Below are 1,153,433 nucleotides of genomic sequence, written 5' to 3' on the forward strand. Positions count from 1 at the left end.
ATGTCCCAAAAACACAGTTCTGGTAAACATGATTGAAATAGTAACCATTTTCACATGTCTTGTGTGTTTGCTGTAGATCTTCAGAGCATTCATAGTACGAGGTACAGTCGTTGGGATCTTCTATGTCACCTGCAGCAGAGCATGTTGGTACAGATTGTGATGGTTTTGTTGTTTGAATGGGAGTTCCTGAAGTTGTGGTTGTGACACCGGGTGCTGGTGTTTGGTTAGACGTGGATAATGTAGGTTGGTTTGTTGGTGATTGGTTATTTCCATTTCCATTAGAACATGTCCCAAATACACAGTTCTGGTAAACATGATTGAAATAGTAACCATTTTCACATGTCTTGTGTGTTTGCTGTAGATCTTCAGAGCATTCATAGTACGAGGTACAGTCGTTGGGATCTTCTATGTCACCTGCAGCTGAGCATGTTGGTACAGATTGTGATGGTTTTGTTGTTTGAATGGGAGTTCCTGAAGTTGTGGTTGTGACACCAGGTACTGGTGTTTGGTTAGACGTGGATAATGTAGGTTGGTTTGTTGGTGATTGGTTATTTCCATTTCCATTAGAACATGTCCCAAATACACAGTTCTGGTAAACATGATTGAAATAGTAACCATTTTCACATGTCTTGTGTGTTTGCTGTAGATCTTCAGAGCATTCATAGTACGAGGTACAGTCATTGTGATCTTCTATGTCACCTGCAGCTGAGCATGTTGGTACAGATTGTGATGGTTTTGTTGTTTGAATTGGAGTTCCTGAAGTTGTGGTTGTGACACCAGGTACTGGTGTTTGGTTAGACGTGGATAATGTAGGTTGGTTTGTTGGTGATTGGTTATTTCCATTTCCATTAGAACATGTCCCAAATACACAGTTCTGGTAAACATGATTGAAATAGTAACCATTTTCACATGTTTTGTGTGTTTGCTGTAGATCTTCAGAGCATTCATAGTACGAGGTACAGTCATTGGGATCTTCTATGTCACCTGCAGCTGAGCATGTTGGTACAGATTGTGATGATTTTGTTGTTTGAATGGGATTTCCTGAAAATGTGGTTGTGACACCAGGTGCTGGTGTTTGGTTAGACGTGGATATTGTAGGTTGGTTTGTTGGTGATTGGTTATTTCCATTTCCATTAGAACATGTCCCAAATACACAGTTCTGGTAAACATGATTGAAATAGTAACCATTTTCACATGTCTTGTGTGTTTGCTGTAGATCTTCAGAGCATTCATAGTACGAGGTACAGTCGTTGGGATCTTCTATGTCACCTGCAGCTGAGCATGTTGGTACAGATTGTGATGGTTTTGTTGTTTGAATGGGAGTTCCTGAAGTTGTGGTTGTGACACCAGGTACTGGTATTTGGTTAGACGTGGATAATGTAGGTTGGTATGTTGGTGATTGGTTATTTCCATTTCCATTAGAACATGTCCCAAATACACAGTTCTGGTAAACATGATTGAAATAGTAACCGTTTTCACATGTTTTGTGTGTTTGCTGTAGATCTTCAGAGCATTCATAGTACGAGGTACAGTCATTGGGATCTTCTATGTCACCTGCAGCTGAGCATGTTGGTACAGATTGTGATGGTTTTGTTGTTTGAATGGGAGTTCCTGAAGTTGTGGTTGTGATACCAGGTGCTGGTGTTTGGTTAGACGTGGATATTGTAGGTTGGTTTGTTGGTGATTGGTTATTTCCATTTCCATTAGAACATGTCCCAAATACACAGTTCTGGTAAACATGATTGAAATAGTACCCATTTTCACATGTCTTGTGTGTTTGCTGTAGATCTTCAGAGCATTCATAGTACGAGGTACAGTCGTTGGGATCTTCTATGTCACCTGCAGCTGAGCATGTTGGTACAGATTGTGATGGTTTCGTTGTTTGAATTGGAGGTCCTGAAGTTGTGGTTGTGACACCAGGTGCTGGTGTTTGGTTAGACGTGGATATTGTAGGTTGGTTTGTTGGTGATTGGTTATTTCCATTTCCATTAGAACATGTCCCAAATACACAGTTCTGGTAAACATGGTTGAAATAGTAACCATTTTCACATGTCTTGTGTGTTTGTTGGAGATTATCAGAACATTCATAATACGAGTAACAATTATTTGGATCTTCGGTTTTTCCTTTTGTTTTACAAGTAGGGTTAGAACTTTCTGCTGTTAACGTTTGGGATTCTGTTGTACCCAATATATTCTGTGTAAATGTTGTGTGTATTGTGGTGTTAATTTTACTCTCACATGAAGCTGTGACAGAGTTGAATATTCCACCATGTGGACATAAGTAGAGAACTGGATACAGGTATGACCCATCTTTGTTTGTGTTATTTCTGCAAATGTAATATATGTTTGGATTTTCAGTAACTGCTCCTACTTGCCAAGTGTATTTACATGTTGGCACTGGATCCTCTGAGCATATTTTTGACTCTTTTGAGCACGAGAATTTTGATGATTCATACAGCCATCCACTGTCGCATAGCTGGAAACTGTGTTGCAAGTTGTTCAATGTCCCATAACAAATGTAGTAACCGGCGCAGTCGTAAGGATCGGGAAATGTTCCAACTTCAGTGCACTCAAATTCATATCCTTGTGGAGTACATGTGCTAGTGAATGTCTTGGAACACACGCCCAGTGTAGCGCTGCACTGATACCCTTGCCCAGTATCACACACCTCCGTGAGCACTTCTTCGTAGTCCGGTTCGGATCCAATGCAGTTGTACACGGCCTTGCAGTCTGCACTGCAGTAGTATCCTTTGTTCGTGCAAGTTCTTCCTGTCCAACTTCTTTCAGAAGGCGTTCTCTTGGTATTGGTTAGTGATGCGTATGCCACTGACGAAGTTTCGATGAGAGCCACAAACTGAAAACATCAAGAAAATTAACTCACATTCTATAACATATTTTCAATTTTCAGTATTAACCTAATATATTTTGATTGTAATGTTTTTAAATTTATACCATATAACATAACGTAGGCATGTCTAAAATTATTTGTGTTATATTTTTGTTTGGTTAAAATTTATGCATGGTTTTAAATATCGATAAACTATAACAATTTTGTCAGAGTATATATAAACATATTCATATGCTCGTATGGTATAATTGCTTCTTTTTGCATCATGTTTTAGACCTATATGGAGCATGGAGTCTATTAAAATTAAAGTAAGGCAAGTGTACAAATTTTTTGAGTTAGAGAGTTACGATAATGTGCTTTTTCATATTATTTTGTATATTATTTGGTTTTAATGCAGTTACCGATACATCCGATCTTCATACGATTAGTGGCCATTACACAAGCCAGAAATAAAGAGTTAAGGAATTAATTAATATATGCCATTGTCGTCGTCCATGGATCGCATTATGGTTTACTTGATGATATGCAAATTTTAACTCTATGAGTTTGGACTGCTCTGCTTATTGAATGTTCTTATTTCAATTTAAAAAAAGCCTTGTTTTGAACTGATTACGATTTACAAAGACTCATTATAAGTAGATTAAACTTTTAAAAAATCGAAACCATCCCTTCCGTGAATTATACAAAATGTACTCGGTGACAGACTTGGTACACAGTTGGTTTCTCTCAATTTATGTTAGTTTCTCGTCAGTTTCCGATGCGAGGATTTCAGGGTTACAACCCCCCAGTAAGTCATATATGTAAACTAGTATTGTTTGGAATCGACACACATAAAAACTACAAAAAAAAAAGACCAAACATTAAATTTAAGGTGGCAATTATCTACCTCATAAAGTTGATGTTGTGAGGGGAGCGTGCTCGATTCTTATTCCTCGACACAACTGTTATTTATGAGCAATGAGTCATTACTCAATGGTATTGAGCCCATTGTTATCTTGGAGTATGAATATGGCTATAGAATTAATTGAGAGCAAATAATCGAAACGACGCAAATCTTTACAAAAACTTTTTATGCTATTTTTTGTCACCCAGTTTAACACATAAACTTAGCAGCGAAACACGTCTTAATCATTTTGATCTTAAAAGCAGCAAGGCTTTCTTCGGAGCTCAAGAAGCTTTAAACTTTTCTCGGAGATTGCAATTTAAGCCTTGGGTTTCACACGCCATGTCCGTTATAAATTTTTCTTGCCATTTTTATCATTTGCATTTTACAATTCGTCAAAAAAAATCTTTCTTTCGCCAGATATTTACTGGAAGTTATCTATGTTGTGGGGTGTACAACCGAAACAGTCCTAAGCCCGGTCCCTGTAGTTCAATCGTTCAGCTGTGCACACAGTGGAGTGGGGTGCTCGTGACATCACGTGACAGCGTATATTAACCCAGCCGCCGCACCCTTCCAAACAGACTGCAAGGCAGCGAGAGACACGTACACCAGTTGCCCACGAACTCGAATTAGTAACCGTAATGCAGTGCTGCTTAAGGATATTAAGCGGTCACTTCCAGAAATGGGGAGTGCAACATAAAACCGCTAAAACTCTAAACTCCTTTTTATCCCACGAGACGCCATTCCCAACCACCAGCCTCCCTGTTTATCTTTGGACATACAATCCCTTGGTAGTCTACTATCAAGTGCCTTAGAATTTAACTATATTAATCACTGACATGGCACTGCCATGTCGAACACTTCACCGGAAAAGCACAAACAGCATTTGGGTAGATCCATTAGGTCCTAACACTGGCATGCCCGCTGCCCCAAAGCATATCGCATCCAACTATGGCAAATATGTGTCTTCCAAATTCATTTTCAAGGAACAACTGTCTGGGCCAAACCCAACATGTTTTAATTTTGCCACTTTCTACTACCACCTTGATTCCACTCATCGTCCCTTTATGTCCATCGCGAAAGAACTCTGAGTTGTAGCGTGTTGAGTTATCATTTAGGGCCCTTGTACACGGGCCACTTTGTCACGCGACTGCGTGGCACGACAAAGTGGCGAGATGGGAGATAGCCACAAGCTGCCATTGTCTACGCGGAGAGCTGTCCACATGGGCCACTTCCAGCCGCACGTCCTTTCAATAGCCGCTCGCTCAGACGCTCTGATACTTGACACGCGCCGATTGTTTTACAGCAGCTTCTTTGGTTCACGCCGAGTTATCATTGAAACAGAATCGAAACCAAAAATTGGGATTCAAGATATGATGCCTACATCAATAATATTTTACGATGAGTGGTTTGGGATGGAAGGTGTGAGCAATGTTCGTCCCAGGATTTGTTGTGGCTACTGCAAGTAAGAACGATGCAAGTACTTATATGTAAATTTCTGTGTGGGTATTAAAAAGTAAAATGTATAAAATTCATTAAAGCAAGTTAAAATTTTTGAAAGAATAGAAGTTGATGTTAAAAAACATGGGTGAATGTACTTACGTAGGCGCGTTAGAATATATACTTAACATGGTGTAGTAAAAAAATTACTTTATTCTTGCATTAAATATTAATATAAATAATATAGTATAAGGGCTAGAGTGATATTATAATGTATACACTTAATCAATAAAAAAATTAAATAAATACTTAGTGTTCAATATTAATATAAACATTTGTATAAATTAATTAGATAATTGAGTCAAATAATCGAGTTAAATTTTAATTAGTAATGAAATAAAATAAAAATTGTGCTGAATGTTTATTTTATTCTAATTATTATATAAATAATTTCATTTAATAATAACTGGGTAATTTATAATGTAAATAAATTATATAATGGGAATATAACTTCTTTTATATAAAAATGCTTAAAAAACTTAGAAAGTTTTTCAACACAGTTATATCCCTAATATTTACACAAATTAAATGTTAATTATGTGGACCATTATTTCATATCAATCACTAAAGTATATGGTTTAAAAGCACATACATCATTTTTATTTGTATATAGCCTTTTTTCATCCTATGATCATATCGTTGCAAAGGAAAAGTATTTCCTCGTCGGAGCCTATGACCCAATTCAGGGGGCCGCAACTGAACATGCAGAATATGCACACTGAATACGATGTGCGGTTGAAAATTGCAAACACCAAAAATTATGATTTATACATAAAGAAAACTTAGAAATTTTTTTAAATGGTATAGATGAAATAAAAAAGTAATTTTACAAACAACCTTAGTTAAGAATTTATGGAATGATGTATTGACAGAGTGGCGTACTGAGTAAATTTTTTGACAAATTCGAATTATTTTTTCAGCAATCAAATAAGCAAGGACTCTTTGTGCACATGTGCAGACGTGTGGACGTGAGAATTTTTTTTATATTGAAGCTGAGGTCATGATTTTCAGCACTTATACTTTGTGCCTATGTAATTTTTAATTTTCGAAAAAAAAGCATATTTACATAGTGTTTTTGTTGTTCAGTATTAAGTACTAGATAATCTCATATATAATATATATATATTATATATACATAGTGAATATTTCCAGCATGACCACAAAAATTAAATCAAGGTTGCAATACTATACTTTAGAAAATTTAATACTTTTAGTCTGAAGGTTGCTTTAAATAATGCAATGTTCCCTGATTTCAAAAGAATTGAGTTGCGGTACTCATCTTCCTTGCTTTGTGACCAAACTACTTTCCACTGTGGCGCTTCTCTGCAACGTAATTATTAACACTGCTGCTGGTCGACGAGCGAGCTAGGGAAGGCACGATACCAGCACCAGATGTGTTGGTGGGGACGAAGGCCTTTGCCTGCAATCCTGAGCAAGTTGGGAAGGCACAAATCTAGTACCATACATGTTGGTGGGGCCGAAGGCCTTTGCCTGCCATCCTGAGCAAGTTGGGAAAGGCACAAATCTAGTACCAGACATGTTGGTGGGGCCGAAGGCCTTTGCCTGCCATACTGAGCAAGTTGGGGAAGGCACAAATCTAGTACCAGACATGTTGGTGGGGCCGAAGGCCTTTGCCTGCCATCCTGAGCAAGTTGGGGAAGGCACAAATCTAGTACCAGACATGTTGGTGGGGACGAAGGCCTTTTCCTGCCATACTGAGCAAGTTGGAAAAGGCACAAATCTAGTACCAGACATGTTGGTGGGGCCGAAGGCCTTTGCCTGCCATACTGAGCAAGTTGGGGAAGGCACAAATCTAGTACCAGACATGTTGGTGGGGCCGAAGGCCTTTGCCTGCCATCCTGAGCAAGTTGGGGAAGGCACAAATCTAGTACCAGACATGTTGGTGGGGACGAAGGCCTTTGCCTGCCATACTGAGCAAGTTGGGGAAGGCACAAATCTAGTACCAGACATGTTGGTGGGGACGAAGGCCTTTGCCTGCCATCCTGAGCAAGTTGGGAAAGGCACAAATCTAGTACCAGACATGTTGGTGGGGCCGAAGGCCTTTGCCTGCCATCCTGAGCAAGTTGGAGAAGGCACAAATCTAGTACCAGACATGTTGGTGGGGCCGAAGGCCTTTGCCTGCAATCCTAAGCAAGTTGGGAAGGCACAAATCTAGTACCATACATGTTGGTGGGGCCGAAGGCCTTTGCCTGCCATCCTGAGCAAGTTGGGAAAGGCACAAATCTAGTACCATACATGTTGGTGGGGACGAAGGCACTTGCCTGCCATACTGAGCAAGTTGGGGAAGGCACAAATCTAGTACCAGACATGTTGGTGGGGCCGAAGCCCTTTGCCTGCCATACTGAGCAAGTTGGGGAAGGCACAAATCTAGTACCAGACATGTTGGTGGGGCCGAAGGCCTTTGCCTGCCATCCTGAGCAAGTTGGGGAAGGCACAAATCTAGTACCAGACATGTTGGTGGGGCCGAAGGCCTTTGCCTGCCATCCTGAGCAAGTTGGGGAAGGCACAAATCTAGTACCAGACATGTTGGTGGGGACGAAGGCACTTGCCTGCCATCCTGAGCAAGTTGGGGAAGGCACGACGACTCCAGCACCAGACACGGAAAGTGTCGTTTTCGTCGACATCCCTTCTTTGGTTTCTGACCGAATAGGTTTACTCTGTTCGCAGGAGTTGGATCGGCATCGTCCCAGGTGTTTCACTTGTGCCCTTGGACTCCATGATCATCAGGCATCAAAGAACAAGGTGAGTAAAGTCTATTTCACACAGAATAATCGTAATTGAACTAAAATCTGGCTCGCCCATCTGCCGTTTATATGTAGTTTGCCGAGATTGTGTGCACCGTGTTTAATTATAATAGTCTAGTGTGAGTTGTGTTAGTAGCCGTTAGGAATAAAGTTGTGTCTTCTCGAGTATTTTAGTTTAATTGGATAAGAGGCATTAAGACGTACGTTGACTTTTGTTAATAAGTACAGACAATTAAGGCTACACATAAAAACTGTTCATGACTACGAGTTTGGGTTAGTGTAATGGCCTAATAGATGACGGTACGGAATATCATGAGTTGTCATCAGTTGTCGGTCAGAGTATGCTGATTCAGCTGTATTAATCTGCGTACTAATAAGTGAAGTTTGTGCCTGCACCTGCTATGCTACACGGAGTGAAATACATGGGTACCTTATGCAGCCGCTCATTCATGTTGTAGATTCCCTGTTCTACTTTAATTTATTGTTTGATTGAATGTTTTATACTGCTCATTCACGTTGTTGTAGATTACCTATTCTGATGTCTAATTTATTGTTTGAATAATTGCTTGATCATTTAAGTCTCATTTTTGCTTAACCACTCTGTCATCATTTAAATTAATGTTATGGGTTAGCCATTGACCAATGATCATGAATAACATACCATAACATCTAAAAGCTGTGAATACTATATACAATAACATTTAAAAGCGGTAATTGTTAAAATTTTCGTGACATTTCATAGCTCGCAAATAATGTTTAGTAAATATAGCTGGTGAGAAAATTTGTGGTCGAACATAATTTTTTTTTGTCGTTTCTTTCGTTTAGGGATAATTTCCACAATGTTTCACTAAATAAGCTTAGTGTTAGGATACGATGCAAATTTTGTCATCATGTGCATGGTACACTACTTTTTCCATACTTAAAAATAGCACGTGCATTACATTTATTTTTGTAAATTAGTATTTAATATAGATGTAAAAATTTTATACACGACAAAAATAATTTTGTTTTTCAAACTGCCAAATTTTTTGCAAAATAATTTTGTAATTTTACAATCTAAATTAGGATAAACGTTAATAAAAAGTATTTTCTCTTTGTTTCAATCTGATAGGTGGGTTACTCACTACACCAATAGCTACTGCATTCATTTAGATTAAAATTACTTAATACATTACTAGCGAAGCATCCCTGATTCACACGGAGACGATCTATTTATGTGGAGTCATTTAAATCTAATCATTATAAGTTCTTATATAAATGAAGTTCTCGTAAGTGTACAGTATTTTTAAAAATATATACTGCCCATAACTAAGGAATTTTTTCTAAACACTGTTATAGCTGTCTTCTCATGAGACAACATAAATATTTTGTTTAGAAGTCGATCAAAATAGCTTCGAAAAAAAAAAACTTCTTATTTTGAACCATATGTGACATTCTGTAAGCATTTTTAAGACCTACTTTTTATATTACATTAGTTTGATTTATCAGTTATGTATAAGTCTGCGAAGGCTATGTAAGCGTCCTAAAAGCGTTTTTTCTGACTTGAATACAAAATATAGAGATTTATTTACTATTTTAAAATTTAATATGAACGTATTGTCTACATAAACCATCCGAAAGAAGGTGAAAACCGCAACAAATCCATTGTGTAGTTTAGGAGAAGTAAGTGAACAGACAGACGCGGATAGCAACTTTGTTTAATATTTATGCTCTTTAGAGATCTCATAGCCTATCGATATATTTAATTTGTCGCATTCGACACTCAAATGAACATTGAAATGTAATTAGTATTTTACTACTGTTATTAAAAATAAACTCTTTCTTTCCTTTGGATAACATTATTTTCAAACGTAAAATTGTCAGGTACTATTATGTTCAATAAGTTAATATTTAATGTAAAAGAGCAATCAACATCAGTTGTAAGCTTTAAATTAATAAAAATATAGTAATTATATATAAAAAAGATGCGTAGAATAATTTTTAAGAATTAAAAAGTTTTTAATTTTCAAGATCAAAACTGTATTATTTTTATTTGTTTTAGTTTTTCATGGTGGTGAAAAAAAATTCTTTAATTTATTCATGAACAATACGTGAGAGTTACTGTTGATAAAACAAATTACTGGGATAAATTATTTTCATAGTGATGGAGATACTGAAAAATTATCAAAATACATGGCTGAGCACACGAGAAAATTTTTTTTTCTTGTATGGCACTGGATTATAAAGTTCACACAACGAAAATAACAAACCATAAATATGTGATATGAAAATATATGTCATAAATATATTTTAACTATTTTTTTACGTACTTGATAACATTGAATCTTTTGGTAGCAAATTATATTAGTCAATATCAAAATATATATATATTGTAACGTTTTAGATTTTTTGTAATCAAAACAGATTGACTATATAGGTTTATGCTATTATTCAAAACAATGTGCATAGGCATTTATCGAACATAAAGGTATAACAACTTTAAAATTATGGCAAATTATAGTATTTTTATTTATCCTGCAACGCATGAACTGTAACAAATTTAATTCTCTTGAGTCTTCTGAATTTTTAAATAAAAGTTATTAATCATGAAGTCTGGTTTATTTAAATTGGCCTCTCAATTATTTCAATAATTCTGCTACAGATATATACGTTTAACATAGGAAAATTACAAGTAACACTTGTATAGATAATTGATCACTTGATGTACTTACCAATAAAAGTATTCCTCCATAAAACATATATTGCTTCATAGTAAAAACTCTATGGCCTTGTGAATATACAAAACTCTAATGACGAGCACCTGATAGTTGCACTTTGACAAACATCAACTTCGTATCTGCCAGTAATCAGACAGTTCAAGTCAATCACGAAAACACTTACCTGGTGAAGGTTACCATGTCACCAACATAACGATAAACAGGTGTTCTTAAATTATTACTGGTTGAAAAAAAATTGATGTACACCTAAATGTCTAGGACGTAGTCTAATCCTACGCGACTAAATATTTATTAAATTGGTAAATAAATCTCTCCAAAAAAAATGTGAACTTGTCTTTAGGTAGGTACCTACTTGCCAGAGATGTGTAACATTTAACATTGATAACGAGCAAATTTCAAATAATGCCGATCGTGATAAATAGTTGCAAATTGTGTTTTCAACTAAATTTCTGGACGCGAATCACACGTGTTTCCGCATCCGCCGCAAGAATTCACTGCCGAAGCAGCTACGTGGACTATCGAATCATTTGATTAGCAGACCGAAATTTTAACTTATATAATGTAACGGTTCCGATGAAAAGCGAAAAAGACAAAAAAAAAATTACTAATCTCCGGCTTTAGACCTGATTATCAACAAGGATTTTTTTTTAATACAGCCCATCCAGTTAAAATTCATTAAACAGTTAATACTATAAAGTTTCCCTGTGGCTTTGTAATTTTAGACTCACGCCATCCCCCACAGATGACAGCACCGTGATTACACATTTCCGTTTCATGTGACTTCCGTAGCATTCACTAAATTACTTCTAGTGAATTACGTATAGCGAAAGCTAAGATATTAAAATATCAAAAAAATAGTTTCAAGCTATGTGTGTGCGTTGATGTTTGGGGTAGCAGCCAGTAGAACGAAGGTCATTTCACCGAAATGTCGGTCTGGTGCTTGTCGGAAAGATGGCTTTTTTGTAGTGCTTGTCGGTAAGCTGCCGCTGTCAGGGCGTATGTGCGTATGTGCGTATGTGCGTATGTGCGTATGTGCTAATGCAAGTGTGAATGTGTGCACGTGGAAGAAAGTACGAAGAGTAAGTATTAAAAAAAAACTTATAAGCATGCATTGCCTGCAGCGACGCTTTTATTTTGTCGAGATAAAAAGTGTGTTATCTTGAAGTTTACATTTTTACCTATATATTTTCTCCAGAATTACCCAGATTATTTTTACGACAGAACCTACATAACGATTCCGAAACGTATAATATTGTTGACGATAAATAAATAAATAAATAAATAAATATATATATATAAATATATTTATATTTAAATACGCTATGGCGTATGGCTTACGTGGTAATGCCCCGCAAAACCTGCCTGGTAACAACTTAACACTTAAGTGTGTGCCATTTTTCAATTGAAAATAAAAGCTGATAAGATAATCATACCCGTTTGTACTAATTGAAGCTCACCGCCTGAAGAGTGAATAAGCGACAGGCTTCGTATTTGTACTGATTTGATTCCCATGAAAATGTCATCACAACACACCGCACACCACACACGCACACACCGCACACCACACACGCACACACCGCACACCACACACGCACTCACCGCACACCACACACGCACACACCGCACACCACACACCACACACGCACACACCACTCTCACCACTTACCTAATGGCTACCAGAACGCTCCTCTAGGTGATACAATGTCACTGTGGCAGCCGTAGTAACAACTTAGCATTTGATGAGTTTTTTTTTCTTTCGAAAATGCTATCGCGTAAAGTTTGACAAATATGCCGCGATGTTTCATGATCTAATTTTTGGCTAATTCGTGACATGTGTGTTGTTTTTGGTGTAGGCCTGTGTTAGGGTAAGTTGACCACGTAAGCCACCTACTATTTGTTCAACTAGTGGTTATAAGAATGAACACTTAAAAATGAAATGAAAGATAATAGGCCTAACTCCACAATATCATATGCATGAGTATATAAAGTAAAACAAGGCTTCGTTAAAGTAGATCGCAGGATTTTTCAACCGTTAATTGATAAGCCAACTTAACATTTTCAGAGTTGAATACGCGTCACAGTAGTTGTGTGTACTGACGTTTCGCTCTGCATTGCAGCAGTCATCTTCAAATCAACATGAGAGTTGAAAAATAGTATAAATATATGTATATAATATGTATACACACACACATACATACAGGATGAGATTGAATCGATTGTCTTCCGCTGCTTGTTCCTGTCTACAAAATAAGTTGAAAATCTCTGTACGACTTATGATATAAAGTGCTACCTAAGGCTAGTAGGCCTATACGTCCTTGACGTTGCCACCGAACTAAAATTTTACTGTAAATAATAAAGAAATTATTTAAGATAGTACACTAAGCATCTGTACTTTTGTTAAATGTAATGAAATTCGACAACCACCACGTATTTTATTTTGTTGATGAAACTTAATTAGTTCATTGATATAATTAGGAGAATTAGCTCACCACAAAAAATACGTGGAAAATAAAGGTGTTAGTTAACCTAATTTTTTGAAATGCAATAATTTTGTTACATCGACAAAATTCGCGGCGGTTGTAGAAGTTCGTACAATCAAACATGGTACAGACGATCAGCGTTCTATCTTAAGGGGCCCGCCTCGTCAGGGGTGAATGTGTGTTAGTGAGGCGGGATGATAAGCGCAACGCTCGCTGGTGCTTCCAGTGCGGTATAGCCTCTAAGCGCAAGTCTCTGAACTGGCGCGCATTCGTCTCGTCGTCACAGGATAACTGTGAAATTTGAGCGGTGACCGTAACATTATATGGCGGAGAAATGAAGATAAAGGTGTTATGCAAGCCCCTTAAGTGCTTTCAAGAATCTGTGCTGATTGTTTTATGCCTAAAAATTACTCTGAAAACACGCGTTTTAGGCATTTTAACGCTTCTAAAAATACAGTTAAAAAACTTAATCCGAAATTAAAAGTACTTTTCGGTCCTCAGCGAACTCTTAAATGCTATTTGTAAATAGGCCCCACTCGGATATCTTGAGTAGTTTTGAAATCGCGTTGTTTTTCCTGAAGCTCTGCACACCGTCTGTGTGACCAGGTAGGCGGGCCCCTTAAGCACTTTGATATTTAAAATAAAATTGTTTTTCAGCTCGAACTTTTAAAGATTCATACCAACTTTGGGAAGTGCTTTAGACCATACGTCGTGTGTATTCTTTCAACTTATTCTGTCGTGATCAACCAGCAGCCAAAGTTTGTCTGTTGAATTCAGACTCAGTCTGTATGCATTTTCCAGGTGTCTTGTGCTGCAATGCAGAGCGAGACATCGGTGAATACTACAACTGCGAAGCCAAGATAGTCCCAGCCTTTGCTGTTAAGCAGCTTATAAGACACAAGAACATGTACTTATCTAGTATTTTACTCTCCTATTATTCGTTTATTTACATTTAATTACAGTATTCATTAAATCGACATCTAAAATATATTTCTGAGATACGTCTGGGTTAGAAAAAAATTTAAAGCTGAAATAAATTTTTTGTGCAGAAAACACTTAATTGATGAAACGATTTTTGGTTTCAAGCTGGCAGAAATTCATGCATTTTTATTTGTCTAAGATAAAAAAAGGAATAAATTGGTGTTTGTTAAATTCAACTCCTTCAGGCCTAAATAACTAGTGATTTTTGGAGAAGAGATTTGTCCCTGCTCTGTGCTCATTTCGTGTTGAAACACTAAAAATATTGTCACTCAAAATCCTTAAGACTCGAGATTGGAAAATCATAATTTCATTGAACTAAAAGGAAACGTCAGATAAGAGACTTTTTTTTTCGAGAAGCCATAGATAAACGTTTGCACGTTGCTTCGAAACTTTCCATTCAGAACAAGCTGTTAGAGGAGATTTACATTAAGATAAATTGTAGGTACAAGTCATTTCCGCTTCACACAACAGTGCACTCTCAAGAAATCACGTGTTATTATTATCAATACATAAAATATAGGTGTAATGTTTATTTTTCGGTATAATGAAATAAATTTAGTATGTTTTTATCGTATACTTCATCATTAAATAAACATCAATAAAAACAATTAATTTAACGTGTTTTAAATTTTATCACATAACGTGGTTTCCTGAACATTTCACGTACTGCAGTGATTGCAGATAAAATATTTATTAAGAAAAAGCAATTTCGTATAGAATGCGAGAAATAAAGTGCTTTTGTAAACCTAGGGTGTAAAGCTAAGATGAAAGTCGTGGAGATGTAGATTCAAAAGAAATTGATTTTGTTTCTTAGAAAAACAATTTCTTGTGTGTTTTAACATTCATTACTGCCGCTGAAAAAAAGTAGATATGTTCTAGGAGCAGTTATTAGATTAAAGGTGGGAATTTTTTAATGGTATATACAGGTATGAGTGTGAAACTCTCTCATTTGCTCTCTATCGAGAGTTGTTGGGAAGTAATTACTGACTAATGAAACTAAGTAATTTTCTGCGTTAATTTTATTCTTTAATAGTTTACTTCAATTATACTTTCATTAAATACTCCCCGTAGTCATACTTCATCTTCTTATGTTTCAAAAAAGTGCATAAATATCGTTTAAAAAAATGGTGAGTAATATGGTAATTTTTTTTTTCACACTGACAAAACGTTTCACCTTAAACTTATGAAGTTCGTTAGGATCTTCGGAAACTTAAGTTATGTTTTTAAATTTACTAATATTTATGTAACTTAATTTGAACATGTATTATAATAATCATATTGTAGTAGGTACTCGTACTAACAAAAAAATCTTAAGTTTGATACTTTCACATAGAACATTCATCTTGGAATTCGGAATATGGTGTAGTTTATAAAGATATAGTTATCACAATATATATTCATTTGAGGTGTATTCTTCGTTCAAAAAGTAGTAAATTTACTGTTATTTCTAACAATGTATCCCCATATATTCTAAAAATAATGAACTCATAAAAATGAAACAAGGTTTCGAATATAACAATAAAACGGTAGGTCTAATAGTGTGGAACCGTATCAGCTGTTAGATTGTATAACAGAGATCCATAAAAATGTGTTGTAATTATATCACACATTTTGTTTACGTAAAATTAAAAAAATGTTATGAAATTATTTTTTTCCGTATTAAGCAGTATCATTTTCGGCATCAAACACAGAAAATTATCGTATAAAAAGTATAAATTAGTAAAATTTCAATATATGGTAAGACTTTGATTAGGTTTGAAATTCTTGGGGAAATAAAATGGTTATTGACTTACACTTACAGTTGCCAACATTTATTTAAAACAATTTTACACTAAAATAATAACCTTAAGAGGCCACTCCAGTGTTTCAGGGGCACTACGCAACCCGCGTTAACCTCATAAGATTCAATGCTATTTTAATTTTGCTTATAACTAATTAACTAATATAGATTTCGAAATGATGCTTGCTTGATATCTAAGACAACGATGCTCTTATCAAAGCCCCTTTCTTAAAAAAAGGTGCATAAATTATGGTTTTACACTAATCTTTACTAATATGCAAAAGTGTATTGTCTAGGTTTGAACCATAATTTATGCACGTTTTTGAAGAAAGGGGCTTTGATAAGAGCATCGTTGTCTTACATATCAAGCAAGCATCATTTCGAAATCTATATTAGTTAATTAGTTATAAGCAAAATGAAAATAGCATTGGATCTTATGAGGTTAACGCGTGTTGCGTAGTGCCCCTGAAACACTGGAGTGGCCTCGTAAGTTTCCTTTCCACCTACCTGCCTCAGAAAATTTTACCTCCTCAGATGCCAACACAGTAAAACACGAATAAAAATTAAGTCTTCAGTGCCTAATATAAAACAAAATTGATATTTATTAACATCCACATGTTTGATTGAATATATTTTCAAACTTTTTGTAAGGTTTAGTAAAATGTGTATGATATTAAATAAACAATAATTATTGTTTAAACTGGTGCAGTTAAATGCACTTCATTTTATAAAAAAAAATTTGCGTTTAATACAAATGTAAATAGATCTATAGTGATATAGCAAATGGTACTATTTCAACCACGGAGTTAGAAATTTTCAGGTGACGGCATCACTGACTCATTGACTCTGTAACTCCAAAGATATGTGTACACCTTGAAGAAAAGCGCACCATGAAGAACAAATATTAGTCTACTCCATATAGATGTGTATAAAAAATGGAAGTGTAACAATAGAGTAACATTTGAAATACAGCTACTTAAGTGGAACACGCCTTGATTATTAAATCAAAGTGTTTGTTATATCCATCATTTTTTAATGGGCACATTAGGAGCCTTACGAATATTTTTTCTTATAATTACTAAAATGGCTCACATCTCAAAGTTTAGCTCTACACGATAAAGGTGATATATATTTTTTTTTGGAAATGTAAGGTTATGTCACTGGGAATCTTTTAATGATATTTTGAATTTTTTACATATGCGCTTTCGCAAATTTTTTTTTCAAATATGCCTACATATTTGAAGCTTATAATTTTATTTTAAAAAGTTGGTTTTTGTCTTTCATGTAGATATGTTTGCATTCCCGAAAGTTTTTTTGACAGATTTACCTTTTTATATTTACGCCGTTTAGAATTTTTTAAATTAGATTATTCTTTTGTAATAATATCTTGCTGCTAAAACTATCAGTAAATAGTACAGATGCACTTAATACAATTTTTAAATATAACATTTGTCAAATATTTTTAACATATATATCAGAAATAATTTTCATTGGCTCAACATTAAAATAAATTGAATTTTAATATACGTTTCCTATATATAAAATTTATTTGTTATATTAATAATTTTTCAACGGGTGCCTTATGCGCCTTACAATCTCCTAGTGAGTTAGAATCTCCGTGTTAAAAACAGTCACTTCATAAAGAAAAAAAATATTTAAAAAGGTTTTTTTACAATGCAAAAATTATACTTCGACCAATGCTTTGGGCATCTAACGAATATCGCGCAACAAAAAATGGCTTCATACCACGTAGCACAAACCCCTCCTCCCTTGTTTGCAACTATGCATGAAAACAAAACAAATATACGTACTGGTTTTGTCAGTGTAGCTAATTATTGTTTCAAACCAAATAATTTTTTGGATCCTATATGATTAGAAAAGAAACGTAATGGAATTAGTGATAGTAATATTCTAAACATAGAAACATACATACAAACATAACATTTTAAATTACTACTTACCTGTATGTTTAACTAAACACTAACATATACATTTTGCGTAGGATTTCTTCACTTAAGGTTTAAGGTTTCGATTATCTAAAATTCGTAACTTTGACTTATTTTTTCTTTTAAAAAAAAGGCAAGTATAATTCTTCTACGCAAAAGAAAACTTATTAAAATTTATATGAAAAGTTGTTAAAAATTATTGACAGCCCTGCTATGTTGTGTGGAACGTAAAGCATTAATAACTTATGCGAATAAATGGTTAAATCAACCTTTTCAAAGTTATCAAGGCAGGGGCTTCCCCCACTTTTAAATGTTATTATATCTTCACGTCATTATTATCGTTTTATTACTTTTTTTTTGGATGTTCACTAAAAAGCATTGAACTAATTTTTTTGTTGTGAATTTTTGTAGCGCGTCATGTGGCGTTTGTAAAAAGTAAACATCCGTGCAGTATTTGCGTCCATGGTCAATGACCGTAAGTTAAAGTAGTATGTTCTAGCGGCTGCGTAATGCCTATAATGTAACTTATATTGTCTCGTTTTCAGGTTATCTATTCGTCAAGATCTGTAATTAGCAAGGAAATGACTCCATTGTGGTGTGTGAATCTAACTCTTTAACTTTCACGTTAGGTGACGTGCGTAGAAAATGTAGCGCTGCTTGAAACTTCCTTGGGAGTGACATCTAGCTTCGTTGCGTTTGGCCAAAAGCAAGGGCTTCAGTAAAATTGGGTCAGTAATATCACATTATCCCTAATAATCTGCTGCAAGGTTCAAGTTCTCATGACGTACACAGTCCTCAGCAGTGTTTCAAGACTTAAGGATCCAATTGTTTTGTAAACGACAGCAGTTATTAGTAAAATATTTATACCTATGCATAATGTAGAATAAGTTTGGAGCATATATTAATGTTAAAAAAAATTGAAAAGAAAAATGTGTCTGTTGTTTTTATTTTAGTTGATTCCCTAATGATAAACTCTCACCGCCCCTATTTTATGCGGGAGAATTGGTTTATAGACTTTTCAAACCATAATAATTTGAATCTTGTTATAATGAAAATTTACTTTCTTTGAAGCAGAGATAATATACAGATATTTCCCAGACCTAAACGCAGTTTTTATCGGCAGTATTGATACAACTGTAGTCATTCTCAAAAACAAATAATTTGAGTACTAAATGACAATTATTTCGCGGGAGAAATCATTTGTATCAGCTATTCACTATTAACGTAAGATATTCCATTTCCGTGATGTATAAATTCGCTAAGACTCGGTATTCAACACCATTTTGATTTTTTAACGTTTCTTATGTCATTACATTTATTTGAAAGCTGTTTATAAAAATGTAACTCTGCATCTTACATTTATTGTACTGCCACAAACATTTTCGACAGATACTCGATGTGAGGTGTAAAATGTCTTCGTAATTATCATCACTTGTGCGTCTTTATACAGCCATGATTATCATACTTAGTGAATATTTGATAGGATAATTTGTGTCAGAACAAAAAATGCAAGGCATCATTGAAAAAAAAAATTAAATCCACAAATAATGAACATCACATCTCATAAATAAATAACCTAACATTTGAAAAAATTCACTACGTTAATAAACAAAAGTAAAAACATAACTACCTACTAAAAAATAAGCAATAGTCGCAATATGTACCACACAATAACGTTAAAATTTCCTTGAAAAAAAACAGAAAAAACTCATAACTTTAAAATTGGAATAAATGAAGTTTTATCCTTGAAAAATAATAAAAAAAACTATGAACTTAAATCCACAAATAATCAACATTCACTTCGTAAATAAATAAACAAAAGAAAATCGCTGAACGCGGTCAGTTTAACTTCACTTACTGCTACTACAGCATGTCGATGACGCGAACTCACAAGATTTTACGCATGTACACAGGCTGCTGCGGGTCGCCAGTCTGGCGCAACACTTCCCTAGCTGTCGGTGACGCGAACCCATGAGTTTTGCCCCTACCAAAAAAAAAAAAAAAAAAAAAACGCTCAACGCGGTTAACGAAATTTTCACTTCAAAAACTCAAGTGGCGTGTGAGACCTAGCCTTAAAGAAACCAAATTTGGGAAACTAAACACAGGAGAATGATCACGGCCTTAAAACTGGTGAAAACATGATGGGGTCTTCAGTTTTCAATCGTAAACGAGGACGTATCTCACGAAATAATGTACCATAGCACGCAGACGGAGACGGAGCCGTACGGATCAGCTCGGCAATGCTGGGTTCTTCCGTTTACGTTTCTCCGTGCGACCAATAGAAGCTGAGCACTTGTCTGCGGTGGTAGCCATATTTGTGTATGTTCTAAATACGTTTAAAAAATGTTTCAAGTACAAGAATGTCTTGTGAGCTATTATTGATTTGTGACTTATTGTTATTACGTAATCGAAATAATTTTTCGCAACCTTGAAACGCCATCTCATTGGTTGACTTTTCGTTGCCGTTTCCGTGAATTGTGGAAGCAGAAGACGCGACGGTGAAATCTCCGGGAGATCCCGTCTCGTGCCGTTGCAGACTGTTTTCCGACTCAAGGCCGGCTCCTCCGCCACTCCTCCCAAATATGCGCCCTTAAGGGTAGATTGGGAGTTGGCTTACAGAACCGTTTGAAAACTTCCCGAGCAAGTAAAATTGAGACCAAACTGTCATGGGATTATGTACTTCCCCCCTCTGAGCGGGAAGATGCTTAGAGCCTTAGCCCCTGCCTGCTAACCAGGCAGTTGACTGTGCCCTCAGCCCTTAGACCTTTATCAGCACTGCTGGCGCCTACCCGCATCTACCACATCACGCTGGGACCCCTCAATCACCCCGTGAACCCGTGGTCCGGTGGAGGCCCTATCCAAACCTCTGCTAGCTGTCCAGGCTAGTACCGGAGCTGTGTCGTCGCTCACCACGTCGACTCCGCATCGGGCTAGGGAACCCTTGGAGTCTGCTCCAAGCGATCGGAGCACCACTACCAAAGTTGCTGACCCGGGGTTGGGGGGAAGGGGACTTTAAGGCGATGGCTTGTGCGACGTTACGTGCAGCAAGCGGTGAATCTCGCGTGCATCTGAGCGGGAACAAGCCGCTTGAGGCGGACTTGATCCTGATTTACGGGAGCGCAAACTAGCGCTCGCGTCCGACGATAACGTCGGGACGTTTCGGGACGTTAAAGCAAACACGCCTGTGAAAACCTGGCGTTGTGGTTACGTCAGTCCGGTGGAATGCAGCCGGTATGCCCAGAATTAACCACGTATATGTTTAATACATACATAGGAAAACATTTTCTGTATTTAAAAAAATAAAGTATACTTTGAAAATCTGTTGCCAAGAAAGATATGTTACTTTGTATAACACATTGCTATCGCTATTTTTGCATATATGAAAAACTTTTTTCAAGAAATAACTGACGTTACGAAAATTGGCTCATTTTTTAAATATATATTTTCGATGTTTCATCGAAACATAATTTTTTCAAACGATGGAAAAATAATCGAATATTCAATAAATTTACTTTATTTATTTAATAATGGAAAGCTTTTTAGGGAACAGTTTTCAAATTACTTAAACTATTGGCGGTACTTGGACAAAACGAAGAATAAATGACCCTGTAAGCACCAGAAGCCAGTATTACTGATAACACTTTTATTTGTAGTGATACGGTTGTTGTCGTGTAAATGCTCAAATATTTGTAATTTTACAAGTTCGGTTTACAAAAAAAAGTGTACTGTACTTAGATTATCAGAACGAAAATAACTTTCTTTTCTCTAAAATTATTTAAAATTCATTTCACAGATTAGGAAAACTGAACAACCAGTGCTTCACATATCATACAAATTATTTCATTATGTTTTACACCAGATAATATAATATTTTATTTAACAATTTACCTTAAATATATATTTTTCAGTCACACATCTTACCGCTAGGTTATTTTTCACACACTCACCTGTGTTGCTAGTGTAGAGCTGTCTGGTATTACTTTTGTGTACTTGGTTAAAGGCCTCGTTCTGATCCGCCTGAAGTACATACTCATACGTACTTGTCCGCGGAAGTGTCGTCGCAAGGTTTGTCTGAACTGAAGTGAAGTATGCAGGTACGCATGTGAACGAAACCTGTACTTCTTATTCTTACGCGCTTCCCGCTAAACAAACTTTCTGTAGCTTATGTTTGATTGAACATTATAATGCAGTTAAAATTCACTCTATATTTTACCAGACGAGCCATTACACAGTAAATAAAATTATTTCAGATGTTTCTTTTTTAAAGTTTAATCTTACGTAGCAAAGATAAAAACTAGTGATGGGTTCCGAAAAATTCAATTTTCTCTCGAATCCGAATCCCAAATTTTAATCCCAAAGGGTACTATGAATGTACCCGTTGAATTCGTATCTAGTTGTCGAGGGTAAAAAAAAAAAAGAGAGAGAAAATTAACTATTGGGGTGAAACATTGTGCCCAAAATAAGTTTCCAGGATAATTTTATTTTGTAATTTCATTAATATTACATTTAAAAAATACGATATCTTGGGGAATGGTAACAGAATAGTTACGAAGAAAAAAGTTGACCTAGTAAACTTCAGAGATTATCACTGTTGAATGTTTTAATTTACTATATGTAATGTTTTTCTTAGAATATTTTTATTCGAATATAAAATCCTTTTAATACTTGGGATTATAAGGATTTGTTTGGCCCATCCCTGGTAAAAAATTAATTAGTTCGCCATAAATTTCCCTGTTCGTAACTAAGTGTTATTATGTATGATAATCGGATAAGAAATTATTGCTGTGATTATATCACTTTATTGAAATAAAATGATTAGATATAAACAACCTGTTTAGCTTGCTGATACAATGTGCTCATGCAAGAAAGTTTAACTGTTGGAATTGCTATAGTACACCACATGCACTATTGAGGCGTGTGGGATCGGAAGTGCATAACTGTGTGTACTGGAAGATCGCAGGCTTTCACGGCCATTGTCTGCATTTTCTTGGCTTCTGGGTGTAGGCCGTGTCAGGTAATGGTCTTGCGGCGTTTCGGCAGTCATTGCAGCTGCCATCATCAGGTAGACTAAGTCTGACTGAGCTGCTACAGTGCAAGCAGTCACAGTCACAGCACAAACAACTGAGGTACATAAGAATAAGTTCCACAACATCCATAGAGAGACTTCTCGGCCCATCCTAGGCAGCAACAGAGTGGTCATTAACTTCTCAAACCAACAACATGATGCTGCCAGTACAACTGGTCTTGCCAAAGGAATGAAATTCGACGTCTCACCAGCCACTATCCGAAACGAGGATTTTGTTTGCGGCATCGAATCAGCTGTCCTCCACCTACCTGTGATTGCAGCTGATGAGATTCGGGTTTATACGTCCAGAATTCTACGCAAGGCCAAAACACCATCTCCTTTTTTTTTTCTTTGCATTTTCTTGGCTTCTGGGTATATGCCGTGTCAAGTAATTGTCTGTAACAGTCAGTCAGACTTAGTCTATCTGATGATGGCAGCTGCAATGACTGCCGAAACGTCGCAAGACAATTACCTGACACGGCCTGCACCCAGAAGTCAAGAAAATTTGTATACTGGAATATGTACACGTCCTTTAATCGTATCCGGGTAAACGAGGTTTTTCGACCAGCGTAACTGAATCATCTGTCTCTCAATAATGCGACGAGAGGTTGCCACTGCCTTTCTTTCGCCCAAGGGTAAAATCCACGATTAAACCATCTTTGACTGGAGTAAAAAGTTTACATCGAAATATTGTAAAATACTCGCGTTTGTAAAAAAAAAAAGTAATGGGAAAGAAATGAGTTAACAGTACAGGGTTATGACTTTTAAAATAATTTAGTAATTAAAATAGTAAAATAAAAAGATTTTAAATAAGCAAAAATAAAAACTGTTTTTGCCAATATATTTTATGTAGTTATTAGTTTTGTACCTCGCAGTTCAGTTACAAAAATTCCTGTGTGTTAGTATTTAAATGAAGATATATAATAATTCATTTACTTAAAGTTTGTTATAAAATGTGTGTTTTCCATGTAGAAAAAATATTTTTCTGGCTTTTTAATGTTTTTTATATGTAGGTCATACATACTATGGTAGTGTCTACTGTCATTACAATTAATTATATTTAATACGTTGAATTTCTCTAACAATCATCTAAGTACACAAAAAATTAAAATATATTAAAAAACAAAGAGTTATTAGTTATAGTCGTTTTAAGTTAGTGTATGCATACAGTTCAATTCATAATCGATTTTTATCTTGTAAGTAACGTGCAGCTGGTGAATTTTGTGCCACATGTCTATGATCAACTCGTGTTAACAAAATTAGAGCAGAATGCGTTATTATGGGTGAAAATAAATCAACAGGATCTGCCTTCCAATTCAGACAGAAATGTAGTTCATGAAACATACGTTCAAAAATATTTTATTACTCAATTAAAAGAAAAAAAAGAGACTAAAATAACTGGGTCGCAAGTTTTAGTTTAAAACATACAGCCTACATGTTATGAACTCGAGTAAAAAAAAATTGCTGTTTCCAAACACCTCATTAAAGGACCCTTTAGCCAAGGATTCTCGTAAAGTGTATACTAAAGGATGTCAGCCATTTCTGATGCAAGGATTTTTACAAAATCGCCGGTGCACCATTACGTGAAAGTATTTGTTGCTCACTTCCTTTATTGTATTCTTGTAGGAATTTGGGTGCTATCTTTTAGCGAAACTGTAAAGATAGCGTTATTTTGCTGTTAATATATTATTTTGTATATTATTGTTAAATTATAAATTTTAACTAAAAAAAAAAAATAAAAATTTCCTAAAACTCATTGATGAGAAATTTGAAAAAGGAAAAAAAAAAAAAGACTGCCGACCAGGTTGCGTTGCCGTAAAACATATTCTGATATAATTCAGCCTTGAAATATATGCATCCTTTGTTTTTAGGTTGCATCGATGTATGGTGTACCTACTATTACTATTCGTAAATAGCATTTCATCATTGTAGATAATATTAAACGGGAACATTTTTGGTTAACTTGTTCCTATAAGACAGAACATTTGAATTTTTTGGGCAATGCCATTAAATGCTGTAGTATATTTCAAAGTGTTCTTCAAACAATTTTAAACAAAAACATACACTTTTTTACGTTATAGAGTTCTTATCCGATTTAAATAAACCATTTTTTAATAGGATTTTGTTACATACACCTCCAGTAGAACTAATTGTTACCATGTTTACTTTTTAAAACCTTGCTGAATTTTATTTAAAATAAATTGAAGCAGAACCAAAAAGAAAAAAATATATATATAAGTAGGTTATATTTCAGAACAGTACTGAGAAGACTACTTCGGGTGGATACAATTTCGCGTTTTTTTTTACTATGTTTGAAAACATTTCACATTACATTAGTTATGCATAGCTTGCTTATCCAAACAGTTATTTATAAAGTACCAAGAAATACTTTGGAACAATAACGTCATTGTGGTGACATAGTGACACTAGAAACTGATGTTCTGTAAGCTAACCAGTAAGGAGCACTTTTCCGCACGATCCACTGCGATTGGCGAAGCAAGAAGCTTTCACCATTCGTGCGCCATGAGGTACATTCACACATTTCCCTCAGGTTTCGTGATACCCATAAACACTACTGGGTTACCATTAGGAACATTTTGCTTTAAACATGTATGTATGGCGATGTGTAAGTTCTGTGTGTTTGTAACAGCTAAGGTTACTTAAGCGTTGGTCACACACAACATATTAATTTCTTTTAATTTTTTTCCCTTCAAACCTATTATTTAAGGGCTCTTTCTGAAACTCTTTAACGTAATACCTCCCTTGCTTTGTCTGTCCTGTCTCTATTATATCTTCAACGGAGGTTACAGTCAGTAAATATCTGTTTAAAAAAAATTGGCGACTGAACAACAAATGCACTGGAGGTATCGTGTTAGATAACATAGAGTCCTTTAATAACAAATATTATTGAAGAAATTAAAAAAAAAAAAAAAACATGGAGTGAGAGACCGAGTCTAAAAGGTAGACCTACTAGCTCTATTTTAAGCACATCTTCGCTTTCGTTACTGGCGAACACCGAGATTTCGCAGTTACGTAATGACTCTTAAAAAAACTATGACAAGTTTTAAAATTAATACCCCAACAGAGCACAGAGATCGTAACGAGTATAGTCTAAGATGTTTTGAATATATTGCAAACGTTTAAATTGCGGGATGGTTTAAAAACATTTAAAATCGTATCACAGAGGAAAAAAAATATTCTGTACTTTTACAAAACATTCCTTCGGAAACCATTTGCCAAGAAATAGATTGTAATGCTACAACACATGTCTATAATGTTTTTTCGCATATATGAAATACGGTTTTAAGCTCATACTGAGCATTTATTTTGAAAATCGGAGTATACATTTTATAATCAATATTCAATAATAGGACTTAATTTTGTTTAATACTGGAAAGCTAAACAGGTAACGGTTTGATAACAACAAAGCACAAATTCTCGGGTAAGACTCTGAGACTAGTATTATTGTGAACACGTTAACAAAAAAAACTACAGTGTTGCGTTTGATTGTTTGGTTGAAAATGCCGTGGAGGAATCAGAAGGCGGTCAGCGTGGAGTTGCTAACGCAGCTCTTGGCCGAGCCGCTGTAGACGCCTCCGTGCGGGCACTCGTAGACGACCGGGTAGAAGTAGAGGCCGTCGGCGCTGGCCTCGCACTCGTAGTAGTAGGAGGGGTTCTTAGCGATCGCGCCGGTCTGCCTGGCGGCGGCGCACCGCGGCACGGGGTCCTCCAGGCAGGTGTTTGCCTCGATGCGGCAGGAGTGGTGCTCAACGCTGTAGAGCCACCCGCTCTCGCAGCGCTCCTCGCTGTCGGTCACTGAGCTGGCAACGACCCCCGAGTGGCACATGTGGAACACGGCGCAGTCGTACGGGTCGGGGAAGATGCCCACCGAGGTGCAGCGGAACTGGTAGCCGGGCGGAGGGCAGGTGGAGGCGAAGGTGCTGGAGCACTTGCCCAGGCTGGCGCTGCAGTAGTAGTGCTTGGTCTGGTCGCATTTCTCCAGGGTCACCAGGTTGTAGTTGGGCGGCGCGCCCAGGCACTGGTACACCATCTTGCAGTCGGAGCCGCACAGGTAGCCGCTGGTCTTGCAGGTGACGGTCTCCGCCCGTGAGATCTGGACGCCGCCGCCGAACGCGCACTGCAACACACACACACACACACCGATCCTTACACGTGTTGCTGTGTTTTTTTTACTCTACAGCATGTTTTAGACAAGCGCATGCGCGAGCACCGATTTGTTGTTTTCTCGCTTGCAGGATAACCTGCCGTTTACCGTCTTCTTGGAATTTAAGTGGACATTCACGGCGATCCTCAGGAACTGCTTTGCAACAATGATTCATGGTTGCTTGACCACTTCTTAACTCAAACCCACCAAGTTTAAGAAGCTCAACCCAATTGCGTTGCAATTCAAGTGGAGTCGATACTGTTGAAGCACCGGTCAACATTTCGTCCACAAAAAATATCTTCCGTTAATGCCTGTGATTTCTTTCGGGTATTTACCTTTCTCTTCAAATGAAAGCTGTTAAAAAAAACATCATGGCCAGGAATGGTGCAGCAGACACAACAAAAGTGTCAGCATCCAGCTAAAATTCTTGAAGTGGGTCTGAGTTTCCTCACCTGATACGGCTTATCTTCTGTATGCAGGTGAATTTGCCATTACATTTTACAATATGATGAAGATGGAATTTGGTTATGATATCCGCGACATTTTTTGTAGCCTAGGTCTTTTTCTCAGTGTGCCAGTTAAGAATTACATGACGAATTTGCATATGAAGCATCTAAGACAGTTTATAGTTTTGTAGTAGAGCTGGTTTCCTTCAATTTTGTGATGAGGGATATTATGCTTGGTATCCTGCATATTTTCGTTGCTCAAGGGATGCCTGTGACCATGTTTTTGATATTATTGGAGGAACTTGCAGTACTCAGACTTCAGTCCTGGAATGTGTGCCAAGAGATGTTCTAGTTGGTACAATCGGTTTAGAGTTTGGGGGGCGAGAAACATCAAGTCCTGGAGGAAAATGCTTGAATGGTAGGCGTACTGTGAACCATCCATCAGACTCATGTGAATATGTTTTCAAAAAATGCTCTTCACACTCGAGGTGATCTGGATTACAGTGCTTCACTTGTGGCAGTTCTTCACTATCCCAGAATTGGCGAATAACATTTGAGAGGCTGTGAGTTGGCAGAACGGGTGTAAATAGTGAAACAACCTGCTTAGCTGAATCATAGGAAATACACATGATGTCCTCTGGCTTGAGAGGGTTAGTTGTGATCTTTCCCATATACACCCACCCAAAAATGGTATGAAATGCTGAACAGTAGCCAGAAGGGACTGGATAAACGTCTATCCCTAAAATTAAGTCCACTGGCCCAGGAGTATGAAATTCTGGGTTAGACAAATGCAAATCAGTATATTGTTGACACATCTGCTGAGATAGCTGAGCACATAGAATATCAGATGTCAGATACTTTAGAATAAGTGCATCAGTTACCAGCTGCGGTCCTTTCTGCTGACATGGAACGAGGGTACAGGTCACAATTCCCTTGTTGGCTTCAACAACCGACTGCCCCAACATCAGCACTGAAATATGAGCCCTTCTCTATTGTTAACCTAACCGCCTTACACAATTCTCATATATGAATGATTACTGGGAACCAGAGTCAAGCAATACACACACTTGTTGGCTGTTCTTCCAAGCATCCTGAACATGCACTAGCGGAGTACCAAGAATTACAGTGGGTGTTAACATCCCTGAACTTGTCAGCGATGCCACACGAGAGGCATTTTATGGAGCCAAGACACGCACAGTTTCATTAGCCATGAATGTGTTATCATTTATCTGACAGTTTTCTCTCTCGAATACACTACCTTCAGTGTCAGGATGTTATTGCAACACACCTGACCCTCTATCACTCGAGTGAAGCAATGAGTGATGACGTCTATCACAATGAACAAACTTAAAAGTTGATGTACATTCGCGGGTATAATGAGTATTCAAACAATAGAAGCAGAGGTTATGCACTCGCACCTTTTCACGTTTATCTAAGTTAGCTAGCAAACACAGGGCATCTGTAAATTTTATGAGTATTGTAATAAACTACACAGTCTTGCTCAGGAAAATGTATAAAGAATGTTCTATGCATAGCTGAATGCATCTGCTTCCTACCGTTATGTCAAGTTATAGAGCCAGTTGCTAACTCAGAGAGGTCAGCTGCTACCAACGTCTTACAGCAACTGATCAAAACTCGGTATTTTTCACATTTTATGCTAACCAAAACTGGCAACGAGTGTCTGAATCCAGCTTTAGCAACACAGTAATTAAAAGCACAAAAATCCACTCACCTTCCGGGAATTTCAACACCTAAGCACGAAGTTTTTCCCTTAACACATCCACTAGTAGTTTCCCCAAAGCCAATAGATTATCAGTTAGTGCTGGAAACCTTGATATATTTTCCCAGAGAACTTATTGCCATTTTTAGCACATTTTGGTACCTATGTGTTAAGGTATTCCAAGCCAGCATGTAATTTTCTGTTGAAAGTGGCAAGTTCTTAATGAGTTGAAATGGGTCTCTTGATAATGGAGTGAGTAATTACTGGTGTTTTTCTACAGCTAACAATGATTTATTTTCATGTACCAACGCATTAAATAAATAAAAGAAACTAGTTCACTGACTAGTTTCACCCGAAAACCTTGGTGACTGCAACTTTGGAAGATTCACACTGCTAGAAACCAGGTTTTATTCTGTTTGAAAAATCTGGAGAAGACAGAAGAGGTGTTACAAACCTTGCATAAACCTCTTGAATTCGGTAATATGCGATGTCAAATTCTTCTATTTCTACATCATAACTGTTGGCTGAATCGTCACTAATCGCGCTTCATTCGGAAGCAAGCTGTATCTGTTCGTCTTCGAATTTGGCTCGAAGCTTAACTTATATCTTGAATTATATTAAACTTAAGCTTACTTATCTACAACCTTTATCTTTTTCCACCTCATTAGCCAATGTCACCGAACAGTCAATTCGTCTATTGCTTTCGAGACAACTTGACTCAGGTAACTATGTTCACGATCGTTAAACGTGAAAAAAAATATCATCAACAAACCATGAGCCTCGATTAGCGCAAGATATGATCGATTTTCGATTAATAGATTATGTACTGATTTAAGAATATATACGTCCCCAGTGTCAAAGTATACGATTAACCTCAAAACGATCGAACACGAGTATTAACGATGAACCGAACCAACTTCACGATTATATTCAAAACTCAAGACTGTATTTCACTGCTGATTCAGTCATAGATCCGGTCCGGAAGACCATGTTTGCCATCGCGCGACACAGTTCCTTTGTTCACACATCTATGAACCATTTTTCCAACGGAGAACCACGCAATCAACTGGTTTGAATCCAAGGGATTGTCCACAAACCGTCACCACACTGGTTCTTCATCCACCACCAGAATTGTGCGCATGTCACACCCATTGTTCTTCTTTCATAAGTTTCAACTCACTACCGAACCTACCAACACCATCTTCCATGGGTGACTAATTCTTAAAACAAAAACAAAAATCAGTAGTAAAAATGGATCCCGGTAACGGTATCCTTGTATGTTCAGTGTCACCAACAACTCAAAAGTTTTAGCCAATTCCTACACACCCTTTTAAACCTAGTTCATACAAAACTGTAGGAAATTGTTTCTTTAATTTTTATTTTTATTTAACCGATTAGTATATTGACTATTATTTGAAGTAGTATTTTCCTTTGTATGCATACAAATTAGTGCTGCCCTAATTTAAATGTATAGTGATATATAATTTTAAAACTTTAAAAAGTACCCTAGATGCATATGCATTCTTTAGTACTTCACGGGCAATACAATTTTTATTGCAATAAAGATTTCTGTCAATGTTATACTAATTATTTCACATACAAAAAATGTTATTTCAGAAAGTTTTTTTAAACCGACCTCAGCTAAACAAATGTAAAGACGATAAATATATAGACATGCGGATTTGCTCGGTTTTTTTATTATTATTTCAGGGAGCAACTTTCACAAATACTCCAAACTTTTCCCGGGATTACACACCAAAGGTGTCACCTAAACACTATGCAAAACATCTATGAATCTATAATATCCAAAAGGTTTTTTGGAATGCATTCATAAACACACAGGGTTTTAAAACTTACTAAACCTCACATTTTGGATAATTGTGGATGTTCAGTCGAAATTTTAAGATTTAAAGAAGACAAGCTGAGCTACCCTGAAAGGTGAATATAACACCATGACTGAAAAGAGGTCAAAAGAACAGTAAAGGTATTTGGAGGTAGTTTTGAAGGTTAAAAGGGTTTAATATGTCTATTAATGTTTTCAACAGTCATGGTTTCAACCCGGTCGCAAATATAAGTTTTGACATTCAACTACGATGTCTCGTATTGATTTTGGTAGAGTAATATACTTGTTAAGATTCCAGTATCAATGGACCACTTTTTAAATCACAGCTCTGTGATACATGTACGACCGTGGAAGAATGCATTTTTACTCTTGGATTAGCTTTTTTAGTTACGGGCCAAACAATTTTTATTTTATTTTATTTTATTTCCAGCGCAGCTTCAGGAAAAGCTCTCGTGATCGCGTGACAGCGCTTGCTGCCATTACAGTAACCACCCTCGGCGCGGTGGGAGGAGGTGGGGAAAGGGAAGAACATGCTGTTAAAACTGGGCGGGGTTCCCAACCAGTGGGCGGGGCCTGCATTTGTCGTTGCGCCAGCCTGCAGCAAAGCCATCGTCAGGAAGGAAGCAAAAAAATAAAATTGCATCCGTTAAACTATCCGGGAAGAGAGGTAAAATTAAATAAAAAGCTTTGGCGATTGTCGTTGACGTGGCCGTGTCACGTGGCAGTTGGCTATAGGTGATAAAAGTAGTCTCTGGAGTTAAGGCCCCTGCCTACCCGGGCACACACGTGGTGCGCAGAGCCTCAGAAAAAACCACGCGATTTGAAAACTGCTCAAGATACCAGAATGGTGTCTGTCTACGAAAAAAAAAAAAAAAAAATTAAGAATGCGCTAGTACGGCTGGGTATTTCCGTTTCCATTTTTTTTTTTACAAAATATTTGAACTTTTATTTTAGTAGCGTGAAAAAAACCAATACACGTGTTTACAGAATAATTTTTAGACGTGAAACGCCAGGTAATTATTATCTGAAAGCACCCATTGGCCGTGCATTACACTTTCATCTTCATTTCTCCGCCATGGAATGTCATTGTTGCCGCTTAAAATGTCACGACGAGAAGACTGCGCGCCATTTGGGAGGCTACACTTCGCTAGAAGCACCAGCAAGAGTTGTCTCACTAACACGCATATGTACACCCCTGACTAGATGGATCCCTTAGAGGCAATAATGTCCAGGCTATATTTTACGTAAATACGTTCAGGGATGGAAATTGAAAGATGCTTGAAATATGCCATAATGATTCAACAGTTTTCATCCCATTGAAATTATTTTTAAAGTTTTATTTTTGAAAAATTGGTTTCATTATGGCCGAGATCACACATTAAAAAGTATTTGAAGTATTATAAAAATGTAACTATACAATTTCCCCCTAAAGGAAACGTGTCAATGACTTCACAAGGGAAACTATTAGTACCAGCCACGCACTGGTAACTACATGAATCTAATTAAATAATAAAATATGCTTCAATGAGACAGAATTCTTAAAATTAAAGTATGTAAACAAGATGCTATATTTCGCTTTTAATACGGTAGGAATTGTTTTTCAAGTAATCTATACATATTTAATGGCAGTATATACACTTGTTCATCTAAGCACGTATTTCAAACAAACTGGACATGCGTGTTTCATATAGCATATTTAATAACATTTTTTAACTATATCACATTTAATTTAAGAAAAAATTAAAAAAAAAATAAAAATCAACATTTAAAATTTTTGGTATGGGATATTCCTTGCATTCTTGAGCTTCTAAAGGCATAGACAACATCGGAAAAATGGTAAAAAAAAAAAAAAAAAATACATCGAATAGCAGGTTTAATTTTTTGCTCTTTGTTATTTAAATGCACGCAAATAACTTTCGAATGATCGTTTTTTTATTTTTTACCTTTAACCTGATCGGCATTAATACAGACAGATTGTATCTAAATTTCGATAACGCACGTTGAGGAATTGTAGCAGGAACCGGTTAGAGAATATATGGGATTGAAAACCACGTTCGCAAACGAACCATTTCCCCGCTACTAGCAAAAAAAAAAAAAAAAAAAAAAAACTACCACGCGTGGACATGACGCATGTGTACCGCGTCGACGGCTTATTTCGGCGATAATCATCTGATGTGAAGCGTCTGCAGCCATGATGGCAGAGGTTCTGAATTCTGTCGTGCCGGTGTTGGTCTAACACGGCTTTATGAAATCACTCCTACGTAAAATTCTTGGATGGTTTCCCTTGTCACAGGCCATCGTCGATTTATTCCCTCGAACTGTGTCGTTGAGTGTGAGCGTCTGCTACAACCTCGTCGTTGGCAGGGCCGGTGCAAGGTAAATTGGCGCCCTAGGCGAAAAACCTTATGCCACCCCCCCCCCCCCCATCCCGGCTGGACACTCCAAAAAAATTTTCCATTCCTCAAAATACATCACGTAAGCCTAAGATTTTGTCAACAATCAAATGTAAGCAGACTTGTGTTTTTTTTTTTTTTACTTTTTACTTATTACAAATCATAAACAGGTCACCCTGGACTCTAAATAATTACTAATATCAATATAAACATTCCAAACTGTTCCAAAAATCCATTTTCATCTAGTTTCAATAATCGTTAAACATATTATATAAGCTGTTATGTGTCGTGCTGCGCCGCCCCCAGCTACTTGGCGCCCTGGGCGGTTGCCTAGTTCGCCTGTATGGACGCGCCGGCCCTGGTTGTTGGAACAGACGTAAAGCCTAACCGACGAAAGGTCTGCAACCCATCTGGCGTCGATCTGTAGAGTCGTGGCACTGCCTAAGACCAGGCGCATGTTGGCACGCAGAGTGAAGCAGGGTGACACAGGTTTAACGCAGGGAGCTCGAAAAAATTGAGACGTCAGTTCTGTGACCGCTGTGAGTCTATGATAATCCTTAAGGACGAATTTTCTAATGAAAAATATAAGAACTATTGTCGTAGCCTGTGGAAAGTTTTCTGAATTGGCATGGATACATTGAGAAGTAAACAATAGATGCTCTAGATTGCATTGCGTCAAGGCCTATTTTAACTGAAGGTAAAACTAGCTGTATTGTTAAGGAGCTGCTATGACCAGTTTCAAGGCCATGCTTTGATTTTGATGTTTTACATAGACGTTTTAAGTGGCCAAATTTCAACGAAATGAAATTATTTATGTATATCTACGTAGTCCATACCTTTATAATAATTAGCTGACGAAGTTGAATTTTTAAAATTTTTGTGCATTATGGTTAAGGATAACCAAATGGAATAAAAAACTGATTTTTTTGGGGGGGGGGGGGGGGGGGGTAGAGACAATGCTGGTGGATACTGCGTGGTGTGTTTCAAATTTATTTCAGAAAAAAATAATTGTATTTAACCTTTTGAAATCATAACAAAAAAAACTCCTGGATAGTAGCCAGTAAACCTGACTTTAAACCTAAAAAAATAATCAAGTTTTATATTACTTTTCATTCGCCTTATCTATACTGCACAAACACATCAAAAATGCAGCTTTTGCCAGCTAATTATCCAAAAAGTATATTTTTTGAAAGTTAAGCCACTCATAAAATTGACAAGTTTAACCGTGTGGGACGTAAATTTAAAAAAAGTAATCAATTGGAACAGGATATATGTATTAAGTTACTACAAATCAACAATATCAACTGGAAAATACATAAATATAAAATTAAATTAATTTACAATAAATATGCAAATCCCAGATATTTAATATCAATTTGATTTTCATGTTATAAATACATTTTTTTCCCTCGGAACTGCCTCGATAAGTTTCTCCTCCATCGTTAACTTCACATCTGGAAGAAAGGAAACTTCTCACTGAACTGCGAGCAGGTCGTAGTGACGAGTGGAAACTGCGGCACGAGCCACGGACGTTCGCAGATCTCGCGTCCATTTCTGTGTCCCACAGAAACTCACGGTGCGTCTCCTCAACTGAACTGCGTCTCAATTCACTCACCGCCTTGCCGTTTTGGGCGTGGCCAACTTGATGTTGAGCGAGAGTTGGTTGATGGGAACTTATTGCACGGGAAAGTTGCGTGTCAGATTGCTCCAGGAACGACTTCCACGCCGCGTGTATTCACCCACCATGTTTGCCACAGTTGATCGGTTGGCTCCGGGAAGGGGGGAAAATGAGTGTACGTTAAATTATTGAAATAATAAATCAAAAACGTGTTTACGATATTTTTGGAAAGTAAATACTGAGGAAGATACCGTCGCAAAAATATCAAGTTAAAAGTAGATTTTTTTAAAAATATTAATTATTTTAAATAACTTAGATTTATTGGCCAATTGCTATATAAGATTTTAAAGCAAAGTTTATTAATAATTTTGATTGCATGGATTGGGGGGTAGTGGTAGATAACAAGGAGGATGTGAGCGATACATTTATAAACAAAGTAATAAAAATATTGTTTGTTCATAGTTTAATTGTTAAAAAATGCGATTCGAAAAATTTTTCATGTGTAAACCACATTTAAAACTCACTTTTGTATTAGGAACAATCTCAAAAATTTAACATTCTTCATCTTGACCCAAATAAACCACCTTGACAAAAATATATCGAATGTACTTACCCAAAAAAGCAACACAGTTGCTGCGAGCATATTGTAAGAGCACATTTCTCGTATGAAATGGCAATAAATTGCTTCTAGAAAATGTAGCACTGTCTTGGGAGTGAACAACTGTGGTTCACCTTCAGTTGTTCTTATCTGTTTTTATCGATTTGTTCTGAAAACATTGCCGAGGCTTCTGAATTGTTATCGTACAGATTAAAATATTTTTGTTATAATGGTGTGGGACATACTTGAAAATAAGATAAAGGTGCATGCTTTTCAGTGAAACGAAAAATATATCGAAGAAAAATTGTTATCTTTGGGAGAGGGGTAGGGGGTAGACAATCATGTAATCTGCCACTACAGGTTCTGTCACAATCGGTTTTTTTTTTTTTTTAAGCAGTCGGCAGTACCGTGACGGGAGTTTGAAGTTAATGAAACTATTTGAATATTGCCGTGCACAATGGAATTCATAGAACCTATAGAAATAAACTAAAATGAAAATATTCAATATTGTTCGACAGAAATTAACTTTTATCATATTTCTGATAGACAAATAGAAATGTTCACACAAGGACACCAACTGGCGTACTCAAGGAACGAACATCAGAAACAAAGATAGTGAAATTCAGCGGATGAAAATAAGATGGTGGCTTAGCATACGAAAACAAGACTGCGTAATGTATATGATCTAATATGGCTGCCAAGGTCAAGGTCATCCAAGATGGCGGCCGTGATGTCACAATCTGAGATAACGTACCCCAATTTTCAATACACACCCATTAGCCTTTATGTATACTACTCAACACGTCCTCAAATTCTATCCCTTGGGGGGGAAAGCAGGGCAGTTTTGGTTTAATAAAAATCACATCACCAAATGTAATGAAGGGTGAAGTAAAAAACTGAGCGTAAATTACACGAATTAAGAGTAACATCACGTGTATTTTCCATTTTTCGGAATTCGAAAGCTCAACGTGTAAAAGATGGGGGGTAGGTTTAGTTTTGGCTCTCATTAAAATATATATATATCAATATAGATCAATATATATGATCAATATATATATCTATAGTATATATAAATATATATATATGAATATATATATATCAATATATAGTATCAATATATATATCAATATATATATCAATATATATATCAATATATTATCAATATATATTCAATATATATCAATATATATAGTCAATATATATATCAATATATATATCAATATATATATCAATATATATATCAATATATATATCAATATATATATCAATATATATATAGAATATAGTCTATATATCAATATATATATATATATCAATATATATATCAATATATATATATATATATCAATATATATATCAATATATATATATATATCAATATATATATCAATATATATATATATCAATATATATATCAATATATATATATATCAATATATATATATATCAATATATATATCAATATATATATCAATATATATATATCAATATATATATATCAATATATATATATATATCAATATATATATATCAATATATATATATCAATATATATATATATCAATATATATATATCAATATATATATATCAATATATATATATATCAATATGTATATATATATCAATATATATATATATCAATATATATATATATCAATATATATATATCAATATGTATATATATATCTATATATATATATATATATATCTATATATATATATGTATATATATATCTATATATATATATGTATATATATATCTATATATATATGTATATATATATCAATATGTATATATATATATCTATATATATATGTATATATATATCAATATATATATATATCAATATATATATATCAATATATATATATCAATATATATATCAATATATATATCAATATATATATATCAATATATATATATCAATATATATATATCAATATATATATATCAATATATATATATCAATATATATATATATCAATATATATATATCAATATATATATATCAATATATATATCAATATATATATATATCAATATATATATATATATATATATCAATATATATATATATCAATATATATATATATCAATATATATATATCAATATATATATATATCAATATATATATATATCAATATATATATATCAATATATATATATATCAATATATATATATCAATATATATATCAATATATATATATATATCAATATATATATATATCAATATATATATATATCAATATATATATATATCAATATATATATATATATCAATATATATATATATCAATATATATATATATAAATATATATTATATCAATATATATATATATATATATATATCAATATATATATATATCTATATATATATATCTATATATATATATCTATATATATATATCTATATATATATATATCAATATATATATATATCAATATATATATATCAATATATATATATCAATATATATATATATATCAATATATATAAATATATATATATATATATATATCAATATATATATCAATATATATAAACCTCCCAAGATAATCAATTTGGTGGTAATATGATATCTATAAGATTAACTATATATGTATACACACAACTAACAACCCAATTTCACCAATTCGTTTAGTTCCACATCAAAAGGTGTAAAAAGGAGAGAGTGTTGTTTTATTATAAAAAATGATTTTCCGAATATAATCAAGCTGAAGTTAAGATTTCTGTTATGAATAATTAACAAGTTATATTCGCAAACTTCTGTTGTGGTAAAAATTGGATATGGTTAAGAGTAGTATATGAATGGGACTCCGGCGGCTAATTCTGGTTTGAGGTGGAGGTGGCGACTTTCGCTGCCTTGGAACCTACATCTCCGATGACGTCACGGCGGCCATCTTGGACGATGACGTCATCGTTGCACTTTTCGTTGCAGTAGCCATCTTGGATTGTGACATCACGGCGTCCATCTAGGATGGCCTAGGCCTTAACCTTTAACCTTGACCTTCGACCTCAGTAGCCATCTTGAAATCCTCAATCTTGTCATCGAGCGCCCCAATCCTCTTATGTTGCACTTTTCATCATGGTCGCCATATTGAATACACATAACATGTCCGGCATCTTAGATCTAATGTCTTAGCCAATTTTTTAGATTCTGATGAAACAGCCCCAAACTTGTCTGCTGGAGGCCACCATCTTGGTTTTTTCTGTTCCACTGCGGGCTGCCATCTTGGATAGCGATATATTTGTTTCTGCTGTTCTTTCCTAAAGAGTGCCAGCATCACTCTGTCTCATGCACATAAGGTCGATGTTCAGTTACCTGCTAAAAGTTGTGGTTTTTATAGACACAATAAATGTTACATTTTTTTTTACAATCTACATTGGAAGTGCTCTGATTCGAACAATGACAGCTTAGAGCTCTTGGGCGGGAAAACATACGCCTTTGACCGAAAGGCAATTGAGACATTTACCAGACCGAGAAGTAATTAAGGTATATAAAAAACACACATTCGGACATGTATTTTTTTTTTAATTTGAAGGAGTAATAGCATTACCTGCTAAGGGAATTTTGACGCGACCTTTATTTTCAGTACTTACATAAGCTTAGTTAACACACATTGCCTACTAGTGGTCGTCTCCATCATCTTGTTTTCAGTAATCTATACCAGGAACGCTGGCGTACACAACATGTGCCAGAGTGCGTTGACACTATATTAGTTTAATTTTTACGTGCTAGAGTACAGAAATAATTTATTACTGTGGCGTCCGCCATTTTGTCAGTCATATTAGCCACCACCTTGAAAATCTCTTACTAAGCTAAAATTCGGAAATAAGTTACAAAATTCATAAAACAATTCTTTAATTTACTAAATGATACGTTCGATATCCGTCCTTGGTTCGATCATTATTTGATGCAGAAACAAATAATTTAATTAAAATTACCTCAAATGAACAGGTTCAAGAAAAAAACATAATTACAAATAAAACAATTATTACATAATTTCTACAAGAACAAGAAAAAACAAACTTATAACAATCTCGATTTATACAGTCTTCTTAGAGTATGAAGCAAGTCATTCGCATACCTTGGAATGTAATTTCAGGACATCTCCACATGACAGTTGATCACCGCATACAGCAAACAATACAGAGTTCTCAATTTACTTAAAAGGACAGTGATATATTTTATGATGCCTAGCACTAAACATGTGGAGAAAAAAAAATTGGTTGTCTGTAAAGTCGGTTTACGGACGATAGTTTAACGTGACAACGTCATAACAAAACATTGATGAAATGATTGCATACTTTTATGAATAAAATTGAATCATTTTTATTGAATTATCACTATTTTGTATGGATACAAAGAATGAGTGATATGATTAAATTTAATTGATAAATTTACTTTTATTGCACTCATTAATTCAAATATGTTTATTACTTTAACGAACAGATTATTTTAACTATAACTTTTATACATGTTTGCTATTTAACTTCTTCCAATCTGTGTTATTCTGTTAAGGATAAGACGATGATAGGAAAAGTAGGAAACGAATGGGAGTGTTTAAAGTTTAATGTGCTTCGAAAAAGTCAAATCGACGGTTGTTCCAATCGAGTGGAAGAGAGATAGATGCAGCGCAAGCGTACAATGAGCGTAACGGGACAAAACGTAACGGGAAAATCTGCGTAATGGGACAATGAGTCATCCTTTTTCTTGCGTGCAGCCGGCGTTCATCGATTTATTAGACGTTGTCACGTCAAAAGTCTTGACACAGAAAATACATTTTGATCCCGATAATTGCGCAACAAGTCCATCAGAATTCCTGTAAAAATTAAACTGGCCAATGTTTTTGACTCGCGTCTCATGCCAGTCGCTGCGAGTATATAAGTGTGAACTGGACGATGGGACTCTCAGTACGCCTCTGGCTCTCGTGCAGAGAGGATCGTCTCGTTTGACTGGTCCGGTGCATGTGTCTCGTAATCGTCTATCCTTGAGAACTCGATGACGTCTTTATCATCTTTGACGACAACCTCGATGGAAGGCCTACCATCAACAGTGCAGACCTCGATGGGAACGTTGCTGACACCTCCAGGGATTCCGATGGCGACGGCGTCAACAGTTTTACCTACTGCTTTATCGAAGCAGGAGATTTCAATTCCTACAGTGTCATCAGCAAGACAATGGCCGTCAGTGGATGATTGTATATTGTCGTGTATTTGTGTTTTCTATAAATATTTTTAAGATAATCTTCTTCTTTAATGTCTTCAATATTAAACTCGACGTAATTTTAATTTAATTATTTTGGTATCGATTAAGAATTGAACCAAGGAAGTATATCGATCAAATCACTCAGTTAACTAACAAGTAATTTATTTTAATGAATTTTTGGAATATATATATTTTTTCCGAATTTCTAGCTTAATACTTAAAGAAACCCAAGATGGCGGCTAAGATGACCAACAAAATGGCGGACACCATAGTTATATATGATTCCTGTACTATAGCGGCTAAAAATTAAACTAATATGGCAGCAATGCACTCTGGCATTCGTTGTGTACGCTGGGCGTTCCTGGTATAGATTACTGAAAACAAGAGGTGGCGACGCCCTCTAGCAGGCGATGTGTATTAACTAGCGCTCCTGGTAGCAAGTACTTGAAGTAAAGACGGCGTCTACATCCCTTAGCAGGTGATGCTATTATTCCTTCAAATTAAAAAAAAAAAATACATGTCCGAATGTGTGTTTTTTATATATCTTAATTACTTCTCGGTCTGGTAAATATCTCAATGGCCGTACGGTCAAAGGTATATGTTTTCTAACCTAGAGGTCCGAGCTGTCATTGTTCGAATCACAGCGCTTCCAATGCATTTTGTAAAAAAAATTTAAATTTATTATCTCGATAGAAACCACAAATTTAGCAGGTAATTGAACATCGACCTTATGTGCATGAGACAGAGCGGTGCTTGCACTCTTTAGTAAAGAACAGCAGAAACAAATATGTCGCTATCCACAATTACGGCCTCCAGCGGAACAGATAAAACCAAGATGGTGGCCTCCAGCAGACGACAAGATTGTGTCTGTTTCGTTAGAATCTAAAAAAAAAAAAAAAAAAAAGTGGTTGAGACATCAGATCCAAGATGGCGTACATGTTATTAGAATTCAAGATGGCAACGATAATGAAAAATTGGAACATAAAGGGTATTTGGGCGTTCGATGAAAAGGTTGTGGAATTTAAGATGGCGACTGAAGTCGAAGGGTAAGATCAATTATCAAGGTTATCCAAGATGGCCACCGCAACGTCACCATACAAGATTGCGTCTGTAACTAAAAGTGCAACGGTGACGTCATCGTCCAAGATGGCCGCCGTGACGTCATCGGAGATGTAGGTTCCAAGGCAGCGGAAGCCGCCACCTCCACCTCAAACCGGAACCAGCCGCCGGAGATCCTCTGATAAGTGTTGTCAATAAAGATCCATATCACCAAATATACTAAGGAGAATTTTATAAGAAACTTAGCATGAAAAACAAACAAAAAGATTTGCTTCGTGTATATGTTTAATTTTTTTTTTTAGATTTACATTGCTAATGATAAGAAAGTAGAGGAAGTTTTATTTATAAATTAATTTTATATGAGTCTAAACAAATAGTAAAGAAAAGCATATAATGCACGTGATTAAAAAAGCCTTTTTTTCTGTGAAAATACGGATTTTTGTAAAATTGTTACTTAATCCCGCCTTATTAGTAACCCGATTTAGATAAAAATTGGAGAAAGTGCAGCTCACATATTGAATTAAAATATATGGTGATTTTCATTTCTTTTACTTTACAGGATGTTCATTAAAAATTATTTACTAAAATAACGATACTCGACAATAGTTATATAGTGTTAGCTTGTGGTGTGCAAGTATTTATTATATGTAAATTATGTTTAGTAAATATTTTTTTACATATTTTAATTTAAATTAATCTAAACTATTTCATTAGTGGCGACCATTACAAAGTGATTATATTGTGATACTGTTGATATATATATATATATATATATATATATATATATATAATAGCAGAACGCTACGACATGAGCTGGCAATTTAACCACTCAAAAATGGCTACTACAGCTTGTTCATGATAATTTGGTGGTGAGTAATAATAACTCCCACCAGTCTTTCCTTCATTCAGAACACACGGGATGCAGTTTGTTTTAACAATGTACTCTTTATTGAAACATTCTGACCATAAAATGTATTAAATTAGATTTTATTACTAAGTTTTCGTGTAACTAAAGTAATATTAATAACCGTGTTTTATTTATGAAACGACAAAAAGTTGAATAGTTATCTGTGTGTTAACAATACAGATTTCATTAAATGCTTATGACACGAGTAGAATAATTTGGCCGGTACTGACACAGGTGTATAGTCTGGAATACGTCACGGTTGCGGTTGCCATCTTGACGACATTGGGCTGGATTTTTTTTTTTTACTTCAACATAAATAAAATTTCCACAAAATAACCCGAAATTTAAGTTTTCTTTTCCCTCCAAAGTAAATTTTTTGAGGTAAGTTTATTTAAAAAATCCAGAAATGCCAAAATCCTTATACAGTTTTTTTTATATATTGGAAAATTTCTTTAAAGAGGGTCCATTTATTATAAAGGATTATGTGAGTTCATGAAATTGACATTTGACCTTTACTTTCACAGCTATAAAGGATCTATCTTTGATTATATAGCAATTTCTCTCCGCCACCATCATGGATGTCATGTGTGATTTAAAAATAAATTAAAAATACAACAAAACTTAAGAACAACTTTATCATAAAAATATTTAAATACAATGTAATTCCATAGTTTATTTTTGATTACTTGGTTCGAATCTAATAAATGTAAACGCTACTTAAATATTACTTAATAATAAAAATACTTACGTCATGAACTTGGGAGGTTCCGAGTTCATTTTCCAATGCATGAATAAAAAAAAGACTTAAATATCCTTTTTGCACAGTCTCCGCAAGGAAAACCTCGCGCCAACAATATCAAGGCATATAATAATGACCCTGCCATTGCAATGTCACGGAAGTCATATTGGATTCTGTTTTTATATGCTTAAGTGTGCTAGTGTCATTCACCATATTGCTTCATTTGTTATCCGCTAGAGAGCGCTAGTTTCAATTCCAGATCGTCAGATACCCAATCGGCCGTTATATTGTTCCCTATCTTGGCCACTATATTGAAAATTTTGAAAAATCAATTTAAAACTAAGACGAAAATTCTCAAAATTATTTAAAACAAAATCTGTAAAAAAATTTCCCACGCTATTAAATCTACTCTTCCATTCCATACCATACCAGCAAACGCCATCTTGGAGATCTGTTAATTTCAGGCACAAAGTCCTAAAATATTACAAAATTTAAATAAATAAATTGAAAATAGGATTTTTAAAAAGTTACCTCTTTATTCTCTAAATTTTTTAAAATCCAGTTATTGTTTTATTTATTATAAGTGATAGATGAGCTTTTATCCCTACTTATAGGTATATATAATATTATAAATGTGAATGTAAGTTTTTTGTTACGCTTTCACGCGAAAACTACTTAACTGATCATCATGAAACTTTGTACACATTTTCTTGGAGGTATAAGAAGTAACAAGGGATACTTTTTATTGAAAAAAAAAGTTTTTTTTTCCGAAGGGCAAAAAATTGATATTTTTATTTATGATCGTCTGACTGCGAGTTTGAGTAATTTGAACGACATTTAACACCATCTGGTGTTTAAATAAGTAAAGTAAATAATTCGCTAATTTAATAATATAATACCGGCGGTCAATTTACTAATCAATTTTATTTTTCTGTCACCGCCAAGCAATACTTAAACTTTTTAAATTTTTGAGGTTAGGTGTCTATTTTCTTCGGTGATTGTTGTTTGGACATTTATGCTGAATGTTATTTATTACTTTAAAGAGAATTTCGTAATTTAGTGAAAATGATGTGGATCTAATTACTCAAGTTTTCCCGGACTTGCAGCAAAATTTGAATAGTGATCGGTGGTTGTACGCAAGAGCCATATTGGTGCCAAAAAATTTATATCGTTAATAAAATCTACAGTTATATTTTAAAAGAGGTGCAAGGGGAAATTGAGTATTTGTCAATAGGTACAATCATGGATACAGAACAAAGCACTTCATATCCTTCGGAGTTTTTAAATTCACTTGAACTTTCGGGTGTACCCTCACATAAACTTCAAACGAAACTAATTGTAGGCCTACAAGTTACGCTTATACGAAATCTAGATGCTCCTCGACTATGTAATGGAACGAGGCTTCGGATCACACAATTGGGGCAGAATATTAATTAATCTATTTTTTTATTCTACGTTAATACTTTGAACTTTTTAAAATGTTAGGATTAAATTTTTTTTGTAATAGTGAAACATATTTCAATAAAGCATGTTTTCAGTTTTTTAAATACTGATGATTCCAGTGATTCCATGATATCTTTGCAATGATCTTTGATACTTAAGGACATAACGCGAGCGAAGCCGCGGTTAAAAGCTAGTATCTTAATATTATAAATGCGAAAGTTTTTATGTATGTATGTTTGTTACTCAATCACTCAAAAATGGCGTAACGGGTTTGAATTAAATTTGGCACACAGATGGTTTATAACATGGATTAACACACAGGCTACATATTAATGTGAAATTCTTTCCATATTGGATTGAAAAAATGATAAATTCACTTTCATGACAGAAAAAATCATAGGTCATAACCATACAAATAGTGAGTGAGTGTGGGTCATTTCTCTATATCCGCCACATGGTCGCACACATAGTAAGGTCTAGCAACTACCTATCCTTCTCTTTGGCGAGATCCGTCCGCTTAGTGGAGCTCGCGGCGGCTAGCAAACTAACGGCGCTAATATCAGTTTAGTTTTGAACTTCGTAAATAGATAGCGTTGCCTTGAATTTTAAACACGCTATCGTTTGGAGCGTCCCTTACGTTTGGGATTTTCGTTCGTTTGTTCCGTATGCGTACCTATACCATTAATCTGATTGCGATGAAATTTTGGTGATTTGTTAAGCGCATGCCCACAAAGGTTTCTGAGTTATTACAACTATTTTACAATATGTGGCGCACGAATTGTTTCAACAAATTTGTGTATTTCATATAGTTCAGCGGCAGTTCGTGTGTTTTCGTTGTATGAGTGCATACACATTACAGAATTTAAATGAATGAAATATAAAAGAGATACAGAGAGATAGGGAGAGGTATATAGAATGAATTAGAGTTAGATAAAGTGCAATTTAGAGCTATATTGAAGAATATATAGAGAGGTATAGAGATTGGTATATAGAGGAGGGAGATAGTGTGAGATATGTGTGTATTTATATATAGAGTTAAAACAAAGATAGAGATGTATATTTATTTAGAAAGATGGATAGATGCTTTGTATATGTGTACCTACTTCAAACAAATTACAGAACAAAATTAAATGAGACATTGTAACGCATTATCTAGATAATGAAATCTTTTCAATATCAGTGATCTTTCATTTTTACACATTTTCTATAGTGATTTATAGAGTCTATATTACATGAAGACCATCTATATTTAGATATATAGATGTAAATAACAACGTCTTCCGGGTTCTGCCAGTGATAGAAATTATTTTGCACACTTGACATTCAAATTAAGAAGACAATTACTGTCTACATCTGATTTCGAGAAAAGTTCCCTTCACCCTGTGTTCAGCCTGGGCAACGCCGGGTACTGCAGCTAGTAGTTAATAAAAGGGTTTACATAAATCACTAAAAATCGGTGAAAGTAAAAGAAAGACAAGAAAAAATTTTGATGGAAAGAGTATAAATTGTTTAACATAAAAAAAAACGTTTAAGGCATCAATTTCCTTTGAGGTTTATTTCATTTTAAAATTCGCTTTTGTTAGAAGAAAATGCTCATTAAAATTTTTATATATGTATATACTTCTTTTACAAATTTGAGTGTACCTGTAAGTACATAATGTTAATGTACATAGAACCCAATTTAATTTTATTCTTTTGAGCAAAGCCAGGTTTTCTAAATATATTAACTGCAATGTTTAACTTAATTAAATAAATACTGACACATTTGTTTTTCATTTTAGTATTTTTATCATATTTTCCATACACAGTACATAATTTGCCATTCACAAGAATACATCACAAATGGATTACTGAAATATTAAGAAATTTGTCGTAATTAGACACCATGAAATATTCAATTAAAAGTTTACAAAATATATTTAACGGTTACAAGTATTTACACTTTATTTTTTGTCTTTGCCATGAAAATTAAAAAGAGAAATCCGTGACAACGTATAAACAATAGTGGTAACAACAAGCAAATGTAAAACTACTGCCACTGTGTACTTACGTGATGCTGCTTTTTATTATTTTTTTTAAACCAGATTCGAAACAAACGACCGACAGTTTCAGGATCCGTACAAATGAAAATCACACCGCTAGTGCAACTACTGTGCGAGACGACAGGAACTGGTGATAAGTCTTCTACGTCACGGAGTCAGGGAGTGAAAACACACTGGGGCACAACTGAAAAATTTTTTAAAGGTGGAAAACATCCAGAGGCTAGGGCATTACACGACACAATGGAGCGCGCTAATTCAACACCAAAAAATGGCAGTCTGTACAACGGAGTTCGTTCCGAAATTACCAACTTATTTCAACGGTACTGTTCAGCTCTCCACTCAACTTTTTCTTCTTCTTCGTATACTGCCAATGTAGTTGGTTAGCTGCTCGTTTAGCATTTGGAAACATTTGGTTTAGTAATTTTCATTCTGTTACAAAAAAGATAATGAATATGTTTTTTTAGACAGAACCCTCCGAAAAATAAAATACAGTATAAATTTTAATTCGGCACTATGGCGCTTCACAAATAATTTAACTTATTAAAAAAAATAGGAAATTTTACTAGCAAATGCACGGCCATAAAACATTAGAAAAGTTAAAATCCAGTAACATTATTATTTAGCTGACCTTTTCTTTAATAACGGCAATGTCTGCAAGAATAAAAACTGTGTTAGCAAAAGTGTTACTGGTTACTGGAAATAATTATGTTACTTGCCTACAGAACTTGGTTCTACATATATCTTAAAAAATTGCAAACTCGTGTGATATGTATAGGGAAATGTTAGTATGGATGGAAGAGAACACAAAAAAGCAATACTTAAAACAAAACAAAAAAAGACATACCAATAACGACAGTAAAAACTTAACTATCTTTATAACATTGGTCACTGGATCACAAGCACACGAAGCAAGTCTCAAATATTAACAATAAAATATTTTTTTTTTACGTGTCATTTGTCCCCCCCAAAAAAAATTACAACACGACTATGTACAGATTCTCGACCCACTGATTGTTTAGAACTGCAGGCTTCGCAGTCACTCTTGCGTGCTTATGTCGCCGTTCGTGATCGACACCTTCATGGGAGACTTCTCGGCCGCTGAACTCTTCTTGTTCACGGTCGTCTGTTCCTGGAACACAAGTCACAAGTTTATAGTGTCCAGATGATGATTGTTGATGGATGATTGATGATGAGCGAATAGCTCGTAAGGCTGGGTTTAAAAACCACGCAAGAAATCATATTTTATTCAATACCAGTTTATAATCTATGCAAGAATGCGAGAAACTCAAGGCCGCTCAGCGACGGGCGACGGGCGACGGGCGACGTGTTTGGAGCGGAGGGTGGGACGGGGGGTAGCGACGACCCTTGTAATCGGGCCAGGTGCGCGTGGCACGCCTTACGTCAGCGGACCGCACGTGACACGGCGAGTGACCGCCAGCCAGCTCCGAACCTGGCATCGCGGTATGGTCTCTCGCGCTCGTAGCAATATGTTCTACCGCCGGAATTGGACCGCAGGATTGGACATGGCAGATTTTATTTATCACGCAAAATGCAGTTTGGTAGTAAAAAAAGTTATAATCTAGGAAGAGATAAAAAAAGAACTTTGTGTAGCAGATTGATAAACGAACTTTAGTTCAATGCTAATAACATATATGTTTTTTTTTCTCCCTGATATTTGATTTTAAGTAATCCATTTTAAGTTATGAGTGTTAGATGAACAAGAAATAATGTATTTCCAAAACGTTTTAAGTTTGTTAAAATAAGATTGTAATAAAAACGTCATATATTGCAAATTTATACGCATTTTAACTATTAAAAAATATTTTTATTCGTCGTTTACCAAGCGGAACACATTCAGACTGTCTCAATTCAGAGTGCAGGCTTGCCTTAACTTGCTATATCATTTTTTTGAGAGAGTAAACCGTCTGAAATAAACATTAAGTATGTATTTAGTACCTCAAACACAGTATGTCCGGCATTGACGGATACTAAGTAGATTTTTTTATTTTGATGTAAGTGCGAGTAGTTTGTTAAGGGCTTCCATATTTATAAAATAATCTACACATACAAAGTCCTATACTTTGTGAACTGTGGTACCTATTAAAAGTATGTTGGCCGGTCCGGCGCCTCAGTTCTGGGTGTGGAGTCGAAGTTCACAATCTTGGATGGTTACGTCACGGCGGCCATATTGATGACCTTGTCCCTTGACATCGACCTTCAGAATTTTACAGTTTTGCGAAAATTCCTCAATTTGCCCAAAATCTGCCAAAAGTCCTGTTTTTAGAGAAGGTGGGGGGGGGGAGGGGGAAACACCAAAATACCTGAAGAAAAAAAAATTCCCTATTTTGAAGGAAAAATTCCCACTTTGAAGGAAAATTTCCCGTTTTAGTCCTCAAAAATGGTGACAGCTTGAAAATTCCTCAAAGCGGCTTAAATGTCTCTTATTCAAGCAGTTTTTAAGCCGCCGAGGTCAGGACATCGACCATTAGGATGTCATGGCCGCCATTTTGAATTTCACCATTGCACGTTTCGTTATGGTCACCGTCATGACAAACAGTATTTTTTTTACCTAAAAATTAGGGATTTTTTAAAATTAATTTAAAAAATCTATTTAATCAAATTAAATCTAAAGAATTACCGCCATTTTAATACATTTTCGCAATTTTTAAAATCCGTAATTTTGATCCAAAAATCAGAAAAAAATTAATACAATTTTAATTGAAAACACAACTCTTACATAATGGAGTATTAGGTTCGAAACCAGTGAGGGCAAAAATAAAAATGGTGACGGATCCTTCCTCCACGGAAACCACCGGGAGATTGACCTCTCATTTTATTCCTCAAAACTTTTAAATATTCGGAATTCGAAAACTTTTTGTCTTAGAACCAAAATTCGACAATGAGGTTTAAAGTCCGCATCTAGAAGCCTCCAATAAGACACTTGTAGGTAGCTTTAACCTTGACCTTGTCCATATACTTGAAATTATTTAATTTTTGATAACTAAATTTCCGAAGAAAAAAATATCTAAAAAAATTTAAAAACTTCAAACTTTTTTGTTATTTAATATATTTTGTTCCTCGGTTCGATTCCTGGCGAGAGTAAACATGTAATTTATTAAGAAAATATTTAAAAAATCATACAATTAATTTATAATTTAAAAAAAAACATTCTTGCTGACATTATAAACGCCATTTTTAATTGTTATATAACCGTTGAAATTTTTGCTATGGCTACCTTCTTGAAAATCTGTATTTTTAATCTAGAAAATTGGGGGAAAAAAATTAAATTTATTAATAAACCTTGTATAAAAACATTGCGCCATATTGCATTATAACATCATGGCAGCAATTGTTTAGTTAAAAATTAAAGAATTGTAAGTCTATGAAAAAGATCAAGATCAATGAAAAAGCTACCTATTAGAGGCTTATTGAGGCTTGTAGATGCGGACTTTAAGCTTCTTTGCGGAATTTTGGTTCTTTCTAAGGCAAAAGTCTTTTGATGCTTTTCTTAATCAGAATTTTTTAATTTTTGCAAAATAAAGAAATAAAACGGGAATTTTTCTCTCAAAATAAGGATATATTTATTTTTTCGAAATATTTTGATTTTTTTTGTCAGAATTGGTTCCCAAAAAATGGTACATTTTTGCGGATTTGGCGAATTTTGGGCTAATTTTCGCAACTTTTGATTATTTTTTGGAAAATTTTTAAGGTCAATGTCAAGGTCATCTAGTATGGCTGTAGTTACGTCAGGGCGGTCGGTCATTGACCCCATACTCAATCCTCATTCCGACTCCAGCGCTCGGAAATACATTTATATACTACTAAGAATGTAATTATTTTTATTAATAGTTACTCTTTTACAGTTTTAGAAAATCTATTAATAATATATCTTTGCCATGACGAATACGAAAAATCAATAATAACAAACAATCAGTTTTTATCACGTGGGAAGCAAAGAGCAGCAGTATTATTGTCTAGGGATAAGGTAGGAAGCCACATAAAGTAAATTAGTGTGTTTTATGACCGTCATATTGGAAAGAGAAAAGGTTTGGTCGTTGTACTGGCAAAATTGAAGCCAAATGAAATTGAAAAGTGGTCAGACATGTTCTGTCTGGACTTTTTTTATTACCAATATCTTTAGTTGTTATGCACAGAATACATAGAGTTAGGAAATGTCAGCCGATGACATGCCTTGACGTAGTTGAATTCACTCTCTAACTCACCATCTCCTTATTGAAACACTCAACACACAGCGGAAATTGATGCTTGACCACGCCTCATGATGGTTTATAGGCATGAATGACAATTATCCGCTGTTAAACAGCCACTTACATAAAATACAGTTCTTTAAAATTGTTTACACAATGCAAACTATACACTCCGCACAATGTTCTGGCGCAGACCATGATTTAAACAAAAAGCTGCCTCACGCAATAATTGTGTACATAGTACTCAATTCATGCATGGACACCCCCTTGCCAGAAAACGTCTGAAACCATAATTACATGTTTTGGATTAAGACATCTGAAACAAAGGTGGAGTATTTTTGATGAATATGTCTTAAAACAAGATGGCGTTTTTTTGGTTAAAGACGTCTGAAACCAAGTTGGCGTATTTTGGATGATAACATCTGAAACCACGTTGACGTATTTTGGATGATATCTGAAACCAAGTTGGCGTATTTTGGATGATAACATCTGACACCAAGTTGGCGTATTTTAGATGATAACATCTGACACCAAGTTGGCATATTTTGGATGATAACATATGAAACCAAGTTGGCGTATTTTGGATGATAACATCTGAAACCAAGTTGGCGTTTTTTTTGGATGATAACATCTGAAACCAAGTTGGCGTATTTTGGATGATAACATCTGAAACCAAGTTGGCGTTTTTTTTTTGGTTAAAGACGTCTGAAACCAAGTTGGCGTTTTTTTTTGTTAAAGACGTCTGAAACCAAGATGGCGTATATGTATTGTATGGATACATCTGAAACCAACATGGCGTCAATTTTGGTCGGCCGACCCGCCGCCCGGAGGCCGGGCGACACTCACAATGGCCAGCGTGTGCACGATGCAGGCCCGGCCGGCGGGGGCGTCGGCGTCGTCGTCCTTGTCGGCGTCCGGGGACGCCATGTTGTTGTAGTGGGCCGCCAGGTCCGCGGCGTCGTCCTCGTCGTCCAAGCTGGGCGTGCACTCGCGCTCTCCGCCGTCCTCCTTCTGCGAACACGAGGCAGGGTCGGTGCCGCGACGTAACAACGTGCCGAGAAGTCGCGAGAACGTAGAATATTGTCTAAGAATTTTAACATCGCCTTCGTTTTGCTGATTCCACGCCCCCTTTCGCCGGCGTCTGGGGCGGAGATTAAAAAGTAATTTGATCCGAAAGCGTTATGATTCTCATTGTTGTAGCTGCCAAGGCGCTGTTGTGAATTCCTACGATCTATTTAGTGACTTTGACACAACTCCCGACGAGTTTTCAATGCATATTTGCGTAAATACAAAATGTCGTGTCGTACAAACCATCATATACAGCTTTCCATCGCGACAGCACGACAACATTAGCCACGATTTCCGATATTGCCGTCGGAATTTTTTTTTTCCGTAAGCCAAATACTTCCTTAATATGCAGTTTAGAATGCGTAAAAAAAAAAAAAACAGTAAAGAAGAGAAGGAACATGCTTGTAGTTTTATTGCCTGATTTCTATAGTCATTCAACGCTTTAACTTTACTAATTTAAATCCAGCCCTGAACTCGCTTGTATACAGTAACAAATATGACCATAAACACGATGACATCCGTTCGTACGAACAAATGAAGGAACGCTACAAAAATTAAAGTGTTCCCAAACGTAAAACGAAATTTCCATTTTTCCCCAAGTAGGTAAAAATATTTGAAGTTTTAGTTCTGTAAGGTTGCCTTTTCCGTTTTTTTCTTTCCATCGTGCAACACGACATGACAAAATTAGAAATAAAATCAATTCCCTGCGGGTCGTCGGGGCGCGTATTTTGTCGCGGTGACGTCACGGTGAGCTTGTCTTTCATTGGCTGTTGAGGTTGTCGGACCCGTCGTGGCCTTGTGACTCCAGCTTTACGTCGCCAAATATTTGTTTCCGACTGTATTTAACAATAGAGTTGGAAGGGCAATTTTGGTCAGAGAACCTCAGATATGTTTGAAATATTGTCACACTATCAACATTTTTGGCGTGAGCTATCTCAAACATTGAAGTTTTAATATCATTTTGAAATTAAATAACGCATCACAACGATGGATTGAATTTTTGAACTTGTCATGCTATTAGTGTATTTTTAATTTCATTTAACACTTATAAATTTCACTCTTAACAATATTCGTTACATAATTAAAAAATATTTTTTAAAAGCTATGGAAAAATAATTTCCTTTCTACACATAAAATTATTTCGCATGTGACATTCATATTATCATTATTTTAGTAATTACACTTTAACTAAACCTACACTTTAACTATAACCTGTTTAATCGCCTATGTCTAAATACATTTTGACGTGACAACGTCTAATAAATCGATGAACGCCGGCTGCACGCACGAAAAAGTGTCCCGTAACGCACATTGTCCCACTACGGATGTGTCCTGTTATGCTCATTGTACGCATGCGTGGAATCTCTCTTCCACTCGATTGGAACAACCATCGATTTGACTTTTCAATAATATTTTCGTCCTTTGAATAATTAATATTATGTAATTTAACGATCGTCCACCAATTTTCAGCACAATCTGTATGGTTATTTAAAAGTAAAGTTGAATATTCAAATATACGAGTCGGTAACCAATCAGCAGATGTGATTTGCACCAGTGCATAGAGGATCATGGAGTCTATCCTTTAGGGATTTGAAATCGCCAATTTTACAGGTCTCTACATCGCTCATTAGACTACAATAAGGTATGCCCGTGCTAGCGATTGTTCCCTTGTGAATGGCGGTCGTCTGCAGGAGAAGCCATTGTCCTGTCTGACCGGGCCATTCAGGACGCGTGGGTGGCTGTGATTGGTGCGCTGACAGGTACACATGTACTTGAAATAAACCCAGCCAACCACGGAACACAGACAATGATAAAAGTTATGTCACACAGTTGGTCCGGAAATCTTCATGAAAAATACATGACCTAATCATATATATATATACATATTTTAATATTACCACTAAAAAAATGGAAAGAATTTGAAAGCGAACAGCGGGCAAAGTGGTTATGTTCCCCTCTACCCCCAGAAGTGAAATTCTGCGTACGCTCCTGTGACTTGCTGCTGGGATTAGTTGCTTACCTTGACAAGTAATCTTTTACTGTAGAAATAATTTTTTTTGGATATACTTTTCAGTAATAATATTTTCGATGTGCACAATTTCGTCATCTTTGGTAAATCTATTGATTTTGAGATATATGGTTTCAATGTTAAGGGGCCCGCCTCGTCAAGGGTGTGTGTGTTAGTGAGGCGGCATAATAAGCGCGACGCTCGTTGGTGCTTTTAGCGCGGTATAGCCTCTAAGCGCAAGGCTCTGAACTGACGCGCCAGTCTTCTCGTCGTCACGGGATAACTGTGAAATTTGAGCGGTGACCGTAACATTATATTGCGGAGAAATTAAGATAAAGGTGTAATGCAGGTCCCTTAAGTGCTTTGAAGAATCTGTACTGGTTGTTTTACGCCTAAAAACTACTCTGAAAACATGCGTTTTGGCCATTTTAACTCTTCTAAAACTGCAGTTTAAAAACTTAGTTTGAAATCAAAAGTACTTTTCGGCCCTCAGCGAACTATTAAATGCTTTTCGTAAGCACATCCCACTCGGATATATTGAGTAGTTTTGAAATCGCGTTGTTTTTCCTGAAGCTCCGCGCACAGTGTGTGTGCCCAGGTAGGCGGAGTCCTTAAATGTTTGAATAAAAATTGCCTATGGCATGAAAACTGTTGAAATCAATATGGAGTTTTTATTTTTAATTTTTCATCCCCCTTCTCGACTGTTGCCTAACAGCAAGACGGTTACAAGTGCGGACTCAGGCTATGCCCGACGCTCATTAGAACGTCGGACCGGAGTGGAATACCGGATGCCGGTTTTCCCACCGCCACTCACATTCTCATTACGCTTGAGCGATGGCTTTCTTTTTATCTAATTCAGTTCCAGTAAAACACACTCCCCCCCCGCGCCCATGTTTACGACCCACAGCGAGTCGCCGCGTGACCTAGCCGCAGGCAATAATGGCAGTAAACGTTACCATCACTCACCCCCCTCCCCATCCCCTTTAAATGCCTGGTTATTACACCGCGCGCCGGGCTTGTGTTCTGACGTCATCAGGCGTAGTAGGCGCATCCGATGAACGCAAAAGCTCTGGCCTTCGAGGGTTCAGGGCCTGTGTTCGTGGGGTAGGATGTAGCATGGCTGGTTTTTTCTTCGAGAACTAGTTCTTGAATTTGTGATTATTTACTGAATGCGAGACTCCTAATTTTTGGGACTCAAAACAATGTGAAATTAGGTTGTTAATTTAACTAAGCGGCTAGCATTTTAAATTAATTTAAATTAAATATTTAGTTCCGATACAGTAATTTTTGGAATGATTGGTATGGATGAAATCTTAAATAAGCCGCGAAAATATATATCTTTTAAAATAATCTAACTTAGTCTTGAATTTATAAAGTTTAAAAATTAAGTTAAAAATATTTGTATTTTTTTTTCCTATTTAGGCAGGCTTGAGCAACAATAAACCTAAAACTATTTGATAAAAAGAACATAACGAATTCTCCAAAACGTTTTTGAGAAGATTCTTGATCAGACTTGTAATTGACAAAAATATAGTTCCAAACCATTGAAATTAATACTTTATTTCACCAATTGCGTGATATATGTGCGCTTATAAAGAGCCAAATATTTTATCGCTGTACAGTAATACCTATTTGGTTACAAATATGTGTTATTATTACAACAAAATGTTTAAGGGAATTGGATTTATATTAATGGAATTTTGTTCAAGTAATTTTGAAGATTAAGTGTTTCTAATATGTGCTAAGCAGAAATCTGTGTTTCCGGCTACTTAATTAAATATTATTTAATTCATTCCAGATTATTATATTCATTTTTAGTTAGCTATAATAATATTGCATCATTTTGAAAATTTTGACACAAAGAAATTACATAAATTCATCATAAATATATTATAGTTACGTCGTTAAATTGCCGATTGTAACTTGCGACGTTTTAATACAGTAAAGTTTAACCCATTCTGTTATGCTTACTTATAGACAGTTATTCGAAATGTTAAAAATGGGACTGTGACAATTAATAACGCAAAAGAATCATAAAACATATAGATATTCGTCTAAAAATACTTTTAATTAATGAAAATAACTTCACTTAGCATACCTACATTTAAAGCATTTACCACAAGTTAGCAGTTCGTGTGCTAACCTCCTCATCTCCGACTTTTTTTTTAGGCACCTACTAAACGAAATAGTTCACGGGATCAATCATGCTTCGTTGAAAAACTTTATTTCACTCGGAAAGTAATGATAACGAAATAAAAATAATATCTTTGTGTGAGCATTAAACGATAAACGACCATTTGAAAAATTCATGTTTTATATGTAAAATAATTTCGGTGCGAGGAAAAAAAATAGTTTATACTTAAATATGTGTTAAATGATACAAAATTTGATGAACACATATAGTTTAGTGTGTACGTCTGATAGTAATGATAATAATATATAAAGAGACACAAAGTTGTTGAACATGTATTTTCGTGGTATGTATTTGGAACTGAAATCATTTGTTCGAACCATTGATACTGATGATTCATAAAGAATGAATAAACGAACCCCCATGATGAAACAGAAAAATGTGAATTATATTAAAAAGGTAAATGGTTATTTTAACATATAAAGTGGAAAAAGTGTGCGTGAGTGGCTGCTAACCTATGAAATTTAACCAACTATGCAAGAGTGCCAGTAGTTTTCACGAGCAAAATATAAAATAAATAACTTTTTAGAATTTATTGTGAAAATTCAAGTATAAAATTATTTTTAAAAATGTAGTAAAGTCCGGATTAACATAATTTTCATCCAATAAACCGATCGGGTCGGCACAGGTTTATAATTTCACAGTAAAAGCAATTAGAGACTGATTACTGGGTGAAGGCTCAGATACTAACTAACACAAGCGAGATTCACAAGACAGAATACACGCAGCATTAACTGCTCGACTTTACAAACGTGTATTTCCTAATTAAACTATCAGGAATAAAAACATCCCTCTGTGTTTTATTTTGAACGTTCAGCAAAAATCGCCTGTTGCAGTGGAATGCTAGAAACAAAGCTTTAATTAGAAAAGAGGGGGATGATTCAATTAACAATAAATCCTTTATTTCATTATTTTGTAATTGCTTTTGCATGCACGATAATTTAGAAGATTAAAATAAAATATAATTTCCTTCACTATTATTCTATTAGTGTCGTTGAACAGTACTGATCGGCAAGTGTTTATATGTTATTCTTTTCTTTTAGTGAAAATGACGTGTTTCCAATTAATCATATTATTTATTAGAAAATAAAACATGACGATATTTAATTTTATGGCTTTCAGTTGTCAACGTACCTACACATTATATTACTTATACATAATATTACACATTTTTTTTTGCATTTAAACCACACTGGGACTAAATGAGCGATTCTTCGATGACTCATTCGAGCCTAGCCCTGGGTGAATGTGTCAAAGGCTCGGGGTCAGAACAGCATTCTCAAACACTCGACCACATATGGAACCGTCCGCATTCCGAGGTGTGACATATCAGGGAAGAGTTGATGACAAACTTAATGCGGGCCGAAAAGCCCAAGTTCCCACCTCTGCAAGACAGCGTTTTTCTGCCAAACCACAACTCATCTCACCTGAACCTTACCTCCTTTATTCAATAGCGGCCTTGCTTGCTTCAATGCTGGTTGATTTATCCCCGCGTGACCCGACCCAGGGTTTTCCCTGTGTCTATGCAGGTTGGACACTTTTTACTCGAAATAGGGAAACGTTTAGTGATACTGAGTATTTTTGAGTCGTTTTAGAGGAATTTTGTGGACATTCTGAAACCAAGATATCCCCGTGACGTCAGAATCCAAGAAAGCGGACGTCATTAGCACATCAACTATGAAACAGCCGCAGAAGCTCCCAATACATACTACACATACTACTACATATACTCGAGTGTCTACGTCTGACAATAATAATGTACACATAGCCAACAGTTGTTGAACATGCTGTTGACTTTTACATAATGTACAAATACATTTATAGTGGCAACTAAAAACTAACCAATTATGAAAAAGAATAAATGTCAAATGTCAGCTTTTATACGACAGCTATTCGTAAAGTAAGCTCTGTTTGTTCATTAAAAAAATAATAATAAACTCGCGAAAAAGGCTTTTATGGACAGTTTACGTTCACTACAATCCTACTTTACATTTTCACATATTCACCATTCAGTTACACGCAATTTTCGCAATGCTGCACCAGTTTCTTTAACCCCTTTGCTTAGAGATTCGCCGCCTAAAAATTAAAACAGCTGAAAATCGTAATTTTGTAATTCTTGCTGTTATTGTTGAATTAGGTTTCATAAAAAAAACCAAAATGACCCACTTTTCGTCAAAAAAAATGTATAAATCATTTTTCGACTCTAGTGCGGAGATTGCTCGAAAATTATCCTGAGATGTTTACCAAGAACTTGTACTTAGGCTACACGCATTGCGGATTCGAAGTGCATGATGCCTATGGTCAAGGCGTCTGTTCCATTCCCAGGCGGAGAACTTCTGTGCAGAGGGGGTTAAAAAAAAACTGGTGCAGTGTTGCGAAAGGTGTTTGTAACTAAATGGCAATTATGTGAAAATTGGAAGTAAATGTGTAGTAAACTAAAAAAAAAAAAAAAAAACTGTCAGTGAAAAAAAATTGTTTTTTTTTTGTAAATTCGGTTTACGGACGATAGTTTAACGTGACGTCATAACAAAACATTGATGAAATGATTGCATACTTTCATGAATAAAATTGAATAATTTTTATTGAATTATCACTATTTTGTATGGATACAAAAAAGGAGTGAAATGAAATCTACAATTTAATTGATAAATTTACTTTTATTTGTACTCATTAATTCAAATATGTTTATTACTTTAACGAAGATATTATTTTAACTATAACTTTTATACATGTTTGCTGTTATTCTGTTAAGGATAGGACGATGATAGGAAAAGAAGGAAACGAATGGGAGTGTTTCAAGTTTAACGTACCTCGAAAAAGTCAAATCGATGGTTGTTCCAATCGAGTGGAAGAGAGATAGATGCGGCTCAAGCGTACAATGAGGGTAACGGGATAATGAGCGTAACGGGACAACGAGTCGTCCTTTTTCGTGCGTGCAGCCGGCGTTCATCGATTTATTAGACGTTGTCACGTCAAAAAAAAAAAAAAAAAAAAACATTTTCTCAGGAGTTTCTTTGTTGATGTCCGAACGGAGCATACTTCACGAACAGCCCTCGTGCGTGAAACATGCACGCATGTGTTAATGCATCGCTCAGTGTTGCTGGACGTCGGTCGCTGCAGCGGCTGGTGGGGGTACCGCATCAGGGTACCGACGGGGGGGGGGGGGGGGGGGGGGACGCAAGGAAAACGAGACACCCGCGCGGTCGGTCGAAAACGAGGGAGCCGGAACTCGGGCCGTGTTTGCCCGCTCGATGTTGATTCGGGAGGCGAGAGTCAATCCCGAAGCTGTGATTGTTTTACGAACAACAAACAAGACCCGGCGTCTAACTTTTCCCAGTTAGAGAGAGAGAGCTCTCAGACGTCCTAAGGTTTCCCTCCCCCCTCCCCCCCCCCCCTCATCCCTCAAACTTGCCCAGTCAACCCACCCTTTGTTTCGCAACCTCTGCCACCGTTTCTTGTGGCGAATGTGTTCAAGTCCCTGGGACACCGTCGAATTCTACTCTCCAACTGAATATGAACGAAAATGATTTTTGATGTGTAACATCTTAGCCCTTGGTAAACGGAATTTGGCAAGAGAAATTTCGTGAATGGAACGGAAGTAGCACGGAACGGAAAATTTGTAACCACGGTGCTGCGACCTGCGGTTGATGACGCGAACCAAAGTTCACAGAGCCAAAAGGGAAACCATCATAGTATTGAAACTAACGGTATAATGAATTTTAACAAGATGGACAGTGTTTTAACAATAAAATTCCTTGTTGAAAATCAGGTCCAAAGCCGGGGTTTAGAATTGGTTTTTTTTTCGTTTCCATCGGAGCCGTTTCATTATATTTTACAAATTTTGGTCTACTAATAAAATTATAATATAGTCAACGTAGCTGCTCCGGCAGTGAATTCTAGCGGCGGATGCAGAAACTACGAGTAATCGCGTCGAAAAATGTAGTTGAAACACAATTTTCGTACATATTTATCACGCTCGGCATTATTTTAAAGAATTATATGTTAAATTGTGTGTCCAATTTTCGTATTTTAAGTGTTTTTGAAAAATTAAAACACATTAATTTGTTCGTTACCTAGGATAGATATTACACATTTCTGGTGAATACTGAAAGACTGGCTCATCCTTCTTTTATAGCTGATACTTGCAATGGTGAAGATCGGCCTGAATTTTTTTTGGACAAACATCATTGTTGGTTTACACTGTATGTCAAAGAGAAACCTCAAGAACATACAAAACATTTGGGTGAGGCTGTGCCATTGGTTTAACGTCTTGGGAAGCCCTTTAAGACCACGTGTTTTATTATGTTTTCAACTTATTTTTACGTGATAAAACTGCAGCAGATTTTTTTTGTCGAATTTACCCTTACGTTATAAGTATAATATAATGTTAACATCGCAAGTGGACATTCCAAACCATCTGTAATTATATTTGTCATGATAAATGCATAGTGTTTGTAAAATAAATTATATAATTTAAAGGCGAGATAAAATAAATTAATTTTTAACTTTTCAGTAACTTAGATATCTGTTATTTTATCGTGATTCCTAAATGAAAACTGGCCATGTGAAGATATTTACTGACTCATGCGAAGCCAAGTCATTAGTAAAGACTAGCTGCAGTACCCGGCGTTGCCCGGGCTGAACACAGGGTGAAGGGGACCTTTTTCGAAATCAGATGTAGTTAGTAATTGTCTTCTTAATTTGAATGTCAAGTGTGCAAAATAATTTATATCACTTTCAGATCCCGACAGACGTTGTTCTGCCAGTGTATAATTATTTACCTATATATATATATATATATATATGTATGTATATAAATTGGTGGTTTGTAATTAATCTAGACTCTCTAAAGCACTATAGAAAAAAGCTGAAAAATAAGAGATTACTAATATTGAAAAGATTCTATTATCTAGCTAATGCTCGGCATGCATTGCAATGCCTCAATCAGTTTTGTTTTGTAATATGTTTGAAGAGTTACACATATACAAATCATTTATCCATCTTTCTAAACATATATTTATCTCTATCTACATCTTTATATATCTATGTATCTCTCTATCGCTATTTATCTCTTTATATCTACATATATACATATATACCTCACACTATCTCTATCTCTTCTATATATAAATCTCTATATAGCTCTATACATCTATAGGTATATCTCTTTATCTAACCCATTTCATACTCTATACCTCGCTCTATCTCAACTTATACAACAAAACAGACGAAGTGTTCAACAGGAATTAGCCTGTATATGCCGACCGCACGAGTGAGCCGCGCGGCACTTTATTACATGCTTTATATTAGCTTCACCTGTATGTTTGTCTGTCCGTCTGTAACTCTTTCGATTAAGAGTGATGGGTCATCACTGTAAAATGTCCCACCAATATCATTACGTTCATTAGCCGAGCGGTCTAAGGCGCGCGACTTCTGTGACGTCAGCTTTCGGATTCAGCGATCATGGGTTCTACTCCCGGCCACGCCAAAAAGAAATGTTTTTTTCCCGGTAAATTCTAAGATTATATCCATACATCTAACTGTAAATGATTCGGAGAGACTTTACCATTTCTTTGTGACGTTTCAACTCAAAAAAGTTATCTGAGATGGTAATAGGTAGTGTCGGTAACTCATTTCCCTATGATAATTATACATAAATATAGTTTAAAAAACTAAAAAAACATGCTTTTAAAGAATATCAAACTAAATAGTTAAAAATAAATATAGTTTAAAAAACAAAAAAAAACATGCTTTTAAAGAATATCAAACTAAAAAGTTAAAAATAAATGTAGTTTAAAAAACTAAAGAAACATGCTTTTAAAGATTATCAAACTAAAAAGTAAAAAAAATTTTAAAATTTAATTTATGACAATAGTATATAAGCAATACTAGTATAAATGAGAAAAAAAGCATGGGGCGCTAAATATACAAAACATATGGCACAAAGCGCCTCAAGCTTTTTTCTCATTTATACTAGTATTGCTTATATACTATTGTCATAAATATACAAAACATATGGCACAAAGCGCCTCAAGCTTTTTTCTCATTTATACTAGTATTGCTTATATACTATTGTCATAAATTAAATTTTGAAATTATTTTTTACTTTTTAGTTTGATAATCTTTAAAAGCATGTTTCTTTAGTTTTTTAAACTACATTTATTTAGTGACATAGACTCCCCTCCCGCACCGCAGTGACGCCTAGCTAGCCGAGCGGGGTGTGGGCGGGGCGCGGGAGCAGAGGCAGGCGGTGGTGGGAACGCGAGCGTCAAGAGAGACACGACGACGACGGACAGTTGCTAGTTATCGAATTACAAAGATAGAAAAATTAAAATATTTTGCTTAAATAATGTTGTTAATAAATAACGCGGTAAAAAGTAGCCTATGATCATCAGGGATAATGTCGGCTTCTAATGGAAAAATAATTTTTTCAAATCGGTCCAGTAGTTTCGGAGCCTATTCAATACAAACAAACAAATCTTTTCTCTTTATAATATTACTATAGATAAAAGAATATTTTTTGGCAATTTGTATATTTTATAACACAAGTAAGTTCTAATTAACCTCGCTATAGTACTAAACGTAAAATATTAAAATTTATTGCATCCAAGTATAAAATTAAATGTTTTTTCCAAAGATTTCAATAAATTCACAACAGTAAATTTACCGATTAAAATTGTACAACAGTTTCTGCGATGGATTACAATTTATAATACACTGTCAATTTTTGGGATAAAATCATTCAAGTAGTCTCCAGTTTTATTGACATCAAAATTTTTTAGTTGAAGAGTGTTACTTCTAGTTGTATTGTGTGTCATTTAAGCCTATCCATGGTATATCGCCTGAATATTTTTATCGTGTATATTCGTTAAATATTTGAACAAAACTTAATGTGAATGCAGGTATTCCACGTACAATTGGTATACGTATTATGTTAAGGAAGTATGTTCAATTTTCGGCCATTATTTTACTAACGTTAAACACTGTTAATCTTTGATTGGTTTTATTGGATTTACTGTAATGAAAATAAAAGTTAATCTCGCTTCCCACAGGCTTTACGGTCCCTAAATAACCCGAAGACATCTATACACGAGGAGTTATTACCACTCACTAGGCTTATTCCTTACATTATTTTGAAAAATAAAATGTATCATATAAACGAGGGTCCTGTTCCCAAAATTAACAGAATAATTCGAAACATCAGATTAAACAATTAATTCAGTAATGACCCAGGAGTAAATGCAGTGCCGTATTATCACACTCTATTTTATACAGTTGAACATCACAGATAAGATGCTAGAACATTTTTGAGTTGCCAAAATAAATATTTTATTTTTTACTAGCTATATAACCCAGCTTTAACGGATCCAAGATTTCGTTTAGGAATCGAAATAAAATAACTGATATAACTTATTGACAAGATAATTGTTTTTAAATATCTGGCCATCGGATTGAAATTACAACCATACTTGTCGCTCCACGTGGCTGATTGCTTAAGCGACATTAGATTTATGTGATCGTACAGTCCGTTGGTCAACAACGTCATTCATACATCCCCGTCGCAAAAAAAAAAAAAAAGAAGTTCATTGTGACACTTTTACGATATGTCGAACCTCTGCGTCAATTTTGGTGGGAACGAGTCCCTCACTAACTCGACGTCTTTAGCGCCAAATGATGAAAAGAATAATCGCTCGTGGATCACCCTGTATCAGCCCGGGAGCTGTCGGAGCGAGCTTCCCCGGGCAGCCTGTAGTTGCGTGGGAGCCGGCCAGGATGGCAGCGTGACTTCACCAGCTTACGTCGTTATCTGGTCACGTGAACGACTTTTATTTTTCAGTCCTCGGGAGAGAAGCCATTCTTTTAAAAACCGTACACGTGGGGTTTCGGGAAAAGGGAGGGAGGGGGGTGAAGGGCTACTACGTTCGCAGAAACTAATCACAGGAATGGACGACATAAACACGTGATTTATACGCGGAGGAAGTTGAGTATCTTCCCGTTCTTCCGATCCTTGTCCCGTCGTCACGCGATGCGGTTGTGAGCTGAACGGTAGACCAGGACCTCTGAAGCCGCGGGTCCTTTTCTTTTAAGCGTGGGAACGACAGGCCAGTGGTTCCTCCTGTGTTGGATTTATTCACTGACAGGGTTTACCGCGCGCTCGTCCGTCATCACTGCCTGGGATGATGACCAGGGGGAAGGGGGCAGTGGCGGTTCTAGGATTTTGGTTTGGGAGGGGCTTGACCCAGCTGAGGCTAGGCTTTATCAAGGCAAACAATAAAACAATAGTGGACCCAGATGCTTTTGGAGGGTGCTTGAGCACCTTATCCCCCCCCCCTCCCCCCTCAGGATCCGCTACTGGAAGGGGGGTGTTTGACTAGCGATGCTGCAGGCTGTTTCTCTGGCTCGGTCCTAACACGCAGTGCTGGTTGTTTATGCGTACACATCTCACCTCTCGGTATACGGCATCTGGTGGGAGTGATTTCGTGTGAATGGAACGGAATGCGCTCGGAACGGAATAGTGTAACAGACGGTGCTGCCATCAGCGCCACAAATCACAAATCCAAATGGAAACTTTATAATGTTTACTGTACAATGAATTCTAACAATATGGGCAGTATTTTAACCAAATTTCCTGTCGAAAATTTTTTAGTCCAAATCCGGGGTTTAGTTTCCCACTCCCCCCAATAGTCTTAGCTTTAATCGTCTATAGTTAAAGCTTTCGACGTAAACTGCTACGGCAACGAATTATAGCGGCGGGTGCGGAAACTACGTGTGATTCACATTTAGCCTAAAAGGATTCTTGGAAAAGTACATTTTAAAAGATGTCAGCCATTTTTTGTTGACATACCTAATTAGTTTAAGGAGCCTTACAAAAATCGCCAATGCAGCGTTTCGTGAAAGGATGAATGTTTTTCTAACGACACCTACATGTAAAGACAGTAACACAACACCGGTCAGGTTGGACGTGTTTTAAGCAGAGCGTGGCCGTGTATGCATGATGAAATATTAACCGGGTAAAGACATTTCTTTCCCCGATATTGGTCTGCGCCTTTTCGGTTAGATGCCCTAAACATTGTGTTTAAAAGGACTGTATTTTATTGAAGTGATTGTGTTTACTAGGAGATTGTAATTCATAATTACTAACCATCATTAGACGTGGTAAAACACAATTTCCGCAGTGGTTTGGGCGGAACATTATGGCGATGACGACGTAAAGTTATGGCTTCAACTAAGTCACGGCATACCGTATCTTGACAATTCCTAACTCTATGGTTATAATCATAAGGGGTTCGCCATTTCAGATTGATATTGCTTGCTATTTCTATTTTGAAACGTTTGTCCTGACTTTATACAATCATAATAGTCAGACATTAATTAACAGGCTACAGCACGTTACTACCAAAAGGCAATAAATAATTCATTATTTCACGTAAGCGACTGTATTTGACGAGGGACACGCATTTCCACTTAAACGACAGTGTTCAAAGCTATTTTGTTGTGCTTTTTCCGGGTAATAAATATTAAAAAAATCATTCTTTGAACTAATTTAGCAACTGTGTGTAGCCTTTCAACTCTGACGTAACTTTGAAACGCCTTGCATATAGGAAGACTGTTCGTCTGTTTGGTGATCTGTAAATCTAAACTTCCCGAGCTACTAACAACGGTAGTGCCACTTGCATTTAGCGGTAGTGCCAGCAACCAACATTGTCACCGCGCATTCGTGGAAAGTCGTTCTCTCGTGGATATGGTCTGGACACCTTCACAGTAGAAACATGTATATCTACTGCGAGGCGTGCCTTATTTTTCAGAAGGCCAACATTGGGGAAATTAATATCTACACGTTATAAGTGGATGAAAAAATTTACTTAGAAGTAGTCATTGATAATGCATGGAACCATGTTACCTACAAGGAATGTGAAAGGTCCCAATAGGGTTTTTAACAGTAAAAACTTTGGCATTGTAGAAAATCAACAATTTGTAAAGTAGGTAATTAAAATAAGATTTTAAAACCACGAGTTAATCATCGCGGGATCAAAGAAAATAGAGAAATTTGAATGATATGACGATACTATATTTGTCAAAAAATAAATAACTTTGTTCCCATTTACCAAATCATTGACTGCGTCATAAAGATCAAATTTCCTTTCACCAGTAATCAGTTCCTTCACAAGCGTTGATCTCGAAAATTATTCAACGCGCGATCTCCCGACTCGCAGCGCGAAATCCACCGGTCACGTGATGCGCGCAAAAAAAAAAAAAAAAAAAAAAAAAAAAATTAAATGAAAAGAACAGTTAACGGTTTTTATCGGGGAACGTTTCCTCACTTTTATTTTCGTCCTCGTCCTCCTCCTCCCCTTCATCCTTCTCTTTCCCCATCCCCTTCATCGCCAACACTCCCCTTTTTCGCCGCTGGGTCGTCGGAAGTCGGTAATGAATCATTCTGATGCGACTGTTCCTCTCCGTCCGGTCTCCTGCAACCCCTTACCCTCCCAAACCCCTCGTGCAACGAGCCGTGGGGCCACGCCCTTGGCGCGCGGGTAGGTTGTAAGGGGGGAAGGGGCCCACCCTTCATTTACATCGCCCCGGTCCGATCCAATCGCCCCGAGGGCTGAGGGACGGGGCGTCGATAACCCCCACCTCCGCCCTGACGGTCCGCTGATGGACGAGGACTTTCCTCGGGGGGGGGGGGGGGCTTGCAGGGTGTGGTTTCTCTGGGAGCCCATATCGTCCCAGGCCGCCCATCACCGCCCTTCAACCTTCTGGACGTCTAACCCCCCCTTACCCCTTACCACTTACCTCCTCCACGGTGGGCCTACAGCGACACCCTCGCGGAAGAATTGCAGACATCCCCTCCCCCCCCCCCCCCCCCCGCCTGGCGAATCTGCTGCGAGAGCCTCGACCAGCGACCAAGAGGAATTGGTCAGGGTCTTCCGAGCCCCTGGTTGGACAGAGATGAGGGTTCCTGTCGCGATAACGCGTCTGCCACCAGAGTGACCGATGTCACCACAGGGGGTCGACCCCAGGTACATATATTTCCATCGCATCCGGGTAAATGCTGCTTCTTCGGGCCGTTTTTTCTTTTGCCACTTGGCGGACTTGCCAAGATCCGAGCTGGATGAAACTTACCTGCCCCGACCGACCATCTTTTTTGTGTTGCCTTGCAATTATCTAACCGCACATGACTTAAGCCCAGGGTTCTTCCCCCCGTGTCTACGCCTGCCGTGACCGGCCAATCCCGCAACAAAGCACATGGTGCGTGCTTTCCTTTCTGCATGGTTGAAACCCAGCATGATCAGGCGTATAGGCTTCGGTCTGAGACGCACTTTGTCTTTTCTAACCCAGACCCCTCCCAACCAGTTTTAGTTACGTAAGGAAAAAATAATAATATTTTGCGAATGAAGTATAGCTGGGCAGTAGAAATCCATTTGGAGACGGCATTGAAACCATTTATTCAAAACGATAGGAAGTGGATAAATCCAATGTTGTGCCAATGTTTATAATTGAAGCACTAGATGATATCTTCGTCTAACTATGCCTACTTCATCATATCATTAAGATTCTTCCTAGCGAGTTCTACATTTACAGTCTGTTTTGCTGACCAAAGTGACTTCAACATCAAAACATACACAAACTCCATACCTACATGGTTGAAATAGTCAGCGATCTGGGTTTTGAAACGCTCGTCAGACTGTGTGGGAGTTAGAATGATAACGTATCTGTTCTGGCTACTGAAGCAAATTGTTTACGTGATTTCTCTGTGTTCAATTTGTTTCACAAGTTAAGAGAAAAAAAAATAATTTGAATACATTCCTTCAATAGACTGCATAATTTTCCGCCTGAGGGCAATTAGAATGCTATTACATTTTTTTTTTCGTTGAGACGTACAGTGCGTTATGAAAACGAAAAGGACGTAGGTTTTCACGAACATTCAACTCGGTAGGATGCAATCGCCAATTTACGATATGATATAACGCCTCTAACAGTCAATGGCTCCAAAAAGTCTATTGCTACAAAAGGTCTTGGGCCCCATCAGTCTTTCGCTCCGAAAGTCAATGTCTCCAAAAGTATTTGGCTCCTGCCATCTTTGGCTACAGCTGTCTTAGGCTTAGCTGCTGTTTGGCTACTAGACTAGGAGGCTACGAAGCTACGAGACTACATGACCGATATTATGGAAAAACAAGCGTTAGTTTTCTCCGTGTGCTCCTGATAATTTCTGCCAAAATTTTGATGGTATTCTTCGTGTGCTCATTAATCCTGTCGAGACTTCTACTGATGTTCACCGAGTGTTTATGGTTATTTATGAGGAATCAATCTCTGCATAAAGTATTTTTTTTTTAATTATTTGAGTCACGCAATTTTATTCAGAGTTACATTTAATTTGTGCATTTATGCTACGAAATTATCACTAAAAATATTTTTATCAAGTGTAATCTAAACAAAAAATATCCATTCCTCAGTCAAATAACATGCCTTGTGACAGCTGAGAAGCACTATCATTCAAAATGAACTTCCTTTTCCTTGATGTCTAGCGTAGCCTTCCTTCTCTTGCGACCATTAGTGAGCATCCCGCATCCCACACAAAACAAATAAATAAATTATACCTCAACACAACAAGAGTCGACAAGAATCGGCAAGAATCGGGCCTACATGCAACAAGTTCTTTTGCATGAGTTAAAATTATCCCTTGCAGCTGAATGGAGTCAAAAACAGTTAGTCATGTAGTCTCGTAGACATGTAGCCATCAGTCTCGTAGACTTATACAAAATAGTCTCTTAGCCTCGTAAACTTGTAGCCTCGTAAACTTGTAGTATCGTAGACTTGTAGACTCGTAGCCTAGTAGCCTCTTAGCCAGTTGAAGCCTTGTAGTCCTGGAGTACTGTAGCTTCGTAGGCACAAAGCCTCGTTGACTTATAGCCTCGTAGCCAGTTGAAACCTTGTAGTCTTGTCGTCTCGTAGCCAGTTAAAGCCTTGTAGTCCTATAATCTCGTAACTTCATACCCTCCTAATCTCGTAGCCAGTTAGCAGATAGGCCTAAGACAGCTGGAGCCAATGAAAGCTGGACTCAAAGACTGTTGGAGCCGAATAATTTTGGACCAAAATACGTTTTTCGGAGCCAAATACTTTTGGAGGCATTGACGTAGGGAGCGAAAGACTTTTGTTGCCATAGACTGCTGGAAGTATTATATCCTATCGTAAATTGGCTATTGCATCCCACTGAATAGAATGTTCGTGAAATGTACGTCTGCTTCGTTAAATATACATAGTCAAGACTGTATTATCGTATCCTACTGATGAGATAGTATCACACCAAGTTTCGAATTTTCGTCCAAATGTGCGTCCTTTTAGTCAAATGCGTATACTGTGTGTATGTGTGTGTGTGTGCATCCCACATAAAATAAATAATACTTACCACAGCACACCACGTGGCGACAACTGCAGTGAACTTAAAACAAATTTATATAGTTATTTTCTACGTACAGTAAAACCTTGTTTTTACGGCCCTCGTTTTTCCGTATTTCCGGATAATCTGGATCAGATTTGTATACGTTTTATTTAATGTTCACAAAAAAAAAAGACCATTGCATTCTAAATCCATGCAAACAAAAAATACAGCACCCGATAATGTGCCTTAACATGCTTCATTCAAACGCCTTACATGTTTGAAACAGAAAAAAAGTTGACAATTTCTTTGTTAATAAATGACGTGAAAAATTATTTCTTTAAAATATATTTTATGACCTGCAAACAATTTTTGGGTGCATACAATGCCACTTTGTTAAAAAAAAAAAAAAAAAAAAAACATTGTTCTTTATCGAAATAAACGTCAGGTCTGCTTATTTAAGGATTTTGTTTTGGCTTGTTTCCAATATTACTTGGATTATCCGGATTTCCTTTGGTCCCAGCTTGTCCGGGTGAACGAGGTTTAACTGTACTTTATTACTAGGGGCAGGCATTTTTCGCGACAAAATCTGAACGCTTATTTCACTGCATCATGGTGTATCCGCATCAGCTGTTTCTTCCTTGTGACTGGCGGCCGTCTGCCAGAGAAGTCGTTGCTTCATTTTACCGAGTCACTCAAAGCGAAATTACTTCCGCACTGAATTACTGTGATTGGTTTTACTGACAGCAGACATTTAGGTACCTGAAAGAAACTTACCCAATCCCGAAACAGAGACAATGCTATAGTGTTTTAAACTTTCAGCTAGACTCGGAATATTTTCGCGAAAAGTGCATGTCCCCTATTTATTACGTTTTTGATAGTAAATTACTGTTGATTTTTGTACATCGATAGTAAAGTACTGTTGATTTTTGTACATTGATAGAAAAGTACTGTTGATTTTTGTACATCAATAGTAAAGTACTGTTGATTTTTGTACACCGTTAGTAAAGTACTGTTGATTTTTGTACACCGTTAGTAAAGTACTGTTGATTTTTGCACATCGATAGTAAAGTACTATTGATTTTTGCACATCGATAGTAAATTACTGTTGATTATTGCACATCGATAGTAAAGTACTGTCGATTTTTGCACATCGATAGTAAAGTACTGTCGATTTTTGCACATCGATAGTAAATTACTGTTGATTTTTGCACATGGATAGTCTCGCAAGGCGAACACCGTGTGCGTGCGGAGACTGACTGATGTGTTGGGGATGGGGGTGGTCAGGGTAGGGCACCCACCTCCTTGCCGTCGGAGGACCGCGGACTGGGCGACGCGGCGGGCGAGCAGCCCCTGCCCCTCTTGGCGAGGTCGTCGTCGCCCTCCGCCGCCGCCGCCGCCGCCGCCGCCGCCGCCTTGGGCACGCCCAGCTCGTAGATGTTCATCATGTGCGCCGCCTGCACGTGCACCATCAGGTCCCAGGGGCTGCGGAAGCAGTCCTTGCACGCCACGCACAGCAGCATCGCCGAGGTGAGGTCGTCGCCGGCCGACTCTGCGGGAGGCACACGAGCGCGCTGTCTGTTTGTATACAACGACAACAACAACAAAGACAACAACAAAGACAACAACAAAGACAACAACAACGAAGACAACAGCAAAGACATCAACAACAAAGACAGAGAACAACAGCAAAGACAACGACAACAAATACAACAAAGACAACAACAAAGACAACAACAAACAACAAAGACAACAACAACAAAGACAACAACAACAACAAAGACAACAACAACAACAACAAAGACAACAACAACAACAAAGACAACAACAACAACAACAAAGACAACAACAACAACAACAAAGACAACAACAACAACAAAGACAACAACAACAACAAAGACAACAACAACAACAAAGACAACAACAACAAAGACAACAACAACAAAGACAACAACAACAACAAAGACAACAACAACAACAAAGACAACAACAACAACAAAGACAACAACAACAAAGACAACAACAACAAAGACAACAACAACAAAGACAACAACAACAACAAAGACAACAACAACAAAGACAACAAAGACAACAACAACAACAAAGACAACAAAGACAACAACAACAACAAAGACAACAAAGACAACAACAACAACAAAGACAACAACAACAACAACAACAAAGACAACAACAACAACAAAGACAACAACAACAACAACAACAACAAAGACAACAACAACAACAACAAAGACAACAACAACAACAACAAAGACAACAACAACAACAACAACAAAGACAACAACAACAACAACAAAGACAACAACAACAACAACAACAACAAAGACAACAACAACAACAACAGCAACAAAGACAACAACAACAACAGCAACAAAGACAACAACAACAACAGCAACAAAGACAACAACAACAACAGCAACAAAGACAACAACAACAAAGACAACAACAACAAACAAAAACAAATATACAGTGTTCGCAGGAACCCTGGTTTCCGATTCTAAACCCGGGCATCTACACTTCGTGTTTCCCCAATACATCCAGTAATTAATGTTTGTAAAACCGTTCCCTGATTAGCTCTCCAGTATTAACACGCGCACATCAATAAACATAATAAAACAAAAAAATATTAGATTATGTTTTGTACGATTTAAAATATCTGTGCCTATTTTCGTAAGAATTTTCCTTCAGAATGCAATGTTAAGTGGAGTATGCGGTTGAAGAAATGGTAAAAAAAAAAAAGCAATAAAAAAATAAATTGCTCTTTTTTTTTGGCCAGGCCATCCAGAAAGCTTAATGCTTCCGCACAAAATTACAGAATTTGGTGTGCCGACAATAGGCATGTACCTGAAACTATTTTTGAAATCTACAATTAACACTGGATTATTTTCCCACGAAAAGTTCTGATATAACATTTATCTGTAAGTGAATTTGTTTCCGCGGAATAGTTAATGCTATTTGCACCAGTTCTGTCATATTGCTTTCTTTCCACTGCTGTACTTTTCATTTCAACGTGCACCTTTTCTGGATGTTGTACAACACTTAAGTAGAGGAACTTCGGGTATTATGGAATACCACTTTGTTTTCCAAATGTAAAAAGTACAATATTTAAGTTATGGTTACCGGGATTGTGCTAGTATGATAGCAATACTTTTATACATAAGTCCAGTAATTAGAAGTACTTAAGCATAAATAACGTCTTTACAATTTAAATTTTTCCAAAATAACATAATTTCGGGGCAATGTGGAATAGTATGGGTAATATGGAATACTACGAATTTTCAATTGTCTCACTTATTTACTGATAAATATATCTTCAAAGACGCTATACAAAGTAATAAATTTGTAATTTTCAAAAAAAGGCAATAGTAAAATGTCGAGAGGTTTTTAAAAAATACCATAAAATACTAAACACTAACATTAAATAGGGTTTCAAAGAAACACCTGCTTGCAGAATTCGTAGACGCAATGAATTCTCAGATAAGGAATCATTAATTACTAATACTGGTTATACAGAAACTATTTCAATTAGTAAATCACAAAAAGAAAGTCAAACCTAACAAAACCAAGTTTTCAAAAAAACAACAATAACATTTATAAAAGTAGCTATTTGCAGAAGTCACAGACATAGACAAGTGTTTCTGCTCCAGAGCAGTCATTGTGTGCCCACAATTCACACATTGTGCACTGAATCCACTCGTCCCCATGTGTATCCTGTGAGAACTTACCCTGGCAAAAGAGGCACTCTGCATCGTCACTACTTGGTTTGTCTTTGTGAACAGTCAAACTAAGATCAGAAGATTGATCTGAAATGTATTCGTGAGATTCATTGCTACTGAAACTATCTTCTTCAATAAAAAGTTTTTTTGGTTTAGGCTTTCTTCGAACAGTTGAAGGTCCAGCTTGAGAAGAAGATTCAGTAGTAGTAGATTGTGTGATGTCTGGGTCATTTGTTGTATTCATGTTCATATGAATGTTGCTATTCTTTCGGCCACATTTTATCTCTCTTTGTGCTCTTCTTCTCACTCTCTCTTTTACACTTCTTGTCGTTTCGGTTACGCTTTGCAAGTGCTTCTTCAAGTTTGGTTTTGTATGGTGAATCAGTGATTACTTCAGCAAGAGTTCTTTTTACGCCGATGTTGGAAGATGTAGATTTTCTTACAGGAACAGGAGAAATATCCTTGGGCAGAACAATGGTTTTGAGCCTTGAAGATGAGTGAGCAGGGCATTGATCCATTGAAGGGGAATCTCTTGAATGTTCACATAACTGAGTCTTACAATGTGATTCAGTCATTGGTATAGATCTACCATCACATTCTAAGTCGTTGACTTCACTCACCACACGCACTTCTATTTCGGTTTCTTCGTTGTCAGCTGTGTCAAGTGGTACTCTATAATTAGGGTTAGGACTAGGTCTAGTAATAGTAACGTCATTCCCTGTAGCAATGAAGTCGACATCACTGAAAACATGTCTGTTTATGGGATATATCGTTGTTGCTTTAAATCCACTGACAGCGATCTCTCCAGTTTGGACTTTAAGGCATGCCCTCCCAAAGAGTTCTGCAATGTCATAAGACTTCATGGGACCTGAACTATGCCTGATGAATTGCCGAACCTCTTCACTATAGTACACTTTAAGGGGCCCCATGAATGTTTTGTCTAATGGCTGTAACTTGTGAGTACAGTGTGGGAGCAAACTCACAATGCGTATGTGGTTTTCCCGTGCCAATCTGATGAATTCTAGATTCTTTGTGTGACTGTAGTGTCCATCGAGGATCAACAGGGTGGGTGATTCTTTGGTTGGATTCGTATGTGATATGAAATGTTCAAACCATTGGCCAAAAATGTTTATCTAAACCCACCCTGATGGGTGGCAAACCCCAACAGAGCCTGGAGGGGCCCCTTTGAGTTCTTGCACAAATGTTGTATTTACATATATTTCTTAAAATAACTTTCATAAACATATCACGAACAACACAATAGTTTACTGCGTATTTTGAATAATAATAATTGTCCAGTTAAGAAACAAAATGTGCGGGTATTATGGAATACTTTGCAAAATGGAGGGTAATTTGGAATACCAGATATTCCATATTAACCGCACTAGCCATTTTGAAACTAACGTGGTGGCAACTACAGAAAAAAAGCCGTAATACGCTTGAGAAATATATAAACAAACACTTCAATACTTCTACTTTACATATATTATAACAGTGGTAATATTTACAATTGTTAAATAGTTATTGTTCTTACAGATAAGCTCACCTGCACAATATTCGTGATTTGTAGAAATACAAAACGCACGATGTACGGTGTAACAAACTCCAAACAATATGGCGTCTGGGCAGTTGAAAAGGTGTACAAAGGAGCAGAAGTTCCACTTGTGTCCGCATGGTTGCGACTCTTGTCAGCCGAGAAACTGCGCTATTCCATATTAACCGACTATTCCATAATACCCGAAGTTCCTCTATTTTTTTCGTGCTTTTTTTTCCATTAACCCTTACTTGGACGCTATTCTTCAGTAATCACTGCATTATAAAATCAATGTCAATTCAGTTCATTCATTTTAATTTTAATTTTAAACCTTATTGCAGTCCCATGAACGTTAGGATTTATTTTTAGCAAACAAAAAAAAAACCTGCCTCTAAGGATGTAGGAAATAATATTTCTTAGGTGACTTTTATCTTCTTTTCAAAAAAAACTATACTTTTAACATAATCGTCTTTATATTTGTATTGTATCAATATTAATAAAACAAATACTTTTCACTAAGCAAACAAGTTATATGGTAGCTTCTGAAAAGTGCTTGTCTAGTAAAGAATATTCTTAGTTTACGAACAGCTGGTTGACGTGAACACTTGATTTATTTTGTTAATTTTTCCCCCCATGAATAAAATTAACAAGAAGCACCAAAGCAAATTATGGACACGAAAAAGCTATATACGCTACACAAAAATATAAGTTCCCTGTATTTAACTGCGTGAGTTAGATGTTCCTAATATGGCCTACCTAAGATTAATTTAACTCGGGCGATTAACACAACTATGGATGAATTAAGTAGACACCTAAGAATGGTCTGTTTAAGTATCAAGTGAATGCGAATATATCTAACAAGATGGTGGCTTTTAAGACACATGCACATATATAAATATGCCATATTAGTAGACAGGAAAGTTTTGTGGAATATTTTTCGAAATAGGCTATAATTGGAATAGTTATATCGCAGTGCTCGCCGCTGGTGTGGAAAATTCTGGCCCAATGACGTGTCGAATCACAGCCACCCGATGGAGACGCATCACAAGTCAGTAGCCAATGAGCAGGCGACATTACCCCGAGTACGTGCATGACTGTGGAGTCTAGCCTAGAGGTCATTGAAAGCGCGAGTTTTTCCAGCCCCTACATATTAGTAACAGTTTGCCTAATTATTCAAAAATATAACTTTTACACAATCCTTATTTTAATCATTTGTATACCAACTAGCATATAAGTAATATTTATTCTTCATAATTTATATATATATATATTATCTGAACACTATTTATATAATGTAAATTAGACATAATTTCAAAAGTAAGTAACTACGTAGGAAATAAATCAGATGCTAATGATATTTTATTTTAAAGAAAAAGATATGAAATAACTAAGATAATTTTTTATTGTATCATGTCGAAAAAAAAAAAGATCAGCAAGCCAGAGATGTGTAACGACTTACCTTGTAAATAAGCAAATTCATGTTCTCATGTTGCAAATACACTTATAATATTAAAATTTCGGACACGAATTTTAATGTAAACATTCTTTGAAATAATGGCGAGCGTGATAAATATACGCAAATGGTGTTTTCAGCTACATTTCTGGACGCCAATCACACGTTATTTCCCCACCCGCCTCTATAATTATTTTGCCGGAGGAGCTACGTGTACTATCGAATCATTCATTCCATTTGCAGAGCGAAATTTTAAACTATGTAATAAAATGGCTGCGATAAAAGCGAAAAAAATGGATTGGGGACCTGATTTTCAACATGGAATTTAATTAAAACACTGCCAATATTATTTAGAGTTCGTTAGAGAGTTAATGCTGTAAGTTTCCCTTTGGCTTTGCGAACTTTGTATCGCGCCGTCCGCTACAGTTGGAAGCACCGTGGTTAAACATTTCCGTTGCATTTGACTTCCGGTTACATTCGCGAAATTGGACAACTCCCAACCAGACGACGCGTACCAAGAGCTTAAGATGTTAAGACATTAAAAAAATTTACTGAGTAGGTACCCAGTGCGTGACCTTGCACAGTGGTACTCACTTGTCTTGACGCCGTTCAAGGTGTGGCACTTGCAAGCGAAACGCAGCTTGCAGTACGTCTTTTTGTGGTCCAGAAGTTCCTGTAGCTCCGTGAACATCTCCCGACAGTTCCCGCAGATGAGTATGTCGGGATTACCTGGATACAGGGGGCAAAAAAAAAAAAACACACGTCAGTTACGTTTTTAATAACTTTTGAGAGATTCCTCTCAGAAACAACAAGACGAGAATGGGGAAAAATAGGGTGGGGGGAGGGGGAGGGGAAACAAACAACAAGGCCCGAGGAATCATCATGCGCTTGGGAAACATTTTGCTAACTTTAATTAAAAGTACTGTTTTAATTATATGACGCTTCTTTTTCGTTGCGGACGTCTTTAAACCCTCGAGGAAAAAGTTTTTTTTCCGAGTCGGGAAAATTAGCGAACTCTGCGAGCCAGGAAGCAATTTCAGTTTCTTGGCATCTCCGATGTCTCGCTGAAAAGAACACCCCATAAATGTGATTTAGAACTCGCGTTACCTTAAACTTTATTTATTTACTTCTCTACATCTTCGTCACGATGGAGCAGAATGCAGCTAACAACCAATAAAGTAATGTTGCTTACAGAAAAAAAAAATTCTGTACTTTTACAAAAGATTTCCTTTAGAAACCTTTTGCCAAGAGATATATTTTAATACTACAAGAAAGATATTGTAACTTTGTACAACACATGGCTATGGTTATTTTGCATATACTAAATACTTTTATCGAGATAATACTGAGTATTTCCTACGAAAACTGATTATTTGAATTGATGTTTTTATTCAAGCATATTTTTGTAAACCACGAAAAATATAATCGAATATTAATGAATTGGCCTTTATTTTGTTTTATTGTGCATGTTAATGAGCGCAGTATATACTGGAAAGTTAGTCAGGGAACAGATTACAAATAAATTTAACTATTGGAGGTACTGGAACAATTCAAAGCATAAATGCCTGAGTAAGAATCCAAACCCAGTCGTAATGCGAACACTATTTGTAGTGATGGAGTTGTTTTCTTATAAAATCACCTTTTTAAATATATATATAGCCTACATGAATATTTCTGTTAAATTAACAAAAACAAAATTACTGTGTAGCAAAATATAATGCATGCCTACACTCTTTGAAATTTATATTTTTTTTACGGTTTTACATATTTTTATTTCATAATAAATTAATTTTAGTTTGTGCATCACTGTACATTTGGCAAGAAAATAAACAGAATTTGCAATATAAAATATTTTAAGATCGCACATTACAAATTAGGGCTATGCATTAAACTTTATATTGTGAATGAGATTCCATAGTTATTAATGTACACTTAAAAATTATGTATTTATATATTGACATACGGCAATGATGGTTAGTTTGAAAAATAGATCTACTTTATAATACACTACTAACTAGTCATACTTAAATAACTAGAGGATTAAGTACTTGTGAAGCTGAACGAAGTTCTTTTGGTTAATAATATTAATACTAATGTATTTTCAAAACAACAAACTCGTAAGTTTTAGTATTAAATGAAATCCAAATACTGAGGAACCAATAAATCATGAGGAATGTTTTTTTTTTTTAAGTTTTTGGTTAGCCTTAAATTTACTATTTGTCATGATTTAATACTATGCTCTTTTTATAAACTAAAAAAAAATTTTTAGTGCCTGAAAAATTGGGATATAATGTTTTAAGAAAATAGCAAGGGCATTTGTCACTAGCAAGCCAATGAAATATAGAATCATTTTAAGTTGAACAGTTTTTATACTTTCAAAGTCCAATCTTACTAGCTTGTTCCGAATTACGTTACCCATTTTACAGTGTTCGTTTGTATCTTGTTTGATTGATACGACGCGGAAAAGCCGGAAGTAGAAGTACTTTAGGTAAGTTGGGAGGCCTGCGACCGAAGGACGTGTTCCAAGTTTGATTGGAAATTGCAACTTCGCTGAAAAGTTTCCTAGAAGGAGATGTACGCACTTTTAAGTCATTCTCGTTCCATCGCACGCGCGCGCATACACACCAACACACACACACCAACACACACACACCAACACACACACACACCAACACACACACACCAACACACACACACACCAACACACACACACACCAACACACACACACCAACACACACACACACCAACACACACACACACCAACACACACACACACCAACACACACACACACCAACACACACACACCAACACACACACACCAACACACACACACCAACACACACACACCAACACACACACACCAACACACACACACACCAACACACACACACACCAACACACACACACACCAACACACACACACCTACACACACACACCTACACACACATACCTACACACACATACCTACACACACATACCACACATACCACACATACCAACACACACACACCTACACACACACACCTACACACACCTACACACATACACACCTACACACACACACCTACACACACCTACACACATACACACCTACACACACACACCTACACACACACCTACACACACCTACATACACACCTACACACATACCAACACACACATACCAACACACACACACAACCCCCCAACACACACGCGTAACCACCTCAAATACGCTGGTCATTGAAAGATAGGGATATTAAAATTTAAACAGATTGACGATATGTAACCAGATTCAAAATCTTATAGAATTTGAACTTCCATGCACAGGCTTTACTGGTATAAATTATACCGTATAATGTTAAGTAAAAATAACCATACGTGTTCTGTAGATAACATTTACAAAGAGGGAGATAACAATAAAAAATAAACTTCTTTTTTTCAATAATTTTTATACTGTAACAATTTTATGTGTCTATTTATTTAAATTTTACCTTTGTTAAGATATAGATCACGCATTAAAAGCTTTACAATGACTTTACACTGTATAATGACTGGGTCATATTTCGTCATTCCCAAACATGAATTTATTACTGAACGTTAATGACTTCACAGTGGAAAGTATTTCTCAGCTTTGCACTATTTTCTTTAGGCATATCAATAAGTTGTATACTAGGCTTTAAGGATGCCAGTTTTTTTTTTAATCCATCGATAGAACATAGTCCTAAAATCATGCACAACTTCTATGGTGAAATATGTGTTCGTAAGAGTGAATTTAATATTAGGTTATAAGTCCAAGTCCAGCTCACGATTAGGTAACGGTCATTGACCCAAACATACACCAGGATCAGGCTCCAGATGTCAATGTTACTTTTAAATACAATTTTAATTAATGTATATATATTTTTATACAGTTTAAATGTATTATAAACTATTTTACATTATATATTATATTTACTTCAGCACTACCAAAAGATAACGCTTGTCTTCTGATCGCATCAATAACACATACATCAAGATTTAGTCAATTTGAATGTGATACTTTCTAAAAACGTATGCCAGTGCCTTCCAAACATGGAGTTAGGAGTGGTCAGGGGATGACATCACCATAAAACTTTGCGTCAATGGTGCTTGACCTGATGATGGTTATTAGGAATGAATTTTAATTTCTCATGATAATCATAATTGTTAAAGGCAGTCACTTCCTTTAAATAAACTTTTCCACAACGCAAATGGCTAGTGTTTATGACCTAGACACTCAGCTGGACATAAAGTGAATTCTCGCAGTATCCGTGTGTTAATGCAGGTATGTTCATCCTCTGGCCTGCCAGTAATGTATAGGCAACCTTAAGCCTAACCATTTACAGGGGGCTGCGGTCGACTAGATGTTAAACCAATCACGTAGTTCATTCATTCACTTATTCTGATCAGTTCACTCTAGTGCGTTCTGTATTGCGCAGTTGTAAACTCTTAACTCGTATTTCTAGAACATTGTTGCCTTCGAGTTTGACGAGCCGTGCAGAAAGTTTCGAGTATATTTTTAAGGCGCGGTATCACCGATTTTGTGTTTTTAATACCTCACGCCACTTTCTAGTGTTCTGTTTCAATTCCTACCGATGTTTCACTATATTAGCATTCATTACAAGTTACTTTTCGCTGCCTTTTTTTTTTTTTTTACGTGTTATTGCTATTTATATAAAGGAAGTCAAATAAAGATCTATAACTATGTTCATAATATATAAATTCATGGCTTCTCACTAAGAAGTTCGTTCTCTTTGTTTTACCACAAGCGCAAAATACATACATTATATCCATACTTCTTCTTTTAAAAATATTTTCTCTTTTGTTGCAAAATCAAAATAGTTGGTGAAGTCGGAAGTACCAAGCAAATGAAAATTATATCTTAGTTACTATTTTTTGAATACGTTTTTTGTAAGAAGTAAAAACTTAATAACTAAATTTAATTCTGCTTTTTAGAATAATTTAAACATGACGTACATATTTTATTTCAAGATGTGATTCAGTACATTACTCTTGCTCAAAGCAACAGTTTACCTAGGAATTAGTCAATAATTCCATATAAATTCAACGTAATATTTGTAGTGAAAAATGAAGATCGACACGTAGTTTTCCGTCTAGAGGCAAGGTTGGAATGGGGCTAACACTCACAGGATCCGGCTGCCCTACCCGAGGGACAGACCTGTCGTCAGGGTGGGGGGGGGGGGGAGGAGGGAGCACCCCGAGAAAACCCACATGCCATGCCAACGTCCGCCACGTTTCCAACTCGCCCTGGTGGTAGGCGAGTGTTGTAACCTCTCAACCACTGCGCCTCATATTTTATTTTAATACAGAGTCTCAAAAAGGTTTTCTAACAGCAGAATAATGTGATCACTCCAGAGGTGCTGGTGCCAAAGAGTCTGCAAAATTAAATGACGTCACGAAAAAAAAAACACATTTGACCTGCTATATTAAATTTAATTTAAATAAATTTAATTTAAATAAATTTAATTTAATGAGATAATACGTTTTTTTTTTTTAAATTTAAAAAGCACTTACATGACGAACTTAAAAAGTTTCCGGTTCGACTTCCTATCAGTCAAACACGTGTACAGAACACAGTAGTTAAAAACATAATCTTACACATTTCTGTATTTTCAGTCGCTCTTTCGCTAAATTATTTTTCACTCTTTGCCATAAGTATATATTTAATTTTAATATTACTGTATCAACCAAAACTTAAAGTTAAGCAAACATGATTTTTTTTGCGGCCAATTTTTTTCCAGGCAATTATTTTCCACCAGTTTCATGAAAACATCCGCTTACAGTATTAAAAGTACTAACCGTTTACAGCCTGGAATTGCTGGCACTTGTAAATAAAGTATAATTGGTGAGTATCCTCTAGCATTTACCACGAGAAGCAAGATTATACCTGACAGAAAGAGGATACAATATGGCGTAAATATGGCCGCTGTAGCCTAAAGTTAAAATAGCTGTGCATATGTATTTATGTGGTGAAAGTGGCAGGGGCCCCGTCTGTTGGTGAACAATGTGTGGCGAAAGTTTTTTCCTGTGAGATCATCGATACGTTTATCCACCGGAAATAAAACCAGGAACTTTATAAGCCGGTGACGTAAGACACTGTTCAATTATCTTACTTTATTTAAATTACTATTACTTTTTTGGATATTTACAATTAAAAAAAATGGATTCTAATAAGTTCCAATATGGCGGTCGTGACGTCGGTTGAGGTCATGGGGCCACGAACATAAAAAAAAATTAAAATATCATCAGTAGTATACGAATGTATGTTCTGGAACACGGCTTCTGGCTGTGGAGCGTGTGGGCACGTCCGCCATCTTGGATTGTGACGTCACGGCGGCCATCTTGTATGACCTTGACCTTGACCTTTGACCTTGACCTTGAATTTGATCCTCAAAAATCGCCAAAATTTGCCAAAATTGGGCAAAAATTGTCCAAAATTCCTCAAAATTCGCCAAAATTTCCATTTCTGTGGAACAAAATTCCGCCAAAAAATCTCAAAAAATTCCACAATTCAAAAATCAGGATTTCGAAAATCCTCAAAAGTCGTTTTACCCTAGAAAGAACCCAAATTCCTAAAAGCGGCTTAAAACTCCTAAGAGCTAGCCGCTCTAAGCCGTCGAGGTCATGTCCTTGAAAATTAGGATGCCATGGCAGCCATATTGGATGATGACGTCACCGTTGCAATTTTCGTTACGGCCGCCATCTTTAACTTTTTTATTTATTATCCGATTTTAATGAAAAAAATTTAAAAAATTATAAAAAAAAATTAAATAATAAAACTTTAATAAAATATTTAAAAAAAAACATACATTTACGACACGGAGTTCGGAGTCCTCGGTTCGAACCCGACGAGCGCAAAAAAAAAATAAAAATGGTGACCGATCCTTCCCCCCGTGGTGACTTTTGGCAGACTGACTCCCACCACTTTTCTTAAAGCATATATATCGTCTCCCAGTATGACGTCATGTCCGACATCTTGTCTTCGTTGCTGGAGACCACCATCTTGTATTCGTCGGCGAGAGTGCGCTGATAACATGTTAGTTTAGTTCTTATCCGCTAGAGTGCAGTAATCATTTATTACTGTGACACCTGCCATCTTGAAATTCGGCCGCCATCTTGGAAATCCGTAATTATTTAGCTAGGAATTCGGGAAAAGTTCCAAAACTCATTAAATAAATAGCTCATTAATTTACATATTGATTCGATCCGCTCCTGTCCTTGGTTCGATACCCGATTGATGCAATAATGTTTAATTTTATGTAAAAAATAATAATTGCAATAAACCATGTTCATCATATATTTAAAGAACCTCTAAATCCTCTACGACCACCATCCTATCAGACATCAAGACCACCATATTGGAAATTCGTAATTTTAATGCTAGAGATTCGGGAAAAAATTCAAAATTCATTTAATAAATTTGTAATCTATATACTGATTGATTAAATCGACTAAGGTCCTTGGTTCGATCCCTGGCCGATACAAATCAACTTTAATTTTAAAAAAGTACCAGAAAAGTGTAAGGTTCGAGAAATAAAACACCTCAAAGTCTTTTACAAACATAATATTTATTACACAATTTCTATCCTACTACAGTATCACTTGCGAAAGCTAGCAATCTTATAAACATTTAGCCCTGCATAGACGTGCATCGACTACTTCTTAGCTCCAAATGGCTACAAATGCTTAAAAAGGCTCCAAATGCTCCAACAGCTCCAAAAAAAGGCTCCAAATGCTCCAATAACCACCAAATGCTTAACACAGCTCCAAATGGCTCCAAATGCTCGAAACGGCCTCCAAATGCTTGACAACCTCCAAATGCTTGACTGCTCCAAACGGCTCCAAATGCTCCAAATGTCTCCAAATTGCTTCAAATGCTCCAAACGGCTCCAAATGCTCCAAATTGCTCCAAATGTTCCAAACGGCTCCAAATGCTCCAAATGCTCCAAATGCTCCAAACAGCTCCAAATGCTCCAAACGGCTCCAAAAGCTCCAAATGTCTCCAAATGCTCCAAATTGCTCCAAATGCTCCAAACGGCTCCAAATGCTCCAAACGGCTCCAAATGTCTCCAAAAGGCTCCAAATGCTCCAAACGGCTCCAAATGCTCCAAATGTCTCCAAAAGGCTCCAAATGCTTCAAAAGGCTCCAATTGCTCCAAACGGCCTTCAAATGCTCCAAATGGCTCCAAATGCTCCAAATGGCTCCAAATGCTCCAAATGGCTCCAAATGCTCCAAATGGCTCCAACAGCTCCAAAAGGCTCCAAATGCTTCAAAAGGCTCCAATTGTTCCAAGAGCTCCATCTTCAATTGATTCCAACTGATTCCAATTACTTTTCTTATCGAAGTTGGCATGGTTACTAACATGTCTTTATTAGTATACATTTTGACTGGCAGTGGTAACGTATTTTGCACCTTTAAGTTATAAGTTTTATTTAGAAATCAGATTTCGATAAATGGTAGATACCATTTGGAAAGAAAATATATTAATTTATCTTCAAGTTTATACACATTTAATTTAAGCCATTATTGTATGTAGCCAGCTTCCCTCAGTTCTTTGAGTATGAAGGATATTTCTTTAATGTTCGAATAGTTTCCTGCACAAAGCGATCCATGTAGTAGTCGTAGCCTGTCAACCAATATGTTAGGATCTTCCCATGAGGTATAATCAAACTCTTCTGCTGCGTTCATCATCCTTGCATGTTTATAATAAATATTATTATCTCTGGTGTCTATCGTTTTAACACCAACCTCAAGGTCACTTTCGTCATCGTGACAGTGATTATCACAAGCTTGATCAGGATAATTTATTTTATTACGACGTTTCCATCGTTTTGGTCTCAAACCACCATCACAGTCTTCGCTCTTACATGCTTTTGGTGCTTCAGCACAGTACTCAATCATGTCAGCCTTAGATGTGTCAGCACAGTCTTCGTTCACGACAGCTTCTGATGTGTCACCACAGTTTTCAATCATGTCAGCACCACAAACTTGATCAGGATAATTTATTTTATTACGTCGTTTCCATCGTTTTGGTCTCAGACCGCCATCACAGTCTTCGATCTTGCCTGCTTTAGGTGCTTCAGTACAGTACTCAATCATGTCAGCCTTAGATGTGTCAGCACAGTCTTCGTTCACGCCAGCTTCTGATGTGTCACCACAGTCTTCAATCATGTCAGCACCACAAACTTGATCAGGATAATTTATTTTATTACGTCGTTTCCGTCGTTTTGGTCTCAGACCGCCATCACAGTCTTCGATCTTACCTGCTTTAGGTGCTTCAGTACAGTACTCAATCATGTCAGCCTCAGATGTGTCACCACAATCTTCAATCATGCACGCTTCAGATGATTCATCATAGTCTTCGACCTTGTAAGCTTCAGATGGTTCTCCATCTTTCTCATTTTCATGGAGACGACTAGATATTGGAGTAAATATATTTTCATTTCTAATGTGGTTACAACTTCCTTCGTTTGTTTTAGATTTTAAATTATTATCTCGATCTAGATCAGTAATTTTAGCATTAGCTTTTTCGCCTTCGTTCCTCTTCCGCGATGTTGTAGCCCAGTCTTCGTTATCTTTATTCATCTTAATTGTACAGGTCTTGTAATGTCTATCCAAGTAATATCTTCTACCAAAGATTTCTGACACTGACTGCAATGAAATGGTTTTTGACAAGGACCCAAATTACACTCGCTTCTCTCATGTCGTTTAGCATTCTTTCTCAAGGTAAACACCTTGCTACAGTATCTACAGTGATGACGTTTCGATACAGCGTCAGATCCTAAATCGGAATTCATATTAGTTACCGAGACTAATGCCAGATGCAAACTAAGAGTTTTAAATTAGATATATTACTTAAATAGAATTTTTTAATTATTTCATCAGCGAGAATTAATTTATCTCATTCAAAGGTACTTTTTGCAAGTAGTTCTGCTTTTCAACAACAGATGTCGCCACATGTTACTTGCAGGTAAATAATATTTAGTTCTTTTATGCGGGATGCGGGATGCTCACTAACGATCGAAATAGAACGATGGCTTCGCTAGACTCCAAGGAGAAGGAAGTTCGTCCATCCTGTTAGTGCTTCTTAGATTTCTCAGAAATTATTTGACTGAGTAATGATAATTTTTTTTTTTTAATTTCCGCCTGATAAAAATATTACAAGTAATGATTGAGTAGCAGAAGTTCACTAATTATATGCAACCTTGAATAAAAAATGACATGCTTCATTAAGTAAAAAAATCCTTCATGCAGAGATATATTCCTCATCAGTAACCAGAAGCACTCGGAGAAAACCATCAGATGTATAGTCAGGAATAATCAGAAGCACCCAGTGAAAACCATCAAAATATTGTCAAGAATAATCAGGAGCACACGGAGAAATCCATCTAAATATTGTCAAGAATAATCAGGAGCACACGGAGAAATCCACCATAATACTGTCAAGAATAAACGGGAGCACACGGAGAAAACCGCCATAATATTGACAAGAATAATCGGAAGCACACGGAGAAAACCGCCACAAGTTTTCTTTGATATCATAAAATTTCAGGAAAAAATAATAAAAAATAAAAATAAATTAATAAAAAATTTAAAAAAATAAAATAAAAAATACATAAACAGATTCTGCTAGCTTGTGAACTTCTCATTGTTGAGCAAAGATATAGTTCTAGTACAAGCCAGAATTTTATGTATTTTTTATTTTATTTTTTTAAATTTTTTATTAATTTATTTTTATTTTTTATTATTTTTTCCTGAAATTTTATGATATCAAAGAAAACTTGTGGCGGTTTTCTCCGTGTGCTTCCGATTATTCTTGTCAATATTATGGCGGTTTTCTCCGTGTGCTCCCGTTTATTCTTGACAGTATTATGGTGGATTTCTCCGTGTGCTCCTGATTATTCTTGACAATATTTAGATGGATTTCTCCGTGTGCTCCTGATTATTCTTGACAATATTTTGATGGTTTTCACTGGGTGCTTCTGATTATTCCTGACTATACATCTGATGGTTTTCTCCGAGTGCTTCTGGTTACTGATGAGGAATATATCTCTGCATGAAGGATTTTTTTACTTAATGAAGCATGTCATTTTTTATTCAAGGTTGCATATAATTAGTGAACTTCTGCTACTCAATCATTACTTGTAATATTTTTATCAGGCGGAAATTAAAAAAAAAAATTATCATTACTCAGTCAAATAATTTCTGAGAAATCTAAGAAGCACTAACAGGATGGACGAACTTCCTTCTCCTTGGAGTCTAGCGAAGCCATCGTTCTATTTCGATCGTTAGTGAGCATCCCGCATCCCGCATAAAAGAACTAAATATTATTTACCTGCAAGTAACATGTGGCGACATCTGTTGTTGAAAAGCAGAACTACTTGCAAAAAGTACCTTTGAATGAGATAAATTAATTCTCGCTGATGAAATAATTAAAAAATTCTATTTAAGTAATATATCTAATTTAAAACTCTTAGTTTGCATCTGGCATTAGTCTCGGTAACTAATATGATTTCCGATTTAGGATCTGACGCTGTATCGAAACGTCATCACTGTAGATACTGTAGCAAGGTGTTTACCTTGAGAAAGAATGCTAAACGACATGAGAGAAGCGAGTGTAATTTGGGTCCTTGTCAAAAACCATTTCATTGCAGTCAGTGTCAGAAATCTTTGGTAGAAGATATTACTTGGATAGACATTACAAGACCTGTACAATTAAGATGAATAAAGATAACGAAGACTGGGCTACAACATCGCGGAAGAGGAACGAAGGCGAAAAAGCTAATGCTAAAATTACTGATCTAGATCGAGATAATAATTTAAAATCTAAAACAAACGAAGGAAGTTGTAACCACATTAGAAATGAAAATATATTTACTCCAATATCTAGTCGTCTCCATGAAAATGAGAAAGATGGAGAACCATCTGAAGCTTACAAGGTCGAAGACTATGATGAATCATCTGAAGCGTGCATGATTGAAGATTGTGGTGACACATCTGAGGCTGACATGATTGAGTACTGTACTGAAGCACCTAAAGCAGGTAAGATCGAAGACTGTGATGGCGGTCTGAGACCAAAACGACGGAAACGACGTAATAAAATAAATTATCCTGATCAAGTTTGTGGTGCTGACATGATTGAAGACTGTGGTGACACATCAGAAGCTGGCGTGAACGAAGACTGTGCTGACACATCTAAGGCTGACATGATTGAGTACTGTACTGAAGCACCTAAAGCAGGCAAGATCGAAGACTGTGATGGCGGTCTGAGACCAAAACGATGGAAACGACGTAATAAAATAAATTATCCTGATCAAGTTTGTGGTGCTGACATGATTGAAGACTGTGGTGACACATCAGAAGCTGTCGTGAACGAAGACTGTGCTGACACATCTAAGGCTGACATGATTGAGTACTGTGCTGAAGCACCAAAAGCATGTAAGAGCGAAGACTGTGATGGTGGTTTGAGACCAAAACGATGGAAACGTCGTAATAAAATAAATTATCCTGATCAAACTTGTGATAATCACTGTCACGATGACGAAAGTGACCTTGAGGTTGGTGTTAAAACGATAGACACCAGAGATAATAATATTTATTATAAACATGCAAGGATGATGAACGCAGCAGAAGAGTTTGATTATACCTCATGGGAAGATCCTAACATATTGGTTGACAGGCTACGACTACTACATGGATCGCTTTGTGCAGGAAACTATTCGAACATTAAAGAAATATCCTTCATACTCAAAGAACTGAGGGAAGCTGGCTACATACAATAATGGCTTAAATTAAATGTGTATAAACTTGAAGATAAATTAATATATTTTCTTTCCAAATGGTATCTACCATTTATCGAAATCTGATTTCTAAATAAAACTTATAACTTAAAGGTGCAAAATACGTTACCACTGCCAGTCAAAATGTATACTAATAAAGACATGTTAGTAACCATGCCAACTTCGATAAGAAAAGTAATTGGAATCAGTTGGAATCAATTGAAGATGGAGCTCTTGGAACAATTGGAGCCTTTTGAAGCATTTGGAGCCTTTTGGAGCTGTTGGAGCCATTTGGAGCATTTGGAGCCATTTGGAGCATTTGGAGCCATTTGGAGCATTTGGAGCCATTTGGAGCATTTGAAGGCCGTTTGGAGCAATTGGAGCCTTTTGAAGCATTTGGAGCCTTTTGGAGACATTTGGAGCATTTGGAGCATTTGGAGCCGTTTGGAGCATTTGGAGCCTTTTGGAGACATTTGGAGCCGTTTGGAGCATTTGGAGCCATTTGGAGCATTTGGAGCAATTTGGAGCATTTGGAGCCGTTTGGAGCATTTGGAGCCTTTTGGAGACATTTGGAGCATTTGGAGCCGTTTGGAGCATTTGGAGACATTTGGAGCTTTTGGAGCCGTTTGGAGCATTTGGAGCTGTTTGGAGCATTTGGAGCATTTGGAGCATTTGGAGCCGTTTGGAACATTTGGAGCAATTTGGAGCATTTGGAGCCGTTTGGAGCATTTGAAGCAATTTGGAGACATTTGGAGCATTTGGAGCCGTTTGGAGCAGTCAAGCATTTGGAGGTTGTCAAGCATTTGGAGGCCGTTTCGAGCATTTGGAGCCATTTGGAGCTGTGTTAAGCATTTGGTGGTTATTGGAGCATTTGGAGCCTTTTTTTGGAGCTGTTGGAGCATTTGGAGCCTTTTTAAGCATTTGTAGCCATTTGGAGCTAAGAAGTAGTCGATGCACGTCTATGCAGGGCTAAATGTTTATAAGATTGCTAGCTTTCGCAAGTGATACTGTAGTAGGATAGAAATTGTGTAATAAATATTATGTTTGTAAAAGACTTTGAGGTGTTTTATTTCTCGAACCTTACACTTTTCTGGTACTTTTTTAAAATTAAAGTTGATTTGTATCGGCCAGGGATCGAACCAAGGACCTTAGTCGATTTAATCAATCAGTATATAGATTACAAATTTATTAAATGAATTTTGAATTTTTTCCCGAATCTCTAGCATTAAAATTACGAATTTCCAATATGGTGGTCTTGATGTCTGATAGGATGGTGGTCGTAGAGGATTTAGAGGTTCTTTAAATATATGATGAACATGGTTTATTGCAATTATTATTTTTTACATAAAATTAAACATTATTGCATCGATCGGGTATCGAACCAAGGACAGGAGCGGATCGAATCAATATGTAAATTAATGAGCTATTTATTTAATGAGTTTTGGAACTTTTCCCGAATTCCTAGCTAAATAATTACGGATTTCCAAGATGGCGGCCGAATTTCAAGATGGCAGGTGTCACAGTAATAAATGATTACTGCACTCTAGCGGATAAGAACTAAACTAACATGTTATCAGCGCACTCTCGCCGACGAATACAAGATGGTGGTCTCCAGCAACGAAGACAAGATGTCGGACATGACGTCATACTGGGAGACGATATATATGCTTTAAGAAAAGTGGTGGGAGTCAGTCTGCCAAAAGTCACCACGGGGGGAAGGATCGGTCACCATTTTTATTTTTTTTTTGCGCTCGTCGGGTTCGAACCGAGGACTCCGAACTCCGTGTCGTAAATGTATGTTTTTTTTTAAATATTTTATTAAAGTTTTATTATTTAATTTTTTTTTATAATTTTTTAAATTTTTTTCATTAAAATCGGATAATAAATAAAAAAGTTAAAGATGGCGGCCGTAACGAAAATTGCAACGGTGACGTCATCATCCAATATGGCTGCCATGGCATCCTAATTTTCAAGGACATGACCTCGACGGCTTAGAGCGGCTAGCTCTTAGGAGTTTTAAGCCGCTTTTAGGAATTTGGGTTCTTTCTAGGGTAAAACGACTTTTGAGGATTTTCGAAATCCTGATTTTTGAATTGTGGAATTTTTTGAGATTTTTTGGCGGAATTTTTTCCACAGAAATGGAAATTTTGGCGAATTTTGAGGAATTTTGGACAATTTTTGCCCAATTTTGGCAAATTTTGGCGATTTTTGAGGATCAAATTCAAGGTCAAGGTCAAAGGTCAAGGTCATACAAGATGGCCGCCGTGACGTCACAATCAAAGATGGCGGACGTGCCCACACGCTCCACAGCCAGAAGCCGTGTTCCAGAACATACATTCGTATACTACTATCATCATAATTTTTACATCATAAATAAAATATGTCAAACCACTATTTTTTTTTTTTTTTAGCTTTGTGTGCTTTCGTACTACCTTGACAACTAGGCCAAAATATTCAGAATAGCTATTTTGTAAACCTGAAAGTACCGTCATGGTTTATCACCCAAGTCTCAAAGCTTTCATTATAAAGTTACTTCTATTCAAATAAATAAACATCGATGAACAGGTTTTAAAATGAGAAACAGATTGCAACATAAACCTTGCTGAATGAATGAAATTCTTTCTTTAGACGTTGGAGGGAAAAGGAAAAAGGTGGTGAAGGGGGGGGGGGGGGGTGGAAGAAAATTAATGTTGACTAATGTTTCCTCTTCCTGATCTCGCAATAAAGTGCCACGCAGGTTGATTGCCGATTTATCAGAGCGAAGATACATTGGCAGGATAGCCTGCCGTCAGATAACTCAATAACATAGAGTTAGAGTGTTTGAGGGCAAACGTATTGAGCTGTCATAAACGCAATACGTGAAATATCGAGAACGACTTCAGTTCGTGTTTTATACTTTGTTAAAGAATTGCTTGTTTTCAATTTATATATTTTCTTACGTTACTCTCATTTATATAAATCTAATATATCTTCACTTCTCATCTTATTTTTGATTAAACAAATTAGACTTATTCGTCGTACTACTTGCGTCATTATAACTAAATAGTATTTTCTCTATCGCTACTCCTTACTAGGGGCAGGCATTTTTCGCGGAAAAAAAAGTCTGAACGTCTATTAGACTGCAACAGGGTATATACCCGCACCAGCGGGTTATCCTTTGTGATTGGCGGCTGTCTATATTGTACCGACGTACTCAGGACGCGTTTGCTGCCGCACTGAATCACTGTGATTGATAGAGATGCGGAAATTTCGCGCGTTCATTTAGTCACAAGTTAGAATGCAAAACTTAACACTCTCGCAATGTGTTCATGATCGGACCGCAGTTATTTGGACACTGCGACAGTGAACAAACCATGTCCAGCTAGGAGAGAAGTAAGCTAATCAGATAGTGCCAATTAAGAAGGATAAAAAGGTTAGAGCCAAGAAACCAACCAATGGGCAAGCAAACATGGGTTGAGCAAATCTATGACTTTGAATTTTACCCTGAGGTCAGACGAATCCGCGAAATTTCCGGGCATTTAGTGACTGGTGTTGCAACAATTGACATCTGCCTGAGAGAAACTCAGACGATGTTACGGTGTTTAAACTTCCCGTATTTCTCGGAACATTTTCGCGAAATATGCATGCCCTTACTCCTTTATATACATTTTACTATTTGATTATTTAAAGTTGATAAATGCTTTTTTATTTATTTGAAATCATTAAAATTTTATATTTGTTAAAATTTTATTTCTTTTTGATAATAGGTTAATTATTTTAACGAAATTTTCAGTTGCCTGTTATTGAAGTGAAATTTATTTGAGCATAATTAAAACGTTTCTAATGCGAACAAGTTAGAGAATAGGTGGTCAATGATATATAAAGAGAGAACTATGCTATATACGACGCTAGGCTCGTTTCCGTTCTTTTTGTGCAATGATTTAACCCCCACGCAAAAAAAAAAAAAAATAGAACCCAGATAGACAGATGAACGAAAGAATAAGACAGTGTGTGTGCACATGGGATTGTTTCAGAAAATACATATAGATATCCTATACAGTGAGCTGTGAATGCCTTGAATTTTATATTTGTTACTAGCGCTCTCGCATTCCTCCTTGTTCAACCAGCAGCGCAGAGAGCGCTGTTGAGACAGACCGTGTATTTCCCGCATAGATAGAGCTACATGTTAGTAATTTAATATTTCGTTCAGAGATTTGGCGTGCTACAAAATGGCAGAATCGTTTGAAGAAATAGTAATACGCACAGTTCTTCTTTATGGTGATCAGTAATTGTTGATATCCTGAGAAGTTATTTTGAAATGGGTCATAATTTTGTTAATTCATGTTTATTTAGAAAATTGTCTTCTCTCTGTCTCTCTCTGTCTCTCTGTCTCTGTGTCTCTCTGTCTCTCTGTCTCTCTCTCTGTCTAACTCTCTGTCTCTCTCTCTGTCTCTCTCTGTCTCTCTCTCTCTGTCTCTCTCTCTTTCTCTCTCTCTGTCTCTCTCTCTGTCTCTCTCTCTGTCTCTCTCTCTGTCTCTCTCTCTGTCTCTCTCTCTGTCTCTCTCTCTGTCTCTCTCTCTGTCTCTCTCTCTGTCTCTCTCTCTGTCTCTCTCTGTCTCTGTCTCTCTCTCTGTCTCTCTCTCTGTCTCTCTCTCTGTCTCTCTCTCTGTCTCTCTCTCTGTCTCTCTCTGTCTCTCTCTCTCTGTCTCTCTCTCTCTGTCTCACTCTCTCTCTGTCTCACTCTCTCTCTGTCTCACTCTCTCTCTGTCTCTCTCTCTCTCTGTCTCTCTCTCTCTCTGTCTCTCTCTGTCTCTCTCTGTCTCTGTCTCTCTCTGTCTCTCTCTGTCTCTCTCTCTGTCTCTCTCTCTGTCTCTCTCTCTGTCTCTCTCTCTGTCTCTCTCTCTTTGTCTCTGTCTGTCTCTCTCTCTTTGTCTCTGTCTCTGTCTCTGTGTCTCTCTCTGTCTCTGTCTGTCTCTCTCTCTCGTCTTACGATATACTTACGATTAGAGGTTTGAATTGCCAAAGCAGTTTCACTTCTATCACGTGTACTTAGTTACGGGCGCTCTTTTTTTTTTAAAGTGCTTCTGGTATTAGTTTGCTCAATATTTAGTTTATGTTTGTTAAACGTGGTTGCATGGCGCGACCGCAGTGACGTCACGCGAAGGCAGCGCCAGTGGCGTGCGTGCGTGCGTGCGTGCGTGCGTGCGTGCGGCCCGGGGAGTCGAAACCCGAGCAGCTAACGGAATCTCGGGCAGCTCCGCGTACAGCACGAAGCCTTGTAACGAACTCCGGCACGCTTGGCACGGCTGATATAACATCTTGGGTGAGTACACATTCCGTCGTCATATCTTCGGTCAAGGTAATGCGACGGCCTTTATTCAGAAATTAAGGGTTATTTGCAAATTGGCTATTAAAAATGTCTAAAACTTAAAAAAAATATATAAATTAGAACAATAACTTAACAGTTAGCTAACAAAATGATAATTTTTTTGGTTTGCTACATGTCGACACCATATTCGATTGTGACGTATGGCGGCTTTCGTAGATGACCTTGATTTTCAAAATTGGCCATAATTTGCCAAAAATAACCAAACATTTGCCAAAATTAGTCCCAATTTATAAAAATAGTCTTATAACCGCCAAAAAAAGTTCGTTTAAAAAAATTTCACCAAAATATCTCAAAAATTTTGAAAAATAAAAAGTTCCTATTTCATGAGAAACATTACCGATTTCATAAGAAAATTTCCCGTTCTTAGTCCTCAAAAATGCAAGTGTCTTAAAAGTTCCGTAAAGCGGCTTTTATTCCCCCTGCAAAAAGCCTCTCTCAAGCCACCGATTTTTTGCACTTACAATTAGGATGCCACGGCAACCACCATGAACTATGACGTAAATGTTGCATTTGATTTATTGCCAAATATTTGAAAATTTGTATTTTTATGCTATAAATTCGGGGAAATTTTTAAATTGATAAAAAGTAGTTAATAAAACATTAATAAAAATGTTACGCAAACTTGGGTTTTGGCGCCAGGAAATACATATTGAAAATACATAATTATTATAAAAAAAGAACAAATCTTATATACAAAGCTATAATCACATTTTAATAATATATATTTAAAAAAAAGCACTTGTATCATGGTGTCCGCGTTTCGATTCTGGTGAGGGCAAAAAAAAAAAACGAACAATCCTTCCTCCACGGAAAATAAAGGGAGACTAAAAACTACCAATAATGCCAAGGTATATTTATATCGCCAGATAATATGAAGCCATCTTGTTTTGGTCTGCAGGAGGACTGCCCCCCGCCAGGGAGCGGTCAGCCCGCCAGGGAGCGGTCAGCCCGCCAGGGAGCGGGATGCCCGCCAGGGAGCGGGATGCCCGCCAGGGAGCGGGATGCCCGCCAGGGAGCGGGTTGCCGGCCAGGGAGCGGGCTGCCCGCCAGGAAGCGGGATGCCCGCCAGGGAGCGGTCAGCCCGCCAGGGAGCGGGATGCCCGAGAGGGAGCGGGATGCCCGCCAGGGAGCGGGTTAACCGCCAGGGAGCGGGATGCCCGCCAGGGAGCGGTCAGCCCGCCAGGGAGCGGGATGCCCGAGAGGGAGCGGGATGCCCGCCAGGGAGCGGGTTAACCGCCAGGGAGCGGGATGCCCGCCAGGGAGCGGGATGCCCGCCAGGGAGCGGGATGCCCGCCAGGGAGCGGGTTGCCCGCCAGGGAGCGGGTTGCCCGCCAGGGAGCGGGTTGCCCGCCAGGGAGCGGGATGCCCGCCAGGGAGCGGGATGCCCGCCAGGGAGCGGGCTGCCCGCCAGGGAGCGGACTGCCCTCCAAGGAGGGGACTGCCCTCTAGAGAGCGGACTGCCCTCCAGGGAGCGGACTGCCCTCCAGGGAGCGGACTGCCCGCCAGCCAGCGGACTGCCCGCCAGGGAGGGGACTGCCCTCCAGGGAGCGGACCGCCCTCCAGGGAGCGGACTGCCCGCCAGAGAGCGGACTGCCCGCCAGAGAGCGGACTGCCCTCCAGGGAGCGGACTGCCCTCCAGAGAGCGGACTGCCCGCCAGCCAGCGGACTGCCCGCCAGGGAGGGGACTGCCCTCCAGGGAGCGGACCGCCCTCCAGGGAGCGGACTGCCCGCCAGAGAGCGGACTGCCCGCCAGGGAGCGGACTGCCCGCCAGAGAGCGGACTGCCCTCCAGGGAGCGGACTGCCCTCCAGGGAGCGGACTGCCCGCCAGCCAGCGGACTGCCCGCCAGCCAGCGGACTGCCCGCCAGCGAGCGGACTGCCCGCCAGGGAGGGGACTGCCCGCCAGGGAGGGGACTGCCCGCCAGGAAGCGGACTGTCCGCCGGGGAGCGGAATGCCCGCCAGGGAGCGGACTGCCCGCCAGGGAGCGGACTGCCCGCCAGGGAGCGGACTGCCCGCCAGGGAGTGGACTGCCCGCCAGGGAGCGGACTGCCCGCCAGGGAGCGGAATGCCCGCCAGCGAGCGGACTGCCCGCCAGGGAGCGGACTGACCTCCAGTGAGCGGACTGCCCGCCAGGGAGAGCGGACTTTCTGCCAGGGAGCGGACTGCCCGCCATGGAGCGGACTCCCCTTCAGGAAGCGGTCTGCCCGCCAGGAAGCGGACTGAACTCCAGTGAGCGGACTGCCCTCCAGGGAGCGGACTGCCCTCCAGCGAGCGGACTGCCCTCCAGGGAACGGACTGCCCGCCAGCCAGCGAACTGCCCGCCAGCCAGCAGACTGCCCGCCAGGCAGCGGACTGCCCGCCAGGGAATGGACTGACCTCCAGTGAGCGGACTGCCCGCCAGGGAGCGGTCTGCCCGCCAGGGAGCGGACTGACCTCCAGTGAGCAGACTGCCCGACATGGAGCGGACTGCCCCCCAGCGAGCGGACTGCCCGCCAGCCAGCGGACTGCCCGCCAGCCAGCGGACTGCCCGCCAATCAGCGTACTGCCCGTCAGGGAGCGGACTGCCCCCCAGCGAGCGGACTGCCCGCCAGCCAGCGGACTGCCCGCCAGCCAGCGTACTGCCCGTCAGGGAGCGGACTGCCCGCCAGGGAGCGGACTGCCCGCCAGGGAGCGGACTGCCCGCCAGGGAGCGGACTGCCCGCCAGGGAGCGGACTGCCCGCCAGCGAGCGGACTGCCCGCCAGGGAGCGGACTGCCCGCCAGCGAGCGGACTGCCCGCCAGGGAGCGGACTGCCCGCCAGGGAGCGGACTGCCCGCCAGGGAGCGGACTGCTCTCCAGGGAGCGGACTGCCCGCCAGAGGGCGGACTGCCCGGCAGAAAGCTGACTGCCCACCAGGAAGCTGACTGCCTCGCCAGCTAGAGGACAGGCCCGCCAGCGAGCGGACAGGCCCGCCAGCGAGCGGACAGGCCCGCCAGCGAGCGGACAGGCCCGCCAGCGAGCGGACAGTCCCGCCAGGGAGCGGACTGCCCCGCCAGGGAGCGGACTGCCCCGCCAGGGAGCGGACTGCCCCGCCAGGGAGCGGACTGCCCCGCCAGGGAGCGGACTGCCCCGCCAGGGAGCGGACTGCCCCGCCAGGGAGCGGACTGCCCCGCCGGCCAGCGGACTGCCCGCCGGCCAGCGGACTTCCCGCCGGCCAGCGGACTGCCCGCCGGCCAGCGGACTGCCCGCCGGCCAGCGGACTGACCGCCGGCCAGCGGACTGCCCGCCAGGGAAAGGACTGCCCTCCAGGGAGCGGACTGCCCTCCAGGAAGCGGACTGCCCTTCAGGGAGCGGACTGCCCTTCAGGAGCGGACTGCCCTTCAGGAGCGGACTGCCCGCCAGGGAGCGGACTGCCCGCCAGGAAGCGGACTGCCCGCCGGCCAGCGGACTGCCCGCCGGCCAGCGGATTGCCCGCCGGCCAGCGGACTGCCCGCCAGGGAGCGGACCGCCCTCCAGCGAGTGGACCGCCCTCCAGGGAGCGGATTGCCCTCCAGGGAGCGGACCGCCCTCCAGGGAGCGGACCGCCCTCCAGGGAGCGGACTTTCTGCCAGGGAGCGGACTCCCCTTCAGGAAGCGGTCTGCCCGCCAGGAAGCGGACTGAACTCCAGTGAGCGGACTGCCCTCCAGGGAGCGGACTGCCCTCCAGCGAGCGGACTGCCCTCCAGGGAACGGACTGCCCGCCAGCCAGCGAACTGCCCGCCAGCCAGCAGACTGCCCGCCAGGCAGCGGACTGCCCGCCAGGGAATGGACTGACCTCCGGTGAGTGGACTGCCCGCCAGGGAGCGGTCTGCCCGCCAGGGAGCGGACTGACCTCCAGTGAGCAGACTGCCCGACATGGAGCGGACTGCCCCCCAGCGAGCGGACTGCCCGCCAGCCAGCGGACTGCCCGCCAGCCAGCGGACTACCCGCCAATCAGCGTACTGCCCGTCAGGGAGCGGACTGCCCCCCAGCGAGCGGACTGCCCGCCAGCCAGCGGACTGCCCGCCAGCCAGCGTACTGCCCGTCAGGGAGCGGACTGCCCGCCAGGGAGCGGACTGCCCGCCAGGGAGCGGACTGCCCGCCAGGGAGCGGACTGCCCGCCAGGGAGCGGACTGCCCGCCAGGGAGCGGACTGCCCGCCAGGGAGCGGACTGCCCGCCAGGGAGCGGACTGCTCGCCAGGGAACGGACTGACCGCCAGCCAAAGACTGACCGCCAGCCCGCCAGGGAGAAAACTGACCTCCAGGGAAAAAACTGACCTCCAGGGAGCGTTTTGCCCGCCAGGGAGCGGACTGCCCGCCAGGGAGCGGACTGACCTACAGTGAGCGGACTACCCGCCAGGGAGCGGACTTCTTGCCAGGGAGCGGACTGCCTGCCAGGGAGCGTACTGCCTGCCAGGGAGCGGACTGCCCTCCGGGGAGCGGACTGCCCGCCAGGGAGCGGACTGCCCGCCAGGGAGCGGACTGCCCGCCAGGGAGCGGACTGCCCGCCAGGGAGCGGATAGACCTCCAGTGAGCGGACTGCCCGCCAGGGAGAGCGGACTTTCTGCCACGGAGTGGACTGCCCGCCATGGAGCGGACTGCTCTCCAGGGAGCGGACTGCCCTCCAGGGAGCGGACTGCCCTCCAGCGAGCGGACTGCCCTCCAGGGAGCGGACTGCCCGCCAATCAGCGTACTGCCCGCCAGGGAGTGGACTGCCCCCCAGGGAGCGGACTGCCCGCCAGCGAGCGGACTGCCCGCCAGCGAGCGGACTGCCCGCCAGGGTGAGTACTGCCCGCCAGGGAGGGGACTGCCCGCCAGGGAGGGGACTGCCGGCCAGCGGACTGCCCGCCGTCCAGCGGATTGCCCGCCGTCCAGCGGATTGCCCGCCGGCCCCGGACTGCCCGCCGGCAAGCGGACTGCCCGCCAGGGAGCGGACTGCCCGCCAGGGAGCGGACTGCCCGCCAGGGAGCGGACTGCCCGCCAGGGAGGGGACTGCCCGCCAGGGAGGGGACTGCCCGCCAGGGAGGGGACTGCCCGCCGGCCAGCGGACTGCCCGCCGTCCAGCGGATTGCCCGCCGGCCCCGGACTGCCCGCCGGCCAGCGGACTGCCCGCCAGGGAGCGGACTGCCCGCCAGGGAGCGGACTGCCCTCCAGGGAGCAGACTGCCCTCCAGGGAGCGGACTGCTTGCCAGGGAGCGGACTGCACTCCAGGGAGCGGACTGCCCTCCAGGGAGCGGACTGCCCTCCAGCGAGCGGACTGCCCTCCAGGGAGCGGACCTCCCGCCAATCAGCGTACAGCCCGTCAGGGAGCGGACTGCCCGCCAGGGAGCGGACTGCCCGCCAGGGAGCGGACTGCCCCCCAGCGAGCCGACTGCCCGCCAGCCAGCGGACTGCCCGCCAGCCAGCGTACTGCCCGTCAGGGAGCGGACTGCCCGCCAGGGAGCGGACTGCCCGCCAGGGAGCGGACTGCCCCCCAGCGAGCCGACTGCCCGCCAGCCAGCGGACTGCCCGCCAGCCAGCGTACTGCCCGCCAGGGAGCGGACTGCCCGCCAGGGAGCGGACTGCCCGCCAGGGAGCGGACTGCCCGCCAGGGAGCGGACTGCCCGCCAGGGAGCGGACTGCCCGCCAGGGAGCGGACTGCCCGCCTGGGAGCGGACTGCCCGCCAGGGAGCGGACTGCCCGCCAGGGAGCAGACTGCCCGCCAGGGAGCGGACCGCCCTCCAGGGAGCGGACCGCCCTCCAGGGAGCGGACCGCTCGCCAGGGATCGGACCCCCCGCCAGGGAGCGGACCGCCCACCAGCCAGCGGACTGCCCGCCAGGGAGAGGACTGACATCCAGGGAGCGGAATGCCCGCCAGCGGGCGGACTGCCCGCCAGGGAGCGGACTGCCCGCCAGGGAGCGGACTGCCCGCCAGGGAGCGGACTGCCCGCCAGGGAGCGGACTGCCCGCCAATCAGCGTACAGCCCGTCAGGGAGCGGACTGCCCGCCAGGGAGCGGACTGCCCGCCAGGGAGCAGACTGCCCCCCAGCGAGCCGACTGCCCGCCAGCCAGCGGACTGCCCGCCAGCCAGCGTACTGCCCGTCAGGGAGCGGACTGCCCGCCAGGGAGCGGACTGCCCGCCAGGGAGCGGACTGCCCGCCAGGGAGCGGACTGCCCGCCAGGGAGCGGACTGCCCGCCAGGGAGCGGACTGCCCGCCTGGGAGCGGCCTGCCCGCCAGGGAGCGGACTGCCCGCCAGGGAGCGGACTGCCCGCCAGGGAGCGGACCGCCCTCCAGGGAGCGGACTGCCCTCCAGGGAGCGGACCGCCCGCCAGGGATCGGACCGCCCGCCAGGGAGCGGACCGCCCACCAGCCAGCGGACTGCCCGCCAGGGAGAGGACTGACATCCAGGGAGCGGAATGCCCGCCAGCGGGCGGACTGCCCGCCAGGGAGCGGACTGCCCGCCAGGGAGCGGACTGCACGCCAGGGAGCGGAATGCCCGCCAGCGAGCGGACTGCCCGCCAGCCAGCATACTGCCCGTCAGGGAGCGGACCGCCCTCCAGCGAGCGGACTGCCCGCCAGGGAGAGGACTGACCTCCAGGGAGCGGACTGCACGCCAGGGAGCGGACTGCCCGCCAGGGAGCGGAATGCCCGCCAGCGAGCGGACTGCCCGCAAGGGAGCGGACTGTCCGCCAGGGAGCGGACTGCCCGCCAATCAGCGTACAGCCCGTCAGGTAGCGGACTGCCCGCCAGGGAGCGGACTGCCCGCCAGGGAGCGGACTGCCCCCCAGCGAGCCGACTGCCCGCCAGCCAGCGGACTGCCCGCCAGCCAGCGTACTGCCCGTCAGGGAGCGGACTGCCCGCCAGGGAAGGGACTGCCCGCCAGGGAGCGGACTGCCCGCCAGGGAGCGGACTGCCCGCCAGGGAGCGGACTGCCCGCCTGGGAGCGGACTGCCCGCCAGGGAGCGGACTGCCCGCCAGGGAGCAGACTGCCCGCCAGGGAGCAGACTGCCCGCCAGGGAGCGGACTGCCCGCCAGGGAGCGGACTGCCCTCCAGGGAGCGGACCGCCCGCCAGGGATCGGACCGCCCGCCAGGGAGCGGACCGCCCACCAGCCAGCGGACTGCCCGCCAGGGAGAGGACTGACATCCAGGGAGCGGAATGCCCGCCAGCGGGCGGACTGCCCGCCAGGGAGCGGACTGCCCGCCAGGGAGCGGACTGCACGCCAGGGAGCGGAATGCCCTACAGCGAGCGGACTGCCCGCCAGCTAGCGTACTGCCCGTCAGGGAGCGGACCGCCCTCCAGCGAGCGGACTGCCCGCCAGGAGAGGACTGATCTCCAGGGAGCGGACTGCCCGCCAGAGAGCGGACTGCCCTCCAGGGAGCGGACTGCCCTCCAGGGAGCGGACTGCCCGCCAGCCAGCGGACTGCCCGCCACTCAGCAGACTGCCCGCCAGCCAGCGGACTGCCAGCCAGGGAGCGGACTGCCCGCCAGAGAGCGGACTGCCCGCCAGCCAGCAGACTGCCCGCCAGCCAGCGGACTGCCAGCCAGGGAGCGGACTGCCCTCCAGGGAGCGGACTGCCCTCCAGGGAGCGGACTGCCCGCCAGCCAGCAGACTGCCCGCCAGCCAGCAGACTGCCCGCCAGCCAGCGGACTGCCAGCCAGGGAGCGGACTGCCCGCCAGGAAAAGGACTGCCCGCCAGCGAGCGGACTGCCTTCCAGGGAGTGCACCGCCCTCCAGGGAGGGGTCCGCCCTCCAGGGAAAGGACTGCCCTCCAGGGAAAGGACTGCCCGCCAGCGAGCGGACTGCCCTCCAGGGAGTGGACCGCCCTCCAGCGAGCGGACCGCCCTCCAGGGAGCGGACTGCCCTCCAGGGAGCGGACTCCCCGCCAGCCTGCGGACTGCCCGCCAGCCAGCAGACTGCCCGCCAGCCAGCGGACTTCCAGCCAGGGAGCGGACTGCCCGCCAGAGAGCGGACTGCCCGCCAGCCAGCAGACTGCCCGCCAGCCAGCGGACTGCCAGCCAGGGAGCGGACTGCCCTCCAGGGAGCGGACTGCCCTCCAGGGAGCGGACTGCCCGCCAGCCAGCAGACTGCCCGCCAGCCAGCGGACTGCCAGCCAGCGGACTGCCAGCCAGGGAGCGGACTGCCCGCCAGGGAAAGGACTGCCCGCCAGCGAGCGGACTGCCTTCCAGGGAGTGCACCGCCCTCCAGGGAGGGGACCGCCCTCCAGGGAAAGGACTGCCCTCCAGGGAAAGGACTGCTTGCCAGCGAGCGGACTGCCCTCCAGGGAGTGGACCGCCCTCCAGGGAGGGGACCGCCCTCCAGCGAGCGGACCGCCCTCCAGGGAGCGGACTGCCCTCCAGCCAGCGGACTGCCCGCCGGCCAGCGGACTGCCCGCCAGGGAGCGGACTGCCCTCCAGGGAGCGGACTGCCCGCCAGGGAGCGGACTGCCCGCCAGGGAGCGGACCGCCCTCCAGCGAGTGGACCGCCCTCCAGGGAGCGGATTGCCCTCCAGGGAGCGGACTGCCCTCCAGGGAGCGGACCGCCCTCCAGGGAGCGGACTGCCCTCCAGGAAGGGGACTGCCCTCCAGCGAGCGGACCGCCCTCCAGGGAGGGGACTGCCCTCCAGGGAGCGGACTGCCCGCCAGCGAGCGGACTGCCCGCCAGGGAGGGGACTGCCCGCCAGAGAGCGGACCGCCCTCCAGGGAGCGGACTGCCCTCCAGGGAGCGGACTGCCCGCCAGCGAGCGGACTGTATAGGGAGGGGACTGCCCGCCAGGGAGCGGACTGCCCGCCAGCGAGCGGACCGCCCTCCAGGGAGGGGACTGCCCTCCAGGGAGCGGACTGCCCGCCAGCGAGCGGACCGCCCTCCAGGGAGGGGACCGCCCTCCAGGGAGCGGACTGCCCTCCAGGGAGCGGACTGCCCGCCAGCGAGCGGACTGCCCTCCAGGGAGGGGACTGCCCGCCAGGGAGCGGACTGCCCTCCAGGGAGCGGACTGCCCGCCAGCGAGCGGACCGCCCGCCAGGAAGCGGACTGCCCGCCAGGCAGCGGACTGCCCGCCAGCAAGCGAACTTCCCGCCAGCCAGCGGACTGCCCGCCAGCGAGCGAAATTCCCGCCAGCGAGCGAACTTCCCGCCAGGGAGCGGACTGCCCTCCAGGGAGCGGACTGCCCGCCAGGGAACGGACAACCCGCCAGCGAGCGGACTGCCCTCCAGGGAGTGGACTGCCCGCCAGGGAGCGGACTGCCCTCCAGGGAGCGGACTGCCCGCCAGGGAGCGGACTGCCCGCCAGGGAGCGGACTGCCCGCCAGGGAGCGGACTGCCCGCCAGGGAGCGGACTGCCCTCCAGGGAGCGGACTGCCCTCCAGGGAGCGGACCGCCCTCCAGGGAGCGGACCGCCCGCCAGGGAGCGGACTGCCCTCCAGGGAGCGGACTGCCCGCCAGGAAGCGTACTGCCCTCCAGGGAGCGGACGGCCCTCCAGGGAGCGGACTGCCCGCCAGGGAGCGGACTGACCTCTAGCGAGCGGACTGCCCGCCAGGGAGCGGACTGCACTCCATTGAGCGGACTGCCCACCAGGGAGCGGACTGCCCGCCAGGGAGCGGACTGTTCTCCAGGGAGCGGACTGCCCTCTAGGGAGTGGACTGCCCGTCAGGGAGGGGACTGCCCGCCAGGGAGGGGACTGCCCGCCAGGGAGGGGATTGCCCGCCAGGGAGTGGACTGCCCGCCAGCCAGCAGACTGCCCGCCAGCGAGGGGACTGCCCGCCAGCGTGCGGACTGCCCGCCATCGAGTGGACTGCCCGCCAGGGTGAGTACTGCCCTCCAGGGAGGGGAATGCCCGCCAACGAGGGGAATGCCCGCCAGCGAGCGGACTGCCCGCCAGGGTGAGTACTGCCCTCCAGGGAGGGGACTGCCCGCCAGGGAGGGGATTGCCCGCCAGCGTGCGGACTGCCCTCCAGGGAGCGGAGTGCCCGCCAGGGAGCGGACTGCCCGCCAGGGAGCGGACTGACCTCCAGCGAGCGGACTGCCCGCCAGTGAGCGGACTGCACTCCATTGAGCGGACTGCCCGCCAGCGAGCGGACTGCCCGCCAGCGAGCGGACTGCCCGCCAGCGCGCGGACTGCCCTCCAGGGAGCGGACTGCCCTCCAGGGAGCGGACTGCCCGCGAGCCAGCAAACTGCTCGCCAGCCAGCGGACTGCCCACCAGGGAGCGGACTGCCCTCCAGGGAGTGGACTGCCCGCCAGGGAGGGGACTGCCTGCCAGGGAGGGGACTGCCCGCCAGGGAGGGGACTGCCCGCCAGGGAGTGGACTGCCCGCCAGCCAGCGGACTGCCCGCCAGCGAGGGGACTGCCCGCCAGCGTGCGGACTACCCGCCATCGAGTGGACAGCCCGCCAGGGTGAGTACTGCCCTCCAGGGAGGGGAATGCCCGCCAACGAGGGGAATACCCGCCAGCGAGCGGACTGCCCGCCAGTGTGAATACTAACCTCCAGGGAGGGGACTGCCCGCCAGGGAGGGGATTGCCCGCCAGCGAGCGGACTGCCCTCCAGGGAGCGGAGTGCCCGCCAGGGAGCGGACTGCCCGCCAGGGAGCGGACTGCACGCCAGCGAGCGGACTGCCCTCCAGGGAGTGGAGTGCCCGCCAGGGAGGGGACTGCCCTCCAGGGAGCAGACTGCCCGCCAGGGAGCGGCCTGCCCGCCAGGCAGCGGACTGCCCGCCAGCGAGCGGACTGCCCTCCAGGGAGCGGAGTGCCCGCCGGGGAGCGGACTGCCCTCCAGGGATCGGACTGCCCGCCAGGGAGGGGACTGCCCGCCAGGGAGGGGACTGCCCGCCAGGGAAAGGGCCTGCCTTCCAGGGAGGGGACTGCCCGCCAGGGAAAGGGCCTGCCCGCCAGGGAGCGGACTGCCCGCCAGGGAGCGGACTGCCCGCCAGGGAGTGGACTGCCCTCCAGGGAGCGGACTGCCTGCCAGCGAGCGGACTGCCCGCCAGCGAGCGGACTGCCCGCCAGGGTGAGTACTGCCCGCCAGGGAGGGGACTGCCCGCCAGGGAGGGGACTGCCCGCCGGCCAGCGGACTGCCCGCCGTCCAGCGGATTGCCCGCCGGCCCCGGACTGCCCGCCGGCCAGCGGACTGCCCGCCAGGGAGCGGACTGCCCGCCAGGGAGCGGACTGCCCGCCAGGGAGCGGACTGCCCGCCAGGGAGGGGACTGCCCGCCAGGGAGGGGACTGCCCGCCGGCCAGCGGACTGCCCGCCGTCCAGCGGATTGCCCGCCGGCCCCGGACTGCCCGCCGGCCAGCGGACTGCCCGCCAGGGAGCGGACTGCCCTCCAGGGAGCAGACTGCCCTCCAGGGAGCGGACTGCCCGCCAGGGAGCGGACTTCCCGCAGGGAGCGGACTGCCCGCCAGGGAGCGGACTGCCCGCCAGGGAGCGGATTGACCTCCGGCCAGCGGAATGACCTCCGGCCAGCGGACTGACCTCCGGCCAGCGGACTGACCTCCGGCCAGCGGGCTGACCTCCGGCCAGCGGGGTGCCCGCCAGCCAGCGGACTGCCCGCCAGGGAGCGGGCTGCCCGCCAGAGAGAAAACTGACCTCCAGGGAGCGGGATGCCCTCCAGCCAGCGGGGTGCCCGCCAGCCAGCGGACTGCCCGCCAGGGAGCGGGCTGCCCGCCAGAGAGAAAACTGACCTCCAGCGAGCGGTTTGCCCGCCAGGGAGCGGACTGCTTGCCAGGGAGCGGACTGCACTCCAGGGAGCGGACTGCCCGCCAGGGAGCGGACTGCCCGCCAGGGAGCGGACTGCCCGCCAGGGAGCGGACTGCTCTCCAGGGAGCGGACTGCCCGCCAGGGAGCGGACTGCCCGCCAGGGAAGGGACTGACCTCCAGTGAGCGGACTTCCCGCCAGGAAGTGGACTTTCCGCCAGGGAGAGGACTTCCCGCCAGGGAGCGGACTTCCCGCCAGGGAGCGGACTTCCCGCCAGGGAGCGGACTGCCCGCCAGGGAGCGGACTGCACGCCAGGGAGCGGACTGCCCGCCAGGCAGCGGACTGCCCGCCAGCGAGCGAACTTCCCGCCAGGGAGCGGAATGCCCGCCAGCGAGCGGACTGCCCGCCAAGGTGAGTACTGCCCTCCAGGGAGCGGACTGCCCGCCAGCCAGCAGACTGCCCGCCAGGGAGCGGATAGACCTCCAGTGAGCGGACTGCCCGCCAGGGAGAGCGGACTTTCTGCCACGGAGTGGACTGCCCGCCATGGAGCGGACTGCTCTCCAGGGAGCGGACTGCCCTCCAGGGAGCGGACTGCCCTTCAGCGAGCGGACTGCCCTCCAGGGAGCGGACTGCCCGCCAATCAGCGTACAGCCCGTCAAGGAGCGGACTGCCCGCCAGGGAGCGGACTGCCCGCCAGGGAGCGGACTGCCCCCCAGCGAGCCGACTGCCCGCCAGCCAGCGTACTGCCCGTCAGGGAGCGGACTGCCCGCCAGGGAGCGGACTGCCCGCCAGGGAGCGGACTGCCCGCCAGGGAGCGGACTGCCCGCCAGGGAGCGGACTGCCCGCCCGGGAGCGGACTGCCCGCCAGGGAGCGGACTGCCCGCCAGGGAGCGGACTGCCCGCCATGGAGCGGACTGCCCGCCAGGGAGCGGACTGCCCGCCAGGGAGCGGACTGCCCGCCATGGAGCGGACTGCCCGCCAGGGAGCGGACTGCCCGCCAGGGAGCGGACTGCCCTCCAGGGAGCGGACCGCCCGCCAGGGATCGGACCGCCCGCCAGGGAGCGGACCGCCCGCCAGCCAGCGGACTGCCCGCCAGGGAGAGGACTGACATCCAGGGAGCGGAATGCCCCCCAGCGGGCGGACTGCCCGCCAGGGAGCGGACTGCCCGCCAGGGAGCGGACTGCACGCCATGGAGCGGAATGCCCGCCAGCGAGCGGAATGCCCGCCAGCGAGCGGACTGCCCGTCAGCCAGCGTACTGCCCGTCAGGGAGCGGACCGCCCTCCAGCGAGCGGACTGCCCGCCAGGGAGAGGACTGACCTCCAGCGAGCGGAATGCCCGCCAGCGAGCGGACTGCCCGCCAAGGTGAGTACTGCCCTCCAGGGAGCGGACTGCCCGCCAGCCAGCAGACTGCCCGCCAGCCAGCGGACTGACCGCCAGCCAGCGGACTGACCTCCAGCCAGCGGACTGCCCGCCAGGGAGTGGATTGCCCTCCAGGGAGCGGACTGCCCTCTGGGGAGCGGGCTGCCCGCCAGGGAGAAAACTGACCTCCAGTGAGCGGACTGCCCGCCAGGGAGAGCGGACTTTCTGCCACGGAGCGGACTGCCCGCCATGGAGCGGACTGCCCTCCAGGGAGCGGATTGCCCTCCAGGGAGCGGACTGCCCTCCAGGGAGCGGACTGCCCTCCAGGAAGCGGACTGCCCGCCAGGGAGCGGACTGCCCGCCAGGGAGCGGACTGCCCGCCAGGGAGCGGACTGCCCGCCAGGGAGCGGACTGCCCGCCAGGGAGCGGACTGCCCGCCAGGGAGCGGACTGCCCGCCAGGGAGCGGACTGCCCGCCAGGGAGCGGACTGCCCGCCAGGGAGCGGACTGCCCGCCAGGGAGCGGACTGCCCGCCAGGGAGCGGACTGCTCGCCAGGGAACGGACTGACCGCCAGCCAAAGACTGACCGCCAGCCCGCCAGGGAGAAAACTGACCTCCAGGGAAAAAACTGACCTCCAGGGAGCGTTTTGCCCGCCAGGGAGCGGACTGCCCGCCAGGGAGCGGACTGACCTACAGTGAGCGGACTACCCGCCAGGGAGCGGACTTCTTGCCAGGGAGCGGACTGCCTGCCAGGGAGCGTACTGCCCGCCAGGCAGCGGACTGCCCGCCAGCGAGCGAACTTCCCGCCAGGGAGCGGACTGCCCTCCAGGGAGCGGACTGCCCGCCAGGGAGCGGACTGCCCGCCAGCGAGCGAACTTCCCGCCAGCCAGCGGACTGCCCGCCAGGGAGCGGACTGCCCGCCAGGGAGCGGACTGCCCGCCAGGCAGCGGACTGCCCGCCAGCGAGCGAACTTCCCGCCAGCCAGCGGACTGCCCGCCAGCGAGCGAACTTCCCGCCAGCGAGCGATCTTCCCGCCAGGGAGCGGACTGCCTTCCAGGAAGCGGACTGCCCGCCAGGGAGCGGACTGCCCTCCAGGGAGCGGACTGCCCGCCAGGGAGCGGACTGCCCTCCAGGGAGCGGACTGCCCTCCAGGGAGCGGACTGCCCTCCAGGGAGCGGACTGCCCGCCAGGGAGCGGACATCCCGCCAGCGAGCGGACTGCCCTCCAGGGAGCGGACTGTCCGCCAGGGAGCGGACTGCCCTCCAGGGAGCGGACTGCCCGCCAGGGAGCGGACTGCCCGCCAGGGAGCGGACTGCCCGCCAGGGAGCGGACTGCCCGCCAGGGAGCGGACTGCCCGCCAGGGAGCGGACTGCCCTCCAGGGAGCGGACTGCCCTCCAGGGAGCGGACTGCCCGCCAGAGAGCGGACTGCCCGCCAGGGAGCGGACTGCCCGCCAGGGAGCGGACCGCCCGCCAGGGAGCGGACCGCCCGCCAGGGAGCGGACCGCCCGCCAGGGAGCGGACCGCCCGCCAGGGAGCGGACCGCCCGCCAGGGAGCGGACCGCCCGCCAGGGAGCGGACCGCCCGCCAGCCAGCGGACCGCCCTCCAGGGAGCGGACCGCCCTCCAGGGAGCGGACCGCCCTCCAGGGAGCGGACCGCCCGCCAGGGAGCGGACCGCCCTCCAGGGAGCGGACCGCCCGCCAGGGAGCGGACCGCCCTCCAGGGAGCGGACCGCCCGCCAGGGAGCGGACGTCCCGCCAGGGAGCGGACTTCCCGCCAGGGAGCGGACTTCCCGCCAGGGAGCGGACTTCCCGCCAGGGAGCGGACTGCCCGGCAGGGAGCGGACTTCCCGCCAGGGAGCGGACTTCCCGCAAGGGAGCGGACTTCCCGCAAGGGAGCGGACTGCCCGCCAGGTAGCGGACTGCCCTCCAGGGAGCGGACTGCCCGCCGGCCGGCGGACTGCCCGCCGGCCGGCGGACTGCCCGCCGGCCGGCAGGCCTGCCCGCCAGGGAAAGGAATGCCCGCCAGGGAGGGGACTGCCCGCCAGGGAGGGGATTGCCCGCCAGGGAGGGGACTGCCCGCCAGGGAGGGCACTGCCCGCCAGGGAGCGGACTGCCCGCCAGCAAGGGGACTGCCCGCCAGCGAGGGGACTGCCCGCCAGCGAGCGGAATGCCCGCCAGCGAGCGGACTGCCCGCCAAGGTGAGTACTGCCCTCCAGGGAGCGGACTGCCCGCCAGCCAGCAGACTGCCCGCCAGCCAGCGGACTGACCGCCAGCCAGCGGACTGACCTCCAGCCAGCGGACTGCCCGCCAGGGAGCGGATTGCCCTCCAGGGAGCGGACTGCCCTCTGGGGAGCGGGCTGCCCGCCAGGGAGAAAACTGACCTCCAGTGAGCGGACTGCCCGCCAGGGAGAGCGGACTTTCTGCCACGGAGCGGACTGCCCGCCATGGAGCGGACTGCCCTCCAGGGAGCGGATTGCCCTCCAGGGAGCGGACTGCCCTCCAGGGAGCGGACTGCCCTCCAGGAAGCGGACTGCCCTTCAGGGAGCGGACTGCCCGCCAGGGAGCGGACTGCCCGCCAGGGAGCGGACTGCCCGCCAGGGAGCGGACTGCCCGCCAGGGAGCGGACTGCCCGCCAGGGAGCGGACTGCCCGCCAGGGAGCGGACTGCCCGCCAGGGAGCGGACTGCCCGCCAGGGAGCGGACTGCCCGCCAGGGAGCGGACTGCCCGCCAGGGAGCGGACTGCCCGCCAGGGAGCGGACTGCTCGCCAGGGAACGGACTGACCGCCAGCCAAAGACTGACCGCCAGCCCGCCAGGGAGAAAACTGACCTCCAGGGAAAAAACTGACCTCCAGGGAGCGTTTTGCCCGCCAGGGAGCGGACTGCCCGCCAGGGAGCGGACTGACCTACAGTGAGCGGACTACCCGCCAGGGAGCGGACTTCTTGCCAGGGAGCGGACTGCCTGCCAGGGAGCGTACTGCCTGCCAGGGAGCGGACTGCCCTCCGGGGAGCGGACTGCCCGCCAGGGAGCGGACTGCCCGCCAGGGAGCGGACTGCCCGCCAGGGAGCGGACTGCCCGCCAGGGAGCGGACTGCCCGCCAGGGAGCGGATAGACCTCCAGTGAGCGGACTGCCCGCCAGGGAGAGCGGACTTTCTGCCACGGAGTGGACTGCCCGCCATGGAGCGGACTGCTCTCCAGGGAGCGGACTGCCCTCCAGGGAGCGGACTGCCCTTCAGCGAGCGGACTGCCCTCCAGGGAGCGGACTGCCCGCCAATCAGCGTACAGCCCGTCAAGGAGCGGACTGCCCGCCAGGGAGCGGACTGCCCGCCAGGGAGCGGACTGCCCCCCAGCGAGCCGACTGCCCGCCAGCCAGCGTACTGCCCGTCAGGGAGCGGACTGCCCGCCAGGGAGCGGACTGCCCGCCAGGGAGCGGACTGCCCGCCAGGGAGCGGACTGCCCGCCAGGGAGCGGACTGCCCGCCCGGGAGCGGACTGCCCGCCAGGGAGCGGACTGCCCGCCAGGGAGCGGACTGCCCGCCATGGAGCGGACTGCCCGCCAGGGAGCGGACTGCCCGCCAGGGAGCGGACTGCCCGCCATGGAGCGGACTGCCCGCCAGGGAGCGGACTGCCCGCCAGGGAGCGGACTGCCCTCCAGGGAGCGGACCGCCCGCCAGGGATCGGACCGCCCGCCAGGGAGCGGACCGCCCGCCAGCCAGCGGACTGCCCGCCAGGGAGAGGACTGACATCCAGGGAGCGGAATGCCCCCCAGCGGGCGGACTGCCCGCCAGGGAGCGGACTGCCCGCCAGGGAGCGGACTGCACGCCATGGAGCGGAATGCCCGCCAGCGAGCGGAATGCCCGCCAGCGAGCGGACTGCCCGTCAGCCAGCGTACTGCCCGTCAGGGAGCGGACCGCCCTCCAGCGAGCGGACTGCCCGCCAGGGAGAGGACTGACCTCCAGCGAGCGGAATGCCCGCCAGCGAGCGGACTGCCCGCCAAGGTGAGTACTGCCCTCCAGGGAGCGGACTGCCCGCCAGCCAGCAGACTGCCCGCCAGCCAGCGGACTGACCGCCAGCCAGCGGACTGACCTCCAGCCAGCGGACTGCCCGCCAGGGAGTGGATTGCCCTCCAGGGAGCGGACTGCCCTCTGGGGAGCGGGCTGCCCGCCAGGGAGAAAACTGACCTCCAGTGAGCGGACTGCCCGCCAGGGAGAGCGGACTTTCTGCCACGGAGCGGACTGCCCGCCATGGAGCGGACTGCCCTCCAGGGAGCGGATTGCCCTCCAGGGAGCGGACTGCCCTCCAGGGAGCGGACTGCCCTCCAGGAAGCGGACTGCCCGCCAGGGAGCGGACTGCCCGCCAGGGAGCGGACTGCCCGCCAGGGAGCGGACTGCCCGCCAGGGAGCGGACTGCCCGCCAGGGAGCGGACTGCCCGCCAGGGAGCGGACTGCCCGCCAGGGAGCGGACTGCCCGCCAGGGAGCGGACTGCCCGCCAGGGAGCGGACTGCCCGCCAGGGAGCGGACTGCCCGCCAGGGAGCGGACTGCTCGCCAGGGAACGGACTGACCGCCAGCCAAAGACTGACCGCCAGCCCGCCAGGGAGAAAACTGACCTCCAGGGAAAAAACTGACCTCCAGGGAGCGTTTTGCCCGCCAGGGAGCGGACTGCCCGCCAGGGAGCGGACTGACCTACAGTGAGCGGACTACCCGCCAGGGAGCGGACTTCTTGCCAGGGAGCGGACTGCCTGCCAGGGAGCGTACTGCCTGCCAGGGAGCGGACTGCCCTCCGGGGAGCGGACTGCCCGCCAGGGAGCGGACTGCCCGCCAGGGAGCGGACTGCCCGCCAGGGAGCGGACTGCCCGCCAGGGAGCGGATAGACCTCCAGTGAGCGGACTGCCCGCCAGGGAGAGCGGACTTTCTGCCACGGAGTGGACTGCCCGCCATGGAGCGGACTGCTCTCCAGGGAGCGGACTGCCCTCCAGGGAGCGGACTGCCCTCCAGCGAGCGGACTGCCCTCCAGGGAGCGGACTGCCCGCCAATCAGCGTACTGCCCGCCAGGGAGTGGACTGCCCCCCAGGGAGCGGACTGCCCGCCAGCGAGCGGACTGCCCGCCAGCGAGCGGACTGCCCGCCAGGGTGAGTACTGCCCGCCAGGGAGGGGACTGCCCGCCAGGGAGGGGACTGCCCGCCGGCCAGCGGACTGCCCGCCGTCCAGCGGATTGCCCGCCGGCCCCGGACTGCCCGCCGGCCAGCGGACTGCCCGCCAGGGAGCGGACTGCCCGCCAGGGAGCGGACTGCCCGCCAGGGAGCGGACTGCCCGCCAGGGAGGGGACTGCCCGCCAGGGAGGGGACTGCCCGCCAGGGAGGGGACTGCCCGCCGGCCAGCGGACTGCCCGCCGTCCAGCGGATTGCCCGCCGGCCCCGGACTGCCCGCCGGCCAGCGGACTGCCCGCCAGGGAGCGGACTGCCCGCCAGGGAGCGGACTGCCCTCCAGGGAGCAGACTGCCCTCCAGGGAGCGGACTGCCCGCCAGGGAGCGGACTTCCCGCAGGGAGCGGACTGCCCGCCAGGGAGCGGACTGACCTCCGGCCAGCGGACTGACCTCCGGCCAGCGGACTGACCTCCGGCCAGCGGACTGACCTCCGGCCAGCGGACTGACCTCCGGCCAGCGGGCTGACCTCCGGCCAGCGGGCTGACCTCCGGCCAGCGGGGTGCCCGCCAGCCAGCGGACTAACCGCCAGGGAGCGGGCTGCCCGCCAGAGAGAAAACTGACCTCCAGGGAGCGGGATGCCCTCCAGCCAGCGGGGTGCCCGCCAGCCAGCGGACTGCCCGCCAGGGAGCGGGCTGCCCGCCAGAGAGAAAACTGACCTCCAGGGAGCGGTTTGCCCGCCAGGGAGCGGACTGCTTGCCAGGGAGCGGACTGCACTCCAGGGAGCGGACTGCCCGCCAGGGAGCGGACTGCCCGCCAGGGAGCGGACTGCCCGCCAGGGAGCGGACTGCTCTCCAGGGAGCGGACTGCCCGCCAGGGAGCGGACTGCCCGCCAGCGAGCGAACTTCCCGCCAGCCAGCGGACTGCCCGCCAGGGAGCGGACTGCCCGCCAGGGAGCGGACTGCCCGCCAGGCAGCGGACTGCCCGCCAGCGAGCGAACTTCCCGCCAGCCAGCGGACTGCCCGCCAGCGAGCGAACTTCCCGCCAGCGAGCGATCTTCCCGCCAGGGAGCGGACTGCCTTCCAGGAAGCGGACTGCCCGCCAGGGAGCGGACTGCCCTCCAGGGAGCGGACTGCCCGCCAGGGAGCGGACTGCCCTCCAGGGAGCGGACTGCCCTCCAGGGAGCGGACTGCCCGCCAGGGAGCGGACATCCCGCCAGCGAGCGGACTGCCCTCCAGGGAGCGGACTGCCCGCCAGGAAGCGGACTGCCCTCCAGGGAGCGGACTGCCCGCCAGGGAGCGGACTGCCCGCCAGGGAGCGGACTGCCCGCCAGGGAGCGGACTGCCCGCCAGGGAGCGGACTGCCCTCCAGGGAGCGGACTGCCCGCCAGGGAGCGGACTGCCCGCCAGGGAGCGGACTGCCCGCCAGGGAGCGGACTGCCCGCCAGGGAGCGGACTGCCCGCCAGGGAGCGGACTGCCCGCCAGCCAGCGGACTGCCCTCCAGGGAGTGGACCGCCCTCCAGGGAGCGGACCGCCCTCCAGGGAGCGGACCGCCCGCCAGGGAGCGGACGGCCCTCCAGGGAGCGGACTGCCCGCCAGGGAGCGGACTGCCCTCCAGGGTGAGGACTGCCCGCCAGGGAGCGTACTTCCCGCCAGGGAGCGGACTTCCCGCCAGGGAGCGGACTTCCCGCCAGGGAGCGGACTTCCCGCCAGGGAGCGGACTTCCCGCCAGGGAGCGGACTGCCCGGCAGGGAGCGGACTTCCCGCCAGGGAGCGGACTTCCCGCCAGGGAGCGGACTTCCCGCAAGGGAGCGGACTTCCCGCAAGGGAGCGGACTGCCCTCCAGGGAGCGGACTGTCTGCCAGCCAGCGCAATGCCCGGCAACCAGCTCACTGCCCATCAGCCAGAATACTGCACGTTATTTAGCGCATTGTCTGGCAGCCAGCGCATTAACCATGCGGTTCGTCCGAGGACTCCGAGCTCGATAATGTAAGTGTTTTTAAATAATATTTTTTTAAATAATTAATTAATTAATTTGATAACTTTTATAAAATTTTTGAATTTCTAGCATAAAAATTATGGATTGTCATGATAGCTTCCGTAACGTATGATATACTGTTGTATGTCTAATATTGCGACTGTAACGAAAAGTGCATAGATTTTGTCATACACATATAAGTTGGCAGGCGTAATGAAATGTGTAACATTTCTAGAATCCAAAAGGTTGACCTTACGAAACATGCATCTATGTGTTTTAAATAATTTATTACTAAAATTGTATTACTTAATTTTTATATAAATTTAAACAATTTTCCCGATTTTCTAGCTTAAAAGGTATGGATTTTAGAGATGGCGGGCGTTACGATAATTGAAACAGTTACGTCATTATTCAAAATTGCTTCCATGTCAAGGTCATGACCTCGGAGGGTTATGGAGGCTGTAGATATGGATTCTTAAGCCTCATTACGGACCTTTCAAGCCTTAGCATTTTTTAAGACTAAAACGGGACATTTTTCCCACAATACGGGATTTTTTTTTTCTCTAAATAGGGAAATTTCTACGAATTTTGAGTCATTTTTGAAGAATTCTGACACCAAAAATGGACGCGGTAACGACAGATAGGTCTTTAGCTCCATAGCCTCAAGCCTTGGCCCGGAGCCCACAAATCATACTACTCACAATAAAATGTTTTTTCAAAATTTTTCATTCCAATTTTTTCTCTTGAAAATATACTTGTCGTACATTTATAAAGTTATTCTTACATTAAAATTGTGTGTCTAAAACTCTTGTTTTTCTATGGGTCTCACACTATATTCTATATATTTTATTTGTTGTTTTTTTTACTAATATCTTCAAGATATATTGACTATAAGTATGATACAATTCCTGTAAGAAAAGTCGTGCCAGTGATAACAACTGCAAACACTTGCGAGACTTATCACACCAATTATTCAAAGAGACAACAGAGAGACTGGAACCTGGTTTCAGCAGGATGGTGCGACAACGTACACTGCAAGGCAATAAATTGCAGCCGTGCGAGGACTGTTTGGTAATCTTGTCATCTCAAGATTCTGCGACATTCCTTGGCCCCCAAGATCACCGAATTTATCGGTTTGTGATTTTTTTTTTTTTTGTAGAGTATTCCTCAAGAGTCGGGTCCACACAACTACAATGACACTTGAGTGAATTGAAACAAAGAACTGAAGACGAAATCTTTGGCTTTCCAGCCGAGATGTTGCAGCGATCAATGTGGTACCTGAACAACAGATTAGAAGAATGTATAAGTAGTAGACAAGGACGCCATCTGCGTGACGTAATTTATCAGAAATCGATAATTTGGATTGTTGTTCCTTAATAGGCAAGATTCAATTACTTTCAATAAAATTTTGTGTTGTTGCATGTATTCTAGTTTTATTTGTTTGCCAAATGTACCAGTTTTTATCTGTGTCACCTTATATATATCACTTAGTGAGGAGGCGTGGGGGTTGGCAAAATCTCACCTCACTTCACGCATTTTGCAAGCTGGCCGTAACGACAGGTCTGTTTCTCGAGTCCTGTGAGTGTCAGCCTCATTTCATCCGTAAATATATAGCATTTACTATAGCTTAAGTAGAAGAAGCCCTAAATGTTTTGTTAAAAACGAATTTTGACGTGACGTCTAATAAATCGATGAACGCCGGCTGCACGCACGAAAAAGTGTCCCGTTACGCACATTGTCCCGTTATGCTCACTGTACCGTTATGCTCACTGTCCCGTTACGCTCATTGTACGCTTGCGCCGCATCTATCTCTCTTCCACTCGATTGGAACAACCATTGATTTGAACTTTTTCGAGGCACATTAAACTTGAAACACTCCCATTCGTTTCCTACTTTTCCTATCATCGTCCTATCCTTAACAGAATAACACAGATTGGAAGTTAAATAGCAAACATGTATAAAAGTTATAGTTAAATAATTTCTTCGTTAAAGTAATTAACATATTTGAATTAATGAGTGAAAATAAAAGTAAATTTATCAATTAAATTGTAGATTTCATTTCACTCCTCCTTTGTATTCATACAAAATAGTGATAATTCAATAAAAATGATTCAATTTTATTCATAAAAGTATGCAAGCATTTCATTAAGTTTTGTTATGACTTTGTCACGTTAAACTATCGTCCGTAAACCGACTTTACAGACAACCAATTTTTAAGAAATTATTTTTACAATTATTTAATAAGCCTAGTATAGAGTAGAGTTATCCTTATAGAGCTATAACTAACTGAAAACCTTTATTACTTATATATTAAACAAAAAATTAATGATTATACCGCACCACGAAATTATTACTATAAAGTTTATATTTATTTATTTACCACTATGCCTATGTCTACCACTATTTAAACTTTGGATTAGCAAAGATATTTATTGCCCGTTAGTAAAATGCAGACTTAACAAACAAACGCATTATTGTAGTTAATACTACTTAGTTGTAATGTAGCAGTAATGTAGGCTTAGTAAACTTAGTAGACTTGTTAAAATTCAATGGATGTAAAGTTTTGAGAGGCCTTTGCGAAGCTTCGATTAAGCGAATCGATCGTAGCACGTTTTAATATTCTATTCGACTTCACCAGGAAATTTGTTATTCGTTTTATATGAAGCTTCGGTTGTGATGCAAAACTTCGCGTCTGATGTGAAGATAGGCTTTTTTTTGCAAAGCTTTTAAAATATTGAAGCCTAATATTCACTCATAAAAATATTTTTTTTTGTGTTGCATATTTTTTGCACGAATAAATTTAGTAACTTGTAAAAATCAAATAGGACACAAGGTTTACTTTTAAGATTGCTCAATATTAATTTTTTGCTTAGTTTATAATTTTTATTGAACGGTGTTAAGTCATAAACCAATTGGGCCCTATATGTGAATTCAAATATTATAAACGTTAAAACATAATTTTTTTTACGTCAATCCAGTATTTTCTAACATAAGTGTAATACAGCCTTGCTAAGAATTCGCAATTCGATTTGACTTAGCAAATAATTTGAACATTCGATTTTATATTCGCTTCGCATCAAAAAAACTAGTAATCGCACAGGTCTACGGGTGTTACCTTAGGTGTAATACACTGAGCGTTGTAACGCGCGTTAGAGAGTGCGTTGAAGGCGCACACATTTCGAGCGTCGAAGCATCAGGTCTAGCTTTCCCCCACATCAGTTTCAGGATGAAAGCCGAAGAGGTCACATGTCTTTGGCATCTATATCATTGCAATAAATCAATAAATTAAAAATATGGAAGACAAAGACAACACTGGGTCCATCATGTTCTAAGAGAGAGACTAACATACGGTACGATTGGGGGACGGGTATTATTATGAATGCATACTGTAATATAAAACACCATTGAGAAGCATTAAAAATAGACTTGCACTTCGGAGCCAATATTTACAGAAGCGCGCGTCCTATCGGACACTAGGTACCAAGACACGTAAAAGGAAGGGGGGGTTGGGGGGGGGGGGGGAAATCTCGGTACGCGGTTCGGAACCAGGGCATTAGCGCGTTAGCGCGTTAGCACGTGAAAAGCTTTCATCCACACCTAGGTATTCCAATAACGCGCGTTATAAAGCTCCATGTGTACTAGGCCATAAAGAGGATGACAAGAATAAAACCAACGTTAAGTCTAGCTGAATCAAGCTCAGCGAATCACAAAATATTATAAAAAAAAAATCCTGAGAGGCACAGCTTACAGGCATACGTAGATTTCGAAGACCATATTTTTCTTCCAGAAATTTTTTGTAAATTTCCATAAACTTCTGGAACATTTTAAGAACTTAATGTACATAACAACCTGTATGTTCGCCAATATTAAAAAAAAAAGTTCGATTAAACCTTTTCTTATTCCATTAAGCGAAAATATTTTGAATGTTTTTAACTTAATGCATCCATCCTTGAATGTCTTAACGAATTTCATATTATGCCTACCAGGGTAGTTATGCAATTATATTTGTCATAAAAACACTATTTTTCATCATCAATGTACCTAATATTACGATAGTTACTAATAAATTCTGACGAATTTGATTCGAAGGAAATTATATATATAGGCTATATATATTTTTTTAATTCAACGCCGGTTTTTTACGGTAATAGTTCTTTTCATCACAAATTGATTAACCCGAAAGATTCAGATAAAGATTAGAAGTTTTAAACTAAGTTTTGATAGTATATCTAATTTAAAAGTAATGTGTTTTTTTTTTTTACTTTCTACCCTTGTTATTTTCACCCCTTGCAGTAATGATTTGTTACATAAAATATACTTCAGTTAAAGTTTTCAACAATTTTTAAAAAGCTAAACAAAAACAAACATTAATTCCATAAAGTCCATGGTAGATAAGTTTTATTTATTTTCTTATTTCAAACCCAGGTTTTTACAACTATTTGCAGTAATGGTTTGTATTATCACAAAATTGTTTCAGACAAAAGATTTCGTTAAAAATTATAAGATTTACGAACAAAATGAACTGTTGTAGTGTACCTATTAAGGGAGTTATGGATTTTTTTTTTTTAAATTCTAACCCTTAATTTTTAAACCCCTTGCAGCAATGGTTCGTCTAATCAAAAATTGTTTCAGACAAAAGTTTTAGATAAAAATTATGACTAATACATCATTTGTACGAATTCGATGTTGGGCTTAAGAAGGAAATTATTATTAGTTTGTCCTTTCATCCCATGTTTATTCTACTCCTTGCAAGTAATGGTTGGTAGTATAAATATTTTTTAAACTAAAGTTGTAGATAATAATTTAAGGTTTAACAGTCAACCATAACGGATTTAACAGTATACGTGGTACGTAAATTATGATTTTTTTTAAATTCTATCCCTTATTTTTTCAATCACCTACAACAATGGTTCGGCTTATTAAAAGTTTTTTTTTGTATTTTTTATTTTGTGATATAATTTTTCGTGATTCACCTATCTTGATTTACCCAGACGTACGTTGGGATTCTCCTGATAATTCCTGTCAATAATTTGTTGGTGTTATTCCAAGTGCTTCTTGTCATTTGTGGCTAGACTTCTGATGGTATTCTCTTTGTGTCTCAGGTTAATCCTGACGAGACTTCTGCTGTCCTAAGAAAAAAAAAATTCCCTGCATGTATTTGAGGTATATTTCAAAGAATACTGCATATTGTTGCCGTTACCATGGTAGACTTCCGGAAATTTTTTATACAGATTTTCTTTTCATTGTTCTTTGACACGATAATCATCAACAACTCAAAAGTTTGTTGCGGTAGCTAGTCGCTGCACACAAATTGCTTTTTTTTTTTTTTTTTTTTTTACTGGTTTGGACTTTATAATTTATAACCCTGAATGGTTCTTCTGTCGAACACCCGTGTGTTGCGGGTGGCCAATCCTCCAGGCAAGTTATCGTCATTGTTTCGCGCGCCTCGTCTGAAGTAGGTGAGGGGAAGGGGGGAGGGGGGTGACCACGTGACCGCTCACGCGACTGCCAACCCTCCTTTCGTCTCTACCAAAGTAGGGGTAACTCGGACCTTCTGGGCGATTCTAGGAAGAAGGGGAAACGCGCCCGAGTATTATATATACCCCCGATCTGAGCATAGAGCAATGAAGGACTGTATAATTTCTCTCTAACAGACTTCGGTCAACCTGAAGCTCTATCCACTCCTGAGTGTAGGCCCGATACACCAGCTCGCGACAAAAGTACTAAACTAATAAAAGTTACCAAATACAAACATGTTTATTTGAATGTTTATTTATATACTTAAATTTACAGGCGTAAAACTAACTTTCCCTTTCTTAACTTAGTTTAGGCTGGCTGGCAGCCTGGCGGGAAACGACGAAAGTCGCCCCCAAAACAACCAGTGCCAACCAAACCAATGCGGACAGCAATGTCCAAGTGCCCATCCCCCACATGGTAGACTTTTTCGGATCTGTCCAAGTCTTCTTCCTGAACCAATCCCTCTGTTTCCCGTAACCATCCTGTTTGTAATCAATGCATGAATTTTTGCATCTTGCATGTAAGTGCCCAGGGTTTTCCCTGTCTCTATGTTGGTTTTACCTGGGCCCAATTGATCTAGTTTTTGGTTTCGAATTAAGAAGCGAGGAAAGTTAGTCATGGCGCCAAAACCCAGCCATGGATGGCCAATCCCCTCCTAGCACATGATGCATGCGACCCCTCCTGCAGGTGTAAAGCGTGTAGGTTTCAGCCTGAGACGCACCCAGTCTCCTCCCTAACCCGGACCCTTTCCAAATACACTTAGTTTTTGGTTAGGTTAGGTTAGGTTAGAAAAATTTAAAAAAATAAATAAATCACCGAGTGTGGGAGGAAGGATCACGAAGCACACATACACGATCGTCGTCCAGCCGCCGACCAGCCAGACCGAGCACGCATCGAACATAGAAAGTGGACCTAGTCTCTGGGACTGGTAAGATCATCTTACATGTTAAGGGGCCCGCCTCGTCAGGGGTGTATGTGTGTTAGTGAGGCGGGATGATAAGCGCGACGCTCGCTGGTGCTTCCAGCGCGGTATAGCCTCTAAGCGCAAGTCTCTGAACTGGCACGCATTCGTCTCGTCGTCACAGGATAACTGTGAAATTTGAGCGGTGACCGTAACATTATATGGCGGAGAAATGAAGATAAAGGTGTTATGCAAGCCCCTTAAGTGCTTTCAAGAATCTGTACTGATTGTTTTATGCTTAAAAATTACTCTGAAAACACGCGTTTTAGGCATTTTAACGCTTCTAAAAATACAGTTTAAAAACTGAATCCGAAATTAAAAGTACTTTTCGGCCCTCAGCGATCTCTTAAATGATATTCTTAAATAGGCCCCACTCGGATATCTTGAGTGGTTTTGAAATCGCGTTGTTTTTCCTGAAGCTCTGCACACCGTATGTGTTCCCAGGTAGGCGGGCCCCTTAAGCACTTTGTAAATCGGACTTAGCCCACTCGTCAAGGAGGGACCCGGGGTGCAGTGCTGCGGAGAGCGACTCAGCGAAAGAAGGTAATCGTCGTCGGCGACATGACGCGTAAACTCGTGGACCGAGTGTTGGGGGAACTCGACGGGCGAGTTTTATGTGAAAAGTCGCTCTACTGTTTTGGGGCACCTGTGGATGGTCCGAGGTCTGTGAATGCTCGCCGTTTTTCTCGCCGAGCGAGTACGAGATGGAGAGCAGAAACTCTGAAGGAGATACTCTCTCGTGGCTGTGTGTGTGTGTAACTGCGGGGGTTGGTTTGTTGGCTGGCATGTCATGGGCAGGATAATGATGTACCCGACTTCGGACTTTCTTCCCGACAAGTGACTTATAAACCACGAGGCAACTATTATTGACTTTGTGTATACGAGTGTTGAGGGTGTTCAAAGAAACCGTTTTTTTCAAGCACCCTGGTTTGGTTTGTGACAGGGGCGGGCATGCTGGCTGTGGCCTGTTCTTCGCGCCGCTGTGTCGCAGTCGTCGGGGCAACTCGTTGTCCGTGTTTGGGAGCGCGCCACAGAGTCCGGCTCGCGTGCTGTTGGGGCAGGAGAGCGCCCGCTAGTCGGCGGGCGAGCTGGTGGAAGAGACGACTCGTCGAGCGAGCCCGGGACAGGACGCCCCACCAACTCTTAAGGAGAGTGTCCGGCCAGTTTGCACCCCCAGTCTCGAAGGTTTTCATTTAAAGTTGGTAGATGTCAAGCAGATAAAATATCGAAGTCTGAGGCGTTGTACACGCAGTATAAATGTTTGAGGACATTTATAATGTTTGCAAATAGTTTGTTTCAGTTATAATGTCATTTTTGTCCTCAAGTCATTCTCACATATGCTTACCTCAGATATTTTATTCCTAAAATTTTACTCGTTTGAATTAGTCTTCTTTTAATGTATGCGAGTTTTCCCATTCATTACAGTTTTGCTATTGTAAATACGGAGGTTAATAAATATTTTAAACATAATATTATTCACTTTGTTAATTTTTCAGAATAATAACATTTCACTATATGTTAGAAGTTGATGTATGACTTGTTGGTAATAAACAAAATGTTTGTGTTGATAGGCACAGACTGTGCGCATCCTCGAGCAAGTCAAGAAACGAAGGGCATGCGCACAAGACCAATTGACTGCTCGGTATTTTTTATTTTGTCTTTGTTAACCATGTATGCGCTATTAATAAAATGTGCGACTTTCACAATCCATTTATTTGGTTTCGCTGAAACACGACTCTTTTATGTTTCCCCTCCGTGGGGGGGGGGGGGGGCAACAAGTTTATATACATAATCACAATAGGTATTCTGGAAACTATAACTGTCGCAATTTTTCTCAAATAAACTTCCAAACTTATACATAGCATCCAGTAGTGAAAAATCTCGGCCAAGTTCGTTAATGGGCAATATCCGACCAAATAAGTATAAATGGGGGATGTTTAAAAAAATAAAAAATAAAAATCGTTCTAACTACGTAATATGAAAAAAAAATTATCACATCCGTTTGGACGTTTCATAACTAGTAAGGGTAATGCAAAAATCTTTTGACTAAATAAGTATTTATACGACCAACCATAAATGCAAGGGGTTGAAAAAACAAGGATTGGAGGACAAAAAAAAATAACTCTTCGAAGGCACAACATCGAATTCGTACCAATTGTTTATTAATATTAATACTTTTATCTAAAATATTTGTCTGCAACAACTTTTGATAAGACGAACTATTGCTGCAAGGTGTTGAAAAAATGAGGGGTATACTTTTCATAAAATTCAATACTCTCAAACTATCAAATCCGTCAGATTTTACGTAAATTTTATAGTTTTTACCTAAAACTTTGGTTTGAAACCATTTTTGATAATACGTATCATTACTCAAGGGGTGGAAATAACAAGTGTAGAATATCAAAATGACATTACTTTTTAATACATTTACTTTTATTTCCATTATAATTTATTGTAAAACGCCTAAGCTTTATCTAAAACCTTTGGCTGGAACAATTTTTGTTGAAACGAACTATCACCGTAATAACAGGGGTTCAAGTTAAAAATAAATAAACTTTTGTAGTATAAAATTCGTCGGAATGTTTTAAAATTATCTTAATATTACCTTAAAATTAAAAAAACAAATATTCGGCCACGTATTAGTGCAAGGGATGAAAAATTGTGTTTGAAGATCAAAAATAATTGTTTGACTACCTTATTAGGCATATTATGAAATTCATTAAGTCATTCAATGCTGTTGCATAAATAAACAAAAAACATTCAAAATATTTTAGCTGCATGGAATATGAGAAAATGTTAAATCGATATTTTTTGAATATTGTAGAACATATCAGATGTAGATCAGCTACATTAAATCCTTAAAAAGTTCCAGGAGTTTATAGAACTTTCCAAAATATTTCCAAATAAATATGTACTTAGAAATCTACCTACGCCTGTGGGCTGTGCCGGAAGGATTTTGTTTTTAATGAGACAAGCAATTTTATTCCTAGTTTCGTTTGATTACTGAATTTATGTTACCAAATCAGCACTTAACAATATATTCTTATCAGTTGTAATTCAGACAAAAATTATTCACTACTCGGACGATATCTATACTAATTAAAGCTGCGAAACACCGCCATACAAAATGATTTCCCTTCCCCTCAAGGTTTAGCGAGGCCCTCATTTTCTTGCGATATTGAGTGAGCATCCAGCATCCTACATAAAATCGGTACTACTTCTAACAAAGTTTCTTGCATGAGATAAATTAACTCTCTTTGACGAAATATTTAAATGCATACATAGAAGAGCGATAATATAAGCGAAAATTTCTGGAAAAATAGAGTGTTCTACTTGGTTGGATCATTTTCTGTTTGAATTATGGAAGACGATTTCGATGACATATCAAGAACAGTCAAGTGTGGTACCAAAAGCAGTAGTGTCATCGTCAGCATATGTGTCAATACTGTGGCACAATACGCATGAGAAATGCAAGTGTAAAAAGGTCCTTTGTAAAAAAAATGCTACGTTGCGACAATTGCGGCTTTTAGTTTGGACGAAATAATAAATTTAAAAAAAAATTGTTTGCGTTGAGTCTAATCTAGACAGAAGTGAAACGTCTTGTTTTTTAGGTATACATTATTATTTTCATTTTCGATCAAACTATCCACTTAAAAATGAACAGTAATTCTAACTCAATTGCACAAATCAATAATTATTTTCCACACGAATAAATCAATCGCAGATTCTTTGAATACAATAAAAGAAATACGGCAGCGTCAACCGTTAGCCGTCACGGAAACTGAGGAGTAGACAAAACACAAGCACCGTTACGAGAATTCCGTAGTATAACTGCTCAGTCATTTCTACCTCTCCCCTGCCGTCTCTCCTTTCCGACTGTTACAACTAGCATACAACATGCTTAAGCTGTGTACCTCTTGCCCCCCTTATTTCCCCATCTTTCCATTCGACCGCTGACGCATGCGTTGAGAGTGGCGTCGCCGCTGACGCACTCTCCTCCTTTACAAGGTTCCCCCACCACATGCGATCGGAAATTTCGTAAAGCTTAAAACATTTTTGTTCCCTCAGCAAATAAATTTCACTTTAAAAAAATTGGTTGTCTGTAAAGTCGGTTTACTAACGATAGTTTAACGTGACAACGTCATAACAAAACATTGGTGAAATTATTGAATACTTTTATGAATAAAATTGAATCATTTTTATTGAATTATCACTATTTTGTATGGATACTAATAAGGAGTGAAATGAAATCTACAATTTAATTGATAAATTTACTTTTATTTGCACTCATTAATTCAAATATGTTTATTACTTTAACGGAGGGATTATTTTAACTATAACTTTCATACATGTTTGCTATTTAACTTCTTCTAATCTGTGTTATTCTGTTAAGGATAGGACGATGATAGGAAAAGTAGGAAACGAATGGGAGTGTTACAAGTTTAATGTGCCTCGAAAAAGTCAAATCGATGGTTGTTCCAATCGAGTGGAAGAGAGCTAGATGCGGCGCAAGCGTACAATGAGCGTAACGGGACACTGTGCGTAACGGGACACTGTGCGTGACTGGACACTTTTTCGTGCGTGCAGTCGGCGTTTAACGATTTATTAGATGTTGTCACGTCAAAAAAATCGTTCTAACTCTGTAATATGAACAAAAAAATCACATCCGTTTAGACGTTTCATAACTAGTTAGGGTAATGCCAAAATCTTTTGACTAAATAAGTTTTTGATACGACCAACCATAAATACAAGGGGTTGAAAAAACAAGGATTGGAGGACAAAAAAATATAACTCTCTTCGAAGGCACAACATCGAATTCGTACCAATTGTTTATTAATATTATTACTTTTATCTAAAATATTTGTCTGCAACAACTTTTGATAAGACGAACTATTGCTGCAAGGTGTTTAAAAAATGAGGGGTATACTTTTCAAAAAATTATAACTCCCTTTGTAAGTAAACCATCAAATCCGTCAGATTGTACGTACATTTTATAGTTTTTAACTAAAACTTTGGTTTGAAATTTTTTTTGATAATACGTACCATTACTCAAGGGGTGGAAATAACAAGTGTAGAATATCAAAATGACATTACTTTTTAATACATTTACTTTTATTTCCATTATAATTTATTGTAAAACGCCCAAGCTTTATCTAAAACCTTTGGCTGGAACAATTTTTGATGAAACGAACTATTACCGTAATAACAGGGGTTGAATTTAAAAAGAATTAACTTTTGTAGTATCAAATTCGTCGGAATGTTTTAATAATTATCTTAATATTACTTTAAAATTGAAAAAAAATATTCGGCCACGGATTAGTGCAAGTGATGACAAATTGTGTTTGAAGATCAAAAATAATTGTATGACTACTTTATTAGGCATATTATGAAATTCATTAAGTCATTCAATGCTGTTGCATAAATAAACAAAAAACATTCAAAATATTTTAGCTGCATGGAATATGAGAAAATGTTAAATCGATTTTTTTTCAAATATTGACGAACATATCAGATGTAGATCACCTACATTAAATCCTTAAAAAGTTTCAGGAGTTTATAGAACGTTCCAAAATATTTCCAAAGAAATATGTTCTTTCCATTCGACCGCTAGCGCATGCGTTGGGAGTTGGCGTCCCAGAATACGCACTCTCCTCCTCTGCAAGGTTCCGCCACCACATGCGATCGGAAATTTCGTAACGCACAAAAAAAATTTTTTTTTTCCCTCAGCAAATGAAGTTCACTTAAAAAAAAACACACACACACGCGCACATGTATATAAACCTGCGAAGGTGCACAGAGAGGGTGTAAGAGGGTCGCACTCACTGTAGGTCTTGAGCTGGCTGATGGGCTGCTGCTGCTGCTTGGGCGCCGGCGACTGCTTGACCACGGGGCGGGCGGGCGGCACCATGAGGCGAGGTCTCTTGAGCGGCGGCACCAGCCTCGGCGGACCCGGCGGGAAGGACGCCGAGGCGTAGTAGCTGCGGGCAAGCCAGCACTACAGTTCCTTCCTCGACAAATGGTTTTTTTCCCTAACCTAACTAAAAACTAAGTGTGTTTGGGAGGGGTCCGGGTTAGGGAGGGACCTAGGTGCGTCTCAGGCCGAAGCCTATACGCCTAGTCATGCTGGGATTAGCCATGCAAGGAGAGGGTCGCATGCATCGTGTGCTAGGAGGGGGATTGGCCAGCCATTGCAGCGATTGTTGCCATGACTAACTCCCCTCACTCTTATCTCTAGTCTAAACTACTAGTTAAGTTGGGCCCAGGTAAAAACCTGCATAGACACAGGGAAAACCCTGGTCACTTTCATGCGGGATGCAAGTTTGCATGCATTGAGTGTAGGAAAGTACAGGAGACAGAGGATGGTCTGGATGAAGAGTTGGCCAGAGTAGAAAGAGTCTACCATGCGGGGGTTGGGCACTTGGACTCGAGGTCCGCCTTGATTTTTGATTTTGTCCAGGACTGGAATTCTCTGCCCAGGGACGGAGACAATACCTCTCGCGTAATAACTAGGGACCCGGAAAAATTCGCGGATTGAATGACCTGTAGGATGAACTCCATAGTTCTACGTACACTCGGTCAAATGCCACCCACTCATTGGCTGCTGTCTTGTGAGACGTTCCAGCGTAGCAGCGGCCTGCGATTCGATAAAGATTTGGTCGGGTGTTTCTCATTGGCCCAGAGTCATCCAGGTCAGTTGTGAACCAATAGCAGAGGGCAGCACTGAGGTATAACTAGAGACATGCAAAATTCGCGGATTCATTTCACGATAGGCTAGCATCAAAACAACTATACCTTCGTACCGCTTTTGCGATTGGCCCACATTTTATCCGGGGAACTGTGAGCCAATGGGAAACACTAAACCAAGAAAGTGCCCAATTACGGACAGCCTAGTTGAGACGTCTCACGCATCAGTAGCCAATGAACAGGTGTCATTTCCGCGAGTATTAAAAGGACTGTGGAGTCTATCCTAGAGGTCAATGAATCCGCGAATTGTGCAGGTCTCTAGGTATAACGAATTGCATTTTTAGCCAATCGCGAAATGAATTCGCGATTTTTTCCGGGTCTCTAGTAATAACTAGAGGCAGGCATTTTTCGCGAATAAATCTGAACGCCTATTAAGACTGCAATATTGTATACCCGCACCGGCGGTTTCTCCCTTGTGATTGGCGGGCCGTCTGCGAGAGCAAGTCGATGCCTTATTCGACCGGGCCACTCAGGACGCGTTTGCTTCCCCACTGACTTACTGTGATTGGTGTTGTAACAATCGACATGCGCCTGGAAGAAACTACTCACCCAATCACTAAAAACAGACGATGCTGCAGGATTTTAACTTTCAGCTAGTCTCGGAATCTTTTCGCGAAATATGCATGCCCCTAGTAATAACAAACCACTTTAAAACCTTACACACGTATTTATTTCGTTGTTTAATAAGTTTCTAGATTTAGTTACGTTCTTTGGATAACATTTTACGGGAATACAATGTTTGAAATAAATCTTACCCATTGGAAGAATTATCCAAAGAACACAGAGAACCTAGATATAACGATCCGAAAGGACAAGTATTGAGGACCAACGAAAAATTATTATACATCAAAATTAATTTACGTAAAATATTTAAGTTGATTCAGAAGTGGAATATGTCAAGAAAACAACAAGAAAACATGATTTCTAAAAAAAAATATGAAATTACTGCAAATAAACATACAAAAGAGAACAAACAAATAGGACAGTATAGAAAGTCATATTCGGCTCGTTTAAAAAACAAACCGACAAATAAAATACAAATGCAATTAAAGATCATGGACGGTACCACACAAGCAACACAAACAGGCACAGATGACTTCACTTTGGGCATAAGGTCTCTTATCGTCAACGAGGTTGTTACATATAAAAAGTTGCGTTTCGATGTTTTTCTTAAAATTAATTAAAATAGTTTCTAACATTAATAATTAACTATAAATGAATTACATAAATTAAAATAAATGTGTGCGTGAAGTCCACGCGTGACAAATGTGAAACTCATTGCTTATCAGATATAGCTAGAGATACATTATTAATTTTTTTTATTGAACAAGGATGCGGGTAAGATCTCAAATAAAAAAAAGCCCTTTTTGCAGCCTGTACTCTCGCATTTGTTCACTAACTCTTTTAGGCGCCTCCTTTTAGCGATTTATTCCCATGTTGACTTTATAATACCTCTAAAAATACTTCCATGTTATTATTTTTAGGCATGATGTTAAATCGCGATCTCCCGCTGAATAAAATGAAAGAATAAAACAAACTCCAATCGAATGTAATTACAACGTCTATCTCACAATTCTAAAAGTCCTTTTGAAATTTCAAATACGCGAATAAACAAATTATAGATACTTCAAAATAAAATAAATATGGTAGCATCGTACTTTAGCCAATACGAAAACTGAGGAGTAGACAAGACATAAGCAGCGTTACGAGAATTCCGTACCATCACTGCTGCATCATTTCCATCTCTCCCCTGCTGCCTCCCTTTCCGGCAATTACAACTAGCACATAGCTTGCTACGCTACGTACCTATCCTTCCCTCCTCCTTCTTCCCGTATTCCCATTCGACCGCTAGTGAAAGCGTTGGAGTAGCGTCGCCGCTGACGCACTCTCCTCCTCTACTTGTTCCCCCACCACATATAACTGTTCCCCTCATGCGATCAAAATTTTCGTAACGCTCGAAAATTGTAGCTCCCCTCAGCAAAGAAGTTTCACACAAAATTATTTAACATATTTGTAGTGTTTCTTTCCATCTTTTCCAATGGAAAGAAAACGCATGGTTGCGGGTGTTCGGTGACTTGAAATGTTAAGACTACGTTTACATTTTCGGCGCATCGGTGTCCCCCTTTGAATTTTCCCTCTCTCACCTCCATCCGCCTCTCTATCGCTACTTCCCCTCTCTGTAGCAGTGATAGGTAGAGACCTGCAAATTTCGCGGATTATTTCGGTGATCGGCTAGAATTCAAACACATATACCTCTTAGATAATTTTGATATTGGCTTACTGTTCATCTGGACGAATCTCAACCTATTTTAAACCCTCAACCAAAGAAGGATCGAATCACAGACAAACCAGCTGAGACGACTTACAAGTCAGCAGCCAATGAACTTGCGTTATTTTCCCGAGTGTACAGGGGTATGTGCAGTCTATCCTGAAGGCTATCTAAACCGCGAATTTTGCAGGTCTCTAGTGATAGGGCGTGCACATAAGCGACGACAGCACTTAGCTCGCACAAGTAGGGCTAGACTCCCTAGTCTCCTAATTTAATGTTGAACGGACACTGTAGCGGTAATTAGATCAGCTTAGACTAAATAATTTTATAAATAGACGCAAAATACTCTTCCCTTCTAAGTTTATAAATTTAGGCTGGTTGGTGTAAAACGAGGAACGTCGCCATCGAAAAAACCAGCTCTGCCCAAAACCCTTTGCTTAGTGGTATCTTTGTACCCCAACCAACTAATCTTCGTGGACCATCCTTCATTCTCCTGTAACCAATCTGTCTGCTTAATGCATGAATGCATGATTTTCGCACCCCGCAAGAAAAAAGCCCATTGTTTTCCTTGTGTCTATGCAGGTTTTACCTGAGCCAAACTTAAATAGTTACAGTCTAGAATTAATAGCGTATTGGAGTTAGTCAGGGCATCAATCGCTGCCATGGCTGGCCAATCCCCTACTAGCATGTAATGCATGCTACCTCTCCTGCATAGCTAAAATCCCTGCATGTTAAGGCGTATAGGCTTTGGCCTGAGATGCACTTAGACTGGTATTCCAAGACGTGCGGGAAAGGTAGCGAATAAGCACTGCCTTGTTAAAATACGACAGTAACCTAACTCTCGGGCCGTATTCCTGAAAGTGTCCCAACTGAATCCCAGTAAGGAAACGGATCGGCAAACCATTTTAATAAACTGTGCCCTGCGCGAGGCTAGAAACTGGTTCCAACGCATTCTAGTGGACGTTCGGCAACCATATACGCAATTGTTACGGTAATCATACCAGAGATAGCAGCACCATAGCACAGCAATTTAAACCACCTTTCTATCCTGTTCAGCGTAATTTTGTAATTTATGAGATTATCAAAAGAAAATAATGAAAATCATAATTAACAATAAAAAGAGCACGTTTTACGCATACTTCTTTTTTTATTTATTACTTCAAATACGATCCATTTTATACTTCCTATTGTGTGACGTCTTTTTTTTTTATGTTTCTCCCTTGTGTACCTCTGAGTACACTGTTGTGTCTTGCACCTACTTAAAGTAGCTTCCAGGGTTTTTATAAGAAAATTAATATAAAGTTCTCTTTAACCACTCAAGGGCAGTACCACCCTAGTGATTGTTCCCTTGCGATTGGCGGCCGTCTTCAAGAGAAGCTACTGTCCTGTTCGGCCGGGCCATTCAGGACGCGTTTACTTCCGCACGGGATAGCTGCGATTCGTATGTCGACAGTAAGCATGCACTGAAAGGAACTTTACCAATTACAGAAACGCAGATGATGATACATTGTATTACCACGTAGATAGATACCAGAAAAGAAAAATTCGCGGATTATTTCCGCAATAGCCTAGAATTGAAATACTTATAACGGCAGTACTCCATCTTATATTAGTTTGCCACCGATGTGAAGAACACTCGACCAATGAACCGTCGAAGCTCAGACCACCCGGTGTGGGAAAATATGCGTCACAAGTCAGTGGCCAATGAACAGGCGGCAGTTCCCCTTGCATGCGCATGACTGCGTGGTCTATCCCAGTGGTCATTGAAAGTGCGATTCTTTTATTTTGATACTGTACACGTTGTAGGTCTCGAGATAATTTCGCGATAAATACGTGGCCTCTCATATTAAGGCAGGGGTGAATTTCGAAACACCCCGTATGTGTGCCACGCCGGCTACAACCATCCCGGCCCGCGAGTTGGCGCAGGTAAACGGTCCGGTCCGCAAGAGGCGCCGCTGCCAAAATCAACAATGTGCTCCCCTCGATGTCTTGGCCCGTCAGATGGGGCGCGCAGTGTTTCTCCTGGCACCTGCCGGCCCCATTCGACCCAAGGCTGCTATCACGCTGTCCCTCCCTCTGCGCGGCGCCGGGACGCGAAGACGCTCCCTCGCTCGACTGACGCCCTGCATGTTAGCTGCGCCGAAATACCATAACGCCGAATGTCAAAATTGACCACAACGCCGACAGCTAGAAAAATGCTGTGTACCACAACGCCGAAATAACAACTGAATGAATTTGTGTGTGTTTCATAAACGTACCTTAACGCCGGAATACCACAATCAAACCTAACCTTACTTAACCTAACTTAATCTAGCGTAATATAACCTAACCTAACTTAACCTAGCCTATCCTAACCTAGCCTAACCTAACCTAGTCTAACCTAACCTAGTCTAACCTAACCTAGTCTAACCTAACCTAGTCCAACCTAACCTAGTCCAACCTAACCTAGTCTAACCTAACCTAGTCTAACCTAACCTAGTCTAACCTAACCTAGTCTAACCTAACCTAGTCTAACCTAACCTAGTCTAACCTAACCTAGTCTAACCTAACCTAGTCTAACCTAACCTAGTCCAACCTAACCTAGTCCAACCTAACCTAGTCTAACCTAACCTAGTCTAACCTAACCTAGTCTAACCTAACCTAGTCTAACCTAACCTAGTCTAACCTAACCTAGTTTAACCTAACCTAGTTTAACCTAACCTAGTCTAACCAAACCTAGTCTAACCTAGTCTAACCTAGTCTAACCTAACCTAACCTAACCTAACCTTTGTGGCAGTCCTGCAATGACATTTTTCGGCTTTGATATATGTCGGCGTTGTGGTACTTCGGCGTTGTGGTGCGTCCCCCTCCGGGATGGGGCAGGTGCCGCCGTTAGGCCCGCTCTACGACGGCACGCAGACGGAGATGGAGACGGTCCCCCAAGGATCAGCCCGTGGATGCTGGGCTCTTACGTTCCGCTTGCGTTGCCCCTTGCGACCAACAGAAGCCGAAGAGTCGGCTGCGGTGTCAGGCATGATCGTTTCTGTCCCAAACACGTTAAAAAAAAATATAATTTTCAATCACGAGAACATCTGGTGTTATATTGTAACTTCCGTCGTGAATTACTGCGTATTAATATTTTGGTAACATTCAGATGCAATCTCGTTGGTTTGCCACTGTTACTTCTTCCGTGTACCGTCAAAGCAGCAGACGCGATTGTAAAAATCATCCGGGGAGATCCGTCTCCGTTTCCGTACCATTTTAGAACGGGTTTTTTGAGCCACGTTATTTTCGCGGATTCATTTCGATCCAGGCAAGACTCAATTAGCCTGTTGTAGAGAATAAGTCTGAATTCAACCGACCAACTTCGACTGCAGGTCCATCACGACGAAATAAGTTGAAACAATATAATACGACTTATGGTCTAAAGTGCTTCCCAAAGGCTGGTGTACTTCTTTGAAGTTGGGGATGAACAAAAATGTTATTGTAAATAATAGGTAATATTTAAGATATAACACTGACAGTCTGTCTGACAGTCAGAACAGCCAAACGAAAACATTTGTACGGTCTCTACGAGTTTCGTTCTGAGCCTAAGAAATTGTGGGCTAGTCTTAGAACAGCGGGTATTAACTCATCACAGAAAGATTCTGATCTTAAAAGTCATAATTTAACAGCAAATCAGTTAAATTCATTTTCCGTTAGCCAGCATACAGATACGTCAATCCCGTATACAACCAAATCGTCTGACACATTCGTACCTAACAACTCTGAGTATTCTGAAGATAAGTTTTTCTTCTCTCCTGTGTCATGTCTAGATGTCGCGAGAGCCTTGCGTCGCAACAAAAGTAATGCAAATGGCAACTACCAAATATCAATCAAATGCTGGAAATTATTTTACCATTTATAGTCCATGCATTAGAATGGAAGTATTCACACATAAAGCCCATACCAAAAATTAAGTATCCTGAGACAGCTAAAGATTTTCGCCCTATAAGCATCCTACCAACTGTCTCCAAAACCTTTGAACACCTGGCGCACAAGCAAACCTATGCTTACCTTTTACAGAGAATTTTTTTTGATACCTTCCCATCAGGATTTAGACCCGGCCACAGTACCACTACTGCCCTCATTAATGTTACTGATAGCATACGTCATGCAATTGATAGGCGTGAAATAACGATCCTAACGTTGCTTGACTTCAGTAAAGCATTTTATTCAATAGATCACAATATTATTGTACGAAAAATGTCAATTCAATACAATTTTTCTCATAGTGTTTGTACATGGTTCAATTCCTACCTAGGTGGTCGTTATCAACGTGTCGTTCTCAATACCGAAGTATCCACGTGGCTCCCGATAGTAGCAGGTGTTCCTCAGGGTTCAATTATTGGGCCACTTTTATTTACTATATTCATACATGATTTACCTAAATGCCTAAAACATTGCCAATACCACATGTATGCCGATGGTGTGCAAATAGATATTCACGCAAAAGCAGCCGATATCAATCAGTCAATTTGTTCTGTCAATGATGATCTCGATTCTGTCTCTAAGTGGGCAAAAGTTAATAAACTCAGGCTGAATGCAAATAAAACCCGAGCAATATTATTTGGTTGTACTCATAAGGTCTCTGAATTAATTCGTAACAAAAACTGTAACTTATCGCTTCAAGGAGTTGATATTCAGTTCTCTAACGTCGTAAGAAATCTGGGAGTCCTGATAAACACAACCTTAACCTGAAGGGAGCATATAATGCATGTAAGAAGGTACATTTTTCCCTTCACTGCTTACGACGGTTAAAAAATTTGCTTCCACTTAGTATTAAAACCATGCTTGTTCAAACACTAATTATGCCTTACTTTGATTACTGCGATGTCCTCTTTCCTGATCTAACTGATAAACTAGCTAAGCGACTACAGAAGCTCCAAAAATGCTGCGTAAGATACATTTTTAACCTTTAATTACGAGATCATCTAACCCAACACTATCAGCAGCTAAAATGGCTCACTCTCACACAAAGACGCAAAATGCACATATTTATCCATGCTTATAAGGTGCTGCAGCACATATCACCTCATTATATGTCAGCCAGTATTAATTACCTACATAGTTAACATAGCCATGATACGCGATCCACACGCAACCCAATGCTATCTATCCCAGTGCACTCATCCAAATGTCTGTCGGGATCTTTTGCAACCGTGAGTAGCAGGCTGTGGAATAAATTAGACCAAGCGACAAGGCAAACAAAAATTCTAGCTTCCTTTAAGTACAGGCTAAAAATACATTTTTGTAACAACTGCTTACCATGACCACTTCGACGCTACCCTACTGCTTGAATCTGTGTGTGAATGTGCGAGTAACTGGTTTTAATGTAGTAGCACCTATTTTTTTTTCCGGTTTTGATACTATTTGCTGTATGTTTAATTACTTTCCTTTTTATGTATGTCTATGCTTAATTTTTAATTACTTTAAATTAGTTATGGTTAAATCTTTTGTAATAGTTAATATTTTAACATTAAATTAAAATTTTAATTTGTTCTCTTAATATTTAGTCAACATCTGCTTATATCATACTTAATTTTTAATATTTAACTCTTTGATGTAATTGCATAAAACTTCGCCACCAATATACACGATAAATAAATAAATAATAAAATGTTATGTTTAATTGAACTAAGTTCTACAACAACCGTGAATTTTGTCGCTGTAACAAAATTATTTCATTGAAGTAATTAGAGGCGGGGGGAACTTTCTTTTTCACGTATTTTTGTGGCGCATTACAATCCCCAATTATTCAAATTAAATAATTTGGTTATAGCGACCAAACTCGTAGTAATTGTAGAACATCGTTCGAAGTATGCGAGTGTGCCGTAAAGAAAACATGGTTTCTATTTCCACGATTTTGAGGCATCGAGCATCCCACTCATAGTCGTTGCACTTTTCTTTGCTCTTAAAGAATTAGATTTTCGTTACGCTCTGATGAGTTATCGCCTACACTTACCCAACTGGCTGAAAAGAAGTTTTACTTACAAAAATAAAAAAGTTAAACGCAAGCTTTTGCAAGTCAACGTCTGACAGAAAGTCAGGCGGAGCTACAAACGTAACGGCGCGCTACACAATTGCATTGTTCCCCGAACCTGGACTGTGTGTTTGCCTTCCTTCCGAGCCTCAAACAAAACGCACTTGTGCGGACGGGAGTTATCCTCGCTCCAGGGCCCCCCCTTCTGCCTGCCTTGTCAAGACCTCGGCTACGGCGCCTAGCCAACACTTCGCTCTCTCTTCTCGGGGAAACAACGGTGTTTCTTCTAGCTGGCATGCCCCTTCCTTCGCCCCTCCCGCAAAAACAACCTTCAACCCCCCCTTTTTTTTTGTTTCCCGGGAATCGTCACAAAAGCTAGAGTTTTAACCCCTTTCGTGCCTCCTTCACCCCTCCCCGCTTCTTCTCAACACACTGGCCGCAATTCTTTGCAAACAATATGTTTCAGCTATTTAGAGGCTGTAAAGTAAAAGCATATACGACCACCGCCTCGTTCCGTCCTTCCTTTCGGCCTGGCGTTTACCCTTTTTAAACCACGCAACTACATTTCGCAATACGTTAAAATTGATTTTACTTACACCGTGGAGCTCCACATTATATTGGCTCACCACTGATGTGGAGGACTCTAGCCCAGTGAGAAACTATCGTCCAAGGAAGTGTCGAATCACAGACCGTCCGGTGGATATGTGACACAAGTCAGTAGCCAATGAACAGGTAGCATTTCTCCGAGTATGTACACGACTGTAGTGTCTGTCCTAGAGGTCACTAAAACCGCGAAATTTTCCTGTCGTAAATATATAATCAGACCTACTAGCGGCAATTGTTCCGTATCATAGAGACCTGCAAAATTCGCGGATTCATTCGGTGATAGACTAGAATTCAAACACATATACCTCTTAGATAATTTTGCTATTGGCTTACTGTTCATCTGGACGAATCTCAACCAGTTATAAACCCTCAACCAAAGAAGGATCGAATCACAGACAAACCAGCTGAGACAACTTACAAGTCGGCAGCCAATGAACTTGCGTTATTTGCCCGAGTGTACAGGGGTATGTGCAGTCTATCCTGAAGGCCATCGAAACTGCGAATTTTGCAGGTCTCTACGTATCACATATCCGAGTTTATCCCTTTGTGCCTGATTGAATGATCCAGTATACTTGCTCATGTGAAACACGTTAGTTTGTTGTTTAATTTTAGGACGTCAAATTATCCTGGCCAAACAAATACAACTAACACAAAGTATATCAGTTCTTGTGAAAATTATTACCATCATAATTCATTGTTACATTACAAATTTTTCTTATGTAAAGTAATTTACTAAGTACTGTAGAAGCTTGATTAACCAGTGGAATTGGGAGGGGGGATGTTCAGCATGGATAGTCGAATTCAAATGTATTTAGGTTATACAATACCGCAAAATTTCATTAGTAATTTATACAAAACAAATGCAAAAATATTACTGACACTAATTAATTTTTAAAAAAAATATGTACGAATGAAATTATTTGTAATGACCTATAAAACGTGGTTTCAATCAAAAATATGAATTATATTTTTTACAATTTGATATGCATAGGTACGTGCAATTTAACTTTTTACACTTCGTGGGCTTGGTTCCCCCCCCCCCCCAAAAAAAATTGTTTAATTTTTAATTGAGAACCCGTGTAACCGAATGCCCGGTTAATCGTGTCGTGGATAATAGAGGTTCTACTGTACAGGTACAATTATTATACAGTAACTGAGTATAATATTTTCGCGTATAGTTTAAGCCAGCTTATTTAAATTTGATATAACACACATCATTAGAGAAATTTAAAAATGTGCCCAGATATAGGAAGTAAAAAAAAAGTATGCTGTGGTGACCGGTTTTAAATATATTCACAACGCAAATCCAGTTCATTATCAAACGTGAAAAGGAACGAAAATAATTGTGCTTTGCTTGTGTTATCATTATAAATTCCAGTTTTTTGACGGGACATCAGGAACAGTAGCTACAGGGGCTTTTAATCTAGATCTGCATAACTAGTTTTTTTAAACTGTTGCGATGCAAAAACTCACTGTCAGTAAACTTTATACTTAAAATTAGAGAAGATTTAGTAATTGTTTATAAACTACAGCCAGTAGCCGGCTTCATATAGGTTGACAGATTAACATGTATATTTCACCATAGGGTAGTTTTTATTCGTTACATAAACACAGTTACATAGAGTGTGACATTAAAATTAAATTTTTTAAGATAACACACATTAACACGTGCCACAAAAGCAATATAAAAAGGAAAAAGCCTACCGCCTGTGTTTAAAATTCCATAAATATACTGTTTGCATTAAAGTTTAGTTTATTTGTATGACCACGTTATATCTGTAACATAAGCGAAGCTTGCAAAAAGCAGTAAGTGGGTCCGTTTTACTCTGATTTTAGTCACAAAAATAAAAATATTTACTACAAAATAAAAACATAAAATAAAAAACAGTCTATATCCATCTGGAATAATGTAGCTTAATGGCAGCGTAATAAATTTTTTAATTGATCTGTTAGTTTTCGAGTCTTCTTCTTACAAACTATAAACAAAAAATAAATACATACACGCGCTTAGTTACATAAATAAAAGAATCTTTATAGCATAATAGGGTAATTATAACGCATCTGCGAGTTTTTTTTACATGTAAAGAATGTCCAGAACATAACGTCAAGTCAATCGAGTTACTTTGAATATTCATACTGAAAAAAAAAATACTCTGCTAACCTAACAAGTTATTTTCTTGATTGCTGATTGGGCTACATTTTAGAATAATTTTTTAAGTTAAGTTTTTTTTTTTCACCGTAAAAATAGCCAAAGGTACTCGATTAAGAATTTTTACCGCATAAGTCGTTCAAAAAATTTTCCTCTAAAACTATAGTACTTTTTATTTTATATTGGATATTTTGTCAGTTGTAAGGTTATAACTTATTGCGTAACAAAAATTTGTAGCCACAGTATCTGATAATGTTGGTGCAAGGTGAGAATTCCATAATTTTAAAATTTTAAATATGAGAATTTTCTGTACACGCCAGAGATATGTAAAATCTAACTCCGGTAAAGAGTAAATTCATGTGTTCTCATGTTGTAAATATACTTATACGAAAATCGGGCACTAAATTTAACGTATAATTCTTTAAAGTAATGCCGAACGTGATAAAAATAAATGGACTAATTGTGTTTTCAACTAAATTTCTTGACGCGATCACTAGTAGTTTTTACAACCGCCATTAGAATTCGCATGCCAGAGCAGATACAACGACTACCAAATCATTCCAATTGCAGAGAAAAATTAGAGATAAATACATGAAACTGTTCCAATAAGAGCGAAGAGAGCGCGAAATTTAACGTAAAATTCTTAAAAATAAAATATTAACCTTAAAAATTTATAACACACATTAAAACAATAAGCACATGTTGTTTTCATGTTTTTTTTCTTGAACAACTGAAATCAGTCTGTAAATACTTCATACAAAGTATTTACGGAATCGTACCCTTATTGAGCTGATTAAACATTTAAGATCAAACAGTGGAAATGTAATCATGTAATTATTTTTATTTTTATGCCATCAAATATATGTAGGCTAACAATTTATGTCTCAAAAGTATGATGAACGCTGCGCTGTCTCTACTTTTCATTGTTAACTGAGATGAAACGCGATGATTTTAAGCTCTCATTATTTATATTTATATTAACTATTATAAATTTATGCACTATATACAATTTTTTTTATTTCAGTGCCGCAATTAATTGGTCTTTCAGCTTCTAGACTTGACGTTTAATTGCGGGACATAAGTACTGTAGATTTATCGAAACGCTGCATATTTTTGAAGTAAAACTTGTTTGTGTGCGTTGAGAGTAAAATTTAATGGCCGAATTTTAATGCAACGTTTTCGTGAGGCATTGTGTACATTTCTGACGCGAAAAGGAGAGAGAGAGAGAGAGAGAGAGAGAGAGAGAGAGAGAGAGAGAGAGAGCTCTATGCTATATACATTGCTTCGGCTCGTTTTCGGTATCCTCTTTGTGCGCTGAATCGTCCCCCGCCAAAAATAAAAATAGAACCTAGAGACAGAGATGAACGAAAGAAAAAGAGTGTGAGCATGCGCATGTTTCAGAAAATAGATATAGGTATCCTATAATCAGTTGTGAATGAATTAAATTTTATATTCATTGCCAGCGCGCTCGCTTTACCTCCATGTTCAACCTGGATTCATCAAATAGAATTTAATATTTCGTTCAGAGATTTGTCATGTTCCAAATGGGAAAAAAAATTGTTTGAAGAAACAGTAACATGCACAGATTTGAATTGCCAAAGAATTTTTCACTTTTATCATGTGTACTGTTACACGCGGTCTTTTTTATTTTGTTTTTACTCTTTTCCTGGTACGGCTAACGGGATGGCGTCTTGTTGTCGGACTGGTTAAGGGTCGCTTCATGGTTGGTCGCGAAGGTCGACATTCGCGCGCCGAAGAGGCGCGAGTCCCCGCAAACACGTCCCGCACTGTGTCAGCCGCGGCGGGAGCTCACAGCAGAAGAGTTTTTTTTATGCAAATACGCGAAACAATGTCTCGATGGGAATAATTAAATGAATTATGCATGCCGAGGCCACCTCATTTTAAATTTAGCGCTGAGGGGGACATGCTGCACATTTTAATTAGTATGTCTGTTTGAAACTAAAAGTTCCGAAAAAAAAAAAACTGTTAACACACGCAGGACGCACCAGGAGACAATTGAAAATTTATGAGCGTAAATTATTCCTGGTTCAATCAGGTTTTTAGTTCATGAATCATACTCTTGAGTTTTTAAAATAAATCGGGTAGGTAATACAAATAAAAGTATGTTTCGGAAAGTCAAAGTACATTTTTTTGTATTTGTTTTGACCAAACTAACTTTAATATTTTTCACATCTTTTTAAATAACAAATACTTTTACAAATAATATACACATTTAATGTGAAAAACGTTAAAACTAATAATAGCATACATGTGAATAAATAAAGTAATACGTTTAAAAATTGTTTAAAGGGAAAATAACGTTTGAAAAAATTAGACTTTATTTGTATACTACATATAACATGAAATAAAAGTAGGATTTTGGTAATAAGAATTATCTACTTTTCGCAGTGGTAGAAATTCAGAAAATAAACACTCCGCGTAGCAAAGAACAAGAAAATGATTGGAAATAGAATTTAAGTTTCAACCTATCTCAGTACTGTTGCGTGTATTGATACAAATAGAATGAATATACTATATTCGTACATAAACACGCTTAAACATGAGTTTAAAATGTAAACATTCTTTGCCACTTAGGTAGCAATAAATTTAACCTTGAGGAAAATGAAAAGATTTTACCCGGATAAATTTTATTTCAGCCCAGCTTATGTCACTACATTATTTTTAAGTGTCATCTTATAGCAGTAAACAAATCTGGAAAATTTTAATATTTATGAGAAATTTCGTGATATTTCACTGCTTAAAAATCAAGTTGAGTAAACATCTATGACAAAATTTGCAAGACAAATGTAGGATATCTGTACTTTTACAAAAGATTCCTTTGGAAAACAGTTGCCAAAAAATAATTTTAAAGCAACAAGAAATATACTGTAACTTTGTACAACACATTACTATGGTTATTTTTGTATAGGGCTACATGAAATACGTTTTTTTTAGATAACACTGAATATTTCTTACAAAAATTGGCACATTTAAAAAATATATATAATTTAAGTTTCATTCAAGCTTTTTTTTTTGAACAATGGAAACGATAATCGAATATACAATAATTGGATTTTATTTTGCTTTATTATGCTTATTAATGTGCGCAGTTAACACTGGATAGCAATTCAGGGAAAGATTTACAACTAACTGTAACTATTGGAAGTACTGCCACAACACAAAGCATAAACGCCCGGGTAACAAAATCTTAACCCAGTATAACTGCAAACACTAGTGTTTGTAGTGATACAGTTGTTTTTTATTTAAAATGCAGGGCCAAAACGCGTGCCAGGTACCTGAGCGGGCCTTACAGCAGTAGTCTGGCCTGCCACCCCCCCCCCCTCCTTTTTCCCGCGCGGCACCACTGACGTCATGCACACATACCGTCAAGGGATTATAGCAGTCCGGCCTCGCCACTCCACCTGCCCCCCCGCTCTCAAACCTTCCTCGGCGCTGTCATCTATCCCTTAATGGCCTGAGAATTCTGCGGGGCCGCCGAATGACTTAAGACACGTTTCCAGATGCTTCGAGAGTCGGGTCGGCCCGGGATGACGCGACGCGTCACAACGCCTCCGGTCCGTTCCAGAAAGACGGCCAGCGGGTATAAAAGCATCGATGCCGGCCTCCGCGGCGGAGTTCCCAACCGGCGAGATGAGTGAAGTGCGAGTTCAGCGAGGAGGATGAGAGCCCCCTCCCCCTCCCCTTTGCGAGCGGCGCACGTGCGGAGCGACGGGACCTTGCGTGTGCGACCGAGTGACGCGAGACTGTGAAGACAAGTGCGAGGTTAGGGGCGAACCACTATTGAGCCTAGCTCCAGTGAGGAGTGTGAACTGTGGAACATGACAGGTAGTTACTTAGTGATTTGTGCACAGACATTTTTAAGTACGAGTGATTTGTAGAGACCTGTAAAACTCGCGGATTCATTTCGCGATATGATAGAGTACAAATGCTTTTTTTGACATTATTTTGCTTCAGTGATTGGGCCACAGTTTATCTGAAGGACTCTGGGCCATTGAAAAATCTTTAACAGAAGAATTAGCGAATCACGATCATTCTAGTCAACAGGTGTTACGAGTCGGTAACCAATCAGCAGATGTAATTTGCACGAGTGCATAGAGGATCATGGAGTCTATCCTTTAGAGATTTGAAATCGGGAATTTTACAGGTCTCTAGTGATTTGTGAACAGACATTAAGTGATGTGATTTAATTAGTGATGTAAACGTTAGTAGTAAATAAAACTGTATAAAAATAAGTGGGCTATCTTCACGAACCTTCCCCCCCCCCCCACTCTTAAGAAATACAAATTTACAATTAGCTGTAATTTTACAAGAATATTTATGTTCCATTTACAAAATAATATACACTGTATGCTTTCGAAATTATCAACACCGCGAGTGAAACAAGGCGTAAGCCTTGGCGAATATCCGCGTGACGTAAAACATCACATTTACGTTTCAGCCGTTGGTGAGATCCTGGCCTCTTCACGCGGACTTGCTAGTTTAGTTTGTGGTTTTGCTCGCAAGAAATGTCGTGACGCGAGTGACGAAGAGAGACGCTGGCAAGTTTGGGGTTGTAATCCCCAGCGGTTGTTGAAGTTTCGCACGAAGGGAAAACAAGACAAACTTTCGAAGCTACATGCAAACATGCATCGTGACGTACTCCGCGTGTGTTTTGTGTGCGTGTTTCTTACACGTTCATATCTCAAGGGCTTATCCAAAGATGAGAGACAAGGGAGCAGCGCCACCACTCCCCCCCCCCCCCAAACACGATTTGAAAATAAAATAAAAAATTGAGAAAAGATTTAATATCCATACAAAATATTGCTTAAATTTTTCAAGTGAAAACTCCTTTAGTCACGTTGAGCGATTTTTGGTACGGGCAAAACTTATGGGTTCGCGTCACCGACATACTAGTGACGTGTTGCGCCAGACTGGCGACGCGCAGCGGCCTGTGTAGGCCTACATGTACCTACACGCGTAAAATCTTGTGAGTTCGCGTCACCGACATGTTAAAGTAGCAGTAAGTGAAGTTAAATTGACCACGTGAAAAGTTTAATTAGTGTATACTGTGCATTTCCCAGTGAACACATGACGTAGATCTGACATCACTGGTAAGTCATAGCTAGATAAAGAATTTTTACGAAATTCATAAATACCACTGGCATCTGTTGTGACTAAAAAATGATGTAAGGATAAATTACATCATGCTGACATAATACTGTTATAATACCGAAATTATTTTCTTACGTACATTTGACGTAGAAATGTAATATTACACATTTAAACACAAAGTTTTAAGTTTACACTTCTGTCGACCGTCCCCCTGGCTGCCTTTTTTTTTTTTTTTTTTACGTAAAAACACCTTATCTCTGAGTATACTGCATTTGTTAGTGAATAAAATGAAAGTCGATATGTGAAAACACGGCCTGCCATCTATGAAAAACTCAGGAATCTCAAAAAAAAAAAAAAAAAAAACAACGGATCGGGTTTGATACCAGCTAGGACCTATTTTTTTTTCTTCACATTTTCATTATAATATTTCTAGCAAAAATAAATTAATTACAGAAATTAACTATGTTTATACAGTTGAATTACATAATCAGGCGAGATATTAAATAAAATAAATATCTACGAAAATTCTAGTAAGAAATTATCTACTCAACGTTTTATTTGTTATCAGAAGAAACAATACATTTTGCCATTTTTCAATAAAATAATACGTTTTTAACAGAAATTAAATATATTCTGAATCTGGCCTGATTATCAAATATGTTTAAACAGTTAAATTATATAATCATTAGTTTAATTTTGCAAGAAATATTAATATGAAATGGTGAAAAAAAAAGTCCTAACGGGTATCGAACCCAAGCCCGCACATTATCATTTAAGCCCATGCATTTTACCACTACATCACGCCGGTCACCTAACAATTGAAGAAAAAATGTTGAAAAATTATTTTTTTTAGATAAAAACTTTAACTGACAAAGTTAAGTACCAGTTATTGCTACGTATTCAAACCCTACAAAGTTTCCAAATAAATTAAAAATCCCTAAACTTTAAGAAGTAAAGTAAAAAATATATAGGCCTACCTACTTTTATATGAAACTCTCATTCAAACCAATGTTAATGAAGGGGTAACTACTACTAGCGCTGCTAGTTAGCAGGTTGCCGCGAGCTTCACTTTGCTGACGAAGAATGAAGATAAGTGGCCAGATCTGTCCATCTGACCGTGTACTGGACAACACAAAGCATAAATGCTCGGGTAAAATTCCGAACCCAGTATTGTAGTGATAGTAATTTTCATGTAAATGTACAAATTATCAAAAATATTAAATTTTACATGAATATTTATGTTCCAGTTACAAACATATAATTTTTCAATGCGGGTGGATCCCTGCTGTTGAACTCGGCAGCCAGTTCGCATTACTGCGCTGTTGAACTAGGCAAACAGTTTGCGTTACTGCGCTGCCACCGTTCATTCAGTTAGCTCGAGATTATTTTATCGTCTGTGTCAGTTTTCATTTCAGTACAATGTTTCCCCTTTTATACATGGGGTTACATTTTACAATTTCAAACTTGGTATTACTCTTAAAACTAAATTACAATGTTCTTTATTGTGTATCCAGTTTATATCAAAGTTTTATAATGCAAACATTCAAAAGTCAAATTTATTTTGGTTATAGTACAATTTCGCAGTACAAACACATTCAACTGCTCACTTTATTTTATTTTTTTACTTTAAAATACAATTTGATACGTTGCACAGAACAACTGCTCCTAGGAAAAATAACGATAATTTTTTTTTGTTATTATACAGCTTTTCATCACAATCACAACCCAGACCTGCCAACTCTCACGATTTTGGTGTGAGGCTCACGATTTTAAGGTCCATCTCACGCCCTCACGCCAAAATAGTGTTTCCTCACGATTTTTCGGGGCCCCAAGATTTTGTTTGTAAAAGTTACAAAACAAATTTTACGAAAGCTTACAGTAACGAGTTTCCATCAATACTAGAGTCACGTAAAGGAAGCAATTTTTCGTTTTGTAGCGAGTGCCGTGCTGATTTTTCTATCTCGCATAGTGGAAGAGTATACATTGTGAAACATGTCTCTACAAAAAAACACAACTAACATGTGAAATGTATTGCTTCCAATAAAAAAATTAATTTTGATGTGAACAGTGATAATATTGTTACACGAGCAGAATGTTATTTTACATCTTTTTTAGTTGCGGCCCTGCATGATCACTACACGACAGCGCTAAATTATGTTCAACTAAATTAAATCTGTAACCTATAATTTGTTGAAATACATTTTGAAGCAGAGACCATGTAACATATGTACAGGTATGTTACTTAAATTTAAAGATCCTCATTTGTTGTTTTTTATATCTAACCTGTATTTATGGGCCTGAAAATTTTTATCGAGGACCTCATGATTTTTTAAGTTTGAATGTTGGCAGGTCTGACAACCAATTTCTCATTTTATTCTAATATTTTATCTTAAATTACAACTGGATACGCTATAAGGAAAAATTACCTGTGTCAAATTAAGGTAGCCGATTTTGGCGCTAAGAGCGAAATTGGTTCACGCATCACATGCCTCTTCGCCTCTAAGCGCCAGGCACCGAACCGGCGCGCAGTCATCTATTCGGTAACGAGCCTCTGTGGAACTTTAAGAGGCGACGCTATAATTTTATGCTCGAATATCTAAGGAAAAGTCTCCCTGTAATTCCATACACCAATAACAATACTACTCCAAAAATATTTCACATCCGTTTTAGCTCTTTTCACTGTCAAAAAAAAAGATAAACAAGTTAATGACTAAACAATGAAACAAAACTTGGATAGACAAGTGCGATAAATCTTGAATGCTATTCGTGATCGGACATTTGCAATAAAACGTGTTTTTGCTCATTATTTTAAATATTTTCATGATATAACTCTTGTTAACTGTTCATGGAATGTTTTAGAAACAATAAGAATTTATTTAATAGTTTTTATAAATCAAATGTCAATTTGTACGTCAGCCCTAGCATGAACTAGGACCATGCGATAGTATTTTATACAGTTTAAAATCAGTCGTTTGTTTGTAGCATTTGTTGCGTATTACTTGAATTTTTTTTTGTGTATCATTCTTTAATCCATATATTTTTTTTCCCCCAGTAATCCTGCAAACCTGAGTTTGTCAGAGTTTTAGGAAATTACATGCTCTTAGTTCATGCTAGGGTTGACGTAAAAAAATGTTTTTTTTTTTTTTTTAAGTTTATAAAAAATATTAAATAATAATGTAAGAAATAAAAAATAAAAACACTTTACAACAGTTAATTATAGATAGTTATGTAAGGAATTTGCTTAAAATAATAAGAAAAGAAAACAGAAATACCTGGCTTGTGACGTGTACAGTACACGCACGAACCAATGATTTATTGTACTCGGTAACGACCCATCGACTTGCCTAACATGTCTACCAGCTCTTTGAGCGCGGCGAACTATTCCTTAAGACGGCTGGAGGCTCTGAGGGAGGACTGGGGGAGGGGTGAGGGAGTCGAACAGAGGCGCGACGAGATGCATACTCTACCCCTTACAAGGGGCGTTGACGGAGAGCTCAGAGACAACGACCCAGCTCGCTTCACGAGCGAAGGGAAGTGAAGGTTTCAACAGCGTCGTTAAGACTGGTTGTAGGTTGGCGGAGGGGGGGCAGAACGCCCGCGGGGGTTAAGGGCGGATACTTGCTTCAAGAGAACACTACCCCTCCCTCATCCTAGTTGTGCTACTCCGGGGTCCCAACCCGGCCACTCAGTCACGCCCGCGTCTTGCGGTGACGTCGGCGTCAACGAACTCTCCGAGCAGCAAGCGGACAAGTCCAGCGCCGGTAAACACACGTTCAGAAACTACAATAAAGTGGTGGACTTCCCAACGAAGAATCCAACACAAACGAACGAAGAGTTAATCATAATTTCAAAAAACTAAAATATTCGCAGAAACTACGCCGTTTTATTACTTTCCCTTTGTGTACTTCGCTCTTAACACACGGCGACTAAAGAAGAGTGTTCTTGCTGTAGACTTATGGTTTTTGAATTCTTTTTTTTTTAATATGCCCGGGAATATTTTTCATGAATTATGTTAAAAGTGAACTCAGTGTCCGTAAATCTACGAAGTCAGCTGCAGATTTACGAACATCTCTGGACAATGTGTAACAAGCGGTCTTCGTAAATTGAAGGTGAACATTTTTTTAACAGTGTACACGTTTTCACCCGATCCACAGTCATGTATTTGCGGAAACACACGGGGTGTGCTCAAGCTCCAGATGCTGCCTCGATAAAATAAAAATAAAAGGCTCGTGTGTGCACTTTTAGAAACTACGGTTAATTTACGAACTTTTCGACGAAGAATTCTCTTTAAATAAACAAAGAGTTCTTCGTAATTTCAGATAACTGGATCTTTGTAAAAACTACGCCGTATACGAGTTCTGATTATGAGGTAAGTACACACGTAGAAGAAATAATTTTTTTTTGGTAGGAGTCTTAACAAGTTTTTGAATTTTTTGCTGTTATACCAAAATTATTCTTGTGGTTTCACGTTCAAAGTACGTAAACATAGCATCCGTAATTTAACGAAGATACCCGCACACTAACAGAGATCCCGGGATAATTAGTAACCAGAGTTCTCCGTAAATGTGAGTAGAAAATTTTTAACAGTGTGGAAACCACCCACGTTAAAAGTGAAACTTCGAAGTTAAAATATCCGCTTGACAGATAAAATGAAATATTAAATCATTTTCTGGCGTGATAGAAATTGAAAGTGAAAGTGAAAACAACGTAGTTACAGTAGAGTCTTGATTTTCCGAGTTAATGTGGACCGCGGCACACACGGATAGGCCAAATCTCGGATAACACAGATAAAATAAGAAAACCGTCAGGAAAGCCGGTAGTATCATCACGTCAATACTTCTTGAACTAACCAGTAAATGTGGTCTTTGAGGTTCGACAACAGGTACATCATTCTCTAGGTCCTCAAAAAAAATTTTCAACAGTATTTGCTGGTAATGGCGCTTAAGGTCGGCTTCGGGTAATACGGAACCTCGGTTAATCGAGACACTAATAAAAAAATAATCTATAAAAATGTTCATATTTCTATGACGATAAATGTAGTACCCGCTAGTGAGGAGTGGGGCGCTCCTTATCTCCCAATATCCTCTTCGCCATTGAGCGCCCCATTCCGGAGCTTTACACTTTTCGTTACGTTGGGACAACACATTGCGTTGACATAGTCTACCGGCCGTAAATACGTTTCACTTCTTCAATAATATATCATAAACGCCGAGTTTGCTTCGCCTCAGTTCTAATCCAAAACACATACATACATTGCGTCGCCTGTGACACCTCTCTGGCCTGCGGTTCGATTCCCGGATCTGAAAGTCTAACAACGAGGCTACGACGAAACATGCCGATTTTTCACTATAAAAACTTCGCATACAACGTTTTTATGAAAATATATTCACCACACATGCGCCACGTGTTTTTTTTTCAGGTTTGTCAAAGGTCAGGCAGGTGTCAATTTTTTTTTGTAAATGAAACAGAAATATTCATGTAATAATTACAGATATTTAAATTTGTACATTTGCATGAAAACAATTGTATCACTTGAAAGTCGTGTTTGCATTAATCCAATCCAAGGGGCAACAATTCAGACAACCTTTCAAAAACACCACCGTCAGAAAAATCCTGATGGGCTGCCCATCCAATGGGCAACAATTCAGACAAACTTTCAAAAACACTACTGTCAGAAAAATCCTGATGGGCTGCCCTTCCAAGGGGCAACAATTCAGACAATCTTTCAAAATCACTACTGTTAGAAAAATCCTGATGGGCTGCCCATCCAAGGGGCAAGTTTTCAGGATTGTTTAAACTCTTAAAGGAGCGTGTTTTCAGAAATTGGATGGGCTGCCTTTCCAGTCTCTGTACAAATAAACCACTGTCAGAAAAATCCTGAAGGGCTGCCCTTCCAATGGGCAACAATTCAGTCGCCCCCAAAAATAACCATAGCCAAGTATTGCACAAAGTCACAATATCTTTCATATAGTGTTACAAACTATTTCTTGTAAGTTGTTTCCAAATGAAACCCTTTTAAATTATATAAATTTTTGAAGTGAAACTTTTTTGCTAAGGGGGCAATAATTTTCGAGCGTTACGGATATTCCGATCGCATGAGGGGAATAGTTAGGAAAGTGGTGGGGGAACCGGTAGAACAGGAGAGTGCGTCAGCGGCGACGCCACTCCAACGTATGCGCTAGCGGTCCAATGGGAAGACGACAAAAAAGGAGGGGGGGATAGGTACGTAGCGGAGCATGCTATATGCTAGTTGTAACGGCCGGATGGGGAGACGGCAGGGGAGAGGTAGAAATGACGCAGCAGTGATGCTACGGAATTTTCAGTTTTCATAACGATTGACGATTAACGCTGCATACTTCTTTTATTTTATTTAAAGAACCTACAGTTTATTTATTCGTGTGGATAAGTGTTATTGATTTGTGCAATTGAGTTTATAATTATATTCACTTTTAAGTAGATAGTTTGATCGCAAATAAAAATAATTTTCTCTAGTTATACTTAAAAGGTAAAAAGTCGTGCGTGGACTACAAGTGCACTATTTTTTTTCTCAGGTGTCCATAAAAATTTTTGATTACGTGTGTTCATTCCTCAAAAGTCTCGTTTTCTATGTTTTCAATTCTGGTGGTGTCATTTCCAAAATACTTCAATAGAAAAATATGGCATTGGTTAAGAAAAATGAGCCTTATGTTATGGTCTCGCACGCCAAGTATAAATATTTATTTATTTTTAAATTTTGACTCTATAACTCCCTTGCATTTGTTATTCTGACATAAATATTTTCAACAGATATTCACTAGGTGTAATATAACGGCTATAAAAATTCGTGCAATTGATGATAATTACAAATAAATGAACGCCTTTTCACACCAATGGTATTTGGTAGAATAACAAATGCAAGAAATAGTGTTTGAATAAAAGTAGTAATAACAAAATAGAAAAAAATAAACATAGCGGATGAGTCCGAGCATTAAATTGACACTAATAAACCCCCATTAAAATATTGTTCTTCTTGGAGACATTTTAAGAAACGCTTTCAGAAAAAATAAAATTTGTACCCCTTAAACATTTTTTTTTTTAAGTTAGCAGTTCGAGTTTCATTTATTTAATTACATAACTGTTATCAGTAAATTTCAAAACTTGAGTAGCTAGCATCAATTTTAAAATTGGCATTCAGACTTATAATCACAAAAAAAAATATTTATATATATTACAATTTGTTTTTAATCTAAGTTTTCATTACTTGTAAAATTTACGTATGAACTACGTGAGTATTAAACGAACTGATGGTGCAGAGCGTTCACAGGAGGATAGGATAATATTTTCATAAAGTGTTTTAGTTTTTTTTTTTCTTCGGACGGGTGAATCTTTTCCTGAAGGATCGGAAATATGGAGGAGAGAGGCTGCACTTGTCCCACTCTTGCCCTGCCACGCTCGCCCACCGTGCAGTAACAGGTTGTCGCGTCACACGGCGGGTAACAGGGCGAGTTCTCGCAAACAGCCAGCCGCAGCTGACGAGCCGCGAGACGACAGCAGCGCCCGCGGGCTTGAGACGAACTAACAGCAACCTGTTAACCTGTTACATTCCAACGTGCACGTGAAGGCGGCGAGATGGAGGGACTAAAGTCTTCATCAGGGTTTCAACAGTTTTTAACTTTGACCCGTTACAGTTTTCTGTCGTTTCGGTTTCTTTTAAAAGCAATTCAACTAACAGCAATTAATGAAGTTAATATTGACTAGCTGATAAAAATAATTTATCCCTTCCATACAGTAAAAACACACTATGTCTGCCTTAACGAAAGGAATCTCTTTATACTTAAAACAAAACAAATTTCGTCTGGCGTGAAAACAATTGGGAAAAAAATACAGCCTGTTTTGGGTCCTATCTTTCTCCCTTACATCGACAGTAAAAGTTGTTTGCAACTCAGCAATATCTCACGTTCCTACTTTTCCCAAACAGCTACTGGTTATTCGTGAAATATCAAGTAATGTTTTGTTATTAAAGTGAAAGTATTACCGATTTTCATCCGCATTGAGTGATTGAACAAAATTATTTATCACGTAGTAATTAACGCATGTATTGTACCTAATAACCTGTCAGTTTTATAAACTATGATTTTTTTATTTCTATGTTTGGCAAGCAAAGTGTGTCAAGACCGGGTTAATATTTATAATATGAGCAAATCCTGTGCTGTAAATATATTTTCAAAAACGACACAAACGATTTTGATGATAACTTGAGAATTTAAAATTTAAAGCTCTATGCACCTAGTCGCTAAAAACAAATTTAAAAATTACATTATTCTCCTTTTTTATTGAAGAATATACAGTTTTATAATAATCAATCGAATAAAGTTTTTAAGTAAGACACTACCAACAAATATACTTTATCATAAACGTTATTGTTAGATCTACTACTTCGAAAGACAATAAGGTTTACTAGACGATGGCCGTGAAACCCTGCAAATCTACTTTATTCTGTGTCATTTCCAACCAGAACCTGTAATATATATATATATATATATAATCACAGGAAGGAATAATTAGCAGAAACAATACCAGGTCGGTACTTGTTAAAATTTCGATAAATCTCTCCCTAGAACACAAACTATTTTTATTCTCATAATATTAACTCATTACTTTTAAAATATCATCATCACTGAGAATTAATCTATGAAACGAATACGAACTCAAGTCGGGAACTAACCCACAAACCTGGCATAAACAGCGTCGGACAGACAACTCAGCAGTAACGACTTCGGGATTCAAACCCATATTCCCAAATCCCGTTAATTTATTTCCTCTTAAATTTTTGATGTGAAACTTCTTTGGATACGATGAGATAAAAATTTTAAGGCCGAATATTAATACAAAGTTTTCGTGAAAACATGCTGTGAAACGTTTCTGACGCGAAAAGGACAAAGAGATAGCAAAAGAGCACTATGCTATTTACACTTCTCGTCGTGCATAGGACAAATATAAGACTTGAGCGGTAACCATAATATATGTACTATGGCGGAGAACTGAAGATATATGTAAATGTGAAATGAAAGTCCCTAGAGTGCTTTCATGAAACTGTACCGTAAGTTTCATGACTATAATTTAGCCTCCAAAAAAAAAAAGTTTTTTTGCCATCTTCACTTTCCTAAAAAAAAAAAAAACTGTTTAAAAACTAAATACGGAAAGAGAACTACACAATGCCCTCAGCGTATTTTTACATGCTTTATATTAGCTTCACCTGTATGTTTGTCTGTCCGTCTGTAACTCTTTCGACTAAGAGTGAGTGACTCATCACTGTAAAATGTCCCACACATTTCATTACGATCGTTAGCCGAGCGGTCAAGGCGCGCGACTTCTGTGACGTCAGCATTCGGATTCAGCGATCGTGGGTTCTACTCCCGGCCACGCCGAAAAAAAATTTTTTTTTTCCACGGTAAATTCTAATATTATATCCATACATCTAACTGCAAATGATTCGTAGAGACTTTACCATTTCTTTGTGACGTTGCAACTCCAAATAGTTATCTCAGATGGTAATAGGTAGTGTCGGTCACTCATTTCCCTATGATAATTATACATAAATATAGTTTATAAAACTAAAAAAACTTGCTTTTAAAGAATATCAAACTAAAAAGTTAAAAGTAAATATAGTTTAAAAAACTAAAAAACATGCTTTTAAAGAATATCAAACTAAAAAGTTAAAAATAAATATAGTTTAAAAAACTAAAGAAACATGCTTTTAAAGATTATCAAACTAAAAAGTAAAAAATAATTTTAAAATTAAATTTATGACAATAGTATATAAGCAATACTAGTATAAATGAGAAAAAAGCATGGGGCGCTTAATATTCAAAAAATATGGCACAAGACATGAAAAGTTGATGAAATCTCTCTTTTTTTTTCCGTATGTGTGCCCAGGTAGGCTGGACCTTTCAAGCTTGTTCTCACACGAAATGTTGATATTTGTTTTTAATTATTTGTCATTACTTTTATTTTAAGTGTTTTTTTTTAATTTTAACTCCTTTTCTTATCTCATATTTGCTATGTTTACAAATATTTTCGTCATATATTTACCAAGTGTGGCGAGTGTAAAGGTTTGGTAAAACGTCGTAATTATTGTCATTTGCACGACTTTTTAAACCCATTATATTACACTACGTAAATATCTGTACAAAGTATTTTTGATAGAATAACAAATGAAAGGGAGTTATCTTGTAAAAATTTAATAAATAGCTGTTAAATAAAACTTATGACAAAGAAATAAAAAAAATCATGAAGGCGAGTGGAATCGTGCCTTAAGCAACAAGTCTGAGCGATCCTAACTGCCCGTGAGACCGTGAACTGGCACCCGAGAAGGTGACTTCAAAGACGAACGACCACATATAGTTTTTTTTTTTTTTTGGACGTTACAATTTTCTGCCTGTACGTGACGGTTCCGAGTGGGTTGCTTGCGATTCGGAACTCAATCAGTAGCAAGTTTGTTTCCCGATCGGAGGTCTCCCGTTGGACTGTAGGACAGTGAAAGATTCGGTTCAACTGTCTTAACTGCCACGAAACGAAAACGCAAAATATTTCCGGGCTTCGGTAATGTTTCATTTTGATGTCCGTACCATGTGACTTGTTTCTAATTGTACAGTTCTTAGTGGTAGTGCCAGTGATACCACTTTCCGATCTGTCACTTGCAAAGCAGTGCGAACACTGACAACCTCATGAAGTTGTTCACAAACATTGTTAACGGAAACAAAATTTCAAAAGGATAAGTATACTTTTTGAGAAACGTCAAAAATGAGACAAGTTACATGATACATAGACTATAAGTGGATATTCAGTGACAGCAAATACGTTTTTTATGATGCCCCTTTTACTGCTGTCGTGTCATCGTAAAAGGCAGCCGTTGGGAAATAGCAAACCTGTAAGTTAAGACGATACAAGACGAGGCAGTGAAGCAGTTGAAAATAATTATCATCATTGGTGAATGTTAAACTTGCCAGGGTTACTTCATTTCGTTCTGTTTAATTTCATGACAGGCCCTGAAACATGAGCTAGTTACCCATGATGTAGTTTTACTGTCGGAAAACTGGCCGAGCTACAGATTAAGTGGATCGGTGCCAAAAAAAAAAAAGACTTTCTAACTAACACGAATTTCTAAAAATACTCGTGAGGAGTTTAACTTCACTGATGACTGTGCGCGTGGTTGATAGACTTTCACGGTATCGTTTAATGTTAACTATTTATTCAATAACATTGTATGAATAGTACTTCTTAAATTGAAAAATTTATTATTTTAAAATAAAATTTAATATAGACTTTGATACAAAATAAAATATTTTTTGACGTTAATTATAGCCCAGGTATTTTTTTTTTTTTAGGGTTCATCTTGAAGAACCGAGCACACAGAGCGAAGGCAGCAAATTAAGTGTTAACATACTGCTTCTCATTAACATTTCTTCGCAAGGAAACAGGTGAAAGAAAAAAAGACTGCTCCTGCCTTAAGCAACCGCCCACGGCTGCAGTATAACGTTGATTTACGAGAACAGCGCCAGTAAGAATCTCACAAGAAGCAATTTTGATTTTTATATCCTTTGAAACGAGTCCAGCTTGAGATTTACAGCCCTAGGGCGGGAAGAATTCTTCCCTTTTTTAAAATTAGAAGAGCGGTGGTTAAATTAAGATGAATTGAAACCCGTGTTACCTATCTGCATAATTAATGGTCATAACGCAGCTTGGGTGCCAGAAACACAACTTTCGAACTTCGGAAAAAAAGAGCAAGTTTTTCAGTCACAAAGTAAAAAAAAAAATCTATTATTTCAATTCTCATCTCGAAACATTTCATTTTGAAAGGTAAATGTGTTCACAACTAAGTAATCAACACTTTTAATTATAATTCAGCACTTACTTTAAAAACTAAATAATTGTGTAAGGGTAAGTTAATAAGAGTAAAGCGTAAGATTAATACAGAAAATGTTGTAGACTAAAACAGTGTTTCAAATTAAGTAAAAATTTTTGTTTGGATTTTTTTATTGCAGGCGCAGATTGCAGAAGAAGAAAAAAAATCTGCTGCCTCCATCTCGAAATACGAAAGGTATTTTCGCTCATTAAAAACAAACACCCAGAAATGCCTACAAACAAAGGTTTGGTGAAACATGTAACTATCTTTCACGGAAATAAGAACGGTAACATGAACCGAAAGTATGGCAGCTACACTGTGAGGTGTCTCTCTTGTTGTTAAGTACTTAACTAGTGCCTGGACAAAATATTTTGGGCATTCATGAGCGTGCGCATAATTTAATTTCGGGGTAGTGTGAAGGGATAGAAGCAATTTTCCCACTGTTTCTTTCTGAATTATTTCCATTTGTTGGTGGGAATGTTAGTTTTTTTAGGATTTAGTGCGGGTTGGGAGGATTAATTCCACCATTAGTTCCCCCCCCCCCCCAACTTATTCCCTTTCTGGCTACGTACGCCTCTGATGGCATTCGTGAAGGTCCTTCCACGGTCAAACATTCAGTTCAAAAAACACCGTCAAATAAAGTTCGTCCAACAATATCTGAGTGTTATGAGGAACACAGAAAACGTTAAAATATCATCATAATTCAAACGTTTGCAAGAGATAAATTCAATTTTTTAACTTTAATAGGTAGTAAGGATTTAAAACGTATCCGAGGTTATCAGTCGTACTTTTCAATTAGATAAATCGAAAGCCACATTTCAAACAATAAAACCCTTCAATTTTTGTTCTGAAATTGAATTGAAGACAATTATATGCCGGGGCCTTAAGATACAGGTTTGTGACTGGGAACAAATCGCACTTCCACACGATTGTGACTTGGTTCAGCTAGAAGCCGTTTGAGCGCGGCTGCGGAAGTAAACCTGAAATGGTTTGATCGACATGCAGTACGAGAGTCGTCGTACCGAAAGTTATTTGTCCGACAATAATTCTGCTGACAGTATTGCCCCAGCCGCGGGTCATTGCCAAAGCCCTAATACCCTCCCGATCAAACAACAGGGAGCGATCCCTAACAGTTATGTTTTAAATAAGCTCTGGAATGTATATAAAATGAACTGGAATGCTACTCCCACCCTACCCTATTAGGGCGCATATGTGGGAGGGGAATGTGAAAATGCCGGCCGTAAGGTCGGAATAATCTGCCGACATTAGTTTAAACGACAGTAGTTATGTCCACAGTTTTTTTGCGAACACTCGTTTTACAAACAGTTGTTTTGCAAACAGTAGATTTACCGACAGTCTTTTTGCCGAAAGTAGATTTTACCGTTAGTCGTTTTACTGACAGTCGTTTTACCGTTAGTCGTTTTACTGACAGTCGTTTTACTGAAAGTCGATTTACTGAAAGTCGATTTACCGACAGTCGTTTTACTGAAAGTCTATTTACCGACAGTCTTTTGTCGACAGTCGTTTGACAAATAGTCTGCCAACCGAAAAGTAGTTTGATCGATAGGCTGTAGATAGACAGCCATTTGGCCAAAAATTCATTTGCCCGAAAATAGTTTGAACCACAGTCGTTTGATCAACAGTCGTTTGACTGACAGTCGTTTGACCCACAGTCATTCGACCGAACACCCGAACACCCCATATACATTTGTTGAAACTATTTAATGCAAAGTCGTAGTTTTATAAGTTACATATTTATTGTACTTGGACCGAAAATAAAGGTTTATTAAAAAAATTGGTTGTCTGTAAAGTCGGTTTACGGACGATATTTTAACGTGACAACGTAATGACAAAACATTGATTAAATGCTTGCATACTTTTATGAATTATATTGAATCATTTTTATTTTAATAATAAAAGAATAAATACTTGAAATTATACTAGTAATCAGATTTTTAAAATGCAATAATAATTAACATGTATTGCCGAATTTGTTTTTGTAACAAGCAATGAAAACCACATTAACTTTTCACTTCACTTTATAAACAGTCGACGAAACAGTTCACGTGTAGATATTTTTTCAAATAATATATTTTCAATGTTAGCAATTAAAACTTTAGTCAATGTTTAGAAATGAAATAGGACGCATAGGCCAATCGAGTGGAAGAGAGATCCAGCGCAAGCGTACAATGAGCGTAACGGGACAGCGTAACGGGACACTTTTTCGTCCGTGCAGCCGGCGTTCATCGATTTATTAGACGTTGTCACGTCATAAATTCCCATGTATACAGCTAGATAACAAGAATTTCAAATATCCGAGCAGGACAGATTGTATTGGTTATCATTCTTGAGCCGCTCACATTAACTAGATACCAAAACGATGGTTACCTAAAACATAAGATTACTTTTTTTTTTAAAATGGGGGACCCCCCCAGGGGGTCCACCCCACCAAAAAATGACTCAACTTTATTTGAGTTTGCAAAGGTACATAAAAGGAAACACTTGATGAGTAAATTGGTTAAATATAAAATTACAATACAATATAATATACACTGGGTGAGGCCCCTCCCGACGACAAAGGACCTAGGGGGCCGATGATCCATGTGGTGTGCTGGTGATGTGTGGATGATGATGTCTCGTTTTCTCTAGTGGGTGAGAGCATGCCCGTTTGGCTCGGGCTTGCCCTGTCCGGACGGCGCTGGTCTCATGGGTTCGGTGGGGTGGTCAGGTGGAGTTGCCGTGGTACCGTGGCATGGTTAGTTCCGCAGTGCTATCTCGTGGAATTGCTGGTCTCCGTGGTTAGCCGCCGGCCCCTCCGGCTGGATAGGCGTCTTCGTCTGCAGCGTCTTCCTCGAGGAGGTGGTCCGTGGTGAAGAGAGGTCGTCGAGGGTGTGGGGATTCTGGTGGGGGAGCAGCAATGAGTCGAATGAGGGGATTTAGACTGGTGGAGCACTTTTTAAGGAATTTTGTGGTTGTTTTTCGGATGGTTTCTTGGATGTGAGGGAGCTGGGTTTGTTGTAGGAGTTCCTGTCTGGGTGTGGCACGAGGGAGGCCGAGGAATAGTCTGGTTCCAAGGAAGTACGAACGGGTGATGGGTCGGAGGTTGAAGAGGGAAGGAGTGGGCCCAAGTAGGGCAGGCGTATGTGAGATGGGGAATGACGTGGGTGCGGCATACTGTGACCCGGTTGTGGAGGGTGGTGCCGGAGGTGGGTCGAAGTACTGGGGCAATTTGTCCCATGACAGCCCTGGTCTTGGTTCGGATGTTGTTGAGGTGGGGGAGGAAGGTGAAGGCGGCGTCCAATGTGACCCCCAGGTAGCGGATAGTGGGTGACCATGGGATGGCGTGTTGTTGGATTCGTGGAGGGTGGTCGTGGCGTGGGTGGTATCGTGAGAAGAGGATGGAATCGGTATTGGTGTGGTTGAATTTGATGCCGTGTGCATGGAACTGGGTGTTGAGGGAGGTGAGTCCTCGACTGAGGCGGTCCCCGAGCATCTGCCCAGAGACAGAGGAGGCGAGGAGACAGGTGTCATCTGCGTACTGGACCAGGTAGGTGCCGGGGGGAGGGGTTAGGTCGGCTATGTGGAGAGTGAAGAGGATGGGGCTCAGGATGGCACCCTGGGGGACGCCGGCCCGTATGGGTCGGGGGTCTGAGAGGACGTTCTCTACTCGTACCTGGAAGGAGCAGAGAAGGCGAGTCAGGTGGATGGGGGATCGCAGTGACAGAGAGGCGAAACCAATATAATTTTAATGTCCAATTGCATGGCAAACGGACTTACAAAATTATTAGATAAAGCTAATCGACTATGATAAACGTTTATATCGATGGGCAAATATTTATACACTGTGTTGTACATCATATTTGCAGTTAGAGATGCAAAACTTTACTACTTTAATTTCATTCATTTACTGTTTACAATATATGGTTCATAACTATACTAATTATGATAAAATAATGCACAATATATTATTTTAATGTTTATATCTATGTCTATTATTCGATACATAAAAATATATGCAACATTGTGACGTTATAGCAGTAGCTGCTACCTATCGGCAGGCGAGGAATCAGGAATGTATATAAAACAATGCTTCCATAGAGATACATGTATGTAAGTAATTATGAAATGATAATCTTCCGCCATGTTGGATTCAGAAAGAAGCTTTGAGTTTGAATATGTAAAGTTGTTGTAGGTTGTTACTAACGAGTATGTCTTAACCATTGCACAATACATTATTATAATTGTACATACAAATGGTTGAAACTGTTTATCTTTAAAAAAAATTAGTTGTTTGTAATTCCGGTTTACCGACGATAGTTTAACGTGAAAACATTGAAGAAATGATTGCATAATTTTATGAATAAAATTGAATATTTTTTATTGAATTATTACTATTTTGTATGGATACAAAGAAGGAGTGAAATTAAATCTACAATTTAATTGATAAATTTACTTTTATTTGCACTCATTAAATCAAATATGTTTATTACTTTAACGAGAAAATTATTTTAATTACCTATAACGTTTTGAATGAAAGTGATTGTTTAATTCGAATGTTCAATTGGCTCCATAAAATAGTATATTCCCTTGCACGTCGGTTAGGCGATTCAACTTGATATTAAAATTTCTAAATATTATTTAAATATTCTTTTATGTTTCTTTTTGTTTATTGCTCTTTATTTTGGGAAAAATGGAAAAATTGAAAAATAACCAAAAAAATTGGTTGTCTGTAAATTCGGTTTACGGACGATAGTTTAACGTGACAAAGTCATAACAAAACATTGATGAAATGATTGATCCAGAAGAAAAGGAAATATCATATTCGGCCTGAGACTGAGCCGTAATAGGCTTTTGCAACCAAACCATTTAGGCATTAAAAATATTATATTCTTTGAGGAAGAAATTTTTTTTAATATGAATCATTTTTATTTAATTATCACTATATTGTATGGATACAAAGGAGTGAAATGAAATTTACAATTTAATTAATAAATTTACTTTTATTTGCATTCATTAATTCAAATATATTTATTACTATTGAAATGTTGCGTTCACCGTATTTATTTTTACAAGTACAAAAAAAATTTTTGCACCTGCCAGGATTCGAACCAACTTCCCCATGCCACGAGGCCATACATAAAATTAGTAGTTTGAAATTATATATACATATTTATAAACTTTTTTTCAGGGTAGGGGAATAATATTATTTCGTTTTTATAACATGATTTGATATCAAATACGCGTCCCAAATACACCATACTTATTTATAATGTGTTACAATATTTTTTTTAAAACATCGTGCAGAAGTTCCCGGGTGTAATTTTAATTATTATGTGTAACTGTAAAACACCATTGTTGGTTCAAAACGTAATTGAATATTCAACATTACTTTTAAATAATATACCGATTGTGCTGAAAATCGGTGGACGAACAGGACACATCCATAGTGGGACATCCGTAGTGGGACACTTTTTCGTGCGTGCAGCCGGCGTTCATCGATTTATTAGACGTTACACGTCAAAAAAGTTAAGATAGATCCTTAACATCATAATATAAATTTATAAGAAGACAAATAACAATCTAACAAACAGTGATAGTAGTATAGGAAAGTATGTCCGGAAACATGGCGCTGGCGCGTGGTGTGTGGCCGGTGGTGTTTTCCGCCATCTTGGATTGTGATGTCACGGCGGCCATCTTGGATGGTTGTGACCTTGACATTTGACCTTCAAAATGTGTCAAAATCCGCCAAAATTGGGCAAAATTTGCCCAAAATTCCTCAAAATTCGCCAAAATTTCCATTTCTGTGAAAAAAAATTCCGCCAAAAATTCGCAAAAAATTCCTCAATTCGAAAATCAGGATTTCGAAAATCCTCAAAAGTCGTTTTGCCCTAGAAAGAACCCTAATTCCTAAAACTGGCTTAAAACTCCTAAGAGATAGCCGCTTATAAGCCATTTCTAGGAATAAGGATACCATGACCGCCATCTTGGATTATGTCGTCACCGATGCATTTTTCGTTACGGCCGCCATCTTTAACTTTTTTATTTATTATCCGATTTTAATAAAATATTTTTTAAAAATTATAAAAAAATTAAATAATAAAATTTTAATAAAACATTTATAAAAAACAAACATTAACGACACGGAGTTCGGAGTCCTCGGTTCGAACCCGGTGAGGGCAAAAAAAAAAATAAAAAATGGCGACAGGCTCCTTCCTTAATGGTGGCTGCAGGCAGACTGACTCCCACCACTTTACTTAAAGCAGATATATCGTCACCTAGTATGACGTCATGTCCGCCATCTTGTCTTCGTTGCTGGAGACCACCATCTTGTTTTCGTCGGCGAGAGTGCGCTGACGCCATGTTAGTTTAGTTCTTATCCGCTAGAGTGCAGTAATCATTTATTACTAAGGTGCCCGCCATCTTGAAATTTGGATGCCATATTGAAAATCCGTAATTATTTAGCTAGAAATTCGGGAAAAATTTCTAAATTCGTTAAATAAATCACTCATTAATTTACATATTGATTCGATCCGCTCCTGTCCTTGGTTCGATACTTGATCGATGCAATAATGTTTAATTTTATGTAAAAAATAATAATTTCAATAAACCATGTTCAACATTCGTAAAGAGACTCTAAATCCTCTACGACCACCATCCTATCAGACATCAAGATCACCATATTGGAAATACGTAATTTTAATGCTAGAGATCCGGTAAAAAGTTCAGAAACCATTAAATAAATTTCCGATCAATAAACTGATTAATTAGATCGACTAAGGTCCTTGGTACGATCCCAGGCCGATACAAAACAACTTTAATATTTTAAAAAAGCACCACTAAATTGTAAGGTTCGAGGAATTAAACACCGCAAGTTCTTTTACAAACATAATATTTAACATAATTTCTATTCTACTACAGGATCACTTACGAAAGCCAGCAATCTTATAATCATTTAGTTCCGCAGCGGTGTGAAATGACTAATTCTTAGCTCCAATCGGTTTATACTAGACAGAGTCCAGCCAGAACCTTTACAGACATAGTCCACCTCTTCTTGACAGAGTTTCTGGATACCGTTTTTAACAGTTTGCTTCACATCGTTAGAACTGTAAATTACTGCAGCCGATGTCTTGAATGCACACTTCTTCACTTTGTCATCGAACGGATATGGGTTTCCATATATACAGTCCAACCACAAGTTATATTTCAAAGGTCCGTTTGTTGCTACATCATCAGTAAGCTGATTGATTATCTTCTGTCTGATATCGTCAAGAAAATTACAAATGTCCTTCGACTCACCGAACGTATTTAGATAATAGTAGTCTTTCAAAGTTCCACGAAATGCAGACTGCGCCAAGTAGAAGCCATTATCGTTCACTTGTAATGCTCCGAACACAGTCTTAGGTTTAGTTCCATGTTCAGACGTCATAACAATCGGTTGCTGGGCATCTGTTTTTTTGGTTGTACGCTTTCGTGTCTCCAATCTAAAGCGAGGAGTCGAAATGTCGGCAGGTAGTTCAGCAGTAGGAGCACAGACTCCACCTTTACATTTTTTCGCATGATGTCGCAAACTGTCAATTCGAGTAAACCATTTAAGGCACTCATCACATCGAAACTTCATGCGAGAAGGATTCTTCGTGCATTTGCTCCGCTCATGTCTTCGTGCATCATGGGAAAATGCGAACGACGTATCACAGTAGCTGCAAGGATACCGTGGTGATGAAGACGATCCTTTCAGACCCGATCCAGATACAGACGTTGCAACAGTAGTACCATTTCCAGGCATTCTCTTATGCACATCGATGCATCGTTGTTGCGCCGAAACCTTTACTTTCTGCCGCACAGCAGGACCTTTGCATACCTTCATGTGCGTTTTCATATTATCTTTTCTGGCAAACTGCTTATGACATTTCTCACAAACAAACATTTTACGATATAGGTTCTTGGCACATTCGCTCCTCTCGTGTCGCCGGGCATTGCTGTTGTTTGAGAAAATCTTGTCGCAGTAACAGCACCGATGTTCGCTAGTTGTCAAATCAGCATCCATTGAAGTCTCCATCGAGGTCGTATCGTCGATCGTCGTGGTTTCCTGCACATCCAGCTCAGTAGTCATTAAGCTATCTTCTGCTGGTGGTATCACATCTGTTGAAATCTCCTCCAATGTCGACGTCGTCGTCGTTGCCAACGGGATCTGCTCCACCATTGTCGTCGCTGACGTCAAGGTTCCCGTAGACGATGGTACAACGTCCATCGAGTTCGGCGTTAAAGTCGGTAAAGATGCCATCGAGTTCTCAAGAACAGGTAATTACACGACTTATGCACCAGATGAAATAATCTAGGTGATCCTTACACCGTCGACGACAGTAACAAACTGAGCGACCTGCTGTCTAGGACTCGCTTATATACATGCACCGGATGGAATAATACGCAAGTCAAATCAAGAACCATTTACTATAATACTAGAGTCAAAACAACATTAAAAATAGAAGGACCATCAACGAAAAGGCAGCACATTTGGAAGCACCGACTACGAAAAGGCAGCACATTTGGAAGCACCGACTACGAAAAGGCAGCACATTTGGAAGCACCGACAACGAAAAGGCAGCACATTTGGAAGCACCGACTACGAAAAGGCAGCACATTTGGAAGCACCGACTACGAAAAGGCAGCACATTTGGAAGCACCGACTACGAAAAGGCAGCACATTTGGAAGCACCGACAACGAAAAGGCAGCACATTTGGAAGCACCGACAACGTAAAGGCAGCACATTTGGAAGCACCGACAACGAAAAGGCAGCACATTTGGAAGCACCGACTACGAAAAGGCAGCACATTTGGAAGCACCGACAACGAAAAGGCAGCACATTTGGAAGCACCGACAACGAAAAGGCAGCACATTTGGAAGCACCGACAACGAAAAGGCAGCACATTTGGAAGCACCGACAACGAAAAGGCAGCACCGACAACGAAAAGGCAGCACATTTGGAAGCTCCATCAACAAAAAAAAAAGGCAAAAAGGAAGCACAAGTTACGAGATCTATGTCTTAGTTAGAAATCAGAATACAAGAAATAAAAACATTAAATTCTTATAATTTAAATTATTTATTTTATTGCTTTACACTATACAAATGCAAGTAAAACAAGCCATTATTGTATGTAGCCAGCATTCCTCAGTTCCTTGAGTATGAAGGATATTTCTTTGATGCACGAATAGTTTCCTGCACAAAGCGAACCATGTAGAAGTCTTAGCCGGTCAACCAATATGTTTGGATCTTTCCATGATGTGTAATCATTCTCTTCTACCACCATCTTCCTTGCACCTTTATAATTATTATGATCTCTGGTGTCTTCCGTTTTACCACCAACCGCAGGGTAACTTTCATGTTTGAGACGGTGATCATCACAAGCTTGATCAGATTTATTTAATATATCACGTCGTTTCCATCGTTTCGGTCTCAGGACACCGCCACATTCTTCAATCTTGGCAGCTTTAGGTGCTTCATCATAGTCTATGTCTTTGTAAACAGCCTCAGAGTCACTGTAACAATCACCGTAGAAGGAATCGTCTTCACCCAATTTACCGTAATAATTCGATGTTGATGATGTTGAAGTGTCTTCATCGTCTTCATGCTTCCTTTTTAGGAGTCCATCATTTTTACAAAGTAGGAAAGATCTACTTGAATTCGGCTGGAATATATTCTCATTTTTCACGTTAAGGATTCTTCCATTGTCTTCATTCTTCCGTAAATCATCAACCTCCTTCAATTTAAGTTCGTTGTCGAGATCGGAAGAGCCAAGAAAATTATTGGCGTAATGCAGATCACTCTTCCTTAGGCTAGTAGATTCATCGTTGTCCTCTAGCCTGTACGCAGGCTTGGCGCTACAAGTTCTGCCATGTCTTTTTAGGCTCTCTCTCCGCGTAAACGACTTGCTACATCTAACACAACTTATCATATTGCGCAGTGGATTTTTAACACAGTCATTCTTCTCGTGTTGTCTTTTATTCTTTCTCAAGATAAACTCTTTACTGCAAAACTTACACCTAAACTTGTAAACTTATCATTGTTGAGAAAAGATAGAGTTGTTGTACAAGCCAGCAGAAACTGTTTATGCATTTTTTTAATTAATTTATTTTTAAATATTTTTTCCTGTAATTTTATGATATCAAAGAAAACATGTGGTGGTTTTCTCCGAGTACTTCTGATTAATCTGGTCAATATTATGATGGTTTTCTCCGTGTGCTTCTGATTATTCTTGTCAGTATTTTGATGGTTTTTCCCGTGTGCTCCTGATTATTCTTGTCAGTATTTTTATGGTTTTTCCCGTGTTCTTGCAATCATTCCTGTGGTTTCTTCAAGTGTTTCTGACTATTCTGAGAAACCGCTGTCTGCATGGATTTTTTTTTGACTAATGAGACATGTCATTTTATTTGGAGTTACATTTAATTCGATAATTTCTGCTACTAAATCAAAACTTGCAATATTTTTATCAGGTGGAATTAAAAAATATCATTACTCAGTCAAATTAATATTACGCCATGAGACATCTGTGGAGCACCAACATGCAAGACGAACTTCCTTTTCCTTGGAGTCTAGCGAAGCCATCCTTCTTTTGCGATCGTTAGTGAGCATCCCGCATCCCGCATAAAAGAACTAAATATTATTTACCTGCAAGCAACATGTGGCGACATCTGTTGTTGAAAAGCAGAACTACACGCATAAAGTACTTTTGCATGAGATATATTAATTCTCGCTGATGAAATATGAAAATATTTCTATTTAAGTATTGGATCTAATTTAAAACACTCAATTGGTATCTGACGTTAGTCTCAGTAACTAATATGAATTCCGATTTGGGATCTGACGCTGTATCGAAAGAACATAGGTGTAAGTTTTGCAGTAAAGAGTTTATCTTGAGAAAGAATAAAAGACAACACGAGAAGAATGACTGTGTTAAAAATCCACTGCGCAATATGATAAGTTGTGTTAGATGTAGCAAGTCGTTTACGCGGAGAGAGAGCCTAAAAAGACATGGCAGAACTTGTAGCGCCAAGCCTGCGTACAGGCTAGAGGACAACGATGAATCTACTAGCCTAAGGAAGAGTGATCTGCATTACGCCAATAATTTTCTTGGCTCTTCCGATCTCGACAACGAACTTAAATTGAAGGAGGTTGATGATTTACGGAAGAATGAAGACAATGGAAGAATCCTTAACGTGAAAAATGAGAATATATTCCAGCCGAATTCAAGTAGATCTTTCCTACTTTGTAAAAATGATGGACTCCTAAAAAGGAAGCATGAAGACGATGAAGACACTTCAACATCATCAACATCGAATTATTACGGTAAATTGGGTGAAGACGATTCCTTCTACGGTGATTGTTACAGTGACTCTGAGGCTGTTTACAAAGACATAGACTATGATGAAGCACCTAAAGCTGCCAAGATTGAAGAATGTGGCGGTGTCCTGAGACCGAAACGATGGAAACGACGTGATATATTAAATAAATCTGATCAAGCTTGTGATGATCACCGTCTCAAACATGAAAGTTACCCTGCGGTTGGTGGTAAAACGGAAGACACCAGAGATCATAATAATTATAAAGGTGCAAGGAAGATGGTGGTAGAAGAGAATGATTACACATCATGGAAAGATCCAAACATATTGGTTGACCGGCTAAGACTTCTACATGGTTCGCTTTGTGCAGGAAACTATTCGTGCATCAAAGAAATATCCTTCATACTCAAGGAACTGAGGAATGCTGGCTACATACAATAATGGCTTGTTTTACTTGCATTTGTATAGTGTAAAGCAATAAAATAAATAATTTAAATTATAAGAATTTAATGTTTTTATTTCTTGTATTCTGATTTCTAACTAAGACATAGATCTCGTAACTTGTGCTTCCTTTTTGCCTTTTTTTTTTGTTGATGGAGCTTCCAAATGTGCTGCCTTTTCGTTGTCGGTGCTGCCTTTTCGTTGTCGGTGCTTCCAAATGTGCTGCCTTTTCGTTGTCGGTGCTTCCAAATGTGCTGCCTTTTCGTAGTCGGTGCTTCCAAATGTGCTGCCTTTTCGTTGTCGGTGCTTCCAAATGTGCTGCCTTTACGTTGTCGGTGCTTCCAAATGTGCTGCCTTTTCGTTGTCGGTGCTTCCAAATGTGCTGCCTTTTCGTAGTCGGTGCTTCCAAATGTGCTGCCTTTTCGTAGTCGGTGCTTCCAAATGTGCTGCCTTTTCGTAGTCGGTGCTTCCAAATGTGCTGCCTTTTCGTTGTCGGTGCTTCCAAATGTGCTGCCTTTTCGTAGTCGGTGCTTCCAAATGTGCTGCCTTTTCGTAGTCGGTGCTTCCAAATGTGCTGCCTTTTCGTTGATGGTCCTTCTATTTTTAATGTTGTTTTGACTCTAGTATTATAGTAAATGGTTCTTGATTTGACTTGCGTATTATTCCATCCGGTGCATGTATATAAGCGAGTCCTAGACAGCAGGTCGCTCAGTTTGTTACTGTCGTCGACGGTGTAAGGATCACCTAGATTATTTCATCTGGTGCATAAGTCGTGTAATTACCTGTTCTTGAGAACTCGATGGCATCTTTACCGACTTTAACGCCGAACTCGATGGACGTTGTACCATCGTCTACGGGAACCTTGACGTCAGCGACGACAATGGTGGAGCAGATCCCGTTGGCAACGACGACGACGTCGACATTGGAGGAGATTTCAACAGATGTGATACCACCAGCAGAAGATAGCTTAATGACTACTGAGCTGGATGTGCAGGAAACCACGACGATCGACGATACGACCTCGATGGAGACTTCAATGGATGCTGATTTGACAACTAGCGAACATCGGTGCTGTTACTGCGACAAGATTTTCTCAAACAACAGCAATGCCCGGCGACACGAGAGGAGCGAATGTGCCAAGAACCTATATCGTAAAATGTTTGTTTGTGAGAAATGTCATAAGCAGTTTGCCAGAAAAGATAATATGAAAACGCACATGAAGGTATGCAAAGGTCCTGCTGTGCGGCAGAAAGTAAAGGTTTCGGCGCAACAACGATGCATCGATGTGCATAAGAGAATGCCTGGAAATGGTACTACTGTTGCAACGTCTGTATCTGGATCGGGTCTGAAAGGATCGTCTTCATCACCACGGTATCCTTGCAGCTACTGTGATACGTCGTTCGCATTTTCCCATGATGCACGAAGACATGAGCGGAGCAAATGCACGAAGAATCCTTCTCGCATGAAGTTTCGATGTGATGAGTGCCTTAAATGGTTTACTCGAATTGACAGTTTGCGACATCATGCGAAAAAATGTAAAGGTGGAGTCTGTGCTCCTACTGCTGAACTACCTGCCGACATTTCGACTCCTCGCTTTAGATTGGAGACACGAAAGCGTACAACCAAAAAAACAGATGCCCAGCAACCGATTGTTATGACGTCTGAACATGGAACTAAACCTAAGACTGTGTTCGGAGCATTACAAGTGAACGATAATGGCTTCTACTTGGCGCAGTCTGCATTTCGTGGAACTTTGAAAGACTACTATTATCTAAATACGTTCGGTGAGTCGAAGGACATTTGTAATTTTCTTGACGATATCAGACAGAAGATAATCAATCAGCTTACTGATGATGTAGCAACAAACGGACCTTTGAAATATAACTTGTGGTTGGACTGTATATATGGAAACCCATATCCGTTCGATGACAAAGTGAAGAAGTGTGCATTCAAGACATCGGCTGCAGTAATTTACAGTTCTAACGATGTGAAGCAAACTGTTAAAAACGGTATCCAGAAACTCTGTCAAGAAGAGGTGGACTATGTCTGTAAAGGTTCTGGCTGGACTCTGTCTAGTATAAACCGATTGGAGCTAAGAATTAGTCATTTCACACCGCTGCGGAACTAAATGATTATAAGATTGCTGGCTTTCGTAAGTGATCCTGTAGTAGAATAGAAATTATGTAATAAATATTATGTTTGTAAAAGAACTTGCGGTGTTTAATTCCTCGAACCTTACACTTTAGTGGTGCTTTTTTAAAATATTAAAGTTGTTTTGTATCGGCCTGGGATCGTACCAAGGACCTTAGTCGATCTAATTAATCAGTTTATTGATCGGAAATTTATTTAATGGTTTCTGAACCTTTTACCGGATCTCTAGCATTAAAATTACGTATTTCCAATATGGTGATCTTGATGTCTGATAGGATGGTGGTCGTAGAGGATTTAGAGTCTCTTTACGAATGTTGAACATGGTTTATTGAAATTATTATTTTTTACATAAAATTAAACATTATTGCATCGATCAAGTATCGAACCAAGGACAGGAGCGGATCGAATCAACATGTAAATTAATGAGTGATTTATTTAACGAATTTAGAAATTTTTCCCGAATTTCTAGCTAAATAATTACGGATTTTCAATATGGCATCCAAATTTCAAGATGGCGGGCACCTTAGTAATAAATGATTACTGCACTCTAGCGGATAAGAACTAAACTAACATGGCGTCAGCGCACTCTCGCCGACGAAAACAAGATGGTGGTCTCCAGCAACGAAGACAAGATGGCGGACATGACGTCATACTAGGTGACGATATATCTGCTTTAAGAAAAGTGGTGGGAGTCAGTCTGCCTGCAGCCACCATTAAGGAAGGAGCCTGTCGCCATTTTTAATTTTTTTTTTTTTGCCCTCACCGGGTTCGAACCGAGGACTCCGAACTCCGTGTCGTTAATGTTTGTTTTTTATAAATGTTTTATTAAAATTTTATTATTTAATTTTTTTATAATTTTTAAAAAATATTTTATTAAAATCGGATAATAAATAAAAAAGTTAAAGATGGCGGCCGTAACGAAAAATGCATCGGTGACGACATAATCCAAGATGGCGGTCATGGTATCCTTATTCCTAGAAATGGCTTATAAGCGGCTATCTCTTAGGAGTTTTAAGCCAGTTTTAGGAATTAGGGTTCTTTCTAGGGCAAAACGACTTTTGAGGATTTTCGAAATCCTGATTTTCGAATTGAGGAATTTTTTGCGAATTTTTGGCGGAATTTTTTTTCACAGAAATGGAAATTTTGGCGAATTTTGAGGAATTTTGGGCAAATTTTGCCCAATTTTGGCGGATTTTGACACATTTTGAAGGTCAAATGTCAAGGTCAAAGGTCAAGGTCACAACCATCCAAGATGGCCGCCGTGACATCACAATCCAAGATGGCGGAAAACACCACCGGCCACACACCACGCGCCAGCGCCATGTTTGCGGACATACTTTCCTATACTACTAGTGATCAGTTCTTCGTTGGACTTGATCGCTAAAAGTGATTGCACGGTCTCCTTGTATTCGCTCTGGACAAGCAAATTAAGGCTCGGTTATTTAAAATACCTGTAATTACGAATAATTAAGGACTTTTCCTGTAATTTAACATTCTTACGTTTTATGATTTATATCGAAATTCGCAATATATATTTACTAAATATAATTGAAGCAGTAAAAATTCACGGATGTGTGGATAATTATGATCTCTTTCGTGACCTTTAACGGCTCGAAAATAAAGTATGGTGGATATTTTGTGATCCAACGACAAAATGAAAGAGAAAAAATTTACAACAAAATATCTTAGTCAATAGTAACGACCGGAAAATGAAATCAATTGGCGTGTGAAGATGAGCCTTAATTTACCTGCCAAAGCGAATAAAAGCAGTAGTGTGTAAACTACCCGTAATGAGTTGCACTCATTGCTAGAATTGTGAGTTATTTTTCATCACCCCGGCATGTAAATGTACAAATATAGAAATAATATGCCAATTTTACATGAATATTTCTGCTCCATTTACAAAAAAAAATGTAGTGTGGAAATTTTCCTTGCAATAGGGTGAATTCAACGGGCCTATTAAAATGTGAACGCACTGTACTTTCGGCAAGATTATTTCTATTGAGTCGGCTAAGCCCTCTGTGGGCGAGTTAACGTAATAAAGTTGGTAAAGACTACGTCATTCTCCGTTAAGGTAAACATTTTAAGTTTCTTTAAAATGCTAGCATAAGAACGAGAATGTCAATTTGCTGAGGTACTGTTACGATAATGTTGTTACGTTGTTTGGATTTACAATTACGCGCACCAAATACTGAATCATCAGAATTTGGGTTAACTATAAGGACATAGTGCCAAATTATACTACGCGTGGCTGAAACGCCAGAAAAAAATTGTTTAGTGTATGTGTGTTAGGAGTTTGGCGTTTTTCTGGAAATTTATGACCACACAAATTACTACTATTATGTATTTTATTTAAAGAGAGCTGCAAAACAACTTTTTTTGAACCACTAAATTTTGGTACTTTTTGGAACTTTCCCACTTAAAAGAGTTAGGGTTGTATAGGAATCCATATAAGAAAGTCAGTTATTGAACTACTTTCGGGAAACTTAGCTTTGTTGTATTTATGACCTTTTGTATTATATATATATATATATATATATATAATGGTTCGTTGTAACAAACTATTGAAAGGTTTGACGGCACTTGTACTCAAAAGTATAGTTGTGTTTATTTAAGTGAATTTGTTTCATGTGTTTATTGATTTACTTATAAAAGATTTATATTTTACTACACATTTAACGAGTTGGTCGTACTTTTTTTTTGTAGTTTTCTCTTGTACATAGTCACAATTGAGCAATACCGAATAGAATGGTTTGCAGGAGAAAAGTAAATTTTTAATAATTTTGAGAGTTTGTAATTTACGGAAAGTTATCATTTCTAGAATGTGTAATAGCTGCATAATCTTTCCAAAGTGGAGAAGGAACGCAGATGGTAGACCGTTTTATTTTGTAGAATTAAATCACCATTGACATGAAAATTGAATTCGAAGCTAAGCGATCACTATCCTGTTCACCTGTTAAACGCTCACTTTCTAACTGAACAAAAATACCCGCGAGTACCGGGGCTTGGACGCATGAGTTACACCACCGGTCAGCGGTACACTAATAACTCAGTTGGCGAAGCGTCGCCTTCGACCGTTAGGCGAAGGCAGAGAGACGTAATGACCCGTCGGGGTGACGGGGCTCCGTTCTGCCTTGACGCATCGCGTCCGAATATAGCTTAGCGTATGTCATTCCGACCCCTCTCCCCTCCCCTACTTCCACCCTCTCAGGAATCCTATGCCCCGTCTGCCCGACCCAAACGGCCGGCGCCTCGCATTCGCCACCAAGAAGGCAGTCCGTGGTTTGGTTTTTTGGTTTTATAATTATTTTTCTTCTTCCAGTAAAGGGGCCCTCAGGCCGGGTTTATAGAAAACGCAATAACGCAGAAACGCAAGAACGCAGGACGCGAAAACCGCAAGAAATTCACAGTCGTTTATAAAAAAAAACGCAAGGACGCCGGCCATCGCCAAGGTCAAAAAATAAAATTTCAGGAATAAGTCATGATTATTTTTAAAATCTTTGTTGTACTTATCGTACAGGCAGGGAAAATTTTGGATAAGCTGATCAAGAAATTCATCAGCTTCCTCCATTGCGCTGTATTCACTAGAAGAATGCCAGCCCAAAACATAAATAAAGAAACACAAGCGTAACGATTAATTACAATCGCAGAGCCTTCTATACCTATGCATTACATGACAGTTTCAGTTTCCACATACTAAAGCAACCAGTATAGAAGGCCGAAACGCAAGGAGAAAACGCAAGAAGTAGAAAGTTGAACAACTTCTGCGTTGCGTTCTTGCGTTTTTTGCGTGTCTTGCGTTTTTTATAAACGTGCTGGTAGAAGAGTTAAGGTTGGACTTTTACCGTAGTTGCGTTTCGTGCGTTTCTGCGTTCTGGCGTTTTCTATAAACCCGGCCTCACACTGGCAAAAATTTCGTTCAATATTTTGCGCAAAATTATTGAGCTCATTTTTGTACAACAATATTGAATGGTCTGGACCCCTCACACTACGCAAAAATATTGCGCAATATTTTGTCAGCCCCCTCACACGGCATTCTCGTGCTACAAAATATTGACGGGTCCGCAAAACTTTTCTAAACTTTCAGAAAACTTTTGAAAACTCCACAAAATATTGAACACCCCTTTTTTTTTGCGCAATATATTTCCTCACACTCTCAATATTTTTGTACAAACACGACACCTTCAAAATATTGAGAAAAATTTTTGCCAGTGTGAGGTACCCTTAACGTACAGAATTGTTACCTCATGGTAACTACAAGATGCAAGATACATACACTAGACAGAGTACCAAACCTGTTATTGCATATCATTAGGGGCATGCATATTTCGCGAAAACATTCCGAGACCAGCTGAAAGTTAAGACACTGTAACATCGTCTGTGTTTCGTGAATGGGTGAGTTTCTTTCAGTTGCATGAATATTGCCAAAACACCAATCACAGTAAATCGTTGCAGAAGCAAACGCGTCCTGAGTGGCTCCGTCAAACAAGGCAACGACTTCTCTCGCAGACGGCCCGCCAATCACAAGGAAGAAACCGCTGGTGTGGGTATACCTTGTTGCAGTCTAATAGACGTTCAGTTTTATTCGCGAAAAATGCCTGCCCCTACATATCATGTATTTTAGTACCAAATTGTGACCACACCTTATGTTCGGAAACGACAATAACCCTGGGAAAGTTAATCTAAAATAACCCTGCAAGTGACATGAAAATTATACAGTTTGATAAAAAAAAACAAGCTGATAATAAAAAAAAACAAGATAGTGATTTTAAAAACATGACAGATATAAACATTGAGTCTGATACAGTAGTACACAAGAATTAAAAAGAAAAGATTCAAAAATAACATAGCACTAATTCGGATAGTTAGTTGACCCCACGAAGGCCAACTTCTTGAACTTCTTGAAACTAGATCATCGTAGCACTTCCACTGAATCTTGCTATGGGAAAAAGAGAGGCAGCTCGATATTCCACGTATTTGGTTTTCATTTCATTAATTCTACCTGCATGCTAAAGCCGGAATTACAACAGTCCGTGTTCCCCGTCTGCCTACCACGTGAACTGCAGGCGACCAGTTGGCCCGAAAAAATTCCACCCGCCCGACCGTATAAAGCTTGGTAACTTCATTCTTTTGACGGGCGCGTGGATGAAATTATAACCTCCGAATATTTGCAAGTGTTGCGTAACGATGTTTTTTTTTTCATACCTACTAAATAGAAGGTTTTGGAGTCAGTGCAATTGTTTAGCTGCTTACGTGATTATTATTTTAACATAATTTAAAATACATTTGAAAGTATTTTTTATTTTTAAACAAAAATCATCTGAGTCTTATAAGTGTAGTTAATTGCACATTTAAGAATAATAATTACCACAATGGGGGGGAAATTGAGTTTAATGGGTTATAAGTGCGTAGTTTACATGATTGTAAAACTAATCAAATTGCGCGAAATGAAATTGTCTCCAGAATTTAAATATTCTCTACGGTTGGCAGCATTTATATATATTTGGCCTGTGCTCAGCTTCGACTAAGCGAATCTATCGAAGCTCTTTTTAACTATCGATTTGACTTAGCCAGGAAATTTGCTATTCGTTTTATTTGAAGCTTAATTTGTGATGCAAAGCTTCGCATTTGTTGCAAAGCTTTATAACATTGGAAGCCTAAGATTTGTTCATGAAAATATTTAGTTTCTTTTTCTTTTTGCATATGTTTTGCTTGTATAAAGTTGGTTACTTAAAAAAATAAAAAGTTGGCTCTCCGGTTGCTTTAAGAGTAATCATATAATGCATGGTTATTTGATCATCATAATTGAATGATGTTATACACAGGAATTTTTTGGTTGATCACTTGAATCAGCTCAAACATTACAAAAAAAATGTGTGCGTGGAGTCAACGCGCGACACAAGTTCAAATTTTTGCTTATCAGAAATATATAAATTATTAGTATTTATATTGAACAAAAGATAATAATTGAGAATAGAAAGGATGCGGGTATGATCTCAATATAAAAAAAAGCGTTATTCCGCGCTTTTTACTATCGTATCTATTCACTGGCACTTTATGGCACCCGTTTTGGCGGTTGATTCCCAGGTGGTCTTTGATAATACCTCATATATTTTTCTGTCATTTTATTATTTATTATTATTACACTTATAAAGTATATCACACAAGTCTTCAATTTTTTTTTTGAAATTTCAAACCACAGTGTTCATATACAAAAATATCACACCCACACAACCTCTTAAAACTTTACGTATTATTTTAACAATTAAAAAAAAACACACTATTTACATGAAAATGAATGATAATTATAAACTCAATTGCACAAATCTATAACTCTTTCCCACGAAAATAAAGAAATTGTAGATTTCTTTAAATAAAAATAAATAACTAATGGCAGCTTCATTCGTCAGCCGTCACGAAAACTGGGGAGTAAACGATCACAAGCAGTGCTACGAGAATTCCGTAGCATCACTGCTGCGTCACTTCTACCTCTCCCTTGTCGTCTTCCCGTCCGGCCGTTACAACTAGCATACAGCATGCTACGCTACGTACCTATCCCCCCCTCCTTTTTTGCCGTCTTCCCATCCGACCGCTAGATCATGTGTTTGAGTGGCGTCGCCGCTGACGCACTCTCCTCCTCTTACCGGTTCCCCCACCACGTACCTGACTATTCCCCTCATGCGATCGGAATATCCGTAACGCTCGAAAGATGTAGCCTCCTCCGCGCAAAGAAGTTTCACTTCAACGATTATTGTTATTACTTCATACCGGTATTTTATATAAAAAAAAGGTAAGTGTAATACAGATTCCCTGAGAACAATATTCGCAATTCGATTCGACTTCGCGAGTATTGAAAACATTCGATTCGATATTAGTTTCGTATCAAAAACTAGTGTTCGAACAGGTCTATTATCGGTGCTGTATACTCACAGGTGTGACGAACTGGCGCCACTGTTCTAAGCCTCGTAAAGGAGTGGGATTGGACCGGGAGAAGGGCCGACTGCGATAAACCACCCACAGGGTTACCTGGCCCCCGATATGTCCCCCTGAGAATATTTATAGTTCGCTACTCGCTCGTGCTATGTGGCTGTTGGAATAGAAAAATAAAAAGTTTTTATATGTTTTCTTGATCTTAGAGCATTACACGTATCGTTCATCAAAACTAGCTAACAATACATTTGATTTGAGTTATGAATACCTAAACATGAAAAAAAACCTAATATACACGAAAAATTATACAATGAATGTTTGCGAGAATTTAATAACGTCCAATTTAATCTTAAGTTTTAATTTTAAAAGAGCAAGGTCACCACGCGCGTTAAAAGTGAAACTTCACTAGAGGGATATGAAATGTGTAAGATAAGACATATATTTGAAACAAGCGTACAAGCGAGTGTACACGAACGTGTGCAGGTTTTCATGCGCGGAAGTAATATAGTGCGGCAGTGAACGAGTGCGCAAGAATCAAGTGTGTGATTTAAAAAAAAAAAAATTGCCATCTAGCACCTGCTGCTGCAATTTGTGTTTATTGGCTAGTAATGTGATAGCAAAAAAAAATGATGCGTAAATACGCATTGCAATTTTCTTTAACCTCCTGGCGTTACACTTTTCGTCACGCTCTGATGACGTCATTGCCTCGATTTACCCTACAGGCTGAAAAGAAAATGTGAACGAGTCTTTCAGTACTCGCCAGAGATGTGTAGCATCTAACTTCGGTAACGAGCCAACTCATGTGTTCTCAATATTGCAAATACGCTTTTAATACGAAATTTGGACACGAAATTTAACATAGAATTCTCTAAAATAATGCCAGGCGGGATTAATATGAAAGAAAATTGTGTTTTCAACTACATTTCTTGATGCGAAATCAAATGTGGTTTCCGCACCTACGTCAACTATTATTGAATCATTCGATTTCAGAGCGATAGGTTAAACTATATAACGAAACGGCTCCTATAAGTGCGAAAAAGACTTGAAATAAATACTGAATCCCGACTTGGGAACCTGATTTTCAATAAGGAATTTTATTAGAATATTTCTCATCTTTTTAAAAATTCTTTTAATAGTAAATAATATGAAGTTTTCATTCGGTTTTGTGATTTATAGTTAGCACCGTCCGCTACAGATGGCAGCATCATTGTTACACATTTCCGTCCCATTCACGAAATTACTCCCACCAAATGCTGCATACCGAGATCTAAGATGTTTGCAAGCCAAAAAAAAAAAAAAAAAATGAAATCACTGAAAAGGGTGTGAGCGTGGATTATTTGGGCACCTGACTCTGGATCAGTTAGTAGTAGTAGGCTACATGCGTCCCACACGGCTGTGGGTGCGAGCATTAGTATTCCAGGCCAGGTGCGATAATGCGGGCATACTGGCGAGAGCGCACGCAGATAAACGCCTCCCACCCCCCTTCACTATCTCTCTCTAACGCGTGCCCTGCCATAGAGAGAGAGAGAGAGAGAGAGAGAGAGAGAGAGAGAGAGAGAGAGAGCGAGCACGTATACTCCCCCACACCCGCACGTTAACGCGCCGGGGACGACAGGGTGAATATTCGCGCCGTTTAATTACCTGGACGATGTTGGCGACAAAACCTCTCTCCCCCCCCCCCCCCTTTTTTTTCTTCCAAAAACCACCTGCACGACCGGACGAATTCGGTGTCTCCCACCTCTCTCACACACACAATACCTTGTCAACTAAACCCTCAATTACTTTGGACGAAAAAAAAAACATGTACACATATATATTTATTTAGAATATATAATAATTCCACCCCTCGCGAAACTAACTCGCTCGGAGCCTCCCGAATTGTTTAAACTCGCCTTGCTCGCTCTAGCGAGTACTGTTCAAGTCCGTGTTACGGACCTGTGCAAAGTTGGTATTATAGGTTTTCATAAACTAAATAATATTAAAATATATATTTTTAAATTTAATTTAAAACTAGGATTTTAAAAAAAAAAACTAGAAAAAAATGTGCACAGAGAACAGTAGGCTTATACTACAATATGTTACGTCCCATTAAACTACTCGCTTAGCAAAAGTAAGAAACATGCTCTAACGCGCAAGCTATAGCCGAAGAGGGCTTGTAAACTTGCCTAATTTAACTGAGGCTTAACAAGCTACATATTTATTTCTTTAGAGAGGGGAAATTTACACTTATTCAAAACACAAATTCGCATTTGGTAGTGCTTCTTAACCTGCGTAGTTTTAGTTTTATAATTAATTTTAGTTCTTTCTGCGGACATGATTTCAAAATGTAAAAACGAAAGTGATTTAAAATGCAAACAATGCGAGTTAAAATGCAAAGTTGTTGTTTGTCAATTAATGACACGTACGCCACTTCGAAGACTTAAAAGCTGAACAGCGTTTCAAGCAAAAATTAAACGAGACAGGCATATGGCTCCATTTCTCATGTCGTGGTGGTTGTATTATTTTATTGTCACTAATTGATTTAACACGATAGTTCTCTTACTATTTATATATCTTTTTAAATTTTCTTAACACACAATATTAATTTAGTGCAGGGGAAAAAATTACACAAGTGCTTAAAATAACAATCACTACCATAACATTTTCACAGCTCGAAACTTAAGTTTAACAAACATGTGCTGAATTCATTTGTGACCCAGTAAAAATGCATCACAGATATCTGAAGGGCCAATCAAAGAAAATTTAATTAAATTACGATTAAATGAAATAACCTACTCGCCTGTAAGACCGAAACGTAACTTAACGGGCTTCCCAAGGTTATAGGCCACATCGTTAAATGTCTATATTCACCTTAAATTCATGAAGTATAATGTTTAGAAGTTATTCGTGGATTTTTCTTAAATTTACGGATATATTCTCAAATTTATGCACACATAGTTTCATCAATGTCTACAATAATTTTACAAGAATAATCTTGGGTATAAACGTAATATTAAAAACTCTTGTCAATGCTCCATCTCACCCGCTATGTTGTATTTGTTGTTCTGATAAAAATATTTTCAACATATATTCTCCAAGTGGTATTTAATCGGTGTAAAAAAGCGCCAAAGCGATGATAATTACGAATATTTTACAAACACTCACACACTATATATATATATATATATATATATATATATATATATAACTGACGTTTGAAATTTGAGTGAGAATGTTTTTTTTTGTTCACTGATAGATAGAGACCGGAAAAATTCGCGAATTCATTTCGCGATAGGCTAAAATACAAATCGTTATACCTCAGTGCTGCCTCTGCTATTGGTTCACAACTCACCTGGATGACTCTGGGCCAATGAGAAACACCCAAACAAAGCTTTATCGAATCACAGGCTGCTACGCTAGAACGTCTCACAAGACAGCAGCCAATGAGTGGGTGGCATTTGACCGAGTGTACGTAGAACTATGGAGTTCATCCTACAGGTCATTGAACCCGCGAATTTTTCCGTTCCCTACTGATAGAGTGTAAGTTAAAACTGCATAATTAAAAAAAAAAAACTTTTTAAACTTGTTGTTACAAACCCTATTAGCGATTCTTACCTACCCCGAACAGTCAATGGAAATTGAGTTCGAGGTCGGGCCTCGCAGCTGAACTTCACTCGTAGGCATCAGCAGGCGCAGCTATTGGAAAACAATTTTTTTTCCCCTTGTGCCGTAGAAATGTTACGCCAGGCGGAGGGATTCGGCGGGAACCCATTCTTCGCCTCCGCTAACCTAACAGTAATATTTTTTATTTATTTATTTATTTTTTGTTGTAAAATACACGCTTGACACGTGAGATATTCCGTGGGAGTTTGGTAGGAAGCAAGCAAGGACACTTGTGGGCAATGACATCGTTTGTATTGTTCACCTGCCAATCTTCTTCGGCCGTCTAGAAATCCAGTGTTAGCAATGTCCGTTATTTTAGCGACTTTGTTTACCAACGGGAACCAATTTAGTTGTTTTGAATCAAAGAATGTAGAAATCAAGAATTTTTGAAGTTTATTCTTTGTTTAAAGTTCCGTATATTTCCTGCTATTTCATTTGTTAACATCGCGAACTCATTTGATGCTATTCTGGAATTTTTTTAAAATGTGCAAATGGAGGGTAATTGGGGGAAGAGGGTACTATAGAGCCAAACAAAGCACAGGTCAAATATTCGAGGCGCTGACAGTACTTTATATTAATGATAATTTTTTTGTATCGATACTTTTACCCTTATAACGTAAGTGTTTTTGGTAAGGCTTTTTTTTTTTTTTTTTTTACATTTTACGTAAAACGAGTAGACGTATGGGTAAGTTTCTCACTATAATCCAAGAAGGTTATCATGAAACAATTAGATGAAACATTTTATTTCTAGTGACTGTATATATTAAGAGTGGAAAGTTTAAAAGCAAATAAATAAATAAAATTGTTTAGGTTAAGTACTTTCCAATCATTTCGTCAAATTAATGTTTCATAATTTCTGGTGGTCAGTTTTTTTTTATGATTTGGTAACTGCAATTTGAAACACATTATTTTATTTATTTCGCTCGTTTTGTTATTTACTATTTAATGTGAAAAAATAAATAAGTAGGTATGTATGACAGGAAAGTATCGATAGTTTTGTGAGCACGATGTGCAATCGAGTGTACACGGTATCGATACTTACTATCAGTCGACACACACAGTCCCTGGTTCCAGCGGGCTGAACAGTCGAAGAGAGCTGGGGGGGGGGGGGGGTTGGTTTCCCCTGCGATTGGTCAGCTTTCGGCGGGATCACCGAGTGCGGGGTCACGTGGGCGTTTGAGCGGGAAGGAACGGCTGTGAATAGCGGTGGAGGGGGGGAAGGCCGGCTCGCGGCATCAATATTCAATGACCGCGCGCTGATCCCGCTCATGCATGCAGGTTCACACGAGCGACCAGTCACAGGGCGCCGCCACGAAGGACAACACGTGGGTCTCTGATTCCCGACGAATTAACAGATTGCACCGTGGGGGATGATGAAAACAAAAAAAAAAAAAAACTAGTACAGACAGATTAAGGGCCCACGACTACACGAATTCACATACGGTGGGCAGAGCAACAAAAAAAAAAAAAAGAGCGCGTGTATCTCGGTACACATGATAGTAGTGAAACTTCGTTGGCAATTCAAACCTCAACTCATAAGAATATCCAAAAGGTTTAAACGGCAGAGAGAGAAAGAAGGCAATTTTCTAAGCAAACATTAGGTAATTAACAAAATTATTTACTCACTTCAAAATAACTGCTCAGGATATCAATAATGATTAATTAACAATAAATCTTACTCACTGTTGAAATAATCACACCATGAAAAGTTATATTAAGATTTTCAGGACCCCAAAAGCATGAAAACTATTCGAATTATCCATCTATACACGATTTTAAAAAAGTAAATCAACCCCGATAAATTTTATCTTCAACCAAATTTACAATTTTACTTAGCATTACGCAGCATAACCATTCCTACAATTTAATAACAGTATCACACAGCGCGGGGTTTATTGGCTTTAATTTATTTTTCAAGCATTTATTAAAAAGTTTCATTCCAATACAAATAAATAAATATACGTGAATTAACTAAATCATTATTCACTTCAAAATAAAAGCTCAGGATAGCAATAACTACTGATCAATCAAAATTAATTAATTAACAATAAATATTACTGTTGAAATACATCATCAAGAAAATATGTTTAGTAAAATTCAAAGCTAAGATTGATTATAGTAAAAAAGTTATAAATATATTATATTAGGTATAGGTTAGATTTGATCGAACATTCTTCTATATGATTTTGTAGTTCTGCAAATATCACCTTATCAATGAGACATAGACCCATATGGAGGGACCGAAAAAATTCACGGGTTCAATGACCTCTGCATGAACTCCATAGTTCTACGTACACTCGGTAAAATGCCACCCACTCATTGACTGCTGTCTTGTGAGACGTTCCAGCGTAGCAGCCTGTGATTCGATAAAGCTTTGGTTGGGTGTTTCTCATTGGCCCAGAGTCATCCAGGTGAGTTGTGAACCAATAGCAGAGGCCGCACTGAGGTATAACAATTTGTATTTTAGCCTATCGCGAAATGAATTTGCGAATTTTTCCGGTCTCTAGCCATATGTTTTAACAAATTAAACAATATATTTCGTGTAGTTTTACAAACTATTTCTTGGCAACTGGTTTCTAGAGGAATCTTTTTTTCAAAGTACATAATATTTTTTTTCTTCTGTGTAGTGAATGGAAAAGAGCGCAATTTTTGCACGTCTCTATTTAAACGATTTGCTATGGAGGGGTTTCAAATTAGTTTCGACAGGTGTTCGGGGAGAGAGAGAGGGAGGGAGGGAGGGTGGGAGGGAGAGAGAGGGAGGGAGGGAGAGAGAGAGGGAGAGAGAGAGAGAGACTAGCAAAGCAAACAGAGCTATAAACAAAGCTGTTCGGAGGCACGACAGGGAATCGACTCGGCTGACTGATGGCCACGCTCGGTGATGCAGCAATACCGAAGCGATGAGCTTTCCGCTTATCTGGACCGCGCAGCGCGCATGGAAATAACTATATTCATATATTTATTTATTTACTTATTTATTATCGTCTGTAATGGTGGCGAAGTTAGGGCGATACGTCTTTTCTTACACTAAACCACTATTTTCTGACATCACAAAATACTTCGAAATTTTTTAAAAAAAAAATTTGGTGCGTCTATGCACGCGCGTTATAAGTCATACTTACTCGGCGCAGTAAAAAAAATAAATTTAATTTTCCAAGCAAATAATAAATATAAAATAAAAAGGGACTCTTGTGATATAAATAAGATTGGTAAAGTATAAAATCAATCAAATTAAAAATTAATACTCAGTATTAAATATTATTATAAACAAGTATAAAATTAATTATTTAATTTAATAAAATAATTAAGATACATTTTAATTAAAAATAAAAATCAATACAATATTTTTGCTTATTCTAACATATAAATCTTAATTATTTATTAAATAATAAATTATAATTTATAATGAATATACATTACACATATGGGATCATAACCTCTCTTATATATGCACTTGAAGATACACTTGAAACAGTTTATTAAAACAATTTATATTACTAATATTTACAATAAACAATGTTTTCAATGATATGAACCAGAGTAGTATATGTATATTGTTAAGTCTGGAAACAGGGTTCAGGGTGTGGAGAAGGAGCCGATGCCTACCATATTGAATTGTATCGTCACGGCGGCCATCTTGGATGTACTTGACCTTAACCTTTGACCTTGACCTTAACCACGGCCGCCATCTTAAGATTCCGCAATTTTGAATTATGACATCACATCCACCTTTTTAATTTTTATCCATTTTGTTTTCTAGAACATTCTGCCATTTTGAATTATGATGGCTATGTTTCAATTTTCGTTACATGATGGTACAGATGATGTTGGGATGTTCACGACTACCGGCGATGCTGTCATCAGGGTCTGCTCCGTAGATGGTAGACCGTCCATCAAAGAGGACATTGGAACAGCAATTAAATCTTGCGAAACGTACTGAAGATAGCCGATCTGAACTGCGGCGTGGGCAGAGGAGGACTGAGGGTCCTGTCGTCTGGAACTTACTTATATACACATGGTTGATGGTATACTACACGAGTAGAGACCGGACAAATTCGCTAATTCATTTCGCGATAGGCTAAAATACAAATAGTTATACCTCAATGCAGCCTCTGTTATTGGCTCACAACTCACCTAGATGACTCTGGGCCAATGAGAAACACCCAACCAAAGCTGTATCGAATCTCATGCTGCTACGTTGGGACGTCTCACAAGACAGCAGCCAATGAGTGGGTGGCATTTGACCGAGTGTAAGTAGAACGATGGAGTTAATCCTACAGATCATTGAACCCGCGAATTTTTCCGGTCCCTAAACATGAGTCAAAACTATGGCTTTATGTGATTACTATTTATTAGTTTAAAATGTAGATACCGTAAAACTCTTGAAATAAAAACACACAAAGTTCAAGTTTTACAAATTTATTAAAAAAAATATACAATAACACATTTTAGCTTAAGGCATTAAACATTTTCGTAAACCAAGTCTTCAAAGTTTTAACACTATACGGACTGCCTCGTCGACTCTGGGTACTGTCTCATTTATCCCGGGTCCAACTGGTTCGCTGGTCTCGGGGCACATGACAACAGGTATCCGACTGGACATCTTCTCCGACAATACTTTTGGTGACGACTGCTTCGGTGAGACATGGACGACGACGTCTGCGATCACGGTTTGCGACTTGGCTTTGACTCAGAGCTTGTTGGGACAGGATGACTGACTGAACTACGAGACCCACGTCGTTTGGGCGCATGCGTAGATGCACTGCAGGCCGCAACAGGTTGCAACACGTCCCAGTTTGGTGTTGCACGTGCAGACGAGGCGTTTACCTCTTCGATGCTGGCTAGAAGGATCGCGTGTGGTTGCATGTGATAGATGTCACAGTTTCCAGGTTCGCAGCAATCTAGCAGCTGCTAAGTCGGTTGGCAAAAAACTTGAAAGGGCGAAAACCGCCAGTGCTGAGCGCCTCCAGCAAAGGTTTTCATATATGTGCGCAGAAATCTGGCATTCCAGTATAACTGTACTCGACACTGCTGAAGCTAGGGCTTACACTCACGTACACGTTGGAAGGATGAAACGAAAACATATTCTTGCAGTTCGGAGGACAACTGAAGGCACGGAATTTGCACGCCTTTTTATGTGTGCAGGCACAGACAAGTCTACTCGCATCCAGAGAACCATCTTTGTACAGGCACATACTCTTCCAAACTGGTCGTGTGGCTGTCTGCCATACATTGTACTAAGCTTGCACAGGGAAGTACAGCTGTAGTCGGCCTGCAAGTCTACAATTTCAACTGGTGCTTCATACAAATTGCTCAGCCATTTTTTTTCCATTCAGGTCCGAAGACATAAATGAAGCCATGCGGATTATGCAGTAGCAAAATCATCTAGAGTGTTTCTGACTTGATGGTACGGAGTTTCACCCTCACCCCATCCCTTGTTTATTCTACCCCTTGTAGTACCTAATAGTTGTCGTATAAAAATATTTGGACGAAAATTTTAGATAATAATTTAATGTTTTACATTAAAACAGAATGGATTATACATTTGTCATGGTACAAAATTATAATTTTTTAAAAAATTCTACTCTTTATTTTTTTCAACTCTTTGAAAGAATGGTTTATCTTATCAAAAATTGTTTCAGAGGAAATGTTTCGATAAAAATTATAAGATTCATAACTAAACTTGTGTAAATTCGATATCATGCCTACGAACAAAGTTATGTTTTTTTTGTCCGCCATCCCTTGTTTTTTCAATACCTTGCAGTTATGGTTGGGCGTATCAAAAACTTATTCATATGGCATTACTCCTACGATGTTATGAAACGTTCAAACGGATGTGATATTTTCTATATTATGGAAGATAGAACGATTAGTTGTTTTTTTAATTCTTATTTCTACCAACTTTGAAGGATATTGCCATTAACGAACTTGGCTGAGATATTCCACTACTAGTTTATTTGTATCGGTTTCGAAGTGATTTGAGAAAAATTGCGACAGTTATGGTGCACACAATACTGTCACATAACTATATATATATATATATATATATATATATATATATATATATATATATATGAGTTGAAGTTGGTTCGGGGTCTATGGACTATGAAAAGGAAAACTATAAAAAAAATTCCGGAAGTCGTACCATGGGAACAGCTACAATAGGTAACTTTTCTTTTAAATCTACATAAAAACATTACTAATCTCCAAGAACTTCACGGAAGACTAATTGCAACAACCATTCATTATTAACTTCAGGCATTCCACTTAAATATGTACCATGGCTTAACTAATCCTGTTAAAAAAATTAAATGATATAAAATAATTACGGCATTAAATGTGTTAAAACCAAAGTGCCTTATTTCTGTTACTGGTTTAATTAAAAATAACGTAGTCAGTGCAATTGTTTCTGGGTTGGGAAGTGTAATGAAGCTTTGTGACAATTTATAAAACCAATGCTCGACATAAATTAATAATCAATTATTGTTTGGACGATAACACTTTGCTGGTATTTGAGCAGAATTTTTTATTACATTTAAAATAAATATATTGAACCCGCAATAATGTCATAACCTACTTAATAATTTAACTAAAAGGAAAGATTTCCATACAGAATTGATCATTTAAGTAAAAGAAAATAGTAATGTACATTAAATTAATATACATATTTTTGGTGGGAAAATAGTTTACCTGCAATTAAAAACACTGAACTTTTTTCACACTATTATGTTTACTCATTTTTATGAATGATCAGATGAACCACTTTGTCGCGGATATTATTTTTAATCTGCTTGTTGAAAATACTTTGAAATTAATTTAGGGGAAATCGGTGTGTGTTACAAAACCCACAGAAAAAAAAATCAAACAAACGCAAGGTCGACCAAATTAATTTTATGAAATCAATACCGCACACGCGGCAGGGGTAGCTATCACGAAATTTAATTATACACCCGCTTGCATTCGATTTCCGATCACCACGGTGAGTGCTATTGTTGGCTTGATTGCAAGCACTATACTCCACGTGGCGCAGTATGTTAGTTATACATAGGGACCGAAAAAATTCGCGGGTTCAATGACCTGTAGGATGAACTCCATAGTTCTACATACACTCGGTCAAATGTGATCCACTCATTGGCTGCTGTCTTGTGAGACGTCCCAACGTAGCAGCATGAGATTCGATACAGCTTTGGTTGGGTGTTTCTCATTGGCCCAGAGTCATCCAGGTGAGTTGTGAGCCAATAACAGATGCTGCGTTGAGGTATACCTACGTATTTGTATTTTAGCCTATCGCGAAATGAACTCGCGAATTTTTCCGGTCTCTAGTTATACGGCTCATCACTCGTCTGTGTCTTACTCTGCAGCATGCGACTAGTTCTGTAGTGATCCAGCTTGAAATATAAGTGGGTTAATATTTTTATATAATACTTACTGTCACAAACTATAGCCTTTGACTGGTGAGAAAATTAAACACCAAAGATATTTTAAAACTATTGTAGTGTAAATTTTTAATTAATTTTTGTCATTAATTTAAAAATTATATTATTATTCTTGTCATAATTGTGTATACCGTTAAAATTCAAACATAAAGAATGGTTCAAAAACTAATATAACAAAATTTTTTTCTTGGTTTAAAAATTAAATAATATTTATTTTGAACGTTATCACATTTATGCGTTTGTACGTGTGTCACATGTTCTGTAACTGCATGTATGTTTTTTTTTTAATTGTATGTATGTTTTAACAGTGTTTTTTTATGTAATTGTGTGTTTTGTATTTTTGATTTTTGTGTCATTTTCTTAATGGCTTTCAGCTGTTGTATGACACATAAAACCAAACCAAATAAATTAATAGACACTATTCAGATCCTTTATGTTCCGTCTGGAAAAAAACATCAATTCTTACGTTAATGAAACAAGTACGTAGACAATTAGGTAATTACACCCTAAAACTGTAATATTGTTCAATTTAGTAAAATAGAGTAGTTATTTATTATGATACCATAGCAAGTCATTTGCTTAAATAAACCTTTTTTCTTTCTTTCAAATAACAAGCTATGTTATTGTAGTAATTGTTTTACAGAATTATTAGTCAAAGTTACTCCATCAAATTTTTTTTTTTTTGTTGTATAGGTGACACAAAGAACTGTTGTCCCCTAAATTATAGTATTGTAGTATTGTTACATGCGTACCAGGGGACAAATGCAGTAACGCGCACCAGGTACCTGTTCAGCCTGGAGGCCCCGCACGGCCACTGACGTCACGTGCGCATACCTTCGGGGATTAGGGCGGCCCGGCCTTGCCACTTCCCTGCCCCCGAGCCATCCTTCCTCGGCGCTGTCGTCCATCGCTTAGCGGCCTGGGAATCCCGCAGGCTTACAGAGGCCGCCGCACGGAGCGACGTGAATAAGCGCCGATGTTCTGGACGCTTCGAGCATCGGGTCGGCCCGGGATGACGCAAGTCACAACCACTCCAGTTGGTTCCAGAAAGACGGCCAATAGTTATAAAAGCGGCGACGACGACGGCCTCAGCGGGAGTTCCAGAAGGCGAGTGGAGTGAAGTGTAAGTACGGTGAGCGGCGCAAGTTTACTTTCCTAAGGAATGAATCCGCGAGATGGCAGTGGCTGTACTTATGAACTGTAGGCACCGAAATGTGCTCCGTACACACAGGGCCGGCGCAACCAGGTCTGCCACTCTAGCAAAAAGTAGTCACATTTTCCACACCTCCAATAACCAAGGTGAGCATCTATGCGAATTCTAAATTACCGAACACTGTAGATAACTGAATAAAATTGCACTATCTCATACAAATTCATACCCCCACTTAAGATTAAAAAAATGCTATCACAAGCATCAATTAAAAAAAACGTATAAATATAATATATTGTTTATCCAAAGAATATTAAAATATGACATTCAAAAGCCATCAATTAAAAAAATTAAATTCAACATAAAAATAAAGGTTATAATATAGTGTTATCTTCTATCTAACCATTACTTATAATTAAAGCACTGGTAATGCAATTTATCAATGCAGGCTAAATAATAATTTATTTTGATACCACGCCACTTTGAAGACAATCACAATAGATATGAGAAGGTACCAAATAAAAAAAAAATTGTATTTACTGGTTTAACTTTAACGTAAGACTTTTCTTTGACTAAGTTAGGTTAAGTGTTATAATTAGTTAATAACAAATATAAACCAATGAATTTAATAAAATGGTTACAGAAAACAATGTTGAAGATACGTATATTGCATTTGTTTTTTTACTTAAATTTGGATTTCCCCCCCCCCCCCTTTTTATTTACGCCTGGCTAGCCTAATAGATTCGCCAGCCCTGACTATACAGAAAAAAATCTTCTATATTTTGACGAAAGACAACATATATTTTGGAAATCAGTCGCCAAGAAATAGTTCGTAATACCACAAGAAGGATATTGTAACATTGTTCAACACATGGCTACGGTTTATGTTGCATATATGAAATACGTTTTTTTGATACATTTACGTAAATTGGCGCATAATTTCATATTTTAACTGAAGTTTCGTTCGAGCATAACTTTATCTAACCATGGGTAATATATATATATATATATATATATATATATATATATATATATTAAAATATGCTTAACTATGTGTGCAGTTAATACTGGAAAGCTATTCAGGGAAAGGATTAAAAATAACTTTTCAACTACCTATCGGAGGTACACAAACAAAAAAGCTTGAATTCCCGGGTAGGAATCCGAACCCAGTATTGCTGCAAACGTTAATTTGTAGTGATTATAGTTGTTTTCATGTAAGTAAACATAAATATTTCTGTTGAATTTACAAAAAAAAATGGCGTGTGTTCGGGAAACCTGCAACATTCCTCGCACGCTCTCTCCTTGAGCGCTGCGGTCTATAAAAAGGCGCCACCCGGCATGCCGAGGAGGTATTTATACCGGTAACGATGCATCACGCAGAGAGGTGCTTAACTGCTTAGCGCGAGTTGACAACATCTCACGCGGCACTGCACAGTCTTGTGTAGGGGGGGGGGGGGATGTTGGCCCGGGCGGATAGTATTTCGATAGTGTTGTGTGCGAGCGTAGCCAACATCAAGTCGAGAGTGTGTACGTTGGGGGGGGGGGGGGGGGGGGGGGGGGTTGTCAGTGTTGGGTAGGGCGTTGACTGAGTAGCGGTAGCTTGGCTGTTCAGAGGGGAGGTTGCGGTGTGTGAGTGTGTGAATCAAAGGAAGGGGAGAGGTCTAAGATCACGAGACTGTTTTAACCATTGACGTAAGCAAGGCTACTGACGCTCCTCCCCGAACATTTTATTTCCATTCGTTGGCAAATATTCTCACCTGCCTTCAGGGCCAACTCTCAGATATATATATATATATATATATTTTAATTCTAACTACACATGAAAGAAACAATGACAAAACCTTATATTTATACCAGATATCTTGGATTTATTTTTTTACATTAATTCATATATTATATATATTTTTTCATATGTTAGACTTTACGTTGCTAAGAGTATGTCGCAATTAATTCAACATCATATTAGTTTAACTCCCCCACCCCCAAAAACAATTCTGCAAGAAATTCGATATGCTCCAACTAATGGTAATTGTGTTTCCACATTTGGCGACGTTAGTTTTTAAAGAAATAAAAAAAGACAGTGAAAAGTGAAATCGTTTAGGGAATTATAGTCCGGAAATACAACACTTTTTAAGGCAGAGTTTGTTCAATAGTGTAAGAATTTATTTTTGAAATTTTTACTTGTGTTTTCTTGGCCACTTCAAATCTGGTGAGAATTATAAACACGGATTTATGCGCAAATGACTTATGCACTAGTCAGTCCCTCTAGTCAAAGTAGGATTTTATTAAGGATTTTCATATGAATTGCATAGTTTCAGATTTTGAATAGTTTGCATAGTTAATAATTCTTCATAATTTGTTTTGTTAATATCCTGAACGAACATAATTCTCCTGTTGCATTATTTATAACTTAGCGTCGTGATGATGAGATCTCAAACTGTGAAAAGACAGAAAAAAAAACATGGAAATAAATTGCGTGTAATCGAGACGTGAGACTTTCTTTTTGTCCATTTCTGGGTAGGGTGTTCAGTCCAACTCCGTCTGGTACATACACCATTCAGTTGATTTCACTTTAAAACTTAGTTAAGTTATTGAAATCGGTAAAATATATTGCACTAAAATTTAAGGTATGAAAGTTCTGCTGACTGGAAAAAAAAACACTGTGTCACTGATAAATCACCAAATGGGTATTTCGAATTCACTGGCAAATTAGTAAAATCCACCATTAAAATCAGAGAAAGTCACTATTTATCAGTTAATTTATGTAACATAAATAGCTGTTAGGATATCGTCCAATGCATTGGAGCAGTGGAAAGTAATTTTTAGTCATATTCGTTTCATCTAAAGTATGTAGCGAGTATTACTTCAAACTAAAAGTTTGGGAAGACAAATAACGACTTCAAAAGAATGGCAATCCAAACTATCGTTCTGAGTTAGACATAAATTATTTATGAAATTCATCTGGGAAGAACTTATAAAACTATAAGTTAAGAGATTTTAAAAACATCTCTTCAAAGACTGCACTTCGCTGCCTAAGACCTTGCAGGCCGGCGTATACTCCCCATGTAGAGTCCGACGGGAAATGTCGTGGCCCCTAGTTGACAAGGGGAACGGATAAGTCGTTTCACCGCAGGGCGGAGGCGTCGGTGAAAAGCTGTGTTGAGAGGCTGAGGGCTCCGGTCCCAACACCTAGCGCGTCCAGCAACCAGTGGCTTCCCTGCCGGCCGAGACACATCCGGCAGGCAGCAGACCTCTCACACATCTCCGGGACTCCTCAGAGCCCGTGGTCCAGCCTCATCCAGCTGCACAGGCCAGTCCCGTCTCGGAGTGGGCACTCCTGGGGCATACTCGTGGCTCCGAGCTGACAAGACACCACACGGCCTGGGCCCACACCAAGTGCGAGACAGACACCACACGGCCTGGGCTCTTGGAGGGAACCAGGGAGAATATCCCAGCCAAAGACTGGCTTTACCGCACTACCGCCTGGATTCCTCACGGCACTAGGCACCAGGCACTTCTCCTGCCTGTCAGCCCGTAAGCTTAGCGGCGTAACTGCCCCGTTCCCGTCTGCGAGGTCACCCTGTGACCTGGAGACCCGCAAGGCCGACTCCTCAGATATCCCATCCTCTCCGGCTCCCTGGAGCTCACAGCTTACAAGGCCCGGTAGCTTTCCGCTCCAGGTCAGAATCCCCGCTCAGACCGACCTTAGCCATTACGCCGAGCTTTTAAAACCCTTTTTAAAAAAACAGCTAGGTTTAAATGCTGCCTTAAAGTGGCCATCTAGTCAGGGATGTGTGTCCGTATCAGTGAGGCGGGATGGTTAAGTGCGGTGCTCGCTGGTGCTTCTAGCGCGGTATCGCCTCTAAGCGCTGTCTTCTCGCCGTGCACGGGGCAGCTACGAGATGTGAGCTGTTAACGTAACATTATATTGTGTAGACATAAATATAAAGGTGTAGTGCAATTCTGTTTAGAGTTTTTTCAATCATCTGTGCTAGAGTTTTCGTGCCTATAAACTATTCTGAAAACATGTGTTTTGTCCATTTTCACTCTTCTATAAATACAATTTTGAAAACTAAATACGGAAACAGAATTACTCATCCGATCTCAGCGTATTTTTTTAATGCTGCTCATAAATAACCTTCCCCCCCCCCCCCCCCAAAAAAAAAAAGATAGCTTGAGCAGTTTTGAAATCACGGGGGTTTTTCCTACATACCGTATGTGCGCCTGGGTAGGGTAGGGTAGGTCCTTAAACCAGTTTTACCAGGTTGACAAGGGTTAGGATTAAAAAAAAATGCATATTTTCATTTTCAAACTTATTTGGACGAAAGACAGTTTACACCCACTGGCGAGTTCAGAGGTAAAGTAGGCGTAAGGAGGACAGCTGTGTGATGCATGCTGTGTGTTCCGTGGCCAGAAAGGCTGCTCGAAGGCGAGGTAGAAGAATAAGACACCACTCACTCACTCACTCACTCACTCACTCACTAATGCACTCACTCGCTCGCTCTGCCAAGTGGATGGACCAATTCGGCCCGGATAAATTGCTTCCCATTCGGGCCACTCAATTCTCGCAAATGGAATCAGACCTTTTTGAGGGAAACACCCCTACGCTTTGTGTGAATATTCAGTGGAATGGTGCGACGTGAATTTCCCCATGAAAGGAACACCAAAGAGAGACACGTGCATTTTCTTGTTCCAGAAGTACAGGGTTAAATGCAACATACGTACATTACTTTCAACAGCCTCCTTGATTAAAATTGTTACTACAAATGACTATCGTTTTCTACTGTCTTTGTAATGCTTGTTTCATTCATGCTTAATAGATTATGTTTGTTTAATAGAATATTTATTTTGTGGTGATTATATTTGAAAACTTGTTTTCTTTTTAAAATCATGTTTGATATTTAATAATGCAGTGGCAAATTAGTACCTCTTTATTGTACTTACAAATACTAAATTTATATTCATATTTCATGCTGTGATACTAAATTGGTAAATAATTAATAATTTTTTTTATTAAAATAAAATTATTGAACCAACACGAGAAACCTTACAATATTTTGTTGTGGTTCTGTGCCCCTTAAAGGGGTTCTGGCTATGTTTATGCATCCGCTGACATATACGTATTAAAATCAATCGATGAAATAACAGACAAGGTTAGTTAATACCTTTATAGTCCAAAACTTAAGGGTTCGAAATGCGTAACTTTATCAAAACTTACAATATGATTCCCGAATTTTTTTTTATTATTAGGTATGTAGTAACATTTTCAATCCATATATTAAATGAATAGAAACATTCGTTTAGTGTGCAAACCTTAGCGTCTATGGCAAAATATATTTTTTTTTAAAATCTTTATACCTTGCGGTTGTGTGTGGTTTTAGAATCTGCGTTCTTAAACAGAAAGGATTAAGTCGTTTTGTGATCTTTAACTTCTTATCTACAGATATGTGGGATAATTTTATTCGCAGTATAAATATTTATTATATGTAAGGGGTTGAAAAAATTCCCAAACAAACTTGTTAACGTGTATCGTCGATTATTATTTGATATCCATTGCAAAACGTTTCCTAATCATTCATTGAAAAGTTAATATTTAGCCCTTATAAGGCAATTTTTAAGCATTTCTGAACTTTTGAAAAGTAATATTCAAAACTACGAATATTATGTAATTTTTCATAGTTATAAAGTTTTCAAAATACATTACACAAAGTACAGAAGGAATAAGAATGTAAAATATTTTATTTTAACAAAATAATTCTAACAGATTTTAAAAGTCAGGTACAGCCTGGAGTAAATTATTTTTTTATATGTTTCCTTTTTTATTTTTAGAAGTAGGGGGTTATCATATTGTCGCGGTCTGGAAATTTAATTACTTTTTTTTTCTTAAATTTTATTTTACTTTTGTTTCTCGTCAGGTTTACGTGTTGGTGTACGTGCACGTTTCCAGGCTCGGCCGGTTGATTTCGACACGCGGGTATTGGAATATAGGTTGCTGCGACATTAGTTTACAGGCACCGCGGGCTTTTGCGAGGCTGCGTGGTTAGCTAATTCTCGTGGGTCGCTGGCCAGGGCCCGCTGAGAGGTTGCAACACGCCGTTCCAGAAAAACCCGCTGTGTAACGTCGATTTTGTTTGTTCTGCCACGCGAGGCTTTTGTGTACTCGTTTCGAGGACTCTGTCCTGATTAGTGTTGCCATCTGGCGTCCGACTTTGGAAACGTAGACTGAAAAAACAATCGAGCAGCGCAAGAGGGAGAGGGGGAAACTCGCTCGCGCCTGCGCAGAAGGAACGGCTGACTTCACTTGTTTTTCATTTTTCCTTGTGGGAGAGGGGGGACAGCCAGTTCCTCCTGGCTAAGTTTTCCCGGTGTTCGTGTTTTTTTTTCCCGGCATGGCCTAATTTTGTAGTTAAAACCTCCTTCCAGGGAGGGGCCGAGGCTTTTTTTTTGCCTGGGGACCTCTCTGGAAGCCGGGTCCACGTCGGTTTGAAACAACTTTTCTCCGTCTCCAGTCAGAGGGTAAGTGATTGGCAGTAATGGATAGGGTGACTAAGCTTCGGGCTGGACGATCTTCGTCCTGTACTTAATCTTTTAAGAAATAATGTATTATTCCATCCCTATTATTTATTATTATTTGTTTTTGGAAAAATCGACGTCTGGTTATAAGCATGTATGTAGTGGTAACTGGGAAGTATACTGTTCCTCATACTGTTCCTCAGCGGAGCTGCGACGACGAGAGAACGGCCATGTTGCTGTAGCGATAATTGTTTGCCGGCTGACTTCACTTTAATGTGTATTTAATGTATTTATTTATTCGTGAATCTATTTGTCAACTTATTTGTTATTAATTCATGTGTTAAACTTTTTTTTTCAGAGTTTGTTTATTGTGTTTCTATTATTTATCCTAATAAATAAAATCTGTGCTTGAATGAACTAATCATGTTTCTTTTCAGTACATGAATTATACCCTACACTTCCTGTATAGGGAGAAGACTTGGTCTTGAGTACCATGCCTACCAACGAGCTACAGTACCACCCCCCAATGTTATAGGTTATTTATTGCTATGTGTATAGGTGTACGCGGGACGTCTGACGGAGTCACGTCACAATATATATGCTTCCAAATGTTCCCGGGCTCATGAGTGGACGTTTATGATGAAAAACGTGGAGCGCGAACCTTCCGGTGAACTATCAAATGATTGGTCAGTTTGCAGATGCGAATACAGTCAACGGAAGAACGGATAGCGCGTCCTCAGCCGAGGAACGCACTTCTAACACGTGACTGTGCTTCTCTTCAGCAGCGGAGGGACATGCTACGTCGCCACGCAATCAGCGACGGGCGTAAGTCGCCACGTCGGCGACGGACGGCAAGGTCTTTTTTTGACGTTACAACGTCTAATAAATCGATGAACGCTGGCTGCACGCACGAAAAAGGGTCCCGTTACGCACATTGTTCCGTTACGCTGTGTCCCATTACGCTCATTGTACGCTTGAGCCGCATTTATCTCTCTTCCACTCGATTGGCCTATGCATCCGAGGAGAAGAAAGACAGCGGCAGCACACAACTTACATCTACACGTGAACTGTTTCGTCGACTGGTTATAAAATGAAGTGAAAAGTTAATGTGGTTATCATTGCTTATTACAACAACAATTTCGGCAATAAAGGTTAATTATTCTTGCATTTTTAAAATCTTATTACTAGTATAATTTAAAGTATTTATTCTTTTATTATTAAAATAAAGATGATTCAAATTATTCATAAAAAGTATGCAATCATTTCATCAATGTTTTGTTATGACGTTGTCACGTTAAACTATTGTCCGTAAATCGACTTTACATACAACCAATTTTTTTTTTTTAAGTGCAACGTCTTGGCTCTCGGTGTACGGCATTTGGTGGGAGTAACTTCGCGAATGAAACGGAAGTCACATGGAACAGAAATGTGTGACCACTGTGCTTCCTTCTGTGGCGGATGGCGCGAACTAAGGTTTACAAAGCCAAAGGGAAACTCTATAGTACTAACTGTTTAGTGAATTTTAACAAGATGGGCATAATTTTAATAAAAAAAAAATCCTCATCGAAAATCATGTCCAAAACCGGGGTTAATTTTTTTTCAAGTCTTTTTTTACGGTCACCGTTTCATTATGTAGTTTCAAATTTCGGTCTGATAATCAAGAGTCGATAGTCGACGTAGCTGATCCGGCAGCGAATTCTAGCGGTGGTAGCGGAAACTACGTATGATTCACGCCAAGACATTTAGTTGAACCACAATTTACGTATATTTACCACGCTCGGCATTATTTTAAAAAATAATTCGACGTGTTCAATTTCTTGTCAAAGTTTCGTTATTTCAAAAGTTTATTTGCAACATGAGAAAAAAACATGAATTTTCTCGTTGCGTAGGTTAGATGCTACACGTCTCTTGCGAGTCAATGAAAGACTCGCTCAAAAATTTTTTTTTTCCCGCCTCGTGGGTTAATCTTCCAGAGTGCGTTGTTGCCGCGTGGACCAGGGAAGGGACACCCCGATTGGTCCACCACTCATTAGGTCCGCGCGTCAACTCGAAAGAAGGCCGAGTACACGTGTTCCCTTGTATCGCTGCTTCTCCCATTCCTTTATCCCTCCTCTTCATCTCTCTCTCTGTTCCGGCGCACAGCGCTTTCTTTGTTTCTCTCCCCCACTCCCGCACCCCTTTCGAAAGGGAACGCCGGGAGATTTACTTCGCGCCGGAAATAAATCACACTGACCCGGGGCGCAAAAAAAAAAAAAAATCAAACCGTCTCTTTCGCGGGACTACTACTGCATGGCTTCCGGCAGTAACTTTAATCCGAGCCGGTGAACTGGCCGTGGCCGTATATACACTTTTATGATTGCTCGGAATTGGTTTTCTTCATTTTTTAAAATTTTTTTTTTAAATTTAGGTTCTCGGTTCGTAAAGATGTTATATCACCGTCGAAAATTCTGGAAAAAAAATAATGAAATGAAACGAAGGCCTCCGTGAACTCCGTTTGAAGTATAAAACACACGTGTCACGATCGTTTGCGTCAAAACTTTTGAAAATCCTGAACCGTAAACTTTCTGCAGGTAACTAACTAGTCATTAATAATTTTACAATATGATGAATGGTCATCTTTGGTCCTTGTTAATCGATTAGAAATATAGAAAAAAAAATGTGAGTTACAGTTATTATTAAAAACCTTTAGAATTTCTTGATTGCGAACTTGCTTACTTTGTCTCCAATTGGAAAGTTTTAAAAAATTATTACCAGTGGTTACCATTTTCCAAATGGTCGCTCTTGTTAAACATCGCGTGATGTTTGTTTACGAAAACTGACAAACACGTGGATTTGTTAAGAGCCACACCTACCCAGGCAGATATAGTTGTGCAGAGCTTTAATATATATATATATATATATATATATATATATATATATACATATACACATATACACACACGCGACTTGAAAACTGCTTAAGACATCCGAGAAGTGTCTATTTACGAAAAGCAAATCAACAATACTCCTAGATGTGGATGAGTAGCTCTGTTTTCGTATTTGGTTTGTTAACTGTAGTTTCAGAAGTCTAAAAATGGGTAAAACTCGTGTTTTCCGAATAATTATTTGCCATGAAACACCAGGTACAGAGTCTTGAAAGCAATCGGGACTTGCATTACACCTTTACCTTATTTTCTCCGCCGTATAATGTCATGGCAGTCGCTCAGCTATCATAGTTGCCATATGCACGACAAGAAGACTGTGCGCTAGTCCACAACCTTGCGCTTAGAGGCGATGCCGCGCTAGAAGCACCAGAGAACGTCGCACTTAAAATCCATAGCACAAATACACGCTTGACAAGGCGGAGACCTTAAGAATCCTTTTTCCATAGAACAACAGTTATCAACAGTATTTCGAGGGCTGTCAAAATTTAATACACAACTACACGACACAAGACTACACTGTTAGAAATCACAGTAGGTATGTTTACGGAATTCCCTACAAACAATTCAATTCAAATAAAGGGAGAGTTTTTAGTAGTTTCAAATAACTGAATCTTTGTTAGAAACTACGCCGCTTTCTCGACTTCCGAGTTGACGTTTCGTTCTAAACAAAAGTGGAGAAAAGAAGAGTGTTACTACTGTAGACATAAACAGTTTTTGAAAAATTTCATAAAATACCAATAATGTTAGTAGCTTGGCTTCTGGGTTGTAGCCGCATCCTTGGCAAATAATTCACAGACGTTTCAGTCGACATTGCAGTCGCCATCATCAGGGAGCAGCTCCTGAGGTACAATTTTCTTTTTTTTTTCCTAACCTAAATTAATTACTAAGTATGTTTTGGAGGGGTCTGGGTTAGGGAGAGACTCTAAGTGCGTCTCAGGCCAAAGCCTATACGCTCTACACATGCAGGGAGTACCATGCGGAAAGGGGAACATGCATATGTGCTAAGGAGGGGGATTGGCCAGCCATGGCAGCAATTGGCGCCTACTTACAAGTTATCCTGCCTTTATATACTCTCGCCTGAGGGGAAGGTGCTTCCTGATTGGCTACAGCCGTGGGCCAATCAGAGTCTTCCCTTCTTCTGGTTGGCTGGGCTGTTTTGCCAACCAGGGGCGATCTGTCTGATGTTGGATGTAGAGCTATGTTTTGAGGATTTCTAAAGAGCGGGTTCCATATTTTGTAACCATATTCTCTATAAATGTTTGCTGGGTGTTTTAAAACTGATTCTCGAATGTATCTTTTCTTGTGTGGTCGGATTTTGGATATGGTGTGGAATTGGTCGAAACATTACCAATAATGTTCTTTAGTATATATATTATATATATATTCAAAGTAAGTTAATTTAGTTTCTGTAAATTTACAAAGAGCCCTGGAAAATTTGCAACTTGCATTCTGCGTAACTTGAAGATGAACATTTTTAAGAGTGTATAATCCTTATCGCGGAAATCAGGTTGATCGAGGTCATGACAAAATGCGATACCACGCGCAGCTTCGAATGTGTGCAAACTTCCCCCGTCACTCAAAATGTCTAGATCACGGCCCGCACGTGGGCCAAGGCAGTTTTTTTTAAAGCATTTCCCGCACCGGAATCGACAAAAGTCAGAAGGTCGAGAATGGTAGCAGAAAGGGAGAGAAGTGAAGGGGAAAAAACTAATTTCCGCCTCTCCGCGGAAAGGGGAAAAATGCGCGCAACCATTTAATGCGAAACCAGGTGTTGCGGGCCGGCTGCGGGGTTTGGGTCCTCACCCCTACACCCGCATCGTTTTTTGAAACCACTTCCCCCTAAACAGTTAACCTCTACTGCCAGCTGCAGGGACCCGCTTGCGCAAGGCTTGGCGGTTGACAAGCACACATTGTGCTCGCTGTCGCCTTATTTCGTTCCCAGATGAAAATACACATTGGAATATCCCGTATGCATATTCCCGTTTCCTCAACTTGCTTGCTTGCTTGCTTGCTTGCTTGCTTGCTTGCTTTGAGGCGCTGGATCCAATGTATCTGTAAACAAGAAAACTAACCTCGCCAAAGAAACGCGCGTCGAAACAAAAGCCATATTTGATTTTTAAAACAAATCTCCAGGCACAATAAAACTACGTGACTGACCGAAGCACTAATATATATATATATATATATATATATATATATATATAAACAGGGTTTCTAGCTGAGAAACTAATTTCAGAAATTTTTTGAAGCTCTCTTAGTAATATTTCCATACACATCACAGGATGATTATGTATTAGCAAAACTAAACACGAGAAAATGTTGTACGGAATAAACCTATACTTATTGTAGTATATGCTAATGTTAACGTAATTTAGCTAAAACCTTTCAATAATAATAATTTCATGATTTAAATGGACAATCTTCAACTACTAACTTATCTTTAATGCGTAACTATAAACAGAAGTTAAAAGTAAAAAACTAAAACAAAAGGAGAGTTTTCAAAAAAAAAAACTGTAAATTAAAATTTTGAGACTTACAACAAAATTACTTTTTATTTTGCAACTTTTTCGTAACTTATGACCAGCTCTCTAGTTTTCTTCCTTTTTGTTATTTCTATGTTCAGTAGACACACTGAATTAATTCAATCAAAACCTCAAAAATTGTTTATTAATACCCTCTAATTTTCTTTTCTGTAAAAATGACATGGAATTGTTTTTACTTTCACTAGTTCTTGTAAAAGTTCAACAGTGTGTCTTGTAATATAATTTTCTTGTAAAATTACAAGAGCAACGTTTGTAACGAAACAGATCGCATCTCGTGCTAAAGAACATACGTGATAAACACGATTTTTCACGAAACTAGTACCTACTATAGTTTCGTAGAGGCTTATAGCATGGTTAGAGACCCGGAAATTTCGCGGATTCATTTAGTCGCAAGCTAGAATGCAAACCTTCACACTCTCGCACTGTGTTCATGATTGGCACGCAGTTGTTTGGACACGCCCCTCTACGACCGTGAGCCAATGATGCCCAGCTAGGAGAGAAGTAAGCGAATCAGTTAGTGCCAATTAAAAAGGATAAAAATGTTTTTTGACACTAAGAACTCAACCGATGGGAAAACAAACATGGGTCGAGCACACCTATAACTTTGAATTCTATCCTGAGGCCAGATGAAACCGCGAAATTTCCGGGTCTCTAAGCATGGTTCTAAAACTATATATTTCTTATAATTGAACAAAAAATCATGAATATATCTACAACTGAATGATGGCCGACAGCAGACGACGCAAATCCAAGATAAGCCCCTGACACTCGCCAATAACAACGTCAAAATACGAGAGAATCACTTGTACAAAGCTCTGTCTTGCAGATTTACAAGAGATATCGTTGGCAACAGAGTTTCCAAGAATTTTCCTTGTTATAGTACAAACATTTTTTTTTCCGTGTAGGGTGGCTCAACCCACGTTATTTTTACGTGCAAGGTGGTGTTTATTTTTTTGTATTAACTGTTATTGTTGCAATTGCCTCGTCGTTGTCAGTCCACTCTGTTAGGGCAATTGATCCAAATTTATCGTGGTGATGAAACATTACTAAACGGTTCACCCCAACCCCCTTAAAATTTAGTTATTCCACGATGAACATAGCACATTAACAACGCCTATACTGTTACAAATTATTTCATTCAATTTACGAAAAAAATTATCCATAGATCTTCGTAAACCTACGGACAATATTTTCACTTACTTTAAACGTGAATCCAAAAGAATATCGTAGGTATATCAACAAACATTCAGAAACCGGTTAAGTCTACATTAAAACACACTTATTTTGTTCACGTGTGTATTTATTTACCTTTATTGACGTACAACTCGGAAGTCGAAATACGGAGTAGTTTCTAAGATGATTCCATTATTTGAAATTACGAACTGTTCGTTTGAATTTTAACTTCGTTGAAAAGTCCGAAAATTTACTGTAATTTATAACATTTTAGTTGTTCATGTCGATTCATCGCACACATTTTTTGAAGTGATAACGTCTTATAAACCGATGAACGCCGGCTGCACGCACAAAAAAGCATGACTCATTGTCACGTTCCGCTTGAGCCGAGCGTGCAAGCGAGAGCGCGGAACAAGTGATAGAGAGGCACGATCGGCCTAAACGTTCGGCTTGTGACGCATCTATCTCTCTTCCACTCCATCGGCCGATGCGTCCGAGTAGAAGAGAGAGAGCGGCAGCACACAACCTACACGTGAACTGTTTTGTCAACTGTTTATAAAGTGAAGTGAAAAATTAATGTGGTTTCCATTGTTTATTACAACAACAATTGCTGCAAAAAAGGTAATTAATTCTTGCAGTACTTTTTCATCAATGTTTTCTTATGACGTTATCACGTAAAATTATCGTCGGTAAACGACTTTACAGACAACCCCCCCCCCCCTATTTTTTTTACAAAGAAACTCCACGTAAAACTTAAGACTTTAGTATAAAAATTTGATTTTTAACGTGCTTTTTATTTGGCTGACAAGTATAGGTACCACGGATTTTTTTTTCCTTCTTCTTGAAATTCTGTGCATAATTTGTAAGCCAAAAATAGAGGTACGGAAATTTCGCGGACGCAAGAAAGAATGCAAAAATTCATACTCTCGCACTGTGTTGATAATTTGATGATTTCGCCCCTCTACAACCTTGAGCCCAGCTAGGAGAGAAGTAAACCAATAAGGTAGTGAAGATTAAAAAAAAAAAGTTCTCGCTAAGAAATTCACCAATGGATAAGCAAACGTTGGTAAAGCAAACACCAGGCTTTGGATATTATCCTAAGGGGGATTAGGCCTTGCCATCTTACATTTTCAAATATTCTGGTTCTGCTCGCAATAAAGCTTCCGTGCTTTTTTTTTGTTTTTGTTTGAAATGGCATAGGACTTACCTCTGCCTGCTTGTTGAAGTCAACACTTGTGAGCTGGTGCAGCCATCATGATAGTTGTAGTCGCTCCGCGTGAAATAATAAGTTATTTCCTCGCGGCACTTACAGACTTGAGCCTGTTATTAAATATTAGTTTGCATCACGGTAGAGAATATCTGGGAGAAATGATTTATTCCTTGACGTGCAAAAATATGGGGGAAAAAAATGAAAGATGGTGAGGGGCTGATGCCCCTTGAACTGAACTAACCGCTAAGTAACATGCTTGACTTCCTAGGGGGTGGAAAAAGGGGGGTGAGTCGAAAATATGCGTGTGCTCGCGCCGCTCATTTGTTTAAGGAAGGGAGGGTGGGGGAGGTTAAGGGGTAAGACTCGCTCTCGGCGCAGTTAGCCGTCGACACAGTCAGTGTTGTTTAAGGCGCGCTTCCTGAAAGCCTGGCGCCTCAACCCCCTTCCCCTTTACCATCCCCCTCCACCCGAAACAACAACACAACCTTCTCCAGGCGCCTCTTTTCAACAAAACCCGCCCCCATTCAGGACCGCGACGGAGGGTTGAAGGGGGTGTACAGGGCTGCTATCACTCACCCTTCTTTTGTTTCCCCCTTGCGCGCGGGCTCACGACACAACAGCAGCTAATTAAGTGACGTCACTCGCAGCTGTTGCTCCAAAAATATCAGCGGGAGGGTGAGAGGAAAAAGGGAGGGGGGGGGAGAATATAATTTTTTTTATTTTATTTCGGGAGACCGTGCGGGCGCCCCTGTCTTGCACCAGCCGTGCTCTCGAAGAGGATTGGGCGAAAAGTGTGCCCCCCCCCCCCCCCCAACCCGGCAACAAGGCTGGTGTTGAAGGGGGGGGGGGGAGCGATGTGTAAACGATGGCGGAAACTTCTCTCCCGCCGTTGTAGTCGAGTTGGCGCGCTTAATTAGGCGTTGCCGCGATTGGAGCACCACTCGAGCGAGGAGTTGGGCTCGAGGCAGAAGAGAAAGGGGAGCAAAAAAAAAAAAAAGACCGGCCGTTGGAACAGCAACGCGAGTGTGAAGTCTTGCGGTCGGAGAGAGAGAGAGAGAAAAAAAAATATCAAACCGAGTTGAAATATTTTTTTTTTAATGTGACTGACACCTGGAACTCGCTGGATATAGTTTCCAAGGCCAGGGTAGAGCTTACGTTTTTTTTTTATCCAAAACTCGAAATAATCAATAATTCGACCATGGAATTATCACATTTAGACCTATTTGGAAGGTGTGGATGAAATAAAATAAATTCACAAAATAGCGCTAAATTTTAGGCCTAATATTTACGCTAGTCAATTTTTAACTAAAGAATAAGAAATACTAAAATAACTACTACAAATATGCAACCTTTTAAATAGTTAGTTAACTTTTGATATTTTGTTCTTGCATGTATTCTCTTTATGGGAGTTTAGTTTTACATGAAATGATTACATACATTTGTTTTTCTATTTTTTAACTAACGGGATTTTTCAATTTATTATATTTATTTATTTTATGGTAGTTAAAGTTACTTGTAATCTAATTTAGGTTAACACCATCATCTTTATTTAACTTATTACTATCATGTTTGTTGGTTTACTTAAGGATCATTCGTATATCTTTCATCTGGTTCGACTTGGCCCAATTAATAATCGCCTGAAACTTTCCTTATGAATACTTATCCATAGCTACTTGAATTCAGTATACATTCTTAATCAAAGCTGCATCAAATGTTTACGCGATTCTAAAGTACAGAACTGAAATCAGAAAGAGAGATAAAAAAAAAAAGAAATATTCTGACGTTTGGCTCGCAACAAAGCCTTTTTTTAAAAAAAAAAAAATATAAAATCCAAGTTTCTTCGTAATGTGATATGTGTGAAACTTTTACTGTATGTATTGAGTTATGTGTTTTAATTTTAGTTAATGTATTAGTTACTTGGGCTGTCAGGCAAGCGAAGCCAGGGTGGATGTTGTCGAGATAACTGAGTGTGTACAGAGTCAATAGTTGTAACGGTACTTGGGTAAATAACACACAGCCTCTTGGCCGGGAAGTACGAACATGTTTACAGAACGAGGGCAGCAACTGACCTCTCAATCATGAGGTTGAGTGACCTCCCGGTCACGAGGTTGTTACAGAGTGACCCCCCGGTCACAGGGTGGAGACAGAGTAGGAATAAAGGCAGATGAAGCTATCGGGGTCGAGAGAGTCGTTCGTAGAAGCTGGAGAACAGTCGCAAAGTAGGGGCCAAGCAGGGTCCGAGCGCTTGGCAGGAAGCGCGATTATTTGTTAAAGTCTTCAGAACACTGGAAGCAGTTAAGGTAGATACTTCACAACCGCCATGGCTTGGCTGCCATTAGTAATCTTAATAATGAATTAATAAGTTTATGATTATTGTAAGGTAACACCGATGCAAAGTATAATAAAAGAGAACGTAGTATTACAGGAGTAAAGTTATTGCTTGAAACTTCACTCGCTTACCCGCAACATCGCTGCATAATAGAAATCCTCGCCGCTCGGATACAACAGTAAGTTTCACTTCGAGGATAAACATCATTTAATGTTCCGATATTTTATAGTTTATGCTTTTTATTGAAACTAGGCTAGGGTGTTTTCTAAAGAAAAAAATTAAAAAACCATTCTGTGTTTTTTAAGTATTTGAAATTTATAATGTCTAAAATAGCCTCCATTAATACGGATGAAAACAATCAACCATTTTAAATATTAAATCATGTTATGAGTGAGCTCAGCACAACCAGACAGCGTTCATTGAAGAACTGGGGTATATCTGAAAAAAAAAAAAAGTATATTTTTACCACCACATTGCATGCAGTGAAAAAAAATGTCGATAATCATTACGGAGTGTTTATTGTTTATAGCATCTTCGCCAGTGATCTTTCGTCGGGTCTTGAAAGTTGCCTGCTTGTTTTTAATCCAAGCTCTTGCCTGCCTGCGTGGGGAAAAAAAAAATATACACACATATACGTTTGATGATGTAGTCGGACTAATCAAGCCAACTACATTATCGTCGAGTATATGAGATTGACGAAGAGCTTAGACACAGTTTGGTAGAAAATCGAATAAGAATGTCTCAAGCGCGATCCATGATGACTCCTGAACAACGGATACAGTCGAGTTGGACTCTCTCAGTTGGAGCCTACACACAAAATAATTTCTAACAGTGCCTAAACAAACTGCCAGGCGTTATATTACGACATAAACGTTTGGTGTTCAGATGTGATCCAACAGTCAATTACGCCGCGGATTGTATGTGTGTATGACGTTGATAAACTTCGACACCGTTTGACCGATCACCATAAAAGTTGGCACCTCTGTTTTTTTTTGTTTTTATGATATACATTTTGCTATAACTCGCCCCTAGATGGCGCTGAGACGCATTCACTTATTTATTGTTCAACCGATCGCTATGAAAATTGGTATATTGTTATTTTTTACTTTACTTGGCGAGTGAGTTTAAAATTGAATACAATTAATACGTTTTATACATTCCATATTACATAGAAAACAGTCATTTTAGATACATAGAGATGAATAAATAGCCTAAACACTGGCCGGACAATGTCTGTCGGGTTCTGCTAGTATACACACACAGATAAATAAATAAATAAATAAATAAATATATTTATAAATAACCTTCATTAATCATTGCAAACATTGCAGTAATTTTCATCTGTCAAACTTGTCAAAAAACAGTTTGAGGTAACGTTGCCAGAGGTGACATTAGGATAGTTGATAGAACGAACCATATTAGGGAGTCTTGTGTTTAACAACGTTATTTTCGTGAGAGCGGAGAGGGAAAAAAAGAAGATCTGTGAAAAGTTTACGGTGTTAAAAATCGATAAAGGCTGAAGTTTGCCTGTTCGCTGAGTTAAACTTTTACAGCATAACTTCGAGAAGGGTTGGACTGAAGAGATGAATTTTTTTAAGAGAGAGAACAAGTTTCCCTTTGACTTGTGTCAGCTGCAAGTTTTTCTAAATACCTGCAAACGGTTTTTAAATTCGACAAAAGAGGATAAATAAGCTGTAATGAAAAACAATTAAAAAATTACTCACGTACAAATTTTACGCGTTATTTATAAATTTATTTAAAAGGCTTTTATAATTTACTGTAATACCAAACTCGAACTAAATACTTTTTAAGTTACTATTTAGGACATACTATATTGCTAGTTTGCATTGTGTGTCAGAGAGAAAACCTGAATAATGGACATATAAAGTTGAATTCGGGTTTTCTTCTTGTCATACAGTACAAACTAGCAACGGCGTAAGTCAAAAAGGATTTATTTCAGCATCATCCATTGCAAATATCTGTCAAAGAAGGTAAATTCTTTACCTATTGTGATTCTACACTGCTATCATCATAAGATATTGAATGATTTTAATTTGTTTTCGGGACAGCGGGGATTTATACATCTCTTTCAAATGAATAAGTAAAAATAGTTGAAACAAAGTTCACCGTTATTAATTTTCATTGCGAAATAGTTAAAAAATAATAATTTGGAAGATAAAACTGTATATTTACAACTAGTTTAAAAATTATGCTCTACAGATAATAAATAAAGAAAACCTACAGCAAGTTTGTTTATATATATATTTTTTATACTGATAATATCAGGAAATCGTGTGCAGTTCATAAGAAGCAAAAATTTCCAGAAAACCTTTACTGAAATGCGAACGTCAAGAAAATAAGATGAATAAGAAAAATAGTTAGAAATTTTAAATAGGATGAAATCATACCAAAGGTAGATCCGTAGTTGTCCACTTATATTACAAAACATAATAAAACGAATATGCAGCATATGCACATGAAGATGTACTCAAATAAAATCGAAAAACTTACAGTTTACTGACAGTTTTCTAAGCGAGTTATTTTAAAATCGCAATACGAAAATGTTACAAACTGTAAAGTCTATCTAAACATGCGTAATAATAATTTAAAATTGAATACAGAACTCAAGAAATATAAATTGATGCAAATGATTTCTTAAATGGAATCATTAGAGCGATAAAATAAAACATTGGTATCGCTTCACGGACGGTGCGTTGCGAAGACGCCTGGTCGCTTGCCACCCGGTTAGCTGTATTGCTCGGCGGGGTTGCCTACCCCGCAGGCGCCACATGACTTTGAAATTGTATTCATTTCCAACACATAACAATAAACATACATCCCACTAGAGGTGGGCTATGGTGACATTCTTGCGGGGTTGAATATTGAATATCCGAAACTGCTCACGAGTTTTCCCCAATAATCGTGTCTATCTAACAAAACGGTAAGCAACTAGCTAGCAACTCCGTCCAACATGGCCCGTCTATTATGTAGGATAAGTTGTCAGCAGACACTTCTGTGAAGCCATGGTATCCCCACAAAAAAAAAGCGAAAAAAATTTTACATCTTTCTAAATATGAAATAAGGTTTTCCTTTGTTACTTTACATAATCAAAATATTTATTTCTTTTTTTTTGTTTCTTCGTGGCATAGCACGTGTTCCATTCATTCGTTACTATACGTAATAGTTAGACGTTAGAAATATATTTTTTGTAATTGTAAGGTTTATTTTTTTCATGCGAGTCTTTAAACAATAAAATAAAAATCTAGCCTTCGAAAAGAGTGAAGTAGGCCGTCACACCGATGTATCTGATGTATCTGATGTATCGTGTACGAAACTTAAGGGGCCTCCCTAGTAAAAATGTTTAGCGCGGTGGGCCACTGGCCACGTGCTACTGCCAGTGGTTGGGCGTGGCGATATACCTGAGCCTGTCGCCTGCGCCGCGGTGGAGGGGGGAGAGGGCGTTTCAGCGAGGGGGGCGGAATAATGGGAGGGTTGTCATTGTGTGGACTTATACCTGCGTTATCTGCGAACAAGATCGTGGCAAGAAAGGTGACTGTTTTTCCCTTTCGCTACATTCAACCAAAAGATAATGTTCTCATATTGCCTTGCTTGCTTCCTGACAGTGTTTATTAACTTGAAACATTAAATTAGTGTTGCGATCCAGTCCATATCCATTAAATGCAAACAATCGTCAATTCTGTTTAAAACATTTATTTTTATTTTTTAATTATGTTCTACATAATTAATAGATTTACATACATTACAAAAAATTGTCACCAAAAATTGATGCGTTAGCTTGTGTTTTCAGAAAAAAAATTGTAAAAATTGTTATAATTAAAAAAAAATTTACAACATTATACTTTAGAACTGACATTTGTGTGATGAATGGTTTTGCACGAACATTATGCTTTCATTCATAAAAGTCTTCCGCACCGCGACGAGAAATCACGTCCTACTAATAGATTGAGTAATAAAACTGGGAATAAAATGATGAAAATAATATTAAATATTTTTACTCTTAGACACAAATCAACTTTTGAAATCGCAATAACGACAAACAAATTTTTAACTTACTTCCTGAAGAAAAAGTGCATGTCAAACTCACTTTAAAATTCTGTAGAGAAAAAAATGTCAGGAACAAACAAGTGATCCCACCAACGACACATCGTCAACTTTGTATTCTAGGGTTCACGTCGTATTTAGTTACACTAAATATTACAGCATATTATTATTTTCTGGCACTTATTACATGTTTAGCATTTTATTTTTTAAATATTTTTTAATGACTTTAACGTTGCATAATATGATGAATAAATATACACGAATGAACTGGAATCCCGTTCCGAGTTACATACAGACTGTTTACGAGCAGTGTAAATTTCTTAGCTGTTGCAACAGCGGCCTACAGGTGGATTCAGACTGCAGGCTTAGTCAGTCATGCTGAATCCACCTGAGTTCAGATTTTATCGAAGACAAGTGCGGGTGGTATGTAAGAACTCAGTGTGCACTGACTGTTGTGCTCAAGGTGTCAGTGAAATGTATAGCTGGAATCACGGGCGAAAATCTGTAGGATTCCCTTGAGGCCCGCGCGATAACGTGAAGATTTTGCAAATCCAAGCGGGCCCCCTCCGATGGGCTTTTTTTTTATTTCAGGGAGGTTCGGGCCACCCTGAGATTCTCCCCTCCTCTCGGAATGTACACATGCAGCTGGAATTAATTTTTAGCCAAGTACGTCATTTGGTGCTGTATTTAGGCTGTCAAAGAAGATACGAAACATGGCTGCTTTGATAATTGACGATAACTCCTTTTTATTGTGAAATAGTACCCATCTACAACGAAATCCCTACATATGCCACCACTACTGTTGGGGATTTTCTATACAAACTATCAAAATAATTTTGGTTTCGTCACTGTCACTAGCTGTTATTGTATCATACGAAAACATGTTTGTTTTGTGTATTAATTTACGGTATTCATCTCTGTCAAAAAAAATCCTTTTCGATAATAAAGTGTAAGCAAGGTAGAATATAAGGCTAATTTTAAAATAAAAATTGAATAAAGTATTTTTTGCTTGCAGTAGTTCAAAATTTTGAATTAATTTTGTTGTTTGTTAAAAAAACCCTTCTAAAATCAAAGAAACTACCTACTTCCTAAATAGATAAATAGCGCTTTAAGAGTTCACACGCTTTTATAAATATTTAAACGCCAACATTTCAAATGTAGGTTTCACATAATGATAAAATCTTATCTATTTTCATGGTTACGCCTAATGGAAATAATACACAACAATTCGTCATAAATGTTTTTTATGCTTTTAATAACTACTCTACACATGAGCAAATTTCGATATACATAAAACTAAGGAACTCTGCATTACATTTTAAATCTGTGTACGACACTAACAGAAATTGAAGCATAAAATAACATTTTTATTTTTTAATTAATAAGTATTTCATCAACGTGAGCTATGCTTTCATCTCAATGAAGCCACGCTACATAGAGGAAGTGCACATGTATTCAGTCATAACAACAGACCCTGCGGATCACCGAGTAAACTAATGAATAGAATTCATAGCATTACCAGGGTTTTAAGACATATTTTCGCTTCTACTCAATCGCAACATCTCACTTAGCATGTATAATGATATTGTTTCAGTAAACATAAGACATATTCGCCCCATGTACAGTAGAGGAAACTAAAATGTTTGGAACACTGTAAACTAATTGTATTGTCATTTCTGTAGTCGCTCGAAGCGGCAAACTATGTATTATTGTTCAATAAAACGAAATATTGAAACAAACAAACAATAACATTACGTTCAGACAATTCGTTTCGTGAAGTGAATGTAATAAAATACACAAGACAGTTTCTTATAAATACACACACCATTACCAAAACACAATCCCATAAAAATCATATAATATTCCATGTCGACTTAAAATTATTATCTATTATTCACCATGATAATTTCTTGCGGGTAGCCAGCAGCAAAGGGACACAATTTTTATTCATTTAATTAACTTTGACCAATCTTGTAAAACCTGGCATGAGCAAAGTAAGCTAATTCACAATTTTATTTTGCGTCACAATATTAAACATCAACTAGTAATGAATTAAGAGTTTGCTTCGCTTGGTAGAACATCGAATATAGTCATCTCCAGGTATTAAACTGAATTTTGAAAGAGGGACTCAAGTTTCTGAACAAGTTGTTGACTTTCCTGATGATCCATCGACAGTTCGTAAACGGTCTCATCGTCGGGATGTCGATCTTGGGACCTTTTTCCTCACCATAGTCCCGTGGTCTGTTCTACCATTCGCACAGCTATCCCAACCTATACAAATAGCCGAGTGCTACTACTCCCGTTGCTTCTATCATGGAGCTCGCCCGCAGTCGTACTTCCCTATCCAGCCTGCGTAATACACGCGTCCTATCTGCTAGCCGCCAAGAACGCGTCCATTTGTGAAAAAGCCTCACCCGCTAACAAATACTAACTCATTAATTATAATATGCAAAACATAAAAACATTACATATGCGATAAAACAAAATTTGCTGCTGTCATAAGCCGAAGAAAAAGAATCAAGTTGAAATACCTATAACATAGACAGATAAATCTAAAATAGAGTTATCGATAGTAATGTATGTCATATTACACTAAATACGTGTTCTTACTTACAACCGAATTTAAAAATAATATAAATTACTTTTTTTTCTTTTTCAACCATAACCGCATAGACGAAACAATAATTTTGATAAAACATTTTGTATAACTATACGACAGGACTAAAAGTACATTGTACGTAATAAGTATTTGCTTATAGGAATTAATGCTGCAGAATATACTAATAGATTCAAATGCATAGAATTTAATATATTTTGGAATTTATTTGGCAATATGCATGTACAAAAGATTGAATTTGAAATGAATTATCTGTTTTTAACTACAAATATAATTTTATCATTTCTCACTTTCATTCAAACTTCAGAGTGTCATTTTCAACAACAAAATAGCCACAACTTCACTTAAAAATATTTTAACTTGATACTTATATTGTATAACTTTTGATGAAATTAAATGTTAAGAGTTTCATTTAAGTTCGAAAGGAAACATAAATATTACGTTCAAAATAAATAACAAACGTTTTGTCTAGTTAGGAGTTCCGCGTCATGCAAATAAAGGAAAGTTAAACTTTTCAGTATACGGCTGCAATAATTATAGAGGAAAATGCTATTTATTCATTACATTTAATTCCCGTTTGAAGAAGAATAAATCGAAAAGTGCTATACCGAAAGTATAAAGTTGAAGTTCAATATTGCTTGTCAAGTAAGTTCAAGATCAAAATAAAAAAGAAGAAAATTTGTTTTCTTGAATATATTTTTTTCAGAAAAGTATACATACATACAATATTTTTTAAAACTAAAATAAACGTTTTTAGTCCTTGAGTATAAATTTACTGAAATATTTTTTTAGTTAATTAATTTTTTCATGCGAAGAAATATTTAATTGTTAAAATCACGAGAACATAATTTATTACGTTTATGTATTCTAAAGCTTATGTTAAAGATCGACTATATGCTATTCAATTTGCCCAAGAATTTTACTGCAATAGGAGAGCATTACAAAAACACAATTTAACTAATAGGTAGGCCTATTATCACAATAAGTTATGTTCATAAACTATATTAAAGGGAAACAAATATTTATCATTTAATGATATGCAACTTTTTCCTTTGAGGTAAAAATTGAGGTATATTTAATGTAATAAGTAAATCCTCTCATAAAATTTACTGAAACTAATATTCTTCATTGTCCGTCATATTATGATTCCAAACAGTTCAAATCAACTGAAACATGAAATAAAATAGTAAGGTTAACCATGAGGTGTGGAAGAAATTAGAGAGTGCTTTGTAAAAAGTGTTAAAAATTTCTTATGAAATATTGTAATTATTATGTTCGTACATAATGTAATAAAAAATTCAATACATGAAATTCAACACATGGGTACTTTGTATTGCAAGTTATAAAACATACCTATATTTTAAAAACACATGTGCGTATCTAAGTCGAATTGTTATGTAATACATGATGAACAATAACATTACCAACACAACTTCCCTTCCAAATAACTTTCACCCAAAGATAAGGCCGCGGACAAATTATACACACTGGTCGCACGAGGAGATGAAATAAGTCTTATAAGAAAGCCGGCCGGAGTAATTATTTTCAAGCCAAAGCTGAAAGTAATGGATGTTGTTTGTCTAAAGCAGGCAGTGAAATTACATACAAGTTTACAGAATAGCCATATAAGATCTTTGACGCTTCTTATCCCGTCAGTGGACTGTACGCGAAGAACCAACTGCATCATGGCCCGCCGCCAGTTATATACTTACGTATGAATACACTTGTAAACGATGGTTTGTATACTTATGTAGGTTGCCGACATCGATAGGTATTCTTTGGCAGCTCGATGTGGATTCATTCGAACACGTTTGCGCTAAACACGACATATTTTTACATAAGAGTGACATCGCGCACTGAAAAAAGTTGCAGGTCTGTAACGCAACAGTGATGCAAATATTACATAGTTCGAACATTTTCTGGAGCACGACATTCACTTTGGGTAATGCTAAGCTACTTGATAGGTACACTTTACCCGCTTTAAAAGTGATAGCTTAAAAAAAAGTGTACATGGAAGCAGACTCAGCCATATGTTTATTGCTGTTGTGTTTGTCATAAACCTAATAAGTTCAATACGGCCTGTAAGTAGAACCCATGTTTTTTTACGACTTGTGTACAAGCTGTGGTTGTAAAGCGAATTTATATTCTTAGTTAACAAACGTCTATCATAACAAATTTGGAATAAGGCTACCTTAATTTTTTTTCTAGAACGAAAATATCTGGAAATAAAAATCAAGGAAAAAAGCATGAAAGATTACGGATTTTTTTTCCAACAACAAATAATTTATGGTTTAACTGCTTTGTGTACTATATAAAAACATAACAAGATTTCAAAATTTTACATTTTTTTTTACTATCCGTTATAGTTATGTTTTGTTTTAACTCATAAATATTTAAGTTGATTGCCAACGTCACGAGTGTACAATAATTTATGTCACACTGCTCCGGGTTGCAGGTAAAGTAACAGGCGTGAAATTTGATTAGAAACGCGTTCTATTAATTCAGGCCCTTTAATTGGGCGTGACGGACCATGTGCCAAATATGTAACAATTATAAGTAGGTGAAGTATTAAACAAAAAGAACTTGAATGCAAAATAATGCATCTAAAAAAAATAATTTGCAAGGTTCTTTCATGGATGTTGTAATGTATGGGCAATATTTACTTAATTTTTGTTTTTGGATAAATTAATTGTGGTTTGTAAAATTTTAATAATTTTGTATAATTGCTGTAAAAAATTTATTTCCTGTCCTTATTAATTAATCGAGCTGTAGAAATAAGTTTATCTGAAAATTTACGTCATCTTCATTAAACATTGCCACTATTTATACTTTTTAACTTCCAAATGGTTTTTGAATTTTGTAATTAATAACGTACCATCCATAATTACATATGTGAGCGATCGGTCACTGACCTCATCTTCAATACTCCTCGTGACTCCTGCGCCAGGAGGAACATATATATACTCCTGACTAGCTTATTTAATATAGATCTTCCCTTGTTTTTATTTTTTATTTATCATTCCATGAACATTTTTAAAACAGAGAAGACCATCAGATATCTATCTAACCAAAAAGCATAGAAAAATAACATTTAGTTTTCAAAATATGATTTTTCTTTTAGTTTAAGATACATTTTATATAAACCTACATTTTTAAGTATGAAAACTTTTGTAAATAGTTAACCATTTGGTTAATACCAGTATAAATTTTTCTTCAGCGTTGTAAGATGTGTAAGATCATTTTGGAAAACTAAAATAATTAAAAAAATATTGGGTAGTATAATAATTGTTTTTTGAATATTTATTAAAAATAGAAGGAAAACACTGAGTATATGTTCATGTTAAAAGTTAAATAAAATTTTTGTCGAATTAGCTAGCGAGACTGTAAAGCCACCAATAAATAGTTTGTAGGACAACTTTCAATGTGTTGATTGATTAGTTTCAATACTTTATTTCGTAATACATGATCTAGTATGGTAAGCTTTAGGATATTTGTAGTTTAAACAAAAGCAATGTTTTAGAGATACACGAATATAGTCACAGAGTAAGTCGAGCACATGGTACTGTGGCGAGGCACACTAAAAGCAATTCTGAGAATTTCTTTCGGTCATGGGATTATCTTTTACCGGTGCCGGTTGTGGGTTGTCTCCCTCTCACGCACGCACGCACACACAGGTAGCCTGCCTCCCCTCCGGGAACGGGTTCCTCCACCACGCTACCTGAGATGTGGCCTGCGAGCTGGCTTCGCCGAGCGGCAGCACGAGACGGTGGAAAACTTTCAAGATTTGCAGAAATTGCGGAAAAGATATCTCGGAATTCAAAGCGATGACTATATGTTTTAAACACATGAATTTCTTCAGAAAAAAATTACATTTTTTTCTAGACTTGTACTTTTTTTCTGTCATTCTCCTAAGCAGTATAAAATGGCCCCAAAGTTGGACAAGTTGGTGATTTTTTATTTCATATTTTGATAGAAAAAAACATAAATGTAAAAGTATACAGACAGTTCGTGTAGTATCTTCTCGTGGGTGAAAAATTTTCAGATTCGTAGTGTCGATCAATAAAGTCCCATCATTATTTAAAAAACATAGTGTTCCGCTAACTTCTGAAGCTACTAGGGAGGCCCCTTAACAAGTGTCCGTCAGTGTAATCATTGTCGAACAGGTCGTTAGTCACGCTCGTTAGCGAACAGTGGATCTGACAAGCTCCCGGGCGCGGGAAGTCGAGGAGTCGAGGAGTCGAGGAGTCGAGGAGTCGAGGAGTCGGCCGGCCCGCCCGCCTGCCAGGCCGCGGGAGTGCGGCTGACTGGGCGGTTCTGGCTGTTGCGGGCCCGCAGAGGCCAAGTTTCCAACCCCCCCTCTCCCCCTCTACACTCCTCCACACCGGGCCCTGACGTGCGCGCGTGTGTGTGGGTGGGCGCCTCGACCTGCCACTGGCGCGCTGTGAAATGTTGCACGTTCGAGACCAGCTGACGGGAAATGAAGTGGTAAAGTGGGGGGAGGAAAAAAAAAAGAAAGCAGAACGCTGATAATAGGTTCCCCCTTCGAACGGAGTTGTTCGTCCAGGAGAAAAAAAAACCGTCGGCGGTCTGATGGTTCAGCCAGCTATACAGTGCATTCGAGATAATCTGAGTACTTAAAAAAAATAACTTATACGTGCGTGGCCGCTACATGCGTTAGAAGTGGAAACTTCACTTCACAAAATAAGGAGGTGTGTACATTGATGATGTAGGCAATAATATGAGTGAGCAAGTATGCAAGTGAGCAAGTATGCGAGTGAGCAAGTATGCGAGTGAGAAAGTATGCGAGTGAGAAAGTATGCGAGTGATCAAGTATGCAAGTGAGCATGTATGCGAGTGAGCAAGTATGCGAGTGAGCAAGTATGCGAGTGAGCAAGTATGCGAGTGAGCAAGTATGCGAGTGAGCAAGTATGCGAGTGAGCGTATATGCGAGTGAGCAAGTATGCGAGTGAGCGTATATGCGAGTGAGCAAGTATGCGAGTGAGTAAGTATGCGAGTGATCAAGTATTCGAGTGATCAAGTATGTGAGTGATCAAGTATGCTAGAGCGAAGGTAGGTGAGAACGTACAGTGCAAACACGTCTTCGATCTCCCAACTCCTGAGCCTTTTTAACCCATCTCCATCATCAATTACCCCACTCGTGATTGTTCTCACTTTACGTTGCCCTCTTGTTACATTCTTTACCTCGTTGCCTCGAACTACCCTATTAGCTGTAAATAAGTTTCACATCAATATCGAATCTTAATGATACTCTAGGTTCTTAACTAAGCGTTGTTAATCTCAAGCTTAGAGTTTTGTATAAAAAATGTTAACAAGGAAATAAAAAAAAATTATTATTCATTATGTAACTAAAAATAGAGTGTTTTAAATAGATAGTTGAGATATATTTACCTTTTAAATTGTGTCCCAATATTGTTCCTAGATATTCCGTAACCTCAATGGCTCATGAAAATGTTAATTTTTCACGTGTAAGGTTACCGAATTTTGTGTTTTGAAACTGGAACTTTTTTTTGTTTATCATGTAGGGAACTGAAATATATTGTTTCTGCATAACAAGTACATTCAACTTTGCATTTAAGGTTAAAAAAACTAATGTTAATATTTTAAGCGAAGATTTCATGCACCTACATGAAATTAAATAATATATATTTAATGCGCATCGGTAAAATATATTTTACCCTCAAATGTAATCTAATTAAATTTTCAAAACATACCTGTAGTGTTAAGTGGTTATTTGCTTGCAGAAGATATAAGGGTGTTGAAAGTTATATAGTTATTTATTTGTTTACATGATAATGAACTTTGTGTGTGATTTCTCTCTCGTGACCATTTTAGAAATGTGACACACCACTTAAATAAACTACGGAGATTATGAAAGAAGCGAAAATGTTTTTACTTTCGGGTTTAAGTTTTTCTTGAAAACCTTAAAATCGATCAATCTTTTTTAGAATTTTAGAAACGTAAGATTATGAGTATACAATCATGTTTTAAGGGAAGTCGTAACATATTAAGTCAGCTGAAAATGGTAAAATACTAAATAGTACATAACAAACTTTACAATTTTTTAACAGAATTCTATAACATAAGTTAATTTTTTTAAATAACCCCCGTCATAAACTTCTCGGCTTCTGCTAAGCTACCACAATTCAATTGTATAAAACGTGGTGACATACTTGACATGTTTAGTTAAAATTAAAAAAGAGGCATTGCCTACGTTTTAATTACACAAAGAGTTTTTCTTTCGTATGTGGTGTCTTAGGCTTGTGAATTGGAACTCCTGTTATTAGGAGTACTTTGCGATACAATGCTGGAGTGAGCATGCATACAGAGAACTTAAGACTCTATTCTAAAATTAATTTAATTAATTTTGTTTCTAGGAGCTGAAAGCTTCTATACAGAAACTGTACAACTGTTAATTCTTTGACAGAAGGGATGCGAAATGAAGTTAGGTGGAAAGTTAATTACAGTACCTATTACTACTGTTTAAATATGCGATTATTTTCAGTACCTACAAATATCTAGTATGATTTAGTTTCTGCATAAACTCAGATCCCAGTTTTTGACAGCAGAAATTCACTTTTTGTACCATTTTCGATTTATAATAACTCTCAAGATGCAGAAAAGAATGCATCTGAAGAGGAAAGAAACAGAGAAGATAAGAAAATAAAATCATTTGCTAATAGGGAGATGAGAATACAAGAAGACATGAAATAGGAGTCAACATATGAGAAACACAGCTAAATGAACTTCAAGAAGATAATATCAGAAGAACAAAGGATAATTGTCAATGGTGAGCTAAGAAGTTCCTGAGTGAAATCTGTGAAGAACTTCAGGAAAAGATGCTGAATAAATAAGACAATGATTATAGTGTATCTAAACTCTAAACTTGAAAAAGAAAAGATATCAGCTGAAGAGGATTAAAGAAATTAAAAACTTTACGAACAAAAAAAAAAGCTGTTTGGATGACATCAGTCAAATGAAGACCGCTAAAGGAAGACATCAAATACTAAATATACGAAGGAATAAAACAAGAAAAAACAAAAGAAAATGTCGATCGGTATGACTTAAATATAAAATAGGTGAAATAGTTGGTAGCTAGAGACGCTAAGAGGATATATTTCCCAATATCAATATTACAGTCACAAGAATTGGACATAATGATGATCTAACGAAGACGAGAACTACTATGACACTAAGTGCTGGAATGAATGAAGCTATAAATGACAGCCCAATGAATATCAGTTCCAGTTTTTTTTGTAACGCTTCAACAATGTACTATGCCGCTCAATATAGAAGTAGCGGTATGTTGTAGCATTAAGTTTAGTTTGAATTGTATACATCCATTATAATATTTGTATATAATATATGCATATATACAAATGAATATATGAACATAGGTGTAAAAAATGAAAAATAATATAGTATTAATGTAAATGAGGATGCAACCGCAATATAAGAAAAACAGGGCACCTGAGAACTCAAGTTAAGTAAAGAAAATGAAATAGGGAAGGGAAATTAAGATCAAGAAGAATAGTCAAAGCATAACCTTATGAGATAATATCTAGAAATTCAAGAGGTAATTCAACCGATAACTTGGAATAATCTGTGAATTCTGGAGACGTATTTGTAGGCTCAAATAAAGAAAACTATGAAATTTTGTAACGTTGCCCTACATACCAGTTGATTTATTGAATTTACTAAAATATAATCGGTATTTAATTAAAAATATATATGATCGGTAACATTCCGTCGTTTACACAGATTTTAATGATTGGTTATTTTTATATTTGTTTTTATTGGTAGCAAAAATATTCAAATTATGCTAATGCAATTGCGGCCTACGTACGACAGAAATTGCAGAGTCGATTTCATTGTGTTGGAAAAATAACAGTTCATTATAGCTTTAAATAATACGTGTTTCCGAACTCTGAACATCAGAATTGTATATGAGATGTATTATGAACCTTTACGGCTGAAAAAATCTTCTGCAAAAAATTGTATACTTTGTACGTACCCCAGTAACGAGTGTCATGAACATAAATCATAAGTAACCATTATAAGCCAATTGATTCTCTAAACTTATAACTTATTAGTTACTTGTGAATCGAGTGAAATAAGAAATAATCGTATTAGTTTATACAATGTCAAGTTCCTACAGTATTTAAATATGTTTAGTGCAAACGTTAACGTACTTTCATTAACTAATAAGACGAATCTTGAGTCTTTAAACGTGGCAAGAAATGTGGGAGGTACAGACCCTGAGAAAAAGTAGACAAAAAAATGCAACAGAACAGTTATATAACAGGTTTTTATAGCATTACTAGCCACTTCAGTACCAGCAACAGAATGATACGTGTACAGTCCAACTAAAGTTGTAGAAATAGTTATATGGCGCCTGTTTTCCCCACAATAGTAATCTGGTTTCATTAAAAGTATGTTCTTCCCAGTGTAGTACTACGAGACATCAGTCCAGTAACAAACACCGTAGTTATAAAAATAATGCGAGTTGATCTTCTTTGTTTACGTAGCTCTGTCATTAAACTATAACTAGCCATAGTTTTCATTTTCGTACGGGTAGATAAATATTTTTTGACACAGCAAGTTTTCCTTTCTGACTAACTTTTTTTCTTCTCGTATCTGCCATTCAAATACATATTTATTTAAAAAACACTGTGTTTATATGATGACAAGAATACAGTTACAGAGAGACTTAATTAAGATCAGAACATTAGGTTCACTGCAGAATTCCAGTACTTATGTAACAAAAATTTTTAATAGGGTAAATTTAACCAATCTTACTGTAATAAAGTACTACTTTGCTAAATTAGCGAGTTATTTGAAATATGGCTTATAAAAGCATATAACTTACTAAATTAGCAATGTATTTTTTTACTGATAAATAGTCGAAGTTACCCGATTAAAAATTGTTGTCTCATATGTCGTGCAACGAATTTTTTTCCCCCGCAACGTATAGCATGTTTGATTTCATTTTGAATTGTTATAAACAGAAGGTTATTTATGATTGGGTAGAAAATTTTTTTAGTCACATTATATAATAATTTGGTGCATGGTGGGAGTTTAAATACGTTTGATAACATGCCTGTAACTCGATAAATACTAATTTTTTTACATTTTTATTTTATTATTCAGAACTATAATTAATTAGCCTTTGAACTGTTCTTTGAAGTTGACGTTAAGTCATGGGAAAATCTGTGCGTATGTGTGTAGGTGGGTGTTTGTGTGTGTGTGTGTGTGTAGTATAAGGTTCATAAGATAGCATATTACTAACGCAAGTGTGCACCATTTGCAGGCGCGACTTGTTACCTTTTTATAAATATGTAACGGTTTAATTGGCTAAAGCAAATAATGCAATTTAGCCATATTTTAGGCTTTAGTTAAATACACTTATTGCTTTATAATATTTAATTAAAAATAAAATATAGCATTTATACATATGGCATAATGTAGCTTAATGAAAGTAGATGACATTTTGAAATCGGTCCAGTACCTTTTGAGTATGCTTCGAACGAACATGCAAAAAAACCTCAGACACTATTTTGACATAAATTGCCGACAGGGATATGGATGTCTTTAATCTCGGACTGTCACTTCAGCTGAAGACTGGACTCCGAATTAAAAATTGTAAACTATGAAAGCTACAGAGTCGATGAAAAAAATCTTAGTGTGGCACACTTTGTTCGTGGTCGTTACGTTTGACTTATCCGGTTAACATTTGCAGTGACGACGTAATGAGCATTTGGTGGGGAGCGTCTAATCGAAGTCAGTGTGAGCCTGACTCCGAAATAACAGACCGATTTGCGTGTTTTAAACTTAAAGTTATTCGTGAGCGAGCACTGAGTGGCGCTAGTGGAATAACTAGAAAGTTAGCAACTTTGGTTTTGGAGCCGTTAATCGCTAAATTCCTACGCGAAAACAGGTTATTTTGGAGAAAAGAAAGGGGAAAAAAAGAGAAGTATTCCAAGCATAAGCAATTAAAGATGCAGAGAAGTGTTTGTAGGTATCGAATGAGAAATAGTAGCCGAGAGAAATGAGCCAGTGGGGCAAAACGAGTCACCTAACGAGGAACGAAATTCGCGCTCGAGCGAGCCTCAGCCGTCTGCCTCGCGAGAAGCGACGGGGAATGCAAAAATTGTTTGTTAATGGATTTGGATATGCTCTCTGATGATTCTCATGTTGATATGGGGTCAGTTGAGCCAGCGGTTGTGAACAATGGTGCGAGTTTGTCGCGGTTTGGTGTCACCATTTTGTTTGGAATCACAGTTTTGTTTCTGGTGTGGCCGCCGGACCGTCAAGTAAGACATTCATCAAATTCACGTCCACAACAAAAAAAACATCAATTTTTAAAAAAAATATTTAGTTTATTTAATACACAATACTCAGCGCGATGTAAATTCATGAAACAAACCCCTGGTGGATGTAGCCCAAAATACAGTCTACCAGATTTTTTTTCTCAATATTTTTTAGTATAGATGGTGTGATTTTACTAAGATCGCAAGAGTTCCTAGCTCATTCGTTAATAGTTACATTTTCCACGTAATTGAATTCGAAGCGTGGACATTAGGTACAGATGTTTTCAAGGCTGCTCCAAGCAGCACTAATGATTCTATAAGCGCCGGACAGCTGGACGTGATCCAACCAGTTTTAACTGTCCCCCCCCCCCTCCACACCAGACGTGGTCATTAACTGAGAGCTTAGGGGAAACTGTTTATGGCGCAAGTTCCCAGAAGCGTTTAGCAAACTGTTTTTTTTCTTCCCTGTAGCAGTAGTGAAATGGGCCCGTAAAAACTACTCGCGAGTCACGATAGTTTTATTACTCCCCGGTTTGATTTACGCTTTCTTTGACATTTATCGACTTCACGTCCTATAGGGTGGTCCTCCGGGTCAGAACAGACACCCGAAAGTTAGCTGCTTTGTGATCTCGAACATCTGCGAACTAGTCGATATCAGCAAATACACTACAGACTAATACCAAACAGCTCTATATCAATTTATAAAGAACATGTTTTTTTTATTACAAAAGAACACTAAGTGTTTCTCGTCACAGTTTAAATCTCGGTTAAAAATCAATTATTTGTCAAGTAGTTAAATTAACATAATAAAACCTAACGGGTTTTAACCTCCCATCCAAGAGTTTATTTTGCTAGTAGTTATGGGCCCACCCCAACAGATAGCGTCGTATGTCGCGCCAAACGTGGTTTCAGTTTCCACTGTTAAGTGTCTCACTTCTATATCTCCGTCGTTGTTCTACGACTGAGATCCTGGGGCTCTGGTCGTATACCGGAGGATTATCCGGACGGAACAGCGCAATTTTACACAGTAAATTTGTCTGGTATTTTAGCCACATAAAAGTTTGATTTTTTTGTATTACTTTTACGTTTAAAAACGAAGGACGCAAGCAGAACCACCCTTTTGCCCTCGACGTATTTGTTCTCTTAGTGCTATGCATCACACGACCACGTCAGATAGAAGCTAAGATCTGATCATCACCTCTAACAATGGTGAAGAAGTACCTATGTCATGTCCAACTTCCGGCTCCTGGACTATTTGTCGGGACCTAATTTACTTGACATTTTCAATTCGTTTTCATAAGTTTACAGCCCAAATAAGCACATCTAGAGACTTGAATACCGATAAAGCTACAATAAATGTATTACTTTCATGTGGTTATAACCCGAGAAAAACATACTACTGAAAAGTCGTAAATCTTTCCGATCAACACACAGTCGGAAAAAAATAGCATAAAAAAAGAAATGAAGTAGGATGAAAAGTACCTCCGTGTCACATAGAACTGACATGCTCTTCCATATCGTAACGAGATCCTCAACTGTCTGAGAACTAGAGGTGTACCACCATCAGAATACAGTTTACTGGATGCATTTATCGATGGTCCCACTTTAGCGAATACCATACATCATTCATATTGACCACCAAACAGTAAGTTAAAAAAAAAAATTATAACCTGTAACCAAAGTACCAGGAAATTAATAATTCATTTAATAATTTTAATTGACCATTCAGACGTGACGTCACACATGAGGAACCGTGTACGGATGTCACTTGCAGCTGTGACGAATCCTAGAGCGAATATTTAAACCACTAGGTATATTCGACCCGATTCACTTTGTGAATTTTGGTTGTCGAGGCATTGCATTAACAACTCTGAGTGTCTTACATCTATGATTGCTTTGAAAATAGGGTGAACAAAAAAGTAACAACAACAAAAAAAAATAACAAATTACAGTTGGTATGACTAAAAAAAAAATATTTTTCATACCGAATGCCCCACAACTCAATATCAAGCCGAGAATTGTTGATAGGCTAATAAAGATTTTTCTTATTTAAAAATAGTAGTATTCGAGTTGAAATAATTTTCTTTTAAAATGTAAAATCCCGAACAAGATACTGATAGGTACTGTGGCTACTAATTACCACATAAAATTTTTCAAATTTATATCCCACTACATTTAAAGTTTGGGCGTTATAGTCTGTTTGTCGTCATTGTGTTGTCCATAATACCTTTTCAGTGTCATCGCTGGGTCTATGTGTTCAACATCAGCTGATTTAGGCTTGTTATTTGTGAGTTCAAGCTATCATTTTTATCTCTTATTATGCATTATTGAAGTTTTTCCATGAAAGACAGTGAAAAAAATGCGATGGCGTAATTAAATCAAGAGGAGAAATGTTCTACTGTGCAATTTTTAATTTTTAATTTTTTTACTTCTTGGTGTGTTTTTTCAGCAACCGAACGCTAAGATACGCATGTGCTACATGATTGTTTAGGGTTTATTAAATTTGCAGATGTATGTGCCTTGACAGAATCGAATCATGAAAAAACTACGCCTACATTAAAGCGAATGTAAGACTGCAGATTCACTACGAGTAGAATGCTATTTAGAAAGGCAATGTTGGAAAGACCTCGTGCGTCTCCAACTTAAAAGACGCTAGCGACAGCGAACAATGGACGTACTCTAACTACAGTCTCTCCTCGGGATGAGAGCAATCTGTTAAGTCTTGAGACATAAAACGGAATGTGGAAACCGGGTTGGGAAAAGAGGTTTGTGGAGGGTAGGGGGGGGGAGGGGCGGGGAATGTTTTCAATTTAAACCTACCAGAGTAAATTGTCCATGCTATTGTCTAGCATTCCCGTTTTTACGTAGCTGTAAAACTAGAATGCAAATTGCTGATTAGTGTAATTTCTCGGACGCAGAAAATAAAATTAAGTGTAAGCCATTCGAATCCTCTCTTTGAAAAAAAAAATTCTCAAGCCTAAGCTTATGCTTTTCAAATAAATGAATTTTCGAAAGAAACCAAACGAATTACAAATACGAAAATGATAAATTTGGGGCAAACTAATATTTTAGTTTTGTTTTAGCAGAAAAGTAACCAATATTCATTACATCGTTGAATTCCTTTTTTTTTATTTAGACCATTATACCTTGTAATAGTATCCATACTTGGTTAAAATGACAGGCAAGGTTAAAATTCATACTATTTATTTAATAGCAAAGTATGTGAAATTCAGTTTTTTTTAAAAAAAGTGCAGGCCGGTACAGGAGAATCGAGTCGAATACCTGGCGTGGGTCCAATCTTTACTTAAGTTTTGTTTTGTAACATATTAAACGTATAAGAATGACATACAAGAACTGAAATTTAATAATTTCGGATTTAGAGGCACGTAATAGTAATTTAAACTTTGTATACAATCTTAGATTTCAAGCATTTATTGAATTTCTCTAACAGATTTTTATTATAATATTGAAACTGTCTATTATAAATTATTAATTCATATATATAAATACTTAAAGAATATTTACCATATAGAGACATATATCATAAATAAACTAAAAAGCCTTAAAATTTTACGATATCATCATTTATCTAACTTTAATATTTAATACTTTTACAAATCCAACATACTTTTATGGCAGATAAATGTATGTAACAATAAATCTTAAAAATAATTTACAAACAAGCTTTTATTTTAAGTTATTTTAGTAGATTGGAATTGACACCCACTCTTTTGAATTTATGAATGTATTTTAATGATGTATATTTTAAATTGTTCATAACTTAAAACAAACATATTTCTAAATATTTATTTACCTGTTTACATTGTGGTATTAACGAACAATTTTCCGCATTTAACCCCAGATTGGAAATATATCATTATTTACTGACTTCACTTGCAGATGAGCTAATTAATGTTTAAACTGTTCACTAATGTTCCCTCCAACAAGTGATTTAAACTAGGTCCTGTGGTTTTTTTTAGCCATAAAATCTATAAAAATAAATAATTATGATGTGAACAACGCAACAGCATTCTCAGAGAAATCTAAATTATATTTTAGTTTGGCGCAGAGGATATCGTGATAAACACTGTCAAAAGATTTTTAAAAGTATAATCAAGAAAGCAGTATAACGTGTTTGCTTTCAATTTCACGTGGAATATCATCCATTATATTTACAAGTGCAGTATTTGTACTATGAAAATTTCTAAACCCGGACTGGCATTCGTCCAGAAGTTGATATTCAGTTAGGTAAGCTCTCATTTGACTAGATACAATGTACTCCAGCAGCTTGGACAGAACTGGAAAAATAGATATCGAACGATATCTGAGACCAATGACGGTAATTGGGTTTAACATAAGCTATTTCCAAAAAGAGGGTAACTGTGAATTTGCTAAAGATAAATTGAACATATTACGGAGAGGAATGCGTTGAAAAATAACTAATATATAATTAACAATAACTGTAACTGTGTTATAAAATAACTGTCACCAAATGTGTAATAATATTTGTTTGAATTGTATTACTTGGAACCAAAAATTTTAAGTGTTATTTCTTCGGATCTTACAACAAAAATTCGTGTACTTTAATACTTGTGAGTAGACGACAAAGCATATATGAAAACATATATTATTAAATTAACATAAGTCAGCATCAAAATTAACAGCTGTGTGACACAAATAATTAATAACTGCAGAATAAATAACAACAGTAATTTAAAGAAGTAGGTATCTACCTTTATATTTTAATCAGAAAAGCAAGGAGAAGTTATTTATTTTTTACAAATTATCTCAAGTGTGAAAAGATACACGATATTATGGTTCATTAACTTGCAAATATCAAATATAACCAATCCAGACTGAACCAAACGTAGTCTGGATAAATCAATGGAGTTAGGGAGGACACAACTTATAAACAATAGTCTTAACAATCCGCTTCCAATTACTAATTATGGTTTCAATCATTATGAAATACTTACTGGTTTTGCGTGACGCACAGATAATTAACACACAAATATTTTTACGTTCGGGTTCGTTATGTCCGGCTAGATATTTCATTCGATATACATTAGGACCTCTGAGATCTCGAGTGAAATGATTTGTTAAGCATTCGGTTGGTCTTAAGTCAGTTCATTATGCAAGTAGTCGATTAAAGCATGAGAAACGTAACAATTTGACGTACTGTGACTATTCAAGACAACATGTACGTTTCAATACATAGTTAGTTACGCCCATGGCGTTTCTTGAACATAAACAATAGGACGTTAAAGATTCGAGCTTTCCAAGACTTACTGCGTACGTTACTCTCTTACGTAACAACCCTATTTGCACTTCAGTTAGGAATTGCCCTATTTATATTGATTAAACATACTTTTTTAGAGTCTTTAATCATCATTTGGGCGACGAAATCTAAAGTAAATTAGAAAACAAAACCACTAATTATGCTACAGACGAATTTTCACCGCGCTATGGTGTCTAATCACAGAATCTTCTACGTTTGAGAAGGTTCAAATTTATTATATACCAAAATGTCTTATGTCATGAGACTTTTGGTCTTATGTCGTATCAACCTAAAACACTTAGCAAAGAAGCTTAATTGCAAGCGGTATTAAATTATTTGAAATTGTAAGATGGCGAGGCCTAATCTGCCTTTAGGAAATCGTCTAAGGTACTGCAGAAAAACTGGACTTCGTCATCAATATAATTGAGTGTACTAAAATCTTCCTAGGGAATATCATGCCCAGGAGCAACTAATGCAGCTTCATCGGTATTATTCAAGTCTCTATATGTGATAATTTTGGCTGTAAACGTAAGAAAACGAATTGAAAATGCCAAGTAAATTAAGTCCCAACAAATAGTCCAGGAGCCGAAAGTTGGACATGACATAGATACTTCTTCACCATAGTTAGAGGTGATGATTAGATCTTAGCTTCTATCTGACGTGGCCGTGTGATGCGTAGGAGAGCGAAAATGACTGAAACGCGTTGTTTTCAGAATAATAGCTGGACATAAAATTTGTAGACATGTGAGCCGACATTGGGTATGTACCTGGAATAGATCGAGCCGATCACCAAACATAGACAACGCTACAAAGTTATATATCACACCGGTCTATAAATCTTTTCACCAAACGTTTACGTGGCTATAGATTTAGGAAGCGACCATGAATTTTCGCAGGATAGTTATGAAGCTTCTGTGATTTCTCACAACCTAATCCAATGCAATAATTAAAAAAAAAAAACATATGTGTAGGATTGATTTGTAAGTTTGATAAAAAAAAAGTACGACTCTCTTAATTGCACGTATTAAAGTATCTATTTTAATGAGTTCAGTGTCGTGGTCAACTTACGGGTACACAGATGAATGATCAGGTAAAAGGTTACGTAAGCATGTTTTGGATGTAGTGATTCCACTAAATGGTTTGCGCTTGCTTCTGAACTCACACACGCACACAATAAGAAATAGGTTACAGGTAAAAGGTTCTTGAATGAAACCAAGGGGACCTTGCACTCGGGCTCAGATCAGTTGCTTGATGAAGCACCCCCCAGCAGACTCTCGTCTGACTGACAAGGGGATTTCATCATCGCCAGTGCGGGCCTAGGGGCCCGAACGCCTTGACTTGGCATCGAACCCCGATGCCCTTTCGGAGTACCAACCAGGTGGCGTTCTGCCACCCATAACCTCCAGTTTATAACCTATAAAAAAAATTTGTTTTGGCTTTTTTTTCTAAAAATTGTTTGCTAAAAAAAAAAATGCTGCGAAGCTGTGTTTGAATGCTGGGGACCTTCTTGCACCGACACGTTCATCTTGGGTTCCCCCCGCGCCGGCCATGCTACGCCGCGGTCGCCGAGGCCGCAGGCGCCAGCACACGAGGCACACACAGCCCCTGCCTGGGGTGCTGTCATAACTTAGAAACACACAGCTTAGAAACACATAACTTAGAATTTTCTAAGTTATGACAGTTCTAAGTTATGATTTTCTACGTTACGACGTTTCTAAGTTGTGCGGTTCTGCGTTGCGTGTTTCTAAGTTACGTGTTTCTAAGTTATGACAGTTCTAAGTTGTGTGTTTCTAAGTTGTGATAGTTCTAAGTTGTGACTTTCTACGTTATGACGTTTCTAAGTTGCGTGGTTCTGCGTCGTGTGTTTCTAAGTTATGATCTTTCTAAGTTGTGTGTTTCTAAGTTACGTGGATTTTTTGAAGTTTTCTAAGTTATGACAGTTCTAAGTTGTGACTTTCTAAGTTATGTGTGGTTCCCCGCCTGCCCGACCCCGCGGCGGGTCCCTCGACGCACGTGGCGCCGAGGTCAGCTCCCTCGGAGAGCGACCCCCGCCGGGAGGGAGCCGCGGCGAGGGACGGGGGAACACGTCGACGGCAGCCGACAGCGGCTGTCTCTCGAGGACCGGCAGCCCACGGGACGTGACGCAAGAGCCGTCGGTCGTGACCCCGACAAGTGTTCCTGCCGCCGCACATAGGGGTATTTCTTACATTTAGCTGGCCAAAAGTCCAATTCTCGGAATTGCACTCAGGTTAAAAAAAACCGGTTCCTAGAAAAGCCAGATAGTTGTGCGACCTAACCACATTGTTTTCATTTCACCCACCCCATTTAACAGATGGTAGTGTCAGTCGGAACTCAGGCATTTCTCGCAGTGGTTGTGTATACTCGATGTTCGTGCTTTAAAACTCAATATTTAAGTGTTTATTATTTTATGTTCTATTGTGAAAAGATAAATTCTGGTCATGGATTCTGAAACTCCTAGTAAGTAACTTTGTTTTTTTAGTCTAAATATTATAATTTTACAAACCACGTTTTTTCTTTTTCACTTTTAAAAAAGGCTTTTAAATTCAGTTATATTTATCAAAAATAGTAGTTTTGGGAGCCTTTTTGTTTAAGTGACCGGCATTTCCCGGTTATGATGCTTATATATTCTTAAAATATAGTTATTATACTTTTGAAAAATGTATATATTGGTTCCAACTAATTCCTACTCCTCCATGTAGAGTGATTTCAAATTTATAATATGAAAATGTGAAAAAATAATGCTTCCGATAAATTTTATTTCTATTATTTCAGGACCTTCTGGAAATAGTTTGATGACTCGTAAGGAAATATTTGACCTGATGATATCACAAAATCATCTAGATTTTAATGGTCAATTAGAATACATCGAAGATTATTTGGTTACACATAAACAAACCTTATACTGAAGAACAAGTTATGGAAATGAAGCGTAATTTATCAAGATTGAGATCAGAAATGAAAAATCGCTGGGTAACAGCAAAATACAGAAGTGATTTATTTGTGAAAAATAATGAAAAATGGTTGAGTGGAGTGTTTAAATTACCTGTATTAGTGACAAGAAGAAGACCGGGTAGACCAACAAAATCCTTTCAAGACATTAGTAAGCGAAGCAAAAGACGCAAGACTGAGGGTATACGTTTGTCTGATAGCCCTGAGAAAATTATCTATGCAACTGAAATGGAATTGAGAGCCCAAGGAAATAGATGTGCGTCAAATATACTGAGAGATTTTAGAAAGTAAGGATCGTGCTAAGGCGTACAGGAATTCAATCGAGTGTGACAAGGCACATGCCAAGCAAGTTTGTCCGGAGGAAGCACTAGCGATGTTTGTAGATGCTGATTTGTCAAGGACGCAATAAGACAGAATCAGACAAACAACAGGAAATCTTCCCTGCTACTCAGTTTTGCAGAAATATAAAAAAAACATTGTTATCCTTCCGATGAATCTTTCAACATAACTAAAACCTGTGCCGAAGTGAATTTACAAGGTGTCGTGAACCACACAGCCGAAAGATTACTTTTACATTTAGAAGAAGTTTTGAAAACCCTTGACGATAACGAAAATACTTTCCGAATAATTTGTAAATGGGGATGTGATGGCTCACAACAGGCTCAGTTCAAACAAAAGTTTGAAAATGATAGCGGATGCGACGCACACATTTTTCAAAGTTCTTTTGTGCCTCTGCGTATAGTATATGGAACGGAAAATAAAATATTGTGGCAGAACCCAACTCCATCGTCAACCCGCTACTGTAGACCTATCCGTATACGCTTTGTAAAGGAGACAGTTGACATAACGAAGAAAGAAATCAGTTACGTGGAAAGTGCGGCAAATAAATTGGAACCAACAACAGTAACAGTAACAATTCGTGGAAGACCATACATTGTAAAAAAACAAGATGATGCTAACAATGATAGACGCAAAAGTGTGCAATGCGGCAACAGGCACAAAATCTACAATGAGATGTTATATATGTGGAGCTACATCTAAAGATTTCAACGATTTGAATAAAACAAGTGAGATTAATGTAGATTCCTTAAAATTCGGTTTGTCTATTTTAACACGCCAGGATTCGGCTATTTGAAAGCTTACTGCATATTTCTTACAAACTTGGCGTGCAATATTTACCGGCTAAATCTGAAGCAGACAAACTTTTTATACAAAAGAACAAAGAAAGAATTCAAGACGAATTTAAAAGCAAGCTAGGTCTCCGCGTAGATTTTCCCAAAGCTGAATTCGGAAACACTAATGACGGAAATACAAGTCAACGATTTTTTGAAGATCCTGAGTTGGCAGCTGAAATAACAGGCCTGGATGTTACTTTCATTCAAAGAATAAAAGTGATTCTTGAATGCATTTCAAGCGGGTACATAATAGATGTGAAAAAATTTCAGAAATTTACTAGAGAGACTGCAGAACTTTATGTTGAATTGTATTGTAGGCATAACATGACGCCTACCATGCATAAACTATTGATACATGGTTCTATAATAATAGAGAATGCCCTTTTGCCTATAGGACAATTGTCTGAAGAGGCAGCAGAAGCCAGAAATAAGCATTTCTGTTCATACAGGTAAAATTTCGCATGGAAATTTAATAGAGTAGACAGTAATACAGCTAAATAGGCTGTTATTAACATCTGATCCCCTGCTTGCATCAAGGCGAACAATGATCAAGAAAAAACGAAATTCTTTTATGAAGGAAACATTGGAAATCTTGATATGTGAAGAAAGTTAAGGCTTTTTTCCATTTAATATTTATGTTTTCAGTTTTAAAATATAATAATAATTTTTTATTTTAATTTTGTTAGTAGATACGTATATAGTTGTCCACTTTAATTATTAACCAATATAAATTTTACTTACAAGAACTTTCATTTTCTTTCGCTATTTGTTTTCGTTTTTGCTCTTTGCTACATTGCATTGCTGGAAATTAGAAGTGAAGATACTTTTGCAGACAAGTTTTTATAAATTACAGATTATTTTCCAAACGTTTAAGAGCGATAAATAATTTTGTCCCGCTAGATTAGTCCAATACCCCTATGTGCGCCGCCGCCGCCGCCGTTTCTTCATATGCTCGGCCGGGAGAGTGTGACAGCGATACGAGGAACTAATATGTTCCCATAACTCGACTATGTGGGAAGTCAATACAAGATAGCGACCGCGCGGGACGCGACAATATATATATATATATATATATATATATATATATATATATATATATATATATATGCAGAAAGAGCGGGGGCACTCGCAAGACAGTCGTCGCGTTCATGTCTGTGCCGCTACATGCCCTGAATCACAATAGCGCTTCGGAGCGATGCGAATATGGCAATGGATGCAACAGCAAAATATCTAGCGATTGTGAACGCAAAGTTGTTTCACCCACGCGATAATATATATATATATATATGTGTGAAATTTGTATTGCTGTTACACACGTACCAAACATATGACAGTCATCAGTGATTCCTAGTTTTTTTTTTTAATTTTATTAATTGACATCTTTGAGAGCGAATTGTTTAATTCAAATTCAACATTCAATTGTAAATATCAATGTAAGTAAACATATTTCAAATATCTCACAAACAAATTTATATCGTTTTATTAGTTATAAAAACCTTTCAAGTTTTTTTTTGCGTTCGCGTAAACTGGGAGCTTGTATTTACTTAGTGCATTTATTTTTAATTAGGCCTATCCGTTTGTACATGGTCATAGTCGATTATTTCTTGATTTCATTCATAAATCTTAAAAAATCTGTTTCTTACAAAATTAAAAAAGTTTAAATGATTTTGAAAAAAAGAAAAGCATATAGTTTTTTCTTTATCAATGGGATTCCAAATGTAAAATTTTTGTGACAAGGGTACGTTACATAACGTAGGCCTATACTATATATCGCATTATTACATGCCCTCACTTCATTCTTGTATTTGCAATAGAAACTGATTTTTATAGTTTTTTTAGAAATATTATGTAAAAAGTTATATTGATATTAAAAATCGTAGAAAAATCATGAAAACACACAAGACAAATAATTTAGAAAACTACTACTAAACATTTCAAGGAAGATTGGCCATGAAATTATCCAGGGATCTTCAAAAATATACATATTGATAACCTTTTTATATTTACTGGTATCAAGTTCACTTAATTACTTTGAAAATGTATTCACAAGAATATTCTTGGTACACAAGAAAAACATTCAGAAACTGATTAAGACTACGTGTGGGTTTGCCCTGTTTATATATGACAACAGAACTCGGAAGTGTAAATACGGCGCTGCGTCTACGAAGACCGAGTTATCTAAAATTATTGAAGTTATACTTCTAATGCGACTTCCAACAAGGTTGCGTTAAACGTTTAACGCTCCCATGGAGAATAACGCTACCATGGAGAATTATTTGCATGCAAATAAAAACTATTTTTTAATGATGCCAAAGAAGTATAACCTCTCACGCGCGTACCTAAGTACACGCACCCATTTTTTTTCACGCGAATTCTTCGTTGAAAAAAAAGAAGTTAAAATTACTGTTATTTCCGACAGTGTAAACGACTCGTAATATCGGTCCTAAGTACGAAATGAACTGCCCCTGGTCAGTTTATTATTATTATTATTTTTTATGTATTTTGTCCATACGGCCGCTGGTGCTGCGCCGCCACAGACTAGCATCTGTTATTTTCCACGTCGCTCTTCGCTCCCCGCGCGGCGGCACTAAAATCCCAGCGGCCGTCATAAAGCCGAGGCCTCCAGCAAGGGGGAGGGCAGTCATCGTAAACCTCGGTGCCCGCTGCTACAAAGGGATATGGCATCGTATGCGGGGGTCGATGGGTGAGATGCATGGTGCTGAAATAGGGAGGGAGTGTTATGGCAGGGAGAAAAAAAAAAAGAGTGAATTGATGCATGGGGAAGGGTACCAGAGCACACACACACACACACACACTATTTTTTTTTTTTTTTCGGAAAATCATACGCGCCGTTTCATCGGTCTGGCGGCGCGCCCGCTGATCCGTATCTCCCGTTGGCTGTCCGGCCTGGCAGGCTCGCCAACGCGACGAATAATACACTTCTCTCCGACAGCCTGTACGACGCGCGAAGCAACAAATACACTTCTCTCCGACACCCTGTACGACGCGAAGCAACAAATACACTTCTCTCCGAAGTCCTGTACGACGCGAAGAAAAAAATACACTTCTCTCCGACACCCTGTACGGCGCGAAGCAACAAATACACTTCTCTCCGAAACCCTGTACAACTCGAAGCAACAAATACACTTCTCTCCCGACACCTTGTACGACATGATGAAAAAAATACACTTCTCTCCGACACCCTGTCCGACGTGAAGCAACAAATACACTTCTCTCCGAAACCCTGTCCGACGCGAAGCAATAAATACACTTCTCTCCGACACCCTGTACGACGCGCGAAGCAACAAATACACTTCTCTCCGAAACCATGTACGACGCGAAGCAACAAATACACTTCTCTCCGAAACCATGTACGACGCGAAGAAAAAAATACAGTTCTCTCTGACACCCTGTACGACGCGAAGCAACAAATACACTTCTCTCCGACACCCTGTACGGCGCGAAGCAACAAATACACTTCTCTCCGAAACCCTGTACGACGCGAAGCAACAAATACACTTCTCTCCGAAGTCCTGTACGACGCGTAAAAAAAAAAAGAGGGATGTTGTTAAAAGAAAAAAGAAAGGAAAAAATATATTTTTTAAATTCTGCCGCTGCAGCGCTGCGCTCGCAATGTGTACCCATGTAGGTTGGCGAGCCACAGACGTCATTGCGGAAACATTCGACCTTGTTTTCGTTTTTTTGTGAGTATTTAAAATATTCCTTCGCCATTTGAGAATTCGAAGGAGTGGTGCGGAAATGGGAAAGAGCTTTTATACACGGACGCACGAATGTTCTTGATGTGGAACGTAGTATGTGATCTTCTGTAATTACTATAGACCGGAAAAACTCGTGAATTCATTTCGCGATAGGCTAAAATACAAATAGTTATACCTCAGTGCCGCCTCTGATATTGGCTCACAACTCACCTGGATGACTCTGAGCCAATGAGAAACACGTGACCAAAGCTCTATCGAATTACAGGCTGCTATGAGGGGACGTCTCACAAGACAGCAGCCAATGAGTGGGTGACATTTGACCGAGTGTACGTATAACTATGGAGTTCATCCTAGAGGTCATTGAACCCGCGAATTTTTCCGGTCCCTAGTAATTACTGAAGCTTAGGTGCAGAAAGTTGACTACCACGAGAAAGAGAACAGACGTTCTATGATTTCGTCGTTATCCAAGTGTTGCATGGTTGTTAAATCAGACGGCAGACTTGTATGAGGATGTGATTCTAAACCTGGTTGTACGACACGACAGGTGTCTTAATATTGGGGGAAATTATGTAGAAAAAGTACAGGCTCTTATGTTAAGTTCAATTGCTAAGAAAAGTATTCTCGTTTCTTATTTATTTAAAAACGGAACATACTTTAAAAAATCATGCGTCGTATTTGCGTATTTCGACAGCACGGTAAATAATTTGGGTTTTGGTTTTTGGCCCGCCCAAGTGAAGCGTTACAGAATGCCGTAAAAAAACATTATCTTTATAATTAGAGAGTACCTAGTACATTAACGTAGAAAAAAGACAACGAATGAAAGAGAATGAATGTTAGTTAAAAGATATATTTAGGTAGATATATCCCAGCCCAACAAACAAAATTTGGAACCTCAATATAATTCATAAGATGGATCTGAGAGCGTTATGTGATATATTTAGAATTAGAGCGACAATTATTTCTTGTTTTCATTCAGTAGCAAAGTAGACTTGAAGCTCATGTAGCCCACATATGGTTCACGTTGATGGTTGTACCACAGTGCTCTCAACTTGTCCTTGATACCACTGAGCCAGTTATAAACAAGCAGAAGAGGTTGTTATTCAGTAACGTAAAACCTGCCAAAGGATGTGACCTCTTTATTGACCAATGAGCAGACTAGAAAGACTTGATTTATGTATGCGCAAGTTGAGCCTAGCATGTAGTGAAATGAATCAACGAAATAATCGTAGATTATTACTGTGACATTCTTATTGCTGGGTAGAATCTCAATTATTAATTACCTTGGTCACGCGTGTAGCTACGCCAATTGCTTATTTTACCTCAGGACATTGAAGAAACATCTGCAGACGTACGCAGTTGGTGCAGTAATGAGGTTATAAAAAAATCGCAGACTTTTCTATTCCCGAAGTTTAAAAGACAAATACAGTTTAAAAGATAAATACGGAAACTGAACTACTTACTCATCTTCCCTCAACATATTCTTGAATGCTTTCCGTAAACAGGCCCCACTATAATTTTTTCTTTTAAGATCACATTTTATTTTTGAAGCTTTGTCATCGTATTTGTGCTCAGGTAGAAGTGAATCATAGAGAGGTGGGTTTGGGGGGGGGGGGGGTTATGCTTTCAGTTTCAGGTCAAGTATACGTTAAAAACTGTTAAATTGCAGACCTTTGGAGTGTATTAACTTAAATAGAAGAAAACAATAAGAACATTACGTACGTTTAGTAAAATAGCTTATAAAGTTTTAAATTTGGGTGAAACTTTTTAAAGTTATAGACAGTGCTACGATGCTTCATGATTTGGTTTGAATTTCTTTCAGAAAAAAGTTATTTTAATTTTTCTAGGCAAATTTACTTATTAATTAATCTCTTTGAAAGAACTCGTGTAACTTTATCTGAGTCAGTGGAATCTAATGCCTATTATGAGATCCACCGCGATGGTATAAATCAAGTGAAAATTTCAAGAAACGTTCAGACAAGTCAATTCCTTAGAAAATATTCGTACCCGAAACCAGTAAATTTGAATGTTTTCAAAGATGTCACGCCGTGTAGGATTGTTTCCATTTGAAATGTTTTTTGAATGTCAGAATTTTTAATTTCTCTAACATAACAAAATTGCCGAATATGTCTCGAAAACTTGCGTTGTGTTGAAGAAAATAATTTATTACGATTTTTAAGCAACTAAATAATTGCATAGATAGCACACTGACACTTATTCGTACTATAACATTACTTCGATTTGAGTATAAAAGCTATAACTAATAAATTTTAGGAACGATTTCTAATCTAACATAATTTAGCTTCCGTATTCAAGTTTTTTCCGTATTTCTCTGTTAGATAAACTATTTTCAGCTTTCTTCATCGTGGTAGTTTGTTCCAACGTTTCACCCAGCATTGCAGTAGGCAACTTCATGGTTGAAAAATCAACTGAGAAGCTAGAGACTGCAGGATTTATATATATAAAAACACACTGGCCAGGGGTCATTCTTCAGACAGCCAACCAAGAAGAGGCCTCCTCTTAGAGGGAGAGAATATTCTCGTTGCTGAACCGCTGGTTCTCTTCTTGGGTTTGAATCCATTAGTCGGAGGTTAGCGCGAATTCAGCGCGGAATCTTCGGTTAAACTCCGGCGGCGTGTTAGAATGGATCAAGGGAGGACCAGAAGGGTAGGTACTAGGTCTCGTCACCACCCCGTCGGCGATGAATTCCAGCGATTTTTTTTTATTCATTCCCAACCCCCAACTCGTCACCAAACTTAGTCGACAGCTCGACCAGGGGCAGTGTTCGGCCATCTCTGTCACAATTAGTCTCCACCACCCCCCTTCCCTTTGCGGCCTTCAGTGAGCCGCCGAGAGCTTTTCGGTGGCCCCCCCCCCCCAATCACTCACCGCGTGACCGGCCGCCATTGCTGTCAATCCAGCACTGAGGGGGCATGGTGTCCCCCCTTTCCCCAGAGCATGGCCGTCACATGGACCACAGTCGCCGAGGAGGGGGGGGGGGGGTTTATCACCGTGCATGTTTCACAGAGTGATGCCTGCGTGCATTAGAGGGGGGGGGGGGGAGAGAGAGAGAGAGAGAGAGAGAGAACTGGCGCGCAGCTCGCAGATAGGTCACACCTCCGCCGGACAGTCACTGCCGTCCGCGACTTTTAAGGCCCGTGTCCACCCTCCAACGCTGCGATGTCACATTTTTTCCCACCGCGATTGGGTTTTGTATCTCCGCTGTTCCCAACGGATGCATAGGCGTTACGAATTGTTTTTTTTTTTTTTTTTTAACGTTAGTTTATGCGCCAGGTAAGTTTTTTGTTTTTTTTTTATGGAACGTACATCTCATGGAACGTAACTTCGTAACCACGGTGCTGCCATCTGTGGCGGATGGCGCGAACCAAAGTTCGCAAAGCCAAAGGGAAAACTTTATATGAATGTAAACAATATTTTAAAAGTAATTTTAAAATTCCTTGTTGAAAATCATGTCAAAAGCCGGGGGTTTTGGCATTTTTACAAGTAATTTTCGATTTTGTCGGAGATGTTTCATTAATTATTTTACAATTTCGCTCTACAAACGGAATGATTCGATAGTCGATGTAGCTGCTCCGGCATAAAAATTCTAGCGCGGGTGCAGTCGTGCGACAGTTGTGGGGCGATGGACGCGACGCGAAAAAAGAAAAAAAATATCCTAGCTTGCCACGTTCGACGCATCTGTGACGTCACGTAGCAACAAACATTTGTTGAGGCAACATACAGATTAGATAGATTTTCTACTTTACATCGTGTCGTAGACGCCACTTTACTCGCCAGAATGTTATTTGCGTATGGTAGGTGATCTGGTTGCGTTATAACTTTTTTTTTAACATAAAATTTTAAATGTTCTGTTTACTTAATTAATTTGTGTAATCTGTGAAATGAGTTCACGCACAAGGATTTTTTTTCCATTAATGTAAAGTTCGGAGTTAACCCATTTATACATATATAAAGTCTATTAAAATAACATGAAAACATTTATGGCTGTCATTATGTTTGGTGCGCATGCAATGACCAGATACATTTTACGTAGTATCTTGAGCAGAGCTACGGAAAACGTTCGTTCGAACGTGAACCATTTACAGTTACGTAACGCGAGAAGGAAATGGCTGGTGCACTGTTAAAACTCGTCTGCTTCTTCAATGAGAGGGTACGCAGATGTCGCAAGTGTTTTCGTTTGGCTTTTTTTTTATTACCACGATAACATTTTCCATGCAGCTGATAAGGTGAATTTCGAAAAAAAAAAAAAATAAATAAATAAATCCCATTGCAGTTGTTTCCATGGCACGACTTCCGGAAAATGTCTACCGAGTTTTTCCATTCATGATGGTATCTGGACCCCAAACTCATTTTTAACTTGAAAGTTTGTGGACATATTTATAATTTATATAGATATGTGTATTTAAGGCAACTGTATGTAACTGCCTAAATTTTCATACATTATTTCCAGACGTATATAAACGAAATAGGTGGATAGTCTCGGTCAAGTTCGGTAGTAGTCGAAACCGGGCTAAATTAAGTTTAAAAAAACTGTAAAATAACTTTAACTCTCTTGTATGAAGATATTGCATCCGTTAAAAGTGGTTCCAGATATGCCTGTGTCAAGAATACATTCTAATCCAATTCAACAAACGTTTTACAAACTTATCAATTTTGTACGTAAATATAAACTTGGTTTTATCCACGTTTATTCAGATTTTTCAAATGAACTTATTAGCCACAATAAAAAAAATGAATATTGGTTTGCATCTGAGCAGCATCATTAACATTTACGCCAAAAGAAAAATTCGTAATTTTTTTATTACTTACTGATTTAAAAATGAAAAGGAAAGAGATATAATTAGATAGAAGCCATCCTGTATTCAACAGTGTCCCTAATAATTTTCAAGGTATTAATTAGTGTTGAAGCATAGTATGTACATATTTGTAATGGCTTTGTTGATAGCAACTGGCCATGAAAAATAATTTCACTTAAGAAGTAATTCACTATATTTTATTGGTTTTTGTAAATGTACCAAAAATATTCATATAAAATTACAGATATTTATAACTTTTGTACGTTTACATGAAAACCACTAAATACTTTTTAAAATAGTGTTCGCCGTAAAACTGAGTTAGGGTTCTTACCCGGGCATTTATGCTCTGTGTAGTCCCAGTACTTTAAATAGTTAAAAGTTTTTTTTTGTAAACCGTACTTTGAATAGCTTTCAAGTATTAACTGCGCACATAACAAGTATGATACAGCAAAATAGTCAAAATGCTGAAAATTCGATTATCTTTTCCATGGCTAAAAAAAATTCTTAAATGGAACATCAATTAAAAGTTAAAATAACACGCCAATTTTCGTAATTAATACTTAATACTATCTCGAAAAACGTGTTTCACATATTAAAAATAACCATAGCCATTTTTACAAATTGCCGTTATTTGCTGGCAAATAGTTTCCAAAGGAATCTTTTTTAAAAGAATAGAAATATTTTCTATGGATATCATTATCTTTTAAAATCCATTTCTAAACAAAAGTAAACTTTCAATATCAAAAATTAAAAAAAATTGTATAGAATAAAATCTGTTTTAAATAACCATGGCGTATTTAATATTCCTCTCTCTCACTCTCACTCTCTCTCTCTCTCTCTCTCTCGACCTTGACACAAGTTAAAAAGATTGCTCAGTTCAAATACAAAAAATTCCCGGAGAGAAAAAAATAAGCTGCAGTAGGTAATTTGCGCACGGGGTGGGTTTTGCGCGGAGTTTATTAATCCAGTTATTAGCTCGTCGAGTGTTGTGTTACAGAAATAATGCAGTGGGATCGCTGTTTCTGACGCCGGGACTCGTCCAATCTGCGCGGGCGGGCCTTTTCCGTTACGTGTCCGAGACAGTGATTAATGTTGTTCGCGGCGCGCCGTTCCCGCCTGGCGAGAAGCGAAGCCCTCCAAGTGCGGCAGGGCTATAAAACAAACGTTAATTAAAAGTTGGACCTTATATTTTTTTTGTTGTTGTTTTTCCCCCCGTCGAAACTGGTAAATTTAATAACTCGAATGTAGTAGCATGCACGTAACAAATACAGTTTCAAAAACAGCTAGAGAACCTGACGCTACCGCCAAATCTCTCTTTCCTTAACACAACCTGAGTGATGTAAAAATATATATATTTTTTTATATTCTCACGGTTTTGATAATTTATTATCGTAACGGTTGGCCAAAAACACTCGCGCATATTTGAACGCAAATTATGAACGCTAAACTATGACCGACCAACCTGTACCTCCAGTGGTCATGAGGAAGAGATGATTGTATTTATGCTTTGTGATCTAAGAGACATAATTTTTTATATTCTCACGGTTTTGAAAAATTAATATCTTATCGGGTGACCAAAACACTCGTGCATATTTGAATGAAAATTATGAACGGTGAAATATCACCAACCTGTACCTCCAGTGGTCATGAGAAAAATATGATTCTATTTAAGGGGATGGTTGCATTCTAAAATTACGTAACAAATACTAGTCATTGTACGTTACAAAAGAAACCCGCAATTGTTGAGTAGTGATAATATATATCGTAGGCTTTTGTCGCTAGTCACTTATATATTCTTGGTTTTATGGGTTGACGTCGTGTCAGCTGGAAATGATAGTGTGCTTGACGTTTCAGCATGACTTGTTGCAGACATCTTCAGAGACGATAAACAATCATCCTTGAATATGACTGCAATAATGGCATGCCAAAACGACCGCGTGCATAATTATTTATATGGACATGGCCCAACATAGAAACCTAGTATTATTAGCCTTTTTAAGAATCATATACTGCAAATGTAACACAAATTTTTATGTACGACAACAGACGTATGTAAATTTGTACATTTACATGAAACCGACTGTATTACTACAAAATAGTGTTCATATTAACACTGGAATCGGATTCTTAGCCGGGTATCTACGTTTTGTGTTATCCCAGTACTTCCAATAGTTAAAGTTATTTGTAAACTGTTCCCTGAATTTCTTTCCAGGGTCAACTGCGCACATTAAAAAGCATAATAAAACAAAATTAAGTCAACTTTCTAGAATATTTTATTATCTTTTAGGTGGTTTAAAAAATTACTGTTGTTTTAAAACATCAATCAAAATTAAATAACCATAGCGGTGTGTTGTAAAAATTGACATTTTCCTTATAATATTAAGAACAATTTCTCGGCAACTGGTTTTCATCCGGTTTTTTTTTAGGAGTGCGAAAAATAAATTCTGTGGACGTTGATCATAATATCCACGGAGTAATTATAGACTAAAATATAATAACAGTTTTTTTTAATATGGCGCATTCAGCTGTGTCATTTCCCCCTGTTTTCCTGAACCACCCCCCTCCCCCGCCAACAATCGTAGTTTAAAATAAGATTAATTTATTCTTCCCTATGCCTAATGAAAATAAGAAGATTATAATTTCTTAATATATCCAGTGACATGCACGTCTCAAAATCGATGCCTGTAAAGCTGGACTCTCAATAATCCGTTTCATCTGTCCATCAGCCTTCCGCTCGTCAATCACGTGACGTGCAGTTAATCAGATGCCAAGAAAAATTCCATCCTTCAAAACTTTGCCAAGCTTTGACTTTCTACGGACGGATGAAAGTATAACCTCAAAATTTCTGAAAGGCGATGTCTTTATTTTAAAAGTTTATTTTTTTTAAGTTGGTCTGTTTGTTTAGCTGCTTCCGTATAATATTTGTTAACGTGTCTGTGAACACTTTTTAAGCTTAAGGGGCCCGCCTACCTGGTTACACAGACGGTGCGCAGAGCTTCAGGAAAAACAACGCGATTTCTAAACTACTCAAGATATCCTAGTGGGGTATGTTTACGAAAAGCATTTAAGAGTTCTCTGAGGCCCGAAAAGTACTTGTAATTTTGGATCATGTTTTTAAACTTTATTTATAGAAGAGTTAAAATGGCTAAAACGCGTGTTTTCATAGTAATTTTTAGGCGTAAAACAACCAGTACAGATTATTAAAAGCACTTAAGGGACTTGCATTACACCTTTATCTTCATTTCTCGGCCATATAATGTTACGGTCATCGCTCAAATTTCACAGTTATCCTGTGACGACGAGAAGACTGCGCGCCAATTCAGAGACTTGCGCGTAGAGGCGATACCGCGCTAGAAATACCATCGAGCGTCGCGCTTATCATCCCGCCTCACTAACACACATACACCCCTGACGAGGCGGGCCCCTTAATATTCAAAACAAAAGTTGTCAGAGACAAAAGTTATTAATAATGGCCCCTACTCTAAATTATACGAAAATAAATATTTTAAAGAGTTTGTTCAAACATTTATATGTTCTTAGCATTCATGATCGTCCCAACTGGTAAACTATAAAATATAAATTTTCTCAAAAATTTAAGCATTAATAAGTTGTTTGCAGCAGCCAATTAGAAAAAATATTATGACGGACGTGTGGATTGTGAATCCTCGACTTATTGACGGACAGACGAACGGACGCGACGGGTAATTGTGAGTCCAGCTAAGAAAATTTCCCAACTGTCACTTGCAAAGCAAATCATGATGTCCGTTAACGGACCGTGACAACCACATGAAACACCGCTGACGGGGGAAAAAAAAACAGTAGCAGCATGATACATAAACCATTGGTACTAATCTCGAGAACTGTCTAATTTGATTGGAGTTAATTAATACGGGCTATAGAGTGTTTGGTCATGCGACTCTCAGTTGTGTCTGTGTGTCCGTTGAACACTTTTTCAATTACAAGGGTTTGAAAATTCTGTTACTCGCGGTGGTGACATTCTTCAAAATAATTCTGAACGCTGTATCATCCAGGATTCTCTTGGATGGGTTTTTATTTACGCGCACAAAAATAAATTAGATTCGCATTAATTTTGTAACTTGTTTGAAAAAAAAATGTAAAAATGTGACTCCGCCTCACCAGTATTGTTGGATTATCTTTTCTCCTTTTTCTGGATCTTGAGGTGGACATATTTAAAAAACGGCAATGTAGAAGAAAAGTTGTGTGCAACACCGTATTATGGAAAAAACAGTGAATTAACTTGTAGAGAGAATAAAACGATATCAGTCAGGCAAAAATAATATTTAAAAAAAATTATAGTACTTTTTACAGAAAGCTAAATCACGCAAATCAATACTTATCTACGTACCTAAACATAAATAATGATTTGAAAACATGCATGGCGCATGACGCCGAAATCAAGATAAAACGTAAGTAAAAAATTTCCTCTCACTGCATTCTCCGCGTTTCATTTATTCCTGCTTGATTTTTGTTTCAAATTTATGTAACTGAAAATGGCATTTAAAAAACGCTTTCTTTAGTCATGGTGATCTCTGAGACATCGCTTTCACGTCTGTATTTTCACTTAAGCGATCCGAATATCGGAGATCCTAACACAAATAATTGAAAACTGACGAAAGTCAAGAGTCATAGTACTTCATTAATACTGCTTCGTTGATGGGGCAGCTTACAATGTATACATTTTAAAACCGAGATTTAAATATTAATATTTACAGTATTTTTTCCCTTAATATTCCAGAGTGCTGCGTGCGAGTCAGCTTTAAGGCCTGCAGTCGGTAGTTAAGTAGGAGTACTCTATTACCTTGGGGGGGTCCAGTCATCTTCGGCCTCTGTAAATAACCACATTATCTTCGATATCATCATTTTTTCTCCTTATCAAGTAAACTTTCCAGCAATTATTTACGGATGTTCTACTACGAAGGAATTACAAGTTATTTTTTTTTTGCAAAATTGTTTTTAAATATATTCATACGGCACGGTTTTTATGTTAATTTAAAGTACAGGCAAGCACCCCTACTCAATTTTTTATAATCGTTGTGTCGAGGTCAATTATGCATACGTAAGTATATTTGATTGTTTCCTTACCCATTTTCAGCAATATTCTCTCGTATTTTAATTAACATAAAATATATAGGTATATAATAAAGAGGTTTGTGAGGCCGATTCTGAACAGTAATTTGAGGGGTGGGGCGGCCCATGAGGGTAATAGAAACTGTTAGCACACACCTCAGATGGAGAAGAGGGAAAAAAATATACATCGGTAGTTTTATATAATGTTTTTTTTTTCCCCGTTCACAGAGTGCGAAGGTTCCGGGGGTTGAGAAACACTGTTGTTGGATCGGGAGGGTAGGAGATGTAGGGGGAGGGGAGAGCTTGGTAGGAACAACTCGGTCCCGCTGCAAGAGGAGGCCACGACTCCGGTCTATTATCGGCCATTATCGCGCCATTATCTGCTGGCGACCCCATCCGCCCGGACAATGGATAGAGAGAGAGACAGAGTGTGTGAAAAGAGAGGGGGGGGGGGGAAGCAGCGCGCCATTTAAAATTCATGATCGTCTGGACCCCTGGAGCTGGATACCGCACAAAGGGAGGGTAGGAATGTGTGTGGGTGTGTGTGTGTGGACGCGAGAAGGTCGGCCTTAAAACCCGCGTTTACAGCCGAAGCACGCATTCTCTCGGTGTTCGCACCGCGATTTTAATAACAACCGTTCCCCTCGATGGCAAAAAAAAAAAAACTTTACGGCGTGGCACCCGTTTCATTGCATACGATATCCGGGTCTTCCACTGTCGCGGATGTTCGGTGCTGCTTCATCGAGATGTATGACACGGCAAACTAAAAAAATAAAGTGATTTAGTAGTGAAACTTCCCACTTGAACGATGAAATCCAAATATTCAATAATTCGTTTATACGATAAAAAAAATAAACAACATATTACACAATAACACATGCAGGTACTAAATACCAGCATATCTTCGAAATGTACAATTTGGATACCGCTTGATTTTGTTTCAAATTCATGTAACTGAAAATGGCTTGGTTATATAAAAATAAAGCTTTCCTCAGTCGTGGTGCAAAATTATGTTTTACAATCTTCACTTTATGATGGCACTAACGATTATTCCTAGCGAGTACCTTCAAAGCTATTGTAAAATCTTTCAGGATTTGTTCTTATGCAACTTCGGTTGGTTTTAGTACACATTTACAACAGACACACACACTAATAGATTAATTATTCCGTGACTTTTTTCCGATGTTAGTTAAAGTTACCACACAATTGTTTCCGTATGACTTAGAACAATAAAAAAAATTGTTAAGAATGTTCTGTTTACATATAATTTTGATTCTGATGATTCTCTCTAGGTATAATATATTTTTATAAATAAGTTAGATGTTGATGAAAAACTGTTAAACAACTGCTCCATTATGAATCAGTTTGGAGCAGTTTGAACATTTTTATGGTAAAAATCCATTGATTTTTCGTATTTAAAGTCTTGTACACCTAAACTGTAACATCTTTATATCTAACAAAGAGAGAAATACCCAGATAAATTAATGGTTACAATAATGTGGCTTTGAGCACCTACCTTTCTTTGAAGCGATACTCACTAAATTCGCCTTCAAATAGATTGTTGCAATATTGCAATATTTTAATTAGAACGCCTTGCTTTTTATTTAAATGTGGATGTCCATCAAAACTTTTGTTGCAGTGCCACAAGTCTTAGCGAAGGCTCATTCATATAAGTAGCCTGGTTACAAACACTGCCAACTCCAAAATTTTGAAATAGAGTCTAGATAGGTTTCTTAAAGCATTTTTCTGATAAATTCGAATATAGACTCAGTTTGTTACAAAACGGCTACAGTTGTACTAAAAATGGATTTAAAACTAGGAATACACTTACAAAGACGGCCAGTGCTGCCTTACAAACATGGCAACTCCGTACGAACCAATCAGCTTGCAGCAACCAATAACATGACCAGCAAACAGTTGGAAGACACTGTTTTTGCACTGTTTTTGTTTTTCTCCTAATGTGTTGGAGTATTCTAAATGCTGTCTTGCTGTAAAGTTATTTTAGAACTGTCTATGGCATTTAAGAAAGTAATATGGATGTAAGGCGTAAATGTTCATGAAACTCCAGCAGAGAAATAAAGGAAGCGATATGCAAATCCAGAACAACTGAAAGTCAACACTCAAAACAATTAAGATTAGTAGTTTCTGTTTTCAAAGGAAAGCCAGAACAAAAGTTATTATATTTAATGGTTTCCATTTTCTGTGAAATAAATTTTAGTATCGATTTTATACTGTCGTAAAAATAACACACATATCATTATCAAAACATGGAACAGCTAGGTTTAGGCAAATACAACCAACATACGTATAGATCTATGTCTAGGTTGTTGCCACATGCGTTTGAAATTCATATTATTAGGGTTGGTTTAATTTTTTTTTAGATACAGTCATGAAGGCATGCCTATATATCGTATCTATCTACTTGTGGGCGTGGTGGATCAAAAAAGAACTTCACATTTATCACTATGATGGACATAAGGAATTTCCATTCTTCGTTTTATGGTATACAAACGAAGACGAGCCAAGATGCTTTTATTTTGAAGTACTGATCTACCTCTTTGAAGGGCAGAAATTTTGATCGAAAAAATACCTGTGAAGGGCGGAAATGGCGAGCAAAAAAATACCTGACAGGGGCAGAGAAAAAAAAATTCACGAATTAATTTCAACTGACTTATATTTAAATATTTATTACTTTTTATGTATACTACTGTGAAACATTCTTAAAATAACTTGTAAACAATCATAATCTATGATCATGAAAAGTGGTTAGACAACTAACCACAGCCCCACTAGGCAATCAAATGTAACAAACAGTACAGTAATGTTTTGTTTATAACCAACACTTTTCCAAGTAACTTTATCCTTCCATAACAGTTAAGCTATTTACTGTGATAACTTCTAAAACATTCCTTTCCTGCTCTAAGGCATAGGGGCACTTTACATACAGTGCACATCCACACAGTACGAACTGGTTTCTTCCTAGAACTGCAGACTGCACATCTCCTTGATGTTGAATGAACCGGTTGGTGCCCGCTGCTTTCATGGCGAATACTCTTGTCTACAAATGGTTTATGTGTCTTGATTGCGACTGGAGACATTCCTTTGCTTCCAGATGGAGTGGATGCTATCACAGCAACTATTCTTGGAGCTAGCAACCCTTTGTAAACCTCCCGACGAAAATCTTTGTTTGTAAATTGTTCTACAGGAAGTTCCTTGTGCATTATAAATGCGTTCGTAACACAACAGTCGATGAAATGAAAAAACAACCTCATCCACCACTTCTTACTTTTCCTGTTGATCGCATAATCTGATTTGAGTCTATCAAAGTTATCGACAAAATTCATGTGTGAGTTGTAGTCTTTCAAAACCTGAGGGCACTTGATGGTTGTTACAGTTCCATCTTTCATTTTGCGGTTGACAGAAGAAACATCCAGTGGATCATGGCATGTTGAAATCAAGTTCACTGCCTTGTTGTCCTTCCATCTGTACACAGCCACTCCATCTTCACTAACACGACAATCAAATTCACCCCTTTCAAGTTGTTTCTCATCCTTCAGTGCAGGTAGGTGTTTTCTTCTAGGGTTTATTGTTCCACACGCATATATTTCACTTTTTGACTTCAGGTTGCTGAACAGATCATAAGAAGAAAAATAATTGTCCATGAAAACAATGTGATGACAACCTTCGAGACCACTTAACAAATTTTGAACAACTTTTGCACCTAACCCTACTTCTGTTGCCCCTAATGTCTTTCCTGTGTAAATGTCAAACTTCAAATTGTAGGATGACTCATCGCACAACATCCATGACTTATAGCCCCGTTTTATAGGCTTATCTCGCATATACTGCTTGAGGGACGACCGCCCCTTGAACTTTACCATCGACTCATCAACTGCCAGTTTCTGGTGAGGTTGGTAACATTCAAAAAATTTTTTCGAAAGATGATCCAACAAAGGCCGAAGCTTGTATAATTTGTCATAGCTTACACTATTTCTGTCTGGAGCTACGGTGTTGTCATTTAGATGCAGATGGCTCAAAAGGAAGCTAAATCTTTTCACAGTCATTAGTTTAGAAATGTAATTCTCACCGAGGTCAGGTTCAGAACTCCAATAGTCTCTATAGCTTGGTTTTTTGGTTATGCCCATGTATAAATTTATCCCAATAAATGTCCTGATTTCACATGCATCAGTAGGGACAAATTGTTTTCCTGTTTGGGTAGCATAAAGGTTTGTCTGAAATACAATATGGTTGATAAGCGTTTCATCAAAATACTCACAAAAGAGGTCCAATGGCTTGATATTTGCTTTGTTCTTTATTCTTGCTGCTACACCACTTTCTTTTGTGAAGGGAGGCACTGGAAGAACACGAGTATCTTGGGTCCATGTAACTGCGAAGCTGGATGAAGCTGTACGAGAGAGTACTTTAGAAACATTTGGCACATCACTGTCACTTTGTTCAGATTCACTGCTGCTTGACACTGTGTTGAAAACTTTTTCTTTGTTCAAATTCTTATTTATGTAAGTAGGATCAGATGAACTGTCATCGGAGTCTATGACACTATCTTCTTCTGAAGGTATTTCTTCAAACAGTAAACGGTAAATTTCATCCTCCGATAAACCTTTTTGCCGAGGCATATTAGATCTGTTATTTATGCTGAAGTTCTGGGAGGGCAGTGGTTAGCAGCACTAACCACATGCAAATACGCTGTCTGGAATAGAAACGAACATTTGTAAGTGCCCAAATACTATTAAAACATTTATATAAACACATTAAATATAAAAGCAAACACTTACCACACATATAATAGTAAAATTCCTAGTAAAAAGCACTATAATACGTAGCAACGCAAGAAACAATGGCGAGTCTGAGTAAAGTGGTGGCTCGAGTAATAAACAGGACATATAAATGTGGCGCGGTACTGTTCCTGCCATCTGTTGGGTCGCAGGACAACTACAACGTGTGGTTAGAGAGAATCGCCGCGACCCGTAAAAGGGAGCACACGAAAATAATGTGGTTAGAGGAAGTAACCACCGCCCACATAACGACTTTATTTTTGTGGTTAGCTACAGTAACCACCACCCATAAAACAGTATCATATTGGTGGTTAGTTGAGGTGACCCGCACCCTTCAAAGAGCTACCACACATTTCAAAAGATATCAACCCAAAACCGGAGAACGGGGTAAGAAAAAAATTATTTATAAATATTTTAGGAAGAACCAATTTGGCAACCGCATCGAAGTGTGTAGAAGTTATTTTCTACAAATTTTAGCAATTACAAAGCACCGAGTTAAAAAGGTGTGTTTACAAGGTTTAGTAAAGGTGATGCCGATGGGCCTGTCGAGACTAGAGGTGGTTATAAGAAAGAATAAAGTACCAACAGAAAATTGATTCGGTGGTTGATTTTATAAAGCAATTTCAGGGAGTAGAATCGCATTATTCGAGAAAAAATAGTCGTAAAATCGATTTGGATTCTAACATTAACACTGCTAAAATGTGGTGCACGTATGGTAAATCAGTTCAAACTGTAAAGCTCAAAGTTAACCACGGTCTTTTTAAAAAAAATATTTGTATCAAAGTTTAATTTGAGTTCTAAAACGCCCACAACCGATTATGCTCAACATGCTTGGAGAATATACTGAAGCCCTGGATCATGAGAGAGATTAGGAGAGAGTAAAATTAAATCCTTTACAAATTAATCTGACATTATACAGAACAGCCTTTCCTTTTACCCTTCGGAAAGAGAGAAAAAAGGCGGTTTATTTACATTATCCTTTGACATGCAAAAAAAAACTCCCTCTTCCAAAGTTGCAATTTTACTTTTAAAACCTTGCTATAGAGTCTGGCATTTTGACTGGCGAAGCGACTTTGGCTAAGGACAACGATTCTGTTTACAAATGGTGTGAGCATGAAATGAAAAAAAAATTGTCTAACAAGATAGCATCAGCAGTATACAATGAGTTACAAAGCTTCATGCAGGTAACTTAATGATATTGATGACCAATCGGGTTTGTCGCAGATGGTTGCTCGGGGAAAAATAAAAATAAAAATTATGCTGATTACAATATGTCTAATACGGTTATATCGTATCTCACAACAAATAAAGCAAATAGAAATAGTGTACCCTGTAACTGGCCACTCATTTATGTCGAGCAGTTGTCGGCTTGATACAAAAATGAATTATCAGAAATATATTATTGTGGATATAAAATACTATTATGACGTTTTTAAATCTCAAGGAACTTTAAAACAGCTTGATAAGGGTTGGCAATACTATGGCTGGAAGACAAACACAAAACAGTGTATCAAAGACACTAAAGACCTTCACTTCAAGATTTTTTGTGTCAGAAGGTTACTTTTAACATAAGTAGAAGGAAAAAACCAAGCCTTTACAGTTAAGGGCGATTATCAATATCCAACGAATATTGCACGATCTCTAAGAAAAAATTCTTTGATTAATTCTGATGTGCTGAACGTTAGTGTTAAAGTAAAACAGACAAAATTGCAGATGTTAAAAAACTGTTGAAAACACATTATGTAAATAAATGGAATCAAATTGAAGAACTACATTGGTACAGGAAAAATATATATGAAAACAATTTGCTGCCTCTTCAAACTGGTGTAGGCCTATATTATGCCGATGATGAGTCTGACAGTGAATTTATGACTGAAGAAAATGTTGAATACATTAATATTTTGGAAAACGTTTTGTCTTAAAATCACAAAAAAAAATAACGTTTCTGGTTTTACATTGTGTTAGCCTACAGTTTTTATTACTTTTGTACACTATATAAATATTTAATACAACTAAAAATATTGCGTTGCGGTAATGCTTGTTGTTTTATATCTTCCAACAAAACCTATAGGCTAATTAAAAAAGGTGTAACTTAAGATAAGATCACAGTCTTAAATGCTCAAAATGTGTTGCAATGACGGCCAAATCCAACAAAGTTTTTTTTACAAAGATAACCAACGCCTAACCTTAGTTACAAACCTGGTCAAGTCCATATTTCAGTCTGAAATAGCTAAAATCCCAATAAAAATTTAGGTAAAATTCAACTTGAATTAGTTATACATATAATATTGAACTAAAAATAAACACAAATTTCTACAGGGTTTCCTTAAAGGGTGAAACAGTTCTTCGATTTTGCTTAAAAAATTTGACAAAATGGACTTTTGACATGTATTCATGTAAATATTTTTTTCGTTTGCGCCAAAGAAAAAAGTGGTTAAATGGCGAAGGATCCAGATCTTGGGTAATTCAGAACTGTTTAATAGTTAAAAAAAAAAAAAAAATGGTTGTCTGTAAAGTCGGTTTACGGACGATAGTTTAACGTGACAACGTCATAACAAAACATTGATGAAATGATAGTTAAAGTTAAAGTACTAAATTTTAAAATGTACTTTTGAAAAGCCCGCCTTAACCTACTTAATATAATAGTAGATTCATAGGCCAATCGAGTGGAAGAGAGATAGATGCGGCGCAAGCGTACAATGAGTGTAACGGGACACAGCGTAACGGGACACAGCGTAACGGGACACAGCGTAACGGGACACAGCGTAACGGGACACTTTTTCGTGCGTGCAGCAGGCGTTCATCGATTTATTAGACGTTGTCACGTCAAAAAAATATATAAAAAGTTTGTGTTAGAAGTAACATTATTGCTACAAAATTACCCCTCTATATTTCAAAAGAAAATTTTTTACCGGCATATGATTCTTCAGCACCGTCGTGGATATTCATCCGGGAATTTGCGTCTCGGCAGGCGCCCGACGCAAGCGCGGCTCGTATTGGCTGAGGAACGGGGCGACTGGGAAAGGAATGGAAATTAAAAACGGGTCGCGACGCAAGGCCAGCCACTTGGCACCCTCATCTCGCGCCTCACAGCAAGACTTGTCGGCGGCAAAACTGCAGCTCGTGGTATTCCGCCGAATGCCTGGCCCCTCTATTTCCCCTCCTCAACCCTCAAACCGCGCTCCCTGGCCAAACGCAGTCAATTTGAGGTTAAGAGCGGGAGCAAGTTGCGCGGGAAAATTCAATTAACTTTAATGGCGGGATCAGCCATTCGCGGGCCGGAAAGAAGTATTGGTGCCCCCCAAAGGTGCAGTATAAAAGGGCAAAGTAATGGAGCCGCGTATTTTGAATAATGGAATGAGTTGCTGTATTGTCTTCCCGGGCCATGCATTCTTCGGGAGCACTTTTTTTTTTCCTTCTTCACCGCAGGACTAAAGCAGAAAATGTCTGGTATAAACCTGCTCCTTGCAGTATGTGCAATGAATGCAATGATATGCAAATAAGTTAATACAGTTGTTTTATAGAGGACTTAAAAATTTTGACGTCCGAACTCAGGGAATAAATTTCACTTCTTATAAGCATTAAAAAAAATTAATTTTGTAAAACTTTTTCGAAAAATCCTTCGTTCAGTAGAGGTATTACAATTGTTGTTTTTCCAACTTTTCACTGCCTTGTATAGAAACGGCAATAATCAAAGACATATTGTAGCTACAATAAATTATGATGCACCATTCAAAAGAGCATCATATTACGAATAGAAAAATATGGCTTTTTTTTAAAACAACTATTACCAATATCACTTAAAAACATTTGAAATGTGAATGCTATTTATATGTGTACTAAATATAACTTCTATAATTAAAGACTAGTAATTTTTTATTATTAATGAAAGTTTCTCAAGATTATTTTGCTGATAGATCTGACTTCGTATTTGTTTTAATGCCTTTCAGATATTTAGTTACAAACACAATGCACAATAGCTATTCAAAATACGGTAAATGTCAACGACTATCTTTGAAAACAGTCACTTCCTCCATTTAAGGCAGTATATTATAATAAATCTCCCCTTTTTTTTTATCATTTCCATACCTCCGAACGTTTAGTTCAAGAACAGCGGTAGAAATTCTACTTAAAAAAAATCTCACACAATATTCAACAATAAAAAATAAATCTTTACGCAATTAAAATACACACAGGTTCAACCAAGGAAAAATAAACTTGCAGGTTCAAACACTTAAGAAGCTAATTTTTAAAATTATAATTCACTACTCCTATTTACTACTATTTACTGTTCTTAAGTATAATTGTCTTTAAGTTAAAGAAAAACACCAGTTTTATAAAAAAAAAAATAACTACGAGACAAATCTAAACTTAAAAGTTTTAACTTGATTTTGTCATTTTGATGAAATCTTATATGATATCTACCACATTAATTATAAACAGTATTAATCACTCACCTGTCGTAGTAATAATCCCTGAAATAAAAAAGAAAATGAGTCGATTAGTATGCATTGCAAAACTTTGAATAACATTACATCTACGAACTACGTAGTTACTTCTACAGTAAGCATACATAATCTTTAAATCCGATTTATTACTAAACTTCATAATTAAAAGCAACCAATATAATAAACGTACAGGTAGATAAGAATAACAGTAAGTTTTTTTTTATCACATTACGCTTTATTCAGACTAATAAGTAAGACGAAGGTGTGAAAGAAATGGGCAAAATATCGATGTTAGTAACTGAATATTGTTTCTCTGTCATTTTCCAGGCAAAGTGAAACAGGGTGTGAGATAAATTTGTATAATATAACATATATCAAATATTATGTTTTTTGCAAGTAGTGCTTGGTGGTTTACCAACTGTCACAAAGCAGCACAGGATGTTTGTTTACGAACACTGTAAACCACGTGAAGTTGTTTACACAACAACAGTAGCAGAAGACCACTGATAGTTTGCAATGTATCTCATAAATAATACACGAATAACAGACAAAGAAAACTAAATACACAAAAGCACATAAAACAAGCTAAAAATCAGTCAATGTCACAGGTTAAATGTAAATACACCAGAGAATTCCGTGGTAGAAATTAGAACAAAATATTTTTGAGAAATTTTAAATTTGAGACAAGTTGCATGACACAAGACCATATTTCACGGCGAAAATAAAAAAAAAACTGCGAGTAAAGGCGACAGCAAAAGGCAAATGACTTGGCGTTATTTTTTTCACCAAGATGCGTCTATCTTGAGAAGCGCGTGATGAGTGGTACGTAGGGACCATCAACATTGTAGTATAGTGCCGGCCGAACGTCTTACGAGCTGGATTCCGTAGTTTTGGATGGAAACTCGTTGCTCGGCACGGACCGGCAGAGCCAGATAGTGGGTGGAGCTCTAAGGAACAAAATAGTGCCTACTCGGCACGGCCCGGTCACACATCAACTGTTCTAAAAACATCAGTCATCTTAACGATGACTGTATGTTGGCGAGTGCATCTACATACGTAGTCTTATTCAAGCTTATATGGCAGAAAATGGCGAACACTGTTGCGAGATTGATCCTACCCGTTTTTTTTAAATTTATGTCTTATTTAGTATACAATCGTTAATGATAAGTTTTAATATAAATTTTAACTATACTTTTTCTTGATTTTTTCTGAGACCATAACATAGTGTCTCTTGCCAGTCTTATTAAAGTTGCAGTCATCCTGAGAGTTAAACAATCAAATGCCAAACACCAACCATTATTTTTTAAAGGAGAAACTATTTGTAACGATCAGTCACTTTTAATAAAAAGGCATTCCATGAAAGTATGTGCAATGCTGAAAAAGAGCCCAACTACTTAAAATCAAAGGGTTTAAACAAAATGTTAACAAACGGTTGAAACCAAGATGAGGTCTTTAAATTGGATCTCCTTAGAAATAAAAAAAGAAAGAAATTCGTGTTAAAATACAGAAGGAAAATGTACTTTTACAATTCTCATTCCAAATTTTACCTTATCAATACCATTTTTCCGATCCATTAAACACATTTTCATTACATTACAAAGTTGCTTCTGAATATTTCCTGCTCTATGGCTTGCATCTGCCAACATAGCACACCGAAACAAGGACAGTGCCAAAAGCAGAAATCGTGCACTGGAAAGAGAGAGTAATTGCCCATTTAAATGCACACTGCAATCTAAGGATAAGCTACACTGTAGTTCGCTTAGCACTACATGATCAACATATTTTAAACGGGTATAGCACTGGAAAATCCAATGTGATTTCGAACCTCCTTGGCCGCAAGATGATACATACTCCCCCTTCTTCCCAGAGATTAGGAAAATAAACAGATGGAGCATAAGGTACGATTCTTGACGAGGAAGGAAAAAGGAGGGGGGGGGGAAGGCGAAACCAAAAGGGGAGTGGGATTTCAGTGTACTACACATACCAATATGGCGGCCGTTTGTTTACAAATGTATCAGCTGTGCCTGTATTGGAGGTTAAATTGGAAATACATGTCCATTAATATAATTAAATTTGTATTATGAAGATTCGTTTTGAACTTTTAGCACATATAAACGTATTAACCAATATTTTTTTTATCTAATTTTCTTCCGAACAGCTTAACTACAGTCGTTAATAAAAGCAGGTGAGAACAGATTATACAAATATAAACCGCCATACTGGTATGTGGAAATCATAAAAAAAGAATGAGGGAGGGTAAAAACGGTTTCACTTCTGACTACAAATACTCTAACTGTATTCTTTCCTAATCTCTGCTTCTTCCACTTCTTTCTTCCCACTTACTCCTCACTCCAAGCCAACAGCTCGCAAGACTTCTGGCTCGCACTGTACAAGACTCAATGACTGCAGCAGAAAAATGAGAGGGAAGGAATGAGTGACAGGCAAGTTGGAGTAAATAAACTGATAAGGGCGTTCACGTCAAACGTTACTGAACAGAAATTCTCCAAGTGAGGGTAAATCCGAATTTTATTTGGCTCCAAATCATTCAGCGAAAAATGTCGAACCTCTATAAAAGTTTGGCAACGCTCAAAAAATGAAACTTAAAACGTTTGATGGACTATTGATTATAACTTAAAACACTGCACCATTGCGATTATTTTTTTTAACAGCTATGCCAATTTTTAGCAGGCTTCTTCTTAATATGCTTTAGAATTTTTTAGAAAAAAAATATTTAATTTTTCCTAGCCTATCACGATTGTCAAATTGAAGAATATTTACAGATTAAACATAAAATAAATATTTTCTGAAAGAAATTTTAACTATATAACTAAGAAGCAAATATCAGATTTATTAGATCATCCTTACTAGTACGTCCCAAATACGTTGAAAATGTAACTTTTAGCTAAAAATGCAAATTTGTGCAATCTATATTTTCGTCATCTTGTTAAAGCTAAAATATTCTAAACTTTGCCAATGTTAACAGTATGAAATGTAAATATAAAATTATTGCCTGAAACGATAATCGCGTCCTTATAAGTAGGTACTAGATAAGAGCGAATTTAGGAAGACTAATTTTTGCAGTCACCATGTTGAAAGTTTGTCGTAATTTTTCTACCTAGTGTTCCTTTTCGTGGTCCCTTGACCCCAAAATAATCGTTAATACAAATGTATATATGCTATGTTTACATAAATAACTATGTTTGTATATAACTTTTTATGGACACGAGAAGTGCTGCAATTTTACGTAGGCCTATATTACTTATAGACTGATATGTAATTTCGCCAATGAGATAAGTATTCATCTGACGACTTAAAAATTAAAATCATTTTTACCTAACTAACTACCTTAATATGAAAAGTATTCCATTAATTTGAAATTATTATACTTAATATGAATTGTACCAGAAACTTTTGTTCGAAAGTGTTTTCGATTACACTACTGGATGCATTAAACAGAAAACAGTCGAAACCTTTTTGCTGCATGGAATATGCCAAAAACGTTTTATCGATCATTTTGAAATGTTTCAAGAACACAATGGGTGATTATTTTTTCCTACAGCCCCAATAATGTTCCAGAATTTTCTAGTGTGTTCCAGAAGTTTCATAATGTTCCGAAATAAATATGAACTTGGAAATTACGTGCGCCTGTAGGACTTGCCGAAAGGATTTTTTTGTGCTATTTTAAATTATTAATTCGTGAACAGATGACCAGCCATACAACAGTAATTCATATCTGTGACACACCCATTTTATAGTCGTTTATGTAACGTTTCCGACTCTTTTGTACCCCGGCCATCATTGGCCTTGTTCGCGAATAACCACGGAAACACGTGTTCGTTCCAATTACGCACTCTCTCTCTCTTGCTCTCACTCCCCCACCCCTTCCCTTTTGTTTTACTGCCCGAGCTGTTTGGAAGCGTGCCCGAACCTTGTTCCTTCGCTTCCGATTACTTCCGGTCAATGATGCGTGAAGTGAGGGTCGAATTGGCCATCTGTGCTCACTTTGCCCCAGCCGATAATAAAATTCTGCACCGTTTCATTCGCGGCGGATCAGGTTCCAGGGTTAGCGAACAGCTCCACGAACATGTTTCGCTACGTCGCAATAAAACTGGTTCTAATTGCGGGAAACGACTAAATGAACCTATTATTAACCATAGTTAGAGACCGGAAAAATTCGCGAATTCATTTCGCGATAGGCTCAAATACAAATTGTTTTACCTCTGCTATTGGATCACAACTCACCTGGGTGACTCTGGGCCAATGAGAAACGCCCGACCAAAGCTTTATCGAATCACAGGCTGCTACGTTGGGACGTCTCACAAGAGACCAGCCAATGAGTGGGTGGCATTTGACCGAGTGTAGGTAGAACTATGGAGTTCATCCTGCAGGTCATTGAACCCACTAATTTATCCGGTCCCTAACCATAGTGTGTGTTAGCCGCTACAGTTAACTGATTTATTAAAAGCTTAAGCACCCGGTGTTGCCCGGGCTAAACACAGAATAATATCAGGAAATTCACTACCGAGTTTCAAGTTATTTTAAAGTCCCAGTGATTGTAAAACCGAGACGCCAATCTTTACCTTCATTTCGTGGGAAGGCAGGTAACGCCTAGGCAAGACGTGACGGACGCAACAAACGATAGCGCGTTACAAATTCAAGGCAACGCCATCTATTGACGGAGTTCTAAACTAAAATGTTATTAGCACCTTTAGTTCTCTAGCAGCTGCAAGCTTCACTAAGCGGATGGGTTTCGCCAAGGAGAAGAATAGGAATTTACCAGGCCTTACTATATGACCGTGTGGTGGACACAGATAAACTACACAAACTTACGGTATTGTGTGTCTATGACATGCCTCCTATGATTTTCTATTATAAAACTAAACACACTCCATTTTCACTCCCATAGTGATGGACTTTCGTAATTATATGTAGTGTATGTCACTCTGTGGTCCATTAACTATCTATATGCAAAAAATTATGTCGATCCATTGCTCCGATGACTACCATATTGATGCTACACATAATTAACACACGATTTGTTTTAATAAAATTATTTCAGTTTAAAACGAATAATTGTTTTTTGCAAAAAAAAAAATAATAATTCTTGTTAGACATCGAAACACTATGTTCATATTTGCCACATTAATTTCTTCACTAGCTGTTACTGGTAGAGAAAGCACACCACAATAGAAAGAGGTGGAAAGAACGCTGTTTTGAATAATATTAAAAGTTAGTGACTACAGTTTTAAAAATGAATCTACCGTCTGAGAACGAGCTAGGGTGCTTTGAGCCTTAACTCAACTCGAAACTTTGCGAAACACATGGGCCTTGTTATTGTTTCAATGGAGTGGCTTCGACGACCCAGTTACCTAGAAGTAGTTGGGACTTCAGCTACGGAAGCCTTCACTCAATAATTAAGACTCTGTACAGGGAGTAGATAGCTACCGAGATCAGACAACTTAATGAACTGAGCAATTGCGGAGCAGACATTCTATTGGCCAGTACTTCCTGCAATCACGACCAGGGACGGTGTAAATAATGTCCGTACGTAATTAGGCCACTCTGGCTCAACACCAGGGCTTAAATGGTTTATGGCCCTTGAAGATGGCTGCAACGAGACAAACCGAAACGTCGAGCACGTGATCGTTTCAACGGGCGTTGCATCAGCCAAAAACTACAAAATAGTATAAGAACAACGGTGTCTAGTAAGAAAGGAAATAGTAAAATAATATAATTCCACCAAGTCCTGACTGGGGACACAGCTATGCACCGGGATTGAGTTTTACGTGTTTAACATTATAAGTCACAATGCAATTCATGTTCATATTTTACTTTCAAACAATAAAATACACCAAGAATTGCAAAGATAAGAACGTTTCTATAAGATAAAAAGTACCAACAATTTAGTGTAGGTATTTTTTTCTAAGTGTATTTACAAAGTGAAAATGTAAAAAGGAAAAAAAAAAAAAACAGAAAAACAAATGTACAGAAACTATTTACATACGTTTTCTCTTATATATATTTTATTTTATTGCAATGCGCAGTGTGGGATTTGTTTGTAAACAGTTTTGTAAAAAAAATGTCTGCATGATGCATGATGACGGCAGCTAATTACAAAAAAAAACAGTTGCTAGAGCAGGCATACCTTATTTCAGTTTAATGAGCGATTATTTTTCGCGAAAACGTCAATCCCTTAACAATAAAGCATTTAACATGTTAAACCCTATCCCAGCGCACGAAAATAACTTTACAGCCTTGGAAGTATTACTGCTATTCATGAATTCATTGAAATATATTTATCTTATCCTTTTATAAAAAAATCGAAAATGTAATATGCAAAAATTAATTTTTCGTCCGAGTTTCAGTATGACGAAAATAATTCATCTTGTGACACCAATACAAAGAAGCTATCATCTGTGTGATTCAGGTGTAGTTTGCTAAATGTCCCCGGACTGTGCAGAAGATGTGCAATTGTTTTCAGACTACCAAAATATTACTGAGATGGCATATTTGTGCAAGCCCAAACACGCTAAAACAAACCTTGAAAACCAATTGGTCTTCCTCAATACTTTAAAATTAAGACCGTTTTTAATTATTTACATCCAGATAAATAAACAATTTCCCTGAATCGAAATCGTGTTAAATCTTGTTTGATTCAATAGTTTCTGAGAAAAAAAGGAGGGCGGGGGGACCTATGGAGGTATAAATCTAAATAGATAAAATTTATACACAATTGAGTTCATGAACAAAATTATATTTTTTGCGTATTCGGCAAGTAAAAAAAAAACAATTTAATGCCTATATCAATCCTAATTTTAGAATGCGTTTAAAACCTATACAAAATGAATTTAGAACAAGTTGGAGAATTATCTTATGGCATTGTAATTGCCACTAATAGATAAAAAGTTACTGTAGTAATATTGGTGCATAAATACGTTTAAAACAAATATTTGGTTCAAAAAATTATTTCAGATTCGATGGAAAATCTCTATGGAAAAACAGAAAGTTGATTACATTTATTGAGACACATGTATACATGAACATATCTTAAAATGTGTCCAAGTTCAAGCCTGTAGACATGTGGTCAGAATGGATTGAAAAGAATTTCTGGCGAAAATCGAGTTTGGTAGCTATATACCAAAAGTCACTTACGCAAGCGTGAAAAATGATTCAACAGGTAAACCGAGTTTAAGACTCTCAGAGGATTTGCCATAAGTAAATGTTCTCTGGAGAGCCCTTCAACAGATTGAATTTCTGCAATATTTTGCTTTCTGTAGCACTCCCTAGAGCATGAAATTTTTATCTGGAGCTAGATTTTGGGTAGTACGTAGATTTATTCCCGAAAGTATTCTTCCAAGTATTTACTATACATATATTTTTTTCCGGTTATAGATTTTCTTTCTTTTAAAGATTGGTTTATGCGATCATACAGCTGTTATATATAGTTTTTTTAATTTGTTTTCAGAATATTTGGCAAAATGTATGAAAATGAGCCAGCAGCCTTTGTGTTTTGACACAATTTACAACATTTACAGTGCATGCCACACCCATGAATGCATCGATATTATGCTGTCACGCCAAAAGTTCTTGTTTTATTTCACTAATATAATAGTTAAAATTCGTTGTGCAATATGTTATTAGTATAATATCAAATGATGCGTGCTTTCTCGATCACAAGTATTTGAAAGATAATTAATGTTATGATTGTGCCCGTCATTAGTCAGCTAATAATATATTTTTTTTATGTGCAAACATCGCAGCTCTTGGTACATGGAATTTGGTAGGAGTAACTTCGCGAATGAAACGTCAAGATGGCGGGCCCAAGTGTAGCAACAAAAACTCGTAGTTACTTCCGTAAACATTAGGGGACATATGAAACGTATTGGTGTGCCAAATGAAACATTAAGCAGAAAGTATGTGCGCTCATTCGCATCCAGAAATTTTGGTGTTTGAAAAAATTAATATGTTATTTATCTATATATTTATCACGCTCGGCAATATTTTAAAGAACATTACTTTAAGTTTTGTGTCCGAGTTTCATATTATAAGTGTATTTGCAACGTGAGAACACATGAGTATGATCGTTACAGAGGTTAGAGGATACAATCACTGGCGAGTACCGAAAGACTGACTAACAATTTTTTTTATTTCAGAAAACCTAAATTTATATTCGTAAAGCATGTAACGGGGTCTGTTTCATGCCAACATAAATATCAGCAATTCATGACCAATTCATTATGTGATCCAAAACACAAATGTGAAAAAAACGTCAAATTAACTTTCATGATTGTTTTAAAGTCGCTAGGGGACAAGAGAAAGGCGATGTTTCTTGCAACATACAATGATAAACATAATTAGGTTGATACTCGCCTAATGACTGTGTCGAATAGTCATTAGCAGATGAAAGTTAAAATATTTTTTTCACACTTAATACATATTTGGTTGTATTAAAAATATGGACGACTTATAATACAGGCATATACAGAACGATAAATGAATAGACTGTCGACGAGCAGAATAATTTCAACGTGTTATCAGGCTTACAAAGAACTTACTGAACCTTCGGATTAAGTTTAAATATTTTTAATTATCAATAAAACGTTCGCATATGGTGGTCGTGATCTTAAGTAGCCTATTTCATGTTTTTCAGAAATTTTTGTAATACATTTGAAATATCGATCTTATTCTTTGAAACACTAACAATATACCCGTGAGGAGTAAATATAATTTAAACTAACGGAAAAATATTTCTTAAACTAATTTAATACTGAAAAATAATATTTTATTGACGAGTTTAAAATACAAAAAAATACCTTGATACGATTTTAAATAGTTTCTATATAGAAATATTTTTTTTAGCTATGAATTATTGTGTTTCATTGCTAGACTAAAATATTTGTTAGTACGCAGCGAAAAATTTTTTTTTAGCTGCAACAATTTTTTTTGACCTAAACAAATAACATATATAATAAAATTTATGTTGTCAAATAACAGAATATACGTTTTTATCAAAAAATATACATATTTTGTTGCGGCATATATAAAACTTCAGAAACCACCAATTACAAGCCCCATCGAATATGTGAACATCACGTCACGTTCAGTCATTAAAGACCAACAAATTTAGTGACTTTATTTGGCGACATGCTGGTTAGAAAATCTTCTGTTTCTTTGACTTACCGCTTTTCATTTGATCGTATGTCACTGAACAGTAAAAATCAACTAAAGATACACGGGACCAAATCATGGCCAACAAGGACAACAGATAAATTGTGGAAACAGCCGAAGATCGAACGACTCTTAATTATAACGGAAAGTTTTGTGGAGTCATGCGAGTTTTGTAAGCAACCGTCTTGACAGGGATTTTTTTTTCCTCTAACACTTTTGTAAATACGACGAAGTACAGTTTTCGAACGAGTAAAACCACTATATTTTTAACCATTGAATATACATATATATTAGTATATAAAAACATTAAAAAAATATACTTTTTATAGAAAATAACCCCCATTTTTGCTCAATATTATTTGTTAACTGAAAAAAAAACTGTTTTTTAAAAATAAAACATCAGCAGAGTGTGCCATAGTTTTTAAATAAAAAAAACTACGTTATAAACGGTGTATGGCCAGAGGATTTTCATTTGGTTCAGTTTGTAACAAAAAAAAAAAAACCATGAGCGAAAAATAGTTAAGATTCCCGGGGTATGGGGGATAGAGTTTAGTTTTTCCCAATTCACAGTTACGATTTTGCAAGCAAAAAGCGGGCCCCAGCATAGAGGGACCTTTTGATTACAGGGAGGACCAGGTACCCTCTGGTCCCGCTGGGATACGAGCCCATGCAGTGAAAGTACTGGTGAATATCGCGCGTGGCTTCGCCTAGCCGAGGTTTTCATCAACTTAGAACGACACAGTTAATAAATAAACAATGAAGACGACCAAGTTTCATCCGCGAAAAAAATATCTCCAGACCAGCCGCGTGTTAGAACATTGTAGCTTCATTGCCTGTGTGTGTCGCAATCGGTCAAGTTTCTTTCAGTTTGCACTTCTCTTGTCGGCACACGAATCCCAGCCATCCAGTGTAGGAAGCAAACGCGTCCTGAATGGCCCAGCCAAACAGGACAGTGGCTTCTCTTGCAGACGGCCGCCAATTGTAAGGTAGCAATCACTAGCGCGGGCACGCCTCATTGCAGTCTAATGAACTTTCAGACTTTTCCCCGCAAAAAAAAAAAAAAAAAAGTCACCCGTCCCTAGCGTAGCGAGACACAGCTGATCATCAGAGACCGGAAAAATTCGCGAATTCATTTCGCGATAGGCTGAAATACAAATAGTTATACCACAGTGCTGCCTCTGTTATTGGCTCACAACTCACCTGGGTGACTCTGGGCCAATGAGAAACAACCAACCAAAGCTTCATCGAATCACAGGCTGGTACGTTGGGACGTCTCACAAGACAGCAGCCAATGAGTGAGTGGAATTTGACCGAGTGTACGTAGAACTATGGAGTTCATTCTGGAGGTCATTGAACCCGCGAATTTTTTCCGTCCCTACGTGATCATTAGAGACCTGCAAAATTCGCGGATTCATTTCGTGATATGCTACAATTCTAATAATTATAACTTTTCGCTGCTTCTGCAATTGGTTCACTGTTAATCTGGAGTAATGAAGGCCAATTAGAGACACTCGCTCAAAGAAGTGTCGAATAACAGACACTCGGTCGAGACGACTCACAAGTGAATGAACAGCCAATGAACAGGTGGCATTTGCCCGAGTGTGTAGAGTGTAGTAGAGTCTATCCTGGAGGTCATTGAATCCGCGAATTTTGCAGGTCTCTAGTGATCATGTTTCACATTCACAGTCCTTTCACCCTCGAGATATCCACAGCAGCGGCAGTAATCACCTTGTTTGTTTGTATGTTTCAGGAGCTGATCGGCAGCAAAAATAATAATAATAATAAAACTTTAAGGCCATCCAATACAGTGTTCGGAGGAGTGGAGCGTTCGTTGGTGATGTGCAACGTTCAGGAGTGATTGAATGTGTTGACAGAGAGAGGTCAAGGTCAAGAAGGCGACCTCGAATCCCTGAATCCTGAGGCAGCAGCCAGTGTCTTCAATATGGGCTTTAAACACCTAGTGTTTTTTTTTAATTTTTTTTTTAAATTGAAGATTCATTACATCATTCCGAAAATTTCAGTTTTTACCGGAAAACGCAGTTAGAGTCTTCAATAACCCAGCACCCCCGTAAAACTAAAAAGGAGGTTAGGGAAATATATCGTGATAGTGTTTATAAAAAAAAGGGGAGGGGGAGGAGAGATGTGTAGTGAGTGATATGAGTAGAGACCGGAAAAATTCGCTGATTCATTTCACGATATGCTAGAATCCAAACAACTGTACATTTATATTGCTTCTGTGATTGGATTACAGTTTATCTGAAGGACTTTAGCCAATGGGAAACCTTCAACCAAAAAAGTATCGAATCGCAAGCGTCCCAGTTGCAAGTGTCACGAGTCAATAGCCAATGAGCAAGTGGCATTTGCCTGAGTATGCAGATGGTTGTGGAGTCTATCCTAGAGGTCATCGAAAGCGCGATTTTTTCTAGTCTCTAGATATGAGCGAGGAGGAGAGGGGGGAATGTTGGGGAGAGAGGAGTGGGGGTGGAAGTCTTTCAGGAGCTCCAATGGACACGTACGCAAGCGGTATGCTCCCAAACATGGAATCGAATGGGGGACTTTGTTCCGTTTGTTCGCACGTCGTCGACTCGCCGCTCTGACTGACGTTATCTCCGTCACATGTTCTCCGTTCCCCTTCTCCCCCCTGATATCACACCACCCCCAACCCCTCCTCCTTTCAACACGCGAACATTTTATTTCGCTCCCATATTCATTGTTTTATCGGCGGGATCGGCTTATTAAATCAATTGAGCGCGAAATCAAATTCCGGCTGAGCGGGCGTTTTGGGGGGAGCGCGGATTACAACGCTCCTGGTGGCGTCCGGGGGGTTGGGGGGGACAACCGAGCTAATGGCGCGCGCAGTTTTCGCGACATGCCTGCCAACATTCCGAAACCTCCTCCCCTTTCCAACCTCACCCACACGCCCTCTCCATTGCTCGTCCGCAAACGTTTAGTTCATTTTTTTTTATTTTCTTTCGAAAACAGCGACCGTGAATGGAAAACGGTCTTAACAGAAAAAAAAAATCGGTGACGAGTGTGGAATGTTTTGACGCATATCCGTGTAGTTAACGGAATTGTGATTTCTGATGTTCCTCGATTTTTTTTTTTAACTCTCTTTAAAATCTGGGAGAGCAAACTTTTGTGACAGCAATCAGATTCTGATGGTTTTAAAAGTAACCATATCTAACACTGAAAAAAACCTTTAGTGCCATTCGCTTTAATTTCCTTCTTTTGAAGTCTTTTTCAGTCTACCAAATAATTTATTACATTCAAACAATCGAATTTCGGGAACAACTGATTAAAAAAAACATTTCATTCAACTATAATTAAATGTCTATTTAACAAATTACAGAAATACTTAAATTATATTAGCTCAAATATCACACTAAATGGAACAAATGTTTTTAAGTGCTACTATATTTTGGTTTAGTTTGCGTTTTTCATCAATAAATTAAATGTAACATAAATTTTTTGTCCATTAATATTAATTCAATTTTTGTTTCAAATTTTTAATTGTAATTTCCTTTTTCTGACACCAAATGTACCATACAAGTATTTGTAAAATTAATGTATTCGTTTCCGGATTAAATTTTTTTCTGCCACTAAAGCATTAGAACCCTTATAGATGATAGATAAATTGTGCATGTTTCTTTGAGTTAAGTATTTTACCATTACTTGCCATTGAATATCATTTAATGAAGATACACGAAAATAACAATGCGTGTTATTACTTAATATTTTTCGTTCATTCTGCCAAAAATGCTTTAGATGTTCTGTCTGAATGGTAATTTTCTAAGTAAATTTTCTGATATCTTTAAAAGGAACTACGAAAATCATTGTCAGTCATTCGATCAAAGTAAATACAATGATTAATTCTTTATATATAGTTATATATGTATATATAAGACAAACGTGACGTCAGGACATAACGGAATTTGTACGAAAAAAAGAAATTCATAAAGATACGTGTTTAGTCCTGATAAATACCGATTTTTTTTTTCCGTCTAAACTGTACTAATTATTTTTCTGTACATGATAGAAAACGGCTCTCCAACCTAATGCAGAAAGATCCAAAGTGTTAGCCTGTGAATTATGGTGATAGATAAGCTTTATATCACAATGTTGACTAGTTAATGGGTTGCGTCCCGTTTTAGGTCATTGTTTACATTTACGTTAAACACCCTTAGTAGTATAGGAAAGTATTTCCGGGGACACGGAATTTGAAGGAAATGCTATTGGCTACTTTATGATTAGTTTTGGTTTTGTTTGGATGTAGTTAGTTATTTTACGTAGAATTAAAACCGTCAAAATTTTGAAAATATATAAAAAAAATTAATGAAACAGCAAGTAGCTGTAGTTTGGCTTCAACTTTTTTCAGTTCTGTAATTCTCTCAATTCTCCGTATTTAAACATCCTAAAAGCCTTAAAAATGTACATTTTCTTAAATGCCATTTAAATTTATACTCAAATATTTTTTTTTAATATGAAGCCTCTCTTAAAGTTCTATAAGTTTAACTGTGATTAATGAAAATATACAAAAAAAAACTGAAACGGAACTCTCACACTTTTGCAACACACTTTTAAATGAAGAAACGGAACTATAGTGTTAAATGAGAGTTTAAAATAAAATATGATATTAGTCCTAATTTCGTCTCAGCTTTTTTTTAAATATTTTCCCAGACTGCTATTTTTTAATTCGTTTGGGTGCTTTGTAAATGTCTAATCTGTACAAATGCCTTCATTTTTTTCTAATTTGTTAGTTAAGTTGAAGTGATGTTTCAGGAATATGTTTTAAAGTTTAGTCAAGTCAGTGGCGTGGCGCAGTGGTCAATCGCTTAACCTGGCTATCTGCCAGCTCGGGTTCGATACCCACTGGTGCTGTTTTTTTTTGACATTTACATTCTTATTATCTCTCACAATAATAAACTATTGATTACAGAATTTAAATATGTTTAAACAGTTAAATTACATAATTGAGTGAGGTTTTAATAAAAAAAAATCACAAACCACGCTTTACAGTAAATACCTACTGTTAAAACTGTTATCATTAAAAATAGTTCCTGCTTAAGTATATTAATGAACTAATTTAAAGTAAATTCTGTTATATTGACTATATGAATTTTAAATCTATAAAATTTCACTGTTTGGATGTATTTAAGTTATGTAATCAATAGTTTAATATTGTGAGGAATAAAAAAAAATTTTAAAACAAACAGTACCAGAGGGTATCGAACCCCAGCAGATTGTCAGGCCAAGCACTTGACCATCGCACCACGTCCCTGATTTGAAATTACTTTAAAACATATCCCTGAAACATCACTTCAACTTAACCAACAAATTTAGAAAAAAATTATTAAGGCAATGGTAAAGATTAGGCATTTAAAAAGCACCCAAACGAATTTTAAAAAACATAGTAGCCTGGGGAAAAAATTTCAAAATTATTGAGACGGAATTAGGACTAATGTCATAATTTTATTTGAAACTCTCATTTAACACCATGTTAATGATGGGTTCAACTGCCACTAGCGCCGTTAGTTCGCAGGCTGCCGTGAGCTTCACTAAGGCGACGAGACACTCCAAGGCAAAGGATAGGAAGTTGCCAGACCTGTCGATATGACCGTGACCTCGAACTGTACACGGTAAGAAGGCTTTGTATGTTTCACAAATAATTTTTTTTTACCATTGTAACATTAGAAACACTCTGCCAAAACAATTTTTACAATGAAGATATAGGTAGCATAGACTAAGAAATTTATAGTTTATCTGCATGTAAAATGTGTAATTTAAAATAAAATATGACATGAGAGAAATTAATTAATTTATCATAAAAACTACTACTTCTTATCACCGTTTAATAGTGACTTAAAAGATTTAATGCATTTTATGTTACTTACTGAAAATATTTTATTTTTGCCTTTAAACAAAAAAAAATCTGGGCAGAGGGTTATTTTTATAAACGAGCCATATTTGCACAGGTACCAAAAAAATATTTCTCTGAGAAAAAAAAAGCTTCTTATTAAAAAAAAGTAACATATTTGTAGCTGTGATATTTTTTTCCTTGGCCTCCAGGAAGGAGATTTAACTTTTCGGTCGTAAAGGCAATCATGTCTTCGTGAGAAAATGTTCTCGAAAATGCTGCTCTGCACATGCCGACGGTCGAAGAAGAGAAAATTTTTTTCAAAAATATAAAACACATATTGTCGTCACATCCCAAGTTCGCTTCACGCTAGAAAGAAAGCTTCAGAAAATCTTCACAAGATTGTCACCGGGGGGTGGGGCTTCCCTCTCCGCATCTTTTTTTTTTTTGACCCCTGTTGGTTTCTTCAGCCATATCCTGCTATATCTCCGCCCGAGCTGAAAGATAAATATTGGGGGAGAGAGATTTCCCCTGGTGGCTTGGTTGGAGCGGAGTGGGGGAAATCTCCTCATCCGGCCAAGGAACGGAGGGCGGGAAAAAAAACACACACACGCGCTCAAGCTATCCTGTTCTCAGACCACCCAACTTACCCTAGAAGCAACACGGCGACCCCGCGCGGCGCCTAGTTTAAACAAGCCCCGCAGCGTGGTGTATTTTATATTCCGCCAAGATAGCGCCTCTGTTTGCCGAGGCCACTCCGTGGCATACGTAAAATAAAAAAATAAAAAAGCACGTGTCCCGAAAATTGCCTTGGATGAAATTTTTTTTTTTTTTAATTTCTTCCTGCTTATTTAAGTCTGGGTGTGTCGCGAAACGGCGCTCAGAGCTGTATTCGTAAAAACGGAATTTAAATAACCGCTCGAGATTTATTGAAATTGTCTGATTACGAACAGTATTCACCAGCCAGTACCTTGTCTATACTAGTTCCGTTCCATGGTTTCGTCTACAACGTGTTTTGTCGGACAGTAATAAAGGTTTAAAAAAATGGGTGTTTTCAAGAAAATTTGTAGGTATGGAAAAGCCAGCACACACAAGTGTTGCAAGTGGTATAGATAGGGATGTGTCGAGAGCCTTTATCTTTAATACTCCGTCATTGAATGATAGGATCACCGCTACAAATCTCATATAGGGGCGTTACCGACGAGAAGACTGCACGCCAGTTCCATGCCAAGGTGCGTAGAGGCGAAGAGGTGTGACATGCGAGAGTCAGCGTCGCCCTTAAGTGCTCGTGCGGTTGATCAGGCGGCCACCTCAAGGCTCGGTCTCACATGCCATGCACATTTTTACCCTCATTTTCTCGTCATTATTTTTATTTAAAAGATTTTTTTTATCCTAACACGATTACCTCCCTTACATTTGATATTCTACGTATCACAAATTATTTCAACATATGTACACTAAATGTAATACGGTACGTCCATACAAGAATGTCCTAGTAATGAAATTTAATTGTATCAACTGTAAGCGTTCTAGAGTGTTGGTTCAGAGTCACAATTAAAGAGTAACGCTTAACAGTTTTAGATACGCGCATGCACGAGTACCTACTGCTTTGTCGTTTTCTCGCTTGCTGCGCGAAATAATTGCTCTTTCCCAAATTAGTACAGGGCGAACCTGTAAACTTTATGTGGCAACAGGATGGAGCCCCTCCATATTGGAATATCTCTGTAAGAGAGAGTGTTTGACAGTCGAAGTCCCTGACCATTGAATTGGTCGTAATGGTTGAGATGACAGAGCTCTTTATCTCTGGCCTCCACGTTCACCTGACATAACGCCATGTGATTGTCCTTCCTTTGGGGCTTTATAAAAGATCGTTTGTACGTTTCACCGCTACCTAATGATTTGCCAGAGTTGAGACACAGGATTGAAGAAGCTATTGCTTCTTTTTCTCCGGACATGTTAACCAATATGTGAGAATAATTTGACTTTAGGTCGGATGTGTGCCGCATAAATAAAGGTGCACATATTCAACATTTCTAAAAAAAAGAGTTAAGTTTTCCTTAAATTCGATGTATGATTTGTTGTAAATAGTCTAAATTAAACTTATGTAATGTACCATTGAAACTGTATCTAGGATAGATGGACGTATAACAGAGAGCAGTTCGAGTCGGCAGAAGAGACAGCTTTTTGCAGGAATGGTTCCTCTTGAAGGGAGACGGTCTAATGGGCCCCGTCACGGCTAATGCGAAGCGTTTAGGTTGAGGAAAGCGAGAGGGAAATAGAGAGAGAGAGAGAGAGAGAGAGAATAGCTATTCAACCACGTCTCGAGGGGAAGAAAGAAAGAAAGAAAGAAAGAAAGGTAATCGTCACTGGCCTGATCCACGGGAGTAGTTGTAATCTACAGAGCACTCTCGTTCAGTGCGACTGCGACATTCGTTGTGTGTTCGCAGAGATGCACTATTTCTACTTCAGTAAAAAGCTCGAAAGGACTATAACAACAACACACGCTTTTCACTTGCATATTTGGTAAGTAGACTGTTTTCAAATAGTTTTATTACATAACTACAGAAATATTTAAAAGTATGTAGTTCTAATAGCGCTGAAAATTCAAACTTCTTTTGTGTTATTTCCACATAAAAATATTACATAATGTGGATATAGATGAAAATGTTTTTTTTTTTATTGTTAGTTAGATTAAGTATTTCCGTTTATATTAGACCAAATGCGTGAATGTTAAGTTTTATCGAGATAAATATGAAAATTTTCCGTTACAACTGTGCCAACATGTCATTACTATTAAAACTCAACACATTTTGTTTGAAAAAAAAAAAAACACTGTGTCCGCAAAATGGCTTTTTTTTTGTGTACAGCAACATTTTGTGGACACAAATTAATAGATCAGTTGAGAATTAAAAATTATTTGGCTATGCCCACAACATTTGTGGAAAGTTGTGTTTTGAAGAAAAAAAAATGTTGTGTGTTGTGTTATTTCATTACAGTGTCATTTTTATTTTATTTTATAGGAAAACATACAAATGTTTTGATAGGCACTAATTAAAAAAATAATTTTTGATGTTCAGTTATATGCATGGCAAATATTCACGATAAAAATTTCTGTTTGATCACATAAGGGTTCATTTATTGTTTTTTTTAAGCCAATGCACTAATTACATTAAAAAATTCTATAAAAATATAAATTTCATACATATTTAAAATACGCAAAAAAAAAACAGTGACAGGCGAAACCAAGCCTTAACCACGCTGACTAAACATTGTCCACGTATTCTTAATTTTATTTATGTTTTTAAATACTCATGTATAAACATCTTAGCTCTCGATATACATAATTTGGTGGGGGTAATTTCCCGATTGGAACGGAAGAAACATTGAACGGAAATGCGCAACCAAGGTGTTGATATCTGTGGTGGATGGCGCTAACAAAAGTTCACAGAGACAAAGGGAATCGTTATAATATTAACTGTCTAGTTAATTTTAACAAGATGGGCAGTATTTTAATGAAATTCCTCATTGAAAATCAGGTCCAAATCCGGGGTTTAATATTTCTTCACGACTTTTTCGCTCTCATCGGAGCCGTTTCAGTTTATTGTTTAAAATTTCGGCCTGCTAATAAAATTATTCAATCATCGACGTAGCTGCTCCGGCAGGGAATTCTGGTGGCGGGTGAGGAAACTACGTGTGATTCGTGTCAACAAATGTAGTTGAAAACACAATTTTTAGTATATTTATCACGCTTGGCATTATTTCAAAGAATTCTACATCAAATTTCGTGTCCGAGTTTCGTATTATAGGTGTATTTGCTACATTAGAACACATGAGCTTGATCGTTAACAAGGTAAGATGTTTACACATCACAAACGAGTACTCAAATTAAAGTTTCTTTTTTTAAACATTTAGTTCTTATAATTGTTTAAAATGTAATCTTAATAATGTTATCCATCTTGGTTGCAAGTATCCTCACTGAATCGCTCAAAATATGTCTAATCAAAACAAATAACTTTTTAAATTAGCAAAGTAATTATTTATAGCGTGAATAGTCAAAGTCATCCAATTAAAAATATATTTGCAGCATAAGTCGTTAAAAAATTTTTTCCCCCCATAAGCATAGCATTAATTTATTTTTTTCTTTTTATCAACAGTAGGTATTTATGAACGCATACCAATACCTTTTAGTAACAGTATCTAATAATTTGTTGTAGGGTGAGAAATAAAAATTTTTTGAAAAAAATTAATTTAACTCAAAAATTACGACAATTTATTAATTTATTTTTAATTCAGAACCATAATTTACTGGCTTATCAACTGTTCTTGGCTTGACGTTGAGTTATGAGACATGTAACTTGCAAAATATATATTGTATAATGGCAATCTGTTTTACAACGACGTAACAATAATGAATCTTACACATAATATAAAATAACCTTAAATCTCTATGTCTTGCTCCAATCAACCTCTTGTGAACAAATATTTATAAAAAAACAAATAGGCTGCATTGATAAAGACACGGTACTAAGTATTAGGGGATAGCATGCATCTGGCTATGTGATTCGACAGGTTGCGAGACGATACCAGCGCAAAGCACTCCCAGCCTTGCTGTCTTGAAAAACCGGCCTCGCTTTTAAGTCAGAATTACAATTGTCCATCGCCAGGGCCATGCATATTTCGCGAAAAGATTCCGAGACGAGCTGAAAGTTAACACACTGTAACATCGTCAGTGTATCATGTTTGGGTGAGGTTATTTTAGGTACAATGACGATAACTCCAATCACAGTGATCCAGTGCGGAAGCAAACGCTTCCTGAGTGGCTCGGTCAAATAAGGCAACGACTTCTCTCGCCAGACGGCCGCCAATCGCAAGGAAGAAACCGCTGGCGCGAGTAGGCTATACCTTGTTGCAGTCTAGTAGGCGGTCAGATCTTTTCGCGAAAAATGCCTGCCCCTATCCATCGCCTCCGTCCGTCCGTCCGTCGATCACGTGACCTGCAGCCAATCATACAGCTCGTCCGTCCGTCAAAATTCTTGGCAACTTTATACTTTTGTCCGTCAGTCATAAGTATAAAGTTAACAAGATTTTGACGGCCGGGAGGTTGAAATTATAACCTCCAAATTGTTGCAAGGGTTTTGCGTGTCAATTTTGATTATATTATAAGTTTCTGAAGTTTCTTTGATGCCTTCGATGCTTACATAATAATTTGTTGAAGTTTTATTTCTTTAGGCGCATTATGAAAAAAAAATAGTGAATTTCTACGATGCACGCGCACCATTCAACTAAATGTTCACAGGATAAAAAAAGGCTACATACAAATAAAAATTATACATATATGTGCTTTCAAAAATTATAATGTAGTGATTGATACTGAATACTGGTCCATATCATTAAAAAATATTTATTATTAACATTAGTGGGAGAAATTGTGCTTATAAACTTTTTCAATTGTATTTATATAAATGAGGTTATGTTCCAGTATGTATAATTTATTTCCTATATAAACAGTAAATTATTTCATCATAATTTAATAAATAATTAAAATGTATAAATTAGAATTAACATTTAGCAAACTCAATGATTTTAGTTACTAATAACAACTTATCTAGATAATTTTACTATATTAAATATTTAATATTTTACACGTGTTTTTATTAACATTGAATACCGAGAAGTTAATTGATTTTTTTTTAATTTGTTGAATATATGCTTAACCAACTGTAATGTGTAATATCACTGCAATCCTTTTATTATATTATTTCTATTAATTTTGCATGAAAAACTAAAGTTAGTTTTTTTATTACGCCAAGTAAGTGTAACTTTAAAAGCGTGTACGTAGTAAGTACAGGAATCTTTTTATTAATTATTTTTGAACACATTTTTGAAACAAAGATCATATGATTCACCGAAGTGCAATAAATTACTAATGGTAACACTGAAAATGTTGAAAAAAAAAAATTACCAGAGGGAAGAAATATTTATTTTAATAAGTTGTAACTAAAGTACATAGCTTACATGACAGCCAACCAGAAGATAAATTTTCTCAAAACTGTTAAATTTTATAAACAGTTGGCAACATGTACAAGGGGAAAATATCATGACGGAAGAACAGAGTGTTGTGAATATTTCGGCGGCTGACGGACGGACAACGGATGGACGCGACGGGCTATTGTAATTCCAGCTTTTACACTCTCACTCGGCGCGCATTTCCCGCTGCGCTTTTGTTCTCTGGCGGGAAACAACCTCGGGGCCCGGGCACGTAAATTTTAAAAAACCGTACAGTTACTGATTTTTTTTTTTTTTTTTTTTTGCTAGCCCTCCCCCACCTTTCGTCCCGTTGCGGGACACGCTAACCCCTTCGCTATCCCGCAGGGATTTTTATCCCCTTCTCTCGGACCCCATGTCCCACGTGGTGCCCGGAACCTTTAAACCGCCCTTCGCGACCATACCTCGACCCTCCCTTGACCCTCCGACACGCCGACCAACACACGCATCGTCCCTTCCGACCGAAAACCTGAGGATTTTCGAGTGGACCCCGCTCCTTTTTTCGAGCGAGACACGCCTTTGAAATTACGGCCGCTTTATTTCTCGCACGTGTGTACACCGAAACTTGAATTCTTTTAATTCGCAAAGGTAGGGTTTTAACACCGCTATTTAAAATAAAAAAAAGAAATAAATATCTGCGAGTCTTACTATGCGATGGCTATCTGTAGCATGAAATTTTTTTTTTTTTTCATAAATCCTAGCAGCTTTATGAAATATTTGAAAAAGAGAAAGAAAAAAAGTAAGGAACACATCTACCTGGGTCTTACACATGAAACTACAAAAAAATAAAAAAATTGAAAGCTTTAAAGTAGCTAAAACGTGAGAGGGATAGAGAAATTAACATTCATGAGTGCTTTTTTTTTTAAAGTATCTTGATGTTCCTCTAGAGAATTTAATATATATATATATATATATATATATATATATATATATATGTGTGTGTGTGTTTTTTTTTTGAAAACAAATTAACACGGTAGAATAATAAATGACCAACTTGGTTTATATGGATCACACACTCTCACACAAATGTTTGATATGGTAAACTTTGGCACTTTTTTTTTTTTTTAGTAACAATGTATTGATGGTCTGTTCCTCAGCCAGCCAATTTTGTCTGGACCTACATCATTTAACGTTGTATAACTGTCAAATTAACTTAAAAAAAATATAGAGTTTAAAACAGTCAAAATAAGAGAGTGAAAAATTTGTAAACGAAGACTAGTAACAGTAGAAAAAAACATTTTTTTTTGTTAATATACGAGGTGGTGTTCGTGTAGAAATAATTCAGATAACCCTTGAAGGCTAATTCCTCACTGCAATGATAATTTTCTCTCACATTTATATAAGTATTACAAATATGTACGATAAAAATTTATTTAAATCATAATTTGAGAGACTACAAAAATTACTTATTCAGTTTTAGGGGAAGATGTAGGAACCAAAATACACTTTCTTGTTTCCAACGGTGTACAGGCCGCAATGATTTTATTTATTTTAAAGTTATGTGTAATTATTTCCATGAATAGCTGTCACACATTAATATGCATAATAAAAAATAAAGTGCAATTAATGAATATAAGATTGTCTTATCCGCAATTAAAAAAATTGCTTAAATGTAACATCAATAAAAAGAAAAATTATGTGTCAATTTGCATTAGAAGTACTCAATATTATCTAGAAAAACGTATGATATATGTGCAAAAATAACCATAGCCATGTGTTGTGCCAAATTACAATATCTTTCTTGTAGTTTTACAAACTATTTTTTGGTAACTAGTTTCCGAAGGAATTTTTTGTAAAGGTATATAATTTTTTTCTTCTGTGTAATAATACTGGTAGAAAACACGTTACTGTATTTGAATTTTTTTAATGTGCCTTGTCTGCCATAACGAAGAAATATTTTTAGTATCTTAAGTTAAAAAGATGTTCTGGCCTAAAATATTTAGTAATCCCTCTACTTTAAACATCAGTTTCAAATATTTCACAGGAATGTATTTGTAGACTAAAAAATATATATTGAATAGTTTAGAGTTTTTTTTTTACAGTGTACGATCTGACCCTTCTCACGACTTCTCAGCCCCTATACAGAGGGAAATGGAAGAACACAGCAATCCACAGCGCGCGGCCAAAACGGAACAAGAGGAAAATGGAGTCCATCGCAGAGGCAGAAATTGAGTTGTGTGGGAATCGATGAAACGCTTAATTTTCTGGTTCCCTCCACCCCTCCCTTCCAAACCCTTCCCTTCTTACACTTTCTTTTCCGAACTGTGGTGAACTAACTACATATTCTGTTTCGGCCGAGAGAATTATATATGAGCGAGTCTTACAGTGTAAACACATAACGAGCAAATTCATATGTTCTCATATTGTTCATTTTGCAAATAAGCTCATAATATGAAACTCCGACAAGAGATTAACATAAAATTTCTTTGAAATAATGCCGAGCGCGATAAATAAAATGATGAATGACATATTAGGTTTTATAAAACCAAATTTTCTGGAAGCGAATCACGCAAATACTTTCCGCGCCCGACGCTAGAATTCGCTGCCTGAACCGTAAATGTTGCTTGCTACCATTAAAAGCAGAGCGAAATGATTGTTTTTTCCAATACTAGTTATGGCAGTTATGGTTCCGATTTAATAACGGGTTATTTTGATGATTAATGTCATCGGTTATAAGATATGAAGGTCTCTTTCCAATGATCGACTATTACAATTGTAAATAGTTACAAAACAACATTGTTGCTATCAAAATTATGGCGTAATATTAACACTGGCATTTTAATTAATTTTAATTTTTCATTTAAAAGAAAATAATATTTTTTCGCGTTTGCAGTATTAGTTTTATATTTCTTGATCCAAGCATCTTATTTATTTGCATAACTACAAATGAATTTCTAATGGCTGAATAAGTGACACATTTTATATTATTTAGCTAATATTACGTTTAGTCTTCATGTGCGGACGCTATAGCCCACTGACGCACACATGAAACAACCTTAATCTGTAAACCTGTTAAAACCAAAAAATGACGAAATATTGAATAACTACCACTTCATTATGGTTGTCAAATAACTGAGATTTGGTTTAAATGTTGATCGCGAGCAGAGAACTGTTTCTGTCGATCGAGAGCACAGAACTGCTGAAATCGGTCTATAAATACGTCCTACAAATAAAACGTAACCGTATTGAGCTTATTAAACATTATACAATATAATTATATTGTTACGATTTATTCAAATGAAAATAATAAATCGTCGTTGGAAAACTACCGGGTTCGTAGATGGATAGCCCAATTAATGATTTTATTACTCAGTTTTTTTATTGCCAATATTTACGTCACTAACTAATAATCTTCTAAAAATGCCTAATAATTAATTACACTTAGAGAAATGTTGCTTCCCCAGTCACTCAGTTTTTACACACCACACACCTCGCTGGGCCGCACCTCTGGCGCAACTCTCACCGCAGCACCCCTCGTGGACCTCCGTCGCCGCACTCCGCAGCCGCCGTCGCAATTCCCTTCACCAAAGATCCGCTCGACGCCTCGCTCGGAACTTCGCTGCACTCACGGCACTCTCGCGCAGACTCTCTCGCCCCGGAACTCCGCCGCACCCGCAACACTATCGCCCGGAAACTCCGCCGCGGGAAAACTCCCGACTCCTCACTGACTGACTCAGAGGCCGGCGTCCTGGACTTATATAGGCCCAGGCGCCCTTCTAGAATTCACGAGCGCGGCTGGGGCCAGTCGCGTCATTCCGCACCGACCGGATGGCAGAAATCTCTAGACTAGCGTCGGCAGCTGTCAGGTGTCAGTTACGTCACTGATATAAAGCTTCGCGCGGGGAGTGGAGGGCTGGAGGGAGGGGAAGCGGCGGCCCTTGTAATCTACCAGACGCGCGTAGCACGTCTCACGTTGCGGCGGCCACGTGATGGCATCAGCTCTGCATCTGCGCGCTGCAGCCCTGCTTACGTTCATAACAATATAATAATGTTATTAAAAAATTTTAAAAAAATGTTTTACCAGTGACGTCCCTTGAGGTTAACAAGTGTGCTGTACTGCTGTATCACTTAGACATTTGAGAATTTAGAAAGAGATTATCTAATGTTATAATTGTATTGGTAGTATTCTTAGGTATTATAAAACTTGAGCTTAGTTTTTACAATAACTATTTTTGTATACTATATAATATATAGAATATACAGACCAGGTTTGATTCACTATAATAAAGTTTCATTTGACACATTAATGCGTTTGATATGTACTCTATTTACGAAAGTGACTATATACGGAATTATTTTGCTACACGTGGGTCCGCCATATTTGCGTCATACTGCCTTTCATCGACTTCCTTTACATTTTTACGAAATTATTCCTACAAATGCCGTATACTGAGAGCTAAGATGTTTGTACATCAAAAGGGAGTTGAAAAGAAAACGTCAAGTATTAAAAAATTGCATACGAGACTTTTATTCCCTCTTACCTATGTGGTAAGATAATAACCATCACGCAGATAGCTGTATAAGCTGGTGCTCACTTGCCAGAGAAATTAACTTTATTTAAATATTTGGCTTACAACAGTGCATTTTTATTCGAAAAAAAATTAAATTCATAAAAGTGATAGTGTAATGATTAACAATAAAATTTGTTCTGCTCTCGTTTGGGAGTTGATTATTTAAAATGTTTTGTGATATGTTGAATCGTTTAAAACTTCACAATTAAATTTGAAAAAAATATTTTATAATTAAATGTACTAAGTTTTCCTTTCAAAATCGTTGTTTTTTGTGCTTATTTATAGTTACTATATTCTTAAATTATGATTGTGACTTGTGTTTCCAAGTGAGAATTTACACCACCATTGATTTTCTCTTAATTAGTAATGCATTATCAGTTTTGTAAATTTATGCGAGATATTCTCTTTGTTTAGTATTTTTCAAACTATTCATTACTTTTTTTACGGTAAGTATTCTTTTATCAGTCGAAGTATTAATTGAATCAATTATTTGAGAAACCCCATAAGTCACAAAAAATGTGAAAATGAGTTATCCATGGATTATGATACTACATAGTTAGTTCTACATACTAGCGAGACACCCCACATGTCCTCCAAATGGTAAGCATGATATACATCAGAGGCGATCACACAAGAGAAAGAGAAACCCCATAAGTCATGGACTTATGGGTTTTCATATCCGAATAGAATTAAAGGATTTATTTACCAACAATATCTCTGGCTGCTTATTATTCTACTGAAGGCCATGACTTGATTGTATTTTGTTTCTCTATTGTCAATGGTTTTTTCGTATTTGTTTACAACTTAATGATGGATTCAAGTGAAGATGACGTTGCTCAACAATATAAATGCAAAAGAGGGCATACAAACGTACAGAAATACAAGAATGCAGTTATAAAGAAAGCAAGACTGACAGGTGAAGCATATATTAACTGTTCTGGAAAATGTATTGCTGCCAAGACTCCAGGTGAAGACTGCAAGTATATTAACCTCTCTCACGATATGTCTTTCTTGTAGTAGTTAAGCCAACACACTATCATTAAACAAAAATGAATATGTTTATTTATTTTAGACGCAGGCGAAAATGCTACACTGTGATATCAAAGCAGGAACAAGTGATAATGTCTAAATTTCACAGTTTCGAGACAAAGAACGAGCAAGATAGCTATTTACAGAGTTTGATATCTACTACCAAAGTGCATCGGCGCAGACGACGCAAGAGAGCAGAAGAATCATCAAACCTTCACGAGGTTGTACTTTTGTTTATGAAATCTCAACATCTTCAGGCAAGTACCGAGTGTACAAAAAAGCTTTTGTAAATATGCATGGAATAACATGATAGAGTGCGTAGACTGTCGTCATTACTTTGTGAAGGCAAATCGTCACAAGACAAACGTGGGCTTAATGTTCCTGGGAATGCAAAATCAGGCACTGTTATTGATGCTGTTAAATTACATATTGCCTCCGTTCCTGTTAAGACATATCATTACAGTGCCCGGGAATATAATTATTTGGATGCGAAACTTAATGTTAAGATCATGCACTCTTTGTACAGACGTGACTGTCCTGGTCAAACAGTAAGTTATGATTACTACTTGAAAATTTTCAAAGAAAATTTCTCCTTGTCTTTTGGCCATCCGCAAGTTGATAAATGCTGTAGTGTGTTTTTTATCCATAGTCTAAAAGATGGGAGTGCTTTTTTTTTGTTTACCATGAAGGAGTGGCAGGAAAAGGGCCTAATGAGGTCTGCACATTCTTAATGAGATGCATTGAATCAGCTGTAAGAAAAAGTGTGAAGCATTTTCACATTTTTTCAGATGGTTGGGGAGCACAGAATGGAAATCACACTATACCTAATCAGACTCTTTTCAACATTGACTACCACAGGCAGATTCGAAACAGTAGATCAATATTACCCAATGAGGGGTCACAGTTTTTTGCCGTGTGATCGGGATTTTGCCATACTGAAAAGAAAAATCTAACGAAGAGATCGGGTGTATATGGTTAAGGAATACATGGAAATCATGCTCAACTCTTCCAATAAACAGGCATTCCTGGCATTATTGATTGAAGATTCAACTGAAATCATTGACTTCAAAAGTTGGTGGCCATTCTACTTTAAGAAATCAATGTTGTCTGCAGAATCTGCAGAAAGAAGCATACCTAAGGATCGAAAAATAACTTTGCAGCCATCAAAGTTCATGCACTTCTCACACACAAGTACTACACCCGGTGTAGTATTGGCTAGGGACTATATTAATGGACTGTTGACAAGTACATTCCACATTCGCAACACAAGGAAGGGAATGATTGCCCTCCCGACAACTACTGCCTATCCTGCTGGGAAACGTCCTATTCAGAGGAAAATATGGAGGATCTGCAGAAATTGAGTATGTACCTACCTCATGATGTGAATGTACAGCAGTACTATCAACATCTTTTCGACTGGCCTACATGCGATAAGGATGTCTCTGATGTTGCATGAAACATTATAATGTAGCCAACAGTGAAGAAATTTTTTGAACATGTTATGATGGGTTTTGAGGGTTTCCTGTAAGAGTAATGTTATATTCAAAACAATGTCATTTGGATAAAGTTTTTGTATGCATGTATTTTGTCTTATACATTTTGTTTGTACATTAGTAACTCAAACTAACAAGTTATATAATAAACACTGCCATCTCTTACTTCGTAAAACCCCAAAATTGTACCCAATATCCTATAAGATTGAGTAAACCCATAAGTCCATGACTTTTAATAATTTTTATTTAAAAATCCATTACATTTATGCAAAATTATTTTATTGTATAGGTTGGGTAACAATACTAAATTAATTATCACTTTCATAAAATACTCATTTTTACCTTCTTGTTTCATGTGAGCAGTTTTATTTTGTTTTCCTAAAGTTTGCTCTGATGGACTAATGGGATTTCTCAAATAGTTGATTCAATTTGTACTTTACAGTGGTTAAGTGTAAAATAAGGCTATCAGCGCCTTAAATTCACCACATTTAAAAATAAGACGAGTAAATAAATAAATGAAATATAATGCGAGTTAAAGTAAAAATGTTTTTAAGTTTATATTGTTAATTACTGCGAAGAGCGGAAATATGGTAGTTGAAACTACAACTATTTTCGAACATGAGATATTTAGAAATGAAAAGGTAAGTTTTTTAATCTGCCAAATCCAATGTTTAATACTTTAGTAAAGCAATGATTAACATTGTATTACACTTATTTTTTTAAATTCATTGCTTACGTAAAAACAGAAGTTTGTCTACGTTTTACTGGTTGGAAAAGAACCTTCTTGCTACATTATGTAACCAGTCAAATAAAAAAATATATATGTGACTACAAAAATGATATTTTTTTCAAACAGATTTGCTTTTAGTTAATTAATTTTTGTTCAGGCATAGAAAAAATATACATATTTTTTCAATTTTTAAATTAAAATATATATATATCGTAACAAGAACTAGAGATGTTTATTCGATAGGAGAATTTTTACCTGCCTGAGTGTTGTGTTGGATATTATAGTGCTGACAAAATAAATATTACAGCTTTCTTCTTGTTTTATAGTCGAATTCGTCAAATTGGTTATCTATTTTTTAAGATAATATGTCAACTCTTGAAAAATTTATATTCTATTTTATAATCCACATAAATGTAACGTCAGACTATAAATGTAAATAACATTTTTATTGTCACATAAATCTTCCAACTGCTCCCACTATGCTGGCAATATACTACAAAAACTTGAATAACCTTCCTCAGACAGATACACTACATATATGTGTGTGCTCTCAAAGCTTCGAGGTAAAACTGCCTTCTGACGGATATTCTCGTACGAAGAATTGGTTATTTCAATTTCTTGTCATTACTATAAGTTATAGGATTATACTGCAATTTATTTTCGAAAGCTCTTTTGCATTTTTGTTCGGTCGCAAAGTTTCTCACCAGAAATTAACCAAACAGAATTTGGAGCTATAAAATGTCACGTAAGTAATCATAATAATGAACAGTTGCGTGAATTGTTACAGTTATTAGATATTCTTTGGTCATTACGTATTGAGAAATGTTTTGACGAAATTTAATAACCAAAATCTCTATCTGGATAAAAATCAGAGGAAACCCCTTAAATAAAAGTCTTGACAGAAAATAAATTCAGAAGTAAATTTTTCCTCTCAATTCTCTAACATATTTCAGTTTCCTAAATGCTTTAAAATTGTAATATTATAACTAACAAGAAGAATATTACTTTGTTTAACACAGTGGCTGCGGAAGAAAAGGCGGTATAAACATGTTTGTTAAGTTTTTAAGAATATACCTATGATAACTCGTCCAATACCATAGCATCAAGCCACTTCTATGGTCTAGAGGCGAAAGTAAAAAAAAATTAAGTAATTAATAGAGAGTTACACTACTTGCTCAAAAAAATGGGTGCGTGCCCACCACGAAAGTTCGAAGCGAAACTTCAATTTTCAACTTGAAGGATAAAACTTAACAATAAAGTATAAGATGGCGGTTTAAACATGGCAACGCAAAAAAAAAAATTCATTGCAAAGAGTCTTGAAGTTGTCTTTACTCTCTACTGTTTTAACGTTATTTACCCTAACCTTCTCCACCATCGAGTGCCCCACTCCTGAGAGTTGCATTTTACGTTACGTCCTGACGAATAATTCATTTACCTTCCGACTTTAAAATAAGTATTTTTTTTATAAAAAAAAATATTTGAATGTATTTCAAGTGTAAGAGAACTCGTGAGGTGTCTTTTAATCTTACGAAAAATATAAATGTAGACGTTCAGATAGTTTACCACGCGGTGTGATACAAACGTTAAAAGGGAATTCGTGATGCTAGCTGTGGGGTTTCGGAGAAGGAGAGAGAGATTCGGACCCGCGAGAGGGAAAATCAGGCCCGCGGGGTTGGCACACCTGTTCCGCGAGGCGGCGGTAACTCGGCACAGTTGAGGCAGCGGTGATGTGATTTAGCGCGTCGCGCGCAAGCCAGGTGAGAGTGTAGGAGTGAAGTGGTGAGGGGGATGGGGGGAAAGGGAGGAAGGTGTGGTAATTAGGCGGGAGAAATGGTGACGCCTCCCACACACCCTCCTCCACCCGTCTTCATCCCTCCTTGGTGAATACCTGGGGCCGCGGGGCCTCCTCCACAGCTAATTGGTTCACGGGTCATAAGTCTGCAGGTGAAAGCCCCCCCCCCCCTTCCCACTACCCCCCTTCACCCTCCACCAAAACTCTTCCCCATGACAAACCCTTTCCAGCCTTGTATAACGCGTACTTCGTCTCGGCTGTCAAATTAGCGGGCCGTTTCTTGACTAATTGATAACCCCCTCTTCCATTTTCCCCGAGAAACTTTCCTCGGTATTTAAAACCCAAAAGATTTTTTTTTTATTCTCCCCGCCCTTTGCCGTTTTAAATATTCGATATTTCCATGCGCTGAAACTCAGTGCCGACTGCAGAACCGTTAAAAAAAAGGGAAGAAAATTTAAATTATATTGCTTTTCTCTTGAGAAGGGAAATATTAAATGTAGGTATGCCACTTTTCCGAAACCCTGGACATGATATCTTTGTTTTACGCTGTCGCGAATTCTGTGCCTTTCGGCAAGCAGTCAAGATTAAGGGGATTTTGAAAATCTTTAGCCAAATATTTGCTAATTTTTTTGTAGCGCAGTAAATTCAACTTAATATTTGTGTTAGTTTTCAAATAAAATTTTCAATAAAACGCAGGTATTTTGTACACTCAAATGTATGTTTGAAATAGAATTATGTTAAATTTGATAAAACATTTGATGGTTTACTCATCCAGTTAAATATATTATACACTCTTGAAGATACATAAGAATTACTTGGTTATTAATTAAAAACAAAAAAGATTTTGCTAAAGCTAGTGATACACTATGCGTTTATAACCGCAGCGGCTAAATCTTCTGCAGCTTTTTTATTGGTTGGATATTCTTTCAGTCGCTTTTCTCAGAGAACACAAAGCACGACTCTCAAAAATGAATTAAGTAAATGTAACAAAACTGAACATGTAATCAACTGTTCTAGAAGAAATCACCGAACATAAATTGGTAACCACTTCTGTCAAACCGCACAGACTGACAACGGGCTGAATGAAATTTTTCTCTCTCTCATACTGTGTCGTGGCATCAGGTCTTTATGAGGGTAATGTGACATTTACCCCTGCACCAAATACAAAAATTAAAAAAAATACAAAATAAAAAGGCTCTTGCAGTGAATGTTATGTGAAATATGAAGTTGTAAGGTAATATCAGATTAAAGTAAAGAGATCCCTAGTATGCTATGACAAAAATGCGTGTCATATCGTCGCTGCTTTGAAAATTTGTGCACGGAGTTGGGTTAGTCAGGTTGATGATGCGCAGAGACTTTAAAAATTTGCGTTACAATTTGTAGAGAAAATTGAATGAATACAATTATTCACTTTAACTGAGTGTGCATTGAAACATGGGTAGTTTTAACACGCCTCCTTAGAACAATAAACCAATACCAACATTACCAAATTCAAATGCATGGAATCCGGCCGGAAGTTTAAATTGTACACACCAACATTTTTTTATGTAAACGCGTATGCATTTTATATCTGCACCTAAAAAAAATGCGAATTTTTTTCAGGCCTCTGAAATCTAATGCGTTAAAGCTCATACAACCACGTTTCTGACCAGGTATGAGCTAAAAAAAAAAAAAAAAAAAAAAAAAAAAAAAAAAAAAAAAAAAAAAAATCACAAAGGAAGGCAGCAAAACATTAATGAGATTTTGGATTATATTTGCGTTGAGAAACCAAGGCCCTTATATTTTTTTCCCTGGATAACTGAAATGCAAGTTCACTCATAAGTAAAGAATCAGAAATTTCGTGGATTCGTCTGGCCTCAGGGTATAATTCAAAGTCATACGTGTGCTCAACCCAAGTTTTCTTTCCCATTAGTTTATTTCTTCGCGAGAACATTTTTTATCTCTCTTAATTGGTACTACCTGATTCGCCTCACTTCTCTCCTGGCTGGGTGTCGTTGGCTCTCGGTCGTAGAGGGGCGTGTCCAAATAACTGTGGTCCAATCATGAACACAGTGCGAGAATGTGGTTTGCATTCTAACTGGCGACGCATACAAAACCCATTGCTACAGGTGTTGGCGCATTCAATCGGTAGCGAAGTAGACTTGAAACACATATGTATCTGCTTTTCTTTGATTTTTGGCCCGCAGTTTTCTAGATACGGCCTTGATGACTCTAAGCCAATGAAGGATGTATGATAAATGGATTAAGGAGGTGGAGGGGGGGTATCCCTGGCCTTTTTATTCTAGTAGGAGAGAACGTACAAGTGGTTGTTATTATAATTCTTAGGAAACCTTACATTTTATGAGATACGCGCATACACATCAAGTTTACAGTCGTGGTCACGGTAAAGCTTATAGAGCGGGGTTTGAAACGTTTTACGTTAAATAATTGGGTGGGAGGGGGGGGGGGGCGAAAAAAAATTATTTGCCCTTCAGCCTTGGGTTTCTCTCGATGGCCTTAACCAGTTATAAACACGGAGAATCTGTGTGGCTGAATCACACTGTTAAATATTACAGTAAATTCCCGGAATTTTTAACGACGAACTAACCTCAAATAAACGAAGAGTTTTTCGTAATCTCCGATGACTACATCTTCCTAGAATATACGTCAAAATACGACTTCCAAGGTGTATGTTTCATTGTTAACACGGTAAACACACGTGCGGAAGAACATCGAAAGTTTCTGCTGAAGACTGAAAAAGTTTTCGAATGTTTGGTTAGAATCATAAGATTATTATTGTTGAAGTTACGTTAAATGTAAGTAAATTCAAGGACCGTAAATGTACGAAGAAATCCGTAAAATTTACGAACATCACGGAATAATTTTGTAACCACCGTTCTTCGTAAATTGCATGTGCAGCCAAGTTCAAAGTATGGGAAATCTATGGACGTGAGCTCGGCCGCTATACGAACTTTAGCGCCTCGAGTATGCATGGAACAGGTAGGGCCGAGTCCGAATTTTAACTGAAGTATATACTTTTGTGTACATGAACCCGGAAGTGACGTCATAAAGGCTGGCCGAACTGCGAGTGAAGTGTGCAGGTACGCAAGTAAACGTATCTGTAGACGTCTTGCGTACTTCCAGGGGAAAAAAAAAATTACTGATTCAAATGGCGGTTTTGAAGGTTTTATTTTGATTGATAAGACTTGTAAAATAATTTGATCTTTAAATTTTTACCAGGATTAACAAATAAATTGAAAAAAAAATAACAGGACATTAAAAAAAGGTTTTAAAAATAAATGCACACTAAACGAGCGTATCTTAAAAAAAGTTAAAACCTTTAGTATATCATCATAAATTTCTGTGTTTATACTCGAGTGCAGAATTTTACTATTTTTCTGGGATGACATCAATTCTTGCAAAATTAATGTTAAGAACCTGTTTAGCTGGTACACAACAGAAGAAAGCGAAGCCCATTGCTGTAACCATATTATGTGAAAATTAATAAGTCTCTAAAAATAATTTCGTAGTTGTTAGCAGTATGAACTGAGATAAAGAAATTTTACCTAAAAAAAACTGTAGGCATTAAAACAACTTATCCAATGTCCGGTCTAGTGAACATCGTGTAAGAAATGTATTTAACACATTAACCTCCCCGCCATTGCGTTTACATAGTCGCAAACACTGAAGTCAGATGTGTGTACGCGACAAGACATAGTTTTTACGAATTTCCGAGTAGTGTAAAAGTCAGTTTTACTAGAAGCGATTAATAAATAAGTCAATATAATTTTGTCTAAATTAAATTTTTTAAAATTTTATTTATTATTTAGATAAAATTTGCGGAATCATTTTTCGATAAGCTTTAATCAAAACACGTTTACTTTAACGCTGTTTCAGAAATTGGATCACAGATATCTGAATTATTCTGGGCCATGGGCGTAAAAGGAAAGGTAAAAGGGGGCGGGGGATGTTACCCCTCCTCCCGTTTTTCCGAAGTTAAGGAAAAAAATAAAACAAGGAGAAAAGAGGTGTAGTTTGAGAAATTTTGTAACTAATTCTCACAAACTATTGTAAATTTTCTTTTAAATAAATTATGTTACTCTTTTGGTTATTGCCTGGCACCAATAAAAAGGTACTGAGGTAAGAAGTACTGGGGCAACACAAAGCATAAATAACCGGGTAAGAATCTGAACTCTGTATTAATGCAAACACTATTATGTAGAGATACAGTTGTGTTCATGTAAATGTATTAATTTACAAATTATTTCGATTTTACGCGAATATTTTTGTTACATTTACAAAAACAATTACATTTTACTCCGGAAGGAATGGGTAAACCACAGCAGAATAATCTCACCTAATCCGCATCATCATCAACATCAACATCATCATCATCATCATCATCATCATCATCATCATCATCATCATAATCATCATCATCATCATCATCATCATCATCATACATGGAGCGAGGTGGCGCCATTGGACGCACTCCGACTTTCGATGAGAGGAGTTCTGGATTCAAGTCCTGGGTGTATATTTATAGGTTTCAAAATTTGGTCACAAAAAAAGTCAAAGTCAATGAAAATGTCAAAATGTCAACAATACAGTTAAAATGTCAGTAATTCATAAAGGGAGGAATGGTTGGCGCGTTGTCGATCAAAAATTCACAAATTAAACCAAAAAAAAATAAATTTAAAAAAATGTGTTTGAAATACTGCTCTCTCAGTCCGGACGACCCGGATTTGAATTGCGGTCAAGTATCCTGATGACGGTTTCACACTGGTTTACCGAAATCAATCTAGGTAAATAATGGGATGTTCCATCAAAATATGCGTTGTATTTAGGTTTCTCTAAACATCGCTCTCGAGAAGACGCAAGATCCAAAAAAATGGGTGCGTGTACTTAGGTACGCGCGTGATAAGTTATACTTCTTTGGCATCATTGAAAAAAGTAGTTTTTAATTGCATGCAAATAATTCTCCATGGTAGCTTTAAACGTTTAACGCAACCTTGTTGGAAGTCGCATTAGAAGTATAACTTCAATAAAATAAAATAAAAATATCATAAATATAACAATTATGAAAAGTGAAGAACTTCGTTTTGGTTTCGCCTGGACTTAGTTCGCTAGACCAGAATAAATTTAATATTAAGTAAATCATCGTTTTATTTTTAGTTTTACATACAAATTTTTTTTCCCCATAAAAATGAAATTATATCTGCTATTGAATTTTGCTTAAAATATCGCAATAAAATAACGACGAAATTAATTCTGGAACTACTATATAAAATTTGTTTGAATTGCAAGTCAAAAGCATCAGCAATTTTTGAGTAAAGTCGTTTTGCGCAGGAAGAAATTTTTTTTTTTTAAATTTCAATTTAGTTTAATGTATCTTATTATCTAACAGGAAAAAACAACAGTAATATGTTATAAATCTAAAATAACCGACACTGTGAGTTAATTTATTTGTAGGGACCGGAAAAATTCGCGGGTTCAATGCCCTGTAGGATGAACTCGATAGTTATACGTACACTCGGTCAAATGTTACCCACTCATTGGCTGCTGTCTTGTGAGACGTCCCAACGTAGCAGCCTGTGATTCGATAAAGCTTTGGTTGGGTGTTTCTCATTGACCCAGCGTCATCCAGGTGAGTTGTGAGCCAATAGCAGAGACAGCACTGAGGTATAACTATTTGTATTTTAGCCTATCGCGAAATGAATTCGCGAAATTTTCCGGTCTCTATTTATAACGGCCTGCAGCGAATGTATTGGGTAAGCTGAAACCTTACACTAGCCGATACAGAGGCTTGCTCTCGGGGTTGGCGGCAGGGAACAACCATCCCTGTCAGCGAGGGTTTCTCTCGCTTCGCTACGGGAGAGTTCACTGCAAGCAAGGCCGCGCCCCATCTTGTCGCAACACACGACGAGAGGGAGGAAAAAAAAAAACTCCCAGAATTTTTTTTTTGTCCCGTGTTTCCACTGGATCGGTCTGTTGCGCAAATGTTGGAACAAATCCTCCGATTTACTCTGTCTCAAGTAAAACTGAAAACACACTTTTTACTCAAGCAATTATTTTTCTATTAATAGTAACACAAAAGTTTTATTTCACATGTCTTATATCAGATCAAAAAACCAACTACACTTTAAGTACATGTTACCTTTAAAAGATTTGTGCAATGGGAGTGCATGACTTGATGTAAGTTTTTGGACATACGCCATTGCTAATAGCTTTTTCTGTTGAATAAAAACTAATAAATAAAATAAAAAAATAAAAAACCCAAAAAAGACAAAACACACAAAATTAAGCAAACAATTGCTGTTGTCAACAAGGATATGAACACCGCAAAATATTCCGAAACAGGAATATGGTCAACAACCAAAGAAAAATGTACTAAGAGAATGAAAAAAAAAAAAAAAAAAACCACAAATGATGACAACACAAAAATATTGAACCCAAAATAATTCAGCACAACAGTTGAAACGAGACAAAAAAACACGACAAAACGAAAATACGAACAAATACAATAGTTTTACCAAAACAGAAAAAAGCGACGTTTCGGGAACTGCTATCTGCTCCCGTCCTCAGGCAGAGACGCACATGGTACGGAAACACACGTACAATAAAAAAAAAAGCTTAATTTTTGTCACACGAATATAATTTCTTCGATGAGGATTTTTAAATGTCGTCTTAAGAAAATACAAATACTTACTATGTTTAATAAGCCTTAACTGCACTCATGCATGTGTTTGTTATTTATTGCTTTCAAACTTTTGATACGCACATACACCTTGAATGGAATAAACAATTTTCTAATTCGCAAAAATAAAAGGTAATTTTTTTAAACTAAGAACCGTTTAAATTTAAAACAATAAGTTTATTATATGTGTTCGACATGAATGTAAGCAATAAATATCTGTCCTAATACCAATTTTTTTTTTCAAATGAATAGCAACGTTTCGTAAATTCACTTCTTGTTTAAATTTGAACAGTCAATATGAATCACATTAATGAAAATCACGTAGTGAGGTAGTCTGGTCTTCCACTCTACTCGATGGACCAAAGCAAGCGCTGGTTTAGCGAGTTGGTGTTAATACAACGAGAGAATTAGTTTACAACTAGCCATACTTGTAGCGTAAATTGAAGTTGTAAATACTGGTTATTTATTTATGGTTATTTATGGTTATTTATTTGCTAAAATAATAGTTCTTAATACGAAGATTTTATTCGGGAATGTCAAGAATGTTTGGAAAAATAAGTTTAATTGTCAAAGATAATTAATTTTTAGTCAATGCATACTGGAATATTTAGAGCGAAGAATTATTTTTGTTATTTAACTTATATTTTGGGAAATGGGTTTTTCGAAATAATAAAATTGTTATGTTTCTCTGTGATGGGAAATATAATATAAAAACAAACATAAAATATGTTCAAAGCTTGTTTGAGAAAAAAAACTCCATTAAAATGCAGAGATTTCTTCCCCCATTTACAGACTTTTGGTCATTTATTTAAGATCACTTGTTGAACACCATTTTGTTAAAATATATTTAAGTATATTTAACTTGAATCATTCTGGCACATTAACAGTGGCCTATTATCAGTTCAAATGTTTCTTTTGTAAACTAAAGGGTACAAACTGTATTTTCATTAAATTATATTTTTTATAACTGAAGATGATTTTTTTATGTATAATATGTAGACTGAAAAAAAATCTTTAGGATGGACTCCACAATCCTCTACATTCTTGGATAAATGCCACCTGCTCACTGGCTACTGACTCGTGATATCTGTTATTTGATTTGCTTGTGAGTCGATACTTCTTTTGCTGAAGTTATTCCATTACCTCAGTGTCCTTGAGAATATCTAAGATACAATCACAAAGCTAGAAAAAAAAGGGTGAAAGAGTCTGGATTCTAAACTATCACGAAATATACCCGCGAATTTTCCGGTCTCCATCTATATGAATAAAAATATAAATGTTCTTTCGTTCAAACTCTTAAATCTACGAAGGTACTTCACAGATTGTTTTGACATTTAGAAACAACGTTTCACTCGAATACGCGCGTGTTTTTATATACTCATGTCACTCCTGTGACAGGTATAACAATATAGATATGTAAAAACATTGATTTTTTAATATTTTCATTACTATATATAGAGAGATATAGATGTACGGGAAGGAGATATGGATACAGATAGAGGTAACAGAAGAGTTAGATGTAAAGAGAATATAGAGATATAAATAGAAAGATAGAGGAATATCTGTAAATAGAGAGAGATATGCTTTATATGCAGATACCGGAAAAATTCGCGGATTCATTTCGTGATAGGCTGAAATTCAAACATGTGTATAATTCTGCTGATGGTTCTGCTATTGGCTCGCGGTTTACCTGGGGCTCTCTGGGCCAATGAGAGACTATCGACCAAAGAAACGTCGAATCACAAGCTACCCACAGTGGAGACGACTCACAATTTAGTAACCAATGAACACGCGTGTTTACTTGAGAAGTGCAGAGGATAATGGAGGCTATCCTAGAGGTCATTGAATCCGCGAAATTTTCCGGTCCCTATTTACATGTGTGTACCTACTTCAAATTGATTGAGGCATTGCAACGCATGCAGGACATCAGCTAGTTATACATGTAATGAACAGAGACCGGAAAAATTCGCGGATTCATTTCACGATATGATAGAATCCAAACAACTGTACCTTTATATTGCTTTTGTGACTGGCTTACAGTTTATCTGAATGACTTTGAGCCAATGGAAAACCTTCAACCAAAAAAGGATCGAATCGCAAGTGTCCCAGTTGACAGGTGTCACGAGTCAGTAGCCTATGAGCATATGGCATTTGCCTGAGTATGTAGGGGGTTGTGGAGTCTATCCTAGAGGTCATCGAAAGCGTGAATTTTTCCGGTCTCTAGTAATTAGAGTCCCGGAAATTTCGCGGATTCCTCTGGCCTCAGGATAGAATTCAAAGTTATAGGTGTGCTCGAACCATGTTTACTTTCCCATTGGTTGATTTCTTAGAAAGAAATTTTTATCCTTGTTATTTGGCACTACCTGATTCGCTTACTTCTCTCCTAGCTGGACATCGTTGGCTCACGGTCGTAGAGGGGCGTGTCCAGATAACTGCGGTCCAATCATGAACACAGTGCGACAGTGTGGAGGTTTGCATTCTAGCTTGCGACTAAATGAATGCGCGAAAATTCCGTGGCTCTACTAGTAATGAATATTTTGTTTTATGGGCCATGCAAGCATCACACGAGGGAATCACGAGAAAGGAAAAGGGTTTCACGGTGGTTGTTCATTCTTCGCTCCAGCTGGGAGCATGTTGAACACCCCTAACGAAGCTACCGTCGTGTCCCCGAGCAGGAGGTTGTGGGGGGGGGGGGGCGGGAGAGAGAGAGAGAGAGAGAGAGAGAGAGAGAGACTCAGCACGCCAGCCTCTTCGAGATCGTGAAGGACCAGGAACCCGTCGTCGATCGGCCGACGGTCGTCCAATTCCGCGGAGTGGAGAGCAGAGAGGAGACCCCCAGGTCCGTCCGACACGCCAATAGAACCCATCCATCGACTCTTCGCGATATTGCGAGACGCCGCACGCACACACGTACACGTACACACACACACACACACACATACACGTACACCGAGTAATTAAATTACCAGCGGCGCATAGTTGGAACCTCTTGTGATCAGACCCGCTTGGGCGTCATGCCATGTCCTCCCGAACAGCTTTATTATGTCCCGCTGCTGTAAGGGGCCTTTCCAGAGTCCATTACGTCATTGGGGTCGGCGATAACGAACCTCGAAGCTGGACGAGTCGCTCACAAGTAATGCCGAGTCGTCGGTGCAACAACCGTTGTGCAGCATGTTTCGACATTCGTGCCGAACTGTAATTTTTTTTTTTTCGAATGGAATAAAAATATTCATGTGAAATTATAGACATTTGTGAATTGGTAAAATTACATTGGAAAACCAGTATCACTACAAAAAAAAGTGTTTGCAGTAATACTGAAGTTGGGATTCTTGCCCAGGAATTTATGTCTCTTTGTTGTCCCAGTACCTCTACCTCCAATAATTTAAGTTATTCGTAAATCGTTCTCCGAAGAGCTATCCAATTTGAACTGCACATGGAATAAGCATTATAAAACAAAATAAAGTCAAATTGTTCAAAATTAGATAATAATTTCCATGGTACGAGAAAATTACGCTTGAATGAAACATTAAATTTTTTTTTAATAATAATGCACCAATTTACGTAAGAAATACTCAGTATTATCATGAAAAACGTTATTTCATATATGCAGAAATAACCATAGACATGTGTTGTAAAACTTTACATTAGTTTTATTGTAGTATATAACAGATTATTTCTCGACAAGTTGTTTCCTACGGAATCTTTTAAAATAAAATTAACATTATGTTATTTAGCTGAAAATTCACGCGCTTCATTCGTTGTATTTTATTCAAAAAATACTTTATGTAAAAGAATCCAAAACATTAGTGACTTACAGATTATTTATAGCTATATGAAAAGGAATCCGGCAAGCTTAATTGTAGTACACTGTTTCTGTAAAACGCGAAGAAGAAGAAGAAAATTCTCGGGATGTATTTAACAAAAAAAAAAAATGTTAGTACGTTAAAGCTGAAGCTCTTCTGAACATTAAAAAAAGAAATTTCAAGTTCTTGCAAGAAAAGTCTAATGAAAATCTGTTACAACTCTCGACATGCCGCGAGCCAGTTGTAAAATAATACGATGGTCGAGGGGGGGGGGGGGGGGGAAAGGGAAAGAAAGGATTTCGTTATAGAGTTCCCTCAAATTGCTTACTAGAAAGCAGTTTGTGCGGGATCAAAAGTCTCTGCGTTCATTAGCCTTATGCAGGCGCAATTTTCTGAACCCACGGGAAAATAATCATGGAAATTTAATATAACTTTGCTGTCCCGTCTGATTGCCGCGCGGCAGAGCAGTCCGCGGGCGAAGCAAACGGCTAGATTGGGGGGGGGGGGGGGCTCAACCCGGGGCGACATGCCGGTAGAGGGGGGTAGTGGGGGAGGGGGGTTCCACCTGCCGCGGCGCTCCGGGGGAACGGAATGGAAGTCTTACCGTAATTGAATATTCTTATCTCCACTTACTTTCGCCGCAGTTCCCCCTTTGAAGCATCCTCAAGACTACTTTAAAATAGGACGTATAATTTAAACAGTTACATTTTCATTCTGATTCAGCCGGGCAAAGACCGCCCGAAAGCAGGGGGGGCTGAATTTCCGTGCAATAACCATCTAACAGCAAGTTTTTTTGTCTTCGTGCATACATCTCGCATCCTTTAAAATTAAAAAAAAATATATATATATGCAGATTTTATTGAAAATTGATTTAAGAGTAGACTAAAAGTTAACTACGTGGACTTTATCAGACGCGAGATTCTGGCAAAGGTATCCTTCAAGTCACTCAGCAGTTTGAAATCACAATTTGATGAACTAACATGTAAGGGCTTCACATAGGTGAAACTGAAAAAACAATTACTATAGACCTGAAAAATTCTCACAATTTTGTAGCAATAGGATAGAATCCACATTCGTTTCATTCGAATCCATGTTCGTAAGAAATACTCCTTTTTAGCTAATCTCAAAAAACGTATTTCATGTATGCAAAAATAACCGTATTATAACATTATCATTCTTGTAAAATGGTTCACAAAGATATAATTTGCAAAAGTACAAATTTTTTTTTTTTTTTTCATGCGTACCGTTCTTCCAAGCGTAGACCTACGCCATCCCTCTACTATTACTCCTACGCTAACTGCTCGCCGTATAAGCATATAAGCGCCCCGTTGTCACCTCCACGTAAGTGCCACATAAACCCCCCTCCCCCCCCAAGGCCATGTCAAGCTCCAAGAGCCCGCTTCACCAAATCCCTCCCCCCTTTCCAACCCCTTACAACCTCTTGGGGGTGGGTGGGGGGGTTTGGTGGGGCTTCGCAATCAGATTACAAGGGCGGGATCCCCAAGTGCGAATGTTGCCGCCCGCCTCCTAGCAAAGCCCCTTGCAACCCGCTCTGCAGATGTCAAACCCCCCCCCCTCCCCCCAACGAACACCCCTTCTCTAACGTCTTCGGGAGGAGGATTGCCTCGTCAGTGACGTCACCGCATGCTGCCGCGAAGCCGACAAGCGCATTGCGGAAATCTGTCGAAACCAGTGAAAATTTTTGAATTGCAAATCGGTTTGCACTAAAAACTGACACTTCATTAGTAGGGGCATGCATATTTCGCGAAAATATTCCGAGACTAGCTAAAAGTTAAAAACCCTGTAGCATCGTTTGTGTTCAGTGATTGGGTGAGTTTCTTCCAGGCGCATGTCGATTGTTACAACACCAATCACAGTAAGTCAGCGGGGAAGCAAATAACGCGTCCTGAGTGGCTCGGTCAAATAAGGCATCGACTTCTCTCGCAGACGGCCGGCCAATCACAAAGGAGAAACCGCTGGTGCGGGTATACCTTGTTGCAGTCTAATAGGCGTTCAGATTTATTCGCGAAAAATGCATGCCTCTAGGCCTATTCATTAGTAAAGATAAAATAATTTTAGTGGATTCAATTAAATGACTAATCAGTAGGGACTGGAAAAAAAATTCGTGGTTTCACTTACATCTAGGATGGACTCCACGATCCTCTATGTACTCGGGAAAAATCACGTCTGCTCATTGGCTACTGACGGGTGAGAACTGTCAACTGGGAGGCTTATGATTCGGTACTACTTCCGTTGGCTCAGAGTCCTTAAGGGTTAATTGTGGACCAATAATGAATGAGCAAAGAGTTTACAGCATTTGGATTCTAGACTATGGCCAAATGAAACCTCAAATTTTTCCGGTCTCTACTAAGTAGTAACAAACCTTGGAATAAAGTTAAGCCTTATCTCGAAATGGAACCACCTAATTGGAACTTTCACTTATCTTTTTGTATATTCCTTTTAACGAGAGACTCTAAAAAAACAATTGAACACCTGGATGTTAAATTTTAAGCCTCGTTTACTGCGCAAACTAAAATATTCTTGATCAAAAGATACTCGTCGATAGATGAATATAGTACAGTTAAAATGAATTCGTTTGCCGTGATAACTTGTAACCCTTTTAATGACTATATTTTCTCATGGTGTAATCATAAGAAGGGGAAAGTATTTATCGTGAAAAATTATGACCACTCGTTAGGGACCGGAAAAATTCGCGGGTTCAATGACCTGTAGGATGAACTCCATAGTTCTACGTACACTCGGTCAAATGCCACCCACTCATTGGCTGCTGTCTTGTGAGACGTTTCAGTGAAGCAGCCTGTGTTTCAATAAAGCTTTGGTTGGGTGTTTCTCATTGATCCAGGGTCATCCAGGTGAGTTGTGAGCCAATAGCAGAGGCAGCACTAAGGTATAACGATTTGTATTTTAGCCTATCGCGAAATGAACTCACGAATTTTTCCGGTCTCTACCACTCGTTTGGACTGCAAAAGGTTTTTTCCCCGCACCAGTTGTTTCTCACTTACGATTGGCGGCGGTGATTGATGTGTCAACAGTAACCATGTACATAGAAGAAACTCAAGTAATAACAAAACACAATGTTTCGGTGTCTTGGCACACAACTATTCTGGAAATGTTTTCGTAAGAAGAAAAAAAATGCCGTTCGTTTTAAAGCTTGCGTCTAAAAAAAATTGCTGTTTCATTTATCTATAAGATAGACTATTCAATCCTCCAATGTACTCGGTCAAACGCCACCTGCTCATTGGCTAATGGCCCGTGAGAATATTTACTGGGGTGCTCGAGTAGTGTTGGGGGGCTCCGGCGCTTCATGCCGATCCGAAGATTGAAGTTTGGGTTCCGCCATCTTGGATTGTGATATCACGGATACCTCAACACCGTCCGCCATCTTGGATTCCGCCAATTTGGATTGTGATGTCACCAGGAGCGTAGCCAGGGGGGGGGGGGGTTAGGGGTTCACACCCCCCTCCCCTTAGCACCAAATCTTTAATTAATTTCTTATTCATCACTCAAACAAATTTCATATTAAAATTTAAAAAAAATTTACCATTACAACATTTAAATTGAAGTACCGAAAACTGCTTAAAATAGCACTATTTTACACCTTAAAATCCAAATTTTCCCGGGGGAGGACCCCCGGACCCCCCGCTTTAATACAGGGGGGGGGGGGGGCCATGCTTCTTAACACGCCCCATACACAAATCCTGGCTACGCCACTGGATGTCACGTCCACCACTTGGATTCCAGAACTTTCCGCTATTTCGTATGATAACATCATGCCCGCCATACTGAAAATCAGCAAATTAATATATAAAAATAATAATAATTTAAAAATTATACAAATTATTTAATACAATATTAATAAAAATTTAATAAAAAAACGCACATCCGCAGTTCGAAACCGGCGAAGGGAAAATATGGCGACGGGTCTAACTCCACGGAGACTACTAGCAGAATAACCCCACACCAATAATATCCCGGAATATATACCATGTCAACCAGTATGATATCATGTCAACCAGTATGATATCATGGCGGCCATCATGGATCCACAATCTTCTTTTTGTCTGTTAGTGTGTGCTACCTCCACATTTGTGTATTTTTACCCTCTATAGTCCAGTAGTGTCAATCACCAGATCGTCAGCTATTAGCATCCGCCATCTTGTTGGCAATTTTTGGGAAAGAGTCCAACAAGGTGAAATATTTTACTTGATCTCACACCATTGCATAAAAGCCAATCTCAGACATTAGATAATTACACATTCGTTTATTAGCCAGGCTAATTCATATCCAAAGAATGAGTGCACGTATATAGCCGGTTATTTTATTACCTTTTTTTAGTTTGAAACATGAATATTTATTTTTACTTATTTTATGTTGTGAATTAGGTACAATAAAATGTGATTAAATAATCCAATCACTAGCCAGTATACGTAAAATAATAAAATTTACAACAAAATACTAAACATAATTAAACGTATACCTAAGTTTTTTTAAAATGGATATAAAATAATTTTTTTTTAAATGTACCTGATGCTACAATTTTTTCGTTAGTGAAAATATTTGGTGACAGAAAATTTTATAAAAACTAAACGAGACATAAAAATATCCTAAAAATAAAGATATAGTTTCAAATAATTGTTCATCAACATTCACAATTTTCAACGCATAGACAGTCACATATTACCGATACAACAGATAAAGCTGAGCACGGTAGTTTAGTAAGAGCCTGAATATTTTTTTTTTTTAATCTAGAGAGTTTTGAAATCTGATAGACTCGGGTAAATGTTTAAGCACAAACAGACAAAAACAGATTTTTAGTACGCAGTAATTTCTGACGAATATGATACCAAGTGTTATCTCAAACTAGTTCTATGTAAAACAAAGTTAATACTATATTTCTTATGAAATAATTTGTGTGTAAATACATGAATTAGTAAAAAAAAAAAAAGCCCTCGTTCATGTGATAGTCTGTACGGCCCATTTCTAACACTGTTTGTGCTGCGTTTTATCAAAATGCGATGCAAATAAAGACAGTTGATTGACGTTAAACTAATAATACTCTCCGAAGAGGTCATCGAAGTCTATGATTTCTCGACAGCAGTGTTCTGTAACTGTCCATCGGTATATTCGAGGTCTGCCTCCTAGTCCTCACGGATAACAAATAGCATTTACATAAGGCGCGCTAACATTTACTCTTTCCTCCACCCTGACATGTTGGGGAGAATTGGACAAGACTGGACAAACGACTTGCACACAAAAAAAAAAAAATATGTGGGAAAAATAACCACAAGATTGCGAAAGAACCACATAGTTATTGGAAAATATAAGTCATTCAAATATTGAAAACGAATTTGAGAAATGTACCATACGACAATACTATTAAACATTATAATTCAGAACAGACAACAAATGTACAGGTATTCAATGTAATAAAAAAGGAAAATTATTTATATATATATTTATACTAAAAGGAATAATACTTAACTGAGAGTGACATTTCCTTCTTCTCAATGACAATGTATATATTTATATTGTAGATAATTTATTTATAATTATTATAATTTATTTACTAAGTTTTTTTGTCAATTATGTTAAAACATTTATACAAAAATTTCCTAAACCAACGTTTATAGAATTATGTTTGATTGTTTATGTTGAAATGGTATCACTCTGGTCAATTTCATTCCAATTTAAAAGATTTTTATTCAAATAAAATAATGTTTTCATCTGAGGAACGTTATAAATTTCTCAAAACTCGTCTGAAGAGCATGTTGAATTATTTATTAAAACTGCATAATTTATTTAGATTACATTTACGGGGCGGAAAATACGTTCAATAAATCATATGCCACTGTTTAGAATTATTTTACATTGCTTGATGAGTCTAATAACTCATATTTAGCCGTACTTTAATTGGCTTAAAAAAATTTCAATTTATGATTTGAATAAGTGAAAGGAAAGTACATATATCTATGCTGGTATTAACATTCTGATTAGGTGTACTTTAAATCAATAGTAGCTTTTTAAGTGACAGACATTCTAAATACTACTAATTGATTTTGATACGTGAGCTAAAGTGTGCGTTATATCAGTAAAGATATGTATGAATATAAAGAATCAAATTTAGCATTAAATATTATTTGTTTGATTACTTGGTATGAAATGTTGACAACTGAGTGAGTAAAATAATTGGTCCTCTTGAAATTTTCTTTTTTAGAAACCATATTTTTTTTCTACTAAGATAGTTTCACTGACTTTGAGAAGCTTATATTTTTAGGTTACATTTTGTTAAGACCAAAATATATTTATTTTTAGCAGAATTCGAACAAATTTAATGTACGTTCAAACAAACTTTTTACTCAGTTTAAATATATTTTAAAAATTTTAGAGGCATATATTTGCTATAAATTCTTTCAATTGTTAATTATCTAGTTTGGAAATTGCTGATGCATTCATTCTACAATACTGTTATTGAATAAGAAGGTGAAAATCGTAAGAAAACTTCAGATATTAGATACACAATCTTTGAGCTTCTAAAATTTTAATTGCAGATAATGCCTTATATAGGCTGAAGTAATAAGAATGATTGAAATATATGTTTTTGAGTAGTTTATTTAAATTTTGTTTCAACTATTTTTAATACTTGAAATACATTTAATAACTTACTTCATAAAACAAAATTGTAAACACAGTTTATTTAAAATTAAGTTAAGAGTGATATTCTAATAGCATATACTTGTAAACACAATATAAAATTTCACGTAAAAAATGTGGTAGCATCATTTTCGGAAATATAAAGTAGCATACAAAAAACAAAAACAAAAATTGATTAAAATAACTGTATATGCATAAAAACAAACAAAAATACGAGCACAGAAAGTTAATGACGTAACAATTTCCCATTACAAAAAAAAACATATGGGAAGTAAAAACTCACCAGTCATTCCCGGTTTTCGCAACATTTTGCCTTTTCCTACCAGTCTGGTGTGGTTTTGGCTCAGCTACCATGTTTACATCTGAAAAACATATCTCGAGTTAGTGTAAATAAAAAAAATTAAAATACATCAAAAATTACACTTTGTTTGTTGACAAAAATATTACCTAAACGTAAAAGTATATAACAAACCGAAGGACTTACTTAAAAAAAAAAACACACACACACAAAGCGATGTCTGTTGTCATCACTGGCAAGTCAAGTTAATGATTCACATAAAGACAAATTACCATTTTTTAAAATTCGATTATAAAGAACCAAACACGTAAATAATATTACATAAATACTTATTTTTTTTATCAAAAAATACAGTTTAAAATCCATATAATTACTCCCATGTTTAATAAGTATATATGCATATACATTTAAAGGTCAAAAATTTAAAATCGTGGGAAATAAAACGGGCATGCATTTTATTTAATTAAGATATATCAGATCAATTTATGGACATGAAATAATGTTTAGCATTGTTCAAATGTAACTACTACAAATAATAATATATGTATTTTGCTCTGTAATAGAACTATGTATTACATGAATTTTTTTTCTAAATTAAAAAATGCTAAAGTACTAATTATAAATAATCACACGTATGTTGGAATCAAACAGCAAAGCCGTCAAAATATTTCCATTAGAGGTTTTCAAGCCTTTTTGAAACATTTATACTTTTTTCTGACTTAGACTAAGATGAATGAAATATTATAAATATTAATTTAGTTTTATGATTGTAATTGTATGCGTCTCTGTTAAGGTACTTAAAAAAGTATAGGTACTTCATATTCATTGAATTATCAGTATCACGTCAAATAGACACAAAAACATTATAAAATACAGACTAACGACTTACTTGATTGACGCGGGCAACATCTATGTCCAATTATATAGTTGTTGACATGATGACAACCCACCAATTACAGGTATAAGAATTGTTTTTGACATTTTGGCCTTACAGAGTTGTTTTACAAGCCTAACATTAAAGTAGCACATTTAATATTCATTAAAATTTATACGTATTTCACAAAAAAGTAAAAAATAAAATTGTGTAGATACGTCTAGGTATCTTAAAATATTATTATTAATTACTTTAAATTAACTGTAGTAAAATTTATTTAAAAAGTTTGTTTCTTAATTTTTTGTAAAAAGTTATTTCACGCAAACATTTTACTTATCACTTAAGAGACTGGCCAAGTTGGGTGCTTTAAAACCTTTATTTGTATCACTCTATAAAACCAATCGTGAGCTTACAAATAAAATGTTTACAAATTATATATTTTTATAGTATTTATTTTCAGAAAAAAAATATTTATGGTAAATTTACAAAAATGGTTCCTGAAAACAGAATTGCATTTATTACACAGTCCTCGCTTAAATTGACAAATACTGCGTTTACAAACTTTTTTTTTTCAAGTGTTATTGTGTTCACACATACAGAAGTAGCGAAAGATTCTTAACCGTTGTATAAATTTTTACATAACAACTTAAAATATTTTTAAGCAGAAACGAATAGCAAATTTTTATACAAAAACTGTCCCCTAAACATCACAGGAGATCACTATTTAATAATTATTGAAGGCATATGCATTTTTTTTCTTCACATTTATAAAATTGCTCATGCGTGCTGTGGTTAAAAAAAATTAATTTAATAGCGGGAAAAAATACCAAATGTTTGATACAATATGAAATATTTGAACAGCATAGGACATGAGCAAGAAGAACATTTTGTGCTTTCAATACTCACCAGTGATGTGTGAACATCTAACCTCGGTAACAAGCAAATTTCATGTGTTCTCATATTGTTCACGTTGCATATAAGCTTATTATACAAAACTCCTGCTCGTTATTTAACATAAAATTCTTTCAAATATGCTGAGCATGAAAATTAAACCGATAAATAATATATTAGTTTTTTAAACAACATAATTTCTGGATGCGAATCACACACGTACTTTCTACTCCCGCCGCTAGAATTCGCTGCCCGAGTCGGTAAAAGTTTGCCACCATTAAACGCAGATAGCAACTACGGATAAGCGAAATTGTTATTTTCCAATACCAGTTCTTTTTTTTTCTTTCAAAAGAAAGTAATATTTTGTCGTAGTGCAGATGTATCTTTATATATATTTTTCTTGTGTGCGTGTGTATGTCACTGAACTCCTCCTAGACGGCTGGACCGATTTTGATGAAATTTTTTGTGAGTTCACGGGGATTTGAGGATGGTTTAGATTCACAATTTGGTCCACTGGAAAATGTTTATTTAATTAATTTTTTATTTATAAATTGTTGTTGATCTTTGAATGGTTTAGGTTTACAGTGTATATATATGTGTGTGTTGTGTATTTATTTATGTGTTGTTGTTAATCTTTGGATGGATTTTATGAATTGTTGTTATTACATTAAAATTAAAATAGAATTGGTTATTGAGATTATTATATTATTATTTATTGAAATAACATTTTAAAGTGTAATTAAAAATATAGGTGCAAATTTGTGAGGTGCAGTATTGAAGTGAGTATTTTACATGATTTTTCGTGATTTTAATTATGTAAGTATACACGTGAATTCAATACCAATCAACTTAACCTCCAAATTTAAATTGTCAGTTCTCATTTTATTCTACATATTAAAATGTAATAAAAAAATATACTTTGTGCAAAATATGTAAGGTGCAGTATCAAAGTGAGTATTTAACACGATTTTTCATTACTTTTAATTATGCATAGACGTGCATTAAATAACAATCAACTTAACCTACAATTTTAAATTGTTAGTTCTCATTTTATTCTATGCAACTTATGACGTATTGATGTCTCTTTGAAAATAAAAATATAAGTTTGTAAAATAAATTATAACATTATAACATTTATAGTATCTTATAGTAATTATAGTAATTTCAGTTCGACCCGGCAGATGACGCTGCGATTAGATTCAGGGAAATTTCCTGTAAATTTTCGAATTTAAAACGTTTGAACAGAACATGGCAACGGGCATCGCTTTGATTTCTTTTTCCATTCGAGGCGCTGCAGTGGTGTACCCGCAAGTAGGGGCATATAAAATGAGCGGCGCAAGAGTGTACTGCCTGCAGACTGCCGAAGAGAAGTACGGGTACACCAGTTGTACGTTGCGTGCTCTAGAGTCGGGAAACCATAGTTGCTATTCGTTTTCTCTCCGATACATTAAAAAAACATTGTAATAAATTAATTGCCATGGTATTTAATTTATTATTACTGTAAATGTGATATTTGGTCTTCTTTTCCCTGTAGTATAGCCGTGCGAAGCCGGGTCGGGCAGCTAGTGTATATATAATTTTATACAAGCACCTAATCTGTTTTCTTAATTATGAAGAAAGTTTACTAACTGAATGAGTGACACATCTTTTTCTCAATATGTATAAATCCAGTGTCCTGATGTTTGTTTCCAGTGAACTCTTCACCATGTCAACCGATTTCGATGAAAATTGGCATTTATGTGTAATTTTTTCCAACTTGAGAGATAGGATAGTTTTAATTTCGATTAATGGTCTTAATAATTTATAATTAATAATAAACTGATTATCAATGTTGATTGGTGTATTTAATCGTAAGTTTCATAAGTCTCAAACAGATGGCGCCTTAAAATAGTTATTTACAGACAACTGTTGTACTGTCTGACATAAATATCTCATAGATGGCGCTACGTTTCAATTCAAATTTTATTTTTCTTCATGTTGTGCACATTTTCGTTGATCAATGTACTACGTAACCTCGCTTTTTTTATTATTTTTGATTTTATTCTCACGTGTTTACAATTATTGATATCTATCTTCAGCTGTAAATCTATAGATATAATAATAAAAGAAATAATATTAGCTAGAGAATCAGAGTTCGTTAAATTTTATTTCAGGTTAAAAAATTTGTAAGTATTAATTAATTCTACCTTTCCTGCAAATTTTATAATCTAAGTTTATAAAAATTACAAAATTATCATTTTCAGTCAAATGGCACCAAAAAAATCGAATCTCAACAATACCCGGAGCAAAATGGCTCCACTTCAACGTATTAGAAGAGCTCAAGAATCCGATGACCAAAGTTCGCAACACAGCAACGCGTGGCCGGGTCTGCTAGTTCGATATAATTTAGCTCATATTTCGCTTAACTTTGACGTGCAGACGCTACAGCCTATTTTTTAAATACCGCATATATAGTTAAATCCAAATAAACAGTTAATACTATAAAGTTATGCACACATTAGATGTTATACTTCTATTGCATTGCTAAAATATTGATCTTAAATATTTTAAAACACGTATTATAGAACTAAGTATATGTTTGTTCAATTGTTTTTGCTTAAACGACTGAAATCAGTATGAAAATAAATACTTTCTACAAACAAACTTTAACCTTATTGAGCTGATTCAACATTATTAAATTATATAATTATATTATGTTTATAATTAAATTTAAAAAGGAAACAGTTCTAGTGACGAGATACGAACCACGTCCATTGAGGTTAAGAAGCGCGGGCTCTACCGCTGTGCTATCAAATCAATTTTGAAGGAGAGTGTGAATCATAATAATTGTAATACCAGTTTTTTATAGATATTTCAAAACTTGAGATTACTTTTTACTATGACTATTTTAGTCCACCAAATATATTACAGGGTAGTTTCGCCATCATACAGTTTTATTTGGCACATTTTGTATGTGCCCTAATTATTACGAAAGTGACTATATACGGGTTTATGTTGCTACATGTGGATCCACCATCTTTGTGTCACATTTCCCTTCATCGACTTGCATTCCATTTTCACTAAATTACCTCTACCAAATGCTGTATACTGAGAGCTAAGATTTTTACACATCAAAAACGGTTGACATTTAAAGGATCATTCAACAATCATTCTAGTTTCTAGAATTTTTTTTTTAATTTGAACAATCGGTTATTTAATTAATTCACCGGAGAGAAATATTATACTTTTACAACACGTGTTTATACAAGGATTTTTTTTTTTTTGATTTGGTTATTTCGAGAAGTCGTTAACCAATCACATTTGAAGAGTAATACGATTAATATGATTCTAAGGATTGGTATTATAAAGAAAGAAAAAGAAGTTGAACTAAAAAATTAATGGTTTTAAATTTCAGTACTTCTTTAAGTGGAATTACATTGTTTTAACATGATATCCCTTGCGGCACTTTCGTGTTATCTGATAAAAAAAAAGATAGCCTTTAAAAGTGTCTATATAAGCTATTCTTACCTTCAGTGACTAAAACAATGACCGCTCGAGAAGTATATGTGCTTGGGTGTGGCAGAAGTGTAGAAGGAAAAAGAAATAATAATAATAATAATAATAGAAATTTTCCTTTCAAGAATCGATGTATCGATTACAGAGCAAAAAAAAAAAGCGATACATATATTGTTCCCTTCATCGATTCCGATAGCTTGCGCCAAGGAAGACTCTGAAGAGGTTTCGGCAACAGGCTGTCGGCTTCCGTTGAAGTCTGGCATTCCAGACGTTTCAGCCGTTTCAGCGCTTGTAAGGAATTTGCGGCGAAAGGGGCGAGGGGAGTAGTCCTTTTCATCGCCAACGGCCGCCAAATTCCAAGCCCATTTCTCAAAACGAGAAGAAACCACCTTCACGTATAAAGACCAGCTAATGAGTACTTGTTTAGCAAGTCAAGGGGTCGCGGCGCCATTGTGGTGTTGTGCGAGGAGTGAACAAGGCCGTTTCTGGCTGGGCGGACGAGCTCCTTAAAGCCCTGGGGCGCTAAGGGCGAACTCTGGCCCGCGCATCACTCGTCTCTTCGCCTCCAAGCACCAGGAAATGATCGGGCGTGCAGGCTGCTCGTTGGTAACTGGTACAGGTAAAATAGTATCAAAAAACCTACTGGAAAAAAAGAAAATTGGTCCGTGGATGAAACTTTGCAAAAAAAAAATGTTTAATTTGTTAAGAGGATAAATAATTAAAAATTAATTGGGTGGTAGGGTGTTTATTTCGGGGGAAAGAGGGGGGTGGAATGTGCATTTTTGAAACCTAAAAATTAATTTTTGTGTAATCTAGGCATTAATTTTTTTTTTGAGAAATTTTAAAGACGAAAATAACAACGCCTTTTATTGAAAAGAGCCAGAAATGAGTGAACAACTGTACTTTTAGTATCAAGTAGTTTTCTTTCGTATCCGATACATTTTTATACCGGTACTTTTTAATCAATACTTTTAGCATGTGAGTTATTTTTTCAAGCAAAATAAGTTCAAACATTTACCTTTGAAGGTAGGCAGTAAATTTTTTAAGACACAAAACAGCTCATTAGAAAAAAAAATATTACATAAACTATTGTTTTTAAGTGATTGTAGATATAAAAACTTTAAGTTGGGATTTAACATTTTGGTTTAGCTGCTGTTTGATCGTTTCGCTGATAATCTGTCTTATAATTCAGTCTTTTTTAATGTTTTTTTAAGTTAGGTTGTAATTGAAAATTGTTTTAAAAAACATTGATTGGTTTATCACTGGATTTCTTTTTTGATTTGGAAAAATCAACGCTATGTTTTTAAGAAAAGGAATCCGTAGTCTATCACAGGGAATCTATATTTGTTATTCGATGGGTCTATGAGTGCGATACTTTTCTTTCGGAACAACCCTCGAGTACAGTATCAATATTTCTCATTAGTAGAGACATGCAAAATTCGCGGATTCATTTCGCGATATGCTACAATCAAAACAACTATACCTTCGTACCGCTTCTGCGATTGGCCCACATTTTATCCGGGGAACTGTGAACCAATGGGAAACACTAAACCAAGAAAGTGCCGAATTACGGACAGCCTAGTTGAGACGTCTCACGCGTCAGTAGCCAATGAACAGGTGTCATTTCCGCGAGTATTTAAAGGACTGTGGAGTCTATCCTAGAGGTCAATGAATCCGCGATGTTGCAGGTTTCTACTTATTAGTAGGGACCGGAAAAATTCGCGGGTTCAATGACCTCCAGGATGAAGTCCATAGTTCTACGTACACTCGGTCAAATGCCACCCACTCATTGGCTGCTGTCTTGTGAGACGTTCCAGCGTAGCAGCCTGTGATTCGATACAGCTTTGGTTGGGTGTTTCTCATTGGCCCATAGTCATCCAGGTGAATTGTGAACCAATAGCAGAGGCAGCACTGAGGTATAACGATTTGTATTTTAGCCTATCGCGAAATGAATTCGCGAATTTTTCCGGTCTCTAGTTATTAGATACCGTGTCCCTCGTGGCGCGACACCAGACTGGTTCTCGGGCAAACAGCGCAGCTATCTTTTGTTTCCACACCCGGCAGGCCTGTCGCGAGGGAAGCCTGCGTCGGGTCGCACCCTTGCAGGTGCAGCTGTTTGCAGTTGGCGTTCGTATCTGCGCCGGGGTGTGCTATCTCCGCGCAGTTCACGTGCGAAACACAAACACAAACACATGAGTGCTGTGGTAATGAGTCATTGCGGTTCACCGCATCTGACCTCCGAACCCAGAAGGGCCGGGGGGGGGGGGGGAGGAACGTAGATACATAAAACTTCCGCTACCATGCTGCGCGCTACCGCGCTGCAACCGATAAGCTAGCACTGGCGAAATTCGCGCATTTCACGGGGATTTTTAAACCACCAGGCTGTAATTTTTTTCTTTTCTTTTATATGTAAAAGATATATTCATGTAAACTTAAAGCTATTTGTAAATTTGTATCGCTACAAAATAGTGTTAGCAGTAATACTGGGTTCGGATTCTTACCCGGAAATTTATGCTTTGTGTTGTCTCAGTACCTCTAATAGTTAAAACTTATTTGTAAACCGTTCCTTGAATAGCCTTCTAGTATTGCGCATATGAATAAGCACAATAAAAAAAATGGATTTTTTTCCGAATATTCGATTATCTTTTTCATGGTTTAAAAAAAATATGCTTGAATAAAAAAATAAATTAAAGTGTAAAACTATGCGTGAATTTTCGTAAGATATACTCAGTATTATCTCGAAAAACATATTTTTTATCTTCAAATATAACCATAGTCATGTTTTGAACAAAGTTACAATATATTTCTTGTACTATTACAGACAATTCTTGCCAAATGGTCTTTCCCTGCTCTGCGGGGAAGTCGCACGACAGATTTCTAACAGGTTGCCGTCGGCTCGCAGTCTTCAAGGACGTGACAAATTAACTACGGTCCAATCGCCACCGGGAAGAAACGCAATTCTGTTTTAATGGGAGTTTGTTAGTTAAATATACCAAGCAATTGTTGCATCTTCTATTAAACTTCGGGAAAAAACTGACATCGCCAATATTTTTTTAATCCATTGTATTTCATGCAGACTTAGTTAAATACATAATATTTTTTCTGCAATTTTCCATGAAATTATAATTAATACATTTCCTATATTTTACTACAATTTTGGTCGCATACCAATTCCCTAGTAATCTCCGCTTAATTAAAGTTTTAATTAAAAAAGTATGTGTCACACAACAATTTTCATCAGTATTAAATATAAAATTAATAAAGTTAAACAGAAAAAGCGCATGAAATAACAAACTTTGTAAAACAGTGGAAAAAAATTAAATTAAAATATAAATTAAACATGTGTCAAAATATGTTTCACTGATTATAAATTCGTATTTTAGTTGTTAATTAAGTTTTATTTTGAAGCTGAAAATGTTATAAACATGAAAACCCCGCTGACATAACAATTTGTGAAACCGCGCATACACTATGGGCACATGTCAGTGGGTCTTTCTTGGTTACTTGTAAAGTGCTCACTGTAAAAAAATGTCTGAACTTTTTACAAGGAAATTTCTTGGAAACCCCATTTTCCAACGATATCACTTGTAAAACTGCAAGCCACAGCTTTGTAAAATTTGCTAATTTTATAAAACGACAGCAACTGAGAAACAATATATTTTTATATATTTTTTATTTTGTTCAGTCTAGCCGGCTTATTGTATATTTTATTTAACTGAAGAATTTTTCAGAGTTAACAGCTAATATTGTGCCGGTTTTATAATAGTATTTACTTAAATTCTGTCAACCTATTTTGATCGAAAATCTTAACTCTTACCCGACCCACATAAAACACTACCTAAATAAAATGTATTTATATTTTTAACAGATTAAATAAAAACAATTTTGGTAAAAAAGGAGGCCCGTGAAACTTGCACAGATACAAAATACACAAACACAGAAAATGGTTTTATGAACGTAAAAATATTCTGTCAAAATGTTATCTTAAATCATATATTAAGGGTCGTGTATTCTATTCTAAATTAACGAGCACCAAAGCGGTAACAAAGTGCTTTAGAATCCCTATAGTTTTAGAGCGCTGGTCCATTTAGCAGAGTTCAACGAAGGAATTTCTGAGATTTATTTCTTTATAAATTGGTTATTTTTCGCGAGACTGCCTTAATTTGTAGGTACCGTTTCTGGATGTTTTAAAATACTTCACTTCAACTTCAAAATTTTGATTTCTCTTACATGATTACGGTATATAAGTATACATTTTTATTTACTTTGCTGTGTGGTTGAAATTAAATCGTACAATATGCTGGACAGGTAGGTTTATATGTTCTCTCGCTTACAGGCCAGTGGTCGTATTCGATGTACGCCACTTAAACAATAAACAAATTAGACATGATTTTATCTTATATGTTATTCAGGCCACAAAAAAATAATATGATATTTAAAACACTTAAGGCAACAATTTGTAATAATTACGTTTTTTTTCAAAATGATTCATGGAATGAGTAATTTTGATTCAATACAATTTCTTGGACATAATCAATTGTACTGTTTGTCATGAGAAAAGTTCATAATTGCAAATCATGACTAAATTACTCTCACGGAATTTTTGTGCTGTCTGATGTTTAAATTTGAATTTGTTCCGTCTTTTCTGGCGTCGTGTCGTCCACAGTACCCGTTAGGTTCATTGATGCGTTTATCTGTTTGACGTCAGCTGATTTAGGCTTTATCATTTTTATTCCTTAGTTTGCATTTATAAATTTCGCCCTTGACAAACAGTGCACAATTGCAATGGCGTATGTCAAAGAAATTGATTTACACCAATTTGAAATAATGTTCCTAATCGTATAATTATGGGAGATTTTAAAAAAAATTTCGTGGTAAATACGTTAAAAGGTGAGAGAACGCAATTGGACAAGCGCAAGTACCCTACAATGTACGGATGCTTGGAACTAGACCGGGTCGTAACCACAACGCCGAAATACCACAACGCCGAACGTACAATAACGCCGAATACCATAACGCCGAATGCCAAATTGACCGCAACGTCGACAGCTAGAAAACTGCTGTGTACCACATCGCCGAAATACAGTAACGCCGAAAAATGTTGCTGCGAGGAGGGGGGGGGGGGGCACATGAGCAAAATGAAAAACAACTGAATGAATTTGTGTGCTAACCTTACCTAACCTAACCTTTGTGGCAGTCCTGCAATGACATTTATCGGGGTTAATGTATTTCGGCGTTGTGGTAAATCGGCGTTGTGGTACACAGCAGTTTTATAGCTGTCGGCTTTGTGGTCAATTTGGCATTTCGGCGTTATGGTTTTCGGCGTTATTGTACGTTCGGCGTTGTGGTATTTCGGCGTTGTGGTGCGTCGCCAACTAGACCGATGAAGCGCTGGAGGGAGCTTCACAGCGAACAATATAAACGAGCGGCTCACAGAAAACTGTCGTCAACTATGCCGTGGTTGTCGGACGAGCTAAATGCATGCGAGTCAGGAGAAGGCCGACATGCGTCACACGCGCTGACTAGCGGACGGCAATGCGAGGGAAACACTGATGTTGCACCGAGAGCGTTTTACAACCAGACGCGTGCCTGATGCATGGAGACCGGAAAAATTCGCGAATTCATTTCGCGATAGGCTAAAATACAAATAGTTTTACCTCAGTGCTGCCTCTGCTATTGGTTCACAACTCACCTGGATGACTCTGGACCAGTAAGAAACACCCAACCAAAGCTTTATCGAATCACAAGCTGCTACGTTGGGACGTCTCAAAACACAGCAGCCAATAAGTGGGTGGCATTTTACCGAGTGTACGTCGAACTATGGAGTTCATCCTGCAGGTCATTCAACCCGCGAATTTTTCCGGTCCCTACGTGATGCAAGAAACCTTTCAGCTACAACACTAACATACCTGTCAAAAAGGGAGGGGGGAGTCATTTTCTAACAGAAGGCCGATTGCCAGGTGAGCAACGAGCTTCATGTAATTTCTTCTTCTACTCTTCATTTCATTGTAAGATTTTTTTTTTCAATGAAACAGAAATATTCACGTAAAATTACATATATTCGCAAATTTTTACAACTACATGGAAACAACTGTACACCCCCAACAAAGTGTTCGCAGTGATACTGGATTTGGGATTCCCACCCGGACATTTATGCTTTGTGTTGTCCCAGTACCGCCAACAGTTAAAAGTTAAGTGAAAACCATTCCCCGAATAGCTTTCATTTATCAACTGCACACATAATAAAACAAAATAAAGTCAAATGATTTAATATTCGGTAATATTGTCCATGGTTTAATATATAGCCTATATGCTTGACAGAAACATCAATTAACATTTTAAATCATGCGCCAATTTTCGAAACAAATACTCAGTATTATCTCGAAGAACGAATTAAATATATATGTAATAAAACCATATCCATGTGTTGTACAAAGATACCATGTATATCTTGTAACATTATAAAAATTATTTATTGGCAAATTTCCTTGGAATTTTTTTTTCTCTTGTTCACAACACATAGGACGTACTTCAATCTAGCGCTTCACGGGTTGATATCCAAGCATAAATTGTATTGCAACTTGTTCTTGTCTAGTTACGTTGTGTCACCCCATAACGTATATACCACGAATTTTAAAACATTCCGAATGTTAAAAAACATACTCTCTCACATCCCCCCTACCCAATTTTCAGGGATACATCGAACTGCAACAACCACTCACGGAGTAAATTTCACATTGAGTTGTTTATGTATGTATAGGTATATATATGTATATTATGTATATATATATGCTTCAAGTGTGAGAGTTAATTTGTGGCAATGATAATAACAAAGTCTTAAAAATTATATTAACCCCCCCCCCCCCCCCCATCGCAGACTCCAAAATTATGGGTACGAAATTCCTCTCGAATGCAGATGCGGAAACGGGACGCTTCTGAGTAACAGAATAAAATGTAGCCATCGGTATTTTAAATGAACCACAAAAAAAATTTGTTCATCCCTTTCATTGAAAATAATGGCCTCAGAGGGGGAAAACAAACGCGTTTGTGTGTGATAGGCTCGCCCGTGACGCATGAGCAGGAGGGGGGTGGGGGAGGGGGAGACGGAATGGCATAAACAAGTTCATATTAGATTTCCGCGGGAAAAAGTCACGACCAGACGCTGCTCTGGGTGTTGTTCAGCGAGCTAAATCTGGAAGCGGCCGAGGTACGGGAAAGGGGGGGGTGGGGAGGGGGGGGGGGGTGGTTGTTTGTGGGGGGGGGGGGGGGAGAAATTAGTTTTGTTACTGCAGGTTTTGTTGAAATGTGATGCTCGTTATCAGGCGACCGAGTTTATTCCGCGGGAAGAAGCGTCGGCAAAGGAAAAAAAAAACCGTTGCGCGTGTGTTGGCAGTCCTGTAAACCGGGACGGATGATGGCTTTAAGCCCCCGTCACACGATCAAATTTTTCGTTTTCAAAAACCTTCCCCCCGCCCCCCCCCCCCCCCCCCTGCGGCTGGTCAAATAAAATTATGACGTTATGACGGCACCGAAAAATGTTTAACAATTGGGATGGTTTGGACTTCCATCAAATATTGCATACGCAGGACTTGTTCTAAAACATGCTGGATGTTTGACGGAATCAACCAACTAGAATATTGTGCCCAGAGAAAACTGAAATTACCCGTGTTTTGGTCTAAAAAAAATTAAAATAAAAAAATTAAAAAATTAAATGACGCATACATAACATTTAATTTACCGAGCAACGGGTATGAAAATAATTTAAATTTAAAAAGTTCAGTATGCAAAATGCATAACAAATTTCAATTTTTCATCCGGAACTGTAAGGAATTAATAAAACTTGTGTTAGCAGCTCAGTCCAATTATAAGCTTTGACAGAGTGAAAAGTATTTAGCAATTTTTGAGATTTCGTGATTCAAAATACTTGATTGATAAATAAAAAACCATGTTTTTATACGTTATTGTCAGATGCAGTTTGAGACGAACATTTCAAATTATTAATAAATTAATTATAATATATATTTTTTGAAAATGTAACAAAGATTTTCATTTTAAATTAAAGATATTTGTTAAGTTGTACATTTACATGAAAACAACTGTATCACTACAAAATAACGTTCGCAGTAATACTGCTTTCGAGTTCTTACCCGGTCACTTAGGCTGTGTGTTGTCCCAGTATCTACAATTATTTAAAGTTATTTGTAAACCGTTTATTGAATAGCTTTTCAGTATTATCTGCGCACATTATTAAGCATAATACAACCAACTAAAGTTCAATCATTTAATATTCGATTATTTCTTGCATGGTTTGAAAAAAATTATGTTCTAGTCAAACATCAATTAAAATATAAAATATGCGCTAATTATCCTTAGAAATACTCGTTAGGGAGAGCCAGGCAAAGTGGCCACAGGGGCTGGGGTCGCGAGGTGCTGCCATCGCACGGGAAACGCCCGAACTTGTTCAACTCAATGCTATCAAGTCACTTCGACAAGGCATGTGCAGTTAGTTAGCGTGTCGTTTCTCAAATATGTTATAATTTTTGTGGTTTTCAATTATCCCTGATGCAAGGTTTAGTGCTCAGTTTGTGTATTTCTTACTATGAAACCAAGTCACTAACCGTTTCGCATAGAAATTGTTGTGAAAGTAGTATATCTTGACTACAAAATCACTCATTGGCGATCGGATGGATCCGACGTGTTGTTAAGTAAGAACAATCGTCCACCCGGGCAAAGTGGCCAGGATTTTGGTGGCTGTTGGCCACTTTTCCCACCGAACATCACTCCCGATTTAAAAAACATCAACTTTGAATATATGTTTTATTATCATTTGACGATTAAGTGATAATATATGTTATAATAACGATTCATAATCAATTAAAGTACTATTCATATTGCAAAATGCATTGCGCCACTTGGCACAAACATATTCAAAGAAGAAGATTATATTGCTGCTTAGGTGACATACTTTCCTCTTCCTCTATATTTTGCACTATCATCAGCTATACCTGTTTAGCAAGATCATCCAGTGCAAGGAATTAACCCTCCCCTCCCCCCCAAAAAAAAACCAAGACAGGGAACTTCTTTTTAAGTGAACCATAAGGAGAGTTTTACTGTGTTTCGTGTAGGATTAGCAGCAGCAAAAGAACCAAACAGCAGTGGCCGAGAGAAAGACTCCACGGAGATAGGTATTGTAGATATTGACACCAAGTCCATATGAAAATATAATTGAAGTTGCAAAAGATGAAAGAAAAGCAAAAAAAAAAAAAGGCTGAAAAAGTAACTAAAGTGGCCGATGAGGAGGAGAAAAAGGGAAACAAAGATAGAAAGAAAATCACTAAGTGCAGGACTAACCAAAGAATAGTGTCACTTGAAGATGATGATGATGATGATCAAAAATGTGTAGAGTGCCTCTAATGAAACGAAAGATTTTCAGTTTAAAGATCACAAGAACGATGTATCAAGTTTAAAATGTGTTTATTTTGGGTCTACGAGCTCTGTGCTGGAATTGAAGAAAATAACTTTTTTTTTAATTGCAAAAATTACAAGTAGGCTAATTTTTATTTGAAGGATATACCTATCTTTATAGTTTTATAACTTTATTGACTTGTTTGTAATTTATTATTTTTTATTTATGTTGCTTTAGATATATTTTTTCACGTTCCAGCATATTCCATAGCGTCTTAGAAAGAGTTCATTATTTTTCCAAGTTATAACTACAAGGTTTGTAAATTTACGTAAATTTTCTTTAAATAAAATACTTTATTTTCTAAGTTTAACCGTTCCTATCACTATTTTTTGATTTGGGCGATTTTTGTAAACTTATTTTTTCGGGTAGTTAACTTATTACAAGGGTTACTGAAACATTATATTTTGTACTATAATATTTGAAGTATAGTTATCACTAATCTTGATGACTTTACGTCGGTTGCAAGTCAGTTTAAAAATGAGTGAACCTTAGCTTGGCCACTTTGCCCATCTCTCCGTGTTATCTCACAACACGTTTTTCGTATATGCAAAAAAAAAAACACAGTCATGTGTTGTACAGAATTACAATATGTTTCTTGTGGCGTTACAAATATTTCTTGGCAACTGTTTCCCAAAGATATCGTATGTAAAAATAAAGTATTTTTGTTCTGCGTTTTGTCTCACAAGCACCGAGCCTTCCAAGAGATGTTCTACGCTATTCCTCACGAAGTTATAACGGCGAGTTACTTTTAATGATATGACATGAAACTTTTCCACTTTTCCCCACAGAAGAAAAGCCACCTCATATCCCGCGATTCCCTGCAAACCACAAGATATGAACACGTTTTCCTTCTGTGGTCTCATTTTTTTTTTTTACCCAGAAACCGGGTTCATAAACCACGTGGGAAACGCGAGAACGCAAGAAACGCAAGACGCAAAAAAAAAAACAGTTTACAAATACCTACATGTTTATAAAGTACGCAAGATGTAAAGACGCAACGCAAACATTGGCAGTCTTTAAACTTCATACGTTTCAGCTTGCGTTTCCGCCTTCAATATTTGTAGTGGAGTGTTCCGAAAACTTTGAAACATGAAGACGTAATGTGCATAGATGGCCACGATTTTATTTGTATAATACGCATACGTTTTCACTTGTATATATATATTCAAACTATTAAGAATTTTATAAGTATTCGTAAAAGTAATACTATTTGTAAAATTAAGCCCAACGAAGAAAATGGTTGTCTACATTTTGATGGTTTAAAGTTGTAGGAATGGTTATGTCCTGCAAATTGCGTGTTCTATAAACTACAAATTGTTTGTTGCGTGTTATGTCTTTGAGCTCCCGTGTTTCTTGTTCATTTTATAAACTCGGCCTATAAGAGCCCATACACTTTGGAAGTATAGTTAGGAGGACGTATGTGTGTGTGTTTTTTTGGGAGGGCGAGGGGCTTGTTTCTCCACCACAAATCTTTCCGCAATCTGCCTTCACTCACATTTAACTGTAAAAAATTAAAAAAAAAACACGAATTAATGGCGTGACAGTCTGTTCTTCGAACGATTAGACATGAACAATCTGACATTAATGCACACCTAATCAGAATTAAAACTTTATTTTCCATTTTGACTTGCTAGCCAAGACAACTTTATTTTTATTTATGGCATTTTAGAGTCAAAATTGTTAAAATTAAAGTAATCACGAAGGTTACGAAATTTCAATTCTTATAATTTTTAACGAATTTTACTGCGTTATACCGTATATAGACAATTTTTACCTGTCATGCACACAGTCAAATACTGTACAATAAGCTTAAACAAAACTTGAAATTTCTTTGGCATAATATTTGTAAATAAAATATTTTTAATGAAGGAACACGATATGACAAAATACGTTTTCTCAAAATTTACCTAAGTTTAAGAAAATAGGACCTCTGACTGTCCTTTATCTTTGTACTGTGTGGCACGATATACATTTTTGCACCAACATGCACGCACGAAAATTTTTCAAAGATAAACTAGAATAACCGCTGAAATAAATTTTAAATCAATACTTTCTTAAAATAAAATAAAAAATTTTTTAATACTATGGGATCCATTTTTACATACTTTCCATTATATCTGGATTCAAACGTTTTTGTTACGGAGATGAAGTCACTCCAAAAGAGTTTGGATATTTCTCAATAAGTGTTAACTATGTTTCCCTATATATAAGTTCATAAATTAAGACCTTATTTAATTTCGACCATTACTGTTTAGTTTCATGTTCTGAATTCATAAACAGTAACTAATTTTCATAATATTATGATTCACACAAGCTAGGATAAAAAAAATATCTGTGCAGTCCTTGTAGTTTTTAAATTTGCAAGGAAAATTTACACTGAAACGTCTCTGCTGAAATAAAATAAAATACCAGGTACAACCCACAGTAAAAAAAATAAGTACCTGATAATTGTAGCGATAATGGCCAACGAAGATACTTAACATTAAATCATACTCTTAGCCACTTGACTTTACTATGTAGATGATTATTGCCAGCTAAATGTTTGCGTCTAGTAGAATATTATTTTTAAGTAAAAGTTATTTACTCGGAAGAACTTATAAATTACATTTTCAGACGCTTTTTGACTTTGTTGGGGACGAGAATTAAACAAATTTTCTTCTACTTTTCCATAAAGGCACTGAAAACCGAAAATTTAAAAATTAAATCAGTTTTAGTGTTAGACATTTTGTTACATAACAATGCTTTCCACCTTTTTTGTTTCTAAAAACCACGGCTTGTGAGAATAAACAAAAAAAAAAAAAAAGCAAAGGAAGAGAGAAATGCGAAACAAGGAAAAGTCCCACAAAACTCTAAATACGGCAAAGTGAAAGTTAAATTGAATATCGATGTCAAATTATTATTCTCTTCCTTTCTTAAAGAAATAATCCGCATTCCCTTTTCCGCAGCAATCTATTTCGCACAGCTCATAAAATTAATAAAGAAATAACGGGATCCAAGCGAAAATAATTTAATTATGAAGTTTAATTGAAATATATTGCTAACGTGAAATTATTCTTCGCATGGAAGTGAAAATTATAGCAAATAATAATTTTTTCCGTAGTTTTGCTAGCAACACAGGTAATTTATTGAAAATATTTTGCCAGCGTTTTTAAAAGACAATATTTTTTTTTAAATTTTCCTCCTGCAATACTTAACGCTTTGGTTAAATTAGTAATCAAACTTAAATTTAAAATATTTCCCGACTTGCAATGTACATTTAGTAAAGAAACTATCTACATAATAATTAAATTTCATGACAGCCTTAGTATCTCACAATACGTCACAGAGTTTTCCAGACAGTGTTTTAAATACCTAAATAATTATATTTTGAAGCAATGGTAATATACATTTTTATTACAACAATTACACCCACCTTTAACTAAGTTATGTTAGTTGCAGTTTTTGCTGCTAGATTTGGCTTTAGTTATTAAAAAAAAAAAATTTTAATTATATGGTATGGTTAAAATACGCCAATTAAAAGTAAATATTAAATACATTATATATATATATATATATATATATATATATAATTTATCAAGAAAGTAAACAAATACAAAATTGAAACCAAGGGTATAAATAGTCTTTTAAAATACGTCTCCAAGTGTTCACTGAGCTGTTGTTTCGAAGTGGGACTAATAATGTTTTGATCTAATTGTGGTTAAAAATATTGTTAACAAATAACTGAATTTAATTAAAACAATATACTGTTTAATCTAATGTATTACTCACAGAAAACTTTGTGAAACAAAATCAATAAATTATAATATCATATAACGTTTTTACAATAGTTCAATATTATGTTGTCTAGTAAAATAAAGTGAAAATGAAAAATAAAACTATGTTGAGATTATTTTACAATACGTTGTTTTTTAATTATGTCAACCTAAATGCGCAACAAATGTTAAGATTTCAAGCCTACACAAGTAAGTTTCATGATAGACGCCTATTCAGTTTGACTTGGCACTTTGTAAGAAAGGTGTTGGCATTGTATTGGATAAATATAAAAAAAAAATCTTTTTCTTCAAACTATGAGTAGTATTTCCAATATTTTATAATATAATTTTTAACTAAAAAGGCTGATTTTACTGCATTTTGCGTTCGCCCAGTGAATGACATATGAATGCATGTTTAATGGTACTGAATACACAAAACATTAAATAAAAATCGTTTATCTTCCTGACAAATCACAAGGTTAATTAAAGTAATATTTTAAAACTGCTTAGAATTTTTTTTATTATTTTGCCTGGTTTCCGTCTGATTTAATATTTTCTGTAAATAAAAAGAAAAAATACATTAACGCACTTATAAGGTTCATCGAGAATATCATGCTTGGAGAGGATGTGAGAGACTTATAAGCTTTTCTTATGAAGTACCTAGACATCGTGCAATAACTTAACATTTCAGAAATCACCATTTATGCAAGTTTTAATTACTCGTTAGGGAGATTAAAAAAAAAGTGTATTCATTAGACGAGACGATTCAGAAACCACGAAGTATATTTATTTCATAAAATATTGTATTCGTTTTAATTTCAACCCAGAAAACCTAAAAGCATTGTCATATTTAGTTCACTTTCTTTGTTGACGAGTGGTATGCCCATTTCCGTAATTAAGACTTCGTGAAAACCTCAAAACACGATTATTTTTAAAATTTGAAAGAAAAAGTGATTTATTACATTTCATCTGATTTCGTTCCTTGTTAAGACAGGTTAGTTTAGAATTAAGTATGTGCATCCCATCGTTGACGGAACACAAAGATAATTAAATGTTACGAATATTAAACTGAAAAGGAAACTACATAAAAGAAAAAAAATATTGCAGCAAAGAAAATATACATTTTAAAATATTTTTTTTTAGATTGATTATAGCAAACATAAAACCAGCGTTAACATTAGAGAAAAATATGATAATTTAAAAGAACCTATTTTCTTTTAATTTTTTTATTAATTTTTACATTGAACTAAAATTTATTTGAAGTTACATTACTAAATCTTGTTAAATCAAGCTTAACCAAATGACAGTACATAACTTACTTCACTATTAAGAAAGTTTTGACTGTGGAATAAAATTTCAAGTTTTCTTTAAGGCAGATTTCGAAAAAAATACTACATATTAAAGTCGTTCCCATGGTGTTCCATGTGAGTTCCGGAAAATTATTGCATAATTATTTGTTATGTGGTCCATAGACCCCGAAACCATCGTGAAATCAAAAGTTTATATATATATATATATATATATATACATATATATAGTATATATATCATTTTTGTGAACACGATAACTGCAGTAATATTTCACAAATAACTTACAAATTGATAGGTAAAATATATAAATACTGAAAAGTTCGGTCAAGTTCGTTAATGGGCAATATCCGACCAAAGGGATAGAAATAGGGAAGGTTTTATAAAAACAGACAAATCTCTATAACTCCCATAGTATGATGAATATCACATCCGTTTGAACTATTATATCTCGTTGGAGTAATAACAAAAACTTTGGTCTAAAAACATTTTTATACGACCAACAATAACTGCAAGGGGAGTAAATATCAAAAATTGGAAGACCAGAAAAAATTATTAAATCCTTTATACAGGACACAATAAAATCCGTTCAAATTGTTTGCAAAAGTTATAATTTTTAACCTAACACATTTGTCTGAAATAATTTTTGATATGAGCCATCGTTGCAGAAGGTTGAATAAAAAAGGGTAGAATTAAAAAATATATATTTTATGTACAATGTACACTATCAAATTCGTTTGGATTTATTGTAAAACCTTGAACTATTATCTATAACTTTTGTCTGAAATAATATTTATACGACCTACCATGACTGCAAGGGGTGGAATAAACAGGGGTTGAATGACAAAAAATTCATAACTCCCTTAGTAGCACTATATTAAATCCCTTAAATTTTTTTTGTCAATGATATAATTTTTATCTTAAACTTTTTCTGAAACAATTTTTGATAATACAAACCATTATAACAAGGGGTTGAAAAAAAACCAGGTGTTGGAATAAATAAATAAATAAATGAAAATTCTCTACCATGTCCAAAATCAAATCAATTTTTATTGTTGCTTAATTTAAAAAAAATATTGTCTGAAATTTTTGTTAAAATAACTTTTTATGTAACCAACCATTATTGCAAGAGATGTAAATAACAGGGTTTGTTATTTAAAAAAGTCATAAATTGAATAAAAGATAATCTATTAAATCCGGTATAATTTATTGTATAAATGTCAAAATTCATTTTAACTTTAACTGAAACAATTTTTGATAAAACAAATTATTGCCTTGAAAATTAAAAAATAATCAAAACTTTCTTAGTATAAAATTCGTTATAATTTATTTTGAACCATTTTAATATTATCTTAAACCTTGGTGCAAAGAAAAATTTTATACGACCACGTTATTAGTGCAAAGGATGAAAAATAATGTTTAAAGGTATAAAAATTAAATAATTATCATAATTGGAATATAATATAAATTTCTTTCTTAGCTATTCAATGCTGAATACATTGAGTTAAAAATATTCGTAATATTTGTGCTGCATGGAAAATGAGCGAATATTTAATTGATTACTTTGTAATATTGGCAAACATAAATATGTTATGCACATGAAGCTCTTTAAATGTTAGAGATGTTTATAGATGTTTCCAAACTATTTCCAGAATAAATAGTTTCTTACTTCGAAATCTACCTACGCTTTTAAGCTGTGCCGAAAGGGACTTTTTTTTTTTAACTGTTAGGCAGCCCACATTTCACACAACGCGTTAGTTGACAGCGATACAACCTTACATAGGCTCATTGCTTAAATTTTACGGAGTGGAATGTGTGAAATATTTGCAATGTTGATAATATATGACCAAATCAGATAAACAACTCATAAAAATCTTGGTAGCAAAACCTTTATTGGGTTCAACTAAGTCGGTTAACGATGATAACTGTTACGATTCTTCCTATAGAGTTCATTTATAGCATAGTAAATTATAAATTCAAGATTTTTTTTGCTAAAAAATTGCTAACGAGAATTCAAACTTCAGAACAGACATCCACTCCCGTAGGGTTAATACCTACATGATGTCAAGAATGCGTTTTTAGTGCGAATGATGTTGGGGCAATTGTACTTCTCTTTATAACATTGTTCTCAAACAAACCTCTCTCTTTCCCTATCGCACCTGGACAATTACAAATAATTGTTTTATTTAACTTTAGCATAAGCCCGGATGGGGAAATGTCGGTACCTACGGGTGGCATGCAATGGACGGGTTCAGCTCGATATGTATCCTAACAGTCGCCCGCGGCCTGTCCCGCGAGATATTTTGAACACAATTACGCTTTCACTCTCTGTTATTCCGGATAAAACATTGTCCAGGCCGCTTCGCGAAACAATACCTCCAGCAGTATCTGTAATTGGAAAATAAAATTGCGAACCGAGTGTTTCAGTACTCTTCCGTGACGTGTTTACATCTAACCTGGGTAACATGTGTTCTCATGTGTTGCAATAAACTTATCATACGATACTCTCACGTGAAATTTAACGCAGAGTTATTTAGTTTAATGCCGAGCGTGATAAATTAACGGAAATAGTGTTTTCAACTATATTTCTAGAAGTGAATCACACTTAGTTTCCGCATCCGCCGCTAGAATTTGATTCCGAAACAGCCACAGCGACTATCATATCATTCGATTTGCAGAATTAAATTTCAGATTCTACAATGAAACGGCTCCGGTAAAAGCGACAAAGACTCGTATAATTACTAATTTAATGTAATGCAATAATTACTAATGCAAATTGAATGTAATGTAATAATAATTACTGGCTTTTGGATCTGATTTTCGACGGTTAGTTTATATTAGTATAATATTTTACTAGAAGATTTATTTCATTTTGGCTTTCGCGCCATCCGCCACAGATGGCAGCACCGTGGTTCTTACACATTTCCGTTCCTTCACTTCCGTCGCATCCACAGAACTAGTAATAGCTAGGGACCGGGAAAATTCGCGAATTCATTTCGCGATAGGCTAAAATACAAATAGTTATACCTCAGTGCTGCCTCTGTTATTGGCTCACAACTCACCTGGATGTCTCTGAGCCAATGAGGAACACCCAACCAAAGCTTTATACGAATCACAGGCTGCAACGTTGGGACGTCTCTCAAGACAGCAGCCAATGAGTGGGTGACATTTGACTGAGTGTACGTAGAACTATGGAGTTCATCCTACAGGTCATTGAACCCGCAAATTTTTTCCGGTCCCTAGTAATAGCAAATCCCGTGCGCTGAGAGCTGGGATGTTTGGCATCAAAAAATTTTTCCGCGGGGATTGGCTCGGCGCAGTTCCCTACAGGACAGTCTACCTTTGGCCTGTCACGAGCCCGCTGCGAGCGGTCGAGTTGACCTGTGAAACTTGAAATAAATACCTCAGGCTTCAATAATAATTACATTATGTCCATAAAAGAACGTCCCAGTTATAAAATGTAATGACATCAACTGTGAGCGTATGGAGTGTTGGTTCACGGTCACAATTAAAGAGTTACTCAGTTTTAGATAAGCGCATGCGCGAGTACTGCTTTGTTGTTTCCTCGCGACCTGTAAACTTTGTTTGGCAACAGGATAGAGCTCCTCCCCATTGGAATTTCTTTGTACGAGAGTGGTTGAACGTCGAAGTCCTTGATCGTTTGATTTTTCGTAATGGTAGAGACGACAGAGCTCTGTTTCGCTGGCCTCCACGTTCACCTGACATAACGCCACGAGATTTTTTTTCCTTTGTGGCTTTATAAAAGATTGTGTCTACGTTCCGCCGGTACCTAATGATTTTCTTGTGTTGAGACATAGAAATGAAGAGGCTATTGCTTCCATTATCCCGGACGTGTTAGCCAAAATTAGGGAAGAATTGGACTTCAGGTTGGATGTGTGCCGTATAACTAATGGTGCACATATTGAACATTTGCAAGAAGACCTAGGTTTGTTTACCGACAATTTGATGTATGATTTGATTTAAATAGTCACAATAAAACTGTTATAATATATCATCGAAACTGTGACATTATTTTATGGACATTATGTATCTTGTTTTCATAATCCATGATTAAAGCTGTAAATATAACCAATTTTTAAACAGAACGGGAGACACTATTTGTATTTTTAAAATGTTTTTTTGTGCTTTTGGTGTGAAAATCTTAGCACTCGGTATACGGTATTTAAAAGTAGTAATTACGTGATAATGGAATGGATGTAGATGAACGGAAACGTGACTCAAAGTTGGCGGACTCGCGTGTAGCAACATAAACATTCGGGTACGTATCAAACGTATTGGTGTGCCAAATAAATCTTTATGATAGTAAAAATACCCTAAAATATATTTGATGAACTAAAATACTCACAGTAAAAAGTAATCCTAAGTTTAAAAAAAGTAAGAAAACTGACATTACAATGTAATAATACATATTCTCCTTCTAATTTCCCAATATGCTTAGTAATCTGGTGAATTTTAATACTTATGAATTATAATATCCGTCTTTAAACATAGTCACATAGATAAAAAAAGTCATTTAAAACATTACAATTTAGCCAATGTTTTGGGCTTCTAACCAACATGACACAGATCGTTATCTGGAGGGAAAAAAAATAGAGAAATGCGCATTTCGGGTCAGCACTGTAGATTTTTCGTTAAAACGTCGGAACAAAATCATAACAAGTATTTCATACTAACATGTAATTTAATTTATTTATCAATCTCTTTAATACCGAGTAGTATAACGGTTATAGAATATAAAATACTGCGTGGCAAACACATACTGACTTGATTTATCCGTGCGGGCTCAACCATTGTTCACGCATTGATAGTCTCGTAGTTGACGGTATTTTGTCACACAAGAAAGTTCGACAGACTATCACTGTAACAGAAGTTGCTTTCACGTAAAAAATGGTTTCTGTAACAGAAGTTGCTTTCACATTAAAAAAAAAAAAAGGTTTTACCCGGTTACCATGTAATCATGCTGACGTGGCCACCAACTTCTTGAAGTCTCACTTCCATAGGAAAATAAAGCCGTTAGATTTTACACACGGGAAAGTCGAACTGCGCAGCTCATGCGCGCAGCCATGGCAGTAACCAGCTCGCCGGGAAAACACTGTTTCCTACTCCGACCGCCAGGAGCGCCCGCGGCGCAGTTGGCGCGGCGACATGATTGGTTGTCGCACCGCGTGCGGCGTCGGCCCGTTCGGGTTTCGATTCGGCCTCCAAGTACCCCCTTCCCCCTCTTCCATTTTTCTCTCTCTTCCCCCCTTCCCCGTACTTCACCACGACAGGGACGACCCAAAGGCGATTTTCCCTTGGCCCCCGACACGAGTCTTGCATTAGCCGAGAAGAAGGGAAAGGACCGAGTTTTTGCCCGCGAGTGAAGAGAGAGTCTCGTGGAAGAAGGGGTGGCGCCCCTGGCGGCAAAAAAACGAGAAACCGGCGCGCGACACAGCTTCCTTGCGTTAAAAAAGAGGTCCTTCCTGCTCCTTTTAAAAAAAGTGGAATGTCGGAGCTTCGGTGGACCCGGGGGAAGAAAAAAAAAAAGGAGCTCTTCTTTTATCGGGCCGCAGGTTTTTCCCTAGCCAAGTCAGCATGGGCTTATATCTCCGGCATAAGATAGTTGTAGCTGTTATTTAACTCCATGGCTAGAAGTGTTTAGATTTCTGTATCTCGGAGGAATAAGACACTATGTCCATTTTTTGGGGGCAAAATGCACTTTCAACCATAAACTTTACCACTATTTGACGTTATTTCCAGTGGCAAACAACACTAAGATCTACGAAATGACGAAATATTTTTTTTTATATTTTGGTAATAAAATAGTTAAGTAAATAAGTAAGCACTATTTAAAAGTCTTTAAACTAATCTCATGGAAAAATGCTGCTTTTTGTGACTTAGCTCTTATGCCTTCGAGGTACAGATTTATTTCTCATCACGAACCGAGTTGACGAGTTTTCAGATCACGTGCCTCTCTCCAAGGACCCCCGTGAATTTTTCGCTTGGTGATTGTTCTTCAGGTGTTCCTTTTCCCCTGCATGTCCATCATGGCTCCATTAGGAGGGACAATATTATGTGCTGATTTGCGATTAAACCGAAATAACATCAAAAAGCACATCAATACACCTCACTGTTAAAAATTTTCATCTTAAAGTTACGAATAACACTGGTTACAGATTATCCAGGGATCTTCGTAAATATACTTCTAAAATAATATACTTGGTATACTGTAAAAAAGAAACTCATTCAAAAACTGGTTAAGTGTACAAAAAGAACACTCTTCTTTTTTCCACCTTTGTTTAGAACGAAACATGCGACTCGGGAATTGAAACACGGCGTAGTTTCTATGAAGATTCAGTAATTTGAAATGTCGAAGAACTCTTCGCTTATTTGAGTTAAGTACTTCGTTAAATATCCCGTCAATTAACTGTAATTTATAAAGTGAATATTACATCAAAATTTATGTTAATACACCATAAAGCACGGAAACGCAATTAAAATCATGAAATTAATAAGTATTTTCAATCAAACCTTTTCTCTTATGAAAAATACGTAATATTTTTAATATAAAATCCAATGAAAGTAGTTTATTTAGCATTATGTTTGTACCACATTGTAGTGGCCTATACAAAAAATTGGGAAAAGTTTACTTCGTTTTAATCTTACAACGGTTATTAATCACTCATTTTTATATTTCTACGTTAGTACCAACATTTTTAAAACACAAAACAACTTAACAGATCTATTTTGTACATTCCAAATAGTTAGACATGCTTATTACAACTCTTTACCTTATAAAACCTCATCATGTTTCAGTCAAAATGACACTGTTTTGAAAAAATTGGTATCATGGGTCATTAACGTGTCATGCTATCTTTTTTACTTTTTTACTATCTTTTTTAATTAACCGTTTTCATAAAACATTAAACCAATAACACCGAAATCTCCTGTTTAAAAAAAAAATTGGTCTGAAAATCCATCCATAAAATCTGTCAAATCATTAGCATCAAGATACCTTTCTGATGGTCTCTTTGTCGATGAGTCTTCACGTCACTGTTTTTGATTTAGCACCACCAACAAAATTAACACAGCAATCTAAGAACCTCACTGTCGAAAATGGTATCTTTTAAAATAAACTTTAACAGAATTTCCCAAAATAAATCATGCTAAATTGCTAACAGAAAATCAAGAAACCGTAAAGAATAGCAGTAATTTTAATAATAAAAGCTTTTTAACCCCAAAAAACGGCAGTATTCGGTTGTTCTTATAAAAGATTTCGCAGCTCCATTTATGTTTGTAAATTAAAAATACAGTGACTAAACATTATGGATGTTGCTACTTTGTAATTTATCTACTGCAAAAATATAGATGGCATTAATTGTTATTATTTTTGTTTGATTAATTATATTTGATAGTTATAGATTTCTTTCGTTGAAAAACAAAAGGAGAAATTACTGTGTATCAATGTAATTTATCCTTATAAAAATATCATATATAGTAAACCGACCATATACTATGATATACCTTATATCGTGACAAACAAAGTTGCGGGCATCACATAGTTGGGTAGGCTTCGTACACTGAGTTCACTAAGTTACCAACAGCGAGCAGGCATGTCTAGTTTCGGCGCATGGCTTGGCGCGTCCTTTGTGTTTACCAGCACACTTTTCCTGCTAGTGATCTTCAATACACGTATCATCTCACTCAAGTTGTGCAGCACGCGCTACAAAAAGTAGTACTTTCTTACTAATATCACATGTTTTATAGTTTCAACGTAAAGCGAGAGCATTAATCTGTTAATTTATGGTATTAGAAAATATTCTATACTCTTATTTACTTCGTAATAAGCTTACAAAAATGAACTAATTCCTTAAAATTTTCCTTCTGTTTCAGTTACAATGATAAAATTCGACATCACGTTTGTAGGATAATTTGGGCCTGATTATTTTCAAAGGGGTCTAGGTGACAGATGGACTGAAGGGAGGTGCCCTTCCTAAATTCTGTGTAGGGTTGTCTCCAAGTGGTTGGATCAATTCCGAGTTGTTTCTGCGGTGGTTCAAAATGTTCACTGAAGGATGCACATCAGACAAACGAGTGATTTTAATAATGGACTCACATTCAAGCCCCTTCACGCCCAATGTTATGGAAATAGCATCACAAAATGAAATTATTATTGTAGCTCCCCCATCCCACACCAGTCATATCCTCCAGCCCCTTGACATTTATGTTTATCAACCTCTGAAAGTTGCTTGGAATGCAGCTCTCAAGTAGTTTCAAGAAGGAAATCCATTTCGCAGACCAGGACGTTTTGACTTCCATGCTTTGTTCAGTCCCGCATTCTTGAAAGCCTTTTTTTTTGGGACAACATAATTTCTGGATTTACTAAGTCTGGCATCTTCCCTTTAAATCTACAAGCAGTAGTGAAAAAAGCACCCACAGGGCTCGACGAATCTCAAGGAAGCACATTATCAAATGCCAGTGGACCTAGGTCTAATGAAGAGGATAGGCTTAGTCCAAAATCATCAGACAGTAAACTTGCACAAAAGTCACTTGACGATCTTTTAAGACTGCCAGATTTACGCCTTACGTCACCACAAAGTAAAAAAGCCTGAACAAAAAAAGAAAAAGGACCAACGTGCCAAAGTTTACTTCAACCCTACACTTGAACGTCAGGAAGACGAAACTTCCGCCACCATGTGTAGCATTCAGCCTGCACCTGAGCCAAGTGGGAGCCAGATATGGAAGAAAGTGACAAAGAAACAGCCGAAGGAGCTTAAGAGTAAGCCTAAGCTAGCAAAAAAGAGTCAAGACGTATGTGCGACGTGTAACGAGGACTATGCGCTTGGCAAGAATAAAAGTCCTTGGATTCAGTGCTGTTTCTGCTTGAAATGGTTCCACGAAAACTGCCAATCCATTGATTCAGCAACGCCACCAACAGTTTTAATGTGTAATCTGTGTGCGGGAAGTGATTAGGCAGACAACAACAGTGACTTAAGTCGTGGAAATGTTTTAAAAATGAACATAATACGTGTGTCACAAAATAAAGTATATATTGTCACGGAATTAAGTAGGGTATCACGAAATTAGGTATGTGTGTATTCCATTTGTTTATTTCATAACAGTTTTTATTTACTTAAGATATATTATTCTTTCATGTAGAAAATAAAAGGCAATAAGTATCACATATAATAGAAGAATTACTATGTTTAACATGTTGCTAACATTGAAGTTCGATACGTTAGTATCATGAAGTTGGGTAGGTTTACCCTAAATTTCTTTACGAGAATTATGTTTTTTTCCCCTTAAATGTCATTAAAAATATTTTGAATGTTTTTTTGCGTCATGCGCGAAAAAATATAATGCAGAATAAAATTATATTAAAGAACAGTTATTAGCTGTAGGCCTATAGCTAAATAAATTGAATAAACTAAATGATTTGAAAATATATTTCATTTACAATTTAAACTTGCGTCTGGTCACAGTTGCAAATATATTCCTTGTAAAGACACTTAAAAATCTTAAAATCCATTATGTTTTATTTTGTAGCAAATACTAAATTATTCTTAAAAATGCAAAAATAAATAAATAAAAATTTAACTATTTTATTTGCTAAGCCTCAACCATCCTTTTTTAACTAACAATAAATAAAAAAAAATATTTCTTTTCTTTAATTTATTGGCTATAATTAAGGGAAAGTTGAGAGTAAGTCTAGGGTTTGATAACAATACGGGAAGACAATTGTTTGTTATTGTAGTGATCATATCAGAAATACTTGCGTGTATTCTTGATTCAAATGTGTTTTGTATCATGTCGTCAATTATATTTCCTTTTATAAAACAAGCTTATATAAAAAATGAAACTAATTTCATCAAAATGAAAAAAAAAATTCTCTTTACAATACTTCCGGTGTTGGTTGTCAGTATACCACTTAATTTCCATTAAACCCCTTAATAATAATCTTCTTATTTTGAAATGAGAAATTCTGCCAAATTGGTAGGCTTTAAAAGTAAATTATAAAACTTCCTTTTGTGTGGTAATAAAGCCTCAAAAATTACAAAGAGAGCAGTCTATAATTAGCTGCGACCATTAAGCCGTAGATAAAAGAGCTTGCCTTTCAGAAACAGGAGAAAATGCTAAATAATGAAGTACCGCCAAAGGAACGTTAATTTGAAGTATTTTTAATTGAATACAGATGTTTCGAAACACTCATATTTCTACCAATTTTTAAAATTAAATTTACCTTTAAATTATAATATTAAGAAAACAAATTGTTCAAATGAGCCTTCTCTAACTGTTCAAGTAGTAAGATATCTTGAAATAAAGGACAAGGTTTACAATATTTTTATACAACAAAAAATATAAATATTTATACCTACACATGATAAGAATACAAACATACAAAAAAGCATACGAAAATTCTGTAGGCATGGTTACAGCCTAGTATTGACATTAGAAATAAACGTGACTAAAAAACAGGAATAATTGAAGTTTAGACTGATTTTGGTTTTCTTAATTACGTATCAATAAAATTAATTATATTTTTGAGTTTTATATACATAGCATAGTTGGAAAACTACTATGTTTGCAATAGAAAACATAAAAAAAGAATCCCTTAAAAATTCAACATTATAATGACAACGAACACTCGAATCGAAAAGCAGATTTAATAAACAAAATTGCAATCTAAAGTCATTATTAGAAACCCAAAATAAAATTTAGATGAATTAGACTACACACATAGCAACAGCCTGACAGACCTAATTGAAAACAGTCGTTCACTTTTTTCACATTAAAATCTTTATGTTTGATGAAAATAGCACAGTTAATTTTGATCAAGAACTAAGTCATTTCGGCTAAAATAGACACTCACATCCAGGATGTTTTTACATAAGTTTAAAAAGTATTGTTACCACGGGTTATTGGATATAATTTTTTTTGATGATATACGTTTAGGTTTTATGACGTGAATAACTTATTTACGAGCTATTTTCCCAAAGTTTATTTGACTCACGTATCAAACTCCCTGAATAAATTAATATTACCTTTAAAATTTAATGTGATTGTTTATGAAAGCTGTATCACTTTAATATTTTTTTATATCTTTTAAGAAGTGCATTTGAATTTTTTACCAAAAGATGGGGCTAGAAGTTAAAGTTTATTTTTATTTGTGAATTTTTAATCATTATTTTACTTTTAGAATTTTGTTAAATAACACCGCAAAGTATGTAAATTTCAATTTATTACTGAATATTTTTTTCATTTCATGGATATGTCGTTATAATTCATTAAAGATTACTGAATAAAACAATTCACATGCAATGCAGTTTTCAAGAGGTTCTTCATTTAAAACAATTTTTTTTGGAAAACCTTTATTTATCATTTAATGTACATAAATGAGAAAGTATTTTCATTTGCACAGTGTTTAAATAAATTTAATTTTTACTAAATATTCCATGCATATTAAATTGAAGTAATTGTTATATTAATATTTTTTCAACGGGAACCTTAGGCTCCTTACAACCAACAAGTCATTCATGTGCTAGGTCATTCGTGGCGAAGTGAAAATAAATGAAAGCGCTGATGAATGACGTTATTTGGAGTACCATAATGCTATACTAACACTGTGTGCTATCACACTAGGTATGGAATAATAACGATGACACGCAAAATATCGCTAATATGAAGAGCACCCGTTTGCAGCATTAACCAGTAGAGACGGGAAACATTTGAAAATTCAAAAGGTGATACGCTATAATTCAAATAACAATATTATTTCTAATACTTCTGCCATTTGTTCACTGCTAATCTGGAGGACTCTGGACCCAATACGAGATCCTAAATCGAACAAGTATCGAACCACAAGTCATCCAGGTGAGAGTCCGCACAAGTTGGCAGCTAACGAACAGGCGACGTTCGCCCAAGTATGCAGAGGATTGTGAAGTCTATCCTGAAGATGACTATTCCAGTCCTTGTTGACCGGTGGTAGCCGCTGCGGTGTGAACAACGAGACGGGCGCGGTTCACATGGCATCGGCGCCAGAACATGCGGTGTTTGAACATCTACCACAAAAAGCTGGTTGGTAACCATGAAACCTGCGTCAGCAATCAGCTCCTTCATTTACTTTATTCCGTCATGAATCACCGTGTTTACTGATCGCTACTTCAGACACATTTTATCGTTGGAAAGAGTTAGTCAAGATGCACATTATAATGGTGTGCATTCCTCCTCTCGGAATCCGGTCCGTAACAAAATAACAGTTTCCTATTTTTAGCGAGGAGAAAATAATCGTTTTTTTCTTAAAGAAGATAGGAACGTGCAATGTTAAAAGACTTGGCGCATCGCCGACATTTATGAAATTTACGGCCGTCCATGTCTCCCTAACTTCCCGAAGCGCGCCCGAAAATACTGTCCACGCTTCTACGACCATAAAACTGAATTTGAAATTCCTTGTAGTAGCATGTAATAAAGCCAATACCTACTCGTAGAAATTTACGAACATAGTGCATTTCAACATTTTACATCTAAAAAACAAAATCATGAGGAAAACTAAAGGCCTGTTTCTTGAACAGATATAGCCTGTGTGATGTAAATAATCCAGAATTGTACTGTTATCAAAAGTAGCACTAGGGGTACCCATATCCCAACTGTCACCTACAAAGCATTTATCACGATGTTGGTTTACGATCATAAAGTTGTTGAGGAACACTGTAGACAGAGCAACACTGTTGACAGAACAGCAGTGACCGAAGAATATGTGGACCTTCGGTACTACCTTTGAAAACTGACAAATAAGAAACAAGTTACATGACACACATATAATTTGCATTTATGTTTCACTCAAACTTACCCAGTTTCTGAGCTTATCGAATTGAAACACTCAAAACACACATGATTTTTCTTCGGATGTACTATTTTTACCAGGATTTATGATGTTAGAAATACACAAAAAATTATCAAAATATGTACAATTTGGGTTTGGATATAGGCAGGTTATATTGAGGAACTTATTGTCCATTTTCAACTACAGTTCATATATAAAGATGACTCATTTTGAAATCTGTAATGACTGCATTTTTAAAATCACCTGTAAAGTATGAGTCATTGTGCTCTACGCACACTATACAAAATATTACATTTAGAGTTTTAGCCCCTATAAATATTTAATTTATTTTTCAATTTTATATCAATTGGTTTTAAAACTTAGCAAAGAAAAATAACTTTTTTTATGTAAATTTTACTTTGAATTAGAAATAGCTTCTTAACACACAATTTCTTTCTTTAATCGATTGGTTCTTCACAATCATAGTAAAAAAAATTGTGAACAGATTTTTATTTAATATTTGTTGGGTTTTGAATATTCTTTGTGTCTACAAAATTTACCCCCGTATTGCCTCGCCCGGACAGAGCAGCCAGTATGAGCCAATGAGAATACATTTGCATTACAGAACGCCTGTGATTTACCTGAAAACTACACTTTGTTCACAAAAATGTTTCAGTAAATATAGTACAAAGATGTTATAGACTTTCGTAGACTATCTTGACCAAAAACATTTTCGCGATATATCACAACCTCTAATATAAGATACTTAAGTGGAAGGTAATTGGTGTAATGATTTTTTTTTTCAATTCAACCCTACAGGCTAAAATATTCTTAAAAAATTGAAATTTTTGCATACGCGTAATTTCATACTTTAATTTGCTTTTTAGCTATGATGTGTCAAATTTGTGCAGTAGCTTTGAATAATAATAATAAAACCATTTACGTCTCAAGTCCTCATTTAGAAAAAAAATAACATAAAATAAGTGAGCAAATGTTTGTTCAAAAATCATAAAATGCATTTTTGTACATTGGTATTTATTTGACAGAATTTTATTATACATAAAAAAACTACACGTTAGGCTATTTTTATAAAATAAGTGCTCTATTTTTGAACCGCACATATACGTATGCCTTTGTTTCACCTCTAAAGTCATATCTAGCAAATGCACAAATTAAAAAAAAAATGGGTGCGTGTACTTATGTACTCGCATTAGAAGCTATACTTACCTGGCGTAGTAAAATACTAACTTTAATTTAAAAAAAAAAATAGAAATAAAATAATGGTAGGACGGGAGTGATATTAAATACGATTGGTAAAGTGTAAATTCTATAAAATTAGAAAATTTAAATAAATACTCAGCATTCAATGTTAATTTAAACATGTGTATAAACTTAATGATTTTATTCAGCAAAATATACGAGATAAAATGTAATAATGAAAATCAATGAATATGCCGAACCTTCCACTTGAAACTCCCAGCCAGAAAGAATGGAAGCTTACAAGCAACCTAACATCTTTTTTTTCATACGGGAACATGGGCTCATTTATACAAATACACTCGAAAGAGTTTATAAACACATTTTCTGTAACTAATATTCAAAACAATATATATATTTTCGATATGGACCAGTAATCAATATAAATCACTAAAGTATACGATTTAAAACCACAATTATTTTTTTTATTTGTATAGAGCCTTTTTTTTATCACGTGAAAATTTTTTTCTTAACGTGCTTAAAGAAATATAACTTCAAATAGCGAAATAAAATTGGTTTTGCTGGTGAGATGTAGGATCGTGGCAGCGTAAATGAATCATGAATGAGTACAGTGTTTGAGGCACGGAATAAGGAAATCTGGCGAATCAAGGCATGAGAAGAAGTAGGGGGAGGAGGGGGGGTGGTTAGTTCATCGTGCGGCGAAGACCCGTGACGGATGGCGGTCTAGCGCGAGCCACCGCCGGCCACAGGCGTAACTCATACCCTTCCTTCTCCCCCTCCACCTGTTCCCCCCGGAGCTTCAGCCAGCTGGCCCGGATCCAAGAAAAAGGTGGAAGGGGGGGGGAGGAGGGACAGCTGTCCCGCTACGTCCCCCCTACCCCCTTTTTCACAGAAGCGCTAGCCAAACCATCTCTCCGCAGCTTCCCGGAGGAATGAGTCACACAGGTGCAAGCTCTCTTCTCTAGAGCGAGAGAGAGAGAGAGAGAGAGAGAGAGAGAAGACACGGCAAGGAGAAGAGACGAATAATGGTGATCTCTTCCGTCACACCGTCATTCCACGCTCGCCAGTCATCCGCGAGGGGGGGATGAGATGGTGGAGGAGGGGGGGGGGAGGGTTAAGCTATTTTCGCGACACACTCCGGCGGGATGACAGGGTGGACCAAAAAAAAAAAAGCAGGTCTAAAGGGGAGCGGCGGGGCGCACCTCGGGTAAGCTGGCGGAAGAGAGGCGCGTGCGCGCATAGCTCGGGGAGAGAATAGCAGTGTGTATTTTCGGAAGCGCCGAGCCGCCGCGACATGGCGGACCGCGTGCCCGTGAGTCCCCCCCCCCCCCTCCTGCTAGCCGCCTCCCCCCCACCACGGGTCCCCGTCGAGCCCAGAGCCTCGGCGCCCGTCACACCCTACACCCCAGCAGCTCTTCCCGCTATTACTGTGACGAGTCGCAAAATACAGGTTCGAAAAGAATTACTCCAATTCATCAATCAACTACAATAATTTTGATTTGCTGACAACCGGTTACATTTTTTTTTAAATTAATTAAATTACAACTTTAAATTACAATTTTTTTTATCGTTTAGTCCAGAGTTAAAATCTCCCCACAGCTCGACGGAGGCTTGTCGTCTCCTACCCCGCATTTCTCGCTCGTCCGTCGCGCACCACTCTGTCCCGGTGCAGGGCTGCCCTTCCAAGGGGCAACAATTCAGAAAACCTTTCAAAAACACCACTGTTAAAGATATCCTGATGGGCTGCCCTTCCAAGAGGCAACAATTCAGGATTAAAAAATTACGAAAATAGACACATTTTAAGATACTGGAAGGGCTGCCCTTCCAGTCGCTTCAGGGTCAATCCATATGAAGTGGTCCAAAAAAAAATTTATTGGAAGCTTCATCAATTTTAAAAAAATTGATATTTTGAGCCTTGTTAACATTATGTATTGACAATTTAAAACTGACACAGTTAATTTTTTATTCTCATTAGTTTGATTATGGCAGCCATTTTTTTGTCATGGTGCGCGACAATTTTTACATTTACAAGGGTTCAGCTACATTGCTATATCTTGGCTCTGGTAGGCCATATCACGATGAAACAAAATCTGAGGGGTTAAGCACATTTTAAGCTACAATTCTGATGACAAACCATTTTTTTAAAATCAATCAATCTTGCCAACTTTAAAGGTTGAACTTGTGCCTTAGAATTGCAAAAATTTGCATTTTCATAAATTTTTTTAAGAGTGAAGGCAGTATCTGTTGGGCTTCAAAATATTTATGGATGTGCTTATGTAATAGTAGAATAAATACAAATTATTTGGAGTGTGAGACTTCAATACTTTTTTTTTTTACAATTTTGTAAAAACCAGTTTTTTCAGATTTTTGCTTACTTTACGGCTTAATATCTCTGGTGGGCAGTTATCTAAAAATCTTAAATTTACACACAATTAAGTACTCCATGGTACATAACTCCTGCAAAAATTTAGACTTTGAGATTCAACTGGTTCGGAAGTTACAGCCTTGCCAAACTCGTAATTTGTTTTATTTATTTGCATAAATAAAAGCAACCCTAGTAATTTTATATCCGTTCTTAATTATTTTATATATATGCTGTAAGTGCTGTACTAAGTCATTAAAAGTATTACACTAAAGTTTGTTGCCAAAACACATGTATACTATGCACAAAAATATTAATTATAACAGTCATTCTATATCACATTTTTAAACAGACAAATGATTTACGATTTTAATTTGTACCTTATTATCTTATGTTTGTTAAACAGCATTGAAATTTCTTCAGATAATGATGCTGAAATGTTGTGTGAACGTCCAGTTGCTGTGGATAGCTCTGATGGACTGAGCTTCCTCAACACATTCTTAAGCGGCACCCACACTCTGTCTGCACATGACATCTTAAATGATGTTCTAGGTCCAGCTGGGTTGTAAAATTTTACGTAAATATCATTGTTCACAAAATTAACTTCTTCAATGACTCCTAGCCACCACTGTTCGTCATACACACAGGCGATAATGTCATTGTTCCGAAGATTCATGGGGATGGACTTGGTTGAAACTGGAAGATCCTCATACTCTTCTGATTTGGACGTTGCATAGCATCTCATTATAATCTCGGTTAGAGGAAGGTGAAATTTTCGTGTTCCAGGGAGCCGTTGGCAGTTGTCGAACCTAGGTTTCAACTCTTCTTGTCGAGCGGTAATTTCCTCTTCTTTAACATATATATATTTGATACCTTTAATAGTCTGTGTACAGTACATATACATATCTTCAGGGGAAAGAATGTAATCCTTGACTGTTCTTTGAAGACTTGCCTTTGTTACTTCCCTTTTTGTTGTTCCTCCAACACCATCACATGCATTTTTTCCATGTGATGTTGCGAAGAAATTCCACTCAGCACTAAGACCGAAATCATTCTTGTGGTGACAGACATTAATTAAATTTTTCTTATTTTTGTACTGACTTGATGATCCATCTGAGAAGTAAATTATATGTTGAACCGAAGGAACAGTGTCTTTAAAGTGTTTCATAAGATGAGATTGAAATGTATGCACTGTTGTTGTGTTATGGTCCAAATGATCACTGATTACACAAACACATTGGGTTAGAAGTTTATCGTTTTCTTTGTAATAATACACAAAAGGATGAACAGTTGCTTGGCGATTTACCCAGTGGTAGCTCTGAATCTCGTCTTGGATAATAAAATGTAAAGTTTTCTGCGAAGTCTGCAAGAACAATGCACTCTGTTTCGTTAAGTTTCTCCTTCTTCTCTCTCAAATGCTGACTTTGAATCTTTGATATAAAATGATGAGTTTTAAGTGAATCAAGTTTTTCAATAAGGGACAGAAAGAATTCTTCTTTTGGCTGAATAACAGTTATCATTTCAGCTCTATCTGTTGTGGTCCATTGTTGAAAAATTATGTTGTCTGGGATGGCATCACTTTCTTCAAATTCATCAAACAGAGATACTAGGGCTTCACTTCCTGGACATTTAACACATTTGCCCATCATACACTCGTAACTACTCATATCACAAACGAGTATAGCAAGTAGGTCTTTGTAATCTTTCATAAGCTTTGCACCGTCAACCATTAGCTTAACATTCTGATGATAAGTACAAACACAAACATTGTGTGTTCCCGATGATCCGGCTGTGACACACCACTTAGGTCTGAGTTCAATGAATTTTGATCTTCCAATTCTACAGTCTGGATGTTTAGATTTAAATTCCACAAACAATTCATTCAAATTGCAAAGCACCAGCCTCTTCTGCTTTTGACATTTCATGTTATTTATTTTTACAGATAAACAGTCTTTTTTTCCGGGACAAAGACGACTGTATTCATCACTTTCATAGAATTCACGGACTGTAGTAACCACCTCTGATTGAATGCCAAAACCCTTTTTCTTTCCCAACTCTGGTAGAATGCCCTGATCTTTCACTAGGTCTCTTGTCAGTTTTACCAAACGATCAGATACATTGAACTCTTGAGCTATTCTTAGTCGACTCCATGAATTTGGAAGTAAACTTATTATTTTCACTTTCATTTCTTTTCCTGCAACAGCACATTTATCCTTCAGTTTCTTGATTAATTCGTCAAACTCTTCTACAGACTCTTCACTTGCTTCTCTGTTTTCCATCACTTCATCAAAAGATTCCTCAAGATTTCTTTTCAAAACATTTGAAACTTTACTGATCTTGTCAGCTATTGCTTGTGGTCTTTTATCTAAACCCAATTTCCTTATTTTAGATGTTGGCGAAACCCCTAATTGAGTACATACATTGTCTACTTTTCCCAACTTTTCAATCTCTGTAATAAAGTCTGAATTACATGTGTCCCCTGTTCCATCATTTGCTGTCACAAATATTTTTTTGTAGCATGTAGGACACAAGGACTTACCAGGGACAAGCAGTAAATTGTAGTTTGTTTTTTTATACATGTGTTCAGGAAGTATTTCCCTAAGTCCTTTTGTGATTGCCTTTTTATGTATTTGTAAAGGATCACTGCAATACCGGCCAAATATATGGTGATATTTAATAAGATACTTAATCTCATGGTACTTACATACAGACTTAACATCACTAGAAACTCTGATAAATATTAGCTGTTGCTGTTCTAAACTAAACACACAGATTTTCTTCAATTCCTGTTGCACTGAACCATAAACACATTTGTGGCATTGTTCATTTGTTAAATGTCCTATTGAACACTCTTTCTCCATACCGAAAAACAAAAAACCTTCATGGAAACACAAACCACCTTTCCTATACCAGAGCTGCTGGCAGACTAACAGGATGGAACAAATACCAGACCATACTAGAGCAAGTCCGTGCCTGTTAAGACCTGCACACTCCAAACAGTGGTAAACATCTCAGGCATATTTTTTTAATGTTCTTAGTCGGAGAACTCTTTTCAATTGCATAGTAAATGCCAATTTTAGGGTATTAAGATTTTTAAAAATATAATTAGAATTTATTATAGTTTCATTGTTGCAAAAAAAATGCAATTTTACACAAGTTTGGCAAGGCTGTAACTACCGAACCAGTTGAATCTCAAAGTCTAAATTTTTACAGGAGTTATGTACCATGGAGTACTTAATTGTGTGTAAATTTAAGATTTTTAGATAACTGCCCACCAGAGATATTAAGCCGTAAATTAAGCAAAAATCTGAAAAAACTGGTTTTTACAAAATTGTAAAAAAAAAAAGTATTGAAGTCTCACACTCCAAATAATTTGTATTTACTCTACTATTACATAAGCACATCCATAAATATTTTGAAGCCCAACATATACTGACTTCACTCTTAAAAAAATTTATGAAAATGCAAATTTTTGCAATTCTAAGGCACAAGTTCAACCTTAAAAGTTGGCAAGATTGAGTGATGTTAAAAAAATGGTTTGTCATCAGAATTGTAGCTTAAAATGTGCTTAACCCCTCAGATTTTGTTTCATCATGATATGGCCTACCAGAGCCAAGATATAGCAATGTAGCTGAACCCTTGTAAATGTAAAAATTGTCGCGCCCCATGACAAAAAAATGGCTGCCATAATCAAACTAGTGAGAATAAAAATTTAACTGTGTCAGTTTTAAACTGTCAATACATAATGTTAACAAGGCTCAAATTATGAATTTTTTTAAAAATAGTCGAGCAACCAGAGCTGGACCACTTGATATGGACTGACCCTTCACAAAGTAACAACTGTCAGAAAAATCCTGAAGCGCTGCCCATCCAAGGGGCAACAATTCAGACAACCTTTCAAAAACACAACTGTCAGAAAAATCCTGATGGGCTGCCCTTCCAAAGGGCAAGTTTTCAGGATTATTTAAACACTTAAAGAAACATGTTTTTAGAAAATGGATGGGCTGCCCTTCCAGTCGCTGTACAAACAAACCGTTGCCAGAAAAAGGCTGCCCTTTCAAGGGGCAACAATTCAGCTCCCTCCCTCCCCCCCCCCCGGTGCAACGGTCACCGAACAGGAAGCCCACCACTCTTCGTCCGCTGACTGCTTCACCACCCCTCGGAGGCCACGTCACCATTTTTGTACCCCATCAGCTCTCCACTTACTTCTTTCTGGAATGTTCTCGTGTCCCATGGTCAGGGTCGGCTTGACACTCGAAGATTCCAGAACGGTTGGCGTACTAGTTACGCCACTTCACGCAGGTGGGGTCTCTGGGGAACGTGCCGAAACCTCCTGTGAGGCGGTGAGGAATTTGGGAAGCGTGGGAAGAGGGGGGGGGGGAGATTGGAATAGCGAGGAGTCGTTGCTAATACGGTTAAGCGTGTAGTGGTAATGTACCGCAACCCCTACCAGCAGGTGAGCGAGGTGGCCCATCATGCCACCCCGCTACCGCCACCACCTGGCAACATCGTCTATGTGGAAAATTTCTGCACTTATAAAACATTTTTAATAATATGATTTTATTGAAAGAAAACGTATATTAAGTGCATCCAGCGCATATATATTTTTTGCTTGAATGGCTGCCAAAGACCCATTCATTAACATGCTGGCTTCCCACCTAAAGGCAGACGTAAACGGATTACAGGATTGAAAAATTCTAATTGAAAATTAAGTTTTGTGCTGGCTTTTTCTTGACATAATTATAACATACGTAAAACAAAATTCTACAGCTATAATTGGAAAAAAGTACTTGTTAAACTATCATATTTCTTTGATGAGTTGGAAATATAAATATTTCAAAGAAATCTTTCTCTGACATATTCACAACAACGAAATAACTCGTAATATTGCACAAACCTTATTTTCAAACGAAAAACTCAAGTTTTGATATCTATATCTTAAAACTTATTATTAAATTTTAATTTCAGCAAAGTCATTTCCTTAAAAAATAATTCCTTGAAATATTTAAAGTCAAGAAAATTTAAACCATATAAATCACATCTTATAAAAATAGTAAGACGGAAGTTGCATTTAAGTAAGTTTTGTAACTAAACGAAAAAAATAAATATAACTATGTTTTGGGATCAATATTTTCTTGAAACCTATATTTTTGTAAGCGTTCATTACGTTAAAAATTGTATTTTTACGCTAGTTGTACTGGAAGTAATTCCATGACTTCTTATCTGATTTAATAACAAAATTGTTACAAAAATTAGAAAAGTTAAGAAAAATTACACGTTCATATTAAATATAAAGATCTGATTGCTACCAATCAATCTGCCTCACGTGTTACTATTCCGTCTCTAATGACTTCATTTTCAATATGTAAAATACTTATTTATAAAAATAACACACGTCCATATTTTGTGAAGTATACCAATGTATCCTTAGCACCATACTTAAAACGGAAGAGATAACATAAATAGGCCATCTGGGTTTTAATTCAGCCATCGCCGATTTTTATCATTTAAGTTTCAAAATTTAACTTCATAGTAAATAATTAAATGTAATTATTGAAATTAAAATTCACAAATCAAGTTTCGTTTATGAGTCATTCGTGTTAAGTATTGATATTCTTTTATTGCGATTGCCTTGTACTGTAATAATGTCAATAAGCGCTAAATTAAAATATTCAATGTACGATATATTTCTAAAAGTAGACAAAAATTTAATATTAAAAGTTTTAAAAAGTTATAGACTAGTAATAATCGAAAATAATGTAGCATATTTAGGTTCCTACATTTGTCTTCCCCTTAAAAATTTGCTCTAGGGAGGTCCACTAGGCCCGTAATAGGTGACATTGTGAGATGAAGCGGTGAGAGAACGCAATTGGTGGAGGGTATTGGGAGTCTTCCGAGTAAACCTCGTCATCTTGAGGTAACGTCCATCACATTTCCCACGTGTGCAATAAAAAATTCCCGGTATCGAGCGTCAATGTGATGCAACGTGTTGCATGTTCGCAGGTGTTGCACATTGGACACGCGAAAAAAAAAAATTGTGTAAGAGAATTTTATTGATCGGGAGTGGTGTGTAACATTCAACCTCGGGAACGAGCAAATTCACGTGTTCTCGTTTTGCAAAACACAGACAGGAAAATTAACGCAGAATACTTTGAAATAATTCCGAGCGTGAAAAAGACATGCAAAATTGTGTTTTAAACTACATTTCTGGACGTGAATCGCACGTAGTTTCCGCATCCGCCGCTAGTATTCGCTGCCGGAGCAGCTACGTCGAATTTTTAACCGTTTGATTAGCAGACCGAAATTTTAAACTATAATTAAACAGGTCTGATAAAAACGGAAAAGATTTGCAGACATACAAAACCACGCCTGTGGACCTGATTTTAGAAAATAGAAGTTTATTAAAATACTGCCCACCATGTTAAAGTTCATTGAACAATTAATGCGAAAACTTTTCCATTTGTCTTCGTGAATTAACGAAATTACTTCTACAAATGCCGTATACCGAGAGCTAAGATGTTACACACCAAAAAAAAAAAATTCTGAGTACAGTCGACGGGAACAGCCCCTGCGAAGACGCAACCCGCCACCCGCCTGTGATATTTTCACACAGGATAGTCTAACTACAGGTGCTTCGTGGGCGTACTTTGAAAGGCTACGGCTGAACTGTTAAAGACTCTTCCACATTACTTAATTCACATATGATGTCAATCGCTTGGCCGCACTTTAGTGAAAATACTTTACACAATTTCATCCTAGAAAGATGGTGCAGCAGTTAAACCATTACGATTATGTTTTCAAAATACTCTGATTCCTTACAAAAGGCCATTGACAAATTCCTGCAAAGCTCTCTTGTTTGTGCTGTAGTGTGTTTTAGTCTATATTTACCTGGCTTTCAATGGTAGATAAGATATAAGAATATAAGAATATATATAAATATACTTCCTCCCAAAAAAAAAAGACCATACAGGAGAGGATGTTTTTAGTGTGATTTTGTTTTGTCTTACCATTGCCTAAGTAAACAACAGTGCCTGTTCAATATACATTCACAAAATTATATATTTTTTTCCACGAGATGGTTCGCTATTCATTCTGCACTTAAACCGGTCATAAATTTTAAAATACAATATCAGAAATTTGACGTATAAATGTTGACTACTTTACGTACAGACATAACAAAATAACATCGCCGCTCAAACAATATTCAATAAAGTAAGCTCCGTTTTGGTCACTAAAAAAATAAAACTGGTGAGAAAAAGTTTTTATTGACAGTTTTAGATTACCACATTATCTACTTCAAATTTTCACATATCCGCCATTCAGCTCCGAGCAATTTTCGTAACGTTGCCCCAGTTTCTTTAACCCCTCTACACAGAAGTTCGTCGCCTGGGAATGGAACTAACGCCTCGGCCATAGGCGTCATGAATTTCGAAAACGCAGCCTACTTACAGACGCTTAGTACACATCCCCGGAAAATGTTTAAGCAATATCCTTACTCGAGTCGAAAAATGATGACTACCGTTTTTTTTAAATAAGGCGTCATATTGGTTTATTTAATAAAACTTGGGTCAACAATTACTAAAAAAAATTCTGATTGCCACCTGGAAGGGTTAAAGAAACTGTCTCAGCGTAGCGAAAAGTACCTGGAACAGAATGGCGATCGTGTGGAAACGTAAAGTAAACTTATAGTAAACTAAAACTGTCAAAAATAAAAACTTTTTCTTAAGAGTTAATTTCTTTAGTGTCCAAATAGAATTTACTTTGCGAATAGCCCTCGTATATTATATTTATATTTTAGAAAGAAACAATTTTAATCCAGTCGTTTTTTCTGTAATAATATTTAAAAACATATGAACACAGTATTTAAATAAAATTAAATATTGAATTTGAAGGCCATATACGAAAAAATTGATTCAAACTTGACCTTAGTTAAGATATCAGATTTGACTACGTTCTTTGAAAGAAAAAAAACTTGCTCTGCTAAAAATTTTCAACAACCCATTCAAAACCGAGGAACCACAGTTAGTTTATTTTAGTTGGTTACAAATAAATACAGGACTAATTAACGGTATACAATGAAAATCGGGAAGTTGGACCAGTTTACGATATTAAAGTTTTTTTCTAAAGAATTGTAAATAAATATAATTTTTAAACAACTATAGAGGTACTTTAGAAAGCACCCATAGAAGTATAATATTGGTTTCACATGTTTTATTTTCACTCTCTATGTTAGATGGCTTTGCTTTATTATGAAAGTTAATTGCAACCTTTTTCTCTATGAGTATTTAAATTTGTCTTATACTTTTATTGTATTACTTTCTCGTAGCAAAATTTTATTAAGGCCTTGATTGGTAATGACCAATACAAATTACGTTACTACAATTCTGTATTGTCTCTACGATATAACACTTAATAGATCGCAATTCATTGGCAGCTAGATGTGGAATAAATTTTCCTTTTTACATTTTTTTTACGATTTAGAGCGATATATCGCCGAGCAAGGACACACAATATTGAACTGTTTTAAATTTGGAAAGTCAGTTTTTGTTCGACTTTCGTCCGAGCTAGACTCATTATAGGTAAGCTCCAGAAGATCGAGAAAGCTAAATGAAAAGATCGTCGTAAAACTTCAAGATTAAGGTAAAGGAGTTTCAAAAGAGATTTAATATATTTATATGATTTAATTTTTGTCGGCACTACGATTTTTGAGAAGAGGTAGTGACCGCCCTTGACTTGCCCACGACGCGGAAGGAAGGATGCCCGCTACTTAAGGAGACATTGCGGATTAGGAGACCCGAGTTCAGCGCCCACATCACCACAATGCTGAAGGAAGGATGCCGATTTTCTAGAGGAGACACACGAACCCCGGACCCTGGAGTGCAGCATCCACCACGACGACGTGGGTCGATCAACGTCTGTTACGAAAAGGAGGGAACCAGAGCCGTGACTAGGGAAAGACTGCGGTGATTGCCGTACCAGTAAGACAGAAGGAGACCACCGATAAGTAATGTATTCTCGATCAGTTCCAAATCGAGACATGGATCACTGAGGTTTGTCTTCCAACCTCAAATTACTCGAAGTTGCCCAACAAGGAGTCTGTTTTAATAATTGTGTAAAAATTACAGCACTAAGTACCTTATTTCACTAACAAGTTAATCAAAAGTAAATTTAGCATAAGTAAATGATGATGTCTTAAGTGTTATATCTTAGAACGTCAACACTATTTGTTTCTTTGAGATATTTTCTTATTTAACTGATATTCAGTAAAATACAATGTTAATAAGCCAATCGAGTCATGACAATAGTAATTAGTTCCAAGACCAGAAGATCCCTTTTGCACTAAAGTAAAGACTGAGGCACTAGTTGGCATAAATATATTTAAAAAAAAGTGATATTTGAATAGCAAGTTGTAATTTATCGTCAAATTTGTTAATAGAACCAAAAAAAGTATTTACTTTATTGATGTTGAATTAACTTGAATTAAACTAAGACTCAAATACTAGAGATATAATTTTATAAATAAAAACCAATGATATCATTAACGTATGATATATTGTAATACGTGTAATGTGTGGATAGTTGTCTTCTGCAGTGTAAGTTTGTATGTTCATGTAAATTAGTAAATTGTCACCATTGAAACACACGTTCAGATACAAGTAAAATAATTTTAAACAGTTTTTCTTTAATTTCAAGTAACTGTCGCTGCAACACTGGTTAAACACTATTACACTTAAATTCTATTCATTCATTTATATTTAAATCACTAGTAGAGTTTTGTAAGAAAGCCGAATTCCATATCAGAAACACCACTTTTATTATTTTTAATATTTATATTATTACTTAAATAAACGGATTGCTCATCTTAGAGGCTTAATATGATATATTTAATATCATTATTTCTATGAATATAAACTATACCTAGTTAATAATTTCATACAACAGAGAGACAAAATCTGTAATACTTAATTTTCCATACAATTTATTTCATAAGCTAAATTAATTACTTCGTAATAACCTAACAAAATATCTTATGCAGTAATTAAGCAATTCCGTATCTAAATCAAAGCAGCAATGGAATGTTGGGCATTAGTTTAATTTAACGAACCGTTTAAGTAAATAAGATAATAATGGAATGGGCATCTTTATTTAAGTTCTTATAATATTTAGATCTACATGGTTGTAAAAAAAATTATATTTTTAATGATTATATTTTATAAACCAATTTAAAGACTATGGAAAGCAATTAATCAAGTTGAAATTTTTTTTCTTAGAGATATATTTTTTTCAACGTGTTTACTGATGCAAATTCCACCATAATAAAAAAATAATATATACTTATAGATGAAGCCAACAATTGCTAAGGCGTGATAAAAAAACGTTTATACAAGAAAATAGCCGATTTGATTGTTTTTCTCCGATGAAATTAAGAAATATTGTATTAACTTACGGAGAGTAAAATAAAAAAAAGGAATTTTTTGAAATCGGCCCAGTAGTTTTCGAATTTGCCTCTTAAAAATATCTCAGAATCTTTACCTTTATAATATCATTACATACTAAACGAATACCAATTTCGATATTGTTGGTAGTATTAGTAGTAGCAGTAGAATGCCTTTGTTTTCTCACAGATTAGATGCATTAAATTTTTTGCCAGAAACTCTGTTCAGAGCAGATACAAAATAAAATAATTTTTACTATTGCATTTTCGTTCTGCTGCAAAAGGAATTATCGACGAAAGTAGATCTTTTTTTCGCTTCAGCTGCTGTAATGTCCTCGGAACAGCATGACGTATGTGTTTGTGTGTACATATATACGTATACATATATATATCGTGTCTCGGGAAAAGGAGAAACAATTTCCCGGTGTCAGTATTTGTGGTTCGGCCGTCCCTAAAAATTGCTTTCATTTTAACAGGTTGATCGGATTGGAGTCTCCGCCTCCAAGCTCCTTTTCGCGTAATTTCCCCTGTGGTAGTTTTAGTGAACTGGGGAGCGAGATCCCAAAGAAAGACGAAGGGGGAGGGGGACAGTGTACAGGGAAAGGCGCGGGATTCCAGGAGAAGCTAAAGCTGTGGAACGAAGGAAGGACCGCGGAGCACAGGAAACAGCAACTGGTGTAACAACCAGCTTGAGAATAGGGACACAAAAGAGGGATGATAAAAAAAAAGAACAAGAGTGCAAAAAAAATGATGTCGTAAAAGGAGGGACTGCGTCCGTGTAACCGAAACAAAACAACAACAACAACAAAAAAAAACTTTTCTCCTAGGTCACAAAACCAAACCATGTTTACTTCTTGCAAAGGAACATTTTCAGCTATTTCTTTTTTACTTCCATTGTTTCGAAATACGATCGAAGACCTCTGCAGCAGAAACAAAAATTTAACAACAATGCTAAGACTAAGGAATTGATTACGCACCCCTTAGAAACAACACTGTTAAACTAAATATTTAAAAATTAAATTTACGAATAATTCCAGTTAAAAATTATCCAGTTATTTTCGTTAATTTACTGTTATTTTTGCCATATTGTTAGTTTTCAGCTCAATAACTTTGAACTTGATCGAACTAGAAATATCTTGGTTTGATCACACTATATTCAAAAGCTGACTAACAAGGGGAGGTCGGTTACATGTCATTAATGAGTAAAGAATAAAATTTTATGTAAATTGCTGTTATTTACAGGTCATTACTGTAAACGTATCATGATAGCTCTCTAGAAATTGTTGATTATTTCCAAATTTTGTAACCACCTTTTTACTAAACGTTATTTTTGAGCTCTAAAATTTCGGGCGAGTGTTCGCAATTTTTGGCGGTACTTCTGAAAACGAGTGAATGTTTGTGGGCGTAGTTTTTAAGTGAAGGACAAGGCGTGTGTCTATATTATGTGCGTATTATCATAAATTAAAGTAAATTTATTAGTTTTACTATTTGTTTATTTCTCTAAGATCTTAAATCAGTATCTATTTACAGTATTATAACAGGAAAACGTATTTACAAAATTTAACATTCCAAATTTTACTTAAAAATTGGTTGTCTGTAAAGTCGGTTTACGGACGATAGTTTAACGTGACAACGGCATAACAAAACATTGATGAAATGATTCAATTTTATTCATAAAAGTATGCAATCATTTTTATTAAATTATCTCTATTTTGTATGGATACAAAGAAGGAGTGAAATGAAATCTACAATTTTATAGATAAATTTACTTTTATTTGCACTCATTAATTCAAATATGTTTATTACTTTTAACGAAGAGATTATTTCAACTGTAACTTTTATACATGTTTGCTATTCAACTTCTTCTAATCTGTGTTATTCTGTTAAGGATAGGACGATGATAGGAAAGGTAGGAAACGAATGGGAGTGTTTCAAGTTTAATGTGCCTCGAAAAAGTCAAATCGATTGTTGTTCGAATCGAGTGGAAGAGAGATAGATGCGGAGCAAGCGTACAATAAGCGTAACGGGACACAGCATAACGGGACCATGTGCGTAACGGGACACTTTTTCGTGCGTGCAGCCGGCGTTCATCAATTTATTAGACGTTGTCACGTCAAAAAAAAAAAACAATGTTTTAGATAGCTGCATATCAAAAATTCCACATAACGTTACAAAGTTGTGTTTAAATCAATTTTCAGCACACATGAACAAGGACGGCGCTAATGGCAGTTATCGGAAAGAGAGTGAGAGAGTCAATGCCGATTGAAATGCGCGCTGCGATCCAAGGATGTGGACTCGCTGCAGAGCTGGGCTCCGAGGCCAAGTTGAGAGGGAGGGTTGGGGTGGTGGTAGAGGGGGGTAGAGGAGGGGGGGGGAGGCGCAGGATCACACGTGCTCGAGGCTGAAAGCGGTTCGGGACGCAGAAACCTCCCCGGTCGCCGGCGGAGACAATGGACGGCGGCGCAAAGTTGCAGGGGTCGCCGTCGTCACCCTCTGGCGACTCACAACGGGCGCCGCCTGGCGCCGCCGAGTTCTGCAAACCCTCCCCCCCCCCCCCTCCTGTGGCTGGCAGTCACCGGTAGGCCATTCCCGTCGGCGCCTACCCGCGCCAGACAACGCGAGGAGACACGGCTCTGCCCCAGGAAGGGCACACACCAAAACGGTTTTTGACGTGACAACGTCTAATAAATTGATGAACGCCGGCTGCACGCACGAAAAAGTGTCCCGTTACGCTCATTGTACGCTTGCGCCACATATATCTCTCTTCCAATCGATTGGAACAACCATCGATTTGACTTTTTCGAGCCACATTAAACTTGAAACACTCCGATTCGTTTCCTACTTTTCCTTTCATCATCGTCCTATCCTTTACAGAATAACACAGATTGGAAGAAGTTAAATAGCAAACATGTATAAAAGTTATAGTTAAAATATTCTCTTCGTTAAAGTAATAAACATATTTGAATTAATGAGTGCAAATAAAAGTAAATTTATCAATTAAATTGTAGATTTCATTTCACTCCTTAGTATCCATACAAATTGTGATAATTCAATAAAAATTATTCAATTTTATTCATAAATGTATGCAATCATTTCATCAATGTTTTGTTATGACGTCACGTTAAACTATCGTCCGTTAACCGACTATACAGACAATCATATTTTTTTTTTACTTTAAACGTATTTCAGGAGCGTATGAGGGTGAAGATCCTTAATATGCAACGAAATTCGCGCGCACCATTTTTTTACCCATAGACAGCTTGAATTCCAATGCGCTGTTCCAACCAATTTTTTTTCAAACGCAAGGTGCACACCTTAGCATGAGATTTATTTTCACACGAATGATAAATCGTTTATATAACAAAAAAAATTTAAAACAAATTATGCACATATACATTATTGATATTTACTTATAGCTACAACCAGTTACAAGTAAATATTTAATTGACGTGACAACGTCTAATAAATCGATGAACGCCGGCTGCACTCACGAAAAAGTGTCCCGTAACGCACATGTCCCACTACGATGTGTCCCGTTCACGCTTGCGCCGCATCTTTCTTCCTCTCGATTGGAACAACCATCGTTTTGACTTTTCAATCATGTTTTAATCGTTTGAATTATTAATATTATGTAATTTAAAGATCGTCCACCGATTTTCAGCACAATCGGTACGGTTATTTAAAAGTAATGTTGAATTTTCAAATACATTTTTGTACGAACAATGGTGTTTTACAGTTACACATTATTCAAATTACACCCGGGATATTTTGCACAATGTTTTAAAAATATTGTAACACATTATAAATAAGTTTGGTGTATTTGGGATGCGTATTTGTTATAAAATCATATTATAAAAACGAAATAATATTATTCCCCTACGGTGCTGCCATCTACGGTGACGGAGCGAACCGAACAAATCGCGCTATCTATCCGCTGTTTATAAAGTGAAGTGAAACGTTAATGTGGTTTTCATTGCTCATTACAACAACAATTTCGGCAATAAAGGTTAATTATTCTTGCATTTAAAAATCTGATTACTAGTATAATTTCAAGTATTAATTCTTTTATTATTAAAAAAAGTAGTATCTATCGGCGAATGCAGTAATAATAGGTTATGTTACAATTGACTAAAAAATTATGGTGATTTATATAATTGATGATAGATATTTGATTGCTATTTATTTATATGAAAACTTGTTCATAATTATATTTAAACTTTATAGCTTAACGCCAGTTTTTTAAATTAATTACAAGTCATCTACACGTGAACTGTTTCGTCGACTGTTTATAAAGTGAAGTGAAAATTTAATGTGGTTTTCATTGCTTATTACAACAACAATTTCGGCAATAAAGGTTAATTATTCTCGTATTTTAAAAATCTGATTACTAGTATAATTTCAAGTATTTATTCTTTTATTATTAAAATAAAAATGATTCAATTTTATTCATAAAAGTATGCAATTATTTCATCAATGTTTTGTTATGATGTTGTCACGTTAAACTATCGTCCGTAAACCGACTTTACAGACAACCAATTTTTTTTAAAGCTAAAACCAGCAAACACAGTTTCAGCCATTTGTTTTTTATTTTTATGTTTACATATAATTTTTTTTAGACGAGAAAAATTTCTAAAACATACTCCAACTCGGAGTCAGTTTTTTTTGCTTTGTTGGCTGTCTTTATAATTAAGAATGCGGCGCTGTGTCAATTGTACGCATTATTTATTATGACAAATAAGTATAATTTCCAAACGCACCTTTTTTGTTGAACACACTTAAAGAAACAGTTTAAAATTTAAAAAAAATATTTGGGACTTTAATATGTCCTTCAATGTCTCTCAAATAAAAAAATTATCTTTATAATTCTACTAGAATAAATATTGTAATAAATATATTCTAGATTCCGACTTCTCATTTCTGAGTTCCATTGTAAATACGGGGGAATATAAAAAATAACAGAAATCGTAATGTAGCGAAAAACCAAATTGCTAATTATCACAAATAACGTGTGGCTGTGAATTTTCCGCTGCGTTCTCACCGAGGGGAAAAAAAAAGAGCCATGTTTATTGTGTTACGAGTGCACCAAAGAAACACACCCATAACCGCCAGAGGAGAGGTCCCACAACAGCGGAAACTGCTGCTCAAAGTAAATGATGCGCAGAAATTAATATTCCTGTCATGTCTGGGTGGTACTCTCTCATATAGAGTGAACATGTACGTGTAATAATATATTTTGGCGTGTAAACATCTTTGCTCTCGGTATACAGTATTTGGGTGGAGTAATTTCGTGACTGCAAAGGAAATGCGCAAGAACGGTACGCCTACGCAGAAGTCTCAGAAACCTCTAAAAGATGGCGGGACCGCGTAATTTTTTTCGTATATGTATTGAAGGAATGGGATCCCGAAAATCTGGATAAGAGTCGGGAAAGAGACTTTTCCAGAACTTTGGAAAAATAATTTTTCTCCTGGGAATAATACCTCGGGGAAAAATTTTCTTATATTAAAAATCGCTGGCAAAATAATTTTTATATTATAAAAAATTATATACCGTCACCATCTACGTAACGTAACAACCACAACTTTGCACATGTATTGTTACGACAAAGCATAATGATATAAAAAAAAACACAAAGACTTATCTGTAAAGGTTCCTAAACTGTGTTAAAAATAAAACTCAAATTAGTATTCAATGTGATCAGACATAAATTTTAAATTAATTTATTTTTTGTGCTGCCGAACATAAACATCTTTACCGTAGTATTAGGTTATGTTTGACAATGAAGTTCACTAGAGAAGCAATAATCGAAGTTGCCAAACGCGTGATATTCAAATCGATACAAACACCGATTTTAAGAAAGGAATCGAAAGACGCCAACCTGATTTCAGATATTTTATGTTCAATTTTTAAGATTCTGCAGTTTGTCATCAAGTATGCTAAAAAGTAAATTACGGAAAATGAACGTGTGATTCAAAAGGGTTGATGATAATCGTTTAAGGTAAATATTATGAAATAAAATCACCATAACTGCATCATTACTGTTCTTAAACTACTCGGAGTGCATAAAATGCCCGACTGTGGGAAAATTTGTAAGAAATAGATAAAAATTACCCTAACCTAACGTGGCTTGGGTTGGGTTCGGTTAGGTTCATATTGTCGCGGGTTGAAATTTTGCAGGGTTGTTGAAATCAAATTTAGGGACTTTACTGACGGGACTCTGGGCTGGCTGCTCTGTTCACTCGTCAGCGCAAGTGGCGTGACCATGTAATTGGGGCACGGGGCCGGCGCGGCGCGCTGCGGGCTTGCAGAATTTTGTTTGTTTGTTTGGCCGCACGCTGGCGCAGCCACGGGCCGCAGTTACTGGGGCGCGCTGTCGTAACAAGCCGCGCGGTGTGGCCTGCACATTGGGGTAGAGGGGGGGTAGTCTTCCCGGATGTTCTAGTTAGTTGTTTAGTAAATTTGACTTCAATAACGAGCTTTTGTTATGGTAGGCGCGGCAGGGCGCGCGAATTTAAGCGCAAGTGAGTGGTGACTCGGGGCTCACTCAGGCGGAGGCTATGCGTCTCACCTGTGGTCACGAGTTGTTAGTTCGTTCGTGATGTAGGAATTCAGGCTCACTCAGGCGGAGGCTATGCGTCTCACCTGTGGTCACGAGTTGTTAGTTCGTTCGTGATGTAGGAATTCAGGCTTTCGGGCGGAAGCTATGGTCGACGCCAGAGGCCACGAGTCGTTTAATTTAAGTTAGGTCATAATGTAGTCGTCAAGCTTTCGGGCGGAGGCTATGGCCCTCGTCAGGGGTCACGCGTCATAGTTTTTAAAATGTAATGTTCGTTCGGGATTTCAAGGGCAGGAGAGGCCCCTACGTTATTTTTTTAAAGTAATCGATCAAGAAAGGCTTTTCGGAAAATGTGAGTATGGACTTATCTTTGTTTTAATTTTAAGTATTAATTATGATTTGAGGTATTCGGAAGGACTAGGGAAGTGTTTAGTGAAGTTCTCTCATTCTCTCTCTTGTAAGGTCGTTCAATCGTTAAGGAAGTAAAGAGATTATTGTTTTAAATTGTAATCCCGCTATTTAAATGTTCTTTAAAATGATGTTGAGTATTTGACTTTAAGAATAAAATAATTTTAATTAAGTATTATGTTATTTTGCAAAATCTCCTTAGTTCAGCTCTCACCAGACATCCTGTACGGGATGACGAACCTATGATCCTAGGTACAGTAAAGTATTTTATGAAGTTAAGACTAGTTGATGCCAAGCGAGTTGTTTCTATGTAAAGAGCTACGATTCTCGCCCCCCCCCTCTGAAGGTGGATCGTGACAGAAATGGCGGTGGCACCGGCTAGGTGCACGTGACAGAAATGGTAGAGTTCGCCGGATAGGTTCTATTTCTGGAGAGAGAGAGAGGTAGATTTTTATGTTTATTATTAAGTTAGTTTCAGCTTCTGATAGCAGGTTATTAAGAGTTTACTTGAGGAGAGGATTACGGAATTTTAGTCTATAGTGGAGGAAGTCTTTGAGATTTTTTTTTGACGTAACAGATGATTATTTGAGTATACTTGTAAGGATAAAGTTTATAGTGATAAGTTGTTTTAAGTCGTTGAGTTTATCGGGGATTTTTACGTGAGGAGAATACGTTATAATTTAAATACTTAATAAAGATAATGCAAGTGGTTTAGTTTTATTAAAGTTAATTTAAGATTGTAGGTTAAGAGAATTATAATTTAAAATAAAAATTTTTTGTCGTAAATAGGAATTATTTTCAAGTGAAGTTTGTTTTGTTGTCGTGCGCGTAGGAGACGAGACGTACGAATTAAATCAGTCGAGGGAAGGATAAACGTTAGAAAGGAATTAAAGAGAAAACGAGAGTTTATGTAAAAGAGAGTTATAGAATTTATAGTGATGTTTTGTTTTAATTAGAAAAATGTTGAGAGTTGTTTCAGAACGACACGTCAGTGGACGTGGCAGAGTGAACACGTGACGGGGAGGTGCTGAGACCTAGCGGAGAACGGAGGAACCGCAAGCGAGGGTTGGCGCACCTGATGGAATTCGGTGACGTCACGGGCTCGTACAGAGACGTGGACGGCCGTGACCTTGTTTTGATCAGCTGTACGGTAACTTAGCGATAAGAAAATAGACTATTGGTTAAATAAATTTAAATTTAAGTGTGTTTTAGGAGAAGAGGAACTTTCAGTATGTAAGTAATTTAATTTAAGAAGTGTATGATGTATAGGCTAGAAGTGTTTCGTTGTAAGTTGTTTATGTTTTTGTTAGTTAAATTCTACCTCGGTTTTAAAAATATTTTTTTGGGATTTGTAAACATTATTAAGGAGGTACACTATAAAATCGATAAGCATTAAGAAAACTGGGAAGGCTAGATTTTGTGTGTAGAGGGAATTTACTCCAAAAGAACAGAGAGACAAAATTAATGTTTTCATTAGGGCGAGGGACCCTAAGGTGAGGCGTTGTGTCCCTGGGAAGAAAGGGAATTGTAGCGCAGACCATAGGAGATGGGCTGACTACGGAATTAAGGGTCAGGAGAATCCTGAGAGTTGTGAGTAGTTTGGGGCAGGAGTTCCCCATGGTAGTACCGAAGTGGCTATCCTGTATGGGATAGGGTACCATTTCAATGAAGTTTGTTGGTGGGGTTAGAGCCCCCTGTGTAGTGGGCCTATAGCAGATAGGCACTACAGTGAAATTTTTGGTTATTTTGTGAGGTAAATTCCCTGGAGGTTAAGTAAGATTGGATTCAGTTAGGAAGGAGGGAAATGAGAAACATTGCTGTAGAGAGTTAGTGTACTTGCCTAATGTGAAATTGAATTTTACTAAATTAATTTAGGAGAAAGTTTTGTTCGGTAAATAAATAATAATGGAAGATAGCTAGATAATTAATTAATTTTTTTTGAGTAAGGTGTTTTAAGTAATGAAATAAAATAAGGTGAAGTAATTTGTATAATTGGGGAGGAGTTTCTTTAAGAGTTTAGATAATTGTTTTTGAATTTATTGAGATATTCAGCCAGTGAAGTTTGAGTGTGAGAGATACAGTGAGATTTTAAGGAAATCGGTTGTTTATTAATTAGGACAAATGAGATTTTTTGATTAAGAGTCAGTAAGCATAGTTAAAATTTACGACATGATATTTGTTGACAGTTTACAGTTATTAAGGAGAAAACAGAGTAATCTATTTATTTTTATTTTAATGGTTTGAAGATAAGATTATGAATTTTTTTTGGAAGTTTCTTTGGCATGTTGGAATAATTTTTTTTTGATTTTTAGAATTTACAGAGAAAATTTAATTGATTTACATTAGTTTGGAAGTATGGAGGTTTAATGTTCGATTAGCCCTAACTTGATGGTCGGATCCCAAAAGAATGCCGTAAAACCGATAGCCAATTGAGAGGAATGCGGTAGGCGCTTGTGTAGAGAGGGGTTGTGGGAAAACTCCTTGGGACTGATGGCAGATCAGGGGCCCTAAATAGTGTGTGATGCTGTAAAACCAGTGCAGAGAAAGCCTGGTATGCTTAAATTTTTGGGCACAGGTTATGTAAACCTGGGGTTCCATGGGATTTAGTCATGTTAGCTGCTGTGAGACATTAAGATTTCCAGGCTCCATAGTAAATTCAATGTAAATTTTTGTTTTCTTAAAATAATAAATTTGTTTTCAATTTATTTGAGATATTTGATTTGGAACAGTGAATACAGACCCCGAGGAATAAGAGTTGTCATGCTGTGAGAGGAGAAGGTGGTAGGCCTAAAAGGGTACAGGCACCACAGAGGTTATGTGCATTGCATAATTTAAATATAAGGAAACTTGAGAATTTGAAATTTTGTTGTTGGGTTGTACACCCATAAGAAGAGTATAGGCAGAATTTTTATTGTTATGAGATGTCTAATTTAATTGAAAAGAAGAAAGTTTAAAGATGCAAGGTAACATTATTATTGTAATAATTGAAAGAGATTAAGAGGTAGAGAGAAATAGGCAGTTTTTGTTTGTAAGTACTAAAGTTTACAAATAGAAATTTAGTAACTAAGAATGAATAATAAGTTAAGTCTAGTGTAAAAGTTTTTTTTAAGTTTGTTAAGTTAAGAGTCACAAGTAAATTTTTTTTTAGAGAGAATGTCTTTGATAGGAAGTATTAGAAACTTATGGGAATTTTAGGGTAACATAAATAATGTAGGTAATGAATAATAAATAGATGGTAGGTCTTAAGTTAGGATTAACATTTGAAGCAGAATTTAATTAAGAAGAAGGAAAATAAATAGGCCTAATGAAAAGAACAAAAAAGGATTTTATGGTAAAGCATTTTTTTTAAGTAATAAACAATGAATAATAATGTTGTTTCAGGGTAATGTGTACTAATAATACAATTTTTTTTTTAGGACCAAAGAACAGGAATTATGTAATTTAAATTAACATGTATTTTTGAAACTGTTACAGATTCCTTAAGATGAGCTGAGCAGCAGTCCAGTTTACAAGATGACAAGAGTTCGAGAGACAAGATACAAGATCACTGAAACAAGAGCCAAGACTGAAGATTCAAGAGAAGAGAAAGCTGGCAGCCATGGACTTACAAGTGGAGATTAATAAGGTCATGTAAAGTTTTATTTTTTTTTATGGAAGACAGTAACTGGAGTTTTTTTTTTGTTATAAACATTATTTACAGAACTTTTTAGGTTATAGTAATGTAATGGAACTAGTGAGTTGTGGTAGCTGTCAAAAAGAACTAATACCTTAAGTTTAATTTTTAAAGTTAATTTTCTTAATTTACAGAGGGATTAGTAGTTTTTTTTTAAACCTTATTTAGGTTGGAATTTAAATACAATAGCTTATTATAAATGTGTACGAACAGTTCAAGTTCACAGTACTGATAGGTAGGTCAGATGATCTTATTGATTTTGATGATTTGTTGTTTTGAGTTGATTTTTAAGTGTTGTGAATTAGACAATGAAATAGTTCTGAAAACTTAAATTATTTCAAGCTAAGAAATAGTAAAGTTAATGGTAACTCAAAGGACACCAGAATTTAATTTTTTTTTTAATTAGTAATGTTTGAAAATTTTATACTTTACAAGAAAGGTTATAAACAAACAGATCGGATGGAACAAGGATGCAGTAAATCACAATTTCATTTAGAATTATTGATTAGCTTTTGAGGTTATGAAGTAAAAGTAATTATAATTTAAAAGTTTGAATAAAAAAATGTTTTTTTTATTTGTTTGAAATAGAAAATTTAAAAGTTAATTAGTCATGATCTAGGTGGGTGATGGGGTGGGAATTGGCCACTCTTTTTCCCTATAACCTCCCTAACATGGCCTTCTATTACAACTAACAGAAATAAAGAAGAAGAAAAATGAAGAATTATTAGTTAGAATGTTTCTTTCATGAAGATACCTGATGAACTTTTACTGTTTGGAAGAATAGAAGCAAGGTTAGTCAGATATTTTTACTCAGAAGAAGAAGAAGATAAAGCAGTTTTATGACTCGACAAGCCAGAGATTGGTGTTTCCCCTCTGCGCTTCTATTGACTACGTTGTTTACTCTCATGGGATAGCTGGTTCGGCACCATGGAGAGAGATTGGTGGGCATTGTGGTTGCCCCCAGAAGAAAAGAAGAGTAGAAGAGGTTATGGGTGGGTCATGTGAACTGACCTTCAACCCAGTTACTTCGTGGGGACTATTTGCTGTATAGAGAAGATCAAGACTCAAGAGTTAGGGAAAATCATTGGAGGTCATGTTTCCCTTCCTTAAGTTTTTCCTATCAAATTATTTGCCTGATTAGATTATGCTAAGGGTGGGATACTTTATGTTAGCAGTTGAATTAATTAATTTTATTTTTTTGTGTGTTTGCATCCTTGCCCATCGATTGCAGTTTAGTAGTTAGTTTTGTATTTGTCAGGCGTGATGGTAATGCCTGTTGATGATGTTTCAGAATTGTAATCTGTTCGTGATGAGGATGGCACAACTCCGAAGCAGATGTGGGGAGAAGTTGTGAGCTGCCCTGGAAGCCAGTCCAGTAGCTGTTGGAGTTGAGTGGTGTTTGCTGATGGCCAGCCCAGGGAGCTACTCTTCTCGACAACACTGACTTCGAGGAGTTGCACCAACCTTCACGAGATAAGAGTTTAATTAATTGAAACACTGTAAGGACACTTAATTTTTTTTGAAGAACGAAAGAAGTATGGTAATAAACGGAAACCGAAAAAAAAAAATAATAATAATTATCAAGAATTTGCACATTGTTTAACGAATACTGAGAAACTAAGAACAGTAATTTAATTTGTAAAGAGAGCTTCACTAACAGAACAATTTTTTTTAGAATTGAGAACTCGAGCCTCTGAAGGTTCCTGTGAGAACAAACCAGATAAAAGTTTTACATTTAATTTTATGAATACTTGTTGTTTTAAAATAAATCTTATGCAGAATCTAGATGTATGTTCAGACAGCAAGGAACTAAGAAAATTATTATTTTTGTGAAATGAGGAATTTATAGTTATGGTTTAATGGAAAAAGACAATTTGTAATTTTGAGGTAGCTCGATGGGGCTCGAGCTCTGTGAGGGGAGGGTTATGTCGCGGGTTGAAATTTTGCAGGGTTGTTGAAATCAAATTTAGGGACTTTACTGACGGGACTCTGGGCTGGCTGCTCTGTTCACTCGTCAGCGCAAGTGGCGTGACCATGTAATTGGGGCACGGGGCCGGCGCGGCGCGCTGCGGGCTTGCAGAATTTTGTTTGTTTGTTTGGCCGCGCGCTGGCGCAGCCACGGGCCGCAGTTACTGGGGCGCGCTGTCGTAACAAGCCGCGCGGTGTGGCCTGCACATCGGGGTAGAGGGGGGGTAGTCTTCCCAGATGTTCTAGTTAGTTGTTTAGTAAATTTGACTTCAATAACGAGCTTTTGTTATGCTAGGCGCGGCAGGGCGCGCGAATTTAAGCGCAAGTGAGTGGTGACTCGGGGCTCACTCAGGCGGAGGCTATGCGTCTCACCTGTGGTCACGAGTTGTTAGTTCGTTCGTGATGTAGGAATTCAGGCTCACTCAGGCGGAGGCTATGCGTCTCACCTGTGGTCACGAGTTGTTAGTTCGTTCGTGATGTAGGAATTCAGGCTCACTCAGGCGGAGGCTATGCGTCTCACCTGTGGTCACGAGTTGTTAGTTCGTTCGTGATGTAGGAATTCAGGCTCACTCAGGCGGAGGCTATGCGTCTCACCTGTGGTCACGAGTTGTTAGTTCGTTCGTGATGTAGGAATTCAGGCTCACTCAGGCGGAGGCTATGCGTCTCACCTGTGGTCACGAGTTGTTAGTTCGTTCGTGATGTAGGAATTCAGGCTCACTCAGGCGGAGGCTATGCGTCTCACCTGTGGTCACGAGTTGTTAGTTCGTTCGTGATGTAGGAATTCAAGCTTTCGGGCGGAAGCTATGGTCGACGCCAGAGGCCACGAGTCGTTTAATTTAAGTTAGGTCATAATGTAGTCGTCAAGCTTTCGGGCGGAGGCTATGGCCCTCGTCAGGGGTCACGCGTCATAGTTTTTAAAATGTAATGTTCGTTCGGGATTTCAAGGGCAGGAGAGGCCCCTACGTTATTTTTTTAAAGTAATCGATCAAGAAAGGCTTTTCGGAAAATGTGAGTATGGACTTATCTTTGTTTTAATTTTAAGTATTAATTATGATTTGAGGTATTCGGAAGGACTAGGGAAGTGTTTAGTGAAGTTCTCTCATTCTCTCTCTTGTAAGGTCGTTCAATCGTTAAGGAAGTAAAGAGATTATTGTTTTAAATTGTAATCCCGCTATTTAAATGTTCTTTAAAATGATGTTGAGTATTTGACTTTAAGAATAAAATAATTTTAATTAAGTATTATGTTATTTTGCAAAATCTCCTTAGTTCAGCTCTCACCAGACATCCTGTACGGGATGACGAACCTATGATCCTAGGTACAGTAAAGTATTTTATGAAGTTAAGACTAGTTGATGCCAAGCGAGTTGTTTCTATGTAAAGAGCTACGATTCTCGCCCCCCCCCTCTGAAGGTGGATCGTGACAGAAATGGCGGTGGCACCGGCTAGGTGCACGTGACAATATAATATCCTATTAGCTGTTCGGAAACTACACGTAGCATATTTTTTAAGCCATCCTTCCTACACGAGCTCACAAACTGCATCATAACTGTTCCAAACATATCCGAAGCGCATAAAATGCACAGACTTTTTGAACAAATGTAAGAAATAATTAAAAATTAGCCCAACCTAACTTGACTTGGGTTGGGTTCGTTTGCGTTAGCTTCAGTTCAGTTCAGTTATTACCAATTATAGCTAGGTTTTAAAAAGGGGAAAAATATAATTATAGCTCGGTTTTAAAAAGGGGAATATTTTTTATCATTTTTTCCCTAAAATGAATACTTTTTGTTTATTTATCACGCACGGCATTATTTAAAAGAATTTTACTTTAAAATATGTATCAGTGTTTCGTCTCATAAGTTTATTTGCAACATGAACATGAAAACACATGAATTTTCTCGTTACCGAGGCTACATGTTTACATATTTTTGGCAAGTACCGTAAGACTCGCTGAAATTTTTTTTAATGTGTAGTCAACAATATTTTTAATGTTTTGCACTGCTCCAATATAACATTTTTAAGTTTTTTCTAAATATAGTAAAAATAGAACCTATCATTTTACGAAGATATCCGTGGATTTACAAAGTTCCCTGGATACTGTGCAATCAAGAGTTTCTTCGTGATCATAAAGTGAAAATTTTTAACAGTTAATGCGTGCAAGTAGATGTTTGGTAGTTCATAAAACGTGCAAATACAACGTGATTCTGAATTCGGTTGAAACATTTAAGCTGCGGGTTCATTACTCACAATTAGTTTGAATATATTTCTACGACTGTCGGTCTTCAATTCTTCCCAGAGGTAGTTAAAAATATTTTAAGTTAGAGCTGAAGAATTGGTTTATTGTAATAGCGTATGTTTGTAGTTTATTTGAATAAAGTCGTACAATCATCGCAAAATCAATCGCTATATTGAAATGATTTATTTTAGAAAATAGGGGGCAAAAACAGGTCAAAAAAGTATGGTAAATAAAGGTACACAACAAAATATTTCCATGAAATCGTTTTCGGACAGCGAAAGGTTTGGTTTGGGGTGGTGGTGGTGTTGGTGGTGGTGGCGGCGGGAATTTGTTCAATTAAATACATCAGAATCATTCATGTAAAATTACAGATATTTGTATAACTGTACATTTACACGAAAACAACTGTATCACTACCAAATAATGTTCGCAGTAATACCGGGTTCGGATTCTTACCCGGCAATTAATGCTTTGTGTTGTCTCAGTACCTCCAACAGTTGAAGTTATTTGTAAACCGTTCCCTGAATGGCTTTCCAGTGACTTGATGATGCTTTCCAGTATTAACTGCGCACATTAATAAGCATAATTAGAACGAAATTAAGTATAGTTTTTGAATATTCGATTATAATTCCATGGTTTAAAAAATTATGTTTGACTGAAACATCAGTTAAAATATAAAATTATTCACCAATTTTAGTAATGAATACGCAGTATTATCTCGAAAAACGTATTTAATATATGCAAAAATAACCATAGCTATGTGTTTTACAAAATAACAATATCTTTATTGTAGTACCTATTACCAACTATTTTTTTGTCAACTGGTTTCCAGAGGAATCTTTTGTAAACGTACAGAACGTTTTTTTTTTTTCCTGTGTAGAAGCTTAGTTTTTCATCTGATACATTTTATCTCTATTATTTGCAGTACACAACACATTTTGTTCAGTTACAACTACATATAGACGTAGGGCCTATACCAGTTTTGGGAAGCACAAGTTGCTTTAAAGGTTTTCAACGTTTTTTTTTTATGACAACCGTTAAGCCGAAGTTTCTTGGTAAAATTCAGAATCGTACGATATCAAGTCACTCTTATTAACTCACAATGCATATTCACTAAGGTCTAATAGTTTAATGAGATCACTTATTTTTTGCGTTAGACGTAATAATTTATATGTTTAGGATTTCTCTCAACCCACTTAAAATTGTATTCTTTTGCTTCAAATATTCCGTGATCTATTATATCAAGCTTTCGTAGTATATCTAAAATAATTTTAAATATAAGTTTTTTGTATTAAATGGAAAAAAAAATATGGACCGGACTAAGATTCTACAGATAAGATTTAAGATAGTAACTGTAGGACTTGTTCCCTCAAAAACGATCTTAAACCTCGAGAGAAAGCATAATACGAAATAAAAATCAGACAATGGGGCGAGTGTTGTTGACTGGTGATAGAACGATCCGGAATAAAAAAGAAAAGAAATAAATGAAATCCGAGATTGTTTTCTTATCTCGTACGTGACATTTCGGTATTACGTGACACACGGCACACTCGCAGAATTTGGGATTGGATTGGAGACGGTGGATCTCAATACCACTGTTTCCTTAACTAGGGATTCAGAAAAAAAATTATTATATATAAAAATTAAAAAATAAGGTATTAATTAAAAATTAGATGAAATTACACGGGAGCCGAATAAATATTACGGTTAAAATACTCAAAATGATAAAATTTTTCGAACGGTGTTTAAATTGATTACCTTTTTTTTTCAGAAGGAAATTCAAACCATACCATGATGTAGCATTGAATTAAAAACTTGAGATCTCGAGTTCTGTTCAATTAATTACACTTACCTATTAGTACCGCAGAAATACTTCGACGTTAGCATATATTTACATCTACGATGTTCGTTAAGCAAAAAATATTTTCATTGCATATTATGTTTTTATTTTGCCATAGTTACGTCAATCAACACGTTTACATGTCAAGCAGTGTTTAACGTAAATTTTAAAATAATTACCTGAAACAGAACACACACCCTAAATAAATGAATCACTGAATTTGGCATTGAAACGTTAAAAAAAACGCCTTTTTTTTCGCTAATATATAGGTACTAATAATAAAACTGTTCGAGGCAAAAAGTCTGTACATTGGATGAAATTATGAAAAAAAAAAACTATTGCAAATGGCTGTTTTAATTATTGATAACACAAAAAAAAACAACATTTTTTTTAAATTTTTGTTTGTTTGTCTGTTTGTACGAGCATCAATCGAAAACTAATGGACGGACTTAGATGAACTTTTTTTTTAAAATGGTTACCTTAAAAACTAGGCTATATCTAATTAAACAATTTCACATTTAAAGAGGTGAATAAGAGGTAAATATGGTGTAGGTATAATCAATTATACCTCTGAAACTGATTATACCAAAGAAAATATATTCGGTACCAATAATTAACATACGAAAAACTCCATTAGAAAATTTTTAATTTTCAGAAAAACCACCCCTATGTGGTGAAAAAGGGGTTAAAATTCCAACCCTAAGGTTAAAAAAGGGACGAATATGGTTTTAAGATATATTATTTTTACTTTGAATTAAATCAAGCAATATAAAATAAATTGGGTTCCAATAACTTACCAACACTACCAACCAAAATTTTAACAGTTTGCAAAATTCAAACCCTTAGGTTGGTAAAAGTGGTATGTGTGTATTTGAAACTAAAACTAGCACTTCCAATTCTGTTAAAACTAGAAGTAAGAAACTAAATAAAATATTAGCATTTAGAGTTGCGTATTGCCAACTTTTTGCTTTAATTAAAATTCGTTTTTGATGGGGGGTGAAAACGGGGTGAGTTTTAATTTATTTAAAAAAATCGTATTTCTGAAACTTATGAAGTAAGACGTAATTCAGTAGGATGGTAAAAAAAATATTTTTATTTTACTTAGTTGCACTATTCCGCTCCTGATGGGTTTAAAGAGCTTAAGTGTGGTTAAAAAAATGCATTTTTCCTAAATTAATAGATATCTTCTTAATATATATAAATCTCGTGTCACAATGTTTGTCCTCAATGGACTCCTAAACCACTTAACCGATTTCGATGAAAATTGGCATTTATGTGTAATTTTTTCCAACTTGAGAGATAGGATAGTTTTTATTTCGATTAATGGTCTTAATCTGATAATTTTACAGTTTTATAATGTGATGTATGTATGAGTTGGCAGAAAATCACCACGGCAACGGCTGTAGCATTGTTGATGCTTCATTCGTCTCCATGGCAACGACTATTTCATTGTTAGTGTAGTCCTCATCACTCATTAAATACAGACCACCAATTTTTAGATATATACAGGTAAATAACTATACACTGGTAGAACAAAGTCGGTCGGGATTTGAAAGTGATATAAATTATTCAAATTAAGAAGACAATTATTACTAACTACATCTGATTTCTAAAAAGGTCCAGTGATCTCTTTACCAAGTCAACGATTTCGATTAATGGTCTTAATCTGATAATTTTAGAGTTTTCTAATGTGATGTATGTATGAGTTGGCAGAAAATCACCACGGCAACGGCTGTAGCATTGTTGATGCTTCATTCGTCTCCATGGCAACGACTATTTCATTGTTAGTGTAGTCCTCATCACTCATTAAATACAGACCCCAATTTTTAGATATATACAGGTAAATAACTATACACTGGTAGAACAAAGTCGGTCGGGATTTGAAAGTGATATAAATTATTCAAATTAAGAAGACAATTACTAACTACATCTGATTTCTAAAAAGGTCCAGTGAACTCTTTACCAAGTCAACCGATTTCGATGAAAATTGGCATTTATGTGTAATTGTTTCCAACTTGAGAGATAGGGTGGTTTTTATTTCGATTAATAGTCTTAATAATTTATAATTAATAATAAACTGATTATCGATGTTGATTGGTGTTTAAGCCCGGGAAACAGTGGGTACTTCGTCTCCATGACAACGTTGCGTGCTCGAGAGTCGGGAAACCATCGGTGCTATTCGTTTTTTCTTCGGTACATTACAAAGCATTGTATTAAGTTTTTGTCAAAATTAATTAATTTTCATTTTATTTCATTTATTATAACTGTAAATAGGAGATTTGGTCTCATTTCCCCCCCCCCCATAAATACAACCGTGCGAAGCCGGGTCGGGCAGCTAGTAAGGTTTATAAAAAAATGAACAACAACCATAAAGAGTTAAGCAATTTTTTCATTATTATGGATTTATCTTTTAAAGGTGTGAAAAGGGTATACATTTTGTTTTATCATGAAAAATTCATATCTACATACCAATTAAAGCTGGTTGTACAAAACTTAGCATAAATAAGAATTTTTTTTGATATTCTACTCCAAATGCAGTGAAACTTGGGGCACGTTAGTTTTTATAGTAATAAATCATATGTCCATGCATATTGATATAGAGGTAAGAAACTGAGAAAAATAATGTACCAAATTATGATTTAATAGCATAACTTTAGCATTGTTCTATATTCGACCACAAAAGGGATGAAAAGGCAATCAAGTTCTTATTATTTATAAAAGTATTATTTCTGAAGTAAATAAAGTGGAATGTAAGTTATATGGTATGATTTATAAAATGCAAATCTACCATGTTACTTACAACTTGCAGAAGTTATAATTTAAAAAAATGAAATATAAATATGGTTTTAACATAAAAAAATTATAATTTCTGATCAAATTCAAATTAATTTAAGATATTGTAAATGATAAATAAACATAATTATGTTACCTTCTCTTATTTAGTTTTCTCCAAAATATCACGTCTAGAGTTATAACCAGGGGTTACTATTATTTAAAAAATAAAAAAAAATTATGGAATACATTAAATCAGTATTGGTAAGATTAATTTATACAAATGTAAATATATATTATTTATATTTATTTTGAAGTTCACATCTGTGGTAAAAAGAAAAAAATTGTATGTTTGAGGTTTTATTTGGTTAACGGATTTTGCCACATTTCTTAGTTCAGAATTATTCGTCTACATTGACAGTCGTGTGCTAAAAGAGAAGAGGGGTAAAAGTATGGGGAATATGTTGAATACTAAGCAAACTTAGAATCAACTAATACGTTGGATAAGAAATTTGATATTTGTACTCTACATTTCCAATAAATATGAGTTTTTATCAAATATTCTTAAATAATGAAAGGTATCTTTAACAAGTTAATTTATTTAACCTAAGTTAATGAAAGTGTTAGTGTAAACTATAGCATAAACTTAGTTGAAATTAAATATGTGCGTGTTTAACGTTTTTTTTTTAAATTTTCTACCTCATAAAATTAAAATGTGAAATATATCCTAGAACACTCTTAAAACAAAAATTTTAAAATCAGATATTATTATATATTTGAAATTGAAACAGGATTTGCATAAACACTTAAAAAATATAATTTCTAGACTGTTTAGTTACTAAATAAATCATTTATGCACTTGACAATTTATTGTGTCTATTTATTAAGTAAAAATGTTCGAAATTAATCACATACTTTTCATTAAATGGTAATAATTATTTTAGCAATATTTTGAAAAAAAGCTAGCAAAGCCGCAGTTTATTAGCTAGTTAATTAATATATATAATTATCTGATCACTCCAAATTGTTAAAACATGACAAATGTTAATATGGTACTTAATAGTTTTTGTTTTATTTTCGGGGAGTTATTTTACTTTTCGGAATGAAACGCATTTTTAAATGCTATTTCGAGTCCTAATTAAACACACAGTTTCATTCATAACCTTTGAGTAATTTATGAGTGGTTGAGTATAAAACGGAGAGTGATGTTATGTGGCAGTAATAAATTATTAAGTAATTTTATTTAAACTATTTTATTATTATTTATTCGCGCACATTATTAAATGGAATATTAATTTTTACATAACCACGGTGAAGCCTCGTGCAGATATTATGTATTTTAAAATGCCATGGATGCACTTAACAATAAGATTTACAAGTAAAAAAATTGTTGTACTGGATTTATGGATTCAGTTACTTTCTGGGCTCTGGTAGTTCTTAGGAAATCACGCCGGATAAATGTCACGTAATTTTTTTTTTTCCCCCACCCGGCTGGATGTACAAACATGCTGCGCGCAAGATGAAATTCATTACGTATTCTGTTTTCAGGTTGGCGAATCTGGGACAAAGCTTCACGTGAACCGTCGCACGAACCCGTCATTTTCGCCGACATTGCTACAAACGTGTAGAGGAGTGGAGAGGGGGAGAAAAAAATTGCCTCTCGGCACGCCCAGCCTCATACATAACTGAAAAAAAGTAATTATATTCTCTTTTACGAAGCAGCGCACCATGGAAGGCTTTTAATCTCGACATGTCATATGGACGGGACTACCTTTGTTAGCGGCCATCTGTCAGGGCAGAGTCGAGTCGAAAGCGTCAACCATTGCTCTGAAGCTCTAAGGCCGAGAACTGTTAAGACGTGACGTCATCTTGTTCCTCGCCGCGGCGAATTCTAAAAGGACGACAGAATTGTATCCCCTTGGAAAGGGTACCTTTCAGACTTGTGGTGGTGATAGTGTACCTGGGTAGAAACTGGAAAGGTACCCTTTCCGACTTCTTAAAATGTTTCGGTTTTAATGCAAATACGCACTGGAAAGGTATCCCCTCGGAAAGGGTACCTTTCAGGATTTTCTGTACAGTGACACAGCAGAAGATAAACTGGAAATGTACCCTTTCCGATTTCTTAAAATGCATATTATTTTCTGCTTTAAAATCGTGAAAGTTATCCCCTCTAACCTAATCTAACCTAACCTAACCCTTCCGAGCGGATACCTTTCCAATCAATATTTGCATTAATACTATAACATTTTAAGAAATCGGAAAGGGTACCTTTCCAGTTTATTTTCTACTGTGTCATTGTACAGAAAATCCTGAAAGGTACCCTTTCCGAGGGGACACAATTCAGCCCTACCATTCTAACGAGCCCCGCCTACCCGGACACACACATACACTGCAAAAATCCTTTATTGTACTTTTTACAAGGATAGTACACATGGAACCTCAGTTGCCAGCGACGGCACTTGTGAAATTGCAAAGTAGAGCATTGTATACCGTTGGCAGTTTTACAAAGCTCTGCATTGCAGTTTTACAAGTTCTGTCGTGGGAAACTGGGTTTCCAAGGATTTTCCTTGTAAAAAGGACAAAATATTTTTTTTTACAGTGTTCAAAGCTTCATAAGAAACCCCTCACGATTTAAAACTGCTCAAAATATCTGAGTGGTATCTATTTGGAAAACTTTCAATAACATTCTGAGGGTGGATGAGTAATTCTGTTTCCGTGTTTTGTTTTTAAACTGAATATTTTTACAGGAACAAAATGTATGAAACAATTTTTTCTTTTCCAAACGGTTTTTTTAGGCATGAGACGTCCGGTAAAGATTCTTGAAAGTACCCAAAATACTTGCATTACACCTCTGTCTTCATTTCTCCACCTTTTAAGATTATGGTTAACGCTGAAATCTCATAGGAGCACTATGCACGACGAGAAGTCCGCTCACCAGTCCAGAGCCTTGCGCTTATAGGCGACACCGTAACAGAAGAACCAGCGAGCGTTTAACTTATCATCTCGCATCACTGTAACACTAAATACACCCCCTGACTAGGCGAGCCCCTTAAACAAAGATGAATCCGCTTAAATTTGAACTCAAAATCAAATCAATTGCTTCCAGTTAAGTGGATAATTACGACGAATAATTTCGATCTTACTCTCAATTTCTACAAAAAAAAACTGCTGCTAACATTTCTTTAGTTCAAAAAACAACAACCTTCACTAGCTGTGGCTTTATTTGAAAAGTAGACGCGGTCATGATCAACGCACTTCACACATGGTTGAGGTTATAAAATCTCATACCACTTTGTTGTATCCATGTTCCAGTTCAGTTGTGTTTTCTGTACTTTACTACACAGAAAAAATTATATTTGTACTTTTTAAAAAAATATTTTTGGAAACCATTTTTTTAAGAAATGGTTTTTAATAATCTAAAAATGATATTGTGATTTGAAACAACTCATTACTAATGTTATTTTATAAATAATATGAAATACGTTCATTTAGATGATACTAAATATTTTTCACGAAAATTGACGCATAATTTCATATTTTAATTGATGTTTCATTCAAGCATTATTTAAGCCAAGGAAAATATAATCGAATATTCAATAATTATAATTTATTATGTTTTATTGTGTTTAATAATATGCGTATTTAACACTGGAAAGTAATATTTAAGGGAATGATTTGAAAATAACTATTGGAGCTACTGGGAAAACATAAAACGTAAATGCCCGGGCAAGAATCCGAACCCCGTATTACTCCGATTTTTTTTTGTAGAGATATATATATACGATTTCATGTAAATGTTCAAATTTTTTCAGTGTGGCGCATTAAAATACAAATACAATAATAAAACTCAACATTGAATAATTTCCGCAAAAAGAACTGGATCTCTGCTGACTGTTGTTCTGGAAAAATCGTTAGGCCAATGATGGCACCTCCAGCAAAAGAAAATGATCGTTCTACATCGTTTGTTACTCAGAGGGATTTTGCTTCCTCTGTGCCTCAGCTTAAGCGTTTGCGTGCGGACCACGAACGTCGCTGTTTCCGCCAGATTTTTTTTTTTGTTTTCCTTCCCTACACACACACACACACATACACACACACACACACATTCGTGCCCTGGTCTACGTTATTCATGCCTCCACTTCGCGTCAAGGACAACAAACTAATTTAAGTTTCGGAATTTTTTTTTATTTATCTTTTTTTTTTTAACTCTGCGGGATTCATTTATTCTTATTTCGCGGGCACCCTGTGGGCACGGAATTTCCCCCGGGTGTCTGAGGGAGTGGAGAGGGGGGGGGGGTTGCTGCGGCGGTGGAAGGATTTGGAGAAAGGGGTGGTAGGGGGGAAGATTGCTTGATTTGCCTCGCCTTGTAGCGCCGCGAAAGCCGTCAGCTCGCACGGGGGAGGTTTTTGCGCTGCGAATTACCTGGCGTTATTCCTAACCCCCCCGCTACCTAAAACACTCCCAGAAAGTTTCGACCCTACACGGTAGAGTCGACCCAACAAACACATGACCCAACCTCGCGACAGGACCACTTCGCTCGACACAAGCGACTGAAAAGGGCACCACACGAATACACCAGATGGTTTTTTTTAATATAATTTATTCACGTAAAAATAAAGATATTCGTGAATATGTAACTCCAAAAGTTAAACTAATTTGTAAACCATTCATTCCCTGAATAGCTTTCCAGTATCAACTGCACACATTAGTAGGGACCGGAAAAATTCGCGGGTTCAATGACCTCCACGATGAACTCCATAGTTCTGCGTGCACTCGGTCAAATGTCACCCACTCATTGGCTGCTGTCTTGTGAGACGTCCCAACGTAGCAGCCTGTGATTCGATAAAGCTTTGGTTGGGTGTTTCTCATTGACCCAGAGTCATCCAGGTGAGTTGTGAGCCAATAGCAGAGACAGCACTGAGGTATAACTATTTGTATTTTAGCCTATCGCGAAATGAATTCGCGAAATTTTCCGGTCTCTACACATTAGTAATTTAAAAAAAAAGCAGTAATCGAGACTGTCGACAGAAGTGAAAACTTAAAACTTTTTTTTTACATGTGTAATTTGACATCATTTCTACGTCAAATGTAGTAAGAAAATGATTTTGGTATTATATCAGTATGATGTCAGCATGATATCATTCATCCTTACATCATTTTTTCAGTCACAACAGATGTCAGTGGTATGTCAAAATTACGTAAAAATTTATTACCTAGCTATGACTTACCAGTGATGTTAGACCTAGATCATGTGTTCACTGGGAAGTGAACAGTATACACAAATTAAACTTTTCACGTGGTCAATTTAACTTCACTTACTGCTATTACAACATGTCGGTGACGCGAACGCACAATATTTCACCCATTCAAAAAGAGCCCAACACGCACATGAAACAGTCGAGTATAAACAGTGTATTAGTGTATATATGCGTATATTTTTACACAGGCCGCTGCGCATCGCCAGTCTGGCGCAACACGTCACTAGTATGTCGGTGACGCGAACCCATAAGTTTTTTCCCTACCAAAAAACGCTGATCGCGACTAAAAAAGTTTTTACTTCAAAAAAATAAAGCCCAATTATTTAATTTTCGATTTTATTTTATATAGTTGAAAAACGATTGCTTGAATAAAAAATGAATTTAAATATAATATTATGAGCCAATTTTCGTAAGAATATTCAGTATTACCTCAAAAAAATATAATTTTGCGTTTCACCAACAGATGCCACCACATGTGTTGAGGTAAATAGTGTCACGAACGCCGGAGGTAAGGCCGCGACTCGCACCAGGTACCCGGGCGCTGGCGGCTCCGCACGGCCGCTTACGTCACGCGCGCATTGCCTTGGGGGATTAGAGCTGCCCGGCCTCACTACCCCCTGCCCCGCGCGCCATCCTTCCTTGGCGCTGTCATATTATCCCTTAGCGGCCCGGGAATTCTGCGGGCTATAGAAGCCGCTGCGTGGAATGGCGTGAATAAGCGCCGGTGTTCTGGACGCTTCGAGCATCGGGTCGGCCCGGGATGACGCGACACGTAACAATCACTCCAGTCAGTTCCAGAAAGACGGCCAATGGGAATAAAAGTGGTGACGCCAGTCCCCTTTCCCCCGGGCGAGTTGAAAGAAGTGCGAGTTCAACGAGCGGCGCTGAGCGACGGGACCGCACGTGTGTGACCGAGTGGCGCGAGACTGTGTGTGTGTGGACAGGCGCGAGGTTAAGTGGCGATTACTGTTGAGCCTAGCTCCAGCGAGGAGTGTTAGCTGTGGACTTGAAAGATAATTAGTGATTTGTGAACAGATGTGGTCACTTAATTAGTAATGTAAATATTAGTAGCAAATCCCTACTAATATTATAAATGTGGATGTAAGTTTGTTTGTTACGCGTTCACGCGAAAACTACTTAACCGATCATCATGAAACTTTGTACACATTTTCTTGGAGGTATTAGAAGTAACATAGGATACTTTTTATTGAAAAAAAAAACATTATTTTTTTCCGAAGGGCAAAAAAATGGTATTTGTATGTATGATCGTCTGACTGCGAGTTTGAGTAATTTGAATGACAATTAACGCCATCTGGTGTTTCAATAATTAAAGTAACTAATTCGCTAATTTCATAACATAATACCGGCGGTCAATTTACTATTCAATTTTATTTTTCTGTCACCGCCAAGCAATACTCAAACGTTTTTAATTTTTGAGGGTAGGTGTCTATTTTCTTCGGTGATTGTTGTTTGGACATTGATGCTGAAGGTTATATTTTACTTTCAAGAGAATTTTTTAATTTAGTGAAAATGATGTGGATCTAATTACTCAAGTTTTCCCGGACTTGCAGCAAAATTTGAATAGTGATCGGTGTTCGTACCCAAGAAAAAATTAATATCGTTAATAAAATCTACACTTATATTTTAAAAGAGGTGCAAGAGGAAATTGAGTATTTGTCAATAGATACAATCATGGATACAGAACAAAGCACTTCATATCCTTCGGAGTTTTTAAATGCACTTGAACTTTCTGGTGTACGTTCACATAAATTTCAAATGAAACTAAATGTAGGTCTACAAGTTAGGCTTATACGAAATTTAGATGCTCCTCGACTATTTAATGTAACGAGGCTTCAGATCACACAATTGGGGCAGAATATTAATTAATTTTTTCTACGTTAAGACTTTGAACTTTTTAAAATGTTAGGATTAATTTTTTTTTGTAATAGTGAAACATATTTCAATAAAGCATGTTTTCAGTTTTTTAAGCTAAATTGGATGTTAGAATTATTAAATAGTGATGATTCCAGTCACGTAATAAAAAAACATTACCATATTATTTTATTTTATTTGCAATGATCTTTGATACTTAAGTACATGACGCGAGCGAAGCCGCGGTTGAAAGCTAGTACTGTATAAAATTAATTGGGCTATCCTGATTACGAACCCGTTTTCCCAACTCGTAACAATATCATTTATGTTCTGTGTGGGATGCGGGATGCTCTCTCACGATCGCAAGAGAAGGAAGACCTCGCTCGACCTGAAGGGAAAGATGAATCGTCTTGCATGGTAGTGTTTTTCAGATGCTCCAAGACATAGTAATCAATGAGTATTGAATATTTTTGTTTGAACTAAACCTGCTTGAATTATTATTAGTTTAAATGCAGTAGCAGAAATTCATCAATCAAACAAAACCCTTCATACAACGGCGTAAAACATAAGGGAAAGCAATTAATGCAGCTATTGTTTTCTCAGGAATAATCATGAGCATGCGGAGAACACAAATATAAGTCTTGACAGGAATATACAGGAGCACACGGGGAAAACTAATGGAAGCGTTGCAAAATCCAGTTTTGTGGATGTCATTTAAGTGTATGCTTACATATTTAATGTAATATTTTTAGCATATTTATACACATTTTATGCATATCGATAATTTTTACCAAATAAATATGCTAAGCATATTATGTATTTTGAAAATATCCATACTATATTTATGACTTCAAAAATAATTGTTCATAACAGTTTCCAATAGATTAATAAGTCAAACAACATAGTAATAAGTTATAATTAAATTTACCTAATTAAAATGTATGAATTGTTGGCAATTTTAACTGTTAAGCTGAACAAATTTATTACTGTGAACGTGGACTATCTTAATGATGCATGTTATTTTACGAATAAGTGTATATCACAAATATCCTACGAATCAAACGAAAATTCCCATGTAGGGCTATACGTCTTAAAATAATATTATTCAGCTATATTTATAATTTATTCCAGGAAGGAAAGCTTTATCTCATTTAGTTTAGAGTTGAACAAAATTTGTTTTAATCTACAAAACTTAATTAGCATTATTTATTGGAAAGTGAAAAGCTGAAAAAATATTTATAAAATAAAATCCACCGCTAATATTATTTTAGAAACAATGAGTAGTATATAAATATATGTCCCAGCCAGGATGCAGGACGAGGATTGGCTTCATATACTACTTATTTATTCTCAATGAATGTTAACCGCGGGCTTCATTTTTTCTATTTTTACCACGCTTTTATTAGCTTCACTTGTATGTATGTAGGGGAAGGTAGCCTATATTGGACCGTTTTGACTATTTGTCTCTGTAATTCAGTTACCTGAATCGCAAAAAAAAAAAAATTAACAAACCAACATCTTTTACAATTAATGGACTTACTCCTGATATACAAAACATGCATAATAAACAAGCAATAAACAAAAATATAAAGGTTATTCTGCACTGTTGCAAATGGTCCAAATTAGTAAATCGGTTTCTTAAATTGGACTTTAGGTTTCATTAATTGGACCAGGTGTTCTAAAATGGACCTATTGTTTAACATCTTCAGTAAACATATGAATTACAATTTGGTTTCGCCTTTCATGATAATATTATATATAAGCAACTAAAGAACATCTACCTTTAACTTGAAATTATTAATGTTATTTGTGTAAAATATTAAAATTAATAAGTAAAAAATATTTCTAATACTTGAACACTTGTCGCAGTTAAAGATACTACTGATCCTTTATAGAAAACTTACTAACAAAAATGTCTATACACATATTACACAGAAAAATTTCTTAACGTGGTGTTTGACATTGGCACATTTTGAATGTACCAACGTACGGCAGCCTAAACACTGGATCATGTCCTCCTGAACAGCCACGTCACACATGATGCAATACCAGTCACTATCATTTTCTTTCTTGCTAGGTGTAGACTGTACTTGCTTAGATTTCTTCCCGAATAAAAGTCGTTTCTTCCTTCCAGATTAAGATAATTCAAGTCTTCTTTTATAGGGGCTGCTGGTTAGAAGTTCTGCTTTTTGAGCTTGTCGACTAGGCCGGAATTTCAATGTAGAGCATTCATTCATTTTCGGGAGAGGAGACACTTCCTTCAGATGGTGGCGGAATGTACGGCGACTGTTTAAATAATTATGATTGCTAGGATCAACATTTTCTTTGTTGAAACCTCTTGCTCTGGCCATGGAGGTAGCCTCCGGTTGACGTAAGGGCAAATGGGGATTACGACGCATGAAAGCATAAAACCATTTCTTTCTGCCATTTGTGTTTTTGAATTGAAAGAGTGTGGAACAGGGTGCCTCTCTGCTATGTCGAAAGCTAATCGCCTGATATCTTTTATGGTTAACCCGAACAACATCTCTTCAAATTTGAGAATGTACGAGGCAGTTCATCCTCCATATTTTTTGAGAATGTTGCTCGCCTCCCAAACGACTTCACCTCATTTGCGTTGACATTTTAACTGTCAGCATGACGCTTCATTGTCGCCTTTGGTACTCCATACACACGAGAACATTCATTCAGTCCATAGTCTCCATTCTTGTAAGCTGCAATAGCTAACTGCAATTCTACTTCTGTCCAATCGCCGTATCTCCCTCGCTTAGCCATAAAAACTCCCTGCAAGCAAAGGAATCACAAAATGTAGGCTAGCTTGAGTGCAAGAACAGCAGACCTGTAGCCAAAGGGGTATTTTGGGCGTCCAACAGCTCCCCCCTTAAAATATTTTATGAAACATAAGTTTAAGTAAACTATCAAAAATCGTTCTTAAAAATATTACAATTTTTACAACTGTATATTAAATATTTGACTCAAAAATCGCTTAAATTTCCCAAATTTAATGCTTGAACCCAAAATTCCCCAGGGGAATGGACCCCCCCCCCCCTTTTTTTTTTCAAACAAAATCCTGGTTGCGGCCCGGAGAACAGACTGCAGTTATTGGCAAAACCATTTTTATCATACATTTCCTAAGTTGGACCAGTCCAATTTCGGAAACCTCAAATGGTCCAACATCGGCAACATCACACATTTTGTTTTTTTTATAAACGTGACATAAATGAGTAAAAATTATTATTATTAACCATCCTGCTGAATGTGTAGCCTACATAATGTAGTTTTCAATAACATTATGTTTAATTTGTTTGCTTACCAAGTAAGTGGTTTCGTAAATCACTATGAACTGTCGCACAACATTTACACCAGCTTCAACGAGAACACGTGAAACCACACTGCGCGCGGACCAGTGGCGCCAGACACTCGACCTTCGGCACGGTCACTCGTGGAGGGGGTAGCTACACTGCGCACTGGCCACACAGACATTTGTGTTACCAGTGGAGCGGAAAATTCCATGGTCCAACTTAGACGGCGGTCCAAATTCGGCTACGTTCCCCTATGTATGTATGCATGTATGTATGTATGGACTACGTAATAAAATTTTTCCATTCAAATTTTACCCACTTCTCGACGTCCGATTGTGTTGAAATTTTGCATACTTACATATGAAAAACCTCTGATAATACAATATTTTCATAACTTAAGGCCTTAGTGTTAAAGGGGAGTTTGGGGGGGATCAGAGGGTAAGAAAACCACTAATTTCGAGCTATGGGTAATAACCAGGCTTTTTGTGTATCCATGGGGTCGAGGCATGGTGGGAATTTCCAATTTGGAGTGTTTCCGATCTAAAACGTCGGGTTATGGTGGAAAATGTTATCAGGTTTGCAATTCATATCGATTGTTCCTTTGAAAATCAATAATATATGTCAATTCACTTCGTTGTAAATGCATTTCAGTTACAAAGATGATACACTTTAATATGCGAGATCACTGAGACTTTATCCTCACAAATGTAGGTAATAAAGTTATTTTAACCACAAATTCAGAAAAGTTGTAATATTTCATATTAAGTTAATTTAGGTTTATAAAGTACATTCCAGGGTAGTCTAGCCGTGACAACGTTTCATTTGACACTACAAACGCGAATATATACGGCTGCATGCTGTGACACGTGCGAGTCCGCCATCTTGACAGCTTCTGCTCGAGGGTATAGCAGGAAATAAAAAAAAAACGCTATTTTCCATTACTCAACCGTTTTCGTACCGCCTAAGTCGGCAGCACCCGGAGGCTACTACTACAAGTCGGAGGGAGTCTTAAGTGACGCCTACCCGTGAGAATACCGATACTGGCTTAAGGCGGGTAGTCACAAGGCGAGGCTAGTGCATCTGTGGCAACGGCTGTTGCCTTGTTGACGCCTCGTCCGTCTCCATGGCAACGGCTACTGCGTTGTTGATAACATTCACTTTCACGCAATCTTTCCGTAACCATCTTTGCCATAATACTGTTGTTGGTTAAAATAAATACAATTATTAACGGCTTTTATAAGCTACTGAATCCAAAAAGGGGTCTTTGGTTCATATTTACTCAATATTATCTAAGTTGTAATATTTTTTCATAAACTTATTCTATAAATTAGAGTAAGAGTTTTTTTCCTCTCTATTTCGAAGCGCGCCAGTGGCGTACCCACGAGGAGGGGCGGTTATAATGAGCAGTGTATGTGTGTTATGCCTGTAGAATGCCTTAGCGAAGCGCGGGTGCATCAGCTTGTGTGTGTGTGTAAGTATGAGGCATTTAGTATCAAAACCAATTCATTCATGTTTCGAGAATTGTTTTAAAAAAATGTTTAAGACCAAAAACATGCCAAGCAAATGTGTTACGCATTACAGAAACCAATTCAAATTTTACACAAAACAACTTTGATCCAATAATAATAAAACTTTTGAGTGTTATAAAAGCTGAACATACACCACAATAATATTTGACCAAAGGTCTTTCAAAAAAAAATATGCCTAACAATGACATTTATTCGCGTTTCCTGATAAGTCATTGATCTGGTTTTGATATTAAACGCCTCATGACAATTCATCTAAACAATAAGACTACAAGTTAAACACTTTTCCACGCACATATAAAAAGAAACGTGACCTGAAACAGGACGCAACCCTTAAACCATGCGACGCTGCACTCTCATTACCTCTGTGCTCTTGGTCGATGGGAAACCTACTATTCACACACCCCGAGTTAGACTCTTGAAAACTCCACGTTCATGCATATTCGTATTTTTTTTATTATTATTAGCTAATGTGAAAAGTTAAAAACGGGTTGGTTTGGGTAAATTAATCAAAAAATTCCAAATAACTGTTAATATTTCCTTGAGGTTGAGTTTTTCGTCAAGTTAATCGCAACCGAAATAAAAAGCTGTAGTTCATGTGAAAGTTAAACGCACGTTAAGTAAGGCTTGCTAAAAAAATATTTTTGTTAAAAGTTCTATTTTTTCCACAAAAAGGTAGAATCTCGCTCGTCTATGTAATTGTAACCAAAATAAAAGGTTTGTTAGGTAAGGTTAACGCCTTTATAAATATTTTAAAAATCATGAAAATAGATCAAAACTCGCGATGTTTTTTTTTTTTTTTTCTCTTATTCCGACCGCGAAGTTGTACGAGCGAGCGGATTACGTTCGGTGATTGACTGGGAGTCAATGAAACAGTTGTGCTTCCTTCCCTTTGGTCAGAGAGCAGTGACAACCTACGAACGTACGAGGGGTTTGTGAGAAGGGGGTGTTAAGGGGGGGGGGGGGGGGGGAGAAAGGGCAAGGCAAAAACTCGGTACCATCAGACTCGAAGCTCATTTACAAGGGCAATGCCTGACGGGCAGTGACGTCACCGCAAGAAGCGAGGAACACGACCCACGAGGTGGGAAAGGGGTTGGACGGGGGTTGGGAAAGGGAGCGGGTTTTGGGAATTATGGCTTGTCGGGACGGAAATGATCGGTTGGGTAGCGCACAAGAAACTGCAAGAGCCGTCCGTGGAGCCAACTCAGCTACTCACTGCTGTAGGGGGAGGAAAAAAAAATTACGTTAAACTAACCAATAGTACCGGAAAAAAAACCTAAAATGTGAACGAGTCTTTCAGTATACTCGCCAGTGATGTGTAACATCCAAACCTCGGTAACGAGCAAATTCATGAGTTCTCATTTTTCAAATTGTTATCGAACAGTAAGAATTTTATAAAACGACTTTATTTTTATAGAAAAGTTGAGTTTAGCTTGAAGTGAAATGAATTTTCAAAATAATCGTGAATGTTATAATTTTAACTTTTTTAGAAATAGTATTGTGAGAAAAAATATTATATTTTCGCGATAATGCGTAGTCTAAATACATAGTTTAAATAATTGTATTTTTTCAAACAAAAATACAAATATTATACGAGACTAGCACGATTTAATAAAATTATTTGGATACACGTTTTTGCAGCTAAGCGCTGTTTGTCATGGGAAAAATTCAAGAATTTTAAGGAATAAAAAAGAAAACAGAAATCCACAGAGAACCAGCCCAAATCAGCTGATGTCCAAAAGATGGACCCAACGATGAAACTGGAACAGGTATTATGGACAACAACCAACGACAGCACAGACGAACACATTCAAACTATAAATATCAGACAGCACGAGACTTCCGTGGAATAATTTAGTCTCATGAAAAAAAATTTACAGCACAAAATAACACAGTGGGCTGACAACGACGATACAGTTTTAACAAGAACAGTAAATGCAGACGGACAACAAACGTGGACAACGCAGCAAACATACGAACATAAAGATGAAAATCAACAGGTGTTATGAGTAGTATAGTTTGGTTCCTTCTGGGACAAGGTTCAGGGTGTGGTGCCGGTGCCGTGGAGCCGGAAGATTGCGCTGACGTCACGGCGGCCATCTTGGACTCAAAAATTCCTCAAAATTCCTCAAAAATGACTCAAAATGACTCCAAAATTCCCGTTTCGAGGGAAAATTTCTCGTTTTCTTCCTCAAAAATTCAAAAATTAGGATTTCGAAAAACCTCAAAAGCCATTTTGCCTTAGAAAGAACACCTTGTCCATATAGATGCTTAAACATCCATGTCTACAGCCTTCAATAAGACTCTGATGTCATCATGGATTATGTCATCATGGCATATGACGTCACCGTAGCAATTTCCATTACGGCCGCCATCTTGAAAATCTTTATTTATTATCCGATTTTAATAAAAAATTGAAAATTTATAAAAAAATTAAATTAACAAAATTTTAATAAAAATATTTTAAAAACATACATTTACGACATGGAGCTCAGAGTTCTCGGTTCGAACCTGGTGAGGGCAAATAAAAATAAAAATGGCGACCGAACCTTCCTCCAAGGAAGCCGCTGGCAGACTCACTCCCCCCACTACTTATATCAAAGTATATATATCGCCACCTAGTATGACATCATGTCCGCCATCTTGAAAATCCGTAATTTTTATGTTAGAAAATCGGGATGATTGCTAAAAATCATTTAAAAAAATTAATAATCGAATTGAATAATAAAAAATTAATATAATATTACTTAAAAACCACTGTTGCACTTATCGTTATGGTCGCCATCTTGGATTATATAATTTTGTTGCGTGTTTCGTTACGCCCGCTATCTTGGTTAATAAAAAATGTAATAAAATAAGTTATAGGTTATATTTAATACTGTAGAAAAAAAGAGAAACCGATTGCTAATCCAAAACAAAAGTGGTGGTGTATAATGACGTTTCGCTCTGCATTGCTGCTCACAGAAAAAAAAAAATTCTGTACTTTTACAGAAGATTCTTCTGGAAACTATTTAGCAAGAAATAGTTTGTAATACTACAGGAAATATATTGTAACTTTGTACAACATATTGCTATCGTTATTTTTGCACATATGAGATACGTTTCTCTAGATAACAAAGAGCATTTTTTACGAAGGTTTGTGCATGATTGAATATTTATTTCATGTTTCATCCGATCATATTTTTTACACTTCAGAAAATATAATTCAATGCTCAGTAATTGGATTTTATTTTGTTTGATTATGCTTACTTATTTGCGCAGTTAATACTGGAAAGCTATTTAGCGAACGGTTTTCAAACAACTTTAACTATTGGAGGTACTGGGATGATACTAAGCATATATATCCGAGTAAGAGTCCGAACCCAGTTTTACTGCTATCACTATTTTGTGGTGATAGTTTCTTTCGTGTGAATGTACGAATTTACAAATATTCGTAATTTTATATGAATATTTCTGTTGCATTCTAAAAAAAAAAAACCAGTGCAGGCATCTTCAAGGTTAAAGATCATCAACTGGGTGATGGCAGACCTACATTTTTATATGCCATAGGTTTTCCTCGGGTAAACAATCATGATAGGCTGAAGATGCCTGCGTTCGTATATGCTACCACATCGATGCGTTTTATTTTTCGATAGCCAACATTGCTTATTAGAAAATGGATGCAAAAGCCTGAAATCTAAATTTATAATTAACTATGTAATTATGATACTAAAATCGAAATTGGAAAGGCGATTGTAAATTATTGACTTTAAAAAGTTAAAAATGTTAATACCTGGTTATTTTAAACTAAGTCGTGGCTGTTGGTTCACGCGTATTCAAATGAATACGCACGCGAGATTCGTATTGCATCCTCACGACTACATCCACGAACACTCTTCCCTGTGATTTGTGAAGCGCGTGATATTTGTGGTTCACTTCGTTACTCCGTGAGCTGGTTTGTAGAAGGATGGGGGGTGTTGAGAAGGGGAGGTAAAATGAAAACATCTGGCTCGGGAAGAGAGATAACTCGACGCGATAACGACGGCGAGGCATCCCGTTTTGCAAAGAGCCTTCATCTCTGTGATCTCGTCCACCGAGCTAACACTTCATCCGAGGGTGGAGATGAGCGAGGGGGTGGGGGGATGTTTAATGCGCGCGAATGTTGCACGGTTCTAATTAGTCGCGCTTAAATGTTATTAATTACTCACCGAAAGGAACGCATTAATTACGCCGCGCGGAGAAAGCTAGCAGGCATGAGTTGCGACGAGTAAAAAATATTTTCAAACTCGCATGACGGTGTCTGGAAACGTGACGTCATCAAAAGGCGCGTATGAAAAGGTGGCGGTACATGTGCGCATCGTGAGCTTGCGAGTTTTATCGAACTCCCTATAAACTCAAGTTAAGTCCTTGCCAATTAAAAAAAAAAAAACAGCGCGTGCATGGCAACCATGCGCGTTAGAAGTGATACTTCACAGACTGCTTTCAGGACTACAATTCTACGTCAGATCACTAAAGTCTCTGCAGCCAGCGCTGCTGCTGCCATCTGGGCCCATGCCAAGTAATTTGACAGATAAAATATGATACATATAAGATTCCAATTTTATTGCCAACACAGAACAATCACAACTTACATGTACGTTATGTATTGTCAGATTTATAAAAAAGTTAATTTTTAAGTTTCTAGTAGTGATAAGAGATGTTGTAAATGGGATTTACACTGGAACTTTCAAGCGAGAAGTGTATAAAAATGAAGGTGGATACTGCAAGTTAACCTGGCTACTGATGGCTACTCATGGCTACTGATGAACAGCCCTTCTGATGCATCTACGGGACGTAAAATTTGTCTTTGATACGAATACGCTGTAACGGAAGAACGACACGATGGGAATTCCAACATCCTTGCAACGAGTCGTGTGACAGGCTTATACTTATCCATGCCACGCAACGGATTAACATGCAACATATGGATACCCCACCTTAAGATGTGAAGACAACGATACTTGTGGTAATAAAACAGCTCTCTACCGATACCCGGAGTTCTTTCTTGAGGCAAGGTCCTCTTAATTTAACCCCCTACTCGGTTTACCATTGAGCATCATCTAGGCTGAGGAAAAACCAATAGTCTTGACGCATAAGCCTGAAAATTCATGTTTGCAATGCGCAATTGGATGCGAAAACATTTTTCTGTAATTTAAGAAAAGATTCCTTTGGAAACCAGCTGCCAATAAATATTTATGAAATACTACAATACATATAATGTAACTTTGTACAACACATGGCTTCAGTTATTTTTGCACACATGAAATAAATTTTTCGAGATAATACGCAGCAATCCTTACGAAAATTGTCGTATAATTGATTTTTCATTCAAGCATTTTTTTTTTCAAATCATGGAGAAGTTAATCAAATATGTATTAATTAGACTTTATTTTATTTTATTAATGTGAGCAATTAATACTGGAAACTATTCAGGTAAAGGTTTACAAATAACTTTAACTATTGTAGGTACTGGGACAAACACAAATCATAAAAACCCGTGTAAGAATCCGGACTGCCAACACTATTATGTAATGTTACAGTTGTTTTCAGGTTAATGTAAAAAATTCCGAAAACATATATAATTTAACATTGAATATATCTGTTATTTTACCAAAAAAAAAAAAAAAACAGTGTATTAGCTGCCACAAAACCTCGTATCAACCAAGTTCCCGGTGTCGCCGTATATGTGCACGTGGGACACACATGGCGCCGAATAGCAGCGCAGTTACATCACACTCTTCCTGATCGTGCTCATTCCATAATACTCCGATGACGTCATCGCCTCAATCGCCACTACCGACAGTTGAAGTTTCACTTAAAAAAAATTAAAGTGATCAAAAAAAGCGCAGCGGAAGAAAACTGAAAGTTTGTCTTAAATTTAAATTAATACCATGTTAACAATTATTTATTACTAAGAACGTACGCAAAATTTCATTCTGTTGGTTTAAAGAATTTGGTGAGGGGGAGGGGGGGGGGGCTTGTAGGCTTATTAAACCACTTTTCCCCTGACGTTTGCTTTCAAATTCTTTACTTTCGTTGGTGGGAACGATAGATTTTTTAGAATTTCGGTTGGGGGAAGGAGGGTCAATGTCCCATATCTTCTCATTTTCTCACCTGTGTACACCCTTGCTTCTCACGGCTTAATAGGTAACATTATCTGGTAAGCACCACTGGGGGCTGGATACTGATACCACCAGAGTCCAACGCAGATCAAGATTCAAGTAATGTTATGCAAAGATCCCTTATTTGGTATACATGTTTTGATGCTAAGCATATTTTTAGATTTTAACGAAAAAATGTTATATAGAACCGAAGTAGGGTGCTAGCGATTTTTAGTCAATATTCACTTTATATGGAGAAATTTAGAAAAAAAAACCTCACTTCTAAAGTATGCTCAATTTCGTTAAGAATTTTGTTTGGAAAACATTATCAGAAAATAAAATCTACGTTTTAGATCATAGTTAAATAAATAACGTTAAAAACAATGTACCATAATTTAACACAACTTTGATAGGCTTTCTGTTCAAAACGGAATTAATCTTATTTTAAAATGGATGATAAAAATGTAAAAAAAAAAACTTAAAAAATATTTACTATATTTTCCGTTTACTAGCATCTTTATTGTGTAGTATTGCAGTAGCTTTCACGATATTGCTCTAAATTAGATAAGGCAATATTCAAATACAGGCTAAGATGAGCTAAATCAAACATCGGATTAATACGAGGATACAATTCTAAAAATTTTAATGCTTTTTTTATTACTTAGATTATTTAAGTTATGGAGAAATTTCGTCTGAACATTTTTATATAATTAAATATTCTCTTTTTAAACAAAAACTACAAATTAAACAAAATTAATTACTTTTAATTTTTTATAGTTCAGAGTATTATTTTTTACATAACACATTTTGCCTTTGATTTATTCTGTAAAAGAGTATTTTAAATAAGATTTTGTTACTATTTGAGAACCCATTTACTCCAGAGTTTTAAATTGAAAAACAAAATATGGATTGGATTCATATCTAACTACGGTGAAAACATCATTTAAAATATTTCTGGGTCAAACAATTTAGAAACCATGTTAGATGGATAAAATACATGACATTCCTACAATAAAACATTTTGTATTAGAAATATTTCGACTATACCGACATTGTTAAAAAAAATTCTAAGTCACCTAAGGATTTATTCCATTTTAACCTATTAGCAGTTCCATATACATACTTTTTTACTTTCAGCACGTTTAATTCTTTATGTTAAACATTAATAATTGTACCTTTACACTTCTGTAAGAATTAAATTAAAATAAAAATAGATATTTTATAATTTTTATCTAGTTATCGTGAATTTCATGATTGGTCTTCTTTTCTCAAAAACGTGTATATACTGTGTAGAAATTCACAAGTGCGTATGTTTATACTTGTGCGTATCTTCTAAAAACCCTCCCATGAAAAACTTTCAAATTTTTAGGTTAGAGGGGGCAATGAAGTTCAGTAACAGCAAACAAACATGGTAAATACTTGTAAAAATGATTTTTTTGTTTTTAACATTTGCTCATTTTTTTACAAATAATGTCAGTCTGATGGTTGGTAGGGATTATATGTTATATTATTGCAATATCAGTTTACGGTGTTAGTTATATAATAAAAACCTTTTTTATTTAAAAATTTGAGCTACAACGTTTGGATCGGGTGATGAATTTGATCCTTTCATGAAAAGAAGAACATTTTCAAAAGTATAGTTTTAAAATGATAGTTACTTACACATAATAGTTTTTGTCTCCTAAATTTATGTGCTATTTCCTTTGTGAAATTTATAACTGCTTGTAATGCTACAAAAACGAACCCAATCTTTGTTTTTCTCTTTCTCACCAAAATATGAATAATCAGTGGGCGAATGTAAAAAAAAAGTATAAGGCGGAAGAATTTTCAATTTAAAAATGTGCCGTGTTTGCTATAGCTATGAAAGGCCAGCGTTTTGCAACCAAAAAAAAAACTTAAACTTCGTTGGAATTACTAACCGCTTGGCAGCACGTTTCAAATAACAATTTTATGTATCGTAAACACCGTTTACCTTTTAAACCTTTTGACTTTCTTAATAATAACTAAATTAAAATAATATACAATTCATAATTTTCGCTAAATGAAATTTTTAAGTTTTTTAGAGTAAACAAATAATGAGATTTAAGTGGATAACCAAACTGGCTCTTTTTATTATATGGTTTGGATTTTCTCTTTACTCAGATATCCTAAATTCTTAAATTCGTTAGGAATTTAGCAGCGTAGCAAAAAATAAATCGTTTTTGAAAGAAATTATATTAATGTTATGAATGAAAAAATATTATATCTTTTGAATATGAAAAGTTTCAGTTCTGTAATACATTTAATTCCTAATTGTACACCCCTGAAACGGTTAAAATGTAATTTTGGGCTGATAAACATTCAAAACATTTGGAATTAATATAGGTATATGTAAAAATTTGTTACATTTATGCTATTTCAAATTTTTTTTATCAGTTTGGTGGTGTTTAAAAATAAATACTAAATTAGGTATCACCTGAAAAGGTGACGTATCCCTTTAACCCACATTTTGCTGTCTTTTGTTAGTGCGACTGGGTTTTAAATTTCTCCTTCGCTTTGACACAGTTTTCTTCTCGTCTCTCTTTCAGGGCAAGTAGGGTGCAGAAGGAAAGCGATAGAAAAAAAAATTCGCCTTTAAAACGGCGGCGCCTGGAACAATGACCGTGAAAAAGGGGCGGCCGTAGGGTCTGGTGTGGTGCTATGGCCCGAACATGGGAGGATAGAGAGAGAGAGAGAGATAGAGAAAGGAGGGCAGTAATGTGTGGTTATATTCATGAGGGCGGGTGTAAGTCAGGAAGAATGGGCGCGAGTGGTTCTCCCTCACGACGAAAAGGGCCTTGAATTTTAATGCCCTGGGGGTCATTTGGCAGACGTAACGATTCCACTGTGAGAAGAGAGAGAGAGAGAGAGAGAGAGAAAAGTTTAACAGCACTTAGAAGGCCTGTTTAGCATACGCTTTAATGTTTTAAGCGTAATTTGTAATGGTTTCAAATAATCATGATCTACGTGAAAAGGGTTGCGTACGTAATACACGCGTAGTTTCGGCATAACTCTTATCTCTGTCATAACAGCCCGTATGTGTAATTACTCGTCTTGCACTTTTATTTAAATTAGTGATAATACTCTATCGATTTTAAATAGCTTTAGTAAGTCTAAATGTAGTTGAATTAATGACTTTTTACCTTAATCCTGTTTTTTTATATAGGCCCAGCCTCAAAAATTAAATTTTATAGAATACTTATTATTACAGCCACATAATATTAAGTGATAGTCTCAAACAACCCACGTATTATTATACTCCTTAGGCTACTAACAGTAATATCTTTTAAATTGTTTGCGGATACAGATTTGAGTTAACCTATGCAATTGTTTAAGTATTAAAATAATTCCAATCGCAAAAATTCTTTCCTTCATAGTTTCTAGTTTAATTTTTTTTTAATGTACTCAAGTTTAACAAACTTTTACAAAGACGAAAAAGGGCACATAACATATATAATTTAATGCCGTCTTTCTTGAGTCGAAACCTTTTTTCGAGAAGTAGCGAGATTCGAGACACAAGCAAAACGATACTTGGATCTGGTTACACGGCATTTACTACCTAATGCCTAGAGACCTGCAAAATTCGCGGATTCATTCGGTGATAGGCAAGAATTCAAACACATATACCTCTTAGATAATTTTGCTATTGGCTTACTGTTCATCTGAACGAATCTCAACCAGTTATAAACCCTCAACCAAAGAAGGATAGAATCACAGACAAACCAGCTGAGACGACTTACAAGTCGGCAGCCAATGAACTTGCGTTATTTGCCCCAGTGTACAGGGGTATGTGCAGTCTATCCCGAAGGCCATCGAAACCGCGAATTTTGCAGGTCTCTACGTAATGCCTAATGTTTACGTACGGTAGGGAGTCGTCGGTGAGCGAGTTCGACTGTGAGCTTGTCCGGCTTCATCATCGCTATCAGAGACCTTCCCGACGTCTCAGAAGGGTTGGGAGGGGGGTTGTTTACCTCCCCCAACCACCCCCTCCCCGGAGTCAGCGAGGCCACGCCGATGGGCTCGTGCAAATGTTTGACGGAGATAGCGTAAGGGCGGGGCGCGCCCTGCGGGAGATACGACACGGATGCGCATCACACGACGCTAGCGTCACCGCGGGTAACGTATCGCGTCAACACGCCGGTAACGCATTGCCTCGTTGCCCCCGATAGGAGGCCGCGAGGGGGTGTGGAAACTGCACCGTTACTCAGGCTGGATTTAAGGGTGTTGTTCACTTGCACCTGTAGGACATAAAAAAAAAATTAACTGCAATATATATCCCCCCCCCCCCCACCACAATGTACACCCTAACATAGAGTTTGCGCAGAACTAAAAATAATTTTTGGCTATCTCCGCGATGTGGCTTATAATAGTGCATTTCATCTTTAGTTTATTATGGTGTAACGGACATATTCACTCTCTCTCTCTCTCTTTCCAATACACGATTTCTACCACTAGCGCTATGATGTTTCGGTGTACACTTGTAGCCAGATCTAGGCCACAGAGCACAAGTGTGCAGATACAAATTTTCTTATGTTTCATAAAAATTAAGTTTTTTTGTAAGTTTATGAAATGTTTTTAAATAGTGTATGCTGTGATGGGAAATTTAAAATACGTATTTGGAAAATAATGCATCTTCGTGTTGTAGTTCATTGGAATTATTTTATGTTTTCTTACTTCTAAGGAGACAGAACCGAAAGTTACCATCTTGGTTTCAAATGGCTTTTTCAAACACCTTTTTATTTAACATTTAATATTAAAATTTTGGCACTGTTCGAGCAAAGCACTTACTGAAATTTTTTACCAGGGCTCCAACAAGAAGTTTCTCGTTAGAAATAATTAGCATGAGTACCGAATTAGTGTTTTTTTATGACTACAACTGTAATTACTTTTCCATAGACAATATTATATTAGTCTTTAAAACATATAAAAATATTAAATTAAAAATAATTGAAAACTTTATATCATTTTAATCACCTTAAAAATAAAATTTTTAGATAAAAAAACGTAAGATTAATTAGTGGAATGAAAATAATCCTAGTTGACGAATAGTATAAATTTGGCAACAGTGTGCTATTACTATGTACTGCGAAACCAAGAGTGAGATGTCCTACGGTGGGGCTAAGATAATTTCGCATGATCCTAACTGAGTAAAGTAGACTTGAAGCACACACGTCTACGTTAGCTTTTGATGACCCTGAACCAGTTATAAACAAGATGAGTGGTTATCCAATCGCGTGTAATGTTACCAACGGGCAGAAAAAATAAAAACCTGTTTTTAAATATCGAATGTGAGTCCAGCATGAAGTGAAGTGAATCCTGGGAAAATAGGCCCTTCGTCTTATTAGTTTAAAAAAATATTTTCCTTTTCACTGGTAAAAAGGTTTTGTTTGAGCCTTTTAATTTATCTGTAGCTCGGAGTTGAGCACCATGTCCATTTTTTATAGACTATAGTTGGCACCATGATATAAATTTTCGCTCTATGTATTGATAAAGAGCACTCTTACCATTATGTCCCAAGCGCATATTTTATCTTCAAAGGCCTTGAACACTATTACCCAATTTTCTTTTTTCAAAATTAAAATATTATTTTATGACTCGTACAGAAGTTTAATAATAAAGCGCTAGAGTTTCATAAAGTAGCGAAGAAACCTGATAGTACATAAAATGTAAACAAACCGAATACTTTCTCTAATATAAAAGTGAGAATAATTTTGTGACATTGTGAATTACACCTTCAGGCCACACACATATTTTCCACCAAAAAGTACGAGGGTCATTCAAATATAAATCTGAATGTTTTTATATAGATTAATTGGGGATAAAATATATATAAACTAAATGCCTTACTTTTCTATATATTTTCTCTTAAACAAAAATTCATAATTTCCATCGGAAACGAAGCTTTTTGATCCCTGTCTGTTTACGGACGATAATTTTACGTGATTACGTCATAAGAAAACATTGATGAAAAATTCCATACTTTTTAATTTTCAAATATTATTTACAGTTTTTGCAAATTTAATTTAAATAATTTGTTTAAATATAATCACGAACAATTAGTTAAAAAGCCCGCCTTAACGTGTTTGATATTATAGAAGATTTTCTCGCACGGTGGTTGGCCGGTTCTTTCACGCTCGGCTCAGGCGGAACGTGACAATTTTTCGTGCGTGCAGTCGTCGTTCATCGATTTATAAAACGTTATCACGTCAGAAAGATTGTTGCCCCGGTAGCCAATTGCGCACGCACTGTTCGACCGCCGGATCGTCTTCAAATCTTTCCCCTCCTGACGCCTCCTTCAGCGGACCAAACTTACGGTGGTCGCACGGTCTGAATATTGTCTTCACTGACCCCGATCGCCAGACGCCGGTTTGATGGCTATGATGTTCCACTTCATCACGATCATTTCGAAACCTCTGCGTGCAATCGAATCCTTGTGTTTTGCTCAGAGTAGCATCGAGTGCTTGCAGTCTCTTCACAATTTCGACACGATCTCACACATTCGTCATCGAGGAAACGAATAATAAACACGTCGCGCAACTGACATAACGGACGTGAGTGTGAGGGCAGTGTGTGTGCGGTTTATATTCGAATGACCCTCGTATTTAGTGGGAAACTAAATTAAAAATATATATTTCGTGGCGGACACAAAAAACATTCCTCCCTTTAAGGGGCCCGCCTCGTCATGGTTGTATGTGTGTTAGTGAGTCGGGATAATAAGCGCGACGCTCGCTGGTGCTTCTAGCGCGATTTAGCCTCTTAGGGCAATGCTCTGAACTGACGCGCAGACTTCTCGTCGTCACAGGATAACTGTGAAATTTGAGCTGTTGCCGTAGCATTATATGGCCGAGAAATGAAGATAAAGGTATAATGCAAGCCCCATAAGTGCGTTCAAGAATCTGTACTGGTTGATTTATGACAAAAACATTACTCAGAAAACATGCGTTTTAGCAATATTAACTCTTCTAAAAATTCAGTTACAAAAATTAATCCGAAATAAAAAGTACTTTTCGACCGTCAGCGAACTCTAAAATGCTTTTCGTAAGCAGACTCCACTCGGATATCTTGAGTAGTTTTCAAATCGCGTTGTTTTATCTGAAGCTCTGCACAACGTATGTGTGCCCGGGTAGCCAGGGAGTTTAACCGTTCTTCAGCCCACTCACTGTGACGACGAGCGCGCGCAATTTCTTCTTCCGGTGACACGCGACGGCCAAACTTGGCTCCGTGTATACAGCGTGTTCCAGACTGCAGCAGACCTCCCTCTTCTCCCATTCAGCTTCGCTCCGTGTATACAGCGTGTTCCAGACTGCAGCAGACCACCCCCTTCTCACCTTCAGCTTCGCTCCGTGTATACAGCGTATTCCAGACTGCAGCAGATTTCACCCTTCCTCCCCATCAACTTCGCTCCATGTATACATCGTGTTCCAGACTGCAGCAGACCTCCCCCTTCTACCCTTCAGCTTCCCTCCGTGTATACAGCGTGTTCCAGACTGCAGCAGACCTCCCCCTTCTCCCCTTCAGCTCCACTCCGTGTATACAGCGTGTTCCAGACTGCAGCAGACCTCCCTCTTCTCCCATTCAGCTTCGCTCCGTGTATACAGCGTGTTCCAGACTGCAGCAGACCACCCCCTTCTCACATTCAGCTTCGCTCCGTGTATACAGCGTGTTCCAGAGTGCAGCAGACCTCCCCCTTCTCACCTTCAGCTTCGCTCCGTGTATACAGCGTGTTCCAGACTGCAGCAGACCTCCCTCTTCTCCCATTCAGCTTCGCTCCATGTATACAGCGTGTTCCAGACTGCAGCAGACCTCCCTCTTCTCCCATTCCGCTTCGCTCCGTGTATACAGCGTGTTCCAGACTGCAGCAGACCTCCCTCTTCTCCCATTCAGCTTCGCTCCGTGTATACAGCGTGTTCCAGACTGCAGCAGACCACCCCCTTCTCACCTTCAGCTTCGCTCCGTGTATACAGCGTGTTCCAGACTGCAGCAGACCTCCCTCTTCTCCCATTCCGCTTCGCTCCGTGTATACATCGTGTTCCAGACTGCAGCAGACCTCCCTCTTCTCCCATTCAGCTTCGCTCCGTGTATACAGCGTGTTCCAGACTGCAGCAGACCTCCCTCTTCTCCCATTCCGCTTCGCTCCGTGTATACAGCGTGTTCCAGACTGCAGCAGACCAACCCCTTCTCACCTTCAGCTTCGCTCCGTGTATACAGCGTGTTCCAGACTGCAGCAGACCTCCCTCTTCTCCCATTCAGCTTCGCTCCGTGTATACAGCGTGTTCCAGACTGCAGCAGACTACCCCCTTCTCACCTTCAGCTTCGCTCCGTGTATACAGCGTGTTCCAGAGTGCAGCAGACCTCCCCCTTCTCACCGTCAGCTTCGCTCCGTGTATACAGCGTGTTCCAGACTGCAGCAGACCTCCCTCTTCTCCCATTCAGCTACGCTCCGTGTATACAGCGTGTTCCAGACTGCAGCAGACCACCCCCTTCTCACCTTCAGCTTCGCTCCGTGTATACAGCGTGTTCCAGACTGCAGCAGACCTCCCTCTTCTCCCATTCAGCTTCGCTCCGTGAATACAGCGTATTCCAGACTGCAGCAGATTTCACCCTTCCTCCCCATCAACTTCGCTCCATGTATACATCGTGTTCCAGACTGCAGCAGACCTCCCCCTTCTCCCCTTCAGCTTCCTCCGTGTATACAGCGTGTTCCAGACTGCAGCAGACCTCCCCCTTCTCCCGTTCAGCTTCACTCCGTGTATACAGCGTGTTCCAGACTGCAGCAGACCTCCCTCTTCTCCCATTCAGCTTCACTCCGTGTATACAGCTTGTTCCAGACTGCAGCAGACCTCCCTCTTCTCCCATTCAGCTTCGCTCCGTGTATACAGCGTATTCCAGACTGCAGCAGACCACCCCCTTCTCACCTTCAGCTTCGCTCCGTGTATACAGCGTGTTCCCGACTGCAGCAGACCTCCCTCTTCTCCCATTCAGCTTCGCTCCGTGTATACAGCGTGTTCCAGACTGCAGCAGACCACCCCCTTCTCACTTTCAGCTTCACTCCGTGTATACAGTATGTTCCAGACTGCAGCAGACCTCCCTCTTCTCCCATTCAGCTTCGCTCCGTGTATACAGCGTGTTCCAGACTGCAGCAGACCACCCCCTTCTCACCTTCAGCTTCGCTCCGTGTATACAGCGTATTCCAGACTGCAGCAGATTTCACCCTTCCTCCCCATCAACTTCGCTTCATGTATACATCGTGTTCCAGACTGCAGCAGACCTCCCCCTTCACCCCTTCAGCTTCGCTCCGTGTATACAGCGTGTTCCAGACTGCAGCAGACCACCCCCTTCTCACCTTCAGCTTCGCTCCGTGTATACAGCGTATTCCAGACTGCAGCAGATTTCACCCTTCCTCCCCATCAACTTCGCTCCATGTATACATCGTGTTCCAGACTGCAGCAGACCACCCCCTTCTCACCTTCAGCTTCGCTCCGTGTATACAGCATGTTCCAGACTGCAGCAGACCTCCCTCTTCTCCCATTCAGCTTCGCTCCGTGTATACAGCGTGTTCCAGACTGCAGCAGACCACCCCCTTCTCACCTTCAGCTTCGCTCCGTGTATACAGCGTATTCCAGACTGCAGCAGATTTCACCCTTCCTCCCCATCAACTTCGCTCCATGTATACATCGTGTTCCAGACTGCAGCAGACCTCCCCCTTCACCCCTTCAGCTTCGCTCCATGTATACAGCGTGTTCCAGACTGCAGCAGATTTCACCCTTCCTCCCCATGAGCTTCGCTCCATGTATACAGCGTGTTCCAGACTGCAGCAGACCTCCCCCTTCTCACCTTCAGCTTCGCTCCGTGTATACAGCGTGTTCCAGACTGCAGCAGACCTCCCTCTTCTCCCATTCAGCTTCGCTCCGTGTATACAGCGTGTTCCAGACTGCAGCAGACCTCCCTCTTCTCCCATTCAGCTTCGCTCCGTGTATACAGCGTGTTCCAGACTGCAGCAGACCACCCCTTTCTCACCTTCAGCTTCGCTCCGTGTATACAGCATGTTCCAGACTACAGCAGACCTCACACCTTCTAACCTTCAGCTTCGCACCGTGTGTACAGCGTGTTCCAGACTGCAACAGACCTCCCCCTTCTCCCCTTCAGCTTGGCTCCGTGTATACAGCGTGTTCCAGACTGCAGCAGATTCCACCCTTCTCCCCTTCTCGGCGTAGCTGGGTGGGATGGGTGGGTTGGGGGGTCGCGCGAGAGCCGCTGCGAGCCAATTAATAAACGATACGCGCGGGGGGGTTGGACAGTAAAGGGGTGGCGGAGCTAGAGGGGTGTAATGCACGGGCGGCAATCACGCCGCCCGCTAACAGGGTGGACCCCTAGCGCCGCAGCTGCGACCCTCGGAGCCTGGGAGCCCGCCCCTGAATACTGCATGCGGACGACCCGTCCATAGCCCCTGCGCGTTGGATGTATGTAGGCCTGCACTCGCTCAACTCGGCGATACTTGCCCGGCACGCGTTACTCCCGCGCTCGGCTCATTCAACACGTGGACACGCGCGCATTTACATGTTATATAGCCGGTGCACCAGGGCTTCGTTACTGTCGCACTATGTAGTCATTGCACACGCCCCTATTATCGGGTACGCCACTGCCACACACAAAAAAAAATATTAGCATCCACAGCAACGCGCTAATTTTTCCGGCCCCTAGCAATAGCGCAAAGAAATTATTTTATTATTCATCTTACATTTTTCTTGCGCTTTGGCGAATTTTAAAAGAAGTGTTGCAAAAACATTTTACAGGTGCAAACGTTATGTGCATAGAAGACCATTTTTTTTTTCTGTTGTTGTACACATCATGGTTACACTTGTTAAAACTTTCACACAATGGCAAAAAATTAACTTTTTAAAATCAAAATTTGAACAATTTCAATTGTTTTCGAGATAAATATTAATCATCGAAAGAAGCCGGGGTAAAAATATGTTTTCTGCTGTTAAATATTTTTAAGTTATGTGTTTGGTGACGTCTTGCGACTTGCATGCTTTATAAAAAGCGACCGTGACTTTCTTGCGTTGGTTGCTGTTTGCGCTGTTGCGTCGTTGCGTTCCTTGCGTAGTTCGTAAACGCAGTCTTAAGCTAGCTGAGAACAAAATCAACTGCAAACAAGCTTCAATTGCATCCCCAATCACTTCGCCATGAGCTCAGCAGATGTCTTCGCGAGAGAGAGTGTGTGTGAGAGTGAGAGAGTACAAGAGAGAGAGACAGAGAGAGAGAGAATGTAGGTGTGTTCGCTGCCGAGAACAACAGTGCAGCTTCCGACACTGGCTTTTCGCGTTATTGAATGATCACTTCTGGGGGGCCTATTGATTGATGAATGTGCAAATCCCTTCGCGCCCTCTGTCTCTGTCTCCGTCTCTTTCTCTCTCTCTGTCTGTCTCTCTTCGGCTTAAACCATTTCACTCGCTACCGGCTGTTTCGTCTCTGGGGACGCCCTGCGGATTGGATTGAAAATCGCACTCCCCCATGGAGACATGAGGACGGAACACGTGACTGCGTGTGCTGGGTTGTAAAGGGGGGGGGGAGGATGGAGATGGATTTATACATCTTCACTCTCAAAAGTACAAAAAAAATAGTGCGTGGAGTCCCTCCGCGCGGAAGAAGTGAAACTTCGTAATGTGGAAATGAAAATAGGAAGGGGTAGAAATTGATTTTTACTGAAATCATATTGTATCAAATCAAACTAAAATAAATAATGAAATCATTCAACGATAAAACCTGTTTATTTAATTAAGCGGACGGGTTCGCCCCAAGGAGAAAATTGACGCGGCGAGACCTTGTGGACATAGAGAAAGACACACACTCACTATTTATGTGGCTATGAATACGCATTTACTCTCGCTCTGTCTCTTTCTATTCCCCCTCCCCAGGAGCGTTAAACGTTTAACGCTACCTTGTTGGAAGTCGCATTAGAAGTTTCACTTCAAAAATAATCTTTGTAACAAGCGTAAAGGATTTGGTACTCGGGATGTAAGGTAATTTAATTTTAAAGAACTAAAATGTTTTCATAATAAAGTACAGGGCCATACAGAACTTAACAGATGAACTTTGGCTGCAGGTTGATCATGGGGAAAAAAAATAAGTTAAAAATATTTACTACTCACAGTCTACGGGTCCGTTTCACACACCATAGTTTTTCTATCACAACTTTTATTTACCGGCTTTTTCTAAAAATTTTAGCTCCTTGCACTAAGTGAATGCCAGTTGAAAATGTCTGTGGCAGGACAACAATTGCTATAGAGCTTAATAGTTAGAAATAGTCCTTTAATTAAATTATTGTTGTAGGAAACGAAAGGAAAAATCTACATGGCGAGTGAGTATTTCCCATTGCTGGCACAAGTCTTTTAATTTAGAGTCTAACAACATACATTAGAAAACATGTAACACAAGAGTGTCTGGATGAAGTTTCACTGAAAAAAATTTCTTCTATCATCTCAAAACTTGTTGCTGTCGTAAAATTTCTTCTTCGAAACATTTAGATTTAAAAAAAAAAGCCAAAAAAATTTATGGAAAATAACATCCAATAATTTCAAATAAGTTATTTTATGACAGCGAAATGTTGCATCTGAAATACTGTCTGTATTATTTTCAATAAGAAAGTTGTTAAATTTAAAATTTTCAAGGCGTGTACCAGCCTTGGGAAAAACTTTAGACCACAATTTGTGTTTTACGTTTTCAACATTTTTCTTTAACGATGAACCAACAGCAGAATACTGTTGATCGACTTCTGATTCAACCTGAGTAAGCGAGCAAACATTTACTTATTTACTTTAATTATTAACGTGTGGTATGCTTTTAAATATGATTTATTTTTCAATTAAAATTCTTTTAATTATTTGCTATGTTTGTTATAATTCATTAAACCATTTCACAGTTAATTATTCATTATTACAAAATGCAAAATGAGTTTTTTTGCAACTAATAACAGTGATTGTTTCAATACCTAGACTTTTAAAAAAATTGATTACGGTAATAATTATAAATACTCCCACCGCTTCATTTATATATAGGCTACATTAAAAAAATACGTAAAAAACACGAATTACGTAAACATTCGTTGGAATTATAACATGGCGCACTTAGTGCAATTAAATGGACTGAAATTTGATTTTAACTCTTGTTACCGAAATAGCATTGTTAATTTAACTTTTTAAGACTTATTTAGTATTAAAATTGTTCATAAAATGCTGACCATTTCTAATAATCAACACGTATTTAAGCCTCAACTTTAGCTTGGGCTAACAAAACAATTATTTCAATAAAAATAAAATAGTATTCCCTATACCACGTTTTTAACTATCTATTGCATGCGCTTTACGCTTTCGCTCTTTACGCTTTCACACTTTACGTTTTAAATCTTACAAGTATTTTCACAGGTATGAAAAATTCACAATCACAAATTTTCAGGAAAATCTGTATGCGGTTAGGAATCTGCATGGGATTGAATTTTAATGAATTGTAATGAATCGTGTTGAATTGTGATGAATTGTGTGTTGAATTAAGATGAATTGGGATAAAATAAATCTGTGTAAGACTAGGAGAAATTGTTTTCTAATTTTTGGACCATTTTAAAACGTGGTATATAAATTTTTATGTAAATTGTTATTTTTAGATTTTAGTCTTGTGTGTGCATTGTCATCCAGTTCTGAGTTATGTTTAAAGTTTGAAGCATCTAGCTCGCCGGGAAGTTAATTTCATATCGATTGCAACATTTTAACCGAACACACAAACAAACAGACAGACAGGAAAATGAGTTAATACAATCGTGGTAAAAAATTTATATTTGTGAGAATTGTCAGCGCCACAAGAAAACTCTGACTGACGTATGCCACAATAGTTAAAGTCAATTCGGGGACGGAATTGTCTATGGCGCGTGTTCAGGATCCATTCGAGTATTTGCTTCAAAACCGTGACCATTTTTTTATTAAGTAGAGGGTCCAGTATATCCATTATAAAAATTTTTATTAGTAAGCTTTCTTTTTTGTTTAATTTCAAAAGAAAATCGTTCGTCATGCTAAAACCTCAGGGAGTAGTTTAATTTATAACTCCACAGGTTTACACATAGAAATTTAAGTAATGAGTTTTTTTTGAGAAAAAAATAATTATTCAATTCTTTGGTTTTTCATACTTTGGTATTAAGTCAGTTGTTTGATTTCGTTAGAACAAACCATACATACATAATTTTTTAACTGCATTAGATACATGAAACACACATGTCAAGTTTGTACGGAAGATACGTGTGCAAAAAAAGCATTAAACATAGACTACTTTGTAAACACAATTCCTGTCGCTACAGCGTATGAAGCTTGTCGGGTAATAATGCGAGGGTAATACATTATTTTAGCCCAGTAAGGACTCGAATAATCCTTCAAATATGATATATCTGTAACATTATGTACGCAGCTAAGTAACTGCAATTATATTATTATTTCTTCGCTTGTTTTTTTTTTCTCTTTTAAATCCTGAAAAAAGGTAGGGGTGCTGACTCACTGACGCACCCCCCCCCCCCTACCCCCGGGAAACGTCACTGCCTCGTTTTGATTTCGGAAAATTGCGGGAAACCGAAATACAGGCATGGACGGAGAAGGTATTCAAACCCGTGTCCAGCCAGAATGTGAGCTCAATGTTTGTCTCTGGTTTCATCCAGCCAGGTCTCGTCGTTTGTCTTTACTCACAGGAGACACGTGATTATTTCGAGCAACGCTCAATTGAGCCCTTTTTTTTGTGTGTAACATCTCAGCTCTCTGCATACCCCACTTGGTAGGAGTAATTAAGTGAATGGGGCGGAAGTCGCGTGGAACGGAAATGTGTAACCACGGTTAACTTCTCCTGCATAAAGTTTTCTTAAAACAGCAAATACATAACCTCGAACAACAGCTACGCCATCTGTGGTGGATGGCGCGAACCAAAGTTCACAAAGCCAAAGGGAAACGTCATACTATTAACTGTTTAATGATTTTCAACAAGCTGGGCATTATTTTAATTAAATTCCTTGACGAAAATTAAGTCCAAAAAAACGGGTTTGAAATTTTCAAGTATTTTTTAAGCTTTTATTGGAGCCGTTTCATTATATAGTAGTATAGAAATTCGGTAGTACAAATGGAATAATTCGATAGTCAACGTAGCTGCTCCGGCAGCGAATTTAGTGCGGAAACTACGGGTAACTCGCGTCAAGAAATATAGTTGAAAACGAAATTTGCGCATATTTATCCCGCTCGGCATTATTTTAAAGAATTATACGTTCAATTTCGTGACAAATTTCTTATTATAAGTGTATTTGCAACTAGATAACACACGAATTTGATCGTTACAGAGATTAGACGTTAACACATCTCTGTCGAGTACTGAAAGAATCGCTCACGATTTTTTTTGTGTGGGTTGTTTCCTGTGCATTCGCGGGTCGGGGGGGGGGGGGGGGGGGGGTTGAAAAGGAGAGACGAAGAAGCTGATTGCCGCAGTTTAAACGTTGACGTATCTCCGAGATATCTGGCCCCCCTCCCCTCCCCCGCTAAGACTGTGCGGATAACGGTGACTGATTGCGTGGAGAGCGGACGATTTTTACCCCGAGTACCCTGAGAATTCATTGAACCCCGGTCAGTTCCCTAACGCATCCCTGCCACAAACCAATGTGGACCGCAATGTCCAAGTTCCCACCTTTTCTTAGTACTAGTATCTTTACACCCCGAAGTTATCTTCTTTCTGGACCATAATTCTTTATATCCAACCTGCTTTGCTTAGTGCAAGATTCTTGCATCCCGCATGAAAGAGCCCATGGGTTTTCTTGTGTCTATGCAGGTGTTACCTGTGCCCAATTTATCTAGTTAAAGTTTAGAGTTAAATGCGTTGCATAGTTAGTCATGACTCAATCGCTGCTATGGCTGGCTTTTAGCCTCCCAGCAATGTTGCATGACTTAAATCCTGCATGATTAAGGCGTATAGGCTTCGGCCTGCTTGATGTAATTTGGGCTCTTGTCCAAAATTTGGATAGATATTGTTGAATTGACAGCAGCAACCAAATCTACTATTTATCCGCTTGCCTACATAGTTTAAATTAATCCAGTCAAAATTAATCTCTCTTCAGTGTGTGTAAGCAGGATTGATACAAGTGTCAGCGAGCCAGATATACCTACAGTATCTCCTAGTAGTTGCATTGCTTTTTGGTTCTAGCCACGTCGAAGGCAAATATTTTACCAACGTTTCGGCCTGAGACGCACTTATTCCATACTCTAGACCCCTCCCACATGCACTTAGTTTTTACTAATGTTAGGGGAAAAAAATTCAACTAAGTTCTCGCTTGTCCGTGAACTTCGCTGTCGGAAGACTATAAAGAACGCATGACCACCACACATTTTTGAAGTGAAACTTCGTTGATAGAGGGACAAAAGATTTGTAGGTTAGCCTACACAAATATTTGAAACACGTGTGCAAATGTGCAAGAATTCAAGCTCACAGGTGAGTTCCTATGAATGCGAGCGAGTATTCATTATGCAAGTGCGCAAATACTAAACTGCGCAAGTATACTAGGGTAACATGTTTGAAAGAGCATGCCATTGCAGCGCGGTTACTGCTAGCTATATTTTTGGCAAGCAAATTTGATAGCTAATAAAGTTACCTTCACAAAGATGGTTCATTCTGGAGGTTCACAATTTGTAGCCAGTGTGGCGAAGAAAAACTGCTTGCGTATAACTTTCTACAACATTTGCTTTGAGCGTTCGTTACCTTTTATTTTTGAAGTGAAACTTCTTTGCTGCAATTTTCGTGGGTTATGAAAATTCCGATCGCATGAGGGGAATAGTTACGTACGGGGCGGGGGAACCAAAAGAGGAGGAGACGACAAACGGGAGGTAGAAATGAAGCAGCATACTTGCATACTTGAACACTTACTTGCACATTTGCATGCTTGCACACTTGCACTCTAGTACACTTGATTGCTTGCATATTTGCATACTTTGACACTTGCATACTTTCACACTCGCATACTTTCACATTTGCATACTTTCACATTTGTATACTTTCACATTTGCATACTTTCACATTTGCATACTTTCACACTTGCATACTTTCACACTTCCATACTTTCACACTTGTAATTTTATGTATTCGCATACTTTCACTTTAGCATACTTGCACAACAGCATAATTTATCGCTCGTATACTTGCATATATTTGTTTATATGCGACTTCAGCCAAAGAGAATATTGTTTCCTATATACAATAAAACTTATATTAAGCTAGAAGTTTCACTTCTGTCTTGCGTGGACTCCACGCACACATGTTTTTGTTACGCTTTATCGTTGCGTTCTAATAACGACATTGCTTCAACTCACTCTACCGGCTTTTAAGAAGTTTCCTAATAAAATAATTCATTTCAGCTCAGACTACAGGCGTAGGTAGATTTTGAAGTATTTATTTCTTCCTGCAATGTTCTGGAAACTTCTATAACTCTCTAGAATATTTTAAGAACTTAATGTACATGGCATACAATATGCTCTACAACACTCCAAAATGATCGATGGAACATTTAATAATATGCCTGCTAAGTTACTATTTTTTTTTTTTTTTTTTTTAGTTTCAAACACTATTTTCATCTTCTGCACTAATACAAAGTGTTATAAAAATTTGCTTTGGACCAAGGTTTATGAAAATATTAACATGGCTTAAAATAAATTCAAAAGAATTTTATAGTAAATAAGTTTTTAGTTTTTATTATTTTACACCGTGTTATTAAAAAATCAGAAACTATTCAGCCAAAAGTTTAAGATATTGTTTAAAATGTTGACAAAAATTATAACGGATTTTATATATTCCTAAAAAACACAACATTTGAAAGATTTCGTAGGTTTTAAATGTACCTGTCCTAACAAAATCCACTTGATATTTTAATTATGATAACAACTTGTGAAAACCTACCTTCCCAGAACAAAAAATATTAAAAAATAATATTTGCAAGAACTTTATTTATGTGACAGACATAAAGTAACCTATGTAAGTTTTACTTTTTCAACAGAAAAAAATAATATCCGAACATAGAAGAACGGGGTTAATTCGGGCGTCTGACTCGGGTTAAATGAATTGTAAGGTTCCCTATTTTACCCGGCAACGCAAAAGACGCCGGGAGGGAGAATAGCGAGAGAGTGCCCGCGCTCAAGAAAGAATGGGCGGAGATTTCCGACCTCTCTGGACATGGAGGTTTTCGCTTTCTCCTTGGCCTCCTTTCTCCTTGTGGTATCTCATATCTTGTGTGATGTCCGCCCGTATATCACGAGCGCCAGCGTGGATAGCGCCCTAAGCTCTTAACAAAGCTCGATCATCAAAAATAAAAAAAAGGGCCTGCTGGTATAGTGCCCCTTTCTCCCCGCCCCCCCCCCAAAAAAAAATTCTCGTTGTTGCCTGCAATGGAAAAAAATATCCTGAAAATATGTTTTGTGATATTTATTTTTTCTCTTGGCTGTCATGAGTTCTGACGTTTTCGCTGTCATAAATTAAAAATAGCCAACTGTTGTTGAAAACGCATAATTTGTGTAATAGAATAAAGAAATGGTGTGACCAGAAGGGTGAAAATCGCAGATACAATATAAAACACTGAACATACAATATTTAGCCAAACAAGCAAAAAAAAAAAAAACTTCAACATTATATATTTGTTGAAAGCTCATATAATTTCTAACATAGTCAACAAGACCTAGTATAGCAATTTCTCCCTTAAACCAATAATTATGGTGCTGACTACAAGAAAATTTATACATTATAAACATATTTGTATCGCTTTCCGTTGATTTATGGTCGCCCGACTTGAAGATAAATTTCCAGCGTTAGAATATTCCTCTTTGATTCTGATTATAGTGACAATATTACTTCCCCCCCCCCCCCCATTTTCCTATTATACACCTTAAAACAAATTTACACGCACACACACAATGAGAAGGATCAAAACTATCTCACATGGAATATTTCTTTGGCACGCGTCACTGTTTTTATTTTTATTTTATCAGGAGATCATACAGTTTGTCTACAAATATCTAGTGAACCAATTTAAAGACTTTATCAGAAAATTTTAACAAAATTTCCCTACAAGTTTTTTTTATCAAATGGTTATTTTTAAATATACATATTAAACTTAAATAAAATAAAAGCAAATACATCAAATTTTCTACATTTTGCGGGAACGTACAGACTTTTAAGTTAGAGCGCTAAATATTTGTAGAGATAATATCCACACCTGGCTATAAACTTAAGTGCGATGGCAAGAAACAAAATGAAAGTTAGCAAATCTGCATGAAATTATAGTTTCTTGACTTCCAGCAAAATTACTGCTTATTTAGGGATTTTTCGTGAATTCCGAGACTAGTCCTTCAGTTTCATTTCATTTTCGTGACTTTCGTAATCTGTATACATTCTGTCATAGCTACATTCAAGCTGAAGAACTTCAAATCATTACGATAAATTCTTAAGAATAATATCATACAAATCGTTACAACCTTCACACTTTTACACCAACATGTTATGAATGACTGTCGATTATAAGTGTGTGTGTGTGTATCTCTCTTCCTTTCTCTCTGCCCCTCTATTTCTCTTCTTCTATATCCCTCTTTCTTTCTCTTTCTCTCTTTCTCTGTCTCTATTTTTAATTCTATCTCTATCTCGCTCTCTTCCCTTCTCTTCCTCTCGCTTCCTCTATCTCTCTCTTTATCTTCATTTATATCTTTCCCTCTATCTCTCTTTCTCTCTCTGTCTCTCTCAGCATTTCAGGTTCTAATTAAGATTCAGAATGTCTAAAAAATTTCATTTAATGTAGCCATGCGTGTGTGTGTGCGTTATTTACTCTACCAAACACATACGTTTAAGGAGTTAGTATCTTAAGTTATTTTTCATTTATAATTTCGTGCTTTTGCTCATGATATTTAATTAATTCATATACCCTAACATTAAAATCGTTATATGTTTGTAAAAGTTATCTTTTTAAGAATATTTGATTTAATGACCTTCTAAAACATAGAGAATAATTTATATTTTTGTCCTAACTTTAACAAAAAAAAAATTGTGACTGTAGAGTATGAGGTTTTGGACTATATCTTCGTATGTAGTCTTGGTTGCAAGACTTATGATTTGAAAATGATATTTATAAAAAAAAAAAAATTAGTTTCCTTAAAAAACAAAAAAAAATTGTAGGAACTCAATTTTCATTATAACTGATATACTAAAAATAATAAAGAAAAGAAAATAAGCCGAAAACGAACACACAATCAGTAAATAGAAATTTGCATACAACACTATTTTATGCAAACAATTCTTGGATTGAAACTTAAATTGGACTTATGACTCTCAAAACATAAATAAAAATTAGTAATGTGATATTAACTTATACCAAAGTTTATATAATAATTTTTATAATCATGAATCATTTAATTGAATCGTTGAAACAATACAATGAAAGGACACCACACCTGAAAATAAAATTTATCATTTATAAGAATACAACCTTTAGGTCATACGTAGAAACAATCATTCTGTGCCACATTTGGTTTATGTACAAAAACAAGATGAGTTTGGACTTATACCTGATCCTGCAGCACACGAAAGTGTAGTTAGATGTTTTTTGGGGATAAGAAACTTCTATTAATGCTCAGATTTTGAGTTATTGCATTTTCGCACCATTATTTGTCATTCAGGAAGCTTTATTTGCAATAATTGCATTTTGTGTCCTGTAGCAATTTTTTTTTCTCCACACTCTATTGATATCTTTTAAAATAAAATCTGTGAAATTATTTTTTTTCTTAAAATTCTTGGCTGACCAATCGCGTTACGGTAACTCACTTGAACTTATCTTTCTGGCTTTCTACGGCTGGGTACACACATAATTATTTTTTAATTACTTTCGAAACATTTCTTCATGAAAACCTGCAGTTAAAATATATATCTTCCAATTAAACATTGTGCGTGAGGTAGAACAGAAAGAAAAAATTTTCTTATTTTGCATAATGAGCAATGAAATACCGGACGCTCATTAATATTTGATTAGCTGCGACTCTTAGCGATCCAGGCTCGTCCAATTCATTCCGATGCCAAGAAGTGTATTCTTGAAGTTGCCCTCCGTGGCATAGCCGTGTTGAAAGAAAGAAACAATGTTCATGTCTTGGATACAGGATGTCCACAAGTAGCATACAAGTTACGAAAAAACAACGAAACTGAAGTGCTGGTCGCAAAAGTCACAGAACTGAAAGGCTGGTCGCGAAAGTCACGAAACTAAAGGACTGGTCGCGAAACTGAGTGGAATGGTCAAAAGTCACAAAACTGAAAGGCAGGTTGCGAAAGTCATGAAACTGAAGGAATGATCACGAGTGTAACGAAACTGAAGGAATAATCACTAAAGTCACGAAACTGAAGGACTGGTCGCGAAACTGAGTGGAATGGTCAAAAGTCACAGAACTGAAAGGCTGGTCGCGAAAGTCATGAAACTGAAGGAATGATCACGAGTGTAACGAAACTGAAGGAATGATCACTAAAGTCACGAAACTGAAGGACTGGTCGCGAAACTGAGTGGAATGGTCAAAAGTCACAAAACTGAAAGAATTGTTATAAAGTCACTAAACTGAAGAGATGGTCATGAATGTCACCAAACTAAAGGCCTGGTCAAATAATTCTCAAAAAATACTAAACAGATAAGCATCAACAGAGCTGGAAATCGCGAAAATTTAATTTCCAGCGATCTTTTGCTATGTTGTGATTTTTTATACTTCTCTTCAGTTTATAGTTGCGCATTAAACATAATTAGTGGAAGATATTCCACTTAAATTATGTGTAAATTATCTTTGAAACCTTTTTTAGCTTCTCAATGTAAAAATTGGCACATTCCTACAAATGGTTGAATTACTATGTATTATTTTCAATTTTTCTTACTATACTTTAAGACCATCAGTAGACATAATATAATTATTTTTTGGTTAAGAGCTTTGGTAAAAAACTGCAATTTTTTTAAATCTTAAAATTCTCTCAATCAAAAAATAAAATTTACAATTTCTAGAGCATTATCACTAATGTAGAAATTATTTTTTTAATATTTTGGAATAATGGAGATCCTATGGATTTTTTTTTGTATATTCAGACAAAAAATCATATAGAAAAAGTCAATGATTTGTTTTAAAAGTCGTAATTTATAAAGAATTTAATGTAAACAAATAGCAATTCAGAGAAAATTTAAAAATCTTTTTTAAATATAAAATTAAGTTACTAGATGTCAAAATCCAGTAGATGGTACGTTTTAAATGATTTATTTCTGTTAAGAAGCAATCTATACCAAATATTTGACATCAAATATTATTATAAATTTTAGAATGGTCTTATAATTATTTTGTAGTGGTATGTAAAAAAAAGTAGTATAATTTTACTTATAGGTCTTAAAAAGTCCTGATATAGGTTAGAAAGATATTTGTAGTCACCCTGTAGTAAAAGGGAAAGGGGTGGGAGGAAAGGGTGTCAGGTGGTGAATGGTGGAAAGCTTCGCCATGGGTATGGTGGGGGAGGGGGGGTGGGTAAAGTTTATTGCCAGACTCGAGAATGAGACTCATAATAGCAGTAAAACATAAAACTGTCCGTGGGGGCTGGGAGAAATGGTTGATGTCCGATGTTGGAGTTTGGTGGTGGTGATGATGAGGGGGGGGGGGGAGGGGGAGTAAGTGGGAGGGAAGGTGTGAGTTACTAACAGAGCATACCATAATGTATCTCTAGTACACAAACTGCGTACTATAGTTACTCCTGCTTCACAAATGCACACGACAATGTCGTAGACTTGTGTACCATAATTTATATCCGGCGTGCCATAATTATCGTGCGCACAATATAAACGAGTCCGGAATGGCTACTCTCCCCCTTCTGGGTCTGAATTGGGATAGGGAAGGGGGGGGGGGTAAAAAGGGGTTGTTGCGTGCTAAGCGGGCTGCAAAGCGCCAGGGGCGGCATGGTACGGAGCTCGAGTCCGTGGGAAATGGGTGGCGTGGCGACTTCGTGCTGCGGGCTGCATACCCCCGCGCTGCCGTAGGAGGAGTAGATTACACAGTTCGCAATCGCTCGCTCTTTCTACACATTGTCCGCGGCTGGAAGGCCGTCAGAAAAAATTGCGCGAAGGTTGCGTTCGTGAACAAACAATAAAATTCGTCAACTATCGAAACAACATTTTTATTTTGATATATCTTTTCGAGTGCTTTCATTGGAAAAAAAAATAACACGCTTATTTTCCCTCGAAATCCAGCAATGTTTTCTAAATGTCTTTGTTTATATTTTGTTTGGTTTCAATATTTAAATAAGTGAAAAAAATTAAATAACAAAACATTAACATCTTAATGTTAATGTTTCAATATTTTCTTACAAGATCCAAAATTTAAAATACCATTGGCGATAGAAACAGTCCTCTAATGGATGCAAATCTAAATATTTAAAAAAATAATAATGTTGAGAATTATTTTGGTTTGCTACGTAATTTTACTAAATCATGCCCCTTACACACTAGTTATATTTGGCTGCAAATACGTAAATAGAGAAAGACTTTTTTTGGTAAAATTTCATTTTTTTAAGTGTGTTCATTTATTAAATTTTAAAATGTATATTACTTCTTCATGTGACAGACACTAAAAGTCCAAATTTAGTAACCAACTGTTAAATAGTTTCTAGTGAAAAAAATTTTCCGCGTTGTAAAAATATCTTAAAGTTATTTGCAAAAATTTGCTTTTATATTCTCTTGTTAATCTAAAACATAGTAACGTGAGCTGTAGATAAATTATTCTAAAATTCAAAAAAAAAACTATTATTGTACTGAATGAAATAAATATTATAGTCCTCCAAATAACAAAAAACTTAGAAATCTTGGAATTTTAAAAAATAAAATAAAGAATTCTTTCAAAACTCTGCATACGTAGGGGCGTTTATGTTACCTATTATTCTTTTTAATTACTATAGTTTAAACGAAATATTCTCCTCTACAAAACATAGCTTAAGAATAAGGCATATTTTACTATTTTACTAAATATTAAACTTAAATTAAAAGAAAGTGAATGTGACTACAGATTTACTACGGAGAATATAAAAAAATATTACAATGAATTATGGAGAGGAAAATACATATTTCGTAACAATTAAGAATTTTCCAAGTCCATACAGACATTCTTACAAAAATTATTAGTTCGTTACAATAAAACATGTTCCGTTATATTATTTTATCAACTATGTTCTATTTCCAATCTAAATGTTTGAGGTGTACTTCATTATGAATAATTTACGAGTGTCATACAAAATTACAATCGGTTTGCGGTCGGAATACGTTTGTTTTTCCAATGTTTGAGTGAAAGAAAATAAAAACTAGTTTGTAACATAAAACTGGAAATTTGTATTGCGCCTGAAATATTATATATTATCAACTCTCATCTTCCATTCATCAGACGTCCTTTTGCAAAGCCTTACTTAATAACTGTATATTAAAAGAGAGCGCGAAAATTATTCTCGAATCAATATTAAAAGGTGTTTTCCATTATTTTTCATAGAAACGCTGTAAAAACGTTTGCACTTTTACAAGGAAAAACCTCGGAAACTCAGTTACCAACGATATCACTTGTTAAACTGCAAGGCAGAGCTTTGAACCTTTTGTAATTTTACAAAAGTTTGCACTGTAGTTTTACAAGCGATATCGTTGGCAACTGAGTTTCCAAGAATTTTCCTTATTAAGATACAAAAAAAAAATTGACAGTATATTTTCTTCAATTTTTGATGTAACCATACAGTTCGTAGGCATTATTTAATTACTAGTTAGTTGTAAGGCCCCTAAGGCACCCATTGAAAACTGATAAATATAACCAACAACTTAATATACACGAAATATGTATTAAAATTTCCAATTAATTTTAATATTTTGAAGAATGGACAGATGCTTCCAGTCCATCTTGCCTCTCCTCCCTACCTTCCCCTCCCTTCCTTGCCTCGTCCCCCCTTTTTTTTCTTCCTTTCCCCTTCCCTTCCCTCCTTCCTCCTCCTCCTCCTTCGACCTTCCAGATTGTTCCGGCCTTCTAAACCTTCCTTACCACCCCTCGTCCACCCAACAGGTTACTAGTAAGTCAGCAGGCCGCTCCACTGCTCTGTCGACTTGCAGCTGTCTTGGTTCCCGTCGCGGTCGCCCATGTCTCTGGTAAGGCGTATTTGCAGGCGTGCTCGGCCATGTCCATTTCTAATTCAACTATATATTTCTTCCACTCCAGGCGGTGGCGCCTGCTGTTGGGCATTGTTGCTGTTCTTGGACTTAATGTTCGCGTTTGCTGGTCATGCCCACTTTTTTTTTGCGCTGTTCGCCTTGCCCGTCGAGCCCGTTTTAATTAATTTGTGATGCTTTTGAACTTAACTTTACTCAAGCCACTCTTTGGCTGCGTGATTCAGGCCTTCTGCCCCTTTTGTTTGCCATCTCGTTTTTTTTATCCTGGATTGTTACCACGTCTTACCAGATCCCCAGGGGCAACTCATAATTATCACTTTTAAAATGATTTCGTCGTCTTTTTGCTTTTATTCTTAGATGTTAAATTTTTAAGATTGAGAATCGAATATCCATCGGTTGATATTTAGGTTACGAGCTGTGTAATACCTGTCTTGTATAAATTAATGCGAGGTATTATGTATATCAATATTACTTTCTTATAGGTTAACAGGTTTTTGTTCGAAATCAATTTTGGGTTTTCCAAAATTCACTGAACGGAATTGTGGATTGTTTACTGTTTTGATTGGCATTTTCGGAAATAATGCTCTCATGAGCTGTCTTACGGCCATTCTGTATGATGAGTGTGCCATTTCAGTATTAATTATTTTAACGTACCCACAGTATTTACATACTCACATTATATAGCGATTCGTTGCAATGTTTTTGAATCAGGCCTTGTGCCTGCCATGTAATTACCATTGTCAAAGTGTGATGTTCCTTACTGTTCATGAAATAAAAGACATGTTGTTTGCATCATACAAATGGATTTCTGCACTATTTAATAACGTGTTTTCTTTTTTATAATTGTGTCTTGTGACGCTTGAGGCAGTCAGGTGGGTAACTCGTGCCCCACCTGGTTCAGTATTTTGCAGATTAAATTATTTATGATATATATAATGATCAAAAAAATAGTTTTTAATGAAGAACTTCTTGAAAAACTACATTGTGAGTGAATCGCCCAATTCAATAATCTGTATTGACTTATAACGCCATATTCACGTATTCAAATTAGAAGAGTAAAGGAACTATTAAAATCTCACAAATTAAATAAAAATAAAAGCTCCTCTTTATAAATTTTAACGTCATCTTTTGGTGAAAAATTCAAATGCACTTCTTAAAAGATATAAAAATTATGAAAGTGTTGCAGAGTGACAGGCCTCTGACTCTTGGTGGATGACTTCCCGTCGCACGCTGGCGTTCTGCGGGTAGGCGCTCTTACACAGCCTTACGCGCTCATTCAGTCAATGATGAGCGTAGCTATATATAAGACTAGGAGGTTGTCAGGTGCCTAATGCACCCGTCGAAAAAGTATGTATTTAAAAAAAACCACTTCAATTTAATACATCCGTAATTTTCATTTAAAGTTCAATTTGTTTTAATATTGTGCAAATGAAAATAATTTCTGGATATATATACATGAAATGATAAAAAAATTTGAAAAAATATATACATAATGCGCATCTGTACTATCTACATATAATTTTAGCAGAAATAAATTAAGTAACCACAATATAAGAACATAATATAAAAATTCAAAAAGACGTAACTACAAAAAATCAAATATGCAAAAAAATTAGAGCATACAAACGTATATTATACACATTAAAACAAAAATACAAACATTTTTTTATAAAATTATAAACTTTCAAGATATAAGCATATTAAAAAATCAATTTTTTTTGGAAAGGGCATAGGTACACAATTCGAAATATCAAAACATTCCCTGTGACGCATACTTATATTTCCAAAAAGGAGAAAAAAATATTCACCGGTCTTGAAAAATGATACATATAACTAATGTTTTAATCGAATAACTAAAAACATGTTCCACTTATGTACCTATAGTATTACGAATGTTCCTCAACTGTTATACTTCCATTTTCTTTTTTTATACACGTATCATGGAGTGGGCTAATACTTGTGCTTCCATGATACGCTTGTCTCCAAGGTATACATACATCTTTGGCGTTACGCAATCATTAAGTCGGGAAAGCCTACAACTCACGTAGTTTCGGTTCCCTGCAAGAATTTCCGAAGATTTACGAAGTTTTGCGTTTTGGTACTAACGCCACTTCAGCCGCTAAATCAGAAGTTTCCAATGAAAACAAGCATGTTGTGACTGAACTGACCTGACCTGACCTAACCTAACCCTTCGATTTTTTTAAATTTCAATTTTTGAGAGAAATCCGAAGTTGCACGAACGTGGTAGGGAACCGAAACTACGTGAGTTGTAGGCTTCCCCGTTAAGTCAGTCGTTAGCGGAACTGTACATATATAGGATTACCGACACTAAGCGCTTACTGTAAGAAGGCAGTGATCGACGCATTGACGTCCACTCACCTAGCGTCTGTCCGAGCACTGTCCTTCCGTCCTCCCCAAGACAGGCGCCTCGGGCGTCGAACGGGTTCGTGAACTGCACGAAGGCGTATCCTTTGTGCATCGAGATGCCTGCAGAAAACAAAAACAAAAAAAAACACGTCAACACTGGATCAACTGAGAACCAGACGGAGCATTAAGTAGCTTGGCTTCCGGGTTGTAGCCGCGTCCCAAAAGTCGGAATATGTCACCCGACGTTTTGGTCTCGGTCGACGTTGCAGTCGCCATCATCAGGGTAGAGTTACTTACAGAGGTAGATACCTACCGAGGTAGATACCTACCGAGGTAGATACCTACCGAGGTAGATACCTAACGAGGTAGATACCTAACGAGGTAGATACCTACCGAGGTAGGTAACTCTACCCTGATGATGGCGACTGGGACGTCGGCCAAAACTTCGGTGATATATTCGCCTTGTACGAGTTACCTACCGAGGTAGGTAACTCTACCCTGATGATGGTGACTGCGACGTTGACCGAATCGTCGGGTGATGATATACGCCTTGGACTTGGCTACAACCCAGAAGCCAAGCAACTTCAGACAATGGCCGCGAATAGTCTGCGAACTTTACCAGAAAAGTATTAATTTTGACGAGTTATCAAAAAATAAAGAGCAAAAAAAAAATAATGTCTGCCAGGCTTCCAGCACTACTACCCCCCTAGTGATGTGTTACATCCAACCTCTGTAACGAGCAAATTCATGCGTTCTCATGTGGCGAATACACTTACAATACGAAACTCGGATACCAAATTTAACGTAAAGTAAAATTCTTGCAAATAATGCCGATGTGTTTTCAATTACATTTCTGGACGCGAATCACCCGCCGCTAGAATTCGCTGTCGGGGCAGCTACGTCGACTATCGAATAATTCAAATTGTAGACATAAATTTAAAACTATACTAGCTGCCCGACCCGACTTCGCACGGTTGTATTAATTGGGGGGGGGGGGGATGAGACCAAATCTCTTATTTACAGTTATATAAAATGAAATAAAAAGAAAATTAATTATTTTGACAAAAACTTAATACAATGCTTTGTAATGTACCGAAGAAAACACGAATAGCACCGATGGTTTCCCGACTCTCGAGCACGCAACGATGTCATGGAGACGAAGTACCCACTGTTTCCCGCGCTTAAACACCAATCAACATTTATAATCAGTTTATTATTAATTAAAAATTATTAAGACCATTATCGAAATAAAAACTATCCTATCTCTCAAGCTGGAAAAAACTACACATAAATGCACATTTTCATCGAAATCGGTTGACTTGGTGAAGAGTTCACTGGAAACAAACATCAGGACACTGGATTTATATATATTAAGATAATGAAACGGCTCCGATAACTGAGAAACATACTTGAATAAATACGAAATCCCGGCTATGGACCTTATTTTCGACCAGAGATTTTATTAAAATAACTGCCCATCTTGTTGAAATTCATTAAACCTTTAATACTAAAAATTTTCCTATTGGCTTAGTGAACTTTGGTTCGCGCCATCCGCCACAGATAGCAGCACGGTGGTTACACATTTCCGTTCCTTGACTTCCGTCGCATTCACACAATTACTCCCACCAAATGCCGTATACCGAGACGTAAGATTTTACACGTCAAATATTTGATAACAAAATGAGTTTCGAATTACTTTAAAGCGTACATAAGCTGAAAGTTCTTTAGAAGTGTTATTTTTAACGTTTTATGTACCAATAAATTAATAGTACGGCCGTGTATTTCTCGTGAAATGATATTCACACTAGCTGTGCGTTAAAACACTATAGCATTGTGTGTGTTTTGCAGTTGGCTGGGTTTATTTCAGCTGCGTGTCTGCAGTCAGCACACCAACAATGGCCATCCAGTGCGGTATAAAACGCGTTGTCCTGAATGGTCCGGCCAAATAAGGCAATGTCATTTCTTGCAGATGGGTGCCAATTAAAAAGGGACCAATTGGTAGCGCATGCAAACCTTTTTGCAGTCTAATGAGGGTCAGTTTTTTTCCCGGGAAAAATACACGCCCTTAAATATTAGAAAACTAGCTCATGTACCCGTGTTTCGCTGGGGAAGTCAACAGACAGAACACTATCGCGCTGCCCATTACACGTGCCCTCCTTGTACATACGTCACTGCGCCTCAGACAAAAAATAATTGAATATTGAAAATCTACTTATGAAATATATATAACGTAATATTTAAGATAACCGGGAGAAATATAAAACAAAGACGCCAGCTTGGATTCGTCACTCTTCAAAGGCCTCAAAATTCACATTTTAAAAACTAATAATGAGCCAATATGGTGGCAAAGATAATTACAGATAATAATAGATTAAGATCCGAAAGTAAATAAAGTATCACTTTAATAAATAGCCTTTGCAGGAGACGAAGACAGCATCCACAGTGCAATAGCCGTTGCCAGAAAATTATCGGAAAATAAAAGTCGAACATCGCTATAAAAAAAACCGAATCACATTTTTAAAAATCACTTAGAGGTACAAAATGATCCACCTTGAAAAATCAAAGTTTTATTTTTTCAGTCTCTAGGCTTTTTCATGTCCGCGATTTGCGAACTATAGACAGATAGAAAGACCAATTTGCTCTATTTTATTATTACAGATTTGTACACAATATTAATAAAGACATTATAAAGGCCTCTAATAATTATTTTGGTATGTATAAAGTATCCTAAAAAAATTAATAACACCTGAAAAAAGTTGAAACTAGTTCTTCTGTGTACGCTAGAAGCCTAGTATCAAAGTACATTAAACAAAATTTATTTTTGCTTATCGACTCATGACCTCAGATATTGTTTTCTATTTGCAAATGCTTGGTAAACCTGCCCGGGTTATCACCTAACATGAATTAAATCTTAGGGCACTGCTATGTTATTGTATGTCATTATGAACAGTTGACAATCCATTTTTCTCAATGCATACAGAATAAATTATACATCACGCTTAGTTACTATAAACATTAAAAAAAAAAGTGTTAACCTCTACGATTTGAAATTCATTCGATTTAAATTAATTATTTTATTATGGCTAATGTCTTATTCAAATCGGGGTCATGTGACAAGAGGAGGGATGAAGAGTTGGGAATCGAGCGTAAACGAGACAAATATGTGGTTGAAACGAGAGTAAACCGAGAAAAGAATCATCTCCATGGTAACGTCCACCACGTTTTTCAATTGCAAAATATCTAGGTTCGACCTATCTGGAAGGTGAGTGGTTTTGTCAACTCGAAATTGTGATACCTACAGCGTATTAAAGTTTCACCATGCAAATAAACTTCATAATTTATGAAATCTTGTAAACTTTTAATACAATTCTCTTTGGATTGCATTAACAATTCATTTCCATAGAAAGACTTTAAAATCCAGTAAATTAACACCAAAATATTCACTTATACATATTTCAAAAAATGAGTTTAATAATTTTGGATTTTGTACTACTTTACCCAAGATTTTACCAGAAATTTTCTGTAATTTAATTAAACTCTTACGTTTTAAGTTATCATGTTACAAAAAATAATTATTACAAAACAAATAATTATATTAAAGACACAAAATAGATGACAGGAGTTTCTGCCTACTCTTGTGAAAATTTCGGAATGGAGTTCTAGTTTTTTTTAACCATTTTTAATATATTTTCTCATTTATTACTTAAATTAAGTAAATTATAAGGAAAAGTTTCCATATAATAATTACTGAAAGTCATTAAAATCACACTCAACAAAAATAATTTTAATAGTGTTGGTTGTTCTAAGTTTCTTTGTATAGGTAATCTCAAAAAAAATATTTCATTGATAAACATACATATATTTTTAATGTGAAATTTAAATAATTATATTTATATTAAAAAAGGTTTGAATTAGCTTAAGTTAATGAGGCTAATTTTTTTATTGGTCCATAATTCAAACACGGATAAATATTAATATGTATTCATTATTATATTATTTTTCTTTTGCGTACTGTGGGAATTCCTCGTAGCTAAACTAACAGAGTAATTTTAGACCTGACATAACTGCAAAGAATTCTTGGAAATGTTGAAAATGATTCACGAATATTAAACAGTTAGTTCTTGGAATTTAATAAATGCAATTGGAATATTTTATATATAACTTTAGAAAATTACAAGAAGTCCGTAAATATACAGCCATATAAATTCTTAGTAAAGAAATGTTGCTAAAATATTACAAATTCAGTTTTATATTTAATTTGGATGTTTGTGTGTACAATGTTAGAGAATGTATTGTTTGAAATTTTTTGTAATAAACTTCCTGTGTAGGAAAAATTGTAATATTATTATAAAGAACTTGTAGGGTATTTTCGGTGTCATAAAAAGAAAAAAAAACATCAAAGATAAGTTACACATTATTGTTAATTGCGATAGAAGAAAATCATGTACTATAAATTAATTAATGCATTTAATGTAAAAAAGTTTAAAATAAATTCGTTACATATCATTTGTTAAAAATGTTGATAAGTTTAAATATCTTAGTTCTTAATATAATTAAGTATTGAAACATTTAATTGGATTTATTTACTTAACATATTTTGTTTTTAAAGGCAAAATTACCAAGTAAAGTAACTTATTTAAAATAAAAAAAATATGGAACTAAATGCATTAAAAGTCTTCGTAATCGTGATTCATAGAAAAAATGTAGCAAAAAAAAAACAGAACTTATAAACAAATTTAGGCACTATACACAATAAGAATCATTTAGCCAATAGGCAGATATAAGATAACGAATAATTGGATTTATGAAGGAAAAATGACTTCGAAGAGATAATTATTTTTAATTATTTGCTGACAACTGATGAGTTAACTCCTCACGGTCAAGAAATAACTTATTTTATTTTCAGTGGAAATAAGAAACTTCAGAATGAGGTCAGCTAAACTTAAATATATCTCACCTGGCGGCACATTCCAATGCAACCTGCTGTTATTCTCGACGTCTGGCAAGCAAGAAGAAGCTCTATTAATAGAAACAATTTTTCTTCTTCATTCTGACAGTGTAAACATTGCCTGACCGTGACAAATCGTTTTCGTCGTGAGAAATGAAACAACAGTTCGTCTCAAAATAGAACACAATCCGTGATACTTTTTGCAGGTCAAGAGTTTGATTACAATCAGCAAACTCATCCAGTATGTTAATGTGTGAGTTTCCTGAAATTAAATTATATAATATATTTCATAAAATATAAAAGATGGGAAAAATAATTTAAAAACATTACAATTACAAAATAAATTAAAACTAAAAATGCCCGATAATTATTTGAAAATTCAGCAAATAAACTTGAAGGAGGAAAAAATAACAACAGTAACGATTGTTCAGGAGCAAATATCACTAATATGAACTTTGTAAAGGCTAAATAGGCTAAAATCAAAAAAAAAAAATGGGGCAAAATATTATTTTAACTTACAAGTTAAAAGTCAAATACCAATTTTCTTCCTTAAAAATGTAATTAATTGTTTAAGGATATCCGTGGACTCGAATACTCACATGTCTTTATTAAATTTTAAAGCACACAATTTTTAACACGTAATATCACTTTCTTGCTGCATAAAATATTTACTTACGAAAATTTAAATATTTTTAACATCGGACGTTTCAACGACATAAATATTAAAAAATAATAATACAAACTACGTAATAAATTATTAATTTAATGGAAGACCCGTTTTTCCCCCCATAAACCACTTTAATATTAATGTAAATGTGTGAAAGTAGAGAAGAACGTTCAAGATACGATATTCGTCAAATATCTCTGTCTATAATTTTCGGTGTTTGTGCTAAATACTGCTGTGTGTTGTGTACAAACAACCACCAATCTGCACGCTTATAACAGGAGGAACAGGTGGTGATTATTACAAGCTTCAGAAATAAGTGTAGGTGTGCAATTATATTCGTGTTCTACACCGCCCCTGAAACAATTGTGACGAGCGAAAATGTTACCGCCGTGTTACCAGGAGATAAAGTTCGCAAGCATACGCGGCCATTTTATGGGTTGCAGCCGCGTCCTAGGCAAAGATTTTTCCAACGTTTAGGTCGACTTCGCAGTCTCCATATTCAAGGTAGACGCGCCTAGAATGGTAGGTAACTTCTACCCTGAATATGGCAACTTTAAGGCTGGACGAATCGTTGGTGAAATCTTCGCCTTCGACATGGCTAGAACCAAAAAAAGCAATGCAACTACTAGGAGATAGATCTGGCTCGCCGACACAAATATCACTCCTGCTTACACACACTGAAGAGAGAATAATTTTGACTGGATTAATTTAAACTACTGTATGTAGGCAAGCAGCTAAATAGTAGATTTGGTTGCTGCTGTCAATTCAACAATATCTATACAAATTTTGGACAGGAGTGCAAAATACATCAAGCAGGCTTTCGGGGCTAAGAAAACGCAGCACTGTCCACCATATTGCTGATCGATAAGTAAAGACCAGAAAAAATTGTATTTTCATTTCACAACAAGCTGCTTCCGAGATATTTTTGTAGAAATTACATGTTGAGGACTCTCGGCTAATGAGAAATCCTCAGCACAAGTATTATCCAATCGTGAACATTATCGTTCACATATTTTTAAGTAAGTACAGCTAATCGTCAGTGAACATTTGCTCAAGTAAGTTGAGGTCTGTGGAGTTTACCGTAGAGATGAATGCACAAGCGAAATATTTCCAGTCCCAACCAGAAGGCAAGCTTGCCCCGGAAAGCTATCCTCAAGTTCCAAAGATACTCCCACAGTATCCTGACAACTTTTGCATCTATCAAGCCTTAAACCATTGCTTCGCCTTTTACATATATACCGACTTATACCGATGGATATTTTCTGATCAAAGCACTAAGAATTGTTATTTTAATTGGATATTAAAGCAGACAACAGAAACTAGAGGGAAGATGAGGAAGCCCAATTCTATTAGAAGCTGCTGGTATCATTTCAGGAGCACTTGGATGGCTGTGTACTGTACTAAAAACGTTAACCTTAGTGGAATAAGGGGAAAAGTGCCATCAAATGTTACAACTACTTGATGTTACAATTTTTTGTTCTGTATTTTCAATAAACTAGAAAGCGTCACCATCATTTAAATCATCGCCTTCAAGTGGAAGGACAAGTTTCTGTGGCAAATTCTGGCTTATGCCCAAGTGGTTCGGAACCAGAAATAGCATCCTAGGACACACCTAAATATTTTCTTTGCGAAAATGTGACATAAATTTATAAGTTTATGTTTTCCAGAAATTCGCTTGCATTATCCGTCACCACATACCTTGGCTGACTACTTACCTGATAAGTGTTTTCAGACAACTATAAGAGCCTCAAAAATTACAAAACCTTTAAAATCGGTTTTCAGACAGCCGCTGTATTCATCAATTTATATTCAGCTGATTATTCTTGATGAATTATCTAGGCTGCCACTGCGACTATCAACGTATCCAACACTGCATTAAATTAGAAAAGTTATTCATACAACTTCTTCTAACACTGCAGGTAATTTTAGTTGCCTTTCCATGAATACTATAGCCTACCTCTTTAATATAAATGTTATAATTTTACAAAGGAAATTTTTGTAAAGTAGTTGCCAAAATATAGTTTCCATGTTCTACTAATGACAAAATTGTTAAAATTTCAATTTATATTGTGAGATTTACTAAACACAATTAAATCTTTAGAAGCATATACTGATTTCTCTTAATAACAATAATGCCACAGCAAACATTTCGTAGTTCCTACAGAAATGTGAAAGAAAATTATGCAAAATATAAATTTTTCTTGGTAAAGGTACAAAAAATGTGTCCACATTCTCCCTAATACCCTTCCCCCCCCCCCCCCCCCAGTACAGCCAATCAGTCAGCACACCACCAACCACTACTTGCTCGAGTATTCATTGCCCGTGTTCAAGAATTCAGACCGCCGCTGCCACACAGTGTCCGTCACTGCTACCGCAGTCGCTACGCCATGACTTCACTTATTCAGACCAACCAACGCGCTGCAACCACCACCACGTTAGCTTGGCCACATCGCTAACGTCATATGCTTACACATACGGTAGAGGACCCAAAAAAATGACCACAATCAGGTGCTTGTAGCAGTAGTTTGCGCCCGGGAGAGCTGCGAGGGAACTCTTCTTGAGCTAGTCTGCTTCACCCGAAAACGACGAGTGTGGTTTATCTGTGGCAATTCTGTATGTGTCTTTAGTGCGCTCATGACACGAGAAAGCGGCTATCTTTCACGTGCAACATCTTAGCTCCTCGCCACACGACATTTGGCAGGAGTAAATTTCGTGAATGCAACGGAAGCCGAACGGAACGGAAATGCGCTACCGCGGTCCTGCCATCTGTGGGCGGATGGCGCGAACCGAAGTTCACAAAGCCAAAGGGAAACTTGATATTACAAGATGGTCAGTAGGCCTATTTTTATAAAATTTCTTTTCGAAAATCAAGTCCAAAGCCGGAGTTTAGTAATTTTTTTCCCTCAATATTTTTACGCTTTTATCGGAACAGTTTCAGTGCACAAATTAAAACTTCTTTTTGCAAATCACATAATTATATTGTTAACGTAGCTGCACCAGCAACGAATTCTGGTGGCGGGTGCGGAAACTACGTGGATTCGCGTCAAAAAATGTAGTTTTAAACAAAATTTGCATATATTTATCACGCTCAACATTATTAATATATATATAAGTTGAATTTAATGTCAGAATTTTGCTTTATAAGGGTATTTTCAGCATGAGGACACTTAAATTTGCTCTTGGGATTTTACATATCCGTGGCGAGTACTAAAAGAATCGCTCACAATTTTTTTTTTTTTGCTTTTCACTTAATAAGAACGCAACGGAAAGTTTACAGACGCACGTTGTGGACACACACAGCTGCCAGAGAAACCACATTAGTCGTTTACAAGTGACGTCACTTGGAAGACTGTATCACGAGAGGTTCCACAAACAGCTCCCTGTAGCCAAAAACGGCTGATACAAGCACATGATGAGCAACATCACGAGACCGGTAATTTTTGGGTCCCTCCTCGTAGTACCTACTTTTATTTTATATCGCCATCGATTAATTCTTATTTGTAGCTTGAAAATACTTAGGCGACGAATCAAACGGACAAATGAGCCACACGACATTTGGGACTGAAATGATAGCTAAGATGGAAAGGTAGAAACCTAAAAACTCAATCTTGGTTTCGACAGTTATTAGAACATAACAAATTTATCGGGTTTCATTTATAAAAAATTGTGTTCTTTAAAGCATAGTAAATAAATTAATGGAATACCTGAATAAATAATGAGCGGCTACTACGATTTTTTTCTCCTGTAATGCCAATGGTGGTTAAGTATGTAATTAATTTTTGCGAAAGACTAAAACTGTCATAATAATGACAATGGACACAGTTTTTTAATCTTTAAAAAACATTTTTGTGTGTTATATTTGTCGTTTATGAAGTATTTCTGTTCCCCATTCCTCCACCTTTAATATACGAAACTTTCCACGTGATGCTAGAAATATTGATTTATTTGAATTTACACATGTGAATGTTTATTTAGTATCAGTTAATCTTGGATCATATATAAGTGAATAATCAGACTTTGCACGTATTATAGGACAATTAAGACGTTAGGATAGTAGAGGGGTTGTACAGCATTTAAATAAAGTGTATTTAAAAAGTGCTATTGATCTGGCTTTGTTTAAAATGTTGGAAGACCTGTTTTGTAGGAACATTTATCACGTACCTGATTATATTACAGATTACACCATGATATATAGTGTCAGTGCCAAGGCTTTGTATGTGTACCTGTTCGCATATTCTGCATGGTTAACCCATGTGGCTCGGGCATACCAACATTACGACGCTAAACAAAAAAATAATTTTCTCTTAGGCTTAAGGCGGTGGCACGCCCAGTATTATAAACAGTTCTAACAACTTAATATTTCAAACCAGTGATCTAAAATTTTAATTATATCGGGAAAAAAACAACACAACAGTAACAACTAAATTGCAACCGGGTTACATCCATATTCAAAGATAAATGTTTTAATTCCTGTGAACGTAAGTAAAAAGTTCACATCATTTTTAGTAATTAAGAGTGATGCAAAAGCAAGAAGAGTCATGGTTTCACAGTAAGTTTTAAATGGTTTATCTGCAGTTTTTATGTGCTCGTATGATAATCTTTTTTGAAGTAACTTATTATTGGCTTCTGAGTGGGAGCAGCGTCCGTGAAAAATGATGGTCTGCCCAACGTTTCGGCATGCATTGCAATAGCCATCTTCAAGGACATAACTAAAGGTATGGGTTTTCTGGCTCACTATTTATAATATAAAACAATGTAAACACTTTACCAGAGCACCCAGGATTTCAGGTGTTACAAAGGAAAAAAAAAATATTTTCTGGACTTTAAGAAAAGATTCCTTTGAACACCCGTTGCCAAGAAATAGTTTTTAGTAGTAAATAAAAGATTTCATAAATATGTAAAACACATAACTATGGTAGTAGTTGGAAATAGGGGGTTCAAGGCCAGGCGGAGGATCGAGGATCCGGCGGCCATCTTGGATGACGTCATCTAATCCGTATGCTAATCCGTATGCTAATCCATGCTAATCTATGCTAATCCATGCCAATCCATGCCAATCTATGCTAATCCATGCTAATCCATGCCAATCCGTATGCCAATCTATGCTAATCCGTATGCCAATCTATGCCAATTCGTATGCCAATCTATGCCAATTCGTATGCCAATCTATGCTAATCCATATGTTAATCCATGCTAATCCATGCTAATCCATCCGCAATTTAGTAATTCTAGAAATTTCCACCAACTTCGAATCGTGACGTCACCGTTGCACTTTTTGTCACGGACGCCATCTTGGATTCGAATTTTTTTTTCGAACTTTGAAATTCAATGTAATCATCAGCCGCCATCTTGTTTCGTCTGCTGGTGGCCGCCATCTTGTTTCGTCTGCTGGTGGCCGCCATCTTGTTTTCGTCTGCTGGTGGCAGCCATCTTGTGACGTCATATAGTTCTGTTGGTCGCCACCAGATAGCAGAAGGGATTATTTTATTTTAACTAAAATATTTTCAGTGCCGAGGCTGGGATTCGATCCATGGGACGTGAAAACGTCCAGGATGTCGTGGTTACGAGGCGGACGCCTTGACCACTAGACCACCAGACCAATTGGAATATGGTGGAATAAATAATCTATATATGCTACGTACTGACGGCAAGTTTATGATAAATGGGGGAGGGTGTTTTTGCCTTCCTTAATGCATACCTAAGGCGCCACATTTGAAATTAAAATTATTATACAGCCGCCATCTTTAATTCCAGCACAGACTACCAGATGGCGCTAAATTCAAAAAATTAGTTGCCAGAGGCGCCGCCATCTTGGTTCTCAAGTTTGCTGGTAGATGTCGCTAGTATCGCGCGCCAAATTCAAAATTAGTTGCCAGAGGCGCCGCCATCTTGGTTCTCAAGTTGGTTGGTAGATGGCGCCACCGTCGTCATATATTAGTTAATATAATCGATACCAGATGACGCCACCGTCGCCATCTTTAGTTCCTAGTGTTGCTACCAGAGTGTGCCACCGTCGCCATCTTTAATTCTTAAAGTTACCGCTGGAGCGCGCCACCGTCGCCATCTTTAATTCTTAAAGTTACTGCCGGATGGCGCCAAGTGTTATGTAGTCAGTCTAAACAAGTCGGGATAAGTTTGGAACCTGTAGCCATATTATTATTAATTAATAATGTATGTTTATTAAATATGATAGAGTATTTATAAAATATTGGTGTTGTGTAGAGTCTCTCTCTTCTTCTCGTAGTGGCGGAAGACATCTTGAAGGTAGTGTTAGAATTTATGTATTAAAGCAATCACTCTAGCTGAGGAGGTTAATAACTTATAGTTACAATTTTTAAAAAATACTCTGAATTTAAAACTTTTTTTTTAATAAGAGGGACCATTAAATGGTTTTTTGAAATTAAAGCAAACAACGTAAATGTTAAACACATATTTATTTAAATCTTATTACAAACAACAAGGGATAAGAAAAATGACTGATTTAAAAGAATTAAATAATGAGTAATAAAAGAACATAATATTCACACACTGCACATCATAGTGAAAAAGTCAACATAACCTATTTACATAAACCAGAGACTTAATACCTACATATTAAGCATAACTACAAGTTACATAGAGTATAATATACTCTGAAATACATAATGAAGACAAAATTGATATAAATAACATTATACCTTGCTTAATAGTTCCAGAAGTAATGAACGTACAGCTACACGAGCAATCTCAACAGTTCTTTCATCACTAGTGGTTTCTGTGGAACATACTTGAGTGGTGTCTTCACTGATCGGACCTAGATGACTGAGATCTCGGGTTCGACTCTTGCGAGATGTAGGAAGGCGAAGCTGACGCCGGCGTTTAGGCTGGACTGCTAATGATGTGGTAGGTGCTGGCGATGTGGGACTCATCTGGGTACAGCTAGATGATGTCTGGACTGAAGAAGTCTGACCACATGCAGATGCTGGCGGTGACTGAATAGTTGGTAGGTTGAATGCATGTGCGAAAACCTCTTCAGACGTTGCAGGGAGAACTGTATCGTCTCTCATCATATTCACACTACAATGTCCATAGCCCAGACATTTGATAACTTCTAGAGGCGTATCTTGAGGTCTGGGTTTAAAACCTGTTTCACGTGAAACACAGCGTCACAACTCTCCGAAAAATGTTTTAAAACACCGTCGATCCACTCACTATAATCAACAGTGCCTAGCCCAGGTGTTACACTGGAGTATATACTGTTCGGTTGAAAGTTAGGCATCTTGGTTAACTACTTCTGCTGTAGGTCCTTACACCACCACAGTTTCAGCTCGACTGCCATCGCACGAGTCGAGGGTCGTATCACTTGGATACAACATTCCAACACGGTGATCAACCATCCATGCCCTAAGCATGCTCGCATTGTGTCTTGAGATCGAACCTGGACATGTATTATTGCACGTGTACAATTTATTTAATTCTTTCAATGATGGACACTCATATTCTGAATGTACATCTAATATTAGCGCATGTTGCTTACAATAGTTAGTTAGCCACCGTTTCTGCTCTATTCCTACAACCAATACAGGTCCGCTCAGATGACTTGCCAATATGTTGGGTATTGAAGCATAAGGAAAGAGTCCGTGTTCCCACTGTAAACCATGAAAATTTCTAGTGAGCCAGACATTTGTTTTTTGATGCTTCCTGGTGAGATATCGCCATTCAAATGGAGGTTGAAAGTTACATGTTATTACATTTCCTTCTTCATCTGCAATGCTAAGTTACTTGATAATAAATCCATACTGACTAGAGAAGCCTTGGAGGTTTACACATTTCGTCATGGAGGTCGAGACGAGACTAAGCCGGTAATGTACTGCCAGGTCTTAGATAATGGACGACACAATCTACCTTGTTGCAGGATGTCTCGATTATGTCCGGAGCCTCCTCGTCACAATCACTGGTCCAGTGATGACCGAATTTGCAGACCTCTAGTTGAAGTAACCATCCTCGGTGACGTAGTGCACACGGCGGAATCCTGGCGTTACTTCCGCGTACTTTGCAGTTGGATCGAACAGAATTTGCTTGAATTTGTAGCAGCAGCTCTATACCCACACGACTATGTGTTGACTGCTGTGTCTAGGGTGTTGACCTCAATTTATACCGCTAGGACCCCCCTCCAGTCCAGTCACATGTACCGTTGCTTCCGTTGTTGTCCCCCCGCCTTGCTGGCGGCCTCCAACATTCGAACGAGGTGATAAACCATCCAAGCCCTAAGCATGCTCGCATTGTGTCTTGAGATCGGACCTGGACATCCAAGTTACATAGAGTATAATATACTCTGAAATACATAATAACGAGAAAATTGATATAAATAACATTATACTTTGCTTAATAGTTCCAGAAGTAATGAACGCACTGCTTGACCAGTGACAGGTGTAACTAAATATTAAATATATTTTATATTTAATTTTCCATTACCTTTCATGGAATTTATTAATCATTCACTCTACGAAAAACAACTCAAGACAATATACCTGACCATCGAATTAAATACAGTACCGCTATGCCTTACATGAAAGTCTAATTATTCTATATACTGAATAACCTATAAATCGTTCATGTACAAAGCCACACATACAGGCCAATTGTCTATGGACCATGAGACCGAGTCATGACAATATCAGACGTATAGGCTAGAAATTTCAGAACCGCAGGACCTTCTTCGTCTTTAGATAATTACAGTCATTTAGACCATCATGAAATATACTAAAGGACCAAGCGACCTTGAAAAATATTTTTAGTAACACCAAGAGGTTTTGAACTAGTAAATATTCAGTCACTACATATTTTACTATGCGCAATCAACAAAAAGGAAGCACCATCAACGAAAAGGCAGCACAATAAAAAAAAAGGCAGCATATTTGTAAACACCATCAACAAATAGGAAGCACATTTTGGAAGCACCATCAACGTAAAGGCAGCACATTTTGGAAGCACAATCAATAAAGAGAGCAGATTTGGAAGCACAATCAATAAAAAGGAAGCACTTTTGGAAACACCATCAACATAAAGGAAGCACATTTTGGAAGCACCATCAAAAAGGCAGCACATTTTGGAAGCACAATCAAAAAAGGCAGCACATTTTGGAAGCACAATCATAAAAGGCAGCACATTTGGAAGCACCATCAACAAAAGAAGGAAGCACATTTTGGAAGCACCATCAAAAAAGCAGCACATTTTGGAAGCACAATCAAAAAAGGAAGCACATTTGGAAGCACCATCAACAAAAGAAGGAAGCACATTTTGGAAGCACCATCAAAAAGGCAGCACATTTTGGAAGCACAATCAAAAAAGGAAGCACATTTGGAAGCACCATCAACAAAAGAAGGAAGCACATTTTGGAAGCACCATCAAAAAGGCAGCACATTTTGGAAGCACCATCAAAAAGGCAGCACATTTTGGAAGCACAATCAAAAAAGGCAGCACATTTTGGAAGCACCATCAAAAAGGCAGCACATTTGGTAACACAAGTTACGAGAACTAAGTCTTAGTTAGAAATCAGAATGCAAGAAATAAAAACATTAAATTTTTACTTTTAATATTTAATTTATTTCTTAAGATTATACAAATAGAAGTAATATAAGCCATTATTGTATGTAGCCAGCTTTCCTCAGTTCTTCGAGTATGAAGGATATTTCTTTTATGCACGAATAGTTTTCTGCACAAAGCGAGCCATGTAGAAGTCTTAGCCGGTCAACCAATAAGTTTGGATCTTTCCACGATGTGTAATCAATCTCTTCTACCACCATCTCACTTGCTTGTTTATTATAAATACTTTTAATATCACAATCGTCCCAGTGATCATAATAAGCGTTATCAGATTTATTTATTATAACATGTCGTTTCCATCGTTTCGGTCTCAGGACACCGTTACATTCTTCGATCTTGTCAGCTTTAGGTGCTTCATCACAGTCTATGCTTTTGTCCACAGCCTCAGAGTCACTGTTACAATCACTGTAGAAGACATCCTCTTCACCCAGATTACCATATGAATTTGATATCGATGATGTCGAAGTGCCATTATCGTCTTCATGCTTCCTTTTTAGGAGTACATCATTTTTACGAAGTAAGAAAGATCTACTTGAATTCGGCTGGAATGTATTCTCACTTTTCACGTTAAGGATTCTTCCATTGTCTTCATTCTTCCATAAATCATCATCATCCTTCAATTTAAGTTCTTCGTCGAGATCGGAAGAGCCACGAACATAATCTCTCTCAAGACAAGTAAAATTATTGTCGTAATGCAGATCACTATTCCTTAGTCTAGTAGATCCATCGTTGTACTCTGGCTTGTACGCAGGCTTATCGTTACAAGTTCTGTCATGTCTTTTTAAGCTCTCTCTCCGCGTAAACGAAATGTTACATCGAACGCAACTTATCATATTGCGTAGTGGATTTTTAACACAGTCATTCTTCTGGTGTTGTCTTCCATTCTTTCTCAAGATAAATTATTTGCTGCAAAACTTACACCTGTGTCCTTTCGATACAGCGACAGACACCGAATCAGGATTCATATTAGTTACTGTGACTAATGTTAGATACAAACAGACAGTTTTCCAATTGGAACCATTACTTAAATATAATTTTTTAAATATTTCTTAAGCGAGAGTTAAGTTATCTCATGCAAAGGTACTTGTTGTAAGTAGTTCTGCTTTTCAACAACAGATGACACCACGTATTGCTTGCAGGTAAATATTATTTCTTTCATGCGGGATGCAGGATTCTCACTAACGATCGCAATAGAGGGATGGCATCGCTAGACTCCAAGGAGAAGGTAGTTTGTTCTTCCAGTTAGTGTTTCTCAGATTTCTCAGGGTATATTATTATTTGACTGAATAATGATTTTTTTAAATTCCACCTAATAAAAATAAAATAGAAGCACTCAGAGAAAACCATCAGGGAGAATGTCGTTTATAAACATCATAATTTACCAATTTTTTTTAAAAAGTCCAAATTTAATCCTGCTTAAGCAAAGAGTTCACAAGCCCACTTGTGAACTCTTTGCTTAAGCAACATGAGAGTTCTAGCACAAGCCCGCTTGTGAACTCTTTGCTTAAGCAACATGAGAGTTCTAGCACAAGCCCGCTTGTGAACTCTTTGCTTAAGCAACATGAGAGTTCTAGCACAAGCCCGCTTGTGAACTCTTTGCTTAAGCAACATGAGAGTTCTAGCACAAGCCCGCTTGTGAACTCTTTGCTTAAGCAACATGAGAGTTCTAGCAAAAGCCCGCTTGTGAACTCTTTGCTTAAGCAACATGAGAGCTCTAGCACAAGCCCGCTTGTGAACTCTTTGCTTAAGCAACATGAGAGTTCTAGCACAAGCCCGCTTGTGAACTCTTTGCTTAAGCAACATGAGAGTTCTAGCACAAGCGGGCTTGTGAACTCTTTGCTTAAGCAGGATTAAATTTGGACTTTTTAAAAAAAAAATTGGTAAATTATGATGTTTATAAACGACATTCTCCCTGATGGTTTTCTCTGAGTACTTCTATTTTATTTTTATTAGGTGGAATTTAAAAAAATCATTATTCAGTCAAATAATAATATACCCTGAGAAATCTGAGAAACACTAACTGGAAGAACAAACTACCTTCTCCTTGGAATCTAGCGATGCCATCCCTCTATTGCGATCGTTAGTGAGAATCCTGCATCCCGCATGAAAGAAATAATATTTACCTGCAAGCAATACGTGGTGTCATCTGTTGTTGAAAAGCAGAACTACTTACAACAAGTACCTTTGCATGAGATAACTTAACTCTCGCTTAAGAAATATTTAAAAAATTATATTTAAGTAATGGTTCCAATTGGAAAACTGTCTGTTTGTATCTAACATTAGTCACAGTAACTAATATGAATCCTGATTCGGTGTCTGTCGCTGTATCGAAAGGACACAGGTGTAAGTTTTGCAGCAAAGAATTTATCTTGAGAAAGAATGGAAGACAACACCAGAAGAATGACTGTGTTAAAAATCCACTACGCAATATGATAAGTTGCGTTCGATGTAACAAGTCGTTTACGCGGAGAGAGAGCTTAAAAAGACATGACAGAACTTGTAACGATAAGCCTGCGTACAAGCCAGAGTACAACGATGGATCTACTAGACTAAGGAATAGTGATCTGCATTACGACAATAATTTTACTTGTCTTGAGAGAGATTATGTTCGTGGCTCTTCCTATCTCGACGAAGAACTTAAATTGAATGACGATGATGATTTATGGAAGAATGAAGACAATGGAAGAATCATTAACGTGAAAAGTGAGAATACATTCCAGCCGAATTCAAGCAGATTTTTCTTACTTCGTAAAAATGATGTACTCCTAAAAAGGAAGCATGAAGACGATAATGGCACTTCGACATCATCGATATCGAATTCATATGGTAATCTGGGTGAAGAGGATGTCTCGTACAGTGATTGTAACAGTGACTCTGAGGCTGTTGACAAAAGCATAGACTGTGATGAAGCACCTAAAGCTGACAAGATCGAAGAATGTAACGGTGTCCTGAGACCGAAACGATGGAAACGACGTGTTATAATAAATAAATCTGATAACGCTTATTATGATCACTGGGACGATTGTGATATTAAAAGTATTTATAATAAACAAGCAAGTGAGATGGTGGTAGAAGAGATTGATTACACATCGTGGAAAGATCCAAACTTATTGGTTGACCGGCTAAGACTTCTACATGGCTCGCTTTGTGCAGAAAACTATTCGTGCATTAAAGAAATATCCTTCATACTCGAAGAACTGAGGAAAGCTGGCTACATACAATAATGGCTTATATTACTTCTATTTGTATAATCTTAAGAAATAAATTAAATATTAAAAGTAAAAATTTAATGTTTTTATTTCTTGCATTCTGATTTCTAACTAAGACTTAGTTCTCGTAACTTGTGTTACCAAATGTGCTGCCTTTTTGATGGTGCTTCCAAAATGTGCTGCCTTTTTTGATTGTGCTTCCAAAATGTGCTGCCTTTTTGATGGTGCTTCCAAAATGTGCTGCCTTTTTGATGGTGCTTCCAAAATGTGCTTCCTTCTTTTGTTGATGGTGCTTCCAAATGTGCTTCCTTTTTTGATTGTGCTTCCAAAATGTGCTGCCTTTTTGATGGTGCTTCCAAAATGTGCTTCCTTCTTTTGTTGATGGTGCTTCCAAATGTGCTTCCTTTTTTGATTGTGCTTCCAAAATGTGCTGCCTTTTTGATGGTGCTTTCAAAATGTGCTTCCTTCTTTTGTTGATGGTGCTTCCAAATGTGCTTCCTTTTTTGATTGTGCTTCCATAATGTGCTGCCTTTTTGATGGTGCTTCCAAAATGTGCTTCTTTCTTTTGTTGATGGTGCTTCCAAATGTGCTGCCTTTTATGATTGTGCTTCCAAAATGTGCTGCCTTTTTTGATTGTGCTTCCAAAATGTGCTGCCTTTTTGATGGTGCTTCCAAAATGTGCTTCCTTTTTGTTGATGGTGCTTCCAAATGTGTTGCCTTTATTGATTGTGCTTCCAAAATGAGCTGCCTTTATGTTGATGGTGTTTCCAAAAGTGCTTCCTTTTTATTGATTGTGCTTCCAAATCTGCTCTCTTTATTGATTGTGCTTCCAAAATGTGCTGCCTTTACGTTGATGGTGCTTTCAAAATGTGCTTCCTATTTGTTGATGGTGTTTACAAATGTGCTGCCTTTTTTTTATTGTGCTGCCTTTTCGTTGATGGTGCTTCCTTTTTGTTGATTGCGCATAGTAAAATATGTAGTGACTGAATATTTACTAGTTCAAAACCTCTTGGTGTTACTAAAAATATTTTTCAAGGTCGCTTGGTCCTTTAGTATATTTCATGATGGTCTAAATGACTGTAATTATCTAAAGACGAAGAAGGTCCTGCGGTTCTGAAATTTATAGCCTATACGTCTGATATTGTCATGACTCGGTCTCATGGTCCATAGACAATTGGCCTGTATGTGTGGCTTTGTACATGAACGATTTATAGGTTATTCAGTATATCGAATAATTAGACTTTCATGTAAGGCATAGCGGTACTGTATTTAATTCGATGGTCAGGTATATTGTCTTGAGTTGTTTTTCGTAGAGTGAATGATTAATAAATTCCATGAAAGGTAATGGAAAATTAAATATAAAATATATTTAATATTTAGTTACACCTGTCACTGGTCAAGCAGTGCGTTCATTACTTCTGGAACTATTAAGCAAAGTATAATGTTATTTATATCAATTTTCTCGTTATTATGTATTTCAGAGTATATTATACTCTATGTAACTTGGATGTCCAGGTCCGATCTCAAGACACAATGCGAGCATGCTTAGGGCTTGGATGGTTTATCACCTCGTTCGAATGTTGGAGGCCACCAGCAAGGCGGGGGGACAACAACGGAAGCAACGGTACATGTGACTGGACTGGAGGGGGGTCCTAGCGGTATAAATTGAGGTCAACACCCTAGACACAGCAGTCAACACATAGTCGTGTGGGTATAGAGCTGCTGCTACAAATTCAAGCAAATTCTGTTTGATCCAACTGCAAAGTACGCGGAAGTAACGCCAGGATTCCGCCGTGTGCACTACGTCACCGAGGATGGTTACTTCAACTAGAGGTCTGCAAATTCGGTCATCACTGGACCAGTGATTGTGACGAGGAGGCTCCGGACATAATCGAGACATCCTGCAACAAGGTAGATTGTGTCGTCCATTATCTAAGACCTGGCAGTACATTACCGGCTTAGTCTCGTCTCGACCTCCATGACGAAATGTGTAAACCTCCAAGGCTTCTCTAGTCAGTATGGATTTATTATCAAGGAACTTAGCATTGCAGATGAAGAAGGAAATGTAATAACATGTAACTTTCAACCTCCATTTGAATGGCGATATCTCACCAGGAAGCATCAAAAAACAAATGTCTGGCTCACTAGAAATTTTCATGGTTTACAGTGGGAACACGGACTCTTTCCTTATGCTTCAATACCCAACATATTGGCAAGTCATCTGAGCGGACCTGTATTGGTTGTAGGAATAGAGCAGAAACGGTGGCTATCTAACTATTGTAAGCAACATGCGCTAATATTAGATGTACAAGCAGAACATGAGTGTCCATCATTGAAAGAATTAAATAAATTGTACACGTACAATAATACATGTCCAGGTTCGATCTCAAGACACAATGCGAGCATGCTTAGGGCATGGATGGTTGATCACCGTGTTGGAATGTTGTATCCAAGTGATACGACCCTCGACTCGTGCGATGGCAGTCGAGCTGAAACTGTGGTGGTGTAAGGACCTACAGCAGAAGTAGTTAACCAAGATGTCTAACTTTCAACCGAACAGGATATACTCCAGTGTAACACCTGGGCTAGGCACTGTTGATTATAGTGAGTGGATCGACGGTGTTTTAAAACATTTTTCGGAGAGTTGTGACGCTGTGTTTCACGTGAAACAGGTTTTAAACCCAGGACCTCAAGATACGCCTCTAGAAGTTATCAAATGTCTGGGCTATGGACATTGTAGTGTGAATATGATGAGAGACGATACAGTTCTCCCTGCAACGTCTGAAGTGGTTTTCGCACATGCATTCAACCTACCAACTATTCAGTCACCGCCAGCATCTGCATGTGGTCAGATTTCTTCAGTCCAGACATCATCTAGCTGTACCCAGATGAGTCCCACATCGCCAGCACCTACCACATCATTAGCAGTCCAGCCTAAACGCCGGCGTCAGCTTCGACTTCCTACATCTCGCAAGAGTCGAACCCGAGATCTCAGTCATCTAGGTCCAATCAGTGAAGACACCACTCAAGTATGTTCCACAGAAACCACTAGTGATGAAAGAACTGTTGAGATTGCTCGTGTAGCTGTACGTTCATTACTTCTGGAACTATTAAGCAAGGTATAATGTTATTTATATCAATTTTGTCTTCATTATGTATTTCAGAGTATATTATACTCTATGTAACTTGTAGTTATGCTTAATATGTAGGTATTAAGTCTCTGGTTTATGTAAATAGGTTATGTTGACTTTTTCACTATGATGTGCAGTGTGTGAATATTATGTTCTTTTATTACTCATTATTTAATTCTTTTAAATCAGTGATTATTCTTATCCCTTGTTGTTTGTAATAAGATTTAAATAAATATGTGTTTAATATTTACGTTGTTTGCTTTAATTTCAAAAAACCATTTAATGGTCCCTCTTATTAAAAAAAAAGTTTTAAATTCAGAGTATTTTTTAAAAATTGTAACTATAAGTTATTAACCTCCTCAGCTAGAGTGATTGCTTTAATACATAAATTCTAACACTACCTTCGAGATGTCTTCCGCCACTACGAGAAGAAGAGAGAGACGCTACACAACACCAATATTTTATAAATACTCTATCATATTTAATAAACATACATTATTAATTAATAATAATATGGCTACAGGTTCCAAACTTATCCCGACTTGTCTAGACTGACTACATAACACTTGGCGCCATCCGGCAGTAACTTTAAGAATTAAAGATGGCGACGGTGGCGCGCTCCAGCGGTAACTTTAAGGATTAAAGATGGCGACGGTGGCACACTCTGGTAGCAACACTAGGAACTAAAGATGGCGATGGTGGCGTCATCTGGTATCGATTATATTAACTAATATATGACGACGGTGGCGCCATCTACCAACCAACTTGAGAACCAAGATGGCGGCGCCTCTGGCAACTAATTTTGAATTTGGCGCGCGATACGAGCGACATCTACCAGCCAACTTGAGAACCAAGATGGCGGCGCCTCTGGCAACTAATTTTGAATTTGGCGCGCGATACTAGCGACATCTACCAGCCAACTTGAGAACCAAGATGGCGGCGCCTCTCGCAACTAATTTTGAATTTGGCGCGCGATACTAGCGACATCTACCAGCAATCTTGAGAACCAAGATGGCGGCGCCTCAGGCAACTAATTTTTTGAATTTAGCGCCATCTGGTAGTCTGTGCTGGAATTAAAGATGGCGGCTGTATAATAATTTTAATTTCAAATTTGGCGCCTTAGGTATGCATTAAGGAAGGCAAAAACACCCTCCCCCATTTATCATAAACTTGCCGTCAGTACGTAGCATATATAGATTATTTATTCCACCATATTCCAATTGGTCTGGTGGTCTAGTGGTCAAGGCGTCCGCCTCGTAACCACGACATCCTGGACGTATTCACGTCCCATGGATCGAATCCCAGCCTCGGCACTGAAAATATTTTAGTTAAAATAAAATAATCCCTTCTGCTATCTGGTGGCGACCAACAGTACTATATGACGTCATAAGATGGCCGTTACCAGCAGACGAAAACAAGATGGCGGCCACCAGCAGACGAAACAAGATGGCGGCTGATGATTACATTGAATTTCAAAGTTCGAAAAAAAAATTCGAATCCAAGATGGCGTCCGTGACAAAAAGTGCAACGGTGACGTCACGATTCGAAGTTGGTGGAAATTTCTAGAATTACTAAATTGCGGATGGATTAGCATGGATTAGCATGGATTAACATATGGATTAGCATAGATTGGCATACGAATTAACATAGATTGGCATACGAATTGGCATAGATTGGCATACGAATTGGCATAGATTGGCATACGAATTGGCATAGATTGGCATACGGATTAGCATAGATTGGCATGGATTAGCATAGATTGGCATGGATTAGCATATATTGGCATGGATTAGCATAGATTGGCATGGATTAGCATAGATTGGCATGGATTAGCATACGGATTAGCATACGGATTAGATGACGTCATCCAAGATGGCCGCCGGATCCTCGATCCTCCGCCTGGCCTTGAACCCCCTATTTCCAACTACTTATGGTTATTTTTATTACATAAATGAAAACTTTTTACGAAATAATACTGAATATGTATTACGAAAATTGACGCACTATTTTATATTAATTAATGTTTTATTCAGGCGTATTTTTAAAACCATATTCGATAAATAAATTGATATTTTTGCCTCTTAATGTGCACAGTTAACACTGGATAGCAATCCAGGGAAATGTTTAGAAATAACTAACTATTAGAGGTACTGGGACAACACAAATCATACATGCCCGGTTAAAAATCCAAACCCAGTATGTACAAAAATAAAGTCCGTGTAAGTGACCTTTTGAAGATAGCCGTAACAAAGCCCGCTGAAAGGTCGGAGACACACAATTATTTATACGGAGATGGCCTTAACCACGAACCTAAGTTCTAGTTAGTGACTCTGGCTACGAATGACTACGATTTAAATTTTTTTTAGCTAAGGTGATGTCTTGACTTATTTGAGGGGGGGGGGGGGGGGGGGCGGATAGCGTTGAAAGCGTTAGGCGTCACTGTTAGTTTAACCAGATGAAGACTTCGTTGACAGGCGTCAGTCAGGCTGATGTGTAGCTTAACAATATTCTCTGTGTAGACAGGAATAATATTTGGCTCGTAGCTGCAGGTATAAAATCCCCTTTCCCCGCTCGCTATCGAAGCCTGGGTTTCGCGAAGCACGTCATTCGATTTGTTGCTTCATGTTCAGTCGGGTTCTTCATCCTCGACGATAACTGATCCTTCCTCTCCCATCCCTCAGTCGGTTCTTCCACTTTTCATCTTTGTTTCGTCTTTACAAGATTTCCAGCCCCCCCCCCCCCCCTCTCTTCACCCTCAAGTCACCATTACTAGCATCCTCTCTGCCAGATATATTGTTTCTCAGAAGTGGTTTGTTATTGAGACCAGGCGCGCGCGCACAAACACCCACACACGCGCGCACACACACACACCCTCCGTGCTGGAAATAATTATAGGACAGCTTATAAAAAAAATACTAACTCCACGCACAAAACCCATTATTCCTGCTTAAGGGGCCGACCTAGCTAGGAGCTTTGAATATATATACTGTATAGAAGTCGCGAGTGGATAGGATTTACTCTACGTTTTTCAGAATCGTATGATGAGCAGCTTGGGAACTTCACCGCTGCAGTGCGCTGTCGTAACGCCCTGAATCGTCTTAGTTGTTATTTACACGTTAGAGCGCAGCGCTGTCGCCTGCTGTCATACCCCGCACCCCTCATCCATCATTCACTGCAGCTCAACGTCGTTCAACAGGAGGGGGAAGGGGTGTTTGAAGAGTTCGACACTTGTCCGCTAGGGACCACCACAAGTCGATGCCCTAGAGATGATGGCGATTGCGGCGGTGAATTAACCAACTACCTCAAAACCGTATTAGAAATTTTAACCTGGGCTGGCGACTTCTATACAGTATATATATTCAAAGCTAGGAGTGTGTTTATGTTGGCGAGGCGGGATGATAAGTGCGATGCTCTCTGGTTCTTCTAGCACGCTATCGCCTCTGAGCTGGCTCGCAGTCTTCTCGTCGTGCACATGATAACTGTGAAATTATAAGCGGAGAAATGAAGTCCCCTTGAATGCTTTCAAAAATCTGTACCGGATATTTCAAGCAAAAAAAAAAAATGTTCTGAGGAATAGTTTTTTCAGCCATTTTAACTCTTCCGAAAACAAGGTTTAATAACGAAACACGGAAACAGAACTACTCAACAGCGCTCAGCGTATTCTTAAATGCTTTTTGTAAACCAACACAACTATGATATTTCAAGCACTTTATAATTCGTGTGGGTTATGCTGAAGCCAATGATGAGTGGAAGTAATTGAACGGGTTGAATAAGAAATAAATTTCATTCGATTGAGATTTTTTAAGCATATGCTAGAAGCCTTAAAGCAGAAATCTCGTGATTGGCATTTGAATATCTACACCACTTAAAAAAAAAATTCTTCCAGCCATGATTTCCAGAAGTAGCTACAATTGATTGAAGACGACCTTGTAGCGAAATATTTGTTGCGATGAATGATCATCTCTAAGTATTGTAAGTAGGATTAGTTCCGTGCAGGCAGCCTTTGTCTTTAATATTCCACTTTAAAACTAAGGGTCAGTTCCTCTTAAAGTCTAATAGAGGCGCGTTACCAACGATAAGTGAGCACGCCAGGTCATTAACAACACGTAAAGGCGAAGAGACATGTGATGCACGAAACAGCGTCACCCTTAGCGCCTTTGTTGCGTTAAGAGCTCGTGCATCCAGCCATAAAACCGCGGCGAGCAGACATTTTTGCAGCTCACTGCGGACTTAAATGAGGAAATTTTTATTAAAAAAGTGACTTTATAAGTTAAACTGCTTGCGTTAAACCAACTGTGGAACTACATAAAAGGAATGCATATTTTTTGGGCCAACACCATTGCAGTTTTTCACTGTTTATCATGGAAAAATTACGATAATTCAAAGGGGAAAAAAAGAAAAAAATATTCACAGAAAACAAGACTGAATCAGCAGATGTCAGACAAACGGAACCAACGATGAAGCTAAACATATATAATGTACAACAAAACGACGATAGCAATGAAAAACAAAGAAGGTTTTCAATGAGAACAGTTCATTTATGTGAATTTTTTATCTTCGTATTTTTTTTTTTTTTTTTCGGAATTTTTCCTTGACAAACAGTGCAAAAATGCAATGGCGTTTGTTCAAAAAAATGCATTAAATCCAAATTCCCCATGTATCATTTAAAGAATGCACATAAAATGAAATTGGAATACGTGACTTTTACACAATTAGTCGAGAAAAAGTGATATTTATGAATACTGTCTCAACGCCTTACAAATAGTAAACTGCGAACTGCCTACCCCTAGCGACAAGATGTGCATCAGAACATTACGTGCATTGCATGTATGGTGACGGTACGAAATGCTTGAAAAAGCCTGAAGATGCTAAATTGTAAAACCCACAATCGTTAGTGATGTTAAACATGAACCGAACGACCAGATGGCCATTTTTGGTGAACCATAAATGCCCATAAGTTAATGAAACTAATTAACAGTTTTGTGGCCAAAACAAAACTAATGTACTATCACTGATAATTTGGCAGGGTAAAAACGTACCAAGTATAATTTTTGCTACCGAAAATTATGTTTTCAGGCTGTGTTTACTGTATAGCCTATTCATTTATATGTATTGTAAAGGTTTTGTTTTATTTCAGATTAATGAAAGTTTACAATTTTAAAAATTATATATCGTTTATTATAACACGGTTTACAAATTCGGATAAAACTGAACAATACATGTTTGTGATTTTTTTCTCGTACAGGCTGCATATTTTTCACAAAATTCTACCGGAATTTTTTTTCCAAAACTAATTTAACCAATTATTGAGGTATAAGAGAGTTTACTGGATTAATGAATGTTCCAGAAAATAATATTCGTTTAAAGTATGGACGCAAAAATATTATAAAGGGGTATAGTGTTTATTATAACTAACTCAAATTTGAATATTTATACATATAGATGTATGAAATAATTATTTTAACCTAAAAAAAATAATCTTTTTTCAAAATTTATACTTAATATATAGTAACATAATATAATAAGATAAAAAAAATATAAAACGAGTTGTTTATACAGCCTGCTGTTACCACTCGACAGCGTGGAAATGTGATAAAAACGGAGGTGTTTCTTCTGCCGTAAAACTTGGTTCGCCTCGCGAGGCTCGTAAAGTAACCTTCGACGAACCTTGTTCACGGGCTCCGTCTGGTTGACGTCACGCGGTGGAACAAGGGGGGCCTCACACGCGCCCGTCGCGGTGCGACAGGGGCATTCCCTCGAGCGGGGAGCGGAAGTCGTCCATCGTCGGCGGAGGGCGCGCGGTGCTGCAGGGGTCTGGCGAGCGAGCAGTGGGGAGTCTGCTTCCCGCGGCGACAACAGGGACTGTTCCCTCACCCTCTTCTGCTCTCCTCTTCTACCCAGGAGCTTCTCTTCAACATCTCCTCTCCTCGGGAGCTTCTCTTTCCTTCTCCTCTCCTCCGGATCTTCTCTTCAACTCATATTCTCCTCTCCTCAATGTCTTCTCTTTTATTCTCTTCTCCTCGGGAGCTTCTCTTCAACATCTCCTCTCCTCGGGAGCTTCTCTTTCCTTCTCCTCTCCTCCGGATATTCTCTTCAACTCCTCCTCTCCTCAGGAGCTTCTCTTTCCTTCTCTTCTCCACAATATCATCTCTTTTATTCTCTTCTCCTCAGGAGCTTCTCTTCAATATCTCCTCTCCTTGGGATATTCTCTTCAACTTCTCCTCTCCTCAGGAGCATCTCTTTCCTTCTCCTCTCCTCAATATCTTCTCTTTTATTTTCTTCTCCTCGGAAGATTCTCTTTAATATCTCCTCTCCTCGGGATCTTCTCTTCAACTCATCCTCTCCTCAGGAGCTTCTATTTCCTTCTCCTCCCCTCAATATCTTCTCTTTTATTCTCTTCTCCTTGGGAGCTTCTCTTCAACATCTTCTCTCCTCGGGAACTTATCTTCAACCCCTCCTCTCCTCAGAAGTTTCTCTTCATCTTCTCTTCTCCTCGCGAGCTTCTTTTCCCCCCACCACTCTTCTTTCCTCTCTTCAGGACCTTCTCGTCTCTATTTAGAAGTGTATATTCTCGTGTACTCCTTTTTCTTTCAGGAGGTTATCTTGTCTTCTGCTACTTCTCCCGAGGATTTTCTCCTCTCCTCATCATATTATCTTATCCTCTCCTCTCCTTTTGAGTTTCTCTTCTACGCTACTCTCCCCAGGACTGTCTCCTCTCCTCGGGAGCACATATTCTCTTCTTTTCTTCTTTCCATAACCTCGCAGTTCGCCGCCGATGGTCGCAGTTAATATTTCAGCCCGAACGGACACATCAGAACCCCTCTCGCACACCGCGCTGGTCCCCTTTTCCAACCCCCCCCCCCCGGGGTTACCCTCACCCCCCCTGTTCTACCCCACCCCAACCCCCTGACGTGCTCGACGTCGAAGGAAGATCGGGGCGACATCTGTGACATATTTCATCACTAACTGGATCAAGCCCTCTCTCTCTCTCTCTCTCTCTCTCTCTCCGCTGACAATGCATAGGAGAGCAGAGCAGAGCGCACCTACCGTCCGCGGAGTCGGTCGCACGTGGGAAGATCTCTCAGGCACGATCCCTTATCCTCTAGATGATATCCGGACATGGGGAACACCTGCTCTCCGGACAAGGTCTGAGGAGGGGAAAAAAAAAACTACTACGAGAAGGAAAAGATGGGATTGAACTTCCAAGAACTAAGCTGTTACATGTTACAAGTTACGTCTTCCTTACTTTTATGCTGGACTCGGCAACAGTGCGAAGGACGCGATGCAATAAAAAAAAACAAATACCGTGTTGTGAGGAACACGTGGCTTTCATTCAACCAAGTGAACACACCATAAAAATAACGATCATAATTAATTGTTTCTACCAAAGTTTACAGATTTATTTTTAATTCGACATGCTTGGGAGAAAATAAAAAGTTAAATTCCAATTTAACGTTAAATTAAAAAAAAACACTGCACGTTAACACATTTTAAATATCTCACAAAAGTTTTGATCAAAGAAAACCTTTAAAAAAATACGATAATAATAAATATATTTACTAATTCAAAAGTCCCAACACTTTTTTTGAAAAACAATTATTCTGACCGCAAAAAGTAATTGCGCTTATTTCTGCATCATGGCGTCCATGCCGAAATAGAAAGAATTTTAGCTTCAAAAACGTTTTATCTCCTATGTGTCTTTCGTCATTTCACTTGTTTCTGGGCACAATTCTGATTGACTAATTTCATCACACATCCAACATATTACTTAAGGAGCAGTCATATTTATATATAATCCCTTTTGGCACAGCCTACAGGCGTAGGTATATTTTGAAGTACCTATTTCTTCTGGAAACTTTCTGGAAATTTATATAAACTTCTGGAACAATTATAGCACTTATAGTACAATAAATCCCATATTCCATGCAGCAAAAATGTTTCGAGTGTTTTTAACTCAATGAATAGCTTAGAAGGAATTTTATATGATGCCTACTAAGGCAGTTATGAATTTTTTGACCTTCAAACACTATTTTTCATTGATTGAACTAAAAATGTTATAAAAAAATTTGCTTCGGACCAAGGTTTAAATCTGATTAAGACAGTTGAAAATATATTCGAAAGAATTTTATAATAATGATTTATTTTATTTATTGCAACCCCTGTTTTAAGGTAATATTTCTTTAAAAAAATTGTTTCAGCCAAAGGTATTAGAAAAAAGGATTTTTACAATAAATTATACCTGTTAAAAAGTTATGATTTTTTCCTTGTCTTTCTACCCTTATTTCCATCGCTTGCAGTAATGTTTGGTTACATAAAAATTTACTTAAATAAATAAGAACCGATAAGATAGTGTATATGGTATGGAAGTTTTTTTTCAACTCCTTGCAGTAATGGTTTTTCTCATCAAAAATTGTTACACACGACATAATTAATTATTATAGATTTTACAAGTTACCTAATAAGGCAGTTAGGAATTTTGTTGTCCTTTACCCCTGTTTATGTTACCCTTAGCAGCAATGGTTGGTCGTATCAAAAATTGTTTCAAACAAAAGTCTTAAATAATATTTATACGGTTTACAGTTCGAACGGATTTAATAGAATTCTTAATAAGGAAATTATTATTTTTTGGTCTTTCAAACACTATTATTTTTCCACCCTTTGCAGTAATGGTTAGTCGTTTAAAAATTACTTCAGACGATAGTTGTAAAACATATTGTAAGATTTCACAATAAATAAGATTGGATTTAAAAGCGTTCATGGTACGGAAATGATTGATTTTATTTCTAACCCTGTTATTTTTATATTCTTGCATTGATGGTTTGTATTATCAAAAAAGTTTTAGATGCAAGTTATAAGATTTACAAACAATCTGAACGTATTCGATTGTGTGTCTATTACGAGAGTTATGAATTTTTTTGACCTCCAGGCCTAGTTTTTTTTCACTCCTTGTAGTGATGGTTGGTCGTATCCAATATTGTTTCAGAAAAAAATATAATTTAATCGGTTTACAAACAGTATGAACAGATTTAATAGTATGCATGTTAAGGAAGTTAAGATTTTTTTTGGTTCTTCATACCTTGATTTATTCAAACCCTTGCAGAACTGGTTCGTCTTATCAAAAATTCTTTCAAACATAAGTTTTAGATAAAAACTAAATAAGTTACAAGCAGTTCGAAAGGATTCGACTGTGTACCTATTAAGGAAGTTATGAATTTTTTTGTCCTGCAAACCTTGTTTTTTTCCAAACCCTTGCAGTTATGGTCGGTCATATCAAATATATATTTAGACAAAAGTTTTTGGTATTACTCCGACGAGTTAAAATAAGTTGAAACAGAAGCGATATCGTTCATATAAAGATTTATCTGTTTTTTTCAAATAACATTTCTACCCCTCCGGTCAAATTTGGCCCATTAATGAACTCGACCGAGATTTTCCATTTATATATTTTATATTATGTTGATCAGTTTGGAAGTAATTTGATCAAAATACGCCAGTTATAGTGCCCATAAAAATTGATTATATATATATAATAAACGTTGGAGTTGACGATTGTTTTTGGGTCTATGGACCATGAAACGAAGAACGTTCTATTTTTTTTTCGGAAATCCCACGATAGTAACGGCTACAATACGAGTACGTAGTCTTTATCCAGAATATACTTTAAATGATTTATTGTACTGAAGTCATCCAACTTTTCAAACTACCTTGGCTGCGTTAGTGACGTTTACGGTGTCGCAAGAACTCTACAGCATCATTTTACAAACTTTATTGTAAGAGGTCGGAAGCGAAAGCCTCACCATTCGTTGAATTGAAATCCACAAAGACGACACAGTCGGTAATCGCTAAGCTCGGAGTGAATGAAATCGGATCGAAGGAAAGGAAACGCAACCACTTTGCAAGCTAAGACGACCTCCATTAATCAAGACCTGCTAGAACCGAGCTTAATATGGCTCGTTTATCTGCGATCTTTTCCTACCAGGTTTTACAAATTGAAAAACTTCTGACGCTGAACGGCATTACATATCATTCATGCTTTAACTTTCACGGTGGCGATGGTGTGTGGATAAACCTACTAAAGCATTAGACTATAAAGCTGCACTCAAAATCATCCGTCTCATCTGACAGTCACCCGTATTTTCGTCAATAATCACGTGACATACGCAAAGCCAACCAGATGCCCCGAAAAATTCCATTCTTACGTCCGTCCAAACCTTGCCAAACTTTAACTTTCGACGGATGGACGGATGAAATTGTAACCTCAAAAATGTAAAAAAAGCATCAATTATTTTAAAAGTTTTTTTTAGTTTGTTTATTTGTTAAGCTGCTTCCATATTATGTTTTAACTTGCCTATGAGCACGTTTTGAGTTTGATATTTGAAACAAAAAATTATATAAGACCACAAATTAATTAACAAGACACAGTAACTCCAAAAAAAAATATTTAAATTTTTTAGAGCATGTTTCATCATTTATAAGTCCTTAGCGTACATGATCGTCAAACTGGTCAACCCTTTACATGATAAATGTCTTCAAAATTGTAAGTTTTAATAGTTATTGGCAGAATCAAAATGGGGAAAGTATTTGACGGACTTTCGGATAATTGTGAATAGCTTTGCTTGTCGACGGACGATCGGATGGTGGACGGACGGGTGACGGAATGATGGATTCGATGGTTCATTGTGAGTTGAACTTAAAATTTTAGCTGGATTATTGTCCATTCTGTAGGTGAAGCGGCAAAAGTGTGTAGGCGAACGAATATCTGCTTACTGGTTCATGCGTTGCCCGGAAAGTGACAATTTGGAATTGAGTACCACTTGTATTTGTTTTAAAAACTTTACAATGTGACATAAGTTATACTAAAAAAATAGAATAAATGAATTATTTATTGCCACTGAAGTCTGGCAGCCTTCACGTCATTCAGCGAAACTAATTTGTATTTCAGTTACATTTACAAACAATAGTGCGAAGCATCAGATATCAAAATTTGTCTGTTTTTGATAGATGCATAATGTTTTTTTTTATTTATAACAAACATTCTTCGTTCGCGTGATTTGATCACGTATTGATTGCTTCAATAAAATTGATCCCTACAATAACTTGGTAATTTATGGTATGAACTACTGGTATGCTATGTGTGTGACTAATGTCGTTGAATAATTTTTGGGATATACATACAGAATAAAAGCTTTTATTACAGCGTAAAAAATGTAAGTCATCATGACAAAGGATGCATCATACTATTCGATTTATTCATTTTTTAAGTTTATGATAGCTAATACAAATTTTTTTGATCAAAAAAACTTTAATTACTTATTGCGTGCTTCGATAAATTTTATTAATTTATCAGGGTACAATTTATTTTATGGTTGGAATAACTGTGTTTGACCAATAACGTTCAATAATTTTTGGTTGGTTGATGCCTGCAAAATCAAAAGTATGCTTACAGTGGGAAATATGTTAGTTAAATAATGATAAATAATGCCGTAAAGGTTTATCAACGACATATACGACTACCGTTCTAAATTTCAGAAAAATACTTTGGCTAATTTTTGCGTGATATTTTGACAACCTAACACACACACAGTCAGATAAGAAGTTGGCTTACAAACTTAACTAGTTATAATCTTATATGTATACGCAGTTCACATTCCTGTTTATTATCCTGTATTCGAACTAAAGCCCATACTTCCCCCTCACTGACGTTGGCGCTTCGACCAACTACGATTTGCTGATCCACCTTTATGAAACTAAAATTAGAAGAGTTTGAGCTTGCACTGGGGAACAAAGAAGATGCATAAAAAACAAACAGCGAAAGTAAAACGGTAGTCATATAAAAACGAACACAATTTAAATCAAAACCAGTTTTCGTGTGTTTCAACCCTGAACAGTAAAATACTATAGAGAGGCTTATTTCGTGGTGCTCATAAATATTTTTGTAATTAAGCACTTTACACGTGCGCTTCCTTTTTTTTAAAACATTCTATGAGATACCAGTTTTTTTTTCTGTGTAGTCGACAAAGGTCATCAGAGACGTTAAGAAAATTCGTGCAATACGTAAAATCCCAGCGATTCCGGAAAACAATAAAAACCCGAATCACGACGGACGAACCAGTGTTGGAAACTCTCTCGGTGGAAGGACTATTGTGACCATCATAAAAAAATCCACGCCAGTTTATTTGCCATGGGTGTCTACGTTCTTGAAACCAAGTTACAATTCACTCAGGTCCTTCAACAATGTAAAACATTCGCTTCCAACTAATTTCGAAAACAAAGTTTTTTCTGTATTAGTGGGCGAAATAGGGCTTCCAAATTTCTCCGTCGAATAAAGTTGGACAAATATCGTCTTTTTTTTTTAACCCTGGTAGAGTGGAACTTTTATTACTAGACTAGGCTAGTTCAGAATCTTAAAAATATTTTTTTTTTTAGTAATGTATCGCAGTGCTAGATGTCAAGTTGGAACATTTTACTTTTTTGCTTTTGCACTTCCTAGCTTTAAAAACAATGGGAAATTAAAAAAACCTAATAACACTCATTGCATAGCTAAATGAATGTTCAGAATTCTTAAATTGATATAGAGGCGTCATTAACTTTTTAAAAATAGATTAAGTTACTAACGACAATCATAATAACATTATATTACCTTCGTACCTTTTATCTCTCACATATTTAAGATTTTTCACGACTCTGATTGGCTGACTCAGTCAAACATCCGACGTAATTTAGAACTTTTCATGTAAAGGAAATAACTGATGCACTGAAAATATTTTTAATGCAACATAATTATTTATGTTAAATTACAGATATTTCTACATTTGTACATTTACATGAAAACAAATGTTAACATTACAAAACCGTGTTCGCAGTAATATTGGGTTCGGATTCCTACACGCTCATTTGTGCTTTATGTTATTCCAGTACCTCCAATGGTTAAAAGTTATTTGTAAACAGTTCTCTGAGTAGCTTTCCAGTATTAACATGTGCACATAACAACATAAAGTTAAATAAAGGTAATACTCAGTTATATTTTCCATAGTTTAAAAATTGTGCTCGAAAGCCACATAAATTAAAATATAAAATAAAGCTCCAATTTTCGTAAGAAACACTACTATTATCTCGAAAAAACTTATTTTACATGTGCAAAAATAACTATAGCCATATATTTTACAAAGTTACATCTTTCTTGTAGTGTTACAAATTATTTCCAGGCCATTGGTTTTGTAAAAGTAGAGAAGTATTTTTTTGACGTGATTACGTCTTATAAATCGATGAACGCCGGCTGCACGCACGAAAAAGCATGACTTATTGTCACGTTCCGCCTGAGCCGAGCGTGCAAGAACCGGCCAACCACCGTGCGAGAAAATCTTCTATAATATCTTACAGGTTAAGGCGGGCTTTTTAACTAATTGTTCGTGATTATTTTTCAACAAATTATTGAACTTATATTTGCAAAAACTGTAAATAATATTTGAAAAAATAAAAAACTATGCAATTTTTCATCAATGTTTTCTTATGACGTTATCACGTAAAATTATCATCCGTAAACCGACTTTACAGACAACCCCCCTTTTTTTTTTTATTTGTGGACACTCAAGTCGTCCTTCATTTGAAGGTGTTGTATAGAGTAAAGCTTGACAGAGTGCATTTAGCAGGGAATGGATTACCCCCCCCCCCCCCCCCTAATTGTTTAGATTCTCAGTGTTCGCTGCTCCGGATTCAGACCTCGCTGCGAGGCACGAGTGAGCGATGCCTGTCAGTTGTTTCAGTCTCGTGCGAGCCTCCGACACGTACACGCCCACGCACTTAGGCCCACGTGTCGCGGGCACGCGCGCAAGTGCGCACACGTGTCACGTGTCATCGCCGGAATGCGAAACGAGGATGTTCCTCCCCTGGCGGGACACCGCGACGAGCTGCACTTCGAAGCCCGCCTCCGTCGATCAACTCGAAAATGTGTGTCAAGGTCGAGTGAAAATTAGGTTCCGTGTGAATAATTTATTTATATATTAAGTTATCTACTATCTGAGTGCCTGCCAATACTCATAGCCTTTTAAAAGGCAGGCGCTCAACAAAAAGTACACACACAATCACAGTAATGAACGTAGGCCACATAAACACAAATTATGGTTAGGCCAAACACATCACAAAGACAATAAATTAACAAAAACAAAGGCAACAAAAAATTACCATCAACATTTTAAAATTAATATTACTAATGAAATAAAAATAATAAAATATATACATAAAATAATCAACTAACGGAACTAAAATTAAGAATTCAAAAGTATTTCATTTAAATTTTTTGATTTTAAAATCGAGTTCTGATGTTTTAAGCAATCATTATAGAGTTATTAGTGCAACGTTTGAACAATTAAATGTAATAATAATAATAATATTGGTGGGTTTCCATCAAACACGTTACAAGTAAAACATAGATCAAGGAATGGGAAATGAGTAGGGTACACAAATATATTTGAAACACGTGTACAAGTTTGCAACTACAGCTTAACAAGCGTACAGGCGAGTGTTTGAGTTATGCGAGTATCCGAGAGAGCAAGTATGCAAGTACAGAAGTGTGCTACAATGCAAACATGCTTATTGAGGGCTTCTGCTGCAATCTGTGTTTCAGGAAAGTAATTTGATAGCTCAAATATGATACGTTTATTTGCGTGGCATTTTTCGTTACCCTATGTGCGTTGCACTTATCGTTAAATTCTGTTGACGTTATCGCCTTGACCTATCCTACAGGTTGTAAGAAAGTTTCAATCCACCAAAGAGATCTGTATAAATTGGAGACAGGCGTATCATGAAGCACGAATATTAGCCCACATAAAATAGAAAATAGGAGCGTAACAATAGAGTAACATTTTTAATACAGCTACGTAAATAGAACACGCCTTAGTATTAAATTTAAGTGTTTTATTATATTAATAACATTTCAATTGGTGCCTAAGGAGACTTACGAATAACCATGGTTATAATCACTAAAAAGGTTTACATCTCAGAATGTTTAAATGTACACAAAAGCGGTGAAATTTTTTTCCCTTTTTGGAAATACAAGTTTGTGTCACTGGGAATCTTTTGGTGATATTTTGAATTTTGTTCTTATATCCTTTCAAAAATATTTGTTTTTATTTCTTAAATATACTTATATCTTTGAAGTGTATAATTTTATTAAAAAAACCTTTGCATTTTTGTTTTTATGTATATAATAAATATTTAATGCCCGAATTATTTTTTTTACTTTTTGTAGTTATTACCTTTTGATTTTTTATATAATATATTTATGTTGAGGTTACTTTATTTTCTTGCTGCTAATAACGAAGAGACAGTTTCAACCAGAACAGTAAGTGCAGGCAGACAACAAACCTGGACAACATACGAACACAACGATGAAAATAACTAGGTATTTAAAAAAACTCAACGACGACAGCGCGACGAACTGTTTTGTCATAGGAATAAATAAATATGTTGATCTTAACCCACTTTGTTCGTCTGTACTGTTAATTTTTCCATGGCCAAATTCCTTCCACCGAATCCTTGTGCTGTTTCATATTTAAAGTTTGACTGTGTTAGTTTGTGCTGTCGTCTTTGTGTTGTCCATAATACCTGCTTAGTTTCATCGTTGGGTCCATGTTCTCTGTGTCGTCCAGGGTTTCTTGTTTTGCATTCTTAAATTTTTTCTATGCCGAACAGTGCAAAACTGCAATGTTGGATGTCCATAAAATTGTATTAAATAAAAATTCCCCATTGCATGAATCGTTTAAAGAACGCTTCATGTCACTGGCCATTTGCTTTGATCTGATGCAGAAGAACATCAGCATTGACACATAAGACGGATAGTACACACGGATGGTCAAGTGGAACACATTAAGCCGGAATAAGTTCTTTATAAGGAAAGGAAACAAGAAAAAGAGTTTTTTTTTTTAAATATTAAAACAGTACGTTAGCAACCCAACCGGGATTTTGGGGGCGGGTGTTCTTTACCGATGACTGCAAATTCTGTTTATTTGATTCGTCAGAAAAATTATAGAAACACGAAGATCTTCAGTGTAAGAACCTGCAACCTACAGTTAAGTATGGTGGCGGAAGCATAACGGTATATGAATGAATGTCGGCCGCTGGGACAGGTAATTATCACGCAATATCTGAAACCATGAATAAGATGGCTTTTTTAAAATAAATAAAAGAAGAACCATAGGCTTAGCGTACAGAAGTTGGGCATTGTTAGTGTCTATTACTTTAAAGAAAAACGTAAAACGCTGCGGTCGTCCAGGACAATACACCTCACATCCTTCAAACACCACTCTAGCCACCAAACTTAAACCCCATTCAGAACTTTTGAGCTTAAATAAAAAATCTACTGAGATAGTGTGGATTACAAGTACAAATAATCTTAAAGAGTGGTTCGCTAAAGAATTGAGAAAAATAGACCCAAAAATTGCAGAATCAATTTTTAAAACAGCAGGAATCACCTAAAAAGGAAATGTACCCAAGTGGGGAATTGCTGTGTGTAACCGTGAAATGTTTTTGTATTTGTACTAAGGGCATTTTTTAGCATAGTCAATTTCTGAAAGTATTTGTGTATTTCTTGATTATTCTCAAAGCTATGTAACATAGATAGTTTCATTTGATAGTAAAATAATCTACAAAGTAAACTCAATAAAAGAAGTAAATCAAAATGTACTACCTCGTAAATTTCAGGTTAATTATTGTTTTTTTTTTTTTTCATTGTCCATGATCAGTGACCCAATACTTTTGCGAATATCTGTACGTTTTTACTCAACGAAAAAAAAACGAGAATTCCATGTTTATATTTTTAGATCTAGGGGGTTTGGTTTTATCTTTCCCAGTTGCTTTTTTCGACCGGGCAGACACGTTCTGGCTGATAGGAAAGAGAGGTGGGGAGTACTGAAAGGCTAGATCTGGTTTTAGAACACTTAACGAACGTCAGGCGATGACAGAACCACTCAACCTCCTGTCAAAATGGAGCTTCGGGGATTCTTCTATGGGAAAAAAAGCTTCGCAGACTCATGGTGCATATATTAGGAAACAGTATGTAGAGCTCCAACTGCGTCACGAAGCATCTGAAGGTGTGCCGCAAGATTTTGGCTTATTAATATATACAAGCTGTCAGAATTCGATCACAGGTACATCTCGAACAAAATAATTTGCGAACACGACACGACTTAGGGACTAAAGTGCTTCAATAAGGCAAGCATGCGTCTTTAAAACAGAAACTGAACAAATTGTTTATTTAAACAACAGGAGTGATATTTTATATGTAGCACTAAGGGTCTTCATAATTTTGCACACCCACAAAAAAAATTCGGTGCTGCTGTAAAAATTACATTTCACTGCAATATTTAGGACAAGCAAAAATGTCACAAATATGTATTGGGAAGTAGGGTAGTTGCTCAACTATTATTTCAATCGAAAAATTCTATGGCGGCGACTGTAGAACTTACTATCCAAATGAATAAGGATCAATCTCACATCCTTTTACTCTATTATTTGCAAATCACACACACATATATAGTAATAATTTATTTAATATTTATATAATATTATAAAAATATAATAGATTAATAGTGTGGTATAAATCTTCACACACTGGAATATGCTAGATGAATAAAGATCTGCGTTCAGTTTTATGGGTTTTATTTCGTTGGCTTTGAGGTGTTAAAGCTATGGTCGTCTTGGGAGGCTGGCTGGCCTGAGAATGCAGAAGTGAAAGAGCCATTATTTCTTTGCTAATGGTCAAGCCCTGGGGCCCACTACATCTTCCGCGAATGAGCTCAAAATCTTTCCCAGAGAAGAGTGTTATTTTCAGAACTGTCATAAAAATAAATGATCCCTATGTTATATCTAGGAAATGTTTGTTATAAGAAGATGAATTCATTCGGGTGCATTAGGTGTTTTCTATTTCTAAAACCTACCTCACAACAAATAATACACAATAAGCTATACGTACTTACAGGAGTATTTTCATGGCCAGGGACAGTAAGAAACTATCGCTTTGGTTTTAGTTAAGCAATTAAAGTAAACAAAATGTTTCATCAGGCAGCTCAATAAGGTCTACGATAAACTGTATGGCACCTAAATTGCCATGGAGATAGTCTTTCGTCAGACATAATTTTGTGAGGACAATTTGTAACCCATACTATAAAAACTATTGCCTTAATTTGACAAAAAAAACAAACAAAGTTTCCAAAAGGGATCTTCAAAAATTTACGGATCTCTCGTAAATATATGTGTTAAAATGTAACATAATTTGAAAACGAAGCTTCAATAATTTTAATTAAAGTTATAACAAAACCTTTAACACTGTTTTAAGTATTCAGAAAAAGCCCTTTTAAGGGGCCCATCAAGTCTGGGTGTATGTGTGTTGGTGAGGCGGGATGATAAGCACAGCGCTCGCTGGTGCTTCTAGCGCGGTGTTGCCTCTAAGCGCGACTGTGAACTGGCGCACAGTCTTCTCGTCATCCATACAACTGGGAAATTTGAGCGGTGACAGTAACATTATATGGCATAGAAATGAAGGTAAAGGTGTAATGCAAGTCCCTTGAGTGCTTTCAAGAATCTGTACCGGTTTTTTTATGCCTAAAAATTACTCTGAAAACACGCCTCTTAGCCATTAAAACTCTTCTAAACTACAGTTTATAAACTTAATCTGAAATCAAAAGTACTTTTCGGCCCTCTGCGAACTGTTCTTAAGTTCTTTTCATAAACATACCTCATTCCTAAAGCTCTGCACACCGTATGTGCGCCTGGGCAGACGGCACTCCCAATCCTTCAGTGAGCCTTTTTAACTTGTTGAAAACGGAACACACATAACCTAAAAGTTTAAAACTAATGTATTTTGTACGAAGGCCAAGTTGCACTTCAACTAAATGTACTTGTGATTTCTAAAAGCGCACCGGCTCTGTCAAAATGGAATGGTTGTTAAGACAACTTCATAACTATACAATGATCTCACCCATAGGTCTTCAAAACGTTTGCGCTCATGCGTAACGTAACATTTCTGCACATGAGACTCAAGGGGGAGGAAAAAAAAATATATAATTCTGGAACATCCGCTTAGAGTCGTTCTCGTCAACTGGACTTGAGGGTTGCTTATGTGCGGCTCGTAAGCCACCCACCGCCTTTAATAGTCTTTGCGGAAGGACGATAACAGCGGAAGGGAGGTACTCAAGAGCCAGGGAGAGGAGCGGGAAGGAGCTGAGGGGTGGCTGAGGGGAAGCTGACATGTCAGCGTCTACGTTACCTCGGGCCGGGAACACTCCGCCATCAAATCAGTCGCAAGCGGGCCGTCGTTTGGCGGGGGTATTACGGCGGGGTCTTAATTGGAGTTGTCCCTTCCTCGGGGGGAGAGGCTCTCTTCTCGAGGCGAGTGGCTCTTGGCAACAGAGCCCGAGTGGGGCCACAACGGCAACAGCGCCCGTCGTCGGCCGTCGAAGGGCCCCCGGGCAGGCAACGGCGAAAAGGTCTTGCACAGGGGCTCAACAACTAAATTTCCAAAAGGGGGGGGGGGGGGCAATATATCTTTTCATAAAGAATCATCGATCCCCCCCTATTGAAGCGGGGTGTCCGGGGGTTTTCCCCCGCGAAAATTTGTATTTCAAGGTGGTAAATGGTGCTATTTAAGCAGTTTTATCATCTGAAAATTGATTACACAGCACTTTCTTTGCCCCCGTTTGCTACCACTTCAAGGTTTCGGAGGGGGGGGAAATACCCTTGCCCCCCTGTTGTTGCGCCCCTGGTCTTGCATCTCAACTCTAACAGCATCCTCGCTTCTCCCTCTGGTCCCCAACATCAGCTGCAGCGGGCTCGCCGTCACAGAAATACAGAGTGTCCATGAAAGAATGTCCCAGTTTCATAAGTCTCCTTTGGACTATTTAAAAAATAATCATACATCAAATTAAAAGACAAACTAACCTGGCTTTTCCTTACAAATGTTCAATACGCGCACCTTCAGTTATACGGCTCACATCCACCGTAAAGGTCAAATTTTTCATCACACTTTGCCCAAACACGTCCGGATTGATGGAAGCGATGGCCTCTTCAGTTCTGTGTCTCAACTCTGGCAAAGCGTCATGTAGCGGCGAGACGTAGACACGATCTTTTATAAAGCCCCAGAGGAAAAAAATAAAAAATCTCGCATGGCGTTGTCAGGTGAACGTGGAGGCCAGCGAAAAAAAAAAAAAAAAATCGTCTCGACCGTTACGACCAATCCTTCTGTCAGGGACTTCGACGTTCGAACGACTCTCGTACGAAAAGATTACAATAGTGAGGGGGGGGGGTCCATACTGTTGCCAAATGAAGTTTACAGATTCACCTTCTACTGATTGGAGAAAGAGTCATTCTTTCGCGTTGCAAGTGAGAAAACAACAAAGCAGTATTCGCGCATGCGCTTATCTAAAACTGTTTTGAGTTGCTCTTTAATTGTGACCTTGAAGCAACACTCTAAAACACTTACAGTTTATACTATAAACATTTATAACCGAGACATTTTTATGTGCATTATATATGTAGTAGGTATTCACACACAATTTTCGAGCGTTACGAAAATTACGATCGCTTGAGGGGAGCAGCTAAGTACGTGGTAGGGGAACCGGTAGAGGAGAGTGCGTCAGCGGCGATGCCACTCGAACCCATGCGCTAGCGGTCGAATGGAAATACGGCAAAAGGGGGGTGGGGATTATAGGTACGTAGCATAGCATGCTATATGCTAGCTGTAACGGACGGTTGGGAGACGGCAGGGGAGAGGTAGAATTGACGCAGCAGCGACGCTACGGAATTCTCGTAGTAACGCTGCTTGTGTTTGTCAACTCCTCAGTTTCCGTAACAGCTAACGACTGACGCTACCATATTTTCTTTTATTGACGTGAAACGTCTTTCATGCAAACGAAAAGTGTCGCCTTGGTGATGACTGTAGCTCTGTGACTACGTGCCGAGCGCTATTCATTTATATATCGTTGAGTAGAGCGAAGTAGCCACCACTCACGGCCTGCGACTCACGCAGATAGAGATGGCGCCAGTGCCGCGTGGCACACGTCGCAGTTTGGGCTGAAAATTGACGCCTGCAAGGCATTTGTTTGCTTGTAACTCGATCAGTACGTATACAGATTAAGACGAAGGTGGTCAGGTTAGTTTGAATTTGTGGCCCTCTGAGCACGTAAAATATAAATATAATTAACAATAGGTGCCCGTCAATAGCGATAGTGGATTTAAGTAGATTAATTCAGCTATGGCGCCTCTTAGACGTACCAATGCGCGGCAGAAACAGCGGGAAGCGGCTGAAAATAGAAGAGAGGAGGCCAGCAGCGTAGCAAGCGGGTGACAGGGATGGCCCCTGCCAGGGGTGCTGGAGCAGGGGGGGGGGGACACTGCTGCTACGGTTTCGCGGTTACTGAACCCTCCCCCCTTCTCTTTTAATCCAAGAGGGGGTGCCATTTTCAAATTCGGCCAGGGGCATCAGTCACCTTAGCTACGCCACTGGAGGAGACCGAGGGTACCTCGACTGAGCGGTCCCGAAGACGAAGGGAGCTGCTCGTCAGACTGAGGCAAGCGCAGGAGCAACGCCCGGGCCTCGATGCTGCTGGACCGACCAGAACTGAGCCGGTCGGGTCGCCTGCAGCCCCAACCTTTGAATATATATATACTGTATAGAAGTCGCCAGCCCAGGTTAAAATTTCTAATACGGTTTTGAGTTAGTTGGTTAATTCACCGCCGCAACCGCCACCATCTCTAGGGCATCGACTTGTGGTGGTCCCTAGCGGACAAGTGTCGAACTCTTCAAACACCCCTTCCCCCTCCTGTTGAACCACCTTGAGCTGCAGTGAATGATAGGTGGGGGGGGGGGGGGTGTGCGGGGAATGACAGCGGGCGACAGTGCTGCGCTCTAACGTGTAAATAACAACTAAGACGATACAGCGGTGAAGTTCCCAAGCTGCTCATCATACGCTTCTGAAAAAAAACGTAGAGTAAATCCTATCCACTCGCGACTTCTATACAGTATATATATTCAAAGCCCCAACAGAGGTAGAAGATACCTCCAGCCCGTCAGTGGCCACCCTGGGTGGCCATGTTGGGGCCCAGCTGTCACCGTGCGCATTCACCACAACCGGAGCGATTCGGACGTGCGCCGGCGTTGGGAGTTAGCCACATAACGCTTCAGCAATTTCGTTCATGAACAATATTGAGGTTCGGCCAACCAAGTGACGTTCGCCCGTGGCACGGACACCGTGTGCACGACTTGCGTGTCCTATGCTTCTCACACCACTACCCGGTCTTCAATCTGCTGAGCGAGCGAGACGCTGCCGACGTAGACACTACCTGCCGCTACCCGAACAAACACGCGCTCATAGCCACTCGAGTCACTGCAGTGCCTCCCCGACAGAACCACTGTTCTGACTTTACATTGTGCATTGTTAACCTATAGTCGTGCAATATTTCTACAATTAAATGCACTTAAATACGTGCATATGTCATTTGGTTTCATTTATTTCACTACTCACCTCTACGCCCCCAACTACAATGCATATCGCTGAGACGCCATTTTGAGATGTTTCACGGAAATTACTGCGGTGGCGTATCTGATACCACCTACCCTAAGTTTTAAGTAATTGTCAAAGTAATACTACCTATAGTAGTCGTTACCATGGTGCTAATTTCGGAAATTTTTTATATAGTTTTTCGTTTCATGGTCCATTGACCCCAAAAACATCGTTACTCATAAATAAATAAATAAATAAATAAATATATATATATATATATATAAATTTTGTGGACAATAAAACTGTCGCAATTTTTCTCAAATAACTTACAAACTGATACATAAAATCTAGTAGCGCAAAATCTCGGTATTTTTGTAAATAAATTTACTTTAATTTCCATTATAATTTATTGTACGACACTTAAACTTTATCTAAAAGTTTGGCTGGAACAATTTTTGATGAAACTTAACTATTATCGTAAAAATAGGGTTTGAAATTAAAGAAAATTAGTAACAAATTCGACGGAATTTATTAATAACTATCCTAATATTACCATAAACCATGGTCCAAAATAAATTTATACGACCACGTATTAGTGCAAGGGATGACAAATAGTGTTTGAAGATCAAAAATAATTGCATGACTACCTTACTAGACATATTATGAAGTTCGTGCAGACATTCAATGCTACGAATAATTAAAAAAAAACATTCAAAATATTTTCGCTGCGTGGAATATGAGAAATGGTTGAATCGATCGTTTTTGATTACTAAACGAAAATATAGGATGTTATGTTGGTCACATTTAGTTCTTAAAATGTTCCAGGAGTTTATGGAAGTTTACAAAATATTTCCAAAGAAATAGGTACGTCTAAATATATATACGCCTGTAGGCTGTGCTGAAAGGGTTTGATTTATTTAAAGTATCTACAATTTATTTATTTGTGTGGAAATAATTATTGATTTGTGCAATTAATTGTATGTGTATCATTCATATTTAGGTAAATAGTGTGTTTGAAAAGTGTAAATAAGTAAATTAAGTTTCACTCCTGTCACACGTGCACTCCACGCAAACACACACTTATTTTTTGTATTAAAAATATTTATATCTCCCAAAACCCTGAAAAAACTCAGGTTTATATGATTGTGTAAAAAAAGAGATAATTTTTGTTGATTTATTAATGTCTATACAAAAAACGTTTGCTATACACGATAACAACCAAACACAAACGATCAATTTGAAACTATGAAAAAATTAAATACATGCTCATAAGTTCATGCTATTTAGTGTTGACATAAATTGGTCTGTTTTTTTTAACACCATTATATAAAAAAGTTGTTAAATTTTTTAAACATTTCTTAAACAATTGACGATTGTTATATTATGAATATATTTAAAATAAATTGAGCGAAAACACGTTAATTTTTTGAGGAAAAATAATTCAGGGCACTACCCCCTTTAAGGGAAGGAAGGATTCAGTTTTAAAGCAGAGTGGGTGTCTTCAACAAGACGGCGCCCACGGCTCGGAGAGAACGCTGTTTGCTCTCCCGATCTTCTTTCTCCCGCCGGGAGAGTCCTTCCCCCCTCCCCCCCTACTCAGGCTACGCTCAACACCGTCAGGCATCGATAGGGATTGTTCTTTTGACCGAAACTAAAGCTCTTTATCAACGGTGCGCAGGCGGAGAGGCGGGCGACCGGCGCTAATCTCCTTGCAGTCTTTTCCCCACGCGCGGAACAATGTGACTAGCTCGCTCTGCCTTGGGACCAAGCACCAGCCGTTCAGCTTGAGACCGTCTCGAAGATAGGGTGTTAGGGCGCGTACATGATTAAGGGGTGTGCCTCCCATTTCAGGTCAAGATTTTATACGTACAGTAATTACAGATAATTATCGGTATATAAATTAAAAAAAAGTTTGGCATGCATGTTAACATTGTTTTTTAATCACGCCGAGAAGGATATCTTGAGCAGTTTTCTAATAGCGTGGTTTCTTCTGAAGCTCTGTACAATGTATCTATGTGTGCCCCGGTAGGCGGGGTCGTATGTACGCAAGTTAGAAGTGTTCCACCGCCAAAATACACTTTTTACTGTAAGCCCATAAACATAACAAGTAATCAGAAATTGTAACGCAACTACAAACTTCTGTTAAAAAGCAGTATTTCCTCGTGTTCGTGGCCATAAATATACATTTTTTTTTCAGTATTTTAATTAATTTGTGTCTACGATTGTCACAATCATTGTTGACTCCCGGTAATTTTATTCTGGATCATGTTTTGAGAATAGTCTAAATGAGCTTAATGAATCTCAAAATTATACTTTAAACATCTAAAAATACGCACATTGAATGGAAACTAGTCAAAAAAATTTCATTTATAAAATAAAATAAAAAACAAAACTTTAACCGACTAATACCAAGTTTTGATTTCATTTATTATAATAGTTACTCGTTTTTTTATTTGGATCTAGTTTATTTTGCTAAGCGATTGTTGATGACAATTTTTTTTGTATTGGTTATTTACAAAAAAATTATTTATAATTTAACCAAGCCTTTTATTTTAATGGTTTATAAATTATTAGTATAATAAAACACATATTCTTTCCTTAAATTTCATAGATGTTGGTGCATTTATTTAGTGATTTTAATTATTTTTTTTTAAATTTATTTTATTGCAGTTTAAGTTTTTTGTAGTATTGATGTTGTATAAAGAAAAAAATAACTATGAATTTTATTGTCAGTTTTATGCACTTTCCAGTGGAATATACGTAATATACGCTTCTATGTAGCCAGTGGCTCTGAAAATGTAGCCAAGCAATGGCGTCACTTTTTTTAAAAATATAAATTTCAACCTGCTCGGACGCGCGCGTGGTAAACGAAAGCTAAAAGGTTCGGAGGAGCGGAAACTACTTGAGCCGTGTTTTAAATAGTTCCCCCGTGCCAAGCTCTGGTTGGCCCCCGGCGGGCGTGTGTATTCGCGAGGTGCGTGCAGTCTATATTCGCGAACCCCACCTTGCAGCTGGTGCCTTGCCATCGGCGTGAGAGCATTATTAGCCCGCGGGGCCCCCGACCTACCGCAATCCCGGCCAGCGCAGGGGCCAAACACGCCTACCCTCCCCCCCCCCCCCCCCCCCACCACATATACTACCTTAGAGTTCCAGCCCAAGGCTGGCTTCACGATTTATGAAAAAAAATTGGTTGTCTGCAAAGTCGATTTACGGACGATAGTTTAACGTCACAACGTCGTAACAAAACATTGATGAAATTATTGCATACTTTAATGAATAAAATTGAATCATTTTTATTGAATTATCACTATTTTGTATGGATACAAAGAAGGAGTGAAATGAAATGTACAATTAAATTGATAAATTTACTTTTATTTGCACTCATTAATTAAAATATGTATATTACTTTAATGAAGAGATTATTTTAACTATAGCTTTTATACATGTTCGCTATTTAACTTCAAGATCGTCGAGAATATTTTACGCCTTTTCACAACTACACATTTAACGACGATGTTTGTTCGTTGTAAAATTAAACGTAGAATTTTATAAAAATGCCCTTGCAGTTAATAAAATAAGTATTAGTAAGTTTAAGAAAGAATTTCGGCTTTAATCTCCAACCCAGACGCTCGTGGTGCGCTGGGGCCGAGATTAAAAATCGTCGAGAATATTTTACGTTTTTATGTCTTTCTGTGCTCAAAATGATATGCAATTGTGGCCCCGGGCACGAAATTTTATTTATAATTCATTAATAATAACGCCCCTTGCGATAAACAAAGGAAAATATGTATTAAAGAGTGCCTGGTTGTCGCGGAAGCGGATAGATTTCGCGATTCGTTCGGTTCGCGTTCGTCACCGTAGATGGCAGCACCATGGGGGAATAATATTATTTCGTTTTTATAATAAGATTTTATAACAAATACGCATCCCAAATACATCAAACTTATTTATAATGTGTTAATATTTTTTAAAACATTCTGCAAAAGATCCCGGATGTAATTTGAATTATTATGTGTAACTGTAAAACACCATTGTTCGTACAAAAACGTATTTGAAAATTCAACATTACTTTTAAATAACCGTACCGATTGTGCTGAAAATTGGTGGACGATCATTAAATTATATAATATTAATAATTCAAACGACGAAAACATGATTGAAAAGTCAAATCGATGGTTATTCCAATCGAGTGGAAGATAGATAGATGCGGTGCAAGCGTACAATGAGCGTAACCGGACACATTGTTGTGGGACAATGTGCGTTACGGGACACTTTTTCGTGCGTGTAGCCGGCGTTCATCGATTTATTAGACGTTGTCACGTCAAAAATTGGTTCGCAGATACAACATAAAAATGTACAGTGTTCATATTCAATACAGTTCATAAAAACGGTATCATGTCGTTCAGTAAAAGTGTTATTAATTACTGTTTTTTTATAAATTTGTCGGAATTGTTTTTTTATTTCTAAAAGTATTTAACATTGGTCAAAAATTGTGAACTCATCTTTAAACGAATGTCGTGTTTTAATTTAATAAACATTTTTGGACATACGCTTTTCCAGTTGTTCACTGTTTTTCAATGAAAAAAATTAAAGCATTGAAAATAAGAAATTAAAATTAAAATGTAAACCCACAAACAACAAGCCTAAATCAGCTGTTGTGTTCGTTCGTTTTCTGCGTTGTCCAGGTTTGTAGTCAGTCTGCATTTACTGTCCTTGTTGAACCCATGTCGTGGTTAGCCCACTGTGTACACCTGTGCTGTTATTTTTCATGACTAAATAATGTTGTCCATAATAACTGTTTAGCTTCATAGTTGGGTCCAACTGTTCGACATCAGCTGATTTAGACTTATTCTTTGTGAGTATATGTTTTCCTTTTTTTCCTTTCTTTTTTTTTCCTAACCTAACTAAAACTAAGTGTGCTTGGGAGGGTTGCGTGTTATAGAGGGAGACTAAGTGCATCTCAGGCCGAAGCCTATATGCTCTAAGCATGCTGGGTGTTAACCATGCAGGAGGGGTAGCATGCATCATGTGCTAGGAGGGGGATTGGCCAACCATGGCTGCGATTGGTGCCATGACTAACTCCCCTCACTTCTTAACTCTAGACTACAAACTAGATAAGTTGAGCCCAGGTAAAACCTGCATAGACACAGGTAAAACCCTGGGCTCTGACATGCGGGATGCAAAAATTTCATGCATTAATATCAGGCAGGATTCATACGGGAAACAGAGAAGGATGGTTCTGGAAGAAGAGTTGGACAGAGTAGATAAGAGTCTACCATGCGAGGGGTTGGGGGCTTGGACATTGCTGTCCGCATTTGGTTTGGGTGGTACTGGTTGTTTCGGGGGCGAATTTTGTCGTTTGCCGCCGGGCTGCCATCCAGCCCAACTTTTCCTTTACAAACAGTGCATAACTGCAATGGCGTATGTGAAAATAATTATATTACATCAAAATTCCTCATCGCAAGGATTATTTAAAGAACATGTAGTGAGTTGAATATTGGCTATGTGAGCCATAATTATGTTCCCTTATGCCTCTTTTTTACAAGTAGCTTGCCGTGTTAGGATAAGTGAGGGTGCCTGAAAAACGACGATAAGCCGGCAGCTGGCTTCCTTCTAACACACGTCCGCGGATAACGAGCTCTTCAACCTCGCTTCTTTGAAGCCCTTTCGGCCAGTGAGCTGCGTCTCATGTATTCTCGCTCTCTTTCTTTCTCTCTCTCTCTCTCTCTCTCTCCCTCTCTTCCTCCTTTCCCGTCTTCTTTGACCGGCGTCTTGATGATGATCCGTTGCGTGAATTCCCACGTTACACTGTAAAAATTCTTTTGTACTTTTAACAAGAAAAATTCTTTGAAAACCCAGTTGCCAACGACATCACTTGTAAAACTTCAATGCGGAGGTTTTTTTAATTGCAAATGCTACAAAGCTCTGCCTTGAAGTTTTACAAGTGATATCTTTGGAAACTTTAATTTACAAAGACATTCATAGAAAATGAACAAAAAATATTTTACATATTACTGGTTGCAATATGGCCAGTTATAAATTTTTCACTCATCCAGATTTTATGGTGGTTTGGATAAATTAAAGTAACCTGGTTTACAAAGAGACGGGAGAAAAAAAATACCAGAGTGCAGTTGTGGGTTAAAATAAAATTTGGAAAGAAAAAATACTTTTTATCAAATAAAAATTTATCTCTCAATTCATAGTTATAACATTTTTTTTTCTTTTAAAAGTGCTCTTTTTTTTCAGTTTTCCATATTCTGACTGGAATACTACTTATAACATGTTCTAAACTGCTGGATACTTACCAGCTTTTTTTTATTGGTCATAACTTATTTTTTATATAAAATATTAATAATTTAATAATATGTTCGTCAATGTTCAGAATAGACTACAATAGATTGCCACAAAATCACTACAGCTGTTTGAATTGGTGGTTGGGAAGACAATTAAGTTCAGGAAGATCGTACAGATTTCGAAATCAAAATTTTCTTGAATCAATTGTTAAAGAAGTTCACGGTAATGTTATGAGGGTAGCGGTATCAATCACACTCATGGCGTGACTCTTAATTATGAGCCAAAAAAGTGCTCTACTAAGTGGTTGGATGACCAATCTAAGCTTAGAAGTTATATTACTTCCAGTGTGTTTGGCACCTATAATCTTTATTATTTTATACTTGAAGCATTGCTCTTCTGTAGACATTTACACTGGCATAGTTTACGTTTAATAAAATCATATGCGAAGTTTACGTCACAGATTTTAAAGTTTGAGGACCTGCTCATAAGCGTAACTATAATAATGATGGAATTGAAAGAAGTTCAATAAAAAAAATCAGTGGTTTCTCTTGCAAACGGCCGTTAATTTTAAGAAATAAATCGCTGGTATATACATTTGATATTTCAGTAAATTAGGCGCTCAATTTTGTAGCAAAAAAAACCGGCCTCTAGGCGTTGTTATTTAAGTGTGAATTACGGACCTTCTGTATTGCAGTTGTGTTTTCTCATTGGCTGAGTCGACCACAATTATTATTAAATAATTTTAGCAAATTTAAAAGTAAAATTTTCGCTCGGTGAATGTCGGAGGACAATTAAGAGTATTTGTAATAATTCGTCACAGAGAGTCAAAGTTTTGTAAGATTTATATATATTATATATTATAAATATTGGTTTGTGTTATGGTTGAGAAATACTCTTATGCCACTTTAGTGAGCCAATCAGAGGTGAATTACTGTATCGCTGAACGTCCATGATTCAACTGGAAATAAACCACACCATCTCCAGGCCATTCAGTATGGATATTGGTGTGAATTAATAATAATTTTTTACAAACATGTAGATAAAAAAAGCAATTAATTATACAACACACATTGTAATGTACAATTGTATTTTTTGTTTTTGCAACTTGTAAATTGAAGATTTGTAATTTTTTTTTTTAAACTGTGCAACACAACTCTGCAAGTTACAAGTACCGTTGTAAATAATTCTGCAACAGGTCCCTCGTTACACATTTCTGTTCCGTGCGATTTCCTTTCCATTCGCGAAACTACTCCTATCATCGAATGACCTGGTACCGACCGAGAGCTAAGATGTCACACATGGAAAGAAAAAAAATATCGATTGATCGCGATCGACGTGGGACTATCCGCGGAGGTCGTAGATCGAGTTGTTGAATCAGAGTGGAAAGGGGAGAGGGGGAGGGGGAGAGGGGGTGATAGGGGGAGGGGAAGAGGGGGAGAGGGGGAGTGGGGAGAGGGTTGTGGCTAGAGTGAAGAAGGGGGAGGGGGGAGGGTACTGGCGAGGGGGAAGAGTAGGGTGTGGGGAGGGGAGAGGGTAGATTGGAGTGTTGGATTATAGTTGGGGGAGAGGGGAGAGGGGAGAGGGGATAGGGGAGAGGGGATAGGGGAGGGGGGATAGGGGAGAGTGGAGTGGGGGGAGGAGAGTGGTGGAGGGGGAGGGGGGAGGGGTTGGGGGGAGTGGGAGGGGGAGGGGTGGGAGGGGTGAGGGGGAAAGGGGGAGAGGGAAGCGAAGCACTCACCGGCGATGCGGCCGTAGCGCTGGAACATGCGCTCCACGTCCGTCTTGCTGCACTGGAAGGTGTTGAGGTTGCCGACGAAGACGCGCGAGTTGACCGCCTGCGGGTCCTGGGAGTTGGTCTGGTTGCCCACCTTGCTGAGCTTCATGGCGCGCTCTGCCGCCGCGATCTTCGCCACCTGCGACAAGGAGGACTCGGCGTGAGCACACGGGGGTCGCGACTCTGCACACCGCAGAGCTCTTATCGCTTGGAGCAGGCTCCAAGGGTTCTCAAGCCCAATGCGGAGTCAACGTTGTGAGCGACGACACAGCTCCGGTTACCAGCCCGGACAGCTGGCAGAGGTTGGATAGGACCTCCACCGGACCACGGGTTCACTGGGTGATTGAGGGGTCCCAGCGTGATGTGGGAGAGCTGGGTAGGCGCCAGAAATGCTGCGTTTTTTAACTCAGGGATGCAGCCACTTGTCTGGTCAGCTGAGTGAGGCAGGGGGGCTGCGATGGTGTCTATGCTGGGATGGGTAGCCTCAGCCTCTTGACATAGCTGCACCTCTAACACCATTCCGGCTTGCGTGTACGGCGTGATCCGCATCCACGCCCGTGGGGGCCCCAGGCCGGCAGGGCCACTAGGCTAAGAGCGCCGGGTAACAAAAGAAAAGGGGGGGGGGAAACCCCTTTATCATGAAATCAAATCATGTACACCGCACATCTATCTTTATTTTACTGTTGCATATTTGAAATACGTTTTTCGACATAAACCTTGAGTATTTCCTTCGAAAATTGGTTCATAATTTTATATTTTAAATTGACGTTTCCTTCAACCAAAAAGTTTTTTCAAACCATGAAACGGTAAAGTTGAATATTCAAAGAAAGGTATCGTAAATTTGTACACCACATGTATCTTCATTAATTGCATATATTAAATAATTTACTCAAGATATCTCCGGAGTATTTGTTACGAAAATTGGTGCATAATTTTATATTTTAACTGATGTTTACTTCAGCCATAATTTATTTTCAGACCACGAAAAAGAAATGAAGTCGAATATTAAACAATTTGACTATATTTTGTGTTATTATGGATATCAATGTGCGCAGTTAAAGCCATTCTGGGAAAGGTTTATAAATGACTTCAACTACTGGAGGTAGGCCTACTGAGACAACACAAAAGCATAAATGCCCGGGCAAGAATCTGAAACCCAGTATTATTTTAAACACTATTTTTTAGAGGTACATGTGTTTTCATGTAAATGTACAAATTTGTAAATATCCGTTTACAAAAAAAAAGTGCAGTGTGAACCGCAAAGCCCAAGTGTCCAAACCCCTTCATGGAAGATTTTTCTGCCCTGCCCAACTCGTCTGCCTGGACCTGTCCCCCTCATCCAGTAGCGGCATTTCTTGCTTAACGCATGTTAACTGTTCCAAAATATTTTTAAAACAACACCACCATTGGGCAGCCATTAATTTGAATAATGTTTCTAGTATGATGGCTTTAACTGTTGCCCCATTTATTTTTTAAGTGACATTTGTAACAGTAAACTAGGAATCAATCGACTTTATGTTTTTTTGGGGGGAGGAAGTATGAACCTCAAACCAACCCCCCTCGCCCTTCTTGGGTACCCCCATGCCAGGGGCGCAACAACTAAATTTCCAAAGGGAGAGCAATATACCTTTTTATAAACAATCATCGATCCCCCCCTATTGAAGCGGGGGGCCCGGGGGTCCTCCCCCGGGAAAATTTGTATTTCAAGGTGAAAATGGTGCTATTTAAGCAGTTTTATTATCTAAAAATTGATTACACAGAACTTTCTTTGCCCCTGTTTGCCCCCACTTCAAGGTTTCAGAGGGGAGGGGGGCAAAATACCCTTCCCCCCCTGTTGTTGCGCCCCTGCCCCATGCCACTTACTTATTCGCAAACAAGGGAGATTTAATATGTTAACTGGCTGCTGCCATGATTGGGTAACACTTTTTTTTCTCTCTTTGTTTTTGACTTATAATACTTGAGGGGACATCAGATAACCCGCGAACAAATGACAAGTGGTCATTAAAATGTATAGGCTAACTGGTAATAGTCTAGTCTGTTTCCTAAAATAAAATGAGAATTTTGCATATTCTTAGTCAAGAATAAAGATATTCCAGCCCATCTTCCCCAGGACTTCTGAAGACAAATATGCATGTAATCTTGCTGCTGGTCCTACAAGCCTTTTTTTTCTAAATAATGAAAAACACAATTGCAAAAGTTGACATCGTAATGCAAAACTAAATGTCCTCTGTCGTGTTGAAATATCGGAATAATTTTGGGTGGACAAAAAGAAAATTCCTTGACGTTTCATTTAAAGCAATCTTGAGGAATTCATGTGTTAAAATAAATACATGTTTTTGTTTATTGCAAAAAGATTTTTTTATCAGCGTCAATTGAGATATGGGGGAGGGGGGGGGGGGTGGGAAAGTCTGAGCGGTAATTTATTAAAACTTATTACAATTATTAAAAGGTAAAATGATAAGCGACACATTAGGGTATAATGGACTAAATTTATTCTGCTAAGTTTCACATTGGAAGTAAAGACGGCATAATGGTTTCAACAGTTTGTATGAACATTTTATTTTTATCTTTTGAATTTGAAAATGTACTTGTAATATGAAAATTAGATTATAGCAACCAGTCACCTTTAACTTTCCGCATTTAACTATGCTTTGGAAAAGCCATGTTAAGAAAGAATAACAGAAAAAACTGGGTTAAAGCTGTTGAAACCAAGATGACGAGGTTAATGATTTGGTTATGGCGCATATGCCTTAGTTCATTACTCTGTACGTCATAAGAAACCTAAGTAACCACGAAAAGTGCATCTCAAACCAACGAAGACATTTTATAGTTAAAGATAACTGGATGTTTAATGAACACCATATTAAGACTTAATTCTTCTGAGTTATGTGTGCTGATGCAAACAGGAGGTGAAAGAAAGTATACTTTCTTTAGTTGGGAATGTTTCGGAAGTTTTTTTTTTCGTTAATACTCCAAGTAGATACTTTTAAAATCATGTACAAAATAATTATCTGTAAAATTACGAATATATTAATAATATCTAAAAATCATACTTCTTAATTCAAACGTGAGAATTTTAGCGGTGTTGAAAATGTATGACAAAGACTTTTTAAAGCATCTCACACAAATGACTCCAGCACTAGTATAGAAAGTTTTTAGTTAAAAAATAACTAAATAATTTCTATTTATATTTTGCCTAATACGTTTTTTCTCCTGCAATAACAATTTTTAGTATTATATTTACTAACTTAGCGCTATATGTTTAATAAATAGTACGTAGTTAATGTTAGTAAAAATAGTTCATTGTGTGACGTATTTTTTTGGAGAACAAATTAAACAGATCTTAGAAATAAATGTCAATTAAGTGCCCGTTTTTGATGTGTAACATCTTAGTTCTCGGTGTACCACATTTGGTGGGAATAATTTATGAATGGAACGGAAATGTGTAATCACAGTGCTGCCATCAGTGGCGGATGGAGCGAACTAAAGTTCACAAAGCCAAAGAAAAACTTTATAGGATTTGCTGTTTAATGAATTTTAAAAATATGGGCTGTATTTTAATAAAATTCATTGTTGAAAATCAGTTCCACGACCGGGGTTAAGTATTTTTTTTATGTCTGTTTCACTTTTATTATAAATTTTAATGTTTTGGTCTGCTAATAATTTTTTTTCAAAAGTTGACATATTTGCTCCGGCAACGGTGGGCGCGGAAACTTGAAATTCGCGTTCAGAAATAAAGTAGAAGACACAATTTGCGTATACATTTATCACGCTCGGGATTTTTTTTAAAGAATTCTGAGTTAAATTTCGTGTCAGAGTTTCACATTATAAGTGTATTTTCAACATGATGACACATGAATTAGCTTGTTACCAAGGTTAGATGTCAAACATCATAGGCAAGTATTGAAGACTTGCTCACATGTTTTATTTTAAATATTTTCTTTAATCCAATAAAAAATATATATATATAATGGAGCTACGAAGCCGTCATTATATATATGGACTCCACCACACACGAGGCTGTTATACTTCATATTCTCGCTACTCGTTTCAACATCGAGTTGATATGCAGTATCGAGTAGGGCACGTTTCATCTCTGCCCTGGTTATTTTTCTTTTCTGATGGTGAATTGATGGGTGATGGTAGAGGGGTAGGTCGCCGTACCGCGAAGCCAAACATCGAACGTTAATCGATAGTCGTCACCGCAGCAGTCGACGGCGCGTCTGTTATCGGTCTGTCGACTGCAAAAACTCTCGGAAGCGCCCAGCTTTCGCGCTCCGACGGACGTGCTGAATCGACGCTCGAGGATATGACGCGCGTCGGTCAGAGGCCCCGGAACAATGTTGCCAGATGAGCAACTCGCTGCACTCACTGCATTTCCAGCGCAAGTCTTTAATGCGATAACACATTCGTTAGATCAAGACACGCTTTGTTTAAATGTCTCCACCTTTAATTCCGAAAGATATCTGCTCACGAAACTTCCCACGGATAGGGACAAAGATTTTGGGCATACGCCATTGCAGATTTGTGATTATTACGAAAAAAAAAAAACATCTAGAATGCAAAATAAGAAATGAAAAAATGAAAACATATACAAATAGATAGAAACCTGAAAAATTCGCTGATTCATTCGGTGATAGGCTAGAATTCAAACACATATACCTCTTAGATGATTTGGCTATTGGCTTACTGTTCATCTGGACGAATCTCAACCAGTTATAAACCCCTCAACCAAAGAAAGATCGAATCAGAGACAAACCAGCTGAGACGACTTACAAGTCGGCAGCCAATGAACTTGCGTTACTTGCCCGAGTGTACAGGGGTATTGTGCAGTCTATCCTGAAGGCCATCGAAACCGCGAATTTTGCAGGTCCCTACCCATGGGGAACAAGCCTAAATCAGCTGATGTCAAACAGATGGAGTCTACAATGAACCTGAACGAACATTATGGACAACACAACTACGGCAGCACATATGAACACATTCGAACTTAAAATATTAGTCAGTACAAGAATTTCGTGTAAATAATTTAGTCACGAAAAACTAACAGCACTGACGAACACAGTGGGATAAGAACGAGACAGTTTCAACAGAAATTTGCAATGCCTCTTTCATTCTATATATTCAGGCAGTTCGTCGAGAAGGGATAGAACTAAACTAATTTTTTTCTTAAATTGTTTTGAAATAAAAAAACAAAATTTTTAGAAAAATTATTAATTTAATGAAATGATAAAATCAATACATCTGCGGCGTGATTGACTGTCGGATCACATCTGAACACCAAACGTTTATGTCGTAATATCTCGCTTGGCAAGTCTGTTTTGTCACCGTTCCAAATTATTTTGTGTGTAGGCTCCAACTGAGAGAGTCCAACTCGACTGTGTCCGTTGTTCAGGAGTCATAATGGATCGCGCTTGAGACATTCTTATTCGATTTTCTTCCCAAACGGTGTCTACGCTCTTCGTCAGTCTCATGTACTCGACGATAATGTAGTTGGTTTGCGTTGCGCGTACGCCGACCGATATTTCGATGCTTCACTGGTGGTATTTATGTCAATTTAACTACGAACTGAAACAAATTGAATTTTCCAATTTTATAATTTTAACAGTTGTTATTATTACGCTATGAAAGTATGTTACGGTTTTGAATCCACCAAAAATATGATAAACACTGATTAAACACTGAAATATTTAATGCGGAATTTTTAGTTATGAAAACTGGGAATGAAATATTGGTGCAACGGGCATATACCGCGAGACAGTTATACCAATCATTAAATTCCTGTTACTCACTGATAAACCTGCATAATTTTAAAAGTCTTCTTTTATTAAAACATAACTGTCTTGACATCCGCCTTCCCAGCAAGTGACAGTACTAAACAAAAGAGTCTAAACTACGTGGTTTCACGGGAAACTTGTGAATGTACTTGCAATATTCTTCCCCAACTCCCCGAGAAGGGAGGATAGAAAACAGGTGTCAAACTTTCAAAGTATGTTGGATGTGATCTTTCAAGACATTTCGCGTCTGGCTACCATTTATTTGAAACTCTTCAAAACACAGCCAAAATAAGCGTTTTCACACAGCTACACTCATCTTTAAACCCTCCAAATTAATATATCTACGAAACTCTTAAAAGACACATTAATTTAAAATGGCATACCAACATATCATTCCAAGCTTTCTTAAAACTTCAACAGTGCCTGGAGTCTCCCAGAATAATGTTTTTCGACTAGCGTAGTAATCAGTTGCGTTAATCTGATTTATAAACTTTTTTTATTAACTGTTCTATCGATTAACGTAACTATTTAAATTCGTAAATGCTTTGCATTAGTTTTATATAATGTTTATGTTATGCTGATAGAAAAATTCACTTTGCTCTTGAAGTCCACCACCAACCTATGGAAAAAAGATTAAAACAAATAAAAATGCAAAATTGTAAAATTATTTATTTTATTACATTTAAACTCTTGGTATACGGCATATGTGGGAGTAACTCTGTTAGTGCAACGGAAGTCAAGGGACGGAAATGTGTAACAACCACGGTGCTGCCATATGTGGCGGATGGCATGAACCAAAGTTCACAAAGACAAAGAGAAACTTTAGAGTTTTAACTCTCTAATGAATTATTTTTATATTAAGAATGTTTTAATAAAATTTCTTGTTGAAAATTTGGTTTAGTATTATTTCAAGTTTTTTTTTTTTTGCTCTTTATCGGAGCATTTTCATTATATATATATATTTTTTAAATTTCTGTCTGCAAATCGAATGATTCGGTGGTCGACGTAGCTGCTCCTGCAGCGAATTCTAGCGGCGAATGAGCAAACTACGTGTGATTCGGGTCCAGAAATGTAGTAGAAAAAAACAATTTTCGTATAATTATCACACTTGGCATTATTTATAAAAATTCTATGTTATATTTCGCGTCCGAGTTTATTATAAGTGTATTTGCAAGATGAGAACAGATAAATTTCCTCGTTGCCGAGGTAAGATGTTATCACTGGCGAGTACTGAAAAACTCACACATTATATACTAGCTGCCCGACCCGGCTTCGCACGGCTATACTAATGGAAAAAAATTAAGCCACATCACCCATTTACAGTAATGGTAAATAATAAAAAAATCAGTGAAAATTTATTACAATGCTGTATAATGTACCGGAGAGAAAATGAATAGCACCGATGGTTTCCCGACTCGTGCACGCAACGTACAACTGATGTACCCGTCCTTCGCTACGGCAGTCTACAGGCAGATCACTCTTGCGCCGCTCATTATACATGCCCCTCTTTGTGGGTACGCCACTGCCGCGTGATGCCCGTTGCCATGGAGACGCAGAAGGCATGAACAATGCAAAATCCTGTTGCCTTGTTTTAACCACCCATGGGATCTAATTTTCGGAAAATGTCATCCTGCGTAACATAAGGAACATTACTGTGAATTTTCAAGTCTGTAAAATATAAATACTTGAAAAAAAAGGGTAATTTTTGATATTTAGATACCAGCTAAATTTCAACGGTGATGAGGACTGCACTAACAATGAAATAGTCGTTGTCATAGAGACGAATGAAGCATCAACAAAGCAACAGCCGTTGCCATGGTGATTTCCTACCAAAAAATGGAAATTTTGATATATTACCCCACCCCCCCCTCCCCCCTCCAAAACTCCCCTTGGGATCGGATTTCCGCAGAATCCGTTCTTAGTGAGCGTCTACATCACAAAATGAATAATTATGCTAAATTTCAAGTCAATTGGGTTTATAGTTTTAGAGATCTCGTGATGAGTGAGTCAGTGAGTGGTATTTAGCTTTTATAAATCGCAATAAATTAAAATTGCGACTATAATTTGAGATTTAAACTATCCTATCTCTCAAGTTGGATCGAACTGCACATGGTGTGCGAATTTTATTATAATCGGTTAAGTGGTTTAGGAGTCCATTGAGGACAAACATTGTGACACGAGATTTATATATATTAAGATATATATATATATATATATATATATATATATATAATATGGCCAGGCATAGTTAAACAGTTTAATACACAACCGAGGTAATAAAACTTAAACTTTTTTACAGAAATTCGAACGTAGGTTCTATCTTTTGTGTTCGGTCACAGAAAAGCTGATGGCTTATTCACGGGCGACTGCATTTTCGCATTCACACGCGCACGGGTCGTCCATAGCAGCATACTGGACTACACAACAAAAACAACAAAAATAAATAAATATTAGAATTGAAATGTGAAGGCCCTTTCGGAATACATCAAAAAGTTCAAACAAAAGCTTTTCATTTGCATTTGATGTTGCGCCAGTAGAAAATATTGGAAACAAAACAAAAAAACAAAAAAGCAAGCGCATTTACTGAATAGCATATTTAGAAAACAATTTCTTCCCCCACTCTCCGAACCCACTTCCACGCGATGAATTATTTATCTGCGCCGGCGCGCGCGTCCGAGCTCTTGTTTCTGAGCGGGAATAGCCCGTGGGAATGCTGCTGTAGCCCCCGTAGGGACGTGGACGTTGGCTTCCATTGTTGCCAAGTGAGCGGGGGTCGTGGGCCCCAAAAATGAGGCTGCCGGACACTCGACAATATTTCTGCCGTCCGTCGCTCTAATTTCAATTCCGACTCTCTGTATCCATCTATCTCTGCCCCCCTCCCCCCTTCTGCATACACCTGTTTTGTCCTCCCGAAGCTCTGACTAACCCCCAGAGGGAGGAAAGGTCACGTGATTGCGCTTTTCACAGCGGGCCGCGCGTTGAAGCACGCACAAAACTGCAGCCAGCGTTGCCAGATGGACCATTGAAAATTTACCTCTGAATGCCATATCTCCTCCCCACACAAAAGAGAGGAAAATACCCTGAAACATTTTGAAATACAATTATCAGCATACGTTTGAACACTATTTTAACATTTCTGACACCTCCATGAGTATTTAAATTTATTTATGGCATTAAATATAAAAGTTATAAATGGCAAAACCTTTTTTTTTAAATAAATCGTTAATAATCAGGCACTTAACAAATATAATATAAAATAATGCCTACATAATACACACACAAAAATACAGAGACAGTATAAAAAGACAAAAAAATATGATAAAACAAACACATTATAAAGAAATAATGCCCTAAACTAAGTAAACAAATATTAAAATAATTTTAACAAATAAAATAAAATAATATTTACATTAAATAGTTGTATAACTGCATAAAAATGAGGAGCTCAAATGTTGTCCATTTCGATTATATGGAAAACGTTAGCATTAACATTATAAATTTTAAATTAATTCTAGGTCAAAAAGTAATAAAAATGAAATATTTACATAAACTTGTTACTTAACTGCATAAAAATTAGAGCTCAAAAAGCCTCATTCATATTTTATAATGTAGTAACAGTTCGATATATTTTTGACAAACATTGCAATTATCTGTGAAAATTTGGACAGTTCATTTTTTATGTGATATGTTCGAAAAAAATTGTGATGTTCTATATTTGAAAGTAGGAACTCTAAATCAAAATTTTTTTTTAAGTATTTCATTGCTGTGATATATATTTTGAAACAATGTATTACAAAAAAAAATATTTCGGCATGGCCTAAAGGTGTAGGTAGATATCAAAGTACCTACTTCTGGAAATATTTTGGAAACTTCTATAAAATTTTGGAACTGTTTAGGAACTTAATGTACATAAATTTATTTTCTCCAGTATTACAAAATGATCGATTAAATATTTGCCTATTTTCCATGCAGTGCAAATATTATGAATGTTTTTAACTCAATGTAACAAGCATTTAGAAGCTTAGAACGAATTGCATAGTATAACTCAAGTAGTTATTTAACTTTTTGACCTTCAAACAAAATATTTCATATCTCTAATGCACTAATAACGTGGTCCTATAACAAATTTGCTTTGAAACAAGGTTTAAAATAAATTCTAAACAATTTGATATAAAGAAAGTTATGATTTTTTTTTTCAATTTCGCCTTACCTACGGATAATTAACAAATACATACGAATAAGTTTGTAATAGTGGTTTTACAGGACACAAAACCATGTTGACAGTCCTATTTTAAATTGGATGTATGAAAATAAATATATATATTTAAATGATTTTTTCCAAAAATTTAGAAAAACAGCATAAATAGAAATTGGTCTATCGACTTTTTTAAATATTGGTACCACAATAGCTTGTTACCATAAATTTTTTATACATTTCAGAAGACTGATTTTATTCAAAATTTAATTTAAAACAGGTGCTAAAATCTCATTGCAACACTTCATTATAAAGTTGGAAATAGTAGGTAACTACTCCCTGATGATTTAGACTACAACGTCGACCTAGACGTCAGTGATATTTTAATCTTCAACGTGGCTACACCCAGAAGCCAAGCAACTCCACACAATGGCCGTGAAAGCCTGCGATCTTTAATACCATCTACTCCTGTTGATTTAGTTGGCTTAAGACATTTAACTGCCCAAATATTGTGGCTGATGGTAATGATAGGTGGCATTAAGTTAGTTTCATATTTATGCATTTGTGGTTGGTTGCAGGTGCATATTATGTAGCTGATGATAAACTTCAGAAAAGTGTTTACCGAAGGAATTGGCTACAGAAGCTGGATCGCTTAAGATTAAGCTTTCTTCATAATTTTAACTTAGTTCCAAAATTTAGATGGGGAGTATTTTATCTTGTCTTATATATATATATATATATATATATATATATATATATTCAATCCATTGGTTTTTATCTTACATAAAAGTTTTACTATTCGCCGAAAGTATTGAAACCTCTCGTAATGATATTCATTTTTTTACTGCCTAAAGATGTGTTCTTTGCGTTTCAAAAGATATATAAGCTGCTTTGAAAACCAATGTGGGTATTTAGATTTTGTTGAGTGAGGAATGTATTATTCCACTACCTTTAACATATAATTTGTCAAAAATTCTACCATTTCATTTACATCGTCCTTATGGTAAATATTAACTCAATTAAGTTGTAATAAATCCTGGTAGGTTAAAAGATAATCACCTTTACTATAGTTCCTGAAGCTTAATTAATAATTACGGTTAATGCGTAAACTTTGTTAGAATAAGTTTTAATGACAATGTCAAGAGCAGGGTGGGAGATGTCTTCCTTAACAAAAAGATCGGTATTTTTTTTTCAATACTTACAACATTCATGTTAGAAAATACTATATATAGCATACCATTAATTTTAAAAGTATTATTAGTTGTTCTAACAAAAGCCAAACGTGTTGATTATTTCCAAATAATGGTAATATTTTACCATTAATGTCAGCTCCAAATTGTAAATACGTATTTTGAAGCAGAATGAAACTATAAGTGTAATTATTATGCCATTATAATGTTGAATATTTAGAAGATGAAGATTGCGAAATATTAAATACAGAAATTTAAATGCCTCTTCTCCCCAATAGAAGTAATCTCAAAACATCACGCACTACCTTATTACACAATAGTTCTTTCAACATATTCCCCCCCCCCCCCCCCAAATAGACTACCCTTACCAGTTTACAACTCTCAAATGTGGGTAAGTGTGTGTGTAAGTGTGTGTAAAGTGTGTGTATGTGTATGTGTGTGTGTATGTGTGTGTATGTTAGGAGAGAGAGATAGGACTAAATTCCAGTCCAACACTGCCTACAGTTGTGGGGCTGGTTGTCGGGAGAGAACCTCGCAAACACCCTTCCGCCCTTTTAGCACCCTCCTCCTCCTCCTCCGCTTCCATTCCGTGACGACTCTCTTCCGTCCCACACTCCTCCCCCTCCCCCTCCCCTTTCTCACCCATCCCAGGGGCACAAGAGGGAAAGTGTTATTTCCCTACAGCTTTGCGTGATTCACACCTCCTTGCATCCCACATCGCAAGGCGCCACCTCGAGGGAAGGGGGAGGGGGGATATTTATGAACTGTTTCTAGCTTTACTACTTCTACTACCATCACAACTTCAATACCGAACCAGTGAAAACAAATATTTGTACATATATATATTTTTTTAAAGAACACGGTGGTTATCTTTCCAAGCAAAAACAACAAAATCAATTCCTCGACTAAAGTTTTAACATTAACTGGCCAAAGCAACGTTTTAGACCTCGTTCCTCAGTTTTGTAGACACTAAAAAAAAACTGATTCAATACATTACTTAGCAAAGAATAACGTATAGTTTACATTGTGTAAGTACATGTCATTATTTTCATAAACGCGATTTGTTATAAACGCTCTGACAGAAATAATGTTTAAAAAAATATTTAAATGTATGAAATATTTAATTAAATTATCTTTATCACTGCATACTTTATTAACTAAAGGTGCTGAACAAAACTTACAAATTTTACATCAAAACATTTTAATAAAAGGTATAATACTCAACGTATGAAAATAACATCATATGTGCGAATTCAGCTTTTGAGCTGTATGTCAAACATGAATATCGACAAGAAGCTTTGTAAATAAAATATATGTAATAATAATACTGTCAAAGTTAAAATTTTAAGCTCTTCATGACTTATAGGACCTATTAAATTATTACTACAGGTAATCTATATCAATTAATCCATGAAAATATGAAAAAAAACAACGTTTACATAGGAAAGAAATTATGTTTTTTTTTAATTTGCATACAAGAATTCAATTGTGCCTTAACATCTATTTGCGACTAATTTAATCCTATTATTATCGCTGGAAAATTGTCACAACAGTGGTTGATAGATTCATCTTTGCAAGTGGAGGCCAACAAACTTGAATTAAATTAAACTTATATACGCGGCCAAAACGTGGAAAACTTCATCACTGAAAAATGCTAAAACTGTGCCCCCACGCAGATAATCTTTACACCACGGACTCGGCAGCAATGATAGGAGGAAAAGGTTAGCAAAGAGCAATAAAATTTTTATACCGTAATAGCATAAAAAAAAACAGAATTCATACGGCGTTACAGAGTCAGTCAGTGAATCAGTCAGTGAGTCAGTAATGAGCGTATTCATATTTTAGATGCTTTGTATGTATATGCTAGTGTTTTGCTGCAGTTTGATTCAGCATATATCGTTCATATTGTGTGCGTAGGTAGGCTTAATTAAATGAAAGTAATTTAATTTAAAACATAAAATTTAATTTTTGGAATTAGAATCTTTTAAGCAAATAATTGTTAAATAATTTTTAGACACTATAAATCTTCCCTGATAGTTAATTTACGGCGATAACAGTTGCAATTAGATAATTTTTTTGGGGGGTGGGGGGGGGGCAGGAAAGTAGGGAGACTAGAAAATAAAAATAATATTTAAACACGTGTATTCAAAAAACGTACACTACTAATCACTCTTGACATATGAGCCTACAGCGGTGGCCTTAGGGAATGCTAGTTCTCACACTGTTGAAATTGCAAGTGTCGTAACAGCTCAGCTTGCATCATCTAAAATAACATAACATTATCAATGATATTTTGCATATTTTTGTTTGGAAAGGAGGAAAAGAGAATATACCCCCTATCTCCCCTTGCATTAGCCACTGGGTGATAAAATTGTTCCCAATTATCTCCAGAACTACAGAACGAGGTCACGACAAAAACCAACAATGCCAGAACTTACAATAAAATTACGAACTTTTCAAAGGAGAAGGCACTTAAAAATGCACGAATTATTCTACGTTATTCTATAAAACTGTGGAAACTAAGCCAGATGACGTCTTAGTTTTGTGTTCTATTGTGAAGAGCGTAAACAGGTACGGGGAAGAAATATGAGTGGTTTTCTAGACTTTAAAAGTTCACTATGGTGTGTTAGTATTTGAAAATAATTACACAGAGAAAAAAATTCATTTGATGTAAACAACCATTTGTTTGTGCATGGCATAACCAGTATTTGGTTGGACATGCCAAATTTTATGTTAAGCAAAATTGATTTTATACATCCAACAAAACATATAGTTGAGTTTACAACACCATTCTGTTAGGTAAAGGAAATCTTTCCTACGACAAAATGTTTATTAGAATCATCCGTATATATTCATTTGGCCATATACAAACCAATATTCTGTTGAGCCAAACAAACCTTTTGAATGAGTGTATAATGAAAGTATCTTCAAAGCAAAATTCAGTTTCTGTAAAATTCCGGTCATTACTGGATACATTTTAATCTGTGTTTTTCGCTCACATTCTTCTACTCTTGCATTATATATTAAAATGAACAGAAATATTCATTTAAAATTACAAATATTTGTAAAATTGTTACATTTACATGAAAACAACTGTATCACTACAAATTAGTGTTGGTAGTTAGTATTTGTGTTGTCCCAGTACCTCCAATACTTCATGTTATATAGCTTTCCAGTATTAACTGCGCACATAAAAAACATTATACAATAAAATAAAGTCAAATTGTTTAATATATTACTATCCTTATCATGGTTTTTTAAAAAAAAATTTGCTTTAATGAAACATCAATAAATATAAAATTATGCGCAAATTTTTGTAAGAAATATTCAGTGTTGTCACGTGAAACGTATTTCATGTATGCCAACATAACTATAGCCATGTGTTGTACCGAGTTACAATATCTTTATTGCTGTGTTACAAACTTTTTCTTGGCGACTGGCTTTTCAAAGGAATCTTTTGTAAAAAGTAAGAGAGAAATTTTATCGGCGTGTTCCATTCAGGGATTGAGTCGGTGGTGCGGGGAAGGGAAGCGATGAGCTTCAGACGACACGACGGTGCAAACACACCTGGAGGAGGAGTCGCAGCCTCCAGATAAGCGGATGTGTGCACGCGTCTCTTCGGCTTTAAGCGGAGTTGACGGGCGGACCTTCTGCGCTCTCCCTTGCCTCAACCCCCGGCAGTTCTCGTGCCGGTGCATTCAACGGGACTCCCAGCCGACGTGGCCTCGGGAGACCTAACATGCACATAAAGTTTGGACCCCTGCCCGAACTTAACCCGAACAATTCACCTTCGGCCAACCTCGGGGTTATCTTTATTTTTAATGTAGCTATACTAACCTAACTAACCGTCCATAGTGTTTTAAAGTGTTTTTAATCTAGCTGACCTAACCGACCACTCTTTTAATATTTGAATTCATTTTTTCCCCCTACAAAAATAAAACAAATCGCGAAGTTGGCCGAAGGTGAATTATTCGGGCGTGTTCGGGCAGGGTCCAAAATTTATGTGCATCTTGGGTCTCCCACGTGCCTCGGCACACTTGAGACACGTGACGTCAAGATGGCGACCCCCGAACCACGTGCAGCGACACCGACTGGCATTCCTTACTTCGGGTCGTTTTTGATTCGTTACTGTTCACTATTTACTTGCTGTGCTCGGGTTTTTTTTTTTAATACTTTTTCCCTGGAATTTGCAATGATGATATTTCTCGTACTTTTGTGTTGTTTCTATTGTATCGTGTATTTATTTTTGAGCACGAAAGAGCTGAGTCAGCTGGGGCGTGCTATTTTCTTGGCTGTTGTGTTCTTTTGTAACGATGTGTTTTACTGCTGAAATAAATTAATTTAAAACTAAAAACTAACTGGCATAGCTGTACGCGCGCGCGCCCCAAACCCACAAACGGGAGGACAGATGAGCGGACCAACGTCCGACCGGACAGACGGCCCCGTCTGAAAACTGCTCCGCGCAGGGTTTCTAACCAACGATCCCGCAACAAAACGCATTTAATTTCCGCCCCCGTTCACGTCACTTCGCAGAAAAAAAAAAGCTGAACTCACCGTCCGTCAACGAAGCCGAGCGGTTCACGTATTTTTTTTCTACTTGGATGCTGCCGTCAATTACCAAGATTGATATTTTTTTGAGGAGATTTCTCCTGTAAAGTTTTACCAGTTTGACGATCATGTACGCTTAAGCTCTTATAAAATGATGAAACAATATCTGAAATATTTATCTACATATGTTTTCAAGTTACCGTGCATTATTAATTACTTTTGGGTCACAAGAAAATAATTTTTTTCTTCAAATGTCAAACTTAAAAAGTGATCATAGGCAAGTTAAAAACAAAATAAGGTAGCAGCTTAACAAATTAACAAAGTGCAAAACCTTTTAAGATAAATTGAATTCCTCTCAGACATTTTTGGAAGTTATGATTTGATTCGTCTGTCCATCGAAAGTTAAAAGCTTGGCAGGATTTTAACGGAGTGAGTCAGCTTTTAGACTTTTCAGAAACCCACATAATGCAATTTCAATGCCTGAAAGCTACTTCTCTAATTTAAGCTGGAATCAGTAATGACTAGAGACCGGAAAAATTCGCGGAATCATTTCACGATATGATAGAATCCAAACGATTGTACCTTTATATTGCTTCTCTGATTGGCTCACAGTTAATCTGAAGGTCTCGAGCCAATGAAAAACGTTCCACCAAAAAAGTATCGAATCGAAAGCGTCCCAGTTGACAGATGTCACGACTTAGTAGCCAATGAGCAGGTGGAATTTGCCCGAGTGTGTAGAGGATTGTGCAGTCTATCCTAGAGGTCATCAAAAGCGCGAATTTTTCCAGTCTCTAGTAATGACATCTCAAAAAAATTTCCTTACGTATCGCTGTAATTGTAACCTGAATTCTGTTCGTCGTCAGCTGGGGCTTTCGGTGGGCCCGCTCAACACTGTTGGAAAACAGCAGTGAATTTACAAGCCGTCTCTTGACTATCGAGTCCGTAGTTGTGTACTTGCGAAGTTCCCAACGCTTCCCTCTGACCCTCCTTCGCTTTCCAGCCTCACGTGTGTGGACCGTGTGACGTCACTCGGTGCCTGTAGTCGAGTGGCGTCCTTCTGTGCCACGTGTCACTGCCGTGTGCGACCTCCTTACGTGGTCGCGGTGGGGGGTTTGTCCCGAGACCCCAAGCGCTTCGTCGACGTCATTTGTGTCACTACGTGCTCATCGGACTCTGCTACTGCCTTTACGAAGCGTATTTCCAATTTGCTGTCCGTATAAATTTTATACTTGGTGTGTGTGTGTGTGTGTGCATGTGTGTAGGTGAGTGTGTGTATGTATATTTCTTATCCTCGCCGCCATCTGTATTAAATCTTCCTTAGTAAAAGCACTTATGAAGCCGAAACTTGCGAACTTGCATACTTAAGTTGCGTAGGCCCTAATTGATTATCGAGACAGGTTTAGTGTTTGGCCTCTTCTAACGATATTAGCCAGCCGAACGGAATGTTTTACAATTTTTTTTAATAAATACATTTCATTGGGAAAAATATTCAACTGAAATGAATAATGTTTTAGCATTTCAATAGTGCCACACGGATTCGCGGCAGTATAAATTGTGGTTCTACCCTTGTATCGAGTTACAGTCGATATGACGGTGTACGATATGTATTAGTTGAAACTTCCATACATTCATAATTGAATATCTCATTTTTTTTAAATGTTTTAATACGTGTAGAATATGGAAGAAAAATGATTTGACAAGTCTTTCAACTACTCAAACGTTATAGCAATAGACCCAAAAACAATTTTTTCTTAAAAATTATAGTTATTTTTAATTCAAAGTATGTGAGAAGTTAACAAATTCGTTTACTTGCATACTGTGTACTTCGCTTTCAAATCGGGCAGCACTTGTGATGTCACTTCCGGGCCCAAGAGCGTATAATTGTGTACTTCAGGCGAATTCAGACACAGCCTTACAAACCATTTAACGTTTAACTGCATATGTACTGTTACGGATCATTATTTAATATTTACTTTTCACACAGTTACACTAGTCGACTATTTGAGTGGCCAAACTTTCACAAACTGAAATATTAATGCATACGTTTCGAGTGTTCATTTCGGTAAGTTTGAAAGCGGACCTTTTTGACGGTGTACTCGGATTGTTCGCCTTGGCTGCCAGCTACACACCACTGTGCTTCCAACCACCGTTGAAAAACCTCCTCGCCGACATAAAGCCGATTATCGCATCCCTAGTCCCTGCGCTCCGCTCAGATACAATATCAATACACGAAACAACTGTTTCTCTCTGGAGGGGGGCAAAAAAAAAAAGTAGAGAGGGAGTTAATTTTCCGCTCGTGTTAACGGCCGAAAAGCTCCAAAGCATTTTCAGAAATTCTAGCCGGGATTCCGCATGAGCATGTCGAATATTTGCATAGGTAATGGGGAACTTTGTACATCGATTTTCGATCCGTCTGGCTATTAGGGCGAAAAGAGGTTGGTGAGCGGTGGGGATGAGGGGGGGAGAGGGAGGTTTGTTGTAAATATTCTTTGAGCGCGCGTGGTTGGCTGTGGAATCCGAGCTCTGTGGATCCCCCGAGGGGGGGGGGGGGGGGTGAAATTCTCGGCGCCATCGCTCTGGTTTTAATAACACGTTCACCCGCGCGAAGGGCTTCAAGCTTTGGCTCAAGTATTAAACGGTACCAGCGCAAAAGTCACTAAAAATCTCCAGCTTGTTTTTTCTTTGTCTATGTCGGATTTAAAACAGGAGTACACTTAGTTCTGTGCAGTCTGATTTCAACGAAAAGTGCGTTTTGGGGGCGGTTGCGTTTCGTACTTTTCGTGCCACGATAGTTATCAAAAAACAATGCAGCTGCCCTTTTCTACTTAACAAAACAGATTCATGACCGCCACAAAATATTTTTTCGAACTACACCCTATCAAATATTTTTCTGATACAATCCCTACCAAATATTTGGTCAATAACGCCCTGCCAAATATTTTGTCCATATAAACCCTGCTCAATATTTTGTATATATACAGTAAAAACAACTCCCTATTATCCGCGGTGTGGATTATCCGCGCATGCTACGAAAAAAAAAACACATATGTAAATCTGTATTTTATTACAAGTGAGCAAATTTGAACTCTACTGACGAGTGTATTGTGTGCAGTATACAGTAAAACGCCACAGGCCTTCTCGGAACTCACGCAGTAGGCTGGCATGCGTTGCTTGTTTTGTCTCTGTCGCACTTTTTATTTCTAGTCTTATGGTTGAGCACTTTTATGTTACATTACTGAAATCTATTGTATGTTAAATATTCAGTAAAATACTAAAATTTAAGCATCATTTAAATTTTTTTGCTGTTAATTGTAACTTTACTGTACATAAAGGTCTATATTTTTAAGTTGAAATTAATGTTTCCTTTTTTTTGTTTCACATTTTCGGCTCTTTTGCGGACTATCCGCGATTTTCACTATCCGCGGTGGCCCTGCCACTTGATTTCGCGGATAATCGGGAGTGTGCTGTAGTTCCTGCTAAACATACCGATACTGGCGGGAGAAAAGTTGTAGTGAACGGGAGTCACGAGGAGACGAGGCTAGTGCACTTCAGAATCATCGAGCCCCAGAACGCAGGGACACCACTTCCGCACGCTTGTAGCGGAAGTTACGTCACAAGCAATGCTGCGGAATGCTACGAACAGGGCTGGGGCCCGGGCTTTCATCAAGGGCAATGAGGTACGACATCAATTAACTATAATTATTCTTAAAAAAAGTTAAAAAAAAACATTATGTAATTGTAATTTGCACTATTGAACGCACAAAGTTGCTGGCTCTAAAAAAAAAAACACCAAAAATTCACGTCTATTGTCTTGTAATTATGATTTTACTTTTCATTATGGACCCGAAACATGCCTTTTTTCTATTTTGAATGGGTTCATTTGTTTGCTACAACATAGATTTTATTCCCGGCTGGGTCGAATCAAGAATTTTTTCGCAAATGGAAAATGGGGTGGAACATGCCGTGAGCCGATGGGTTTTCTAGAGGTACTCCTGTTTCCTCTACCCATTAGTTCCACTTCATTCTCATCTCATCGGCCTTTATCATATCTAATGTTCGTGATGTCAACGAGTCATTAGGTCAAAATTCATTCACTTACGTTCGTTTCTTTCAGATTTGAATCTAAAATAAGTTTGTTGTAAAATAATCGTTAATATTTAACTTTGAATAGGACTTCCACTTTTTTTTAATAATCTACAAAGTCAATAGTTTCATAGTTTAAATACTTTGGTATTAAAATCATATCATACACATGAACAGGCTTGTACGATACCCCTGGGTGTCCCAAAAATGAAATTTAGACTTGGCAAAGCCATTTTCGTTCGATTGAAAGGGAGGGGGGTGTATTTTAGTAAGCGAATAACGCTTCGGGAGTTTCTCAGGTGCCTAATGGCTATCTCCATTTCCTATCGGTAATTGGCAGCGGCGGTCGCAAGAGGTTTGCCGGAAATTTCGGGACGCGGGCTCCCCTAATTGAATCGTTCCGTTCAACCATGGTGTATCCCCGTGGGAGATCGAGAGATGCTCCATTCGACTCCTGGTTAATTTCAACGAGTTATGGAACTTTGCAATTTATTAGGGACTTATCCCCCCCCCCCTTTTCTCTCTCAGTCTCTTCCTCTATCTTTCCTCTTTGCAAAGCATAACTTGCCCTGTTACCAAGACGACTTTCTGTCAAAACCACGGGTTGAAATGTTTGCATACACCCACTTTCTCCATGAGATGATAAAATTTGCTAAATGTTTTGATTCCTAGGTTGCTATGATTTATTATCCAATCTAGCTGTTACTTAAAAACTTATAATTATCTTAAAACAAAAATAAATAAATTTCCTGGTATATCGTATATGCCTGGTCTGTCGATCCAATGCTACTGCATCAAAACACAAACAGGCGGTAGATGAGGTAACATAAAATTAAGCTGACACTTATGAAGTATTTAAAGGGTTACTGAATAGATGCAAATTTTTTTAACATGCTAAATTTAACTCGTAAAAGCCCAATACATTATTTCATTGAATTTCTGAGCTGACAATGACTGGCCTTACAAAATAATTTATTTAGTAAAATAATTTGGGTAGAAAAAGAGAGTATTCAAAACTTATAAATTGCAAAAAAATAACTCCATATTTAAATTTAAAAGGAATGCATGGATACACACCATACTTAGTTTATACTGTATGTCAAAGAAAATCTCATACGAAGAGATTAAATTTTTAAACTGTTATTGATAGCCACTTTTAACATACCGTAATCAGTAAATATATTTAATGTGTATTCTAGACCTCAACATAAGTCAATCTTCAATACTGAATGGAAAAAATAAATTGTTAGAATCTAAAAACAATCACATTCAAAATGGCCCCTTTTCGCTTCAATTTCCCACTCTCAATCGTATTCTCTTCAAAATGGCAGTTAAGAAAAACTGGTTGAAATTAATGTACTGAAGCACCTCTTGTTATAATTTGTCTCATGAACAAGTATTTTTTTTTTTTTTAATCTTGTGAGGAGTTAAGTTGTTATCCTATAAAAATTATATGTACCATTAAATAAATTAGTATTCCAAATAACTAGGCTAGTCAACCATTTACAAATTCTTCTTATGTGAACACGTTTCTATGGGCGGTATTCCAAGACGTTCGGGTAAGGTAACGAATAAACACTGCCTTTTTGAGATAAACCATAAACCTGACTCGCGGGGCGTAATCCAGAATCCAGATATACATTTACAAAATCCGTCTCCGTTTACATGATAAGTCTAAGGTCTCAGTTTATGTGTCATTGTATAACGGGCCTTATAGAGCGGGTGTCATTGTACTTGCGGAGATTTCGGATATATAAATGACTGGTTTGTATTTTGTAGAGTACTGTGGAAATTGTGCAGCTATTTGTGGCCAATTTCTTTCAAAATTGTGATATAATAATGACTTTAGCAGGGCCCAATGTTGTAAAATATTTGGGGGGAGGGGCAGTGAGCAGTTAATTAAGGTATACAAGATAAACCCATAAATTGGCATAAATAAAAACAATACTTTTTGGTTTCTTTGTTCTATGAGAGACGTTTTTACAAACACCTCACGTTAGTAAGCTTGACCACTGTTTCTTAGACATTATTAAAGAATTTTCAGTATTCAAACTCAAAACATTGAAATCATCAATATTCGGTATTGCAATTCTAAATAGTACTTAGGCCGTTTACTTATTTCGTGGTATGAGTTTGACCTTGGGTGGCAAAGATTTACACAATAAGAGCAAATTAAAAGATTTTCAACAGTTATAATGTCCTATCTGCTTTTTGCGTGGTCTTTAAGATTCTAAATCACACCACCACTGCACTATTCCCAGATTTCATGCCATTTTTATCTGTGACCTAGCCTAAATAGAAACAGCTGACCAGTATATATTAGTAAAATAACAGCTCTCGTATATGGTAACTGAAAAGTAATGTTACAAATTGCAATGTTTCAACAATTGGTCATATTATTCGAGTTATAACTTATTTATCAATCGAGCACTTACTTACCGCAAGTATAACGGATAAATTGGCAAATAATTAGCGGGGAAAAATTAGCCCACAGACCATGTCTAAATAGTAAACGATTTACAGGAAATATTATTTTCGAACATTATTTTGGGAATGGTTAGAATCTGTACCACGAGAGTATTTATTATGATAATCGTGTCATTGATAACTTTTATTAATTTTACTATGAAGTAACATGTTTTATTAAAGTTAATATAATAGTTCAAATAAGTTTTTAATTTTTTTCCTATATTTATTTAGTACAATTTTTTAATAACTGTTTTATCAAGTTTTTGATTTGTAGCTTATGTTATCTGTCACAACTATGTTCTTTTTTCTTTGCTGGTAATTTTATTGATTAGTTTCTATCGTACCGAAGTATTTGGATTTTTTGCTTGGTACTGGAATTTTTTTATTTAGGTTAGAATAGTTGTAAACCCTTTTATGCTTTGTTAGGTACATATTCGACGACTCGGAAGTCGCAGAGACGACCTCCTAGTTGTCCCTTCTTCTCTCCTCGTGACACCGGAGGGAAAGTTGCGTGCCGCATCTGTGGTCTACATTTCTGCTCACCTTCCACGCCCTTCACCACCCTTACAACCCTTCAAAGACTACTTCACCCCCCCCCCCCCCCCCCCCCGCGTGGTGATACTTCCGTAACGAGGTTTGCAGCCACGACGTTGTCACCCATCTCTTATTGATTCCCTTCTGCCTCCTTCTTCCTTCCTCCCTCCTCCCCCCCCCCCCCTCACAAACTATTGATATCCTCACCCCATTCAAACCCAGCTTCGCAATCACTGAAAGAAACAGCCACGGAAACAGTAAAAAAAAAAAAAAAAAAAAAAAAAAAAAGGACCCGAAAGACCTCCTTCAAAGCTTCAAAACAACGTCGGGAAAAGAAAGAAAAGAAAAAAGTCCGTCATTATGTGGTCGACCGGGTTCATATCCGAGAAACCCGTAAATCCGAGATACACTAAATCTTTCCCCTCCCCCCCTTTTTTCTTCTTTTTTCTATATTTTGCTTTTTGACGTCGTCGTGAAATTCGTAGATGCCGGTTGCCTTGTGAATTTTCAACTTGTATTGAGGTTCGAACATGTCCTGTTCTTCCGCGGAATGAAACATATTGCTACGTTTTTAGTGCACGGTAAACACCGCAACCATAAAGGCAACAGAGAAAGGCAACACTATTATTACACGGATTCATTTCCCTGCTTGCTAGACTACTCGCCTATTATGTTTCCCGGCCTTTTATAGGATGCTCATTGGTCGATAGCAAGGTCTCGTCCTTGGCGGGTACTACGTAATTCTCCTTGCTTAAAACTGATTCAGGGTCGTCAAAGGTGTGCCAAGAACAGTGTAGTCAAACCATCAACGCGAAGCAGTAGTAGATATGCGTCAAGTCTAATTTGCTATTAAATAAATGCGTGAAATGATTCAGATTCATAGTAATAAGCTTATTGCGTAATAGTAACAATTTAGATTGACTTTTGAATCCAGAATCGTTTGAAAATAGTTTTATCGATATTAATAAAAAAATATTTCCTAGCATTTGAAATAAATCTTAATCAATCAAACAAAATTTTTTAATCCTTTTTAAAATTTAATTGTAAAATTTTGTGACCACGCGACCTATCAATGTGAATGGAAGATACCGAGGAATATGAATTTGTTTTGCTAATTGTGATGACTTTTATTTAAATGTTGCTTTACGTGAGTGGACCAACCAGGAAAAGGTTTAATATATGAAAATAATTATTAGACTTTCGTGTTGCAATTTATAGAGGGTTTCAAACCGTGATCTGTTGTCCTAACCAACTAACGTAAATTATTTCTTTAAACTCAGAACCAAACCAATCCAAGTCTCAACTGGGAAACTTTGTGTGCTGTGAAAAAAAAAACTGCTCTTTAACAAGACTTTTTTTTGTCTACCTCCATATGCGCGTGGACGTCTAAAAGGAACTTAACTTAATTTCATATAAATGCCACAGATAAATAACATTTTTACTAGACTATCGTTTTTCTACCGACTCAACTAAAGCTTTGAACCTAGGTCCTTATAAATGCTTTCGAAAAATTTGAGTAAATAACTATATTACGGTTGGATAGAAAACAAACTTCTATGTCACAATCTTCAATAAACTAAAATCTATAAATTTGGACTTAGGCTCAATTGACTCTGAAGTACAGATTTAAGCCTGTGGCTTTCTGAATTTTTGAGGTTTATTGCATAAGCCTTACCAGTACAAGCATACAGCTTTGAAAAATATACCATCATTAGCTCGCGCACAATAGATGGGGATGCGAAACGAACAAATTTTTTCCCCTTCAGTTTGTTTATTGTTGTTATTGAGTTGTGCCATTTGGAAAAAAAATCTATCGCTTCATATTTGCTTGTCGTCACCATAGCGTGAAATTCCACAAATATTTGTAGTCCATAAAATGATTTTTGTTTGCAAGCAGCGCTTTGCAAACAGTTGACGTTGATTTTACCATGTTTGCTTTTCACACCAAGCAGTAGGCCCTATTTGTTTTGGAGTATTGCCGAAAAAATACAATATTTTATGCACATTGGTAGAGACCGGAAAAATTCGCGGATTCATTAGGCAATATGCTAGAATTCAAATACACATACCTCTTAGATGATTTTTCTATTGGCTTACTGTTCATCTGGACGCATCTCAACCAATTATAAACCCTCAACCAAAGAAGGAACCAATCACAGACAAACCAACTGAGACGAATTACAAGTCAGCAGCCAATGAACTTGCGTTATTTGCCCGAGTGTACAGGGGAATGTGCATTCTATCCTGAAGGCCATCGAAACCGCGAATTTTTCCGGTCTCTACACATTGGTAACATACGGGTTGTTTCAGAGATAATTTCCTACCGTATTAGACAGATTTAAATTTTTAAAACTAGTTTATTAAAAAAAATTTCGTATAGTGATTTTCATGATCTTATTCGTACACTATTTATAAGAAAATATATTTGATAAAGTATTATTTTCATTTACAATCTTTAAATTATAATAACAATTGTAATTAAGTTGCGATATAGAATAACCCAAATAAGTCGCGCATACAGGAAATAAGGGGTATTATGTAAAGGAAATTTAAAATTTAAAATACAGCGCTACATGCCATAACATATCGGAAATTATTATTGATAAAAAATATGATAGTCTATTGCGCAGCGGGATAAAACGTTTTGCACATTACTGAGCGCAGTGTATTCAAAAGTTATCAATATGACAGTGGTTTTCCTTTCCGTTATACTGGACAAATATAAATCAACACCACACAATAGTGAACCATGGGTAGCTATTTATCAATTGTGTAGAATCCTTAACCTGTCAGTCAACGTTGTACGGTCAAGTCGTTTGCCTGAACCACTGGAACAAATTTAGGACGATCACTGGTGAAGGGAGAACAAAATAATTAAAATTTAATGAGACCTCGTGGGATTATTCTTACAAATTTTTTACTAATTACGAGAAATATCTAGCAGGATTACTGCATCCAAATTGGCACCAAGGGGGGCTATCGTACTGTCACGCGGTAAAATTTTACGTGTAGGGTTTTTTGAACTTGGCTTTGCGCATGTAGTGCTTTGTGAGCCCGCGTGAGTTCCTGACACTTGTTTGCGACACTCGGGCATTGACTTTTGTTTTCCTGGCGCGGTAGATTGCTAGCACTCTCTGTTTTTCTGGGACGGTGGCGCGATTCGCCGCCCGAGGGCCTGGCCAGCTGCGCGGGCGGTTGCGTCATCCTGTCCTGGAATCTCCGGGAGTGTTGGCCGCCCTGGTTGGTTTCGCTGCGTTGTCGTTCTCGCGCAGGCGCGCGCCTGACGCGCTGGTGTTTGTGTCGCCACCAGGTGGCAGAAGTGCGAGTCTGGCATGACCGGTGTAGGGGGGGGATAGCGTCGGTTGGCGGAATGGTGGTTGTGTTGTGAAATCGCGGCCGGGATTTTTGTTTTCGCGTGGAGTGTTCTCGACGTGATGACGATGTGAAGTGAATTTAATAAAGGGGACCACCCTGGGTGCGCCCGGGGTGGTTCTTCTCGGAGAGGTGTTGGAGGTCTGTCGGAGCCCCGGCCTGGCGGGTAGCTGCGTGCTGCCGTTCGACGGTGTTGTAAGTAATGGCGAACTCGTAATTTTCCTTCACCTCTTGTAACATCTGTGGGCGAATTTTAAAATTGTGTTAGAATGACTTACCGTTTTGATAATTTCCAGGATTGCAGGCAGTTTGTGGTATCCAGTAATGTAAAATTTCTTTCGTTAATTTTAGCTTAAGGATGGGTCGAGGTGTGCGTTAAGAATAATCATGTTATTTTAAAAAAGTAATACTCGTTCTAAGATGAGGATAAAATTATTGTTTATTTATTTCACACGAGTATTTAATGTTTTTTGTTTGTTACCAGAGTATTTTGACATTATTGACTTTATTTATTTATTTAATTAGTTAATTATTTACTTTTGTGTTGGTCATCGTTAGTAGTATATAATAGTATTTCCTAGATCAGGCCTCAGGCGGTGGAGCCGAGAGCCGGCTCCGCCATATTGGATTGTGACGTCACGGCGGCCATCTTGGATGGTTGTGACCTTGACCTTTGACCTTGACCTTGAATTTGATCCTCAAAATCCGCCAAAATTGGGCAAAATTTGCCCAAAATTCCTCAAAAATCGCCAAAATTTCCATTTCTGTGGAAAAAAGTTCCGTCAAAAAATTTCAAAAAATTCCACAAATTAAAAATTTCTCTTTTCGAGGGAAAAATTTCCCGTTTCGAGGGAAAAATTCCCGTTTTTAGTCCTTAAAAATCCCAGCGGCTGAAAATTCCTAAAACTGGCTTAAGCATCCTTAACTCAAGCCTCAGTTAAGCCATTTCTAGGAATAAGGATACCATGACCGCCATATTGGATTATGTCGCCACCGTTGCAATTTTAGTTACGGTCGCCATCTTTAAAATCTTCATTTACTATCCGATTTTAATGATTTTTTTTTAAAAATTATAAAAAAATTCAAATAATAAAATTTTAATAAAAAATATTTAAAAAGCATACATTAACGACACGGAGCTCGGAGTCCGCGGTTCGAACCCGGTGGGTGCAAAAAAAATTAAAAATGACGACAGATCCTTCCCCCTAGGTGGCTGCTGGCAGACTGACCCCCACCACTTTTACCAATGCACATATACCATCAGGTAGTATGACGTCATGTCCGCCATCTTGTCTTCGATGCTGGAAGCCAACATCATTGTATCGTCGGCTAGAGTGCGCTGACACCATGCTAGTTTAATTCTTACCCACTAGAGTGCAGTAATCATTTATTACTGTGACACCCGCCATCTTGTCATTTGGCCGCCATCTTGAAAATCCGTAATTATTTAGCTACAAATTCGGGAAAAGTTCCAAAATTCATTAAATAAATCACTTATTAATTTACATATTGATTCGATCGATTCCCGTCCTCGGTTCGATACCCGATCGTTGCAATAATGTTTAATCTTATGTAAAAAAATAATTTAAATAAACCATGTTCAACATTCGTAAAGAGACTCTAAATCCTCTACGACCACCATCCTATCAGACATCAAGACCACCATATTGGAAATGTGTAATTTTAATGCTAGAGATCCGGGAAAAAGTTCAGAAATCATTAAATAAATTTCCGATCAATATACTGATTAATTAGATCGACTAAGGTCCTTGGTACGATCTAGGATGATGCAAAAAAAATTAAATATAACATCAATTTAACATAAAAGTAACAGGTTCGAGGAATTAAACACCGCAAGTTCTTTTACAAACATAATATTTATTACATAATTTCTATTCTACTACAGGATCACTTACGAAAGCCAGCAATCTTATAATCATTTAGTTCCGCAGCGGTGTGAAATGACTAATTCTTAGCTCCAATCGGTTTATACTAGACAGAGTCCAGCCAGAACCTTTACAGACATAGTCCACCTCTTCTTGACAGAGTTTCTGGATACCGTTTTTAACAGTTTGCTTCACATCGTTAGAACTGTAAATTACTGCAGCAGATGTCTTGAATGCACACTTCTTCACTTTGTCATCGAACGGATATGGCTTTCCATATATACAGTCCAACCACAAGTTATATTTCAAAGGTCCGTTTGTTGCTACATCATCAGTAAGCTGATTGATTATCTTCTGTCTGATATCGTCAAGAAAATTACAACTGTCCTTCGACTCACCGAACGTATTTAGATAATAGTAGTCTTTCAACGTTCCACGAAATGCAGACTGCGCCAAGTAGAAGCCATTTCGTTCACTTGTAATGCTCCGAACACAGTCTTAGGTTTAGTTCCATGTTCAGACGTCATAACAATCGGTTGCTGGGCATCTGTTTTTTTGGTTGTACACTTTCGTGTCTCTAATCTAAAGCGAGGAGTCGAAATGTCGGCAGGTAGTTCAGCAGTAGGAGCACAGACTCCACCTTTACATTTTTTCGCATGATGTCGCAAACTATCGATTCGAGTAAACCATTCATGACAATCATCACATCGAAACTTTATACGAGAAGGATTCTTTTTGCATTTGCTCCGCTCATTTCTTCGTGCATCATGGAAAAATGCGAACGACGTATCACAGTAGCTGCAAGGATACCGTGCTGATGTAGACGAACCTTTCAGACCCGATCCAGATATGGACGTTGCAACAGTAGTACCATTTCCAGGCATACTCTTATGAACATCGATGCATCGCTGTTGCACCGAAACCTTTACTTTCTGCCGCACAGCAGGACCTTTACATGCCTTCATGTGCGTTTTCATATTATCTTTTCTGGCAAACTGCTTATGACATTTCTCACAAACAAACATTTTACGATATAGGTTCTTGACACATTCGCTCCTCTCGTGTCGCCGAGCATTGCTGTTGTTTGAGAAAATCTTGTCGCAGTAACAGCACCGATGTTCGCTAGTTGTCAAATCAGCATCCATTGAAGTCTCCATCGAGGTCGTATCGTCGATCGTCGTGGTTTCCTGCACATCCAGCTCAGTAGTTATTAAGCTATCTTCTGCTGGTGGTATCACATCTATTGAAATCTCCTCCAATGTTGACGTAGTCGTCGTTGCCAACGAGATCTGCTCCACCATTGTCGTCGCTGACGTCAAGGTTCCCGTAGACGATGGTACAACGTCCATCGAGTTCGACGTTAAAGTCGGTAAAGATGCCATCGAGTTCTCAAGAACAGGTAATTACGCGACTTATGCACCAGATGAAATAATCTAGGTGATCCTTACACCGTCGACGACAGTAACAAACTGACCGACCTGCTGTCTAGGACTCGCTTATATACATGCACCGGATGGAATAATACGCTAGTCAAATCAAGAATCTTTTACAATAGTACTAGAGTCAAAACAACATTAAAAATAGAAGGACCATCAACGAAAAGGCAGCACATTTGGAAGCACCGACAACGAAAAGGCAGCACATTTGGAAGCACCGACAACGAAAAGGCAGCACATTTGGAAGCACCGACAACGAAAAGGCAGCACATTTGGAAGCACCGACAACGAAAAGGCAGCACATTTGGAAGCACCGACAACGAAAAGGCAGCACCAACAACGAAAAGGCAGCACATTTGGAAGCACCGACAACGAAAAGGCAGCACCGACAACGAAAAGGCAGCACATTTGGAAGCACCATCAACGAAAAGGCCGCACCGACAACGAAAAGGCAGCACATTTGGAAGCACCGACAATGAAAAAGCAGCACCGCCAACGAAAAGGAAGCACATTTGGAAGCACCGACAAATAAAAGGCCGCACCGCCAACGAAAAGGAAGCACATTTGGAAGCACCGACAACGAAAAGGTCGCACCGCCAACGAAAAGGCAGCACATTTTGGAAGCACCGACAACGAAAAGGCAGCACATTTGGAAGCACCGACAACGAAAAGGCAGCACATTTGGAAGCACCGACAACGAAAAGGCAGCACATTTGGAAGCACCGACAATGAAAAGGCAGCACATTTGGAAGCACCGACAACGAAAAGGCAGCACATTTGGAAGCACCGACAACGAAAAGGCAGCACATTTGGAAGCACCGCCAACGAAAAGGCAACACATTTTGGATGCATCATCGAATAAGGAAGCACATTTGGAAGCTCCATCAACTAAAAAAAAAAGGCAAAAAGGAAGCACAAGTTACGAGATCTAAGTCTTAGTAAGAAATCATAATACAAGAAATAAAAACATTACATTCTTATAATTTAAATTATTTATTTTATTGCTTTACATTATACAAATGCAAGTAAAACAAGTCAATATTGTATGTAGCCAGCATTCCTTAGTTCCTTGAGTATGAAGGATATTTCTTTGATCCACGAATACTTTCCTGCACAAAGCGAACCATGTAGAAGTCTTAGCCGGTCAACCAATATGTTTGGATCTTTCCATGATGTGTAATCATTCTCTTCTACCACCATCTTCCTTGCACCTTTATAATAAATATTATGATCTCTGGTGTCTTCCGTTTTACCACCAACCTCAGGGTAACTTTCATGTTTGAGACGGTGATCATCACAAGCTTGATCAGATTTATTTAATATATCACGTCGTTTCCATCGTTTCGGTCTCAGGACACCGCCACATTCTTCGATCTTGGCAGCTTTAGGTGCTTCATCATAGTCTATGTCTTTGTCAACAGCCTCAGAGTCACTGTAACAATCACCGTAGAAAGAATCGTCTTCACCCAATTTACCGTAATAATTCGATGTTGATGATGTTGAAGTGTCTTCATCTTCTTCATGCTTCCTTTTTACGAGTCCATCATTTTTACAAAGTCGGAAAGATCTACTTGAATTCGGCTGGAATATATTCTCACTTTTCACGTTAAGGATTCTTCCATTGTCTTCATTCTTCCGTAAATCATCAACCTTCTTCAATTTAAGTTCTTTGTCGAGATCGGAAGAGCCAAGAAAATTATTGTCGTAATGCAGATCACTCTTCCTTAGGCTAGTAGATTCATCGTTGTCCTCTAGCTTGTACGCAGGCTTGGCACTACAAGTTCTGCCATGTCTTTTTAGGCTCTCTCTCCGCGTAAACGACTTGCTACATCGAACACAACTTATCATATTGCGCAGTGGATTTTTAACACAGTCATTCTTCTCGTGTTGTCTTTTATTCTTTCTCAAGATAAACTCTTTACTGCAAAACTTACACCTATGTTCTTTCGATACAGCGTCAGATCCCAAATCGGAATTCATATTAGTTACTGAGACTAATGCCAGATACCAATTGAGTGTTTTAAATTAGATTCAATACTTAAATAGAAATTTTTTCATATTTCATCAGCGAGAATTAATATATCTCATGCAAAAGTACTTTATGCATGTAGTTCTGCTTTTCAACAACAGATGTCGCCACATGTTGCTTGCAGGTAAATAATATTTAGTTATTTTATGCGGGATGTGGGATGCTCACTAACGATCGCAAAAGAAGGATGGCTTCGTTAGACTCCAAGGAAAAGGAAGTTCGTCTTGCATGTTGGTGCTCCACAGATGTCTCATGGCGTAATATTAATTTGACTGAGTAATGATATTTTTTTTAATTCCACCTGATAAAAATATTGCAAGTTTTGATTTAGTAGCAGAAATTATCGAATTAAATGTAACTCCAAATAAAATGACATGTCTCATTAGAACAAAAAAAATCCATGCAGAGAGCGGTTTCTCAGAATAGTCAGAAACACTTGAAGAAACCACAATAATAATCGGAAGCACACGGAGAAAACCATCATAATATTGACCAGATTAATCGGAAGCACACAGAGAAAACCACCACATGTTTTCTTTGATATCATAAAATTACATGAAAAAATATTTAAAAATAAAAATAAATTAATAAAAAATTTAAAAAAAATAAAAAAAATGCATAAATTTCTGGCTTGTACAAGAACTCTATCTTTGCTCAACAATGATAAGTTTACAAGTTAGCAGAAACTGTTGATGTATTTTTTGTTTTTATTTTAAATTTTTTTATTAATTTATTTTTATTTTTAAATATTTTTTTCCTGTAATTTTATGATATCAAAGAAAACATGTGTCGTTTTTCTCCGTGTGCTCCTGATTATTCTTGCCAATATTATGATGGTTTTCTCCGTGTGCTCCTGATTATTCTTATCAATATTATGATGGTTAATCCGTGTGCTTGCGATCATTCCTGCGGTTTCGGTCAAAGGTCAAAGTCACACCCATCCAAGATGGCAGCCGTGACGTCGTAATCCAAGATGGCGGACCGTGAGAAATCTGAGAAGCACTAGCAGGAAGGACGAACTTCCTTCTCCTTGAAGACTATCGATGCCATTCTTCTTATGCGACCGATAGTGAACAACCCGCATCCCGCATAAAATAAATAAATATTATTTTACCTGCAAGCAAAACATGACGTCATCTGATGTTGAAAAGCGGAACTGCTTGCAGCAAGTACCTTTGCATGAAATAAATTAACTCTCACCACTGAATAGTGCTATTGTAGTCAGTTAGAGACATAAAGTTTCGTAGCCATGCGGTCAATTAGTCATGCATTCTCGTAACCATGCGTTCTGGAAGCTTCGTAGTCCTATAGCCTCGCGATGACGTAACCTTGAAGACTTGCAATCGCATAGTCTCGTAACCTCATGGTTCGTAGTCTCGTAGTCATGATGTATTGGAGCCTCGTAGACTTGAAGCTACGTAAGCAAGTAGCTTTGTAATCTTATAACATAATGCTGATGGTGTAGATGTAGCAAAAGAGAAAATTCCATCGAAGACAGATGTGTCAATTGGAGCCTTGCAGACGAGTAGCTTCGTAGTCAAGAACTCATGCAGACTTGTATTCCTGTATCCACGCAGTCACGTAAACTCGTTTTCTAGAGGCTTCGTAGCTCTGTAGCCTCGCAGTCTCGTAAACATGAAGATTCGTAGTCACGTAATCTCGTAACCTCATGGCTCGAAGTCGCGTAGTCATGAAGTCTTAGGACCTCGTAGAATTGAAGCTACGTATCCAAGTATCCTCGTAGACTTGAAGCTACGTAAGCAGGCGGCCTTGTAATCTTATAACATAATGCTGGTGGTGCAGTTGGAGCAAAAGAGAAAATTCTGACGAAAACAGATGCTGTAATTGTAGCCTTGTAGACGAGTAGCTTCGTAGTCAAGTACTCATGCAGACTGGTAGTCCTGTATCCTCGCAGTCACGTAAACCTGTGTACTAGAGGCTTCGTAGCTCTGTAGCCTCGCAGTCTCGTAAACTTGAAGATTCGTAGTCACGCAGTTCTGTAACCATGTGGTCTCATAGTCTCTTAGACTCGAAGAATTCTAGCCTAATATATTTGGAGCCAAAAGACTTTTGGGACCAAAAGACTGTAGTTGTCAATGACTGATGGAGCCAATGAATATTGGAGTCAATGAATATTGGAGCCATTGAATATTGGAGCCAATGAATATTGGAGCCAATGAATATTGGAACCAATGAATATTGCAGTCAATGATTATTGGAGCCAATGAATATTGTAGCCAAAGACTATTGGAGCCAATGACTATCGGAGCCAAAAAACTGTTGGAGCCAAAAGGCTGATGGAACCTTTTGGAGCAATTCGAGCCAATTGATATTGGAGCTCATGGATATTGGAGTCAATGAATATTGGAGCCAATGAATATTGGAGCTAATGAATATTGGAGCCAATGAATATTGGAGCCAATGCATATTGGAGTCAGTGACAAATTAATGTGCTTCCTTTTCGTCGATGGTGCTGCCTTTTCGTTGTCGGTGCTTCCAAATGTGCTTCCTTTTCGTTGGCGGTGCTGCCTTTTCTTTGTCGGTGCTTCCAAATGTGCTTCCTTTTCGTTGGCGGTGCTGCCTTTTCGTTGTCGGTGCTTCCAAATGTGCTTCCTTTTCGTTGGCGGTGCGGCCTTTTCGTTGATGGTGCTTCCTTTTCGTTGTCGGTGCTTCCAAATGTGCTTCCTTTTCGTTGGCGGTGCGACCTTTTCGTTGTCGGTGCTTCCAAATGTGCTTCCTTTTCGTTGGCGGTGCGGCCTTTTCGTTGTCGGTGCTTCCAAATGTGCTGCCTTTTCGTTGTCGGTGCTGCCTTTTCTTTGTCGGTGCTTCCAAATGTGCTGCCTTTTCGTTGTCGGTGCTGCCTTTTCGTTGTCGGTGCTTCCAAATGTGCTGCCTTTTCGTTGTCGGTGCTGCCTTTTCGTTGTCGGTGCTTCCAAATGTGCTGCCTTTTCGTTGTCGTTGCTTCCAAATGTGCTGCCTTTTCGTTGTCGGTGCTTCCAAATGTGCTGCCTTTTCGTTGTCGGTGCTTCCAAATGTGCTGCCTTTTCGTTGTCGGTGCTTCCGAATGTGCTGCCTTTTCGTTGTTGGTCCTTCTATTTTTTATGTTGTTTTGACTCTAGTATTATTGTAAATGATTCTTGATTTGACTAGCGTATTATTCCATCCGGTGCATGTATATAAGCGAGTCCTAGACAGCAGGTCGGTCAGTTTGTCACTGTCGTCGACGGTGTAAGGATCACCTAGATTATTTCATCTGGTGCATAAGTCACGTAATTACCTGTTCTTGAGAACTCGATGGCATCTTTACCGACTTTAACGTCGAACTCGATGGACGTTGTACCATCGTCTACGGGAACCTTGACGTCAGCGACGACAATGGTGGAGCAGATCTCGTTGGCAACGACGACTACGTCAACATTGGAGGAGATTTCAATAGATGTGATACCACCAGCAGAAGATAGCTTAATAACTACTGAGCTGGATGTGCAGGAAACCACGACGATCGACGATACGACCTCGATGGAGACTTCAATGGATGCTGATTTGACAACTAGCGAACATCGGTGCTGTTACTGCGACAAGATTTTCTCAAACAACAGCAATGCTCGGCGACACGAGAGGAGCGAATGTGTCAAGAACCTATATCGTAAAATGTTTGTTTGTGAGAAATGTCATAAGCAGTTTGCCAGAAAAGATAATATGAAAACGCACATGAAGGCATGTAAAGGTCCTGCTGTGCGGCAGAAAGTAAAGGTTTCGGTGCAACAGCGATGCATCGATGTTCATAAGAGTATGCCTGGAAATGGTACTACTGTTGCAACGTCCATATCTGGATCGGGTCTGAAAGGTTCGTCTACATCAGCACGGTATCCTTGCAGCTACTGTGATACGTCGTTCACATTTTTCCATGATGCACGAAGACATGAGCGGAGCAAATGCAAAAAGAATCCTTCTCTTATAAAGTTTCGATGTGATGATTGTCATGAATGGTTTACTCGAATCGATAGTTTGCGACATCATGCGAAAAAATGTAAAGGTGGAGTCTGTGCTCCTACTGCTGAACTACCTGCCGACATTTCGACTCCTCGCTTTAGATTGGAGACACGAAAGTGTACAACCAAAAAAACAGATGCCCAGCAACCGATTGTTATAACGTCTGAACATGGAACTAAACCTAAGACTGTGTTCGGAGCATTACAAGTGAACGAAATGGCTTCTACTTGGCGCAGTCTGCATTTCGTGGAACGTTGAAAGACTACTATTATCTAAATACGTTCGGTGAGTCGAAGGACAGTTGTAATTTTCTTGACGATATCAGACAGAAGATAATCAATCAGCTTACTGATGATGTAGCAACAAACGGACCTTTGAAATATAACTTGTGGTTGGACTGTATATATGGAAAGCCATATCCGTTCGATGACAAAGTGAAGAAGTGTGCATTCAAGACATCGGCTGCAGTAATTTACAGTTCTAACGATGTGAAGCAAACTGTTATAAACGGTATCCAGAAACTCTGTCAAGAAGAGGTGGACTATGTCTGTAAAGGTTCTGGCTGGACTCTGTCTAGTATAAACCGATTGGAGCTAAGAATTAGTCATTTCACACCGCTGCGGAACTAAATGATTATAAGATTGCTGGCTTTCGTAAGTGATCCTGTAGTAGAATAGAAATTATGTAATAAATATTATGTTTGTAAAAGAACTTGCGGTGTTTAATTCCTCGAACCTGTTACTTTTATGTTAAATTGATGTTATATTTAATTTTTTTTGCATCATCCTAGATCGTACCAAGGACCTTAGTCGATCTAATTAATCAGTATATTGATCGGAAATTTATTTAATGATTTCTGAACTTTCTCCCGGATCTCTAGCATTAAAATTACACATTTCCAATATGGTGGTCTTGATGTCTGATAGGATGGTGGTCGTAGAGGATTTAGAGTCTCTTTACGAATGTTGAACATGGTTTATTTAAATTATTTTTTTTACATAAGATTAAACATTATTGCAACGATCGGGTATCGAACCGAGGACGGGAATCGATCGAATCAATATGTAAATTAATGAGTGATTTATTTAATGAATTTTAGGAACTTTTCCCGAATTTGTAGCTAAATAATTACGGATTTTCAAGATGGCAGCCAAATGACAAGATGGCGGGTGTCACAGTAATAAATGATTACTGCACTCTAGTGGGTAAGAATTAAACTAGCATGGTGTCAGCGCACTCTAGCCGACGATACAATGATGTTGGCTTCCAGCATCGAAGACAAGATGGCGGACATGACGTCATACTACCTGATGGTATATGTGCATTGGTAAAAGTGGTGGGGGTCAGTCTGCCAGCAGCCACCTAGGGGGAAGGATCTGTCGTCATTTTTAATTTTTTTTGCACCCACCGGGTTCGAACCGCGGACTCCGAGCTCCGTGTCGTTAATGTATGCTTTTTAAATATTTTTTATTAAAATTTTATTATTTGAATTTTTTTATAATTTTTTAAAAAAAAATCATTAAAATCGGATAGTAAATGAAGATTTTAAAGATGGCGACCGTAACTAAAATTGCAACGGTGGCGACATAATCCAAGATGGCGGTCATGGTATCCTTATACCTAGAAATGGCTTAACTGAGGCTTGAGTTAAGGATGCTTAAGCCAGTTTTAGGAATTTTCAGCCGCTGGGATTTTTAAGGACTAAAAACGGGAATTTTTCCCTCGAAACGGGAAATTTTTCCCTCGAAATGAGAAATTTTTAATTTGTGGAATTTTTTGAAATTTTTTGGCGGAACTTTTTTCCACAGAAATGGAAATTTTGGCGATTTTTGAGGAATTTTGGGGCAAATTTTGCCCAATTTTGGCGGATTTTGAGGATCAAATTCAAGGTCAAGTTCAAAGGTCAAGGTCACAACCATCCAAGATGGCCGCCGTGACGTCACAATCCAAGATGGCGGAGCCGGCTCTCGGCTCCACCGCCTGAGGCCTGATCTAGGAAATACTATTATATACTACTATCGTTTACCGGAAATAAAACCTGAAACGATGTGGGATAAATAATACTTTTTTTTTTTCTTTCAGTCAACACCCTACACCCCCTGTCCTAAGGAGGTTAGACAATCCTTGTACCAGCTCTACTGCTACCACCCCCAGCCCCCCCCCCCCCCCTAATGTTTATTTTGAAATTTTAAGATGTTATTCTATTTTTTATTTTTATTTTGAGTGACATTCGTGTAGAACTTGACGGAGCCCGAGGGTCCTTGCGACAGTACGAAGAAAGGACGCCGTGTCAAAGATTGTACTTGGAATATTTACAAAATTGATCATCAAAAATACTGAACTCATATAGTTTCATATACTTTTGATGAAAAAAAAAGTTTAACACATGAACGTAAGCACAGTAACACACCCTCAAAAATAAAACTCAATAATAAATGTTCGATTCTGTTTGGGCTTTGGCTTCCACTCCTCTCCCTTTATGAGGAACTGCGCTAGACTGAAACACTTCTAAACGAAAGCCAAAAATTGTAAATTTAGTAAAACCTCAGATGAAACCTTACAGATGATATTGTTTGTACTGCTTAGTCGAGAGTATTTTTTAAGGAAATGTTTTAATGATAGAGTTAAAATCAATACGTTAAAATTTCATTCCAATAAGACTTATTTTTTAACAATGGAATATAAAAATGTTTACTGTTAAATTTTACCTCTTCCGGCCACAAACACAAAATAAATAAGATGATGAAGGCATCGAAAAAACATCGCACTGAATTTGTGACCGTAAATTAATGCCATGTCGGGATTAAACGGAACAAGGACCATAAATGAAATTGACCTGTAAACGTTGGGCGTTTTTCTCTGCACGGTTAGCGTCAAATCTCGCTAGACTGTCATTTCCCAGAACATAATAATTCATAGATATATAAAATTATCAAAGTTTGAGTACTTTGGCATGAAAAATATTTACAAATGAAATCAGAGTAAATTTACGGACGTTCAACAGAATTGAGTACTTCAAATAAACGAAGAGATTTTCGTACTTGCATAGATAGTGGATCTTCGTAGAAAATACTCTGGATTCCTACTTTGACTTTGTTACTCAGTAAAAAAACTTAAGCCGACACCTGACTGTAAACATAATTAATTTTTAAAGGTTTAATTAGTAATTCAAGATTATTTTTGCTAGTTAATGTACACAGTAAGAAAGCTCAGTACTTGTAAGTATACGAATGTCCCTGGATAATTTTTAACCAGTATTATTTGTAAATTTGAAGTGCTTATGAAAAAAAAATCATCGTGATCACTTTCGACTAAGTAGGCGTATTGTTACATTTGGGGAAAATGAAAGGGGCGAACCACTGTCGAGCCTAGCTCTAGTGAGGAGTGAGATCTGCGGAACTTGACAGACATGCGAATAAAAAATTTTAAGTGCGAATTATTGGTGAGCAAACATTTCTGAGTAGAATCGTTTATCAGTAATTAATAAAATGGTAATAAAAATTAATTGGGTAATGCCTTACGAATCCAGTTCAACCCACTGGTACTCGTAAACTGTTCTAATACCAGAATAAATTATTATTTTTTTAAACTTGAACTTACTCTTTACAATGACTATTAGGTATATAAAATATATTCCAAGGTAGTTGCACTATCATAAATTTACATTTGGCACACCAATACATTTCGTGTGTACCCTAATATTTATGAAATTGACTATATATAAGTTTACTAGCTGCCCGACCCGGCTTCACACGGTTGTATTAATTGGGGGGGGGGGGGGGGGATGAGACCAAATCTCTTATTTACAGTTATAATAAATGAAATAAAATGAAAATTAATTAATTTTGATAAAAACTTAATACAATGCTTTGTAATGTACCGAAGAAAACACGAATAGCACCGATGGTTTCCCGACTCTCGAGCACGCAACGATGTCATGGAGACGAAGTACCCACTGTTTCCCGCGCTTAAACACCAATCAACATTGATAATCAGTTTATTATCTTTATATATATATTTCTTGTGTGCGTGTGTATGTCACTGAACTCCTCCTAGACGGCTGGACCGATTTTGATGAAATTTTATGTGTGAGTTCATGGGGATTCGAGGATGGTTTAGATTCACAATTGGATATTTTATCTCGATTCTGAGTTAAGAAAAAACTAAAAAAACACGCTTTAAAAGCAAAAAAAAATACTAAGCATTGTTGATAATTAGCCTCCATGGCAACGGGCTTTTGCATTGTTGTTGCCTTCTGCGTAAGCATGGGAAAGGTTTTTGGTAACGGCAGTGGCGTGCCCAAGAGGAGGGGTATAATAAGAAGATACAAAATGTCCAGCGTAGAAATACTTACCGCCATATGTACATTTGGGCAGGACAATGTCTGTCGGGTCCGCTAGAAAGATATATATATATAGAGATCAATATATATGTAGAAAGATATATAGAGATATAAATAGAAAGATAGAGAGAGTTATAGAGATATACATAGAGAGATAGAGAATTAGAGAGATAAAGAGATGCTTAGTATACGTTTAAAAAACTGATTGAGGCATTGCAACGCATGCCGGGAATTATCTAGTTAATTATAAATTATTAAGACCATTAATCGAAATAAAAACTATCCTATCTCTCAAGTTGGAAAAAATTACACATAAATGCCAATTTTCATCGAAATCGGTTGACTTGGTGAAGTGTTCACTGGAAACAAACATCAGGACACTGGATTTATATATTAAGAAGATAAGATGTTCGTACACGTGGGTCCGTCATCTTCCTGTGAAAATTGAATTGCAAGGGTGCGCGTGCATCGTGAAAAATTCGCTGTAATCATTCTTTTTCCATAACGCGCCTAAATGAGTATAATTTAAAAAAAAATCGTTCACAATTGTGCGATTATTCGCTTACAAACCGCGGTGTTCGCGTCGCATCTGTCACGCTGTAGTGACTTTCGGAAACAGAGCCCTACACACGTAATGACGCTGGCTTCGTGCGTTTGTTGAATCCCAATTTAGCTGCGGCTTCCTCTTTTTTTTTTTTCCTGCCGAGCTGTATACACATTGGAGGCCGGCGGGGTGCGGCGCTCAGTCCAGTTTACGCGGGAATTTTCACAGCAGTGTGCCTAAGTAATGATGTTTGGTGTCGCAACAAATCAGTCCCCGAAGGGGGGGGGGGCAAGGGAATGGAGGAGGGGGGGGGGGGCTGGCACGGTGGGGTGCTGCGCTGCTCTGTATTTGCGTCCAAACACCCGCCGCGCGGGGGAAACATAACGCACGATTCCTCAGCCTGTTTTTTTTTTTTACCTTCCCTCTTTCCCCTCTCCTTTTTTTTCTCTCTCTCTCTCTCTCTCCCTCCTTTGTGTTGTGAGCCTCGCTCGTGGTCGGCACGGCTGTTTCAGCCGACGGTGTTGGTTAAGTAAGGCCTGCCGCCAGCCTCGGCGCATTCAATCAATCCTTGGCGCAAGCACCGCGCGAGAACTCGATAATAAGACTCAAGACAAGAAAAAAAAAATGTGAGCGAGTTTCAATACTCTCCAAAGATGTGTTATAACTAGAGCCACGGAATTTTCGCGGATTCATTTAGTCGCAAGCTAGAATGCAAACCTCCACACTGTCGCACTGTGTTCATGATTGGCACGCAGTTGTTTGGACACGCCCCTCTACGACCGTGAGCCAACGATGTCCAGTTAGGAGAGAAGTAAGCGAATCAGGTAGTGCCAAATAACAAGGATAAAAATTTCTCTCTAAGAAATCAACCAATGGGAAAGTAAACATGGGTCGAGCACACCTATAACTTTGAATTCTATCCTGAGGCCAGAGGAAACCGCGAAATTTCCGGGACTCTAGTTATAACTAGAGACCTGAAAAATTCGCGGGTTAATTTCGTGTTATGCTAAAATTCAAATAATTATACCTTAGTACTGCTTCTGCCATTGGTTCACTGTTAATCTGGAGAACTAAGGGCCAATAAGAGACCCTCACTCATTGAAGTGTCGAATCACAGGCCACCCAGTCGAGACTACTCACAAGTCAACAGCCAATGAACAGTTGGCATTTGCCCGAGTGTGTAGAGGATATTGGAGTCTATCCTGGAGGTCATTGAACACGCGAATTTTTCCGGTCTCTAGTTATAACACAAATATCGGCATGGCCCCCACATTCGATTACGGAACCTGGACCTTGGAACGGTGACGATCCAACACCCCCCCCCCCCTTCCCAAAAATTTTACAGTCACGTGCTACATTATAATTGCATAGTTATTTCTTACCTACATTCTTCTTTTTTCTTTTAACCTGAAAATACAAATTATAATTACGTTAACTATTTTATAAGTCCAAAATAGGCTTTAATTATAAAATATTCAATATGTTTTATAGTTTGTAAAAATTATAATAGTTAAACATTGAAAAATAAACAGGGCTGGGCCCGGGCCCCCTCAGTTGCGAGAAAAATATATGCAAATTGTGTTTTAAACTAAATTTCTTGACGCGAATCACAAGAATTTTCTACACCGGCCGCTATAATTCGTTGCCGGAGCAGCGAATCATTTTATTAGCAGAGTTAAATTTTAAAATATATAACGAAATTGCTCTAATAAAAGCTAAAAGGAATTTTAAAAAAACTATCTAGCTTTGTACCTGATTTCCGATAAGTAGTTATATTAAAATAATATAAAGTTTCACTTCGGCTTTGTGAACTTTGGTTAGTGCCATCCGCCACAGATGGCAGCACCGCGGTTATACATTTCCGTTCCATGAGACTTCCGTTAGCGTTCGCGAAATTACGCCCACTAAAGGCTGTATACTGAGAGCTAAGATATTACACACATAAAAAAAACGCAACGTTAAACATCGGCAAACTTTCTTCTTCTGTTTCGACTTGCGTTTCTGCCTACAATATTTGAAAGGAAGTGTCCCGAAAACGTTTAAAGATGCAGACGTCATGTGCATAGAAGACTACGGTTTCCTTACTATCACACTCTCAAGTTTTTACTTACCACACCATCGCACAGCTTAACAATTTTACTCTTTTAATCAAACGAGTAAGAACTTCACAAGCTATCGTGGGAATATATAAGACTGATGAAATAATTGTTTCAGCAAGGTTGGTAATGTGTAGCGACTTATAAATAGAGACCTGTAAATTCACGGATTCATTTCGCGATAGAATAGAGTCCAAATACTGTTGACATTGTTTTGCTTCAGTGATTGGGCCACAGTTTATCTGAAGGACTCTGGGCCAATGAAAAATCTTTAACAGAAGAATTAGCGAATCACGATCATTCCAGTCAACAGGTGTTACGAGTCGGTAACCAATCAGCAGATGTAATTTGCACGAGTGCGTAGAGGATCATGGAGTCTATCCTTTAGGGATTTGTAATCGCGAATTTTACATGTCTCTACTTATAAATCATAAACGGGCGGTTTTGTTTTTGCGTTCATTGGTGTTGCTTTCGTACGCTCTTGCGTTGTTTTTAAGTACCTATGCCTACGTAGTCAGAATAAGAGTTTTTGCCGCTGCGACTACAACTTTCACGGCGTTTATTTTTAATGGCTGAATGTTCTTCCAACGACTTTTTTATTTTATTTGAAACGCAGAATGCAGGTCTATAATTAATGGACTAGGTTAATAATTCATCACATTCGCTCCGGTTCCACCGCGCAACGTGACACTGGTCCAAGGCTTTGTTCGCGCGGGCCGTACTTATTTCGGCAACTTCTGCACCCAAAAGGTGTAGTGGGATGTAGAGGTAAAAATGTCATAGGGCGCGGAAAGTGCAAAGTGTGTTAATATTGTTACCGGCACGCACGTGAACAATTAATTTTTTTGTTTAAATTTATGAAAAACCATTATAGTACGCTGATATGTAATTATATATATAAAAAATTACAACTTAAAATACTAAAATATTTCAATATTATGTATAAATAAATTGAATAAAACGTAATAGTTGTTAGTTGAATTTTTAACATTTTTTTTTCACTTTTCCCGATTAGAATTTGTTGTACAATTATCTTATTTTCTAGATGTTGTGATTACTAGTATGTATTTCCCAGTCCAGCGGCTGGTTCATGGTTGAGGTGCCATGGAGCCGGCCGCCATCTTGGATTGTGATGTAACGGCGGCTATCTTGGATGATCTTGACCCCGACCGTGATTTTGGGAACCTTGAACGCGTTGGCTATCTTGGATTCCGCCATTTTTTTTTTGGTTTTATAACTTTCCGCTATTTTGGATTTTGGAATATTCCATCTTTTTTTTAAATTTTTCTAAAACATTCAGCAATTTTGTTTTATGCAATTTTGAATTACGGAATCACGTCCGCCATTTTGAATTATTAAATAACGTCCACTGTTCTGAATTATGATGTCACATCCGCCATTTTTTATGTTCAGAAATTTCCGCAATCCTTGATTCTCATGTCACTTTTCAGTTCATTGTTTTCGATGCTAAATGTCACCATTTTGAATGACGTAATGCACATAATATTGTTTTCGTCTGCTGGAGATAACCATCTTGGATGACGTTATGTTCACCATCTTTTTTCTGCTGTTTGATCCTAGAGTTCCCTAGTGCCACTCTGTATCATGCACAGATTTTTAATATGATGGCTGAAATGGCCAACGATCTGGTAAAATGGCACTACTGAACTCTATTATAGGTAAAAAAAATTGGTTGTCTGTAAAGTCGGTTTACGGACGATAGTTTAACGTGACAACGTCATAACAAAACATTGATGAAATGATTGCATAGTTTTATGAATATAATTGAATCATTTTTATTGAATCATCACTATTTTGTATGGATACAAAGAAGGAGTGAAATAAAATCTACAATTTAATTGATAAATTTACTTTTATTGCACTTATTAATTCAAAAATGTTTATTACTTTAACGAAGAGATTATTTTAACTATACCTTTTATACGTGTTTGCTATTTAACTTCTTCCAATCTGTGTTGTTCTGTTAAGGATAGGACGATGATAGGAAAAGTAGGAAACGAATGGGAGTGTTTCAAGTTTAATGTGCCTCGAAAAAGGCATATCGATCGTTGTTCCAATCGAGTGGGAAAGAGATAGATGCGGCGCAAGCGTACAATGAGCGTAACGTACACAGCGTAACGGGACACAGCGTAACGGGACAATGTGCGTAACGGGACACTTTTTCGTGCTTGCAGCCGGCGTATATCGATTTATTAGACGTTGTCACGTCAAAAAACAACAAGCGCTCCTTGTTAGAAGTATTGCAAACCAAGATGGTGGTGGCTCCCTCTAGCAGACGAGGTGTGCACTACGCGACACTAGCGCTTCTAGTAGCAAGCATTGAATAGAAATATGGCGGATCAGCCTCCAACAAATGTTGTTATTATTCCTACATGTTAAAAAATACAAGTCCGAATATATGTTTTTATATATAAACCATACTTAATTCTCAGTCTGTTATGTGTCTCGATGGCCGTGTGATCAAAGGCGTATGTTTTCCATACCAGAAGTCCAAGCTGTATCGAATCACCTCGCTTCCAAAGTTTTATGTATTAAAAATTAAATTTAATATGTCTATAAGGGTTATAACAACATTGGTAGGTAACGGAACATACACCTTACGTGCAGGAGACAGAGGGACGCTGACGCACTCTAGAAACAACCAGCAGAAACAAAGATGGCGAACATTATGTCATCCAAGATGGCAACCTCCAGCCTTCAAATCCAAGCTGGTGATCTCCATAAGACGAAAACAATATGGCCGGCATTACATTATCCAATATGGTGATCTCCAGGAAATCGCAAACAAGATGGTAGTTCTGCCGTTAGAATCATAGATGGCATATATTTCTAGACAACAAATTGTTGGGCCTGACATAATTCAAAATGGCGTAACTAGTCATTATAAGATGTGGTGATAAAAATTTGCCGAAAGTTAGAAAAAACAATTACGTAATGTTTCTGCATCCAATATGAAGGAAAGTTCGGTGTCCAAGATGGCAGCAGGTGTCAATGTCATTTAATATGGCCACCGTAACATCATATTCCAAGATGGCGGCTGGCAACATGACACCACAACCATGAACCAGCCATTTTACTGGCCAATTTAATACTACAAGTTTATTACTGTGATATACATAATTTTTTTATACATAACCTAGGTAAAAATGCAGCAATACGAGACCGGGCTGTTTACAAATAGTAGCCACACGGGATCTCTTATTTAAGGTGTCCACATAATGTTCATAGCAGTGGATGAGGCCGTCTTGGCATTGCTTACGAATTCTCACAAGGGATATCATTGCATGCCTTCATGCGTCCACTAAATTGATAAATAAGAGAATACGACACTCGTTTCCACTGGTGGATACTTACATCATTTAGCTTCGCAGTCTTGTTTTATTTATTTCATTTTTGTTTGAACGTATCATTTATTTCGAGAGCTGGCGTGAGATTTCTTTGAAAAAAAAAAACAACCTATTAAGTAATAATTGCAATAGAGATGAGGAAAAGTGTATTTAAATAAAAATACTAAATACAGATGGATAAACTATAAATTATATAGCACAAAATACGTATAGATATTTAATAAAATCCAAATAATGGTTTAGATCGTTAATCGTTGAATGACATCCAAATCGATGTTATTTATGTGGCCATGAAACCATTGTTTATTTTGGATTCAACTTTTTTCGGGAATGAATGATTTAAATAACGAATTAATAATAGGTTTAACATCATCGACACCGAAGGGCGTTAGAAACAGATTAGAGTTGAAACGATGAGACGGAGCAACGACGGAATGTAATTGAAGGAGGGGTGGGGAAAGAGGGAACCACTAGAAAACCCACTGTATTATGTAAACCTCCGTCACAATTGCAAGGTGCGAAGAGTCTGGGCTGTAAACCAACAAGAATGCTATTTGAAGTCAATAAAAATATTTGAATAGTATTTTAGCTTTACACATTTTAACCTTTGACTTCCTTTATTTTACATTCCTTCCACTAGCATCTTAGTTCATACACTAAAAAAAACATGATTTCCTTAAATATGTTCCATATACCGCCACAAACATCTGATGTCACTAAATGTTAGTACATTTTTGTCCATTGTGTAGTCTTGCCGTGGGTAGCATCGAATTTGTATTAAGACCCCGGCAACACTGCACAGCTTAAGTGAACATTTTTACTTAGCATTATTAGAAATAATTCACAACTTGATCGAGAAGATAGTGCTGTCCGGTTACACGGGATCGCGATTATTCACATCTCGAATCAGTCACGAGGTTTTTTTTTTTCGTTTACTAGGACGGTTGCATGTTCACAGTTATCATATCTCACAAATATCGTTATTTACCATTTACTTACACAGAACAAATAGGTTAATATTGTTTTCTCTGCTGTGGCGCGACTAGCGTTCGACCATTTCTTTTAAGCTATGCTTTGTTGACGCGAGACCAACCAATCACAAACAAGTGTATGAAATACACTGCTAAAAAAAATTCACCTTCAATTTACAAAGAATACTGGTTACATATTATACAGCAATATTTTTATATTTACGGTTTTATTAATATATTTAAGGAAAATGTGTGCACTTACTTTGAACACGAATACAAGAGAATATTCTTGGTACATTAAAAAAACTAAATTAAAAATAACTGGTTAAGTCTACAGTAAGAACACTCTTAGTTTGTCCATGTGGTGTGTTTACCTTTGTTTAGAATTAAACCTACACCTCGAAAGCCAAAATACGGCGTAGTTTCTACAAAGATTAAACTATTTGAAATTACGAAGAACTCATTGTTTATTTGATTTAAATTATTGGTTTTGAAAAATTCGCGAATTTACTCAAAATTTTTAATAGTGTACGTCGGTCTGAAGTGCTTGAAAAAAAAACCTGTCAGGTTTGGATAAGAAAACAACCCTGACTGGGACATGTTGCTGTGTTGAACATGTTACAATGAAGCACTTCAAAAAGGTAGGTACTTGCAAACGTAGCCTAAGAGGGCCATGCGCAGCAGACGCGCGCACTACGTGTTCAGAGAGCTCACGTGAGTGGGTGTAGAGACGTTATCGAAGGAGGAGGCTTCTAGAGACCACTCAGCCCGAAGGGCCGTTTGAGTGGCGTTCCTTGCTCCTCGGCGTCTGAACTCGAAAAGCAGTCCGCCGCTGGATTGCCGGATAAGACCCCAGTCATGATGCACTGTGCGCGGCGAAGAAAAATTTCAAGGAAAGCCAAAAAATTCCACTGAACCCTCGATCAGACCACGTACACGTCCGAATTCCCTCGCTCTCTCGTGCAACTCCGGGTTCGAGAGGTATAAACCACCATTTTGTGAGAATTCGTACTTTTTTTTCCCCACGATTTTGTGTATACTAGAATTGTCGCTGACCCAACACAAACAATATTTAATTTTCAGTTGTAATCACCTAAACGTAATAAACAATGCCTTCCAGTTAAAAAAAAATTAAAACCAATTTGTGCTAGAATATTTTTTTATAAGTACCGGCATTGCCCGGGCTTAACAACCCTTGGGAGTTGATTTTCGGAAAACATCGTTTAATTTGAGGTCTAACTAAAATAAGGAACATCACTGCCGAGTTTCAAGACTGTGGGACATTTCCTTAAAAAAAAAAAACATACAATTTTCATCTTCAACGCCCCAGCAATATTAACGGGAAATAATGCATCAAAAATGCAATAACCGTTGTCAAGGCGACGAAGGAAGCAAAAAATAAAAAAATCACCATTCGTAGCCATAAGGGTTTTTGACTTAAAACGGGAATTTCGAACAATAACGCTTCCTCCTCCCCCCCCCCCCCCTTCCAAGAAAAAAGTAATTTTCAATAATTATGAAACACGTGTTATTTTATTTCTTTTGAATAATATATTTATAAAATTTCATCACTGTTACTCCAAAAGAAATTGTTTCTTCATACAAACTTTGCCACCCTTTTTTACCCCTTTAGGGGTGGAACTTAAAAAATAAAAATACTTTCTCAGTGCTCTCCTACGTTACTCAAGGAACTAGTATGCCAATTTTAATGCCTGTAGACCTACCTGTTTAAGCTGTGTGTTGTCTATCAGTCATTCAGTCAGTATTATAGTTTTTTTAAAGGAAGATACCAAACCTAACGAAACTACTAATTTTACAACAGCAAAAAAAAATCAGATGATGCATAGTTACGGATTATTCAGGCGAAAGAATATTATATTTTATAAATGAAGGAGCTGATGATTGGCGTTATTTTAGCGGCTGCCAGACTTGACAATATGTGTTCAAACACACCACCTTTTTTTGGTGGCGACGCATGCCAGCGCACTCATGTGAACCGCGCACGAGCTCGCTCGCCGACTGCCGCCGATCAACGCTGCTGGATCGCGCGCTTCACATGGTTGCGTTTATGCGCGTCGTCGTAAACTCTGAAGACAATTACGATTACACGCCGTACTGAATCAACTTGTTTCGCTCCAAATTAACGTCAGTCAACAGCTCGTTCTTACTTCTTCACCACCATCATTGTACAACAGAGACAATGTACAAAATATAGTTTTTATAGGCTGGAAGTTCCCAGTTCGATATCTAACGCTGCGTTTAGCGCTCCAAGCGGGAGCTTGGTGTTAACAGTTCTGTGTTTGTTGCGTAAAGGGGTTAAGTCACACATATATATTGAATTTTTTTACTTTCAAAATTGATACGGGAGATTAGAGACATTATTTTAAAACAATGAGTTTCCAAAGTTCTCAAGCAGTTAATAAAGCTAAAAAAACAGACTTCAAGAAACCTGATGGTTTTTAATCACGATATTCTCAAAACTATGCTTTTGGACTTAACCCCTTATACGCAACAAGTACAGAATTGACAGATGAAAATAAAATAAAAAATATTTGGAAAATTGTTTATGATTTCACTGGTACACATACAATGTTCAAGACAGGAAACACTAGATTTTTTTTTACTGTCAGCAGCACTCGCAGAGCTCAACTTGGGAGCAACAGTGTTTTAATGCAACCATTTGAACATGCCCCCCGTCTCCCCAGACAGATGTTTCTATATTATAGTACTAGGGATGTATATTCGATTAATCTCCCCTAGGTCAAAACCATGGTTAGAGTATACTAAAATTAGGTGTCTTTCTTCCTGCAATACATACACCAATCTTCAACTTATAAATCTTCCTATACTCTGAGATATTCATCAGCCGGTTGCTATAACTGTTCAATTATTTGTTTTTTTAATTTAATTATTTTTTGTTATAACAGGCGTGGCGGAAAAATCGGGTGATTTCGAAAGGGCTGTAAAATAAAACTTAATGATAATTTCGAAAATTTATTTCCACCACCATAAAAAAAACATTGGCGAAACGTAACTTTGCAATGCATTATGTTCTTAAATTAACGTCGAAAATATAACGTCCGTCCAAACGCACATTCTTCTAGCTGGACCTTGAAGTGCGCGATTACATTTTTTTGGCAGCATTGCCGGTGAGATGCGGGCCGCTTCATGACGGATACGAGCTGTTAACTGTTCAACACTGCTTGGTCGGTTGTCTTGATACGCCTTGCTTTCCGAACAGCCCCACAGGAAAAAGTCACAATCTGTGAGGTCAAGTGAACATGGGACCAAGCATTATTCACATTTCGTTTCTTATATGCTGTTCTATGTACTTTAAGGATGGAAGCAATACATTTTGGAATTAATCAGGTCTTTGATATTTAGAGCCCTTTCAAATTCGCCCGTTTTTTCTGCCGCACCTTGTAGTTCGGTCTACTCTCAATATCCCTTAAAATATACTAACAAAATTCCTATAAGTGACATTGATAACTTCTTAACCAATTTCGTTGTATTGTTGATTTATTACACGCCAGGTATTCCCGTGATGGTGGTGTATACTCCCATTAAGGTGCGGCATCGACTTGGCATGGCCCTACATGGCGAGGAAAGTGGATATGCCACTTCGACGCGGCTCAGATGTGCATGGCGAGAGGCTGGGGGAACCCATCCCAGCAACCTCCTTAACCCATTCAGAAAACCAACAGATACTCAACGGTTAAACCCCTCCAGCAGCACTTAGGGCGCCTATCCTAAACTCTTACAACCCAGAGAGACCGTGGTCTGGCCGAGGACCCATCCAACCTCTTCTAGCTGTCCAGGCTAGTGCTGGAGCAGTAAATCTGCTCATCCGTCCACTTTTTTTCGGAAAGGGGACTCCTGGGACGTGCTCTTAAGCGCAGAAAGTCCACATACCAGTGTGCTCACATACCAGTGCGAGTCCATACTCGAAAAACCTGGGTGCCTAAAGGACACCTCAGAGCGAGGAAACTCCCAGTATCGATTGGAAGTCCCGCACTACTTCCAGACTTTTCAAGGCACTAGGGGCTTCTCCGACCTGGTGGTCCGTAAGCTAACGGGGTTAAGTGTCCCAGTCCAGGCCACCGCATCACCTCGGAAACTGGAGACCCGACGGTCCAGCCTTTCGGCTCCCTGGAGTTTACAGCCTTTTACAACATTTTTTCGCCCTAACCTAACTAAAATCTCTGTGCATTTGTTTGGGTGGTGTCTGACTTAGGAAAAGACCCCAAGTGCATCTCAGTCCGAAGTCTTTACACATAATCATGCTGGGTTTCAGCCAAGCAGAAAAAGTAGCATGCATCATGTGCTTTGTTCGGGGACTGGCCAGCCATGGCAGCAATTTATACCATAACAAACGCCCCTATCTTAAAATCTAGACTATAACTAGTTAAGTTGGGCCCAAGTAAAACCTGCATCTACACAGGGAAAACCCTGCGCTCATTCATGTGGGGTTAAATTATTGCAAGCATTAAGCAGGCAGGTTCAGTACAGGACAGTAAGGATGGTTGAAGAAAAGTGGGTCGGGGCAGAAAGTTCCGACCATGCTGGGATCGGGAGCTTGGGCCTTTTGGCCCACAGTGTTGCTTGTTCGCATCTGGATTATGACCAGTGGTGCATGCGCCCCTGGCGGTGAGCGACAGTATTCGTAGCACTTCAGACAGCCAGGTAGCTCGTGTGCTCACAATTATGGGGGAAAAAATATGGTGTTGAACGCATACAAGACCAAAAATTGCACGGTAGGCAGTCGGTCGGTTAGAGAAATCATCCAATAACTTCATCGCGAGCTTAAACGGCCTGGTCATGGTCTTTTACCAAGACAGGTCCGGCCTTTGCCATCATGCAATTATGGATACACGCATCAGAACCATGTCTTTTGAAAGCCCACGGTCTGAGGTCCCGGCAGTGCCGATCTCTCGGTGAAGGTTGCGAACCACCTGCCGTTGCCTGCAGAGAGAGCTTTTCCCCCTCAACAGATACCTCTTTTATACATCTAAGGATGTCGAGGTTCGATGACTTCCCGACATTGCCCACTCAAGTAAGAAAAAAAAACCTGGTACCACGAGGACATAGTGGGTTTCCATTGGTGCGGAGAGGCTATATGATCGCTTCCTAGCATGCTTTCGTGATGCTGTTGGATCCTGACTCAGGTAATAGTACTGGAAACAGCTCCGACATCTCAGGCGGCAGGCGCCATCTACCGCAGGAGTCAGGATCACTCCCAGTGACACTAAGGGTGATACTACGGAAAATGCCCCACGAACCAAATTTTTTCGTAAGAACCTAACGATTTCATGAAATGCTATTGCCATGAAGAGCAAATAGCACCGACTGAATGAATCCGAAATGCCTATTTTAATCAAATAAAAAAAAGAAAAATTTTAGTTGTAAGGCAAATGTACTGTATACCCCTTGCCTGTGGGATTATTTTCTTTCAGAAAAAAATATATTACTCATCTGTCAAAGTTTCTCAACATTAATAATGTTTAAATGCTAGATAAAATTGAAAAAAAAATATTTAATCATTCGTTATTCAGTAACAATTCCTTTCAAACTATTAAAAGTAAAATGTTTCGTTTATAATCAATTAAATTTACACAGTACTTCATAAACTTTAAAAATTTAACTTTGGCAGCCACTCACGAAAAAAACGCCTGCATTATGTAAAGTTTTTTCCCATGTTGTGAAAATACAGTCAAAAAGTTTACAAATGTAAAGTTCTTTACAGTAAATATAAAATGAACTACAAAGAGACAAACCACCTTAAGATGAATATTTCCGACTCTAGACACAAGCGCCATCTGTGGTGTTGGCAGAGTTGGTGCCCCTGCTGCATCGACCAAGGCCTCTTCATCTGCGTCAGTTGCCGGCTGGGCCTGAGAGGGAGGAGGGTGGGAGAGGGGGGAGGGTGGAGGAAGTTGGCGTACTGGCATAATCTGAAATGAAATCCATTGTTTGGCAGTTGTGTAGGGAGGGAGGAATAGGGAAAAGGAGGGAAGGGGGGAAGCCCTCATTCCGCGAGCTCTCGCGTTGGTGGAACGCGGGGAAACGCGGTGTACCGCTTCCACGCCCCCTTTAACGACCCCCTACACTCCCTGACACTCAAGGGGATGCTGTTTCTACCGCGCGGTAATGCGACGTATAAGCAGGGCACAACCGTGGCTTTGGTGCCAAACTAGCGCCGAATCACTTACGTCACAGCGAAGGGGAAGCTTAAGCGCATACCAAGAAGGCAATGCTCGCCGAGAAAAGGAGGAATGTGTTAGTAGGAGGGAAGCCAACACGTACGAGCTCAACTCTGGGGAAAAGAACTAAACAAGTGCCATCTTGGAGCTGTCTCTCCCCACCTCTCTCTTCATTCCTCAACTACACTCGTGCATGCAACTATTACTTTGTATTTATTTCCAGAGCTGCGTGGACACATTTGCTATGATGCCTTTACAACAACAACTCAAGACCAATAATCACATCACTGTTCCATAATCGCCTTGGATATGTGTGCGGAAGACAAATGAACTTGTCGTTCAATCACACTGTCATGTGAAAGGGGAGTGTGGGAAGGTAGAGAAGATTGTCCTAAGATACCTTGAACTCGAGGGTGGAGTGCAGTGAAAGTGGGACAATTCCCTGTCTCACAGTCTAATTTCGCTTCCAACACCTTCCAACATGTTTTGTCGAATAATGTAACAGGGTAATCAACTCACCGAAAAGTCACTCGCGAAGCCATGTTCATTTGACAAACTTGATGATTTGTGTTTCCTTGAAATATTTTTACACGTAGGATGGTTTCTAAAATATGTTGGATGTTGGATTTTGGATGGAATCAGCCAATTAGAATCGCACCCAGTGAAAATGAACGTTGCATCTTTTCAGTCACAGCGATTATTTAAAACAGCAAAGAACAGGTTTGCAATTATAAAGGTGGAATTCATTGCTCAATGTTTATATGAATGACGTATGCGAAATAGTTTTAAATGTAAAAAAGCAAATAATGTGGGTATGAATTTTAAATATCACTTCAAACAAATTTTATTTTATAAACTGCATTAATACCAGTTGAATGTATAGATATTTCTAAAATTTAAAAAGGCATTAAAATCACAATAAGTTTAACAATTATGCTCAGCACTGTGATGCATTATTTATGGTTAAAATAGGATAAACACTGAAATTTTGAGAAGGCTCAGGCTAAAATTGCTTGATAATGTGGCATGGTATTGAAACATATTTAAAGTTTTGTGTCCAATTTGATTTGATAGAAAAAACTGGAAGGTATCATTTTGTCCAATATTACCCCTCCAACTCTCATGTAAACTACAGTTGGAAACTAATTTTTCACAGTGTGAAAGGGCAGAAAGAAGAGGCGCACACCCAGAATGCACTTGTGTCATGTACCAAAGGTAAATTTTGACACATAACTAAATCCTCTCGGTTTGGTAACGTAAGAAAATGATACACTATTAAGTTAAGTCATGGCCGCACTTGGTGATGTTAGGGTGGCCAAATGACATGAAAATAGTTTTTTTTAGAAGAGGCTGCGAACCTAGGGTTCCAGAAGAGCAGCAGAGGAGCTGACCGCCATCTTGGATTGTGATGTCACGGCGTCCATGTTAGATGACCTTGATTTTCAGATTTTGCCAAAAATTTCCAAAATGACTCAAAATTCCGCAAAATCCGCCAAAATGTCCAGTTTTTAGGAAACAATTACGACAAAAATCTCAAAAAATAAGAAAAAAATAAGTATTTAAACAGTTCATGTAGAAAAGCATGTGCATAGGCCAAGCGTCTCTGAACCAAGACTTATTATTCACCGATATGTGACCAACATTTTAAACAGGCCTGTTTAATGTCAGGCGTGTATACCATTCCTCTCTTAACCACGAGTCCAATCATGTCCTGAGAACAGACTGATTGATGCTCATTCATCGTCATTGAGGAAGCACATTCTAAAAAGAAAGCACATACATAAAAAAAAGGAACTAAATTTTAAAATAAGTAGCAAATTAAAAAAAGATGCAAATTAAATTAAAAGGACACACATTTATACCACAATTCAACATCGTAGGAATGAATCTCATCGCAGGTATAAGAACTCACGACATGGATACGATCTCGTCGCAGGAATACGAACTCACCACAGGGGTACGATCTAGCCACAGGGATAATATCTACCCACAGGGATACAATGTAACCACAGGGATACAATCTAGCCACAGGGATACGATCTAGCCACAGGGATACGATCTACCCACAGGGATACGATCTTGTCACATGGATACGATCTCTTTAAAGGAATACGATCTCATCAGTAGGATACGATAATACAGGCTTGACTACGTACATTTAACAAAAAGGAAGTACCTTTTCACAAACATTCAACTCAGCAGGATACGATCGCCAATTTACGCTAGAATACAATTCCTCCAACTTTGATTTTAAAAGTATTTGGCTCCAACAGCCATTGGCTCCAACAGCCATTGGCTCCAACAGCCATTGGCTCCAACAGGCATTGGCTCCAACAGGCATTGGCTCCAACAGGCATTGGCTCCATCAGTCATTGGCTCCATCAGCCATTGGCTCCACCAGCTATTGGCTCAATCAGTCTTTGTCTCAATCAGTCTTTGGCACAATCAGTCTTTGGCACAATCAGTCTTTGGATCCAACGGTCTTTGGCTCCAACGGTCATTGTTTCCAACGGTCATTGTCTCGAAAAGTCATTGGCTCGAATAGTCATTGGCTCGAATAGTCATTGGCTCGAATAGTCATTGGCTCGAATAGTCATTGGCTCGAATAGTCATTGGCTCGAAAAGTTATTGGCTCGAAAAATCATTGGCTCTGTCTTTGGTTGCCAGCTGTCTTAAGCATAACTGCTCCAATGTCATTTGGATACATACAACACAACTTGGCTACATGACTACAAAGCTACAAGGCTACTTGGTTACAAGTCTACGAGGCTACAAGGCTACTAAGCTACAAGTATACGAGGCTACGAAGCTACGAGACTAAATGACTGTTTTTGACTCCATTCAGCTGCAAGAACTAATTTATTTCATGTAAATGTTATGGTTGTAAGTAGTCCCGATTATTGTCAACATATATCGCCACATGTTCTATTGAGGTAAATATTTTTTATGTACGATGCGGGATGCTCACTCACGATCGCAAGAGAAGGAGGGCTTCGTGAGACATCTAGGAGAAGGACGTTCGTCTTGCATGTCAGTGTTTCACAGCTGTTTCAAGGCATATTATTTGGACTGAGTGATGATTATTTTTGTTTGAATTCCACCTGATTAAAATAGTATAAGTGATGATTAAGTAACAGATATTTACTTATTAAACTTAACTCCGAATCATATTTTATATTTCATTAAGTAAAAAATGTTTCATGCTGATGTTGATTTTTCAGAAATAACCATAAGCATTCGGAGAACAATAGCAGAAGTCTCGCCAAGAATAACCAGGAGCACACGGTAAAAACCAACAGAAGCGTCGCCATAAATGACAAGAAGAACTTGGATAAAACCAATCAAATATTGCCAGTAATAATCAGGAGCAAATGGAGAAAATCATCAAAATATTGCCAGTAATAATCAGGAGCAAATGGAGAAAACCATTAAAATATTGACAGGAATAATCAGGAGAACACGGAAAAAACTAATGCACGTTATCCTAAACCAAAATAAGTAAAAAACAAAATAAAAATAAAAAATAGAAATAAATATATAAAAAATGACACAAACTCTTCTGCCAGCTTGTGAACTTTTCCTTAGCTGAGCAAGGATAGAGTTCTAGCACAAGCCAGAATTGTAATTTTTTAATGGGTCTGGTCAATCGTCTGTCATGTAGATCTACCCTGAAAACAACTGTCAAGGATTTGTAAAGGATTTTCTTCGCCTTCTAAGAAGATTGTAGGAATCGAGAAACACTTGTAATTTTCTTGTTTTTTTTTTAATTTTATTCTTATAAAAATTAAATAATACATTGTTATTTGTAATGTTATTGTTTTATTTTTTTACTGTTTTTAGTAATTTTGATTAAATTATTTTTGTTTTTGCATCGAGTAAGGATCGAAAGGACGGATATCGATCAAATCAATCATTATTTTAACAAGTCATTTTTGTTATAAAATTTGGAATTTTTTTTCCAGATTTCTAGCTTAATAAATAAGTATTTTTAAGATGGCAGGATAGATGACCGACAATATGGCGGACGCCCTGGAAATATATATTTACTGCACTCTAGATGCTAAAAATTAAAACTAACATAGTGGCAGTGCACTCTATCAAACGAAAATATATCAGATCCAAGATGGTGGCCTCCAGAAGAAAAACAAGATGGCAGAAGTTACGTCATAGTGTCTGACACAATATATACCTATATTGGCATTAGTGGGGAGAGGTCAGTCTGTCGTTGATCTCCGAGGAGAAAGGATCCGTCGCCATTTTTATTTTCTCTCACCGAGTTTCAACCGAAGGCTCCATGACGTAAATTATTTATTATTATTTTTTAAATTGTATTTAAATAATATTTTATATATTTTAATATTTTTATCTGAATTTTTAAAATATTAAATATTAATTTTTAAGATGGTAGACGATTTTCAAAATGGCGAACAACCTTGGACCACGCAGTGACAAAGTCTGTTTGTTGCTGTGTTGTCCAAGATTGTTGTTTGTCTGTACTGTAATATTTTTTCCGACATTTCTTCCACGGAATTCTCGCTGTCTACGATTTGAACACTTGAAATCGGTATCATAGTTTCCCGATGCCCGACAAAATGACTGCGCGCTCATCCACAGCTTTACGATTGGAGGTGATACCGTACTAGAAGAACCAGAGAGTGTCGATCTTATCATTCTGCCTCACTAACAAAATACAACACTGAATAAGCTGGCATTGTTGGAAGCCAGTGGTTCTTTTTTTTTTTTCGGGGCACTCTGGTTTACTCCACCCGTTCATTGCATCAGTGCTCCATTTACAACGCAACACACCCCATCAACTCTAATGACCCCGATGTGCTTCAAATAGCTGTGCCATAATTCATTCGTTCATTTATGATTTGATATATTTTTATTTGTTGTATGATTCTTCGTCGCACTGTTATGGACAGAGGATTAAGGCAATGGTGCATATTTTACATTAATCTTAAGTCATGTCGGGGTGCTGGGGTTGATCTCACTACCACAGCAAAGTTTCCAGTGACAAAATTATGTTTAAAATGGAATGGATATCTGCCATCTTAAAAGTAGAAAATGTTAAGACTTAAGTTGCAGTACGATTAATCACTTCGAGTTATGGCTCAGCCAACCAGAGGACCCAGCTTTTGACACTTGTTTACTTAATAATTAGTAGTGCATAATTAGTAGTCTAGTGTCGCTATAGCATCTGATGTAATAACTGGCATTATAAAATAAGTTGGTTTCTCTAGATAGTTCCATGTATAAGTTTACAACATCAATAGAATTTTAAATAAATTAATTCTATAATGTAAAGTCCAGAATTGGAATAGTTAGGAACAGAAATCACAGTAAAAAATTACAAATTCATTAGGGTGGAGTTATGGATCCACTTAGCATCCTGTAGGTAAGCTCATTCTTTGAAATTCACCAAAAGAAAAGCCTATGCCACACTTTCATCTCTGTGCAAAAGTTACCATTATAGTACGAAATTAAGTAGTTCTAAAATACCTAGCCTAAGCACCAACATGTGTATTGCTTTGTCACTAAATGAACTCTTTGATGATTGTCAAGGTTTTTAAAACATCTGATTTAACATAATTTCAATTAAAAAAAACCTCATTGCCATTAGAATATTTTTTTACTTTCCAGGAAAATTTAAATTTTGGTTGAACTATTTTTACTCTTGAACTATGTTTAGATATTAAGAGATGTAAAAATATTGCAACACCAAACTCAATAACATAGTTCACTATAAATGTATTAATATTCAATGGTGGCACTTAATTTTAAACATTTGTATTTGATAAGAAAAATAATTAATTATTAGTACCTTCCCTAAAGATTTTTTATATTTGTTTTGTTTTTGCTCATATATTCACATCAGAAAGTACCAGGTACTAAACTTAAAAAAAAGTATATAAATATTTTCTTTTTCTTTCATAGAATCGAACTTTAAATTAAATTGAGAAAACAAATAGAACCATTGTTAGCAGCAATGTAGTAGAACTCTTGTGTAATTTAAGTACATCGCAGCAATGGTGGGTCATAACAGAAACTGAAAATAAAACGAATCTATTAACAGCAGCGCATTTAAATAAATTAAATTAATGTAAAAGCTATCAACTATCGCATGCATATCATATTCCATTAAGTTGTAATAACTGCATAAAACATTGAGCAATTGATGCAAGAATCTCTCAAACAATTATATATATTATGTTAGCATATTTCTTAAGATACAACTAAAGGAAAATCAAACATATCTTGATCGATGATACTGAATTTCCCATTAACCTCCATATGAGTTTAACCTACAAGAAAATACGGAACTTTTTCCAGCCGCCACAGGTACAATGAAATATAAAATGACTTTTATATTAAATTATTTTGTGTTTTTGATTACTTTAAATAAATTTTTAATACAACTGACGTTAATTGTTTATAATTTATTTTATAAATGCAATACGTATTTATTTAATAGTTTTTATTAGAAACTTAAAAGCAAATTGTTATGTAAACCCTAGTATGTACTAAACGCATGTAATAGTGTTGTATACAGTTTTAAATTAATCTGTGTATGGTATTTGACGCGAATTAATTATTTTTGTATATAATTCATGATGCATTAAAATTAATATTTCTTCAAACCCCTGAAAAACTCAGATCCACAAGACTATGATAAAAACACCCAAAAATTAGAATTTCAATGTTTAACAAACATCTTATAATTAGCATAATTTATTAAACACAAAAATACATACTTATGTAAGTTTTCGATTGCAAAATCATTTTAACTTTCAATCTCTACAAGTTCAATGATGTTTAATGTATGTATTATAGCTTAAATAGAGGTCCTATATAACTGGCAATGGTAGTGGTTAAATAACAAATAAGAAATATTCTTTAATTGCATAGTAAGTACTAAATCTCTTTTCATGACTCTGCCCACAAAAAGAGCATCAGCTAAAATAACTGAATGCAAAAATTTCACCTTTGTATCACATTTTTATTACCACTATTATGCTACGATTTTTGTAATATAAATTTTACAATATAATAAATAATAAATAAAACCAAAAATACACTAGTGGTTATCAAAAAAAATATTTTTTTTTACTTCAACTAACCTACGTTACATTTATTCAAAATTGTTCACTAATTTAAAATTTGAAGAGAAATTTTTTTTTTGTGTATTTAAGTTCAAATAAAAGATATATTTCGAGGAATTCTTTTTAACTAAAACATTTTAAAGATAGCCGAAATTACAAAAGTAAAATGTTTAACGCCTTAGTAATCGTTTATGTACTACCGACAAATGTTAAATTTTACATATATTTAAATTAATTTTGTTTTCTTGGAACATACAACAATAATTTATTTGTAATTAAGGCACTGTTTAAAACTCTAGTTTAAACATTAAACAGCATGGGTATATCATTAGTTCACGAAAAAAATTTAAAAATGTACCCATCGGTTTTTTAAAAAAATTAAGTTTCCGCCTGGAATTAGAGACACGTTGATGAAGGGATAAAAAAATTGTTAAATATTTTTTTTCTACTAAATCAATTGTCTGCAAAATGATGTGGTGCATAGTTGCTTCTGTTTTTTTAATTTTTAAAAAAGCCTCTGCAACCGACTCACCTAATCCACAAAGCTAACTGAAGGGATTGCGGCGATGATGGAAAAATAAAGTTTCTCCGAAGCACGGATATTTATCGCGTGCGGGTATAAAGGACGGGTTGGGTGAGTGGGTGGGGGGGGGGGGGGTTGAGGGGAGAAACCGAGAATTCAGTCTAGGGGTAGAACGGTGGTGTTGGCAGGCCTGGGCTCTGACGGGAATATTAATTCCCTTTTCCTCCAGGGTAGGTACGGTGCGGGGATGGGCGCACGAAAAAGAGGAAGGTAAGGGAAATGGGGGCGATATTTCGGGGGGAAAGGGGGGTTAATGGGGGGGGGGGAAGGGGGTGGAATGGAGCGAACGGGCTTTCCTCGCCGTTGGTGCAGAATATAATATAATCAGAGGAGTTACATTTTCCGTGACCGGGTTACATACGTGTGCCTCCAGGCCCTGTACACCTACACCACCTCTTCCTAAATCGTTTTTTCCCCCCTACTTCTTTCCCCCCCTTTTTTTCATCCCTCTTTCCTTCCCAAAGGAGCATCCATTTCCCCACGGCTATTAAAATGCAGTGAGAATAATCGAAACGTCTTGATTTAATAGAGTGCGGACGTACACCGGGCGCTTTCCCTATTTCACTTCTCAAGTTTCACGGTTCCGTAACCAAGCTACCCCATTCATTTTTTGTCCCCCTCTTTCAATAACCCATTTGTTATCACGATCGTTCCCCCTCCTCCCCATCCTCCTCCGGTGTTATTCAAAATCCAATTTAAAAAAAAGAATATTTATTTTTTTTAGCTGGAAGCATTGAAGCTGTTCTTAATACAACTCGACTTATTGTTTGGCTTTTCGCAGTCAGTGCAATTAAGATGGGCGGAATGGTGCGCAAGTTGATAAACGTTACCAAATACAAATAACCAACCGATTCTACTATGCTGTCAAAAGGACATGGTTTTATTTTTCCAGGTCTATTAGGATGTATAATGTGAGTTTAAATCTTTAAATATCAATGGCAAACTTAAATTATGTTAAAAAAATTTTAATATCACGTAATTTTTACCATGTAAGGTTTTTTTTTTAAGTAATGCTTCCTTAAAGGACCATGTAGACAACATGATATAAAAAATTTGCATCTTAAAGGATGTTATTGTTTTTAACCTTCAGAATACAATCGCCGATGCAGCCTTTCTTGGAAGAACGAGTCACTTGAGACTTTTCATGCAAACTTGTGCCGTTTGATTGATCTTAAAGTAAATATTAAGAAGTTTTCTATCTGTTGCTTAGCAAGCCAATTGCTGTCAACTCCCTGTTATATTATTATATTATTGTCAAATGAGTAACTTTAAAATGCAAAAACTTATAACTCTGAAAAAAGTGTAATTTAAAAAAAATATATGGAAAAAAAATGACAGACAGTAAAATTATTTTCGGATATTCATAAACTAATCCTATCTTACTGAAAACAGCCTTGAAAGTAAAGGATCCTTTAGTTACGGCTATAACTTTAAATGACGCACCCCTACTATCCAGTAACAGAAGAAGTCTCTTTATTAAATAACGTTAAACAAGAAAGTGCTTACCATATTATCTAATCTATTTTATAATTTTAAGGTGTACAAAAATTTATATTTGTAAATAACTTGCAAAAAGCACTGACTGTTGGTGTAATCTCTGAAAACTAAGTAAAGTGTCAATATATGTAACATAATACTATTTAATTGTAAATTGTTGTCCGGATGTTTGGGTTTCAATTTTCACTAACGGTATTTTTTTTAGAACTTAAAAAATTAAACAAATCTACTGTTTAAAAATATTTATTTAAACATAAAAATTGATATTTATTAAAATATTGTTTTAGATGTATTTTGATATTTTAATTACAGTAATAATCCAGTCTTTTAAATAAAATACTAATTGGTCTAATAATATGTAGTTATAAATAGTGTTATTAATAGTTAAATCGTTACATTTATATAGTAATCAATTTTATTCATATATTTTGTTTTACAAACAAGAATCTGGATGCTTATAATACCAAAAACAATGGAAACAAAAAGAAAATTGACATCTTGTGATTGGTTACATGACCAACGTTGTTGAATTAGATCTGTTGAAAAACATATACTTCATGCAATCAAGAATAAACTGGCAGGTTTGTTCAGAGTTTGCACAGAAATAAGAATGATCGAACTGTATGGAAATTATATACAATTGCGGGGTGTGAAAAAAGTTACCCCATTATCTTTCAAATAGGGATCATAGAAAATAGTAGAACAATCAAATATTCAGGTCAGGTCAAAGCCGGTTTCGACCGAATATTTTAAAACTGTTTGAATGGAATATTATAAAACTTTTAATTACGTTTTATCTACAAGATTATAAACAGTTTTTATTTATAGATTTTATTTTACCCATTATTGTTTTATACTTGAAATATTCAATTATGAATGAAATTTTAATATCAAAGTTACGTGTATATATATTTTTTAGTAAATGAAACTATTATATATAAATTTATAATATTTGTGATTTTTGAAAAAAATTTATTAAGTTGTTAAAAAAAATTACCGTTGGAGGGAACCGAAACCCGAACGTCTGGCGGCAAACAAATAGGTACGCTACACCCAGGCCGCTGCGCCGCTGGACAGGCGGCAATTAATTAGTATATAAATTGTACTTCAATTTTTAAAGGTTTTTTTTCTCTCGGAAATGGCTGGCCAGTGCGCTATATTATTTGAAGGGGTGAACACCCTAAAGGCATAACTACTACTAATATACCGAGTCTCATCCCAAAGTTAATTTCCCAAATCATGCTCGACTCTTTTAGATGAACTTTATGAGTGTAATTGAATAATTTATTCTTTTGTACATCGTACGTATTCAGTAGAAAAATTTTCAACATATTTTAATTTAATTTTAACTGTATTCATTTTGGGTCGTGTTTGTGGCTGATAACTAGGATATTCGCGTCATCCTTTTCATGTTTGTTTTACCTCTACGTGTGTGTTGTTTGTTTCTGTGTTAGGTTTTATGTTATTTGTGTGGTCCAACCCCAGCGAGGGTCGTACTAATCATCCCGCATTACCAAGACGAACAAATTCCTGACCAGACGGGCCTCTTTATGAACATTTACAATTAAATAGTTTTATGTTACATATCTTGACACTTTACCTAGTTTTCAGATATTACACCAACAATCAGTGCTTTTTGCAAGTTATTAACAAATATATAATTATTTTGTACACCTTCAAATTATAAAATAGGTTAGATAATATGGTAAGCACTTTCTTGTTTAACGTTATTTAATAAAGAGACTTCTTCTGTTACTGGATAGTATGGGTGCGTCATTTAAAGTTATAGCCGTAAATAAAGGATCCTTTACTTTCAAGGCTGTTCATTTGGGAAACAATCCTAAACGAAACTGGTGACACGGATCTAGTACATTTGATTGTTTCAAAGTGCGGTGGTCCATTGGTTATGAAATAGGAATTTTTTTTTCCGCAAGTGACGACACCTGTGGGGATTTTCCCCGGGTGCTCCCGTTTCTCCTGGCACGCTCATTCCGTCCATTGTGCCGTCTTTAACTTTTCACTCCCGTCGGGTACCGAAACAGGCGACCTCTTTGCCTTTCGACACGCCCTGGCTAGTACTAGGGGAAGCCCTGCGGTTCACTGACCCCCGAGCAGTCCTCATGAACACACTCACTGACCCGAACAGTCCTTCCCGAACATATCCGAAGTTCGCACGCCACTCGCTCGCACAATTTCGCAGCTGGAATAAAAAAATATATGTGAGATTCCATTAGTTTTTAAGTATTCAGATGATTTTAAACCGGGTTCGCATAAACTTGTGCTTTTAAAAAAAACTCAACCAAATGGGTGTTTCCAATAATTTTTTTTTTTTTACAATACATCTTCCTTCAAAACTTCCGTATTTTGGTGGGTTTTCTGAAAATTATCAGTTTTTAATAAAAACTTATCAATTAAGCCTATCTAAAACCTTCGGTATAGTTCTCTACACTCTTAGTTTTACTAAACGAATTGCTATGTGTCTATTACTTGTGTGTATTTCTAAGGGGTTTGATATAATATGCTGAAGTCAGCCTGTATTTTGTACTTCTGGGGCACATATAATGTTTATAAGTACTTTGTATTTATTATTTATGTCAAATTGTAAAACATGTTAATTTTTCAATTGAATTTTAATATATATTAGATTCAAAAACTCCAAGTAGCCCATAAACTGAGTTTTTATCAAATGGTTTTTATTAAACAATACTCAAGTCGGGTACCTACATGGCTGCCACCCTAATTTTAAATGTACATAATTATAACTAACCATACTTTAATTTTATTTATAATTATTTGGACGTGTAAAACCTACCATCTGGGAATAAAAAAAAGAATAACCATGTTTTGCGAGAAAGTTTGTTAATGCAACTTTTAAATTTCACAAAATTAGAAAAGGCCGTAGCCACCAAGCGCGTTAGAAGCGAAACTTCACAACCATAGAGATTAGAAATTTGTGGTGTCAAAATACATTAAAAAAAAGTGTACAATTATACAAGCGCCCAGGCAAGTGTACAGGTGTGAGAGTACACGAGAATATGGTCTATTATCCACGTGCGGAAATAAGCGAGTTCGCAAGTATACCAAGAAGTGGTACAATTAAAAAAATTAAATAAAACATTCCAACGATCAATGCTGCTTCGATATGTGTTATTGGTAGAGACCGGAAAAATTCGCGAGTTCATTTCGCGATAGGCTAAAATACAAATCGTTATACCTTAGTGCTTGCTGCCTCTGCTATTGGCTCACAACTCACCTGGATGACTCCGGAGCAACGAGAAACACCCAACCAAAGCTTTATCGAATCACAGGCTGCTTCGCTGGAACGTCTCACGAGACAGAAACCAATGAGTGGTTTGGAATTTGACCGAGTTTACGTAGAACTATGGAGTTCATCGCTATAGGTCTTTGAACCCGCGAATTTTTTCCGGTCCCTAGTTATTGGCAAGCAATAATTTGGGTAGATGAAATATATTTAATAAATCATCATCGCATTTTTTTGGTTACCCTCGGAGCATTTAACACTTTCGTTTACGGCTCTGATGACGACATCACCTCAGACTCACCCGAAGTTTCCGGAGTTGCACGAACGCGCGTCGACTCGGGTTCAATGAATGGTAAGGGTTCAAGAGGCCTACCAGAAGACCCCGGGGGAAGGATTAGCCGAGGGTTGGGTTTGACCCAGAAGAGAAAGAGAGGGGGGGGGGGGGGAGTGATGGGGGGTGGGGGGAGTACGTCGTCGCGTAAAGCCCTTCTCTCTCTCTTCTTCCCCTGCGACGTCCTGTCGCCCGCGGGGGCGACGCGCGACGCCTACGAGGACTTAGCGGGGCTGACACGGCTGTGGGTGGATGTAGGGAGGGATGGGACTCCCTCCTCTACCATCCTCACACGTCTCGAGGGAGGGGGGGTGCGCCTGTCACGCGACAGAGCCGCCTGTCCGAGCGGAACCGAGATGCGTACAAAGGCCTTCCACCCCTCTCCAACCCCCTCCCGCCCTTATCCCATCCCCCCCTTCGTCGATGATCCGCGGCTCCCGTGTTATACAGGGTGGCTGCAACCGACCGCAACCAACCCCATCTGTATATAACGATCCAGTTACTTAATAATTAAGAACCTTAAATTGCACGCCAACGGACACACGGTCAAGCTTTACTGCGAATTTCCTGTTTGTACGAGGACTAATCGTAAAGTAAGCTCCGTTTGGAGATTAAAAATCAATGAACTCGTGAGAAAAAAAAATTAATGACAGTTTTAGTATACTACAAACCTACTTTAATTAACTAACATAATCGCCATTCATTTCCGAGCACTTTTGCAACGCTGCATAGATATTCACCGCCTGGAAATAAACCAGTTGACAATCGTAATTTTGTGATTTTTGCTGCAATTATTGACGCACGGTTTAATCAAATCAACAAAAATGACGCCCCTTTTTTTAAAAAATAATGGTAGCCATCATTTTTCGACTCCAGTACGGAGATTGCTCAAAAGTTATCCGAATGTGTTTACTAGGCGCCTGTACTTAGGTTACGTGCATTGCATATTCGAAGTCCATGATGCCTATTGGCCAATTCCAGGCGGCGAACTTCTATGCAGAGAGGTTGAATAACCTGGTTCAGCGTTGCGAAAAGTGTTTGGAACTGAATGGCGATTATGTGAAAATGTGAAGTAGACATGTGGTAAATTAAAACCGTCAATAACGACTTTTTATCATAAGTTTATTTTATTTAAAGACCAAAGGGTAACTCGTAATTGAATTATTTAAAAATGATTCAAAACCAATGAAAACGGGTGATATTCGGTCATATTTAAATACATAGAAGGTATAGTCTGCATTTCTAAAGTATGAAAAAGAATCGTTACTCATTGGTAATTCGTTAGTTGTCTCTTTTTTGTTCACTTTGACTTGAGTTATGTATTTAAAATACCAGTCATATGGCCACTATTCATATAACAAAGGATTCATATACGAAACCAAATAACAATTATTTGGTCCGAATATACATATACTATTACATATATCGATAATATCGCTTCTTACGAGCCAATTCGTACGATTAAACAGCTGTGCAGTAAAAAAAATTTCTCTCACGAACTCGTATGATTGCAAAGATTAAACAGCAACAAATCAGAATATTCACATTCCAGAATAAAAAAAATAACATTTCGATCGAAGCGCTCTTAATATTTCATGCAGCTAACTTCCTTCTAAGTAATTGTTTGTTCCCTGACAAGTTACAAGTAATTCCTTCTTTCCTATGCTTTCAAACTACATTACATCATGCTTTCGCCTTGCAAACGGCATTTATCGCCAACAACACTTTCAACGGTGCTTTAAATAATGCTTTCCTATTATTCTTAAAAAAACATAAATAAAATGCAACCATTTCTGTTTATTTTTTGAATCTAATTACCGTATGTTTTTCGATCAAGACAATAATAAATCAATAAATCATTACGTTTGCAGTCAAGAGCTATTGATTACGAACTGATGAAAAGAAAAACAAATAGTATAAGATTTGTTTTTATATTGACGTTACACACTGTTAAAATAGTCGACTTTTTGAGTGGATGAACTTTCATATAATGAATAATTAGTTGAAAAAGTTGCATTTTTTTTTAACATATTTGTGCAGTGCGGATAAGGAGAATGAAAAAGCATATACAACTTGGACTTTTTAGATTCAAAGTCAATTTTACTGCCTTCTATATGATATGGTTAAATTTATTTCAGAAAAAAATCTAATTTTACCTGTCCTTTCAAAATGTTCAGAATTTAATTTTAAAAGGGTAAATAAAACGAATATTTTTTTGACGTGACAACGTCTAATAAATCGATGAACGCCCACTGCACGCACAAAATGTGTCCCATAATGAACATTGTCGCGTTACGCTGTATCCCGTTACGCTCATTGTACGCTTGCGCAGCATCTATATCTCTTCCACTCGATTGGAACAACCATCGATTTGACTTTTTCGAGGCACATTAAACTTGAAACACTCCCATTCGTTTCCTACTTTTCCTATCATCTCCCTATCCTTAAAAGAATAACACAGATTGGAAGAAGTTAAATAGCAAACATGTATAAAAGTTATAGTTAAAATAATATCTTCGTTAAAGTAATAAACATATTTGAATTAATGAGTGCAAATAAAAGTAAATTTATCAATTAAATAGTAGATTTCATTTCACTCCTTCTTTGTATCCATACAAAATAGTGATAATTCAATAAAAATGATTCAATTGTATTCATAAAAGTATGCAATCATTTCATCAATGTTTTGTTATGACGTTGTCACGTTAAACTATCGTCCGTAAACCGACTTTACAGACAACCAATTTTTTTTTTCTGAAATAATTTTAAACTATACCACGCAGTAGCCACCAGCACTGCCTTTAAACACCAATATTTCAGTTATTTATTCAATTTGGGTCTCCTTATCCATACTGCACAAAAATTGTAAAAACGTTACACTTGGCCAGCTAATTATGCCAAAAGTATGTACTACATATTATATTTTTGCCATTTTTTTTTGTTGAAGATCGGCCACATAGAAAGTCTACAAGTTTAATCGTTTTAATCACGGAACGAACACCCTTAAAAACTCAATCTTGAACCCAAAAAAAACAGAAACAAAATGAAAATCCAGTTTTGCCACCGCAGTCAGTCCATAATGTTTGCTTTTTGCACAAAAACAGGCAGTGAGTGGCAATCCGACAACTGCAACTCTCCGCGGGTCAGCGGTTCAAATGCCGGACGTGACAGTCTGACGACGGGAAGCCATTTCACAGACGAGAGAGCCACACCCGAAGTTCCCCGAATTTCATGCTCGCTTTTTTTTCCGTTCTATCACATTTACCTCGTTTAGGGTAAAATTTCAATCTGGATTGAACCTGGAATGGAGTGAACTCGGAGTGAATTGGTAACGAACATAGACTGACGAAATGCGTTTATGGTAAATATCACAATCCAGATTCAAATGTAAACAAGATCGAAGTTGGAGTCAACATGGACTGAAAATGTTGTGGTTTTTTCCGTCCAGCAATCTTAAAATACGTTTTTCAATCATTACGTCCAACAATAACTCTACTTCCATCTCTGTCCACACATTCCTCTGCTATTTTTTTTGCCATTTTCACAAATTATGCCTGAAATGCAACGAGACCAATAACAAACAATGCAATATGGCGGCAGCTTGCTCGTGCGTGTTTTCTTTTCACTCCAGTCCGTGTTTAAAGTAAAATCTCAATCCGGATTCTTCAGTCCAGTCCACCTCAACAAGTGGAGTGGATTATCTCACTTCACTCCAACTTCAGTCCACAACAAAGTGTTTTAAGTAATATTTCAATCTAGATTCCTCACTCCACTCCAGGTTCAATCCGGATTGAGATTTTACCCTAAACGAGGTAATTGTATAAACCGGTGAGGCATTAAATTTTGCGGTCTATTAGGATAGGTTAACTACATTATAAATACTTTAAAACATTGTGGATGGTTGGTTATATTAGGTAAGTATAGCTACATTAAAAATACTGTAAAATCATTTTATGGTTGCTTAGCAAATAACTTTTTAATATTTAGCTATCCAGGGCTAGGAAACTGTTTACATGATTTCACAGTATCTTTAATGTAGCTATCCTAACCAAATCAACCGTCCACAATGTTTTAAAGTATTTATAATGTAGCTAACCTAACTTAATTGACCATAAGTTATCATGAGTTGTCCAAAATAAACATTCACGGAATATGGGGCGTCCCGAGAATATTTGTGGAAGACAAAGACTTCCTAGATTTTAAACGGTATGAAAAATATACAAATCCACGAAGTACGTTTCTTCAATTAAGTACTTTCCTCTAAAAACAATTACAAATAAATACCGTTGCCTTGTTTATGGTGTTTCCTTTAATCAACACCGCCATATTTATTTACAATGAACCAAAAAAAAAACCGAAGATGCACGATCGAGCGTTTGGCTCTCTCGTCTGTGAAAAGAAGGCTTCCAGCCTGGCGACGAGGCATGCAGCTGATGTGGTGACCACGCAGTTTATGGCGGGGCTGTCCGGACAAGCAACTGTTCCGAGCCGGAATCCCCCGCCGTAGGTGCGTATGTCTGGAGATTATGCTAAACAAAGTTACTTCATTTATGCGAGTCTCAACTGTGAGCAGTGGTTAAGTCTTTTCGTCGTCAAAGGACAGACGTGAAATTTGAGCTGTAACCGTGACATTATATCGCTGAGAAATGAAGATAAAGGTGTAATGCAAGTCCCTTAAGTGCTTTCAAGTTTCTGCACCGGTTGTTTTACGTCTAAAAAAATTCTCTGAAAACACGCGTTTTAGTCATTTCAACTCTTCTAAAAATACAATTTAAAAACTTAATCAAAAAACAAAAGAACTTTTCTACCCTCAGCGAACTCTTAAATTCTTTTCGTAAGGAGACCCCACTAGGATATTTGTAGTAGTTTTCAAATCGCGTTGTTTTTCCTGAAGCTCTGCGCACCGTGTGTGCGTCCGGGTAGGCGGGCCCCTTAAGAGCGTTTACCTACCTCCCCCACACGCGAACGTTTAAGCCGACCTTGCAGACGCCAATATATATTCATTTTATTTATTTATTTATTTATTACACTGAAGCACCCTGCGTTTCCAGGTCTTTAAGCACCGTGAAGATGCTTCTTTAAATGGGATAGGGATTTTTGAAAATCTTATGTAGACATTAGATTTTATTTTTATAGAAAACAAACAACCAAACATACATCATTTTATATATATTTTGAACCTCTTATTAAAAACTTACAGGTTACGCTATGTTTCTTAAAACTATCCGTAGGGACTGAAAAAAAAATTCAAGGTTTCAATGACCTACAGGATGGACTACTCCACAATCCCATTATATACTCGGGCAAATGCCACCTGTTCATTGGATACTGACTTGTGAGACCTGCCAACAAGGATGCTAGTGATTCGTTATTTCTTTAGTTCAAAGTTTCACCACTGGTTTAAAATCCTTAAAAAAGTTGTGAGCCAATCGCAGATGCAATATGAAGGTACGTGTGTTTGAATTATAGCATAACGCGAAATGAATCCGCGAATTTTTCGGATGTGCCGACTCTTCAGCGAGACACGTACAGCTGTCTAATGTCTACATTGCCGTACGATTTCAAGAAAGAATTGTAGAGGAGGGATTTACTGTCATGATATTTTATCAAGCTTTTTTTCAAAATATTGCCAGAAAATACTATCAAATATTGTTACTCGTGGCTGAAAAGGTTAAACAGAAAAACTAATTTACATGTATTTTTAATCAGGAATTTATCTAACAAGCTTTGGTATTAATTTCTACATTTAAAAGCAGTTTGAATGATTTATCCATAAAATGGTTAATTGGGGTCTCGCGCATTGTCGTGAAAGAAATTCCATGAAATAAACGTCATCATCATATCATCAGGGATATTATTAGCCTACCTTACTGCAACTAATTACATAATTAATGTGGTTGATATTTTATAACAGAGTAAAAAAAAAATATATACTCAAGTTTGTGGTGTAATGCTGGGCAATGATTTAAAAATGAAGTGTTTTTGTTACGAATTACAAGACTAAGGTTTTTTTTTTAGTTTTTTTGTTCTTTAAGAAATTGATGAACTTAGTGAACTAATAAACTCCGGGTATGTTTTCTCCATATTAATAACATTGATCAAGAATGCGCCAGGGAAGCACTAATGCAGCGTTATTTTTTTTTCAAGGAGGGCATCTTAAATAATTTATGTTTTCAAGTCGCTTGTTTATTAAATTTTATGTCCCATCCGGGGACGTACCCTCAAGAGGGAAAGGGGTATGAGGTAACGTCTAATGGCACACATTTTCCAATTTTTGGGGTTGTGTCTGGTGCAGGGTAAGGGGGAGGGGGAAGGAGGGAAAATCACGAGCCATATTTTTTTTTTTTCCTCTCTGCGGGAAGAGATATGGGAGGCGAAGGTTAAAATGCGATAGCGCAGCGCTAAGTGTATTAAGGCCACCGCCGACGACTACTTCTTTTCACGTCGTAAAACTTTTCTCTGCGAATGCAGCCAGGTCGTCCATTACTCCGGCGACGCCATGGAATTCAAAATGCATGCCTTATCGACGATAACGTCGGATCCAGATAGCGCTACTACCCACTCAAAAGTTATCGCCTCTTATTTATCCCCCTTCTTCATTTTCTGCCCAGGTACGCCGCTCTCAATGGGTCAGTAATATGCTGAATTACCACTATCGCTTCACGTACCGCACGATATAAAAAAGTACGTGTGGAGTGGGGGTTGAGCTTTTACGAACCTTTGATAATGTTTTTTTTTCTTTAACACTTTCGGCTTGGCAAAACTAGCTTTTAATAAAAGTTCCTTAAATAAGATTTTGAAAGCTGCAGTTTTATTAGTCGTATAAACGTTTACCCGAGTCACGTTTATATCGCGGATTGTTTAGTTACACAGAAAACATTTTCTTGTACTTATACAAAATATGTTTTTTTTTTGGAAACCAGTTGCAAATAAGTAATTTGTAATACTACAAGAAAAAACTACTGTAAATATTTGTATATCACAATGCAATGGTTATTTTTTTCATGTATGAAATACGTTTTTGAAAACAATACAGTACATGTATATATGGTCATACATAAAAAAAAGTTAAATATTTATTCATTTTTAATATAGGCATAACGTTTTCAAACATGGAAAATATAATAGAATATTCAATCATTGGCATTTATTTTTATCATGCTTATTAATGTGCGGAGTTAATAATGGAAAATTATCCCGGGAACAGCTTACAAAAAAAAAATTTAACTATTGGAGGTACTGGGACAACACAAAGCATAAATCTAGTAGTAATGCGAACAATTTTTTTCTATCGATAGAGTTGTTTAAATGTACAGATTTACAAATATCTGTAATTTTACATGATGATTTCAGTTCCATTTACAAAAAGTATTTCAGTGTATCAAAGTTTACTCAAACGCTGATAATTGGACTGCAGTGCTATTGAAACACTCTTAACGAGCCTGAACCAATTGTAAAAAAAATTAGTTAAAGTTGGTTACCAATAACTTTTGAGTCGCCAAAGGATTAACTCTTACTATCGTCCAATCAGCGCTCTGAAAATGCTTGATTTTTCACAGGCAAGTTGAGTTTAACCTGGAATCAAATGATTTCCAATTGCTTACAAAATAATACTTTCAAAACCAAAACAATTAACTCTTTGTATTTTAAAATGGCATCTTCCGGTAGCAACAGCATTTATCACATTGCAATGCAACAGTTTGTTTCCCAGTGATTCCAGTGCTGTTACATTAACAAGCTATACTAAAGTTAGTAGTGTTAATTTAAATTATTGTATTCCATTCGATTGATGATCTTTTTATAGCTCAACCGGGATGGAAAATTATTTTAGTATAGGTATTTGTAGTGCCAATATATTTAGGAAGGGCCTATTTATTATTAAAACTCATTGTTGTTTGAGGATGCGACCTTGTTAAGTCTAAAGAACACTTAGAAGACCATATTTATATTTCCACGTATTAAAACTTATAGAGAAATATTTATTCAGAGAAATTTAGTTTTTACCATTAGGATGGCCTAAAACAACTAAAAATATATTAAATTTTAAGAAAACATCATCCCTTCATGGTAATTTATATCACAAAAATATATATTTAAATTAATATTTATTGTAAATTTGAACGGAGTTATTTTTCTTTTTAATCGAAAAACGAACTGAATTAATTAAATACTTCTGTTGTTTTTAACTATGCTTTTAAGGTACATCATCATAGGAATTTTTCTTTATTATCATATACGGAGTTAGTTATACAAAAGTTCATTATAATGCTTAAATTATTTCGTATATTAAAGAAAGACTATTTTAATCGCAATTATTATTATTATTACTAAGCAATATTTTACAGCGGATTTTATATTAATTATTAAGAAAAATTTTTGTATAAATCATTTCAATAGTTTTAAATTTATCAGGTAACTTAAATAGCTGAATGACAGTCAGTAAACACTCTATATTTCTCTTTTCCTCAACCTCTTATTTGCTCTCTCATTCATTCTTTCTTTCTTTCTCTCACACACACACACATCTTCTTTACATAGATATATTTTTTTTATTTATACACGCACATTTTAGAGTTTCGATCACGCAAACTATCTGTAAGTTCTTTTGGAAAATTATAACATTTTTAACTTATTCCGATTTCATCTATATAGTAAACTACATTAAATTTAAGACATAATTTTTTATTAATTTATTATTAAAGAATTTTCAATAAATAAAATTATAATATCATGTAGCGGGTTATGTTGAAATATATATACCACAGCTTAGTTCCTTACATAACTATTGTTTTGTTTGGATTTGTTCAGTTGTTAAAAATATTATATTGCTTTTAAAACTCAAACTAAGATTAAATATAAAACTTTTACCACGGCAAGATTTAGGATATAATATTTTCTTAAAGGCATTTAGAACTGGTTGTGATAAATTTTTGAAAAAGAAACACAATATTATCCTCTGCAGAAAATATATTATTATTATAAATTACACGTGGTTTTATTTTTGCTGCAAGATACAATCCAATTAAATATATAAAATCTCAATAAAATGCCATAAAATAAATTTACGGTGTGTGTTGGAATATTTATATCGCTTTCGAAAGCTAAATGTTTTAGAACAAGCGGACCGTTATTTAAGTGTATTTCGCTTCAATGGTTTTTATTTGCATTACAGGAAAATAATTTTCCAACTGTGAAATGGCATGTTCCCTGATTGATGGGTGCTCGTAAAATTTAATTTTTTTTGTGATATAATATTTTTATTTTAAATTTCACAAAATTTATTTTGCCAACATTACAATCTATGTATAATTAATTGTTCTCGACACTTCGTTCACGTGGAATTTTATTTATAGCTATAACAATCATTTATTTTTGACATGGTATTCATACATCAACTAAAATTCCTTTATTTTTTATGTTGCAATCGAAACAAAACATGTAAAATAAGCTACTTGTTTTTGGAATTTGTTAAGCTATATGATTATCATCATTAATTCGTAATAGTTTGAGATATCATAATAAAATGAAGACCAAATTAGTCCTGGGGTAACTATCTGAAACTTCCTTCAATGTTAAGTCATTATCGTCTGCAGTTTTAGAGTTAACCTAATCATTTAGTACATACAAAATAATTTTACTTCGTTTTTGGTTTTGCTTTTAATTTCTAACATGAGGTATGAACTGTGTTACAGTAACCAGAAAATCAAATCCGAACACTTTCATTTTATATATTTGTCTTCATGAAAATAAAATTATTCAAAAATTGAATTTCTCTTTTAATAAGTTAGTATCCTTTTTCAGTAGCTTGAAGAATTTATCTGTTAATTTCTTTGGAATCCATGCTTTACTACTTTACTACATTTCCAGGCAACCTTTTGAGTCAAACTATGTTTGCTTTTTTTAAAATGATTTTTTTTTCAAATGTTTATTTGCCGATAACATCACATATCTGATTGATGCTGTCTGTTTATTCATTGACGACTTCACATTATCATCTTTGTAAGTCAATTTTGATAAAACTGTTTGCCTGGGCAGCCTTGAAAATATTCGCACGTAGGTTTAAAGTGGAACAACCAGTAAACATTGAAGCCGCTTTTAATTGTTTACATTGTAACTATTTTTTTTCGTGTTGCGTTGCCTATTTCATAAGATGGAGACATTTGTTTGGCATCGTGATTACTAGTGGAACGCTAGAGAAAGAGTGGGGCATTAAATCATACAATACAAGAAATATCACAAACACGTACCGACAGACTTGGCAACGCGGCCAAAAGCCAATATCCTAGAGGCAGGGGCGTCGTTTTCCTAAGACGTGAAATCTCTTAACAATTTTATACTTTTAGCCTTGTCGCTTCTGGTTTCACTTCCGTCAACGCTTTGGCCAGCTCATGCGTAAGAATATCACGCAGACCAAACAGAGCGTGGAAATCTAAAAAAAAAAAAAAAACTAATCAGATCGTCAGGTTTTACTCTACGTAGGTCATTGCGATATTCTGAACACAATCAGACATATCTGCGCGCCTAAATAAGCACACAACGCCGATTAAACAGTTTCCAAGTGCATCATTACAACTTGTAAATAAGAAAAAGCCGACGTACTAAAGTAATTACAAAATATAATGTGTATGGTTCTTTAATTTTTTTAAAATTTAATTTAATATATTTTATTTAGAAGCGTACGAAGAATTTCATTTCTGGAAAATGGCATGTCCCCTCATGTATCCACTTTTTCCGCTGTTTGCTTTCAAAATTATTTCCCGTCGTTGGTGGGGATGACAGTTATTTGATTATCTATTTAATATAAGCCTTCGTCTATCAATTTAAGTTAACATGTAGTCCCAAACTCTTTCCTGTTGTTTCCTGAAATTAAAATTCCCTATGTAATTACAGTCTTTTCCTTTTCGCCCTACGCGCGCTTCAACCAACCCGTCATTCAATTCTTAAAAATATTTGATCAAAACTCATTCGTAGTGGAGTTTCCGTGTGGAAGGTAGTATTCCTCAAGCGTCAAGCGGGTTCCTAGACGGTCAGTAATGATTGACTGAATCGATTGACGCAACCTTTTGATCAAAACGATTGAATGTCTAGATCCTACTTTGTACCACCCTGAATAAATTTACCATAATTGGTAACAAAGGATTAGCTTAGGAATAAACTTAACGTCTGAGTTGTTTATACCGCACACATAACATTTCGTGTCATAAAAATAAATCAGCGTTAAATTGTTTATTTTGTTCCGTGCTCACCTACGGTTCCGATAACATCGGTTATCGAACGAGTAAATTTAACGGTAATAGAGGATCTCTCCAAGTATGCAATTCCATTTCCCCTTCCCCACCCTTTCCGATGGTTATCAGGAAGGCACGAGGCCAATTAAATTATATTTTTAAAAGCGAAGAACGACGAACTAAATAAGGGAGGGGCCACTGGGGTCACGCTAAGGGCTCGGGAAAAAAAAAATTAGCAAGCACGCGAACAAGGATGTTGGGGGTTGTAAGAAGGGGAGGTGAAAAAAAAGAGAAAGGGGTATAGGATGACTGACCTGGTTTACGGCGCCCGAACACACCTGCAGGCTGTCGTCTACGAGCAGACACTCCATCAAGCCCCGGTATCGCTATCTCTCCCTCCCTCTCTCTCAGCAGACGGGTGTTCCGGACCGGCGAGAAAACGTATCTTTTACCCTCGCTCTATTCCCGCGCATGCGCACACGCGACCCCGCCGATTCTTTTCGTTACTGCCGCGACCCCCGCGCGCGCGCGACGCTTCGACAGGGAAAACAAGAGACGCGTCGTCGTGGACGCTTGGCGGGGAAAAAAAAAGAAAGAAAATTTTTTTTTATTTTTCCACGCGCATGCGCCCACGGAGGCTAAAACAGTCCACGCGGACCTCATTTCCCCCTCCCCCTCCCATCGAACACTCATCCCCTCCGCTCGGCCAGTGGAGAGGCAAGCCAGCCGAAACCGCAAGTTAGCCTCTCTTCCTCCACCCGTCGCTGGCGGCCATGACGTGGCAGTGCCGAATCTGCATTCCTCCTGCCACCGGCGATTGTGTCAGCACGGCTTGCTTAGCTTAGCTTGTTTAAAGAAAAAAAAAATTGGTTGTCTGTAAAGTCGGTTTACGGACGATAGTTTAACGTGACAACGTCATAACGAAACATTGATGAAATCATTGCATACTTTTATGAATAAAAATTGAATCATTTTTATTCTAATTATAAAAGAATAAACACTTGAAATTATACTAGTAGTCAGATTTTTAAAATGCAAGAATAATTAACCTTTATTGCCGAAATTGTTGTTGTAATAAGCAATGAAAACCACATTAACTTTTCACTTCACTTTATAAATAGTCGACTAAACAGTTCACGTGTAGATGACTTGTAATTAATATTAAAAACTGGCGTTTAGCTATAAAGTTTCAATATAATAATAAACAAGTTTTCATATAAATAAACTGTAATCAAATATCTATCATCAATTATATGAACCACCATAATGTTTTAGTCAATTGTAACATAACCTATTATTACTGCACTCGCCGACAGCGTAACGGAACACAGCGTAACGGAAAAATGTGCGTAACGGGACACTTTTTCTTGCGTGCAGCCGGCGTTCATCGATTTATTAGACGTTTTCACGTAAAAAAAACACGTGAGTGAGTCTTTCACCCTTTGTGGTCTCACGTAGCAAATACACTCATAATAAGAAACTCGGACACGAAATTAAACGTAAAATTTTTTAAAATATTGTCCAAGGTTATAAATATGAACGCAAATTTGTTCATCAATTAAATTAAAAGGACGCGAATCACACGTAGTTTCCGCACCCGCCACTAGAATTCATTACTGGAGAAGCTACTTCGACTACACAATAATTTTATTATCAGAACAAATTTTTCATCTATATAATGAAACGGCTCCGATAATAGAGAAAAAGACAAGTTTTGGACCTGATTATCGACGTGGAATTTCATTCAAATACTGCCCCCCTTGTTGAAATTGACTAAACAATTAATACTATAAAGTTCCATTTTAGATTTGTGAACTTCGGTTCTCGCAATCCGCCACAGATGGCAGCACTGTTGTTACACATTTACGTTCCGTACGACTCCCGTTCCATTCACGGAATTACTCCCACCAAATGTCGTATAGCGAGAGCTGAGATGTTACATATCAAAAATACTGCCTATGTTCAAAAAAAAATTTTCTCTCCTTCCCACGTTAACTCTGGGAGCGATACCAAAATTATCTGCGTGCAATTTATGAACGATTCATCTGCAACTATACGGCTGAAACATTTTTTTACAACATTTTTGCTATATTCTTGAATCGATTGAACACGCATGCCATTTGCAAACTGCACTATTCGTTCGTTCGCATTACTGCGTATGCATAACACTGCAGAACTCTGATACAACTTGCACTGTCACAAAAAAAACCTAAGGTTTTTTTTTGTAAGAGAACGAAAAGAAATTATTCTTTTAGACATTTCAGTAAAATTTTTCTTGTAGGAATCTGTGATTGTTTTGCCTTTCGCAATAATAAATAGATGCGTTGATTTTACTTCCATCCCCCCTCCCCACCAATTTTCAAAGATTCGCTTTTTTTTCTCCCCCGAGCGGCCAGACAACGGCGGCAAACAGGACCGTTTGTATTCCGGTCTGCGGGCGGGAAGGTGCCGCCATCTTGGCTTCGCTCGGGGTCGCGCGGACGGCATACAAATGGCAGAACGGAAAATAGCTCCGAGAGAAATATCATCAGCATTTGGACTTGGGCGGAACCCGGGAGGATTGTTCTCGGAGACGTATACCAGTGTTCCTCGAGAAATGACCGGCGGCGTGCACATGTGCAAAAAAGAAAAAGAATCATTGCAGAAGCCACAGACTTTCCTGCTTGGAGGTCGGGACACAACATCTTGTTGTCTTCTTGTTGTCAGGTATGCAGCAGAAAAGAATCTGGACATTGTATTCATCCAGGAGCCTTATACGGTAAGAGGGAAAGTCCTAGACATCCCTCCAAGGCTCTATGCTGTAGGGGACTCCCCGCAAGCAGCAATATGGGTAAGAAATCCAAAGTTGGATATTCTACTGTTACCCAAAATAAGTAACGAACATCATACTTGCATAAAGGTTGAAATGCAACCATGGAATTTAATACTCGTGTCCTCGTACTTTCAATTTTCAGATGATACGGAGATACATCTGAGGCACTGGGATAATATCCTTGAATTCGCACGGCATGAAAGGATAATTATTGGCGCTGATGTAAACGCTAAGTCAGAAATGTGGGGATCACATTTCAATGACAACAAAGGAGATCTGGTATCACAATACCTAACAGCTGAAGATCTCTGGACTGTTAACGTCCCTGGCACAATGGCAACATACATCTCGCCTGCCTGCGAAAGCGAATCTTACCTGGATATAACAGTGACAGACCATAAAACGAGAGATCATATAGTCGATTGGACTGTAGTAGATGAAATCACGAGCGACCATCGTCTAATAATATATGAAATTCATGGCAAGAGAGAACAACAGAAAACAAACATGGAAAATGTTCGTTACGGATGTAAGAGAGTCAATTGGAAGAGGTTTGATGAAGATCTATTGACTCTTCTGGATGAATACAATGGACAGAAAAAAGGCAATCCTGAACAAGATTCTATGAAGATAAAAGAACTCATAATTCGAATATGCGACAAGCATATGGAAAAACTGAACAACAAAACGAGGGGCGGACATGGTTGGTGGAATGTGGAGCTTGAAAATATGAGAAGAAAAGTCAAAGGACTAAGAAAGAGGATGAAAGCGCAAAGAGATCCATTCTCAAGAATGGAGCTGCTAAATGAATACCGCCAGAAAAGGAGAACATATACCAAAGCTGTTAAGCTAGCAAAGAGACGCTCTTGGGAACAGCTTGTTAGTGAAAAAGGAAATCAAGATCCATGGGGCTTGGTGTATAAAATGTGTGCTGGAAAGATAAAAAGTCCAATAGAGTTACCAGGACTTATAATTAATGGAGTACAAACTGCCAGTATACAGGAAAACCTGGAAATTATTGTCAATGGGCTACTGCCCGATGATAATCCACTACAAGATACTTTTGAACAAGATAGGAAAAGAAGAATGGCAGAAGATCTACCAGACACATTGGATACACCCCAATTCACAATGGAAGAGCTGAAGTGGATTGTCAAGCATTTAAAGCCCAAAAAAGCTCCTGGTCATGATCAAATCACGACAGAAATTATATGGCGAGTATTCGACAGATTGAAAATAGTTCTGCTTGAACTTTATAATAATGCGCTGGCAAGTGGAATCTTTCCAAAGGAATGGAAAAGAGGGATCTTGAAAATATTATATAAAGGGAATGGGAAAGATCCTGGAGAGTTGAGCTCCTACAGACCGCTAACCATGCTCCCAATTCTGGGCAAAGTGTACGAGAAGTTATTGTATAACAGACTCAATGATTTCCTGATTACCGTCCACGGTATCAGTGATCACCAGTATGGTTTTCGAAAAGGAAAGAGCACGGAACTTGCAATACTGGATGTGATAAAGGAAGTTAACAGCAGTGACACACAGTACGTACTTGCTGTCACAATTGATATCGCTGGTGCGTTTGATAATGCTTGGTGGCCCCAGATTTTGTGGCGACTTAAAGAGCTTGGATGTCCGAAGAATATCTATAAGGCAATAAAGGCTATCTTCGCTGACCGTACTTGTCAATGTGTCATTGGAGACAACAGCAAGGAAAAGGTGCTAACAAAGGGGTGTCCCCAGGGATCGGTTCTTGGACCGTTACTATGGAACATCCTCTTTGATGAAATTTTAAGCACAGAATTGCCGGAGGGATGTAGCATCTATGGATATGCAGATGATGGATTGCTACTGATACCAGGCAACTCAAGAAGGATTATAGAAGAGAGGGCAGAAGAGGCACTAAATATTGTAAGTACATGGACAAGCAATTGTAAACTCAAAATCGCACCACAGAAAATGGAGGCCATCATGTTGAAAGGATCACTAAGCACGGCAAGACCACCAGTCGTCAGATATCAGGGCAGACCAGTCAAAGCAGTTTCGGCGCTGAAATACCTTGGTGTTCATATCGATACCCGTGGACGGTATACAACCCACATCAAAAAGACAAGTGACAAGGCCATTTTGCTTTTTCACAAATTGCGTGCAGTAGCACCTGCCAACTGGGGCCTTATATTTGAAACGTTAAGAACGATCTATGCTGGAGTCTTCTTGGGAGTAGTCTGTTACACTGCAGCTACTTGGTATTATGAAGCGGAACTTGCACACAGAAAAAGGGTACTAGAAGGAGCACAACGAGCAGCCCTTCTAACTATGACCAAGGCATACCGTACCACTTCTACGGAAGCGTTGCAAGTTGTTGCAGGAATAATACCAATTGATCTTAAGGTAAAAGAGAGAGGACAACTGGCTCTGCTAGCTGCAAGAGGAACAGTAACATCAGAAGATAAGTGGATAGCTAGACAGCTAACGCTCGATGAATGGCAGCTACGATGGGATCGCTCCAGCAAAGGTCGCTTCACATATGTCTTCTTCCCTGATGTCAGAGAAAGACTGAAAAAGAAATGGATAACACCAGACCATTACACTGTGCAGTATCTCACTGGACACGGGAACTTCAAGGCAAAGCTCTGGGAAAGGAATTTGGTTCCCAGTAACCAATGTGTCACATGTGAGGTACAAGATACTGCAGCTCATATTATTTATGAGTGCAGAAAGATCGATGACATCAGGGAGAAGTATGGAAGAATGGCAGAAGAACTGTCACTAAGGCTCGAGGATATGGCAGGAATGCTACAGTGCGAAAAAGGTTATGAAGTATGGAACAACTATATACACGAGGTAAGCAAACGACTAGAGCACTTTGATAAATGGATGGAAGAAGAAGGTGCTCTAAATAACCAAGATGGACAGTAAATCAAAATGGCCATGCACATGGAGGCCTATGTGTTTCGTACGCGAAGGCAGAGAAATCAACTCCATAGAAAAGATCATACGGGACCAAACAAGGAAAGCAACGCATGACTACAATAAACAGATAGCCACTCTAGATGAGAGTGTGCCCCAGGAGAAAGAGCTCATAACACATCTAAAGATACAAAAGGACATTGCAGAATATGCAAGTGGATCAGTACCTTCTATTCAGCTAGAGGAGGAATTACCTGAGGTACATTCTCATGTTGGAGCTGGACAAGATCCTACCATGATCTACTCGAAGTTCGAGTATGATATGAGATTGGCTAGACTGGATGAACCGAAAATCCAACAGGCAGCAATAGCTGTGTTGGTGCGCAGTATGGATGGAGGGAGGATGATCAACTTTCCCAATATGGAAATAGTGGACAGACATCTTCTCGCAAGGAACAACATCCCCTTGGATTTGGACGAGCTGAGATCCCTGCTGCGCAACAACTTTGAAAGGCTCGGAATAACCATCGATTTCGAGGAAATCAAGAAGCAAGCTGCTATGACCTATGGTCGTTTCGTGTTCGATCATACAAGACCATTTTATGAGTATAAATTGGTCAAAAGACAATAAGGCATGCAGCAGACAAGCTTACAACAAACACGAGTACGGACGTGACCAAAACACCCGAAGAGAGACAAAGAAACAGAAGAAGAAGAACAGAGGAGAAGGAGATTTTAAGATTGGACACCATTTTAAATCAATTTTAGATCAAAACGAAAATTTTGGATATTTTAAAAGACGACTTGAGATATTTTATGGGATGCTCATCAAGATCCAGAGGATTTTTAACATCTCAGACCAAAATTTTACGAATGGACAAAAATTTTAAGGATTTGACAAAAGAAGAAAGAACAAGAACGAACAAGGAAGGGAACAAGATAGCAGGTGACGGAGTGGGCTGGAGAGACAGCAAGAAGGAAAGGAGTGGCAAAGGACAGCAGTCAAAGAAGGAACAGACAGAAAACCCAGAAAGGCGGTGGGATTGGTGCCCTTGCATGTTCGTTGCCCCGGGTACTGGCAACCGTCCCGGAGCAATGGCATGCAAGAGATCCCACGCGGAGTGACTGTAGAGTTTTTAACATCAGCCGTCGTGTTTTTAATATCGCATGGATGCAAATTGACAATGGATTTTATTATAATACTGACAAAGCTATATTCTGGCTGCAGGCACGGCGGCTTAAACAGAATGGATAAGTTGTTTCTGGTTGAGGCAAATGAATGGTGCTAAACCATTCAAAACCATGGCATATGAACATCTGAGGCCAAACATCCTGATGCCATTAAGACCAGGTGACATCAGGATGAAAGAAGAAAAGTTAGTGCTCCTGGAATACCCTCACGGGTTCAGTCCTAGGAGGTGGAGGTGGTGAGGCTAGGCCGGGCTTCGGCCCGAAACAACCTGTCTTCCGGAAGCAGACATCGCAAACAGTCGCGCAGCCAATACATTTCTTCCGGAGTTGGGGGTCTGGATCGATTTTTAAACGTTATTAACTTTGAAAGATTTGTGCAATGGGAGTCCATGACTTGATGTACGTTTTTGGACATACGCCATTGCTAAGCACTTTTTCTGTAGAAGAAAACTAAAAAATAAAAAATAAAAAAATAAAAAAACCCAAAAGACAAAAAAAAAAACACAAGTTTTGGAAAACTATTGTGTTTGTTTCGTCTTTTCGTTTTGTCGTGTTTTTGTCTCGTTTCAATCGTTGTGCTGAATTTTTTTGGGTTCAATATTTTTGTGTCGTCATCATTTGTGGGTTTTTTTTTTTTCGTTCTCTTAGTACATTTTCTTTGTTTTTCTTTGTTTGTTGACCATATTCCTGTTACGGAATATTTTTTGGTGTTTATATCCTGTTGAAAACAGCAATTTTTTGCTTAATTTGTGTTTTTTGTCTTTTGGGTATTTTTATTTATTTATTTTTTAGTTTTTAGTTTTCTTCTTCACAAAAATTTCTTAGCAATGGCGTATGTTCAAAAACTTACATCAAGTATTTTAAACGTTGTACAAGTCATTATACCACAGAAACAAACCTCGCCTTGCTGTAGATAATCTATTGAATTTTCCCATTAACAACAAACCTGTTTCGTAATTACATTACGAAATTCTTCGCAAAAATCTGCGTACAGTTGAAAACGAGGGAACATGCATGTCCTCATGGAAGAAATATTTTCTTGCTGTAGAGTTCACAATAGTTTTAAAGTTATATTTCAATACTTCAATAGTATTTATGTGATTTTAAGTTAAATGTAAAAAATTTAGTAATAACGTGTTTAGGTAAACTTCTGTTAATTTTCGAAGATCATTGGATAATATGTAACCAGTTTTCTTCGTGTATATATAAGCTGAAAATTTTTAAGTAGGCCTATATAAATTTCTTCAGTTGACAGTGTAGTCGCAGGATATTGCTCCAACTAATAATGGCTCATTTCAAGAAATTAACTAAATCCTTCTTTCACCACGTAGTTAAATTATTAAATCATTTTTGCTTAATTTTGCGATGAGTGTGATGTCTTTTTTTTTCCGAAAGGGCTTAGCCCAGAAATTCCGTCTCTTTCGTTACGCCAATGATTGAATATGAAATCTCGCCAAAAAAAAAAACATACACGCATTTACTAAAAAGTTATGTTTACGTTAGAGACTTACGAGGTCAATTTAGAAAATATATACGATATATGTGCAGATATATTTTTATTTACAAGAGCATTATTTTTCCTTTAAATTTGAATGGTACCAAAATATTATGTGAATTTATAGCCAACAGTTAGTCGAGTAGCAAAGTTCATTTTTTGTTAATGAAAAAAAATATTAATGTAAAGTTATAGATATTTATGAATTTGAACACTTACATGAAAACAACTGTATCACGGCAAAAAAAAAAAGTGTTCGCAGTTATACTGGGTTCTGATTCTTAATCGGTCAATTAAGCTTTGTGTTTTCCCAGTACCTCCAATACCTGAAGTTATTTGTAAACAGTTTCCTGAATAATTTTCCAGTATTAACTGCGCACACAATAAGCATGACACAACAAAATAAAGTCAAATTGTTAAATATTCAATCATCTTGTCCATGCTTGAAAGAAACCTAATTAAAAAATAAAATTTTGCACTAATTTCTGTAAGAAAATCTCAGTATTATCTCTAAAACCGTATTCCATAAATACAAAAATAACCATAGCCATGTGTTGCACGAAGTTACAATATCTTTATTGCAGTATTGCAAACTATTTCTTGGCAACTGGTTTCCAACGGAATCTTTTGTAAATGTAAAGCTTTTTTTTCCTGTGTAACTTAACAATGGTTGCCAAAGTGCGCTCTTCAGACGTTTGCCAAAAATGCGCTCTAAGTTAAGTGGAACTAACCGTGAAAAGAATCAGCGAATTGTTTTCGGGTTCTATCCACGTTCAGTCATTCGAGGCTCTAGTTGTTTTGTTCAAATCGCGTAAGCGTGACTCACGTATACACAATTATTTTTTTTATCGACTGTTGCGGGATGGATTTCGCGGGAAATATTATTTCTTCCGGTGCCCAGACTAATGCAGAGCGCGCAGAACGGCGTGCGGAACACGACAGGACATATTTCTCCCGTGCCGTACCAGCGCAGCGAGCTAAGGCCTGCGCCAAAAGAAGATCTAAGTTTGGACTCTCCCCCTTCACTCCCCCCCCCCCCCCCCCCACCGCGCTCTTTCGTCGCTGATTCACTTCACGGCCCTGGTTGGCACAAACTCTCACCCCCCCTTCACCACCCCAGACCTTTTTAACACACCTGACCAAACACAGACTGCGGGGCACACACTCATTGCCTGGCACGCAAAGGCAAAAATTTCCTTCCGCAAGTACATTTTTATTTTATTTTGACGTGTAACATCTTAGCTCTCGGTACTGGGAATTTCGTGAACGAAACGGCAGAGTGTCACGGAACGGAAATGCGTAACCACGGCCACCGCCGCCTGAGGCGGATGGCGCGTACCAAAGCTCACAAAGCCAAAGGGAAACTTTATGGTGTAACCTGTTTAATTATTGTCGAAAATCAGGTCCAAATCCGGGGTTTCAGTAATTTTTTTTCCCGCATCTTGTTTCGCTTTTATCGCAGCCGTTTCGTTATACCTATAGTTTTTACAAATTGCTTCATACATCGACTGATTCGATAGTCGGCGTAGCTGTTCTTGCAACGAATTCTAGCGACGGGTTGCAGAAACTACGTGTGATTCGCGTCCAGAAATGTTGTTGAAAAAACGTTTAGCGTATATTTATCACGCTCGGAATCATTTTAAATAATTCTACGTTCAATTTTGTGCCAGAGTTTTTGTATCATAAATGTATTTTCAATATGAGAACACATGAATTTGCTCGTTACTGAGGTTAGATGGTGCACATCTCTTGTTTTTAAAAGTGATACTTCTGTACCGCTGCGCCGGTAGGATATGTCAAGGCGATTACTCAGCAGAGCGTATTGAAAAAAAAAATAAATGGGCAACGTTCAAGAGTAGGGCGGTAAGGTGGCGTGAAGGGCGATGACCAGTGACAATCGCGGGGATTGTAAACCACGGAATGAACGCAACGACGCAACAGCGCCAACAGCAATCAACGCAAGAAAACCACAGCCGTTAATAAAGCACGCATTCCGCAAGACTTCTTACCACTCTAAAACTTAACTATCGTAGAGAAGCAGAAAACAAAGATTTCACCCGGGATTCTTTCGAACATTCATATTTATCACGAACACAAAAGAAATGGTCACTGACTTGATTCAAAAATATTGTTTTATTTAACTGTGTGAATGTTTTAAAACTGTAAACATAATATACTACTTATATTATAAATGAGAAAGTTTGTGTGTATGTTTTTTATTCAATAACGCACTGCCAATGCCCAAAATAAAATAAAAATATAAAAATGCATGTAACACAACGTTCTTGTTTATGCGGCTAAAACAAAACCATTAATAATATTAAAATCTAATGACAATAGAAGGCTCCTAAGCAATCAAAATCAAATAAGTACTTTTTAAACACATTGAAGAGGCGTACATTGGTAAAAACTTTCACCTTTAATTAAGGAATAAAACCGGTTAAGATATTATTTAGAGATCTTCAAACCTTTTTGGATACAATGTGTACGTATCTTAGGTATGAACTGACCAAATATATCTTGGTATTTTAAAAAAAATTTCAGAATTACTTTAAAGACTTGGTCCATTCTAATTAGTTATATTAAGACAAAGCTTACCTACTCCGGTAGTTTACGTGGCAGTGGTTTTTCCGCTTAAAATAATATTTAAAAAAGTGTAAATAGTGACTCGAGTGATAGTGATTTTGAACAATTGCGCAACAACTACACCTATTATACTTGGGGAATATCTGTTGAAAATGTTACAGATATAGACTTAAGAGAAAAAATTATTTTAAAAATGAACTTATCAAATTTCCATGTGAGATCGAGCCGTAAGTATTATAGCAAAAAAAAAAAAAAGCTTTTTTTTTTTCATCCACGCGCATGCGTATCACTTTCAACACAACAAAGAACTTGGGAGTCGGATCCTGTGTGATTTCTGCGCTGATCCAATTAGTTGTAAGCTCGAAGTCGTCGTCATCATCGTCATCATCATAACAGTCCATGGCCGGGTCAGCAAAGTAAAATGCCTTCAACTTCCTCTGTACATCCACCATTCCTCATCCTTCACTTTATTTCCAGTCTTCTCCTCTCTCCTGCACTCCTTTAACTATGTGCTCTTCCCATCTGCTCATTGAATTATCTTGGGGTTTTCTTCCTGTGTACACCAACTCCATCATTTTCCTAAGCATCTTTTCCCATTCTCTGGATATGGCCAATACTATCTCATTCTCGTTTTCTTCCACGATCTCATGAAGTACTGCACTCCTGCTCTTACTAGCACCATCACATTCCTGATTCCGTCTTGCCTCTTAACTGCAAACAAACTCTTTATAAACTTCATTCCTATTGCTCTGACCTTCCCAGAATATTTACATCTACAGTCAAGTGTCTGCTCCATTAGTGACTACGGACACCTAGTAGGTGATGTACAGCAATTTTTTGCATTTTAATGGCACCAAATCTCTCACACACGTGTCATATACATCATATTGTCCTCTCCTTACTACTTCCTGCTTGTTTTTGCCCCCCTCTGTAGATATTTGAATATTTATACGTGTTTTAACTCAACACGATTTAATTTAATGGCTCTCACAGTTCCTTGTCATGAAGATCATTTCACTCTTTTTTAGTGATGGTTTTAAAATTCCATATATTTACCGTGATTTCTAACAGTGTACGAATTCTGTAGGTGTATGCCAATCACACGCATTGGGGTTTCAGGCCCGTCCGTCCCACGCAGCCAATTAACGGCCCGTGTGTACGCCTACATCAAAGGATCCGCAACGCCATTTCGCCCCTGCTTGATTATTTATCCCGCGGCTGCGCTGACGGGCCGCCTAGAAAAAAAAATATATCTCCCCCGGCGAGAGAATGTTTACCAGCGACGACGATGCCTCGCGCGGAAAGATTTACGATACACAGATAAGTACCTACGCGCTACGCATGTCTTAAAGACTAGCATATCATGAACCAACAGCCTACATTACACGGTGATGAAAGCCACAACCACGAACCGAACAGTCCCGAAGTTTACCTAAGAAAAGACCAACGCAGAATCATCTTGCCGTATCAAACATTGTATAGGCACGTCATGGCTGTCATCATCGTAGCACTGTATGTGCTTACGACACCCAGTAATGGGTAAAACGAATCATCATCATCATCATCTACACTGTATAATGTTTTTGTACTTTTACAAGATAGTCCTTGGAAACTCAGTTGCGAACGAAATCACTTGTAAAATGGCAAGGCAGAGCTTTGTACAATTTGCCATTTTACAAAGCTCTCTCTCTGCATTGCAGTTTTAATGTGATGTCGTTGACAAACTGAGTTTCCAAAGATTTTCCTTGTAAAGAGTACAAAAATGTTTTACAGTCTATGTTGCATATAACTACGCCACGTTCTTACTAAACCCAGGGGGCATCAGCTTATGTTTCACAGTGGCAAAACTACTGAAGAATATAGCACTGCGTGGATGAAAGCACGAGAAAGGGTAAAAACAGGACGGAAAACCAACCCGACACAGCCAGGTTCTACGGTGGTAGTCTGGATCCACTAAAGTTGCAAGCTGGGCTCAGTAAAGGATCCCCAAACAAACACACTAGTAGAAACTACTGGTAAAAAAATTAACTTGCAATCAATACAAGTGAACTTGCGAGAAAAATAATCTATTCTTTAGGGATGGGGTGGGAGTGTGTGTGTAAAAATAGTGCGGGGTGGTTATTATATATAAATTTGTTATAATTAGATCTGAGAACTTAAAAAATTCATTTTAATATGTAACTTGGAGGTTCAGGTTTTTCTTGTGCATAATTTCCACCAGTCATACTTATAATATTTATAACAGTTGATTTGTATGAAGTTGGCGTGTATAATAAAGTGAAAGAGATTAAATCTTCGCTGTACTTTTATCCTTTAACCAACAAATTAAAGTGAATATTGCTCACCCTTGGACTTACCTTTTCAGGATTCTTCCCACCACTCCCTGTAGAGGGAAAGAAGACTTAATGGTTTTTGGTACCTGATCACTCTAATAGTATATTTTGAGTTACAGAAATGAGCCACTTCAAACCCCAATCCCCTTCCATGCGACAAACATCTAGTGAATGTCCAGGTTTCAGTTAGTCAAAATATTTTCTTTACAAAAAATTCAGGGAATTTTAACAAATAGTAGATAAATCGTGGTAGCATAATTCAGAGAACAAAATCGAAAAGAATAAATGTAATGCTCAGTAAATAGGAAATCTGTAGGAACCCCATAAAAAGTACTGTTTTGAGTGTCTTTTTAGATGGTAAAGTTAATTATTGTATATATTTTCCGTACGAAAAAAATTGCAGCCTTAGGCATGGTACTATAAACAGATAGTGTGAGTTTATTTGTTTGTTTGTTTGTTTGTTTGTAAGATGCAAACTCGAACACTGATGGAACGATTTCACAACTTATAGCAATGTTATAAAACTGCATTATTCGAAATGGATATAGAATGTTTAATTTATTTATTTTTCTTAAGAAATATAAATATCAGTTGAAGTACCTGGCGTTTTCCAGGCTGCGCACAGGGCGCAGGAGATTTTTTTCGAAATCTTATTTATACAGTTTTGTCATCGTAATTTGAACGTAAAGTGTGCAAAACTTCATCAAGAGTAGCTAAAATTCAAATTCAAGGGGCAGAAAAGAGAGAGAGAGAGAGAGAGAGAGAGAGAGAGAGAGAGAGAGAGAGAGAGAGAGAGCTTGAGGAAAGTAGTATTTCAGAATCTCACGTATTCAGTTAACTTCTTGTTAAAGTCATATGTAGATATTGTTCTTCCCATTTTTAAAGTCAAGTATGCAAAATTTCATCTAGGAGAGTCAAAATACTGCTTTAAGTGGAAGGAAAGTGGAATTTGTAAAGGTGGAGGGAAGTGTTTTTCGTAATCTCATGTTTTGAGTGAACTTATTTTTCTTAAGTTGGCTGTAGACGATAAATTCCTCTTTCTTGTACGTGAAATGTTTAAAATTTCAACAAGGAGATACAAAAATCTGCTTTAATGGGAAGTAAAATGGAAAATGGTTAGTTATTTCTAAGATTCACGTGGCCAGGAAAAAGGATAGGTTTAGTAGTATTTTAATTTTTTACATCAAGTATGAAAATTTTCATTAAAGAGTGAAAAATTTTCTTAAAAGGGTTACACAACTTTTATGAAAATCAGATGTAGATGGTAATTTTCCTCCTCTTTTGAACGTCAATTGTGCAAGATGTTATCAAGTTGTACCAGTACTACATTTTAAGCAGTGGGAAATGTAGATATGATGGTGGTTTTTCGAAATCTCATATTGATAATTGGTTGGGGATACTTTTTTCAATTAAATTATTATCTTTATTTAAACGTCCGGTTTGCAAAATTTCATAAATAACTACCATAATACGTTTTTAGGTGTAGTAAGGTGAATTAGAGGTAGTAGGCCTATTTAACAATCTAACGTAGAAAGACGAATGGGAGGTCTTTTGATGGAACATAAAAATTATCTTTCTCTTAATTTTAATTCCAAGTGTGCAAAGTTTCATAATGAAATACTAATAACTAGTTTTAAGTGATGCAAAAGGAAAACGGGGTGGTTTCTGAAAGCTCATGCGTGAAAGCTCATGGGGGCAGGAAGATGGGGTGGCTACTTTGAAATCAGATAACGCAGGAAATTTCCTCTTGTTTTAAACAGTAATTATGTTTAATTTAAGTTATATGTACCAACAGTATTATTTAAGGAATGAAAAAGGGGGATGGAATGGTTTTTCGAAATCTCATGTAAGTGACAATACACTTTCCTCTAAAGTATATGTTGAACAGTATTATCTTCTTATTTTGAATATCTAAGTGCAAATATTCATCAAGAAGTACTAAAATTCTGCCCTCAAGGGTGGAAAGTGTGTTAAAGGTGGTTTTTCGACATTCCCCTTTTTTTCGAAATCAGTTTAAGACAGTAATTTCCTAATAATTTAAATGAAAAAATTGCTAAATCGTATTAAAAAAAAAGTACAAAATTCTGTTTTATTTAGTGAAAATTGGGATTTGGGTGTTCTTTTTAAATGTCATATCGACTTTTTTTTAAAATCATAGATAGACGGTAACTTTTCCTTCATTATGAATTTAAAGTGAACAACATTTCATCAGTGTTTGTGATAAGATGGGGGTGGTTTTCAGAAATCCCATGTAGACATTGACTTTTATCGTGTTTCGAAGTTCAAGTTGATAGTTTCTACTCAATCGGATGAACCATGCGCGATCGCATATAAGACGAAACCAAAATAAGATGAACACACAAACTAAATATTTTACACATGTTTTTAACTAAAAGCGGATAAGAACAAACAAATGAACTGCTCAATAAACCTTTACGAGTATAGCAAAATAACATATTGTGGCGAAGGCGTGGCAAGTGGTGCTCACATGCGTTCGAATTATGCGATCACCGGACACCGGATTTCTTTCTGTGCGGTCCCGTACTTCAAAGACAAAGTGTTCGTGCCACCTCTGCCGCCATATTTGCCGGATCTGACACAGCGCATCATGGTGACAGTTGAGTCCATCACCGCTGACACATTGCACAAAGTCTGGGACGAGTTTCAATGCCGCCTTGATGTTTGCCGCGTGATTCAAGGAGCGCACATTGAGTCACTGTAACTTGAAAAAAAAAAAAACCTTTCATAGATTCTGTATTGACTGGAAAAAGTTTGAGGTAAATCCGTCGCACCGTTTAGTTTTTATGATTTTTTGAAAGTGCTCACTTACACCTTTTATAAACATCTCACCAATTAACATAACTTTTGCACCTTGATTAAAATTGTCTTCAATTATCATCACCGGCTCGTGGCAGGGACGTATCTAGAGGGGAACAGACGGAGCTTGTTGCCCCGGGCGTCGTTTTTTTTGGGGGGGGAGGGGGGGAAATTTGCTAAACTGGCAGAGTAATTTTGACTTCAAATATTTACTTTAATATCGCAACGTTAGGACACAAAGAAGAAAAAAAAATGTTTGGAAAACAGATGAACCAGAATTATTTATATTGAATGATACATAAATGTATATCGTCAAATAATTAAAAAAAAAAAAACAGGTATATCTCGCGTACTATCCAACCTGCGATGTATTCAAAATGTAATGACTGCGAATAAATCTATTTGTAGGGCCATGCATATTTCGCGAAAAGTTTCCGAGACTAGTTATAAGTTAAAACACTGTAGCATCGTCTCTGTATTCGTGACTGGGTGAGTTTATTTCAGGCGCATGTCGATTGTTAAAACACCAATCAGAGTAATTAATTACGGAAGCAAATGCGTCCTGAGTGGTTCGGTCAAAAAAGGCAACTACTCCTCTCGCAACTGGACGCCAATCACAAGGAAGAAACCTCTGGTGCGAGTACACCTTTTTGCAGTCTAATAGGCGTTCAGATTTATTCGCGAAAAATGCCTGCCCCTATCTATTTGTTTACCATCTAAGCTGAGTAAAAAAAACAAAAAAAACAGGAATAGTGGCATTAATATGCGGTGGAGTTATGAGGTGTTGTCGGGAAAGGTTTTGGTTTGGAAAAAAAAAAAACAAGGATGGAGGTCGGTGGTGGTGGTGGGGTTGAGAAGGGGGGGGGGGGGGGGGGAAGAGCGCCAAGATGAGTTCTCTCCCCGTGTGGAAACTAGTCCAGTCGCGGAAACGTCCGCCACGTTACCCTCTCCCGACGAGTCCAGGCCCCCACTTGGCGGCGCCGGAAATCGAACCCCCCCCCCCCCCTTACCATCACCGGGATGTGTCACGACGGGAGGCGGGCCATCTGACCACTGGACTTGGCAGAGGCAGAGAGGACAGACGGCGTGGCTTGTCTCAGCTCCGATTACCAGCCCCCCCTCCCGCTCCCCACCCCACCGCCACTGCTGCCGACATATCCGGCGTGCCTCTCTTTGATCTGATCCCTCTCTCTCACTACGAGGGGTTGGTATGCAACGCACCCCCCCCCCCCACCCCCTTTCCAACACGGGCCTCGCGCGCTACTGGAGGCCAAAGGTACTTGCGTCAGTGTACTGTTCGGCGTCACACGCCCAGCCGCGCGGCCGAGCTGCGCTACTCCAAGTCGAGGACCGCGGCCAGTGAACGCGACGTCACGGAATGCAGTCGTGCCTTAACGCGATAATCCCAAGTATCAGGCACCACCACCATTCGGATTTTTTAATCTTTTATTTTGCTACAATCCTAATATTTAACGTCCATTTTTTTAGCATGTCAAGGCATGAGTAGAGACCCGGAAAATTCGCGGGTTCATTTCGTGTTATACTAAAATTCAAATAATTATACCTTAGTGCTGCTTCTGTCATTGGTTCACTGTTAATCTAGAGAACTGAGGGCCAATTAGAGACCCTCACTCATAGAAGTGTCGAATCACAGGCCACGCAGTCGAGACGACTCACAAGTCAGCAGCTAATGAACAGTTGGTTTTTGCCCGAGTGTGTAGAGGATATTGGAGTCTATCCTGGAGATCATTGAACCCACGAAATTTCCGGGTCTCTAGGCATGAGTAAGGGACCGGAAAAATTTCGCGTTTTCAATGACCTCTAGGATAGACTCCATGATCCTCTACTGCACTTGTGCAGATCACACCTGCTGATTGGCTACTCACTCGTGACACGTGTTAACTGGGAAGCTTGTGATTCGATACTTCTTCTGTCGAACCTTTTTTTTTTCATTGGTCCAGAGTCCTTCAGATAAACTGTGGCCCAAACACTGAAGCAGCAAGAAAGGCAAAAGTATTTGGATATCGCGAAATGAACCCTCGAATTTTTCAGGTCTCTAGGCATGAGTAATATCACCCAGACCTTCTATACCTTGTTGCGACCACACAATTAATTACTTTTTTCACGTGGGCGACTAATACTACATATCATGAAAACCACTCCAGTTCTCAAGTGCTTACCTCAACAATAAGCCAAAGCTTAGTCCTATGCCACGACAACACCCACGCCCCCCACTCCACCCCCTCCCACAAATTATGGAAGCTTTGTTGCAAGCGATATCAAAATATTTGAAATTGCAAGATGGATAGGCCTAATCCTGCTTAAGGACTATTTTTTTTATCTAATTTCAACACTGCTGAACTTCTAGATATTTAGATTGGCTTAAATTTCATAAAAAAACTTTGTATTTACTCCATTATTACTGCATAATTAGCTATTATTAAAATAATATGTTTGACGATTTTGAGGCGCAAGTACAAATAAAAAACACCAAAGGCAGAGCTTTTTCATAAAAAAATTTTAAATTCTTGTCCATTATTATTATATTTTTTTTCAAATTTTACCTGGCCATATAAAATTCTTAAATTTGGGAGATTTTTAAATAAAAATAATAATAATTTTTTAATGAACTATATCATAATTCATAAAGTATCCAGTAGCATAGTTAAAATAAATATCGCTCTTTTGGCACAGAAAAAATTTCTTCTGGGTTTAGTCTACATGCGTATGCTACAGTATACGTATTTCATTATCCAAGCAGAAGGCTCTAACCAGGTGCTACGTTCTTCTCCGACTACACTGAAAAAAAAAATTGTGTTGTGGTTTTACTTCACGTCAACCCCAGACCTGACGTCGCTCCTCCGTTAGAAGGAAAAATAATTACGCCATTTTGCATCTGTTCAGCGCTCCCGAACTCGCTTCATATCGACAGAGAAAATGGCGTGGAACAAGTAAAGTGTTCCACGGAAAATAGCACGACTTCGTTTAAACAAAATGTTACCCAGCTATTCAGACTGCTAATTTTTTTCTAATTTATTGATGGACAAATTAAGCTTTTAGTTGTTTTTAAAATTTTATGAGAAAATCTTTGCATTATGAAAACACCATTCAACCAACACACTAATGCTAATATATTTTTTAATTAGGTCATAACATACTAAAGAGGTACAATTAAAAAACAGCAGAAAAAAAAATAGTAAATTACATAACAGAACATTGTCTTCGCATTCTTTTTTTAAAACTGAATATTCAGCGGTGAAAAATCCCCCCCGCTCCCCAACCCTCTAGTAAACGAGACAACTGAAAAATATTTTTACGGGCTAGCACATTAGGTACACAAACTATTTTTTTTTGCACAACCAATTCATCAAATGCTAAAGTTATTTGGACAGAAAAAAATCGCAGATGCATTGCAGGATTGGCTGACATAAAAAAATTACATATACTGTTTTCCTGCCTCTGCTTTTGCTTTACAATTTCAGGAGAAGACTCAGCCAAAATTTCAAAAAAAGGAATTAAGTCTTCAAGTCAGCAACCAACTGACAGGTGACAGTTGCGTGAGTGTGCTGAGGACTTTTGAGGTCTGTCCTAGGGTCGTCATTAAACCCTCGAATTTTTTTCCAATTCCTCTATTATAGTAGATACTAGTGCAAAGACAACAGCGTTCTTTTCGTCAAACGTTGCTGTACAAGAAGTGTTTAATGTAACTTGTCTCAAGTTTGACAGTTATCGAAACCAGTATAAACAGGTTTACGTGTCCTCAGCCCATTGTTGTCCTGTCAGAATTGTTTGTAAGTAACTCGTGTGGAAGTCAGTGTTCATAATGTGAGCCAGTCTTTCAGTACTCGCCATTGATGTGTGACATTTAACCTTGGTAACGAGCAAATTTAGATGTTCTCATGTTACAAATACAAAAATAATACGAAACTTGGACGTGAAGTTTAACGTAGAATTCTTTAAAATAATGCCAAGCGTTATATAGGTACCTATATATACAGGGTGTAAATGAAATGGCGGAATATCTCGCGGATGCAGGTAGCCAGACCTACACCAAGAAGAATGGGTATAGGAACTTCCCCTCTGTTGCAAATATTATGGGCGCAAAACCACTGTGAATGTAGTGTTGAGGAAACGGTAAAGCGAAGATAAATCAACAACCACAACTAACGAAACGCTGATCTTCCGGATTCAATTAAGATTCATGACAACACGTATGCAATGAATAAAAGGTGACCACAATTCCATCGCATACGTAGGAAACATATATATATATATATAACACTACATTTCTTAACAAGGATCACACGTAGTTTCTGCACTCGCCACCAGAATTCGTTGACGAGCAGCTACGTCAACTATAGAATCATTTGATTAGCAGACTGAAGTTTTATACTATATTATAAAACGGCTTCGTTAAAAGCGAAAAATACTTGAAAAAATATTAAATCCCCCGGATTTGGACCTGATTATCGACAAGGAATTTTTATTAAAACACTGACCATCTTGTTTTAATTCATTAAACAGTTAATACTACGAAGTTTCCCTTTGGCTTTGTGGACATTGGTTCGCGGCGTCCGCCACAGATGGCAGCACATTTACACTCAATTCAAAGATCCATTCAAAAAAATTACTCCTACCAAATGCTGTGTTCCGAGAGCTAAGATGTTACATATATAGAAAAAAAAGTCATGTGGCGCTTTGCATCTGACGTTTAGGAAATAGGCATACCACTTGTATTACTTTTGAAAACTGTTCAAATTTTGAGACGTTTTACATGACTCAGATTGGTAATATTTAGTCATGATTGTGTAGTGAAGGTTGTGGGTACAAATCCCACCAGTTCCCCTTCTCCTTCAACGTCCTCTACATGTCTTCAGATTTTAATGTTCAATTGTATCTCGCAATCACCCCAGGCAAGTGGTGGGATGTTGCCTTCATAGAGGCCATGGCCTGTTTTTTCACCAACATACTTTTTTTGTCATTCTGTAACTGTCTCCAATGAACGCGCGTTTTACAAGCTTTTAAGCAAAAATTAAATAAATAAAATTGTTAACAGCGTAACAGGAGAAGAAGAACCCACGTAATCGTCGTTGTATTGTAAACATCAGAAATTCCAGTTTGTCATCATATAATATAGTCTGTGTTATGTAAATTGTCTATAAATTAACAGATTTTGCTGTTCTATGCACTGCTTAGTATTTTTCGCATTCAATTTACTAAGAGCGTTGTTACACATAATAAAATGATCGTAAATTTTTGGACACTTAACTTACTTGGAACATGAATCAAAAATAATATTCTTGGTACTTAAAAAAATTCAAAAACGGATTAAGTCTACAGTAACAACACGCTTCTTTGTTCACGTGTGTTTACCTTTGTTTGGAACGAAACATACAACTACGAAGTCGAAATACGACCTAGTTTCTACGGAAATTCCGTTACTTAAAATTATGAAGAACTATTCGTTTATTTGTGTTAAATTATTCATTGAAAAGTCTGTAAATTTACTGTAATTCCCAACATTGCATGTATCCTTCTATCACTGTTGTTCTGTCAACAGCGCTCGTCAACAACTTTATGTGATTGCCAATGTTCGAAAGCAAAAAAAAACATGTGTAGCTTTGCAAGTTACAGTTGGGAAATAAGCATACTACTGTATTTATTTTGAAAACTGTCAACGTTGAGACGCGTTAACGGATAAAGACATAAACGCAAAATTATGCACGTCAGCACGAATAGCCTATTGATCTTGGGCGGGCAGAACAGGTCAGCGATATATTCAACCCAATTCGTCAGAGCAGAGATATTAAAACTGGCCCCACGGCTTAAATGATCTGAGACACTAATGTCAACGACAAGCAAAAAGCTAACTTTAAAGTAAAACTGGGTGAGGTGGGGGGGAAGTTGAGAGAACGCTATTTGTAGCGTTCCTATTTCGGGTCCGGTTCACTCAGTTGAACAGCAGCGTCACTCAAATAAATCTTCCCAGAATGTGAAAGATGAGACCTAGGGTTACAATTTAAAAAAAAAAAAAAAAAAATCCCATTCGGCACAGCCTACAGGCGTAGGTAGATTTTGAAGTAGGCTACCTATTTTTCTTCTCAAAATGTTTTGGAAACTTAAATAAACTCCTGTAACATTTTAAGAACGTTATGTACATAACATCATATATGTTCGCCTTTGATTTTTTGTCTTTCTACTCCTTTTATTTCCATCCCTTGCAGTAATGGTTTGTTACAAAAAATTTTGTTCAGACAAAAGTTTTCAATAATATTTTACTGAGTACATGGTAGGGAAGTTAATTTTCTTTTTTTCAACCCGTTAGAGTAATGGTTTGTATTATCTAAAACATTTCAGACAAAAGTTTTATATACAAATTATAAGATTTACAAACAATGTGAACGGATTTGAAGGTAGGCATGCTAAGGGAATTATTATTATTTTTATTTTTTATTTTAACCACTATTTATCCACCCCTTGCAGCAATGGTTGGTTGTAGCAAAAAATATTTCAGACGAAAGTTTTAATAATATTTATTTGGTTTACAAATAATTCGAAAGGTTTTGATAGTGTGCCTACAAAGGGAGTGTAGTTGCAGTTCGGTCGCTCAAACAGTCAACAAGTTTAACCGAGTTGAAAGTAAAAATAAAATAATTAACTGGAACAGGACATGCCTCCTTAAGTCCGAGCGTAGACATGCGTGTGTGTGAGAGAGGGGGAGAGAGAGAGAGAGAATGTGCGCGTGCCTTGGGAATGTGGCCAAATATCACAAATAGCTTCGAGATGACGAGCAGCTGTGGAGCGGCATTCGTAAACACGGGCTCCCCCCCGAAACTTTGGGAAAATATCGTCCCGACGCCCCGAGGCCCCCCCCCCCCCCCCCCCAACATCCCGACAGGCATAACGAACAGCCGGCAGTTTGTCGTCGTCCAAAGCGGCGCTGGCGTTGTGGGTGTTTCCTCAGCAGGGCAATCAAACAAAAGGCGGCGGCTTCCATTCAACATGGCGTTCGTCACGTTCCATTTGCTCGCCTTCTATTTCGACGTCAGCCTGTAGCGGGCTATTAGGTGATACACGCCTTCTGGGAGCTACGTTTGTCAAACAAGCTGAGGCTAGCTGCTTTTTTTTTTACAAGCCATTCCAACGAAAACTCTGTTTTAAAGAAAATAAATATTCGTTGGGATGGATATCATAACTATACATCCATTCACTGTTAAAATACAGCATATCCATCGTGTGTTGATTCAAGGTCATAATTAAAGAGTAACTGAAATATCTAGGCGAATACTACTTCGTTGTTTACTCACTTGCAACGTGAAATAATGGTTCTATCCCCATTGGAATATCTTTGTACGAGAATGGTTGAAATTCGAAGTCCCTGACCGTTGGAAAGTTGTATTATCTTTGAAAGATTTGTGCAATGAGAGTGCATGACTTGATGTAAGCTTTTGGACATACGCCATTACTAAGCACATGTATGCCTGTAGAAGAAAACTACAAAAAACCCAAAAGGCAAAAAACACAAATTAAGCAAAAAATTGCTGTTGTCCACAGGACATAAACACCACATAATATTCCATAACAGGAATATGGTCAACAAACAAAGAAAAATCAAGAAAAATGGACTAACAGAACTTTTCGAGGCGACAGAGCTCTTTTTCGCTGGTCTTCACGTTCACCTGACATAACGCCGTGCGATTTTTTTTTTCTTTTGGGGCTTTATAAAAGATCGTGTCTATGTTCCGCCGCTACCTAATGGTTTGCCAGAGTTGATAAATAGATTTTAAGTGGTTTAATTTCTTCCTTTACTCCGAATGTGTCAACCAAAGTGTGGGAAGAAGTGGACTTTAGGTTTGATACCTGCGTATGACTAAAGGTGAACAAGTTGAACATTTGTGTGTATAAAAAAAAACTCTGTTACTCTAGCCTTCAATTTGCTGTATTTTTTTTTGTTGCTAATGGTCTAAAAAAACTGTTATACTATACACATTGAAACTGGGACATGCTATTATGGACATACGGTATTTCGTATTACTTCCGAACACTAAAAGCCTGTTATAAGGTATGCTCACGCTAACGGTTTCCTTACTTGGCAGCCATAAGCAAGAGAAACCTTGGCCTTTTTATTTTTTTGGCCAGGACATTCAGGACGCGCTTGCTCTCGCCTAAAATTGACTAAGATTCGAGTGCCGACAATAGACATACCTGACGATTCCACAGTGTCTTATAACACACGTAGGCTCGAAAAAAGTTACGTGTGAAAAATTCATGAATCTTCTTATCATGTACTCTCAACCAATAGTTTCCCCTAAAAAAAACTAATAATTTATTGCGTACTTTGGTGAAACAATTTTGTATCATCACTTGTCACACTAAAGGTACGTGGGTGTTAAAATTTGCGAGCTGGAGTAACGGAAAATATGCAATCAAATTTGAGGTTTTATTTTGAGTAAATTTCGAAAATAAGTCACCCTCAGATAATTTCTTCAGTATAAAGCAGGTATCATTTTTAATATGTTTTTTTTTTGTTTTTTTGCTATTATTGATTTAGACTAGTTGAACCGTTTCGAAATCAGTTGAAGACATCGCTAAAACTTCGAAGTAAAGCCTGTTCGTTAAATGAAATGAGTACATGTCCGGGTCTCTAATAATGAAATCTATTTTTTTTTTTACTTTTACAATAGTAGTGCTTTTAAACCCTGTTGCCAACAATATCACTTTTACAATTACAAAACAAGGATTTGTATCTACTACGCTCGTATATGCCATTTTACAAAGCTCTGCCTTGTAGTTTTACTAGCGATATTGGAAAAAAAGGGTTTCCAAGTATTTTTTCCAGTAAAAAGTACAAAAAATTTTTACAGTTCATATTTCGCGTTTCTTTTTCTTCCGGTTATAGTCTAGAAAAACTGGGACGTGTGCGCAACAGTGTGTCACTTAACGTGTTCGTTGCTCTCAGAGTCACACGATATTTGATAGGAAGTTTCATAACATCCTTCCAAGACCATCAAGGGGTGTCGAGGTGTCGAATAACCCGTTATAAAACGACCAGGGACAAAAAAATAAAGTATTTTGAACTTTGAAAATGGAACTGAAATAACAGTGTAAAATTATATATATATATATATATATATATATAAATATATATATATATATGTAAATTTGTACTATAACGCTAGAAAAAATTTCACAGTAATATTGTGTTTGATTTCTTGCCAAAGCATTGATGCAGTTATTTGTCAACTCTACCCTTAATAGCTTTCTAGTATAAAATGCGCACATTCATATGCATTAGAAAACAAATTAAAGCTCAGTTTTTGAACATTCGTACTATATCTGTTAAATTGTTAAAAAAAATCAATATTTAAATTTATTTGCCATTTTTACGTATAAGCGCAACAAGAAATGTTCATTATTTTTTTTCAAAAAAATTTTTTTTTTTCATATGTGCAAAAATAGCCACAGTGATAGTAGTATGTAAATGTATGTACTGAATAAGGCGCCAGGCGGTGGTGCGTGGTGCCGAGCCACATCTCTGACGTCACGGCGGCCATCTTGGATTGTGACGTCACGGCGGCCATCTTGGATAAGCGTAACGGGACACAGCGTAACGGGACAAGTAGATCACGGTGGCCATTTTGGATCCGCCATCTTGGATCCGCCATTTTGGATGACGTCATTGTGTTCTAGAAAATTCCGGTGATGTGTTTTCCGCCATTTTGAATGATGACGTCACCGTTGCAATTTTCGTTACGGTCGCCATCTTTAACTTTTTTATTTATTATCCCATTTTAACGAATTTTTTTTCTGTTCCACTGGAGGCCGCCATCTTGGATACCGACGACTCTGTTTCTGTTGTTTGTTCCTAGATAGCGCCAGCGTCGCTCTTGATTTTTTTCTGTTCCACTGGGGGCCGCCATCTTGGATACCGTCGACTTTGTTTCTGTTGTTTGTTCCTAGATAGCACCAGCGTCGCTCTTGACTTTTTTCTGTTCCACTGAGGGCTGCCATCTTGGATACCGTCGACTTTGCTTCTGTTGTTTGTTCCTAGATAGTGCCAGCGTCGCTCTGTCTCATCACATAAGGTCGATGTTCCATTACCTACCATAGCTATTATGAACCTTATCGACATTTTAAATTTAATTTTTTATGAAAAATATATTGGAAACACTGTGATTCGAAACATCGCAGCTCTGATCTCTAGGTTGGAAAACATTCGCCTTTAACCGCTCGGCCATCGAGACATTTACCAGACCGAAGATTAAATAAGGTATATATAAAAATAACATGCATATTTGGACTTGTAATTTTTTTTTAATTTAAAGTAATAATAGCACCACCTGTTCGAGACAGACCTACCATCTTGTCATTTGGCCGCCATCTTGAAAATCCATAATTTTTATGCTAGAGATGCGGGAAAAATTTCAAAATTCATTAAATAAATTGACAATAAATATAATGATTGATTATATCTCGAAACCGGTGAGGGTAAAAAATAAAAAAAACATCAGATCCTTCCTCCACAGAAGCCACCTACAGACCGATCTACCGTCACCAATACCGAGGTTCATACATCGTCAGCTGATATAACGTCATGTCCGCCATCTTGTCTTCATACGCTGGAGACCACCATCTTGTTTTCGTCGGCTAGAGTGTGCCGATACCATGTTAGTATAATTATCTGGTCACCACACCATTGACCTTGACCTTTGACCTTGACCTTGAAATTTGACCTTGACCTTGAAATTTGACCTTGACCTTGAAATTTTAACCTGACCTTGAAATGTGACCTTGACCTTGAAATTTGACCTTGACCTTTAAATTTGACCTTGACCTTTAAATTTGACCTTGACCTTGACCCTGAAATTTGACCTTGACCTTGAAATTTGAATTTGACCTTGGAATTTGACCTTGACCTTGAAATTTGACCTTGACTTTGAAATTTGACCTTCACCTTGAAATTTGACCTTGACTTTGAAATTTAACCTTCACCTTGAAATTTGACCTTGACTTTGAAGTTTGACTTTGTCCTTGTCGACCATCATGGACCCGACATTTAATGTTCAGTAGATGCTACCAGGAGCTACCACCTGCTGGAGTACGTCATCTTGTGTGTGTACTCATATTATAGAGTACATTTCCATCTGGATAATTTCATTCTAACCCGCTACAGTGCAGTAAACATTTATTACCGAGGTGCCCCCCGCCATCTTGAAATTTGGACGCCATCTTGAAATCATGTAATAATGCAGCTAGAAAAGCGGGAAAAAATCCAAAATTCATCAAAAAAATCACTTATTAATTTACATATCGATTCGATCCGCTCCAGTCCTTGGTTCGATCCTCGATCGTTGCAATAATGTTTAATTTTATGAAAAAATAATAACTTCAATAAGCCACGTTCAACATTCTTAAAGAGACTTTAAAACCTCTACTACCATCATCCTATAAGCCATCAAGGCCACCATATTGAAAATTCGTAATAATTAAACTAAAAATTCAGGAAAAAGTTAAAAATTCATTAAATAAATGTGCAAACAATATACTGATTAATTAGGTCGTGTAAGGTCCTTGGCACGATCCTGGACGAAGCTAAAATAAATTTAATTTAAATACCAGAAAAGCGTAAGGTTCGAGAAATAAAACACCACAAAGTCGTTTACAAACATAATATTTATTACACAATTTCTATCCTACTACAGAATCACTTGCGAAAGCCAGCAAACTTATAAACATTTAGCTTTGCATAGACGTGCAACGACTACTTCTTAGCTCCAAATGCTCCAGCAGCTCCAAATGCTCCAACAGCCTCCAAATGCTCCAACAGCCTCCAAATGCTCCAACAGCCTCCAAATGGCTCCAACAGCTCCAAATGCCCCAACTACCTTTTCTTTCAACAGCTCCAATGATATTGGGCCACAATGCTACGAGTCAAAGAGACTACGAGGCTACAAGGCTACGAGTCTAAAAGGATCTAGCTGGTTCCGAGTTAAACATGACTTAGAGACTGCATGACTAAAAGACCGCATGGCTACGAAACTAAATGTCTATGAAGCTACATGGATACAAGTCTACTCGGCTCCAACATGCAATGTACACAGTACACCAAGGAAAACGTAATGTACACACAGGAAAACTTAATGTACACACAGGAAAACGAAAAGTACACACAGGAAAACGAAAAGTACAAACAGGAAAACGAAATGTACAAACAGGAAAACGAAATGTACAAACAGGAAAACGAAATGTACACACAGGAAAACGAAATGTACAAACAGGAAAACGAAATGTACAAACAGGAAAACGAAATGTACAAACAGGAAAACGAAATGTACAAACAGGAAAACGAAATGTACAAACAGGAAAACGAAATGTACAAACAGGAAAACGAAATGTACACACAGGAAAACGGAATGTACACACAGGAAATCGGAAAGTACACACAGTACACACAGGAAACGGAATGATCACACATACAGTAGCGGAAACACAGGCTTATTTGGAAATCAGGATACAAGAAATAAATCATACTTTTTTTAAATATAAATAATTCATTTTATTTTTCATTAGTACACACATGACAGTTAATCAAATGATTATTGTATGTAGCCAGCGTTCCGAAGTTCTTACAGTATGGGCGATACTTCCACAATATGCAAGTAGTTTCCTCTACGAACAGATGCCACCATCAGTCTTAGCCGGTCAACCAATATTTTTGGATCTTTCCATGATGTGGAATCAATCTCTTCTGCCACCATCTTCATTGCTTGTTTATTATAAATATTATGATCTCTGGTGTCTTCCGTTTTAACACCATCCTCAGGGTTACTTTCATCATCTAGCCAGCGATCATCACAAGCTTGATCAGATTTATTTATTATAACACGACGTTTCCATCGCTTCGGTCTCAGGACACCACCACATTCTTCGATCTTGTCAGCTTTAGGTTCTGCATCACAGTCTATGCCTTTGTAAACAGCCTCAGAGTCACTGTAGCAATCACCGTAGAAGACAACGTCTTCACCCAGATTACTGCAAGAACTCAATATCGTTGATGTCGAAGTGTCTTCATCGCCTGTATGCTTCCATTTCAGGAGTCCACCATTTATACAAAGTATGGAGGATCTGCTAAATATAGGCTTGAATGTATTCTCACTTTTCACAGTGTTGATACCTTCATTAGTTTCAGTCTTCCCGATACCATCAACATCCTTCAATATTTGTTTCTCGTCACGATCGGCGTGATAAGGCTTCCATCTTTTCTATATTCATAATATTATTTGTCTTTAAATCTCCGCGTCCGTGTCACTATCACAGATGTAAATCATCATCATAGCTGTCATCAATATTGTCATGAGCTGCATCAATATAACTCATTTTATGATATCGTTTCCACATTTCAGTTGTCAGTGATTTACCACAATCTATGATCTTGTGAGCTCCATTCTCATTTTCTGTAAAAGCCTATGAGTCCAGTTTTATTATTTAATCCTTCAACCCATCATCACAAACTCAATTAAATAATTGTAGTATATAGAAAAAAAATCATCAAAGTTCCTTTCATTTAATCTTGGAAACCGTATCATCCTTTCCACCTATAGTAGGTATAGTTTCTTGAGCCCAAGAGTCTTTCATTATATATACCATGCAGTGTTCTTCAAGAGATGTAGTATACCACCATTTCTACATACAAATTCATCCTATCATTAATTTGTTTACACATTAGAAAAACCTTCACGCTATTTTTACGTGTTTTATTAAATTACCACTTCGACTAAAATAATTACCACACATAGTAATTTCTACAAAGGGCACTTTGTCCAAGACATTTTAACCATAATCTGTCTGAAAACAGCCATGTCCCATCTATATCACAAAGTAAACGAGGGTTAGTGGAGATAGGTCAAACAAGTGCTAGTCACTCATAGGGTAAGAACCATGTGTTCGATACCTATCTCAGTCAATGTAGCATCTATGTATTTTTATTACCTCATGTAGAAAAATATGTTCCAATGCATACGAATTTAAACTTATTCACATACGACTAGTCAAAAGTACATAAATTCAAGCACGCCAACCGCAAAAAAAAATTCTCAATGATAGAGGCAGAGACTTCTCGATCGAAACACGCCTACCATCACCTGCAAATGAACATTGACCCCTCGCGCGGGAATTGCAAGCTTGCAGAATGCTGCGACACTCATATGTTTTGCTCAAGACATGCATACATCTCATCACTAGCCTTCCAACTCAGTACACGTAAAACTCCAGTGAAATCATAATCCAGCATACGTAAAGTACCTGCTGGAACCACTTCAAAGTATACATCACCGAACCAGAGCAGAAAATCAGCCTACGAATGTATATCTTGCTACCTACAAAAATAAATGTGTAGCACATATACGAGAGGAGTCGAACTTTACATACCATACTCAATACTCTGATAATTATAAGCGGCAAAATATTTTAAATCATGACCCCGGCTAGTATACATTTTTTTCGTGAACCCTAAATTCATGTTAGTAATCAGTACAAATGTGTGAGTAATTCGGACGAATAATCGCTTACCAAGTATCCAGAATCTTACTGTTACAGCCCAGCCAGTGCACCAGATTACTTCGAAGTGTACGCAATTGATTAACATTATTCAATTTTTTAATATCACCTCCGTAGTGTACACCAATATATAACAGGTTACCATTTAAGACCATAGATTTCCCACAAGTATGTTATGTTTATTTCGGGAGAGTAATAAATTATTATTTTAGAAATAATAAATCAAGTTCCTATCAGATTTGCTCTAATGTTGCGGTATTACCTGTACCAGCACTTTACCAAAACATCTCCCATAAAAATCTTAAGAATGCAGATGGCATACTCAGACTGAAATAATTTTAGCAAAAAAAAAACTGTCTTCAGCATTATTGGTAAACAAAATAATACTCACAAACAAGACAAAACGGACATTACAAATCCGACCTAAATTACGTGCCACATGTAGTTTATTACATTAAGATAAACGATGTAGGTTAAGAAAAATAAATAAAAAAATTCTTTAATTCAATAATTTATTTTAAATTGTACATGCATACACAATAAAATCTGACACTGTATGTATATATATCGTATACATTTTCTCAGTCCTTGCAACATTCATTTCTATTAAAATAAATTATTATATTTCGTTTTAAGAGAGACAAAATACAACTAATTCATACAGATCACGATACATCAGATCAGGAGTGTAACACCTTAGAGGACCAGAGATGATGCTAGAAACCTATCTTTACAAAATTTATAATGTTTTTTCAAGTAAAATTTTCGTGTAACCTGTACACCGCACTTCTCACACAGAAATTTTACACGGTCAAGATTTCTTCTGCATCCATGCTTTTCATGGATGCGTGTACTTCGTAGTCGCTCAAATCGTTTACCACAGTAGCGGCACTGATACAGATATTCATCGCAATTATCATCGCTTCCTCGATGTTCAACTTGCAAATGAACTTTGCTTTTACAATGCCTAATCAAATTACTTTTTTTTGTGAAATGTACACCACATGGGTCACACGGAAATGTCACATGATTAGCGTTTCTTCTACAGACATGATTTTCATGTCTTCTTGCATGTTGACGGTATTTAAAACTTTTGTCACAGTAACAGCACCGATGTTCGTTAGTCGTTCTTGAATCACCAGTCATTGAAGTTTCCATCGAGGACGAAACGAAGTTCGTAGAGTTTTCCTGTGTAGCCAGCACCACCGGCATTAAAGTCTCTCCTACTGACGGTATCACGACTGTTGAAGTCTCCTCTTGTGATGACGTCGTCGTCGTTGCCGACGGGATCTGCACCTTCTCCGCCATAGCTGACGTCAGGGTTCCCGTAGTCGATGGTACAACATCCATCAAGTTCGTCGTTTTAGATGGTAAAGATGTCATCGAGTTCACAAGAACAGGTAATTACGCGTCTTATGCACCAGAAGAATCAAACTAGGTGATCCTTACACCGTCGTCGTCGCCAGTAACAAACTGAGCGACCTGCTGTCTAGGACTCGCTTAAATACATGCACCGGTTGGAATAATACGCTAGTCAAATCAAGAACCATTTACTATAATACTCGAGTCAATACATCATCCAATGTTATTACTAAAAAAAATTAGGAATTTCAAGAAATAAAAGTTTAAATTATATATTGAAACAACTAATCTCTCATCCTACATACACGGTTCATTTAGACTTACTAGAAGGATTAAGAGTCTCTGAACAATGGAACTTTCAGAAACCAAACATAGTTTCAACTACTCAAATTTAAATTTTATTATGTACAGCTACACATAACCTCCAACTGACTCCAAATGTCTACAACACATTTCTAAAATATTTTATACGATACCGGGCTAGGTCCAAAGTCAATTATTTTTGTACCTCTCATCTACAGTTCAAGAGTCCTTCAGTGTTGATATAGCTACAGACAAGACATGTCCAGTACCATACATCTTCAAAGCCTTCAGAGTTGATCCTTGTTAAGCCTTATGACAAAAGTCTCCGAAACAAGAGTCCTACTCTATAAGTTTACTATACACTTTTATGCTTTTCATAGCACACATCGATAAATATCTTCGTAAATAACCCAACATATTATCAGACCACTAGCATTCGATTTATGCACATACAGTAGGACACCAACATATCCATCAACACAAGTCCATTATACATTAAGCTCCTCGCTTATTTTCATCAGTCTACACTCAGCACACAAAAACTAAATGAAGTCAATTAACAACCTAGTATTTATATACATCCAGTCATTTAACAGCATACCGATGGCTAGTTAAATAATATTGACAGTGACCATGTTAGCTAAGTTTAAATTTATATAGGACCAGGGATCCATTGAACTTTCAGAACCGAGCTACACATACTCAGTGCTGGATGCAAGTTAATACTACACTTATTTGCCATCACCCATTTTCCATAATCGACTCTCTATTCGACACCCATTTTACATAATCGAAACACATTTTCCATCATCGACACACAATTCAACACTCATTTTCCATCACCAACACACAATTCAACACTCATTTTCCATCATCGAAACTCAATTCGCCACTCATTTTCCGTCATCGACACTCAATTCAACACTCATTTTCCGTCATCGACACTCAATTCAACACTCATTTTCCGTCATCGACACTCAATTCTACATACTCTTTCCTTCTTCAACACTCATTTTCCTTCATCTACCTAAAATAAAATGTAAACTTTCCAACACCCACACACACACACATAGATATTAAAATAGTCATCCGCAACTCAATTCTTTAATGTAGAAAACACATGAACTTTATTAGGACATGAATAACGACACATTTTAATATCAATTTTTAAAATTATATTTATATCAAAAATACAAAAGTATAAAATTTCATCAGTCAATACACATTACAAACTTATTATATATACCCTGAAATTCTAAGTTCATCAAGAATAGTCCACGTTTCTTTGATAACTGATACAATTTCGTCATCTTGCGAAACAAGTAAAAGTCGCAACCTGTTCGTTAACACGTTCGGGTCTTTCCACGATATATAATCAATTTCACTTGATGCCACCATCTTCTTCGAATGTTTGCTGAACATATTCTGAAAATCGTTGTAATAATGATTATGATAATTTGTATCATCATCATCGGTGCTGTTCACATCTTTATCAAACACACTGACATCTTCATCTTGCATATCCCAGTATTTCGAATTTTTTGACATTGGAGTACCATCCTTGGTATCAAGCTTACTTGCTAATTTTCCAAAAAAATATTCCAAAGTCCGTAGAAGTCTACTATAAGACGACTTGTCACTTTTTCTGGAGATGTTACTTTCATTATCTTCTACCTTACTTATATCTTCAACACCAGTTAAGCTATTTCCTTCCTCAAGACCTGGAGATATTTTAACACAATCGCTTTTAAGACTATGTAGATCAATTTCATTGTAAGACATACTGTCCCCGAGCATAGCGTCTCCATCTACGTACTTTATCTCCTGCGCGAGCTTGGCTTTACAAGTTTTATCGTGTCTTTTTAAATTCTCTCTTCGTGTCAACCGTCTTCCACACTTGCCACAAATTAGTATTTGACGGTATGGGCTTTTAACACATTCGTTCTTTTCATGTCTACGAGCATTATAGATGTTATCAAAGTATTTGCTACAGTATGTACAATGTCCTCCAGATCGAGATCGATATTTGTGTATCGTACCTTCACTAGTCTGTACGTACTCCATAATGGTTGAATAGCAACTAAAGGTATTTTTTAGGTACTTCGTATTTTCATGTATGAACATTCATCAATTATTTACGAAAAAAGATTTTTTTTTCTCATTTTGAAGAAAAAATCATGTTCCACGTAGTTTTACTACCCACCTTCATATTTCCTCATATGTTATGTTGTAAAAGCAACCAAAGTTGGTTGTAGGTTATGGAATGCTCACTCACGATCTCTTGAAAAAGGTGTACCTCCCTAGATCTCAAGAGGAAGAACATTGACCTTATTTAAAAATTAGTGAATAATATCATGGTCTAGCAAGAATCACAAGATAATCTATTCTCATATTAGCAACCATCATGTATCAGTTGTCTGTATAAGCAGTCAATGTTTTGTGTGGGATGCAGGATGCTCCCTTACGATCGCAACAGAAGGAGGGCTTCGCTAGAACACAAGGGGAAGGGAAATCTTCGTGTGTGATAGCGTTTCTCAGTTTTTTCATGACGTAGTAATCGTCTGATTAATGAACTTTTGTTTTTGCCTGATTTCCACCTGTTAAAATTCTTTTTTAAGTGTTGATTTGATAATATGACTTCGGAAATTTATACGAAACTCTGAATAAAATTACCTGTCTCAGACACAAAGAACAATACTGTTTGTCCTTCATGTTAATGCTTATCAGCTGTCTCAAAGCATATAATTTGTCTGAGTAAGGTTATTATTTTTTAAATCCACCTGATAAAAATATTGTAAGTGGTGATTTATTGACAGAATTTCACTAATTAAATGTAACTCTGAATAGAAATGACATGACTCTTTAAGTAAAAAATTCTTCATGCAGAGATAGATTTCTCACAAATAATCAGGAGCACTCGGAGAAAACCATCAGATGTCTAGCCAGGAATAATCAGAAACACTTGGAGAAAGCCATCAATATATTAACAAGAATAATCAGAAGCACTCGGAGAAAACCATAAGATGTCTAGTCAAGTATAATCTGGAGCACACGGAGAAAACCACCATAATATTGTCAAGAATAATCGGAAGCACACGGAGAAAAACACCATAATATTGACAAGAATAATCGGAAGCACACGGAGAAAACCGCCACAAGTTTTCTTTCATATCATAAAGTTTCAGGAAAAAATAATAAATAAAAATTAATTAATAAAAAATTAAAAATAAAATACAAAAAATACATAAAGTTCTGGCTAGTACTAGAACTATATCTTTGCTCAACAATAAAAAGTTCACAAGCTAGCAGAATCTGTTTATGTATTTTTTGTATTTTATTTTTAATTTTTTATTCATTAATTTTTATTTATTATTTTTTCCTGAAATTTTATGATATGAAAGAAAACTTGTGGCGGTTTTCTCCGTGTGCTTCCGATTATTCTTGTCAATATTATGGTGTTTTTCTCCGTGTGCTTCCGATTATTCTTGACAATATACTAATTTGTGGCAAGTGTGGAAGACGGTTGACACGAAGAGAGAATTTAAAAAGACCCGATAAAACTTGTAAAGCCAAGCTCGCGCAGGAGATAAAGTACGTAGATGGAGACGCTATGCTCGGGGACAGTATGTCTTACAATGAAATTGATCTACATAGTCTTAAAAGCGATTGTGTTAAAATATCTCCAGGTCTTGAGGAAGGAAATAGCTTAACTGGTGTTGAAGATATAAGTAAGGTAGAAGATAATGAAAGTAACATCTCCAGAAAAAGTGACAAGTCGTCTTATAGTAGACTTCTACGGACTTTGGAATATTTTTTTGGAAAATTAGCAAGTAAGCTTGATACCAAGGATGGTACTCCAATGTCAAAAAATTCGAAATACTGGGATATGCAAGATGAAGATGTCAGTGTGTTTGATAAAGATGTGAACAGCACCGATGATGATGATACAAATTATCATAATCATTATTACAACGATTTTCAGAATATGTTCAGCAAACATTCGAAGAAGATGGTGGCATCAAGTGAAATTGATTATATATCGTGGAAAGATCCGAACGTGTTAACGAACAGGTTGCGACTTTTACTTGTTTCGCAAGATGACGAAATTGTATCAGTTATCAAAGAAACGTGGACTATTCTTGATGAACTTAGAATTTCAGGGTATATATAATAAGTTTGTAATGTGTATTGACTGATGAAATTTTATACTTTTGTATTTTTGATATAAATATAATTTTAAAAATTGATATTAAAATGTGTCGTTATTCATGTCCTAATAAAGTTCATGTGTTTTCTACATTAAAGAATTGAGTTGCGGATGACTATTTTAATATCTATGTGTGTGTGTGTGGGTGTTGGAAAGTTTACATTTTATTTTAGGTAGATGAAGGAAAATGAGTGTTGAAGAAGGAAAGAGTATGTAGAATTGAGTGTCGATGACGGAAAATGAGTGTTGAATTGAGTGTCGATGACGGAAAATGAGTGTTGAATTGAGTGTCGATGACGGAAAATGAGTGGCGAATTGAGTTTCGATGATGGAAAATGAGTGTTGAATTGTGTGTTGGTGATGGAAAATGAGTGTTGAATTGTGTGTCGATGATGGAAAATGTGTTTCGATTATGTAAAATGGGTGTCGAATAGAGAGTCGATTATGGAAAATGGGTGATGGCAAATAAGTGTAGTATTAACTTGCATCCAGCACTGAGTATGTGTAGCTCGGTTCTGAAAGTTCAATGGATCCCTGGTCCTATATAAATTTAAACTTAGCTAACATGGTCACTGTCAATATTATTTAACTAGCCATCGGTATGCTGTTAAATGACTGGATGTATATAAATACTAGGTTGTTAATTGACTTCATTTAGTTTTTGTGTGCTGAGTGTAGACTGATGAAAATAAGCGAGGAGCTTAATGTATAATGGACTTGTGTTGATGGATATGTTGGTGTCCTACTGTATGTGCATAAATCGAATGCTAGTGGTCTGATAATATGTTGGGTTATTTACGAAGATATTTATCGATGTGTGCTATGAAAAGCATAAAAGTGTATAGTAAACTTATAGAGTAGGACTCTTGTTTCGGAGACATTTGTCATAAGGCTTAACAAGGATCAACTCTGAAGGCTTTGAAGATGTATGGTACTGGACATGTCTTGTCTGTAGCTATATCAACACTGAAGGACTCTTGAACTGTAGATGAGAGGTACAAAAATAATTGACTTTGGACCTAGCCCGGTATCTTATAAATTATTTTAGAAATGTGTTGTAGACATTTGGAGTCAGTTGGAGGTTATGTGTAGCTGTACATAATAAAATTTAAATTTGAGTAGTTGAAACTATGTTTGGTTTCTGAAAGTTCCATTGTTCAGAGACTCTTAATCCTTCTAGTAAGTCTAAATGAACCGTGTATGTAGGATGAGAGATTAGTTGTTTCAATATATAATTTAAACTTTTATTTCTTGAAATTCCTAATTTTTTTTAGTAATAACATTGGATGATGTATTGACTCGAGTATTATAGTAAATGGTTCTTGATTTGACTAGCGTATTATTCCAACCGGTGCATGTATTTAAGCGAGTCCTAGACAGCAGGTCGCTCAGTTTGTTACTGGCGACGACGACGGTGTAAGGATCACCTAGTTTGATTCTTCTGGTGCATAAGACGCGTAATTACCTGTTCTTGTGAACTCGATGACATCTTTACCATCTAAAACGACGAACTTGATGGATGTTGTACCATCGACTACGGGAACCCTGACGTCAGCTATGGCGGAGAAGGTGCAGATCCCGTCGGCAACGACGACGACGTCATCACAAGAGGAGACTTCAACAGTCGTGATACCGTCAGTAGGAGAGACTTTAATGCCGGTGGTGCTGGCTACACAGGAAAACTCTACGAACTTCGTTTCGTCCTCGATGGAAACTTCAATGACTGGTGATTCAAGAACGACTAACGAACATCGGTGCTGTTACTGTGACAAAAGTTTTAAATACCGTCAACATGCAAGAAGACATGAAAATCATGTCTGTAGAAGAAACGCTAATCATGTGACATTTCCGTGTGACCCATGTGGTGTACATTTCACAAAAAAAAGTAATTTGATTAGGCATTGTAAAAGCAAAGTTCATTTGCAAGTTGAACATCGAGGAAGCGATGATAATTGCGATGAATATCTGTATCAGTGCCGCTACTGTGGTAAACGATTTGAGCGACTACGAAGTACACGCATCCATGAAAAGCATGGATGCAGAAGAAATCTTGACCGTGTAAAATTTCTGTGTGAGAAGTGCGGTGTACAGGTTACACGAAAATTTTACTTGAAAAAACATTATAAATTTTGTAAAGATAGGTTTCTAGCATCATCTCTGGTCCTCTAAGGTGTTACACTCCTGATCTGATGTATCGTGATCTGTATGAATTAGTTGTATTTTGTCTCTCTTAAAACGAAATATAATAATTTATTTTAATAGAAATGAATGTTGCAAGGACTGAGAAAATGTATACGATATATATACATACAGTGTCAGATTTTATTGTGTATGCATGTACAATTTAAAATAAATTATTGAATTAAAGAATTTTTTTATTAATTTTTCTTAACCTACATCGTTTATCTTAATGTAATAAACTACATGTGGCACGTAATTTAGGTCGGATTTGTAATGTCCGTTTTGTCTTGTTTGTGAGTATTATTTTGTTTACCAATAATGCTGAAGACAGTTTTTTTTTTGCTAAAATTATTTCAGTCTGAGTATGCCATCTGCATTCTTAAGATTTTTATGGGAGATGTTTTGGTCAAGTGCTGGTACAGGTAATACCGCAACATTAGAGCAAATCTGATAGGAACTTGATTTATTATTTCTAAAATAATAATTTATTACTCTCCCGAAATAAACATAACATACTTATGGGAAATCTATGGTCTTAAATCGTAACCTGTCATATATTGGTGTACACTACGGAGGTGATATTAAAAAATTGAATAATGTTAATCAATTGCGTACACTTCGAAGTAATCTGGTGCACTGGCTGGGCTGTAACAGTAAGATTCTGGATACTTGGTAAGCGATTATTCGTCCGAATTACTCACACATTTGTACTGATTACTAACATGAATTTAGGGTTCACGAAAAAAATGTATACTAGCCGGGGTCATGATTTAAAATATTTTGCCGCTTATAATTATCAGAGTATTGAGTATGGTATGTAAAGTTCGACTCCTCTCGTATATGTGCTACACATTTATTTTTGTAGGTAGCAAGATATACATTCGTAGGCTGATTTTCTGCTCTGGTTCGGTGATGTATACTTTGAAGTGGTTCCAGCAGGTACTTTACGTATGCTGGATTATGATTTCACTGGAGTTTTACGTGTACTGAGTTGGAAGGCTAGTGATGAGATGTATGCATGTCTTGAGCAAAACATATGAGTGTCGCAGCATTCTGCAAGCTTGCAATTCCCGCGCGAGGGGTCAATGTTCATTTGCAGGTGATGGTAGGCGTGTTTCGATCGAGAAGTCTCTGCCTCTATCATTGAGAATTTTTTTTTGCGGTTGGCGTGCTTGAATTTATGTACTTTTGACTAGTCGTATGTGAATAAGTTTAAATTCGTATGCATTGGAACATATTTTTCTACATGAGGTAATAAAAATACATAGATGCTACATTGACTGAGATAGGTATCGAACACATGGTTCTTACCCTATGAGTGACTAGCACTTGTTTGACCTATCTCCACTAACCCTCGTTTACTTTGTGATATAGATGGGACATGGCTGTTTTCAGACAGATTATGGTTAAAATGTCTTGGACAAAGTGCCCTTTGTAGAAATTACTATGTGTGGTAATTATTTTAGTCGAAGTGGTAATTTAATAAAACACGTAAAAATAGCGTGAAGGTTTTTCTAATGTGTAAACAAATTAATGATAGGATGAATTTGTATGTAGAAATGGTGGTATACTACATCTCTTGAAGAACACTTTGTGGTATATATAATGAAAGACTCTTGGGCTCAAGAAACTATACCTAATATAGGTGGAAAGGATGATACGGTTTCCAAGATTAAATGAAAGGAACTTTGATGATTTTTTTTCTATATACTACAATTATTTAATTGAGTTTGTGATGATGGGTTGAAGGATTAAATAATAAAACTGGACTCATAGGCTTTTACAGAAAATGAGAATGGAGCTTACAAGATCATAGATTGTGGTAAATCACTGACAACTGAAATGTGGAAACGATATCATAAAATGAGTTATATTGATGCAGCTCATGACAATATTGATGACAGCTATGATGATGATTTACATCTGTGATAGTGACACGGACGCGGAGATTTAAAGACAAATAATATTATGAATATAGAAAAGATGGAAGCCTTAGCACGCCGATCGTGACGAGAAACAAATATTGAAGGATGTTGATGGTATCGGGAAGACTGAAACTAATGAAGGTATCAACACTGTGAAAAGTGAGAATACATTCAAGCCTATATTTAGCAGATCCTCCATACTTTGTATAAATGGTGGACTCCTGAAATGGAAGCATACAGGCGATGAAGACACTTCGACATCAACGATATTGAGTTCTTGCAGTAATCTGGGTGAAGACGTTGTCTTCTACGGTGATTGCTACAGTGACTCTGAGGCTGTTTACAAAGGCATAGACTGTGATGCAGAACCTAAAGCTGACAAGATCGAAGAATGTGGTGGTGTCCTGAGACCGAAGCGATGGAAACGTCGTGTTATAATAAATAAATCTGATCAAGCTTGTGATGATCGCTGGCTAGATGATGAAAGTAACCCTGAGGATGGTGTTAAAACGGAAGACACCAGAGATCATAATATTTATAATAAACAAGCAATGAAGATGGTGGCAGAAGAGATTGATTCCACATCATGGAAAGATCCAAAAATATTGGTTGACCGGCTAAGACTGATGGTGGCATCTGTTCGTAGAGGAAACTACTTGCATATTGTGGAAGTATCGCCCATACTGTAAGAACTTCGGAACGCTGGCTACATACAATAATCATTTGATTAACTGTCATGTGTGTACTAATGAAAAATAAAATGAATTATTTATATTTAAAAAAAGTATGATTTATTTCTTGTATCCTGATTTCCAAATAAGCCTGTGTTTCCGCTACTGTATGTGTGATCATTCCGTTTCCTGTGTGTACTGTGTGTACTTTCCGATTTCCTGTGTGTACATTCCGTTTTCCTGTGTGTACATTTCGTTTTCCTGTTTGTACATTTCGTTTTCCTGTTGTACATTTCGTTTTCCTGTTTGTACATTTCGTTTTCCTGTTTGTACATTTCGTTTTCCTGTTTGTACATTTCGTTTTCCTGTTTGTACATTTCGTTTTCCTGTTTGTACATTTCGTTTTCCTGTTTGTACATTTCGTTTTCCTGTGTGTACATTTCGTTTTCCTGTTTGTACATTTCGTTTTCCTGTTTGTACTTTTCGTTTTGGTGTGTGTACTTTTCGTTTTCCTGTGTGTACATTACGTTTTCCTGTGTGTACATTACGTTTTCCTGTGTGTACATTACGTTTTCCTGTGTGTACTGTGTACATTGCATGTTGGAGCCGAGTAGACTTGTATCCATGTAGCTTCATAGACATTTAGTTTCGTAGCCATGCGGTCTTTTAGTCATGCAGTCTCTAAGTCATGTTTAACTCGGAACCAGCTAGATCCTTTTAGACTCGTAGCCTTGTAGCCTCGTAGTCTCTTTGACTCGTAGCATTGTGGCCCAATATCATTGGAGCTGTTGAAAGAAAAGGTAGTTGGGGCATTTGGAGCTGTTGGAGCCATTTGGAGGCTGTTGGAGCATTTGGAGGCTGTTGGAGCATTTGGAGGCTGTTGGAGCATTTGGAGCTGCTGGAGCATTTGGAGCTAAGAAGTAGTCGTTGCACGTCTATGCAAAGCTAAATGTTTATAAGTTTGCTGGCTTTCGCAAGTGATTTTGTAGTAGGATAGAAATTGTGTAATAAATATTATGTTTGTAAACGACTTTGTGGTGTTTTATTTCTCGAACCTTACGCTTTTCTGGTATTTAAATTAAATTTATTTTAGCTTCGTCCAGGATCGTGCCAAGGACCTTAGACGACCTAATTAATCAGTATATTGTTTGCACATTTATTTAATGAATTTTTAACTTTTTCCTGAATTTTTAGTTTAATTATTACGAATTTTCAATATGGTGGCCTTGATGGCTTATAGGATGATGGTAGTAGAGGTTTTAAAGTCACCTTAAGAATGTTGAACGTGGCTTATTGAAGTTATTATTTTTTCATAAAATTAAACATTATTGCAACGATCGAGGATCGATCCAAGGACTGGAGCGGATCGAATCGATATGTAAATTAATGAGTGATTTTTTTGATGAATTTTGGATTTTTTCCCGCTTTTCTAGCTGCATTATTACATGATTTTAAGATGGCGTCCGAATTTCAAGATGGCGGGGGGCACCTCGGTAATAAATGTTTACTGCACTGTAGCGGGTAAGAATGAAATTATCCAGATGGAAATGTACTCTATAATATGAGTACACACACAAGATGACATACTCCAGCAGGTGGTAGCTCCTGGTAGCATCTACTGAACATTAAATGTCGGGTCCATGATGGTCGACAAGGACAAAGTCAAACTTCAAAGTCAAGGTCAAATTTCAAGGTGAAGGTTAAATTTCAAAGTCAAGGTCAAACTTCAAAGTCAAGGTCAAACTTCAAAGTCAAGGTCAAATGTCAAGGTCAAGGTCAAATGTCAAGGTCAAGGTCAAATTTCAAGGTCAAGGTCAAATTTAAAGGTCAAGGTCAAATTTAAAGGTCAAGGTCAAAGTTCAAGGTCAAGGTCAAATTTCAAGGTCAAGGTCAAATTTCAAGGTCAAGGTCAAATTTCAAGGTCAGGGTAAAATTTCAAGGTCAAGGTCAAATTCCAAGGTCAAGGTCAAAGGTCAAAGTCAATGGTGTGGTGACCAGATAATTATACTAACATGGTATCGGCACACTCTAGCCGACGAAAACAAGATGGTGGTCTCCAGCGTATGAAGACAAGATGGCGGACATGACGTTATATCAGCTGACGATGTATGAACCTCGGTATTGGTGACGGTAGATCGGTCTGTAGGTGGCTTCTGTGGAGGAAGGATCTGATGTTTTTTTTTATATTTTACCCTCATCGGTTTCGAACCAAGAACGGGAATCGATATAATCAATCATTATATTTATTGTCAATTTATTTAATGAATTTTGAACTTTTTCCCGCATCTCTAGCATAAAAATTATGGATTTTCAAGATGGCGGCCAAATGACAAGATGGAAGGTCTGTCTCGAACAGGTGGTGCTATTATTACTTTAAATTTAAAAAAATTACAAGTCCAAATATGCATGTTATTTTTATATATACCTTATTTAATCTTCGGTCTGGTAAATGTCTCGATGGCCGAGCGGTTAAAGGCGTATGTTTTCCAACCTAGAGATCAGAGCTGCGATGGTTCGAATCACAGCGTTTCCAATATATTTTTCATAAAAAATTAAATTTAAAATGTCGATAAGGTTCATAATAGCTATGGTAGGTAATGGAACATTGACCTTATGTGATGAGACAGAGCGACGCTGGCACTATCTAGGAACAAACAACAGAAACAAAGTCGACGGTATCCAAGATGGCAGCCCTCAGTGGAACAGAAAAAAGTCAAGAGCGATGCTGGTGCTATCTAGGAACAAACAACAGAAACAAAGTCGACGGTATCCAAGATGGCGGCCCCCAGTGGAACAGAAAAAAATCAAGAGCGACGCTGGCGCTATCTAGGAACAAACAACAGAAACAGAGTCGTCGGTATCCAAGATGGCGGCCTCCAGTGGAACAGAAAAAAAAATTATTTAAAATCGGATAATAAATAAAAAAGTTAAAGATGGCGACCGTAACGAAAATTGCAACGGTGACGTCATCATTCAAAATGGCGGAAAACACATCACCGGAATTTTCTAGAACACAATGACGTCATCCAAAATGGCGGATCCAAGATGGCGGATCCAAAATGGCCGCCGTGATCTACTTGTCCCGTTACGCTGTGTCCCGTTACGCTTATCCAAGATGGCCGCCGTGACGTCACAATCCAAGATGGCCGCCGTGACGTCAGAGATGTGGCTCGGCACCACGCACCACCGCCTGGCGCCTGATCCAGTACATACATTTACATACTACTAGTGATATGTTGTACAAATTTACAATATTTTTTATGTTTAAAATCTCAGCTTTCGGTATACGGCATTTGGTGAGAGTTATTTCGTGAATGCGAAAGACAAACAACGCAAAAATCTAATAACCACGGTACTTCCATCTGTGGTGGATGTAGCGAACCAAAGTTCATAAAGACGAAGGTAAACGTTGTATTATTAACTTTTGTTTTTAAACACGGTGAGCAGTATTCTAATAAAATTCCTTATTACAAATAAGGTCCTAATCCGGGGTTTGGGATTTTTTTAAAGGTTTATTTACTTTAATACGATACGTTTCATTAGATAATTTAAAAATTTGCCCTGCAAATAGAATGATTCTATATTCGACGTCGCTGCTCCGGCAGCGAATTCTAGCGGATGGTGCGGAAACTACGCGTGACTAGCGTCCAGAAATGTAGTTGAAGACCCAAATTTCCGTAAATTTATCAACGCTCAGCATTATTTCAAGGAATTTTATGTCAAATCTCGTGTCCCGAGTTTTGTATTTGCAACTTTAAAACACGCGAACTTGCTAGTTACCGAGTTTACATGTTACAAATCTCTGATGGTTACTGGGAAAAAACTTTTTTTTTTTTTTTTTTTTTTTGGGGAGTGATACAAAGAATATTTCGGCAGGGGTGTTCAAAGTAATCTTCCGTAATAATTGTTCCGCTGTAATCACGCGAATTCAAACAGATCTGCACTGAACTTCAGTGTGTGTACGGTCGGAATATATTTTTGATTAGCCGGAGCAATCGTTTCCTAACGTTCCCTCGCAGGGGGGAAAGCGTCTGGAACGTCGAATGTTCGTCTCGAGGGGGGTTGGAGTGAGAAGGGGGAGGGGGGGGGGCTGTTCGTTTTCCACGACGTCGACCGCCCGCCCGCTGAAGGGCGAAAGCGTCGGCGTTAATTACAGCGAAAACACCGGGTGCGTTCCGTCCTCGACGTTGACGGCTGTTGGAGGGGGTGTGTGTGTGTAGAGGGGGTTGGTTTAGTGTGAGCCCGTGGGGGGTTTGTTTAGAAAACGTCGAGAGGAGTTCTAGGAGAAGGCGGTGGGGTGGGGGGGGGGGGGGGGAAATTGCGGTGGCGTGTGTGGCCGCGAGCCACACAGGTCAGCCAACCAACCCCCGACGGACCACGCAATTTGTCCCTCCCCGTCGCCGCGTCGGTCGCTGGCGCCCCAGGAACCTACCAACCGTTTGCATTGTTGCTCCTCTCCCTTCCCTCGCCGCGGCTAGGCGGAATACTTGGAACACTTACCTCAACAACCGAACTATGTTTGGAGCAAGCCCCGTCCGTTCCTCTCTCTCTGCCGCGAACCTCTGCAGAGCCCGCGAGGGACCCCGGGGCGCACACACCGCCGCCGTCACGCCGAACGTCCCGTGAGGATGTCTCCCTCCCTCCCTCCCTACCTCCCACCCTCCACCAAGGGGTTTCAGCGGGAAGCGTCAACGCACAGACTAATTATTTGTGTGCCGTCGCGCGCAGTCCCACGTCCCGACGGTTAATTAATACCCCTAATTATCTTCCCGCCCCCCCCCCCTTTCCGAAATTCCCTCAACCTGTTTAATCATACGTAGAGACCGGAAAAAGTTTCGCGGATTCAATGACCTCCAGGATGGACTCCAATATCCTCTACACACTCGGGCAAATGCCAACTGTTCATTGGCTGCTGACTTGTGGGTCGTCTCGACTGGGACTTGTGGGTCGTCTCGACTGGGTGGCCTGTGATTCGACACTTCTATTAAAAGTGAAGGTCTCTTATTGGCCCTTAGTCCTCCAGATTAACAGTGAACCAATGACAGAAGCAGCACTAAGGTATAATTATTTCAATTTTAGCATAACACGAAATGAATCCGTGAAATTTTTAAAGGTCTCTAATTATACGGCGCCCCTCAATTATTATGTTGCTTTCGTAAACCTCTGGTTTTTTTTTTCACTTACCTATTTATATTTCAATCCTAAAGCATTTGCGTTAAGGCAAGTGAAAAAGTCTAGAATTCATTTTTTGTTTTAATTTGGTGTTATGTCGTGAAAAACTTTTTTTTATGAAATCATTTGTATGCCAATAAGAGTTTGGTTTTCCTAAAGTCTAGGAACGTGAGGTATTAAGGGTATCTGAGAAACATAATTTTTTTTCTGTTTGCAAGATTTACTAAAAAAAATTGTATTTTAAGATGAAAGCTACGGTCAATGTATAACTGTGGACCACACACTGCATTATTTCAGTTAATATTAAAATTGAATTCAAAGTTGACTTACAATTTCTTTACAACATTAAAAAATATTTTTAAGTACACATTTTTTATAAACTACTGACAAATTTAGTCTACTCAAATATTTTACAATAATTAAATTGATCAGGCAAATTAATTAAGTAAACTTCCCAACCAAACACTTGTGTAATGTTGCATTTTGAATAAGAACTACGTGATTAATTTCATTCACAAGAGAAACACTACTCTTCACAAACATTGAAAAGTACTCAGCGCTCATATATACTCTTCATCATGGGTAATCCTTAGAAGATAGACATATGCTATTGCGGACTTTTCTGTAGGACTTTTTTAGACCTATATTTCTGTAGTACATAAATTTCATGCATCAGTCTGCGTAAGCCACGTAAGCGCCCTAAAAGTCTTCTTTTTTCAATTTGATTACAAAACATTTAAATTTTTATAAAAACTGCATATCCAGTGTGTTGTGTGTGAGTGTGACGATATGACGATATGGCGGCCGTGACGAAAATTTCATCATGAGTGAGTGGGGCACTCGATTTAAAGATGGCGGATCCAACATGGCCGCCGGGGTCAAGGTCAAAGGTCAAGGTCACGGTCATCCAAGATGGCCGCCGTGACGTCAGAGCAATCGGCAGGCTCCACGGCTCCCGCTCCACCGCCTGGAGCCTGCGCCAGGACATACTATTACATACTACTGCGGAATTATTTACAAAAAAGGTATGAAAACATTTTTCCCTACGAAGCACCGCCTTTCGAGATATCGTGACTTCAGACCGTAGGAATGTCGTATTTTCAATTATATACACACATTTCCGCACCACCTCTGAGGTAGTGTACTCGGCGCTTTTTTTTAACGTGTTTTCCCCAGTATTAATACCCCAAATATATTTCGATCAAGGAAATTTGATGGGACAATATTTTATTAATAATAATTTTAGCAACAAGAAAATTACACTGCGTATTATTAATCATCCAATTCTAATTGATCGCTCGTCTCTTCCTCTTCGGTCACTTCTTCCTCTTCTTGATCGATTTGTTTAGACTGCTCCAAGAAGAGAGATGTGTCAGTTATATCCTCATCGATTTCGAAACAATCTGACAATTGGTACAGACTGGCTCTTCCGGGTGTACACTTTACGACACTGCTTATGGATCGTTACAGATTGTCTTTCAAGTATTCATCCAACCCATCACTCCTTTCATTACTCAAATCGATCAAAGGTTTTATTCCACGATCAACAACCACAATTTCACTTTCAGTCAAAGATTCACTGCAAATGAAGCAAACTTCTGACATTTTTATAAAAATTTCTAACGGCACAGTTAAAAATTTAAAAAAAAATCTACAAACACGTCTATTCACTACGAGAAACCGTTCAAAACTGACTAGATTTACTACAGTTATGTCCCTTGAAAAAAGCAGGTGTATACGCCAGTTTCTATCCGAACAATGGAGTGTCGCAGGCAGATGTTTTATTCAAGGACAACCGACTAATGGAATTAGGGACGGATAGTTGACTTACTCGAAATTGTATATTTTCCCCGTACCTATTTCAGTGCGTGAGTCACAAGAACCAATACTCCAATATATTTTTTTTCAAATGGAATACCCGATGATGCATACTGACCGCATATGAGTGCATATTAGTATTTTCGAGGTTTGAAATCGCGATAACTAGAGAATGGAAAAAATTAATGTTACCATTTGTGTAGAGAATTTTACGAACTAAAAACTTTGTCTGATCCATATTTACGGTAGCTCGTATCGTTTCGGAGATATACGTAAAAAACAGAAATTGATGACCTTTGACCTCGAATAAAAAACAACAAACAAGCGGGATCGATGGGGGCTTTTGACACATCATTCGTGATGACGTATTCAAGACCTGTGAAAAAATCCAGCTTTTTGGGAATCAAAAAAAACTTTGCATCGTTTTTCGTCTATTTTGTCTGGACTATAAGTTATTTTGCCCAGTGTAAGATGTTGCCATTAACTTTTTTTGTACAAAACAATGTATTATTAAGTTCAAAATAATTATTTGTTAGGATATAACTTGTTACTTATTGGCGATGTGTAAAGTTTCTTTCAACGACGTTTTCAATCTTATAGCCTTTATCTGCAGCGCAATCATATTTCGTTTGGTTGATTACTGTATAGTGTACTCGCATAGTCCAATATCGATATCGATAACTCGCCGATTGCATGCAACACGCGCACTCTGTCTCGTGCCGAGTGAACTACATTTAATAGCCCACGTTCTTTCGTAGTTTGTCTGTACTATGACGATGGAATGGCGAGATTTCACAAAGAATAATTAAATTGGGCCCCTACTCAGTCGCACCTGTGTTTTCGTACCACGTGCGTCTCTGCCTGAGGACGGGAGCAGATAGCAGTTCCCGAAACGTCGCTTGTTTCTGTTTTGCAAAAACTATTGTGTTTGTTTCGTCTTTTCGTTTTGTCGTGTTTTTGTCTCATTTCAACCGTTCTGCTGAATTTTTTTGCGTTCAATATTTTTGTGCTGTCATCATTTGTGGGGGTTTTTTATCGTTCTATTCTGTTTTGGAAAACTATTGGGTTTGTTTCGTCTTTCCATTTAGTCGTGTTTTTTTCTCGATTCAACCGATGTGCTGAATTTTTTTGGGTTCAATATTTTTGTGTCATCATTTGTGGTTTATTTTTCGTTCTCTTAGTACATTTATCTTTGTTTTTCTTTGTTTGTTGACAATATTCCTGTAACGGATTAGTTTGTGGTGTTTATATCCTGTTGACAACAGCAATTGTTTGCTTAATTTTTTTTGTCTTTTGGGTATTTTATTTATTTATTAATTTATTATGTTTTAGTTTTCTTCTACAGAAAAAGTGCTTAGTAATGGCGTATGTCCAAAAACTTACATCAAGTCATGCACTCCCATTGCACAAATATTTCAAACATAATATCGAAATCTCATCTTAACAGTGACCTTCCCCTTGTTTCTAAGGTCAAGTGTGCAAGGTTTTAACTCAATTGGATGAACGATGTGCGAGCGCATAGAAGAACACGCATTATTTGTTTTATATAAGATAAAAGTTAAAAGTTTTTTAATTATATTGAGAATCATTCAATATCCATTACCAAAATATAAGAATTAACTACGCATATATAATTTTTAATTTGTATATAGCTTTTCTTTATTGCCTATAGCCATTTTTCATCGTGTGAAAATTTCGTTACATGGTACGCGCGCATTGTAAACATTCACTTTTATCTTTTTCTCACGACACGTCTATTTAAGTATAACTACAAAAAATCCGAAGATGAACGAACGCCGATTTCTTGGCGGTCTGGCTTGAGGTCAAAGAATATTACGTTTTTCTTTATCATCAATCCGAAGGTCACCTCAAAGAAGTGACATATTTGAAAGCTGTCGCATCAGTTCACTTCAGTACAGGTACTCTACCACACGCTTGTCTTTTCAGTAGAGTTGTATGGGAATTAAAATAACAGCATTTTTTTTTTAAGTGCATAAAACAGAAAATGCAGTGCACAATAGAAATCAGCATCTATTCATTTAATGTATATGTAACTCGTTCGTTTCATTACAGTATAATGATATTTATTTATTTAATAAAATATTAACTTTTCGAGCGAATACATGAAGTGGACCTGTTAATATTATCTTAATTGCTATTTTATTATCCTAAAGTAATAAAAGCCCAATTATGCAGGCTGAACTTCGAAAATGTTGTACACGTGAACAAATCAGTTTTAATTAAAATAATAAATATAAGTATTCGATAGTTTTTTTAACTATAAAAACCCTGTTTGCTCATTGCATTCTTTTTTGCAATGGCAATATTAAGGGCATGTACTATTTTTTTAATGAAAATCGTTAAAAGCATCCGATCATATATCAAAGGGCACAGGTCAGCGAGTGGAAATATCGATTATCTGCAAGAATTTAATTATATCCGGGCGTTTATTGACGAGTTCGAGCTTATAACAGTTTGTGGTTGGCTACGTTAAAATTAATGACGCGTGTACATTGTTAACAAATGCTGGTACAAAATGTTACCCTATTCAATTACCGATCAATTAATTTGATGTGCAAGTTGTCAAGAACAATTTAATGGAGGTGTTTTACGCTGCACTGGGACGAATAGAACTGCTCAGAGCGACAGGATTGTCTGAATTATTGGAATACGAACCACTTGGCCAGTTAAAGTATCATAAATTTTTGCCAGTCACGCGTTCATTAGCTGATGCACCTACACAGGAAAAAAAATCTGTACTTTTACAAAAGATTCTTTTGGAAACCAGTTGCCAATAAATGGTTTGAAATACTACTCAAGAAAGATATAGTAACTTTTTACAGCACATGCATATGGTTATTTTTTAAAACAGGAAATAAGTTTTTAGAGATAATAATTGTGAACCATGGAAAGACAATCGAATATTCAATCATTTGATATAATTTAGTTTTATTGTGCTTATTAATATATTAATATATAAATATAAATATTGGAAAGTTAATCAGGGAACGGTTTACAAACAACTTTAACTATTGGAGGTACTGAGACAACAGAAATCTTAAATACCCAGGTAAAAACCGAACCCAGTATTACTGCGAACACTATTTTGTATTGATACAGTTATTTTCGTGTAAAAGTACTAATTGACAAATATCTTGTAATTTAACATGAATATTTCGGTTCCATTTGTACATTCACATTAAATAAACTAACCATGCGGGTTTATGAGGGTGTTAAAGATAAATTTTCCTTTTTATTTTCAAGTTCATATAATATTCACTTGAAATTCAGCAGTGACGTTCCCTATAAAACATAGCCATCAACTAAGAACGTGGTTTTCCGAACATAATCTCCCACGGAGTGTTACGGGAGCGTTAAAAATAAAAATTTAACGTATTCTGGAGTAAGTTCTACAAAATCTTGCGGGGCTATAGAAGTCGATTTTTTTTTTCAAGTTTATTTCCTTGAGATTTTAAGCTACGCAGTGATGTTCTTTATATTACACAGCCAACAACTCAATTTTTCCGAAAATCCTTCCAAAGAGCGGTTTAGCCCGGGCAACGCCGTGTACGTTAGCTAGTATTTTTTTTTTTTTTTAAAAAAAAACTAATGTTCAGAGACAGCTACAAACATCACAAGACAGATCTTGATGCTAACAGAACAAAGAAAATATTGAAAGTGTCATAAGTATCGGCTTGCAGAAAGCAGTGCAAGGCAAGTTTAAGCTTCAAAACGAATCTAAAAGATTTATTCGTAAATATTCATATATCGTATTTTATCGATATACTTGAATGTGGAAGGAGAGCTGTGAACAACTCTTGCATGAACTTCAAATGCCTCGTCTCGTCATATTACACAACTCATCAGCCCTGTTCTTTTGAAACAGCTTTCTTCGTTAAACCTGAAACACTAATGCACTAACACACAATGTGATAAGGGATTTATCATTATATCGTCAACACTTATATATGTGTGTGTGATCGTTTTGAAATAACCTTCGTTGTGGTATGTGTATGCTAATTATTCTATAATTACGAGTGTGTAATACAAACGCTCATTTTTAAGGTTTAGTTACTTAAAATAAAAGCCTATGAAAATATTAACATTATATGTATTAAATATAATTAGTACATATTTCGCAAGAACATGCAATATTTACGGAAAGTTAACGTTGCTCTATCAATGTTTCATTTCAATAAAAATTATTATAAGATTGTGCATAAACATATTAAATTATTTTTTGTATTAACGTTCAGTAATTTAAAGGTACAAATAAGAAAGGTAAATTTTTCCAAAAACTTTATACGCGGATGTAGTTACATTTAATTAAAAAACCATTAACATTAAAAACATATATATTTTTTACGGCTGAAACTTTAATAGTCTTGTATTTTAAGTCTTAAAACTTTACAATGAGCGTTTTTATTGCACACTCGTAATTCTATAATTAGTATATATGTACATACTACAATAAAAGCTATTTCAAAACTACGACACAGCACCACATAAAATTCGTGACGAAATGATTTAAGAGCTTCCTTTGTGGCTCTGTTTGTTGACAGAAGTCGTTTACACAATGCTCACTAAAATTTTCCAGTCCCTTTTTAATAGTCTCTTTATTTTTAATCTTGGAGCAGTGCCTAGACATCTAGAACTTGGCAGATGCGTACACCCGACGGGACGTCTTCATTCAGAGTATTTCCGTTTTTGTTTCCTAACCGACACCTCTCATGAAAGTTCAAAATTATGTTAACGTCTGTACCAAGTACGTTAATATTAATAAATATTTTTTCTTTAATTTACAAACGGAATTCAACCAACGTAACCTTTTTTTTTATCCCATTAGTGGTTTGTATCACCCTTTACAAATAAGCACCTTTGAAATTCAGGAAAAAGAAGTTAATTATGGTGTATTATTAGAGAGTAAAAAAAGAACTGATTTGAATGGCTCACAGACTTCATAGTCCTCTTTACACTCGAACAAATGTCACATGCTCATTGGCAGCCGACAGGTGAGACGTCTCAGCTTGCTAGCCTGTGATTCGGTAATTCTTGAGTTAATGGTTTCTCGCTGACCCTATAAACCAGCGTGCCAACAGCGAAAGCAGGTTAGAAGTATAAATATTTGAATTTAATCCCATCTCGAAATAAATCCGTGATGTTTTCCGTTCCCTAAGTACAGGATGTCCATAAAAGAATGTCCCAATTTCAATGGTACATTATAACTAGAGACCGAAAAAATTCGCGAATTTATTTCGCGATAGGCTAAAATACAATTAGTTATACCTCAGTGTTGCCTCTGCTATTGGCTCACAACTCACCTGGATGACGCTGGGCCAATGAGAAACACCCAACCAAAGCTTTATCGAATCACAGGCTGCTACGCTGGGACGTCTCACAAGGCAGCAGCCAATGAGTGGGTGACATTTGACCGAGTGTACGTAGAACTTTGGAGCTCATCCTGCAGGTCATTGAACCCGCAAATTTTTCCGGTCCCTGATTATAACAGTTTAATTTAAACTATTTACAAGAAATCATACAATAATTGAAGGTAAACCAACAGTTTTTCTTACAAATGTTCCATATATGCACCCTTTAGTTATACGGCACACATCCCACCTAAAGTCCAGTTCTTCCCACAATTTGGTTAACAAGTCCGGAGTAATGGAAGCCTTACCTCTTCAATTCTGTGTCTCAACTCTGGCAAATCATTAGGTAAACGGTGGAACGTGGACACGATCTTTTTAAAAGCCCCAAAGGAAAAAAAATCCGCATGGCGTTATGTCAGGTGAACGTGGAGGCCAGCGAAAAAAGAGCTCTGTCTTCTCGACCATTACGACCAATCCGACGGCCAAAGACTTCAACGTTTAATCACTCTCCTACAAATAGATTACAATGGGGACGGTTAAAATTTCAGTTTCACTCTTAGCAAATTGCAGAACACAAAACGTTTTACGCCCAGGAGTAGTAATTGTGTGTACGTGGCGCCGCAAGCAAGAAAATAACAAAGCATTTCTCGCGCATGCGCTTATCTACAACTGTTTAAGTTACTCTTTAATTGTGACCAGAACCAAACTCTACAACGCTTACAGTTGATACTATAAATATTCATAAATGGGACATTCTTCCATTGACATACTGTGATATTAACCAGCGTCCAAGAAAACTGTGGTTTTGTAAAAAGTCGTCTTTCGCATAGTGAAAATATTGAAAACATGTTTCAATATACCCACGCCTTCAAAAACTACCGATAGCGAACTGCACCATGAAAACCTAAAACCAAAGAAAAAACAAATACTTTAAGCCCCAGTAGCTTATTCCAGATGCATTTAAGGGAGGTATACACAAGCATGTTGTTCTATCAATTTTTCTTTCACCTAAAAATTTCATCCTCAAAATTAAACAAATTATAATAATTAAACTACTTTTAAGTATGTGCCATGCAACTCATCTGTCATTTGACAGTAGGTATTTAAAAAGTAAGTATCAGTGCTGCAGATTTCAGAAATGTCCTCGGCAAAGCAACACATGATGTTTGTTCACGGAAAGCTGTTGACAGTAAGTCAATAGCATAATGGTACGTAGATCATTAGTACTACCTGCTTATGAGATCCTTCTATTTTGAGAAATGTTACGAGACACATACAATATGTACAAACTCCAAATTAATCGATATTTAATTATATTTATATCTGTTCAAAAATTTGTTTACCTTTTTGTCTAATTATACTCGTTTTACATATTTAAACATAACATTCTAGTAGATGAAATTCCTGAAATGGTCGTTTCATTGCTGTGGAACCAAAAACGAAATTATAGTTTTATTTCGGAACGGGGGTGTACTTGTCCCCTTGTGCCGCACAGAATTAAATTCGTCGTCGGTTAAGTCGCCATACTCTCTCTTCCCGAATATATCACTTGAACCGCGACTGAAATCTAAGACAACATTACACCTCGTGATAAACTGCGATAAGAACAGGCGTTAGCCGTGAAGAGCGGCATCGTAACACAAAAGAAGATTGCCCCCGTGAGGAACTGGAACCATAAGTTGTCTCCCGCGCCCGTGGCAATGCTTGTAAATACCTTCTCCTCCCCCCCTCCGCTACAAACCCGCTCAGATATTTTCTGACTTCTCCGGCGGATCGCTCGAGGGGCAGTTTTCTCCCCTCTCTCCCCGCCCTTGCTGGGGTCGGATGGCCCCCACGGGTCCTATCTGCGGGGCCCCGCGATGGGCAATGTGCCTGCAGAGGCCTTGCGAGAAACTGCTCTTTCCCGCCCCGGGCAGCGCGACAAGAGGGGAGGAAGACACTCCAAACCACACAATCAGAACGTAAAACAAGAAAAAATTAGTTATTTCACAAAAAAAGACAAATAAAGTGAGCTATTCTTCCATTACTCGCCACACATGTGCAACATCTAACCTCTGTAACGAGCAAATTCGATTAGTAATGACTAGGGGGCAGGCATTCTTCGCGAATAAATCTGGATGCCTACAAGACTGCAACAAGGTATACCCGCACCCAATGGTTTCTTCCTTGTGATTGGAGGCCATCTGTGAGAAACTTCGTTGCCTTATTTGACCGAGCCACTCAGGACGCGTTTGAATCCGAACTGAATCAGCTGTGATTGGTGTGTTAAAAGTATACGCGTACCTGAAATAATCTCACCCAATCAAGAAACACAGACTATGCTAAAGTTGTTTTTACTTTCAGCTGGTCTCGGAATCTTTTCGCGAAATACGCATTCCCCTATTAATGACACAAAAAATCAATTAAAGTGAGCTATTCTTTCAGTACTCGCCACATATGTGAACCATCTAACCTCGGTAACGAGCAAATTCGATTAGTAATTTCACCAAAATAAAAAATAAAAAATTAAAGTGAGCTATTCTTAACAGTACTCGCCACAGATATGCAACATCTAGCCTCGAAATAACCAGCAAATTCGTGCGTTGTCACGTTGCAAACACACTTTTTAACTATTGGAAAACTCTGGACACTTTACTTCAGGTAGAATTCCTCAAAATAATACCGACCTTCATAAAGAGAAAAATTGTGTTTTGAACTAAATTTATGGAATGCGGATCATATAGTTTTCACACCCTGCTTCTAGAAATCGCTGCCGAGTAGCTATGTCGACTATTAAATCAATTCATTTTCAGACAGGAATTTTAAACTATACATTGAAACGGCTCCGATAACAGCAAAAAAAAAAAAACTTAAAAAATAATAAACCCAGGCTTTGGACATGATTTTTGACAAGAAATGTTATTAACATATTGCCAATCTTGGTAACATTTATTAAACAGCTAATACTATGAAGTTTCCCTGTGGCTTTGTAAACTTTGGTAGACGCCATCCACCACAAATGGCAGCACGTGGTTACACATTTCCATTCCATGCAACTTCCGTTCCATTCATGAAATTACTCCTACCAAATGCCACCATGGAACAACAATGTGCACTTGCCTGATATCTTGGAGGTATTGGTCTAGGGCAGGGGTCAGCAGACTTTCGAGTGAGACGAGTCAAATGTTACGTAAACAGATTCTCCAAGCATCAAGAGATAGCGACGTGTATTTTCTCTGTATCTACATGGAAATTTAAGACAATAAAAAAATAGAGAAAATCAAAATATTTTATTCCCAAATTCAACGAAAAGTCTTAAAAATAAAGGCTGCTTAGCGAAAAAGAACAATAACATGGTATTCATTAGCAGAGCTCTACTGATTAAACAAGAAAACCAAAATTATTTTAACTAATTAATTATTAAATTAAGAAAGCACCGAGGTGAGGGCGGTGGCGGGGTAGGGTGAGGGCACAGGTTGAGGACATGCGTTGTGATTGGACCGTTTCATTTTGCTCGGCATAGTAAAACATCCCCATGCGGCTCGCGAGCCGCTGGTCTAGGGAGTAGGTGTCCGTTCTCAAGTTGAAGTCAGTTTGGTTGGTGATTGGTCAGCTACACAAATTGTAGCTGCATCAAGACTTAATTATGGAAGTTTATTTTTAATTTTTACAGCTTTAAAAAAAACTCGCTTGGATACATCGTAAAAAAAATAATAATTGCCATCGTGAAGTGAATACTTTATTACCAAATAAAAGAGTTGGGCGTGGTGTCGTTTGCATTTTGACTTCACGTACTGACATAAAAAAAATTGCACACATCTACTCCTTAACGTCTTGCATTCATGCCTGATGTGAAAATCCTTATGTTTGAATATTTATTTTAACTCACGTGACTAACACATATCAATTGATGACCTATCTCCACACCCTACACTTCTCTATAGAAGTCCCAAAGCTGATGCGTTTGTAACAAAATGTTGAGTAGAGGGCTGTTATTGAACCGGGCCATACAAGACACAGATTTTTGGCTAGTGGATAAAATTTCATCCGGTAAATCATCAAATATAAGAACATAACCTGTGTAGAAAATTTCAAAGCAATTGATTAAAATATAACGGTTCCAGAACAAGTATGCAGTTATGATAAACATAGACTGACTGATAACACACTGGCAGTATGATCCTCTTCAGCGTGGTTAAGAGTAAGTACACAGAAGGAAAAAATTCAGTACTTTTAAAAAAAGACTACTTTGCAAACCAGTTGCCGAGAAATAGTTTGTAATACTATAAAAAATTTATTTTAACTGCTTGCAACAAGTTACTATGGTTATTTTCACACACATGAGGATAAGTGTTTTGACATTTTTTGACTGATTATTTCTTACGAAAATTGGCGCAAAATTTTATACTTTAATTCATGTTTAATTAAAGCATAACTTTTAAACAAATGAAAAGATAATTGACTATTCAATAGTTAGCAAAGTTAATACTGGAAAGCTTTTCTGGGAACAGTTAGAAAAATCCTTTTTTCCGGGCACACATCCTTAATCATTTTTTGATGAAAAAACCTATATAATTTTTTTATTCATTAAGGACAGCTAATTACCTAAAAGTTTAAACACCATCGTACACGATTAGAAATAAAGTAAATTTTCAACGAAGAACTAACATGAAATAAACGAAGTGTACTTCGTAATCTCAGCTGGATCTTAGTAGAAATGATTATAACATCGAATTAAGTGCTTCGATGTAAACAAAGGTAAACATTAAGCATCGTAAGAACAAAAAAAAAAGGTTTTGCTGTATAGTCAGCAAGACATTGAATGTTTTGATATAATCTTTTTCAAAATAGATTAACTTACTAATCGAAGACAAACCGTAAATTTAAGAAGTTCCCTGGATTATTTGTAACAGGCGTTATTCGTAAATTTAAGGTGGAAAATTATAATGACGTGGTCGCTATCCCGAAGGTGTCGAATCAAAGGCCTTTCGATGTATAGTAGAGAAACATATATACCGAGAGAAAAAGTCATAGAAAAGTGGGAAAGAGAAAAAGAGGAAGCTTGTGAACACGAGAATGTTTGAAGAGCGGCCTTATCAATTATTCGCCTGGAGAGTGCTACGCTTGGTGCGAATAGCTTCCGACCCACCGCGACTGCAGGACGAGGAGAGAAGGAGAGGAGAGGATTGATAAGGGGGTTGGAAGAAGAGTGGAGGATACATTTTTGATTGCGTCGGCGGCGCGTCACGGTTCAGGTGGAACCGGTTGTTGGAGGAGGGGGGGGGGGTGGTAAAATGGGTCGCGACTTTGCCACGCCGACCGTCGTAAAACAACCCACCCCTGTCCACGTCGGGGGCACCTGTGGCACCGTCATTGTCCCGTCAGAGGGTCGGTCACCCGGTGACAGCTGTCACCGCACCCACCACTCGCCCGTCGCGCCATCTCGCCTCCTCGGAATGGGAAAAAAATTAGCCTTGCACGAAGGGTTTTTTCAGCAGACAATGGCGCCTGCGACGTTCACGACGGGCCGTTGGGCAACAATGGTGCCGAATGTTGCTGGGACTTGGCGATCGAAATCATCGGCCCATTTTCAACCGTGACCCTCGCGTCAAGTCCAGACGATCACGCAAGTCGAACATCATACTTTCCTACCCGTAAATATCGAAAGTGGGACTGCAAACTTCTATACTTTTTCACTACTTTGACGATTGTATTTGAATTTTTTAAACATTCCCTTCTAGCAACTGAAATACCTGCTCCAGATGAGAAGACGTTTCATGGTAAGAAATCAGACAGTATGAAAGTCAATGTGTGCAGGGAATAAAATGTACTGTTAACTTTAATCGGTCACCAAATGAATTCTCCCTAATTCTTAGTGAACCATTAATGAAATCAAGTATTATTTGCGAATAATAAAATCTGTCAGCTCATTCGAATGCATAAAGGCAAGCCCTTGCAAGAGCTTTTTTCCTTGCAGTTGGCAGCCGTCTGAAAAAATAATCCATGTCTATTCAGAACGCGTTTGCTTACGCACAAAATTGCTGTGATTTGTATGCTGACAGTAAAATATGCACCTGGTAGAAACTCAACCAATCACGAAACTCAGACGATGCTACGATGTTTTAACACCAAGATTGTCCTGGTAAATCTTTTATACATGCCCTTACTTATAATGAGAGGCACGAGTGATGCGCTTATTATTCCGTAGGATAGTAGTCTTGAAAAAAAAGTCTGCTTGGCTTTGACCGTAAGTCAATAATAATCATGAAGAAGCAGTGTGGCCCCATCGCTTACAAACCGGCCCAAATTATGAAAAGGCTGACAGTTTAGCCGCTAAAAGGTAATCTTTAATGGCTTGAATGTGTTTATATTTATACGAAAATGGAGTCTAGCCTCGAGTAAAATAATATTCGAAAATAACTGCGATTATGCCTATTTATTAGAGTGTTGTGGTTGTACTTACGTTCTCCGCAACGTTGTTCTTTTCCTCCCGATTTTTTTCCCCTTGAAGGCAGACGAACCGCCACACTTCTAGGTGTTGATGGTTGCCTAACCCCTCGGCAATCTTGTGCTGCTATTGTCACGTGAATAGAAGCAGTCGCGTGACCACGTAACAGGTCGCGGGTCTTGAAAATGGTCCGCCGCGCCGTCGCAATGATACCAGAACGTCAACGCTGCCAGACGACCGCGCGACGTACGAAGAAACCGGGGACTCGAAAGGTCTCTGCACCGGGTTAAGAAGTATGAAGCTCTTCTACGTACGAGCAACGCGTTCTCGCGGAGCGAGTTCGAACGCAAAAAAAAAAAAAAAAAAAAAAAAACTCGCTCGTGTTTGAAAAGTCTCTCCTGCGACGTGACAGAATTTTTTTTTTTACTCGCTGGGCGAGTGGAGAAGCGCGCGCGAGCAAGGTCCATGGAGGACGTGTGTAAATACCAAGGGGCGGACAGAGGCAGGCCGAGGTTGAACTACCCGGATCACGACTACGACTATTCGGCGAAGACCTCCCGAGTGTTATCCGGACGGAACGCCTGGTTGTGAGGGAAGGGGAGCAAGGGAAAGTTCGCCACGACGTGCGAGCTGAACGTGTGTTTGGAGCGAGTGAGCCTGGTCGTTGCCCGGAGCTCGCTCCGGTGGCTGCTGCCTGCCGTCAGCGCGCTGACATACAAGAACATACCTTTACGAACGTCTTCCATGATCGTAAAACAAGAAAACACCACTCGCACCAACTGTACCAGCTCTTGAAAGAGCGCACTCCGCACCAATACCGCCACGGCCGGGAGCGCTCCTCCGATACAGCTGTCTTATCAGTAGAGTCCCGGAAATTTCGCGGATTCCTCTGGCCTCAGGATAGAATTCAAAGTTATAGGTGTGCTCGACCCATGTTTACTTTCCCATTTGGTTGATTTCTTAGAGAGAAATTTTTCATCCTTGTTATCTGGCACTACCTGATTCGCTTACTTCTCTCCTAGCTGGACATCGTTGGCTCACGGTCGTAGAGGGGCGTGTCCAGATAACTGCGGTCCAATCATGAACACAGTGCGACAGTGTGGAGGTTTGCATTCTAGCTTGCGACTAAATGATTGCGCGGAAATTCCGTGGCTCTACTTATCAGCTCTCCAGAAGGCACGCAGAATTTTTTAAAACGGTCAACCAAGCACATTACAGAATGGTGTGAAGTCTCTACGATAACATTTCAATAACCTCAACCCGTAATTAAAAAGTCGAAAAAAAATAATTTTGTCCCTCTAGATTGGTCATATTTAGAGCCACGGAATTTTCGCGCATTCATTTAGTCGCAAGCTAGAATGCAAACCTCCACACTGTCGCACTGTGTTCATGATTGGACCGCAGTTATCTGGACACGCCCCTCTACGACCGTGAGCCAACGATGTCCAGCTAGGAGAGAAGTAAGCGAATCAGGTAGTGCCCAATAACAAGGATATAAATTTCTCTCTAAGAAATCAACCAATGGGAAAGTAAACATGGGTCGAGCACACCTATAACTTTGAATTCTATCCTGAGGCCAGAGGAATCCGCGAAATTTCCGGGACTCTAGTCATATTGCACACTGTGCAGCGCCTTCGAAGGCTGGGTCGAGTGTCGCGGCAGTCGCAAGGCGCCAGGAGGAGGGGGGACTGCCGGAGTGTGAGGCGAGTGTGCTCCTGTTCTGCTCCTGCTTCGCAACAGGTGTTATTTCTCTCCATACAAAGGAACGGGGACGCACCTAACCGCCGAAATACCACAACGCCGAAATACATCAACTCCGAAAAATGTCATTGCAGGACTGCCCCAAAGGTTAGGTTAGGTTAGGTAAGGTTAGTACACAAATTCATTCAGTTGTTTTTCATTTTGCTCCTGTAAACCCCCCCCCCCCCCCCCCTACCCTCCCCGCAGCAACATTTTTTCGGCATTACAGTATTTCGGCGTTGTGGTACACAGCAGTTTTCTAGCTGTCGGCGTTGCGGTCAATTTGGCATTCGGCGTTATGGTATTCGGCGTTATTGTACGTTCGGCGTTGTGGTATTTCGGCGTTGTGGTAACGACCCCAAAGGAACAGCTGGACATCGCGACCGTCGTTCCAGTATCGATATGTTATTTATATATTGCAGTTTGTATTACTACGCGTAAAACGTAAGAGTAACGCAAGGCTGTGTTAATTTTGTTAGTTACGTGGTTAATTTTTTTTTGCAGAGTTCTTGAACACAGTTAATGTATGTAAAGTTGTTGGTATTTCTCAAGTTACCGCACGAATATTCTATTTATTTATTTATGTTTCGTGTTCAAGCCTCACGTTGAGTATTGATATTATTAAAGATATTGAAATCTATTTTAGTGTAACAATTTTCACAACGGTATTTAAAATCGACACGCATTTTAATGTAGCCACAATATTTTCATTTGTTTGGCATATTGATTTTTGGTGGCTCCAATAATGAATCAGATTTTTATTAGGACTGTCGAAGTTGTTTCCTTTTTTCTAAAGCCATGTTGATGAGTGATTTGGTATTTTCTGTTCTATGTTTATAGTCGTGTTATGGGAACGTGTTGCTGTGCTGAGGGAAGGACTATGCACACAAGCGAGAGAACATGTTGTCGGCTGATCATTTCTTGTGAATTTTGTATGTTACCATCATACCAAATAAATGTGGATCTCACAACACAGTTTTTGTGTTCGCTCATTTTCAAACCCTTGCTATCCCTCTCGGGGAGCAATAAGAATCCTAGAAAATCTTGTTATTGCTCGATGAAGAGCTATAAAACACTAATCCTAACCAATTCCAGAGTTTTTATCATTATATAAAGGGTAATTTGGTGCACACTGAATGAACTGCAATATAATTACTACGCTATTATAAATGAGAGTATATTAATGAACTTTGCAAAGTTATTTGTAGTCCCAGATAGCTAGAGCGTTGAAGAAACAACGTCATATCAAGACTTCAGAGTTCTACATTCCATCGTAAACAAGGTAAACAGGCAAGTGTAAGGGATAAAAGAGTTTCTAGCTGTTTATCAGTATACAAGTGGGTTCATGTTCAAAGTACCAGTAGTTTACGAAAATTACGATTATTTCGAGGATTATTTTCAATTACATTCCAGTATGAAACTTAAATTGCCTATACATGATCGAACCATTTTACAGTGCTTACTGGTCGATAAAGAAGTTACATCAATTGGCACATTGCACATGATTGAGTCACTACGTCTTCTCTTTGTTTATAACACGTTTATGATCGCCAAGAGCAGTGAAATTCCTCCTGTGGCGAATAGAGGATTTTTTTTTTTCGGGAAGTGGAGAGGGAATGATTTGAAAAATAATTACAATTTTAATTTTTTCTTATAACTCACATTACTAGTGACACCAACACACTGGAATATGGAACAATAGTACGCGTTGATGACTATTGTAATTCGCTACAGTAGTACAACCCTATTTTACTACTCGTAGCCAACGGTACTAGTAGACTACAGTAGTACGTGTTTGCTACGGCTTCTCAGACTATTTTAATTGCACGTGTTATAACAGCTCAAACAACACTGCCTTCACTGATATTTTTCACATTTATTCCCATATTCTAAAGGAGGGGGGTTTAGCCATTTCTAGGCCCCACATACCTCCTTGCGCCTTGTCCTGAATCCATTTATAAACGTGATTAACATGTATAAATGCCTCAAGTTTTTTTTATTTTGCTACACGATTAATCCGCGATACATTCTTGGTGTTGGTAACAAAAGTTTTTCCCAAGTTTACAGACAATATCTGAAACAGTGCGGGGATATCTAAACAGCTTATTAATGCGCACAGTCTGAAGGACATCCAGACATCCCCCTTTGGAGGAGAGTAAAAAGAAGAAAAAAAAATTGAATCAGGCGTACGGGGCCCAGTACATTAATGGCGCAGGCAGAAGCTACGAAACCGTAACTAATCTGTAAGCAGCTTGAAAAAAAAAAAGGAATGGGAAAAAGTGGGGAAGGGGTGGGGGAGTGTAGGTATTTCTACGTCGGCCGCGAGTCAAAGCTCTCGCGACCCCGTCGACAAAGGAACTAACGAATGTCCGAGGGTACCTGTGATCCGATATCGCCGGCGTAATCCCGTGTGGCATGGCGGGAGCAATCCCCTTCCCCCCCCCCCTCTTTCAAGCGATGTGACCAGATGACGGACTTTTTTGTTCTAATTCCTTCACCCCCCCCCCTCCCCGCATCCTTAAAGCAGGAATTCGAAATATAATACGTTCCTGGTGGGAACCCTCGTAGTGCAACGTCGTTGGTGATTTGATCAAGAGTCGCCCTCGGAATTATCGTGAAAAAAAAAAGGGGGGGGGAGTTTAGCACGAGTTGCGCCATTGAAAAAACTTTGAGGGGGGATTCAAACCACACGTGTATGAGGGGGGGGGGGGGGAAGAGGGAATAAGAAAAAATATAACAAATGTACATCACTTGACATCGACTACCCCTAAAGTGCAATATATTGCTTCGTATTTTTGTGTTATAGGCCTCCTTGCACTAGAAAGAAACGATTTTGATAAACTAGTTTTTAAAAAAAAAAATCTGGGTTAGGACCTCCAGACCACTTGGTTGAAAACTTTCAACTTCAAAGTCCTAGGTAAGTAACTTTTTTTTTGGGGGGGGGGGGGGAAGATAGAGGTGGAACGATTGTTGGTTTGAGGGGGTGAGTGGAATGGGGAGATGGGCACCCTTTATTTACACTAACAACAACTTTTTTTAAATTTCCATAATAAATTTGCTAAAAACAAGCCGAGGGTGCGGTTTTGAATGCCCTCTTTGCGAGAGTTCATTACTTCCCAATTGCAATCTCCCACGCAAAGGAGAAAACCTGTCAAATTTTTTTCGAAAAAATACATCAGACAAAGGAGGCAGGCACATCGTATATACTCGTAGCGTTGCACTCAAAATCACTAAGGCGTGGCTCAGTAGATAGAGTGTCTGACTGCTTCGCTGGCTACTCAGGTTCAATCCCACGTAAGCTATTTTTTTATCTATAGTTTTTTCATTGATCACCTGAAAAAACACGTATATTTTTTTAAAAATACTATAAATAAAAAATACCGGGTTACGGATAATCAGCGTGAAATATTACGCTTTGTATATTTTTTTCGCGTTATCAAAAACGGAAATTCTAGAAGTACTATGTGCGTCATTGCCCTTATTTTATTAGGAGAACAGAAAATAGCATCGCGCACAAGATGCTATCAAAATAGATTCATTACTTTTTCACTACTTGAGCCCTCCAAAGATTACCAACATGTTGAAATACGCTTCATACGCTGCAAAACTGATTGAACTACGAGTCACAAAACCTTCTTCCATCTGTCTTATATATATATATATATATATATATATATATATATATATATATATATGTTTGTGCAATACTTTCACATGTATAAATTGCGTATGTTGCGAACAGAACATGTATTACGTTTTTATGATAAAAAAATGACAATAACAATGATGTATAAATATTGTTAAACTTTGGTATGTGTTTAAAAAATAAATTTATTTGTGCACTTAATAAACTAATTTTTTTGCTAATACAAACTTTAAACTACTACTATAGAAAATTCTGAATAGTTTCTAGTAATTTGTTTATCTTGTTAATATTGTACTGCTTAACATTGACATTTCAATAGTTCTGTATTTATGTTGGAGCAGTTTAACACAGTTTTTATTACATCATTCTAGATTAATTTTTTACAACTCATAACTTCAGCATTTAAAACTGGTCGAAGACTAAATAAGTAAACAAATCGAGCAGCTGAAAGGGACTAACTCACCCAGTATGGCGCCCACTATCACTGGAATCCCTGCAATTGGACTCTCACTGCCCCGATATTTCTCACACGTAGACGCAGTGCATTGGTAACAGCCGCAGGTATTTTTCAGCCAAGATGAACACCAGTGTAGCCTTACTTAAAGAACAGGCCCTCGTCCACGAAAGTGCAGCCTACCTGTAAAAATCAATCAAGACAAATAAAGTCGTAATAAAAAGGTTTTTGTTGACAAAAAATTATATACCAAACAAAATCTAAATTTAAAAATTCTCTTTCGTCCTATACGAAACAATTTAACTTAAAATTGCTGATTCTGTTAACTTCAATATCACAGAAGTTTTAGGTTGTGACCCCAGTATTAATTTAGCATCTATTTTAATATGATCCCTCAATTGGTTTCGAAGATGTGATACACCAAAATTGATTTCATTAAAGTAATACTTTAAGAAAAACGTTTATATACCATCGTGCCAACATAAAACCTATTTAATTTCGTTAAGTTTATTTCCGGTTTAGTTAGGTTGTGCAATTATAATTTATAATGCCCAATGAACAAGCTTCTTACCAAAGTAGATATTAATTAAATAAAGTTCGTTTCAGCCACTGAAGTTATACATAGCACGTTTTCGAAATTAATTGCTTGCTCCTGAAAAACCAAACACGTCAAGAAGCGATGGGAATAAAGTATTACATTTAATATATCTTGCTTAGAGACAAGATTTTTTTTGTTTGATTTTTTTGGAGGATTAATTTTTAAACTGTATTAATTTGGTGTTACTGTTTTTTTAATATAAATTATGTTAATTTAAAAATATTGCACATTAATTAACAGACCCACTCCACATGAAAGCTATTTATTCCAATCGTAGAAAAGAGGACGGTGTCACAATGTGCGGTTTGAATGGAGCGTTATTTAAATGACACATGCATTAGGGAATTTTGATTTAATACAATTTCTTGGATAACATGGAGACGAAAGCACAGGCGAACAGATTAAAACCTAAGTATCAGACAGCACAAGAATTCCGTGGGAGGCATTTATTCAAGAAATAATAATAATAATAATAACATCACAGACGTACATAGTGGGCAAACACGTACGAGACAGTTTCAACAATAACAGTAAATGCAGGCAGAAAACAAAACCTGGACAACCAGCAAATGTACGAACACAGCGATGAAGATAAACTGTGTTCGCCGGTGTTGTCGTCGTTGTGTTGTCCATTAATATCTGTTTATCTTCATCGTTGGGTTTATCTGTGTGAGACATGGCTGATTAAGGCTTGTACTATGTGGGTTTACATTTTCATTTATTTTTTCTTAATTAGCCTTCTTGAATTTTTTTCATGACAAACCGCGCAAAACTGCAATCGCATACGTCCAAGAAAACGAACCGGAGCAGTCGCAAGTTTCCACTCAATGATTTCTTCAAGATCAGTTGTTTGAATGTTCGTTTTATATAAAAACAAACTCGGTGCATTCTTTAAGTACCTGCATCGTGCACTCTTAAGGAAAGGCTGTCGAAATAAAATTCAGCAAAAACAACACAGCTGCGGAAGTTTTGGCCGCAGCGGCAGAAACGCAAAGTGTCACAACAGCCTCAGAAAACACAACATTTTCCCTGCCCAATCACAGTTTCAGTGGAAGGGTTATGTTATTCGCGCAGTGGTACCGTTAAATTTCCAGTGTCGAAGAATACGCAGTGGATAAATAAACCTCGCTTCCCCCCCCTCCCCCCCCCCCGTTAATTTAGCCGGTAAGTGTTGAATTTTTTGAAATGACACTTCTAATGCGACTTCCAACAAGGTTGCGTTAAACGTTTAACGCTACCATAGAGGGGGTATGAAAGCACTGTTGCGTTAAACGTTCAACGCTCCTGGGGAGGGGGAATAGAAAGAGACAGAGCGAGAGTGAATGCGTGGCACTCGAACGCATGCGCGTAGTATACCTAGTAAACGTTAGTTAACTAATTCCGAAAATACCCATGTTTTTTTTTGTTGAATAAATCAATGGAAAAATTTAGAAGGCAGCAAGGCAATGCCTGTGCTTTGATAACAAGGGAATGCTATCTAACCGAGTTGAATTTATCCTGAAATAATCAATACATTTGGTTTCGTCCTCAAAGGCAACTGCTTCATTAAATGATTAAATTCTTTAAATTATTTTGTTTTAATAATAAATTTATGAACCCATATTTTTTTTACGTTCGCATACTTTAAAAGCCAGCAGAATGTCATCATCGTCGGAATCATCACTCGAATCCTACGGCATGCGTCTCTCCGACATCGCGAACTGGACTGTCCTGACTGGCCGCCTGGCGCAGCGAACATAGCGAACATAGCGAACATAGCGTAGCTGTCTGTGTGGCCTCAACTTTAGCCATGTCAGGGAAATAGATTCAAGTAATTGATGAGCTTTTAACAAAAACCATTGTAAAAAATCAATTTTACGTAGTTTTTATTATTCTGAGTAGACCGCTTGTGGACATGAATAGAAATAACGGTTAAGAGTAAAATCAGCAAATGTCTGTGCGATATGAGGATATAAAATATGGTGCATTCGCAAAAAATAACCATTCTCCACAATTTTTTAGCAAAAATAACACCGTCAAAAATTATTTTTAAAATAACCAATATCCACACATTTTAAGCAAAAATAATCATTTTCTACAGTATAAATAACTTTTTTACTCACACAATGGAAAACAACAATATTATTTTTTGATTGACTACTATACAAGCCGTTGAATAACAAAAAGTATAAACGTTTCTATTAAAAAAAAGAGGTTAGCCACATGTACAGGATGGCATACATACAAATAAATGTATTATTTTTTAATAAATTTGCAAATTCACATGAAAAAAACTACATCACTACAAAATAGTTTCGCAGAAATTCTGGGTTCGGATTCTTTCTCGGGCATTTATGCTTTGTGTTGTCCCAGTACTTCCAATAGCTATAGTTATTTGTAAACTGTTCCCTGAATAGCTTCCCGGGATTTGCTGCGGCGCATTAATAAGCATAATAAAACACAATAAAGTCAAATAATTGAATATTAGATTTTCTTTTACCAAAGATTTTTAAAAAATGTATGCTTGAATGAAACATGAATTCAAATGTAAAATCATGCGGTTATTTAGTAAAAAAAAAAAAAAAAACAATATTTCATAAATGCAAAAACCATGGACGTATGTTTTACAAAGTAACAATATCGTTCTTGTAGTATTACAGTCTATTTCTTGACAACTGGTTTCCAAAGAGAATCTTTTATGAAAGTAAAGAAAATATTTTTTCCCCTGTGCAACGGAACACGCGGAGTTGGGGGGGGGGGGGGGGGGGAGAGTTGCAAAGGAGTTGTGTGTGTGTGTGTGTGTGTGAAAAGGGCAAGGTGTGAGTGGAGAAGGGGGGTGGACAGAGAAATGAGAAATATTACTTTCCTGTGTCCCTTCTCACGCACACCTTGTGAGGCTAATAAATGCGACTGTTTTATTGAGACGGCAGCCGCCTTCAGAATGAGGGGAAAATGGGGTGGTTCGGGGGGTTGGAGGGGGGGGGAGGAGGTAAAATGGGGTAATGCGATTTCAAGACTAAGATGTCGGAATTTAATTTGCCCTGTCGCGGATAAGGCACGACGAAATATTACCTTCCCCCCCCCCCCCATAACCGTGCGTGTGTGTATTCAAATTAGCTTCTCTCCCGTTTTTGCGTCTCGGAAGGTTGGGAACACTTCCAGTGTCGTATAAACGATGGCCGTAATTAGTTTCCAGCCTGCGAGGACTGTTCCGGCATTATTAGTTTACGAGCAGTGAGTGGAATATCAGTGCCTAGCACAATACTGAGCATGTATTTTCGACATATAATTGAGTGAGGGGCAGAGAGCTCTTGATGATTGGAATTGTACTGTGATTATATTATTATGCCAAATATACTGTATTGCAACACATTCTTTAATATATTCATATCTCATATACCTTATTTAAATGTAATATTAAGGCACAGTTATGTCATTCTAACAATGGCTAATAAATTGTTACTATAACTATAATCATATTGCATAGGTTGGTCTTTAACATACGCACTTTTCATCAATAATTTTATTAAAAAACATTTTGTAATAAAATGTTAATAAAACTGTTATCGTATGGCATAGGTATATTATTAAAAGAATCCCAATTTCCATTCATGCCAAGTATAATAAAATATGTTACAAAATATATTATAAATATTTTTATAATAAAAAAAACATATTTACAACCGTATGGCATGTGTAAATCCTCTACCCTATGTCACTTCGATTTGTACCATATACATATATGTAAAAACATATCATATAAAACATTAAAAGTTTTGTAAATAAACGTTTAAATTTAAAGTATTACCACATAGGCATACCTTTAGTATACATCCCTTTACACACACATATATCATAACTTACGCTAAAAATACATATGAACAGTTTTAATATGTCTATTAAACTTTAAGATATATAAATAATTCTAGGTCACTTCACCTACTACGGCGTAATTTTTTAGTTTTTGGCTGATTCCAGATTTTGATGTAGAAAAATATTTTGAAATTTGGGACATTAAATGTTCATTTGTTTGCATATCTCAGTAGTGGAAACTTTAAATGAAAAGATTTTTTTTGTATTTGGCCAGTCGCAATTTGTCAAGCAAAAAATAATTATCAATGTTGCCTGAACTTTTATGAAGAGCAGATAAAATGTAACTTATAATTGCTGGCCAAATTTGGTACAAAAAACATAATGCAATGCGTATTTCAAAATACGTGAAAAAAGTCCTTCAAAGAAATAATGGCGTGAAAATAAAACACCGTAATGATATATTTGCCACCATAATTTATTAAATTTTAGATTTATGATTTAAATAATGTAAGGTATTTAATGAAAGCTCGAAATAGCTTAAACACAAATTATTTCGCAATCTTATTTTTTTCCCACTTTTGCATATTATTATATTGCATAAGTATACATACACGGTAAAACATTACTCGGAAGTGATCAATGAACTTAACTTTTTAACATCGGTAAAAAACCGTACCTTTTAATTTAGTTTAAAACCATTATAAAACAACAAATAGTGTACATGGGAATAATTGTCATTTGATACAAGAATATTAAAGAAGTTGGTACTGGATACTGAAATGACTATCACTGAATGTAAGAGTTACAGTTATTGACTGTGTTAGCTAACTTAATGTGTTATGCGTCGAACAATATTGAAATAAAAACCAACCAGCGAATTCTATGCACTTTCTATAACAAAATTCTCGTTGATTATTTAGTTTCAAATTGAAACTTTCCATACATCAAACGCTGTCACAGTAATAAAGTATTTTTAATAAAAAAAATAATATCCAGTAATTAGAATACATTAGGCTACATTTGAAAAAAAAATTTAACTATATATCTCCAAAACTCTTAAGTAATAGAGTAGGCTACCCAGGCATTCAATTAGTCTAATATATAATATATTTGGTATGTTATATGATAAATGTAAACTTAAAAACAAATGTTTGTCTGTTCGTCTTCTATACGCTCACGCATCGTTCATCCGATGGAGTTGAAACTTTGCACACTTGACTTTCGAAACAAGGGGAAGGTCACTGTCTAGGTGAAATTTCGATAAAATACAAAACCTTAAAGCATTATTTATTATTTATGAAATCTCGCCATTCCATCGTTATAGTACAGACTAACCACGAAAGAATGTGGGCTATTAAATGTAGTTCACTTGGCACGAGACAGAGTGCGCGTTGCATGCAATCGGCGAGCTATCAATATCGATATTAGACTATGCGAGTGCACTCTATACAGTAATCAACTTAACCAAATATGAATGCGCTGCAGATAAAGACTGTCAGATTGAAAATGTATTTGAAATAAATTTTAAATATCACCAACTTCGTATTTTTGTTAGTTAAATAAGTTAACTGTAATTTTCTAAAAAATAATGGTTTACAACATAACAAATCGTTTTATACGAGAAAATAAGTTTATTGATGGCGGGAACGAAAAATTTTACACATTGGAAGGGAAATCGTTGTAATGGTATTTATATTACTGTCTATGTGAGATTATGATAAAACAATCCTTAAAGCAAAATTAATTTATTCTTGATAAATTTTCGTTATTGCATTGATAACTCATCGTTCATCCGATCTCTATGAAATTTCGCATGCTTAACATTTGAAACCATAGAATGGTTGTCTGTTCTGAAGTATCTGATATAGTAGCTGTATAAAGGATAATATGCTATAAATTTTTTAATAACTTAAAAAGAACTCACTAGGAAGAATCTTAAATATGCCATCATGTAGTGAGTATTTTAAAGAAACATAATACCAACACATCTGCAAGATATTAGTGTTAGATTTCATTATAACCAAAAATTGTTTTGCTAAGCAGAAGAAAAAAAAAGAGTTTAAGGGTCGTTCTCATTTTGACTTCAAGTATTGAAATGGCAAAGATTGTATACATTAACTCCCTTACTTCTTATCTCCATGTTTCAAACACAAGGAATGTTAGGTGAAATTTCGATAATACCAAATCTTAAAGAAAAAATTAAGGTGATGGGCGAGTAGTATAAGATAATTACCAGTAAGTACTTTATGTCAGTTCCTCTTTCCTATTGTCCGAATAATAATGGTGGCGTGCTAGTTGAGAGAAATAGAGATAGATATAGAGAAAGTGAGTGAAAGAAAGAGAGGCAGAGAGTGATGGTGTGAAATAGAGGGGGATAGAGATAGAGAAGGATAGAGAGAGAGAGTGATAGAGAAATACAGAGTGATGGATATATATATATGTACCGAGAGGTATAGAGCTATATATGTATAGATTGAGAGAAATTATATAGGAGATGGATATATATAGAGATAAAAATAAAGGGTTAGAGATATAGAGAATGATGATGTTCCGACTTTCTGTGTATATAGTTTGAGCATGTTTAGTGTAGTGTACAGACTTTGAACATTTTAAACTTCCTGCTTTGCAGGGCATTGTGGTTGGTCACTCTGGAGTGGCCAGGAAGTAGGTTGGTGCACCTGCGCACAGGAAGAGGACATTCTGATAATCAGCATGGTGGTGAGTGGATGTTGGTTACTATCGCGACTCGTTTCAATCGAACTATAGTTGCTTACAAATGTTGCATCCGCTAATTATTTCAGTCCACATCTCTTCGTGCAACAGATACAGCTATATTTATATAGAGATATACATATATAGATAAATGTAGATACATTTATAGTGATATAGATATATATGGATATATATAGCGAGATATATAAATATGTATAGGGAGATTGAGAGATATGAAGTGATATGGAGAGACGAATATAATGAGATAAAAAGATTTTAAGAGCTATATAGTTACAAAGAGATAAAGAGAGATAGAAACACGTTCTTTATATGTGTGTACAAACTTGAAAAAACTTACAAAAAATTATAAAGAGGCATTGCAACGCATGCCGGGCATTAGCTTGTATATAATTGCTCCAACCGCGAAAGCTGTAGGTTGCAAATAAACAGGCAGCTGGAAAATTTATCAAAGAGTGATTTTTTGTAAACCATAAAATTAACTTTGCGAATGTGACGAAACAAAAACTTTTCTGGACACGTACACCTTTTTAAAACCTCCAACGAAGACTAGGCGGATTTTATAGTCTAGTTGCAGCCTAGTTACAAAAATTTTTTTTACTAGTTGCAATATAATTATAGTCTAGTACTAGCTTTGCTGTATACTATTGTTAGCCTAGTTATAGTCTAGTTTTAATTTGGCTCTAATGTAGTTCTAACCTAGTTTTAAACTCCTACGTTTATACTATTTTAGTCCATTAATAATCTTGTTCTAGCCTATTATTAGTCAAATTTTAACCTTGGTATTGCCTAGTTACAGTCTAGATAAGTATAAATATAGTCTAGGAACAATAAACTACAACCACTTTGTTGTAAAATTGGTGAAACTGTGAACTTTTCGAGGACCATGAAAAATAGCAGGATAAGTAAAATCTCTCGATACGGTAGATGCGATGTTTGTCATACAACAACAGAAAACTATCGATACCATTTGGTGTGACAGTTGAGGCATTAATTATTACTTTGATAATTTAAAAGCTACCCAACTGAATTTTTTATTTATTATAAAATTTTTGAGTAAATAGGAAGACGTGAAAATTTCCAGGTGACGTGGTGAAACGTTTCTCTCATGCGTACAACACATGTCTTAAAATAACATGAAATTCTGTTTTAAGTAGCACAAACCGTGAATTTAAAGTTACTTTAGAAAATATTATCGCTAGAAATGAAAAAAAAAAGATTTTACTATTCATGCCCAAATTAGAGTGTTAGTGCACAACCTACAAATTTAAATAAATATATGCAATGTTTAATGCTAGACATAATACTAAATATTATAATTAATAATGTTGGATGTACTAAAATTAATGATGAAAATAACTAATGGTATTATAGTAATTTGACAGCCAATAGCACTGCATAAGGATGATTTAATTTTCTGAATATTTTTACAGTGATATATACAAATATTTACACGTCTTGCTTTCAGAAAATAAAAATATGAGTATGTTGCTAATATTTTTCGTAAGCTTGTACATTGACCAGAAAGTTAAAAGTTAGTTAGTGGTTTATTTAAAACCTTTAAATTTTAAGTTGCTGTTGATAACGGTAAATAGATAAAACAATAAAAAATTTAGTTATTTAGAATATAAACCCAGTTCATTTTGTAAAAACTCTAACAGTGGATTCCACCGTATTTGAATACAACAGTAATAGAAAATGTACGATAAAAGTGTGAGAAAAAAATGGGTGGTTTGATTGTAGAAATATTTCCATTTACTTATTTGCTCTTTAGAGCCGTAAAATATGTGTAAATGTTCATAAAAACCATGGAAAAAGAGTATATGTAACTTTTTAAAAGTATTTCTGTCGTCATACCAGTGGAAATGTATATTTTTAAGCTTCGTAACACCCATTCGTCAACTAATTTTAAGATGTGTTTTCTACGAGTTATAAAAACCCCTCCCCTTTCTAACCCATTAAACTCACCTAAACTTGGGGGGGGGGGGGGGACGACTTGGATGGTAAACGTTTTTAAAAAAATACTATATATCATGACTGAACAAGTAAATTGGAGCGCATAAAAAACCGAGTGCTAAATTTTTAATTTTTAAAAATAATTTCAGCCAATAGTGTTGAGTTTCTAAAACATGTCGCCTATTCCCCCCACTTACCCGAGTAAAATTTATAAATGTGTAGTGAAAATGTAGAGTGATAATATAGGCGGATAACCGGTAGGTTAGTTTAGGTTAGGTTGTCGCAACTAAAACGAAAGTTTTATTTTAGGTTAGTTTAGCCTTATTCAAAATACTCTACGTCCATAAAATATATTAAAACGTGCAATATGGTGGTGTTTGTTTTTTTCATGGGCGCTCGGCAAACTTCGGAGAACTCCGGAACTGCTGGGGCGTAGCTGTGATCGCTGTCAATCGCTGCCATGGCTGGCCAATCCCCTCCTAGCACATGATGCATGCGACCCTCTCCCTGCATGGCTAATCCCAGCATGACTAGGCGTATAGGCTTCGGCCTGAGACGCACCTAGGTCCCTCCCTAACCCGGACCCCTCCAAAATACACTTAGTTTTAGTTAGGTTAGGAAAAAAAAATCAATCTGTGATCCCTGTGAGCTGATGGCTTCACCAACAAAGGCGCGCTAATACCCGTGGCGATGAAAGACAGTCGAGTGCAGGGTAGTGGATGCCGGCGAGGCGGCTAGCCCATGCAAGTCAAAAGTCGCGGCAACGCAGTGGTGCGGTGTACAGGACCACAGGCGTCGCAAGGATATATATTTTTTTTTGGGGGGGGGGGGGGGGAGATTACAATTGATTTAGTTGTTGAGGAATATCCATCCCATGGGAAAAAAGCGAGGGGTCCGTGGGGTCCTCCCCCGGGAAAATTTGGGGTTTGAAGGTGCAAAAAGATGGTTTTTAGGCATTTTTCTTTCCTAAATATTCTAATTATAGTTGGTTGCAATATATAATTTATTTTTTATAAAAAAATATTTTCGGAGAACAAATTTGTAAAAACACAGTGCTCACATTACCACGATTGGACTAAATGCACCATGCGCAACATATGGGTTATATCACAGAAATCATATTAATAATATAACTACGAAACTAAATATATTATTGGAGGGGACGAAATTGAAGACTTTTATTATTGGGGGGGACGTGTCCCCCCCGTCCCCCCCCCCCCGGTTGCGACGCCCATGACAGGACTCATGCACGGACGCGACGAAGGAAACATTAACGACGCGTCCCAAGAGAAGATCAGTAGTAGGAAAAAAAAGGGAGGATCAGAAGATACCTTTAACACCTTACCTCCCTTTCCCTTCCGCACAAGAGACCCAACGTTTCGCAAAGCCGTGCGGGTTGCAGCACGTTGCGCAGCCAGGGGTCGGATAAATCAACACTAACAAACCTGTTACATGCAAGGCGAGAGCTATTCGTTACTCCCCAATGGAGGTTTGGTAGGGGAGGAGAGGGGAGGTTCTTTTACGACTGGGGAAGCCCGCTGCAGCCGGGCCACGCCACACCTCGCCGATGTGGCGGTGTATATCACTCGTGGCCCGAGAAGCGGGGCCGCGGGGCCACGGGAAACAAGCATCAGGGATATTCCCTCCTTCGTCCGTTCGTAAATCGTGAGGATGCACAGAGGCAGACCTCCCCCTCCCCTTTTCCAAAAAAAAAAAAGAAACCAATCCTGGCCGATTTCTCACCACCAACCCAAGAACCCGCTCAAGACGCCCTGATCAATTCAGGTGGCCAATAAGGTCTTGCCGATGTCGACAACCACGTACCTGGTATGACGATGGGTCATCCTATTCGACATCATACGATATCAGGGGCGAAAATCTGTTGAAATCTCGAAAAGGGAGGGGGGGGGGGGTGGAGGTTGCAGAATTACGTTTAACATTCGAAAGGGAAATTTTAAATTCCAGAAGGGAGGCGCCCGCGTTCCCCTATCCAACATCCTCTCCGCCCTCCTGCGGCGATTCACGCTCATATCATAGCCTATCATGTCGAGGGTAACATCTCGAGATAGTATGTTAAGGATGGCATTTGCCTTGTGATATCAGATGACACGTCGACGACCTATCAAGCCACTGTGACAAAAATCCATCATGAGTGTGTATATATATATATATGTATATATATACTAGCTGACCCGGCAAACGTTGTTTTGCCATATAAATTATTTCTAGGGAATTTATAGCTGCAGTACCCGGCGTTGCCCGGGCTGAACACAGGGTGAAGGGCACCTTTTTCGAAATCAGATGTAGTTAGTAATTGTCTTCTTAATTTGAATTTCAAGTGTGCAAAATAATTTATATCACTTTCAGATCCCGACAGACATTCTGCCAGTGTATAGTTATTTACCTGTATACATCTAAAAATTGGTTGTCTGTATGTAGTCTAGACTCTATAAAGCACTATAGAAAAAAGCTTAAAAATAAGATATTACTAATATTGAAAAGATTTCATTATCTAGCTAATGCTCGGCATGCATTGCAATGCCTCATTCAGTTTTGTTTTGTAATATGTTTGAAGTAGTGACACATACAAATCATCTATCTCTCTAAATATATATTTATCTCTATCTACATCTTTATACATCTATGTATCTCTCTATCGCTATTTATCTCTTTATATCTACATATTTACACATATATATATATATATATATATATATATATATATATATATATATATATACCTCACACTATCTCTATCTCTTCTATATATAAATCTCTATATATCTCTTTATCTAACCCATTTCATTCTCTATACCTCGCTCTATCTCAACTTATCTCTCTGTCTCTCTCTATCTTACTCTATATATATCACTCTATCTCTGACTCTCTTTTATATTTAAATAAATTGTGTCATGCGTGCACAATTATACAACAAAAACAGACGAAGTGCCGCTATATAATATGAAATAAACAAATTTTTTTGAAACGATTTGTGCTCCAACTATTGAAAAATAGTTATACCGTCTCAGAAACATTCACGGGCATGCGCATAGCAACTCACCAAAATTTCATCGCAATTGGATGAATGGTATAGGAACGCATACGGCACAAACAAACGAAAATTAAAGACATGACAAACGCATCAAACGATGGTGCGTTTAAAATTCAAGGCAACTCTATCTATTGACGAAGTTAAGAACAAAACTGTTATGAACGCCTTTTTTTTTTTTGCTAGCCGCTGCGAGCTCCACTAAGCTGGCTGGTCTCACCAAGGAGAAAAATGTGAATTTCCCAGACCTTACTATGTGTATGATCGCGTGGCAGACATAAAGAAATGACACTCACTCACTATTTGTATGTCTATGACCTATGATTTTTCTGTTATAAAATGAAATTATCACTTTTTCACTCCCTTAGGGATGGAATTTCATATTAATATGTGGTCTATGTGTTAATCCAGGTAATGAGCTCGCTGTAGGCGGGGAAGGTTGATCAAGTGTTAATTGATCAGCTATCGACCGGGGTTGAAAAATATAAAATTCTATTAAAAATTAAGGGTTTGTGATAGAAGGGTGAAAATTTAGGGTTGTATGTATTTTTTAATGCCACATTATAAAAATTTTTTTAAAAAAATTTGTCCAAAAAATTTAAAAAAATGTTAGGGGTGGACAACCCTTATCACTTAGGGGTATGGAAAATAGATAGTAGCAGATTCTCAGACCTACTGAATATGCATACAATATTTGATAAAAATCAGTCAAGCCGTTTCAGAGGAGTATGATAACTAACACTGTGACACGAGAATTATATATATATATATATATATATATATATATATATCGTTTATAGGTTAAAAATTACTCCAAAGATATTTTAAAATTATTAATTAAAATAAAAATTTAATGTATGTTATATATTAAAGTGATAATATTAATATTCAATAGAAATGTGTCAACGTCTTGATATATTAAAATATTAATTTGCAAAGCAAATTTAAAAATAAAAGAGTTATTTGTTTAGTAATTTTGTTTCTATGATTTTATAAATCAATATCTAACCCCGCAACACCTTAAAACTGGGAAAATTTCTACTTTTTGAATAACAATTTACAAGAAAATAATCCCTTACCCTGACTACGATGTACTTAACAAAAACGCTCTTTAGTATTAAAACAGTGGACTTCTTTGATAAGAACGTCTATAGGGAACATTACTTCCTGCGTCTCGCCAGTAAAGAACTCTCAAATCACGCTGTCTACCGCTCTATTACTACTGCCTTTATGCAGACCACTCGCACCGGTCCCGTGATCTGCCAAATTACCCCTGATTAACCTGAGCTAGCACCACATAACTGTCCTGCAAATGGTTCTGGCAGACACCCAGCCGAGTTGTAAGTCAGAAAGGATATTCTTGTGTTGTTGATCTGCTGTGCACTCTCTTTTGTCCGTTTTCAAGGAGTCAGCAGTTTCTCTCTCAGGCGAGGTCATTGGACGATTCACTGCTATGCTTTTCACGGCACTAGCGTTAATAGAAAGAAAACTTGGCAGCAAAGTTCACGGAATGCGCAGCGAATCAAAACTCGCGAGATGATACGATTAATCGTTAGCACACTTCCTCTTATTCAATTTATAGTTCTGGTACGAAGAGAGGAAAACCACAGTTTAACACGGAGAAATATTTACTTGCTCTACAAAAATATTTTGTTTGCCTCAAACAAATTTCAACTGGTTTGTACATTCGAGATGAAATTATTTTGTTCGACCAAAAAAATCGTTTCTGCTAAGAAATATATATGAATTCAAATCAACTTATTTATCTCGCCCAGTATAAAAATTGCTGTGAAATAATCTTACAGAGGTGTAATTTTTTGCAATATTTGGTACTAGGATTTAACTCTTTTTGACACATAATTATAAAATTTTATAACGCAAATGTAACAGTTAGCGTAGTCCTTCAGGTTTACTCTATCTATTGATTTATTCAATATTTCAAAAAATATATGAGAAATAAGGGTTTTACCCCCTAATAACATCAAATAAATTATTTTACTACAGCGACAATTTTTGTAGTGGTCGTAGAAATGTGTTTGTTAAAATTTATCCATACGCTTACAGTTACATCTTAAATTATTTATCTTCATTTGGCAATAAATCAGTTTTATCCCAAATAAAAAAAAGTATATCAGTATTGGGAAAGCACGTGCTTTCAGTCCAATTAAGTGCATGCAGACGTATCTTAACGTTCGAATTCAGTCTCGAAAGGTTTTGTTGCAAAAATGTTGCTACCAAGAATTTGCTATACGCTATCCGCTGTTCTTAAAAAATGTTAGGGTTAATTATCATGGTGTATCTCGCTCATTTTCTCTCTCTTTTTAACTCTCTTTTCTCCCTATCTTTATTAGTTTAAATCCACCTTACTATCTCGTTTTTCCTCTTACTCTACATCTCTCTTTATCTATCTCTCGTAATATCTTTTAATTTTTCTTTAGCTCTTTTTCTCTCTCGTCCTCTGTGTGTGTGTTTCCACGGATGGACGAAGCATACAACTGAGACTGCAAAACCTTGTTTTTAAAAATATTCTTATATAAGTATTTGTTTTTGGACCATAAGCTCTTAAAGATAATCCTAAATGTAATTGGTCGCGCACAATCGGCCAGCACTGTCTTCACAGCTCGACAGTATGAGCGCGCGAATAGCCCAGTGGGAAAGGGGGGGGGGGGGGGGGGAGGTGGCGGCTAAGTTGTATCTTCATGAAAAAGGAGAGGCGGCTAAGTGGAAACTTCATGAAAAAGGAGAAGGAGACGGGTGACCGTGTTTAGGGAAGTCCAAGATCCACTTAAATGGGGCAAAAGTCCGGAAAGTTCCGAACTCATCCGAAATTCGCCGCTCACTCGCGCAACTCCATGGTCGGAACAAAAATAAACATTTTGCAAGAATATTCCTTTCCTTTTTTATGTGTAACATCTTAGCTCTCGGTATGAAGCATTTGGTGGGAGTAATTACGTAAATGGAACGGAAATGTATAACAAGCACGGTGCTGCAGTCTGTGGAGGTTGGCGCGAACACAAGTTCACAAAGACAAAGGTAAACATTGTAGTATTAACTGTTTAGTGATTTTTAAAGAGGTTTGGAAATATTTTTAGTAAAATTACTTGTCGAAAATTAGGTCCAAAATCAGGGTTTAAGATTTTTTTTCACGTCTTTTTCGCTTTTATCGGAGCCGTTTAATTATTTAGTTTAAAATTTCGGACTGCAAATTTTATTCGATAGTCGACGTAGTTGCTCCGGCAGCTAATTCTACCGGCGGGTGTGGAAAGTATATGTGATTCGCGTCCACACATCATAGTTCACAAAGACAATAGCAAATAGACTTATTTACAAGTGAATTTTAAAAAGATGGACAGTGTTTTAATACATTTTCTTGTTGAAAATCAGATCATATCCCGGAGTGTAGTATTTTTTCGAGTCTATTTTATCGGAGTCGTTTCACTATTAAGTTGAAAATTTCGGTCCGCTAATCAAATGATTGAATAGTCGACGTATCTAATCCGACAGCGAATTCTAGCAGCGGGTGAATAAACGTGGTTCGCATACAAAAATGTAGTTGAGAACATTATTTGCGTTTTTTTTATCCTGGTCGGCATTATTTTAAAGAATTATATGTTAAATTTTGTGTCCGAGTTTCGTATTACAAGTGTATTTGGAACGTGAGACCACATGCATTTGCTCATTACCAAAGTTGGATGTTATACATCATTGACGAGTACTGAAATACTCGCTCATTATTATTTTAATATAATTTTAAATTATTTACAAGGTCACTAATCTGATCTTAACTAACCAACTTTTCATTTTATTTATGATCACCTATACGTGAGAAAACCTGCCACAGAAAAATAAATGAAGGTGGAATGTTTGCAAGAATGTTACAACTATTGTACGTATTATTTCTATAACAGAACCTAACTTACAAACTTTTTTATTTTTGTTAGGACCACTCAACTCTCCCGGGGAAAATAATGAATAGCTAATTTTTGCCTGAATTTCATTTATAGAACAACGTAACTTTTTTGTGAACGAGGATGGTTTTTACTTGGGGCAAGCTGTTAATTTACCTTTACAAACAAACACATGGCTGGCAGTAGTTCGACCGTTCTTCCACAGATAGCAGCTCTCTTTGGGTATTCTCGTTCACGAGTCGATAATTGCGGTATGAAATTTTGTTTTTCGGTGCTTTTATGCAAAATGGGCTTTCTGCAGTCTGGAGAGATTAAAGTTCTTGAGATTTTCTTTTTTTATCCATGAGGCATTTCGATGTTCTTTCATAACATTATATTTATTGTGGTTTTTGTTCTTGGAATCTGATTTCAAAAATAATGGTATGCAAAGGGGTATGTTTTTAGAACCAGCTGGGGGTTAATGGTTACGTAGTTAAAATACTATTTTTGTGTGGTATTTGTAACGTTTATAAGAATTTTACTCATGCTTAAGATGTAACTTGAGAATGTCGATTAGACTTGGAGTAAAAACGAAATATTAATTTTACTACTAGTATTTTAAAAAAATAACAAAATTTTTTTATTAACTTCATTTCTGCTGTATTAGAATTCTGTATTTTTTATATACGAATGTACCTTTTATTAATATGACATATTAGAGACGATATGAATTAGGAAAATAAATCAGTGAATGTTTGCATTAAAAAAATATTTAAAATGTGAAAATGTGCCTCCATATGTGTAACAATAAACCCCGTATTGGGTATTAAAATTTTAAGTGTTTAATAACTTTTAGTGTACACAACAAATTTAATACCCAAAATCACGCAAAAAATGTATTATTAACTTGAAGTGACCTACGACTGATTTGCATGCACACACCGATTAGAAAAAAATACTGACAAAATTATCTATATACTTAAAATAGATTTTGGTATATATGATGTTGATGTTAAACTGATACCATGAAAGTTGCCACCTCTTGAGTATTTTTTCACGGAGAAAGTTTTTATGCTATGCATTTTGTTACAACTCGCTACTAGATGGTGCTGCTGCATATCAACTTCTATACCGTTAAACCGATCGCCATGAAAATTGATATTTATATAAATTTACCGCGGAGAATATTTTCTAAACATTATTGTTCATCCACTTGCGTTACGCTAGATATTATTTATATTTTGAATTATTTTAAGTTGTTTCGACTATATAGCATTTGGAATAGTCATTAACTTAGTTTATTTTTAAAAATGATTTAATTTATCATCAATTTATACCAATATAAATAATATAATCTTATCAATATGACCAATTCATAATTTTTATTTCCAAATATATCATGAACACTTTTATTGATTCTAGATTACATACAAACAATACATTTTAGATTTACCTATAGAGGTAAATAAATGAACATTTGCAAGACAACGTCTGCCGGGTACTGCCAAAGTGTGTGTGTATATATGTATGTATATATGTGTGCGTATGCGTATGTAACAACAACTAGCCCCAGTATCCATGGTTGTATGTGAACAAAACGATCCGAGAATGCGCGAACGTGGAGTATTCGGGCAAACTTGACTCGGGTCAGTGAATACCTAGTATGTTTCTCCCGTGTTTACGCGCATGGCGAGTGGGGGAGGGTTGAGGATGAATAGGGGGGTTGGAAGGGGGAGGCACAACGCGATATGTAAAGTATCCCGCGAGAGAGGCAGCCACGATCCGTCGCCGATAAATTTGCCCCCGGAAGCGGGTGGGTTTTTCGGGGGGGGGGGGGGAGGGGAAGGGTGAAGGACGAAGGGGGGGAAGACAAAAATGGAGGGTGGGGGGGCCGAGAAAGAGTGTTTTTCGCGCGCGCTTGTGCGAGCAGTTGGAATACATCTCCCCTGCCGGGCACCGAGCAGCGGAATAAGAGAATAAAAAATATTAAAAAAAAACTTCGCGAAGAGGGCATCTAGGGGTGGAGGTAGCGGTTCGCGGATAAGGAACGAAACGAGAACCAGAGCGAGAGAGAGAGAGAGAGAGAAAGGGAGAAGTTATGCAATATGCCGGCACGAAGATCCAGCGGAACGTCCAACGAGGAAGAGTAACAAAAAAAAATTATGATTTGAGGGTTGCAACGGGGGCGAGAAGGACGGACTGAAGGAAGACGGGCGGGCAGATAAAAAGTAGAAAGGGGGGTCGCGAGGGGGAAAGAAAAAGGAGGAGGAGAGAGAAAAAAAGGGGGGGGGGGGGGGCAAGGAAACGGGCAAGTTTATGTATATTCGGGTGAATATTTTATCCTTTGTAAGGCGCGGAATTGGCCCATAAAGCACTATCTCTCACAACAAACGAAGTAAGACTACACGGCGTGGGGTGTTCGCGACGTTGCTACAGCGGGTAGGGGGTTGGAGGGGGGAAGGGAGTGGCTATCACTGGGAATCTGATTGCCGCCGCGACCGGGAAGACGAGGAATATTGGAATCGGCGAGAGACGCGGCTCGCAAAAAAAAAATTGTGTAAGAGCGGCACAGAAAAAAAATGCAAAGCCTTACTTCAGTACTTTTTTGCTCGGTCTAATGTTTAGCGATATTAAGGCCACGAACCATACATGCACTTGCAGACACTCATAAACTTTATTTTATTTAAATTTTCCAAAACCAAAATCTGTACTTTATTTATAAGTTTGAAGAAAATTGTTATTATTGCGTTTATTTTAGTGTCAGTTTAAAATTGGAAAACTAATTTTTTACCTAAAAAAATTTTAGTTAACTTTTTTTTCCTACAATACAAACCGAGAATGCTGAACAAAACTGTAGCAAAACATAATCGTACATAGGCCAACATTCCAATATAATTTATTTTAATTTTTTTTTAAATAAATGATGAACGCAGCGCACGAAACTAACTAACTAACTTACTTACTCTCTCTCTGTGTGTGTGTGTGTGTGTTTAAGGTGTGTTTTTTTTATAAACCCATTCGTGCTTTGAGGTAACGACAACATGATTGTTATTGTATGTCATGAAGCTGCATTTTTTCTACTCCACACCTCATCATTTTCTTTGAAATTTTTGTAATGTGAAATTTATCGTAAAATTGGACAGTTAACACTTATTTGTTCAGTAAAAAGGAAACTAAGTTATTTTGTCATTTTTACATCTGTGTAGAAATGTGTGATATTTACCTCAAACAATTTATTATTTAAAAGTTACCACCACAAATTTTCGTGACGACTTGCTGTGATTAGAATTTAAATTTTTTTAAGCATATTTGACTGAGATATATATAATGATTAATCAGTTTGTGAAGCTGATTCAGTGACAAGATTAAAAATATTCTCGGTACTCTTAAAACGCCTAGTTATAAAAACAAAATTATTTAAGCCAGAACGCTTTTAATTACTTCCGTAAATATATGTTTGTTGTACTTAACAATAGACGATGGAAAAAAATGTAACAAAGTCATTTATGTCGAAAAACAGTGTTCAGGGAGAGAATAAATCCGCCATATTATACACCACTTTAAAAACCAAGATTTCCTGGTCTTGACCTTTAATAATGACATTAAACAAATTACAATAGTCAATAAATGTTTAAAGTATGAAATAAATATTTTTATTAAATTGCATTTGTACCCCTCTCCCTCTAAAAAAAATACAAATTATTAAAATAACTATGTAATTAAATTTAAAAAGTAGGCTACAATATTTATCATATTATTTTTTGGAAATATTATATAATATTGTAGACATCTGAGTTTCTGCGTTTAGTTCGAGATAAAGGCACTAAAATATATGGCAGAACATCAATTCTCTACTATAGAAATTTTATTTTAAAGCTTTCGTTTCGGCAAAACCTTACCGAATGTTACTTCCAAAAGGTTGAAGCCCACAGGAATAAATTTTTCTCTGAACTGTGTCATGTACCTTGTCTTAAATACGACGGATCTAAAAACTGTTTACTTATCCTTCTGCAACTATTAATCATAGTTCGTGAAAAACCTCATGTAATTGCCAGTACTCATAAACAAACAACATGTGATAATTTTCAAGTGACAGTTAAAAGAAAGAATACCATTAGTATGAAATTAGAGAATTGTTAAATTTCAAACAAGTTACGTGGCACGAACTATAAGTGAAACACGTCGAATTTACTGGTTGATAAATCAAAACGCAAGTGAATAATGACTGAAAGGAGAAGACTCGGACACAGATTTATCAAATTGCTATGCCATCATATAACCTCAAAAATGTAACAATTGCGTCAGCTATCACACTATTTTTTTCCCCACATTTAAATGGTCAAATAAGGAGTATCAACTTGGGATGAGCCAATTAAAACCTCTAATCTTCAAATACCATCAAATACTTAGTATTCGAAGGATTCGATATTCGAGGAAAAATATTCAAAGAGAAATGTTACAGGAAATAAACTAAATTAAAAAATTCTACTCTGTTAACCCCTGAAGTTTACATGGTCAATATTTATCTTCATAGTTGTACCTTATTACTCAATATATTGAACTTATAACATGAAATTGTATAAATAAAATGACAATATTTATTAATTCTAGGAACTTGGTTCAAGAATAAAACATTTATAAGGGTTAAATGTTTCAACACCATTCTTCTATTTCTAATTCCTTGTACATTATTTTATTTTGGTCCCTTGAGTTTCGTATTCAAGGGGTACATTCGAAGTACGCTACTGAATTCAAATTCGAGATTAGGATATGAGAAGATTGGGATTTGATTCATCACAAGTATTACCTACCACTACATCTACTCTTAAGTTTCCCCTAACTGGCAGCATAATATTACTATGAACAAAGGCAAAAATATTTGGGTGTCTTGTGGTGTTGTTTTGGAGGGGGGGGGGGAGGCGGGTTTTGTACAGGGACATAACCGAAGACGAAATTCATCTTACTTGGCTGTTTAGGCCTATCTGCATGCAGAAACGAAAAACTTTATATTACTCAAAAAGATTTCGTTGAAACAAAGTTTTGACATTAATTTTCGTTTATAGTCTCCGGTTTACAGTTCCAATTGCCTCCACAGTTAGGGATTTTTTTTAGTTCCCGGGGGGTCGGTTCCACCCCCTCCCCCCGGCCATTCACGGAATCCACGCCCATGGCTGTGGAAACTATTTTAAATTATTGTTACGCAGCCAAGCAAAAAAAAAAATAGTTGTCTGTAAAGTTGATTTACGGACGATAGTTTAACGTGACAACGTCATAACAAAACATTGATGAAATTATTGCATACTTTTATGAATAAAATTGAATCATTTTTATTGAATTATCACTTTTGTATGGATACAAAGAAGGAGTGAAATGAAATCTACAATTTAATTCATAATTTTACTTTTATTTGCACACATTAATTCAAATATATTTATTACTTTAAAGAAGAGATTATTTTAACTATAACTTTTATACATGTTTGCTATTTAACTTCTTCCAATCTGTGTTATTCTGTTAAGGATAGGACGATGATAGGAAAAGTAGGAAACGAATGGGAGTGTTTCAAGTTTAATGTGCCTCGAAAAAGTCAAATCGATGGTTGTTCCAATCGAGTGGAAGAGATATAGATGCGGCGCAAGCGTACATTGAGCGTAAAGGGACAAAGCGTAACGGGACAATGTGCGTAACGGGACAATGTCATCCTTTTTCGTGCGTGCAGTCGGCGTTCATCGATTTGTTAGATATTGTCACGTCAAAAAATTATGTGAATGATCGGTTTTTGATCAATTGATGAGTGAGAAATCGTATAAAGAACTTAATATCAGATAACGTATTTTTTCACTTCCTTTATGTGTGTTTATATTCGTGGAATATTGTAGTATTTTTTTATCCTGCACTATCCAATCGATAAGCCAGTTATCCTCACCTTATCTGTGATATTAGATATTTTTTTCTCTCCCTCTCTTTCTGCTGTCTACAAGGGAATATGAAAAGGCACAATGTGTATCGGTGTAATGTTGTCATGCGTAATTCCGTTAAAGATTAGCCGCGCAAATATAAATAATATAATAAATGTTGATTTCAAGACATGACAAAGAAAGTGTAAATCGATTGTTTCTCCGACAAAGAATATCAATCGATCTCAGGGTCATCGATTGTGCCAGCCTACGCCGGAGACCTCTGATGTCGCAACTTGGTGCTCGCGCAGCAGTGAATCATCCAAGCGATGCCCGTCACCCGATACCGACAGGGAGGTACCCTCGGCAGGGAATAGTACTCGAGGTGTACCGGGGAGGGCGAGGTTGCCATGTGGGGCTCCGAGGGAGGTGAGAAGCTTCTCCCCCCCCCCCTCCTTGTTCACGGCTGGTGATGGGCGATCCATCTATAAGACATCGGATAGCCCCGGTGTCTGGAGAGCCAATTAGCCGAGGAAAATCGGATGAGGATGGCAGGAGCAGGGGATCCGACGAGATGTAGAAGGATCGGGGGGAGGGGGCAATCAGGGAACCAGAGACCTTGGAATCTCCCAGGAACTGATCCTTCCTGCCCCGCTGCTAACCCTCCCCCACCACCGCCCTCCACCACTTTCCTTGAGCTGGGTGGGGGTGGTTTTACCATGTTGCCAAGTCGGGCGCCTTCCCCAAAAGGTTAAACGTTTCGCTCGCGTTCCATTAGTTGCTGGAACTACTTACCCCACTGCAGTCACCGACAAAAAAAAATATAATAAAAAAATAAATAAAATTAGTGGCTGCATGGCCACCACGCTCGTTGTAAGTGAAACTTCACCGACTGGTTTTAGTTCTGCGTCAGGTCACTAACGGCGCTGCATGCGGCGATGTTGCTGTCATGTGTGTTTTCATCAAGTAATTTTACTGCTTAAATATGATACATAATGTTAATGTTGTACATAGTGCATTAAAGTTACAGGTCATGTGCAAGTTTCACGTGGTTCAAAATTATAAGTGAAACTAAAAATTCAGTTTCTAGTACATAGTGTAAAAAGGCGTAAGATTAATGTCCGTTGTGTGCAATTGACGTATCCGCAGAAATAAGGCCTCGTCAGAAGTAATTTCTCGATGTCAATATGGAAGTGCTAGTGAAATAAAAATGGTCCCTGAATCAATGCAGTTACACCACTCTTGTGGATCAATGCAGTTACACCACTCTCTTGCACATCAATGCAGTTACACCACTCTCTTGCCCATCAACGCAATTACACCACTCTCTTGCGGATGAATGAATTGACGCCACTCTCTTGCGGTTCTTTAACCTTTCCATAAAGCTCTGAGAGAAACACTTTTTTTAAGTGAACCTTTTTGTTTCCCTTTTTGTTACAATTTTTGAGCGTTACGTTATGTACGTGGTGGGGGAAACGGTAGAGGATTGCGTCAGAGGCGATGCCACTCCAACGCATGCGGTAGCGGTCGAATGAGAAGAAGGTAAAAATGGGGGGGCAGAGGTACGTAGTGTAGCATGCTATATATTTGTTGTAACGGCTGGGAGGGGAAACGTCATGGGAGAGGTAGAAATGACGCAACAGTGATGCTACGGAATTCTCGTAACGCTGCTTGTGTTTATTAACTCCTCAGTTTTCGTAACGGCTAATTATTGACGCTACCAAATTTCTTTTATATTATTAAAATAATCTAAAATGTGTTTCTTAGCGAGGGAAAAACTTATTGATTTGTGCAATTAACTACATGAATATCATTCATCTTTATGTGAATAGCGTGATTGTAAATAAAAAAAATTATAGAATAAAGAGTTTGGCTTTAAAAGTGTAATTTATTTTAATATGTGAATACTGTGATTTAAAATGTCAAAAGGACATATAGAATTGTGAGATAAGACTTTAAAAGTGTAATTTGTGTTCTATTTGAGTGGGTTTTTTGTCATTATTTTAATTCAGCAGGAGATCGTGATTTAAAATCATTACTAAAAATAATAAAAAGACAGAAGCAGATAAGAAGTATTAACAAAAGCAACGTGGGAATTAACTGCCAAAAGAGGCGCCAAAAATTGCCAGTGAACGGATGCGAAGAGTACAGGGCGCAGAAAAATGCATGTTTTTAATTTTAGATTGTAACCGCATCCTTACTATTCTCTATTATTATCTCTTGATCAGTTAAAAAAATACTAATTATTTATCTCCATATATACTTAGTAAGCAAGAAGTTTCATTTCTGCCGGGAGCTGACTCCACGCACACGTTTGTTTTTCATTACGCACTAATGAAGTCATAACTCGGACATTTCCTTAAAAAAAACATATTTCCAAAATATTTTCCTGGTGTGTTGCTATCCCCAATTCTTGTAATTAAATAAATTTTACGCTAGTGGCAAGTTAATCGGTGGTTGTAGAAAAGTTTTCAATTAAACATTTATCAAACGCTCAGTATTTTATCTTAAATACTTTCTGTACTAACTGTATTAAATAAGTTGTTGAGCACCAAACTTCAAAAGCCTTGGGAAACACTTCAGATCATAAGTCGTGACAAATTACAAAAAAAAAAAAAAAAAAAACTTTTTTTGTGGTGAACCTCCAGAAGAGGTTTAAAGTTCTGTATGTGCAATAACCGTCAAAGTTTACGACCATTGCAAAATTTGTGCAAAACGTTCTTGTTCTTCCCATTTAATGTTATCTGTACCGCTTTTGCCATTAAAATATATATTTACAAATTTAAATAACCGAAATCCGTTTACTTCTTTACAAATTATGTAGTTTTATAGATTTTAGGAAAAAATAGTTTTTTATATTTTTATTATGTGGAATAATATGTAAACAATTAGTGTTATATATATTCTTAATCATCATTTATCTATTTTAAAGAAAGAAAAAAAAACAGAAGGGGAAATTATCAATACAGCTATATTTAATAACTTAGAAATGAACTTTTAAAGAAAAATCATCATTAAGTTCTTACAAATGGAAATATCCTTGCTAAAGGTATTAATGCGAAAGTGAGCTTGTTGGTTTGTTAGTTTTTCCGTCTTTCACGCAGCAAAGAAGCAGCGAAGCAACGGGTCTACATGGTTTTTGTCATAGAGACAGTTTATGGGTCGGAGAATGACATAGGCTACTTTTCATCCCGGAAAAATTCACGGTTCCTGTTGGATACATCTGGAGCTATTTCTGTAAAAATAGATACAATCTGAGGCGTAAGTGCGCCTGCAATCAAGAGCATTCTGGGACATTACACAGCAGTTCGGTAATGCAGATAGCCGATGTCTAGCTCTGTCAAGGGTAGGCATTTTATCCTCTTTTAAACATATGTTTTTTTTAATGGATAAGAGATCAAGCGTGAGTTGGCACGCCTGCCAAACTAGTAATTCGCGGAAGTTACAAATAAGTCTGGTGATGCGGAAAGCCGATGCCTAGCTCTGTTAGGGGTAAGCGTTCTATCCAATTTTAATATTATTTATTTTTAATTATAAATATAAAAATGAATGCGTTCGTCTCCTATTTTGTTCGTTCGTTCTCTGTGCGTTCGCGTATAGTTCATCTGATTGAGTTGAAACTTTGCACACTTGACCTTCCAAACATCAGGAAGGTCATTGTCTAAATGCGATTTCGAAAAACCACATGCATCCTCAGTTTCCATCCCTCAAAACCGAACTTCAACAGTACTTGATGAAATTTTATTCACTTTGAATCCAAAAAAGGGAAAAGTTTATGTCTACCTATAGTTGATTTCTAAAAAAACAAAAAAGTAGTTCAATGTCTACATAAAAAAACCATCCCCTTTTCTTACTTCCTAACACAAATTTTTCATATTTTTTTATGAAATTTAGCATACTTAAATTTTAAATTAAGAGGAAACTGATATAAACGTAAAATGATATAAACTGAATCCGATATAAACTTAAAATTATATAGAAAAAAGGGAAAATTTTAAAAACCACCCCTTTCCCCACACTTGGAGGCAGAAATTTGGTTATTAATAAAAATGTGTACACATGAATTCAAAAAAAGAACAAAAAAATTTTTTACTTAAAATTTATAAAAATGTGCAAGGTCACACACAGCCTACATGAGATTTTAGAAAACTATCCCGTTCCCTTTATTCATACCTTAAAGCCTAATGATAGTACATATAAATGCAATTAAGCACAATTAATGTTTAAAAAAAGAGGAAGTTTACTGCTTATCTGATTCCAAAATAGCCACCCCCTTCCTTCTACCTGGCCAAGTGAGGTTTTATGAAACCACCCTGTCCCCGTTTCCCATCCCTTAAAACTGGACATTGGTAGCCCTATTTCTTAACGAAACTTTGCATACTTGGATTTAAAATTATGAGGAAGAAAACTGTATATGTCCGATTAAAAAATTTTTTTTCATCCCCCCTCTCTAAACGAGATTTAGAAAAACCACGCCTAATTCCCCTTAATACCCCTGAAGCAGTATTGTGATACTTCTTGATGAAATTTGGCAAGTATGACGTTCAAGTTAAGAGAAAATTAACGGTCTAAATTTAATGAAACTAACGGCGGGTACTTCAGCTAGTATATACGCATATATATATAAAAAGATAAAACAGTGAAATATGATTTGATGCATTCTCTTGAGCGAGAAAGAAACTAACGAACATTTAATACCTCGTTTCACAGTCATAATTTGTATAAATAAAAAAAAATATTTTAAACTAAACAATTAAAAGGCTGACCTTTTTTATAAATAATATCTCAATATTAAAAAAAACTGTATGCAATACGTTTTCCTTGTGTATTTTAATTTTTATTTAAAATACACACCAAAAGGTAATTTAAAAAATATATATATAATGCTTGGATAACAGAAAAGTTATTGTCTCTACATCGTTTCTCACATGGTAAAATGCATTTCTACTTTTCTAAAATCTGTAAAATTTTGTAGCTTGCTAAGTAAAGAACAGGTTTGAAAATTAAAATTAAAAATAAAGTTTTTATGGTAACAAAGATTTAAAAAAAAAAGATTGCACTAAATGTTTGAAAAATTACACGAATTTATAAGAATTTTTTATATTTCCTAAACTACAGAGTGCCCATAAAAAAATGTCCCAGATTCAATGATATAATTTCACTGTTTAATTTAGACTATTTACAACAAACCATACATCAATTTGTAGATAAACTAACCTACTTTTCCTTGAAAATGTTTAATATGTGCACCTTTAGTTATACCACACACATCCAATCTAAAGTACAATTCTTCCTACACTTAGGTTAACACGTTCGGAGTAATGGAATCAATAGCCTCTTCAATTCTGTCTCTCAACCCTGGCCTATCAGTAGGTAGCCACGGAACGTATACACGATCTTTTATAAAGCCCCCCCAAAAAAAAATATATCGCATGGCGTTGTTTCAAGTGAATGTGGAGGTAGCGAAAAAAAGAAAGAAAAAAAAGAGCCCTGTCATCGCGGCCATCGGCGGATGTTTTGCCCTTTGAAATGAAATTACGGGTTCACTATTTAGCAAATTGCAGTACACTAAAACTTTTTTTTACGCTCAGGGGTTGCCATTTAGCGTAGTTGCTGCTGCAAGCGAGAATAAAAGAAAATAATAATAAAAAAAAAACAACGAAGCAGTACTCGCGCATGCGCATATCCAAAACGGTTTTGGAGATACTTACTCTTTAGTTGCGACCTTTAACCGAAACTCTACAACTTTTTACCTTTGATGCTATTACAATTTATAGCTGGGGCGTTCTTCTACGGACATAGGCTGCTGAATGTCCGGGTAGCGCGCGTGCCTTCTGGACGGATTGTTTTGAGGAAAGGGGAAAGGGGGAGTGGTGTAGAGTTGGCGCTGGGGGGAGGGGGGCGAAGGTGGAATTCGCGGGAAGTCTTGTCTGCGAACCTCTCGGGTCTCTGGCCAAGTAAACGAAGCGCGTGCGGATTTAACCTCGACTCCGTTTAGACGAAGGTCCCTCGCCACCCCGCGGCGCCAACGCAGCTGACGTAAACAGGATGCGACGGTGCCTCGCGGCGAAGCTGTGGGTGTGAGGGAAAGGCACCCCCCCCTCCCACCAAGGGACAATGTCGGGCCTGACTGTAACCCGGGGAGGGGGTAGGACACTTGGAACGCAGCCGTTTCCGCAGCAAGGGGCTGTCCGAACTTGAGTCTTGTCTGTAATTCTTTTTAATGTTAAACATCTCATTCTCGGTACACGGGCATTTGGTTATTTGTAATTTTGTGTCTTGGAACGGAAATTGAGTTTAAAAAATAATGTTACGAACGTGAGCAAGGCCGTGTCACGCGCAGGTGCAGAGCTAGCTGGGCTGACATCACATGCCGCCGCAACATGAGATGTGCCGTGCGCACCTGGGTCGCCGCTTTCCCTCCCTTCAGCAGCCCTCCGCTCCCCGCGCGACGCTGTCAGTTTGACATCCGAAACCTGACAGCTGCGGAGTTACGCGAGCCGCCGACACGTGTTTCTTCGAGAGATTTCTGCCGGCGTGTCGGCGCGTAATGACGCGACTGGCCCCAGCCGCACTCGTGATATCTGGAAAGCGCCTGGGCTGATATAAAAGCCCGGGGGACGTCGGCCTGAGGGGAGTTCAGTCAGAGTTCAGTCGGGAGTTTTCCCGCGGCGGATTTTACGGGCGATATAGCGGTGAAGTCCCTGGACGAAGGTTCCAGGGCGAAGATAGTGTCGCGGGCGCGGCGTTGTCCCGAGCGAAGTTCCAAGCGAGGCGTCGAGTGGGATCCTCGGCGAAGGCAAGTGCGTCGGCGGCGGCAGCGGAGTGCGGCGGCGGAGTGCGGCGACGGAGTCCCGCGGCGGAGATCCACGAGGGGTGCTGCGGCGAGAGTTGCGGCCCAGCGAGGTGTGCGGTGTGTGAAAACGAGTGACTGGGGAAGCAGCAATATTTTTAAGTGCAATTGATTATTTGCCATTTTAGAAGATTATTTGTAAATGACATAAGTAGTGGCCATCAATAAAACTGTGTGGTGTAATAAAATCATTAATTGGGCTATCCTTTTACGAACCCCTGTAAATCGTAACAATAATAACAATAAAGATCCGTTGCTCCATGCAAGACGGACAAACAAATAGAAAAAACACGATTTCGCGTTATATATTATTAGTAGGGATTTTGCAATTATGAATTTCTTGCCCCCCCCCCCCCCCACCCACGACAAACAGTGAAATTGTACCAAATAAAAATTTCCCCATTGCACGAATTCGTTTACAGAACGCGCACATGAGTCCGGACACGGGCCCGAAGTGACCCCGACTTGCGTGCCTCTGGTAACCGCTCAGCTGGTATCGGGAGCGCGGGCTTTTCGCGGCGGTTGTGGCTGCCGCGGCACGCAGTGTTTGTTGGTCTTGGTCGGTTATCAGGTGACGGAGGGGTGGAGGGGGAGGGGTGGACGTATCAGACTCGTGCGTTGGCCAGGAGCAGAAGGATAAAGCTGCCCCCCATGGTTTTGTCAGGAGGGGGGAATGGGGAGGTTTCAGACCGTAATCCCTTTCGAAGTGGGGTTTGGGGGGGGGGGGGGATGAAAGAGGGATCATCTGTCCGACGTCATTATCAATACACGGGGAGCTGGGGGGGGGGGGGGGGGGTCGTAGGCTCACGAGCTGGGAGCGACTGCAGGTGGGGACGGTGATAACAAACTCCCCCCCCCCCCCTCCCTTGCCCACTATCCCTCGGGAACAATCGTCAAATTTCCCCGCGCGCTCCCGTCGACCCCGTTTGTCGGAAAGAGCAGATAGGGCTGCTGAAAAGGCCCGTTTTCAGAAAAGACTATTTTCCAGCCTCTTTGTAGAGATTGACTTCGCATTCTTTACTTTAAGGGCGCATGTCCCTTTCCAGGTCATTATTTTATGCTTACGTTCAATGATTTTAAACTTGCCGACTTTTTGAGTGGCCAAACTTTCACAAAATGAAAAAATATATATTTCACATAATTTTTTTGCATAATTAGCTGGAAAAGTTGAATTTTTTAACGTTTTTGTGCAGTATTGATTACGAGAGTAAAATGGAATGTAAAACTGTAAATTTTTAAGTTTAAAGTCAACTTTACTGGCTCCTATGTGATATGGTTTGATTTATTTCAGAAAATAATTTAATTGGCTTTTTATTTAAGTCATAATATTATTTATAATTGTTACAGACTAAATAGCTTATAATTAAATGAATTTTTTTCTGAAGAAATTTTAAACCATTCACGCATTATCCAACAGCATTGTCTTTAAACATGATAATTTTCAGTTTTCAATTCCATTTAGTTCTCTTCAGCCATACTGCAACAAAATGTTAAAAGTACAACTTTGCCAGCTAATTATGCAAAAATTATGCATATTATATACAATTTTTTAAATTTTGTTGAAGATCAGCCATTTTAAATATACTTGAGTTTGACCGGGTTAGACATAAAAATAAAATAATGATCTGGAACTGGATATGCTGTGGACACTTATCTATGGGTCTCATACTCCATGTGTGTTATTTATTTTCAAGTCATTTCTATTATTTGAATGTTCTTTCAGAATATTTCTGTCCCAATGGCTGTCTTTCATTTTATGTTTGGTTTAAAAAAAATTATATAAAAATTTATTTACTGACTATTATCTAACAGCAGTAGAAATTCAAGCAAGTATACTTATTAATATTACTTGCACAAACTTTTTCGTGTCAAAAATTACGTCCAATAAATATGTGGTGAAAGGGTTTTTGACCAAAAATTCCGTAAAATTTACTAAATAAATTTTTTTAGATCTTCTAGTACGACACATGTGACAAATTTCTAAATACCTTTAATTAGTTTTTTGGCTTTATTTGCAAATGCACAAAACCAGTCTGTATTTTATAAAGATTCCTTTGGAAACAAGTTGCCAGGAAATGTTTTGTAATATTACAAGGAGTATTAAATTTGTATCTACAAAACATGAGTATGGATATTTTTACATGTATGAAATATTTTTTTAGAGATAATACCGAGTTTACTACGAAAATTAGCTCATGATTTTATATTTTATTTATATTTCATTGAAACAATGTTTATTTCAACTATGGAAAAGACACTCGAACTTTCAACATTGTGACTATTTTGTTGTACCATTCTTATTATGTGCCCAGTTCATACTAGAAAACTACTAGGCAAAAGATTTACAAATACTTTTAACTATTGGAGGTACACAACACATTATAACATATTATAAATACCCGGGCAAAAATCCGAACCCGATGTTTCTGCGAGCACTATTTTGTAGCGATACATTTTTTTTCGTGTAAATTTAATGATTTACAAATATCTATAAATTTACATTACTGTTTCTGTTCCATTTACAAAAAAAATACAATGCAGGTATGTTTATTTAAGGAAGAATAATGGCATTCCGAAGGAAATTCCTGAGGATACATTCGGCTTAGTTTGGTCGTGGTTATTGTAACTGAATGCGCCGATAACTCGCGAGTGATGGTACGTTTCAGCTGTCAGTCGGCCAGGGTTAAGAGGCTCAGAAGTCTGGACAGTGGCGATTCCAAATGCCGTGTACGAATTCGAAACGGTTATAATTGCACGCCCCCTCTCACAAACTCCAGCGAATTCGGAAGTCCAATCTCTTCTCCACCGTTTGACGTTCTAGATGTCTACGCTTTCTTTCCAACGAAAAGTGAAAACGTTCGGAAACATCACTTCACACAAACACAATCAGACGAAAGAAGAAAAAAAATGTTACATCGTAAATATTTAAATTTGTTGACTTTATCAATTAAAAAAATATTTTTTTTAAAAATATTAATACGTTAATTCGTATTGTGTATTGTTAAATTTCTTGGAGGCTATGGAAAATGAGAAAGTCTCTTAATGGTCAAAATGAGATTACGTTAATCGTCTGCTAAAAGAAAAAATAGTCTTAGTAGAGTAAGTGAGCAATAAACATCTAGTTAAAAGTGACTTTTGTGTTTATCCAATTGCTGCGGGAAAAATGATTACCAGTCAATCTTAACTTATAGTTCTTTTCCTGTTGCATTAAATTTATCCAATTACCTAATTTTTTTTTTCCTGTATGTTGTTTTATTGAGCTGTAATTTATTTACTTAGTTTACTGTAAAACAATTATTGGTTGAAGTTCGTATGGGAGCATTTCTTAAGGACTACAGTCAAGAGACTGGAAGAATTTGTGGTTTTATTTCGCGAAAGGCGAAAATTTAAGTAGGTGAGAATTTTGTGATGCGTCTTCCTATTCTCTGGCGTTTTATCTGCAGGACTCTCACTAGTCTGCAGCCAATGGAACACAGACATTTGCACGAGAGTGTGGAGCACTATGGAGTCTATCTTAAGAGGTCATTAAAATTGCGAATTTTTCCAGTTTCTCACAGCAGACTTTGCAGTCTTATGCGTAAAAAAAAAATTAAAAGTTAAATGTCAGCGTCTCTCTAAGACACTTGCGACCTGCACTAAAAATTCGTTTTGGTAATGTTACTCAACTCATAAATAAAGTAAAAATAACTTGTGTACAATAGTATGGTTAATTTATAATGGCTGCATAGTATCTATCCTATTTTTCTCTGGGAACATAAATAAAATATACAATATTTATTTGGTAAAATTTCCATACATTTCATTACTAGGGACCTGCAATAATTTGCATTATTGTTTGGCGTCAGTTAAGTATAAAAAGGTTGGTACACTTTAAATATATTTTTGAATGGCTCAGGGGTTATTTAACACATCCTGAAGGCTAGAAACCAATTGGAAATGAAAAAAAAATCTTATTTCACACAGCCTGAATAATTTGTGAGCCAGAGAGATAGTTAAAAGCGACAGCAGTCATTGAACAGGTGACATCGGGTTGATCTACGCAAACATTCATGGAGTATAAACGAGACACTAATTTTTGCAGGTCTCTGAGCAATACATGTTTAGAAGTATCACTAATAATGCTCTGAGTATATCCAGGGAATTGGTACATTTAAATGTATAAACTTTCAATTCATTGTAATAAAATTATAAATATACATTAAATACATATTAAATCACAGTATTTAATAATTCCGTTCAGGGCGGAAGATTCAAAAATAAAAAATAATCCTTTCAATTATAAGTAGTAAATTGGCAGTTACGAGGTGAGATATGTCAGGAATGTGATGGTGCAAGTAATAGTTGGAGAACTGGATCCGAATGAGATTGTAGGAAAATCAAGAATGAAGCTTGTATGGGCACGTTCAGAGAATGGGAAATGGAGAGGCATAGGGAAACGGAGTTGTTAAAGTACACACGAACGAGGCACCAAGGAAGATCAAAGAGTAGGTGGTAAATGCAGATAGTTGAAGGAGTGCAGGATAGAAGATGAGAAGAAGAATGGAACAGAGTCAAGGATGAATAATGGCGGAGAGACCGAACCAACGACAGGTTGGAAGCACCAAGAACGTCATGAATTGTGGACCTTGATGGGAAAGAGCAGAACAGGTGATCCGAGGTGCTGCAGTGGCGCGCCAGTGGCGCTGCAGTGCGGGCGGTATCGCAACTACCCGGGTTCCTGAGTTGCAGCACGGCGTTGTAGAGGGACCTTCAAGGCGGCAGTTGAAAGGCATCTGGGTAGAAAACATCCGTCTTAAATCCCACGAGGCACGATTGAAGAGGGGTTGGCAGGTGGGGAGGAGACTTTCTTTAGTACCTGGCTGCAGTCGTTGATCCAGCGTAATAGCCTTACAGTATTAACTGTGCACATATTCAGCATATTACAACAACCCTATTAATTAATATTTCATTATCGTTTCCATGGTAAAAAAATAGTTTATGAAATATAAATTAGAATTTAAAAATAATGTGCTAATTTTCGTAAAAAAAACACTCTGTACTATCTCGAAGAAAGTATTTCAAATACGCAAAAATAACCATAGACATGTTTTCTTTAAATTTACAATATATTTCTTCTAGTATTAAAATCATTACTTAGCAACTGTTTTCCAAAAGAATCTTTTGTAAAGAGTAAAAAAAAAAAATATTTTTTTTTTTCTGTGTACTAGGGTAGAAAAAAAACTGTCAGGTTTTTACTTCAATCAACCGAAGACCGTATGTAGCTAGATGAATTAGTTTTCAGGATAACGATTATAAAAATCCCCAGCGGACTTAAGAGGCACGTTGTACATGGCCCTACTTATTAGGAAATGGGCGCAAAAGCCTGCAAACTACTATACACAATGCTGGTGTTACCAGCGAAAAGGCGATGCTCGTGCTACGAGTAAATTTCAGGTTGACAAGCGAGACTCCACTCTAATGCAAATGGGGAAAAAAAAATCTTTCTCCCACGCTGGAGATTGAAAGTTCAGTTAAAAGGTAAATTAAATAATGTCCGAAAACGCTAATGAAGTAATTGTGTTGTTTTATCTGATTCTCTAAGGCTGTGTTAAGGTATTTTACAAATTTGGAGGAAAGTTTGCAAAGCAAAAAAAGAAGGAACTAATGCTCAAAGGCGAACTCGAGAATTTTTTTCTGGAGGAGGGAGAATATATATACAAGAAAATACAATTCCATTTTTAACTGGACAATACTATCGACACTACTAACACATTAATATATAAATGTCCCTACAGAAGTAACTGTAGGCGACGTGGCTTCTAACACAGTTTAAATTACAGGTTATGTAACAGATTAACTTGCATGAACCAAAATAACACACTGCCTTCAACGATATTTTACAAAAAAAAATTTCCAAAATAGGAGTGCGGGTATATATCCCCTCTATACCTTCCTCCCTGCGTCCACTATTTCAAATGCTGAACTGGAGAAGGATTGGAAAACGGGAGTCCGAAAATTCATTGCAAGACTTCGGTTAGGATAGATCTCATGACCTCACGAATGGGAGTCACGATAGATTAATGAGCTTCCATACCGATGAAAGCTACGTAATCCCTAGTGCCTTGAAGCAAAATCCTACCTGTCATAAAATTAAACGCACTCGTGCCATCTAAAATTACTGCAGTGGTGTTACAGCAACAGCAGCTCCGGGCAATTTTTTTTGTCAATGCAAATTTTTCCTCTGTGGTACGAAAATCTTGTTCATTTTCCGTAGATTACGCGAAGTAAAAAAAAAAAAAATTACCATCACACAAAACAACATTTTCTGAAGTTTCCAACGCTCGAAACTTTTTATTTTTTTGCCATCATTTATGCGTAGCATAGCAGTCTGCTCATCAACATGTGGACACGTACGTATGCTACCACGCTGGAACTAGAGAATTCTAATTAGTGTTGACCTCGTAAAAACAGTTGCATGTTCGTTCTCATACCGCTAGCGCACGACACAAACTCGTCATGTATAATTTAACTCCATGATTAGTTCAACTGTAATTTCGCACGCATTATTAAATTCCAGCCACAAATCCAGTTGTACATGACATCCGAATTAACCACCGTTGGACAAACCTTTGACGAATCCCACAATTTTGCTGTGAACGTTACTGAATTTTATCTCCCCGCTGCCTCTGATATTTCAATTAATAACTCATTCATACTTCGACGTGTGCAACGAAAGAGGAAAATAAAAAAAAGTTAATTAGTTAATGTTAAGTATAAATTTAAAAAAAAACCAATACTCATGCACTGAAAAATTGTTGAACTTAAGCGTATTTATAACGGTTTTAAAACACGTGAATTGTATGTGTGTGAAAGAAAAAGAGGGCGAAATAAACAATTATTAAAAACCTTTGGCTTACAAAATGTTTTTTTTTTTTTTTTTTTTTTTTAACATTTCGTACCCTCAAATAAATATATTTAATACTTATCAATTTCTCTCTCTCTTATGAAAAAAAAAAGTGTTTAGTTTTCAAATAAACCGACAGTAAGATCCAAACAAAAAAATTAAAGGATAAGAGGTTGAGCAACTTGAATTAAGTCTGCTTTACCTAAATACGTGATCCACTATGAACCACTTTTAAAAAAATTTGAACAACAAAGTAAAATTTTAAAAAATAGCCCTTAAATAAATGTATTCAGCCGCCCCCCCCCCCCTTTCCCCCCCCCCCCAAAAAAAACTTAAAAAAGGGAACAGGACGTGTTAAACCGAGCCTTAAGACAAAAAGATATAAAACAAGTTAAAAGCCACTGACCTTATAGTAATTGGGGTGTGCTCTCGGCTACTCGTGGTTGTTTACAAAGCCGCCGTATGGCGACGGAAGGACCCCCCCCCCCCCTCCTTTCAACACGCGCGGCCGGGCCAGAAGGGCCCCAAGGGCCAAAGCGAGAGAGAGAGAGAGAGAGAGAGAGAGAGAGAGAGAGAGAAGGGAGGAGGGCTTCACACCGGGCCAAGTGGCGCAGAAGCCAGCGAGCAGCCTCTCCCCCCCTCTTCGTCCTCCGGTCCAAGGGCCGGCAAGTGCCATCGAGGTGAAACCAGCGAAGGGGGTTGCTTCCGCCGCCGAAGAGCAGACGAGCAAACCGCCCCTGCGGCCGGCGCGGCTTGGAGTGGCCGGGTGGCCTCGGCGACGCGGTTAACTCGCCCTTCCCCCCCCCCCCCCCCCCCCCCCGTCAAAACTCCCACCCCTGGACCTTTCAAAGTCACTTTATCCTGGCGGTCAGCTTCCGGCCGGCGCGATGACATTTTGGACGACACTTCAGCAACACATCAGCAGGGCCATGCAGATTTCGCGAAAAGATTTCGAGACCAGCTGAAAGTTAAAGCACTGTAGCATCGTCTGTGTTTCGTGATGATTGGGTGAGTTTCTTTCCAGGTTCATGTCGATTGTTACAACACACCAATCACAGTAATTTTTAGTGCGGAAGCAAATGCGTCTTGAATGGCTGGGCCAAATAAGGCAACGACTTCTCTCGCATACGGACGCCAATCACAAGGAAGAAACCGCTGGTGCGGGTATACCTTGTTGCAAGTCTAATAGGTGGGCAGAAATTTTCGCTATAAAATGCCTGCCCCTACACATTAGTAGAGACCTGCAATATTCGCGGTTTCGATGGCCTTCAGGATGGACTGCACATTCTCCTGTACACTCGGGAAAATAACGCAAGTTCATTGGTTGTTGACTTGTAAGTCGTCTCAGCTGGTTTTGTCTGTGATTCGATCCTCCTTTGCTTGAGGGTTTATAATTGGTTGAGATTCGCCAAGATGAACAGAAGCCAATAGCAAAATTATCTAAGAGGTATGTGTGTTTGAATTATATCCTATCACCGAATGACTCCGCGAATTTTGCAGGTCTCTACACATTAGACACCAAACAGGTAGTTTTTGACATGCGCCATCACGCATCACATACAAGAAAGGTAAATATGCAAACGCACAGAAAACAAGCCAGAAACAGGCGATATATTAAAAACAAAAAAATTGACAGAACAGAAAATTCGGTACAAGGAATTAAAAAAAATCATATCTATTACTGTAGCCGCGAGGCTACTGATTATTCGGGAGGGGCAGGTAGGCCATGCTAGAATAAACAGATAGGTCTACTGTTGCACACTATTTATTTGCGCCTTAGAGTGCGCTCGCAAATTTACATCTGTGTACAATGCACAACAGCCTACTCGTGCTAAGAGACAGACTGGAACTGCTTTCCTCCTAGCAAACATGCTAGCCCGCGCGGAGGAGGGGTGATAATCCCCTTGGCATCCGGGCTAACGGGACTCCTGGAGGGTGCGCTGCATTCTGGCCCAGGGGTGTACAAACACCGACGGAACAGCGCGTGCTGACAGCCGCATGGTTGGCGTAGTGTGGTAGATGTCTTCAGATGTACCGCCACAATTACAAATTCAGACGGAAACAGTCGGCTAACAACGACGAGACAGAAGCAACAAGAAGATAAAAAAAAAGACCTGACAACAGTATTACTAAACATTTGGAATTCACAACACAACTACAACACAGAGACGCATAGGCAAAACATAAATTGTGACAAAACAGACGAACACTGTAAGCTTCCGAAGACAGCAGTTGTCTAGTTTTCTGTGTATTAACATATTTATATTTCTTGTCTGTTATTAAGTTTTCTTATGGCATACATTGTAACCAGCAATATCGTGTGTCCAAAACTACATCTTGAATCGATCCTCCCCAATACAAGAACTTACCAAATATTGAAATTGCATTTAACAGAATTAGGCATATAGGCTATGTCGTGTGTGTGGCTCCCCAAGAATACATCTTTGTTTTATTTAATTTCGTATGATTAAAATATATAATATAATTAAAGCAAACAATTTGTTACGTCAGCAATATAATAGAGTGTTAATATTTCTAGTTACCCGATTAAAAATTGTTTACACATAAGTCTTCCAAAAACTTTTTTTTGCCTTAAAGTATAGCATTTCATTTGATTTTGAATTATAAATAGTGTGGTTATTTATGATTGCGTAGCAAGAAATGTTTAGTCTCCGCATTTAATAATTTAATGCATGGTTGGGATTTAAAAACTTTTGAAAAAAAAATGCATGTATCTTTAAAACTACAACATTTTTGAATTTTATTTTTTTAATCCAGAACCGTAATTAATTAGGCTATCTAATGTTTTTGGCTACACGTCAAGTTTTTGGACATCTTTGTATACCTGTTTTAATGACGCAATATATTTTGTAGTCAGGTGAACGATAAAACCCACATTAAGGGACCCGCAAAGTCATAGGTGTATCTGTGTTGGTGAGGCGGGATAGTAAATGCGACGTTCGCCGATGCTTCTAGAGCGGTGTCGACTCTGAACTGTCGCGCAGTCTTCTCGTCTTACATAGGGCAACTATTAAATTTGAGCAGTAAACATAACATTAGATGGCGGAGAAATGAAGAAATAATGAATGGCCTTGGGGGCTTTCAAAGAATCTTTACCTGGCGTTTCATGTCTGAAAATTATTCTGAAAACACGCTCTCCTAAAAATACAGTTCAAAATAGAAATGCGCAAACAGAACTACCCATCCGCAGTCAAATTAGTATGTACATGCTTTTAGTAAAAAGACACCAGACGGGTGTATAGAGCCGTTTTCAAATCACGTGTTTCCTTCTGTGGCCCTGCACACCGTATGTGCGCTCGGGTGGGTAGGGGCCTTAATGGGGTGCCTCCCATTTCAGGTCATAATTTTATATTTCTATTAATCACTGATCAAATTTTAGACTTTTTCAATTTTTTAACTTACACTAAACTAAAAATATATACAGCGCTAACGTTCTGCATAACTAGCTGCCAAAGTTATATATTTTTTTATTTTTTGGTTGTACAAATACGGAGAATTTAATTTATTGCAAAATGAAACTTTTTAGGTTTAACTGCAATGCCACTGGCTACTTCATGTAATGGTTGGCATTTCTATCACAAAAAAACTCTTTTCATGTTTCTTGGCTGTCAAAATCGTAACTAATTTGAGAATTTTGAAATTCCATGTAAAATTAATTAATATTTCCCGAAAGAAAATTCAAGCCATTTCTTGAAGTAGCCAGTGGCATTGCAGTTAAACCAAAAAAGATTCAGTCCTGCAATAAATTAAATTCTCCTTATTTGTAACACACAAAAACGTTACAAATGTAACTTTGGCAGCTAATTATGCAAAAAGTATGCGCTGTTATATATTTTTCATTTCGTGACAGTTAAAAAAAATTGAAAAATTCTACAAGTTTATCTGAAATTGCTGTAAATATAAAATCTTGACCTGAAATGGGAGGCAACCCCTTAACTGTTGGACCTGCGCTGCTGACCTCCGCAGTTCGGCGCATGCGCACTAGTTCCGAAAACACGTTCTGCGACACAAGACACGGTTAAACATCGGAAGGTCGTGGAGATTCCCGAAGTAAAAAAATTGGTTGTCTGTAAAGTCGGTTTACGGACGATAGTTTTACGTGACAACGACATAACAAAACATTGATGAAATGATTGCATTCTTTTATGAATAAAATTGAATAATTTTTATTGAATTATCACTATTTTGTATGGATACAAAGAAGGAGTGAAATGAAATATACAATTTAATTGATAAATATACTTTTATTTGTACTCATTAATTAAAATATGTTTATTACTTTAACGAACAAATTATTTTAACTATAACTTTTATGTTATCTTTAAAAGATTTGTGCAATGGGAGTGCATGACTTGATGTAAGTTTTTGGACATACGCCATTGCTAAGAACTTTTTCTGTTGAAGAAAAACTAATAAATAAAATAAATAAATAAAAATAAAAATACTCAAAAAAAGATACAAAAAACACACAAAATTAAGCAAACAATTGCTGTTGTCAACAAGGATATGAACACCACAAAATATTCCGAAACAGGAATATGGTCAGCAAACAAAGAAAAAACAAAGAAAAATGTACTAAGAGAACGAAAAAATCCCCACAAATGATGACAACACAAAAATATTGAAACCCAAAATAATTCAGCACAACAGTTGAAGCGAGACAAAAAAACATGACAAAACGAAAAAACAAACAAATACAATAGTTTTACCTAAACAGAAACAAGCGACGTTTCGGGAACTGCTATCTGCTCCCGTCCTCAGGCAGAGACGCACATGGTACGGAAACACAGGTGCGACTGAGAAGGGGCTGGAAAATGAGGGTATTTATCAGAGAAAGGGCTACATCTTGCTCAGCCAATGACAGACGAGCTGTCTCCCCATTGGCTGTGCACCATGCTCGTCTGTCATTGGCTGAGCAAGATGTAGCCCTTTCTCTGATAAATACCCTCATTTTCCAGCCCCTTCTCAGTCGCACCTGTGTTTCCGTACCATGTGCGTCTCTGCCTGAGGACGGGAGCAGATAGCAGTTCCCGAAACGTCGCTTGTTTCTGTTTAGGTAAAACTATTGTATTTGTTTGTTTTTTCGTTTTGTCATGTTTTTTTGTCTCGCTTCAACTGTTGTGCTGAATTATTTTGGGTTTCAATATTTTTGTGTTGTCATCATTTGTGGGGATTTTTTCGTTCTCTTAGTACATTTTTCTTTGTTTTTTCTTTGTTTGCTGACCATATTCCTGTTTCGGAATATTTTGTGGTGTTCATATCCTTGTTGACAACAGCAATTGTTTGCTTAATTTTGTGTGTTTTTTGTATCTTTTTTTGAGTATTTTTATTTTTATTTTTATTTATTTATTTTATTTATTAGTTTTTCTTCAACAGAAAAAGTTCTTAGCAATGGCGTATGTCCAAAAACTTACATCAAGTTATAACTTTTATACATGTTTGCTATTTAATTTCTTTAAAATATGTGTTATTCTGTTAAGGATAGGACGATGATAGGAAAAGTAGGAAACGAATGGGAGTGTATCAAGTTTAATGTGCCTCGAAAAAGTCAAATTGATGGTTGTTCCAATCGAGTGGAAGAGAAATAGATGCGGCGCAAGCGTACAATGAGCGTAACGGGACAGAGAATAACGGGACAATGTACATAACGGGACACTTTTTCGTGCGTGCAGCCGGCGTTCATCGATTTATTAGACGTTTTTACGTCAAAAGTTGCGTGATTACGAACACATTTTTTTCCGTCAAACTCCGACCTTTTGATGACGTTCTGAAGGTACATGTATATCGGAAACTTCGAGTATAAACACACATTTCGGACGGTATATCGCACCGTAGCTACGTTATATACCACGTGTGTATCAGTTGGTGGTGTGAAACGAATAAGAGGTTAGCGATGTAATTTAATTATTAAAAGTTTTAAATAATGTGAAATTTTAATGGCACGATTTTCTTTTCATCATTGCTGGGACTGTCGAGGAGCCAAAACCTATTTTCAATTAAGTTTGACGTAAACAATATTTGAAGATATAAACTTTTACAGTAGAATTTTTATATGTGGTTTTAGGTTTGCGATGACACACAGGTATTGTAACATTTGACAGAAAAATTTTTTTCTCCATCTTTAAAATTAATAAAGATCAAACAAATCACCGGTATTTTAAATGCCCGATATAAAGAAAAAAAAGTATATTGAATTTATCAGTGAAACAAATTTTATACTTCACTGACACAAAAGTTTATCTAACGCACACTTTAAGTATACAGTGCTTATTATCTTTGAAAGATTTGTGCAATGGAAGTGCATGACTTGATGTAAGTTTTTGGAGATACGCCATTGCTAAGAACTTTTTCTGTTGAAGAAAAACTAATAAATAAAATAAATAAATAAAAATACCCAAAAAAGACAAAAAACAAACAAAATTAAGCAAACAATTGCTGTTGTCAACAAGGATATGAACACCACAAAATATTCCGTAACAGGAATATGGTCAACAAAGAAAGAAAAACAAAGAAAAAGTACTAAGAGAACGAAAAAAAAAACCACAAATGATGACGACACAAAAATATTGAACCCAAAAAAATTCAGCACAACGGTTGAAACGAGACAAAAACACGACAAAACGAAAAGACGAATAAAAAAAACAATAGTTTTTCAAAACAGAAACAAGCGGCGTTTCGGGAACTGCTATCTGCTCCCATCCTCAGGCAGAGACGCACATGGTACGAAAACACAGGTGCGACTGAGTAGGGGCTGGAAAAATGAGGGTATTTATCAGAGAAAGGGCTACATCTTGCTCAGCCAATGGCAGACGAGCTGTCTCCCCATTTATTTATTTTTATTTTAGTTTTTAGTTTTCTTCAACAGAAAAAGTTCTTAGCAATGGCGTATGTCCAAAAACTTACATCAAGTTATACAGTGCTTGCTGGCCATTGACGTCACTGATTTATACCGTAGCTTACAATTCTCGGTGATCCTAAGGAAGCACACACCACGTGTTGGCTCGTCATCACCAAATGCGGTACGTGTTTCGGTATCGTAAGTGTTCGGAATCAGCCCTTCGAATTTCTGGATTAGAGTACCGGGAAAGGCTGGGTTCTTCTGTTAGTTTATAGTACAAACACTTTTGGTTGTTCATAAATGATTCACTCAATTGAACTGAGTGTTTATTTAATGGTTTTTAAATCTATTAGAGCCAATTTTTTTTGTATAAAATGGAACATGTATTCATATGATATACATAAATTTTTAACTAATTGCTATACAGTATGATTGTAAAAAGGAATAAGATCTTGTAAAAAAAGGTAGACAAAAATAAGTTTTTTGAAAACTCCAATTAAGATATAAAAAATAAATGTACGTTAAAGTGTGAATAGACTAAAATTGTGCATCATTTTTACTTCGATATGTCTGCGAAGTTGCAAGACTCCAACTGTCCATTAAGTGCGGAAAATATTTGAAATAAATGTGTTCAAATTTAAAAAAAATTCTCTTACATCAAAACCTGTAGCTCTGATGTTAAACAGAGGAAGATACGAAAAAAAATTCATTTGTTTGAAGTTGTAGGTCCCAACAAAGAGCATATGCTAGTGCGATTTGTTTGTTTATATATCTAACTGTTTAGCCACGAATAGTTTCCGAAGAAAGGTCTGCACCGACTTAAAATTTTCGTTGCGCATATGAATTAATTTCGGGCAGTGAGATTACAATTTTATTAAACTTTTAGGCATTTTTCTAGATCTACTTGCTTTGTAGCGAGTCTGTCAGCGAGTCACACGTTAAGTTTATACACACACATGTTATATATATATATATATATATATATATATATATATATATATATATATAACAAGTATTTAATAACATTTGACCAAACGTTCGTTATTTCTTATAAATCATTATTTCAACACTGAAAGTAATTAAAGTGATATAGTAAAACAAAACTATGGTAAATTTTTAAATTATACGGTGAAGTTATTTTAATTGTCTATTTGAAATGCTTTGCAAACGAAAAACAAACTTAATTAACTTTAATTGGCATTTTTAAAATTAGGGAGCTTTTAGTGAGTCGTTTTCAATCAGTAAACCCACGTTACTTGATGCTAATTGCGTCGAGTAATAAATTGAAGTCTTTGCGTCAATAAAATTAGGACACGGTTTGGTAAGAGTGTTGGATAGACCGCTCTCGCACGGAACGCTAACTAATGGAAAGTGTAATGCTATTAATGACTTCCCTGTTTTCCCCTGAGCTCTTCCAAGATTCCCTGTGGCGGACCGAACAAGGAAAGAATAAGGTCATTTACTCCTTGTCTGCAGCCACAAGAACTTGTAATAAACTTTGTAGTGTAGTCTCTCCTTCTTAATATGCAGTGATGCACATTACCAAATTGCTACGCTGATTATAGTGTCAACCGGGGGCAAACGAACATCAAAATTATCTCTAAAACTAGAATGTCATTTTTAAATTAGCTTTTGTACCGAGTTATTTCTCAAACGAGTTTTGCGAAAGAATTAACAAGTTTAATGCTGTTTCGTAAATATTCCGTCTGTCATGTTAGCTAAATAATAATATTAAAATAAGTATTTTGTCTTCAAGCATTTTATTTTGGGAGTAGTTTTTGTTCATCATCTTATATAAGTAAGAGTCTGAATTCGACCGACAAACTTAATTTCAGGTCCATCAATCAGAAGAAAAAAAACTGAAAAAAATTATTACGAGTCACGATCTAAATTGATTCTTGGAGCTGGCATACGCCTTTAAAGTTGAAGATAATTAATATTAATATTTAAAATGTAGACAAGGTTATTAAGATGGATCAGTTAGTGTCTGCATTCAATTTAATTTAAGGAATTTATAAAACTACCACAAAACTTGAATCTGATATTAAATAATTTAATTTAATTAATTGGAGGTAACAAAACATCCAAAAATTGTATAGAAAATAATGGCGTTATCGACAAGTGTTTCATTGACATAATTTTACATTAACAGACAGTTTGTCGATGGTTATAGAAATGTTTTCAATTATCTAGATACCTAATTTTCCTTTTTAAACTTTTCTCTATTATTTGCAATTTACTAGTTGTTTAGCTCCAATTTCAAAAGCATGAACCCGACTCGGGAACGCATTAATTCTACGATATGCATCACCGTTTTAAAACATTTTTTGTTGCGAATGTTAAGTCGTATTATATCGGCCGATTTCTGAATCAGCCTGGTAATATATGAGCCTATGAGAGGAAAAGTGGCGTAAGTCATTTTTTTTTTAAATTCTAGTTTTGTGTTGCTATGGATTCCTCAAAGGTCATTCCATCATATGGAATACTGGTGTAAATCAAAATTACACACTTACAGCTATTTAAAAGGCAATGAAATAATACTGAAACTGAAACAGTTGATATTGTTGCAAGCCAAAGTGGTGTGAGTTTGACTTACTTCACTGTTCTATGAGAGCATTTTTTTTTTGTCTGACTTACTTCACTATTCCATAAGTTGTTTATGTTTTCTATGAATTGTGAATGATTGTGGTCAGTAGTTATGAAAGTGATTTATCTGTTGAAATAAAATCACAACATTTGTGCTGCTTTTTAAGATGACTATAAGTGACTCTAGTTTGTCTGAACCCTCCATTCTACAGTATTCTGGATCAGAGTACTTACCATCAGGAGAATCAGGTAAGAATAAACAGAACCTTAAACTGTGTATGTTTCTATCGCATTATATTTTGCAAATACCTATAATTTGCCAAATTAATGGTTCTTTTGAATTTGGTTAGTAATTAATAGCCAATATTAATATTTTTATTTAATTTGAATGGTTATTAATAAAGTAGTATGTCTACCTAAAATCTAAGAAAAAAGAATTTTTGCTAGGTTAGATGGCCCTAGGCTAATAATAAGCCCACTAATATTATTAGTTTTTAATATTGTAGTATTGGATTTAGTTTTGATTTATTCTTTTAAGTATTATATTTTCCTTCAAACCTGTCTACCTGCTAATACATTTGTATGCCTTTCTAATGATATTACAATATTATCTACCTCTAAATTTCAGATAATCGACATGATGACGCAACTGTGATTGAGAGAATACGTAAAAGGAACAGAAATCCTAACAAAAAGAAACAACGCAAAACGAGACGGAATTCTGGCAAGACCTATGTTACTAGTAAGGGTAAACTTGTTCCTGAGAAGACATTTTCTAATCCACCTTGCAACTGCAGGTGGAAGTGCAGTAATAATGTAACTGAAGAGCAGAGAAAGATGCTGTTTGATAAATTTTATAGCATGGGAAGTTTTCAAACCCAAAATGCGTACATTTCTGGACTCTGCAAACAAAGTACACCACAAGTACACCGGGTGAGAGACGGAAGTCGAGGTTCAAAACATTCATCCATCAGTTACCATGTACAGTTAATAGATAGGAATCTTAGGGTTTGTAAACAATACTTTTTGAAAACGTTTCAAATTTCTGATGGGAGGTGTTTCAGAGCTTTAAAGAAAATCCGAGATGGACTTGAACCTGGAAGTGATTTTAGAGGGAAACAGCCACCTGTTAACAAAATAGATGAAGCTCGTTTAAAAATAGTACGAGATCACATTGAGAACTTCCCTGCCTACCAGTCATATTATATGAGGGCTCACAACCCTAACAGAAAGTACCTGTCAGAGTATTTAAATATTAGGTTAATGTACAACCTATACAAAGAGCACTGTGCCAATATCAATACAAGCCCAGTATCTGAATCCAAGTATCGTCATATTTTTAATTTTGAATACAATTTACATTTTCATTCACCGCATAAAGATACGTGTGTAAAATGTGATGATTTTAAAATGAAAATTGACTCTTGTGAAGACCCACAAAAAAAAACAAGAACTTGAAACCAGCAAAGAGTTGCATTTACGTAAGGCCGAACTTGCTAGACAAAAACTTGACCAAGCTAAGGAAGATAGCAAAAAATATGGTACAAAAGTTTATGCTTTAACTTTTGATCTTCAAAAAGCTCTTCCTTTTCCCACACTGACATGCTCTGTTGCGTATTATAAAAGGAACATGTATGTTTATAATGTAGGATGTCATGAGATGTCTAGTGGTTTAGCTTACATGTACGCTTGGGATGAAACAGTAGCCTCCCGTGGTTCACAAGAAGTATTATCTTGTGTACTTGAACACTTGCGTAACAGAGTTACTGACAATACTGATCATGTATTTATGTTTAGCGACAGTTGTGGAGGACAGAACCGTAACATCAAATTCGCACTGGCGTGCATGCATTTCCTCCAAAAAGACAGCACATGCATCAAAACAATTGACCACAAGTTCATGACAAGTGGCCATTCGTTCTTACCAAACGATGCTGATTTCGGAGTCATTGAAACGTTTTCCAAAGGTAAAGTTAAGAATGTGCCTCAAGACTGGTATGATGTCATAGTAAAATCTAAACGTAAAAACCCTATTGCCTTAAAGTAATGGAGTAGAAGGATATTCTATCAACGGCTAATTTGGAAAAGGTTATCACAAGAAGAAGAAAAAACACATTAGGTCATAAAGTCTCATGGCTCAAAATACAGTGGCTGCGGTACTTAAAGGAAGAACAGTTCAAAATTTTCTATAAGGAAACCTTGAATGAAGATATGTGTTTTAACACAATTGATGTCACTGCTGCAAAGAAAGGAAAAAGAATAGCACATATTGGGAACATCCAGTTGAAACCTCTGTACTCTGGACGGCGACCATTGACATCAGTAAAGAAACAGGATATGTTAGATCTACTACCGTACATCCCACCTGTTAATTATGCTTTCTTTACCAGTCTGAATAATAATTGTGATACAGACAATAGCATAACAGCTGCTGAGGACAATCACATTATAGACAGGCAATCAGAGTCAGAATCTGATGGTGAATGAGGTGTCTAAATAGCCATATCTTTTAACAGACTTATTACTGTTTTACCTAATCAAAATCCTAAAAACATTTATTGATTTTTTTTGTAAATTTTTAGTATAATACATAAAAAGTAAATTGTAATAAATCAAGTCACTCCACTCAGCATTTTAATTTTTTTTAATATGTTGTTATCCACTACAGTCAAAGGAAATGTGGTCTAAGTCATACTTAGATTGTAGTTAACTATTTAATACTTTTGGAAACATTAAAGTAACTAATTATGGTTAAAAAAGGTTGTACTAAATATTTAATAGTTAGCTTCACCCTTTTTCAACCTTAATTTGTTTAAGTATTGGTTTATTTACGGCCCTCTGATTTACAATATTAGTCATAGTAAAACTTTATGTTTCTTAAAAATGAATAACATTGACTTACACCACTTTTCCTCTCATAGTCTCTTATAATAGGAATATTACATAGTAGTATAATGTTATTTGTAGTTAAGGTTTACTGTTTTTTTAACAAATGTGTCATCTATAATTGGGTAAAATTTGCAACAAAACACATTGCGCAATGCTTATAAAGAAAATTATTCATGTAAACTGCGCTTGGGCAATAAATTATTGCACGAACACGTACGCAAAAATAGAGGTTTAGCAAAACGAGAGCGACAGAGTCTTAAATTTCCCACTGCAGGGCATTCACCCATCCATCATAAATTCCTCCGCTTCTAGAATTCCAGATCCGTATTGAAGTCAGTGGCACCCTCGCGAATTTAATGGGTCGTACATTCGATTAGAGCTCTCCGTCTCCGTCTCTCTCTCTCTCCCCCTCTCTCCTTGGCAACTTTGTCACTCTTGGCAGCTGCTCTGACGCCGGCCATCCTCCGAGTCTAACTCGCCTGAGATTTCCGAGTCGCGTCTCTCGATATCGAAGAGAGATTTTACTGAACTTAACTAAAACCTCGTTCCGCACTTCACTTCCCCTCCTCCAACCCCTCTGGCGGGTCACAACCCCTACTACTCCAGCCCTTCAACGGGAGAGCACAAAGTCTACGACGATTCTGTCAATTGGTATCTCTCTCTCTCTTTCTCTCTCTCGCTCTCCCTTACTCACGGTTCCCGTCTAACACGGCATATTGGTTATTTAAAGTTTTTTTCCTTACTTTACTTGGGAGCTCTTTCTGCACAGAAACCAGTTGCCAGTTGCAGAGAAAGAGTTTGCAATACTTGCTATGGATATTTTTGCAAATATGAAATACGTTTTTTTTTCCTCGAGATAATACTGATAATTTATTACGACAATTGGCTCATCATTAGGGGCATGCAGATTTCGCGAAAAGATCTTGAGACTAGATGATAGTTAAAACACTATAGCACCGTCTGTGTTTCGTGATTGGGTGAGTTTCTCCCAGGTACATATCGATTGTAACAACACCAATCACAGTGAGTCAATGAGGAAGTAAACGCGTCCTGATTGGCTCGGTCAAATAAGTCAATGACTTCTCTCGCAGACTGCCGCCAATCACAAGGAATAAACCACAGGTGCGGGTATACCTAGTTGCAGTCTAATAAGTGTTCAAATCTTTTCGCGAAAAATGCCTGCCCCTACTCATCATTTAGTACTTCAATTGATGTTTCATTCAAGCATAATTTTTTTAAACCGTGAAAAAGATAATAGAATATTCAACAATTTTACTTTATTTTTTTGTGTCACGCTTATCATGTGCGCAGATATAACTGGAAAGCTATTTAGGGAAAGGTTTGCAAATAACTTTGACCATCGGAGGTACTGGGACAACACAATCCATAAATGCCGGGGTATTAATCCGAATCCAGTATTACTACGAATGCTATTTTCTAGTGATAAACTTGTTTTCATGTCAATGTACAAAATGAAAAGAAAACAATATACAATGTAAAGTTATCAATACGACTTTCTTTCATGTCACATTTTGCCTCAAAAGTTATTTTAATTTTAATATTTACTTAAAATATCTTATACGATAAAACGTCACGTGCTTATTCGTATTTAACACCGCTTGCCAATGACCTATTACAGCTAGAAAATAACGTTCAGTGAATATATGCCGTAAACAAAATTTCAGACACAAATAAAAATTAAAAATATATATTGGATTGAATTTTCTGAGAACTACCTTCATTAATAGTAGTAATATAGCTGACTTGGCGTTGAGACTGGGAAAAGCCTACCTGCCTACATACCTGGTCTCACGTACAGAGCTCCATAAGAAACCATGCGATTTGAAAACGGCTCAATATATCCGAGTGGTGTCTGCTTTCTAAAAGCATTTAAGAATGCTCTGAAGGCGGATGGGTAGTTCAATAACCGTAATTTAATTTAAACTCTATATTTAGGAGAGTGAATAAGGCTACAACGCCGGTTTTAAGAATAATTTTTAGACATTAAACGCGCTGTTAAGTATCCTGAAAGCACCCAAGAGCCTTGCATTAAAACTTTATCTTAATTTCTCAGACATATAATGTCATGCTTACAGCTCAAAATTCATATTTGTCCTATACAAGACTAGATGTTCAGATACAGTGCAGAGCCTTTCGCTTAGAGGCGATACCGCGCTACAAATACCAGCGAGAGTCGCACTTATCATTCCGCCTCACTAACCGAGGCCTCCGCTCGCTGGTCGATGGCAACGAGGTACTCTAGTAATACGTATTTCGCACTTTTTACTTTTTGGCCACGTAGCGACATGTATCTGCAGATATCGGCGTCGTGAGACTTGAGAACAGTATGCAGTTCAGCAGTATGACTCCTACGACCGAATTTCGTAATGCTGACTCATGTTTGATGATAACCTGATAGAAACCTTTTGTGTACCTGCCTTTATACAGAGACCAGTATTTGACAATATCTTAGAATCTTTGCTCATTTTTTCCAGCACAAGAATCACATGTCTTTTTAATTCCTGGAAAGCCATGCCGGTGTTTACGTGATCGTCATTGGCATGATATAAATTAAGTTCATCCATGTGGAAGAGAACTAGGACGTTCGCATTGTCTCGTAGCAAGTGTTTCGGAATCCTGCTGTAAGTTGGACACAGGTAAATGCAGTTTACTTTGGCATGTCTGCCCATGGAAAAGTACTCTTGAATTATGCCTTGCTTATCACACACATGACATCATCGAAAAAAAAAACCCTGAATTGGATCTTGCTTCACTAGGAGGCAGCACATCTGTATTATCATTTAAAATGGAAAATTCACCAGGTTTTCCACTGATCGTAGAATCGTAGCTAGGCACTGGTACTTTGGCTGTTGCAATATCTTGGAATAGAGGTACACATTTTCGAACCGAAGGCGGCTTGGTTCTTCCAGCAAACGCAGTAGAACGCAAATTTGGCCGCAGTTGTATCTACTCGCCATAATGTATTATACGGTAGAAGGCAATAACAAGCCGTGCTGTGATTCGCACGGACTAGCTTCGTCACCTTGCGTGATGTGCACGGGCAAACACACTTCTTGCTTGATGGCTTGCATTGTACTGACGAAAATCTATAAAAACCAAAACATTTATACTATCGACTCAGTTACGCGTAATGATTCGAAGAGGCAAGAACAAAAACATATCCGCGCAGGACTCTTACACTCACTGATTCATAATCTACCTTTTGAGCTACACATTTCAGGCTACAGATTATGTGGTCCAGGAACGAAACAAGCTACATGACTATCTCGAGGTGACGTGGGTAGTAGTATATAGTAGTCATACCAGCTGACGATATATGCCTTGTTATTGGTGGTGGTAGGTCAGTCTGAAGGTGGCTTCTGTGGAAGAAAGATCAATCGTTTTTTATTTTTTGCTCTTACCGGTTTCGAACCAAGGACGGGAATCGATCTAATCAAACAGTATTCTAATAAGTTATTTTTTTTGTGAATTTTGAACTTTTTTCATTAAAATCGGATAATAAATAAAGATTTTCAAGATGGCGCCTTTTACAATAATTGATACAAGTGGTGAAATAATTCAAAATGTCGCGTGTGTCGTAAAACATTTTTTGTTCATTTTATTGAGAATTAATTGAATATATTAATAAACTACTGGTTTACTCTCGCCGAAAATCGAACCGAGGACCAAATTGGTTTTGTAACTAAACATTTGATGTAGGTAATTTTTAAAATATTTTTGGATTTTTTTTGTAATTCCTGGCATTGAAATTATGGATTTTCAAAACGGTGGTCGTAATGGAAATGTACAATGTTTTTTTTAATATTTTAATTCAAATTTTGATTAATTATTTACTTTTATAAGTTTTAAAATATTTTTCATTAAAATCGGATAATAAATAAATTTTACAAGATGGCGGACATGACGTCATACTAGCTGGCGATATATATACCTTGAAATAAGTGGTGGGAGGTCAGTCTGCATATAGCTTCCGTGAAGGAAGGACCTGTCGCCATGTTTTTGACCTCGCCGGGTTTAAACCAAGGACTCCGAGCTCCATGGCGTAAGTGTACATTTAATTTTTAAAAAACAATTTTTATTAAATTTTTTTATTAAATTCGATTATTTAATTTTTTATGATTTTTAAAAATTTTCCCGATTTTCTAACATAAAAATAACGGATTTTCAAGATGGCGGCCGTAACGGAAATTGCAACATTTGTTTTTAAATATTTTTTTTAAATTTTATTAATGGATTTTTATAAGTTTTAATTTTTTCATTAAAATCCGATAATAAATATAGATTTTCAAGATGGCGGCCATAACGGAAATTGCAACGGTGACGTCATTATCCATGATGACGTCAGAGGCTTATCGGAGGCTGTAGACATGGATGCTTAAGCCTATATACGGACATTTTTAGCCGCTGGTAATTTTATGGACTAAAAATAGGAAATTTTTCCCTCGAAACGGGAATTTTTCACTCGAATAGTGAATTTTTTCTTTTTCAAATTTTGTGTGATGTTTTGGCTGAAATTTTCCAAAAAATTGAAATTTTGGCCAATTTTGAATAATTTTGGCTAATTTGGGCCAATTTTGAAGGTCAAAGGTCAATGTAAAGGTCAAAGTTCAAGGTCATCCAAGATGGCCGCCGTGACGTCACAATCCAATATTGCGGACCGGCTCCCGGCTTCACACCCAGAACCCAGTCCCAGGAAGAACTATTATATACTACTGATGTGGGTATTAATTATCTTGATGAAAATGGCAAGCACAGCGATATTGCCTATTCCCTCAGCAAGGATCTGGGATCAAGGCACCTAGCTGAAGAGATATTGGCACAGGAATCCAAAGATATAAGTAAATCCCCAGTGGCAGGATTCTGACAGAAAATCGCGAAGTGGAGTGTATCGAAAGTTATGAAGCTAAAAAAACAAATTAGGAATGTGTGCTCGCCGAACCAGGTCCAACAAGTCAAAGACTAATTCACGGAAGACTGGTACAGGTGTGCAAAAATCCAAGAAATAAAGACAGACACTCGACAAGGAGATTAGTGGTGGATATCTACCGCTACTTTTACCTGCATTGGGCGTCCTCGGCAGCCTCATCGGTGCTATAAGTGGTATAGTGCGGGCCGTCTACACTTCCAAAAACGAGCCCAAGCAGTTGGAGTAACCACGAAGACCCAGTGCCATCATGTAAGCCATTGCCATTAGTAAAAAAAATACGGCACAGGACTCTACTCACGACACCACAAATAAGGTCGAGGCATGAAAAATAAACGAATGATAAAACCCTGAAGTTCTTTGCCGAAACGACCACTAACCAATATAGATTAAATCAAGTACGCTCGAAAACATAAACTACCAAATTTCCGAGGTGGGTTTATGCGAGACAATTTACCTACCAAGCCAAAGACTCGTGAGTGTGCCATTATAAATTTAGATTTGTCGACAGGCCATAGCACGCACTGGGTAGCATACATAAAGTCTGGAAAAGGGGCCAACTATTATTAACAGATTTGGTAATTTATTACCTCCGCCAGAACTTAAATGGTACCTGGGATGGACTACTGCATTGTTCTACAATTACGAAAACAAACAGTTTCCTAACCAAACAAACTTGTGACACTTGCGGCTTCGCTTTCTATTTAAATCAAGCAAGTATCAAACCACTGCACGTAGGAGTAATACCAAAATCTTTTGTCTGAAAACGTTTTTGATATGACCAACCATAACTGCAAGGGGCTGAAAAAAAATTCATAACTCCCTTAGTAAGCACACCATCAAATTCGTTCGAGTTTTTTGTAAATATTATAATAGTTTGTCTAAAACCATTTTTCATTAGACGAACCATTGCTGCAAGGAGTTCCAAAAATGAGGGGTTAGAAATACAAAAATATGCAAATCCCTTAGTGGGTACATTATCAAAATCGTTCAAATTGTTTGTAAATCTTATAATTTCTATCTAAAACTTTCGTCTGAAACAATTTTTGATAGTACAAACCATTACTGCAAGGGATGGAAAAAACCTGGACCTAAATAAAGGAAATAAATAAAACTTCCCTACCACTTACTCTATCGATTTTAATGTTTGTAATTTTTTTAATTTTTAAATACTGCTGAAAACTTTAATCTGAAGTAAAATTTTATGTAACAAACCATCACCGCAAGAGATGGAAATAACAAGGGTAGAAAGACAAAACAATTACATATTTAAATAGGTATACTCTCAAATCCATTACAATTTATTGTAAAACTGCTAAACTTTATCTTAATTCTTTAGCTAAAACAATTTTTGATGAAAATAACTATTGCCGTAAAACAGAGGTTGAAATTAGAAAAATTAAAACTTCCTTAGTATCAATTTCATCGGAATTTATTAATAACCATCTTAATAGTAACTCAAACCTTCTTAAAAAATATTTATACGACCATGTATTAGTGCAAGGGATGTAAAATAATGTTTGGGTGACAAAAATAATTACATAACTACCTTAGTAAACATAATATGAATTTCGTTAAGACATTCAATGCTGGATGCATTAAGTTAAATACATTCAAAATATTTTCGCTGCACGTAATTTGAGCAAATTGTTAAATTAATCATTTTTTAATATAGGTTGTTATGTAACTACTTTAAGTTCTTAAAATGTTCCAGGAGTTTATAGAAGTTTCCAAAACATTTCTAGAAGAAAAATAGGTACTTTGAAATCTGCCTACGTCTGTAGGCTATGCCCAAAGTGATTATTTTTACTGCAGCAGTCAACGCACAATCAATGCCGAAGAAATCACGGAAATATAATTTGGTGAACATTATATCACGACCTTGACGTACAGAAAACGCGCAACTGAACAGACGTTGTTATACAGCATTATTGGAGTTCGGCTTTGCTGGCTCTGCACACGAAGTCGGATGAGAAAGTTTGAACGCAGAAGCTTCTGGGATCCAAATCCGATGAAAGGCAACGCTTGAGAAAACATTCCCTGGCATTTCAACATCAGCGACGCGCGACGAAAGCACACGAATCCTCTCGTATTGCGACTGAACTGAAGTGATGAGAATAAGCTGAATATAAAATTAACTGAGAATAACACAAGAACATAAAGTCGATGTGTGAATCGCCATAATATTGCTTACATAAGCAATTCATGCTGTAATTACCACTAATAAGATATTAACCCCTAGGTAATATTCAAACACTGTCTACTTTCCTGAAATTCTAGTATCAATCATTTAAGCCTTCTACCCATTTTCGGTATATGAGTATTTTTGAATTAAATTTTTGTCTATGTCAACTTACTTGTCTGAAACTTGACAGGTCTCAAAAAAAGTACAAATTTCTTGGGATAATTTTTTATACTCTATGATCTGTCGTTCTTAAATAACTTTGATTGAGTTCAAATTACTGCTGCAATCAGTTTGTGTTTCATATAGGAACCTGACTGACCTGTCAATGCTATTTTTCAGCTCAGGGCACACTGAGATCTGATAAAAGAACTGACTAAACTTTATAACCCACCAACAGTTTTTGCACAAAAAATATCCAACTTATTCAGCACAATATTCTCCACACTTCCTCTTGATAATATCTTGTACTGATCAGCAAAATGCGTGTGCTACGTTATTATTCTACCTCTAGTTTTGGTACTCCCTTAAAAGTGAACCTATGTGCTGGATAAATTTAACTTGGTGACTTAAAGTATGATTTATAACAGCAAAAAATAAGAGAGATGGATTGAAATGTTTATACATGAGCCTTAACACCACTGAATGTACACTATTTCCTAATTGAATAATGTTCCTGCCGATATACACCAACGTTAAAAGCACAGAACTTCAAGAAAATAAAGAGTAGCCTTGAGCTAAATGTCTTGAAAATATAAACCTAGTAGTTTTATCAAATAAGCATAACTTCTTAGTGAATCCTCGTTATTACATCATCAATACATTCACACCATAATATGTATGTTTTTAACTAAATTTGTCGTGATATATATAAATATATATATTGGGCTTTACGTCTCACCGACAGCGAGGTCATTACAGACCGAAACACAAGACGCAAAAGAAAGGCATCTAAAAGAAGAGCGCATGACGTAAGGAAAAATCCCAGCATTTGCCTGGAGTGATATTGAAAAACCAGTAATGAAGGATGGTCGGCTTTGAATTCGAACCCGGATTCTTTGAAATACGAGTACAGCGCATTACCACTGCACCACCTAACTCTAATCAACCTAATGTAACGTCAACAACACTTGATCACCGGGGTCCTGGGTAATATCTGGTATCTGGCCATAAGGCAGCACCTAAACAGAAAAATAATCATTAAAAAAAACACGAGGTTATATGCCCATAAAATTCATCCATGACCCTTTAAGCTCAGACTCACTTCAATTTTATGTTATTGATTTACATGAAAATGTTCTTCTTTAGGTTTTTGGGCAACTTTTATTATTGTTTTAGCATAAATCAAACATAGTACATATACAAATTTTGTCATCCAGTTAATGGTAGACTATCTGCGAATCACTAAAAAATGAAGAAAGCATATGCAACTAAAAATATTACTAGTGCATTATGTGATCGTGTGTGTATCGCTGTCAAGTCCAAGTTTGTTGTTTTTTCTGTGGATACTATCCTTGTTGCAAATTTCTAGTCGTTATCAACCCACTGTTCGACATTGCAGGAAATGTTTATTCTGACAATGTTTTTTTTTCAAGGAATTATCTGTGCTTTCTAGGGATATAACATTTTACATAAACTGATATTAGCTTGTTCTCCGTGAGTTTATGTATTCATATTTACTGTCCATTTTTGAGGGTTATTTTCTACGATAACCAGCGCGAACCGTCAAGGTGTATGTTCATTTTAAATATAAATATTCTTTGACTAATTTCGTTACAGTTACTGAGGTGTGACAGCACGTAAATCAACTTCTATTTTTTTAACCGTCTTCAAATCATTTCTTTATAAAAAATCGCAATCAAGCAAATAAAAAAATCTATGATGGTGAGCGGTACTGCGATCAACGTAAATGCGGCAATAACATTTCGAGCGAATAAGTTTCTTTAAATACCATCCTAAGGTATAATAACTGCACACGCAAGGTAGAACCAGAATCCTTTCATTTGAAGACAGGAATGGGATGGGCTGGAAATATGGTGACGTGGGAATTGGTGATAAAGTGGACGAGTGTATTACAGAAGATGGCGCGGAGTAAGACGAAAGTTGAGGTAGCAACATAACTTCGTTTGTGGGGAAAAAAGGGGGGGGGGGGGGGGGTTGAGAAGGGAGGGAACCCGGGGCGTCATTTTCACTTCAGGGATGAGTTGAGAAAGTTTTCCGTGCAATTTTCCCCTGCGTCTTTCCCCGACCATCTTCGAACCGTATTTCTTTGGCATCATCCCGCGCGGTATATTCAGCCTTAATCCATGCAAGGAGATAGTTACTGAAGTTCCCGGAGAGAAAGTTGCGATACTGAACTCTCGGAAAGGAAGTGTTTCAAGTCGACTGGCGAGCAATAGGAAAACCTTGAGGCAAAATACTTGTGAAACACTGGCAGGGATATCATCTGGCTGCACTACCCGGCTACGCACACGTAAATAGATTTTTTAACAGAGTAAGTTTTCTGTTAATAATCACTGTAAATAACTAATATCTGAATTAATGTCAAATTCCTACACATTTCCGTTGCTGGCCTTCGTACACTTTGTTTAACAAACACTCGTTGATACAATGGCAAAGATTAATAAAAAAAACTAGATCATGATTTTAAAATTCGTTTACTTGCAAAATGTGTAACTTTAAAACTTAAAATGTATATAAGATAGCATTATTAAAACACACAAGTGTATCACGTCCCGAATAGAATGATGATGCCTTGTTTAATTTTTTTTGTAGTTTTCACCGGTATATGTTACAAATATTTATACGCATTACGAAAACATAACACTTTTTTAAATTAATCATAGTCTATATTCAATTAGAAAAACGCAGCTTTATAATAGAGGTTTTTTTTTTAATTCGGTCCGGTTGTTTTCTAGTTTATTTTTTATAAACGGACAACCAACCAAACTCTCTTTTTTCATTATCAGCATATAAGAATGCTTATTGATTACTTTTTTCCCCCTAGTGAAAGACAAACTTTTAATTTGTTACTACAGAAAATGCATATATTTTCACCATCATTAGAACTGTACGAAATAAATATATTAATAATTAGTTTGTAACAGTTTTAATTCGATAATACTAGCGAGTTTAGCACTGATTTTTTATTGAAAATCAAAGGTGTCTGCTTTAATGGACTAATTGGTAGGAATTTGAAAATAATTTTCGTGCCTAATTTATCCTCTTTTGACAAAGATTGTACTTATTTGCCAGTTATGTTAATATTAGGTTTTTTTATTACGCGCAGTAACTAAGTCTTCTTTCGGAGTTACGTATCGATCACACGAACAAATTAGAGCCATGCATGTTTGGAGATAAAGGTTGTTACATTTAGGGCCAAATTTACGCATATGCTGCCTAGGTGGTAGCCTATGGGCCCACACTACAAAGTGGCCCACACCACATAATGTTTGAAAATGTAAAATATAAATAGATTTTTAAAATAAAATATGTCTGTATTAGTATTGTGGACTGGGCCCTCCTATAATGGTAAAAAAAAAAAAAAAGTCTGCGCAGTTATATTGTGTGGTATGATTCATCCGAGTGAACAGCTGATACGAGTTGAGTCGGCATTCAGGAATCTCGATCACTCGATGTGCTCTGAAAACTGAAGATGCAGTGGAGAAAGACCGCTGTCAAAAATAAATAAACAAATAAAAATGATCAGTCGCTGTATCCACCCGTCTTCAAAATTCGTGCATGAGTAAATTATATTTTCCTTTCAACCTTTTCTGTGTTGCGTGTTTTGGTGACCGAATGTTTACGTGAATATTTGTGTTCATTTACAAACAAAAAAAAATACAGCGTGGAGGCGTGGTATATTATTAATTTTCCACGAAAAAAAAAATCTTTCGAGACTAGCCACGAGTAAAAAACAACTGTAGCATCGTCTGTGTTTCGTCGTTGATCGAAGTTTTCTCTCAGGTATACATGCCTATTGGGTGACACTCGGGAATATCATGCCGCCTATCACAAGGAATGAAACAGCTGGCGGGGGCGTAACTTATCTCTGTCCAGTGAGCCATCAGCATGTGTATTTTTTTTATTCGCGAGAAATACCTGCTTCCTCCTTTCTTATGGGAGATTATCAGAAATTATTTTTTTTACAGTGTACCCGCGCATCAGACTTTTGGGAAGTCGCTGTTGCCGATTGTGGCTTTTTTCCCCACCGGCAGAGCACGCGAGGCAAGGAGCTAACTGTTCGCTTCCACGACAAGCCAACGAACAATTTGAGTCTTCCGCCCGGGCAGGGGGGGGTGGGGGGGGGGGGGTTAGGGTGGAGGAGGAGAGAGGCGCGCGCATTCGCGTGACTCCGATAACCACCGAGGGTTTCCCACGACCGCCGACGTTGACGACGGTAAATGGATAATGGTCGTGGATTTGCGGCCACGCGGAGCTTGGTGGGGGCCCAGAATCATCCCAGGTCTTCGCTACTCGTACAACGAAACACAACGAACTACTTAAAACCACGGAAAAAACTCACCGAAAGCACAAAGGAATCAGGCTACGTTTCCACCCAGTTAAAATTTATCTACGATGTAAATTTTTTTCCCCTTCAAATTAGGAGCCACACCAAACTCAGGGTGACCTGTGTGTAGCCCCCAACACAGAATCAATATTTCTGTACTTTTACAAAAGTTTCCTTTGGAATTCAGTAAGATAGATATAGCAACTTTGTTCAACTATGGTTATTTTTTTCATTTATAAAATACGTTTTTCCAGATAATACTAAGAATTCCTAACGCAAATTAGCGAACCATGGAAAAGATAAGAAGGAATAGTCAATGATTGGATTTAATTTTGTTTTATTAATACTGGAAAGCTATTCAGGGAACAGTAGTTTACAATGACTAACTATTGAAGGTACTGGGACCACACATGTCATAAATACCCGAGTAAGAATTCGAACACAGTTTTACTGCGAAAACTATTCGTTGTAGTGATAGAGTTATTTTTTTCATGTAAATTTACAAACTCAAAAATTATCTTTTATTTTGCATGAATGTTTCAATACCATTTACAAAAAAAATTCGCAACTGCATGCATGTTGGCCTACGAGATAAGTTACAGGTTTGACCCTTGAGAAAGGCATGGATGTGAACTTGTATTACCTAATTGAGTGTCAAACCTTGTCACTGCAATTAAAAAATACGTAGATCAAATTGAAAACTAAACTTGTAACGAAATATTCGCAACCAACCAATAATTAAAAAAAAAAATGTTTCACTGGTTACCTGAGTTTAATTTTCGGTGAGCTCACACCAGGTTTTTCTTTTGCAAGGGAGAAACGTGGCGGACGTTTCTTACGAACCGTTAGGCTTTCCTCGTGGTGCTCCCGAGCTCACACACACACAATCATTGCATCATTGTTCCATTATATTCTCATCTGCTTTTATCGTTTCTAATGACCTTGATGTATACGCGACGTAAGCTCACTCCAAACCATTTATTTTCTTACTTGTGGTTTTTTTTTTTAAATTGTAACGTTCTTTTACTCTTTGTTTGAATATAATAAGAATTTTAGGTACAGGATTCGTGAGTATTTTTTTTTTATTTGTTGGATTCTCCAACTCCCCAATTTAACAAGCAATAATAATAATAATAATAATAATAATAATAATAATAATAATAATACTAATGAACGTCTACACATCTTTTTTTTAGTAACTTGTTGCAATTTTATTTTGCTGAAGCGAACGAAGAACGTACAATTTTACAAAACTTGCTCTGAAAAATACCAAACATATGCCAAATCGTTTGCAAAAAAGGCGGGGGAGTAATGCATTTTCCGCTCAAATGTACGATTCATTTGAATAAATAATAATATATATATTTTAAAATCGTATAGTTACGTATTGCAAGATGTGAAGACAGTTAATTATTTGGCGAATTATTTTGCAAAGATTTACAACGTAATCTTTTTTTTTTCAGTGTAGTTTTTACTCAGCGGGGAAAGGCACAACGAGCCACTCCAAGCAACGGGGTGCTTATTTTCCCGTTTTATTTGCGAGCGGGTGTAATTAAACACCCGGCAGCCGAGAGAACAGGACGATGCGTTGCGATTCAAAAGCTTTGATGAATTAAGGGAGTAAGCAGTTGCGATGTAGGCCTATACAACAACAGACTGCCGGGTGGGAGAGATAAGTTCTCAATTCCCGCCTCCCCCCGGGGGGGGGGGGGGGGGCAATGTTCTCCACCCCAACTCACGCCTTCTTCTTCGGTCTGGCTATCTGTGCAATGGCCGGGTTCTCAAACTCTTCAAGCCACCTACACAGGGGAAAAACAAATATTTCTCTACTATTACAAAAGATTCCTTTGGAAACCGGTTACCAAAAATAGATTATTATACTACAATAAACACATTGTAACTTTGCACAAAACATGGCTATGGTTAGTTTTGCATCTATGAATATGAAATATGTTATTCGAGATAATACTATTTCCTATTGAAAATGCCACATATTTTTTTTTAATTTTTCTTTCATTCAAGCATATAGGCCTATGATATATATATATATATATATATATATATATATATATACACACACACACCATGAAAACAAATAATTTAATGTTCAATAATTGATATTTTTTTATTTAATGCTTGTTAAGGTGCGCAGATAATACTGTAAAGTTATTCAAGGAACGGTTTTACTAATAACTTTTAACTAATGTAGGTAGGTACTGCCACAACACATAACATAGGTAAATCCCAGGTAACAATTTGAACTCGGTATAACTGCTGACACTATTTGAAGTCATATATTTGTTTTCATGTAAATGTAGAGATTTACAAATGTACAAATATTTATGTTACATTTACAAAAAAATTATAGTAATTTCTCCTTCACGCTACCCCTACATCAAATCGCGTTACCTCAGTTGCAGCTTTGACTGTTTTTTTTTAACTTCACTACTTCAACATACAATTAGCGCTTATGAAACCTAGCACGCTTTATTACAATTTTAATAATATTTCAAATTATCTGCCTAAACGCCATAACTATTCATTAAATCTCTCTATGAATAACAAATTTTTTCACTATAAATCTTTGACATCAACCCTGAGAAAGATAACGCATGCACCATTTTCAAATATCTGAATAAACTCTGAACTGTAACGCTCAAAAATATAAAAATTTTAAACTTTTTTTCAAGCGTCCATCTTGAAGATGAAAACTATCGCATAAATCAAGTCACGTGGAATAAATTAAGGGTAGAATATTTTATAGTAGTTCAAATTTTTCGTAAAGATACAAAGACCAGTGGGTATTATAACATATTTATGGTAAACAGAACTAGTTTACTCATTTAAATAAACAAATTGGAAACAAACCTTTATTGGGAGTTAAAAATGGCCCTCTTTATTAGAGCTAATATAAATTATAAGGACGATATACTAACATATTGCGATGCCATTCACTGGCATCAATTATATGAAATATTTTGTTTTATTTTTTATAACTTCTTTTAACTTTTTTTATGTTTGCCGTGGATTCTGTTTTTTCCTGATACTAAGTGCAAAGAAGCATGTAGCTATAAAAGCTTCCATTCCGATGTTACCATTAATGCTTTTTGTATAAACTTTCTCCTTGTAGCTTACTAAAAAGTACTTTTATTTTTAATATGTGAGTTTTAAACGTTCAATAAGCTTTGTTGAACATTATTGCTGGAAAAGATTTAAACATACACAAAATAAATATTTGTGAAGGTAACCGCCTGAGTCAGACGGCATTTAAATGTTTGTGTTTGTTGCACTTAAGTAAGAATAAATAGGATTAATGCAGTGAGACCTTACATTGTGACGAAGTGCTGGCATACTGTTTTAGCTGGATAGTTTACATACAACAATAATTCCTATTTCGAAGTATTTAATTATGACTAATGAATAAATATATTGATGAAACGCTTTTTTTTTGCACTTGCTTGAGTTTTTCATTCTTTTTATTCGCTTTCATCCCTTAGTTAAATTTCAAAATAACTCGCTGTATGACAGGTAAAATTGATTATGTGCATTCTCGGAAATAAATATTTATTTATTTATAGACTTTATTGGTGGCTTAAATGTAAACTTAATACACAAAGATAAAAGACAAACAGAAAACTAATTTGTATTTAACTCTTCATTGGCATTCACACCTGCTGAATATATAATTAAAGGTTAAGAGTCATTAGTTGCCAATATGAGATATTAATAACATCCTCCCACACATTCTCACACACACACACATTCGTACAGTAGGCTAGCCGCAAAGTGAAAATGCTGGATAAGTGGTCCAGGGATTTTTCTTCAGCTTCCGTTGTTCCGTTGATGAATGAAATAAGGACAAACAAACACACTTTCACATCTATAATATTAGTAAGTATTTTACGTTAAAATTAAAATTGTAACGTTGCACAGAACAATTGCTGCCGGGATCAATGTTCCTCAATGTTTTATAAAAGTTTTTATTTCAAAATTATGTATATACACAACTTAGCATCACAAACCAAACCAAATTCCATTCCTTAAATATACACACACACACACACACACACACACACATATATATATATATATATATATATATATATATATATATATTTAATACAACTGGACACGCAATAAATAGACACACGGTAATAACGCTCTCTCTTATTAGTCGCAAGATAAAATACAAACCCTCATTCCCTGGCACTGTGTTCGTGATTGGACCGCAGTTATTTGGACACGCCCCTCTTCGACCGTGGGCCAATGATACGCAACTAGGAGAGATGTAGGCAAAAATCAAATACAGAGCTAATTAACAAGGATAAAAAAAATGTTCTTGCTAAGAAATCCAACCAATACCCTGAGGCCAGACGAATCCACGATATTTCTGGGTCTCCGGCAGTAAGGAACCATTGAATCGTCACATGCTGAAAGGACCTCAGTCCACAGGACCTAGATTTGAGAAAAATTAAAAAAAAAACCTGTCTCCAAGAAAACCCTTTTTAGTGTAGGTTAAGAATTTTCCCTAGCTAATACACGCGCGTGTGAATCACTCCATTTTAGCGTAGATAGTTTAAGCTAACCTATAAATTTAGATTTTCATGCTAAACTCACTTTTGCCATTTTTTTGTGACCGAGGCCCCCTTTCAGCATGTGCCGACGATTCAATTACTACCAAAGAATACTGAAATCGAGGACCTTTACATTAGACGCGGGCGCTAGCAGGTTCGCGTAGCGTATAGGTGGCAGGCATTGGTAGAGACCTGCAAAATTCGCTGTTTAGATGGCCTTCAGGATAGACTGCACATACCCCTGTACCTACACTCGGGCAAAATAACGCAAGTTCATTGGCTGCCGACTTGTAAGTCGTCTCAGCTGGTTTGTCTGTGATTCGATCCTTCTTTGGTTGAGGGTTTGTAACAACTGGTTGAGATTCGTCCAGATGAACAGTAAGCCATTAGCAAAATTATCTGAGAGGTACCTATATATGTGTTTGAATTCTTGCCTATCACCGAATGAATCCGCGAATTTTGCAGGTCTCTAGGCGTTGGTTGGTTGGTTGGTTTCGAATCCCGCGGGGAGACACGATGCCGTCCTCACGTCTGTCTGTTTTCATCCCCTCCCCCTTTCCCAGCCATCCTCTCACTTGTGGAGGGGGGGGGGGGGTTGTGGCGCGGGTATCGATTGCTTGCATAAATCATCCACGCGCGCCGCCTGAGGCGTGGGCGTGGCGAGGAGGTGTAAGAGGGTGGGGGGTGGGGGTGGTCCCCGCCTGCACAATGGGGCAACAATGTCGCGACGCCTAGCGCCCGTCTGCGACGGATAGCGCACACAGTCCACAGGGACGAAAAGCCAACACCACAACCCGAACAGTTCCGAAGTTTACCGAAGTAAAACGTTAGGTTCGGTCAGTGTGATAAATAATAAATTTTATTTTTCCGGCAGAGTGGGTTGTGCTAAGTTGAGGAAACTAAAACTATTTAAATAATTATTTTTTTCACACCACGTTTTTAAAACGGACTAAAAAGTATAAAATTAATTTCTCCTAGCCCCATACAGATTCATAACCCCAGTACAGATTGTCCTAAAAATTTTGTAATTTTTGAATCTTAAATACTTATGAAAATTCTTGTAATATTTATTTATATAATGTGTGTTGTCTGTCTGTATTCTTTACATACAGTGCTGAGCTATGTTTGCATTTTAAAGTTTTCAGCTCGTCAGAAAGTTAATTTAAAATTTTTTGCCAAATATGTATCGAACATACAAAACAGACATCGAGTTAATACAAAATTGGCGAAATAAAAGGTTTGTTAGGTTGTGTTAGCGTTATTTGAAGTATTTTATGACCATTCAATGCATAAATCCTTGCAATATATTATTTTTTCGTGAGCGATCGACACACTACCATAACTGCAAAACGTCTCGCTGACATAATGTTTACCTTTAAATAATTATGGGTAAAACCCTTATTCCAATTTTAAAAATTAAAAAATGTAATTTTTATTATTAATTTTAATGTCAAAAATTAATAAATAGTCAGCATTAACATATTGTTCTAAGCCCTGCCGTTATTGGAAAATCATATTTTAAAATTTAGAAAGAAAAAAAAACACTGCAATGCCTGGCACCTATGCAACACGCACAACACTTAGAATGCAGGGGTTGCTCTTGAACAGGGGCTAGATTGTTAAGTGAGGCACAAATCCATTGACGTATTAAGAAGAGAAATATTAATTAAATACTTTTTATTCAATGTATAAACATGACAAAATTCTTGGATAAAAACTAATTTACATTAAAAATAACTAGACCTCACACATACTTGGAATACTGCGACAGAAAAAATATTCTACACTAAACCCCCAAACCTACCATCACTCCACACGCGACCAAGTCCTATCCTCTACTCCATTGCAAACATTAATTTGGGAAGATTGCTCGAATAACACGAAATTTATACATTTAACATAACTAACAACAACAATGATAACAAACACTGACATTAAGTGCGCTGGTCAGACAGTACAATAGTAACGGCTTCCACTGGAATTCAAACCCATATTCACAAATTTAATTTTAAAAATTTATAAAAAAATAAAATAAAAGGCTACGTGGCTGTCACACGTTAAACTACCCAGATAAAGGGGCAAGAAAGTTTTAGGGTACACTCATATAGGAAACACGTTTACAAGTCTTCAAGTATAGAACATTAAAGGCATGCGAGTGCATGAGAATGTGTGCGATCACCCGAATGCGTAAGGTCAAACAGCCCAGCCAACCAGAATAGAGGAGACCACTGATTGGCCAGCACTCCCAAATAATAGCAGAAGCCCAGCTCCGATTATCTAAACCAACAGGCCAACCAGGAGAAAGGAAGACTGATTGGCTCACAGCTGCAGCCAATCTAATAGGCAGGAGAACTTGTAATAACCTCAGTAGGTAACTGTTCCCTGATGATGGCGGCTGCAACGTTGACCGAAACGTTGGTGATATCTTCACCATCGATGCGGCTACAACCCAGAAGCCAAGCAACTCCACACAGTGGTTCGAAAGCCTGTGATCTGTACTAAATTAATTCTTTTTTTTTGTTGTTGTAAATTTTCAAAACTTTCCACATTTTCTGGATAGTAATGACAAAATTTGCAAGATTTTGGCCAGAGTTATAGGTAAATGGCGGAATCTGTGCGTATAAAATAATTATTATTTTTTCATCAGAACTGAACAAGAATTGAAAATTTCAGCTCTCCAGTTCAAGCGGAAGTCGTTTGAATTCAACTTGCAAGATTTAAACTAAATAGACAAACATAGAAACAAACAAACCAACCCGTGAAGTAAAATATAAAATCTTGTGAAAACTAAATTGAAATGCTTCGCAGTGGAGAGTGTCTCCAGGAATTCCTCACATCGAACCGAGACTTTAAGTTCCCCGCCTACCCAGGGACACATACTGAGGAAACCAACGCGATTTAAAAACTGCTCAAGATATCCTAGTACTGTTTGTTCTCGAAAGGTATCCATAAAAACGCTGAGGGCGTATGAGTTGTTATGTTTCCGTACAATGTTTTAAAACATCGTTTTTATTAATATAATAATAATTTATTTTCCATTTTTTTACACTTTGTTAACAATATTCACTTAATTAACCAGGGAATTTAGCACTCACGAAAGCAAGCTTGTATGTGAGTGCATCTAGTCACTTTAAATTACATGCGGTATTTTGACGATTGTAAACGTTAGTAAATGTATAATAACTGAGAAATTAATATATATAATATAACCTAAGAAACATTACATTAGTTATATAAAGATGAAAGTTAAAAAGAGCAAATTATTATAATTAAATATTATGTATAAACAAAAAACGTATAAATTATAACATTGTTACATGAATATGTGAAAATAAAATTAAATAAAAATTAGTATTTAAGTAAAGTACGTGTACAAAGTTATAACAATATATAAAACTTACTTAAATACTAAAGCCATCTCTACATCAGTTAAATTATGTAGCTAAATATTAACTTTTTTTTTTCATTTGAAAATAATTTTTAGTTTTTAGTTTTGCTGGAAGAATAACAACAATTTTTGGAAGCAAAAATTCTAAAGATCTCTGAGATATTGTTTTATGAAATTGAGGGATTTGTAAATGTATATTCTGTCTATGCCGTGTAGGATAGTTATGATCTATATAATTTCACTGATTATCCCTTTGATACATATTAATTATTGTAGCTCTAATGAACAGTCTTTTAATATCAAATGCTTTTAATAGTTTAAAAAGTTCCTTGGATGGGTATATGTGTTTTTTTTTATTGGAGTGGCGTTTGCTAAAACACGTATTTTCAGGATAATCTTTCAGCATGAAACACCCGGTACAGATTCTTCAAAGCATTCAAAGGACTTGTAGTACCCCTTTTACCGCTCAGAACCATAGTTGTCCTAAATGCACGACGAGAAGACTGCGCGCCAGCTCAAGAGGCGACTCCGCGCTAAGAAGCACCAGCGAGCGTCGAGCTCATCATCCCGCCTCTCCGACACAAACAAGTACAGGTCGCACTCGAGGTGTCCAGACCCTCCTGTGCTGAACCTGCCTGCTTAATGCTCGCAACAATTTAAACCCCACACGAGTGATCCCAGAAGTTTTCCCTGTGTCCAAGCAGGTTTTTACCTGCGGCCCAACTTAAACTGGTTATATAGTGCAGATTTTAAGATAGGGAAGTTAAGTCATGGTATCAATTTGCTGCCGTTGCTGGCCAAACACCAAAGAAAAAAAAAATTGGTTGTCTGTAAAGTCGTTTTACGGACGATAGTTTAACGTGAAAACGTCATAACAAAACATTGATGAAATGATTGCATACTTTTATGAATAAAATTTAATCATTTTTATTGAATTATCACTATTTTGTATGGATACAAAGAAGGAGTAAAATGAAATCTACAATTTAACTGATAAATTTACTTTTATTTGCACTCATTAATTCAATTAATTTAAATACTTTAATGAAGAGATCATTTTAACTATAACTTTTATACATGTTTGCTATTTAACTTCTTCCAATCTGTGTTATTCTGTTAAGGATAGGTCGATGATAGGAAAAGTAGGAAACGAATGGGAGTGTTTCAAGTTTAATGTGCCTCGAAAAAGTCAAATCGATGGTTGTTCCAATCGAGTGGAAGAGAGAGAGAGATGCGGCGCAAGCGTACAATGATTGTAACGGGACACAGCGTAACGGGACAATGTGCGTAACGGGACCTTTTTTTCGTGCGTACAGCCGGCGTTCATCGATTTATTAGACGTTGTCACGTAAAAAAAGCACACGATGCATGCCCACCATTTCCGCGTGGTCGAAACCCAGCTTGATTCGACGTACGTACAGGCTTCGCTCGACCCAGAGTCGCACTCTAGCGTCTTGTCTGACCCAGACACCTCCGAAACAAATAAACTTAGGTTCAGTTAGGTTCTGAAAAATAAAAAAAAAATAAAAATCGGGGTCAAGGTGAGGTCGCGTTGGGCGGAGAAGGAAGATTTTTTCGCTGACCCAGAGTTTTGGAGGACATGTGGCCGAGTGTCTCCACCCCCCCCCCCCCCTTCCACGGCCTGCTCGCGGGTCTGAGGGGGGTGGAAGGGGTGGTGATCACCGAAACCAAGCCACGTACCTACTCCCGGTGAGTAATTCGCCAGCTCAGCCGGGGGACGGTTAATTGACACCATTTGTTTCCGCACCCCTTCTTGACCCCCTCCCGGCCTTGGTTGGTGCTGGCTCGCCTCCGTGGGGGCTCGTCCCGGGACCGTCCGATACTCAACCTCCCCCTCCTCCTCCTCACAATCCTCCTTTTTTCCCCCGACATCCCATCACTGCAGAGCGCACGGTTTACATTCTTTCAACGCCTCACCCACCCCCCCTCCATCGGGCACACAAGAGGGAGTTGACGTAACCACGCTCGACGCTAACCTGCTCTTAAACTCGCCGCACCGTTAGAATACCAACTGGGTACCAACCCCTGCTTCGGAATAGTAATGACCTGTCCCCCCCTTACAGTTGCAGCCTTGACCGCTTTGTTTCAAGACTGCATTCGGAGTGAATCCTACCCGTGAGAAGACTTCCGAACTATTCACACGTGGTATGCCAAACAAATGTTTTTGATGGGTAACAACAGCTTTATCTCTCGGTATGCAGCATTCGGTGGTAATAATTTCGGGAATCAAACGGAGATCGAGTGGAAATGTGCAACCACGATGCTGTCATTTATTGCCGTTGGCGCGAACCAAAGATCGCCAAGACAAAGGGAAACTTCACAATATTAACTGTTTAAAAAGGATATTTAACAATATAGGCAGGAGTTCAACGAAATTCCCTGTCGAAAAACATGTCCAAAGCAGGCGTTTAATATTTCTTTTTTTTTTTCAAGTCTTTTTCGCTTTCATCGGAGCCATTTCGTTTTATTTAGTTTAAAATTTCGGTCTGCAAATGGGATGATTCGATAGTTGACGTAGCTGCTCCGGCAGCGAATTCTAGCGGCGGTTGCTGAAACTATATGTGCTTCGCGTTCATAAATGTATTTGAAAACATAATTTACGTATATTTATCACGCAGGAATTTTTAATAAAAAAAATTCTAGCTTAAATTTCGTGTCCGAGTTTCGTTTTAAAAGTGTATTTTCATGATGAGAGCACGTGAATTTGCTAGTTAGTGAGGTTAGATGTTACATATCTCTGGCGAATACTGAAAAACTCGCTCACATTTTTATAACCCTTCAAGTTAAACTATTAACAGTAGGAGATAAACATAAAAGGGTGCAGACAGCAGTTTTCTGGATGAGAAACACACTATAGTTACATTTTCGTTTAAGATGACACCCTAAACCCCTCAAAGGTTACAAGGATGCACGAAAAGATGTGGGCGACTCGTTCTTTAACGACTTTCTAAGAACCGTTGCAACTGTTCGGAAGGTTAACAAATACGGCTGCCATACACTGAGATGCATAACTCAAGGATTTTTTTTTAAGCTAATGAGCTCTTGAAAGACGTAGGCTATTTGAAAGCAGCCGAACATAAGCTTAGGTTTACCAGAATCTCGCAAAATTCTTTCGATATTAAAGTACTCTTAAGAGCGCGCACACACTTGCTTTACCTTTGCACGGTGCAAAAACTTTCAAAATACCAAATGTGTATATTCGCTACGGCAGTCTACGGGCAGAAAACTCTCTCGCTGCTCACCACTGCCACATCTCGAACGGAAAAAAAATAAAATCAGAATTTTTTTAAATAAAAAAATAAAAAAAATAAAAAAATTTGAACTTTTATAAAAGGGTAGAAATAAGAACCAAAGATACCATCTGGGATTCAATTGTTATCAAGTGTTTTGAAAATTGCTTTTATTTAACCAATGCTGTGGGAATATGACGGAAAAGATTATTACAAAAAAAACTGCGCTGTGATCCTGAAGTGGATAAAGCATTAACAATGCAATTTCCGTTGAAAAAGAGATTATCAAGAAAATATGGACAAAAATCACTAAAACATATTTATTAAAAAAAAAATTAATTAAAACCAACACTTCAAGGTTGAAAACTGACTTAACTCTCCTTAGGAGATTCCACGTATAGAATTTCACGACTTTTAAGTCTCGCGCGCTACGTGAAATACAAACACTCTTATTTATTTAGTTTGAGCTGAAGCAACTGGGTTTGCCCTGGCGATACACGTAGGTACTGAAGAAGCTTCTTTTAGTACGACGGGGACAATTTTTTTCGAAATCTCATGTAGGCCTACACATTGGCAGTCCTCTTGTTTTGAAGGTCAATTGTACAAAATTCCATCAAACAATTTAAAAACAGTAGATTTTAATAAATAAAAATTATTCAATGTATTTTTTTTTTGTAAATGGAACAGAATTATTAAAGTAATATTACAGATACCTGTAAATTTGTACATTAATATGGAAACAACTGTATAACTACAAAATAGCGTTCGCAGTAATACTGGATTCGAAATCTTACCCGGGTATTTATGTTTTTTTTATATATCTCCTGTAAGTTTAAGTTATTTGTAAACTGTTCCCTTCATAGATTTCCGGTTGTAACTGTTCACACTAATAAGCAAAATAGTGTTAAATTATTGAATACTGATGATCTTTTTAATTGTTTTAATAAATATGCTTAAATGAAACATTCATTAAAATATAAAATTATGTGCCAATTTTCGTATGAAGTACTATTATTTCGAAAAACGGACATATATATGCAAAACTAACCAAAGTACAAAGTTACAATATATTTCTTGTAATATTACAAACTATGTATTTGGAACTGATTACAAAAGATATCTTTTGTAAAAGTACAAAATTTAATGGATTAAAAGGCTGAAAATTTTGGTTCAACTGCAATTCTACTGGTTACTTCATGATTTAGTTTATATTTCTATTACAATTACTTTTTTTTTGTATTAAAAATTTTCACAAATTCAACAATTTTGAAAGGACGAGTAAAATTAAATAATATATCATGAAATAAATTCCAAACATTTTTGAAGTTGCTAGTAGCATTGCAGTTAAACCTAAAAAAGCTTCAGTTCTATTTTCCAGTTGATTATCCTTATTTGTGATGCCCAAATATTTTCAGTTGTTACTTTGGCAACTAAAGATGCAAAACGTATGCGATGTATATATTTTTTATTTTGTGAAAGTTGAGTTATTGAAAAAGGATACACGTTTACAACATTTTTACTTAAATATAAAAATAGTTACCTGAGATGTAACTCTCTCAAGAAATATATATAATGTCAAAATATTGTCCCATTTATAAATTTTAATAGTATCAACTGTAAGGGGTGTAGTGTGTTGGTTCAAGGTCACAATTAAAGAGTAACTAGAAAAGTTTTAGATAAATAGTCAATAAGACAAAAGACTGGTTGCCAAAATGGACAAAGTGTAATTAAGTCCATCGAAAAGTCACATTTCACAGCTATATATAAATAAATGATTATCTGTAACTGTCACTTGTCGGTGGGGGTTTTTGACCAATTCAACTAATCTTCAATATTATAGAGGTACCTTTATTTTTCTGGGTCATTTCAGTACAGGGAAGACTTAAATTGCCTATGCATAGTCAAGTTTTTTTTTAATAATTTTCATTGGTCGATGACAACGTCGCACTGTTTGGAGAATGAAAGTGATTATTAGGTGCTTTTAATTTTCGCTAAAAATATTTAGAGCTTAAGTTCAAAACACTGTAGCGTCGTTCTGCTTCATGTTTGGTGTAATTGCTTTCAGACAGGCACAGGGCCGGATTTAGGGGAGGGCAACCGGGGTGAAAGCCCTGGGGCCTCCACAAACGGAGGGCCCCCACAAATCCTTTGGTATTCTTTTTTCGCTGTTTTACCTTTACCTACAGTACTTTTTACATACATGATTATATTATTGTTAAATATTAACAGAAATATTATTTATTGGAAAACTCGATTGAAAAAAAAAAATTGTTCATTTTATTGTGAACATAATTTGGGGCCAGGAGGCCTCCGCTCCTCTGTTGCCCCGAGGCCTCCAGACCTCTAAATCCGGCCCTGGACAGGCACACGCTTACCGTTGGTACACGGACAGCAGCCGTCCACTGCGGAAACAAACGCGTCCCGAATGGCCTTGTTCAAAAAAAGGCAATAGTTTATCTTGCAGACGAAGAAACCGCAGGCAAGGGCATAACTTATTGCAGTCTAATGAGCGTTCAGATATTGTAACCACTTCTCCTGGCTTATAACTGTTTCATGTTAAATTAGGTTGTGTCAAGAGCTCTATTGTCCAGTAATAGACGCGAAAGAGATGTACAGTAGAATTCATATACAACGACTTCGCTTGTAACGACTAACCGCTTTTAACGACGATAATGTTTACTCAAGTTAGGTTTCACAGTTATGTACTGAGAAAATAAACCGTTTAATGCGACTCCATTTTAAGTGACCAACTGCTTATAGTGACCATTAATTATGAATATTATGATATTTAGAGTCCCGGAAATTTCGCGGATTCCTCTGGCCTCAGGATAGAATTCAAAGTTATAGGTGTGCTCGACCAATGCTTACTTTCCCTTTGATTGATTTCATAGAGAGAAATTTTTATCCTTGTTATTTGGCACTACCTGATTCGCTTACTTCTCTCCTAGCTGGACATCGTTGGCTCACGGTCGTAGAGGGGCGTGTCCAGATAACTGCGGTCCAATCATGAACACAGTGCGACAGTGTGGAGGTTTGCATTCTAGCTTGCGACTAAATGAATGCGCGAAAATTCCGTGGCTCTAATGAAATTACGTCCGGTTAAAACGACGCACAATGTTTTGTTTACACAACCTACCAATACCTCGGCGCCCCAACTTCACCCCGCCCCCTTTATTGGCGCGTGAATCACAGTAAGTGTTTGTCACTTGTTATGACAAGTTCTTAAAGCTCGACAAAATGAGTTCTATGAAGCGAAAGTGGTTTACAATTGAAGAAAAAAGTGCAATATTACACCGATTAGAAGCCGGTGAATCAAATGCAACCCTCGCAAAGGAGTTTGGCGTATCTCATTCTACAATATCAACAATAAAGAAGAATAAAGATAAGATCGAGCCGCTGTTTAATGCCAATGTTTTAAAATGCAAACGTGTAAGGACTTCTACTAATGAGCCGGTGGATAAGGCATTGTTACAGTGGTGCAAGCTTCAGCGCGACCGGGGAATGCCCGTGAATGGACCTCTGCTACAAGAGAAAGCAAACTTTTTTGCTAGACAGTTAGACATACAAAATTTCACATGCTCTGTGAGTTGGATAAACCGTTTCAAAGTAAGACACAACATCGTCAGTGGTAATATTGCTGGCGAGTCTTTATCAGTTCAACAAGGTGATGTAGTCGATTGGTTAGAAAAGGTTTGGCCTACTCTACGTGCGCAATTTAGAGATTATGAAATTTTTAATGCGGATGAGACCGGGCTGTTTTATAAATTAACCCCAGACAAGACTTTGAAATATAAAAGATGAAATATGTACAGGAGGAAAATTATCAAAGGAGAAAATTACTGTAATGGTGGCAGCCAACATGAGTGGCACTGTTAAAAAAAACTTCTCGTAATTGGAAAATCTCAACGTCCCAGATGTTTTAAAAATGTACGGAATTTGCCAGTGGATTATGAGAGCAACCGAAGAGCCTGGATGACTGCTGACATTTTTAACAAATGGGTATGCGCATGGGATCGTGAACTTACAAAAAAGAACAAGAAAATCTTGCTGTTAGTTGACAACTGTCCTGCACATCCCCATATTGAAAATTTGGAAAACATAACCCTGGTGTTTCTGCCTCCAAACACGACATCATTGTTGCAAACCATGGATCAAGGGATTATTCGAGCTTTGAAATCACATTTTCGTAAAAACCTTGTCCTGAAAATGATCCAGTTACTAGACGGCCGCGGAAGCAGTAGTGTTGAGTACCCAAAGATCACTGTTCTTGATGCTATTCTAATGATTCAAGATGCCTGGACCCAACTCAAGCAAGGGACAATTTTTAACTGTTACAAACACGCTGGTTTTATCCGAAGCAATGTAGACTGTAGCATAACTTCGAACGCAGATGATTTTAACGAAGGAGACGACGTACCGCTGAGCACTTGGGCGAGGGCTATTGATAAGCATCAGTTACCCATAACAAACGAGGACTTTGAACAATACGCGTGTGTCGACGATGCTGTCGCCACTTGTGAAGAACCGTCTGATGAAAACATTGTGGAAAATACCATCGCCAACGACGCGAATGGCAAAGATAGCGATGGTGATGATGACGAACCAGCGGAGAATCACCCTACCGTGAGTGTGTCTGATGTTCTGAAGGCTGCGGAAACGCTCAATGTGCTTGTTCAGAATTACTAACTTCGATGATGATCTAATGAAAACAATGATGTCACGAATTCACAATGCTGTTCGAAGTTCTTACTGCCGAACAAAAGCTTGTCAAAAACAAACTCAAATAACAGACTTTCTACGTTAGTTAGTAACAGAGTTTTTCATGTAGTGCGTGTGTATGTAATTTATCTCTTTGTATTACAGTACATTATGTACCTATGTTTATAATTGGAATGTGTAAGAACAATTAAAATAAAGTATATGTGATTATATATCCTACAAAATGTTTTATTTACCTAAACCGTTTTGTACGTCATCCGGTTAGTACGACATGGTTCCGCCGGTCCCTTGAAGGTCGTTATATCCGGATTCTACTGTATATTTGTTTCAAGTATACATCGGCCATGCCCAAACAGATCTGCGATAAATATAATCGTGGCTTTGACGATTTAAAACAGCTGTGCAAACGCGCACGGTGTGGACAAGGATTGCGGGGGGTCGATGAAGTGGTGTGTAAATGAGGGAAGGGGCGTAACTGCTCGACTTGGTAAGCAGGCAGAGCGCGAGCCACAAAAGAGCGAGGCTCCAGAGTCGCTAACCTGATTCCGGCGGTCGGCAAGCAAACTGTGATGTTTGTTGTCCGCGGGGATACACACCCCTTTACCCTCCTCCCACCCCTTCCCCTTCATTCCCGCAACCCTTTCCCACAAAGTCGGCGTGTGATGGGAACGGCCAGGGAAGGGATGCCCAACCCTTTCAATCCCGCCTGGGACACGCTATTTTATTTCTCCCCTCCTGACGGAGGGCAAACAAGAGCGCACTCAAACACCACACAACAAGAGTATATACTCGGAACAAACCCGCTTGACCCCTTTCATACGTTTATGCACGACTTTAATTTTTTTTATTCATTTTTTTTTATTCTTACAAACGATGAAGAATATTTTCGGGAGGATTAAAACAAAAGCTGTTTTTGAAAGCATTTAAAAATAATTCATATGAAAAGAAAGCAAGCCGTCACTGTATGAAATGACGATTAAAGGTATAGTATTAAAATTAAAATAAAATTCGGCAAACGTTAGTTCAGGAACACAAGCGCATTTTTTTTTTCACTTAATGGCTTCTGCATTTGCCACTAAGCTTTAAAAAAAGTCGTATTTTACATTGCAAAGACAAGATTTTTTTTTCATATCGCATATTCATGTTTCTGGAATAGTGTTAAAAATTTGACTACAAGCTAATTTTATTTTTATTTTACATGTTCAATTTTACGTCTCAAAAAATAATTTAAAATTTTTTTTAAGTAGAGGATTTATGCAAACAAATTGGTATTCTAGGGCACATATTTTTAGCGAATAGATTTCAAGACGTGTTATAAGTTAAATCATTACAGCATTGTCCGTGTTTTGTAGTTTATGAACGTTCATACTGTATTTTTTTTTTGCAAGACAATGCCTGTTTTAAGTACTTCAAATGAAATATCCTGTCTCGGCAAGTGGTTGGATCTGCAGTTAGGCAGGCCCCTTAAAAGTAAAGATTCAGCAAATATACCCGAGTTATCCTTCTTTCCCTAGTTCTACTTCTTTTTCCCCCCTTATATCATCTATCTATATGAAATTATAACAGATAAATTACAAAACACATTACTATCAAAACACATGCCAAAAACATACATAAGCATAATTTATTTTACAGGTAGCCTACTCTAGACAAATTTCTTGATCTTCCCCCGTTTTTTCCTGTCCACAAAAATATAAATGTAATATTTTATATTCGCAGGATAAAAAAAATTTAAACACTTGTTTGATTTCCAAAACATTATTACATTTGTCATCATTAATACAGTCTCCTCAAAGATATCAACATAATAATGACCAGTTGGACACTAACGTTTAAAGGATATAGTTGTGTGCAACTTTTGAATGTCAGCTAATCTTATTTCTGTGATCTGTTTAGATATAATTGGCACAAATATATATATATATATATTTTCCTTGGTTGAATGCAAGAATTTGTGTTAACTATTATTTAAACTGGGTATCAGAGTTGTAGTTGATTTTCTACACTGGTTAATGAAGTTAACCTGGCGCTTTCCAACGATACTAAATCAAGTACTTTCATTAAACAACTGTATGTTGCGCCAATTACATAACACAGCCAAGCCAAACTGCGCACGCATTTTAGAATTTGTCTCTCCCAAATGGTGAAATAATTACACTTACAGATTTTTGACATCACAGCTGGGGGCCTATTCAAAGGCAATCAAATATATTTAAGATTTTGTCCCCCCCCCCCCTTCTCTATTAGTGGGACTCTTTATCAATCACACATAACGTCACGTTTAACGAATGTAAGTAAAAATATGATAGGGAATATTACGAAATTATAGTTAAAATACTAAAATATTTTAATACATTTATATAATGAGAATTATGAAAAAAAAATTATTGATCCGTTTTTTGTTAAATAAAACTTTATCAATTTTCAGGTGTATGGGGACTGAATTGTGCCTGTTCTAAAAATGTTCCCTTGTCTATGAGCGCCCTGAACTTACCGAACCGCACTACTTGCACATTTTCACACAGGCGCAGGTCAGGTGCGGGAAGGACGGTGATTGGTCGTCTCCCAAGATAATGCGGGCCCGGTAATTGAGTGCGGCGGCGAACGAAGCTAATGAGCTTCTTACGAGAGAGCTTAGTGACAGATGAGGAAAGTGTCACTCTACAGGAAAAAAAAAAAAAGTCGTGCGGTAATTTGGTTAGTTCGCCGAGAAAAAAAGAGAAAAAATAAAAATTCTGTACTTTTACAAAAGATTCCTTTGGAAACCAATAGCCAAAAAAATAGTTTGCAATAACACAAGAAATATATTGTAACTTTTTACAACGCATGGCTATGGTTATTTTGGTATATATTAACTAGAGATAACCAACACTTCTGGCAATAAGGATGACATGTGTTACATTATGCATATGTACTGCTGTGGCTAAAACAATTTTTTGACGTGACAACGTCTAATAAATCGATGAACGCCGGCTGCACGCACGAAAAAGTGTCTCGTTACGCACATTGTTCCGTTAGGCTGTGTCCCGTTACGCACATTTTTCCGTTACGCTGTGTCCTGTTACGCTCATTGTACGCTTGCGCCGCATCTATCGCTCTTCCAATCGACTGTTTATAAAGTGAAGTGAAAAGTTAATGTGGTTTTCATTGCTTATTACAACAACGATTTCGGCAATAAAGGTTAATTATTCTTGTATTTTAAAAATCTGATTACAAGTATAATTTAATTTATTTATTCTTTTATTATTAAAATAAAAATGATTAACTATCGTCCGTAACCGACTTTACAGACAACCAATTTTTGGTTACATATTCATTACACTGTTTTTCTTAGAATGCACAAAATAAATTTATCAAAATCGAACATGTTAACAACTGAACTGAAAGGAATCACCAGGCAGAAATTGGCAACCACTCCGGTTCAATCGCATAGCGTGGCTTCAGCCTAAGGTTCAAGGCCACGCGCAGAGAATCAAATTGGGGGCAAACCAATCTCAAGGATCAGATTTTGGGGAGGGCGCCACTACCCCAATTCGTGCGTGAGGACGCATTTTTCACGCATTCTCTATTCTAGCGTGCACTATAAACTTTGATAGTAAATTGAACCTAAATAATTATCAATGTAAAATTACTGATGTTTGAATTTTGTAAATTTACGTGAGAACAACTGTATCACTGCCAAACATAAGTTCACGTTATAGTGGGTTTAAATTCTTACTCAGGCATTTATGCTTTTTGTTGTCCCAGTATCTCCAGAAGTTAAAGTTATTTGTAAACTGTTCCTTAAATAGCTTTTCGGTATTAACTGCGCCTATGTATAAGCATAACAACACAAAAGCAAAGTTTAATTGTTAAATATTCTATTTTTCTCTTGTTTTAAAAATGATGCTTGAGCGAAACATAAGTTAAAATAAAATATTTTGCCCCAATTTTCGTAAATAATACTCAGTAGTATCTCGAAAAATGTATTTCATATAATTAAACATAACCATAAACATACATTGTACAAACATACATTCTCTTTCTTGTTGTGTTACAAACTATCTAATGGCCACTGGTTTTCAAAGGAATCTTATGTCCAAAACTGCAAGAAAAATTATTTAAAAAATAATTACTGTTTTGGATTAAAAAATATTTAAATAGTACATAATAACATAAAAATATATTCTTAAATGTACAATAACTAACCATATGCACAATTTATAAATCGTTTTAAAATTTGTAGTACTTGCATTTGCTATCAATCTTGTATGATAAGAGACCTGTTTAAAATGAGCTTTGCATGAAGAATAATTACACAGCAGTAAGACATGGAAAAATAGCAAAGTGTTAGTAGTATTGTTAGAACTTTTCCTAACTTTTTCAGTCAAACAATTTTCAATATAGATTTTTAAAAAATGTATGAAAAATGTTGACAAAAAATTTTAGGAATGTACCTATTCTCATTTATAATATGAAAAATATTATTGTGCGTGAATGCTACGGCTTTGAGCTTATAAGTTAATAGGTCCTAGGATAAAATGGCTTGTGTCCAAGCCGAATATTTTTCAGGAATTAATGAAACCAAGAATTAAATTCGTCAAAGTTCCTGACACGCAAAATTATTTGGCATGGAGATATTAAAATATGTAATAAGTGTATGTTCTAAATTTGAATTCTATGTGATTAACAATTAGTTAGCAAAACAATCCGTAGGCTAATCTAAAATGTTTTATAAAAACTTTAAAGCAACTCGCTAGGACGATTAATAAAAATACTGTTTATCAAATGATTATTGTTGTGCAAGAAAATTAACCCATCAGCAAGGGAATTAACGTTAAACTTCATTATAACTACAACAATTATTAACTATCCAATTATGAAAAGGGAGTGGAGGGTCGTTCTCATTAAGACTTCAATTATCAACTTGGAACATGGTTTTACGCACTCAGTTCCTAAATTATTACTTCCATGTTTTACGGGTCCTCTTTTTCTTATGCCCCGCGGGTATGCGTGCCAAACTATTCTAATGAAAGAAAGAAATGGGGTTGGAGCAGTAGTTTTAATTCTGTAATGTATTCGGGTGATACGAATCAAGTTTATTTGTGGAACTGAAGTTGTTACGATAATGTAGTTCTCCCCTCGTTTTAACTGCTACGTGATCTCATCTCCCTTAATGCTTGGTCTCTGCGACGGTGAATTTGCACGCAGGTCTTTTTTTTCTTTTTGGTGACATTTTAAGCGTTCATAACATCTATTTTCTTCTGCACATGTCCACACACTTGGCTTGTATAACTCTATACTCTTATTTGTACGTTTCATAAAACAAAACAATTAAACATTTATGGTTTTTTTTTAACATGCAACTACGTTATTCATAAAAATTCTTACTGATACTTTTTATTTTTTGGATTATTTATTTTCATGGCAAACTAATTAGGTCTAAACATTAGTTTTTTAAAAATTATGCTAAGCAATTATGTAACAATTTTATGATTTGTAATTTGTGGAGCTGTTGATAAATAATTTTTATTAACTTTTTTTTTAAAAAAGTGAAGCAATTTCAACGAAACATAATTACACATATTTCTTACCTTAGAAATTCGTTTGAGGGCGAAATTTTTCAAATAATTATTATTATTTTTCCAGATAATAATGAGAATACTTACACGAGGCTCTTCATTTGTTTGGACATGGCAATTACCTGGAACAAAGAAACAAATTACAAATATTAAAACAAAATAATTACGTTAACATATTACTTGGTGTAAACATGTAAGAAAAACTTTCGTAATTTATAATTGTTTCAAAATAAGAAGAGACAGTACCAGTGTAACGTACCTAAGAGAGAATACGTCTTGTAATATCAACTTATGTGTTCTATAACACTGAACACAATTTCTCTGATGCCAAATTTAGCCTCTCATTGACTTAAGTTTTACTTATATAAAGAAAAGATGTACACCTTTGAATAAATTATAAACTACGTTGTTTTTCTATCATCATAATAAGACACAGTTTTGTTTTACACATTTGTCCCTACGCAAAATTAATTTATTATTGTATTAAATGATTTGTTTTTTACTTTGACACATATCTTTTTCCTGCTTAAAAAGGTTACAGAAATCAATTTTGAAAGACACAACTATGATTAATATTGCTTGATTTATACAGAATAATATCTTTTGTCCCAGGTTTTCTTGGATAGTAAAAAAATTTTATAATCTCGCGGGAAATCAATATACTCCAAAAAGAGGAGATTAAGGCGCACCTTTAGGATAAACTTATATATGTACAACTGATACATTATAAATCGCGTTTGATCTGGCTTGTTGCTTAAATTCCTTGTAAAACGTAACTTTAAGGATAGACCATTATAAAACGAAGCTCGCAATGAAAAATCTAAACATTTATATTAAAAAAAGAGAATATTCTTTAGAGCTACCTTAGAGATACCCAAAAAAATCTTCTGGTTTCATACACTTCCTTTGCTAAACAAAAACAAAAAAAAACTGTGAGTTAGTCTTTTACTACTTGCTAGAGACGTGAAACATCTAACCTTAGTAAGGAGCAAATTCTTGTGTTCTCATGTTAAAAACACACAAGAAATGTGAAACACGGACACGAAATTTTAAGTAGAATTTTTAAAAATAATGCCGAGCGTAATAAATATACGCAAATTGTGTTTTAAACTGCACTACTCGAATCACGCGCAGTTTCCACACCCACCGCTATATTTCGCTGCCGGGCACCTACGGCGACTATCGAATCATTAAATCTGCAGAGCAAAATTTTAAACTACTTAATGTTAAAAGCGAAAATGACTTAAAAAAAAAACTAAACATCGGCAAAGAACGTTATTTTTGACACTAAATTATGTTACCATACTGCTCATCTTGTTAAAATTCATTAAACCGTTAATACTTTAACATTTCCCTTTGGCTTTGTGAACTTTGGTTCACGCCATCCGCCACAGATGGCAACGACGTGGTAACTCATTTCCGTTCTATGCGACTTCCGTCACATTCACAAAATTACTTCTACTAAATGCCGTATACCGGGGGCTAAGATGTTACGCATCAAAAAATGGAGCACCACAACCGTATGATTTATTGCCCAAAAATATACATGTTAGTAAATATGACAATTCTAGGAGTATAAAAATGGTATGGCACATCTATAAAAATGTAGCTGTCTTCATCAAAGTGTTTCTTGAATGTATTGCCACAATGTTTTTAAAATGTTTTCTATAAACAATTACGTTTTCTGCAAATAAAATATAGCCACTGGTTTATAGCATATGCTGGAGAGTACAATTGTGTCATTATGCATTATCCCGGTTTGCTGATTAGTTTACATTGACCACATTTTACGATTACAAATGTCCAAGATTTTTGTGAAACATATCGAATTAAAGTACACAGTTATGTTCTTACCAGCCTATATACTTTGCTTGCCCTTTTGGTGTTCTAGAGTAGAACGGACGTGTACAATATTTGGCTTCTAAAAATAGTACCAGCCAGCATAGACTAATTTTTAACATTATTATACTATATTATTTTACTAGGAGAAATGTAAGCTCAAAACAGTAATGTTTACACGCTATTTCAAACATACGAATTTGCATGTATTTGTTTAAACTCTTTTATAAACATGTTTATGTAATTATTCATATTTAATTTAATATAATAATGCTAGTAAAAAATAAAATGATTTTACAAGTATTTTAATAGCAAACGTGTTCTACCATAGTTCTTAAAAAAACAGCGTTTCTTCACCTGGGAGTAGGTGAGAATAAGATACTTACACAGTCACACGTACTCATGTACCCGAATGGTTACATTCCCGTTCGGACAACCCTTGTAATGTCACTTCTGGGGACAAATTTGTATGCGTTTTATATTTCAGAAAAAATTCGTTCAGGGCCATACTCAAAGCAGTGTTAGGCGTAGCACAAAACAGACAAGAGTGAAAACAAAACAGAAAAAACCCACTGAAAAGAAATCACGCCACTATTGTTAGCTAGGACAGAACTAGATGAACGAAAATAGAACGGACGTATGGTAGTGACGGATAAAACGAAAAAAAAAAAAATAGCACTCACGTCATATATATATTAACCGGTTCTTTTCTTCTTGTACCCCTCCATGATGCTTGAAATCAAATATGGAGAAGACAGAAGTGGCGACGCTTGATTTATTCATTTTTGGAGAGAGCCCAGACGCGGTAGTGAAAGATGTTCAGCACACCAGACGAGTGTGTACAGAAACAAAAGGATCAATAGCTGTGCCACGCCAATATTTACTGTTGCAGATCTCAAATGCGGGGTTTTAGCTACGTAGTGTGATGAGGTTACCAAATTTTGGCCATCATTAGAGCGACTGTTTCAGGATCATCTGTTTCATGAGAAATTTACCCTAGTTTTCATTGCGGCTAAAAAATTAAATTTGAGACAACAGCCGTAAAATCATGCGAATCCTTGTATATTAATTTTTTAAAAAAAACCTGCCTTTAATTTGAATGACGTATTACAAAATCTGTTTCTGCTCACATGTTTAGGCTAATGGCGTAGAAAAAAGAAATTTGCGGTACATAATTTAAAAAGTCTGTTATTAAATATTTAAATAAAAAAAATCATTTAAAAATATTGTAACTAGAAATAAGTAGTAGATGTTATAATTATTTTTTATGCAATTTGTGTATGTGTATTGTTTCTTTACTATGTTCGTGATAGGTAGTTTCTTGTTTTGAGTTTCCAGTGTAGTCTGCCTTAGTTTTACTTTGTATTTCTATTTAATATTTTCATATATTTGTTTGTTTAGATATTTTATCTTAGTGCCCAGTGTTAGTGTCTCATATGTACATTTTTTTTTAAATTCAGTTAATTATATAATGCATCCAATCATGTCCAGTATTATATATGTTTCAATATTATTTTTTATCGTATATTTACTAGTAAATTGGTTTTACATAGTCTATATTGTATTTTAATTGGTAGAAAAAGTGGACCTCTTATCTTAGCCATATGAAATAAGTCTTTTAAATAAATAAAATTAAAATTTAACCAATCATGCTTTACTACATGGACATTTTGTGAAGCAATTTTTGTCAGAAACACTCAAAACATTGGGTTAAGTGAAATGTTTGCATTGTGGAAACTGTTCTGAAGGACCGTATATTTTTTAAGGTAGTTAATTTTGTTAAACGACTTATCAACCATAACTTCAGGCGTGGAAAAACATTTCCACGATATTGCGTGAGTGGCAATTTCGCTATGCTGACAGTGCTATAGTGAGACTATCTACGTCCCAGCATGTCTTCTCCTGACGATTCCAAACGGATGACAGACGTTCGTCAGAAATGTCTAGAGACCTGTAAAATTCGCGATTTCAAATATCCATGATCCTCTATGCACACGTGCAAATTACATCTGCTGATTGGTTACCGACTCCTAACACCTGTTGACTGGAATGATCGTGATTCGCTAATTCTTCTTTTAAAGATTTTTCATTGGCCCAGAGTCCTTCAGATCACTGAAGAAAAATAATGTCAAAAGTATTTGGACTCTATCCTATCGCGAAATTAATCCGCGAATTTTACAGGTCTCTAGAAATGTCGGAGGAACGAATTTAGGTGAAGTGATAGCCGGTCTAATGACTGCTTGGGCCAAACGGCTCTCAGCAACTCGACTTAAGGTCTAGCGCCTTCGATGAGCGAGATAAATTTGCAGGTTTTATAAGATCCGTTAAACGGAAGTTTAGGTCAAATGACGTTCGGCGAAACGACTTTAGATCCACTGAATTGGAGAAAACGATTTAATTCAGGGGTGCCCACAAGGTGGGGGAGGGGTAACGACAAAGACTGCGTCATTAAAATTTCAGGGGGGGGGGGGTGGTTAAAAGACGAGAAAAATGTATATATTATTTACATAATTATAGCTTCCAATGTGAAAATATGTTTCTGGTGCTTTGATAATTGAAAGGGATCTTATAAATCAAATTGGCAACCCCGCACTTTCCTCAACAAAAGCAGTTATCTGTCGGTTCAGGATGGAAATATTACCTGATATGACCAAAATTATTATTAAAATATCAGTTTACATTAATGCAAAATGTGATAAAATATAATACTAAAAAAGTATCTATATATATAAAAATTTAGCTTCCGTATGTATTTGGCCGCAAAACTCGGAAAGTATACGATGGTTTGGATTGAAATTTTTACAGAACATTGCATCTTAACAGAAGAGTGTTTATATGAAATAAAAGTTTGGGAAAATCCACCGGAAAAGTCGGAAAAAAAAGTTTCTATAACTAAATATCATGGTCACCCAACTTAGTTGTGACCACGCTCGACGATGCTGTACCATTTTGTCGAAGTTCAAGCACATCAGGCTACTCGACCATTGTGCCTTGACGACTATAATTTACACAAATATGTATATATATATATATTTCAAGAAAGAATAAAAAACTTTATTTAATTTGAAAGTATATTCTTTCGACTCTATTGTTAAAAATACGTTTAAATTAAAAAATACATTTCGTACAATACATTTGAAAATTAAATAATTCTTATCTTATAGCTTATATCTTATATATTGCTATTATAATTTGTTATAATCACGTACGTTGTTATGATAATTGTTCGTCCAGGAAAATACACCGAGACTCCTTCAAGAACAAAATATAGTATATAATACTATCATACAAGCTGTGGCCAACCAATCCGGTGGATTGTACTTTTTGGATGCTCCAGGTGGAACTGGAAAAACATTCTTAATTTCCTTAATCCTTGCTACGATCCGTTCAAATGGCCATATTGCATTAGCTCTTGCTTCCTCGGGTATTGCTGCAACATTAATGGAAGGAGGTAGAACAGCGCATTCAGCTCTTAAACTATCACTAAACATGCAATGCACAGAAAGTCCAACATGTAACATTTCAAAAACATCAGGAATGGGAAAAGTTCTTCAGACGTGCAAAATCATTGTATGGGATGAGTGTACAATGGCTCACAAAAAGTCATTGGAAGCATTAGACCATACACTGAAATATTTGCGAAATAATCCAGATCCATTTGGGGGAGTGTTGGTGTTACTATCCGGTGATTTCAGGCAAACGCTCCCAGTGATACCTCGCTCAACACCTGCTGATGAATTGCATGCCTGCTTAAAATATTCAAATTTTTGGAGCACAGTAAAAAAAATGCATTTAACCACGAATATGCGAGTTAAACTTCAGAACGATCCAACAGCAGTCATATTTTCAAGACAATTAATTGAAGTTGGTAACGGCACTGTACCTACAAATCCAGAAACAGGAAAAATCAGCTTATCATCTGATTTATGCAACATCGTAGATTCAAAAGAGGAATTAGTAGACAAGGTATTCCAAAACATCGAAACAAAATTCAAAAATCATGCATGGTTGAGCGAAAGAGCCATTCTAGCGGCTAAAAATGTTGACGTACACGATATGAACAATAGTATTATAAACAGAATCGAAGGTGAAACAATGACATACAAATCTATTGATTCAGTAGTGCACCAAAATGAAGCAGTGAACTTTCCAACGGAATTTCTCAATTCACTCGATGTTCCAGGATTACCACCACATATTTTGAATTTGAAAATTGGTGTGCCAATTATATTGCTTCGAAATATCTGTCAGCCTAAATTATGTAATGGTACACGATTAGTAGTTAAAAATTAATGGATAATTTTATTGAAGCAACAATTTTGATTGGACTTCATAAAGGTGAAGACGTATTACTTCCACGAATGCCACTTATTCCGACAGATATGGCGTTCGAGTTCAAACGACTTCAATTTCCAATACGCCTTGCGTTCGCTATGACCATCAATAAAGCACAAGGACAATCTTTGCAAGTGTGCGGTTTGAATTTAGAAAATGAATGCTTCTCTCATGGACAGTTATATGTCGGGTGCTCCAGAGTCGGTAAACCATCTGATCTATATGTTTATGCAAAAAATGGGAAAACAAGGAATGTAGTCCTTCCATTAGCTTTACAATAAAAATATTTAAGCTAAACACATTTTTATTTCTTCTATTACATTCCACAGCCATGCACAGTAAAATATTAAATTAAACAATGAATTAATATTAAACTGTGCCACAGCAAAGCGTGGCCGGGTTAGCTAGTAATATAATAAAATCATTGAGTAAATCATTGAGAAAATAGCATAAAAGATTTCGGGGGGGGGGGGGGTTTATCATTAGGTTAGGGGGGGGGGGGTGATTCATAGTGTTTGGGGGGGGGGGGGGAGGGTGGGCACCTCTGTTTGATTCTATATTTTAGAAATGTGCAGTGTCTTGAATTATGTTTAAGGTGGCCGACTGGTTAAGTCGCCAAACGTCGTGCAGATCTCCAGGTGTTAACCGCTCAAGATTTGTTGGAATTGTCCGATTACGGATAGCATTTTAAGAGCCATTGCATTTCTCTATACAAGTTCCGTTTTATGGCTTCGTCTTCAAACACGGAATTTTTTGGACAGAATAGGCTGAAGCGGGTGTTTTCATTGAAGTTTTAAGGCATTAAAAATTATGAACACAGTATTTAAGTGGTGTATGGAAGTTTAGAAACCATTTTGGACGTGGCAACGTCTCATAAATCGATGAACCCCGGCTGCACGCACGAAAAAGTGACCCGTTACGCACATTGTCCCGTTACGCTTTGTTCCGTTACGCTCATTGTACGCTTGCGCCGCATCTGTCTCTCTTCCACTCGATTGGAACAACCATCGATTTGACTTTTTCGAGGCACATTAAACTTGAAACACTCTCATTCGTTTCCTACTTTTCCTATCATCGTCCTATCCTTAACAGAATAACACAGATTGGAAGAAGTTAAATAGCAAACATGTATGAAAGTTATAGCTAAAATAATCTCTTCGTTAAAGTAGTAACATATTTTAATTAATGAGTGCAAATAAAAGTAAATTTATAAATTAAATTGTAGATTTCATTTCACTCCTTCTTTGTATCCATACAAAATAGTGATAACTCAATAAAAATGATTCAATTTTATTCATAAAAGTATGCAATCATATCATCAATGTTTTGTTAAGACGTTGTCACGTTAAACGATCGTCCGTAAACCAAGTTTACAGACAACCAATTTTTAATGTTACAGCTTAAAAAGATACGGTCAGCGCTTGACGTCACACAGAGGCGCGATGCAGACGCGGATACAGCATGCCAGTTCGGTGCCTGACGCGTAGAGGCGAAGAGGCGTGTGATGCGCGGGCTAGTGTCGCCCTTAGTGCCATCGTGCTTCCAGAGCTCGCGCAACCAGCCGGGCGGCCCACTTGACGAACAGTCGGAACGGAGTGGCATAACGAAGAGCTTGTTCGGAGTTTCAGGCACGGGCCGGTGGAAACACAAAGCAAGGAAGATAAAAGAGTGGCAACTCAATGCTATAACTAACGCTCTTTTTTTTTTCTTGTGGGAATCCGGAAACTGTGCGTTATTTACAGGAAACCTTACAACCTGAAAGGCGTTACTTTTTCGAAAGGAAATGTTGACCAACGCGATTTTTTTGTTGTTGTCACTCCTTGCGCTGGTTATATTAAAGAATTAAGATTATTTATTCTTCACTATGGAATAGCAAAAAAAAAAAAAAATGATGTCAAAATATTTAATCTTTTGTGTCAAGCAATAAAAAATGCGTAGCCCCAAAGTTTGAGTGTTTTTAAAATAAACAACACATTTCCTATTGAGCAAAAGCAACTCGGAAGCACTTTTGCAGCCATGCTCATTTAATTGTTACCGAAAAAAATTAAACCTTGGCCAAAATCATCCCAAAAAAATATTTTGCTATTATAATCGATATGACATTCCGTAATTTTCATAAATTCTGAGCCAAGAATGTTCGTAAAATTTGCTTTTAATTTATTGTTATTATGTTTGAGAAATTTCTGTGTTTCCCTCGTGTTCAAAAACTTAATTTTTTGATGTTGGCATTTCTCAAACCGCACATTTATTTTAGTGGCCATATTGCGCACATAGAGTGGCGCCACCCCAACCCCCCCCCCCCCCTACCCTCCCAAAAAAAGGGATGTAACTCTCAGGACAGTTCAATATCGGGGGCACGCCGCGCTAAACACCGCGGAACGCTACGTTCGGAACGTTGATATGTGGAGGATCTTGGGGGGGGGGGGGGGGTGAAGAGGGGTAATTTCACCCTCGATAGCTGTGGGGCGTGCGGCAGGGGGTGTCAGCGCCGCCCCCGCTCCGCGATAATCGACCGCGGGTCGATCTCGGAGCGACGAAGCCGACAGCGCGCGGCGCTTTGGTCCCGCGCGCGTGGTTCAAGCGGGGCTGTCCGCTACACGTATACTGCATTTTTTTTTTTTGTGGTATAATTAGAAGAAATACTATCTACTGTAGCCGTTACCATGGTGCGATTTCCGGAAATTTTTGACGTTACAACGTTCAATAAATCGATGAACGCCGGCTGCACGCACGAAAAAGTGTCCTGTTACACGCACATTGTTCCGTTACGCTGTGTCCCGTTACGCTCATTGCACGCACGCTTGCGCCGCATCTATCTCTCTTCCACTCGACTGTTTATAAAGTGAAGTGAAAAGTTAATGTGGTTTTCATTGCTTATTACAACAACAATTTCGGCAATAAAGGTTAATTATTCTTGTATTTTAAAAATCTGATTACTAGTATAATTTTAAGTATTCATTCTTTTATTATTAAAATAAAATGATTCAATTTTATTCATAAAGTATGCAATCATTTCATCAATGTTTTGTTATGACGTCACGTTAAACTATCGTCCGTAAATCGACTTTACAGACAACCAATTTTTTATATAGTTTTTCGTTTCACGGTCCATAGACCCCAAAAACATCGTCCACTAAAAGTTATATATGTATATAAGTATATATATGCATATATGTGTGTATAAATAATTATATATACATGTAAACATATGTATATATGTATATATATGTATCTATATAGTTACACACTGGGAAGCAGAGCCGCGACGCGTGCCACATACCTGAGCGGGCCCTTCAGCAGTAGCCTGGCCGGAGTCGTTTCACACGGTCACTGACGTCATGCGCGCATTAGCACGGCTCGGACCTCACCACCCCTTCCCCCCTTCCAACGCGTCATCCTTCCTCGGCGCTGTTACCTATCGCTGAGCGGCCAAGGGAATTCCGCAGGTTGTAGCCGCGCGGACTGGCGTGAATAAACACCGCCTTTCTGGACTTTTCCGGGCGTCGGGTCGGCCCGAGATGGACGCGAACCGACACAGCCGCTCTCGTCGGTTCGAGAAGGATAGTTTAAAACTGCGATTTTCAATTAAATACATTACGTGTTATTCGATGGTTTTGAAAACCCTAAAGTTACATTTATATTCTAATCCTAGCGTTAATTAAGAAAAAGGAATCGTGTGTTGTTTTACATATTTTGAGTTAACTGTTAATATGTAACCTTAGTTGTAAAACTTTTAATTTTACACATATATTTAAAGATTTAAAAAAAAAAATTTTTCCCCAAAACACTGATTGTGTTTAAAAGTTTTAAAATTACTTATGTAAAAGAATTATATTACCATTGAGGGGTACCGTTTTTTATTAGTTCTATTGTGTTTCTGTTTCTAGAAAACCATTCTAATAATACATAAAAATATGAACATAAAAAACTATTCCAACATCTACTTAGCTACCTGAAATTTATTTTTTTTTGCATAGGAATTATTTCGTGTCACTAAATCTAAATACTTTACTTTTTTTAGTAATAGGTGCGAGAACATGTTAACAATTATTTTTATTTAATAAATTTACTTTGATCTGCTTATGTCACTTATTTGATGATGTAGATATAGGATTTTTTAAAAGTAGTTTCTGACTCTTAGTCTAGTTTGTATTTGTAATTTATTTGTTTTTTTAACAGAAACAAGTCTAAATTTGTTTCTATAAATTTCTTAACAAATTTGCATGTTTTATAATGACTATCTTCACCTTTTCTAACCAGGAGATGGTAGAAACAATCAAGTATTACGAGGGGCTCGCGATATCTTTACACACAAACGTTGCAGAACCAGTCATTGTTTCCTCCTTGCTACGTCACTGACACATTATCAACCTAAGCGTACAGACGAGATAATGTGACGGATGCGATGCGACAGTCAAATATTGCGTTATTAAGATCATGCTAGTCTTATGTGCATGCAGTTATATATAAATTGTGTTTGGTACCATTAAATTTGCACCAAATATGCAAAAGTCACTAATGATTACAAGTTATGCTTTTAATTGACATCTACGGGAGAAATATGTTTAATCCAAAACTAACGTTCATTCCAAAAAAAAAATCTGTGCGGGAAAACGTTTACAACGATTTCAAAAATAAATATAGTCAAACAAAACCATTAAAAACATAACTGTTATTGCATTACTAATAAGCCCGTCGAACAATCATTCGAAAACTAAATTCAGACGCTGGCTTCAGTAACATAACGGCGGTGAGGTGATGAAAAAAATAAAATTAAAATCTTTCTTGATTGGTAAGTCTGTGGCACCCGCGAATTTCGTCCCACTGACGTCACAGATGTGAGGAGCGTGATCGGCATCTTTTTATTCGCGTCGCGCCCATCGCGTCGCGTCCATCGCACCGCTTACGTCGCGTGACACCCGTCATGCTTTTATTTTTTCCAGCGTGAGACGTGACACGAGTGTATCCAACTGAAACATCAACTGACGCGCTGTTATGTTCCTTTATTTTAAACCCATTAAATTTTCACAACTTACATTTCGTCATTGCGAAATAATGAACAATCAATAATTGGAAAAAAGTGATGAGCATATGCACGGCATAATATTTATATTTATTTGATCTTAAAGTCTTATTTATGTGACGAAGTAAATGTATGCGACATTATCCCCCACTAATCAAACAAATGTTTATTACAAATCATTGGAACATGATAAAATGTCCATTACTTAGCTAGCTAAATAAAAACTCTTATTAAATGAGGAAAAAACTTTCATAGACTGCATCAATACACCAACTAAATAAACAAATTATAGATAGTAAAGGAAAATATTTGGAAGACATGAAATGCTAGAAATTATTGAAAGTACAAATAATCGAAAAATCGTAATTTAAAACCGAAAAAAAAAAATAACAGCTTACTAGCAAAGAACGACAATTCACACCAAGCGTTTAACTTGCGCTTAGATACCCGTATTCATTGCGCATCAGAATCGAAGTCAACACTTGTTTCACTCGATGCGTCAAGTGACAGCCTTTACCGGGAGGGAAAGAATCTTTGCACAGGAAGCTGGAGAAAAATAACTTGAAATTTCCAACGCCTGAAGGGCGGAACAATTTGAACGTAAGTAGATGTATCAGCGCCGAGGGGGAAACTTGAATGACGGATGAGTCTCCGGAGGACGGTATGAATTTATTCTTGTCCTCCCCTCCATTTCCCCCTTCACCCTTCTTCGAGCAACTATAGTCGGCTTCCACTTCTGTCTCTCTCTCTCTTTTTCTCTCTCTCTCTCTCCCCCCCCCCCCCCTCGGTCCAAAAAATAAAAAGAGAGGCGTTTAATTTCCGTTTTCTGTCGCGGCCTTCCTTCGCGATATTATTCGCGCGCCGCGCTAAGTATGGGAAGCGCCTTTTGTGTGCCATTGTCCAGACAGGCTGATACGAATAGAGTGCAATCCATCTGGTACTGCGCGCAATCTTAGTAGGGGCAAATAAAAAATTGCCCCGTGGTTGCTTGGCCACCGCACGAGCTTTACAAGTGAAACTTAACGATGACTGGCTTGTAGTTCCACGCCAGCTCACTGACGTTCGCTGCGGGCAAGCGCTCATTGCTGCAACCTTGTGTTGTTTTGGGGAAAGTGAATTGATTGCAGTAATTTGAGATTCGAGGGGTTCGTGGTGTTGATGGGTAGTATGGTACAATCACAGGTTTTGTGTTTTCAAATTCATAATAAACCTGAAAATTTCAGTTTCTACTAGCTTCGAAACGCTTCATAATAACGTGTGGGATGTGCAGTTGACGTACCAGCGGCCACGAGACCTCGGTAGACCGAATTCCCCGGTGTCGCCATAGAAATTGCAAAACAGAAAACACGCCAAATAGCAATGCAACTTGCACTACTCTCGTCCTTTTATTTATCCATTCGGTAACTAACTTGAACTTTACTTTTTTTTTTTCCTTTACGCTACCTTACGCTATGCTCCGATGAAGAATTCTTCTCGACTTACTTTTCTGGCAGTAAAGAAATTTCACTTAAAAAAAAGTGCGTTAAGAGTTACTTGTAGAGTGCGGGCCAAACGTCTTCTCATGGGCTGTCGGCGCGGGGGGTGAGGCGCGAGATGGGGAAGAGGAGTGGCGAAAGGTGAAGCAGGGGAAGGGAATTAGCATCAATGGGATGTGACCAAGGAAGCTGAACAATATCCTTGGACGTGGAAAGGTTTCTTCCTTTGTTTTATTCCTTCAAAATAATTTGTAGTTAAATATTGTGGACATGGCGATAAAACACTTACATTAGTGTGTAACGTCTTAGCTCTCACTATACGGAATTTGGTAGGAATAATTTCGTCAATGGAACGGAAATCGCGTGGAACGGAAATGGGTAACCACGGTGCTGCCATCTGAGGCGTATGGCGCAAAACCAAACTTCACATACAAAAGGTATCTTTAGAGTATTAACTGTTGGCTAAATTATGACCATATGGGCAGTATTATAATTAATTTTTTTTTTTTGAAAATCAGGTCCAAGGCTGGGGTTTATTATATTTTCAAGTCTTTTTGATTTTATCGGAGACGTTTCATTAGATCGTTTAAAATTCCTCTCTACAAATCGAATGATTCGATCGTCAACGTAGCTGCTCCGGCAACGGGTACTAGCTGCGGGTGTGGAAACTACGTGTGATTTGCCTTTTTAAGTTACCTTTTCGTCATAAACCTGCAGGGAAAGTTAAGACGGTTGAATCCAGACTCCGGTTTCAGTCAACTGCAAACAACTTCAATGCCGAAGATTATGTGATACAAATTCTCTGGGATCGAACCCGCGTCCCACTATCTAACACGACCACACTATCACCTCGAGAATGAGTTGGCAAGCAAACGAACCGTTGTGGGTTGATAAAATGAATTCTATGCACACTATTTTTATTTTATGGAGGGAACACAAATATCAATGTTAAAATTACAGATATTTGTAAATTTGTACATTTACTTGAGAACAACACTAACACTACAAAATAGTGTACGCCTTAATACTGGGTTTGGATTATTACCCGAGCATTTATGCTTTGTGTGTCCCATTACCCACAATATTTAAGTTATTTTTAAACCATTCCTTGAATATCAGGAGTTACTTAATAATAATAATAGTATGTAATTGTACCTCTTGCACCTGTTGCAGCTGCAAGGATTGAGGACTGTATAAGGCAAACCATATGCGTTCGAGCACAAAGTGAAGGAGTGTGCATTCAAGACAGTGAATGCTCCCATTTATAATTCCAACGGTGTGAAGCAGTCTGTTAAACACAGAATCCAGAAATTCTGTTGGGAATAAAAAGACTATGTAGGTAAAGGATCTACCTATCTTCAGTAAACCGATTGGAGCTAAGAATTAGTCAGTTCAAGCTAATACAGCACTAAATGTTTATTATCCTGCTTATTTTAGCAAGTGTTCCTGTAGTAGTGTAGGAATTATGTAATAAAATTGTTGTTTGTAAATTTGTTGTTTTGTTTCTTGAATCTCTCACTTTTATAGTAAATTGAAGTGATATTTAACTTAAACTGTATTTTTTGCATTGACCAAAGATCTAACTAGAGAAGGATATCTATAGAATCAATCCTTAATTCAATATGTGATTTTTCTGATGAATTTTGGAAACATTTTCCGAATTTCTAGCAAAAAAATTAAAGATTTTAAAGATGGTGGCCATTTCGGCTTACTGGAGGCTGGTAGTCTAGAAATTTAAGACTCTTTTATGACTTTCCACCGTATTAATTGAAATTAATATTTTCTATGTAAAATAATTTTTTTTGCATCGATCAATCATCGAAACAAATACAATATATTTCACTGCAACTTATTCCAAAAGAATATTTTGCAAAAGTACAGAACTTGATATTCCGTCTACGATTTGAAAATTGACTCAAAAAAGAAATGCATCATGTTTCCGAGGCTGGTCGCCAGCTTAGTGATCAACGAGATTCCATAAAAATTCATGAACATAAAATTTTTTGGGAAAGTAAGAGAGGTAGATTTTCACAGTTTCCTTTTATTCAATTTGTTATTCTTATTGGAATGTTGTTGTGTAGACGGCACAGCTTTCCTTGCTTTGATGTACCCTACAGCTCATCACGTTCCCTAAAAGTTATCATCGGGCTCAATTATTCAACGTTCATACCACCTGCGGCTGTTAATCTACCTGCGCGTATTACAAAGTGAATTTTTTTTCCCGTGTGATTTTATTATATTCACAAAACTTTCTTTGTGGGGTACGATTTTTTTTTTTAATCGAGAGGAAGTTTAAATAACATATTTCAGAAAAAAAAATAGATTTTTTTTCCGTCCGTTTGTTGCCAGTGACAGAAGAAACGCTGCCTCACCCGGAGTGGGGGGGGGGGGGAGGGGGAATGTAACCGCGCGAACAAACAAAAGCATATTCTAATGGGGTGGCGTCGACCGGGCAGAGATTTGCGGCTGTGTTCGACTCAGTGCGTCCCACGGTTGCAGCAGAGCAGCCCTGGTAAAGCCTTGATGCACAACACAGCCATGATGCGGAGCGAGACATCACGACGTGTTGTCCCCTGGAAACATTTACATCCTCGTGGCGGCGAACCGAAACCAAATAACAAAAAAAATACATACAGTAGAAGTGTCTGTATGTAGTATTAAAAACGATTACATATACCTGTTAAATATTTTTTTTTGACGTGACAACGTCTAATAAATCGATGAACGCCGGCTGCACGCACGAAAAAGTGTCCCGTTACGCACATTGTTCCGTTACGCTGTTTCCCGTCACGCTCATTGTTCCGTTACGCCGTGTTCCGTTACGCTGTCGGCGAGTGCAGTAATAATAGGTTATGTTAAAATTTACTGAAAAATTACGGTAATTCATATAATTGATGATAGATATTTGATTACAATTTATTTATATGAAAACTTGTTCATAATTATATTTAAACTTTATAGCTAAACGCCAGTTTTTAAAATTAATTACAAGTCATCTACACGTAAACTGTTTAGTCGACTGTTTATAAAGTGAAGTGAAAGTTAATGTGGTTTTCATTGCTTATTACAACAACAATTTCGGCAATAAAGGTTAATTATTATTGCATTTTAAAAATCTGATTATTAGTATAATTTCAAGTATTTATTCTTTTATTATTACAATAAAATGATTCAATTTTATTCATATAAGTAAGCAATCATTTCATCAATGTTTTGTTATGACGTTGTCACGTTTAACTATCGTCCGTAAACCGACTTTACAGACAACCAATTTTTTTCTATTAGAAAATTAAATACATCTATACAAAAACATAAAAATAATATTTATTTATTTTGTTTGTCCATACCAGGGGTCGGCAGACTGTGGCTCGCGAGCCACATGCGACTCTCTTTTCACAGAACAGAAACAAAAATCAGATCTCATCAGTCTATTGGAAGAGAACGATAGAGAGAAATGAAATTTTATTTATGACATAACTTGGAAGGCTGCAACACAAATGCCTGAAAATAGAAATCATATTTTATACGTGGAATTTGTCTTCCTGAAATCTATAAATACCATTTCCTATTCTAACAATCTTTGGCCCTACCTAGTCACGTGAAAAAAAAAACCATTCTCTTCGAGTAATCAAATAAAAATAAATTAATTAAAAAAACTAACCGACAATAATTTAAAATCATGTCTAAAATTGCAAATACGTAGTGACTTGCAAGGCATAACTAAGCTTTAGAAAACGACGCAAGGTCACCTTTCTAATTAAGAAATAATTTTTTATAGCCCAGCTTTTTTTAAATTTTAATAATTCATTAAAATAATATAGGTATTCTTGTTTTATAAGTACAGCTCTAACAATGACATATTTATTACATTTACGTAGTAGCCTTTATTAAGCCTCTACACATGGGAAATACTGAAAAAAAATATTTACACAAATATTTATTGAATTTTCCTGTACAATAATTTTCAAATGATTCGACTCGGGTCTACTAGTAGTCCGCGCGCCCCGCGGTACCGCATATTTTCCTTTCGAGGAAATGTTTTCTTCCTTTTTCTCAAAGCAGTTCTACTTTCGATACAGTTCGATTCAATTTTCTGGCTGTACCCTCGTGCGACCCACTGATACGACGTCGCAACACTTGTGACAGTCAAACTGGGACGCCATGTAACACACAGCAGCTGATTCCGCCCGCGGACATGCAAGAGGCTTAGCGGACGGGAGCTGATGAGTTAAGTTACTTTACTCACTCGTTCATTGAAGACGTCGCTGCGAGTAAACCAGGTATTCCTGGCCCAGTGCCGAGCTCGTAAACTCTCAGGTCGGGCGCACACGCTCAATCGCAATCCCCGGCCGGTACTATCGACTCGTACATTTCAAATACCTAACTTTAACGTAAAGTTATTGACATGACAACGTCTAATAAATCGATGAACGCCGGCTGCACGCACTAAAATGTGTCCCGTTACGCAAATTGTCCCGTTACGCTGTGTCCCGTTACGATAATTGTACGCTTGCCCCGCATCTCTCTCTCTCTTCCACTCGATTGGAACAACCATAGATTTGACTTTTTCGAGGCACATTAAACTTTTAACACTCCCTTTCGTTTCCTACTTTTCCTGTCATCGTCATATCCTTAACAGAATAACACAGATAGCAAACATGTATAAAAGTTATAATTAAAATAATCTCTTCGTTAAAGTAATAAGCATATTTGAATTAATGAGTTTAAATAAAAGTAAATTTATCAATCAAATTGTAGATTTCATTTCACTCCTTCTTTGTATCCATACAAAATAGTGATAATTCGATAAAAATGATTCAATTTTATTCATAAAAGTATGCAATCATTTCATCAATGTTTTGTTATGACGTTGTCACGTTAAACTATCGTCCGTAAACCGACTCTACAGACAACCTTTTTTTTTTTAATTTAGCCGTGACTCCCGTTAGCCCGGCCCCGATCGCGGCTACCTCCACTTGCGGCCAGCGAACACACACACGCACACACACGTCTGCAGCAGTCAGCTGGGTGCTCGCGAATGCCTCGTCGTACTGAAGCCTAAGATGTCCATCAAGTTCTGTCCCTGCCCGAACACGCCCGAATATTCACCTTCGGCAAACCTCGGGATTTGTTTTATTTTTTTGCGCAGGAAAAAATGAATTCAAATATTAAAAGTAGTCGGTTAGGTTAGCTACATTAAAACACTTTAAAACACTATGGACGGTTAGTTAGGTTAGTATAGCTACATTAAAATAAACAGAGAAATATAAATATATGTAAATAAACCCGAGGTTGGCCGAAGGTGAATATTCGGGCGAGTTCGGGCAGGGACAGAACATGATGTACATCTAAAGGTGGGTCTACACTGTATAACAAAACAAGTTATAAAATGTTATATTACAAAGTTATACAACATGTTACAAAATGAAAAGAATGAAAATTATATTACAAGTTATACAACAAAGTTATATAACTTGTTATGAAAACGTTAAGAAAAATGTTATATAACACCATGTTTTATAACAAAATAAGTGTTATAAAACAAGTTATATGTTTCCCATGCAGTGTCGGTAAAGATCAAAGGAAGTTAAATAACTTGTTGTATAACATGTTGGCTGTTTGTCCACACTGGTATACATATTTAAAAACATGTAACATGTTATGAAACAAGTTGTATTACTTGTTATATAACTTATTATTTAACTTGTTATGTAACATGTTATGAAACAAGTTGTATAACTTGTTGTATAACATGTTACAAATATAACATGTTTTTGTTATATAGTGTAGACCCACCTTTAGGCTTCCCTCGTACTGGTCACTACGCCACTCTTCACCACCCCTCTCCTACCGTGCCTGGCGGTGGAGACGTTCAAACAGCTCTTAATGGCGCGCAAGTAGGCCTACGTTAACGTATTTTACAGTTCATACATGTCCACGTATTTTAGGCCTCGCGTAAAATATACGTTACACTAAAATTTTAAAAATATATATCTTAAAACAATTTAAACTAAAAAAATGCCTTAAAACGTAGCGTGATAAGAACTGGGCTGCCAACTATACCTTAAAATAACAAGACAGTTGTTTCTATCGGCGCTTACGTTCCAAACAAATTAAACTGCAAATCAACTAAAATTAATTTGAAAAAATAAACTAAAAAATTACTTCGATTTTAGAACCAAGCAACCAATTTAAACACATTTCCCAGGGTAGCTGCCACTAACGTCTCTTAAGTCTTTTGGCCATAGCGAAGCTAGCCACACATTTAAGAATTCACCGTGGGCCGGTAACCACCTATGTTTCCGGATTAAGTTTTAAAACTTTATTTTAAGAAGCGTTAAAATTGCTTAAATACGTGTTTCCAAATTAATTTTTAGGCATGAAACAACCGATAAGTATTCTTGAAAACTCTTAAGGGACTTGCATTACACATTTATCTTCATCTCTCAGCTATTTAATGTTACGGTCACCGCTCATTTTCATAGTTTTTGTCCTATGCACGACAAGAAGACTACGCGCCAGTTCAGAGCCTTGCGCTTATAGGCAATAGCATGCTAGAAGCACCAGTGTGCGTCGCACTTATCATCCCGCCTCAGTAACACAGATACACACTTGACTAGACGATCCTCTTAAGGCAAATTACGGGCAAACATTTTTATTATAATTCATTTGTAAGGTATGGCCTGGAGTTATTACAATGGAAAACGACCACTTGGTGTATTTTCATTTGGTTTTTCTTTTTGAGTTTTCATGAAGTTTAAGCCGTATCGTTTGGCGACAATTTTGTGATCTTAGTGGAAAAACTTTGTTACTAAACAAAACTACAGGTACTTTGTTGTCAAAAATGAGACAAAATATTACTCATCCAGGGGCGCAACAACTAAATTTCCAAAGGGGGGCAATATACCTTTTTTATAAAGAATCATCGATCCCCCCTGTTGAAGCGGGGGGTCCGGGGGTCCTCCCCCGGGAAAATTTGTATTTCAAGGTGGAAAATGGTGCTATTTAAGCAGTTTTATTATTATTTAAAAATTGATTACACAGCACTTTCTTTGCCCCCGTTTTCCCCCACTTCAACGTTTCAGAGGGGGGGGGGGGGGCAAAATACCCTTGCCTCCCCCCGTGTTGTTGCGCCCCTGTTCTCATCGCATCGTAGCCTTTGTTATACCGGACTTAACGATTTTTTTATAATCTCGCTACGATATTAACTCCCTTAAATCCAGAATGAGGTAAATAGAAAATCTTCCTGAAACAAGACGATGAAAAATTTATTTCGAAAAAAAAAAAAAAATCGAAAGCTAAAAACCTTTTAGAGGTTAGGATTTCTTACTTGAGGCGTTTCCAGCGGCTTTGCGCTTTGCGGGGTGGCTGTAGGCTAAGTTTCACGACGTCTGTTCACGGAGCCTGCGAATTCAGAGCGGCTGTAACTTCATTAGGCGCCCTCTCAGCGCTTCGCTCCTTTCACACTTCGCTGATAGGACGCGTCCGGGCGTGCAAGACGGGCCCACGTACAAGGTTAAAAATCTTAAACCTTAAATTTATGAAGAATCCTGGTCACAAAATAGATTGTTTAACTCATGTGTCCTAGACTCGTCGAAGACGAAACTTAGTTCCGACGTTTCGGACGTCATTGCAGTTGCGATCTTCAGGGTAGAGGGTCTTGGGAGTTCTTTTTTTTTAGTACTTTCGCCAAATAGTATTGAATATTTACCAATTGGCTGCCGCTGTTGAGCCAATCGGAAAGTTCTTTACCTTCCGGTTGGCTGGGTGGTTCCGGTTAATCAGAGACGGTCTTCCGTGATTGGTCTGGAGCTGCTAGCCAACCCAGTGGTCTCTCCTTTTCTGGTTGGCTGACCTGTCTGGCCAGTCACGAAAGTGGGTTTTACAAAAAATGTCCAAGGATGTTCGTGAGTTTATTGATATGTACGTAAATATGCACGTTTTGACTTGAATTTAACGCGAAATAACAAGAATCATTAGGAGTATAGACCAAATTAAAGAAAAGAAGTTAAATACAAAATAAAACATTCTTATTCCTTACTCATGGATAGAGACCTGTAAAATTCGCGGATTCATTTCGCGATAGGATAGAGTCCAAATACTTTTGACATTATTTTGCTTCAGTGATTGGGCCACAGTTTATCTGAAGGACTCTGGGCCAATGAAAAATCTTTAACAGAAGAATTAGCGAATCATGATCATTCGAGTCAACAGGTGTTACGAGTCGGTAACCAATCAGCAGATGTAATTTGCTTGAGTGCATAGAGGATCATGGAGTCTATCCTTTAGGGATTTGAAATCGCGAATTTTACAGGTCTCCACTCATGGATGGTTACCTTGTTAAAAACGGAGCACACAACTCTCGAGTCGAAATCCCGGGCAGTTACTTCGAAGATCCAGAAGTAGAGTACACAAATATTTTAAACACGTGTCCATGCGAGTGTGCGTGTATGAATACGTATAAGAAAGTGCCCAAGTATCCGAATCCGGAAGTAAGCGAATGTGCCGTAATGCAGGCATGCCATGAAGCGCCGCTACTGCCATCTGTTTTAGGAAAGCGATTTTATAACTAAAAAAAAAGGATAAATACGTTCGAACTGTGCTTTTCGTTAACCTCCAAGCGTTGAAAAAATTTGTACGCTCTGATAAAATTATCACTATGACTTAACTTACAGACTGTATGGAAGTTCCATTTCAAACAACACAATGCATTGATTTTACAATGTTAAAATATGCCTTGATTCTAAGGAGTAAAATATTTTCTTTCCCGTTTATATTCAATGTAATTTTTTTCGTACATTTTACAAGAAAAATCCTTAGAAACTCAGTTGCCAACGACATCACTTGTAAAATTGAAAGGCAGGGGATATGTAAAATTGCAAATGGCACAAGTTATATCGTTGGCAACTGAGTTTCCAAGGACTATCATTGTAAAAGTACAAAAAAAATGTACAGTCTTTATGATCAGAATTTCATTTATTCTTCACTGTTCCGCACAGTAAGCTTGATGCGCGCGGCTGAATGTCTAGTCACTGAAAGCAAAGATACTGTGCAAGTACTTAGAGACAACCTTTTTAGATGATGCAAAGTTGCTGCAACTCAAATCTGTTTTTAAGGTGATATTCCGAAAAGAGGCATTCTATTGCAGTCGTTATCATTGCGTGACTTCAGGAGAATTTATACATAGCCTGTCGTTTCATGATGCCTGGACCCCAATACCATCGTCATCTGAAAGTTTTATTCACGTATTTAAAAATCACTTTTGGTGTTCAAGCTGATTGCCGAAATTTTACACAATGCATAAAATAAAGAGATAAAATATATCGGTCGAGTTCGTCAAAGGATAAAATCATACCAACAGTGATAGGAATGGAGACAGGGTTTTTGAAAAACTGAAAGAAAAAAAAATATCAACAGGCTCTAACTCTCTCCAGACAAATAAAAATCCCATCCATTCGAAATGTTTTTCTTTGTATTTCCTCTTAAAATAGCAGTAGTTATAGTTTATTCATCCTATGTATAACCAAAATAAATAAAATAAAAAAAATTAACTAACTCATTGAACGGACAGTTCGTAGTTTAAATAATCCAAGCCAACCGTGTGTATAGATTTTTATTTTCGGACGTAAAGAAAGGAAATAAGTTCTCGTGTTTCGAACGCATGATGCGATTTATCTCCCCGTGAATCGATTTCATAACTGATTAATCGATTCAGACCATTTCGCACATATCTAGCCCCGAGGCAAATAGTCTCGGACCGGAGGTTATAGTAGCTTGCAGCCGGGTAGCGATTACCGCGGCGCTATTGATCGCGGACGGCTTGATTATTACGCGGATTTATCAGCTACAAATTATCTCCCGATTGCCCAAAACACGAGGTTGCAAGGGTTGCGTTGATGGCGGAGGAGGGTGAGGGGGGGGGGGGGGTTTATAGACGCCACAGAACCGTTAATGCCTAACGGCGCTGTAACGTTCCGCTGGGCCGTGGATAAAAGCAGGCGTGCCACGCGATGTCAAACAAAATTTAAATGATTTCATGGCGTGGCCTTTTGATAGCTTAATATTATTTAAAGATTTAAAGAACCGGGTGTCTGCGATGTTCATTCCTGTACGAATTATTGATTCCACGGCATAATTGCGGGGACTTTTTTTTTTTTTTTTTTTTTTTTAGAAAGTACGCTTTAAACAAACTATAAATACTAATCTCCGAAAACGTATGCCTATATAATCCCTGACACATTACTCACAAAGTGCAAACATTAAACGGAACTCGTTTATTTTCTTTCAAAGCAATGGCTGTATTATTAAGCTGACTGTATCAAAAGTACTTTCAATTTTTAACGAATAGTTTTAAATGTCTATTTTTTAAAGCTGGAATGATAAATTAATGCTCGAATTAATGTAAATTCGTAAATTATTTTCATGTTAACACAATGAAAAAAATTATATGACAGTAAAAACTTTCCACTGATCACAGATAAACACTAATTGGTTGCTCCAAAGCCTATTTTATACAGTTACGTTAATCTGAAATATTTAAAACCGTAAAATTTATATATATATATATATATATATATATATATATATATATAATAAAATGGTTGGTTTTGATGTACTAAGAAAATTTAACGTAACTACGGTATAAAGGAATCTACACTTTCAATACGATTATCATAAATTACAAGCCGGGCCTGGGGTAATGGTTCTAAGTTTTACATATTTGATGACTTTTTTAAAAGTTTATAAGTCGTATCCCACCAAACTCTTAAAATAAATTTTTATTACCATGTTCTAACAAAATAATCCGACAGAAAAAAATCACCTTTTTAATACCCCAATGAACTTTATCTTTACAATATTATTCTTGTATTTAATACAAGCAAGGAACGATTATGTACAAAATGTGCATATGACTTTATTTTCGTGTTTTTAAAAATTTAATTTAGAGATTCAAGAGCAACCAGTGATTTCTCTAGAAAAAAATAAATTTATTTTTGAATAATTACCTGTCAAATACCGACTTAATTTTAAAAAGGGCGGAAATAAAAATTTGCAGTAAACAATTTTTTTCCCGCCAATTAGTCAAAGTAAACGTGTGTCCGCAACTCTAGCGTACTACTATAGATTTACACGCAATGCTCTCTAATCTCCGCATTTTTTTCCCCATCATAGTTGCGATAAAATTTACAAACTTGACAAACATGAAAACGGTTTCATTTTTTTTAATAGACCAAACGCTTTGTAAGTCAATAAACAACGAGTTTTATTTATAAATTATGTCTAAATATAACTCATATGTAGGTATGCCATAAGTTTCAACTGTTGTGCTGAATTTTTTGGGTTCGGTATTTTTGTGCTGTCATCATTTGTGCTTTTTTTTCGTTCTGTTAGTCCATTTTTCTTTGTTTTTCTTTGTTTGTTGACCATATTCCTGTTGTGGAGTATTGTGTGGCGTTAAATCCTAACAACAGCAATTTTTTGCTTAATTTGTGTTTTTTGTCATTTGTGTTTTTTTGTAGTTTTCTTCTACAGACATACATGTGCTAAGCAATGGCGTATGTCCAAAAGCCTACATCAAGTCATGCACTCCCATTGCACAAATATTTAAAAGATAATATGCCATAAGTAGAGGCTAGATTATACGGTGAATAGCGATAAAACTGAAAAAAAAAACACAGCGAAATTGAAGACAATACACCGCCAAACACAGAACGGAGGTGAATACGCCGCATAACATCAAAATGCACAGCAAAACACAAAAGGCACCAAAATTCCTCTCAATTACCTCATTTTGTCTATTAAAATATAAAAATAATTTAATATGGTATCTTAGGGTATTATTAAAATCCTTAAATATTATGTATAAAGTAAACAATTTATTTAATTACTAAGTATGGTTTTTTTAAAATAAAGTAAATTTAAAGCAGCCTATAACTGATGCCTGCAGACATGGCTAAAGGTCTACAGAGAAAAACCCATGTAATTTTGGGTAATTAACATTACATTTTTTATTCCTATTAATGGTATTAAGACAGTGACAAGAAAGTCAAATTAAAAATTAAAAATAAGTTGAACTTTCTCGTGAATTAAGAGACATTACAGAAGAAAAATGGATGATTTGATTACAGTTTTTTTGTTTGATTTACTCTTATTAATATATTAAATATGTACATATGTTAAGCGTCTTACCACACATTTTTGTAGCAGTTTAACAACATTATTGTTTTTAAGTACACTTATTATTACTTATTTTTAATCTTTAATGACGATACAAACGAAATCCACAGTTTTTATTCAAGAAAATAGCATATTTATGACACCATTAAATCTTGGCTCTAGACATAACAAATTCAAATGTGTATTACATATGAACGGTAAAACTATTAAATTTATTGTAATAGCATCACAGTGGGATATCAAAGAATAGCGTATCAATGTTGTATGGTGTTCACCTTACGGCATGACACACAGTACATCTCAGATTCATTAATATTTTACAAAAATTCCCACAACTGTATGAGTTTCCTTTAAGTACGCCAGTCATTACCATCTTACCAAGTGACCTTAATTTTCTTTTAAGACAGCAAGTGCAACATTAGGTAGAAAAATCGAATATAATACCTCATATTTAAAAGTAATAACTGCTTTAAATTCCATTAAGTTAAACATAAGATAAATAAAATACTTATGTCATAGTGTAAGTAACGTACGGGGGCATAAATAGTTTTATTTATTTTTTTCCCAGCGTTTAATTAAGCATAAACCGACTGAAAAAAAAGTTTCGTTACATCATAAAGAGTGTCCACCCTCTAGTCACTTCGTAAAGTAATCAATCAGTGTTTAAATGCACTTTAGATGCTTTTATTTGATTTCTCCACCTAATCTCGTGACGTTCTTCCTCCCTTCTTCTTGCGATAACCTCTCGTCTGGTTTCTTCCCTTCCGCTTAAGACTCGCCATATTCCCCCCCCCCCCCCTTTTTCATTTTCTTGTCATTATTACTATTCAACCTTTTCACTCACACTTTGTCATCTCCAAATAAATTTTTTTTTTCAACCAAACTATTTTTTTTATATTTATGTAGTAATAATCGTAAATTATAATTGTAATATATAGGATTTTGTATTATAACATAACTTATTACAACATTTTTTCCATAGCCCTATATAATTTTGGCTACACCATGACACCCACACACAAACATTAAAAATTTAATTAATCCATGTATGATTAAGATATAAATGGTCTACTTCAGTTGACGAATATATAAATGTAAATATTTCAAATAAATAATTTCAATACAATAAGGTTTACTGTAAATTAATCAATTAATGTATTAAAACAGGAACTGTTTTAAATGACACAGTTTTGAATTATATCCTTTGCATAGCGTTTTTTGACTTTAATCAAAATCTCACACAGTTATGTATTTTAACTGTTTGAACATGTTTAAATTTTGTGATTAATAGTTTAATATTGTGAGAAATAAAATAATAAAACGTAAAAACAAACAGTACCAGTGGGTATCGAACCCGAGCTGGCAGAATGGTATCGAGATAATACTGAGTATTCCTTAAAAAATGGCGCATATTTTTAAACTTTTATTTATGTTCATGAAAAAACCTAATCGAATATTTAACAATTTGAATATTTAGTAGCATCGTGCATATTATGAGCGCAGTTCATAGGGGAAAGTTAGCCAGGGAACGGTTTGCAAATAACTTTAAACTATTGGGCGTAGTTATTGGAACAACACAAAGCATGAATGCCCGGGCCAAAATCCAAACCCAGTATTAGGCCCTACTGCGAACACTATTTGGTGGTGATAAAGATGCTTTCATGATTTTACATTAATATTTGTGTTCCGTTAACACAAACAATTACAGTGCATATTTGCAAAACATATTACCTATATTATTATTATAAATGGGTCAATCAAACACCTCAAATCCTAAATTACTATAAAATCCTTAGTATTCGAATGATTCAATATTCGAGGAAAAAGATACGGAGAAATGAATTTTTTTTAAAAACGAAATGAATTTAAAAATTCAACACTGATAATCTCTAACGATACCTAGATCAACTTTATTCTACTTAGATAGCCTGCTACGTTCTTTAAGATATTGTAATTTTAAACATGTTATTATATAAACGAAATTATTATTTTTTTGTTTCTAGTAACTTAAGTAGTTTGTGAAACAAACATTTAAAGGTTAATTGTTTCAAGACCATAGTTAATATTTTTTAAACTTTGCACATAATTATTTTTCTAATTTTTGAATCCTAGATTTGGATTTAGAGCGTAATATTAGAGGTTCTCTTTGGGATTTGAAGTCAAGCAAATTGGGAACTGACCTATTACTGGTAAGTAATTATAATAATATTATAAGCTCAAAATACTTGAATAGTTACAAAAAAGGAGAAGAAAACTTTTGGTATTTTTTTTACACAATTTATTAATGAACATTTATGGTTGCAAGAAAATTTCCCCAGAAAATTAACAGCCATCTGTTTAAGTTCACGGTAGCTCCATACTGCTCGTTTGCGCGGAATCTCGGTGTTTGAAGTGATATTAAGGCCAACTGATAAACGGATTACTGCATGGCACGAACATTTTCCAAGGCGGTGTGTTTGCCGTGAATAACAATCAACTATAAAACTTTCTACGCAGAACGTGCCACCGTAAGGCGACAGTGCTTTGAGTTGGAAATTGCAGTTATTTGCGGTCTTGTTTAGCGAAGTGCGTGTAAAGCTACAATTTAGTTTTCAGTGTCACACAGTTTTCCATAGCTAAAAATTATTTTTCATATGTGGTCACACATTTAGCGGGCTAGGAATAAAATAATAATTACTCGTTAATGTCAATCTTTAATACAAGTATTATTTTTTAAAGTATTATGTTCAAGAAAATATTAAAACAAACAGAACAAATGTTAAAAACATGTTTTTTTATTTGTAAATTTCATAGAACGTACAAATTCGAAGTAGTAAATAATATGACGATAATGTGTACCTCTATTTCAAGACGTTGCAACAGCCAAAGTTTCAAAGACTAGCTACGATTCTACGATCGGTGGAAGGACTGGAGTATTTTACTTTTACCGATAATGCCGATGTGGTGCCTCCTGGCGAAGCAAGAGCCAATTCAGTGATGGTTTTCGACGACGTCGTGTGCGAGAAGCAAGGCATTATACAAGAGTGGACACGCCAAAACGAAACTGCATTTACCTGCGTCAGACGTGCAGTCGTATACGGATACGACAGCTATGAGACAACGCGAACGTCAAGTACTTTACCGCATGGTCGAACTTAATTTACGTCACGCTTAGGACGATCACGTAAACACCGACATGACTTTCCAGGAGTTTAAAGACATCTGCTCCTTGAGTTATAAAAACGAGCACGGATTCCTGATTATCATCAAGGAATGAATGGCCTCTATATAAGAGCAGGTACAGACAAGACTTCGATCAGTTTATCGTTAAACATGAGTCATAGCTTTTCGAAATTCGGTCGTTGCAGTCGCACTGCTGAACTGTATACTGTACTCGAGTCTCACGACGTCGATATCCGGAAATACATTTCGCTACTGGCTCAAAAGTATAAAGTGTGAAAAACGAATTACTAGAGTACCTGATAGCCATCGAACAGTGCGTGGAAGCCTCGGATTTTCGAATCCTCGACATGATTGAAGTATCGAATACGCAGACATGTGACGATTTGAGAGCTTTTCAAAGTAGCCTGAAAGCAGCACTAACTCAATTGAAAATGAAAACAGACCATGCTAACCACAGGGAAGAGATTACTGTGGACGAATAAAAAGTACAAAATGAAGTATGCAATATATTTTCGGCCAGTACAATGTCGGACCTAGCCAGTGACCTTCATCGTGCTATGCATTCGGTTCGTGAAAAATATCTACTTGCTAGAAGAGCTAGACTTGCACATGAAATGGAAAAAAAGAAGAGAATTTGAAACCAATCCCTAGTCGTCTCGACAAACTTAAAAATAAGGAAGAACCACCCATCAACGTGAAGATAGAAGTTGATGAGATGCATATTGCAAAGAAAAGGAAATATGAACCAATTCGATAAAATAGGACTTTATGAGTACAGAGTCTAAGCACAAGAAAAAAATACGGAAACGAGGGCACCAAGTAAATGCAATAGTCCGACCATTCTTGAGATCTTTCACGAGTCGGAAAACTGACACGACCTACAGAGTGTACAGAAAACATAATAGGTGGTTCCTCGGTGCTTAAGAAAAAATGACTGTTTACGAGGTAATATCGTGCGCGTAGAAGAGTTCAAAACACACGGGACTCCGAGTCTGTACGAATTGCTTTTTCGCCGGGAGCCAAAAGGCTCACGAAGGTTTACAAGAGTACAAAAAACTGCTAGAGCTAAGCAAGTATTGTAATCGATCGAATCAATAAATAATTAAGTGATTTTTTATTTTTTTCCCCCCGAATTTCTAGCTTAAACCTTACAGGATTTTAAGATGGCGGGTACTCTGGCAATAAATGATTACTGCACTCTAGCAGGTAAAATTTAAAATAATGTGGTGGTAGTACCATCTAGCAAACTAAATAAATATGTCGGGTCTAAGATGGCGGACTCCAGCAGACGAAAACCAAATGGAGGCCGGGTCTCATACAGGTTGACGTAATATCAGCCTTGGTATTAGTGGTGGGGGGTCAGTCTGTAGGTGGTCTCTGTGGAGGGAGGATCTGCCGCCATTTTGGTTTTTCCCTAGCCGGGTTCGAACCGATGACTCCATGAAGTGGGTTTTTTTTAGATTTAATTTTAATAATTTTTATATTAATTTTAATTTTTTTTTCAATGAAATAGGATAATATTTACGGATTGGTGGAAGTTTTTATATTAAATTTTTTATAATAGACTACTTTTAATTTTAATTTTTTTTCTGTTAAAACCGGATACAAAAGACAAATTTCAAGATTGCTGTCGTAACGAAAACTGCACTGTTTAGAGGATCAAAGATGGTGGAAGTTCTAGAATTCAAAATGGCCGAAATTTTATAGAATCCATGATAGTGGATACATTATAGCAGAATCCAAGAGATGGCGTATCCAAAATGGCCGCCGGGGACAATGTGAACAAGATGGCCGCCATGACGTCACACTCCATTATGGTGGTCGGGACCACAGCCTGAATGAAGCCTGTGCTCCGACATACATTTAGATACTACTATTTAGTTTTAAATATTTTTAACTATAAAGTATTAGTTAATAACTTTGGGTAATGATAATTTTATGATTTTCAGCAAAAATGATTCCAAGCTTTTAAGAAGAGTAATTTCTGGGAAGATATATGTTTATTTTACTTGGTTGATTAACAATAGTAGATATTATAATTACAGCAAAATTTGAAAACAAATTTATGTCCTATTGTTTGTCGACAAACACTTTAAAAATTTTATTGGCTGGAATTTACTCTTCATAAAAGTCTGGAATCATTTTTGCAGAAAATAAGAAATATATATATTTTAGTTATAAGTTATATAGTTAAAAAAATAAAACTAAATCCTTTTTTGTCTCCATGTGTAAAAAATAATAAACATGTTATCTTTACATAATGTATTTCTCAATTATTTGTATGAAAATAATTTTTTCGTTTAGAATTGCAAACATATATTTAAGTAGAATTGCCAGTAAATTGTTAACCTTTTTTACTTAAAAAATGGTTAATTTTTTAATATATTGGCCGTTAATCTTGTTAATAATCGCCATATTATTTGCTAATTCATATTTGTACGTTTTATAACATTTTAAAAATAATAATGCTTTCTTATTCAAGGGCATTTATAATAACACCATTATCTTTAAACGCTTATTTCTCTAGACATATTTTATTCATACATTGTCGTACTAATAATTTGAAACAAAAAAACTTAAATACAAATTATAATTTTAAAAATTAAGAAATTCATCATACCCTCAAACATTTGAATTTGGTGATATTTGGTTAAAATTCCTACTTTGAAATTGCCCCGTCAAAACTAAAATTATATATATTTTATGTGTAAAAGTTTAGTCTCGGAACATGGCATTTGGCAGGAGTAATATCGTGAATGAAACTGAATTTGCATGAAACTGAAATAAGTAACCACGGTGCTGCTATCTAAGCTGAATGGCGCGAACCAGAGTTCACAAAGCCAAAAGGAAACTTTACTGTATTTACTGTTTAGTAAATTTTAACAACATGGACAGTATTTGATAAAATTCCTTGTCGAAAATCAGGTTCAAATCCGTGGTTTAGTATATATTTTTTAAGGCTTTTTCAATTTTATCGGAGCCGTTTCATTAAATAGTTTAAAATGTCGGTCAGCTTATCAAATGATTTGATAGTCTACGTAGCTCCTCTGAAAGCGAATTCTAGCGGCGGGTGCGGAAACTACGTGTGTTTGGCCTTCAAAAATTTATTTTAAAACCTAATTTGAATACATTTATCATGCTCGGCATTATTTTAAAGAATTATTCGTTAATTTTTTTTCCTAGCTTCGTATTTTAAGTGTATTTGCAACACGAGAACACGTTAATTTGGTTGTTACGGAGGTAAGATTTTGAACATCTCTAGCTATTCCATGCGGTTTGTTATCAAGTTGAAACCATTGTGGCGTCTTCAGGTTTTTCTTCGTCCGCCTCTTTAATGTGCATACTCGTGAACAGCGGCGGCCGGGTCTTCCCTAGGAACGGCGCTATCTCCCCCCCCCCCCCTTTCCGACAATTCCCAGCCCGTTCGAGAGGATCGATACGGATCGATGCCGGTACGAATTCATTCCGGTGCCTCGCGCGCCTGATGGCGGCGCGTCACGCTATGCGGTCGACTACGGGACGGGGAAGCCTCGAGATTCACCGGGGTGGAGTCCAACGCCCGAACATGTCCGAACATACCCGAAGTTCGCCGCTCGTGCGTGGCGGCTACGCGCGACGGGGAGTGAAACTTCACACTTCTGTGATCCATTCGACCGAATATCGAACCGTCCGAGCGCTCCCCGAACTCCTGAATCGTTGCATTTTTCGTTACGCTCTGATAAGTTATGGCCTAATTTTTTCCCACCCGCTGTAGAGAAGTTTAACTTTAAACAGACTCCACTTTAGAAGAATTCACACGAATTTTTACGAATTAAAGAGTCATTTAAATGCCACTTATATAACCTAACGAAAATTTGAATTTTAGTTACTATCAAGTACCTCCCTGGAAAACAAAATAACGTTTTCATGCACTGTAAGTTATTATTATTTTTTTTAATGGAACAGAAATATTTATGAAAAAATACAGATATTTGTGAATTTGTACAATTACATAAAAAAAAACTTTATCACTAATTATGAGTTCAGATTCTTACACGGGAATTTATGCTTTGTGTTGTCCCAGATCCTCCAATAGTTAAAAGTTATTTGTTTTCCGTTCTCTGAACTGCACACATTATTAAGAATAATAAAACAAAACAATGTTCAGATATTGAATATTTGATTATCATTTCCATGGTTTAAAAAAATTATGCTTGAATAAAATATAAATAAAAATAAAAAATATACCCTAACTTTTGTAATAAATATTCAGTATTATCTCTAAAACGTGTCTAAAATATGCAAAATTAACCATAGCTAAGTGTTGCACAAATTTACAATATATTCCTTTTATTAGATATTTAAAAACTATTTCTTTGCAATCGGTTTCTAAAGGAATCTGTTGTCAAAGTACAGAAAAATTTATATATATTTCTGTTTGGTCTACATTTTACTTTAGCAGCAGCGAAACCGACGATTATTTGGACACTTGCCTCGGGGTCAGTGTATCTTACGCCCGTTCCTCGGAATATCTCGGTCGCCCCTGCGGTCGAATATCAGCATTCCGAAGACGTTCAGCAGGCCCGAATACCCCGTTAATTGAAAAGAAATTCTTTTGAAGGAGAGCTTCTTATACGGACCGCAGGCCAAATTTAGAGGATCTCACAAACGTACCACAACGTCGAAAGCAACGATTACTCCACATGACTGACCATCATATTATTATATTTTTTTCATATGTTTCACACAGATTCTGATCATGTAAAAAGATGTCGGCATGTTCCCAAAGGGCCCAAAATTATATTTTGAACAAAATTAAGTTCTGGGTGGTGCCCCTCTCTATGTGGTTTTATTCATGTTATGCCATAAAAGAAATATTAATTTCATAAACACCCCAGACTTATATAAACAAGAATTAAATTTCCGATGGTGTCTCCAGATTTTTTTTAAGTTAAAGTTATTTGGGTGCGTTTAAAAAAAATAATGAGACTGAATTTTCATGATGCGCGCAGGATGCAACAAAAATTGACAGGATGTAAAAAGGCTGCATACAAATACAAATTATGTGCTTTTAAATTGTATACTTTAGTGATTTATATGGATTAGTGAATGATAATAAATTAAAAATATATATTCATTGTGAATATTAGAGATAAATTTTGTGTTTATAACCTATTTAAAGTGTATTTATATGAGAGAGTTTATGTTCACATAAGTATAATTTACTGCATTATAAATTATTACAGTATTATTTAATGAATAATGTAAATGAATAAATTAGAATAAACATTCAGCATATTTATTTATTTTAATTAATCTCGATTATTTTTCTAAATTAAATTTTTAAATGTTACACGCGTGTTAATATTAATATTGAATACTGAGTGTGTTTTTTTTTTTTTAGTTTGAATGGATGTATAGTTTACCAATCTTATTTATAATATCCCTCCATTCGTTTTATTATTTCTATTAATTATTTTCATGCAAAAGTAAAGTTATATTTTGACTACGCCAAGTACCTAAGTATAATCTTTATCGCCCGTACAGAAGTACAAGCGCCCATTTTTTATTAAACCTTTTTCTCCTGAAAAATAAATAAAATGTGATATTGACCCTTCTGGCGAAGCATCTTCTGTTTAATATGGACTAATTAATGTATTCTGCGCAAGAGACCTAAGATTTGTCAAAAGTACTGTCAAATTCAGCGACTCTTTATAAAGCTACATGGATACGTTCCCTAATGGTACGCTAACAAACATGTTTTTCTGTTAGAATTTTTAAAGAATAGTAGTTAAGTGATACAGAATTAATTTTTATGTAATTTTATTTATCACTGAGTTCCTGCTGTAAGGAAACTCTGACTTTAAAAGTTACGCCATCTTAAACATAAAAATTAAAGTTTGCGTCCTCGTTCGTTCATCTTTTATGTATTTGCGCATCGTTCAAACGATTGAGTTGAAACTTCGTACAACTTTTGTTGGCACTTTCTCAAAAGTTTCTGGCACAGTACCATCAACGTACAATAGGTGGCGCGCGAGTACTCTCGGATAATTATTCGTCATTTATCTATGTAGATAAAAATGTAGTTCATTTGTAAAATATCTGAAATCTCCGAAAGTTATTAACCCATTTTTTTTTTAATTTTGACACAACGTTGCATTCGAATACGCGCATTTATATATATATATGTGTCTCATCTTTGAAAGATAAAACGGTATATAAAAATATAGATAGGTAAACATGTATGTTGTGTGTTCGTCTTCTGTTTTGTAAAGATAAATATATAGATAGGAAGTTATAGACATAATAGAGATAAAGATATAGAGATGTATATAGAGATAGAGAGAAGGAAATGTTCAGAGATATCGAAAGATATAACCAGGGCTATATAAATAGATGTGTGGCAACGGGCATTGTATTGTTTGAATTTTTTTTTTTTCCAAATTCGAGGCGCGGCAGTGATGCGTCCGCACCAAGGAGGGGCATTTATAACAAACAGTGCGTGAGTGTTTTTTTTTTCCGCTTTGACTGGCGTGGCGAAGCGTGGGTACATCAGCCAGTATTTCATCACTTCAGCGACGTGCCGACTGCCGGGAAGCCTAACATGTACATCAAGTTCTGTCCCTGCCCGAACACGCCCCAATATTCACCTCCAGCCAAACCTCGGGTTTATTTATATATATTTATATTTCTCTGCTTATTTTAATGTAGCTATACTAACCTAACTAAACGTAACCTAACCGACCACTTTTAGTATTTGAATTCATTTTTCCTGCGCAAAAATATAAAACAAATCCCGAGGTTGGCCGAAGGTGAATATTCGGGCCAGGGACAGAGCTTGATGCACATCTTAGGTTTCCCGCCGACTGCCATCCACCGTGACGACGCCCAAATAAAAAGGCCGTCCAGTGACAAGACTCTGCTGACGGAGGCAAGGCCTGCGCACGCAGTCACTCGGTCTGGTGGCGCCCGGTGGCCGTGAACGCCAAAGGTCTGGACACACATGTCAGGGCCGGGTCCGGACCGAGTCAGGACCGGGCGCCGTCCGTGCTCCGGCCCTGATATGTGTGTCCAGACCTTAAGGGGAATGGAAAGGTAAAATATCTTGGGAATGCTGGAATAGAATATCAAGGATAAAATCTGAACTACTCATCATATTTCTTTGCGGTTTGTTTTGCCAACTAGATAATTTAATTACAGAGGGTTGTGTGTACAGCAGTGGCCACAATAATGCATAGTTTTTTAGAAAATTTTTTAAATAAATTTATGCAGAAATAAAGGGTATTAGTCACAAAATTATAAATTATACCAAAATAAAATTTTTGAATGGTGTAATACAATATAATCTAGAGCTTTATAATACATAATTTTACGCAATTTCTCAACAAGCGTGTCCTTCCTTACCTAAATGTTGCATGGCAGGTTTTAATTGGTTAAAATTCCTTTAAAATTCAGCGATCAAGTGTTTTTTCACTTTGATTATAATAGAGTTCTAGATAATATTATATTACACAATATAAAAATTACATTTTGGTATAACTTTTAATTTTGTGGCTAATACCCCTTATTTCTGCATAAAGTTATTTAATTTTTTTTTCTAAAAAACTATGCATTATTGTGGCCACTGCTGTACACACAACCCTCTGTAATTAAATTATATAGTTGGCAAAACAAACCGCAAAGAAATATGATGAGTAGTTCAGATTTTATCCTTGATCTTCGATTCCAGGATTCCCAAAATATTGTACCTTTCCATTCCCCTTAAGGAGTCGAGCTCTAGTGGCGAGGTCCGTGTGCGCGATCCCGACACAACTGCGCGACTCGGGTTTATGACGCGAGTGTGTTCTTCGAGGGCCCCTGCCTACCAATGCGCACATAACAGTGTGCAGAAACAACGCGATTTAACAACGTTCTGCTTCCGTATTTCGTTTTTTGAAGTTATACTTCTAATGCGACTTCCGACAAGGTTGCGTTAGACGTTTAACGCTCCTGGGGAGGGGGAATAGAAAGAGAGAGAGAGAGTGGGAGTGAATGCTATTGTAAGGAACTAAGTAGAGAGTAAGAAAATAATAAAGATCCTGACAGTTTGTAGTGTCGCCATATTTGTTTCAATTTTCAATACCCTTTTTGTATATTACAATTTAAATTACAGGAAAAAAAATCATGTTTAATAGACACATAAATAGTGAGTGTGTGTAATTTCTCTATGTCCACGAGGTCTCGCCGCGTCAATTTTCTCCTTGGGGCGAACCCGTCCGCTTAATTAAATATTTTTAAACTGTATTTACAGGAGAGTAAAAAAGGACTGCAAACACGTTTTTTTTTTTCGGAACAATTTTAAGACATGAAAAAAAGCCCGATACAGATTCTCGAAAGCATTCAAGGGGCTTGCATTACAAATTTATCTTCATTTCTCTGGCACATGATGTTAAAGCTACCGCCCAATGCTCGACGAGAAGACTGCGCGCCGGTTCAGAGGATGTGGCCGCGTGGTGTTAGAATTGAAGCTTCACAGACTGGTTGTAGTTCTACGTCAGCTCACTAACGGCGCTGCAGGCAGTACTGCTACTGCCATCTGTGTTTTCAGCAAGCAGCTTGATACATAAAGTTTTGTTATTAAATTCGTGATCCAAGAAGCTTTCATGTTGGTGCTGGTACAGTGAAAATACAGATAATGTGCAATTCATTTAGTTTAAAATTTATATAAACATGAAAATTCAGTTTTTCATAGTGTTAAAGAGACTTCAGAATGATGTGTTGAATGTGCAATTGACGTATCAGCAGCCAAAAGGCCACACTTGATCACTCGGTATCGCCGTAGAGGTGCTAGTGGAATAGATTCATCCTGATCGTCGATTTAGTTTTTTTCCTTTTCCTAAAGGTCTGATCGTATCACTTCTTTTCGTTAAGCTAATTTTAGCTACTACGTTCTGTATTACCCACCGGTTGGAAAGAAGTTTCACTTATAAATTCAGGGCTGGTGAATAAAACGAGTCCTGCAAGGGTCAAGGTCAAACCAACGACCGTTGTCTTGCCGCAAAGAGAGCGCCTTTCGCGCGCCTGCGCAGAGCACCCAAGACCCCACAGCTCTTGTGGAACAATGGCAAACGAGATTGCCGCGTAAATAAGAGATAACGCTGGCAAGACAGGAGGCAGAGAAAAAAGGCTGCCAAGTTTTCGGTACAAAATTCAAGCGCAATAAAACGAGAAAGTGCCGAGCTTAAACAATCCCCGTTCTAGAGTGTGTTGCTGCTCTGCTGCAGGTTTTTTATCCTCGCAGTCTTGCGTGTTTTAGTGCATAACGGTACAACGTAAGGACTTTATTCAACCCTTTGTTTTCAATAACGTTAAAGTGAGAAATTTTACGAAGCCTTTTTATTATGTTAAAAAAAATTTATTTAGAACTAAAATTCTGTACAGAAACTCTTTAAGGCCGTTTATATAAGCAGGACTAAAGGTATCACATAAATATTCCTGCAAAACACACAACTGGCTTAAATTACACATAATTATATTGCTGACACTGAAGTTTGTTTACTGTTATCATATATTTATTTGTAAAGTACTATTGAGCATTTATTAGCTACTATCTTTTCTGTAGTAGCTACCTGGTGTAGATCGCGTCACGAACCGAGGTGAAACTATGCCATCTTTTTATAAAGCTAAACATTATTTAATTTTAAAATAATTTCTTTTCGGCACGCCCCAGATGCGCCGGTAAATTTAAAGTCCGTATATTTTATTCCAAAAAATTCTAAAACATTAAAACAAAGATTTATCCAGCGTATTTATTATGCTTTAAAACCTTCTAAAATATTCGATACATTATGTTCGCAATTTCCTTAGAGTCAAAGTGTTTGAATTGTTTCAATTCAATGCATCCGAGAATTTTAGAATTTTTTATATAATTTTAATTTGCCATGAGCTGTATACATAGTAAGCAGGTACTTTGCTGTGTCACTAGAAAAAAATATACTATCATAATAATATATATAATAATTTTACTTCCATAAGTTAAGTTTTAAAACAAAGATGCTAACATTTTACGCTGAGGATTACCGTTTTCAAAATATTTCAAATTTACACAAAGTTTGCTGATTATGTAATTTTTTATTTTTTTTTAGTTTGGTGGACTACTTATGGTTACCTCTTGCAGCAAGAGGTAGAAAAATGTTTTAGCAAAATGTTTTATAATACATATTTAGACGGTTTGTAGTAATTAGAAACGGATTTGTAAATGACCCGCTTAGGGAGTATTCCAAACCTTGGAGAAATAAATATTTGTGCCAAAAAATATTTCAGACATTTTTTACATACTATTATTATGTTTGCAATAACTTTGAACAGATTTGATACTTTTCCTTCTAGAGAAGTTTCGAATCTCCCTCTTCCTATCCCTTCTGAAAACTTTTTTTTCTTCCTATTTTGCTAATAATTGGCCTCCAAAAATTGTTAAAATAAGAATTTGGTACTACTCTTATACGTTAAAATAACTTCAAATTGCTGCAACTTTTTTTTTAAATTAGGAAATCTATAGTGATTTTTCAGTTTTTAAAAAACAATTCAGTTTTTACCCCCTTGGTCCACTTTCACCCATTAGCAAATTCAATGGAGCTATTTTACTTAAAAATTTATGTATCAGCTGGGAAGTAATTTTTTCAACATGACCGCTATTTTGTTCATAAAGCTCATGTATTTATAGATATACAGAAATTTGAGTTTACAATGGTTTTGGGGATTAGGGAATACGAAAAGAATAAGTAGTATAAAGGTAGATGTTTTTCGGAAATTGTACATAATTAGTAATCGCTGAAAATGGTAATGTTCGTTCGAAATATCTTAATACAAGATTTATAAAATATGAAAAGTAGAATAGCAGGTATTTATTACGTCACACATTTATTCTCAAGAAGATTTAAAACATAAAAACTTTAGAGAGTATATTAAGACTTCCGAATCCCTTTCCCAATTTATCATTTCGTAGTTAAGCTGAGTAAGCTTATGATAAAGATGCAACCATCAATTCTTTACTATAAATATGAAACTGTTGAAATTACTGACAATCAGTAACATTTCGATTGTTAAAAAAATTGTTAAGAGAGTCTTTCAGTACTCGCTAGTGATGTGTAGACATTTAACCTTGATAAGGAGCAAATTTTATGTGTTCTCATTGTGTTCATGTTGCAAACAAACATATACTACGAAACTCACACACGAAATTAAATTCTTTAAAACAATGCCGACCATGATAAAGGTACTCATCAATAACACATTCGCTCTTCAAGTACATTCAGACGCGAATCTCCCACACAATACCTTTCTGCGCTCGCCGCTAGAATTCGTTACCTGAATCATAAACGTTGTCACCAATTACTTGCACATACCAGACGAAACAAACGGAAATTTTTGACTATTAAAAATGGCTGCGATAAAGGCGAAAAATAAATGTAAAGGTTCATAAACCCCGGCTTTGGACGTGATATTCGACAAGGAATTTTATTAAAATACATATGTAGTACATTTTGTTATAATTTACTAAACAGTTAATTATATAAATTTTCCGAACACGTTAGAAGTTATGCCTCTAAAGCATTACTAAAATCTTAACCAGAAACATTTTAAAACACATTTCGCAAAAAATGTTTCTGCTGTATATATTCCTGCTAAGGGTTTTGTAGAAGTAAAGGTTTTTATTACGTCACGCATTTACTCTCAGGAAGATTTCAAACATAAGGGTTTTGGAGAGTATATTAAGGCTTCCGAATCAATTTCCCACTTTCTCAGTTAAGCTGAGTAAGCTGACGGTAAAGATTCAACCATTGGTTCTACACCCATATCTATGAAACTGTAGAAATTACAATCAGTAGCACTGTTAGTATTGCTTCAAACTAAATCTTAAAGGAGAGGGATGGTAACAGAAACACTCCATATTGATTAAAAAACGTTTTTATGGCAATACTTAAACAACTAGTATTGAATACTGACCTTTGCTAAGACAGTGATCACACACACACACACACACAAGGGGATTTTCAAATACTAATAAACAGTGTCTCTCGAATGTTTACATCTCTACTCATTCCCTAGATAATGAAGTAAATACCAAACACCAGAAACTTATTGTAGAAGCCAGTCACTATTAATTCAGGCATTCCACTAAATTATAAACAATGCTTTTAATAAACTAACTTTTGAAAATGTAAAATTGTCATCATCTAAAAACGTTTTAATGAATTTTTTTTAAAAAAAGGTTTTTCTTTTTTTAATATAAATTTCACATAATCGCATTAATTTTAACAGTTTTACAAGTACTTAAAATGCATATTGGATGTTACTCTGACCTGTGTTTTCTAGCAGTATTGTCAAATCCATACGTTTGTATTCGAGGGAAATTTTTGTTTCGAAAAAAACTAGATTGGTATCACGCTCGCAATGTCGTGGCGGGGCGGACGGACCAAGAAGTCAGGTGGGACATCAAATTGGCGTAACGCCCTGGAAAGGAAGAGGAGGGGGGGGGAGAGTTATATATCTGCAACTGGCATCGAGCCCGTGCAACGTGTTTCACGACAAATTGAAAAAAGGATGATCACCGCTGCATCCCAATGGGTCATACCGCACGTTCGCCAAATCAACAAATGTTTGGCACAGCGCCCGTACGCAAAGTGAGCTCAGCCTTTAAAAAAAAAGTAATACTTCTGTGAGCAGCAATAAATCTCCAAACAGTTTTAATGCGAACACTCAGAATGTTTTTAAAGCTACTTAACACAAATAGCATATTTTGCCTCGTATTTATTTTACGAGCGAGCCAGACAGGTGATCACGAGTCATGGAAAGAAATGTATTCTATTTTATGAAATGTGCAAGGAATTGAAAAAACCACTACTCCAGTAACGGCCACAAAGAAAAAAAGGGGGGAAGAGAGACATGATATTAGAGGTCGATACACTCCCACCCTGTAGTTATGAAAAATTTGTGACATTTCGGTACATGCGGTACCGATATTATTTCTGCTAATGCTGGATGAGCTCTCAGAATGTCTATAGAACAACAAACTACACAGGAAGTGACTCATGATGAGATTAATCATGCAACAGCCAAAACCCCTTGTTGACGTTAGTATTTTCAATATTTCAATACACGTATTTTATTTTATTTATTCATCTGTTTTTTTAACGCCCCTGAAAATTCCTCTATCTGCCACTGCATTCATCGTTCTTGTTTCTCAAACATTTTTCAATAATGCAAATTATCCATCTGTTAACTGTGTTGTCCAGGATTTTTTTTTTGTATTCTTGAATTTCTTCCGTATTAAACTCGTAACTTATAAATTGCCCATCACGTGACTTGTTCCGGTTTTTTTCAAAGGCTATTGACATATGAGGCCTGGCATTCTAGAGCAATCCAACACAATACAAATACTGCCTACTACAACCACAAGTTAATCATAGAAGCCTTTGAAATCAGAAAACATCTTACTAACTTCAAAAAAAGAAGATGGCTACGTATTAAGTAATATGGAATTCTTTGTTTTGCAATAATCATGAACGACAGTCATGGAAGAAATAAGCAACGGTCAAGCTTGCTGCACTACAAAACAGATGCTTCCTGATTGGCAAGATCCTCATCCAATCAGGGCCGACCTCAGGGACCAATCACAGCTCAGCTGCGATCGGCTTCCTACATAAATACTTCACCATAACACTACTTTTGGCCCAGCGGGGCTCTATTTTATTGCGTCAACACTACTTTTGACCCAGTGGGGCTCTAATTATAAACCAGCGACCACTCGACCGCAGGCCCAAATTCCTTTAATTACCAAATCTTTCCTTCCCCCACCTCCTCCACTAGTCCTTGCTAGTTGTTTTCCCCAGCCATTATTAATTAATTCATTAATGTAACTTTTCATTTTCTTGCTAATTCGAAATGGTCCGAAGCATGCAGGTGTAGGTTTTGACCCATGCAGCGGTCCACTGCCTGTGTGTTAGGGCTGACTCCGTATGCCTGAAGGGCGAGACCCGCCTGGCAGGCTTCACCTCCAGTGCCGGCCGCGTTTCGGAAGGCATGGGTTTTTGAATTGCAACAAAAAAAAAAAACACTGGACGAGGGCATCTCTCTGCTCGAACAATAATAGAATAGGATGACATTCATTTACTAATTTCACTCTCTATTTTTCAGGTTTAGACGACAACAGCCTGGGGGCTAACTACAGCAATACTGGTTTAGCCTAACTTTGACAGAACTATACTGGAACGCAATAGTTCGGTCCTTAAGGCGGCCAGGTGTTTACTAATCTATGTAATTTCTCCTACACATCGGTAAACTTACACGATGATATGCCTGCTTGGTCAGCCGGGTATGTGCGGCCTTGGAGCTATACACTACACTCACACAACGAAATTAATTAGGCCATTTTTGCGCACACTCCACACGCCTCTAAATACAGACATCACGACACTCTCATGCATCAGTTAGCCAACTAACTGAGGGGAAAGGGTGACCTCCCCCCGCCTGACACCTACACTATTAAAAATAGAGCCAAGCAACATGCGACAGCTATTTTACTTCTTCTGGACCGTGAGCCACCTTTAATCTTAAAATCGCACACATCGCGCCCCGCCGACGATTCCAATGATTCGATCAAAGTGACGGGGTTGCACTATTTATATTGGCGACCACATAGCGAGTTATGGGAACGTAATAGTTCCCGGTATCGCTGTCACACGCTCCCGGCCGAGCATATGAGGAAACGGCGGACCAGGCCTAGGTTGTCAAGGATGTAGGTATCTTCAATCTCGTTCCAAATCATAATTTTATATTTACGTTCCACACTTTTGAACTTGCTGACTTTTTGACTGACTGAACTTTTCACAAAACTAAAATATACATATATCACGTAAATTTTGCATCATTAGTTGGCGAAGTTGCATTTTTAACGTATTTAATGGATAAAGAGAATGAAATACAAAACTGGATTTTTTTAAGGTTAAAAGTCAATTTAATGGTTGCTATGTCATGTAGTTTGATTATTTCAAGAATTTATTTTTTAATTTTTCCTGATTTTTGAAAATTAACATTTTTTTTATAATTTCAAATGTGTTAATAAAATTAAATATATTTTTTTCTAAAATAATTTAAACCATACCACGCAGCAGCAACCAGCATTGCCTTTAAATCCAAAAATGTTCAGTAATTTATTCCATTCGGTTCTCCTTATTTATAATGCAAAAAAATATAAAGTTAAACTTTGCCAAATAATTTTACGAAAAAAAAATGTACTACGTAATTTTTCTTTTCATTTTGTTAAAATTTGGCCACTAAAAAATGTAAAACATAAAGATAAAATAATAGCCTGGAACTACCCTCGAAAACGACTGCAACAAGTCGCTCCGAAACGTCGAGCACATCATCAGTTACAAAGACGTGGGTGGACCACCCGGAAGACCAGAAGTAGTTAGTATCAAAAAATAATATCAAAAATTAAGGTGTATTTTTTTACACCGTGGTTTCACACATTGCGAAAAGGCCTTAAAAAGCTCTTATAAAAATCAGGGAAAGGAAAAAATTTCGGATTCATATTCCGATAGGCCAGGATCCAAACATGTTTTCCTTCAAGCTACTTCTTTAATCAGACCAGAGTTTATCTGTAGGACTCTTGAGCCGATGAGAAACCCTCAATAAAATAAGTATCAATTCACAAGCAGTCCAGTTAAATGTTATCACGAGTAAGTAGCCCAATGAGCATTTGACATGTGCCTGAATATGTAGAGGACTGTGAAGTCTTACCTAGAGGTCATTTTCCCCCTCCCGAATAAGAAATTAAAAAAATTCATTATATTTATTTTAATTTTTTTTGGGCACAGTTAAGACGTGTACGCCTCCTCTTACACTGAACCATGAGACATAGACACGGTATTGTTACGATCGCGGGAGACAAGGCCACAACACGCGCCAGGTACCTGACGCCTGGCGGCCCAGCACGGCCACAGACGTCACGCGCGCATACCTTGGGGCATTAGAGCTTCCCAGCTTAGCCACCCCCGGCCCCCACGTCATCCTTCCTTGACGCTGTTATCCATCCCTGAGTGGCCTGGGAATCCCGCGGGCTTACAAATGCCGCCGCGTGGAGTGGCGTGAATTATACGCCGCTATTCTGGATGCTTCGAACGTCAGCTCGGCCCGGGATGACGCGACCCGTCAAAACCACTCCAGTCTGTTCCAGAAAGACGACCAATGGGTATAAAAGCGGCGACGCCGCCCCCTTCCTCCGGTGAGTTGAGTGAAGTGCGAGTTATGCGAGCGGCGCGGAGTGTGTGTGAACGAGTGGCGCGGGACTGTATGCGTGAACAGGTGCGTGGTCAGGGGCGAACCACTGTTGAGCCTAGCTCCAGAAAGGAGTGCGAACTGTGGAATGGACAGATACTTGGTGATTTGTGAGCAGACATTAAGTTTGGTGTTTTATTTAGTAATTTAGGTATTAGTAATAAATAAAACTGTATAAAAATTAACTTCGCTATCCTCACGTACCTGTATTCCCCAATGGTAACAGTATAATAATTTATATCTAGGAATAAAACATGAAATTACAAACTACAGCAATTACTAAAGAATCATAGTCCAATTTAACATCCAAGTTTAGTACCAACATAAACCATTTAAATTACTTTATCAAATATAAAACATTTATAAAATGTAATCATACTAACATTAAACACATAAATAATTGTTTCCAATAAAAAAACTTTATAATATAATTAAAATTTTAATTACGGTAGTGTCATTCACTCAAACGCAAACTCACACACATTCATTCAGTATTTCCTTGGTTACGTGTCTGTGAATTTAGAGAGAGCTTTTTTTTTTTAAAATAATATTTTAAAATATGTTAGGAGACGGTTGGTGTCCAACATCCTTGTCGTGGCTGCTAAAGAGGAGAGGTAGGTGCAGGATCTGCGAAGGATTTAGAACACCGTTTAGGTTTCACGCGTGGGGTTTTAAAAGCCCGCGATTTCAGGTGCATCAACCCTTGAAAAATTCCGCACACTTAACGTTCATTCCTACCACTCCAGCTTGCTGGAAGTAGGAAGGACCCGGCGGCGTGTGGCAAGGAACTAACCAACAGACGGAACGCAGCCGGTTGGAGAACAACCTTGTCACCCCACCCCCCTTTCCCTTCCCGGCACAGAGTTCCGACAACATTAACAAACGCCCCACGGCGCGAGAACGCTGCGATTGGTGAAATGTGGGGGAAGTGGGAGGAAGAAAAAAAAAAAACAAACACGTTACCCCTCGCGCCCGGGCGCTAACGTTAACAGCTGTCGACTTGGGGGTTGACCCGTTCGCTCTGGCGGTGACACCGCCCCGCTGACAGACAGACAGTCAGTTGTCCTGGGAGCGGTTCGAAGCGAACGCATTTAGGCCCAGGAGGGCTGACACTAAACAATGACTCCCCTTCGCTCAGGATAACAGGAAAACAAGGCGGCCACCTCCTAGTGGCGTGGCTTTCCGCTAGACTTCTGGGACCAAACTTCTGTAGTCGGACCCTGCGATCCTCGTCTCTTTGCAGGAGATTCGTCGTTATTTAAAAATTTTATGTACAGGCATACTTTCGAATCAATGAAATAATTTATATTTCTTACTAACTATTTGGTATTGAAAAAAAAATCAAACAAAAATATTTTCCTGTTTTTATTGATTATAGTTTTTTTAATGTTTTTAACAATGATGCTTATAGCACTCACACACCATTCTGATTTATAAATGTTAAAGTTTCTGAAAAACTAGATGTGATTGTTTAAATGATGTGAATAAAAGGAAATATAACTTTTGAAGAATCAGTTGACATGAAACTAGCAGGGGGTGGTCACGTCTGAATGATAACCGTAAAGCGGAGTGAAGAGGATAAAAAGTTTGTAACATATTTTCAAACATAACATAGCAAAAACACTATACATTGTCCTAATAGGTCCAATGCTAGTTATTATACGTAGTTCTATGTATGATTATTGTCTACTGTACCTATTATGTTCCAAAATATAATATAAAAATATTTTGATCCTATTCACCCCATTTTACCCCATGTTGTGTGTAAAGCCGTTTAATATTTCTTTACTTCAGCTAATTGTTGCGCCATTTTGGTTACGCGTCCAAAATGTTGGCTGTAATGTGGCATTGTGGGAACAGTTTTTCACGACTTCGTTTTTATTAAAGGTGTTTTTTTAACGACAGAGATTCCAATTCATATTTATTATACTGCCACCAGACGGTATCAAGAACAATATCCGCAATGTTTTGTATGGGACAATACGGCGTCACAGCATGAGTCTCCTGACAAATCCTTACTCCATGAAAATTAGTCCCTCTGGTAACACCAACCTCAAAATAATGCACAAATGCGTATGATTTAAATGCATTTTGTTTTCGAGAAAAATATTTTTTTTTTACAAAACCCAATATTTTTTTTTGTACTTTAAATATCTGATGTTAACAAAGCCATTTAATTTTAGTGTATTAAAATCGAAAGGATAGTCATATTGTTTCACTGGTTTCTATTTTTGTGGCAGATGTTTATAGTCTTACGCATGCATATACTTCATTTTTGATATATAACTAAACAATTTTTAATTGTATTATTTTAAACTATGTAAACTGACAAGGAAATATGTCTGATACGCGTTATAAACAAACACATTTCCGAAACGAGCTACTGTTATTAAGAAAATAACTTACTAGCCTATAAAAAAATTCAACAAAAACTAAAATGCAACCTGCATTGCCCTAAAAAAATTTTTTTTTTTGAGCGTTTAGATATAAAATTTATTTTTAAGTAATACACAAAACATTTTACAAGAATTCGTGAGTATGCTAAATATTAAAAAAAAGGCTTCTTTTTTACTTTGATGATTTGTTTCTCGTCTTTTTTTTTAAATGAGGTTGGTAAATACAGGTAAGGAGACCTTGTACCCACCCACCACCCCCGAAATAGACTATCTAACAAGGTAGATTCTCCAGAATGGAAGTAACGTCTCTGCCTCTCCTTACTTACTCTGTGGTCACAATATGCTGTTGAACCGGAGCAGTTACCAGTTGCTGTTCAGTTAATTCTTAAAGTTCAATGGTTTACATGTTCGCTTCTGAAAAAAAAAAAAATTACTAGGTGCAATCTTGAGACACCTGCATCTTTCAATCTTTAGGAAAACGGTCGAAAGAATATTCAGCCAAAATATTCTGCCGAAGTTTTAGCTGCAGTGGCGAAAACGCGTAGTGTGATACCGATCATAGTGTGACACCAATCATAGTGCGATACCAATCATAGTGCGATACCAATCATAGTGCGATACCAATCATAGTGCGACACCAATCATAGTGCGACACCAATCATAGTGTGACACCAATCATAGTGTGACACCAATCATAGTGTGACACCAATCATAGTGTGACTTCTTCTTGTTATTAGTGGTTTCTGGGTTGAAGTAGGGTTAATTATTCTACAAATTGGAAAGAATAATGTAATAAGTTTGGCCTGCTTAAATTTTTCACCGCCACGTAGCTAGGATGTTCTCTCTCAGCGTAATATACCTATAACCTGTCGTAATAATACTGAAAACGGGAATTCTCCTGTCTACAGTCACCCTAGTTCCACTATGAACGGTAATAACTATTTCCATACTTATGTCTTATTGAGAACGGAATAGTTTCATTGAAGGCCCGTACCCGATATGTAGTAAACACATCATTGGCTTTCGTTTGTGCAAGACGCCATACCTATTCCACTTTTATTTCAGTCACAGTCATTTAGCACCCGAAAAGTTAAGTGATTGTCATTGATCCAAGGTCGTTTATTGTGCAATCAATAGGGACTGAAATATTTGCTGGTTCAATGACCTCTAAGATAGTCTTAACAGTCCTATGCGAACTCGTTAAAAAATCAGCTGTTCATTGGCTGCACAATGGTGAGATGTATCATCTGGAAACTGGAATGCCTGTGATTCGGTGTTTCTTAGTCTGTGGGTTTTCCATTGATGAGAAAACTCCAGACGAATTGCAGGTCAAACACGGAAACAGTAAAAAAAAGTTGATGTGTTTGAATCTACTCCGATCTTACATATTCGTGTTATTATTTGCAGACAGGCTTAACGCATACCATAACACACTTGAACTGATTTATAATTTGAACATAAATAGTTTTAAAATGTCCCGGATAACAATAAGCCAGCATCAGAACCACAAAATTAAACTGATCCAATCACATGCAGGAAGGTTAAAATGTGGCAGAAACCAACATACATCTTAATTTTCTATTCACTTTTTTTTCTAATGTGTTGTTACCACAAAATTTATTCAAAGGAATCATTTTACGGCGGTGACAAGTTTGGCGGTGGTCGTAGGAACTTGTTTGATTAAACATTATCCAGACACTCAAGTGTTTCAGCTTAAATACTTCAGTATTTGCAATAACAATTCTGATCAGTTCCGACTTCAACGGCATATACGAGCCTTGGGATGCACTTCAAATCATATATTGTGGCAGTGGCTTTCTTTCTACGTGAGAAACTAGCAGCCGAAGTTCATTTTCTGAATTCAGATTCTACGTATAAGATCGGCATTTTACCAACAACATTTTTCTCCGGTTGGAATAAGCACTCCGCTACATTGTCATTGTTTGGAAGACGTGAGATATAAAACTGTTTTTTTTCTTCTCGGGATTACGTGGTAGGTTGTTGACGTGTTCGTGTTCTTACTCTTTTTTTCCCCCTCTCTTTTACTGTGTCGTCTTTCACGACGTCAGCGGCATCGCACATCAAGATTCGAGGAAGGCCTCACAATCGGAGCGCCAAAGGAAAGAGACTTTTCGGCCTTCTCCTTTCCTGGGTAGGAACACCGCGCTAGAACTCCGGACCCCCCGCACTGTTTTCCAACCTTGAATCGCACCCTCTCCTCCTTTCTCGTGCCTTGGTCGATACCACTACATACACACACACACACACACGCACGCACACATTTGAAGTCCTAACTCGGCTTAGCACTATCTATAATTCATGAACACTTTCCTTCCAGACCCGCACAACCACCCGTTCTCCTCTCCTCCCCCCTCCCCTCCACCCCCCCATAAGGCACCATCGTCCCACACACACACACAAACACTCGAACTGTAGTCGAGAGATCGATTGCTGGCACAACAATAAAACCAGGCCGGCCACGCAGCCGACTCTTAAACTGCCGGTCGTAACCGCTGGCGTCCGCTCGCCGTATGTTGCAGGTCCGAGTCCCAGACAGGATTGACAGCTCTTTCCCACGGAGCACTTCAGAAATGTCTTTAAAGCGACCCCCCCCCCCCCTTCCCCTCCGGCACCAAAAAAAAAAAAAACCAACGAATGAACCACATTCGTCGCGATCGTTCGCTAACCAACCCGGAGGAGAAAAAGAAAAAGGAACCGCGTTGCGTTGTCGTGAAACGGAGTCGAAACAATCCAAGGGTAAGTAAGAGGCGAAACAGTGCCGCGTTTTAAAGCTCGCATCGTCATTTATTCACGGCCCGTTCTCCCGTCCTTCGCTGCGGTTCACCAGATGAGGGAAGGATCGCTCGCGCACTATATATCCCTTTACCTGCCACGAGGTGAAAGGCGCGGTTTTATGAACCACGCCAGGGTCGCAAACGGATGCAACCACGCCGACGCAGCGTAAGAAATTCACGGTCGTTCATTTTTTTTAAGCACGAAATTCGCAGGATAACACCAACCCAACAACTTGAAAATGTAAAACAGCGTAATACAAATTTAATCCCTGGGTCTTTTGATAATTCATATGTATCTTTTAAAAACCTGTTAAATTGTCAATATTTTTTCTTTAAAAGTGTTATTTTCTTTGCTAAATTTTGTCCAATGAAAACGTGATGTTTGAATTAAGAGAGAAAAAAAAACACGTAGACTTCTATACACTTAACTTCTGCGTCTTGAAAAATTTTCAGAACACTTCACTTCAAATATGGAAGGCGAAAAACGCAATCCAAAATGCAAGAAGTGGAAAGTTGCCCGATGCTAGTGTTGCGTTTTTTTGCATCTTGCGTACTTTCAAACGGCTAATTGAAAATCTTGATTGTAATTTTTTTTTTGGTCTGGCGTATCTTGTATTCTTTTTTTTGTATAGTTTTTTAAACCCGGCTAAAGGTGTGACTTCATGTCACACGGTTTTTCAAGACTGACGTTTATAAAACCAACCACTCCAAGTTTTGAACCAACAAAGACACTATACAGTAGTTAACTTAATGTGCCAACATCAATCCTCGAAACAATACTTACAAAACACACTTAAACATATTCCAGTTATTTTTTTTTTTTACATTTTACCGTTCTGCTGAAGATAAACATAAATTATCGTGTGAAAGAAAATCCAATAATGTTAGTGTACTTTGTTTTACTTTTTTTTATGATAGAAATTCGTTACATCGTGGTAAAGATTTACGATCTGTAATTTTTTTTTTCCCCTTTTCGTTTCAAAATAAACTTCGCCTGGAAGCAGTACAAGCTCGCAATAATTCTCCATCATCTTGGCGGGGGGGGAAAACTTTCGAATACTTTTCCAACACACGCTATTAAACCTAATAGGATTTGAATAGAAGTTTGTTCGCTGCGGCAAGCTCCTCTCGTCGGTTCAGAACTCGTTCAACACTTTCCAAGTTACGTTCCTTACTCTTCCCTTTACGACCTCGGCTTTGCCTGCGAACAGTACAGCATCGAGTGTAGCATAGTCTAGAAACAATCAGCGTAAAATTATGCATATTTGTGAATTTTTACATTCAAATTTAAAAAGAAACCGAATTACTACAAAATAGTGTTTGCAATAGGTAATACTGGGCTCAGATTCTTACCCGGGCATTATTTACGCTTTGTGTTGTCCCAGTACTTCCAATAGTTAAAAGTTATTGGTAAAACATTCCCCTGATATCTTCCCAGTATTAACTGCGCACTTACATAAGCATAGTAAAACAAAATTAAGTAAAATTTTTGAGTATTCGATTATCTGTTCCATGTTTAAAAAAATGATTTTTTATGAAACATTATTTTTAAAATAATTTCATTAGGCAATTTTTCTAAGAAATGCTCAGTATTATCTCGAAAAACATATTTCATTTATGCGAAAATAACCATAGCCATATAATGTAGAAAGTAACAATATATTTACTTGCAGTGTTACGAACCATTTCATGGCAACTGGTTTCCAAAATAATTTTTTAGAATTTTTTTTTTGCATTGTTGTTCCATCTAGAGTGTTTTTAAACAATTTTGCGTGGTTCTCAGTGACCGCAAACAAACAACATGTACAGCTGGTAAATGGGTACCACTGGTACTACTTTCCAGAACTTTTAAAATAAGAGACAAGTAACGAGGCACGTACTATAGTTGTGTGAGACGTATCAGGCGTATGACTGATGCATTTTACGAAAGTTCAGAGAATAGGTAAGTTCATAACAGGTGTCGTTAAGGTAGCCGTGCCACAGACAATGACATAACAAAGAATTCTTTTGGTCGCGAGAGTTGTCAACAAATTGGGAAACACACACACATGGTTTAAAAATTTTCTCTTTAAATTGCAGAATAACACTGGTTAGTTAATGACACACAATTCTTCGTACATTTACGAGTTGAACACAAAACCACCTGAAGCGATAGCAAATACTTTGGAAAAAATAATAACGAGCCTTTAATTGCTCGCGAGTGCTGTGTAAACATTTAACCTCTGTAACTAGCAAATAAACTTAATAAACGAAACTCTAGACATTAAATTTAACTTAGAATTCTTAAAAATAATGCCACGCGTGTTAAATACGCGAAAATTGGGTTTTCAACTACATTGATTAACGCGAATCACGCCTAGTTTCAGCGACCGCCACTAGAATTCGCTGCCGGAGCAGTTACGTCGACTATCGAATCATTCAATTTGCGGAGCAGAATATTAAGCTTTATAATAAAATGTGTATTGTGATATAACAAAAGAAAGTTTCTTTTTTCCTTTCACAAATAATGTCAAACATTTAGTTGTTCCCTTACACTATGTAACTTAACTTGCTGTGGTCCCTGCTTTGGTTGGTTCAATTCCTGTGTCACAACAAAGCGTTTAAATTCTTCCAAATTCGAAAAGCATTTTATATCGAGCTACACAATAATTATGAAAAAATATATATTTTTTCACAGTTTTAATTTTTTGTAGTTACCTAACATTAAAACTAAATTGTTACATACACAAAATAACAAAATTTAATTTTTAAAAATAATAAAATAATTTGTACGAACAGTGAACATCAATTTCGTCGTGGTTTCAGATAAGTGTATTGTCGCATAAAATAGACGATTCGACTTCTTAGTTTTGTTTTCCGTTGTAAAAAGTGTGAACCTGGATGTGAAAGGAAAAACGAGAGCGATATATGTATATTTAATTCTTACATTCATTGAGATAGTTAATAATATACCAATACCATTCTTATGAGTTAGTGTTAAAATAAACTAACTCTGAATCTGTAATTTTAAGAAGACACCCGTACTTATACGAATATATCCTTACGTTTACAAGGATATCGGTACCTGTACGAAGTTAGCCGTATGTATATGAAGATAGCAGTACGTATATGGAAATACCTGTACGTATACGAAGATACCTGAATGTACACGCACATACCTATACGTATATACGCAGATACGTACGTATGAGAAGATCTCTGAATGATATTTAGCCATTAGGGTCCGTAGTTGTTTGGTGAAAGATTTCCAGTATTACATTTTTTTTTTAAAATTTACTATGGTTGTTACGAAAACTTATAAAAAATACAGTATAATAGTTGTAATAAATTTTCAATGATTTCAGATTATTATTAAACAAAGTAAAACAGATCAAAGTAAAACTAAACTCACTTAATCTCTCAGGTTCAATGACAGTCACTTCAATCATCGGCTGTGGTAAGAATAGGAAAGGTGGCGAGTATGCCAAACTTTATGTCACTGTATCTCCAAAGAACATTTTCGGTCATATGATCCTTACACTTTGACGCCGACCGCCAATGCTCCTCTGTCGCATAGACCGCTATGCCTCATCAACGTCTCGCAAAAGCGTGTGCACCGAACGCGCCCGTGCGCGCAGCAAAGTGCAGTTCGTGCGACGAGGCGAACGCCATACAACGAGTGCTACACCGGCGCAAGGATCCGGCCGGGTGTGGCATATCCTTCCGCCGCACTACAACAAATTGTTATAATTATGTTTTTCCACAGGATTTTATTAAACATTATTTTTTATTAATTAATAATTAAGTCTTTGCAAAATCATGTTTCGATGTGCGATTTGTCCCGAACCTGGCCGGTTCAGTTTCCCGCGAAATTCACACGTTTCCGCGGGAGGGCTGGCGGGGGAGGGGGGTCGCGCGCGGCGACACCGCTAGTGTCCTTCGAGAGCTCAACCAGGCCGGCAGCCTGCGCGCAACGCGGAACCTTCAACCTTTGCATTCACCGACATGTAGTTTTCCATAGTGTAATTTCTTTTCAACCTTTTGTACAGTTCCGCGGTCGGCCTAAATTTACCATGAGGTACTTAACTTAATTCAATCAGTGCTCCGAGATGAGTGTTTACGTCATACGTAAGTACTGTGGGGAGAGAATGTGTTTTTACGTCGGCGCTTCACGCCCAACCTAGCCTACAGGCTACTTAGTTTTGGCCCGCACGGGGCAGCCAGCAGGCGACACGTGCCATCCAACTTAATAACGATTCAGTCCCTGGGACACACCTAGACACCACGTAGAGTCGCCGGAGACACGGGCCTACGTGTTGCTAGCCCAGTTTATCAAGTGTAATGTGTTAGCGGAATAGTTGTTCGCCTAAGTGTAATTCGTCATGTCAGGGCTTATGTATCACCGTCGTACTGCAGTGCGCCACCAAACTTAATAACGATTCAGTCCCTGGGACACACCTAGTCACCACGTAGAGTCGCCGGAGACACGGGCCTACGTGTTGCTAGCCCAGTTTATCCAGAGCTAGGTATTAGTGTAGTGTATTGTGCTTCAAAATATCGTGTGCCATGTCAGAGTGTCTTTTGTAACTTTCGCGTCACGTATACGAGTCTGCCCCTCACGCGCATAAGAATCGTGAGCCGCCACTGAGGAAGTGAGCTGCGCGTGTGACTAGTCGCGTCGGGCAAACCGTTACGGCCAGAACGGGCAGCACCATGTATTGGGCTGTGCTGTATTAAATTCACCAACTATCTGAAGAGGTTTTGTGTTATTATTCAGGCGTCCCGAGTGGCCTCAACAGCTCGGGGGGCCCTACTGCGTTGACCCCTACCTCTAGCCACAAGGCCGAACCTTCCCTGAGATCACGAACTGAACAAAATCACGTCTAAATACTCAGAGGTAGCGGGGACGGCGTCAAATTGGCGCCCGACTAGTGTGGCTTTAATTTTCTAAAAATTAATTTCCAAATTTTGTTTCAAATTTTTCAAATTTTTTCTCAAATTTTTCAAATTTTATACTTCAAATTAGTGTACCAGTAAGGGCTCGCGTAGGAAGTCGGGAATCGCGCGGAAACGGACGCGACGCGCAGACAGCCAAAGGAGCGGGCACCTGGCGATAGGCGCGCGTCAAGTTACACGCCAGACGCGCATCAAGTTACGCGTCAGGCGAGATAACGGCTGTGGGAGCGGAAGTCCGCGCGCCTCGCACACGGATCAGGTGGCGCAGCTGCGCAGCTGCTACGCGCCGAACAGGAGCACGAACATGAGCCGTGACGGAGCGGTAAAGATAGACATGGAAGGGGTATGCCACGCATGCCTTCTGCCAGGGTTGCCAATAAATCATGCCGCGGCAGGGGTTTTCGCCACCTGTACCTGCGACACAGATAGGAAGCACAAAACAGACTTTGACGACAGAAAATCAGGGCCGACGTCTACAATTCAGTGCGGCGCGAGGGGATGTCATCGGCGGCCCGATGAGGTGGCGTTCTGCCACCAGTGCGGCACCGTGAGGCACCGCTCGTGCACCGAGGCCCGGGAGTTCCTTAACTTCCGGAATGGGCTATTCATGTGCCGCGCGTGCGAGCTCGCGCTGGACAGACCGTCAGCGACGCCGGCGGCCCCTGTCGCACCGCGCCCCGGCGGCACCCTCAAGCTGCCGGAGTTCGGAGGGCAGGAGCACGAGGACCCCGCAAAGTTCCTGCGGACATGCCGAGACAGGCTGGCACGATACGCGGTGCCTACAGATGAGTGGACGGAGAAGGCGTGCGATCAGCTGAGGGGGTGTGCCCTTGACTGGTGGACCACAGCCGGAGAATACGGCATGGAGTGGGGTGACTTCGCCAACGGACTGGAGGAGCGTTTCAACGACGCCCGTGCCCGGGCCCGGTGTCAACAGTCACTGTTCTGCCGGCCTCAGGAGGCGGGGGAGAGCGCGGAGGCCTTCATCAGGTCTAAGGCGCGGCTCCACCGACGGCTGGCGGAAGGGGAGGACGACAGCAGCATGCTAGGGGTAGTCGTCCAGCTGATGCTGCCCGAACTGCGGCCATTCCTTAGGGCCGCCACCGACAAGGGACTGGAGACGTTCGTGCGGTTGGCGAACGAGGTGGAGCGCGACGTGCAAGCTGTCCGTCGCAGCCGCGAGCCGCCCACCCGACGGCCAGGTGCGTCGCCACCGATGTTGGCGGCCCCCGAGGTCTCCAGGGCTCTGGTACCGTACGTGGAGCCAGTGCCGAGGCAACAGGGGGAGCAGCCGTCCCGACGTACCGCACCCAGGGAGAACACCGGGGCACCAAACCAGGGGGCTCCGCGCTGCAAGTACTGCCGTGAGGAGCGGTACCACTGGCACGACGTCTGTCCCACGCGGGCAGCTGTCTGGCAAGCCCGTGGGGCGGGCGGCCTTACGTCGGGAAACGCCCGCTAGGGGGTAGTGCCATGGCTGGCCACTGTCCCTGGAACCCTAGCCCGGCCTCCACTGTCACCCCGGCGCGCCCCGTCAGGACGGACGGGCGCGGCGCACTCGACTCGTCAGCGGCCTGCACCGGGTCGTCGGCGAGCCGCACCGGACACCAGGTGGCCCCGGCGACACCGGCAGCACCTGCGGTGTCCGCGGACACACCGGCACGCCCCGTCAGGACGGACGGGCGCGGCGCACCCGACTCGTCAGCGGCCTGCACCGGGTCGTCGGCGAGCCGCACCGGACACCAGGTGGCCCCGGCGACACCGGCAGCACCTGCGGTGTCCGCTGACACACCGGCACGCCCCGTCAGGACGGACGGGCGCGGTGCACCCGACTCGTCAGCGGCCTGCACCGGGTCGTCGGCGAGCCGCACCGGACACCAGGTGGCCCCGGCGACACCGGCAGCACCTGCGGTGTCCGCTGACACACCGGCACGCCCCGTCAGGACGGACGGGCGCGGCGCACCCGACTCGTCAGCGGCCTGCACCGGGTCGTCGGCGAGCCGCACCGGACACCAGGTGGCCCCGGCGACACCGGCAGCACCTGCGGTGTCCGCTGACACACCGGCATGCCCCGTCAGGACGGACGGGCGCGGCGCACCCGACTCGTCAGCGGCCTGCACCGGGTCGTCGGCGAGCCGCACCGGACACCAGGTGGCCCCGGCGACACCGGCAGCACCTGCGGTGTCCGCTGACACACCGGCACGCCCCGTCAGGACGGACGGGCGCGGCGCACCCGACTCGTCAGCGGCCTGCACCGGGTCGTCGGCGAGCCGCACCGGACACCAGGTGGCCCCGGCGACACCGGCAGCACCTGCGGTGTCCGCTGACACACCGGCACGCCCCGTCAGGACGGACGGGCGCGGCGCACCAGACTCGTCAGCGGCCTGCACCAGGTCGTCGGCGAGCCGCACCGGACACCAGGTGGCCCCGGCGACACCGGCAGCACCTGCGGTGTCCGCTGACACACCGGCACGCCCCGTCAGGACGGACGGGCGCGGCGCACCCGACTCGTCAGCGGCCTGCACCGGGTCGTCGGCGAGCCGCACCGGACACCAGGTGGCCCCGGCGACACCGGCAGCACCTGCGGTGTCCGCTGACACACCGGCACGCCCCGTCAGGACGGACGGGCGCGGCGCACCCGACTCGTCAGCGGCCTGCACCGGGTCGTCGGCGAGCCGCACCGGACACCAGGTGGCCCCGGCGACACCGGCAGCACCTGCGGTGTCCGCTGACACACCGGCACGCCCCGTCAGGACGGACGGGCGCGGCGCACCCGACTCGTCAGCGGCCTGCACCGGGTCGTCGGCGAGCCGCACCGGACACCAGGTGGCCCCGGCGACACCGGCAGCACCTGCGGTGTCCGCTGACACACCGGCACGCCCCGTCAGGACGGACGGGCGCGGCGCACCCGACTCGTCAGCGGCCTGCACCGGGTCGTCGGCGAGCCGCACCGGACACCAGGTGGCCCCGGCGACACCGGCAGCACCTGCGGTGTCCGCTGACACACCGGCACGCCCCGTCAGGACGGACGGGCGCGGCGCACCCGACTCGTCAGCGGCCTGCACCAGGTCGTCGGCGAGCCGCACCGGACACCAGGTGGCCCCGGCGACACCAGCAGCACCTGCGGTGTCCGCTGACACACCGGCACGCCCCGTCAGGACGGACGGGCGCGGCGCACCCGACTCGTCAGCGGCCTGCACCGGGTCGTCGGCGAGCCGCACCGGACACCAGGTGGCCCCGGCGACACCGGCAGCACCTGCGGTGTCCGCTGACACACCGGCACGCCCCGTCAGGACGGACGGGCGCGGCGCACCCGACTCGTCAGCGGCCTGCACCGGGTCGTCGGCGAGCCGCACCGGACACCAGGTGACCCCGGCGACACCGGCAGCACCTGCGGACCGCCTGACGGCAGCGGCAGCGCCCCGGGAGCAGTGTGATGAGTCGTTCCAATTAGGGCAGTTGGGACCTGGGGCGGGGCATTTACTCCGGATTCCCGTCAGGATGGATGGACAGCCGGTGAATGCTCTTGTCGACACGGCCGCCAGCCACACGTATGTGTCGGCTCAATGCTCGAGCGTACGGGACATTGTCTCAGATGTGGAGGAGGTACAGTTAGCGACGCAGGGGGCGACAGCGCGTATTGTTGGCCGCTCGAACATCACCCTCTCCATCAGGGACCATGTTAGTCACACAACAGCACTAGTAGTAGAGGGACTACGGGAGATGCTGATCCTAGGTCTGCCTTGGCTGGCGCAGGAGGACGCCACTGTGGAAGTCAGGGAGGGGAGGTTGCACGTTGGCCACCACGAGCGGCGCACAGTTTACAGCCTGGGCTATCGGCCACCCGCCGAGCAGGGGACACCCATCACGCTCGCGGACTTGAGGAACGGTGTGCCCGCTGCCCATGTAGAGCTCATAAACAATGTCTTGTCTCAACAGCCACAGGTGTTTGCGGCCACAGATATGCTCCGCCGTACCACAACCACGGAACACACCATCCCCACCCGACCTCACCAACCCCAGTTCGTAAAACCATACGGGTTCGGACCCACTGAAAGGCACGTCATCCAGACCCAGATCACGGAAATGTTACGCGATGGAGTCATCGAACCCAGTGAGTCGCCATACAACTGCCAGATTGTCATGGCGAACAAGAAAGATGGCTCCATGCGTTTTTGTGTGAATTTCAAACCAGTCAATTCAGTAACCATACCCGCCCCACCACCGCTCATCAACATAACAGACGCTTTGGCGGGGCTGGGCGACGCCCGCATCTTCACGTCCCTGGACCTCAAGTCCGGGTACTGGCAGGTGCCGGTACGTCCAGAGGACCGCCCGAAGACCGCGTTCACTGCCCCTGACGGCCGGCGTTTCCAGTTCTGTGCCATGCCGTTCGGGCTGATGGACGCCCCCGCGACCTTCCAGGCCATGATGGTGCGTGTGTTAGACGGGTACGCGGGCGAGTTCGCCGCCGCGTACCTGGATGACGTCATCATCTGGTCACGGTCGTGGGAGGACCACGCCCGGCACCTCGGCCTGGTCCTTGAGCGGCTGGCCAGACACGGCCTCACGTGTGCCCCCCAGAAATGCCACGTGGGCGCGGCTGAACTGGAGTACCTAGGGCACATGGTGGACGCGGAGGGTTGCCGCCCTCTGCCAAAGCACCTGAACCTTATTGAGTCCAAACCCGCCCCTCGAACCCGCAAGCAGCTGCAGAAGTTGATGGGCCTTCTCAACTGGCTGCGCTCGTTCATTCCGCATTTTGCCAGCGTCACCGCCCCGATGACGGACTTGCTGTCACCCAAGCTCCGGTTTCAGTGGACCAGCGAAGCGGACGCCGCCCTGGATGCGGTGAAACGGCAGTTCCGCGAGTGCCACCAGCTCGCCCGTCTGCAGCCTGACCTTCCCCTGTTCCTTCAGACAGACGCCAGTCAGGAGGGGATGGGGGCCGTCCTATACCAGGTCGGGGACAAAGGCGTGCGCCGGGTGGTGGAGTACGCCAGCGCCAAGTTCGGCCAGCCCGAACGGCGGTACCATGTGAACGAGCAGGAGTGCATGGCCGTCGTTTGGGCTATGCGCCGCTACCGCCACCACCTGGAGGGCCGCCGGTTCACGCTGCGGACGGACAGCCAGTGTCTCCGCTGGCTGGACTCCGCCCAGGGCCGCAAGTCGAAGTTCACGAGGTGGGCGTTGATGCTCCAGAACTTCGACTTCGCGGTCGAGCACGTCCCTGGACGGGACAACCAGTTCGCCGACGAGTTGTCGCGCCATCCCGACCCACACAACACGTTTCAGGATGACCAGGACTGGGAGGGGCTGTTGCCGCCAGGGGGAGTCGCGCCGCCGGTCACTCCAGGGGAGGCGCCCGCAACTTTATTCCACATCCCAAGGGCCCCCGATTATCCCGCCGTCTTGCCTGTGGAGACCCTGAGCGGATTAGTGGAATTCGTGAAACAGGCCCAGCGGACAGACGACCCCACACAGGCCGAGGTGCGGTCATGTGGGGAGCAGGTTCACCCCTACCACAGGTGCGTGGACGGGGTGTTGGAGACCCGGGTACCAGGGGACATGGACGCCTGGCGCCTTCATGTGCCGCTCGGTGCCCGCGAGCAGGTCATGGGCTTCCACCACACGCACGAGCTGGCGGGACACCCAGGTGCGCACCAAACCCAGTTAGACATCCGTAAGACCTTCCATTGGCCGGGGGTGACGCGGGACGTACGGGACCTGGTGCGGCGCTGCCAGCAGTGCCAGCAGAGGAAGACGAGGCGGTCTGACGGGGTGGAGCAGCAGCGCCCCCGACGGCCCCGCGACCCGTTTCACACCCTGGCCCTGGACATAATGGGGCCCTACCCGCGGACCACCCGGGGAAGGAGGTTCTTGGTCGTCATCACAGACATTTTCACCCGGTGGGTCGAGGCCTTCCCGGTGTCCAACGTGCGCGCCGGAACCATAGCCGCCCTGCTGGACCACGAGATATTCCCGCGGTATGGTTTCGCGCGCGTGCTGTTGACGGACAACGGCTGTCAGTTCAGCGGGAGGCGCTGGAGAGCTGACTGTCGCCGTTGGGGTCTCGACCACCACACCACCCCCATTTACCATCCCCAGGCCAACCCCACTGAGAGGCGGAACCAGGAGGTCAAGGCGCAGCTGCGGCTGAGGTTGGGGGACGACCACTCCAAATGGGACGTCCACCTGCCGAAGCTGTTGTATTGCCTCCGGCGCCGCACCAACGCTGTCACCGGTCATTCCCCTGCCGAGCTTCTGTACGGGAAGAACTTGGCTTTGCCCGGGGAAAGCAGGGTGGCCGATGTTGCCATGGGCACGGTGGCGCGCCCCAATCATGAGGAGGGGAGGGAGCACGCCAGACAACGGCAGGCCCAATTCCTGGCGGCCCACACGCCCATGACTAGTCACCCCCCACCCCCCATCCAGCCAGGTCAGCTGGTATATGTCAGGCAGCACCACTTGTCGTCCGGGGCGCGTAACTTTTGTGCGGGGTTGGCGCCTCGATGGTCGGAGCCGCGGGAGGTCCTGTGGAGGACGGGCCCCTCATCCTATGCGGTCCGGACGCCAAGGGGACGGCCCGCTAAAGTGCACCGGGACGACCTGCGCGTAGTCGCGCACGGGGTCAGAGTTGGCCCAACGACCCCCTCTTCACCATCCCCCACACTCCAGGAAGCCACAGATACGCCGCGGGAAGGAGCAGCACCTGAACCCACCACCCGGGGGGACATGCACACGGGCGACACAGACGTGGGTAGCCCTGATCAGGCACATGAGTGCAACCAACCCGACCTCCGGGACACCCCGAGCAGGTCCCCGGTGCCGCTGGCCACAGTTCCGCACGTCCCCGAGGAGGTGGGGAATCCGTTGGTCTGGTTTCCTGACGAGGAGGGGGAGGAGGTCTGTGAGGAGGAAGACGTCGAGCCACTGTGGCCGCTGGACCTCAGCCTGGCGGACGCCACGTTCCGGGTATCCGTGGACGAGCCCGAGGAGGGGGAGGAGGAGCCGGACAGTAGGGATAGGCGCCCCACCCGCAGACGTCGGGCCCCGGTCAGGACGTACTGCGCGGACGACAGCGAGCCGGTAGAGTTCGCTCCTGTCCCCGCCGTGGAGGCGAGCTGCCCGACCACCCAACCGGACACGAGGGGACCTACCACACTCTGCACAGTGGAGACCCCTACCAGCACAGTCCCCACCACACGACCACAGAGGGCCCGCCGACCCCCGGCCTACCTGGCGGATTACGAGTGGTCCAGGTCCCTGTCGAGCTACTCCACCCGGGCGCGGCCCGTAAGGGGCGATCCAGGTGTGCCAACACTCGTGGCCGGACCCCTATCATTCCCCCCGCCCACGTCATCCATTCCACCACCCTGCCACACCCCGACCACACTGACCCCCCCACCCACTTGTCACCATATTGAGCTAGAAGAGGCGCACGTCGCTGCCCAGTCCCAGGGGGGGAAAGGACACGGGTCAGGGCGTAACCCCTTATCATTCATTGAGTGGGAGAGGTATTCAGGGCAGAATGTTTACATCACAACACACCACCACTCCGCCGCGTAGTGTAGGGCTCGCAGTGCGGCGAACGTCAGTGAAGTGCTCAGCGTGTGAAGCGAGGCGTTGATGCACATAGCGGTCTCAGAGAAGGGGGGGCATTTGACGCCGACCGCCAATGCTCCTCTGTCGCATAGACCGCTATGCCTCATCAACGTCTCGCAAAAGCGTGTGCACCGAACGCGCCCGTGCGCGCAGCAAAGTGCAGTTCGTGCGACGAGGCGAACGCCATACAACGAGTGCTACACCGGCGCAAGGATCCGGCCGGGTGTGGCATATCCTTCCGCCGCACTACAACAAATTGTTATAATTATGTTTTTCCACAGGATTTTATTAAACATTATTTTTTATTAATTAATAATTAAGTCTTTGCAAAATCATGTTTCGATGTGCGATTTGTCCCGAACCTGGCCGGTTCAGTTTCCCGCGAAATTCACACGTTTCCGCGGGAGGGCTGGCGGGGGAGGGGGGTCGCGCGCGGCGACACCGCTAGTGTCCTTCGAGAGCTCAACCAGGCCGGCAGCCTGCGCGCAACGCGGAACCTTCAACCTTTGCATTCACCGACATGTAGTTTTCCATAGTGTAATTTCTTTTCAACCTTTTGTACAGTTCCGCGGTCGGCCTAAATTTACCATGAGGTACTTAACTTAATTCAATCAGTGCTCCGAGATGAGTGTTTACGTCATACGTAAGTACTGTGGGGAGAGAATGTGTTTTTACGTCGGCGCTTCACGCCCAACCTAGCCTACAGGCTACTTAGTTTTGGCCCGCACGGGGCAGCCAGCAGGCGACACGTGCCATCCAACTTAATAACGATTCAGTCCCTGGGACACACCTAGACACCACGTAGAGTCGCCGGAGACACGGGCCTACGTGTTGCTAGCCCAGTTTATCAAGTGTAATGTGTTAGCGGAATAGTTGTTCGCCTAAGTGTAATTCGTCATGTCAGGGCTTATGTATCACCGTCGTACTGCAGTGCGCCACCAAACTTAATAACGATTCAGTCCCTGGGACACACCTAGTCACCACGTAGAGTCGCCGGAGACACGGGCCTACGTGTTGCTAGCCCAGTTTATCCAGAGCTAGGTATTAGTGTAGTGTATTGTGCTTCAAAATATCGTGTGCCATGTCAGAGTGTCTTTTGTAACTTTCGCGTCACGTATACGAGTCTGCCCCTCACGCGCATAAGAATCGTGAGCCGCCACTGAGGAAGTGAGCTGCGCGTGTGACTAGTCGCGTCGGGCAAACCGTTACGGCCAGAACGGGCAGCACCATGTATTGGGCTGTGCTGTATTAAATTCACCAACTATCTGAAGAGGTTTTGTGTTATTATTCAGGCGTCCCGAGTGGCCTCAACAGCTCGGGGGGCCCTACTGCGTTGACCCCTACCTCTAGCCACAAGGCCGAACCTTCCCTGAGATCACGAACTGAACAAAATCACGTCTAAATACTCAGAGGTAGCGGGGACGGCGTCAACTTGTTTTGTATTTTTTTTTTTGCCAGTAGTTACTGCCCAAAATGTGTCCCTATATTTCTGAAGCTGCTCATTAATTTCTCTTATTTATTTTAATTATATTTGTTAGTGACAGTCCGGTAACTTTTGGGTACTTGAAATAAAAAAGTACTAAATTTTGTGTCATGTTATTATGAGAAACCATTATCTCTTATCGTTTTTCTTTACATTTTCTTCGATTATAAGTAGAATACTATTGAATTCGTGGAAATTGTGAGCATCATCATTTTAATAATTTTTATTTTTGATGTGTGATGTAGATTAAGCATAGATAAAAATAAATTAAATTATTTCTTTTAATCGTGGCACAAAGAAATAAACAACTATTAGTGGTAACTGTAACAAAAATATGTATAAATACCATCTTAAGTTTAAAAATAAAATAAAAACATTTAAAATCGAAAAATATTATAAGTGTATTGGGAGTTAAGTCATTTACAGTTTTCAATTAAAAAACCTACTAAAAATAATAATTAATACAAAAGAGATTATTTCTAAAATAATTTATATTACTTTTAATGGACAATATAGTTAGAAATTCTTAAATCTTTAAAATATATATTTTAACAAAAACAAACTTAAAGGTTTTTCACAGTAGTATATCAAAATCAATGCAATGTAGAAACCTAATATATATTTTTATTTAATTTTTTTTTAAAATTACATAAATTTACTTATTTAACATGTTTATTAAGTAACATCGTTAGACGCATCTAATCATTTTAGGTATGATAAATATTTTTTTCTACATTGAATAAACCTTTTTATGTTTGTAATATGACGTAGGTCTATATCACAAATGTTTCTTCAAAATAATCCGAAAACAAATTAATAAGTTAGTACCGATATTAATCTCACACCTAAGCCAGTACAAATGCATAAAATATTTTCAATGAAAACCTTTGAATAACATCACATACCTCTTAAATATAACTGAAAATATTTAATCGGTTATTTATCATTTCAAATAGAGCTAAATATAGCTACATTTTATTTTATTGAAAACCGGAACTTATACGTAAATGGTAGAAATGTTACAAAAAATTCAGCGTTTGAAGTGTTAAATTACATTTTGACATATGTATATTTATCCACGTCAGTGAATTTTTAATATAAGCACCATCAGCTAATTAAGAGGCGTGTACATATGAACAGTGTGTTTGAAGTTACGAGACGCGACATGATTGCACGGGGCTGACTTTCAAGCGCCAGGCTTAAAACTTGCACACGTGTCAGGCTTAAGCTCGCGTGTGATTTCCGCGGAAGCTCGCCTGGGAAATGGCTTCGCGGGGCGCGGAATCACGCGGTGTCTCGGGCGTAAAAGGCTGCGAGCAGGGGGTGTTTGTTACCTCACCCCCCTCTCCCCCCCCCCCCCCGGGAAGACCTCAAGACTCGGAGATAGCCGCGGACACGAGAGATCTTCAAGAGTGGAACGGAACCCGCAGAGCTTGGAACGAAATCCCGCCTTATTTGCGTTGCTTCAACACCATGGGGCTTTGAGCTCGGGATTGGGACTTGAAGCCGTCGCCCGAATCCCTTCGTTCTTTTTCAAGCCTCCCTTTCAACTGTCACGAATACGACTTTTGAATTGTCTAATGTCCTACGCGTAAAAACACACATATTATTTTTTTTTTTAAAAATCCTTTTAAATTTTCGAAGATTACAAGTTAGTTAATTTCCCAGGATTCTTCGTAAATCTAAGAATCAACCTGCAGTGTTAAAAAAATAATTTCGGGTTGGGGGGGGGGGGGGGGATGCGAGCGAGTCTTTCATTACTTGTCATTGATGTGTAAATCATTTAACCTTGGTAACGAACTAATACATGTGTTCTCATTTAGCAAATAAAGTAACAATACGAAACTGGGTACGAAATTTAACGTAAAATTATTTAAAATAATGCCGAGAGTGTTAAATAAACGAAAAATGTGTTTTCAACTGCATTTATTGACGCGAATCGCATGTAGTTTCCACACCCGCCGCTAGAGCTCGCAGCGGAGCAGCTACGTCGGCTATCGAATCATTCGATTTGTGGAGCGGAAGGTCAAACTATTATATAAAAAGAAGGCTTTTCAAAAAAAGAAAAGACTTGAAAAAAAACTAAACACGGGCTCTGGACCTGTTTATCGAGAAGTAATTTTATTAAAATACTTCCCATTAAGTTAAAATTCATTCAAAAGTTAATCTTCAAAGTTTACCTTTGGCTTTGTGAACTATGGTTCGCGCCGTCTGCCATAGATTGAAGCACCAGTCAATGCAACTTTTGTTTAATGCGATTTTCCTTCCACGCGACTTCCCACCATTTGCCATATCCCGAGAGCTAAAACGTTTACACATAAAAAAACCAACTAACTAAAGAAATGGTTTGCCCTAATTTTTGGTCCATTTAAATGGGTGTGAGGTATGCTATGTTTTAGTTGAATTTTTTTGAAGTTATAGACATAAGTGTCTGTCAATAGTCGATTAAAAATAGTAAGGATCATAGTCTTTCGCGTCTATTGTCCGAAGTTGCTCGGCTTCGGGCTTCTGGCTGCGTAGAAAATGGGAAGATTTCGCCAAACGTTTCGATCGAACTTGCAGTCGTCATCTTCAGAGTGGTCGTTACCTCCTTTAACTGTAAGGTCAACAGAAACGTCGATGATATCTTCGTCGTTGACGCGGTTACAACCCAGAATCCAACAACTCGATTACACTGGATTTATTTTTTTTAAATTTTGCAAATGGAACTGAAACAATCACGCAAAGAAACAGATGGTTGTTAAATTGCATATTAACATGAACGCAACTATACATCCACAAAAAAAAAGTAGTTCGCAGTAATACTGGGTTTGGATTCTTGCTCGGGAATTTATGTCCTAGTAGCTACATTGGAAAAAAAAAAAATATTTGTAAACCGTTCCCCGACTAGCTTTCAAGTATTAACTGCGCACATTAATAATTATAGTAAAACAAAGTCAAATTGTTGAATATTCGATTATATTTTTCATGGTTTAAAAATAATTTGATGCATTTTTATAAAATCATACAAAATTTAGGATTGTGCGCCAATTTTCGTAAGTGTGACAACAAATGTTCAGCATCGTTTCCAAAAATTACAATAGCAATGTGTTGTATAAGTTTAGTTTTTTTATATTGTATTAAAAAATATTTCTTGGCAGTTGGTTTAGTTTGTGAAAGATGAAAAAACAAATCTGTTTAAAAAAAATGCTCATATTATCTGGAGTGCTTTGTTGTTACGTATTGCTAAGCGCGCGTGAATCGCAGAGCGCCCTCTGTATCGCGCAGTGGAATCAGCTGCGACCAGAGGATGGCGCCAAAGAGCAAAGGCGACGAAAGAAATTGCTGCGCTGGAGAACCCGAGACCGCCGAGTGTGGAAGATGGATGAGCCGGGAGATGGCGCGGATTTGGAGATCAGCATTTTGAGAAATTGAGGCGAAGAAGAGTGAACGAGGAAAAGAGTGGAATAAAACTGATGACACCGACGGAAGACAAATCTGACATCCGGAACACGGAAAACATTCCCGCTAAGCTATTTTCTTCTCTTCTTTTCATAAATAATGACGTGGCGAAATATCGAGAAATGATGAATAACATTTTAATAAACTTTTTTCTTTAAGAAAATATCACGGCTATAATATTATTTTTATATAAAATTTAAAAACATATATAAATGCAATTAATATTCATCTTCTTCTAAGTACTTTAGAGTCAGCAATTCAGATGTTGCGAGACATTTTCACGTCAATTATTGATTCACTAACCACACATCATGACTCAACCTATGATATATTGTCTATCGGTTGACAATTATAGCCAAAAAGTATTCGTTGTTTACGTGATTCTAAATACGTAATCATTTATTTCAAAATCACTATTAATATAGGATTCGTGCCACGTGGTTTTTTCCACACATAGGTCCATTTTAACAGTATACACTCAAGGAAATTGTCCGAGCTGCTAGAGTTTTGGACCATTTGTCCGAATGTTAGTTGCTCCGAGTTATCGCTCACCCGAACGAGCTAATGTGCCCGAAATAACACTTCGCCAGGAAACCACTCGTTCGAGAAAGCACCTAATTGCCACTTAAAGGGACGTCGGAACGTAATGGCGTGAATCGAAAATCATCTCTGAAACGTTTATCTTTTTATTTGTCAGAAAACTACTGAAATGTAAGTTATTGTTAGACAGCTTGTGATTTAAGCGTCTAGAGAAGACTTCGCGTGGTAACAATTATTATTGACATCAAGCTCGTACGTTTTACGTTAAAAATTTACTTATTGCTTAGTTTACTTGTATAGTTTGTTTGATTGTTATGGTTTTACGACTACGGTCTTGCAGAGACTTAAGGCCAGGATACCTCAAAAATCATACTGGGCTCAAAAACACATGGGTACTGGCTCGATAATAACTTAAGTTGGACAGGGGATTTCCTTACACAAGCGCGACGTGTTATGAATCACTTTTTACCTGACCAATTTCCGTACACAGTTTATCAGCTGTATTGCGTGCAACATAACACAACTACGAAAACTTGTGATATTAGGGAATGTCTCAAAAGATCTCAAGCGCTTACACCATACTTACCAATTATGATTACAATTGAGATAATTGTTGAAACATTAAGGTAGATAGATTATGTGTGTTTTTAAGACCTATTAAAAATAAAAGGGTATTTTTAAACAGCAATGAATAAAGCTTCAAATAAAAAAAGGAAATAAAAATATATATATATCATTTTATGATAGAAAACACTTAAATTTATAGTAAATATATTGTACACAAAATATAATAAAAAATAAAATAACTATAAAATTAGGTACGAAAAAACTAATTATATCCAAAAGCATAAAATGTTATTCAAAAATTACTAGGTTTAAACCATTCAAGTTGACAATGGACTACATCATGTAGTTTCTTTTTTCGATGTCTCTTGAGTAAAATATATGTAATAACAAATTATATATGGATCCAAGCAGTCACAAATAATCTGAGTTATTGACACTCAAGATCCTAATTAGTGAATTGTCACACCGTGAAGTAGTTGATAAAATGTGTCTTAGTTTTCATTGCCTATTAGGAATTGGCGAGAAACATTCAATGTTTTGTATTCCATACACCAGAATGAACATTTATGTGTTTGTGAGGCGGGATGTTAAGTTTAACGCCTCTCTTGTGCTTCTAACGCGGTGTAACCTCTGAGCTGGCGCGCAGTTTTCTCGTCATGCATAGGGCAACCATGAAAACTGAGTAAAAACCATAGCATTATATGTCGGAGAAATTAAAATAAAGTGTAATGGATGTCCTCTGAGGGCTTTCAAGAATTGGTACCTGGTGTTTCAGGCCAAAAATTCTTCTTCTTAAAACACGCATTTTAGCCGTATTCCTTAAACTAGCGCCCCATACACTAGCGGACATGCTCGCCGTGCATGCTCACCGACTTGGCTCGGCCAGCATACCCGCCAGTGTGTGGGCTGGTCTGGCCTCTGTCAGACCGAGCATGCTCGGCTCGCCATCGGATGGCAGTTCCCCCCGAGCCGAGCCCCGGACCGAGCATACCCGCCAGTGTGTGGGCTCGTCCGGCCTCTGTCAGACCGAGCATGCTCGGCTCGCCATCGGATGGCAGTTCCCCCCGAGCCGAGCCCCGGACCGAGCATACCCGCCAGTGTGTGGGCTGGTCCGGCCTCTGTCAGACCGAGCATGCTCGGCTCGCCATCGGATGGCAGTTCCCCCCGAGCCGAGCCCCGGACCGAGCATACCCGCCAGTGTGTGGGCTGGTCCGGCCTCTGTCAGACCGAGCATGCTCGGCTCGCCATCGGATGGCAGTTCCCCCCGAGCCGAGCCCCGGACCGAGCATACCCGCCAGTGTGCGGGCTGGTCCGGCCTCTGTCAGACCGAGCATGCTCGGCTCGCCGTCGGATGGCAGTTCCCTCCGAGCCGAGCCCCGGACCGAGCATACCCGCCAGTGTGTGGGCTGGTCCGGCCTCTGTCAGACCGAGCATGCTCGGCTCGCCGTCGGATGGCAGTTCCCCCCGAGCCGAGCCCCGGACCGAGCATACCCGCCAGTGTGTGGGCTGGTCCGGCCTCTGTCAGACCGAGCATGCTCGGCTCGCCGTCGGATGGCAGTTCCCCCCGAGCCGAGCCCCGGACCGAGCATACCCGCCAGTGTGTGGGCTGGTCCGGCCTCTGTCAGACCGAGCATGCTCGGCTCGCCGTCGGATGGCAGTTCCCCCCGAGCCGAGCCCCGGACCGAGCATACCCGCCAGTGTGTGGGCTGGTCCGGCCTCTGTCAGACCGAGCATGCTCGGCTCGCCGTCGGATGGCAGTTCCCCCCGAGCCGAGCCCCGGACCGAGCATACCCGCCAGTGTGTGGGCTGGTCCGGCCTCTGTCAGACCGAGCATGCTCGGCTCGCCGTCGGATGGCAGTTCCCCCCGAGCCGAGCCCCGGACCGAGCATACCCGCCAGTGTGTGGGCTGGTCCGGCCTCTGTCAGACCGAGCATGCTCGGCTCGCCGTCGGATGGCAGTTCCCCCCGAGCCGAGCCCCGGACCGAGCATACCCGCCAGTGTGTGGGCTCGTCCGGCCTCTGTCAGACCGAGCATGCTCGGCTCGCCGTCGGATGGCTATTCCCTCCGAGCCGAGCCCCGGACCGAGCATACCCGCCAGTGTGTGGGCTCGTCCGGCCTCTGTCAGACCGAGCATGCTCGGCTCGCCGTCGGATGGCAGTTCCCCCCGAGCCGAGCCCCGGACCGAGCATACCCGCCAGTGTGTGGGCTGGTCCGGCCTCTGTCAGACCGAGCATGCTCGGCTCGCCGTCGGATGGCAGTTCCCCCCGAGCCGAGCCCCGGACCGAGCATACCCGCCAGTGTGTGGGCTCGTCCGGCCTCTGTCAGACCGAGCATGCTCGGCTCGCCGTCGGATGGCTATTCCCTCCGAGCCGAGCCCCGGACCGAGCATACCCGCCAGTGTGTGGGCTGGTCCGGCCTCTATCAGACCCAGCATGCTCGGCTCGCCGTCGGATGGCAGTTCCCTCCGAGCCGAGCCCCGGACCGAGCATACCCGCCAGTGTGTGGGCTGGTCCGGCCTCTGTCAGACCGAGCATGCTCGGCTCGCCGTCGGATGGCAGTTCCCCCCGAGCCGAGCCCCGGACCGAGCATACCCGCCAGTGTGTGGGCTGGTCCGGCCTCTGTCAGACCGAGCATGCTCGGCTCGCCGTCGGATGGCAGTTCCCTCCGAGCCGAGCCCCGGACCGAGCATACCCGCCAGTGTGTGGGCTGGTCCGGCCTCTGTCAGACCGAGCATGCTCGGCTCGCCGTCGGATGGCAGTTCCCTCCGAGCCGAGCCCCGGACCGAGCATACCCGCCAGTGTGTGGGCTCGTCCGGCCTCTGTCAGACCGAGCATGCTCGGCTCGCCGTCGGATGGCAGTTCCCTCCGAGCCGAGCCCCGGACCGAGCATACCCGCCAGTGTGTGGGCTGGTCCGGCCTCTGTCAGACCGAGCATGCTCGGCTCGCCGTCGGATGGCAGTTCCCTCCGAGCCGAGCCCCGGACCGAGCATACCCGCCAGTGTGTGGGCTCGTCCGGCCTCTGTCAGACCGAGCATGCTCGGCTCGCCGTCGGATGGCAGTTCCCTCCGAGCCGAGCCCCGGACCGAGCATACCCGCCAGTGTGTGGGCTGGTCCGGCCTCTGTCAGACCGAGCATGCTCGGCTCGCCGTCGGATGGCAGTTCCCTCCGAGCCGAGCCCCGGACCGAGCATACCCGCCAGTGTGTGGGCTGGTCCGGCCTCTATCAGACCGAGCATGCTCGGCTCGCCGTCGGATGGCAGTTCCCTCCGAGCCGAGCCCCGGACCGAGCATACCCGCCAGTGTGTGGGCTGGTCCGGCCTCTATCAGACCCAGCATGCTCGGCTCGCCGTCGGATGGCAGTTCCCTCCGAGCCGAGCCCCGGACCGAGCATACCCGCCAGTGTGTGGCAGGTCCCAACATGCTCGCCCCGAGCCCACAGCGAGTGTGCTGTCTGTTGTCGCATCATCATGTCTTTTAATAACAATGAAGTATTTGGGAGGAGTTCATAAATTTATATCGCACCATTCCACCAGTGTGGGATATAAGTAGTAAGAAATATGTCAATAGGCATATCAAACAAGAGTGCTACGAACAGCTAGTGAAAAAAGAAGCCAGATTAATGTGAATGAACATTATATGTGGATGTGAATGTACATTTATCCATCCTCAAATAACTATGCAGGTCTGTTGGGTATGAGATTTCCAGCACTCTCAGCATTGACATTTCACTATAACGATTCCGTTCCACAAGCCACCTTTTATACCAAACACTTCGTGTCTATTAGTGGCTCTTAATCCAAACAAAATAATCCGCCAAACAGTGCAATGCTACTTGCAGATATTGTGCAAGTACAACACCGACTGTCTTTATAGAGAAAGAGACGAGCATGCTCGTGTAGTTTGTGGTAGCGGCCATGTCTGCTAGTGTATGGGGCGCTTAAAATTGCCGTTCAAAAACCGAATACGGAAACAGTACTGCCCATCCTCCTTCGTGGCATTTCTGAATGCATTTCGTAAACAGAAACCACTCGGATATCTTGAGGTGTTATTAAATCGTGTCGGTTCTTCTGAACCTATGCACACATTTTATGTGCCCAGGTAGGCAGAGGCCTTAACGTTTCTACACATGAAGTTCAGGTTTTCTAGAGGTGTTTGTTCTATTTTAGGTTTAAACATGTTCATAAGTTAGCTTTAATATTTCCCATATTTAAATATATATTTTTTTAAGCTTGATTTGTTTAAGACTTATAGGACTTACATTGTGATATTTATCATGGATAGATTTTGAAACACTGAATCCGTTTGATTTTTCACTGCTTCGTTGTTTGTCATTATTTAATTTAACAAAACAATTAAAATATATTCCAAAATTTCGCAGCCATTGTCTGATAAGACTACCTCGGATTTTGTAGTTTAACTTGCTTGTAGTTTAAAGTGTGTACCGAAGATTCACTCTGCATTTCAGCAGGCATCTTCTGGGCAGAAAAAAATAAACTGAGAGTTGAAGGTAGGTCGGACTGTGTTTTTTTTAATCAATTTCAGGTAGAAAAAAAAATCACGAGAGGATACTATTGACTCTAGTGCCAATGCAGTACGTAGCCAATTACAAGAGGGCATTGCTACCGGAAACAGACCATGAAAAAGAAAATACACAGCTCTAACAACCATTAATATTTCAATTGATTATCATCGTTCAAGATGCTTGCTGCAACACAGTACCACTACGACGCTGCTAAACATAGCCTGTGATGTAAAAAAAAAAGGTTTTAACACTTTTGTGACACAGGTGTTAAAAAAATATGCTACTTTTCACTTGCTATTCATGTGAATGTTTCAGCTTAAGATTTTTACATATTTAAATGTATAAGTCGATTTAAAGTACAGTAATAGTTGAGGTTAATGAACTGCGTTGCGTAAGATAAAACAAACGAAACTTCCCTTGCAGTCAAGGCTGTCTGGCCGTGCAAGCAAGAGTCCTCCAAAGGGCCGGCGTGTTCCTCCGTGCCTGTCGCCATAAAACCTCCTCCCTCTCGCCCACCACTATTTTTTCACCCCATTCCCTCGGCAACTATCTCCCCCAATACCCCCCCCCCCCCCAGCTCAGGCGGCGGGCCAATCCTTCCCTCCGCCGTCATCAGTAACAGCTGGGACATGCCCCTCGCTAATGACCGTAAATCACTGGGCTATTCCGCCCCCTGTGTGGGGGTGGGGAGGTGGGGAGGTACCCCTTGCCTGACGTAGCAGGCGTCCCGCGCTGCAAGCCCGGACCCCCCCCCCCCCCCTCATTCGTCAATCCACGGTGGCCTACACCCGCATTGCACTGTGCGCGAACAATAGCGGTTGCCCCTGATTGGTCAGGCTACCCGGCCGACATGTACGTAAAGGCGCTACCAGCGCAAAAGAAAGGCTAATATCTTACTGACCAGTAAAATATTCGGGTTATTCTTCGACTACCGGCTAGAATGCACTCCATTTTACACTGCAATGATCTCTATCTAGAGACCGGAAAAAATTCGTGAATTAATTTCACGATAGGCTAAAATACAAATCGTTATACCTCAGTGCTGCCTCTGCTATTGGCTCACAACTCACCTGGATGACTCTGGGCCAATGAGAAACACCCAACCAAAGCTTTATCGAATCACAGGCTGCTACGCTGGAACGTCTCACAAGACAGCAGCCAATCAGTGGGTGGCATTTGACCGAGTGTACGTAGAACTATGGAGTTCATCCTACAGGTCATTGAACCCGCGAATTTTTCCGATCCCTATCTCTATCCAAAGACAAGATATATTACGGGTAGCAAAGTATATTTGAAGCAGACACACATCTACTTCACGTTGATGATTTGACTGTACCCTTGAGAATCCTGAGCCAAATTTAAACGATAAGAAGAAGTGATAACACAATAAATTACTCGTAATCCAACCAAGGAATGTGAATGATTTCTTTCCTTCGCAGTTTTCGATCGAAATCAGTGCTGTAAAAGATTGGCTAAACCACGTCCAAAAAGTCTTGACACACGGGCTGGGTTTCCGGGTAGGTACACGAGACCTATAAGGGCGACACTGGCTCAAGTGTCAAATACCTCTTCGCCCCTACGCACCAGGCGCAGAACTGGCATGCAGTCATCTCAACTTCAAGCGGTGACCCTATAATTCGTAAAGGCTTCATCCATGTCCACATACTACTTACAACACTTCGTACTAAACTTTCTCTACACATTACAATTTTCTGTACTTTTACAAAAAAATATATTCCATTGTAAACCAGTTGCCAAGAAATGGTTTGCGATACTACAAGAAGAATATTGTAACTTTGTACAACACATGGCTATGGTTAGTTTTGCATATATGAAATACGTTTTTCAAGGTAATACTAAGTATTTCCGACAAAAATTGGTTCATTATTATTTTAATTTATGTTTCATTCAAACACAATTTTTTAGACTATTGAAAAGATAATCAAATATTCAACAAATTTTAATTTATTTTGTTATTTCTGCTTATTATGTACGCAGTAAAAACTGGAAAGCTATTCAGAGAACGGCTTGAAAATAACTGTAACCCTATTGGAGGTTCCGCGAAAACTGTATGCAATAGAGAAACCACAAGACTGGACAAGAAAGTTGAATACACAAATACAAAGATGAAACAAAACAAAATCAGCCGATGACAAGTGTTAATATCATATAGCTACATCACAGAGAATTCCGTTGAAGAAATCAGCCAATAAAAAATATTACGGCACAGAAAAAAAAACAGTGGGCTGACAATGACGAGACAGTTTCAACAAGACCAGAAAATACAAACAACAATCACTTTGTTTGTGACTGAGGACGGGAACAGATGCCAGTTCTCTAAAACGTTTGAACTGTTTTGTCTTAGAGAACTTACTAAGTTAGTCTGTGCCGTCGTCGTTTCGTAGTCCAGAATGTACGTTTAGTTTGCTTGTGCGTCGTTGTGTTGCAGTTGTGTTTTTCAGATTACCTGTTTTGTATCATCGTTGAGTTCGTCTGTTTGTCGCTGTGTCGTCCAAGATTATTTATTGTTCGTCTGTATTTTCAGTTCTTGTTGAAACTGTCTTGTCATTGTTAACTAACAGTGTTCGTCTGTGCCATAATATTTTTTTTCTGGCTGATTTATATTCCATGGAAAGTTTGGTGCTGTTCAAGCACTTAACATATGACCAGTTGATTTTTGCCAGTTTTTTCATTTCCTTATTTGTATTTGTGTATTCAATTTTCTTGTCCGTTCTCTCGGTTTTTCTGTGACATACAGTGAAAAATAGCAAGGAAGCATGTTCATAAAATGCTTGAAATGAAATGTAGTTTAGTGTTTGTCAGCTTATGGTGCGTCTGAAGTTCCGGTTAATCCGTAAGATATAAGATACCAGGGATGTATTACACCTTTCGCCTGGGCAACATAGACACACTTGACATTCACAAAGAGAGATATAAGAGATCTACTCTCTTCGGTGGTTGAGTTCAGCCAAGATGGCAAAAAAATCAGGACTTTTTTTTAAAAAGAAACCTAACCCTTATGCGTTTAAATTACCTATTTTTATTTTCAAGCAGTTTTCATTTAAGCTAGGCTTTCTAAAAATTACTTTTTAAAACAATAAATCAATCTGTTAAGTTGTCTACTTTCTCATGTTTTCTAAATGAAATATCATTTACCTGTTACTTGTATGAAGGGATTAATATAATAAGCTGAACTATCCTTTATTTTAAACTCACAAGTGCATCTGTAATTTACGCACGTATTTTTTATGTGCTATTCATGTTAAATTGTAGTAAAAACAAGTTAATTTTTGATTCCCAATTATAGTTAGAAAAAAAATTTTTAAAAATTGGTTGTCTGTAAAGTAGGTTTACGGACGATAGTTTAACGTGACGACGTCATAACAAAACATATATGAAATGATTGCATACTTTTATGAATAAAATTGAACCATTTGTTTTAATTATCACTATTTTTTATGGATACAAAGGAGGAGTGAAATGAAATCTACAAATTAATTGATAAATTTACTTTTATTTTCACTAATTAATTCAAACATGATTATTACTTTAACGAAGAGATTATTTTAACTATAACTTTTATACATGTTTGCTGTTTAACTTGTTCCAATCTGTGTTATTCCGTTAAGGATAGGACGATGATAGGAAAAAGTAGGAAACGAATGGGAGTGTTTCAAGTTTAATGTGCCTCGAAAAAGTCAAATCGATGGTTGTTCCAATCGAGTGGAAGAGAGATAGATGCGGCGCAAGCGCACAATGAGCGTAATCGGGGCACAGCGTAACGGGACAATGTGCGTAACGGGACAATGTGCGTAACGGGACACTTTTTCGTGCGTGCAGACGGCGTTCATCGATTTATTAGACGTTGTCACGTCAAATAATTTAGAACATCCACAAAATAAACCACGGGTCGGGTACACGGCTCGCCAACCTGGTTGGTATAGCCCGACGTTGGGAAGGGGGGGAAATAAAACGACTTCATAAGCTCAGCTGATTCGACTGCTGAGAAACTGAGACGCCTCGGGCCTGGAAGAAAGCGCTGACCACGGAGCGGGCGTCGCACTCCTCAGGGAGGGCGATGACCTCTGTCCCCCTCCTTCTCCCCTCCACACCCCACACCCCTTTTTCTAGTACATACTTTCACCATCAACGAGACCTGGAGTGCAGGGTGTCCACAGTTAGTACTTTCGTACCAGATCTAGTACTTTTATAAGTTTTTTAGTGGTCTAGTACTTTTACGCTCAGATCTAGTACTTTATTTTCTTTAATATAATAATATTACAGTAACTGCAATATGTTTTATTATTAAGCGTAATTTTTAAAAAAAAAAAACTATGGAATTTATGTGTGTGTGGTGTTATATTTAAGTTAGAGCATTGCAATTTCATTATAACTTCCTAAATTGTTAAAACCATAACAAATTATAATTTAGTACTCTTTTTTTCAAATCTAGTACTTTTTTCTCGCCTAAGTTGGTACGAAATATTTTTTTTCCTTGTGGACACCCTGCTGGAGTGTAACCATGTGACTTGCTCGGTAGGCGCTCCAGTCCTGCATACTACACACACGCAGACGGAAAACATTTCCCTGTACTTATTACGAAAGATTCCCGTGGGAAAAAAAACAAATGTCAAGAAATGGTTTGTAATACAAGAAACAAATTGTAATTTTGTACAACACATTTTTTTATGTAGCAAATACGTTTTTTTTCGAGACAATACTAAGTAATCCTTTAATTGATGTTTCAGTCAAGTATAACTTTTATTTTTAAAACCATGGGAAAAGTAAGTCAAATATTCAAACAAACTGACTTCATTTTGTTTTATTTTGTTTTATCATGCACGTCAATGAGCGCATTTAACACTGAAGAGCTATTCAAGGAAAGGTTTGGAAATAATTTAAATTATTGGAGGTAATTAGGACAACACAAAGCCTAAATGCCCATATAAGAATCCGAACCCAGTATTTTGTAGAGATTCAGTTCTTTGAATGTAAATGTACAAATTTACAAACGTCTATAATTTGACAAGAATATTTATGTTCCATTTACAAAAAAAATTACTTTGTGGAGTGAAACCACGTGGTTAAGTGCTGCGGGCTTGGCACTAAGCCAAACACAAACATCTTCATCCTCGATTAAAAAATAAAAGGCGTAGTGCAAATTCAGCCCACTTGCTCGCTCAATCTTCATGCTGGGTTCCCAAATAAACACGTCCAAAAAAATACATTTACCACGTCAGTACAAAATCACAACCTAACTTAAAAATTTCTCAGTTACCATTAAGGCGTTACAAATAAAATGTCTCCAAGAAATAAATGTGTTATATTAATCTCAACTTGCCACGTAGTAAAATAACAAAGAGTGTTACGTTATTGGGTTTCCAAATAGAATGCTTCTTAGTGTACATAAATCTTAACATAGTAGTTAACTTAAATATTCAGGTATATAATTATATATGAAAACTATAAAAGTAGTTTTTTTTTCACTTACCTATATCACGTGATAATTTTTTAGAAGAAAAAAACATTGTTAAAATTATAAATATGGCCTATATATATATTTACTAGAATTTTTTCATTGATTTACAAACAAATCAAAACTTTTAATAAAGTTGACTTGTATTAAATTTTTATTATATTTCAAATAGCGATTTTAGGTTCGTAAAGTGATTCCTATTTCTTGTTTTAGTAGTGTTTCGCAGTTTAACGCTATAAATTTAGCTTAATCAAGCACATAATTAGAAAGAGTAGTGATGAAATTATCAGTTTACTAATACCCCAAGTAAAAAAATATATAAAAAAATTATGTTTTTTTCTGTGTTAGGCTGCATTATCTTGTCCCATTATTGACTACCATACTTTTACTGGCTTCACTATGATATAGTCTCGTTCAAGCTCAGTCAAGACAAATAAAATCGAAACGCCTTTGATTTTCCAATTATTGCACATTTATTAGGTATATTTCGCAAAAATTCTACCTATTGTAGCCGTTACCGTGGTGAGACTTAAAAAAAAATAATTTATTTAGTTTTTCGTTCAATTTTTTTGTAAACCTTGTGATTTCTATCTAAAACCTTTGTCTGAAAAAAATTTCAGCAGGGGGTTGAAAAACAAGGGTAGAATAAAAATTATCCATAATTTCCGTACCATAAACACTGTCGAATTAATTCTATTTTATTGTAAAACCATAAATTACTATCTACAACATTTGTCTGAAATAATATTTTATACGACCTACCATTACTCCAAGGGGCGGGATAAATGGGGGTTGAATGACAAAAAAATTCATAAATACTTTAGTACGCTCACTATCAAATCGGTTCAAATTGTTTGTAAATCCTACAAATATTAACTGACACTTTTGTCAGAAACAATTTCTGATTCAACCAACCGTTGCAAAGGGTAGATAAAAAAGGGTTAAGATACAAAAAAAAATGTATAACTCTCTTAGTAGGCTAACCATCAAATCCGTTCAGTGTGTTTGTAAATCTTATAATTTTTACCCAAATCTTTTGTCTGAAACAATTTTTGATACAAATAATGATTGCAAGGAATTTAAAAAAAACCTGCGGTTGAAATAAAATAAAAAAATTCCCTACCATTTCACTATCGAGTCCATTATTATTATGTTTAACTTTATAAATATTGTCTAAAAATTTTGTTAAAATAATTTTTTATGTAATCACACATTACTGCAAGAGGTGGAAATAATAAGTTTTAAAAGTTAAAAGAAAAATACTTTTTTAACCGATATTCCATAAAATATAATTTATTGTATGGATCCTAACGTTCATATAAAACGTTGGCTGAAATAATTTTTAGTGGAACGAATTGTTACCGCAAAAAAAAAGTAGAAATGAAAAATAATTAAAAAACGGCCTTAGTATCAAATTCGTTTGAATTTATTTCAATCCATATTAATATTATCTTAAACCTTGCTACAAATCAAGTTTTCATATGACCACGTTATTAGTGTAAGGGATGATAGTTAGTGTTAGAAAGTCAAAAAATTTAATAACTACCTTAGTTGGCATTCCAAGCTACTGAATGATGGATGCATTGAGTTAAAAACATTTATAATATTTTTGGGGATAGAAAATGAGAAAATGTTTAATTGAACATTTAGAATATCGGAGAACATAAAAATTTTGTATAGATTAAGTTCTTTAAATGTTCCAGTAGCTTATAGATATTTCCAAAATATTTCTATAAGATAAAGTACTTCGAAATCTACCTACGCCTGTAGGCTGCGCTGAGAGGTTTTTTTTTCTTATCTAATTTGGTATGTAAACAAACTCAGACATTTGCAAAATTATTGTCTGTCGTTCTGTACGAATGGTTCAACTTAAAAAAAAAAGCTTCTACTGACTTGAAATTCAAAACATTTTTAAAATTTAAGACGGGATTATGAATTAAGTCCTTATACCGATGATATTTAAACACCAAACATTGATTTCCGTAAAGCATAACAAATAAACTTCACTGCGTGTTATTTTTATACAAATTCCTATTTACTAAGTGTGTGCGAAGAAATCCCAATACCTATCAATGAGTAATGATTGTATATTTGCTTATAGAAATCCTTTTTAAACCGATCCGAAAGGTTAGCGATGCAGTTAGTATATATGTGTTGATTCTTTCAGCCCTCTGGTACATGTACTTGTACACACGGTAGATACCAGTAAGAAAGATTCAGTGTTATGTTAATTATAGGCATGAAAAAAAGTTCAATTTAATTTACTGTCATGAAAATACGAAGTATTATTATTTTGGGTTTTGCATTTAAGCCATGGAAATTTATCTGAGAAACTAAGTTGTCTTCACAGTGAGAAATGTTAGGGTTGAGTGATTTTGAGATGACTGCATTATCAATGCAATTAGCTGTATGGCACACTATGAAAAATATAATTGCTACATGATTAAAAATAAATAGTTTAAGTCATTCATAGCTCACAAAATCAATCCAATTATTTTCATGAAGTTGAAATAATCAAAATATTTATTCAAAATAATTTTAAAAAAATAATGAAAAAACCTTAATTTTACTTTTATATCAGCGACATTAAACACTATCCTCCCCCCCCCCCAAAAAAAAATTAAAAATTCTCTTAAGTTAAATGATTGACGTTTCCCGTAACAAAAAAATATTAATTTAAATATTGTCGTAGTTAGTAATTAAATCTTTATCGGCTGCACATATTGATGATTACGTTTAAAACACCAAATCCAAGTCTTTACCCTAAATTTTAATGATTGTCGTATCACGTAACAGACAAATATAGTTATTAATTATTATGTATTCTCTATTTTTTATTTTAATGACGAAATTTTCATTTACTGCACATATTTACTCACCTACCTGTTTACGTTAAAAAAACACCAAATCCTAATCATTACCGCATGAATTTTATCCATAAATCCTGCATGCCGGTGCAATGAAATTAATTCTCCGTTCCTGTAATCCATCCAGAGGACCACCCCCCTCCCCTCTTCAACACAACCATGATAAAAATAACGAAACATGATATTTTGACAAAATAATTAATCAAACAGGACGTACACGCTTTCGCGTGTTTGCCAAAATAACCCCCTTTCCCCCCATTCACTATCTTTCTCTTTATCTCATACCCCTCCCCGCGATGTCCGGGCATTCATTAAAACATCGGCGACGTTTCGGTATAATCACCGCAGGTCCCCTCTATGTCATCGGTGTCATTGGGCATACCGGGTGCGCGCGCATTCCACTGCCGCTCCGTGCTTTTTTTTTTTTTTTTTTCAAATGCTGCGTGGCGCTCACGAATATGTAGCGATCGAGTACCGCCCCGCCATTAATCTTCGACGTCGAACGAGCTTCCGCCAGCAATGGTCATCACCCACCGCATTCACATAAGTCCCCCCTTCCCTTTCCCCTTCTTTTCCAACCACATCCCTTTCACCCGAGCCGGCACGCGCCAATTGGCCCATGATTAAACACCGAATGCTTCGTGTGCGAAACATTTTCTGTTTCTCCCTCCCACACCCCCACAAGCCTTTTCCGCTATTCTCCCTTAAAAAAACCCCACGTACCCCAATCCCCTTTTTTTCTCTACCACAAACTTCAATGCGCATCGTTCGAAAAAATTGAAACCGCGTGGAGACTTCAGCTCGTGATTAATATTCCCGGCAACGTGTGAGTTCTGGGGTCCATGGTCGAGGGGCATTTCGTCGACATTTTGGGTTCGGCAGACCTGGCAACTTACAAAGCTTTCTATCGGTAAGACTGTTAACTAAATGCTTTGAATACTGCGTAAACTCGTGCGCCACATTCAATTTAAAATTTTTTTTTGCGCAACAGGTCACCATCAAATTATGAAAAAAATATATATATTTACTACACAGATAAGTAGACACATACCGTATCCACGATCATAGTTGTACTGAATGTAATATGCCTAACTGAAAGTAGTGAAGTTTAAGAGATTAAAAATAAAGAGAATCCCGGGAAAGATATACTTTTCCATACACTTTCGTGTTACTTAAGTAATTAAAATGTTTCCATGTACTATATGACGTTTCGCAAGAAGAAAAACGAGTTAATGCATTTTTGACACAATTCGTGCAGTAATCAAAGAGTGAAAACCATGCAACTTTTTCCACGAATGAAATTTTGTAAAAACAAAATGGTTAGGTGTTCATTACACAGCGACGTGTGGCAAAAGGAAGCTAAATTACGGTGATTTGATTCTCCCTGAAGCCGTAGTTACAAAAGACCGCAGACTCCGTAGAAAATCAAGTGGCCCGGTAATTTTCCATACGTCCTTCCATAAAAAAAACTTGGCAAACTCATGCTTTTTACGAGTGGCTTCAAATCTGTGGTTGGTTGCGCCAGTTAATTGTTATCACAAAACAAAACTGCCGAGTTTGTTTTCGTCCCCTCAAAAGTTAGGAGCATACGTTTTGCAAAATAATATTGTGGCTGTTATAACTCACGTCCAAGCCGGGTATTTGCTAATACATACGTTACGTATCAATGGAAACAAGACATAAATGCCAAAAAAATATATATAACATTGAGATGTATCTCTATGAAAGAAAACATGGGTTGTTGACAGCACTGATTAAAAAAGTTTTCGACAGACGGGTGAAGTGTTGCGAATCGCTTGGGTCTCTGCGTGATGCTAACAGACAAGTGTGACGGACGACGGTCTATCGCTACTTAAAAAAACAAGTACACGCTGAATGCGAACAGTGACTTAAACCAGTGACTGTTCATGAATGGTTGTCGACCTCTATAAAACAGCGAAACACAATAATGGGTGTATGTGCATTACTTGAGGTATTGGGATCCGTTTGTGAATCATTGAAAATCACACATTAATAAGTACCCTTTAATCGTTGGAACGAAGTGTGTGAATTCGTGGATACAAAGTCAAACGTTTTTAACATGTTTGGAATCCCATTTCACTGATCTTTAAAAGATTCCAAACTTTTAAGTTTAGCCGCATGAGAAGTCCGAGTTGGGCCTTCGATTATGTCTCTAAATAAAAGTGAAAATTAAGTACTTTAGGAAATATATATATTAATGAGAAAAGCATATAATTTATTAAAATTATTTATTAAACCTGCCGGAATTGTAAAAAATACGGTCGATATAAATCAACACCTGTAAATAAAATATAAATATTTGGCTGTAAATTTAAAAATTTTACATAATATACTTACCTTGTTAGCAAATAAAATAAATAAACTAATACTTAGTAAAAAAATAAAATTGTTGGTTTATGCATAAACCAACAATTTTTTTTTTACATGTGTACAAAATGCTTAAACTCAACGATTGTTTTCCGGCCCCTGACATGAAAATTAAGAAATTTTTATCTACTAACACTAGCATTTATTCAATATTTTATTTTGAGATCTCAAACGGTTCTGAATTTATAATTTTATACCAAAAATTACTTTCCGTGAAGTATTTCAACGTGGGATTATGACTTCAGTGGATCTTATTTTTTATATACGTGTTTATTTGCTTAGAAAAACTAAGGGCATACACCATCCAAAGTAATACATATTAAAGTAAAAATATTTTCGGCCATGGACAGCTAAACGAAGCTCTCGAGTTAGATATTCCACTAAGTTGTTTGTGCTTGTTCCTGACCGTAACAAACACTATCGTTCACAAAGGACCTCACCTACCTGGGCACACATACTTCATGCACAGTTTCAGAAGAAGCCACGAATTTTATAATTACTCAAGGTATCTGAAAGGTGTAAGATTACAAAAAAAAAGAAGAATAATCTGATGGCTGTTCAATAGTTCAGTTTTCGTATTTCATTTTAATATTTATTTTTTGAAGAGTGACAGTGGTCAATACGTGTGTTTTCATAAAACATAAGCATTAAAAACCCGGTAAAAATTCTTGAAAGCACTCAAAGGACATGCGTTACACTTTTATTTTTTAATTCGCTATTAAATTTTAGGGTTACGCCTTTCCCTATGCACGATGGCAAGACTCCGCGCCAGTTAAGAGTCTTGAGTTAAGAGGCCATGCCGCATTGGGAGCACCAGAGAGCGAATCACTTGTCTTCCCGACTCCCTAACACAAATCATCGCTGACTAAGCTGATCCCTTAAGGTTACTATAAATTAAGTGTAAATATTAATTTACAATAAACACTTTAATGTATATTTCATATCCTGTGTGAATTATGTCTAAACGAAGACGTGAGCATAGTAAGTTGCAAAAAGTAAGGTTAAAATGTATTTAATACTACACATAAAACAATTTTCTGTACTTTTAGAGAAGATTCCTTTAAAAAACAGTTTGCCAAGAAAAAGTTTTTAATACTACAAGAAAGATATAATTTTACTTGGTACAACACATGGCTATGGTTATTTTTGCAAATATAAAGTACGTTTTTCGAGATAACACTGAGTATTAAGCAAATTGGCGCATAGTTTTTTTTATATTTTAATTGTCTTTATTTTGATTTATTATGCTTATTAATGTCCACAGTTAATACTGGAAAGCTATTCAAGGAACCGTTTACAAAAAATAGTTTTTAACTATTGGATGTACTGGGGCATCATAAAGTATACATGCGTAGGTGAGAATGCGAACCCAGAATTATTGCAAACATAATCAGTTTTTTTCATTTAAATGTTCGAATTTACAAATAACTGTATTTTTAAATACGTATTTCTGTTTCATTAACAATACATTTTACTAATTTTTTTAGTTCCTCATCAAATTGCTTCGAAAGCTCATCAAATATATATTTTTAATTATTAAAAACTTTTTGTTATATAAGATATCGGAAGATAAAATAAAAACATGTAAGGAGTATTATTATTTTAACAACTACGATAGTCGGTGAAGAAATCAAATGCTCGAATTTCGATGTAATTTTCCGAGATACTCCAATGTCCCGTTGTGGCTCGGAGAAAGGTATTCAAAGAGCGACCCTTTTCGCCGAAGCGAGCAGCTGTCAAGAACGCAGAAGGTGATTATGTTGATTAACACAACTGTTAATCAGCTTCCAGGGAAAGGGCGCGGCTTTCTCTTTCTCTCTCTCTCTCTCTCTCTCTCTCTCGATGCGATGCGACGCGACGCGACGCCGTCACAACGCGATTATCGCGCCAATTTGTCGTCACTTGCGAACGTCGCTTCTGCCGACATCGTTTAGGTTTACTGCATTTACACGTCTTAATTTTTGTAAGTGGGCAGCTCAAGTGGATGTATAACTCTAACTCTTGGATGTATTAATATATACTTAGATTGGGAGTACGTTTATTATAGAGATTTGTACATTTGTACATTTTCATGAAAAAATCTGATTCACTACAAAAATAAGTGTTCGCAGTAATAATAACTTTAGATTCTTACCCTGGAATTTATGCTTTGCGTTGTCTCAGTATTTCCAATAGTTAAAAGTTAATTGTAAACATTTTCCTGAATAGCCTTTCAGTATTAAATGAGCGCATTATTAAGCTTAACAAAACAAAATAGAGTTAAATTATTGAATATTCGATTATCTCTTCCATTGTTAAAAAATACATATGCTTCAATGAAGAATCTATTAAAATATAAAATTCTGTGCCAATTTTCGTAATAAATCCTAAGAATTATCTCGAAAATTGTACAATGTACATACAAAAATAACCATATACATGTGTTGTTCAAAGTTACAATATCTTCCGTGAAGTATTATACACTATTACTTTGCAACTGGTTACCAAAGTAATCTTTTGTTAAAGTACAAATTATTTTTTCTGTCTGGTTCATTAAACAAACAATAGTTGTATAAAGTTTAATGCTATTTTTGTGTAATAACTTGTGTTAGAACTTTCTATGAATAAATGTAAAAATGTTTTCATGGTGTATTTATTGTTTCGGGGGGAGATGTAAACCAAAAGACACCATATTTGATTCAACAACTTTTATTTTATTAAATGTTTTAGCGTTTGGCATTGAAAATTTTCCTTCGTCAATGCAAAAATTCAATATTTTAAAAATGTCCTTATACTTTAACAGGATGATAGTAATAATTGTATAATATAATTCTATCAAAACATTACAGCTAATGTCATTTCCAAAATTAAATTAAAAACTATAGGCCAATGACTACACAAACAAAACCATTTATAGCAGTCAGCCCTATTACTTCAGGCATTATCTGTAAGCTTTAATAAATTCAAATATTCAACATTAATAGATAGACATTTTTATTACCTGAAAATTATTTAAACCTAGATGGCCCCTCTGCTTCACATTCCTTCCCGCCCTAAAACTAATTAAATTTATTTTTTACATTGCTTAAATTAACTTCATTTTAATTCGTAAAAATTCCATTATGGAATGTGTTTTTTTTAAAAACAGTTGTAAACATCACATCAGCAAGGAAGCGTTAAACGTCGTTATTACTAAAATGTTTAACTATCCATATGGTAAAAGTGATGGATTGAGTAATTCTTATACTTACTACAATTAATATGCAAAGATTGAGAAAACCAACTCCATTATTTACTACATACTGAGAAAACATCTGTGTTGCACTTTATCCACTAAGTGTATAAAAAGGAATATATATTCATAATTTGTAATTATAACTAGAATAATTGTTAGATTTATTTCTGTTTTCACTGCTGCGCAATACACACTAAACCATAAAGTTTGAATATGTGGAATTACCCTTCACACAATCCTGGAACCATAAAAAAATCTATTAAAAAAGTCATTGACTTTGTGGTTTACGTCGGGCATGATAGCTGAATTGCAACTATCGTAATTTAATTTTTAATGTTGATTTTTATTCAATTTTAAATCTTATAAACTAATTAAATTATGTTATATTCATACAATTAAAAACAACTGCCTTAAAGTTTTATTTTTATTTTGCATGATTAGCTGTCTCAGTAAAATTATTAACGTGTTATCAACCTACCTTCCCAAAATAACTAGATGATTAAAGATCTAACTTCATATTTTAAGTCAATTATAACTTGTTACTTCATTAAAGTAAATTTATACATTATTTTAATTTTATGTGGCATACATATTTATAATATTTCATAATTTTTAAGCCAAATCTGAGTCACATAAAATTCTCTTGGGGAGGTTACAATTAGGGCCAATGTTAAGATGTACCGAGATTTAATTAATTAGGCCAAGGAGAATTTAATTTTTTTCCATTACGGTTTTCGTAGGTCAAAAAATTTTAAACATTTGATCTACACGTTCAAATATATTTATATATAATGATGAAAAATATTAAATTCACAATTTTTTTCTTGAGAATAACATTACTTATAATTTACATTTATAAACATATTTTTCATAACTGTTAAATGATAATCTGATAGGGATCTGGACTTACAAATATTTTTATTTGTAACGAAACAGAAATGCACTAAAGGCGACACCGGCATGTACATCAAGCGTCCTTTCGCCTCTAAGCTCACTTATGAGACTTCATGCGGGACCCTGACGTTTTATGTTTGGAAAGTGAGCAGCAAAATTAGCTAGCTGTGTGTCTTGGGCGATTTCGTAGGTATTCATTTGCAAAGTTTTGAGACAGCAAGGAAACATTTTCTGTTTGTATGAATTGTATGATAAATATATATATACTTAAAAAAATATCTTGTGTACATTTCCTACACAGTCTGCAATTTTATTTTGTACTAATACATAGGGGCATATACTTTTTCGCAAAAAAAAAATCTGAACGCTCATTGAACTCCAATAAGCTATGGGCACTCTCTTCCTTGCAATGAGCGCCCGTTTGCAAGAGAAGTCATGCTTTCGTTTGGCCGTGATATTCAGGACATTTTCTGTTCCGCACAGAATGACTGTGATTGGTGTGCCGAATATAGACGTGTACCTGAAAGATACTATATCATTCACGGAACACGGACGATGTTGAATTGTAATAACAATCTAGTCTCAATTATATATATATATATATATAATTTCGCGAGTAAAAAAAATCATGCCTCTACAGAATACGTTTACATTTAGCATAAACTTTTGACTCGGAGAAGCTAGAACGTTCGTTTAGGTCTCAATCTTCTGCTCTTGTCAAAATATACCGAATGAATATATAGAAAATTAGTGTTAAATAGTTACAGTGAATATATATGTACTGTTAAAATAATATATATATAATCAAAAATATATGTCAGCCTTTACGCGTCAAAAAGCCAAATCCAAATGCAGATATCGTATACGGTAGGGCTTCCCAAAATCAATTGAATGATACCAATAAAACACCATATGACCGAGTGAAGCAGTGCCGGGAACGTAAAAGATTGAATGCGGCCGAGCGGATCAACGACGGTGCAGTACATCTGCAGCTGGGGCGGTTGAAATTATCTATACAAGTAAGTGAATGATGACTTCTTAGTGTTCAAACATGATTATAACTTACATATTATGGCGTATTTTATATTTTGCATAGAAAATATTACCTGTTCCGTACACGTATTCACGTACAACACATGGCCGTGTCCATGACACAGACACACGCCATCTTTTTTTTTTTGACGTGATAACGTCTTATAAATCGATGAACGCCGGCTGCACGCACGAAAAAGCATGACTCATTTTTACGTTCCGCCCGAGCCGAGCGTGCAAGAACAGGCCAACCACCGTGCGAGAAAATCTTCTATAATACCAAACAGGTTAAGGCGGGCTTTTTAAAAGCAGCAATTTAAAAAAATATATTGATTTATTTGTCGAATTTCGTCACTTATAAATTAACAATTCATTGACATTGATTTGATTTCAGTTTATTTAATAACTAGTTGTTCGTGATTATATTTAAACAGACTATTTAATTTAAATTTGCAAAAACTGTAAATAAAATTTGAAAATTAAAAAAGTATGCAATTTTTAATCAATGTTTTCTTATAACGTTATCACGTAAAATTATCGTCCGTGAACCGAATTTAAAGACAACCCCTTTTTTTTCTGTAAAATTACAGAAAATTTGTTTCCGTGCGAGAAAGAGGGATTTCAAAGATTCCGCGCCGGCCTCTTAAGTGATTGTCGACGAGCCGTCGTCGCCTCCCCTGACGAAGCGTTCCGAGCAATTTCCTGGCGATGATGGCCCCGGAACAATGTTCTAGGCGCCGCCTCGTCGCCTCCGACTAGATTTTAATTCGCTCCCCGGGAAGCCGTTAATGGAACACGCGAACTCTGCGCCGCGCGTTCAATTTGGGCGCATCGCTGTCGAAATTGGCGGCAACTGCCCCCATTTACCCCCCTTACCCTTAACCCCCAGAAAATTTCTGCGCCGGTTAAATTGCATCGTCACCAATCAAGTGTTTTTTTTTTTTAAGCTTAATTATCTGCTAGCCGTACACCAAACACAGTCAACACGCAGAATTTTTTTTTTTGTACTTTCACAAAAGATTCACTTGGAAACCAGCTGCCAAGAAATAGTTTGCATAACTACAAGAAAGTTATTGTACATATATTTGTGCAAACAAATGGATATGGTTATTTTTACATTTATGAAAAACGTTTTTTTGAGATAATATTTCTAAAGAAAATTGGCGCATAATTTTAATTTTAATTGAAGTTTTATTCAAATATAATTTTTTCAACAATAGAAAAGAATATCGAATATTCAATAATTGAACTTCATTTTGTTTCTTTAAGCTTATTAAAGTGCTTATTTAATACTGGAAGGCCATTCAGGGAACGGTTTCAAAATAACTTCATTATTGGTGGTACTGAGAAAACATAAAAGCCTAAATTCTCGGGTAAAAATCCTAACACATTATAACTGCGAAATCTTTTTAGTAGTGGTACATTTTTTTATGTGAAAGTACACATTTACGACTGTATGTAATTTTACATAAATATTTATGTTCCATAAAAAAAACATTTAAAGTGCACCAAAACAAACAGCTCAGCCTAACCGTCCATCTTCGTTCTTTACATAAGAACGCAACCTTTCTAATTTAGTTAGTATTTATTTTTCTAAACATTAAAGAAAAAAGTTATTTTTTTAAAAAGTCAGTTAAAGCCTGCATTATTTTAGCTGAATTTTCGTTATTGCAAATAAATAGAGTTTTGGATTAAGTAAGCTGTCACAATGCATGACTGTGTACTTTGATTTAATTGTGGTATAACTAAGTGAGTTTAATTTGGGAATCTGCTCGCTTATGGAAACTTTCTAGGCTAACACATAGTAAAAAGGTATTTATAAATTTTATTACTGTACTACTGACACCACTGAAAAATCAATGATCAGAAATCTGGTTTAGGCTGTAATGTTACTTATCTAAAATTGGCAGTCCTCAAAATTAGTGCCAATGATCCACGAATGATTTTTCCACCGTTGTTTTGTCACTGCAATGAAAAAAAAACCCCTTCGAAACTCTGTTGCCAACGATATAACTTGTCAGAGTTTTGTAGAAAATTACAAATGATACTCTCGTATTTTGAACTTGTTCTGGCAGAAGTCGACGGCCATGTTGGATTTACGTCATCTGTTATCTTGTTGTATATGTATTTAATATTAACATTTTAAAAAATATTCATAAAAAAATCACCATCGCAGTAGGTTTATTCCGAACCAAGGGAGACTGTTTCTAATGTTAAGGTTGAGAAACGTAGACCTTAGCCACTTTTTAAAATTTTTATTTATTTATATTTATTTTTATTTATTTAATATTTACTATAGAGTAAGATGGGGGAAAAATCCGCGTGGGGCAAAGGTCCTATCTTGGAATATTTCGTATAAATGAAAACTGTTGGCAACATTGACACAGTCAAGAAAAGTGTCGCCATTGTGGTCGTTTATTGCCATGTGTGTCGTGCCAGTGTATAACACCTAGCGAACATAATGAGGTAAGAACTAATTTACTATAATCTGATGTAATTTTGCAGCAATACAAAACAATGTATGTCGCCGGGAATAACGATTGGGAAGGATTTATGAAACCACAATAAGAAAGTGTGCTTCTTTATGGTTACTGTGCATAGGTATTAGTAGAGATTGTCAAACACAGGTAGCAGCAGGAGTCGCGCACAGGCCAGACTGCGCTCTGGGACAAACATCCGCAACTAATGACGGGGTAAAGATCCGCACTACATGTTTCATGCGGATCTTTGCCCCTTGCCCGTGTATGCTTAACATAGGCCTACATATATTAAATTGTTTAAAATAATGTTTTAATTTGAAGTCTCACCCTCTCTAATGCTCAATATTTTGCTGTGGGTTTAGGCTCTTGGAGGAAAATGTTTTGGCAATGTGAATGGTCATTGCATTCCTTTCTTTTTCATTGCAATATCCACATATTTAACTTTACTAACTATTGCAATGCGTTCTGACTCGGGTTATTTAAATTGCAGCCTTTTTATGCAATGGCTTCGTCACTTTCAGGAAAAGGTGCGATCTGACATTGATCATTCTGTATTGCTTCTTCTGGATAATAATTAGTCACATTTGTCGCTAGAAGCAATTAACTTCTGCCGTGACACATAGCATACATTTGCTGACACTTCCACCCCACAGTAGCCACAAGATGCAACCACTTGACAGAAGCTTTTTCCAACCACTGAAAGCTTTCTATGCTGATGAATGCAACAAATGGTTAGTGACACATCTCGGAAGAAACATAACTCCCTACCAGTTTTGTGAATTGTTCGGTAAAGCTTATGAAATGTGTGCAACATTAGAGAAAGCAGGAAATGCTTTTAGACCATGTGGGATCTGGCCTATCAATTCTGATGTATTCACGGACGAAGACTTTCTTTCTTCTAGTGTCACTGATTTCGCACAAAATAGTGAATGTTGTAGTGAATAACGTGGAGATAACAGAGCAAAATCTTCTCAGGTGGACAAAGAAGTTGACTCAGAACATTCAACGTGTCAAAAAACTCAAGATATTCGTAGGTCAGTTCCTAATGTGGACGATCCTAATCCTGTGACTCCTCCCTACACATGTGAACCATCAATTGTCTTAGACATAAACAAGCCAGGTTGCTCAGGCGCTAAAGCTAGAACTCCAGTTTCACCAAAAGAAATCCTTCCAATGGCAAAGAGTTCTGAGCAAACAAAACGGAATAAAAGAAGCAAACATTCTGAAATAAGATCCAGTTCGCTATACGAGAATAAATTGCTTGAATATCTGAAATAAAAGGAGAAAAAATGGCTGATAAAGACGAGCGAAGGAAAAAACGATTAGAAGTGAAGAAAGGAGGTGTTAAACAAGTAAAATCAGCCATTCAGTCAGACAAAATACAGTGCCCAGGCTGTGAGGCATTGTATGAAGACCCACCTAACGAGGACTGGATCCAGTGTACTGCATGTGAGGCATGGTGGCACGAAAACTGTAGTGCATATGAGGACACACTAAACTTGGTGTGTGATTTGTGTCAATGAAGCTCCAGAATTGAACCTGTCTGTAAACTACTAGATAAATGTTGTATTTGTCCCTTCACTACGTCAATGCTGTTACAGCATCTGTTCAATTTTTATTTAATTTAATGCCAAAGCATAAATGAGAAAAAATGATATTTTGCATACATTGTGTAAGTTGAAGTTATCTACTTTCTACTATGTCTACTTTCGTTAGTCTATTGCCAATGGGTTTCTTTAACTTTTCATTGGTTTATTTAATATCAAATTTGTAGAGCTAGAATATTTTTAATTTTCTATTAAAATATATATTTTAAGAAAGTTAGAATTTTATTTTTAAACTTGACATTGTTTTATATATATTTAAGCAATATTTTCAAATTTATGAATTATTTTGTCTATTTAGATTTTTGGACTCTTTGTGTGATTTTGTAATTTCCTGTTTACAACTTCCAATGTGGTGATATTTTACAATAAGCATATTATAATAAATATAATGTTTTCCTGTAGATAATAAGTGTTGATCGCTGTGGGTTTAGATGTTGAAAGGTGCGGGTATTTGCCCCACTCAATTCGGATCTTTGCCCCACTAGTGGGGTAAAGATCCGGATTTGCACATCTATCGATACTTGTAACATATGAAATAATGAACTTGTTTTCCTACAGTTGTGAATATAACTGAATAACATTAATGTTTGTGTATTCCGGAAATGAAGAGAAAAACATCCTCCTGCTATTTGGACAGTCAGAATATCAATTTAAACCTTAAGTGCGGAGCTTTGCCCCATCTTACTCTAGTTTCACAGTTTAGTATGATTGTATTCTTGACTTTAACAAATCAGTGACAAAATTAAACTTTTACAAATTTACACCCACGTCTAAACCGGGAATCGAACTCAGTACCCCACGCACCGTAGGCCATTGTGCATCCAACCATGCTACGGAGGTCGGCCCACTAGTCTAAACGATCAGTTAAAAAGTTTGGATAACAAAAAAAAATAAAGAGTTTCAAAGCATGATATAAACCACTGGGAAGCTATAGTAATAGTGTCGTGCGAGAATCAGGTTTGTACGTTTGTGCTACTGCTGCCTATCGCGACTGTCGGTAACCCCGCGTATATACAAGAGTTGATTTTGTGGCGTTCCAAGCATTGCTCTTGTAATTTTTTACAAGCAAATGATAGTACAAGACGCACTGTTGTACTTTGACACGGGATGGTGAAAGTACAAACAATATTCATCGTAAAATTCATTACTTTTTAAAGTGATACTTCTAATGCGACTTCCAACAAGGTTGCGTTAAACGTTGAACGCTCCTGGGGAGGGGGAATAGAAAGAGACAGAGCAAGAGGGAGAGAGAAAGAAAGATACACAAAGGTAGAAAGTAGGAGAGAGAAAGAGTGAGTCGGTAGATCCCAAGCACATGCGCGTGGTATTCTTGCTATGCAGCGAAGTAAACAGTGTGAGCGTCGTGAAAAACCAAAGGGGGAAGGAACTACCATTGATGCAGTTTTTGCAAGAAATATTGAAAAAATAGAACTCAAACATTTTGTATCCTACTTTAGTTATCATAATCCCATTGTAAATGTTATAGATTTGGATATTTCTCCACTCGAAAATGATAATTAAAAGATGCGATCAATAAAATTTGTCTTAAAGAAACAATATGATTTCACTAAAAATCAATTTCTACCCATTTCTATTTTCATTTCCACATTACGAAGATTCACTTCTTCCACGCGGAGGGACAACACGAACTATTTTTTTTTCAATGTGTGTTTGTGTGTATGCTGTTTGTAAACAACTGCATGTGGATCTCAGTGTTCGTAAATGAAAGTTGGGAAATTGCTACCATCGCTACTACTGTCGAGAACTGTCGAATCTCAGGCAGACTACACGGGACGGACAATGGCGAGGAAGCCATCTTCTCCGCGGAGAACGAGAATTAATTCCGCACGGCGAGCATCTGCCGGAAAGTTTCCCAACGACGAAACAGTTCTGCGACGTCTTTGGGGGGGGGGGGGGGGGGAAGGGATCCCGCAGACTGTACTACGTCTCGCCGCTAGTTCCGATGATTGCATTTTCGCGGCCGAGACGTGACGGGAGTATACCAACGAGGTTTTCGCCGATGCCGCTCCAACTCGTGCGGGCTCTACCCAGGTCGGCTCTACCCAGCTCGGCTCTACCCAGCTCGGCTCTACCCAGCTCGGCTCTACCCATCTCAGCTCTACCCATCTCAGCTCTACCCATCTCAGCTCTACCCATCTCAGCTCTACCCATCTCAGCTCTACCCATCTCAGCTCTACCCATCTCAGCTCTACCCATCTCAGCTCTACCCATCTCAGCTCTACCCATCTCAGCTCTACCCATCTCAGCTCTACCCATCTCAGCTCTACCCATCTCAGCTCTACCCATCTCAGCTCTACCCATCTCAGCTCTACCCATCTCAGCTCTACCCATCTCAGCTCTACCCAGCTCTACTCATCTCAGATCTACCCAGCTCAGCTCTACTCAGCTCTACTAAGCTCAGCTCTACTCAGATATACCCAACTCAGCTATACTTAGCTCTACTCAGCTATACCCAGCTCAGCTCTACTTAGCTAAGCTCTACTCAGCTCAGCTTTACTATATTCAGCTCTACGTTCTTTAAATGATTCACGCAAAGGGGGATTTTGATTCAATACAACTGTTACAACTGTTGGACATACGTCATTGCAGTTTTGCACTGTTTTTCTTGAAAAAAAAATCCAAGAAGGCAAAATAAGAACTAAAAATGAAAACAAAACCCACAGAAAAACGAACCTTAATCAGCTGATGGACCCAACGATGTAACTAAACCGGTGTAATTGACAACACAACGACGACAGCACACACGAACACATTCAAACTTAAAATATTATGCAGCACAATAAGTAGTCATGAAAAACTAACAGCACAGACGAAAACACAGTGTGCTAACAACGACGAGGCAGTTTCAAAAAGAACAGTAAATGCAGACTGACTACAAACCTTGTAAACGCAACAAACATACGAAAAAAAAACGATTAAAACAAACAGATCTTAGGGTCAACACAATGACGAGAGCACGGACGTACACAGTATGTTTCTTATGACAAACATGACAAGCTGTCTCGTCGTTACTAGCCCGGTATGTCGTCCGTAATACTTGCTTATTTCCATCGTTGAGTCCAGTTGTTCGACATCAGCTGATTTATGCTTGTTCTCTGTGGGTTTTTGTTTTTATTTATATTTTTCTTATTTTGCATCCTGTAATTTTTCCCATGTCAAATAGTTTGGCAAAGGTCCAAAAAATGGTATAGAATCTCTTCAGCTCTGCTCAGCAATGTCTTCATACGATCACACACGGCATCCAAATTCGCCTCAAGCATACACTCATGCGTACTCGTCCACGGAAGTGACATCACAAGGGTTGTCTGAAATATAGGACTAAGTTTAGTAGATAATTGTGCAAGTAAACTAATCCGTGTAGATTTCCCTGTACTCCAAGATGAATAAACCTCATCATTTGGAAAAGCTGTAGGTAGGGTACGTATAGTTGAACACTTTAGTATTCCAAATATTCGTGTAATGATTTTCACTTTATATACTTCAGAATTAAAATTTTTTTCATGCGTTTTTAAAGGAAAGTTTAAGAAATACATACTGATATAAACTAAACTAAATATAAGCAGATAGCCACCAATTTGTAAATTTGTAATTGAGTGTAAAAAATTTTTTTTTATGCGATAACGTCTTATAAATCGATGAACGCCGGCTGCACGCACGAAAAATTGTCACGTTCTGCCTGAGCCGAGCGTGCAAGAACCGGCTAACAACTGGGCGAGAAAATCTTCTATAATATCAAACAGGTTAAGGCGGGCTTTTTAACTAATTGTTCGTGATTATATTTAAACAAATTATTTCAATTAAATTTACAAAAACTGTAAATCATATTTGAAAATTAAAAGGTATGCAATTTTTCATCAATGTTTTCTTATGACGTTATCACGTAAAATTATCGTCCGTAAACCGACTTTACAGACAACCCCCTTTTTGTTATATTTTTCTTAGAGTTATATTTATTTTTTAAATAAACTTTAAAATCTTATTTGTCCGAATTTTCACACATGAGGGCAAATTAAATATGCAAGGTCGTAAGTACATAACTGTGTACTAGAAGTGTGAACTCTGTAGTTACCGGCAACGGCAAGCAAAATCTTGAATACATTCTGACCCAATGAAATACAACCCATTTCAATGCATGAGTACACCAAAAGGGCTTGAGTATGTATAGGACAGCCTAGACTAGCGTGAAGCGAAGACAAATAGCGAAATATATTGCAGCTCTAACGGTTTTATTCAATTTCGAGCAAAATAATTGTAAACGTACATCTTTTAACAAAAAAAAAATTGAGACTTTTTCAAACTAAATATTTTGTTGTGACAAATGAAATTGTTTTGGAGAATCTACCAATTTGTAAATTGGCAGCAAAGCTTTTTGTATGCTTCTACGGTATACATAGGGCTATGAACTTTTCGCGAAAATATTTCCTGACCAGCCATGTGTTAAAACTTGTGTTTCGTGTTTGGCTGGGTTTATTTCAGGTTCACGTCTACTGTCAGAACAACAATCATAGCCACCCAGTGCGGAAGCAAACGCGTCCTTAATTTCTTCTCTTGAAAACGACCGCCAATTAAAAGGGAACACCCACAAAGAGGGCATAACTTAATGCCGTCTAATTTGTGATCAGACTTTCACAAGAATCTCATGCCCCTAGTTATAAAGTCTATCTCAATAGATGAAAATGTAAGAAGAAAGTAAAAACACGTATAAACTACAAATTTTATATTACAAGCTGTGAACTCGATAAACCCTTGCAATTGGATCACGAATAATTTGAAACTTCCTGAATCACGTGATACACGGGGAGAAGGAGAAATGTGGCAGCAAATAATGAACAAGCGACATAGACATTATTAGGAACAAGTTTTTTGAGCCCAACTTCTCACCAGAAAAAAAAAAAAAGCTTATTTACATGAACTAATTATTTAATCGTAAAATTGAACATATATATTTTATATCTCTGTTTCATACTCACAGTTGAGAAAATTGTTGTTTTGTTTACCTACGTGAGGTAGGCAACATATTACATTATCAGCAATATCGACCGGGAAAAATTCGTAGATTCTTTTCGCGAAATGCTAAAGTTGAAATTATTATACCATACTACTACATCTACTATTCGCTCGCCGTTTATGTGTAAGACCCAGTCGAATCAACATACCACCCGGTGGAGACCAATCACAAGTCAGTAGACAATTGACAAATGGTTTTTTTTCCGTTTTCGTGCATAACTGTGGAGTCTACCCTAGCGGTGACTGAAGGCATGAATTTTCCCAGTCGGTAGTTATGAATATACATATATTTTTAATCTATTCATAAACTGGTAGCGTGTTGTTACTCAGTAAAACGTAGAATCGGCAAACCAAACATATTTAAAACTTTCGCGGACGTTGGAAAACTTGTAAAGTAGGTATATATGGTGAGTCAAAGATTAGATGCACATAAAAGGAGGAAGTTTTTTTTTGTGTGTGTTTTATTTTCATAGCGCTTTTCAATGGTCTCACAGACAGTATTCACCCCCCCCCCCCCTTTTTTTCCAAAAAAAAAACTTTTCCAGACCTCGTTCCATATTTTGTCGGTTGTACGACGCTACAGCGGTTGTCAGGGACGCCGTTTCCGGAAGCCAATGGCGTATCGGAATCACGAACTTATTGCCTTGGCCACGCACGCGAGCTAGGTCCTTTTCTCCGCGCGCCTTTTCTTCGCGACGCCGGACTCTATGGCAGGCCGCGGTCTGTGCCGGCGGAACGGGGGGGGGGGGGGGGGGGTTGTTACACCACGCGCTCACACACACACACACACACACACACACTGATGCCAACGTTTCATATCGTGGCACGGTGAAATACCGCCGCGCCCGCCTGCAGTAGTCCCAGGGCTGCCAACGCTGCCACCTCATTCCGAATACATGAATAAACAACAACTAACTGCGTGTCGAGCGGTTGTGAATTTTTCGCTTAAAGCGGGCATTCTCTCTCTTACAAGTTATTTTTTTATTATTTCGCACGTGTACACCAATGAAAAAAATAAAATAAAAATTAAATAATGAAACACACAGCTTTATTAACTTTCCTAAAACACTGTCAGAGTAATATTAAAATGTTGCATAAGTTAAAGGCATACTAATAATTTGATGTATCACAGTTTTTCAACTACTTAAATATTTTAGACAAAAACTTTTTTTTTAATTTGTATTTCTGTGTTTTAATATTTTTTTCTTTCTTAAATGTGAGTTGCCTGCATGTATTAGATAGTTGATTCAAGAAGTTTAACTCTTGTTTGTGGAATATATTACTGGGACAATCCAAAAATCTGCAGTCGATTTTCAATATTTAAAAATAATAAATTCGTGTAGGAAAATTTTTACTGTTTGAATGAGCTTCGCAAATCTCAAATAATGTTGCGAAATTTATTTTCTGATTGGTTGAAATCGCATAAGCTTTTTCCGAAATAAATCGAGCCAATGAGAACACACATATACCGAAGTATTATATTCTTGATAGCATTTTCAATTGTTTTCCAAGTGCAGTGTTATCTTTAATTAGACGATAGCTCCGGCTTACGACAAAGCACGCGCACCAGAAACGATTACTACAAGCTATCTACTATTGCTATTTTAAATACTTAAGAAAGCAGATACTCGTCAATATTCATCCCAGCGATTTACGTTTTTAAGCTCACGTCACAGTCAAAATCAAATTGTGAACTTTTAATACCTATGCATAAAACCAAAATAATGTCGGAATCCTTTGTAGTTCCTGTCATCACTCCTCTGTAATAGTCTCGACAAGGATGCTTCACACCAACTGTCAACTAACATATTAAAAATAATTATTAATAAAAATTCGCTCTCTAAATTCACAGACACGTAACCATGGAAATACTGAATTAATGTGTGTGTGTGTGATTTATTGTGTGAGAGAATGGCAGTATCATTATATGAACCTTAAGTAGGGGAGAGTTGGGTAAAACAGGGTAGTTGGGTAGAACGGGGTACCACTGTTATTTTCCGTACACGTGCTGTTATCTGTGTGTACGTTTGGTAAGTTACTTCTCTAGACGTCGTCACTACAGTGAGGTAGTATGAAGTGTCGCACAGTATTCTTTCGTGCGTAATAATGGAATTTACAAATTTATGATGTTTCACTAAAATGTTTAGCGTGTATTGGCTATACAATATTTAATCAGTGGTTGCAGATATATTTTATGGTAAGATGTATTCAAGTAAAGTATTATATTTGCTATGTTGTGCCATAGTAACCGATGTAATTGACGGGTGTTAAGATTTTCTGTTGTCATTTTTTCTTGAGAACCTGCATGTAGGGTAAAACAGGGTACACAGGTAATGGGTAAAACGGGGTAGTACCCCGTTCTGCCCAACCAGTTTCCTGTTTTAACCATCTTTTCGATCAATTGTGCAAATGACTTTTAAAATTAAAAACAGTTTTGTTATGCATACTAAATGTTATACAGAGTTAACTACAGTACATTTATACAGTCACCCAAAAGTCTTGTATCGGGTGAGAGAAAAATTGGAAACGTAAAAATGTTGTAGGCCCATGTAATTAAATTGTAATTTGACTTTATAATTTTTTCTATTTTTATAAATAAAGTGATTTATGCTATTTATTAAATATTAATGCAATGCAACGCTTGAAAGAGTATGTATATATAAATATATATATATATATATTTTTGATAAACACAAGAACAAACTAGCTGAGAGACATTATTAACTTAATAAAATTACTTATGAAGTTCATGAGTTTTCATTGTAATAGATTAAACATTTTCTTTTCTAACGATGGGTAGAAATTATACCAGAAAGACTAAGAGGCAGTCCTGGCCAGAGGATAGTATGGAAATAGCTGTCAGTGAAGTCATAGGCGGTATGATGGGATATACGAAGGCTGCAAAGACATATTGTGTTCCACAAAGTACACTGGAAACAAGAGTTAAAAAGGCCCGAATTTCAGGCTCTTTAACCAATGCGGGGAAAAAAGGTGTGTTAAAATTTGGTACAAATTCAATTATAAAATACATATAATTGCAGCTTTATGAATGTTTTTTTAAATACCTTCTTGCATAACATCATTGTTTTACTAACAAGGGTAGTAGGTATTGATGACTAGGGCGCCGGTGCTGTAGATTTATACATTCAAAACTTTTATTAGGGTTCTCTGAGAGCATGGGAAGAAAACTAGGGGCTAACGCATTCAACATTTTTGACAAAGCATAAACATTTATAAAAATTGCAGTTACTTAATATTTTAAGGAATGTTTCTTACGGTTATGGGACGTATTTGTTTGCAGGAATGGGAGAGTTGCCTGTGTTCACATCAGCTCAAGAGAAAGAACTTGTCGATCATATTGTGGAAATGGAAAACCGATTGTTTGGTATTACTATGAATGAACTGTGTGCTCTTGCTTTCGAGCTAGCGGATAAGAACAATATTACCAATAACTTTAACAAAGACTCAAAAATGGCTGGGAAGGATTGGCTTTATGCCTTTCTGCAAAGGCATCCAGACATTAAACTGAGAAAACCCGAAGCAACATCATTAGGGCGAGCAATAGGATTTAATCAGGCATTTAATCAGGCATCTCGTTTAGGCCTATCTGATAAAAACAATCGAAATGCTTCATCAAACAGTAGCTTCACAATTCCATCGACTACAGTTATGCCGATTCCCCATGCCAAAATAAATCCTGCAGAAGGAAGAGGACGACGACGTGGCAAGGCAGCTGTGCTGACCGACTCGCCATATAAGAACGAACTAATTATTATTCAGTCAGCTTCACCAAAATCTTTAAAAAAGGAAAAATGATGGTGTGTCTAAATCTCAAAACAGTTCTAAAAAACATAATAATAAAGAAGACAGCAACAAATCCATACCAACAGTAACTTTGCGTGTGTCTGATGATGATGACGTGCCTTGCATGTATTGCGCTGAACAGTTCTCCACTTCAAAATCAGCCAAAATTTGGGGGCAATGCTTAAAGTGTCTTTCTTGGAGCCATGAAGGATGTGTTGGTGTAGACACAGATGACTGTAGGCCATTTGAATGTGATTTCTGCCAGTTTGGAATATAGACTCTGGCCTTATTTTGTGTTCTGATGGGCCTACTATGCCATATTAGGCTAATTAAACAATCATATGTTTTGTCAGATATTTGGGTTAACCGCATATGCAAGGTTGTATTATACATAATTAGATTATGCTATTAGACTTACACTTCCTCAAAATTAACAGTGTTGTGTTATTGTTGTTCAAACAATGTTTGTGATTTTCCGCAAACCAATGTTTTTGTGAAGTTTTACTGAAAATACATAGGAACATGTAAGGTGAAGGCTTATAATTGAATATTTTTTTAATTATCATATTTTTACTGACAATTGTATTTATTTGTCATACTACATGTTGTTCAGAATTTTTTATAATGCACATATTTAATAATTTAAAAATCTGCTTTCTGTACCCCGTTTTACCCAACCAGTTGGGTAAAACAGGGTAGTGTGCATACATTCAAATAATGAAAAATCTTTGCAATAATAATATTTCAGAAGACACGGTACTAGTTGCAGAATTAAACTCACATTCTAATCTACGCATGCTGATGGTTTCAGACAGATACAGCAATATTAAAACAATAAATTAAAGCGATTTATACTAAGTACCCCGTTATACCCTACTCTCCCCTATATATATTTTTTTTAATTTGAAACAATATTTTACTGAGACAGTGTGGCCAAACTCCTTAAGAGCTTAGCTTTGCGTGATTTAACAGAATATCTTTCACATATACCAATGCTGATTATACGCCGGCTTCCATAGTAAAAAACAAACCTTCAGGAAGTGACATAAAAAAAATATAAGAACAAAAACACTCGTATAACAGGTCAATCTCAGCTGATGTCAAATTTTACATTCTAAAAATAACACAGATATTTCTGGGGAAGTAATTTATTCAGAAAAAAAAATTACAGCGCAGACGAGAATGTCTGCAAGGAGAACAGTCAATACAGAAAACAAAACGTGAAAGAGTCCTTCAATACTCGCCAGAGATGTGTAACATCTAACCTAAGTAACAAGCAAATTAACTGTTCTCATGTTGCAATACATTTCTAGTAATACAAAACTTGCACACGAAATTTAACGTAGGCCTATAATTTTTAAATAAATGGCGAGCGAGATAAATATTTGAAAATTGAGTTTTCAACTACATTTATTGACGCGAATCGCACGTTTTTTTTGTCGCACCCACCGCTATAATTAGTTGCTAGCGCAGCTATGTCAAATATTGAATCATTTCATTTGCAGATCGAGAGGTTAAACTATATAATGAAACGACTCCAATAAAAGCGAAAAATACTTGAAAAAAAAAAATAAACCCTGGCTTTAAACATGATTTCCGAAAAGAAATTTTACTAACACATTTCTTATCCTCTTAAGATTCATTCCACAGTTAATACTACAACGTGTCCCTTTGGCTTTGTGAACTTTGGTTTACACCACAGATGGAAGGATATTGGTTACACATTTCCGTTCCATTCGCGAAATTACTCCCGCCAAATGCCGTATATTGAAAGCTAAGATGCTACACACAAGAAAAATAAAATCTGCGAACAACACAACGCAGCGACACGCACAGAAGAATCCAATGATGAAACTCGTAAGTCCAAGATATTATGTTAAATCAATGTTCCAGATCTGTAAAAATAATCAAAAGACCTTGGTTTTGTGCGTGGTTTCCATTTCGTTGGCAACACCACCACGTGCTTGTTCTCAGGCTGTTTGTTATTCGTGAGTCGGAGTGAGTCTGTCGCCCGCTGAGGAATTCACAACACGAGAAAATTCTTGCACGCGGACACGAAACAAAACCTTTCTCTCTCTCTTTCTGACCGGAGGTGCGCGTCAACACTCTCAAAAAAAAAAAACACTTGGGTGCGTGGCAAACGTGCGTTACAAGTGAAACTTCACAGACGGAGACATCCTTTAAAAATGGGTAAGAATGTGTGCAGGCATGCGAGTGAACAAGTATGCGAGTACTCAAGTATGTAAGTGAGCTAGTATGCAAGTGTGCTGTAAATAAAAAAAACAAAAATTCCATCAACAGCCCCACTCCCTCTTTTCGTAATCGACCTAACTCCTGCACGTTGCACTTTTAGTTACGCGCTCTCTCTCTTTCTCTGATTATTCCTTCGCCTCTACTTGACCCTCCTGCTGTAAATAAGATTCACTTCAAAATATCACCGTAAATTTACGAATCATCCCATGGGATCATCAAACATTAAAAAAAAAAATTTTTTTAATAATATGAAGGACTAGCTGCAATACCTGGCGTTGCCCGGGCTGAACACAGGGTGAAGGGGACCTTTTTCGAAATCAGATGTAGTTAGTAATTGTCTTCTTAATTTGAATGTCAATTGTGAAAATTAATTTATATCACTTTCAGATCCCGACAGACGTTTTTCTGCCAGTTTATAGTTATTTACCTGGTCTTTATGTAATTTAGACTTTATAAAGCAATATAGAAAAAAGCTGAACAATAAGAGATTACTAATATTGAAAAGATTCCATTATCTAGCTAATGCTCGGCCTGCATTGCAATGCCTCATTCAGTTTTGTTTTGTAATATGTTTGAATAGTTCCACGTATACAAATCATCTATCCATCTCTCTGTATATATTTATCTGTATCTACATCTATATAAATCTATGTATCTCTCTATCTCTATTTATCTCTTTATATCTACATCTATAATTCCCAATATCTCTATATCTTCTATATATAAGTCTCTATATAGCTCTATACATCTATAGGTATATCTCTTTATCTAACCCATTTCATTCTCTATACCTCGCTCTATCTCAACTTATTTCTCCGTCTCTATCTCACTCTATATATATATATATATCACTCTATCTCTGTCTCTCTTTTATATTTAAATAAATTTTGTTATGCGTGCGCACTTATACAACAAAAACAGACGAAGTGCCGCTATATAAAATGAAATAACGACATTTTTTGACACGATTCGTGCTCCAACTATTGAAAAATAGTTATACCGTCTCAGTAACCATCATGGGCATGCGCATAAGAGATCACCAAAATTTCATCGCAATCGGATGAATGGTATAGGAACGCATATGGCACAAAAAAAAAACGAAAATTAAATACATGACAAACGCATCGAACGATGGTGCGTTTAAAATTCAAGGCAACTCTATTTATTGACAAAGTTAAGAACAAAACTGTTATTAGCGCCTTTATTTTGCTAGCCACTGCGAGCTCCACTAAGTGAACTGGTCTCACCAAGGAGAAAAATATTAATCTGCCAGACCTTACTATGTGTATGATTGTGTGTCAGACATAGAGAAATGACACTCACTCACTATTTGTATGTCTATGACCTATGATTTGTTCTGTTATAAAATGAAATTACCACTTTTTCACTCCCTTAGGGATGGAATTTCATATTAATATGGGGTCTATGTGTTAATCCAGGTTATAAGCTAGCTGTAGGCAAAATTTCATTAAAATCCATTCAGTAGTTTTTACGTGAAAGAGTAACAAACATCCATCCATCCATACTTACAAACTTTCGCGTTTATAATATTAGTAGGATTTAATGGTATTTGAGAAATTGACCCCTTCCCCCCCCCCTCCTCATTATTATCGAAAACAATACGAATGCAATGAAATCTAATTTTGAGTTCATAGCGAAGATACATTTAAACTCACGCTGTTGCCAGATGAGCCCTTTCATGAACGTAAATGAATGAGAGAACTTGGTAGAACTAACGATACCCTTCACACAATGATCTCACATTGCCGCGACGATTTAAATCGATAGGCCAGGATGATATCGATCCTCGATTGTAGAACCGTTAAGGAGGGGGGTCATTCCTCGCCAGACGCGCCGGGGCCGCAGATATCTTCATTTTCCTCCGCGAAGCGGAGTTTGGTTCGGAAAAGGGGTCCAGGGGCTGATATTAGGTTCCCGCACCAACTGGGTTCGCACTCGCCCTTATTGAAGCGGTCAAGTGGCCGGAGAACTATGGGCGTAACTTCTGTTATTGTTTCTGCAGGGAAGCTCCCGGGGTAATTTGCGGCGGGCGTTAGCGCGGTTCGGACCTCTTATTGCTCCGGCTCGCCCGTCCTCCAGTTAGCGCCGCGGCTCCCGCTACAGGGCATCAGCGCTTTGTTCGTCTTGGGCCGCAGCGGTCCAAGGGATTGCGTTCATCGCCCCGGCGTTTCCGCACTCTTGTGGAAACGGTTGTTGATGCGATCACCTAGTTTAAAGTTTGAATTGTTCAACAAAAATAACTGCGTAGGCGGAAATTTTACAAAAAACCGTACTCGTATTCAAGGTATTCCATTCGAAACATTAAACAACGTATGAAAGTTTGGTGAAGTTGACTGAAAAAACGCTACCGTAGTTAGTCATGCAAGCTGCAACATATACATATATATGTGTGTATATAGGCTATATAGGAATGTAAATCAAGCCCTGCAACTTTAAATTGTTAAAAATAAAAAAATAAATGAAAAATAATATATTTAGATATTTTCTTAAATATTATATTTGAAAGTTTCATTTACTTGTGCTGTGTGATCGTTTAAAACAGAAATCATATTACAGAGTGTGAACAAAATTGTAATCTTCTATACGCATAGGTTATCGCGAAAAAGATTTTCAGACCATGTCTACTGTCGGCGCACCAATCTCAGCCATCCAGCGCGGAAGCAAACGCGTCCTGGAATGGCCCGGCCAAAATAGATCGATGGTTTCTCTTGCAGACGGCCGCCAATCACAAGGGAACTCTCGCCAGAACAGGCACACCTTATTGCAATCTGAAGAGCGATCACGTTTTTACTTGCGGAAGACGCACGCTCATACGCAAAGAGAACGTCTGCGTCATTGAAGGTTTTCAAATATAGAAGGGGAAAACGCAATACGAAACTCAAACGGTTGATAGATAACCGAAGCCTGCATAACGATTTTTCATCGTGTGTGATTATGAAACGGTTATTTTAAAACTTTATTTAATATTATTCGTCTCATTTTCTATGCGGTTTTTAGAAGTGAAATTTCTTTACTGAGGGGGCTAAAAAATTTTAGTGTTACGAAAATTCTGATCGCATAAGGGGAATAGTTACGTACGTGGTGGGGGAACCGGTAGAGGAGGAGAGGTAAAAATGACGCAGCATACTTGCACATTTGCATGCCTGCACACTTTCATCCTTATACTCTTCACAATCGCACACTTCAAAATTGCAAACTTGCACAATTACACACTTGCACACTTGCACACTTGCACAATTGCACAATTACACACTTGCACAATTACACACTTGCACAATTACACACTTGCACAATTACACACTTGCACAATTACACACTTGCACAATTACACACTTGCACAATTACACACTTGCACAATTACACACTTGCACAATTACACACTTGTACACATACAAACCTTTTATACTTTCAAACTTGCATACTTGTTCTTTCACACTTGCATACTTTCACACTTGCATACTTTCACACTCGCATACTTGCGCAATAGTAAAATTTATTGCTGGCATACTTGCATGTATTATTTTTTGATCTGCAACCTCAGCCAAAGAGAATTATATTTTCTATGCTTAATAATACAATAACCAATAAGTTGCACTTCTGTTACACGTGGACTACACGCACATTTTTTTTTGCGTCTTGCGTATTGTATAATTCTGGCGTAACAGATCTTTATTTTTTAAGAATGAGTTTGAAGACGTTGCTATGGTTTTCCAGTGAAATTCCACTGATTTCCTTTCATTTTCGTCAGTTAAATGCGTGTCAGCTTCATCTTGCACTTCTATAGTTACTTCATCTCACAGCTTGTCTAAGATTGTTTAATGTGCCAAGGGGGGGGGGGGGGCGATATGTCTGTGGCAGAGACGTTAAAAAACCAGCAAATTATTACAATTTATTTTACTTTAGTTGCTAATAACATTCATATTTCTTAATCAGTAAATTCCATGTTTAAAAAGTCTGGCTTTTACTACTAAGAACCATACACTTAAGTCCCCACTATATTATAACACTTAATCATGCAGAGGATAAGCCTTATAAATAAAGATATTATTTTGAATGCAATAAAAACATAAAAAAATTTATTTCGTAAAAGTGCTTTAAATTATACAGTCCCATGCCGTTTACCTTATCTAAATCCTAACTTACCGAGTAAAATGGAAAAACAGGTGACCAAATAGCATTACCTATCTCGGAATCGGTTTGATATGGTTAACTAAGATAATATTAAGAAAATTCCAGGATAATCCTATACCCCTTGCCCCGGACGGTTCGCCTAACGATAGACCTATCTTGGAATTGTTTCGTTGAGTATTCGTCACTAATGTCTTCGTCTTTGAAGATTAGCAATCACCTTAGTGACACAAATTATGCTTTATATTTTTCTGTATGATTTCAAGAGGAAAGAATATCAACCAAAAGACATAAATTTGGTTAAACACTTTTTAAAACAGTAGCATATATTTTTTTTAATTTTCCAAAATTTTTGCTTTGTAGAAAAATAAAATATAATAAAATTATTTGCCTGAAATTAACACTGACTCATTAATTCCGATGGTTTTTATTCTTTGTTAGTTTTTAGTGGTTAGTAAAGCATTTTTTTTGGAACAAGTATGTTATAACCCTCTCCATTTACAAAACTTATCTGTTCAGGCTAGAATCTATATACAAAAAATTCTTGTATTTTTACAACAGATTCCTCTGGAAACCAGTTGCCATGAAATAGTTTGTAATACTACAAGAAAGTTACTGTAAATTTGTACAACACAGGGCTATGATTATTTTTGCATATATGAAATACATTTACGAAATAACCCCCTACTTAGTATTTTGTGGGAAATTTGGCGCATTATTGTATATTTTAATTTATGTTTCATTCAAGCATAATTTTTTTAAACCATAGGAAGGATAGTAGAATATTCAATAATTGGACTTTATTTGGTTTTATTATGCGTATTTATGTGTGCAGTTAACACTGAAAAGTTATTTACTGAACGGTTTACAAACAACTTTAACTACTGGAGGTACTGGGACAACACAAAGCATAAATGCCCTGGTGATAATCCGAACCCAGTACTACTGCAAACAACTATTTTGTAAAATGATTCAGTTGTTTAAATGTAAATGTACAAATTACAAATATCTGTAATTTCACGTGAATATTTCTGTTCCATTCATAGAAAAAAATTACAGCGTAGCAGGTATTAAAAAAAATCGGAATTAAATTAAAAGCGCAAACCCCACCCCTATAGAAACGGGACATCGACATGTTTGTGAAGTGGCCACTTGACGAAGCGCAAGGGGGTTGGTACGACTGGGAAAAGAGTTTTAAATAAAAATGCCATTGAGCAGTGGTGACCCCCGCTCTCTGTAGTGCGCGCTTAATTACGCGTTCGGCGACGCAGCTAACGTTTCTGCGGAATTCGCAGGGCAGAAAGTGAAAGAGGGGGTGGGGGGAAACTCGTTGACCCATTCCGACGTCAAACAGACTCCACGCGCCACCATGCTGCGGCTTTCCGATAGTCGACAAATAATTCCTCTGGTTCGACGGGGCAGAAAAAAAAAACTTGTTTTTTTTTTTCAACGAGTGACGGTGGTACCAACCTCGACAACTCATTACCAGGACCATGTATTTATTTTAGTGAGAAAAAAAAATTTCCGACCAGCTGTATGTTAATACACTATAGCACTGTCTGTGTTTCGTGGTTGGCTGGGTTTATTTCAGGTGCATGTCTACTGTCTGCACACCAATCCAGACCATCCAGTGCGGAAGCAACAGTGTCCTGAAAGGACCCCCAAACAGGACAATGGCGTCTCTTGCAGACGGCCGAAAATTACAAGCGGACATTACGTAGCGATTAGATGTTTTTCTCGCGAAAAATACACGCCGCTACTCATTACCTCACGCCGATTTTCCTCTAAACTAAAAAATATATATATATATATATATATATATATATATATTATTTTTAATGTTTACTTTTAAAGTTGGTTCTCACAAGCCATATTGTCAAATTCATTTCACTGCCATTACTGTTTACTGACGGATTTCCCAGTGTATTTGTTTTGATCATTCGCACGTATATTTGTTGATGGGTCATAATTTTTCTCATCCTATAGAGGGCCGTAGCCAGGATTGTGTACGTTTTTATAATTTTTTTTTAATTTTAAAACAAAATTTACTGACACACTTAAATCAATTTTCAGGGAAATACAACCTTTAAAAGTATCTATTTAAGTGATGATATTGCTTGAAAAAACTGAACATTTAATATTTATTTTTTAACTTAATTGTTTTAATTTATTTGTTCTTAAGTCAGTTATTTAATGATTTATTTAAAAAACCGTTATACATACTCATATATTAATGTTATTAAATACATAAAACACACACATCAAGTTAGTATAAAAAAACATGCTTACAGTAACACTTGTGTGCAAAAACTATCATTCAATTTAGACTACTTGGAAACACAATTCGTGAGGTTTTAGTGTATTAAAGCATGTCGGGCTATAATGGAGAGGAAATACATTACTGTAGCCCACTATTACAAAAATCCTTATTAATAATATAACAGTAGCTAATTTTCTATAATTTTCTTATTCTGTCATTTTTTTAAAATCAAAGTAGGAAGAGATTTGGAACACACGAACTTATCCCCTTTGCTGCGTGCCTGCCAAACGAAATTTTCGAGCTATAAAGTGTCACGCAATTGATGAGAATTACAAACACTTGCAAAGCTTTGAGCCGCTATTAAATAATATGTAGTAAATACCTGGTCACAAAATTTTAGACAAAATAAAGAATGCAAGAGAACTTCGGAAATAAAATTATAGGTAAAAGCCCTCAAATAATAGTGATGACAAGCAAATTAAGTAATTAACATGGCGTTGGCCATGTTAGAAAGTTTAGTAGATTTATGGACATTTCCAGAAAGAATTTAACTTAAATAAATGAAAACTTTTTTCGTGATGAATAACTGAATCTTCTTACAAACTACGCCGTATTTCGACTACCGATTTTTATGTTTTGTTCTAAAAAAGAAAGTAAACTAACAAAATGACCAAATAATAGTGTTATTACTGTGACTTAAAAAGTTTTTGACGTGACAACGTCTAATAAATCGATGAACGCCGGCTGCACGCACGAAATGGGTGTCTCGTTACGCACATTGACTCGTTACGTGGTGTCCCGTTACGCTCATTGTACGCTGGCGCCGCATCTATCTCTCTTCCACTCTATTGGAACAACCATCGATTTGACTTTTTCGAGGCACATTAAACTTGAAACACTCCCATTCGTTTCCTACTTTTCCTATCATCGTCCTATCCTTAACAGAATAACACAGATTGGAAGAAGTTAAATAGCAAACATGTATAAAAGTTATAGTTAAAATAATCTCTTCGTTAAAGTAATAAACATATTTGAATTAATGAGTGCAAATAAAAGTAAATTTATCAATTAAATTGTAGATTACATTTCACTCATTTGTATCCATACAAAATAGTGATAATTCAATAAAAATTATTAAATTTTATTCATAAAAGTATGTAATCATTTCATCAATGTTTTGTTATGATGTTGTCACGTTAAACTATCGTCCGTAAACCGACTTTACAGACAACCTATTTTTTGTTAATAAACCAAGAATATTATTTCGAATTTATGTTAAAAGTAAGTGAATATGGTGTGCGTAAATTTACAAAGAAGACAGCCATGCATTTACGAAGATCCCCGGATAATTTGTAACCAGTGTTCTTCATAAATTGAAGGTGACATTTTGAACAGTGTGGGACAGTCTTAAAGTTGCAAAAAAACTAATTTTAAAATTATCCAGATACCTTCTTTTTTTTCGGATAACTGCGTAAATTAACAGGTACTGACTGAACTTACTTTGACCACGGATCTACAATAAATATGTTGCTATATTATTAAAACCTTCAAATCCTGATTAGGTTTTAAGCAATAAAAAATAACACTTCTTCCTTCCTGTTTACGGTGTTTATCTTGTTTCCATAAAAAAATGACGAAGTAGGAATGTAGTTTTTTTTACGAAGATACAGTTATTTGGCACCACAAACAAGAACGCATACAGTTTTTTTTCTTTTCGAGGAGAAGAGGGATAAATAGAACCACTCTGCGCGTTGTTTGCTTTCGAATTCTTTTCTATTCTGTTTGTGGGAATGATAGATTATTAGAATTTCCCCTGCGTACGTTATTGAAGAAAAAAAGAAGTCTTCGTTTGAAATGATTGTAAATCAAATGTAATTTTTTAAGAGTTATGCTCATCACAGGAAGTTATCAAATATAATATATATTTTTTAAATTCTGTTTTTAGTTTCGTATATCTACATCTGGTTAATTATATAAATATAATCGTTCGAATGTGTCATAATTTACTTACTAGTTGTTTATTTATTTTACTCGTATCATATGAACACTGTTAAAACATTTAATATTCAATTTACGAAGAACGCTGGTAACGAACTAACAGGGATCTTCGGAAATTTATCAACGGGGAAGACAATATACGGCGTAGTTTTCACTAAGATTCAGTCATTTTAAATAATGAAGATCTCTTCGTTCATTTGATTTTAATTCTTCGTTAAAAAGTCCGTAACTTTACTGTAATTTCTTATAGTGAATAATAAGGTATTTCAATATTATTTGGTTATTTGATTGAAATTAGGTTGGCTTGATAGTATGCGCTTTCTTTTATTTTTATCAATAGAATGTAAACATTTGTGTGGTTGAAATCAAGGCTCTAACTTCAGCACATGAAAAAAAGTGTTAAAAATTATATAAACGAAATATCAACGCGTGTGCCATTGTATAGACAGTAAAATACTTCTGAATTACGTCATAAATACAGGTTTTTAATGAAATCTGTAGCCCCGCGAGCGAGGTACGCAAATTAAACAAGCGATGGAGGGGCAAAGTTCGCTAAATAATTTTTGGCTGGCCGTGTGCTTCATTAGGTAAATGAGCTGCAGCTGAAAATTTCGTGAAACACAAACACAAAGAATTAAACAGTTTTTAATGAAAAAGAAGATCTCTCATTAACGGCCTCAAATACGTTTTTTTTTTGTTTTTGTTTGAAATGCGTCCCCGAGGGGAATAAATACAAACTAGACTTTAATGATTCGTTCGAAGCCAGCAATTCGAATAGAATTCGTGAATGCCGAAAAGGCTAAAAATTGAATAAAACGTTCGTTCTATACACCCCGATGAACTCCTTCAAATATATTTTTGTCAGTTTCGTGTACTACTACCTATTGAATTTGCCCATGTAAATTTGCCCTTATATATATTATGTAGTATGTATATTCCATGTAAACATTCGATACACAAATAAGTACAATAGAATTCTAATAATATGTTTCGATTTAGTAATTCATTCTCGTAATTAACTAAACTTTTTTTGGGGTGGATAATTTTGTGGAACAAAAAAAAAAGATCCTAAATGGAATATTTAGGTGATTATAATAATAATTGCAGCTTAATTTATTCGTGTGAACTGGGCTTAGGCTTGGTTACGGAAAAGTGGAGGCACATCGAACCACACAGGTATTTCACGTTCCCTCGATGCGAACTACGACGAACGCGGGACCGGTCTCAGGGGCGTATTTGGGTTGGTGAGGCGGGATGATTAAGTGCGACGCTTCTAGCGCGGCATCATCTGTAAGCGCAATACTGTGGACTGGTGCACAGTCTTCTCGTCTGTGCACACAGCCACTATATTAAATTTGACTGGTCACTATTAACATTATGTGGCAGGGAAATTAATACTAATGTGTAGGGGAGTAGTATAGTTTGGCCGGAACTGGCGCAGGCTTCAGGCTGTGGTGTCTGTGGTGTTTTCCGCCATGTTGAATTCTAACGTCACGGAGGCCATCTTGGAGGAGTGTAACGGGACATAGCGTAACGGGACAAGTCTGACCTTGACCTTTGACCCTCAAAATTCGCCAAAATTGGGCAAAAATTGCCCAAAATTCCTCAAAATTTACATTTCTTGGAAAAAAATTCCGCCAAAAATTCTCAAAAAATTCCACAAATTAAAAATTTCTCTTTTCGAGGGAAAAATTCCCGTTTCGAGGGAAAATTTCCCGTTTTTAGTCCTTAAAAATCCCAGCGGCTAGAAATGTCCATATAGAGGCTTAAGCATCCATGTCTACAGCCTCTGATAAGCCTCTGACGTCATCATGGAATATGTCATTTTGAATAAAGACGTCACCATTGCAATTTTCGTTACAGCCGCCATCTTTAACTTTTTTATTTATTATCCGATTTTAACGGAAAAAAATTAAAATTTATAAAAAAATTCAATTAATAAAAATTTAATAAAAAATATTTAAAAATCATACATTAACGACACGGAGCTCGGAGTCCTCAGTTCGAACCCGACGAGCGCAAAAAAAAAAAAAATGACGACCGATCCTTCCCCCGTGGTGGGTGCTAGCAGACTGACTCCCACCACTTTTTTTCAAAGCATATATATCGTCACCTAGTATGACGTCATGTCCGCCATCTTGTCTTCGATGCTGGAAGCCATCATAATTGTATCGTCGGCTAGAGTGCGCTGACGCCATGTTAGTTTAATTCTTACCCGCTAGAGTGCAGTAAACATTTATTACCGAGGTGCCCCCGCCATCTTGAAATTTGACCGCCATCTTGAAAATCCGTAAATATATAGCTAGAAATTCGGGAAAAGTTCCAAAATTCATTAAAAAAATCACTCATTAATTTACATATTGATTTGATCCGCTCCTTTCCTTGGTTCGATCTCTGAACGAAGCTAAAAATAAATTTAATTTAAATATCAGAAAAGTGTCAGGTTCAAGGAATTAAACACCACAAGTTCTTTTACAAACATAATATTTATTACATAATTTCTATTCTACTACAGGATCAGTTGCAAAAGCCAGCAATCTTATAATCATTAGTTCCGCATCGGTGTGAAATGACTAATTCTTAGCTCCAATCGGCTTATACTAGACAGAGACCAACCAGAACCTTTACTGACATAGTCCTCCTCTTCTTGACAAAGTTTCTGGATACCGTGTTTAACAGTTTGCTTCACATCGTCCGAACTGTAAATTACTGCTGCCGATGTCTTGAATGCACACGTCTTCTCTTTGTCATCAAACGGATATGGCTTTCCATATATACAGTCCAACCACAAGTTATATTTCAAAGGTCCGTTTGTTGCTACGTCATCAGTAAGCTGATTGATTATGTTCTGTCTGATATCATCAAGAAAATTACAAATGTCTTTCGACTCACCTAACGTATTTAGATAATAGTAGTCTTTCAATGTTCCACGAAATGCAGACTGCGCCAAGTAGAAGCCATTATCATTCACCTGCAGAGCACCGATCACAGTCTTAGGTTTAGTTCCATGCCCAGATGCCATAGCAATCGGTTGCTGCGCATCTGTTTTCTTGCTTGTACGCTTACGAGTCTCCAATCTAAAGCGAGGAGTCAAAATTTCTGAAGGTAGTTCAGCAGTAGGCGCACGAACTTCACCTTTACAGTTTTTAGAATGTCGTCGCAAATTATCAATTCGAGTAAACCATTCATAACACTCATCACAGCGAAACTTCATGCGAGAAGGATTCTTCATGCATTTGCTCCGCTCATGTCTTCGTGCATCATGGGAAAATGCGAACGACGTATCACAGTAGCTGCAAGGATACCGCGGTGATGAAGACGAACCTTTCAGACTCGATCCAGATACTGACGTTGTCGCCGACGTACCATTTCCAGGCATGCTCTTATACACATCGATGCATCGTTGTTGCACCGATACCTTTACTTTCTGCCGCGCAACAGGTCCTTTGCATGTCTCCAAGTGTTGCTGCAAATTAGCATTTCTTGTAAATTGCTTGCGACACTTAATACAGCCAAACATTTTTCGATAAGGGTTCTTAGCACATTCTCCATTCTCATGTCTGCGAGCATTTGAGGTGATAGTAAATGATGCGTCACAGTATTTGCACTGACGCAATGTACGCTCTTCATTAGTTGAAGAATCCATTGCTGATGATGAAACTTCGGATGATGGTGGTATCACATCTGTTGAAATCTCCTCCAATGTTGACGTCGTCGTTGCCAACGGGATCTGCACATTCTCCATCGTAGCTGTCGTCAAGGTTCCCGTAGTCGACGGTACAACCTCCGAGTTTAACGTTAAAGACGGTAAAGATGCCATCGAGGTCTCAAGAACAGCTAATTGACACGACTTATGCACCAGAAGAAACAAACTAGGTGATCCTTACACCGCCGTCGTCAGAAACAAACTGAGCGTCCTGCTGTCTAGGACTCGCTTATATACATGCACCGTATTGGAATAATACGCTAGTCAAATCAAGAACCATGTACAATAATACTAGAGTCAAATCTACAAATTAAAAAAGAGGATCATTTGATCGGAAAAAACAATCGATCTCTCCAATATACGCCAGGCTCCAAGAGCTACAATTCACGTCATCAGATCCATCTACATTTTGCTCCTATGCTTCAATTGACCATTAGCTGCAAGTGCTCCAACAGCTCCATCAGCTCCAACACGTAATGTACGCAATCTACGCGCAATACATGCAATTTACACGCAATAAATGTAATGATTACACAGTACACACACACAGGAAACGGAACGTACACACAGTACACACACACAGGAAACGGAACGTACACACAGTACACACACACAGGAAACGGAACGTACACACAGTACACACACACAGGAAACGGAACGTACACACAGTACACACAGGAAACTAAACGGACACACAGTACACACAGGAAACTAAACGTACACACAGTACACACAGGAAACGGAACGTACACACAGTACACACAGGAAACGGAACGTACACACAGTACACACACAGGAAACGGAACGTACACACAGTACACACACAGGAAACGGAACGTTCACACAGTACACACAGGAAACGGAAAGTACACACAGTACACACAGGAAACGGAACGTACACACAGTACACACAGGAAACAAAACGTACACACAGTACACACAGAAAACGGAACGTACACACAGTACACACAGGAAACAGAACGTACACACAGGAAACGAAACGTACACACAGTACACACAGGAAACGGAACGTACACACAGTACACACAGGAAACGGAATGATCACACATACATTAGCGGAAACACACAGGCTTAGTTGGAAATCAGAATACAAGAAATAAAAACATTAAATTTTTACTTTCAATATTTAATTACTTCTCAACATTAAACAAATACAAGTAAAGGAAGCCATTATTGTATGTAGCCAGCTTTCCTCAGTTCCTTGAGTATGAAGGATATTTCTTTGATGCACGAATAGTTTCCTGCACAAAGCGAGCCATGTAGAAGTCTTAGCCGGTCAACCAATATGTTTGGATCTTTCCATGATGTGTAATCAATCTCTTCTACCACCATCTTACTTGCTTGTTTATTATAAATACTGTTAATATCACAATCGTCCCAGTGATCATAATAAGCATTATCAGATTTATTTATTATAACACGACGTTTCCATCGTTTCGGTCTCAGGACATCGCCACATTCTTCGATATTGTCAGCTCTAGGTGCTTCATCACAGTCTATGCCTTTGTCAACAGCCTCAGAGTCACTGTAACAATCACTGTAGAAGACATCCTCTTCACCCAGATTACCGTATGAATTCGCTATCGATGATGTCGAAGTGTCTTCATCGTCTTCATGCTTCCTTTTTAGGAGTCCATCATTTTTACAAAGAATGGAGGATCTACTGAATATAGGCTTGAATGTATTCTCACTATTCACGGTGTTGATACTTCCATTAGTTTCAGTCTTCCCGAAGCCATTAGCATCCTTCAATTTATGTTCTTCCTCACGATCGGGTGAGCTAATACCATCACGCTTAGGACAAGAAAAATTATTGTCATAATGCAGATCACTCTTCTTTAGTCTAGTGGATCCATCGGTGTCCTCTGTGCCGTAAGTAGTCTTGACTTTACATGTTCTACCATGTCTTTTTAAGCTGTCAATTCGTGTTAACAACCTGCTACAACGATTACAGCTTAACATGTTGCGTAGTGGGTTTCTAGCACAATCATTCTTCTCATGACGTCTAGCATTCCTTCTCATGACAAAATCCTTGCCACAGTATCTACAGCGGCTTCCTTCCGATTCAGCTATAGATAACAAACCACGAGCCATGGTAGCTTCTGTGACTAATGTTAGATACAAACTGTCAGTTTTCTCCAATTGGAAACATTTCTTAAATAGAGTTTTTGAAATATTACATCAGCGAGAGTTAAGTTATCTAATGCAAAGCAAATTGATGCAAGTAGTTCCGGCTGTCGTCAACAGATGGCGCCACGTGTTTCTTGCAGGTAAATAATATATATTTCATAATGTGGGATGCGGAACGCTCACTATCGATCGCAAAGGGAGGTTGGCTTCGATAGTATCCAAGGAGAAAAAAGTTCGTCCTTCCTGCTAGTGCTTCTCAATTTCTCACGGTCCGCCATCTTGGATTACGACGTCACGGCGTCCATCTTGGATGGGTGTGACCTTGACCTTTGACCGAAACCGCAGGAATGATCGCAAGCACACGGATTAACCATCAAAATATTGATAAGAATAATCAGGAGCACACGGAGAAAACCATCATAATATTGGCAAGAATAATCAGGAGCACACGGAGAAAACCGCCACAAGTTTTCTTTGATATCATTAAAATACAAAAAAAAAATTAATAAAAAATTAAAAATAAAAACGAAAAAAAAAATTCAAACATTCTGGCTTGTACTAGAACTCTATCTTTGCTCAACAATGAGAAGTTCACAAGCTAGCAGAATGTTTGAATTTTTTTTTCGTTTTTATTTTTAATTTTTTATTAATTTTTTTTTTGTATTTTAATGATATCAAAGAAAACTTGTGGCGGTTTTCTCCGTGTGCTCCTGATTATTCTTGCCAATATTATGATGGTTTTCTCCGTGTGCTCCTGATTATTCTTATCAATATTTTGATGGTTAATCCGTGTGCTTGCGATCATTCCTGCGGTTTCGGTCAAAGGTCAAGGTCACACCCATCCAAGATGGACGCCGTGACGTCGTAATCCAAGATGGCGGACCGTGAGAAATCTGAGAAGCACTAGCAGGAAGGACGAACTTTTTTCTCCTTGGATACTATCGAAGCCAACCTCCCTTTGCGATCGATAGTGAGCGTTCCGCATCCCACATTATGAAATATATATTATTTACCTGCAAGCAACACGTGGCGCCATCTGTTGACGACAGCCGGAACTACTTGCATCAATTTGCTTTGCATTAGATAACTTAACTCTCGCTGATGTAATATTTCAAAAACTCTATTTAAGAAATGGTTCCAATTGGAGAAAACTGACAGTTTGTATCTAACATTAGTCACAGAAGCTACCATGGCTCGTGGTTTGTTATCTATAGCTGAATCGGAAGGAAGCCGCTGTAGATACTGTGGCAAGGATTTTGTCATGAGAAGGAATGCTAGACGTCATGAGAAGAATGATTGTGCTAGAAACCCACTACGCAACATGTTAAGCTGTAATCGTTGTAGCAGGTTGTTAACACGAATTGACAGCTTAAAAAGACATGGTAGAACATGTAAAGTCAAGACTACTTACGGCACAGAGGACACCGATGGATCCACTAGACTAAAGAAGAGTGATCTGCATTATGACAATAATTTTTCTTGTCCTAAGCGTGATGGTATTAGCTCACCCGATCGTGAGGAAGAACATAAATTGAAGGATGCTAATGGCTTCGGGAAGACTGAAACTAATGGAAGTATCAACACCGTGAATAGTGAGAATACATTCAAGCCTATATTCAGTAGATCCTCCATTCTTTGTAAAAATGATGGACTCCTAAAAAGGAAGCATGAAGACAATAAAGACACTTCGACATCATCGATAGCGAATTCATACGGTAATCTGGGTGAAGAGGATGTCTTCTACAGTGATTGTTACAGTGACTCTGAGGCTGTTGACAAAGGCATAGACTGTGATGAAGCACCTAGAGCTGACAAGATCGAAGAATGTGGAGATGTCCTGAGACCGAAACGATGGAAACGTCGTGTTATAATAAATAAATCTGATAATGCATATTATGATCACTGGGACGATTGTGATATTAAAAGTATTTATAATAAACAAGCAAGTAAGATGGTGGTAGAAGAGATTGATTACAAATCATGGAAAAATCCAAACATATTGGTTGACCGGCTAAGACTTCTACATGGCTCGCTTTGTGCAGGAAACTATCCGTGCATCAAAGAAATATCCTTCATACTCAAAGAACTGAGGAAAGCTGGCTACATACAATAATGGCTTCTTTTACTTGTATTTGTGTAATGATGAGAAGTAATAAAATATTGAAAGTAAAAATTTAATGTTTTTATTTCTTGTATTCTGATTTCCAACTAAGCCTGTGTGTGTTTCCGCTACTGTATGTGTGATCATTCCGTTTCCTGTGTGTACTGTGTGTACGTTCCGTTTCCTGTGTGTACTGTGTGTACGTTCCGTTTCCTGTGTGTACGTTCTGTTTCCTGTGTGTACTGTGTGTACGTTCCGTTTTCTGTGTGTACTGTGTGTACGTTTTGTTTCCTGTGTGTACTGTGTGTACGTTCCGTTTCCTGTGTGTACTGTGTGTACGTTCCGTTTCCTGTGTGTACTGTGTGAACGTTCCGTTTCCTGTGTGTGTACTGTGTGTACGTTCCGTTTCCTGTGTGTGTACTGTGTGTACGTTCCGTTTCCTGTGTGTACTGTGTGTACGTTCAGTTTCCTGTGTGTACTGTGTGTACGTTCCGTTTCCTGTGTGTACTGTGTGTACGTTTAGTTTCCTGTGTGTACTGTGTGTCCGTTTAGTTTCCTGTGTGTACTGTGTGTACGTTCCGTTTCCTGTGTGTGTGTACTGTGTGTACGTTCCGTTTCCTGTGTGTGTGTACTGTGTGTACGTTCCGTTTCCTGTGTGTACTGTGTAATCATTACATTTATTGCGTGTAAATTGCATGTATTGCGCGTAGATTGCGTACATTACGTGTTGGAGCTGATGGAGCTGTTGGAGCACTTGCAGCTAATGGTCAATTGAAGCATAGGAGCAAAATGTAGATGGATCTGATGACGTGAATTGTAGCTCTTGGAGCCTGGCGTATATTGGAGAGATCGATTTTTTTTTCCGATCAAATGATCCTCTTTTTTAATTTGTAGATTTGACTCTAGTATTATTGTACATGGTTCTTGATTTGACTAGCGTATTATTCCAATACGGTGCATGTATATAAGCGAGTCCTAGACAGCAGGACGCTCAGTTTGTTTCTGACGACGGCGGTGTAAGGATCACCTAGTTTGTTTCTTCTGGTGCATAAGTCGTGTCAATTAGCTGTTCTTGAGACCTCGATGGCATCTTTACCGTCTTTAACGTTAAACTCGGAGGTTGTACCGTCGACTACGGGAACCTTGACGACAGCTACGATGGAGAATGTGCAGATCCCGTTGGCAACGACGACGTCAACATTGGAGGAGATTTCAACAGATGTGATACCACCATCATCCGAAGTTTCATCATCAGCAATGGATTCTTCAACTAATGAAGAGCGTACATTGCGTCAGTGCAAATACTGTGACGCATCATTTACTATCACCTCAAATGCTCGCAGACATGAGAATGGAGAATGTGCTAAGAACCCTTATCGAAAAATGTTTGGCTGTATTAAGTGTCGCAAGCAATTTACAAGAAATGCTAATTTGCAGCAACACTTGGAGACATGCAAAGGACCTGTTGCGCGGCAGAAAGTAAAGGTATCGGTGCAACAACGATGCATCGATGTGTATAAGAGCATGCCTGGAAATGGTACGTCGGCGACAACGTCAGTATCTGGATCGAGTCTGAAAGGTTCGTCTTCATCACCGCGGTATCCTTGCAGCTACTGTGATACGTCGTTCGCATTTTCCCATGATGCACGAAGACATGAGCGGAGCAAATGCATGAAGAATCCTTCTCGCATGAAGTTTCGCTGTGATGAGTGTTATGAATGGTTTACTCGAATTGATAATTTGCGACGACATTCTAAAAACTGTAAAGGTGAAGTTCGTGCGCCTACTGCTGAACTACCTTCAGAAATTTTGACTCCTCGCTTTAGATTGGAGACTCGTAAGCGTACAAGCAAGAAAACAGATGCGCAGCAACCGATTGCTATGGCATCTGGGCATGGAACTAAACCTAAGACTGTGATCGGTGCTCTGCAGGTGAATGATAATGGCTTCTACTTGGCGCAGTCTGCATTTCGTGGAACATTGAAAGACTACTATTATCTAAATACGTTAGGTGAGTCGAAAGACATTTGTAATTTTCTTGATGATATCAGACAGAACATAATCAATCAGCTTACTGATGACGTAGCAACAAACGGACCTTTGAAATATAACTTGTGGTTGGACTGTATATATGGAAAGCCATATCCGTTTGATGACAAAGAGAAGACGTGTGCATTCAAGACATCGGCAGCAGTAATTTACAGTTCGGACGATGTGAAGCAAACTGTTAAACACGGTATCCAGAAACTTTGTCAAGAAGAGGAGGACTATGTCAGTAAAGGTTCTGGTTGGTCTCTGTCTAGTATAAGCCGATTGGAGCTAAGAATTAGTCATTTCACACCGATGCGGAACTAATGATTATAAGATTGCTGGCTTTTGCAACTGATCCTGTAGTAGAATAGAAATTATGTAATAAATATTATGTTTGTAAAAGAACTTGTGGTGTTTAATTCCTTGAACCTGACACTTTTCTGATATTTAAATTAAATTTATTTTTAGCTTCGTTCAGAGATCGAACCAAGGAAAGGAGCGGATCAAATCAATATGTAAATTAATGAGTGATTTTTTTAATGAATTTTGGAACTTTTCCCGAATTTCTAGCTATATATTTACGGATTTTCAAGATGGCGGTCAAATTTCAAGATGGCGGGGGCACCTCGGTAATAAATGTTTACTGCACTCTAGCGGGTAAGAATTAAACTAACATGGCGTCAGCGCACTCTAGCCGACGATACAATTATGATGGCTTCCAGCATCGAAGACAAGATGGCGGACATGACGTCATACTAGGTGACGATATATATGCTTTGAAAAAAAGTGGTGGGAGTCAGTCTGCTAGCACCCACCACGGGGGAAGGATCGGTCGTCATTTTTTTTTTTTTTGCGCTCGTCGGGTTCGAACTGAGGACTCCGAGCTCCGTGTCGTTAATGTATGATTTTTAAATATTTTTTATTAAATTTTTATTAATTGAATTTTTTTATAAATTTTAATTTTTTTCCGTTAAAATCGGATAATAAATAAAAAAGTTAAAGATGGCGGCTGTAACGAAAATTGCAATGGTGACGTCTTTATTCAAAATGACATATTCCATGATGACGTCAGAGGCTTATCAGAGGCTGTAGACATGGATGCTTAAGCCTCTATATGGACATTTCTAGCCGCTGGGATTTTTAAGGACTAAAAACGGGAAATTTTCCCTCGAAACGGGAATTTTTCCCTCGAAAAGAGAAATTTTTAATTTGTGGAATTTTTTGAGAATTTTTGGTGGAATTTTTTTTTAAGAAATGTAAATTTTGAGGAATTTTGGGCAATTTTTGCCCAATTTTGGCGAATTTTGAGGGTCAAAGGTCAAGATCAGACTTGTCCCGTTACGCTATGTCCCGTTACACTCCTCCAAGATGGCCTCCGTGACGTTAGAATTCAACATGGCGGAAAACACCACAGACACTACAGCCTGAAGCCTGCGCCAGTTCCGGCCAAACTATACTACTTAGGGGCATGCAGATTTCGCGAAAAGATTTCGAGACTAGATGAAAGTTAAAACACTATATCATCGTCTGTGTTTCGTGATTGGGCGAGTTTCTCCCAGGTATATATCGATTATAACAACACCAATCACAGTAATTCATCGCGAAAGTAGGTAAACGCGTCCTGAGTGGCCCGGTCAAATAAGGCAACGACTTCTCTCGCTAGACGGCCGCCAATCACAAGGCAGAAAACACAGGTGCGGGTATACCTTGTTGCAGTATAATAAGTGTTCAGATCTTTCGCGAAAAATGCCTGCCCCTACTAATGTGTAAAGCAAGACCACTTTAAAGAACCTGCACAGGATGTTTCTTACCTAAAACATTTATCTGAAAACATTTGTTTTAACCACGTGAGTATTATGTGAATGACGGTCCGGCGGCATGCTTCAGGCTGTAGAGCCTGTGGAACAACGAGCCCATGTCCGGCATCTGGGCGGCCATCTTGGATGACCATGACCTTGAATTTGATCCCAGTTGCCATCCTGGACTCGCCATCTGGGATTCCACCATTTTGAATTAAACATCCACCATTTTGTTTTCTGGAACTTTCAGCCATTTTGAATTACATCATCGTTGCAAATTTCGTTATGGCCGCCATATTAAAAATCCATAATAATTTAGCTAAAAAAATCGAGAAAAAATTTTTAATTTATGAAAATTTTATTAATGAAATTTTAATAAAATATAAATTTAAAAAACGCACATCATTGTGTCCTCGGTTCGAACCCGATGAGGGCCAAAATAAAAATGGCGACGGATCCTTCCTCCACGGAAGCCACCAGCAGTTTGGTCTCCCACCGTTAATGCCAAGGTGTGTATATATATATATATATATCGTCAGATAGAATGACGTCACGTTCGCCATCTTGTTTTCGTCTGCTGGAGGATATAATCTTGGATCCGACATATTTTTTCGACTGCTAAAGGATGTTGTTGCCATATTAGTTTAATTTTCACCTGCTAGAGTGCAGTAAACATTTATTACTGCGGCACCCTCCATCTTGAAATTTGGGTGTCATCTTGAAAATTCGTAATTATTTAGCTATAAATTTGGGAAAAATTGCAAAATTCATTTTAAAAATTCTGCTATCAATATATTGACTGATTCATACAGTTCCTGTCCTTGATTTTATACCTGTTCGATAAAAAAAATACATAATAATATTTATTCAATGAAAGCAGCCTAGGTTCATAGTGTACCAGCTTCCAGTACTAAGCCGATGATGACACATTGGCTGTCATCTTGGAAATTTTTAGTTATTGTCGTAGAAATTTGAAAAAAAAAATCATAGAAAATACTTATTAAAATAATGATTGTCTGGATGGATTTACGTCAATTAACTTTCGTGACATTTATTAATCATTCTCTCTACGAAAAAAGACTCTATAAAAGATAGCTGTCCGTCAAATAAATGTGTTGTCGCTGTGCCTACTATGGAAATCTAATTTTTTCTATACTTGGAATACCTTCCAACTAGGTTTTGTACTATCATATGTGTACAGTCCAAGTGTCTTCGGACCAATAAGACAGGTCATGTACAATGTCAGGCGTATAGTATAGACGTCTGCGTACCACAAGGCCTTCTTTGTCGATAAAATATAACATATTTCAAACAGTCATTGCAAGGTCTCCAAACTGTCAGACTTAATGTATAGAAAAAAATCAATTATAAGCAATTAGACCAAAAAAACATGTTTTATGCTTACTAAAGGACCAAGAAACCCTGAAAAATATGTTATCAAGACAAAAAGGTTTTGAACCAGTAAATATGCAGAGCTACTGCAGATTAGAATAGGCACATTTAAAGAAAATACACACATTTAACAAAAGAAAAGAACACACAATACACATAATGAACTCGCAGTTCACACACTGGACTCGCAATGATCAGACAATACACACAGTACATGCAATGGACTCACAGTACACACTCCCAGGACACACAATGGACACACAGTACACACACAGGACACTTAATGAACACAAAACACACTTACTGGACACACAATGAATACTGGGTTCAGATTATACCCGTGAATGTATGCTTTGTGATGCCCCAGTACATCCAATAGTTCAAGTTATTTGTTAAACCGTTCCCTGAATAGCAGATTTTCTTTCCCATGGTTAACAAAAATTATACTTTAATAAAAACATCAATTAAAATATAAAATTATTCGCCAATTTTTGTAAGAAATACTTACGATTGTTTCGAAAAAAAACTAATTTTATACATGCAAAAAAAACCATAGTCATGTGTTGTACAAATTTACAATATATTTCTTGTATAAATACAAACTATTTCTTGGCAACTGGTTTCCGTAGGAATAATTTTATAGAAGTAAAGAAATTTTTTTTCCCTGTGAACTGATGGCTTGTTGCACCATTAGAGTCCGAGCGTGATCTTGTTTCATGAACTTGTTTGATCGTGGCGCGACCACATCTCGTGTTTTATTTTGAGGGCTGAGGGAAGATCATTGGGAACTTCAGTTTACACGAATGATCTCGGATCGACGCTGCGTGAGCTGAAATGTCCGGAAATTTAAAGAATTTTATGGAGGTTTATTTAATCAGAAGACAATATTAGATAAACATTTACAAAAATTAAGACGAAGTAAAAAAATATGTGTCAAAAATGTGTATCCTTCTAGAGAAATACCCGTGTTTTCATTGCTTAAAATCTTTGTTACTTTTATTTAATGATATAAGAAGTCTTTATTTCGTCGTAATAAACTTCCGCATTAAACATACGATTTATTTTAATTAAAACATATTCATATTTCAACAAATTATTTTCTTGAATAACCTTTAAACACCGGAATGTTTTTTTTTTGAACTCGTTATTAAAAATCATACAGATGAGGCAGAAATTGCGCGATCTGCCATAACTTGCTTGCACAATCGATTGTAGCGACTTCACGTCGTTTCAGCCTACCAAATATAAAATAAATGCCTCTAACAACTTCTTCGACAATGCTGCTGCCTGCTGACATCTTGTAGTCTTCGGTGTGTTTCGGCGCGACGTTTAGGGGAAAATGATCCCTATGGTCGTTCTTGGGCTTGAATTCACCCGGCTCGCAACGGATCGAAGAGCATAATGACCATGAGTCGCCAGAGGCGTGGCGATATCCCTCCCCCCTTCCCGCGCGGAAGAAAGGAACAAGATCCGAGCCCCGCTGTCCAGGTTCATCAACGCCCGTTATCTCGGCGACCGTGTTCCTATCTCATCCCTGCGCCACGCCCACTTAAATTACAGCCCCACCCCCTCCCCCCCTCGGGGCCCTCGGAGGGCAAGAGCAAACACTGCCCCGTCCCGTAAGCAACAACCGCGCACTCACTCATCCCACCTTCCCACTTCCTCCCTCATCGTACTTCTCAGATCACAGTGTGTCTCCTCCCTCCCCCTCCTTATAATACCGCTCTCCCCACCACCACAGCACGCACCTTCCCCATGCGTTCGTAACTCACCGTTGAAAATCTCTAGGGAAGATACCGCCACTCCCTCTACCCCATGATCCATGGAATTTCGACTAGGCACTAGGGGGACGGGGGGAGGAAATACATCAAGTCTGTGCGTACCTGGCTATTACCGCTTAGCCGACGGTTAGTTCCTGTGTATTTTCATCGCCCACTTCGGCCGAGTCGAGTTTAGATCCCTCCCCTCGCGCGTTAAGACCAAGAGGGTTTGAATGAATGAAGGAATGGTAGAATTAAATAATTTATGATGTTATTAATTATAGAATGGTAGAATGATTGATCGAATAAATAATAATATAATGAATCCATGATAGAATATTTAATAGATTGAATGAATGTATGACAATGCTTGATAGAATAAATATTAAAATGATTGAACGATATAATGAATGATAGTTTCTATCTAAGTATAAAGTTTGTTGTCAAAATAGTAGAGATGGGTCGAGTCTTGGTTTATCGAGTCGAGCCGAGCCGAGTTGGGTCAGATTGACTCGAAAACCGAGTCACATATTTTATCAAGTTCGAGACTAGAAACACGTTTCGAGTTAAGTACCAGCATCGTGACATTATAGCACTTTATTATAGGTTGTCTTAACGTTTTCGTCAAGTCATTAATACAGCAAGAATTGATAATGACCTTCAAACAAAACAAATACCGTGCAAACTTAACCTTGCCCGCTACCGTGCTACGGCGCTATAATAGGTACAAGTGCAACCAAACCTAGGCCTACCTTAATTTAAGAACGTGACATCGTAACGTGATTTTGTCGATAGTGTCGACAGTTTATAGGACCAAATTATGTCACATGACCATTTTATATTTAAAAAAACTTGAAAACAGCGTGCACTGTTTTCATTTTGTTTTACATCTTGTGTTTACTTCAAATACAGTATCGCATTTGTTTACAAGATATGTCAATGGATTTTCACTGAAGAAAAATTTGTACCAAAACGCACATGTATTAATAATCATCACGTTTATCGTGCCCCGTTTATAAAAACTCGTATAAACAAGAGATTTCCGTAACCTAAAAATAAAAAAAAACTAAATAATTATATTATAATATTTAGTAAATAACACCCAAGCCGTGAAGCGTGAAAATGGCTGCGTGTTAGGCCAGCCAGCCTTGCATTTTGGAACTAAATTTAGCTGTGCTTCGCTACGCAGCGCTGCGTGTCAATAACGTTTAAGATAAAATTACTTTCTTTTTGTTTGAATAAAATATAATAATAACAACGCTCAAGCATTTTATTTTGGAATCAGTTACTGATTGCCAAATCAAATGCATGAAATATTTATTTATTAAACATAATGATATTCGTGTAGTTGTAAAAGTTCCGGGCGAATAATCTTGCCGCGGAAAGTGTATTTACATTGAGAAGTTACGTAACTCGACGTTTGCAACACTGACTAGTGAAAAGCCAAAAACGGCATACGAATTTCAGCAAAAGTAAATACTGATACAAATATTAAATGGATTTTAAATTGAGAAAAAATCGGAACACGGTAGACCTCATAAGCTTAGATTTTTATATTTAAATAACATAATGATTTGCTAATTAATCATTTAAAATATTTAAATAATGCTCATGCATCTTGGATACACAATTCTTATATCAATGGATGTGTAGTAATATTTTATTTTTTTTCATTTTTGATGCAAAATATATACCTATATATAAAATTATGAAACTCGAACTGACTCGTCCTCTTCAAACATTTTGTGGCTCGAACTCGACTCGACTCGAAATATGAATTGCTAAACTCGGCTTGACTCGACTCGAAGCCAAAACACCTCAACTCGTCCATCTCTAAAAAATACCTTTTGTGTTAGAATGAAAGTTAAAATCAATGATATAATGAATGATAAAATGTATGATATAAATAATGAACGACACAATGCATGACATATTAAATGTATTATAAAATGAATATTAGAATAAAATAAATACATTATAGAACATATTTATGATAGCATGACCATACGAATGAAAGAATGAGTGATAGAATGAATATTATAATGAATAAATGATGGAATGAATGATAGAATAAATGATAGATTATATGATATAATGAACGATAGGTTTAATTATAGAATCATTTTATGATAAGTGTTGGAATTATTGCTTATTGCTAGAGTAAATAATAGAATGAATTAAAGAATAACTGATAGATTAAATGTTACAATGAATAATAGAATAAATTTTATAATGAATGGTAACATATGAATAATGGGATTAATGCCAGGATAAAAAAGATTAATGAATGAATTAGGGTCTCACGTTTGCTCGACGCCCAAGTCATCTCCGGCTAGGTCTGAGCACGGAACCTCGACGTGGAACAGTTGTGAAATTAATTTAACTAGTAAGAGAAAGGATGAGACAGAAGCACCCCGAAGAAAGCCAGCCGGATCACGGCAACGTCAGCCACGTTTTCCACTTGCGAATAAAAGAAACTTTTTAGCATCTAACCTGCCGATAGCCGAACCCAGATTTCATTCTCTTTTATTGTTGATGGTGGATGACCCCATAACTCAAACTTTTTTTTTCTAATTAATTTTTTTTTTAAATTATTGTTTGGCAAGGTTTTTGACGTGACGTCTAATAAATCAATGAACGCCGGCTGCAAGCATGAAAAAGTGTCCCGTAACGCACATTGTCCCACTACGATGTGTCCCGTTAGGCTCATTGTAAGCTTGCGCCGCATCTCTCTTCCACTCGATTGGAACAACCATCGATTTGACTTTTGACGTGACAAATTCTAATAAATCGATGAACGCCGGCTGCACGCACGAAAAAGTGTCCCGTTACGCACATTGTTCCGTTACGCTGTGTTCCTTTACGCTCATTGTTCCGTTACGCGGTGTCCCGTTACGCTCATTGTACGCTAGCGCCGCACCGTCAGAGGTGAAAACTTAAAACTTTGTTTATAAATGTGTAATATGAAATAATTTCTACGTCAAATGTACGTCAGAAAATGTATCTGATTACTAGTATGATTTCAAGTATTTATTTTTTCATCATTAAAATAAAAATGATCCAATTTTATTCATAAAAGTATGCAATCATTTCATCAATGTTATGTTATGACGTTGTCACGTTAAACTATCGTCCGTAAACCGACTTTACAGACAACCAATTTTTTTTAATAAACAAGCCAAACCATCCCTCCTTTGCAATGACTTGTGTTTGACAAGGTTTATTTCGTTTTGACTATATTAGTGCCGATAACAAAGAGCTGTGACTTACATAAAGGCAGTATAAATTTCCACCCACGCGTTAAAACCCGTAACCGCTCGCGACGTTAAGCCATCGAGATTCCGCTTGCGTCACTACGTGGGGTCGCAAAAAAAGCTGACCGTCGCTGTCTCTTCGCGAAGTCTCGGACACGTTCCGCCGGAATCTTTTAAGATCGTTCAAAAGGGTTACAGTCATCGCGGCTCATACTTCACAATTTCAACCCTCCTCCATTCCTGTACATTTACACACCTTATTCGCTTCCCTGCTGTTCAATTGACTCCGTGGCCGAATCGATAAAGTGCTAGCTCCCAAACCTCGGCATCGCTGCACTCAGATGTTTATAAATTTAAAATAACACCTAGCGACTGGGGCGTTACCTACCATGATAATTCTCGAATGTGTCGTCATGCAAGATAGCCCACATCTATCATGGCGCCCAACGGCATCACGTACCTCACAACGTCCCAACTAACTTAAGAAAGAGAGAGAGAGAGAGAGAGAAGGAAATAAAAAAAATTCCGAGAAAGATGCTGGGGATATATTCAAAGCTTTCGATATCGATTCCCACATGCTGCTCGCTTGCCCATCGGAACAAATCAGTTTTACGGAGAAGAGCTCTCTCGGCAATGTTCGGGTCTAACGACTACATTTTCTGCCTCCCCCTTCCATTACATCTTCGAAATAATTACCAAATCGTATATTTGTACGTGTAAACTCTACTCTTATAAAACGGTCAGATGCTGTAAAAATATTAAACAACATTATTTATTTTTTAATACAGTGTCGCAAAATGAAGGAAAAATCGTTTTTTTTTTTTTTCCATTTAGCACGAAACAAGAGAAATTTAGAGTGAAGTTTCCCTCTGTATGCCGATAAATTTGTACATGTATCCACACGTATGCATTTAGGTCAGAAGAAAATTTTATTCGTCCTAGGAAAATTCCTGTGCAGTTTACTCAAGAAACGTTCTGCTAAATTTAATGTAACACAAAATCTTTATTATTATTTTCATATGTACGAATGACATTAAAGGTTATTCATTCACAGTGTTTTTACTGGAATTATCCTAGTCCGTAAATATTGATCGCTACTCTCACTTCCTCCCCCCTTCTCTTTTATACCCCCACCCCAGCAAAAAATAAAATTTGTGCAAGTATTTCAGTACTCCTCAGTAATGTTTAAACATCTAAACTCGTTAAAAGAGCAAATTCAAGTGTTTTCTTGTTGTTCTATTGCAGATAAACTTATAATAGGAATCTCTGACACGAAATTTAACGATATTTTTTTAAAATAATGCCGAGCGTGATAAATAAACTAATACATAAAATGTTCGCTTTTCAAAAACCTAAATTTCTAAATGTGAATCACATAGGTACATACTTTCTGCGCCCGTCACTATATTTCGCTGCCTGAATCGTCAACGTTGCTTTTCACCATTATTCACATCTAGCAATTAGCAGCATGAAACCACCGGAAATTTTAAACTATTCAAAATGGCTCCAATAAAACCCCGGATTTGGACTTAATTTTCGTCAAGAAATTTTATTATAATACTCCCCGTCTTGTTAAAATTCAGTAAAAAGACAATACATTAAAGTTTCAGCATACATTATAAGTTACTCTTGTTTGGCATTACTAAATTATTAACTTGAAACATTTTAAAACAGATATTATATACACTAGGCCTAAATGGTGGTGTTATTGATTTTGCTTAAACGACTAAAATTAATAAGTAAATTAGTAGTATAGATTGGGGGCGCCGGGCACAGGGTTCAGGGTGTGGTGCCGTGGTTCCGACCGCCATCTTGGATTGTGACGTCACGGCGGCCATCTTGGATGACCTTGAACGTTGACCTTGACCTTTTAACTTCAAAATTTGCCATAATTTGCACAAAATTCGCCAAAATTTCCAGTTTTTGAAGAAAACAAATTCCGCCAAAAAAATCTACAAAATTGAAAAATTAAAAATTTATCTTTTTGAGGGAAAATTCCCGTTTCGAGGGAAAATTTACCGTTTTTAGACCTTAAAAATCCCAGTGGCTAGAAATGTCCATATTGAGGCTTAAGCATCCATTTCTACAGCCTCCGATAAGCCTCTGAGGTCATCATGAATTATGTCATCATGGAATATGACGTCACCGTTGCAATTTCCGTTATGGCCGCCATCTTGATAATCTTATTTATTATCAGATTTTAATGAAATTTTTTAAAAAATTATAAAAAAATCAATTAATTACATTTTAATAAAAAATATTAAAAAACATTCATATATGACATGGAGCTCGGAGTCCTCGGTTCGAACCTGATGAGGGCAAAAAAAAATGGCGACCGATCCTCCCCTCATGGGGGCTGCAGTCAGACGGACCCCCACCACTTATGTCAAGGTATATATATGTATATATGTGGCATTTACTAGAACTTTATCCTTGCTCAACAAATGAGAAGTTCACAAGCTGGCAAAATCGGTTTTTAATTTTTTTTTTATAATTTTTTTGTTTTTTTATTATTTTATTTGATTTAATTTTAATTTTTTCTGTGATTTTTCTGATATAAAGGCAAAATTACGATAGTTTTCTCCGTGTGCTCCTGATTTTGCTGGCAATATATATAGATGGTTTTCTGAGAGTGCTCATGATTATTCCTGGCTAGACATATGATGGTTTTCTCCAAGTGCTTCTGGTTATTTGTGAGAAATATATCTCTACATGAAGTATTTTTTTTACTTAATGAGCCATACCATTTTATTCAGATTTGCATTTAATTTGTGAATTTCTGCTACTACTAAATCAGCACTTGTAATATTTTCATCAGGTGGAATTAAAAAAAAACGACATTACTCTGTCAAATAATAAGCTCTGAGACATCTGAGAAACACTAACAGGAAAGTCAAACATCCTTCTCCTTGAGGTCTAGCGAAGCCATCCTTCTTTTGCGATCGTTAGTGAGCATCTATCTCACATCCCTCATAAAATAACTAAATATTATTTACCTGCAAACAACAGTTGGCGTCATCTGATGGAAAGAATTGGGACTACTTACAACAGGTTATTTTGCATGAGATAAATTAACTCTCACTACTGAATAGAACTATTGTAGCCAGTTAGAGCTCAGTAGGCTCGTAGCCACGTAGCCTTGTGTGTCCTAGATGTCTCGTAGTCCTCGCAAGCACATAACCTTGTGTTCTGGTAGCTTCGTAGTCCTGTAACCTCGCGATCACGTAACCTTGTGTTCTGGTAGCTTCGTAGTCCTGTAGCCTCGCGATCACGTAACCTTGTGTTCTGTAAGCTTCGTAGTCCTGTAGCCTCGCAGTCTCGTAACCTTGTAGACTCGTAGTCGCGTAGTCTCGTAACCACATGTATCGTAGTCGCGTAGTCATGATGCCTTGCTGCCTCGTAGACTTGTAGATACATAACCAAGTAGCCTTGTAATCTTATAACATAATGTTGTTGGAGCAGTTGGAGTCAAAGAGAAATTAAACCGAAGACAGATGCAGCAACTGGATCCTTGTAGACTTGTAGCTTCGTAGTCAAGTACTCATGTAGACATGCAGTCCTGTAGTCTCGTATCTTCGTAGCCTCCTAGTCTTATGGTCAAATAGCGCTAGGCCTAAGACTATTTGTAGTCAAATACTTTTGACGTCATTGATTGATGGAGCCAAAGACGGTGAAATTGACTGTTGGAGCCAATGACTATTGGAGCCAATGAGTTTTGGAACTAAAAACTGCTGGATTATTAGACGGTTGGATACATTATATCCTAACTTAACATTGACGATCGCATCCTACCGAGTTGAATGTACGTGAGAATGCATCTCCTTTTCGTTAAATGAGCTAACGTTTTGTAGAATTTACGTCCAAATGTGCTTTGTTTTCATTGAATGCTTGACCTGCGTGAACGATGCGTAGTCATTGTGTGTACATTGCGTACATTGCGTGTACTTTGGGTGTATTGCGCGTCAATTGCGTGAACATTGCGTGTTCGTTCGCGTGTATTGCGCGTCAATTGTGTAAACATTGCGTGTTCGTTCGCGTGTATTGCGCGTCAATTGTGTAAACATTACGTGTTCGTTCCGTTTACTGTGTGTACTTTGTGTTCATTCCGTTTCTTCTGTGCACTGTGTTCATTCCGTTTTCCTGTGTGTACTGTGTGTTCATTCCGTTTCCTGTGTGTACTGTGTGTTCATTCCGTGTATTGCGCGTAAATTGCGTGCATTACGCGTACATTGCGTGTATTGTACGTACATTGCGTGTTGGAGCGAATGGAGCTTTGGAGCTCTTGGAGCACTTGAAGCTGATGGGCAATTGGAGCATTGGAGCCAAATATAGATGGATCTGATGGCGCGAATTGTAGCTCTTTGAGCCTAGCGTATATTGGTGAGATCGAATTCATGAGACGAGAACGTATCACACCGCATCAAAATTTTTCTATCATATGTTCCTCTTTTTTAAATGACGTTTTTACTTGGGTATTATAGTAAACGGTCAATGATTTGACTAGCGTATTATTCCATCGGGTGCATGTATATAAGAGAGTCCTAGACAGCAGACCTCTCAGTTTGTTATTGTCGTCGACGGTGTAAGGATCACCTAGTTTGTTTCTTCTGGTGCATAAGTCACGTTATTACCTGTTCTTGTGAACTCGATGGCATCTTTACCGACTTTAACGGCGAACTTGATGGACGTTGTACCATCGTCTACGGGAACCCTGACGTCAGCGGCGATGAAGAAGGAGCAGATCCCGTTGGCAATGACGTCAAATTTGGAGGGGACTTCAACAGTCCCAGTACCACCAGCAGAAGAGACTTTAATCTCGGTAATGCTGCCTGCACAGGTAAACTCGGTGAACGCTGGTCCGCCATCGACGGAGAATTCGACTGGTGATTCGTCAACAACTAACGAACATCGGTGCCGTTACTGCGACAAGATTTTCTCAAACAACAGCAATGCTCGTCGACACGAGAAGAGAGAATGTGCTCAGAACCTTTATAAAAAATTTTGGCTGTGAGAAATGTCGCAAGCAATTTACAAGAAATGCTAATTTGCAGCAACACTTGGAGACATGCAAAGGACCTGTTGCGCGACAGAAAGTAAAGATTTATATACAACAGCGTATGATTGATATGCATAAGAGTTTGCCTGTAAATGGTACAACTGCGGCAAAGAGTATTAGGATCGGGTATGAAAGGCTCGTCTTCATCACTGCGGTATCCTTGAAGCTACTGCGATATGATACATTATAATTAACATTACATAGCGTTAAATAAAAATCAACCCTATAACTTAGAGCCTAAATGTGTTTTACTCTGAGAAGATACAAAAAGACATGCTTTTTTTAAATGGTACATTCCTCTAATACCAATTATTAATACTTGTTTGTAGGTGGCAAATATTGCATTTATACACATAATAAATGTTATTTACATTGTAAGATGATAACTTTATTCCACTGAATAACTTGAGTCATTGCAAATTTTTAAGATAGAAAAGAAACTATTTTTTACCACCCACATAACCTAAATTAATTATTCTGTCCACGAGAAGAAGTCACATTCTCTCTAGTGAATAATTTGTTTTTGTGGCAAATAACTCAAATTATTTCAGTACTCATGCTCTAGGCAAATATAAATTTTTCTATTCCCGAATAGAAATAATCTACCATTTAAATTCAGGCTGCATTACTTTAATAATCGCACACCATTCCTTCTTCACGTTATTAAATTGTAACGAGATATTATATTTTTTATTGTTCTCAATCAATTGAAGTCTACTACTACTATATATAATTTTTTTTTTAATTTCTTCATTTCGTAAGCTTCAGCAAACAGTGGCTCGTCACTGCAGTCGCGGAGAATGTAATTAATATCAGTTTATTTACATTCTTTGCTACGCATATTAAATTCCGTGTTTGTCATCCCCCCTTCTTTTTTTTCTATTTACTACCCCAATTTCACATGCATCGCCAACCGCACAACCTCATTCAATTGTTTGCTCGGTACCTTTCTTCGGCAAATTGATATATTCACTGTTTGTCGCAGGTTAGTAGGGACATTATCTGATGCTCTGATTATTTTTTTATATGCCACGGATAAACAATTGAGATCAAAGGGGGGTTCGCGGACCAAAATTGGCTAGTACGAAAGCAAACCAATCTCTGTCTTTCAATAGGTAGCGTATAATTAATGTTCCTGAATAATAAGTGCTTTTTTTTAATTCGTGTTCCATACGTAAAGAGGCGTTCAATAGACAAGCACACATTAGCTGTGCAATGTATGCTCGTAACTCAGTCGGTGAAGCAATAACGGGCGGTTTTCAGCAAACTACATACGAGGTGCGTTCCAAAAGTAATGAGAGTGATTTTTCAAAAATGCATGTTTATTGGGAAAATAAATAAAAATTCAATGTTACCTTATTCAAAGTGCGGTCCTCGAGAAGTTACATAGCGGTTCCAGCGATTTTCCCACTCTCCATAGTCCAGTGTCCGCAGTTTCCAGTCCAGATTTATTGAGTTTCACGGAAAAATTAATTAATTAATTAATTGCAGAACGCTGTTCGAGGGGACGCTTCGTCTTGCCTCGTGACAACCAGACAATAGAAGACACGCGCGTCATTGAAACTAACTCAGCGGAAGGTCACAAAGCTACCGACCTATGACCGGAATCTCTACCTGTGGAACAACCCTCCCCCCCCTCTTCCTCCCCCCTGGTGGGACCCACCATTATTTACGTGAGGCGTTTGGGTGGGAGGGGGTCATGTCGAATCTTACACAGTCTCACGCGGATAGAGAAGGGGGGGGGGGGGGGGGGGGAGTGTCTCAGCAAATATCACGTCATTTTTTTTTTCGCATGAAAAAGTGTGAAATTGCGAGAAAAAATGGGTTAAACTAAGTAAAACGTGTTTGTTTCTCCACTAAAATATGGCTAAATCCCACACAGTAATATTTATCGCGGTTATGCGAACGCCACAAAGTCACTCTTGTGACCACACACAGGAGTCCCCGTAGTATTTCAGTAGTTCCTATTTAAGTATTTTATTGTTCGATTTTCGCACTCAGATTCTAGACTCCTACGTTCTGTCTTTCTTAAATACTAGTCTTAACTAGTATTAAATAAAAATAATGAAGTCAATGATGTTCTTTTTTTTAATATCCCACGCAACAACCACAGATTAATGTATGTATACTAAAAATACGCATTTTGAACCATCTCGCGTTTGTTTAAGGGGGAGGTAGGGGGTCGAGCCAAATCTCACGACATCTCATCAAGGGGGGATGGGTGTTGAAAAATCTCCAAAATCGCCACACATAATTAATGGACGCCCTCTTAGTGGGTGGTACTGAAATCACTCTCATCAGTTTTGGAACGCACCTCGTAAACGCGCGGTTCACAGCAACTTACGTAATTTGTGCTGTGGATCTAAAATGAATGGCGGGATAAGTAGATGAGTCAAGATAATGCTGTCATGCATTTCATGTACTAGCTTTCCTGAAGTTCATCGAAGTTGTTGCTGTCGTTACTTGTCTTTTCTGTCTTGTTTCCAATTTTTCCTTGACGTACGTACCATCCTCTAGCACTTCTCTGGTTGATTTCCGGTTTTTATGGTGGCTTGTCCTTATCTGAGAGATATTTTTTATCGCCCCCTCACGTACTTACCACAAAATTTGAAACATCCTATAAAATAATGACAGCTACTACTGTTCCGTTTGTGTCTCTCCTAGCTGGGCATCGTTGGCTGACGGTCGTAGAAGGGCGTAGATAGGTTTGCACTCCAGCTTGCGATTAAATGAATGAGCGAAATTGATGTATCTCTCATCATGTATTTCAAACAACGCGTTAGCGTTAGACCAGAAAAAAAGCGTCGTGCGAAAAGGAAAAAGTTTTGACACCATTCCCAACCTTCAGAGGGACACGATGGAACAGCTGAAGGTCCTTCCGAAAAAGTTTCTTAAAAATGCTTATAATTATTTAATCAACATTGGGAATGTGCGCAGCGCTAACCAAGGAGAATATTTTGAAGTAAAATAATTCAAATTTTATTACCTTGTTTGTAATTAATTTATTCACCATAATTTTTTTTGTCCCACTTCTTGGTTGGAGATTTTTACAGCACGGAAATGGTTTTATACATTATGGGGGGAAAATATAAAAAGTTATCATTGGATTTGGTATTGTAAGTGGTTAAACATAATGAGCACTAACTTACGAAGGGTTTTGAGGGACTCCTAAACAACAGGGTTACATGGCAAGCATGTCTAACCGACTGTGTTGAGTCATGAAATACTGCGCCGTGTACCATACACACTTCCTTCGCAGTCGTGCCCTACAGCACGAGCTGGTAGCAGCGGCGGGGGGGGGGGGGGGGGGGGGGGGAGCATATCACGAGCCTTGTGTGTGCGCTGGATTTATCGCCCCATCCAAACGTGACGCGGAACACAGCCCCCGACAAACCGGGTCCGTTTCACGCAAATGCTCCGCGACGGAGATTATAAAAACAATGCACTCGTCTGACGCACGGTTTTGCCTGTTTGCAAACCTAGGTTTCATTCTCGCTCAGGTAGGCCTCGCTTGTTATTTCAGCAGGAATGTTATAATTGGAATCGCGAAAGCGAATAGCTTGGTAAAATTATAATATGCTTTAAACAACACGCAAACAAATTTATTATTTTAATGAAATATATCTTCTTTCCAGGCGATGGAGTAAGTCCAGAGGGTAAGTCCACTGTAATTTATTTTTTGTAAATGTACCAGAAATAATTATGTTCAAAATTATTGATAATTTTACAATTGTACATTAACATAAAAACAACTGTATCACTACAAATTAGTCTTCGAGGTAATTCTGGGTTTGGATTCTTACCCGGGCATTTATGCTTTGTGTTGCCTAGAAACTCCAATAGTCAAAGTTATTTGTAAACTGTTTCCTGAATTGCGTTTACTGCGCACATAAATAAGCATAATAAAACAAAATAAAGTTTAATAATTGAATATTCCATTATTTTTTCCATGGCTCAAACAAATAATGCTTCCATAAAACATCAATTTAAATATATCATTATGTGCCACTTTTCATAAGAAATACTCAGTATTATCTCGAAAAACATACTTCATATGTGAAAAAATAACCATGGCCACGTGTTGTGCAAAGTTACAACATATTTATTGTAGTATATCATTCTCTTCACAACTGGTTTCCAAAGGAATCTTTTACAAAATTAAAGAAAATGATTTTCTGTGTAATCAGAACTTAACAAGAGTAATGCAAAAATGTAATGCTGAGAGAGTTACAGCAAGTATAACGCACAAGAAGACAGTGGTATTACTGAATTGCTATATGGCACCATGTTTGTTGCACTTTCACTCCTATGGCGACACCAAGCAACGACGTGTGACTATGCCTTGTGACTGCGCATGCGTCAATTGAAAATTACACAGACCATTCTGAATCCTTCAACGGTACTAGAAACTGAATTTTCAGGCTAGTTCGTCCTATTTTATTCATTAATCAAGAACATAAGTTTTCGACATAAAGAGCAAAGAGCCAAAAAAATTCTGTTCGGCTTTCAAAACAAAATCGCTGGACCGATGTTATTATTTTTTTTGCCATAGGTATATTTTTCTGAAGGTTTCGATTAGTACTCTGATTATTTTTCGACGTTTGGGGACATTAAGGGCTTACGGCCTATATAACTTATGTACATCGGTTATACAGCAAATCCAAGACACATGATAAATGTTCACCTTCTTCGAAAGTGGCAATAATAATATTATGAATTTCGCAGTTTCAGTTTTTCAAGTGTCCACCCCTTCCTCTCTTCATGGGTGGAGGGTGAGAGGGTGGATATTCTAGGTTTAGAAAAGTTAATTAATATTAATTTTATTTTTACATTTTTAGTGTATAAATATATTTTTTTAAATATTGCATGACAAATAATTTTCCATTCGTACCAAAAATTTCAATAAAAAAATATTTTGTACGACTATCCTTTACTGCAAGTGATCGGGAAATATTGTTTTGTTGACTAAATGAATGCCAAACACGGTGACCGCAACACCCCTGTGGCTCCACGGGTCTCGTTAGCAGCTCACTGGCATACCTATCACACGCTGCGCTCGGACTGCCGCTCGGCTGCGGACCTTCAGCCTTCAGCTTTGTTCGCGTTGCAGAACGTGTGTGATTGGGATTCTCACCTTGGATGAGTCGCACGCGGTACGCCGCGGGTTATAGTAATTTCAAAAAACACATTACCTACACACAAATTATCGTTGTACCGTGCTAGCATCAACACTTAAGGCCATTCGAACTGCGGATTAATTTGGCGGGAGTGGGCCTGACCTATCTGGGAGTGGCGCTGCAGGTCGGGTAACCGGGCCTAAAAACGAGCTGTAAACTGCACGGCGAGGTTTCCCCTTTAGCCTTGTAGTCGGTGAGACCCCGAGGTATCCTCCTCCCGCCCTGAGGTTACCACACACCATGGGAAGGTGATTGTCGTTGAGGTGTCGGAACTGTGCCGGTTCTAGTAGCCAAGACATGATCCAACAGGTCCACGGAAAGGGTGTGTGATGCGAATATACAGCCTCTCCACATCAAGTGGCAACCCTCAGCCTCCACGTTGGCACCGCTGTTGGGGGAGGACCGTGGTGGCTATGTTGGGACGGGTTCCCCAACCTCTGGTCATAGCACCTCTCTAACTAAAGAGGGCAATGCCGGGTCCAAACTCTGCCTCATTTGCATCCTCAATTACATGTATGAGGCTGGAAATGGTGAAAGGGCTGAATCTGCGGGCAACAGCAGATGCGATAGAAACCTTTCTGGGGGGTTCGACGGCCGAGCCTCGGTGCATCGGTCCCAAAGGGCCCCATAGTGAATGGATAAGGCCCCATGGTAAAGGAATTGACTGGGTATGGTGGTCATGGTGTCGGGCAACCGGGCCTAAAAACGGGCTGTAAACTGCACGGCGAGGTTTCCCCTTTAGCCCAGTAGTCGGTGGAGGTACTGAGGCAACCCCCAGGTACCTTCGGCCCTGCCACCATGGTAGCCATTATCTAGCTGGGGCTGACGGCGATCGTCGACTGACGAGTGCAGTCGCATCCGGGCCTTAATCGGCTGTAAACCCGCCGGGCCGAGGTACGGCGGGTCGGAGGGTACTCCGAGGCGACGAGGTAGCCCTGAGGCTGCTCCCTGAAGAGTGATGGTTTGGTCAGCTACCGGCGAACAGTCTGCCGACGAGACCAAAAGTCGGTCGTAGTACGGGGAGAATCCACCATGTTTGAATGGTGCCCCGCTGAGGTTTCCTCGAAGGCCCAGGATTCTTGGTGAGGTAGGACTCGTACTTGGGAGTGGTGCCCCGAGTGCTTTAGGAGCAGGTATCAGGGTTGCCTAACCCTATGATGTGCCGGCGTGTTGAGCGACGACATAGCTCCGGTTACCAGCCTGGTCAGCTGGGAGAGGTTGGGTAGGCCTCCACCGGACCGCGGGTTCGCTGGGTGATTGAGGGGTCCCAGTGTGATGCGGGAGACTGGGGCAGGCGCCAGAAGTGATGACTTCAGAGGGCTAAGGGAGCATCCAACTTTCTGTTCAGCTGAGTCCTGGTTGAATATGCGGCGTATCCGCATCCATGCCCATGGGGGCCCCAGCCTTAAAATCCTATTAGGCATGAAGGCTGGGTTATCAAATAGGAGGAGAGATCCTCAAAACTTGCGGATTAATTTATCACAATGTTACGAACGCGAGAGACCAGGATCGCGATTGCCGCAGGTTCGGAGTGGGATGGCAGTCCTGAGCGTATCACGTGGCCGCCACTGGTTGTAAGACATTCCACACGTTCCTGGCTGGATTACAAGGGTCGTCGCTACCTCCCTCCCCCCCTCTCGCCCACTGTGCTCACCGCACAACGTCCTGCCTGGGCGGCCTTGAGAATTCCGCGGGCCGCCGCGTGAAGTCACGTGAGGAGCGACGCGCTGTTCTCGACGCTTCGGGCGTCGGGTCGGCGCGGGATGACGCGACTGGCCCCAGCCGTGCTCGTCACTTCTAGAAAGGGCGCCGCACACTGTTTAAGCCTCAATGCCGGCCTCCGTGGCAGTTTCGAGCGGAGTTCCGAGCGGAGTTCCGAGCGGATCCCAATCGAAGGGAAGTGCGACGTCGGCGACGGAGTGTGGCGATGGTTCGCACTCTAAATTTAAATATTTTAGATAGTACACACATGCATGAAAGATGCTATGTACCTGCTATATTGCAGAAAGTTATAAAAGTGGGTGAAAAAATAATATTGTGACAAAGACCATGAAACTCACACATTCGAGGCTATTAGAGCCCCTGGTTAAACCTGTACAAACTTTCGCAATCTATATTTTATTTTTTATCGATAATACCGATATAGTAAAGGACGCTGCGTACCAGCTATATTGGAGAAAGTTCTCAAAGTGTGTTAAAAAAATAAGATTGTAACAAAGACCATAAAAATCACACATTCGAGGCTATTAGAGCGCCTGGTTAAACCTGTACGAACGTTCGCAATCTAAATTATATTTCTTTTATCGATAATACCAACATAGTAAAGGACGCTACGTACCTGCTATATTGGAGAACATTGGCAAAGTTGGCTAAAAAAAATAATAAGTTTTGTAACAGAGACCATGAGAATCGAAAATTCGAGGCTATTAGAGCCCCTGGTTAAAACTGTACGATTGTTCGCACTCTAAATTTAATTTTTGTTCGATAGAACACACGGAGTCCCACGAGGAGTGCGGTGTGTAAGAAATTGACAGACACTGAGTGACTTACGAATAAACATTTTTAAGAGCGAGTAATTGATGATTAGGCATTTTATTAAGTAAATTTTTTTATTAGTGATGTAAATATTGGTAACTAATAAAACTTAATTGGGCTATCCCTTACGAACCCAGCAGTTCTCCCCACATAATAAATCGTAACAATATTTTAGCGCTCGAGTTACTTGCCAAAAAAAATAAAACAGATGGTAGGAGCAACGCTGCCTACAGCGCTGTTAGTGAGATAATGTTGAAGTAACGACCAGTCTGGCCCTGACCCTTCAGTTGTTTTTTTTTCCTTCGTAGAAATAAATAGAATAAGTCAGGTTGGGAAAGAAGTCACGAAATATATTTTTCAAAAGTTATTGATTTTGCGAGTAGCAGTACTGAATCGTGGCCTCAGAGAGGCCATAGGGATTTCGGGGTCTAGATACTCACAAATATGACTATACAAAAAAAACTGTTACCGTAAAGACTTTCCAATAGTCGCCCACATAACTATTCACGTGTTGATGTACACGAGCTGTGATCCAAAAGTACGCTGAATAAATTTGTATAGCATAAACCACTGACGCAACATCTACCTGATCCGTTGAGATAGTCAGTGTCAAGTTGTGACTTGTCAGTCGGCTTCCAGAGCCGGAAGAGTGAGGTCGTGTTCACCGTGTTTGTCGCGTATCGCGGATACACACCCGGTAATTACGCGGATTCGTCTGGCTTCAGGTTGGAATTGAAAGTTATAATAGGCATGCTTAACACATGTTTGCTTTAATATTGGTTGATTTCTTTAGCGAGAAGATTTTTAACCTAGTTAATCGGCACTACCTGATCCGCTCATCTTCTCTCCTGTCTGGGCATCGTTGGTTCACAGTCGTAGAGGGGCGTGACCAAAGAACTGTGGTCCAATCATGAACACAGCGCGAGAGTGTGATTTCATTCTAGCTTGTGACTAAATGAATGCACGAAATTTCCCTATATCTAAAGACAGGAAAAATTCGCGGGTTCAATGACCTCCAGGATAGATTCCAATTTCCTCTACACACTCGGGAAAATACCAACTGTTCATTGGCTGCTGACTTGTGAGTCGTCTCGACTGGGTGGCCTGTGATTCAACACTTCTATGAGTGAGTATCTCTAATTGTCCCTCATTCTTCCAGATTAACAGTGAACCAATGACAGAAGCAGCACTTAAGTATAATTATTTAAATTTTAGCATAACACGAAATTAACCCGCGAATTTTTCAGGTCTCTACCTATATCTAATAATGGATTTTTTTTTTGCTAAAAGGTGACCAGCAAAATGGTTTGTACTAAAAGGAAAAAAAAAAATAAGTTTTGACATCATCCCCGACATTGAGAGGGCCATGACGAAGCAGCTGAAGTCCTTTGCAGAAATGCTTCCAGTCATGGAATAAACATTGGAATAAGTGCGCATCGCTAGCCAAGAAGATTATTTTGAAGGAGATTATTAATTCAAGCTTATTACTTTGTTCGTAATAAAATTATTCACCGTATTGTTTTATCATACCTAGGAAATGTATCCAAAAAAATTTAAATTCAAAAATCATTAAATGACCTGGGCAAAGGGCTGAGGGGTGAGATATGTTCTAATGTTAGAGCTTCCCTCCTACTCCCTAAAAAAATACCCTTAAAAAAACACTGGCTGTGTTCGTAGGCGTAAATTTGTTGGTTTCGCGGAAATGCGCCTAAAACGTAGGACAAAAAAAAGGGGGGGGGGGGGGTAGAGATACCCCGAGAGTTTATTTGCTCGTGGGGTTAACAGACTCAAAACTCATCTCTGGGAAGGGTGCTTGTAATTTTGCCTAAAAGCATACATTAAGGAAAAATCTATAGTATAGAGAGAAATATTTCCATAAGACATAAGTTTCTATGCTCACTTTCAACTCATTTTCTCAGAAGGGCTGGTGGTGTTTCGGTCCGTGCACACTTTATAACCCGCTATCGTCCGTCGCGGACACCAGATATCACCGGGCACCGATACGAGCGTTTCCGCTCGCCGGAGACCGCGCGATTAGGAGGGCCGATACCACGACGACCGCAGCTGCCCTGACGCGGCGGTCAACAAGCACCGCCGGCTCCCGCGGTCGTCGCTGAAACTTACTCAGCTGGCGTCGCTGAAACTTACTCAGCTGGCGTCGCTGAAACTTACTCAGCTGATTTCAGTTCGCGCGCGCCACGGCGCCAACTCCCGCTGACATTCTGAACGGTTGCGATTTTTTTTTTTTTTAATGTGCTCGATGGGGTGTGTTCCGTTCCAGGTCATCATTTTCATATCTACGTTTCACACGTAAACTCTTCGAGTCACCCAACTTCAACAAAATGAAAATAAAAATTATACGTAGAGCATAATTTTTTTTTTGCATATTTAGCTGGCTAAGTTCAATTTTAAATATTTTTTTTGTGAAGTATTAATAAGAAGAACCAAATGGAATAAAGAACAGATTTTTTTTTGTTTTTTGTTTTAAAGACAAATGCTGGTGACTACTGCGTGTTATGTTTTTAATTTCTTTAAGATAAAATTATATAATTTTTTAAAATCTTTTAAAAATATTAAAGTTCTGAAGATTTTGAAAGGTTAAATTAATTAATTTTTTTAATCTTGAACTAGCTGCCCGACCCGGCTTCGCACGGCTATACTAATGGAAAAAAATTAAGCCACATCTCCCATTTACAGTAATGGTAAATAAAAAAAATTCTGTGAAAATTTATTACAATGCTGTATAATGTACCGGAGAGAAAATGAATAGCACCGATGGTTTCCCGACTCGTGCACGCAACGTACAACTGATGTACCCGTATTGCGCTACGGCGGTCTACAGGCAGATCACTCTTGCGCCGCTCATTATACATGCCCCTCCTTGTGGGTACGCCACTGCCGCGCGATGCCCGTTGCCATGGAGACGCAGAAGGCATGAACAATGCAAAATCATGTTCTCATGCAGACAAAGTACCCACTGTTTCCTGGTTTTAACCACCCATGGGATCTAATTTTCGGAAAATGTCATCCTGCGTAACATAAGGAACATTACTGTAAAGTTTCAAGTCTGTAAAATATTTTAACTTGAAAAAAAGGGCAATTTTTTATATTTAAAATACCCGCAAACTTTCAACGGTGAAGAGGACTGCACTAACAAAGAAATAGTCGTTGCCATAGAGACGAATGAAGCATCAACAAAGCAACAGCCGTTGCCATGGTGATTTCCTACCAAAAACTGGAAATTTTGATATAGCCTATTACGCCCCCGAAACTTCCCTTGGGATCGGATTTCCGCAGAATCCGTTCTTAGTGAGCGTCTACATCACAAAATGAGTAACTATGCTAAATTTCAAGTCAATCGGGTGTATAGTTTTAGAGATCTCGTGATGAGTGAGTCAGTGAGTGGTATTTCGCTTATATATATATATATATATATATATATATATATATATATATATATACACACACACACACACACACACACAAGTCCTTGTCAGAATTGTAACGGGAGAGGAGAATTATTGATGGTCCAAAAAATGAAAAATAATTTAAAATAATAAAAATAATTCTAGTAAAAGAAAAAAAAACAATTAAACACGGAGAGAGGAAAAAAGAACAATAGTTTAGGTTTGCGATTTAAAGTGATAAAAAGTATTTAAATACTAAGTGAACTCTTATGAGGGTGCTGATTGCTTCGTTGTTAATATCACACGGGTGTTTTTTACTTGTATGGGAAAATTAAGAATGATAAGGCATCTAGTGCGTGGCAACAATGTTAATAGGCAATAGGAAATAAACTTCTAGCGCCTGCAGCATTGTCAACACACACTTCGTACGTGTACTGTATGTTGTATCTAACCCCCTCCAACGCATTTGATTCTAAATTGGACTTTTATTAAGGATACCTAATTTTATTGATAATATAATATAACCTATAGCCTTCCTCGATAAATGTACTATCCAACACTGAAAGAATTTTTCAAATCGGACCAGTGGTTCCTGAGATTAGCGCGTTCAAACAAACAAACAAACAAACAAACTCTTCAGCTTTATAATATTAGTATAGATGAAATCAAACCATATCACATGGTAGCCAGTAAAATTAACTTTAAACCTAAAATGCTCCAATTTTTATTTTCCATTTCATTATCTTTTCTATGCCACACAAAAAAGTTAAAAATGCAACTTTTCCCGTTAATATGCAAAAATTATGCGATACATATTTTTATTTTATTTTGTGACAGTTGAGCCACTCAATAATGCAAGTTTAAAACGCGTGGAACGTAAATATAAAATAATGACCTGAATGGGGCATACACCCTTAAACGGTGACTACGGTGATTTTCCTAAGAAAAAAACTAAAAAGAAAATATACTTAGGCCTACTAACACTTCTCAAAAAGTTATAGCAATATAAATCCAGTGGATTGTACTTGTGATAATATTACAAGGAGAGAGTGTGAACCGATTTTTAAAATTTTTTCACTGTTTTAAAAAAAATTATTCGTAAATTAAAGAAATATTTATAACTAAAACCCGATAAAAGCTACCTCTAACTGACCGAATAATTGGCTTAACGCGGAACATTAGCAACAGAACGTAAGGAGTCTGAGAAATTTGATTATTTTTGAGGACCGGACAAAATATTTTCAACGATATATGAAAGGTCCAAGTTATGAAAAGAAAGACAAGATTTTGCACGAAGGCTTGGAATGGTTTAAAGTTTACGTCTTCTTTATTTTTACTAGTGTTGATTCTTTTCACGCTGGCTGGTATCGTGCATGCCGCAAACACGACGGGTTTTTACGAACGAGCGAGCTAAACCTCACATTGTACATGTGAAGCGATATCGGTCGTGACGTCACGCTATGCTGCCACCTCCCACAAGTCACCGCTAAAAACGGAACATCACCCACCACTCGATTTTTTTTAAAAGTCCCAAAAATAAATGGAAATTGTTGACGATTCCGTTACGTAGTTCATAACTTCAGTGACGGTTGCGAATAAAGAAACAATCAAAAGCAGCATTTATATTTATTGAACGGAAGATATTTTTTCCATCAAACGTCAACGTTTTTTTTTGTATCAAATTCTAAATCTTGCGCAATCAAGAAAAAAACATAATACTTCCCTTGACAATAAATAATGTTTCTAATATACCTGAACAACATTTAAACATGAACGATGACAATAATTTTCTTGTCAATTTATGATTTTCTCATTATAACGGACCAAATCAACATAAAACGCATTTCTTTGAAGTCTTTGTAATTTTGTTTTCAAATTTAGTTCAAAGTGGTTAGCTAATTAATTAATCATTCTTAAAGTGTAGACAAAATTACTACCATGACTTTTCTCGCAGTTATTCAACAAGTCTAAGCAAACTTATTTTTCAATATACATCTTATATATAAAATATCCCATAACTCAACATCAAGAACAGTTGGTAGGCTAGTAAATTACGGTTCTGAATATATAAAAAACTTAAAAAGTATGTAAGTTTTCGAGGTTAAGAAATTTTTTCAAAAGTTTTAAAATTCCCCACCCTGCAACAAAATAAAATAAAACATGCTTTACGTTAAAGGGGGAGCAATATTTGGAAGACTTAAGAGGCAAAAAAATTTTAATTGGTTAAATCTTTTTAGTCATAATGAAAAAAATTACTTTGATTACTTAGCAAATTATTTAAGATGACGGATGATTAAAAAAGTTACTTGCTTAGTCAACAAAGTGTTTTTTTAAAGTGTGATAGTCAAAGTTTTCCAATAAAAAATTGTTACAGCATTAAGTTGTGCAAAGAATCTTTTTCCACAAAAGTATGGCATGTTTTATTTTATTTTGAATTGTTATCAATAGTAGGGTTATTTATTATTGGGTAGCAAAATTTTTCAGTCAGAGTATCTAATAGTTTGATGTAGTGAGGAGATTTAAAAACTTTTGAAAAATACTGTTTTAACTCGAAAACTTTGGTTTTTTTCTTAAATTCAGAACCGTGATAAATTGTTCTCGGCTTGGCATTGTGGTAAGGAATAAGTTGTATTAATTGCAATATATATTCCTAATGTTGTTAAGGAGAGCATGTCACCATTAATATTTAATGCGTTATATATTTAAATAAGGAGTTCTCATAGAACCAACTTCCTTGTTTTTACAGTAAAACTGTTTCGTAATCAAGATAACGCGACCATATATTGACTACATGCCAATGAAAACATTCTAATAATGTAAATATAGATGGTACGGAAAATAATTTACGAGGCAATGTAATACCTTTTTCGTAGTTTCGTTCCAGCGTTCCTATTTGTTAAATGTCTCTCTATCTCTCACCTCACCCTATCACCGTAATTTACTTAGTTATTTAAATCTTTAAGGCTCCTATGTAAAACCCAAAGTGTTCGCCTATTGAAACTGAAAAAAATTTTTTTTTTTTTTTCAAACTGAGTTTTAAATAAAATATTTTGGTGCCATAACATAGAACCATTGAACGTGTAAAATATAGCTTTGTAAATGATACGAGTAGGACATATACTGAAGACAAATTTCACTATATTAGTTTGTTTCTATACTTTCACCATTTTTACCGCGCTTTTTGCAAGTATTCACCGGTTGAGACCTTAAGCACAGCCAGGCTTTTAAAAATGATTATATTTGGTTTATAAGTCAGTCGGGGGAATGTAATTTTTTTTGTAAATGTAACAAAATTATTCATGTAAAATTACAGACATTTGTAAATTTTTACATTTACATGAAAACAACAGTATAACTACAGTTGTCAATAATACTGGGTTCAGATTTTTACCCGGGAATTTATGCTTTGTGTCTTCCCAGTACCACCAGTTAAATTTATTTGTAAACCGTTCCCTGAATATCTTTAAAGCGAACATAATAAAGTACAGAAAAATATTTTCTGCGCGGCTTGAACGCAAAACTGAACCTAGTCTTAAAATCAAAATAACATTCTTATTTTATACGGGATTCAAACCCAAGCTCCCTCCCACGTAGTTGGCGCTCCAATGGAGGTCATAAAATAAAATTAAAGGTTCCAATATATTATAATTGAGGTTCAAATATCATGGATGTGAAAAGTCACGCATGTGATGATTATTACATGGACTTTCTCTCCTTCTTACTCGAATGATATTACACGAAGTAAATATTTGTTGAAAACATTTGTGGCAGAACAACAAATGCATGGATTAATCCCTTGATAAGAGGAACTGATGTGGGGAAAAAAACATAGCGTGTGGGACCAAGCCTTAGAGGAGGAAAGGCCCCGCATTCTTGGATTTATTTTGGAGTATTTATCCCAATTTTTTGGCATGTTAAAGCATAAATCATCTCTCTCAGACCCTTCTGTACCTTGACGCAACCACACATTCACTAACGGCCTGTAAGCGCCGTGAGTTAATGACATTATTTCAAAGCGACGACTGCAGTTATCGTGGTAATCACGCCAGACAAACAAGTTTTGACTCTTCGACAAGCTGCCAGAGCCAGATCCTGTGCCCATGTCGAACCAGGGAAAAAATCAAAATTAGCGCGGCAGCCTTATCGCAGACGGTTATCAAAATGTTTTTTTTTTAATTGCAAGATGGCGAGGCCTGACACCCGAAAGTCCCTGAGGTTCCTCAGTTCCGAAGCGAGCTGAGAACGTCACACAACGGGCAGAGGAGCTGTACGCTTGTGACGCGTCATCCAGCCAATAAGCATGCGGCGGCAGTCGCGGCGGTACTTTCTATTAGCTGATTGAAAATTCACCTCGAGGCGATGGGAGGAGAAGGTGGGGGAAGGTGGGAAGCGTGCGATGAATAAAACTGCAGGTGTATTTTATGCAAATGAGAACTGTCGGCCGTCGTGGAGGGGAGGAGAAAGGGGGCACAGCTCGAGATAGCGGACATCCGTGCGTGCAAGGTGGCCTGCGTGTCAGGGGAAGGGTCGAAAATAAGGGTTTGCCGGCGTCGGGGTGGGAGGGAGTAAAAAAAAAAAAAAAAGAGGTTGGGTGTTAGGTCCCGGTGTAAGGGGGGCCCAACTATCCCAACCCCTTAACTTCCACCCCAACCAACCCCTTCGGGTGCTGGATGGATGGCTGGTGTTAAGTCACGTCAGGACCTACATCTGTAGAACAACCGCCTCTTCGTTCCGAATGGAAAGAGAAGGGTTGGGGAAGGGGGGAGGGAAAAACACTTCCTAGCAGATAGCGGCACGACCTGCGCTGCTGATAAGAGCAGACGATCGTTGCACGTCACGGTAAGACCCCCAGAGCCGTCGCAACACCTCTCTTCCCTGTTCTTAGAGACAGGGAGAAGATTAAAAAAAAAAATTGGTTGTCTGTAAAGTCAGTTTACGGACGATAGTTTAATGTGACAACGTCATAACAAAACATTGATGTAATGATTGCATACTTTTATGAATAAAATTGAATCATTTTTATTGAATTATCACTATTTTGTATGGATACAAAGAAGGAGTGAAATGAAATCTACAATTTAATTTGTAAATTTACTTTTATTTGCACTCATTATTTCAAATATGTTTATTACTTTAACGAAGATATTATTTTAACTATAACTTGTATACATGTTTGCTATTTAACCTTTTTCCAATCTGTGTTATTCTGCTAAGGGTAGGACGATGATAGGAAAAGTAGGAAACGAATGGGAGTGTTTCAAGTTTAATGTGCCTCGGAAAAGTCAAATCTATGGTTGTTCCAATCGAGTGGAAGAGAGATAGATGCGGCGCAAGCGTACAATGAGTGTAACGGGACATAGTGTAACGGGAGAATGTGCGTAACGGGACACTTTTTCGTGCGTGCAGCCGGCGTTCATCGATTTATTAGACGTTGTCACGTCAAAAAAAAATTGTGAGTGAGTCTTACAGTACTCGCCAGAGATGTGTAGCATCTAACCTCGGTAACGAGTAAACTCATGTTTTCTCATGTTGCAAATTCACTTATAATACGAAAATCCGACACAAAATTTAACGTATAATTATTTTTAAAAAATGTCAACCGTGTTTAATACACGCAAACTGTTTTTTTAACTATTTTTCATGACGCGAATCACAAGTAATTTGCGATCCCGCCGCATATATTTCGAAGGCACGTGGTTATTTTTCGAGTTTTAGGAGGTTTCGTCAAGTTTAGCCTAGAATTATGTCAGTTCGGTCGTTTTCTAACCGGTTTTTATTAGAAAATTGGCTATATCTTACGGAACCATAAAGATTAGAATAATAGCCGTTGTCCGTATGGAACAATAGCTTTATAACAGCTATTTTTTTAATATGCAAACATCTTAACTTTCGTTATACAGCATTTTGTAGGAGTAATTTCGTGAATGGAACTGAAATACCGTAACAACGGTGCGCCTGCGCATAAATATTAGAAACCTCGAAAAGATGGCGGACCCGCGTAATTCAATCGTGTGTATGTATGTTTATATATGTTTATATATATACATAAATATAGAGGGGTGGAAACTCGAGTAAAAGTCGGAAAAGAGATTAATCCTGAACTTTGGGATACTATTTTTTCTCCTCGGGATAATACCACGGGGAATAATACATTTTTTTTAATAGTAAAAACCTCCGGAAACCTAATTTTTATATTATTTAAACAATATATGCCGTCACTATCTACGTTACTTAACAAACCTCAGTTTTGCACATGTTTTAGACAGAAAAAGCACAAAGATATCACAAAACTCACAAAAGACTTATCTGTGAAACGTAAACTAAACACTCGTTCCTAAACGCAATTAAATATAAAACTCTGACTAAATAAGTATTCAATGTGGTAAAAAATATTTTTAATTTATTTATTTTTAGTTTTGGCAATTTTTAACATATTTAGCATTACTTTTTGATAATGTTTGACGACGAACATCAACGAGATGTCAAATGAGTGACATTTGAAACGATACAAACACCGTTTTATAAAAAGAGACCTAAAGACGCCTAATTGTTTCAAAAATATACGTTCAATTTTTAAGATTTTCCAGTTGGTCATTATGAATGATTATAAATAAATAACGGAAAATGATAACGTGATTTTAAAATGGACATAATAAATGTTTACGGTAAATTGTATTAAATAAAATCATCCTAACTTCATCATAGCTGTTCCGAAACAACCCGAAGTGCATAAAATCACCGATTTTTAAAACATTTGTATTTAATAAATAAAATTAGCCTAACCTAACCTCCGTTGGGTTCGGTACACACAAAATCAATGAAGCTGTTCCGAAACTACCTGCATCACATCAAGTGCACTAACATTACATTTTCTTCTTTTAAGCCACCCTGCCTACACCAGCGGACGAAATGTATCACAACTGTCCCGAAACTACCCAAAATGCATTAAATGCACTGACTTTGAAAAAATTGTAGGAAATAAATACAAATTAGCCTAACCATTCCTGGTTTGGGTTGGGTTCGGTTCGGTTCACACTAAAGCATCGTAGCTGTTCCTAAACTACCTGCATCACATCAAGTGAACTATCCTAACTTTTTGTTCTTTTAAGCCATTCTGCCTACACCAGTGCAATAAATGTCCCGAAACTACCCTAAGCGCATTAAATGCACCGATTTTGAGAAAAGTTGTAGGAGAGAAATAAAAAGTAACCTAACCTAACTTTTCTTGTGTTGGGTTGGGTTGCGTTCGGTTAAGTTAGGTTATTACCAACGTGTTAAACATAATTATAGAAAGGTTTTAAATAAGGAAAAGTTGTTTCAATTTTTCCCAAAAAATTAATACATTTTGTATATTTATCACGCTCGGCATTATTTTACAGAATTCTACGTTAAATTTTGTGACTGCGTTTTTGTATTATAAGTTTGTTTGCAACATGAAGAACGTGAGAACACATATATTTTCTCGTTACCAAGGTTACATGTTTACACATTTCTGGCGAGTATTGAAGGACTCGATCACTTTTTTACAATTGGTACAGTAGTTTCAAAGTTACGTCCTATCAGCAAACTATACTATAACTCTTTCGTTATAATATTAGGATATATAAAATTATGCTTCCTTATTAATTTTTTAACTGCTAGATTTTTTATGTATGAAAACAGTGTTTTTAATTACCAGTATTTTCAGTAAAACTCACAGGGGCGTGAAGCTCGCTAATGGCAGGAGAAAAACTTGCTTCAATTCGTGCGTTCAGTCCAGAGTGCTGGGATTGGCTCTTAAAGGGGCCCAGCCTAGCCCCGGGAACACGTACCACGCGATTTGAAACCGATCAAGACATTCGAGTGGTGTCTTGTTCACAATAAAAGGGGCGTGGCTGTGTCATGGACAAGGCAGTGTGTTGTACGTGAATACATGAACGTAACATGTAATATTTTCTATTTAAAATATAAAATACGCTAATTTTTTATTTTAACACCATATAAATTCACTGTAACTATTTAACACTAATGTTTTATCTATGAAATCGATAGATTTTGACGAGAGCAGAAGATTTAAACTCAAACGAACGTCTTAGCATCTCCGAGTCAAAAGTTACACAAAATGGAAATCTCGAAACGCAGCAAAATGACCTCAAAATGTCGGCGCTTCCCTCTCCACCGCGCGCGATGCGTCACAGTCCTCACTTAGCGTTACGATTTATTTGATCCCTCAGCTATCTAGTGGTGTAATTAAATTTTGGATGTAGATGATGGATACCAAACTGTAGCCCCCGATTATTGTTATTCGTTTTTTTGAATTGCCTCCCACTGTGGAAGCAATTTCAAAGACGTATTCACGTCAAAAAAAACCTCTTTAAGAACTCGCCGAGGACGGAAAGTATGGTTATGCTAACGTGTTTTTTTTTAAAACTGTATTTACAGAGAATTTTTAAGACGTGTAACGCCCGGTGGAGATACAAGAACGCACACCAACGGGCCTTTTTTTTTTAATTTCTCCGCTGTATGATTTAACCACTTAAATATTTCGTATAGTCGCGTGCACGACGAGAGGAGACTACCCCACCAGTCCAGAGAAGACACCGCGCTGGTAGCACTTGTCATCGGGTCGTAACCATAACGCCGAAATACCACAACGCCGAACGTACAATAACGCCGAATACCATATCGCCGAATGCCAAATTGACCGCAACGCCGACAGCTAGAAAACTGCTGTGTACCACAACGCCGAAATACAGTAACGCCGAAAAATGTTGCTGTGGAGAAGGGGGAGGGGGCACAGGAGCAAAATGAAAAACAACTGAATGAATTTGTGTGCTAACCTTACCTAACCTAACCTTTGTGACAGTCCTGCAATGACATTTTTCGGCGTTAATGTATTTCATCCCGCTTCGCCGACGCGGATGTCCTGACTAGGCGGGCCTCCAGCGCACGAGGAGAACGTGACCTTCCAACCCCCCCACCAACCCTCGTGTGCGACGAGAGGCGTCGAGCAGGGGTTATGAAGTTCGGCGGCGACGTCGACCCAGCGAGCTGTGCCTCGGATTACCATAAGTACCACTTTATCGCCCGGAGAGAGAGAGAGAGAGAGAGAGAGAGAGAGAGAGAGAGAAAGAGAGAGAGAAAGAGGGAGAGAGAGAGAAGGACGCACTGTCTGCGAGTAGACGCGACGCCACGGGAATAAGTTAGCATCGCTACTATAGTCTTGATTTAATGCAGTTTTATTTTTTGGACATACGCCATTTGCAGTTTTTCACTGTTTTGTCATTGAAAATTTCCAAAAATCAAAAATAAATAAATATATAAATAAATATGAAGATAAAAAAATAAAACAGAAAAAAAGACTGAATCAGCTGATGTAGGACAAACGGAACCAACGATGAAACTAAACAAGTTAGCTATTGGGGACAACACAACGACGACAGCAATGACAAAAAAAAAAATGTTCAAAATCCGTGCTTTTGTCGTTGTGTTGTCCATAATGCTTGTTTAGCTTCATCGCTGGATCCGTTTGTCCAACATCTGCTGATTCAATCTTGTTTTCTGTGAATTTTTGACGTGACAACGTCTAATAAATCTATGAACGCCAGCTGCACGCACGAAAAAGTGTCCCGTTACGCACATTGTTCCGTTACGCTGTGTCCCGTTACGCTCATTGTACGCTTGCGCCGCATCTATCTCTCTTCCACTCGATCGGCCTATGCGTCCGAGGAGAAGAAAGACAGCGGCAGCACACAACTTACATCTACACGTTAACTGTTTCGTCGACTGGTTATAAAGTGAAGTGAAAAGTTAATGTGGTTTTCATTGCTTATTACAACAACAATTTCGGCAATAAAGGTTAATTGTTCTTGCATTTAAAAAATCTGATTACTAGTATAATTTCAAGTATTTAGTTTATGTTAGATATTTGATTACAGATTTTATATGAAAACTTGTTCATAAAGTGCAGTAATAAAAGGTTTTGTTACAATTGACTAAAAAATTATGGTGATTCATATAATTGATGATAGATATTTGATTACAGTTTATTTATATGAAAATTTGTTCATAATTATATTTAAACGTTATAGCTAAACGCCTGTTTTTAAAATTAATTAAAAGTCATCTACACGTGAACTGTTTCGTCGACTGTTTATAAAGTGAAGTGAAAAGTTAATGTGGTTTTCATTGCTTATTACAACAACAATTTCGGCAATAAAGGTTAATTATTCTTGCAGATAAAAAATAATTCAATTTTATTCATAAACGTATAATTTTATCAATGTTTTGTTATGACGTTGTCACGTTAAACTATCGTCCGTAAACAGACTTTACAGACAACCAATTTTTTTATCTTCAATTTTTTTTTTCCGGAATTTTTCCATGACAAACCGTGCAAACCTCCATTAAATCAAAATTACCTATTGTATGAATCATTTTAAAAACGTTTGGATTTCAGTACAGAGTAAAATGGCCTACACTGTTGACTTATTGATACTACCCGGCTCGTTAGAATCAAAACTATTTCTTGTATACCATCAGAGTAACAATAAATTAACATTTTTTGAAGTTGTTGCTCTTTAGGTAAGTCATGAAAAAAATGTAGAGAGTGAAATTTTACGATGCGCGTGCACCATGCAACGAAATTTTAATAAGATGAACAACTGGCTAGATACAAGAAAAAGCTACATGCAAATAAAATTTATGTATGTGCTTTTAAATTTCATACTATAGTAATTGATATTGAAAACTGGTCCAAATAATTTAAATAAAAAAAGTTATTTATTGTGAATACTAGTTTTATAAATAGTGTTCATAAAAGTTTTCACAAGTATTTATGCAAGTAAGATTATGTTCCTATATGTTAAACAATGTCAGGTTACTTGTAAGCTTCAATAATTGTCAATGGCAGGGAGATTTTTTTGTGGAAGGTTTAGTAGTCTCCTGGCCGTTTTCACGGGAGTGTGAGTGAAATTATGTTCCCGTCTGTATAATTTGAGTTACTAGTTATTATATTATTGTTTAATTAAGTATATAACTTTAAGAAATTAGAATAAATTGCGATTTTTTAAAATATTTTAAACCATGATTATAATAAATTCATAATATAACCATATTTAATTGTTTATAAAAAGAAAATTTCTACAGAACAAGTCCTTGTTTAAATTTTTTATGAACTTAAGGAAACTTAGTTTATGTCAGTCCTAGCATGTACTGAAAACATGAAATAATATGGTATAAAGTTTTTATTTAACCGTTCGTATGTAGCCATCGTCTTTAAAAACCTTTTTTTTTTATTGTAGCATTTAAATCAATGATAAGTTAGGTTTTCCCACAACCCTGAAAAAATTGAGTTTCTATATTTCAGGGAAAAGCGTTTTTTTTTTCATTAAATGGATTATATACATAAAAAAAGTGTTTGAAATCAAAGGCTTCATGCAAAAAATTAATCCAAAACTGTTTTGACGCTTTCAGTAGATGCTAGGATTGGCATAAAATGAGATCAAACAAGGACTTCTTTAGTAGTAAAATTCTTTAATTAATTTTAAAAGTAGATATCCTATAAAGTTATTTAAAATAATGTGCAAATACAACATAAATAAAATAATTTAAGAAATTTCCCCCTTAAATACTATTATAATCTGAGTAAAAAAGATCTCCATTGAAAACATGATTATTAGTAGATAATGTACACTTATTTTATTCGCACACTTTTAGCGGTGTACAAAAAGTTTGTATGCAAATCCGGCGGCCTCTTTAACCCGGCGCACGAAGCAACCACCCCCCTCCCTTCCCACCCATATCCGCTCCTACATGTGCGTCAGAGGTGAAACTTCCTACTTCCTACTTCTCACGTCCAAGATCAGCTTAAACGATAAAACAAAAATATTAGACATTTTGCTTCAAAGGCAAAACAACTGTAAAATACCACACACGTAACAAACATGAATACGAAAGTAAATACTGCAGAGTTACTTACAGTTCCCAGCCACCCTACTTTGTTCCTTATTTCTCCTATTCGTCTCCACCTTAGAGCGCCCATAACTGAGTGCTGCACTTTTTGTTACCCTCTGATAAGCCATGGTGTCGTCCTACCCTACGTTTGTAAAGAATTTTCACTTAAAAAATTAAAGGTTGTCAACACTTTCCCGGCGAACCCTTATCAAGACTTTTAAAAGACTTTTAAACCAAATTTTCTTGTAGATTTTTTTTTTTCAAAAATATTAGTAAACCAAAATTAAGGAAAAGTTAAATGTCATATATTGGTAGGAACGTATCTATATTTCTGTAAACAAACAAAAACCGTTTCAGATACAGTTTTTACTTACCTAAATGAACAGTCTCAAAATGCATACCTATATTTAACGTTTGACTGTAAACTAAAGAAAAGGGGTTAAAAAAAATGCAAGTTATCAAACGATAACTGATGTAAAATCAGGTTTGCGTGACTTCCAGCAGAATGTATTTCTTTCCCCTTTGTAAATGGAACAGATATTTTTTAATTCATGCATTTACATGAAAACAACTGTATCACTACAAAATAGTAAGTATTTGCAGGTATATTGGGTTTGGATTCTCACCTCTGATAGTTAAACTTATTTGTAAACCGTTCCCTGAATAGCTTACCAGTCGCACATTAATAAGCATAAAAAATAAAACTAAACTCCAATCATAGAATATTCGATCATCTTTTTCATGGTTCAGCATATTATGTTTGAATGAAACATTAATTAAAACATTAAATTTAGCCCCCATTTTTGTGAGAAATACGCAGTATTACTTCGAAATATATATATTTTTCATATATGCAAAAATAACCCTAGCCATGTTTTTGTACAAAGGTACAATATATTTCTTGCAGTATTACAAACTATTTCTCGGCAACAGATTTCTAGAGGAATCTTTTGTAAAAGTACAGAACCTTTTTCTGTGCATCGTTATTAATTTTTTTTTTCGAGAAATATTTTTCTTGATTATCGTGATACATTAACACCCTGGATTAAATCGTACATGTCGAAGCAATTGCCTTGTATACTTGCTGTTACAAAATACTTGATTTGCCAAACCTAATTTTCATGCGTAACAGAACTATGTTCGTACACCTAAACAAAATTTACAACTCAGTTAAAGAAACCATTTCGCTGGGTCAACTAAATAATTCGTACACCCACACCTATCCTTACTTGTGAATCTACTTCTTTAATTTATTTCGCCAGTAAAAAACAAATATATTACCGAGGAAAGTAAATCTTTCTCTCTGTTCATCACTGGCTGGAAATTCTTCAAAGGAACTGCCATAAGAACAGCTTATGTCCCCAGTACCAAGTGAGAACCATGTACCTTGTCTTGGTGCTTCCAGCCGTGTCGAAGGCGAAGAGTTCAGCCGACGTTTCGGCCGACGTTTTAGTTGCCATCTTTCGGGTTCCAGTATCATTCTCCCACCCTTCGCCCTCGAATCACGGCCTTTCAGCGTGGAAGGAAAATCGCCCTGAATGGTCCGGCCCAAACAGTCTCCAATCACAAGTAAGAAAATATCTTTAAAAAAATTATTCTCGCAAAAATACCTGCACCTAACTACACAAACCACACACATTTTTTTTTCTCTTTCTTTTAACATTTTGCAAACTACAGACGAAATTCCCTGTTACATTTTAATCACACGTCCAGAATTCTGGTGATTTTTATACATTTTTGCTTCCTCAGATATTTCTGCCGTCATCAGCTAGTTCATCGTTCAGGGTCACCAACCGAGATGGAAAAGAAGGAAAAAAGACTTCTTCTCCGAGGCCGATACGACTATATGAAGCCGCCCCGCCGACTCCTTTCATATGCCCCGCCCTCTGGTGGTGGGGATGGGAGGAGGGGGTGGGGTGGGGTGAGCGAGCACATCCGCGAAGCTTCTAGAGAAAGGACGTAATTGCCCCGCGCGCCAGCGCAGCCCCAGAATACGCCGTAATTATGTTCCGCCAACCCCTTTCGCCGACCCATTCTCCCATCCCCCCCCCCCAACAACCCCCTCTAGCACACTACACTCCCCCGTGGGGTTTCTTTGCCAACTTAACCCCTTTTCATTCCCCTCTGAGGACCCATTCATCCGCTACATGATTCTGAGGACCTCTTGAAGCTGTAACTGCTTCGTCGTTTCCCAGGTTTTCTGGACCTCGCGGGGTTTTTTATTACTTCCGAGCGAAGCACTTCCCGATACGACGACGAAATTTGGTGTTTGGAACGTGTAAAAATTTCGGGAAGGGAAAAAAATTATGTGCCTTCTCTGCGGTTTTAATGCTTCACGATTATTGTCTTTCTTCGTACTATTTGCTATACCATAATTTTAAAATATGCCTGTTGACCGTTTCAACTTTTTTAAATGTATGTTGTGTTATGATCTTAAACTATTTAAATTCACAACCTGGATTTAAAACAATCGAATTGTCTGCAGATAAAAGCAAACTTTTAGTTAAAAACGTTTAATTGTTAACAATTCAATTCTACAAATAAATTATTTACCCACTAGATTAATATATTTTGCAACTATCGTCACTGACAGCTTTCTTTAATATTTCACAACAGGAATCAGTTAACTATAAAAAAAATTTCTCTGACAAAAAATTCAGCAGATGTTTATAAGCTTAGTTTTGCTGGATGACTATTTTACACGTTTAAAATACCTACTTTTTTCAAGTAAAAAAATTTGATTAAAAATAATTTAACGTGAATTATTAATAATCTTCTAGCATGGATTATTCAAGTAAATGTTTAAGATAATTTATATAATAAAACATTTTTAACCGTCGTTTAAGTTATTCTTTTTAATTCTCAAAATAATTATAGACAGTTGACACTGTTCTCCATAAATGAAAATTTGAAATTATCTGCAAAACAACAGCATCAATGAGGTGGTAATTAACTAAAATATAAACAATTTCAGTTTATTTCTGAGTATTTATTTCATGATGCAAGCTAAAGAAACAAAGTTCTTAGAGTAGTCCATAAGAAACGATAATTATGTGCGTTTTCGTTCTCTTGGAGAATTTGAAATACGATTGCACCTATGCAAAATAAATTCCATCATTTAGCAAAGGGTAGGCCGAAGACGGACATAAACATGAAAATCTATTCATTCATTCTCTATGTTAAATCCCTCCACATACTGTCCAACTTTCACTTCCAACACACTCCAATAATTTTTAATCAAATAATATCGGATTTATGACGTCCCTGAAAACTTCACTAACTCAGCCATGATTGTTTGACAAGTTATGTGTCTTTTGTTTATATTGTGAATAATTGGCTGGTTATAAGATAAGTTAAATAGTTGATGGAATGAACCAATCAAAGCCCTGCCCAGTGAAAAAAAAAATTGGCAGAAATTACCTTCAGACAGAACCTTTAAAATAGCAGATGTCACAGATTATAGTCTGCAAGGCTAAAATAAATAAGACTATCATATTTTAAGTACTTAATCTATACGGAAATACATAGACTGCTAAAATCATAACCCTTCCTTTTGGCTTCGCCGTAGTCGGGTAAAAAGCGTTTGATATGTCTTTAACTCTTTAAAATGCAGAAAATATATTGAATTATGCTAGGAGTAGATAATAATAAGATTAAAATTCTACAATGATTTCAAAAGTCAAAATCCGTGTTACTATATTTTAATTTGGAAATCAACATAAAACTGGAAATTTTGAGATAGCTCAGTCCAATATTAAACTCTACAGTATTACCAAATGTAAAACATTCTTGGGGTTGTCTGTACAACTTGAAAGATGGAGAAAACCAGGAGACATATTCCGTCTCACATTTGCTCTCAAATGTAAATGGAAACAACACGCTGGAACCTCACTCACACAGACAAAAAAAACTTTCTGTACATTTACAATAGATTCCTTTGGTAAACAGTTTCCAAAAAATACTCTTTGCATGTATGAAATACGTTTTCCGTGGTATCTATTTTTTTTAAATTTAAAAATTATATATTTCATTCAAGCATAATTTCTTAAATCATAAAGAAGATAATCGAATATCCACTAATTTGACTTTATTTTGTTGTATTATGCTTATTATTTGCGCAGTCAATCATGCTTATTATGAACGCAGCTATTCAGGGGAGGGTTTACAAATAACTATAACTACTGGAGGTACTGCAACAACCCAAAGCTTGAATGCCCGGGTAAGAATCTTAACTCATTATCATTGCAAAAACTATTTTTTTGTAGTGATACAGTTGATTTCATGTCAAAGTAGAAATGCCCAAAGATCTGTAATTGTACATGAGTAGATATATCTTTCTCACTAACAAAAAAAATTAACAGTGTTTTTTTTTTCCTCAGCTGAATTGCATTTCGTTTCCACGGCACCAAAATACGCTACTACGAGTTTTTGTTGAAATTTTTTTACTTTTCTGTTCATGGGATTCGCCTTCAATATTTTTTCATGCGTGAATATGAAGTAGGACTGCTTTCACAGCATCCTCGTTTTTCTCTCTCTTAGAATGGGACGAGCTTGTGATTTTTATCGTCTGCAAGGAAAAAATTTCGCATAGACCAGAAGAACGTTACGTTTATTATCGAGTCATTAAATTTTATGGTTCCTTTGCAATAAAGCCGTCGGCGTTTTACCGACTTCTCCGCGGCTATACTCTGAACAGTCTTGAGTCAAGTCTACTTTGAACAGCACATGTCCTGTTCACGCATTTCACTCCTAAATCTTAGCCTCGACGAACACATGCTTTGTTTATTCCAGATTTTGATGCACTGTTACAAATCAATGTAAGTTCACGGAATATTCAACGTAGGATGAACTTTAAATAAATGGTATTTAAAATTTGACTTTATTGGGCATGTCACACAACTAAATAAAATATCTTGCAGTTGCAAGTGACAGGTTGCAACGGATATTATTATATCATGTGAAACATTCGTCAGTCTTATAATAAGTGTAAATACTAACTACAACTGTAATAGCATTACAAATGTAATTTTTTATAGTCTCAAAAATTTTAATAATGAATGCCTTAATTAAAGGCAAACTTACGATGGTAAATGATAAAAAAATATGTAGTAAATGTAATTAAAATTAGTGTATATTGCATTAGAAAAAGAAAAACAAATCATGACAAAATCCAAAATCTTTTGACATTATACACACCACGAAATAGTCTTTAAGTTACTACAAAGCTCATAATAAGTGAAAAGAAATCATGCCGTCATAAATGAATCACTATGTGAACTCGACAAGATTATTTTCGTATCACCACAAAATATATGGTGGGCTGTATAGAGATAATTTATTAGGGTTTTTACGGAAACTTTGGTGTACACACACCATTCCATAGCATTTTCTCTTCTGTTTGGGAACAAAAACCAGCCTGATAAAATACGTACAAAACACAGAAAAATAGGCCAAAGTAACAGAATATTTTTTTTTTTGTAAATGGAACAAATATTCGTGTAAAATTACAGATATTTGTAAATTTGTACATATACATGAAAATAAGCGTATCACTATAAAATAAATTCAATTCAAGTTCAAGTTCAAGTTCAAATAATACAGCGTTCGTAATCATTCCAGAGAATTTATGCTTTGTGATGCCCAGTACCTCCAATAGTTAAGTTATTTTTAAACCTTTTCCTGAATAGCTTTCCAGTATTAACCGCGAACATTAATTAGCATAAAAAACAAAATAATATCAAATTATTAAATATTTGAAAATATTTGCCATGGTTCAAATATATTAATTTTGAATGAAACCTCAATTGATGTATAAACCTAAGCGTCAATTTTCATAAAAAAAATAATACTCAATATTATCTCGGAAAACGTATTTCATACATGAAAAAATAACCGTAGCCATGCGTTGTACAAAGTTATAATATGTGTTTCTAGTAGTATTACAAAATATTTCTTCGCAACTGGTTTAAAAAAGTAATTTTTACAAAAGTATAGAAAATATTTTTTCTGTGTAGCTACTTTTGGAAAGAAATTTGCGTTGCTGCTTCGCTGCAGTCTAGAATGCTAACGTTCATACAATTCAACGTCCCAGTTCGTTGGATAATGGGATTTTATACACGCCTTGAAGGATTAGAAGCCAATGAAAAATACGCATAAAAACACCTCGCCTAATCAACGTGCGACTCGGATAGATGGAGAAACGTGGCAGCACCAATAAACTCCTGGCATCGACTTGTTACGCACATGTTTGTGGAGTCTTACGTGACACCAGAAAGCATTGTCTATTTAACAGTTCTCTAGTAATCACACATATTATTAGACGAGAATAAGTAACTGTGGCGGTTAAACCATTCAAAACAACGTTGGAAAGAAACTAAAAAAGGAGTTCCAAGGAAGAAACAAAGAGCTTGAAAAAAAAATAATTTTGATAAATTATGTTAGGAAGTACAAAAATGTTCACAAACAGAGACCAGGAAATTTTTCTGTTTTTGGTCACCGTTAGAATGCAAACAGCTGTACTTTTATCATTGATTTAATGATAGCTAGGTTTAGAATTGATACGTCACTCCTCTTTACGACTGTAGGCCAGTCAACTACCATTTAGCAGTAGAGTGGCCGTATAACATGTACTTACTGCAAAGTACAGTAAGAAATCAGACTATAAGGAAGCACATGAGAGTGTAGTATACATAGGACTATGAATTTCATTCGGACACAAATGGAATAAGCACAATTCCCTCTCTGGCCAGTATATAATATCCATATTTTAATAATATTATAAATGCGAAAATGTGTGTCTGTTTGTCCGTCTTTCACGCAGCAACGGAGTAGCGGAGCAACAGGATTTTTTTTGCATATAGATAGTTTATGGGCCGGAGAGTGACATAGACTACACATAATTATGAAATTCAATCCCTAAGGGCGTGAAAAAAGGTTAAATTCAGTTTTATAATAAAAAAACATAGTAGATAGGTCATATGTGAGTTTTCGTCATTTTTATATTTCCGCCACACGGTCATTTAATAAGGCCAGGCAACTTCCTGTCCTTCTCCTTTACCAGTTGTAAAGAAGATTCACTTCAAAAAAACATATAATAATCTTAGGTAGGACAATTGTTTCAGTTCGGATATTCCTCAACGCATTCTGTTTGGTTGGACATCAGGCAAAAATTACGCTAAGACTTGGGTGTTACTTCGGATTATCCAATTTAGACGTTTGCCATCATTAATTGTGCACGTGGAGAACTCCCTCACGCAGGAAAACCTTTTCCTACGGTGGCAAGCGGATTAGAACGAAAGCCAGTAGAGCACCCCCGAGTTATGCCCCTGTAATCTATTCCTGCGCCCCTTACGCGATTGTTTTCCCCTTTGACATCCCTGATACTCTAAACTCATTTGGAAGAAACATTATTTCCCACTACATTTTTATTTTTGAATAAAAATCATGGTAGAGTGGCCGCCATTCGCGTTTGAAGTTAATCTTCATAATAATGGTTGTAGTTCTATGCCAGCTTACTAACGGATATGCTGCCATCTGTGTTTTTTTTTTTTGGAAGTAACTTGATAACTTATCCCATCAGCATGGTACATAATTATCGATTCAGTGGGCTTAAGTGTTAATGCTAATGTTTTATTTCAATTAAAGGTAGTGTAATGTGTTTTCGAATTAATGAAAACCCGAAATTTTGGTTTCAGAAAAATTTGTGTAATGGGCAATTGACGTATCCGGAACCAGAAGGCTTCGTCACACTGAATTGTTGTCACCGTTGAAGTGCAAGTGGAACAATTATAGCGCCAAATAAAAAAGATAGTACATCTACTGTTCCTGAGAGTACAATCGTCGATACCTACAATTTTCGTTTTGCTATTATGACGTCAACGCCTCCCCTTACCTTACCGACTGTAAAAAAGTTTCACTTCAAAAATGTCTTAGTTTTCCCAAAAAAAAAAAAAAAAATTATAATGAATTACGAACCTATACATCGAATGTAAATTTTACCAACTAAGTGCAGTATGGTATGCCTTTAGCTTTTTCATAAGTAAATTTAAGAGGTATAGATTCATGTAAGATATATTTAGAGTGAGATGGGGCAAAGCTCCGCACTTAAGGTTTAAATTGATATTCTGACTGTCCAAATAGCAGGAGGATGTTTTTCTCTTCATTTCCGGAATACACACACATTAATGTTATTCAGTTATATTCACAACTGTAGGAAAACAAGTGCATTATTTCATAAGTTACAAGTATCGATAGATGTGCAAATCCGGATCTTTGCCCCACTAGTGGGGCAAAGATCCGAATTGAGTGGGGCAAATACCCGCACATTTCAACATCTAAATCCACAGCGATCAACACTTATTATCTACAGGAAAACATTACATTTATTATAATATGCTTATTGTAAAATATCACCACATTGGAAGTTGTAAACAGGAAATTACAAAATCACACAGAGTCCAAAAATCTAAAGAGACAAAATAATTCATAAATTTGAAAATATTGCTTAAATATATATAAACCAATGTCAAATTTAAAAATTAAATTCTAACTTTCTTAAAATATATATTTAATAGAAAATTAAAAATATTCTAGCTCTACAAATTTGAAATTAAAAAAACCAATTAAAAGTTAAAGAAACCCAAAGGCAATAGACTAACGATAGTAGACATAGTAGAAATTAGATAACTTTAACTTACACAATGTATGCAAAATATCATTTTTTCCCATTTATGTCTTGGCATAAAATAAAATAAAAAATTGAACAGATGCAGTTACAGCATTGGCATAGTGAAGGGACACATACAACATTTATCTAGTAGTTTACAGACAGATTCAATTCTGGAGCTTCATTGACACAAATCACACACCAAGTTTAGTGTGTCCTCATATGCACTACAGTTTTCGTGCCACCATGCCTCACATGAAGTACACTGGATCCAGTCCTCGTTAGGTGGGTCTAATGCCTCACAGCCTGGGCACTGTATTTTGTCTGACTGAATGGCTGATTTTACTTGTTTAACACCTACTTTCTTCACTCCAAAACGTTTTTTTTTTCCTTCGCTCGTCTTTACCAGCCATTTTTTTCTCATTTTCTTTCAGATGTTCAAGCATATTATTCTTGTATGGTGAACTGGATATTATTTCAGAATGTTTGCTTCTTTTATTCCGTTTTGTTTGCTCAGACCTCTTTGGCATTGGAAGGATTTATTTTGGTGAAACTGGAGTTCTAGCTTTAGTGCCTGAGCAACCTGGCTTGTTTATGTCTAAGACTATTGATGGTTCACACGTGTAGGGAGGAGTCACAGGACTAGGATCATCCACATTAGGAACTGACCTACGAATATCTTGAGTTTGACACGTTGACTGTTCTGAGTCAACTTCTTTGTCCACTTGAGAAGATTCTGCTCTGTTATCTCCACGTTCTTCACTACAACGTTCACTATTTTGTGCGAAATCAGTGACACTAGAAGGAAGAAAGTCTTTGTCCGTGAATACATCAGAATTGATAGGCCAGATCCCACATGCTCTAAAAGCATTTCCTGCTTTCTCTAATGTTGCACACATTTCATAAGCTTTACCGAACAATTCACAAAACTGGTAGGGAGTTATGTTTCTTCCAGGATGTGTCACTAACCATTTGTTGCATTCATCAGCATAGAAAGCTTTCAGTGGTCCGAAAAAGCTTCTGTAAATTGATTGCATTTTTTGGCTACTGTGGGGTGGAAGTGTCAGCAAATGTATGCTATGGTCACGGCAGTAGTTAATTGCTTCTAGCGACGTCACGAATGATTATCCAGCAGAAGCAATACAGAATGATCAATGTCAGATCGCACCTTTTCCTGAAAGTGACGAAGCCATTGCATAAAAAGGCTACAATTTACATAACCCGAGTCAGAACACATTGCAATAGTTAGTAAAGTTAAATATGTGGATATTGCAATGAAAAAGAAAGGAATGCAATGCCAATTTACATTGCCAAAACATTTTCATCTAAGAGCCTAAACCCACAGCAAAATATTGAGCATTAGAGAGGCTGAGACTTCAAATTAAAACATTATTTTTAACAATTTAATTTATGTAGGCCTATGTTAAGCATACACGGGCGAGGGGCAAAGATCCGCATGAAACACGTAGTGCGGATCTTTACCCCGTCATTAGTTGCGGATGTTTGCCCCCGAGCGCAGTCTGGCCTGTGCGCGACTCCTGCTGCTACCTGTATTGGACAATCTCTACTAATGCCAATGCACAGTAACCACAAAGAAGCACACTTTCTTACTGTGGTTTCATAAATCCTTCCCGAGCGTTGTTCCCGGCGACATACATTGTTTTGTATTGCTGCAAAATTACATCAGATTATAGTAAATTAGTTATTACCTCATTATGTTCGCTAGGTGTTATACACTGGCACGACACACATGGCAATAAACGACCACAATGGCGACTCTTTTCTTGACTGTGTCAATGTTGCCAACAGTTTTCATTTATACGAAATATTCCAAGATAGGACCTTTGCCCCACGCGGATCTTTGCCCCATCTTACCCTACCATTATAAATTGTTAATCAAACCTTTACCTTAAAATTTTTTTATTTTCAAAAAAGGCACAACAATGTGAAGGTCGCAGTTGCGTTTGAACTATTTTTTTCACAAACAAATCAGTTAAAACTATGTTGTAAACATTAATATTTGTGTAGTGCAAATTTAACTCGACAATTTATTTATATCTAGTTGTTTGTTTGTCGCGAAGTTAAAAATTACATGTTTACAAAAATGCGACATTTTGCTGTGACATCGCGTCTGTTGTAAATCCAGCATTAACTACACTGTAGTGTTATTTTCTGGAACGAAAGCGGACTACACTGATTAGTAAGCAAAAAGGTCCTAGTCGTTTTTTTATTGACTGCTTACACATTTTACCTCATTTCAGGGCTGCAATGGATTCGGTCGTGTCATTTTCGTAAGTTTTCTATTGTTTGCATTAGGGCGCCTGAAACTATCCAGTATCCGAGTGATATAGGTCATTGTTCGAGGCAAAACGTCTGTACATGGGATGAAATTATAAAAAAAAAACTATTGCAAATGTCTATTCGCATGATTGAAAACTCAAAAATATAGTTTTTAAATTTTTTTCTTTGTATTTGTTATTTTGTTGGAGCATCAATCGAAAACTACTGGACGGATTTTGAAGAAGTTTTTTTGTAATGGAAAGCTCTTCGGCTAACTTAGAAACTAGGCTAGGTCAAAATACATAATTTCACCCCCTAAGAGGGTGAAAAAGGGGTAAATATAGTTAAACGATAATTAATTATATATCAGAAACTAATCAAGCTTAATATAGATAATGGATACCAATAATTAATATTAGAAAAGTACCCACCACAATTTTCATATTTTGCGAATTTTATCCCTTAAAGAGAGAAAAAGAGGTAAGTAGGTTTTAAAAGTTAATAATTATATCACCGAATTTGATATGGCGTAATTATTTCTTTTTGTGTATCAATGAAGACCATTCACAATTTCTTTATTTTGTGAAATTCAACCCTTAAAGGGTGATAAAGATGTAAGTATTTTATACAAGTTAATAACTATATCTCCGAATTTAAGTAAGTGTAATGAATAATTTTGGGTACCATTAATAAACATGCGAAAACTTATACCCAAAATTTTTACACATTGTGAATTTCAACCAGTAAGATGTGAAAAAGGGGTACGTATATTTTAAATGTTAATTATTAAACCTCCATCTTTAATTAAGCCTAATAAATGATTTTGGGTACCAATAATAAACATCCAAAAATACTAACCACGATTTTATATTTTGTGAAATTCAGCATCGTAATATATGAAAAAAAGGTAATTAAATTTTTCATTAATAATCAAATCTCCGAATTTAATTCGTAAGCATAGTACACTATTTTGTCAACCAACATCAAACATACGAAAAACCCCAACTACAATTTTACCATTTTGCGAAATTCCAGCCATAAGGTGTGAAAAAGGGGTGTATATGGTTTTAAGATAAACGGTTTCAACTTCGAATTTAATCAGCAACAATAAAAAAAAATCGTATCAAAAACACAAATTCATAAACTAACATTCGTTGTTCTACCAATTTTCTTTATTCAAACTATAATATTGTAAAAGGGGTAGGTGTGTTTTTAGAACAAAAAATGGAACACTTCCAATTCAATTATAACTGGAAGTAAGATAATATAAAAACCTGCATTTAAAGTTACGTATTGCTTAATTTTTTCGTTTACAAAAATTGGTCTTTTAATGGGGTGTTAACAGGTACGTTTTCTTCTATTTTAAAAAAATCGTATCTCCGAAGCTAAATAATTTTTATGTAAATTAAATTGTAAAAATAATACTCTAAAATTATTATTTTACTTAATTGTAAGATTCGTCCCCTAAGGGGTGTAAACAGATAACGTTATGAGTAAAGAAAAAAAAACATATTTCCGAATTTTACTAGATCTATGGGTTCGATATTAAAAATGAACAACAAGCACATAAAGATACAATTGTTTTTTAAGTTTTTTCCGGATTTCGTCTTTTTTTAAGGGTGGGAAAAGATAGTAAGGTATGTTTTATCATAAAAATTTCATAGCTTCATAACAAATAAAGCTGGGTTTATAAACTCAGCATAAATAACGTAAATAATTAATTATTTAGAGTTCTTTCATAATTTTTTTTTGATAATCGACCCTAAAACCAGTGAAATGGGGTCACGTTAGTTTTTCTAGCAGCAAATCATATATCCAAGCAAATTAAGATGAAGGTAAAAATTATCAAGAATAAGGTAATAATTAAGATTTAATATTAGTTTTATCATTTACCATTTTCTATATTCGACGTAACAGGGGTGAAAAGGTAGTTGATTTTTTTATTGCGAAAGTCGTACCTCTGAAGCTAATCAAGAGGGATTTATGTTATGTGGCATTATTTACAGACATGCAACATCTTCCAAACTATTTCTTACAACATGCTGAGGTAAGTAACTTTCTAAAAGGTGGAATGTTGAAAATAGTGTTAAAAAAAAAAAAAAAATTGATCAAATGAAACTTAATTTAAAAATAGGAAATGTTTAATAAACATACATGAATAAATCTTCTCTTATTAAACATTTTCCGAAATATCACCTCTTAAGTTGTAACAGGGGTTAATAATATTTAAAAAATATAAAAAAAAAACGTATTCTATAGAACCATTATTGGCAAAATTAATTCTAACTCAATATAAATATAAGTCAATTTAATTGTTTTGGAGTTCTGATCTGCAGTTAAAAGAAATAAAATTGTTGAGTTTGGTTTTTGTTTGGTTAATAGATACATATTACCATATTTACTTAGTTCTTAATTTTTACATTGGCATCCCTGTGGGAAAAGTGGGGAGGGTTAAAAAAACTTGGGGATTTGGTTTATGTAACACTAAGTAAACTAAGAGTCAACTAATATGTTGTATAATAAATTTAATATATATTTTTTATATATCAAATAAAACTTAAAAAACTAAAAAACTTAGAAAACTGTTGTTTTTTGTTTCGTCTTTTTGTTTGGTCGTGTTTTTGTCTCGTTTTGACTGCTGTGCTGAATTTTTTGGGTTCAATATTTTTGTGCTGTCATCATTCGTGGTTTTTTTATAGTTTCTATTTTGTTTTTTGGAAAACTATTGTGTTTGTTTTCGTCTTTTCGTTTTGCTGTGTTTTTGTCTCGTTTCAACTGTTGCGCTGAATTTTTTGGGTTCGGTATTTTTGTGCTGTCATCATTTCTGGTTTTTTTTCCGTTCTGTTAGTACATTTTTCTGTGTTTTTCTTTGTTTGTTGACCATATTCCTGTTGTGGAGTATTGTGTGGTGTTAAATCCTGACAACAGCAATTTTTTGCTTAATTTTTGTATTTTGTCATTTGTTTTTTTTTCTTTCTTTTTTGTAGTTTTCTTCTACAGGCATGCATGTGCTAAGCAATGGCGTATGTCCAAAACCTTACATCAAGTCGTGATTTATTTTATCAAAGGTAAAATAATTCTTCGAATACTCTGAAACAGAAGTTTTAAAATCAGATGGTTAATTTATACTAATAAAAACTACCTACCTATAACTACTCCAAAAATATCATTCTTAAACAGTTGTGTTCTGAAATAGATATTTTATGCATCTGACAATTTATTTTGTCTATTTATTGAGTAAAAATTTTTCGTACTAATCAAATAATTTTTTTAATGGTCAGATTTTATCAATACTCAAAATCTATGCGAGCGAAGCCGCGGGTTATTAGCTAGTTATTAATAAAAAAAAACACAATTTTTAACGGCCAGATGACAGCGAGTCGTATATGTTATGTTTTAATTTATATCTCTCCAACATTAACAAGCAGGCAGGCCATTACGCGATACTGCTGCAATAAAAACAAATAATGTTATATCGGTGACTGATTTTTCATTTGAGCGGTGTTTATGCGCATTAGTAACATAAGTCGCATAAGTGGTAACACATGGTGAAAAATACTAGATATTAGGTTCATTTCAATGACAAAGGATATCTGTGCGCATTATTATTCACGGTTGTTTTCATGCACCAGAAGGATAATCTTTTGAGCTATTTTAATCATCTACTCCCGTTTGCAATAAATAAATACGATGGCACGTTTCTGGTATTATCCATGTTTCTAACTCACTTTTATAACGCATTTCAACATTTTTCGCTGGAAAAAATAACCAGTGTAGTGAAAATTTTTGAAACCGCTAACATAAAAGTAGAATAATATCCATATTTTTATTAAGTAATGTTTTTTTAATCTATATATGTATTTTTTAAATAGTTTACTAATTCTGATATTTTTAACGGAGAACACATATGAAGAAAGAGATACAGATTTTGCACGTAATATTTATTTCAACAAAATATTAAATTGGGCACAATTTTCTGAATCACTCCAATTTATTTCCCAAACATAGTAGAAATGTGCGAGATATGCAGTTTTTGTAATCCAAGGGAGAAGGGAAAACGTCATCTGAAGACCAAACAACTTTGTTTGGAGAGGCTTCTTTACATAGTTTTTCAATCGGCAGACGGGGAATCTTTTGCGGGCATTGCATTGGAAGTACTTGAAAACTCAATTCCCTACGTTGTCTGCCACCAGGAAAAAAAAAACTTTATCGACCGCCTTCTTTATACTGTGGATTTCTGGCGCCATCAATCACTACAATTTCTAAATTAGTAGTCAGTACTTCTCTAAAGGCTGGTTAAACTGTTGCTGTTGGACAACAAAAACTTAAAAGACCAGCGGCATTTTGTTTTTCATTTATCCATTCACACTATTTAAATTTAACATCGCTACTGTAAGTGATCTTAATCCGAGGGGATATAACTTCGATTTCCTTTTTTACCTGGAGATGAAATTAATTTACATTAAACACTAAGCAAAACACAATTCGCTTTTAAGCAAACCTAAATATGACTTCTTTTAAAGTTCGGCAACAGACTCAACATATATTTGTAAATTTTTACATTTACATAAAAACATTTGTATCACTACAAAATATAAATATTGGGTTCGGTTTCTTGCGCGGGCATTTATGCTAAGTGTTGTCCCAGTACCTCCAATAGTTAAAGTTATTTGTAAACCGTTCCTTGAATAGCGTTCAAGTATTAACTGCGCACATTAATAAGCACGATACAACAAAATAAAGTTAAATTGTTGAATATTTGATTATTCTTTCCATGCGTTAAAAATTTGGTTTTAATGAAACATAAAATTAAATATAAAATTATGTGTCAATTTTCGTACGAAATCCTCAGTATTATAATGAAAAACGTATTTCATATTTGCAAAATGGAAATAGCCACGTGTTGTGCGAATTTACAATATATCTCTTGTAGTATTGCAAACATTACTTTTGGCAACTGATTTCTAAAGGAATATTTTGTTACTTTACAGAGAAATATTTTCTGTGCTCGGGCTACAGCCAGGACCCATCCCTTCATTAATCAGATTTTATCAGATTGGCTGGAACTTGTTTCGAATCCGGGTCAGTTCTAATGCGTGTCAAGTGATTTACCACTGGGTTTCACCAATCGATAACCGCTTTTACGTTTGGTTTTGATTAAGGCACCCGTCTACACACACAGTGAGCAGAGCTTCAGAAAAAAAATGGGTTGTCTGTAAAGTCGTTTACGGACGATAGTTTAACGTGACAACGTCATAACAAAAAATTGATGAAATGATTGCATACTTTTATGAATAAAATTGAATCATTTTTATTTTTATTTTAATAATAAAAGAATAAATACTTGAAATTATACTAGTAATCAGATTTTTAAAATGCAAGAATAATTAACCTTTAGTACCGAAATTGTTGTAATAAGCAACTTTTCACTTCACTTTATAAACAGTCGACGAAACAGTTCACGTGTAGATGTAAGTTGTGTGCTGCCGCTGTCTTTCTTCTCCTCGGACGCGTAGGCCAATCGAGTGGAAGAGAGATAGATGCGGCGCAAGCGTACAATGAGCGTAACGGGACAAAGCGTAACGGAACAATGTGCGTAACGGGACACTTTTTCGTGCGTGCAGCCGGCGTTCATTATTTATTAGACGTCACGTCAAAAAGCTACGCGTTTTATAATCTGCTCAAAATATCCAGGTGGGGTCTGTTTGCAATACTCATTTAGAATACATTGAGGATGGATGCGTGGTTTTGTTTTTGTATTTCGTTTTTATACTATAATTATAAAAGTAAACATGACTCAAACGCAGTTTTCAAAGTAATTATTAGGCATGAGAGACCCGGTACATATTCTCAAAAGCACTCAAGAAAATTGCATTACACCTTTATTATCATATTTCCGCTGTTTAATTTTATAGTTACCGCCTCAATCTCATAATTTACCTATTCACGACGAGAAGACTGCGCGCCAATTCAAAGCTTTTGCGCATAGAGTCGATACCGCGTTCGAAGCACCAGCTAGCGTAACACTTATCATCCCACTTCACTAACACAAACACGCCCCTTACTAGTTGGACCAATTAAACAGTCATTAAGAAGACATTCGTAATTGAGCAGAAATTATGATATTGTCCGAAATAGATTGAAACAACAGTCTCTTGTTCTCCATTAATTCAACGTTTATATGAGAGTCGTGTTTTTTTTCTATAATTGTTCTTCCCTGGTTAGATAAATTAGTGGTAAATAGGGCACTACAATTTCGAGGTATGTTTTTACCTCCAGGCTAATCTCCAAAGTCTTACTGAAACTCGAATTAATGTGAACTATGAATTGGCTATTACTTGTTCTACGTAGACGCTATGTAAGTCTTCCACTAATCCAAATTGGATTCGCTTCACCAACCAATGTTCCATAATTAGTAGAGGCGTGTATTTTTCGCTAAAATGTTTCAAGACTAGCCGAGAGTTTAAACACTGTGGCATCGTCTGTGATTATGATTGGTTGAGTTTCATTCAAGGAACTGGTTAAAACACGAATCAGAGCCATTCAATGCGGAAGCAAACGCGTTCTGAATGGTCTGGACAAATAAGGCAAATGCTTCTCTTGCAGACGGCCACCAATCACAAGGAAGAAACCCTCTGGTGCGGGCATAAACTTATATTGCAGTCTAAAGAGCGTTCAGATCTTTTCGCGAAAAAATTACACGGCTCTGATAATTACCACTGTCCAGAGGTCTTCCCGCACCTGTCCAATTGTCGGTGGCCCAATCACACAGTGACTAGAGAAGCCGGTATTTCGCGAATGCATTTCGTGTCGAGGTTTCACTCGAAACGCTGTATAATTTTATTAGGGTTATGGCTAGAGACAGGAAAAATTTGCGAATTCATTTCGCAATAGGCTAAAATACAAATCGTTATACCTTAGTGCTGCCTCTGATATTGGCTCACAACTCACCTGGATGACTATGGGCCAATGAGAAACACCCAAGCAAAGCTTTATCGAATCACAGGCTGCTACGCTGGAACGTCTCACAAGACAGCAGCCAATGAGTGGGTGGCATTTTACCGAGTGTACGTAGAACTATGGAGTTCATCCTACAGGTCATTGAACCCGCGAATTTTTCCGGTCCCTAGTTATGGCGAATTGTGGGTGTGCAGCAGCACGGCATCCACATTCCCATCGACTCCGTCAAGTGCGGAGGAACACCTCTCACCGACCACATCCAAAAAATACAAGAAAAAGCTACAGTGTTTTGTGAAATACCTTGACACGAGACGTATTAGCGAAATACAGGCATCCCTAATAATGATGCAGAAAAGCACTACGTCCGCAGGTCAGCCTGTCGGTAAAACACAGTACGATCCACGAAAAGTTACCGCCACTCTCAGGGCCTGTTCCTTTTCGCCATTTGGAACAAAAAAGTTTCCTATTCTTTGGCTCCTGTTCCCAACATTGACAGAGTTAACTCGACAAAAAGTAAATGCCTCACAAAGATCAGCTTATTGTGTGTGCGGAAGGATGAAGGAGTTAGTTTTACCAGAGGAATAATGCACAAGCACGTAGCATGCCGCTACAGTAATCAAAACCATGTAGAGCAACACATGGCAGTAGACGGAAACATTTCTGAACATGTTTTGTAAGCTTGCTACACGCAAATTTAATACCAAAATGTAAACAATGTGGTAGAATAAGGCATCACTGCATTAAGCCATACATGGGTTATAATTTTATTCGTAATTTTCGATCTCTCGAATAACTCTCTAAACTTTGGAAATACGACAATAATTAATGTGAAATATTTTGCTCCAATTATTGTAAGGTGGATTCCTATGAGTGGCAGTAAATCTTTAAGAATCATCCTGTGTGCCAAAAAATGGTATTATCTTTATTGACTTACATCATTATCATCAAATGCTTCCAGCAGGTGGCCGAATCAGAAAAGTAAGATGCCTAATGCCTCCATTTTCCGCTTTCCCTCCACCATTCATCATCCTTCGCTCTATTCCAGTGTTCTCCTCTCTCCTGCACCTCTTTAACTATCTGGTCTTCCCATCTCCTCCTCGGTCATCCTAGGGGTCTTTTTCCTATGTACTTCAACTCCAGTTTACTAGGCAGCCTCTCTTTTCCCATTCTCTGCACATGACCATAACATCTCATTCTTGCTTTCTCAATGATCTGATTCGGATCCTGTACTCGTGTTCCTGTTTGCACCATACAATTACTTATCCTGCCTCGCCTCGTAATTACCAAACATACTCCTCATGAACTTCATTCCTGTTACTCATGATTTTCCCAGCATCTCTCTTATCCACATACAGTCCCAAGTCTCTGCTACTTAAGTGACTATGGGCACTTATGTTTTTTTTTACCTACACTGAATTGATGACAGTCATCATTTCACTATTAAGACGAAAATCATCAGCTACATGTCGAAAACAACTCTTCCACTCGCCGTGCGGGTGAAGCGAGTGAAAGGAGAAGAGCTTAAGAAAGGAAGTCTTCCGGATTCACAGAAAGAAAGGAAGGCAGTAGGGGGCCGGGATGCTTTTTCACAAAAAAAAAAAAAAAGACAAGGAAAGAAAAAAAAGCTTCTTCTGGTTCTTGAGAGAAGCCTTGGTCGGGGTCTCGGAAGCTGCTGCCCAGACCACGCATCGCCTGAATTATTCTTCCGTGTGCTTTCGCCAGCTCTTAAGGATCGAACCCGGGACTAACCACGCCATCCCGGGTCCCCGGATGACCGCGGAGTTGAGTGGCTCCCGACTTTGAGCTCCCCAGTCACGACTCACCACTTCGAGGAAACAAGAGTGGAGTCGAGTCAAGAGGTTCACGCGCTCACACAGTTCGTGGAGGTGCGCATCGTGAACAATTTTCAACCTCAAATTTACGAAGATCGCAGGTTACAAGTCATCCAGAGATATTCGTAAATTTATCGTAACACCGCAAAATTACCCAAATTTTTTTTCAATTACTATGAATATGAATCAAACGAGAAACGTATCGGTATACCAGCTTATAACCCGCGGCTTCGCTCGTGGCAACTTCAGGATATTGCTGATTTTGCACCGTTGTCAGACATTCTTGTGAATAATTCTAATACTTTTAACTTAAAATAAATCACTTTGAATATAAGTTATATTTAAAAGAATTAGTTGATAACAAACCTATATAAAATTGAAATTTGTAACATTGTAAAAAAAAATACCTCGAGAATCGACACACAGTGTCCCGCCTGAGGCAAGGATCTACACTGATGGAATGGGACTGAAACTCATAGGAGACGGCTGCCCTGCCCGAGGGAGAATGCATGAGATGGGGCATAAATTGGTGCAGGAAACGGGAGTACCCCAAGAAAACCCACAGGACATGACATCATCCGCCACATTTCCCACTTGCGAAAATCCGGGTTCGACTCCGCCGGTATACGAACCACGATCACCTTTCACACTTACTGCTGTTGAACAGATTAAGGTTTTTTTTTACTTATTAGTTTCTTAAACAATAAAAGCGTGTTTTTATTAGTTTTTAAAATATAAATTTTTTTTGACGTGACAACGTCTAATAAAGCGATGAACGCCGGCTGCACGCACGAAAAAGTGTCCCGTTAGGTTGTGTCCCGTTACGCTCATTGTACGCTTGCGCCGCATCTATCTCTCTTCTTTCGATTGGAACAACCATCGATTTGACTTTTTCGAGGCACATTAAACTTGAAACACTCCCATTCGTTTCCTACTTTTCCTATCATCGTCCTATCCTTAACAGAATAACACAGATTGGAAGAAGTTAAATAGTAAACATGTATAAACGTTATAGTTAAAATAATCTGTTCGTTAAAGTAATAAACATATTTGAATTAATGAGTGCAAATAAAAGTAAATTTACCAATTAAATTTTAGATTTAATTTCACTCCTTTGTATCCATAGAAAATAGTGATAATTCAATAAAAATTATTCAATTTTATTCATAAAAGTATGCAATCATTTCATCAATGTTTTGTTAGGACGTTGTGACGTTAAACTATCGTCCGTAAACCGACTTTACAGACAACCATTTTTTTTCACTTATTAGTTTATTAAACAATAAAAGTGTGGTTTTTTTTTAGTTTTTAAAATATAATTTTATTCATTTCAAAGGTTAACATTTAATTACATTTTTTTTATAAATTCCTTGAAATGCACCACAAAATAAATTTTAAATGTCCCGAAAATTTGGGGAGTTATTGAACCCCACCCCAAGAAGGGGTCCAGTGGAGTCCTAAAGCCTCGGAAAGACGTCGAAATTTACGTGCATCAATTTTACCGACTTCCAAAAAATGGTGGGCAAATATCCTCACCCCTGGAAAGGGGTGGGGGGGTGTTAGTTCCCCGAATGGCTTCGAAATACTACAAATCTAAAGAAAATGATTTTTGAAATTTTCTAAATTGTGTGACTTTACCCAACCCCCCTCCATTTTCCCAACTCCCTAAGGGGGGCAGTCGACTTCGGGAAATTTTCCCATCGTGCCCCGGCCTCATTGATACACAAAAAGCATGGTTATTGCACATAGCTCGAAAGTAGTGGTGTTTTTTTCATAGCTATAAAGTAACAGTTTTCTGCCCATATGACACTCCCATCCTTTCTCTTCAGGTTATGGTCATAAAATTACTATATTATCATCCGGATTACATATGCTTGCAAAGTTTAAAATCGATACGACAATTAGAATTAAGTTAAAGTCGACTTTCAAGATTTGATTACAAGTGAGTCCAAAATAAATCGCCTTGTTCGTAATTCTTTACAGAACCTAAACTTTTAAATATCTTTGACACCTTGTTCGTTTCAACACAGCCTTATTTTTCATTTTTTTTCAAGCTGCTCTCGTGTTATAGAGAGATAAAATATGCACAATTTTTTTAACTTTAATCACATACTTATAAACACAAATATTTTCAGATAAATCGTTCCAGTATTTTTTGTTTAATGCTCTAACAAAGACGTGACGGATGCACGAAGCGACAACGCGTTTCAAATTTCAGGAACGCCATCTATTGAGGAAATTCAAAACTAAACTGTTATTAGCGCCGTTAGTTCGCTTGCCACCGCGATCTTCACTAAAGCCCACACCACAGCCTTATTTTTTCTGCTATAACTTCTGTTTTACCCATGGATATAAAAATGTGCACTATAGTTTGTTTCGCAGAAGAGAATAAAGAATTCTTAACTCCATACACATGATACCTAGAATATTAACAGAAAACTAGCCAACGCAGTTGCCAACCAAAGCAAGCATATCGGGGAACTATAAACTTTTCAGTTTAACAAAATACTGAGCAAATATGAAAATTGCAGATTTAAGTTAAAAATTATGTAAAGTGGTAAGTGATATTTTATTTTTATGTTTTATCTTCTATAGTTCATTTGAAAAACTATATATAACAAAGTTAAAAAAAAGATAATTTTGAATTAACAAGATTGTATTTTTTATTAGTAGGTTAGTTTCAAAATAGAGTAATATAAAATTTAAAGCATAAAAGGGAAATTTTATTTGATTTAATGTAGTTTATTTATTACATTAATCAGACAGTTCATCTACCTAATTCACAGTATTGTGTTAATTTCGTTGTAATAGTTTTCAAAAAATGCTACCGATTCCAATATTTTATATATTTTACTTGATTACTAACATATTTTACGTCTTACTTTGAGAATTTGTAACTAACTATTTTTGTAACCCAGTGAGACAAAGAAACACCCACCGTTTACATAATGAACTTAAATCTAGATGATGGAAAACTATTTAGTAATTTAGTCTAATAAGTTGTAGGTTTCTATGAAGTGTTTGTTTATTTATTAATAATTTATGGACATTTGTTCCTAATAAACGTTGCAGTATTAATTGGGGAATTCATTTTTGTTTAAATTAATTGTGAACTTTAAATTTAATTTAATTATAAGTAAAAATAAATCTACCTAATATGAAATAATAAAACCAATTGACTGAGCCATGTATTTAATCATATTTTAGCAATAAGATAAACAAAATGTATAAATACATATTTGTTTAAAGCTCACTATGTAAATCCCGTAATCTGTTATTTAAATAAAAGTAAAAAAAAAAAGTTTCTGAAGTGACCAGGTTTTGAACCACGTAAATAATTACTGTTTTACCACTACACAAGAGAGACTTCCGATGCTTTGAAATGAATACTAATGCTTATAAATAATGTAAAGCCATTTAATTACGTATATTAAAACTTGCAATTATTTCTTCCTATGATTATTTTAGTTTTCCAAATATATTATAGGTTAGTTTCAATACGATAAAGTTTAAATTGGCATACAATTACGATTTTTAACGTCCCTTAATGTTTACACAAGGGGCTACATACTGGTTTATATTGGTACACGTGGGTCCGCCATCTTAACGACTTCTGCTCGTAGGTTTAGCAGAAAAGTAGAACACGTTATACTAGGATTTTGGCGTAAGCGACTGTATTTTCATGACGGAGGATATAATTCTTAATAACTATCATCATACGTGGTCAAGCACCATTTAAAAAAAAAAGTTTCGAGCGCCACACAGAAAAACATTTTCTTAACGTTAAAAAAAAATTCATTTTAGAAACTTGCCAATAAAAAGTTTGTAATGCTTCAAGAAAGATATTGTAACTTTGTACAACACATGGGTTTGTTTGGTTTTGCATACATAAAATACTTTTTTTGAGATAAAACTGAGCATTACTTAAAAACGTTGGAGCAAAATTTTGTATTTTAACTGATCATTAATTCAAGCATAATTTTTGAAACCATTAGAAAAGATAGTAGAATATTAATTAATTTGTGACTTATTAGTTTTATTATACTTATTGGTGGAAAACTATTCAGGGAACGGTTTAAAAGTTACTTTAACTATTGGAGGTTCTGGGACAACACGAAGTAAGACAACACGGGTAAGAATCAAGACAACACGGGTAAGAATCCGAACACTATTTTGTAGTGTTACATTTTGTTTTCATGTTAATTTCAAATTTATTAATATCTGTTATTTAACATGAATATATCTGTTCTATTTTCAAAGATAAAATTAGAGCGTAAAATATGGCAATGGCGAAGTAAATAAAATAAAAAGTGACCATCTTCGTGCGTCACAGAATGTCTTCTCGGGAAGATTTACAACTCAATGGTACTTGTACTTTATTTACCTTATGACCCACCTGCGACACTTTTCCCACCGTACCCCCCCCCCCCCCTTACCCAAACACACACGCACACAATCTTTTTACGTGACGTCTAATAAATCGATGAACGCCAGCTGCACGCACGAAAAAGTGTCCCGTTGCGCACATTGTCCCGTTACGCTGTGTCCCCTTACGCTCATTGTACGCTTGCGCCGCATCTATCTCTCTTCCACTCGATTGGAACAACCATCGATTTGACTTTTTCGAGGCACATTAAACTTGAAACACTCCCATTCGTTTCCTACTTTTCCTATCATCGTCCTATCCTTAACAGAATAACACAGATTGGAAGAAGTTAAATAGCAAACACGTACAAAAGTTATAGTTAAAATAATCTCTTCGTAAAAGTAATAAACATATTGGAATTAATGAGTGCAAATAAAATCAAATTTATAAATTAAATTGTAGATTTAATTTCACTCCTTCTTTGTATACATACAAAATATTGATAATTTAATAATAAAATTTCAATTTTATTCATAAAAGTATGCAATCATTTCATCAATGTTTTGTTATGACGTTGTCACTTAAAGTATCGTCCGTAAACCGACTTTACAGACAACCAATTATTTTTTTTTTTTTTTGACTAGCTGGGAACCCGCAGTGATAATAGCAAGGCTGGAGGACAGGAGCGGGCTGGCGGAGATAATTGCTGTTTCCGAACGTATCCTTTGCCGCGTAGCCACAGGTGTGCCTGCGTTGGTTGATAAGGTGTGACGCTCGCTGGTGCTACTAGCGCGGTATCGCCTCTAAGCGCAAGGCTGCGGACTGGCGCGCAGTCTTCTCGTGTCGTGCACAGGGAAATTTACGAGACGTGAGGGAAAACTTTAACCTAATATGGCGAAAAAAATAAAGATAAAAGTGTAATGCAAGTCCCTTAAGTGCTTTCAAGAATCTGTACCGGTTGTTTTACGCCTGAAAAATTACCCTGAAAACACGCCTTGTTGCCATTTCAACGCTTCTGAAAATATAGTTTAAAAAAAATAATTCGGAAACAAAACTACTTAACGGCCCTCGGCGAATTCTTAAATGCTCTTTGTAAGCAGACCCCACTCGGATATCTTAAGCAGTTTTCAAATCGCGTTGTTTTTCCTGAAGCTCTGCGCACCGTGTGTGTGCCCGGGTAGGCGGGGGCCTTAATCTGAATGATAACCCTCTGGTGACATTGTCGACATAGTGCAAGGGTACTCTGACCAGACCAGGTACTGTCTGAGTGAGGGATCTCATGCCATCAGTAGAAGGCCCACCACAGGGGGTGTGTATGGCGCAAATTGCCCCTTTGATAAATTTGGTGGGAAGGAGTAATTTAAAACACTTGGAGGGAATAGTAAAAAAATACAAAATCTGATAATATTTATCAGCTGACATTAAGGGAGATTAAAGCCCGACCAGCTTGCAATTTCAAATATTTTTATACCGCTTTCAATAAATCTTCTATGCTAATTTTTTTTTGCCTTTGCATGGCATAGTACTTAGTTTTGACTACTGGTTGAAGTCGACACTTGAGAACTGTTGTGGTTACCCCGATAGTTGCAGTCACCCACATGAAACAATAAGTTATTACCTTGAGGCGCTTACAGACTAGAAGCCTGTTAGTAAATATTTATGTGGTTGAAACAAGTTAAAGAAGGCCCTAGGGATATGAATTATTCATCGGCATGCCCAAAAATTTGGATATTCCGTTCAAAATTATAAACACAACCAAAGACATAGAGAAACAAATATCCAAGTTGGTGGGCTCTTATCCCTCTTAATTCTTTCAGGTGTGTATTATTACGCTTAACGTAAATTTGCATTAAAAACTTTATTTTGTTAAACTTATTTTCAAACATTTACAGGGTCAGGACACCAGTACCATCTGGTTGGACATTATCAAAATCAATGTCCTAGGTAGGTATTTTATATGTGGTGGGTGGACGATTGTTGTTTGAAAAAGGGGGGTGGGGGGTAAGCAATCATCATTTTTTTTTTTCGTAGGGAGGTTGGACAGCCCTGCAGCGGAGAGACCGACAGGGCCTCGGCACAGTCCACCCGCGGTGCCAGGCTGTTGCTGCCGGCGGATGGATGCGTCCACACGCCTCGTGGAAGGCCACGCACGTCCAAGGTCACGGGTACCGGGTACTCCGCGCGTGACGGGCAAGTACCTAGCGGCACCCGTGTCCGCCCCAGACCGTGGGCCTTTTTACTTTTGCGGGGCCAGTGCGGATCCAGAGGGGGGGGGGGGGGGTGGGGGGTCTAACGGGCTCAAGCCCCTTCCAAAAGCATCTGTGTCCACTATTGTTTTAGTGTTTGCCTTGATAAAGCCTAGCCTCAGCTGGGTCAAGCCCCTCCCAAACCGAAATCCCGGATCCGCCAATGTGCGGGGCCCTAATATTTGGAAAAGTGGTTTTACCCTGAGGGGGAAGGGAGGTACCCTCCTTACGAGTTAGAATACCAACAAGGAATATAGTAATTTCAACAATGGATGAGATAATTAATTTAAATCTTAAAATTTAAACGATGTTTTTTTTTTATAAATTTATTTTTATCGTTAAAGTACAAAAAACGAATTAAAATAAAGATGAATTTAACGTTATTAAAATCAGAATAAAAAGGTTTAAATAATACAATGGATATTTTGTTAGAATACCAACCAAGAATATTAATTTCACAATGGATTAGATAATTAAGTTATATCTTTAAAATTATATGATGTTTTGTTAATATATTTTGTTTCGTTAATGTATAAATAGTATAACAATAAAGAATAATTTAAAGTTATAATATATTGACTATAGGGTTAGAATACCACCAGGAATTTTTATTTTAACGATGGATTAGGTAATTGATTTATAGGTTTTGTTACTTTAATTTTATCGTTTAAAGTACAAAATTTAATAACAATTTGATGAATTTAACGTTACTAAAATCGAAATTAATAATGTTTACATATTATAATGAATATGGTTCTACAATTCAATGACAACCTTTAACCCGTGCTGAATACTTGTGCCGATGTGTCCAGGTACAGACCACTTGCGCTCTCCCCTTTCGATGTCTCATGAGAAGTCACGCCTGGCTATAGCCGCTGGAGATGAGGTATGTGCGTGTTACAAATGTCCTTGCCGGGAAGGCACTAGAAATTACTTTGCATTCGATGTTCGGAAGACTTTAATTTTCACTTGTTCCTGATCTTTCCGTTGGATAAAAAAAAAATCTTTCAAAGCGCATACATACCCCACTCACATTTATAGGGGCATTATTATTCCGAGTTCATTAAGTCAAATTTAAAGAAGTGAAATTTTTCCTACCGGTTCTCGGTTCGGTTCAGTTACTTAAAAATCGATTCTTGTTTAACATTTCCCGTTACCACAATGATACGTTACATCAAGATACGTCTAATAGTTTAATACGAATTCCCATTTATCATTTTTTGACCACAAATACCTAAGTAACACAGTTTATTAACTTTTCACTAAATGAATAGATCGGCAGCAGCATAATCCATTAATATATAAGCCAGTAACAACTGATTTTTTTTTTAGTGAAACTTCATTAGACGTCAACAGAGCGTAATTAAATTTTAAACCCACATCGGGCAACGAAACGTGTGTGACCAAAGGTTGAGACGAGAAGCAATATCAGGAGTGGGGAGCTCGATGACATGTTATCATTGCAAAAAAAAAACTTGAATATTTGCCGTACTTAACCGACTTGCGCAATTGTATGTTTACTTGCGCACTTGCATGCGTGTGCACTTGTATACTTGCGCAGTTGTAAACTTGCGCACTTTATTCTTACCAACTTGCATACTTGCTCACTTGTACACGTGCACAATTTCTTCTACATTCATATACAACTGTCTGTGAAGTTTCGCATATAATGCTCTTGGCAGCCACACATGACACTAAAAATCTTGGCCACGCATCCATTTAATTTTTGATGGGTGAGCGCTAAATTTGTTCTACGTGCTGGCAAAACTAATTGCATCGTGGTTGCTTGAGAAAATGTAAATAAATTCCTCTTCACAAGATTTAGAATTATTATAAATGAACAATAAAAACTGTCGAAATGTAAATTTAGCGGCACTGAATTTTGTGCACTGTTTCTTCAAACAGTGATGAGCGAATTCGGGTGTACCACAGTGTCTTCCGCCAGATAAAAACAAAAGTGTGAATGTTATTTTTTAAGTATGCCTACTTGCAGCAAAAATTATAACAAGTGCAGGCATACTGCCTCTTTCAAATTGCATCTTTGGAGACATAATCTGGATGAAAGAGGAAAGGGGGAGATATGGTCTATGCCTGTTCACAGCCGCTAGGAATGGCACATGTTTAACATTATTTATTAGTCTGCTACTTTTAGACATAAGTCGATAGTGTTGTGCATTATAACGGTAAAATAACAACAACAAAAATCCAGGAGTGATAGCTGAAAATATACTATCCATGGAAAGAAATTGTGAGTTAAATATAAATTTAACAGACGCCTGCCGACACAGGAACAGACGCAAACGATTTGTTTGTTTAGTTAAAATGAAGTAGAACTGAAATAAAGTTGTTGCCAACAGTTTTAAATCATAGTTGTTTATTGCTAGGAAAAAATGTAAGAGTATAACGAGCCAGTTTTATTTATTTTTACGTGTCTTTTTTTAAATAGATAGAATGATAACGTTTTCAAGAGGAAAAAAAAATGAGCAAAAATGTGTCCCGCACCTCAGCACAAAGAACTCATTTTTTGTTTACGTTCCGACATTTCCTGTCCACGTTATCTTCGCATCTGAGCGGGCTAGCGCAAGGGTGTGGAGGAGTTGAAAAATGTTCCTGCACGGAAAATAAATTGTTCTGTGCTTTAACAACAGATTCCTTTGGAAACTAGATGCCAAGATATATTTTGTTTAACACTTCAAGAAAGATATTTTAAATATGTACAACGCATGGCTATGGTTATTTCTTGCATAGCTATATGAAACACGTTTTTCGAGATAATACTGCGTATTTCTGACGAATAATTGGCGCATAATTTTATATTTTAATTAAGGTTTCATTAAAGCTTAATTTTTTTAACCATATAAATAATACTTGAAAGCATTCAGTGAACGGTTAACTTCAGATTGTACTGGGACAACACAGCATATATGAACGGGTAATAATGCGAAACCAGTATTACTGCTAACACTATTTTTTTAATGAAAATGTACAAATTTACAAAATATCTGTAAGTTTACATGAATATTTCTGTTCCATTTACAAAAAAATGGTTGTCTGTAAAGTCGGTTTACGGACGATAGTTTAACGTGACTACGTCATAACAAAATATTGATGAAATGATTGCATAGTTTTATGAATACAATTGAATCATTTTTATTGAATTATCACTTTTGTATGGATACAAAGGAGTGAAATGAAATTTACAATTTAATTGATAAATTTACTTTATTTGCACTCATTAATTCAAATATGTTTATTACTTTAACGAAGAGATTATTTTAACGATAACTTTTATACATGTTTGCTATTTAACTTCTTCCAATCTGTGTTATTCTGTTAAGGATGGGACGACGATAGGAAAAGTAGGAAACGAATGGGAGTGTTTCAAGTTTAATGTGCCTCGAAAAAGTCAAATCGATGGTTGTTCCAATCGAATGGAAGAGAGATAGATGCGGTGCAAGCGTACAATGTGCGTAACGGGACAATGTGCGTAACGGGACACTTTTTCGTGCGTGCAACCGGCGTTCATCGATTTATTAGACGTTGTCACGTCAAAAAAAAATTCCAGTGTGGACCGAATGTGCGCGCTTTCGGAAGTTTTCAAACATTCGCTAAGCAGTAGTTTGACGTGTGACGCGGCGGTGCAGATGGTTATCTGTTCGTCGGCGGCTCGAAGGGAAGTCGACAAAGACGAGAGAGCGTGCGTGTCGCCCGCATGGGGGCAAGTCAAGACATGTCCCAACCGACAACAACCGCCTTTTTTTTACCGGAAGTCTACGACGCAATCCCACAGGGAAAGGTTTCAGCTGCAAGGATTCCCGTGCTACCGGGATTGCATTTCCCTGTTAAAAAGTCGGAAATCTTGTGGAACCCCAGACCTGTAACCGGGACCGAGACATCACTAAATTTTAAAAATTTCTTAAAAACAAAAAAATATATATTTTTTTCACGTGTGACGGAAAACTTGTTTTATAAGATAATATATGTTGATCAGAATCATGTAGCAGCCATATAAAATTTTGAAATGAAACCTCTTTGCTCAGGGGCTACAATTTTTTCGAGCGTTACGAAAAATTCCGATCGCATAAAGAGGATAGTTAGGTACGTGGTGGGGGAAACCGTAGAAGTGGAGACGGCAGGGGAGAGGTGAAAATGACGCAGCATGCTTATAAACTTGTATACATGCATGATTTAAACCCTTGAATACTGACATGCTCGCATACCAGCGTAATAGCATAATTTAGCGCTCGCATTCTTCTGCATATGTTTTTGAAGTGAAACTTCTTTGGGAGCGATGAGAGTAAAATTTAAATTACAATTTCAGGCCGAAATTCAATGCAACAAAATCGTGAAACATTGTTTTTAACGTTTCTGACGCCAAACAGAGATATAAAGAGAGCCCTAAGGAGTCGAGGTTTGAATACCAAAGAAATTTCACTTCTATCAAGTGCACCGAGTTTCACGTGCTCGTTTTTTAAACGAATTAATTATGTTACATGTAGATAAAATAATTTTTACTTTACACATTTTCTATCACATTATTATTTTTCCTGTAAATAAATGTATGATGTGTTGGTATCAAATTATATATATATATAATTCCATTGTGTAATTGTTTTCCGTCATTTCCTGCCAATACACCTTGAATTTATTAAAGTGAACGTGTTTATTTTCTTAACGCATATTTCCAGAACCTCTGTTTCTAAATCTTCACACAAATGGGCATTTTTGCGGGCGGGGTAAAATATCTGTTGTTCAGTGATACTGCGTTTCCCATCAACGTCCACACATGTGTGGCTTGCAAAATAGAATTATGATTTTTTTTTAACTGGGCACTTTTTTGAACAGCCACAAGTACGTAAAACTGTAACAAGACAAGCGTTTGTATTTCTCAAAGAATGTTTTGAACTTATGCTCTTATGACTCTCGCTAAATATTTCAGAAAGGTTTTTGACTAAGTTAAGTTGTGACGGTTGGTTCTGAAACTAATTTTTTAAGACATAATATGAATTAATAGAAAAAAATTCCACATTTAGACTTAGATTCGCGTTGCCCTTAGGTATAGAAATACGTAGGTATGATACACTACCTAACACAGCGTTAACGCAAGTACACCGACTTGCTGGAAAAAAAAAAAATCCACGACAGCGGAGCGGCTTTAAGGCACACTTAACTACCTCGCACAGTAGAAACTTAAAGGATGTAAAGTATTTCTTCATTTGATTAACCTGTAAATTTTTCTTAGATATTACTTATCTGGCCTTGTTAGTCGAAGCCAGACTAATGAATTTACACCGTGCATTTTTCAGAATGTAAAAATTTCGTTTCTACGATTTGTTAAACATATGCTATACGTAATTTCAACTCACTGTAAGGGAAATTGACTAGAAAAAATGTTTTTAAATAACAACTTTCAGATATTCTCATTAAGTACCCATAAAAACTTTCGCTTAAAAAATGATTGCTTATGGCATGAATATTATTACTATGTAGAAAACCAAGCCACTTATTTGTTTTATCTGACTGTTTATGTTTCTAATTTCTGCGAGTTTTTTGTTGTCGAACCACAATAACCCATACTTTTTACGTATTCTGGAAACTCGTAGCAAGACTTAATGCAGCCTTTAATTGAATAAAAAAATTGGTAAATAAATTAGAAAGTATTATGACTAAAACTCTAAAGAAATTATAAATGTGATGCACATAACGGAAACAATAGAATAGACTAACACTTACATACTTGTTCAATAATAGGACATAAATATGTTTGATTATAGTTTATTTAAATGGAAACAGTTCTTTATTATAAATGCATTTTATATTCCAAATGACTTATAGCTGAATGAATTAAAGAATGTTAAATATTTGTACGATATTTTAGGTAGAGTTAATTGGGTATTCTAATATGCACAAAAAATCTTATGTTGGTATTATTTAATGTGTACTGTAATTAGGTTTTTATCACATGCAGTAACATTGCCCAAGAAATTCCGAAACAATGTACAATAAAATGTTGAGAACATCATTTTGGTTGGCGGTAACTGAAAGTCCAAATTATATACAACCACACGTTGTTGAGTTAGTTCGAACCCAAAACCAAACGTTTACGAAACATTTTGCAAGGCATAAACTATGTATGGACGCGTTTTATGATTAGTTACCTACACGTCTTTAAAACTAAATGAAATACTAAGTGCTAAATATTTAATTTCAATAATTTTTATTGAAAATACAGAATTTTATTTTTTTCTCTAATGAAATAAAGTCAAATTTTGAAGCATTATTTGTTAAAGCAATTTACACATGAATGGTTGTAAATATTATTAATTACCCAACATTAAACAAGCACAGAGGCCAGACTACAATAGCACAGCAATTCCAATTTAAATTCGGAATTTGTTTTCCCTTTCGGTAAGTGCGCTTACATGTTTGTTGCGTACCCATCTGTAATTATAAGTATAATTTGTGAACAAATTTGGAAAAAGAAGGAAAACTTTTAATCAACAACACACGAATTTTTTTTAACTAAAGTTCTCTAGTGACAACGTAGTTCGATGTTTAGAGCAACTGTTTGGCCATAAATTGAATATGGAATAAGTAATAACACGTTATTTAGAGTGTAAGTGCTTATCGTAGTGTATGACTGCAGCCGGTTACATTAAATTAATTCAAGTTCAGCTGTAATGCACTACAACAATTGTTGTCCTCGCAAAAAGTAAATGTGTTTACGGTGTCCGGGCCTTTGAATCTATACATTAGCAGACACCTTTCCATAAAGCTTGGTCCGTTTGTGAAAGGCACTTTTTTTTTTTGGCAACAGAGGCAAAAAAATCCCGGGAACTAAAAGTAACGGACGAAATGACTTGACTCACCTTTGCGACAGAGGAGATGCTGGCTTGAATCTCGGCCGTGGTGGCTGGCTGGCGCTGTGTTAGTCGGCTAGCAGCACCACAGACAGATTCGTCACTGTTTGTTGCGTAGTAAGTACTTCTTCAACACTGCGTGCACGCGGTGGCGGAACGGGTTGGAAGAGGGGGGAGGTTGGTGGGGAGGGTGAACACGCGACAGCTGCCAGGAGAACGCACCGGTCGAATGGGGCCGAGAGACGCGTTCCTAACCCGTCACCGTCAAGAGCCGGCTAGCGCTCGCACGCGATGCCTCGTCCGCACTGGAACTGACGACAGAATATTTCCCACCTTCCTTCCACGGAACTCCTACCCCCCCACCGCCCCCTCTCTCTAACACTCGCCCACCGCCCCTCGCCGACATTCTCGTTCTCTCTCTCTCTCTCTCCTTCTGCACTGTCGGCGTGCAGGAGAGAGAAGGAGGGAGACACAGAAACAGAGCGAACCTCGGCAGCGACGCGACGCACGCGCGCGACGCGCGCCGTCTGCTCGGCTCCTTCCGCCACCGATCGGCCGTTTCCGGCTCCCGCGCGTGCCCCGCGACCCCCTCGTCGCTATGAGGTTCCCTCTCCACACACACGTGAAGCCTTCTTTTCAAAGACGAGAGAGCCAAACGCTCGATCGGGCATCTTCTTTTTTTAAAATTTTTATTTTGGACAACTCATGATATAATGGCCAATTAGGTTAGGTTAGCTACATTATAAATACTTTTAAACATTGTGGACGGTTGATTTGGTTAGGATAGCTACATTAAATATACTGTGAAATCATGCAAACGGTTTCCTAGCCCTGGATAGCTACATATTAAAAAGTTATTTGCTAAGCAACCTTCGGGGAACTTCGGGTGTGGCTCTCTCGTCTGTGAAATGAAGGCTTCCCCCCCCCTACACACACCCTCCTCGCCACATTTCTTTCTTCAGTCGAACGACGATCGGGCTCTCTCGCGACTCGCCACAGAAAAAACCACCTCCGCGCGGGTTTGTTTCGATATCGAGTCACAGTTGAGGCGTGGCTAGCGACTTGAAAGAAAATATTATAATTTATAAAGATGCGACGAATGGTTTTCAATCAGGGACTTGAGTCTCTTGTCGTTGGCCGAAGCTGTAGACCATAAATTTAATATTTAAAAAAAAAAATGTAGTCCAAGGAGCGGGCGTCTATTCGAAAGTTAAAGTCACTCGCGTTAACACGATTAGCAACATACCGTTCAGATATAAACGCAAATAACAGAAGTTTGTTTATCATTATGAAACTTGCTCGCTAGGATGAATCTTTTAGAAGATGTAGAAAAGGTTGCATCGTGCATTAATGACGTGATTATAAAAAAAAACAATAACCCAATGTGAACGACTTGACAGAATTCTAAAAGGGTTGATTTTGTTAAACATGTTATACTTTTAATGGTTGAGGGGGGGGGGGGGAATCTTTGCACGAAATATGCTGCAAAAATTTTTCAACGAATAACTTTTACTTTTCATACTGCAATATATAGCTATATATATATATATATATATATATATATATATATATATATATATATATATATAGCCAACTTAGCATAGGTATAGGTGATATTTCGTTGTTGAGGAAAAATTACCGAGCCAAAACATAAAAATAAAACAATTAAAGAAATTTTAAAATGTGTTCTGATCACCCGCCTGCAAACAAGACGATTCAGTCTCGATTTCTGTAGGGGTTAAACACGGAATTTTTCGCACGTGGGAAACGTGGCGGACGTTTCCGTGGTCCGGTGCGCTTTCTCGGGGTGCTCCCGGTTTACCTTTCCCATCTGTCGCGACGTCCCTCCACTAGCAATCTGTCTGTCACCTTTGATCGTCTCTACTGTACGGCGAAGTTACAGGTTAGCGTGAATACACCATGCAAGTTTAATAACATCGAGTTTTTTCATTGCTGTAATAATGAGGGTAGATCGCAGCGTGATCAAAGGGGCACCTTTTTTTTTACAAGAATTTAAACATAGAAAGAGGGGTTGTCAGTTAATTAAAGGTTTTTTTACGTTAAAAAATAGATCTGTTGTAAATGAAAAAAAAAATCACAATGGTTGTCAAATAGCTCGAATTCAATATTCATTTATAATTTGTGCATAAAATTATTTTATGCTCGACTCTTTATTGTAATTTACAACTAATGGTGAAACCATATGATGCTCTGCATTTCTTTTTACCTAGTAAACATAATGTGTGTGAAAATGGAGTAATTTTTCATAATAAGGAAACCATACAACAAAAAAGAAACCTATTTGTGATTGGAAAAACCTTTGGATTGCAGATATCCTCCCCCTTCCCTTTTTTCCCTCATCAGTTTCCCGCGAATCCCTGACAATAATTCCTACTTCGAAATATCCATCCAAACAAAAAGGTACAAGGCATTAACATTTTGTTACGAGGCTGCTAGAGACGATGCAACGAGGCAGGCCAGTCAGCCCGGCGCGCCAGCCTCCGGCGCTGAAGTGCGAGGGTGACAGAGTCAGGTTGGCGACACTGGTGGATCCTCAGAGTAACCCGAGATGGCAGTGAATTGAAGAGGGTAAGTGTCTCTTTGGCGAGCGATAGCGGGCGACGAGCGACTGGCTTCGTGAGCGAAGATTGGGTTATCGGTGACCTGGAGCATCGAGTAGGTACGTGTGTTGTGTGCGTGGCAGACGGGTCTTTTGGGACCAATGGGAGCGAGCTACTGTCGAGCCGAAATCCAGTTGGGGATAGTTCATAGTATACTTGTGTGGACAGACAATTAGTTGTAAATTATATCAAAGTGAAATATTAATTAATAAAACGTATTTAATTAATTTGGCTATCCTTTATGAATCTGTATTCCCACAGTCCTCGTAAAAATATCTTTCTAATGGCCAGTGGCATCGTTTTTTTTTCAGGCACGCGATCAAAATTTCCTAGCCCAAAAATAATAATCCCGGAATCACTCCTATATAATACGTGCTGGTATTAGACGATCTTCGCTCGCGTTAGGTTCATTTCTGTTGGGGATCTGGAACGATTTGAAACAAAAAACCGTTTCAGTCCCGCGTGACGAAACAAGGAAATGGTTAATGCGGTGGCCGAAAGATAGCAGCTTGTGTGGTCGCAGCCTTATCTCTGTTGTTTTTAATTGACGACTCTGGAACACAGGCAAATATTTAAAAGCTGTTACAAAATGAAACAGTCTGAAACAACAATGGGTATTATTAAGAAATTAGCTTATATTTAATATTTCAAGAAAATCTGACATTTTTTTTCTACAACACTAAACTACAATAGAAAACGTTTCGAACAATTTAAATATGGGGTTTTCATGTGGGAAGTGGTTTGAACGCAAAACAAAATGCAGATTTATTTATTTACAAACAAGTTCTTTATATTTTCTGAAATTCTATAAACCATTCTTTAATATTTGAGTTCTTTCACAATTATAAATTGTATATTACAAAGTATATTGTAACATCCCTCTTGATTAAAATAAACATACTTATTTGTTTCAAACTGAGAACTTAAATATACCTAAATTAGATGCGTGCTAAAACCTACTACCATATCGTTACAAGTTCGTAGGTTGAGAGAGCGTTAAAAATCATAAAATTAAAAAAAAAAGTTTCCTTTTGAAGCTAATAATTGATAGAAAATATTACATGAATCAAGTTTTCACTGAAATAATAAAACATACTTTTAACTTCAGTTGTTCTGGTTATGCAATTTAAGATCCAACACATAATTTGTAATTGCTGCGGAACAAGATATTATTATTAAAATGAAAACAAATCCAAGGACAGTGATGAATGATAATATATATTAATAAAAGATTTTAATGGCACTTTAAAACATTATTTAAAAATTTTATGGTTACATTTTAAATAATTTTTCTGGTAGTTTTCAGTGCTCGTATTGCTGTAAATTTATTAAGTAAATATTTTATTCCCTTAGATGTTGCTGGAATTTAAAGCACATCGGACGCGTGTGTTGGAGAGGTATATGGGAAGTCACAGATGGTATCCTTGAAATGGTATGCGCGAACCCACTGAATCACAACAGTAATACGGAGTTAGACACAACACAAAATATACATTTAACATTCGACACGATCGTAAAACTTAAGGGTGGTAGAGTTTTAAATAAAAAGAAAGGATTCAACCAATTAATTATGTGGGCTATTTATATGTATTCAAGACCTTGTGAAGAAGAACCACATCAGCACAACACAGAATATAAGATTATAAGCTCGACGCACAACACACCAAGTAGACGTTGAAACAACCACATAACCAGCAAACAAAACACTGCAATATTTTTTTTTTTTTCAAATGGAACAAAAATATTCACATAAATTACAGATAATTGTAAATCTGTACATTTACACGAAAACAACTGCATAACTACAAAATAGTGTTCGCAGTAATACTGGGTCCGGATTCTTACCCGGGAATGTATGCTTTCTGTTGTCTCAGTACCTCCAATAGTTAAAGTTATTGGTCAATCGTTCCCTGAATAACTTTCCAGTTTTAACTACGCTCATTAACAAGCATGGTTATTGAATATTCGATTATCTTTTCCGTGGTTTGAAAAAAAAATGCTTGAATGAAACATTAAAATATAACATTATGCGCCTATTTTCGTGAGAAATACTCAGTTATTTCCCGGGAAAAAAAAAACGTATTTCATATATGCAAAATAACCATAGCCATGTGTTGTACAAAATGTCACACTAGCTTTCATGTAGTATGTTGCCTTCTATTGACAACTGGTTTCCAAACGAATCTTTTGTAAAAGTACGAGTTTTGTTTCTGTGCAGGGCTGCAATGGCTACAACGGAAGCAGAACACGAAATAATGGCGGCACATTAGCACATTAGGAACGCCAAACTGCGAACGGATACATCGGAGGGCGACAAAAGTTGCACTGTTAGGTAGCGCGCAGTTTAAAATCAGGTGTTTCAAGGCGAGATGGGAGGAAAAGTGCGTGAGACAGTAGAGGTCAAACCAAAAATGTACAGCGTTTCCAGACGGGGGCGCTGCTGAATTGCGGAAAAGTGTTCAGGCGAAGGGAGCTTGGGCAGTGGCGTAACCATGGGGGGGGGGGGGGGGGTTAGGGGATCTAACCCCCCCCCCCTCTCCCTTAGCCACAATTATTTTTCTTATCTGAAAGCAGGTTAGCTAAAAGCCCGGGTGTCTTACTGCTATCACCGGCCACTGCACTGGAGGGGAAGAGTAAGCGAGCCCTACCGATTCTCCTTCCCTTCCCCTACCCCTGTCACGAGCAGAAACTATAAGGCTGTGACGCCGTGACGGGTCCCAAGTTTTCAAATATCTTACACCTACTGTATTTTACCAGCGCGGTAATTATAAGCAGGTGGTGACTGGGTAACTCTTCAAGCTAAAGCTAATTGTTTCCAGGAATAGATCAGTTCTGCCAAAACCCAACCATTTTTATTCCTTTTTTTTTTTTTTTTGTAGTTTCGAGCTTCGATCATGATTTATGATTTTGAGTGGACGTGGACAAGGCACTTGGATTGATTAAAATATCTTTAATTAATTTCTTAATTCATCACTCAAACAATTTTTTATTAAAAAATTAATAATATTTTTACCATTACAATATTTAAAGTTAAGTACCGAAAACTGCTCAAATAGCACTATTTTACACCTTAAAATCCAATTTTTTCCGGGGGAGGACCCCCAGACCCCCGCTTTAATAGGGGGGGGGGGCATGCTTCTTAACCCCCCCCCCCCCATACACAAATCCTGGCTACGCTACTGAGCTCGGGGAAACATTGGTGAGAACAAGAGTACAAACTGCGTTGGCAATCAGTTGGCGGGGAAGTGGCGTGATGCCGAGACCGTGTAGCATAGGAAATGTGTTGAATAACACCAAAGACAAAAAAAAACGTGAGAAATAAAGCTACCGATGACTGCAAGGATTCCCTAGTGAAGAATCCAAAATTTCAGGACGAGGGGCTTGAAATAAGGAAGGTTGAATACTCCAAATGTAAAATTCCAATACAAAAATTACAAATTTAATAAAGTTAAGCTCCTTCACAAATTAAAAATTTCCATAAAACTACCTGAAAGTGGCACAGAAATCCTAACGTGTCTGTGCGCATTGTGTCGATCCGAGATATTCGCTACGAATGGCTAGGACTATAGTGTTGATCCCGAAGTTCCCAATGAAGTTCGTTCCGGCGTTTGAAAGCTCAATGGTGCAACAGGAGATAGATGTGGTCTAACCAGTTCGCGGAACGAGATCACGCCCGGACTATAATGGTGCAACTCGCGACAGGCTAGTTTAGATTGTTATCACCTCGTGATAACTATCGGGTTCCAGTTTTCAACCGCTGCGCCGGCAGGAAGTCCAATGATTATTTCTCGCGAGCGTGACGTAATAGTTAAACCAGGCCACGAGTAGAATATATTCGTCCCCCCTGGTACAGCGTAAAGATTAAGGTGTTTGCCGCCATATGCGATTGTGACGTCACGACTTTGACATCCGGTAAACATTGACCTCCGATGACCTTCGCCCCAGCTGGTATCTTGGATTATAGAAAATTCCCCCCATTTTGAATTCCGCCATCTTGTTTTCGTCTGCTGGTTACAGCCATAAGTTATTGTTTCTGGCGGTTTTTTTCTCAACTGCGCCAGTGTAGCTCTGTCTGATGCATGTAAGGTTATTTTTCCATTACCTATCAGTGTTTTTATGAACCTTATAGGCACGCTGTACACAATATTTTGTAAAAAAAAATATCATAAGCGAGGTGATTCGAACCATGACAGGTCAGACCTCTGGCACAATATAGGAACATAAACAAGAAACTATATGGCTGCATCCAGCAGAAGAAAAGCAAGATGGCGGCCTCCCTAAGACTAAAACAAGATGGCAAAATTTAAAATGGTGAGACTTTATAGAAATAAAGGTGACAGCTTGGATCAAAGTCATCGGAGGTCAAGGTCGTCGGTTTTTAAGGTCTAATTTATCCAAGATGGTGGTCGTGGCATCACAATCCATAATGGCGGCACACGCTTAAAAACCTCAACCTGGACCCTGGGAAAGTAGGAAACAATATGTACTATTGCAACGAATGTTGATTTCAACAAGTTCTAAAATTTAAACTTTAAATTTGTCAAGCCAGAAAAATAAATAATAAATCTGTACTGCAAGCTGTGCCCTTTTTCGTTTAACATAAATGACGGGTTTTAATTGTCCTCAACTTGGCGAGGTCTTTAACCTAGCCCATTTTATAGAAAAGGAGCTTTTTTTTAATCAGAATCCCAAAACTGCATTCATGCTTGATTAACGCAGTGGTATGTATCTATTTATGCACGAACAAGATGTAGCACTAGGTCAGTTCACAGTTTGTAATTTATCGATAGAGTACAAATAAATATTAACGATTCTTTCAGTACTTGTCAGAGATTTTTAAGTTCTAACTTCGGTCACAAGCATATTCATGTGTTATCATGTTGCAGATACACTTATAATACGAACTTCAGACACAAAAATTAAACGTAGAATTCTTAAAAAAAATAACGCCTGAAAGTGATGAATATTGTGGAAATTAAGTTTTAAAGTACAACGTTGAACCCGAATCGCACATAGTTGCAGTGCGTAACAGATCGCCCAAGGCGTGTGTGTAGTCAAAAGATCGTTGGGAGTCATTTGGCGCGAGCGAGCCTCGTTACAATCGGCGAAACGGACAGTTTACGGCTGTCAGTCAGGAGCGCCGCGCGGCATCGGACAGGCAAAACGCGGTTGCAGTTTGAAATGTTATTTCCGGGTGAACGCAACGTCTCTTCTCCTGGCGGGGCCAGCTGGCAGCCAGGAGTTGGCAAACTCGGCGCGAAAGAAAGGTACAAAAAAGACGCAGGTAAGCATTCCCTCCCCCCCTCCCCTCACAAGACACGAACCACCCTTTCCCCTTTTCCACCCCCCCCCCCAACCAAACGCGACACTCTCCCCTCTCTCCATGAGAAATGTTGCTTGCGTGTGTGTCTTGCCACGCGAGTTGTGGAGCAAAGCTATTCGCCGAGGATAACAATTTTTTTTTCTTTCGTACAAATGAATACGTCTCGTCCACTTCGCGAAGTGGGAAAAAAAAAAGGGGGGGGGGGGGTTATTTGAATATGAAAGAAAATTTATATGACGCTTATACATACGGACAAGAAAATATCACATTGTGAATCGCTTGAAAAAAAAAATAAAAAAACTGGAAATCAAGTCAATACACCATGTAACACCTAAATGCATCTAAAGTTATGAAATGGGCCAGCATTTGTAATCAAAACTTAACTTAAAAAAACAAAAAAAAATTTTTAATATTGTGTTAAATTAATTAAATTTTGTTCCGAAACGTTTTTTGTCAAATAGATATATTGGCTATTTTTTTTACTTTTTTTTTATCTTGCAACTGTTATCATTAATGCTTTTTTTTTACATTATGACAAAAATTAAAAAGACTGTAATATTTACCAATTTTTTTTTTTTTTAGTTTTTACTTATATACATGCTTATAACAAATTATTAAATCGTAAAAACGCATCATTTATCAGTGAAAATTAAACTGTTTTGGCGAAATAAGTATCATGAAACATTTAAGTGTTACAATTGCTGGATTCAAAAAATAAAAACATAAACGATCATACCTAAATCTCATGTCTTTGAAAACGAAATTGAGCTAAAATAAAACCATAATATTTTGTTTCTTCTAATGCAGCATTGAAGCATTGACGGAATAACTTTTGGTTCAGTAAACGAAAGCAACACCAGAAAAGAATATATACATGAGCGAGTCTTTCTGTACTCGCCAGAGATTTGTAACATCTAACCTCGTTAACGAACAAACTCATGTGTTCTCATGTTCCAAATACACTAATAATAGGAAACTCGGACTCAAAATAAAGCCTAGAATTCTTTAAAATAATGCCGAGCGTAATGAATATACGCAAATTAAGTTTTCAACTACATTTCTGAACGCGAATCACACATAGTTTTCGCACTCGCTGCTAGAATTTGCTATCGGAGCATACTGAAATTCTAAACTATTTAATGAAACGGCTTAAAAAAAAACTAAACCCAGAGTTTTGACATGATTTCCTAAAAGTAAGTGTATTAAAATACTGCTCATTCTGTTAAAATTCACAAAACAGTTATTACTATAATGTTTCCTTTTGGTTTTGTAAAAAAAATTGGTTGTCTGTAAAGTCGGTTTACGGACGATAGTTTAACGTGACAACGTCATAACAAAATATTGATGAAATGATTGCATACTTTTATGAATAAAATTTAATAATTTTTATTGAATTAACACTATTTTGTATGAATACAAAGAAGGAGTGAAATGAAATCTACAATTTAATTGATAAATTTAGTTTTATTTGCACTCATTAATTCAAATATGTTTACTACTTTAACGAACAGATTGTTTTAACTATAACTTTTTGAATGAAAGTGATTTTTTAATTGGAATGTTCAATTGGCTCCATAAAATAGTATATTCCCTTGCACGTCGGTTAGGCGGTTCAACTTAATATTAAAATTTCTATTTTTTTTTTAATTCTCTTTTATGTTTCTTTTAGTTTATTGCTCTTTATTTTGTAAAAATGGAAAAATTACCAAAGAAAATTAATTATATTAAAAAAAAGTTTAGTTAAAGTACTAAATTTAAAATCTACTTTTGAAAAGCCCGCCCTAACCTATTTAATATAATAGCATATTCATAGGCCAATCGAGTGGAAGATAGATGCGGCGCAAGCGTACAATGAGCGTAACGGGACAATGAGTCATCCTTTTTCGTGCGTGCAGCCGGCGTTCATCGATTTATTAGACGTTGTCACGTCAAAAACTTAGGTTTGCACCATCCGTCACAGATGGCAGCACCGTGGTAACACATTTCCGTTCCATGCGATTTTTTTTTATTCACTAAATTACTCCTACCAAATGCCGTATACCGAGAAATAAGGTGTTCCATATTTAAAAAAAATGCACGTCAACCTACGTCACGTTCTCACCCGCAAGATAAACTGGAGTGATCTCGCGAGGACTCGAACCAAGATCGCGTATCATGGTGAAAGGCGAGTTCTCCAACGACTCTGCCACCGTAATCCGTCCGTTTGAAGTATGGTGAAAGGGACGCTATTGAGAATGTTAAGGGTGTGCGTCTCGTTTCAGGCTGCAACTTCAAATTTACATCTGCTGAAGTTGTAGGATTTTTAATTGGCTCAATACTATATAAATATATTTATTTATTCAATAAATTTTAGCTTGTTTAACAGGTACAAATAAGAAGAATCATATTGATTGACGGACTGAAATTTTTCAGGCTCTGAGGATTAAAGTTATCGTAATTTTAGTCACGCATGTGGTACGGAAGTTAAATTTGGCTTTCTCATATTATTTTGTATTTACGTTTGAATAAAACAATAGTTAATTTAAATTTTTTTAAAAAATAACGAAAGACTCAAATGCAGAGCGGGACTAAAAACAATTGTATACTGCAGACCAAAAGTCTCGCGAGCGCTCACCAGGGAGGGGTGGAGGGATAAGGAGTGACAAGGAGAAGGGGTTACTTATGAGTGGGAGGCGGCCATTTTTAATTCACTTGATACTATCCGTTCAAAATATGTTGACCGCGTAGTGCTTGGCGATGCGATAAGTAGATACACGCAATGGCGTCATTACGATGGCTGATGTTTTTAGAACAGTTTTTGGGTAACAGTGCAATGCCGAGTCGATACTATTCGGTTCCTGAGGGTTCCGTCTTTATTGGCTTTGCCGGTCCATACGAGCAACGCGTTTCCATAGAACTACTGAGCCCAGATCAAAAAACGTTTCGCACGCAATATATAACCAACACAAGAAACAAATAGTTGTGAAACCAAAAATGCAAAATAAACATTTTTTTTGTTGTAAATGGAACATAAGTATTAATTTAATATTACAGATATGTGTAAACATGAAAACAAATGTACCACTACAAAAATGTGTTTGCAGTAATACTGTATTCGGATTTTTACCCGGGCATTATTTATGCTTTGTATTTGTCCCTTTACATCCAATAGTTAAAAGTTATTTGTAAACCGTTTCCTTAAAAGCATTCTAATAGTAACTGCACACATAATAAAACAAAATCCAATTATAGAATAGTCAAATTATAGAATATTTGATTATTTTTTCCCAAAGTTTGCAAACATTATGCTCGACTGAAACATCAATTAAAGTATAAAATTATGCGCCTATTTTCGTAAGAAATAATCAGTATTATCTCTTGAAAAACGTATTTTACATGCAAAAATAACCATAGTCATGTATTGTATAATGTTCAAATATATTTCTTGTATTAAAAACTATTTCTCGGCTGCTGGTTTCCGAAGGAATCTTTTGTGAAAACAAAGAAAATATTTACCCATGTAAAAACCAATAAATAAAAAACATTTAAAAAATCCAATATGTAACAAGGTTATAATAGACTTTTGTTGAAATGACATGTAACAACTCTAAAAATAATGTAGTTTAAAATCGTTCCTCTTCATCGATTAAATATCATTATCGTAACACCTGTAATTTGCGCATAACATTGGGTAATAGCTGCCTTTATTTCATTTGTAATAATTTTGATAACCATCAGTTACGATAAGCAAAAAAATGCATTTTTTTACAACTCTATTAACCTGTGGAATGCGTTGAAACTATAAAAATTCAGTTCTAGATATTTTTCTACCTCGGACCTGTGTTGACATAGTGCATCTGTTTTCTTAGCTAACTAAGAACCTAAGTCCGTTCCGAACGTGAGGTCTTTTGCTATTTATTCCGATATACTGATTAATAATTCATCATTAGTAATCAATATCATCAAAATGTTTAAGACGATTTTAAATTGGGAGATAACAAGAGTAGCCTTTGTAGAGAAATATGGCGGATGCTTGTCTTTTTCATCGATTGTTTTATTTATAGTGGTTTGAACAATTTTAGAGTGTAATAATTTATTTCAATGTTCAATTTAAGTCTTTAAATGTGCCTAACAATCAGATATGGGGATGAAATGTAATGCGTATTATGTATCTATAGTATTTTCCTTGCGTAACATACCGTTACGAACTATAATGATGTGGGGAGAAACAGGTTCTTAAGGGATAGCCCAATTAAGTTTTATTACAGTTTTATTAATTACTGATATTTACATTAATAATAATTAATTGTAATCCAAAATGTCCGATCACAAATCACTAGCACTTAAAAAAAAAATGTTTATTCGCAAGTCACTCGATGTCTGTCAAGTTCCGCAGTTCGCACTCCTCACTGGAGCTAGGCTCGACAGTGGTTCGCCCCTTACCATGCGCCTGTCCACACACACAGTCTCGAGCCACTCCGTCGCACCTTTGAATATATATACTGTATAGAAGTCGCGAGCAAATAGGATTTACTCTACGTTTTTCAAGAGCGTAAAATGAGCAGCTTGGGAACTTCGCCGCTGCAGTGCGCTGCCGTAACGCCTTGTATCGTCTTAGGTTGTTATTTGCACGTTAGAGCGCAGCGCTGTCGCCCGCTGTCATTCCCCGCACCCCCCCAACCATCATTCACTGCAGCTCAAGGTCGTCCAACGGAGGGGGAAGGGGTGTTAGAAGAGTTCGACACTTGTCCGCTAGGGACCACCACAAGTCGATGCCCTAGAGATGGTGGCGATTGCGGCGGTGAATTAACCAACTATCTCAAAACCGTATTAGAAATTTTAACCTGGGCTGGCGACTTCTATACAGTATATTATATATTCAAAGGTCGCACTCTCTCGATCCCGTCGAACTCGGATCGCGCTACTCTCGAGGGGGTCTCTCACCCTCCTCGCCGATGTCGCACTTCCCTTCGCTCGCGGAACTCGCGGGACTGTCGCGGGACTCGCGGGGCGCCCGTCGCTGCACTCCTCGTGAAGGCCGGAGTCGCTGCTCAAGTACTTGGACGCCCTTCTCGAACCGACGAGAGTGACCGTACCGAGTCGCGTCATCCTGCGCCGATCCGACGCCCGAACAGTCCAGAAGGGCGGCGTCAATTCACGCTGCATTCTTCGTGTTCCATCCTAAAAATTTCATATTTTAATAGCTATATACACCAAATGTTTATCTTCAACTTTAAAGCCGTTTACCTGCTTTTGGAAGCATTTAAGGCCACAAATGGTATAGATTTATTTTCAACTTTTTATTGTGATGAACCTGCAGAGCCAAAGTTTGTCTGAATAATAACAACTCGCCCTATATATATATATATATATATATATATATATATATATATATATATATATATATCGTATGTAAATTTTATTTTAGGATCTTAATCAAACCTTTCATTAATTTTCTTTCATATCGACATAATATTGGTTTAAAATATATCTGAATTCAAATTCAAGATGTGAAAATTTCTTTGGAACTTGAAATAAATTTGGATGCAATATTTTAAAAATACTATTTAAAATAATTATTTTAAAAAAACACCTATATCCGCCCGAATTAAGTCTGGTACAGCACCTAGTTATTTGTACAATTAATTTACACGTGGTCTTCTTTATGCTATGTTAATTTTTTTTCCATTTTTTTTAAATATAATCTTTAGTTGATGTATGCGATGCCTACAAAGGCAGAGTTTTCACTGCAAGAAAGTACAGAGTTTAGCACCCGCCCTGGAGAGTGCATATTTCAAGTCCTCCCCCCCCCCCCCCCATCGGAAAAATTAGTAATCCCGCAAATAATAGTGCTCCCGGGGGGCGTAACTCCATTTCCCCTTTCCTCCCCTCCACCAGAAGCCACCTCTCGCCTTGAAAGGGAGCGGTGCGATTAGGGATCTCAGAAGGGATGAACCCAGGGTAGCACCAAGCAGCCAAGCAGTACACATAAGCATTAAGGCGCGCGGGCGCAAATATAGCTGAGCCCCTGGAACCACGGTGCACGTGTGGTGTGTGTGTGTGTGTGTACCTACGAGTGTCCGCGCCGAGACAGCGGAGGTGTGGGACCGCCTTAACTTACCGCTTGTAATTTATACGCTCCGGTCTAGGAGCTTAAAAAGCCCGGCGCATTCCATGAGTTATTCAGCGAGTTGGCGTTGCCGGCCTTGTGGAGTTATGCGTCCGTGGTTAAGGGTTGGGGGGGTTGGTTTCTGGTTTGGTTTGCCGAAGGGTGTTAAGGGGAGGTGTGGGGTGAAGGAGAGAAGAACCGTCCTTTCCCCCATCCCGAACCCCCTTCACATTTGCCGCAACCTACCAGGTTCTCCATAACCAGCAACCCCTTCTACTGGATTAACCCCAGCCGAGACAGAGCTGGAAAGTGAGAACGATAGAGAGAGAGAGAGAGAGAGAGAGAGAGAGAGAGACGTATATATCCCACGTGCGCTCTCGTTTCTGTTGTCCTTACGTTTCAGCCTGAAAAAAAAAAAAGAACAACACTACGTTCATTAACATCTGTAAATATGAAGCAGAAGCTTCGTTCTCGACCCAGCCTACCCCTGCTTTCCCATTACACCACCCCTCCCCCCTCACCCACAACCTCACCAATTACCCGTTCTACCAAAAAGCCCTCCCGTTACTTGCGGACCTTAGGTAATTTCGCGCCGCTTAGTTACTAAAACCTTCCCCTTAACTCCGCGTTAATTATTGGTTTAATGATTTATCTCCCGAGACTTAAGACAGCGCGCAAAATTTTGGGTCTCATGCAGTTACCTCTCTGCTTGCGTCTCGCCTAGGATCATCTCAATAAGATTTTAAAAAAAAACGCACCCAGTTAGCTTGGCCGAGAAAAAGGGAGGGGGAATCAAAGGTGGCTGGCGGACTTGGAACGCAAGGTTCTGAATTTTGCAGCTCCTTTCGTGAAACGCGTAGCTTCGTGGGATCACGGAAAGGATCAAGGCGGAAAACAATTGAGGACCATGAGATACGAGTGTTTCTTCTAAAGTCTTGCTCAAAGCTTTGGTTCCTGTAATGAACATAACATTTCTTTGAATTAACCTGCACGGTAATGGCATTTGAGCACGCCAAGTGTAGCCTCCTCTGCATCTCTGTAAAATGCATTCAGAATTGAGATAACATATTTTCCGAATTCTAGTTTTTCTTAAGTGACGATTTCCATGACTGAAAAAAATAGTTGCATTTATTTAATTTTTTTAGGAAAACTAAACAAATAACAATAAATTAACTTCAATTAATAAATTTAACTCTATGATAATTTATTTTATTTTAAATAAAAAATATGTCTTTTCAAATACGCATTCAAATTCTTAAAATTTATACGAATTTTTTTCACAAAAATTTAGCACTTTTTTTTTTTTTACTAAAACTTTGTGATCATGTCATAAAGTACCAAGAGAAGTTTTTCTTTTTTTTAACTGGCAAGCTTTATTTCTGAGATAAATAAAAATAATAACGTTCACAATTTACTGAGTATGAGATAGGCAACAAAACATGTTTTTACGAAAAATTACGTTATGGTTATTGTGAAAATTACCACATCTAAAAATCTATTAATCCAACCGATTTTATGTTGATGTTATATCATTATCAAATGAATTATCTTTTCTAACTTATTTAAAACTAAAATTATATCAATTATTATGGTCATTACTGGTACTTTTTCTTTGATTGGTTTGGTTTACTTGGACTTTAATATTTCTTTGGAGTAACAATGTTCACCTTGAAATAGAAATATTTATTTATAGCAGTAGTCCTCTCTAGTAGTACGAACTAATACTTGTATGAATAACTTGTACTAACTTACCGTAATAAAAGTTAATAAGATAAGGTGAAGCTATTCTTTCATTATCATGTTACAGTCCATTTAAGCGGTGGGTTTGAAAGCCATATATTTTCAGAAATAAGTAGGCACTATATTTAAACAACGAAAATAGTTATTAAAAAATTGCAAAGTTCAAATGTGTCTTTCAGTGACAAATATAAAATTTGTGTATTTTGAAAATTTGATATTATAACAAATAATACATAATAATTAAAAAAAAAAAAAAACAATTTTGGTACAGCAATTCATTTTTTTCTCTCCTTTGGTGACCGTTTATACAAAGAAATCCAATTATAACTCTGTAAAGTCGTCAACTATTTGACAGTTCCAAAAAAAAATAGCACCATAGCTACCCATCTCACAACTTTTCGATCGCAAAGCGATACACGACGTTTATTTTAAAATTATTTGACAGGCAACATGAATTTTAAAGAACAACTTTGCCAGAATGATAACTTACGTGTAACATAAGCACTACTTTTGAGAATGCTCAAATTCGAGACAATGTGCATGAAGCAGACTGTACTTAGCTGTAAAAAAAAGAGTTGGTGTAAACAGCAGCGACGTGTTGTAAAACCAGATGGACGGCTTAGAAGCGAGCAAATTACGGAAGTGCGGTGTAATCGCTGTAGTTGGGCGGCGTTGGTTGAATGGAAGATTTGCAGCGAGGGAAACTCTCTCTCTGTCTCTCTCTCTCTCTCTCATCCCATCTGCAGCATCCTCACACCCGACTACACCGACTAAACTTTTCGCTGTTTCTCCGCGGGTCTTAAGAGGGGGCTTAAAGCCACGCGGCCGGGAGCCATTACACACGTCGTTAAGTGACTGTCATTACCTTGTCGCTTCCCTCTGCGGTCTTCTCGGCCGGGAAGCCTAAGCCCCTCCCCTCTACGGCGGATAAACGTGCGCGGTTGCATTAGCAGCAATCTGCGTTTACTGTCTTCCCCCGGAGCCGAGTCGATACGAACAACCACGAGCTTACGCAGGAGCGCACAATACATACGCCCTTGTTTGCGCGGGGTTGCAGTTGGATGGGACGCCTTACAGAACCTACTCTTGCAATTCCTACGTAACATACTACATACTACATATACGCAGTACACGTATCCTTTATAAAGGTTAACGGAGTCATCCGCAGGGAAGAAAGGTTAAAGAAATAACAAAACAGAAAAAAATATACATACCAAATATTTCTGGAAACTTTATCATCAGGATAGTTGTTGGTATGTCAACACTTTGAAAGAAACTAATTATGAAAAAAGAGATGATGCGTTATATGTGAGAAGTCATAAGAAATTATGAAATAAAACATGCCTGAAGCCAAATAAATCAACAGGAGTAAATGTTTGCCCAATTTTATTTTATTAAGAGCGGCAATGAGATTTAAGCACGTGTTTTAACTCACATGTTCGATAAAATTCTGTCTTCTGGATTCAATCTAAAATTATGGAAACAAGTTATTATAATACATAAAATTAAAAAAATATATACATATGGTAGACATTTAGTTATAAACTATAGACAAATCTAACTTTTATGTGGTTTTTCTAAAGTTTTTTGAAAAAAAAATTCATTCATAAACATATTTCTTTTCATACATCCAATTTAATATCCGACTGTCGACATGGTATTGTACCAGGTAAAACTGCTATCACAAACATATTCGCATTGGTTTATTAAACGTACTTTTCCAAAGGAATCTATATTTTTTTTTATACCTTGTGAAGTATTCGTGGGTACCTCGCCTCAGCTACACGTGATAATGGCAAGGTCTGCGGTGATTCCCTGTCCACCTGCGCGCAAAACAACTGCAATTACTTTTTTCCGCCATTTAAATACAGGGGCATCTCGGCGAAAGACATATTATCTCCATTCCCACGCCCGAGACTGCTTCAGACGTTAAGACAAGAAGGCGGGCGATAAGGCAAAGGCAGAAAGGCATGACTCGCGAACATAAAATCCCCCCCCCCCCCCCCAACCACGTCGACGGGTCGAGGAAACGAGTCTTGAAAAGCTGCGCGCGGCGCACTTGAGATACGAGGGCATGATGATCCCCCGCGTGTGGTGTACAGTACCGCAGCGGGCGGAATGCTGTTCCCCGGAGCGAAGAGAGGACCGACACGCGACAGAAGTTCTTCCCAGACGGCGCCGATGTGAACCTCACGCGGTGATGCACGTTTGCGCGCCGTGTGCTACAACTGGCTTCAAATACTGTCCTCGGCCATGCGACGTTTCGTCTCCTCCTCGCTTATACACGTTTCGCCCTGTTTCACCTGCACACAAGCCGCTGCCAGGGGTTTACACAGGGGTTGGGGTAAAAAGCGAACAGCTGGCAAAGTTGTTGAACTGCCTCCTCTCTCTCTCTCTCTTCCCTTCCCTAGGGACACTGTATGAATTTGAGGACGGGGAAGGCGCCAGCAGTGCTGATAAAGTCTTGGGGCTCAGGACACAGCCAGCTGTCTGGTTAGCTGAGTGAGGTAAAGGGGCTGATGCGGCGTCTATGCTGGGTTGGTGGCCCCAGCCGCTGGTCATTGCCGAAGCCCTAACACCCTCCCGATCTACAACAGGGAGCGATCCCTAACAGTTCTGTTCCTTTAAAAACTCTGGAATGTTTAAACAAGAGAACTGGATGCTACTCCCACCCTACCCTATTAGGGCGCATATGTGGGAGGGGAATGTGAGAATGCCGGCCGTAAGGTCGGAATAATCTGTATGAATTTGTACATTTACACGGAAAAAAACTGTATCACTACAAAAAAATTGTTCCGCAGCACTCGGGAAATTATGTTTTGCGTTGTCCCAGTACCTCCAGTAGTTAAATGTTATTTGTAAACCGTTCCCGGAATAGCTTTCCAGTATTAACTGCGCACATAATTAACTACAATGAAACAAACTGAAGTTAAAATGTTTTAATATTCGATTATCTTTTCCACGGTTCCAAAAAAAGGCTTGAATGAATCATCCATTAAAATATAAAATAATTCGCAATTTCCCGTAAGAAATACTCAATATAATCTCGAACAACGTATTTCATACGTGCAGAGATAACCATAGCCGTGTGTTGTATAAATTTACAACATCTTTATTTTACTACTTAAAGCTTTTTCTTGGTAACTGGTTTCAAAAGGAATCTTTTGTAAAAGAACAGAAAATTTTTTTCCCGGTTCTAACTGAAATCCTGGGTGTTCTCCTGGCTGTTGGTACCCTGCGTTGACGAATTAGTTCTCGTTTCGTCGCACAGAACCCTGATGAACTCATTTCGAACACATCAATATCGCTATGAAAATAAACTATATTCGTGGTATCATCACCATGTAATGGTAATACAAAACAAAATTATCTCTTATATTTGTTTAATTTTCACCCGATAGATTGAAGTAGTATTTATTACCGTGGCATCTCTTGCTGTCTTGAAAATATGTTGTTATTCAGCTAGAAATTCAGGAAACTTCAAAAATAATAAAAATATTAACATTTTAATTTACTAATTGATTTAATTAATTTATATCCTTCCTTATTAGTGAAAAAATGGAATTGAGTTTAAATATTCATTTAATTACAGTTAGGCCTACCATAAAAGTGACAGGTTTGAGAAACAAAACATCACATTATCTAAAACAAAATTTATAACATTACTAGCTGACCCGGCAAACGTTGTTTTGCCATATAAATTATTTCTAGAAAAATTCTAGTGTAGAAAAAAAAAAACTAACTTATTGTAAGTGTGTAAGGATGTGGTATAGCCTATGAGGATGTGGTGAAAGAGGCATGGAGCGGTGTGAACGATGAGGGAATATAAAAATAACAAAACACCAAAAATTAATTTTTATTATTTATTTTAATTTAATTCATTATTTAAAATTATATATCATTAATCTGGCAAAAAATGAATCGAGGTTATTGTAGTCACAACGTGCATTCACGCGATTGGCAAGTGCGCTTCCGGAATCCACACCGCCCATAAAGTATATCTGTAAAAATGTATGTGGTTCATTTGGCATTGGCATCAATGAGCCCATTTTATGATAAACTTGGCCTCTGATTTTGAATGTAAAATTGTATTGTTGACCATTTGCATTAGTATTTCGAACTATTTCTGTTGCTCCAAACGATGTCATTTGAAAGCATGAATTGAATGTTCGAATTGACTTCAGGAACACGTTAGAATATGGATCCGTGCTGATAAGTAAACCGTTCAATGGTTCAGGTGGTGTTTCAGTTTCAGGTAGTTGCACCTTTCCTGACGCGCAACACATCTCGGATGGCTCATTTTTGAATTTAAGAGCATGCCAATGCGGGCATTTCTTGTCCATAGCACCAATTAACACTTTTGAATGAGCGTAATATTCAATATCGGGCTCATACTGGAATGCTAGATGCAGGAATGAATCAGATGTAAAGGCTCGATGTACATGTTGGCGTTGTTGGTCATTTGTTCTGTGTCTATTGACTGTGAAACGGCGTGATTGTCGTTGTTCTAATCTTCTTACTTCATTGCGTTCAGCATGAGTATCTTCTGATTGTTCTTGACGCAATTGCTCCATGCTCACACACGCATCAGTATTTTGTTGCTGGATTTCTTCTTCAGTTCTTTGATCTCTTATATTTCGCATGCTTCTATATCTAGTTGTATTACGGTTCAAATTAGCCTCTTTGCGTTTTTTTGGCATTGTTCACTGTACAAAACACACGTAAATAAAACTAATTGAATTACTTAATGATGAAAAACATTATAGTATTAATGTATTTAATCTTTGATTGTACACACATAGATACACATATACATGTAAATATTAGACTGTTTTACGAAAGGGAAAAATATTATTTTTCTGTATTATATCGAAAATATATTGTTAGAACTGGTGGAAAAAAATTCTGTGGAAATTACAGCTCTTATAAATGCATAATAAAAAATTTTTGCCCAATTGTAATAAAAAATCTAACTTTCACCGAATTAATTTTTGACCATTCCAACAACATTTTCGATATAAAGAAAAAAATTGATTTTATAATAAATGTATAAGAATAATTTATGTTTACAACACAAAAGCCGTTGTTGGCGGGAGCTCGTAACACGTGTTGAGTACTTTTGAGGTTATGTAAATCACTTAATTAACTAATGGTGCGAACTACATTCAAAATTAATAATTTTATTAATTATTAATAAAATATGAATAAGTAATTATAGTCCAGCAAATTAATAATAAATTTACTTGAGAATATAGTAAATATGGGAGTTACACTGAGATAGTAAAATTATAGTTGTAAACATTACTACTACGCTTGATGCATAAACAATAATAATGATCGAAAACTGTGGAGAGAGTGAGAGAAGGCTTATTGTGTGAGAGAAACAGGAGACCGGCTTCGGTCTCATCCCTACTCCGTGCTGTTTACGGGTGAGAAATGACACGGGTAGACCCCTGGCGGGGAAGGTTGATCAAGTGTTAGTTGATCAGCTATCAACCGGGGTTGAAAAATATATAATTCTATTAAAAATTAGGGGTTGGTGAAAGAAGGGTGAAAATTTAGGGATGTATGTATTTTTTAATGCCACATCATAAAAAAATGAAAAATAAAATTTTGTCCAAAAAATAAAAATAATGTTAGGGGTGGACAACCCTTATGACTTAGTGGTATGAAAAATAGATAGTAGCCGATTCTCAGATCTACTGAATATGCATACAAAATTTCATAAAAATCGGTGAAGCCGTTTCGGAGTAGTATCGTAACTAACACTGTGACACGAGAATTTTATATATAAGATTTCTACAAGTACAAGACCTTGTACATTTACATTAAAACAACTGTATCGCTAGAAAATAGTACTATTGAGTTCAAATTCTTACCTTGGCATTTATGCTCTGTGTTGTCTCAATAACTCCTACAGTTAAAGTTATTTGTTAGCCGTTCCCTGAGTAGCTTTCCAGTATTAACTGTGTACTTTAATAAGTATAGTTGAAAAGATACTGTACGATTATTGAATATTCGACGTCTTTTCCATATTAAAAAAAATCTTGAATGAAAACATAAATTAAATTATAGAATTATGCGCCAATACTCGTAAGAAATATTCAGTTCTAGCTGACCCGGCAGACTTCGTACTGCCTAATTAAATTGCAATAAAGTCCTGTCAAAATGATTTGTAATGTGACATTTTTTTGTTCCTAAATATTTTATAGTCGGGGCAAAAAATTCTCCTGAGCAGAACTGTCACCCTGGTGATAGGGTGTTGTGAATAAGAAATATAATTAAATAAAACAAATAAATAAAAAGATAAATAAAAAAATAAGTAATCTCTTTATTGTTAATCATGTGAAACATAATAATTTTTATTTTCATTGTAGTGCATGATTAGATCGGTAATTAGCTTGGTTTGTAGCATTTCGGGTTCTTCTACCTAAATTGATTCGTCTAATAGGAGGCATATCAATATTATAGATTATTTTGTCACATGCAATAATTAGCGATCATTGGTAAATAAACACTGCACAAAACACTATATAGGTAAGAATTTGTTTCGTGTATAAGTTGACAAAAGCAAAATCATTAGGGTAGGTAACCTAAAATCCAAGGGAAAAAAACACTGACATTGACAGTTTGTTGTTGTTCCAACTTTTTTTTAAATTTGATATGACTTGGAGTCAAATCCTTCAAGCCGTATTTAAAATAGGGAAACGAAATAATAAAAACTTAAATTTATGAAATACTTTTGGTAACTATGGTTTTGTTTGACTGATGTAATGACTTGAAGCCGACCAAATTGAACTATTCGATTTCGGTTTATTATTTTTTTATTTATCTGTGCTCCAACGCACACTGTTTTGATAGATATGATTGAACGTTGAACAGAGGTAATAAAGTGCAAATTGACTCTTTGACGTTAGGAACATACCTACATTGTTTAAACAACAATGAGTGCTCGTTTTAGTTAAAAAAAGTTTGTATGGGAAAAAGAAAAGGGCTGGTTTTAGGGTTTTTCCGGCAATTATTCGAATTTTTCTCGCCGTAAAAACCATCTTTGAACTTCAACGAACATTTAAAAAAAAAATTGGCCAAATTGGTCCAGGCGTTGTTGAGTTATGCGCTTACCAACACATTTTACGATTCATTTTTATTTTAAAAACTAGCTGACCCGGCAGACTTCGTACTGCCTAATTAAATTGCAATAAAGTCCTGTCAAAATGATTTGTAATGTGACATTTTTTTGTTCCTACATATTTTATAGTCGGGGCAAAAAATTCTTCTGAACAGAACCGTCACCCTGGTGATAGGGTGGTGTGAATAAGAAATATAATTAAATAAAACATATAAATAAAAAGATAAATAAAAAAATAAGTAATCTCTTTATTGTTAATCATGTGAAACATAATTATTTTTATTTTCATTGTAGTGCATGATTAGATCGGTAATTAGCTTGGTTTGTAGCATTTCGGTTTTTTTTCCCAAAATTGATTCGTCTAATAGGAGGCATATCAATATTATAGATTATTTTGTCACATGCAATAATTAGCGATCATAGGTAAATAAACACTGCACAAAACACTATATAGGTAAGAATTTGTTTCGTGTATAAGTTGACAAAAGCAAAATCATTAGGGTAGGTAACCTAAAATCCAAGGGAAAAACACTGACATTGAGAGTTTGTTGTTGTTCCAACTTTTTTTAAATTTGATATGACTTGGAGTCAAATCCTTCAAGCCGTATTTAAAATAGGGAAACGAAATAATAAAAACTTAAACTTATGAAATACTTTTGGTAACTATGGTTTTGTTTGACTGATGTAATGACTTGAAAACTGATGCATTTTAAAGTAAAACAAATGAAATAATATCGCGAAGCCGACCAAATTGAACTATTCGATTTCGGTTTATTATTTTTTTATTTATCTGTGCTCCAACGCACACTGTTTTGATAGATATGATTGAACGTTGTACAGAGGTAATAAAGTGCAAATTGACTCTTTGACGTTAGGAACATACCTACATTGTTTAAACAACAATGAGTGCTCGTTTTAGTTAGAAAAAGTTTGTATGGGAAAAAGAAAAGGGCTGGTTTTAGGGTTTTTCCGGCAATTATTCGAATTTTTCTCGCCGTAAAAACCATCTTTGAACTTTAACGAACATTTTAAAAAAAATTGGCTAAATTGGTCCAGGCGTTGTTGAGTTATGCGCTTACCAACACATTTTACGATTAATTTTTATTTTAAAAACTAGCTGACCCGGCAGACTTCGTACTGCCTAATTAAATTGCAATAAAGTCCTGTCAAAATGATTTGTAATGTGACATTTTTTTGTTCCTACATATTTTATAGTCGGGGCAAAAAATTCTCCTGAACAGAACCGTCACCCTGGTGATAGGGTGGTGTGAATAAGAAATATAATTAAATAAAACATATAAATAAAAAGAAAAATAAAAAAATAAGTAATCTCTTTATTGTTAATCATGTGAAACATAATAATTTTTATTTTCATTGTAGTGCATGATTAGATCGGTAATTATCTTGGTTTGTAGCATTTCGGGTTCTTCTACCTAAATTGATTCGTCTAATAGGAGGCATATCAATATTATAGATTATTTTGTCACATGCAATAATTAGCGATCATAGGTAAATAAACACTGCACAAAACACTATATAGGTAAGAATTTGTTTCGTGTATAAGTTGACAAAAGCAAAATCATTAGGGTAGGTAACCTAAAATCCCAGGGAAAAAAACACTGACATTGACAGTTTGTTGTTGTTCCAACTTTTTTTAAATTTGATATGACTTGGAGTCAAATCCTTCAAGCCGTATTTAAAATAGGGAAACGAAATAATAAAAACTTAAACTTATGAAATACTTTTGGTAACTATGGTTTTGTTTGACTGATGTAATGACTTGAAAACTGATGCATTTTAAAGTAAAACAAATGAAATAATATCGCGAAGCCGACCAAATTGAACTATTCGATTTCGTTTTATTATTTTTTTATTTATCTGTGCTCCAACGCACACTGTTTTGATAGATATGATTGAACGGTGTACAGAGGTAATAAATTGCAAATTGACTCTTTGACGTTAGGAACATACCTACATTGTTTAAACAACAATGAGTGCTCGTTTTAGTTAGAAAAAGTTTGTATGGGAAAAAGAAAAGGGCTGGTTTTAGGGTTTTTCCGGCAATTATTCGAATTTTTCTCGCCGTAAAAACCATCTTTGAACTTCAACGAACATTTTAAAAAAAATTGGCCAAATTGGTCCAGTCGTTGTTGAGTTATGCGCTTACCAACATATTTTACGATTCATTTTTATTTTAAAAACTAGCTGACCCGGCAGACTTCGTACTGCCTAATTAAATTGCAATAAAGTCCTGTCAAAATGATTTGTAATGTGACATTTTTTTGTTCCTACATATTTTATAGTCGGGGCAAAAAATTCTCCTGAACAGAACCGTCACCCTGGTGATAGGGTGGTGTGAATAAGAAATATAATTAAATAAAACATATAAATAAAAAGAAAAATAAAAAAATAAGTAATCTCTTTATTGTTAATCATGTGAAACATAATAATTTTTATTTTCATTGTAGTGCATGATTAGATCGGTAATTATCTTGGTTTGTAGCATTTCGGGTTCTTCTACCTAAATTGATTCGTCTAATAGGAGGCATATCAATATTATAGATTATTTTGTCACATGCAATAATTAGCGATCATTGGTAAATAAACACTGGACAAAACACTATATAGGTAAGAATTTGTTTCGTGTATAAGTTGACAAAAGCAAAATCATTAGGGTAGGTAACCTAAAATCCAAGGGAAAAAAACACTGACATTGACAGTTTGTTGTTGTTCCAACTTTTTTTAAATTTGATATGACTTGGAGTCAAATCCTTCAAGCCGTATTTAAAATAGGGAAACGAAATAATAAAAACTTAAACTTATGAAATACTTTTGGTAACTATGGTTTTGTTTGACTGATGTAATGACTTGAAAACTGATGCATTTTAAAGTAAAACAAATGAAATAATATCGCGAAGCCGACCAAATTGAACTAGTCGATTTCGGTTTATTATTTTTTTATTTATCTGTGCTCCAACGCACACTGTTTTGATAGATATGATTGAACTTTGTACAGAGGTAATGAAGTGCAAATTGACTCTTTGACGTTAGGAACATACCTACATTGTTTAAACAACAATGAGTGCTCGTTTTAGTTAGAAAAAGTTTGTATGGGAAAAAGAAAAGGGCTGGTTTCAGGGTTTTTCCGGCAATTATTCGAATTTTTCTCGCCGTAAAAACCATCTTTGAACTTCAACGAACATTTAAAAAAAAATTGGCTAAATTGGTCCAGGCGTTGTTGAGTTATGCGCTTACCAACACATTTTGCGATTCATTTTTATATTATAGATTACGTCGAAAACGTATTTCGGACTTGTATATGAAGAATAACCATAGCTATTTCTCGTACAAAGTTACAATATCTTTATTGTAGTTTTACAAATGAGTTATTTGTAACTTGTTTCCAAAGTTATATATGTATAAATAATAGGATGTTGGTATGTATGACGTTGATAAACTCCGAAACCGTTTGACTGATCGCCATTAAATTTGGCACAACGAAGTATTTTTTCATGGCTTTGTAACTCGTCGCAAGTGGAGCTACAGCGCATCTACTTCGAAACCGTTCAACCGATCCCCATGAAAATTACTATACATAGATATTTGAACACTGAGAATATTTTCGCGATATCCATTTTGCTATAACTCACCACTGCGCCGTAGCGCATAAACTTCTAGTCCGTTCAAAACCGATCACCATGGGTAAACATCAAATTTTAGGTCATGGACATGCAAAACAGTAAATGTGTGTCATTTATCAATGTCCACCTCACAGTCATGTAGCGCTATGCATTTTTGCTTTAACTCGCGGACAGTGCAGCCCCGAGGCAACGCCGGGTACCGCAGCTAGTCTTTTGTAAAAGTGGAGGACATTTGTTTTGTTTCTCTGTTTAATTGCCTCCGCAGAGGGTAGCCTGACCCTCGAAGAGATCCACACACACACACGTGTGTGTGTTTTTTTTATGTGTACTTTGTGTAGGCCTATACTGTTTGTCCAGTTTGTGCACTGTGTGTGTATTGTGTGTCGATTTGCATATACTGTGCGTACACTGTGTGCGTGTACTGAGTGTGTACTGAAAGTGTACTGATTGTATACTGTGTGCCCAGTGTGTGTACTGTGTGTGTGAGGGGGGGGGGGGGCAGGCAAGGAGCGGGGAGACATGGGTCGGAACGTCCAGAGGGTCGATATGGACTTGATACCTAATGCATGCGCGTCTCGTGGTTATTTCAGGGGTGGTTGGGGGAGGGTTGGGGGAGGGTTGTTACGCGTGTAGCCGTGATGAATCCCGCGCTGCGCAATCAGAGGCGACGCGATCATCACGCCCCCCCCCCCTCCCCCTGGGAGATTGAGGGCGGTGTCCCCTCTGCAGGGGTCGTCAGAAATTTCGAGTGAGACGAGCCAAATGTTAAGTAAACAGATTCTCCCAATTTTCCAGAGAGCAGCGACGCGTATTTTATCTGCATCTACATGGAATTTTAAGACAATAAAAATATAACATTATTAAAACCAAATATTTTATTCATAATTTCAACGGAGAGTCATATAAAGAAAGGCTACTTACGAAAAAAAAATACACGTTAATGTAAAAAAATATGTTAGTCATAAGTAAAGCCGTTACAGATAAAGCAAGAAAACCTAAATTATATAAATTAATTATAAAAATGATAAAGCACCTAGACGAGTGAGGTGGCAGGGTAGGTTGCGGGAGCAGGATGAGGATATACGTTGTGATTGGGCCGTTTCGGCATATTAATTTTGTTTTGTGCTGCGGCAGCGCAGTGGGTTGTAGAGCCACGAAATCCTATGGAAAAGCCGCATTCGGCTCGCGAACCAGGGTGTGCCGACCCCTGCCCCGGGTGATCGACGGCGGGAGACCCGATATTTTCAATGACCTCCCCACCCCCTGGGGTCACTGACCTCTTTTCTCCTCGCGCAACTTCGCGGCTGTCGTTTTGCCGATTGCGAACTGCGGAAGTTGGCGAGCCATCAAATGGAGACCGGCAAAAAAAAAAAATTCGCGGATTCCTTTCGCAGATCGGTTGGAATCCGAACACGTTTTTTTACCTTCGTGCTTTTTTTTTTTGTGATTGGCCCACAGTTTTACTTGGAGGACTCTTGAACCCACAATCAAAGAAGTATCGAATGACAAACAACAGGTGTCCACAAGTCATAGCTAGAGACCGGAAAAATTCGCGAATTCATTTCGCGATAGGCTAAAATACAAATAGTTATACCTCAGTGCTGCCTCTGCTATTGGCTCACAACTCACCTGGATTACTCCGGGCCAATGAGAAAACACCCAACCAAAGGCTTTATCGAAATACGGGCTGCTACGTTGGGACGTCTCACAATACAGCAGCCAATGAGTGGGTGACTTTTGACCGAGTGTACGCAGAACTATGGAGTTCATCCTGCAGGTCATTGAACCCGCGAAATTTTCCGGTCCCTAGTCATAGCCAGTGAGCCGGTGGTAGTTTGCCCGAGTGAGTAGGTGGTTGTGGATTCCATACTGGACGTCACTGAGACCCCAGATGTTCCCAGTCGCTAATCCACCACTCACATCCTCTCTCCCCGCTGGGCCTGGAGTATCCTGGAAAGTTACAGCATAAGGGCCAGCACAATGGCTGGAGGTTCGGTCCGCCGAAGGTTCAGCACCCTTAAAAGCACACGTAAACGCTCCGCCTGGGGCAATATTGACGCAGAGGAAGTATTGTCCCTGGCGTCTGACTGGTGCACGTCGCGTCGGTTCCCAATCTCTTGAAAAAAGTACTGGAAGTTAGGAAGACTGTCATTTCCCAGCTCTACCCAAGGCAAACGCACTGGCGTTACAGTTCTGATAATCATGGCGAGCAGACATAGCCCGATAATATATCGTATACACTTTCACGATTTAAATAGTATTTCATATGTCACTCACCTAAACCTTTAAACATTTTTGATTTGATTTAAAACTAGCTAATGCCCGGCATGCATTGCTATGCCTCTTTGATTTTTTTTTGTAATTTGTTTGAATAGGTGCACATATACAAAGCATTTATCTCTATCTCTCTCTAGCGCTCTATATATGTCCCTCTATAAATCTCACTATATTTCTCTATATATCTTTAAAGCTCTCTATCTATATATACATATCTCTCCATTTCACATTATCTCTCTATATCTCTCTACATATCTAGGTTTTACTTATATCTCTATCCATCTCCCTATATCTTTACAAAACAGAAGATGAACACACAAACATTCATTTATATATTTGTACTTACCTCTCCTTTTACTGGTCACAGGTTTGGCTTATGTATATGAAAACGCTCGCGTATTCGAATGCAACGCTGTATCAAAATTGCAAAACAATCGGTAAGGAAATCTCGGAGATTTAAGATGATGAATGAACATTTGAATTTTTATTTTTTTTATAACGTCATGGAAATACGCACGCCTGGTTTACACTGGTTGTCTTAGAGAAAATTCTCACTAACGGTCCACAAATATGAATGCGTAAACTTGCGGAGAACACACCGATATCAGCTGATACAATGTGTTACATGCCTAGACAGAACAGATTATTTCGTCCAAGGAATTTGGACCGAAAAATGTTACAGCACAGACGATAATAGTAGGCTGATAAAGACGATACAGCTGCAACAAGAACAGTAAATGCAGGCATAAAAACTACATTAGACGAGCCCAATGATGGTACTAAACGGATACTATGGATAACACAATGACGGCAGCACGGATGGACACAGGCCTTCTATGACGAAACAGTTGCAACGTTTCGGGAACTGGTATTTGCTCCCATCATAAGGCAAAAAAAAAAAATCATTTTATTTGCGAAAATCTACTACACCCACACGAAAAATTATAAACTAATTTAAAAAACTTTTTTTTTTGGACATACATTGTATTGTCGTCGTTGTGTCGTTGTATCGTCGAGATTATGCATTCAGCATTATTTTTGGGTTCATCAAAAAAGACTTATTAAATAAATCACGTTCAAAATCCTAAAAGCTGCTTAAGTTCCTTACATATCAACCTTCACTAAGCCGATATGATCACCATTTTGGAAATCTCTATTTATTTACCTAAAAATTCAGAAAAAATTCTAAAATCATCAAGAAATCACTTAATAAAATAATAATTGACTGAATTGATATCCATCCTTGGTTTGAATCTCGGCCAGTGATAAGGGTAACTAAAACTTAAAATAAATTTTAAATTATGTTTCCCATTACCTAACGTGGAGTTCATTAATCATCCACTCAACGAATTGCAACTCTGGACAAGATACCTGTCCGACGAATCAAATATGTTGACGTGCTGCCTAACATGAAAGTCTATTTTTTTATGCATGCAATACATTACAACCAGTTCATGTATAAATCTATATGTATAGGCCAAGCATCTTTTAAACACGAGACCAGGTCATGAACAATGAATGTCAGATGTATAGACCCGATATCTCCGATCCACAATACCTCCGTCGATAGCTAATATAACATATTTCAAGAATTCAAGATAAATTCTTTGAACTGTCACACCTAAATTATCGATAAAATCAATTACAATCATTTAGACCAACGGTTTACGTTTTACGCTTACAAGAGGACCAAGAATTCCTGAAAAATTATTTATCATGATCAAGAGGTTTTGAACTAGTAAAAGATTCAGAGATACTACATATTTGACTACGCGCATTTAACAAAAAAACACACATTCAACAAACGAAAAGAATATACAGTACACTCACACTGGACGCACAGTAAACACACTTAATACCTAGTACACACACTGGATACACAAAGGCCGCACAGTACACACAGTACACACACTGGACGCACAGTACACACATTACACACAGTACACACAGTACACACTCTGGACACCGAGTACACACAGTACACACACTGGCCAAACAGTACACACAGTATACACACAGGACACACAATGGCCACACAACACAAACACTGGGACACCCAATGAACACACGGTACACACACTGGGACACACAATGGACACACAGTACACACAATGGACATGTAATGCAGACATTGAACATGCAGTAACGTGAAATCAGGCCTATAAATCATAATTCGTGAAATAATAACAATCACTTTTTAAATCGACAATATAATTATAATTTTTATTTATACAAATGCAGGTAAAACTAGTCATTATAGTATGTAGCCAGCTTCCCTCATTTCTTTGATTATAAAGGATACTTCTTTGATGTGCGAATAGTTTCCTGCACAAAGCGAAGCATGTAGAAGTCTTGACCTGTTGATGCGTAATTAATCTCTTCTGCTGCCATCTTCTTTACATGTTTATTATAAATACTTTTAATATCACTTTTGTTCCAGTGATCATCGTAAGCTTTATCAGAATAATTTATTTTATTACATCGTTTCCATCGTTTTGGTCTCACGGTTTCATCACAGTCTCAGATCGCGTCACCAGCTTTATAACCACAGCCACCATCTCCATAGATGTCAGCGTCTTCACCTGAATTACTGTAAGAACTCGAAATCGTTGATGTAGAAGCTTCTTTATCGTCTAAAATCTTCTTTTTTAAGTGTCCATCATTATTCCAAAGTACGGAGTATCTACTGGATATGGGCTGAAATGTATTCTCACTTTTCACGGTGATAATACTTCCATTAGTTTCAGTTTTCCTTAAACCATCAGCATCCTTCAATTTAAGTTCTTCGTAGCGATCGGGAGAGCTAATAACATCACTCTTCCTTAGTGTAGTGTCTTCATCGATGCCCTCTATCCCGTAAGTGGGCTTGGCTTTACATGTTCTGCCGTGTCTTTTTAAGCTGTCAATTCTTTTTAACAACCTGCTACATCGATTACAGCTTAACATTTTGCGTAGTGGGTTTTAAACACAATCATTCTTCTCGTGACGTCTAGCATTCCTTCTATGGAATTGACTAAATTGCTTCCATGGAATTCTTTTACCGTCCAATATTTAAGTTTAAATGTGTTCGTCTGTGCTGCCGTGGTTGTGTTGTTCATAATAATTCTTTAGTTTCATCGTTGGGATTGTTCATTTGAATATAGGCTGGTTTTCTGTGGGTTTGTTTTATTTTTATTTCTTATTTTGTATTTATGATTTTTTTTCCATGACTAACAGTACGAAACTGCAATATCGTTATGTCCAAGAAATTGTATTAAATCAAAATTCCCCAATGCATGATTCATTTAAAGAACGTAGATATTTTGTGGTTACTTGTGCATACATAGTTGTGTTTCATTATCCCGTAATGTATTTTCCACGAAATTTTGAAATATCCTGTATTAAAAAACTAGGTATAGAACTAACATTTAGCGCAACTTTATCAATTTCAGTTTTTTTTCTTCTCATTTTCTCGGTTGATAATGCTCACTTTGTTTAGGTATATTGAGGTAAAGAATTTTTTCCTGAAGTGGAGTGGTGACGGCAGTGGATGTAGTACTAAATATTTACCAAGTCTTACGAGGTGCTTTGCGCTAGGAGCGTGCGGCAAACGAACGCACTCAAATCAAGTTCACGGACTTTATGGGAGGGATCTATATATATAAAAGAAACAACCGGCTCGTCTACACAACGACGACTTGGAAGTCGTGGACACGGCAAAGTACAGGGCGCGTTCTGCGTGGCGCAGAAAACTGGTACTTAAAGGCGCGAGGGTGTAAGTGCAGCGCGTCACGCCAGATTTCAATTTTCCCTCCCGAGTCGCGACCTGGGGGGAGGGTTCATGTTTACTGTCGCTCTCACAAACATACAGGCGTTGCTTTTTGTTCCTTCTTTTGCTGCTGAACACAACTCTAGAACACCACATTTACGTCGCTTGGAGTCGAGTCCTAAGAATTTAATTTTTTCCACAAAGGACCACAACCGCGAACAACAAATGTATGCACACGTGTGAAGAATGAATAAGAATGAGTTTTCTACGCTCGTTTGCGAGAAGTTAATTTGCAAACTACTCAACCTATTTAGAAGATTCTTTCATCGTTATGAAGCTGTAGTTTTCCAGATGGACATACTAGATATGATTTATTTCAAGTTAAAATATAGTTTTCCGTAGGATACAGCAAAAATAGTAAAAACAAAAAGAGAAACTTTTACAAGTTTTAACATTGATAACGTCCGCTATTTCTTTCTTCCCACCCACCCCCCCCCCCTCCCCCCTAATCACGTGAGTGAAATACTGTTCTGCAACCAGACTGCCAAATGACATTGGCCCAATAGGACATCGTGAAGAACCGCAACATCTATTTTGAAAATGCGATCCATTAAATTGAGTAATGTTGGTTTGATCATTTACTAAACATTGATTTAGATTTCAGTTTTTTACGGTTATTCTTAAAAAAGAAAAAACTTTTTCCAATTAAAAATCTTTATCGACCCAGGCGACACCTGAAACCACCACAGTTATTTTGGAATAAAGTTATTAATTTTTTATTAAACATAGTTTTCGTCATCAAAAGCAATTTTATCTGTATGACACTTATTAAAAATGGTTAATTATTTTATTATATATTTTCCCATGTTAAAATAATTTATTTCATTAATTAAACAAACGAATAATTAGGTATTTATTTTTTCTCGCAATATTTTTATAGCACTACATTGAGAAGCATATCTATGTTCGCAATATATATATATTGCGACCATAGATATGATAATATCTATGATATTATATATATATATATATATATATATATATATGGATGTTGGTATATATATCTGATATTGATAACCTCCGACACCGTTTGACCGATCATTATGAAAGTTGGCACATCGAAGTGTTTTTTTATGGAGAATGTTTCTATGCTGTCCATTTTTGTAACTCTCCACTAAATGGCGCTGCAGCGCATCAACTTCTATAGCGTTCAACCGTTCGCCATGGGTAGATTATTTTTTATTATAGAAAATAATAGGTCATTGACATACAGACAGTGAGGGTGTGTCATTTCTCTGTTTCCGCCACACGGTCATTTAGTAAGGTTGGGAAAATTCCTATCCTTCTCCTTGGTAAGACCCAAAAGGAGACAATTACTGTCTCATCTGATTTCGAAAAAAATCTCCTTCACTTTGCGTTCAGCCCGGGCAACGCCAAGTACTGAAGCTATTTTTTTTTTTTAATATTTCCACTGATAGTAAAATTATATTTTAAATGGTTAATTTGGATCCCTGGCTATCGTGGCCACACTCACTCCTTGGATTATGGGTCTAATAAACGTCCATTGAAAAGAAGGTGTGATCCACTGTCCGGCATGCCTTGTTGTAGCCATCTTCAAGGGCGATTAACAACTATATGACCTTGAGGATGGCCGAGAAAATGCACGCAGAAACATCATTTCAAAGGGGCCACAATCCAGAAGCTTAACACATAACACCGAAAAATATTTTCCGAACATTTACAAAAGAAGTCTTCTGGAAACAAGTTGTCCAATGATTAGTGAGTAATACTAATATAATAATAATAAAAACAAAAATATTTTTCGAGATAAAACTCAGTATCTCCTACGAAAATTTGTGAATAATTATATATTTTAATTGATGTTTCATTCGAGCAATAATTTTTTTTTCAATCATGGAAAATATAATCCAATATTCAATAATTGGACTTTATTTTGTTTTATTGTGCTAATTAGTGTGCGCAGTTAATACTAGAAAGCTAGTCGGGGAACGGTTTACAAATAGCTATAACTACGGTAAGTGCTGGGACAACACAAAGCATAAATATTTGGGTAAGAATCCAAACCCAGTGATACTGCAAAAATTATTTTGTAGTGATGTTTTTATTTTCATTTAAATTTAGAATTTACAAATTTCTGTAAAATTAAATGAATTTTGATGTTCCATTTACAAAGAAATTACAGTGTAGTTGTTGTTATATATATATATATATATATATATATATATATATATCCTACTAATATTATAAACGCTAAAGTTTGTAAGTATGTATGGATGTTTGTTACTCTTTCACGTAAAAACTACTAAATGGATTTGAATGAAATTTGGCCTATAGCTAGCTTATAACCTGGATTAACACATAGACCCCATATTAATATGAAATTCCATCTTTAAGGGAGTGCAAAAGTGATAATTTAATTTTATAACAGAAAAAATCATAGGTCATAGACATACAAATAGTGAGTGAGTGTCATTTATCTATGTCTGACACACGATTATACACATAGTAAGGTCTGGCAAATTAATATTTTTCTCCTTGGTGAGACCAGTCCGCTTAGTAGAGCTCGCAGCGGCTAGCAAAATAAAGGCGCTAATAACAGTTTTGTTCTTAACTTAGTCAATAGATAGAGTTGCCTTGAATTTTAAACGCACCATCGTTTGATGCGTTTGTCATGTCTTTAATTATCGTTTGTTTGTGCCGTATGCGTTCCTTTACCATTCATCCGATTGCGATGAAATTATGGTGATTTATTATGCGCATGACCATGAAGGTTACTGAGACGGTATAACTATTTTCCAATAGTTGGAGCACGAATCGTGTCAAAAAAATGTGTTTATTTCATTTTATATAGCGGCACTTCGTCTGTTGTTGTTGTATAAGTGCGCACGCATGACACAATTGATTTAAATATAAAAGAGAGACATATATATAGTGAGATAGAGACGGAGTGATAAGTTGAGATAGAGCGAGGTATAGAGAATGAAATGGGTTATATAAAGAGATAGGTATACCTATAGATGTATAGAGCAATATAGAGACTTATATATAGAAGATAATGAGATAGTGGGAAGTATATATGTAGATATAAAGATATAAATAGAGATAGAGAGATACATAGATGTATAAAGATGTAGATAGAAATAAAAATATGTTTAGAGAGATGGATATATAATTTATATATGTGTAACTACTTCAAACATATTACAAAACAAAACTGATTGAGGCATTGCAATGCATGCCGAGCATTAGTTAGATAATGTAATCTTTTCAATATGGGGCGATGGAAAAGTACCATACTGGTATGGTACTTTTCCGTATGGCACAATTCCGCCTCTCTTCTTCGAAAAAGACGGAAAAGTTCCATACTGGAAAAGTACCATACTTGAAAAAGGACGAGGCGGAATTGTGCCATATTTTTTTACACACTCCATGGAATGACTACAACACCTCTTTTATCAGAATAGTGTTGAGAATTCGTCTGTAGACAGCGCTGTCAACTCCAACAGTTTCTTAGGTTAACTCAAATGATGCCAGATAGAAGCACGTGTCCTTTTTAAAGTATGGTACTTTTCCAGCATGGTACTTTTCCGTCTGTTTCGACGAGGCGAGGCGGAATTGTGCCATACGGAAAACTACCATATTTTACTACCAGATTCAATAATATTCGTGCCATAGATAAATTAGATTTTAAAGTATGGCACTTTTCCAGTATGGTACTTTTCCGCTTGTTTCGAAGAGGCGAGGCGGAATTGTGCCATACGGAAAACTACCATATTTTAATACCAGATTCAATAACTTTCGTGCCAGCGATTAATTAGATTTAAGTTTAAAATATTTTCAAATGATTTCAACTATTAACTTTTTTTAAAAATACAATAAACCAATAATAACTAAAGTTAACAAAAGCCATGTTTCAGTGTTCCTTAAATACAATACCTAATAAGACATACTACCTTCTTAAAATATTACTACTCCCGAAAAAAATCCATTTTAAATAACTCACTGTAATCAAACAATTAATTAGGCCAATCTTACAACTCAAGCAGCGATTGCTGTATGCTTTCGTAACAAAACGCCCTATCCAATTTTTCTATATGGGATGACAGATTGTTAGAATAGGCCTATGTATTTGACAACAATATTGTGCATCGAAAACTTGCATTAACCCGCGAGGTATCGGCTATAATTTACACTTATTTTTCAATATTCTGTTATTTATTTTAATTAAAAATTATAAACCAATATTAATTCATGTATTTCATAATCAAAATATTTTTGCAAACATGCTTCAGGAAAGATGATATAAAAGTTAAATTATTTTAATATAATAATATTTAATATAAGAATTTAAATAATTGTTATAAGTTTTAGAGTGCTAATGTTGATACTCAAAATTTGATAATGATTCTATTTTATAAAAATAGTTAGGTAATGTATTGTCGATCATTGTTCTTATTTATGTGGTCACCGTAAACTGATAACTTTGTACTAAATAAATAAAATATAGCATAGCCTACCATTGGCATGACAAATTCTGTGTAAATCTTCATTTTATATTATTAAATAAAGTCTTTATGAAATAAATGTATTTAATATTAACTATCTCATTTGTTTCTCTTATGGCAAAACTGTGTCCTCGTACATAAACCTGATATCAGCACGTATCATATTGACAGTTGTAGTTTAAAACATTGGATAATATTTGTTTATATATTAAAAATACATTTTCAAACATGTCAAATAAAGAAGGTGTTAATTCGTTCAATAATTGTAATAATCATTTTCTTGCTACATCGAATTAAATTTTATTGTTATTGCTTTAAATTTGATTAACTGTTAAACGATAACAATTACTTTCAAATAAATGTGTTAATTTCAGTATAAAAATGCTACTATGAATCGTTGTATGGTCTTAAGTAATGAAATGCTTATCACATAGTTCGAATACTCGAAAGACATGGGTAAATTATGGCTGTTATCTGAAGAAGCTATAGAATTAAGCAGCAATCAAATGTGTAATACAATACAAATTGAGAAACAAATTGTTCGGAACAAATGTGACAAATCTCTGTCCTTGAGATGTACTGTTACGGAAAACATGAAAATACACCGATTCCTCTTATGAGTATCCTTCTCTGCATAAATACTTTTTTTTTTTTAAATAAAAGTGTAAACAAAAACAATCCATGAAACAAAACAATCACAGGCCAACTCGAGAAATGGCCTGTTAAGAGAATTCAATATTAATATTTATTCATATCTAATGTAATTTAAAAAAATCAAACTTCCAATTGCAAACGCAAACTTTTAAATAATATGACAATTAATTGAAGGTGAAGTTTTGGGCATACACTATTACAGTGTATGTAACAAGAAACTATCTGTCCTGAGGACGGGAACAATCTACAATCTCTCGCCCGAAACGTCGCAACTGTTGTTTTTAGAAACCCTTTATTCGTCTGTGCTATTTATCGTTGTGTTAGGAATAGTGTTGTTTTTTATCATTGGATTTACCTTAGCGTCTTTGTGTTGTCGTTGTTTTTTCAATGTTGTCTTTTAGTATCATCGTTGGGTTATTTGTTTGTCATGGTGTTGTCCAAAATCCTTTTTTTTGTCTTAATTTACTGTCCTTGCTGCTACCGTCTCGTCTTGTTGGCTCACTGTGTCCGTGATGTAACAAATTTTTGACTAACTCCTTCCAAAGTATTAGCTGTTCTTTGACATTCCCTGATTAATGGTTGTTTTCTTTGTGATTGCATATTTATCCTTATTGTCTGTTATTGTGATTTATTATGACAAAACTATATATTCAGGAATGCAGTATGTCCCAAGCTACATCTTGAATCAATCTTCCCTTTTGAAAGAACCATTAAAAAGATGAAAATTAATGTTATTATTATGTATATGAAAACCTTTAGTATGCCAAATCTTATATCTTAAAAGCGAGCTATTCTTACGAGCGTATATATATATATATATATATGAACATATATAATAATATATAAGGATCTTGTAAATGGCTCTAACATTTCGATGGAAATTTTTGGTTTGATATAAATTGTATTTTTAAGTTTATTTCGATAGGTGTGATTTTACTAAAGAGAAAATATTTTTACAAATTTTGCTTTAACCTAATTTCTCGTCAACTGCTCTCATGATTACGTTTAAATTGACAAAAAAATCTGAATTTGGAGGCGAGGAATCCATCTAAATAGGTCCCAACTGCATGAAAATACAATTTTAAATTGAAAATATCTAAACACTCTAGTAATATAAAATACATAGAGATACGTATACCTTGGAGACTAAGTCGTGGAAAATGAGAGTAAAGGTGGGATTACGATCGAAAAACTTAAGAGTTATAAACTTAACCTGTACAATGACGAACACAGTGTTAAGACATACGTTTATGATTGAGTTAGTGGTTGTTAATTTGAGCCAACAGATACGTGCGAGAAAGCAGCCATGTTGTTAATGCTGAACTTTTGTATTCGTAAGTACCGTCTGCACTTTGAAATGCATTTTGGTTTGGAATTGGAATCGTTGCCGACTGGTATTTTATTGAAATTAACATTTTAATTCATGGTGAAATTGTTTTCGTACCTAGTTGATATATCAAATACATGGCTATGACTGAACCCTAAAATTAGAATATTTAAGCTCGTAACCGAGAATTTTTACACGAAGCTGAATACTTAATATGTAAACACTTATTGACTACCACAGAAGAGTTATGAATGTTTGATTTATTTCTCAGGTTCAGTTTTAATGTATGTGAACAAAAATTCAACCAACCTAATAACAATAATAATAATTTTAATAGTATCGTTCACCAGTGCAATTGCAAGAGGATGCTACAAAGCATAACTGAAGCTTGCTGGACATACCTACAGTTGCATTATTTCTCAAATATTATAAATTATGGTAAAATACGTCTTCAGGGATGACATGCAAATTTTTAGGAGCTTGACATATATTTCTACGAAACAAATCTGACATAATATTGAAATATTAAGTGATTTTGCAAACCAAGTCAAAAATACGTGTTTTGCTGTCAGTCTTTTTTTAACATGTTAATTCAATATTCCCAGCTAAATTTTTCAATACGTTAGTCAATCATAGAAGTTACTCAAATTTTAAAGATTGAAACATACCGGTTATGAATAATCACAGAATTTCTAGTCCATGGATACATATAGTATAAAAGCTAACATTATGTTTTACACAAATTTTCAGTACAATAATATAAAATTAAATATCTGACACTAGTGGATATTTATTTAAATGAATCGCACCTCAGTGAATTTTTCATTGTCATAAGATAATATCCGAAGAGGTATAATAAAAAAAAATTCTGGCGTATATATTTCATTCATTTTCTCTTAGTTTATGCAATATATATTAAATTTAAATTAAAGTATACATTCTGTAGTGATGTTGTATTATAGATTATACCTAGTAAATATTTTTACATATTTTTTAAAACCTTAAAAAAAATAATGAAAAATCATAGCCATTCTATCGCTGGCCCGAATGTTATTGAATCTGGTAGTAAAATATGGTAGTTTTCCGTATGGCACAATTCCACCTAGCCTCTTCGAAACAGACGGAAAAGTACCATACTGGAAAAGTACCATACTTAAATATATAATTTATAGCTGCCACAAATGTTTTTGAATCTTGTAGTAAAATATGGTAGTTTTCCGTATGGCACAATTCCGCCTCGCCTTTTCGAAACAGACGGAAAAGTACCATACCGGAAAAGTGCCATACTTTAAAAAGGACGTGCTGCTATCTGGCGTCATTTGAGTTAACCTAAGAAACTGTTGGAGTTGACAGCGCTGTCTGCAGGCGAATTCTCCACACTATTCTGAGAACAGAGGCGTTGTAGTCATTCCATGGAGTGTGTAAAAAAATATGGCACAATTCCGCCTCGTCCTTTTTCAAGTATGGTACTTTTCCAGTATGGAACTTTTCCGCCTTTTTCGAAGAAGAGAGGCGGAATTGTGCCATACGGAAAAGTACCATACCAGTATGGTACTTTTCCAGTATGGTACTTTTCCGCACCCCCTTCAATATTAGTAATCTCTTATTTTTCAGCTTTTTTCTATATTGCTTTATAAAGTCTAAATTACATACAGACCAGATAAATAACTATAAACTGGCAGAACGTCTTTCGGGATCTGAAAGTGATAGAAATTGTTTTGCACACTTGACATTCAGATTAAGAAGACAATTACTAACTACACCCTGTGTTCAGCCCAGGCAACGCCGGGTATTGCAGCTAGGGTGTGTGTGTGTGTGTGTGTGTGTGTGTGTGTATATATATATATATATATATATATATTCAGAAATAATTAGCTTCTGGTTTGAAAGAAGAATTATTTATTTCAGTACCAACATAAAGCTGTTCTTCAATGGTCGCGATTTCCTCTCTTTGCAGACCAATTGCTTTCTCTTCTTTTGGCAGTCCTGGTTTTCAGAGTTGGAGCTGCGTCGTTGCGTTGTATCCGTCCAACGTTACGCTGTGACACTTCTTCTTCCTTTTCGCAGACGCAAACGAACCGGTCATATTCTTCGTTTACTGTATATTTTGAAAGGACTGGTCAGTTCTTATCTTTGCGAGTACGTTCATCGTCTTTGTTCCACTGAGGAGACTTCACAAAACGTGCTAGCAACCTAGCGGCAAGAGATGAGACTACAAAATGATTTTATGGACAAATTATAAAATTGTATTTTTATTACACGATGCCGAACATTATTAACTTTCAGTAAAGAAATTTGAACTACTGGAGTTTTATTTTTACCCTTAAATTTGTTAAATAATTTGAAAAATATGTTTTTCTAAAAAAAATAAAGAAATTTATTTTCGTTGTCACAATTTTCGTACCATATGTACTAACCTTTTCAATTTATTCGTCCATTGAAGTGCGCTAGCTGAAAACTTAATGCCTTATATACATGTTTGGATTTCATCCCTTTTTTTTTTGTTAGCACAAAATAGAGCTTCCGTTGATTGGAACACGGGATTCTGTCAGAAAAGACAATTTTACGGACTTATAAACCAAAAATTATTTTATTTCCAGTTACAGAGAGCAGGAACATCGTAGACACTACATAAGATTCCAATCTCAAGTTGTCTATTTCTTTGTAAATAAGTTTGCTGACGCAATAAGGAAGGATATAACCCTCCAACCCCATTTCCTCGCAACAAAAATCCTAAAATATATATTTCTCCCACTAACAAAAGGAACGAATTTGAAAGCAAACAGCGTGCAAAGTGGTTATCTCTCTCCCTCCCCCTTCCAACCACAAAAAAGAAATTAATTCTGCGTACGCTCTTTGGTCGCTGACACAACGAAACAACGGGTTTACATAAAAATAATAACGCGCACATATTTCCATGTATTGTCGCCCGAGTCAAAAAAAACACTGTCTTTAACGCACGGTCAAGGACATATATATTGGTATATAAATGTATATAGTATTTGATTGTTTAATTTTAATTATCATGCCAACTAATTGGTTTGAGTATTATGTTTCTAAAACTAAACAATTAAAATTTAACAACCTATTAACGGACACAAAAAGAAAATTTCAGCAAAATATCTAGTGCCTGACACATTTAAATACAGGCGCAACTTTGGTTCGGCGTAATTCCAACACGAGCAGAATGAGGAGAGGTTACAAGCGAGACCCATACAGAGGAAGACAGCGAACTTGCCGTAGTATGACAAAAAAAAAACAAATTGGAGATAGTCTTTTAGTACTTGCCATTGACGTGTATCATTTAACCTCTGTAACGAGAAAATTCATGCGTTCTCGTGTTGCAAATTCACTTATAATACGAAACTCGGACACGGAGTTTAACGTATCGTTTATTAAAATAATGCCAAGCTTGATAAATATACGCAAATTGTGGTTTCAACTACATTTTTGGACGCGAATCACACGTACTTTCAGCTCCAGCCGCTAGAATTCGCTCATGGGGCAGCTACGTAGACTACAGAACCATTAGATTTTCAGAGCGAAATTTTTAACTATGTAATGAAACGGCTCCGATAAAAGTGAAAAAAAAAAAACATGCCTTAGACCTGATTTGAGTCAGTAAATTTTGTTTTTTAAAATACATACTTAACCACTTTTCTGCAATTACATCAAATAGTGGAATATTAAAAATTAAGCATGATATAAGCAGATGTTGACTAAATATTAAGAGAACTAATTAAAATTTTAACTTAATGTTCAAATATTAACTATTACAATAGATTCAACCATAACTAATTTATAGTAATTAAAAATTAAGCATAGACATACATAAAAAGGAAAGTAGTTAAACATACAGCAAATAGTATCAAAACCGGAAGAAAAAAAATAGGTGCTACTACATTAAAACCAGTCACTCGCACATTCACACGCAGATTCGAGCAGAAGGGTAGCGACGAAGTGGTCATGCTAAGCAGTTATTACAAAGATGTTTTTTTTCATCCTGTACTTAAAGGAAGCTATATTTTTTGTTTGCTTTGTCGCTTGGTCTAATTAATTCCAGAGCCTTCCTACTCACGGTTGCAAAAGATCCCGACAGACATTTGGATGAGTGCACTGGGTTGATCTTATAAAGTTTCCCTTTGGCTTTGTGAACTTTAGTTCGCGCCATCCGCCACAGATGGCAGCACATCCACAAGATTATGCCGAGTGCCGAGAGCTAAGGCTGGGTTCACAATTGAAAAAATAACAGTAACAGTAACAGTAGGTCGTGTGCATAGGATATGAACGCCATGTTTCCTAACCTAACGATTCACAATAGCAGAAAGTTGGTCGTGTGCATGGGAGCGAGGTCGTGCGCATAGCAGTGAAATGAATATATTTTATTTCGGTCGCATACGCATGGCACAACAGCCAATGGGAGAAGAGCAGGGTTCTTTTTTGGCGGGACTAGAAATATGTTTATATTTATTAACCATATTGTGGTAAGAAAATGTCGAGATAATAAAAGTATTATCGTTATTTCAAAAGTTAATATGTTTATTTACTAATACTGCTAACAGATGTCGCATAGTTCGCGAAATTTCATTGGCTGAAATTTAACAGTAAGAATTCAATTGTGAACCGATTTCGCAGTTCGCACAGGTCGTGTGCACAGGTCGTGTGAATGGCTTGCTGTGCACTCGCTTAATTTTTTTAATTGTGAACCCAGGCTAAGATGTTGCGCGTGGAAAACAGCAGGCTTGTGAAGAGTTGGACAGCGGGCAGAACATAAGAGTCCCCGGGAAACAAGTGTCTCGCCGCGCAAATATGGCGTCGTGGCTGCAGGCGCGGGGTAAACACGGACGGACGCTCACGTACTACGTACTGCGAGGTCCGGGTCTGTGTAAGGACCAAGGACTAAGGACCAAGGACCTTGGTGTGGGAGGGTTCGACGGGGGAAACGGACTTCACTTTGTGTCGCGAGTTCGCATGCGGCGGTCGCGCTTCAGAGGGTAGTGGGGGGGAGGTTTCCGGAAAGTAAGCCGGAAAGGGATAGGCAAGAGGAGAACGGGGAAGGGGGGGGGGATGGTCTTTGTGGGGTGCGCCTGTGTTTGCGAAGCTGTACACGTCACGAACTGACCGCCTGGGATGTGGCCCCTACGTGTGTGTGGGGGGGGGGGGGGGGGTTCCCTCTCGATCGCTTTGTGCCTGCGGAGAAGTCGACAGTCCGACATGCGCCCAGAAGCCTTGCCTGCCACCGCCACCCCCACCCTCCACCCTCTTATTTTCGCACAACAACGTGATCCCGTCTATACTTGCGCCTCATTGCGTCTCATCAAACCCCCTCCACCCTCCTGTCTATCTATCACCGAGTCCTTTTTCACACAGACCCGCTTACTGCCTGCAAGTGACCGATACAGCGAAAAAAAAAAAAGAAGTCAAACGGGGCCACATACTTTACGAACATCAATATAGCTATATATATATAATGTGATACTGACACTTTTCGGAGTGTTACCGAAAAGGCGCAGACCACTATTCAGCGTGCCAGAAACACTTGATACGACAGTGTTTGTACTTTCTGACGTTTTTAGGCTTAGGCTATTCTGAAAAAAAAAAAGAAAGGGGTGGGGGAATGGTGACCTCCTTTATGTTTGCGCGCACGAGTTTGTTGCGTCTCTTGTCGAATCGGTTTCGTATGGACAGAGCCTCTTTGATGTATTCAAATATAATGTAAAATGAACCACAATTTAGTATTTTTGACAAAACTCATTGAGTTTAGTTTATCCACATAAACCGCATGAGAAACCTTTACGTTTTTAAATCTACAATAATATGTATATATTTTTAATTGTTTTGCACCATTATATTTTTTGAACAGTATTTCAAACGTAAGTTTAGTTTTACTGTATTTTATTAAAATAATTCTATATAACATTTTTCTTTGATGTTAAGATGTTGGTGAGTCAAGTATTCTTTTTAAGTTTTACCTCTGTTCGTTTAAAACCTTAGGCACCGGAGGGTGATTTTAATTTCGTAATAAATCGTGCTTTATTTCAATGAAATCTAACTATGGTATCTGTGACAACAAGAATATTTTAGTTGAAAGTGTAAATTGTCAACTTAATAGTATTTCTTACATAATCACTGTGAGTCACTTGGTATGTTAGAACTCATATTAACTTGCGTAATCATTTTCTAATTATAATTATTGATTGCTTATTAATTCAAAATGTGCTCTCGTAAATAAAAGTAAAAGGTTAAATTCTCAACCCATATTTTAAGATATTTGGAGGATAAGATTTTTTAAATGTTGATTACGCAATTGTGAAGATTATGAATCCATCTCAAATGTATTGTTGTATAATGTTTTTTTGTATAGAAATGTGTTCATATCATATTTTCTTTGAGGGCAACCCATGCGAGTCCATGTATGATATTGTAAGGTTTAAACACAACGCATTGTGCACTTAAATACACAGTAAAAAGTCGTGTTCTTTTTACGAAAGATTCCCTTGGAAACAGTTCTCAAGGAATAGATTGTAAAGCCACAAGAAAGATATTGTAACTTTGTACAAAACGTGAAATATATGAAATACGTTACTCGAGTTAATATTGAGTATTTCTTACGTAAATTGGCGTCATATTTCATAATTTAATTTATCTTTCAAACCAATTTCAATAAGCCCTAAAAAAAACCAAAATTCAACAATTAGACTTCATTTTGTTGTATCATGCTTATTATGTGCACAGTAAATACTGTAAAGGTATTCAGGTAACGGTTTGAAAAAAACAATTTTAGCTATTGGAGGTACTGGGACAACACAAAGCAAAAATGCTCGGGTAAGAATCCGCACCCACCATTATTGCGAACACCATTTTGTAGTGATACAGTTGTTAACATATAAATATACAAATTAACAAATATCTGTAAATTTACATTAATATTTATGTATTTGTACTTCGACATACCAGTAGTTAATTTGCTCAACTTAACTAAATAAATTTACGATCTTGGATACATTTTCTTGGTTTATGTATGTTGTGATTCGGAACTGAGGTATAAAGTTTCTAATTATTTCTCCGTTTTAATATTATGCTATGATTTTTTGCCGGGTCTTAAACTAAACAAATTCTAACTTTTGACCACACAGTTAGATGTTTTACCAAAATAGGCCCATTACTTATTCGTTCACCTCAAACAATATTTACACAGCTCAAGAAAACTAAGTCTACAGGCAGAACCATCTCGTACTGCTCTTTATGTAAATAATTAATATTAATAAAATTTTTAAAAAACCTGAACCACAACCATGTACTTTCTTGGGAGTTTATTTCTGTAAAACTAATTTTTGGGTTCTCAAGTGGCATTAGGAGTATACATGCTGAGTTTCAACTTCGTAGGTCTTATCGTTCCAGACAACTTTTGATGAGCCAATGAGTGGTATTTCAAATGTATATGTAAATATAAATAATATATGTAGCTTATTGTGAAAATATTTACAGCCATTTAAAACTGCCACATTTAAAGTATGGGGCAGTCTTGGATTGATGGGCAACCGTACGACAGACACTGCTGCGCGTAAAAGCACAATAATTCAAAATGTAACTTTTGTTTGCTCTGCAGCACATTTAAAAAAATGCTGAATTAACTTATGTTGAATAACAATGGATTTTATGTGAACTCATTGGAAGTTTTTAACAGGTAACAGGTCTCTTTATGACGTTAAATTTGGCGTAACTTGTGACGGTATTCATCTAGTGTGCCCCTGACAATAAATTCTGCACGAATCACAAGCATCCTGTGTCCAAGCATGTTCCTTTGTTGGCTGATTCAAGTGAGGATCCATCTCGTTTCACCAATCGAAGCCAATCGAGAAGATAAATGCAGCAGATGATGTCAATTTTTTTTTCCCCTGCGTTAAGGGGCCCGCCCAGTCCGGGGTGTATTAGTGTCGGCGAGGCGGGATGATAAGGTCGACGCTCACTGGTGCTACTAGGGCGGTGTCGCCTCTAAGCGCAAAGCTGTGGACTGGCGCGCAGTCTCCGAGTGGTAACCATAGCATTACATGGCGGAGAAATGTAGATAAAGGTGTAATGAAAGTCATTAGAGTGCTTTCAAGGATATTTACCGGGTGTTTCATGTATATAAAAAAAATTTATCCTTAAAATAACGTGTTTTAGCCATTTTCACCATCTAAATATACAGTAAAGAAACTAAAACCGAAAACAGGTCTACTTAACTTGCCTCTGCGCATCCTTAAATTTTTTCGAGCAATTTTTAAACCACGTGGTTTTTTTTTTTCTGAAGGTCTGCACACCGTATGTGTCCGGCTCGGCTGGGTCGTTAACGGGGATTAGGCCTCGCCATCTTGCAAATTATAATATTTTTATACCGCTTGCAAATAAAGCTTCCGTGCTAATATTTTTTTGGCATGATGCGGTTCAGAACTTAGCTGTGCCTACTTGTTAAAGACAACACTTGTGAACTGGTGTGATTATCATGTGTAGTCACCAGCTTGAAATAATATGTAAGTTATTTCCTCGCGGCGCTTACAGACTACAGCACGTGTTTTGAACAAGACATAGAAGATCCGGGAGATATGATTTTATGCCTTGACATGCCAAAACATTCGGCTTAGTAGTTCAAAAACATAGTCATAGCCAGAATATATGGCAGGTCCTGGTACGTCTTAAATCACAGAATATAACAATAAAGTTTTGCCTGTCTCGAGAAAAAAAAAATCACCTAAATAACGTACCCAGAGAACATTCGAGAAACACAACAAAAAATAAAACTTATTTTAAAATCTTCTGCGCAGCTACCGGTGTTTCGCGGTGTTGTTAAAATTCTCAAAAAAAGACATTTAACGTATCCAGCGTTTGGCATTTAGCTACCCCCATCAACCCTCCCCCCTTTTCTGGTGCGTGTTTCGTTCGCTCAACCTTTGACGACCCGAAATGTTAAATCACAGGGCGCGCGGAACACGACCTTCAAACAACGAGCTCCCTGCAAGACCTAACAAGAGCAGAAAGGATTTTTTCGAAAAAAATGTTCTACAAAGTGACATTTTAGTTCCTCCTCGGCACAGACAGCTCTTTGTGCAAGAGTCGTGGGGAACATTCATGTATTGACAAGCCTTTTCCCTCTCATTCCTCTCAAATCTGTTTCGTAATTTTTATTTTATTTTCAAACTTGAATAATAATTTTTTCAGTCTGTTCGTCCGCTGAAGTGGACAACTCATACCGCAATGATACAAGGAGTTTATCAAACCTTGAATGCGTAGGTTAAGGTGTATTTACATTCTAGTAGACATTATAATTTTACTTTTATTAATTATTACGAAAATAACTAAACATCAATATTTTAGTAATAGCGTGGGATTACTACAATAAAGAAACAGTTTAGTTACAATAAAAAAATATATAACTTAAGAATTAACAGCGAGTTATTGAAAGGTTTAAAATAGTCCAATATTTCTATACCACTTGAAAGCCGTAAATTCATAAAATATTATCGTATAAATATTTCAAATATGAGATAAAACTCTCCATATTTTTCAATTTTTCGTTTTACTTTTGTTGTATTGAGAAAATTTTCTCCTATCTAGGGCCCACTAAAAACATAAAATAAAAATACAAAAAATATTTTCCGGAAAATACAAAGATTTAAAAAAAAAAAAAGATACTAGCCATTTGTACGGCTTAGAAGCGACTTTTAGTACGCACTAAATTTTTATAATTTTGAAAATGTAAATTTTTAATCATATAGTTATTGGCACTTGAAAAATAATCTGAAACTTCACCCGTCATTTTATAAACAATGTTTATAGTACTTAAATGGTTCGTTAAACACTTTTACCTTGTACACGTGCAGGGATTAAAACACAAACAAAATGGCTTCTCTAAGAGATTTTGAAATCATCTGGTATCAAAACTGACTCTAATGTGTATATTTATACTCTTCTCAAGTTGTGTTTTGTATTAATTACAATACCTAGTTGAGTTAAGCCTCTGTAATATTATAATTGTAAGGGCACCTATCAGTATTTTAACACCTCTGAGTTTATTATCAGAGATTATCAGATATTGCTGAGGATAAATTACATTGTCTCCGTATATATATATATATATAAACGCAAAAAATTATAAACTTTAGTAAGTTAGTAATGAATAAGATGAACGTTTACCTGATTTTTATACATCCATGAAAAGAAAATCTAACTTTTTTTCAGCGTCAGTATCTATGTATAAAAATATGATATAATTATTTATTAAAGTTTTTTTGACATGTGTAAAATTGATGTGGAACGTATGTAACGCCAAGTTGGCAGGACTAATTAAGCACGCGACAGCGTGATGGACGGAAGCGAAGTTTATATCGAGCCAGCGACGCATGTCTGCCAGATGCGACCCGAAACTGCACTTCTCTAATGCCAGTTAATTTCGCTGTCCCGGCGCGCTCTAATTAAAGGACTTTAGAGGGTTGGTTGGGGAGGGGGTGGGGGGAAGACTAGCTAGGTGTCACAGTGTTCTCGATTTACCAGACAGACCATCGAAGGGCAACTCTACATCCACGTCGATGGTGCGCTCAAGTTAGCTTTCATTATTTTTTTATTTTTATTTATTTTTAATTTTGTGGAAATTACGGAAATTACTCTTAAAGCACACACTTTTTGAAGTTCTTTTCTTTAGGTGCTTTGTGAAAAAAAAAAACACGGAAATGAATTTTTACATGCAACAAAAATTGACAGGTTGAAAAAATGCTACCTAAAAATTAAAATTCTATATGTATATTTAAATCATATACTTTGGTGAATTGAAATCGAATACTAATCCATACATTAATGAAAAATTGTATTTAATGTGAATATTGGTAGAAATTTTGTTTATAAATTTTTCATGTTTATTATTAATTGAGGTATGATTTTTTTTATAATAAATTATAAATTATTATTTTATTACTTAATAAATAATATAATTTAAAATGAATACTTTTTTTGCATATTTATGGATTTACATTAATAATTAAATTTTATCTCGATTATTTTACTGAATTAAAGAATTAATGTTATAAACTTTCTGAGTATTTATTAAATATCTTATTTTATTTTATCTATAATTTACTAACCGCATTTATAAATTCACTACAATCTTTTAATTATTATATTTATATAAATTATTTACATCCAAATTAAAGTAAGTTTTTTATTACGCCAAGTAAGCTTCTTAGGCACGTAAGTACATGCACCCATTTTTTTTGTAATTTTTTGATGAAATGTTATCTATTTTGCGTTTAAACTTAGGAAAAGTTACAGTCTTCAACTGATTTAAAAAAAAATAGGATTGTCAATGTCTATTTGAAATTTATAAAAACCACCCCAATCCTTCTTTCCCACCCTTAAGATAAAACCTTGGTACTTCTTGATGAAAAATTAGCACACATACCATTCAAAATAAGAGCAAAATTACTGTTCAAATATAATTAAGAAAAATGAGAAATATCACTGCATACGTGAGATTTTTAAATTCCACCCCATCCCTTTATAATCCGTAACACAGCTTATTGGTATTTCTTTATGACATTTTGCTCACTTCTAGTAAAAATTAAGAGAAAAATAACTGCCTATGTCCGATTTTTTAAAAATCTTCCATCCCTCTGTCTACATCAGATTTTAAAAAATCCCCTAATTATCTTTTGCTATCCCTTCAGCAGTATTTCAGTACCTTTTTAATGAAATCTGTCAAACTCGACTGTTAAGTTAAGAGAAAATTAACTGTTTACATTTGTTTTAAAAAATTTATCCCCTTCTAATTATCTAAATGAGATTTCGATAAACCACCCCCGTCTACATTTTCCACCACCTAAAGTATAGTATTCGTACATCTTAATAAAATCGTGCACATTTGACGTTCAGAAGAGGAGGAAAATTACTGACTACTGTTAAAGGGGAATTTTTCACTCTTTGATGAAATTTTTCCCACTTCATTTAAAAAATACAAATAAATGTACTATTAAGATCTAAATTTCAAAGAACCTACCCATTTTTTCCTGGTTACATGAATTTAAGAAATAACTACGCCCCTTCAACTTTATTACCCCTTAAAACAAATTTTTAGCTCTCTTGGTGAAAATTTTGAACAATTGAAACACAAAAAAGAGGAAATTATAGTCAACATCTGATTTTATAAACGTTCACTGAAAATATGATGTTACGACAAAAACTCAAATTCTCTTTCGCATCCCTTAAAGCAGAATAATGGCCCTCTTTGATAAGATATTTTCAAAATTAATCTAAAAAAAAAGGTAAAACTACTATGTTCATCTGATTCTTTAAAAGATAACTTACATCATTGAATAAATGAAATTTCGAAGAAATACTTTCTTTCTCCTTCCCCCAACAACACCCTTTCGTTCCCCCTTGAATCAGGCCAATTTTGAAATAAAAAAAAATCCCCTTCACCCTGTGTTCAGAACGGGCAACGCCGATTAAATAAACTGGTAATAATTATCAGCACACGTTAACAGGTATTTAATTTCACAAGCACACAAAACGTTTTTACCTTGAAAGTTTTCGTTAGTTTCTAAGAAATGAGTTATTTTTCGGTTGACTAATTAGCCGCCTACCTGGAAACTTCTTTGGAACACTGAAGACTCTTTGCAGCCAACATGGCCGCTCACATTCGGGGACGGTTCGATCAAACACAAGAAAAACCCGCTGAAATTTTCGCTAAGCTTGAAGTACTTGATAATTAAGTACCCGATCCCATGTAACACAGGCGTCTGAAGTTTCCTCGCTGAAGTTTCGTGAGCACAGAGCTCGCTCTGGAGCGGGAAGTTATTAACATTAACACAATCTACGTGCTCGTTTAGACGTTTTTTTACCTCCCTGTTGTACGTCATCCGCGGTGGAACATTATACGGGTGGTACTCGCTGAAAATTTCATGGTTTGTGTAAGAAGTAAAAAAAAAAAGGGAAAAAAAAAACTTTATGAGAGCTGTATCTAGTTAAATTTCAAAACACCACAAGAGCAAAGTAGCGAGGTGGCATAGTGGAAATACACTGGACTTTGCACTCCATTTTGAAGTACTCGGGTTAAAAATCACTGAAATCACTGCAAATGCACTGTTAAAAAAAAGCTGATTACAAATTATACAGGCAACTTCGTAAATTTGCGGTTATCTTCGTTTAGTTTTCAGGTGTGGAGGCCACTTACTTTCAGTATGAATAAACAATAGTAATCCAATCATATTAGCAAAATATCCATCTTCATCATTCCGCTGCGTGTGTGACAAATAATACCTATACAAGTGTGAGCTAGATGTTATGTACGAAACGTGTAATGTGGTGTTGGCATATGAAGAATATCCACCATGTCTTTTACCTCTATGGCTGTTACAAGCTCTTTTGCAGTGCATAGTTAAAAGGATAGTGGCCAATAATCTGATCGTGTTTAGTTACGCAATTGAAATTCCCACCCAGAATGAGAATTATCTCATCATTTCGTACGAAAGGAAAAATTTCTTTAATAAAAAATTCTTCTCTCTACGAGCTGTGTTGGGTAGGTACCTGATGGAGTAGATCATGTACATGTATGCACTGTCCGATTACTCTTCGTCCGGTCGCACTGAAGTATTCAGTGCTATGAGCGTGCCAGCGATCATTCTTCCAGAAGCGTGTTCCCTGATGTGTGTGAGATCGAATTGTTTATTTCTGACAATAATAGTTCCTCTACCATGGGTGCCGATGTTGGTGTAGACATTGTGTTGGTCAAAATATGGTAACTGAGTTATGGCACACTCTTGTAGAAATAGTACGTCCGAGGCATGGGCACGTACAATGCCATATAGTGCATGGAATTTATATGGAGCTTCAATTGCGCAGATGTTAACACTCGAAATCGTTAGAGCTTTGGTCTTCCACAATGGCCTCGCTACGATCTGCTATTCCACCACTCCCACACTGACTCCTTGCGCTGTTATTGGCTTCTTTGTACTGCTCTATCACTAGTTTAGTCCGGTATGTTGTTTTCACATCCTTTTGGGCTGCGACCCGCTTGGCGGGTCTTTTTGTCCTAGTGCTCGCTCGGGGGGCCTTTCTATACCACCTGTTTTTTTTTCTGAGTGTTTGGCTTGTTTGTGTGCGTCTGTCGGGAGCATTCGGACATTTCTTCATCCTCTATGTCAATGTGTTTGTCTGGTTGTGGTTCAGGGGCAGCTATTTCCTGTTGTGTTTGTCCGGGAGGTGGTATGGCGTTTGCGGAAAAAACAAATTTTTTCAGTGTGATTGTATCATGTGTCCTTTCCATCGTGTCGTCTGAAGTCAGTGTTTGCACCGGCGGCGTCTTTAGTGATGCTTAGAGACCGGAAAAATTCGCAGATTCAATCGGTGATAGACTAAAGTTCAAATACACATACCTCTTAGATGAATTTGTTATGGGATTACTGTTCATCTGGACGAATCTCAACCAATTATAAAACCCTCAACCAAAGAAGGTTTCGAATCACAGACAAACCAGCCGAGACGACTTACAATTCAGCAGCCAATGAACTTGGCGTTATCTGCCCGAGTGTACAAGGGAATGTGTAGTCCATCCTGAAGGCCATCGAAACCGCGAATTTTTCCGGTCGCTAGTGACGCGTCAGACGTGGTCCTGCAGCGCGACTGCTCTGTGCGCCGCCCACTTGCGCGGCGCCACCCGGTAGCGCGGCGCCACCCGGTAGCGCGGTAGAGTGGCGCAGGCCACGTGGTGGTGCCCCGTCTGCGAGCAGTTGCTCCACGTCTGTGTCTGGCCGTCGCAGACCGCGAAGCCTTGCTGCCCGTCGTCTGTCAGCCGAGAAGGGATATGTTTGTCCGAGTTCCATTTTCGCAATCTGAACCCCTGTCTTTGGCTTCCTAACTTACCGTAGATCACCTCACATCTCGTCCGTTATCGAGTGAAAATTTTCCCGTGTGGCGTTAAGGGAGCATGCAATCTGTTCATCAGCTGCTTCAACCCGGAAAATGCTGACAGAAGTTGTCCAGAATTAGTTCTACGTCTACGCTCGTAGAGTCACCGTTAGCCGTGTGGATCTGGGACGTCCCGCCGGTAGCTCTGGCGGTTCTTTCACAGTGTAACATTGACATAAACTTCACATGAAAAAAAATTGGTTGTCTGTAAAGTCGGTTTACGGACGATAGTTTAACGTCACAACGTCATAACAAAACATTGATGAAATGATTGCATACTTTTATGAATAAAAATGAATAATTTTTATTGAATTATCACTTTTTTGTACGGCTACAAAGAATGAGTGAAATGAAATCTACAATTTAATTGATAAATTTTTATTTTATTTGCACTCATTAATTCAAATATGTTTATTACTTTAACGAACAGATTATTTTAACCATAACTTTTATACATGATTGGGATCTAACTTCTTCCAATCTGTGTTATTCTGTTTAAAGATAGGACGATGATAGGAAAAGTAGGAAACGAATGGGAGTGTTTCAAGTTTAATGTGCCTCGAAAAAGTCAAATCAATGGTTGTTCCAATCGAGTGGAAGAGAGATAGATGCGACGCAAGCGTACAATGAGCGTAACGGGACACAGCGTAACGGGACAATGAGCGTAACGGGACAGTGAGTCATCCTTTTTCGTGCGTGCAGCCGGCGTTCATCGATTTATTAGACGTTGTCACGTCAAAAGGATACTTGACGCCCGTCCACTCGGACAGCAATCAGCCCGACGCGACGTCTTGAAGGCCGAGTGTCTCGTCCAGCCGGAGGAGCAGATCCACAGCGAGTGGCTCGGTGCGACACTTCACTCGGAGTGCGTTAATACGCGGCGTTTGTCTGCGCGTTTCCATGCCAAGTTTTTGATAAACTGTGACATTTCTTAAGCGGACGCTACATGTAAGGCCGCACGACACTAATAAAATGTAACATTAATCCATTTCTTTTAGACTCAACATTAAACCCAGAAACTAACTCAGATTCACCTTCAGAAAAATCAAATGGAGTAAGATTGGTGTCAGCTAACAAAGAAGAAAATAAACATAAAGGAAAAAAAAATATATCAACAAAAAATGGAACTTAGTAAAAATAATATAAAAATAATTTTCACTCAAAATAACCAAAGACAATAACATCGAAAACAAACTAACATTACATGAAATAGTCTGAGCAACAGAAAGAAACCCCCTTAATATCGAATAATTATAATTACGTTCGAGCAGTACGAGCAGCAAAGCACTCGAACCGTCACGTAGCACTCTTCGGCTCACGGACTACCACTGAGCCACACAGAGGACTTTGAATTTCATGGAAAATATCCTAAACTGTTCCTTTAAATCTTTTAAAGAGCTTTTTCTCACTTCCTAGTGCCCACTCTGGCGAGATGTTCCCCTTGTAAGTGAAAATGTGTTGAAAACATTTGGGGCTTAATTGTACGGAAAAAAAACTTTAAAAATGAATTGACAAAAAAAAAAAGACAAAAATCAAAATGGCGTGTGAGACAGAGAAAATTATGAGCATTCAGTCTGTTATCGGAGGTCCTGCTGCGCGTAACCACGTAACGTAAAACAGGTTGTTTGAAAATACCCGGTAAACTCATTTCAGAATTATTTCAGGACAATTTAATAAAAATGTTTGAACAATATGTATTGCATAACAGGGTATTTATGTAAAATAAGCATAATTAAACACACGACGAGATAAACTACTATTTGCAGGAATGTGCCGTTTTTTGTTTTAGAAGATAAATACCAATTTAAAAAAAAATTACATGATTTAATTGGATAATATACATCTTATAACATTTTATGTGCGACCATAAATAAAATGAGGTGCCAATAACTATATGCACATTTAAAAAAATTAATATTCGTGAATTCCAGCATATTTGTGAGATTCTGACACTGTAAAACATATTTATTATAATTTTATTATTTTGAATATTTTTAGTTGAAAATAAAACGATGAATATTTATTTGACTTCTCCTTCGTTAAAAATTAGAATACTTTTTGCGAAAGATCTATTTCTGGCACACCCAGCTAAGATATACTTCACGACACAGTGAACGCCCAAAAAAAAAAAAATTAATGTTTGACGTCACACAGGGAGAATTAATTAAAGCGCATTCCTCGGGGGATGCTTCATGTCATCAGGAAGCGTTCGTCGTGGTAGGGAAAAATGTTTTTCGCCAGGGAAGTCTCCCCTTTTCATTCGCGCCGTTTAATTATTGAGTTGGTTTTGCTCCAACATTCTTCCCCCCTGCGTTGATTCTTTGCCCCTTGCCCGCAAATTAAACCTGGTTCTTTTTTGTCCCCGCCAAGCGCGGTCTCCTCGCCAGGAGGACAGTGACGCAGGCGTGACGTCACGAAGTGGGGCTTCGAGCACGCCGCGGCCACGTTGGTTGTTTCGTGCTCTCGTCGCTGCCGTCGACCGAGGGATTTTTACCTGTGAATTCATTCCTATAGCTCTCTTTGCATTCGCCTTCGGGTCAATAACTTTCTCACACTATACAGCGTGTCCATAAAGGAATGTCCCAGTTTAAACGGCATATTGTAACGCCGCCGATTCATCGTATTGCCATCCGGGGCAGTAAGTGCGGACGAGGCCAGAAACCGAAGTTTCTACAACTCGCTAAGTGCGTTGTAATACAGGTGCACCCAACACTGGTGAAGAATCATTTGAATCGACGGCGGGGGCGCGTGTCTTGTGGGATAGGTTTGGCACACGGGCCTGTGTGTGCGCTGGTAGGTTGTGTAATGCTAGAAAAGGTACGTGTACCTAATTCGATTATAACATACTATTAAAAACGAATAATAAATCAAAATTGAAGGGTAAACTAACCTAGGTTTTTTTTTTACAAATGTTCAATATTTACACTTTTAGGTATACGACACACACCCAAATTAAAGTCGTTTGTGTCCCAACTCTGGCAAACATTTACGTAGCGGCGGAACGTAGACACGATAGTTTATAAACCCCCAAGATAAATATAAATCGCATTGCGTTATGTCAGGTGAACGTAGAAACAAGCAAAAATAATAATAATAATAAAAGAGAGAGCTCTGTCGTCTCGACCATTACGACCAATCCAATGGTCAGGAACTTCTCGTACAAAGAGACTACGATGGGGAGGGACTCCATCCTGCTGCCAAATAAAGTTTACAGGTTCACTCCTATACTAATTGGGGAAAGAGACATTCTTTAGCGCTGCAAGCGAGAAAACATAACAGCATGCGCTTATCTAAAACTGTTGCAGTTGCTCTTTAATTATGAGCTCGACGCTTGCAGATGATACTATTAAATATTATAATTGGGACACTACTTTATGGACATTATGTATATAAACCTATAAAACGGTACTAGGACTTTCTGACAGACAACGCACTGCCTAAACCGGTCAACCTATAGATTTAAATTTGGGGGCAATATTCTTTTCGTACCTTAGGGGTGCAATAAGGAGGGATTTTTTTTTGTAATTCCATCCAAATAGAGGTGAAAAGGGGTGGTAAAGTCTGTATGAAGAAATGAGAAATGCCACTCACTGACAGACTCTCATCACGAATTCTCCGTAACTGTAATACGTATAAATTTGAAATTTTACACATATATTACTTTTCCTACGTAGATATCCGCTTACAAAGGATTTTACGAAATTCAGCTCCCAAGAGGGGTTGCGGGAGATTTAAAGATCAAAATTTCCCGTTCCCCTGACGGGGTTACACAAAAATAGTGGTGGATTTTGCCGTAACCTGTTTAAGGTTTTTTCGGGATCCAATAACTGAGAACGAGGTTTACCGAAAATCAGCTCCAAGGGTGGTTTATCCCGGGCAACGTGGGTAATTCAGCTAGTATTAAGTAACCGTTATTTTTTCCAGCTGTAAAAGTTTCTTGCAAGTTATTATAAATGCGTGACCTTTTTTACCACTATTAGTACCAACATAAAATAACTACATTTGAGACGAAACATAACATGCAAAAGAGCTATAGCAATAAATTCACAGGAAAAGCTTTTATATACTACTGCATAATGGAAAAAATCCTAATTATCTAACATGGTGTGCAGTATGTTAATGCACGTACTTTCGATCAATGATGAATTGAGAATACAGTATGGTTTTTGGAACTAAAATGCAGTATCAACAACCCTAAAAGAATAAATATTTATTTTTTATTTATTTTCGTGTATTTTATAATGAGATAAAATTAATTTATAACAAAAGTAGTTTTATGAGTTAATTAATTTTCTTAAAGTTTTAAATTCCAAAGACCATTATATAATTTAACCATAGCATGAAATATAAACATAAATCGGGTAGCTTATAGTTGAAAATAAACCTGTTTCAATGTAACCTTTGTCGTAGATATCTTTTCTCTAAGACGTCATGCTATATATCAATAGAACTGAGGTTTTTTTTCCAAAATCTTACTAACACGCGTTTTTTTAGGATTTTGTTGAAATAAATTTGCTTAATTTATTTATGAATGAGAGCTTAAAAATAAATTATTTAACGACAAAGCTACAGACTTTTAATTTAAAACTAAATGCCACAGATTTTCATTCTCTAAGTACATGCAAATAATGAAAAATGCATCGATATTTTTAGTTTTTTCAAAACCATTAATAATTTTACATATTAAAATTATAAAATTCATAAAAAATTATTTAAACTTATATTATGAGTTACCTTAATATCGGAAGTCATATCATTTAATAAACCATACCCTTAACATACGGATAAAAATATGCTTATTCTTACAACACAAGAATCTGATGAAAATATGGATGGTAATGTAGAGCAGAATTTTTTATTTTATTTTTTATTTTACTGTTTGCTAGGCTTCAGTAAGCTTTGCTAGCGTCTGCAAAATGTATGACTAAGGCAGGCATTTTTCAGGTAAAAAAAAAACCTGAACACTCATTATAGACTGCAACAAGGTATGCCCGTGCCAGCTGTTTCTTTCTTGTGATTGGCGACCGTCTGCAAGACAAGCCAATGCTTTATTTGGCTGGGCCAAGGAGACGCGTTTGCTTTTGTAAGGAATTTAGTGATTGGGATTCCAAATGTGGGCACGAACCTAGGTGAAATTCAACCTATCACGAAACACAAACGACGCTTTACAGTGTATTAACCACAAGTGGCCACAAAATCATTTTGCGAAAAATACACGCTCTTGTTTTTGACCGCTGGCATTGTCAAGGGGTGTCCATAAAAATGTTCCAGTTTCAAACGTATATTACAACAGTTTAATTTAGATTGTTTACAACAAATCGTACATCAAATTGAAGGTACTCTAACCTAGTTTTTTTTTACAAATGTTCAATATGTGGACCTTTAGGTTTACGACACACATCCAGCATAAAGTCCAATTCTTCCCACACTTTGGTTAACACGTCCGGAGTGAGGGGAAGCAATAGTCACTTCAATTCTGTGTCTCAACTCTGGCAAATCATTAGGTAGCGGTGGAACTTAGACATAATCTTTTATAAAGATACAAAGGAATGGTATGTCAGGTGTATGGTGTATGGTGTTATTTTAGGTGAACGTGGAGGCCAGCGAAAAAGAGCTCCATCGTCTCGACCATTACGACCAATAGAACGGTAAGTAACATCGACTTTCAACCGCTCTTGTACAAATGAAACGCACGCTGAACTGAATTTACATATTCACTCTTAGCAAATTAAAAGTACAAAACGCTTTACGCTCAGGACTAGCCATTTTGCGTAGGTGGCGCTGCAAGCGAGTAAATGACAAAGCAATACTCTCGCATGCGCGTACCTACAACTGTTTGAGTAATACTTTAATTGTGACCAGAACCAAAACTGTACAAAGTTTACATTAATACTATTAAAATATATAACACAGACATTCTTTTATGGACAAACTGTATAAACGAGATCATGCGCCTCTTAAATAGGCCAATGAGATCGCAAATGTTAGTTTCAAAACGTGCATGAATCTTATAAAAAAAATTCATTACACCATTTACGACGAAGTTAGTGATTTTTTTAAACACAGATCATTTTCTTGATAAAGCATCATCTCAAAATCATAGGTTAACTAATAATTTGCTTTCCGGTTTGAAATTTTGTCCCTGTAAATGATTTTGCGTAAGACGTTTCAGCACGCCTTGTTTAGTCATCTACATTCTGGCGATACTAGTCCCTGAAGATGGCACAGACGCTGCATCAAAACAGAAGCCAAGAATGAATCATGGTTTGGAATGTTCGGTTTTAGTATCGTGTTGTTGCCGATAATGAGATTAAGTAATTGCTACCCGATAATCCAGTTTCATTTATGTTCTGCACTGAAAAAAAAAAATTATTTGTACTTTTACAAAAGATTCTTTTGGAATCCAGTTGCCAAGAAATAGTTTGTAATACTACAATAAAAATATTGTTAACTTTTACAACAAATTTCTTTGGTTTTATTTTTGCATATATAAAATACATTTTTGGAATCAATAATAAATATTTCTTGACGCGAATTAATTTTTTATTGGTGGTTTATACAAGAACCATGCGACGGTCCCGCTGTATATCGCGTGCAGGGCAGTATTACAAGGTATACTACGCTTGATATGCCATAGAAGAAATACATCACAACTAAGCAAATGCCACAATTCATTTCGGCTGCAAAAATTATTCTACGTTCAATTTTTGGCTTTGGGGGGTCGCACCTCTCCGCTAATTGTAGGGGAGCTTCATTCCACAGAGCTCTAATACAATCAAGCTCATGGACACTTTCGAATATGGGGACTACCAACCCCCCCCCCCCCCCCTCAATACCCCTTGGTATGAGTTCGAATTACTAGCGAAACTTTCGTTCTTGAAAAATGAGTACGATACATTTTTTTTTAAACCGTGGAAATATGTTGGAATATAAAACAATTTGACTTTATTTAATTTTATTATGCTTACTAATGTGCGCAGTTGATACTGGATGGCTATTCAGAGAACAGTTTACAAATAATTTTAAATAATGTAGGTACTGGGACCACACAAAGCATAAATGCACGGGCAAGAATCTGAATCCAGTATTACTGTGAACATTGTTTTGCACGCGATACAGTTACTACGTACTAATTCACCAATATATTTAATTTGACGTGTTTCAGTTCCATTTTAAAAAAATTGTCTACAGTTTGACGTTCTTCCTCTGCTCATTTTATCACTGTCGGCTGGTGAGCTCGTGTGTGAAGCGAGGTGCTGTTCACCCCGGATAGTACCAGCCTTATTAGTTGGCTGACGCGACAGCTAATGATGGGACGTGCTACTCTGCACGACCGCACGCCACGTGTGAAGCTGTTTCCCCGACGCTCGCTCGTGATTGGTAGTTATAAGTTTAGGCCCTCGCCAACCCCTCCTCACACCCTTCCTTCTATGCAACTTACAGTTTCTTGACAGTTCCATCGGTCAATAAGCCGCGTTGCTGGCACAAACAAAATTTTTTTTTTCAATGCCTATCTTCTACGCTTGGCCACTCTCGTAATAAGTTTAATGTGTAAATAATTGTCCATTAAATTATTTTAAACTTAGTAAATCTCGTGGAATTAAATGCGGTTTACTCTCGGTGGTTAAAAGCAAGTTCTTGTTAATACTTATAATGTTGTAAGATTTATGTTAAGGTATAAACTGACATTATTAAGATAACTAGTAATGATCTTACTTTGATTATAACTTCCTACTGTGATAGCAAACTTAGAAAACCAGTTAATTTTAAACTACTTGGCAAAATATAAAGCACCATTGAAAGGTAGACAGAAATGTTAAATAAATTTTTTGTCTATTTTTCGAATCACATAAAAAATCAAGAAAATGAACAAAGCTCGTGAATTAAAGATGTTTTGAATTTAGCTCCATCAATATTTCAAGTCAAAATATACTCGCAACCATTCCACTCTAATACCTAAATGCAGCTTTATATTTATTTTTGGGTACTTCATTATGAATAAGGGCAATATTAACTTGATAAATATTTTCATTCAAGCACTTGCAAGTATATTTCTTGAACATGCCATCAAACAAGAAACAAAGTAAATATTTCACCCCCTATTTAATATGTAACTATTCCATACTCCACTAAGGTAGTCCGTAATCTGCACAGTAAAAAATCTTTCTGTACTTTTACAAAAGCCTCCTTTGGAAACTAGTTCCCAATAAATAGTTTGTAATACTACAAGAAATATATTGTAACTATGTGAAACACATGGCTATGTTTTTTTGTATACTTACATGAAATATCTTTCTCAAGATAATACTGAGTATTTCTTACGAAAATTGGCAAATGATTTGATATTTTAATACATGTTTCATTCAAACACAACTTTATAACCATGTAAAAGATAATCATTTGACCTTATATGATTTCATTATGCTTATTAATATGCGCAGTTAATACTGGAAAGCAGTTCAGGGAACGGTTTACATATTAACTATTGGAGGTACTGGGAAGACACGAATCATAAATTTCCTGGGTAAGAATCTGAACCCAGCATTACTACGAACACTATTTTGTAGCGATAGAGTTGTTTTCACGTAAATCTACAAATTTAAAAATATCTGTAATTCAACATGAATATTTATGTTCCATTTACAAAAAAGAAAATTACAGTGCGAAGAGAAAAACCTGGCACCAGGAACCCCACTCTGTATGTATGTATTGTTATCAGCCTACTGTATGTATGTATTGTTATCAGCCTAAAGGCTCGTTTGGTCCTACCAATCGTTGGTATCAATCCGTAGAGACCTGTAACATTCGCGGATTCATTTCGGGATAGGATAGAGTCCAAATACCTTTGACATTATTTTGCTTCAGTGATTGGGCCACAGTTTATCTGAAGGACTCTGGGCCAATGAAAAATATTTAACAGAAGAATTACCGAATCACGATCATTCCAGTCAACAGGTGTTAGGAGTCGGTAACCAATCAGCAAATGTAATTTGCACGAGTGCATAAAGGACCATGGAGTCTATCCTTTAGGGATTTGAAATCGCGAATTTTTCCGGTCTCTATCAATCCGTGTTGATGCAAGCCCGAGAGACTCCGTGACAGGACAATGACTCCTGATAGATTCGGAAACAGGTTCGTCACGAATTAAAAAATTATTTGAAAACATATACAAGTTGTCTCAGAACCAACCCCAAGGTATAACAGTTGACAGGCTAAATAATTTCAGTTCCTAACCCCCCCCCCCCCCCCACCTTCCCAAAAAAATTAATTTAATTAAAAAAAGTGTCATAATTTTAAGTTATAGTAATTTTTTTTAAGTTTTCAAAACTTCACTCTGCGCCAAATCATTGGGTACTGTGACTACCAATTTTCATAACGTAATCATGAACATTTAAAAAATAAAATCAAACATACTATACTTTTGGGATAAGAAATTCTTTGCATTACTTGAAGCAGCAAAAATCTTTTATCTGGAAACTTTAACCATTCATTAAGAAAAAATAATAATTCTGTTATAGCTTAGCAAGTTATTTGAAAAGACGGCACATTTAAGCTAATTACTTGCTAATTTTTACGGTATTTTTTATAGTATGATTATTCCAAGTTACTTGATTAAAATATTTTGCCGCATAAGTATTGATAATATTTTTTTCCCAAAAGTGCTGCATTTTTTATATTATTTGTAACTGCTATTAATTGTAGGGTTATTAATGATTGCGTAACCAAGGTTTGTAATTACAGTTTATTATAATTTGATGCTGAATTGGTTTATTAAAATCTTTAGAAAAAATTCTTGGAACAAAAAACTAAAATACTTTTCAATTTTTTTTATTCAGAACCATTATTAATTGTCCTATCAACTGTTCTCTAATGTACGTTGAGTCTTGGGACATTCTTTATATTCTTGTAGTATGAGATTTTTTTTTAATGTTGTAGCATACGCCTTGGAAGTTGGATCTGAGCAACGGGTTTATTGCAAAACATGAAGAAGGTGCGTTAAGGTGGGTATATATGTGTTGCAAACGACCGTAACGTAGCCAAAATGCGCGTGTGTGGACGGGACTCGTTCAAGCGTTGCGTGTAAAAACTTGTCACGGAAATACGCAACGGGCTCGCATCGGTCATTCGTCGGTCTTTCGCCGTCGCATCAGAGGAAGTCACGGTTAGATTAAAGAACCAGTGTGGACGAGTGGCGTGTCTTTCTCCTTCGTTTTTCCGCCCAACTGAACACAAAAAAAAAATTCGAATTAAGTCAGATGTATTCTCGTAAAGTTCTTGTACAGTCCACTCATTGCCTTGAAACTGTAAATCAGCCAACAAACTCGAACCACCACACAGCTCCCTACTTGTAAATACTTTAGGCATCCACCAACGAGGTTACTCTATCTTCTTACATCATTTAAGCGAGAGGTGTACAAGAAATGAAGGCGGTCGCTGCAAGTTCACCTGCGCTCATGGCTGCAGATGAACTGGTATTCCGATGTATTTACGGGACGTTACATTTATTATTGATACGGGATGCGCTGTAACGGAATATCGACACGGCGGGAATTCCAACATCCTTGCACCTTGTCGTGCCACAGGGTTAAAGGTAACGATGCCACGCCATGGATAACATGCAACATGTGAATAACCACCTTGACAAGAAACTAAGCCTCAGGATTTTTTTTTCTTTGGAAAAGTTGTACAAACACGGCAATACTTGTCTCCTCAGAAACCCGCCTACCATGAACACCACCCACAGTGCCAGTGCACGTAGAAAAATGAACACCAACCACAGTGCCATCAGTGCTCGAAGTGAATTGTCATGTAATATTGTAAATAGTTCATAGTTGTTACCAAACTAGCCAAATATGGTAAATTATCATGTAATTTTGAAAATAATTATTTTGTGTGATATGGTGTAACTTAAAGTTAAATTCAAATGGTGTAAGTGTAAATAATTAACACTAAAATATAGCGCTGAAAAAAGACATGGGGGCAAACAAGCTCCCAGGATACTGCAAGAAGAATTTTTAAATTTTCCTTCTAATAAATTGTATTTTTTTTCTATCTATGTAATATAAATATAATGTAACCAATGTCAATTCTGGCAAAAGAGCACAGAGTGCTGGCATGTCAACAAATATTGTACAAAACACAGTAAAGGGAACTTTATGCAAATAAAAAGTCTTGAATTTGAATTCGAATTTGTCTCCTCACAAAGTTGTACAACCACAGCAATACTTGTTCCCTGACGAATTTATACAACCACAGAAATAATTGTCTCCTAATAACGTTGTACAACCACAGCAATACTTGTATCCTGACAAAGTTGTACAATCACGGCAATACTTGTCTCTGTCGTAATTTGATTTTATTGAAACAATCGAGTGTAGCTCAGTTGTTTCCCTAAATTGTTGTGACATATTGTTACACCGTATAATTTCTGCGGAAAAAAATATTTATTAGATTTACTTATAACTTAAAAATAATTTTTAATTTTTATTTTCTGGCCAGTTTATTTTTTATATTTATAGCAGGGTAGGTGATGTTACTTAAGTACTGATGTTTAAAACATAAAAATTGAGTGCAATCAGATTTACTGTATTGAAAAAATCAAAACATTAGATTCTGTGGTACATGTTTCACAAATGTAAATGTATATCATAGTTGATAGAATACAGATCACATATCCATGCATGCATGCATACTGAGGCGATACTTTATAACTATGTTCAAATTGTTCGCTGTAAATTTAGGGAGAGCGCTGGTTACAATAATTATCCATGGAGATTCAAAAATTTACGGGTACCTAATGAGTTTACTCGCTTTGAACAAGAATTAGTATTTTGGAGTGTCAAAAAACCTTCAAAAATTTGTTACAACCACTGCAGAAAAAAAAATCCTTGTTCCTTTCTGATTACTGTTCGCCTTTTTTTAGTAACAAACGAATCTCTCGAAAGTTTGAAACCTGCGTAGTATATACGAAGATCCAATTAGCTGGCACAGAGAAAAAACTTCGTTTATTTCAGGTGCATTATTCGTTGAAAAAAAAATTATCGTAATCTTACTGTAATTTCTAACAGTGTATTTGCATCTCGTAAGAGGGTGGCATTCAGTATGTGTGTCTCGTGTTAAGTATATAGTATGTTTATAGAACATTTGAGCAACACTTAACTGTTTTACTTATCAATATTACATAGAATAGGTAAATAAAATTCTGTCAGATCTTTAACTCGTACCAAATTGAATTTCAAAACGCACTTGTTTCATTGTTAAAACATATCAACATAGAAATCTTAGTCTTTCCTGACCTCATATGTTACAAATGGCTTAGAATCACCTCAGAAACCAGCCCATTGCTCAAGAAGATAAACAATTACCGAAAGTAGGATGTAAGCTATCTTTCTTTTTCTTTTACACGCGTATTGAGCTTGAAGTTTTTATTTATGAACTCTATTTAGTTATAAGAATAAAGAGAAAAATATTCAGTGATTTTTTAAAAAAAAACCTGTCCTTCCCTTAACATCAAGCCTTCAGCCTCACATTTTCTCTTAAAGCAAAAATTTAATAAATAAAAATTATATTTTTTTATTTTAGAAAATGAGATACCTTAACTAAATCTAACGTTAAACATTTTTTAGTCTGTCAGCCTGTCTATCTGTACAAAATATTTATTGCCATAAATAGTTGATGATACTTATTTTAAATTCAAACAAGTTTATGATAAAAATTACAATATTTATTAGGTATTTATTTTATTGTGATATGCCAAACGGTTCCGAAATATGATTACATTTATACACCAAAATATAGTTCCGTATATAAACAACGCGGGGTTATAACTTCACTGTATCTTATATACATATTTACAGTGTGTGCTAAATAACTTATTATTTTAAAATATTTACTTTCATATAGAAAGTTGATACAAAAAATAAGTTGATACACAAACAAAAAAGTTACATAAACATGTTTATATCTTAACAAATAAAAACTTTGTAGCCTACATATTGTTTTCTATGTATATAACGTGTGTGAATTATTCTTTCCACTTGAACGAAGTCGCAGACACAAATAGTGGTAAATAAAATATCTACATGGACTCTAGTGCTAGTTAATAACCGTCTAAAAATAAGAAAATTTTAAAGTAATAGGATGAAAATTATTGGCGCGGAGATGAAAGCAAGTTGGAAAATAATAAACACTGTAAGGAAACATGTTTACGGACGAATGTGTCTACATTAATTCAATAACGTGTAAAAATTCTCGTATACTGTAAAATACACGAATTTTTTTTTACATAAAATGTGACTCGTCTGTAGTAAATAACCTGACCTTGATAAAAACAAGAAAAAAGTTATAATGTTTTAAAACGAGTCATAGAGGAAAAAAAAGAAAAGTAAATGTCTAGCAGGAAGAACGACTGCTCAGGTAATTATAAATAAACACTAAGGAAATTTTTTTAAAATTAATGCTGAATTATTCATCACTTGTTAATGCAAGCAAAACAGAAGGAAATTGTATCCTCATTGTAGAATTTACAATGTATGACCTTGCTTTCTTCCATAGTTATAAATTCGGAAATGAATTTTTTCTGCTTTGTTGGCCTGAATAAGTAGATATTAAAATATTGTCACGAAAATGAAGAACAGCAGGAGGTGGAAAAATACATTTATGTTAAACTATGGAACACTGTCTACTGCAGTGCATTAATATGTCACTATATTGATTTTTTTTTCATTTCAGGCTACAGCATACACAATACAGGAATATGGTAGTGAAGTGTTACAACAAAAATAATGCAAACGCGAATATTAGCTGTTAAGAAAATTTTAATATTATATTTTCCAACACGCTTGTTGTTTTTATATACCTCCTTGAAATACCTTAGCTTGCAAAGTATCATAGGAAAGTGAGCATTAAAAGGATTTCAGGCATTTTTGTTGACCTTCCGATTAGTTTCAAGGATCCGCGAAGAATCGCCGATGCAGTTTTTCATGAAAGGACGAGTCACTCGCGTCCTTCCAGATATTCTTGTGGACTTCAAGAGATTTGTGGTGCTATCTCTAAGTTAAAAAAAAAAAAACATGGTTGTCTGTAAAGTCGGTTTAACGTGACAACGTCATAACAAAACATTGATGAAATGATTGCATACTTTTATGAATAAAATCGAATTTTTATTTTAGTAAGAAAAGGATAAATACTTCTAAATTATACTAGTAATCAGATTTTTAAAATGCAAGAATAATTAACCATTATTGCCGAAATTGTTGTTGCAATAAGCAATGGAAACCACATTAACTTTTCACTTCACTTTATAACCAGTCGACGAAACAGTTCACGTGTAGATGTAAGTTGTGTGCTGCCGCTGTCTTTCTTCTCCTCGGACGCATAGGCCAATCGAGTGGAAGAGAGAGAGAGAGAGATGCGGCGCAAGCGTACAATGAGCGTAACCGAACAATGTGCGTAACAGGACACTTTTTCGTGTGTGCAGCCGGCGATCATCAATTTATTAGACGTTGTCACGTCAAAAAAAAAAAATTAGCGCGAATTTCTCAGTAGGCCTACTCGCCATTGAAGTGTAACATCTAACCTCGGTAACAAGCAAATTCACGTGTTCTCGTGTTGCAAATACAATTATTATACGAAACTCGGGCACTAAAATTTAACGTACACTTCTTTGAAAAACAACGCCGAGCGTGATAAATATACACGCAATTACATTTCCGGACGCGAATCACACGTAGTTTCCGCACCCGCCACAATAGTTCGCTGCCGCAGCAGCTACGTAGACTATCGAATCATTCCACTTGCAGACGGAAATTTTAAACTATATAATAAAACGGCTCGGACAAAAGCGAAAAAGACTTGTAAAACTTATAAAACCCCGGCCTTAGACCGGATTTTCGACAAGGAATTTCATTAAAATACTGCCCATTTTATTAAAATTCATTAAACAGATAATACTATAAAATTTCCCTCCGGCTTTGAGAACTTTGTTTCGCGCCATCCGCCACATATGGCAGCGCCGTGGTTACACATTTCCGTTTCGTGTGACTTCCGTCGCATTCACAAAATTACTCCCACCAAAATGTCGTATACAGAGAGCTAAGGTGTTACACATCGAAAATCTAATGATAGTCTGTAACTTAGCCAGTCAACTGCTGTCTGCGGCCTTTGATGTTAATGTAGTGCAGTCACATGACCCCAGTCGTTATTATAAATTTACGTCTAACACGGTTAGACTTACAGACTTCCTTAGTGCCGGAAATTCAACAAAATAAAGAAAAAAATATTTAGTGCAACCTTTTGGCATAATTAGCTGGCAAAGTCGAGTGTTTAACGTACTTGTGCAGTATGGAATTTTTTTTGGGTTTAAAGGTAATGCTGGTCACTACTGAGTTATACGGTTAAATTTTTTTTTTTCAAATATTTTTTTTTTGCGTCCTAATATCATAACAATTCTGAGGATTTTAAAAGGTTAGGTAAAACAAGCTGTTTTTCTTCTGAAAGAAATTAAAAAAAAATCATATAAGGACCAAAAAAATTGACGCTAATCCCAAAAAGTTCGAGTTTTATATTCATTATCATTTTCCCTATCAAAACTGCACAAAAACAAACAAATAATGCAACATTGCCAGCTAATTGTGCAAAAATTATGCAATGTTTTTTTTTTTCATTTCGAGAAAGTTCACCGACTCAAGTTTAACAGTGTGGAACGTACATATAAAATAATTACCTGGAACTGAACATACCCTCTTAAAGTATGCACACTCAAAAACTTTAATTTTGCGACTGTATCCGAAATATAAGGACGATCACCGGTTATTTTTTTGTAAACAAGAACTGTTATAAAATATACGATTAAAAATTGTACCGATATAATTGTAACGATGATTGTAGCGATGTAATTATATCGAGCTACAAAGTGTTTATATATATATATATATATATATTATATATATATATAAAGGAATACTTTTTGATGTGTTGACGTCAAAACCAAGCGTGCGTCAAGTTGGTATCATTCTACTCGGCAAGAAAAAAATACGTCAGAAAGAAAAGAAACGCGTGAAAAGGTGGAAAGACGGAACGGTATTTTTCCTTTTCTCCCCCCACCCTTTTTTTTTTCGAGACGTGCCGCTGCTTTTTTTTTTTTTTTTTTCGCCTTTGCCCGTCCGGAGTTTTATTTAATTCCTTTTTTTTTTTGTTAATTTCGCCCTGCGGTGTCGCGCTTCGCACTTTAAAAAACCCTCGTGAATGAAGAAGTGGTGTAGGGAGGGTTGAGCGAAGAGGGGGGGGGGGGGGGTGGAGTTGTTGGGGCACAACAAGCGCTCGTTGACTTCGCCTCTCCAGCGCGACGAACCGCCTTCAGGGAAATTCTCATCACGGGCGGACGTGGAAAATTTGCCGTCCACCGAGCGGCCGCCATTTGTCGCCCGCCGGCAAGCGCTCCGCCCGTGAGACACGCCAGGGTCCCGTTCCAGGTTCCACACAAGTGAAAGTTTTTGTTACCAAACGAGCACAATTTTCACAAGTTTGTTAAAATTAGTCTTGGGTCAAATGCCAATTTTCTTCTCTTGATCCGAATCTCGACTTCGAATCCCAGAAATTACCTCGAATAACACCCCTCGAATCCGAATCCAGGTGTTAAAAGAGTCCAAAATTAAAAAAAAAAGTACAATAAATAAAAAAAATTCTATATATTAACTGTAGGGTTCAAATATTCTTCCCAAACTAACTTTCTAGAAACAATGCATATTGTAATTTTATTTATACAAGTACATGTTTAAATTACAATATATTGATATGGAGAAAAAAAATACCTAGTCAATTTGAGGTTATCACTATTGAATTTTTTTAGTTAAGTTTCGAATAAATACTACCTATTGTAGCCGTTACCATGGTGTGACATCCGGATAATTTTTATATGGTTTTATTTTCATGGTCCATAGACCCCAAAACCATCGTCAAACCAAAAGTGTATATGTATATAGGTATAAAAACATTTTTGTGGACACGATAACTGCCGTAATTTTTCACAAATGAAATCCAAACTGATACATAGAATATAAACATGGAGAATCTCGGTCGAGTTGGTTAATGGGCAATATTCAACTGAAGGGATAGAAATGGGAAAGGATTTACGGAAAACAGAAAAACTGCTATAACTCCCGTAATATGATGAATATAACATCCTTTGGAACGCATTATAACTCGTAAGAGTAATACCAAACATATCCTAAACACATTTTTTATACTACCAACCAGAACTGCAAAGGGTGGAAAATCCCAGGGTTGGAGGAGAAAAAAATTAATATCTCCCTTATTACAAACACTATCGAATCCGTTGTTTATAAATGGTATAGTTTGTATCCAAACCGTTTGCTGAAAAAAATTTTTATAAGGCAAACATTATTTAATAGGTTAAAAAATGGGGTAAAAATTATAAAAAAAACTATAAAATCTGTACCTTGTATGATATTGAATCCATTTTCTTTTTATTTTAAAACCTAAAAATATTATGTAGAACATTTTTTACAAAATTATTTTTTATTTGACAAGCCCATACTGCAAGGGGTGTAAAATAAGAAGAGTTGAAAGACAAAAAAATTCATAACGCCCTTTATATGAAAACTATTAAATTCTTTAAATTTATTTGTAAACCGCCCCTTTTGTCTGAAACAATTTTTTTATACGACCAACCATAACTGCAAGAGGTGGAAAAAACGATTGGAAGACAAAAAAATCATATCTCCCTTAGTAAGGATACAATCGAATCCGTTCAAAATCTTATAAGATTTTTTTGTTAACTTTTATTGAAACTGTTTTTGATAAGATCAGCGATTGCTGTAGGGAGTCGAAAAAAAAACAAGAATGGAATTTTAAAATATTCATAATTTCCGTACTATTTACACTACCAAATTCTTTTAAAGTTATTGCAAAACCTTGAATTAATAATATCTACACATTTTGTCTGAAATATTTTTTTCATAAGCGCTACCATGACTGCTTGCATTTGCACGAGTATCTGGAGGATTGTGAAGAACATCTAACATCTTAGAGGTCAAATAAACCGCGAAATTTCTTTGATCCTTACACTATATATATATATATATATATATATATATATATATATTTGTAAATTCTAACATTTGTAAATTTACACGAAAACAACCGTATCGCTACAAAAATATGTTCCCAGTAATACTGGGTTGCAAATCTTACCAGGGCACGTATGTTTTGTGTTGCCCCAGTACATCCAATAGATAAAAGTTATTTTAATATGTTGTCTGAATAGCTTTCTAGTATTGGTTGCGCTCAATAAAGCTAAATAAATTCCAATATTTGAATATTATAATAATTTGTTTCATTAAAAAAAAAATCTGTTGGCTTGTACAAAAACATCAATAAAAATTTTATTTTTTTTATTTTAAATCATGCTCCAATTTTTTAAGCATGACAATAAATATTCAGCATTGTTTTAATTTTATTTCTATAGGCCTATGCAAAAATAAAAATAACTATATTTTATAGAAAAAAAAATTTTTTTCTTGCAGCAATAAAATTTATTTCATGGCATCAGGTTCCCAAAGGAATCTTTTGTAAAGATACAAAAAAAATATTTGTGTATATTCAAGCCAGTAAATTGAAGGTTCTTTTATGGCGCTGTAAAGTGCCATCTTCGTACTCGGATGTCTCTCCACGCAGAAGAGAAGGACAGGGAATGCTAAACAACCCGCCCCGGACAGTGCCCGAAGAGTGTGGTATGTTAGAGGAGGGTTGGGGGAGGGGAGGTGGTAGCTCTATGTCGGTCACACACGCACACGTGGGAGATCGCGTCTTTCAACGGCGCGCGAAACCCGGTGCCAGGGACGCAATGGCTCGACGGCCGGCCGCTTTAAAAGTCATTAAAATATTTTCGACAGCGACGACGGTGGGCCTGTGCCATTCTTCCCCTTCCCCCTTACCTTGTTTCCCCCCCCCCCCCCCCACCTAAATCTAAACACTCCGTCTGCCGGGCGCCGTGCCAGCTCGCTGTGTGGAAACCCAAGATGTTTTATGCGCACGACCCCCTTCCCGAGTCTTACTTCCTTCCTTTTTGGCGGGGCACTTCTGAGGTGGGGGCTTCGCAAACGGCGATGAGGATAAAAAAAAAAGACACTAAAATCTTCAACCCCCTCCCCCTCCTTATAACCCCCCCCCCCCCCCTTCCTCGACTGATCCCTCCATAAGAAATGAAAAGATATCTCAATTGGTCTTCCGCCCGTCGATCTTGTTGGTCCTCTAGTTCTTCCTCTTCTTCTTCTTCTTCTTCCGCTGAAACAGTTTGGCTGGCGGATAAACTAGTGTTTTTGTTGTTTTCACCTCTCACCATCAAAGATTATCATATCTTTTTTTTATTTTTTTCACAATAGGTGAGATCTCGGTGAGACGTGTTGTTTCCTTTTACACAGCCAAAAATATATTAATCCTCTATTGTTGTTCGCAGTAGTATTCTAAAGTATTTCCTGGTGCGGGTTGTGGTTTCGGTGTCAGGGTCCACCATCTTGGATGACCTTGACCTTTGATTTGTAAAACTTTCGCTTCTATACAATGGCGTACCAGCTCAAAACGGAACGGGATGTAGAACTGAACTTCTTACATGAGAGAGAATAGTCACAGATTACTTGCAATACCAAACAAATAATAAAAGGAAATACCAAAAAACAATTGTTTGAACAGTTTTTCCTGAGGCTTAGTTTGCAAATTTCCTTTCGTTATTTATTCCTTTTAAAATATTGTTACGATTTACCGCGGGTTCGTAAAGGGTATCCCAATTAAATATTTTATTACACACAGTTTTATTTATTGCCACTATTTACATTACTAGCAAATAATCTAAAAATGCCAATTAATCAATTTTACATAAAAAATTAGCTTCCCCAGTACCTCGTTTTTACACACCGCACACCTCGCTGGGCCGCACCTCTGGCGCAACTCTCGCTGCCGCCGTCGCACTTCCCTTCGCCGAGATCAAACTCGACGCCTCGCTCGGAACTTCGCTCGGAACTCCGCCGCGCCCGCGACACTATCGCCCGTAACTGAACTCTTCGCCCTGGAACCTTCGTCCAGGGACTTCGCCGCTCTATCGCCCGGAATCTCCGCCGCGGGAAAACTCCCGACTCCACTGAACTGAACCCTGAGGCCGGCGTCCCCGTTTTATATATCACAGACGCCATTTCCAGAACCCACGAGCGCGGCTGGGGCCTGTCGCGTCATTCCGCGCCGACCCGATGCGACGGCAGAAATCTCTCGAAACACGTGTCGGCGGCTCGCGTAACTCCGCAGCTGTCAGGTTTCGGATGTCAAACTATCAGCGTCGCGCGGGGAGCGGAGGGAAGGAGGGGATAAACGGCGACCCAGGTGCGCGCAGCATGTGGGAAGCCTACGATTCACTCGTCCTTCTGGAAGTACCCAAATACTCACGTTGGCAAGCCTTCTTTCACAGACGAGAGAGCCAAACCCGAAGTTCCCCTTGTTCATGCTCGCTTTTTTTCCGTTCTATCTCATTGTATAAACCGGTGTGGCATTAAATTTTGCGGTCGATTAGGATAGATTAGCTACATTATAAATACTTTAAAACCATTGTGGATGGTTGGTTATAATAGGTAAGTATAGCTACATTAAAAATACTGTAAAATCATTTTATGGTTGCTTAGCAAATAACTTTTTTTTTAATATGTAGCTATCCAGGGCTAGGAAACCGTTTACATGATTTCACAGTATCGTTAATGTAGCTATCCTAACCAAATCAACCGTCCACAATGTTTTAAAGTATTTATAATGTAGCTAACCTAACCTAATTGACCATTAGTTCTCATGAGTTGTATATTTATTTACAATGAACAAAAAAAAAAAAAAAAAAACGAAGATGCACGATCGGGCGTTTGGCTCTCTCGTCTGTTGAAAGAAGGCTTGCCAACGCGAGTATTCGGGTATGTCCAGAAGGACGAGTGAATCGTAGGTTTCCCCGCAGCACGTCTCATGTTGCAGTGGCCTCCAGTCAGCCAGCCAGCGCTGCACCTGCGCGCCGCAGCTCTGCTGACGTTCGTAACAGTATTGGAATACCAACAACCAACCTGTACGATAAAATTGTGTTGTAAAATCACACATACTTGAACATGTTTTACATTTACATGAAAGCAACTTTTTTCGCTGCTAAAAATATCCCCAGTAATACTGGGTTCGGATACTTAACCCATGCAGTTAATGCTTTGTTTCATCCCAGTACCTACATTAGTTGAAGTTATTGGTTAACCGTTCCCTGAATAGCTTTCCAGTATTAACTGCGCACATATATAAGCACAATAAAACAATAAAAGTCTAATTGTTGAGTATTCGAATATCATTTCTATGGTTTAAAAACATTTATGCTGGTATATAACACATAAATCGCAATTTTAGATTATGCGCCAATTGTTGTAAGCGCAACAAGAAATATTCATTATAGTTTTAAAACACATTCATACATTCAACAATAACCATAGTAACGTGTTGTACTTTTTTACAATATTTTTCTCGTGGTTTTACAAACTATTTCTTAAAACTGGTTTCCAAAAAAAATCTTAGGTAAAATTACAAAAAAAAAAAAAAATCTGTGTAGTAATAATTTTGTAGTAAATTCTTGTTTACAATTTTTCTGTTGTTTTATTTTTCCACTCTAGAAGGGCAGGCATCCCCCCCACCCCCCTCTGCTTAACATACCTCATACCCTCTCCCCCCAACCTTGGTTACGCCATTGCTTACAAAACATTCCAATGAAGTTGTTCAGATAACGTCGGAGGGTTGTGACAATGCCGAAAACGTCACGTTGTATAAGTACGGTTATAAAATAAGCTGGTTGCTTTACGAAATCAGCCCATTAGAAACTTGCCCAACGTAAACGGAAATTTCTTGTGTATCCCCGTCTCAACGAATCTTTAAAATGACGAAGAATATTATGTGACATCAAGAGGTTACAAATGTTAAAAAAAAAAAAATTAATATTCATGCAATTTTAAAAGTTATGAATCTGTGAAACAGCAAATTACGTGTACCTATATGAGATTGAAAGTTCGCAATGCGTTCATTTTATCATTACACCAGTATTGGTGTGATTTAGAATTACACATGCTGTAAGAATTGCCCACAAATCATAACACGTTTTAATATTTCATCCAATACGGTGATACAATAATTAAATTTTGAAGTAATAGTAAAATAAAATAGTGAGCTATCTGCGTGCAATTATAAGTTTGGTAGCGTGAAGAAAATTGAAACATTTTCGAGTTTACCTGTTCAAGTGGATTTTAAGTACACAGACGAAAAATTTCTTTATTTTTACAAAAGGTTCCTTCGGAAACCAGATGCCAAGAAGTAGTTTGTACTACTACCTGAAAGTTATTGTAACTTTGTACATCAGATGGCTATGGTTATTTTAGAATAATTACATTAAATACATTTCTCGAGATAATGCTGAGTTTTTACCTACGTCAATTGTCGCCTTATTTTATATTTTAATTTATGTTTCATTCAAGCATATATTTTTTTTAAACCATGGAAAATGGAATCTAATATTCAAAAATGTAATTGTTGTATTCTGGAAAGCTGTTCAGGGAAGGATAAAAAAAAATTACTTAAACAATCGGGGGCACTGGGACAACATAAAGCATAAATTCCCGGGTAAGAATTGAAACCCAGTATTACTGCGAACACTATTTTAGTTGTTTTCGTGTGAATGCACTGATTTTTAACATGAATGTTTTCAGTTCCATTTGCAAAAAAAAAAAAAAAAATTACAGGAAACTTTGATAGCACGACAGGGGGTGTCTCCAGAGAAAGGCTGCCGCAATCTGAAAACATTCTCCGGTGGAGGCGTTGAATGCGGCGTGGTTACCTCCGGATAGACGTAGCGGGTAGGCGGGTGTGGGAATGTAAACGTCCCAGAACGAAGCGCGTCAAAGGCTCGTCGCACTGGTTCACCGGAGATTCTTCTGCCCCTTTTCCTAAAACCCCCACCCCAACCCCCCCAACGGTGCCACGTGACTCTTTTTTTTTCCTTCTCCTCTCGTCCCCGCGTCGTATCTCTGCAGGGTTTATTTTTCTCTCCCCCCCCCTTCTACTTTATTATTTCATCTCCGGGTGAGAAGTCCGCGCGTCACAGGCTCCCTGAGTGTAGGTATTTCCCGCGGGGCGGTGGGCACCCCCTATGGCCGGCAAAACCGAGGTTCCTACTCACTCACCTATGCATTAAAGTGCTTGTGCGGGGGAGGGGTTACACCCTCATCCCCCCCACCCACCTTCTCCTTTTTCATACTCAGCCCCTCCCCTCTCTCTACAACTGGTGGGAGTGGGTTTGCACGTGTACGTGATGGTAGAAGTGAGGTTGGAAAGGAGGGAAGAGAAAGTTGTGATGGTCGGGGAGGAAGATAGAAAATATAAAATAAAATAAATAATGTCCAAATGAACTGGAGTAAACTCTGTGTCACGTAACTACGTCTCATAATTATTGATAACAGTTAAGCAGCCCCAGTGGTAGCTTGGAACACATCGTAAGGACATACTCCATTGCTGGTTTTCACTGTATGCCCCAGTAATGGACAAGAAAAATTAACATACACAGAGACAACAGAAAAAAAATTCCCAAAAACAGCGGATGTCAAATGTGTGAATCCGTGGACAGCACCGAGAATTCCGTGGAAAAAATATCACGGCGCAGATGAACACAATGGGCTGACAATGACGAGAAACAAATGCCAGTTCCCGAAACGTCGCAACTGTTTTGTCATAGGAACCCTACTGTGTTCGTCGGTGTTGACGTAGTTGTGTTGTCCATAATATCTGTTTATCTTCATTGTTGTTTTCGTATATTTTCTGCGTTGTCCAGGTTTTGTTGTCTGCCTGCATTGATTGATTTTTTTTTTAATGTTTCGTCGTTGCGAACCCACTATGTTCGTATGTGCTGTTATTTTTTTTTTATGACTAAATTCCTTCCAAGGAATTCTTATGCTGTCTGATATTTAAATTCGACTGTGCTGCCATCATTATGTTGTCCGTAATACGTGTTTAGGTACATCTTTAGGTTTATCTGTTTGAACGTAGATGATTTAGGCTTTTTTTCTGAGGGTTTATGCTGTCATTTTGATTTTTTATATTGCGTTCTCGAATTTTTTTCCATGACAAACAGTGAAAACCTGCAATGGGGTGCGTCGAAGAAATTGTATTAAACGGATTTTGCTTTGTAATATTTTCTGTGTGCTTGTTTATTTATATTTTTTGTCCATTCTTGAGATTTATCTATGACATACAGGGAAATACAGCAATTATTTATCCCTATGATTTTTTTTTTTTAAATCAATCTTTCCTATGGCAAGAATTATTCGAAGAACGTTCCAGTGGTAAGCCTAGTTCTCGAAATGTCACTTGCAAAGCATAACATAATGTTTTTTTTTGACAAAATATTACTGAAAGCGCAATAGTAAAAGAAAGGTTACGATAACTGTAATTTTTGTTTCGTAAATGGAACAGAAATATTCATGCGAAATTTCATATATTTATTTGTAAATTTGCGCACTTACATGAAAACAACTGTATCACTACAAAATAGTGTTGCAGTAATACTGGGTTCGGATTCTTGTCCGGGCATTTATGCTTTGCGTTGTCACAGTTCCTCCAATAGTTAAAAGTTATTTGTAAACCGTTCCCTGAATATCTTCACATTAATAAGCATAATAAAACGAAATAAAAGCCAATTAACGATTATTCTATTCTCTTTTTCCATTGTTTAAAAAATTACGTTTGAATCAATATTCAATTAAAATATAAAATTATGTGCAAATTGTCGTAATACATAAATTGTTTTATCTTGAAAAACGTATTTCAATTATGCAAAAATAACTATAGCCATGTGTTGTACAAAGTTACAATATCTTTCTTGTAATATTTCAAACTCTTCATTGGCTACTGGTTTCCAAAGGAGTCTTTTGTGAAAGTACAGAAAAAAAAAAATATTTTTTTTTCGTGTATACCAGAGGTACCTACTGCTTTAGAGAACCGTCCAATCCGAGACAAGTTTCGTGATCGCACAACTACACACGTGGCTTCACACATCTATCTCCTAGGTCCGTCGGCAAATCATCGTTCGCTAATGAGCAGCAGGGTAAAAAAAGAGGGGAGGGAGAAGAGGAAAAAAATTGTCCCGCTTTATTTCCTTTAATAATTCCTCTAATTTTAAAGTTTTAGTATTTTTTTTAGTTATTTTTTTTTTCTAAATTTTTGGTTTCGTTCGCGCATCCGCGACTTCTCGGTCCGCGGCATCCTGATGTCGGCGCGGGACACCTAGTGAGCTCCGAACTCTACACCCTGGTTGGTGAGTAATCCGGCCTTTTCCCCCACATTCCCGTTTGTTGGCCTTTTGCGCCGACGGTGTAGGACTGTCTGGAAGCAAGTCTAATTCGTTTTGAATTTGATTTGGGTTTCAGACAGGGTCGAAGTGCAGAAATGAGGTCGGAGCAGAAATGAGGAGAAGGAAAACTGTTTTCAGACTGGAAATTTCTTTCCCCTTGTTATTTGTTGACCTACACTTTCGTCTCCCTCAGCCCAGTAGCAATGGCGTCTTGATTTACTCTGAATCACGACAGCGTCGGACCTCACGTGTTACAAACCACGACTCTGCATCTTTACACATTTCGCACTCTCACATTTTTTATTTTTTTTTTATTTGGCCCATGTATTAATTAAAAATGCTTCGTCTGTGACGGTAACATGGTTTGCATCTTTTAAATTTGTCATTGTCCGTGACTGGCGTCACACAGGTACAGTTTTGTTTCACGCGATCTCATAAAGTATTATCTTGAAGTGAAACTTATTTACTTCCTGTCGGGTATGACGGGGCGATTACGTCACCAGAGCGTAACGAATAGTAGCGAAACGAACAATAATTTAACGCTCAATATTTTTTTTTACTAGCCTAACTTTAACTAAGTGCATTTGTTTGGGAGGGGTCTGGGTTAGGGAAGACTCATAAGTGAGTCTCACGCAGAAGCCTGTACGCCTAATCATACTGGGTTTCGGGCATGCAGAAAGGGCATCATGTACTTTGTTCGGGGATTGGCCAGCCATGGCAGCGATTGATATCAAGACTAACTCCCCTATCTTAAAACTCTAGACTTTAACTAGTTAAGTTGGGCCCAGGTAAAACCTGCGTTGACACAGGGAAAAAAAAAAACACTGGGCTCATTCATATGGGTTTTAAATTATTTCATGTAGGATCAGTACAGGACAAGAAGGATGGTCCAAGAAGAAGAGTTGGTCGGTGGAAGAAAATTTTCAACCTTGTTTGGGATCGGGCAATGATGTTGGTGCCCGTCTAAATTGTCACCAGTAGCGCATGCGTCCCTGGTGGTGGGCGGCACTCAAGATCGTTTCATGAAACATCACGTCCAGTAAGAGAGTAGGCTAGTGACATCCTGTGTTTTATGATTCGTGGGCAATTCATACAACATATGTAATTCTAAATCACATCAGTACTGGTGTAATATCAAAATGAATGCTTTGCGAACTTTTAATCTCGTGTAGATACACATTTTAACAAACTCGACCAAGATTTTCCATGACTAGATTTTATGTATCAGTTTGGAAGTGATTTGTGAAGAAATCCGATAGTTATTGTGTCCATTAAATTGAGATATATATCATATATATACATATAATTATATATATAGAGGTGTAAACATTTGAGTTGACAATGGTCTTGGGGTCTATGGACCATGAAACGAAAAACTATATAAAACGTTTCCGGAAGTCGCACCATGGTAACGGCTACAATAGTTAGTAATTCTCTGAAATCTATCTAATAATATTTCTTTGAAATCTTACCTAATAGTATTTCTTTGAAAGCTTCCTAAAAAATAAAGCCAATCGCCGGTTTGACAGGTTATTTATTTTTATACAATAGTACCTTGCATTAATAACTTAATGATTGATGCAGGAAAAATGTGAGTCACGAACACTGTCTGACGCATCCTTATAGCAAGAAGATGCTTAACAGATGTTTGTATCTCTCTTCATGATGAACAAAGTCATTATTATTTTATTTTATTCGTCGATATTTTTATGTGACTTTTCCAACACTCAACAGCTTAAAAGTTAACCAAAAGTAAGATGGTTATAAAACAGGTCACCGAAATACAAACCATTAAAACAAAAACACTAAGACAACTGTTAAAGACTACATTAAGAGTTCAATATGATTTAAATAAACAAATTACAGAAAATAATAGAAAAACACACATGAAAATGTCGTGCGTCTGAACAGTTGTAAAGACTCATTCTTGTATCTTGTATAGATGAAACAGAACAAGAAAAGTGCTCATGACCAAACGCTAAACAGATAAAGCTATTTCAGAATATGTGTAAAATACACAATATTTTTTTCCTTCAATTTTTACAAGCCATTCAAGGTATTCACGTCATAAACGCGGTGTTAGTCGTGTGTGGGTTAGAGAACTCCAATTTTTATTTATTAATTTTTTTTTATTTTTACTGGCGACTACGCCACTCTGCTTTGTGGAGTCTCTGTACATCTGTGCTCTTTGTGGCGAGCCGATACAATCAACATTTGCAGTTGCGCCCGCATTGCGCCCCACTTATGTTTTCAACAGTCACTCAAGAGTGACATGAGTGTTGAGATTAAAAATTTTGGGTGCCAGTATCAGGTTACGGGATCGCTGGGTGTTTAAAGCTCTAGCCCTTCCGGCTGAATAAACAATTCGCGTGTCGGCGGGAGGAAAAAATTATCAGCCGTGCGTGAAATTCGTGTGCTTTTTCGCACTGCGTCGTTGACAGGGGTCTAGCCAGGGCACGGTGAGGGTAAAATATAATTTTTCTGAAAAATATGTTGGGGGGGGGGGGAGGGGGCGGAAGAAAGAAGTGGACAACATAAACATTCTTCTGGGTGATAGAATTACCAATTTTTGACATCACTCAAGCATTTTGAGTGGAAACTGCTAAAGTATCGTTGTGCCTTTTGTTTTGTTATAAATATAGATTGGCAAAGAAATTCTCTGTAGTTTGACTTTCTGGTGCCCTAGTTACTTACCGTTTTCGTAACGAGTGCTCATTTAAACGCCCATAATAAGATATGTTAAGCAGTAGTGAGAATAAATAAATATCAAAAATCACTTAAAAAAGTATTTATAGTATTCCTGACAGCCATGCAAGTATATGCTATAATAATTTCCAAACCATATTAGTTAGTTATTAGTTGAAACAGGATCTTAATGCGAAAAGAAGTACGTACGCTCATTAGACTGCAAAAAGAATTTACTTGTTCCAGTGGTTTATTCCTTGTAATTGCTGACTGTTTTCAAGTTAAAGGTTTTTCCTTATTTGGAAATGCAATTCATAGCGCGTTTCCTTCAATAAAAAATTTCTATATATTATGTGCCGGCAGACGGCGTGTGCCTGAAAAAATCTCCACCATCACGGAGTACAGACGATGCTACAGTGTTTTACCTCACAGATGGTCTTGAAAAGTTTAGCGAAAATGTATTAGCCTTGTTTGTTTTAATTAGCTATCTTATCAAGTAACTTTCTAAGTTAACAAATTAATTTTTTAAAGCATGTATATTTAAATTTACCCGATTAATATATTTTTTGCCGCGTAAGTCGTTCAAGTATTTTTTTTCCCCCTAAAAGTATGAATTTTTTTAAATTTTGATTTGTTATCATTATTTAGTAGGCTTATTTATGATTGCTCAGCAAAAAAAAAATATTTCGTCGCATTAGTAGTGGACGGAGCTCGGACTGGTTCCTGGTTGAGATGCCTGGTGCCGGTGTCCGCCATATTTGATTCTGACGTCGCGGCGGCCAGCTTTAATGATCTACACCTTCAAAATTTGCCCAAAAAAAAAAAGACTCAAAAATTTGTCAAAAATTCGTCTAAGTTTCCAGTTTTTAGGAACAAAATACAAAAAAAAATATCAAAAAAAATTCTTATTTTGAGGGGAAAATTCCAGATTGCTGCTTGATTTCCACATGGGAAAGCCACCAATACACAAGCCTCTGGAGGGGATCGTTGGCCTTGTTCTTTACCTCTGCCATCACGGATGCAATTTTCGTTACGCCCGCCATATTACATTCTTTAACACTACACTTTTCGTTACGGTCCCATCGTGGATGTGTATGACGTCATCGTTGCACTTTTCGGTACAGCCATTATCTTGGATTATAGAATGTTGCAATTTTTCGTTACGGCCGCCATCTTTAAAATCCGGAATCGTTACCTAATTATAATGGGGAAAATTTTTAAATGTATAAAAAAATAATTAATATAATTATAATTTAAAAACGTACTTACGCCATAGAGACTTTGGTTCGAATTCAAAAAGGCCATTACATTAAAAATGGCAACAGATACTTCCTCCACGAAAGCCACCGGTGCAGAGTAAGGATTTAAAAAGTTTAATAAATATGCTTTTAACTTGAAAACAACATTTTTTTTTTACATTTTCGTTTTTTTTTTTTTCAGAACCGTGAATAACTATCTACCATTTATCGACTTTAAATTGAGTTTTGGAACACCTCTAAATTTAAATGTGTTACAAAGTGTTTTAAACTTTCATTTGTGATTTATTGTAAAGTTATTTATAAGACAAACAACAGGGAGCCAAAAAAATTACTAAGTGACAGAGTTCACTCTGACTTTGCCCCAAGTTTAAATCCACACTGTTAAAAATGTTAACCTTAAATTTACGAAATATCCATGTTATCGAGGGATCCTGGTAAATTTGAGGATAGAAATACAAAAATTGGAATTCAGAATGCGGCGTATTTTCCAAGAAGATTTAGATACCTGAAATCACGAAGAACTCTTAGCTCATTTGAGGTCCTTTCTTCGTTTAAAAGTCCGTAAATTTACTGAGATTTTTAACTGTGCATGTCTGACCAACTTGATTTATGTTTTCCTATGCTTTCTTTAAAAAAAAAATCCAGAAAAACTTTTCTATATATTATTTTATAGGCCATTAATTCATTACCTATTCGTTCCCCCAATATCTCAGCATTGAGGTGTTGTAAATAAATAAGGGAATGCGTATATTTTTTTATTAACTGAAATATCGAACATTTAAAAACTAACATAAACAATTGTAAAATGCGTATTTTATGTATTTTTATTTTATTCAAAAACCTTTTTCAAGCTCCTATTACCACTTAAAAAAGATGTAAAATAATACATTATTCCATACAAGAATATACCAGTTATAAAATTTAATAGTATCAACTGTGCACGTTGCAGAGTGTTGGTTTGAAGTCACAATTAAAGAGTAACTCAAACAGTTTTACGATTAAGCGCATGCGAGAGTAATGCTTTGTTGTTTTCTCCCTTGCTTCTCTGGATATGTTTTAAGATCGGTTCTTTCCCCTTTTTGCAGAGGGTGAACCTGTAAACTTAATTTGGCAACAGGATGGAGCCCCCCTCCCCATTGGAATCTCTTTGCACGAGAGTGGTTGGACGTCGAAGTCCCTGACCGTGGATTGGTCGTAATTGTCGAGACGACATATTTATTTTTGCTGGCCTCCACGGTCACTTGACAAAACACCATGCGAATTTTTTATTTTGGAGCTTTATAAAGGATCGTGTCTACGTTTCGCAGTTACCTAATGATTTGCCAGAGTTGACACAGAATTGAAGAGGTTGTTGCTTTAATTACTCCGGACGTGTTAACTAAATTGTACGTATGTAGAATTGGACTTTAGGTTAAATATGTGCCTATAACTAAAGCTGCACATATTGTACATTTGTAAAAATCATTTTGGTTAGTTTGTTGTTGTAAATAGTCTAAATTAAACTGTAGTCCATGCAGTACAATTAAGAGACTTAGACTACAGAGTAAACAAAAATCTTAATTTTAATTCATTTTTCTGTAATAAAATATATTTACATATACACGTGTGTGGTCTTTTATGGAAAGCCTGTATTTATTTGCATTTTATCCGGTATGATTCGCGCGCCACCTATTGTACGAGAGTGGTTGATCGGTAACGTTCGAGACGACAGAGCTTTTTCCGCTGTACTCCACGTTCAGCTGACATAGCGCCATTGGACCTTTACAAAAGATCGTGTCTACGTTCCGCCTCTACCTAATGATTTGCCAGTGTTCAGACACAGAATTGAAGAGTCTGTTGCTTCCATTACTCCGGACGTGTTAACTAAAGTGTAGGAAGAATCGGATTTTAGGTAAGATGTGTGCCGTCTAACTGAAGGTGCCCATAATGAACATTTGTAAGGGAAAAAAACCTATGTTAGTTTACCTTCAATTTGATGTATGATTTGTTGTAAATAATATACCATTGAAACTGAGAAATTCTTGTATGGATATCCTTGTATGGATAAGTCTATTGTACATCCGCAAAACGAATTGCGTTTACCAGTTTACACAACTGGTATGTCCTGCGACATGACAGCCTTATCCGTTCAGCTCACCGTTACCACTTAGTATATTAGCTCGTGAGGCCACCTTAAGTTAGATATGAGCGCTAAAGTGGAACGCAATGCACCGCGTAAGACACTTAAACAAAGGATTCTTGATAAGTACATCTTTACGAATGTCAGCCAGTTTTATTGAACATCCTAAATAGTTTGCAACGATCCATACGGAATCGCCGATGCATTCTTTAGCGAAATAACGAGTCGTCCTTTCATGCACCCTATGGTCTTTTAGTGGTTCGTGGCTCTATTTTTGGTAAAAATGAAACCATACGTCTATTGCTTAGCTAGACAACTGCTACACACAGGAGGTGGCCATATCTACATGATTACATGGTAACTGGTGAAGCCGTTTTTTTACCTTTAACCTATTGTTACACCATATTGGTTAGACGCCTGAAACATTGGCTGAAGTGTAGTTTTGGCATTGTGGAAACAGATTAAAAATACTTTATTTTATGAAATTAGCCGTTTTTAAATTTGTAGATTTTAATTAACACTTACTTAATTATTATCATGCCTTATCAAACACAATTTCCGCAATGTTTTTGGTCGGTACAATATTATTAGGGTGAGGTTAAAAAGTGACTTCAACTATAACACGACATCCCATCTCCTGACAATTCCTATCTCCATGGCTGTACATGCCCTTTTATACTTATCTATTATTGTCATATTATTGACTTAAACGCGTAAAAATTATAAAATTGACTGAAACTGGATCATTGAAAAAAATATGTTTAATGCAAACAAATTACTACAAATATATATTTATTTTTTGATACACTATATGTTACAATAGCATCGAAAGAATTCCGTCATCATTTCACGACTAGTTTATCGCTGAATATAACCTTTCTGCAAAATGATTATTTAATTAAGGCTGCTAATTTCTATTTGTAAACAGCAAATATGAAAAAAAAATATTTGTTAGGGGTTAGCAGGTTTCTAGCCATAAGTTCTGTGATCAAGCTTTTCTATCACGCAACGACAGAGTAATCATATTTTTCTGCACCTCGTTAAATTACGTAGATTTTTATGAGAAGAGTGTTTTTTTTTTATCTTAGTGGCTAAGTTAAAGAAAACAACGTTCGGAGACAAATTGAGCAACCATATGACTCGTCCGTAAATTATCTCCCACGTGTGCACAACATGCATTTATCTTCTGTATCGACCTCACATGTGTTTAACATGCCTTGTTATAATGTAAGCGAAAAAAGTAAAGGGTAATCACACCGATTGTGACAGTAAATACTAAGAACACTTTTTTAAATTTTTTAAGATTTTTAACTAGAAAACCGCTTATTGGTAAATATGTCTTAACTTAATATACGCTTTGGCCTTTGTTATCTGAAGTGGGAGATAATTTATGGACGAGTCATATAGTTGCTTAATTTGTCAACTGCGAATGCTGATATCTGATTTATTTCGCTTACTTACTATCATGAAAGCTCTTCTGATTAAAATTAACGTAATTGAGTGATGCGCAGAAAAAAAAAATTTTTCTGTCATTGCGTGATAGAAATACTCGTGTTCTGAAATTTTGGCTAGAAAACTGCTAATCCCTTACACATAAAAAGTTTTCATATTGCTGTTTCCGAATAGAAATGAGCAGCCTTAACTAAAGAATCATTTATTAAAAATGATATATTTATCGAGAAACTAGTCGTGATAGGATGACTGAATTACATGCCAGACAAATAAACTATAAACTCATAAGTTGAAATGGATACATAAAAATATTAGGATTGATTTAGGCCTACTTTTTAATCTACAACAACAAAAGTTAGTATAGAACTATAGCAAATGGATTTATGAACTTCTTACTGAAATTATCACTCCTAATTCTTGTTTTGAAAAAAAACCTGCAATTTAGGTCTCATGTTCAGACATTGAAAACATATATTCAAATCAAATTATAAATATGGTTTTATCCTAGCTTCTCACACTTATAGATAAACACAGAGTTAAACAAGTCTATCGCCGTTTATAATTTTTGTTTGTTTTAATGCACAATAATTGTGGCCAGAATTATCCATAAGCTAACATGCTGGAATATGCTACATAAAAAAATCATGATTTCTGAAGAAAAGCACTTACGGTCATATAGAATCATCACTTATTGCTAAGCAAAAGTTGAGCTCTGCAAGTGACATTTGTAAGCAAATTTATCGTATTTAAATTCTGTTTAGTTTATTACAGTATCAATGAGGAGTGATAACCCTAATGCATTAATATTTGTATTATCTGATATTAATTTATTCATACATCAACCCATTACATAGTCCTGGAAATCGTGTAATGTTTAAGTATTCTTAAATTTATTCTTTGGGTGTTAGAATTTGTGGACAATGAAAAAATGTTAGATCGTTTGTGAACAAAGACAAACAATGTGAATCATTAAACACAATTAGGAGGGCAGTAAAAAAGTATTTTATTTTCAATCTACGATAAACGCCTGGTACAAAACGTTCAGGTATCTTCGTTTATTGACTTCTATATACGTACTTTTATAGATGTTAAGCTTACTAAATTTGAACAAGAACTTAAAAGAATCAATTAGGAGTAAAACGAAATCTTTAAAAGATAGGTTAAATCGACAAGTAAACTCTCTTCTTACTTTCACAAAAAACTCTCTTCTTCCTTCCACTTGCTTGTACAATGGAACATAGAACTATCAAGTCGGAATCAAGCTTAGTTTTAACGAAGATCTGGTTATATGGAACTACAAATAACCTTAGTTTATTTCAGACAATCTTTTCGTTGAAAAGTCCGTACATAAACTGTAATTTCTAACAGGATTTCTAACAGGATTTAAATTATTTACACCTTGATTCATTACAAATTTTATTCTTACATCCTGTACTATCACACAGAAATAAATGTTCTGTACTTTCACAAAAGAATACTTTGGAAACCATTTGCCAAGAAATAGTTTGTAATACTACAAGAAACACATTTTAACGTTGTATATCAAATAGCTATGGTTATTTTTTGCATATATGATATACGTTTTTGGAGAAAATACTATGTATTTCTTACGGTAATTTCTGCATAATTTTTAATTTTAATTGATGTTTTATTCAAGCATAATTTTTTAAACCATGTAAAAGATAATTGGACTTTATTTTGTTCTATTATCCATATTAATGTGGGCAGTCGATACTGGAAAGATTTTCGGGGAACGGTTTACAGATAACTGGGGCAACACAAAGTATAAATTCCCGGGTAATAATCCGATCACAGTATTACTGCGAATATTAGTTTGTAGTGATACAGTTTTCTTTCGTTTAATTGTACAAATTAACAAATATCTGTAATTTTACTTGAATAATTGTTCCAATTTAAAATAAAATTACAGCTCATGTTCTACCAGTAGTAAAATAATTACATTAAAAACACCAGTTTGGTAAAGTTAGTGTTGTTTTGTTAAATTGAACACAAAATGACGAGACTATCAGAAGAAATCCAGCAACAGATAGCACAAATCAAACCGTTGACCAGCTAATCACTAGCGTTTCCGGGTTATTGTGCCTCTCCGGGCAATCAGTCAGCAATCGTGTTAACTGTCAGTCCATTAATGCAACAATAGACGTGGATACGCCCGAGTAATATCTGCTTCCTAGAGCAGTGACTACTAATATGGCTTACGTTTGCAACTGCCAAACACCATTTTCCTATCATACATCCTGTTGCTTTCGAAGTGTAATTATTGTGTTTAGTTCAAGTAGTAAACTTTTCTCAATCTCTTGGAAAAATTTTTTTTGTTTTACTAGAATACCCTAGAGAAGAAAACTCTCAGCGTACAGAATTCTGACTAAATTCTACCTTGTAAATTATGATTTAGCGGTTTATTTAAATCTGCTAATTTGAGCAGAAACAATAAAATTTGAATATCTAATTAATCCTGACTTTTGCATATTATTTTAAAAAAGCAAGATATTCTTCAACTGCTTCACAATATTTCATTGCAATTTACTATAACTGACCTGCATTGTAATAAAATCGTTAGTCCAACTAACTGCATAATAAGTTGATTTGAAATATATTGCATTGTTAATGTTCTCATTACCGAATAAAAGTTTATGTCAACACATTATGGGTAAGGTAGTTAAAATTCCAAAGAGTTGATAGACCGTTGTATTAATATACAATAAATTAGGTTCGTTATAATTTAGAAAATGATTAGTCTTCAATGACTGTTTTACAGGCATGCGTGCAATTTTCAGGTAGATGGAAAATCACTACGTGAAAAAAAATATCCCTTTGGGCCCAGCCTACAGGCGTAGATAGCTTTCGAAGTACATATTTCTTCTGCAAATATTTTGTAGACTTCTATAAACTCCTGGAATATTTGAGAACTTAATGTAGCCTAGATAACATTCTAGATGGCCGCCAATATAAAAAAAAATGAACTATTTAAAATTTTCTCATATTCCATGTTATTAAAATATTTTGAATGTTTTTAACTTAATGACCTCGTTTTTTCAAGCAAGTAAAAAAAGCTAATGAGGTTTTTTTATGTGATTGACAAGTGAATGTTGATTATAATTACAAATACTTTTTTTGTTTGCTGTCAATAGGTTTTTATAACCTTAAAGTTATTTCCTCATTTATATTCAATATTAATTTTTTTGGAGTAATTGCTTTTATTGTAAACTTTGAATAAGTACTCTGCAATGTCATTTAAACCCCTGGTTACGTACTGGTTTTGTAATTTAAATATTATGTTTAGTTACTTTACCATTGTTTACAGTTTTGGTTAATTCATATTTTTTGGCCCATTTATTTAAGTAGTAATTTATTTTTTTAGACGGCCAATTTTATGGAAACATGCCTAAAGAAAATGACTGTTAAGTTGATAAGACAAAATGGTCTAGAAGTTAGTAGAACTTACAGGTAAATTGTAATTTATATTGTATTTGGTATGTTGTAAGTATTTTTAGAGTATTTTATTATATTTAATTTTAGCTAGATATGTTATAGCTTATTATTTTAGTATGGCTACCTTAATAATAGGCAGGTAACTATAAACGTGTGCTGTAATTATTTTCTCGCGTGTGTGTTTACCGGGAGACGGTCCCGTGTGTTTACGCGTGAAGGCGGCGGAGGTGCGGAGGTGTGAACAAGTGACAGTTAGCGGGAGACCAGGGATGCCAACTCGGGAATTTTTTCCCCCAAATTAAGGGTAACAAATATGTAAATGATTTTTTTAGAGGGTGCATTTATTTAGCGGGATTCTTTAGGGGGAAGTTTTAGCGGGTACATTATTTAAGAAATGTTTTGAGGCCGTGAAATTAAAGTGTATATCTTGAGAAAAGGTGAACAAATAACAGCAACACAAGTGGCGCTGGTGGTTGAATTTCGTACTACGACCAACAACTTGCTGATCAAGAGAATCCCGTTTTTACTTTTACCGTTGAACGTGTTCACGTTGTCAGTTGTCGGTGGCGGGAGTGAACCTGACCCTGCGGGGAAGGTGATTGGCCCTTGAGGTGTCGGAGCTGTTGCCGGCTCTAGTATCCGAGACATGATCCAACAGGTTCACGGAATGGGTGCAAGGATGCGAATATATAGCCTCTCCGCACCAAGTGGCAATCCTCTGCCTCCACGTGGGCACCGCTGTTGGGGGCGAATCGTGGTGACCATGTTGGGATGGGTAGCCTCAATCTCTGGTCATAGCATCGCCTTAACTGAAGAGAACAATGCCGGGCGCAACCCTGGCGCAGTGCATCCTCAGTTGTATGTACGGGACCAGAAATGGTGGATTGGCTGAATCGGCGGGCAACAGCAGATGCGATTGAAACCTTTCTGGGGGGTTCGACTGCCGAGCCCCGGCGTCTCGGCCCCAAAGGGCCCCATAGTGAATGGATGAGGCCTATGGTAATGGAAGGACCTTGAAAGGCGCCCCTGTGTTCGGGTGCACCCGGGCTTAAAAAAGAGCTGTAAACCGCTTGACTAGGTGTGATACGTTCCCCTAGTTCAGTGGTCGGGGGAGGTACCGAGGCAACCCCGAGGCCCTCCAGCGCACGCACCGTGGTTGTCATTTCTAGCCAGAGCTTCCTGCGATCGCCGCCGGATATTTCAGGCGCTTCCGGGCCTTAATATGCTGTAAATCTGGCGGGCCGAGGTGGCAGGTCGGAGGGTAATCCGAGGAGACGAGGACATCCTTTGGAGTAACTCTGAAGAGTGGCAGTCGATTAGCAGCTGGCGAACAGTCTGCCGAATCAACGCCAAGTTGGTAGCAGTACGGGAAGTATCCATGAAATATTGAACGGTGTCCCGCTGAGGTTTCCTACAAGGCCCTGGATTCTGATTGAGTAGGACTCGTACTTGGTAGTGGTGCTCCGATTGCTTGGAGCAGGCTCCAAAGGTTCCCTAGCCTGATGCGGAGTCGACGTGGTGAGCGACGACACAGCTCCGGTGTTAGCCTGGATAGATAGCAGAGGTTGGATAGACCTCCACCGGACCACGGGTTCACTGGGTGACTTAGTGGACCCAGTGTGAAGTGGGAGATCGGGGAAGGCGCCAGTAGTGCTGATAAAGTCTTTGGGTACAGGACACAGCCAACTGTCTGGTTAGCTGAGTGAGGTAGAGGGGCTGAGGTGGCGACTATGCTGGGTTGGTGGCCCCAGCCTCTGGTCAGTGCCGAAGCTCTAATACCCTCCCAATCAAAAATAGGGAGTGATCCCTAACAGTTCTATAATTTAAAAGCTCTGAAATGTTTTAAAGAGAACTGGAAGATACTCCCACACTACCCTTCAAGGGCGCATATTGGGAGGGGAACGTTGAGAAATTGCGGCCGCAAGGTCGGAATATATCTGTCAGTTGTCGGTGCTGGTCAAGATGTCTGGGCCCCCATGGGGAATGATTGCTGACCTACGATGTGTCGGAGCTGTATCCGGCTCTAGTATCTGTGTGATGCTCTCGCCAGGTTACCGAAACTGGCGTGCGATGCGAATACATAGCCTCTCCTGCTTACAGAAACCCATAGCCTTCTCATGGTGCCAGTGTTGTTATACAAATAGGGCAATGCCGGGGGTGCCCACTCCTCTGACTTCCTCGGTGTGTCGGAACGGGTATTCTGGTAGGCTAGTAGGCTGTGGACGGGCGGCTACGCCATGGACCGACCGAAGATCTATCGAGGGGTTTTGGACCCCCAAACCCTAGGTGGTGTCTCAAGACACCTGGTTCACTGTGCAGAACCAATGGTGTGTATGGAATAGTGAAGGGCTGCTGAGAGGCCTGAGGTTCGCTGTGGTCAGGGGCAGCCCGAGCCTTCACTGGCTGTATCCCATAGGCGGGGGAGATTCCGAAGTGAGTAACTGAGGATATCCATGCTGCTGAGGGCGGCGGTCGCCGGGACTGTAGGCAGTGCCGGGAAAGCACTATACCTGAAGATGAAGGGTACCATGGGACTGATCCTCTGATGAGACAGATCCCCGCTGAGGTTTTCTTTTACGGCCCTGGATCAGATTATGGAGATGGACTCGTGGTCGCAGTGGTAGCTCCTATCGCTTGGAGAACACTCAGAGGAGACCCCGCTCTGATGACGAGTGGCAGTAGTGAGCTACTTAACGCTCGGGTACTAGCATTCAAAGCCAGCAGAGGCGGGTAACCTCGGCTGGATCACGAGCATCTGGGTGACCGAGGGGTCGCAGTGATGTGAGAGGTATGGGCCGTGTCGGTATTTACCAGGCCCACTGGGGGAAGGGGGGGGGGGGGGGCTGGCACTGGTGGTGTCCTGGGGTATTCGGTGGCTGGAGGTTTCCAGTGGTGTAGCATGTTAAGATTGGTTTCCTCAACCTCTGTGCGTAGCTGTAGATCTTCAGAACCATACCGCGTCTGAATAGCGTAAATATTCTAGGTCCTCGGGGCCCATTGTAAGGATGGGTTGTTAAACCCACACCTGCCATGTAAAAGATCCACCAATTGGAGTAACTCAGATTCTGTCCGTTCTGGGAGTAGGTATTGAGCCCCTGGTGCGTACAGTATATAGATCTGCGAAAACGTGTCAGTTGTCGGTCCGAGGTACGGCAGGTCGTAGGGTAGTCCGAGGAGACGAGGACATACGGTGGAGTAACTCTGAAGAGTGGTGGTCGGTTAGGCTGCTGGCGAACGGTCTGCCGAATTAGTGCCAAGTTGGTAGTAGTACGGTAAGAATCAATGAAAGATTGAATGGTGTTCCACTGAGGTTTTCTCCAAGGCCCTGGATTCTGATTGGGTAGGACTCGTACTTGGTAGTGGTGTTCCGATCGCTTGTAGAAGGTTACAATGGTTCCCTAGCCCGATGCGGAGTCGACGTGGTGAGCGACGACACAGCTACGGTACTAGCCTGGATAGCCAACAGAGGTTGGATAGGCCTCCACCGGACCACGGGTTCACTGGGTGTTTTGAGGTTTCCCAGTGTGATGTGGGAAATCGGGGAAGGCGCCAGCAGTGCTGAAAACGTCTTAGGGCTCAGGACACAGCCAACTGTCTGGTTAGCTGGGTGAGGTACGGGGCTGACGCAGGGACTATGCTGGGTTGGTGTCCCTTGCCGCTGGTCATTGCCGAAGATCTAATACCTTCATGTTTATAAAAAAGATAACTGAAATGCTAATCCCACCCTACCCTATTAGGGCGCATATGTGGGAGGGGAACGTGAGAATGCCGGCCTTAAGGTCGGAATAATCTGTCAGTTGTCACGTTGAGTTTGTGTCCGTTAGTTTGTTGTCTACTGGCGAGTTTTATTGAATTGCAAAGTAAGTCGTTTTATGTTTTCCTGTGGTGCCAAGGAATAAAAATAAAAAAACGAAATTTATTAATTATTTGTGTTCTAATCTTTTCCATAATGACAAAAGATAAAAATTCAGCAAAAATATACGTAATATTGGGAGACCGATCCGGAACATCAAGGTTAGTAAACGTGTATTCTTTAAACCGAAATTAAATTCGTACATATATAAAATCGTAGATACTGAATGTTATTTTTCAAAATTATTATGCTCTGTTTGGGCAAAAAAAAAGGAATTATAAACTCGCATGATCTATATTGAAAGTGAAAAACGAGGTTCAAGAGAAACTAATTTCAGTTCTCAAACAGGGTGTGTACAATAAAAGTTTTAGAGATTTTTAATTGACATATAGGGGAATTTGAAGTTGGTCCTAGGGGGAACACTCTGTAGGAGTTGGCATCGCTGCGGGGGACGCGAGAGCCGTTGCCCGGTGTTGTGCGAATGTGACTTTATTTTTTTGATTATGTCTCACGTAACGCAAAATAACTGTGTAACCATGTTCGCGAACGACTACCGCATAAAGTGGTTGCTGGTGTTACAAGACCTACGAGTGCCTGGATTTGTGCCCATATGTGACCGGGTGCTGTTGGTCTTCGGGCACGCCCTGTGCTGCTGTAGTGTTCTATGGGTTTTTTTTTTTTAGCACATCTTAAGGGGAAAAAATCCACCACAGCTAAGTGTAAGCCCACTCCATTTACGTGAGCTCCTGGGAAAACAGTATTTTTTCACGTAAATAATATAACCGCGACAGCACCGAACCACGTAGCGTGGTTCAAGCAAACAAGTGAGAGCCGAACATTAGTGTTGGTCTTGAATTCGCGAGACTGTTAATAAGAATGTTTAAAATCTCCCAGAAATAACTCTTAAGTGGACGTATCAAGAAATCACCACCGTCTCTTTCCGGACTTTTACACTTTTTTTTTGTTGGTATAAAAAACTTTTAAGTTCACGCAATGAGTTGTACTGACTTTGATGAGACAATTATTAAGGTTTAACCCGTGCTTTAATAATAATTAAAACGTTATAAAAGAAAGCCGTAATTTTTAGGTGGTTTACAAATGTGTTATTCCTTTTTTTACGTAATTTTAGGGTATTTTGTATGCTGTGTTTTTATTAAATTTTATCGGGTTAAGCCCTGGTATAGAGTGTGTTTAGTAAAACAACTCAAGACCATGCGTAGTTTTCCCTGTAAAATATTAATGATTTTTATAGTAAATTGTCAAAAGATAATTTGGTATTATTTTTTATGCTACCGCCTATCCGTATCCTCTATTTAGCTGCTCTAATGTTTTCAAATTTTATTACTGTTTGATATAATTTTACTGGCACCATTTTAGATGCGAGAGCTAGTTCTTTGAATGCTGATGCGATACTCACATTGTTTGTCCATTTGTGCGCCACTTTTGTTTAACGTAGCTCCCCGTAGGGTGATGGAGTTGTTATCACTGACCCAGAGTGAGGGAAGTGGTAACAACTGTTTAATTTTAAGCTAACATGCAAAAACAAGAAATGCAGGGAATAAAATGTTTAACACGTCATCACACTGTCTATCTTCTGTTTTGCTGTTAGTTGGTTTTAAGGCCGGGTTTATAAACTACGCCATGTTGCAGAATCACAACACGCAATCATCGCTAGAAAAAACGCGAAGTTTTACAAAGCACGGAAGTTTCAAGACGTCACAAACCCGACAACTTGAATTTGTAAAAAAAATAAAGTAGAAAACAAATTTCTACCCCGGGCTTCTTTTTATAATTCATATTTATCATGAAAACAAAATAAATTATTAGTAATTTAAATTTAAAAAAGGTTATTTTCTTTCAGTGTGTGAAAGTTTAGCAAGTTTTTACATGATGTACATTCATCTTGACGTATGGCCATTGGAATCGCACGTCAGAACGCAACATAGTTGGAAGTTGAAGAATAATAAATTGCGCAGCGTTGTTGCGCCTTGCGTATTTTATGAACTGACGCTCCACAATGTGGTTGCCGAACACATTCTGCATCTTGCGTTCTTGCGTGTTGTCTCCTTGACAGCGTGTGAACCCATAGGCGGGTCCAGTACCGCCTCGGTTAATCCCACCGCCTCTCTACCGGAGAATCACATCGATGGCGTCGTGTTGCGTTCGCTAGAGCCGTGCCGACTTCCCTAAATGGTGGTGGGTAGGGAGGAGGGGGTGAGGGTTTAGGGTAATGTAAGGGGAGATGGGGAGGTCAGCGCGTGCCGTGTAATTAGCCAAACAACCCCCCACACCCTCTTCCCACCCACCGATCCCCAGCAGCATCGTGTAGCACGGCCTCTCCCGTGTCGCACCCGGTGCCCTGATTATAGGGCTGCTCACCAAGCCTTGCCAGCGGACACCAACCTGAGCGGGGTCTGTCTAGGACCAGTCCCTTCCTCCCCCACTGACCCCCTCTCCAACCCTACACAAGCCTCGCTACTTCGTCGCTATCTTTGAATATATATATATACTGTATAGAAGTCGCCAGCCCAGGTTAAAACTTCTAATACGGTTTTGAGGTAGTTGGTTAATTCACCGCCGCAATCGCCACCATCTCTAGGGCATCGACTTGTGGTGGTCCCTAGCGGACAAGTGTCGAACTCTTCAAACACCCCTTCCCCCTCCTGTTGAACGACCTTGAGCTGCAGTGAATGATTGGTGGGGGGTACAAGGGGAATGACAGCGGACGACAGTTCTGCGCTCTAACGTGTAATTAACAACTAAGACGATACAGGGCGTTACGGCAGCGCACTGCAGCGGTGAAGTTCCCAAGCTGCTCCTCATACGCTTCTGAAAAACGTAGAGTAAATCCTATCCACTCGCGACTTCTATACAGTACATATATTCAAAGGTCGCTATCCACCGATACAGATCCCCCCCCCCCCCCCCCACAAGATGGAGACGGAACAACGAAACGGAAACGGAAACGCGGCGTCTCTCCACGTCGCCCTTGGGCCGAAGGGATATCTCCTTCAGAGAACTCCCATTTCTGACGTGACACTTCTTTAAGACCACGCCGAAACAACGCGGGTGCCAGGACAGAAAAATCGTACCTACTTTAACGAAAAAATGTCTGTGTGTATCAATGCTGCCTTAATGCTCCCTGAGTGTAGTTTGGTGTCATTATTTAAAGTATGCGGGACCTTGTTACCGGGAGGGTTGGCGGGGAAACATTGGTCAGAACCGGCGCTCTCGCTCCTTTCTACTCAGTGCAGCTCGCGACTGACGTGATGGCGCGGTGATAAGGGCGTTTCTGTATAGATCCATCGATTCGAGCGAGAAATAAAGTATTTTGAAATAAATATTTATATGTAAAAAATTGTTTGTCTGTAAAGTCGGTTTACGGACGATATTTTAACGTGACCACGTCATAACAATCATTGATGAAATGATTGCATACGTTTATTAATAAAATTGAATCATTTTCATTTTAATAATAAAAAAATAAATACTTGAAATTATACTAGTAATCAGATTTTTAAAATTCAAGACTAATTAACCTTTATTGCCGAAATTGTTGTAATAAGCAATGAAAACCACATTAACTTTTCACTTCACTTTATAAACAGTCTACGAAACAGTTCACGTGTAGATGACTTGTAATTAATTTTAAAAACTGGCGTTTAGCTATAAAGTTTAAATATAATTATGAACAAGTTTTCATATAAATAAACTGTAATCAAATATCTATCATCAATTATATGAATCACCATAATTTTTTAAGTCAATTGTAACATAACCTATTATTACTGCACTCGCTGACAGCGTAACAGAACACAGCGTAACGGAACAATGAGCGTAACGGGACACAGCGCAACGGAACAATGTGCGTAACGGGACACTTTTTCGTGCGTGCAGCCGGCTTTCATCGATTTATTAGACATTGTCACGTCAAAATGTAAAGTAAATAAGCCTATAAATACGCAGTTAATGTCTCTTTTTCATTTCACTTCATTGCACTAAGAGCGACTCGCCGACATAGACGTTTCACGTTAAACCAACGGCATTGAGGCTTTCTTCGTCGCTTCACCCGTTCCGTCTCACCCCGTTTCAGAACCGTGTTGCGTCTCTTATGACGACCACGCGTTAAAACCTAGTTCCTTTACCGTTTTGTGGTATATACCTTTCTGTTGTCAATTTTTTAAAATGTACGGTATGTCTCTATTATTTGTGGAAAAAAACTGTAAAACATTTTCGTATAATTTCTTCGTTCAGGAGATATATCTCTTTATTCTAGCTTTCCACTAACTCGCCGTGCAAAAAAACTTGAATAATTACATATAATTATACTGAGACTACAATAAATCCAATTGCAGGACTATATTGATTTCAAAATATCTTATACTGTTTAAAAATTGGCAATATCCAGTTTCAAACATTAGAAAATTTTTAAAATTCTTATTGTGAAAATTTTTGTACACCTAATGATTAAAAAAATATATGAAACTCGTAAAATTCTACAAAATATCATTAATTTAATGGTTTTACCATAGTATCCTATATATAGTTACGCTCATCACTGACTTAATGTTCGCGTAACGTTGAAGGCTATATAATTTTCATTGCACTTTGCTAGCCTGTGCCTCCTAGCATTGCGACCGAGTCCGTGGCGCAAAGATAATATTTTGACTACATCTTGGTGTTGGGTAAGCCATTTTCCTGCACATAATCGGTGAGTTAGGTACCTTAAACGTATGATTCTGTGTGTTATTTGATTTTTATAATTCTGTGTGTGAATGATTATGTGTCTGACCATTATCTTCCCAAATACATGACCATTATCTTTCTATATGTACGCCCCTTACTTCTCTTATTTGTTTCTGTATTGGAATGATTAATGTCAAATGGTCTTTCCTTTTTTGTTGGTATCACCTTTATATGCATTGAAATATTAAATAAATATTTTCTTGTTCAATATATACTCACACAACCAACTGTGTGTGTCTTTGTCACGATAAAGAATTGCAAGTCAAGTAAAAGTGTTTATTGAATCAGTCAACAGCAAGGAAGGTTATTGAATCACCAGAAACAATAAATGCGTTGTCATATATTAAAATTAATTTAATTTTTAATAAATACTTCGTGTATCTTAAATTAAAGTGTTTGGTATATTCATCATTTCTTAACGGGTGCCTTAAGCACGTCACAACCAACTAAAATTACGTAAAAATTATATTAAATTCAAATTTAATTACATTTCATTTGAAATTACACTTCTTTAAGTGCGTTATGAAAAAATAATGATAGTGATTTTATACAATGCAAGCGCAGCATGCAACGAATAATTGACAACATGAAAAAAGGCTACATAAAAATAAAAAATTAATATATGTGTGTTTTAAATAAAATACCTATTAAGTAAATGCTATTGAATACTGGTTCATATGATTAAAAGCATTTATTTATTGTTAATGTTAGTCATAGAAATTGTTTTCATAAATTTTTTCAAGTGTATTTATATTGTGCCGTTTATTGGTATGCTTGGCACAGTTTTTAATTTTTAGGCTCAAATTTACATTTTTAAATTTTTTGCATTTTTATTCTTATTTAATTTTTGTCAGACTTCTGTACACTCATATCAAACCTTTTTTTTTATCCTAGTTCTCTTTCCCTGGTTTTCGGCGCACACTAGTGGCCGTGTCCTTAAGTCTCTCCCTCTCTCTTTTCTTTGGCCGCCAGAGAGCCCACTTGTCCCCCACCCCTTTAAACCCATGCTGGTTGCAAGTCACCTAGCGCGAGATTTGCGAGTCGAAGTTAAACTTAGTTCAACTGCGCCTCCATAGAGCGCGCGGCGCTCGACGGCTATAGAGGTTTTTACCAAGCAACAGACCTTCGTTTTACCTTGCCTCGGACGTCTTCGGCTCCTTTCGGCGCTGAGCCATATCTCTCCCCCCCCCCCCCCCCCCCCTTTTTCGGCCTACCGGGTCCCAGCATCCTTTTTTTTTAGACGATCTAGCCGCCATGATGGATTAATGCGCGGGCTGTTGGGCTGACTACATCGGCGTCTCTGTCGATCTGCTTCTTGAATAATAAATCGCGTGCAGATCTGCCTTCTTCTGCGCTATAGGATGTAATCGTCTTGGCCGAGGGAATTTTTCCCTAAAACTTTTCTTTGTCTTCTGTTAGTTAGTCAGCCAACCCAAATAGCTACGTTTTAGTATAATTATTTTAATTCTTTTCTTTGTGCTTCCGCGACATCTCCGCGTCGCGCGTCCTAACTGGCGATCGCGCAACATGAATGGAATCATCTGTCATCACCCTGCTTCGGTGAGTCTTTTGCATTCAATATTTCCCCCAATTCGCTCCCTTTTAGCGGGCTTTTGCCTGATTGATGGTCTGTCTGCTACTTGGTCTAATCTCTGTCGATATTGGACCTTGTTGCAGGCAGGGTGCAAGAGATACCTACCGATTGAAGAAACACCCCCGTCATCTGAGAGTCACCCCTCCACAAATGGTCATGTTTGAAAGTCAATTGAGTGAACCCCAACAAAATTTATTCTGCTCTTCCCGCCGAATTTTACCTGGTCGTGAGTTCTGAACGACAAAATTTCATTAATCTTGGTGTGCCAGTGTACAGGGGAGAAGTTTTTGTGAACTATGTAAAGTTATATCTTCAGTAATTATGACTCAAGAAGAATTAACCCTTATTGGACATGGTGATATTGTAATTTTTTTGCATAAGATTCAAAACCAAGGCAATATATTCTAACTATTTTTGTAAACATTTCACTATGGCTATAACCTTGTTAAATTTTCGCTAGATTCGCGGTCCGGACTCGCTAGCACTATAAATTGTGTTCATGTTTTCTTCATTAATGATTGCTAAGATGTTAAAATGCTAATTTGTTTATCGATGGTTAATCTGCCTTGATCTTTTCTGGTAAAATCTATTTAAAGAAAGATTATGCACTAAATAAAAGAATATTAATATAAATAAACCAGGAAGCCTATAGATCACATGACTTATTTTGTTGTTTTTATTTAATTCAGTACCTATATATATCTACCGTTCCACTAACTCCCAAATGGATTGTTTGTAGGGAGTTTCTAAATTGTTTTGTTCCCCGCCTCGTGCCACCTCTGGTGATGTTCGAATTTTATGTGAATTTTGTAGCTTGTTGCTCAGCTGTTTCCTAGGACTTTTAAGAGGTGTTATAACACTAAAAATCAAGGGCACGAGGGGCGTTACAATATAAGTAAGGTTATGTTCGCGTAAGTATTATTTATTTGCATTAAAAATATTTCCTTATTGTTATTTAAATTCTGTGTGTTTATGAACTTTTATTAATAATTAAAATTTATTTCGATTATTTAACTTAATTTAATAATTAATTATTTTCATGAATGTATATTACTATTTAATACTGTACATTTAATTAAAAGTTTTAATTGGATGAAATTTAAACGTTACCAATCATATTTATAATATCACTCCAGTCCTTTATATTATTTTGTTTCTATTAAATATTTGCATGCAGAATTAAAGTAAGTTTTTCGTTATTTTTTATTCGGAGCGGTAAAGTCATGAAGCATGGAATGGCCTACTCACAAGAAAGGACAGTGGCGTACCCACGAGGAGGAGCAGAGGTGGACTTAAGTAGCATAGCTGTCACTCACTGACATAAACACGGTTAATTAGAATAAACTTTTAGAATATCAATTTATTATCATTATTAATTAAAAACCATCCCGATTATTTTACTAAATTAAATAATTAATTTTATACGAGTGTTTATATTTATCCTATATATAGTTACGTTCATCACTGACTCCCTGACTCTGTAGCTTGTATCTCAAAAAGTTTAGCTCTAAACGAAAAACTGTGAGAATTTTTCCCCATTTTGGAATTATAAGTTTGCGTCTCTGGGAAGCTTATGATATTTTGCATTTTGTACTTATGTCCTTTCGAAAATCTTTGTTTTTATTTATTTTTTTAAATAAATTTACATCTTTGAATGTTATATTTTTATTTAAAAATCGTTAGAAATTTTGTCTTTTATGTATAGTTCGCCAGAATGTTTTTTTTTTTTTTTTTTGCAGATTTGATCTGAAACGGACGTTTCGTCCGTTCGTATTCACGTGCGGCATCCTCAGCCCCTTCCATCTCCCTTAGTTTGCCTCCCTGCTCCCCCCCCCCTCTCCATCCCACCAGTTTTTTTTTTCTGATATCTTATGCGTGCTAATTTGTGTCGTGCGCATTATTCCCCTAACTTCCCCTCCGCGCATGCGCCATAGCTTTGATTGAGGCATATATAAGGGCTGGACTCGCTAATTTGCTTCTTCTTCGATGGCAGTAGGATGTTAACTTACTTAGTTTCATTTGCAGAGGGGCAGTCATGTCCGTTAACGTAAACTCTTGTTAGGCAACGTAAGTTCATAAGGTACCTGCGAGTAATAAGGCCTGTCGGGTAATAAGGCCTACGGTCGATAAAAATGTGTTGGGAATGTGTGAATGCCTGCTCGCTCCTGGCATACACTCATTAGGCGCAGACAAGTTGATACCTGCACACGGGCCCTCGTGGCCCCGCTCCCAGTCACCAGAGGCGCGCCAGTTTGTGCGGAAGAAGGTTGTGCAGCGAGTGTAACAAATATCCGTCAGAAACAATCGTAAGTAATTTTGGTACAGTAACATTAAACTATGTAAATCTATGCTCTATATTTTCCCCAGTTCATGCTCTTTACGAACCAAGTTGTTTGAATAAGGTTTTGATGCTGTTAGGATTTGTGAAGGGTCTGTTTTTCAATATGGAGGTAGGCGGGTATTAAGGCCTATCAAAATAATCGATAGGCCTTATTACCCTCCGGATAGGTTTTGTCCTCTGTTTGCATTTACAATGATGTTGATATTCTTTTGTCAATATACTATGGCATTACACTAGCATCTGCAATATCAATGTAACCATAGAGGTAATATGGGTAGAGAGAGCGTGACGTCACAAATGCGTGTTCAACATGGTTGGCTCGAAAAACACGTGACTTAAGGACGATTGCTGTTGTTGACATATCGCATCGGGGCGAAAATACGTGTTATGTGCTAATTTTTGAAAATGGTTCTGTATTGCTGTGCGTTTGGATGCAAGTCAATACATCATAAAGGAAGCCAGTTTTCACAAGTAAATATGCTTATTTACGTGAATATTAGCATTAAAAGTACGCTGGTGTTTGGTACTTGAGAGCTATAATTGGTTTTTTATCTCTCAGTTTTAATCTTTTTCAGTTTTCCGAAGGATGAAAACCGTAGAAGGTTGTGGGAAATCAAAGTAAGACGACAAGATTTCAAAGCAACTTCGGCGACAAAAATATGTTCCAAACATTTCGAAGAGGAGTGCTTCGATATAGTGAAGTTTGGTGGTACATGGCTAAAGAACACTGCTGTTCCCACAATTTTCGATTTCCCTCCGCATTTGCTTACCACTCTAAATCCGAGGAAACCAGTCAAACAGTTGTGTTGTAGAGGAATGTCACGACACTAATGGAAAGAGAAGTAAACAAGGTTATGTCCGAGATACGACAAAGGCGACATACTCGTCCGAAACGTATGTGTCAACAGAGGCAGAAGGTAAAGAAATACATCACTTAACAAAGTTATAATCATATTTCACCTAAATGTGCAACAAAGTATTGCATCCACTTGGTGTGTAATCATTTCGGCTAGTGATCTCCGGATAGTTAATTGAATGCATCATTGTTATACATTGATATAATATGCAACACAATGTTGTAACCTAGCTATTCTATTTTAGTAAGTTCTAGGCCTACAAAAAGCAATATTTTTTTATATTTATTTTTATTAAATTCCTAAATAAATTTGGAGTACAAGTCTCATTGGATGTAAAATAAGTCAATTATAATAATAAAATTTTATATATATAACATCAAATAGGTAAGACAGATAAGTAAAAGATACAACATACAAAACAATATAAGAGTATACCTAAAGATGTAAAGGATAAATTAGTACAAATGTACATAAAAGAGTAATAATTATATAAATAAACAGACACGAACAGATCCTTTGAGAACTCTATGGTAAATGATCCGAGTATTAGAAGTTGAATTTGTTCATGTCATGTTATCTTTTGTAATTACACTTTGTATTCTAGAATTAAGGTAAGATTTAAGTAAATTTTTGAAATTATTTCTTATTCTATAGTATTCCAGTTTTTAAATAAGGATTTCATGATTTACACAATAAAGCCTTAGGTAGGTCATAACAATTTTAATAACATCTTAATGATTATTTAGAGCTAAGATTTCCGTGGTTAGTTTAAATATTGCATTATCAGTAGATTTATTCTTTTCAAAGCCTAATTAAGACACAGTTAAAGTATTATAATGCATTATAGGTTTTAAAAGTCTGGTGGACTCAAGGAACAAATGTGTTACAATTTAAAAACAAAGAACATACATTTACAAGTTTTTGGAACATTAATAAAATTAACCTTAAAATAAAGATCATATTCCTTCTTAAGTAACTGTGTAACTACTTTGCAGATTTTTTCGATTAACAAGTTTTTTCCAGCCATGTTTGGTAAAGTATTTTCTCTAAAATTCCAATACATCCACCAAACCAACATTACTTTAACTAGGTACCACAAATTAATTTAACTTACTGTTTTTGTTTAACTTCGTTATTGACATGTGACTCAAATTTCAGTTGGTGCTGATGTAGGATACCCACTACTACTACATCCTTGGTTTAAGTGAGCCTTGGAAGTTGCAGTTGTAAATTTCTGAGGGCATTTTAACTTTCATTATGACTTTACACCTAGAGTAAATACTATACTATGCTTATCAATTAGTATTACATCCACAATTGATACAGTGAAAATGTTTAACAAAACTGGTGCACTATTGATATTTTATTGATGACTTTCTTTATGAGTAGGCTTATGATAGTAGTGTTTTAATGCACACACGTTAGCCTATACTGATTTCATAGAGTGTGACTTGATATGTTTTGTAGAATTATGCATAAAAAACTATCTATCTGTGGCACACAATTGGGTTGTGGACTGCCTGGTTGCCATCCCCTCTTCTCCTACTCTATCCTCCTTCACAGTACATTATCCTTTATTATGTCCACTAATGGCGTTCTAAACTTGTGTGCTAAATTCATGATTATCATTATATAATAAATTCTATCTGTCCTTGCTACAATGAATGAAAATTAGTCAATTTAACCCCTGTAATGTTTTACTAGATGGTGTCAACTATCATATAAAAAATTTTATTTAATTTATGTCACTTCTGTGTAGTGTCTGTTTTGTGTTATTTGATCGAGATGTGAGTTTTGTGTTCAAATTGTGTGTTGAATATTTTTTCATTAGTTGTGCTCTCAACAGGTGGCACCAGTTATGTTTCCCCAAGAAACCATTACATTGGTGACTTTAATGAACAGGATATTCAGTCTCCGAGGAAGGCCAAGAAGTTTCTTGCTATTGTGAAAAATGGACTAAAGAACCACAGAAATAAGTGTAATGCACTGAGGATGAGAAAAAAAGACTTGTAAAGAAGTTTACAATTAAAACCACTACGAAATTGCAATGCATTAAACACTAGCCTTTACATTAATCAGTAAGTTCGGTCTTAAGTCATAATATAACTTTTGCATCACAGTAATGCAACAGTTACACAAAGCAATATTATTTTATTTATTTGTATTACTTTCCATAAATCTATTTGTAGTACAAGTCTCACTAGATGTAGAATAAATCAATTATAAAATTATGCACAATTCATACAAAACTAATTCACAGATTCACACACACAATACAAGGCATAAACAAAACGTACACGTGGAAATGGTGAACTGCGCTATCACATCTATTCAAGGGCGCCCATAGGATGAAAGGGGGGGGGGGGGGAGCAGACCTTCAAAAAGTGCCAAAAATTACTAAAATTTGCCAAAAATCTTCAAAAACACCTAATTTTTTTTCTTTTCCTGAAAACTATGGTGAGGGGGGCATGGCCCTCGCCTGACCATAGGTATGGGCGCCCTTGTATTTATTACAGTGCATTTTAAAGGAGCAAAATTATTCAATAACCTACCGCAGAACATTAAGGAAATAAAAATTTTTCAACAATTTAAAAAAAAAAGTTTTTAACTTGCTACTTCAAGAATGCTACTACTCCACAGCAGACTATCTAAATAGAACAACCTTAACTTCCACTTTATACCTACTTTATTTTTGATTATTTATAAATACAATTTCAATGTTTACGAGATACAGTACACTCCCGATTATCCGCGAAATTAAGTGGCAGGGCCACAGCGGATAGTGAAAATCGCGGATAATCCGCAAAAGAGCCGAAAAATGGAAACAAAAAAGGAAATATTAATTTCAACTTAATATATTAAAAATTTATTTACAGTAAAAGTTACAATTTACAGAAAAAATTATTAAATAATGCTAAAATTGTAGTATTTTACTGAATAATTAACATACAATAAATTTCACTGATGTAAACATAAAAGTGCTCGGTACTTACTTCGTAACAAGGATACAGTACATACTGTACGTACTCAGACACTTCATTAGACATTAAAAAGCACAACTCTTAAAATTTACAACTTTTTGGAAAAAAATCAGTCAGTTGCTTTTGTATCTTGCTTTGGAAACATCTTTTCTTAATTCTTGATTGAATTTCCGCAACATAAGTTTTTCAGCCAACTGCGCATCGTCGTCTTGTTCCTCTAAATAGTGAAGCAGTCCGACAATGTGTTGCAAAGCCGCTTCGTGAGTCATCTGCGCCTTCGCACTGGGCACATCTGTGGCGTTTTACTGTATACTGCACACAATACACTCGTCAGTAGAGTTCAAATTTGCTCACTTGTAATAAAATACAGATTTACATATGTACTGTATTTGTTTCGTAGCATGCGCGGATAATAGGGAGTTTACTGTAATTCGTAATTCATATCTTGTACAATATTTGTCTCTACTGTATTACTACTTTAACTTTATGCATGTAGTTATGTTAAGATATGTTTTAATTGTATTGTAAAATATGTAATTGTAACTGTACTACTACTGTTTAAATTGTAGGGCCTAACTGTATACAATTGTATTATTGTATCAAGCCTATACTTCTACTTGTATTAATGTTTCTGCAACCATTTTATGTTAAACTTGTGTCAACTGTCAAATTTAAAATTTTATCTTTAGAATCTGTATATGTACCTGTAACACCAGTTTTATTATTTTTTTCCCATGTCTGGATTTTTGGTATTTTTAACTTTTACTGTTTGTATGTTAAATTATATTTCTTGATGTGTCCTATACCATTTGTGCAAATGTCTGTATGTTTAGATGGACGAGAATAAATAAATAAATTAACAATTATTTTTATATATAGACACACACACAACACATCAGGTAAGACAGAGTTTCATTTGTATATGAAAAGTAGATTTTTAAGATCTTACTATATTCCACAAAGTCTTGATTTTATTTGAAGAGTTGTTAATGTTTTTACTTTTTCATTTTAATTTATATATTTAATTAAATTTTAAATTTTAAATTTTTACTATATTTTTTATAATAAATGTTATCTTCAAGGAGACCCGTATTTCTAGATTTTAGATATGTATCTTTTAACTTGACAAGATTTAGCTATACTCTTTGTTAACCTTGGACAGTGAAGTAACCGGGGGGGGGGGTGTTACGGAAACCCCCCCCCCCCCTTTTTCCCTTCAGGGTTTTAAAACAATTAGAACCAGTGAAATCAAAATAAGAAAATTATAAGCAATACACAAGGTTACACAGGGATTAATTTGAAAGTATTATTGTAATCCTCATAGTGGCCTACAACAATGCATCCCTCCCCCCTCTTCCCACACAAATCCAAAATATAAAATGTTTATCTGTCTTTTCTCTATCAAAATCACTACTTTAATTTATGTGTGTAAGTAATGGACTTCTATAAGTGAATTGTTTCCTAAGATGTTAGTGTGACAGAGTTTTATTTAACCCAATGAAAAATATGTAAACAAAACTTAACCCACCCACCCCCCTTTTAATGAAAAACTGGACCCCCCTCCCATTTCACAAAATGGGACACCCCCCCCCCCCTTCAAAAAATCCTGGCTACGGCCCTGCCATGCATTTTGATATATCGATTTTTTGGGAGTACTACAGTATTTTATGGGGCAGCAAGCATTGAAATGAAATAATAAAATCTTTTGAAAATTGTTATAAAGTTGTAAGAATCAGATCAAACATTAAAGGCTCCCAAGATTTTGACTAAAGAAAATTATAGTAATTTAAGAGAGCTGTCATATATAACTTTTGTTATAGACTTATTTACATTACTTAAATTATAATTTATGTTCAAAACCTGTGGATCATGTTCAGACTGACCATTTAAAATAGCTCCTGTACTAAATGAATGATAATTTTTAGTTATTCTTAAATATATTACCAATAGCTGTTGCTGTTGAGAATGTTATTCTATTTGGAAAATTACCACATTGATCATACTGTACGTTAAGAAAAGAAAATTTAGCAATTTTTTGTGAGTACTTTCCACCATATAATTCACATTAAATCACCTCACAAAATAAAATCAAAGTTAACTGAAAAAAAAAAATATTACATCTATTTGCCAGTAACCCTGCTAGGTGCTCCTTGCTATCCCTCACAGAGAGGTGGGTGACAGCACCTCTAACATTTTTAATTAATTAAATTAAGAGTAATATTATTTAACTTATCTTAGGAACTATTTATTTTACTCATAATTTCAAAATTATAATCAAAAGTGGTTTCTATTTGAATTTTTTTTGTAGAATGAAACCAGTTACTCACTAACCTATTTAAAAGTTATAATATTTTTTTGTATAGTATGTATTACAATTTAACAACAAAGAACACATGTACGTTTACAAGTTTTTTGAAACAATCATTAAATTATCATTAAAATAAAGAGGAACATCATCTTCCTTCTTAAGTAACTGTTTAACTACATTGCTGAATTTTTCACTCAAGTTTTATCCAGCCTTATTTAGAGAAAATCCATGTTTGGTAAAATATTTTCTCTGAATAGCACATCTAACACTCCCAAAGGTATAAATACTCTCATTTAATGATCAGCGAACGCCTACAGAATCGTTACGTTCATGCTTTTGTAATTACGAATCTGAAACAAACTTTGAATTCCCGCGCAAATTATCCTTAAGTCACGTGATAGGTGTTGACCACACAGTTATACATGTCATGGTATAGCCAACGCTCCCTCTACCTATTATACCTCTATGAATGTAACCTAATGACTATAGTAAATGTACTCCATGGCCATAGATCATGGGTTCAAGTCCAGTAGGGGCAAAATTTTTTTTAACTTATTTACTTTTGTTTCTCAGTTGTGATGAGAACTTCTATTTAAAATAAAATGTACTAAAATGACTCTATATCTATGATTTTATTAGGATTAGCATATCTTAAAACAATATTTTTTCTTAAATTAATATTTTTCCAATGAATGGTTACTTTATACGTTTTCACATTTTTTGCCCTTCAACATACTGTACTTTCCTACTGAATGTTGACTGAATAATTTTCATTGCTTTTGTTATTATATAAGGATGTTAATTAAACATTACTATTTGGTGATAAAATTTTAAAGTGCAATGGAGCATGCTTAAATTGTTGCGTAATAAACATCAAAACCAAATTATATGTGAAACCTTTTGAGGATCAAGAAAGGCTGTTAAAAAGTTATGTTTTATTTATAATAAATGGTAGTAACACATGCTAACAATATAAATGCACTCTAAAACCATTTTAAAATCTTTTTAATCATTGTGTATTTACAACATTTGGGAGGCAGCATTATGATGTGTTTATTTAAAAGGGGACATGTAGGTATGCAATTATTGGAATTTGCTTTATGCGCAGAGACATCGACCACGATGCCGCCCAAAAGAGCAGTATGGTCAGAAGACAATCTTGCGGCTGCAGTTCGTGCCGTGCAAAGGAGATCTCTAAGTACGTATGCGGCCGCAGAGAAATACAAGATCCCTAGAAGAACGATTAGAAATCATCTCAAGAGTGGAAGTATGAAGAAATCTCTGGGACGAAAATCTATCTTGACCGAAAATCAAGAAGCTGATCTGGTAAGTAGAATTATCAGATATGCAGAAATAGGCCTGCCTGTGACACCACCGACCCTGCGTCATCTGGTCTACAGATAGATATATTGATATTTTGAACACCACTGGGATGCCTTAGTCTTGTCATTTTTGGACCAGAATCCACACAAGCAACTCACGAAAGCACGATTTAATGTCATTCTATAGAATGTCGGGTCCAAATGTATGACGCACAAGAACATTACAAGTGGCTTCAAGGCAACTGGCCTGTTTCCTTTGGATTCTGCAGCAATCCCGGAAACAGCTTTTGCTCCATCCGTCTTGACAGAAGATCCTGTGCGACTGACACTGGATGCCACCGACAATGAACCGATGCTGCCTTCCAACTCCCAGAGATCGTTGACATCAGGAACAGACCAGAAGACTTCAGATACCCATAACACAATACCACGTAGAAGATGTTTCCTTTCATCATCATCTACCTCTGCAGCACAAGTTCAGCTCAATGAAACATCAGTCAAGCTGACTGGAAGATTATCGCACCGCGTGATTGCTTCTGATACTGATGATGATGAAGATGATGACGACGATGTACCCCTCTCACAACTGCAAGAACAAAATAATAGTTTTAATGAACTCATGCCAACACCTATCAAGACAATGGATAAAACACCGGTAACACGGAAACAATCCATAAATTACAGAGGAACACCAGTCGAGAAAGAGCTTTTTGAGAGAAATAATACAAAAGACAAATCTGTAAAATCGGACACTAGCAAGAATGATGTTTCTTTAATGAAAACAGGATGTTATTGTCATCAATTTGGGAATGATAGGGTGGCTGATATACGCCAGTGCCTCAGTTGCGGCAAGTGATATCATGAAGAGTGCATAGGATTAACAGCAGAAGATTATGATGCCTTTGAGTGTGCAAATTGCTGTTAGGTGGGACAAAATTATCGTGTTTATGTTGAATTTTATTTTGAATTTACTATGGGAATCATTTTTGACATATTTGCACCAAATAATTGTCATATTTGCACCAAATAATGTTACTGCTTTGTATGTATTTACATGGTATAGCTATAGGCCTTATTACCCTACCATAGTATAATAAGGCCTATTTGCATTGTGTTTGCAAATGTGCTAATTTTATTTCGTTTCATGGAGAATTCAAAATGTTCCATTTTACATTTCTTACTAAAATAATGTAGTACTTATTGCCACTTAAACATACTGATTATCTGCTATATGTTTTATTTTATAGTCATTCCCCCTTAGGTAGGCCTTATTACCCGCAAGTACACTTGTAACCTTACTACGTGATTATTTATGTTGAGGTGTCAAACGTTTAAATTCATGCAGCATCGCGTAGCCTCTTCGATTAGGATTGATTTTAAGTCACTTATTATTTAGAGGCTAATTTAAATTATTTCGGGCACCATTACCTTGCAGATGTGCTTAAGTCTAACCTTTTACTGCGCATCTGTTGGTTTTCCTGTCACTCTCGTTATTATTGCTTTGGAGTAATGCTTTCTTGCATTTATTTGATTGAACGCGTGCGTGCAAAAATTGTCTCTCTGTATGCTGCGGGATGGCATTAAGTCTTGCTGAATGTCGTAAGTTTCGCCTAATTTTTGCGTGGTCCGAAGGGCCACTAATGTGACCGAGAGAGGTTACAATTTGGGTATAAATACGACGTGAACAGTTTTGTAGTAGAATTTGAATGTGGGCGGTGACGAAAATTTACGTGAGTACCAAATGGGGTTAAGTTGTTTGCGTGTAATTTGCAGGGTTACCGCCCAAGTGACTGTTTTTTTTTTTGGCCGCAACTTTTGTCTCGGTCGGTTTTCGTTGTCGTGATTATTTGTTTCAAGTTCACGTCTAGAGATTATAGTGTCACTTCTTGATCGGATTACGTCCTTTTACGAGGAATGTTGTGTTTGTTTACGTGAGAACTTTTTTTGCCTGTGGATGCTTCATGTTACGTGGCTGAATTTATTATTTAATATATGTATATATTTGCGCCAGTCGTAATCTTTTGTACGTATGTTATCTTTACTTGTTATTCGGTATTATTTAAAGGTAATACAATTTATGTCTCTAAGTATCATTTGTAATTTTAAACGTGGTCTTTGTATTTAATATTTGTGCTTACTTTCGCGTGAGCTCCCCTCATTCTTTTTTTGCGAAATGTGTAATCTGGGCTCCCATGACCTTGAATAAGCGTGACGTTGCGCGCTTTGGAATAACTCTTAGAGTTTAATGAAACAGCAATATCATCAAGGCCATTTCAAGTTGTGTCACTCGCTATCTCGCCTTAACGTTGTGATCTTTGCAATAAAATTTAATATTGTACATGATATTGATAATTTATAATTTTTTTTTTGTTTGTGACGCTTGCGCTTGCTTGAAACATGAGATTCATGTTATGTTGCCTACTTGAGGGCCGTATCCCATGCCATAAATATATATTATGAGAAATTATTGATATATAAATATACACATAATCAGGTTTTGCCTGTTGATGATCATTGATTACTATATTCGTTACTTTCGTTACCTACCCAGAACGTTTGATGTACTCATAAACAATGGTACTTGCATTACCACTTGAACAAAGTTATACATTCCACTATACCTGCCCCGCCTCTCCGTTCTAGCACGGAGCTACCCTGTGTTGTGTTTTCTGTGCTATCTGCGCACAGGATTGTAGTCAAGTGGGGTCGCCTTGGCTCCTAAGTGGCTGCAGCTCCTTTGTAGTGACACCTTTTTTAAATTTAAATTATATACTTCTTTGGTTGTCACTGACTTTCATGCAGCTAAAATTATCGGAAAATAGCCAAGAAATATAAGAAAAGAAATTTGTTTCCGCATTATTAAAATAAATTTAAGTTTTAATAAAAATTTCGTGTATATTAATTAAAGTGTTTGTTGTATTCATCATATTTTAACGGGTGCCTCGGGTGTCTTACAACCTCCTAGCAACCAGGTAATAAAGCAATAGGAAAGCGAGAGAAATGCAGACACATAAGGTATTGTGAATTTATGGAAAAGTAAAAGTGGTATTCCAAGACGTTCGGTTAAGACAGCGAAGAAGCACTATCTTATTTGGACACAACAGTAACCTGACTCGCGGGCCGTATTCCAGAACGTGTCTAAACGGAATCCCCGTAAAGAAATAAACTGGCAACCGTTTAAATAAACAAACGGTGACCTGCGCGAGGCTACAAAATAGTTTCAACGCATTATAGCGGACGTTTCGCAACCATCGATACAATTGTTACGGAAAGCATACTAGAGAAAGCAGCACCATAGCAAAGAAATAGAACCGTCTTTCTATTTCCTTTTTCAAGTATTTTTCAGTTGCTATTATTTCTTGTTTAGTCCATTAAACTGTGCATGACGTATTACAGGATAGTTTCGCTAACACAAAGTTTCAATTGGCACACCAACACGCTTGGTATGTCACCCGATGATCACAAAAAATGATTATATACGAGTCAATGGCGCCAGACGCGAGTCCGCCGTCTGAACGAAATTAACGGAAAAAGTAAACTCTGCGCATGCGCGGAAGTTTGGGGAACAGATAGGTTACGGATAGGACACCAAAATCCGTTCCCTAGAAATGAGGGACTGGCCGTGTCCTATCTAAGGGTTTAGGAGCCGTTTTGTGCACTAGGAATATGGCTAGAGTTTAGGTGTAGCATATTCATTAGTTAATTCCTTATATTTGTTTCTTGGAATACCAGCCTAAATGTATTCTCCTAAACATTTAGAGTGGTTGAGAGTGGCTTCGAATATAATCCTCTGATTTATTGTGTATATATATATATATCACTTGTAATATTTTTATCAGGTGGAATTCAAACTAAAATACCATTACTCAGTCATGTATAATAATAAGCTCTGAGACATCTGAGAATCACTAATAAGCAACGACGAAATTCCTTCTCCTTGGTGCTTAGCGAAGCCATCCTTCTTTTGCGATCGTTAGTGAGCATCCTGCATCCCACATAAAAGAACTAAATAATATTGACCTGTAAGCAGCATGTGGTATCATCTGTTGTCAAGAATTGATACTACTTTAAACGTGTTATTATATATATATATATATATATATATATATATATATATATGTATCGGGCCCTTACCGAATATTACTTGTCTATGAAAATGCAAAGTTCTTTTTAAGGGATTAACTTTACCTGCAATTTATCCCTGCTAATATTATAAATGCGAAAACGTGTTTGTATGTTTGTTCTTCTTTCACGCAACAACGGAGCAAAGGATCGACATTTATGGACCGGACAGTGACGTAGACTGCAAATAATTATGAAATTATGTCCCTAAAAAAGCGAAAAGAGGTAAATTTATTTAAATAATAAAAAAAATTCATAGGAGGTATTTCATACACGCAAACAAAACAGTGAGTTTGTGTCATTTCTCTATATCTGCCACACGGTCATATAGTAAGGTCTGGCAACTTTCTATCATTCTCCTTGGCGAAACCCGTTCGCTTAGTGAAGCTCGTGGCTGCCAGCAAACTAAAGGCGCTAGTAACAGTTTAGTTTATAACTTCGTCAATAGACGGTGTTGCCTTGAATTTGTCACGCGCTATCGTTTGGTACATCTTGCCTATGGGTTACCTGCCTTCCCACAAAACGAAGCTGAAGATTGGCGTCCCGGTTTTTCTGATGCGTAGCCTTGATACACCGGTAATTGTGCAATCAATGGGACTTTAAAATCAAAATTTCCCGTTTTTTGAGCGTGTATGTCCTACAGACTTGGAACTTGGTAGTGATGTTCCTTATATGTATTATAATGTGTATAGCCCGGGCAATGCCGGGTACATTAGCTAGTTTTAAATAAACTCAAGAACCGAGTATGTATTAGATGATTGATAATATGTATTATAAAACGAAACGAAATATTATTAATATTAGCATTATTAATGATGATTCTGATGCAGAAGAGGCGGAATATTCAAATGAATGTGGGCTATTTATGTAAGACCAGTGTGCACTGGCTATTGTTAAAGGACGTTTTATTGTTAATCTAGATATATATGCTAAAGCTTGTTGAAAGACTAAAAAGACTTATAAATGCACATTTTATAAATTTTATAATTTTTTGTATAGTTTAAATTACTTGAAATCACTTCTGAGTTTGAATATAAAACCAAAGCTTTTTTATTGTTTAATATTCGGAGTCATTTATTTGTGAATAAAATATCCCGAAACAAAAAAACTAAACATTGGTTTAATTTTTACTCGATAAAGTGAGAAACTCGAGATATGGTCCGTAGTAAATCGTACGCGGCGCGATAAGATTGTTTATCTGTGTCAGGAAAACTGACCCTTTTAAAGCAATAGACACTTTCCCTTAGAACGGTATATCGAAAATCTTAACTCCAAAACCACACTCATAATGTACACACTCTATAATGACGTTTTCAAAGCAGATCTTCAAAAGCTCTTCTAAACCCAAATGAGGTATTACTAAATCATACTTAGTTCAGTGTAAAATTTTAATTCGGTATTTAATGAAAACCCAGCTCCATGTGGTAAAAAAGAATGTAAGATTTTTTTGTCCAGGATATTTTGTATCTCTTAAGTTATATTTTTTTTCTAAAAAACATTGTGCAGAAAAAAAATTACTTTTTTCGGTATCTTATTTTCAATATATTTTAAATGGTGATGAAACAATTGTCTGTGAATGCCATGAATATCAACATCAAAATTCCAGTTTATTTATCAAAAACTAACACCCAGAAACTGAACTGTTAAATGTAATTTTTCCTTCCACTGTAAGAGTATACCTAGCTGCACCCTAGAAAACCATAAAAAGGGACGTTTGTGATTTTTTTTCAGATATGTTTCCTATCACTTCATCTTAATGAGACACGTCAATGATTTCATTTAAAAAATGCATGTTCTTTCTCAACTAAAAAAACTCATTTTAACGAGTATCATAACAAAATCAAATTAGAACTGCAAATGATTCGGATTAATCATTATTATAATTCAGCATGAAAAAAATATTATTGTAAAATCATTTTTTCAGTTAACTGATATTCATCCCAATATCTGAATGATCAACTCAAGCTCTTCTCAAATTCAATTCAATGGAGTAAAATAAAATTAAAATTTAATTGCAATTATTTTTACATTACAGATTAAATTTTTGGTACAGAAATTGTATATGACCTTTTATCCAAGTCACAATTACGTACTTAAAAAGGGTTTTTCTGGAAGATGATGGCAGAGTGATGTAACAAGAAACTTACTTCGCATTTATAAAAATACAGTAAAATGTTTCTATAAATTTACAAGTAAATTCTCTGTAAAATAGTTGCAAATATATTGAATTGTAAATCTACAAATTCAACAGAATAAACTGAACAATATATTACTTATTACTATACTAAACTTAGAGTTTTAATGAAAACCAAATCACTTTAATCTCCCTAGGTACATTTAGCATAGTGGTATATTATATATAGTGTAAGCTCCAAGAATATTTTGAACACTTTACTTTGTAGAATTACAATAAAGTACTTTAACAAAAAAAAATTGTTTCTTACTACCTCCTTCAAGGAACTTTTACCCCAAGAATTTTTGAAAAGTCAGCCATTTTGTTAACCTTCCGAATAGTTCCAGGAATTCTTACAGAATCGCCAATGCAACCTTTCGTGAAAGGACGAATCACTTTCAGGCATCCATGTGTCCTTCGAAATGCTATCTTTTAGAACGTACCTAACGATAGTTGGTTTCATAGGCAGGAAACTGTTGTTAAAAACTCCCTTGTATGTTTCCTGTTACTGTCATGTGATCACCTCTACCGTGTGAAATTTTAAAATCGTCTTAATATAGAGGGAGGAAAATTTATAAAACGCAAGCAAACGGCAGTCAAAATAATTATTAACTTTTTTGGTGCACCAGGTAGTGATAGCATCGAGTTTAAATACGAATATTCTTTTCCGGATATACTGTTAAAATTTTTCATCTTCTATTTACGAAAAATGCTGGTTACGAATTTTTCCAGGGAACTTCGTAATTTCACGGCTATCTTTATAAATTTATGGACACGGAGTATGAATCAAAAAGAATAGTCTTGGTACATCAACATAACATTCAAAAACTGGTTAAGTCTACAGCAAGGACAATCTTCTTTTGTCCACACGGGTTTTTACCTTTGTTTAGTACGAAACATGCGACTCGGAATTCGTAATACGGCGTAGTTTCCACGAAAAGTCGGTTATTTTAAATTATAAAGAACTCTTCGTTTATTTGAGTTAAATTCTTCGTTTAAAATTCTGTAAATTAACTGTAATTTCAAACGGTTTAGTTCCTCACTGAGCGCAGCCTTTAAATGAATGGAATTTTTGGTTAAGGCTTAATATTCGAAAACAGTAGGTACGTATGTGTTTCATATCTTGCAAAAAAATAAATTAATTTATCAAGAAAACTATTATATTCAAAAGAAAATACACCAAGGTAAGAGAAACGTCTTGAGTACTGGTTGTTAACCAAGGTAAGAGAAATATCTTTAGTACTGTTTAGTTTTTAAGCACAAGTTACTTTGTTAGAGAAGTTTTGGAAAGCTATCTTTTCTATATGTTGACCCAGAGAAGATAACCATTTTGAAGTGCCCCAGCTGCGTTATCTGATTTGTTTGTGCGAACATTCAAGTGCAAAATAATTTGTTTTTAAGACTCTATTCTTTGATGTTGGTAAATATGATAGCTTATGATAGTGGTATCTATATAAAGTAGTAAGGGGTCACCTTCAGTTTGTGTATTGATCGTACCATCAAGCTTATCAGCATGTTTCTACTTGCCATTATTTTACTGGTAAGTGCTCCACAAAACAGAGTAAATTTATATCGTAGTAACTTTATAACTTTTCAATCACAACATTGGATTATTAAAAAAAAAGTTTAATGTTTGCTTACAAAAATTTTGATTTACTGCTATGTTCGATTTTCTGCTAGGTCATGGGTTGGTCCAAATATATCTACGGTAACAGGTTTGTTTATTATAGTGTGCATTAATGAAAGTGTTTACATCTTCACAGTTGTCAATTTACTAACGATGAACTGTAAAACAACGAAGTATAAGTTAATTGACACTTCCGAGAGCTTAAATAAACTCTAATGAATTATTATAAATCCATGTTTATGGTATCCAAGCACAAGTCAATTATAGTTAATTATTAAATGGTTAATTACTTTTTAAGATATTTGCGCTACTAATTTGTCAAAAAATTTAATTGTTACATAAAATAAATTCATTATCTCGTTTTTACATGCTAAGACTCATCTTTTTGTTAAATTTGTACTTATCGGTAATGTCTTCGATAGAACCTGAAATCTATATTTTACGTTGTCCCTGTTTGTTTTTCATTTAATGTTTAAGTTAAGTATTTTCCCTGACTGATATTCATTATTATTTGTAATAATTTGTCACGTATTTTTATAAACTAATATAATTGCCATAACTGCATTTATTAAACAATAAAACTATTTTTAGATTTCCTATTCCAAGTACGCTAGTCAATAATTATTATGAACATGTCTTTCTTATAGTTTTTGTACTTCATTAAAATATATATATTTTTTATATTTGGTTAATTACGACATTTTATCGATATAAAATAAGCACTCTTCTTGGTTTATAATTTTTTTTTTTGGATGCTTCAGATTTCTTTCGTGTTTTTAATGCTCTTGTATCATACATATAGGTCTATGGTGTTTTTTGTATGTGACATTGCTTTAAATATGATTAATATTTCATCTGCAAAATATGTCCTTTATAAATTTGTTTGTAGCATGTTTTTAGACTTTTAGACCTTTATGAATGTGATGGTCGGTTTTGAGTACGATATAAAGCACTTTTACACGCAGATAAATGTAACTTTAAGCTTTATTTGCTATTGGTCTGTCCCCAATTTATTTATTTACTCAGATTCTTCAACCAAAATCGTATTTTTTGATAGGGAAACGTGATACAGCAGATATAATCAGTATGACGCGTGTGAGTGAATTTTGCCATGAGTTCATGTATGTGTAGTAATAAATTAAAGGTTGTTTGATCTTTCATTATAGCAGCTAAGGTTGGGACATCCGTAAATCAAATTAAAAAAAAAATTTTTAGTAAATAGTGTAAACGAGATAATCTGAATACTATAGCAGCTACTGTTTGAACATTTGCAATCTGTATTAAAATTATAATGAAAAGGCTGTCAGTTTGTTTTACTTGTAGGAAGTAAACTTGAAACATACTGTACATTTTTTAGAAATTTCTTCACTATTATAAAGCTACATTATTCAAAATGGGGGAAATGATACGTTTAAATCTTAAATAAACATAATATTTTCGTTATATATTTAAATACTTTTAACATAAATTGGAGAAAACCGATAAAATTTACTGCAATATTGGCTTACTCTGATTGAACAGTCACATATGTGGAAACATAACAATTTTGTCCCGGCTCGTGGTGTATAAGTGCGTTCAAATATACTGTCTCATTTAAGTACCTTATTTATTTATATATATGTATCTATTATAATTTATCTTACAGGTTAAAAATTATTTTCAGATCTCATTACAATTTTTTTTGTAATTATTTTTACCATCGAAGCGATACATTATTTATTAATAAATTTGAATTTGAAGACCAGATACGGAATAATTTTTTTGGATCTGGAAATTTATTTAGATGCAAGTTTATTATTGTAATAATTGAAAGAAAACTTCCTGTGTTAAAATTCTGTATCGACCAGTGCTAAGCAGTGTACCACGCACAGCTAGTAATTACTATACCTATATATTCTGTTTCGGAAAATAGTGTATACAAGCTAAAATTAATATGTTCAATTTTTTTTAATAATGTTTCATTTCAATTGAAATTACAATAAAATAGAAATTATTTTTTCTAGTTTGTTGTCAGTTATAACATGAGAAAGATAGGTTTAAGTTGGATTTTGTACAATTTTTGCCAGGGTTGACTGTTTGAAGTTGAATCAAAATGTTCATATTTTCTGGAATTCACTGCAGATTATTTTTTGCAAGCTAACCACCCAAAAAAAATACAGAACAGCTTAAAGTTAAATGTTAAGTTTAACTCTTAATCAGCGTGACAAGTAATTAAACTCCATCGAAAGTCTATAGGTCATTCAGATTAAAGTTTAAAATAAGGTTTTATCTTTTTAAATAATGAGCATAATTTTTTTAAGAAATGCTGATAAGATTCCTGCTCTCACATAGTGGAAATTGTTTTACTGAAACAAAAAAAAACATTAAAATTTTAACTTATTTTCAAAGGAATTTCTTCGTACACCATATTATTATATTATAATGCAGGCTTTCACATACATGAATTTTCAACCCTGAAGATGCCTGCTGCAATGCAGAGCGAAACGTTGGTTCTATCTACCACTTAGGTGTTTCTGAACTTTAAACCATAGATAGTTTCTCTCCATTAGATTGTGAAATCAAAACGGCATACTTTGCCTGATATTAAAGTTCTTTAAAGTTTTTTTTACAAGCAATTAGGAAAATTAGGCGGAAATAACGGCTATAACATATTTACAAGCATTTTAAAGGAATTTGCTTCTTTAGTTTCGCGTATATCTGAAGAGTAGGGGTGTTGCCCATCTTGGAACTGGTTGATGAAGGTTTTAAAAATAGAAATATTTCTTTTAAGAATCACTATAAAACATTTGTGTCCAAATTAATGTCCAATCTCAACTAAACGTTATTTCAACGTGTCTGGTTTCCAAATCAAAATTTATTCAAACTATTTTGTTAATTAATTATGGAAAATTTAATAACAAAATGATTGTATTATGATGAGAAAATTGTGTCCCCTTGCGATTCACTTGTGAAGGGACGTGATTAGTTTGTTTTCTATGTAGCGGTGTATCTGAGTTAAGAATGCAGTGAATTTAATATTTTTTCTCCAGTTTTAGATTTTAAAAAAAGTATATAAATCTTTTGGAACCATCATTTTTAAATTAAAAAAATATGCTTTTAAATAGAAAATTTTTTTCTTTATAACAGTGAAATAATTTTTGGAATAGTTCAAGGGTTTTCCAGTTTACTGTGTACATACAAACTCTAAAATTCGGGAACTATTTAAAAAGAAATGGTTTCACTCTTATAAAGCAAAATATTTAAACATAACCTATATAAAATTTTTATTCGTATGAATATTTAACTAAATATAAGAATATCGTCCGTGTTATTAAACGCATTTGCGGTAATTTAGGTAAGTATATTATTGGGAAGCTGAAAGCTGTCTTAATTTAACGCAAAACATTTTATCAAATGTTATGTAAAATATTTTTTTTTTAATTGATGGTTTTTCTCCTCATCATAGTTTTAAAAAATTATATTACAGTTTCATCATCTTAAACCTTAAACTTATACTCCCACTTAACTAAATTATTATCATACTAGCCGTGTTCCCGATTGGAAGGTATTTAATCGTCATGTTTGATGAATTACCAAAAACGCTGATACGACAGACTTTTTTTTATTAATAAACAAAAGCCTAAACACCCATTTTCATATTTCTAATTTCAAAAAATGACAAATTTACATACAAATTTTTTATCCTCTATTTAAACACCTAAGGAGATGAATTTTAAATAAAAATTTTCTTAGGGCTCATCTACGTTATATAAGGAAACACATATGCAAAATTTCATGCTTCTAGACCCACCGGTTCAAAACTACGTGTATGTCCGTCGGGTCGGTCAGTGTCGGAGTTTTATTAAGTGGATCGGACATAAAAATGGGAAGGCCATCCGGGTTTGATTCCCAGGAACTTTTATAATTGGGTATCGCGGTGGACGTTGCCGAGAGATGTTGGGTTTTTCTCTGGGTACTCTAGCTAACTCCACTAACTCATTCCGCCGTGGCTTCATCCCCATCGCGTCACCCCTCGTTCATTTATTCAAAATATGCTTTAACTGCACTGTAAGAAAGGTTTGTTTGCCTCAACAAAATATTTGTTTATATATGGCGAAATAAATATATTTTGTTAATTCAAACAAACATTTTGTAGTAGGAAAGATTCTGTTGACCCAACATAATTATTTTGGTCAACTCAAATATATATATATTTGGTCAAGTGTAACAAATCATTTTTGTTACCTACCGAGTTTGGTTGAGCTAGTAAAATATTTTGTTCCACCAAGTAAATATTTGTTTCGCCATATACAAACAAATATTTGTTTGATTCGAACAAACTTTTTTTTCTCTGTGTGTGAATTATGATTATTTTAACTTTTGACGGTTTTATTTATATTTTTTTTTTTGCGCTTGTCGCAGGTGGCGGGATGCCAGGGCGCAATGCCGGACCTGGAGGCGTGGAGCGCTCCCACAGGGTACAAGTTCCAGTGCACGGCCGTGGGCACCTTCCCGGACCCCTACGACTGCAAGGCCTACCACGTGTGCTACAAAGACAACACCTTCGTGCAGGACGACTACCAGGAGTGCGAGAGCGGCTGGACGTACGACCCCTTGCTGAAGACGTGCTCGGTGCAGGGCGCCACCTGTCCGGCGGAACCGCCCGTGAAGAACTGCACCGCCAACAACCAGCTGGGCGCGCTCGCCAGGAACCCCAACATCTACTACCACTGCGTGCTCAGCTCGGACGGCTCGTTCCTCTACCCGGTGCTCTACCAGTGCCCCCACGGGGGGAGCTTCGACGACGACTCTCGCGCGTGCGTGGCTGCGACCACCTCCACGGCATCCTCCACCACCGTCGCCGACTCCACTGCAACGACGGCGACAACAAACTCGTCAAACACAACTGTGACACCGACATCCTCCACCGCGACATCTTCTGACACGTCTACGACTGATAACACATCGAGCAGTTCTACCTCAACGTCTCCGACATTGACTACGACTTCTACCACCCTAACCACAACTGCCACCCCAACGAAAACTTCCACCTCATCGGCAACTGCCACCCCAACGACAACTTCCACCTCATCGACAACTGCCACCCCAACGACAACTTCCACCTCATCGACAACTTCCACCCCGACGACAACTTCCACCTCATCGACAACTGCCACCCCGACGACAACTTCCACCTCATCGACAACTTCAACCTCATCGACAACTTCCACCCCAACGACAACTTCCACCCCAACGACAACTTCCACCTCATCGACAACTTCCACCCCAACGACAACTTCCACCCCAACGACAACTTCCACCTCATCGACAACTACCACACCAACTACAACTACCACACCAACTACAACCACCACACCAACTACAACCACCACACCAACTACAACCACCACACCAACTACAACCACCACACCAACTACAACCACCACACCAACTACAACCACCACACCAACTACAACCACCACACCAACTACAACCACCACACCAACTACAACCACCACACCAACTACAACCACCACACCAACTACAACCACCACACCAGCTACAACTACAGTGGCCACTACAACAGCGGCTGCATTCAAATGTACAGGGATTGGATTTTACCCTGATGAGAAAGACTGTCACTCGTACTATGAATGTGATTTGTTGCTACAGGCTTTGCACTTTACATGTCTACCAGGATTTTACTTTAACACAATTTTCAAGTTATGCGTCATCGGAACATGTACAAATACAGTTTAGTTAGCAAAGATAGTTTGTAAAGACTTTTATTTAAAATATTGTCGGAAAAGTTGCTGCCATCTTCAAAAACAGTGTAAAGTTTTAAGTATTATGTTAATATTTTCTTTTTAGTTACAGAAATCGTTATGTGAGTTTGGCGCTTGGAAATTCTTCCAACAGTTGTAAATTGTAAAAGTCAAGTATTATTTATGGTTTTTTTTTAAATTGTGTGGACGATGATTTTACTAACGAGGCTTGTTATTATAATTTTTTATGTCTTTTATGGCAAATTTTTAGCTTTGTACTCTTATTAAATATATTTTCAGTTTCTATTTACATTTAAAAAGATTAATAAAATTCTTTTGATAGTTATCGTCATTAATTTTTTTTATTTCTTGATTTTTTTATTTATCTTCTGAGAATTGAGTTTTATAAAATGACAAGTAGTTTCACATTAATTTTCGTCAGGTCAGGAGACAGTAGCTTTCCAGTAAAATTATTATTTAAGTACATAGTGAATAATTTTCAAAGATATTTTTGGTTTTATCCTACATACTATATTTCTTCTTTAAAATACGTACTTATGGCAGAAACAAATAATTCCACATATTACTTAACTTGTGCCCATCTTGTCATTTAATTTTTTTTTATTTTTTTTTATTTAAACTACTCTCATTAATCTTTGTAGCTATAGTTGGAAAATATTAATATATTTGAGCTATGTCAAAGTGGATTTCTGTCTTGTTCCATTTTGGTGCTCTGCTATAACTGAGCGATTTTTCCACCCCCATTATGGGACTAATCACAGCCGAGCTGCGAATGGACCTTTATAAATACTCTGCCTCCGGTTACTGATCACTCTTGAGGCAACAAGGAATGCCAAAAAATCGGAAACACCATCATTCCCAAGGTCCTGACCTTTATTTAGAAGCCAATCAATTGTTGGTGATTCTGGTGACGAAAGCTTAATATCTACATATTTTTCACGACACTCAAACGTCATTCCTACCTTGTCATGTGCACAGAAATACATTTTCCTGTACATTCACAAAAGATTTCTTTGGAAACCAGTTGCCAAAAAATGGTTTTAAATACTACAAGAACGTTATTGCAATTTTGTACAACTCGTGGCTATGGTTATTTCTGCATGTACGAAAAAAGTTTTTCGATATAAAACTGAGTATTTCTTACAAAATTGGCGCATAGTTTTATATTTTAACTGATGTTTTATTCAAGCATAATGTTCTTGAACCACAGAAAAATAAAGGATTATTAAATAATTAAATTTTATTTTTATGTTGTTATGCTTATTATGTGTGCAGTTAATACTAGTAAGATATTCAGGAAACGGTTTAAAAATAACTTATACTATGGGAGGTACAGGGTCAACGCCAATCATAAATGCCCGGGTAAGAGTCCGAACCCAGTATTACTGCGAACACTATTTTGTAGTTATCAGTTTATTTTATGTAAATGTACAAATTTACAAATATCTGTAATTTTACATGATTATTTATGTTCCATTTACAAAACAAAATGACAGTGTACGGTGTGCAGAACTTCAAAAATATAAACAGGCTATTTGAAAACTGCTCAGGATATCGGGGTGGTGTCTGTTTAAATAAAATAAAGCATTTAAGAATACGCTAAGGTCGTATAAGTGGTCGTGTTTCTGTATTTCGTTTTAAAAACATGTGTATTTTCATAATAATTGTTAGGCATGAAAACATTCGGTTAAGATTCTTGAAAGCACTCATGTGCCCTCCATTACATCTTTATCTTCATTTTTCCGCCTTATGGCGTTATGTTTACCGTTCCGTATGCACGACGAGAGAAGGCTGCGCGCCAGTTCAGAGCCTTGCGCTTAGAGGCGACAACGCGCTAGAAGCACCAGCGAGCGTCGCACTTATCATCGCGCTTCACCGGCACAAATACAACCCTGAAGTCTGACCGGCTATAACACCAGTCTCTTGTGTAGGTGCCGTGCTCTAAAATCCACACTATGCTGGGAAGTAAGGCCTGAGTTCCGGCATGTATACAGTCTCTGGATTATTCTGGACCTACAGAGCCAACCTGTCATCGTTATGGTGATTAGTAGAGATCCGGGAATTCCGCGGAATCGTCTGGCATCAGGGTAGAATTAAAAACTTTATGTCTTCTCAAACCATGTTTGCTTTTCCACTGGCTGATTTCTTAGCGTGAACATTTGTATCCTTGCTAATTTGCACTACCCAAACCGCTCATCTTCTCTTCTGGCTGGGCATCGTTGGCTCACGGTCGTAGAGGGGCGTGGCCAAATAACTACGATACAATCATAAGAGTGTGAAGGGTTGCATTCTAACTTGCGAATTAAACAAATACGCGAAATTTCCGCTTCTCTAGAGATGTCATCCTTTTTTCTCAGGTGGTATTATTTAGTCCTGGGGGATGATAAAAACCCAATAACATCATGAAATAACCTTATATACAGAAAACATATTTGAATATTCTTGCTAAACATGGCTTAACATCTTGTATTAACAAATATACACGCCAAATACTTCTCACACAAACCATTTCAAACAGACCATGCGTTTACAATAATAATAAAAATTAAAATGATGTTTATGCTGCTGTGTTACACACTAATATTACAGACAATTTTGCTACTGCCATTAGCTACAATATTGTGTGTCAAAAAATAATAGGAAAAACAATATAGCCTACATACAAATTTTGATAGAAAAGTTTTTATTTGATTATTTTACCTGATTATCTGATTTTCTTGAATTCAAGGCTACATGCAAACTGCTAATTAATAACTATTTTATTTACGTTATGTTTGCATGCTCTCTGTAAATTTTAGAATTGAAATAATAAGGATTTTAGTTTCTTATAAATAATGTCTTGTTGAACGGATGAAATCATTTATAAGAATTGCATCATTGTAAAAATAGGATTTCAATTTAAATTTTGATCAAAAGAAAAGTTTTTTGAACCATTTTAATTATGAAAACCACATCCTCAAGTGCACAAAAATTACACCATTTAGGCGTAAAATTTGTCTCACGAACTGTTTCTACACTTAATTACTATTTTTTCTTATTATAAAAAATCAGTATTCTGAGTGCCATTCGTTCAAATGAAAAGAACATTATTTAAAATGTTGTTTAAAAAAATTCTACCGATGTTTGTTAACAAGTGACTTGCGAATTACAACTTTCTTCTCTATAATATTTTTTTTCTGTAAATTACACACATGTTGACGTGATAGTTCTTCGCTGTAGGCATTGAGTATACATGACCTGATATCAATTGACAAGTGCAGAGTAAGCCCGTACCGTGGCTACTACAACACCGTAATTATGCTTATAAGAATACTATTAATATTCATCACAAGTACGCACACGTTTTTCAGGCAATAGTCAGGTAATTCAATATTCAGAATTTGTAATTATTTTTTATCAAACCATTTTCTTTTTCTATGCCTGACTCCGCCCATTTAATTTGATTAGTAAAAATTACTGGCGTTTGTTACTTTTGCTATCTACCTATCTATATTCTGCTATGCTGGCAAATGACTAAAACAATAATTAAATTTTAGCAAAAAATTATAAAGTTTCGTGGCGATTAGTTCTAGTATTTAAAACTCCGGTCGCCCTGACTTATACGGGGTTTATATACTATACAAGAAACGCAACGACACAATAAAGCAACTCGCGATGCAAGGACTCACGGTATTTTATCAGCACGTAAGTTGCAAGAAGTTATCAACCCTAAGATCTGAAATTGTAAAACAGTAGAACACGAATTTTTTCCACCAGCTTCTTTTGTTAATTCATGTTCATCATGAAAATATATTATGAAATAAGTATAGTATTTGGAAGTAAAAGGGTTTATCTTCTTTCACTGTGCTTAAGTTCCACAAGTGATTAACTTCATATAGGCCTACATCACATAAACATAGTGGCCTTCCACGCATATAACGTTTGTGTCTTTAAAGTTTTGAATATTGACACATAAAATAATTTTTTGTTCTTTTAGAAAAGATCCCATTGGAAATCAGTTGCTAAGAAATAGTTTTTAAAACTACTAGAAAGATATTGTTAACTTTGTACAACACATGGCTATAGATATTTTTGCACCAATGAATTACGTTTTCCGAGTAATACTGATTAGTTCTTACAAAAATTGGCGCATAATCTTTTATTTAAAATGATGTTCCATTCAAGCATATTTTTTTCAAAGCCATGGTTAAGTTTATCTAAATCCTATGATTTGACATTTTTGTTTTATTATGCTTATTAATAATCTGCGCAGTTAATGCTGGAATACCATTCAGGCAATGGTTTACAAATAACTTTAACTATTGGCGGTATTGGGACAACACAAAGCATAAATACGAATACAGTATTATTGCAAACACTATTTTGCAGTGATAATGTTTTCAATTAATATAAAATTGTTCTAATATCTGTTATTTTACATGAATATTTCTGTTCCATATACAAAAAAAAAAGGCAAAAAGAAGGCGGAAACGCAAGCAGAAACGCTTTACGTTAAAAGATGGCCGATGCTTCCGTTGCTTTTTTTTAGTCTTGCATAGTAAATAAACGAGTATTTTCTAACTTTGCTACTGAACTTTTTTCTAACATATGTATTTTATAAACCCGGGTTAAGTGTACCCATCGACTTTTACTTTCGAGGCTCTGTGGAGCGGTTTTCTTCTCTCTCGCGCCACTAGCCACATCTTGGGCTGATGACGTAGGCAACGCCATAGACTAACTAGAGATATAGACCATAGAGTAGATGTTTAGTGCAGACTGATATTTGTCTTCTGTGCATGAGGCTAACATTGGCTTGTGGATGTACCAAACGTAACTGTCAAAATCGGATAGTCCACAAATGTGAATCGGTGTTTATTAACTTTCTTAGTTACAAAGTCATGAATGTTTAAATAAAATGTTTATGAATGTACACTTGCATATTAACAGAGGGTAAGTCACCAACATTTTTCAAAGCCAATTAAAAAAAAAACAAAGAAGGGTTGAAATGTAAAGAACGGTCAGTTGTGTACATATTTGACCTTGGTATTATTGACAAAAAATAGTTATATAAAAGACATGGGAGAGTAGTATACAACAGCACGATGCAATATATTTCTAAGAGTCTATCTAAATTCTGGAAGTGAAATCTGTGGCTGCTGAGTGTAGTATTAGCGTTTGGCTGTATAGTAACTTTCGTTCGTTAGTTACAAACAGTTAGGTAAGTGTTACTTGCATACGCATAATTCGATTCCAAGAGTCTTGAAATTAAATTGTCCTAACTTTTATTTCAATAAATTTGTATTGCATTCATAAACAATTTACCAACACCTACATGCAGTTATGAAGTTACAGACAATACTGATGTTTACGGATAGTTCCTACCAAACAGACGTGCGTGTTTACGAAAGTAAAGATGCATAGAATAAAGAACTCCGCTTAATTAGATATATATTAATTTAACAAATCAGTTTTATTTTTAGAATAACTAAGAAAATCTGATATTTAAACAAACGTGCCATATTTCAAATTTTTTTTTCGTATTTATTCATTTAATTCAAATTAATTTTACTAATCCAGTTTTGATACTATGGCAACGATAATTTGTAAACACTGCGTAATATATATATAATATGAAGTTGGTATGTATGTATGTATGTATGACGTTGAAAAACTCTAACACCGTTTGATCGATCGCCGTGAAAGTTGGCACATCAAAGTGTTTTTTTTTTCATGGAGAATTTTTTTTTGCTATCCATTTATTTTGTAACTCGCCGCTAGATGGCACTGCAGCGCATAAACTTCTAAACCGTTTACCCGATCGCCATGGGTAAACAGAAAATCTTAGGTCTTAGACACACAAACAGTAATTGTGTGTCATTTCTCTATGTCCACCACACTGTAGCATAGAGCTATTAATTTTGCTTTAACTCGCGGACAGTATATCACCCTGTGTTCAGCCTGGGCTACGCTGGGTACTGCAGCTAGTTGTATATAATGTATCTCTATAAAGTTAAATAATTGTTATATTCAGTTTAGTAGTTTTTAAGTTTGCTACTTGCAAATAAAAAACAAGGATTCTTTCTTAACAATATTAGTAAAGAAAAACGCGTAAGTCTAAAATTTCCACGAAAATGTGTTAAAATGAAGTTATTTATACAAATATAAGACAACGGACGTTTATTTAAACTGCTAGTGAATCTACTGCAAAAACCACCAAGTTTTTTTTTTTTTTTTTTTTTTTTTTTGGGTAAATTTCTTCGCGTACAATCAGCCAACAGTTTCAACTTAAAAATTGTTGTAACCACAGCCTGATAACAGTCGGGGTCGAGGCTTAAATGTGATAATGTTATCTATATAACTACAATAATAGTTGACACGCTTTCAATTGAAGCTTGACCAAGCTGATAATTAGAATGTTTCAACTCGGAATAGTTTTTCTGGTAAGTATTGTAAGTAGTAGAGGAATGTATACCCGGAAACTGGGTCCGGGGCGTGGTGCCGGTGCCGGTGTCCGCCATATTGGATTGTGACGTCACAGCGGCCATCTTGGATGAGCGTAACGGGACAAGTAGTACCTTGAAATTTGACCCTCTAAACTTGTCAAAATTCGCCAAAATTGGGCAAAAATTGCCCAAAATTCCTCAAAATTCGCCAAAATTTACATTTTTGCGGAAAAATTTCCGCCAAAAAATCTCAAAAATTTTGATAAATTAAAAAATTCTCTTTTTGAGGGAAAAATTCCCGTTTCAAGGGAAAATTTTCCATTTTTAGTCCAAAAAAATACCAGAGGCTAGAAATGTCTATATATAGGCTTAAGCATCCATGTCTACAGCCCCCGATAAGCCTCTGACGTCATCATGGATAACGACGTCACCGTTGCAATTTCCGTTACGGCCGCAATATTTAAAATCTTTATTTATTATCCGATTTTAATGGAAAAAAATAAAAAATAATAAAAAAAATTCAATTAATAAAATTTTTAATAAAAAAATTAAAAGAAATTACTTTTAAGACACGGAGCTCGGAGTCCTCGGTTCGAACCCGACGAGTGCAAAAAAAATAAAAATGGCGACCGATCCTTCCCCCGTGGTGGGTGCAGGCAGACTGGTCCCCACCACTTTGTTAATAGCATATATAACATCCTGCAGTATGACGTCACGTCCGCCATCTTGTCTACGTTGCTAGAAGCCATCATCATTGTATCGTCGGCTAGAGTGCGCTGACACCATGTTAGTTTAGTTCTTATCCGCCAGAGTGCAGTAACCATTTATTATTACTTTGACACCCGCCATCTTGTCATCTGCCCGCCATCTTGAAAATCCGTAATTTCAATGCTATAAATTCGGGAAAAATTCCAAGTCACCAAAAAAACCACTTATTAAAGTAATGATTGATTCGAGACTTGGTTCGATCCCTGGGCGATATAAATAATCTTAATTTTTATGTAAAAATACCTAAAAAATGACAAATTAGAAAATAAAAACACTGCAAGTTCTTTTACAAACATAATATTTATTACATAATTTATATTTTACTACCGAATCACCTGCGAAGGTTAGCAATCTTACAAACATTTAGGTCCGCATAGGCGTGAAATGACTAATTATTAGCTCCAATCGGTTTATACAAGACAGAGTCCAACCAGATCCTTTACAGACATAGTCCCCCTCTTCTTGACAGAGTTTCTGGATACCTTGTTTAACAGTTTGCTTGACATCGTTAGAACTGTAAATTACTGCAGCCGATGTCTTGAATGCACACTTCTTCACTTTGTCATCGAACGGATAAGGCTTTCCATATATATAGTCCAACCACAAGTTATATTTCAAAGGTCCGTTTGTTGCTACGTCATCAGTAAGCTGATTGATTATGTCCTGTCTGATATCATCAAGAAAATAACAAATGTCTTTCGACTCACTTAACGTACTTGGATAATAGTAGTCTTTCAATGTTCCACGAAATGCAGACTGCGCCAAGTAGAAGCCATTATCGTTCACTTGTAATGCTCCGATCACAGTCTTAGGTTTATTTTCATGTTCAGATGCCACAGAAATCGGTTGCTGCACATCGGTTTTTTTACTTGTACGCTCACGAGTCACCAATCTAAACTGAGGAGTCGTAATTGGTGGTGAAGGTTTTTCAATCCAAAACTTTTTTTTTAACCCCGCACCGTCGAGTAATATTCGTTACAAACGATAACTCCGTTACCTACTCACTTCCGTTACCATGTGATTCTGATATTACTCTACCGGCTGTAAAAAAAAGTTTCACTTCAAAGAGTAAATTCATTAGCCGTAAGTATACGAATATATGCGTGAATTAATGAGGACCATTGGATATAATTACGGTGGTTAATTTTTAACACAGTGTATATTCCAGAAAATTATCCAAATTGAATATTGTCTTTGAATCATGAAGGAGCCCCTTCAGTGCTGGTTATAAGTTTGAAGATAGTGTATACGTTGTGCTACCTGAGGAGACAGGCTACTTGGTAGCTTTGTTTGGAAGAGGTTTGTTGTTCTTTTAGAGGTGTCATTATTTCTTAGCCGTTGGCTTGAAGAGCAGTACACATATTATTTATCTCTGGCTGCAAATTGTCAAATTCCCAAACATTCTTAGTCGTCTTGACCAGAGTGTAAAAAGATGTTCTTTTCTACGATTGTGGCAGAGGTGAGCTTGCCTGTAAACATCGATCGGTTTGGGTTGGCTTCATGCAGGCAAAGGGATATGATTATCGCCTTTATTTGTTACCAGATCATTTGTAATGAGAAGTTTTCCAATAATTTTTTCTTCCATGTTTAACTGGTTGTTTAGTTTGTCTTTAATACTGCTCCAAATTACAAAGGTGAAATCACCTTTTTACAAAGTGAAATCAACTTATGGTACAGATATGAATACATCACATTTACTGGAGTCATGGTGAAGATAAACTCCAAGACTTCCTAAAACATCAGAACAACAAACTACCAAACATAAAAGTCTACTAATGGAAGTGAAAACAGATGGAAAAAGCCCTATATATGCGTTCTATTAACAAAGAAACAGGATTAAAACATTGGCCACAGTTCATACATGATACCAACCCACAACGATAGATATCTATAGGCAAGCGACCATCACATGCCATCGCAAACACTAACAGTTATTTCTTATCTGGTAAACAGGGCTACGAATATTCGCCAAGATGACAAATCTGGAGTAAAAATCATAAATCAATGGCAACTGCTCTTTAAGCAATCGACTGCTCAAGAAATTAGATAGTTTACGCAAAAAGAACATTGAAAAAATTCCTAACCAAACAACCAAGTGCTTCTCAGAAAGCAAGGCGTACATACAACATCAAACTTATAAACAAGAATTAAGAGGCACTGGTATCATTGTAATACAACGCTCCATATGAAAACCTGGCTGGAAAATAAATAATCTTGTTCAAGTGTAAACATATGCATAAGACAAACTATTAGGCAAATCATAGCCCGTATTAACAGTAAATCAGAAACTACAAGCATGAGAGTCTACGATCAGCTACAGCAGAAAACATTATAAAAATATTTACAGATTTAATTTGTACAGTTGGTCCAATATAAAAAATGACAACGAAAGATACTTTCAAGAAGGAACGTACATATTTAGATAAAAAATTAACATGACCAGGGAAAATTAAACAGGATTCAGGCAACACTATTCATAAGCATACAAAACCGAAAAGAATACCAGTTTTGTAGTACCTACCCACTGATTAGGCAACTTACAAGCTCTTCTTTGTTGACCCTGCCCTTCAACTAATCTGGAAGGTAGTGATTCCTTATCGGCTGAAAGGTCCATCCAATCAGCAAAGTATAAATAAAGACAGTGAAACTGCTACCCTTATTATGGAGACTGCAATGCCGAACGAAAAAAGTTGGAAATTTTCAACTCGATACCGCCAAGCATATTCAGACAATGGCCAATGTTGGTTCATGAACTTTAATTTAAGATATGTATATGTATACATTAATTTTTTAATTTTTTGGTCCCAGGTTACAGGATCTCAAGCAGAATTGCTGGACCTGAAATCATGGCAAGACGATTACCGCATTAGGAGCGCGCCCGATGGGTACAAGTTCGTCTGCACGGGCGTGGGAACGTTCCCGGACCCGTACATGTGCACGGCCTACCACGTGTGCTACGAGCAAGACTCCCTCGTGAAGGACGACTACCAGCAGTGCGAGCACGGCTACGTGTACGACGTGTCGAAGACCTGCTTGATAAGGGGCAGCCAGTGTCCTGCGGACCCGCCGGTGCCTACCTGCGCCGAGCAGGGTCAGGTGGGGGCGCTCCGCAGGGACCCCAACATCTACTACCACTGCGTGCGGAGCGCTGACGGCACGTACCTGTACCCGGTACTCTACCAGTGTCCTCACGGGGGGTCCTTCGACGCGGCCAGCAACGCCTGTCAGAGTACCACCCCCTCCACCACCACCACCTCCTCCTCCACCACCACCACCACTCCCACAACAACCACGCATGCTCCCACCTACTGTGCATTTCCAGGCCTGTTTCCTGACAACTCCGACTGTCACTCGTACTTCCAGTGTTCCAGCTCGCTGATTTTGTCGCACCAGAAGTGTCCAACGGGAACTTACATCAACAAGTATTACTTGATGTGCTTCGCTGGAACCTGTTAGATACACTAAAAAAAAAAAAAAATTATATTGAACGATGTCACGTTATTTCGAATAACGAACTAGAAGTAAATGTTTTAAGTTAAATTATACCAGACTATGTATAATTTTTTACCTGCAATATAAAAAAATTGTTCTCATTTTTGGCATTTTGTTACCTTCAATGATAATACAGTAGTACTTTTGTTAATATTCCATTATTTTTTGATACCATTGTTTCATGTATTTTAACATTATTATTGTTAAAAGTCTAGAAATAATTAGTATCATTTAAGACCCGACCATAATGTATATGTGAAGTAATTTCTTTATAAATAGTCCTATACTTTAGCAATTTTTTCAACTCATTAATTTGTTTAATGTGGTTTATTCACGCCCACAGGGTCTGGAAGGAAGCAACCATCCTGATATAGGTTTTCTATTAGCTCCCTAAATCACTCCAGGTAAATGCTGGGATGGCTGCTTACTATAGGCATCGTGCACGGGTCTGGAAATCGTGCTGGTGGCGCTGCGTAGTGTTTCACTTGCTAACTACTTGCAGGACTGTCGCGACGCACGGATCTCCGGGTCACGGAGTTCGCTGACGAATTCTTTCTATAATTCAATGTGATATTGTAATTAATTGCGGTTTCCTTTTGATTAAATATATTATCATTACTGAGAAAAGTTTATCGAAAGGGAACAATTATGTGTATTAGTTGTCATGTGAATAATATCAAGGAAGTTGAGATAGGCAAATTTCTGTATTAAAAGCAGAAATTATTTGGCAAATGTATTTTACTCCTCCACCTTACCAAGTAACTCTTGAAATATGCAATTTACTTCCCTGTGTTTATTCACACCTTTTTTTTTAATGTTATTGTTTAGTTTTTGTTTCCTTGTTTTGACGGCGGAAGAAATGTGATAGATAGAAACTGTCCTTTCCCGGTAGGACTTGGAAACTTCTATAAACGCGTTGCTACAGTCTTTACTGAATTAACAATGAGCGTATTATTTTGAAAACTGTCATCCCATAAAATGAAGAAACTCATGTTCGACTAGGACTGTAAAAGAATAATATTTAAAGGTAAAGTGAGTAAGTGACTTATTCCCTCAGACAGATCTATAATATTCTGTACCCGCTTATACTTTATAATTAGAGGCCATTGCTGATATTCCACGTACTTTTTCGTAAAACATTGCGAACAGAAAATATTAGCAATGCGGTTCCTGTTCTACATCGCTCTGTGTTACTGTATCTAACGACACCGCTGTTGACAACAAAACGAAAACCTCAAGAAAAATCACAAATGGATTTCTTAAACACTCATATTATAAAGTGGTCTGTAAGATTTAATCAGCTGTGTGAGAAAATCAGTCTGAATTTTCAAGAAACGTTGTTTCAAAGGAGATTGCAAACATTCAAAAGAGACAAAAAAAAAAACAAATGTAGTCAGTTACTGATACTGCTAATGCAAGACGTGACATGGCATCTCTTTCTTGCGCAAACCGTTGATTTCTACACAATTCTCACGTACTATTCGTTCTGTTATATGTTTTTATTTTGCCTTTTTTATGCACCGATAAGAGTTGGTAGCGTGATAAAGATATCGTAATGAAGACAATGTATGATTATTTATCTTTAATCGTAGTCGAACCATGCTGATGGACAGAATGTTCCAACTCGGCATTGTTTACCTGGTAAGGCTTTCAAAGTGTTAACTGGATATTTTGCCCTGTGCATACGTTTATGATTGTTGCGTTCATACAAAACTCATTATAGATTTAGTCGCTTTTGTGAAGAAAAAAATTCGCATGAAATCACATTCCTGTCACTTTGTCTGTATAAATATGTGTGTGGGTATGTATGTGAATAACTATGTATCTTTATTGACATTCTTTATAATGAAAATTTTAAAATACTCCATAATTCAAGTTTTTTTTAGCATTTCAGTATTTAAATATCTTTCTCTCGGTATAGGGGAGACCGGGGCTGGTTGTCACATGGGTTGGTTGTCACAAAGTTCATTTCTCCGCCGCTAGAGCGCACAGGCAGTATGACGCGCTACTGTCGTTCGCCCTCATCCGTAGTAGTATGTTGTTGATGGAGCGAATTTAATACGAGTTTACTGGCAGAAGTGATATTTTACAAAGTCGGTCGGTGAGTAAAATTTATCAACGAAGGGTTTTTTTTCCTGTGATTTTGTCTGTAGTATTTTACTGGGTGCTGTTTGTTACCATTTGAGATAATTATGTACAGGTTAAGGTCTTTAGTTCAAATCATACACCACTATGAACATAAAATGGCGGAACGGGGCAGGTTGTCTCAAGTAGGAAGGGGCTGGTTGTCATGTGTGACAACCAACCCCAATGAAGTTTCGTTTTTTTTCTTTACAGATTCCGTCACACGAAAAATGGTTCGGAACTTAAAAAAAAACTAAACTTGCAGAAGTTACAGCCAATGTAGTGTTGGCAGCAGCGAGATCTGTTTTTCGAGAACACAAGTCCATCAGACAAGCCGCAAGAGAATTTGACATCAACTACCATACGCTTGCTAGATATTGCAAAAAAAAATTCCCCCAAGAGAATTAAATGACGACCAGCAAATTTCCCCATCGATTCCTGTCGGATACCAAAGAAATCGTCAGGTATTCAATGAATTTCAGGAAAAGGAGCTTGTATGTTATATACTACAAGCATCTGACATTTACTTTGGCCTATCTCCCAAGGAAGTAAGGAAACTTGCATACCAGGTAGCTTTAGCAAATGGCATAAAAATGCCACAATCTTGGGCTGAAATTAAATTGCCGGCACTGATTGGTTTTCCAGTTTTTTTACAGCGCCATCCAACAATGTCACTTAGAACACCTAAAGCAACTAGTCTTGCTAGAGTCTCTGGTTTCAATAAAACAAATGAGGAATCATATTTCTTTAATTTGGGTGGAGTCATGGAACGCCATAATTTCCAAGCTCATGAAATATGGAGTATGGACGAGACCGGAGTTACAACAGTGCAAGTCCCCGACGAAGTTGTAGCTCGACGAGGATTTAAACAGATTGGTAGTATTGTTTCTGCTGAGAGGGGTCGTCTTGTGACAGTTGCATGCGCGGTGTCAGCAATCGGTAACCATATTCCACCTTTCTTTATCTTTCCTCGGGTTAACTACAGAGAACACTTTGTTACTTATGGTCCTCCCGGCTCACGGGGTGCTGCCAATCCTTCAGGTTGGATGCAATAAGCGCACTTTTTGCAATTTTTGAAGCACTTTCATAACCATACCAAAACCACTCCTGAGAAGCCCGTTTTGCTTCTCTTAGATAATCATAACTCTCATCTTAGCATTGAAGGTTTAAATTTTGCAAAATCAAATGGTATTGTAATGCTTTCTTTCCCGCCACATTGCAGTTAAAAATTGCAACCTTTGGACAGGTCAGTTTATGGGCCATTAAATAAATTCACAAATTCAGCTTGTGATAGTTGGATCATAAATAATATAGGAAAGACCATGACGATTTATGATATTCCTGATGTGATATGCCAGTCCTTTTCACTCACGGTGACACCCAGTAACATTTGTGCAGAGTTCATAAGAACGGGAATTTTCCCCTTCAACCGAGACATTTTTACAGAATCTGATTTTTCACCCAGTTCCATCACCGATCGGCCACATCATAGCAACCAAGTCGCTGATGAAGTCATGCCAACTCCAACAAATACAAATCATCAAACCAGCACCAGTGAAGATGTTGAAGAAATACAAGCCAACAAAGGAGGAGTACCACACCAAGATCAGGTTGATCAAGTCCCTTCTTGCAGTGGTATGAGCAAGGCGTTAGCAATCAGTCCCGAAGTCATTCGGCCATAGAATAGAAAATATAATAAAGTATGATTAACGAAGCATGACTAGTTCTACAAGGTACGCAGACTGACTAATTACTAATTACTAGAGTTGTAGGGATCACATCCCTTGCCTAGCTGATTACATCTCTAGACAACGACTGGAGTGAAGTCTTGATGCCGACGATGCGGTATGGTCAGTCTGGAAATAAGTTTGGGATGGCAGCGACTTGTAATTAAAAGATGAAGACCATCAAAATAAAGAGGGGAGGCTTTGGCTTCCAGACCAAAAGGTTCCAAAAGATTACCGAGGGGCTTTTCGAGAAATACTGACTTCGATATATCGAAGTTGGTGGTACTGGCTGATGTTAGCACGACCTACTGAGGGGTTTCCGACACAAGGAGAGATCGAATCACATGAGGCGACTGCTAAAGCATTGGTCTTATGGATGGGACTAGTCCAGCGCTCTGGTGGCCTGGAAATGAACTACGGGGTACTGTTTGTTGCGGGAGATGCCAGGGGGCAGGCGTTTAGCGGGCGTTAAAAAACCCAGGGAAAATAATTCGCAACTCTGCCGCTAGAGTTCATAGGCAGTACTTTCTGAGACTGGAGTCTTGGCCTCGAGACAGGCAGAGGTTATTGGCCGGTCACTGCTCTGGGCAGTGTTCTCAGGAAATGCTGGAGAGGGGGTGGGGTGGAAACTGCGATGACCGTGGGAACGAGCCTCCACTGAGCCCGGAGGCGTGTCTGGATGTTTGTGAAAATGACTTGAGATCATGCCATGGAGTGCTCACGCCAGGGGAGGTCTTAGAAAAAGCCTGCTCTAATAGCTTTCAGGGCACAGCAGTTCTTATCACGGCTCGGAGAAGAATTACAGGCAACATACATGCACCAAAGTGGGGATAAAACGATAGTACTTGCTGGGTCATTAGATGGTTGGCAAATTAGATTTATGCTGGGAAAGATTGGAGAGACAGGTTTGACAAAGATTAAACGGGAGTGTACAGGAGACGGAAAATGTTTAGGTTCTTGCAGTAAAAAAAAAAAAAATGATGCAACAGAATTTTTCAAACATTCTAATTTTGAATTGTGCCAAAAATACCAGTTGGCAGCACAACTGGCTTTGGACCACTTCTTGGCAGATATAACATCATGGCCACCCTCCAACTCTTCTAGGTTACAGGTCAGCTTTGAGACTACTATGACCTTGCTCTTCTGCACTTGCTGCCATGGCATCTCCTTTACCATCAGGCAACCTCACTGGGCATGTTCCCATTTCGGGAATCTCCATTGAACATGCCCTTGTCCTTGAAATGCAGAACACTGTAGGTGACTTCCTGCTCCTTGAACCTGCATATTGACACTCTCCTTAATCCCATTGTCGAATCGCTGTCCTTCTTTCAGTTTCCTCCCACAATTCGTGAAGTCATGCCTGACATGCCTACTTTCTCAACATGCGAAGCACCGTGGGTGACCTCTTGCTCTTAGAAACTGTGAACAATCCATCAGCTTTCTTAATGACCCGAGGATAATATCTTCGTAAGTACTCGAGCGGCCATTTACTTTGTGGTTAGATTCTATCACAGCCTGCCTCGTCCTGATGCTCACGTTTCTTCAGGCAACGCAGGCACCTTCAATTTCCAGGGCATGAACAAGAGCATCGCGGATATTTTTGTGGTGGGCCAAATGAGGAGTTTGTTGAACCTCATCATCTCCGAGTTCGTCTATAAATTCACTGGTGGCTAGTTGTTGGCAGAAGTCTTTTGGTGCTTCTGGGTAGGCGAGGTGCACGAGACACTCAATGTCATCTTCGAATTTCTGGAATCTTTCCGAGGATCGCTGTTGATGTGTCTTTAGGGCCATTATATACACCTCGCCCATGTGTCGGTCGCCATACCTCAGCTCAATAGCTTCTACTATTATAGCATAGTCCTGGCCAAGAGGATATGAAGAATAACATTGATAATAGCCAAGAAGAGATTAAGAATGAAAATAGCAGATGAAGTATAAAACCGATAACTGCCAAGAATAAATAAATAATGCCATAAAGACTGAAATCGGTTATAGAAGAGGAATGTGTATAAATATGTTAGGCGAATTGGTAGAAGCTCAAAGAATTTAAATAAGAAGCTGGATTAAACCAGTATTCAGTTGTAAGAGAAAGTTCAGTGTTTGGAACAGCATCTGGCCCAAAGGAGCAACATCTAGGAGAACACGAAGACCTGATAACGCAACAGCTAGCGCTCAACTCGAGCAGGCCACCGAACAGCGAGTGGCAGCTGTAACTGAAGAATACCGACGAATGAATTTACAGCTGATATGAAACGGAGGAGTTCTTCTGGGGAAGTGAAGATGGAAGGGGCTGCAAACGACCACCCACAATTAAAGCCACCCAACTTTGATGGTCAGTCGTCGTGGGCTGTCTACAGGCGACAGTTCTAAGCAACTGCTGAAGTGAATGGCTGGGGCGAGGAAGAGAAGGCTGCAACACTTGTCCTGGCAATGCGAGGATCTCCACTAGAGCTGCTTATTTTTTTGACTTTCGAAATTTTTCCATTACAAACAGTGAGAAACGTAAATGACATGTCCAAAAAACTGCATTTAGCCATTTTCCTTGTCAACGTACACTATCAATCTGTCACTATTACTACTGTCCTATAATTACACTATAATTTCATCTATGAGCTAACCTCAATTTATACTCAAAACTAACACTAACTTTACTACAATTACATTCAAAACTAGCTAGAGTTCCTAACACTAATTTTAATCTTGAAAATGTAAATTCTTATTTTTTACAATTTTAATTTTTTAAATTCAGTGTAAATTAATCCTTAATACTTAAATTAAGGCTATCCCACTTCTGACGCGAAATGATACGAGTGGGGAAAACAGCTTCATAAGGATAGCGCAATTAATTTAATACAGTTTTATATTCTACTAATATTTACATTACTAATTTTAAAAACACTATCTTAGTATCTGTTCACAAATCGCTAAGTATATGTTAATTCTACAATTAACACTCTTCATGGAGCTAGACTCAACAGTGGTTCGCCTCTTATACCACACCTGTCCACACACCTAGTGTCGTGTCACTCGGTCACACACGCACAGTCCCATTTGCGCCACTCGTAGAAATCGCAATTCACTCAACTCGCCTGTTGGAATCCTACGCGGAGGCCGGCGTCGTCGCTTTTATACCCTTAGCCATCTTTCTGGATCTAATTAGAGTGTTTTTTTTAGATGTGTTGCATCATCCCGGGTCAACCCGATTCTCGAAGCATCCACAAAAGCGGCGCGTTATTCATGGCACTGCACGCGGCGGTCTCTGTAAGCCTACGGAATTTTGAAAATCACTCAAGGATAGATGACAGCGGTGAGGAAGGAGGGCTAAGGGTGAGATGGGTAGAGAGGCTAGGCTGCTATAATCCCCAACAGCATGCGCGAGTGACGTCAGTGGCCGTGCGGGACCGCCAACCACCCGTGAGCCACTGTCTCGGCTGACTGTTCAGCAAGTACCTGGCTCGAACCGCGGCTTTGGTCCCAGCATGCTTTGTAACACTATTATAAAAAAAATGTGGGGACACAAGTTTCTGTAATTCCAAAAATATTGACTTATTTCATTTATTATTAATCCATACTGTGCTGCTATACTCTTGCTATACTTACGTACTTGACTTATTATTGTCGAGAGAGCTATGCTTACTCAGAGTATAAAGAATCCCACACAGATAAATAGAATGGTGTGTACTATGACAGGCAAATGTTTTGCAGTTATAAATATCATGTATCCAGAGAAACAGTATGTTTATTAAATAAGAAACTGAAAGCATAAATATAATAAAAAAGTTTTATATAGTACTTCCAAGGAGAACATATTATGAATTACACAGTTTTTGTAGGAATATAAACTATCTGTGTTACACTTGTTTTAGCACAACACAGTATCTTTAACAATAAATTGACGCAATAAATTCATAGTGTATAAATTATAGACTTCGGTAGATATTTTAACCATGATTGTTTTTGTAAGGATGTGGATATTCACACAGGTAATTACAAATATTACAGTAAAATATTCTATTATCCAGGACTTTAAACCAGAAGCACACACACGGAAGATGGCATTTCAACCAACTACGCTATGATAGACAACTGAGTCCTTAATAATTTTTTAAGCATGCGGTATGTTTGTCAAACCCCAGGAAAATTAGACTTCGTGGTGTGGTTCTGATTACAGGTGGCGGGATGCCATGCATCATCAATAAACCAGGTTCCTCGTAACTTTGACGGCAGCATCAAGAGCGCGCCCGCTGGATACGAGTTCGTCTGCACGGGCGTGGGAACATTCCCGGACCCGTACGTGTGCACGGCCTACCACGTGTGCTACGAGGAAGACTCCCTCGTGAAGGACGACTACCAGCAGTGCGAGCACGGCTACCTGTACGACGTGTCGAGGAAGACCTGCTCGATAAGGGGCAGCCAGTGTCCCGCGGACCCGCCGGTGCCTACCTGCGCCGAGCAGGGTCAGGTGGGGGCGCTCCGCGGGGACCCCAACATCTACTACTACTGCGTTCGGAGCGTTGACGGCACGTACCTGTACCCGATACTCTTCCAGTGTCCTCACGGGGGGTCCTTCGACGCAGCCAGCAATGCCTGTCAGAGTACCACCCCCTCCACCACCACCACTACCACCACCACCACCACCCCTACAACAACCACCACGCATTCCACATTCAAGTGCACCCTGCCGGGCACGTATGCTGACGAGAACGACTGTCACTCCTACTACGAGTGTTCCATTTTGCTGCAGGCAACGCACCACACGTGCCCATCAGGGTCATACTTCAATTCTCTTTTCGGAGAGTGCTTTCCTGGCTCATGTACAAATGAATTATTTTAGAGTGGTTGTTTTAAAGAAAAAAGTATTAGAAAATTTTGAAATTTTAAGGAAGTGGTAAGAAACAAAAAAAGCATTTTTGATCCACTTTTATGAAATTTCTTAAATGGATGGTTAATAAAACAATAGTTGGTTTACTGAGTACTCATAATTGTTTTATGAGAGGTTTACCAGACAGGCAGTAAAATACACGCATATAATTTAATTGTTCCTTTAATTCCTTTTTTTTTTTATCAAACGACTGTATTATGTAACCATTGTAAAAATTCTAGTGTATAAAGGCTATGGTTTCATCGTACTGTTTGATTCTCGATTTGTTTAGGTATAACAAAAGATCTAATAAAAAATTTAACAGCTTGATTGATACAGAATTTGCACAGAGTTAATTGAATTTGTTATAAAAATTACAAAACAAACCGTTAACACTTTTCTTTTTATATTTTGTGTCATGTTATTGTTAAAGTAATCCTTTAAATCCCATGGTTCAAGAATACACTGAAATACTACTATTTTATATAGCTGGAGTACTCTTCGTTAATGGATAAGAGGTTCATCTCGTCGCAACGAATTCTGATGCTCTCAGCACAGAATTGCTTTATTTCACATGTGATCATAAAGTTCTTTCTCGTTCTTGTGCGGTACTTTTACATGTTCAAGCTGAACGAGACAGTTGATAGCACTCTCTCTAGAGAGATTCTATTGCATTTGTGTTAGAATTCGACTACTATCAACCAAGCATAACACACGCTGAGAGTGTCAGGTATGTTTTGCCACAATGAAAATAAATATAAATAAAAGTTTTCAATAAAATTTGCCTATGAATTCTGTCTTGTGTCAAACAACGTGGTATGTAAAATTCAGATTAAGGCGTATTAATGTAGTGTATGTGTTAACTAGCTGCATTACCCGGCATTGCCCGGGCTGAACACAGGGTGATATATTGTCCGCGAGTTAAAGCAAAATGTATTGTGCTGTATGACAGTGTGATGGACATAGAGAAATCACACACAATTAATTGCTGTTTGTATGTCTATTACCTATGATTTTCGGTTTACTCGTGGCGATTGGTTGAATGGTTTAGAAGTTTATGTGTTGTAGTGTTATCTAGCGGAGAGTTATAGCAAAATTGATATCGCGAAAATATTCTCCGTGTTCATATATCTATGTATACGAATTTTCATGGCGATTGATTGAACGGTTTATAAGTGCATGAGCTGGAGCGCCATCTAGCGGCGAATTACAGAAAAAACTGATAGCATAAAAACCTTCTCCATGGAAAACATTTCGATGTGCCAACTGTTATGGCGATCGGTCAAACGGTGTCAGAGTTTATCAATTTCATACATACACATCAACATCCTATTTTTTATCAATAGATGTACCACAGATATTTCCAGCATGTGAACTATTTTAACATATTTTCAGATTTAGATTTATGCGATATTTCAACCTTGCAATGTTTGGCTATGCCTATCTACTCTACGGCATTTGTAATTTTTCACCAAATTTTGGTCCTTTGTCGAGTCTGCCTGTTTTTTCACTTACTTTTTTAAAATACAAAATGTATTTGCATTTGTTTTCCCTATCATTTAAAGAATTTCTGCCGCAAGTATTTTTTCAAGAATAATAATTATATCTCCGAACTTAAATGAAAGTAATAAATGATATAGGTTAGCAATAATAAACATAAGAAAACTACCAACCACTATTTTTATATTTTCCCAAATTCTTACCCTAAGTGGTGAGAAAGGGGTAAGTATGTTTTGGAAAATAATAAGTATATCATCAAATTAAATTAATTATATTAAATTTTGTTGGGTACCAATAATTTACATAAACAAACTATCGATAACATTTTCCTATTTTGCGAAATGCAACTCCTAAGGGTAGGTAAAAATATTTATATGATTCTTAGATTAAACATCATATATACGTATAAAATTAAGCATAATAAAGTGTTGGTGCCAATAATAAACATAAGAAATCTACGAACTACAATTTTAACATTTTTGAAATTCAACCCCTAAGGGATGAAAACAAATAAGTATTTTTTTATTAATGTGTACGTCTCTGAAATAAATTAAGCACATTAAATTATTTTGGGCGCCAAGAATACATGGAAAAATTACCAACCACAATTTTATCAGTTTGCGAAATTTAAACCCTAAGGTTAGTAAAAGCGTAGGTGTTTTGTTTTTTAAATTAAAACTTCAAATTCAACTAGAATAAAATTTAGAAACTAAAAAAAAATGTCCAGTTTTGCAACACTAAATTTGTTATACTTAACTTGCATTCTCTTCTCTGGGACTGTACAGTAGTTAAGCCTGTGTTGCACACACCCACTGCCATTAGGCCGTGCATGATCATGTTTCTCTCTCGGGCAGCAGGCTAGTGTCAGACCATGAAGAATAGTCTTACGTTCAAGAGACAGAGTGTACATCTGTAGGAAGAAGTAAAGCAAAGATATTTTGTATTTTCTCGATTGCTAATGGAGTTTTTTTATATTAAATTTTTCATGGGTAAACAAATCTTGGGCTTTTAGGCCAAGGAAATAAAAAAACCAAGTAAAATCGCGAACGAGATATGGAGATACTGACATAAAGGAAGAGGGGTAAGCGAAAATATATTAATAAGCTGAGTTTAATGGAAATACGTAGCATTTTAATTCAACATAAAACAATGCAATTTAATATTTGAAGTAATATATTTCTATTTTATTTGCTTGAGTTGTGTACAAGTAATAATTGAAAATATGTTGTCTTCCTCAATGCGAATTGTATTTGAAAATTAATAATTAAAAACGAATACATTTTTAAGTATTTTGCTTCAAAATATGAGGCGAGAGCTCATTTCTCCATAGAGATGTAACAAAGTGTTAAATTCTAAATTTCTGTTGTTTTTTTTCGCTTTGTTGTAGTTGTTGATGTTCAATTTTACGTCTACTGAAGGTGGCTGGTTAAGACGCCAGCTCATACTGCAAGATGTTGCTGGTTCTAGTTTCGGCGTCATAATTTAAACTAATATATAAGCAATGCAGCTTATAAACCCTACTGCTCAAACAACATGGCTACAAAGCGTAGTACATTATCACTTTTTCTTTGTTACTAACACACGGTTAAAAAAAATCCCTTTTTTTAATTTTCGTTATTTGCTGTATACTGTGTGCAACGCTACTTTCCCATTTGATAGACAAAAATAGATCTGAGATTTTTACAATCATGGGAGTAGTAGTCAGAAGGGGGTATTTAAACTAATGTAAATGTAGTTTGCAAGTCTGGAGCAAATCTAGAGACTACACCTTTTGCTGAGGCAATTCGCTAGGCAGGTGGGTGTCGGACCCCAAATATATGTTTCGCCCCCCTCCCCCTTTTTTTAGTTTATCAGGTTCCCTAAACATGTTTGTACCGCTTTTATAACACAAGCTTAGCTTAGTCTGCAAACATCTAATCTGTGTCATAATTATCTAACTATCCAGTCCATTCGAAAAAAGCTGCAGTTTGCTTCAGTGTTTTGAAACACTGTAAAGTTTTAAAAGCTATTATTTGTAATTTTAATTTTGTAATTTTAATTAACCGGGTCCCTAGAGTTATATCATATTCAACAACATAATTTATGTAATTCCTTGACTATGTTTTCTCTATGATTTAATGTGTACAGTTTCAAGCTACTATTTTTAAAATGTTTTTTGGTAAAAGTTTTGAGTTTGTTCCATTTCCAGAACATTTTCAATAAGCTTTAGACCATCATTTGAAACATATGTGGTTTGTTGGTCTTCTATAATTGAAAGCTGAAATATCGTTGGTTGTAAACATGAAAAGAAGAATAATTTATACCAACGTCTTTAATATTGTTTTTATATAACTACTAGCTGCAGTACCCGGCGTTGCCCAGGCTGAACACAGGGTGAAGGGTACCTTTTTCGAAATCAGATGCAGTTAGTAATTGTCTTCTTAATTTGAATGTCAAGTGTGCACAATAATTTTAATTACTTTCAGATCCCGACAGACGTTGTTCTGCCAGTGTATAGTTATTTACCTATCTATATAAATATATCTAAAAATTGATGGTCTGTATGTAATCTAGACTCTATAAAGCACTATAGAAAAAAGCTTAAAAATAAGATATTACTAATATTGAAAAGATTCCATTATCTAGCTAATGCTCAGCATGCATTGCAATGCCTCATTCAGTTTTGTTTTGTAATATTTTTGAAGTAGTTACGCATATACAAATCATTTATCCATCTATCTAAATATATATTTGTCTTTATCTACATCTATATATAGCTATTTATGTATCTCTCTATCTCTATGTATCTCTATTTATCTCTTTATATCTACATATCTACATATATAACTCCACTATCTCTAACTCTTCTATGTATAAATCTCTATATAGCTCTATACATCTATATATCTCTTTATCTAACCCATTTCATTCTCTATACCTCGCTCTATCTCAACTTGTCTCTCCGTCTCTCTCTATCTCACTCTATATATATATCACTCTATCTCTGTCTCTATTTTATATTTAAATAAATTGTGTCATGCATGCGCACTTATACAACAAAAACAGACGAAGTGCCAATATATAAGGAATTTGAAATAAACACATTTTTTGTAATGATTCGTGCCCCAACTATTGTAAAATAGTTATATCGTCTCAGAAACCTTCACGGGCATCCGCATAACAACTCACCAAAATTTCATCGCAGTCGGTTGAATGGTATAGGAACGCATACGGCACAAACAAACGAAAATTAAAGACATGACAAACGCATCAAAAGATGGTGCGTTTGAAATTCAAGGCAACTCTATATATTGACGAAGTTAAGAACAAAACTGTTATTAGCACCTTTATTTTTCTAGCCGCTGCGAGCTCCACTAAGCGGGCTGGTCTCACCAAGGAGAAAAATATGAATTTGCCAGACATTACTATGTATATGATCATGTGGCAAACATAGAGAAATGACACTCACTCACTATTTGTATGTGAATGACCTATGATTTTTTCTGTTATAAAATGAAATTATCACTTTTTCACTCCCTTAGGGATGGAATTTCATATTAATATGTGGTCTATGTGTCAATCCAGGTTATGAGCTCGCTGTAGGACATATTTCATCCAGATCCGTTCGGCCGTTCTGGCGTGATTGAGTAACAAACATCCATCCATCCATCCATCCATCCATCCATTTATCCATCCATCCATCCATCCATTCAAACTTTCACATTTATAATATTAGTGGGATTGTCCAGCTGAACGTCGAAGTGAAAGATTATTATCAGGGTGATGTACTGAAGAATCCTTTGTACTAAATTATTTTCAGTTAACCGACGGACTGGAATTAGTTTCAACTGTAATATCCATCAGTGCTGTATCGACAAGAACTATAATTGAAATTGAATATTTTAAATATACATTTATACATAATAAAATAATATATAAATATTGCACATAGATAATGGATAGTTGTATCAAAAGCCACAAAATTGTGACGACTACGAGAAGATCGTAATGAATTTAAATATTTTAGCAACTAAAGAAACACCGTGAATATAACATTGATGATTATTGTCTTATTCGTCATGTCGGGTCAGAAAACTACGATCAAACCAACTACTGCGTTTTCAGAACCATCATCTAGAGAACCATTTCAAGTTACACTACAACAATTTCAATTTACACTACAACTTTGTGTTCTACTTTCTCAGTATACACCTAGATGATACAATATAGATAGGAGTCTCATTATTTTGTTTGCTCTTCGATCTTACTTAGCTGAGGTATTTGTGACTTTATTGACTCCAGAAAATCAAAGTGTTGTAAAACCACTTACACTGGTATAGTAAACACTAGTACAATATAAATTATATTTTTTTATTTAACTCTTATAAAATTGCAAAAGTTATTGTAATTTGGTTTTGAACTGGACTATGTTAGTTTTTAGTGTTGCTTTCTATGTTCCCAGCCGTTAAACGTAATCAAGAGAGAATTATAGAATTCCGAACTTTCTGAAATTTTTAATTCCAAACTTTTTATTTTAGCATTGGTTTCCTTGAGAATTTTTTTAAATACCATGTTTTTTAGAGTTAGTTAATGAAGTTAAAATGTATTATATTTAATTACTTATATGAGTTCAGAACAAGGTCTCATTAAAGTACTCATAACGTGTTGACATAAATTATTTGTATATTTTTGTAATTGTAGCTGTTATTTAGATGACGATGTCACCTTGAACTCGGTGAGCTGTGCGTACCTACCATAGCAAAGTTATTTTTGCTTGCTGAGAATTACAAACAAGCATTAATCATTCGTCTTTTTCAATATGTAACTTGTGAATTAGTACATGTGAAATTAATTTGTGCACTCAATCATCGTGTGAATAAATTTAATTATCATGTAACCGAGACTGTATTTAGCATCTGCGCTACAGCACTACGCAAATATTAAGACTTTAATGGTGTGACAGAAAACAGAAAAATATAGGCAGATGTAGATGATCTATTAGCTTAAAATTAAATTTTGGATGTACTTAAATGAAAGCTTTTAAATTGTTTTCAAGGGGAAAAAATGTGAGCGAGTGTTTCAGTACTCTCTAGCGATGCATAACATCTAACCTCGGTAACGAGCAATTCTTTAAAATAACGTCGAGAGTAATACATATACTATATTTCTTGACGCGAATCAAACAAAGTTACCGATGTTTTATTTTTAGAGAGTAATTAGAATACAAAAATATCTTATTTTAATTAATAAAGTCAACTGGTGGATGGGGCAGTAATTTTCGTGTGATTTTGAACATGAAGTGTAATAAATCAAAAAGGACAGTAATTCAGCTATATGAATGCTTTGTCGATATCGCAAATGGACAGTAATCAGATGTAGCAGGTAATCTACCTCTTATTTTGAAAATCATTTGTGCAAAGTTTCATCAAGAAGTACCCTAATTCAGCTGTAATAGGCGTGGAAAGGGGAATGAGGTGGTTTTTCGGAATCTAATGTAGACAGTGGCATTTCTCACGTTCAAGAGTGCAAAATTTTAATTAACTGTCGATTTTTATACAAAACCTAAACACTAAATTCTTTATATCATTTTGATCATAATATATCTTTTTCACTGCTTACCTTGTGTAAAATAACAAAATTAATGTGCTGAGTTATGTAATGAAATTAATCATATAATTTGTTTTAAACCAATTTTCATAACTTTAGTGTTGTGGAAATCGAGCCCAGTAATATTGTAATAGACTAACACTCAACTATCCATTAACAATATATTAAGGTGTTTAGAATTTTATGTTATCAATTATTTAATCCTAGGATTAAAACATAATTTTAAATTGTTGACGTGAAAACGTCTAATAAATCGAAGAACGCCGGCTGCACGCAGGAAAAAGTGTCCCGTTACGCACCTTGTCCCGTTTCGCTGTGTCCCTTTACGCTCATTTTATATTGCTCTTTGCTAACCTGAACCTCCTAGCATTGCGACCGAGTCCGTGGTGTAATTCTGTTTCATGCATTTCAATGTAACATATTCATTGCTCTTTGCCAACCCGTTCCTCCTAGCATTGCTGCAGAGTCCGTGGCGCAAATATATTATTTTTGACTGCATCTTGGTGTTGGGTAAGCCATTTTCCTTCACATCATCCTTGAAACACTCCCATTCGTTTCCTACTATTCCTATCATCGTCATATCCTTAACAGAATAACACAGATTGGAAGAAGTTAAACAGCAAACATGTATAATAGTTATAGTAAAAATAATCTCTTCGTTAAAATAATAAGCATATTTGAATTAATGAGTGCAAATAAAAGTAAATTTATCAATTAAATTGTATATTTCATTTCACTCCTTCTTTGTATCCATACAAAATAGTGATAATTCAATAAAAATGATTCAATTTTATTCATAAAAGTATGCAATCATTTCATCAATGTTTTGTTATGGCGTTGTCACGTTAAACTATCGTCCGTAAACCGACTTTACAGACAACCAATTTTTTTGTTATGTATTTTCGTGACTATAAATATCCTAGATTTATTTTCTATCCACTTGGTATACGACCACCGATATTTACAAAAGCGACACGCATGCGCATTAGACTTCAACCTGCTAAACTTCCGAGAGATGGCACATACAAAATTTTCACTGTCAAAGAGCCTAATCTCCTGTACAAAAGTACATCTTTTAATTGAGATTTATTTATTTATATAATGGTGCAATGATAATGCTACAATTATGTTATACAAAACTCACAAATATCTTTCCAAAATTCCGCGACCCCGGAGAAACCTCCGGATGGGGAGCCTAAAGCGAGAAGCGTTTAAAGGGGGAAGGGGGTCTAGCCGAATCCCACCTAATCTCCCGTTTTTAGAGAAATCTAGGGTTGGGGGGGGGGGGAGTCCCGGCAAATATCCCGCAATTTTTTCCCGCAAGAAACAGAGTAAAATTACGAGAAAACTGAGTTCAATTAAGTAAAACATGTTTCTCCACTAAAATATGGCTAAATCCTACACAGTAATATTTATCGCGGTTATGTGTACGCCACAAAGTCACTCTTGAGACCACACATGAGCCCCCGTGGACTGAATTAGAAAGAATATTCTTTTAAGAATTTTAGTAGTTCCTTTTAAAATATTTTATTGCTCGGTTTTCTCACTGTGATTCTAAACCACGTTCTGTCTTCAATGCTAGTCTCAACTAGTCTTTCACAAAAATAATTAAGCAAATTATGTTTTTTTGTAATAAATCCAACGCAATCAAACACCGATTAGCGTATTTACACTAAAAATACGAATTATGAACAATCTCACGTTTGATTATGGGGGAAGAGGTCGAGCCAAATCTCACAACATTTCACCAAAGGGGGTGGAGGGTCAAAAAAATCGCCAAAATCGCCTCACGAAATTAATGTACGCCCCCTAAGTAAAGAAACAGGCTCCCCATTTGGAAGCCATCCTAGAAGATTTTTTTTTGTTTCTACCCACCGTCTCTTTGGTAGCCAGACTTGTTGCAAGGGATTGTATTCCTGTCAGACAAATGCCACCATCTGCCTGAGACAATCCGCCTTGGAGGAGCCCAGCCGCGAACCCAGGTCCTACAAGTCACAAGTCAGACGATCTGCCCCAGAGCCAGAGGGTAGAGCAGTGATCTGCAGTCTTCTTAACACTGACACGACGAGAATATCCAACGAGTTTACTGTAGTTTGTTTTGTCATCAACACGCGCTTACTTCTGGCAGTAGATTTTGGAAGTATTAAAAAAACACGTGAGCGAGTGTTTCAGTACTCGCCATTGATGTGTAACATCTAACCTTGGTAATGAGCAAATACATGTGTTCTCATGTTGAAAATACACTTTATATGAAACTCTAACACGGAATTTAACGCATAATATTGCCGAACGTAATAAATATACGCAAAATGTGCTTTCAAGTAAATTTCTGGCCGTGAATGACATGCAGAATTCGCTGCCAGAGCAGCTACGTTGATATACATATTTTATATGTATATATATGTTACACATAAAAAAAGACCGTATTCGACTCAAACCAACTCAGTTTCTATTACCAAATTCAGCGACAACTTAACATTTCAAACAAGCCGGCTACAGCAATAATGACGTTTTTGTTCAAAAAATTTTTAATGATGAACAATTTTGGCAGACCCGTGGTGAAGTTATTCTACTTAGAATATGTGATGCCTGAAAAAATAGCCGCATAACATGGAAAGTGAAATGTAGAAACCCAAAATATATTTTAGATGCACAAAAAAATGGCAACTAATCAATGTTAAAAAGGATTAGGTTTTTATATAAATAAGTGAGCATTAGGACCTGCTACTAAATATACACATATCCTATATACAGTAAGTCCATACTGGAATGTCCCAGTTATAATTTTAATAATATACACTGTAAGCGTTGTAGAATGTTGGTTCGTCACAATTGAAGATTAACTCAAACCGTTTTTGATAAGCGCATGCACTAGTACGGCTTTGTTGTTTTCTAGCTTGCTTACCTGGATATATTGAAAGATTTTCTTTTTCCTCAATTAGTAGAGGGTGAACCTGTAAGCATTATTTGGCAACAGGATGGAGCCCCTCCCCATGAAAATGGGTTGAAGTCTAATGGAATTGGTACGTGAGTGGTTGAACGTCGAAATCCCTGACCATTGGCTTGGTCGTAATGGTCGAGACGACAGATCTCTTTTTATGCTGGCCTCCACGGTCCCTTGACATAAACTAATGCGATTTTTTTTCTTTGGGGCTTTGTAAAAAAAATTGTGTACACGTTCCGTCGCTACCTAATGATTTGTCAGAGTTGAGACGCGGTATTGAAGAGGCTGTTGCTTCTATTACTCCGGACTTGCTAACCAAAGTGTGGGAAGAACTGGACTTTAGGTTGGACGTGTAGTTTTTTTTTTTGGCTTCACTGAGACTGACATGCCTCATTTAACAGAATATTTTTTGAAGTAAAATATTATGGTGGCCAATTAAAAAAAGTTATATTTTTTTAATGTTACTTATTTCAACTTTGCAACTACTGAAGGAAAAAAAGTCCTAAGATAACTCGGGCTCGTTACGGGAAACAGTTGAATTCACAAGGCTCTCTTGAAGTGATATACGTTAAATCTAGTTGATACCTTCACTTCTGATAATGGTATCTATAAAAGAGCACAAATTTATTTAGGCTAGTGTAGCAACGTCTTCTGTTCAGTTTATCATAATGTTTCGTGTCTTCATACTGGTCTTCTTACTGGTGAGTTGTTGACTCAATTCATGAACATGTATTTGAATGTAATATGTACCTGTGTAAAGTTATGTAATGGATTATACTACAATTTTAAAGTCTATATCAAAATATTTATTTTTTCATTCAAAAATATGTTCAGAAAGAAAATCTTGATTTCACATTAAGCCAAAAAAAAAAATTTGAACTTCTTAAAGTAATCTAATAAGCTATATTTACCTACTACTCATGTGGATAATGTTAGTGTTAACTGGAGAGATCTGTAGAGGTGCATATAATATATACTTACATGTTCTTCGCAGAAATTCTTGAAGGTTACTTGGAAATTTTAATGCAAACAATTTGTAACATGTTGGGTGAGTATGAATTACTCATCAGTAAGCAATTAACCTCAGTATAAAATGTTAAATGGCATCTAGGTCTATATTTTTTGGCCCAACTGAACAAAAATAAGTGTGTAAGTGTGGTATTGTTGAAGTTTTATGCTCTTCAATAATCAGTATGGTTTTTGGATTCTTTATTGTAAGCTGTGGCTCTTGGGGTTATATGACACAATGTGATATTCATAGAATTAACTAAATAACTACTTTGGCCTCCTCAGCTGAGGTATATTCAACTATTTTTGCAATATATTATTTACTGACGTACTCCTATAAGTGGCAATTTTTTCTTGATTTTTTAATATCTGTAATAGATTTCATAGAACATAAAAACATACATAATTTCATGGGGACCGTTTTTGGGAAATGACAGGGTTACGAATTACTTTATAAACACTAAAAACCACAAAAATCATCCAACTCACTATCAAACTCTATAAGCACTTCCGTATAAGTCCGCAATTTTTATTAAAAATTTTTGGTTTGAGTAAACAAAATTATATGTTTCTTTGATAAATGCTAAGATTGTTCTGGTAATCTTTAGTTCAAAGAATTTTAAACTTCGTGATAGAATTTACACATTTTTTAATATCTCTAATCAATGAACTTTTTCCAAGAATACCAAGATATGTTATCAGGAAATTGTTTAAGTTGTGACTCTTTTTCTTCTATACCATGTTTTATCTACTAGAATCTTACACACGAGACAGTGGAAAATTAATCGAATCACATTACATGCCATTAACATATTTTGCATCACTCACAATAACTTAGAATACATTTTATTCACCACTAATGAAGGTTGACATCTTATAGCTTTTTTTCAATTATGTTGATATTTTGGACGAAACCAACTGGTATAAAAACGACTTAGCAATTACAAAATGTTCTAGTGAAAATAATCATTAATTTGCTTTAGTTATTATGCTACAGATATTGCATCATGAGGACTGCAAAAAATGTTTAATTTAATTTATCTTGCTCAGTGGATAGTCAAAATATATCCCTATTAAAGATTTCTTCTTTATTCATAAAATAATTAGGTACATCGTACCCTGGTCTTGCTCCTAATGACCAAAGACCTACACATCCTGCATAGTCATTACACTAAAAGAGCTTTAGGGCTGGATACATATTCGTCACATAAGCATTTTGTATACTACCTTGCTTTGGACATTATTATAATTTCAAGCAAAGGGAAGGGTAGGAAAAATAGTCATACCAAATAAAAAAAATAGTGTAAAAATAAGTTAGCATTATTGGTGTGTTTTTCAACGTCTTAATATCTCTCAAATCAACTAAATGAAAGAACTTCATGAAATCATTAACATTTTACTCTCAAGCAAAAAAAAAACAACTAAACTCACCAAATGCAAATATACTATTAAATAACTGAAATAATTTATCATTAATAAAGGGAAATAAAGGGAACTCTAAAAAACACTTGGCATATACAGGTCATTTTTCTGCGTCACTGTGCAACACACTTAATACTCTGCACAGTTTAACCATACCCCTCAATAACCATTACTTGCAAGGAATTGTTATACATGTTAACAAAATTTACTAACAAGCAACAAGTCACTGTAGATACACTATTACTTGGCCAACTCATGCTTTACCCATATAAAATTATGTAATTATAAATAATCTCATGTATAAATATAAATACATTAAAGCAAGGATTTATTAAAATTAGAATATTAAAGTGAATAATAATACACTCAATTGTGAGCCATTGGATCAAACAATTCTCTTAGCCTCTTTTTACTTTATCACTATAAATATTAATATGAGCTCCTGATATAGGTAAATCTTACTATAGTGTATTTCCAACAAAATTTTACTTTATCTCAAGAAATATTAGAGCATCCAAAATATAAGACATTCTCATAATACTGTCTTTCAAACAAATTAATACTTTATACTTATACCTTTACTTTATACATATACTAGCTGCCCGACCCGGCTTCGCACGGTTTTATTAATGAGGGGGAAAAATTAGACCAGATCTCTTATTTACAGTTATAATAAATGAAATAAAATGAAAATTAATTAAATTTGAGAAAAACTTAATACAATGCTTTGTAATGTACCGAAGAAAAAACGAATAGCACCGATGGTTTCCTGACTCTCGAGCACGCAACGTTGTCATGGAGACGAAGTACCCACTGTTTCCAGGGCTTAAACACCAATCAACACTGATAATCAGTTTATTATTAATTATAAATTATAAAGACCATTAATCGAAATTAAAATTATCCTATCTCTCAAGTTGGAAAAAATTACACATAAATGCCAATTTTCATCGAAATCGGTTGACTTGGTGAAGAGTTCACTGGAAACAAACATCACGACACTGGATTTATACCTATATATTACAAGTCCTTGTCAAAATTGTAACGGGAGAGGAAAATTATTGATGTTCCGAAAAATGGAAATTAATAAAAAAATAATAAAAATAATTCTAGTAAAAGAAAAAAACCAATTAAACACAGAGGGAGGAAAAAATAATAGTTTAGGATTGCGATTTAAAGTGATAAAAATATTTAAATACTAATTGAACTCTTATGAGGGTACTGATTGCTTAGTTGTTAATATCACACGGGTGTTTTTTACTTGTATTGGAAAATTAAGAATGATAAGGCATCTAGTGCGTGGCAACAATGTTAATAGGGAATAGGAAATAAACTTCTAGCGCCTGCGGCATTGTCAACACACACTTCGAACGTGTACTGCATGTTGTATCTAACCCCCTCCAACGCATTTGATTCAAATCGGAAAAGTGGTTCCTGAGATAAGCGCGTTCAAACAAACAAACAAACAAACTCTTCAGCTGTATAATATTAGTATAGAAGTATAGATAAAAATGGATTTCAAAAATCTGTTAATAATTATTCTTTATTTTTCTAAGAAGTTTATGCTACCATTTTCATTTCAAACATTTGAAATTCTGTACAACAACAATGCAGGTAGGATGGTTGATATCAGTTCTTTTGTGTGACTAATTTAATCTAAAGAGGTGTGTTATATCCTTGTTCCTTCACGAAGATATGTATTCTATAGATTTCGGGGGTGTTAGTAGTTTTCCTTGTCTGACAACTGTTCCCAGAGAATGTTAAACCACACATTGCTCCAATGGTCTCAGGAATGAAACAAGCTCAGTAAAAATGGAAAAGCTTCACGCTACATAGCGCAGTTGAGAAAAGTCCCAACCTCTGCTATTTTCCTAAATTTTTGATGACCTCATAAGAGTGGCTCTAGGACCATCATTAACTTAAAAAAAATTGGTTGTCTGTAAAGTCGGTCTACGGACGATAGTTTAACGTGACAACGTCATAACAAAACATTGATGAAATGATTGCATACTTTTATTAATAAAATTGAATCATTTTTATTGAATTATCACTATTTTGTATGGATACAAAGAAGGAGTGAAATGAAATCTACAATTTTATTGATAAATTAACTTTTATTTGCACTCATTAATTCTAATATGTTTATTACTTTAACTAAGAGATTATTTTAACTATAAATTTTATACATGTTTGCTATTTAACTTCTTCCAATCTGTGTTATTATGTTAAGGATAGGACGATGATAGGAAAAGTAGGAAACGAATGGGAGTGTTTCAAGTTTAATATGCCTCGAAAAAGTCAAATCGATGGTTGTTCTTATCGAGTGTAAGAGAGATAGATGCGGCGCAAGCGTACAATGAGCGTAACGGGACAATGAGCATAACGGGACAATGAGCATAACGGGACAATGAGTCATCGTTTTTCGTGCATGCAGCCGGCGTTCATCGATTTATTAGACGTTGTCACGTCAAAAATAACATTTTAAAATGGAATGGTTGATGAAGGTTGACTTAATATAAATACTGTGTTTGTTCTTTTGCTATTAGATAGTAATAAAGAACCATAATGTAAAGTACAAATAAGTCATAAAAATTACCAAAATGCTTTTCAATTTCTTTCAGGAAGGCAGGATTAATAAAAAAACAGAAGGATTTTGCTGGTTATAGTACAGTAAAAAAGTTAAATTTATGAGAAATTTTATTTTATTATAGTTTTTTCCTACCCAACCCAAGTAATATAATTTTAAATCATTAACGTAGAATATCATTGATTAACCATTTTTTTAATTTGTATGACCATATACAAAAACATAATGCATTACATAAATAGAAACAAGTTTCACTGTACACTATTTATACACTAGTTTAAACATTTTAAAAAATTTGTTCCAATTTCCATGTCCATGCTTGACACGGTAGTATCTTCTGCACCATTTCGTGACTGATATGGTAAATTGGTAATTCTCTTTCTCAACCTACACCCAGTAGAGTCCAAAATCAAAATTTTCAAAAGCTGATTAGATAGCAAGCTGTTAAAAGTTTGATCCGCAATAAACTTCCCCCTTTTCACCCCACCCTGCTCTACTTCCACTCACATGCACCAACACACATCTACACACTCACACTTGGTTGACATTTGCGGCAGCATAGCGGTACAGTTGGGCCACTAACCATTCCAAAAGAAATAACAGTCATTAGACCGAAATGCATTCGTCCGAAATGTAGGATAAACTTCATAGGTGACGTGAATGTCGGTCAAAAACCATTTAGGTAAATGAAATTCGTTAAAACAACATGAGTTCAACTATCTCTCGGTCAAACCGCTTAAGGACTACTGCAAAAATTAATAATAGGACTATACCAGTTACGAGTTGACTTCCGTTTCAGTCAAGAGTGTATAATGATGAAGTCAACCAAAAATAAATTATAACTGAGAGTTGACAAACCTGAAAATGTGGTGAAGTCATTGTAGAATTATGCGTTTCGCAGGGGACAGGATGCAAAGGGGCATCTGTAGACCAGGTTCTTCGGAACTTTGACGGCAGCACCCAGAGCGCGCCCGATGGGTACAAGTTCGTCTGCACGGGCGTGGGAACGTTCCCGGACCCGTACGTGTGCACGGCCTACCACGTGTGCTACGAGGAAGACTCCCTCGTGAAGGACGACTACCAGCAGTGCGAGCACGGCTACGTGTACGACGTGTCGGATAAGACCTGCTCGATAAGGGGCAGCCAGTGTCCCGCGGACCCGCCGGTGCCTACCTGCGCCGAGCAGGGTCAGGTGGGGGCGCTCCGCGGGGACCCCAACATCTACTACCACTGCGTGCGGAGCGCTGACGGCACGTACCTGTACCCGGTACTCTACCAGTGTCCTCACGGGGGGTCCTTCGACGCGGCCAGCAACGCCTGTCGGAGTACCACCCCCTCCACCACCACCACCACCACTACCTCCACCACCTCCACCACCACTCCCACAACAACCACCACGCATTCCACATTCAAGTGCACCCTGCCGGGCACGTATGAAGACGAGAACGACTGCCACTCCTACTACGAGTGTTCCATTTTTCTGGTGCCTTCCCACCACACGTGTTCACAGGGGTTTTATTTCAACGTGATTTTCAGAATATGTGTAATCGGAACGTGTTCGAATGAACTGTAAACTGTTATGTGTAAGTATAGTCAACATCATTAACGAGTGGACTTCTTGAAATGAAACATTTTTACAGCTGTCATTAAGAGCATAACGAAAGTTTAATACTCAGAGGGAAACTAAAATAACGATGGTTAGGAATGAGGCTGTCAATGGCATGTTTGCATTGCAGCACACTGGCGTACTTGCACACACTTGCATACTTCCTCACTCGTATGCTTGCATGCATTACTATACATTATTAAACATGTATATGTTATTTTTCACTTCTAACACATATGATGGTCATTCACCTAATAATAAAAATTTTTTTACTTACTAAGGGAACCGCTAAGTGGTCAATACATGAAAAGTGATGTATCAAATAAAATGTATTATCTTCTCTGTTTTCTTAAGAACTTGGCCAGGCAAACATTTTGTTACTGGAAAAGTAAAATTAGTCTATCTCCCAAAACCTAGTGTTTGTAATATCTAGAGAAAAAAAAGGACGACTTATGTGTTTAAAAGGACATTTGCAACATCTTATTCATGTTATAAGGATTTAGAAAAATATTAGAACCATTTTGTTTCATTATATATAGCAACATATATGTTCATGTTTATTTAAGTAACTAATGTTTACAGAAAACACACAGGTATCACTATTTTTTTAGGAATATTAAATATTATTTAGTTGTCAAACAAAACATTGCTTTTAAGTTAAGTGCATTCGATCATTGGATACACTAAATTTAATAATATATTTAAATAGTTGTGCCTATTATAAACTAAAAACAAAAAATAAATGATGTCGAACATGATTAGATAAAACATCAGCAAACTGAAACAGTAAAAAAAATCAACAAAATGATCAGACAAATATTATTAAATATAGTCTTTATTTTTTAATTACAAGCTAATAACACAGGGCTTTGCTCACGCAATCTCAGGATATTGCTGATATTTTACCATATTCAGAAAAGTATGTGTTAAATTCTAAACCTATTTACTATACCCTTCAGCACAGGAACTTATCCCCATCACAAATGGATATTGGAACATTCGAAAATGTTCCACAATATTCTGAACCTCCCTTTCCCGTTTCTAGAACATTCTAGAACATTCTAGTACAGGGAAGATTCTTCGGTGGTCCAGAACCGTCTGGAACATTCTAGAATATTACCTAAAATCACAGATCTGGAAAAACATTCGAAAATCTAGAACATTCTGGGACATTATATAACATCCTCAAACATCCTGGACATTTTAGAACTATTTGAACCTTCTGTAAGATTATATAAGATTCTGCAAGATTCTAGATAATTCGAAAACCTTATTGAATATTATATAACATTCACATTCTGGAACATTCAACATCATTATTCAACATTCTCGAACATTATATAACATTCTGCAACCTTCTAGAAAATACAGGAACATTCTGACACCTTATAGAACATTCAGGAACATTCTGGTCAATCTCTGCCAATCTCTCCGATTCCCAGCTGCTTCACCGATTTCCCATAAAAAGTTAGTTCATTGGTGCGATGCTCTTTTCGAAACCCACATCTTCGATCTCAACCCCGGCCGTTCCAAACAGAAACCTTTATTGTAGATGGGGGATTGAGGGTTACCATACCATATAACCCCCATGGGGCTGCGGGGGTGGGTTGCGGAGTTATAGCGGCACGCACAGAAAAACGACACTTACATTTACTATACATATTTCAGAAGTTTCTAGGAAATTCTGGGAACTTCGAGAGGTTTCTCGAAAGTTCCAAAACTTTCTAGAATATTATGTCATGTTCGTGCAACTTTGCCACCCACCGATACACTTCATTACTCAGTGTTACGACACAACTGCAGCGACGTGCGGGCCGGCCTCGTTGCGGCATCAGTCTATTCTAAAATATCTGAAATCATTTTTTGGGCTTCTCATTAGAAACCAATGTGTTAAGAACAGATTTTCACCACCTACGCACAATTGTGCTACCTAACTCTATTATTATCAATGGGGAACCAAGGGCTGTCTACCACCATAGGCACATATGGGGGCAGAATACATTTGTGGAGAATAATGAGTTTAGGAGCACACGTTTGACTTTGATGTATGTATACTGATTAATAATTGCTTTTTACGCATATTCTAAGTAGGTGGTTTTTCACATTTTATAACCAAATCAGAAAATATTTTTTTTGGAAAATAAGTAAATATGTCAATAGATTTTCTGTTTGTTCTCAAACAAATCTACAGTTTCATTACAAGACTGACATTTGGCACTCTAACTATAAAAAAAGTACAGTCGACATATGATATCGAAAACCTATCCATTTCACCCCTTAAAGCCGAATTCGGTACCATCTGAAAAAATGTTTTCACGCCTGACGTTAAAAACATGAGTAAAATTACTATCTACATTACTACCTTTTTTAAAAAAAAACTGACCCTGTTCACTTGTTTACGTGAGATTTCCCTTCACTGAAAGCATAAATTTGTTTGTTCTTGATGAAAATTTGCTCACTTGATGTTCAAAATAGGTCTATTATTGTCTTAATCTGATTTTACACAGATTGAGATTTTAAAAAATGATTTTAACATAAACCATTTTTTTGCACTAAAGAATTCTAGATACAAAACAAAATAAATGAAATTATGTTACTAGGCTACCTAACTTAAGCCTTTGGTTTTATCAACTATAAAGAAATAATCAAATATATAAATGGTTATATACGTTTTTTTGCAAATGAGATTAAGTTTCTTGACATTAAACAGTATCCTTGTTTATATATACATATGTTTTAAAATACTAATTTTTTTTACTAGAATATCTGTAAAATAACAAAATAAGAATGTCAGGATATTTAGTTATGGAAAAAGTTTACGTATATTTCAGTATAACTATACAAATATTCACTTAAGTATATTATATTATCTTTACAAGCTATTGCATGTCTTTAAAATTTCTTCCATTTGTATTCCGCATTACCTAAAGATAGAACCTCAGGTGGTACAAAGCTCAATTCGTTGACAATTTTTAATACATAATGAGTTTCCGCAGTAGACCTTTTCGTCTGTGTTTTAAAAAAGAAATTGTGGATTCGATGACTTGCAGATACAAATACACAAATGTGAAGGTATCGCACCAATATTTTCTCTCGGGAGCCAGATGTGCAGCTGATGTATCTTCTTTATCCCACCTTGCGTCTGGTGAGCACAAAAGCCCCAAAAGAGGGGTTCCTCAAATGGTGCAAATCCAGAGCTTGACATAAAAAACCTCATTCCTGGAGACTCATAGAGGTCTCTATTGCTTTCCTGAGGCCGGGGTTTTTGTTACAAGACCAGTCCACGAGGCAGTGCAAAAAGAAGACATTGATGAGGTCACCTTGTTAATCCAAACTGTTCAGAGTAGAAGGTATCGCATCGATATCTTCTGTCCGAAGTTGTGCGTGCATCTGATGCGTTTCATCGCTTCATCTAGATATTTCACTACTTCTTCAGCTCGCCTCTCTTCAGCCTCTGCCGCTGCTGCAGCTTCTTACGCCCGGCTCGTCATTCAGCTGTCTCCAGATCCACCAGCCAAGCCTCCAACTACCTGGTGATCACTGTTTTGCTGCTGCAGCAGCAATGACACCTCTTTATAAAGGTGGCGAAGTTGAAGATCGTTTAACCTTGTTTGCTTCTTAACAACCGCTAAATCTTGATCGAAAGAAAAAAAAGAAAGTTAAAGAAAATAAGTAGGAACATGTATGTTCCACGAAAATATTTTCAACGCCAGCTGTTTTTTGAAAAGTTGTAGCATTTTCTGTGTTTCTTGGGTTGGCTGGATGTATTACTGGATCAAAAACGTTCTGAATGGTCCTGCCAAATATACCAGAGGCTTCTCTTGCAGACGACCGCTAATCGCAAGGGAAAAATCGCTGGCGTGAGCATACCTTATTGCTAATTAGCGGACAGATTTTTATTCCGCAAAAAAAAAAATTACTTGCCCTACAATTAAGTGACCACTTAAAATTTCAAATTGAAACTAAAGAAATGACTTTAAGAGTAAAAATATTTTTACGAATAAACCAAAAATTCGCATACTTTGTTTGTACACATATTTCTATTCTTGTTAAAATATCAAACGACTTTACAGTAGCTATAAAATTTACTGCTGTGAGTGTAGTGTACATAAATGACCCAGGTGCATTGGTGCATAGCCTTACTATGTAAAGATCTCCAGATGGCGAGGTGATGACATAGATGAGAGCAAATGAAGTCCTAGTGGAACGAGCTGAGAAACGCAGTGGTTTACTTCCTCACATGAGGTCTTGCCTGCAGTTTAATCTGCGATAAAGTTCACTGAAGCATACAGATTACTAGTAACTGTTAACAATTATAGCTTTATTAACGATTATTAATTTATTTCAGGCATACTAAGGGCCGTCGAGAGAAACTAAGATCCTGGGGGTAAATAAATAATTTTGTCGGTCACCCTCCCTTATATTTAATGTACAACATTTAAAAGTCCCACAGTTTTAAAAAAGTCAGGCCATAACTTTACTGTGGCCATAGCTGTCAACATGATCTGTGCGTATTGGGTAACTTGTAAGGTTTCCTATGAATTTTAGAATTTATTAATATATTTGTTAAGTGCTGGCCAACATACATAGTCTAAAATAAGCTGACACTATACAAGTATAAAAATACAAAAAAAAACTTAATTTAGAAAAGAAATAAGGAAATTAAATAATATTTGAAGTGTAGACGCGGATATAGGCCTACAAGGAAATGTGCTAAACTCATTGAAAATCTAATACAGTCAAAATAAAATGAAAAATAACTATACTGCTGCTAAAAAATGAACGAAAAGGAATTCATTATCAAAGCACATTCAAAATACAACATTAAAAATTATAAAAACATATAGATAACAATAATAATAGAAGAAAACAATGGAGTTGTAATTTTCGTTTTATGAGGGTAAAAACAAGAACTAAAAAATTAAAAACTCAACCAGGGACCTTCTGTTACCCGGTCTCCGAAAATTTATCCCCCACCCCCCAACCCATATTAACACACAATCTCAACGGTCCAAAATTTTAATTTCTTTGAACTATAAAACTATATTGTTTACAAACCTTGTTTTCAAACTATACCTTATTTCATAACTTTAGATTGGTATATTTTTTTTGTATAGCAATACTTCAAAATTTTCACCCCATTAAGAGTAGAATTAAGTAATAACATATGGCCTGGTGTTCGTGTTATCAAAATACCTTATTAAATATCTTGTATTATAGAATTTTGATTTTTTTCAAATTGATGTGAGGATTTTCTCTTGTGATATTAATGGCTTATAATAAATTTTATAACCACTGTTCATCGCTCAGTTATTATTTGTAAATATGGAAGCATCAAAGATTCATAATTAACATAAAATGAAACTCAAAATATACATAAAAGAACTAAAATATTGTTGTTACTTTACGTATATACATTAGTATATTAAAGTATACACTGAATGCTAAACATAGTGCCTCGGTGGCGCAGACGGTAGCGCGTAAGTCTCATAATCTTAAGGCCGTGAGTTCGACCCTCACCCGGGGCACATTTTTTCCTTAGAATCTCAAGTTTTGTCATTCATCACATCGTAAACTTACCATGTATATAAAATTACCATGCCTCATGCTATTTAATCCTGCATGATTGTGTTGTGGTATCATTGGCTAAAATATAAGTTTTCGTTAGATAGGAGCTTCCTAAATACACGTATTTAAAGATTTTGGTAGTTGAATGTGTGCGTGTTGTTGAATTTCTAGTGATATTGAATCGATACTTGCCTCAACAAAATGTGTAGAAGCTAAACATAAGCAGCATTGACTTTGGTAAATTAATGAATTCGGCAAGAATAAAAATTTTTGGGTGGTTAAAACATCAAACAAAAGAATTTTTAATAATACGCCTTGAAGGTAGTGCAGGATTATCAGTATGATCGGCATTGTGGTGGCGAAAAAAAAAATTAAACTAAAACCACTTAAAAAATAAATTAAATAATAAAAAAGTCTTCATAGTTCAACAACGATGAAATTAAACGCATATTCAAATGAATATAATGTATATCTGATTTTTAATATCACACAAACTGTATTCTTTTTATAAATGTAATATGACAAAAAATATACTCAAACCTTGTAATAAAGTTATGTAAAATAAAATATTCGAGCGTAATATATGGTTTATTTAAAGGATGGATAAATTTTAAAATACAATAAATATATAATATAATATAAAAAAATAATAGATTATGTTCAGAGATCTGAACCATACCATCTAAAATTTAAGTCCTCGCCTTAGAAAAACTTTTCAGGGTAAGTTGTTTAAATGCTTGCGCCAATAAATGATGTTACTTAACCGTACTTCTCCGAGAAAGTAAAAAGGAGTATGTTTTTTTAAGCCTCAACTGGCAATGTATCAGACAGAGCTTGTGCGTTTCAAATGTTATTTTCTCTTAACATCCAGCTCACCTGAACAGCGATAACTTCACCTTGCACTAAGTATTCACAGCACCCAACGGTTACATTTTAAACATTCTTAAACTATTCGTTCGTGTAATATTTGTAAACTTCTAACAGTTTCAATCTCGCCTGTCAACTATACACAATTTGCAATTTATTTATTTTTTTATGTGTAACAGCTCTCGATAAACGGCATTTGGTGGGAGTAATTTCGTGAATGGAACGGAATTCATATGAAACGGAAATGAGTATCCACAATGGCACGATCTGTGGTGGATGGCGCGAACCATAGGTCACAAAGCCAAAGGGAAACTTTATAGTCTTAACTGTTTTGTGAACTTTAAAAAGATGGGCAGTATTTAAATTAAATTCCTTGTTGAAAATCAGGTCCAAAGACGTGGTTCATTATCTTTTTCAAGTCATTTTCGCTTTTTTGGGAGCCGCTTTATTATATAGCTTAAAATATCGTTCTGCTAATCAAATGATTCAATAGTCGACGTAGCTGCAACGGCAACGTTTTTTATAACGGCAGGTGCAGAAACTACGGAGATTTGCGTTCAATAATGTAGTTTAAAACACAGTGGGCGTATTTTTACCACTCTCAGTATTGTTTTAAATATTTCTACGGTACGTTTTGTGTCAGATTTTCGTATTATAAATGTATTTTCAACATGATAACACATGAATCTTCTCTTTAACAAGGCTAGATGTTACACATCTCTGGGAAATACTGAAAGACTTACCTCACGTGTGTTTTTTTTTTATGCCATTCGTTCTTTTCTCTGCGGAATGCTACGACAAACCACTGCATATTACTTTGACAAGAAAAACCTCTTTTGGATCGCAGTCTTTACCACTAAGGTATTATCATGGTAGGTAGTACGACGAAAGTGAAATATATTCCTTGTATCGCCAGCATTTCTTATAGTAGCTTTAAAAAGTGGCGAAATGAAATGCATGACTCATTCTCGGAATTGGAAAAATTGATGTTCAATCGCTATCATATCGTTTCACCTGGGCTTGAATATTGTGTTCATTATCATCTTATCAGTGTGTTATTGAAACAAAAAAACACTACACTTTTACAAGGTAACCAACATACTCACATAAATAAGTTATTTTTTTATTTTAATCTTTTAAGCATTAATATTTTTATGGTTTACGATTGAATTTTCCTTGGTGAACGTAATTCCCAGGATAAAATAAATGTTTAGTTTAAAAAACTAAAAAAAAAACGCTTTTATCTTTGACTGAACTAAAAATATAAAAACCAAAATTTAAATTTAAGTTTTTGTCCAACAGCTAAATAATACACAACAACTCTGTATAACTAAAAACGTGGGGTGCTTGATATCATTTGTCTTAAATTTTCTATCAGTAATAACAATATGATTAGTAATAAATTTTCTATTACTAATTTTAGGATATAGTCCATACAAAAATTTTAGGATATAGTCACTTCGAAAATTTTAGTGAATATTCAATACGAAAATGACAATAATAAACTTAAAATTAGTAATAGGGTGCTTCAAGGGCGCAAATTTTTAGTAGGATTCGCAAATGGGGCCCTTGGAAATTTACATTTGGGGGGGGGGGGGGGGGGGGGGGGTAACTAAAATTTTCCACGCGGGGTTAACCGACACGTCATATCTGGATGTTGTACTTACACTTCCCATATTTTGGCCTACATGCATGAAATAAGAAGAAAACTTTAAAATATACTGAAAGTTTTCCATAGGACATAGTTTTGACATCAAACACGTTTTACAGTCACGTTTTTACAAGTGCTGGTAGGCTCCCCTTAGTGGGGGGCTTCTTAGTTCCAGGGGGCCCGGGACCCCCTCCCCCCCCCCCCACACACAGGATCTGCGCCCAGGGGGTGCGCTATATAATTTGTCTTAAATTTAATATCATTAATTTTAAGCTATAGTCATTACGAAAATGAAAGAAGAGAGCATTCTACGCTTTTAGCTATACAGAATTGTGGTGCATTATTTGACTGTTGATCAAAAAACTTAAATTTTAATTTTTTTTTAATTTTTAATTTTTAGTTTATTCAACGAATAAGGCGGTTTTTATTTTTTGATTATAAGTTTATTTTATTCGTTTTAGTCTCATAATAAAATTAAAATATTGAATATGAGGAATTAAAACAAACTAAAAATACTTAATATGAGTGATTAAGGTATGTATTTGTTACGATGAACTTGAAATTAGCCATGAATGTTCACGTAAACTAGTCAATTCAGCTAATACGTAAACATAACATGGAACTTAGCTTGTTATCTTAGAGAAATAAACTTCTTCTACTTGGAGACCATCCAGTGACTTCACGCGACTGTCCGGCAGCAAAGAGACGCGATCCCAAATAAACAACTGCATAATATACAGTGCAGCCTTGCATTTTATGCACGGTAGGTGCCCAACTCAGTATTAATGGTAACATTCGCCTTTCAACAGTACCGTAGCTGTATTTCGCTGTAAACTGAATAGCTATTGGTTTAATTATATGTACGCCATCTGTGCCGAATTCAACACGGACTGATTGAAAGTCCGTATCATACACTTGATCACACCGGAAGAGTGGCCAGATAATTTCAGACATAGTAATCATATTGCCATTAAAGTACCCCTGGGATATTTTCCACCATAATCCGACCTCAGAGAAACTCTAAATTAAAAATAATATATTTTTGAAATTTTTGAAATTTAGGGGCATTATGCGCATTACCCGCGAAAATATTCCACCATTATCCGACCTTTTGGATCGGAAACACTCCAAATCGAAAAAGCATTGAGTTTTAAAACTATCGAAATTTTGGGTCTTTAACCCTCCCCCCAAGAGTAACAGTTGATCCCACTATATCCCGACCTCTTGGATACACAAAAATCATGGTTATTACCCATAGCTCGAAATGAGGGCTTTTTGACCTTCTGCCCCCCCCCTACTCCCCCTTAACACTAAGGTCTTAAATTTTCAAAATATGGTATTGTAAGAAGTTCTTTATATCTATGCACAATTTCAACACATTCGGACGTCGAAAAGTGAGTACAAATTGAATGGGTAGATTTTATTACTTGGTCCATTCATTCATACATACAGGTCAAGCTAATAATAAAAGCGTGGTAATTAAAACAAAACTAATAGTAACAGAAAACATATCAAATCAGTGGAATATCTCAGCTTATTAGGGGTATCCGCCAGTAGGCCAAAAATAATTTGGCCTAAAATTAGACTAAATATTTTTAGGCCATGTGACTTTACGCAAACAATATAAGGTCAAATGACTTTAGGTCGAATATATTTATGCCAAACGACTTTAGGCGAAATAATTTTAGGTCAAATGACTTTAGGCCAAACAAATTTATGTCAAATGGCTTTAGGCCAAATATGTTTAGGCCAAACGTCTTTAGGCCAAATAATTTTAGGTCAAATGAGTTTCCGAAAATTATTTTAGGTCAAATGATTTTAGGCCAGACAATGTTTGGTCATTTGGTAGAAAGTAACTTTATTTCTGGCAAAAGGAAGTGCTTGCACATTTAGCTCTCTCTATCTTTATCTATCTACCACACTCTTCGAACATTCAACATTGCTAGAAAACTTAAAATAAGTTTAGCGGATTAAACACTGATGAACTTTTCTGTTAGCAAGTTGTTTGTTTGCTTGTTATTTACATATTGCTTCTCTGGCGGGTTTTTTAATAAGCGAAATTAGTGAATGATTATTTTATTTTCTGGTTAATTCGTTTAATAAATACCCCGTCCCTGGAAAAGTCCAATAATGTGCACCACGTGTTTTATGTGAGTGTCTTGTCATACTGTCCTTATCACAATTGTGTGGTTCGAGTTGAGTTAACCAGAATAAATTAATAAATAACATGAGTAAGACTTGTTTAACTATATTTTACTTAGGTGATAGGTAAATTTCCCTAATAAAGAACATACAGCATCAGTATCAGTATCCAGTACCTAACTGAATAGATAAAAGCAACTGTAAACATAACATCAATAAACAACACGGAATCTATCTTTGGTCTACCATCTGGCGATCTCGGGTTCGGTCCAGCGGGTGATCCTGTCAAGTTTAGTAGCGTACCAACTAGATGGCGCTGCAGCGCATCAACTTCTATCGTACACTGGCAGAACCATATCTACCGGGTTCTGCTAATTAGCTATAAAATGCTCAAATCAAGCTTTAAAGCATTAAAATGTGATTGCCACACAAAAATGACATGCTGCAAAAAAATTTTGTACATATCAAAAATATTTTCCAACACAAAGTCAATAATTGTAGCCAACTTTTTTCCAAGTGAGATGCACCAACTTGTAAAAAAAAACTTTCACTCATCCAGTATTTTTTTGTGTATTTCAATTTTTCGTCATACTGAGTGCTTGCACTATTTGCTTAACTTGACAAATTATTTACCACGTAAATGGGAACCAGTTGTGACATGGAGAACAAACTGGCGCTACTTTCTAGGCGACACATAGGTTTCATCAGTAGCGGTTGTTAAAATGCATGTTGCCACTATTAACTGTAGGGTACAGAAAATATATCTTGTTACTTAATGTCGGTAATCCAAATGATCTGTTGTGCACACACTGTAACAGCGATAATTGGAAGAATAAAATACAACAAATAAGCGTAATAAAAGTCTCATCTAAATGACAGTACAATAATTAACTGCAAACATTACCAGCTATAATTTAACCCAAAGCATCTCGAAAATAATTTCTTTTAGATTTATTGGAAATGTATTTTATTTACGCACTAGTAATTTCACATTATTTTTTCTTGTAACCAAAACAATAATAATCTATATAAACACAGTGTAGGATAGTAATTAAAAATAACAAATAATTTATGCAAAAAAATGGCCTTCCAAAGCTGACTCAACTGTTTGTTAAATAAATTGCTTTTTGTTTAATTTATTGTTTAGTATAATAAATTATAGTATTTTACATATAGTCTAATCTTTAATTCAAAACATAATGCTATGAGTCTGATTTATAAATGCTTTTTTCCATCATCTCTACCAATATGCTATCACTTACATTGTTTGTTATTTTTACAAACGCAAAACAAATTTTATATTAGTGAGCAAATTTGCAATTTACAGCTATAATAATCTTGTAAACTATAATTTTGTGTGCATGTTAGAAATTTTTGTATGTCTAAATAAAGGGTTGTAAATTATTGCTCTATAAACCCTGCAGCTCAACATATAGCATAGCTGAAAGTAACTAAAACATTCTACTATTTGCTAGAAGTACCTGTTAAAAGATCAGAGTTAATTATTCTAAAAACAGTTTTAGTCCAAATACCTTCAAGCTAAATTATTTATTCCAAACGACTTTGGAGGAAATAATTTAAGGTAATATGACTTTAAGCCGAATACGTTTAGGCCAAACGTCTTTAGGCTAAATAATTTTAGGTCAAATAAGTGTCACAAAATAATTTTAGGTCAAGTGACGTTATGTCAAACAATTTTAGGTCAAATGACTTTAGGCCAAATAACTTTTGCCAAACGAAATTAGGTTAAACTATTTTAGGTCAAATGACTTTAGGCCAAAAAAATTATGTCAAATGGTTTTAGGCCAAATATGTTTAGGCCAAACGTCTTTAGGCTAAATAATTTAGGCCTAATGACTTTAGGTTAAAAAAGTTTAGGCCAAATGAATGTTCTGAAACAGTTTTAGGCTAAATATTTTAGGCCAAACGACGCGCTCCCCTTATTAGTGGGGGGGAAACTTGCAGCCGTGAGTTGTTAATATGCTAAAATAAAACCAACTGATACGAGGTCCTGGAACACTAGACTGTCAATTTGTAAAGTATGATTTAATTTAGATTGGTGTCATAAGCGAGAAAATTTTTTCTCGTAGGATTTACTCGCAATACTGAAGTTATGGTCTAAACAAATAATATAATTTACTGATATAACATTAAAAATAATTTCCTTTGTCTTTCTGTGCCAAATTATTTAATTACTGATGTAGGCTAATAGACAATAACTCAAGGTTAAAATAATTTTATTGAGATATCTCAATCGGTCCGGAAGATATGATGAAAATTGTGTACTTACATCTACTAGACAGTACCATTACTACTTTGATTGTAAAATTAAAAAAGGCAATTGTTTTGTAAATTGAATAATTTTCCCAGAAAGTAACTAAAAAAATGACTATAGATTTATATGTTTGATAAATAAATTACATGAAATAATGTAGTCATTTTGGAATTTTAAGTTTTTTTTAATTTGGAGGCGAGGCCTTGAATCCGTCTGGACCTAGACGTTTTGAGATTGTTTACATTTGGGCAGTAATTAATATCAGGTTTACACATCATTATTTGTTTTATCTATTGTATAGGACTGTTAGGACTTCGTGAAACTTTATGCTGGCTATTGTAAGTAGCCCGGCTGAGCTTGTGGTCGCGAACGGACGTAGTACCTTCAACCACCGCGCGAGAAGGGTAGGCGCTGTCTGTGCAAGAGGATAAAAATATGACGTCATTGAACGAGTGAACCAAGATGTAGAACTAGAGGGAAGACCAAGATTTACACCAGGTCATGCCGAGGTCTGAACAGTTCCGAACTTCACCGAAGTTAGCCGCTCGTTCGTGCAACTTTGGAACACGTATTAAAGTGCAAAAACGCGCAAAAAAAATTTTTGAGATCTTTTTCGTAGATTTTAGTGAAGAAGAAATTAGGTAGTTATAAATCGACATTAAAAATAACTTAAACTAGTGTGGATGGTTGTTTAAGTTATGTTAGCTATAATAAAAATACTGTGAAATCATATGAAGTCTTGGTTAGGTCAGGTTAGCTACATTGCAAATTATATAAAATAATAAAGGCCATTTGTAAACTACATCTTAAATAGTTAATTCCTTAACAACCATTAAAAATGTTTCACAGTATCTTTGATGTAGCAACCTAACATAACCATCTATCTACTTCTTTAAAGTATTTCTAATGCAGCTAACCCAAGCTAACAAACCGTCCAAGACATTAAAAGTATTTTTAATTTAGCAATCATATCCTAACCCAACCCTAAACGATACCAGAATTTTATTATAATTCACACCAAATATTAAAATGGTAACTACTAATGTTTTGGGAAAAAAATTTAAGTAAAAAATAGTTTTTTCCTTTAAAATAATTAATCTTTTAGCCACTCAGCATAAAAAGACTAACAAAAAAAACCTTATAAATGGAACCTTAAATTAAAATCCTCGACGAGTTGAATCCGATAGTTGCTCCGACAACGAAATCTAGCTGCGATTGCGGAAACTTACGTGTTTTTCGCGTCCAGAAATGTTGTTGAAAACACAATTTGCGTATCCTTATCACGGTCTGCATTAATGAAAAAAAAATTACGTTTCATTTTTGGTACGGGCATCGTATTGTAAGTGTATTTGCAACATGAGAACACGAATGTGCTCGTTACTGACGTTAGATGGCGAGTACCGAAAGACTGGATCAAATTTTTTTGTTTAAGTGTTTACAGTGTGGTGTAAAAACCATCACGTGACAGTGCAGCTGATGCTTTAAAAAACGGGCATCCGACCAAAAACACCCAGTAAAAAGACAGGGCGTGACGAGGTGGACTAGGGGTATCGTATGCCCACCCATTAGATTATTTTTTTTACAGTTGGCACCCATGCGGATGCGCTATTCCCCGTCTCTTAGCCGAGGCTTAATTCATTAAAGAAGTCGGACACGCGACAGGGAATGCTGCCAACCGAATTACTCGCTGCGAAGGCCGCTGTAGCTCGACGTAAGCCAGGAGAATTTTCGAAGTCACCCCGGCCACACAGTTTGAAATTATTACTGGAAAATCACTGTCTTTTCAACCAAGAATACGCATTAAAAGGTGGAATTATCCTAAATTACTTTGCTTCTAATATTTCGTGTTTTTCCCCCATGATCTATATAAATGAAAAATTAAATGTTAGTTCGTTCAAAATCTTAATCGTAAAGTTCTTCGCCGATTGCTCTTTTAAATTTCGACACAACGTTGCATTCGAATACGCGCGTGTTTTTATATACATACGTCACACCCGTGACAGGTAAAAAGATATATAAAATAAAGATAGGTAAAAACATAGATTTTTCATATTTTCATTGCTATAGAGTGACTATATATATATATATATATATATATCGAGTTATTTAGAGGAGAGAGAGAGAGAGAGATAAAGAGTATATACAGATATATAGATATAGAGAGAGATATAGAGGAAGATATATATGTATATAGAGATAGAGAGATAGAGAATTAGAGAGAGATAGTACATGTGTGCAGTACCTATTTCAGCTCGTGAAACATCCGGTATTTTAGCTAGTTTTCAATAAATTAATAAATTAACTATATTCTGTTGTTTATAAAAGTATCTTTCTAGTAAACTTGTCATTATTAAATGGTTGTTATTAACTTAAAACCCAATATTTATATCACTCCTAGAATGTACTGAAAGCAATGATAATATGGTAAACGATTTAGGATTAACTGTCAGTACATAGCCTTCTTTAACTCTTGAGTTTTGGTACATAGGTAATTAAATAAAAATATAATGTTTTCAGTAAGCATAAAAATCTAATTTTTTTCTATTTTCTAGGAAAAGATTTCATGCTAAAGGAGTAATGAATTTTATTTTGTCCTTCAACCCCTTTTTTTCCATTCCTTGAATTTATGTTTGATCGTAGCAAAAATTTATTTGAACAAAATATTTTGGCATTACTCCTTCAATTTATCATACGTTCAAACAAATGCGATATTTGTAATATTATGAGAGCTAAAGTGATTTTTAATTTTTCAAAAACCTTTCCATTTATACGTCGCACCATGGCAACGGCTACAAAAACTGGTCTTTTATTCAAAATATACATCAACCAACCATTTCAACTTTCAAACGCACGCGTTTCATTCCAACAGGGAAAGAAAAATGGAAAATATTAAAAATATTTCGGGGTTTTCAAAGGCCTTGTTCACTGAAGGCTGATCACACGACGTAAGATTCCATGTAATTTTTGGTGCAAGGATATATGTATTATGATTGCGGTTTCAAACATTTATGCTTTGTACTGTCCGAGTATATCTAATAGTTACATATAATTATAAACATATAATTGTAAACCTTTTCCTGGGTAGCTTTCCAGTATTAAAAGCGGACATTGATAAGTATAATAAAACAAAATATGGTCGTTTTGTAGTTCTTATTTAGTCGTGTGCATTTTAATTTCTGGTTTCAAAAAGTCCTATTATATATAGCACTGCAGTAACAATAATACTTTAGTAATTTTAGAAAACTATGACTAAGAAAAATCAGAAATTATTTTCAGGGTTCAGGGCGGAGAGGGCATACCGCTATGGCCACCCCTCTGGATCCGCCAATGCGCTCAACACGGATTTCGTTGGCACGGACCAATTGCAGAACACCCAGTTCCGAAGATGACTTCCACATCTGGGCGACAGAGCAGCCACAAGTCTCGTAGGCACTCGTGACATGTCACACTCGTAACGGAGAATCACCGCAATGACAATACCTCCACATTTTTCACTTTCCGAAGCTCTCTGACATGGACATAAACTTGTCACACTTAAACAGTTTCAAATTCGTCGAAAACCCAAGTCCACGGTCGTGTTAAAAAGTCTAAGTCGGGTTATTATTCCACTGCCCTTTCACGCCAGCCAATGCCCACGTTACACACTAAGTCATTTTTATAGCCTCCGACGACATGTGCCCTTCTGGCATGAATAAACTCTTCCACTCGCTCACTCGCACTGGCTTGACGAGTAAAAAAAAAAAAAATAAAGTCGTCGGCGAGTATTTTCGTAACTTGGCGGCAACTTGCTGCCCTTACCCAAAGGTCGTATTTCCACTAAGTGGTTTTCCAGTAATTACTAGTTCAGCAAGTAACAACTATCACCATAAGTCGCGTCGACGAGCCTCTGAACGAGTGACCAGTTACCTCTACTTGCGGGCTATCTCCTGTTGGCACCTCGGCGGTGATCGAACCAAGTCCGAACTCACTTGAAGAAAAAATTAAGGTCCAGCTTACCCACTCCCGAGGATAATCTAACATGCAGCTCTGTGTGGCGTCGTGCAGAGTGACGTGCCTGATTGTTTGCCAGCGTCGTAGCCTGCTGTAGTCGGGTATGAGAGCTTCCTTTGCCGTCCCTCCGAAGACTCTGAGCCCTGTTGCCGCAGCTCAGCGCGGTGGAGGTACAAGCCCGACAGGGGCTCTTGTCCTCCCAAGTGGTCATCATTATAAGATGGAGGGAATGAGAAGGATAGCCCCTCCCCTCCCCCCCTCGTCTTTAGTATCGGTACGGGCTGATTCCCAGCTGTGTGTGTCTGAGGCCCTGGTAGGCGGACCTTGGCCTTTATACACTCCTTGGGCTGTTATCCACTTCCTTTCTCGAAACATCCAGAAGCATGGAGTTACTTTACCACCTCCATGGGACAAACCACGTGGTTCAACCCTCCACCTGCATGGCTCGGGCGAGCCTTCAGGTAGCTGTAGACAATGCATGCCGGAATGGAAGGCCACCAGCGATACTTCGCTGTTCTGCCGGTAGTGTCCCGTTCAGGGGCTAACTTCCAAAACATCGACGAAATCATGATTACTTTGTAGACAGCGAGAACCAACCGCAACAAAACATCAACTAAAATATAAAATTATGAGCCGATTAATTTTAATAAATACTCAGTATTATCTTGAAAAACGCATTTCATATGTGCAAAAATAACCATGTGTGTACATTGCGTTGTCATTGCGTCCAGTGTGTGTTAATTGTGTATTGCGTGTACTACTTTGTGTGCTGTGTGTGCAGTGTGTGTCCAGTGTGTGTACTGTGAGTCCAGTATGTGTACTATGTGTAATGTGAGTCAAGTGTATGTACTGTGTGTTCAATGTGTGAACTGTGTGTTCTTTTATTGTTGAATGTGTGCCGTTTCATAAATTCACGTAGTCAAATCTGTAGTAGCTCTGTAGCAGCTCTGAATATTTACTAGTCCCAAACCTATTTGTCTTGATAAAACATTTTTCAGGGATTCTTGGTCCTCTAGTAAGCATAAAACATGATCCATTGGTCTAATTTATTGTAATTGTTTTGATGATACATTAGGTCTGACAGTTCGAAAACTTTGTCTTGTCTGGTTGAAATAAGTTATATTAGCTTTCCACGAATATGGTCATGAGGTTCGGAAATGTTTGGTGTATACGACTGTAATTTTTCTTGACCTGGTGTCGTGGTCCGAAGACACTTGGCCTATACTTATAGCATTTTAATGAACTGGTCGGGATGTATTCTAATTATCGAAAAATTAGACTTCCATATTAGGCATAGTGACAAAGTATTTAATTCGTTGGACAGGTATATGCCTAGAGTTGTTTTTATTAGACGGACTTATTAATAAACTCCACAAAAAGTAATGGTGAAAAGAATATAACATTTATTTTAGACTTAAGTTATCCTTATCACTGGCCAAGAATCAAACAAAGGACGGAAATGTATCGCACCAATAATTATATTAATAATTTAATTTTTTGATGAATTTCGGAATTTTCCCAAATTTCTAGGTCAATAAATACAAATTTCCAAGATGTCTGACATAACGACTTACTGAAGGCTGATAGACTAGGAGTCTATGCTGCTTTTAAGATTATGAACATAATTTATTGATATTAATTTTTACACAAAATTAAATATTTTGCTTCGCCCAGGAATCGAACCAAGGGCAGGAAATAATCGAATCATCGGTATATTAATTGCAAATTTATTTAATGAATTTGGGAATTTTTTCCCAATATACAGCTAAATAATCACGAATTTCCAAGATGGTGCCCCAATGTCAAGATGGTGAGCGCCACAGTAATAATTTATAATTACTGAATTCTAACGGGTAAAAAAACTTATATGATGGTAATGCACTCTAGCAGGTGGCATGTGTACTACATGGCACTAGCACTCTTAGTATCGATTAATGAAAACAAGATGGCGACATCACCTTCTAGCAGGCTCCTGGTAGCAAGTACTGAAAACATGATGGCGGTTCTGTCTCGAACAGATTATACTATTATTCCCTTGATTAAAAAAAAATTACTTGTCCGAAAATGTTTGTTATTTTGATATAACTTATTTAATTCTCAGTTAGGTAAATGTCTTGATGGCCGTGTGGTTAAAAGCGTATGTTTTGCAACCTAGAGGTTACAGCTGCGATGGTTCAAATCACGGTGCTTGCAATGTATTTTGTAAAAAAAAAAAAAATTAATATGGCGATAAGGAACATAATAGCTCTGGTAGGTAATGGAACATCGTCCTCATGTGATAAGACAGAGCGACGCTGGCGCTCTCTAGGAGTAAACAGCAGAAACAATTAAGTCGGTATTCAAGATGGCGGCCTCCAGCAGAGGAAAACAAAATGGCGGACATGGTGTCAGAATCGAAAAAAATGACAGAGAAATCAATCCAAGATGGCGGACATGTAATTCGAATTCAATATATCGGCCGTAATGAAAAGTGCAACGGTGACGTCATACTCATCCAAGATGGCGAGCGTAACGGAAAGTGCAGAATTAGTGAGGGGGTGCCTTATTTAAAGAAGGTGGATCCAAGATGGTGGATACAAGATGGCGTATTCAAAATGGCCGCCGCGGCCAAGGTCATGGTCAGCCAAGATGGCCGCCGTGACGTCACAATCCAAGATGGCGTACCCCGGCACCGGCACCACAAGCCGAAGCCAGTCCCCGTACCGCCATTTACACACTACTACGTTGTGAATTTATTTTGTAGTTGAATTTTCGTTTATAATTAATTCTTGATTAATATGCATAAACTGCACTGCAACCAAGCAAACAATTCGTTCTTCGAATTTTACGATAAGTTCTTTTTTTTTATAAAGACATTCCAAAGTTCTCAAAAAATTTCTTACAAAAATTTTACTGGGCTTTTTAAACATTATAAAACTTTGTATGTAAAACTAAATTATAATCATCTTCAAGTACAATACATATATTTTTATTGGAACCTTAAATATGAGGGAAAATGTTTTTCATGAAGATGTTTGGACAAATCCAGCATCTTGTTTTCCCAGTCACCGGTATCTTCCCTGCCGCCAGCTTTACGTCGCTTGTCAAAGCTGCCGCTAAAGTGTGTTTTTTTTTTAAATTGTGTTTACACCGCAAACGCTGAAGTGTCGAGGCTGCGTAAACTCAGATAAAGATTTTTTTAAACTCAGAAACACATTCACCAGAGGTTACCTACGTAATACCTTGTAAGACACAGAAGGATTATCAATAACATCAACATGTAAACCTAGCTATAATAATTTAACAAGGACAACGAAAATTTGATGATATCATCCTTTAAAAAAATTACAAAATATGCATTGCTGAAATGTCTTTTTTTATAATGAAAATCATTAAATGTTTAAGGCCATGGGAAGTACGTAACATTAACTGTTAACTTATATATTTATCGCAGGTTTGCTTGTGGGTGTAAATAAATGAGCTTTATGAAAACAAATTTATATATTGATTAAAGGGAATAGGTAGGCTTTCTTGGATTACAAAATTTTTCACGCACTATTCTTACATGAAAAACATTTCTTGAAACTTTTGCTTTCCTTGTAGCAATACTTCCACACAATACTTTCTAACTGAGAAAAGGTAAATATAATGGTAACAATAATAATTAGCCACATTTAAAAATTATAATTAAGAAAAAATAATTAAAATATTTAAATTTTACAAGTAGTGGGCGCTAATTCTAATAGTATTTTTTTTATCGGACACTATTCACAAAAACAGTGAAACTAAGTTATTTAACAAAAAAATAACGCTCGTTAAAAATTTTTTTTATGTAACGGTATCAATAGTACGGCATTGAACATAAACACAGACAATCAATTTTCTTGAATTTGTCATCCTACAGAAGTCTTACTTCAATTTAAGGACCCAAAAATGTCTCAAAATCTTTTGTTCGCGAGGGAGACTGGGAACGTTTATATCTTCTGCACTTCCTTGATGATCGGTTCACAATTGTTTCGCCACTCCTCTCCTATAATGTGGACCAATCAACTACCAGCTAGTAAAAGAGAGGCTTAATCGCGAGCACCCGTTAAAAATAATGTAAGGTTTTGCAGTTAGAAACAAGTTATTATTATTATTTTCTTTTTCGATTCATTTGAACAATCACACTAAGTGTTTTTTTTTTAAAGGGAATTTTACACTCATAAAGACATTCCTGTATGTGAGTGCCACTAGTCTTATGTTACGCGCGGTATTTAAACTTTATTATTTTTATTATGAAAAAATTGCGATTTTGTATTTTTTACGTGCGTTAGAATCTATACTTTTATTTCATATAATTTACTAAATTAATTTTAAAATTTTTTACTTACAAAAATTTATCAAAAATTTTGTTATTTAACTTCTGTAACAGAAATTTTTTTACAGCACAATGGATATAATTAATTATATGTTTATATATATATAAATAAATTATGAAGCACCCAACATTCCCCGGGCTTTACGTAGTGTAAAGAGAAATCTTTTTTTAGACAGTAATTTGGATACAAAAATGTAATATTTTATTTCAGAAATTGAAACTAGGCCTTCTGGTGTCTGAAGGATGGGAGTATTTTTACTAAATCAGATAAAGACAGTATTTTTGGTTAATTGTGCAATTATTTATCAAGAGAAATCAAAATATTGAGTTTTAATAGATGGAAAAGTATGATGGGCGGGTTTTTAAAAACATCATGTTGACAGCGATATTCCTTTCTTTTCGAAACCAATGTAGTCAGCTATTTTCATTTAAGTTTAGTCGTCAGTTGGTCAAAATTTCATTTAGAAGTACCGAAATTCTTTTTTTAAATGAGACAGTAGTTTATGGCTAATTAACTCATGTGTGTGTTTTTCCTAAATCAGATGCAGACAGTAAGTAATACCTCTTATTTTGAACGTCACTTCTGCAAAATTTCAGTAAGAATAATAAAAATTTTGCTTTAATAGGTGGTTAAGAGGAACTTTTTTTAATTTTTGTGGAAAACGACATTCAACTTTTTGAAGTTCAAGGTCAAAAAATTTCATCAAGTTCGGAATAAAACTGTAGATTTGTATATAAAAACAAACAGACATGCAAACAGACAAACATAAACACATATTTAAATATATACATATATGTTCGCATATTTCACTTTGATGGTTTTTTTAAGATATATATATTTATAATAAAGTAGGCGAATATAGTCCAGGGTCGGGAGCCGGGGAGTCAAGGTGGCCATCTTGGATTAAGTCACTTCCGGTGGTAATCATGGATTACTTCACTTCCGGCAGACAGCTCGGATTATGTCACTTCCGTCAGCCATCTTGGATTCCGCCCTTTTGTTTTCTAGAACATTCCGCCATTTTGAATTATGTCATAACCACCATTTTGTTTTTTCTATAACATTCCACCATTTTTAATTATAACATTACGTACATCATCTTGAAAATCTGTAATAATCAACCTATAGAAAAGTGAAAAAATTTAAAACTTATAAAAAAATTATTTAATTAAATTTTAATTTAAAAACATGATGAATTAATCATCAAACACCCCACTCCTGCATGTTGAACTTTTAGTTACGATGACATATTCATCGAATGTCCCACTCCTGCATGTTGCACTTTTCGTTTAGATTACATCATATAATGCACCACTCCTGTGCATTGCACTTTTCGTTACGATATCATCATTGAACTCTCCACTCCTGCATGTTGCAGTTTTAGCTATGTCCACCATCTAGAAAATTGTATTTACTATTAAAAATAATTGAAAAAAAGTTTAAAAAAATCTAAATTAAATTTTAATAAATTTTACCACATCGTCTGCTGGAGGCAGCCATCATGTTAAGTGACACCGCCTTCTTGATTTAATCTGATGGATACCGTCATTGAGTGTATTTTACTCAAGTACCTCAATGTATGTAAGGTCGAGTTTCTATCCTCTGCCAGGGCTGTAAACTGCTCCCGCCACCAGAGTGTGACCTTATGAAAAAAAAATCCATTTAACACTAATCTGCAGGGCGGATGAGCAGTTCTGTTTCCATATTTCTTTAATAAACTGTATTTTTAGAAGAGTGAAAATAGGGAAAATTGTTAAAAATGTGTGTTTGCAGAATAATTTATCAGGCATGAACAACCCCCCCCCCCCCCCCCGGGTACAGATTCTGTAAAGCACTTAAGGGACTTGCATCACGCCTTTGTCTTAATTTCTCCGCCATCTAATGTTGTGGTTACCGCTCAGATGACATAGACTGCAGGCCAGTTCAGAGCCTTGCGCCCAGAGGCGACACCGCGCTAGAAGCACCAGCGAGCGTCGCCCTTATCATCCCGCCTCACTGACGCAGATACACCCCTGACTAGGCGGACCTCTTAAGAACTTATAACTTTCAAAAGTGATAAGTTGTGGATTTATTACTTGTGTGGTTTGACACTGTGTGATTATAATACTTTATGAAATCTAAATTGTGCCATTTTCTAAGTTATGTTTTTCTATGTTGCAATTTTTCTACAATGTGATGGTGTTAATTTAAGTGTTTTTTTTTATTTTTAATATCGTTAAAAAAAGACAGTTTTAAGTAATGTGTATTTTTTTTCTATAATCGTGTCTCATGTTTGTATACCTTTCCCGCTAGGGGAACACTTCGTGATACACCCTCGTTAGTGAGGAGGGGTGTGGCGGGGGTTAAGTCTAGAACTCCAAACACGACCGCAAGCCAACACAACCAACACCTTCTCCCCCCCCCCCTCCCCCGCTGTACAGTCTTGGCCACGCCCACTCACACTCCCGGGGCGCTAACGACGTGTGCGACCCGCCCCCAGACAACACCATGCGTCATGCTTCGCTTTAATTGTCACAAAGAGGATTACTTAAACTATGCGTGGGCCACGCGGGGGCCTTGTGGCGACGCCGCTTTGCGTCCGAACATCCGGGGAGAGCATTAACGGATTACTCAACCTTCCAGCCCCCAACCTGAAAGAAATCCTGGAATAAATTTTGCTAAAGGTCTGAATGCTGCGCAAGTTACCTCACCTTATTAACTGCAACTCTTTAAACACGGAAAGAAAACCTTATTTTTATATCACACATAGTAGAATAATTTTAAAAAATATTTATTTAACATGAGAATTCTTTTGTCTTTTATTTCAGGCGTCTTACAGATTATCCCGACCTTACGGCCGACATCCTCACGTTCCCATCCCACATATGCGCCCTAATGGGATTGGGTGGGAGTGACATTCCAGATCCTTTTTAATACATTACAGAGCTTTTTTAAAGGAACAGAACTGTTAGGAATCGCTCCCTTTTATTGATCGGGAGGGTATTATGTAGAGCTTCGGCAATGACCAGCGGGTGCGGCCACCAACCCAGCATAGTCACCGCCTCAGCCCCGTACCTCGCTCAGCTGACCAGACAGTTGGCTGTGTCCTGAGTCAGGCGTCTTATAGTTTTTTTTTACGGGTGTAATGTTCACGCCCGTAGCGCTCTTCCCGGTTTTAGACTTGTGTCGACCCCTGCTGGCACACCATCCCGCCACACTCCGCTGTTTGCGTATTTGCTTCCAGCTCACCCCTGAGAAGGTAAGAACACGCCTACAGGCTCCATTATACCACGTGACCGGAAACTAGTTCCGGCGCTAGCTTTTCGTCGGATCGTCGCCCTTCCGCTGGCCTGAGACAAGGCATAGAGCACAACAGAGAAGGAAAGAGCGACCACTAATTTCAGTCTTTTCTTTGATTGTTACCTGCTAGTCGGGGTCAGACGAGTATGCCATTAATAAGGAACAGTGTTGAGAACTTCCCAACGTTAGCAAGAGAACACGTGCCATATCAAATAATCTATGTATTGTTTATTTAATTTGACACTATTGTTAATAAAGAATTTACTTTGCTTCGAAGCTTCTCGTTCTATAATTTAAAAAAATATGTATCTATCTCCTTGTTGTTCCGTACCGTACTTTGAAGACATTTTCCCACTTTGTTCTGATCATGAGAACCAGATGTTAATCAATTTTTGGGAAATCAGTGGTTAATGTCAAAAGTATTTTAATACGCAATAAAGTAAATGTTTTTTTAATAGTATTTTGGCTTTGGATAAACATAATATTCACTCCAGTTTTTTTTTTTTTTAGTTATGGTGGTTTTTTAAATATGAATATCCTCGTGTTATTCTGCCGTCGTGCTTCAGTTGCACACGGCTAAGAGTGTGGGGGTTTTGACGTGACAACGTCTAATAAATCGATGAACGCCGGCTGCACGCACGAAAAATTGTCCCGTTGCGCACATTGTTCCGTTACGCTGTGTCCCGTTACGTTCATTGTACGCTTGCGCCGCATCTATCTCTCTTCCATTCGACTGTTTATAAAGTGAAGTGAAAAGTTAATGTGGGTTTTCATTGCTCATTACAACAACAATTTCGGCAATAAAGGTTCATTATTCTTGCATTTAAAAAAATCTGATTACTAGTATAATTTCAAGTATTTATTCTTTCATTATTTAAATAAAAATGATTCAATTTTATTCATAAAAGTATGCAATCATTTCATCAATGGTTTCGTTATGACGTTGTCACGTTAAACTATCGTCCGTAAACCGACTTTACAGACAACCAATTTTTTTTTTGTTAAAATCCCCAGTTGAAGCTTTCGCCGGTCGCTGATTTACTGGCTCCGCGGTAGTATGAGTAGTCTCCGGTTCCTCCCGCTGCGCGTGGCGGCGCCACAGGCGCGCGCCCGGAGACGGTAATTAGCGCGAGGCGGGCCGCGGCCGTTCGAAGCCCCTCCCCCCCCCCCCCCCCCGCCAGGCTCTGCAGGCGCCGAGGACGTAAGCCCGCCACCGGAGCCGCTGCTGTCTTCGCGGGGTAATTAAAATGCTCGCGAAACAAAAAAAAAAAAAAAAAAGAACGAGGACGTCTAGCTTCCCGAGTGCTTGTGGACATCGAGGGACGACGAGACGTACCCTGTAAAAAAAAAAAAAATTGGTTGTCTGTAAAGTCGGTTTACGGACGATAGTTTAACGTGACGACGTCATGACAAAACCATTGATGAAATGATTTCATACTTTTATGAACAAAATTGAATCATTTTTTTTATTGAATTATAACTATTTTTGTATGGATACAAAGAAGGAGTGAAATGAAATATACAGTTTAATTGATAAATTTTCTTTTATTTGCGCTCATTAATTCTAATATGTTTATTACTTTTAACGAACAGATTATTTTAACTATAACTTTTATACATGTTTGCTATTTAACTTCTTCCAATCTGTGTTATTCTGTTAAGGATAGGACGATGATAAGGAAAAGTAGGAAACTAATGGGAGTGTTTCAAGTTTAATGAGCCTCGAAAAAGTCAAATCGATAGTTGTTCCAATCGAGTGTAAGAGAGATAGATGCGGCGCAAGCGTACAATGAGCGTAACGGGACAAAGCGTAACGGGACAATGTGCGTAACGGGACACTTTTTCGTACGTGCAGCCGGCGTTCATCGATTTATTAGACGTTGTCACGTCAAAAACACGTGAGCGAGTCTCTCGGTGCTGGCACACATCTGACCCCGGTGTTCTCGTGCTGCGAACACACTCATACTACGAAAACTCGAACACGAAAATTTAACGTGATAACTACACGCTAAATCCGTTTTCGACTGCATTTCTGGACGCGAACCACACGTAGTTTCACACACCCGCCGATATAAATCGCTGTCGTTGCAGCTACGTCGACTATTGAATCATTTGATTGGCAGACCGTAATTTTAAACTATATAATGAGACGGTTCCGACTTTGAAAAAAAAACTAACACCCGGCTTTGGACCTGATTTAAGACAAGTAGATTTATTAAAATACTGCCCATCTCGTTAAAATTCACATCAAGTAAAAAATAAATTTTCATGCATAGATCGATTTCTCAGAAACAACCAGAAGCACTTAGTGAAACCACAGGAATAATCAGGAGCACACGGAGAAAACTAAAGCACGTTTTCCTTAATATTAGAAAATCACAGGGAAAAAAATCTATGATAATGAAAATAATTACAGTAATAAAAAATAAAAATTACAAATTACAAATTACAAAAACAGCTTCTACCAGCTTGTGAACTTCTCCGTTGTTGAGCACGTATAGAGTTCTAGAATAAGCCAGAATTATTTGTAATTTTTCATTCATTTACCGTTTTTAATTTTTAATACTTTCATTATTTTTTATTTTTTTAATTCTGTATCCATTACGTGTTTAGTGTGTGCATTGTGTGTTTGGTGTGTACAAAGCGTGGTCATTGCGTACTCATTGCGTGTACGTTGCATGTCCAGTGTGTGTATTGCGTGCCCATTTATTTTGTCGATTTGCTTCAGATCTTGCTTCCTTTTTTAATTTTGTTTTGACCAGTGTATTAATATATATGGTTCTTGTTTCGACTAGCATATTATTAGGCTGGTTGCGGGTACATAAGCGAGTCCTAGGCAACAGGACTTTCAGTTTGTTACTTACTACGACGGTGTAAGGATCAACTAGTTTGACTCGTCTAATACATAAGTTCGATAGCCATGAGAACTCGATAGCATCTTTACCATCTTAAAAAAAAATTGTTTAAATGGTATTTTATAAGTGGATATGTGGCTATTCTATTATTTAAATTCGCATTCATGACGGGGGTTTTTTTCTTCTTTTTTTTTTAGCTTTGTCATGTACCAATTTTAAAATTTTCTAGCGCTGAATTTCACCGTTAATAAAAAATAAAAAATCCATAAAATAAATCCACGTGAAATGACTTTTTTTAACAGTGTAGAAGGAGTAGCAGCTTCTCAAACAAAGCGCCTGCCTTTTCTCGAGTAGCATTCTCGCTGCACACGGAGACGGCAGACGCTACAAGCGGAGGTTGCAGTATTGCAAGTGCCGCCAGCGCTCTGAGCAGGAAGTGGTAATTAATGACATATTCGCAGCGTGCAACTGCAGAGAAGCTCCGAGTTGCTACGCAGGTGCGGAGCTCAGTTTTTCTTCGTCCCGACCACGAACTTTAATTAGCGTCGTCATCGTCCCCACTAACCCCCGTGCCAATACCCAACCACAAAGAGCAAAAAAGTGCAACAGGCATAATTTGTTTTGCAACCGTGTACATTACATGTAAAAGCATCAATTAAATTTTATCAAGGATCTCTATTGAAAACTTCATCATTTATGATGAGTATAATTAAAATCTTAGCACATATATAGACATTTTTTTCGTAATTTATGAATCATTCTTTTGTAAAACGGTTGCAAAAAGTAGTTAGTAATACTAGATGAAAAATATTGTAAATATGAAGAAAACATTTCCATAGTTATTTTTGCATTTATGAAATATGGGTAGATAGCTGACAGCCGACAAAACACGTTAATTTGCCTCATAAATTAGTGTTTTGTGTTTGGATGAAAGCATGTTGTAAAGTTGCCTTTTTAAAATTATTTAACTGACACGTATTTCATTTCTGAGGAAAACTTCAAATATTTTTGAACGGAATACATTCTAATGAGCAGGGTGTAGAAGCTACGTGTGATTCGCGTCCAGAAATGAAGATGAAAAAAACAATGTGCATATATGTATTTATCAAGCTCGGCAGTAATTTAAAGAATTTTGCATTAAATTTATTGTCCCAGATATCGTATTATTAGTGTATTTGCTCATTACCGAGTTAAGATGATACACATATTTGGCAAATAATGAAGACTCTCATATTTTTTGTACATAATTATGCATATGATCATTAATATTTTTCTACTATAATCATAGTCTTACATGTGAAACACAAAAACGGTTATTTAGTATAAAAAACGCGAAGTTTTCCTGTCTTGGAAGGGGTTTAGATCAAATAATTCCAAAATCAGATATCTTCCTTTTTTGTTATCTTTGACATTATGAGTCATCTATATGATCTAAATGCATCGTTTTGTGCTCGAATGAAAGCTAAATAGATTTTCTACAACTTTACTCCTGACAATTTTCCTCTTAGGATCAGTATGTTCCACAATTATGTTGTTCAAAATTTGACTCAAAACTTAAAATTCCACTTTTTGGAGAGAAAAAAAAGACCAATTTTCGAAGTGCTGTATCTCAAGAACTATGAGACGTACAGAACTGCAATAGCTCAAATTGTAGTACATTTTTTTTCTCTAAGAACGTCATGAGTGAGTTTTTCGCTACCATATATACTGTTGAAATTACAAACGAAAAACTAAACAAAAAGTATGAAAATTTCACAGTTTTTTTTTAATATCTCAAGACGCACCAGGAAATGTTGTTGGATAACTCCAGATTTGGATTCAGCACACAAAAAAAAACATAAATAATAATAAACAAACTGACTGCTATATTTTTCTACGTGAATCTACCTTTTCGTGAATTATGTTGCTACAACAAAAATACTTGTCAAACATCAAACGCGTTGCTTGGTTAGTAAGCCAGACGTTCTAGTCTTTAATCACGACTATCTTCGAAAGAAAACCATCCTCCCTTTTCATTTTCACCAGTTGTTTTTGTCCTTCTCTTCTTTGAGACAAAAGAAAAATATCGTTCAACAGCTACGCCCCGCTATTAACGGTAGGCCTCGATTGAAAGCGACGCGAGATGTAGCTGTTGGCGCCTCGCTACATAACTCCCACTTGCCGTCTGCTTTGTCCCCACACATCCTAGGTTACTCACCCTCTCTTTTTTTCTTTTCCCCGGTTGTACAGCGTCCCTTATCCTCCATTCTTCTTCGTAATCAGTCCTCTTCCTTCGGAGATTAGGCTTGTGTTTACAAACAGAAAAATATTTTCTGTATTTTCTGTACTTCTACAAAAGATTCGTTTGGAAATCCAGTTGCCGAGAAATAATTTGTAATACTACAAGAAAAATACTGTAACTTTCTACAACACATGGCTATGGTTATTCTTGCATATACATATAAAATTACATTTTTCACATGACAATTTATGCAATATTTTATATTAAAACTGATGTTTGTTTCAAGCTTACTTTATTTATAACATGAATTGTTCCGTTACGCTGTGTCCCGTTACGCTCATTGTTCAGTTACGCTGTGTCCCGTTACGCTCATTGTTCAGTTACGCTGTGTCCCGTTACGCTCATTGTACGCTTGCGCCGCATCTATCTCCCTTCCACTCGACTGTTTATAAAGTGAAGTGAAAAGTTAATGTGGTTTTCATTGCTTATTACAACAACAATTTCGGCTATAAAGGTTAATTATTCTTGTATTTTAAAAATATGATTACTAGTATAATTTCAAGTATTTATTCTTTTATTATTAAAATAAAAAAATTCAATATTATTCATAAAAGTATGCAATCATTTCATCAATGTTTTGTTATGACGTTGTCACGTTAAACTATCGTCCGTAAACCGACTTTACAGACCACCACTTTTTTTTTTTGGAAGCTGGTTTCTACAGGAAGACGTGGCCACGCCCTTCGATGTTCACAGATGTATTGTTCAGCTGTATTTCCAGCGCTTGTACCTTGCCCCGACTACCTGCTTTGGGTTGTTGTAATCCCCACTGGGCGAGGTTTTAGTCGAGTCACAACAGTTGTGAAAGTTGGTCACACATAGGGTTACCAGACACTGATAACAAAAAAGGAGGACATTCACCTCGCAAAAGGAGGACATTTCACTAAAAAGGAGGACAATATATATATTTTTTAAAAAGTCATGAATTAATTACAATGGAGTACGATATTTTACAATCTTTTGGCATTTAATACAGTTTCAGTATAAAGAATCAAACAAACTACGCATATACAGCATATTAAAAACACGTGCTTCTGCATGTGCTGCTACCTGTCAAGCTGTCATTGAACTACTTACTAGTGGGGTGACTCTGCGGACAGCGCATTAGCGCGCGCCGCGTGCTTTACTCAGAGTGTAACTGCAGGAATTATCTCACTTTATAAAAAAGCCGGACATTTTGGAGCATTAAGGAAAATCCGGCCGGACGCAAAAAAATACATAAAAAGGAGGACATGTCCTCCTTTTGCCGGACGTCTGGTAACCCTAGTCACACAAGAATTTGGACAGCGCTTCAGCAATAGCATCCTTGATGCCAGCAGGTGATTCGAGTAAGTAAAAACTTATGTTGTGTTTACACAATTGGCTCTATGTTAACATTTTTATTCATATGCATCTCCGACTTTGCGCATATATTCTCTTTGACATGTCAATAAAAACAAGTACTGCAAAGAATATCCTAAAAAATATTTTTTAAATATTAAATGTACAAATTTACAAGTATCTCCAATTTGACATGAACATTTATGTTCCATTTATGAAGAGCAAAAAAAATTACATGAGAGAGTCTTTCAGTACTCACCAGTGATGTGCGAACATCTAACCTCGGTAACGAGCAAAATCACGTGTTCTCGTGCATGCAAATACTCTTATTTATATTGTCGCGGTTTCGAAATTTTTCCAGTGTTTTCGAAATTAAGTTTGGGGAATTTACAGATGGGCTCCTGGGCTGGCTTACTCTGTTCAACTCGTCGGCGCAGGTGGCGCGACCAGGTAATTGGATCACGGGGGGCTGGCGCGATGCCCGGCTGCCTTGCAGATTGCACATTCTTCTGCAGTTTGTTTGTCCGCGCGCCTTGCGCTGCCACTGGCCGCGGTCGCCGGGCCGCGCGGATTGGCCACACGTCCGGGCAGAGGGAGTGGCCTGCTCAGCTGTCCTCGTGAATTGGGTTCCAATAACCACATATTGTTCAGGGGTCGTTACCACAACGCCGACAGCTAGAAAACTGCTGTGTACCACAACGCCGAATTACCACAACGCCGAAAAATTATTTTGCGGGGAAGGGGGTCCACAGGAGCAAAATGAACAACTGAATGAATTTGTGTGCTAACATTACCTAACGTAACCTTTGTGGCAGTCCTTCAATGACATTTTTCGGCGTTAATGTATTTCGGCATTGTGGTAATTCGGCGTTGTGGTAATTCGGCGTTGTGGTACACAGCAGTTTTCTAGCTGTCGGCGTTGTGGTCAATTTTGACATTCGGCGTTATGGTATTCGGCGTTATTGTACGTTCGGCGTTGTGGTGCGTCCCCATTGTTCAGGCGCGGTGCGCGGAGATTTTAAGGGCTCCGCCTACCCGTGCACACACACGGTGCGCAGAGCTTCAGGTAAAAAAACAACGCGATTTCGAAACTACTCAAGATATCCGGGTGGGCTCTGCTTACGAAAAGCATTTAAGAGTTTGCCGAGGGCCCAAAAGTACTTTTGATTTCGGATTAAGTTTTTAAACTGTATTTTTTGAAGAGTTAAAATGGCTAAAACGCGTGTTTTCAGAGTAATTTTTAGGCGTAATAAAACCTGTACAGATTCTTGAAAGCACTTAAGGGACTTGCATTACACATTTATCTTCATTTATCCGCAATATAATGTTACAGTCACCGCTCAAATTAAACAGTTATCCTGTGACGACGAGAAGACTGCGCGCCAGTTCAGGGCCTTGCGCTTAGAGGCTATACTGCGCTAGAAATACCAGCGAGCGTCGCGCTTATCATCCCGCTTCACCAACACACACACCTGACGAGACGGGCCCCTTAAGGGAGAGCTAGAGAGAGGTCGAGGCTCACTCCAGCGTAGGCTATGCCTCTCGTCGGAGCAACGAGTACCCTAGTTAGAGCGGTAACTAACAAGTCAGGCATACTGCCCGTCTGAGTATCTAAGTGGTAGAGTTCGAGACAGACCATGTGGAGTTCATTCAAGTTTCAAGGACAGGAGAGATCATAATGAAAGGTTTAAAGTTTTATAGTGGGAAATGTTCTGCTTCTATAGTAACGTGAGTTCCAAACAATATTTTCTTAGTTGTAATAATAAATCATGGTTCTATAGATTCTTAAGTTAACGCGTCTAAAGGGGGATTATGGTAGAGATTGGTGAAGCTCTCTCAATCTCTCCCTTGTTTGGTCGTTCAGATTTTTTATGAGTAATTACTGAAAGATAAATGTTGTGAATTTTAATTTTAATCATAACCTGTAAAGACTACCTGTTGCTAGACCCTTAGTAATTTGATAATAAATGTAAGTTGGTTTTAAATAAGTGTTAAGTTATTTTTATGCATCTCCATTTATTTATCTCTCTCCAGACATACCGTACGGGGTGTTGAACCTGGATCCCTTAAATTAGAGAGTAATTTAATCATTTAAGAGGAATTATAAAACAAAATCTTTTCGCAAATTTTACGTAGATGCCAAGTGAGTTTACCTAGATTAAGTGTTTCCCCCATTAAAGTTAAAGTTAAATCTTTAAAGAATCATACCTACTGATTTTATTTTTTAAAATTATTCGTATACTGTTTAAACCCGTTGCGACAAAATTCATTATTTGCGCTGTGTTTCTTGCGTAGTTTATAAACCCGGCCTTAAAAAATCTAAATGGCTATGTGTCATGCGGTTCAATGCTAAAAGTGATAAATATTCGCTTTTAAAGTGCTAATTTTTTCCACCCACTGCTAGAATTAGCTGCCTAAATCGTAAACATGGATTTTCACTGTCACTTCACAGATAGCAGAAACCAACCAACTTTATGAATCCACTGATTAAAGTGGAACTGTTTCAACCAGTTACCTAATTCTCAGTCACTGCTTTGAAGTATTTCCAATTAATGCGAATTTAAAGTAAACATCGTAACTTAGTTAATGAAGATATAAAAGTAGAGACTTGTAATGCACTATAATAAACAGAAGTTTAAGGCGATAAGTATTTTAGGAACTGAAATACGCCATTATTGTTTTCAATCGTTTTTATTTCCTTAATTTTACTTTCTTCAGGGGAGAGGTTTTCAAAGACCATAAAAGAGTATATGTTGACAATATAATTAAATTTGTAAACATTTCCATCAATGAATTCAATACAAAACATCAATGATTTCACAGGAAAAACAATAAGTAGCAGTCAGTCACTGTCACTTCAGGCATTCCTCTAAGTTATATCTTTAACGAAGCCAAATTTTGGAAATTAATCAACATACAATTTTAATGGTCAAATAACTTAAAACAAGACGGCGTCATTCTGTTCCTGTCCCTCCTCCTTTTAGAATGGTTAGAAGGAACGAAAGTCACTGGTTTGACAACGGGACGGCCAAAATCTGTCCTTTGTAGAGTCGGTAAACGTATGGGGGAGGGGCGGAGGGTGTATATGATGCTTCAATCTGATTACACGCCGTGATCCTAGAGTATGGGGATGACTGGCCTTTACCCCCTCCCCCCTCATCCCTCGCGCTCATGGTGAGTGTCGTCTTGAACAGGTGGGCTTTTTCGGGCTACTCCTGTTTTCCATTCTGTCGCTGTTCCGTCCACATTAACTCACTACTCGTCGTTTGGTATTATTACCTCAAAGTCTATGAGACGTTAGGTAAAGGTAGTGAATAAGCACTGCCTCGTTGGGACACAGCCGTAACCTAACTCGCGGGACCGTATTCCAGAACGTGTCCAAACCGAATCCCAATAATATATCATATCGGCGACAGTTTCAAAAATATGTGCCCTGCGAGAGGCCAGAAACTGATTCCAACGAATTCGAACGGACGTTTCGCATCCGCCAGTACAATTTTTTACAGTAAAAATCCTAGAGAGAGCAGCACCATCGCAAGAAAGTGGAACTGCCTTTCTAATTTTCTCAAGTATTATTCAAGTGGCGATTACTTCTTGTCATGGTCATTATGGTGTACAAAATTTATTCCAGGATAGTTTCTCTATCATAAAGTGTCATTTGGCACATAAACACGCTCGGTATGTCACCCAATGATCACATAAGTGGCTATATACGAGTTGATGGTGCCAGACGCAGGTCCCCCATCTGGACGAAATCACCGAAAAAGTCATCTCTGTGCTTGCGCGGAATTTTGGGCAACAGATAGGTCAAGGAAAAGACACAAAAATCCGTTCCTTAAAAATAAGGGACGGGCCATGTCCTATTGTGCACTTGGAATACAGTTATGGTTATCAGAGTATCATATTAAACACCCAAACCTTAATTTTTTTATGTCTTGGAATTCCGTCCTTAGGGGCTAGTTTCCTCAACTTTTCTGCTCCTACGATTATAATCGTTTTACCAATGATTTAAAATAAATACATAAAATAAGCATTTTTGATTGTTTATAACTATTTTATCAATTTATTTAGCGTTAGACTTATTTTTAAGAGAAAATTCAAGACAAACTAGCATTAACATAGATCATGTAATCGTGTGACATACAGTTTTTAATTAACCGTTTTTACGTATCCTGTGTCAATAATACTCTTTATTTTTTTTTTTAGATATCATTCATGAGTGAAAAAATATTGGCTTTACCAAAACCCTGCAAACTCCTGTGCCTGGGAAAAAATGTTTTTATATATGAATGATAATATAAATATTTAAGGGCCTTACGAAACGTTTCTTTCTAAACATTAAAGAATGACATATAAAATAGTCTTTAAGTTTATCAAAACCACTAAATAAAGACTTAATGAGCAATAAAACACTTTGAGCCAAAGTTATGTCATGGATTTAATTTAAATCAAATGCAAGAACATGGAATTATAACAGCCGAGTAATTTAGGAAACTACTTTCTTAAGCCTCTTAAGCCATCTTAAGCCAATGTGCATAACCGTCCGATGACAAAAAATATTTCCAAAATGAATACAAGACACGTATGATTTTTGCAGCTAAGGAATCGCGGATTATTCTGCAATAGGATTCCTGAGTGGAGAGCTAAACTCGATGTAATTTAGTCTCCTGGACTTTGATGTGAGCTTTGCTACCTAATTTCCCTTCCAGGCCTCTTCCGCTGCCATTTCCCGTCGTAACTTTCTCCTCCCCCCTGGGCCTCCCCTTCACTCTTCTAAACCCCCTCCTACCCTAAAACATGACCAGAACTAATTTCCAATTATCGCCGAAATCCGTTAACCTGAAACGGTGGGTAGCTCGATGTTTGAAACGATGCGGAGGAAGAGAGGCGGGGGGGGGGGGGGGGGGGGGAAATTGGACATAACTCATTTCGAAATTGTCGTTTTTAACGAATTTTTGTAATTACGTTTTTCCCTGGAATTAATGCTTCCCGAAATACAGGAAATGTTTCCACTGAGGGCTCGCTTTTCCGAGAGCAGCATCTTCTGTGGCAATATCGGCGACAGCTGACAGGCGACAAAACACGTTCATTTGCCTCAAAGATTAGTGTTTTGTGTTTGGATGAAAAAATGTTGTAGAGTTGCTTTTTTAAAAATTATTTAACTGGCGCGTATTTCATTTCCGAGGACAACTTCGAATGCTTTCGAACGGAATACTTTTTAGCGGACTCGCAATTGGTAAACAAATCTTAGCTGTGAGATTTTTCTGTTTTCATTGTGGTAGCAAAAAATTAAACTGACTTAAAGATAAAAATTCTATATGACAGTTTTTAACGAATAATTATTAAAGAAAAAATAATTGATTTCCAATTTCTTATCGTAAGGGAATTGCCCTCGTAGTATTGGATAAAATAAAATAAGTTCTTAACATTATTATATTTAATTTAATTTTAATATACAGATATTACGAAACATAAAAACGAGTAGAAATGATACAAAGGTATGCACAATTTTAATAGCAGGTGTTGTGATATTTTTACAGTTATTGAAGTTATGCTTCTTTAGGCACGCTGGGGGGGAAATGTTAGTATGCAACGGGAAAGCAAAGATGAGCGCGTGCACCAAGGACGGAAGTCTGTAACGCGCATGCGCGCACGAGGCGCGGTCATCCAGATGGCAGACCGTGTGTGGCGGTATCAACCTGTACATATTCGCTTTCATGAACATCGAGGGACAAACACAGCGTATCGGAGTGCCAAATAAATCTTTGTCATGGCAAAAACTATCCTGGAATACATTTCATAAAAGTAAATAGTCACACAAGGAAAATATTTCAACTTTGAAAATACGTTTAAATCCTAGGATTACAACCGTAATAAACCAAGATATTTTAAAATATTCTTCAGAGTCTAAATATGCGTGATCAGGAACATGAATTATCGAAGTAAGAAACCCATGAAAGATAAACTTTTTTTTTAACTTTATTATGTTAGTTACTGTTATATTCCTTAGACCATATTTAAAAAAAAATTCAATTATTTTTTGGTTATTTTATTAACTAATTCTTATAATAACTTTAAATACATAACTCAGTCCACTGGATTACAAAATCAATCTTACAAACACACCTAAGTGATTGGTTGGATATCTACACTAATATTATAAAGAGGAAAGATTTGTATTTTTGTGTGTATGTTTGTAATGAATAAAATCAAAAACTACTGTGCCGATTTCAAACGTTTTTTCACCATTAGAAAGCTACATTCACCCTGAGTAACATAGGCTATATTTATTGCTAGAAAAGATAAGGAATCCCTACAAAGCCTTTAGTAACGTAACCCAAGGTGTAAAAAAAATGTCATAAAACATCTTACGTCGCATGCGCTGCGGAAACTATTGATGATAGAACAAAAGTATGTTCTACAATATTAAAGAACATATTAATATCTACAAAAAACTTCGCGATACTATATGTCCAACTATTATAGTTATGACATATTACTTAGTATTTTTGTGTCTCCCTTAAGATTAAATAAGTTACTTTAATAAAAAAACGATGAACAAATTCGGATTGTAAGTATACATAGATAATATGATACTGTGTTAAAAAAATATAGAAATGAAACAACAAAAAAATATAAATAAAAGGTAAAAATATAAAAAAATAATGTCCACCCGTGCGAAGCCGGGACGGACCGCTAGTATGTTTATAAATGTAAAGAAGATTTTCTGTTTATTCGTAGATTTATTTGTTTTTGTACAAATCTAAAGTTTCACTCCAAGCTGAATGAAATTTTCAACACTTGACATTGAAAACATCAAAACCTACACTTATCTTCCTTTCCCATCGCTTAAAATCTAACTTTAACAATTCATGATGAAATTAGGCTTTATTTTGGGTTCCAAATATGTGAAAGTTACTGAATAAAACTGATTTATAAAAAAAAAGGCAAGTCACTGTGTACATGAAACTAAATCTATATCACACCCATTTAAAACATAATTCTGTTACTTCTTGATGGAATTTTGCACAGTTTACGTTCAAAATGAAAGTAAAAGTAGGTATGTATGTTCTGATTATGGAAAAAAAATTCCATTTCCTTTAATTGAAATATGATTTTTCTCTGCGTAAAGTATGGGAAGCATATTCATATAATTAACTCTATATCCATTGTACTGTAAATATTGTTTGCGTTAAAAAAGTTATGCAGCCAAATTTTTTACATTTATTTTCTATATAATTTAGTATTAAAATAATAAAGTAAAACTTCTAACGCACGTTTTTTGAACACGGTTTAATGAATCGTAGCATTAACATATATCTTAAAGCAAGCGCGCATTGATATTAACATTCCTTAACAAACATTTCATGCAGATAATAAATATAATATGCAGCAAATTAATCAATAGGTATTAACACTGACGAGAAATTTAATCCTACAACATTTGGATATACTAATTTTCCAGCTGCGCGAAAGTGAATTCGTGGAATACATCGGTCATGGTCGATGGTTTTTTAAATATTTATTGTAATTATCTTAGCATGGAAGCCATTCCGTTATATTCATATGTTTTAAGGCAACGATCCATAGTTTTTCACTCTCATAAATATTATTATTGCTATAAATTCCTTATTTAGCATGGAATAAAGATACTATCTACAGTGTAAATAAAGATTTAACTTTCAAGTGAATGTGATTACAAATTTTCTTCAACTGAATTTTGCTTAAAGAAATATGTATTTTGAACACTTTAAAACTTCATCATTTTAAGCTTGAAGATCATTCTAGACTGTCATTTTGCACACAATATAGACTAAGGGTGCTGAATGAAACTCAAGCATTTAAATTTAAAAGAAAACATTTTATAACAGAATATATATTAAATATTGTCGAACTTTTAGTGCTTAATCTACGTGTAGGCTGATTTAGGACATCTACAAACATTAACTTTTGTGTGTTTAGTTATAAATTCATACGTACATGAAGATAGCAACAAAATTATTGTTATTGTACGTTTGAAAGTTATGATTTTTGTTTTCATTCCAATCTTGTTCTCAGGCTTTATAAGAGTACTATGTAAAATTCCAAATGGACAGTTTACGCTATCTGTTGAGGATATAGGAAACTATTTGAGTGTGTCTGTTGACTTTTTCGAGATTGTTTTGGCAAGGGGGGGGGGGGAGAAATAAACGAGTGTCCCGGCCTTGAGAGAGGTGCCTGTAACAAGCCTGACTCCCTGCAGTCAATTCCCCGATGTAGAACCTAGATGTAATACGTGAGCCTGCCTATTTCCTTCCTCCGCTCAAGCAGTGTTTGAACTATCGCGACTGTGTGAACAACCCTCTGGGCACTGCTACTCTGCTGGCTCCGTGCCGCTATATACAGCGTGTTTGCAAATCCTTGCCCCGACCTTGGCGCTGTGCCTGCGTACGCCCCGGGCGCTTGTGCTAAAAAGCTCTTCACAGCTTCACTTAAAGATCGTGCAGTATTTCATCCAAACCTTCTGAGCAATGTATGTTCCGCCAGATAAAGGCCGCATCTTTTAGACTTCTCACACATTTAAACACGATGCTGTTTACTAACTCCGTTGACAGAAAAAAAAAAGTTGACAAAAAGATGCGTAGACCTTTGGTACTACTATTGAGAGTTGTCAAAATTTGAGACTTGTTACGTGGCGCAGATCATATCGTACAGCCTCAGTACTTTGTGAACAGTGTTTTTTTTTTTGTAACTCACGGAAAATATCTCGGTACTACATAGTTTTGTTTTGCAAGTCGAAACATCTTTAGTTATTGATAAGAGAGTTATCCACTGATGATCCTGAATGGGTGATGGACCTAGTGACGTAGCCAGAAGGAGAGGGGGGGGGGGGGGGGGAGTTCCGTGGGGTTCGAACCCCTTATTTCCAGTATTTAATAAATAAAAAAAGTAGCGAAGACAGAATAAGTAAATTACAGCATTGTACCTACATGGGGCTAGAGAAAGATTATTTTTGGGAGAATATAGTTCACATTAGTGGGCTACAGTATGTGTTTCCGCTCCATTATAGGCCGACATGCCCCGTGCAAAGAAGCGGCAAAAAATGTGTTCCCGCGTAGTGTAAATATAATGCCGATTTGCACAGGTGTTTACGTAAGCATATCTTTCATACAAACATGACATGTGTTTTATGTCTTTAATAACATTAATATATTTATTTATTTTGGGTTTTAACAAAATGTTCGAATATTTGATTTAAGATCCAAATATTAAAAAAATATGGATTTAAAACCAAACTATAAAATGCTCAGTTTCTTTCTTTAAATAAATAAATAACTTAAATGTATGTGTGTAAACGTTTGAATTCTAAAAGAAATTCCCTGTGATTTTGGTATGGCAATACATGTTCTTTTAAAATTAAATTACAAAGAATTCTTAACTCATAAAACATTACAGCCGAAATAATGAGAAGGGCACAAAGACAACGCGGTGACGTGAGACGTGGCGCGGGTTCTGTAGGGCAGCACGTGGTCGTGATGGGAGGTGCAGCCAGTACCGCTGCGACACCGCTCTGAAGAAGCGGCAACAGCGCTGTGCGGCTACTCCTCACTGCCAGTACCGCTGCGACACAGCTATGAAGAAGCGGCAACAGCGCTGTGCGGCTGCTCCTCACAGCCAGTACCGCTGCGACACCGCTCTGAAGAATCGATAACAGCGCTGTGCGGCTGCTCCTCACAGCCAGTACCGCTGCGACACAGCTATGAAGAAGCGGCAACAGCGCTGTGCGGCTGCTCCTCACAGCCAGTACCGCTGCGACACCGCTCTGAAGAATCGATAACAGCGCTGTGCGGCTGCTCCTCACAGCCAGTACCGCTGCGACACCGCTCTGAAGAAGCGGCAACCGCACTGTGCGGCTGCTCCTCACAGCCAGTACCGCTGCAACACCGCTCTGAAAAAGCGGGAACAGCGCTCTGCGGCTGCAACCCACAGCCAGTACCACTGGGACACCACTCTGAAGAAGCGGCAATAGCGCTGTGCGGCTGCTCCTCACAGCCAGTACCGCTGCGACACCGCTCTGAAGAAGCGGCAACAACGTTGTGCGGCTGCTCCTCACAGCCAGTACCGCTGCGACACCGCTCTGAAGAAGCGGCAACAACGTTGTGCGGCTGCTCCTCACAGCCAGTACCGCTGCAACACCGCTCTGAAAAAGCGGGAACAGCGCTCTGCGGCTGCAACTCACAGCCAGTACCACTGGGACACCACTCTGAAGAAACGGCAATAGCGCTGTGCGGCTGCTCCTCACAGCCAGTACCGCTGCGACACCGCTCTGAAGAAGCGGTAACAGCGCTGTGCGGCTGCTCCTCACAGCCAGTACCGCTGCGACACCGCTCTGAAGAAGCGGCAACAACGTTGTGCGGCTGCTCCTCACAGCCAGTACCGCTGCGACACCGCTCTAAAGAAGCGGCAACAGCGCTCTGCGGCTGCAACCCACAGCCAGTACCACTGCGACACCACTCTGAAGAAGCGGCAACAGCGCTGTGCGGCTGCTCCTCACAGCCAGTACCGCTGCGACACCGCTCTGAAGAAGCGGCAACAGCGCTGTGCGGCTGCTCCTCACAGCCAGTACCGCTGCGACACCGCTCTGAAGAATCGGTAACAGCACTGTGCGGCTGCTCCTCACAGCCAGTACCGCTGCGACACCGCTCTGAAGAAGCGGCAACCGCACTGTGCGGCTGCTCCTCACAGCCAGTACCGCTGCAACACCGCTCTGAAAAAGCGGGAACAGCGCTCTGCGGCTGCAACCCACAGCCAGTACCACTGGGACACCACTCTGAAGAAGCGGCAATAGCGCTGTGCGGCTGCTCCTCACAGCCAGTACCGCTGCGACACCGCTCTGAAGAAGCGGCAACAACGTTGTGCGGCTGCTCCTCACAGCCAGTACCGCTGCGACACCGCTCTAAAGAAGCGGCAACAGCGCTCTGCGGCTGCAACCCACAGCCAGTACCACTGCGACATTACTCTGAAGAAGCGGCGACAGCGCTGTGCGGCTGCTCCTCACAGCCAGTACCGCTGCGACACCGCTCTGAAGAAGCGGCAACAGCGCTCTGCGGCTGCAACCCACAGCCAGTACCACTGCGACACCACTCTGAAGAAGCGGCAACAGTGCTGTGCGGCTGCTCTTCAAAGCCAGTACCGCTGCGACACCGCTCTGAAGAAGCGGTAACAGCGCTGTGCGGCTGCTCTTCACAGCCAGTACCGCTGCGACACCGCTCTGAAGAAGCGGCAACAGCGCTCTGCGGCTGCAACCCACAGCCAGTACCACTGCGACACCACTCTGAAGAAGCGGCAACAGCGCTGTGCGGCAGCTCTTCACAGCCAGTACCGCTGCGACACGGCTCTGAAGAAGCGGCAACAGCGCTGTGCGGCTGATCTTCACAGCCAGTACCGCTGAAACACCACTCTGAAGAAGCGGCAACAGCACTGTGCGGCTGCTCTTCACAGCCAGTACCGCTGCGACACCGCTCTAAAGAAGTGGCAACAGCGCTCTGCGGCTGCAACCCACAGCCAGCACCACTGCGACACCACTCTGAAGAAGCGGCAACAGCGCTGTGCGGCTGCTCCTCACAGCCTGTACCGCTGCGACACCGCTCTGAAAAGCGGCAACAGCGCTGTGCGGCTGCTCCTCACAGCCAGTACCACTGCGAAACCACTCTGAAGAAGCGGCAACAGCGCTGTGCAGCTGCTCTTCACAGCCAGTACCGCTGCGACACCGCTCTGAAGAAGCGGAAACAGCGCTCTGCGGCTGCAACCCACAGCCAGTAACACTGGGACACCACTCTGAAGAAGCGGCAACAGCGCTGTGCGGCTGCTCCTCACAGCCAGTACCGCTGCGACGCCGTTCTGAAGAAGCGGCAACAGCGCTGTGCGGCTGCTCCTCGCAGCCAGTACCGCTACGACGCCGCTCTGAAGAAGCGGTATCAGTGCTGTGCGGCTGCTCCTGACAGCCAGTACCGCTGCGACACCGCTCTAAAGAAGCGGCAACAGCGCTGTGCGGCTGCTCTTCGCAGCCAGTACCGCTGCGACGCCGCTCTGAAGAAGCGGCAACAGCGCTGCGCGGCTGCTCCTCACAGCCAGTACCGCTGCGACACCGCTCTAAAGAAGCGGCAACAGCGCTGTGCGGCTGCTCCTCGCAGCCAGTACCGCTGCGACGCCGCTCTGAAGAAGCGGCAACAGCGCTGCGCGGCTGCTCCTCACAGCCAGTACCGCTGCGACACCGCTCTAAAGAAGCGGCAACAGCGCTGTGCGGCTGCTCCTCGCAGCCAGTACCGCTGCGACGCCGCTCTGAAGAAGCGGCAACAGCGCTGCGCGGCTGCTCCTCACAGCCAGTACCGCTGCGACGCCGCTCTAAAGAAGCGGCAACAGCGCTGTGCGGCTGCTCCTCGCAGCCAGTACCGCTGCGACACCGCTCTGAAGAAGCGGCAACAGCGCTGCGCGGCTGCTCCTCACAGCCAGTACCGCTGCGACACCGCTCTAAAGAAGCGGCAACAGCGCTGTGCGGCTGCTCCTCGCAGCCAGTACCGCTGCGACGCCGCTCTGAAGAAGCGGCAACAGCGCTGCGCGGCTGCTCCTCACAGCCAGTACCGCTGCGACACCGCTCTAAAGAAGCGGCAACAGCGCTGTGCGGCTGCTCCTCGCAGCCAGTACCGCTGCGACGCCGCTCTGAAGAAGCGGCAACAGCGCTGCGCGGCTGCTCCTCACAGCCAGTACCGCTGCGACACCGCTCTAAAGAAGCGGCAACAGCGCTGTGCGGCTGCTCCTCGCAGCCAGTACCGCTGCGACGCCGCTCTGAAGAAGCGGCAACAGCGCTGTGCGGCTGCTCCTCGCAGCCAGTACCGCTGCGACGCCGCTCTGAAGAAGCGGCAACAGCGCTGCGCGGCTGCTCCTCACAGCCAGTACCGCTGCGACACCGCTCTAAAGAAGCGGCAACAGCGCTGTGCGGCTGCTCCTGGCAGCCAGTACCGCTGCGACGCCGCTCTGAAGAAGCGGCAACAGCGCTGCGCGGCTGCTCCTCACAGCCAGTACCGCTGCGACACCGCTCTAAAGAAGCGGCAACAGCGCTGTGCGGCTGCTCCTCGCAGCCAGTACCGCTGCGACGCCGCTCTGAAGAAGCGGCAACAGCGCTGCGCGGCTGCTCCTCACAGCCAGTACCGCTGCGACACCGCTCTAAAGAAGCGGCAACAGCGCTGTGCGGCTGCTCCTCGCAGCCAGTACCGCTGCGACGCCGCTCTGAAGAAGCGGCAACAGCGCTGCGCGGCTGCTCCTCACAGCCAGTACCGCTGCGACACCGCTCTAAAGAAGCGGCAACAGCGCTGCGCGGCTGCTCCTCACAGAGGCCGCTCCCACGGGCCATTGTCGCGGGATCGGGTCGTCACCGGCCGGAAACCTCTAGGTCTATTGATCGACGACGTGGGGAAGCACAATGGAGGGGGTGGTTGTAGTAGATGGTGGGGGGGAAGGGGGTCTCTCGCGCTCCACTAACGGCCCCGGAGACGGCCGCCGGACACGGGAGCTAATTCCCGCAGTTAATTCTACGTCACTCCCCCCCTAACACTCAGAGCGCCTTCGTTTACCCCCGGGATGGGGCGAGACACCACACGTCCTCGCGTCTTGCCAACTAGTGTGGATCTTCCAACCTCCCCCCCCCCCCCCATCACAACAACCTCCACTCTCCTAGCGTTCCGACTGGCAGCCGCCACTTGACCCCATCCGTCGACGGTCTCTCGACTTGCCTCCGGTCCTCGGGCGAGCGTCTTGCCGGCGCCGTCCGCGGCCTTGGAGGCGGTGGTCCCTGGTTCGAGGCCCGGCCGGTATGGTTGTTCAAAACGATGACTCGCCGGAGCGTAACGGAAAGTGCAGCGCTCGAGTGACCGTTGAGGGGGGTGGGGGGGATGTTGGACGTGTTTGAGCTACTACCACGCTCCTCACTCTAGGGCGAGCATTGGCGAAGCGAGCGCTACAGCTCTGCATTTTCGTTATGCTGCAGGCACACTCTACGACACACTCGTCACGTGCATTCCACCTCCCCACACCCCCCCCCCCCCTTCCCAATATTTCTCTCTCGTGGACACAGCACTCAGGCTCTGTTTCCCAGCTACACTTTTCGTGGCGATGGAATTAAGTATTTTTCACTTTTTGTTTAGTTTTAAAGTTCAAATGAAAAATTTATTTTTTTTAACTTTATCGTTCAATTGGCTTATTAAAGTGTGAAATTTAACGTATACCGCGTTTGGTTGTCATCCGACTATTTTTTTTTTTTTGTCAATTTTAAACCCTTTAGAAAAATTTGTTCAAAAAAGATACTAACGAATCTACGTATATTGTATCCGTTGACCAGCTGTAATATATTATATGAAAATTAATTTTGGGTGAGCGACCATGAAGTAGTTAGTTTGGCAAAATTTATATTATGAATATTTGCCTGAATATATTGCAATTAGTATATAGTTTTTAACGTAAATCCGACGACAAAATTTGCTACAAAACACAAAATTGAATGCTTGTATGGTGTAATATACACGCAAATTGTCCTATTTAAAAATTAATTGCATGAACAAGCAATAACATTGCTTGGCTGGCCACTAAACACTCAGTAATTCTTAAAAGTGTATAGTTTAGAAAACCATTAAAAAGCGATGGCATGTGCTTATAACAACTTTGGTTTTTAACATGAAAAAAGTATTTACAGTGTGAAAGAGAAAATTTCTGTAATCCGGCACATTCGGGACTTTACAGAAGCCGGATTACAGATAATTCCGAACTATCGAGCGGTATCTCACGCGAAAGCTAAACGCTAAGTTGTAGAGCAAATACACCTGAAATACGGTGTTCGGCAGCAAACATTAAAGCAAGGAGAAACCTTTCAACATAAGTACAGACCAAAAAAAAATTTGCTGTAAAAAATTTTTTTTTTCCTAACCTAACTAAAACTAAGTGTATTTTGGAGGGGTCCGGGTTAGGGAGGGACCTAGGTGCGTCTCAGGCCGAAGCCTATACGCCTAGTCATGCTGGGATTAGCCATGCAGGGAGAGGGTCGCATGCATCATGTGCTAGGAGGGGATTGGCCAGCCATGGCAGCGATTGGCACCATGACTAACTCCCCTCACTCTTAAATCTAGACTATAACTAGAGATAGGTTGGGCCCAGGCAAAACCTGCATAGACACAGGGAAAACCCTGGGCATATTCATGCGGGATGCAAATTGGCATGCATTACGTGTAGGAATTTACAGGAGACAGAGGATGGTCTGGATGAAGTGTTGGACAGAGTAGAAAAGAGTCTACCATGCGGGGGTTGGGCACTTGGACTCGTGGTCCGCTTTACTAATTGTCCAATACTGGATTTAGTGACCAGGGACGCAAGCGCCCCTGGTGGTGAGTGGTTGCACTGACCACTCACTCCGCCGCCAGTCAGCACTTTGCTGTCGACGACTGCCGAGATCTGCCGTAGACACACGAAGTGCTCCGAGCGGTCCCGAAACGCACGGATTGCTATATTACAAAGTGATTTCGACTCGCACTTACGTGAGCCTTGTGAAAGCGTTTATCCAAACTACGCAAAAAAAAAAAAAATATTTTTTTTTTTTAGCTTGAGTTCGCTTGGTTGGCTTAAGTCAGTACAATTATCGCTGTTGTCAGACCATCGGGAAAGCAGGACATTTGGGAGCCGGTCTATCGGGATTATTGATATCTCATCATGCAATTAAGCTAAAGCATGACAGCTTGAAACACACAGAGACGCGTTACCAACCGGGAGACTGGATGTCAGGTTAGTGTCTAGCGCGCAGAGACAAGGAGACGTGTGATGCCTAGTCAGGGGTGTATGTGTGTCAGCGAGGCGGGATGATAAGCGCTACGCTCGCTGGTGCTTATAGCGCGGTGTCTCCTCTGGACTGGCGCGCAGTCTTTTCGTCGTCACAGGACAACTATGAGATCTGAGAGGTGACCATAATTTTATACGGCGGAGAAACAAAGATAAAGGTGTGATCCAACTCTCGAGTGCTTTCAAGGATCTGTACCGGGTATTATGTGCCTAAAAAATAATTCTAATAACACGTTTTGTAGCCATTTTCACTCTTTTAAGGATAAAGTCCAAAAAGACATGGAAACAGACCTACTCATCCACCCTCAGCATATTTTTTGAATATTTTTCGTAAACAGACATCCATTCGGATATCTTGAACTTTTTTTTTAAATAACGTATTTTTTTATGAATCACTGCACATCGTTTTGTGTGGCCGAGTAGGCGATTGCCTTAAGGAAGATATCAGCACGCGCACCAAGCACCAAGTCTCCCTTATGTACAAGGCAGTGAGAGGGCGTGCGTTATCTAATTTCGGAACGCTCACACCCACAAGTAGATGATTGCATAAATCTGCGTTGTTTTCTGCCTCCAGCATGGTCAGTTCGATGGCGCGTGTTCATTGGCTGCTTGCCACGTTTCACCTTCCCTCCGAACCGCGCAAAAATTAGGTCACGTGGTTTCATCTTCTTTTTTTTAAAAAGTCCTTCAGGACGCGTCATACCACCTCTGACTATAGAGACCAAGAAATCACGCAGATTCATTGGGTGTCAAGATTGTAGTTGTCAGTACTATGTACACTTACCTACTTATACTTTCCTAATGGCTGGTTTCTTACTGCAGAACGTCCCTTATATTAAGTGGGTCCACGTGATTTAGTATCTCTACTGCTTTCTGACAATTGATTGACCCACAGTCTTAAGAGTTGAGCGGTGAGACAATTATGAACCTATCATCAAAGCAATACTAAGATACAGATGTTTGCAGTCTAACATTAACAAAATAATCCGTGAAATTTCCCCTACGCCATAAACGTTCAATTGAGACAAGTTTTTACAATCTAAGCTGTTGTTTAAATGCAAATGAGATTTTTCACCGGTGATCCTAAAATAATGTTTTTTTTTTTTTTTTTTTAATGTGCGTAAGATTTTTTATGCACATGGCGTGTGTGGTTTCGCAGGCATTGATGTGAAAGTTTTTAAGGAACTTTGGTGCCATTTTATCCGTGTTCAAGGGATTCCACTGTACGTTGCTCAAGCGACCAACACGTCCTGTTGAACCCTTTAGGGCCCATCATTACATATATGTAACACGAAACATGCTTCCTTATTTGCCCGCCTAGGAAGCAGGAATAAACTAGTTTCGATTAGTTTGCTTTAGTTTAGTGTTCCAGGAAGCATTGTTCCTCAGTCTTTCACAGGAAGTTGATGGTGCTAGTTAAATGAGTGAAGCAGAGAGCAATTCATAAGAGCTTTCTTCCAATGTTTTATGTCATGAACGAGGAGTAAGGGCAAATGTTAAATTGTTTAACTAATTGGACACAGATTCTGTAGTGACTTTTAAATTTGGTTGACGATTTTGTGTTTAACATTAATTACTAAAGTGATTCAACTTTCAGAACAGACCACGGATGTAGCACAAATGGCATGTTACATAATGTGAGTAATATAATATTTTTGAGAACAGAAACATTGTTATGTAGCCTATTACTAGTCGTATGCCCGATGGGACACGGCAAAACTGATACATACATGAACAACATTGACAAACATGCTTTTCAGAAATATGTTTTCTTAAATAAGAATAAAAAACCATGAAATGTGAATTTCCTGTAATTAAAGGAATATTTTTCAAAATAATTTGATCGTCAATTTTATGATGAATTACCAAAAGCGCTGATACCACTTGACTTTTATTTATAAACAGAAGCCTAAACACAAATTTCCATGCGTTCTTTAAATGATTCATACAATGTGGAATCTTGATTCAATGCAAAAAGCTGCATTAAATCACAAATTTCCATATTTCTAACTTCAAAAACGACAATTTCCATACAAAATTTCATCCCTTATTTAACCCTCTTACAAAATGAATTTTCAAAAGTCCTTTCTTAGTGCTCATCTAGGTTATATAAGGAACTTCTATGTAAAATTTTATGCTTCTAGACCAACCTTTTAAGCTGTGCGTTGTCTGTCTGTGTTAAGAGTTTTATTAAGCTGATTGGGATCATTAAATTATTGTAACCAATTTTTTTTTCTTTTTTTTTCTTTAAGGGAAGTTGCTAAAATCTTTGCATTATGATTTACAATCAAGGAATCTCTCGATATATGTACTGTTTGGAGATGGGAATGATATCATAGAAGATATTTTCAAGGTTCCTCCAGACAAAAATATCATGACGGATGAGGATTCTTCTGACGAGGACGAAGGCGGAACCCTTGACAACCTGATTGCTGACCGATATTAAAGTACGTAATCGGAATGGTGCAGAAACAGTACCCGAAACTTCAGATAGCCCGAACACTAAGCATCGAAACTACAGCAACATTAGTACAACTGTCAACACCACCTTCATTGCAGCCGAGATTACCCACAAAGGCCATGCACAGAGTCCACATAAAGTTCAAAGTTATTTGGCTGAATGGTGACTCAGAACTGTAGCCAAATTATTGCACGAACGATTTTCCGATTCAAGAAACACATAGTGCTGTCCAGGCTGTCGAGCTTTTTATTGACGATGAACTTATTGGATTCATTGTAAAACATCGAACAGGTATAATCACTGTATAATATTTGTCCCCATCTAAATTTCTCAGCTGGAGAAGTTAGTAGTTTCATGGCTATTCTCACTCTCTGTGGGTACAATCAGTGGCCATCGAAAAGAATGTACTGAGAGAAAACTGATTACGTGCATAACAAACTGTTTACCAATTCCCTGGAGAAGAAATGGATTTGAACTGATTTTGTGATTCATCCGTTTTGACAAAAATGGTTATTTAAACCCTGACACTAAAGACAAATTGTGGAAGATCAGGCCACTTATAAGTAAGCTGAAGGACAAATTTTCTCGGTATTTTGTACCTGAAGAAAAATTATATGATGGTTAGATATTTTGTAAAGCATGGACTAAAACAGTTTATCAGAGGGAAACCAATTCGTTTGGGATACAAGGTCTGATCTTTGAACACTGTGAATGGTTATCTTCTTGACTTTGACATACATCAAAGACGGTCGTGAAATGAACTGCACATCAGAATAATAAAATCGTCTTCTATAAGATTAGATTACAAAGTAGGGATACTTGTGCATCTTTAAGTGTTTACATACTCGTTATCTCAACCTTGAAGACATCGAAAGGATTCTTTGAATATCATACATATCAAATGTTATATTACTCTAAAGTTATATTTATTAAATCCATCAATACTCAAGGTGACGATGAAACAAGCACACGTTGAATCACGCATTTGTAGTGTTACAAAAAGATAAAAGGCTTATAATTTATCTATCAAGATACTAATCATTGACCCAAGGTTATACAACAGTAAAATATCTAAATCTTTATAAAATTTCAATGTTAAAATTTTTCCTTAATTACGTACCAGAATCTGGACACAATTATATTCAAGTAAGTTTGAGCCTTTAACTGAGGCCAGCGTACACTCGCACGCTTTTACGACGCACTACCCGGTTGACTGTGTTATCAATCACAAACTATCACGTCAAAAAAAGCGACCTTCCAAAACGCATCCTCGTAGCACCTCATAAAGGCAAAAGAAACTATTACAGTCATACGAACAATTAAAAATTATAGCTGCAGTTAAGGAACATTGATAGAAAGGTATACAAACTGGCGAGTATTAAAAGCTATCCGCCCTACAAGAGAAAGGCTCACTCGTTAAACAATAGTATACCAAATTTAAACAACGCGCGCACTGACTTACATTAGCCTGCAAAACGAGAACTCAGATGAACTACGCATGGTATGATGACCCACAATAACTCATGTTTGACCGTCGCACATTTCATGATGAAAACAATGAAAGCTCACATCCAATGTTACGTGTTTTCAATCAAACTTACATAAGTTGGGAAGCTCTTAATGTAATGCTAGCATGATATTATGACGCCTGTTCAAATGTTCAAAGAATCATACCAGATCACAAGGGGAATGTGTTTTTCGCGAAATAATCTGATCGCTCATTACGGTATGCCCGCACGAGCGATTGTTTCCTTGTGATTGGCTGTCGTATGTATGCAAGGAGAACCTATTACCCTGTTTGGCCGGGCCACTCAGGACGCGTTTGCTTCCGCACTGGATGGCTGAGTTCGGTGAGCTGACAGTATGCATGTACCTGAAATAATCCCAGCCAACCAGACAATTCTACGCGGTTTTAACACTCAGCTGGTCTGAAAATCTTTTCGCGAAAAGCACATGGCTCTTTCGAAATCACCAATATCCCCACGAGCACACGTTATATTTAACCAGAAAACAACCAAGCAACACAAATATTTACGTAAACGTGAAAACGTTTACAATAACGCCGAACGACAATTTAGAAGGGCGGCCCGAAACAAAATTTTGAAGTTGGGAGATAATTTACATCAACTTACGTTAAGTGCTGCCAACGCACACGAGAACCCAAGAGGTTCAAACTGATACTGATGTGAGAGCTCTCAAAACATGTTACCTCGTCGGCAGTTACCAGAATAAGAACCTAACGATTTTTTTCCCTAGCCTAAGTTAATCTAAGTGTGTAAGGGGGGGAGTCCAGGTTAGGGGAGAACCTAAGTGTGTCTCAGGCCGAAGCCTATACAGTCTACCATGCGGGGTATTAATCATGCAGAACAAGGGAGCGTGCATCACGTGCTTATTTGGGGTTCATTGGCCAGCCATGGCTGCGATTGGAGCCATGACTGACGCCCCTTTGATAGCCTAGCTTAAAGCTAACTAATGCGACCCAGGTAAATCCTGCATAGACACAGGGAAAACCCTGGGCCGGGTCATGCGTGGATCAAACAATCATGCATTAAAGCAATGCAAGTAAACTACTGGACATGAGGGAAAAGGTCCAGGTAAGAAGTATTGGGCGGGGCAGAGAACCTAACGAAGCTGATGGTCACACTAAATACAGTTCCCTACGATGTGCGCATGCGCGGAGGGGAAGGGATTTGAAGGGAGGGAAAAGAGGGAAATAGACACGCGGCCATGGGGAAGGGTAAAGGAATTGTCTCGACCCGGTAGTGACGTAACGAAGAGGCGGTATATTCAAATGTCCGCTGAGCATCCGTTACTGTCAGCTCTGTCAGTAAACATAAATACCAAACCAGAGCAATATGTTGGCAACGCTACGGCTCTGCTAGTTCTAATGAATGAAAATATCCCACCTTATATGAAATAGAAAAACTCTTCCTTTCTATTTCTTCTTCGACAACTTGTTTACGAGTTTCAGTTTATTGGTTTTCCTTAGAAAACAAGGTTACGGGGGCACTGGGAATGTTGGAGAAAATGTCATCCCATCACACCACCACCCCCTTCCCACCATAACTCCCAAAGAAAAAATAAATAGAGAAAATTTTTGAGCGAGTCTTTCGGGATGCAACATAGAGGTGTAACATCTAACCACGATAACAAGCAAATTCACGTGTTCTCGTGTTTGCAAATACACTTATAATATAAAACTGTGACACAAAATTTAACGTAACATTCTTTAAAAAAAATGCCGATAATGAATATAAGCAAATTCGGTTTTCAACTGTACATTTATGCCACGCGTTGTTAACGCTAGAATTCGCTGTCGGAGCACATACGTCGACTATTGAATAATTTTATTAGTAGAGTTAATTTTTAAAAATATATAATAAAACGACTACGAGAAATGCGGAGAAAACTTGGAAAACAAATTATAAATTCCGGCTTTGGACCTGATATTTTTTTGCTCAAATTCACTAAACAGATAAAAATATAAATTTTCCCTTTGGCTTTGTAAACGTTTGGTTCGCGCCATCCACCACAGATGGCAGCGCCGCTGTTGTTACACGTTTCCGTTCCTTGATTTCCGTTGCTTTCACGAGGTCGCCCCGCCAAATGCCGTACGCCGAGTGCCAAGATGTTTCACGTCGAAAATAGAGGTGCAACATGCACTGCCATTAGTAAAGATGATGGTGTCCTAGTGGGCAGTCTAGTAATAATTCAATAGTCTGCGCAGCATCAAACGTAAATTGCATCCGTCCAGTTACGAAACTGTGCAGGTGCTCTCAGAAATCAAGAAGGCATGTACAGTTTCCAAGCCTTGCTATCCTTACAGAATGCAATAAATGTACCGGTGGTGCTGACCGGACGAATAAAAATGTCAACCATTGCAGGATAATAATCTGCAATACAAGTGGTATACAGGATACATTTATTTTTCATGATGCCTGCAAAACAAGTAATGAATCTCACATCATTGCAAATGGAACCGAAATATTCGTGTAAAGTTACTCATTGTTGCAAATTTGCACGAAAACATCTATATCAATACAAAATTGTATTAGCAGTAATACTGGGTTCGGATTCTTAGTCAAGCATTTGTGATTTGTGTTGTCCCAGTACCTTTAATAGTTAAAGTTATTTGCAAACCATTCCAAGAGTGAATTTCCAGTATTAACTGTGCGCATTAATAAGCATTAAAAAACAAAAAAAAATTGTCAAATCATTGAATATTCAATTATCTTGTCCATTTTTTAATCAATTATTCTTCAACGAAACATTATTAAAAAATACAATTATGTGCGTATTTTCATAAGAAATATTCTGTATTATATCGAAAAAGTGTTTTATATATGCAAAAGTAACCATAGCCACGTATTGTAAAAAAATTACAGTTTTTTTATGTAAACGTGCAAATTTACACCATCTTGGTATCAACATTTTTTTTAAGTATAATATTTTTTTCATTGTTTGGTTTTCAAATCATAGTATATAAATTAATTAAATGTTTGAATTTAAAAGTTACTACCTGAAGTCAATAATTTTTTAGTATAGAATTTTATTTTATTGGGAACTACAACTATAATAAAACTGACAAAATACATTTTCTTTTGTTTTCTACATTATTTTAATATGTGTGATATCCGTCTAACGAAGGCGAATTTTCAATATCCGTCGAAAATAATAATAAGTAGGCCACAATTTCGCTGAATACATTCACTCCAGGTTAGATTCAACTTGCTTACTGTATGTACCTATAATGAAGCCATTTCAGAAAGCTCTTTGGTCGATTAAAAGGCCGCAATCTTCGGCGGGTTACCTACACGTGACTGGATAACCACTTCCTACTTGTTTATAACTAGAGACCTAAAAATTCGCGGATTAATACGGTGATAGGCTAGAATTCAAACACATATACCTCTTAGATAATTTTGCTGTTGGCTTACTGTTCTTCTGGACGAATCTCAACCAGTTATAAACCCTCAACCAAAGAAGGATCGAATCACAGACAAACCAGCTGAGACGACTTACAAGTCGGCAGCCAATGAACTTGCGTTATTTGCCCGAGTGTACAGGGGTATGTGCAGTCTATCCTGAAGGCCATCGAAACCGCGAATTTTGCAGGTCTCTATTTGTAACTAGTCCAGGGTCGTCAAGGGATGTGATGTCACATGATGTTACGCATTTCCCAAACGTTAGCCAAAAACTACTTACGTCAGCCATGACTCATGCTGTGAGCTGGCTGAAAGAGCTCGTGCAGCGAGAAGTATTGTAATTAAAGCCTTCCCCTTTTTTACTCACGAGGGTAAAAGAAAGGGTAAAACGTAACACTAGCGGTTTTTCGAACCCTGACGACGGACACGTGACTGATGTCGAAGCCATACGTTGCGGTAGCGCCCACCCTGTGATTCCCCCTCTCTCTCTCCCCCTGATCCTGATTCTAATCAGGATTACGTTCCAGGTGGAGGTTAATCCTCGCAGCTGCCTTATCAGTTTACCCTTTCGTGCGCCGCACCGGGCGAGTTTCGGAACGTATCCGATCGCCGAACTTCACGGACTCTGGAAAGGAGAGGGGGGGGGGGGCTGCTATAAATTCAGGTGGTCCGAGCTGTATTGTGTTTGAGATCGAAAGTAGTTTTGGGTGGGGTAGTGGGTGGGACCAGGGGAAAGAGAAGATGGTAGGGGGGAGGGGATGTAGCGAATGGTCCAGCGACCCGGTACTCTAGCCAGCGCCCGGCAACGGGCTGTCTAAGAGTGAAGGATTTAAGGCCCGTGTACACAGATTAATTGAGTTTGCTCCCGAAAAGGGGGGGATGGGTGTGCCCCGCCCCTGCGCGTTATCCGGTTAGGCAGCCCGCCCGACTCGCGCGCTTGACCTCAGGGGGAAAATCAGGGGCTGTTTCTCTCTCTCTCTCTATCCCTCTCTCGTGTACGGACGGAAGCCCAAACCTCCCTCGAAGGGCTCGCTGCAGCTTCTCGCCCTTAAAACGTCTCGGCCTTGCGTAAACACGGATGCGCTGAACGCATCGTGGAGCTAACGCGGGGAAAACGCGTTAGCGGAATGATTACAGTTCCTCGTCTAGCAGCGCACGAAGGAGGACTCTGGATTTGCGCTTCCGCAGACTTACGAAATTTCGAGGATTAAACTCTGAACCATGCGCGTACCCAGCTTAGAATTTCAGAAAGAGAATATTCGGGGGGGGGGGGGGGAAGCGAATGACCGAAGGATTTTGAGTGGTTGTTGTGAAATAAATACTACCCACTTAAATTCGAAGACCGAAATTTTGAAAATTATATAGCCCGTTGGATTATAATAATTCATCTCGAGACGTTTTTAAATACTTTTTTTAATGGGTTATGGAGCGGGGAGGACGTACATCCGTATTAACCCTCCAACTCCAATTGTACCACCGCTGCTCATGGCGCGTGATTCCTTTCCCTAGACGATGGCGTCTTTCTTCCCCTTCATTCTTGTCAAGGACGTAACAACCGTTAACATTATAATACTTGGCCAGGGCGCGACGCCAATCCTCCCGCAAGGTCACCCAAGCTGCCAAAAACTCCCTCCTCCTCCTCCTCCTCCTCCTCCTCCTCCTCCCCCACCCGAAACGCTACCAATCCCAGCGCGCTGCAGGGGGGGAGGGGGGGCAGTCGGCGAGTCAACCTAGGGTAAGGAAATACGCGCTCGGGACTCACCAGCAGCCGCTTTGCGTCTACAATTGAGCTTAGACAGGAGGAGGGGTGGTAGACACGGTGGTTGAGCGGTCATATCACTCGCTTCCCAGCAATGCGATCAGATGTTCGATGTCCCAGCAGATCTTAACGCGAGCGGGGAAACGTGGTGGACGTTGCCCGTAACAGGTGGGGTTGTACTCGGGGTGCTCCCGTCCCTCCCCCCTCCTAACCTCATTTTCGGGCAACCATTCATTCCACCAGTGCTTCATTCCTATGCTCATCTTCTCTCCGTCGTATCTAACGACCCCAAGCTAACGAGGCATTTAGCCACAAGGAAAAAAAAAACATTCTCTATTACAGATGATTCCTTTGGAAACCAGTTGCCAATAAATGGTATTGTAACACAACAAGAAAAATATCGTTACTTTGTACAACACATGGCTATGGTTATTTTTTGTATATATGAAATATGTTTTTCGAGTAAATACTATTTCTTACGAAAATTGGTTACTAATATTATATTATAATTTATGTTTAATTCAAACATAATTTTTTTAAACCTTAGAATATATAATTCAATATTCAATAATTTGACTATATTTTGTTTTATTATGCTCATTAATGTGCGCAATTAATACTAGAAAGCTATTCAGAAAATGTTTTACAAATAACTTTAACTACTGGAGGTAATCGGACAACACAAAGTATAAATCCCTGGTTAAAAATCCGTACCCAATTTTATTGTGAACACTATTTTGTAGTGATATAGTTATTTCCATGTTTACATGAATATTTCTGTTCCATTTACTAAAAGGCGTTACAGTGCATAGTTCATGTATTGTCCAGCTGCAAAATAAGATATCACGCTTCAGTGTTGCGGAAAGAAAAAAAAAGAATAAACAGTTTTCTGGTGTTATTTTGTACTTGTTATGTCCCGTCTACAATAGCAATGTCCTAAACTGTGTATGAAGGACACTCGTCGCTGATTGGTCCACGTGACCCTCTGACGTCATGCGTCAAGTGGGCGAAGGTCCGAACCTACCTGGTCCGAAGACATTCGTCAATTTGAACTTTTTATCCCAACCTGTGTACTTCGGACACAGAAAAAGAACAGAATACTCACGATATTTGAATTTCCGGTTCCCGTTTGAAAACGTCGTGTTTGTTTTTGTTATTGAAGGAAATGGAAGGTGTTGTTAGTCACTTGTAACTTACATAACATTCATAAGTTCAATCTCAAACTACAAAGCATCAAAACAATAAACAAAAACATTTGGTTTGGCACATTTACTGCGCTCTGGTGACAACTTTATAAATCAATACATTCGGACATCGGACATCGCAATTGTGGACAGGGAAGTTTTCGGTGAGACAGTGTGACGTCACTCACATTCGGATAAGGACACGGACCACGCACAGGTTCGGACTATTGTAGACGGGCTCTTATTGTCAACCGGCATGCGCTTTGTTTCCAACCCACATCAGTGAGGTTTTTGCTTGTGCGTAGATAACTAACGTGGATTTAAAACTCTGCCAGTCATAATTTACTTCTGCCGTTCACGTTTATTTCCCAATGTGACATGGAAATAAAAAAATGATGCTTATTGGTGCAAGGACACTACGCGCTTTAGAAATGAAACTTCACACACTGGTCGTAGTTCTACTGTAACTCACCAACGGCCCTGTAGGCAACACTGATGCTGCTGCTGCCATCTATGTTTTCGATAAGCAACTTTATAACTAAATTATTTCACGCAAATTCGAGGGCGTTTAAATGTCAATAGCAGTACAGTACAATTACATATTATGTTTAAGTTTGTTTTTTTAATTTATATAAAAATATTCTCGAATTTACGTAACATAAACATCCAAAACTACTTCGCGTTGTCTGCTATTTTTGCATATCTGATTTATGGTATCTATATCGTGCCCATAAGAAAGTGATTGAAGGATATATTTATATGTATTCAAACTTTTAAACTAACTAAAATTTAGGAATTTCTAGATACTATTTAACGAGAGAGAAAAATTGGTGGAAAGTAAACATTTTTCTGAAGTCTCGGCAAGATAACGACTGCATTTTTTTTTTTTTTTTGTAAATTTACTTGAAAAAAAAAGGACATTATCAATCACGCTGAGTGAAGCGGTGTCTGCCTTAACAAAGATGGCTAACGTATTTGATATGCCTTCCACGTACTGCGTGACGACCGGGCAACGAAACACATGCAGTTATCCCCCCCCCCCCTCGGTTTTTCTTTTACCCTTCAGGATTTCGAGACCCGTCGACGCTATTTCGAAGTTTCCCCGCGCGACGGTAATTCGCCGCGAAATAATCTGCCCGTGTCCAGTCCATCGGCAAGGGAGTGAAGGGGAACGGTTCGGGCGATGTTCATATGATTGCGGCCGAACGCAGCGTCGAAACAACCCCACCTCCCCTAACCAACCCCTTTTCGGTTTCCCCTCAAAAGCTTATATTGAATTATTCACTTCCAACACGGTAAAGCCATTAACGAGTCGCGCATGGAGGGGCCTGTGAATTCTATCTTCTTTTTTTTTTTCTATTTATTTATTTTCGCGCGGGGAATGGAAGTTAAGAGAATAAGGGGTATGGGGGAGAGGGGGGTACGTGGGTTGTGAACTCAAATGAGCGCGTTGAGGTGCGAAAAGAGAATTGCATTAAAACGCGGGTGGGGTAACCGCCCCCCCCTCCTCCTTTCAGCAACCCCCTCACCCCCCCTCCCCCGACATTTTCCAACCGGCCACGTGACTAGAATGTCCTAGCTCATCGAGCAAGCCTGAAATTAATGCCGGGCATGTATCAACGGCACTCGTGAGCTGTCGTCGCGCGGTGCCACCTTTGCAATTACAAGAGAGACGGGAGGGTTTCGTGCGGGTGTGGTGGTGGTGGTGGTGGTGGTGGTGGTGGTGGGAGGAAGGAAAAAAAAATAACGTTCCGCCTCCCGAACGCGAACGAACATTAGCTGAAACGTCGTTGCGACGAAAATGGCGGTTAATTTCGCGGGCAGGTTTGTGGTTGGTTTAGTTTCAGGACGCGCACGTTTTGTCGAGTATTCGAACAGCGCACAATAGCGCTCCCTTCTATATCTTGACTTTTAAACGATAAATCCTCCAAGTACAGGTAATTGCATCATTCACATGAATTATTCCGTCTGTTATAAATCGATACGGTAACATTTCATTACACTTCAAAAAAATTTATTTAAAAAAATTAAAATATTGATCACCATATATGATTTAATATCAAAAACTATATATATATATATATATATATATATATATATATATAAGGAGGATGTAAGGCGACTAAGACGCCCGTTGAAAAGTGATGAATTTAACAAACACTTTAATATACACGAAATTTTTATTAAAAATACCATTTATTTTAATAATGAGAAAATGAAAATTATTTCTGGTATTTCTGTGCTTTTTTTTTCGATAATTTTAGCAGCAAGAAATGAAGTGACCGCAAAAGAAGAATATAATTTAAAAATTCCAAAATGCGTTTTTATCAAAAAGCTACTCTGCCAAATAAAAACTTTCGGGCGTACAAACATATATACATAAAATACAAAAATACCTATGTATTTTTATAAAAGATATAAAACTCTAAAAATAAAAACCAAGATTTTCAAAAGATCATAAATACATAATGCAAAATATCAAAATTTTCTCAGTGATGCAAACTTAATTTTCAAAAAGGAGAATATTTTTACAGTTTTTTTTTTGTTTAGAGCTAAACTTTTTAAGATATAAGCCTTTTTAGTAATTATAAGCATGATTTTTCGTAAGGCGCCTAAGACACTTATTCAAAAATTTGAATATAAAAAACATTTTAATTTAATTATCAAGACATGTTCCACTTACATAGCTGTACCCTATTTCAAATGTTACTAAATTGCTAAACTTCCATTTTCTATTTTATATACATGTCTATGGGATAGGCTAATATTTGAGATACGTGATACGTTTGTCTCCAAGGTATATACATATCTCTTTGGCGTTATAGAGTCATTGAGTCATTGATGAGCGTAACTATATATAGGATTAATATAAACACGCGTATAAAATTAATTAATTAATTTAGTAAAATTTTCGAGATAAATTTGAATCAATAATGAAAATAAATCGATATCCTGAGTGTTTATTCTAATTAACTGTGTATGATAAGTCAGCGCAGGAATGACCAAGATGTAGTCAAAATAATATCTTTGCGCCACGGACTCGGCAGCAATACTAGGAGGAACAGGTTAGCAAAGAGCAATATAAATTATATAGCCTACAGCATTACGTGATCATTAAGTCAGTGATGAGCGTAAGTTTATACAGGATTTTTAACAATGCTCATTACTTATTTCTGATATGTTTTGGTATGAAAAGTCTCTAATTTATTTGGGAGTGTAAAAAAATTGTTAAAAATATTATTACATTCATGCCATGTACAATCACAAACATTTTGACGTGACAACGTCTAATAAATCTATGAACGCCGGCTGCCCGCACAAAAAGAGTCACGTTACGCACATTGTTCCGTTACGCTGTGTCCCGTTACGCTCATTGTACGCTTGCGCCGCATCTATCTCTCTTCCACTCGATTGGCCTATGCATCCGAGGAGAAGAAAGACAGCAGCAGCACACAACTTACATCTACACGTGAACTGTTTCGTCGACTGTTTATAAAGTGAAGTGAAAAGTTAATGTGGTTTTCATTGCTTATTACAACAACAATTTCGGCAATAAATGTTAATTATTCTTGCATTTTAAAAATCTGATTACTAGTATAATTTTAAGTATTTATTCTTTTATTATTAAAAAAAAGTAGCATCTGTCGGCGAGTGCTGTAATAATAGGTTATGTTAGATATTTTATTACGGTTTATTTATATGAAAACTTGTTCATAATTATATTTAAATGAACAGTTAATGTGGTTTTCATTGCTTATTAACACAACAATTTCGTCAATAAAGGTTAATTATTCTTGCATTTTAAAAATCTGATTACTAGTATAATTTCAAGTACCTATTTATTATTTTATTATTAAAAAAAGTAGCATCTGTCGGTGAGTGCAGTAATAATAGGTTATGTTACAATTGAATAAAAAATTATGGTGATTCATATAATTGATGATAGATATTTAATTACAGTTTTATTTATATGAAAACTTGTTCATAATTATATTTAAACTTTATAGCTAAATGCCAGTTTTTAAAATTAATTACAAGTCATCTACACATGAACTGTTTCGTCGACTGTTTATAAAGTGAAGTGAAAAGTTAATGTGGTTTTCATTGCTTATTACAACACGAATTTCGGTAATAAAGGTTAAATATTCTTGCATTTTAAAAATCTTATTACTAGTATAATTTCAAGTTTTTATTCTTTTATTATTAAAATAAAAATGATTCAATTTTATTCATAAAAGTATGCAATAATTTCATCAATGTTTTGTTATGACGTCACGTTAAACTATCGTCCGTAAACCAACTTTACAGACAACCAATTTTTTAAACTTATTTTTTAAATTTTTATATTAAGAGACAAACAAAATACAGCAATATTTTGGTTCACATTTCGTAGTATTTACAGCATACTACATAAATAAAGTTGCAAAGAGAATCAATATACAAAAAATAAATTTTTAATTAAAATTAAAGAATTATGTTCGTCAGTATTCTTGACAAAGTTACATACAGTTAAAACCACAAGAACGTACGGGATATAATCGAAAAGTTAAGCATCAGTGGACTGGTAGCGTTATGTTGGTGTGTGTAGATGAGGGCCGTACATGATGCAATGATAGACAAGTTATTAAAAGTGTTCAGTTGGAAGTGTTCTTGTTTTTAGCCTATATACGAAGACAAGATTCGAAACTAGGTCATCAAGACGAAGAATGTTTACAACTAAGGTGCAAGTACGATCTTGGACCGGCACAAATGTTTTGGGTACGAATATAAACGTGATAAAGCGTAATAGTCACAGCGATAACGTTATAATTGTCAAAATGATTAACAAGGAAAAAGTTTAATTTTAGTCTGTTTTAATGACTATATCAAGATCATGACTATAATCGATCATTTTTCCTATTGCTTGGGTTTATTAATATATTTTAACCGTTGCGGAAAATTGAACAATGCCTTATTGTTCGATAACGCTTGATGTCATGTTACCTACAACACACATACCATGTCTAATCTGTATATAGAACAGTTGAATGATTATTAGTCCTCAGAATCTACAACAACGGACTAATTGTAAACTTAAGACTTACAATCAGTCCGTTGTAGGGAACGTCGTGTCAAATGTCTTGACGACAACTTTATAATATGCTATGTAAGTTAGTTCTTGGTCGTGTTGCGAGAGACACGGCACACTTCCCGGGCTATATCGTGAAACCAGTTCACCTAGTACAAGTATAAGCAACGGTGTCAGTGAACGTACTTGAACTCGTCAAGTTTACCAATATTAATTTCTAAACGCTGCATAATCGCGTGTTGTTATCCAGAATTTTGCCGATATCGGTGATATCATCGGGCTGAAACATTAATATTAAACTGTTTTTGTTAACTTGAACATTCTGTCACCATATTCAGAATTAATGAGGTAAACTGAAAAAACCGCAGATACGTACCTAAATTGAACTGGGATACGGTTTGATATACATTATTCTCAAAAATTTCCTCATTTTTATGGTGAACGACTTTCCTTAACCCAATAACCAAATTCAGTTTTCCTTCATTATTAATCATAAACGCCACAGTTTCCCTGATTATAATATATATTAACTCATGTTAAATTCAGTACCACGAGGATAACTACATTACCCATAATTAGGTCCTGTACATTGGTATAAATTGGGGGAAGAATTTAAAAAAATAAGCATTAACGGATAAACTATCGTGCCATACACCATGTTTAAAAGTAACGCGGGTGATTCGGGTGCAGCTGAGCGGCGAAGGGCCGAGGATCTTCAAAAGCAGCGAGAAGAAGAAGAGAGGCGTAAAATAGACGAGGAGCGAGCTGAAAGGCGGCAACAAAAAAAAGAGCAGCAGCTACGGGACCGTCATTTAATGGCATATGCACTGGCGTTAAGTTCACAGAAGCGGAACAATCAACGCAATGTTTGGATGAAGTGAAATCAAGTGAAGTATGTGAAGTAGTGAAGTGAAGTAGATTTTAAATAAATATTTATTTGTCAATTTATGTTATTTTTATTTCTTAGTGTACGATACCTTAGTGCTAAGTTCTCAGGCTACGTGTACTTTTATCAAAACATCACAAGACATTTATTTAGCTACCTGGTATTAGTTTAACCACCGAATACATTACGGGCGGGTTGTTATAGCCCCCAGGTGAGCGTAACTGATAGTGAGTCTATACATTTAGCATAGACTGACTATCAGTTAGGCTTACCTGGAGGTTGGAACAACACACTTAGTAAGACGATTGTAGGGCTAACGTGACGTGCGGCGCAGCGACAGGTAGCTGCAATGCACGTTACGTGAGGTTGGTACCAAAACATTCGATCACTTGTACATCATACTTGACATGTGTCATTTCTTTACTCACTAGTAAGGTGCACAGGTATATTAAACGCAAGAGTACATAGTCTTATAGTGCGCTGAGTTTATTACCTACCTAAGTGTGCTTGCCAATAATAATATTGCGATGGCAGCCGTCAGCAGCGCCCGATCTTAATCATAATCTGAGTGGTGAGGCACGATCCGTTTTTTGTTTAAAAGACACCGTAGTGCACGTTGCTAACTATTACCTATAATCTATGTCCATATGTAGCTACAGGTAGAACGGTGATTGTCGACAACCTCTTTGGGAACATTGTTACTTAGAGTTCAAGTAAAGCAAACCTTATGTAGACATCTCAAATGCGTATACTAGAAACCCATGGAAGGTAAACGCCGAGCTACCGTGCCAGCATAATAGCGTAGTGACTTCCATTCAAGTATTTCGTGCTGTAGCATAACATCATACTTACGGTATACAAACTTAAGTTATTATCTTTTAGCTGATAAGGGACATCGCCTTGGGGTCTGTAGTATGCTTTAAGTTTATGTTCATGTAACTCTAATCATTACGGCTAGTAACACAGTTGTTAGAGCAATGTTACGTGCTACACAGTGGCTTTTAGCACCTGTATGAACACCTACCTGTACTATTTACACCTCACAAACCATTACCTACGTCTCGCAGTAACTTTGCTTCACAACTGTCTGTCATTCTAAACTAATAGGAGTACAAACAAGTAAAACTAAATATATGTAACCCATTTATTTATTCACATAAACATCACTTTGACAGGTTTCATGCTTTACCTGGTTCTTGAGGTCCGGGAACACTCATTTTGCGAACACTCTCTAACAAAACTTCCGTACCCGTGTGATCATCCGTTTCATAATAATCCAAGACGTCTGGATTGTTTCGGTGTACTTTGGCGATGATCTCCTTGAAGAAGTCTCTCGATTCCTTCATCAGAATCGCTGGTACCAGGTAATCGGACACCCACCAACTTACGTGCAGGGCACAGTAATGATGGACATGATTGTGCTTACACTCGCGTTTAGGAAGTTCTGCTGCATCCGCCTTCCTGCCACACGAGCAGGTGTCATCACCGGCGGCCCAGCACTTGTTCAGGTGAACTCGCTTCTTGATGAAGTTCAGTATCTTGGGAACCCTCACGAAATTCCTTTCACCAGGTGGCCTCTTTCCGAATAGGTGAGCTAGCCAGTCCCAGTTGATAAGCAAGCGGTCGTTTTCCATCCTCGTGGCATCAAAGTTGTACTCCACCGGATATGTTTCTCCGTTGAGAAAAGTTACCTCGATTTTATGTATCCCATTGAGAAACTGTTTATATGCAGTTGAAAATTGCGCAAACTCACTCACGGTGAAAGGGGCCCCGTTCGGGATAGCAGGTCCGCGGATGGTAAAGGTATCCACAGGGAACGTTAGTGATCTTTCTTCCGTAGACATGTTGATGAGCCTTTGATGTCACACGACTGTTGCTGTTTTCAAATGTTGATCTTCGCCACGTGGTGGTCAAAAAGCAAATGAGCTCAGCTATCCACCCACAAAAGTATTTATAGTGTTCCTGTGATCCCATCAAATTGCATGAAGATACGAACATATGGCAACGATTTGGGTTTTCCCACTGTCACAGGTTATCGGGTTCCTCTTGAATCAACAAGCGAGCCGTATAATGGATACCTATATGATAAAGTATCGTTTGACCTCATCAGTAATCTTTTATTGCTCTAATAATAACCAATTGAATATGTGTTTATTTACTTTGATCTTGTGATGTATACTGTATGAAGTGTAGGTTAACAATGCGATGATGGATATCGTATCCCTTTTCGGAATTAAGTCGTTAAGTCCTTGTATGAAAGCGGACCACCGTCCTTCACTGCTTGGCGCGTAATAACGATTTATTGTAAGCGCACTATCGTGCCGCTGGGCACTCGTGGGTAAAACCAGTTCATTCCTTATTACAATTACGGATAAATAATAATTATCAAGCACATACAGCCATTGTGTGCCCGATAAAAGCGTAGCTCAACAATTGTAACATCGAGAGTTGCTCGAAAGGTTGTTGAAGTTAATTCCCGCAGCCGTGGCTCTTATGGATACTCGCTGTATATGCTGTGCTGCAGTCGAACGTCACGCTCGCATATTGCAAGAGTGATAAGGCGTGCGGAACGCGCGCGGACCGTTGCGTTTGACCGAACGTGATAACGCCACGAGTAGTATGTTTGCTCCAGGCTTGCTTACTCTTGCTCTGTGAGAGCATGAGATCTAGGGTTACAACAACTCAGCCGTAGCTAGTATGACATGCTTATTAAGATACATGATCGTTGCAAAAGTTTGTTCTAGACTTTTACGAACTATGTTCCTGTAAAGTGACATTTGCACCTGACGGGTTTGTAACATAGTTGGACGTGCAACGCCGAGTGCAGTCGATGTTTACCTTTGCTCAGAGTCCTATTTACGACCTCGTAAAGCTAAGCTATCCTACGTTCATACACAAAACAATTTGAAAATTTTGGAAAAAAGTGCAACGTTGATGCACCGGGTAATCTTTACCCCTGAATTCAAAAACCTGACTCTCTCCACGCCTGGATGCTCAACTTGCAAGTTCCAGACCGTACGTTAATCTGGCATTGACTGTAAATAGCTTTCATTTATTCATATAAAAAATATTTCATTTCTGCTGTCTCACGCACGGGTATTTGCCTTTCGGCTTCGGACCTGTTACACATCTCAAATGTTACTGTAGTCTCGACTCGATAGGATCTGACGCTCGACTGACATCAGAAAACCGTTTAGTTTGGACCCTATGGTATTTTTTCTAGCCAGGAACATTTCATTAATGTGTGTGCGCCGTGTTTGTCTCAAAATATATATATATATATTTAAGTAGTATATAATAGGGGCTCCTGGACCAAGCTTCAGGCTTCAGGTGTCGGTGCCGGTGGCGGCCATCTTGGTTTGTGATGTAACGGTGGCCTTCTTGAATTATCTTGGCCTTGACCTTCAAAAATCAAGGTCAATGGTCAAAGTCATCCAAGATGGCCGCAATGACATCAAAATCCAAGATGGCGGACCCCAGTACCGGCACCTCAAGCCTGAAGCCTGAAGACTGGGCCAGGAGCCCCTATTACATACTACTAACTTAGTTGGACAGCAGCAATGCAGATGGGGGACGCCGGTAACCCCACACGCTAGCCTCGCGATTTATCTAAATGTGTTGAAAGGTTACTCTACCTAAAGCTTGTTGCACAGACTCCGGCGAACGGTCTCACTCGATAGTTCACCCTTACGACTCCTTCGGCGTCCAACGATGACCCTGGCGTCTGCAGCATTCTATAGCAGCCCAGTTATAGAGATACCTTTCCTCATCATTCTCGTAATATTAATTGTAGGTATAGCATGGTATAGTTTATGGCCAAGACCTATCCATGGTAAAGCTGGTCCTTTCGGACATCAGCAAGAAAGAACAAATGGCAGAAGGGACAAATATAACCAAATTGGAAATAACTGAAACAGAACAAACTGAAATGTCAGAAAAAGCAATATTGGCCAAAGCAGAAATATCGCTAAAAGAATTGACAGAGTTTACCACTGTTTTATGTCAAAGGTAAACAAGGCAGCAACAAACTACATCCTGCCTCGCATTGTACAATTAAAAGGGCTTCTGGACAGATCCCTTATTGAAAATGTCAGACTGCGAGAAAAACTGGAACGGACAGCGATAAAACAAGAGGCAGTTCAACCACCAAGGCCTACTTTTGCCTCCATACAAAGACAAGATAAAGAAAAATATAAGGAACAATCGGAGGAGAAATGGACAAAGGTAAGGCCCAAAAAGCTACTAATCATTGCATATCATGAGAATGAAAAACAAACAAGTGATGAAACAAAGGCAAAGTTAATGAAAAATATGGATCCGGTTAAGGATCAGCTCCATGTGCGAGGAGTGAGTAAGATATCAAAGGGTGGCATCATGATCGAGACGGAAGATGTTGGTTCAGTGGAAAAGATAAGGAATGTGGAGCAACTAAGGGCCTTAGGATTAAGATTTGAAACGCCAAAAAGCAGAGGTCCAAAGATGATTATCTTCGACGTCCCAAGGGAGATGGATAAAGATGACATAGTCAAGGTTATCCATGTACAGAATTTCAGGGAGTCTGAAATTCCCCTTGAGAAATTTAAGGCTGATTGCACCATCAGGCTCAGAAAAGGTCCAAAAGAAAACAAAGAAAAGGTGCACCTCGTAATAGAATGCTCCTCATCAATCAGGAGCATGTTAATTGGAAAATGGACCTTGTGCATCGGATTCTCCTCTTGCGGAGTCAAAGACTACATTGTGGCCACACGCTGTTATAAGTGCCAAGGATATGGACATACAGCACAAAAATGCAGAGGTCAAATGGCATGTTCGTCCTGTGGTGAAATAGGTCACAAGTTCAGCGAATGCAAAATGAAGGATAAGGAAAGTAAATGTGCCAACTGCAAGAAAGCAAAAAGGGACTATAATCACAGAGTCGATTCTATTGATTGCCCGGAATACCAGAAGGCATTGGGAAGAGAACTCGACAGAATAGACTATGCATAGTCTATTTCCACTAAGAATAGGACAAATAAATCTGCAGGGCTCCGCGGTCGCTTCCACCAAAATTGTTTTGTATGCCGAACAAAATAATCTTAACATGATCTTGATTCAGGAACCATATGTACTACATGGCAAAATCATGGTGATTCCAGAGAGAATATACTATGAAGGAAGTAAGCCTAAAGCTGCAATATGGGTCATAAATACAGCTTTAACAGTGCTTAAAATGATCAGTGTGTGTAACGAACATCATGTGTGCCTGAGTATAGAAATGCAATGCTGGAGAATGTTTGTGGTATCCTCCTACTTTCAGTTCTCCGATGATACGGAGATACATATCAACCAATGGGATAAAATCCTGAAACTCACAAGGAATGAGAGAATAATTATCGGTGGCGATGTGAATGCAAAATCTGATATGTGGGGTTCTCCCGTGACTGACAACAAAGGCTTAATAGTATCGCAATTCATTGTGGCAAACGATTTATGGATTGCAAATTAACCAGGTACCCTTGCCACATACACCTCGCCCGCCAGAGAAAATGAGTCGTATATCGATATCACTGCATCAGATTCAAAAATTTAACATCTCATCGGAGACTGGAATGTTTTGGAAGATATAACAAGTGACCATAGACTGATCATTTTTAGTATAACTCAAAATAAATACCAGGTTTCCAGATAACCAGTAAGCACACAATTCGGCTGCAAAAATGTAATTTGGAGAAATTTTGACAACTGCCTGAAGTCAAAGTTGATACAATATAAAAGTGATAAGACTGAGGACGTTCATCATGATGCCATCCTATTAAGAGATGTTATAATTGAGACATGCAAGAGTCACATGAAAATTCTGAGTAACTCAAAAGGAGGTAGGCATGGATGGTGGATGGAGGAGCTTGAGGAGCTCAGGAAATCCTTAAAGAAACAAAGAAAAGAACTCAAGAGACAAACTGACCCTGTTATAAGACAAATGCATGCTGATGCAAATCGCAAGTCCAGAAAATCTTATACCAAGAAAATTAAAGAAAGGAAAAAAGAGTATTGGATAAATTTCGTGACCGAAGAGAGTAGTAAAAATCCATGGGGAATTGTAAACAAAATATGTGCCGGCAAATTGAAAAATCCTATTGAATTACCAGGATTGGTAATCGATGAGAAACAGACAGCAACAGTTGCAGAAAATTTGAAAGTCATTATGAATGGACTTCTACCAGACGATGATCCAATAACAGACATGTATGAACAAAAACAGAAAAGAGAAGCAATGCTGATACCGCCTGAAAATGAAGGAACACCCGATTTCAAAATGGAAGAACTAAATAGGATCATCAAAACCCTCAAACCTAAAAGGGCACCAGGGCACGATCAGATAACCACTGAAATAATATGGAGAGTATATCCAAGAATAAAAGAGGACTTGTTAAATCTGTATAATAATGCATTAAAACAGGGTGAATTCCCAAATGATTGGAAGGTGGGAATTCTCAAAATCCTCTACAAAGGAAATGGAAAGGATCCTGGCTCTCTCGGCTCCTACCGCCCATTGACAATGCTACCTGTGTTGGGAAAAGCATATGAGAGACTCATATCACAAAGGATAGCAGACTACAAGGGCGTCGCCAGCCGATGGCTAGCCGATGGCCTAGGAGGGGGGCAAGTTGTGGGAAAAGTGTGTATTTTTTGCATTTGGCTACATTTTTTTGAATCTCCAGGGCTCTAGGGGGTGGGCAGCTGCCCCCCCCCTACCCCCCTTGGCGACGCCCTTGGCAGACTATCTGGATACTGTTCACGGGATTAGTGAAAGACAGTATGGATTCAGAAAGGGAAGAAGCACTGAATTAACAATCCTAGATGTCATCAGAATGTGAACAATAATGGCATGCAGTATACCGCTGGCGCATTCGATAATGCATGGTGGTCTCAAATTTTATAGACATTGAAGGTCCTGAAATGCCCACATAATATCTATAGTGCGATTTTAGCATTCTTCCAAAATAGGAAATGCCTAAGTCAACTGGGTCACATTACGCATGAAAAGAGACTAACCAAGTGCTGTCCTCAAGGCTCAGTCCTTAGGTACTCTTTTATGGAATATATTTTTTGATGAACTACTATGGATTGAAATACCCGAAGGATGCTCCATCTTTGGATAGATCTTAATTTTTTGAATCTGATGCAGTGATATCGATATACGACTCATTTTCTCTGGGAGGCGAGGTGTATGTGGCAAGGGTACCTGGTTTATTTGCAATCCATAAATCGTTTGCCACAATGAATTGCTATACTAATAAGCCTTTGTTGTCAGTCACGGGAGAACCCCACATATCAGATTTTGCATTCATATCGCCACCGATAATTATTCTCTCATTCCTTGTGAGTTTCAGGATTTTATCCCATTGGTTGATATGTATCTCCGTATCATCGGAGAACTGAAAGTAGGAGGATACCACAAACATTAGAAATGCAATGCTGGGGAATGGAGAATGTTTGTGTTATACTATTTCAGAAGCTTCGGGCCATAGCACCTGCAAACTGGGGGGTTGCTATACGAGACATTTAAGACTATTTACGTTGGTGTATTTCTTGGAGTTACATGCTATGCGGCAGCTGTTTGACACCACGAACTTGAACATAGCCATAAAGTTCAGTGTCAACAGAAGCCCTTCAAGTTGTAGCTGGTATTATTACCATCGATTTGAAGATCAAATAAAGGGGAGAACTGGCACTGCTGGCATCAAGAGAAGTGGTCGCGTCAGATGACTGTTGAATTTCCAAAGAACTAACACTAGATGCCTGGCAAGAAAGATGGGATAATTCAGCCAAGGGCAGGCATACATACTCAGTGTTTCCTGATGTTGGATTGCTCCTTAAACAAAAATGGATTAAACCGGATCAGTATGTCATCCAATATCTTACCGGACATGGCAATTTTAAGGCAAAATTGGTAAGTATGGCTACAGTTGAAGAAGATATCTGCATCACATGTTACATACCGGATACAGTAGCACATGTACTATTTGAATGCCAAAAGTCGAACGACACCAGAGAGGAATACACCATGAAAGCCAGAGAAATAGGCTTAAACCTATCAGACTTGGCAGGGATGTTGTGGCTCGTAAAAGGATTTGAGGTATGGAGGAGCTATGTCCTTGAACTGGGGAAAAGACTAGAAGAAATCGATGCATGGGTTCAGACCGAGGCACTACTCGAAGACGAAAATGACTGATAACACCTGCATGAGAAGAGTTTGGCCCTTTAGATAGAAACCGGTTTGCTTCCTTATAGAAGGATAATCAAAAGATCAACAAGCAAAACCATCAGGAACCAACGACGAAGAACTATACATTTGTATAACAAGAAAAGGGCCTCGTTAACTGAAGTCAATGAACAAACCATGCCCAACACCAGGCAATAGGACACAGAAAGCACAGTTCATGGACATAGTCAAACAACTGCCATAGAAGAAATAAGAGACTCTCAGAAACCAAAAGATGAACTTCCCAAGGTACACAAAACTCAGAATTCCTTGCACTCGTAGACATGGAGAGGAGATCCTGCTCCGGTATACCATCAAATTGAGTTCGATCTAAGGATTGCCAGACTTTATGAAAGAGACATCCAGAGTGTGGCCATAGCTGAAATTGTGTGTAGCATGGAAGGAGGAGATAGGATAAATTTTCCTAACATGCCAATACAGGATAAATATCTCCTAGCACGAAATAACATCCCGTTGGACATTGAACAACTGAAATTCCTGCTATGCACGAATTTCGAAAGGCTAGGCCTAGAATTGGACTTTCAAGATCTTAAAAAGCAAGCTGAGAGGACATATGGTCATTTCGTGTTTGACTATACAAAACCTTTTACTGGCTACAAACTGATCAAAAGAGAATAAGTTCCTCACAGCAGACAAGCTTACCATGAAACACGAGCACGGAAGAGACAAAGCAAAAAAGAACAAAGAAATCAAACAAACAAACAAGGAGGGAAACAAAATGGAAATTTTTAAAGTACGACAACAGAAAACCTGGATTATTTTATGGCAAGACCCACTAAAGAAGTTATTTTATACCTGACAAAGAAAAGTGGACAACACCTCAGAAAAGGAATACCAAGTTTTAATTGGTGACATACAAATGTTTTACAAATGGACATAGCTAAATTTTACGATATCAGGACCGAAGCAGATGAACCAAGAATGCAAGGACAGGGAACAGGAAGCAGATGACGGAGTGGGGCTGCAGAGGCAGCAAGATAGAACAGCAAAGGCAAAGGCAAAGTCAAGACAGCAAAGAAAAGAAACACCTGAAAGGCAGTGAGATCAGTGCCCTCCCATGCTGCTGTGTCGGGTACTGGCAACCGTCCCGACACATGGACATGTAAGAGATCTCACACGGAATGACAGCAGAGTTTTTAATAAAAACCACCGTGTTTTATGTGTAGACACATGTAAGGACATGGAATATTTAACATTTGACTAAGGCTTTATTCTGGCTGCTGGCACGGCGGTATGAACAGAATGGATCAGTTATTTTTGGTAAAGGCCCTCTGAATGGTATTTATAAAATTTCAGGAAACATGGAACAACAAAGGCCAAATCCATCCATAGTTCATCCAAACCAAGGGTGTGCCTGGATGGTAGAAGAAGAAATGTTGTGCTCCTGGTACACCCTAACGGGTTCAATCCTAGGAAGTGGTGGTGGTGAGGGTAGGCCGGGCTTCGCCCGGAAATAACTTGTAGGTATGGGTGTGGATGACCCACTAATCTCAATGCTCTACAAACTGTGCTCAAAATCACTCTCCTCTCCTCGAAGTCACCCTCCTTGTTAAAAGACATCATTTTGGCGAAATCACCCTCTGTTTAACACTCAAAACTACTTACATCAAACTGAAGCTTACTTTCAAATGTCTTCAGTATTTATGGCACAGTACATCCCTCCACACTCCTCTACACCCACCATTCTAGCCCTGTCCATGCATCCCCATGCGCGCTCTTTTCTAAAGCACGTCCTTTGACGCTGCTAGCAAGCATACACACCTCCCCCTCACCCTGATGCTTCTCCAGCCCTAATAGCTGTTATGTTATGTTAGTCCTGTCGCCACACATCGCCCGCCTCCTAATAGAATTTTAAGCACCTTGGACGAGCATCCTGACCTCGTCGCTAGAGAATATTTTCAGCCAGTACAGGAATAAATAAAAATAATGATTTATTTAAGACTTGCATTTTGTAAGCACGATTTCGTTAAAGTCAACATTTTTGAAAGCCTATGCACGTGAGTCGTCCTGGAACATAGTTCGCAGAAACTCTGGTTTGAGCATTAACGTCTCAGTAATGTGTTGCGGCCAGTTACATGTACGGGTGCTCCATTTGACTCCGCTCTTGGCTGGTGCTACAACTGTGCTGTAGATAGCTGTTTTTCAACGAACACCATCGTTGGGCCTGACGTCAAGTAAATTTTAAAAATAAAATATCGCCTCCCAATATACACTTTCAAGACATTTTAGTATTATATTGCACAGAGAACAAAATAACCTAGCCATTTAAGTTTTATTGTAATATTTAAAGGGAATTATTTAAGTTTAGATTTTTGTGTAATATTGTTTATTATCATGAAACCAGGATGTTTAATAACCAGAATAATAATTGCTGATAAGCTTTATATGACATCCAGGAAACTGGTCACGCTGGTTGTAAATTTTTGTAAGCTAGTTGATGGTATATAAATATGTTTTCTTTGATAAGTTATTTATTTTCCTGTTTAGCACTCCCCTACTTAAGGTCTGTTTTAGCTTTGAATATATATACTGTATAGAAGTCGCGAGTGGATAGGATTTACTCTACGTTTTTCAGAAGCGTATGATGAGCAGCTTGGGGCTGCAGTGCGCTGCCGTAACGCCCTGTATCGTCTTTGTTGTTATTTACACGTTAGAGCGCAGCTCTGTCGCCCGCTGTCATTCCCCACACCCCCCATCTATCATTCACTGCAGCTCAAGGTCGTTCAACGGGAGGGGGAAGGGGTGTTTGAAGAGTTCGACACTTGTCCGCTAATGACCACCACAAGTCGATGCCCTAGAGATGGTGGCGATTGCGGCGGTGAATTAACCAACTACCTCAAAACCGTATTAGAAATTTTAACCTGGGCTGGCAACTTCTATACAGTATATATATTCAAAGGTTTTAGTGAGCTCATTACGTTCACCTAGTACTCTGATCGTAAATTCTGTTTTTTTTTGTATTTTTTTTTTGTATTTTGCTCGTCACTTGGATCGTGGGCGTTGCTTGGGTCGGCATTGTTTGCTGCGCGGAAAAATAAACTAATCATTTTTTTTTTCATTTTGCCAATTCGTTAAGACCATCCACATAGTGTCGAGGAAGTCACTGTTCTTGTTGTACAAACACAAGAACAGTTTAAATCATTAGTAATATCAAGGATAGTTTTTTTATAATCATTTTCACATTCTACATGATTATTACAGTCGTCTAATATTTTGTCTTCATTCGATTTCTTTGGTATTGTAGACACATCCTCGTTATCATTAGTCAGCCTGGTTGCTCAGATCTTGCGAGATTTATTCAAGATATATTTTCAACCAAATTATTTCTGACGCTTAATGTAACTAAATGATTTTTGGAAAGGACTCAAAATACACACATTCCTCTCATGGTCCTTGGCATTTTTTCTAATGGCAAACTCCTTGTTGCAATAAATACAAAGGTGACTTTTCGATACCGAAGCAGGCGATGATCCGGAATCCATATTAGCTTCGGCAACTAATCGTAGTTGCCTACTGAGAGTTTATGTTAAAATCAAATACTTAAATATGTTTAAAACGATCTATTCGCGAGAGTTAATTTTCCATTTAAAAAATCATTCACATTCCAAATAGTTCCACTTCTTGCTTGCAGATGTCACAACGTATCCTGTTGAAGTGTGTATAAATGTGTGTGGGTGTTTGTGTGCGTGCGTGTGTGTGTGTGTGTGAATGATGCGGGATGCTCTCTCATGATTGCAAAAGAACGAGGGCTTCTCTAGTCCTCAAGGGAAAGAGGAATCATCTTGCATGTTACTGTTTCTCACCCGTTTCAAGACATAATATTCGACTGAATAAACAAAACTTTTAGTTTTAATTCTGCTTGAACAAAATTGTATTAGTTTTAATTTGCCTACAGGAATCCACCAACTAAACGAAACTCTTGACGTATCTCGAGCCATATACAAAAAAAATCTCCATGAAGGATTGACGACACAAAGAAAACTGAAAGCACACTGAGATAAACCCATCAAAGTCTTGAGTAGTGGAGGTAGAGATATACAGTCATCTTCGGGGGAAAAAACCAACTTGACTAAGGTGCATTTGTTCGAAACCTCTCACGAGTCGTAGAAGGTGGGAAAATGTGTGAGGGGATGGAGGTAGAAATGTAACAGTAACCTGACAGCTCAGCATGACTAACCCCTCAGGCAAGGGCCAAGTACGACCACTAATGACCTCGGCGATTAGAGATAAGGGGGCGAGGCAGTGCCAGGTGCGCGCCCAAGAATGTCTGAGAACACGAACCTGTCTCCACAACCCCTTTAATTCCCGACTTCATGGCGCCAAGATGTGCCTGAAGATCGCATATGGCTCGATCCCACAGCTAGACTGCTGGGCAGTACTTGACATGATAAAAGTTAAAGTTGTGAAAGGAAATAATTGATCAATAAACTGGATCCTTTTAATACATTTATTTAGAGTCGGAACACATACAGAGCATACACACGATGACAGAACAAATATTTTAACCAAACCAAGGTTAGCATAAAGAATCGGTAAATATAAAAACCTTGTACAGTAGCAAATAAACTTCATGTAAAAATTGCAAACGCCAAAACTCGTCTGTTTGTATTTATCCTCCATTAATTTTCTACTGCATTTTTTAAAAATCTGTTTGCATTTCATTACGTACAATCACAGTCACTTGAAAGTCCACAGTAGAAGGCAGATTATGTTGACGGACGAGCGAAAAGCCAATCGAGTGTTAATCGCGAGTGAACTGAAAGAACATGTAAGAATGAATCTTGATATTTTCTTGACGTCATTACTGGTGATGAATTGTGGACATTTCAGTGCGACCCAGAGACGATGCGCCAGATTTCCGAATGGCACATGCCGGTGTCCGAAACCGAAAAAGGCCAGGATCATTAAAACCGTGAAAACAATATTTATTGTCTTTTAAGATGCCAAGGGTGTAGAACACAAAGAAGGCCATCAATGCTGCCTACTACGTGAGTGTTCTGGAAACATAGAGAAAAAGGGTCATTCCCGTGCGAAAAAAAAAAAACACGCAACTACCAGGGTGTTGCATCAAGACAATGAGCCCAGCCACACATCTCTGTGCGTCCGTGAATTCCTGACGAAGCACAACGTGGCAATACTGGTAGACCCACCCGTATTTCCACGTCCGTGACTTTTTGACGAAGCACAACGTGGCAAAACTGGTAGACCCGCCCGTATTTCCACGTCCGTGACTTTTTGACGAAGCACAACATGGCAATGCTGCCGGACCCACCCATCACTCCAAGTCTGTGATTTCCTTTCGAAGCACAATGTGGAAACGCTGTCGTACCCACCTGTCTCTCCACGTCCGTGACTTCCTGGTGAAGCACAATGTGGCAACGCTGTAGCAACCCATCCATCTCTACACATCCGTTACTTCCTAGCGAAGCACAACGTGGCAACGCTGTCGTACCCACCCGTCTCTCCACGTCTGTGACTTCCTGGCGAAGCACAAGGTGGCAACGCAGCCGCACCCGCCCTTCTCTGCACGACCGTGACTTCCTGGCGAAGCACAACATGACAATGCTGCCGCACCCACCCGTCTCTCCACATCTGTGACTTCCTGGCGAAGCACAACATGACAACGCTGCCGCACCCACCCATCTCTGCACGACAGTGACTTCCTGAAGAAGCACAACATGGCAACGCTGCCGCACTCGCCCTGCAGTCCCGAGGATCTAGAACACACTCAAAGGACGCTGTTCTGAAAGCACTGACGCTATCGAAGCGGCCGTGACAACAGCTCTGAAGGAGGGGGCGTACCAGGCACGGGGGAGTCAGAGGAATAAATGTAATAGATGCTCGTGAAGGGTATTTTGAACTAAATGAAAGTGAATGAATTCTAACAATAGAAATGAAATTAAAGGTACCCATATGTAATGATATAATTGAATGAATTGATTCTATATGAAACTAAATCAAAAGATACCAATTAAAATAAAATTAATCGATTTTAATTAAAAGGTTTCAATAAATCTAATTTTTGATTTGTAACGAAATAAATCAATTTAAAGAACTGAAATGTACTGATATTTTACATAACTCTACCGGTATTGTCAATACATCTTTTTAAACGAAATATATTTCATGACTTTTGGGACACTTTATATATGAGAAAATAAAATAATAATTTTATAACATGGTTTTCTTTTCAAATGCATCGCTATAACGAATGTGGTCACAGCTTGAAATTTTGATTTAAGTTTACTTAAAACTATCGGTAAGTTAAGCGCGAGAGTACACCTAGCATAGGCGTTAGTTTGTAAGCTTTACAGCTCAACCTTGAACTCTGCAGAACACTCACATCGGCTCGGTAGAGGACGGATTTCCTTGGTCATCGCGAGAAAATAAACGCTACAACGGCGCGATGCACGCAGTTGGAAGAAGAATGGAGGAATGAGTCGCGAAGAGATGAGAACGGGACACGTGAGCACAGAGAGAAACACTGGCGAGAGAGGGAACTCACTTCTGCGACGGGATTCGATAATCAACAGTTAGCGTTCGCCTAATCCGCCAGTCCTTTGTGCAGCACAACCTCTTCCCCCCCTTCCACCCGCTTCGGACGTTCATCTTTCTGTCTCTTTATGTGTTTCTCTCTCACGCACTTCCAAACCCTTCCTCCCTACCCGCTCATTTGACGCTGCCCACCCCTAAGGGCTAGCGCTAATACCGGTGCTGGCAGATTAAAAGTTGCGCGCTCCACTACGAGGTCCCAGTCCCCTCCCTCCACCCCTCGCCATCCCAGCATGTTTCGTTGCAACTTCATAACAAGCATTACCCTCGGAGCCAACCGCCGACCCTGCCACTCCTCTTTCCCACCCTCTTCCGACAGTTTTTTTGCCTTTGCAGTGCTGGGATTTGCGTCCCAGACTGCCCTATAGTGCGGGCCTAAAGTCTTGTGAAACTGTTCTCCGTGGTTTGATGGAAACGCGTCGCTCGGAACTTAAGGCCCCCACCCACCCGGGCACACACACGGTAAAACAACGCGATTTCGAAACTACTCAAGATATCCGAGTGGGGTCTGATTACGAAAAGCATTCAAGATATCGCTGAGGGCCGAAAAGTACTTTTGATTTCGGATTAAGTTTTTAAACTATATTTTTAGAAGAGTTACAATCGCTAAAACGCATGTTTTCAGAGTAATTTTTGGCGCACTTAAGGGACTTGCATTACACCTTTAACATCATTTGCTCGGCCATATATTGTTACGGTCACCGCTCAAATTTCACAGCAATCCTGTGACGGTGAGAAGACTGCGCGCCAGTTCAGAGCCTTGCGCTTAGAGGCTATACCGCGCTAGAAATACCAGCGAGAGTCGCGCTTATCATCCCGCCTAACTAACACACATACACCCCTGACGAGGCGGGCCAGCCAAATAGCAGGCGGGGCCCTACGGAACCAAATACTGCCGGGTTCCACATCATTTATTCTAAAAACATCAGTCACTAATTACGCTAGAGTGTGTATCTACGTACCGCTTGCTTAGCACTATGTGGTCAACGCATTTCGAACGGGTAGATAATATGCCGCGCCCAGGGATTATTTCCAACTTTTGTTTGCCATAGTAAACGACATTTTTTTTGTGCCACGTGCCACGGTAAACCATACGGCTATGAACCGCAATTTTGGCGACGTGAGCACGAATATTATGTTTAAACCAAGATGGCATTTTTTTTCGGTATTATTTATCTCCCTTTTAATGTATTATGCAGGTGTTACATAAAAAAACAGTGGGTTAAGGAGTCCTTATTAAAATAAGTGTATAGAACAACGTAATCAATTCCTGTAAACAAGGCATCTTCGTGTATGTTCGCCAATGCTCGTTTTAATACAAGCGTTTGGGAAAGGCAGTTGGCAGCTCTGAATTTCCAAACATCGCAACAAAACGGTTTGGTAACCTTTTAATATTCGTAAAAAGTAAACAATTGATTACATTTTCCCTCCTCCTACTTCTTCTCTTGTCCTGCTTATCCCTCACGCTCAACACAGCACTGACAGCTCGCAAGACTTTTTACCCACACTATACATATCTTTGCGACGCGGGGAAATCATTTAGCGTAAGGAGCGGAGCGGAATCTTCGATAGCTACAGGGGTACCTATGTGATGTTTTCCGAATAACATTTACAGACTAGCTGCGTGATTATAAAATTAAGTAGTAGCCTCGAGCGGCGCGACCTTCAACCGTCTCGGGGATTTTGGGTGGCGAGGTTGGTTCCCTCCCCCCATCCTGGCTTGAAAAGTACTGCTGTTGACCTGAAGAATGAAGATGAAGATGGCGCAACGTCAGGCTGCCTTTCGCTAAAAAAGGCCGATTGAGTTACCAGGACTTATTATAAATGGAGTACAAACTGCCAGTATACAAGAAAATTTGGAAATCATTGTCAACGGGCTTTTGCCTGATGACAATCCATTACAAGACACTTTCGAACAACAAAGTAAACGAAGAGAGGCAGAAGATCTACCAGATACGTTGGATACACCACAATTCACAATGGAAGAGCTAAAGTGGATTGTTAAACAATTGAAGCCCAAAAAAGCTCCTGGTCACGATCAAATCACGACTGAGATAATATGGCGAGTATTTGATAGATTAAAAATAGTTCTACTAGAACTATACAACAATGCGCTGGCAAGTGGAACCTTTCCAAAAGAATGGAAAACAGGGATCTTGAAAATACTATATAAAGGCAATGGGAAAGATCCAGGAGAATTGAGCTCCTACCGACCACTAACCATGCTCCCAATTCTGGGCAAAATGTACGAGAAGTTACTGTATAACAGATTGAATGATTACCTGATGACCGTTCACGGTATCAGTGAACACCAATATGGATTTAGAAAGGGTAAGAGCACGGAACTTGCAATACTGGATGTCATAAAGGAAGTCAATAGCAGTGACGCACAATACGTACTTGCAGTCACAATCGATATCGCTGGAGCATTTGACAATGCTTGGTGGCCTCAGGTCTTGTGGCGACTAAAAGAGCTTGGTTGTCCAAAAAATATCTATAAAGCTATAAAGGCTTTCTTCGCCGATCGTACTTGTCGATGTGTCATCGGAGAAAACAGCAAGGAAAAGGTGTTAACAAAGGGGTGTCCCCAGGGATCGGTTCTAGGACCGCTGCTATGGAACATCCTTTTTGATGAAATTCTTAACACAGAAATGCCAGAAGGATGTCACATTTACGGGTATGCCGACGATGGACTGCTACTGATACCAGGCAATTCAAGAAGGGTTTTAGAAGAGAAGGCAGAGGAGGCATTAAGCATTGTCAGTATGTGGACAAGCAAATGTAAACTTAAAATTGCACCACATAAAATGGAGGCCATAATGTTGAAAGGCTCCCTAAGTACGGCAAGACCACCAGTCGTAAGATATCAAGGAAGACCAGTAAAAGCAGTTACGGCGCAAATATCTTGGTGTTCACATTGATACACGTGGACGGTATACAACACACATAAAAAAGACAAGCGACAAGGCCATTTTGTTATTCCACAAACTGCGTGCTGTAGCACCTGCCAACTGGGGCCTAATATTTGAAACTCTGAGAACGATCTATGCTGGAGTTTTCCTAGGAGTAGTTTGCTATGCTGCAGCTACATGGTATTACGAGGCAGAACTTGCACATAGAAGAAGGGTACTAGAAGGGGCACAAAGAGCAGCCCTTCTGACTATGACCAAAGCTTATCGTACCACTTCTACGGAAGCACTGCAAGTTGTTGCAGGAATAATACCTATAGATCTCAAAGTAAAGGAAAGAGGACAACTGGCTCTGCTAGCTGCAAGAGAAGTAATAACAAAAGAAGATAAGTGGATAGCTAGACAGCTAACGCTTGATGAATGGCAGCTACGATGGGATCGCTCCAGCAAAGGACGTTTTACATATGTCTTCTTCCCTGATGTCAGAGAAAGACTAAAGAAGAAATGGATAACACCTGACCATTATACGGTGCAGTTCCTCACTGGACACGGGAATTTTAAGGCAAATCTCTGGGAGAGGAATCTGGTAGCAAGCAACCAATGTGTCACATGTGAAGTGCAGGATACTGCAGCTCATATATTATATGAGTGTAGAAAGATCAATGACATCAGGGAGAGGTACAGAAGACTGGCAGAAGAACTGTCATTAAGGCTCGAAGATATGGCAGGAATGCTGCAGTGCGAGGAAGGATATAAAGTTTGGAATAATTACATACATGAAGTGTGCAAACGACTAGAGTACTTTGATAAATGGTTAGAAGCAGAAGGTGCTCTACAAAACCAAAATGGGTAGTAAATCAAAATGGCCATGCACATGGAGGCCTATGTGCTTTGTTCGCGAAGGCAGAGAAATTGACTCCATTGATAAAATTATACGAGATCAGACAAGAAAAGCTACGCACGATTACAACAGACAGATATCCACTCTAAATGTGAGTGTACCTCAGGAAAAAGAGCTTATAACTCATCTGCAAATACAAAGGGACATTGCTGAATACGCAAATGGAACAGTACCATCCATACAACTAGAAGAGGAGTTACCAGAGGTGCATTCGCATGTTGGTGCTGGACAAGACCCTTCCATGATCTACTCGAAGTTCGAGTATGACATGAGATTGGCCAGACTAGACGAACCAAAGATCCAACAGGCAGCAATAGCTGTGTTGGTGCGCAGTATGGACGGAGGGAAGATGATAAACTTTCCTAATATGGAAATTGTGGATCGACATCTTCTCGCAAGGAACAACATCCCCTTGGATTTGGACGAGCTGAGATCCCTGCTGCGCACCAACTTCGAGAGACTCGGAATTCCCATCGATTTCGAGGAAATTAAAAAGCAAGCTGCAATGACCTATGGTCGTTTCGTGTTCGACCACACAAAGCCTTTTTATGAATATAAATTGGTTAAAAGACAATGAGGCATGCAGCAGACCAGCTTACCACAAACACGAACATGGACGTGACCAGAAATACCGAGGAGAGACAAAGAAGAAGAAGAGAAGAGGAGACAGAGATTTTAAGATTGGACACCATTTTAAAAGAATTTTAGAACAAAACGAAAATATTGGATGTTTTAAGCAAAGACTTGAGATATTTTTTAGGATGCTCATCAAGATCCAGAGGATTTTTAATATCTCAGACCCAAATTTTATACATGGACCAAATTTTACTGAATTGACAAAGGAAGAAGGAACAAGAACGGACAGAAAGGGAACAAGGAAGCAGGTGATGGAGTGGGCTGAAGAGTTAGCAAGAAGGAGAGGAGTGGCAAAGGACAGTAGTCACAGAAGGCAAAGACAGAAAACCCAGAAAGGCAGTGGGATCGGTGCCCTTGCATGTTCATTGCCCTGGGTACTGGCAACCGTCCCGGAGCAATGGCATTCAAGAGATCCCACGCGGAGTGACTGAAGAGTTTTAACATCAGCCGTCGTGTTTTAAATCTGCATGGATGCATTTTGACAAAGTATATTATTGATCTGACAAAGCTATATTCTGGCTGCAGGCACGGCGGCTCAAACAGAATGGATAAGTTGTTTCTGGTTGAGGCAAACGAATGGTGTTTAACCATTCAAAACCATGGCATATGAACATCTGAGGCCAATCATCCTGATGCCATTAAGACCAGGTGACATCAGGATGGAAAGAAGAAAAGTTAGTGCTCCTGGAATACCCTCACGGGTTCAGTCCTAGGAGGTGGAGGAGGTGAGGCTAGGCCGGGCTTCGGCCCGAAACAACTTGCCTTTCGCTCCGTGCGCCCGCAGTTCGAGCCGGTTTACTGGCTCGTCTGCCCACTTCTGTTTTAACTGTGGCTGCCTGGGCAGCTGGGCTGGGCTGACGAGTGAAGTCGCCCGCCCCTGAGGGCGCATGCGCCCCTGGTTAATAATAACCCAGGAGTTCCCAACTTTAAATGCGGGCCGCAAGGCCCAAGCACCCAACTCCAGCATGGTTGATTTTTCAGCCCCTCCAACTCTTCTTACCTGGACCCTTCTTCCCTCTTGTCCAGTAGTTACCTGCTTGCATAATGCATGATAATTGATCCCCGCATGACCCGGCCCAGGGTTTTCCCTGTGTCTATGCAGGTTTTACCTGGGTCACATTTAGCTAGCTTTTAATCTAGGCGACCAATGGGGCGTCAGTCATGGCGCCAATTGCAGCCATGGCTGGCCAGTAAACACCAATAGCACACGATTGCACGCGCCCTTGTCGTGCATGGTTCGAAACCCACATGGTAGAGTGTATAGGCTTCGGCTTGAGACACACCTAGGTCCTCCCCTAACCTGGACCCTCCCCTACACACTTAGAATTAACTTAGGCTAGGAAAAAAAAATTCACCATTTTTTTTACGATAAATTTGCTTTAAAATTAACACCGAAATTGTACTCCCATGACACTGAAAGAAGTTTCACTTGAAAAACTGTAACATTTACTTTGTGTTTCGATACGTGTTTAATAAGATGAACAAAAGTAAAATGCATTTTTTTTTTTTTTTTTCAAATTCTCATTATTCCAGCGTGTGAGCTGCAGTCGACGTGCTTCAAGTTTCGAGGTCTGAGCAGTTAACCTCTGAGGTCACCACGGGGGAGGCGTCGGCTTGCTCGAAATACAGCAGCAGCAGCAGCAATCCCTGTGTTATTGCCTGGGCGCAGGAGAGGGGAGGTCCCAGGCCGATTAGGCCCTGTGCTCCCCCTCCTCCACCCCGCAACAACCCCCGGGCGTTCAAGCATGGTAATAAGGCCCGCGGCTGGTCCTAGCGTCGCGGCTTAGTTATACATGACCACTCCTGCGTTGGTTGAAGGGGGTAGGGGGGGGGGATTTGTATGATGGAAGAGCGATGGTGAAGGAGGGGGGGAGGATGTCGTGGCTGGCTGTAAGGAGACGATACCGCCGCCCAGGGCAACAGTGCTCTTAGCGACTCTCTCTCTCTCTCTCACTCTCTCTCTTTCTGGCCCCCACTCCAGCATTGTCCGCGCGGGCTCCGAAAGATGTCTCAAAGACGTTACCTAAAGAATGAGTCATAATGCGACCAAAAAGACTTTGGCGGTAGGTTCATTACACAGAACAAAATATCTGTACTTGTACAAAAAAATATTCCTTTTGGAGTATAAATAATTTGTAATATGATGTTAACGTTGTACAACGCATGACTTTAGTTTTTTTTTTCCCTATATTAAATACGTTTTCAGAGATAACGCTGGGTATTTCTTACGAAAATTTTTGTTGCATAAAAAAAAGAATATCGAATATTCAAAAATTTGACTTTATTATGTTTTTTTTATTATTAATACTGGAAAGCTATTCGGGGAATGGTTTACAAGTAACTTCAACCGTAGACTGTACTGGGACAACTCAAAGCATAAATGTACGGGTAAGTATCCGAACCCAGTGTTGCTACAAATACCATTTTATAGTCATAAACTGGTTTTCATGATAAATGAAGAAATTTATAGATACCTTTAATTTTACATGAATATTTCTGTACCATTTAAAACTATACAAATATTACAGTGCACTTTGAACACGGATTATAATGCTTACTAAAAAAAAACTACACTCGCCAGAAAAATAGTTTATAATTAGATGTGAAAACACGTCACAAATATTTATGTGAAATAAGTTTGCTACTCCCAAATTCAAAGACGTATACCATAATTTGAAAGCACTTTAAATAAAATACGTATTAGGGAACATTTTTTGTTATAAACCTGCAGCTAAAATTTTCCAATTAAAGCCAAACTCACCCTGTGTATTATAAATGTAAATGTTGAAATTAAATTTTTTTGGGTTACCCAGCCGGGGAAACACAGAGAAAGAACTCCTAGAAAGTGACCACGCTTCAACTAGTCAAGCATATAGCTAGTATTTGTGTGGGACTCGTGTCCGAAAGCGTTTACAACAACAGATCGCATATTGCACATATCTGTCGAATAATTTTACAACGAAACGGTAAGCACATCGCATATCGTAAAAAAAAATTAATAATAATGTGTGGGTAAAGTCCACGCGCGACAAAAGTGAAACTTCTTGCTTTTTATGTATATATAGAGATTAATTTTTAGTATATTTGTTTTAATTGAAAAAGAGATAATATCTGAGATGCGGGTACATCTCAAATAAAAAAAAAAGCCTTTTTCTGCGCCCTGTTCTCTCGTATCCGTTAACTGGCACATTTCGACGCCTCTTTTGGCGGTTTATTCCCACGTTGCCTTTAATAATGCCTCATATCAGCTTCTACATTTATTATTATTTTTAGGCATGATGTAAAATGACGATCTTCAGATGAATACAATGAAAGAACAAAGAACACGCCAATCTAACATAAAATTACACTAATAAAGTTAATCTTACATATCTAAATGTTCAATTGACATTTCAAAATGTCAAAACCTTCAGGAATTTACACTACTTGCCTGAATAATTGATATCGTTTGAAAGGCGGGTGTATTTTTTCTTTACATATCCTGTCAAAAAATTAAAAGTTTTTTTTTTCCAGCACAACCAACTTGGCTGTTCAAAAAGAGTGATATTTCACGTGAAGTGTTAAGTCTAGGACCAATTATGTAAATATAAATATATTTATAAATTTTTATATGCACATGAGATATTTGGACAGAGCAAATTTAATGAGTGGCAGGGAATGATAAATAAGTGAATATTTGTTAGTGAACATATTTCCGAAAACACAAAACCACAACGTGTCAGGCGCGAACATTAGCGCGCAAGTTTGAATTTCGCGCTCATTAGGGCATCACTCCATTGGCTGAGAGGAAGGACGATCGCAGCGCAGTGAATGTGTGACTTTCAAACGTTTCGCGGGAAGTATCTTTTGCAAACGTTTACATTTTTTTTTAATAAAATTATGCACTTTGATGATTGTTGTGTTGAGAAACTCAGTGTACTTTGCATACAGAAATAAGGATCACAGCCCTTCGCGGGCCATTGTCTGGAGTTGCTTGACTTCTGGGTTGTAGCCGCGTCCCAGGCGAATATATCACCATAGTTTCGGTAGGTAACTGCGGGTCGTTACCACAACGCAGAAATACCACCATCAAACCTAACCTTACCTAACCTAACCTAACCTAACCTAGCGTATTATAACCTAACCTAACTTAACCTAGCCTATCCTAGCCTAACCTAACCTAGCCTAACCTAACCTAGTCTAACCTAACCTAACCTTGGTGGCAGTCATGCAATGACATTTTTCGGCGTTAGTGTATTTCGGCGTTGTGGTAATTCGGCGTTGTGGTACACAGCAGTTTTCTAGCTGTCGGCGTTGTGGTCAATTTGGCATTTCGGCGTTGTGGTCAATTTGGCATTTCGGCGTTGTGGTATTTCGGCGTTGTGGTGCGTCCCCGGTAACTGCTACCCTGATGATGGCGACTGCAAGATCGACTGAAACGTTGGTGAAATCTTCATCTTCGACGTGACTTCAACCAAGAAGCCATAAAACTCATTCACAGATAGTGTTCAGCTTGTTGTCTGAATGGTCACAGCTTCTCTTGTGGGTGAACCGCAGGTCGTTGGTTCGATTACTGACCTCGTCAAAGGGTCTTTATTCACTCGTGAAAAACAGCTTCGTCCTTGGGTTCAGGGCTGGACGCTGTGTTGTCGCTTAACCTGCGGAAGGCATTGGAAAACCACTGCAGGTTCAATTCGCCTAGCGAAACCCGATCACACCGTGGCCACCTACCAATGACGATGACTAGGTATTAAAACCAAGCCGTAAAATGTTTATTTAAATTTAACTGAAATAATTCTGTAAAATTAAAGATATTTTTTTTTAATTTTTTACATTTACCTGAAAGCATATAGATAGCACAAAAATATTCGCAGTAATACAAGGTTGTGTTGTCCGATTTTCTGTATTAGTTAGATATTTGTAAACCGTTCCCTAAATAGCTTTCTAGTATCACCTGCGCACACTAATAAGCATACTGAAATTACATAAGGTATAATTGTTGAATATTCTATTTTATTTTCCATGGTTTTAAATTTTTTGCTTGTATTAAAATTAATCAAAGTTTAAATTATTCGCCAATTTTCGTAAGTTTGATAATAAATAGCCTACTCAATATTTTTTTTAATCCAAAAATGTAAGTAAAAATAACCAGTGTAATATGTTGTACAAAATTTACAATATTTTTCTTGTAGTATCAGAAACTATTTCTTGGCAACTTGTTTCCAAGTACATTTCTTTCTGTGTAGTATTGGAACCGATCGAAAATATTTAATTATTTTGGCAGATAATTGTCAGTGTTTAAGGACATGAAGTCTTGATTAACCGAGTTAATGAGAACCCACTCAACTTCGGACACCACGGATATAATTCGAAAATAGTCTCGGTCTTCACTTCGCCCAGTGTTATTATTTTTCGGAAACCATTTTTCAGATTCTCTTTTGTGTAAATTCTAAAGCGTCACTTCATGATTTTGCTTGACCTGTGAAAAGCAAAACTGAGGTTATTATTTTTTTTTGTTTTGTTTTCTTGGCAACGGTTTTATCATTTTCTAGATCCTCAAGAGAATGTTTCAAATGTCTTTGCTGGAAATGGAATTTTTGGTTGGCTCAAATAAAATGGAACCTCGGTTAATCGAAGCTGATTAATTGAGACTCTGCTGTGCGTATATCAAATTCGTTTCTATAATGAAAGATAAACATACTGAAGTAGTTATATTTCGTATTATTTTTAGGCTAACAAAATGGAGATCATAAAGTAATATTATATAGTTACATTAATTAGGAGGTCTATGATCGAAAAACATCATATTGGTTCAACAGTTTTTATGTCATTATATTTTTTTGGGGGAACAGTTTAAATTTGCTCACGTTAAAATAAACATCAAACATTAACAGATATATTGTATACAGCCCAAAAAAAAACTTCATGGAAAAATTTCAAGGATGCAAATAAATAATAATAACATGAACCCACAAAGAATAACCCTAAATCGGCTGATGTCGAATTTAAATACCAGACAGCACAAAGAATTCCGTGAAAGATATTTGGTCATGAAAAAAAATGAACAGCACAGACGAACAAAGTGGGCTACAACGAACGAGACAGTTTCAAAATAAATAACAGAAATTGCAGAAAGGCAAAAAACCCTGGACAATACAAATAACAGACGAAGCCAACGATGGAACTAAGCAGGTATTGCGGACAACACAATGAAGACAGCACAGAGGAACACAGTAGGCGTTGCGGGGAAAATGGCATCTAGTTCCCGTCATCAATCACACAAAAAAAATTGTTGTCTGTAAAGTCGGTTTACGAACGATAGTTTAACGCGACGTCATAACAAAACTTTGATGAAATGATTGCATACATTTATGAATAAAATTGAATAATTTTTATTGAATTATCACTATTTTGTATGGATACAAAGAAAAGGTGAAATGTAATCTACAATTTAATTCATAAATTTACTTTTATTTGCCCTCATTAATTCAAATATGTTTATTACTTTAACGAAGAGATTATTTTAACTATAACTTTTATACATGTTTGCTATTTAACTTCTTCCAATCTGTGTTATTCTGTTAAGGATAGGACGATGATAGGAAAAGTAGGAAACGAATGGGAGTGTTTCAAGTTTAATGTGCCTCGAAAAAGTCAAATCGATGGTTGTTCTAATCGAGTGGAAGAGAGATAGATGCGGCTCAAGCGTACAATGGGCGTAACGGGACACAACGTAACGGGACACTTTTTCGTGCGTGCAGCCGGCGTTCATCGATTTATTACACGTTGTCACGTCAAAAAAAGACTGATATCGGATAACGCCATCCGAGGCATTTCAAGCGTGAGTGAGACCAAAAAACCGGAGTTTTCAACTCGCAATGCGCATTTTATTTCGGATGCGCCCCACGCGTTTGATCAAATCATTTGGATCAACGGGTGGTGACGTGAGTTTCGTGGAGATTTTTTTTTTTGTTGGCGCTACTGCAAAATAAAGTTAAATTCAGACCACCATCCCTTGCATTCAATTTAACAAACGCTAAAAGGCAAACGCGCTATCGTTTTTTTTTTCAACCCATCATAACTACACTAGCTTCATATGTGAACCCTGGCGGTTATGGTTGGTCGGGCGGGGGGGCGGGGGGGGGGGGGAGCATTCCGCCCCATGGTACTCGCGACGGACTCCTGGGTTCGATGCCGGAGTCTGGCCTCGGGGCACGCAGTGTCCGTGGCTGCCCGGGAACTGCGTCATCAAACAACCATCCAGAGTAGTTTGTCTGGTGTCTTTCCGCGAGGTTTGTTGGGTCTGCCAGTGGGTTTTCAGATAAATTAGTTCCTTTTTTTTAAACCAAATGCATCCATATATTTTTTTATTATTAAATACTTTTGAATAAAGTTACGAATGTAGTAAATAAAAAAATATATCCATAAAATGTAAATGTAAATGTTCGTTCAAATCTTAAATCTCCTTAAGTTCTTCACCGATTGTTTTGAAATGTTGACACTACGTTGCAATTGAATTCGCGCGTGCTTTTATATTACAATGTCTCACCTGCGACAGGTTAAAATATGGATCGGTAAAAATATATGAATGATGGTGTGTTCGTCTTCTGTATTGTAAAGATAAAGATAGAAAGATATACACATAGAGAGAGGTATAAAGAGCTATAGAGGGATATAGAGGGAGATAACAGATAGACATATAGATAGACAGGTATAGAGAGATATAGCGAGGGATATATATAAATAAGTACATGTATAAATATAAAAATAAGAAGATATATTGAGATTCATAGAAACATAGATTAATATGGAGGGATATGTATAGAGATATATAGAGAGATAGAGAGATATAGAGCTTTTTATAATTATAGAGAATCATAGTGAGATTTAAATAAGACAATATATAGAGAGGGACTATGTAGTAGAGGTGGGTTGTGACAGCAATTTTCGGTATCTGTTCCAACCTGATACTGATACAGCATTGTACCATGTTACAAGTCTCTGATACTTCTGTATCAGACGGTCCCAGGAGGCAACAAAGCTCCGCGTACGCAGACCGTGCGACCGGAAGGAGAATCTGATACATTATTTATCACGCCTGGTAATTCTCTACTTCTGATACTCTCATGCCCGCCTGATACAACCAGTATCAATCAGTTCAACATTCACTGCAGTTCGTCCTGGCCGTGTATCACCATGTTGCGGGCTGTCATGCTTTGTAGTTAGTATCTTTATAGTGAAATAAGGAATGGATAAGTGCACGAAAAAGACTTCATTTGTGTGGAATTTTTTCACGGAAAATAATGAGTTTGCTAATTGTAATTTGTGTAAACAAAAACTGAGTTATTAATCATCGACTAATCTGAAGAAACATTTGAAAAAACATTGATATAGTATGCTCACTAATGTACCTATCTGTTTTTTATTTTTAATTTTGGATAAAATCGTGAATTTTTAATGTATAAAAACACTAGTTACTAATTGTTTTCGAAAAAAGAAAGTCCATATGTTGATTACATCTGTTATTAGTGTCAACTGAGAATTTATTTGCATTTTCATAGCTGTTAGGTGCACAAATATAAATATTATATCTTGTATTAATGTACTTTTTAATATTAAAATTTCATTAGTTTTATTATTGAACGAGACGGTGCACGCACTGCGCACTGAGCGTACTTTGAAGTAGGACAATAAACAAAACTACTTGTAACCAGGGCTGCCACTCTGATATTCATGAAAAACCTAGATAACCTACAAAAAAAACCCAGACACATGGGTAAAAAACCCAGATGCGTCTAAAATGCTATCGTTGAAAATGTTTGCGTACTAATTCAAAAATATAAACATAACTGGTTTTAATATAAAACAATTAATTACCTTACAAGACTGAAAACGGTTAAATACAACCAATATAAGAAAATTACACTGCAGCAAAATGGCTGTATAAGTAATTCTTGGACCAGCACATATCATAAAAAAAACCTACAAATATATACATGACAAAACAAACACCATCACTGCATTCTTTAAACCGGTAATTGTTTTTATAAAACTGCATCATGTACGTTAGTCTTTATTCAGAGTCTGATTCTACAAGATTGGTTTGAAGGTTAATTGTTGCATTGGTTTTGTGTTCTGCAAGCCTCTTTGAAGAATGTGTCTAATTTAATATTCGACTTAGCTTCTTGAAAACTAGTTTTGTGTTTATATGTATTTTTGTGTGTGAAACACATAGACTTGTTTGCATTTATCAAACAGATATTGCAACAGATACAGTAGCTACTACCTTTATTATTGTTTTAGGTATAAAAATAATTAAAATTATAAAAAACCTAGAATTGTTGGAATTCATTATTTAAAAACCCAGAAACCCAAACACCATTGGAAAAATCCAGATCTGGGTGGAAAAACCCATTAGTGGCAGCCCTGTTTGTAACAATATCGCTTTGCGCCTCTCCATCAAGGCTTCAACGCCTTCCCCTGCGCTTCCTCCCCTACATTCTTTCCCTTCTTTATCCCTTATTCGTCGTTCCTGCTCCCTCCCCTTTCACAAGCTCCGCCCAAGTGACCGTCATCTGCGATCGGGTACTGCGCTCATTGGCCGTGGTGTTGTTCCAGGTGAATTCTGAACTGATACTAAAGTCTCTGATACTTTACAAGTGTCCTCGTTTGCCGTTCCTGATACAGGAGCGTATCAGTGACAAAGTATCAGGTTGATACTTTTCGACCCACCTCTACTATGTAGACCTACTTGAAAACAATTTACAAAATAAATTGAAAGGGGCATAGGAACTCATTCCGGGCATTAACTTGTTAAATAATAAATAATATTAATGACTTCGCATGGTAAACTATTTTAAGCAACCTGTCGTTATCAATTAATGACATTGCATTGAATTATATACGTACCATGCTTTAAGAAAAACAAATGTGGAGACCAAACGATAGAAAATTGTTATGTCTTGAAAACTGTTGAAACCACAGTGGCATTCCTCAGACTTTAAAACTATATCCTTTAAAATTTCATTTAGTTGTTTATTTAATAAATGTGCGTACCCTTTACGTGTAATTTACATTCGTGTGTGCCGGGGAATTTATTTCGTGATGCAGCAAGGCGGGAGGTTGGCAGCTCTTGTGCCTCTGTGGCTCTGAACTGCCTTCGAGAACATAATCTGTAATATAATAGAAGACGCTAGGGGCGCCACCGCAAGCTTTGTGCAGACGGCTTTCCCGCCGACCCCCCTCTTGACCCGGTGCTGTTTGGTGGCAATGCTGCCACCCCTTCGAAACCAATTATCTTTACACCGCTTGGGACCTTCCCTCTGTTTTCCCCCGCCCCTCTCTCCTCCTTCACCGATAAACTTGCTCACAAACTGCTCAAGTAGCAATCTGCACCCCATTTTTTTATTTAAGTCACTAAAACCATTCACCATCAAGATTTTTAATTGTAAAATTATCTAATTAAAATGAAGTCGGAGAAGCGCTGCGCCCGAAAAAAAAAAGAAAGAAAAAAAGAAACGAAGAGCCATGTCAAACGGGATGTAATGAAAGGGAAAATTGGCGTAACGAGATTTCTTTCAAGAAGCCGCGGGAGCCTGATAGAAAAAAAAAAGGAGAAGAAGAGCTTTTGAACATTTCAAAGAGCTTTGTGTTGCGAGACGTAGCATTCCGCGCGCCCTTCTAATGAGAGGAAATTTATCGGCGGAAAATTCCCGCACTGACTGGACTCGGCGTCTGTGGATGAGAAGAAAACGGAATTTTCTTCGACACGATTATTTTCCCCGCTAGTAAATTTGGCAGTGATGTAAGAAAAACCATTTTAAGTGTTAATACCTCAAAAAAAAAGTAAACGCATCTGAATCTGTGGACACCGATAGGAATTACTCTTTATTCCAAACACATTAAAATTGTATACTACGAAATAATTAAATACCTATATGTTATGGAAGAGACGCCATATTTGTTGCACCAAAATTTAGGCCATTAAATGTTTTTTACCGTTAAATATTTAACATTTGCCTTCATTAAGGTGGAGACCACACACATCAGTATATTCTCAAAGACCAGAAAATTGTGTCTTTGGACATTATAATTATAACTGAATTCGTCCTCAAAGAAACATCAATTACTTCACAGGGTAAACTATTTCTAGCTGTAAGACACTATTCACTAAAGGTATTCCATCAAAATATATAGGCTACGGCGATTTTATGAAGACAAATTATGGAAATTAAACGATAGAAAAATTGTATGGCCTAAAAATGTTGAAAGTGAGATAGCAAAACGTTTCTAGCAAAGTTCAAAACAACCTGATCACAAGTGCCCGTCACGATTCCTGTGTCAATCATCATACAGCGGAATGATACCAATAAATAACTGATAAAAATAAGGAAAGAAATAACAAGAGAAATGTTCTGTAAAATGGTTTATAAGGTAGCAGTCAACAGAATTAATTACAGAAGACAAACTTTATTTTTTCTAAGCACAGGTTTTTAAGTAAGGCGTAAGGAAAAGTAAAACCATCATTAGTAGGGGGCTCTATATCAGATAAGGGAGGGGATATAGAGCACCCTTATTCTTCATTGTCGGCCAAACTTAACTGAAGCGTCGTACTGCATTTTTCGTTACACTAGAAACTGCAAAGGAATTTCCTTTCAAACCCATTAGTTCATCCATGGATTCCACTGAAGACGTGGACACTAGCGAATAAAGATATATCTTCATTGCGTAGTTGCATATGTATGCAACACGCGTGTGTGTGTGTATGTATTCTAACACGCGTGCCGCCCACGCATCAACTTGTTGTGTGTCTATCTGCTGATTAGCAAACACACACTGGTACTACATCAAATACAGTCGCAGTGTATAGAAATTGGGAAAACTTGCTCACTCATCACTAATATGACAATATGGCGTACTATGCTAGAATAGCTCATGTTTCAAAAAACTACTCTACCCCTCTCTTCCCTGATTTTTCCTCTAGTCCATTCATCCCTCGCCTTATTTTTCTACCTATTCGACCCCTCCTTTCCATAATTTTACCATCTAGTCCATCCATCCATTTCTCGCTTTATTTTTCTACCTAGTCTACCCCTCCCTTCCCTAATTTTACCATCTAGTCCATCCATCCATCCCTCGCCTTATTTTACCATAGTCTACCCCTCCCTTCCCTAATTTTACCATCTAGTCCATCCATCCATCCCTCGCCTTATTTTACCATAGTCTACCCCTCCCTTCCCTAATTTTACCATCTGGTCCATCCATCCATCCCTCGCCTTATTTTAACATAGTCTACCCCTCCCTTCCCTAATTTTACCATCTAATACATTCCATCCCTTGCCTTATTTTACCACCTAGTCTACAGCTACTTCCTGGCCTCCTCTTTCGGAACAAGCAGAGCGACTGTAATATCTGCTTGCAAGACGACCTCCAGGCCTCACTCCCACTCGCTCAACAACGGAATATCTAATCGGCTTGGCGACTTAGCGAGAAACGTTGTAAAGTATATGGATACATACAGCCGCCAGCCAAGGACGGCAGAACCAACTGCAGAGTTACGCAAGTGGCTCTCTTCTCAATCATTCCTCGCGGTCCTCTGTCTCTCTCCCTCTCTCTCCCTCTCTCTCCCTCTCTTCCTCTCTCCTCTGGCCACGGATGGATTTAAAGTTTACCTCGCCATCGGAGAAGAGCTGCAGCTACAACACAGGGGCTGAATTTTCAGGAACGGGGATATGTTTTGCTTAAGTATTTTGGGTCCGACGAAATCATAAATTTTTTTATCACATTTCTTTTCCAGCTATTTTGAACGGTAAGAATATCAAAGGCGCCTAACATTTTAGCTTTATTTACCATAATGCCCCTCTTGAACCTCTGTTTCATCGTTTCAGGTTGGTTAACACTGGTATTAAAGCCAAATAAAAATTTCTGAGCTCCATGCAGTAAGTAGGCTAGATATTACAATTTTTTTTTTTCAAAACAAAATATAAAAATGTTCTCTTCCAGATTAGTAACATTTCGCACGTATTTTATTGTTGGAGGATTATATATCCAAAAGAAAAAAAAATCTTCATTGAAATGAAAATTCTGCTTAGTTCTCAATATAAAAAATACCTTAAATTTTCCTCGTCTCGCTGTCTCAAAAAAAATACGCAAAAGGATTTATCGCACTCAACTACAAATACGCGTTCTTTAAAACTTTTCTAATGATTATTCAACCGGCCCAAAGTACCATTTAAAAAGAGGTTACCATTCTTTTTTTTTTTTGTAAATACTTTACGTTTGCATTTATATATATATATATATATATATATATATATATATATATATATAATTTAAGACAAAACCAAAACAATGCAGATATAAATCTCAAATATGCGACTGAAAAATAAAGGGTACTATGATTCATGCCACTATATTATGCTGTTGGGTTTTTCAGTGACCTGGCCAGATAATGAATTACCTATCCGGAAATTGTGCAGGTTCGACAATATGCAGGCTTGAATTGCACTGCGTGCGCGTAGTTTTCTCGAACATTACAATGCGCATTCACTTGGCAGGTTTCATCAAGAGGGGGGGGGGGGAATGACATTATTGTGATTGTACCGTCCAGTTTTTTTTAGTTTGTTATTGGCTCAGACTTCCTTGGAGCGTGTCTAGGCAAATGTGGTCCAAATAAAGACGTCGAAAAAATAAAAAACATACAAATTTTCCGAGTTCGACTTGTCAGTAGATAGCACTGCTTACAAAATAATTAGGAAATCGTGATGAGGAGAAACAACCCCCCCCCCCCCCCCACATACCCCCAGAACGCTTTGGAGTGAGGCAATTGGTCCACCAGCATGGCTCCCGCCTTGGTCACTCATGAATATTTCAGTACGGTTCAAGAATGCACAGTTCTCAAGCGTGTGTGTGTGTTTATGGATATGTGTATATATGTGTGTATATATAGAGAGAGAAAGAAAGAGAGAGAGAGAGAGAGAGATTTTCTGAGTTCAACCGACCAACTTCAGCTGCAAGTTAATGAAGACAAAATAAGACGCAAACATCCATACGACATATAGTCTAAAATACTTCCTGAGGCTGGCATTCGTGTTTGAAGTTGGAGCTGAACTGCAATTTTATTGTAATTAATAGAGAAAGTATTTAAGATGTAGCAATGGGCGTCTGTATTATGTTTAACTGAATGAAGTTCTGCAACCTTCGCGAGTTTTATGATCGTAGCAAAATTAGTTCATTCAATTAATCGAGGGTAGTCGGTATATAACAAGAATTCTCGACCTTGTAACAGGATGGTACATAACACGCTCTTTCAAGGACAACGGCTTTCAGTTCTTCCAATGTCTTCTGCTCGACGTTAATCAACTTCCATCTTTTTTTGTCTTTCTTAAGACTGAATTAACTATCCTTTAGTAAAATACATATCCTAAATTAAATGTGGTCGATACTAACCGTAGCTCGTGTATGACCAGCTATACCTCAAATTATTTCAAAGAAATAATTTTGCTACAGTGACAAAATTTCGCGGTGGTTGTATAACATCGTTCAGTTACACATAATCCATAAGCTCGGTGTTCTATCTAAAATAATTTCTTCATTATTTTTTACGTAATAAGAACATAAATTTGTTTTCAGCCTCGAATTCAATGACGTATTGCCTTGGGAAGCAATTTAGATCATAAATCGTACAGATATGTTTTCAATTGTTTTGTCGCGATGAACTTGCAGTCAATGTTTGTAGGGCGAATTCAGACTCACAGGATGAGTCCTGTGTGTGTGTTTTGTGTGTGTATTTGAGGGTGGCGAAAGGCGAAGTTAAGGCAATATACGTTCCCTTAAACTTAACCCTTATTGCATTAGTTATTCAAGATAAACTATTTAACATAACAATAAGCTAGAATTGACGAGAAATATATGTAATGAGCTGGAAAACAAACTTAAGCTCTGGTAAAACGTTAAAAAAAGAAAAAAAAGGTTTTACGCATTACAAACTCCAAATAAAAGTTAATTTACATATCATTCTTGAAAATAGACAAACCCCCGCTGTAATAAAATTAAGCATAAATAATTACTAGTTGCCAAATTTAGGATGGAAAACAAAAAACAGGGAAATGGTCACGACGTGTTTGTATGCCATGTAAGAGTTTCGAATATGCATTTTTTTTTCAGCCTGTCTTTAAATTTAGCTGAATTTTTTTTTTTCGGATGGAATTTTTTTTTGTTTCGAGATGTGGATACGTTTGATGCTCCAACGTTCGTGAAACTTTTATTTTTACATCACGGCGACGCATTTCCTTTGCCCAAACGTGGGTATTTGTGACCCAGCCCGGGAAAGGAGGGGGGGGGATAAGGTGGGTTTTATCGGTTAAGGAAGGGGGGGGGGGTGGATTGGGAACCTGACACAACTCTACGACTGGCCATCCTCTCGCCGTGTATTCCAGTGGCCGCCAATCAAGAGACTTGGATTCTTCGGGAACGTGTAGCGCGCGCTCGTACGCCTCACTGTCGAGCGGCCATTTTCATTAGCTGCGCGCTCCGAGGCGCATCCACCCCCTTCCACACAATTCACCCTCATACTACCCTTTTTTCCCGGGGCAAGTCCCTTATCTACGCCAACAGCGGTCAAAGCGATTCCCATTATTCGGTTTTGTTGCGTTGGCCACACTGTATTCCTCACTACTCCAATCCCCCTTCCCCATCCCAAACCCTTTCCTGTTGTTTTTTTTTTTTTTTTTTTTTTTTTTTTTTTCACTCTTCCTCTTTCTGTTCATGCGTGCCAGTTCCTGCAGAACAATGCAGGCTGGTTGGTAATCGCATTGTTGTCAGAATGTCGAGTTTTCACCCGGAAGAGCACGCACTTAAAACAATAGGTTCGGAAGAACAGAATTTATGAGGTTTTTACTCATGAAAATATAAATATTTTTTTGTAGTTCCGCTTGAAAGCCATGCAATACACTTGAGAATTCCCCTCCCCCCCCCCCCCTCCCTCACTGGTGTGCATAAACTGTAAAATCTTGTTTCCACTATTTACTTTTATTTGGAATAGAAAATATCGAAGACCTTTGAATCGATATGAAACGAACGCAATGGCAAAAAAGAAAAAAATCAGTGATTCAAATTTAATAATGTAAACCACGAAAAACATGTGTTTCAGGAACTATTATCAATGTTGCAATTAACACCCAAAATATCCAGGCAAAGGAAATGCAATGTCTTTTATTTTGGACAGGTTTAAGTCCTGTAGACTTCGTGACTAAGAAATTCTTCAGTCTTTAAAATGTTTAGATTAAAACGTTTACTTTCTTTTTAAGCCTGTACTTATACTTTCATCGCAGCATAAAAGGCACATCATACCAGACACTTTCATCTGTTTCACATATTTCAGACTGTAATATGTATATGACTAAAAAAAACTGATTGAACTCTCCAAATGATATTTCTTTCCGTCAAAAAAAATTACAAAATTATTCCCACATACCAACACATTGTATCATACTGAAAAATTATCGTTTTGTTGCCCGTTTTAAACTTTGTTATAAGTGTGACTAACAGTCCAGTATGTCAATAAATAAATTACCATGTCGTTAGTCTTTTCTTTACGCTACGAAATCAGTAGATATTATTATTAAAATACAAATATATATATAATATATATTTATATGTATATATATTTATGCACAAACCATAGACTTCATAACATGTATCATACATAAGTTTGTATTATGAACTAACTTATATAAACAATATTACCAGAGCTACTATTTTTTTTTGAATAAAATTTTTATTAAATGAGAATGTTTTTCATTTAATGCATTTAGTAAGTTTCATGGAAGTCAAAATTACTTTTTCTAATGACCAGAGATATAAATACGAAGTGTAATTAATATTATCGTTAAAGAGTTACAATTTTTCTTTATTTATTCCTATCAAGTTGGCTGCCCATATGGCCGAAAAAATGGCAATATTCTAATAATCTGGTTATTGACGCTAGTGTACTCTATCGGATAAAAAGTGAAACAAAATGGTGATCTACAAAGCACATTCTGTAACGTGTCTCATCTTTAGATTTCAGTGAGAATTTCAATGGGCATTTACTCTCTCCCTTTCTAATGCAAGATGTTTTATATTAGCGCTGATCTTATTTCAGTGGTATTGCTCGGTATACTCAAAGATCATAAACGTTTTAGATACAACCATACCACGTAAAAATAAATATAAAAAATTACGAAAAAAAATTAAGGAAAATTTGGAATGAAAATTTTGAAAACACATTTATTATTGTATTTCGTCAAGATAATACTTATCCAGCTCTTACTTCCAAGAAAGCGTTACCAAAAAACGCTGTCTTGGATTCAGCCTTCAAAGTTTGTATCATTTAATATAAATTTAAAATTCGGCTCCTTTTTGACTATAGTACATAATTAATGGAATTTCGCAGTAATAGTAACCGACTGGAACAAATAGTTTCTCCTGTGAACTAATAATTGGTGTTAAGCACTGATATTTATTTTATCATCTCAGACAAATGAACAAAAAGAAAAATTGAAACAACATCATTTAAACTTATGATAATTATAAATCATACACTAAATAAGAATTATAATGCTAACAAGCCTGGTACGTATCAATCTGGCAATAGTGAGCGCAATTAGCTGTGTACGGCAATCCCAGCGCGAGGCAGTCTGCAGCAGACGGCATGATGATCCATTATGGCGGCCAACGCGGCTACCGTGAACTCGCATCAGTGGGAGTGATGTATGCTTTGGTTTACGTGACGGGAGATCTGTCTCCGGACGGACATTACGTAAGAAGAATGGGACCCCATATTATTTCCAAGTGCATCCTTAAGGAATCGAACCGAGAACCTCTGACCTCTGTGGTGTAGCAACTCCAGATAATAGCCGCGAAAGCCTTCGATCTTTATTATTATGATTATTTTTTTCATAAATGAAATACTTTTTTTTAGATAATCCTGGCACATTATTATATATTTTAATTTATGTTGCATTCAAGCATTGTTTTTTTAAACCATGGAAAAATAATTTAACATTCAACAATTGTAATACAGAGCAAATTCCCCCCCCCCCCCTTTTGTGGCCGATATGATACTTCCTTGGCCTTTTAACATTATAGTTCTTATTTAGTATATGATTTATAATTATAATAAGTTTTATTTTCTTTTTTTACTTTTTGCTCTTTTTTTTGAGAAAATAAATAAATATAAATGAGAAACACTAATTATTGTGGTTATTAATGTGCGAAGTTATTACCGGAAAGCTATTCAGGGAACGGTTTAAAAATAACTTCACTATTTCGGAGTGATACAGTTGTTTTTAATGTAAATGTAAAAATTGACAAATATCTGTAATTTTAGGCGAATATTTATGTTCCACTTACAAAAAGACTTATGGAAAGACTTTACGCACCTCAAAAAAAAATGATGATGTTGAAGGGGGGTTTTTTTTATGGAAAATTTAGTGGTTTTTCTGAGGGATTTGGAGTATCTTTTTTTTATATAAAATGGGAAATTTTAGATGTCGAGGTCAAGGTAAAAGTTAAAAATCTCTGAAATCCAGTATGGCGGATGTCTCAGAGACACTCATGGAATGGGGCGGCACATTCAACCTCGCGGAAGATAATGAATTTCACCTGCCATAAGGGAGAGTTGAACGCAAAGACAGTTTAGCTTTCCGGCAACATCCACTTGTAGACCCGCGAGGCATTGTGGGGAGCCGTGGCACTGTTATCTACTAGCTCGACCGAGGCTCGACTATCCTCGTTATCAGTTCAGCGCAGAGTAATTAGCTGCGCCGACAAAACTTCCCGGCGGTGCCGCAGACACACCCCGAAGGCCATTTTCCTTTGTTCGAGCCTGCAACTCATTCCGAACCCTCGTTTCTAGCTGTGGCAACATTTTTTTTTTTTTAATTTTATTTATCCATCCATGCTCCGTTTTGTAATTAACGGAATTGATTAGTCGGTGCATGATACACGGCCTTTGTATGCTGCGTAAGCTGTCATCCACACTGAAGATGAAATTTCCAATAACTAGTGGGTTTCCACCAAGTAATATTTACGGAAGCCTGATATTGCAACAAAAAAAAAACCAACTAATAAATCAAACGGTAAGCTGGAGGCAGGCGTACGCCATGTGGCCACGATAAATAATGAAATCAAAGACAATGCAACAGTGGCTCTCGTATTATTATTTTTTTTCATTCGCCGAGAGCGTAAAATACTTTGACGTGTTATTGAATTCCTTTGAGATGAAACACAGGATCGTTTGAATGCCCGTGTTTTACAGCATCCGACGCAGGGCGGTTTGGATACGCCTTCCGCGCGCGTGAGTTGCGAACTCTAGCGAGTCCTGAATCCCGAAACTGAAGCATACGTAGGGAACTTTAATCCTTCCATCAATCATGTTGACTTCGCACAAAATGTCTTTTTTTTTTTGTAAATGAAACAGAAATATTCATAAAAATTTTTACAGTTATTTGTAAATTTCTACATTTACATGAGAATGACTGTATTACTACAAAACAGTGTTCGCAGTGCTCGGATTTTCACCCGGCTCAGTATCAAGTGCTTAATGAAGCACCCCCTCAGCAGACTCTCGTCTGACTGATAAAGGGATAACATCATCGCCGTTGAGGGCCGCGGGGCCCGAATGCCGCAACTTGGCATCGAACTCCGCGACCCTTTAGGAGTACCAGGTGGCTTCCTGCCGACCCATAACCTCCTGTTTTGCCTACTGTGAATTCGGTTTTGACTTTATGAGATTTTCACCCGGGGCATTTATGCTTTGTGTTGTCCCAGTAACTCCAATAGTTGAAAGTTATTTGTAAACCCTTCCTTCAATAATCTTCCAGTATTAACTGCGCACATTAAATAAGCATAAAAAACAATTAAAACCAAATTATAGAATACTCAATTATAATTTTCATTGTTTGGAAAAAAAAATATGCTTGAACTAAACATTAATAAGGCTAAAATATGATATCATGCGCCAATATTAGTAAGAAACATTCAGTATTAACGCGAAGGGGTATTTCAGACAAGTACCATCCTATACAACTATAAACTTATGGGTTTACGATGTTTTTGGGGTCTGTTTACCATGAAACGAAACACTATATATCTATATTGTCCTGCAGATGCGTCTCTGACTGCAGTGTCAAATTTAAAAGTATGTGACGCTAAGCAGACGCTGTGATATTTGCAATTTGTTGCCCCACGTGATCTAAGCACGAATCGCAGGAAAATATGGCATTTGTCCTAGTGTAGTTACTGCTGAAAAAAGACATACACAATTTTAAATAATAATAAATAATAATAAAATTTATAACACTAAATATTTGAAAGTCTTTGTCAGGGTAAAATAATATATTGTATGTGGTGTATTAAGGTATAAATGAGTTCTTAAAAGAAGGATATTTCAAAGCGTGACAAAATGTTGGTTAACGATAGTAGTATAGTTTGGGGGCGCCTCAGCCTGGATTCTGGCTGTGGTGCGTGGTGCCGAGCCAAATCTCTGACGTCACGTCCATCTCTGACGTCATGGCGGCCATCTTGGATGGTTGTGACCTTGACCTTTGACCTTGACCTTGACCCCGGCGGCCATTTTGGACCCGCCATCTTGGATCCGCCATTTTGGATCCGCCATTTTGGATGACGTAATTGTGTGTTCTCGAAAATTCCGGCGATGTGATTTCCGCCATATTGGATGAGGACGACACCATTGCAATTCCCATTACGGTCGCCATCTTTAACTTTTTTATTTATTATCCGATTTTAATGAATTTTTTTTTAAATTTATAAAAAAATTCACTTAATAAAATTTTAATAAAATATTTATAAAAAATGTACTTTTACGACACGGAGCTCGGAGTCCTCGGTTAGAACCCGGTGAGGGCGAAAAAAAAATAAAAATGACGACTGATTCAACCCTCACAGTGGCTGCTGGCATACTGACCCCTACCACATGTTTCATTGCATATATATCATCCGGCAGTATGACGTCATGTACGCCATCTTGAAATTTGGACGCCATCTTGAAAATCTTTATTTATTATCTGATTTTAATGAAAAAAATTCCAAAATTCATCAAAAAATTAACGTATTGGAATTCTGTTTGATTATATCGATGTTGGAGCCATTTGGAGCATTTGGAGCTGTTGGAACTAAGAAGTAGTCGTTGCACGTCTATGCAGGGCTAAATGTTTATAAGATTGCTGGCTTTTGCAAGTGATTCTGTAGTAGGATAGAAATTGTGTAATAAATATTATGTTTGTAAAAGACTTTGTGGTGTTTTATTTCTCGAACCTTACACTATTCTGGTACTTAAATTAAAGTTGTTTTGTATCGGCCAGAGATCGAACCAAGGACCTTAGTTGATCTAATCAATCAGTATATAGATTACAAATTTATTTAATGAATTTTGAACTTTTTCCCGAATCTCTAGCATTACAATTACGAATTTCCAGTATGGTGGTCTTGATGTCTGATAGGATGATGGTAGTAGAGGATTTAAAGTCTCTTTAAGAATGTTGAACATGGTTTATTGAAACTATTATTTTTTTTCATAAAATTTCACATTATTGCATCGATCGAGGATCGAACCAAGGACTGGAGCGGATCGAATCAATATGTAAAATGATGAGTGATTTATTTAATGAATTTTGGAATTTTTCCCGAATTCCTAGCTACATTATTATATGATTTCAAGATGGCGGCCGAATTTCAAGATGGCGGGGGCACCTCCGTAATAAATGATTACTGCACTGTAGCGGGTTAGAATAAAATTATCCAGATGGAAATGTACTCTATAATACAAGTACACACACAAGATGGCGTACTCCAGCAGGTGGTAGCTCCTGGTAGCATGTACTGAACATAAAATGTAAAATCCATGATAGTCGACAAGGACAAAGTCAAATTTCAAGTTCAAGGTCAAATTTCAAGGTTTAGGTAAAATTTCAAGGTCAAGGTCGAATTTCAAGGTCAAGGTCAAAGTTCAAGGTCAAGGTCAAAGGCCAAGGTCAATGTTCAATGTCAACAGTTGAGGACAAAAGAATGGTGACCAGATAATTATACTACATGGTATCGGCACACTCTAGCAGACGAAAACAAGATGGTGGTCTCCAGTGGATGAAGACAAGATGGTGGACATGATGTCATACCAGTTGACGATATATACCTTGGTATTGGTGGTGGTAGATCAGTCTAGGTAGCTTTCATGGAGGAAGGATCGACCGTTTACTCTCGCCGGGAATCGAACCAAGGACGTACATCGATATAATCAAACAGAATTCCAATACATTAATTTTTTGATGAATTTTGGAATTTCTTTCATTAAAATCGGATAATAAATAAAGATTTTCAAGATGGCGTCCAAATTTCAAGATGGCGTACTTGACGTCATACTGCCGGATGATATATATGCTATGAAACATGTGGTGGGGGTCAGTATGCCAGCAGCCACTGTGAGGGTTGGATCGGTCGTCATTTTAATTTTTTTTCGCCCTCACCGGGTTCTAACCGAGGACTCCGAGCTCCGTGTGATAAAAGTACATTTTTTTATAAATATTTCATTAAAATTTTATTAAGTGAATTTTTTTATAAATTTAAAAAAAAATTCATTAAAATCGGATAATAAATAAAAAAGTTAAAGATGGCGACCATAATGGAAATTGCAATGGTGTCGTCCTCATCCAATATGGCGGAAATCACATCGCCGGAATTTTCGAGAACACACAATTACGTCATCCAAAATGGCGGATCCAAGATGGCGAGTCCAAAATGGCCGCCGGGGTCAAGGTCAAGGTCAAAGGTCAAGGTCACAACCATCCAAGATGGCCGCCGTGACGTCAGAGATGGACGTGACGTCAGAGATGTGGCTCGGCACCACGCACCACAGCCAGAAGTCAGGCGCAGGCGCCCCCAAACTATACTACTAACGATGACTAAAATATACCTTTGCCTTTAAGTTAGCTTAAAAGTTGCGTTGAGGAGTTATTTTCCTAAATTATTTTGCTTCTTAACATTTTCTCGGGGATTTTATTTGAATCAGTTACAAACATCTAGCTGATAGTTCATCAAACATCTAGCTGATAGTTCATAAATTTATTTTTATATATTATATTTATTTTGAAAAATAAATAAAACAATATACATATTTTCCGGACAATCCAATTAATAAAGAGCATAATATCGTTTGATGCTCAATTATGTATTAAACCATTTTTTTGTTCTTTGTCCCGAAACTCTAAAGAAAAATCTCAGGTTTATATGATTTATGAAAAAATGAAATATATATATTTTTATGAACTATGTCCTTAAAATAAATACCTAGTTAAAAGATATTCTACATATGATCAGTTAATTCAAAAGTGTACTATTGCGTAATATAAAGTTACTATACGTTTAAAATTTTTTAACTAATCGCTTAGTAAAGTTATATAACCATATAATAATCAATTAAAATTACGAGAAAAAGCAACCAAATATATATATAATAAAAAATTTCTTTTACAGCCCTCCGAAATAAATGATCAGTATTATTCTTGTAAGCGCCGTCTTTCGCTTAACATCATTATCTCATACGCAAGGGAAATAAAAGCTGAGAAATTCAACTGGCGAATGTGTATTTATTTTTAATGCCAGATACAACACAAGGGAGAACTACAATGACAAATAATCATTGGCTCTGTGTTTTTATTTTATTTTTTTTACTATCCACTTTCACCTATTTCCCTTGTGGACCAATAATTCCCGGAACGGAGTCCTCTCGGTGAGAAGGGGTGGGAGTTTGGCGGGGGGGGGGGGGGGGGAATAAAAATAGAAAGGGAGAGATTTCTTGGGAGCATGCGTGAGGAGAATGTAATCCGCGGAAGGTTCCAGAACGAGAGTTCATCAGTCATCGCCGTCACCACTCGTCACCACTACGTCACGTGGTGTTGTCGAGCAGGGAGACTGCGAAGTCTGATAAATAACCAATTTCGATATTCGACATTCATAAAAAAAAATTATTCCTTAAGGCTCTATCTTACGTGCCATGATGATTTTTTTTTTCTCTCTATCTGCAAACATTTTAACTCTCGCTATGCGGCATTTTGTGGGAGTAATTTCGGGAATGCGACGGTAGTCGCACGGAACGGAAATGTGTAACAAACACGGTGCTGTCATCTGTGACTGATGGAACTCCACATCTGATCCATCTGGATAGCACTTTTTTTTTATTTTTGGTAATGAATTCTTTGAAGTTGCATTGTTAACATTTTTTTTAACAAAAATAACATCATAATGGAAATTTTTTTTACAATTCTTCCTTGTAAGTTCAATTCAAACTATTCACAAACTTACAGCGTTAGCTTTCATGCAACTAACCAATTGCTAAACAGAATGACTTTAACTTTAGAAAAGACACCCACTTCATAGAATTGTATTTAAATTATATATTGTATGCAGCTCAATGTCTAATCAAAACATGAATGTTCTCAACTGCTATAGATTGTGCGTATAATGATTTATAGTATGAAGAATATTTTATTTTAATACAAATTACAGCTTAAAATTTTTCTCTAGTTACGTAGGTTGAGCAATTTTTATTTGTAAGAAGAGCATTTTAAAAGTTTATTTCTTTATGAGTGGTCATTCTAATCCTAAATATGTCGCGAAATTCCATCCTTCTTTGGCAATAAAGTTGTGTGTTAAAATTTCTGTGACATGGTAAAACATTGTTAAAGAATTTTAAGTCTACGAGTGTCCCGTTGTACGAGAAACATCACGAAATCAGAACGTATTTCAAAATAAAAGAATAACGTAAAATTCCTTAAGGGGCCTGAGTTGAAAAACGCGATTACACGGCAGTAACCCTAAAATCTATTCTCTTTATGTCGTTTCCCCGACATTTTGTGTAAAATAAGGGGGGGGGGGGGGGTGGAGGCCGATTAGGGAATATTTTCGGTCCAAATAAGCTTATTTTGATTTTTAAGTTAAGTAAATCAGGAGATCCTAATCAAGCGAGCCTCACGCAGAGAAATAATGAAAGACGTACATCTGACAGGACAGACGTAAATCTCGTACATGAGACAAATATTTTTTTTTCCTTTTATTGAATAGGTTTTTTTTACTCTCTCCAGAACTTACAGCTTCAATTACGACGGCGTGAGACCCCTGGTTGGAGAGTGAAAGAGGTGGGGAGGGGGCAGTGTTGGGATGTATTAAGGCGGTAGGAGAGGGGATGAGAAAATAAGAATAAACCCCACCTGATGTTCGAGATAAATCAAGTTTGTTTCGCTTCAGCTAGAGCAGGAGCGCCCCCGTTTGTACCTCACGGCCGGGAGACGCGGTCGGTTTGAAGTAGGGGTAGTGAGGGGGGTAGGAGAACTTACACCCCCCCCCCCCCAACCCTCCCAGCCACCGGCACAAAGAAGTGCCCGCGCAGACGGAATACCAAGAGGGAATGGTATATGCGGCCCGTAAGGCACACGCTGCCCCTATACGAAAAGTTGGGCTGCGCGAGGAGAGTTGGAGCTCGTACTTCTCAGGTTTTCTTCTTGAATGTTAATTGCGGAATTATGCAATTTGCATCCCCCCCCCCCCTGCCTTCCCCTATCCCTCATCAACCCACCTTCTTTTTTATTTTTTACACTTTTCCTTTCTTCCTCGCGACCACTTGTTTCGACCTTGATACGGAGTTGGAAAGAAAAGAACTTTTTTTTTCTATTTTAAATTGCGCGGAATAAACTTCCCTTAAATTAAATTCCAGATAAGCTGTCACTCCTCGTGGTAACACGCCGGTTGTGGTGCGGGAAAAAAAATGCATGTCTTGCAAGAACCGAAAATGAAACGAACACGTGACGCTGGCTGTTTGGCATGTGCGTATGTGTCTGTGGAGTGGGTGTCTTTTCTAATGTTGAAGTCACGGCTGGTTAGCAATTGGTTGGCCAAACAAACCGTTACTGTATAAAGTAGAAATGTTTAAAAATCTTTGAAGTAAATCGCTAGGAAAAATTCTAAAAATTCCATCGTGAAGTGAAAAAAAAAAATTAATTTTAACAACACAACAGCAAGGAATTAGCGTTAAACTTCATTATAATAAAGATACCAAGCTTTCGCAGCCATTGTCTGAAGTAGGTTGGCTTCTGGGTTGTAGCCGAGTCAAATGAGAATATATCAACGACGTTTGGGTCGACATTGCATTCGCCATAATCAGGGCTGAAGTTATTACAAGTTCTTCTGGCTTTAATACTCTCGCCTGAGAGGAGTGTTACCCGATTGGTGTAGCTGTGGGCCAATCACAGCCTTCCTTTCGTCTAGTTGAACTGTTTGTTTGGCCAATCGGAGCTGGGCTCCTGTGTTGGCTAGGAGTGTTGGCAAATCAGTGGCCTCTTCTCTTCTGATTGGCTGGGCTGTTTGGCCAGCCAGAGGCGACCTGTCTTTTGTTAGATGCAGAGATAGATTGTTGGGTTTTCTGGAGAGTGGATTCCATAATCTGCTTAATTTGTAGCCAACTTCTCTATGTTTGAGGGTGTTTTAATATTTCTACTGATACTCGAATGTATCTTTTCTTGTATTGTCGAATGTTGGCTATGGTGTGGAATTAGTCGAAATCAATGCTGTGTCTGGTTTCCAAGGAGTGTTCTGCTATTGCTGATCGTGGGTTTTCATGTTTATAGTCACTGATATTGTGATATGTTCCTTAACCCTTGTGATTATTCTTCTGCTAGTTTGTCCTATGTATACCTTGCCACAAGAACATCGAATCTTGTACACATCAGCTAGCTTTTTGGCTGGGGTTTTGTCTTTCACGGATGTCAGGGACCTCTCAATCTTGTTTATATGTTTGAGAATTGTATGAATTTCATGCTTCCTAAGAATTCTTGCCACTTGGTCAGAAATACCTTTGAAAGCCAACCCACACATAGGATTTCACATCACCCTCAATCTTAAAAGAGAACAGTCAACTCTACTTTGGTAAACAGAGATAATGCCATTTGCGAAGAAGACAATAGTGGGGAAAAAGTTAAACATATAATGAGTGCTCTTAAAGCAAATGGTTATTCAAAACAAGAAATTACGAAACCCATGTAGCTACCTCATTAGCAAAAGAAAGAGCATCTTCCTAATAAAGCTCTCATTCCTTACATCAAAGGAACAATTATTACAATAATTCTGGGTTGTGCTAAAACTATAACCTTGCTGTACAAAGGAGTTCACAAGCTGGCAAAACCTGTTTTCCTTTTTTTTTTTAATTTTCAGAATTTGGTAACTTTTTTATTTTTGTTTTTACTGATCTAGATTTAAGAAAACCGGCGTTTGTTTTGTACGTGCTCTCCTGATTATTACTGCCAATATTTTGATGGTTTTCACCGAGTGCTCCTGATTATTCCTGGCGAGACATCTGCTGATGTTCTCCGAGTGCTTCTGGATATTTCTGAGAAATTGGTCTTGTATGAATTTTTTTTACTTAATGAGTCGTGCAATTTTATTCAGAATTACATTTAATTAGTGAATAACTGTTATTATACCACCACTTTTAATATTTTAATAGGTGTAATTAAATTAAAAATATTATTACTCAGTCCAATAATATGCCTTAAGACGATTGAGGATCACTATCATGCAAGACGAAATTCCTTACCTCGAAGTCTAGCGAAGCCCTCGTTCTCTTGCGATAGAGAGAGAGAGAGAGAGGGAGCATTCCGCATCCCACATGAAAAATTAATAATATTTACCTCCACGCAATAAGTTGTGAGATCTATTGTTGATAAGCAGAACTATTTGACGAGTCTTTCAAAATTGAAAATAATCTCTCGCTGATGGATTACTCGAATTCGTATTGACGTATCTGATTTTAAATAAAAATCTCTAGTTGCATCTATCATTAGTTGCAGAAGCTAACATGGATCCCGGTTTGTTGTTTGTACATGAATCGGAAGGAAGCCGCTGTAGATACTGTAGCAAGGATTTTGACCTGAGAAGGAATGCTAGACGTCATGAGAAGAATTATTGTCTTAAATACCCACTACGCAAAATGTTAAGCTGTAATAGTTGTAGCAGGTTGTTAACACGAATTTATAGCTTAAAAAAATGGCAAAACATGTAAAGCCAAGCCCACTTACGAATTAGAGGACATCGATAAAGCCACTACACTAAGGAAGAGTGTGCTGCTTAATGTAAATAATTTTCCTTATCTTGGGCGTGATTATGTTCATTATCTCCCGTTCGCAACAAAGAACTAAAATGAAGAATGATGACGATTTAAGGAAGGCTGAATCTAATGGAAATATCATCACCATTCAAAGTAAGAATACATTCTGCAGCCTGCTTGAACCCAAAGTTCAAACAGACTACAAATTAACGAAGAGCTGTGCTCAAGATGGCCGCGCACAAATTAA

At 37.8% G+C, this 1,153,433-nt stretch overlaps 4 protein-coding genes, 1 long non-coding RNA gene and 1 other non-coding gene across 8 annotated transcripts in view; 2 read left to right on the top strand and 4 right to left on the bottom strand.

The window, feature by feature from the left end:
• LOC134538383 (uncharacterized) overlaps positions 1-10,781 on the bottom strand; it is a 12,634-nt gene extending 1,853 nt beyond the window's left edge. Inside the window, exons 1-2 of the mRNA XM_063379663.1 lie at positions 10,708-10,781; positions 1-2,854 (exon numbers count right to left, since the gene is read on the bottom strand). The exon at positions 1-2,854 is cut by the window's left edge and continues 1,853 nt beyond it. Of these exons, the coding sequence (XP_063235733.1) occupies positions 1-2,854; positions 10,708-10,746 (2,893 nt within the window). The 5' untranslated portion in view covers positions 10,747-10,781. The remainder of the gene's footprint in view (positions 2,855-10,707) is intronic.
• A 15,552-nt stretch (positions 10,782-26,333) lies between these two features.
• LOC134538385 (uncharacterized) lies at positions 26,334-35,976 on the bottom strand. Its single transcript, XM_063379666.1, has 2 exons — positions 35,764-35,976; positions 26,334-27,103 (listed from the first exon to the last, which is right to left on the bottom strand). Exons 1-2 carry the CDS (start codon positions 35,806-35,808, stop codon positions 26,501-26,503), a joined length of 648 nt encoding a protein of 215 aa, XP_063235736.1. The 5' UTR covers positions 35,809-35,976; the 3' UTR covers positions 26,334-26,500.
• A 12,035-nt stretch (positions 35,977-48,011) lies between these two features.
• Positions 48,012-883,292, bottom strand: LOC134538386 (uncharacterized). Of its 3 annotated transcripts, XM_063379669.1 has the most exons (11): positions 882,974-883,292; positions 610,311-610,484; positions 467,254-467,428; positions 415,201-415,308; positions 303,409-303,487; positions 255,362-255,379; positions 127,345-127,499; positions 77,322-77,456; positions 71,308-71,558; positions 52,208-52,372; positions 48,012-48,282 (listed from the first exon to the last, which is right to left on the bottom strand). In XM_063379669.1, exons 3-11 carry the CDS (start codon positions 467,396-467,398, stop codon positions 48,190-48,192), a joined length of 1,149 nt encoding a protein of 382 aa, XP_063235739.1. In that variant the 5' UTR covers positions 467,399-467,428; positions 610,311-610,484; positions 882,974-883,292; the 3' UTR covers positions 48,012-48,189. The 3 variants fall into 3 exon arrangements, with proteins under 3 accessions (XP_063235739.1, XP_063235738.1, XP_063235737.1); XM_063379668.1 differs by lacking the exon at positions 610,311-610,484; XM_063379667.1 differs by lacking the exons at positions 610,311-610,484; positions 882,974-883,292 and adding an exon at positions 544,641-544,877.
• Positions 233,570-237,762, bottom strand: LOC134538036 (uncharacterized). Its single transcript, XM_063379010.1, has 2 exons — positions 234,844-237,762; positions 233,570-234,668 (listed from the first exon to the last, which is right to left on the bottom strand). Exon 1 carries the CDS (start codon positions 236,220-236,222, stop codon positions 235,029-235,031), a length of 1,194 nt encoding a protein of 397 aa, XP_063235080.1. The 5' UTR covers positions 236,223-237,762; the 3' UTR covers positions 233,570-234,668; positions 234,844-235,028.
• Positions 883,293-983,215: 99,923 nt separating the features above from the next.
• On the top strand, positions 983,216-984,083 carry LOC134538037 (uncharacterized). Its single transcript, XR_010076079.1, has 2 exons — positions 983,216-983,510; positions 983,628-984,083. It is a non-coding gene; the product is annotated as an uncharacterized LOC134538037 (long non-coding RNA).
• Positions 984,084-1,048,542: 64,459 nt separating this feature from the next.
• Trnam-cau (transfer RNA methionine (anticodon CAU)) lies at positions 1,048,543-1,048,615 on the top strand. Its single transcript has one exon. It is a non-coding gene; the product is annotated as a tRNA-Met (tRNA).
• Positions 1,048,616-1,153,433: the final 104,818 nt, after the last annotated feature.

Source organism: Bacillus rossius, chromosome 13 (genome assembly GCF_032445375.1).
Source record: "Bacillus rossius redtenbacheri isolate Brsri chromosome 13, Brsri_v3, whole genome shotgun sequence".
Lineage (NCBI taxonomy): Eukaryota > Metazoa > Arthropoda > Insecta > Phasmatodea > Bacillidae > Bacillus > Bacillus rossius.

Bases quoted from the DNA above. Each gene is read 5' to 3' on its own strand.
- LOC134538385 (XM_063379666.1), bottom strand. From the start codon at position 35,808: ATGTGCTCTTACAATATGCTCGCAGCAACTGTGTTGCTTTTTTGG. The intron at 27,104-35,763 runs GTAAGTACATTC...TGTGTGTTGCAG, and splicing joins CAACTGTGTTGCTTTTTTGG to TGCGCGTTCGGCGGCGGCGT.
- LOC134538036 (XM_063379010.1), bottom strand. From the start codon at position 236,222: ATGGCGAAGGAATATTTTAAATACTCACAAAAAAACGAAAACAAGGTC.
- LOC134538386 (XM_063379667.1), bottom strand. From the start codon at position 544,697: ATGGAGTGTCTGCTCGTAGACGACAGCCTGCAGGTGTGTTCGGGCGCC. The intron at 77,457-127,344 runs GTGAGTGCGACC...CCCTGTATCCAG, and splicing joins CAGCCAGCTCAAGACCTACA to GTAATCCCGACATACTCATC. The intron at 48,283-52,207 runs GTGAGTGTCGCC...CTTGTGTTCCAG, and splicing joins TCGTGCACACGCTGGCCATT to GAACAGACGACCGTGAACAA.